Here is a 1,048,760-nt window from a genome sequence, read left to right as displayed (position 1 = left end):
TCCTTCCAGCATTCTTCCAGTTTTAAGAAGAATGAAACAGATCATAAGAAAATATGGCTAAAAAAGCCATGTCTACGCCTTGTAAAATTTGTAATAGGCCAGGCAAGGGAGAAAGTAGCTTCCTATGAAAGGTGTTTTAAGTGAACTGAAAAATTCTGGCTTCAAAATGGCAATCTTCTCACTCATCATTACAGTGCTGTAGATATAGGCCCTGAAGGCTCTTTGTTTTTTATTCCCTCTTCATTAGTGAAAACTATCATATCACAGTTCTTAGCTATCGTATTCATTACTGATTAATATTGCAAAGGATCTAATAACCCATTAGTGCAGGGCCCAGGAGGAATGGTGCCTGAAACCTGTACTTGGGGACAAAGGGCAGAAAGAGGAGCAAATGCTGCAGGCTGGGAAGCAACAAAGGTAAATGCTGCTTGGTTCACAGCTGCTTGGACCTGACACTACCAGGAGAGTTGCCAGGATCCATAATGATTTAGTGCAGTTCTTACTCCTGCTTCAGAGCATATGTGAACAGAGTATTAGAAGTCCTTTTGATTCTTTTTTTTTTTTTTTTGAAACAGAGTTTCAATCTTGTCACCCAGGCAGGAGTGCAAAGGCATGATCTCGGCTCACTGCAACCTCCGCCTCCCGGGTTCAAGCAATTCTCCTGCCTCAGCCTCCTGTGTAGCTGGGATTACAGGCGCCTGCCACCACACCCAGTTAATTTTTGTATTTTTAGTAGAGATGGGGTTTTGCCACGTTAGTCAGGCTGGTCTCAAACTCCTGACCTCAGGTGATCCGCCCACCTTAGCCTCCAAAAGCGCTGGGATTACAGGCGTGAGCCACTTCTCCTGGCCGAGAAGTCCCTTTGATTCTATCATCGAACTTTAAATATCACTTACTCCTTTACTGTTTGATCAGTGACAGGCTAAGACACTTTTGCTATCCTGTCGCCCACATGAAAGCTTTATTTTATCGGAGTAAAACTTCCTGACTTGTGCTTTCCATACTAGAAAGTGCACCTGTCTCACAGTAATACAAATATTAATAATAGCTGCTGTTTATTAAGCACTTGTTTATTTTTTAATCTTAATCACCCCATGGGATAGATATTATTATCCTGGTTTTTTAGATAAATCCTAACTCTCAGAGAGGTAAAAACACAACCTGTCCAAGGGCACATACCATTTCATAAGATATTTATGGAGTGACTTCTCAGCGCCAGCGCTGTTTTAAGGGCATTATCTCATTTAATGACCACACTAATCGTCTCAGGCCACTTTAGGAATGGAGAAACAGAGGCTTAGGAAGGTTAAGTATGTTACTCTAGGTCACACACAGCTAGAAGGTGGTAGAATTGGATTTAAACCCAGGCACACAAACTCCAAAAGCCTCTTCCCTGCCTTACTAATTGCTATGTTAACCTGTAAGTAGCAGAGGTGAGATGCAAAACCAGCTCTGACTGATTCAAACAGGAGAGGCCCTCAGATGTGGTGACTAAGCAGTGATGCTTTGTAATCACTTGTGAGATATGTCACATCACTTGAATAATTAAAGCTAATCATTACAGCGTGAAAGTTTATGATCTTGTACTTTAAAGATCCTTAGAATGTACTGAAAATTTCCTGTGTCGTTTTACTTCGTTCTAATGTATCTTCTTAATGTGGAAAAGGTGGAATAATTCCTGAATTTTTACACTAGGAATCCAGAGAGAGCAGAGCAGGGAGAGCTTATCTATGCTCCATGATGTTGGAGTCTCACCAGTGGTTGGTGGTTCGAGTCAGCTAGAGCGGTGGTTCTCAAACTGTGGTCTCCAGATCACTTGGAAACTTAGAAAGGCAAATTATCCAGTCCCACCACAGATCGACTGAATCAGAAATTCTAACAGTGGGGCTCAGTCGTCTATGTTTTAATGAACCCTCCAGCTGACTTTGATGCATGCTAAAATGTGAGAGCCAATGATCTAGAGGCATCTTCACTCACACCTATGCATTATAGCTAGGGTGACTCAAAAGGAGGGGTCAGCTAGGGCTGTCAAGCAGAAACCTGTGCATGATCTCTGTATGTGGCTTAGGCTTCTCACAACATGGCACCTGGGATCCCAAAGGGAGTTTCTCAAAAAGAAAGCATCCAGAGAGCAAGAATTTGAGAAACAGGTGGAAATTGCATGGCCTTTTCCAGCCTAGCCTCAGAAGTCACCAAGCATCACTTTCGCTCTATTCTCTTGTTGACGCAGTTACAAGCCTGCCCAAATTCATGAGGTGGAGACAAAGACCCCACCTCCGGACAGAAATGCCCAAGAATTTGGAACCATATTTTAAAACCTCAAGAATCTGGCCTCTGGCCAGTTTCCCAGATGCAGACTCTGCTTATAGGCTCCTGCAAAGTCTCATTGTATTTGGCATCGGGCTCAGATCCCAGACCCACAAGAATGTGATGTGAATAGTTAATATCGAATATGTTGTGGTGGAACATAGGTTGAGAACCATTTCTCTTAACCATTCCATTGTACTTCTCTTAAGAGGATTTTTTGAGAGTCTAATGATACATGTGATTAAAAATATATATAACATATAATATAGAATAGTACCTAGAATGTGATTTCAGTGAGTAATTTTTATGCAGAGTTTTAAAATTTAATATTTGAACCTTTCCTCATATTCCTTAACATTGATATATTTAGTTTCACGTAATGTTCATTCTCAACTTCTCTGTATGTAACACACTGTAACTCAGCATAAGACTCTGATGAATCATAGAAGACATGACATAGAGAAGCCATTATCCTGGATATCTTTGAATACCATATTTCTTATAAACAATTTCCACTCAGAACCTTAGGAGGCAGTGGTTACTGGGAATAGTCTGGGATAATAGAAGCTAGTGACCTCTTGACTTGATCATTTAAGCTTAGATGAAAAAAGCAACTCAAGTGCTTTAAAGTCACACTTCCTAAATTCTAAGTAACAATTTAAATTCATCTTCTCTAGGAATGATACATGAATTTTCAGGTGTTCAGATTTCGTGCCTATTCTCAGTTTAATTTAACAATACAATATAAATGAGAAGGTTTAAGAATATATACTAAGGGTTCATTCCATATACAGAAGTTAGCCTAGAGCCTTGTTTTGATAAGGAAATGAAACTCTAATATTATGCTTTTTATTATTTAGCCAACTGTTATATTCACCTTTTAAAAAAATTTCTAGTAAGTGGAACTTGGAGTTCAAACCAAGCACTGGTAGATCATCCCTTTGGCTTCTATGTTAGGATGTTCTTGTGTTGCTGTCAAGAAATACCTGAGATTGGATAATTTATAAAGAAGAGAGGTTTAGGCCTGGCGCGTGGCTCACGCCTATAATCTGAGCACTCTGGGAGGCCAAGGCGGGCAGATCACAAGGTCAGGAGTTTGAGACCAGTCTGGCCAACGTAGTAAAAACCCGTCTCTACTAAAAATACAAAAAATTAGCTGGGTGTGGTGGTATGTGCCTGTAATTCCAGCTACTAGGGAGGCTGAGGCAGCAGAATTGTGTGAATCTGGGAGGCAGAGGTTGCAGTGAGCTGAGATCATGCCACTGCACTTCAACCTGGGCAACAGTGCGAGACTCCATCTCAAAAAAAAAAAAAAAAAAGCAGCAGCGAGGTTTAATTGGTTCACAGTTCTGTACGCTGTCAGGAAGCTTTCACTCGTGGTAGAAGGTGAAGGGGAGATCCTTACTCCTCTCTGTCACATGGTGAGAGCAGGAGCAGGAGCAAGAGAGAGAGAAGGCAGAGGTCCTAGACTTTTAAACAACCACATCTCATGTGAACTAATTGAATGAGAACTCACTCATCACCAAGGGGATGGTGCTAAACCATTCATAAGGGATCCACTTCCATGATCCAATACCTCCCATCAGGCCCCACCTCCAACATTGGGAGTCACATTCCAACATGAGATTTGGAAGGAAGAAACATCCACACCATACTGGCTTCCTTTTTATTCTCTGAAAACAGTGCATCTGTATTTCCCCCTCAAGTGAATTGGATATGTCTCTTTAATTCTTAACATATATACTATCTTTGGACTTGTTAAGTTTTCCAGGAACCATAAAACTGATATTAAAACATTTTAAAATATTTTAATTCTAGGTACTTTACATTGCCGCCATCATGGCACAGGAATTTTTAGAGAGGCTGAAGTATAAAGTTATTCTGTCCAGTTACCAGTGGACAGAATACTGAATCCCTACAGTAACTGCAAATGCACAGTGATTGTTGTTTAAAGCATAATACAAGCTAGTTAGTGCACTTGCAATGAAAGTCTTGAAGAGTGTGAAAAATGGTGACCATCTGTAATGTTCTGTTGTGATGTAAACACACATGTGTGAATAAGCTAAAAGTGGAAAAGTGGGGGGGTTTATCAGGAGAGCAAACAGATTCCTGAAATACTTCTTAATCATTTGTTGTATTGTATCTGAACTCAGATTTTTCCTAGTCTTCAATAGTTTCCATTACCTTCCCAATTTTCTTTTATTCTTGTCTTTCACTTCAAATGAGTGAAATTGTTTCTTTAAATCAATCCATTCAGCTTTTTATTCATTCACTTACTTATTCATGCATGTCTTTATTCCATCAATAGCACTAAACGAGGAGCAGAAAGTCTAAAAATGAAGAAGACATGGTTTTTGTTTTCCAGGAGCTCAAGGACGCAGATAAGTAAGCAAATAAATATTAAGGTGTGGTGGGTACTCTGATAAGGGTAGATACAGAAGTCGGAGTGGCATTTGTTATGTATGTTAAACTGTGATTAGGAGTGTGGGATAAAGTCTTTTTTTTTTTTTTTTTTTGAGACAAGGTCTTGCTCTTGTCCCCCAGGCTGGAGTGCAATGGCGCAATCTCAGCTTACTGCAACCTCCACTTCCTGGGTTCAAGCGATTCTCCTGCCTCAGCCTCCTGGGTAGCTGGGAATACAGGCACCTGCCCTGCTAATTTTTGTATTTTTGGTAGAGATGAGGTTTCACCATATTGGCCAGGCTGGTCTTGAACTCCTGACCTTAGGTGATCCGCCTGCTTCGGCCTCCCAAAGTGCTAAGATTACAGGCATGAGCCACCGTGCCCTGCCTGTGAAGACTCTTTTTTGACATCTGAGTTTGGTAAGAGTTGAAGAAGAAAATGTTGGGATAGGATAGAAGTATTGGGCATTCATAATATTCCTTGGGAAAAAACATTTTGAATTTTGATTCTGCCATCTAGCATATTAGTTATCCTCCTCTGCTAAGTCACATACATGTTTTGTGTCATCTGTATGTTTCTCGGTAGTTGGTAAAAATATTCAACAGGAGAAACTAAAGGCAAAACGAACACTGAGACACACTACTAAAGTCTCCCTCCATTACTTAATCATCTATTAAACTTCCAAATTGAATTATCTTTCAATCCACATTTCCCATCAAATTCACAAAGATTATGAGAGACCTCTTAAATGCTTTGCTGTGATTAACATATGTTCTATAGTAGTTAGTCTTTGGTTGCAAATAATGGAAAATTCAGACTCTATCAGGTTAAATAGTAAAAACATGTATTACATAATTATAAGCCAGAGGTAGGGAAGTTCCAAGATTGGTTAATTTAGCAGCTCAGTGACATCAAGGAACTGGAATCTTTCTGTTTTTATGCTCTGCCATCCATAGTAGACTGGCTCACCTTTAGGCTTGTTTTCCTCTGGGTCATAAGATAGCTATGGTAGTTCCAGGCATCACACCCAGAAAACACTAATAGGAGAGGGTATAGGGCATCTTTTCCTGTGTCATTGTGTTTTTCAAATCAGTGAAGAAGACTCTCCAGCAGGCTTCAGTCTTATATCTCATTGCTCAGAATTGTACACATGCCCATTTCTCCTTTTTTTTTTTTTTTCTGAAGAAAAGGGGGGAATACACGTGCAGAACGTGCAGATTTGTTACATAGGCATACATGTGCCGTGGTGGTTTGCTACTCCTACTGACCTGTCCTCTAAGTTCCCTCCCATCACTCCCCAACCCCCAGCAGGCCCTGGTGTGTGTTGTTCCCCTCTCTATGTCCATGTGTTCTCAGTGTTCAACTCCCACTTACGAGTGAGAACATGTGGTGTTTGGTTTGGTTTTCTATTCCTGTGTTAGTTTGCTGAGGATGATGGCTTTCAGCTTCATCCATGTCCCTGCAAAGGATATAATCTCATTCTTTTTTATGGCTGCATAATATTCCATGGTGTATATGTACCACATTTTCTTCATCAGGTCTATCATTGATGGGCATTTGGGTTGGTTCCATGTGTTTGCTATTGTAAATAGTGCTGCACACGTATGTTGTGTGCCCATTTCTAAGATAGCCATGATTGGTATAGACTAATCAGCATTACTGCTCAGCTAGGAATCAGAATATTTTTCCTACACACTTGACCGCAGAGATAGGGTAGACAAATGAAACAAACAAAGCAGTGATCCTCCAGGATGGAAAAAAAGTTGAGAAGGAATGAATTTGGGGTAGACAACCAATAGCGCTTGCTATACCAATGGCAGTGATTCCAAAACATGAACAAATAATGTACCTCCTATACAATAGCATGCATTTTGCAGAACATCATTGACATCATCATATCATTATACAATAATTTTTCAAGTAAAAAAATTCGGTGTTTATGTCTGTCTCTACATGTCAAAAGCAATAAACATAAAATTTGGGTGAGATCATATTTCTGAGATTTTTTCACTTTATTTCTTTACTTACTATTTTGTTATATGCCAGTGATTGGTGGTAGATAACTGGCTATGGCTATCAAATACTGTTTAAGTATAGGAAATAAATTCTATCTATAGATTTGCTTTTTTTTTCATGATTTTAGCATGATTTTTAAACATCCTTAGTATTATGGAGCAATACAGACCCATTGCATTTCAGTAGTAGTAGTTACCAAGTTGAATTATTTACAAATATTACCTCATATCTACAATTTCTGCTTCTTTTTCTTAGTATGATTTTTAGACATACTCAACATTTAATTTGGTTGAAGGGTTAGAATACGAGGGTGTATAGTGGAACATTTGCATTTAAAACATTTGGGATCCGAAAGTCTTATATTAAAAGCAAGAACAAAATACAGAAAAAAATCCCTCAGACAAATAAAAACGAAGGTCTGACCAGACATGGTGGCTCATGCCTGTAATTCCAGCACTTTGGGAGGCCAAGGCAGACGGATTTCTTGAGGTCAGGAGTTCGAGCCCAGCCTGGCCAACATGGAGAAACTCTGTGTTTACTAAATATATAAGAATTATCTGAGCGTGGCCGTGTGCCCCTACAATCCCATCTACCTGGGAGGCTGAGGCATGAGAATCACTTGATCCCGGGGGACGGAGTTTGCAGTGAGCTGAGATAGTGCCACTGTACTACAGCCTGGGTGACAGAGTGAGACTCCATCTCAAAAAACAAGCAAACAAAAACAAACAAACAAAAAACAAAGTTTCCTTCTAAGTGTGGAGTTTCAGACATTAGTGAATAGAGGTAAGGCTGGCCTCAGCCATTCCAAATGTATGCCCTGTAGGACGCTTCCTTCTTCACTCACTAGGTAGGAGTGACATTGCTGAGAAGAATTACATATTGGCTAGGAAGGGGCCATACTGTCAGGGAACACTGGGCAACACTTCAGTGTCTCCTCCAGATTTTCAAAAATGAATTCTACATTTGGAAAGTCAATTTTTTTTCATTTTCATAATAATGGAAATGAAAAAGCAAGCATCCAAGTGATTTCAACCTTTCGTTGGAAGCTGAATGGTTGCTGATTGCTGTAAGCTGAATTCTGTTTTATTTACCTAGTATTACTGTTGTTACTAGGAAACCATGCTTCATCGTTTAGCATTTTATTGTGGAAAAGAAAATGACCAATTATTGCAAAGCTATCTTGATGTGTTATTTAGCCTTTTATGTTTAAAGCTTCTGCATATTTTTCTGAGTGTTATTTTGTGATGAATTAGGTGACACATATTTAATTTCTATTCAAAATTATTTGTATTAGCCCTCCCAAAGCTGATTTATATTTTACATCTTAGTCGATTTATCTTTTATTTTGAAAATGTTTGTGAATCTGTTCTAGAATTGAGGAACTTCTCTAATGAGTCACTGGGTGGTTTAAAGGTCATTGTTATATTGCTCTCTACCTGCTACTGTGGAGCTCTTTGGTTATAAGCCCTCAGTGAACTTCTCTGATGAAAATTGCATGGACCCTAAATCATTCATTGTGTTAAGTGCAAAATTTATCTGTTGTATCTGATTTATGGTGATTTATTATTCTTATAATACTGCATACCTTTGGGAAACCACTTTACAAGCATGTATTAATTTTCATATCCCTGTTGAAATTTTCTATATTACTGCAGATGAATTTATATGTTATTTTCCAAAGCTACTCTTCAGAGGGTTTGGAGGGTAAAATTATACTGGTGCAACAGCAATAATCGTTGTGATATTTTAGATTTATGTAGTTCTTTCCAAAGAATTATCTCCCTTGATTTTATGCTTATAATAACCTTACAAGATATGTTATGAGATCCTATTCTTTCTGTACTTATAAGCAACAAAATGGACGCTCAGACAAGCTATGCAAAGTTTCTAACATCAGACAGCTGGTAAGTAGGAAAACTGGGACTTGAACTTAGATTTTTTGGCTACAAATCAGTGCAGTTCTCGGCATACCTATACAATACTGTTACTGTGATACACCCACATACAAACACACAGACACACTTACTTCTCTGTATTCTTTGAATTATGGTGAAAAATGTATCCTTTTGTAGGGATTTTGCAACAATCCCTTTGTTGCAGGGATTTAATCTGAATTTTTATTTTAAATCAATGACAAGTGAAATAGATTCAGTTCAAATATTTGAGTGCCTACAACATTCCAGGTTCTGTGTTAGGCGCTTATATATACATTTCGTCTATATTATCTCATTTGATACTCCTATGGGATCTTCCAATTTCATTCCAATTCTGGCATTAGATAATTATTGAGTGTCTGCCATACATAAGACACACATTGTTTGTAGAGGCTCTCATTCTTCCAGATGGTGAAATTGGGTTTTCATGCCTATTTTGCGTCAAAGTTAGGTGAGCAACACTGAATTTTATAGTAATGTAACTGACTTATTTGAAGAATCCTGTTAAAATGTACAAATAGATTTTTCACATAAGCTTACATTAGCAACTCCTTAATTTATGATTCTTAGTTTCTCTAGTAGGAATTTTATTAATCATTTAAAAATATTCTGTTTGCAGTGGAAGTTGCAGTGGTGTTGCACAGTTTTGTGTCAGCCTTTGAATAAAAGTCTGGAATTAGGGCTTGAATTTGGTTATCTAGCTTTCATTTGCCTTATTTATATTGAAAAATGTATTAATCTTGAAAGTGCAAACAGTGGCAATGTCTTTCCCAAATGGTTAATGTGATCGTTTGTGATTAAGGCTACTTTTAGGACTCATCAGCATATCTTCGGCCGTGGAAACACACTGAAATCTGACAGATATATTTACAATTTGAATTAGCTCCTTGTGCTGGGCTACTGAGGCATGAAGAACAGAGTCAGAGATTTGGAACCCTATAGTATGAGGAAAGATAGTAGTAACGAAAACATTAAGGGACATTTTTTCAGCCGGAATAATTGGGAGCTGCTCACCATTGGCATAGTGGCCCCATTGGCTATCTGATAAGGGGTGATATCACATTTCTCTGCCAGGTCAGGTGTGTGTGTGTATGTGGGTGTGTGTGTGTATGTTTAAGAACTGCAGCTATTATGAGTTGACTCCTTTAAATAAATCCCCCGGACAATGGCTATCTGCCTATTTACAGCATTGTGGTTGCAGACAGACTAACCTTAACCAAGCAACACACACAGCAAAGGGAGTGATAGACCAAGGCTCTGCTAATGACAGATGCAATATTTTACAAGAAATGGGACTGAGAAGACTTCAGTAAATAATTACTAAACTTCTGTAATTTATTTAATTTATTCTACACATGTATCTAAGAATCTAGTGTGTACCAGTTCCTGTATTTGACTTGGGGAAATAATAAACAATAAATGTCTTCTGACCTCAAGTACCTTTTAGTTTGGTATGGGAAAGACAGACACACAAAGTAAAATATGATATAAATAAATATAATGGAATATTAAAAAAAATCACTTACCATTACCAAGTCAGGTTATTGCAGGAATGCAAGAAGGATTTAGTCGTTGAAAATATTTTAATATTATTCACCATTTTATTAGATTAAAAAAGAAAAATCATATGATCATCTTCATTGATGCCAAAAAGGCGTTTGACAAAAATTTAACATTTATTCTTGATAAAATATCTTTGTAAAATAGAAATAGATGGACACTTCTTTAGCATTATAAAATAAATACATGTCAATGCTAACTCCATTATTATGCCTCGTTGGAACATTAGAAGCATTCCCATTAAAGGCAAGAATAAACTAAGAATCTTGACTGTCAGCATTATAATACATTATTGTTCTGGGTGGTTCTGCCAACACGGTAAGGCAAGAGAAAGCAAATAGGGTGAGAGGACCCCATGGCAGTTTCCAGTTCCATACCTCAGGAAATGAGCAACTTCCTCTTCCTGTCTCTTGGGATTCACATTCCTGGCACCTGGCCACTCTGCCGTGAAGACCCCTGAGCAGGCTGTGGAGAGGCCCACATGGACAAGGTCACAGCCCCAGCAGCTCTCAGCTGATGGCCAGCACCAACTTGCCGGGTATGTGAGTGAGCCATCTTGAACCTGGGTCTTCCAGATGCTAATTAAGCAACCCCAAATGATCCTGGGGAGCAAAAATGCTGCAACTCTCCCATCCTCTGCCCCAATTGCACACCTGTGAGCAAAATTAATGTTTGTTCTTATTTTAAGCCACTAAATTTTGGAGTGGTTTATTAATGCTGCAGTGGGTAATCAGAAGAAAGTTTCAGTACCCGGAAGTGGGGTGCTGCATAACAAACCCTTAAAACAGGGGCATTGGCTTTGCAATTGGGCTGCAGTCAGAAGCCAAAAGGACCTTGAGAAAAAATGTCAGTAAAATCTTCAAGTGCAGCAAGAAAAGTGTAAGCAGAAGCCAAAGGGTCCGGTAGGATGATGGTGAGAGACCACATTGCAGGATGAACATTGTTTTCCAACTGCTTTTAGCCAAGAAAAGAAAATTACTTAGATTAGAGGCTTCACTTCAGTGACTAAGGGCAGAAATAATGTTGTTTTTTTCGGTTTTGAACAAAAATATCCTACCTTCATTTCACTCCTGATTCTGCATAGCAGTTTCTTAGTTTTTCAAAGTAATTTCACATATATGATCCTATTACCTTAAATAGCCCACTGAAGTAAGCAGATCACACACTATTGTATGATCCCATTTAAGATCAAGAGGTTTAACGACAAGCACAAGTCACGCAATTATCTGGGGAAGAGGCAGTACCAGCCCTGGTTCTCATTTCTCCTGAATCCACAGAGAGTTGTTTCACCAAAGTGGCTGGTAATTTTACACCTGCTACAATTTGCGCAGGAGAAGGGGGAGTCCCAGGGGCTGGAGAACAACAGACATAGCTAGGCAGGACCCTGTGTGACTGTCTCCCAGTAAGTCCCTTTCAGGACACACATTCCGGGAGAAGCAGAACATTGTGGTTGCATTGACTTCTCTTTCCTGTCCCACATCTTTATATGCTGAGTGTAGTTCCAAATAAATGTTTCAGGTTCTGGAGGGTTGGTTTTTCCTCCAAGAACTTCAATGTTTGATGAGTTTGGAAAGTGAGAAGCTGATAAGAAACATACCCAACACAAGTTGCTATTAGATTGCTTTTAAACTATTTCCCTAAAATTCATACTTAAAAGTGAATATAGGATAGAATTCGCAGGTCCAATTATGTATGATGTTCCTTTTGTAAAGAAGTGGAACCTGCTGGCTAGAAGGATAGCAACATATGTGGGTGGGTCTTTAAAGAGCTCACCTTTTGCAGGGCACCTGGTTCTTTAAGACAGCTGTAAGAAGACTACGCGTTACTTTTTTCACCACTGAGATGATGCAAATACTGTAATAAATTACCCAATAATTTTTACTGATAGTGGAAGATAATCGATAGGTCTGAAATAAGCAAGAGCATGAGGTAACTTCTTACTCTATGGATAGCTGAGAAACTATATATATAAGATAGTTTCTGAACTACGTTAATCTCTTCAGTTTCTTCCTTTACTTTAGGATTGGCGCTGCTTCTCCAGCCGCCTGACTTCCCAGAGCGTCCCTGTTCAAATATTTTTATTTCCAGTAATGGAAAAGAATATCTGCTTGACCAAACTTTAGTTTTGCTCCTGAACCTTCTCCTAGGTCCTTCTGTTCACTTCCTTGTAAAATATAGTTTTAGCAGAGGACCCTGTTAAGTCAGTTTATCCCTCACCCTTAATATCTAATCAGGTTTCTCAACCTCTACCCTGCCCCAGGTAATGTCTGAGCACTGCGACTTGCCTTTGGCAAGAATCTTGTGAGGTCAGCTTACCCAGAATTCCTCTTCCTCCTAATGTTTCCTCTTAGTAATTTTCCATCTTCTGACCTCCACCCTGAGCTTTGGCTATAAATTCCCACCCGCCCGTGTTGTATTCAAAGTTGAACCCAATCTCTGTCCCCCACTGCAAAATCTGATTGCAGTGGTCCTTATATCTATCATGATGGTCCTAAATAAAGTCTGCCTTATTGTATTTTAACAAATATTGTGAGCAATTTTTTTCGTAAACAGTTAACAGTTAAGTTTAGATCTTAATCAGATCTAAAGAATCTGATTTTAAATCATTTTAAAGATCAAATCATAAATCAAGCGTGTGGTGACCTTCAGCCTTAAAGAAGCAGCATTGAATTACCTGAGGCATAGGTCAGATTCAGTAGAAACAGCCAGGCCTTGTCAGGGAAGTCTATGCACTGTCCATGACCACTATAGATTGCCACCTGAAATTATGGTGTCAATCCTAGAGCACTTTGTAATCTATCAAATGTTCTACAAATATGAGCCATTAACAGAACTGGGTTTCAATAAGGTGTTCCAAGAAGTCAGACAATATCTATGCACTCTGGAGCCAATTCTTATGTATGCTAATATTGAAATGAAGATTAAATATGAAGACAATCACCATCAGTGATGTCGATTATACTGAATGAATTAAGTCAGTGCATTTGCTGAAAAAGCACTGAAGGGCAATATGTCACTCTAAGTTTACTTAAGTAGAAAGTCAATAAAATACCTCAATCCCAAGGAAAGTGTGTGAAATAGATTGCAGATTTTGCAGATGAGAAAATGAGATTGAGAAAGCATGCTAGAGACTTTCATTTCTTGCTGCCTCACTGCTGCCTGAGTGTTTTGGATGGACTTACTGCCTGTATGGCCAGGTTCTCCCTGGCTATAGTTCCTGTGCTAAGGTGAACACTTGGCTCAGATTTGCTTGCCACTGACCTGGGACTTGAATGGATGATTTGGCTTGAAAAGATGAGCTACCACAATATAATTTTTTTCTCTCTGGATGTGGAACCAGGGAATCTAGCAGTGTGCAAACCCATGTTTATTGCAGCATTATTCACAATAGCCAAGATATAGTAACAACCTAAGTGTCCATCAATGGATGAATGGATAAAGACAATATTATATAATATACATACATGTATATATATACATATGTATATATACATGTGTATATAAAATAGAATACTATTTGGCTATTAAAAAGAAGGAAATCTTGTCACTTGTGACAACATGGACAAGCCTGAAGGACATTTTGGTAAGTGAAATAAGTCAGACACAGAAATACAAATATTGTATGCTTTTACTTATATGTGGAATCTAAAAAAGTTTAACTCATATGAGCAGAGAGTAGAACAGTGATTATCAGGTGCTGGAAATAGGGGACATTGAGAGATATTGGTCAAAGGGTGCAAACTTCCAATTATAATACGTCAATTTCCATTACTACCCATGCTGTACCTAAGATTCCCAGTCAGTTCTGGGTCACGTTTTTTGAATGCCAGTAAGTTCTGGGCATCTAAGGTAGAGCATGGGTGGTGATGGAAATTAATTTAGTTGTAAAAATTGTTATACCATGTACACCCTATCAAATTATCATATTGTATACCTTGAATGTACATGATCTTTATTTGTCAATTACTTTTTTTTAATGAAAGAAAAAGCTGCTCAGCAGGAAGTCACTAAATTAAAGATCTGCAGGCCTAGTAAGTAGGCTGCCATGTATGGTCAGGTTTAAGATGAGTAAATAGAAAACTTGAACAATAGAGAATCACCAAAGTGGCAAGAGGGGTGGGAATGAGAGAAGTGACTGCTCCCCACAGTTTCCTTGGATTCTGCCTGTCCTTTGGCAGGGATGTTTTTCCTTGGTTTTCTATAATACTTTGCTGAATTTACAATAAATTATCTTTCTTAGGAGAGTTTGAGTGATTATTTATAACAGCCTAAAGTAGAGCAGAGAGGTTATATAACTTGCTGGAGATATAGCTAATAATTGGGGCAAAAATCAGGCATGCATGATCTTTAAAATCGCTCCTAGCTCTAAGCTCCATTCCTTTCTCCTAAGGAACTTTTCAATATTTACTAGGAACCTCCTGAAAGATTCAAAGAATGGGTCACATTTTGTGAATGCCAAGCAGCATGGCCCTACATTAAAAGGGAGAGCTTGGAGCAACTTTCAAATTAAGCCACACAGGCAGCCACCTACTTTGTTAATGAACATTGCTGTGGCATTGGTTTTAAGGAAAGACTAATTTCCATCAATGCCTTAAAGAGACATTATAAATTATCACTTGAAGAGTTTACATTCCCTTTCAAGAGCAGTCTCTATCTTCATTGCAACAACCTGTGCTTTTCCTGGAGAGACCGTGCCCACAGTTACTATTCCTGTAGAACATCATAGGCTGCTGTGTCACTTTTGTTGTAATGTAATCCAGTTCATGTTTATTCTGTTTTACGGTTAATGTGGGGAAACAAGGAGCAGTTGAACAACTAGAATGAATTAAATCTATAAGAAATATTTCACCTTCAAGAAATTTGTTCTGAAGTGCATTTCTTTAGATTTCTGATGTATTTGAATCAGACATTTGAGAATACCAAAGGCTCTGTCAGTTATCACCAGGGAATGCATTTAGAAATATTTTTCAATTTGGTGGTCACAAAAGAAATTTGACATACATTTAAAAACTGTCAGTTTATCATCTTGTGGTTATCATGAAGGAGAAAATACATTGTTACAGAGTTTGCTATAAAAATCAATTTTGTCATTGTCTTGGGTATTGCAAATGCAAAGACCATATTAAACTAAAGAATTTATATAATCTTTATAAAGAATTCTGCAGTAAACCAGATACGTGAACTTGTATGATGTACATAAAATGTGTGGCTATGGATATAATTTTGCGGATGAATGATACAATCATTCTAATATCTTCATTACATCTCACACTTTTCCATCCATTGTTTTGAAGATAGAATAGATGATGCCATGATCTGTTGTGCAAGAATGGCTTAGGGATTACAGTGACTACATTTTCCAGTGTGCAAGTTTCTTTTTGGTTGCTTTACAATGTTAAATTAAAATTCAATATATTAAATGTGTATTAGTCTGTTCTCACACTCCTAATAAACACATACCCAAGACTGGGTAATTTAGAAAGGAAAGAGGTTTAACTGACACACAGTTCAGTATGGCTAGGGAGGCTCAGGAAACTTAAAATCATGGAGGAAGGGGAAGCAAACATTTCCTTCTTCAGCTACTCAGCTACTCTGGAGGCTGAGGCAGGAGAATTGCTGGAACCCGGGAGGCGGAGGTTGCAGTGAGCCGAGATGGCGCCACTGCACTCCAGCCTGGGCAACACCCGTCTCACAAAAAAAAAAAAAAAAAAAAACTACAGTTGACTCTTGGACAACATGAGTGTGAATGTTGCAAGACTACTTACATGTGGATTTTTTTTTTAAACCACACAAAGATTGAAAATAGAGTTATTTGTGGAATGCAAAACACCTCTATACGGAGGGCTGACTTTTCATCTGTGCGGGCTGCACAGGGAGGGCTACAGGACTTGTGAGCGCGTGGATTTCAATATATGGGGGACCAGGAACCAAACCCCTGTACATACCAAGGAACGATTTTATATTACTTTTCAAAACAATTGTGAGTGAAGTGAATTCACCCATGAAAAGAACAGATCAATAAATTGGGATAAAACAGTAAAGGCAACAATATGTTGCCTTTAAAGGACCCATTGAATCAAAGTGACAAAAGAAGGTCAATTATAAGTCTAAGTTTTTAAAAAAATGCTGCATTTCTTGTCCTGATAGTGCACTGTAGACTGCCCATTTGTGTGTAACAGAATTCCCGTGCTCAGTTCAAGATACACCAGCAAGAACTTCCATTTGGAGAGAAGGGGTACTAAGTACAGAATCTTCCTTCGGAATTTCTAACACTTAGTCTGATTGGAGGGGATAAGAACTGAACTGATAATTAGCTAGAGTTCTTAGAGCTGAGAAAACAAAGGAGAGTTAAAGCATTCTGTTTTTTGTGGGGAACTGCTCTTTTAGTGGATTTCACTAATAGAGAAGACTTCACCCTGGGTTCCATCTTCATAGATTTGTCAATACAATCAAATTCAGATGAAGCCTGGGAATTTGTAATTTTCATAGGCTCTCTAGCAATTCAGACATGCAATTGGGTCTTGGCCCAGATACAGCCTATGTAAGTATTATGTGATACAGGGAATATGGAACAGAACCAGCACCAGCCGGAACCATGTGAGAATCTTGACTCTCTCTAAATATGCCCTTTAGTCGAGGAATACACAGTGGATATCTCCCATACATCGGCCTGGGAGGAGCTTCTGAGTGTCTCTCTGACCTGGCAGTTGACAATTGTACTAATGTTGGCAGCCTCTAAGGTTAGAAAGTCCCCTTCTGCTTCCTAAAACAAACAGTCAAAGTAAACCGTGGAAGTACTGTTAGCAGGCAGAAAGCCTCTATATACAACGTTGATCGAATTCATATTAGCTTTCCCAATGGCAAAAAATCTAGGGACAGAAAATGTGTGTTACAAGTTAATTTTGCTGTCTGTGTTAGCCAAGTGAATGCCGAAATAATTCTCTGTATTTTAGGAACCATTGCTACTTTCCAACAGCTCCTTGACATACTACATAAAATGTATTTTAATTATGTTTCTTTCCTTGGCCTTTGCCCTTCCAGGCTTCTTACAAAAAGCAGCAAAATCCTCTACAAACACTCAATGCTATTCTATTTTAAGAAGCAAGAGATCTAGTAGTTTTGCCAGCATACAGTCATATTACAGAATTATACTTGGCCTTATCTATGGATTTTAATTTTGAGTGGAAGGATCTATATACTAGTTATCATTTAATTTCAGGCTTAGGGTAAAAATAGAAGGGTTTAATAATGCACACCCTTCTATTCTCCAGTTTCCCCCACTTGGAGCTCCTGCCCTTCTAATAACAATGACTGTCAGTCTCCCTCTGTCTTGTGAGTCCTTCAGTGTTAAAAACGTCTGTAAACTTCTGAAACAGCGGGTCTCTAACCTTTTGTGTTTGCCTCATGCTTTTGGTAACTGAACTTTTTAGGGGGATAAAACTAAGAGGTTTACATTTTCAGTCTAGGATATTTGCAAGGTATATCCTGATTATTGTTTTCATGAAAATGAATGTTAGCATCAAAAAATAGTGAGACAACTAGATATTATGTGGCTCCTGATGTGATGCAATATGAAATTCACAGCATGGCCTACAAACTAATTTTTTGCCAGAAATACTTCACTAAAACTACTAAAGCTTTTAGATCTGACTTCCAGCTTACAGAAAATATAGGGGACAGGAAAAGAGTTAAGTGATATCATGAGAAAACAATCAGATAAATCCGGAAGGTGGGACATTGTATGGGAGATCTGGCCTGGATTTGTATTTAACAAATCAATGTCATGAGAAAAAAGTGTGTGTGTGTGTTTGCGCACGCGCGTGTGTGTGTGTTTTGGGAGGAGGATTACTGTTCTTTACAAAGAGATCAGGGAGACATGGCAATCGAAAGCAATGGGTGGTTCTTGATTGCATCCTGCTTTCAGCAAAAAAGCTCTACAAGATATTTTTGGAATAATTGCAGAAAATTGAATATGGAATTGGCATTAGATGATATTAAGGAATAATTGTTAATTTTTTTAGGCATGATGATGCTGTATTTATATGGGAAAATGTTCTTATTTTTAGAGAGGCATATGGATACATTTAAGGGTAAAATGCTTGACATCTGAAATTTACTGTAAAATATCTCAGTAAATAAATTAAAAATTAAAAGAGAAACAAAATTAAAACAACATATATGCTAATATTTAGCAAGTTTTCAATCTAAGAAATTGGTATTTTGGTGTTCATTATACTAGTCTCTCTATTGTTCTCTCTGTTTGAAATTTTTCGTAATAAAATGTAAAACAAGCAGTAAGTCTCAAATATCTGCAAATAAGACAGTAATGAATGCAAAAAGTTGCTCTCTCAGAAAAACATTTTATATTCTCCAGTTAATTCTACCCACTCACCCCCTTTTTATTGAAGTATCTATAGTTCTTTTAATCACTTTCACTCATTCACTGAATATTTTAGCATTTAATTCACTATTTTCCCCCACCACTACCATTGGCATTAGGTGAAGTAACTTCAAACAACCACCCAGTACTCAGGCCTCTGGGTTCCTTCATTTCCTCAACTGTGATATTCCTTTCCTCCAGCCCACCTCAGACCCCTATTCCCATTGTCACATCCTAAACCTTGAACTCTACTATACCCAGAATCACAATTTTGAACATCCTATGCACTAACTACCATTTCTTATATTTCTGGTGTCCTCATTCCAACAATTCTTTGACTCTGTGCTAGGGACCTCCCATTCATTACCTTCTCAATTGTTTTGCTTACTGTCCTCCAATTTTGCAATAGCATCCATACTTCCCATAGCCCAATACGATGATACTGCCTTTCTCTGTACCCTCAAATCCCTCCTCTTCATCTCCCTTCATTGTACTTGCCTCACAAAATCCCACTTTAATTAAACCCAAGGCTCCAACCTCTGGGTCTGCCTCTGAGCAGCTGTGTGTGGCTGGTGGAGAGCACACAGCCATGCTGACTGGTGTCATCTTAAATCTTGGACCACAAACCTCAAGTGAGCCCTTGAGACTCCCTGGTAATTCCACTCTCCTCAAACCTCCAAAACCACTTTCTTGTTTCTCATTCTCAGCGTGTCAGATTGCTTCCTATTTTACTGAGAACTTAAGAGTCATTAGAGAACTTCTTCATCTTCCCACTGCAAAATCCATTCTTATACTTTCACCTTTACTCATCAATTTAGCCTGTCTTTTTCAAGGGTGGATAACCTTTTCCTTCTCTTATTTGGGCCAGTTCTTTCCTTTTGTGTACTGGAACTCATCCTGTCTCAGCATTTAAGGGCTTTGGTCCTGCAACTTCCTTCTTTCTTGTGTATATTAGCCTGTTCTGTGGGCTGTACAGGAAGTGTGGTGCTGGCATTTGCTTAGGGCCAGGGAGCTTTTACTCATGGCAGAAGGCGAAGCAAGAGCAGGCATATCACATGGTGAAAACAGAAGCGAGAGAGAAGAGAGGAAGATGACACACACGTTTAAGCAGCCAGATCTTGGTGAGCACTCACTATCACAAGGACAGCACCAAGGGGATGGTGCTAAACTATTTGTGAAAAATTGGCCCCCATGATCCAATTAGCTCTTATGAGGCCCCATCTCCAACACTGGGAATTACAGGTCACCATGAGATTTAGAGGGGACAGATATCCAAACTATATCATCATGTGTCAAATTTCCCCCATAAACTGGCTTAGCATCAAGAAGGCAACAGCAGCTCTTATTCCTTAATCCTGTTGTTGGTTTCCACATTACAGCAAAATTCCATGAAAGCCTTGCTTCAACTTCTTAACTTCCTTTCTTTGTTTCTCATTCTCTAAAATAAAGAGCAGAATATAATGAATATCTTTGTCTCCACTACGAAATATTAGAATCCAGAACTAAAATATTTAGAAACACATTTAGAGCTCTTTTATCTCTCTCCTGGATCCCGTCTCCCCGTTACTCTGTATCCCAGAGAGCACTAATGTGACACAATGAAAATAAGCCACTCATATCTTGTGCTGTAGGGAACAAAGTTGATGATGGTCCCAGCTGACTCCCTTCTGGATTTACTACTGTTACCTGCCTTCCCCAGGCAGGTGAGGACTAAGCAGGATAGTGATAAAAGTTCAGGTCAGTATCTGTTTGATGCAGGACTTCTCTAGTAGGTGACTTGGGCTCAAGGACTCCTCATTGGTCTGGCTACAACTTTCTTAGACCCCTGCTGTAGTGTGAGATTTTTGTCTTCCAATCCTTTTACTTTTCCTTTTCTACTCACAGGGATCAGACCCACACTGTGGTGTGAAGGTTCTTTCAGTCTCCTTCTGCTTCTTCTCTTTGTATTTCACAGCCACTTTCCCTCATAAGTTTCTTGCACACCTAATCCATCTTGGCGTCTGCTTCTTGGAGAACCAAATGAACACAGGCACTATTGTGATTTGGGTGTTTATTATTTTTATGTCTATTTGTCTGTCCCTCTTTTATATATAAATGTTATTGTTTTATGTTATTAAACTTTGTATACAGCCTTCTGCAACTTGCTCTTCTTTGTACAATATTTAAGATTTACCTGTGTTGAAATATGTAGCTCATAATTCATTCTGACTGCTGTATTAATACATTATATAAAATACCATAATTTATTAATTCATTCTCCTGTTAATGCCACATTTATGTTGTACCAACTTTTTACTATTATAATGTTGCAGTGAACACTCTTTTACCTGTCTCCATTGTGCACTGCTGTAAGAGTTTCTCAGGGATATATAACTAGGAGTTAAATGCTGAATCATAGGATAGGTGTAACTTTGACTCAAGATTGACCCAAATTGCTGTCCAAATTGAATTGCGTCAATTTTCACTCTTACTAGCAGTCGAATGAGATGTTCTTGCTTCTCTACATTCTGTTCATCTCTTGATAGCATTAGACTTTTTTATTTTTGCTAGTATCATGGCTGAGAAACATTATAGTATGGTTTTAATGTGCATTTCTGATTATTAATGAGATAGAAAATCTTACTATCTGTTTATTGGCCCTTTGAAGGCGCTCTTCTTTGAAGTATCTCTTCAAAGCTTTTGCCATTTTTCTATTAGGTTATTTTTCTTATTGACTTATTGAAATGCTTTACATATTATGGATACTAATGTTTTGTCAGTTACATTCATTGCAAATGTATTATTCCAGGCCGTGATGTGTCTTTTGACTTTGTTTATGGCATCTTTTGACTCACAGAGGTTTAGAATTTTAATATGGTCGAATATGTTAATATTTTCCTTTATCCTTCTCTTACTCCTTCTCTCTTTCTCTCCCTCCCTCCCTTCTTTCTTTCATCCTTTCCCTTCTTTCTCCTCTCCTCCCTTCCTCTTCTTTCTTTTCTTCCTTCTGCCTTTCTCTATCTCTTCCCCCTTTCCCTTCCCTTTCCTTCCCTTCCCTTCCCTTCCCTTCCCTTCCTTCCTTCCTTCCTTCCTTCCTTCCTTCCTTCCTTCTGTTTTACCTTCCCACCCCCCTTTCCTTTGCATCTTGCTTCAAAAATCTGAATCTATCTTGAGATCATAAATATATTAAATATACTCCTATAATTTATTCTAGAATAATTAAAATTTGTCTCTCACTTTTAGAGTTTCATTGTGTCTGGAACTGATTTTTGCATATAGTTAGGTAACAATCCGGTTCACTTCTTTTTTCAATTTGAATAATGAACTCAGCATTTTATATTAAATAGTTTATTCTTTCCTTGCTGATCAGTAATCATGTCATATGTCAGATGTCATATATCAAGTTTCCATAGGTATTTGGGTTTGTTTATGAGTTCTTTATCCAATTTCAATGATCTATGTGTCCATTCTTGCACCACTGTCATATGTTTTAAAAATTACTACAATTTTATAGTCTTGCCATCTGTTTTTCTTCTTCAAAATCATTATGGCTCTTCTTGATCCTTTGCATAGCCATATAAATCTACTATTAGCTTATCACATTCTATGAGAAACCCCGTTGAGAATTTGATTGGAATTGCATTTAAGTATCCAATTTAATCGGGAGATATGGACATCTTTGCAAAACTGACTCATTCTATGCATGATTGTAGCTTATCTCTTGATTTATTCAGACCTTTATTGTCTTTCCATGAAGTTTTACAAACTTATTCTTAAATGCCTTTTTTGTTGCCATTGAAAATGGCTTTTTTTAAAAAAAAATTACTTTCTGTTTGTTTTTGTGTATAGCAACCCTATTTATTCTTAATGTTGATTCTATATCCAAAATTATTGCTGATCTCTTTGATTATAATGTTTTGATTATATATTCTTGGCTTTTCTATGTGACAATTATATCATCCATTAATGAAGAAGTTTTATTTCTATTTCTTCTCCTTGTGCTCAAACTAACACTCCAATATCAATCTCAAATTAACCCATCAAATGAGGGTTTGGTTCTAACCACTGTACTGAAACTGTTTTTACCAAAGTGATGAATACCCTTCCTGTTGCTAAATGCACAGTTACATCTCAGTTCTTGGCTTACTTAACCTCTCAGCAGCATTAGGTAACAAAGATTATGCCTTCCTTTTTGAAAGTTTCTTCACTCAGTCTCTGGGACAGCATCTAGTCTTAGTTTCCTCTTACATCCTTGGCCACCTTATTCTCAGTCTGGTTTCTTCTCATTTCCTAATCTGTCAGTTTGGATGGTCCAGGACTCAGTCTTTCAAATTCCTCTCTCATTCTCCAAGTGATTTCATTAAGCCCCACAGGCTGATAACTCAAATTTATATCTCTGGTACCAGTCTCTCTTGATATCCACACTCTTATATCCAAATATCAACTCAGCCTCCTTACTTGGAAGTCTAATAGATATCTCAAAATAAAGAAATGTAAAACAGGTACTTTCTGTATCTTCACAATCAGACCCTTCCCGAGTTTTCTCCATTGTTGTAAACAGCACCACCATTTATCTCTTGCTCTGGCTAAATCCTAGGAGTAAATCTGGATTTCTTTTTCTCCCATATCCAACATTCAATTTATTTGCAAGTTATGTTGGCTCAATTTTATAAATATATCACAGATTGGAGCACTCCTCATCACTTCCTTTGCCACTGCTTTGATCTGAGTGACTATGATTTTATTCCAGAACTGGCTATTCTGCAATAACTGCCCAGCTCTTCTCCCTGTTTTCATCTTGCCCTATTACGATCTATTTTTCTCACAGTAGTCAGAGTGATTTAAAAATAGAGATAGAATTCTATCTTTTTTTGTCTCAAAACTTCCCAATGATTTGCTATCACACTTAGAATATAATTCAATGTGATATATTGGCCTACAAGGTCTGATAGGAATGAACCCTCGGTGACATTTTTAAAATTCATTTTTATTTGTTTATTTTTATTTCGATAGTTTTTTGGGGTACAGGTGGTTTTGGTTACATTAATATGTTCTTTAGTGGTGAATTCTGAGATTTTAGTGCAGCCTGGGTAACTTTTTGACTTTACCTTCCACAACCCCTTCACTTACTCTATTCAATTCAAATTGGTCTAGTAGCTGTTCTTCAAACTTAACAAAGTCACGTCTACCTCACGACCCTTGTACTCACTATTTCTTATAATTTTAGCTACAAAATTCCTGCCCCTTCCCTATTCTCCTCTTACCCTGCTCTATTTTAATTTTTTCTTTATAGTACTTATCCTTTGACATATATTTTGTATAGTTATTTATTATTTGTTTCTTCAGTGAGAACATAAATTCCTTGAGGGCAGGTGCTTTCTGTTCCTATACTGCTGCATTGCTAGTGCCTAGGGAAGTGTTTGGAGCATGATAGCGGTCAATAAATGTTTCTTGAATGAGTAAATGAGTAATGTCTCCTAGGACTTAAAAAAATACAAGCATAACTCAGAGATATTGCAAGTTCAGTGTCAGACCACTACAGTAAAGCACATATTGCAATAAAGCCAGTCATGTAAGGCCAGACACAGTGGCTTATTGCCTGTAATCCCAGCACTTTGGGAGGGCGAGGCGGGTGGATCACTTGAGATCAGGAGTTTGAGACCAGTCTGGCCAACATGGTGAAACCCCGTCTCTAATAAAAATACAAAAATTAGCTGAGCGTAGTGGCGAGTGCCTGTAATCCCAGCTACTCAGGAGGCTGAGGCAGGAGTATCACTTGAACCTGGCGGGCACTGAGCTAAGATCGCACCACTACACTCCAGCCTGGGCAAGAGAGAGAGATCCTGTCTCCAAAAAAACAAAAAACAAAAAAATAAGTCCCAAGAATTTTCCCCCAGTGCATATAAAAGTTATGTTTACACTGTACCACAGCCTGTGCAATGACATTATGTCTACAAAATGTATATAATTTAATTAACAATACTTTATTGCTAAAACACACTAAGGATCATCTGAGCTTTCAGGGATTTATAATTTTCTGCTAGTGGAGGATCTTGTCATGATGTTGATGGCTGCTGATGGTTCAGGGTAGTAGTTGCTGACAGCTAGGGTTGCTGTGACAATTTCTGAAAATAAGACAACATTTGAAGGTTTACACATTGAGTGACTCTTCCTTTCCTGAAATATTTCTCTGTAGCATGCGATACTGTTCGATAGCATTTTACCCACAGTGGAACTCCTTTCAAAATTGAAGTCAATCTTCCCAAACCCTGCTGCTTTATCAACTAAGTTTATGGACTATTCTTAATCTTTTGTTGTCATTTCAACAATGTTCACAGTATCTTCACCAGGAGTAGTTTTCATCTCAAGAAGGTACTTTCTGTTCTCATCCATAAGAAGCAACTCTTTATCTGTTCAAGTTTTATCACGAGATTGTAGAAATTCAGTCACATCTTCAGTCTATACTTCTAATTCTAGTTTACTTTCCATTTCTACCATGTCTGCAGTGACTTCCTGTAATAAAGTCCTGAATCCCTCAAAGTCATCCATAAGGATTGGAATCAACTTCTACCTCCCGTTAATGTTGACATTTGACCTCCTCTTATGAATCACAAATGTTCTTAATGACATCCAGAATAGTGAATCCTTTCCAAAAAGTTATCAATTTACTTTTCCCAGGTCCATCAGAAGAGTCACTATCTATGGCAGCTGCAGGCTTATGAAATGTATTTCTTTAATAATAATATTTGACAATAGAAATGACTTTGCAATCCATATAGTAGAAGATGGATGTTGTGTTAAAAGGCATGAGAACAACATGAATGTCCTCGTACATCTCTATCTGGGCTCTTGGGTGACGATGAGCAGTAATATTTTGAAAGGAATTTTTGTTTTTCTGAGCAGTAGGTCTCAACAGTGGCTTAAAATATTTAGTAAACCATATAAACAGATGTGTTGTCATCAGGCTTTGTTATTTCATTTCTAGAGCACAGGCAGAGTAGATTTAGTATAATTCTCGGAGGCCCTAAGATTTTCAGAATGGTAAGTGAGCACTGGCTTCAACTTAATGTTACCAGCTGCATTCGTTGTTAACAAGAGAATGAGGCTGTTGTTTGAAGCTTTGAAGCCAAACGTTGACTTCTCCTCTCTATGAAAGTCCTGGATGGCATCGTCTTCCAATAGAAGGCTGTTTCATCTACATTGAAAATCTGTTGTTTAGTGCAGCTATCTTTACCAATTATATTAGCTAGGTCTTCTGAGTAACATGCTGCAGCTTCTCCATCAGCACTTGCTGCTTCACCTTGAATTTTATGTTGTGGAAACGGCTTATTTCCTTAAACTTCATGAATCAACCTCTGCTAGCTTCCAACTTTTCTTTTGCAGTTTCCTTACCTCTCTTAGCCTTCATAGCATTGAGTAGAGTTAGGGCCTTGCTCTGGATTAGGTTTTTGCTTAAAGGAATGTTGTGGCTGGTCTGATCTTCTATCCAGACCACTCAGACTTTCTCCATAACAGCAATAAGGCTGTTTTGCTTTCTTATCATTTGTGTACTTACTGGAGCAGCACGTTTAATTTCCTTCAAGAAATTTTACTATGCTTTCACAACTTGGCTGTTTGGTGCAAAAGACCTAGCTTTTGGCCTATCTCAATTTTTGACATGTCTCTGTAACTAAGCTTAATCATTTCTAGCTTTTGATTTAAAGTGAGAGAAGTATGGCTTTTTCATTTACTTGAAAACTTAGAGGCCATTGTCAGGTTATTAATTGGCCTAAATTCAATATTATTCTATCTCAGGGAAGAGGGAGGACTGAGGGTGGGGAAAGGTGTGGGGGCACAGTGGGTCAGTGGAGCAGTCAGAGCACACGCAACATTTTTCCATTAAGTTTGCCATCTTATATGGGTATGGTTCGTGTTGGCCCCGAACATTTACAATAGTAACATCAAAGGTCACTTATCACAGATTTTCACAAAATATAATAAGAATAAAAAAGTTGGAAATATTGCATGAATTACCAAATGTAACACAGAGACATGAAGTGAGCACATGCTGTTGAAAAGTGGTGGGTGATCGACTTGCTAAACACAGGGTTGTCACAAACCTGCAACATACAAAAAACGCAGTGTCTGTCAAGCACAATAAAGAAGTGCAGTAAAACAAGGTACGTCTGTATCTAGAGTTTTCGTTTTTGAACTCAATTGCCTTTTGGCTCTCACAATTTGAATAGAACAATTTCCTGTCTTATTTATATAGGAAATATATATATGTACACACACACACACACACACACAGAGCAAAATTTTTACCTTTTCTTGTAAAGATAGAATCTTCCTTCAGTTGTGATTGGACGATTACTTTTATCTTTTTATTCACAGCAAGTGTTTTTGAAGTCCACTCTGTTGTATCACTATACATTTAACTCAACATTTTATTTTATATAAAGCAACTTTGGTTAGAAAAAAAAAATTTACACAGTGGTCAAAATTTGGTGGCACACAGTGGAAGCATTGACTGTCTAGAATGTGATCTTGGAGAAAATATTGTCTATGGTAAAGTCACATTTCTAAGAATGTAGGCTAATAATCTCCGCTGATTGAAAGAAAATCTCCAGGTGGTCTCTGCTTTACGAACTTGGTTGTCTTTGTAATCATATTGTAGTTGGGCTGCGCATTTACTCATACAACTGAAGTGTGCAAAGAAAATGTAGTTTGGCTCCTAAAGAGTTTACTTTCTAAAACAGATCTCATCATCATCATGAGCCTTACTGAACTGCAGAGAAGGCCTTGAGTGATTTCTCAGTGTCTTTGGGTTTAATGAGACGCTGTGCAGGGTGGTTGCTGTGTGTGTGGAGCATGAGTGGTTTTAATTGTGGATGTTTTGAAAACACTTGTTATTAATTCCTTTCTTTAAAGGACTGAAAAGGCCATTGCTTGTAGATAAATGTTCAGATTTCAGAGTCCTTCCCTCTGGGTGAAGATCTTTATGATGGCTCCGTGTGTGGGTCTTTGGCTTACCCTCTAGGTCCCTGCTTACCTGTGCCATGATGATGTCCCTTGTTTCCCTGGCCCTTGCTGGCACCTGGGGCATCTGCTGCTGGTGAGCTCCTGGTCTCTTCTCTGGGCTCAGAGGCTCCTCCCTGTTGATGGCCCCATCTGAGTTTCACAGCCTCACTGCTCTGTCTAGTGATAATGTGACTTTGCCCTTTGTGTAGCAGCTCCCTCTAGGAAGATTCCTGGCCAGAGTCTTAAATACTTTGTTCAACAACCAAGAGCTATGCAGGGTTTCACACGACATGGAAGGCAAGCACGACTCAGGGGCATTGACTCAGTCTTCCTTTTAGCTGAACTATGCTGCACAGCCTACCGACCATAGCAATCTTGTGAGGCTGCCCCCAGCAGGTGGGGGAGAGGGAGAGTTGGGGATGCAGTCTCCTTTCTACAGCTGCGAAGGTAGCCTGGGGAAAACAATGAGAAAAGTACAGAGGACCAGGCTATAAATCAGTGAAGACAGATTCTGTTCGAAGAGTCAATTTGCCTGAATCTTTGGGAAAAATACATGACTTCTGTTTTCTCCATAGATTAAGTGAAAATCAGGCCTTTTCTCCCTAACTGAGAAAGAATTATGATTGGTGAGATTATGGCCATGAAGCACTTGCAGATCTTAACAACACTGAGTGTCAGTTTACTTAACCAATAATAGCTTTTTGACCTGTTCAGTACGTGATGACTTCACTGGGATGTTGTCAGGCTGGGGTGTGGGGAGACCCATGCAGAAAATTGAGGAGGAAACCCAGACACATAGATGACTGTGCCCCTCCCTCTCATCTCTTCCTGCCCCTTTCTACGTGGGCCTGTCTCCTCTTCCTTTCTGACAGTGGCCTTCCTGTATCATAGCCACTCCTCCCTTGAGATGGAACTACTTTGTTCCCTTCCTTTGTGTCATAATTTTAGATCCAATTCAAAAAGGGAAGCCACATTACTGATTATATAAGATTCAAAATCTTACTCATTTTACATTTGAAAATGATAGTATTAAAACCAGTTAATTGTAATTTATTAAAATGCTGCACCAGGAATCTTTGAGATTTAGGCTTTCTATAAACAGTCATCAAAGGGCTATTCTGAGAATTCATGGAAAAGTGCAGTGGACGGAGCCTAGAAGAAAGCCTGACTCGGAAAACTTGGCTCAGTACCGGCTCGTTGCCTCTTTTGCACCCTAGGAGAGTAATGGATATTTTCCCCCCTACAGCATGAGTTATTTTAATTATGGATGTTTCAAAAATGTTTGTTATTAATTCCTTTCTATAAATGATTTAAAAAGGCTGCCTCTCTTCTCTGTGCACTTAGTTAAAAGCTTTCATCCTTAATGCAGGCTCTATAGAAGAAAATGTTTGGAAGAGGAATCACGTACAAGATATGCCAAAAAGCTGTTACTGGTTAAGTAAACGGATACTCAGTGTTATTAAAATCTGCAAGTGCTTCATGACTATCATCTTGCCAATCACCACAATTCTGTCTCAGGAAGAAAATGCCTGATTTTCACTTAATCTATGGAGAAAGCAGAGGGAAGTTATGTGTTTTCCCCAAAGACCCATGCCAATTGACTCTTAGAATCGGTCTTCACTGATTTATAATCTGACCTTCTTATAGTTTGCATCTCTAGAATGTTGAATTTGATCCACGTTTAAATTAAATAGAAAAGTTGATTATTTTTATTATTTCAAATTTTAGGGCTGGGCAATGCTTATTTTGATTTTGATATTTAACAGAAGAGAAGAAAATCTGAACTATCAGAAGAAAGTAGCGCTAGACACAATTTTCCAGGGCTTGCATCAACCTGCTTCCCCAGGCACTTGGTTCAAAGCATTTCAGACTTAACACAGGCCCTACAGAAGAAAATGATGGAAAGAAGGATCATGTACAGGAGATGGCATGAAGCTATTAGTAAAGAGTAGTTCCGGAAAAATTGAAAGTAGCCTTCCAGAGATTATAGAGTTTGTAGCCTTCCAGAGATTGTAGAGTCTGGAAGTAGGTTTCCAGAGATTGGAGAAGCAGTGAGTGCATTTTGCCATCTCTTAGTTGGGAACAATCAGTCAATGTTAGACACTGAGATTCCTTAAGTGAATTTTTTTTCTACTCAGTGGGAGTAAATTGGGCTCAGAGGACAATTGTAGTGTTTTGCTAAATCTTGGAGGAAAGATTTAGAGTTAAGAATGCTTAACTCTATGTTTGAAAGCAGGACACTGAATCTTGAAATAAAGACTCAATGGGCCGGGCCCATTGGCTTATGACTGTAATCCCAGTACTTTGGGAGGCTGAGGTGGGTGGAGCACAAGGTCAAGAGATCGAGACCATCTTGGCCAACATGATGAAACCCCGTTTCTACAAAAAATGCAAAAATTAGCTGGGCATGGTGGCGCACACTGGTAGTCCCAGCTACTCGGGAAATTGAGGTGGGAGAATCACTTGAACCCGGGAGGCGGAGGTTGCGGTGAGCTAAGATTGCACTACTGCACTGCGGCCTGGCAACGGAGTGAGACTCTATCAGGGGAAAAAAAAAAAAAAGACTCAGTGTTGCTGCCTCTCCTGCAGCATGGAACAGAAATTGAGTTTCTGTGTGTCACTTTGTTAGAATAATTCAATATTTATTTAATACACAATCGTTTGTTTATTCCTTCTGCAAACATCATACTACTGAGAATATCTAATAAGACACAGACTTCTCCTTTGAGGATGAATCCCTGTGTGTGCAAAGATTTATCTGTAAATGGGTAGATTAGGGAGGGCTAAAAGAGGACATCACTGATTGGAAATCTTATAGTAACAACATTGTATGGTTGCTACAGAGAGGTTGTACAGAGAGGATTTTTGATAAATTAGAAAATCTTGGTACAGTAGGAGCCCTCCTGGTCCAAAAGAAAGTACCTCTTAGTTGAAAATACTGAACCAGGTAATCAGAAGATAGCATGAGTGGTACTGGGGAACTTCTTGGAGAAAAGTGAGTAGAACACGTTCTGTAGTGACCATCCCAGCAGACTCTTGTCTCTTGGAAGAACTTACTATTAAAATATTTCTCATACTATCAGTCAGTGATAAGGAAGGATACTTATTATGGAAATTTTGGGAACATTAGGTGGCTATAACTATCTCTAGATAATATATAATATTTATTTCATTTTTAGTTCTAGTAAAATAATTCTTCTGAGATTTTCTTAGGTTTTTGTGTAGGATCTTAGGTCAAAAGCCAAGTATGACATTATCATACAACATGTACAACAAGGAATTGTATGAAGAAAAACTAAGAATGAGAACTATATAAAATTTTATAAATTCCTTATTTATTCATCCATCTATTCATTCATAAAATATTTATCAAGTATCTCCTACATACCAGGCATTATGTTGACCATTGAAGGCATAGCAGCAAACCCTATCTTAAGAAGTGTGCAGTGGCCGGGAGCGGTGGCTCAGGCCTGTAATCCCAGCGCTTTGGGAGGCTGAGGCGGGCAGATCACGTGGTCAGGAGATCGAGACCATCCTGGCTAACACGGTGAAACCCCGTCTCTAGTAAAAAGTACAAAAAAATCGCTGGGCGTGGTGGCAGGTGCCTATAGTCCCAGCAACTTGGGAGGCTGAGGCAGGTGAATGGTGTGAACCCGGGAGGAAGAGCTTGCAGTGAGCCGAGATCGCACCACTGTACTCCAGCCTGGGGGACAGAGCGAGACTCCGTCTCAAAAAAAAAAAAAAAAGAAGTGTGCAGTGTTGCTTCCTCAGGTATTGAATTAGGCAGGAATGAAGAAAAGATATTATGAAACCCTTTTCTCTTAAAGTCTGAGGTGAAGTTTAGAAGTAGGGCCACGATATTCACAAAAGATTGTTGCTCTTTGTCCTGCCCAAGCCAGCTTTAGGAGAACTTACAGCCATCTCCTAAGAGTTCTGCATAACCCTGGGGATATCTTGCATCTGTTCCACATGGAATTTAGTTTTCCCCTTCTCCACAATACAGTTACAAGGTCTTTTACTTCTGCTTAAGTTAATGGTAACAACTCTGCTGCCTTGTCACCTGCCATTTTGCTGATACCTCCAAAAACTACCCACCCTGTTCTCTTCCACCCTTTTCTTCTTATTTGGCTGAGAAACTAGAAACCTTCATAAGAGAATTCCATCATGTTTCCAAAACCAAGCCTTCCAGTCTCTTAGCAATGTTACAATGGACAGACTCCTCCACTCCTATTTAAGACCAGCTTCTCCACTTGAGCTCTGGATTCCATCCTCTCATAGTTTCCATTTAGTCGGGCATTTGGCTCCAGGAATGATCTCTTCTTTTTTTCTGTTTTTCTCTCCTGTGAGTATCCCTCACTTTTACATAATTTGCATCAGTATGAAAACATAATGCACACAGAATGCTTAGGGCCGAGCCCGTGCACAGTGAAGGCTTACTGCATGTTGGCTATTAGTGTTGTTATTACCAACATTATCATCATCATCTTCTTCAGGATCTCTTTACTGAGCTTTCTCACAATAAGAAGCATCAGACCTTTCCTACTCAAGTGCTGAAAAAATTTACTCCAAAGATTGTCACCAGGACCAACAGTTAGGTATACAAGGATCATAAGAATGGAAAACAGGCTCCTAATATTTTCTGCCTTTATGTAAATTTTTTTCAGGAAATCTACATGAAGAAAGAATGAGCCACACCATAAAGTACGTGTGCTTGCATGGTGGTTAATAGGGAGAGCCCAATAGAAAAGTTAGAATTTTAAGTGCTGCCTTCCGTGGCAATTTATTTAGAGAAATCCTAAAACTGCAAGTGGAAAAGTAGCTTTAAAAAAAAAAAAATTCTTAGCTCAAGAGGAAGAAAATTTTTTGAGTGTGAGGATAGGCACAGGACATGCCTTTTCTCTTCAAGGAGTTGCTCTAAATTGTAAGAACATATAGAATTTTAAAAAATACTAGGGGATTTATTTGTGGGTTCTCATGGTTATTTACCTGGCTAGTCCTAAAAATGTACCATTTTGGAGTAATGTCATTTAAAATTAAGTATGACAGTTACTTTGATTTGAGGGTCATATATTCAAAGACTTCTGGTGCTCCTATGTTGAGAGCTTTGGAACCCATGTGAACCTGGTTAGAAGGCATGCTGAAGCTATGTTCAAGTACAGAGAAAGGTATAGGTTGGGAATTCTAAGGACTGGGACTCTGAAAAATCACCCAGGAGCAAGACTGACCGCTAGAGTGGATGCTTTAATTTTTGCAATACTGTGTCTACTCTCCCTTCTTGTAGTAACAGCATTCCATCTGTGCTGTGGACAATCACTCCTCTTCCACTGGATATAGTCAATAGTGGTGCTTGTCTTCCTCTGGCCCTTGGGTGAGCACATGACCTGAGCTTGTCCAATTTGATGTCTTCTCCCTGGAATTGAAGTCTTGGGGAATGCATCCAAGGTAAAGTCATCTCAGTAGTGGCCTCCTGAAGAGTTTTCCCCTTCATTTTTGCTACCTCAATGCCCAGGACAGCTCTGGTTTTTGGCCTTCTGATTTTTGGAACTTTAGATTTTCTTTTAGCTCTGTGAACTACTCAACTTTTTTCCCAATGTGTTTAATTTTTCTTCCACTAAAGAAGCTCAAAATGATTTCTGTTGTAAGCAACCAAAGAACCTTAATGGACACACACTCCCACCCTAAGTGAGCAGACAACTGGCAGTTGGCCAGTAGTAGTTGAGATGTGGATACCTTCCCCAGGAAATTATGTTTGTTTTCTGCGGATTCAATTTGAGGGTGAGGTGAAATGAGAGGCAAATCTCATGATGGAATAGGAATCCATCCTGCAGTGGAAGTTCTGAGGGCTGAGCCCTTTGATCCCGGGGAAGAGTGAGGATGGGAGTGGGAGAATTTGGAAGAACTAGGCCAATGAATTGGGATCCTGGACAAATTACTTGGGGTTAGGAGAGTACTCCAGTCTCAGTAGAAATTGAGATTAACTCCTAAAACCAAAACAACCAAATGGAGTGGTGGTGATAACATTACAGCTTGGGGTGGCACCTTCTTTGGGGCTCCCTCAGGCTCATCAAGTCATGGATTTAAAAGAGTAGGACCAATTCAAGAATGACCCAGTGGGGGGTAATGGAGTGCCCAGCAGTATGATATAGAGGAGTCAGATGGAACTGGCTTCAAAACCTATGCTCAAAATCTGGGCTCTTTCCCTGGTAATGATGAGAATTGGGGAATTTCTTGAGGGTTGAGATAAATATGTCTTCCTCTGTGATGTTTTTCCTGCATTTTCCCTTTTCTGTCTCCCAATGCTGTTCTGGAGACTGGGTTTTGATGCCTGTGCTCTGTGCCCTACTGGTGATCTCTACATTCCCTGTCACAGTGCCCATGAACTTCATTTTACTGCATTATTCGTTTGTCTCTCCAACCAGATTCTAAACTTCACACAGCAGCAGTCTTGTCTTTCTTGTTCACCTTTGTATTTTCAAAATCAAGCACAGTGCCTGACACATAATAAAAATGTGTTGACCATGGAATAACTGAAATGGAAGCAGAGGAGATATAAGAGAGGTGGAAGGTGATTCTGCACAAAGCAAGGCAATGGTAAGTTCTTTTTACTTCCTACAGTCTTACATTAAATAGTGTATTTATGAAGTGCTATATCTGAGGTCAATTCTAAGTGACAACCATAAGAGGCCCCCTGGCAGTAATTATGGGACTCTTAATAAGTTAAAACTTTCCTAAAGCCCGTTAAATATTTTCACATAGGCTGTTTTTTATTACACCAGACCAATCTGTAAGAAAATGTTCAACTTCACAATGACACATTACGATTTTAATAGCACCTATTAAAGGGCTTTGCACATAATAGTTGTTCAGCAACTATTTGTTGATGGAGCAAATATATTAAGCAAAATTGGCCACTTTTCATAAAACATTTTAAAGGCTAAGAATGTCTATTTACTATTTAATTATACAACAACTCATTACTGCAAAAGATTAAATGAGAAGGTTTTAAAGGGAAAGAATCTTTTTTTCCTGACATAAACTTTGTATCATAACCTCTTCTTGCTCATTTAACCAATAAAGTTTGGATTTTCAATGGATTGCAATACATGTTGTCACCTGACACAAGCTTTCATAAAGGAGCTTTGATAAATCTGAACTGCACACATTAGCTGTGTTAAGGTCTTAGTCCTACCTGAAAGGATATATCCGTTTGCTTAGCAAGAAAGGGTCACTTTCTTCCTCTTGCTGGAAAAGCTTGTAATATTTTAAAAGGTAGATTTGCCAACAGACTTCTGTCTTTATAAATCATCATAGACAGTGATTCTTTGCAAAAGAAGTTTCATGTAATATTTATGTAAGCTGCACATGACCTCAATTGAAAGCAAAGATCAGAAAAAAACAGCATCCCTATTGTTTGACAGAACACTTCAGTATTTTTGTCTGTTATTACTTACTGAGGTTGTATGTTATCTTTTTATCTTGTATGGAATATAAGTTGTTTATTTTAAAGCTAGGTTACAAGGAAGTATAACATTTCCTTTTAAAATCAATACTATTTTATTCTTTACTTGTAGAAAATCTCTTTCAACAAAGAGGAAACCAGTGGCAGAGCTGAGGATAGAATGAGTGTGGATAAGTAGAAGAGTAAGATGTCCTCTAGCCACTCGCAGAGTTGATTCTGGGAAGCATTATGGAAGCAAATGGAGAAGATCAGGGTTCTGATGGTCATATTTAATAAGCACATACTGGCTGGGTGGAGTGGCTCACGCCTATAATCCCAGCACTTTGGGAGGCCAAGGCAGGCAGATCACCTGAGGTCGGGAGTTCAAGACCAGCCTGACCATCATGGAGAAACCCTGTCTCTACCAAAAATACAAAATTAGCTGGGTGTGGTGGCGCATGCCTGTGATCCCAGCTACTCAGGAGGCTGAGGTAGCCTCAGAGATTGTGGTGAGCCGAGATTGCACCATTGCACTCCAGCCTGGGCAACAAGAGAGAAAGTCTGTCTCAAAAAATAAATACATACATACATACATACATAAATACATAAATAAATAACATAAAATAAAAATAAACATGTACCATATTCCAACATTTCAGCTCAAAAAGAAAATTATGGGGTTCTAGCCTGGCTTTTAGAACTTATTAGCTGTAGGACCTTGGGCAATTTATTTAACTTCTCAACCTCTTTAAACTTGTGATTGCTCATAAAATGAAACATAGAGTCCTGAGCTGGCTGTCCTGTAGGAGAAGGCTTCTGCTATCTTTCCTGCTTTCCACTCCCTCCCTAGTGCTGCAAGATCCACTCATATTCACTCCACATTACCTCCGCTTATTTTCTTAATGGTGCTTTCTGTAATAATCTCTTTAGTTTGTTGGTTTATTTATTTTGCTTGCCTTCACCAGAATATAGGTTCCATGACAGAGGGATCTTGGGTCTTATTCTTACTATATACCAAACACTAGAACAAAGCCAGGAAATTAACTGGTATATAACAATAACTGGTGGATGACTTCTGGGTATATACCCAAAATAATTGAAAACAAAGACTAGAACAGATATCTATACATACATGTTCATATTTATAGTAGTGAAAAGGTAGAAGCAACCCAAATTTTCATTGATGGATAAACAATAAATGAGATATACACATACAATGGAATATTATTTAACCTTAAAAGGAAGGAAAATATGACACAAGGTACAACATGAATGAACCTTGAAAACATTATGAAGTGAAATAAGCCAGACACAAATGGACAAATATTGTATGATTCCCACTCATGAGTAGATTGTAGAGTATTCAGACAGAGAGTAGAAAGGAGAGTGGTGGTTTCCAGGGGCTGGGCGAGAGGGGAATGTGGAGTTGTTGTTTAAGATACAGAGTTACACTTTGGGAAGAGAAAAAAGTTCTAGAGATGGATGGCGGGGATGGTTGCACAACAATGTGAATGTACTTAATGCCACAGAACTGTATACTTAAAAGTAATTAAAATGGTTCATTTTGTGTTATGTCTATTTTATCACACAAAGGTATTGGCAGATTAATCAACGTGGAGGTCCTTCACATAAGCAGTTGTCACTTCCTGGAACACCATTCTTTGTCATTGCTCCACCCCCACCATACTGCCCCCTCATTCTTCCACCTGGCCAACTCCTATTCATGTAGCAGCTCTTAGCTTAGATCAAGGTTTCTCATCAGCAGCGCTTTTGACATTCTGGACTGCATAATTCTTAGTTGTTGGGGGCTATCCTGTGGTGAGACTTGGAAACGGGTTTAGTAGCATCCCTGTCTTCTCCCCAGAGCCCAGTAGCAAGTGCTTCCCCAGTTGTGGCAAACATGTCTCCAGATACTGGGAAATGCCCTAGGGATGGGGAAGGGGCAGCAAAATTGCCACTGGTTAAGAAACATTTGTTTGGATGTTACTCTCACTATCTCCAAAAGTCTGGGCTAAAAGCTGCTTCTGTGCATCCATTCTACCCTAGTGCCTCTGTTCCACCCTATCTTTTCCAGTTAGGATACTCATTCCTCTCTGAGGCCACCACAGCATCTCCACCACTAGACTGGCAACCATAGCACCCTACACAGGACCTGGAATACAGTAGATGCTCAATATATATTTGTTGTTTCATTGATTTGAATAAAATTTCCTTGTCTTCAAAATGAAGATAATATCTGATTGCTTCTCAGAAATGTTGTGAAGACCATTTCATAAGAGAAAGACTTTTTTAAAAATTATAAGGCCTTATATAAGAATGAATTCACATCACTATTGTTATAAAAATTTTCACTTAATGCTTCCTATAGTTCATGTGCTCTAGTTAAACAAAGCATTATATCTTACATAGCTCAGCTATATCACCCAGTAAGTCAGTGGCTGAATTGGGATAAACTACTATCGCTAAGCATAATTTTATCTTTAGAAGCTCTGTCTGGATATATAAAAAGACTTGGGTTGGAAATGCACTAAAAAATTGTTAACTTGGGGCTTGATTTTTGGGAGAAAAGAACAAAACCACAGGCAAAAAAATGGATTTATTTGGGCTTATGAATTTTTTTTTTTAAAACAGTTCTATACATCACGAACAGATTTAAGTACAGAAAGAGAAATAAAATTGTGTCCATTATATCTATTCTGATAGATATAACAGAACTGGCTGGGCGTGGTGGCTCATGCCTGTAATCCCAGCTCTTTGGGAGGCTGCGGCGGGTGGATCACTTGAGGCCAGGAGTTTGTGAAACCAGCCTGGCCAACATGGTGAAACCCCATCTCCACTAAAAATACAAAAATTAGCCAGTCTTAGTGGTGCATATCTGTAATCCCAGTTACTTGAGAGGCTGAGGCACGAGAATCACTGGAACCCAGGAGGCGAGGGTTACAGTAAGCCAAGATGGTGCCACTGTACTCCAGCCTGGGTGACAGAGTAAGACTCTGTCAAAAAAAAAAAAAAAAAAAAAAAAAAAACAGAAAAGAAATAACTTAGAACTGTTGTTTCACATCTGAAATAATCTTTGTTGTTATTAAGACTCTGTCAAAAAAAAAAAAAAAAAACAAAAAAGAAATAACTTAGAACAATAGTTTCACATTTGAAATAATCTTTGTTGTTATTTAGAGTCAACGTGTATCATAATCAGAGAGTTCATGTTCATATACAAACAATGAGGGAAGCAATGTATTTCAGATCACAAGCTAAAATAGAAGAAACACATAGATATAATGAGCATTAGAAAAATTTAGAAACAGATAATGTATTAAAGACCAGAGCAAAAGAAACAATTGCCTGAAAAGAAAAATGCAAATAATATTTTTGAAAGAATAATATATTTTAATGAATGAAAAGCTTACATTTGAATTATTTATTAAAATTATTTTAAACAGGAGAATATGGAGGAGTTAAGATGGTAATTATGACTTTTACAGTTCATCTTTCTATCTGTCCATTCCCTCCCCATCATTTATTAGGCATTTATGTGAGAGGAACTGCACCCACTCCAATCCTTTTCCAGTATGTCTTTTGGAATTATTGAAGTGAGAAGGTAAAAACTACATTTCCCAGACTCCTTTGCAGCTAGTCTTCCATATGCCTGCTTCCTCAAGTATGCCTGTGTAAAGAGTGCCTCAGCACGTGGCTTCCAGGCTCTGCGTATGAGATTGGCACCCTCTGGAGTTATGCAGAATGGCACCCTTTTATAATAAAGGTGAGAATTGGAAGGAAGATTTGAGTAATGAGTAGCTGATGTAGAATCTTCTGGTAACTATGGTGATGAAATGTTTGGTTCTTCTGAAAGCACCCATAATGAAGCTGCTGGTCATTATATCACCGGTCTGGGGCAGTGGGAATAAAGTTTCCTTTAGAATAGTCCCTTACAGGGACAGTCTGAAAGTTGTTAGTTGAGTAGCATTCAAGCTATACACCCTGCCAGAAGTTTTGTTAGTTGTCACAACCTTATAATAATTCTCTTTTTGCATAAACTAGCTACATTGAATTATGTTTCCAGAAACTATGGATTCTGATGGAAACAATGTATTATCACCAACATCTGTAATAGGTACTATAGATGGAAAATGGATTTATGCTTAACTCTTCTTTCTTGCTCATTAATGTTCATCCTGAAAGATTCTGCAGTCTTTTGGAGAGGGGCAGCAGCAGGCGTGCTAATAAACAATAACAGTACAATTTAACAGGTGCTGTTATAGATCTGTAAGTCACAGTGAAGTTGGAGCATAGAAGAGGAATGGCATAGGAAGGTAATAGACTAGGGAAGGTTTCACAAAAAAATGTATCAATTGCATTAAATCTTTAAGAATGAATGGAAGTATCTCAGGTGAAGAAAGTGGAAAAGATAATCAAGAAGAAAGAACAGAATGTTGAAGTTATGGAGTGATGCAACAGCATAGTATGTTCAGCAAATTGTAAGAGTTTTGCTACATAGGTAGGATACGAAATTGATGTCAGGGAGATAAATGTAGGAAAAACGGCGGGGCCTTGTCTGCGAGACTTAGAGGTTTGACTTTGAGGGCTTTGAGCAGAGGAATGACATGTATTTCAGGAAGATTCCTTGGGAAGCTATGTGTAGAATAGACTGGGGCAGGAACACTATTGGAGGCAGGGTGCAGGGAAGATTTAAGAGACTACTGCAACCACCTAAGGGAGAAATGGTAAGCTGGGATACAAACCATGGAGAGAAGCAGACGGATTAGAGAGATTGTGGTCGCTGGCTTGTGACAGGAATCCAATTAACCTTAGTTGAATGGGATACAATGTGGGGAGGAAAGAGTTGAACATAACTAAAGGGTCTTGGTTTGGGTGAACAGGAAGAAAGCGAGCATGCTTTTCAGTGAATGCAGAGAGTTTGTCACCAGTGTATTTAGTCTCTACCTCTATTTAGGAGCAGAAAACACATGATAATCTATATTCTGATATATTCTTTCACTTTCATCTATCCACTCACCCATTCATTCAACAAGTATTTATTATCATTGATGTTCCAGGCACTGGGATAGGCACTGTGGAGTCCTCGGTGAACCAGGCAGCTTGCAGTCTAAGCAGAATAGCAGACATAAGACAGTTACAGAATAATTAATACAGTCAGGGTGAGTGCTCTGATGGACAAACCCAGGATATTTGAGGATAGGAAAGGTTTAGGGGGCATGTGGGCCAAGAAGGGAGGTGGTGTGGAATTATTATTGGAGTAGTGAGGAAGCATTATTGGAGTAGTGAGAATAAAACTTGTTTTTTTCTGAAAAGTATTGCAAAAAAAAAAAAAAAAAAAATCTAACACACTATCCAGGTTTCATAAAGGCCAGTGTACTTATGTCTTGCAGACATTATGCTATGGTGTCATTGTTGGAAACTTTCCTCTATGCAAGGCAAAACCTATCCATTCATCCTCCCTTCTGCTGCTTTTAGTAGAGATACTTCTGATTAATTATTAACTAGCAAATGTATCTCTAGAACACCACACTAAGTGGTAACATATTAAGGAAGATGAATTTGAGGTGCGATTCACACTTCTTGAGGGAAGGAAGCTGGACTCTGCCGACAACCAATCCCATTAATCACTTTGTTAGATTTACTATGTGGTTTAGTTTGTTTTTCAGTGGGGATTCTTTTCTCCATTTGAAAATAGATACTTTCTACAGATAAAGGAAATGCCTACAAGATTTACAGTGATGCCAGCCATACTAATTTATAGAGAAAGGATGCATGGGTTACTAGGAAGAACGTTTATGTGTCTGTATACCAATCTAAGTCCTACATTGGTCTTGGCTATCATTTCCAAATGACACTGTCTCCAGGTATATCAAACTAATTAAAGAAACCTGAAATAAAGTACAATATTTAATTGGCCTACAGCAGTGTTTTTCAAGCTGCAGATTGCAACTCATTAGTGATTTGTGAAATCAATTTAGTGGGTTGTGATGAGCATTTTTTAAAAGAGGAAACAGGATAGGAAAAGAGGGCAACATATCAGAGAATATTGCACACATAAAAAATAGTGTTTTGTAAAAGTTTGTTTTATATATGTACATATACACTTCTATGTAATATGCATATGTATGTAATACATATGCACACATATATGTAATACACATATGTGTATGTATTATGTGTTTTTACACATACGGACTTATTTATTTAGGCATATACTTGGTTAATATGTAAAATGTCACAGATGTTTTAAACCTACAGGCCTGGGAAAAGAGTTCTGAAAGAAGCTCCTTTCAGTCAGATGTGCCATTAATATAACAATCACAAATTAATTTTTTATTATTCCTTAAAGCATATTGGGAACTTTTCAATTAAAAGTTTCAATTAATGTTTCAATTAAAAATTATGTAATGAATTTAAGCTGTAAATGAATGCTGGGTAAAACAAGAAAGTAAACTTACTCTTGATTTGGTAAATATATATTTGATATACTAAACAAAGTTCTTTAAAACCCTTAAGTCTTACTAATTTTGTTATTTACGAAGAGTTCTATTTCTTTTTACATTAAGGAATTCTGTATCAAATATAGGAGAGGGATTGACTCATTTTTGTAAACACACTAAATATGGTAGCCCAGAGGAGATTAGCAATTGAGACTTTTGAGTTCTGTCTTTATACCTGACAACAGATTGGTTTGTATTCTATGATGGTACATTACGAATGCCTTTTTTCTGCCCCATATTTACAGATAGAAATACTATTATTTAATTGATTTACTGTGTTTTATAGGTAGGAATTTTTAACATAGCCAATTGAAATTATAGTTTCCAGTCACAACTATTGACTGGCATTCTTTTCTATTTCTACCATACGAAAAGGCAAAGCTATGGTTAACATTTTGTTCTAAACAAATAAAACACATCAATGTTCCTAACTGTATCATCATGGCCATTCTTCAAAGGCTCCTGCTTTTGACTTCTTATAGAAATTTTAATTCATTCCTTTTTAACATCAGTCTTATCATTTTCACTCTTCTCTGCTCAGTCTCTAACATAGCCTTCTAATACCATGACTAGGCCTGAAAAACAAGTGGCTGTTTCTATATAAACCCTCAGGGCTGATTCTAGTTAATAGTATACAGATGCTGGTCATTTAATGCCTTCCTACAACCCCATTTTAGAAATCTTGCCCGACACATAGTCTGGAAGGGGCAACCTTACTGCAGTATGATTCCTCCCCCTGAACAGAGCTGATTGGAGAGGGGTGAATGCTTGACCCAAGCTGGGTCGATCAGAGTGGAGGCCTTGTTGGCCATTAAGATAACTTGGTCTTGTCAAGCTGGGTGGAGTCACTAAGTACCATGGCAAACCAGAGCTGTCTACCTATCAAGATTAGGGGAAGAAGAAATAACAGTTTTGAAGAGAAAGTTAGAAAGCTAGAGGCCAGAGTAGAGAGGCAGAATGGAGGGAAGCCACATGGCTTTGAGAGGTGGAGGGTAATGTGACGTTTAATATTGAGTGTCAACTTGATTGGATTAAAGGATGCAAAGTATTGTTCTTGGGTGTGTCTGAGAAGGTGCTGCCAAAGGAGCTTAACATTTGAGTCAGTGGACTGGGAGAGGCAGACCCATCCTTAATCTGGGTGGGCACCATCTAATCAGCTGCCAGTGTGGCCAGAATAAAAGAAGGCAGAAGAACATAGACTAGACTAAGTCTTCTGGCCTTCATCTTTCTTTTGTGCTGGATGCTTCCTAACCTTGAACATTGGACTCCAGGTTCTTCAGCTTTTGGACTCTTGGACCTACACCAGTGATTTGCCAGGGGATCTCAGGCCTTTGGCCACAGACTGAAGTCTGCACTGTCAGCTTCCCTACTTCTGAGGTTTTGGGACTCAGACTGGCTTCCTTTCTCCTCAGCTTGTAGACGGCCTATTGTGGGGCTTCACCTTATGATTGTGTGAGTCAATACTCCTTAATAAACTTCCTTATATATATACACCTATCCTATTAGTCCTGTCCCTCTAGAGAACCCTAATACAAGAAACATTCTCTTCCAGTTCCTGGTCTTGTGTGAACTGCTCTCTAGTTTGCTTTCATCTCTGGAGGCTTTGAGATCCCACTTTTACTTAATGATATGGTTTGGCTATGTCCCCACCCAAATCTTGTCTTGACTGGTAGCTCCCATATTTCCCAGGTGCTATGGGAGGGACTCTGTAGGAGGTAATTGAATAATGGGGGGTGGATCTCTCCCATGTTGTTCTCATGATAGCAGATAAGTCTCACGAGATCTGATGGTTTTATCAAACAGAATTCCCCTGCACATGCTCTCTTGCCTACCGCCATATAAGATGTGCCTTTGTTCCTCATTTGCCTTTCACCATGATTGTGAGGCCTCCCATGGCCTCACAGCTATGTGGAACTGTGAGTCCATTCAACCTTTTTCCTTTATAAATTACCCAGTCTCAGGTATGTCTTTATTAGCTGCATGAGAACAGACTAATACACTTAAGCTACCTGAAGTGGTTTTGTTTCTATAAACTGTACATTTTGTAAATGTGCCCTGATTAAGATATTTCCCTTTGTCTCATTCACTTTTTTCCTCCCTTATTTCTTTGCTCTCCCTGTAATTCACCCTGAAAGTCTTGTTTCTCATCAAACTGAAAAATATTGGCAATGGTAGAAAACCAAAATAAAGACAAAGAAAAATGATTGTGTTATTTAGGCAAAGTTGAACTGAAATGTGTTCACATTTTTGAATTAAGAAATTTAAAAAGAGTCAGGACTCACCACTTATTCAACATATGATAGTAAAACTCATCTCTATGTCTTTTTTTACTTCTAGTAACTATCCCAGGTCTTTTGTGAACACATCTTTTTAAAAAAATTTTGGTCAACATATGAAGCTGAAGATGTAATTCCTACAAAATAAGATTGTGTAGAGCAATACAACTTTTGATTAGAATTGATCTTTCTTTAGAGTCTGAAATCACCATTGGTTTGAACAGCACTTTGCCTTAAAAAAGGAGTTAATTTCATACCAAAATTAAAGGGTCAGTACTTAATATAGGATTTTCTCCTTGATAAACAACTAGTCTCTGAGAAATATGATTTCAAATAACTCAGTATGCTAATAGTTACTAATGTTATTACAAATATTACCCTTATGAAAAGTTCTATTCTGTTGATCAAATATACACTTATTTTAATTATTATCAATATCAAAAATTTAAGTATTATAGAAGTTTTTGTGGCCTAGGAACATTAAGTGATAGCTTCAAGAAAAAGCCTACATCTTCTGTCTTAGCATTTAAGAATGATAATTTTGCTGCTGTGGTTTGAATGTGTCTCCCAAAGTTCATGTGTTAGAAACTTGGTCTCCAGTATTAGATATTGAGAGGTAGGACCTAATGGGAGGTATAGGTGCCCCCCATGACACCCTCCTCATGAACTGATTAATGCTAGTATTTTGGGAGTGTGTTTGTTATCTCAGGAATTGGTTCCTGATAAAATGGTGAGTCTGGCCCCCTCTTGCCCTCTCTTGCCCTTTTGTGTCCTGCCATGGGATGACACAGCAAGAAGGCCCTTGCTAGATGCTGGAGCCTTGATCTTGGACTTCCTAGCCTCCACAACTGTGAGAAATACATTTCTGTTCATTGTAAATTATGTGGTCTCAGGTATTCTGTTAATAGCAGCACCAAATAGACTAAAACAAGTGCTCAATAAAAACCCAACATATAACCAAATTACAGTAATGATACTCATAGAAAAGACAATTTTAAATCCATTTATCAGATTCTTTTTTAACAATTTCAAAGATCTTAAGTAATTATGCCATTCATTATTTTATTCAGGCCATTGGTGAAGAATATAAGAACAAATGATTTATAGGAAAACACATTGGCTGGGTGCAGTGGCCCACACCAATCATCTCAGAACTTTGGGAGGCTGAGGTGGGAAGATTGCTTGAGGCCAGGCATTCAGGACCAGCCTGGGAAACATGGCAAGTTCCTATCTCAACAAAAGGTTAAAAAAATTAGTTGGGTCTGGTGGTGCATGCATATGGTTCCAGCTACTGAGTAGGTTGAGGCAGGAGGATCACTTAAGCCCAGAAGTTTGAGGCTGCAGTGAGCTAGGATCACACCACTGCACTCCAGCCTGGGCAACACAGTATGACCCTGTCTCTCTCTCTCTCTCTGTCTCTCTGTGTATATATAGATAGATAGATAGATATTTAAAAATAAGAAAAAAAAAATTGGTAAGTAAGACATCTACAGGATACTCACTTTCCACTATGTAAGCAGCCCTCATTCTATGGCTCCTGTGGCCAAGAGTTCAATGCATTATACCTCCACTGATGAGAACAATGCACCCTAGAAATTCTGAATTCAGTTTCAGCTGTGTCATAGACTGTGTGTAGTAAAAGTTATTTTTTTCTTTATATTTCTATTCTTTGGTACAGTGATTGAAACTAAACTATTTCTTTCACATGACAGAAGGTGCTTTGAAAATAAAGAAATGAGATACGTGTTAAATATTTGCATTGGGTTGTAAATGCAGGGTAAGATGTGATTTACTGTTGTTTACATGTTATGAAAAATGTCTGTATTATACCCATGTGAAGCAAAACTAATATACTGAAAGGAGTTAGGTGAGATTAAAAGCAATAGGTACACAGCAAGACATTCCTTAAAGAGATAGTTATTTGCAGTTTATTGTGCATAAACAATCATTATATGATCTGTTGAGCTACTTGTATGCATTTTCTTTGCATAGTCCTTGATTGTGAGGTTGAGAAAGGCCATTTTTGCCTGTTGAGTGTCGCTAGTAAAAATGGCTGGAATTTAACTCCAGGGGATTCTCTGAGTGTAGTTGATAATTGATCCACATTAAAATGAGCTTTGTGAATGAGACTGATGAAGTCCATTACACCAGCGTGTCTAAAATAATTATCCTACTCTTAAGAATACATTCCTGAAGAACTAGTCTTGTACATACCAAAGAGACAGAAACAGTTGGGGGTTTTTCCAGTTCATTTATATTCACTGCCAAAATCTGACCATCATAATAAAGCATTCCCTCAGTCCAAAGGAAAGAGATGTTATCGTGGCTCCTGTTCCATTCTATTTGAAAGTACCGGCCGGGCGCGGTGGCTCAAGCCTGTAATCCCAGCACTTTGGGAGGCCGAGACGGGCGGATCACGAGGTCAGGAGATCGAGACCATCCTGGCTAATATGGTGAAACCCCATCTCTACTAAAAATACAAAAAACTAGCCGGGCGAGGTGGTGGGCGCCTGTAGTCCGGGAGGCTGAGGCAGGAGAATGGTGTAAACCCGGGAGGCGGAGCTTGCAGTGAGCTGAGATCCGGCCACTGCACTCCAGCCTGGGCGACAAAGCGAGACTCCGTCTCAAAAAAAAAAAAAAAAAAAAGAAAGTACCTCATCCATTCCATTGCATCTGCATTTGCCATCACGCAACCTACAGTCCTGTTGGTATTCAGTCCTTAGGAGAATACTAATCCTTTTATGAGATTTAGAAGTGCTTGGTGTATGTTATTCTATGGAGTGACCTTGCATTTATTTTTTTTCTGGTAAGTGGAAAGAGGCCAGAGGTGGGCACTCTGAAGCACAACTAGCAGGGCCCAGGCATTGTAGGCGCTATAAAGAAGAATGTTGAGGAGAACTGAATGCGCTGATTAACAAAGATGCTGCAGGGAAGAAATTTCTAGAGTAAAATGTCCTGACTTTAAAACAATCTTTTCTTTGGTTGGTTTATTTTTTATTTGTTTATTTGTTTTAAAATAATTGAAATGGCTGTACTTGTCAGAGACAACATCCTGTTAGCCACAATCTTTTTCAGTGAAGGAGAGAAAATGCATTTGTTTTGCCTATTTGACTTGAGAGCTGTGAGGCTGCCAAAGAACAAGACTGGAATTCCCCTGCAGCAATAAATATTGCTGTGGATTAAAGAAAGAAACATTTCTTTTCCCAAAGTGCACTCTTTATAAATAGAAAGCAGATGCAGAAACAGAAGAGTGAGATATTACTCTTTCTGAGAAGAGGAGTTCAGTTGGAAGCTCCAAGACATTGGAATCCAGAGATTAAGGCAGAAAAGGGGCCAATGTGGTCAGAGATCCTTTCTCTAATAATAGGTATGCACATGAGTTGGTCGGCTCCATTTGCGTGATACACATCTAAAAAGAATATTTATGTTCGCAATAGAAGGCATATTGTCTTCCTATGAGTTACAGAAGAGAACTCACTGCCTCAATCACCTTTGTTCAGACACTTCAGTTTGTTCCCAGGATCTGACAAGGAATGCTTTAAAATGGCTGTGAACTGAATGTGCTTTTTGGTAACCAACATGCAATGCAAATGAGTACCCCAAATATTCCTCCCAGGGGCAGAATTCAAGCAGTGTGGGTTGCCTGGAGTGCCTATTTGCATGTCAATCCCTGTGGTCTTCCTACTCACAGTTACATCACTTGATAGCTAAATTTTAGTTCCAGGAGTAAATTCCTGACTTTAGAGAGCAGAAGCATAGACTTGGTGTCTCCTCCTCACTTTTGGTAACCTCTCTCATTACCTTTTTACTCTACTGTATGTGCACTTCTGATGAGCACCAAAGCCTGTCCATTTCTAGGGACCAATGGAAAACTTTGCCTTCACCCTCTGAATGTTTGCTGAAAATCAACTGACAAAAGGCAGATTAGTGGGAGAAAAGGCACACAAATTTATTAGCATGCACAGGGGAGAACCACAGAGTGATTATCCCACCATGAATTGGGATAGAGATGCTGACATACCCTTCTTCTTAGGGAAAAGGAAGGTGGGGAAATGTGGATTATTTTAGGGGATAATAAATGATATTTAGGGGAATTCAATGGTCTTGAAGAATGTACAAAGGCCTGGAAAAAGTCTGTTGGGCTTGCAGAGCAGACAGTGGTTTGTGACAAATATGTCCAAATGTGTAGACAGACTTTGGTCTTTCTTCTTGCAATGAGTTAATAAAAACTCAGGAAGGGATCAGAGGTCATTGTTTTCTTTTTGGCAAGTCTGGACTTCAGGCCGATAAGGGAAGTTCAGAGAACAACTTCATCCTGTGCTTTGGGAAAGAAAGGATTGAGAGACAGGAAGCAGGGAAGCTCAGAGAGATCTTGAGGCTTCTGCAGTTCAGCAGGTGAAAGCCCTGCATTTTCGGTTATTGGCTTCTGAGCCCCAACAAGTTCCCCTGGGAAACTGTTCTATGGTTTCCTTTTTCTTACTTTACTATTTATCAGATTTTCAGAGTGCATGCCCCACTTTGGGGTACTTCAAATAGATGTGAAGCATGCTTCTTGTCACATCTCCAATGGTTGAATAGTCTCCAATGAGATCATTAAAAGTGAGGGACTGCCAGGTACAGTGGTATGTACCTGTACTCCCAACTACTCAGGAGGCTGAGGTGGGAGGATGGCTTGAGCCCAGTAGTTCAAGGCCAGCCTGGGCAAGACGTCTCAAAAAAAAAAAAAAAAAAAAAGGAGGAACTAATTGAAGATGGCTCCTGATCTTAGATTTATTAGTTTTATTTATTAGTTATTTATACTATTCTTCATCTAGAAAAGATTTGAAGGGCTTGTTTCATTCACTTGTGAGTAATTAAGCATCTCCACTGTCCTTATTTGGACCTATTTTTATGTATCCTTTTTATATTTGGAAATAGTTTGGCATTTTCTTTGGAATATGGATGCAGGGGTAGAGTGGAGATGTGGGCATCACAACGTCTTCAGTCAACACGTCCTTATTTGAAGTGGTCTCTGGCATATATTTTCATTGTTCCTTTTGCAATTATTTTAACTAAGTGTTTGTTTCAGAATCTATTAGCTCTCAGGAGGATATAATCTAGTAAAGATTTAATCATGCATTTTATATATTCTTTTGACGTGCCTTTTTTAAAAAATTGGGGGAAAATCTTCTTTCTGGCAAATGAAATGCCCACTCCATGGGTAATGGCTTATATGTTATAGACCTGGTGGACTGAGTTCTTCTCTTACTGAATGGAAAGTGACCTTTGAAGCCATAAGAAACCTTTAGTTGGCAACTTTGGGTGTTAAAAACATTAAAGTATTGAGCACAAGAAAAACTAGGACTTTATTGTAACTTTTTATATTTAGAAATAGTTTGGCCTGTTCTTTGGAATATGGATGCAGGGGTCTAGTGAAGATGAGAGCATTATCATTTCTTCAGTCAACAGGTCCTAGCAAGGGTTCTGTGTTTGAGGGGTAGTGTTATTGAAATTGAAAGTGGTTTTTCAATATAAAAATATGGCACCTGGCAATTTAAAGTTGCAGTACATTCCAAGTTCGAAAAGCAATTATTCTGAAATACCTCACTCAAAATATAGCACTAGTTAAGTTACAGACCAACTAACTAACTTTTAAGTGAACTAGAAATCACTGTAGGTAAATGTTTTTCTGACTTCAATGTGGAGAAGGCTTTTTAAATTTTACCACGAAGAATATAGGTAGGCCTCACTACATTAAAAAAATTCTATACTTCAAAAAACATTATCCTCAATATTAGAAGATAAACATCAAATTGAGGATAAAATTGCAAAATAGGTAAAAGATTACAGCTTTGAAAATATAAAGAGTACTGAACAATCAGCAAGAAACTAATTAAACTTGGTAAATTTAATACAGATGCTTGTCTTTATTTTTAAAGCCCCACTGAGTAACAATAAAGGAATATTTTTAAAAAGAACCTACAAAGACAAAAGGACAAGGAAGTAGACAACTGATAGCTAGAGATATTAATCAAATTTTAGGAGTCAAAAAGCAGATGAACACGTGGGAATTGATGTCACAGAGCAGAGAAAGCTGACACCTAACTGTAAGAGACAAATAAAATAAGAAGGAACAATAGGCTTAACTGAATACTAGAAAAGCCAGGAATTGGAGTCACCAAGTACTTCTGAAGGTAGAAGTGTGAACCTAAGTGGAAAACCAGTTTGGTTAAATGTCTTTAAAAGGATAAGCTTGAGACACTCAGACCTACTTCCCTATGTCATACAGTAATGAGACTCCCCTCCCTCAGTACAGTAAAATATTCAAGTTTTACTTTTTGAAGACACTGAAACACGGAGTAACCAGCCCTAGGAACATCAGACAAACCTGAGGGAAGGGGCAATAGGCCACAGGGGAAGAAAACAATTGCCTTTTTTTCTGCTTGCATCTGAGAAGGATGACAACCAGGTTTACTCCTCTGGAGTTCCCTACAAAATAGCCAGACCTTCTCAACCACTTCAGAGTGGGATCTTACAGTCAATAAGCTCTTCCTGGACAACAGGCTTACTAGTCCTAGGTTTGCTGTCACACTTTTAAATTTGGCTCAGTTACCAAGAATCACTGGTATTTGAGAAAAGCCTCTCATCAAATGAACCAACAGATGACAGAAGAGATGATGTGGAAAGCAGAGAAAAGCTTAAAATGAAACTATCATTAGTATCTTCAGAGATGTAAGAAAATATTTTGATTCTAGTAGTAAAAAAATACATTCCAGCTATATAAAGAGGGGACATATAAAGAACAATAAACAGCCCTTGGATATTGGAAATATGGCAGAAATAAATATAATGGAAAGATAGGAGGATACAGTTGAGGTCAGATAAATAGAGATAAATAGAACAAAAAGATAAAGAATTAGACAATAGGAACACGTATAGGAAAATAAGATTATTCTGAGGTTCTAACATTTATATAACAGAAATGTTTATTATATTTATATAATATAAATGTTATATAAATGTTATATAAACATTTCTGTTATATAAATGTTATATAAACATTTCTGTTATATAAATGTATATAACAGATGAGGAGTTCAGAGAAAATAGAAGAAATAATGCAAGAAAACTTTTCCAAACTGAAAGATATGAATATAAACACTGAACAAAATTTCCAAATACCCACAAAAGCAATACTACTACTAATAAAAGCCATACCAAGGCACATTTGCATAAAATATCAATACAATTAGGAAAAAGAGAAGATTCTGAAAGCTTCCAGAGATGATGATGATGATAACAGTAATAATAGTATTCACATACAAAGGATCAGGAATCAAAGGGACATTTTTCAATAGTGACACTTGGGACTAGACAACGATGAAGCAATGCCTTCCAAATTGTGAAAGAAAACGATCATGAACCTGGATTTTTATACCCAGGCAAACTGTCAATCAAGTATGAGAGCAAAATACAGAGCTTAACAGATGGTCTAAAAAAATGTCTTCTACATGTCTTTTCTCAGGGAGATTCTGTAGGATATGCTCCATGAAAATCAGTGAGTCACAGAAGAAAAAGTAAAATGAGATCCCAATTTAAAAAAGAGGAAATTCCTATAATTACCACTTTATAGCAGACAAAAAGGACAACCAGTATAAACTGGAACTGGAGGATGAAGAACCTTAGGGGAGAAGTTTCCAAGAAAATAATAAAGGGAAACTGTACAGAAAAGCCTTTTACAGAGTTGGACAATGGGGTCAGATCAAGCCAGAGATTTAAAGAAAGCCAAGTAAGAGAAATAAATAAAAATTAACTAAATGGAAAACAAAAGTTTATATTTAGGAAAGGATATATAAGTATAGGATACTTTCTGACTCACACATGAGCAGTGCTGTTGTTCTCTATCATGATACTCTTATTTGGGTTGAAATGGTCTTTCTGTATTCATTGTGAAAGATAAAATGCACGTGACAATTAGGTGATTATTTTATTCAGGCTGTTTCAACAGGGAGAACATTCCTCAATGAGGAACTTGTCAAAGAAAAGGAAGGGGAGCCTTGAGCTTTACAGAGGCAGAAAAGAGTCATCAGCAAGTCTTATCAGAGTCATGAAGAAGAATGGAGATGGGTCTTGGCTAACTCACCGAGGAAAGGTGGAGGCAGAACTTATCTCCAAACGCAGGACAGCAAAAAGATCCTTTGCTGGTTGGTGGTTTCTCAATATACAAAGGGGTGGGGGAGATTTCTCAATCTTCCCAATCATCCCTGCTTTGTGGAACACGTGGCTCAGAAAAATTTCAACATTGTCAGTCTTCCCCCTTTTTCAAAAGGATGAATATCCTTCGTCAACAAAGAACTCATAAATGATCATACACTTCCTATATGGGGCAAAGCGGTGTCTAAGAACTTGTGTCTCCAAGATTCTCATTGGCATTGGTTCTGTAAAATTAGTTGAACCACCTGTTGAAAGGTGGTATCAAAGGTCAGTTGTTTTAGGTTCCTGGAGATCAGGCCCTTTAAAGGAGACATGCCTAAAATAAAAATATATATATATATTGTGAAAGGTAAACTGGAGGGTAACCAATCCATTGGATTCCAAGTGGATTTCCAATGTGGTAGAGGAAAGTCTTCTGGTTATGTGGTACTACCTGCTGAATATCTTGAATGTCATTGCTGTTGGTGAAGTTATCTACAGTCTTGGTTTCCTCTTATTTAAGGACATGCATGACTCAAGCCCGTCAAAGGAATTCCCTAGTGGCCCAGATAGAGGCTTATCCAAAGAGAAATCTGGCCCCTGCATGATCTGCTGTGATGGTGAGTCAATCAAGTTTAATAGCAAGCCATCTTCTTTAGACAGGGGATGGAGAGTGGGAAGTGGGGGTGGGGTGTGGAGAATGGAGGAATGGCCAATTGCAAGGCAAACCAGAGTCCTCATAATCATCTGGGCAGTTGAGTTTTAGTTCTTAGTGGTGCTGAGTCAAGCAGGAGAGAAAAAAATTGGATAAGTTAGTGGAGAGGGTTATAGCCAGATAGTGAAGGAAACTAAAAGAATTTAAAAGTTGGTGTGGATTGACATTTTGAGCAAGTAACAGGCTCCAGTATAATTTGCAGATAGATAACAAAACTGATTTTTCCAGAGTGGGAGGAAGTCAATTAAGTAGCCATTAGACAAGCCAGTATGCATGTCCATCAGTTACCTACAATATACAATTGTGCAAATATGTGCAACATGCTTCAAAGACAGTGAACAAGTCTAGAATTTGATAACATGGAATGGTATGCTATAGACAATGCATAGTTTTCCAAAACACAAAATTTCTCTCATCTCTCTAAAGTCATACCCTCAAAGATGTTAATGGAAAAAACAAGCAGTTTAAAGAAATTTATCCTGGACCAATATGAACAACCACAGTCCAAGGAAATACAGTCTCAAGATTCCTGAGACTGGGTACCTGAGGTGGTCAGATTACAATTTGGTTTTATATATTTCAAGAAGGCAAGAATTGCAGACAAAGCCGTAAAACACATGGAGGGTATACATTGGTTTGGCCTGAAAAAGTAGCATATCTTGAAGTGGGGACATACGAGTCATAGATGGATTCAGAGATTCTTTAATCTGCAGTTGGTTAAAGAAATGAAATGTTGTCTAAAAACTTGAAGTTAGCAGAAAGACCTGTTTAAGTTGAAATAAGGATGTATTTCAGAATCAGCCACAATATGACCTGTTTAGCAAGACTGATGGCTACAGATGTGCATTAACTCCTGCCTGGCGTGGCCTTAGGACTTGTTTATAATTTGGTACTTTATTGCAACTAAGAGTCTGTTTTGTCTTGGACAATGTGGTCAGATCAAGCCAGAGATTTAAAGAAAGCCAAGTAAGAGAAATAAATAAAAATTAACTCAAAGAAAAAAAAGTTTATGTTTAGGAAAGGATATATAAGCATAGTGCCTTGAATTCGTCTCTCCCTTTAACATGAGTTGTTTAAAAACAAAAAACACAACTATGTGACAAAGGCTGTGTATGGCCTACGAATTCCAACACATTACTACCTGGCCCTTTATTTAAACACTAGTACTGGTCAGTTGTTGAGCCTAAATGCCAAAAGGCGGGGGTATATTGAGGTGTGTTCAACCTCCCTTCCCATCATGGCAGGAACTCAGTTTTTCAGATTTCTTTCCAGTCTTCTTGGTCAAGAGAGTCTGTTTGGTAGGTGGGGGGCTTAAAATTTTATTTTTGGTTGATAATAATCTCAAAGAAACGTTATTTTTGATAATAAACTAAGGCTAGTCTCCTTAGATTTGACCTGATTACTTACATTGGCGTAGCAAGAATAATAATTTACCGTGTAGGCCTTCTTAAGTTTCTTTGATGAATGTTTTCAGAAGGAATTTCAGATTAGTCTTTTAAAAGCCTCTTGAGGATAGGAAGCCAAGCCAAGAATTTGCTATTATATTTTACCTGTAGTTCTTGTAAATCCTCCATTCTGGAGGTCCACAAAATAAACTACAGTTCCTGAATCTGCCAAGAAGTGACCTTCATTATTACCTGTAAGACTGAGAACTTATAAACCAGATACCAGGCCAGTCCCAAAAGGGCTTTGCAAAGCATTGCCTCCATAAAATCAACCTTTGTTTCTTAAAAGTGTTTGTTCATATTTGATTAAAAGAATTTCATTTTCCAACATGACATTCCAGACAAAGCCTTGGTTGCACAATGTTTCTCATTTTGTACTGATAACAAGTAGGACAGATTCTTAATTAATCTATGGAAATAACTACATTGCGATGAAAATAAGAGTATTAAATAAGAGGTTCCAAATTCTGGAGGGGTTAGTCAGGTGGAATAAGATATATTATCATCTACAAATGTTTCATTTCAGTTTACAGAAGCTGAGTCTACTCGATTGTTGAGTTCGAGGTAGCTTATAAGGAAAGCAAAGGAGCTTCTTTGTATATCCAGAAAATAGAACATTAAAATAGCAATAATATTCCAGAAAAAAACCCACAGCTATCTCTGATCAGGTCATTCAGTCCTATGTAATTAACTCTTGTTTCACTTGATCTTGGGTTAGCGGTCTCATGAGCCCATCTGTTTCTGAACTATGTTCTGGAAATCCCGATTCATTCCATGGATGTGGTCTCAAAGTTGCGTAAGTGATGCCAGAAGTCTGTGCTTTGGAGTACCTGGTATAGACCTTTTCACAGGCTCTGAGATGATTCATCTTTGTTGAAGATGAAGCAACATTATCAAACCACAGCTGACTTGGACCAGGACAAATAAAAGTCTCTTTCTGGCCTCTAGCTGGTTGCACTTTCAAGGAAGCATCAGAGTGAAACAGAAAACCACCTGTAGATGACAAGGGACTTAAAACTGCTGTGGTTAACTTCACACTGGTAAGTTCCAAAAGTGAAAGATCTGATGAGAGTTCATTACAAGAATAATGCAAGTGTAAAAAATATTTTTGATTGTTTCTGTGGCATGCAAAATAAGAGAATAATTACAATTTAAAATAATATAGATAAAATATTCATAAACATAATAATTAGACCTATTTTAAAGAATAGTATACCTCATTAATAAAAACAGATGATCATAATCATTTTAGAGAAAAAAAATTGAGATATATAATAATCCTGACATAATAGGCCATGAATATGCAAAGACTATAGTAAGAATACATCAAGAATATATATCAAGTAAAGAGATTCACTAAGTCTGAGTAGGTCTTAAATATCTTTATATGTTAGTAAAATACTACAGGTAAGTAATATAAAAATCTCTAATTGAAAACCATGGGCTTTGAAGATGCTAGATTCAAATTAAATAAGTAAAGTTGTGACAAGTCACATGTTAAAAAATAACTGAAATTATGATTGATAACACTAGACTGTTGTTGCCTAATAATAGGCAAAGCAGTGCCAAGATTCGAATAAACAGAAACGTATAATCAATGGTGAGGGCGCTGGCAATTCTTTAAGAACTTCCCAAACAGCATATAATTACTGAAATCCTTATATTAATAAACATTTACTCATACAAATTTAACCTAGGGAAGGCTGAGCATCTCTTCATATTTAACATCTCTTCCCATGCAACTCATTAATAGTAATATTCAAATAAACCTAATTATTTCTAGTACCTCTCTTTTCACATGACGAGCAAACAAATCCTTTGTGATTTATCTGGGGAATCTCAAAGATAGTTTTAAGATGCAAGAGATATGATTTAGGTTGTGATTTTGGAAAGGAAACATATAAAAAATTTTCAGAAGATTTGAATGCTTGATTAAGATGAGATCATGGGATCGTTAGCTATGTATGATCATGGGATACCTGCCTATTAAACCTTAACTACCTATTAAACCAAAGTGACAATAAAAGTTATAAAAGTAAACATAAGAACTCTAGTGGTTAATTGTATGTGTCAGCTGGACTAGCTAAGAGATTCGTAGATAGCTGGGAAAACATTATGTCTAGGTGTGTTTTTAAGGGTATTTCTGGGAGAGATCAGTATTTAAATTGGTAGATAAAGCAAAGATCGCCCTCACCTATGTAGATGGGCACCACACAATTTGTTGAGGGTTTGAACAGAATGAAAAGGTAGACAAAGGATAAATCTGCTGTCTGCTTGAGCTGGAACATTCATCTTCTCCTGCCCTAGGACACTGGAGCTTCTGGTTCTCTGGCCTTTGGACTCAAACTGGGACTGGGACTTACACCATTGGCTTCCCTGGTTCTCAATTCTTGGAGCTGAGGCTGGAATTGTTAAGTGGTAACTGGGCTTTCCTGGGCCTCCAGCTTGCAGACAGCATATTGTGGAGGTCTCAGCCTCCATAATTATGTGAGTCAGTCCCTATAATAAACCTCTTTCTAGATATCTCTATATATCCTTTTGATTCTGTTTATCTGAAGATCCATCCTGATACAGGAGGTATCATTATTGGAAAGAATCTGAGTTTTTGTCTATGTGAGAAATCTTTGTTTTCATAAATAATCAAGGAAAAACAGTAAACATAAACCGTGGAAGTTATTCTGTAAGACATAAAATCCTTGTCATCCAGGCAGATTGCACAGAAGGTAAAGAATAAACTTTTATAACTGCCTATCAAGACCTGACCAATAATCCGAGATAATCTCAGTCTTTTAACAGAGAGAAAACTGAATTCTAGTTTTGCATCAGTATGATATTTGATACTAAAGCTTTTTTTAGAAAATCCTATAAATAACTCATCAAACCATAGCTAGCACTGATCAGGACAAATTCACTTTTCTTGAACTCTCTATATCATTCTATAGCTATACCTGTTTTTTATAATACAAGTTTTCAAAGTGGCAAAAATGAACATATTCATTAACAAACTCCAAATATAGAGCTTCTCTATATGCTATAAAAATAAATAACAAAATAATAAAATAAATATAAATATAAATAAATAACAAAATAATAAAATAAAAATAAAAATAATAAATAATAAATAATAAAAATAATTAAGTTTATACTTGATAATTAATGTTTCAGTTTTTCCTCTTACTTAGAGATGACCTAAGTATCTAATGAATATCCATTAATGTACTCATTTTGTATCAGTCCAAAATTTTAAATTACCAAAAGATCTTGGAAACTATCATCAAGCCGACATATTACAAAATATAACTACTGTTGAAATAAAGTTTGTTAGAATAAATATTTAATTTGGTTAAACACGGATTGGCATCTTTCATAGCCTTAAACATTTAGTAGAAGTAATGTTAGTTTATTTAATCATTACATCTGTATAAGTTTAGGAAGAACATATCCAAGCAGAATAAATATGTCATTTAACTCAGAGAAGACATAACTATTTTTATTAAACCAACAACATTAAATTAGTCTCATTTGCAAAATATTTATCCAAATTATGTGAACTTGAATTCCTAAAACATTTGGGTTAGTTTCATTAAGAATGCCCCCTTTTTGGCACACGGAAATTATTGGAACTTTAATTTCCAACATTTCTGGGAATTTTAGGAATATTCAGTTATAAAGCACTTACCTCTGTAAGTCAATCAGAATAGAGCTCTTTTAATTTAAGATATTTTATAATCTAATTTAATATCACTTGGAGGCAGGAAAATATACACTCACACAATGATATTTAAAGGCTTTTTTGAATTACAGGTCTAAACATTTATGTGGTTGAGAAAGAGCTTATTATAGCTTAAATGTCATGATTTCAGCCATGGATCAAACATAAATTAAGAAATAGAAAACTTACCACTCCAGATACCTACTTCTCAGTAGGCATAAAATTCTTAATTTATTTGGACTCAGACAGGTAAACAAACAAATGCCTTGAACTGATCTCTCCCTTTAACATGAGTTGTTTAAAAACAAAAAAACACAACTATGTGACAAAGGCTGTGTATGGCCTATGAATCCCAACACATTACTACCTGGCCCTTTATAGAAAATCATTGCCACCCTGCAATTCAAAGACCTCTAGATGTTCTCAGGAGAATCTGAATTCATTTCTTACAAATGTACAAACTAGAAAGGGTGTATAGATTTTGAATCCTAAACAGGCCTTGAAGACCACTAGTTCCAGAAATTAAGATGTTTCATTTACAAGAGCTTAGTCAAAAAAACCCAAAAACCAAAAACCAAACCAAAACAAAAAAAACCCCAAAACTCTTAAGAATCAAGAAAGAAGTTTGTACCATAATAATTTATTAGAAAAACAAGAGATGGTGACTCATTATGCCCTGCCCCAGGGAGATGAGAAGAATGTTGGTTGTACTAGAATGGGATGGGTGGTCTGTCTTTGGAAGAGGTCAGTGGACCAAAAGGAGGAGAATCTTGTTGACCATGTGGAGAATGTGCTAGAATGGGGTGGCTGGTCTCTCCTTGGAGGAGGTCAGTGGACCAAAAGGAGGAGAACCTTGTTGAGCATCCCCTGCCAGCCCCATGAAGACAAGTCATTGCCTGCTGGCCACATGCAATTGGAATGGCCACTGTATGATGTTTGAACTGAGCAGTCAGGTGTCCTTTTCCTTATTAGGAGTGAGTCTCTCCTTCCACAGCTGCCTGAAATTACCTGGGATCATCCAGCAGAAGGTACATCCCAACACTGTGGAGCTCCATTCAAACTGCCCCATGTGGATACCCTTCTTTGTAAAGGCACAAGATGTATGGGTTAGGAACAGGTGGGGATAGCGGGGATAGGCTTTAATCCCAGGAAGATGATGATGGTACAGAAGACAAAATGCATGTGTATATTTGGGTAGCCCTGCACAATAGTGAAACTTACTCCCGTCACATCTTGATAAAATGAGAGAAATAAGCCCATACAGCTGTTACAGAGATTAAATGAGATAATGAATGTTAAACACTTGGCACAAGGCCTGGCACATAATCAGTGCTCAATAAATGATAGTAATGCCATCTAAAATGACTTTTTAAATTAAATTAGGGCAATAAAAAGCAGCATATCTGGGAAATGGTACTTCATTTATACCGTAGAAAAGCTGCCTTAGTCTGTATTGTGCTGCTATAACAGAACACGTGAGACAGAGTCATTCATAATGAACAGAAATCTATTGGCTCATGGTTCTGAAGACTGGGAAGCACAATATCAACCTGCTGGTAGCTGGCAAGGGCTTTCATTCTGCGTCTAACATGGTTGAAGACATCACATGGCAGAAGGGTAAAAAGAGAAAGAGAGAGGCAGAGAGAGAGCAAGAGAGAGAGCTGAACTCACCCATTTATACCTGCGTTAATCCCACCCACAAGAGCTAAGCCTACATGGGCTAATCACTTCTCAAAGGTCCCAACTCTTAATACTGTTACAATGGCAATTAGATGTAAACATGAGTTTTGAAGAGGACAAACATTCAAACCATGGTAGAACCCTTCATTGAATTTCATTCAATCTTCAATCATTTGGCCTACATGTATTATGGGAAAAGTACTAGGTTCTGTAGAGGGACCATGTCTTGAATAGAATAGGATAAAAATATGTGCAAAAAAGTGTATAAAAGACAGTGTGAAATAAATGCAATAAAAGTTATATAAGAATTTCAATGAAGTAACATTAAGAACTCCTTAATCTCCTTAGAGCTTTCTTTTTATTTAACTAGATTCCAATTTTGTTTCCAATATATTTTTCTTAAAATTGAAAAAAAATGTATTTTCTTTGAAAATAAAAATTCTAATATATTTTATATCTTTTTTGGCCTTATTGGGAGAAATTTTACAGCCTTCACTAAATCAATCTTGCGAGTAAGGACAGCCCATGACTAGACATGTCTTCTCAAAGGTGTGTAGATTACACTGCATTGAGGACCTGTGAGAGTTAAATATCAACTTTTTTCCTACTTTGTCATGATTAATTGTTTCTAAATCCAAATTATGAGAAGTCATACTCTGAGTTCTGGGATAGTGTGGTTGCAAAGCTGATGTTTAAAGAATTTATAATGTGACTCATGCTATATATGGTTAACATGCTCTACTCCAAAACAAAAATTATACATCAGTGGAAAGCAATGTATTATCCATAGCACACCCTTCCAGGCTGTGCTACAGCCAACTTTAGTTTTGATAGATGCAAGAGGCAGATAAGGGGAAAGGTCCCTGGAGAATCTTCAACTGGCCTATGCACTGGGAGGGTGGGGTAGAGCCTTGAGAAGTTTATGCCCTTTGCAGTGGGAAGGAGCCTGGCCTCTCTTGTTTCTGGTGGTAACTGGGGATTCAATCTGTGGGGCGGCAAATCTGTTAGCAGGACTCTGACTTTGCTGAGAGTCTCTGTTTCCCCTTTTTTCCTTTTCACCCAATAAACCCCACTCTACTCACCCTAATGTGTCTGCCTGCCTAAATTATCCCAGTTATGTGACAAGAACTTGTATTTTCCTACAACAGTTTGTTGCCTTTGAGCTATTTGGCATGGGTTTATAAACTGTAGATAACTGATAGACATGCAGACTCCATTGTTTCCAGCACACTTCCCTGTTCCTTGTAAAACAAATAAGCAAACAGAAAACAAAACAAAAAGTTTTATTCCCATTAAAATTCAATTCCTTTTTATTTATAAGTTTCTTTTTTTAACTTTTCATTTGAACTATTTATAACATCTGCCTGTGCTAAAGAAAACATTATTCTGACACTTGTTAAACAGTAAAGAAGACTTCATTCAGGACTGTTTCAAAAGATGTGGAGACTATCTCAATAGGGGAGAGGGATTAGGCTCAACTCTGAATACAGTAAAGACAGCCAGAGATTTATAGTCAATGAACAGCATGAGGGGCCAATGGATGGAAAATGTACTAAGAGGAGACATCAAGGGTCGGAAGGATTTTTGCAAAACCAACTTGACAGGAATGTTATTAAAGGCAGGCCAGGGTGATCAGAGATCGAGGATTATCCAGTATATCTTGGGATTCTCTTGAAACTGACTTAGAAGAATTCTAATTTCACTAAAATTGGGTTATAAAGATCTGGCAAGGATGGGAAATCAAAGTTGAGACCTAGTGGAAAAGAGGCTCAGAGAAGCCTGACTAAGGTTTGGTCAAGGAGCAAGACTTTGACATCTGGTTCTCTAATACTGAAGAAAAAAAATTTTTTTTGAGACAGGGTCTTACTCTGTCACCCAGGTTGGAGTGCAGTGGTGCAATCTCGGTTGACTGCAACCTCCGCTTCCCAGGCTCAAGCAATTCTCCTGCCTCAGTCTCCCAAGTTCCTGGGACTATAGGCTCGCACAACCATGCCTGGCTAATTGCTGTATTTTTTGTAGAGACAAGGTTTCACCATGTTGGCCAGGCGTGGTCTGGAACTCCTAGGCTCAATCTACCTGCCTCAGCCTCCCAAACTGTTGGGATTATAGATGTAAGCCACCACACCCAGGCAGAAGAAAATAAAAATGTTTAACACATACTCATTTTTGTATCTGTAGGAAAGATGTGATTTTACCTTTTTCTGAAACTTATCTTTTAATACAGAGAAAGCATTTATTTGTAGTGTTAACCAAACACATCTAAGATACATAGTGACTGAGTTATCTATTTGAAAGCTCCAAATTCCCAACACTATGAGGAAAACAGGTATGCTAAGTTATTATGTCAAAATGTTCAAGTAGTCCAGGAATACATTTTATAAACAACAGAGCAAAAAAATATATCAATACATAGATACTAAATTTTTAAAAATTTTAATTAAAAGGAGACTACTTGTAACTTATGAATTCAACTGACATTCATATAAGATGAACATTTCAGGAAATAGAAGTTCTTAAATGTTGATTATGCTATTTCCATTCAGTAAGAAAATAGTTACCATGGAAATAGTGTATATGGTATTTCACTTCCACATTAAAAAAGCTTCTAAAAATGCATTTAGTGAACACTTGCTCTTGACATAGTCTGAAGATGCAAGTCACTCATAGAGAATTTGACATTTTAGCTTAGAGTCATTGTATTATGGCAATTTAAGATTTTCTCATTTCATGATAAAATAACTTGAATAAAGCTGACTTGTTTTAGGGATCTGTATAGCCTATATACATTATGTGGCTTTACTCCTAAACTAAGGCCATATTGCTTGAGCATCCCCTTTCTCTTCTGATTCCAAGTTTTTCTTTAGAATGTCAGGTCCTTGTGGGGGATTCCTATTTTGGTCCAGGGACAATCACATAAGGTTAATCAATTAAACATTATCTGATAAAGCTGTTGATCCTGTGTCAGAGCACAGCTAGAAGTGCTGGAGTAGGAAACTGGGTTCCCTGAAAGTTTTGAGACTCAGAGTTCTTAGTCTTAAGTACTAATTTCCCATTTCCATGAACCCTTTCTGGGGCATGCCATCACACATGTTTTAAGGATTAGCCTGGCTGAAGCTGGCCTCTGCCCCTCATGTTGCATTGCAGGCTCTCTAACCTTTCCTAGCTTTGCTTTTCTATCATCAACACCTTTTCTAGCTGCACTCACTCCTCTGGAGCCCCTTATGTTCTGTCCAAAAACAATCACTCATTTCAGCTAGGAAATATATTGATCCTGGGTAAGGAAGTAGCTATTAATTTTATGATTTTAGCTCTAATGTACCTTTGGGGTTAAGAATGGATTGTTTAAAGTGTGGTTTCTCTGATGTTCTGTAGATCTTTCCAGGGCTGTTTAAATATTTACAAGCAAATGCAATGTTGAGAGACCAGCAGAGGTGCAGTGTGGTGGAAAGATTACAGCAGCAAAAGCCAGAAGGTATTCCAGTTCCAGCTTTGCCACTGCATTAGTCTGTTCTCATGCTGCTAATAAAAACATACTGAAGACTGGGTCATTTATAAAAGAAAGAGGTTTAATTAACTTATAGTTCCACATGCTGGGGGAAGCCTCACAGTCATGGTGGAGGCGAATGAGAAGCAAAGGCACATCTTACATGACAGCAGGCAAGAGCGCTTGTCCAGGGGAAGTCCCATTTATAAAACAATCAGATATCATGAGACTTATTTACTACTAGGAGAACAGTATAGGGGAAACTGCTCCCACTATTTAGTTATCTCCATCTGGCCCATCCTTGACATGTGGGGATTATTACAATTCAAGGTGAGATTTGGGTGGGGACACAGCCAAACCATGTAATTCCATCCCTGACCCTCCAAGTCTCATGTCTTCATATTTCAAAACCAATTGTGCCTTCCCAACAGTCCCCCAAAGTCTTAACTCATTTCAGCATTAAGCCAAAAGTCCACAGTCCAAAGTCTCATCTAGGGCAAGGCACGTCCCTTCTACCTATGAGCCTGTAAAATCAAAAGCAAGTACTTCCTAGATACAATGGGGATACTGGCATTGGGCAAATACACCCATCCCAAATGGAGGAAATTGGCCAAAACGAAAGGGCTACAGGCCCCATGCAAGTCTGAAATCCAGTGGGGCAATCAAATCTTAAAGCTTTGAAAGGATCTCCTTTGACTATATCTCACATCTAGGTCACACTGATGCAAGAGGTGGGCTCCCATGGTCTTGGATAGCTCTGCCCCAGTGGCTTTGCAGGGTACATCCCCCCTGCTAGCTGCTTTCTGGGCTGGCATTGAGTGTCTGCAGCTTTTCCAAGTGCGTGGTGCAAGCTATCACTGGATGTACCATTCTGGGATCTGGAGAACAGTGGTCCTCTTCTCAAAGCTCCACTAGGGAGTGCCCTAGTGGGGACTCTGTGTGGGCGCTCCAACCACACATTTCTTTTCTGCACTTCCCTAGCAGAGCTCTCCATGAGGGCTTTATTCCTCCAGGCAGACTTTTCCAAACATCCCCTGAAATCTAAGTGGAGGTTCCCAAACCTCAATTCTTGTCTTCTGCATACCTGAAAGCCCAACACCACATGGAAGCTGCCAAGTCTTGGGGCTTGCACCCTCTGAAGTAATGGCCTGAGTTCTAATGTTGGCCCCTTTTAGCCATGGCTGGAGCAGCTGGGACACAGGGTATCAAGGTCTGAGGCTGCACACAGCAGGGGGGCCCTGGGCCCAGTCCATGAAACCAATTTTCCCTTCTAGGCCTCTGGGCCTATGATGGGAGGGGTTGCTGTGAAGGTCTCTGACATGCCCTGGAGACATTTTCTCCATTGTCTTGGTCATTAACATTCAGTTCCTCATTACTTATGCAAATTTCTGCAGCAAACTTGAATTTCTTCCCTGAAAATGGGTTTTTCTTTTCTATCACATCATCAAGCTGTAAATTTTCCAAACTTTTATGCTGTGCTTCCTTTTGAACTTCGCTGCTTAGAAATTTCTTCCTCCAGATACCCTAAATCATCTCTCTCAAGTTCAAAGTTCTACAGATGTCTGGGGCAGGGGCAAAAAGCTGCCAGTCTCTTTGCATAACAAGAGTGACCTTTACTCCAGTTCCCAACACGTTCCCCATCTCCATCTGAGACCACCTCAACCTGGACTTTATTGTTTATATCACTATCAGCATGTTGGTAAAAGCCATTCAACAAATCTCTGGGGAGTTCCAAACTTTCCCACATCTTCCTATATTTTGAGCCCTCCAAAGTCTCTAGGAAGTTCCAAACCTTCCCACATTTTTCAGTCTTCTTCTGAGCCCTCCCACATACTTACCCGTTGGAAGTACTGGGTAACTGCCTGTTACCCAGTTCCAAAGTTGATTCCACATTTTTGGGTATCTTTACAGCAGAGCCCCACTACCCGGTACCAATTTACTGTATTAGTCTGTTCTCATGCTGCTGATAAAGACATATCTGAGACTGGGTAATTTATAAAGGAAAGAGATTTAATGGACTTACAGTTCCCTTGTGGGGAGGACTTACAATCGTGGCAGAAAGTGAATAAGGTAAAAAGTCACTTCTTACATGGCAGTAGGCAAGACCACTTGTACAGGGGAACTCCCATTTATAAAACCATGAGATCTCGTGAGACGTATTCATTAACAAGAGAACAGCATGGCAGAAACTGCCCCCATGATTCAATTATCTCCACTTGGCCCGCCCTTGACATGTGGGGATTATTACAATCCAAGGCGAGATTTTGGTGGAGACGCAGCCAAACCATATCAGCCACTGACTAACTGTGGGATTTGGGTTATGTCAAAGGCAAAATAGAGCTTGATAGTTCTTAAAGTAGTAGAAAACAGATTTTATTCAGGGCCATAGAAGTAGGGAACAAGAGACCTCAGTATAGAACTGGGCTTAATTCCAAATACAGCAGGGGAATGTGGAATTTATAGCCAAGGAACAGGATGAGGGGTCAGTGGACTGATAATTACTAAGAGGAAATTTCAGGGGGAAGGGAAATTCTTGCTAAGTTGACTGACCTGGATTCTTGCTACAGGCAGGTGAGGCTGATTAGACATCACCAGGGGATGGAGCTACTCCCTTTAGTCTTTGCCCTCTTTTCCCCTTTTGTGGAGATGCAGATGGGAGATCTTGATGCCAGATGAAAAGTGTATCCTATTACTCACCCACTAATGGCTCCATTTACCACAATGGACCAAGTGCAAGCTCCTTACCATGACAAATTCAGTCCTCCAGGGCCTGCCTCTCCACCTCTCGAGGCTAATTTCTTATCTTTTCTGGCCTTACGCTTTGTTTCACTAGGGCAGCCCTGATGAAATAGCTGGGAAAGTTCTTTTTCATACTGTTTTCCTTTAGTCCCTTATTTATTTATAGGCACAGCTGCTTAAAGAAACCAGATGACCCGGGATGGTGCCAAGGCTTCATGACCCCTAACTGGATACCAGAGGGAGATAAGACCCCCCAAACCAACCCAAACTGGAATAGATGACCTCTAGTTGCCTTTGGATCATTATCATATCATTGTAATGCTGAAATTCCCTCTCCAAAATGAAAATCTCCACCATTTTATATACATGGGTTGCATGAAGATACATGTTTATGAATTGAGCCTGTATGGCTGGCACCCTGCCCTGGACATGCTAACACTTTTCTGCTATCCCTATATCCAGCCCTTAAAAAACGCATGCCTTCTATTGTTTGGGGAGTAGGGGTCTTTAGAGTGGAAGTTCACTCCTTCTCCATTTCTGAACAGAAATAAAACCTGCTTGCCTTTTGTTCCAATTGGATATTCTTTATTTGCAACCCACACAAAGTAGGGAAAGAACTTAGTTTACCAGTGACACAACTCCTAGTATTTCCCTCAAATACAACTGATAAAATTATATATTTTAAAACTCTGCCAGTAAAATGGGATAATTCCCTTTACTCCTGTGTGGGACTTGTGAAGGGGTGGCTCGTTTACTTAGCCTGCAGCTCTCAAACCCTTTGCGAGAGGGGGAGCATGCAGGTGAGCAGGTACAGAGGCTGGGATGAGTGCTTCTGGGTGCTGGCAGGAGTGGAACTCTGTGGCCCCGTGGCAGTGTCTAGGGGTTGCCCGTGATCCCAGGAGCCCCAGAGGGTGTGTGTTACAGTGTGCTCCTTTAGCTTTGTCATCCGTGGATGGCTTAAGTGTTAAACAGCTCAGTAGAGGGTCAGTGTGACAGCCTTTTGCACCCACACCCAGGTCCTTGTCCAACATCCAGGAAGAATGAGGTCACATGAACAAATTTGAGGGTGATGAATGCGCAGGACTTTACTGAGGGTAGAAGTGGCTCTCAGCAGGATGAGGAGCTGGAAAGGGGATGGAGTGGGAGGGTGGCCTTCCCCTCTCTGGGGAACTCCTCTCTGATCATTCCCAGCTGAACTCATCTCCAACAATAGTGTCTGATGTCCAGCTGCTGCTTCTCTTGACCTTTAGACGCTTCTCTTTTCTACTGCTCTGCTACACTACTCTGCTACTCTGTTGCTCTGCTGCCCTTTTGCCAGTGGAAACTGGGGGTTTTATGGGTACAAGATGGGGGGCACGGTGGGCCAGGCAATATTTGGGTGGGAAAACATGAATGCATGTTCTTACTTCGTGCCGTGGATCTAGGCTTGAGGGTGGAGCCCTCACCAGGGACCACACCCTTTTCTACCTAGTATTTCCCTGCCTCCTGTCCATATCACCAGGACTAGCCTTCTATTCTTCTCTCAGTCCTCAGCTCAAGTGTAACCTCTTTCAGACTCTTCTTTGACCCCTCTGCCTTGGGCCACAGATGCTCCTAAGCTGCCTAATGTGTTCTACCCATGTTTTCATCCCTGTGCTCATGGCCCGGGATTGTATAGTCATCTGCTTGCTTGTCTCCTTCCCTACTGGGGTTGTGTGCTCCTGAGGGTGACACTGTGGCCTTCTCTCTGGCAGAGGGAACAGCACGTCACTCCTGAAAGAGGAATCAGCCTTGGTAGGGTTGTGAAACTGAAGGAAATTCGGTGCAGAAGTTGCTTGGAGTTGTGGCAAGGGCTTAGGGGATATGATGAGGCTCATGGGGTGGGCAGTGGCCAGACTCAGAAGCCTCGTAAGCTGTGGCCCCATTTTTGAACTATTTTTCCTCTTGTTAATAGCAGTTGTTTGGCTATGTTACAGACAACAATGAGGCGGATAATAAATGCCATGATTTTTGTCTTTCTGGTAGAGAAGCTAAGGAAATGATTTGCCTCTTCATTTGGGGAAAAAAACCAGCTAACAAAGGGAGTGGTTGTAAACAATAGAATTAATTGCCTCTCCTAGGACCATTATTTGATGCCTATTTAAGGCTATTAGATTTTATTTTAATTAGTCCATGGAGCATCTCATTTGCATATATTTGCATATGCCTCAGTGAAGCCTTTAAGGGATTTAAGATGACTTCAGCTGATAGCAAACCTTGCCTTCAGAGCCTAACATCATTGAAATAGAAGGTAGCTTTTAAAATAGCTCATAGAGAACAAAAGGAAGTGCCTTAGGACAGAGATGTGGCACAGAGGTAAAGATTCTCCTTCTAGGGAGATCCTGGAGAAAAGGCCAGTTTCCTGAACAGCAAGGACTTTGTCCATTCAGATTCTGCAAACCAGGTACCTTTGAGTGGCCCAGCCCCAGGGATGCTTGTTTAATTGGATAGCTGGTTGGATGGGGCTAAATTATTAACAGTAACACTAAATTGTGTTCTTTTTCGCAGTGGAAGACAGGAGCTGCCTTTCAGACCTGATTAAGAGACTTGTTATTCTGAGACAGAGTAGGAACAGGGTGTTGCTTCAGCTCACCTCCACTAGAGAATTCTTTCAAGCATTCCCACTGATCACAAAACCCACACCACTACCTCGCTGACATCACACCTGCTAATCCTGAGGCTTTGGTCATACAAAGAAAATAACCATTCTACATTGTTCCTCTGTGCTCTCATAATGTTTAATCATACCTTTTACTTAAAAAAATTCCAGGAATGGGCCTTAGGGGATCCAATTTTTTTTTTTTTTTTTTTGGTGGCAGAATCTTGCTCTGTTGCCCAGGCTGGAGTGCAGCGATGCGATCTCAGTCACTGCAACCTCTGTTTCCCGGGTTCAAGCAATTCTCCTGCCTCAGCCTCCCAAGCAGCTGGGATTACAGGCGCTCACCCCCAAGTCCAGCTAATTATTTTGCATTTTGTAGAGACGGGGTTTCACCATGTTGGCCAGGCTTGTCTCAAACTCCTGATCTCAAGTAATCCACCCACTTTGGCCTCCCAAAGTGCTGGGATTACAGGCATGAGCCATCATGCCCAGCCAAGGTCCAAAATTTTGAACCAACGTTGTGGAGTGTCCTATCTTGAGAAGGAATGTTCAATAATAATAATAATAATAATAATAATAACTACTATTATTTTGAGACAGGGTCTTGCTCTGTTGCCCAAGCTAGAATGCAGTGGTGCAATCTTGGCTCACTGCAACCTTTGCCTCCTGGGTTCAAGTGATTCTCATGCCTCAGCCGCTGGAGTAGATGGGATAACAGGCATGTGCCACCACACCTGGCTAATTTGTGTATTTTTAGTAGAGACAGGGTTTCAACAATTAATTTATAGCCTTGTTGCTTCCAGCCAGACCACCAGGTGGCCTGTTACTCAAGATAACCATGGCAACCAGATCTGCTGACCTGCATCTTCTACCTGTCCTGTGCTTTGCCCAGCCCAGCCAGTATACCCTTCCCCTGATGTCAATTCCCACACTTTGCCTAATAAAAAATCCCAACTGGCTCTTGTCGGAGAGTCAAATCAGGGAATTCTCTCTCTCTCTTGTGCTGCCTCCCTTATGCCCAGGCACAAGTTCCAGTGAAGCCTTGTCTGGGAAAACTCTTTTGCCTTCATTTCAATTTCTATTGCATTGAGAGCCCAAGAACCGGTGGTCTATAACAATTTCATGTCAATGCAGTATTTTCTTTTTGAGACTCGGGGTCTTCAAGGAGCTGGTAAACTGGAACCCCTTGGGAGGAGTAAATGAGACTTCAGAAGCATTCCTGGGGAAACCATGCTCATCTGTGAAGAAACTAGTGGGAAAGATGTACCCCTATCAGGGTGTCTTAGCACTAAAGTGGTTTAAGTAATCTGCTTAGACGGAAGGGAGGAGAAATCCAAACTTCATAAGATGTGCTTAGAAGCCCTCTACAGAAAGAGTTGAGAAGATAGAAATTGTATATCATAGATGTTGGAACAGATTGTGGAAGACTTGGAATTGGGCTAAATAAATAGTGATCAAGTATTCTATCTAATGCACCTTCCTGGGGTATCTCTCTACCTTTTATTGGCTTTGAGCTATTTTCAACTCTGTTAGTTGTTGAAAACTAGCAATGGAAATGACTCTGATTCATAAACATGCAAATGAGTTGTGTCTAGTAGAGAGATAATTGATTTTCTGTTCATTCCCCACCCTCTAGAAGCTAATTTGTGTCTATTTGTAATTTAGTCTCAGCATTCTTTTTGCCTACATAGATGGAATTCTTTGAATTTTCTTTTGACACTATTGGCATATGTTGCTGGTTCTCTAATTAATACATTGAATAATTTTTTTTTTTTTTTTTTGAGACAGAGCCTCATTCTGTCACCCAGACTGGAGTGCAGTGGCTCAATCTTGGCTCACTGCAACCTCCGCCTCCTAAGTCCAAGTGATTCTCCTGCCTCAACCTCCTGAGTAGCCGGGATTACAGTTGCCCACCACCACGCCTGGCTAATTTTTGTATTTTTAGTAGAGATGGGGTTTTGCCATGTTGCCTAAGCTGGTCTCAAACTCCTGGCCTTAAGACCTCCACCAGCCTCAGCCTTCCAAAGTGTTGGGATTACAGGCATGAGCCACCACACTCAGCTTTAAATAAAATGTTTAATATATGTTCATTTTATATTGGTATGAATTATGATTTTACCTTAAGCAGCAACACACTGTCCTTTAACACAGGGCAGGGGAGTTTTAAAGGGTGATCATAAATTGTTCCTAAGGATTATTTTGGATCACAAAAAAGAGAGGCTGGCTACTTTTTGTTTTGGCTTGATTAATTTACATAGGCTGAGTAAGATGTCTTAATTAAACATATGAGCCTCTTTGAGTGTGGTTAACCAATCTAGACGTATATGGTGCTGAACAATTATAAGACCAGAGAATTAACTTCTGTCTGGAAGTTTCATAAAGAATCTCAGGTGACATTTTCAATAGCCTCTGTTATTCTAAAGATTAAACAAAACAGCCTTATTAGTTCTTGTATTCTGACACTAGAAAACCAACCCAAAGAGATTTTTCTTACAATTGTCACCTGCAGTACCTATAAATTAGGTTGGCTTCTTTCGTCCTCCACATCCCAACAATCTGGGCTAAGCTTCCTAACTCTCTCTACTTCCCTTAAGTCTAGGAACTAGAAAGCCACAGATCAGGTAGCAGCCCATTTTTTAGGAAAAATTTGTGGGCATTGGTTCCACATATGAAGTACAATCCTTATTATTTTTATTTTATATTTTGGTAGAGACAAGATCTGGCTATATTGCTTGAGCTGGTCTTGATCTCCTGGACTCCAGTGATCCTCCCACCTCAGCTTCCCAAAGTGCTGGTATTGCAGGTATGAGCCACCATGCCAGACCAACAATCCTTATTCTTTAATGGTGGACTTGTCACCACCCTTAGAGCCTAAAGCACCAGTAGAGAATCAAGAATAATTCTAAGAATTTCCAAAGAAATGAAATCTGTGAAATTTCCCTCATCAGTTCAGCACATCCCGCTCTCACGTATGTCTTGTTCTGCTGCCTTGTAGGTCTGCAGAACAGTTTTCCTGAAAGTGCTCTGCTTCTGAACTAACAAGCACCCTTGATATCCTGATTGAGTTCTCTAGTACAGCTTCATGATTGCCTAAGTAATGTTGAGTTGGCTCCAAAGCCTGTACTCATGAGTTGATTTCTTAAAATATCAGTAGTTATGAGTACCTGGTTTAGTTCATTCCATCAGGCTCTAAGACTGTTTTTGTCAAAGATCTATTTTCTTTTCCTTTTTTTTTTTGGTGGGGGAGGGGGAGGTGGAGTTTCACTCTAGTTCCCCGGGCTGGAGTGCAATGGCACACTCTCTACTCACTGCAACCTCCGCCTCCCAGGTACAAGCGATTCTCCTGCCTCAGCTTCCCAGGTAGCTGGGATTATAGGTGCACGCCACCATGCCCAGCTAATTTTTTAGTAGAGACAGGGTTTCACCATGTTGGTCAGGCTGGTCTCGAACTTCTGACCTCCGGTGATCCACCCGCCTCGGCATCCAAAGTGCTGGGATTACAGGCATGAGCCACCGCGCCTGGCCCAAAGACCTATTTTCTATCTTGAGGCTTATAAGCTTTCAGGTGAGGAAGTCAGAAAAGTGGAAATCATCTCTTGATGAGAAGACTAAATGACAGCCAAGCGATCTCAGCTCACTGCCACCTCTCCCATGTTCAAGCCATCCTCCTGCCTCAGTCTCCTGAGTAGCTAGGACTGCAGGCATCCACCACCATGCCCCACTAATTTATTTTTATTTATTAATTTTTTAAATGGAGTCTCGTTCTGTTGCCAGGATGGAGTGCAGTGGTATAATCTTGGCTCACTACAACCTCCACCTCCTGGATTCAAATGCTTCTCCTGCCTCAGCCTCCAGAGTAGCTGGGATTACAGGCGTGCACCACCACACCCAGCTAATTTTTATATTTTTAGTAGAGATGGGGTTTCACCATGTTGGTCAGGATGGTCTCAATCTCTTGATCTCTGATCTGCCCTCCTCAGCCTCCCAAAGTACCGAGATTACAGGTGTGAGCCACCATGCCTGGCCACTAATTTTTGTATTTTTAGTAGAGATGGGTTTTTGCCATGTTGGCCAGCCTGGTTTAGAACTCCCGACCTCAGTGACCCACCTGCCTCAGCAAATCCCAAAGTCCTGGGATTGCAGGTGTGAGCCACCACGCCCAGCCCACCATTCTTTCTTAAGTGTTTGACCGATGTTTTCTCTCGGCATAAGAACATACTGTGGATAGCAAAGGCACTGACAAATCTTCAGAGTCTTCAATCTGTTTTGCAAAAATGTACAATCTATAAAATATATTTATATTAATAATGGTTTATTTGTAGAACATTAACCTACGGAAGACTGAGTTTCTCCTTTATTTAGCAACTTTTCTTGACAGCTTTTGCCATGATGTGGAGCTACTTAAGAAATAAGGAGTTTATTAGAATTTCTCATTATTTCTGCCACTTCTCTTTTGATAAGATGTGGTAGGCGAAATCATGGGTCCACCAAAGATCTTCACGTCCTAATACCCAGAATGTATGGATGTGTTAGTTTATATGGCCAAAGGGATATTGCAGGTGTATGATTAAGCTCAGGATCTTGAGATGGAAATTATCCTGGATTATTGAGGTGGGCCAGTATAAAACCTCTTAATATGAGGATTATGTAAAATATAAGAGAGGAGAATGTGGTGAGATAATGGAAGCAGAGATTGGAGTGATTTACTTTGGAGATGGAGGAAGTGTCCACAATCCAAGGAGTACAGACAGCCACTAGAAGCTGGTAAAGGCAAGAATATGAATTATCCCCTCGGATCCTGCAGAAGGACCCAGCCTCGCCAACACCTTGATTTTAGCATATTGAAACATTCCTGACTTCTGACTTCCAGGACTGGAAGACAATAAAATTTGTGTTGTTTTAAGCCACTAACTTTGTGGTAATGTGCAAAAGCAGCAATAGGAAACGAATGCATAAATTTATAAAAACCACAAATATTTGCAATCTCTCAGAACCCCTCAGGAAAAATCCCAGAGGTCGTTTAGGTATAAAAGACATCTTGAAATTTTTTTCCCCCTCAATTTTAGAATCTGATCTTGAAGAGACAAAAATCAAAAGAGCTATCAGAGGAAATTTACTAAAAGAGAATCATAGATGTCACAGTACATGAATAGTTTTAGCTGGGCTATGCATTAATCAAAGTGACAATGAAATATATTAAAGTAAATGCAGAAGAAGTTATCATGACATTCTTTTTTTTTTAAATTGAGGATATTACTAACTCAGCCAAAGGAAAGAAAATGATTCTAGTGACACATGGAATCTCTGCTACCTGAGAAGATTACAGAGTAACCCTTCTTACCGCTTGTTAAGAGCAGACAAAATACTCCATGATCAACTTTAATGGAAAGAAGACCAAATTCTAATTTCATATTAACATTGTATTTGGCTGTAGAAGAGTCACAGAACTCTTTCTGTTTTTTTTTAAATTTAGGAATTCTTGAATCAAAACTAAGCCAACTTTGCCAAAGTTTTAACATGTGTCATGCTTATTTTTACATTAATTATTAGTATTTATTATAAAGCAAGGCAACAAAATCATTTTGCACATTCTTCTACAATTGTATGTATCTATTCAAGTTTTAATCTTCACAATCTTTGTTCATGTTCTGGAGTAAGATACTTAATTTTAGGACAAAATTCTTTCTTTTTTTTTTCTTCGTAAACACTCCGTTACCTTTTATCCAAAGTTATATTTCTCTGCCACTCTTTTTCTAGCAGTCTTAATCACACATATTAATTTTAACTTTTTTTTTTTTTGAGATGAAACCTCACTCTTGTTGCCCAGGCTGGAGTGCAATGGCGTGATATCGGCTCCCCGTAACCTCCACCTCCCGGGTTCAAGCGATTCTCCTACCTCATCCTCCTGAGTTGCTAGGATTACAGGCTTTCACCACCATGCCTGGCTAATTTTGTGTTTTTAGTAGAAATGGGGTTTCTCCATGTTGGTCAGGCTGGTCTTGAACTTCCGACCTCAGGTTATCTGCCTGTCTCAGCCTCCCAAAGGGCTGGGATTACAGGTGTGAGCCACCGCACCTGGCCATTAACTTTAACTTTTAACTCAAGTAAGTAAAGTAAGCAAACTTCATTGCTGTCTTACGTTCAGACAGCCACAGCCACCCCAACATTCAGCCACCACCACCCTGATCAGTCGGCAGCCGTCAGCGTCAAGGCAAGATCCTCCACCTGCAAGATTAGGACTTGCTGAAAGCTCAGCAAGTTACTTACTTTAGTTAACTTTTAACTAAGTAAGTGTTCTGTTCGCTTTCTAAAATGCTCAAATTTTAGAAAGTCAGCAGAAGACGCCCAATATGATTTTGTATAATCACATGTATCATTTTATCACATTTTTAAAATGGCAAAAATGATGTCTTCATTAACACAGAGTTTTCAATTTTGTCTTCAGGGAATACAGACATGTCTTGGAGACATTATAGGTTTGGTTTCAGACCACCACAATAAAGTGACTATAGCAATAAAGAGAGTCACATGAATTTTTTTGGTTTCCCAGTGCATATAAAAGTTATGCCTACACAAGATTGTAGTTTATGAAGGGTGCAATAGCATCGTGTATAAAAACAATATACATATCTTAATTTAAAAATACTTCATTGCTAAAAATTGCTAATGATCATCTGAGCCTTCAGCAAGTTGTAATCTTTTTGCGGGTGGAGGATCTTGCCTTGATGCTGAGAGTTGCTGACTGATCAGAGTTGGGTGGCTGTTACTGTCTGAAAGGAAGACAGCAATGAAGTTTCCTGCACTGATTGACTCTTCCTTTTACAAAAGATTTCTCTGTGGCATGAGATGCCATTTGATAGCATTTTATTCACACAAAATTGAAGTCAGTCCTCTAAAACCCTGCTGCTGCTTAATCAACTAAGTTTACAAACTATTCTAACATTTTTCTTGTCATTTCAACAATGTTCACAGCATCTTCACCAGGAGTAGGCTTCATCTCAAGAAACTACTTTCTTGCTCATCCATAAGAAGCAACTCCTCATCTGTTTTAAGTTTTGCCATGAGATTGCAGTAATTCCGTCACATCTTCAGGCTCTACTTCCACTTCTAGTTCTCTTGCTGTTTCCATCACATCTGCAGTGATTTCCTCCATTGAAGTCTTGAAATCTCTCCACGTTACCCAGGGGTTTGGAATCAACGTCTTTCAAACTCCTGTTATCATCGTCATTTTGACCTCCTCTTATAAATCACAAATGTTCATAATGGCATCTAGAATGGTGACTCCTTTCCAGAAGGTTTTCAATTTACTTGGCCCAGATCCATAAGAATCACTATCTATGGCAGCTAAAACCTTATGAAATGTATTTCTTTAACAATAAGACATGAAGGCTGAAATGAATTGTTGATCCATGGGCCACAGAATGGATGCTGTGTTAGCAGATTGAAAACAATGTTACTCTCCTTGTACACATCCATCAAAGCTCTTAAATGACCAGTTGCATTGTCAATGAGCAGTAATATTTTGAAAGAGATCTCTTTTTCTGAGAAGTAGGTCTCAATGGTGGGCTTAAAATATTCAGTAGACCATTTTGTAAATAGATATGCTGTTATCAGGGATTGTTGTTTCATTTTTAGAGCACAGGAAGAGTAGATGTAGCATAACTCCTAGGATTATCAGAATCGTAAGTGAGCATTGGCTTCAACTTAAAGTGACCAGCTGCATCCGTCCCTAACAGGAGAGTCAGCCTATCCTTTGAAGCTCTGAAGCCAAACGTTGACTTCTCCTCTCTATGATGATGGCATCATCTTCCAATAGAAGGCTGTTTCATCTATATTTAAAATCTGTTATTAAACTGGATGCAGTGGCTCACACCTGTAATCCCAGCACTATAGGAGGCCAAGGTGGGCAGATTACTTGAAATCAGGAGCTTGAGACCAGCCTGGCCAACATGCTGAAACCCCATCTCCACTAAAAGCACAAAAATTAGCCAGACATGATGGTGGGCACCTGTAATCCCAGCCACTCAGATTGGGGGTGGTGAGGCAGGAGAATTGCTTGCACCTGAGAGGCAGAGGTTGCAGTGAGCCGAGATTGCGCCATTGCACTCCAGTCTGGACGACAGAACAAGACTCTGTCTCAAATAATAAAATAAAATAAAAAAGCCTGTTACTTAGTGCAGCCACCTTCATCAGTTATTGTAACTATATCATCTCATGACTAGCTGCAGCTTCTCCATTAGCACTTGTGCTTCACCTTGTATCTTTTTGCTACAAAGGTGGCTTCTTTCCTTAAACTCATGAGCCTGTCTCTGCTAGTTTCTAAACTTCTTCTGCAGCTTCCTCACCCCTCTCAGCCTTCACAAAATTATAGAGAGTTAGGACCTTGCTCTGAATTAGGCTTTGACTTAAGGGAATGTTGTGGTTGGTTTGATCTATCCAGACTCCTTAAACTTTTCTCCCTCACAGCAATATGGCTGTTTTGCTTTTTCATCATTTGCTTGATGCTGGAGTAGCACTTTTAATTTCCTTTAAGAACTTTTTCTATGTCTTCATAACTTGGCTAATTGGTGTAAGAAGCCTAGCTTTTAGCCTGTCTCAGCTTTTGACATGTCTTTGTTACCAAGCTTAATCGCTTCCAGCATTTGACTTAAAGTGAGAGACGTGCAAATCTTCCTTTAACTTGAATACTTAGAGGCCATTGTAGGGCTCTTAATTGGCCCAGTTTCAATATTGTTGTGTCTCAGGGAATAGGGAGGCCCAGGGAGAGTGGGGAGAGAGAGAGAGACAGAGAGAAATATGAGGGAAAGGTCAATTGTTGGAACAGTCCGAATACATATATGTTTGTGTATATACATATTCACATACCTATAGACATGTGCATTCATAGATATGTGAAAAATTATGTTTGCTGACCAATGTTTTAGTATTCTCCTGGTAGAAATTATCCAGATATCCAAAGATTATTCATTAACTCAAGTTAATAATAATCTATGTTCCTCATGTTAACTAAGGATCTTGAAAATTATGTGAAAACTGATGCACTATAGACCATAATCACTGTTGATGTAAAAGATGATCGGAATATAACCATGTTTAATTGAATAAATAATTTTGTATTTTTCATAATTCAAAACTTTGTGAAAGTATGTTGGTTTGTCTGATTAGTAAAATAGCATAAGAGTTTTGAGGAATTCAGATTAAACAGTGTATTCAAGAGAAAACAAAGATTTATTGTGATAAGTTTTGTTGTATTATATTCTACATAGATAAAGTCAGACAGAAGACAAATAGCTGTTTTTAAACCAAAGTGATTAAACAAGTTTAATATGTCTAAAAAGTCACTCTGATTACATAAACCTGGATTCTCTTATAATAATGTTTGTGAAACAGCAGTTTCTGATTTTCATTTGTTCGTTTGTTGGGGATGTGGGCAAAGCATATTTGAGGTATTAGAACTTTAGTTTTTTTCTAGGCATTCTGGGAATATTAGATTTATGGAAAGATTTATTATTCTCTATAAAACAATCAGAACAGAGCTTCTTTGTGAGACTTTATAGTCTATTTTATTAATACATTCCAGGTGTCGTTCAATATTTCAAGCTCGCATAACAAGAGAAAAAGGGTTACAAGTTATCTGGACTGAGAGGTCGCTGCTTCAGTTCTACAGCATCAGCCAGAGGTTAAAGGTGAACTTAGAATCACAACTGACAGTCTCAGATCTCAAAGAGCGGTTCCCCTTTCCAGTGGGAACATCTTAACGTTGATTTGAGCTAACCAATAGTCTGACAAATAAACAAAAGATGAACAAACCAGATCTACCTCTGACGCAATCTGTATCATCCATTTGGACATATTGATGGGGAACACCTCTAAGCTGTCAAAATATTAACTTGATTGTCATACAAATATAAAATGAGCACGCATGAAAGATTTATTTAAGTCATGGTGAAGGAACCAGCAGGGTGATAAAGCCAGCTCAAAATGCTTTTGAGGTACTGAGTATTTAAAGGCAATGAAGACAGAACGTTGGAATAAGGTTACTAGGTTAGATAGAAACTGATTTATGTCTGATAGCCCAATAAAAATATAACCTTTGGTTTTTTTAAATTCTGCACATAATTCATTTCATCTCTATCGGACAAAAATCTCCAAGTTACTATGTAACTTCACAGAGTCTAGGCCCTAATCAGTAGTACATAGTATGACAAAAAAAGATTCAAGGATTCATTCTCTTGAAGAACTAAATAATCCCTGCATGGGCATATCAGGCCAATGATTCAATATGCCATTGAATTAAGACGGGCAGCCATCCTTTTATAGTAATCCTTCTTATCCACAGCGGAATATGTTGCAAGGCCCCCAGTCGATGTCTGAAACTGTAGGTAGTACTAAACCTTACATACGCTATTTATTTTTCCTATGCTACATACCTATGATAAAGCTTAATCTATGAATTAGGCATAGGAGGCAGGAGATTAACAATAACTAATAATAAAATAGAATAATTATTATATGCCAGCATCACTACACTTGTGCTTTGGGGCCATTATGAAGTAAAATAAATGTTACTTGACCACAAACACTGTGGTACAATGACATGATCTGATCACCAAGTGACAAAGTGACTAATGGGCGGGAAATATAGTGTGGATCTGCTGGACAAAGGGACAATTCCCATCCTGAGTGGGATGCAGTAGGAGAGCGCAAGACTTAAATTATACTTCTTAGGATGGCATGCAATTTAAAACATATACATTGTTTATTTCTGAAATCTTCCATTTAATATTTTCAGACTGTGGTTGATCCCAGATAATTGAAACTGTAGAAAGTAAAACTTAGGTAAGTGGGGACTATTGTACCTTATTTTCAAGTTTTTGTTAATTTTGTTAATATAAGTTGCTCTTCTAGTAGGCTCCAGGGAACTTCATGGACTTGTAGATTTCCACATTCAGGAGGGAAAGGTATCTTTCCTGCATTCAACACAAATATTTGACATTTATTATGTACCAGGCACTGCACTAGTATGGCCCTGGCTGTATAGCCATGAACAAAACATACAAAACTCTCTGATGGCCCTAATATTCTAGTGGGGGAGGTAGGTGATAAACCAGATGTATTCTCTGTCAGTGGGAGATAAGGGCTGTGGCAGATGTGCCCTTTTAGGAAAGGTGACCCAGAAAGCATTCATGGAAGTGACATTTGAGTCTCATCTGAAGGAGATGAGACATTGATGAATTTCTACCAGCCCTAACTCTGCTTAAGAAACAGGACACCTGTGATAAAAATTTCCCTTTGTAACCAGGCCAGTTGAGACTGGTTAGAACCAAGATAGCTGACCCAACAACTTCAGCAAGACTTCAGGCTTCATTACAATCTCATTGCCATGCTAGATGAGCACCATGACTGTTGATAATTGCCATGACAACAACCGGAAGAAGCCATGAAAGGACAGACAGGAAGGTGGCGCTCTGGTTCCGGAAAGTTCACCACCCATTTCTGGAAAGACATGAATACTCTTCCCTTCAGTTTTAAGGTCCAACCCCTTCATTAGAGAAACCCTATATTTTAACCCACTCCTTAGTCAAGAAGTTGACTTGTGAGCCTTGCTCCTGCGTCTCGAGTCCATGGCCAGCAAATAAAGCCTGCACTGCTTAACACTCACTTTCGGTTTTATGTATTGGCTTTGTGACACCAAACGGGGAAAGATCTCATCTGTTGGGGGACTGGCTTTGTGAGTAACAGGAGAGTGCCAAAGTGTCACACAGGAAGAAGGAGTCAATGCTGTCCTCCGGATTTCTCCTGAGTTTTGGAAACTTAGGGGAGAGAAAGCCCTCACAGCCAGGGGTGGGCCTGGATGGCACTTGAGGCAGAACTTTGGACTTGTTACTGTTGTCATGCGCGTCCATGTGAAGAGACCACCAAACAGGCTTTGTGTGAGCAACACGGCTGTTTATTTCACCTGGGTGCAGGCGGGCTGAGTCTGAAAAGAGTCAGCGAAGGGAGATAAGGGTGGGGCCGTTTTATAGGATTTGGGTAGGTAAAGGAAAATTACAGTCAAAGGAGATTGTTCTCTGGCGGGCAGGAGTGGGGGTCACAAGGTGCTCAGTGGGGGAGATTTTTGAGCCAGGATGAGCCAGGAAAAGGAATTTCACAAGATAATATCATCGCTTAAGGCAAGGACTGGCCGTTTTCATTTCTTTCGTGGTGGAATGTCATCGGTTAAGGCGAGGCAGGGCATTTGCACTTCTTTTGTGATTCTTCAGTTACTTCAGGCCATCTGGACGTATATGTGCAAGTCACAGGGGATGCGATGGCTTGGCTTGGGCTCAGAAGCCTGACAACTGTTGTTGTCCATGGTTCTAAAAAAGTTTGGTAAGGTTTGGGTTTGATTGTAGCTTGTAGGAGACTTGGGGCTCACACTAATTACTTGTGATTTTTTTAATTTACAGATTATATTAATTTTGAGTGCCAAAAATACTTAAATGACAAAATAATCATCAGATTCTCTTAAGAGCTTTAGTTTTTTAGTGGAGTTTAAAAATTTTTTAAACTTGTATTTTTAGTTGATAAAAGATAACTTATGGGGTCTGTATTTGTGGGTTATGATGTAGTGTTTCAACCTGTCGATACATTGTGGAATGATCACAAAGGTCTCTCCTTTTCCTCTTCCTTCCTGTGCCCCAACCAGCCGCTAATAACCACTGTTCTATCCTCTACTTTTTTGAGTTCTGCTTTTTTAGATTCCACATATGAGTCAGTCAGATTCTTTTATGGACCTTAAAGTGATGCAGTGACATGAATGCTCTCTCACTCCTGCCTCAACCTGTTTCAGAAAAACAAAACAAAACAAAAACAGTAATTAAAAGTATGTACTGAAAAGTACACAATGCCTTAGTCTTTCCCTCTTCTTTATAAGCATATCTGGAAGTAAAGTGCACCTGTCATTGATTTGGGTCTTAAAAATCCCTATTTTTTCCATAGTTTAATTTCATTTCTACAGCTGAAGTACCACTAATGATATATATGTCAGGTAGACAAGAGTGGAAATATTAATTGCCAGTGCTTCGGTCCAGTTTGTATGTCGGTAAGAAATGTCAGTGATAGGCAGCATGTACTTCTTTTGATGTTGGTGAGTCAGCAGCACTGAGGGCTTGAATAGAAGCAACCCAAGTACATGATGGGAGATACTTGGGTGTAATTGGCAACACTGGTAGGGTAGTGAACCACTTAGTTTGATAACTCGAGAAAGATCTCTCAGAAGAGCATATTATCTTAGAAATACTAATGGAACAAAGTAGTCTTAAAATAGCTGGGTGCGGTGTCTCATGCCTGTACTCCCAGCAATTTGGGAGGCCGAGGTGGGTGGATCGCCTGAGGTTGGGAGTTCAAGACCGGTCTGGCCAACACGGTAAAACCCCGTCTCTACTAAAATACAAACATTAGTTGGGTGTGGTGGCACACACCTGTAATCCCAGCTACTAGGGAGTCTGAGGCAAGAGAGTTACTTGAAGGTGGGAGGCGGAGGTTGCCGTGAGCTGAGATGGCACCACTGCACTCCAGCCTGGGCAACAGAGCAAACTGAATCAACAACAACAACAAAAACGGGCCCTTTGTATCTTTCAGTATAATTTTCAGAAGCACCAGGTTGCAGCCTCTGCAGTGTCATGGTAGTAGTGGATCTGAGTCAGCAATCCAAGGGGATTTTCAATTTCAATTGACATTAACCTCTTTTCTCCTCCCTCTTTTTTTTTTTCCCCCCCAAATCAAATGGACTCAAGTTATTTGTGTACTTACAAGATTATAAACTCCTCGTAGGCACCTGTGTAGCATTTGGCATATCACAGTTGTGCAACCAAAGTTTGCAGAATTGAATAATGAAGGACGGAGGAATGTGCCACCCTCAAATATATCACTTTGGCATAGGATTATTTTGAGCTGAAAGCAATTGAGAAGAAACAGATACAAGAAAAGCTCCCTGCCTTCCCCCAGTTTTCCTAAAAGCAAGATGTAAATTTGTACAGGTGTCTCCCTTCTCCTCTCTACCAAGGAGGAAGTTAATCACCAGAGACAACTCTAGATGCTTGTCAGCTTTCAGATGTTTGACTGCACAGGGAATCTACATAACAAACCTTACTAACTAGCCTTTATCTTCCATTAGCTTCCCTCATATATTTACCTTCCTATAGTTTGTTGCCCTAGTTTTTTTTTTTTTTTTTTTTTAATAGAGATGAAGTCTCTCTATGCTGATCTTGAACTCCTGGGATCAAGCGATTCTCCATCCTCAGTCTCCCAAAGTGCTAGGATACAGGCATGAGCCATCAGGCCCAGCTTACACTAGAAATTCAGTCTTTTTCCTTTGTCTCTCTAAAATTTATTGTTTATTTGTTGTGATACTATATACACCCAAGTCTTAACCACCTTTATTGAATTACTCATCACTGAGTATTCCCATGTATATGCAAGATGCTCATGTTAAACTCTGTTTGTTTTTCTCTTGCTATTTCATTGTCAATCTAATTTGCAGGGTACCAGTTGGAGAACCTAAGATGAGTAGAAGATAGAATTTCTTTTCCTCCCCAAGAGTAGCAGCATTGGCACTGAATCTGACACCACTTACGGACACTGATAATGATAGTAAGAGCTACTGACAGCCATGTGGATGGTGCCAGACACTGAGAAGGTGCTCAGCAGGAGTGCTCTCACCTACTCCTCTCAGCCACTTTATGAGGGAAACGTAAAGGAGAATCCATAGCTACAAAGTTAAGTAGTTTGTCCAAAGTTATGTGGCATTTATTCGTCCTAGGCTTGAGGTCTGAATCCTCCTTCTACCATGCTACTTACTCTGCCTCCAGATAATCGTGGTGGTTTTTCATAACACCCGAAACAAGAAAAAGGAAAAATGACTTTAAAAGTTCTTGCATATTATAATCTCATGTTAAAGCACCAAATAAGGTCACTCATGGAAAGAACCTTTAGCACAGATTGAAAAATGAGGACTTTTTACTTTTATAGCTGTGTCCCACTTAGAATCACTTTTCATCTAAAAAAAAAAGAAGCAATTTCATGAAGTGCTAATTTTAATCAACTTACATCTGCATAAGGACTTCCAGCCTTCTCTTGCATATTCCAGTACATAATTCTCCCCTTTCCAGGCTAGACAGCACTGAAAATATTTACAACTGGACTTGTGGTTGCATATACCAGTGAAAACATTAGACTGTCCTCTCCCATTTCAAAGACCTTCTCTTTTTCTGATTATTATTTATGCAGAAGGGGCTTCCTTAGTATAGCAATACATGTTAAATGAAATTAAAAATCAGAGTAAATTTAAGGCTCTTTTGCCTGTGAGAAAAGTTTGCCCATTCTGTTTATTTTCTCCTAATATGGTTATGAATTTCAGCAATTTCTGAGTTGAGGTAAAAAGAGCAAACATTTTGTTTTGTTTTAGTCTTTGTAATTCTGATATGCTATAGTGGATCCTACAATGATTTTCGCCACTCAATATAAATGATATAGTTGGACGCGGTTGCTTTTGTTAAAGTAGATGGCCTTTACTGCCCTAAAATGATTTTAAGGCTCAAAAGTGGAGCATTTCTTTTTCCACTCTCAGAAATAACTTCAAAATACACCTTTTCATTTCAGTGGTTAGGAGCTAGGTAAGTTCTTAGCAGACATAAACCAAAATTCGATTTTTTTTGTAAGCAAGAATCTGCTTTCTAAGGACTCCTGACACCCCATTATGCACTGGAAATCAGAATCGCTTCTCCACCCTCATGTCATGAGATTATACCCACTCAATATTAGGAGCTCAGGAATGCGTCTAGTTCCTGACACTTAGTGAATGGTGTCCTAGGAATGGTTGTGCATGATTTTCCTCATTTCAAACATATATGTTCTCTTCTTCCTTTTCAGGCTCCAGGCGCCTTGATGAGATTGATGAATTTTCTTTTTTAAAACAAACAAACAAACAAAACCATGCATTTGTGTTACCATTTCATTGTTATCCTGAGCCGATTTCATTGTTTGTTTGCTCCAGCCATGGAATTCAGTAGACTGAACATAAGCTAAGTCTCAGAAATAATACCTTTGAAAATCATCCTGATTCCTCCCCTGTCTGAGTCATAGAACACAAGTCTCCTCCAAAAATGGTCCATCTTCCAGGCTCCTCAAGGTTTCTCTGATCCTTCCTCCCTCTCTTTCCCCTTTCGGTTCTCCTTTTGTATACACAGACTCACAGAGACGTGTACAGGCATTCTGCCTTTGTTTCTCTTTCTCTCCCTGTTGCCCCAAACTTCTGAGTGGTCACTGACAGGTAGCGAGTGGCTCTTGATGCACTTCTCCCTTCATGGTGATGATGAGATGTTTAACTGGTTGAGGGTAGACATCACTGAGGGACTGGAAGAGGTAGGACTGGACCAGGTCTGAACTTGCAGGGTCGTTGTTCTTCCATGACTGATCCTCCTGTGCTCAAGGCTACACATTATCTTTTTTGTCTAATAATTGTGTATCTCCACTACTTTCTTAGGTCTGCCTGTTTTTTCCTCCCTGGTAGGATAATAGATCAGAATGTTTATGGAACACCATGGCTGTTCATTTTCAAAGAAATTAGTTTGTGTTGCAGGCATAACTAAAAAATCAATCAGGTAATTGCTGGTGGACGGCATGTATACCCAAACGTGATTTAGCCTGGTTTATCTTTATTCTCAAGGACTAGTCCTTTAAATATAAACCTCTTTAGAAGGTTTAAGACACCAACATGATTCTTCGCTAAAGCTCCAGATAAATGATGCCCTATCTGTGTTTACAAAGGCAATAAAAATAGACTACAGGATGGTTACCTGGTCAATTTAACAAATCAGAATGAATTGTTTTTAAACTTGTCTTTATATCTGTCTTTAGGAAGATAAACTTAATTATCTCTCTTCCAAATGTGCATTCTTAGCATCTTCATGATCTTAATTCAACTTCTTCATCACTCAGAGGTCAATATATGGTATACCTCTTTTTCTTTTTTTTAAATAAGAAATCTACATTTAAAAAGACATTTTCCATGAACTTTACAATGTGTAAGGAATTTGAACAACAATTTGGTTATTTTGTTTACCAATGCCATTGAAGCAGCTAATTGTGAATATGCTGGGAGATGGGCCATTACCAACTCAAATGGGTAATCAAAGATATTTGGGAGAGATCCTTGCCAAGCTGTGATAGGAAGATAATAGCCATCACCAAGCATCATTAGGCATTTACAGTTTTATTTAAATGAAACAATAAGCTTATGTTTTCTGGACATAAATACTTACACAGAACAAGCATCTCTTCATGTGACCTTTAAGTTACATTAGTTACAACTACCATTTATTATGAATTTTACATGTACATTATTGTCAGGCTAAATACTTTTATCATTCCCATTTTATAGATGAGAAAACCAAGGTGCATGTCTTTCATTTTCTTCTCTATATTGTTTTTGTGAGTCAAGGTTTTTATTGTTTTTAATTTTTTCATTTGTGAAATCAGGTATATTGGAAACTTTGGAGTTGAATAGGGCTTAGTGAGTTAATGGACTATGTGGCATATTTATTAAATCAAGAGAAAAGCACTCTAAATATATAACCTTATGCGCAACATAATCAGAAATGGTAATCTCTTATCCTGTTTTGGGAGGCTTAATAGATAGTAAATTAAAAACCCTCCAATGCGCAATGTGCTATGGACATAAATGTGTGGAAATACGTTTGTTTACTGCACTGAGTTTTACATACCCTGATGAAAGAACATTTTAGAAAAAAAGTGACTTTAAATTTTAAAAATTCTTTTACTTATTTTACTCCATTTTGCCTTTTTGACACCATAATGCTTGAAAAATTATAAAAAATTTAAAACATATGCAAAATCAAAAAACTAGTTTGCTTTCTACCATATCTTATCCAACCCAGTTTTCCTTCCTAAAGTCAACCACTCTAATGAGTGTAATCAACATACTGTGTATTCTTCCAGAAAACCTTATGCACAAAATATTAGCAGGACATACAGTCTGCTTCTCACCTTATTATTTTTTTGCTTGGCAATGTATCTGATAGATTGTTCTAAATCAGTTCATAAGTTGTTTTTGTTGTCTGAACAAACCATAATGTATCTAACATGTCTCAGACTTCAACATCTTCCCAGATGAAGAAACAAAAAGACTCTCATTTTGTTTTCTCTCTTTTTCTCATGTGCTGGGGCTTGACTTTACCTAGACACTCACGTCACTTATCTGCTCCACTGTTCCTGAACAAACACAGCATGTGTGACATGGATTTACTTTTCCACATTTACACAGAATCACATCTGCTTGCTAACTTACTTTGACAATGAATAGAGAATTTGGGATCGTTGTCATAATCTGCTGAAAACCAAATTGAGGTTCATTGATCCTGGGGTCTTGAACCAACGTGTCATTTAAGTCATTTTCATTCTGTCATCCTGTCCAGGAGGAATTCAGTTTTTTTCCACAACAATCTCTGTCTGGATGAATGGTTTAATCCGTACAATTTTAAATAAATTTGGTTATTCAATCTAATAATGAGCTTTGTCAGAGTCAGCATATAAATATTATTATGTAAATATATGCATTTCGAAAATGCACTGAAGCTTATTTTTTAATTCAACAAAAATACAATGAGTGCACTATTACAGGTGTTCAGCTAGGTATGGAGATACAAAGATAAATAGGGTATGGTTTTTGCCCTCAAAGGCAAAATTTATATCATAAATTTTCAGAAGCATATACAAAGAGGTAACTTCTAGTATTTTGAAGGTAGAGGCTTGATTTTGTCTTATGGGGTTTTACATTTGTTGGAAACTTATATACATTAAATTTACTGTGTTAAAAAGTAATTGGGGTCTAGTTAGGCTATCTGATCCTCAAATACCTGAATGATTATAGTCCTCCAGACCAGACCAATCATGCAGGGAATTACCTTGAGGCAATGGTAGCTTCTAAGTGTACTATGAAGCACGTTGTCTCAGAGATCAAAGAGCAGAAAGGTTTAGGGGCCAATTAAGATACTTGTATCATATAGTTTACTGAATCAATTTGAAATACACAAAGAGAGTCAAGGGTAAGGAGATGGGGTAAGTTAACATTCTTAGATTAGGGTCTAAGTGGACAAAGGAACACAATACTTGAGTCCTGGGTATCATAATGTTCGTATATCTTCTTTCTTTCTCTTACTTGCCAATGCTGAGAAAATGGATAAAAAATGAATGTCAGCCTTCCTTGTCAATAATGTGATTATGAGAACCAGAGGTGAGGTTTGAGTTACAGGTTCACAGACAAAAGGAGTCCTGATCCAATGATACATGCTTGTTCTACACAAGTACATATAGGCCAGAATGAGACCGTAGTGGGTATCATCAATAGGTGGCTGAATTTGAGGGTGACATAGCTGTCATCCTAGAGGTACCATGATTTGGTTTTTGCATCTATTTCTATTTTGTCTTAAACAAAACTCCTTTATGCACCATTATAATTTTGGTTTATTCTATTGATCAATGATTGGCAGGCCTTACACGTTACTATGTCTATATATAACTTGCCACATTAATTTTACCAATGTCTCACAAGTTACTTGCTTACCCATTATCTATACTTAACACGTTCTCTGAATTTCACATATTTCTTATAACTTTTGTTAAATATGCCTAACAATTATTACAAATTCAGTCCATCCTGTTTCTTTTCTTGTCTTCTATAGCAGAATTGAATATTCTTAAACAGTACAGAAAATGTACATTTATAAGACCTTATTCTTGAATTCCAATCCATGTTCTACATGATGTTGGCCTTAATTTCAATAGTTCCAAACTGAATTTACTGTCTTTCACGCTAAAAGACTTTTTGGTTATTCTCTATAATGATGAATAGTGTGAATTTTCCCCCAATCATAAAGTTACCTTTGCTTGTTTCCTCTTTATCAGAATCACTAACGCCTGTTGCTCTTTTCTTCAGCCTTTTATCTTCTCTCCTTTACTGCTGCCACAGATGTAGTCCCAGGTTTTCATAATTTCTTTTTGGAGCTATTAAAATAATATATTAATTAGTTTATATGTTCAAAGACTCTTCCACTTGCTGCCAGCTATTTTTCTCCAATACAATCTGGTTCCTGATTCCCTGTCCAGTATTTTCCTGATATGGTTAGGCTTTGTGTACCCACCCAAATCTCATTTTGAATTGTAATCCCCATAATCCCCATGTGTTGAGGGAGAGACATGGTGAGTGGTGACTGAATCATGCGGGCAGTTTCCCCGTGCTGTTCTCATGATAATGAGTTCTCATGAGATCTGATGGTTTTATAGGTGTTTGACAACTCCTCCTCCACATGCTCCTCTCTCTCTCTAGCCGCCTTGTAAAGAACAGACCTGCTTCCCCTTCTGCTATGATTGTAAGTTTCCTGAGGCCTCCCAAGCCATGTGGAACTGTGAGTCAATTAAACATCTTTTGTTTATAAATTACCGAGTTTAGGGCAGTTCTTTATAGCAGTGTGAGAATGGACTAATACACCTCCTATCCCAATCCTTCATCCAGGATTGTCATTTCTCCTAAAAATCAAGCATGTTCATATGTATGAACACTGGCATGTGTTCTTTTTTCCTTAATTTACTTTTGAAATAATTATAGGTTCACAGGATATTGAACAAATGATATAGAGAGATCCTAGTGTACTCTTCATCTAGCTTCCCCCAGATACATATTTTTTTTTATGTTTGGAATACCCCTCCCTTGCTTAACTACCTGGTATATATATTTTTTGGCGATGGGGTCTAACTATGTTGACTAGGCTGAAGTGCTGGCTATTCACAGGCATGATCATAGCTCACTGCATCCCCTAACTCCTGGTCTCAAGAGATTCTCCTTCCTCAGACTTCCAAGCAGCTGGGACCACAGACATGTGGCACTGCACCTTGGTATAATCTCAAATATTTTTTAAGCTTCAGCTTCAATGCCATAATGTTGTCTTCACTTCTCCCCGTCAGTCCTGAGTTAATCACTTCTTCCTGGATGCTGATACTTCCCTCAGGACCTCATATCTATCTTCTCTGACAATCCTTTGCCACTATGAAGACAAGAACTGTGTTTTATTCATCTTTGAGTCCCTAGCAACTAACTCAAAGCACAGCACATGTTAAGTGCTCAATAAAAATATGTTGAATTGGCCAGTTGCTGTGGGTCACACCTGTAATCCCAGCACTTTGGGTGGCCAAGGTTGGTAGATCACAATGTCGGGAGTTCAAGACCAGCCTGGCCAATATGGTGAAACCCTGTCTCTACTAAAAACACAAAAATAAGCCGGGCATGGTGGTGGGCGCCTGTAGTCCCAGCTGCTCAGAAGGCTGAGGCCAGAAAATTACTGAACCCAGGAGGCAGAGGTTGCAGTGAGCTGACATCACACCACTGCACTCCGACCTGGGTGACACAGCGAGACAAAGTCTCAAAAAAAAAAAAAAAAAAGGAAAAAAAAAGTAGAATTCCATTTCTAGAAAATAGGATGTAAAAATCCAGTTGTAGAAAACAATTGCATTTAGTGGGTGATATTTTAACCAGGGCTGTTATTATGGATTCCTTTCTATATGATCTGTTCTGTGGTGAACAGATCTTTGCAAACCTACCCTCAAAAGGCAAGGAACCTGAGGGGCAGAAGAAAGAGGCTGACAAATCCAGTATATCAGAAAGAAACGTAAATATTACAATAGGGACTTACCAACAGAAGCCCTAGTCTTGGATAGCTGTCAGGAAAGATGGTGGATCTCTACACTATCACCCCCTCAGACGCAGGACTCATATACCATAGGGAAGGAATGTGTAGGACAATTGTAGGGAAAGGCAAGAATGCTATAGGTATCTGCCTAAGGGCAGGATTTACAGTAACAGTAGATAAAGTAGAAATCTTAGAGAGTTTCCTGGAATGGGGAATAACCAGAAATTAACATGGTGAATTAGCATCTAAGATGGAGCTGTGGCCTTCACATGATCTTTCTTAGAGAAATGTAAAACATAATTCAATTTTCAAAAAATATTTACTATCATGTTCTTGAGTCTACCTATTGAGTAGTATGAGATAAATATTGAAACACCTGTTCAAATGGAAAATTCCAGTCTGAAATATGATTCTCTGTGCTTATTGTTCCAAATATATAGTAATAATATCACTCCTGGGATTGGGGATTCTGACTTGACTCATACTTCCTTCTCTGGTAGAAAAGTTGCATGTGATCTGAAAGCACAGAGGCCCCTGCAGGCTCGGAGTTTGAACTAGGAGGCCACATGAACACGTTGGTCGGACCTCAGTCTCTCCTAAAGCTCTGTCTCACATGTGCCCTCAATCAAGTCCTCTGATCTTTTCCTATCTGTCCACCTCAGCTGTCCATCCACAGGAAGGAGGCAGCTGGCCACAGTGGCTGCAGCTGGCACCCATTGTGAGAACTTTGCTGCGTTGGGAGAGTGGCCATGTGCTTCCTTGCTGGTGTCCATCCTTGGCCCACAGCTCACCATTGCTGCACAGACGTTGTGATGCAAGCCATGATTCCACTGGCCATATCCTCCAAAAACGTTTTCATTAGGAGTTTTTTTTTTTTTTTTTTTTTTTAAGGCAACACATTGACATTGAGGTTGTGAAGACTGTGATGGCAGCAGTGAGGAAGATGATGAAAGCGAGAGCATGATACCATCAAGGACATAGGTGAACAGAGTGCCTTTCATATGGACACTCACTTCCTCAGCTACCCCGGTGAAGGGTCCACCACCAGTGCCATGCCAGCCTGCCCTGGTTTGCTTCATCACATCCAGCACCTGGCCATACCTCTGGACTCTGGAGTCACATCCTGTCCGTTAGACTCTCAAGCTTGAATACAGTCTCGTAAGTTTCCTCACCAAAATGGCCTATCTCATTCCTTTCTGGGGAAGATTAGACCTAGTCCCAGAGGCTGATTGAGAATAGAAGCCACCCTGTCCTTTCTCTCTTTCTCTCTCTCTCTAGTCTTTTTCAAGTTTCTTTTCCCCCTGCACAAACTCTTCTTATTTCTATCAGTCCAAATACTAAATGCTCCTGTGAATACCCTTTCTGCAACTCTAGGTGAGGTATAGCTGCAAGATCTTGCTGCAGGTTTGTTAAGTTGGAGGTAGGGCTGTTATTCCTAGGATCACAAGTCCTTTTAAAGAAAAATACCATGTTCTGAACATTTAACACAGCTTCTTTTTGCCTTTGGTCTTTCATTAATTTAAAAAGAAAAAGGAAAGCATTTTGGGGGTTTTCTTTGTTTGGGTTTGTTTGTTTTTGAGGTGCAGGGGCAAGTGAAGTACTCCTTCACCTGTAAATTAGAAACAGAAGAAACAGACTTTATGTCTTCCTGTTGACCTCAATAGCAACTGGTCTTCAGAAATGATCACACAGGCATTTCTATAACTGAGTACTTAGGTTAATTTTCTTCTCCTGACATCTTGGAAGTGAAAACAAGATTGGTTTATTTTTTTAAGAGACGAGGTCTTACTCTGTTGCCCAGGCTGGAGTGCAGTGGCACCATGATAGCTCACTGCAGCGTCGACCTCCTGGACCCCAGTGATCCTCCTGCTTCAGCCTCTTGTGTAGCTGGGACTACAGGTGTGTGCCATGATGCCTGGCTGATTTTTAGACTTTTTGTATAGATGGGATCTCACTGTGTTGCCCAGGCATGTCTCAACCTCCAGGCTCAAGCAATCCACTTACCTTGGCCTCCCAACGTGCTGGGATTACAGGTGTGAGCCACCATGCTGACCCATTAAAACAAGCATCTTTCACTGGTTTCAAGGTCCAAACCAATGGATTGAGTGACACAACACTTTTATTCTTGACAGGTGATGTTGAAAGAGCAGTAGGAGATAACTTTCAAGTGGGTCTTAGGAGGATTGAAAGGTGGATTCAGATATTCCACCTTTCTGCAGGGTGAAATATTTCTCTTGTGAGTAAATCATTCAAAACAATAGACCGGGAGGTGGATGAGTACTGTCAGTCAGCACATGCCCTTCTGTTCTGTGGAAGAACTTACAATAATGGTGATTGGTTGAATAGATAGTTCATTAAAGTAAATTTAAATGGCCAGAAAAGCAAGTTAGGATTTTAGAACTGTTTCAAGAAGAAAAGCACTTTGTAATATGATGTTTTGGAGTTCATAGACTAACTCACTACAAATAAAATACAAATCTATGGGATGATGGGTATGCTAAGTACCCTTATTTGATTATTATACAACATACACATGTATCAAAACATTCAATTGTACCCCACAAATATGTACAATTATGATGTACCAATTTAAAAAATTCACTGGGTAAGATTGTCTTATTTGTAGAGAGCATATCAGTGAAGAATCTTAGGAAGTAATAAGTGTTTTTTCTGTAGAAGCCATTCCCTCATCTAATCCTATACCATGTTAGTACCCTAGGCTGATTGTAAAAATGCAGCACTGAAGAAGTTTTCATTTAAAGAAATAATTTCAGGTATTCCATTTTTGTTCTTCACAGAGGTTATTTTTGGTGGAATTTTATTGCAAGTGTAGTTATTGTTCCTTATCTGGCAACATTCTCTTGTCAGTTCTATTTTTGGTCTCTTTCCCTCCTCTTACTTATAACTGAGACCACATCTTGCTTTCCATCCAAACAAAATCTTCTCTTTGAAATCGATAAAATTAAAATGAGAAAAGTAAGGAGAAAAATGTAAGTTCAACATTTTATTTTCTTATTTCTAAATAGAGTCTTAAAACTATAATCCATGTTTTGAGATTAGACAAAATGCTTTTTTAGTTTCATTGAAATATCCAACATAAAATATACATTTATTGGTTACTGGTATCATGGTGGTAGGTTTCTCAGAAGTTCAAAGCTGATAATTACCTCTGCGGAAGAAAGTACTCTTAGATACTCTAAACTAGCAGTCCCCAACTTTTTGGACCAGCGGTTTCATGGAAGACAATTTTTCCACAGTCTGGAGTTGGGGTTTGGATTGGGGATGATTCAAGTGCATTACATTCATTGTGCACTTTATTTCTATCATTACACTGTAATATACAATGAAATAATTATACAAATCACCATAATGTAGAATCAGTGAAAGCCCCTGAGTCTGTTTTCCTGCAACTAGATGGTTCCATCTGAGGGTGATGGGAGACAGTGACAGATCATCAGGCATTAGATTTTCATAAGGAGCATGCAACCTAGATCCCTCACATGAGCCGTTCACAATAGGGTTCATGCTCCTCTGAGAATCTAATGCCACCACTGGTCTGACAGGAGGCGGAGCTCGGGTGATGTGAGTAATGGGGAGTAGCTGTAAATACAGATGAAGCTTAACTCGCTTGCTCACCACTCACCTCCTGCTGTGCAGCCCAGTTCCTAATAAGCCACAGACCAATACTGATCCATGACCTAGGGCTTGAGGACCAGTGCTCTAGGCCAGTACTGTCCAATAGAAATATAATATGGGCCTCATTTATAATTTAAGATCTTCTAGCCACTATGTTTAAAAAGCTAAAAAGGGATATGTTGATTTGAATAGTATATTTTATTTAATCCAGTGTATCTAAAGCATTATCATCACAACATGTAATCAAAATGTAATATTTGACATTCTTTCGTATCACACTAAGTCTTCAGGATCTCGAGAGCATTTTATATGATCTCAATTCTGACTGGCTGCATTTCAAGGGCTAAATAGCCCTTGAAACCACATGTGATTAGTGGTTACCATACTAGATAGCACAGCTCTAGAATATAAGTATAATAAAATTAGTACATGTTTTAAATATATACACAACTGTATATAGTTTTAAAACATACTCCCAGCAATGTTAGATTTTTCTTAACATAAATTTTTTTTATTAGATTGTGGAATCTCACAGATATTAAGACAGGCATATTATAGTTGATGGATATTTAAAACAAATGTAATTTATAAATTATTTTTAAAAAGAAAGGCACAACTTCTCTTTCATGTGTAGATTTATGCACATGTATCAATTGAGTTTCTCTGTCTTGTCTTAATTTTGATCAATAGCTTTCCATAGTCTTTATCACTTCTTAACGGCTTGAGTCTTCTTAATTTTTCTTGTTAAAAATATATTGAATGAATAAATTCAGGAGTATAGCAGTTTTAGAACCAACAGTGCAATTTTTTCAGTTAGTTGAAAGCCCACTTTTCTGATAGGCATGGCTTTAAATTTACATTTAGAAACAAAATCATTTGCTTTTCCCTTTGGTTAATGACTGTTACTAGGATGAATGCATCATATTCTTTATCAGTGTCTTACTTTTTCTTTCCATTTAAAATTCTTTTCAAGTCAAATTCACCTTTCAAGACTCAGATTGGCTCTGAGTATCTTAAAATTTCTGCTAAAATAGACCCATAACATTCTTGGATTTGACACAGTCTTGCTCTAGGTATTTTCTTTAACAGTGACAGAAAGTCACTGTTCTCAGCGACACTGGAGATCAGGGTGTGAACTTGGGTTTCACTGGCTTTGAGACCAGAATGCGAGTTAGGAGAGTCAACAGCCCGAACACTGTGTCTCACCCCACTTGTTTTCCCCACTCACCTTTATAATGTACTAATTCAATTGCAGAGATAACACTTTTTTGTGTGCAAAATGTCCTTATGGTCCCCAAGTGTAACTACAAGGAGAGATGTAGGAAATTAAAATTCCTACTAAATTAAAAATTCTTAAATAGTTCTTTAGCAGAAAATAGCATGTTTGGATATGCTGAAAGAAGGGTATTGAGTATATTAATACATAGATGTGAGCAAATTGCCAGATGGAAAAAAGAAAAAGTGATATCTGAAATCAGTTAGTTAGAGTTCCCAGGGGTGCAAAGGCTGCCATCTTTGAAGACAGGAGCCAGCGAACTTTCTGGAAAGGGCCAGGTAGTAACTATTTTAGGCTTTGTAGGCCATGTAGTCTCTGTCACAACTACTCAGCTATGCCATTGTAACTTGAAAAGCAGCCACAGAAAATATGTAAATGAATGCACATGGCTGTGTTCTAAAACTTTATTTACAAGCAGAGGCTGTTGGTTGGATCTGGCCCATGGACCATAGGTTGCCAACTCTGATAAAAGAGATAAGCCTCAAGAAAAGATCTGTTTAGTAGCTACATCACAATGTTCACCTCCTGTTACTTGGGAATACCTGCACTGTGGGAATAACTTTCTCCTGAATCATGTCACATTTCCCACAAGGAAACATGAATTTCTTATGCATATTCCCATACCCCAAGGCAGCTATTTTATTAGGTAAGATACGTGTTTGGTTGTTTAACAGAAGCTGGAAAAATAGTGCCTTAAGCAAGAGAGAAAATAATTTCTGTTGCATGTAACTTCCGCATGTAAGCAGGCTAAGGCTGATGGGTGACTCCTGGGTGTTACCTCCTCTTCATCCCATCATGGCTCATGCCACCCAGTCTGCACTGTGGCTAGAAAGAAGAGGAAAAAGGAAAGGGGTAGGCGTATCCCTTCTCTTTAGGAGTGTAGCAGCCAAAAGGAAACATCCCCTTCGCCATCTGAAGTTTCACTGAGAAATCAACTGACAAAAGGCAGATTAGTAGGAGAAGGCCTACAAAATTTATTTTAATGTTCAAAGGCACAGGAGAATTGCATGAGATTGATTACCCAGTAATCCAGTGAGGTGCAGATGTATAAACGAGGTATACCCTTCTTCATAGGGGAAGAGGAGCTGGGGAGAATGTGGCAATTTGAGGGATAGTAAATGAAGTTTTGGGGAAATGAATGGACTTGGAGAACATACGGTGGCCTGGGACAAAGTCTGTTGGACATGCAGAGCAGACAGCAGCTGGTAAATGATTCTCTCTGAAAAACTAAATGGGGCTGAAAGACAATGGATGGTGGCAAACATCTGTCAGGTGTGTTGACAGACTTCAGTCTTTCTTCCTGTGACCTGAGTTCAGTTAATGGCCACACCTGGAAGGAACCAGAGATAATTGTTTTCTTCTTTGGTGGGTCCATACTTTTGGCAGATAAGGAAGGTCCAGACTTTAGAGGACAGACAGCTTCATCCTGTGCTTTGGGACAGACAGGATTGAGAGACAGGTGTGTGTATGAGGGGGAAGATCAGATATACCTTGAAGTTGCTGTTTTTTTTTTTTTTTTTTTTTTTTTTGAGACAGAGTCTCACTCAGTTGCCTAGGCTGGGGTGCAGTGGCATGATCTTGGCTCATTGCAGCCTCTGCCACATGGGTTCAAGCAATTTTCATGCCTCAGCCTCCCAAATAGCTAGGATTACAGGTATGTGCCAACACACCTGGCTAATTTTTGTATTTTTAGTAGAGATGGGGTTTCACTATGTTGTATAGGCTGGTCTCAAATTCTCGGCCTCAAGCGATCTGCCTGCCTCAGCCTCCCAAAAGTGCTGGGATTACAGGCGTGAACCACAGCAGCCAGTCAAGGTTGCTTCTTTAGTCCAGCTTGTCAAAGTGCTGTATTTGGGGTATAGGTTTCTGAGCCCCAACAAAGTAAAACATTGAAGTTGCTCACATCATTTCCGTTCACGTCTCATTGGCTAGCACTTAGTCGCACAGCCTCGTCAATATGCAAGACAGGGATGGGCTAAGAAATGTGTACATATTCTGGGCAGCCATGGGCCTACATAAAACCAGGGCTTCTATTGCCAGAGAAAAGATCAATGACAACTGGAGGGTGGGTGGCAGTCTTGGTTGCAACTAACTATTCTGTTTTCATCTGAATTGTAGAACAGTATTTGTACTGTGTTTACTGGGTTGGAACAGTATTTGTATTTATAGAACAGTATAGGCCTGAAAGGATTCACTTACATTTTAATGTTATATTTTATTGTGTTTTATGTTCCAGATTGTATGCTGTGATATTTGGGAATAGAGGTTGCCCTAAAGTCTTTAGACGTATCTTCAGAAAGTAGTAACAGCTATCTTCTATATATGGCTAGAATACTGTTTTAGAACTTATGTGGCAAAAGCATCTTGCAACACTGCCATTTTCCCTTTCTGAGCCTAAGCAGATATTGCTAATAAATCACAGCATTCTTTTCCACTGAGGCCAGACTGAGCCTTAGAGTCTTTTATATCCTCCTCCAGACAACCTCGACCATTCACAGAAAGTTGGGATGCAGTCACCTATTTATTTGACTTCTTGGCTTAAAGTTTTATCATTCTTTTTGTATCTTTAACATCAAACTTATCTGTAGATGTTGATATGCCAATATATGAATGGAATGCTGTTTTTTGCCTTTTAAGTAAGTCAACTCTCCTTTCTTAACTTTTGTCAGATTTTTATCTTGTTCTCATTTCCAGATCATGAACTATATCTCATTTTTATATAATTAACTTTAGTCACAAAACCAAAAGTGCAATCATTTTATTCAACCTCCTAATTTTACAAATAGAGAAACTGAAACTCCAGAAGAGGAAAGGACTAACCCACGGGCACACCGCTAGAAAATGGCAGGTTTGAAACCAGTCTCCTGAAACCCCGACTCCTCTCCTAGAACTCTTATTTTTCAAGGTCAAATCAATAAATGACAAGAGTAATTGATAATCAGTAACCATTACGATGGCAGTTGGGTGAAGTAGAATAATAATAGAACTTTAATTTTTCAAGTTTCTATTTCTTGCATGTGTAGGCAGGAACCAACACATTTCACTTTTTCTTATATCAAAGAAATGGTATCCCGGGCAATATTTGCTCCCATGTTCGACTGCTTCTAGAACTTTTCAGATTTTATAAAATGAATTTGACATTGTCAAAAATAGAATTTGAAGGCTGCTTTCTAGGACATCCTCATTTTGCTTAGGCTATAAAGAATGGTGCGGCTGTTCTTGTAATACCTTGGCATTTTCTGTCTCAGTAAGATGCCTTTATGTGATATCCACAGCGATGACTTTTGTGTAATATTTTCCACATGAATTTATAATAGCAATTTTGAATTGTTTTTAGTATATTTTGACTCATGGACCTATCAGTTTATGTTGATTCGCATTTTACTTAGAATTCCTTGCTCACCCCAAATTGCTGGTACTCTCTCAGGGAAAGCTGTGCACTTCAGTTCTCCTTATGTGCAAACAGTTTCTCAGCAGGTGTGCTACTTATAACTACTGTACATGAAAGCTCTCATCAGTAGCCAAGTAGGGTTAGATTTTTCTCAGACTTTCAAGAGCAGAAAAAAATCTCAGCAAAAATAAGTACAAAAAAGAGACTATTTATAGACAAGTAAATCTAACTATAGTGTGGACATCTAAGAGAGTATAATCTTTAAAAAAACAGAGATTTTAAAAGATTGACCAAATCTTTCGATTAAAACTTTAATTTAATCCTCTAAGTATCAAAACTTCTGGCATTTTCACATGATAGAAAAAAATGAGTCTAGTACAGTAAACCAAAGGAAATTTTGATAAGGAACATTTCTTGATTTAACTATTAATTAGATTAAAAGTTTAAAAGACACTGAGGAATCTCCGTCCTTTCATCTTCCAATTTTAAGGAAAGAGCTTAAAAGCAGTTAACTTCATGAGTATAACCAAAAGACTGAAAAGTAATTTGAGTACAATGTAGCTCAACCTTAAGCCCAGCTTCTTTTACCAAACCTTGAAAACATTGTATCCTCTAAGACAATGCTCTCCTCTATACTAAAACCATACTCAGGTAAATTCAGAAATGCCTGGCCATCATTGACAGAGTCTCCCAGGATGCATGGTACCCAATTTAATATTGCTACTTCCAAGTTGGCCAACAGTTTATTTACCTAGTCAAAACCCTTCTGAATAGATAAGCAACTACCCACATGAGGTGGGGAAGGTGGGGGGAAACTATCACAGGATAAAACACAACATAGACAAAGGCATGGAGGTGTGAGAGAGCATATGCCATTTTGGTTGTTTTGTGTGGTGGGGGTATATGGTGAGCGGGAATATGTGGCAGAGAATTCAGTTCAATAATTCAGAAAATATTAAGTGACTCTGGTTAGCTTGAGCAGTGTTCTGACACTCTTAGGATGCAGAGATGAATGTGACACCGTCTTTGTCCTTGAGTAATTCATGTGTCACACATACATTATAATCAGGTGAGGGTGGGTACAAGAGTAGAGGAAATGTCAGGTTCGTTTGTTCATGCTCATTCATTTACAAAAAAGGCAGTGCCGGCCCTGATGCCAGGCATCATGCTGGGGGCAGAAGTACCTACAAAGGTGAGCAGCAGTGCTCATTGCCTTCTTAGAGGGACCACATAGCAGAACCTCAGCCTCAGATCTTGATCAAGCAGTTTTAGTAACATGTATACACCAGCAACTGTGACAAGTGTCACTCAGAAGTACCAAGTCCTAAAGAACCTGTAATGTGGGATTTGTTGTAATTAGTCAGGTCAGGGAGGTAATTAGTGTAATTAGTGAGGTAGTAAATTGTATTTACTACCAGTCCTCTTACACAATAGTTTTCCATGCTTGAATTCTTAATTTGCTTTATCCTTTGGATGCTTAGAGTTCATTTCAAGCGATTTTTGAAAGGTTACCTGGGTAACAGATTGTCTGAGCCCTTGTATCTCTGAGAATATTTGTCTTCTGGTTTCATAAATGAATGACAATACTCACATAGAAAAGTCTTAATTACAGCTCCACTGCTTAAACTCTCTAGAATTTCAGTCCTTGTCTTTTGGTAATGTAATTTAGAATTCATATATTAGGTCTTTCTAATGTTTTCCTTTTAGGCAGCTTTATTTTTCCATCTGAATCATACAGTTTTTTTACATTAAAACAATTTTGGCAGTTTCTTACAAAACTAAACGTACTCTTACCATATGATCCAGCAATTGTGCTCCTTGATATTTACCCAAATGAGCTGAAAACTTATGTCCACATGAAAACCTGCACATGAATGTTTATAGCAGCGTTATTTGTATTTACCAAAATGTGGAAGAAATCAAGATGTCTTTGAGTAGGTGAGTGGATAAACTGTGGTACAACCAGACAATGGAATATTATTCAGTGCTAAAAAGAAATGAGTTAAAAAGCCATGAAAAGATACGGAGGAATCTTAAATGCGTATTACTAAGTGAATGAAGCCAATTCGAAAAGGCTACATACCATATAATTCCAACTATATGACATTCTGGAAAGGCAAAGCTATGTAGGCAGTAGAAGAATCAGTGGTTGCCAGGGGTTAGAGGGGAGGAAGGGATGAATAGATGAGGCACAGAGGACAGTGAAACTACTCTGTCTGATACTATAATGCTGGGTACATGCCATTACACATTTGTCCAGACTCAGAGAATGCACAACACTAAGAGTGAACCCTAATGTAAACCATGGGCTTTGGGCAACAATGATGTGTCAATGTAGGTTCACTGACTACAGTGAATGTTCAAAGCTGTTAATCATAATAGTCAAAAGAGTGGAAACAACCCAAATGTCTGTCAACTGATAAATGGCTAAATAATATGAGGTACATTCTTACAAAGGAATATTATTTCTCAATTAAAAGGAATGAAGTATCAATACATGCTTACAGCATAGATAAATCTTGAAAACAGTCTACTCCAGGAAAGAAGCTGGTCACAAAAGACCACGTTTATTATGGTTCCATTTATATTATATCTATAGACTAGGCAAATCTATACAGACAGGAAGTATATTACCTGTGTTGGGTTTAGTTTCCTCTTCTTCTTTGTTGAGGTGGAAAATTAGATTGGAGATCACCTTCTTTTTTTTTTTTTTTTTTTTAAGGAAAAAGGTGTTTACAGCTATAAATTTTCCTCTGAGCACTGCTTTCTCAGCATCCCATAACTTTTGTTTTATTGTGTTTTTGTTTTTATTTATATCAAAGTATTTTTTGAATTTTCTTTGTGATTTCTTCTCCAACCATGGGTTATTTAGAATTTTGTTGTTTGTTAATTTCCACATATTTGTAAATGCCTCAAATTTCCTTCTGATATTAATTGATAATTTAATTTCATTGTGGTCAGAAAGCATATTTTGCATAATTTTGATCCTTGTGAACTTACTGAGACATGTTTAAGGCCTAGTATATAATCAACCTTGGAGAATGTTCTATGTGTACTTGTGAAGAATGTGTAATCTGTTGTTGCTGGGTGGATTGTTTTATAGATGTCTGTTCGGCCTAGGTGGTTTATGGTGTTGTTCAAGTCCTCTATTTCCTTGTTGATCTTCTCCCTTGTTCTATTCATTATTAAAGTGGGGGTAGTGAAGCCTCCAACTATTGTTGTTGAATTTCTTATTTCTTTAATTCTGTCCATTTTTGCTTTGTGTATTTATTAGGTGTATACATGTTTTAATTGTTATCTTCCTGATGAATTGACCCTCTTGCCATTATGAAATGTCCCTCTTTAACTCTAGAAACATTTTTTTTGTTGTTGTTTTAAATCTACTTGGTATGATATTACTACAGCCACTCTGGCAGTTTGACAGTTGACATTGATCTTGTTTCAACACATAGCAAATCTCAAAGTAATTGTATCTAGTAAGATACAGTAAAGATGAATTCACCAAATGATTAAAAATTAATTTTTCATAACTGTACAGCTCGGCTACGGTAAACATATTGTTGACTTTAGATGCATAGGGATATAGCACTGTGTAATTAAATTATACCGCCATGCTGAAGAAAGAAATGAAGCATAGAGCTTGAACAATTCCCTCGCATGTTCGTACTGTCATTAAAATATTCTCCACATGCCTGAAGTGTTTGGGTCACATTCTCCTATTAAGCCTAAAGGGTATTTATTATGATTTAGCACAAGACTAAAACTATCAAGAAAAGACTGTCTTCATGCGTCAGCTTAGATCATTAGCTTATGGCACTTCTACCTGATTGAGGATTCACAACATACTATAATTAATTAATCTCTATATTCAACAAATATTTACTGAACATCAACTACTTGTTGACCCTGATTTAAGCACCTGGAATACAACAAATGAACAAGACATACATGTTCTCATGGAACTGAAATTCTAGTGTGAAGATTAAACACACAAATAAGAATTTTTCTTTATTACAGGTTACATGAAGAAAATAAAACATGATGGTGTGATAGTGAATGAAGTGGGGGATATGGATCAATTTTAAATGTGTTGGTCTGCAGAAGTATCTCTGCAGAGTTGGCATCTGAGAGGAGACCTAGTGATTAGGATCAGTTAGATGAGGAGCCGAGGGGAGAATGACCCAGGTAGAGTGACCTGCAAGTGCAAACTCCTGAGACCAGAATAGGGCTGTCTTATTTAGAAAGTATAACAAAGGCTGGAGCACAGTGAGCATTGGTTGGAGCACAGTGAGCAAAAGAGGAGAGCTGGGAGAGGAAGTCAGAGAATAGACAAAGATATTAACAGAAAGCCCACACCTTAAGGGACGCAGTAAGGAATTTGGATGTTATTCTACACGTACTCAGAAGTCATTGGGGGGTTTTTAACCAGACAATTGATGTGATGAGTGTTTTACACACCTTATTTTGGATTTGGTGTGAAGAACAGATATTAGGATGGGGCAGGTCTGCAAGCAGGAGATAGTTCAGATAGGAGATCACACAGTGGCTGATACCAGGTATTTGCAATAGAAACTGAGAAGTGGGTGGAATCAGGGTATATTTTGAAGGTAGATATGATTCCTAGGTTTTGTACGCTAAATTGGGTTGTAAATTTAATTGGATTATAGCACTATTTACTGAAATATAGAAGAGTACTGGGGTTAAGAAACAGGTTTTGGAGGCCAACACACACATACGCACACACACACCCCAATAACAAAAAGGCAAAGCACACACGTTCTGTCTTGAATATGTTAAGTTGGAGGTGTAAATGTTAAGTTTACATCTAAGTGTAGATTGTAAGTAGTCCATTAGATATTAGAGTATGAAACTCATCAAGGAGGTTGGGCCCAAATACATAAAATTGGATGCAATTAGGTATCATCTATAGCTATGGGAGATCATCAAGAGGGAGAGCATAGATCAAAGATAGAAAAATGATGAAGATTGACTCCTGGGACCTCAGATGGGGGTCTTGCAGAAGAGGAGTGGCCAGTAAAGTAACTGAAGAAGAATGGACAGGGAAGTAGTAGGAAAGCTAAGAGGTGGGTTTCATGGGAACCAAGAGATAGAAATATTTCAGGAAGGAGAGCCTGTTCACTCTGTAAACTGTTGTTGAGAGAGTGCAATACGGTCAGCGAATTAAAGATTGTCTTTGGTAGAAGGGGAGTCACTGGTGCTTGGTTATGGGCAGTTCCACTGGGTTGGAGTGTAAGAGAGAAAGCCTACTGAAGGGGATCAAAGAGATGTCTGGAAGTGAAGCCATAGGGGCATTGGATGGTAGAGAGCTATTTTAATCAGTTTTGCTGTAATAAGGAGCAGAGAATTGGGAGCAATCTTTGTGGAGGATTGCAGGATCATGGGAACACTCGTTAAAGAAGGGAGACCCTACAGCAAATGTGTATGCTCATGGAAACAAGAAAGACACTAAAAATTCCAAAGAGAGTCAGAAATCCTTGAGAAGCATAGAGAGGATCTGATCCAGAGCACAATGTGGTAGACTTTGCTGGGAAGACAAACGCTTCTTCCATTGAAACAGGAAGAAAAGCAGAGTGTGTGTTTTCCAACACAGGTGGAGATGATGCTAGGAAGATAGGGGAATTCCTATATGGTTGTGTCTAGTTTCTCAGTGAAGTATGAGGTAAGGTCATCAGTTAACAGTTATTATAACAAGTGGGTTATAGGGAATATTGGGGATCAGAAAACAGATGAAAAGGTGTTAAAGGGACTTCTTGAAGAATGGGAGAAATTTGCTTCTAGGGAGCATATTAAATTTATGAGAAATTTTTTGGAGCTGTTTGGCATTTAAAGAGAGTCCAGTTATCACAGCTACATTTATTTTCTCCAGAGCATTTTGTCAGATAGGCGGATAGTTCATGTGGTGTTGCTTATTTTCCCAAGTGTGTGAAAATTTATTTAGAGGATCACGAAGCAATAATATGTGAAATGTGCTTATCACCCTGCCCCATATACACACGTATCTATACATACACATCATTCACATGCGTACTGCACTCTCATGTGTGTTCACACACACATCACACTACATACACACACTCACCACATTCACAAGCTCTATTGTACATACTTCTTGCAATAAACTTTTATTTATTTATTGAGATGGAGTCTCACTCTGTCTCCTAGGCTGGAGTGGCACGACCTCGGCTTATTGCAACCTCTGCCTCCTGGGATGAAGAATTTCTGCCTCAGCCTCTGGAGTAGCTGGGTTTACAGGCGTGTGCTGCTATGCCTGGGTATTTTTTGTATTTTTAGTAGAGATGGGGTTTCACCATGTTGGCAAGGCTGGTCTCTAACTCCTGACCTCAAGTGATCCGCCTGTCCTGACCTCCCAAAGTGCTGGGATTACAGGTGTGAGCCACAGCTCTTGGCCGCAATAAACTCTTAACACTTTATTGCTGTTTTTGAAGTAGCTGAGAATTGAAGAGGCCTTGTAGTTTCTTCTCAATAAATCATTGTCCTCCCTGTTTTTCAAGTGTTTTAAAAATGATCATGAAATAGAGGTAATTTTAGGATTCCATTATGTCCCTTTGGGTCACCCCTTTGTTGGAATTTGCCTTTGGAGCTTTTTCCTTTGACATCTAGCATCCTACGTCCTGGCTGTCACCAGATCGTCTCAGGCAGTGAGCCTTCTCTAGACTTTCCACACCCACCCATCACCCCTGTTCTCTCACCAGCATAGCTAGATTCAGGCTGTGCGACCTATTGTGTGGTATGGGAACAGTAATAATTTATTGTGAGGATTAAAAAATATACTGCACAGAGAATGCCCAGTTTCATGTGCAGAGTACGTTTTTAATAAATGCCAAAATAAACTCTCTTTCTCTCTCCCTCAATCTCTCTCTCTGAATATCTCTTACCTATTTTACCTGCTCTGGTCATATTTCCTCAAGTATCTTCATTTAGCTAAGCAGTTTTTACTACTATTAATTAACTACCGATAATAGAATTTAAAATTGTAGTTCTTTGGGAAATACTGTGAGAATCTATGTGGACTCCAATAACAGGGCTTCAGGTTGACAAAAGAGGTATATTTTGAGCATGCAGACCTTTTCATTTGACTCAAATTCTGCAGAAAGACTGACTTTGAGCATCATGAATTAAACTAAACTATAACACTGAGCAAAGAAAATTAGAATATTTTCATGTCTTGGTTGTTAGAGTACTTGATAAATATAAGGAATTATTAGGCCTTTTGAAATAGCTTTGAAATAACACAGATTTGTGCTGTATCCAAGGATTCTTGACAATGTAACAGAACAACATTGCAGTAAAAGGGGAAAAAGGTGTTGTGTCACTGAATAAAGTCAAAGGTATTTCTTTAAAAATAATTCCCTTGGGAGTGTGGTTGATACCATCACTTCATTTCACGTTCAGCTCCTGTGACAAAGGCTGTCACCTTTGCTCCTCAAGTCCCAAGAGGAAAGTCATTCTTGGTCTCTAAGGACAGGGGGTTTTAGATAAATGCATCTTATTTATGAGCTTCTTCTCCCTTCACTATTATTCTCTATGTGGTCTGAAAACAATACTAATGACTAAGGTAAATCCTGAGTGGTAACAGAAAGTAACAAAACGTAATCGTGCTTTTTTAAAGTTATGCCATTGAGCACATTAGCTTTTTGTGACTTGCGGCGCATAATAGAATTGTTCAGAGGCAAACCTGAGACTTTGTGTTTTGATCTTTTACACTTCCCTTCTATTCCCTAGTTCTTAGAAACGCTAACAAATTATATATTATCGATTATGTTAAAGTGTGTACTGGCAAGTGCAAGTAATACTACACTTGTATTGATCAGCAGCAATGGCTCATAATCTATGTCAGGTATGGCTGGCCCAGTGCAGGCATTGTAACCATGTCATATTATGCATGCAAAACCATGTTCCTTTGGTTTTGATGATATGCGAAGTAGCAGATTGTTTTCTTAGTTCTCATAAGTTGAATTTTCCCCTGAAGACTCATTATGAAAAAGCATGTTAAAAAATGTGGTGTCATTACAAGATTGTTCTCACTTGGCAACAAGCAACAAAAGGAAAAAAAAAAAAACATTTCTGACAATTTCTGAAATGCGATCATTAGAAATCACCCTCTGAAATTAATGAGATTCTAGAAAAAGCCAAGCGCTTAAGAGATCATATCATGTATACAACTTGATGAGGGGTTTAAATGGGGACTGATTATTTGCTAAGTGTAGGCAGTGGTTTCCATGATCAGCTACTTTCTCACTACTGCTGCATGATGAAAATGGAGCAGATCCACAATTATAAACATTGAACGGATTACAGAACATTCTGACCTGGAGGAAATTATATGTAATTAAATGAAAAACTAACGCTTTCGTTTTACTTATCTAGGGATAGTCCTCTCTCCTTCTCTGCCTCCCTCCTTCCCTCCCTCCCTCTCCCACCCCTTTCACTCTCTGTCTTTGAGATGAGGAAATATTTTAAAAAACAGCTACAAAGGAGTAAATTCTCCCACCCGAACACTTCAGTCTCCCATTTAGTGTTTCTTGTTTTTCCCCATCTGTTGACTCTCGTATCTCCCCCGCTGTTGTGGTCTCCACCTGGCCCGGTGTGAGTTTTCTCCGGCGCGTCGGTCTCCATGGAGACAGACTGCTCCAAGGGCGGCGCCCTGCACAGTTTCTAGCCAGGAGCCTCCCCGGACCTTTCGTGGGTGGGTGCAGCCTGTTTCTGAGCACAGTATAGAAAGGAGGAGGAGTTGCCTCATCTACAGAGGAACAAAAATGTGTTTGGGACCTAAATTCCTCCCTCCCTGTGGTCCTGCAGATGCAGTTGGATAAAACCCTGAGAGGAAAGTTGGGACGCTCTGTGTTTCCTTTGTTTCGGTGTCAGGAGAGCTAAGACAATTGCCAGAAGGACCCCAGGGGGAAGCAGAGTCAGGCACAGAACAGAAGGATAATTAAGCATCTCTCTTACAAACTTACATCAGCAGTCCAACTGTGCATGGGAAAAAGGCTGTTAACTAGAAACCTGGAGAAATATATGGTAACTGGGCACATATTCCACCATAAATTACACAATTATTCTGAATAGAGAAGTATTAAAATCCATAAAAATTTTGTCTGCTAATAACTAGAGCAACTGGGCCATTAAGAAAAACTGTCCAAAAAATTGCTTATTTTACAGAGAAAGCTTACAGGTTTATAGGAAAGCATAAATTCATTGAGAGCCTGTTGTGCTCACACTGTGGACATTCCAGCGTTTTAATTTGTTTCTACGAATGGCAATACTTTCACACAGGCATGATCGGAAAGTTTTATCATTCGATTTTTAGAGCTGAATAAAAACCTCAACTTGCCTATGTGATAGAAGTTTTAATGTTTAGTGAAAAAAATAAGTGAATGTGATAGACGTTGAGCAAATGCCAATTCTTATAATTCCTGGGTATCAAAAATCACTCTGGTATTGGAGACACCAGAATTGACGGCCAAATTCCTTTGTGTTCTAAGCAGAGTTCTGCGGAATGACATTATTAGCTCCTTGGTGTGCACTGATATCTCTGGGCATCTGGCTAAATCCAGCATTCAATTTTTGGTCACTGTCTTGCTGGAATTCACTCTCAATTTGCAGTCATCGTTCTCTGAATTACTGCTTTTAAATTGATCTTTTTTTTTTTTTTTGAAGCTCACATCTCTACCTTCTGGATGTGCAGAAAGAAGTGTCTATAAAACAATAATGACTAGCATGTATGATGTGTGTTACAGTTTGCAGTGCCTCTCTGAACATACCTGATTTCATCTGTGTCTTACAGGAAGGCTGAGAGATAGGAACTGTTATGATAATTGAGGCCCATAGAGATGAAGTTATATGCCCGAGGTCACAAAACTAGTAAGACCCAGTTCTTTTCACTTCAGAGCCTATGCTTCGCTACATGCTCCTTAACAGTTTCTTAATGCTAACCATAGGTGTTCTTTCCTTAAAGAGTCACGAAGACACTAGATTGCAAATCACTAGAGGACAGAAACAAGATTCTATAGTTCTCTTGGAATGGTGCCTCAGTACCGTGGTCACCTGTGTGTTTCTCCTCTGCAGGATACAAAGAATTCCAGCTGTACTTATGTACCACAAGACATGATGATTCCTACGAACTTTCTAGGAATGAAAATGATAAATCTCTTCAATTTCAGCACTACTCCTTTGATATCTATGCAGTGCCTGCCAAAAGCAAATAACCAGAAATAAGTGGCTCTTGGAATCCTAAGACTCTAACCAAGCTGCTTTTCTTTTTGGTTTGGTAGGAGGAGAGCTTGTGTTACTGAGACAGCCCTGTTTGGGCAGGCTGCACAGCTCTGTGGCTAGAATGCTACCCTAGCCTTTTCCATGTGACTCTATAAGTGATCTTGGGCTTGTCATTCCTAGCCCAGGGCTTAATAGTGTCAATGGACAACCAGAAAGCTTGTCCAAACAGCTAGTGACTAATGGGTCTCATTTATCATTTAGTTTTCTGACTGTTAATAATTTAGCAAGTAATAGTTCAATGACTACTGCAGCAAGCATTGTGCTCAGTGTATGTAAAGAACAATAAAACATTGTTCCTGGCATTAAAGACGTCATTGTCCAATACATTTGCCACTCATATGAACTTATAAATCCTGCCACTGATGGATAGATTTGAGACTTTGCAAGAGAGAAGCTGAAACACTGGGAAGGCATTTAACCCTGGTTGTCTAAAATCATGTGAACTGGTGACAAAGCTAGACAAGGGATCTAGTGTGTCCCCAGGCCTGTCTTCCACCACTGGACTGCCTTGTAAAATATGGTTGCATCATCTCAGGATGAAGAGCAATGCTGATTATTGGCTAATTTTGGCTTAGTGAGGCTTGGTTATCAAGTGCACTTCCTGAGACTCCTGTATTTCCTGGTTTAATTGTGGCTGATGACGTACTTGTAACCAAGGCACTCGGCTCAGCCCAAGCACTTCTATCTGGGTACCAGGGTGCCTGCCAAGTAAACAGGCACTTTTCTGTGCTATGTCTGAAAAAAAAAAAAAAAACATGCAAAGAATAGGGCATCATGGCAGATGGGAGGCAGGACTAGATTGCAGCTCCGGACAGAGCAGCATGCGAAGGCTTGCATTGTGAATTTTATCTCCAGATCAACTGCAAGAACAAACCGGCAATCCGGAGAGGACCCAGAGACCCTCTGAAGGAAGCAGACTGCTCCTGCAGGACCTGGGAGACACCCCGAACACTGTGAGTGCCCCAACTGTGGAAGTGGGAAAGGGAGACCCGCGTCTCCCGAACACACACCCCCACTGCAGAAGATGAAGGTCTGTTTGTGGGAGAGGTTTCTGACTTTACCTGGAGCTGGGTCAAGTTGAAGAGCCAAGGCGAGTGAAATACAGCAGTAGAGGAAGCAGCAGACAGGCCCTGGGAGCTCACTGGATCCCCAGGCAGCCCATTCCTGCCTAGCACCACAGGGATCCATCAGGAGGGTGGTCAGAGGAGCCTGAGGTAAAACTCCACAGGGAGAAGGAATTCTGTAGCTGAACTTTGTAACAATTTGAACAAGGCAAGAATCCTCCTTGCCTGAACTCAGGGGAGGGCACGAATCCCGGCTTGCAGAGTCCGCGGGAGCGGGGGCAGGGGCGGGGAGAACCAAAGTCCTTTTCTTTCGCAGCTGGGAGCCAGATAGCCTCAGGCAAGTTTTCAAGCACCTCTCGCCCTCTGCCTGGAAACAGACTGGGGCTGTTGAGGGGGCACAGTGGGAGTGAGACCCGACCTTTAGTTTGCATAGAAGCTAGGTGAGGCCTGTGACTGCGGCTTTCCACCTCTTCCCTGACAACCTGCATGACTCAGCAAAGGTAGCCATAATCCTCCTAGGTACACAACTCTCATGACCTAGGAATCTCTCCTACATCCCCCACAGCAGCTGCAGCAACTCTCAACCAAGGAGAGTGAGCTCAGACATACCTAGCCCCGCCCTCACCTGATGGTCCTTCCCTACCCACCCTGGTAGTGGAAGACAAAGGGCATATAATCTTGGGAGTTCTAGGGTCCTGTCCACCGCAGGTCCCACTCCACATGACTACAGCTGATGCTTTATGGAAAGCGCCACCTCCTGGCAGGAGGCCAACCAGCACAAAAATAGAGCATTAAACCACCAAAGCTAAGCACCCTCATGGAGTCCATTGCACACCCTGCCATCTCCACTGGAACAGGTGCTGGTATTCAAAGCTAAGAGACCCATAGATGGTTCATATCACAGGACTCTGTGCAGACAACCTCCAATATCAGTCTAGAGCTGGATGGACTCACAGGGTGGCTAGACCCAGAAGAGAGACAACAATTACTGCAATTCAGATCACAGGAGGCCACATCCATAGGAGAAGAGGGAGAGTGCTACATCAATGGAACACCTTGTGGGACAAAAAAATCTGAACAACAGCCTTCAGCCCTAGACCTTCCCTCTGACAGAGACTACCCAAATGAGAAGGAACCGGAAAATCAACCCTAATAATATGACAAAACAAGGCTCATCAACACTCGCCTCCCCAAATCACACCAGTTCACTAGCAAGGGATCCAAACCTAGAATAAATCCCTGATTTACCCAAAAAAGAATTCAGGAGGTTAGTTATTAAGCTAATCAGGGAGGGACCAAAGAAGGGCAAAGCCCAATTCAAAAAACAAACAGGAAGTGAAGGGAGAAATATTCAAGGAAATAGATAGCTTAAAGGTAAAACAATACAAACATTAGGAAATTTTGAACACACTTTTAGAAATGCAGAATGGTCTGGAAAGTCTCAGCAATAGAATTGAACAAGTAGAAGAAAGAAAAACAGACCTCAAAGACTAGGTCTTCAAATTAACCAATCCAACAAAGATAAAGAACAAAGAATAAGAAAATATGAACAAAGCCTCCAAGAAGTCTGGGATTATGTTAAACAAACAAACCTAAGAATAATCAGTGTTCCTGAGGAAGTAGATGATTCTAAAAGCTTGGAAAACCTATTTGGGGGAATAATCAAGGAAAACTTCCCTGGCCTTGCTAGAGACCTAGACATCCAAATACAAGAAGCACAAAGAACACCTGGGAAATTTATCTCAAAAAGATCTTTGCCTAAGTGCATTATCCAAAGTTAAGATAAAGGAAAGAATCTTAAGAGCTGTGAGACAGAAGTGTCGGGTAATCTATAAAGGAAAACCTGTCAGATTAACAGCAGATTTCTCAGCAGAAACCCTACAAGCTAGAAGGGATTGGGGCCCTATCTTCAGCTTCCTCAAACAAAACAATTATCAGCCAGGAATTTTGTATCCAATGAAACTAAGCATCATCATATACAAAGAAAAGATACAATCAGTTTCAGACAAGCAAATGCTGAGAGAATTCACCATTACCAAGCCACCACTACAAGAACTGCTAAAAGGAGCTCTAAATCTTGAAACAAATCCTGGAAACACATCAAAACAGAATCTCTTTAAAGCATAAATAACACAGGACCTATAAAACAAAAATACAAGTTAAAAAGCAAAACAAAAAAGAGTACACAGGCAACAAAGAGCATAATGAATGCGATGGTACCTCACATTTCAATACTAACATTGAATGTAAATGACCTAAATGCTCCACTGAAAAGATACAGAACTGAAGAATGGGTAAGAACTCACCAACCAACTATCTGCTGCCTTCAGGAGACTCACCTAACACATAAGGACTCACATAAACTTAAAGTAAAGTAAAGGGGTGGAAAAAGGCATTTCATGCAAATGGGCACCAAAAACAAGCAGGGGAACTATTCTTATATCAGACAAAACAAACTTTAAAGCAACAGCAGTTAAAAGAGACAAAGAGGAACATTATATAATGGTAAGAGGTCTTGTCCAACAAGAAAATATCACAATCCTAAACATATATCTACCTAACACTGGAGGTCCCACATTTATAAAACGATTACTAATAGACCTAAGAAATGAGATAGACAGCAACACAATAATAGTGGGGACTTCAATACTCCACTGACAGCACTAGAAAGGTCATCAAGAGAGAAAGTCAACAAAGAAACAATGGATTTAAACTATGCCTTGGGACAAATGGACATAACAGATATATACAGAACATTTCATCCAATGACCACAGAATAAACATTCTATTCAACAGTAATGGAAATTTCTTCAAGATAGACCATATGATAGGCCATAAAACAAGCCTCAATAAATTTAAGAAAATTGAAAGTATATCAAGCACTCTTTCAGACCACAGTGGAATAAAACTGGAAATGAACTACAAAAGGAATCTTCAAAACCATGCAAATACATGGAAATTAAATAACCTGCTCTTGAATGAGCATTGGGTCAAAAATGAAATCAAGATGGAAATTAAAAAATTATTCCAACTGAATGACAATAATGACAGAACCTATCAAAAGCTCTGGGATACAGCTAAGGTGGTGATAAGAGGAATGTTCATAGCCCTAAGCGCCTGCATTAAAAAGTCTGAAAGAGCACAAACACACAATCTAAGATCACACATCAAGGAACTAGAGAAACAAGAACAAACAAAATCCAAACCCAGCAGAAGAAAGGAAATAAACAAGATCAGAGCAGAACTAAATGAAATTGAAACAAACAAACAAAAAAATACAAAAGATAAATGAAAGAAAAAGCTCGTTCTTTGAAAACATAAACAAAATTGATAGACCATTAGCAAGATTAACCATGAAAAGAAGACAGAAAATCCAAATAACATCACTGAGAAAAGATAAAGGAGATATAAAGATCATTCAAGGCTACTATGAACACCTTTACACACATAAACTAGAAAAACTAGAAGATACGGATAAATTCCTGGACAACCCTCCTAGCTTAAATCAGGAAGAATTAGATACCCTGAACAGGCCAATAACAAGCAGTGAGATTGAAACAGTAATTAAAAATTACCAGCAAAACAAAGTCTGGGACCAGATGGATTCACAGCAGAATTCTACCAGACATTCAAAGAATTGGTACCAATCCTTTTGACACTATTCCACAAGACAGAGAAAGAAGAAACCTCCATAAGTCATTCTATGAAGCCAGCATCACCCTAATACGAAAACCAGGAAAGCATACTACCAAAAAAGAAAACTACTGACCACTATCATGATGAATATAGATGCTAAAATCCTTAACAAAATACTAGCTAACCAAATCCAACAACATATCCAAAAGATAATCTACCATGATCGAGTGGGTTTTATACCAGGGATGCAGGAATGGTTTAACATATGCAAGTCAACAGATGTGAAACACCACATAAACAGAATGAAAAGAAAAAAACACATGATCATCTCAATAGATGCAGAAAAAGCATTCGACAGAATCCAGCATCACTTTATGATTAAAACCCTCAGCAAAATTGGCATACAAGGGACATACCTTAATGTAATAAAAGCCATCTATGATAAACCCACAGCCAACATAATACTGATTGGGGAAGAGTTGAAAGAATTCCCTTTGAGAATGAGAACAAGACTAGGATACCCACTGTCACTACTCCTCTTTAACATAATGCTGGAAGTCCTAGACAGAGCAATAAGACAAGAGAAGTAAATATTGGGCATCCAAATCTGTAAAAAGGAAGTCAAAACTTTAAGGACTCCTCCAGAAAGCTCCTAGAACTGATAAAAGAATAAGTTTCCAGATACAAGATTAACGTACACAAATCAGCAGCTCTTCTATATGCCAACAGCGACCAAGTTCTGACCAAATCAGAAACTCAACACCTTTTACGATGGCTGCCAAAAAAGAAAATGGTTAGGAATATACCTAACAAAGGAGTTGAAAGACTTCTACAAGGAAAACTACAAAACACTGCTGAAAGAAATAATAAACACAAACAAATGGAAACACATCCCATGCTCATGGATGGGTAGAATCAATATTGTGAAAATGACCATACTGACAAAAGCAATCTACAAATTCAATACAATCTCCATCAAAATAGCACCATCATTCTTCAGAGTTAGAAAAAACAATTCTAAAATTCATATGGACCAAAAAAGAGCCTGCATTCCCGAAGCAAGACGAAGCAAAAAGAACAAATCTGGAGGCATCACACTACCTGATTTCAAACTATACTGTAAGGCTATAGTCACCAAAACAGCATGGTACTTGTATAAAAACAGGCAAATAGACCATATATCTCATATATATGAGAGAGAGAGATATATATATCTCATATGTATTATATATGTATATATATGAGTTATATATATCATATGTATTGTATATGTATATATGTGATATATATGAGATATATATGATAGAATTCTACTCAGTCATAAAAAGAAATGAATTAACAGCATATGCATTTACCTGGATGAGATTGGAGACTATTATTCTAAGTGAAGTAACTCAAAAATGGAAAACCAAACGTTTTGTGTTCTCACTAATATTTTACATTCTCATAGGAACTAAGCTATGAGGATGCAAAGGCATAAGAATTATACAATGGGGCCTGGCATGGTGGCTCACACCTGTAATCCCAACACTTTGGGAGGCCGAGGCAGGTGGATCATGAGGTCGGGAGATTGAGACCATCCTGTCTAACACGGTAAAACCCTGTCTCTACTAAAAATACAAAAAAAAAAAAAAAAATTAGCCATGCGTGGTGGCAGGTGCCTGTAGTCCCAGCTACTCAGAAGACTGAGACAGGAGAATGGCGTGAACCTGGGAGGCGGAGCTTACAGTGAGCCGAGATCTCGCCACTGCACTCCAGCCTGGGCAACAGAGCGAGAATCTATCTAAAAAAAAAAAAAAAGAATTACACAATGGACTTTGCGGATTTGAGGGGAAGAGTGGGGGCAGGGATGAGGGATAAAAGACTACAGATATGGTGCAGTGTATACTGCTCGGGTGACAGGTGCACCAAAAGCTCACAAATCACCTCTAAAGCACTTACTCATGCAACCAAATACCACCTGAACCTCAATAACTTATGGAAAAATAAAATTAAAAAAATAAAAACTAAAAAGAAAAAGAAAAAAAAGGCAAAGATGAAGCCAATGACCTAATAGCTTTAATTCAATGCTTCACATACAATGCCATTTGGCTTTTAGTAACTGTAACGGTATAATAGTTATTGTCTTTTATTAACATATAATTATCTCTGTACTGTGTGAAGATGACAGTTGTAATCTTCTATTCATTCTGAGATGCTCACGGACCTCAGTATTCTAACTGGTTATGTGATATCACTGGAATACTTTCATAGTTAGCATCAATATTTGTGACTATGTTGATAGCTAACAGTGGTAGTGTATTTATTACATTTCATATGGTACTTATATATTTAATATTCAGATGGTTCCAAGTTCAGAGGAAGAGCTGGGGAGTGAGATTGTGGAGAGGGTGGTGGAGAGGCTGATATGGTTTGGCTGTGTCCGCACCCAAATCTCATCTTAAATTGTAGCTCCCATAATTTCCATGTGTTGTGAGGGACCCTGTGGGAGATAATTGCATCATGGGGGTGTTTTCCCCTATACTGTTCTAGTGGTAGTGAATAAGTCTCATGAGAGCTGATGGTTTTATAAGGGCAAACGCCTTTTGCTTGGGTCTCATTCTCTCTTTGCCTGCCATCATGTACAACGAGACTTTCGTCTTCTATCGTGATTGTGAGGCCTCCTCAGCCACTTGGCACTGTGAGTTCATTAAATCTCTTTTTCTTTATAAATGACCCAGTTTTGGGTATGTCTTTATCAGCAGCATGAAAATGGACTAATACAGAGGCCAAGGGGAGAATTAGGTGGTCCATCAAGCCAGTGTTCCCAGATTGAGGACTCTTTGAGCCAGCCTGTGTGGCAGTCATTCCAAAGATGATTTGAACCAACCTACTATGCTTCTTTGGCTGAAGCCTGTCCTGAATGGCCCAAGTTACCAATACACACCACTGCTTTCTAGAGCAGGTCCTTGTTATTCTAGGGTATCAATTCCTGATTTCTCCAGAGCATTGTTGTCATTGCAACTTTCATCATTGCCATAGAACTGTCAGGTAAAACTGATATTGGCCCAGCCACTACCAGAGCATGGACTACTGTCACTGCAGAGGCTCATGGCTATGTATTTCGCCAGCACACAGGGCCTCTCCTCCCAGTGTTCTGGCCTCTGCACTCTCACAGCTGGTGGACCTCATGAGGTTCCTTGGGTACCATGTCATGTGTTGCCTCTCTTCAGTGCAGGGCTCAGACCAAGCCTGCCACTTGCTTTACCGGTGGTATATTTCAGCACCGTCCTCCAAGCCCAAGGCCACTAAAGTGGGGCACAGCCTACAGGTCCTAGTTATGCTAGAAGGAGACACATCATTTTCCCCATCTCCCTCTTTTTAAAAAGCCTCTCTTTCCTGTTGTAGTGACCACTTACACTTTCCTTATTACCCCTGTAAGATGGGCTTCCCTCCCTTCAAAAACTTGTCACCTCACACAAATATATAATGCATTTTCAGGGTCTCTACTGGAACTCTGGGCCATATGTTACTAGTGAGTTATGATACTGTGATCGTTGTGATAGCCTAGAGAATAGCTAGTGATCCAGTGTGCAATATGCAGCTAGGAGTCAGGGAACTAAGTCAACGTTATTGCCCTTGAAGGCCTTAATTGAACTTGAGACTTTGAATTCACGAGTTTTGTGTTTGTAGCAAATAGGATCTGATTTCTGTGTCAACGTAAAGTTTGTCCAGTTCTTAAAACTTTTAAGATCATTTGATAAAAATGAGCTGAAATGGAAGCTCAATTTGTTTTCTGTGTAATAGATCATGTTCAAGGCTTTTTTTTCCCCAGTACAGCTTGAAAACCACCTGACAGTAATTAAATTATTCTAACATCTCACTCCCACCTCCCACACACATTTTCCCCTTTTGTTTTGTTATTTGGTGGGGTGTGCAATTATCTTCTTTTGAGAAACAAGCACAGCCACCCACAACTACACATGTTAGCTGTGATTCTGAACTTGTGGCAATGGGAAGGAGGCATCCTTTCCCTTTTTCTCACAGGTTGTAAACTGGTTATTCACATTTTCTTTGATGAGAATTTTAAGCACCGAGCCCTGTCTTCATAAACGCATGCAGCAGATGGTTAGGAATATTGTGTGATAAGGAAAGCTGGCCAGTTTCTTCGGTTATTTTCACCTCCTGAACGTATTCCAAAGAAATGCAATGGCATATTTTAGGGTGTGTCTGTACAAAGCCTCTTTCCTTAAGTATGAATATAATTTGCTAGTGTGTTCCCCTTAAGATGGATTCCTTTGGGGGATGTCTCCGTTGTAAGTGATCTTGTAGCATTTTCATATAAAATTAGACTTACGTTGAAAGCTCTCCTGGGTGTTGCTGCCTAGGAATTAACCCAGCTGTTCTTCTCTGCACTCAGGGAGACTGTGAGGTAGGAGGCAATGAAGCACGATATTTAGATGACTCCTAATGACCTTCATGTGTACTCTCTGTGTGGTGACATCATCCGCATGGAGGAGGATAGAAGTTTCCAGGTCACCCTGGAGTCGGTTGCTCTGTGAACTGACTCCACCATTTACCAGCTTGGGGGCTTCAGGCATGTTTCGTAGACTCCATATGCTTTTGTAAAATGGGAATAGCATTACTACCACCTGGGGTTATGGTGTGATGCAAAAGACATTGGTGCAGGTGAAACTGTTTTTTTCATAAAAGAGCTCAATAAAAGCTCATGAAGCCAGCGGATCAGTGATAGAGAAATAGAAGCATGCATCTGGTTGTTATGCACAAGTACTTTCTGCTGCAAAGACATTTCAAAGACATTCCTTTAAGGAGAGTCTCTTGCTAGCTTGTAAGACCCTAGAGGGCCTCAGCCCCACTAACAATGTTTCCCGCTCTTATATTCCTTCCTTGTATGCTCCCTTGTTTCTGACTGTTGCTTCCAGAGAACATGCAGATTAATAAATTGACTCCGAAGTTGTAGTTTCAGGGAAGACAAGTAACAGGCCTTTGGGGTCAGAAGAGAGCTCCCAGTGGGTATGACGGTGGTAGCTACAGCAGCAGTGAACCTCCAGGGCAGTAGTGGGATACAGTCCCGACTAGATAACGGATCACCCACTATTTTGGATTATCTCAAATATTGGTTAATTCAGTAATCAGTGGGTGAAGATAATAAGCTATTTTACTACATCATCGCTATCTCATTAGCATACCCAGCTTCTGTATGTTTGTGGGGATTGTTTTTCTTTTTTAAAGACATCCAGGCCTCCTCATCTCATGATTTTTCTTTATATTTATATCATTTATCATACACGATTTTTAGGATTCTTTGTTTAGATTCCTCCACTCACCACTTATATAGATGTATATGTACATCTATAGCTACAAGCTACAACTTTATGGATATGGTTTAAATTACTTGCAAAGATAATGTCCCTGAAGTTAGTCTGAATATCTGAATGCAATTTTAGATGTTCTCTGGTAAATTCATTTTTAATTGTATAGACACTTCATCTCCCCAGTCCAATGGCCATACATATGGATTTTTACATTTAAAATGTTTGGATCAATTCTCTTTAACTTTGGAAAGGTGGTAATAATATATCCATCAAAACATCAATATTAGAGAGAAAGGGTCAGTTGCTTTAACAAAAGGCAGAGTGATTTAGAGGTAATAAACCAGATACCTTTTCTGGTGTAGATAATGGTCAATCAGCTCATGCAAATATAAATTGAAAGAAAAATAAAGTCATGGACATGGAGGAAGTTAAAAGTTTTTATTCCTACTGACAACTCCGGCTTTACAAGTGTTTGGAAATAGTCCACTTCTTTTTGTTTGTTTGTTTTTGTTTTTTTGAGTGTAAGGGATTCCACATTCCCCTTGTCTTTGAATCAGTAATGGTGTTTCGAAGTCCACTGTTAAAAGGCAGATGGCCTTTGCATTGTAAAACCTTTTGAGTTAATGGAGTTGAGGGAGATGGAGGAAGACCTCAGTGGTCCTGGACTAGACATTCTCGAGGATCTGAGGAGTGGGGCTGATCTAGAATTCTAAGGTTACATTGCCTGACAGGGTAGCCACTAGCCAAATGTGGCTACTTGAATTATTTAAACAAAATAAACAAATTTAATAATTTAAGATGAAATAAAATAAATTCCGTTGTGGTAGCTAGTGACTTTCAAGAGCTAAATAGACACACTTGGCTAGCAGTTGTCATATTGTACAGTACAGAGATGGACCATTTCTCTTTGCAGAAAGTTTGAACAGCACTGCTCTAGGGATTGTCCTAAGGAGTCACGGAGCATAGGTTAGTGTGAAGCAAGAGTCTCTCCGAAAGGAAAGAACCGGTGAGATACAGGTATTATTGGCTAAGATAAACAGAAACCAAGGCCCGGGTGTTTATATAAGCAGAGGCAGAGTAAGAGGTTAGCCATGTAGCTGAGGCGGGCAGGTAGCTATTGCAACAACTGGCAAGTGTTGCAACCTAACCTGTTCACTAGGGTTCTGAGGCATGGCAGGTCCAGCTATCAGAATACCTGTAAACTGACCTGGCATGGTGAAAACAAAGGGCCCCCATGGTCATTTCTAACGCTGTGATCTGAAGCCAGCCTGAGATAGAACTATGGACCCAGAGACCAAAGTTGGGTCATGCATGCGGCGGATCATTACTTGGAAAATTCACCGATAAAGATGTGAGCAAAACTCATGGAAATTGGTTGGAGGAGAAGCATCTGGACAATGGACCAGTCCTCAGACAAGAGTACACACATATCTGGCCCTGATTTTGCCTACTTCATAATTTTTTCCTTTCTTTCTTTCTTTCCTGCCTGCCTACCTGCCTGCTTTTCCTTCTTTCTTTCCTTCCTTCCTTCCTTCCTTCCTTCCTTCCTTCCTTCCTTCCTTCCTTCCTTCCCTCGCTCCCTCCTTTCTTTTTCCTTCCTTCCTTCCTTCTTTCCTTCCTTCCTTCCTTCCTTCCTTCCTTCCTTCCTTCCTTCCTTCCTTCCTTCCTTCCCTCCCTCCCTCCCTCCCTCCCTCCCTCCCTCCTTTCTTTCTTTCTTTCTTTCTTTCTTTCTTTCTTTCTTTCTTTCTTTCTTTCTTTCTTTCTTTCTTTCTTTCTTTCTCTCTCTCTCTCTCTCTTTCTTTCTTCTTTCTCTTTCTTCCTTTCTCTCTCTTTCTCTCTCTCTCTTTCTCTCTTTCTTTTCTTCTGAGATGGACTTTTGCTCCTGTTGCCCAGGCTGGAGTGCAATGGTGTGATCTCTGACTCACTGCTACGTCTGCCTCCTGGGTTCAAGCCATTCTCCTGCCTCAGCCTCCCAAGTTGCTGGGATTACAGGTGCCTGCCACTATGCCCCGCTAATTTTTTGTATTTTTAGTAGAGACAAGGTTTCACTATGTTGGCCAGGCTGGTCTTGAACTCCTGGCCTCAGGTGATCCATCTGCCTTGGCCTCCTAAAGTGCCGGGATAACAGGCATGAGCCACTGTGCCCGGTCGCCTACTTCATAATTGTATCTAGTCCTGGTTCAAGGTAGGATGGAAAAAGATTAGATCCTTCCTTAAGATCATCATATAATGTCTTTGATTAGATGACAATTTTTCAGAACTTTTGGAAGCATTTTTCTTTCTTTATATTCATGCTATCTCACTCATTCATTCAACAAATATACATTGACTGCCTATTACATGTCATGGGATACAGCAGAAAATAGGAAAACTCCTGCTTTCAAAAAGGTTATACTTTAGTGGAAGGAAACAGACAATAAACTGACAAATAATTGGTAAAATATACATTTCATGTTACCATCTGATAGATATTTACTATTATGCATACATATATATACATATATTTATATATTCTATGCAGTCATGTGCCACACATTTCTGTCAATGATGAACTGCATCTCTGTGGTCCCATAAGCTTATAATAGCATATTTCAACCATGCCTTTTCTATGTGTAGATATGTTTAGACACACAAATACTTACCATTGTGTTACAGTTGCCTACAGTGTTCAGCACAGTAACATGCTATACAGTTATACAGGTTTCTAGCCTAGGATCAACAGTCCATACCATACAGCCTAAGTATGTAGTAAGCTATCCCATCTAGCATTGTGTAGGTACACACTTCGATCTTCCCATACTGATGAAATTGCTTAACAATGCATTCTTCAGAATGTGTCCCTGTCATTAAGTGGTACATGACTGTATAACATATAACATATTATATACTATATTATACAAACACATATAACACAATATATTTAATATTTATTAAATATTAATGATATATTAATTATAAATATAAATATTAATAAATATTACATGAATTTATTACATATTATATATAATGTATTATATATAATATAATAACTGTTGTGGAGAGTAATGAAGCAGGAGAGGAGACTGGGAGTGTTGTGAGTTTAAGCAGTCATAGAAGGCATAGTGGTCATGAAAGACCTCAGTAAAGGTGAAATGTTGGCAAAGACCTGAAGGAGGCGAAGGGACAGTCTATGCAGATTCCAGAGGGAAATGAGTTCTAAGTAGAGGGAATAGCTGGGTGGGAGGCTAGCTTATGTGGGGAACAGAAGGAGGCTGCCTGGCTGGAGCAGAGTGAGGAGGGTGAAGTTGGCTGAATATGAGTAAAGATCATGTCTTGTGTTCGTAGGTCCATAGGAACATCACCTTTTGGTGAAGAAAGCCCTTTAGAGGATTTTGAGCAGGGGTTGATATGACCTGATTTACACTGAAAAAGAATCACCTTAGTTGTGTTTTGGGAATATTATACATATAAACAAAGATGATAACAGAGAGACCTGTTAAAGATGATTGCAAAAATTCAAGGAGTGTTGATAATGGCTTGGAACACAGTGGTAACAGTAAGGCAACATTCTCAAACATTTTGTCGTAGAACATGTTATAGTACTAACAATTCCTGGGGACCTAACAATTTTTTGTTTATGTAGACTATATCTATTAATGTTTACCATATTAGAAGTTAACATACATTTATTTAATTCATCTATAAATGATAATACTAAATCTATAACATATTAGCTTATTATTATGAGAAATAAACATATTTTCCCAAGGAAAAAGTTAGTGAGAATAGTGGCATTGCTTTAGAACTTTGCAAATCTCTTTAATGTTTGGCCTAATAGAAGATAGTTGGATTCTTATATCTGCTAGTGCATTCAATCTGTTGTAATATGCTGTTTGGTTTGAAGTCTATGAAGAATACTTACTCTTAAGAAATATGTCCTTGGAAAAGGGAGGAGTTTTTAGATAATAATAGATATTCTTCTTTGATATTCTACTAAAACTTAAAAGTAATAGTTCTTCAAGGTTAATTGCAACATGGAATCTGAAATTATATCAGTGAACTTGTTGTTATGATGTTATGCTAAAATCCATTAAGCTGTCTTGTACTGTGAATACACTTTTACCTATAACTAATTTGATAGCGTCATGAACTTGTCATATCAGTTTACTGAGTTATGAGATTTTCCAAATGTTGACACATTGTATTGTACAGTATAAAAATATCACATTCACTAATATCATCACAAATCTCATCAAAATTTTTTAAGCATTAGGAAACTGTCAATCCCACAATGATGGATATGAGTCTTCCAAAATTTGAACTTTCCCTTGAAATCTTGAATTTTGTCATTAGTGACAAGTTCTGTGATTTTTTTTTTCTTAAGGTGACAAGTTACCTTTGTTCATTTTTCAAGTGAATATCTGCCAAATATCCAGGGTGGATGATGACAGTTTATCAAAGTGTTTCTTTTCAGTCATAATGGTGTTCCATGGAAAAAAATGGTTAGCTGAATTTGCAACACAAACAATTCCACAAGTGTTTCAGCCTGTGACAAAGTGATTTGTGTATATTTCCCATGTTGTCACCCACCGTATTAAAAAAGCATGTACTCAAAGATTGATATTTAACAAAGTAAAAAATCAGTACTGTTTTATTAAGGACATTCTTAAGTGAAACTGGTGTCTTTTTCTTCTCCTTCCCTCTCCATCCTTCAGTGTGTGGCACTGAGGATTACAAAATCACAAGTACAATTTGGGGCATGCTATGTGTGCATGTGTACTCTCCAAAATTCAGATGCTACTAATGTGATAGTATTAAGAGGTAGGTCCTGTAAGAGATGATTAGGTCGTAAAAGCACCTCCCTTGTGAATGGGATAAAATAGGCTGCATATAGCATTTGGCTGGCTTGCCCTTCTGCTCTCTCCTGTGTGAGGATGCCACATCACCCACCACTTGATGATGCAGCAATTAGGTACCATCTTAGAAGCAAAGAGTAGACCTCACCAAACAAGCAAACTGACCAGTACCTTGATTTTAAACTTCCCAGTCTCCAGAGTGGTGAGAAAATAAATTTCTGTTCTTTATAAATCACCCAGTCTCAGGTATTTTGTTACAGCAGCACAAAATGGACCAAGATAGTTCCATTGCACCAAGGTGCCATTCATTACCTCGATATATGCTAAAACCCCAACAGTTTCATCTATCATTGTCTTTGTGCCATTACTGCAAATGTCAACCAGTGAAAAAGTCAAATAATATTTCCGTATTATAAAGTTTTTTTTTTTTTTTTCTTTCTCTTGAAGTCACAACTTCGCTTTGCTGGGCTATCTTTAATGAACACTTTGTGGACTCCATGAAAAGATCTTGGAGACTCCCAGGGGTTCATGGACCACAATTTTAGAACCACTGCCATAAAAAGTAACATCATCTTTTTTTTTTTTTTTTTTTTTAACACATTTTGAAGGATTTGTTGATATTTTAGGGAGTAAGAGAAAAATAGAGGAATAGTAGAGGAATCTAAGATAACTCCAAGGTTGATGGCCTGAGCAACTGGAGAATGGTGTCACCATTTGATGGGGAAGACTATGAAGGGAGCAAGAGGTGGGGTAGGGTGGGGAGAACGGGGGTGGGAAGAATGTGTTGGGTAGAGAAGATCAGGAATTAGGTACTGAGCTTTTTTGCTGTCTCTGTCTGTGCCTCCTTGTTTGTGGTTTTGTTAAGTTTAGAGTGTGAGAGGATTTAAGACTTATTCTGCCTTTTAAGCATCTAAAGTGTCTGATAATTTACACAGTCATGTTTGTTTGTTTGTTTGTTTGTTTTAAGTTAACAGAAGCCACCTGACTGTTCTTTATAGCTAATGTGGCTCTCTTGGTTCTCTTTTTAAGAACTTTTCTTTCATTTGAAAAATTCTTTGCTTAGGACTCTATAAAACAGTTGTTGTAAGTATTTGGGTCAAAGAGTTCTTTGAAGATCTGACAACAGGTATGGACCCTGAGTGTGCTACAGTGCAATTCTGATGCTAACTACCTAGGCTTCGCATCCAACTCCACAGGTAAGAGCCCCACCCACACAAGAGTGTCCTCACTTTAGATGCTGGTTGCAGGCTGTAGGTCCCCAGGCTACCTGCACTTCTGACCAACTGTTTAAAAATTTGGAGATTCCCACAATCCAGTCAGGTCTGATCATTCACTAGGAACTCACAGAATTCAGGAAAGCACTAACAATTACAGTTTTATTATAAAAGTTACAATTGAGATCCAGTCAAAAGAAGAAACATTTACCATGGGATCTAGGAGGGTTTCATAGAGTTTACATTGTCCTTTCCTCATGGAGTCTGGGAACGTAAACCCCTTGCTCCCTCTCCCCACCAATCTGATACTGATGTATCAGTGTGTTCACCAACCAGGAAACTCACATGAGTCTTGGTGTCATATTTTTGGGGGAGTTTCATCACATAAGCATGATTGATTGACTCACTGGTCATGTGGCTGAACTCATCTCTATCCTTCTGTTCCCCCACAGAGGTTAGGCTGGCCCAAGCCGCAACCCTACAGTCACGTGGTTTGTCTCTCTGGTGGCCAGCCCTCATTCTGAGTCCTCTCATTAGTGTAAACTGAGATGTGATCCAAGGGACTCACGAATAACAAATATACTACTATCACTTGGGAAATTCCTGGGATAGAAGCTCCATGCCAGTAACCTAGGATAAAGATCAGACAAATTTTTGATTACAAGATAGCTCTTTTTGTAGAAAATGTATATGAGCCCAGTCAAGTTTTGCTTCAAATGTCAAAGGTTAATGGATACCTGAAAAACCGCAGATTAAAAACTCCTGGTTATAAAGTCATAGACAGGCTTTTCAAATGCAGAGTTGAGCCCTGTTCTCCAGCCTTAAACTTACAAGTGCATAAAAAGATCCAAGCTTGAGGCCCAAAGACAGCATTCAGAGTCGCAGAAATGCTTTGAATAATCCAGCCAAGGTTAACCACAGAAAATGTAATAGTTTTTAAATGCAGTAATATATAGGTTAATAAAAAGTGTTAATTTGTAGACAAAATGGGAAGAACGGAAGGTTTTAGAAATTCTGATTGAGTGAAATATTAAGGGTTACAGAGTTTCTGCATGTGTAGCTTAGAGCAAGGGATTTTAAGCAGGATTTGCAGTAATGCTGAGTTTACTTCAGCAACCCCATATGAGCAAACCCCATTGCACAATAGATTAGGCTTTCTTCACACAGTGCACTCAGTACATTTTTACTGATTTATTGCAGCAGGAGTTTTTGGTAAATGAGATGAAAACTATTCTTTCCACTGGCCTATAACTGATGACTGGTCATGTGCATTAGACAAGGGATGGCATCTGACTCGAAGAGACCTTTTCTTGAAGCAATTTGTCCTTGAGGTCATGAGTAGCTATTGTATTCCCTAAGCTTACGGGTCTCGTGGAACACTTTTTGAAAGAACTATGGTATTAACTCAGCTGAACTAGCCAAATTCCAAACAAGCTAATTACATTCCTTCGAACTTAAATTCCATGATTTTTCACAAACTCCAATGAGATAGGCTCTTTTAGTACTTGATTATTTTTTTATTTGACATTTTAGAAAACAGACACACTACACATGTGAAGTAGTAGATGAAAGTTAGTATCCTGGTCAGATAATTGATGTAAAGTTGTTTTAATTGTGCTTCTATTCCACAAACAATGAGTTTTTTTTTTTTTAATTTTACTTTCTCTCAAAAAATGATCATTTTTTTATCTGGAAATGTAAGATAAACTCTTTAAAATGGTAAGGAGAAAATTTTACAGATACTATTCTAATTAAAATGCAAATACTAGTGAGTCTATGTAATGTAGGAGTCAATGAAAGAGGATGTACCTGTGTTATTATATCATGGAATAAGTACTTAGTTGGGCTTATGTAAATCTTATATTGGAAAGTTGTATGAAAACAAGTCTAATTTTCAGTGTCTTCTGTATCAGTCAGTATTTTAATGATTCTACACAAAGCAAATAGGCAGAGTAGTTCTTTAAGGAGAATCATTGGATCCCTGTTGGAGGCATTCATGTCCAAAGATATACATCATTATTCTTCTCTCCTTATTCTGATTTTCAAGAAGACATTTTGTGTATGTGTGTTTGTGTGTGTGTGTGCATATGCATGTGTACGTGTGAATAAATTGCTTTTCAGATGTTAACTTCCATCTCTCTTGCCTCATTCCCTTTCCATCTGCTAGCATACCTGGCCTTTCAGCCCCAGATTTTATGCCCCTTTGACACAGAACTTGCAGTTAGGGATCAGAAATCTCAGTTGCTTCAGGATCTTTTTTCACAGCACTCTAAACTGGCTATATGTTTTAGAGGTCATTGGTATGTACCCACATGATGTTTCCATCGCAATTAGCTTATTTGATCAGAACAATAAATTCATATGCCAGTGTGTGAGTAGACTCACATGTACACAATAAGAAATGCAATGTGTACCTTCTGTTTCTTTTACTGACCAGCCTTGATAAAGACATTTCTTTTTCTTTTTCTGCTTGCTTAGAAATAAGGGAAAGAAGGAAAGAAGAAAGAAAGGCAACAAAGTGATGTTGCTGGCTTTTTTGGCATTCTGTGTAACTGAAGATTGTGATGGTAGAACAGTCGTGAGTTAGCTCATGTTTCTTCGTGAGCCAGGTGGTGAGGGCAGCCTACTGCTCCTGCTGAAAAAGTCAATGGAAATAGAAATGTTATTTTAGAGGAATTCTCTTCTCTTTTCATAATCCAATTCAGTGTGATTCCAGGAAGAATGGAGATGTAAAAGTTATTTTTCAATTATTTAAGATATATATTTAGTAAATGTTCTAGCCACTGATTTTCTTAAGCAGAAAGAACTGCTTTGCCAAAATCATTTGGGGGACCCTCTCACTCTTGGGATTACTTGTGTTAATTTCAACTACATTTTAGCTCTTAAGGGCAGGGATGATAGTTTCAGTATCTTTAAACTTGGCTACTACTAGATACTTAAGGGTAATTAATTGATGAAATAAATGACTCTTGAAAATAGATCTTTCATACTAAATAAAATGAATGTGTAAGAAAGTTTAGTTATTATACGAGATAAAATTTTTTGGCAAGAGTTTTTACTTGGTAGCTTTACATCACATTGCCTGCTCTGATCACCCCTGGATTAAATACTTGCTCTAGAATTTTGGGTGTGCGTGTAAACCTAGTGTCCAGATTTTTCCAACCTACAGACATTCGAAAATTGTTTTGGGGATTTATATTATTAAATGCAATAATGGCATCTGATGCAATTTTAATTAAAGCAGTTAAGTATGGAAATTATTATTTAAATCTTGCCTTCTAAAAATGGAATTTGAGGGGCTCTATGTGCCTATGTAGACAGCCTTTGAAAGCGGCCTTCGTGATCCCTACCTTCTAACACTGATTTATGCTCTTGGGTAATCATTTCCTCCTGGAGTGGGCTGCACTTATTGGTTCCCTTGTAATGAATGGGATACAGCATGATGGGATGTTGCTTGTGAGATTAGTTTATAAAAAGACTGTGGTGGCCAGGCGCGGTGACTCATGCCTTTAATCCCAGCACTTTGGAAGGCCGAGGTGGGTCACTGAGGTCAGCAGTTCAAGATCAGCCTGGCCAACATGGTGAAACCCCATCTCTACTAAATATGTATATATATATATATATACACACACACACGTACACACACACAATTAGCTGGGTGTGGTGGCATAGCCTGTAATCCCAGCTACTTGGGAGGCTGAGGCAGGAGAATCCCTTGAATGCAGGAGGTGGGGGCTGCAGTGAGCCAAGATCGTGCCACTGCACTCCAGCCTGGGTGACAGAGTGAGACTCTGTCTCAAAAATAAATAAATAAATAAACAAATAAAAAGAGAGAGAGGCTGTGGCTTATGTCTTAGGTGCTCTCTCCAGTTTTCTCTTGTGAAGGAGGCCAGCTGGCTACCATGTCATGAAGCCCATGTGACTGGGTTTAGAAGTGGATTTTTTTAGGCCTGAGAACAACTATGTGAGTGATCTTGGAAGTGGGTTCTCCCCTGTTGACTGTTGAAATGACACTGTCTTTGATCAACACCTTAATTGCAACCTCATGAGAGAACCTGAGTCAGAAGCACCTACTTAACATTCCCAGATTCCTGAACCACAGAAAGCATGACATAATGAATGTTACTGCTTTCAGCTGCTAAATTTTGGAGTAACTCATTACACAGTAATAAATAATTAATACAGTACATATCAGGCCTAGCAGTTGGGAGAGAACAGATAATCAAAGCTCATTCATCTATCTTTCAGTTAGTTTATCCTCATCTGAGCATCAGTCATAGCATTGACTATTACACTGTAAATTAAAAATATTTTCTTCATGTACTGCATATTTTATATCCTTAATGAACCATTGATCAATTATAGGAATATAATATATTAATGCTTAAATTCTCAAATTTCTGATGATTTAAAAATGTTATGCTCCATATATAAGATATATATATATATACCTCAAAATGATCAACTGATTTGAAAATTAGAGTTATCTGATTCAAATTCATTGATTAATTTAGTAAGATTTATTAAGCAGCATTCTAGGCCCTGAGGATACAGCAGGGAACAAAACAGATAAACGCCACCATGGAGTTTATATTCTAGCTGGTGGAGAAAGAAATAGATCTGTCTGTTGCCACAATAATGCTGCAAGACAAATCACACCAAAGCCTAAGAGCTTAAATTAACTACTGCTATTATTATTTTTTAATAGGGTTAGGGTCTCACCCTGTCACCCAGGCTGGGGTTTAGTGGCACAATCATGGCTTACTGCAGCCTTCAACTTCTAGCCTCAAGTGATCCTCCCACCTCAACCTCCTAAACAGTGGGGACTATATGTGCACCACAACACCCACCTAATTATTATTATTTTTTTTTTGGTAGAGATGGGATCTCATTATGTTGCCCAGGCTGGTCTTAAACTCCCGAGCTCAAGTGATCCTCCTGCCTCAGCTTCCCAAAGTGCTGGGATTATAGATGCGAGCCACCATGCCCAGTACAACCACTCATTTGTCTAAGGGTTGGCAGGTGGGGCTTGGCTTATCTCATCAGGGCACGCTCATGTGTTTGGGTCAGATCTGGGCTTAGCTTGTAACAAAGGTAGAGAAGAGAAGCAAAAGAGAGAGCAGAGGTGCATGATGCTTCTTGACCTCAGCCTTGACACTGAATCACTGCTGCTTCCTCTGCATTCTCTTGGCCAAAGCAAGTCATTGGCCAGCCCATGTTCAAGGAGTGGTAAGAAAGACTCCCCCTCTTGATGGGTGGAGCTGTAAATCATTTTGCAAAAGGTGTAGATACACGAAGGGCAATACATTAAGTAAAATACATGGTATGTCTGACAAGAAGATAGAAGATGGGGTAGGGAGTGGAGGCGGGTGACATTTGGGTAAATCCAAGCTGAGAAGTGTCGGACGCATAAATGATCCAGGCAGAGCAAGTGGAAGGACTGGCAATGGAAATGTGGCAGACATATTTAAGTAAGACCAGTGTGATGGGAGTAGACAGAACAAGGAGAGGAGTGGTATTTTGGGAAAGCCTCGAATGCCACTGTAAGAACTTTGGCTTCATAAAAAAGTCATTTCCAAGTCTTGAGCAAAAGAATGCTCTGGGAGTCTGTGTTAAGATAGACTGTAGGTGAGGCAGGGGCACAAGGAAGGAGAACAGGTGGAATGCTATTGTAATAATCCAGGAGACAGATGATGATGCCTTAACTAGAATTGAGTCCATGGAGGTGGGAAGAAGCAGTTACGTTCTGGATCTTTTTTGATGGCAGAGCTCATGAGTCAGCCACTCAGTCACCTTTGTATTATGTTTAGGAATAGAATATAATATGCATAAATATAAGCCAGTTGATTGCTTTCTTTTCTGAGTAGAAAGATCCCCAATAAAAGGTCCTGAAAACATTTTTTCTCTATTTTTATACTGTAATTAAGAATAATTAAATCTACAATTAAAAATGTATTTGTCTCCCAAAGTAAACATGATAGATCATTTTAAGTTTGTTAAAACATCATATTTATCTCTTAGAGTAAATTCAAAGTAAATAAACAATGTGCATCACCTGTTTAAAAGGTGAAATAGACAGTTGCTTTTATGTATGTTACAAATAGTAAAGGTTTTAAAGTAACTGTTATAATACTATCCTCAATAATACGCTGATATCTTGAAATTATTTCTTTAATTTTTTTACAGCATTGTTGAAGTATAATTGACAATAATATTGACAATGTACATATTTAACTTGTACAGTTTGATAAGTTTTGATGCACATACACACACATATATATGTGAAATCATAACCACAATTAAGGTAATCATCATTTTCATCTCCTCCCAAAGTTTTCTTGCATTCTTTTATAATTTCTTCCTCTGTTCTTTCCTGGCCTCCCGCCTCAATTAACCACTGATATCCTTTATGTGGCTATAAATAAGTTTGCATTTTCTGGGATTTTATATAAGTGTACTCACACAGTATGTACTCCTTTTTGAAATTTTTTTCCAATTTATCTTTTTTTTCTTTCATGAATTGTGCTTTTGGTGTCATGCTATAAAATCGTTGCCTAACCTAAGATAAAAAGAATTTCTCCTGTTCCCCCCCCTCCCCCCAGAAGTTGTATAGTTTTATGTTTTACCTTCAGGTCTGTGATCCATTTTGGGTTAATTTTTTTTTTTTCTTTAGATGGAGTCTTGCTCTGTTGCCCAGCCTGGAGTGCAGTGGTGTGATCTGGGCTCACTGCAACCTCCGCTTCCTGGGGTGAAGTGATTCTCCTGCCTCAGCCCCCAAGTAGCTGGGATTACAGGTGCCCGCCACTGCACCAAGCTAATTTTTGTATTTTTAGTAGAGATGGAGTATTGGCATGTTGGCCAGGCTGGTTTCGAACTGCTAACCTCAAGTGATCTGCCCGTCTTAGCTTCCCAAAGTGCTGGGATTACAGGCATGAGCCACCACGCCTGGCCCATTTTTTGGTCAATTTTTATATGGTATGAGGTTTGGATCAAAGTTTACATTTGTGCATATGGATCTGCAATTGTTTCAGCACCATTTCTTGCAGTCTATTCTTTTCCCACTGAATTGCCTTTACTCCTCTGTAATGATATGTTTAAGTTCTGTGTCTCCAACTAAATCTCATCTTTTTTTTTTTTTTTCTCTGAGACGGAGTCTTGCTCTGTCACCCAGGCTGGAGTGCAGTGGCCGGATCTCGGCTCACTGCAAGCTCCGCCTCCCGGGTCTACGCCATTCTCCTACCTCAGCCTCCCGAGTAGTTGGGACTACAGGCGCCCGCCACCTCGCCCCGGCTAGTTTTTTGTATTTTTTAGTAGAGACGGGGTTTCACCGTGTTAGCCAGGATGGTCTCGATCTCCTGACCTCGTGATCCGCCCGTCTCGGCCTCCCAAAGTGCTGGGATTACAGGCTTGAGCCACCGCGCCCGGCCCAAATCTCATCTTGAATTGTAATCCCCATAATCCCCATATGTCAAGGGAGAGACCAGGTGGAGGTAACTGAATCATGGGTGTGGTTTCCCCCAGGCCTTTCTACTGATAGGGAGTGAGTTCTCGTGAGATCTGATGATTTTATAAGAGACTCTTCCCCCTTTGCTGATCGCTTTTCCTTTCTGCCGCCGTGTGAAGAAGGTGCCTTGCTTTCCCTTCACCTTCTGCCATGATTGTAAGTTTCCTGAGGCCTCTCAAGCCATGCTGAACTGTGAGTCAATTAAACCTCTTTCCTTTATAAATTACCCAGTCTCAGGCAGTTTTTTACAGCAGTATGAAAACTGATTAATACGTCTGTCAAAAATCAGTTTTCCACTTCTAGCACTCTGTATCCTGTTCATTGATTTATTGTCTATCTATATACCAATACCACACTGTCTTATTTTTATTTATTTATTTATTTTTTTATTTTTATTTTTTTTTGAGACGGAGGCTCGCTCTGTAGCCCAGGCTGGAGTGCAGTGGCCGGATCTCAGCTCACTGCAAGCTCCGCCTCCCGGGTTCACGCCATTCTCCGGCCTCAGCCTCCCGAGTAGCTGGGACTACAGGCGCCCGCCACCTCGCCCGGCTAGTTTTTGTATTTCTTAGTAGAGACGGGGTTTCACCGTGTTAGCCCGGATGGTCTCGATCTCCTGACCTCGTGATCCGCCCATCTCGGCCTCCCAAAGTGCTGGGATTACAGGCTTGAGCCACCGCGCCCGGCCCACACTGTCTTATTAACTGAGGCTTGCAATAAATCTTAAAATCAGGTTATGTTAGTCTTCCAACGTGGTTCTTTTTCCAAGTTGTTTTGGCTACTGTAGGTCCTGTTCATTTCCATGTAAAATTTAGAATGATCTTATCAATTTCAACACCAAAAATCCTGCTTAGACTTTGATTAGAATTGTACTAAACCTACAGATCATTTTTGGGGAAAACTGACGTGTTAACGGTATTGAGATTTCTGACTTATGCCTGAGGGATATCTCTTCATTTATCTGTGTCTTAAGTTCTCTCAGCAAAGTTTCATAGTTTTCAGTGTATAAGTATTACACATATTTCATCAGATTTATCCCAAAGTATATTATATTTTTATGGTATTATAAATTACATTATGTTTACATTTCAGTTTCTGAATGTTAATTGTTAGAATATAGCACCATAAATTGATCTCTGTAGATTAATGGATCTTGTATCGTGAAATGTTGCTAAACTCACTAGTTCCAATAGGATTTTTGGAGATTCATTTTATTTTCTCCATAGATGATCATGATATCTGCACATAAGACATTTTTACTTCTACCTGTTCAATCTGGGTAACATATTTATTTATTTCATCTTGTTGCACTTATTTGAACTTGCAGTACATTGTTGAGTAGAAGTAGTGACAGTGGATGTCCTCATCTTACTCCTGATGTTAGTGGGGGATGCATTCAGTTTTTTATAATTAAGTATGATGTCAAGAGTAGGTTTTCCCTAGACAGCTTTTATGAGGTTGAAGAAGTTCTCTTATATTTCTAGCTTGGGGAGAATTTTCTTTTAATCAGGAATAGATATTGGATTAGGCAAATGCTTTTTCTGAGTCTAGTGAGAGATAATTATTTATATTACTTATGTAATTATATTAATTATATGTCTTGACTGTATTTTGTTAATATGATGCAGTGCATTGATTTTTAAAAGTTAATTATGTGGTTATGTGGTTGTGATTGTTGTAATTGTTAATATATTACTGGATTATTGGATTCTTTTTGCTAAGTTTTTTTTTTTTTACTGTTTTGCGTCTATGTTTATGAAGGATTTTCGCCTGTAGTTTACTTTTTAAGATAACATCTTAGTCAGGCTTTAGTATCAGAGTAATGCTAGCCTCATAGAAAGAGTTGGAAATTATTTCCTCCTTTCTAATTTTCTGCAAGAGATAGTGTACATTTGGTATTTCTTCTTTAAATGAATGATAGAATTCACTGGTGAAACCACTGGGCTTGGAGTTTTCTTTGTGGAAAGTTTTTATCTACAAATTTAATTCCTTAAAAAGGCATAGAGATATGTAAAGGATGTATTTCTCCCTGGGTAAGCTTTGGCATCCAGTGTCTATCAAATAGTTTGTCCATTTCATCTAAGTTGTGAATTCATAATATTTCCTTATTTTCCTTTTAACATTTGTGGAATCATTAGTGATGTCATGTCTCTTATTCTCAACAATGGCAATTTGAGTCTCCTTACTTTTTCTCCCAACCATTTGGCTAGAGATTTAGTCATTTTATTGATCTCTCAAAAAATCAGATTCTGTTTTTATTTCCTGTTCTCTAATTCATTGACTTCCACTCTGATTTTTATTACTTCCATTCTTCTTCTTACCTTGGGCTTCATTTTTAATTTATTTCCCCACTTTCTGAAGGTAGAAGTTGAAGTCATTGATTTGAGATATTTCTACATTTATAATGTGCATTTTTAGTGCTATGTATATTTATTTCAGTTGTAACTTATACATTTTGATATGATATGTGTTTTCTTATCTACTGTTTTAAAAATAATTTTTTAAAGACAGGGTCTCACTCTGTTGCTCAGGCTGGAGTGCAATGTCATGATCATAGCTCATTGCAGCCTCAACCTCCTGGGCTCAAGCAGTCCTCCAGCCTCAGCCTCCCAAATAGCTTGAACTATAGGCACATGCCACCATGCCAGGCTAATATTAAAAAAAAATTTGTAGAGAAGGAGTTTCACTATGTTGCCCAGGCTAATCTCAATCTTCTGGCCTCAGGTGATCCTCCTGCCTTGGCATCCCAAACTGCTAGGATTCCAGGCATGAGCCACCACACCCAGCCTAAAGAATACTTTCGTTTTTCCCTTTCAAATCCCCTTTGACCAATTGATTATTTATAAGTATGTTATTTGGTTTCCAGACAATTGAAATATTCTGGAGATATTTATGTTATTGATGATTAATTTTATCTCATTTTAGCCAGGGAACATATTAATATTTTGTAAGGCTTAGTTTCTTTTGAATTTACTACTTATTTTAATGCCCTGCATATGATCTATCCTGGTAACATTTTCATGAGTATCTGAAAAGGATATGTATTTTATTGCTTTTGGATTGTGTATTCTAAATATATCAATTAGGTCAGTAGGTTGATAATATAATTGTCTCCTTGCTTAATCAATTATTGATGGAGGTTATTGAAATCTCTGACTATAATTATGAATATGTCTATTTCTCCTTGTACTTCTATAAGCTTTTCCATATATATTTTGAATTTCTGTTATTATGCATAAATGTTTAGGATTATTGTATCCTCTGATTGTACTGACTGCTTTATTATTATAAAATGACCTCCTTTATCCCTCTTTCAGAGTAAAACTCTTTTCTCTGAAATATACTTTGACTAATCTTAATATAGTAACTCCATCTTTCTTTTGATTATAATTAGCATGATTTTTATTTTTTACTATTTTACTTTAAACCTATTTGTTTCTTAATATTTAAAGTACATTTCTTGTAGGCAGCATAGAGCTGGTTCTTACTTTTTATACAATCTGATCATCTCTGCCTTTTATTTGGGGAAGTTCATACTTCTTACATTTAATATGATTATTGATATGGTTAGGTATAAATCTTACTATTTGTTTTATAGTCATCAATTTATTTTCTATTTGCCCCATTTGTTGGTTACTTGTCTTTTTTTCCCATAGAAAACTAATAATGGTGTAAAATTAAACATAGGTGTAGCTATCTCTGTGTAGATTAAGTTAACATTTAAATAGCTTTGTATTTCCCAAGCACAGCCATAGCTCATGCTGGAGGGGATATATACTATTGCATAGGAATAGGAAATTGTATGTACCTAAAATTATCTTTTTTTGTTTGTTTACACGTTTTCCAGCTTATACCACTGTAATGGATGCTACATAAAACCAAAGGCCTTATTTTTTTATTTTTTTTTTAATCGGAGCAATCTCTAGCACATATTAGGTAAACAACCAACACTTGTTCATTGATAGAAACTAGTTAGATTCTTGGAATGACAGTAGAGAGATCACCTGAGTCTAATACAGGTAAAATGAGGGCACAGCTAACAGTTGAATCTTTTTCAGGTATCTAATGTCAGAAAGGAATTTTAAATAAAAGAATAAGATCACAACAAGGAGTAAGGGCTGATAAAAAAATTGTGATTTAAATTTGATAGGAACTGGCAAAGAAAGAAGACAGGAGATAACAGAAATCACACATGAGAGTGTCTCCAAGGCTGCTTCAGTGCTCATAGGGTCTGAGGAAACTTTCTTTTGATGGTCTATGTCTCATTATCAAGGTTATGCCTCTATTGCTCTTAAATAAGTTAATTTATCTGTTCATTGGGTGAATATTTTTTAGTACTTTTTGTTGTTGTAAGATTAGTGTAGAGTTATCAGAGCTTAGTAAGGAGATCTATTTACATTTATAAATATTATAAGGCACTATGATGAGTAGAATAATGGGTGTGTGTGTGTGTGTGTGTGTGTGTGTGTGTGTGTGTGTGTGTGTAATCTGGGATAGAACCACAGAAGACTGGAAGAAATCTGATCACCTTTCTCAGGAAGGCAGGTCAGAGAAGACTTATAGAGAAAGTCCTAAAAAATCAGTAGAGTTTCTAAAGCGAACAAAATGAACAAGGTAGTAAAAGGTATTATAGTTAAGATGCAAGAAAATGTGACAAGGCCTAGAGTGATGGAATAGTGTGGCATATTTCATGTATAACAAAGAGGTAAGAGAAGAATCTTACGTCTGCTAATTATTAACTATATATTCTTGAACAAGTTACCTGCTGTTTGAGAGCCTTACTTTCTCTAGCTGTAAAATGGGAATAATAATATCTGCCTTCCAGTATTTTTATGAAAATATTTATGAGGCATTTATATGAGATATATATTTATATGAGATATATGAGAGGCATTTATATTTAGATATTTAGTATTTTATCTTCTCCTGTAATTGATGCTCAATAAATTATCACTACAACTATTTCTACTATTACTATGACTCTCAGTATTTCTGAAACATAAAGCATAAAAAGGGGACAAAGAACAACGTGGAAGGGCAAGAAAAATTTAGGCCAAGAACAAGAGCCTTGAATATAATACCAAAAAACTCCAGTTTGACCCTGTGGCTTCTGGGGAGTTAATTTTTAAAGGATTTTAGGATAGGATTAGTATTTTTTTAAACTGGCTGGTCAGAGTCCTGTTCCTAACACCAATATATTGGAGGCAATTGCATTTCAGAGAGTAGTCAGCTCACAACTAAAAGCTCGCTAAACATAATACACAAAGTACGTAGTTACAGGTGGAGCATGTAGCAGGTTCTGTAAAACAGGTACAGAACCTACATGTAGCAGGTTCATGTAAAAACGTAACCTTACAAACATATATAGAAAGAGAAGTAGATAGAATTTCACTGCTGACTTATAGTTAATATGTTATTCACAATTCACACAAGCAAGATCTCTTTTCACTGGAGTTAGACTGGTTATTTCTCATATTTCTGGCTTCTCTGACTCCCCACCCCCTACCCCAATAAAAAAAAAGATACCCTGTACTATGTTTTATTGAATGTTTGTCCACTTGTAATTGTAAACTTATACTTAATCAGCAGTGCTGGATTCACGCTGAAGTAACTGACTGGCTAATTACTCTCCTGGGAATGTGACCTTAGATTAATCATTATAAATAATGGGAAACCAGATAAACTGACTCTTGTTTTAGAGCTTGTATTCAAAACAAGGAAGAGGAACAGTATTATTTTTATAGTTTCAGCTTCCCTTACTTTCTAGATGCTGCAGCTGTGTCCTCATTGTATTTTACAGCCAGAAAAAAAATTACCCCTCAGCAGTTCCTATAATTTCAAATTTATAACTATGGCCAGGGTAGTTCACCCATAAGCCAACTAGAAATAAAAATAGAGGAGATAGACCCATCTGTTGGAGTGATTTCTTAACTGCAGAAAACATTTTCCTTTCTTTAAAAGCAAAGCTGTAAAATCTGTATAAATTCCAATTCGTAAACCATGAAACTCTAATTTTTCCACTTCTCTAGTCACTTTGAGTAAATGATTTTGCATATGTGGGATGTCAAAAATCAACAAAATGTTCCAAGGGAGTGTGAGAGATTGATTTTGACTATACAAAAATCTTTTAAGTGATAGCAAGAAGATATTTCAGGTAAATTAGAATCAAAAAGAATTCTATGTTGCTTGGCACCAAAAACTCTGTATCTTCAGTTCGTGTTTTTTTATGCCTTACAAGTACATTTCAACATTTTATTTCATTGTTTTAAAGTAACTATGTATTTTCTTAGTAATTTCAAAATTAACCTTCCTTTAAACCTGTGATCTCTATTTTAAAATAAAGTCTTATTTGGATATACTGATAGGGCTATTTAAATAGCTCTTATAAAACCATTATTTAAGGGGAGAAATCCGTTAGCCTCAATAAGTCAGACAAGAGTAATTGTTTTGCTTGAATATTCTGGCTATGATTCTATCAAATTTCCTCTTCACTCTGCCTGTGTAGAACAAACTTTAGCTGACAAAACTGCTTTGTATTATATAAAGAGTGTAACCTCTGATTCTTTGCATGATAAATCCAAGAGTAAATCATATGGAGTGGTTACCACTCTTGCAGCTGGAACTTCTCTGATTGAAATTCACACACGTATATTTTGGGAAATGAGAGGTTTTACCATCGAGTACCACATAACACAATCCCATCACTTTCCACAAGCCAGTAAAAGCGAGCACAGTAAAACACAAGTGCTTTTCAGATAATGTCTTACATCATCACATAATCATTCTTCATCAGTCTCAGCTCTTTTAAATATGATGAATATGAAGACTGAGAAACAGCAGGACACTCATGCCATGGGTGGAAGTAGACTGGGAAGTGGCATTTTTTAATGCAACTGTCATCCCCTCTCCTATGCCTGATGCCACAGTATGTCTGATAATGTGAAGGGCTCTGGAAGAACCTTTGGCTCTGGGTAAAGCCTGCAGCTGTTGAACCAGTCACCCACGGAAAATAATTTTACTATCATCAGATTGTTTGCTTACCAAGTTGCTTCCAGTCTGTATATTCTTTTGTTTCTTTGTTCTTTCACTTACTCATTTATTCAATAAACATTTTAGTGCCTCCACAGCTTGGAGGGTTTAGTCTGTGTGAGTGGTAATCAAGACCATTGGAGGAGGCTTGGTTTCTTCTTTCTGAGCTAATCAAAAGGATAATTGAGTTGGGAACAATTGAGTTTGCATCATGGATATAACTTTAGAAACTTTACTGAACACTTAGTTTAAATATACATATATCAAACTACAGTGTCTATAAAGATTTGATAAGTTTAGTTTTTTTAACTAAATAAGTTAGATTTGATATGTTTATGCTTAGTTTGTAAATTGCAATCCTTTCTCACTGAAACTCAAGTAACTGAAAATAGAAGGATGGGGTTTAAGATCTCAAACTTCAGGCAAAAATTCGATCAACCCCCAAGTCAGCATCAATCCTTGCCAAAATTGCAAATAAGGAGAAATCTGTCCTTAGTACCTCCCAAGTGGAAATTCCCCTTCCCTTCTTTCATAATTAATTCTTGCAGATTACAGTCAGCTGTATGAGGGGCTCTTTAAAAAGTTCATGGAAAATGAATATAATGTTTCCACCTTTTGGCTATTGTGAATAATCTGCTGTAAACGTTGGTATACAAATATCTGTTTGAGTCTCTGTTTTTAATGCTTTTGGATATCTGTCTAGAAGTAGAATTGCTGGGACATATAATTCTGTGTGTGACATTTTGAGAAGCCTCCAAACAAATTTTTATAGCAGTTGAGCCATTTTACATACTTAGCAAAGTTTTAGGAATACCAAATGTCCTTCAGCACATGAATAAACAAATGGCGTTACGCACATACAACCATAAAAGGAATGAAGTACTGATACACATTGCAACACAGATGAACCTTGAAAGCATGATGCTAAGTGAAAGAAGCCAGACACAAAAGGTCCCATCTTACATGATTTCATTTTTATGAAATATCAAAAATGGGTCAATCCGGAGAAACAGAAAACAGGTGGGTGGTTGCCAGGGACTAGGGGAAGAAGGGAAGGGCAATAACTGTTTAACGTATGTAGGGGTTTCTTTTATAGAGACAAAAATATTTTGGAACTAGGCAGAGGTATTTGTTACATAAAATAGTGAGTGTACTAAATACCACTAAATTGTCCCATTTAAAATTGCTGATTTTATTTTCTGTGAATTTCATTGTAACAAAAAATATAATAACCAAGTGAAATATACATAAAAATTTAAATATAGTAATTATGGATATCAAAAAACGAATATAATGAAAAAACTGTGCATGAATTTCAAAAATTTTTTTGCACCTAAATAAGTTCATACTAATTTGTTGTAACAGGCTGTAGTTGGAGCCACTGAGAGGGATAAGACTTTAGCTTGAAAAGAGCCTCAATTAGAATAACATGAGTTCTGCTAAAATTGAAGCAAGGACAAACATCTAATGTATGGTGAAGCTTGGGTAGAAGAATGGTGAAATCATTAATACTTCATGAAAAGTTTATAGAGCCAATGCCCCAAAGAATAAGCAGTTTACAAATGGATAACTCATTTTAAGGAGGGATGAGATGATGTTGAAGATAAAGTCCATAGTGGCAGACCTGATTGTTTCCTCCACATCAGTTTTTGAGAAAATGATTAATCTTGTTCATGCTCTAATTTAAGAGGACTGATGATTAACAGCAGAACCATTAGCCTACACCATAGATATCTTATTTGATTCAGCTTACACAGTTCTGACTTAAAAATTAAAATGAAGCAAATTTTCCACTTGATGGGTACCAAACCTATTGTGCTCAGATCAGCTGCAGACAAGAGCAGAGCTTTTAGGGGAAATTTTAAACAAGCAGTATCAAGATCCTGAAGCATTTCTTTGATGAAATGCAACAGGAGATGGAACATGGCCTTACCAGTATTATCCTGAAGACAAAGCACAATCAGAGCAATGGCAACTAAGAGGTAAAAGTGGTCCAGTCAAATCACAAGTGGAAGTGGACACTGAAGGCAAAGGTCATGGCAACAGTGTTTTGCGATGCTCAAGGCATTTTGTGTGTTGACTTCTAGAGGACCAAAGAATAATAACATCTGCTTATTATGAGAATGTTTTGAGAAAGCTAGCCAAAGCTTTAGCAAAAAAATAAAATAAAATAAAATAAAATAAAATAAAATAAAATAAAATGCCTAGAAAAGCTTTACCATAAAAGTCCTTTTCCTCAACGACAATGTTCCTGCTCATGTCTCTCATCAAGTAAGGACAATTTGGTGAGAATTTCAATAGTAAATTATTTTTCCTCCACCTTATAGTCCTTACTTGGCTCCTTCTGACTTCTTTTTTGGTTTCCTAATCTTAAAAAAAACCTTAAAGGGCATCAACTTTTCCTCAGTTAATAAGGTAAAAAAATAATGCATTTATATGGTTAAATTCCCAGGTCACTCAGTTCTTTAGTGATGGACAAAAGGCTGGTATCATCAGTTACAAAGAGTCTTGACCTTGATGGCACTTATGTTGAGAAATAAAGTTTATATTGTTTATTTTTATCTCTTAATTCTCTTTTGCCATAATTTTTTTGAAGTCCTCTTACATGAAAGAAAAATATTTCTCAGGAGTCTATATAGTTACTTTTATTTTGGTGTGAATTTAGATCTGCGTATTACCTTTCCCAGAACTATTTGTATTTTATCAAGGATTAGAGATAAGGCCATCCTTTGTTAAAAGAAATTCTAGTTAAATGACTGTGTCTGGAGACATTTTGGGGATGTGGGTTCATTCTCAACAACAGCAAATGACTTATTTACATAGGCATAAGATTAGCCTTTCCCATAGCACTCATTGATGGATTAACTGGTAAAATGGCCTTAACTTCCTTTCTGCTTGAAGAGGAGCCAACCCTTGGGTTCACATGACTATTTGTATCTTCTTTACAGCAGTATTTGATGAGAGTTATTCAATGAATCACATTTCTGAATTAGTACAGAATATATGATTTGTCATAGATCTAAAAATAGTGGCAGTGATATGTTACCAGAATGACTTCAAGGAGGAAATGATTGATTGTAATTAGAAAACAAACCACATACCAAGCACTCAATCATCACAAATCTTATAGAAAAGGAAACCTCTATTAGGACATAATTATACATAGCACTCACACACCTGTTATTCCATTTATAGAATCCTTTGTCTTCTGAAGAATGACTGGAGTGATACAGAAGAAGAATACATGTTCAAACAAGAGACAATGGGAAATGGTCTGACTTCTCATTAAATACTTCATCAGTCTCCTGTTATAGCAGTTCTGTCTTCATTCAACTGCTTGAAAACTCTCTTGTGTGCTATTTCATATGCTTACAAACCCTGTGCCTTATTGGTTTGTATCTTTGGTGCCATACATAAAGCCTAGGACTAAGGTGCTCACTAAGTGTCCCTTGAAGGCTGAATAAATGTATACATGTTGAAAAGAGTCAACCAAAATGTGTATGAATAGTTACTGAGATAATTCACATGACAAAAAAGAAGGAGCAGGAGATTAAAAAAAAAAATTCTACCTACATTAGAATCTCATGTATATCTATCATTACCTGAAGTTGGAGAATCTCCAAAGTTCGCAAATAAATTTGTTTCTTCTGGTGAATTCTAAGTGGAAAATGCAATTAGTAATTAGATTTTCAATAGTATATTTTTCTCCCTTCATTATCTTTTTAAAAATACATGATTTCAGCTTTTGTTTTAGATTAAGAGGTATACATTCAGGTTTGTGACATGGGTATATTGGTGATGTTGAGGTTTGGGGGACAAATTATCCCATCACCCGGGTAGTGAGCACAGTATATAATAGGTAGCTTTTTGGCCCTTGTTGCCCTCCCTTCCTCCTACCTCTGGTAGTCCCCAGTGTCTGTTGTTCCCATGTTTATGTCCACCTGTACCCAATGTTTAGCTCTCATTTATAAGTGAGAATACATGGTATTTGGTTTTCTGTTCCTGTGTTAATTCACTTAGGATAATGGCCTCCAGTTACTGCAAAGGACATAATTTCATTTCAAATAATTGTCTATTATTTCATGGTGTCCATGTATCACACGTTTAAAACCTAATCCAGAGTGGATAGACACCTAGGTTGATTCTATGTCTTTGCTAGTGTGAATAGTACTGCAATGAACATACAAGTGCATGTGTCTTTTTGGTAGAATGATTTATTTTCCTTTGGATATATATCCATTAATGGACCTGATGGGTTGAACGGTAGTTTTGTTTTAAGCTCTTTGAGAAATCTCCAAACTGCCTTCTGTAGTGGCTGAACTAATTTACATTCTCACCAACAATGTATAAGCATTCTCTTTTCTCTGCAGCTTTGCCAACATCTGTTTTTTTTTTTTTACTTTTTAATAATAGTCATTCTGACTGATGTGAGATGGTATCTCATTGTGGTTTTAATTTGTATTTCTCTGATGATTGGTGATGTTAGTATCTTTTCATTTGTTTGTTGGCTATGGGTATGCCTTTTTTGGAGAAATGTCTGTTCATGTCCTTTGCCCATTTTTGAATAGAGTTGTTTGTTTTTTGCTTATTGATCTGCTTAAGTTTCTTATAGATTCTGGATATTAGACCTTTGATGAATGCATAGTTTACAAATATTTTCTCCCATTCTGTAGGTTGCCTGTTTATTCTGTTGATAGTTTCTTTTACAGTGCAGAAGCTCTTTAGTTTAATTAGGTCCCACTTGTCAATTTTTGTTTCTGTTGCAGTTGCTTTTGAGGACTTGGCCATAAATTCTTTCCCAAAGCTCATGTCCAGCATGGTGTTTACTAGGTTTTCTTCTAGAGTTCTTATAGTTCGAGGTCTTATATGTACTTGTTTAATCTATTCAGAGTCAACTTATGAATGTGGTGAAAGGTAGGGATCCAGTTTCTTTCTTCTGCATATGGCTAGCCAGCTATCACAGCACCACTTATTGAATAGGAAGTCCTCTCCACATTGCCTATTTTTGTTAACTTTGTCAAAGGTCAGATGGCTGCAGGTGTCTGGGCTCTCTATTCTGTTCCATTGGTCTATGTGTCTTTTCTTATGTACACAGTACTATGTTGTTTTTGTTATAGTAGCTTTATATTATAGTTTGGAGTTGGGTAATGTGATACCCCCAGCTTTGTTCTTTTTGCTTAGGATTACTTTTGTTATTCAGGTTCTTTTTTGGCTTTATATAAATTTTAGATTAGTTTTTTTTCTAACTCTGTGAAAAATGACATCGGTAGTTTGATGGGAATAGCATTGAATTTGTAAATTGATTTGGGCAGTGTAGCCATTTTAATGACATAGATTCTTCCAATTCATGAGCATATAATATTTTTCCATTTTGTTGTCATCTGTGATTTCTTTCAGCAGTATTTTGTAATTCTCTTTATAGAGACCTTTCACCTCCTGGGTTAGATGTATAACGCAAAAACCACATGATCATTTCAATAGATGCAGAAAAAGCTTTCAACAAAATCTAACAAACTAGGCATCAAAAGATAATACCTCAAAATAATAAGAGCCATGTATGACAAACTTACAGTTAACATCATACTGAATTGGCAAATGCTAGAAACATTCCTCTTAAAATGGGAGCACAACAAGGATGGCCACTCTTGCCACTCCTATTCCACATAGTACTGGAGGTTCTAGGCAGAGCAACTAGACAAGAGAAAGAAATAAAAGGCACCCAAATAAGAAAATAAATTAAATTTTCTTTGAGGATGATACTATTCTATAGCTAGAAAGCCCTAAAGACTGCAAAAAAAAAGTCTCCTTGAATTGATAACTTCAGTAAAGTTTCAGGATACAAAAGTCAATGTGCAAAAATCAGTAGCACATCTGTATACCAAAAACGTCCAAGCTGAGAGCTAAATCAAGAATGTAATCCCATTGACAATAGCCACAAAAAACTTTGCATTTTCTTATACCCACAATTTATTAATTTCTCTCAAGAAAACAATCAACCAAGTATGCATTTTATACTTCCAGTTTTCTCAGCACTGTACTGATGTTGTAGAACACATAAGTAGAAATATAAAATAGTTTCTATTCTGAGATGCCTACGCTATTTGGAAAAGCAGAAGCAACACATGTTGAAGTAGAAAACCAGAGAAGGGAAAGAGTACATAACGGAGAAGGATGTGCCTTTAGCTGTCTAACCTTCTCTCACCAACAGCTTTTCTGGAAAGTCAGGTCTCTAGTAGCACTGATCTTACTTGAGTTGTTCAAATCATAAGGGCAATAGGGTCATGAGATTGTAAATTATGTTGATTTTCCTTGCCACCCCGCTATCAAATTTAAACTGTCCAGTGAGGCTTCATTTTCTTCATCACAGCATTTTTTTTTTTTTTTGAGATGGAGTCTTGCTCTGTCACCCCAGGCTAGAGTGCAATGGTGTGATCTCAGCTCAGTGCAACCTCCACCTCCTGGGTTCAAGCGATTCTCCTGCCTCAGCCTCCCGAGTAGCTGAGGTTACAGGTGCCTGCCACTGTGCCCAGCTAATTTTTGTGTTTTTAGTAGAGACGGGGTTTCACCATCTTGGTCAGGCTGGTCTCAAACTCCTGACCTCGTGATCCACCCGCCTCGGCCTCCCAAAGTGCTGAGATTACAGGCATGAGCCATCGCACCCAGCCGTATTCATTTATTGTTTTTTTGAGACGGAGTCTGACTCTGTTGCTTAGGCTGAAGAGCAGTGACACAATCACAGCTCACTGCAGCCTTAACCTCCCAGGCTTAGGTGATCCTCTTACCTCAGCCTCCCCAGTAGCTGGGACTACAGGTGCATGCCATCATGCCTGGCGAATTGTTTGCATTTTTTGTATAGACGGGGTTTTGCCACGTTGCCCAGGCTGGTCTTGAACTCCTGGGCTCAAGCAATCTGCCCGCCTCGGCCTTCCAAAATGCTGAGATTACAGGCATGACCTACCACAGCTGGCCCATTATAGTATTTTGTATAGATTTTTATTATAGGTTTAAACTAAGAGGCTGTCACAAAACGAATAATTGAATTTATTACATTAAGAATATACACACATGCAAGGAAAGACTTGGGGCTCCATGTCTTTTTTACACCAATAAAATTAGGGCCTTTGAGATAGATAACCTCTCAAGATGCAGTGTGAGAAGTGGATGCTTTATTTAATTTGTAAGTTACCTCTCATCTTACTGATGGAATTTCCTGAATCCCCTTCAGCTTGGATTCTTTATCTATCTTTTCTTTCTTTCTCTTTTTGTCATATTAATTCATGGCAAACTTTTGCTTTCTAAATTTAGTTGTTCCAAATGTAGATCATTTTATCACTGATCAAATCATCTAAGAATTTGCTTTCAAGTAAGTTTTTATATTTCATAATATGCAAGTACATATCACTTTCCTGAAGTTTTTATTCATCTCAGTAGTAGGAATACTAAATGTTAAATGAATAACAACTGAAACACTATGCCAAAAACATTTGAATTGACATCAATGGGGCACTGAATATTTCAACAAATGGCTAATGGTTCCTAAAAAACAGATCCCCTCCTTTGGTTGCATAGTCTCGCTCATACAGCAACTATAAAATTGATGATTTGAGCCCTAAAACTTCAGGCTCCTGTGACATGCAGCTTGAAGAGTCCTTGACAGCTTACAGAACAGCAATTTCTGAGAGATTGTCACGTGATCAGAGTCAACATTCTATCACAGCTGCTAGATTCAGCTTCCTTTTTTTTTTTTTTTTAAAGAAAATGAACCAGCAAGTGTTATCTTCTGAATATTTTTCTGAAAATTATCTCTATGTTAATCAGACACTCACCACCCACTCTTCCTCCTGTTACCTGCACCTCTAAGTGCATGCTGGGGAAAGCCACAGAAAAGCATGTCAGCCTTTCTGTTGCTTGCAACCTTGCCATCTTAGCTAAGACCTAAATGGGCACACAATTGGGGAACAATTAATGTAAAATGATGTGGCATTTATTGTGTATACACTTGGCATTCAGGAGGAAAACGATAACAATTGGTGATGTTAGCACAGGCTTTGTGGCAATCCTGGCATCTAAGCTGTATTTTGAAAGACTGGTAGATTTTAGCAGTCAGAAGGGGGGAGGATTGGCATTGTATGTGGTGAGGTCAGCAGCAAAAGCCTGACTGGCAGTGAGCAGAGGGCATGGAGAGCCAGGGTGAAGAATGCACTAACTGGAGGAGAGATTGCCTGTTGGGAGCTGTGGGAAATAATTTCAACTGGCCTGTTGTGTCCCATTATGGAGCCTTGGGATCCAACCAGTAGAACTCAGGCTTGGTGGGCAGGCTAAAAAGGAGATACCAGTGACTGTAAGTAAAGAGGCAATATGATGGAAGTCATTTAAAATGGAGACCAGGGTGGCAGATGGAACAGTGGCTAGAAACCAAGTGTGAAGCATTATTAATAACCAAGGTACTGTGTGTCATAAATAACCAATACACCATGCTATGCACCGACTATGTCCTTTGATTTCACAATGATTTATTTATTATACCATCATCCTCATTATCTAAAACAGAACACTACAATTTCATATGCCATCTGTGAGCCCCAAACGGTCATAATGAACCACAAATGTTCCAAAAAGGTGATGTACTAAAAATAGCTTATCATACTTGTCAGCAGGCTGCTTCTGTGGGTACTATGACATTTGATGTAGGAATGGCTACATTTTGCTATGTCTTGTGTAATTATATTTCTTACAGAGACTATAAGACTATGAAAACATGCCTCTCTAATTAAACACCTTGATGGTTAATATTTTAACTTACAGTCAGCTAGGGGCAAAAACAAACAAACAAACCAAAAAAAAAAAAAACAAGAGCATACTAAAAGTAAGTTTTCTTAAAATGAGTTCCGGCTAGCATAATATCTATGACATTAGGAAAAATCCTCCAAAATCCTTGTTGAACACAGGAAAATGTCAATTATTTGGATGTATTTCTGGTGAATGTTAAAGACTATATATTATTTTATTACCAAATATTGCCCTCCTTCTTGACTCCTTAAGGAGAGTTCCATTAAGAGGTCCTGCCTAGTGTGCTTTCACCATTCCAAGAGAAGCTGAGTCGTCTCAGCAAAATTAGGAGTTTAATTTTAACCATTGAAAATGACTGTCCTTATTATACACACCTCTGATTGTCCAAACGGTTACAGCTAACTAAAAAGGCAATGAGCCAAAAAGTGCACTGAATTTCATCAAATTGAAGGTGCCATTGATTGTAAGATGCATCATTATTTTATACACTACTAAGAGAGATAAAACACTACAAATCATACCATGGCACAGTGCTTCTGTCTAACTTAAAATTTAAAAAAATTATTTTATATTGAAGCGCTTATTTAGAGTTATTTAACATAGTTTAAAATATCACATGTCACCATTTCCTTTAACAAGGAAAATATAATGAAATAGATGGGTTAAAGTATTCCTAAAACTCTTCCCATTTATGGTCTGACTCTTCTAAATCACTTTTTTTCTTTTCTTTTTTTATTTTTTTTTTTGAGACAGAGTTTCGCTCTGTCACGCAGGCTGGAGTGGAGTGACTGGATCTCGGCTCACTGCAAACTCCGCCTCCCAGGTTCACGCCATTCTCCTGCCTCAGCCTCCCCAGTAGCTGGGACTACAGGCGCCCGCCACCACGCCCAGCTAATTTTTTGTATTTTTAGTAGAGACAGGGTTTCACCGTGTTAGTCAGGATGGTCGCGATCTCCTGGCCTCGTGATCCACCGCCTCGGCCTCCCAAAATGCTGGGATTACAGGCGTGAGCTACCCCTCCTGGCCCTCTAAATCACTTTTGACTCAGATGCATCAATACCTGCATTTTTCTTTGCAATATTATTCTCTATGCCATCGAGAGCCTTGTTGATGCAGCATTTCTTTAAGGAAAGCTCCACTGTATTCTCTAGGATTTTCTTCCAGTCCACCAAGTTTGATATTGACACTTCATCATTTTGTTAATAACAGGCAATAGCTGGGACTTATGCTGTTTCTTCAAATTGTCATTAAATGATTTTAAATGAAAATGTTGCCAAGTTGCAGTTGTCCAATAAGGTCACGAGGAATAATAATTATCAAGGAGCTCATTCCTGAACTGTTTAGACACACGTCGAAGTGCCAAGAACCAGCAGAATTGATGGGTAACTTAGTGCTTCTGCGCCTCTTTTGTGGAATTTACTCAGCCCACCATGTGCTCTGCTGTTTTGCACCTTTTTTAATGGGAAGGGGGAATACACAGTGATACTTTTTGAGAAATACCTTATTCTTAGATTTTTGTGGTTTAAAATTAAACATGAAACCAACCTCTGGCCACTGGTAATTTTTTACAGCATCTAGTATCACAGATAAGCTACTTTTTGTAGCCCAAATGCATGACTTTGACTCCTGGATTTTATAACATTGATAGTTTAATTTCAGGGCATATCAAAGCATGCTAGGGGTTCATTAGAGTTTTCTATTTGACTAAACTCAATTTCATTTTTTTTTTTTCAAATCACCTGTGTTGGAAGTTAAGTAGCTCCTGTTCCAAGTCAAATAGGAGTTTTGTTTGACAAAATGCTGTTCAATGCCTTAATGATAGTCTTGCCTGATGTACCAATCTGTCACATCAATCTCTCATTGCTTTGAAAATTCCTTATCCATTCTAACGGATGTTGCAATTTCTTCTGCTTTCATATGTATTTCTTAGGTGTGATTGCCAATTCTTTTCTATGTGTCTCAGTAACAAAATGTAACATAGATTCACCTATTTGTGAGTAACTTCTTTCCTTAATTCCTACAAAGTACATGGTGGTTGTTTTTGCAAGAAAATATAGAATTATAGTCATTCTTCCAATAATACATTTTTAATTTACTTAGATAAAATTTATATCCCGCTGCCATTTTCATTCATTTCTTTGTACACAGCAGCTTTTCATATAAATGCCGAATCACAGTGTGTAAACTTCCTGAAGACATTTTAAACAGTAATTCAAATAGATGCCTATGTATCAATGCACATCATTTACTTGAAATGATGATAACATGAACAGCCCTAACCGAATGTATATAGGCACAGCTATATCATGGCTGGCCATCAGCTATTATGACATAAGCAATGTAATAATAATGCTCATTGGAATGAGCAATCTCGTGGGGAAAAATAAAACTTGACCTGTATCCATAATAACCAGTTTGAGTGGGTCTAAGGATCAGGACTGGGGAATGAGAATGAAAGATGGGCAGTAGAAGTCAGGTTGCAGGAAGAGATGGCAACATCTCTGCCCAAGAGCTCCTCTGTAAGGTCTGGTAGGTATCACCAGACTCAGACTTAGCAATGAGGCATGTGCGTCAGTGCAGAGGACCCAACAACCCTGCTGTGTGGGTCCCTCCACCTTACCCAGGCCTCACATTGAGGAGAGAAGGGTTCTCACTTTGCCTGAGCTGGTGTGGTAATGAAGATGGTGAATGCTATGCTCACTGTCGGTAGATGCCTGCAAAGAAAGGGCTGGTTAGTGAGAACATCTTGGCTCAGTATTCAGTCTCTGGGAATTTGCAAAGAGAAAGCATAGAAATGTGTTTCTTTCTTAATTTCTTTGCTCCTCCTCAGTAGATTTTGCAATTGGATCCTGAATGTGGATGCTGCCTCTGTAAGTAGAGGTGTTGTCTATGAGTATATCCAGAAATGACAACAAAGTTTCAGACCCAACATATCTCTCCCATGGCTGTGTTGCTGATATTTGCAATTTTGCCATTACAGATTCCTTCTTACTTCACTTTCTGGGATCTATTTTGTAATCAAATGATCCTGTGAGGGGTTAACACAACATATGCTAGCCACTGGAATTTGATCATTAACACCACAGTGTGAATTACTTTCACAGATGAGTGCCTTCTGGGATGCAGAAATGGACAGATATGAATGCATAGAATTGCTTAAGGCACAGGAGTGAAAGGACACTTGAATGACAGGGCTAATGAGAACTGAGATAAAACTTAGTTTTAAATTTTTCTGTAACAAAGAGACCGCAAAAGACAGTGACTCAAGGATTAGAAAGGGTTGCCCCCTCTCACCCCCCCCACATAAGAGTCCATGGTGAATGCCCAGGTTTACAGATGTTCGGTCCTAAGAAGACTTATCACTCAGAAACAGGTTCCTTTCATCATGTAATTGCTTTCGTCACCATATCTAATGATGTGTTCTTTGTAAAAATCCAGTACACGCCGTAAGTACCAGACATCTACAGCAATGTTGTCCAAAAGAACCTTCTGCAATGAGATAAATGTTCTCGATCTGTCCTATCCAATAAGGTAGCCATTAGCCACATGTAGCACTTGAAATATGGCTATTGTGACTGATACACTGACTTTCAAATTTTGTTTAACTCAAATTTAAGTAATTACATGAGGCTAATGGTACCCTACTGGATAGCACAGATCTTGACAGTAGGCAAGTACAGTTGATAGGTGACAAAGTGCTAGCAGCCTTCACTCTCAGCGCCTCCTCGGCCTCAGCGTCCGCTCTGGTGGGCTTGAGGGGCCCTTCAGCTTGCCACAGCACCGTGGGAGCCCCTCTCTGGGCTGGCTGAGGCCGGAGCCCCCTCCCTCTGCTTGCCAGGAGGTGTGGAGGGAGAGGCGTGGGCGGGAACCAATGCACCAATTGGTACTGTGTATCTAGCTAACTCTGTATCTAGCTAACTAGCACTCTATGACTCTGTGTCTAGCTCAAGGATTGTAAATGCACCAATCAGCACTCTGTGTCTAGCTCAAGGTTTGTAAATACACCAATCAGTACTCTGTGTCTAGCTCAACGTTTGTAAATGCACCAATTGGTACTCTGTGTCTAGCTAACCTAGTGGAGACTTGGAGGACTAGCACTCTGTGACTCTGTGTCTAGCTCAAGGATTGTTAAATGCACCAATCAGCACTCTGTGCCTAGCTCAAGGTTTGTAAATACACCAATTGGTACTCTGTATCTAGCTAACTAGCACTCTGTGACTCTGTATAGCTCAAGGATTTGAAACGTACCAATCAGCACTCTGTCAAATCAGACCAATCAGCTCTCTGTAAAATGGACCAATCAGCAGGATGTGGGTGGGGCCAGATAAGGGAATAAAAGCAGGCTGCCGGAGCCAGCCAGCGGCAACCCCTCCAGTCCCGTTCCACAGTGTGGAAGCTTTATTCTTTCACTCTTTGCAATAAATCTTGCTGCTTCTCACTCTTTGGGTCCACACTGCCTTTAAGAGCTGTAACACTCACCAGGAAGGTCTACAACTTCACTTCTGACGGCAAGACCAGGAACCCACCAGAAGGAAAAAGCTCCAGACACATTTGAGCATCTGGAGGAACAAACTCGGGACACACCGTCTTCGAGAACTGTAACGCTCACTGCGAGGGTCCGTGGCTTCATTCTTGAAGTCAGTGATAACAAGAACCCACCAATTCCGGACACACAGTCATGTGCCGCATAACAAGCTCTCAGTCAATGATGGACTGTACTTACGAGAGTGGTCCCATAAGGTTATGATACCATATTTCCACTTTACTTTTTCTGTGTTCAGACACACAAATAGTTACCATTGTGTAACAACTGGCTACGGTTTTCAGTACACATGCTGTACAGGTTTGTAACCTAGGAGCAATAGCCTATACCATGGAGCCTAGCTGCATAGCAGGCTATATTATCAGGTTGGTATGAGTACACTCTCTGATGCTTCCACAATGACAAAATTGCCTAATTAGGGTTTTCTAAAAACATACCCTGATTAAGTGATGCCTTACCATATTTTGAAATATCCAGTACATTCTTGCTAACTATAGTCATGCTACAGTGGAATAGAACACCAGAACTTATTCCTTCTATCTAACTTTAACTTTGTACCTGATGACCAGCCGCTCCCTTTCTCCCGTCTCCACTACTCGACTCAGCCTATGGTAATCACCATTCTACTCTCTACTGCCATTAGAATAACTTGTTTGATTACACACATGAGGGAGATAATACAGTATTTGTCTTTCTGTGCTTGGCTTCTTTCACTTAACACGATGTCCTCTAGGTTCGTCCGTGTTAACCTGAAAGCTCAGAAGAGTAGAATTGGCACATGTGTCCATTGCATTCCCGGTGTGTCTCATGGAGACTGGACCCTGAAAGAGAATCAGTTTACCGTTTCATCTTGTTATTACAGACACCCTTAGATGTGGGAACAAGGCCTTGGATTTGGTGAGGGGCAAAAATTTTAGTAGAATGGACTAGATAGAACTTTAACTTCTTCCGGCTTAGCTACCCTGGCAGCAGCGGAGTCCGTTGTAAAAGAGGGATAGTTGTATCTATGATTTTTTTTTTTCTGATTTTCATTCTTTGTCCTTTGCAGACTCTATAAAAATAATCCCTAAAGTAAACCTAATGATGCATTGCTTTCCTCTTACCAGTCTTAATGCCATGGCAAATAGAGGAAGTGCCTTGTGTATTAATACATTGGAGTCACTTGTGTTTTGTTCTAAAATAATTCTTAAATAGAAGGAAATATTTTAAGCTATGTTTTTATTTTCAGAAAACCTACACAATCTCTTAAAGAAGTAGAGTGAGTTAGTACTAGTTTGCCAGAATCATAGTGAGATATAGATTGGTTGACAAAATTAACTTCCTAGGACACATGTGGCTTATCACATGAAAGAACACACACAGTTTTCTACCATAAACAATTTAAAGTAGTTTGCTGTAGAAAACATTCTTAGTGTCAAAGTTACAAATCACCAGTTCTTGGAACTATTAAAATAAACTCTTCTCTATTATAGGAAAACATTTTCCCCTTGTTAGCAAGCAGGCTTACATGGTCAACTTTATAATAACAAGTTAAAGAATAAGTATAAACATGTTTTAAATTCTAGGATGACAAGTATGTAACATTTCAGTACACTTTTCCTTATCTGCCTAATAAGATGTAATGGCTAGCTGAATGACCATCTACCTTCTCAGAGAACCTGTTTGAACCATATTCCACTGCTTCAACGTTTCACTAAATGTGTAACGTTTTGATCTTCACTTACACTTTCTAAATCAGGGTGATGTAACATCTGGAAGAAACACACAAAAATAACTAGGAAAGGGCACAAACAAAATAGGAGGCAAAGCACTTTCAGCAAATGCAAACAAAATAAAAGCAGAGTGACAATACAAATTTGTAAAAAGTAGAGTTCAAATCTCAGAAAATTAAATGGGACATAGAGGGTTATAATATAATAACTGAAGGTAAAATCTGCAAAGAAGAAATTATCATTTTAAACTTTTATGTAACAAACAATATAATGGAAAAACATAAAATCTAGAAGCACAAGAACTTGATAAAATAATCAGAGTATATAAAAATATATTTCAAAGTTAGAAGACAAAATATATAAGGATACAGATTTTTATAAATTTTCATTTTTAATTTCAAATAAAAATGTAATGTATGCTTATTGTACAATAACTTTAAACAACATGGAAGTGTAAAGTTAGAAAAGAGAACATCTCCGTTACACTTCCCAATTTTACACGCTGCCCAGAGATGACTTATATTTCTATGTATCCTTCCAGGTCTTTCCTTTATGCAGTCATAGATCTTGTTAGTTTATAAAAATAAATTTCCTTGATCCATGGTAGGGACTTACTGTAATTTGTTTAGTTATTTTCCTACTGATAGATTTTAAGATGCTTCCAAAGGTTTATTATAAACAATGCTTCAATGAACATCTTTATACAAATGTATTTGTACATATGTGGGATGTTTGTATGATAAAGACAAAAGAAGTGGAATTTTTGGGTCAATAATATGACATGGGACCAAATCAAACTTGATAAGTTGTTGCCACGAATTGTGAGCAATAAACCTATGTTGTAAGGCTCTGAGATTTTGGGTGTTATTTTAACCCCAGCACAACAGGTCATTGAGGTACAATGACCTTTTTATTTTTCTCTAGGAATCAAACTACCTAATGTTTCATTAGGTAGTTTGCTGAAGCCTCCTGCTTGTCACCCTTAATAAAATTAGTGGTTATGGTTAAGAAAAGTCAAATCCACTTAAAAGTGTTATTGAATGGATTTATAGTATCTCATCCTGTATTTTTCTCAATGAATTAGTATTAAGATATCATTCCTGCATCACGAAAGTGAAGTGAAATTTACTAAATGTTTTTTGTCATCTATCAAGATGATGTATGGGTTTTCTCTTTTAATCTGTTCCTGTAGATTTCCCTAATATTAAAACATCCTGGAATCGGCCCTACTTAGTCACGATGTGTTATTATTTAACAGAAGGCTAGAGTTAATTTATTAATACATCAAGTTCCATATATTTGCACTAGCTTCATAAGTCATATTTGTCTATGATTCTTTTTTTCTCTTCCTGTCCAATTTGGATATCTAGGTCATGCTAGTCTTGCAAAATTAGTTGGAAAATTATATTTTTCAATTCTCTGAAACAGCTTAAATATGACAGGAATTATGTATTTCTTGAAGGGAGAGCCCCTTTGTAATGTAGCTACTTAAAATTTTCAGTATTGTCTATGTTGTCTATGTTTAAGGGTTATTCAGTATTTCTATTTCTTTTAAAATTAATTTTGACAATTTGTATTTCCTAGAAGAGGCTGTAAATTGTACCATAAGTACCACCTTCACCTAGAAGTTTTAAAGTAAAACTTTCTTTTTCCTTTCTAAAGCATACGAAATGTATTTCCTTGTCTCTTTAACCCAAGTATTACTTAGCAGAGCGTTTTTAACTTTCTGTAGTGCGGCTGGGATGCTCCACCACTCCATAAACACTGTCTCCCTCATCCTTCTGTTCAAAACCCTGTGGTCAGAGAATGGGGTTCCCAGTATTAGACCTCTTACAATTGTTATTTAGCCGGAGTCCTCAGCCCACAGGCTGAGAACTGTCAGTTCTGACTTCCAGTCCTCTACTGAGGCTGGTTACCTGCTCTTGGTGCATACTGGGTCATTCCTTTTGCCTGGGATGCTCTTCTTACTGTGATCTTCTATTCCATGTCCTAGGATCCTTTCCCACCCATGCCGACTCCTCCTGGAGCTCTTCCCTGGTCATTTTTGTTAACAATGATCTCCCCAGTTCGTAACAAGGGTGTCCACTTGATCACAGTCAGCAAATCATATCATGCTTATGTCATTAGCTCCTAAATGATTTTATGGCCCCATGTCTTGTAGATTACAAAGAACTCAACAAGTAGTAGCTACAATTAGTCTTAGATTTAAAAAATTAAAATGTCATATAATTTGAAATGACAGGTAAAAGTTTCTTGTTCACTGTCAGGATCACCTCTTCTTAACTTCTTGATTTCTATCAGTATTATGATTAGATTAGTGTTATGTAAAGGTTTATAAAGCTTACTTTCAGTTTTGTAATTATAATTAAGTCCTTCATGCTTTGTCTTTCATTTGCTTCTAAATCAGCGGTCAGGCTGGGCGCGGTGGCTCACGCCTGTAATTCCAACAGTTTGGGAGACCTACACGGGTGGATCACTTGAGGTCGGGAGTTCAAGAGCAACCTGGCCAACGTGGTGAAACCCGGTCTCTACAAAAATTAGCCGGGCATGATGGCAGATGCCTGTAATCCCAGTTAGTCGAGAGGCGGAGGCAGGACAATTCCTTGAACCTGGGAGGTGGAGGTTGTAGTGAGCCGAGATCGCACCACTGCACTCCAGCCCTGGGTGACAGAGTGAGACTCCATCTCAATAAATAAGTAAATAAATAAAATAAAATAAATCGGGTCAGCAAATTATAGCCCATAGGATAAAACTGGCCTCCTGCCTGTTTTTGTACAGCCTGTGAGCTATGAGTGGTTTTTACATTTTTAGATAATTAAAAAAGTAAAAATAAGATGACTATTTCACGACATGTGAAAAGTATATGAAAATCCAATTTCAGTGTCTGTAAATAAAGTTTTATTGAAACACAGCCATTCCTTCATTTGTGTAATGTCTATGGCTGCTTTGGTGCTGCAATGGCAGAACTAAGTAAATGCAACAGAGACGTATGACCTCCTAGACCTGTGGTATTTACTCTCTGGCCCTTTACAGAACACATTTGCCAACCCCTGTTACAAGGACCCAAAACCAATAAACACCATTCACAAATTAGCATCTCTCATCTGCACTCCTCAGGCAGCCTCCTCACTGGTTGCCGTGCTTCCATTCTTGCTTTCCTCCTCTCCATTCTGCACACAACAACCAGAATGATCTTGCTACAACATCCCTGAATCCTGCATGTTGTTTCATGTGGGCTGAGCATGCAACGCTGAGAATTTTTGGTGGTCAGTATCCCCACATTCTAAAGAGAGATGCTGGACCAGTTTTGCAGTTTTGTCCGCCTTCCCTGGCCCGTAGACCTGAGCAGGAGGCCCCAGCCTTGACCCTGCTCTCCTGGCCAGTGTTCTGACCTGCCCCATCCCAGGGGACAAGGTGTCTGCAAGGCCTTGGAGACATATTTTTTTTTCTGGAAATTGTATTTGTCATTATTCTTTCTTCATGACACTAAAGTGGTCCAACTTACGGTATTGTTTGTTGAAATAAAAATACTTTGTTTTGAAGATGATTTTCTTAGCAGCATCCAATTGAGGGCAAGAAAATCCTGGGCCACCTCCATTTTTTTTTGAAGGCCCTGATATGTTTTTTAAAATGTGGCAGAAACATGACATTTTGTATCTGTCAAAACACATAGAACTGTATGACACAAACAGTAAGCCCTAATGTAGACTATGGACTTTAGTAATAATAGTGTATAAATATTGCTTCACCAATTATAACAAGTGTACCACAATAAGCAAGGTGTGAATAATAGGGGAAACTGGGTAAGTGTGAGTGTGGGAAGGGGTATATTGGAACTCTGTGCTTTCTCCTCAATTTTTCTGTTAACCTAAAATTGCCCTAACCATTAAAGTCTATTATAAAAAAGGAAGAAATACCAGAACTGGGTTACTTACATAATATTTTCCCTACTAGTATTACAACTTTGTTTGAATGGCACTATTCCCAGTTTTAAAAACTACATTTCCTAGCTTCTGTTGCAAAAGGGATTGACTTGAGGTAAAGACTTGCTCAGTGAGACCTCAGTGAAAGTCATCTGGAGGTAACTGAGGGACAGATCTTTAATGGGAGGTCAAACCCAACTACCATTTGTCCTTTGGCCCTTTTCTCTTCTCCCTTCCTGCCTGTAATGTTGCAAAGAGGCTACAGCATGACCATGAGGGAGGGCCAGATATTCCCAAGAGTTTTCAGCTGAGATTTCCTTGAGCTGCTATACTGGCCAAACTTAAGAATGACCAACCTTAGGATTGTTTTGTTTTATTAAAAAAAGAGAAACCCTTATGTTATTGAAGGCACCGCTGTTACTTGGGGTTTCTATGAAGGAAGCTCAAATGATTAAAAATCTGAAGAGTTCAACCATTTGGGTGGATCTCTGACTGTGGGCATAACCTGCTTTGAAGTTAAATGTGAAGTCCTTTGTGAAAGAGATCCCAAAGCCCTAGGGCTGCTCTTTCCCCCGCCCCATCCCATAAGTGGCCTCCCCTCACTGAGCCTTCCAAGGTGCATGATGCACTAGGACAGTGGATTCCTAGATGTGTTGCATGGCTGGCATCTCAGGATTTAGAATGCTCTTTTTGGACTCTTTGGTTAGTTGCATTACATTATGAAACTAATGTCTTTCTTGAGCTTTTAATTTTTTTGGTGGAACACATAAATTTGTCGGGGTCATATGTTAGGTAAACTTTTTTATTGCATGTATAAAAAATTTTTATTTAGGCAGGGCGCAGTGGCTCACACCTGTAATCCTAGCACTTTGGGAGGCCGAGGTGGGTGGATCATAAGGTCAGGAGGTCGAGACCATCCTGGCTAACATGGTGAAACCCCATCTCTACTAAAAATACAGAAAATGAGCCAGGTGTGGTGGTGGGCACCTGTAGTCCCAGCTATTGGGGAGGCTGAGGCTGGAGAAAGGACTGAACTGGGAGGTGGAGCTTGCAGTGAGCCGAGATCACACCACTGCAGTCCAGCCTGCGTGACAGTGCGAGACTCCATCTCAAAAAACAAACAAACAAACAAAAAACAAAAAAATTACCCTAGCATGGTGGCACACGCCTGTAATCTCAGCTACTTGGGAGGCTGAAGGATGGGAATTGCTTGAACCCGGAAGGCAGAGGTTGAAGTGAACCGAGATCCCACCACTGCACTCCAGCCTGGGTGATAGAGTGAGACTCCTTCTCAAAAAAAAAAAAAAAAAAAATTATTTTATCTTCTCCTTTGAGTGAAAAAGAATTCTAGTTTTATGTGTTTTCCTCAAAATATGGAAGATGTTGTTTCTTTACCTTTTGGGTAATAAGGTTTACTGGCACCGCTGATACTGTAATCCAGTGTTTTTGACAAGAATTATGATGCCAATTTGCTTATTATTCCTTTGAAGAAATTTGTTTTTTCATCTCTGTGGAAGTATTTAAGTTCTTGTTTTATGCTTGGTATTCTGGTTTCATGAGGGTAAATCATTTATTTTCTTGCCCACACAGTCCATCTGAAGATGCCTGGGTTTTTTGCCAGATGTAAGCCTAGTTTTATCCTGTTGGCCTCAGTACTAGCCAGTACTTTAAGTTTGAGAAAAAGGTATTACAGCATACATTGCCAAAGGGAGAAGTTGCCAGAAATTTGCGTTTACTTGTTCAATAGAGAGTTTTCAGATGATGTACATGAGAGATTTCAGTAGGAAGGCAGTGAAGTTTTTTAGAATTTGGCAGCCTCAAGGTTTGGAGAATAAGTGTTTGCATGAGAGTCATGAAAGCTGTGTTCTAGGCCAGTCCCTACTTAATAAAGTTTAGAATGGATTTCACTTTACTACAAAATGGGGAAATGGGACTTGATGAGCTTATTGGTCCCTGCCAGGAATTTAAGATTCTATTCAGTGGTTCTCAAGGTGGGGTTGGGGTACTAGCATCTCCATTAGGGACAGTTTGGAAATGTGTGAGTTATTTTGGATTGTCATAATGACTGGTGGCCACTTTTGGCATTGGTGTAGAAATGACAAACATTTTGCAGTAAATGGGAAAGTCTCGCAAGCGAAAAAAGAACTGTTCACATGAAAATAATGCGAGATGCAGGAGCAGCCAGCCACCGGGTAATTTCGTCTGCTTAATGGAATCTCTTGTGTTAGCCCTTCATGTTGGAATACCCCCAGCTGGCTGACAGAGAGGTCTAACTTTGGCTGCAGATAAACCCCACTGCTTCTTTGCCTCGGACAGCTAAAATTGAGCCTCTCCATCTTCCTGACTCACAAGGTCGGCCTTCTTTTCTTTCCCTAACAATCAATAACCTTGCCACTAAACAAGTTTGCATGTTTTTGTGTCATTTTTCCTATCCATCTCAATACATCCATTCTGTTCTAGCACTTTCTTCAAAAAGACAAAAAGACTCCGGAGAATAAACGTTGTTCCCCATGAGTGAAGTGGAGAAAGTGCGTGTTAAAGAGGTGTGTTCTTAATCCATGGAGCCCAGGGAATATTGAAAATGTTTAGATTAAGGAAGGCTCTAAGCAGGACAAGGTCATTGGCATAATGATTTTACATTTGTTCAGTTTGCCTAAGGGGAAAGAACTTCAGATTTGGAAAGGCAAAGAGCAGAAGATTAAAGGCTACTAACTGGGGTTCGTCTTTGCTGCACTTTCATTAGCTTTGTAACTTGTATTGACTTAAATGTAATTTGAAGATTCACCATTTCATAGTAAAATATGTGTTTTGTGTGTTGAAGCCTGCTACTGGCTTGGTTCAAATGCTCCTTAGAGACACATTTTAATGGAATCAGGCCATTTCAAGGGAAATCTGATTATTCAGGAATAAACTTACGCAAGTGTCTATATAGCACAACCTGAGGTTCCAAGGAGTATGGGAGGCAGCAACCCATGGTTGGGCCCCTTTGTTCCTGTGCTCATAGCCTGCCTCCAGCTGCCCTGGCTTTCTGTTTGCTTCTAGGAATCTAGGCCCTGTCTGCCTCTATAGTCATTTCCTCTAAATCTTTTCCCCTCTACCTCCTTTTAGTTTAGTTACACTAAACTGCTATTTTTCCAAGTGAGTTTCATCTCTCAAAAGTTTGACTGATGCTGTTTTTCTATCTAAATTGTTCTCTCATCATTGTCACTCTGCTTAGCCAACTCCCATTGATTCTTCAAATCTCAATTTAGGAATCATCTTCCCAGGACACCTTCCTTTCTGTTCCTAAACCTGACTCCATTATAATCCTTCTCCAGGTGCTATCTCAGAGAATTACCCTGGGAAGATTCGCTAAAAGTGCAGACTGCTGGCACCTAACCAAGATCTATTGCATCTGGGATGGGTCCCAGGAATCCACAGTTTTCACAGTGTGTGTGTGTTTGTCTGTCTTTTGTATTAGATGATAAACAGTTTGAGGGCAGCATTGACAGTTGTATTTCTAGAAACAAACAGGGTCTGACAATATAGTAGGTATTCCATACAATTTTTGTTGTTGTTGAAGCAATGGTCAAGTTACTCTGAAAGCACAATCTAAGACCTGGAATTGAGTCCTGGCTCTACCACTTGGTAGGTGTGTACTTTGGATAAATTACCAAAACTTTCTGACTCTCAATTTCTTTATCAATGAAGTAGAATAATTCCTACTCACAAGTGCTTTGAAATGAAAATGAGACATATATCATTATTATTAGCCCTGTCAAAAGCCAAAATTACAACGAATTTAGTTTAAAGATCTTAATTAGCTTTTAGTTGTGTTTCTAAATTGGGCAACATCTCAACTTATAAAATAGAATAAATGGTCTGATAACCTGAGCAGAGGAGGCTGAGTTTTAGACAGAGAGAGGCCGAGGAAAGCAGCAACAGAGAAAAAGCGGATTGGTCATTTCAAAGTTACTTTCCTTGTAAAGGTTAAAGCAAAGGAGACTTTCTTATCATGTTCAAGATAACCTGGCCTGTTTGGGGATTTGGCTATTACCTCTGTCTCTCCTGATTTCTCAGAAGGAAAACAACTTAGTTTCAGCTTGTCGGTGTGGAATTTCAGCATGAGTGACTCCATTTTGATTTACTCTGTTAGGCCTGGTGCAGGAGCTCCACCCGCATCAATGGACTCCTGTAACTTTTATTTAACAGCCCAATAGATTTTAAGATGGAGATCTTTAAATCTCTAACACTAAGAGATATAGGATAGGAAAAATTGCTTCCTTCTATCCTTCTAGGTTCTTTGGCTGGTCTATGAATTAAATTGACATCAGACAGATGAACAGGAGCAAAACCATTTTAATTATATACATACACATGGGAGTCCCACAAAAATATGAGACTCAAAGAAGTGGAGTAAGGGTTTGGTGTTTCTTTGTGGTGGTGGAGGTAAATTATGGGAAAGTAAGGGGTAGAGGAAATGCATAGTGAATGAAGCTTGTCTTGTTATGTAGTTAAGTCTCTCAAGTGGCAAATTTTCTCAGAGTAGCTCTCTTCCTGGTACAGATAACTAGTTACTAATGTAAATTTTCCTTATAAATGTAAATTTCCTATATGAAAGGGGAAATTTATATCCTTTTTAGGCAGTTGATGAGGAGGTAAAGTTTCCTTGTGTTAGCTTGCTCTTAATTTCTTTTAGCTCAAAATAATCAATATGCCATATTTTGGGTGACATGTTCTGAATGCCTTCAGAGGCTAGGAGGGAAACTCCCAGGATTGAAGGATTTTTATAGGCTGACTTTTCAAAACACTATGTGGATTGAAAATTTGAGCAAATTAAAGCCAGAACTAGAATAACTAGCTTTTCTGATTATCCCAGTTCTTTTGCACTGACCTTCTGGGCTGTTGTTTTTCTGGATATTTTCTGGTTCAACATTTCATAGTCTTCTCAGGCAGATAAATAATGGCAAACAGGTGGAACAAGAGACTTATGTCTATGCCAATTGAGTTGTTTGCCTACAGGAACTGTTTTCTTTTATTTGAAACAAGCATCTGTCTGTCTATTCAATCAACATCTGTGTGAAGCGCTATTTGTAGTAATAATAATATCATTTTTTAAAAACAGACTGTGTGCCAGCCATGATGCAAATAACTTTCTGTGCCCTTTCTCCATTCTCATAGCCAGGATTTAAACCTAGACTGTCTTACTCCACAGCTGTCTGTGTTAAATATCCTATTACTCTACTCCCACTGATTTCACATGCCTCCAGAGATATTGCAGGAAGAAACACAACAGTGAATGAAAAGAAACGCAAAATAATTCTTCTTTAATTTAGAAACATCCCCCATGACATTATTTTTCAAGGGATCAGCAAAGTCAGTTGACTGGTCAGTATGTGCTTCTGATCTTCATTCCCATCGCACGATTTTCTTCTGATATTAGCCACCCTTGGTTCCTGCAATGGATTGAAAAAGGGGATTTTTTTCATAAAGGACTTGCACTATATAGAAGATACATAAATGTTTTGGAATTCATAGCTGATCTTAAAGTTAATGAGACAGGACAATTGTAGCCTACAGGAAGCCTCGAGGTGGTCCAGTCTTAGTATGTGTCAGATAGAGCTGGGTTGGGATGATTTCCAACCAGAGGTATGACTATTTTGAAAGTGGAAACACACTTATATTTATTTTGACTTTAAGAATGTTTCTGACTTTACTTAGTCACTACCTTAGAGAATGGTAGAGATAATTATGTTGGTTTTTCGATGTTCAATTCTAAAGCATTGTAATGCTGTACTGTGTTGGTATAAGCACTACTAAATGGGATGGCTTTGAAATCTCGTGCCAGTTCCAATTTGCTCATGAAACTCAGTTATTTTCCTTCTGTTACAGTTGAAAATAGTTCCCTACAGTTTCACCAGAAGTGGTCTGTTTATTCTTGGTCAGATTAACCCTTCACAGTCCAATTGATTTTTTGAAGATTTTCCTGGCTCAGTTTGCCAAGCAGAAAAGTTGCAAATTTTGGGGGATTTCTGAAATGTTTCGAGCTAATCAACATCTTTGCTTTATGATTTCTGAGATATGAAAGCTGGCTCTAAAATGTGAAGTGTTAACATGGATAGTGTTGCCTTTCCCTATCAGATTATTTAAAGTTTTTCTCAGTCGTAACTGAATAGGAGGGGTGAGGTTATCTAACAAATCTTTAGTACAGATTGAGGCCATAAATTAAAACACCATAGTGAGAAGCTTCCATACTGGTATAAACAAATAATTAAATGATTGTAGCCTTCAGAGTAAACAACTCCACAAGTCAACACGCAGGCTGAAAACACACACACACACACACACACACACACACACACACTAAATTTTAAAGCCTTTCACTATATTTTTAGAAACCAGCAGGTTTTCCACCAAAATTGTTTTTTTATGAGTTTCAAGCTGTGAAGGATATATAGCTTATTTGTAATCATTATTTTCAAGTGAATAATAAAGGATGAATAAAAGTATTAGACATTAGTACATACTGAAGAGGAAAAAAACCATTATAAATTAGTATGTATTGAATATCAGTAAATACTGAGCCTGGTAACTAAATAGGGTATCAATAATTTATGATCACATCTCAAGGCAAGTTACATTGAAGAAAAACTTGTAGATTGGAGGGAAAGTGCCTAACCCCTAAAATTTCCATGTAAGAGTTAGTCACTGTTAAAAGTGTCACTATATCAAACCATAATAAAATTTTGTTTTCTTCTTTAGTGTTACTTTCATAGTGGAAAACATGCCTTTTAAATGTATTTGATATTTATGACAGTACAATCACTAGTGAAGGATGATCTATTAGTGTTGATAGCGACAAGAGGCAGCCATCTCGTGCCAACAAATGCCTCGGTATATGGGGGTGGTTCCCTGGTGAAACCCCACCTCCAAGCTAAATATAGTTAAAGTCTGAAAGCCAAGCTACAAGTTAAACCCTCCCACCAGATTGAGACCTTGTCCTCCTGTTTGGCAAGCTTTCCTCTGATTGGACCTCACCCTTCACCTATTTTACATATACCTACACTTTCCTAATTGGTTTTCTACACTGTCATGCCCACCTTTGAGTGGTGTCTTTGCTTTAACCTTTCTTACATGCTAACAAACCAATCAGCATGCACTCCCCATTCTGAGTCCATAAAAGGCCCCAGACCCAGCCACTCAGGGGAAATTTCCCGCCTCTTGGTAGGGAGACCAACCATGCATCCCCTCTCCAAGGAAAGCCATTTTCATGGCTCAATAAAACTCTTCTCCACCCTCCTTACCCTTCAATGTCCAGAGTATCCTTATTCTTCTTGGGTGCAGTACCAGAGCTCGGGAACCACCGGATGCAGGTACAAGCTATAACTCAGGGGATCTGGGCCATGCCAGCGTGGCTGAGGGAGACCTGGGTGGAGTGTCACTGGCTGGGGGTCCCCGGCTTGCAAAATGACCAAGAAGAAAAATCCTGCATCAGTGTTAGTGACAGTGAACTTAGTGATATTTTAGAGTTTATCTAATTCTTATGTAGAAAATAGTCCAGTAACATAGGCTATAAGTTTTCTTCCTGATTTTTACTGTAGGTTTGTTAGCATGTATCCAAATACTTTTCTAGAATAAGTAAGACTATGGTCTTCATCACGATAAGAACAAGTCAGACATCAGAACGCATTCTGACGTGGGAAGGCTTAAAGGCTCTTCCATCAAACTGAAGTGCTGGGATTAGAGCGGAAGGCTCTTCAGCAGGGCGGATACTCACTTGGATGATGCCAAACAGATGTTCATGGTTTAAAAAAACCAAAAAAAATCAGCTCCAGTTTACAAAATCAGAAATCTACGTTACAACATGCATGGGGTGGTAGGAAGGAAACAAAGAGATTTGTTAAAGCATTCATTTTGATGATTACACAATTTCCAGAGGTAAATTGGCTTTTTTCCAAAAAGATGAGTGTGTTAAACAAGGCAAGATAGTCTAAAAGGGCATTTTATATGATATTTCCACATCATACATTCTTTTAAGTATTTTAATGGGGAAAAACTTTTATATTTGAATAAACATCTGATTTGCTAAGGTTTTGCGGTGCATTTATGTCATGTAATTAGTTTTGTTGATGGGCAGCCTTGATAGCTGTTTTGATGTGTAATTTGTTTGAAACTATTAAAAGGGCTTTGCTGAAGGTTTAAAACAGTCTGAAATAGCCTCAGAGAATGTTAGGTGTTGCTATTTTAATGAAGCGAAGTTTTGAGTTTGGGATTAAGTCTAGTGAAACCAAAATAATTTGGCACTTTGGGAAATGAAATCTGTGAACAGCATTGAGAGAAATTTATAATTCACTCTCTCTTTTGGCTTCCTATCCTTCACTCACTAGTGTGAACCTTTAGCTTAATTTGATAACTTTTTTTTCTTAAAGTGTATGCTCTAAGAAGGGTTTCCCTGTTTATCTATTTTATTTTGAAACACAGTTTCACTCTGTTGCCCAGGCTGGAGTGCAATGGCACGATCTTGGCTCACTGCAACCTCCGCCTCCCATGAGAATAAGGCATTCTCATGCCTCAGTCTCCCGGGTAGCTGGGATTACAGGCACGTGCCACCACACCTGGCTGTATTTGTATTATTAGGAGAGATGGGGTTTCACCATGTTGGTCAGGCTGCTCTTGAATTCCTGACCTCAAGTGATGTGCCCTCCTCGGCCTCCCAAAGTGCCGGGATTACAGGCATGAGCCACCGCGCCTGGCCGGTTTCCTCTGTTTAAAATCTACTCTGTATTTGTTTTCTCTGCCCCACCCAGTGTAGCAATGAGTGCTCTTTTAAGAGGCAAGTCAGTGAGTTTCCGATTTTTTCTCCAACATACCTTCCCTGCTCTGGTCTGGAGGCCACCGCAACATCTTCGGTATGCTTTTCACCTCGCTGTCCAAGCCTTTGGTCTGATGCTTGGTGGAGACTATTTTTCAGTGCTGATTTTGCTAGGAAGTTGTCTTTGGTTTATTCCCATTCCTGTTTTAAGAACTCTTACCTACCTAGCTCACCCTTGGGCTCAGGTCCCAGAATCCCAGCTGGCCAGGCTTTGGCAAGTGGAAAGTTTCTCTCTGCTTGTTACTAGGAGAGGGTTTCCAGGTAATCGCTGGTCTTGGGTGATCTGCAAAACTGCTGGTACACTTTCTAGTTTCAGGGTTATGTGAAACATTCTGTTCTATAAATCAAAAGATAGTTTTTACCCCGTTAATTTCTTCTTGGGTTTATTAAATTTTTTTCCTAGCAGGAGTTGTATGAATCACAGACAATCTGCTTGCTGCTAGGCTGGGATTTTGCTGTGAAAGGTGGAAACATCACTGCATGCACGGGTTACACTTAGTTAAGGTGTGTGAATATATTAAAGTACTTTTTTTTTAAGTTGTCTTGTCATGATCCTGAGTTTTCTTATGAAAAGGAAGACCAGAAAACATAATTAGGGTCCAGGGCATTAAAAAAATAACTAGAGTTATTTCCCTACAATCACCACAATTTCTAATGTTATTAGTTTCACGTGAAGTGATTATTTTGTTTTTGTCATTATGAATTCTGTATCACAAAAATTTAGATTAGAAAGTATAATCTACTATGTGAATTGTTTCTAAATGTATGTGGCTTGGACCAGGGTTTCATCTTGTGCAAGATAAATGGAGTTGACAAAGGCTTTCATATTTTAATGTGAACAAATCAGAGTAGAACATTCAGAGTCAGAGATGAAAGTCATATAATGCTTAGTACTCTAAAACCCATGATTCATAATGGTGAATTAAGGCTTTCATTTTTAAGAGTGGCCTATTAGTGGGCAAATCCCTCAGTAAAATGATGTGTTATACAACAAACCATTAATATCTTTGGGGGGACTCACTTATCAGATTATTTTCCAACATTAGAGTTGGCTGAGATGGAATAGTATACATAACTGGTAAATTCTGAAAAGAGCCTAAGAGAGAAGGTCAACCTGAAGTCTCGTGTTGTATACCTGTCCTTACCCTCTTGTATTATTCTATATGCTGAAAACAGGTATTTTATTCATATTTGGGGTTTCCTACAATATCCGCTTTCTTCCATAAAATATCGAAAATCTTTTAATGCTAACAGTAAGAAATGAACATGACTTACATGCTTTTGGTCTCCTGTAGAAAGATTTTTGAACTTCTTGTTTTAGGTAGGGGTTGACTTTATTTTGAGCAATTAACACTTTATTATAATTATTTATTTACTTATATCTTTCCCTACCCAACTGTGAACCTCTGTGAGCCCCTAGTTGACAGGGAACATGATGCATCTAGCTCAACACTTAACCTATACTAGATGTTTAGTAAACATTTTTCCACATAAATTTATTAAAAGATACGCAACATTCAGTCAAAATGATTATACTGTTGAGTTTTCTTTTCCACTGAAAAGGTCTTCAGTGGCAAACAAACAAACAAACAAACACTGGCTTCTAAAATACCCGTGTTCAAAATGTCTGCCCAGAATGTCAGTCTCATGTTTAAGCAGGTGGCTCAGTCGTTCTTCAAGAAAACAGCTTTATGATGTTGTATAAATACAGTCAGAGCTTGATTGTCCAGTCTTTCAAAATGTGATGAATTGTCTCTTTCCCTGAGAGGTGAATAAATCATTTCAACCTCATAAATCTTAGTAATCCATTTTCTTTCTAGTTTTAAGAATTTCCATGAGTAGCTCACACACGGGGCCCATCAAACCAAGACAGTAGGAGAGAAACAGAGAAAAATAGAAAGGAGAGCTAAAGTGAAAACTGAGAAAAACGTTGGCAAGCTTTTGTGTGTGCTCGGCTGGCATGCATGCAACATGGTTTCTGGGCCGTCTTTGTCACATGGGGCCTTGGGAAATAGACTCCCAGAGGAAAGATCTTAACTGGTGAGTTGAGTGTTAAGTAGAATGCTGGTTACCAGAAAGGGGTGCTGTTTGGCTCTCACCATCGACAGGACTCTGGTTGAGTGACATCTTGGGAGTCTTCATCTTCATCCCGGGAAGGAACAACCTAAAATTTACCTGATGAATGAGCTGCCCATCTCCCCAAACATATTTACATATTAGCCATGTTGATGTCTGCTTTTGGTGTTGTGTGGACTTGGGTACAGAAAAGTCTTTTTATGCAATTACATGCAATTTGGATGCAAAAGAAGGTTGGGGTTTTTTTTTGTTTTTTTTTTTGTTTTTTTGTTTTTGGTTTTTTTGGGTATCCTTTTGTAACTGTATGCTGGCTGCTGCACGGTTTATTTCTCAGAAAGGGAAAAAATGAAAGATATAAAGTGCATTTTCTCTAAATACTATAACGATAGATAGATATTTGCTTTGATGTAGTATTCAAATTCATATGACACCAAAAAGTATTTGAATTTTTCTTATAAGTGATTACTTAGGTGTTTTGAGTGGTCACTGGTTTATTTATGACAATATAAGAATTTAAGTTTAAGTGAATTCTAAAGAAAATTATTTTCTTGCAGATATAAGTTTTTTCTTATATGCGTTATATACTAAATTAATATGCTTTTATAATTCAACAACATTCATTGAAAATATACTTATTAAGAGTCTGTTATGTGTCATACCCAATCCTGGGCATTGGAGATTGAGATGATGCTATGATTTGAATGTTCATGATCCCCCCAAATTCATATGTTGGAACCTAAGACCCAAAGTGATAGTATTTAAAGGTGAGGATTTTAGGAGGTGATTAAGTCATGAAGGCAGAGCCCTCATGAATGGGATTAATGACCCTTTCAAAGGGCTGAAGGGAATTAGCTAGGCCCCTTTTATGCTTCTGGCCCCGCCTCCATGTGAGGACACGGCATTTGTCTCCTCTGGAGGATGCAGCAACAGGCGCTATGTTGGAAGCAAAGACAGGGCCCTCATCAGACACGACATCAGCCAGTTACTGGACTGTGAAATTCCCAGCCTCCTAGAACTGTGAGAAATAATTTTCCATTATTTATAAATTACCCAGTCTTAGGTATTTTGTTACAGCAGCACAAAGAAAGACAGATGCCAATAGGAAAGATTATGTTTCTTCTGTTCTGGCATTGAAGTACTATGGAAATCACCAATGAACATTTAACGATCCTAATAATATCGTCCATTTTGTTCACTGTTCTATCCTCACACTTTCAGTAGTGGTGGATGTATAACTGGTGCTCAGGAGGTGTTCATTAAGTGAATATTATGAGGCCAGTGTTATGGTGGTGGAAATGCAAGGGTGCCACGGGGAGTCAGGATGTTTTCTTGAAGGAAGCCTTATCTCCAGTCTGCCCTGAATGTTAAGTTAGAGCAGCGCCAAACGACCCAACACAGCAAAAACAAAAACATCATAGGAACACTTTTTCTGTGCTTACATGGAGTTTTCCAGATTATTTAGTTATGTCATAGTTTTTTTTGCAGGATCAATAAGCAGAATCTAAATTTCCAGCCATAAATAAATTTATACAAGAAGATATCAACCAAACAGCATATCATTAGAGCTAACAGATTGATTTCAAAAGATTCTGACATGCAGTTAGTAAATTTGTAAAATGAGTGATACAGTTTTATTTGCCGTGTTCTCTTTTTCCCACACTTAATGTGATAAACTTTGTTTCACTTTACTCCAAGCACAGGGCTGAAACCAATATAAGAAATAATATGGATATTTTTGCTGGATATCATCAGCAAACTTTCACATCTTTTTGAGAGTTTTAGGTAAATATTAAAAAGGATTAAAAATTATGTGAGGGTAAATGTCAGTAGAAAACTGTCCTAAGGTTAAGTTTCAACCAATTAGCCGTATTTATTGAGTTTCTAGTATGGAGAGTGATTAGAAGTCCAGATTCTGGGGCCAAACTGCCTGAGTTGAATTTCAGTCTCTCCATGTAGTAAGTGGATTCCTCAACTGTGCCTTCCATTTCTTCCTTAGAAGAATGACAACAACCATACTTGTTTTGAGGATTAAATGAGAACATGTGGATTGCCTTAGAATAGTGCCTGGACCATTGTAAGAACTATGTATTAATCATTATCATTTTTTCCTATACTTTATTTTGTATGCATTGATTATGTGCCACATGTGAGATATTATGTACATTCCAGCATGTACAACTTTGTCTTGAAGATCATAATCTAATTGAGGAGAAAAAACCCTAAAATACATGAAATAACTAAACAACCATAAGTGTTCAATGCTGTGATATAAAGTTTAAGGGCAATTGAAGTTGAGATAAGGGGAAAGATCTGTGTGGGTTAATAGTAATATAGAAAGTAAAGAATTTATAAAGTAAAACAACAGCGAGCATCGATGGCAACCTAAATTACAATATATTCTCAGCATTGTTAAAATATAGATATGGGGGTCAGGTGTGGTGGCTCATACCTGTAATCCCAGTACTTTGGGAGGCTGAGGTAGGAGGATGACTCGAGGCCAGGAGTTTAAGACTACCCTGGGTAACATAGGAAGATCCCATCTCTACTAAAAATTTAGAAAAAAAAATTAGCTGGGACTGGTAGCATGCGTCTCTAGTCCCAGCTATTTGGGAGGCTGATGCAGGAGGATCATTTTAGCCCAGGAGATTGTGCCACTGCACTCCAGCCTGGGCAATAGAGCAAGATGCTGTCTTTAAAAATATTTTTAAAAAATAGATATGCTTTAAAAGAAAACACTTTCGGCCGGGCGCGGTGGCTCAAGCCTGTAATCCCAGCACTTTGGGAGGCCGAGACGGGCGGATCACGAGGTCAGGAGATCGAGACCATCCTGGCTAACACAATGAAACCCCGTCTCTACTAAAAATACAAAAAGAAATTAGCCGGGCGTGGTGGCGGGCGCCTGTAGTCCCAGCTACTCGGGAGACTGAGGCAGGAGAATGGCGTAAACCCGGGAGGCGGAGCTTGCAGTGAGCCGAGATAGCGCCACTGCACTCCAGCCTGGGCGACAGAGCGAGACTCCGTCTCAAAAAAAAAAAAAAAAAAAAAAAAAAAAAAAAAAAAAAAAAAAGAAAACACTTTCTCTGGACCAATAAGAAGAAAAGTCTCACTATTCCTTCATTATTTATGCCTTTAAGAAGTTATTTATTTGTATAAATTTATGGGGCACATGTGCAATTTTGTTGTCCGCATAGGTTGTGTAGTGGTCAAGTCAGGGCTTTTAGGGCATCCGGCACCTGAAAATAATGTACATTATATGCATTAACTAATTTATCATCATGCTCCTCCTATTTATGCTTTTAGTGAAAGTCTGACAATGTGCTATGCATGTGGTGGGTGTTGGAGAAACAGATGAATAAACACACTGTCTCTGCTCACAGTCCCTGGAAGGGAGAGGCTGAGAAACAAGATGCTGTGGTATAAAGCAGTGAGGAAGACTGTCGGTGTTTTTAGAGCATGAGGGAGAGACAGGGGAGGGGCACCAAGAGGAGAAGGGGATACAGAGATGGAGGCTTCATCAATCTTTCAGATGGTCAAAGTCACAAAAGTGGAACCGTTCACCCAAAGGGCACTGTCCAGCAGAGAGAAGAGAGCTGAGAAGGAGGTTGATGCATCTGGTATGCACCTCCTTCCCATCTTGGGATGGCAGCAGCACAGAGAAACTGAATGAGAAAAATGAAGTCTCTTAAACATGAAGGCTTCATTTCTGACAAGGATCTTCCTCTTTAAAGAAAAACATTAAATGTTAAATCAGTAGACACGGTAAAGTATTGTTCCTAATTCTTCACCTCCTTTCCCTTATGGAATTGTACATCCATGCTTTTTTACCCTGTGATCTAGTTCCTCTTCCAGATTGGTCAGGACATATTTCTTATGCCCACGAAAATTGGGCATGGCCATATAATTTGCTGGCCTGATAGCATGCTAGGGGATGTAACACAAACAGAGGCTTTAAATTTATGTCCATGTTTTGGCTTTTCTTCTCGGACTTTTTTGATTCCTCATGAGAGAAGAATGCCCCAGGTGTGGCAACACTTTCAACCTGAACCCCAAAAATGAGCAGCCTACAGCTAACTAGAACCTTGGAGTCCAGCTTTTCTCAGCTATGCCTAACCTAGATCAGTGGAAGCCCCGTCAACCTACACACATGTGAGCATGAAATTAATTGTTAGTTATTATAAGCACAGAGATTTTCAATTCATTTGTTACAAAGCAAAAACGGAATGTTATAGCATATGTAATCTGGAAGGTCATACTTGACTTCTATTCAAATTAGCCTTTGTTTGTTTTTAAATAGATAAATACTTACTTCACTGTTATTGAGAATTGGATGTGACTATCTTCAGGCGACCTACTTCTTAGCATCAAGATGCTCCTGACACTGCAGGAAATTAACTCAGGCTGGCAGGGCTGGTAGAGTGAGAGAGAACTAACAACCAACCAACCAACTAACCAACCACTCCTCTACTCTTTCAAGATCATACAGGTGAGGGAATGGGAATGACTAAGAGGTTAGGCAGAGTCTCTTTATTTTACTAATTTTAATTAGATAATGACAATTTTTATTAAATACTCATATTCTTGCAAAACATCAATAAGTACAAAAATCATAATTTAGAAAAATTTGTAATATAATTTAGAGTTTCAAAAAGACTATACTACTACATTTGGGAGAAGATTTTTTAAAATTATAGAGAAAATATTTCTCTGAAATAGTTATTTTTTAATTCAAAATACCAACCTCTAAGAAAAATAACTTTTCAGAAGTATATTTAATATAATTATTCTAGTATAGTCACACATTTCTTAAGTCAGTATTGACTATTCCCAGGAAACAGAAAGTAGTAACATTCTTTCTACTGTCAACATCCTACAACAAAAGAGACATTAAAGCTGTCAGAAAGTAGTAGTTTACAGTATGTTTAATTAATCTTTAAAAATGATAAGTATGTGAAGTGCTAGATATATTAATTAGCTTAATGTGATCATTTCACAATGTATACATATATCAAAACATCACATTGTACACCCTAACTATATGTAATTTTTTTTCTAAGAAGTTTACTTTAATAAAGCTGAAAGTGGGCCGAGTGTGGTGGCTCATACCTGTAATCCCAGCACTTTGGGAGTCCAAGGTGCGTGGATCACCAGAGGTCAGGAGTTCAAGACCAGCCTGGCTAAGATGGCAAAACCCCGTCTCTACTAAAAATACCAAAATTATCTGGGCGTGGTGGCACGCACCTATAATCCCAGCTACTCAGGAGGCTGAGGTGGGAGAATCTCTTGAACCCAGGAGGCAGAGGTTGCAGTGAGCTGAGATCACGCCACTGCACTCCAGCCTGGGTGACAGAGTGAGACTCCGTCTCAAATAAATAAATAAATAAATAAATAAATAAATATAAAGCTGAAAGTGGGGAGGACTGTATCATGTTTAAACCTTGATTTAATGCAGTTAATTCATTTACTACATAAAAATTTCTTGTTGATAGAACTTTTCCGTATAGTTTCCTGAAACAAGCCAAAGCCTATGTTCTTCAACTACTGATGGGAATTTCCTTTGCATCATGGACTAGCCTCTAGCTCTGTTGAATTCTGGCTCAGAAAGTTTTGTGAAATGGAAGAACCATGACAGCGATGCCAACCAAAATTTTTTGTTCATAGACTTAAGATAAAACCAACTATTCATTGAAAAAAATACTGAAAATTCTCATAAACAAACATATATACACACATGATTCAAAGTTTAACATAGCTCAACTCAGGTTTAGCTCATCAAATGTTAATGAACACATGTGAAAGGTAAGAGAGTTTCTTAATGTGATGTTAAATTCTTTGTGGGAACAGAATAGCATAGTAGTTTAAAAAAAGGGCTTCTGGAGTAAGTTTGCCTGGATTTTATCCCTAACTTCTCCTCTTTTTAACTGGGTGACCATTTTTAGACTTATTGGGACTTTATTTCCATGTCTGCTAAGTAGAGATAATAATACCACCTACACCAAAGGGTTGTTGAGAACATTAAGTGAGCTAGTAAATGCAAAGTACCTAAAACAGTGCCTGTCACATAGGAACTAATAAATGTTGACTAATGCATTTGCATGACAAATGACTAAAATCTTAGAGACAAATCGAATATATCTAAAATGTTGTTCCAGTTTAGTTCCTATGCTTACTCCTAATTTATGTCTATTTTATTCAGATTCACTCCCTCTTAAATGAATACCTTAGGTCAAGGTATGCTGGTAAATAGCCTACTTCAATTCAGGCCATGTTGTTTCCATTGAACTAGTTATTGGAAAAACTTGAAACTTTTGTTTTCCAGAGCATTTTGAAATTTGGAATTGCACATAAGCACTGGAGATCGGTATTTTGTGATTTCCACTGGTTTGCTATTATCTTCAGTGAATTCAAACACATGGGCATTATTTGTATAGAATATAGTACCAAATGGAAAGTACGGTCTGTCTTCATTTTTTATCATCCTGAGAACAATATCATGGTTATGGTAGAGACACTTGGTGCTCACTGAATTTCCACGTACTTCCCTGCACTTCCCAGCCTCCTCTGCACTTGGTTTGGGGCAATCGACTGTGAGCAGAAGAGATGTGAATCACTTCCTGGCCAAGGCAGTTAGGAGGTGTGTGCCCCCTCCATTTCTCTCTTCCCCTGTTGTGGCAACTTTGGAAGACACGACTTGAGATGGAAGTGCCAGAAGATGAAGGGAACCTAGAGCTATCTAACTCACTAAATGTTGAGCCTGGAAATCTGCATAAGACTTGACTTATGTGAGAACTAAATATGGTGTCACTAAGATTCTGAATTTGTCTGCTGTAGGAGCCGCATCAGTTACGGAGAATAACAAAACAATGGTCAGCTGAGAATGAGCTCAGTTAAGGCCATGTAGTGGTCCTTCTAATGACGATGGAGAGGGAAAAAAATGAGTGTGACTTGTAACCCTAATAAAAGATGGGGTTGGATGTACTCTTATTTCTTCATGGAATTGCATGTAAACTATAGTCCAATTGCCAAAATAATTTTAAAAGAAGTTTTCATCTTTTACTTGGATCTTTTGAAGAGCATTAAATGAAATCCCACTTATCTCTTCAAACAGTTCTCAAAAGCTCTTTTTCTCTCCTTCTAAATATGCCTTACAGCAGTGGACTGTGAGGTGACATCCATCCTGAAGATCATACCCCTCTAGTGGCTTTGTTGATGTCAAAGCGAGGAAACTGTACCGTATTAGTCAGTTTTCCCAGCATAGCTCGTCAAATATTTACCTAGACATTTACTCTCCTCACTGTCCTTCATAGTCACCTAGAAGCCACATTGCCTTTGCTGATGTCACTATACACATGCGTGCACTCACCTATACACATGCAGATCTAGCTATGAATGATTTCATGACCTAAGTGGTATAATGTATGTGCTTGCCTATCTATCTATCTATCTATCTATCTATCTATCAATCAATCAATCATCTGATGTTGTGATATATATCACACTGACAGCATGCAGTGATTCAGTGAAATTGCTACCTAGAACACATTTATGTTTAAAACAACTTCTGGTCCTAATTAATGCCCAAAATACCCATATCTCTTCACAAGCAGTGAAGCATAATGTAAGTTAAACACATAAAATCCTTTATTTCAGTGTATGTACACACACACACACACACATATACAAGCCTTATACACTTTGAGACAGAGTCTGGCTCTGTCACCCAGGCTTGAGTGCAGTGGCATGATCTTGGCTCACTGCAACCTCCACTTCCCAGGCTCAAGCAATCCTCCCACCACAGCCTCCCAAGTATCTGGGTGCTGTAGGTGAGTAGGCATTCCCTACCATGGCCAACTAATTTTTGTATTTTTTGTAGAGATGGGGTTTTGCTGTGTTGCCCAGGCTGGTCTCGAACTCCTGAGCTCAAGCAATCTGCTCAGCTCAGCCTCCCAAAGTGTGGGGATTATGGGCAGGAGCCATTACACCTGGCCAAGGCTATTATTAAAACCAGGAGAAAATGTATCTAGATTTCCTTCACCATTCAGGAGCGTATAAAGAGAGTGTAAGCCAGAAGTGTCAGGAGACCCACCACGTGCCCTCTCACCGTGAGCTCCTGACAACTGCTTCTGGACCCCATTAGAAAGTTCTTGCTCACATCCTCAGTGACAATGCCAACTCACCAGCTCTCTTTCTCTGTTTCTGTTTCTGGGGTAAGAGTGTATAGCAATACCCCTCCTGTGACATCCTTGCTTGTTACGTGTTAAAGGGAGGTGAAATCACATATAACCTCACATAACGACAGAAACAAATTCCACATGCTTAAGAAGGAACGTGACTTTCTTCATAGACAAAATATATTTAAGACAGTGAGGGGCAATGGTTGAACCTTAAAGAAATTATGCTATGTGAGATAAGCCAGATACAAAAGGACAAATATTGTTTGATTCCTCTTCTGTGAAGTGCCTGGAACAGTCAAATTCATGGAGACAGAAAGTAGAATATTGATGACCAGTGGCTTGGGGGAAGGAGGAATGGGAGTTATTGTTTAATAGTTGCAGAGTTTCAGTATGAAAAGATAAGAAATTCTGAAGTTGGATGATGGTGATGGTTGCACAATAATGTGAAAGTATTTAATGCCACTCAAGTGTATGAAAAATGGTTTAAATGGCAAATTTTGTATTATGTATGCTTTACCCCCCACAAAAAAAGATAACGAAGGGCATAACTAACCAATTTAAAATATGATGAAAACTCTGGAGTTGGAACAAATTACTTCCCCTCAGTCACCAAAGTCCATGCTATTGGATTGCAGAGGGGCTTACTTCATTTCCTGTCTCGCATCTAGGTGCCAATTACAGAGGTGACCCACATACGCTATTGAACAGGGATCAATGGAAAGATGGAGTGCTCTTCTCACTATTAAACATTGATCTTGAAGAAGAAAAAGTTCCAACGCAGATATATCATTTTCCTTTGTTTATTTCCTATCTAAATAAATTAGGAGGCTAAATGAGATGAGGAGTATTTCATTGATAGGATATTAATCATTAGATAATAGAGACCATGAAAACAGCTCATCAAAATTCATTAATGTTTGATTAGTCCCAGTTTGGGGTAAGACTCTTTTGATTTCAAAAATAATGGTCTGTTGCAGTATCTGGTAGCATATTGCTGCAGTGCATAAAAAACACTGGGGGAATTTAATGCTTTAAGTAGTATAGTGTTTCCAGTTTAAGTTTATAGGTGCTCTAGGGGTTGATTCTCATTATCTTGGGGTGCCTTCTGCACTTCTGTCTGTAATGGGATTTTTCATGAGGTTCAGTGGATCATAGATTAGAGTATCAAAGAGTTACAATTCTGAAGTCTAGGCAGGAAAACTCAGTATTATCTTCTCTTGAAAAATTTACTGGACCCCAAAAGTGGAAGGCTATCAGAATAAAACTTAGCTGGCTTTCCTGGCTTCTCTTGTATGTCTTGTGGACAATTGTCTCTCCTCCCCCATCCTATTTTCCTCAGCTGGAATGTTTTCCCAGTGTCTACCTGCCTGTTTAAATTCTAACCGTCCCTCAAGACCTGCTGGAAACCGTGTCAGCCACATCCCCTTCCTCAGTAACCCAGCCCTCCTGGGATGTTCTTGTGTTTTTTGAATGACTCATTTAGATTTAGCATTCATTGAACTTGCACATTTGATTTTTTTTCATAAGAAATATGTGTGGTAGCCAGTTTCCAAGGTGACCCCCAATAATCTCCATCTCCTGGTTTTCACACATTTGTGTAGTCCCTTCCATATTTTATCAGGGTTGGTCTGCGTGACCAACAGTATGTGGCAGAAGTAATGGAATGTCCCTTCTGATATTAGGGTATAAAAAGACTGTGGCTTGAGTGAGACTCCGTCTCAAAAAAAAAAAAAAAAAAAAAAAAAAGACTGTGGCTTCTATCTTCGGTGTTTGGGTGTGCTCTCTCGCTTGCTCTCTGTCTCTCCCTCCCTCCCCCATTCACTTTCTCTTAGATCGCTCCCCCAGAGGAGAGTCAACCGCCATGTCAGGAGACCACTTAGACAAACTATTGATAGGTAAGGAGCTGAGGTCTCCCAGCTCCACAGGGAGGAACTGAAGCCCGACAACAACTTTGTGACTGAGATTGGAAGCAGGTGGAGCCTTTGAATGAGACTGCAGTTCCAACCGATAGCTACACTGCAGCCTTCTCAAACATCTTGAGCCAGATTAACCCAGTTAAGCTGCTCCTCAATTCCTGGCCTATAAGAACTGTAAGGTAATAAAAGTTGGTTATTTTAAGCCCCTAAATTTGAATAATTTGTTATGTAGCATTAGATAATGAATGCAGTACCTTATCTCCCGAGCTAGACTACAATCCTTCAAGAAGGATTTCTAGCTTCCAGCTGATTCTTCAGGATGTCTGTACATATCCATTGGATTGAAGAGAAAGGTAGATAGATGGATAGCTATTTTTATCTACCTCTGTGAACTTTTTCACAGATACTAACCATTCTGAACAATGTTCTGTGAGGTGGGTAAAAGAAAATTGACAATACTAATCCTATTTCAATATGAGTGGAATCAGTTGAAGAAAATACTTTAAACATGGAGCTAAAACTTGGCAGAGGCTGGTGGCAAGGCCCTGAATTTATAATATAATCCACTAATGTAATTTTTTTCAAATCTTTTCATTCCACACACTTTCTGGAAGTCCTCTGGTGGCCTCTTCAGCTGTGGTGCCCTCTGGTTTTTTGCAGGCACCGCCCTCGTGCACCTGCCGTGCACCTGCTCTGTGGAGTTCTGCTGCTCCAAGCTCCAACGCCCGGCTATCCTCAGCAGCATCACACCACATACTGAAAAATGCCTGACCGTGACCCATTTTATTCATCGCTTCTTTTTTATTTGTCACAGATACTATGGTATCAGATAAAGATAACACCACAAGGCTGTTACAAAAGGAGAAGGAGAACATACCATCATATAGAAATGTTACAAACTAAAAATTGAAGAGTACCCTCTCTGCCTCTTTATCATCAATCACTTTGCTCCAAGGTGCTTTGGCAAGAGAGATATTTTGGGACAAACAGTAACCGATATGAGGAACATGTGTTGATTTGCTGCATCTATGATATAACTAATAACAGATGGATGTTATTTATAAACTCTTACGTATTTATCCTAGTTCTTTTGAGCCCCTTTCTATTCTGGGTCTATCAGCTGTTGCTGTTTGGATAATTAATTACACAACCAAACTCAATGTAAAATTTTGAAATGTACACTTCCTATAGGATCTGCGTATTAAATTTTCTTGTTTGTGCTGTTGAATATTTTATATGCTACTTACAGCCTAAGGCGCTTGCGTGCACACACACACGCACGCACGCACACACAAAATATGCTGATTGGATCAGTTTTTTAAACTTAATTTAAGTTTTTATTTAGTCACAATCCTTAAAAAAGTACTCCCCACTCCTAATACGACCATATCTGTTTCAGCAACAACAGAACTAATCAAAGAATGTGGCCTGGATTATCATGCACAGCTTTTAAATTTATAAGTTGCTCAGAATCATTATTGAATGATTATTGATAATATGGTTTAGAAAATAAAACTCTTGAATCAGTTAAGCTTAATTGGACCCAAGATGGCATTCCACTCCTAGCCTCTCTCTTTGTAGAGAAATAGAACATTTTTGTAACCAATAAGCAAATTGACTATTGAAACAGCAGACGTGTACTATCCTGAAGATCAAGGAAGGGAGGTGGGTTGGTGGGAGGGAAAGAGAGGGAAAAGGAGAGAAAGGGTTTCGTTTTTATGACTACATGTGAATATTGCTACAGTCAGTACAGTTGAGCTTAAATTCCCCTTCCCAACTCTGAATTCAAGTCTATCTGGTTGGGATAGAGTGAGTTTGGTTGGAAGAGGAGTATTTAAATGAAAGTCATAGAAAGTCAGGAAGGGTTTATCCAGTTCTAACTGGTACTTCTTTTTTCCAGCTGAAAAGTTCTCAGATTCTAAATTTCTGCCCTTTTCGAAATTATCAAAGAATGTCAAAGGAATTGTTTTTAAATTCATCTTTATGTCCAAATGGCTGTGAAAGAACCTGAATGGAGCCATTATCAATGGACATGGCGTTTTCTATTCAGCAAGAGTTCAAAGCTCTAAATAATCATTAAAACTGGCAATGGGATAAATAAAAAAAACCGTATAGATAAAAACAAAGTGTAATGTGTTAAACATATTCTTTAAAAATAATTTTAGTATCTTAAGGCAAGGTGCAACCAAACAAAAAATAATAATAATTTTAGTCATACTCCAAAAAAATTCTGTGTCCATAAAATTCATTGCTGGAAAAGCAATTCTTAATATGGTCTTAATACTGATGTGCTTTAAAAAAAATAAGACATTAAGCAGCATTATGGATGGTCAGAGGTAGGCTACACAAGGAAACAAATGGATATTTAAAAATTGGCCAGCGGCCTCACCTGTATTTCTGGCACTGGTAGTATAAGAGTGTCTTTAAATTATTCCTAATAGGCCAGAGTCCTTGAATTATTGATGTTGAGTGATGTGGAGATAGACTGAGACTCTACGTAGGTTCAAATACTCTCTCTACATGCCTTTTCTACTTAGTGATTTCTTAGCTAGGATCTGAGATGCTCTCATCCTCTAATTATCTTATGTTTTAAATGTTCTCTTGTAAAATTAATCGATGGTTTTTCTATTGCTTGTTTCTAAAATCTCGTGGATATTTAGTGTGTTTACTCTTAAATATTTGCTGCTACAATATTAACACACATTTGTGTTATGAAGATGATCTTATTGTATCTGACTGGCCTCAGTACATACCCGGTAGCCAGGAGATGGTGCATCTCTGTGAGGTTCCTTTTTGAGGACTTCCAAAGAGGCAGTCCATGAGAGGGTAAGGGTATAGGCTTGAAAATGACCATGCCTGGGAGAAGGGTGGAAGGTAGGGGTTAAGAGTATGTATTCTAGAATCAGACTGCCTGGGTTCAGTGTAAGTCAAGCTCCACCAATTATGTGTTAAATGATCTTGTGTATATTACTTAAACTATTTGTGTCTCAGTTCTCAAACATATATGGGAAATTAATAATAGTATCTTCCTTGTAGAATTACTGTGAGATGACATATGTAAAATTTAGAGCAATATCTTGGCATACTTGCAGTCAGTCACTATTTATTATTATAGTAACTATTACCATGAAAAGGTTCAAATTCCAACTTTATCACATACGAATATGATTTTGTGTAATGCCTTAACCTGTCAGTTTGTCCATCTCTCAAAGAAGGATTATAAAATCTATCTCACAGGGTTGTAATGGGAATGAATGGCATATCATAAAAAGTGCCTAACGGAACTTAGAACTTGAAGTATGTAAGTGCTTAGTTAGTGTATACACTCCATTACTGTAACTTGTTCAATGGTTTATTTCTCAGAGTCCTGACCAGTGTCGCTTGAGAGTGAGATTGAACTTGAGCTTTACAGGAGGGAGGTGCATCAGTTTGAGAGTCCTAGACAAAGTTTTACTAGAGCTGAGGAAACTCAGAGGGAAACCCCTTCCCCCAGCCAACTTGTTCCACCCTGGCGTATAAGTCAGAATGCTAGTGGGAAAGATGGTGGGTGGCTAGACTGCTGGGAGAGGTAACTTTCTCATCTCCCGTTGGAAGTTTTTAAAGAGTTGTTGAACTGGTGATTTTCTAGAAAAGTTGTCCTGAAGATGTGCTCCAAGGACTACTGCGAGTCCTTGAGAACCTTTTGGGGTTCTGTGAACTCAAAAGTACTTTTATGATAATATTAAGAGGTTATTTGCTTTAATAAAGTTTAATTTATAAATTAGACACAGTAAGAGATTAACAATAATAACTAATAATAAAATAGAACAATTATAACAATATGCCAGCATCACTACTCTTGCACATTGAAGCCATTATTAAGTACAATAAAGGTGACAAACATGAGTGTTGCAATATCATGACAGTCGATCTGATAACCCAGGCAGCGACTGAGTACCACAAGGGTGGGTAGCACAGATAGTGTGGATATGCTGGACAAAGGAATGATTCATATCCCAGGCAGGATGGAATGAGACAGTGTGATATTTCATCATGCTACTCAGAATAGTGGACAATGTCAAAAATTTGAATTGTTTATTTATGGAATTTTCCATTCACTGTTTTGGGATCATGGTTGACCTTGGCTAAATGAAACTGGAAAGTGAAACTGGGTAAGGGAGAACTGCTGTATCAATAGATATAACTCACATAAAAAAACCCCAGCTCTTTGGGGTCCTCAATAATTTTTAAAGATGTAAACACATCCTGAGACCAAAATGTTTGAGGTTCACTAACCCGGGCAAAGGGGACCATCCTATCTGAGAATTAACCAGATTCTGTCTCTAGGTATTTGATGTTAGAAACTGCCTAGAATACTCATCTGTTTCCCTGAATCTTTGCCTTCAAGTTTCCAAACTCTTCTGCAGCCCATCCTAATCCAAATTAGGTCTGTTGACATGTTTTCCTCCTACAAATGATAATACAGTTGATTACTTTGTAGTTTCCTTTGACTGCCATCATTTTTAGACTTTCCTGAGACTCTAGTCTGTTTGATTGGATTTCAGCGACATTCTATTATTCCTGACTGGATTCTGGACACATCCTGTTTCTCTAATCATCACGTTTACAATCAACCTCTCAGGGTGGATCATTTGGTTTAGGTTTCTCAAGGTTAGTGCCAGAGTGCGTTCTTTTTCTAATTCGGTCTTTCAAATTTTGGGTCATTTTAATAGCGCTCCTACCACTGCACTTATTGTGCCAAATACATAAATAATAAAAGCTTAAAAAGTAATATGGAATTTGTCAAGAGTGTCCAAGTTAAATTCAGTGGCTGGTCTTTCCTATCCTGAATTGTTATAATCATAAAAGTCTGACAGGCTTATTCAGATACATGAAAGGACATCTGGAAAACAAAGCCGTGTGACTCTTCATTTGAAGTGCTTATGAAAAGCTGTTAAAATGAATTAATTTGAAGAGCTTGGAAATATATCAATACTGTGTGAGGCAATCATGCAAATTAATATGGGCCCAAGGTCCTGGGTCAAACTGGGTAAGGCCCAAAAGAAGTTTGACTTTGAGCAAGTAAGAATGTTAATAAATCTTTAAAAATTATCTACATTTACCGACAACAGGCGCTTCCTTTTGTTAGATGTTTCTTTGCCCTTACCTACAAATTAGAAAGACTAGTAATTAATAAGGAGGAGGGAGGGATGAATAGGCAGAGTACAGAGGATTTTTAGGGCTGTGAATCTACTCTGTATGATACTCTACTGGTAAACACATGACATTATACATTTTTCCAAATATACAGAATGAACAACACCAAGAATGAAACTTAATGCTGATTTGGGTGATAATGATGTGTTAATGTAGGTTCTGGTGGGGGAGGTTGTGGTTGGTGGTTGGTGGTGGAGAGATTATGCATGTGTAAGGGCAGGGGATATATCGGAAGTCTCTGTACCTACCACTCAGTTTTGCTTACTCTAAACCATCATTCTGAGCAAACCATCGCAAGGACAGAAAACCAAACACTGCATATTCTCACTCATAGGTGGAATAATGAGAACACTTGGACACAGGGTGGGGAACATCACACACCAGGGTCTGTTGTGGGGTGGGGGGAGTGGGGAGGGATAGCATTAGGAGATATACCTAATGTAAATAACGAGTTAATGGGTGCAGCACGCCAACATGGCACATGTATACATATGTAACAAACCTGCACGTTGTGCACATGTACCCTAGAATTTAAAGCATAATAATAATAAATAAATAAAGTCTATGAAAAACATACGCATGTCAAGTTCTGAATTTTTATAGGCTTTATGTTCTACACTACAAAGTTTAACACTTAATTATATACAACCATATTTTATACTCAAATTAACTTATACTTTCAGTCTTTTAAAAAATATTAGACTAGAAGTTCAAAGGTTTTCTAGTTTCAACTCTGGTTACTAGTTGTACAAATCTCAACTTTTAACAATGGAAAGTGGCCATAATCCTTTCACTTATCAGATTGTTGTGAAATTTGCCAAATTATTCATAAACGATGAAGTGTTCTAAAGTTAAAGATCTTATTAAAGTCTTCCTGGGGGAGTACCTGCTTGGAATTGGGTTTAAGTCCAGATTTTACTAATTACTAGCTTATTGGTTATGTATTTGATAAGTCATTTAGCCTTTCTGAACCTCGGTTACTTCATTGGTTTGAAAATAACCCTGAAAAAAAAATCCAATTCTCTCTTGAATTTCTCCCAACTAGTTCTAGGGGTGCTTACAGAGGTGTCAAGGGCACCCCATGAAATTTTCTGTTGCTTATCCAGGGATCCTCTCACTTCCCTCCTGTACTTCTCTGCCTCCATGTGGTGACATCTCCCTTGACTCCAGCTGCTGCTGACACATTATCTCTTGCTGAGTAGCAAATTGCCTGAACATTTTGTGGTTTAAACAATACACCATCTCACGGAGTCTGTGGGTCAGGGATTCAGAGGTGGCAGTGTAGCTGGGAAGTCCTGGCTCAGAGCCTTTCATGAGGTTGCAGTTAGTATGTTGCCTGGGAATGCAGTCCTCTGGAGGTTCGACTGGGCCGGAGGGTCTGCTTCCAAGATGGTTCACTCGCGTGGCTGTTGGCAGAAGTCTTCAGTTCAACAGTGTGCTAGAGCTGGCTCATGCCTGCTTCTGAGAGCCAGCTGTTAAATTTCAGGAATTTTGTAAGCCAATTGTTAAACACATCCATTATTGAAAATTAAATCATGTAAAGTTAATTTAAGTAAATTATATTAAAAGCAAAAGTAGTAAATACTTGTTAAAACCTTCAGCAGAATTACATTTAAAGAAATTTAATTGAGCAATGAAATGATTCACAAGTCAGGCAGCCCCCAGAATCACAGAAGATTCAGAGAGACTCCAGGGGTGCCTCATGGTCAGAACAAACTTATAGACCAAAAAAGTAAAGTGATGGATGGAAATCAGAAGTGATGTACAGAAACAGCTGGATTGGTTACAGCTCAGCGTTTGCCTTATTGGAGCAGGGTTTGAACACCCAGCAGTGTAAGAGCGGTTGAAGTAGGGCTACTGGGATTGGCCAAGACTCAGCTATTGTTTCAGGCACATACTCCTGAATTAGGTTTTCAATCTTGTCTATCTATTAAGTTAGGTTGCAGTTTGTGCAGAAGGACTCAAATATAGAAGTATGGAGTCCTTCTCAGGCCGTATTTAGTTCACTTTAACGTACTCAGAACTCATCACTTCCTAATAATTTTACCTTTTTCTCCTTTATTTGTGCTCCTGTGGTTATTTATGTGTATTGTAACTGCCCAATGGGCTCACCTTGCCTGCTGCCTAGACAGAGCCGATTTACCAAGACAGGGAAAGTGTAAGGGATAAAGAATAACTAACGCAGAGGACAGCTGTGAGGGAGACTGGAGTTTTATTAGTACTCAAATCAGTCTCCCTGAGCATTAGGGGGTCAGAGTTTTTAAAGATAATTTGGCAAGTAGGGGTTCGGGAAGTGGGGAGTGCTGATTGGTCAGGTTGGAGATGGACTCATAGTGGGTGGACGTGCGGTTTTCTTGCTGTCCTCTGTTCCTGGGTAGAATCACAGAACTGCTTCATCCAGATGACCAGTCTGGGTGGTGTGAGCTGATTCATCCAGTGCAAGGTTTGCAAAATATCTCAAGCACTGATCTTAGGTTTCACAATAGAGATGTTATCTCCAGGATCAATTTGGGGAAGTTCAGACACTTGCAGCCAGAGGCTGCTTGACCCCTAAACCTTAATTTCTAATCTTGTAGAGCTAATTTGTTAGTCCTACAAAGGGAGACTGGTTCCCAGCTCAGAAAAGGGTCTTTTTGGGTAAGAACTATTATCAATTTTGTTTCAGAGTCAAACCATAAGCTAAATTCCTTCCCAAACTTAGTTCGGCCTATGCCCAGGAATGTATGTGTACAGCGTAAAGGTTAGAAGCAAGATGGAGTCAGTTAGATCTGATCTCTTTCATAATTTCCTCAGTTATACTTTTCGCAAAGGCAGTTTCATTGTATCTGCATGAGGGAAATGTTACATAGTTGTGTTCTATTGCACATCTCATTCCATTTCTGCATTCAGTGACCTTAAACAACCAGCTTGAAACCAGCCACAGTGGGAGTATTTACATTATGGATATCAGCAAATACTACACATCAGAACTTGATCTATTTTTGTATTGATTTTTAGACTTTAGAAAGTGATGGAGAAATAGTAATAATGCAGATTAAACTAGAAATATGTCACATCAGTAGCTCTTACTCTGTGAATGACACAAAAACTTGAAGAAATATTCTTCCTGGATTTGTAACTACTATCCAGTTCAGCAAAGAAATCTTTCATGCTACTGACAAATAAATGAAGCGACAACATACGACTTTGTTACTTCGCTTTTTATTTGTGTAACTGAAAATCTTAACCGACATTTATGTCAGAAATTCGGCAAAAATAATCAATGAAAACGCTCTGTGAGAATCAGTTAGCCATAGGTTATTTAAAATAAAGACTATAATTTTTTTCATTATTTTAAAAAATTGTTTCCCATACATCTTTTACAATGGTAACATTACCAATAAACACACACAGATACACATATGAGTGTGTGGGTGTGTACACACCTTTTTTAAAGAAGAGGCAAATATTAGATAGGCAAATAGCACACTACTAATTCAATTCCTCTCCCACATATCCTCTCCATAGGGCTACTTGAGAATCCTTACAATATAGAATCTGCTTTCTCTAGAACAGTGATCCAAGAGAGAGTGTAAAGTTAGAAATTGCAATGTCTTTGTGACCTAGCCTTGGAAGTCCTACTTTCATTTCTGCAATATCTTAGTGATTACATAAGTGAGCTCTATTCGGTGCTGGAGAAGACTACACAAAGATGGAAATTCTAAGTTGGGGAACATTAGGGAATATTTTGGAAGCTGACTACTATAGTCTACCTCCTGGATCCCAGTGATTCATACCTATCCCACATGCAAAATATACTTACACTCCTCCCAAGTTTCCCAAAACTCTCATCCTATTATAGCCTCAGCTCAAAGTCCAGATTTCATCATATAAATTAGGCACAGATACAGACATGGGTCCTCAGGTATAGTTTTTCAAATAGAGTTCTGTGAGTACAGTTGCTCTTGATCTGAACACCTGTGGGAACTAAAGAGAAAAGCTATCTTCCTCTAAAATGCAACAGACAATGGTGGGATGGGCATAAGATAACTGCAAAAGACATTCCTGTTCAAAAATGTAGAAAGCAGCAGGCACATGAGAGTCAATGGTCTGAAGTCAAAATGGGCATGTTTTGGAAATTGCTTGATTGGGATGCAGTCCTATTTCTTCCCCCATTGTTCTTGGATCTGCCCACTGGGCTCCTGGTACTTCTCTGAGTCATTTGTGCATTTGCATGAAAGGACTATCAGCTGTTTTTGCAGCTGTGTCGTTTTCACAGCCTACTTCCTACCAGTAGAATTTTGGGGATCCAAAGTCCTTATTTTTGGTTCATTTTGTAATGTTTCTTTCCCTTTCCGTACAAAGTAGTGGTGTCTGTGCCACTGTAATTGTCTTAAATATTTGTGGGCACCTTATTAGACAAAAGCCCTGTCTGAAAATCATTTTGAGACAAGTCTTTCTTTAACTTGAGCTTCTGCTAAGATTGTTAAAGGAATTTACCCTTGAACTTCTGGGAAACTCCGTGGTTTGAGCAGTTTTCTGTGGCACCACGTTAGATTTAGAAAAGGTCTTAAGGATTTACAGCCACACCTTCAACTTTATTACAAGACTATGTTTTCTGAGGAGTACCTTGGATTGGATCTTTGCCTGGAAGCCATTTCATAATTTTATCATTGTTAGTCATCTGGTGAGGTTGGGGATTTTCAGAATCAGACGTTCCTGTTTCCTTTTTGTCTAAAAGTCTTTCATTAAGAACAAAGTTTCAGTTAGACAGGATGAATAAGTTCTGGATATCTACAGTTAAAAATTGCTAAGAGAGTAGATCTTAAATGTTATCACCATGAAACTATGATAAGTATGTGAGGTGATGAACATATTAATTAGCTTGATTAAATCATTTCACCATGTATACATGCATCAAAACATTATATTGTATGCCATTTTTATTTGTTAATTATACCTTAAAAAGCTGGAGGTAGGGGAAGAGGATGAGTCTTTCCTTTAGCTTATTTTTGTCCATATTTTGCAATATGCAGCAAGAAGCACACCAGTAGCACCTTCCACACTCCGTCTTGGAATTTCCTTTGCTAGGTCATGCCACTAATGTGGTACATTTTCCACTTTTTGCGTAACTGCAGGAAATAGTGTTGCTAAACTTTCTGATGCTAGATAACAAGCAGCCTCTTTCCCCCACTTTTCACTAACTTTTTTCTATATCTCCTTAAAGCCTCTACTCATACCTTTCTCAAATACAAGCTGGCTTCTAATAACAGTGTGTTTACACATGTTACGTGTTTCATAATACTTTTCCTAAAGGCTTTCCATCTTTTGCTCACTGCCTTTTCCAAAGCCACATTCATATTTTAAGTTATTTATTTTTCCAGTACCTCACTTCCAAGTACTAAAGTACCCAAATCTGTATTAGTTATCTTTTGCTGTATAACAAAGTACTCTAAAACATAGAAACTTAAATTAATAAACATTGGTCATTTCACATTTTTTGTAAGAAATTCATAAAGTTAGACTGAATGGTTCTGGCTTAAAATCACTCATGGGGTTGATGTTAAATTTTTGGCTTGGGGTGAAGTCAACCGAAGGCTTGACTAGGGCTAGAAGCTCTGCTTCCAAGATGGCTCAGTTTCAAGGTTGTTGGCAGAAAACCTCAATTTGTCACCGACTTTTTGGCAGGAGCTCTCAGCTCCTTACCACGTGTCCTATCATAGGACTGTTTGAGTGTTCATGGCAGCTGACTTGTCACAGAGCAAGTGTTCCAAGAGAGAGAAGGAAAAAAAAATTATCTCTGCAATGTCTTTTATGACCTAGCCTGAGAAGTCATACACTAACATTTCCACAATATTCTGCTGGTTTCATACCTTACTTATGGAGGGGATTACATTATGGAATGAAAACCAGGAGGTGATCACTGCTATCTTAGAGGCTGGCTACTATCGATGCCAAAATCAGCATCTATGCCACAGATGTTCCCTGAAGATGTCTTGCTCCTGGGGATTCCTGAATACACCAGAGCAGTAAGTGCTGCTCTCCGTGTCTGGGCTGAGGCTGAGAATTACTGAGGTTGAGATTGCTGATGTCTCATATATCCACAGTATACATAAGGCACTTAGCATACTACCTGGGGCCAAATAAGCATGGCAAAAATATTTTTTCTTGCTATTCTTATTTTATAGAAGATGCATCATTTTTCAGCACAGAAGAACAAGTAGCAGCCTCTGGCACAAATACAGGGGATAATCTTGCCCTCCCCATGCCCATTAAAATTGTAGTTAAAAAAAATCTAGACCCTTGGGTTTCACTGGTCCCCTTTGGCTGAGTCCCTGGGGAAGTTGGGCCTGTGAGCTATCAGAAAAATGAATGCTGCTTCCTTACAGTCCAGCGACTAGCCTCTTATCCTTGAACCAAATTTCTGCCCCCCACCTCCTCTTTTTTTCTCCCAAATATTAATTGTGTCACCACTCATCTCCAGCTAGAGTCCCTTTAAACCTTCATTCAAGTAATGGCTGCAGCTTCTGCTTTAACTCCTGGCTTTCTGGCACGTGCCTGAATCATATTGTGCTTAAGCTGGGACATTACCTACTAAAAACACTGGAAGCAATTAAAACACTGAGGAACAAGGTGAAAGTTAAGTTTGGAATACAAAACTCTTAGGTGACCAGAAAAGCAATGCATGTTCTCAATCTAGGGAGCTGTGTATTAGTCAGGGTTCGTTAGAGGGACAGAACTAATAGGAGATATATATATCCTATTAGTTATATTATATATATAGGATATATATAATATATGTACTATAATACATATAATAGGGTATATATATGTTAATATAGGATTAACATATATAATAAGATATAGTATATACATGTTAATACTTAAAAAACTCCCCTTTATATGTGTATAGTATTATTAAGTATTAACAATAATACTATATATATTTATTTAGTTTATTAAGTATTAACTCATATTATCACAAGGTCCCACAATAGGCCATCTGCAAGCTGAGGAGAAAGGATGCCAGTCTGAGTCCCAAAACTAGAGAACTTGGAGTCTGATGTTCAAGGGCAGGAAGCATCCAGCACAGGAGAAACATGTAGGCTGGGAGGCTAGTCCAGATGAGTCTTTTCATATTTTTCTGCCTGTTTTATACTCTGGCCACTCTGGCAGCTGATTAGATGATTAGACCCACCCAGATTAAGGGCGGGTCTGCCTTCCCCAGCCCATTGACTCAAACGTCAATCTCCTTTGGCAACACCCTCACAGACACACCCAGGATCAATACTTTGCATCCTTCAATCCAATCAAGTTGACACTCAGTATTAACTATCACAGGCTGGTTCCATCTTTTATCTATAGCTCACTTTTGAGGATCCATACTCAATCTCAAAACATAAATGCTACCATTGTTGGATATTATTTTAAAAATTATATTCATTTGAGGCAAAAGATTGCCTTGAAAGTATCTACATTCAATTTCTCTTGCTTTCTTCCACACCTTATAAAAGTTAAATGTGATATAATAGACTCTTCTGTTTGATTTATGGATGAAAATTAGAATGAGAATCAGAGAAGTGTGGAATTGTTTGAAGAGTTTGATGCATGACATTAAAACTATTCTCAAAGCACAGTTGCTCAAGATGAAGAATGCTGCTCAATGCCTTACTTAAAGACAGTTCAGGTGCATCCTTTTGGAGCTGTCTTGTCGTGTATCTGACTCCACCACTGGAATACTCCTGTGATTCTGGTTTCTGAATCCATGCAGAGCCCCACACTCAGTCACAACTGGATTCCCTGAACTGGGATCACACCACAGAAAACAGATGGACAACAGCATTTTATTTTTATTTATTTTTTATTTTTTGAGACAGGGTCTTATTCTGTCACCCAGACTGGAGTGCAGTGGCATGGTCATAGCTCATTGTAGCCTCAACTTTCTGGGCTCAAGCGATCCTCCTGCCTTAGCCTCTCAAGTAGCTGGGACTACAGGTATATGCTGCCACACCTGGCTAATTTTAAATATTTTGTAGAGACAGGGTCCTAGGCTGGTCTCAAACTCCTAGGCTCAGGGATTCTCCCTTCTCAGCCTTTCAAACTGCTGGGATTATAGGCATGAGCCACTGTGTTTGACTGACAAGAGCATTTTAAAAATAGTGATAGTGACCACATAGACTGTAGGTTATGAACACAAATCCTACCATTATTTTTGAAATACTCAAATAATAAAGTATTTCATGGAAGCAGCCTAGAATAGTTTAAAATGCCATAATATAAGAGAAAGTTCATTGTTAGGAATAAAAACTGACATTGACAGGGACTGTGATTTATTATTTGGCCTCATTATTTTAGGTTGTCTTTGAAGCAGATATACTCAGAGTTGACGAACTCCTCCTATGTCTCTTTGGAGGCATCACATGAGACCGATGCGGGTAGAGGTCAGGGAAAGAGGTCAGGTGTGGGGGAATTTCAGGAAGTTAAGAAGGAACCACAGGCCCGATGAAGAAGAGAGCCTGGGACCTGCAGTGAAGCTATAAAGGGAAGGAAAGGAAAGCTGAGCAGAAACAGGTGAATGGAAGAACAGAAAACCAAACACCGCATATTCTCACTCATAGGTGGGAATTGAACAATGAGAACACTTGGACACAGGAAGGGGAACATCACACACTGGGGCCTGTTGTGGGGTGGGGGCACAGGGGAGGGATAGCATTAGGAGAAATACCTAATGTAAATGATGAGTTAATGGGTGCAGCACACCAACATGGCACATGTATACATATGTAACAAACCTGCACGTTGTGCACATGTACCCAAGAACTTAAAGTATAATAAAACAAAAAAAAGAAAAAATAAAAAGAAGCTGAGCCCCAGGCATGTAGAATAGTAAGTGCTGGGTGTTTGTCCCTCACTTACTATTTTGTGGGCCCAACTGGATTCATTTCTTCCTCTACTCATTTGTTCATTCTCACCACCTTTTCTGGACAGCTACTCTGTGTCAGAGACTGTGCAGGCTCTGCAGAACAAATCACACTGTTTTAGGCCTTAGGTTTCAGCTCCACTCTGGCTAACATCTATCAAGTCTAGTTCAAGGCGTTGTCCATTCACATAATCAATACCTTAAATACTAAATACAGCACCCTGTAGCAATCCCCAAACAGCCAAGTGTGTATGCTTTTAAACCACAAACCACAGTAGAAAGAGAGCTTCTGATCCACTCCTTTCAAAGCAAGGCTTCAGGTAGTCCTGTGTATTTCATACCTCAAAGGCAAAAGGATGTGTGCAGCCAAATAAAAAGAGGCTAGAACTCTGAGAACATTACCTGGGGGGTTATGTGAAACCAGCTGTAGCAGGAGAAGCGATACTGATCTTTGCTCTTGAGAGGTCAGAGCTGATTTTCAGCCTGTGCCTCTGAAATGATTTTCACGGCTGACACGGTTGCAAGCTCTGTCAAAAGCAGATGGCTCCCTGGAATCTATTTTATTGTCTCCATCTCTGGCTTCCCAGCATTCCAGTTCTGTAGGTGGGCCTCCCACTCCTGCTTTTTTCACCCTGGAGGTGTGCAGTAATAGGTGCTCTACAAGTGCAGTCTGTTTCTCTTCCATAGCTTAGTCTTTGCGGTATTATTAAAGATCATCTATAAAAAGGTGATAGTCATCATTTTCCATAGCCATTAGACTAAAGCAGTCATTAATCCTGTTAAATACTTTCCAAAGTAAAAGGAAAATAAGAGAACAATTCAAGCCATCCAGGCCTCGTTGCAGCCCTGGTGATGAAGTTTGCAGACAGGAGCAGCCCTCACACCTCATGCCTACGCTGTGCCTTGTGTGGGATGGGGAGCTGCAGCCCTTGGAACTTATCACTGTGACAAAATGACTGCATGGAAATGAAAAGAAACTATTCAAAACGTATTTCAGCTAAAATTTCTTTGGGTTTGTGTTTCAGTATTGCCATGCTGGTTGAAGTGTGTGGAAAAGGTTCCCTACTTTGAGTCTAAGTTTTGCGATGAAACAAATTTTTCCATTAAATGACACCTTAATCATCTTTGGCAACCCTTAAAGGGATGTCTAGGATGAGAAAAGGGGAGCTTGGAACTACTCTGCAATTCTGATTATCTAACCACCCACACTTTATAACCATACTCTTATTAATCATACTTTTAATTTTCAGAAAGTTGCTTAATTTGAACTCAAGCAACTGCACCAGTTTCCTTGTTTTAGATAAAGCTGGTTTTGTTACTTTTTGTTTTTAGTTACTGTGTTGAGCATCAGGCAAGTCAGTATATCAAAAACAAAATATTGGTCTGTCTTTATGTAAGAAAATGTGCTTATCTCTAAACCTGAAAGGATTGAGCAATTAATTGAGTCGTTGCTGTGCATTTAATTACATTTTACATTAATGATTAAAATAAACTGTTAAAGTTTCTAGAAAAAAAACCTCATATTAATTATTTGCTAAAGTCAGAGGAAAGCTTGACCCATCTGAGAATTTGAGTCAAAGGTCTGCCCGGAGTGATTATATTAAAAAGAAGGAGAAAAAAAATCTCTGTATTTTGGCACATAAAGCTTGGAGGACTTTGCAGTTGCTTAATTTTGCTCTTTTTCTCAGATGGAAATGTACCTTAGGCAAAGACAATTTGTTTTTGATAATTTTTCTGCATTGGTTTTTTATGATTAAGTGTTATTCTCCAGCTATTTCAACTAATTATCATTGTCTCCCCAAAGGCTGATGAAACGAGGAATCTGAGCAGAATTAGGATAATTTTACTCCATGGCTTATTAGGCATCCACAGGCAAGTGTTACTGTGCTAAGTACTGTATCAAGCAAGTTAAATAGTTATGATCCCTGCCTTCCACACCATCAGTCCGGAATATTCACCACAGCAGCCCACATAATCATAGGCGAGGGTAAGCAGCTGTGTGCTCCACGGAGGAAAAATCGTATCTCAAAAGGAAGGAGGTGATATTGACATCATTCAACCATTGAGTAATCTCAGTTCTTTATGTGGAAGTATGAATTGGTACACTGGATTATTGGAAGGATATAAGGGAGAGGTGGGCCAAGAAAACTGTCATTTCACTTGTAACAAGACCAGCCATACTTTGAACCTGCCATTTTCTGGTTCCTCCCTGAGCTCTGATGTTTATTTTTGTTTGCATGCATTCTCCATTCTCTTTCGTATATAGTGTCTTTTCTGTGAATTGAGGAATGATGAAAATACTGGTTGAAGAGAATACCTACCTTTGCTAGAACTTAGTTGCGCTTGGCAACCTGTTGTCGCTTTGCATGTGGTAAATAATCTAAAAGGCACACTCTCTGGAGCACACACATTTAGAATGTGGAAGAATGAATAAAAAGTCTATATTTTTGTGTATAATCACTTTTTGAAGTATCTGCATCAGTAAATTTAATTATCTTCCCAGTCAAAAAAATTATGGTGATAAAACTTTGTGAGTGGAAAGAGCTCAACAAAGACCTAAGAAAAATTGAAAAAGTGACCCATTGCTCTGCCAATGGATCAGGGGATTTTTCCTTAAATATTTGAATTTAATTGGTTGAGGGTGGGACCCAGGCATCATTAGATTTTTAAAACTCCACTGCTGATTCTCATATGCAGCCAGACTTTAAGTATATAGAGCGTTAGGACCAATATATATATTTTCTATTACAGTGATTAGTAGGAGAAACCCAAGAAAAATTTTCCAAACTAATTTGATTAAAAAATAAAAATACTATATAACAAAATCTGCTTAAGAAGTCGATTCAGTTATATATAGATGATTTCATTTTATGACACTAAAATATTATTGCAAAACTAATGGAATTCAAAATAAAAATTAAAGAGTTATTCTATAATTATATCACCTAGAGAAATCAAACTTTTTCCCTTTAGTCCTGGTTCCCTTACATATCTGTCATCACATAGGAACCATACTTAAATCTTCACTTTGCTGCTTAAATAAAAACATAAGCATTTTCCTACATCCAGTGCATTTATTACGTGGCATTGTAATTGCTTCTGTATTTATCCACATCTTCCAATAGACTTTCCAAAGCTCCTTGAGACTAAGGATAACATTGTTTTGCTTATTCTTGTATTTCCAACTTCTAGCATAGTTCTGGTGTGTGTGGTAGATAATATTTGTTACATGAACTAACATTCTTTCCTATGATTCATATTAAATTAGGTAGGTCAACTAAAGTGCTTAGAATAAGGCCTAGGACATTGAAAATTCACAATAAATGTTAGCTATTATTTGTTTTAATGAATTTTGATGGCCAAATCCTATTTTATAGAGTACATATGATTTCTTGAACATGTATTTGTTTTTACACATTTGGGCTCTTTCCCATTTTTCCAACATTATAAATCTGCTTAAATGAGTGTTTTGATGCATATATCTGCTTTTTGATTGTTTTCTATAAGTTTTTCAGAAGGGGAATTATAAGATCAATGAACAGATCATTTTAATAATTTTGAAAATTATTGACGTGTTACTTTCAAAATACTTAGTAATATGGAAAATCTCAAATGTGTAGAAAGTAAACAACATAAATGCTCCTTGATCTATGATGGGGTTACAACAGGCAAAATCCATCTTACGTTGCAAATATCCTAAGTCAAAAATACACCAAACACCATGGTTTAACCTAGCTGACCTTAAATGTGCTCAAGACACTCTCAGTAGCCTGCAGCTGGCAACGTTATCTGGCAACACAGGATGCTGTAAAGTATAGGTTGTTTAACCTCATGATCACGTGACCTAATGTCAGCTGCTGCTACCCAGGATAATAGTGTATCATACCATGTATCATTAGTCCAAGAAAATTCAAAATCTAAAGTGCAGTTTCGACTGAATGAGTATTACTTTCACACCATGGTAAAGTTGAAAAGTCATAGGTTGAACCATCATAAATTGGGGATCATCTGTAGCATAATGAAACCCCACAAATCTATTAATCAGTTTCTACAGCTATCAACATTCTGCCTTTCATGTTTCATCTATGCCTCACCCTATTCTCTTATTGTATGGGTATACTCGCAATTTGTTCAGTTGGTCACTCAGTCATAGACAGTTGAACTACTTCTAGTTTTGGCCATTATGAGCAAAACTGCCATGTTCATTCATGTAAAAAAGTTTTTAAAATATTTTCTACTTTTTTTCTGGGATAAATACCTATGTGTAAACTTTTGAGTTTTTGTACAGTTACGTTTATAAGAATCTACAAAATCTTTTTCCAAAACAGTTGTGTGATTTTATATTCTCACTAGCAGTGTATGAGAGTGCTGGTTGCTCTATATCCAGCAACACTTGGAGTGGTTAGACATTTTCACTATTAGCCAGAATGGTAACTATATTGCTATCTTGGGGTTTAACGTGAATTTCCCTGATAACAGTGAGGCTGAATATCTCTTCGTGCTCTTACTGGCCATTCATATATCTTCTTGTGTGAAGTAAATGTTCAAATCTTTTCCCTATGATGTTACTGGGTTTTTGGCCTTCCTATCCTGAAATTTATTATATGTTCTGGATGCATGTTATTTGTCAGAAATATGAACTGAGACATTTTCTCCTGGTTATTGGTCTTCTTTACATTTTCTTAACAGTGTTTTTTGAAGAGCAGAGGTGTTTAATTTTGATGAAAGCAAATTTATTACATTTTTCATGGCTCACATTTTGGTGTCCTAAGAAGCCTGGTCTTCTTTAAAGTTGTGTAAATTTTCTCTTATATTTTCTTCAATAAGTTTTTTAGTTTTAGGATTTATGCTTAGGTCTATGAACCATTTAGAACGAATTTTTGTGTGATGTCAGTAGGATTGCTGTGTTACTTAAAAAATACTATTACAGAAAATCTCAAACATATGGAAAATAAACAGAATGTAGATGTTCCTTGACCTATGATGGGCTTATGGCTTGGCAAAACCCATCATATGTTGAAAATATCCTAAATTCATCTCTTTCATATGGATATCCAGTTGTTCCATTACTATTTGTTAAAAAGATTATTTATTCCCCTTGCACCTTTGTTGAAAATCAATTCACCATATATTGGATTATACATGTACATGTATAAACAGAGTAGCATATGAACCCTTCCCCCATTACCTAGCTCATCAATGATCAGTATTCTGCCATTCTTCTTTCATCTGTGCTTCCTTACTTCCCTACCACTAACTATTCTTTTAAATTTTGGGGGGGGGTTAAAAAATCAAATATCAAATGTATGGAGATAACATGTCCATACATTTATTCTAAGTGTTTTATAGTTTTAACTCATATTTAGATCCATTATGCATCTCAAATTAATTTTTTGCATATGATATGAGGCAGGGGTCAAGGTTAATTTTTTTCCTATGTGGCTATTCAGCTATTCCAGCACATTTTTGGAAAAGATTTTCCTTCCCCTATTGAGTTGCTTTGATACTGCTGTTGAAATTCAACTGGTCGTAAGACTGTGGATCTATTTCTGGCTCTTCTTTTTTTTTTTTTTTTTCAATTATCTATTTGTGCCATGTTACATTTTAGTGCCAGTTTTGGAAACTGTATTACCATCGGCAATGAATATTTAAATGTCTGAGGTAGTTTCTTGTTAGATTTCCTCAGAAGATAAGTTTGAATTGGAGATACTAATGTAATTGATTTATTGAGGGTGTGCTCTCTGGAGTAACCTGTAAGAAACTGAGGGAAACAGGATAGGGCAGAAGAGTAACCTAAGAAAAGTATAGTTTCAGGAGGAATCTAACCTCAGCCTAATTCCATAGCAAGCTCTGGAGCATGAGTTGCACCCCAGGGTCTTTTGCCCAGAGGTAAGGGGGCTGAGCTGTTGTACCTCAAGTCAGTTGGTATTTGCCATTGGCCATCTTTGCAGGGAAGATGCCACCTCCCAGGAGTCCCAAGGTGAGTTAGCTCCAGCCAGTCAAGGGCAGTCTCTGGAGCAGAATGAAGGATGAGCCTTTAGCAGCCAGCACTCATATAGCAGGGGGATGGGTGGATCGCCATAGAGAAGCACATCTGGGGGCAGCAGCAGCATCTGTGACAGGAGCATTTTTGAGGACAGCATCAGCAAGAATAGTATCCAGGCTCTCCACAAAAGTTTTATCCTGCTCCTGTCAGAGCACCATTTTGTGACCTTGGAGAATGCAGGCTGCCATTTTACCCATTTATTTCTTTAGGTCAGCACTTGTACTATTTTAAGGCAAGCCTTTGTTATGATTACGGATAGAGTTGAAATTGTGCAGCATTTAGTAAGTTAATATTTACTTTTTTAATATGGTGTGTAGGCAAATAAACGGCCTTCTCTGTCATCATAAATATGTACATTTAAGATGTATTCTTGTCCATGAATCGAGTAGTGATTCTAAAACCACGATACTCTTTATGGCTTTTAGAAATCAAAACTTAAACATGGAACTTTAAAATTTACAGGGATCTGTTGTACTTAAAGCTTGTATTTGTGGAATTGGCAGCTTTCTGCTTGGTGTGAAATTTGACCCAGCAGCTTTCATCATGAACTCAACTTTTCTAGTGGACACCAGGGAACACTTCTGATTGCTCAAGTCTCTATTTGAATTTCTGAGTTGGCTTTGAATGAGACCAAAAATAGAATTCTGTGTTGCTTTGAATAAACAAGCAACCGTAACGCTTCACTGTTCTGTAGCAATATCTGCTTATTAAGGAGACTGTCATGTGGGCAAGTGAGCATTCAGCTGGAGTGACTCTGTATTTTTACCTTTCAGCCTCATTCAGATTTATAAAATGTGGAGAACTGTAGTGAAAAACATATCCTCATAGGCATATTTACATTTTTAATTTTTTTGAACATATGAAGTTATATCTAAACCTGTTAATATGATAAAGCGTGTGAAATTGCTCTGTAAATAGCAATGTCCCATGCAAACATGAATTGCTGTTAATATTATTTCCTAAAAGTGATCTATAGACATTGATGTCACTTGAAGGCAAACCTCATCTGTTTCATCTCGTAAATGAAACAATTTGACTTTAATATCTTAGGAAGGGAATATTTGGTCCAAGTATAACTCAGGATAAATCATGCCAAAATAGACACTTGAGATGCATACATTTATTATATTAATGAATATAACTAAATAGAGGAACTCTTAAATAGGTTTAGCCAATATTTGGTCTCAGTAGAGAAGGTATGAAAGGTTGCCTAGGAATAAAGTCTATCTAGTCATATGAATTAGCTCACTGAGCAAAGAAATGAAATGGTATAGGAAATCAGTTTAGAAGAATCATCTACATTTTTAGCAAGTTGCATGGGGTTCAGTATTTCCCCTTAGCTATAGACTTGACAATCTTGTCCCATTGCTGGTTAAGGTTATTGCTATAGAAGTCAGTGTTAGCAAATATACCTCTGCCATCTTTTTCTCCATTCTGTGACTAGAGCAGACATTACCAATGATCATGGTTTTCCGCACTCATTTTCCATTCAGACTACCAAATATTTTAAACACCCTGCTTTAAGCCCACTTTGTTATGGGCTGAATGTTTCCCTAAAAAAAAAAAAAAAAATCATATATTGAAATCCTAATCTTTAACATGATGGTGTTAGGAGGTGGGGCCTTTTGGGAGGTGATTAGGTCATGGACGTGGAGCCCTCACAAATGATATTAGTGCTCTTAACTCGTTTGTCTCTTCCATCATGTGAAGACATAGCAGGAAAGTCTAACTATGAAACAGGAAACAGGCCCTCATCAGACGCTAGATTTGCCAGAGCCATGACTTTGGACTTCCCAACCTCCAGAATTGTAAGACATACATCTGTGTTGTTTAGAAGCCACCCAGTTAATGATATTTTGTCATAGTAGCCCCAACTGACTAAGACACCGTTGAAGCATGTGATGTAGAAGCTTTTTACCATCCTTGTTTCAATTAGTTCTCGAAGGCAGTGTGAAAACAATGTTTATTTTGTGCAATATAGTCTTAAAGGATGTTGTTATTATGAGGGGGAAAACAAGTTTGGTGGACAAAATAATTTGAGTGACATTGGGTTAAACTAAGGTAAGCAGGGCTCAGGACTTCTCTGAACATTTCTAAATTAATGTGGGTTGTAATACTCCATGAGAGGGTCATGGAATTTAACCAATGAATACTAGACATTGTACTTTTTTATCAATAAAGAATCCTGCAGATACAGAGTTTCAAAAACATATATAGTGGGAAAATTGGTTTATAGTGTTTCTGTATTACTAGATGTGACTTACCCTTGGTATTTACAGAAAGGGTTAATGGCTTTTTGTGGCAGCTTTGTACTGTTTCAATTTATTTAAGACAGAGCTACATTTCCCAGCAATCTCCCTTCCTATGTGGTCCTGGTTTAACAATGGCCACAGAATCATTTAGCACATGATTTGGAGGGCAGAAGTAAAGAGAAGCTATATTGTTAACACTCTGAAGATCAATTTAGGGGCCAGGCACTGTGGCAGTTCATGGTCATCCACCTGCTCACCTTGTAGGAATGGGGAAGCATCTGGATCTGTGGTTCTTTCATATCTGGAGATACTCCTCCTTCAGCTTCTCAGAGTTCCAGGCCAAGTGCATGTGCAATTCCATGGGAAAAAGATGCCAACTTCCCCTCAGGTCACTTACAGCATCGAGGTTGGAGTTGGTGAGAGACAAGTTCTAGTTTTCCTGTGGATTTCAGTACATTCCTGTAGGTTGTAGTGTGTTTTTGTTCATCCATATCCAGCTTTCTTTCCTGACTGGTAGACTGGCTCTCCTAGCATGGCTTTAAGCTCAACACTAGTTGCAGAGGCATCATCTGTCATATACTGCTCCATCAAGTCCCACAACTAATGAGGTCTAACCCTATAATCACTTTCTTAGTTTGTATAGTCCAGAGTGGTTCTGTGTCTCTGGTCAAAGCTGAACTGATTCAGTAATTAGTACTAGAAATGGTTTCAGAGGAACAGAACCTTTGAAAGAGAGGCCTCTGGGTTATCTAAATTGAGTTCCTGATCTGATGAAATCTAATGACAATAATGACCTTGTTTACATGGGTAAGGGGGTCACTGGCAGTTCATGGCAGGGAGCACAAAACCATCACTTAAATTATCACCTGCTCTGTCTTGTAATCAAGTACTTATAGAAAGAAGGTAAATCTTAGGGTGACCATGTATTTGCTACTGTCGGATATTTTGTTGTGAATAAAGAGTATAATAGGTTCGACTGGTTACTTCTATGGCCACTCACTAGTGAACTCGACAATTTTTGAAAAAGAAAATGAGTTCAAAGATTTACATTTCCAATTCAAGATGTAGACTGTCACAAGAAGTCTTCTATGATTTCCCTAAATGAAATTCTTGTTTTATGTAGCCACAGATTTCTAAAAAGCAGATCCAGAATCTAATCTGGTGAATGACTGAATTACAATTTGTCTGTACGTGTAGAAGGGCAATGGCATGATTGGGGACTGGGGTGGACCTTTTTTTATGGCATACGAGTCCCCTCCCTCCAAAGAACAAAATGGTAATTCTTACTGATGTAGCTGGTGAGAGACTGTTTGCAGGATTCCTGTGTAATTTTTAACGGGCATACTTGACAAGATTTTGAGACCATTTTATCTGCAACAACCATTGAAAATATTTGCATCTGTAAATTACTGAAATAATACATTCTGAAGTCAAGAGGAAAGGATATACCATCGATGGACCTTACGCAGCATGACAAAAGCTCACCTTGCTAAACTAGGATATGACCAACATAGGGCAGCCTTGGACACAAAACTCAAAAACATAAGTGACCAAGTGACTTTAATAAATGGACTTTGATGATAAACTTCAATCTAAGGCCCATACTGAAGACGTTTAATGGTTCTAAGTGGTATTAAAAAATGGGCAAGATAAGGAATAGTGTGGTGTAATGGAAAAGAGATGGGAAACATTGGAGCCAGACATTGGCCTTCTTCTGGATCTTGGCTCCAACATTTATTAGCTGTGTAATCTTTGACAAGGCACTTAGTTCCTCCACTATAAAAATGAGAATAAATTCACCTGGCAGTGATTTTTTAAATGAAGATTAAATGAGGTAAAGTCTAAAAGTATACATGGTAGGTGCCATAAACTTTTCTCTCCCAAAACTGTTGCTCAGTTTTCTTCTAGATATTATTTTAGGCAATTAGGAAAGAAGTGTACACTTTTACAGCAATTAACTACATCACTGCTTCTCAAACCTTAATATGCATTTGATTTACTTGGGATCTTGTTAAAATGTAGATTGTGCTTCAGGAGATTTGGGGTAGCGCCTGAAATTTTGCATTTCTAACACGTTCTCTTGTGACATTAACACTGCGTTCCGCAGACCTCTCTTGAGTAGCAGGAGTTAAATCATGGTAACTGTTTGTTTTTGTCACACAGAGGGGGTGCTATTGGTTAAGGACCTAATGATTCAGGAATGGGATGGCTTTCAGGTCAGCTCAGATCTTGGGGTGAGTAGTCTGCTTAATCATTGTTTAATAGCCCGTGGTTTGGATGAAATGATGACTAGGATGACTATACCAGAAATTCACCCAAAATATACACAGGCTTTTATATGTAAACACAATCTTAACTCCTTTTTAAAAAACTGATGTAAAGAGACTTAAATTTGTGACATACTCTGTCGCTTAAAATCTATTTTACCTATTTGAAATGGGAGATTTTTGTTTGTTTTTATAAAATAAAGAATCAAGTATATGGGTGGAGTTCTTGTTTTTGTAAAATAAAGAATCATGTATGTGGATGGAATTCTTTTGCGTGGCTTTTGTTTTTACCCTTTGACAGATGCAATCAAGGCCGTTAGAAAATACAAAGACCTGCTTTTAGTTGAGACTTTTTTCAGTAATTTTGCATTGCAATCTTTTCATTTTTTTTTCAGGGCCTGAGTTGCAGAACATTGGTAATACCAACTAATTTCATGGTTTGTGATTGAACATAAGACTTTAATTCAATTGTGGACATTTAAAAGATATTTTAAACAGCAAGCACAGTGCAAATTCTTAATATTCAGACAGAAATGCCGGGCGCGGTGGCTCAAGCCTGTAATCCCAGCACTTTGGGAGGCCGAGACGGGCGGATCACGAGGTCAGGAGATCGAGACCATTCTGGCTAACACAGTGAAACCCCGTCTCTACTAAAAATACAAAAACTTAGCCGGGCGAGGTGGCAGGCGCCTGTAGTCCCAGCTACTCGGGAGGCTGAGGCAGGAGAATGGCATAAACCCGGGAGGCGGAGTTTGCAGTGAGCTGAGATCCGGCCACTGCACTCCAGCCTGGGTGACAGAGCGAGACTCCGTCTCAAAAAAAAAAAAAAAAAAAAAAAAATATATATATATATATATATATATTCAGACAGAAATGAGGCATTGTTATTTATAATACTGGAAAAAAAGCTTTGCAATCACCTAGTCATTAGGTTTTTAAAAAATCCGTCACACTGGAGAAGACTTAATCCATGCAATGTAGGAAGAAAAAGATTACTGTGAATTGAATTTTAGAGGGCAAAGATTACTAAAAGAAAACCTCAACCCTTGCTGAGAAATAATCATCTTAGAAATACTAGAGGCACACATACTCTATAAATATGAATGGGTTGATGATTTCGTGAATCTTCATGATTCTTATTTATAATCTTTTGAGCTTTCATCTTGTAGCTAAATTCTACCTACATTTTATTTCTTGAAGAAAAACATTTCAAGCAAAAATGATTTTTAGAAAGATGGCTAAAGACCAATTTCCAAATGTATTCAACAAAAGAAAAATACTAAACATCAAACCTCCATCTCTGGGCTTCCAGCTGTCTGACAAAGCACACACATTTTCTAAGCAGAGTATAAGAATTGTAGTCACATGGCTTTCCTTCGCTCTATTTGACATCAAACATCTGGGTGGGAGTGGAAACGCTCCATCACTCAGCTTTTTCTAAATAATAGATATGAAGCTTCTTGGACGTAATGAACTTGGAAGACCAAACATTTTTCAGTTCTTTTTTGGAGGTCATAATACCAATTTAAATTTCTTTCTTAAAGTCTTAACAAATTCCAGCTTTAAATAGGAAGCAATGTTAAAGACTTTGTCATTGAAAAGAGGGTTTCAAATACACTGCCACAGGAAAAGTGTTTTGCTTTTTGTAATTGAAAAGTTAAGGCTACAAAAATGAAACGTTAATCCTTTTATTAATAAAGTTCCAGGTTAGATGATTCCAATTTTGAATTCCTAACACAGTTTTTCACTCTGTACTGTTCTCTGTAAGTGGTAAGTGACATTCTGTTTATTCAGTTCCTAGCCCCTTCTGTCATGGAAAGAGTAGTGAAATTCACATCTGAATGAATACCTGATTCCAGTCCTAACTCGACCAGTAACTGGTTCTATGACCCTGTGTGTGTTGCCGTGACCATAGCTTCCTACTGTGTAAAACAATAACATTGATGATAATTAAAGTTCACATTACTGAAGATCTGACGTGTTACATTTTTGTGTGTTATCTCATTTACTCCTCAGAACCACACTATAAAGTAGCTTCAACTATTTTCCCTTTTGTGCAGATGATAAAACTAAAGCACACTGAAGTTAAGTAGCTTGACCCAGACCATGAAGCTACCAGGTGGTAAAGTAGTAAGAAGTAACCAGCAAGAAGTGAAACTAAGATGAGAATGGCTCTCCTAGACTCCAAGTCTGTGGTCTTTACTACTGCACTCTTCCGACACAGCTAAGTGGACTGGCTGATATTTGCAACTCTAAAATGATGACCCCATTTCTATTTTCCTTCAGGCAAATGTCTACTCAAACTATTAAGCAAAATGGTTTTTCATTTTATTTTTTAATATTTCTAGGGATAACATGTAAATAATGTATTATGAAAGTCTTGTGTATTCACAGTTATAAAAGATATTTCTTTTTGTTTTTTAAGTATACTCTTTGGATACAATTCCAGCACATCTCTTTAAGTATGCCTATTTAAGATAATGTGTCACATATGTGAAAATAAGCCATCTTATCTCCTTTCTTTCTTAGGATAAATATTCTCAGCATTTTTCTCTCATGTTCTCACTAATCCATGTTTTTGCTTGTAGCTTTGTTGCTTCTCCTCTCCCCTCTACAATATCCCCTTATTCCTCTTGATCTGTCCTGTCAAAATGTATACATTCATTTATTCAACACACACTGAAGTGCTACTGTGTCAGGTCTTGTCTTAGATGCTGACAACATCAACATCAACAATTCTCCCAGAAATGTATAGGCTAATGACCAAGATTAAGTAACTGATTGTTAATATAATAATATAGAATATATAAGTGTATGATCCTGTGTGCCATACAAATACTCAAATGAAGTCCTTCCTTTACTGGGAAGTTAAGAGAAAGTTCCCTGGAGGAGGGGATGCTTGAAGTGTGGGTCTTGAAGGGCGAGTAGATTTTGCAGGGAGAAGCAGAGGAAGGGAATTCAGAATAGATTGGACATTATGTGCAAGCCAAAGAGGCATGAGAGAGCACAATGTGGCTGGGAAATGGGTCGTTGGAAATCGTTCAAACAGCTCAGGTCAGGAATGCAAGAAATGAAGCTAGAGAGGTGGATGGAGTTCCGGTGATGAAAGGCCTGTGTGTAGAACGAAGAAATTTAAACGTGGCTCCCAACACTTTGGAGAGCAAGTGAATGATTTAAAGCAGGGCAGCGACAGGATCTGAGTGCCATTTTCCAATCGTCCTCCTGAGAGAGAGAGTGCCAGGATATATCAAAGATGGTGCAGAGACGAGATTTTCCTTTTTTTTTTTAATAGGAATGACTATACCAATGCCAGTTCCTGACATCAACGGGGAAATTTCATTCAGAGCACCCTCTTTAGCAGAAATCACTATTTCTCAGAACAGATCTTTTTTTTTTTTTTTTTTTTTAATCAGGACCACCAGGTCTGATGAGGTGATAGGGCTGATGGGGAAAGGCAGTCACGTGGAAATGTGAACAGGCAGAGCTGGGGGAGTAACTTGACTGTGGAACAGGCTTTTCATAGGAACTGAAACCACAATTTTATTGTAACAAACATGAGATGATTCAGTTTAGTTCAATCTCCAAGGGAATACAACCTCTGCGTGGAGAGCCAATCAGGAGTATCTGGGGAGATATGCCTACAGCTGCATTGGTGGCAATCTTGTGATTCCAGCTGTGGGAGTGGCTGCAGAGTCCTAGGACCCCTGCCATTGACTGGCGCTTTGCAGAGCAGGATGAAGCTTCCTGAGAGCTGGGCAGATAAAAAGGGCCTGAGCATGGGGACCTGGCTTGGGGAGGGAACCATCAAAACGGTGGGCACTCAAGTGTACTGACAAAACCAATGCAGGCCCTGGCTGTGAGGTCTAACTAATATTTGGGTTAAAGGTGAGAGGAAAATCTCAGGATCATGTCAGGACCTAGAAATATCAAATACTGCCTTAGAGTTGCGGAACTAAGTCCCAACCCTTGTCCCTAATGGAGCGCTTATTCTGTCACACCTGATTATACTTGTCTCAGGAGCTGAGATTGTAAAGTTCTTCAATGCCTGCAGCCAATTAGGGCTATACAGGCTGGATTTATTAGTAAAAAAGTCAGTATGTATCAGTCAGGTCCTGGCAGGATGAATTAACCCAATTAACCCTGATTCAAAGGTTTAACTGGAGACCATTTAAGAAGGGATTATTTTCAGAGGCAAGGTTAAAGGAACCAGTATGAAATGCTGAAGTGCTCAGGCGCTAGCAGGAGCAGAAATCTATTCCTTACCCTAGAGCTGAAGGGCAAAGGGGACCACTGCTGTTGAACCCTGTGAGAGCTGTAGCCAAAGAAGAGTGCTCACCCACAGGCTGTGTGATCCCAGGTAGAGGAGTCCAGCCCCAAATCATGGCTCAGTCTTCTATCAGCGCCTTCAATTAGCCAACCCAAGCCAGTGGGCAAGGGTGGTGAAGTGGTTGACAGAAGTCAGCCTCCCAAAGCCCAGTAGGACAGGAGATGATGGAAAATTGATCTGGAGAGGAGGACATCAGAGAATGCCCATCACATAATACAACTGAATATCACACATGACAAACTTGCTCTTCAACCTGCTCCAATATGGCTTCATCTTCCCACTCCAGTGACCCCACTCTTGTCAAAGTTAACGACACATTTGTATTAGTCTGTTCTCATGCTGCTAATAAAGACATACCCAAGAGTGGGTAATTTCTAAAGGAAAGAAGCTTAATTGACTCAGAGTTCCACATGACTGGAGAGGCCTCATAATTGTGGTGGAAGGCAGATGAAGAGCAAAGTCACATCTTCCATGGCAGGAGGCAAAAGAGCATGTGCAATGGAACTCCCATTTATAAAACAATCAGATCTCATAAGACTTATTCACTACCAGGAGAACAGTATGGGGGAAACCACCTCCATGATTCAATTATCTCCACCTGGCCCTGCCCTTGACACATGGGGATTATTACAATTCAAGGTGGGATTTGCGTGAGGACACGGCCAAACCATATCATTGCACTCCTGGCCCTTCCCAAGTCTCATGTCCTCACATTTCAAAACCAATCATGCATTCCCAACAGTGCCCCAAAGTCTTAACTCATTTCAGTATTAACTCAAAAGTCCACGGTCCAGAGTCTCATCTGAGACAAGGAAAGTCTCTTCTGCCCATAAGCCTGTAAGATCAAAAGCAAGTTAGTTACTTCACAGTTACAATGGGGGTACAGGCATTGGGTGAATACGCCTTTTCCAAATGGGAGAAATTGGCCAAAACAAAGGGGCTACAGGCCCCATGCAAATCCAAAATCCAGTAGGGCAGTCAAATCTTAAAGCTCCAAAACGATCTCCTTTGACTCCATGTCTCACATCTAGGTCATGCTGATGAAAGAGGTGGGTTCCCATGGTTTTGGGCAGCTCCATTCTTGTGGCTTTGCAGGGTACAGCCCTTTTTCTGGCTGCTTTCATGGGCTGGCATTAAGTGTCTGCACCTTTTCCAGGTGCATGATGCAAGCTGTCAGTGGATCTATCATTTCAGCGTCTGGAGGACAGTGGCCCTCTTCTCAGAGCTCCACTAGGCAGTGCCCCAGTGGGGACTTTGGGTGGGGGCTCTGACTCCACATTTCCCTTCCACACTGCCATAGCAGAGGTTCTCCATGAGGGCTCTGCCCCTGTAGCAAACTTTTGCCTGGACATCCAGGCATTTCCATACATCCACTGAAATCTAGGGGGAAGTCTCCAAACCTCAATTCTTGACTTCCGTGTACTTGTAGGCTCAACTCTATCTGGAAGCCACCAAGTCTTGGGGCTTGTATCCTTTGAAGCAATGGCCTGAGCTCTATGTTGGCCCCTATTAGCACTGGCTGGAATGCAGGGCACCAAGTCCTGAGACTGCACTAAGCAGTAAGGCCCTGGTTCTGGCCCACAAAACCATTTTTTCCTCCTAGACCTCTGGGCCTGTGATGGCAGGGGCTGCTGAGATTACCTCTGACATGCACTGGAGACATTTCGCTCATTGTACTGGTGATTAACATTTGGCTCCTCATTACTTATGCAAATTCTTGCAGCTGGCTTGAATTTCTCCTGAGAAAATGGATTTTTCTTTTCTATCACATCATCAGGTTGCAAATTTTCCAAACTTTTATGCTCTGTTTCTCTTTTAAATTTAAGTTCCAATTCCAAACCATATCTTAGTGAATACAAAAAACCAAATGCTTTTAACAGCACCCAAGTCACCTCTTGAGTGCTTTGCTGATTGGAAATTTCTCCCACCAGTTGCCCTAAATCATTTCTCTCAAGATCAAAGTTCCACAAATCTCTAGGGCAGGTGCAAAATGCTACCAGTCTCTTTGCTAAAACATAGCAAAAGTCACCTTTGCTACAGTTCCCAACAAGTTCCTCATCTCCATCTGAGACCACCTCAGCCTGGACTTTATTGTCCGTATCACTATCCACACTTTGGTCAAAGCCATTCAACAAGTCTCTAGGAAGTTCCAAACTTTCCCACATCTTTCTGCCTTCTTCTGGGCCCTCCAAACTGTTCCAACTACTACCTGTTACCCAGTTCCAAAGTCGTTTCCACATTTTTAAGTATCTTTCCAGCAGCACCCCACTCCACCAGTACCAATTTACTGTATTAGTCTGTTCTCATGCTGCTAATAAAGACATACCCAAGACTGGGTAATTTGTAAAGGAAAGAGGTTTGACTCACAGTTCCATTTGGCTATGGAGGCCTCACAATTATAGCAGAAGGTGAATGAGGAGCAAAGTTACATCTTACGTGGTGGCAGTCAAGAGAGTTTGTGCAGGGAAACTCCCATTTATAAAATGGAGTTCATCAGATCTCATGAGACTTATTCATTACCATGAGAAGAGTATGGGAGAAACTGCCCTCGTGATTTGATTAGCTCCACCTGGCCTTACCCTTGACACGTGGGGTTATTACAGTTCAAGATGATTGGGTGGGGACACAGCCAAATCATATCAACATTCAAGTTGCTGAATCCAAAGAATACATCTCAACCTTTATCTTGAACTCTCAGGAGCATTTGGCACAGCTGTCATCCTTCTTGAAACAGTCTCTTCTCTTGGCTTTTGTGACAGCACATTTTCATAGCATTCCTCTTTCTCTGTTCAAGAGCTGAATGCTCACAGGCCTCAGACAGAGGTACATGTAGGATTTGTGGGGCCTGAAGCTTATACACTGTAGGTACATTATTTACGTAAGACAATCTAAAATTATAAATGCAAAATTAAGTATGAAAGTAAATATTTAATCAGGGAAAAAATTATAACAGACTTTGAAAAGTTTATACATAGGACAATTTTTAAAAGTTTATATGTAGGACAAAAGTTTAATACAAAGGACATCATGAAATTTAAAAAATAACATACAGTAGGCTGGGTGTGGTGGCTCACATCTGTAATCCCAGCACTCTGGGAGGCTGAGGCTGGCAGATCAAGAGGTCAGGAGATCCAAACCATCCTGGCTAACATGTTGAAACCCCATCTCTACTAAAAATACAAAAACAAAATTAGCCTGGCATGGTGGCGGGCACCTGTAGTTCCAGCTACTTGGGGGCTGAGGAAGCAGAACAGTGTGAACCCGGAAGGCGGAGCTTGCCGTGAGCTGAGATTGCGCCACCGCGCTTCAGCCTGGGTGACAGAGCGAGACTCTGTCTCAAAACAAAAACAAACAAACAAACAGTAATATTGTTAGCTAACTATCTGACATGACTCTATAACTTTTCCCTTCTACAGTTTTGGCTCCCTAGTTTTCGGTCAACTCTATATGATGATAATTTAGGAATATTTTCTATAGACAGAACAGAAAAATAATTCAGTATTTCTTCTAGTGGAACAGAATTTGTTGAATATTATGTTTACTTTATTGACTTTCCTTTCAACTTTCTAATTTAATGTTGGTAGTGCCATATAACATTTTGGGATAGTAAACTTGTGCAACCTCTATTAAGTTTCTTTCATATTTAAGTTGTAAGGATTTAGGGCATTTCAAGTTTTCTTGTACAGTAATTACAATCACTCTGAAATGTTAGCAATGCTCATTAACTGTTTGTCATCAAATGTTAATCACAAAAGCCCTTGGATAGTTAAGTAAGTTACTGCTTATTGCAGTGGGGTAGCATGAGATTTATGTTATCTTGGTCATATTCAGTATTTTGCACTAAATCAGCAAGAGATTTAGTTTCTTTCCAATGTGCCGATAAAATTTACTCCTGGTCATTAATGGGATGACGAAGCAATCCAAAGTCTATTCTTTACTTCTACTCTGAATTTATCTTTTTCTATGAATGAAGACCTGCTTTGGTAGATTTTAATATTATTTTTGTTAACATTTTATTTTTCATGTCAGAATAATGTCTGTTGATTTCCTCTCTTTATTATTTTTGTTTCATAGTTCACTATTATTTTTACCAGAATTTCCCCTTGTATCATTTTATAAACATGCTTAAAAATAACAAAAAAAGAAACTCTTTATATCAGTCCAATTAATTCTGTTTTTTTTTTTTCACTTATTTTACTGACATGTTACAGTTACAAATGTCTCAAAACTGCAGTTAAAATGGTACATTGGAACTTTATTAACATTTCAAATAAACTTTTTTGCTTTTTATTTATGTTCAAGTTTCTCTTTCAGCTCTTCAGAAACACATTTTAGAGTTCTTGAAACATAATTTACTCCTATTACAAGGCTTGAGAGCAACTTTGTAATGGGGACATCATCTGGTTACACTTAGATTCTTAAAAAAACAATCATGCTTATAACTGTTGCAACCTATTGAAGTGGTCAACAGTTTTAGTGTTGTGGTGGCAGCTTTTTCTCCACTGTAATTAAAGAAACTGTGCAATGCACATATTCTGAATAGCTATTAAAGTTTTTAAACAGCGCTTGCAGCCCTTTGTCCTCACTTTTCACAGTTATATTGTCATGCGACTGGACTATCTGTGAACTGTAGCTCAGTGGCAGTTACAATTGCTCAAAACTGGTTTCACTTTGTTGACTATAGAAGCATTTTACATGTCCAATGCCTTCAGATGGTGAAAAACTTAAAAATTACCATAGAGTTTTTCCTTATTAAAGTAAGGCACAATAATTGCCAACTGGCCTGTGCCTGTCACATCTAATGTAGAATCTAGAAATAAGATGGCAATCAGAGGGATCCTGGAAGCCACTCCTAGGCGGGACAGCTTAGCAGCAACTTGCTTAACTATCCAAGGAAGAGACTGAACCACAGAAACGTGGCTTACTGTATCCATTAGATATATTCATAACTCTACCTCCACTTAGTTGAGTTCTGGCCTTGGCCGCCACTCCAATACTAACTGATGATGTAAAGATAAATTGCTAAATCTGGCCCTGGTTTGTGGAAGGACCCATTGCAAGTGAATCCTCTGGCCTTGAGACTCAGTTCCTAGGGAGATTTTTCTTCTCTACCCATTCTCTCTTCTTCCCTCATAAACATGTACAGTCCCCCAATTTCAAACCCCTTCTACATTCCAACAAATTTCAAACTTTTAGCTGTAGATATAGTCAGTTACCAACTTGAGACTTTTACTTAGGTGTCTAATATTCCTCTCAAACTTAGTATTTTCAAAATGGAGTCTTTGATAGCCATCTCCCCAACCCATCTCTTCACCCCCACTATCATGCCCAAAGTGGCTCCCTCCCCCATCTTCTTCTTCTCAGTATATAGAAACACCATCCACTTAATTGCCAAAAGTCTCCAATGTAGAGATTATCCTTGCTTCCTTCTCTTCCCTCCTTCCCTTTCTGAAGATGACTCCTTTCCCTTACTGAAGATGACATCAACAGCAGCAAGTTGATATCGTCAACTCCAGCCTGCTACCTTAAGCCAGGCTGCTATCATATCTTACTTCTTGGTCTTCCACTCTTGATATTTTCTAATCTTTTCTTTACACAGTAGATATTATTTGGATTATGTCTCTTCTCTGCTTAAGACCCATCACTTGGCTTCCCCTTAATTCAAATAAGAAAGCTTTAATAATTCACTGTAACTTACAAGGTCCTGCTCATCTAACCTTATCTCATTCCACTCTCCAATTTGTTCATGAAGCAATGGCATATTGGGGTTTTCACGTTCCTTAAACACACCAGGTCCTTTCCTGCCTCAGGATCTTGTGTTTGCCTTTGGGCTGTAATGACTTTTGCCACTTCTCTTCATCTTATTTTCTAAGTCTCAAGGCAAAGCTCACTCTACAGGGAGGCTTTCCCTTGGCCCAATATCTAAAGTGGCTTTCCCCAGGTACTCTGTTTCATCACCCTTCATGTTTCCTGCATAGCACTCAGTTGTGATTATGTCATTATTCATTTCTTATTTGTTGACTGTTTACCCCACAAGAATGTATGTAACATGAGAGGAGAGTCTTGGACAACATTACTCACCAGCAAATCCTCATGGACTAGTTTGGTGCTCATACCTAGTAGAAGCTAAATAAATACTTATTTTATTGTTAAATGAATGAATATTTGGTCCTTTTTTTTCTTCCCTGTAAAATGAGTAGTGTAATTCTTACCAAATAATAAAAAGGTAAGAATTAGTGAAATCAATATTTCAATTAAAAAAATATATATATTTTTATATATGATATATATATATATATTTTTTTCTGACTAAAGTTGTGCTCTTCTGGCCAGGCACAGTGGCTCATGCCTATAATCCCAGCACTTTGGGAGGCCGAAGAGGGCAGATCACTTGAGGTCAGGAGTTTGAGACAAGCCTGGCCAACATGGTGAAACCCTGTCTCCACTAAAAATACAAAAATTAGCTGGGTGTGGTGTTGCATGCCTGTAATCCCAGATACTTGGGAGGCTGAGGTGGGAGGATCACTTGAACCCAGGAGGGTGGAGGTTGCAGTAAGCCATGATTGTGCCACTGTACTGCAGCCTGGGTGACAGAGCGAGACTCTCAAAGGAAAAAAAAAAAAAAAAAGAAAAGTGCCATTCCGTAAATTTCTCCTTTTCTTTCCCCTCTCCTCCCTCTCCTTTTCCTTCTGCTCTCCCTCCCTCCCGATATGCACTCCTGTGACGACACCTATTATCATGACTCTACAATCTACACCTCTAGTCCTACCTTTCACCCTGAGCACTAGACCTGAGTTTCCAACAAAGCAAAATGGAATGAAAGCTTTCCTTCAGATAAAGCTGTTACTTTTTTTATATTAATAACATCGACATTTCTCCCAGACACTTGGAGTGTCATTCTCTGTTTTCACCTTCTGAAACAAAGTGGTTAACAAGTCTGTCTTACAAATGTGCTTTGGGTTGGGCTTTTGCTCATATTCAGAATTTCACTATTCAGGACCTTAAGCCTCATGGCCTTCTAACACTATTTCTTCTGATCAAAGTATTCTTTCAAATTACTATCTGGGTTGTCTCTGGGTTATCTCTTTAAATATACTTTTTGTGTGTGTGTGTGATGGATGCTTGCTCTGTCACTCAGGCTGAAGTGTGGCACGATCTTGGCTCACTGCAACCTTTGCTTCCCACATTCAAGTGATTTTTGTGCCTCAGCCTCCCACGTAGCTCGGATTACAGGCATGTGTCACTGCGCCCAGCTAATTTTTGTGTTTCTAGTAGAGACGGAGTTTCACCATGTTGTCCAGGCTGGTCTCAAACTCCTCACCTCAGGTGATCTGCCCACCTCGGCCTCCCAAAATGCTGGGATTACAGGTGTAAGCCACTGCACCTGGCTTATATATAGATCTTAACACTCTCCTGCTTGGAGATATTTGAAGCTTTCCCTTAGCTTCAGATTATACACCGAACTTCTGAGCAAGGCTGTCAAGGCTCTCCATAATCTGGCCTCCGTTCATCTCTAGTGTTCTTGTCCATGATAACCCATTGCAGCCTGCACTCAGTCACACGGGATACACCTTAAGGTTCCTTACTATTTGAATTAATACATGCTTTATGACAGAGTTATCTTCTTCTGAAATGTGTGCCAGCTAAAACCTTAACATTTAAGAAGCCCCACTCAAATACTATCTTCCCCTAAAGCCATTCTGGTTGACTTTCATCTGTTCTTTGTTACTTTGCTACTAACGCTTTTATCACTTTCTTCCTTACAGCCTGGGTTGTTTGTTTGTTTTTCCCTTGTATTTAAAAATGACCGCAGAATACAAGTTCTTAGAAGATTTCAACAATTAAAGAATTCAGAAGTATGTTGAGTAAATAGACATACTTCCTCTTTTTTCCAATCCTCAGTTCCGGTTTTCTCCTAGAGAAAATGAGTGTAACTTCCAGAACTTTCTTCATGCCTTGATAAATGTCTATCTGTTTTCAGAACCCTAGATGGGTGATAATGGACATATGACCTCACAACCTGCGTCTTCACTTGGAAATGTTTTTTGGACATCTTTCTTGCCAGTAGATAGGGATTTGCCTTCTCCTTTCCTACCGCTCCGTTGTAGAAGTCACAGACACTACTGATTGTCCTCCAATCATCTTATTTTTTGTCTACAGTAATAGAATCCAAGTCCTAACTGGGCACATGAATGTCAGGAATGAAGGCTACATTTCAGTTTCCTTGTATTCAGGCATGGCCGTATTACCTAGTTATAGCCAATAGAATTAAGAAAATGTCTAGTCATCGCCAATAGGATTAAGGAAGGGTCTAGTCATCTAGTCGTAGCCAATAGAATTAAGGAAAGGTAGTTCGTGTAACCTTTGGGAAGTCCTTAAAGGGAAGGGCGTATTTTTCTTCTTCTCTTTCTTCCTTTCTGCTGGCATGAATATAGATGTGATGCCTGGAACTGGAGCAGCCACTCAGGTTTATGATAATTTTGGAAAAAGAGGCCATATATGATAGGGGAACAATGAATAAAAAGAAAAAGCCTGGACCCTTGACTCTCTAGAACACCACTTCAGCCTTGGACTGCCTACTTCCGTATTTTTAAAAATAAATTCTTATGTATTATAGCACAGGACTTATAAGTCCCCATTTTTCTTGCAGTTTTTAGTTTTTATTATTTTTTTAGAGATGGGGGTCTTGCTATGTTGTCCAGGCTGGAGTGTAGTGACTCTTCACAGGTGTGATCATAACTCACTGCAGCTTTGAACTCCTGTGCTCAAGCAATTCTTCTGCCTCAGCCTCTCTAGTACTGGCACTATAGGTATGCTCCCCTACACAGGGCTTTTTATTTTTACATAGATAAAAGATAAACTTTCATCTTGTTTAAGCCACTATTATTTTAGATTTTTTCCTGTTGCAGTTGAACCTAATCTTTAATAAATGGTCACATCTTAAAGATTTTGCTAGTTATTCCATATATTTTTTCTCTCCTAGTCCCTAAAGTCTTAAAGGGTTACCTTTGGTCTTATTCATCTTTGTCTTTTTTTGTCTTTATCTATCATCTAAATCCCACAAATACCTAGCACAGTCTCTGGAACCTGGTCAAAGTTCAATCAGTATTTGTTAACTTGAATTAAACCTGTTTAATGCTGATCATGAGATTTGCAGCCTCTTCACACCATATGAACAGGGGGAAAAAAAACAGTGTGAAATAGTATAATTCCTAAACTGCAACAAATAAGTGGACTCCCTTCCTCTTGAATTTAACCCATAATACTGCCACAACAGCAAAGCTGATACGTTGGTAATTAAAATATTTATCTTAGTGAAGTCTGAAGGGTTTTGCTTAGTTTTCCAATCTCTGTGTAATATAACTACATCTTACTTATCCAAATAAATGTCTCCTATGAATTTCTATGCCTTGACAGCTTCTTCTATAAAATTATACTACAATAGTTCTTGTGTGAAACTGGAGGGTTGGACCAAAGCAGTGGTTCTTATTCTTTTGTGGGTCAAAGGTAGGAAGACCATATAACTTATCAACTGAACTGAAATACTTTTGAGAGTGACATGGGGCATTATTAATAATCAAGCCAGGACAATGGGCATAAAGATGACTGTCCTCAGCAAACTGTGACATGAGCTCTCCTTGTCATAGGCCTCTTTGAGAAATGAATAAAGTCCTAGGCTCTTTCTTCAGAAAATGCATGTTCCCTAAATTTCACATTCAATTTGAAGAGTCCATGACACATGTCAGTCTATCTATGGGATTTGAAGGAATCCACTTTCCTAGACTAAGAACTCATGGGTCAAATAACCCCAACTTCCATCTTCATGAAAGTTCTGTAATTCCATCAGTTTAGTATGGTGATCAGGAGACTCCATGAGTTATTGGCACAGTGAATTCTGGCAAATTCTCACTCTCTAGCTGCTCCATCCTGGGCTGCAGATCAGCAGTGGGCATGCCTTTCCACTACTACTTGGGCTTTATACTTTAAGGTCTTAAGATGTAGCCTCTCTCCATGGCCACACATGAAAAAGGAAGAGACTAGACAAACCATCACAGTAAACTTACTTCAGTCGCACAGCAGCTAAATGCCAAGGTAAGCTGCTGCCAAGAACTCTTTGCTATCTAAGGAATGGAGCTGGCTAGGGGCTTTCCGTCGTGTGCTTTCCAACTCTACCAGTCCTCATTTCCCTTCTCCTGGCATCCCCGGACCAGTGGTGCTGACACAGTAACTGTGAATGGTTTCCTGTGCAGGGAAATATGGCACTCAGTCATATTCAACTTTCAGTGTCCACAACACCGGGAATTTTGAATGCAAATGTCTGTTTTTCAATTGCATACGAAATCATGGACTTGATTTTCCATTTCAAAAGCATAGGTAAGAAATACTGGCAGTTTGAAAAGTATTTAGAAAATGAAAATCAGGATGACAAAGGAAGGAGTAACTTTAAATTCATAAAGATAAAAAAGGAAAGGAGAATATACCTGAATGAAATCCAATAAATAATGTGGAATAGAGATGGTTATCATTTTAAAAGGTTTGAACCCTCATTTCTATTGCCAAGGCAACCATCACATTATGGAATTGCAAAACAACAAAGCAAAAGCAAAAATAATTGGAACAACAAAACTCTAAAGGAGGACAATTTGTGTAGAGATGGGAATTTAATAAACAAGAATATGAAAAGCTGCTTTGTTCAAACTAAATTTTTACTTGTAAGCAAAAGAAAATGTTTTTGAAAAAATTAATATTCTCTTTTACATTTTTGGAAAAATATCAGAGAAAATATAACATGCTATTCAAACTATGTATTAGATCCTACTGAATTCATATGGGATTTTTTTGGTCCATGCTCTCAAAGATGTGGGTGTTTCATACACATTGATATTTAATATTTATTTAAAAGTCTGTGTGATCAGCATTTTATTAAGATACTTCTTTCCTCCAGAAATTTTACTTTTAATTAAAACAAGTGGATAGATTGAACAACTCTTATTTCTTTTTTTGTTATTTGTAAGAGGCACTTTATCAAAGGACTAGGTCCTAAGCATTCAAGATAAATATTGCATGGATTAATTTCAGAAGGAATATGGTAAACAGCTACCTGGATGTTAAGAAGTAATAGTCATCACCTGATTTTTGCTCAAAGCTAAATAGGAGCTAAGCATGTATACTTACGTAAAGTTTACATCAGGCTATGCAGAAACACGTATCTTTTTTCAAGCTATTTTCTAAAGTTCTTAGATTTTGTTATTCTTTTCTTTCTATCTATCCAACCTTGATCCTCACCTCCAGCAAACACACACACACACACACACACACACACACACACACACACACACAGAGAGAGAGAGAGAGAGAGAGAGAGAGAGAGAGAGAGAGAAATATAGGAGGAGATGATAGAGGCTAAGCTATTATTAACTTGAAAGTCTTTTAGTGTCCCTGGGGCAGTTTGGAAAACAATCATATAGTTTTGTATCATTGGATGAATGTCAGTTGCTGCCCAGTGTTTTAACCCTTATAAGGGCAGCCTCACTGATGCATTTGTCCAAACACATTTTGTATAGCATCCTTACTTTCATGTCCCAAAGTCCTATCATTTGATTGCGTGGAGAAAAACCACAATGTAAAGGCAATCGACTGTTCCGACAATTCATCATGCCAAATGAGGAGAAGATTGCATTTCCATACCAAAAAGCCAGGCAAGACATGAAGGATTCAGGTGCTCCCCTGAGGATCTGTGACTGGAGTAGGAAAATCCAGCAGAGATGGCAGTCAGCGCCACCCTGAGCCTGCTTTCTGTAGTGTGTATCTGTGCCACAGGAGGACTCCCTTGGTTCCTGACCCAGTTTCTCCCTTAGACTTTGTTCTCAAGGACAGTCTAAAGCCCTGGCAGTCGACTTGTCATGAGAACCATTGCATTGCTGTAATACACCTGCTGGACCCCCTCTTGCTTCACAAAATGGTCAGCATAGAAATGAACAAATCTATTCTCTTTGGAAATGTCCCCAATCGGCTCACTTGCCCTGCTTGCAGCCAACCATGGGCTATCCCGTGTATCTGAAAACCAATTAGAAAGGCTGGCCTCTTCCAAAAATTTCACCTTAATAGCATGCTTGCCAATCAGACATGGCCTCACAGGAAGCTCTCTTTTACTTGATAAAGCTTCCTCTCCTTTCTAACACCCTTGAGCCTCTGCTGAAATGATGACAAGGCAGATGCGTTTCCTCGCTGCAAGTCTGTAAATAAGCAACCTTTGTTCATGTTGGCTTGGACTCGTTTTGCCTTTGACAACTTTGATACTGCTCCTGTCATTCACATCTGTTTTCATTTTAGCTTTGTCTACAGCCTCCCCCATGGAATGGCCCTCCTGTGCCTGACCCAGGCATACATGCTGCTGCCGTACTCTCTTTTAGGGACTGGCTTTTGGGTATCAGGCTTGCGACACAACAGTGAATGCAGCCACCATGAGTCAGGGCCAGGATCAGTCTAAGAGGGATGGTGCAGTGGTCAGTTTCACTGGTTCCTTGTTGCTGTTTTCATGACCGTTCTGTCCTATGCAAGAAAAGGGCATCTTTTCCATCTGTGTATCCTCCAGGCCCGGTTTTCTGATCTTCCTGATCCTGCGAGTTGTGCTGTGGGTTTGATTAAATCTTTTCTGCCTACATGAGTTTGAGTGGGGTTGTTTCACTTGCCAAAAATCTCCTGATAGAGACAGTCTCTTTGAAAGGAAAAGGAGTTCAATGTCTAGTTCTCTTGGCCTCACCGGGCAAGCTGCTTCCTGAAAGTGCTGACCTCATTTCTTAAGGGGATACATAAGCATTTATTCATATGATGGGATTTCAAGAGGGTGAAAACAGAGCACTCGAAGGTGGTTGCAGGGCACAGAAAGGGTGTCCAAGGGCTTCAAATACTTCCCTTAAGGCCTGTCCTGCTTACAAGAAATGCAATCAGGGGGAGCAGAATGACGCAGAGAAGTCTGGAAGCTCAGGATTGCATTAAGCGACTTTCCCATATGTGAGTTATTTGTCTATTGGAAATAAATCTATCTGAATGCTGTATTGATCTCCTTGCCTGGCTGGCAAAAATCCCAGTGAGAGGATTTACCACTGAGGATGGCTCTGGGTCAATGCCTTCATAATGATATCCATTTTTAGAGGCTCCTTTGGAGTTTCGAAAATGCTTAGATGAAGTGAGTGGTTTCTGGATCGCTATAGCAGTGAGATATTCTACTTTGGCTTTGGGAATCAGAACTACAGTTAATTAATGCCTTTCCTTCAGGCTGAGAGCAAGAATGTTACAACACCTGAGGCTGCATTCAACTTCAGATTAGCATATATTACATCCAGTGATCACTGAAAATGCTCTAAAGACGTGCAGTGACAATTTCAAACCAAATCCAGTTTACGACTGCTTTGTTATCTGTGAAATGCATTCCGAATGCAGAAGGAAAAGGCAGCCAAAGATAAATGACCCTGTTTTATTATTCTGCATTTGTTATCAGTATATCTTAATTACTTTTCCTAAAGTATGTGTTTTTGATATCAATCTGTGAAATATACTTTTTGGGGGCTTGTTTTTAGAGAGGATCTTGATTTTAGGGAAGATGAAGCTGAAGGAAATCATGCTAGAAAGTTTAGTGTTAGTGAAATTATGTTGTCTCATACATATATGTATGCATATTCTCTAAATCAGTGCCTTTAGTTCTGGATATAAAATAGCTGAATTGTGTTGTTACTTTTTCAATGAAACCTTAAGGTTAAAAACACTGAAGTGAGAGAGGGAGAAAACAGGAAAAGTCAGGCATTCTTGGGAAATGACAGTGATACTCTTTTTTTTTTTTTTTTTTTTGAGATGGAGTCTCGCTCTGTTGCCCGAGCTGGAGTACAGTGGCGTGATCTCGGCTCACTGCAGCCTCCACCTCCCCAGTTCAAACAATTCTGCGACCTCAGCTTCCCAAGTAGCTGGGATTACAGGAGCCTGCCACTAAGCCTGGCTAAGATAGTAATATTCTTCATCACTGATTTATTCCCATAAAGATTTTTTAGTTGCTTATAAGTGCAACACTATGAGTGAGCAGCATGGAGACTTAAGCATGATTTATTGTTGATGTCACACAAAACCATAAATAGCAAAGATCTTAAAGTAATTTGGAGGACAAAGTCTAAATAGTTGCATTAATCTCTTTATTTCAGACATTCCGCTAGCGTACTATCTGACTTGTAGTTGGCACTCAGCAAATATTTTAATACATAAATAAATGATATAATGATCTTGGAGGGTGTGTGACATAGGTCAGCTTTTCACCGGGTTTTGCAGCCTTTTTCTTGTTTTTTAATAAAGTGATTAATTCAGCAAAAGTGATGTGAGGAACTACTTTGTTTCAGGGACCTCAGAAGTGGCATTGAATCAAACAAGAGTTCCTGCCGTCTGGGGCCTCACAAGACAGTGGAGGCTGAGAACTCTTCTGTTTTCTGGTAATCTGGTGCCCCACTGATCAGTTTCCACCTGAGATGTTGGAAGGGTGGTACTAGCTTTGGGGGACTGGGCCCTGGTTGCATGGATACCAGCTAATCAGGGAGTTGAGGCCTTTGAATTTGAATACCTTCTGAAACAAAGGTACCAAGAAAAAAGGAATATGATGAACTGAGAAAAGAAGTAAGAAAATTGCAGTGAACCAAATTAGACTAACCAGAAAGATGAGAAGCTGGTTGACCCTAAATCCTTGATGCGCACTCAGTGACTGCCCTGTGAAGCCAGAGCAGATTACAGTATCTCGAACAGAATGGGCAACCTCTCCTTATAAAGATTTTTCTAATTAATCACGAGGCGTGTTACCAAGAAGGCTTGTTTAGATTTGTTTATTTTAATACACTAATAAAGCCCAAGCAGAACATAGAGCAAAATCAGGTCTTAACCAACAACAAAAGCAACCAGACACCTGGTATTACTGCTAACGTTGAACAGAACTGTTCTACTGTAACTGTGACCCTCTGAATACTGTCTATCAAGCATAACCTGTTGATTTAAAGCAGAATCCATAACTGTTTACTAAATAAAATTATATAATTATTATTGGCACATCCTTTTATTAACTTTTTTGAGGTGTTTCTCTCATTGAAAGTATATTTTCTTTTTTTTTTTTCTGATTTGTTTTTCTCATTTTTGATCTGTCTTCCATCTGTCGAGGTTTACTAGTTTGAATCTCACACAGGTCGTTGCCCCCACTCTCCAAACCCTTTGCCCCATCCTCCAACCATGCTATTTTTTACTTCTCTAGTTCTTAAAAGATCTATAACCTTCCATCTTGTCTGGGCTTAAAAATGATTTGATGGCCTTTGTGTTTTCTTTTTCTTATGGTAAATTCATTATATCCAATCAGATTTAAAGAGCTCCATGTTGTATATCCAAATTATTTTTGCTCTTTCTCACTTATTTCCATCCGTATTCCAATTATCCTACAGCATTCATTTCCTCTTACCTGTGCTATTCCACTATGCTAACCTGATCTATTACAATATGCTAACCAGTAGTTTCTTTCTTAGTTCCATTTTGCAGATTAAAACCAAATTAATCATTATAAAACAAAAATGTGATCATGTAGCTTCCTGTCCTTCAATTTTCCATGACATTTTATTTCTATCAAAATGAATACAAAGTCCATAGATTGGCACCCAGATTTCCACACTCTGATCTTATCTCTATTCTTGGATTCTTCTTTTTTTGTTGTTGTTTCTAGTTTCCTGAAACATACCCGATACTCTGCCAACTGGGTTTCATGTTACTGTGGAACTGCACAGTCCATTGCTGTGGCCACTAGCCAGCAGTGATGTAAGAGGAAATATATAAGTGGGCAATGGATAGACTACAAATAAAAATAGAGTTTAGACCCACAATATGCAGCAACTAGCCCAGAAAACCAACAAATCATCTATAGTAACCAGCCCGGGAGGCCAGCCTACTATCTGTAAGTCAGATTTGTAGGAAGTCAGACTGATATCTCTAGCAACAATCCAGGAAGCCAAACAATAATGCCTGTAACAATCAGCCCCAGACAGCCAGGACTTGATTCACAACTGATAGCTTCTATAATGTTTGTTCTGAGTTCCAACTTAAGACCAACCAGGAAAAGCCAAAAATGTACCCCTAACCAATAACATAAGATGCTGTGTTCTAGTTAGCCTGCCTGCAGCTTCCCCCCTCCAACAGCCTCTGCATAGGGCACACCTGAAGCCTTCCCTTTCTTCTACTCTAAAGCTCTCCCACTCCTCTGCCTGCATTTGAGTCTCTGCCAAAACACAGAGTATGCTGCCTGACTCCTTGCTGCAGCAAGCTCTAAGTAAATAGCCTTAATCTGTTGTCTGTTTTCATTTGGTGGGTCTTCATCTATTTCCATATTTTATTAAAATTACATAAAACTGAAAGTTAAGGTCTTTAGTTACACTAGCAAATTTCAAGAGCTCAATAGCCTCAGGTAGCTAGTGGCTACCTTATCAGATAGCGTAGATATGGAACATTTCTATTATCCCAGAACATTTCACTGGGCAACTCCACACATGTCTAGGGTTTCCTCACTGTATGTTACTCCTCCTACTTAAATTGCCTTCCTCTCACATTTTCACCTGTCAAATTTTTACTCAGCCCTCATGTACTAGATTTAACACGTCCTTCAAGAAGCCTTCACTGACTCCTCTATTTAGACGACATTTCTAATGACTTACATTACACTTTTCTTCTAGCTCCATGATCTCTTCCATCCTGCTGTATGGTAGACTTCTGCCTCTGCAACAGGACTTAGTTACATTTTACCCCACAGAATCTTGTGCTTAGGACACAGTAGGCCCTTAATAGCTTTTTTTTTTTTTTTTTTTTTTTAAAACTTACATGTGGTTTGTGGGAAAATAAGGGTCATATTGACTTACTTTAAGTTGTCACGGAACGATAGACGGAATTGCATCTTCTGTTTTCCATTTGGGCACATGGCTTTGTTCTTTTCTCCCTGTTTTTGCATCTGTTATCCTTTAGACCGCCTCATTTGCCACTAGGAGTATGTTTATAAAGTTAGCTGGGGAGTAGTTCAGAGTCTCCTTTGCTGTTTCTTAAAAGTCATGTGTGCCTTCAAAGCCTTTCCATGGGGCGACTGCTGGGAAGGAGGCTACAGGTCTAGGATTCTCAAGATACTTTGAAGGTGGATGGCTTTTTAATATATCTTCAAATACCAGACAGAGCCATAACTCGGCGAATTCTTCATGTTTTCCCCTTGCCTAGAATGTGACCTAGAGCTTCTCCACCCTTATATCATCTCTGTGCCTGGTACACTTTCTGCAAAAATCAGGTCAAACATCACATTGTCTGTGAAGCCTTCCTCTGTCTCACCAAGTGGAGTCACTCCATTTGGCTGTTTATCAGTATCTGCTTGCACATCTCTTTATTCTCACATTATGGTGGGTAAACTTAAACGCTAGTTTTCAAAGTAATGCTGCTAGGAAGAATACATGCTGCCAGCAGAAGGAAATTTGCCCACTTCCTTTTCAATAGTTGTTGCTGCTATTATTTTTAGATACTTTAGAATAAAAGGCACTAAAGCTCAGAGAGTGAACTCTACTGTTTCTCCCTGCTTCCACTGACCTAAATCCAAGGGTCAGGAGCACATCATTCCCTCGAGTGGAGGTAGCAAACCGTTTCCTTATTGCACACCAGTAGATTATTTGTCTGAGGGAAAGCAATTGCTATTCAGTGGGTTCCTGAGGTTGGGAAATTTGCAAGAAACAGAAATTGACCTGAGTATTGGAACTTAATTTTTTGCCAGAGGGCATGGGGTATCCTGGAATAGGGGGTGAGACTGTGATGCTAGGTCACTAGTTGGGATGAGACATAGAGGAGGGGAACAGTAGGAAGAAATGGAGCCAGAGAAGAACATGAACCATCCATGTGGGACACTTATGGAAGGACTAGACAGAGGGGCTTCTTTCTTTTGAGAATTCAAGAGAGTGAGATGCCTTGTGGAACAGGAATTTATTCTATCACCATTAGCCTCATATTTTGCCAGGTTATGCAGAAATTTCTTGAACCCTTCAACAAAGAACTACCTAAATCTTTATTATTGTTCAGTGGTATTTAAGCAAGAAAGCATTTGTAGTGGGGTAGGTGTGCCCTGCTTGTATACTCATCAAACATTGGCCTACATTCTCACCTTGGGCTACTGAATGCCAGGATAGAGATACCCAGCTGGAGAAATAGTGCGAATATGCTCTTTTATGTTGTGTCCTCAGAGAGTGTAGACAAAAGAATGTAATTTGTACACAAATTAGCATAGAGTTACAATAATAATTCATTCATTTATTCAATAACATTTGGAATAAACTTTGGAAAAATGATTGGCTTGGCCTAGGTGGTGAGTGACTTGAAGGCTGACACTGCGTCCTGTCTCTTTCTCTGTATCCCAAATGCAACCAGAGTGCCTGATTCATGGTGGATGTTTTTTAAAAAATTACAGAATGAATTACTGGGCTTGTTGATTTCTGAGACTCAATCATTGGGCTAGAAGTAAATGCACTAGCCATTCTGTTGAAAGATAATATAGGAATTTATTTTCCAACTCATATGCCTTCTTTTTCAGTTTAGACAAAGGCTGGAGGAAGAGATACAGATGTAACTTGAAAAGCTATGGCCAGAATCCTCTTGAGAAGACAAATGATAGAATTATAGCATCTCAGAGCTGAGAGAACCTCAGAGCCCACTGATTCCCTTTCTTTTATTTTGTGGATGAATATACCAAGATTCAAATAGTTTCCACATGACTTTTAAAATGTGAAAATATTCTTTCAGAGTCTTGCCAACTGCTAGGTTAATTTAAAGGTGTAGGCTTCGTAGTTCAGATTCCCGTTTCATCTTAGAGTTCATGAACCCTTTCCACTCAGATATAGATCTGGGTGTGGTGCTCATTGTTTTTCCTCCTTTTATCCTGCTCTTTCAGCCTACTTACCTAGAACTCAGCTAACTCCCACCCTCCACCTCCTCCTCTCCTGCTGACTCTGAAAGAAACATACATTCAGCTTGGGCACTCCCTCTAATCTCTCCATTCACCTTTACCATCACCCTGGCATCTGGCTCCAAGCTTCCCCCAACATATAGAGGACTTTGAAGAAGACACCGTCATTTAATTATGAAAACATGTAGGCTTTTCTTTTTGCATATCTGAACATTTTATAATAATAGGATTAATTAGAGAAGTTTTTGAAAACCGTAACTGCATTTTTAAAAATTTCTTTTGCATTTTACCAGACTAATGTAGAATTGTCGTGGGTTACTCAAGGAACAAGTCTGAGAAGCTGATTTGTATTAGTTTTTGGAGTAGGATATGTAGGAGTTGATCATACCTTGAGCTGCTCAGATGTTGCTACAGTTTCTCCTGTGGTTCTTCTGGGGTCTAAGTGTCAGCACTATGACTCTTCCTGTTACATTTGGGGTTCTGTGGTTGCTCCGAGCAGCCAGGTCGTGCTTGGCATTCCTTCTCAGGAAGCCATCCCAGCCAGAGCCCCAGGAGAAAAGGCAGACCCTGGATCCCGGCCCCCAGTTATCTTATGTCCTGGCTTCAAAGACTGAGCTCTAATTTCTTATTTAAGCTGCAGAAGAACTGTAACTGCCCAATGGGTTCTCCTTGCCGTCTTCCCAGATAGTGCCAATTTATCAAGACAGGAGAATTGCAATAGAGAAAGAGTTTAACTCATGCAGAACTAGCCGAGTGGAAGATTAGAGTTTTATTATTTAAATTAGTCTCTCCAAAAATTTGGAAAGCTAGGGTTTTTCCAGGATAGTTTCGCAGGTAGGGGAATGGGTGCTGCCCATTTGTTGGGGATGCCATTATGGGGAGGTGGAAAATGCTCCTCATGTGCTGAGTCCACTTCTGGGTCGGGGCCACAAGACCAGTTGAGTCAAGAGTCAGGAGTTTAGGTGGGGCCACCTGTTTGGCAGAAATGCAAAAACCTGAAAAGACATCTCAAAATGTTAATCTTGGGTTCTACAATAGTGATGTTATCTGCAGGAGTAATTGGAGAAGTTGCAAATCTTGTGTCCTTCAGAATAATGGCTGGTAATCGTTTACACCTACATTTTAGCAGAATCCAGGCTCCTCTCATCCTTCTAACCTTGGTGCCTTTTATTCATTTTACAAGGGCAGTTTGCTTCGTGGAAGGACCATTCTTATTTAAACTATAACCTTATTTTCTCCTAAAGTTAACGTGGCCCAAGCCCAGGAATGACCAAGGGCAGTGTGGAGGTTAAAGGCAACATGCGGGTTGGTTAGATCAGATTTCTTTCACTGTCATAATTTTCTCACTGTTACAATTTTCAATGGCAGTTTCAGAGCCAACTAATAATGTGTTTAACACATTAGGGTTTGTTTTGTTCTTATAATAAGAATCCTGGAAGTGAGTAGTAGCAGGGTTCATTCGATGGCTTGGTGATATTGGAAGAAAACTTTTCCTTTACTAACTTAGTTCTGAGGAGTCAGGCCCTGAGAATTAATAAATAGATTAACAGAAGAAAAGTTGATCACACATTGAGGAGTACTAAAATACACTACCCCAAAATATACCTTTTTGGCACATGGATTATTTTGAGCTGAGGGCCACTGAGAACCAGCAGACATAGACCCCATGGCATCTGTATCCTACCAGGCAGAAAGCCGAGCCAAACTTTCAGGATGCAAAATGAAGAAAACAGGAAAGCAATACTCTTCCTGGTGTCAACCAAAAGAGTCAAACACTGTAAAATAATTGAATATATTTATTTTGAGCTAATGGTGAGTGACCACAGCCTGTGACACAGCCCCAGGGGATCCTGAGAACATGTGCCCAAGATGATCCAGCTATAGCTTGGTTTTATACATTTTAGAGAGACATAAGACATCAATCCTATTAACAATACATGTAAAATGTACATTGCCTTGGTCTGGGAAGGGCAGGGGAGGACTTCCAGGTCATAGGTGGATTCAAAGATTTTCTTTTTTATTGTTTTGTTTTTTTGGTTTGGTTTTGTTTTGAGACAGGGTCTTGCACTGTTGCCCAGGCTGGAATGCAGTGGCACAATCTTGGCTCACTGCAAGCTCTGCCTCCCAGGTTCACACCATTCTCCTGCCTCAGCCTCTGGGGTAGCTGGGACTACAGGTGCCCACCACCATGTCTGGCTAATTTTTTGTGTTTTTAGTAGAGATGGGGTTTCACCATGTTAGCCAGGATGGTCTTGATCTCCTGACCTCGTGATCTGCTGCCTCAGCCTCCCAAAGTGCTGGGATTACAGGTGTGAGCCACCGCGCCCAGCCGATTCAAAGATTTTCTAATTGACGATTGGTTGAAAGAGTTTATCTAAAGACCTGGAATCAATAGAGGGAGTATCTGGGTTAAGATAAGGGGTTGTGAAGACCAAAGTTCTTATTATGTAGATTAAGTTTCCAGGTAATAGGCTTCAGAGAGAGTAGATTGTGAATGTTTTCTTATCAGATTAAAGAGTCTGTTCTGTCAGTCTTAATGTCTCTGCTTTAATGTTAATGCTGGTCAGCTGTGCCTGAATTCCAACGGTTGGAAGGTATAATGAGGCATGTCTGACCACCCCTTCCCATCACAGCCTGAGCTGCTGTTTCAGGTTTACTTTAGAATGCCCTTGGTCAAGAGAAGGAGTCCATTCAGTTGGCTGGGGGGCTTAGAATTGTATTTTTGGTTTACGTTTGGAGGGAAAGGATCAATAACCAATGAATTCTCAGAACCAAATTAATGACAGTCACAATCCAAAGAAGGAATTCTTACATGTGTTTTTCTCCTGTTACTATAAGTTTGGAAAGGAAAATACAAACTTTTACCCCTTCATTTGATTGGTCCCTGCAGACAGAATCCTCAAACCCATTTTCCTTTAGCAAGAGCGTTACGAAAGCCAAGGTTCTGAATGCCCCTTTGAGTTACTGATCCTTGAGTACTCCAATGTGTTACATGCACCACGCACACATTAGTAAACTTGTTTGCTTTTCTGCTGTTAATCTGTCTTTGGGCAGTCTAATTTACAGGGCCCCAGGTGGAGAACCTAAGGCGAATGAGGGAAGACTATTTCCCTCCCTCAGACAAGCAATCAGAAGCTCTCTCTGAGTCTTCTCCAAACAGCCAGGAAGGGTTTGTATTTACAGATCAGCATAATAAAGGAGTGGTTAGGGCTTTAGTGGGGATGTATGGGAGGCTGTGATAAGGCTTTATATGATTTCTCATCCTGGTACTAATAGTCATTCTCCTTTCTGTTTGGAAGCTCCCTGGAAGGGGAATTATTGTGGCTCAATTGTCACATCTAGGTGATGAGGGTTAGCCTTCTTTCTTCTAATTGGTGGCTGAATTCTCAGAAAGCTCTGCTAAAACAAGGGAAGTTTAGAGATGCCCTTTTCTCCCTCAGCTGCTGTGTGTTTAGATGTTCTCAGTTTAAAGTAATCTTTACGCCATTCTGGTAGTTGGTCTCTTCAGCATCTCATGTCATGTTTGCAGGAAGGTGGTGGGAGCTGCTGAGCTTTTGGAGCAGGTAGTAGCAGGGGTGATAGGGTTTGGCTCTGTGTCCCCACTGAATTCTCACCTTGAATTGTAATCCCCATAATCCCCACATGTCAAGGGCGGGACTAGGTAGAGGTAATTGAATCATGGGGGTGGTTTCCCCCATGCTATTCTGGTGATAATGAGTGAGTTATCATGAAATCTGATGGTTTTATAAGTGTCTGGCATCTCCCCTGCTTGCACTCACTCCATCCTGCTGCTCTGTGGAGACGGTGCCTGCTTCTATTTTGGTTTCCACCATGATTGTAAGTTTCCTGAGGCCTCCCCAGTCATGCGGAACTGTGAGTCAATTAAATTTCTTTGCTTTATAAATTACCCAGTCTTAGGTACTTCTTCATGGCAGCATGAAAAAGAACTAATTCAGGTGGTTTCCTTTTCCTTGTGGCTCTCTCTTTTGGTGGGGGAAATCCCTCCCTGAAGGCAGGCATCAGAACAACCTGGAGAGCTTTATAATGCCATAGAGTCTCAGGGACTTGTTCTGGAGATCAGAGTGGGTCTGGGATATCACCGTGTTGGGAAACATGCGGGGAGGGGTCTGGTATCTCAATTATAAAAGCATCAGTTAGGTCTGGGATATGCTCCAGGAGGGAGGACGCAAGCACCGTGTCTTTGAGCAATCTTTGCACACAGCTCCTGGGTATCATTTGCATGGTGTCACCTCTCAGAGTATTTAAACATTATGGAGTTTGTTTACTCAGATTGCAAATTCATTCTGTAGTCCCAGTGCTTAGCCAGTTTTACCCAAGTTTATGGGTACCTGCTTGTGTGTACTTGTGTCTGGATGTAAGTAAGCTGTTATTTAGCTTGTTGGTCCTCATAGTTAAAAATAAGGTTTTAAAATCATTCTATCACCAACAGGGCCATTACATCAGTAAGATGTTAATTTCAGAAGCAAAGGACACTTTGTCAGAGGTGTGTGAACCAGAGCAACTCCATGTTAAAGAGGAGCTGGGTAAAATGGGGCTGAAGCCTACTGGGCTGCATTCCCAGATGGTGAAGGCATTCTAAGTCACAGGATGAGATCGGAGGTCATCACAAAGTACAGGTCATAAGGACCTTGCTGATAAAACAGGTTGCAGTAAAGGAGCTGGCCAAAACCTACCAAAACCAAGATGGTTACAGGAGTGACCTCTGGTCACCTTCACTGCTATACTCCCACCAGAGCCATAAAAGTTTACAAATGCCATGGCAACGTCAGGAAGTTACCCTGTATGGTCTAAAAAGGGGAGGCATGAATAATCCACCCCTCGTTTAGCATATCATCAAGAAATATCCATAAAAATGGGCAATCAGCAGTTCTTGGGGCTGCTCTGTCAACCATGTAGCCATTCTTTTATTCCTTTACTTTCTTAATAAACTTCCTTTCACTTTGCACTGCTGACTTGCCCTGAATTCTTTCTTGTGTGAGATCCAGGAACCCTCTCTTGGTGTCTGGATCCAGACCCCTTTCCTGGTCCCTACAGACAGAAGCCTCAAATCCCTTCTCCTTTAACAAGAGGGTTAAGGTGACTTAGCATTCAGTTTCAGGTGACGTTTTAGTATGATTAATAGGGGCTCTTTGGGCAAATGTGCGTTTTGTGGATTTTGAGAGGAAAAGACAGGTGATGGGAAGGTGCCAGCACACGCAGACACTGAGGATATTGAGCAGAAATGTGATGCTGACGTGGAGCGACTCTGGCCTGAGAGACAGAATTTGATTCTAGGACCACGGAGTAGCTGCACAGTTCTGCAGGCCCTAGCCATGTCACCAAGATCGCCTCTGCCTGAGTCTCAGTTTTCTCCTCTACAAAATGATCATCACACTTTTTACTTTCCATAAGATAATGGGTGCAAATATGTTGAATAAACTGTGAAAAGAAATTCTTTGTGATTCCCAAATACACAGATGAACAGAAAAGGGGTCAGGTGAATCAGATGGAGGGGTCAGCCTCTTAATGGGGGACTGCTTTTCTGTCTGTCTTTCAAACAATAGACATGATTCTACTCATGCCCTCATGGGCTCAGCCTACGGTGCAGGGAAACTGGGCCCTCGCTAGCAGGTAAGTTCTCATTATATTCCATGCTTTGCTTGGAGCCAGGACATTGTTTTATATTATTTCATGCACCAATCTGTTACAGGTAACCTTCCCTTGCAAAATGTGTATGTGAAGTGAGATAAACTTTTCTAAATATTTCCAGGGAGGGAAATCATTCAGACTATTTACTCCTTATGTTTGGTATAACTTATAAAGGAACTGAGTGATAGAAATGTAAAATTAGTCTGTTCTTTGGATAGTAGAAATCTATAAGAAACACAGAGCAGTCTATTCAAGTCCGCCTTTGGGGAATCATAGATCAAGATGCAGTGGTCAAATGTGAATTGCTTCATCTGAAAATGACACAACCATTTTAGTATGATATGGGCTGGCAGCTGTGTCTTATAAGCCTGGGTTTAAGAATATTTACAACCCAGTGGCTCTAGAGTCTTGAGGGATTTTACTTCCTTTCTACTCCACAGTTGTTGGTTTTTCTGACATTGATTTCTGTAGCTGCATTCAGCTTTACCCAGCAGAGATGGAACATAGTTTCACAAATTTTAGTTGGAAGATGCATTTCTAGATTTTATTTTGTTTGTATTATTGTGAGGAGCTTCTGACAAGTGCCAACCCAGTGAAACAGCTAATTTATCTGCGATCTATTGAGTACATTGATATCAGGAGAAGCGAGAGGGATTTTAGAAATTTCTTTGGTTTGTTTGCTTACATTTCCAGTCCTTACCTGGACTGAAAGTGTTGGGGAAGACCTGAAAATCCACAGCTCAGTGGAGAAAGTGGAGAGGCAGACAGCATTGCTTTGCAGAGACACCTCCCTGTTTCCTGACTTCTGATATTTACAAATCCTTATGTTTAAACAATCTCAAGGACAACTTTTCGGGGAGTGCATCTCTAATTGTTCTAACTGTAGGTAGAAGCGAGTGAAGCCTGCTAACTTCGTTTTGTATTTCACCCTGTAAGTACATTTACTTTCAAATCACTGTGTGTGTTTACGATTCTAAAATTAATCATATGTTGAAACCTCTTCTAATTCCTTAGCTGCTTTTGGCTGTAAAACTTGCTGATATTTGGAATAGATGATTTTCCAGCACGTATTTACCTCCCACTTTGGAATCCTAAGTACATCAGGGAGGCTCTCCGAGTAAAAACATGAGACTCAGGAACACAGTCTTTATGAATGGAGCCCCCTCTCAACAATTTTTTGGAATGTGGAAGCTGAAAGATGTCTAACTGTCAGGAGCAAGGCGAGGAGCCTCATGCTTTATGTACTTTGGTGTCTGCGTAAGTGATGTTAAATCAGAGAGCACAGCCTTCAAAGCCATCTCACACTTCTGCTACAGAGGCAATGGTGCTCACTAGAATGTCTGGGCTTGCACGGAGGCCAACCAGCCTCAACCTTCCAGGTCTCCTAATTACAGGTGGAAGAGAGGAAAGCAAATCTAATAAGGATTCCTTTCCTGGGCAGTTATTTTTGAATCACATTTAGGTGACAGTGATTATATTCAAGTGTGTCCATTATGTTTAGAGGTGACCTTAGGGATGGTGAGAGTTTTAGTTTCTTCCCACAGTAGGGCTGGCCTCTGGCTGTTGCAGTCAAACTTTTACACCTCGCTCCCTTGTGATCAGCAAAATGCCAAGGGACAAAGCGACATTCACAGGCCCTGAGAATGAATCTAATCCATGACCTTCGCCTCATTAGCAGCCTGACCTAACCAATCAGAGAAAAGCCTGCCTTTGATTCTGGTAGCACAGGCTGTGACAGCGACCGAGATGGGCTCCTTGGTGTGGCTCTAAGATGCATCCCTGGTTCCCTTTGAACTGCTTCGTCAATGCAGACATACCAATTTAGGTTGTCTTTCTGACTCTTGGTAGCTCTTTCTGTCTGTAATTAAAATGGCAAAATGTTTGTTATCCACGGACATAAAGTAAACACCAGCAACTTTACAATCTTTATTTGCTTTTTCTCAAGAATATGCCCACAGATTCAGTGCTCACAGATGTGCACTGAAATCTAATATCTACATGTTTAGAATTGTTTAATTTAAAAAATTTAACTATTTGTTTAAAATAATTTCAGATAGACAACAAAGTAATAGAATAGTACAAAGAATTCCAATATACCTTTCACCCAGCCTCCCAAACGTTAACATGATACATAATATTTATATAATGATAAAAACCAAGAAATTAACATGATGTGATACTATTAACTAATCTATAGACCTTATTAAAAAATTTCTGAAGGATCACACATTTCATTTAGTTGCCCCAACCTCTTAGTCTCTCCCATTCTGGGACAATTTCTCAGTCTTTCTTGAACTTTTATGACACTTGTGAAAAATAAGAGTTAGTTATTTTGTAAACTTTCCCTCTGTTTGGGTTTGTCTGTGTTTTCCTCATGATCAAATTGATTATGGGTTTTCAGCAAGAATATGACAATAGTGATACTGTGCCCTACTCGGTGCATCTTTGTTTTGTTTTGTTTTGTTTTTTGAGATGGAGTCTCACTTTGTTGCCAAGACTGGAGTGCTGTGGCGTGATCTTGGCTCACGTAACCTCAACCTCCCAGATCCAAGTGATTCTTCTGCCTCAGCATCCTGAGTAGCTGGAACTACAGGCACGTGCCACCACGCCCCGTTAACTTTTGTATTTTTACTAGAGACAGGGTTTCACTCTATTGGCCAGGCTGGTTTTGAACTCCTGACTTCAAGCCTCCCAACTCGGTGCATCTTATCAGGGAGTATGTCGTGTTGATACATGTACCTGCTAGTGACGTGAGCTTTGCTTACTTTGCTAAGGTGGTGTCTGCCACTGTGAAGGTACTATTTTCCCCTTTGCTGTAAATAAGTTGTGGAGAGATCCTTCAAGACTGAATAAACATACTGTTTCTTATCATGCTCATTATCATACTCAAATCTTCAGATTTTTGCAGTTGAAAAATATTAATGGGATCACTGCCTATTATTTTCAAGACATGCTACAAAAATTAGAATGTCAGGGTGAGAATAAAGCATTTTAAGGTGTAAATCCCACTTTGTTATTGTTATGACTGGTCTTTATTTCACTGGTATCAAATTGTAGTTTGTGATCTTTGGCACTTTCTTATGTTCTTTTCTTGGGTGAAAAAATTAAATACGTAGTACATGAACAAAAATGTTGTTTCAAAAATTTACTGAATAACCTTCACATATTCTATATGTCTGGATGCAGTCCTCTGCCTCCCTCCTTTCCCTTCTCCCTTCTTTTATAAACTCACTGAGGCCTCCAGTATGCCAGTCCCAGGTATAAAAAGGTGAGAAAACATAGTCTGACCTCCAGGAGTGCCATGCTACAGGCACCAGGATAGCACATACTTAGAATGGGTGCTGGAGTATTGGTAAACTGGGTTAGGCCTAAGACCCTTTTATCCTGAAAGCACAAAGTGAAAATCGAGGCACAGTTTTACAAAGGATCAAGGTGAAATCAGGATGAGGGTTGGAATCTGAGAAAAGTAGTGCTGTCTATAGGGTACATAGCAAAGCCTTCTATCTTGCCTTTGTGGCTTTTGCTGCTGTATGGTTTCCCCTAAGGGCTAATAGCCATTGGATTCTACAAAAAAGAAAGAAAGAAAAAAAAAACCAAATTAACTGAGCATGAATGTGATCGAGTGGGTGTCCCTCCCTCAGAGATAGTGAAAAGTCTACAGCACGGCTGGTTGCTGGGAACCAGAGCAGAGAGAAAGAAGCCAGAAGATGACCCTCTTTGAAGTCTTTAGACCATGATTAGAGACTGGCTCTTCTCTGCTTAATCCTCAGTCCTTTGGGAAATGGCAGCCCTGAACATAGTTTATACCATTAGAAAGATTAGTGGAAGGGTCTCAGGACCTATAAACCCTGTTGCATTATTAAAGCATGCCAAGTTTTAACCAGTAAATGATGTGTCTTTTCACTGTGATTTAAATAATTTCTTCAAATATCTGGTTTCCCAGAATTTTAAAAATAGATTTGAGGCATCTCTTCATGATTTTTCAGTACATCATGTTATTTTGATTTTTTTTTTTTTTTTTACTGTGATAAAACATATAAATGTGTCATTTTTACAAAAACTGAAGAGGTCAATTCATCCTATAAAGTGATTAATCATAAGAGTGATAAAATTATGCCTTCACCAGGTAGATGTGCAGCAACGTCTCTAACAGGGAACTCTTCATGAAGAAAAACTTGTAGAGGCAGGAAAACATAATTCAGAATATCTGTAAAAAATTAAATAGGATAGTAATTATTTGTTTTAAAAATGGAGATTCTATTTCATTTCCTGAATTTCTTCTGACTGCATAAGAACATAGAAAAATAAACACACCATTCATTTCATTCTACTGAGCTATATACCTGTCAAGTCATTTAGCAGAGTAACAATGCATATTGTTGACCATTTCAGTTTCCTCTGCCCTTTTATTCTAATTTGGGTACCTCCTTCCTCTGTTTTTATTAGAAGACTAAATAGACCTGGATTGGAGATTGAAAAGAGTCATGACGGCCAGTTGAATGACTTCATGGCCAAGGCTTCAGAAGAAAGCTCTGACTTCCTGGGAATCCCATTTCCCCCAGTCCCCTGAATCTCCTTTGAAAAGCAGTTTTTGCTTCATAAGCCATTTCTGAGCACCCCACTTGCTGCCATGGGGGTTAACAGTTGCTAGGTGAGGAGAAGGAGCCATTTTTTCCTAGTGTTCTTACTATGCTGTGTACGTCATCTCCAATGTGAAGGGTAGCAAACATGGTAGCTAGTCATCATACATTGTGAATCTAGCTCTTTCCAAGTCTCTGGGTAGATCAGCATATTGTTAGTTACTAGAAATCTGATAGCCCTCCTAAGTGTTTATTAATTATTTGTAAATATTATTAAGGCTTCCCTAAATGAACAAAAGGCTCTTTAAAACATGTTTAAATTTAATACAAACCAATCTTTATAGAAATGTTTGATGTAATTCAAATCCACTAATACAATGACATGCCATTTATAAATAAGATACCCATATCAGCTGACGTCTACTTCATTCTCCTCATCTTACCCCTTCCCATCTTCTTCTGCTTTTAATATCCTCTTTAAATATTATTTAAAAAGTATGACTAATTGGGTTGACTAAAAATGTTGCATCTCCCCACCTTGTTTCCTTCAGAAATGTTTGGCTGCACCTTCTCCGTTTAATCTGAGCCTATTACCAAAATAATTTATCAGTTACCAAGTGGGATTATACAAGGTAAGCAGCAAAAGTAGGAAAAAAGGCCAGGCACAGTGGCTTACACCTATAATTCCAGCACTTTGGGAGGCCGAGGTGGGCAGATCACAAGGTCAGGAGTTCAAGACCAGCCTGACCATTATGGTGAAACCCCATCTCTACAAAAAAAAACAAAAAAACGCCAAGCCTGGTGGTGCATGCCTATAATCCCAGCTACTCAGGAGGTTGAGGCAAGAGAATTGCTTGAACCCAGGAGGTGGAGGTTGCAGTGAGCTGAGATCACGCCACCACACTCCAGCTTCGGTAACAGAGCGAGACTCTGTCTCAAAAAAAAAAAAAAAAAAAAAAAGAAAAAACTAGGAAAAAAATGGCCCAGATAGAAATGGGAATGTGCTCACCAAATCATAAACAACTGTAGGACTCGTACACCCCCCTTACAACTTCAGTCCATGCTCTTGAGTGAAGGGGGGTGAGGGAGCAGGGGGACAGTATATTTTTGGTGGCAGAAATGAGCTGTCTTCAGGCACACTGAGAACACAGTTTTTAGAGTCCTTGGGTGTTATCACAGGGGCTTCCTATGGTGCCCGAAGCGACTGCAAGCAGAGGCTGAGTCTCAGGTGGGCAACAGGGTGCTGTCCTAAATAGCCCCAGAGGAGAGCTGTGGTGGTGGCAACTCTTGCCAGGATTGCTGTGACCCAGCCCTCCTGCGGGGTTGCCCTTTGTAGCCTGCATCCTCCTGCTGGCATCAGCTGCATCTACATTGTTTAAACACACTCCAGTTCTTTCCGTGTTCCAGAACTGCATTGAGTGATATTGTTACCGGAAAAGCGTCTCCATCCAGACCCCAGGAGAGGGTTCTTGGATCTTGCACAAGAAAGAATTTGGGGGCCAGGCACAGTGGCTCATGCCTGTAATCCCAGCACTTTGGGAGACCAAGGCAGGTGGATCGCCTGAGGTCAGGAGTGTGAGACCAGCCTGCCCAACACGGTGAAACCCCATCTCTACTAAAAATACAAAAAATTAGCCAGGAGTGGTGGCGGGCGGCTGTAATCCCAGCTACTTGGGAGACTGAGGCAGGAGAATCGCTTGAACCCGGCAGGCAGAGGTTGCAGTGAGCCAAGATCGCGCCATTGCACTCGAGCCTGGGTGACAAGAGCAAAATTCAGTCTAAAAAAAAAGAAAAAAAGAATTTTGGGTGAGTCCACAGAGGAAAGTGAAAGCAAGTTGATTAAGAAAGTAAAGGAATAAAGAATGGCTACTCCATAGGCAGGGCAGCAGCATGGGCTGCTGGTTGCCCATTTTTATGGTTATTTCTTGATTACATGCTAAACAATGGGTGGATTACTCATGCCTTTCCTTTTTAGACCATATAGGGTAACTTCCTGACATTGCCATAGCATGTGCAACCTGTCACGGCACTGGTGGGAGTGTAGCATTGAGGACGACCAGAGGTCACGCTCACCGCCACTTGGTTTGGGTGGGTTTTATCTGGCTTCTTTATTACAACCTGTTTTATCAGCAAGGTCTTCATGATCTGTATCTTGTGCTGACATCCTATCTCTTCCTGTGACTGAGAATGCCTTAACCTCTTGGGAATGCAAACCAGTAGGTCTCAGCCTCATTTTACCCAGCTCCTATTCAAGATGGAGTTGCTCTGGTTTAAATGCCTCTGAAGTGTTCATTTGGAGAAATTTACTTACCAGCTAGATACAGTGAAGGTTTCCAATGTAACATAGAGATGGGAGTGAATGGGAAGCCCATAAAGAGGAGGCAAATGCTTTTAAAGTATCCTTGGCAGGTAAATTGATACGCAAAGAAAGAGTGAAACAGTGAACTACTGTAAAGTGTCATCCCATGGAAAGCCTTATTAGTGTAGAACTATTCTGATATTTTTCCATAACTGTGCAAAATTAAAAAATGCAAAATGGTACATATACTATAATTATGACTCCAGAGAAAAAACAAACATTTGTGCATATTACCAAGACTGAAAGGAAACACAATAGAATGTTAAAAATGCTATTTCTGCATGGTGGGAATATGGATGAATTTTGTCTTCTTTTCTCCTTTCATTTCCCACATTTTCTATAATAAGCATGCATATCTATTCATAATGAAACATAACAAATAAACTAAGACACACACCCACACACTGAAAAGATATTTTTAAAAAGAATTTTAAACCACAAACATCCTTATTGCTGGGTTGATATGGAGCCTGAAATTCCCATTTTTGGTTTAAAGTCTTGTCTTTAGGACGATCTCATTTTACAATATAAAATACTACTTAGTAGAAGCAACGTTAATCCATGAACACCTTAGTATAAAAACGTACAAAAAATATATCTGTTTTTCTAGCCTTGCGGACTGTAGAGAGTATGAATCCAAGGGTGGAATGGAGAAATGCCCAGGTCCTGGAATTTTCAACCTGTGGAGGACACCGCTCTCCAGCTAAATGCCTAAGAGGACAGAGACATTGAAGTGGTTTTTAAGGCAGAGAAAAATGATATGGGGTTTGGGGTGGCTTAAGGAGAATGAGGCAGGAAGAGTCACAAAACCAAGCCTGCTTTACATCTTGTCTACATCGAATACTGCAGCAAACATACTTGTTCATGCATTTGCACAATTATCTGACTCTTTCTTCAGAATAAACCCCTGAAGATGAGAGCCCTGCGTTAAAGGGTGTGGATAACCTAAGACTTTTGATAGGTGATTTCAGGCACATTCTAAGTGCAAAGTGCTCTCTTTACTATTGCCTATATGCCGGATGGAGAACACCTAGTCCTAAATAATTTCCGTGAGACTTCACATCCAAAGGAAATGCTAGTCAGTACCCAGAACCTCACTGCTGACTCCTTTCTCTGAAAGGTGCCAGTTAAACTCTTCTTTGGCTGAGCGTTAGGACTTTCAGGAGGATTTAAACAGTTGAAGTGATTTTGAAGTCATTTATTCAGAGGAACAGCTGAAGCCATCTTAAGGCCCGCACCTTCACCAGGTTCCAGGCAGCCAGCTCTGGATCTCAGCTTGTATTGCAAAGCAAACCTCTTTGTTTACAGCCGTCCAATACGACTGTCTACTAGGATCAAATTAACCGAAAATAAGCTCTGGAAGGCTGACAGCTTTAATTGTCATTTAATAGACCCGTTTCCTAAACTCCCTAATATCTTGTGTTGACTGTGATTACAGAGGGTCCCATGAGTAAATCTGATTTAAATTGATGCTCAATTTGGCCAGGACTGAAGAAATACTGGGTGGCAATTGTGGAACAAAACTGGGTAAAATTCCTTTCATCTTTTGGTGGTTAAAGTACTTGAACTTTAATACCTAAATACAGCCCATCTGGAATCCTTAAATGAAAGCTTTAATTCTCAGAGAAAGGATTTGAAGGTTTCTTTGTCTTCCACTGAAGGTTTTAAGAGGCAGTCAGCAATTAATAAATGAGATCATCGGCAAAATAAAATTCTTCTTTAAACCGAATTTTAATAGGCTCGTATCTCAACCTGGGCTTAGCGGTGTTTAGGATGAAAGGATGCTGGTTATTTGTATGACCTCTGGGAGATCCAAAATGACTGGGGGGGAAAGAAATTACAATCCTTCAGCCATTCATGCTTGGAAAATTACTTTCAGTAGGCACATAAATTATCCATGTCTTGCTTTTCTTTTGGGGAATATTCAGAAATTACCAGAAAGCATATAATGGATCAATATTTGCTGCACTGGTTATCTTTTTTATTTTTTTTGTTTCTCTTTCCCCCAAGTTCTCTGTTAGGGTCATTGCATTGCTGTCAGTTAAAAATGTCTGAATAGCTCGTCTTCACACGAGGTATTGCTCTGCTTTTCCAGAGCTATCTGCTGTGACAGATGCAGGGTATACTTTTAACTGCATGTGGTTCTCATTAAATCTTCACATGAGATTGAGGCCTGCCACATAAATTGGCGGAGCTTCTCTTAAGGATTATGAATCACTTGAGGATTATGTCCTTTTTATCGCTGTAGTCTAAAGGCAAGTTCATTACAAATATGAGCCAGACAAGAGACCCTACAGGACACTCCCATCAATAGCCTTAAGGCTATTTCTGCAACTTTTAAGGAAATGTAGTACTTAGGCCATGTCAGAGGGTGAGAAATGATGTCCCTGAATCCCCAGCACACATGTACACCAAAGTACTTAGATGTACTAGTGACACTGAAAAAATCACTCTCAGATAGAAAAATCTTTTGAGAATCGATAAAGTGTTACAGTCTCCACAAACAAGGATTAAGAGCCACCCCAGGCTGTAAGAACAGGACAATGTGATAGGAAAAAGAAAAATCAGTAGTTAATATCTCATATGGAAAACAAAATAAGTTTCTGAATGGCAGCTCGCATTTTTTTGGGCACACGATTCTTTCTAGTTCTGTATGGACTTTACTACAAGCTCTTTTACAAAGAAACGATTGTGATTTAAATATAAAACCAACAGAATTTGCTGCGGTGAAATTTTTTGCCCTTATTTGCTGATTGAATAAGAAGCTAATATAAAAGAACACATTTCCTTTTTACGTATGTAAATAGATGTAGAACATAATGTGAATCTGAAATAATTAAACGTTTTTCAAACTTCTGAAAAAGACTCACGATACAGCCCTGTGGTTGAGAAAGATATCCGTTTATTTTCCTGAGATTCAAAAGCAGGGGCCGTGAGCTGGAGCTCTTTGCCCATTTGAAGTAAATTGTCTTGACAGTGCATAAGGGAGAGAAGAGCGCTGAGATAATTGGGTTCAAAACAAGTATTTGCAGAATGGAGACAGGAAGCTCTCTGTACAGATTAAAAGATGGGCAAATGAATGATTGGGTTAAAGGTTCTATCTGAGGGAAGATACAAATACGAATCATAATTCAGTTAGACAATCAAAGGGGAGAGAATATATATCTGAATATTCATTCAATAAACAAAACTACCCATTGTGTGTATAGCTGAGCATGTGCCTGGTCAGGCACAGGCAGTAGGTAGTGGGCATCATTGGGGGAGCCCTGCATGTGTCCACTCAGTCCTCTCTGAAGATCACTTGCAGCTTTAGTGGGCACTCTGCAACCATTTTGCCAGAGGATGTTCTCTGGCCACAGGAGTGCACCCTTGCCTGTGCACTGTGTAGGTTGGAAGCTCTGCGGAGTCAAGCAGTCTTGCAAGTAATCCCCCAACAATGTGGAACATGAGCTGGTGGATGAACGTGCCTTGGTGGGACAATCTGGGATGTGAAGTGCGGTATTTTAGAAGGTCCCCAGTGGGATCTCAGCATGGTTGCCCACAGTAGGAACTTCACTTGCTTTCCTCCCTTCCTTATCTGGCTTCCCCAGAGTGCCCCGATGCTTCCTGGGATCATGTCCCAAATAAACTACTTGCACCTGAATTCTTTCTCAGGCTGTGCTTTCGGGGGGAAATCCAAACTAAGATATAAGCTGAATGGATGTTTGATGGAGAAAAATTGGGGGACATTTGTATTAAAATATTGATCGTGTTTGATCTGCACTCAGAACAGAGTTTAATATAGAAAAGGGGGGTATTTTATGGTGTGAAGGAATGAGGAAAAGTCATGAAGAAGAAAGCTTGAGGGCACTAGCAAGATTTACTCCCAGACTGGGTGTGATGTGTAATTGATTAAAAGGTTTAAATGGAACATGGTCCTTGGTTTTGAGGATGGTCACAAAGTTTGCATCATCTGTAATGACCAACAACAAAAATAAGGGTGAAAGATTTTTGGGGAAAGCCCCCCAGAGAGTAAGTAATTGTGTTTAGCATGTGAAGTCCTTAGAATTTCAGGTCTTTCCCTCAAGTTCCCATATCATTATATTCTTTCCAATTGGATGATGAAATATGCACATGCATATTTACATTTTTCTTCCTATTTAGAAAAACCCCAAGGAGGGGAAATGAGGGAAGGAGACCTCCACGTTTTGCTGGGCACAGGCAGCTATTGACTCCATGGTGTATAATGTGTGTTTTCTGCCTTCTTTAAAAACTTCAGGAAACAAACACAAAAAAGTCATATTACAGGATCACACCTGCTATAAGCTTTAGGCTGACAAGGACATGTTAGAGCTGTTGATTCTTATAAGAAGTATCTTAATTTAATTGGATCCTCTTGGCATCCAACAACATCCATTAACCTCGGCAGTTTTTGAAGCTGATGATACATCCTGTTCCTCATATGGTATCATGTTTTAAATCTCCCTGCATAGACTTTGTACAGTTTCATAGTTCTACTTTGCACGAATAAGGACGTTACCTTTCTGGGGGCATCTTCATGAGTCGATGACTCATAGCGTTCAGGTCTGCTTTCAAGGTTAGTTGAGCGAGGACATGACAGCATAACAACAGTAAAATGGAAATGATTTTTCCATTTTTCCAACGAGCCTCTCTCACCATCTGATGTGTGGAATTTTTTCCAGCTTTCACAGCTGAGGCATTGCTAATTGTTGAATTTACATTAAGATTGTAAGCTCTGGCAAGCCTGAAATTCATTTTGGCTCATTTCCTCAGCCTCATTCCACAAATAGTACCTCCAGCCCCAAATGCTAAGGCCAAAGGAGAAAGATCCCGAGCTGTGTAAGGCAGATCTTTGGCCTTTTTCTTACTATAGCAAGATGCTTTCTATAGCAGTGAAAAGAATTCTAAACATTGGAAAATGTCTCCTTATGTGCGCCTTCTCTGTGTCACTGTAGACCAAATTAGTTCACATTAGGGTAGGCGGGACTGAGATTTTTCCTACCAGGGCAATTTGTGCAGAGGGAGGGTTACTGCTTTTAGGGAAATTTTGATCATTTCCTTCCCGTTTCTTTCAGTTCTAGCAACTACTCAGTTATGGTGGCTATGTGGGAGGTCGATCCATGTTTAAATCAACACTGATTTAACAATACAATCAAGCCTTTCTTCAGAATTCATGTGGTGATAGCAAAAACAATTTCAAGGGTAAACGAGTATTTTTTGAGGGTGGGGATTTTTTTTGATGCTGAAAATACATTGAATAGTGGGGCTTCTCTGAGTTATAAAGAACTAACATAGACAAGTTTAAAGGGCATGATTTTTTTCGTATGATTTTTGTTGATTCTGTTAAAAGTGGAGTAAGAAATGTCATAGGAAAGAGCCACACGAAAACCCACTCTACTTTTTTCCTTCTTATTGAACATGTGCTGTCATTTCCTAAGGGCAATTAGGATAAGCAAAAGTTTATTCATCTTAAAGTTAGCTTCCAAAAGCATTAGTCTGCATTTAGTGGTTTGGTAAACATATACAAGTTCAACTACCTGCATCGACCACGATGTTAAAAATGTGATCATTTTTCCTCTGCATTTTTCCCTAGACGATGAGCTGTTATTATTTTACTTTTTCAATGAATGAAGTGCCTTTGGATGTCAGTTATCTAATTAACAAATCATCCAATAGTTAATTGCCAAGGTAAGAACAAAGGAAAATGTAAAAACAAGACAAATCATCTCCTTCTCCAAATGAGAAACTCAATAAAATATGGTTGGTTTAATGGATTCCAGAAGGAGAAAAACACAAAACCAATAAATAATTAATTTTATTCTCTTTTTAAAATTGTTTTGGGATTATGGAATGGACACAATCATAAACAACTGGGGCAGTTCAGTTCTTAAATATATTTGCATGTAAACAAGAGGAAAAAATTGTACTAGGGTTATTTATATGTTAATGAAGAGAGCAGAGAATGACATTAAAACCTCATGATAACCTTTTTCCGGATGCCTCAGTTTATAATAAGTTTCCTTTGAAGGGAAAGGACTGGATGTGTAGGCCTAACTTTAAGTACTCAGACTGGAGGCAACACTGGGAAGTGGAGGTGAGGAAAAAAGGATGATGTTATGGGTTATTTGTTGCTGAATAATAATTCACTTTAAAACATATGACTTGAAGAACAGTCATTTTATTGTCTTTTATAACTGTTGTGAATTGCGAATTCAGGAAGGGTTTAGCTGGATGCTACTGTCTTATAATCTCTCCTCTGATTGTAACCAGACAGTGGTTGGAGCAACAAAAGTACAAGGGTTAGGGGTGGAGGAAAGTAGGCTGAGGGTGAGGTGGGTGGAGCAGCTGCACAGTGGCCGGGCATCTCTCACTCAGGATGCAGCTTCAGTGCTTCCCCTTGCCATCTTTTCACTTAACTAGAAAAATAAAAACAAGTAAAATCAAGTTGGGCACAAAAGGAATAGGGGCAGAAGAGGTGAAATCACATCAAGTTTGGGCTTCCGCACCACATGGCAGTTTCAGGGCAGCTGGACGCTTGCTTGGTGGCTCAGGACTCAATGCCTATGTTCCAGTGAGGGAGATTAGCTTCATCATTTATAACCTAACCTGAGAAACCACTCCGTGTAATTTCCACCATGCTCTATGGTTACCAGCCAGTCACAAATCTGCCCGAACTTATGGGAAGAGGAAGAAGAATCCACGTCTTGATGGAGAAGTGCCAAATTTCTGGAAAACCTTAGGTAGGACACAATTCTTATGCAACTGCAATATGCAAAAATAGTAGGAAATATCTTATGGCCAGTTTTGGAAAATACAGTATTCCATAGGTGGCCAGGTAAATCTTGGAAACAACCAGGTATTCCTTCAGTAGGTAAGGGATAAATTGTGGTACATCAAACAATGTAATATCATTTAATGCCGAAAAGAAATGAACTATGAAGCCACGAAAAGACATGGAGGAATCTTAAATATATATTACTAAGTGACAGAAGCTAATCTGAAAAGGTAATGGACTGTAATATTTCAACTATATGACCTTCTGGAAAAGATAAAACTGTGGAGACAGTAAGATCAGTGGTTGTAAGGGGCTGAAGGGAGGGGGAAGGATGAATAGTGTAGGGGTCAAGGAGCCCTCTGAATTTTCGCTAAAAAATCAACTCACAAAAGGCACATTAATTGGAAAATAGGCAAACAAATTTGTTTACATTCACACAGGAGACACGGTGATTTCTCCAACCCCCACTGGGGTGCAGAAGCTTATACACCATCTTGAGGTTACGGAAAAACAGAACGAGTCCACAAGAATACCTCCTGGTCCTAAGGTTTTCCAAGAAATCTTAGGATCCTGGCAAAGCAAACTATGTGAGTAGGGACAAGAGGAATTCTGTTGAGGGGCAATGCGTGATTCCTAGGGAGAATTCAATAAGCTTGAAGAGCATACAGTTGTCTGGGACAAAGTCTGTTGGGTTCGCAGAGTGGACAATGGTTTGTGATAAAAGTCTGTCCAGGTGTGTTGATAGACTTCAATCTTTCTTCCTGGAATCCAGGTTCAGTTAATGAAAACTCAGGAAAGGGGACAGAGGTCATCGTTTTCTTCTTGGCAGGCTCGGACTTTAAGCAGATAAGGGAACAAGATAATCCTGGGTTTTGGGAAAGAAAGTGGCGCAGAAGAGGTGGTGGGAAGGTCAGAGAGACATTAAAGCTTCTTCAGTTCAGCATGTCAATATGCCATATTTTGGGATATTGGTTTCTGATCCCCAACAATAGGCAGAGCACAGAAGATTTTTGTGGCAGTGAAAGTTCTCTGTATGATACAGTGGACACATGCCATGACACATTTGTCCAAATTCATAGAATGTAAAACACCAAGAGTGAAATCTAATGTACACCAGGACTTTGTGTGATTATGATGTGTCCAATGTAGGTTCATTGTCATTTATTACACTCTGATAGGGGATTTTGATAATGGGGGTCTATGCCTGTACAGGGACAGGGGTATATGGAAAAAATCTCGGTCCTTCTAACTTTGCTTTGAATCTGAAACTGCTCTTAAAAATAAAATCTTTTGAAAAGGAAGCAAAGAAAGCAATGGTGTGCACTGCCTCTGCCTACCCTCCCCATTCGGCCAGGCACAGCCATCTGCTCATCACCTCTTCTGCCCCTATATTCCTTTTGAGCCCAATTTGATTTGACTTGTTTTTAGTTTCCTAGTTAATAGTTTGTGGATCTGATCCACAGATCATAGAATTTGCTGCTTTGGCTACCCGATTTGAACCGTTCCTAAACTGGGCATCAGCTCCCAGTTCAGTTTCTGGCTAAGCCCCTTTCTTCAAGCATTTTGTGTGAGCTCCTGGCATCTGAGCTCCTGTTCTAAAGGATCTCTCCTTTCTGCTGCTCTGGCAGGTAAGTCCCTGTTGCCCCATGAGTGACAAAGGAGATTCAGCTTGGTCAGGACTGGGGACTTGGAGAAGACCACATCAGCTTGGTGAGGCCTGGGGAATCACATGTTAGCATGTGCATTTTGTATCAACTGGATCTTTGAAGAGTTGGTGAGGAGAAAGCTGAAAAAAAAAAAAGACAAAAGATGGGTTTGTGCATAAAAGCTTAGACCTGTAAGAACATTAAAGATCATCTCATCCAGCCCACATTGTATGGGGAAGAGAATTGAGGCTCAGAGAGATCTACTGATTTCCTCACCAACATTAGTACCAGGCACTTGAATTAAGGTCTCCTCATTTCTGTGTAGGCATACATAGAAAAAGTTCTTCAAGCACCAAACACATAGTCACTAGCAACACACTTTTGCTTTATTCTTCCTTAGAAGAAACTGTCAGTGAGCATTCAAATACTTTTGTTAACATTTCTTTTTAATCTCCTAAGGAAATAATACTCTTGGTATTTAAAATACAAGGTCCATTTAGGTACTTTGAAATGATGGGAACAGTATGTTTCCTCTTGGACCAACCCTACCAGGGATTCAGGAACACCTGTTCATCTTTCAACCCCTTATCCTTGGGTCCATCTGTCTACTCTCAGATTTGGTTAGCACCTGAGGTTTGATAGAGATCAGTTGGGATCAACATTGGTGATGAGTCCTCACGCTGCCACTATCTTGGGCAAATTTGCTTCTGAGCTGCAGCCAACACTCGAGGCCCCTTTGAGAGTCAAGTTTTCATCAGACTGTCCTCTAGCATCCCCAGTATCACAAGGTTCAGCTAGTGGGGAAAGGCTGTGGGTAAAGAGTCGGCTGCCAGAGGATTCTAGAACTTCCTCTCCTGCCCCCAGGCTTTCAACGCAGAGATGTATAAAAGAGTAGATACGGCCAAATGAGTCCAAGGTAACATCTGATTTCTTTCCTCAGGAGATTCAATGAGATGATGTGTCACATGTAAACGTTGAGAAGTTAAACACGAGTTAGTTACTGGAGTGGCTGCAGGCTATAATGGCATGCCATTTGAATTCAGAGCTAAGTCCAGTCTTAGCGACATCACCTAATGGCTGAGAGAGCTTGGCAACTCAGTTTTCTTTATTGAATTTTATGTTCCTGGTCTATAAAATGAGACCATGCCTGGGCTGAATTGTGTGTTCCCCACATTGACATGCTGAAGTCCTAACCCCCAGTACCTCAGAATGTGAGTATATTTAGAGACAGGGCCTTTAAAGAGAGAGCTGAGGTAAAACGAGGTCATAGCGTGGGCTCTAATCCAACATGATTGCTGTTCGTACAAGAAAAACAGATTAGGATACTGATAAGCACCGTGAGAAGATACTGGCAAAAAATAGCCATCTTAAAGCCAAGGAGAGGGGTCGTAGAAGAAACCACTGTGTTGCCATCTTGGTTTTGGACTTCTGACCTCCAGAGTTATGAGAAAATAAATTTCTGTTGTTTAAGCCCCCCAGCCTGTGGTACTTTATTACAGAACTTTGTTATGGCCCTAACTGCCCTAACAATGGAAAGATTAAAAAAAAAAAAAACTTAAATCACTTTCCGAATATAAAGCTGTCAGTAAAACACTAAAGGCAGTTACTATCCCTAAGTTTTAAGAGATTGAAGGAGTTGGAGACTTGTGGAATTGGGCAGAGCTAAAAAGTGCACAGCTATGGAAATTTCTCTAGGCCTCCAGGAATCAATGTGTTGAGAGGGTGTTTCTTGACTTGGGCTCATCTAATAGCAAGATGTGATGGAAACTGACTTGCTATGTCTGGCCAGGCTGTGTCAAGAAACCCAGACAGAAGAAAACAAGGAAACTCTTTGTACTTCATGTATGGATTAATGATTGTCTTTCAGTCCAGAAGGGGAATCTTGTCCCTTCCTTGTCACTCAGAATTCCCAAATATAGCTGAGTTGGTGGCAAATTTCTAAGAAAACGTTTTAGCCGTGAAATGAAAGTGTTACTCTTTAGGAAAAGGAAATCACCTTGGATTTTGTAAGGGGCAGAATAACTGCACTGAATTCTAGATGCTCATTTTTATTTGTGTTGGATAGGAGTAATCTTTCTAGCCTATACTTTTCAACTCAGTGTTTATTTAGTCAACCTCTTGGAGAACTGAGCACTGCGCTGGTGGAGCATTGTAGGGTGGATGGAATGCACAGAAAGCCATGAGTCCTTGCTTTGCAGCTGGTACAACATAATTGGTGTTAGACTGACAGCAGCCAGACAGTCATGCATCGAGGGAGTGTGCAAAGTAAAAGAAAAGCACGTAAGGTTAAGCAGGGAAAGAAAGTTCTGCACTTTTGTCTTTTGGTCTGAGAAGGCATCTTCTTAGCATCTGTGTAGAGGAGTCAGTAATTTTCTATTCAAAAGACATGGAATCCATTATCTAAGGTTTCACAGCAGTTTTTAATTTAGTAACCTCCTCTTCCTTCTCTCTTCCCCTCTTCCTAAGCCGTGTTATATTTTCTTTGCACAAGTTTTCATGAGCTCTGCCTTCATCAAGGGAATTGTAATGAGAACCCTCGAAAAAAGGATTATTAACTTGGAGGCTGCATATGAAAAGAACACATTTTAAAGCAACTTTTGCTTGACATCTCAATTTGTAAGTCAGTTTTGTTTTTAAATAAATAAATAAACCTAGAAGGATTGAAGCACTTTGTTTGGTAGAAATGAGCAATGCAAAAATTATAGTGAATCAGAGCATTTTATCATCAGTAGAGTGCCTTGATCAACCTAAGATGAAGGTAATGCGTAACTATAAATGGTTCCTTTTAATCAGATTAATTGTGTTGCTATTTGGGGGATGGAAGCTATAGCATCTGAAATTCAGGATAGGTAATGATGGTAAACATTACTGAAGAAACAATTATCCTGGAGGATTCATCAGGGCATTTCATTTCTCTCACTTTATAGAAGCAATCATTTCATTAGGAATTTTTATCACTAATCTGATTTTAAAAAAATGAATCCTTTAGAAAAAGATGAATTAAAAGTGCTCTCATAGAAGAAGGCATGGACTCAAATGGCTTTAAAAAAATGAATTCCTAAGTTGCAACTCACTGAGGTGGAGGCAAGGTGAAATATGTAAATAAATTAGGCTGAGGAGAGAGTAGCAGTGGTCCAGGCCTCGAAGAGATTTAAGCCAGACCTTCAAAAGGCTGGACGCCACTTCTCTATCATACTTAACAGTGCCTGAGGCAAATACTACTGCTTAGGAACCATTGCCGTCATTTCCCACTTCTCTTTCCTCCTGGTTCTCTTCCCACAAGGTGGAAGAACAGTCTGGTAATTGACATTTGTGGCTTTGGAAGACTCGCTGTACTCTGCAGTCCATGCACTGAATGCCTGGGACCCATTAGAGATCTTCCGGGAGTTCCAAGAGTTGCTGACCCCTCTTTAAATGACTTCGGAAGAGCAGGCTGCAGCTCTAGGCCTGCCAAACAGTGGCACGGCAGCAGGTGTAGCTGCGAGGTGTGGGTCGGTGCTGGTGTTTTCTTTTGGATCCCTGTTAGCAGGGAGGTCTATTTGAACTTTGGCAGTTGTGTGCAGAAGGAATATTAGGATTGGGTTAACCCAGATAAGTCTTTGCATGGATAAAGGGATGCTTTATTATTTGTTTTTAAAAAATCATTTATTTCCATAGGTTTTGGGGAAACAGGTGGTATTTGGTTACATGAGTAAGTTCTTTAGTGGTGATTTGTGGGGATTTTGGTGTACCCATCACATGACCAATATGCACTAAACTCAGTTTGTAGTCTTTTATCCCTCACCCCCCTTCCATCCTTTCCCTTTAGTCCTCAAAGTACATTGTATCATTCTTAGGCCTTTGCATCCTCATAGCTTAGCTCCCACTTATGAGTGAGAACATACAATGTTTGGTTTTCCATTCCTGAGTTACTTCACTTGGAATCATAATTTCCACTTCCAACCAGGTTGCTGCGAATGCCTTTAATTCATTCTTTTTTTAATGGCCGAGTAGTATTCCATCATACTATATACCACATTTTATAACATATATACCATACTATATACCATCGTTTCTTTATCCACTCATTGATTGATGTGCATTTGGGCTGGTTCCATATTTTTGCAGTTGCGAATTGTGCTGCTATAAACATGCACATGCAAGTATCTTTTTTTGTATAACGACTTCTTTTCCTCTGGGTCGATACCCAGTAGTGGGATTGCTGGATCAAAAGGTAGTTCTACTTTTAGTTCTTTAAGGAATCTCCACACTGTTTCCCATAATGGTTATACTAGTTTGCATTCCCACCAGCAGTGTAGAAGTGGATGCTTTATCAAAGACTTGCTTGTATCTTCCCTAGTATACAGCCTCCTAACACATCTTCTAGTGAGCAGGAAGGAAGGAAGCAGATGTGTAAATCCTGTTATAAGCACCTCCTTTAAGCACTGGGGTATAACCTTTCCATGCAAGACTGGGAGGCCTGTGCAGAAAGTGGGGACAAATGAATGAGTTGGAGATTTAATAACCAGCTTTCTGTACAACATGCTGAGGGGCTATTAACTTATTTTTCTTTATTTAAACTCTTACAATGAAATAAATGTATATCTATTTTATAATATTGAAGAAATGAAGATAAGCAAAACTGAGCAAATAAGAGCGAACTGAACACTTTTCACCTGAAGATGACCACTGTTAATATGCCAGGACCATCCTTCTGAGCTCTTTTCTTTGCTTATCCATCTACACACACAGCAAACACAGATTTACCAAATGTGATAGTTTTATTGTAACTATTGTCATTTTTAATGATTGCATAGCAGTTCTTTTAAAGATGGTACCAACGTTTTTTAAGAAAGATTTTATTGCCAGACATCTCAATTGTTTCGGGATTTCTCCTAGTGTAAACCACATTGTCCCGAACACTTTTGTAAATAATTATGCATATACATCCATGACCATTTTCTTAGCATAAATTCCTAAGGAAAATTGAGAACTTCTGATACATATTGCTAAATTGCCACCCTGAAGAGTTTATGTATTCAAAACATGTTTACTAACTGAGCAGTCAGTTTATGTCCAGGGTTGGCTATTAAATGGGGACATCCAGCTGTGAAGAAGAAAACACAACGTCCTCATAGAGATAGCCATCAAATACGTAAACACAGCAGGTTTGAATGTCACACAAGGGGAAAACCAGGAGCCACTGGAGATCCTGGCGGAAGAACCACTTCAGAGTCCCCCAGCAGCATGTGAGCAGGCCTGAGTCTCTGGGTCTTTACCAGTGCCTTCCACTATTGTTTCACTGCATTTTATATCGAAGTAAATAGAAATGAGATCCTGGACTGCACATTTATACAGGAGTACAGCCCAAGCATAAGGCACAATATACTCTTTTACGATCTCTGTCCTACTTTGGATTCAGGCTTAAGAGACCTCATTCAGAGATTTAAATTTAATAAACGGAATCAAACCTGGTGAGGAGACAGCTTCTCAGGCTACAAGGCTGGCTGGTGCTATCTTCTCTCAACCCTGTGAGGGAGGCCTGGTTTTCTTCTTGACCGAATTAGTCACTTGCACATCTGCGGGGGGGATCATCCTTCTTTCGGTCTCTTCTCTCTGGGAACATAATGAATTCATTGTATTTTATTTTTTCTCTTTCTCCTCCTCCTCCCCTCTCCTCGCCCTTCTCCCTTTTTTCCTCTCCCCTTCTACCTCCCCCCTCCTCCCCTTCCCTGCTCCTCAAGGTATCTCTTTCTTTTTCTACCTCATGAGCAACTTGATGGGGGGTTCCGTAAATGCTCAGTAGATTGTTGACTAATTGACTGAGCGCCTGAATGATGTCACCCGACTCTCTTACTGCTACCTGGCATCATTAGTGGCATTAGTTAGGATTCTGGGTTTACATTAGAGAATGCAAACTTGCTTCAAGGGGCTATTTTTGGTCATAGAAATATTAAGCCTATCTATTTAAATTTTCTTAAGTCCTTATTGCCATTAAACTCTTCCTTTATTGTCACCTTTGATGTAAGGGAAAGACTGTCAGCCGTTAGTAGTATAACAGTCTTGAATGTCAGGTTAGGGACGGGGGCTTAGGGTTTTATGTAAGGAAAGCCCCAAGTGGTAGACAGGTGGAGAAACCTCTCATTCCTGCTGCAGGCTGATGGTGGGAAGGAGAGAAGGGACTGAGTGGGGAGAAGGAAACTCCCATGCATAGGCCTGAGAGGGGTGGGTGTGTTAGGCAGGTTGAAGAAAGTGCTGAGGATGATGATTTTCTGTCTGATGCCACAGGAGGCTACAGGGGCTGCAGGGAGACGCCCTGGTTCAGAAGGTCTCAGGGAGAATGTAGCGAAGGCTCAGTGTTTAGCAAGAGCTCAGGGAGGCCTTGGCAGTGCAAGGTGGGGGTCACCGGGGTGCAGGCAGAGAGAGGCTGGTGCATGGGTTACACACTGCTGCATGGGGCTGCAGGGCCCACTTTTGTCAGAATAAGCAGTGATCAGGCAGACCAAGGACACCCTGCCAGAAGCCAGAGGAGCTCTGGCACTCCAGGAACCTCCGTTCTCCAGAGCCACAAGGCCATGAGAACTCTCTTTCCACTGTTCAACCCAACAGAGGAGAGACTGAGCAATTATCCCAGATTAGAGAAAACCAAGTACATATTCTCCCCACTAAAACCATGTAAAATTTATATTTTCTTTGTATTTAAGTTGTAGCATGAACCATATTGCAACTCTGTTAGGCTAGTTTATACATAAAGGGGAATGTACTGGTTCACAGAATCCAAAAGGTTGTAGAGAATATAGCAGTTTTAAGTTATGAGAAGGTGCAGGCTCACCTGGAGGCTGGGGCTCTGCTTTCTGTCTTCACTAACCTCTGCTTCGTGCTGCATCTCAGCTTCTTTCTTTCTCACTGCTGATCAGTTCCTTCACGTGGGGAAGTTTTATACTCTATATTTCAACCATTAGAGGAAGAGAGACTTCCCTCAAGTTTGTTTGTTTTGGCCTCAAATTCAAACTCTCAGGGAATGATTATATTGCCTGTGTTGAAGTCAGGTGTCTTACTCTTGCACATCTGTGGGGGGATCATCCTTCTTTTGATCATTCTTCTCTCTGGGAACATAATGAATTCATGGTATTTCCTTTTTTCTCCTTCTCCTTCCTCTCCTTCTCCCCATCGCTGACCCTCATCCTCAATGTGTCTCTTTCTTTTCCTATATCATGAGCAACTTGATGAGGGGTGACCCATACTTTAGTTCCCGGGTTCAGTAAATGTTCTGAACAATCAGTTGCAGCCTGGGGATGGCATTTTCCACACCTCCTCCCCTCCTGGGTCAATTGCCTACTCTTGAGCCAACAAACTATGGTCAGCGTGGTCAGGGGTTTAGGGATACAAGGCGGTTCACGGTGTCCATGTAACTGAGGGAGAGTTCCCAAGAGAAAGATTGAGTGAGGGTATCTCAGTCAGTCTGGACTGCCATAACAGATTACTACACATTGGGCAGCTTAAACAACAGACATTTATTTCTCACAGTTCTAAAGGATAGAAAGTCCTATATCAGGGTGCTGGTGGGTTCTGGTGAGGGTCCTCTTCCTGGTTTGCAGATAGCCATCTTCTTGCTATATCTTCATGTGTCAAGGGGGGGGGGAGAGAGAGAGAGAGAGAGAGAGAGAAAGAGAAAGAGAACTCTTCTCTTCTAAGTGCACTAATCCCATCATCAGGGCTCCATCCCTGTGACCTAATCACCTCCAAGTACCATCGCAATAGGGATTAGCGATTCAACATATGAATTTTAGGGGGACACAAGCATTCAGTTAATAGCATTTGGTGATGTTAAAAGCAAGTCCCAGTAATACACAACATGACATCAATCCTCTGCCAAGACATTCAGGACACCCCAGGACATTCGGGTTTCTTAGGATTGTAGGGGAGGAAAAGGTGCATGGCTGAGGCCGCTATAACAAAAGGCAGATGAACACAATGAAACCATACACAATTTATTTTACTATTTTATTTTTATTTTTTGAGATGGAGATTCTCTCTTGTTGTCCAGGCTGGAGTGCAAGGGCGTGATCTCAGCTCACTGCAACCTCCGCCTCCCATGTTCAAGTGATTCTCCTGCCTCAGCTTCCTGAATAGCTACAGGCGTGTGCCACCACGTCTGGCGAATTTTGTATTTTTAGTAGAGATGAGGTTTCTCCTTGTTGGTCAGGCTGGTCTTGAACTCCCAACCTCGGATGATCTGCCCGCCTCAGCCTCCCAAAGTGCTGGGATTACAGGCATGAGCCACTGTGTCTGGCCACAAATTTATTTTTTGTGATTTTATGTGACATGGGAGCCTTCATCAAGAAACAAAGACCCCAAAGAAACAGGTCTATTTGTGTATTTTCATGCTTAGGCTTGCTGAAGAGTGGTCAGTCATGGAGAAGTATGATTGGAGGAGAAAAGAATATGATCTAATGGTAAAAGCCAGGGGAATCTTAGCAAGCCCTGTTTTTTCTGATTCTTCTTAGTGTCTCTGTGTCTTTGGCTCCTTTCCCTTGGGTATAGGGAGGGCTTCTCTTGAATGAGAGTCTCACGACCTTCCTTAGGGAAGAAGGGTGAAGGGATGGTAGGAAGGGCCTTCCTGCTTCTGTTTTCTCAAGTGCTGATGTGCCATCTTTTGGGGTAACGTGTTTTAAATCCTATTAGGAGTGATGGAATGGTGAGTGGCTTACTCAGAGAAGTCCACAGTAATCCTACCAGTCTCCAAGATGGCCCCAGTGGTCCTTCACACATGTAGTTTTATCCCAGGCTGAATCCAGGCTGGCCTGTGTGATTAATCGAAATCGAGCACAGTTGAGCTGGTGGCATGTGGCTTACAGGGCAGGTCTTATGGGGCTTTGTAGCTTCCATTTGCTTTTACAGGTCCCTTGCTCGTGTTGTGAGCATGGTCATGCAACCCTGTTAGGGGCTCATGTGGAGAGGAACTGTGGCCTTCCACTGACAGCCAGCAGCCCTTTGCCAGTCATGTGAGTGTGCCATCTTGGAGCAGACCCCGATCAAGGCTTCAGCTAATTGCAGCTTTGGCTAACACCTGACTGCAATTTCATGAACAGCTTTTTCAAGCCAAACTAGCCAGCCAAGTAGCTCCCAAATTCCGGACCCAGAGAAACTAGTTGTCAAAGATAAGAAATATTTACCATTATTTTAAGCTTCTAAGTTTTGGGTAATTTATTATGCATGGTTAAATTAATTTTTGTACATTCCCAAATCAGGCAAGTCACGGTAAACTTTCTCATCCTTAAGTAGCCATACATAGTACCCATCTAATGTGACTCAAATAGAGAGGAAGTGGGCAGAAAATTCTACATTCTTTTCTTTGGATCCCATAGGTATTCTGTTAAAAAGATAAAGCAGAAAGAATACAGGAAACAAAGAACCCTGATGTGTATTTTACCTAGTTTGCTAATATCACTGGAATGCTAAGAAAGGAAATGTCAAGCATAGCACATTGAAGGAAAAAAAAAACACTAAAAAAGTAAAAAGTATTCAGAATATGTGAATTTTCATCCCAACTTTCAGCCAAGTCATTAAGCTTTTTCTGCTCCAACCTCCCTGGGTTACTCAAGGATCACATGAGATAATGAACACGGAAGCTCTCTATAACTTTTAACACCTTGCAAATATCACATCGTCAATGTTAGAATCATGAGGACAAAGGGTGTGAATGTGGGTTAGAATTGGAAACTGGGAGGAAGAAATAAGAGAAAACCTGTTCATTTCCTTCTCTAATACAAATAAGTTTCCTGATAATAGAAAAATACTTTTAGTCAATGTTGAATATTACCTTAATATTGTTTGGGAACATTTCTGTGTGTAGGAAACCTCGAAATAAGATCTCCATTTGGCCCATGAATTACAGAGTTGCTAATAAGCGGATTCCTAACAATTCTGTCTCCAGGCATTCTCCTGACATCCCACAGCTGTGCGATTGCAGGGGGATCTGAGAGTTCCAGCTCCCGCTAGAGCTGTGCCACCCACTGATATATAACCCGCTGGAAGGTGTTATCTGTATCAGTCTTCCCATGGAGACCCCATACCTCAGCAGGTATATTTCATGAGTGAAGGTATAACTGATGAATCTTCTAATTTTATAGTCTGAAATGGGATGATAAAATGCTAGATTTATAGATATTGTTTCATTGTGTACAACACTCACGTTTCTTATTCCCATCTGGTGTGAAGAAAAGAAATTTGTTCTCCCTTTATCGTGTCATGCTGTTAAATGTACATTGCTAAGATCTTGAGGAGTGGAAGCATAGCTATCCACCAGCATAAGAGATGTGGTGCTGTGGGCGATACTTTAATGCCAGCAGAGCTTAACCAAAGGCATTTTATTGCCATTGCAGTTATTTTTTATTTTGGAAGGGGAAGATAAACCTTTATGTCCTGGCTTATTAACAAAACCTACCCTCAAATTAGGATGAGCTTTTTTAGATATGCAGTTGTCTGCTGATTCTTCCCCAAATTTCATGCTACTAAATGTGCAGATTGCTTCATTGTTGTAGAGCATTAGAAATTCTGCCCAAGGAGTGCATTTTCAATTGTAGCCTTATCAGGTGGCCTTTCTTTGGCCATGCAAAGTGGCTTCTTACAGATTTTAATGCATTGAAAATAGAAGTTTCTCTCTTCTAAAACCAGAACCAAAAGTTCCTGCCAGTACCTGACAGAGGCTGCCCTTTGTGACTTCCCAGATCCCATGTAAAGAACATGTCCTCATGTATGCTCTTATATTTAGCATGCTTCCATTAATGTGTCACTTCTCTTATGGAAGAACAATTAGGCATTCATCTCGCTAAAATAGAGGAGAAGCATAAAAATACAAGCATCACAAAGGAGATGAGAGAGGACAAATAAAAGAAAAAGAATGTGTCTGTGTTATTCAAAATCATGACATTCAAATAACACCAGTCTCTATATAAGGCCTTGGGGAAAAAAAAAGGAGGAGAACGCAATGCAAAATGAATTTCTAAAAGAAATTTGTGAAGGAGTGATATCTATCACAGAGCAGATCCTCTTTTAAGGATTGGCAAACTTATTTAAATATTTAAAATTTAAATGGGCAAAACTTCAGTAGTCATTTTTTAAAAATTTTTTATGTTTTCTTCTGAGACAGAGTCTCTCACTGTCACCCAGGCTGGAGTGCAGTGGCACAATCTTGGCTCACTGCATCTTCCACTTCCCAGGTTCAAGCGATTCTCCTGCCTCAGCCTCCTGAGCAGCTGGGATTACAGGCGCCCATCACCACACCTGGCTATTTTTTATTTTTGTATTTTTAGTAGAGATGGGGTTTCAGAATGTTGGCCAGGCTGGTCTCAAACTCCTGACCTCAAGTTATCCACCCACCTCAGCCTCTCAAAGTGCTGGGATTATAGGCATGACCCACTGCGCCCAGTCCATCTTGTTTTTAATAAACCACTAAATACGTTCTTTATATATATGTATATGTATGTTTATGTATTGTGATAAATAATATCTTCATTATAGAAAGAAATTGAAGCACCTGTTTCTCAATTACATTAAAAAAGAATCTGGTTTCCCTTGAATATTGGTGTATGTTTCCCTTGAATATTGGTGTATATTTACCTTCCATCAAAAATATTTACCTATTAATTACAAGAGACTTTTGAAAGATCTCAAAGTGATGATAGGAAGAGGAAAATAAATATGTAGTAGAGAGATTTAAGGAAGAAAAATAATAATGGCTAAGGCTGGCAGTTATTCAGCACTTATTTTGTGCCAGACACATTTATGTATTTATGTATTATCTCATTTAATACAAATGGTCTTATTTCAATGTCACTGCCATTTTCACAGGGTTCCAATTGGAGAGACAGAGAAACAGACACTCGTGATTCAGATGCTTAATGAATAATTATAAAATGAACTGGGCGAAATGATAGTGACTTGGGAGATAGAGGGGACTGCAGGGTCAGAGGAGGCTTCTTTTGGGAGGTGACATTTGGAGTGAGTGACTGGGGAGAGAACGGCATGAAATGGGGTTGGGCTGGACATTGAAGAAGTAGCCTGCCTCTTCCTCAGATGGTGAACATCTTTCCATCTATAAAAGCAGGACTATGCATTTTACTGGCTGCATAATCTTCTACTTAATAGTTGTGACATGACTTCTTATCTCTTATTTTTGAGCACTTAATTCCATGTTTTGCTGCTATAAACAGTGCTATAGAGAACTGCCATGTTCACACATCCTGAGCCCTCCAGATTATTTCCCTTAGATAAATCCCCAGAAGTAAGATTTTGGAGTCAAAGTGCACAGGCCTTTACCATTTTATCCCACATTTTACCCCTATGTGACTTGCCATGGCAGTGGCAGGACTGAAACCCAAGGCTGTTTGACACAAGCCAAGGTTCCGACCACTCGAAGGCTCCTGTAATCCCATCGGGAGCTCCTCCACTATGACTTTTCTCTTACCTTTAAATATTTGCCAACTTGGAAATTTAGGAATTTCACAAATTCTTATCAGGTCTCTTTCCACATGTTCAATACTGAAGTTATTATCTTCTTTAACGACCAAAAAAAAAAAAAAAATCCAACCTCCTGTTTTGTATTCTTGTTTATTTGATTGTTATCACCATCGTCCTGGTCACTGAGACTGGGGATCTTACTGGAGTGTCCCCCCTTTTCTTTTTTCTTTCTTTCTTCCTTTTTTTTTTTTTTCTTTCTTTTTTTTTTTTTTTTCCTGAGACGGAGTCTTGCTCTGTCACCCAGGCTGGAATGCAGTGGCATGATCTTGGCTCACTGCAACCTCTGCCTCCCAGGTTCAAGCGATTCTCCTGCCTCAGCCTCCCAAGTAGCTGCCATTATAGGCATGTGCCACCACGCCCAGCTAGTTTTTGTATTTTTAGTAGAGACAGAGGTTCACCATGTTGGGCAGGTTGGTCTTGAACTCCTGACCTCAGGTGATCTGCCTGCCTTGGCCTCCCAAAGTGCTGGGATTATACATGTGAGCCACTGCGCCCAGCCTGTCCCCTCTTTTTCACCAGCCACATCCCGTCGTCCATCACACTTTTTCCACTCTTCCTCCTCTTTCTGGGATCTGACCCTCCCCTCCAGCTGCACCACCACCAACACCCTGCTGGTCCTTTCCTCTTTCATATATTCTACCTTCAATGTTTCTTGGAGTCTCGTATTGCCAAACTTCACAGTGTCTCTGAGGGATCTTTGTAAGAGGAAATATATGGAAAAGATCATGTGAAACCCCAGCTTAAACTCTTGGCATGCCCCTTGCTACCACAATCTGTACACTATCAAATGGACAATGCCATCACGTGGTATGCGGGTCCCCCACAGTCTGGCCCATCTGCCTTCAACCTCCCTGTGTCACTCCTTCCATGACAACCCCTGCAGTGCTGCCAGTCTCCAGGTGGTCGAGGCTGTGCTCGTCTTTTCTGATTTTGCTCTGCCTGGTGCGTCTTTCCTTTTTTAAGATGTGTCTTATTTTCTCCTGTGTGATGTCTTCACTAGCCTCCAGGGTCATTGCCTGGCACCTTGTCCTGTATTAGTCAGTTCTTGCATTGCTGTAAAATAATACTGACACTGGGTGATTTATAAAGAAAGGGGTTTAATTGGCTCACGGTTCTGCAGGCTGTACAGGAAGCACAGTAGCATCTGATTCTGGGAGGTCTCATGGAGGAAGGCAAAGCGGAGCAGGCATCTTGCATGGCAGGAGCAGGACCAAGAGAGAGCAAGGTGGGAGGTACCACACGTTTTGAAACAACCAAATCTCACAAGAACGCACTATCGCGACTACAGCACCAAGTGGTGATGGTGCTAAACCATGAGAAACTGGCCCCGTGATCCAGTCACCTCTCGCCAGGCCCCACCTCCTGCACTGGGGATTATAATTTGACATGGGATTTGGGCAGGGACACAGACCCAAACCATCTCACCCCCTTCATGCCTCGTGCATAGCACCATCAGAGCAACGTGAGAGAAATTTTCTTTCCTGGAGGCCAAATGGCAAACCTGAGTCTGGGTAGTGGATAGAAGAAATACATTGTAATTCTCTTAGTAAATGTATCAGGTGGGGGTAACGAAAGTACCTGCAGCATGAGGTGGTGATGTGAAAAGTACCTGCAGCATGCGACAGAATGCATGTAAAGCCCTTAGATCCATGCCTGGCTCACCATAAGCACTCTGTTTGTGCTAATTATTGTGGTTGTCAATGTTATTATCCATTCAAAAAGCATTTCTGGTCCAATGGATATTGTAATAAGAGAAAAGCACAAATTTACAGTGAGCTAATGAGTGAGTACCAAAAAGATGTAGAATAAAAAGAGGGCTGTTTCTTTCCCAAAGGATATCAAATGGTGCTGCTGTGCCTTAATATAGAAATGATATTTAGGTGTCTGAGATGATAGAATAATAATAATTATCCTTATTGTGATGATGATGACAGCAATAATAATAATAATAATAAGCCTGATAGTTATTCAGTGCTTCCTTTGTACAAGGCTTTATCAGACTAAGTACTTGGTATGAGTTATTTCATTTAATTTCCACAGAAACCTCTCAGGGCAAGCATTTTTATCTCCTTTTGACAGATGAAAACCTTTGAAACAGAGGAAGGTCAATTTCCTTGCCCAAGCTTCCACAGTTGGAAAATTGTGGGACCAGGGTTTGAACAAGGTGTAATTCATTGTGATTTCACTAAAGTCTGGACACGCCTGTGCTTGACCTTGGATTTAACCCTCTGTTGGAACTTTATCCTCAGTTTGCATGTGCAAAGATCTTCCCCTTTGAAGGCTGACAAAAGACACCCTCAACTCACATCTCCTGGTTGATGAGAATCAGAAATTGTCTCCTGCGTGATCATCCATGTGCAAATTGAAAAATGCTTTCAAATATGATAGAGACAAATAAGGGGTCTCTTGGGCTTTAAAATTCCTTTGTGATTTAGAACCCTGTATTTGCTTTGGAGTTAACTTGTGCAGGTAGAGGGGGAAGATGTGGAAGTGTCCTCCTTGCAGGCTTTGCATTCAGTAGGAGCTGGGTAAAGGTAAAATGGGGAGTGAAGCTTATATTTTAGAGGTGTCATTCAGTAGAATTAAAAAGACCCAGGACATTGAGAACACCATGTTGATGCTTAATAATATATCTACATGTCAATATATTATTAAGACTTTATAGTCTATTTCCAAAAGACTATAAAGTGTGCTATAGTGGAAACTGAGTAAAAAGGAAAAAAAAACTTATATATTACAATGTAAGTTTTCACTCTTTTCTATACTTATTAACTTTTTCTATTATTAATGAACTGAGTAATAGATAATGCAGCTTCTACAATTTGTATGCCTATAACAGACATGCTTGGGAAATATATCTGCTCTCTACTATCATTGGAAAGTCGGGTTTCCGCAATAAACTGTCCGTGGACACATATCAGTTCTTCAGAATTGTGGAATCTCATCTCTCTTCAAACCTCACCCGAATAATGTTCCCACAGTTGGATTAGCATGGAACCCCACAGCTGGTCAGTGAGGATATGTGTGCTTAAAATGAGCTTTTAATTTTGACCTTGAAGTCAAAATAATAATGCCGTTTCATTTAGATAATTTAGATCTCTTTTGCTGAATCCATCCTAGATCTTTTTATTCACTAGAGTCCCTGAGTAACTGGAGACCAGTGTTTAGTGAGGGTGGAGATGGAGTGAGGTGCTGGCATTGGGAACAGGTGCATAAACATCTGTCTGCTGTAGGAGAAGGAGTTAATGCTGTTTGGAAAGTGTGAATGAAGTGCTGGACATTTGGACTTTTCTATTTTTTAGTTCTTGCAAATACTGCTGCTTTATACATTGCTTTGGTAGATATTTTTGCTGGGTTTATACCTACAAGTAGAATCACTAGGTCATAGAGCAAGTATATGCTGAGCTTTGGAAGACACTGCCAAACAGTTTTCTAAATTGCTTGTACACATTTAAATGCACCAGTGATGATTCCAGTTGTTTCTCATCCTTGCAACACTTGGTATTTTCTTTTTCACTTTTGCCATTTGCCATTAATTTTGCCAGTGCTTTTATCTTATTGTTTTAATTGCTATTTCATTGATAAGCAGTGAGGCTGCTCACCTTTTCAAATGCTTACTGACCACTTGGATGTCATGTTTTATGAAATGTTTGAATATGTCTTCTGACCTTTATTTATAAATTGGGATCTTGGTCTTTTTCTTACTGTGTTTGAGGAGTTGTTTATAGTTTGTAGATATGAATCCTTTGTCGGGCATATGGATTAAAAATAACTTTGCCCTTGGTAGGCCTTGTCTTTTTACTTACTTAGTAACATTTTTTGATTAACAGAAGTTCCCAATTTTATGAAATAGAATTTATTGTTTTTTTGTTTGCAATCTACTTAGAATAAATTGTTATATATGTCATGAGATAAGAATAACATTCTTTTTTTCACTTTCAGTTTTGAAACCTATTTTCTCTAGTTACAGCATTGCAGATTGGCAGTTCCCCCCCTCCCCGCACCATTTCAACACTTTAAAAATGTCATTTCATCGTCTCTTGAACACAGTTTCAGTTGAAAAGTCAGCCATCGGTCTTATTATTGCTCTTTGAACGAACCGTTCCTCACTGACTTTAGTTTTCAGCAGTTTTACTCTGATGTGCATAGGTGTGGTTTTCTTTGTATTTATATTGCTCAACATTGGTAGAGCCTCCAGAATCTTTATGTGTCTGTGGTTTTATGTCTTGTTAGTTTTGCAAAATTCATAGTCTGTCTTCACATACTAATTCTGACACATTATTTCTTTCCTCTCCTTTGGAGACTAACACTTGTTAGATTTTAAAATATGGTGTCTTGTATATCTCTTGTAGTCTCTTCAATTATGGTCTTTTTTGTACTTGCAATTGCTTATTTGTCTCTGTGATTTCAGCTGGATATTTTCTATTGGTCCATTTCCAGTTCACTAATTCTTTCTTGTACCATGTTTAACCTGTTGTTTAACACATCCATCCATTTTTAATTTAGGTTATTTTATTTTTGATTTCCATAATTCCCATTTATTCTTTTTATGCATTATAGCTATCTGGTGAAGTTCACCATCTCACCATCTATTTACTTGAATAATAATCACAGGTATTCTAAAATACATGTTTGATAACTCAAATTTCTGGGCACCTAACAGTGTTGTTATTGTTTTTTTCAACCTCTGTTGGTTTTTGGTCATTTAATCTTTTTGCATATCTGGACATTTTTCTACGGGTTCCTCTTCCTCTTAGTTTTTGGTTATTTTATTTTCTTGCATACCTAGGGTTTTAAAAAAATAAGTCTTTTGTCTACTAGAAACATATTTGTTTCCTTATCGGTGGAAATGTAAGTATTTAATTACAATCTCCACTGTGCTTCACTGAGCCTTTCTCCCTTTGTATCTGTCTGCTATGAGTCAAACACAAGTTTACTTTGTCCCACAGACTATAAGGTTACACCTCAAACTCTATGAGTTTGAACATTTCTCTTTAGCTTTGAGATGAGGTAGGTGGACTACCTCCTATTTCTCCCTGGGGGTGGAGAAGGCAAATATTACAACACTTGAACAACATTTTCCAGTGAAATTCCCTTTTTAAGCTCAAACTCCCTTCTTGGCCTGAATAAACACCTTTATAACTAGTTTATCACCTCAGCCTGGAAGGAAAGTGTAATGGCACTTACTGTCTTGGGGTCTAAGTTGAAACAGACAAAAGTTCCCTTTTGGTAACTGGTTATAATTTGTAATAATATCATTATTTTTCTTGCTATAAAAATATGAATATTAACTTAAAATGCTTGATTTTTAATTGTTTAAAATTGCAATCAATCCATAAAAATTAGAAAAATTGTTGGTCTGTGTGTACCCATGAAGCAGGTAGCCCACAGCTTACTGAAAGTTTGAAAAATACTGCTCTAAATTTTTTGTCATTTCACATAATCACACAATTTACCTGCTAAGAATCAAAACTACTTAATTTTTGACCCATTGTGGTCATCTGCTTTTGGATGTATTGAATTTATGATGTCCAGATGACATCAATATCTAATAGTAATAGGCAGTTAGAATTACGGGTCTAGACCTCCAGATGACATCAATATCTAATAGTAATAGGCAGTTAGAATTATGGGTCTAGACCTCAGAGATTAGAATATTATGAATATTTAGAAGAAACTATAGAAATGACTGAGATGCTTAGGTAAGGGATGTAGAATGAAAACCAAGTGGAAGCCAGAATATGTAAGACTCAGGTAAGCTGATGGCCTTAGGACTTTAGTCATGATGAAGAAGACTTACTCTTCCAGGGGTTCCTTTATCCTGATGTATACAAATAACTTTGTGTTTGTGTACCCTTATCATTCTGGTTGTAATCTTTAAGTTCATGTTCAAGACTTTCTAGATCTCCCACTCCCCTCTGCATGTGTGTGTGTGTGCACATGTGTGTGTATACATATACATAGGTATGTGTGTGCATGCGCGTGTGTGTGTGTGTGTGTGTAGTTTGGCTCTGTGACCCCACCCAAATCTCACGTCGAATTGTAGTTCCCGATGTTGGGTGGGAGGTGACTGGATTTCCCCCTTGCTGTTCTTGTGATAGATAGTGAGTTCTCACGAGATTTGGTGATGTAAAGCTGTGTGGCACTCCCCCTTTGTGCATGCTCTCTCTCTCTCTCTCGCTCTGCCATGGTAAGACGTGCTTGTTTCCCCTTTGCCTTTTGCCATGATTGTAAGTTTCCTGAGGCCTCCTAGCCATGCTTCCTGTATAGCCTGTGGAGCTGTGAGTCAATTAAAAACTTGTTGTCTTCATAAATTACCCAATCTCAGATAGTTCTTTCTAGCAATGTGAGAACGGACCAATACACACACACACACACACACACACACACATAAAACCAAAGAAGAGCTGAGCAGAGTTTGAGTTTGTTTAAACCCACTTGTATGTGTGTATGTGCGTGTGTGTGTGTGCCTGTGTGTGCATGCATGCGTATATGTATGTGTGCATGTGTGTATACATGCGTGTGTGTGTGAAGTGGCAGTTTCCTGACCCTGTGGCTCCTGATAACGATGACGTAGTGATAGAACAATGACAATGATTGTGGAATATAAACGACATTTTAGCTAAACTAAGCGCGTTTTTCTTCCTTCAGAGGCAAAGTTCTGCATCTTCTTTTGCCCGTCACCCTTGCTGATGTCTCATGTATCTTAAACTATCATCACTTCGTCATTCTATCACGGCTACATGCCATTAGCATCCTGTTCCATAGCACTTTTGAAGTATCTTGACTGCCCTGTGAATTGACCCAGCAATTATGGCCAAATGCCTTAGGAATGGTCCTGTACATTATAAACACATCAATACGCATGCTGATGTGATAATGCTAAAATTACACTTCTCGCTTTCAGTAGCTTCCAGAAAGTCACTTACAAAGGGATGCTTCCTGGTCTAAGGTGAAACCCCTCAGTCACCAGTCCCTGCAATGTCTGGGGCCCTGGGAGCCAGATAGATTGGAGCCCAGAAGAATGATATCCTTGCCTTGGCCTTAGATTTTGCTAATTCTGTGAGAGACATTAGCACAATATTATTAGAATCCTCCAAGATTCTTCCACTCATTGAATTGACACTAATTAATTATGTCAGCAGATTCCTTTAGGATAAAGGCTTTAACTTGCTGCAGATGCAGGTTGACTACTCACAGGTACTTAAAGGGTTACAGTGCAGAAGTAAAGAACAGTCAAAAATTCCCATCTCCACCTTTCTCTCCCCATTGATATGATGGTCCCAGCTCCCTGCAAACTGACTACTTGTCCTCTCTCTGGTGACATCAGTATCACTCAAGCACTGTCAACACTTCAGTTTGGCAGCATCTGTGGGCTAGAGTATGTCTTGGGAATTTAAAGAAATAAGATGTCAAATCCAAAAGGAGTACTCCTTTTTGCTAGAGACTCATATATTTTGGAAAGCATGTAGGAGAGTTCACGGAAGTCTTTGCCTAGAGTTTCAGAATTTTAATAAATAATATTCCTTTTTTTAATACCACTGGTGGTATTTCTCTACTACATACCTGATTCTTGTCAGTGGTGGAAACACACAATAGCTGTCCTAACACTACATATGTCCATGGAGCCAGCGAGGCTGTTCCATTAATTCTGTGTTTGCAGCTTTGACAATGCAGGGAAAGACTGAATTTCTCTGGACTGTAGATTTTTCTTTTCTCTAAAACAAAAGACAGTGAAAATGTGAGAGAACAAAGAGATAGATTCTGTCTCTCTTTTGTTCACACATTCATTCAGCAAACATTTAATGAGTGGGTAGGGAGTATGTGAATAAGATACAGATCAGTCCGCTGAAACGTCGTAGTAGAGTAAGAGAGACCTATAAACAATGGACTTTTACATATGAGGGCAAATCTGTAGTGCGACTATTACAGTCTGCCAAAGATCACACTTTCAGGAATACATTCTACTTAGGAAGGCATTTGGGTCTCCCCAAAGAAGAGATTAATTTGGCTAGGCCTTGAACAATGAAACAAGGAGTATGATTTGATCCAGTGGGGTTGCAAGAAAGGAAAAAAAAAAGGAATAAGTGAAGTGAAGGTTTATGCATGTTTAAGGAATTGTGGACACGGACTTTGCTATACAGGCTGTATGGGCGACAGAGACTTTCCGTGGGTGGAAGGCGAGAGAATGTGGCACAAGGTCATTAAGGACCCTGAACACCATGCTAAAGTGTTTGAGAGAATGGAAAGTAAAGTTATTTTTTTTTCTCTTAAATTTGAAAACAGTATGACAGGCACAAATGCTATAAACCAAGATCATTCCTTAAAAGACAATAATTCTTGATTGGATAATCTCTTAATGAAAAACAAAGAAAAAGAAATAATGTATCTCATTGTCCCCAGTGCACCGTGGGATCCTAGAGTGAGTCTTCTTACTGCAGTGTTGGCCTCATCTGTTCATGTTTACTTCCGTGACTGGTATTTGGATTGCTTCTTGAACCACCCTGGCATTGCTTCATCTTTCCAGACAGCTGCTCTTTTGAAGCATCTTTTCAAGAGATGCTTCTCTACGTATCTAGACAGAGCATACACTTGTCAATCAAAACACAAATAGCACGCAAGCAACCTGCATGTCCAGAGGCTGGAGGAGAGACAGGGCTACTTTCCCACTGAGGACCTGCCAAGTGTAGAATGACTGGGCTCTTTGTGGTCCCTCTGAAATCGCAGAGAGGGACCCCAGCACGAAAACCGCTGCTTCTGCCCTCCGTCTTGTATACTCATCTTTTACTATTTTTAATAAGAAAACTCTGAAGGGCTTCCAAAGACCACAAAACTACTACACAACAGTTTTTTACCTGCTTTGTGGAGGCAAGTGACTGTGATTTTTTTTTCCATTGCCTAGCATTCTTCTATATTAGCATTGGATCTTTTTTTTTGTTTTTTTTGTTTTTTTTTTTGGCCTCTCCCCCTACAAATGGCCAGGCCTGAAGTTACTCATTATTCGAATGAGTTTTTGATTCAACAATAGAGTTTCCTGGGGTGTGAGAGATGGTCTCTGAGGACAGTCAGTGGGCAGCTTCTATTCACAGTGTTGGAATCAGAGCTGTTTTGCATGCCAAGGGGGAGATTGAACCGGGAGTTTATGCAAAAGCTTCAATAGGGCTTATACTGGCCCAGTCACATTTCTTAGAATGTCTGGGATGATGTGAGTGTGACTCTTTCTGGACTTCATCCACTCTCTCCCTTTTCAAAGAATAACTGGCTTGCAGAGAGATTTGGCAAAGCAGGGGACATGGAGCACCACCGGGACCAAAGGGTTTCTGGTTCCTATTTGTTTTCCTGTCAGGTGTTGCTGGGAGATCCGTTCCCTCCAAACTACTGCCAACTATGTGAACTCTAGTAATTTGGCAGGGCAAATAAATTACTGGCAAATCCAGCACAGCAAATTGTGGGCTAATAGCGAAGGCCAGAGACGTCTCTGTTAATGGCTCTCGCGCAGCCTTTTGTCAGCTGAGGGAGGAGTCGCATCTGAATCCTGAGAAGGTGGACTTGGGGCAGGGACAGAAAGCCCAGGGAAATTGCAGAAGATGAAAATGTTGTTTCCATCACTGATAATTGTTTTTTTTTTTTTCTTTTTTTCCAAAAACAAGAAAAAACCAAAACCTAGGCCCAGTGTCTTTTATGGAAAACAAAATGATACGACTGGACATTCAGGTCGGGCATGGTGGCTCATGCCTGTAATCTGAGCTCTTTGGGAGGCTGAGGCAGGAGGACTGCGTGAGCCCAGGAGTTTGAGACCAGCCTTGGCAACATAGACTCCGTCTCTATGAAAAAAAAATTAGCTGGGTATGGTGGTACATATGCGTAGTCCCAGCAACTCAGGAGGTTGAGGCGAGAGGATCACTTGAGCCCAGGGGGTCAATGAAGGTTACAGACAGCTATGATCATGCCTCTGCACTCTGGTCTGGGTGACAGAGCAAGACCCTGTCTCCAAAAAAGGAAGAAATAAAAAACAATTGAAACTTCAGAAGCCCTAGTGATTTGAGAAATATAGAAAAGAAAAAATTACAGACTGTATGGTAACATCTGCCCTTACAATTTCACAGACCTTTCTCTTCAGTTTCTTTGGCAAAGAAGAAAAGATGTCACAATAATTCAGATGTGTCATTCTTTGGCTCTATCTCACAGAAAAGAGATGAAGTAGGAGTTAGATGCTGATAATGTCAGTTCTCAGTATGCGTTGCTGTCATTGACTAACCAACTGTAGCAAATTTTTCCATGTGTCTTTAGGTATTGAATATCACTGTGTTATGTTCAAGTACTACATTCTTACATTTGTATATATGTACTTGCCTACATACAGATCAGGAATATCTGAATTCTGATGAACATTTATTTACTCATAGGGAAAAAAAGTTAGTTTCTGTTTGTCAGGGAAACTCTTCACCTGTTATTAATTTATTCACTCCATCAGTCAATATTTATTGAAGACTTATTCTCTGTCCATCACTGTATTAGGTGGTGGGGTTATGGCAGTGAAGAAAACAAAGCAAAAATTCCGACCATCACAGAGCTTATATTCTAGTGGGAGGAGACATATAGACCTATATGTGTGATAATGGTGATGGATGTTAAGGAGGAAAATAAAGCAGGAAAAAGGGATAGGGTGTTGCAATCCCCAAAAAAGGGATAGGTTTGCAAGTACAGTGGGGAGGAAAACCTCAGTGATCAGGAGCCATTTGCACAAAGACTTAAGTGAAGGGAGGAAGCGGTTCATGTTGGGGAGAGCCTTGTAGGGAGAGGGAATGGCCAGTGCAAAGGCCTGGAGTCTGGAGAGTGCCTGGTGAGTTTGAGTTAGGGCGGGGAGTCCAGTGTGGCTGGAGTAACATGAACAAGGAGAGAATATTGGATCTGGAGAGGAGATCACAAGGTTCCCGGCAGGGTGAGCCAGCAGTGGAATGCTGTGTGGGCTTTGTAGGCGTAAGGATTTTGGCTTTCATGCTAAGAGGATGGGAAGCCACGGAGAACATGGTGTAATTTCCTTTTACAGGGATCATTCAGGCTGCAGGGTGTCAAGGGAAGAACGAGGGAGATGAATTGCAAGAATCTATTAGGTGAGAGGTGATGGAGGCCTGGCCTATGGTGCAACGTGAAGGTGGGGAGATGGAGTCGGACTTTGGAGATGATTTCTACCTGTGTTAATGAATCATTGGGGTAGGTACGGTCTGGAAAGGCAGACCTTGGGAAAGGCTGAGGATAATTCCTAGACGGGGACTCAGCAGAGGACCCTCAGCAGTCAAAACCCTTGGGACCGTGCAAATGAGTGCCTTGGTCCTCAAGGGGGATCGGGACACAGTATCCACGACATTGATTCCCACACCTTCTAGGAGATAGAGTTAAGATTCTTATTCCCACTTTAAAGGTAAGAAAAATGAAGTTTAAAGAGAATTCTCCACTCAAACTCCTAAGGTTTTAAGTGATCCCTCTAAGCTGCAAACAGGTCTTCTGATGACATGTCCTGACAACATTCTTTTGTCAATCACCTAAACCCCCACTACCTACTCACCACAGGTGCCTGCATTCCTAAATGAAGACCAGATGTCACCTGTAGTGTTGAAGTGCTGGCTCTTATAGTGAGTGGCTGTGAATAAACTCCATGCCCTCATGTGTGACCAACCTGTAGATCTTTGTCCACAAACATGGGTATGGACTGGCACACACCTGAATGTGTGATGGGCTGTGCACCCAGCCTCTTCTTTCCTTCTTGCTTCCCTCCCTTCTGCTTCCCTCCCTCCATCCCTCCCTCCCTCATTTCCTTGACCAGCTTGTAATAATAGATTCTGTGTAATAATAGTACATTTTGTGCCCATTAAAGTGCTACATGCTGTTTATGCAGTTTCCTAGTTATTTATTTTTAAAAAGTATGAATAAAAAAGCTAGTGCAAGGACCTGACTCTGGAGCCTTGGAGGAAGAGAGTTTTGAGGTAGGAGACATTTGAACATGCTTCTTCTGAGATGTCTGTGGGACATTTAAGTTGAAAGCTATAAGGCTCCAGCTCAGAGAGACCTATATGGAGACTACGTTGGGAATTTCTGAACATTCTACTCTGAAAATTTGTGTCCTGAACCTCTGACTGATAATCAGTGCATCCGTTTCCTATTTTACCTTATCCTTCCTGTTGTTTCTAAGTGTGCATGAATCTATCAGGTAAGCTGAACAAACGAGAATCAGGTCTAAAACAAGCATAACTTTACTTTGCCTCTCATTACCCCATTAAACTTGATTAGTAGAACTTTTTTCCCTTCAATCCCGGATGCAGGTTCTGGCATATCCCAGAGATTTTCTTTTGATTCTTAGAAAATGTGCATCCCTGTGGTGACATAAGGCATAGACTCAATTTCAAACATTTAATGTCCAGTCCAAGCTATTATTCAAGTTGTCTGACTTGGCTTCAGGTTAAAGCGTCAACCTCCTGGAACCAACCTGGGTCAGTCTGGAGGCAGGAGAGGAGGGAGCTAGAATGCCTTATCTCACAAGCTTCTGCTTCCAGCCTTGGGAGGAGAAGGAGAAGGGAGGTTAAGAGGATGAGGCAATTCTTACATTGCTGGTTCATACCCTGGGCCTGGCAGATGTCTGGTTCTTTCCATGAAGTATATTTGAGCTCCTTGTAGGTTATAGCTTGGACTCTCTCAACTGGTTTTACCTTAAGAAAGGATAAGCCTCTATTCTGGGTAGCTTTGTGGCTCTTTCCTCAGCCCAGGTGCATTGGTAAGACCCTCACCCTCTATCCCCAACCAGCCTCTTTCTACAGACATCTCCTTGTCCCTCCAGGCAGCTCTCCTGGCTAAAACAGGGCCCAAGTACTCACGCAGACTGTCCCTCTACCCTGCCCTGCCCATGCCTGGTGTGGCACAGCAGTGTGGCCTACACCCCTGCAGTGTGTCAGCCCTTCCCGTGTCTGTGAGATTTCCTGTGCAGGAGTCAGCCTCATCCACGGTCTCTTCAGCTTCCTCAGAGGAGAATGGGGTGCAAGTTCCTGCACTTCAAAATTTCAGGGGATGCAGGCCAAGCTCTCCAAGGAGAGGGAGAAACTGTGTGCCCCTGGGGAAGTCTCCTCTGCTCCTCCTGTGCTCTCATTTGATGGAGGAGCCATGGGCGACCACCCTCCTTTCACGACGTGTTGCTTCCTTGTTCTTCACACCCATGGGTAAAAATACCCTGAAGTGAGAAATCACAGAAGTGACATTAGGAGGCTGCTTAGGCAGCAAGCTTGAGGGAGGTCGTGAAGGGAGGAAGGAACAATGTGACATCCCTGAAGGAAGGGGCCTCCAGAGAAGCTGGGAAAGGGAGTGAGGAAGCAGGTGCTGGCACTTCCTTTGTCATTTCTCCCTTTACCTCAAATAACCTGGGATGGGGATTTGGTGGCACAATGCCTCACTGTGTGCCATGACATTCCCCAGGCTGTGGAATGCCCATGCACCAAGGGGCAGCCAGCCGTGAGGAGAGGCTGTGGGGCTGCAGGTGGGCTGAGGTCCTGCCTCCCAGAAGGTCCTTCTCACACTGCTCACACTTGCTCCTCCAAAGCTGCTAGGTAAAAGGAAGTAGGTCGTTTTGTGGGTGGGAGAACCATTCTCAATTACAAAAAAAAAAAAAAGAGAAATTATTCTAAGGTTCCAAGAATTTCAGCTTGTAAGTCAGAAATTTCACACCCCAAATGAAATTGGCAGAAAGCCCAGAACTCGCCATTTTCACTTTAGGTACTAAAATTGTTACATGGATTTACTTAAAGAGTAACCAGAGTATTAAAATGTCTTTTGGGCTTAAGATTTATTTGCCTATGATCCATTGGCATGATTATTTATTTACCAAATAAATTGAGAGTTGGTTTTGTTATTTTGAAACTGTCTAGGAATCTCACATTTATGTATTTCTAGTATGTCCTGTGATCAGAAAGCATTGACCTTCTTACAAATAAATTGTATACAATTAATGATCTGTTGGTACACTTTTATATCTTACAGATTCTTCATGCAAACACAATATTATAATGTTTTCTTATAACTGGATGTACTGGAATCTTAAGTGGCTAACTCAGTTGAATAAAGTTGTCTTAGAAGGCTTAATTGTCTCCCATTGGCTACAGTAATAATGAGAGTTTGTGACACTTCTATAGATTGTCGAGAAGTGCATAGGATAAACCTGGACATTGCTGCGTGTTCTTCATTTTCCAGCATGTATGCATGCAACCCATACATACATGCTCCAAGTACACAACAATGTCTTAACAAATGGAGTCGGCCCTCATTATTTGTGGATTCCCTATCTGAGAATTTGCCTACTCACTAAAATTCAGTATTCCCAGCACTTCGGTCATTTGCGGACATATACCGAGTGGCAAAAACTTCAGGTCACTGGAGGAGCACATTTCCGGCTGGGTCAAAGGCAACCGCACCGCCATTTTGTTTCCTTTCTCATAGTGTAGACAAGTGTCCTCTTCACAGTCCGTGTCCTCTTCACAGTCCGCGTCCTCTTCACAGTCCAGTTAGTGCTGTGTTTTTCGCACTTACGGGATCTTTGTTGGTAACTTTGCTATTCAAAATGGCTCCCAAATGTAGCGCTGAAGGGCTGTTTGACATTCCGAGAAACAAGAAAGCTGTGGTGTGCCTCATGGCGAAAATAAGAGCGTTAGAGGAGCTTCCTTTAGGTGTGGTTATAGTGCTGTGGGCTGTGAGCTCAATATTAATGAATCAGCAACACAGGTTAAATAGGGTGTCTTAAATGCACATAAAACGAGGGTGTGTATTGATTGGTTGATGAAAATGTGTAACTAGGGGCTTGTGGGAACATCATCATGTATTTCCTTTAGGAGCAAAAGTTCAGTATTCACTAATTCAGAGTTCTTGGTGACTTTCTAGAACATGACTCCTGTGAATAACAAGAAGCTACTGGTCTCGACTGATATGTTTCCTTAGAAGCGCCACCTCTTGTCACTCTGTCCTACGCCAGGACTCCCATAGCTAAGCATCAGATACATCATGGTTAGTCTCCCGCTTCTGAGACCATTCAATATCCAGCTGCTTTAGCAGCAACATGGCCTTCTCCACAGTTTGCAACATATCTGCTCCTCATCCACCCACCACCAGGCCACCACATGCCACCAGCATGTCATGCATGGGCTCCAGGAGACTTACTCCCTCGGCTTCTCATCTCCTCAATCTATTCTTTCCTTGGCAGCAAGAATCCAGAGTCACACCCCACTCAAGGCTCTGCCCATTCTCTGAGCCCTCTCCCAAGATCATTGAAGACTCACTTTTCTTTCTTTCTTTCTTTCTTTCTTTCTTTCTTTCTTTCTTTCTTTCTTTCTTTCTTTCTTTCTTTCTTTCTTTCTTTCTCTTTCTTTCTTTCTTTCTTTTTTTTATTTAAGGGGCATGGGTATGTCATTTAAAAAGCCAGAACTTGGTTATATCTTTTTTTTTTTTTTTTTTTTTTTTTTTTTTTGAGATGGAGTCTCACACTGTTGCCCAGGCTGGAGTGCAGTGGCATGATCTTGGCTCACTGCAACCTCTGCCTCCCAGGTTCAAGTGATTATCCTGCCTCAGCCTCCCAGGTAGCTGGGATTACAGGCACCCATCACCACACCCAGTTAATTTTTTGTATTTTTAGTAGAGACAGGGTTTCACCATGGTGGGCAGGCTGGTCTTGAACTCCTGACCTCGTGATTCACCCACTTCAGCCTCCCAAAGTGCTGGGATTATAGGCATGAGCCACTGCGCCCGGCAGATCTGTGTTTTTAAATCACCTCTCTTGCTGCAGATGAGAGAACAGATACCATGATGTATTGGATGCTTAGCTTTGGGAGTGCTGGCATAGGACAAGGTGACAGGATGTGCTGCTTCCCAGCTCCTATAGTGAGGATGCTTGTGAGACTCAGATGAAGAATGAGATACAGGGATTCTAAGCTCAGTTTCCCCATTTTCATGTAATTCCCCTTTAGAACTGCTTTGAGTAAAGTGGTTTTTCAGTTTTTGAGAATGTGCTTTGAAAAAACACATAGGGCTGTGCTAATACCGATTTTTTTTCACATTTTACAAAACCATACATATGCAGATATAAAATGCAGATTTGGAAAATTTTAGTGGCTATTATGAATTTTTATGTGATAGAAAATGATACTATGTATATTCATATCTTCATGTCGTAGCACCATTTTCTGTTACTCTCTGATGTGTTCATAGGATATAAATTATATTGTTCCTTTTTTTGGAGATTTTTCTTCATGTTGATAAAAAATTTTAAAAGGCATTTAATGTTCTGAAAAGTACTTTCCTAATTGTTTGGTGAAAGGTTGACAATCATTCGTTCTTTAAAATCTGAAGATTAATGGATCTATACCTGCTTGAGGTAATTTTTACCTTAAAAAAGTCTAACTTGGCATTTCTTGACTATTTGTTTTATCACATTATTTATGCTAAATGAATGTGTGGGAAATGAATTTGATGCTGCTCAAATATACCTTTTCCTTTTGTATTGTAAAACCTGTAAAGCAGGGGCTTCAATATAGAAATGGTCTGGGGTTGACCAGTGAGGTGGATGAGTTTACAAAGTGAAAACATTACTCAAGATCAGAGGTTTCCGTTTCCACTTTTGTTTCTCTTGTCAATTTATTAAACATTTATTTAGTTATAAAACCAGGTAAGGTTCTGGAAATGCAAAGACAAATGGAACATAGTCTTTGCCCTTTTTACTCTGCTAGAGGAGATAGACATGTAAACTAACAAAATAATTAATTGTAGTAAGTTATGAAAGTTTCCATAAACTTCTATAAGAACAGAGAGAAAGAAAAGAATATTAGAAAAATTTTCCAGAGGAAGGGCCACTAAAGGTTGGAAGGAAGAGTCAGGATTGGCCGGACAGATGGGACCACATGTGCCAGAGTAGACAGGTATCAAAACACTATTCTATTTGCAGAACTGCAAGAATTTGAAGGATGGTCAGGAATGTGTGGAGGAAATGAAAATATCATGCCAAAAGGCTCATTCATTTTCCAGAGTCCACATTTTGGCATACAAAACTTTGTTGGCTATGCAAGGAGAGACCATAGGAATTAAGTATTTGATATCATTCTCTTTGATATAAATTAATCAGATAATGAATAGTGTCAACAGTAGAAGAATGCATTTGGATTAAAATCTGATACTTGCTGGGATGCAGATGAAATGTAAGGATCTGAGTTTCTTGATAGAGTGCTTTCAGGGTTTTGAGTATCCTGGAACATCTTCTGTAAATAGGCTTATTTTCTTTCTCTTTATTTTCTTCTCCAAGTTCAAACATAAAAGATCAATATTTTACCTTCCTCTTTTAGTTGTAAAAGTAAGATTCTGTTGGGTTTGACAGGTGGGAGGAAGCCATGCTTAGACACCTCCCTTCTAAATTCCTATTCAGATTAATGTCAATGTATTCTTATAATCTAAGAATTAAGTTTCCCTATAATTTTTTTGTGCTATTTTAAAAATACTATAACTGATCCCAAATTTTCTCATATATATTTTCGACTTCAGAATCACTTTCCAGGAGAAAGCCACTTGTCTACAAGAAGATTTCTGAAATCAAGCCTTCAATAACGAGCTTGCAAACAGCTGACTTTAAATAGAATATTTCATAGAAAACAATGTTAAGTATTAACTAAACCATATTAAATAACCCTTTACATGCCTGGCCTGATTATAAAATTTTAAAGATTTTAAAATAGAGCTCATGTTGAGCGTAGGTCTTCTCATATGACTGAAAACAACATTCTGTTATCACTAGGTTTATTAGCCTAAAAGGTTTTAGGATTTCTTTTCCAAATTGGATTGAGATCAAACTCCTAAATAAATGAAACATCTTTTTTTTCTCTTCTTTAAGCTGTTCTGACTCTGAAGGGCTTGGTTTCCTTGGGTTGGAGCTGTTTCAACATCTTGAAATAAGTGTTTTTGTTTTTGGCTGGAAGTCTTTCTTCTTCTCTGGCTGGAGTTCTGTCTTCTTTAGTTAAAGCCACTTCAGCATATCCCCATTTCTAAATTTTGGTGTGGAAAATACCATTTTTGGTTTGGGCAACAAAAAAATGAATGAAGCATTTGGCCATTGATCATCTCCCTTTCTCTGTCTGATACCAAGGGGGATATGGGCCAAGAATCCGTCATCACTTTCTCACAACTTTTTATGAATCAGGCTCTGTAATAAAATATTTCTTTATGTGACCATTGACTATATATAGTATTTTCTGCCCTATGTTTATGAGGGCTTGTTGAGTTTAGAAAAAAATAACTTATTTTATCAACATTTTTAAAGAACCTATATTTGCCAGTTTTTGAGGCTATAATGAATGTTGATCTAATTGTTTTATTTATGATTTGTCCTCCCCAGGACACTGTAACCTCCTTTACAGAGGGCGCATGACTTTCTTGCTCCCCGTTGAGTCACCCCAGTAGGGCATGATGTCCGATTCATGGTTGGGCACTAAATAAATGCTATCTGAATGAATGAATGAATCAATGAATGAGCTGAATAAGAATAGTTTCTGCATTCTAAACAACACTGCTGTATGTAAAGTTTTAATCCATTGATCTAAGAACTAACAGAAAAATGCATTTCTGAACAGTACTTTGAGGAAGAAGTAAGAGCTCCCTAGAAGTCCTGGGAGAAAGGGAGAGGGAAATATATGCCCAAAGGAAACCGCGCACTTTATGGCCTGCTTAATTTGAGGTATTCATAAGACATGAGAAAGAGATTGCCAGTGAGTTTGGAGCTCAAGATAAAGTCTTCTAATGTAAGCTCCTTGTTTAATCATATACATATATGATTATTATATATGAAAATATTATAACTGTATTATGAAAATATTATATATGTGTATAATAATTATCCTCATATAGTGGTGGGGACACTGTGAATACCAAATAATAGACAATTTATGGGTTGATTAGATTTAAAGAGCACGTATGTACAATTGTGTAGGATGACTTAAAACTGTACTGTTGAGAGAGTGCAATGCAAGTTGTAAAAATGCAGTTTTCAAACAGTGGTTATAATCTCAACCCAAAAGATAGCTGCCCATTTAGAAAGGGCTGTGGTCCTGTGGTCATGCATCAGTCATCTAACTCCTTTTACACACAGGAGGTGCCATTACTGCCAACAATTCTGTCATGTCAGATATTAGTAGAGAGGATTTGGTGGTGTTAGTATTCCTATTCTCTAAGAACTTGCAACATAATGTGTACTTTTCTAAATTCAACATAAAAGAAGACAAGATAAGCAAAAAAGAAAAAAAGCATTGAAAGAACGTTCACCTAGTGAGCTTCACAACGCGAAAGACGACCAAGAGTGGAGGGAAGGAAGCTCACATACTTCGAGTCCAGCCCTCATCACATGTACAGTTGCTCTGTATGTGCTGCCCAGTGCATAAAAGTAGCCTGGACTCACGGAGCCTCAGCAGCCTGTTTGCCAGGAAGGTGATTTGGGTAGATGTGGTTGCAGTAGCTGAGTTTGAAAACTGCGGAGCTGGGAACTGAGGGGCTAGCTTAGTATTGAAGGAGGATGTTGATGTACTTGTGGCCAAAAGAAGTTAAGTAATCTAGGACCTGAAGGAGGAGTTTTTGAAGCACAAGGAAAAGAATCTGGGTGCTATCTTTAGTGCAAAGGGAACTATAAATATTGAGTAAATATTCCCTTTTGCTAAGAAAAGAATGATGTAATGATAAAAGTGTCATATGATCAACTTTTGGGGTTAAAAATTCATCTATTGAATCAAGTCCTGCATTATTTTAAAATATGTTTCTAACATAGAGTCATTCTGTGTGATCGAGTATGACATTATCTACTTGAAAATTCCCATTTGTGTATATTGTACTGAGAAGATAAATTCATGTCTTGACCTGGGAATTCTGAGATCTCTTATGTGCAAGCCTCAAAAGTCCGTCTCTTCTGGTTTTACTTTACCAGTAGATTCAGGAAGTATGAGAACTAAGAGTCCTGTTGCAATGACTTGTAGAGTATGGGCTACGTTTGTCTTCTCTCCTGCGATAGTCATCAATTATGTGTGCTCTAAATATATACTAATCTTTCTTTTAGAAGTAGGTTAAAGGATGTCAAGAACTTACCTCTGCACTCCAGCTTACTAAGGAGAATGAAAAATCCCTGGAGAAGATGAGTAAAGAAAATAATTCAAGGAGCATGCTAAAAATAAAAATACACTCTAAAGAAGCAAGAGGAAGTACTGGGAAAATCAATACCAGTGTTAAGAAGTATAGGAGTGAATGAATGTGACATTGAGAAAAGAGATGAGGAAAAAGATTATCACTAGTATGGCACAACATAAAACTTGGCTTGAGGAGAAAACAGTATGCTATTTTTCTAGAAACATGAAGGCAGAATCATTTCCAAGCATTCATGAGTAAGTAGAATCCTGTTACAACCCCAGGAAGAAGTGACGCCCTCTGATCCCTGCCACTCCACACAGAGTGACGGATGGTGGTGGATCACTGCACACCAAGAACCTATGTAGTTTATAATATGAAAGCGGAAGGAAGCCTGACAAAAATCCAATGTCCCTTCCATTTTTAACCACCCAATGTATTAGTTTTCTGCTTACCCACTTGGGGATACATGTTGCTGGAAAAGGGAACTTGGTACGTATGTCTAGTGATCTGGGAGATCTGAGTGGGAAACAGATGGACTTAGAGGCTAGATCTTTTTCTGCAATATCTTCTTCTGAACTCATGACTTTGAAAGGTAGATGGAAAGATGTGGGAAGTAACAGGATGGCAGGATGTATGTGAGAAAATAAAATAATTTGGTCCTTGGGCATGTGGTTTATGGTAATAAAATGATAAGGGGCAGATAGTATCCTACAAAGATTAGGAAGAAAAAGTTCAAGAAAGTAGTTGACTTAGTCTCTTGAGAACAAGGACCATATTTTATTCACATATGCATCTTCAGCTTCTACTATGGTGATTTACGTGTAGTAGGGGTTTAAAATTACAAGACTTTAAGAAGAAGGAGGAGAAAATATTAAGCAAAATAAGCCATAAATCACAAATATATAAGCGATAATATGTATGACCAAACCCACCTTCCCCCAAAACATCAACAATTACAAGCAGAAGTACAAAAAGAGTTTAATCATCTCATAAGAAAACAACAGGAACACTGGTCAAAAACAGTAATTTATGGCTGAACTTGTAAACATTTAAGTGCAAAAGAGAGAAAAAGCAGAAAGTGCTTGAAATGTTAATACAAGAAAGCAGAAATGATCTCATAGTTCTAAGTTTCAGTGAACCAAAATAATAGAAGAGTACATACACCCTGTTCCAGGGAAATAGACTTGATGTGGGCTTGGGGGATAGCAAGGTGTACAGAGCACATAATTAATTCAATCAATAGTGGGCTTGTGCAGTGGATATGAAGGTGACTAAGACATAATATATGATTTCAAACGCCTCACAATCACAAGGGGAGATGGATACATAAACATTTAACTAAAGTAAAATGTGACACAAACTACAACCGGTATGTCTAAAGTACCACACATTAGTTTCCTGGACTGCTGTAACAAAGTATTGTAGATCAAGTGGCTTAAACAATAGAAAGTTCTTGTCTCACCACTTTGGAGGCTGGAAATCCTAAAACAAGGCATTGGTGGGTTGGTTACTTCTGAGGCTGTGAGGGAGAGTTTGACCCACGCCTCTCTCCCAGCTTTTAGCTTCTGGTGGTTTGCTGGCAATCTTTGGCATTCCTTGGCTTATGGATGGATCACGCCAATCTGTGCCTTCATCTTAACACACCGTTCTCCCTGCTGTGCATGTGTGTGTCCAAATTACCCCTCTTAATAAGAGCACAGTCATACTGGATTAGGGCCCACTCTCTAAGATCAATTACCTCATCTTAAATTGATCATCTGCAAAGACTTAGTACCAAATAAGGTCACATTCACAGGTGCTGGGGATTGTGACTTGAGCATCTGTTTTGGGTCACAATCCCACCCATATCAGGGTTAAGAACACTGGAATCATTGTGGCATATAGCACAGCATGTCCAGTCTGCCTGTCAGATGACAGTAACAAGAGATTTTGAAAATTATTTTTAAATACAAAATTGATCCAAGGTGAGGAATAAAATGTTTGGGGAAGGACATCTGTCTATTCAGGGAAGAAACTGTGTTTTTGAAAATATCACTTGATTTATTGAATTCACTAACCACTCACTATCTACCATGGGCCAAATGCCATGTAAGATGCCAGAGATGCAAAATTGATAAGACAGTCACAGTCTTCAGAATGCCTAATAAATATTTAACTTTTTGGCTGCCCAATTTCTCTCTTAGTATGTAGAGCAAGTGCAGTTTTGAGTTGGGGATGAATTCCAGTCACCTAGACAGAACTTACTTCTGATCATATAGATTACTGAAAATTTAGGAAAAAGTGGCCACATCATTGAGAGATCATTATTGCAAGAGAAGGAATATCCCCAGACTTTGAGAAAACAGATGTTTTTAAAGCTCAGGGAAATAATAGTTATAGTTCTATGATCAAGGAGCACCACAGGATGCTGGGATTTCTGCACCAAAACCTCATCCCACGAGCTGCCCTGGGCTTGGTGAGATGCCTGCCAGATTATCTGTCTCTTTCACAACCCTTGGATGTTGCCTTTCATATCCAGTATCTAGGGCATTGTAGAACTTGAATTCTTGTTGAGTAATTATAATTGTGAATCATCTGTTACAAAAGAAGAGTAGAAAATGCCAAAAAAAAAAAAAAAAAATGGTTGCACATAGAGCTCTCTGTTTAAATCAGATATTGAGAATATAAAATCACATTTTGTCATATGAATTTGAAAGTGTGAGTTTTTGACATAAACATTTTTAGAAGCATATATGATGTTACTTGTGGGCTTGTAAAAATAGAGAAAAAAATTAAAAATTTTAATTTTTAATTTTAGTTAAACATTTAGTTAGTTTTCTGGTTTGTGTTACTGGAAAAAATGCTGAAGGGAACATGTTTGTAGACATGGGTTTTGGGTATTGGTCTGCCCCTTTCTGTAGGATCTGCAATAACCTTTGACCATCTCCAGTCTTACTTTAAATCTCTCCCTTCCGTGCTGCAGACTGAGTGAGCCACCTGCCATGCACTTCTCATCTATGAGTCTCTTCTTACTGTTCATCAGTGCCTCACCATTGCCTTCAGACTTTTCCTGACTTTTTGTTATGAGGCTCAGCCTCAGGGTCTACATTTCATCTCTGGTCAAACTCAATAATGGACAGAAACTTCTATTGCAACTCTGTCTGTGTGCATTTCCTTCCTTCCTTCCTTCCTTCCTTCCTTCCTTCCTTCCTTCCTTCCTTCCTTCCTTCCTTCCTTCCTTCCTTCCTTCCTTTCTTCCTTCCTTCCTTTCTTCCTTTCTTTCTTTCTTTCTTTCTTCCTTTCTTTCTCTCTCTCTCTCTCTCTTTCTGTCTTTCTCTCTCTCTCTCTCTGTCTTTCTCTCTCTCTCTCTCTCTTTCTTTCTTTCTTTCTTTCTTGACAGAGTCTCACTCTGTCGCCCAGGCTGGAGTGCAGTGGCCGGATCTCAGCTCACTGCAAGCTCCACCTCCCGGGTTTACGCCATTCTCCTGCCTCAGCCTCCCGAGTAGCTGGGACTACAGGTGCCCACCACCACGCCCGGCTAGTTTTTTGTATTTTTTAGTAGAGATGGGGTTTCATCTTTCTTTCTTTCTTTCTTTCTTTCTTTCTTTCTTTCTTTCTTTCTTTCTTTCTTTCTTTCCTTCTTTCCTTCTTTCCTTCTTTCCTTCTTTCCTTCTTTCCTTCTTTCCTTCTTTCCTTCTTTCCTTCCTTCCTTCCTTCCTTCCTTCCTTCCTTCCTTCCTTCCTTCCTTCCTTCCTTCCTTCCTTCCTTCCTTCCTTCCTTCTTTCTTTTCTTTCTTTCCTTCCGTCTTTCTGTCTTTGTTTCTTTTGGCGGAGTTTCGCTCTTTCGCCCAGGATCAAGTGAAGTGGCACAATCTTGGTTCACTGCAACCTGTGTCTCCCTGGGGTTCAAGCGATTCTCCTGCCACAGCCTCCCAAGTAGCTGGAATTACAGGCATGCGCCACCATACCTGGCTAATTTTTTTTTTGTATTTTTAGTAGAGATGGGGTTTCACCATGTTGGCCAGGCTGCTCTTGAACTCCTGACCTCAGGTGATCCGCTCGCCTCAGCCTTCCAAAGTGTTGGGATTACAGGCATGAGCCACCACGCCAGGCCCCATCTTTCTTTATCTGACTCGGTCTTATTTTCTGCGATTCCAGAAAGCTTCCCCGAATTCCCAGCCTGTGTGAAGGGCCCTAGTTTGACTCCACAGCATCCTGTGCATACCTCTAAATCAACAGAGACATCAAAATGATCCCTTGCTGCTCACTCGCAAGCAGAGGATAAGCTCCTGAGGACGGGTACATGGTTTTCACCCAGGTGACCACACAGCATGGAGGGCAGAACCTGACCTGTAACATGGCAGGTTTAATATATGCTGGATTTTAATATTTATCACCATGGGAAATAAACTATCTGTGTCAAGGGAGCCATCACACACATCACTAAACAGTGATTTTTTTTTTTTTTTTTTTTTTTTTTTGAGACAGTGTCTCACTCTGTCGCCCAGGCTGGAATGCAGTGGCACAATCTTGGCTCGCTACAGCCTAAACCTCACAGGCTCAAGAGATCCTCCCACCTCAGCCTCCCTAGTAGCTGGAACCACAGGCAAGGACCACCACATCCTGCTTTTTTTTTTTTCCAGGTTTTGTGGAGATTGGCATCTCTCTCTGTTGCCCAGGTTGGTCTTGAACTCCTGGGCTCAAGTGATCCTCCTGCCTCAACCTCTCAAAGTGCTGGGATTACAGGCATGAGCCACCACATCCAGCCTGATACTAATTTTTAATTGGTGAAATTTGACAGTTTGGAGAAAGAATGTGTGAGTGAGTTGTGGGTCTTTCAGGATACTCTATGAAGGAGTTGATGTATGTAGAATCTACTAGAACATTCTGACCCACTATCCTAATAATGACCTAATAAACATACATTGAAATTGAATGAAATCTAATCACCTGTTTATTCATTAGTGCAAAAATCTTTTGTTCAGAAATTGCAGTGTGCCAGTACTGGTGCTGGGGAAACCGAGAGATACAAGTTGAGATGGATATGTAAGCAAAACACAGCCATGTGATACAATGAGTGTTATAATAATTTTCCACTTAATATGCTATGGGGTACACAGGAGGGAGAAGGCCTAAGAGAAGTTATATAGGTCACTTGCTTGTTTTCTTTCCAGTGCATTTTCTGCCCTTCTTTGCCCTTCTCTGCCCTGTGCTATAACTCAGAGAGCAATATTTTCCAGCTCTCTTGTTTCTTTGATTTTGAGAAGGCCAGTGGAATACACTGTGGAAAACCGAAGGACCCGATGAGGGAGCAGGCCACGTTCTACCTCCTCCGTCTCTCTGCTTCAAGTAGCATTTGCAGTGGTAGCTGCTGCATCTCCTTCACACAGCTTCAGCTCTTGCTGGGCAGACTTTCTCCAGGTGGTCCTGTTCCTTGGCTGTGGTCACACAGCCTTCCCCCTGGATCTCTCTAGCAGTGATAGTACCTTCTTGCCTTTGTCAGTCTCTTCTTTACCTTCCTGATAGGCTCCTTGGCTCTTCACCATCTGTGATATCAATACCCAATGGTAAATTCATGGAAACACTGAAAGTACTTTGTTTCCTGACAAACATTGTTTGATTCAGAAGCTTCCCAAAGAGGGTCACATTGAAAAGCTATTGCAATAAGGCTGTTTCTGGAGATTTCATCCTTTTTTACGTGTACTATTCTGTTTTTGTCTTGTTTGGGGGCTGTGGACAAAATTTTAATTTACCCTGGACTCAGATTTTTTACCTTAAAATAATGAGAAAAATGTAGTATGTTTGGCCACCTTATGATTCATTCATTGATTCATCCAACAAGTTTTATTTAAGCTCTGTAAGCTCTGTTCCCTGGAGATGACATGCCAGCTCTGAGGGTATAACCATGATCAGGACAGATGTGATCCTTGTTCCAAAAACATCATAGACCAGGGAGATGAAAGATGCCAGCAACACATTCCCTTAGAAGATGCCAGCTTTGATAGCAGTGCCATTAATAGTCCCATTTCCTTAAACATGTCCATTAAATTTAGCAGGTCAGTATTAGTAAATGACCATGTAATTGTTTTTGAGAATTACAAAGCATGTGGAAAGCTCTCATTAAAACTAGATGGAGACCACTGATGTTTTTAAACAGCTTTCGAAATGAAAAGAATCGTAAAATTTACAGTTTTGAATAACCCCAAACTGACGTGCTACAACCTTCATAACCAACAGACCTCGAATTAGGGAACAAATGTGCTCTCTTCATGACTCACTCTCTGATGGAAACATGTTTGGCAATAATTTCTTTTTAGAAATTGCTTTTGTTCAGGAAATGCTTGCTATGTCTTTATGCGCTAGGAGAGGGTCTTTTACATTTAAAAGTGAATGATTATCTCAAAGGGATGAAGGATGAACTTAATCAATCCCTTATTCTGTAGGTGGGAGCATATCAAATGCATTGCATTTTGATCAGGAGAAATCTTATTTTACATACTTTGAGACTATAGATTTTAATATCCTCCAGAAACACATTTCAGTGTCAGGAAGTTCTTTCATCTAATCTAAATCTCCCAGACTGTTCTTAGCAAAGATGAAGGACAATTGGCTACAGTTCTCTGTATAATAGAACAAGACTGTAACTATGCATTTATTCACTCTTTCATTTAAAAAGGCTTTATTGAGCATCTACTACTAAGAGCCAAGCCTTGAGGACAAAGTAGTGGGCAAAACCAGACACAGTCCCAGCACTTTAAAATTACTTTCACAGCCAAAGGATTTTTGCTGTGCCTTTTTTTTTTCCCCTTAGATCAGTTTTTCCCGACCTCAATTTCTATGTCTACCCATTCCACTTTCTTTGCTGTGTGGTATTAGGCAATTCAATCATATTTCATCTCTTACTCCATTGCATTGCTACCAAGGGATATCTGAGGCTGGGTAATTTATAAAGAAAAGAGGTGTATTTGGCTTGTGAGTCTGTAGGCTGTGTAAGAAGCATGGCACCAGTATCTGCTTCTGGTATAGGCTCTGGCTTCTTCCACTCCTGGAGAAAGTGAAGGGGAGCTGCTGATGGAGCCCGGGGGGCCCACTACATGCAAACACTGGTGGCTGCCACCACCTTTAAAGGGGGCTGGGTCCTGGAGGTGGGCTTGAGTGTGGCCATCACAGCCTCATGGTGTGGGAGGTCTCCATCAATGAACACTGGACCATCAAGTGCAGTGACAGTGACTTCCAGCAACTCCAGGGCTCGGCAAAGCAGCAGCCATGTAAGGTTGTCCCCTTGAAAGTCCTGTGGGAGAGGGTGGTGCCCCCTTGCTGGATGTTCACTTTGATGGGATCCTGTAGGACACGTGCCCACTTTTGGAAGAGACCTGGCACATGGGCCAGTTCAACTTCACTAAGAACCACACCTTTGACCTGCTGAAGTTGGGTGATGTCTCTCCACCTACTGCAACCTCACCTCCTGGGGGAACTGACGAAGCCCAAGCATCTTGGACATCACCACCATGTTTGAGAGACACAGATTCCTATGCTGCTGGAAGGAGAACATCAACAGGGGGCGATGATGCTGATCCCACCAGCTGACTGCAGCTACTGGTCTTCCCATGGATGATCAAGCCCCTTGTCACCATGCACTGAGCCTGCCTGGACCTGGTGCTCCAGGTGTCTGCCCACTCTGGGGTCTCTGGGCTTCTGGACAAGCCCCCTACACCCCTTACTCAAGGTCTTCATGGCTGGGAGCCCAGGCTCTGGTCTGTCACAGCCCTGGGTTGATCCCGGCCTCGTACCATTAGGCAGCTTTCTTAACCCTCTCTGTCAGGGGAACACTGCTACCTACCTCCCAGGGTCGTGAGGGTGAAATAAATGCTAACACTGGGCCATGTGCCTCCCGACAACAGCAACAACAAAAAATGCATGGTGCATGCAGAGGAAGCAAGGATCGGGGGAGATACCAGGCCTTTTTTTTTTTTTTTTTAACAACCTGTGGGAACTAAGAGAGCAAGAACTCCCTCCTTCCCTCCCTCCTGGACCTGGAAGAGCATTAATCTATTCATGAAAGATCCACCCCCATGACCTGAACATCTCCCATAAGACCTCACCTCCAACCTCGGAGATCAAATTTTAACGTGAGATTTGGAGGGGTTAAATATCCCAAGTACAGCACTCTGTAAAAGAAATTTTCTGAATTTGTAAAATAAGGATAATTATAGTACTTACTACATGGAGTTGTTCTGAAGTTTGAATGAACTCAACAAATGTTAGCTCTTACATTAGCGATTATTATTTCAGCATCTCTGCAGCTGCTATCTTTGATCAATATGGCTGCTAGCCACATGTGACTATTTAAATTTAAATTAATTTAAATTAAGTGAAGTTAAAAATTCAGCTACTCGGTTGCACACACCATATTTCAAGGGCTCAATAGGCGCACGTGGCTGGGGTCACCATATTGAACAGTGCAGCAGATACAGAACATATCCATCTTTGCAGAAAGTTTTATGGAATAGCACTCGTCCCTAGAGACCTTGAGAGAGAGAGAGAGAGAGAGAGAGAGAGAGAGATGAAAAGGACACAGATCCCTAAAATATTGATTGGTACACCGGGGCCAAGTTTATGTGATTGGGGACAAGTTTCCTAATCTCTCTGTCCCTCTATTTCCTCCCACGTAAAATGGGAACAGTATAGTAGATACCCCATTAACAAACTCAGGTAAAGCACTGAGAACAGCACTCAGCTGTATGAAACCCTCAATAAAGCAATATTATGAGGATCTCAGGCAAGCACCTGTGGTCCATGTGCAAACATTTTTTACAAACACTGAACATTGCCAGCTTTGCTCTTTCCTGGGCTATTTATAGAATGGTTCCTCCACCTACTTAACTTTTCTGAGTCTCAGGTTGTTCTTTTTTAATTTTTAAAATGGAAATATTATATGCTTACCAAGATTGGTTTGCATACAAGTAAGATCGTGTATGTGAAAGAAAAGACACATTCGAGGCATTTAATAAAAGTTACTCCTTTCCACCCTTTCCACTAAGAAGTACAGATCCTTCTGAATATTAAGGTTGATTGTCCCGCAGGGTTATCTATCCTTGCATGTGAGCAAGTCCTATAAGATGCACAGATTTTGTGAAGTGGAGAATGCATTTTCCTTTCTGACATTATCATTCTCATTTTGCGTGCTCCTAGGGAAATTCAGATTACTGTACTTTCCCAATGACCTAACCAATGGAAGGGAGAAATGGTGAGAGTAATCAAATGTGACAGATAACCCAAACCATGGATGGGTGCAAAAGCCATTCATATTCATTTATTTAAAAATATTTACTGATTCAATCATGTTTATCAAAAGTCTTCCAGGCAAAGCATTGTGTTGGGCACTATTTATACTTCAGAATAATTTTGACAGCAGATGTACCTTAGCAATTGTTTGGGCCTATATTTAACTTGGTTTGCATTTCCTAAACAACAGAGTGACCGATTGGAGAAGATGGGGCTGCCCTGGGCAGGGTGGTTACAAAAGGGAGTCAGGTTGAAATTAGAAATTCACTCCATCAATAGTCTTTGTGTAATTTCATTTGCAAAATGATATCTTCCCAGGAAGGAAGGAAAGTTCTCTATTAATATATATTTTTAGTATTCCATGAGCTTTCTGCCAGCCTCAGAGAACCTGAAGGACATTTCCATGTGACTGAGCACTGCCCTCTCTATACAGGCTTCAGTAATGACCTTTGAGCAGGTGCCTCCAACAGGCCACGAGAGAGTACTGAAGACAGGGGTACAGAAATTTACACAGTGTGAACATACAAGCAGCATCTGGTGCTGAAATGATGATGCAAAGACTTAACCAAATCACCTTCTTCTTCATGTGGTTCTCTCCTCAAACTCAGGATGGCATGATGGGCCAACTCTGCAGAAACAAGACCAAATGATACGCAAGGAACCTCTCCTCTACAATTTCATGAAGCTGACCCTAGGAATTTAAGATGGAAATATCTGTTCAGCTTATTAGATTTAATTTTAAGTCTCATTTGCTGGTGTTCCAAGAAAATTAGGAAATGAAGGACACTAAAGCCAGAGCAAATTCATGACATATGCTATAGTCTCAGCAGGAAAGTTTCTGAAATCTCTGAGGGTGATTTCAGATGTCAGAGTGCCTTGGGGATTGGGGTGGGCAAGTTCTAGTTATCTCAGTTTTCCGGAGCAGCCTTTGAATGTATCCACACAACAACATACCATTTGCATTGAATGTTCTGGCAGTTAAAGGGAGCAAGTATTGGTGTCTACGAGAAGAACAGGAACAAGAAAATGTAGAGTTGGAGGGAGAACATTGACTTAGCACATCTGCACCTGTGGGTGGGGTAGAGAATTTACATTTTGGCAAAATTATTGACAAAGTAAAAGATGAGTGAATACTTTGATGCAGTATTTACATTCAGCTGAAAGTTCAAAGTAGAAGACAGATAATTAGGATATTTGGAAATGTGATTTTGAACATTTTTCTATCTCACTTGTATGGTACCTGGGGCAGCAGCCCTTTAAGATGGCATGAAGAAGGGAATATTTGTGTTTTTCTGTGTCATGCCAGCTAATCAAAATGCTTCTTTTTTCCTCTCAAAAATAATCAGTGTATCAGGAAAACACACATATCTCTCTCCATGATCTATCTGGAATCCAAATAGGAAAAAAAATGAGTCCCCCTCTGTTGAAAAATGCATTTTGCTGCACCACAAAGAAATAAATGTCTACCAAAGGAAAATGAAGAGGAGCTAAGAGGAGAATCTAATTGCCCATTTCAATCACTTGCACACAAAATGCCTGGCTAAAGGATGGGCAGGCAGAGCAGCAGTGTTTTGGCACAAATTTTAAATAAAAAGAAAGGGAAAAAATTGTTCCAGCAAAAGTTCTGTAGAAAAATGGAGGCAGCTGCTGCACTTTCTCCAGCCTGCTATCTCTTTCAACCAGACCCAAAGACAATCCAGCTCTTGGCTTAATTAATCCCTTGACGTTTTTGAGAGGGAAGAAAAATGGGGCTTACCTACTGCTCTCTTAGCTAAGGAGCAAAGCTCCCAAAGAGGAGTGGAATGCAAGTCAATCAAGGAAATGTCCCACTTCCAAAGAGACCAGAGTGTGAATTCTTTCTCAGCATTTCTACCCCACTGGTTTTTGCAGTCATTATAATGCAAGTTTGCACAGAGCCCCCTTCTCAATCCATTCCAACTTCTAAGCACCTACGCAAATGCAAGCCCAGATTTTAAAAATTATGTTCAAGTTGTGTTGTAATCTCTAAGATTTCCATGCTTTCATTCAAATAGTTGTTGAGATTCTCTCCCCTTCATGAGGCTGTCCTTGATTAATTAAAACATCCACATTATCAAAATTGCTTCTTTTTTAAATTTTAACTTTAATTTAAAAAATTTGGCCAGGCGCAGTGGCTCATGCCTTTAATCCCAGCACTTTGGGAGGCCAGGGTGGGCGGATCACGAGGTCAGGAGATCGAGACCAACCTGGCTAACACGGTGAAACCCTGTCTCTACTAAAAATACAAAAAATTAGCCTGGGGTGGTGGCAGGCACCTGTAGTCCCAGCTACTCTGGAGGCCAAGGCAATAGAATGGTGTGAACCCAGGAGGCGGAGCTTGCAGTGAGCAGAGATCACACCACTGCACTCCAGCCTAGGCGACAGAATGAGACTCCATCTCAAAAAAAAAAAAAAAAGTTGTGAGCACATAGTAGGTGTATATATTTATGGATTACATGAGATATTTTGATATAGGCATACAATGTATAATAATCACATCATGTAAAATGGGGTATCCATCATCTCGAGCATTTTCCTTTGTATTACCAACAATCCAATTATACTGTTTTAGCTACAATGTACACTTAAATTATTTTTGACTATAGTCACTCTATTGTGATAGCAAATGCTAGGCCTTGTTCATTCTTTTAACTTCTTTTTTGTACCCATTGATCCCCACCATCCCACCCCCCAACTACCCTTCCCAGCCTCTAGTAACCATCCTTCTACTCTCTTTCTTCATCAGTTCAATTATTTTAATTTTTAGCTCCCACAAATAAGTGAGAACATGTGATGTTTGTCTTTCTGTGTCTGGTTTATTTCACTTAACATAATGACCTCCAGTTCCATCCATGTTGTTGCAAATGACAGGATCTCATCCTTTTTTATGGCTGAATAGTACTCCATCATGTATATGTACCACATTTTCTTTATCCATTTGTCTGTTGATGGAAATTTAGGTTGCTTCCAAATTTTGGCTATTGTGAATAGTGCTGCAATAAACATGGGGGTGTAGCTATCCCTTCAATATACTAATATCTTTTATTTTGGGTATATAGATCCATGTGAGTTTGCTGGAGAGCGTGATATCTCTATTTTTGTTTTTTGTGAGGAGCCTCCAAACTGTTCTCTATAGTGGTCGTACCAGTTTACATTCCCACCAGCAGTGTAGGAAGAGGGTTCTCTTTTCTCCACCTCCTCGCCAGCCTTTGTTATTGCCTGACTTTTGGATAAAAGCCATTTTAACTGGGATGAGATGATGTCTCATTGTGGATTTGACTTGCATTTCTCTGATGATTGATTAGTGATGTTGAACACCTTTTCATATACCTGCTTGCCGTTTGTATGTCTTCTTTTGATAAATGTCTATCCAAATGTTTTGCCAATTTTTAAAGTGGATCATTGTATTTTTTCCTGAAAGAGTTGTTTGAGCTCCTTATATAGTCTCGTTATTAATCCCTTGTCAGATGAGCAGTTTGCAAATATTTTCTCCCATTCTGTGGGTTTTCTCTTCACTTTGTTGGTTGTTTCCTTTGTTGTGCAGAAGCTTTTTAACTTCATATGATCCCATTTGTCCATGTTTGCTTTGGTTGCCTGTACCTGTGGGATATTACTAAATACATCTTTGCGCAGTCCAATGTCTTGGAGAGTTTCCCCGATTTCTTTTTATAGTACTTTCATAGTTTGAAGTCTTAGAGTTAAGTCTTCAATCCACTTTGATTTGATGTTTGTATATGGCAAGAGATAGGAGTCTAGTTTTTTTCTTTTGCGTATGAATATCCAGTTTTCCCAGCACCATGTATTGAAAAGATCTCCTTTGCCTAATGTATGTTCTTGGGACCTTTGTCAAAAATGAGTTCATGGTAGATGTATAGGATTATCTCTGGGTTCTCTATTCTGTTCCACTGATCTACATGTTGGCTTTTATGCCAGTACCATGTCATTTGATTACTATGGCACTGTAGTATAACTTAAAGTTAGGTAGTGTAATTCCTCCAATTTTATTCTTTTTATTGAGGATAACTTTGGTTTGAACTATTTCTTGATATTGAGTCTCTGGGCCAAGGTTAACCCTGATTGGGGAAGAATCCAGGTCAATCTTAAGCAGCTGAAAGCATGAGGGTGACAGCTGGTCCGAGAGGTAAGGAAGCCAGAGAGCAGTTCTGAAAAGCAGCAAAAAGTTAAATTTGAATGCAGTTTTCATAAATTATAGATTCAGAGGGTATAAGTACAGTTTTGTTACATGGATATATTGTGTAGTAGTGAAGTCTGGGTTTTTAGCATAGCCACTACCCACATAGTGTACATTATACCCATGAAGTAATTTTTCATCTCTCACCCCTTCCCACACTTCCTTGTCTCCAATGTCTATTACTCCACTCTATTTCGATGTGTACACATTATTTAGTTCCCACTTACAAGTGAGAACATGTGGTATTTGACTTTCTGTTTCTGCATTATTTCACTTAAGATAATGGAATCTAGTTCCACCCATGTTGCTGCAAAAGATATGATTTCATTCATTTTTATAGCTGAATAATATTCCATGGTGTGTGTGTGCTGAGTCTGTCCCACAGACTGTAGCCAAGTGATGGATGAAACAAGTATGCAGACACAAGTATCTTGCCTGAGAGCACGGCTAGAAGACTGCACGATTTAATGCCGCTGATGAGAGTGCAGCCTCAATAAGCTGGAGCTGCTTGTATTTATTCAGTATGGTTTTAATGTCAAAGGCCTGGAGCCAACACAACCTGTGGATTATTAATATTGTTGTCCCCCCTTGCAGGGAGCAGTCCTGAGTGTGGATGATCACAGGTTGGTTTCTGGACAACATAAGTAAATAAACTTATTTACTTACATTCCCTTGCACCTACTTCTAGCTCTCTGCTTCAGCTTTTATTCTCTCCCGAAGCTTTGCAAAACCTCCTGGCCTTCCAAGAAGGTTTGTGTCTTTCCTTATAACTTTTCCCACCACCCTGGCCAATCTCCTGTGTGTGTGTGTGTGTGTGTGTGTGTGTGTGTGTGTGTATGTGTATATTCCATGGATAAATATATATATTATATATATATATATTTCTTTATCCATATATACATTTTCTTTATCCAACCATCTTTTGATGGACACTTAGGTTAATTTTATACCTTTACTATTGTGAATAGTGCTGTGATGAACATTTGAGTGCAGATATCTTTTTCATGTATTGATTTCTTTTCCTTTAAGTATATATCCAGTAGTGGGATTGCTGGATTGAATGGTAGTTTCATTTTCAGTACTTTGAGAAATCTCCATACTGTTTTCCATAGAGGTTGTATTAATTACCTTCCCATCAACAGTGTATGTGTTCCCTTTTCTCTGCATCCTTGGCAACATCTATTCTTTTTTGAATTTTTGGTAGTAGCCATTCTGACTGATATAAGATGGCATCTCATTGTGGTTTTGATTTGTATTTTTCTGATGATTAGTGATATTGCACATTTTTTCATCTGTTTGCTGGCCACTTGTATGTCTGCCTTTGAAAAATACCTGCTCATGTCCTTTGCCCACTTTTAAATGGGGTTATTTTTTGTTGTTGTTGTTGAGATGTTTGTAGGTTCTGGATATTAGTCTTTTGTTGGATGCATAGTTTGCAAATATTTTCTCCCATTCTGCAGGTGGTCTGTTCAGTCTGTTGATGATTTCTTTTGCTGTAGAGATTTTTAGTTCAATTAAGTCCCATTTGTCTATTTTTGTTTTCAGTGCATTTGCTTTTGAGGTCTTGTCATGAATTCTTTGAGAAAACCAATGTCCAAAAGAGTTCTCCTTAAACTGTCTTCTAGTATTTTTATAGTTTCGGGTCTGACATTTAAGCTTTAATTTATCTTGAGTTAATTTTCGTATATGGTGAGAGATGGGATCCAGTTGCATTTTCTGCATATGGCAATCCAATTTTACCCACACCCTTAGGGTGTCCTTTCCCCAGTGAATGTTCTTGTTGTAGTGACTTTCTCGAAGATTAGTTGGCAGTAGTTATGAGACTTTATTTCTGCATTCTGTATTCTGTTTTATCGATCCATCATGTCTATTTTTAAAGCCTGTAGTTAAGAATATAAGGCTGGGATCAAGAACCTGAAACTGCACTATCAAATCAGGAACCTGGGATAATTCTGTTTAAAAAGGAGCAGATTAAGATATTGACCTTGAAAAAGATGTACTATGCATGTGATGGTTGCTGGCATCATGTTGGGAGCGAGATTTTTGGAGCCCAAGAAAGTCCTTGAACTGCTCTGCTTACACAAAGTTAGTAATAACCAATTTTCTGTTTTCTTATATACTCAAAGGCTTCTGGTTTTTAAAATTTTTTTTAGTTTTCACTGATTATATCCACTTTTTTCCCCATAAGATATTGGGGTACAGGTGGTATTTGGTTACATGAGTAAGTTCTTTAGTGGTGATTTGTGAGATTTTGGTGCAGCCGTCACCTGAGCAGAAGACACTGCACTGTATTTGTAGTCTTCTATCCCTCGCCCCCCTCCCACTCTTCCCAAGTCCCCAAAGTCCACTGCATCATTTTTATGCTTTTGCGTCCTCACAGCTTAGCTCCAACATATCAGTGAGAACATGCGACCTTTGGTTTTCCATTCCTGAGTTACTTCACTTAGTATAATAGTCTCCGATCTCATCCAGGTCACTGCGAATGCTGGTAATTCATTCCGTTTTATGACTGTGTAGTATTTCATTATATACATATATATATTACCATTTCTTTAACCACTCATTGATTGATGGGCATTTGGGTTGATTCCACCATATCATAATTGCGAATTGTGCTGCTATAAACATGCATATGCAAGTATCTTTTTCGTCTAATGACTTTTTTCCCCTCTGAGTACATAACCAGTAGTGGCATTACTGGATCAAATGGTAGTTCTACTTTTAGTTCTTTAAGGAATCTCCACACTGTTTTCCATAGTGGCTGTACTAGTTTACATTCCCACCAGCAGTGTAGAAGTGTTCCCTGTTCACTGCATTCAAATCTACTGTTTTTTGATTTTTTTGATTATGGCCATTCTTGCAAAGGTGAGGTGGTATCACATTGTGGTTTTGATTTGCATTTCCCTGATCGTTAGTGATATTGAGCATTTTTTCATAGGTTTGTTGGCCATTTGTGTATCTTCACTTGAGAATTGTCTATTCATGTCCTTAGCCCACTTTTCGATAGAACTGGTTTTTTTTCTTACTAATTTGTTTGAGTTCATTGTAAATTCTGGACATTAGTCCTTTGTCAGATGTATAGATTGTGACGATTTTCTCCCACTCTGTGGGTTTTTCTCTCCCACTCTGTGGGTTGTCTGTTTACTCTGCTGACTGTTCCTTTTGCCATCCAAATGCTCTTTAGTTTAATTAGGTCCCAGCTATTTACCTTTTTTTAATATTGCATTTGCTTTTGGGTTCTTGGTCATGAAATCCTTGCCTAAGCCAATGTCTAGAAGGGTTTTTCTAGTGTTATATTCTAGAATTTTTTTGGTTTCATGTCTTAGGTTTAAGTCCTTAATCCATCTTGAGCTGATTTTTGTATAAGGTGAGAGATGAGGATTCAGTTTCATTCTCCTACACGTGACTAGCCAATTATCCCAGCACCATTTGTTGAAAAGGGCATCCTTTCCCCACTTTATGTTTTTATTTGCTTTGTCGAAGATCAATTGGCTGTAAGTATTTGAGTTTATTTCCAGGTTCTCTATTCTGTTCCATTGGTCTATGTGTTTATGTTTGTACCAGTTCCATGCTATTTTGGTGACTATGGCCTTATAGTATGGTTTGAAATCAGGTAGTGTGATGCCTCTAGATTTGTTCTTTTTGCTTAGTCTTGCTTTGGCTATGTGGGCTCTTTTTTGGTTCCATGTGAATTTTAGAATTTTTTTTTCTAATTCTGTGAAGAATGATGGATGGTATTTTGATGGGGATTGCATTGAATTAGTAGATTGCTTTTGGCAGTATGGTCATTTTCATAATATTGATTCTACCCACTCATGAGCATGGGATGTTTTTCCATTTGTTTTGTTGTCTATGATTTCTTTCAGCAGTATTTTGTAGTTTTCCTTGTAGAGGTATTTCAACTCCTTAGTTAGGTATATTCCTAAGTATTTTATTTGATTTTTTTGCAGCTATTGTAAATGGGATTGAGTTCTTGATTTGATTCTTCTCTTGGTAGCTGTTGGTGTATAGAAGAGCTACTGATTTGTGTATATTAATCTTGTAAACTTTGCTGAATTATTTTATCAGTTCTAGGAGCTTTCTGGAAGAATCCAGAAAGGGTTTTCAAGGTAAACAATCATATTGTCAGCAAACAGTGACAGTTTGACTTCTTTACCGATTTGGATGCCCTTTATTTCTTTCTTGTCTGATTGCTCTGGCTAGGACTTCCAGTACTATGTTGAAGAGGAGTGGTGAGAGTGAGCATCCTTATCTTGTTCCAGTTCTCAGAGGGAATGTTTTAAACTTTTCCCCATTCTGTGTTGGCTGTGGGTTTGTCATAGATGGCTTTCATTACATTAATGCATGTCCTTTATATGCCAATTTTGCTGAGCGTTTTAATCACAAAGGGATGCTGGATTTTGTCAAATGCTTTTTCTGTATCTATTGAAATGATCATGTGATTTTTTGTTTTTAATTCTGTTTATGTGGTGTATCACATTTATTGACTTGCATATATTAAACCATCCCTGCATCCCTGGTATAAAACCCACTTAATCATGGTGGATTATCTTTTTGATGTGTTGTTTGATTCAATTAGAAGGTATTTTGTTAAGGATTTTAGCATCTATGTTCATCAAAGATATCGGTCTGTAGTTTTCTTTTTTGGTTATATCCTTTCCTGGTTTAGAAACTAGGGTGATGCTGGTGTTTTCTTTTTCTTTGTTTTCTTTTCTTTTTTTCTTGTTGTTTTTAAAAGAGATCAATTTGGAAAAGTTCAATTAGGTATCAAAATACAAATAACAAGAAAATCCATTTTTTAACCTGCATCTTTTAAAAAACTGTCAAGGGGATCTGAAATCACCTCGGCCTCCCCTTTTCAATTCTTCCAGACCCTGCAGCCTTTCCCATAGCAAACTCCAAACCTTCCCTCGCAGCTCAGCCTCACAGCGTTTTCTTCCCTCTGCCCCCACCCTGCCTGAGCCCTTTGTTACACATATTGTGAAATTTCTGACTACACTTGCAGGTTTCTTCTTAATCTCCTTTTCTATGCCTCTCCAACTATTCCTCAAATTCTACAACAGAAAGACCTAGGCTGTGGACCAGCAGCATCTTGTTAGCTGGCAGGAAGCTGGGGAAGAAGATAGCAGATAGTGGCTTATTTGTAAGTCTTGGCTCTGTCTCAGGGTTTGGTTTTTAAAGTTCACCCACATTGATCCTGTAGTTTTTGATGAACCCTACTGCTTTGACCCCATTAAATAGTCTCTCCCATCACTGTGCCCTTTCCAAATGTAAATTCTGAGAGGGTAAGGTCTAAAATAGTAGTCACTTTTGAATCAATTACAGTGGGATGCAAATAAGCTATTAATAGTTAGAATGATGATTATTTTTTAATGTAGTGTGAATTGTTAAACTAAATTTAAGAAAATCATTTTTCATTTAACTTAAAGATACCCCTAGGGCATATTGACTCATGTTTAAAATAGGAAAGTTAAGAATTAAATGCAGAGCTTGGAATGTGGGCATGGGGGACAAAAAAAAAAAAAGGCGGGGGAGAAGACAGTCTCATGGCTTCTTTCACTCACACATCAAGTACAACTGTCCATTTAATGCCCAAGCATAGCAGGCATTTTGCTGAGAAGGGCATGAGGAGCTCACCATCTGGTACATCAATAATGAATTAGATGTGATTCGTGTTCAATGTTCTCAAGCCATGGGGATGCAAAGGAGAGAACAACACATTTTGTAGATGGAAGGAAGGATTGGAGAGGAAGTCAGTTTTCTGCTGTCTCTAAGGGTGGATTGGCATTTTAAGAATGAAAAACAAGGGATAGGACAGTTCTTGCTGGAGTTCCTGCATGAGCAGAGGCAGGGTACTGGGAAACAGCAGAACAAATGTGGGGGCGGTGGGTATACTAGATAGTTGAATACTTGGGGTTGGGGAATAGAAGAGATGAAAGAAAGCATGTGGGATTAAGATTATTCAGGGCCCTGTTGAAAATAGGTAAATCTATGCATGACTTTGGGCTCTTGAGGAGAATGTGAAAGATGGCGCTCCTTCAGATCAATACTGGCATGGTGAGAGAGGTCTCTTCTTTAATGATTGGGCCTGTCTGTCCAGGCCAGTTGAGGGAAGAACATAATATGCAATTCCTATGGCTACTGTAACAAATGATGAAAACAACAGAAATTGATTGTCTTAAAGCTCTGGAGGCTGCAAGTCCTAAATGAGTCTTAGGGAGTTACAGGCCAAATGTCGGAAGGGGTGGTTCCTTCCGGGGCTCCAGAGAAGAGTCTGGTCCTTGTCATTTCCAGCTTCTGATAGCTGCAGCATTTCTTGGTTTGTGGCATCATCATTCCAGTTTCTGCTTCTGTCATCGCCTGTCTTCTCCTCCTTTGTGCTCAAACTTCCTCTCTCTCTCTCTCTTATAAAGACACTGTGGTGGCAATTAGGGCCCATAGGGATCATCCAGGATAATCTCCATCCTTACCTTAAGCACACTTCCAAAGTCTTCTTGCTAAATAGGGCAATGTCCACAGATCCCAGGGATTGGAGCATGGATACCTTCAGGGACTGTTATTCAGTCTGTTCCAAGCCTCTGGGCCTCCTGCTTCTCTGTTCCTTCTCAGCTGGGCTGTTTGATTCTGCAGGCACTGCTGAGACATGCTTTGCTGCTTGGGCTGCAAATTGCTCTAACAGTGAACTCTGCAGCCGCCTGAACCATTCTGAGTCTCAAGGTCTGTGTCCTTCTGAGGAGGGGAGAATCTGGCCAAATGAGCTTTGGATATTAGGGGGTTTGAAGGAAATAACAAGGAGCAGGGAATGGCAGCTGCCGATGCAACTTGACAGCTGAGAAATGCTAGCGATGACAAGATCAGCATATATAGAGGAGAGTGCTAGGGTGTTTTGAAAATTTGAGTGGTTGCTATTGGTACAGGATCAGATTAAGAGGAGTAGTGAACAGAGAAAAGACAGCTCTATACACACATTGCTGCAGACACCAAAGTCCCTCTTTCCTGTTCTGCCTTGGAGTCTACTTTATTTTTTCCCCACCCACATCCAATCTGTCATGTTAGCCTGCTGATTCTAACATCCCAGTTTCTATTCTTTTTCCATCTGATCACAGAGCCACATCCATGCCTAGGCTCTGATTTCCCTGACCTGGGCCCTGGAAACCTTAACCCCTCACTCCAGCCATTCTCACCTCCCCAGCAAGTACATTGGCCGCATTTACCTCTTCACTTGATGCCTTGCAGGTCTCTCTTCTGGTTGAGTCCAAACAGTGAATCCTCATTGCTTTCTGCATAGAAACTTTGTTCTTCCCTTTATCTCAAAGCATAGTTGGGCTCCCTGTACTGCCTAGTTTTACCTTCTTTTTCTTTTCAGTCAAACACAATTCATGGTGACCATTTCTGGCTCTTCTGCTTTCCATATCCCTGTGCCTGGCACAGCACCATCCTCTAAGCCCATATTGGTTAAAATACCACTGACTTCACCAAATCTGTGGTTAAACAGAGAATCCATGTGGTCCCAACCTTCCAGCCCGCCCTGGCAGATGGAATACAACACACAGCATACCTTCACTGTATTCCTCGTGGGTTTGTAGGAAGATAAAGTAATAAAACCAAGAACTTAAGATAATGTTGAAATGTAGGAAGTCCTCAGTAAATGTTAGCGGTCAATATCATCATCAGTAGTAGTTTAGTTTAGTTTAGCTTAGCTTAGTTTTGCGTTATATCGTAGATCAGTTATTGTTTTGTTTTTGTTTTTGTACTTTGCTTCATTCCCTCTTCCTGCAGCAAATCCATGTAAGTGTAGACTACTTTTGAATATGAGTTCTGCTTTCAGTGACTAATGTGTTTTGATTAGTGTCTGGTACAAAACAAGGTCCTTAAAGACATTTGAAAAATGTCATTCAAAGATGATAATTATTTAATGAAAAAGATTTTGAAGAAGAAAGAAACTACGGATGTCTCACAATACCTTTGTCTCATCCTGTAAGAGTCATTTTAATCCAGGGTCGTCAGCATACAAAGAGTGTACAAGGACAGTTTATGAGGAGGGTGCGAACTGGCAGATGGGACCTAAAGTGTTCTGAATTGATTGGACTGCATATCTTTTTAACCTACACAAGCTCTCAGAGGTGAATGGATTGTTCATAAAAGCAACTTGAATTTTAAAAGTTGTTTCTGTCTTTCTGACTTGTGTGAATTTATCACCTGACCAGGGAAAAGAAAAAGGAGACCTTTGGTAGACTAAGTCATGGGCAAGAGCGCCTCAGGATTGAATCTAGCATTCTCCTGACTCCAGCTCTACCGATGGATAGACATTTGCCTCATCTGTCCTCACTGCATTAGGGAGCATTGTGGGCTCTTCCAAAGAGACACATATCAGTGTCTGTAGGAAGCGGCCAGATATTTCCAAAAAGAAAAACATCAGAGGGAAGAGAAGGACCCTGTCCATCTTGCTCACCAGCCTATGACGTTATGCACAACACGTAGAACACATTTAATTCATCAATAAATAAATAATGAATGAATGAACGAATGAACTCAAGCATCCAGGGACGTTCAAAGAGCTGTGACTTCTCTTTCTTTGAATGTATGAACATAGTTCCTCCTTCCTTAATGTGTGCTGAGGCTGATTGGGGGAAGCACAGCTCCTGAGTGTCCTTTTTGCAAAAGCCTTCCTTAGGCCTCAAAGCCTCAAACAGTGGGGATAGAACAGAGAGTGCCATAGTCGCACCATGTTCTTTCTATTCAGGCTCCACAGGGGCCAATTTATTATACATTAGCTCATTAAAGCCTGTATTCCAATACAGTCACTGTGTTTTTATTTTCTCCCTAATGTGAAAATTATGAAGATGGCTCAGAATGTGAAAATTGGCCTTTATTTCTCTTCCAAAAAGTTTCCATACAATCAACATCTCTATGCAACATTATTTACAAATACATTTGAGGCATTAAAAAACAAAGATAACTAGCATGCCTTCTCACACAGTTTTCTGCGACAAAATTCCTATCCACTTTTTTAAATGCAAAAATGTATTCCTATGTCATTCGCAAGAACAGTTTTTAAATGCTTATTGGGTGCGGATGGCTACCCTGTTGTGGATATTTATTGGGATTAGCTGCCCTGCATCCACCTAATTTTCCTGCTTTGGGGAAAATCTTAGGAAAGCTGAAGGGAGGCATATATTTCATTCCCCGTCTCCTTGGCTGCTGGAGGGAGTGCAAGTGAACTTGCCCAGCCCATCAGATGACCTTACTGGGTACTGAGCCTGCAGCCTGTGATGTTGCTAGACGAGAATGGCTGAGAAGTATTTCTGTGGTGGCGGCAGTGGTACCCTGGGTTAAGTTGCAGGGTACCATAGTAGCAGCATCCCTTATTCAGTATTGGCCATGGTGTCAGTTCTACCAAGGATAATGTGCAATGATCAACAGCAATGACAGCCACAACATGCTGGTTTTTATAAGCTTCTCTGGACTTTATATAAGGCATGATTTGGGCTCCACTTCTCGCTGACTGGAATTTCATGATTCCTAACTTTTTCAAACTGGTTCTCCAGCCTTTTTATTGATACTGGAAGTGGATAGTCTTCCAAAAATCTTTAGTGCAAGTTAAATGATGTTAATAAAAATTAAACACAAAAGCATGATACCTGGCTCCTAGGCACTATAATTACAAGCAAGCCTATCTTTCGACAACCCTAACAGAGTGCAAGAAATGTGGATTTACAGGTCTGATGAATTAAATAATGAGTATTTCTTTTATTCTAGAAGTTTTTCTGTAAAGAGTTAATTCCCTTATGAATTGTGAATGAAGTATGGGATAGACAATAAATTAAATAAATATTGCTATCAAAATAGTCAAGGGGACACATTCAGTTAAACAAAAAAGTAGGGTTGTGATGATGGTTTTTGGTTGTGTCAGAATCTGGATTTATAGGAAAGACGAACTGATCTGCACTGGGGAGCCTTGAATATTTTCTTAAGCTCTTGGTCTTTCTAAGACCAGACCAATGGCTCTTTAGACTTCCCTCTTACGCTTGGGTTCCCTGGGTGTGAAGCTCTCTGATTCAGTTTCCAACGTCTTTCTGCCTTGGAATGAAGCATTGTGTTTTCTAAGGATAGAGGAGAAGCTGTAGTGGTATAGCCAATTTTAGAAGCACCAGCTTTCTTGATTTGCCTTCATACTGCGTGCATTTTATTTTTCTTTGAAAAACATGCACTGATGATATTTTATGGTAATCAAGGAACCAAAAATAGCATCTCGATGGGCTTTGCATTTTCACTCCAGGTGTGGAACTTTTTGGTTTTCAGGCCATGGTATAAGAATCCACTTGGTTGATTAGGTTTCTGCTGCAATGTTAGATGGTCTTATGCATCCCTTCACTGAACCCATTTAGTCAACATCTTAATTTTTAAATTATCTCAGTGACTTTAAAAGATATCAATGGTGAAAATGAAGAAACATTATTACTGTAATAATTGATAACACTTCATTAGATAGAAATTTGAAAGTAGTATTAATAAGAATAGTAAATAAAAATATCATCTCTATATTATTTGTGGTTTGCTTAAACCTTTAAAAGATTCCAGATTCGAGGGGGAAAAGGTAAAAAGAAACTGCACTGAGCTTTGATATTTACATTTCCCCAAATCTGCACACCAAAGGAAAAGTTCCTGTTTTAAAAAGGTGCATAGAAAATGCATATGCATGACATAAATAGGCACATATTTAAATCTGATGAACTTTACCTCGATAATTGTGCTCATCTATTTTAACACTAATATTGACATTTTCCTATATTGAGTTGATTTTAATTTGAGAAGCTTTAAATGCAGACTTGACATTGCCAGAGTCTCCCTCTTCTTGTGATTCAGGGTGATGAACTGATTCTCCTCTGAAACCCAATCTTCTCTCTCAGATCCTTTCATGCCTTTCAAAATTTGACATTGGTTAAGTTGAAGCCATTGGGTGAGTGCGTTCTCAGATTCCTCCCTGCTGCCTTCAAGCTCCTCTGCCTCTTACACCCAAATGTAAGAGGATTAGGGGCTCTCCTCCTTTCTAGCTCTGTACTGTGCATTCTTTCCCTTCTGCTTCCCCAGACCCCTGTATTAGCCACCCCTCTCTATTTTCTTTAAACTCCCTTCTCACTGACATCCCCCTCAGTACCCGCTTTCAATGCTCAACATAGAATAAACAGACTCAGTTATTTCCCAGGTGAAAGCCAAAATACTCAAAGTCTAAATACTGAAATTTTATTCAGTCCTAATCACCCTCTCTCTGTTCAGCTCTTGGAAGGACAGCTTCCCTCTGATTAGTGACATTTTGCCAAAGCCAATAGACATATCCCTGTTCACACTCATTGGATCTCTTTGGTATTTAATCCCAGTGGCTGCACCTGGTATTTTCATGTGCTTCTCTTTTAGCTTCCTTGACATTTCTCTTTTGGGGTTTTCACATGTTCTCTGTGGCCATGTCTTAACGCTTTTGTAGATTTACTATTGTTGGCCAAACTTTGGTGTTACCCAGGGTTATGCTCTGAACCTGTATTCTCATTGTGATGTATTTCCCATCTAAGCCCGTGGTTTCATCTGTGACTGTATTCTAATGCCCTCCTGGTCTGTATTGTCCATTTATATCTCTCTGCTGAACTTCAGACTCATATTTCCTATCATGTGTGAGATATGTCCACAACTCCATTTATTACATTTTGTTCCAAGCATGCTTTCTCCTGTCTCATAACCCTGTGGAGAAACTGAGACACACATTAGAGATTTCTCTCTCACACACTTAGTCCTGATTTCCACTACATTTGTATCCATCACTATTACATAGACTAAGCCACCAAGTCTGCTTTGGGTCAAATTCTCTAGTCCACCATCTTAATCCCACCTCTGCTTCCTTAGTTTTTGTTTTAGGGCCACATTTCTGTTGCCTTCTATCCCTGTCACAGCCTCCTGAGTACCATTTTCTGTTTCCTCTTCGGCTCTTTTTCCTCCATGCTCTTTACCTGTGCCAGAGTGGTTTTTTCTAAACCACAGCCCTTATGATGCGGCTTCTTTGTTTGAAAGCTATCAAGGTTCCCAAGAGCTTTCAGGGCAAAGAGACAATTCCTTAGCTTAATACTCAGTCCTTTATCCTCTGGATCCTCCTCACTTCTCTGGTGCAGTATTTTTTCAATGTGTGTTTCTAAGAATAGTAGGGGAAAGGGAGAGAGTGGCTGTTTTCCTCCTGCAGACCCTCAATATGCTAGTATTCACTATCACTCTACAAGAGATGCGCATGCTGTACGCAGTATTTCCCAGAGTAATGTGGGCAAGATATCTCGTCTCATTCCAGGGATAATTTCAGAGTCCTGGTAGTCCATGTAACATAATTTGGGACATCCTCTTGCAATATTATCTCCTGACATGCACCCTTGCACACTATACTCCAGTCAAGTGGAGATCCTTCAGGCTCCCAGAATATATGACGCTCTCCCTCACCTATGTGCATTGCACAGGCCTTTCCTCTGCCTAGAGTAGCTTTCTGCGAATTTATGATCTAAATTGCTCCCATTTTTTAGGGTGAGTATTACAGCCTCTGAGCGTTCTTCCTTGCTTTCCCTGCCTTCCTGGATCTTTTGATGTTCTCCCCTGTGTGCCCATTAAGCTTGGTTACAGCACGTGCTATCTACTCAAGTCTAACTCTGTCATAGTCAGAACATTGTCCTATTTGGCTTTGTGTCCCTGGCATCTAGCATATTGCCTGGCACAGAGTAGATGTTCGGTGACTGTTGAGCTCACAAGTGAATGAATGAGTTGGATTGAAGAGGATGAAAGTCTGACCCAAGGGACAAGCATGACGTTCTTACAGAAATGTTTGTGATCAGGACAATGACTGGAACTAGCTGTGCACTCTTTGGATGGTGAAGGCTGGGATTTCAGGGGAGAGGGTAGGGAGGCCTAGCGGTGCTCTCTGGAGAAAGGAGAGAGGGAGCAAATTGCTATTCAAAGAGCTGAACTGGTACAGGGCTTCCCTGAAAATGTAGAACAGATAATAGAATAGAATCAGATTTTTAATATGACTTGTTCCAGATGTTAAAAAGCTTATAAGTTCAATATGGAAAATGTGGAAATCACATAAAAACACAAAGAAGAACATATAATCTCATTATCCAAAAAGAATCTTTGTTAAGAATTTAGGTGGGCCTTCAGCTTAGATTCCACAAAATTGAATTATGGTGCAATACTATTTTGAGACATGCTTTTCTTTATTTAATGATGTGCTATAATCATTTCTCCAAGTCATTTTATGCTCTTACATAATGTGATTTCAAAAAATAACTGCAGTGCATTTGATTGTATGCTACCTCCAATTTTGTTTGATTATTATTTATGTTGGACATTAGGCGGTTTAAAATTTTTACTACTTAAATCACATTGTGATGGATATCCTTGTATATAAAAAAATCTGGGTCAAAGAGTTAGTATATTCTGATGATTTTCATTTACAATACCAACTCGTCGCCTAGAAAGATTATATCAATTTATATTTTAATCAACAGGATATGCAAGCAATCATTTTCACTCACTCTCATCACTTAGATTCAAAAAAAATTTCTGAGCTATTTTGATAGATGAAAAATGGCATCTATTTTAATTTTCATTTTTTTGTTGTTATTAGTGATGTTGGAAAATTTCTCATTTGGGTTTTGGCCATTTGTATTTATTCCTTTATAAATTGCTCTTGCCCGTTCATGTTGGGATATATATTCTGATTTATGGATGAAGATATGATAAGGTTTAACTCCTAAATTATCTTTTGAAACACAGATGTTAGTGCTTTTAAAATAGTTAACAATAAATGTTCCAGATGTTCTAAATCTAAAAAATTAGATGTGAACATATCCCTAATACTCAATGGCAGCCATGTGAGAGTCTTGAAGGCTCAGGGATGAAGGGTGGAACTTTCAACCAATTAATTGCGGCCGCCTCATCTGTGTTGTCAGAGTACATTTCAAATAACTTTGTATGTACTTATTCCTAGTGTGTTTTGACTAGTCATCTCTGTACATTTTAGTGAAAAAACATAGGCTTCAGATTTAAAAAGGAATGGGTTAGAATTCCAATTCTACTTTTCTAGTTGTGTGAATTTCAAATTTAATATTTTTTAGGCCCCAGTTTTGCTTGCTTTCCTGTAAAATTGGGTTAATGATCTCTATGGCCTTGGATTAGTGTTTACATTAAGTGAGATAAGGTAGAAAAAGAGTCTAGATGAAGACCAAGGACATAGTGGATGTGCTGTAATGAACATAGCAATTTATAGTATTTCCTGGATTGCCTACTATACATGATTGGGCAAAAAAATAATGCATACACTTTGGCAAAATCTTGCCTCCTCCACACTGTGGGAAAGTCTGTCTTACTAAGTTGGTTCTGGCTCTGCATACAAACCTGGGGTGATCAACGGAGAAGGAGTTGAATGGAGGAAGGGATTCGTCAGTTACAGCAACAAAGGTGAGAAAGACTTCGCTCTCCTCAAGGCTGGGAGGCAGTAGGGCCTCTCGGATTGAAGTAAGCATGCAGGGTCTTCCCACTCCAGAGCCTGCACCCTTGCCAGGCTCAATCTGTTTTAAACCAAACTTATTCTATATTTTCCAGACTGCATTCCCTTCCTAGTCACCCAGTGTCCCCGAATGACATCACTGAATCCATCTCTATTTCAATCCTTTTAGATAGCATATCATCCTGTTGGGCTTTTGAAATGTTGGTTGCCTCTCCCATTTTGTCTTCTCACTTCCATGCCCTAGTCTTGGTTGGTACTCCTCAATTTTGGGTTGGATTAACATAGCTGCCTGGCAGTGGGTGGTTCCATCCTCAGTTTCTCCCAATTCCAGCCCGTCCGTGAAGTGATTCCCCATCATGTACACTTCACAGAGTCCTCTTGTGCTTTTAAAGCCCTGTGTAATTTGGGCCCAGTACTCAGAGGCATTCAATCGTAATTTATTGTACTCCTCAACACATCTTTTCTGTCCTGCAGATTACAAATAATGCTGATTTTTGATGCTTCTGGTGTTCTCCCTTTTGCTCCCAGCCAGCTATCAAAATCTTACCCACCCTTTAAGGCTTAGCCTGAGGTCTTTCCTTCATGAATTTTTCTCAGATTCATGTTTATCTCTCACTTCCTGAATTTTTGTTTTCAGATTAATTGGTACAATGTTTAGAGTTTATGACGTCATGTGTGTTGGTTTCCTCTTTTGCAGACCCACTGTGAAAACTCTCATGGAAATGCATGCATGTGTCTAGCCTTTGCAGTGTCTAGTCCAGATCTGATCTAGCAAGACCCACCTGCCTTCCATTAATCATTTGTTCATAGTACATGCCTGCAGCAGGGCTGCCACTGAAATCAGTGCTCTGCTTGTCTCAGAGCCTTTGCTTATGTGATGGCTGCTGGAAATGCTTTCCACCTCCAGCACTTACTATACAATTCTTAAATGATCTTTCTTTCAAACCACAGCTCTTCCCCAGCCCCCCACCCCACCATTTTTGATATGGTTTGTATGTGTGTCCCTTCCAAAGCTCATGTTGAAATGTGGTCCCTGATGTTGGAGGTGGGGCCCAGTGGGAGGTATTGGCTCATGGAGGCAGATCCCTCATGAGTGCCTTGGCATCATCCCCTTGGTGATGAGCGAGTTCTCATTCTATTAATTCATGTGAGAGCTGGTTGTTTAAAAGAGTCTGGCACCTCATTCTCTCCCTCTTATTCCCTCTCTGTGATGTGATATGCAGGCTCCCCACTCTCCTTCCACCATGATTGGAAGCTCCCTGAGGGCCTCACTGGAAGCAGGTGCTGGCACTATGCTCCTTGTACAGCCTACAGAGCTGTGAGCCAAATAGGTCTCTTTTCTTTCTAAATTACCCAGTCTCAGGTATTCCTTTACAGCAATGCAAAGCAGATTAATACACCTCTCATGAAGATTTTCCCCAGTGTATATTGATCTCTGCCCTTCCTACTTCACATGGCACAAATTGTCAACTTTACCCTTTTAATGCTTAACCATATGCCACTGGTTATTACTGCCTCGGGGCTTCCTGTTTGGTGAGCCTTGACAATCTCTTGCTCTGTAAAGTTGCTTTCAGAACCCTGAGGCCTGTATACAGGCTGGGGTGGCTCTTTAGTCTCCCTCTTCTTCTACTTCCAGGCCCTGGGGATTCCTCAGGCTTTCCCTCCCCTTTATGACAGCCTCTATTCACTTTATTTATTGGGTTCTTCTACTGCTAAGGCCTGCTAAGGAGTCAACCTCTGCTATCACTGCAAACAAGCACATAGACCACTTTGATTTTTAGGGTTCTGCTAATCATTAAGGGGAAGTATGAAATTGAGGGAAAATACAAAGGGAAGTTACATAGATATATGGAATAAGCTACATGCATGTAAAGAATAATATAATTATACTTATTCATAATTTCTGATTTTGTTGTTGTTGTTGTTGTTGGCAAGGGCTCAGAAATCCTGCTTGTCTCTAGCATTTCTCTTATATTAAATAATTTAACAACCTCTACAATGGCTTATTAGATATCAGGCACTGGGGTTGGAGCTATGAATGGACAGATGAATAAGACACAATTCCTGCCATTAGTCTATAAATATGCTCAAGTTCTTGTAGTGGAAAAAATACTACATGCTACTTAAATCTTCTCATTTCTTCATATCCTCCAACCTAGGTCCTAAAGTCCTATTTTCCATGGAGATCTTTATGCCTGAAAGTATAATTACAAGGAGGAATAATGGGCTCTAACTAGTGTCTCATAGTTGTAACTTCAGCATAACTATAAAATCATGAGACTGGTATTTTAGCAAGAATGGTGGGGGTTATACAGGAAAGAGATTTATCATTCCAGGTAATTCTCTTGGGAGACTACACACTTATTTCACTGATGCCACTTTTGCTCAAAACATTTGACAACTTCTTTTTGAGTTCTGCTTTCAAACTATTGTGACCACCATTTAAGAAAATCATTATCAAAACATTTCAGCTGCACCTAGGTAGTAGACCCTAGCTTAATCACAGAATTTATTCCTCAGACTCAGTTTAGAGTAAATTTCGTCTGTATCCCGAAAATATACATACATAACCCCAGATGGTAAATATTTGGCACTTTGGAGTGGATGTCCCCTAAAATGTGCTTCTGCTTTAAAAAGATTCAGAAGGAATTTTTACTGGGTTCTGAGCACAAGCAGAGTGATTAAAGTTTGGGTAAAGCTTCTTGAGAGGACCACTTTGATTGACAATCCCATATTAGGTTGGGTTCCCAGACTTTGAGATGTAAAGTTGCTTGCAGAATGTTTACTGGGGATTGCTCTCAGGAGAAACACTATAAGGAATTGAGAAAAGCAGAATTGGGCAGAGGGGAGATTCTGACCCTAAATGCAATTGCTACATGGAGATAAGGACTTAGGATTCAAAAAACTATATGAATTTTCTCTATCTCAATAAGTCATATGCCTTAAATATCACCCAAATTGCACACAAGATCCAGATAGACAATTTGGTGAGCAATGCTGCTCCATGCATGTGATATAAACTCATACTCTGCCAGTAAACTTCGCATTTGATATAGGCAGGCCTACTACCTGAGACTGAATTATTCCATCTAATAAAATGGCCAACAAAAGGCATTCAGTTAGTGAATCCCAGGGTGATTTTACTTTCTTAAATAGATATTAATTTTACTCTAGTTACAGGCATTATTTCTTAATTTCTCTCCTGAATTTAAGTGGATCCAATTTCATTGTTTAAAGTATACTTTGATTGACACTGAATCTACACTGGCAGGTTTAAGTAGAGGAATGAGAAAGGAATCCATGCTGATCAATGAAATTGAACTCCATCAGTGCTTGAGGGTCAAAGGGCAGCTGAACTCTGCTTCAGAATGAGTATTTCAGCAATGTCCTTCCCTGTCCAAATAGTAGCTGAATGAACAAACTGCACACGCGGGTGAATGTAGGCTATTTTACTAGCTCCAATTCACCCTTCAACAAGAAACAGCACCATGGAAAATCAACTTGTGCCTTCGGGCTGAATGGATGGAATGTTCTGATAGGGCCTATATGGCTAAAGCCCTGACCCCTAAATCTGGTAAATTAGGATCCCATCTGGATTGTAGGCTTTTATACCATCGCCTATAAATTATTTACTATTTATCTTTTCCAGCTAAGTCTCCTGTGCTTCTACACATCTGCATGTGTCTCCTTCACAGCATTTAGGCATCTATGTCCCTGTTTCTCTCCCCACTTGATTCTAAGTTACTAAATGGAAACAACATCCACCAATCTGAATTCGAAGACAGGGATTATCCTCATTTTATAGATGAAAGGGAGACAGTAGAAACTGATCACAGTCACACAGCTACTCTGAGATGGGGCCAGGAGTTTAACTCAGAACAATCTAACTCTACTGATTCCTGTGTGTGAAGGGCTATCTTCTAATCACGCCTGTTTCTCCAGTGATGAGCAGAGCACCGGGCACATAATGGATCTAGAACAGATAGTTTTTAGCTCTCTAGATAATTGAGAGGCGCCTGTGATAGACTCAGCTACCTTGAGGAACACAAGATTTCTGTCCGACTGAAGCTGTATCCCACACACTCAAGCCAATGATATTTTCTGTCCCTTGTCCTACCTCCTGAGAGATAGGGCCTATTATTGACTATTTGGAAGCTCCCCTTTGACCTGTAGTGGTCTCTTTCCCTAGAGTTAGAAATCCCAGTGGAGAGACTTCCTTTGGGAGAAGAGAGCAAAGAAAAAAATCTGTCAGTTCATCTGGGACCCAAATTCTACTAGGCCTTTCATTTTGCCTTTCTTTTGGCCCCTTTCTCTATGGGGACCAATGACCACAATTGTAAGAATCATTCCTGGCCCTTTCTTGGGAGAACACATGGTTAAGGAATGTTAACATTATTTCCCTGGCATAGACTTTGCTGTCACGGCTCCTGATCTGCTAGTGAGTGCATAGGCTGACAGGGGCTGGGTCTAAGATGAAGAGGACAAGTATTTTAAGGAGCAAGTTGTTATCTAGACTATCAGTACCCTCAAGGCTCCCCAATCCACCCGCCTCTGTTAGGGTTACTGAAGACATTTGGATAGAATCCTTCAAGGTTTGGCTGCAGCCACCTACATAGAGCAGTCAACTCATCTACCAAGTTGTGGTCCTCTTTCAAGATAAAGAGATAGCAGCCAATTTGAATTCTCATTGGAACAAGGCTCACTGGACTGCAGATCACATTGATACACTGGGTTTTCTGCCAGTCGCCTAAAGGACACGCTGAACTTCTATTTTGTTATCACTGTGTTTCATGCTGCTTAGGCAGCACAACTTTGTGACAGCTTCCTGGTTGGCTTCTTAAGGCTGATGGAAACCTTTGGCTATCTGTTGGTTTCTCTGGCACAGGCTCCATATAACCTTGTACAACCCCAGTCCTCTCTAGAGTTATGACACCACCCCATCACCGTGGCCTCACATCACATTCGTTACAATGCCTGAGTTCTTTTCCTAGCTTAGGGATGTATAGGAGGATGAGGGTTGAGGTGGGATAAAAGACGTATTGCAACAACATAGGGATTATCATTCAGTACTTCCTGAATGACCATATCTAGAACTTTAAAATATTTTTAGCCTTTGAAGTTGAAGGAAATTTCCTGATGTATAAGAGCATATTCTGACACTCGCTTATAAATGTTTTGTACCTTTATGGTACAAAATAGAGCACTATCTAAGATCACTCCATGTAGAAAGAACATGTGCATTTAGATTGAAGAAAGCAATGGAAACAAAGATCAACACAGAAAGACGCTATATTAGTTTCCTATGATTGCTCTGACAAATTGCCGTAAACTTAGTGGCTTAAAACAACAGGAATTTATCATCTTAAAGTTATGGAAGTCAGAAATCCGAAATGGGTCTTTTGGGACTAAAATCAAAGTGGAATCAACAGAGCTGGTGTTCCTTCTGGAAGTTCATGGGGAAAACCTTGCCCCTCTTTTTTTTTTTTTTTTTTTTGAGACACAGTCTCACTCTGTCACCTAGGCTGGAGTGCAGTGGTGTGATCTCAGCTCACTGCAACCTCCGCCTCCTGGGTTCAAGCGATTCTCCTGCCTAAGCCTCCTGAGTAGCTGGGATTATAGGCACATGCCACCACACCCTGCTAATTTTTGTATTTTTAGTAGATGGGGTTTAACCTTTGTTGGTCAGGCTGGTCTCGAACTCCTGACCTCATTATCCAGCCGCCTCGGCCTCCCAAAGTGTTAGGATTACAGGCATGAGTCACTGCACCCGGCCCAGGACATAGACATCTTTGGCGGGGTATTGTTCTGCCCACCACAGATACTATTGCTTCTGGTGTTAAATAAGGTTTTATTTGAGTAGGTAAGAAATATGACCCTGTATGTTCCCAGAAGACAAATGGAGATCATTAGTAAACAACTCAGTCACTTCATCTGGCTTTCCTCACTCTTTCTTGTCACCTGTTGTCCAGCTGCTTCAGCTACAGACCATAGATTGCCATTCCCTGCATGCACTTCCTGGCTTCTTATCTCTTTCCTTAGCTACGGACACTAATTAAGCACTTACCCAGGTACTATGCCCATGCCCACTCATGAACACACAAACCCTACTGTGTTGAGGCATCATTACTGAGGCAAAAATGAACTCTCTTCTGAAGCGTTTTACTGGTAGCATCTGTGGAGAGCTTGAAATTTCTCTAGTCTTGGAAATTGTTTAGACATAAAATAGCTACTTTCCATCCTGAGGATCTCCTGAGAACACTGTCAGATAAGATTCAAGTTTCTTGGATTTTCAGATTATATTGTACTCCAATGAGCATTCTATTCCTGGGATATCTAATTTTGTCCTCCTCCACCCCTTCCTTTCACAGCTCTAGGCAGAATAGAAGCTGGCAAAGACCTCGAATGATTTATTTTTTAATATAACAAAGTTTAAAGCTCTAGTTACATTGATGCCACAAAAATGCACAAATCATCACACACATATACATATATATGAGAATGTTCTATTTATGTAAGTAGTAATTGTGCATTTCAATAAGACTGAATGATTCATAGGAATTTTCAGAAAGCAGCACAGACATGAATCTTTAATCTTCTAAAAGACCTTTATGTTTTCCCTTCAGGGAGAACAACAAGTTTGCTTTTGCTAAATAGTCTTTAATTTCCTTTTAATTTTAGGGTTTTAGGATTTATATAATTTACACTTTTCCAGATACTCATTATTTATTCTGTATGGAAGTGCTTCAGAGTACCATATATTATTTTAATTGATGATGGAGGGTTAATAACTTTTTGTTTCAACAACCGAACTATTAATTTCCAAAGTGGTTCCTCATTCAAAACCGTAGTTGTAGGCTATTATAATGAAATTATTCACAAAATTAGTTTCCAAACACTAAATACTAATTTGACATTTTCTCAATGATTAGAGTTCTCTGAAATGTTTGTGGTATAGAGGAGCCTGAAACACAACCCTGTGCAATAATGTACATTCTTTGTTTTCAAGGGCTGTTTCTCAAGTAGAAGCTTCAGATTCTTCATGTCTTTGAGATAAATTGCTTGTGGCTATTTTTTGCTTTTACCACTTACAAAGTTAAAGGTACTGTGTATTTTAAAAAAAAATAATTTGGGCAGATTCATGAGGAGAAAATTACAATAATAATAATCAGCTGTTTCAACAAGTCTTAGAAAAATAGAAGATTGAGATATAGCTTTCCTATATTCACCAACAGATTCATTGAAAATGAAGAGGCAGGCTTGGTGTATGGAGATGATTCATCCGCAGTGTGGTCTGTGTTCCCACGAAGGTAAGGGCTAAGTGCTAAGTTAGCACTGAGGTGACAATGCCTTATATTGTCTGAGAGAGTAGGGAAAGGACAGTCTCTTCAATAAATGGTGCTGGGAAAACTGGATGTCTACATGCCGAAGAATGAAACTAAACTCCTCTCTCCCATCACTTATTAAAATCAACTCAAAATGGACTAAAGATGTAAATGTAGGGTGTGAAAGTATGAAACTATTGGAAGAAAACATTGGGGAAATACCCCAGGGCGTTGGTCTGGGCAAAGACTGTTTTTGTGTAAGACCTTAAAAGCACAGACAACAAAAGCAAAAATAGACAAATGGGATTACATCAAACAAAAAATCTTCTGCACAGCAAAGGATACAATCAGCAGAGTAAAGTGACAACCCACAGAATGAGAGAAAATATTTGCAAACTATACCACTGAAAAGGGCTTAAAATCAAGAATAAATAAGGAACTCAAACAACTCAATAGCAGAAAACCCCCCAAGTTACCTGATTAAAAATAAGGCAAAAGATCTGAATTGACATTTTTCAAAATATGACATATAAATGGCCAATAGTTATATGAAAAAATGTTCAACATCAGCAATCATCAGCGAAATGCAAACAAATCAAACCTATAATGAGAAAGCATCTCACTCCAGTTAGAATGGATATTGTCAAAAAGAAAAAAATAACAAATGGTGGTGAGGATATGGTGAAAGAGGAACTTATACACTGTTGATGAAAATGTAAGTTAGATAGCCATTATGGACAACAACAAAAGTTTCTCAAATAATTAAAAATAGAGCTACCATTTGATCCAGCAATACTACTACTGACCACATATCCAGAGAAAATGAAATCAGTATGTCAGACACGTATCTGCACACGTATGTTTATTGTGATACTCTTTGCAATTGCCAAGATATGGAATCAATCTATGCATCCATCAACAAATGGATGATTAAAAACATGTGGCATATATACACAATGGAATACTATTCGGCCATAAGAAAGAATTGAATCCCACCATTTGCAACAACATGAATGAACCTAGAGGGCAGTATGTTAAGTTAAATAAGCCAAGGACAGGAGGAAAAATACTGTATTCTGTATTATCTCACTTATATATGAAATCTCAAGAAGGTGATCTCATTGATCATTGAAGTATGGAGTGGAATGCTGGTTACCAGAGTCGGGGTAGGGTCATGGGGAGGGGATATTGTGAGAGATGGGTCAGTGGCTACAGAGTTCAAGTTAGATGGGAGGAAAATGTCCTGGTGTTCTATTGCACAGTTAGGTGACTATAGTTATGAATAATGTACAGGATATTTCAAAATACAATGATGCATTGCATACTGATGAGAATACCTTCGGTGAAATGTGTTCTTAGGCTATTTTGTCATTGTGTGAACTTCGTACAGTATACTCACACAAGTCTAGGTGGTATAACCTATTGCTCCTAAGCTATAAACCTGTACAGCATGTTACTGTACTGAATATTGTAGGCAATTATAACACAATGGCAAGTATTTGTGTGTCTAAACATAGCTAAACTTAGAAAAGTTACAGTAAAAATATGCTGTAAAAGATTAAAATGGTACACCTGTATAGGGTACTTACCATGAGTGGCACTTGCAGGGCTAGGGAAGTTGCTCTGGGTGAGTCAGTGAGTGACTGCTGAGTGAACGTGAAGGCCTAAGTCATTACACTACTGCAGGCTTCATAAACACTATACACTTAACACTGCACTCAACTGATACAACATTTTTCCTTCTTCCATAATAAATTAACCTTAGCTAACTGTAGCGTTTTAACTTTTTAAACTTTAAACATTAAAAAAAACCTTTTAACTCTTTTGTAATAACAGCTTAAAAGGCAAAGACGTTGAATAGTTGTACAGTACTTTTTTTCTTTATATCGCTATTCTATAAGCTTTTTCCTGTTTTTAAAATTTTTTATTTCAATTTTACTTTTTAAACTTCTTTTTTTTTTTTGGAGACTGAGTCTCACTCTGTTGCCCAGGTTGGAGTGCAGTGGCGTGATCTCACCTCACTGCAGCTCTGCCTCCCTGGTTCCAGCGATTCTCCTACCTCAGCCTCCCAAGCAGCTGGGATTATAGGCATGCGACTCCACCCCTGGCTAATTTTTGTATTTTTAGTGGAGATGGAGTTTCACCATGTTGGCCAGGCTGGTCTCGAACTTCTGACCTCAAGCGATCCACCCGCCTTTGCCTCCCAAAGTGCTAGGATTACAGGCTTGAGCCACAGCGTCCAGCCTAAACTTTTTTTTTTTTTTTTTTAAATAACTAAGACACAAACAGACAGATTAGCTTAGGCCTACACAGGGTCAAGATCTTTAAGACCCCACTAGGTGACAGGATTTTTTTTCAGCTCCATTATAATACTATGGGATGACTGTCACATGTGGTCCATCCTTGACTAAATGTCATTATTATGTGGCGCTTGACTGTAGCTAGAAGAGAGGATTTTAGATGTCCCCACCACAAAGAAACGACAATTGTTTGAGGTGATAGATATGCTAATTACCCTGATTTGATCATTACATAAAGTACACATGTATCAAAACATCACACTGTACCCCATAAATATGCACTATTATTATGTGTCAACTAAAAGGAAAAATAAACAGTTAAAAAATACACCTTCAGGTGTTTGTGCTTTTTCAGAGAGGGATATGACTTAGAGGAGGGTGCTGTGGATTGACTCGCCAACCAGAGGGAAAGATGGGGCTTTTTTTGCTCACATAAATCATAAAATTGCAACAGGCATGATAAAGAACCGATAGGGGACTTCAAATATATAGACATGTTTTGGGAGTCTCATGCTGCTGAAAGCGGAGCAACTGATAAGCTTTCACCTGGTCTTGCTGGCAGGTTCATTTATAATCAGTAGTGAAAGAAAAAATGTTAGTGAAGTAGCCTGTCTGATATGAAGCTTTCTGACTGTAGAAAGAATTTATCAGATGTTTTCATGACTGCAGGTTTGCTCAGTGATAAAGTAAGACTCAAGTGTCAACTGAATATGGATCGCAATTCAGGGTATGCCATGACCGGTAGAATTACTTCGAACAAGTTAGTTAATTTCTTTGGGTCATGAAATTTTCATTCGTGTAATAAGGAAAATACTAATTCATATCACAGAGGATTGTTAGCAGGTTTAAACAAGATAGTGCTTGTAAAGTGCATGGTAGACAGTATACACTCGAATGCTTGTTTGATTATGATGAAAAATAAATTTTAGAAAGAGACAAGTCCCTGAAGCCTATATAGACCCTTCTTTCTACGCTGTATTTGTCACTAACATTACCTCGTTTTACAACCTAGATGCCTGGCATTAAAAAGGAGGAACTGTCTTTGAGGAGTTAGAATCAATTATGTGTTAACAAGAGCAATGTGTATTTGAAATTTTAACCCTTCTGCCATTAATTAATCGGGGAGCTATGGTAATAAAATTTAAGATTTTTCTTCTCTTAAAACTAGCTGTGGACTGCATCTAAATTTTCATTAAGTAGGCAATCAAAATCTTCAGTTTTTATTACAAAAGACTCATGTGGTAGAGAGAGACAGTTTAAATGCATAAGGAATGAGGTGGAATAATGATTTGGTGCATATATTCTGATAATTACTACTTCCTTTCTCTCAGCTCCCTTGCAATAAATGTGCTCTCTTTTTAAACTTCATTAACAAGAGCTTACAAATTTTAATGGGGTACAATAATTCTACCTTAATTTTAGAGCAATGTAATGCAGGTATCTGGTCTTTCTGAGTAATTTTCCCTGAAATATTCCCAATGATTCAGAAAAGTTCTTTAAGGATTGAAATGATATATAGCGTTGGTACCAAATACCTTTTATATTTTAATTTTTAATGTTAGATATTATTAAGCCTTTAGTATTGCAAGGGAAACAACAGCTAATTGTGCTCTTGTGCAAAAACCAAATCTTTCTTACCAAGATTTAGTGTTTTAATAGGAATTAAGATTTTCTTAGCAGTCGTTGTGGCTTAGTGGATAATGCACTAAGAAAATCTGGCAACCAGCGTTAACCAGACCTAAGTGCCTAAATGACTGAGCCACAGCTCAAGTAAAAGCATTTTAACATTTTATGAAATATTGAAATATCACATCAACAATCAGTAGGCCTCAACACTAAAAATAGCAATTATGCAATTCGGAGACCACCATGGACATAATCCTGTCCTTTTTTTTCTTTGTCTCACTGGACTGGCGTCTAGTCTTTGTAATACTGATTTTTTTTTTTTTTTCCTGGATATGTCTCCTATCCAATGATGTTTCTAAACCTCTGAATTTGAGAAGGGATAATCTATTGAAGCAACTAAATAAATGGATTACGAAAAATTGTGCAAAATTTATTTCCAAAGTTCAAGAAAGAGCCAAATAGCTTTCCTGGAATGGTCTTGGGTTTAGAACGAACTTTTAAATTGAAAACAGAAATTTTCCCCCAAGAGAGATTGTCCTTTAAAACTGTCAAGAATAAACAAACAACAACAATTATTCTCTGATTCTTGCTTCCTGAGACACTAATAGTTCTTGAGATTGGTCCTGTGGGATAAAAGAAGCCTTTGCATTTTCTCTAACTAAGAACTTTTGAATGTAACTTCGCACTTACAATTTTTTTCTCTGTCTCATCATGTTATCAATTATGTCCTGAGGCATGTTTTAGCTTCTGTTTTAATTGATTCCCATACTGTTCTGTAGAGACGATCACTAGTCATCCATTCCTTCAGAGTTTAATTTAAGTTTTTCTTTTTTTTTGGGGGGGGGGCAAGGGGGAGATAGAAGGATGGAATAGCAATTTAACATGTTTCATTATGAGTCCCTGCTTTAATATTACTTTATATCAAGCTGATCAAGAGTCAAACATATGATATTTCCATTTGGGTGTGTACAACAAAAAAGTTCAGGGATAGGGCACAATTAAGAGTTGTGTTTTTTTTTAATGAGAAGATCCATTCATCTCCCTGTCAGCCAATTTTTTTGACCCTTCGGGATTTTATCTGTGCAGAAATTACTGTAAAGCAATGTGGCAAATTGCTTTAGAATAATCCTGCCAGAGTCAGAGGCTTCCTGGTTTCCCACCCCCTTCCCTCCCACCCAACCTGGTAAAACTTTGTCTCCTGCGACTTCAGGGGCATCCATTTTCTGAAACCGTTTCTTACCTCTGCAAAAAAGTGTAATCTAGAGGGAGCTTCATTGAAAGGGCAAGAAATTTGAAGTCAGATAAATTGGGTTTTCCTTGATTTTCTCATGGTTAAAATGAATGTCGGGGCCGGGCGCAGTGGCTCACGCTTGTAATCCCAGCACTTTGGGAGGCCGTGGTGGGCGGATCACAAGCTCAGGAGTTCAAGACCACCCTAACCAACATAGTGAAACCCCATCTCTACTAAAAATACAAAAATTAGCCGGGCGTGGCGGCATTCGCCTGTAGTCCCAGCTACTCGGGAGGTTGAGGCAGGAGAATTGCTTGAACCCAGCAGGCGAAGGTTGCAGTGAGCCAAGATTGTACCACTGCACTCCAGTCTGGGTGACAGAGTGAGACTCAATCTCAAAAAAAAAAAAAAAGAATGTTTGGGAGGAAAAAATGTTTTTCTACTTGCTTTTGCTAAGTGCTTGGGGGCCTGCAAATTAAACTATAAGAGAAAAGACACACAAGTTTTGTTAATATTTATAGGCACAGAGTTCACAGAAAATATTAGGTTGGTGCAGAAATAATTGTGGTTTTGCCATTTGTTTTTCTTTTCTTTTTTTTTTTTTTTTTAATTTTGAGATGGAGTCTCAATCCGTTCCCCAGGCTGGAGTGCAATGGTGTGATCTTGGCTCTCCGCAACCTCTGCCTCCTGGGTTCAAGTGATTCTCCTGCCTCAGTCTCCCAAGTAGCTGGGATTACAGGTGTGTGCCACCATATCTGGCTAATTTTTGAATTTTTAGTGGAGACGGGGTTTCACCATGTTGGCCAGGCTGGTCTTGAACTCCTGACCTCAGGTAATTGGCCCAACTCGGCCTCCCAAAGTCCTGGGATTACAGGCGTGAGCCACCACACCCAGTTGGTTGTTGCCATTACTTTCAATGGCAAAAAACTGCAATTACTTTTGCACCAAGCGAAGAAGTGAAACAAAGAAATGATTAGATTTAGGAAACAGTGCTCGGGCTTCAAAGGATCATAAATTATAGGGGAAGTGACTGGGAAATATGTGGGGGATCTAATGGAAAATAAAGACTATTGTAGAAGATAAGTTCTTTTATTTATTTATTTATTTATTTATTTATTTATTTATTTAGAGATGAAGTCTCACTGTGTGGCCCAGGCTGGAGTACAGTGACTCGATCTCAGTTCACTGCAAGCTCCACCTCCCAGGTTCACACCATTCTCCTGCCTCAGCCTCCTGAGTAGCTGGGACTACAGGCACCTGCCACTATGCCCGACTAATTTTTTTATATTTTTAGTAGAGACAAGGTTTCACCGTGTTAGCCAGGATGGTCTCGATCTCCTGACCTCATGATCTGCCCCCCTTGGCCTCCCAAAGTGCTGGGATTACAGGCATGAGCCACCATGCCTGGCCAGAAGATGAGTTCTTTAGACTCTTTATCTGTTATGATATTTCTGCATTGTGTTATTTGACTCAAACACTATTAGTGGTTCCTCTCGACCTAAGAGACAAAACCAACTTGCTAACTGGCATTTAAGAATCCTTTAACAAGGACTGATCAGGCTTCTCTAACCAGTTTATAAAATGCCTAGTGGAACCTGGCCTTTGCATCTCATGATGTTCCTGCAATCTAAGTTCCAGGCTGTCTTCAGTGTTGAAGTCAAGGATTGCTGACCGTACTCTGATGGGCCCAGAACAGGCACTGTTTATTTATACCTGCTGTCTCAGCATACTTATCAAGAGCATCCTGTTTCTCATTCAAAAGTATCCCAACTTAGAAGATAAATGATACATCATCCTACTTATGAATCTTTCCTGTCCGTCCCAAACTGCAATGGCTATTTCCTTCTTCTGAAATCCTTAGAGATGTCTGTCTACAGCACTGTTTTAGTGTGTAGCACATGCTGTAATTACAGTGTGCCCACCACGTGCCAGGTCTCTTAATACACTATCTATATAACCTATGAAACCTCTTTTTTCAGATAAACAGTCAAAGACACAAAGAGCAATTTAAAATCACTTCTTGTTCATTGTCTCAGAGACAATGGCAGCAGGACTTTGATTTAAACATACAGCCATCTGTCTCCAAAACTATGCTTGCTTCCCCACGTTGAGTGACAAACTTATCTCAGTAGTTTTCCTGGGACTGTCCCAGTTCTAACACTGAAAATCTCTCATCCCAGGAACCTCCCTGCTCCCCCTGCAAATGGGGAGGAAGGGTCGTTCACCCTACCATGACATCATCGAGGCCTCAGCTGATTTGAACACAAAATAGATATTCCTGTTGTGGACCCTAGTTGTGTCATAAATAAGCTCTTGGCTAGAGGGCTCTAGACCTTTCCTCCATTTAATCCTCAGAGTCTAGCACAGTGACCTACTACAATGTCACTTTGCTTTCTCCCTCACGTTATTTCATAAGTGTGCTTTGCTTTTATGGTTAACTTGTAATCCTATTTGAGAAATAAATTGTGTTTTTTTCCTTTGTCTCTCGTGCTGCCTAGCCCTGTGTTTGACCTGCAGGGACTCAACCACTGCATCGTTGCTGAGTAAGCGAGCTTGAGTCGCATGTTTTTCTGAACATATGGGCTTTAATGGTAGCCTGTTAAAGCCTGTGTCAATGTCGTAAATGATCCTTTCACTGCACCACTCGATCTCCTCAAAAACATCTTTCAGCACAAATGGGGTACCGTACCACCAAGGACACATATCTGTCTTTGACTAGCACCCCTTTCCGATACACTTCTGGTTTAAATGCCCATAATCATTCTGTTTCCCAAAGCCCCCTGCTGTTTCACCCAAGAGAAATCACCCTTTAGGTTTCATTCTAACTTAAACAGGTGTGAGAATGAAAAGAGAGAACGAATTACTTTAGAGGATAAATTTCAGAATTCATGAAGAGTTTGAGGCTTAAAGAAGTACTTAATTAATGTTCCTGTTTTTTATTTTTTGGCAAGCTGCCACATCCATGATCCCAAAGACTTCTTTTGATGGCAGTTGTTTTCTGTGCTGAGACTGAAGTCTGCTTTAGAACAAATGCTTTTCTTCTAAAACGATACATACTAGCTAAAACAGTTTTTTCCTTTCTCCCCAAGTCACATCCAGGGATAAGTACAATCCTCCTGTTTTATAAAGTCTTAGGCCTTGGTGCCAGGGATCTTCGAATGTACGGTTCTGGAATTACAATAGATGCCTCTATTTTTTAATCTGTCTGTTGCAGTCTCCTATTACATCAGTTATTCCAGGGCAGGAGGTCAAGGGGTGGCGTGGGTCAACATCTGAAGGGCACTCGCATGTTGGGAACTTTGGTTTTCTTTTAACATTTTATTGCTCGCTCCCCAAGGGTTTTGAATTTATAAAACAAACCCACCTACACCTCATCAGAAATTACTGATTTCAGAAATTGCTGAAGAACACAGCCATATCAATAAAAGAACGTGTATTTTGTAAGCTAATCTTTAAAATATTGCTGAAAGACCGGGTGTGGTGACTCATGCCTGTATCCCAGTGTGAGAGGCTGAGGTGGGAGGATCACTTGAGCCTAGGAGTTTGAAACCAGCCTAGGCAACATGGCAAGACCCCATCTCTACAAAAAAATATGTTAAAAAGTTAGCTGGGCATGGTGCTGCACACCTGTAGTCCCACCTACTTAGCAGGCTGAGGCAGGAGGATAACTTGAGCCCAAGAGGTCAAGGTTGCAGTGATCTGTGATTGCACCACTGCACTCTAGCCTGGGTGACAGAATGAGACTTTGTCTGTTGAAAAGAAAAAAAAATTTCTGAAAGATGGTGAGTCAGCAATTGTCTAACTATACAAACTCTGCATATGAGTTGAAATAATTCTCTTGTTCCCTTCAAATGGAGGTGGACAAAACTATTAACCTTCTCTCATCCTTATGTCCCTTCACCTATCTTTCTAAAATTTTTATTAGGCGCTTTAATGTGTGGGCTGAAATCAATAGAGGACAAGCTATTAAAAATTATTGGTCGGCTGCGGCTCCTCACTAAATATTAAAGCAGCCTGGCAAATTAGCACATACCTCTAGGCACTAGGCCTGAGTGAAATAAGGGTCCAGGCAAATAGACACTATAATACAAGTAGAAAATACTGCCAATGTGTTGCTCTGGGTTTCTTTTGGCTGCTGCTGTTCACTGTTAATATTATTCTGTTTTTTCCTTTTATTAATGTGAGGAGATGTGGTGGGAATCATTAACTGTTGGAAGGATTCCCTTTAAGGATACATTATATCAAGAGCTAGATATCAGAGCCACTTGGGAGAAATAAGAAACAGGTGTAGAAACAGGTGAGTGGAATATTGCTTATTATCCCTCTGGATTAAGTGCCTGGGAGGAGTGGGCAGTTTTTCGGGGTGCTGTGTGCCATTTATTCTTGGGGCATTGGTAGACGACATGTTCATGCAAATGATATGAAGAAGATTGGCATCTGGAAAATCAAGGCAGTGATGGGGCTGTGTAGGCAGAGACTTAATTTTCTCAAGTGAATGAGGAAAAAAGCACACAGTGAGTCTGCTTCTGTGGGTATGTATTTGAGCTAGAAGATTCAGGAGGGAAAATTCGTTCTAAGACAGAGATGGAGACATCAGTAAGACTGGGAAATACTCAGACATCGGAAGAATTTGGGTTTGAATCAGAATTCCTTTACATACCATTTCTGGTTTTTTCTAAGTTTCAAGTTAAGCAACAAGTCAGTGTTTCAAACCTTATTATTGATAAATAAAAAATAAAATTAAATTCACCAGTTTATTCCTTATGCTTTTCTGATTATGAAAACTTCAGAATAAAATAGTATCTTTTGGGTTCCCCATGTGTACAAGGAGGAATGTAGAGTTTGTCATTCTGTCTGCACTCCAGCAACTCCCAAATCTTAGCTAACCTAATCTGGGGTGTGGAAGCAAAGGATACATTTTGTACCATGTATCGTATTCAAGAAGAATTTTTCATGTTTCCATTTTTATAACCTGTAACCATTTTTATAAAAACTATTGAGATTAACACGGTTTAACTCATTGACTGTTTACCTGCTGTTTTCTACTTGGAGGTTCTAAACTTTGTTCACTCTTGGGTCAAATGAATTATGTTAAGTTTTTCTTATGAAGTCATGTGACAGAGACTGTCTTTATTTACTTTTGCCCATGAACAACAATTTGGCAGAGGAAGTTGGTTAACGGCATTTTCCTCTCAGCAGTTTCATATGCATTGTCTGTTATCATCCGACATTACATATGGCAAATGACTACCCTCAGACCAACCTAACTTTTTTCTGTTTGCATATTGGGTTCTGTTTTATCACTGAAGCAAAACTTTCCTACAGAGTACAGATGTTTTTCTCATATAGTAGAAGTAATGAACAATGAGTACCAAAAAGTCCCAGAAAAGCATACAAACTCCATCATGAAAAGGAAGGTTGATGAAGACGGACGGTCACACACACAACCGGATAGAAGGAAGTCTAGCGTTAAGTTGCACAATGATGGACTCACCAAGTATCCCAAAAAGAAAGCTGAGCACCCAGATTAGCCCCCCTGGTTCCTGATAGATAAATCTTCTGGATGATTCTGTTGGTTATAGTGAAAAAGATAATGATACACAGTGAAAAATAATGATGCACCATAAAGTAATTATAAAACCAAGGTCAGACATCCTGTAACAAGATGATATGGACATTTGAGTATAAAGTGGAAGTGCTAGGAATAGAGTTTAAGGTGGAAAGGGGGTAGGAAAAAGGAGGAACTGTATTTCTTTAGTTACATTTGCCAGATTCTCTACCTTGACATTGTATCTCCCGGATCTATTGTGAGGTCAGAGCTTTTGGCTGGAAGTTGTTCTTTTTTTTATTTTTTTTAAAATGGAATCTGATATTTTTGCACTGAGGACAAAGATTGCTCTTGTGCCTTCATAAAATACCTGTTGACTTCTGGGAATTCTCTAGGCTTTTAAAATAGTAATTAATTTTTTTAAATTGATGAAAATTGTGTATATTTATGTATATAACTTGATGTTTTGATTTATGTATACATTGTGAAATGGCTTAATCAAGCTAATTAACTTATCTTCACCTCACATACTTATTATTTTTATTTATTTATTTATTATTTACTATTTATTTTTTGGTAAGAACACTTAAAATACACTCTCATAGCAGTTTTTAAGTATGTAATATATTGTTGTTAACAATAGTCACCAGGATACCTGATTGATCTCTTGAACGTATTCCTCCTGCCTAATTGAAATTTGGAATCATGTGACGAGTATCTCCCCTAGTCCCTGGGAGTTTAGTCTTGCAGGCCATACACTGGCAGGAGCAAGGTCACCTCAGATGTTAGGACTTCTAATTTATTGACTAGTCTCTCCTTATGACATCTTTAAGCTAAAAAGGCTAAGAAAAGTGAACTATGGAACAATATTTATTGTATCTGAAAAATGTACACATATGATATTTTGGTAAAACGTATCTTCCTCTGATATACATATATGTTATTTCGTAAGTTCGTATTTTGTTCATATTTTAATCCCAAGTTTTAGTTCCATTTTAGATATTCCATTTTGTGTAGCCTCCATCATAGCCCCTGACCCCGTATCTGTTGGCTTTGATCATCGACATCCAAGTTCAGTGATCATCTCCTCAGCAACACCAGTTCTAAAAAAAGAAAAAGAAAAAGAAAGGAAAAAAAAAACCCCTCATCCTTATTCCAGTCAATCTGTGGCATCTTCTTTGTGTATTTTCTTTGTGGAAGAAAAAAAGGTAAGAAATTACCTTATAACACTAACCCAAACTCACTATTACACAGTATATCCATGTAAGAAACCTGCATAGGTATCCTCCGAATCCGAAATGAAAATAAAAACAAATAAAAATAAAAGAATAATCTGAGCTCTTAAAAAATTACCTCATTAATATCTTTTTTCTTTGTTCATTTTCTACATCCTTTTCCCACTCCTCCACCACCCGTCCCCAACAAGGCCACATGCTAGCATGTGAAGCTCCGTGGAAGACAGGTCCTTGTCTTTCTGGTTTCAAAGCTGAAGCTCAGAATCTGGAATAGTGCCTGTCAGACTGTAAGCCATCAAAAAGTGTATGTTAAGTGAAGGGAGGATAAAATCACACTCCCCAAACGTCAATGAATCTGAAGGGATGTGTTTGAGTTTATGGTGCAGGATGGCTTATCATAAATGATAAACCAACCCAAGACTAAGGCAAGCCTCCACTAAAATCCTATTAAAATAAATGAAGGCCTGAGGGCTTCTGTTGAATGGCAGCTGCTCTCATTTCAGAATGGGCCTAGTTTCTCATTCAGCCAAAAGTCCTGTACACAATCTCTCCCCAATGGCTCATTTTTTCCCATAATCCTTTTTGACGGAGTTCCTTGCTTCGGCCCAGTACAGTGACATTTCTTTCATGTCTGGGCTGACTGCCAAGGGCCCAGATAAAGCAGAAACTTGAGTGGAATATTCTGTTCTGGAATAGCTATAACCTTCCAGCTGCTCGAGGTTGTGTTACCTTCTGGGAGAATGACAATCTGTTCCTGTCTTGGAAATGGAGAGGCTTTTCCACATTCCAACAGCATGTCTCCAATGGAGCAGGGATCAGGTCCTTAAGCATCATGGGAAGGAACAGGTCTTCCTGGAATCCTGGATACTCTAAAGTTTCCCAGACTGTGCCATTCATCCTTTAGCTACTCAGTGACAAAGTTATCTTACTCGTGCTTGAATTTCTTTTCCTGGCCAGGAAGTGACTTCCAAAATTCTCTGAGAAAAAATAATAGAAAGGGAATTTTCTTCCACTTTTCACTTAGGCATCTCAGTAAAGCAGTGGTCGGGGGGTAACTAATTCCTGACTTCAGCAAAGCTGAAACAAAGGCTATTTGAAGTCACTCTGTTGGAAAATAACATTAGGACTCTAGGGAGAGTACATGAGAATTATGAATAGTGCAACCTTTGGACTGGGATTTTTGCCAGCGGCCAGGTCAATTTAAGGGAGGTTCTCTCTGCGGCCCCTCTTCCAGGCACCCCGGCATGGGGGCTGGAGGAGGCCAGAGAGTGGAGGTGGCATGAGGAAGAGGAGGAGAGGAGATGACCACACGGGGCATACGGACGTAGTTTCTGTTGCCTGAAGAGTATCTTCAATGTTGTGTCCTTTAATTTGATAATTCAGCCTCTTTTCAACTTTATGATATTTTAGAACCAAATATTTGAAAGGAAATATGCTACGAGCATTAAAGTTTCTATTTTGTAGAAACAAAACCAACCTCCTCTTTCTCAACTTGTCTTTTTTTTTTTTTCTTTCTTTTTAGGAGTGGTCATTTTATGATTGCAGATTTTCCTGTGTTCTGTTTCATACTTACATTTTGGTCAAGTTTTCTGACATTCGCAAACTACCATTCTGGAGGGGATAAAAAGCTAATTTGACTTTTCTGTTATTCAAGACATTTTTTTCTTCTTACAAAATTACCTTGTATCTCCTCTTCTCACAAAATGCTAGCAATCCAGATATTGTTGAGAATATTTTAGAGAATTGACCTTTCTAGGTTGTTAAACTCTTTCAGCTCCTGGAAAAATAGATTACTTTAGAGGAGGGCTAAAGGGCTGATGGAAGTCTTAGACCTACTACAATTCCCACTGCTAATGATTTTTATAGACGCCTCTCTCTGGCTTCATTGTTGGAATGAATAACGAAGGGGGAGAAGAATAGACTCACTTGGTTATTTGTCCTCATGCATATTGATTCATAAAACTAAAGACCTCAAGGGAATATTGTGAGCTAAAACCCTTCATCCCCCTGTCTCCAGGGAAGAATTTATTTGGATACCTCAAGACAGAAGGTCGACTGTACTTAACAGCCACCATAAGAAACTCTGTCACTTTCTTTAGCAATGTGCCTCGGTATCTTATCAATTCTTGCAGACAAGTGATTATTCATAAACTGTAACTTCAATAATTCCAAAACTCAGAAAAAATGTGATTGTCTGTTTTATTTACTCATGTATCCTCAATTCCTTGAGAGAATGATTGGCAACTAGTAGGCACTAACTAAGTGACTCTTTGAATAAATGAATAGATAACTGAATGAATAAATAGAAATTAAGTTATACAACAGAGAAGGTGGCATAATCATTCACGTTACCAAGCATTATTGAGAATTATTTGATGCATACCGCTGTTTCGGTACTGTATGGAATTCGCAGATGTAAAAGGGAAGAGTTTGTTAACCCTGGATTTTGATTGTTTCTCACAATCTAATAAGGGTGTGTCTCTATACATAAGTAACCACAATCCAAAGTAGATTATAAACGGTGTAATCTAAATTATAATGAGAGAGTGTGAAATGAATAACATGTATTTGTGTTAGAATGAATAAAGATGGCATAGAGATAAGATGATGACAGGTTTTAAATTACTGTGGGACTTGGAGGTTGAAGGCCTTTCCAGGTAGAGGTGACACTCACAGTAAAGGAGGGGCAGGCAAATGCAGGGTTGGATCCGCAGCCATGTCATCTGGTGCGGCCTGAAGGCTGTGCATGTCTGTGTGTGTATGTGATGGTGTTGGTGATGTCATGTATGTGACGGAGAAGATGGAAAAAAGGAGGAACAGTTTGCTGGGTCCTCTAAAGACAGCCACTAGTGAGTTCAGAGTAAGGAAAAAATTGTTCATGTCATGCAACACCATATTGTAGCTACCATTAAGTCTAGATATTTTGTCTATTTTGTTTACAATTATATCTGTGGCTGGAACGGTGCCTGAAACGTAGTTAATACTGGATAAATATTTGAGTGAAACACTAGTACTCTGAGGATGACAAACACAGGTCATGCCTTGTGAAACTGTTCAACTCCTATTTTGTTTACGTTTTCCCTACCAAAGAATCCACATTCAAACTAGAAAAAAACTTGAACAGTGATGAATAAAGGGTACCTGGCTGGGTGCAGTGGCTCATGCCTGTAATCCTAGCTCTTTGGGAGGCCATGGCCAGCCTGTGCAACATGGCAAGACTCCTTCTCTACAAAAATACAAACTTTGCCCAAGCATGGTGGTGTACACCTGGAGTCCCAGCTACTCTGAAGGCTGAGCTGTGATTGTGCCACTGCCCTCCAGCCTGAGAGATAGAGTGAGACCCCATCCTAAAAATAAGTAAATAAATAAATAAAAGATATTTAAGGCTAAGGCAGTAAAATGACGTCTATATTCTTGGAATAATTTCAATATTTTGGGCTACTGAGATATAACATATTTGGATACTGAAATAATTTCAGATGTAGTTTTACAACTATTATGAATTTTTTTTTGAGAACTCATGGGAAATAGCAAAGGTGACAGGAAAATATATTGGATGACATTGGTCCAACTCTTGGAAAGCAAATTCTACCAAGCAGTATACTAGATGTTGGTTGCTGGCTAGATCCTAGAACAATTGTAGATTGTTATTAATTAGATTATGTATAAGCACTTGGGGGGTTACTTTTAGTTAGGTTGTACCACTCCTAGCTGGAAGGTGGCTGGGGAAAGCTGCCATGGATAAGAGATGGGTCATAGATGTAAGTGTATTCTAGCTATGTGTTTTGAGAACAGCACAGCAGCAGTAAAATCAGCATGGTGTGTAGTCATTGGAATGAGGTGAGCCTTCTTGACCAATAGTAATAGATCAATCACTAAGACAGTGGTCAGGTTGTAAATGAGCTAAATTCTACAAACATAGATGATAACTGTAAAAGTAAAGGATAATGTGTAGTTGAAAATTACCTTGGAACTGTAGACTGGCAGATGGATATATACATAGTAGAAAATTACAGAAGCTCTAGTCAGATCAATTTAAATGAGTTCCTAATATAGCTTCTAATATGTAACCCAGGCCACCAAAGTCTCCATTGTAGATAGTTATTGTGAATTTCAAGCTAGTTAGTGCTTGGAAAGCTCTGAGAGCAATGCCTGATACAAAGTAAGAATTTTTTTTTTCCATTATTATTAGTACAATAAAATTAAACATCTTCAAATCAAATGTTTATACAAATTCAGTTGTAATTAGAAAACAACCACCATCTTACATTTTATGAATTAAAAATTGAGAATGAGCAACAGTGCAAATATGTTTGATTTCTATAATTCATTCATACCTTCAGGCAACAAACATTCAGTGAATACTTTCTATCTGCTAGCATTACCCTACATGCTAGAGATGGAAAGATAATTATGGCACTGTATTCTTAAAGAGCTCTTTATTCTTAAAGAGCTTAATCTAGGGTAGGATCTTATAACTCTAGCATCTATAACACCTAAAAAATTTATTACATATGTCTGATTCATAACTATCTCTGTTAGATCATAAGTTTCTTGAGGGACAAACTGCTTCATTTCCATTTTTACATCTCTAATGCCTGGAACACAGTGTGTTTCCTAATATATGCTCCGTATATGAATGCTGACATCTGATCACCTCAAAACGGACTCCTTGAAATGCAAAATGTGACACAGCAAACTTTTTTTTTTAATGCATAGCTGAGCTTACAAGACAGAAAGAAATGCTCTAGTTGTCAAGATCAAAGATGGACTGAAAACCATAGCTGTGAACCCCTGAGGTGATGCTGCAGCTACTCTGGCTGATGGTTTTGGTCCCCACAACACAGGGCTTGAGCTTTAATGCCATGAGACCCAAGAGTGAACTACTACAGGATGAACTTCATAAAAAAGAAAACTGAATCCAGTGAAATGATTCCTGGACAAGAAACAATTGTGAGCCAAGAAATTGGCAAAGATAGGTATATATAAATAAGCATTGACTATGGGACAAAAAAGCAAAGTTAAATAAAATATGGACACAGATAATGTGTAAGATGGTAGAAAAAGCGTGTTCTGGAAGGAGAGGGAGATAATCATCAAATTAAGACTTTGTTAGGTCAAGGATGCAAACTAAAATTTAAAGGTAACCTTTAATAAATAGATTATATGATTTTCAATCCAGTAAAGGGCAAAAAAATGATTAAGGAAAACCCAATAATTAATAGAAGGTAGAAAAAAAGGAAAAAAGAAAAAATACATGGTAAATTGCAAACACTAAATAAGATGATAGAAATAAATCTCAATCACAATTTTTAAATAAAATGAGTACAGATGGCTTACATTTGCAATTAAAAGTAGAGATTTTCAGATTGGATTTCAAAAATCTAGGGTAGGTTTATTTAAAGACACATACTTAGAAAAAAAACAGCTCAGAGAAGTTGGGAAAAAGTGGGAAAAGATTACTAAATTAAAAGGAAGTTGATAAATCTATATTAATATCAGAAAACTGTATGCGTTGACATTTATATAATTAGGTTGGTGCAAAAGTAATTGTGGTTTATGTCATTACCTTCAATGGCAAAAACAGCAATTACTTTTGCACTAACCTAATATATTTATATAATAAACACATATAAAATGTTATAAGGTAAATTTTACTGCAAGCCTATGCAAATTACACCTGAAATATAAATAAATATTCACTATAGAGGAATTCCCATTTTTCAGAGTAAAGGTCATGAACTTTATTGGATTTAGAGTCCGAGTATGAATTTTAGTGGATTATACTAATACTTAATAGTAAACAGACAATAATAATAATTTATATCATCTTCCAGCTACTCTGTAAGTACATTTTATAATTTAAACTTTATCTTCTGAGTCACTCTTACTATTCCTACTTGAAAGATGAAGAAATTGAAGCTGATGGAAATTAAGAGATTTGCTCAATGACATGAGCCAACGTGAGACTCAGATCTACGCCTGTCTGACTTCCCAGTAGCGCTTTTAGTCGTGATGCTCCTGTGGCCTTGGTTTGTGTAGAAACTTCTTGATAGATGTGAGAAGAACCTGGGGACAGGTGAGAGCCACTCAGAGTGGAAGTGAAGATCTCCACCCTATTTGGCTAAGTGTTCACCAATGCGCCATCCAAGCAGTGTAGAAGGACCTGGGGAAGAAGGACCTGTCTGTCTTACAGTTCATTATTATGGTTGGGAACTCAGAAAGCTGTAGCCTTGGAGGCAGTGGGTACCTCCATGAGTTATGGAAATAGCCAGTGCTTGCAGTAAATTCAATTTGTTCTGAAACATCCCTGCTATTCCTAGGGCCACACCCATAATTGCCCTCTGTGTAAGGGTGAGTGGACAAGGGACCAAGTGAGTACCGGGACACAGTACTACATGTTCCCAGGAAGAATAGATGCATTTTTCTGATTTCCCACAGAGGCTGAATGGGCTAGTTGCATTTCTGGCTGTTGCTTTTTCCCTTGGAGCCCAAGCTCTAGAGAGCTACCTGAATGCTAGTCCTTCCACACGTTGACTTTTTAGAGTTCTATAAAGGCCTTTTGGAAGATTTTTTCTCAGCAGGATGCCTAGAGAAGTCTCCTTCAGTTGCAATATCTTAAAAATGGATGTCTTCTGATTGGCATAAATTCATTCAGGCCCTTCTGGAATTTCCATTGCAAATGTCTAACATGCTTGAAATTATGGCTGCCTCAGACAGCAGTGAGTGCTGCTGCAAGCATCTTGACCATCAGTCACTGGACAGAGGGAGGGAGTTTTAAAGGCCTTGTGCATCTGGCCTCTCCTGACCCCATTTTTCAGGCAGGAATCTAACATGAACCACACCACTGACACATGGGAGCTCTTTCAGCATTTCAATTTCTAACGTTGAACTTGCCTAGTTTCGCACTGAGCCCACACCCAACACTTCTCTGTCATTCCACTTCATTTGGTATATAATGCTCATTTTACTTACATGTAGTTGGCTTCATAATTTATTTGAGTTGGTGGGTGATATGGTTTGACTGTGTCCCCACCCAAATCTCATCTTGAATTGTAGCTCCCATAATACCCCTGTGTTGTGGGAGGGACCCAATGGGAGATAATTGAATCATGGGGGCAGTTTCCCTCATCTTGTTCTCATGGTAGTGAATACGTCTCGTGAGATCTGATGGTTCTGTAAGTGGAAACCCCTTTCACTTGGCTCTCATTCTCTTCCCTTGTCTGCCACCATGTGAGACGTGCCTTCAGCCTTCCACCATGATTGTGAGGCCTCCCCAGCCACGTGGAACTGTGAGCCCATTAAACCTTTCTTTTGTAGATTGCCCAGTATGTCTTTATCAGCAGCGTGAAAACAGAGTAATACAGTTGGAGCAGGGAGGATAACTGCATTTATGAATTTAGCAAATATTTATTGGGCGCTTTTTTTATGCCTGGCACTCCTCAGGGTCCTGGGGATACAATGGCAAGTCCAGTAGTCAAGTTCTCACTGAGCTTATCTTCCAGTGGATAGCTACAGAAAACAAATATGTGCTGTATGAGCTGGTGATAAATGCTATGTAGGAAAAAAGGTAGGGTAAAGCAGACAGAGAGCTGCTGGGATGAGGGATGCTGTTTCATACTGGGCATTCAGGGATGCTTTTCTGGCATTTGGTGGAGAGAGAGAGATGTAGGAGATCCAGCCATGTGGAATCTGGGGAAATAGCATTTCAAGCAGAGACAAAAGAAATACCAAGGTGCTAAGGCAGGAGCCTGCCTGACATTTCTGAGGAAAGACAGGAAGGCTAGCGTGGCTGAAAGACGAAGGCTGGAACAGTAGAGACTGAGGTTTAAGAAGGAGTCAAGACACGCAAGTTCTGTAAGACCATGGGAAGAGACCTGGTGTAACACAGCCATTTCAGCATGTTGGTTTCTGACTTTGACCTTGTTTTCAAGGTCAATTTCCACAAACCTTAATTTCTTCATCTTTGATTTTCATCCTTTAATGAAATTCAAAGCCACCGGAGTATTTGAGAAGTGGAGAAACAAGACCTGACTTCATTCTAGAAGATTCCTCTGGCAATAGTTCAGCAATGTTTCTATCCACCACTGGATGAAACAGACTGTTTTTCACAGAGGAGGTTCATTAAATAAACACATTAAATTAAATGGGAAGAATAATTTTCTAGGATCATTTCTATGCACCCTTATTCTGGATTTAGCAGCAACATGTGCACTGATATTTAAAATGACTCCAAATACTTACTATTGATATAAAACAAGTAGTAAATACATAAACCAGAATAATGCAGTCTGATCCTTTCCATCTTTAGTCCTTAGTTCCTTATGTATAATGCAAACTGTCCTGGAAGAGGGTACGATGTGTTTCAGCTAAATAAAATGTATGGCATCAAATTATGAAGGTTTATGCTCAGTTATTTTTAAAAGAAGAGACTGTTAAAATCTGGGGTGAATCATAATTGAATTAAAGACTAAAAGATGAAACTTCAACATATGCTTGAAAACAAATAAAATCTTAGCTATCAGTGGCCATCAGTTTTAGAAATAGTGATTGTTCATAGTCATATCCAATTTGAAATCTAAATGGAAAATTATTTCTTTTCCTATTTGCTTGCATCAGGATGAAATATCAGAATACCAAAACATTTCCTGTCCTTTTTTAAAAAACTTTTTGATAATGTTTTATTTCTGTACACTTAGGAAGTTTATTGGAATGAGAAGTGAAATATGTGTGACCCCAAACATTTGTTAGTAAGATTATGATGATGCTTTTGTTGAGCTGAAGTTGAAAGGTATTATCTTTTGGTGGCAGAAAATTTTCTTCCACATTTTCCTATTTTCTGAAAATTTTTTCTTTCAATTAATTTAGTTCTACATATTTTGGTTTGCACATTTGAATATTTAACTATATTATGGTATAGATGCAGTCAGAAGATTAATGAAAAGGGCAGTTGTAGAGATCCAGCTATCTAGTGTTCCTCTGAGAAGTAAATTTTAAAACAAGAAATATTCAATTAGATTTCAAGATTGTGAAAAAAACACGCTGCCAATGAACTGTGAAAGTGCAAACAACAAACTATTGGAGCCCAGAGGAAAGAGAGAAGGTTGCAAAATTGCTGACTGTGCTAAAAAGAGCCAAAAAGATTAAGGCAAAAAAAAAGTTTTTTCAAATATATTGAAAAAAGAGTTACACCAGAAAGTAGGACTGAAAATAAATAGGGAGGGAGAAATCCGTGTTACTGAAAGTGGCTCAAGACTGAACTGCTTTTAAAAATCTGTGTCTAACAAGGCAAACATACTTTGGGCAATTGGGACATAATGAAGACCTGGTTTATTAGAAAATGATTTCGGCAGCTGATGGCGTTTCTGCATACTAATGGGCAGGACTTAGAATTTTCAAACATGCCTGCTGCTACCTGTACTAAAATGTCTATAAAGTAATTTGCCATCTAAGCTGCTACCTTTACCCAGGAGTGAAGCCTGATTATGCCTTCATTGCCTTCAGCTCCCGACGACTCCCATGAAATTGAAAAATCAGGTAGAATGTATGAAGTCTCAAAGGACTGATAAGAAAACTGGACAACCAAGGCTGTGAGTTTTAACCCTATTGTTGTCATTGACTTCCTCAGGGTCACCTTAGCCTTTGCACACTTCTATTTCTAATGCATGATGATTAAACTCCCCTAGCAAAAATATGTGGCTCAAGAGAGTTTAGCATGTGTCATAAACTGTTTGTGAAATACACAGTTAGGAAGAGAATGGGGTCAAGTCAGTAAGAATTAAGTTATTGAGTTCAATCAACCCATAAAGGCAGTGTAGCTAAGTAGCTAGGTACAGTCTATGTAGACAAACTACCTTGATTTGAACCCATCTTATTGTTTTCTAGCTGTGTAACCCAGGGCAAATGACTTAACTGCTCTGATTCTTCATTCATAAAATTAGACTTATCTATTGTAAGGGATACGTAAGACAAGACACGTAGTGCTCCATAATGCCAGTTACAGTTATGAGAGAAAAATCTTCTTAGACTCAAAGAAAAAATGAGAAATCCTAAGGCCAAATTTGCACACATGAGAAGAAAGTGAACTTACAAAATTTGGGCTCTAAAACATATTTTAAGAACATAGTAACTAAATAGAAGTTCAATCAATGTCATCTCAATAATGAGTTTTGCACAGCTTGCCATATGTCTACAGCCCTCAAAAGTAAAGATTAAGTACTGAACTCTGCCTTATCATTCAGAAGGATAACTGGAAGAGTAATGAGACTGAAAAGTTGAAATCGTGTTTGGTGACTATAAGATGGACTGTGAACTCATAAACTTCACAGAGATCTTGAGAAGCCATCTAGTTGAGTCTTAATGTAATCCATATTGAAGACATTAAAGGCTGTGTATCTGTCTTCCCCACACTTCACACTCATGAAGATAGTACTGAATGCTTCCACGATGATCAATTTACTTGCTCAAGGGCACCATAGTTAGGGATGGAGGGGAGGCAATGGACCCAGGTCCCCAGCTCTCCATTGGTCATGCCTTATATACTCTGTGGTTGGGGAACCTCTTAAGAGATGCAAAAAATAGGAGTCCTTGCCACTGAGAACAGAAGCTTTTGGTAGCCCAAGAACTCAAGGGGCTAGCCTGAGAGCTCTAGGGACCAGCAAAACTTAGACAAAATGCTATAGACTAACAAAATCAGACCAAACAATCACTGAGCTTTTAACCAAATGCTAGATAGTGAGAGAGGGCCTAGAGATATGATGGGGGTGTAAGAAAATTTCTGTCTCAGGGCAATCTCAAGGTCTGAAATGATAGTGTGCCAGAATTGAGACCAGGAACACTTATTCATTCACTCAACTTGTATTTATTAAAGTTCTACATGCCAGGCGCTGCTCTAGCTACCCAGAAGTGGAATAAAACAAAATATGGGTCCCTGCCCTTATGAAGTTTGCTTTCCATTGATAGTGGATGGATGGGAAGACATCAGGGGATAAACAATAATGTGATTACCTCAATTGTACCTGTAGGATTTTATGGTATTTTAACACATAGAGGTGACTGAATGATGATGTGGAGAGGCTAAAGCCATTGAAATAAGAATTTATGGCCAGGTATGGTGGCTGACACCTTTTATCTCAGCACTTTTGGAGGCCAAGATGGAAGGATGGCTTGAGCCCAGGAGTTTGAGAACAGCCTGGACAAGACCCCCATCTCTACAAGAAAATATTTAAAAACAAAACATTAGTTTCATAAGATAATGGATGCCTGTAGCTCCAGCTATATAGCAGGCTGAGGCAGGACAATTGCTTGAGCCCACGAGGTCCAGGTTACAGTGAGCTGTGATCACATCACTCCACTCCAACCTGGCTGACAGACTGTAACTCTGTCTCCAAAGATTTAAAAAATGTGGCCCTTCAAGAGGAGAGTGCATGTCACACCATGAAGGGCCACATTGGGAAGTATTGGTGTGGAGCACGAGGCAGAAAGGAGTGGCAAAGTTACTGTTTTTATTGTGTTTTTTGTGAGAAAGGCAAGACATTCTGGAGTGCAGAATTGCTTTAGGATTGGTTAGTACGAATGATTCTGGTGGGTTTTGGGGCAAAGGGTTTCTTCCTTATTGTCTGGTACATGTTGATTTAGAGCAAGGAGATTTTTGGATTGGTGTGTGAGTTTGATGAAGGAGATTGTTAGGAATTTGGAATGGCTGGTTTACCTATGAAGGCAGGATCTGGAGAGCCCTTTGCTATTTCTAAAAATCGATTAGCCCTGGTAGGCACAGTCTTTCCCCAGTTAGCAAGGCTGCAAATGCCACAGCATCAAGAATATGGAAAATAAGAAAATATGGTAAATACAATTGGATCTGCGACTGGAAGCCAAATAGACAAATATGGAAACTAAGAAAGCATAGTTAGAACAATGATAAATAAGCAATTCTCTAGTGTGTTATGAGGTGGGGCAAATGAAAAAAATAGAGGTAGACATGGGTCTTAGGGAGTGCTGGTGGGTGGGGTATGAAGAGACTGCAGCATTAAATAGTATGGTTAGGGGTAGGTCTCAATGAGAAGACGAGTGGTGAGGAAGGACTTGAGCCAAGGCTTGCCTCCACATAAAGATTCTAATATTTTAGAATTCTAGCAAGACACAGAAAATTAACACATCAATGAATAGGATGCTTTCTTTCATTCATTTATTCATTCACTCAGTCATTCTGTTGGTTGGTTGATAGTTAGTTAGATATTAAAGAAATATTTATCAAGCACCCAATAGGCCAGGGACCAAATAGATGTTTGGGTTACAATGGTGAACATTGTTGACACAGACTCTACCATCATGTAGCTTATCAGTTAGTTGGGGAGACAGATGTTGACCTAATGGACACACACATAAATACAAGCACACCTTGTTTTGTTGTGCTTCATTTTTGTTGCACTTTGCAGATATGAAATCTTTTACAAATTGAAGATTTGTGGCAGTTGTGCATTGAGCAAGTTGATTGGTGTCATTTTTCCACAGCATGTATTCCCTTTGTGTCTCTGTGTCACATTTTGGTAATTCTCACAATATTTCAAACTTTTTCATTATTTTTATATTTGTTATGGTGATATGTGTATAGTACTCTTTGATGTTATTATTGTAATTGTTTTGGGGTGCCAGAAACTGAACTCATGTAAGATAGTGAAATTAATAAATGTGTATGTTCAGGCTCGTCCACTGACCAGTCATTCTCTCATCTCTCTTTCTCACCTCAGACCTCCCTATTCCCTGAGACACAATCATATTAAAATTAGGTCAATTAAAAACCTTAAAATGATCTCTAGGTCTTCCAGTGAAAGAAAGAGTTTCAAGTATCTCACCTTAAATCAAAAGTGAAAACTTATTAAACTTAGTGAGAAAGGCATGTTGAGCCCAAGATTGGCAAAAAGCTAGGACACTTGCACCAAACAGCTAAGTTGTGAATGCAGAGGAAATTAAAAGTGCCACTCCTATGAAATATGGATTATAAAAAAGTGAAGCAGCTTTATTGCTGATGTGAAGAAAGTTTTAGTGGTCTAGACAGACGATCAAACCAGCCACAACATTCATTTAAGCCAAAGCCTAATCTAGAGCAAGGGTTTGACTCTCTTCAATTCTTTGAAGGCTGATAAAGGTGAAGAGGCTACAAAAGAGAAGTCTGAAACCAGCAGAGTTTGGCTCACGAGGTTTATGGAAAGAAGCCGTCTCCAAACGAAAAAAGTGCAAGGTGAAGCAGCAAGCGTTGATGGAGAAGCTGCAGCACCTTATCCAGAGCATTTAGCCAAGATAGTTGATGATGATGGCTACACTATACAAAAGATTTTCAATGTGGATGGAACAGCCTTCTACTGGAAGAATTATGGAGCAAGTAACTACAGTTGTGGTGGAAATTGCAAGAGAAATAGAATTAGAAGTGGAGCTTGAAGTTGTAACTGAATTACCACAATCTCACAATAAAACTTTAATGGATTAAGAATTGCCTCTATGGAAGAGCGAAAAAGTGGTTTCTTAAAATGAAATCTACTCCTGGTGATGATGCCATGAACATTGTTGAAATGACAATAAAGGATTTTGAATATGACTATAAATTTAATTGATAAAGCAGCAGCAGGGTTGGAAAAGACTGACTCTAACCTTGAAAGAATTTCTACTGTGGGTAAAATGCTATCAAACAGCATCACATACTACAGAGAAATTTTTAATGAAAGGAAGAGTCAATTGATATAGCCAACTTCACTGTTGCCTTATTTTAAGAATTAGCCATGACCACCTCAGCCTTCAGCACCTACCACACTGATCCATCAGTAGCCATCAAAATTTAGGCAAGACCCTCTACAAGCAAAAAACAAAACGAAACAAAACCCTTACTAAAGGCTTAGACAATTGTTAGTATTTTTAAGCAATGAAGTCTTTTAAAATTATATGTAAATTGTTTTTTGTTAGTCATAACGCTATTGCACACTTTGTAGACTACAGAATAGTGTAAACACAACTCTTACATGAACTAGAAAACCAAAAAATGTGTGTGACTCACTTTATTATAATACTTGCTTTATTTCAGTTATCTGGAACTGAACTGTAGTATCTCAGAGGTATTCCTGTATTTAATTGGGACTGGCAAATAGCTACACAGTGTTAAGAAAGCCCGTAATAAGGGTATTTGATTTAGCTAAGGAAGTCAGGGAAGGGACCATTGAGATTTGAAGAATAACTAGGTGTTGACAAGTCATAGGAGGGACAGAAGATCATCTTTGTAGAAGAAATAGCTTGTGGAAAATCCGTGAGATAGAAGTTTAAGGGGTAGGAGGCAAATGGAGAGACCCATGTGGCATGGTGCAGATGAGGTTGAAGGTTTGTGTTGGGGGAAGGTAGTGACAAAGTAGGGCCTTTTACACCTCATGAAGCAGTTATGCATTTTACAGAGAGCAATGGACAGTGGAGGAAGAGCTTTAAGCTGAGGTATCACTTGACCTTCCTTGGCTTTGAGAATGGGTATAGGTAGAACATTGAGAAGGCCAGAGTCTAGGTGGGAGATGGAGATTGCTTGGATCAAGAGGGTTGTGGTGCAGAGAAAGAAGAAGAAAAATGGCCTCGATGATGCATTTGACATGAGTGAGGAAAAATAAGTTACCAGTTATGAATTCTGCATCTCTGGCTTGTGAGTATGGGACGATGTACTTCCATTCATTGAGAAGGGGAACATGGGAAGAGAATCAGGTGTTTTGAGAAGGTCATGGAATTGATTTTGGACATAACATTGTTGAGATTCCTTTGATACATGTGTGTGAAGAGTTCATGGAGGCAGTTAGTTGTATGAGTCAGATCTTCTGAGGAGAGATGTAGCCTCAAGAAGCATGGATACACCAAGAGTATCTCTCCCCTGTAGAAACGGATTAAAACTCCTTTTCCAGATCCAGACTCTGAGCCAGCCATGCCAACACAGGAAACCCCACTGAATCCCAGGCTTTTTGACTACTACCTGAAATATCCCATTGTTTGCAAGTTGGCCATTGAAAAGACCCCTCTCTATCAATGCAGGCAGGGACAAAGGCTGGGGGTCTTAGAATGAACCTTCATTTCTCTTATCTGAAGGCCATTCTGGAATGAGGACTGTTTTTTCTTCCCCACGATGAAGTAGTAATGTGCCCCTTGAACATTCTCAGCTTCTTGATCTGTTAAGATGTTCATTGTTTGCCTCTCTGCTTCCTACCAGGGGACAATATATGTTCGACATTAAAACAACTAAAACATAGCCTTTGTAGACAGACAATATCTGGCTGAAGTCTCAATCTGAGATGAATTTAACTACTTGAAGTTTCAATTTCTTCATTAATAAGAGGGAAGTTATCATATTCACCTAATAGTTTTGTTTTGAGGATTAAAGAAGATAATGCTTTAGTACAGTGCTGCGGTGCCGAAACATGATATGTTTTTTTTTTCTTTCTTTCTTTCTTTCTTTCTTTCTTTCTTTCTTTCTTTCTTTCTTTCTTTCTTTCTTTCTTTCTTTCTTTCTTTCTTTCTTTCTTTCTTTTTCTTTCTTTCCTTCCTTCCTTTCTTCCTTTCTCTCTTTCTTTCTTCTTTCATCTCCTTTGCAGAAACTCTCACTAATTAGGTATGATTTTTTAAGGTAATAGAAGACACATATGGTATTGTTCCTTTGATCCAATTATCATTTCAAGCCAAAAATCCATTCAACCACTCCTATTGCCTGGTTATAAAATAGCTATTTTATTTCCTTTCTTACATCTGCCCATTCTTCATGAAACAGCCTTCAGGTAAGTGACATAGTCTTAAAAGCAGCCCACAAAAGTAAAGCAAAGCATAGCCTTCCTCTAAAATCTCTAGGCCCTGAATTTGGAATCAGAGCTCCCTGGCATTTAACTTTGTACAAATCACCTGACTAGTCCAAGGCTCATCAGTAAATAGGAATGAGAACACCTGTTCTAACCTCTGAGCCGTGTAGAGAGTATTCACTGGAAAAATGTAAGCTTTGTAATTTGTGAGGGTCTTGAATACCTACAAGCTGTTATTAGTCAATTTCCTTTTTAATAACTATATCAGGAATTTAAATCACACATACACACACACACACACAACAAATCAATGTAGTCACCATGCATATTGTATTAGGTTCATCCCTAATTGCCTGTATTGCTCTCCCTTTGGTCATTTCCTTCCGTTGCCTCTGCTGCAGACACAGATGAACTGATAGAACACAAGGATCTTCCTGGCACATACACACATGGACTCTCCCCAGCCAGAGTTTCCCATGAAAGCTTAACTACAAAGAAATTCAGAGAAGGAAGAGAATCTGAACTGTAATACCCTGTGTCTAGGCTAGATTTCTGATTAGCCATTACCTTATGCTGGTTATTTTCATCCTCATTTCTGGAGGCCTTGGGCTTATTCATTAGAATTTTCTCTAGCTATTCATTTTCCAAATGCAGCCATTTTTCTGGTATGATATTGCCTGTAAGTCAAAACAAGATAATGTTCACTATTACCAATACATTTTTTATTTCTTTTATTTTTTCCATTCAGCTTTTCCCGTGGGCTTAAAAAAAAAAAAAAACCCTTCCTGTTAATAATACTTTATATTTGGATGATACTTAACACACTCTCTCAGGTACAGCATATTGGTTAATTTGAACCTCAAAACAACCACCTATCTAATGTGGTATGTAAACCAGGAATGGCTATTAGCTACTTGGTTTTGTGAATGCAGAATCTCTGTTTTACTTCTTTGCCAGGTACTACTAGCAGAAAAGGGACTGGCATCCTCTTTGCTGACCTCAAAATAATGTTTTTAATTGGACATGACCCTGGGCTGGATACTTTCTCTCTCCTTGTTTCTCTTTCTTCATTTACAAACATGGGGTAGATTTGATCATTTCCAAAGTCCATTTATCTTTAAATTTGGGTTCTATGTCATAAAATATTTATTGTGCCCCTGTGTGTGGAGTACTGCTAATTCTAGAGCTATGAAAAGTCATAAGGCACCCTCACTGTCTTCTAATAGTTTATGATAGAGCTGAAAGGGAACGGATGGTAATGAGAAGATGAAGGAAGATCCAGGGTTTAATTTCCTAAGTCCTACATGACTGACATGCAAAAATAAGTGCTACAAGGGAGGAGGGAAGGTCATTATTTCTCCAAAATATTGGCACATAGATTGACAGCCAGATCTTGGAGTTTCAAAGTAAGGGAGAAGCCCTTCACCTTAACATTGGCTACAGACCAATATAAAGAGAATAAGAATAAAAATTGTGTCTATGGATAAAAGGGGAATGTTTACATTTAAAAAGTCAGTATAGGGCCGGGTGCAGTGGCTCACGCCTGTAATCCCAGCACTTTGGGAGGCCAAGGTGGGCAGATCACAAGGTCAGGAGATCAAGACTATCCTGGCTAACACAGTGAACCCCGTCTCTACCAAAAATACAAAAAAAAAAAAAAAAAAAAAATTAGCCGGGTGTGGTGGTGGGCGCCTGTAGTCCCAGCTACTCGGGAGGCTGAGGCAGGAGAATGGCGTGAACCCGGGAGGCGGAGCTTGCAGTGAGCCAAGATTGCACCACTGCACTTTAGCCTGGGCAATAGAGTGAGACTCTGTCTCAAAAAAATAAAATAAAAAGTCAGTATAAAGGAAAAAACATTTATGGGGTAGAGGAGCAATGTTCATCAGTTTAAAAGCCAGCATAAAACTTATGAAAATTCTATAATAAAGGACTTCAACAAATTTTTCACTTGTTTCAGTGTTTCTTGAGCTTTGGAATGAAAATAAAAATTACAGCAAGGCTCTAAGCAGACAAAGATACATAGGATAATGGATAATTTTGGGAAACAGCTTTTAGGGCTAAAATTTCTCAGTGTGTATTTTTCCTGAGTTCAATGCTTTTAAAGATGGCGCACTGTGAGTTACCATGACAACAAATAGATACCATCTAGGTTCAGGCTACAGATCTCAACTCAAGTATTTTGTCCATACACTTTTGGAAAAAGCCTGTTGATGTACTGTAGATGGAATGAACAAAACATGGAGCGGTTGATGCTATTATGGCCCATTTCTTTGAAATAGTATTAGTCTGGTTGAAGTTGCTTCTACAGTTTTGAAGGACCCTCTTCTTTCCATTTCATCATTGCCTTTAAAGTTTGAAGCGTACTTCATTTTCAGTTCCTTATTGAATGTCTCTCAAGACAAGGCAAAAATAAAGGCTAAAGCTCATTTCCTGTGTTCATGATTCTTTTAAAAGGGAAAAAAGATTCAGGTGTTGTTGGTCATCCTGTAATTTTGGAGTTGTTCTTTGTCCTTGGGCTGTGTTTTCTCAGGATACAATCCTTAGAAATAAATCCAGACAAAGAATTGACAACCAACTTGCAGTTATGAAGAAATAAACGGGAAGATACAGATGACATAAAAGATCCCTAGAACACAGTTGTTTTCTGTCATTGGTTGTAATGAAAGTAGGTGCTTGGGGCAACAATACTTTTGGCAGCTGCCACGCAGTCACCCACACAGCCATTCAAGTTTGACGAATTCCTCAGATAGGGTGATGGTTCTAGAATAGGGTGGGAAACTGAGATTCTCTGTTGAGTCACTGAAAACAAATATCTTCAACTAGTTCAGGCAAATGAAACCTTTAAAAGATACTGTTTCCAAAGGCACACAGGACATTAATCGTTTAGTGTGATTATCATATAAACAATCTAAAACTCAGATTGAGGAATTGGGTATGTGATATCAGGTAGAATGACATGAATTTGATTTTTTTCCTGGTTTTGTTCTATACCCCAACTTGGGCTTGTGAGACATTTCTTAGCATTTCTGAGGACAGATTTGGATTTTGGATTTCACACAGGCAGCTGAACCTGGACAGACCAGTAGCACCGTGCAGCCTTGCTCACAGTTCTTAATGGACTGCAATGGGTTACATTGCCTCAGTGGCCTAGAGTGTTGTGGTTTACAGTAGAGATCATCTGATGCCCTGAGGATGTCAAGTTATTTGGTGAGTGTGAAATAACTTGTTCTTGTTTTCAGTGAGATTTCTGGTCTTTCTGTTGTGGTTGTTTGGCAATAAAGATTGAACTATATACCATTGAGTATTCAACATGTTTTATTTGTAAGAATAATCTTTAATATGTATTGCATAATAGCGCCACAAGAACTTAATGAGAGTAGGTGAATAGCAATATTATGGCATAATTAATAAAGAGAAAAGACTTTGTTAGGTTGTTTAACTAATATGTCTGTTGAAGTAATTGAGCCAACTTTAATGGGCTTTGGTGTTGTCTTAGCATAAATCCATGTTCATAAAAGTTAATGGTAGTGATGTTTTTTACTTATGAGAATTCACTTAACAAGTGATTTTTCAAGAATAAATTACCTGCATGGGGCATAGTAAGCTTGTACTCATCAAAATCACTCACCTAGATAACTGAAGGAAGGCTTAAACATTCACATTTCATTTTAAAAGTTCTTACTACTGAAAAACGCACAGGTATTGAATAAGTTAGGAGAATATATTTGAAATAATTTCCAACATTCAACCCAGTAAAAGTTACAATACGAAATTGTCACAGAGCTGAGTAGTATTAGGCAAGATAAAACTAACAGCCTGGAGTCATTCTCCCTCTCTTTGTCTCTCTCTCTGTCTCTCTAATGATGCTTCAAAACAATAATTTGATATAATAGAATCATTTTGTATAAGTGGCCTAACCTATCAATTGAAGACAAAAAAACCAGAGTAAGGTATTGATAACAGCAGTTTTTATTTCAGTCAGTCAAAGTTTTACTTTGAATTCTAAGAGGAAACATTATTTTCACCTTGTCTCTCTTTCTAAATATTCATGAGAAGTATCACTTGCAGTCCTAAAGTGTATGAGCCATTTCCATTTGCCATTGGAAAACTGAGCAGTTCTATCCATGTGAGGATGTTGACAGATGAATAAATGTCACTGGTGAGAAAGAAGAATGGATTAGGGGTTAATGGGGAGGAGTAGGAGCACTGGTTTTGAAAAGAATTAAGTTAAATCTATTTCTTTCATTTTATCTTTTGGAGTGCAGGAGTGCGATGCTAAGTCACTGTATCCTCAAACTTCTGGGTTCAAAGGATCCCCCCACCTCAGCCTCTGAGCCTCAGCCTCTGGGTAGCTGGGACTACTGGTGCACCTCCATGCCTGGCTAATTGTTTTTATTTTTATTTTGTAGAGGTGAAGTCCATCTTTCTATGTTGCCCAGGCTGGTCTGGAACTCCTGGCCTCAAGCCATCTGTCTACCTGCCTTACAAAGTGCAGGGGATACAGGTGTGAGCCACCACGCCCGGCCTAAATCTATTTCTTAATTAAAGAAATAGTGTGTATTTGTATGGAGCATGTGTGTTTACAGCTCTCCTCGAAAATAGCTTGGATATTTATTTGGAAATATGTCTCTCCCTAATGTTTATTAAACTTGGCCTGGGTGGAGGTCCACGGGGGAGAACATAATGCTTGATGGAAGTGAATTAATGCTTAGCATTCCCCTGCCATGCACTTGGTTCATTTTGAGCCCATGACTCAAGGCAGACCCCTCAGAATGTATCTTAGGAATTTTGCTATGCATGTGGCCTTGATTCTGGAAATACATAGCCCCTAGAACTGCAAGTCTCAATGGAGAGCCTTTGTGAGGAGTCAACCCAGAAAGTGCAACTTAGGAGAAGAGAAACAGAATTCTGATAAACTCTACTGAGCCTCTGTTTTTAGCCACTCTTGAGACAAAGTTTATCCCAGAAATTGGGAGCTAAAACCCAATATATTTCCTTTGTTTTTAAGTTAGTTGAGTTGAGCAGCAACCAAATACATATTAATAGATACGTTGCTCACTACGGCAACATTGGAAAACAGAAAAACATGCAAAAATAAGTTACAATGACCTTTGATTTAATTTTGATGTATTTATTTCTGATTCCTTTTTGTTTATCTCTATAGAAAGAGGTAACTATGATTACAATTCTAATGTATTTTTCCATTATTTTTCTTATCTCTGCAAATGCATAATAACTTTAATTTTTATTAACTTAGGATTGTTTTTACATACATAGGAATATGTCTTTCTTTTTACAAAACAAGAATCAGGTTATATTAATTTTATATCCTTTTTGTTTCATCTAACACTGTGGCATGGGGATTTCCCTATTTTATTAACACACATTTTTAATAGTGAAATGATATTCCATAGTATGCATAACCACAGTTTACTTTTCCATTATTGTTGAACATTTTGACTATTTCCATTTTTTATAACCTGATTGTTCATGTTATTAGTACATAATTTTTGTCCAATTTTCTATTTCTCTATTTTATATTTTATTTTATTTTATTTTATTTTTGAGACTGAGTCTCCCTCTGTTGCCTAGGCTGGAGCGCAATGGTACAATATCAGCTCACTGCAACTCCACCTCCCGGGTTCAAACAATTCTCCTGCCTCAGTCTCCTGAGTAGCTAGAGTTATAGGTATGCACCACACGCCTGGCTAATTTTGTATTTTTAGTGAAAACAGGGTTTCACCATGTTGGCCACACTGGTCTCGAACTTCTGACCTCAAGTGATCCACCCCCTCAGCCTCTCAAAGTTTTGGGATTACAGGTGTGAGCCACCACACCCAGCTGAATTTTCTATTTCTTTAGACTGGCTTCCTAGGAAAGGCTTTGTGAGACTGAAGTGGATACATTTTGGATTACAAGTAGACTCTTGCTATACATATCAAATTTCTTTCCAAAAAGTTTATAATAATTGTTGTACATTCCCAACAACCTTGCCAAACCCAGACATTATCATTTTTTGCCATATCTACTAATCTAAGAGTCAAAAATGTACAACATGCTGTCATATTATTATATTAGAATATATTTATTTTACTACTGAGAGGCTGAATATTTTCTTCATATGCTTGATCATTTATATTTCTCCTGTGAATCACTGTTCACATCACTTCTCCATTTCCTATTGTCATTTTACCACTTTTAAAAAAGATAATGATTTTAGGCTTTTCTTTTTCAAAATCAGTGATTGTAATAAGTAGTACTGCACTGATGGTTATTTTAGCACTCACTGGTACATCACAAACAGGGACTTGGGACTGTCACTTGTCCTAATTCCAAACTAACCATGTAATAAATTTTTCTTTCTTAAAAGTAGCAGCAAAATTGGCTTCTGAAAACAAAAAAACCAAATCAACTTTTGGTAAAACTGAGGATAAGACAGAGATAAGTTTGTCACCAAAGGTTAAAACATACAACTTCAGCATTGCCTATTATTATTGATTTAACTGCATGCGAAAAAGACTTGTCCATTGTTCATTATGTGACATTGTATGTCACAGATGTGATTTTTATTTAAGGCACTTATTCAGTGTAAAATCCTGCTGGAGGGTTTGAAACAACTCTTTTTTCCCATAAACTGTCATCTACCAGCCTGCAACTTTATTTGCTGGAAAGAACACATTCTGTTTTCTGAGAGCAGTGTTTATGTTTTCCAGAATCGTAGCATAACACCTTGTCACTTCTTACTCAAAAGGTTATTTCCTCATACTTGGATGCTAGATCATTTCCCAGGGATAAGAGTTGGGGATACAACTTTTAAGTTCAAGTCTACAAAAACTCTACTTTCAAAACTTGCTTTTTATTGATGAGTAAGTAAACTCACTTTTTATTGACAAGTAAGTAAACTTGGCAATGTATTTTACTGTTCTGTAGTAAAGCTATATCCAAAAAAAGAAGAAGAAGAAAACTTGCTCAGCTAAAACCTTTATGAAAAACCAAAATTATTAGTTCTACTTTTCTTCCGATAATGAAATTTTAATTGCCAACGAAGACTTGCTGATTTCATGATAATACCACGTCATATGGAATGGATAATTTCCTAATAAAATACTTCTCCTTTATGACTTTCTTGACCCCACCTAATAATAATCAAAAGGGTTTAAAAAGTGACAGAGAGTCATTTTAGTATATATTTAGTGCTGTTCCCCTATAGCTAGATACATTAATGGGGTTGTAACACTGTTTCTTAGTGTTAATTACCACAAAGCCTGAGCCATCCTCATTACATTTTTCTCACTATTTATTTTATGTCTTTGATTTCTTGGTTGTATTTATTACAATATTTGCTAAAAGTTGCCTTTTGGAAAATTAAAAGGCACTTGTTAGCAAGAAGTACAAAATCTTTTCTGTCTCATAGTTTAAGTATAAATTTTGGCCCTGAGTGGGTTAGTCTGCATTTGATCATTCTTTGGCACGTACACACACACACACACACACACACAGCAAATACGTAATATATACATTATATATGAAAAAATATATATGCCATTTAAAACTTCTTGAGAAATAGATAAATAAGTCAACAATTACAGTAACATGTGAGAAATGTTTATTAATTCATTGAAGGAGAGGGCATTGAGCTACATGAAGTCAAAGGAAAGACACCGAAATGCCTGTTTTCTCATCTTCTCCTAATTGTGGCCTCAGGTCTGTGGGTTTTCTGCTTTCTCCACTTCTTTGTCTAGAACCACATTAGGGCCAGATTTTCCTTGAACAATGAGAAAAGAGGTAATCACAGGTTGGGAGAGCTATAGGATGGTGATACAGACAGGGATATCCAGAAACAGCAGATCTGTGGCCAGGTGAGGACATGAATTCATGACCAGGTAAAGAGAAAGAGGAAGGGGAAACAGATGGGAACTCTGCTAGGAATGAAAGGGAGGCAGACCTTAGAATACCCAGGGGTAGAAGTAGGGGAAGACTGCAGAGGCTCTGACTTCATGCCACACAGAAGGGGACAAAGTTTGTGCAGAGACAGCACCCCTGCCTGCTGCCCGGAGACCAGCACTGGCAGGACAGAACCTTCAACCTTCCCCCTCTCCACTTCCCACATTGCCAAGCTTGTGAATCCTGCCCCTCCACACATCCTAGCTGCACCCTCTCCTCACCATCCTGATCACCAGTGAGACTCCAGTTTCCCCTGTCCATCCTGGGCAACCTCTGAACCACAATCCTTGCTGCACTTCTCTTTCTGAAACACAAATCAGATTATATCACCCCTTATTTAAAATCACTTCAGATGGGCAAAAGACTTGAATAGATATTTCTTCAAAGAAGAGGCACAAATGGCAAATAAGCACATGGAAGGATGTTCGTCATCACTTACCATTAGGGAAATGCAAATTAAAACTACAATGAGATATTACTTTATACCCATTAGGATGGCTACTATTAAAAAAACAAAAAGACAGAAAATAACAAGTATTGGCAAGGATATGGAGAAACTGGAACCTTTGTGCATTGGTGTTGGAAATGTGAAATGATGCAGCAGCTGTGGAAAACAGTATGGTGGTTCCTCAAAAAAATTCACAGAATGACCATGTAATTCAGCAATTTTACTTCTGGGTATATATCCAAAAGAATTGAAAGTAGGGACTCAAATTGGTATTTGTACAGCCATGTTCCTAGAGGCATTACTCACAGTAGTTAACAGGTGGAAGTAACCCAAGCATCCATTGACAAATGAATGGATGAACAAATTGTAGTGTGTGCTTGCAATAGAATATTATTCAGCCTTCATGCCTGTAATCCCAGCATGCTGGGAGGCCGAGGCGGGCTGATCACTTGAGGTCAGGAATTTGAGACCAGCCTGGCCAAGATGGTGAAACCCTGTTTCTACCAAAAATACAAAAAAAAAAAAAAAGCATGTTATTTAGCCTTAAAAGGGAAGGAAATCCAGACGCATGCTGCAATAAGGATGAGGCTTCAGGACGTTATGCTAAGTGAATAAGTCACTCACAAAAGGATACATACTTTATAATTTCAGTTATATGAGGTACCTAGAGTGGTCACATTTGTAAAGACAGAGAGTAGAATGTTGTTTGCCAGGAACTGAGAAGCACGAGAATAGGGAGTTATTTTTTAATGGGCACAGAGTTCCACTGGGAAAGGTGAAAAAGCTCTGGAGATGGATAGTGATGTCGGTTGCACAGTAATGTGAATGTACTTAATACCACTGAACTGTATGTTTAAATGTGGTTAAAATGGTACAATTTATGTTATATATCTTTTACAATATAAAATCGCTTTGCATCTTACCATTAATTTTAGGATAAAACCGCAGTTTCTCAGCTCGATAACACCTGTCTCTCATGATGTGGTTCCCAGTTCATCTCTTCAGCTTGTCACTCATCCCTTGGCGCAGATTCCCAATGCCTGGCACTTCTTTGTTTTGTAAGACTCAGCTCAACCTTAATCACCTTCCCTGAGAAACCATCCTTGACTCCCCACCACCTCCCTTCCCACCCGATACTAGGTCCTACGCTCCTCTTGGCTGGGTGTGCCTCCTCCTTCTTATCATAGCACCTTATGTACCCTTTCATCTATCTCATTGAATTCAACATTGTACAATTTATTTTTCAGTACCTCTGGTAGAGACTGTGTCTTTTATCTCTGTTGCTCTACTGTTTAGGTCATGGCCTTATACATTGTAGATACTTAATCTATGTTTGATATCTGAATGAAGGAATGAAGTAATTGAGGAGAGGAGGAACATTCCTCATCTCATATATGAATTCCAAGCTCATCTCATCTATAAATTCTCAGCTCGGCTCATCTATAAATTGGAATAATAATAGCAACTACCTCTTAAGGTTTTTTGAGAATGATGTGACACAATAATATCTGTAAAACAGATAACACCTGACATATAGTAGTTGCTCAATAAATGTTAGATATTATGCACGTTCTTTCTTTTTCTCTCTCTTTTTTTTTTTTTTTTTTTTTGAGATAGTATCTCGCTCTGTCACCCAGGCTGGGGTACAATGGCATGATCTTGGCTCACTACAGCCTCCACCTCCCAGATTCAAGCAATTCTCCCGCCTCAGCTTCCTGAGTAGCTGGGATTACAGGCACATGCCATCATGCCCGGTTAATTTTTGTATTTTTGTAGAGACAGGGTTTCCCTATGTTGGCCAGGCTGGTCTTGAACTCCTGACCTCAGGTGATCCACCCGCCTCGGTCTCCCAAAGTGCTGAGATTACAGGTGTGAGCCGCTGCGCCCGGTCAGATGTTATTCACTTTTATTATTAAATGACCCATGAACCTTTTAAAGTAAAGTTTTTATATGCCCTTCATAATAAGAATTGAATAAGGGAAAGATGGGAGAGAAAATGGCAAGGAAATACCAAAGACAGACATCAATCCTTCTGGATTCTCAGGATGCCCTGTAATCTGTCCTCCAAGTTGGTGAGAGACATGACTCCTTGACATAAATAGATGGGTGGTAGAATCAGAAGGTGGGTTTATATTCTAAACCAGACTGTCACGATGAGACTGTTGATCAAACCACCCCCCAGCATATCACCCTTGATGACTCCCAACCTCCCCCAGAGATGGCTCCTCCCTTGGGTAGGGGGGACCTTCCTTAGGAGGATGATCTTGGAGGCAAATTGCCCTCCTTGTCTGCTTGCAACTGTGCCAAGAAGCTAGAGCCCCCCGCCCAACTCCACTCCCATGGCCTGACCACATCAGAAACTGTGAGTGTCACCTTCAGGTCTCCTTTACCCCAATTAGGTAGTTTCTTGGGTCCAATTATGAACACAGAACATGTCTTCTCTCAGGACATTCCTGAATTTGCCGAGGTGATTTTTCTCTTTTCTCCAGAATATGCAGCTATCTAAGATACGCCTCAAAGGGATATATACCAAAGAATATTTTTTTAAATTACACTATTATTTAATCTGGTGACCCTTTCTCCTTGCCAAGTTAGAGCAAGGAAAGTATAAGACATCCAAAAGTTTGTTTCCTGCATGGGTGTTATTTTGCCTTAAAAAATAAGGGAAGCTCTTAGAAGAAAATCTTGGAAGCAGGGATAGCTTTATCTAAAAGAAGGATACATAGATGGAATTGACCTGGCCTTCCAGGTCTTGCCACGAAACAGAGGTAGGATCGACAGCCTGGGGACTAAGAAGATAAACATGTTGTATGAGTCTGTGGCATTATTGATTTCTCAATAATTGTTTTTCCAAAGTGATCAGAGTAAAAGTTTGAAAACAGAAAGGGTTCCTGTGCTCATCTTTGACACTGTAAAGAGAGAGGAAGCTGCAGAGACTTTAGCCCTTCACATAACTTGTCTGGGGTGTGTGTGTGTGTGTGTGTTTAGCGGTGCCCAGTGTCAGTTAAAAAGTGAAAAGAAAGCAGACTGACTTCTACAGTCATGAGGAGGGAAAAAAGTGAATCTAAGCAGCCTCAGGGCTTAACTCCAGAAAGACATGAGAGGTTCCAGGCTGGGCACTAATAGACAACTGGCTCAAATGCAGACCACAGTCCCAGAAGGCAAGAATATGTCTGTGTGCATTTAGAAAACCTGCGGCCCTACCCATTTTTCATAGTTTGCCTCGTAAGCTGTGACTGGAAGAAAATGTAATCACCTTTTCCCCACAATTTTCCATGCATGCTTTTTATGAGAGCAAAAGCCACGGTTCACTCTGCCTTTCCCCTAGTAGGACACCCCTGGGTGGTGTGAGCTTCTGATGTCCCTTGAGCAGGCAATCAAAAGTTGTTGGGAGCAGCAGGGGGCAACTCACTCTCTCTCTCTCTCTCTCTCTCTCTCTCTCTCTCTCTCTCTATCTATCTGTGCAGGGTATGTGGAAGACGGAGTTGAAAAGAAAATGAAACAGAAAGAAGGAGCAACAGTGTAGAAATTTTAACTTGGATGTGTTCAAAATGCATTCAAGAGGAGGATATTCAGCCCAGAGCAGGGACCACAGGGCTGGCACACATCCTGCCCACTCACCTATTTCATTCTGACAGCTGTCATCTCTATTCAACCTGACACAATTGAGGGCATTACATGCTTTATTTTATTATCCAGGCCATTGTTCCCTTCTCTTGCTAAGGACATTGACCATAGTTACATCTCGTGCTCTATCTATTCTGATTTAGACTCTGCCTTCATGAGTAGAAGAATTGGGTCAAGTTGAAATTTTATAAGTCCTGCAACCAAAATTTTAGCACAGTCGTGTGTATGTGTGTATATATTAAAGGTAAAAATGTAGGTCAGTGAAAATTAAAACAACAGAAATTGCCTAATTTCTGGTATTCATAAATTATTTGAATAAGAAAATCACAATAATAAATGTTATAATTGTATTTTTTATTATTGTAGTTCTGTATGTTCAATATTTATATGAAAATTTCAGGTTCATATAGGAGTATTCATTTTAATACTGCCAACACAGTCAACCTTATATACATCATTGAGAGGGCAGTAACCACGAGATCCAAAGCTGAGGAATTTTTACTGTTGTTACTCATGTGATTAAAAAAGCTTCTCCTTCCTGTTTCTCCAGATATTAATGTTATTTTAACCTACTTATAATAGTACAAATAGACAGTTTAACCTCTTAAAAAGCATGAGTTTCGATGTATTTACCATTATATATCTGTGCACAGTCTTGAAATGCAAGTCATTCTTATTCTTACATGCGAAGTTTGACTGTGATAAATCCCTGTCATTCAATGTGTGTAGAAGCAGAATGAAGAGGCTAGGTCAAGGATTTCATACTCTTTCTTTTCCTTTTCTGACAAATAAAATAGCTTTGCCTCTCAGAACATCCAAACAGTTAACCAGACAAATAGAACTAAATGTGTACTTAAATGTGACCCTAAACCATCTGAGATGGAGAGAAGGGATCATATTTTGTGATGTCAGATTAGATTCTGGATTTCCAACACTTATATCTGTAACTTAAATGATGGAAAATATATTTAAAAGTATTAAAGAATATGCAGATTTTTCTACCACTTTGGCTTTAGAAGCAAGATGAGGAAAAACTCAAAAGACATTTAACGACATAGTATCTTTAGTTTTTAATACTCGATAGAAACCACCGTAAATTCAAAGGACACACAACAGACTGGGGAATGCTTTTGAAACAGACATAGACACGGCAGAGAAAATAATATCCAATCGATTTCCTACTCGGCAGGGACATCTTTATAAATGAAATCAGTCACTCTTTGGATGGAAACTTCACCTGCTCATAATTTTGCTCAGAGTAACAGCCACATCATCCCTGTGGACACAGCCCAGCAGAACCTGGGGGGCAACTTCTACCTGACTTCACCTCCCTCCCCCCACACCTGCCTGGGTGCACGTGGCTCCGGTCACACTGGCCTCCTGGCCAAGCCTGCTGCCATCTCAGGGCTCCCTGCCCTTGCTGACTCTCCTCCTGGAATGGTCTTTCCACGGATATTTGGCTCGCCCTGAACATCTTATCAGTGAGGCCTGCTCTGAGCAACCTACACAGAAGAGCAGCTCCTGCCCACCTGGGCTCTCCCCTTCCCCTGTTGTATCTTCTCTATAGCACTTTGACATATTCCTCACATTCTTGTTGATTTGATTTTGGAGTGTCTCCCTCAGCTAGGCAGAAAACTGCCTGTCGTCAGGAATTTTGTTCACGGCTCTATCCCCGGCTCGCGGAAGTGCCCTGAATAGAGTAGATGCTCAATATTTGTTGAATGGATAAACCAAGACATAAAAAGTTTCTATAAACTGAAGAGAAAAAGGTTAAAATCCAATGGTGATGCAATTCATGGAAGAATTCTAAATGGTCAATAAACATATGGCAAATGATTAAATTTACAGAAATAAATAAAATATACATAGATGAATAAGACACCATATGTTTACCCATCAAATTGGCAGGAAGGTGGAAATGCAGTGACAGCCAGTGCTGTGAAGGACGGGGGCCCCTGGGCTGTTCCCTGTCATGCTGGTAAAAGCACGAATTTCTACCACATTTTAGGACAACAATTTGTCAGTACCTTTTAAAACTAAATACACATCTACTCAGGGAGATTCTAGGTTTCACAGGGGCTCAAAGCTTAAATTTTATTAGCTTCACTCATTTTAGCATTTCATTCATGCTTCTTTAAGAAAATTAATGCAAAATTACAAATACAAAATGAAGTCTAGGATCCTTTAAAGGGCTTGTGCAACCAGGGCTTTAAAGCTCCAGCTTTGTTACCTTCCTGGCAAATCCTGCCCTATTACACACACACTTTCACCTGCAGCCTCACTTCTGGGAATGCACCCTATACACAACAGAGTCCCAGGGCATAGAAGATGTATGTGCAAGGCTTTCTACTGCAGCATTGTGAATACCAGAATAGCAATTGATGGCAATCTTAATGACTGTCAATAACGAGAGGGTGAAAATATATATATATAATATAATACAATATAATAGATATGTAATATATAATATATATAATATAATACAATATAATAGATATGTAATATATAACATATATATTATATATTATATATATTATATATAATATGTATATTATATGTGTAATATATAATACATATGTTATATATTATATATGTGATATATATATTACATCCATTCTGTGATTATTATTCTGCTATTAACATATCTATGCAACATTATATAAGAAAATAAAGTGACACAATAATGTAACTAGTGTAATATATTTTGATAAAAGCAAGAGTAAGAGAGTAATGCCATGTCTGCATTTATATGTACAGATGTGTGTGTGTGTGTGTGTGTGTGTGCATGTTTGTATGAGTCATAGAAAGATAGGGAAAGATATGCATCAACCTCAGGTAGAGCGTGGGATGGAAACGAATGGGGGAAATGAAGAGAAAATTTTTCATTATACATCCTTGAATTATTTGACTAGTTTCAATGAATACATTAATGCTTTCATAATTTAAAAAAGAAGTAAAAATGTTACAGGTAAAAAGAAAAGGTCATCCTCTCATGAATTGCATTGATGATTTTGAGGTGGAGATGATACTAATCAAACATTTTTGATTTGCTGCTCATTGGCATGGAGCGAGGCAGGGAGCAAATTGAGACAAGTGATGTGATAAGAAAGGAAATGTTTAGTGTATCCAAGAAACAACGCAAGCTATGCTTAAAAAGAAGAGATGATAGAGTCAAGTTATGGAAGTGTAACATTCCAGCAGAGAATGGGCATCATTATCAAAAACAAACAAGCTGAAGTTTGAGAGGCAACCTGGGTCCAGGGGCAGTGTCCTCAAAAGGGACAAATACCCAAAGAGTGTAGGGTCAAGCCAGAGGTGGGCCAGATCCGATAATGATGAACAGTACCAATATCAGTGAGGGCGCACCACACACCGGGCAGTGTGTTGAGTACTGTGACCTAGCTCACCCCATTTTCTCATGTCCTATGAAGCAGGAGCTTTTAGGATGCCCATTCTACAGAGGAGGCAGTTAGTTCAGAGGTTCATATTACTAGAAACTGGTGGAGCAAAGACGGGAGCCTAGGCTCTCTGATCCTAAGCCCTCATGCTTCATTGCTATGATACCCAGCCTCTCAAGCGTGTGGTGCTAATCAGCATAGACATCTTAGCCTACACACTTCAGGGCCTCTCTCAGGCAGGAGGTATTAAACAGAGGTAGTGAGAGGCTAAGATATGCAGGAAAACATATGCCAATGAGAACTTGCAGTGTTAGAAATATCACATGTGTAGTTCTGTTGTAGAAGGTGCGTTCCATCTGGTTCATCATTTGTGCTGTGCCGGGGATCTGATAGTTCCACCACAATACAGAATACAGATTAAGTAATAGGTTTTATTGGACAAGGGGAAACTTGCACAAGCCAAAGCCCAGCAAAAGAAGGGAAGGATTATCTTGTTTCCTGAGAGGCGCGTCAGGGTCTACGTGCTCTGGGCCTGCAGCGTGGTCTACAAGTGCCTGAAGAGATGGAACCCTGTGGTCTCTGTTGTTATAGGATAAGTTAGAAAGGCAGCTGTTTCTGTTTGTGTGTGTATATGTGTGTGCTGTGTGTGTGGGAGGGGTAGGTTGGGTTACCACATAAAACACAAGATCCTCAGTTAAATTTGAACTCCAGATCTATGATTAATACATTTTTAGTATATGTGTCCCAAATAGTGTAATGAATAAATAATTATTGGCTGTTTTTCTGAAATCAAAATTTTAACAGAGAGCCTTGTTTTATTTTATTTTATTTTATTTTATTTTATTTTATTTTATTTTCTCCTTTAAACACGAGCCCTTGTGGGGAGATTCACAGGCAGCTTGGTACCAGTTTATCCGGATTGGGGGATACAAACTATTTATATATAGGAGTTATCTGGAAATCCTAGCTACTGAAGGCCTGATAAGGAAGCCACAGGTTCTACGGGAAGCTGAATCAGCTATAGTTCATTTCCCTGGTAGCTATCTTGTCCCAATGATCCAGAGCCCCTTTCATGAGCAATTCCTGTCATCCAGGGCCCCTGTCATGAGCAATTCCTGCTCATGACACTACATTTGTTCTAGGACTTAGAAATCATCGAAATCATTTGGGGATGAGGTGTCTCACCTGTGAAAGCCATTTACCACATATTTACTGACAGTTACAATGTGCAGGGCACATAACATGGGTACAAAGAAGACTATGGAACTTCTGACTTCAAAGAACTTAAAGGTTGCTTGAAGAGTCAGACAAGGAAGTAAATGTCATAGCTGGGATGTAAATAGCAGGACAAAGGAAGGCATTGGGACTTCAGGTGCAAAAGAAAGGCATCAATCTAGTTTTGGGCAGTTCTTGGGAGGCTTCCTAAAAGAGATGTTTTTTGAAGCAAATCTTGACCTGATCTATTTAAAGTCAGGAGACTGGAGCAAATGACTTCTTTCATCCTTCCACAAAGTTCTGTGCCACTGAGCATGGTGAATGAATCTTACAAAAAGGAAGACTTCAACTCAGCTGCTAGGTTTACCTGTCAAAGGTAAGAAGAAGGGCTTCAAAGAGCCAATAGAGAGATTTAGCTAGGGTGATGAAGTCTTCGGACTTTGTTGAGGGACATCTGGGTCTTAAAATGCTAGATTATGGATCTCTAATATTGCAGCACTGTTCACAACAGCAAAGACTTGGAACCAACCCAAATGTCCATCAGTGATAGACTGGATAAAGAAAATGTGGCACAAATACACCATGGAATATTATGCATCCATAAAAAAGGATGAATTCATGTCCTTTGCAGGGACATGGATGAAGCTGGAAACCATTATTCTCAGCAAACTAACACAGGAACAGAAAACCAAACACCACATGTTCTCACTCACAAGTGGGAGTTGAACAATAAGAACACATGGACACAAGGAGGGGAACATCATACATTGGGGCCTGACAGGGGTTGGGGGATAGGGAGGGATAGCATTAGGAGAAATAGCTAATGTAGATGATGGGTTGATAGGTGCAGCAAACTACCGTGGTGTGTGTATAACTACGTAACATACCTGCACATTCTGCACATGTATCCTAGAACTTAAAGTATAATTTAAAAAAAACAAAACAAAACCCTAGATTAGGCAGTTCTGATGGAATTGTTAACTGCAGCAGTAATTAATTGCGAGTGGCTATGGGATCTCTGAGCCCTGATGAGGTCAGATAGTCTAGAATTGAGGCGGTGATTCTCTGCAGGTCTGCTTAAGTGACTCCTCATTCAGAGAAGTGTAGGGAAAATGAGATCCTCCCACAGTCCTCTCTGAACTGCTAATATTCTATTCCAACTGCCACCGGGTTCTTTCTAGAGAATAAAAAATGAGCAGCCTTCTGGACCCCCAGAATGAGCTAGTGGTTGTTGCAAAGCCACCAGCCATGAAAATAAAATTGTTTACACATCCTTTTTGGTGGTGCTTTTTTGAAATCTGTTGATTAGAAAAGAAAAAAAAAAAATTCATGACCTACATGAACACCAGAGTAGGACAGGGGGAACAGAACAGATATTTATGATTGACTGAGAATTTCAATCTCAGCAGCTACAAGGATGAACTTGGGATCACTGGAAACGGAAATAGTTGACTTCACAGATGGTAGGCGGCTCTTGTCAGAGAAGACTGTTGTGAGCATGAGCCTAATTGAGAATCTCCTATCTGCATAAATTAACCTTTCTTAAAACTATGATATTCTCAGGAGAATTTTCAGAGTAAACATTTCGAGTGTTCCAGATCTCTTCAGTGGAAAACTTATCATATCACTGGACAAAGGTTAATTTCACCGGTTCAAAAATGACACATTGGAAATTCAAACAGACAATGATCCAACTTAAAAATGATGCAAAAATTTGATAGCTGAAGATGTACTATCTTTCTGGCTCTTGTGATACTCTTCTGTGTGTTCTGTTGTTTGAACAGCTCCTTGGGGAAAACATCTGTCTACTTGAAATCTTACTAGAAAAGTAACTTCATTTAAATCTTTCCTCATAGCCCTCTCATGCAAATTTCAGTGTACAGTAAAACAGTCTAAGAAATATTAAAGCAATTAGGTATATTTAAATTAATCTGATAACATTTTTAAAAAATCTATAGTAATTTTTATATGCAGCTACATGTTTAATACTGAATAGCTGCCATTTTCTTTAGACTCCTTTGAACTGGTCCAAAATAACTAGAGCTCATGTGATGCTGTTGGGCCCCATTGCTCCTGGGAACTGTAAAACTAGATACTGCTAATTAAATTGACATGTGTATACCCAAGTATAGGGCTTGCACAGTAGAAAAAAAAAAAGCACTTTTTTATTTCTAAGGGAAGAAAACTCTGTCAGGCAAGGGAACCAAAAATATCTGTTGGGGCTGAGCCATAAACATGAGAAGGAAGAAAAAGCCATAGTGGACCCGTGATACTTAAAGTTTTCTTAAGTACTCTTGGGGTCAACAAAGAACTCATTAGTAATGCTGTCCATTGGCCATTGAAGTGAAATTCAAATGCTCTTTCTTCCTACTTTTAGACTTCAACAGTAAATATTTATTTTAAAAACATCAAATGGATTAGGATCCAATAAAATAAAAATATTTTCTCTCAACCTCTACAGTCCCCTACTCCACTCAAGCTTTATTCTCCAGAAGCCACAGTTTTTAATCTTATCTGGTTTTGTTCTTCTAGTGGCTACCTCCATATATCTAAATTACATGATTACAGCAATACTTCTTATACTTTAAAAAATGTAAATATATTCATAACTTCTCATTATGAAAGATGAGGAATTCGGCATATTTAATCTTCTCTTCATTTCATTTTCCACTTCTCACTTTTTCTTAGTTGTGCTATAAAGTTTGCGTCTTACTGACCGGGCGCAGTGGCTCACGCCTGTAATCCCAGGAGTTACAATTGGGAGGCCGAGGCGGGTGGATCACGAGGTCTGGAGATCGAGACCATCCTGGCTAACACGGTGAAACCCCGTCTCTACTAAAAATACAAAAAAAAAAAATTAGCTGGGCGTGGTGTCGGGCGCCTGTAGTCCCAGCTACTCGGGAGGCTAAGGCAGGAGAATGGCGTGAATCCGGGAGGCAGAGCTTACAGTGAGCTGAGATCCGGCCACTGCACTCCAGCCTGGGCGACAGAGCGAGACTCCGTCTCAAAAAACAAAACAACAACAACAAAAGTTTGGATCTTATTTTGGTTACCTGTATAAATCTAAATAATGTACTCCAACCTGTCTTAATCTGTCAACTTTAGATGCTATCTGCAAATACCACTTAGGAGAGGAAATTATGGTTCCATTCCTTCTTTCTGATAGCAATTCCATTACTTTCCTACTGTTAAAGCTTCCAGCGTAGTTATCCCTTGATATCCCTGGAAGTTCCAGACCTCCTTGGGATCCCCAAAATCCATGGATACTCAAGTCCCTGATAAAATATGGTATAGTGTTTGCTTATAACCATCTTCCAGAAATTTATCAAAATCTCTGTCTGGTTGATAGACTCACCCTATTACTCTTGTCCTTTTGTTTTCTTTCTTTCTTCCCTCCCTCCCTCCCTCCCTCCCTCCCTCCCTCCCTCCCTTCCTTCCTTCCTCCCTTCCTTCCTTTCTTCCTTCTTTTTGTTTTTGAGATGGAGTCTCACCCTCTCACCCAGGCTGGGGTGCAGTGGCTGGATCTCAGCTCACTGCAACCTCTGCCTCCTAGGTTCAAGTGATTCTCCTTGAATCTAGAACGTACACGTCAACCTACCAAGTAACTGGGAGTAGGTGGGACCACAGGAGCATGCCACCTTGCTTGGCTAATATTTTGTATTCTTGGTAGAGATGGGGTTTCACCATATTGTGCAGACTGGTCTCAAGTGATCCACCCGCCTGGGTCTCCCAAAGTGCTGGATTACAGGTATGATTCACCCTGCCCAGCCTCTTCTACTTCTTTACTACTGACATTTTAGTGGAATTTTGCGGAAGAGAGGGAATAAAACACATGGGCTTGGGCCATCATCTTGACCAGATCTTCTAATTCTTCCTTTTAGCCAAGGCATTCGATTCTCTTGTTTAAGTAGGACTTGGAATGAATGCAGTTCAGGTGAGTCATTCCCTGTTCAAAGACAAAGAATAGCTTCCCAGAAAGTCTTTGACCCTTCTTAGTTTTTTCAGTGGCTTCCCCGCCTTAGCATTAACACAGTCAAGTCATAATCTTGCTTCCCACTACTTCCTCATGAACCCTCTGCCTAATCAAACAATTGCTCACCATTTCCTGAAAATAACTTTATTTTTTCTGCTTGTACTTTTATTCTGCTCTTCTCTTCCCCTGGAATTCTCCTCCATCCCAGTACCTGAAAACGGAAGTGCTATCTAGCCTGCAGAAGTACAGGACAAAGGTCAACTGCTTCTAGGAGCCTTCTCCAACCTCAGCCGGAGGTCCTCCCTTGCTCCTCTGTGATCACATAGCAGTTTGTATCTTTCTATAGCACTTATCACAGTCACTTGGAATTTTGGCTATTTGTGCAATATCTTTTCTTCAGTGGAGGACAGGGCATGTACCTTAATCACATTTGTATTCTCTACAACTCTTAGAACAGTGGCGGCTCAACAAAGCCTCACAGATTTCTCACTGGAGGAAAATGCCCTATTTTTCTGTTCCTATATATTTGCCAGACATGTTTCTTAAGATTCTTTCTATATCATAGGCATTGTTTCCCCAACAGTATGTCTTAAGGATTTTTAGTATCCATTCCTCTTTGCACTTGAAGATGTTCTAGTTAGATGTTCTACGCAAACATAGGTGAAGGTTTTAGTGTGGGGTGAGCTGGGGATGATTAGAAGTGATTGAGAAATAAAAATAACTTGTGAAGGTATTCCACTGTTTTGCCACAATGGTCTCCTCAAGATTCTGAACCGCGGAATGTTAATACAATGGGAGGCTTGGCGTAGAACCTTTAAAGGCAGGTGGGATCATAGCTGAAATCTTTTCCTTTCCAAATTACCCCAACCCTGTAAATAAAGGGTATGTATTAGGTGTATCAGAACCGAATTATTCTTGGTTCTGCTGCAGTTACAAACAACTCTTAGTGACTTAAAATACAAGTTTTTGTTCTAAGTTGTTTTACACGTCAGATGCAGGTCAACCACGGCTCTTTTCTGTGTGTACTCTTCATTCTAGTATTCAGAACCAAAGAACCTCCTATCTGTGATATGCTGTCTTTGTGGCAGCAGAAAAAGAGTAACAACGGCAACACTGCAGCATGACCTCAGAGCTTCTACTCTAAAGCGAAGTGCATCACTTTCAGTTACATTTCATTGGCTCCAAGAATTCACATGGCCAAGCCTAATGCCAGATGGGCCAGGGAATATAATTCTTAATTGAAAAAAAAAAATATAAATGACTTTAATCCCCCAAAAGAAGTGGCAGTGGCGATAACAACAACAATAATAAATTGTAAATAAAGAAAAAAAGCTACAAACTGGCACTTCCATGGGCCAAACACTATGTCACATTGTACCTTATCCTTAAAACAGCTGTCTCTGGGAAATGGTAGGAAACATACTCAAGTTAATTTCTTAGCCAAAGATCACCTAGCTAGTTAGGTAAAAAGCTAGCATTCTGCACCAGGTCTCCTGATACCCAGTAAAAAGTAAATAAGTGTCCTAGTAGTAAAGCCATCAGGGCTCAGAACAAACATGTAAAGCATGCCAGCAGTATGTGAAAATGTGTTCTTAGAGCATGGCGTTATTCGTACTTTTTGTTCCAACTCTTTATCTGAAGCTGCCTTGTCAGTCTCTGACCTTCTAGCTTCCCTCACCCAGCAAACCTGGGGTTCATCATCATTTACTTGACATTGTTCTGAGGGGAGAGCTCGCTTCTTTGGCTCCATTCTCTTCTGCTGTGCAGAGCAAGTCCTCCAGGGCCTAACCAGATATCTCAAAATCTTCCTCCCAGACACAGTGATGACACCAGCAAAACACAAATGCTGTCAAATTTTGGGGGTGGCTCCTTTTAAAACAGGTTTGGTAAAGTCCTGCTACTCTTAGTGACCCTCTATAAATATTCATAGGCAAGGATCTTTATGATAATTTATTACAAATAGAAATTGTTCCCCCTTAGTTTCAAGCTGTCATCCGTTAGGCAGTCCTGCTATTTCATTTTAATGTATAAAAGATCACTTAGTCATATACTCTGATAATTCTTGAAATCTGTCACCTATCACAGGGAGAACAATATTGGCAGTACTCCAACTCTTATTGGAGGCGAAGCACAATGGGGCAAGAAGGTAAATATTCAAAGTAAGTAAGCTTGGTTTTTACAGCGAACAATACTGAATCATACACTGCAAAATGTTAATAAAATTAGCAGCCTGTTTATCAGCTTATCTGGGTCATGGGGGTGTGGAGGGGTATTGACAATGAAAAGTCTCGTTTATCTTCACGAGTTAAATTGCCTGTATAATTCATGAACCAAAAGCAAAGCAAAAACAGAGCTGAGGCCCAAGTTGGTTATACAGGTCAGCTCTAATGAGTTTAAATGCCTTCTTTCTTCTAGCCTATGCCCTGCCTCTGTGTCAGGCAAACAGAGTTGATTTGCCTAGAGTTCACTTTAACTCTGATTTTACATCAAAAGTGGAACATCACTTTGTAATCCTTAAGTATTTTGCTTAGATATTAAATATTAAAGTTCCTCTGATTGCTAGGCCCATAATTAAGAGAGGAAGGAAACCTGTTATGTTACAGATGTTTTCCCATTTGGTAATCATGTGTTGAAAGTAATCATGAATACAGATATAGCCGTTGCTCTGTATAAATGGGAATTACTGGCGAGACTCTGAGACAATCAAGAAAGGCAATTGAGATGTGTGATAGTAATGCCAAAGGAAAGGGGAAAGGCACATGTATGAGCAGGAGTTCAGGCAATGCCGGGTCCCCTGCTTGGATCTTGCTAACTAGCAGAAGTGAGTGGATCCAAATTCAGATGCGGATACCATCCTGATTGCTGGGGTCCTTTGGGTATGCTATTTAGAGCTTCACTTTTCTCACCTGAAAAATAAGGCTATTAATGCTTCCCTCATATGACTGTGTGAGAATTAAAGGAGGTAATGAGTGTAAAGTCTTTAGCACTCGATAATTCTAGCTATTATTATCCCCTAGGCTATAAACTGTATGAGAATAGTTTATATTGTTTGAACAGTAATGTCGTCTGTCTTTGTCACTACCATATCTTTGGCCCGAGAATGATTTCTGGCTTCTAGCAGACCCTCAACAAACACTTATTGAAAGAATGAATAAACAAATTAAAGTAGTAACTGAATAAAAATGAGAAGCTTGAAAGAAAACAGTGTGTCAAAGAAACTTGTTCCTGAAAGAAAAGAAAGATAATTCTGGTTCTGTACAGGAAACGTGGATATGAAGAACTAAACTCCAGAGCAGGGCAAACCCGTTTCAAATACTCTTATAGAATCAGCAGAAATAAGAGTCTCATAGGAAAATAAAATGTCTGTATTACATCAGAAAGTGGTTTCTTTTGACCTTTCTTTTTTTTTTTTTTTTTTTGAGACAGAGTCTTGCTTTGTCACCCAGGCTGGGGTGCAGTGGCATGATCATGGCTCATGGCAGCCTTGACCACCCAGGCTCAAGCAATCTTCCCACCTCAGCCTCCTGAGAAGCTGGGACCACAGGCATGTGCCACCCCACCTGGCTAATTTTTATTTTTTTATTTATTTAGTAAAGATGGGGTTTCACATGTTGCCCAGGCTAGTGTCTAACTCTTGGGCTCAAGAGAGCCTCCTGCCTTGGTTTCCGAACGTGCTGGAATTATAGGCATGAGCCAACTGCACCCAGCAGAAATGGTTTCTAATATTACACCTTATGAGTCAGTAGAAGGATGTCCTACAGTGAAGGTAAGGGCCCCTTGTCACGAGGGAATGGTAAATGTCATAAGAACTTGTAACAAGGCAACACTGCACTGGGCTAGGCATTCCCAGAGACAAACTGACTATATTGTTTTGTGCTTTTGACTTCAGTTCCCTGATAACGTATAGGCAGAAAAAGAAGAGAGCCTTCCTCCAAGAGCCCCAGGGACACAGAATCTCAAATGAGTTTTTCAGTGCTACACCTACATATACTTGTTTGAAAGCAAGACACAGTCAAGTTTCATTACGATGTGTTTGTACAACTGTGGTTGGCTGCTATTGGAAAAATCCCCAAGGTTTTGCTGAAAGCTCTGTACTCTGACCATTTAAGGTGCCCTGAACAATCAGCCTTTATAATTTAACTCTTCTAGGCTTTTAAGATAATGAGTTAGGCGTTAGAGGAAAGGACAACAGTTAAACAACCCTAAAACCAACCTGAATTGAAGCTGTGGCATTTTCAGCTATTGAAAGCCAAATATAAAACATAAAAAGCCTTGTTGACGGTATTCAGGTCAAACTCTTTAGCTTTGAACAGGGTTCTAGAATACAAGTTTTCACAAGACGGAGATTTCAGTAAGAGGGTTAATAGGTGATTATGATCCAAGCCAAAGTGACGTGATATTCTGGGATGTTTGCAGACTGCTTTTTGATGGTGTACGGTAGTATTACTCAGGGCACATTAAGTATTAGGTTATATAAATCTTAAGGCAAAGTAAAGTGAAGTCATCGCATTGTATTGAAAAACGAGTTGCTAAAGGCTCCAGAAATTAGTCTAGATGAGGTGAGTGAATAGACCAGACAACAGCAGAACCCGTAGTTGCAGGTGATCCCGACAGCTTTGATCACGTCAATCTGCGCTGCTCAGTGCCGCCATCTAAAAGACCTGCTCAGAAGGGCAGGTTTCCTTCTTTCTTCAGGTGGGTCCTCAAGCTTATTCACCTTCAGTAAAATCACCAAAAGCAGATGGAGAATAAAAAGTGTAACAGCCACTTGAATGGTGATGCTACTGAGAGGAGGAATAAAGTGCAGATGTCAGCTGGCTCCAGAATTTGTTGGGTGCTTTGTATGGGAATTGATCTTCGCACAGACCAACTGGCAATGATTCATTTCACAGTTACCCCAAACTCACTGGAGACCTCACAGTTTCTCTTCTAGTGTAAATCCGAGCTCCCCTGCTGAGCAAATTATGAAGTATCTCATAGGAAAGACAATATCTTTATTAAGAATATCATAGTCCCTTCCAGGGTCCAAAGGACGAGAGGTCCCCAGATTCTTACCAATCAGGAGGCATTTTCTTAGAATTGGGAGGCAAAGACTGTGTCTAGTTTCACTCACTGTCTACCCATGCCTGGTACAGAGCCCTGCACATAACAGGCACTCAGTAATGCTTGCCACATGAATCATGCTGAAATTCATGGGGCAAGTGATACTTAATCTCTCCAACAGGTATCCTCTAGAAAAGGTGGTTTATTGAAGGAAGCAAAGCTTTGTTTAAAGCTATTTCACAAGGGCCTTCTTGAGGAGCAAATGCCAAATTCTGTGCTTTTCCTGGCTTGACTTTATCAGGTTTCTTTTCTTATGTGTGAGGTTCCGCATCAATACAAATACATAAGCACTATGCATCCAGTCATTTGATCACGTATCAAAAACATAAGAAGGCAAATATCCACACTAAACCAATAACCAGGCAGGAGAAGACTGTAAGGAAAGATATCTCCTTTGTAAAACAAATTCCAGGGTTGGGGCTTGTATTAGTCAGGGTTTTGTAGAAGGACAGAAGTAGTAGGATAGATGTATATATGAAGAGGAGTTTACTAAGGAGTATTGACTCACATGATCACAAGGTGAGCTCCCACAATAGGCCATGTGCAAGCTGAGGAGCAAGGAAGCCAGTCCAAATTCCAAAACCTCAAAAGTAGGGAAACAAACAGGGCAGCCTTTAGTCTGTGGCTGAAGGCCCAAGAGCCCCTGGCAAACCACTGGTGTAAGTCCAAAAGCTCAAGACCATGGAGTTTGATGTTTGAGGGCAGGAAGCATCCAGCATGGAAAGAAAGGTGAAAGCCAGAAGACTCAGTGGGTCTGCTCTTCCATCTTCTCCTGCCTGCTTTATTCTGGCCATGCCAGCAGCTGAGTAGATAGTGCCCAGCCAGATTAAAGGTGGGTCTGCCTCTCCCAATCCACTGATTCAAATGTTTATCTCCTTTGGCAACACCCTCACAGACAAACCCAGAACAATACTTTGCATCCTTTTATCCAACCAAGTTGACAATATTAACCATCACAGGGCTGATAGGAGAGCCGCAGGTGGGCGGTGATGCTGATGTAGTCCAGAGCCCTGGGTTCCACTTTCCTGGAGCATCTTGCCACTGCCATGGCTGTGGCTGACCAGGCTCTTGTTTGAGATCGCACACTTCTTATCTCACCCTTCTCTTCTCAGAGAGACAGGTTGGAGCTTTCCTCATCTTTCATAAATAATGAAAGAAGGACAAGGCAGGAACATGAGTGCCCAATACACATCTAATAACAGTACTTTCATTTAATGCTAAATTTATCATCCACACAATAACAGAGAGAGTCTTGAGACTTGGGGAGAGTGTGGAGGTGGGTAGGAGGTATCTTTCCTCTTAGAGAGAGAAGGATGCTTCTGGAATGTTCTAAGGAACTGCAGTTGCTGATTCAACACTGAGGGTCCCTGATGACTTGGCGGCTTCCTCTCCAGAGTCTTGCCTGCTGCTTCCTGAGTCTGTCTTGTGCCTCAGCAGCTCAGTCCTCCTTTAGGGCGCTCCCTGACTGCCAGGCATAGCCTATTCTGAGTGCTCTCAGGTCCATCCTGAACCGCTGATCCAGCAGGCAAGCTCCTGGCTCCATATGGCCCCTTTTATTCTTTTTTGTTCCTCCCTTATCTGCAGGGATTTGTAGGCTTCTAAGACGCTGGATTGTAGCACTCTAACAGGCTCATTGGAGTAACAGGCTCAGATGACAGTGCTGGGCTGCGACCCTTCCCACCTGCTCCCAGCTGACATTATCTACCTCATCTGTGGTGGGAGTCAGAAATGTGCTGGGTTTTGATTCACAATTGGTTTTGGTCCAAAGACCATGCTTAAGAGGGGAAAAAAAGGTCTTGTCATTGGTTATCTGCAGTTTCTTTCCAGCCTTGGATATATTTAGTGGCTTTTAGAGAAGAAAGTAGGAGTTTCGGTAAACTGACTTTTAATAAGACCGCATATTGAACACCTTTTGTCTTCAAAGCACTGCTCTAGGTCCTAGAGGTGGGGAAGCAGGGGATGGGTGTCAACAGGACTGGGGGCTCCTACATTCAAGAAGCAAATGTAGTTGTTCATTGTGCTGACTTAGAGGAGGACAGAACATTAATCATTGCATTTAATGCAAAAGGACTGGTATTTTTTATGACTTAAATGTTTTGGTAAGTAAAGAAGTTCATATTTTTGTCTAAAACAGAAGTCATACTCAGTCAGACTTTTATTTTATATATTCAATAATCAGTCCCCAATGACCAATCATCCATGTGTCCATATGACAACTGCTGTCCAGGCCTGCTCTGTCTTTTCTTCCTTCTAGCAGAGGCCCTTGGCACAACCATAGGAGGTAGGGAAAACACATCCAACCTTTGTTGATTTTTAAAAAAGATGTGTGTAATTTCAGAAGTAAAGAAACCATTGAGAGTAGAGTCATCTCAGGGGAGCTGGTACAGAGGACAGAGTGCTGGAAAACCCATCTGCCCTAAATGACCTGCCATTTGATAGGGAAATAGGAGCTGAAAAAAGACTGATTGATCTCTGTCTCTTGGTGTTTGGAAATCTCTACACCACTGCAGTACAATATATCCACAACATGGTCTGGTCTATAGGGGTGGTCACTTCAAGTGTGTGGGGCCCTGGGATACTTCCTCAGGTTATGTAATATGTTAACAAATACTCTTACGTTAACTCCTCTTTGTATAAAACCAACCTGTTTCGACGGTCTAAGCTCCTGGCAGGGTGATGGTATGTGATGGGCTAGTCCCACACTCATGTGAAGTAATTGGGGAGATTATGCCCATCCTGAGCATCTGTAAGGGGCAACTCTGAGCAGGGGCAAGTCCTGTGATCACAGAGAGACCTCGGGGTGCAGGCCCTGATGGAGCGGTGGGTGGTGGGTGTGGAGTGAGTGTGGGTGCCCTGCTTTGAGAGGTAGGTCTAAGAGGAAATCTGAAAGGTAGGAAAGAGCTGAAGGGAGGAAGGTGAGATGAGGCTGAAGCCAAATTTGTCCTCTCTCTTTCTTTCTTTTTCTGTTTCTTTCTTTCTCTCTTGCTTTCTTGCTCTTTCTTTTTCTTTTTGTTCTCTCTCTCTCTCTCTCTTTCTTTCTCTCTTTTTCTTTTTCTTTTCTTTTTTTTTTTTGGCAGTATCTCACTCTGTCACCCAGGCTGGAGTGCAGTGGTACAATCTCAGCTCAATGCAACCTCCACCTCCCAGGCTTAAGCATTCCTCCCACCTCAGTCTCCCAAGTAACTGGAACCATAGATGTGCGCCACTCTACCCAGCTAAGTTTTTGTACTTTTGGCAAATACAGGGTTTCACTATGTTGCTCAGGCTGGTCTCCAACTCCTGAGCTCAAGCTATCTGCCCACCTCTGCCTCCCAAAGTACTGGGATTACTGTCGTGAGCCACTGTGCCTGGCCAATTTTGTCCTTTTTCAAAAGTTGTAGGAGAGCTCTGAGCCAGGAAAACCAGAGGAAGTTCATTTTCTCCATTCACTTATCTTTCTTTTACCCAAATAACCCCCAGAGATAAGTTTCAAGTACATTTTGAGTTAAATAAGCATTGAGGAATCAGCATCGGGACTTAGTCGCTATGTGGGATATTGTTTCCATGGGAAATATGTTCCAACTTCCAAATGACTGACTCACAGACGTCACTCTCCAAAGGTCGCCTGCCCCGTACTGACTTTTAAAGGAACTCACAACTAGCTGCTCAGCATTCAAATTTTGAAGGTTTATGCCCTGCCAGGTACAGAGCCCAGGTATGATTGGGCTCATACCTAGACTCTTTACTTCATTAAGCAATTTTTTTACCTCTTTTGATTTTGTGGCACTAAGCTCTGAATATGCTGTGTTTATACTCAAATTTCTAAGTTGACTTTTAAGAAGAACTCTTTATTTTACCAACATCATAGAATATTTGTATTTCAAAAAACAAATCTAATAATATAATCACAGAGAACCCACAAGCAATGTGAATTAACTTCATTAGAGCTAGAAATACACGTAAGCCAAAATGTGATCTGTTTAAGGAGCTCACAGTACTTTGCTGGACCACAGATCTCTACCTTCTCTAATCACACAGACTGAATCACATATCATTATTATTTCATTCTTAGGTCAGGAGTGCTTTATCTTTAAATGATTCTTAGGTGGGATGGGAGTAAGAACTGAGCTTACTCTTTAATATGTCCAACAGTGCCTGTCCTCCTAATTATTGATGAGATGAAACGAAGTATATGAATACACATTGTGTATTCTGAAGCACATTTAATGCCTATGTATTAGTGGGATCCAAATAATTATCCAGCAAAATCAAGCTGCTCTACTTAGGAAAATTTTCTTCTTCTATGATATAGGAAATAAAAGCCATAATAACTTTTAGGCAATGGAATCATTTTAGTTACTGTATTGTTGTATTATTTTGTCTTTGCTTTTACTTTATTTTATTTTCTATTTTTGTGTTTTTTCCCTGAAAGTTATTTTATTTCCTCTAAAAGTGCTCTCTCTATATATATATAACCTTAGCCTGAATTCCCTAGAAACAGGGCCTGAAATGAGGCTTTAGTGCCAACATGTTATTGAGGAGTGAATCCCAGGAAGGAGGAGTGAGAAAGAGGTAGAGTGAGGTGGGGAAGGAGGGTGAGCAAATAGAAGGGTCTCCAAGATGGCTGCATTTCGTGAAGAAAGGACTTCCTGGTGTCCTGGAAAGCTTTGGAGAGGATGCGTGATGCCACTGTGTCTTTCAATCATCTCTCCAGAGGGAAAAAAGAAGAATTATTATTTTACTGGCTTCCATCTCCTATTGATTAAAATTTGCCTTGTAGCATATTAGTACCCTCCACTTCATAGTTACACACTTCTCATGTATGCGCTAAGCAAAGACAAGGAAGCACTAGGGTGTTTGCATAGCCTGGGTAGAAGATGAGGCACCCAAGCAACAAAAGGGAAGCAGATCAGAGCCCTGCATTTGTAGCAGAAGTAGTAGCAGCAACCAAGCTCCATGGCTTTAAGCAATGCCAAGGCAAGTACATGGGTCTGAGTGGTGCATAAACCCATGCTCTACAAAGCAGAACCTAGAAGGAAGCCGCTTTAGACTTTTCATCCACCACTCATGCAGATACACTTGAGAAAGGAGGACATTTTTAATTCTAACACTGCAGAGAGCTGCACAGAAGCTATCAGTAATGGAGATAATTAGAGGTATAGAGTTGATCAAAACTTGACTTATAATGAACACTTTGAGTAGTTGCAGACAGAGAGAGTGAGAATTTTCTTTAAATCAGTATGTCAGATACAATACAGGGGAGCAACTTGATATAGATCAATGTGACAGGAGCAAGAATACAGCAAAAAGATGAGCTGAAGTTGTAGAGAAATATCCCAAATAGCCAAAGTAAGAGTTCTTTTGCTAACTAAGCTTCATCAAGACTTAGAACCATGATTTACTGAAATTTTGGTTTTTTGGTATATGTATATATACTGATTGTATGCATTCCTACTATAGATGTTTATTGAGAGCCTCCTGAATGCCAGGTTGTGTTCCAGGCTTTGGCCACCATGCAGTTTGTGCCCTCATGGTTCTTAGGTTCTAGTGAAGGAAGATGAACAATAATATGTTATATAAGCATAGAGAAAAATAAAGCAGAATAAAGAAGACAGGGTACGTGGCAGAGGGGCAGGGATTGCTATTTGATAGAGGACAGTGAAGGAAAGCCTCTACAATGAAGCAATGTCTGAGCAGAGAGACCTGAAGAAGAGGAAGGAGTGAACCGAGTATCTTGGGTCGGAGGGCGGGGGGGGCGGGGAAGAGGCCTCCAAGCTAAGGGACCAGAAAATGGCTATTATTGTCGGGGAGATACACATTCATGAGCTGAGGCTATGCACAGGCACATATTCTCCAAAGTAAAAAAAATTACCAAGCAGCATATAGTTCATTTAATATTCTTATCCAGATAGTCTTAATTTTATTGTCATCATACATGTCAGAACTGACAACAACTCTTCGTGCTATTATTCAAGAGATAACTCTTCATGCTATTATTCAATTGTCAATGGTAGACCAGTTGACAATTGCAGCCAAGATCTGGCTCCCATGGCCTACTAATACTGACTATGCAAATTTGATCATCTGGGCAGGTAGAAAAAACCTACCTGCCCATGGATGGGTAGGACAATCAACTAAGCATAGACGGCAGATGGGGCCTGGAGGGACAGGACACCAAGCAGTTATAGTTTAATGCTGGATTGGGATGGAAGAAAAGTCTAACCAGAGATCAACAACTCTAGCCCTGAGAACTTGTTTTGAGGATGAATTGAATAATAACAATTTAGAAACAATTATAAAAGAAAGAAAATGAGTTGGAATGCCTTCTATGTCAGATGTTTAAGGTTGTTGCAGCCAGCTGCAGTGGAGCTGCAGACTCATGGCATACCAGCATGGCAGAATCAGCAGTAGGCAAGAGAAGGGTACCCTCGTGGATAAAGAAGGCTGTTAGTGTCACACGCACCTGAGTAAAACACTCCAAAACGTGACCACAACAAGCTTACTCAACCTCTCTTAACATACTCTCTTGCTCTAATGCATGACACTTTGCTCATTTCCTGTTGCCTGGGACCTCGAGGTTTGTGTGATATGGCCCTCAGGAAGGGGAAATGGGGTGTTCACCATGGTCAAGGAGCCTGGAGACAAGGGGAAGTAGGGGAGCACCAGTGATAAACGGTGCTCATGCCAAACATGTTCTTTCAATATAAGAATGAATGTTAAACACATGGAAATAAGGCAAAAATCCAGATAACACACATGCATGTGGATATATGCATGAAGAGACCCCAAGTGAGTGTCCTGACAGCATTGAAGAAGCATTGCAGTGCATCTGTATTTGCTTGGACATCTAGGCTATTTTTCAAGGTTTATAACTTAGCTATAAAAATGTATTTGTGACATTTTAAGTCCCAGCCTGAGAGCAAATTTTGATTTTTAAATTCAAACTTATCATTCCAAAACTCATTCTGGCACCTTTTTAGGGTTTGATGAATTGTTTCAAAGATGTTTATTGCTTTTAAGTCTCTGTTTTATTGCCAAGCCTGTAAGATATAATCTGCTTTGAATTGTGTTAAGATGATGAGTGATTAGGCAGTGACACAACTTTAAAACAGAAAACACCAAAGAGATTTAACTGGATAAGTTAGGCTGTTTCTAAGAATTAAAATATGCCTCATCTGGATATGTATTTCCATCATGTAATATAATAAGGGAGTTCCAAAAATATCACTGTGTTCTTTAGAAGAAAGGGTAACAATTTGTTCTGTGTCAACAGCAATATTGTGTATTTCAAACAGCTTTCAACTGGGATCTCTAAGTTCTGAACAAATATTATCCAAACCACCTAACACAGAATAGATTTTGCCATGGTTGATCATTGATTAGAGCAGTCGGTTGAGAACTAGATACTCTTGAAGTTGGCTCGCTTTCTTATGACCCAAAGTCAAGTGGCTCAGAACATCTGGGTGCTTCTGAAGCCAAGAGCCTCTTTAAACTGCCAAACTCATTGTCAAGTGTCTGGCTGCCTTCAAAAATCACAGCTGTGCAACTTGATACATCCTAAGCTTTTAGGATTCTGATTGCAAGTTATAGAAACCAACTGAGATAAATAAAGAAAATAAAGACAATTTATTATAAAGTACCAGCGATTTCACAGAACACACAGACAGGAGTGCAGCCAGGCCTTGGGAAGGACTGGAATGGAGAACTGGCAAGCCACTGGGAACCCACTCTGTGTTCTCACGCACACTCTGCATCTGCTTCTCACATGTCTATTCCTAAAGGCTTTTTTTCTTCTAACACTCAGTTCTCTTCACCCTCATCTACATGGCAGAGTGTGGTCGTCCTCAACTGCTGTGTTCATATCTTTAAAACGTCACTTCCAAAAGGGTCACTGCCTCTGTTTCTCTGTATTAGTTGCCTATTGCTGTGTAACAAATGACACTAAAACTTGGTGGTTTAAATCATCAAACATGTATTATCTCAGTTTCTGTGGAAGCAAGAAGCTAGTTGTGTCTTAGTTGGTCCTCTTCCTTAAGGTCTCATTCGAGGCTGCGATTAAGGTGTTGACCAGGGCTGCAGTCTCATCTGAAGGCTTCACTGATGAAGTTGCCAAACTCACTCACCTGGCTGTTGGCAGGGTTCAGTTCCTTGAAGGTTATTGGATTCATTGGCTGTTAAGCCCTCTTAATTCCTTGCAACATGGGCCTTTCTGTAGGGCAGTTCACAGCGTGATTACTGGTTCCCATCAGGTTGAGCAAGTGAAAGAAATCAGAGATGAAATGCAAGATGGAAGTCTCTGTCTTCCTGAAACCTAATCATGGAAATGACATTCCCTCACTTTTAGGTCTTCTATTTATTAGAAATGAGACACTAGGTTCAGCCCACACTGAACTGACGGGAGAGACATCCACTCCAGTGGACAGAGATCACTGGGAGCCCTTTCAGAGGCTGCCTATCACATCTTCTCTGTCTTTGTTCTTTCTTGCCATCATTTTGTTTTCTTCCCAATTCCAAATTTATTGGCAAAGGTCTCTGACTGACCCATCTTGAGTCAGGTGCTCGTCGTTGTTCCAATCAGCCATAGGGAAGCCCAGAATCACAGTATCCATGGTTCTGTGGTGTTCACATAGGGCAAGACAAAGAGGACCATCATGGATGAAGAAGACAGTCACAGAGCATGGATCAGAGTAAAACACTCCAAAGGATGACACAACAAGCTCATTCAAGCTCTTTTACTTAATGGGAATAAAATTTCCAAGCAGATTATTCACCTCCACAAAAGACTGGTTCAATGCATGTAAATTTTCTGGGTAATTAAAGTCGTTGAAGTCCTTAATTCTAATATACATATGTAATGAAGATTAAAATTTTTTTTTCCTTTTTTGAGGCAGAGTCTTGCACCATTGCCCAGCGAGGAGTGTGGTGGCACAATCTCAGTTCACTGCAACCTCTGTTTCCTGGGTTCAAACGATTCTCCCACCTCAGCCTCCTGAGTAGCTGTAATTATAGGTGCGTGCCACGATGTCCAGCTAATTTTTGTATTTTTAATAGAGATGGGATTCCGCCCATGTTGGCCAGGCAGTTCTAGCTCCTGTCTTCAAGTGATTTGCCTGCCTCAGCTTCCCAAAGTGCTAGGATTACAGACATGAGCTACCGCGCTGGGCCAAAGTGGGTTTTTAAGAATTCCTTATATGTGCCATTACTCTTTTTCTTAAGAAAAGTGTTTATTATTTTTAAAATTGTAGTAAAATATGCATAATGTAAAATTTACCATTTTAACAATTTTTAAGTTACAATTTGGTGGCATTAAGTACATTCAGATTGTTGTGCCACCATCACCACAATTCATCACTAGGACTTTTCATCTTCCAGAACTGTAACTCTGTATCCATCAAACACTAACCCCTCATTTTCCTATCCTCCAGCCCTGGAAGCCACCATTCTACCTTGTCTCTAAAAATTTGACTACTCCAGGTACCTCGCGTTAGGGGAAGAGCCACAATATTTGTCCTTTCCTGACTAACTTATTTCAGTTAATACCATGTCCTCAGGGTTCATCCCAATTGTAGTCTGTGTCAGAATGTACTTTGTTTCTAAGGCTGAATAGTATTCTGTCTGTTTGTATATGCCACATTTTGTTTATAGATCCTTCTGTGGATGCACATGGGTGACTTTCATCTTTTGGCTGTTGTGAATAATGCTGCTATGAACATTGGTATAAAAATACCTGTTTGAGTTCCTGCTTTTAATTCTTTTGGTTACATATTCAGAAGTGGAATTGCTGGATCCTATGGTAATTCACTGTTGAAGTTTTTGAGGAACTGCCATACTGTATTCCGAAGTGGCTGCACCATTTTACATTCCTACTAGCAGTGCACAAGGATTCTGATATCTTTACATCCTTACCAATGTTTATTTTCTCTATGTGTGCATGTGATAGTAACCATCCAATCAGGTATAAAGTGGCATCTCATTGTGGTGATAGGCATTTCCCTAATTGTATTAGTTCATTTTCACACTGCTATAAAGAATACCTGAAACTGAGTAATTTATAAAGAAAGAGGTTCAATTGACTCACAATTCTGCATGGCTGGGGAGGCCTCGGGAAACTTACAATCACAGCAGAAGGCAAAGGGGAAGAAAGGCACGTCTCACATAGTGGCAGGAGAGAGGGGGCAAATGCCACACACTTTTAAACCATCAGGTCTCATGATAACTCACTCACTATCACGAGAACACATGGGGAAAACCTCTCCCATGATCCAATCACCTCCCACCAGGTTCCTCCCTTGACCCATGAGGATTACAATTTGAGATGAGATTTGGGTGGCGACACAGAACCAAACCATATCACTAATTATTAGTGATGTTGAACGTTTTTTCATGTGCTTATTGGACATTTGTACGTCTTCTATAGAGAAATTTCTATTCAAGTCCTTTGTCCATGTTTTTAACTTGGTTGCTTATTTTATGCTGTTGAGTTTTAGGAGTCCTTTTCATATTTCAGATATTAACCTCTTATCAGATATATTGCTTGCAAATATTTTCTCCTATCCTGTGGATCACCTTTTTGGTCTTTTGACAGTGTCTTTTGATACAGTGAACAAATGTTCACTATAATAATTTATCTATTTAAAATAAACATAAAATGTACCATTTTAACCTTTTTTAAGTACACAGTTCAGTAGCATGAAGCACATTCGCATTGTTGTGCCACTGTCACCACTATTCATCCCAGGACTTTTTCATCTTCCAGAACTGAAACTCTGTATCCATTAAACACTAACTCCCCACTTTCCCATCCTTCAGCCCTGGCAGCCACCAATCTACTTTGTCTCTATAATTTTAAATAGAGAAATTATTAGTTGCCTGCACTTGTGGTGGGACATCCAAGAAATAATTGCCAAAGCTAATGTCGTGAAGATTTCCCCCTATTTTTCTTCTAACAGTTTTATCGTTTTTGCTCGAACATTTAGGTCTTTGAGCCATTTTCCTTTGTAGGCATAATCAGAGGACCCGAGATCATTGCCATTAAATGTGGTTGCCTTTCCCTTTTATCATTATGATCACATTCATCATTTATATTCTAAGGCATAAAAAAGAGAAAGCATTGTCCACACTCCTGTGATCACTAAGATATTTGAGAATTCTAAACATTTGCAAAAACTTAACAAATGTCCTTCAGTTCTCCAGTTATCTCCCAAAGCATCCCAGACAGGGAGCTGTTAGCTTATTTCAGAAAGTTTGAACTTTGATGTGATCTAGCTGATACTTTAAACGTTTTTGGAAAGGCTGATTAAAATAAGTATTGTTTATAAGATAGGATTCCGCTAATGTTTGTGGTATTGTAAGTGTGTTTAATGGTTTGATTTACCATGATAGTTTTAGTATTCTATCTGACACCCAGTGTGTATGTGAAATCTTTGGACCTCTGTGCATATCTTTTGCCTTCCCTTTGCTAGCTCTAGGTTTGTTTTCAGGATGGAGATATTCTCATCTTCACTGTAGGTGTTTGTCACAGATCTAAACATCACATAGGAATTCCTCTGTCCCCCTCTGTATATCCACCAGTAAGAAGAGTCAAACATTTTCTCATAAAACGAAGTGCTTGCTGCACAGATTAATCAGGGAAGCTCCTGATGAAACCTTCATATTGAAACATTCCCTCTCTAAGGACCTGGTGGCTCTGTCACTAGAAGGAATAGCTAGAAACCCCATGGGTGAGTGAGTGAGTAGATGAGTTATGAAATTGCTGGCTTTTATGATACAATTGAGGCATTGTAAAATCTCAGGCAAGTCCACATCAATTCAGGTTATTTGGCTTCAAATATTTGGGAAGGTCACCAGAATGGCTTTAGGGTTTGTACCCTCTAGCAGTTTTGCCAGGGCTGGAGTAACATATGGTTCCTTGGGTCCATTTTCCAAGTGCGGCTGGGCATGGGAAGGGGCAAGGTGTGAGGGTTACCTGGAGGAGCGGGAATATGGTGTGTGGCAGGATCCAATGGTGGAAGGACTTCCTGGGCTATTGTGACTGATCCAGTGCACCATCCTACCAAACCATGCTATTCCCCTGTGTATTAGATAGGGTAGGCTAAACTGCCATGACAAACAGGCACAAAATATAATAGCTTAACAGAAGATACGCTTTATTTATTTATTTATTTATTTATTTATTTATTTATTTATTTTGAGACAGAATCTCACTCTGGCACCCAGGCTGGAGTGCAGTGACACAATCCCAGCTCACTGCAAACTCCGCCTCCCAGGTTCAAGCAATTCTCCTGCCTCACTCAGCCTCCCAAGTAGCTAGAATTACAGGTGCACACCGCCACGCTGGCTAATTTTGTGTGTGTGTATTTTTAGTAGAGACAGGGTTTCAGCATGTTGATCAGGCTGGACTTGAGCTCCTGACATCAAGATCCACCTCCCTTGGCCTCCCAAAGTGCTGGGATTACAGGTCTGAGCCACCTCATGCAGCCCGATTTTTTCTTACAAACCCACATATATACCAAATGAAAAGATCTCCTGTGTTCCAGAATATTTTAATGAAAATCTAGGGGCCACTTGAAATGGAATCAATAGAAGTGAATACTCTTAGAAATGGGCCAAAGTTGTTTCTTCATTCTGGGATATGGGACGAAGGTTTGGGTGTGGGAATGGCAACTCAGGACTATGCATGGAAGAGGAAGTTTCACCTAATATTCCTGTTACCATTTTCTGATTTTATATTATACTTACATACATAAGTTTATTGGTATAAGCTCCCAATATAGAAATAGAAATACTTAAGCTTTTCAGCCTAAAGAGCTTATTAGGCTTTCAGCCTACAACATTTTCACGGAGAACTCATTCTTTCTCATGATTTCACACTGTTCTATAAAGCTGTGTCATGACGATGTGGGGGTAGTGAAATATTAGGGTTCAGCTGTGCCATCCATTATAAATTCCGCTTTAGCTGCTTATTAATGCTCTCCCCAAAATGAATGAATACCCCCCTGACATTCCATTGTTTGAGAACTTACTCAAAATTATTCTGTAGAGAAACTGAAAATGCTGCTCCATTATGATTTTTCCCCCTAAGAGTGGAGAGTTGGTTGAACTGAGTGCAACTGTGATACACCTGGAGTCCGAGAAAACAGTCAGTTGTGAGTTTGGATTAATAAAGAGCCTGAGATACAGGTCACTGAGTAGTTCTTCTACGGCCTACGTTTAGGTTTTGACTGAGATCTTCCTGGTTCCAGAGGCAGAATGGGGAAGTCATGCTGCATATAACATGGTACACGGGAATTAGAGGTGTTGTTTGTTTGTTTTTGGCTGCTGAGCAACTATCCCTTCCATCTTCTCTCATGTCCTAGGACTGACTGGCCTGCAGGATCTTGAGCAAATCTCTGAAACTCAGTTTCCTCCCAGGTGAATGAGATAATCCTGCCTATCTCAGCATTATTTTGAGGATTAATTAAAATAGTCCTACATGAGCCTTCATATTGTGCTCAGAAGATACCAAGCACTCAGTGAAAGTGTACTGGTTAATTATTGTCGTTGTTTGAAACTTGGGTAAATTGAAGTGGCTGGGAACACAAACAGATATTAAGCAGATGTGAAAATCAAATGAATTTAAAGAGAAAAAATAAAAACAGAAATAAGAAGGCACTAATATTATCATTAAATAGCATTTTCAGAAGAGATGGATTTATGCCTTCACAAAATAGGTGACTGGAAGACAAGAAGATCTGCCCGGATCAGTCACATGGTCTTGGCACAGAGCCTGAAAATGCCACCGCTGGAGCCATTAGTAGGCTGTAGGTGGGAAGTATTGCTTGAAACCAAAAGGCCCATTTTAGGAAGTATGAGGAAAGAAAGAATATTGTCCTGACCCACTGAAAAATCCAGGGAGCATCTAGACCATGAAAGTTCTGAGTGCCTTTGAAGGGAAATCTTGAGGGTGATGTTGAATAGAGAGTAGAGTTTGTTGCTGAAGGGTCTTGATGTTTTCTTTCCCTCAAATAGGGTCACATAACTCCTGCTATTAAAAGCGTCACCTTTTCTGGGGGAAGATGTACAACCTGTAGCAGCCACGTAGTACCTGCCCTGAACCTGCCTGCTTTATGATGCTCTAAGCCTGCCTGCTGTATTGGTCAATATCTGACAGTGGAAAACTTTGTCATCTTTGGGGCCCAACTGATATTGAGCCATCAACGAGTGAGACCATCCTAGACCATCCAGCCCAAGTCAAGTTACTACAGATTAGAAAAGCCCAGTCAATCTATAGATTCATGAGGAAAAACAAATAATTGTGACTTTAAGCTACTACATTTTGGGGTGGTTTGTTACACAGTAGAAGGTAACTGATACAGAAACCAACTTTTCCTTACTACTGTTGCAGAATTATACCCTAGCTTTATCTGAGCTGGGATGTAATGCTCCAGAAGCCATAACTCTGATGATATGCTAACTCCTAACAGCCAGAGGCAATCTGTGTTTATGATTGAAGTGAACTCCTTGAAGATTGTTTATCATAGACCCCAAAGCTGGATCCAGAGCTGGGACCTACGTGTTCAACAGACGCATTCAGGAGGGGTCTCTGAGTCTCTGCCAACAGAATGAAGGCTGAGAGAGAACTCTCCTGTTCCTCAAAGAGTAAATGGGCTGGGACTCAGGCAACTGCAGACAAAGATAGTGGTACTCACAGAAGAGTTGTCCAATAGGAAGGCTGGACTTTAGGGCATAGGTTAAGCCTGAAGGTATGAATTTAGGGGTGACTAGAACAAAGTAAAACAGGTCACCTTTGTGAATGGAAGGTTTGCTGATAAGCCAAAACCAAGGAAGAAAGATGAAAGGGCTCAAGGTTTATGGAGCGGCCATGAAATCCTTGGATAAAGAATGAAAGGGTGATTAAAAGGCCCCTAGGCTGTGGGTTCCTTGAGGAAAAGGGTCATCTCTTACTCCGTTTTGTGTCTCCAATTCCTCCACCTTGTATTAACACACAGTAACTTTTCAGTCTGAATGGAGATAAGCAAAGAAAGAGATGAAAATTTGAAAAGAACAAAGGGAATGCATTATTTCAGAAGTCAAGACATGAGAAGGGTCTCCATACTCTTAAAATAATAACAACTAACATTTTATTGAATGTGTGCATGGCCTTGTACTTTACTAAGTTCTTCTTAAGGATTATTTAATACTCATAACAATCATAGGAAAGAGAGAATATTCTTACTCCTATTTATAAATGAGGAAACTGAGGCATGGGCAGTTCAAGGAAATTGCCGTTTCCTCACAGTGGCTCTGGGAGTAAATTTTGAATTTTACATGATCAGTTCATTTACATTGTTCATTGTTCAGGATGGGGGTGGCCAATACTGTCGAAATCAGCAGGTAGCGTCAGGAGAATGAGCAGCTGGAAGAGATTATTAAATCTGGTCAGAAAAGATTATGAGTTATATTGGGGACAAAGTAGGGGAAGCATGAATGTTGGAAATTGAGTAGTAGAAGCAGAAATCAGGTCACAAGGAATTAGTAGTCAGGAAATGTAAGCAGCAAGTTTAAGCTATGAGTTCAGAGAGTCGGGTGGTAAGCGAGAGGTCAGAATTTAAATATGAGTTGGATTAAGTGGTGATATTTAAAGAACTGTTAGTCATTTTATAGGACTGAGACAATTTGATTATGTCTCTTTGGAAAATGGACCACAGTGGTGAAGTCAGCAAGAGACAGGAGAGTAAATAGGTGAGTGGTGGAAGGGTGGGAAATTTCGGAAGCGCTGTCAAGAGGAGTGAGATCAGGGGCTGGTGGAGATGATACAGCAGGATTTTTCAGCATAGGTTAGCCTCAAAGAATGACTGAAAAGCACCACTATCTCAAGAGTTAAGTCTGCTCTGTTTTATACCTTCTCCCAAATGCAGATCATCACAGACTCAGGAACAATAGAAAGAGATGGTCATAAAGTGATCGATCCCATCTTTTCCGCTCCACTTGTGCCCTTGTTAGTCCTAAAACACAACAAGGAACCTCCCGTCCCAGGGGTCTGCGCATATTGTTTCTTCAACATTCTCTCTGTGTCTCTTCCTTCCCAGTTAGCATCATGGCTTGGTCTCATTTAACTCAAATGTCATCTCCTCTCAGAGGGTTTCTCTGGCTACCCTACCTAAAAACCACATTCCTCTTATGAGGTCTTATTTTTTACCGAATTGTTTATCACCATCTATAACACATTTATTGATTTGCTTTGTAAACATTTGTCTCATATCATGGGATGTCACTCTCCATGAAATCTGGGACATGGCTGTTTTTAATGTTCTATCTTCTTAGCAATGCTTCATAATGGTGTTCAATAAGTATTTGTTAAATGAATGAATATATACAGCTAGAGATTTGCTGAGTGAGTTGTGAGAAAGGTGGGAAAGGATCATATAACCATAACTAAACCAAATAGTATCTTGTTGTGCTCTACATTGTCCAAGGTGCTTTCAAAGAGGGATGATTAGAGAATCCTGGAGAGGGGATTTGGAGAGTTTGATAGTTGAGGGCATCCTGGGTAGTTGTGGTTTAGACAGTGGTACAAATAAGAAAGTAAGATTAGGATTTCTGAGTCATTCAATATTATTGAAACAAATGGAGTTGAGAGTTGGAAGCTGATAACGGGTTTATTGGGAATGGAAGACTTCACCATTATAACAGAGCAGAGGAGAGTAGTAGTCTTTCTGCTAAAAAGAGCATCATAGTCCAACATTTCCAACATCATCTTTCTCAGCATTTTATGAAAAATGTTTTACAAAACAAAGGAAAGACAAAAAGCTCATAATAGCACTGGAAATTAACAAAAGCGGTCAACTACTTGCAAAGTTCTTAGAGTTCCCATGACCTATAGCATTGATGAAGTTGGATTGCAAATTACAACTAGTGGTCTATTCGAATACACATCACTGTCTGATAAAAAACTGCAAGTTGCTTCTTCCCATCTCCCCTCCCATAAGTGCAGGGATACAGGATATCTTTGCAGCAACAAGCAAAACCAAGCAGTCACCCTTATGCTAAAGGGCTACCGCCTTAATCAAGTAACCTGAGTCCCTGTATCAGCTCCCTACAATACTAGACCAGAGGCTCTATCACCCTTTTCCACCTAGTTCCCTCTGTCTTTATTCATTAGTACCCATTTTGACTGAGGGAACTGAAAGTGAGTGCATTATGTCCCTTTATGTGAAATGTCCCATGGTCTTCTATGGATTTAATCATGGAAGAATTACAGCATCAGGTGAGAAGTAGAAGTTGTTATGCCAGACATCTACGATTAGACACACTTCCTATAAATTCTGATGCCACCACTTCCTAACTGCACAAGCTAACTTCTCTGCTTTATTATCCTTATCTTTAAAATTGGAATAATGGCAGTACATTTTTTAAGGCTAATTTAAGAATAAATAAGATAATACATGTAAAGGATTTTGTAGAGGACTAGGCATGGTGTAGGTTCAATAAATGTTAGCATACACTCAATGAATGTAAGGAAATATTCCTGGGAACATAAGTTTTCCTTTTCCATAGCTAGGAAACTTGGCATGGGAATAGATGAATATCTACTTAATCTATGTGAGCTAGAGCAAGCAGGAGGAATTGGTTCAGTATTGCGATCACTGGCCTATGATTTGGGGGTCTTAAAGGAAGATTCTTGTCTGAACCCAAATGGAAAGTGAAAAAGGCTAAAGAGGTCAAGAAGGGAGTAAAGAAATGGATTTAGAAGCAACTGATCACCTTGTCTATACATGGCTTTGGAAAGCTCTACCAAGGGTCTAGTAACATACAAAATTAATATGGAGGCTACTAGAATATTTAGAGATGGAAACATTATCTTGAAAACTCACATTAAAAGCATAATGTTAAAATTAAAAGAAAATGAGAAAATGTCTACTTTGATTTCTCGCCAAGTCACAGGAAAACATGACCCTCATGGAACCAGAGCCCATGTTTACAAGAAACCATCTAGATGAGATGAAATGACAGGCATACCAGATTCAGGAAGAGGTTCCTGAATGCCAGCCCAGATTTGAAGGGGAGGCATAATTAGTCTTTCTGCCACAGAGCAGGAGGTCCAATAAGGGCTAAGTAAACCTGTCCAAAGAAGTCAGCCTGGATAGGCTGGGCAGAATGGTAGACTCTAGGACCAAGAGCTTGGACAGAGCACAGGGGAGAGCATCAGCTGAGGTGCTGGGTGCTGGTATTTCCCAAGGCACTCAGTTGAAGCCCATCTGACCTCGCCCACAGTCTAAGGAGCCTGTGAGGCTCTGAGTTGATTCAGAGGAGGACTGAAGTACAGAGTGAGATCAAAAGTAAAGAATATAAGGAGCTTAAGAAGTGTAAACATAGAATTATAACCAAATCCACTTTAGATACAGCAAAAAGTCAATTCTTAGCTCTGCCATTACCCAGTTATAGCCTTTGGAGAAATCGCATACCCTTTCTGATTCTCAGGTTCCTCATATGTAAAATGGAGCTTAGAGTTCAGTGGAAGCCTCATGTCTGACACAAGCAGGACCACTGGTTGGTTAGTCAATCAAAAAACCAGTTCAAGTGGGAACAAGCAATAGTATGTATTATACTTGAAATCCTTTCTTAAGCACATAAAATGTATTTATTACCCAATATTTTCATGCAGGATTGAGGACTTTTCTTGAAATATGGCCCACTGGTTACAGTCCTTCCTTTTTTATGTTTTCAAAACCAATATCCTTGATGAATTGCCAAAGGTTTCTTATTTTTCTTCTTGTTTTTAAATGGAATGAAATAAGTTTTAAGCACAGAATCCTCCTAGACCTTTATTCTCATTTCCATTATCCCCACACCTGTTCTTTTATAGTTGTCTAGATCATGGCTAATTTGACTACAGTTCTTTTTTTTTAATTTTAGTGACTCGCCTTTAAAATGAGTCCTTCCAGATTATTCAATTTAGTTTTCATAGAAACAACAGCTTTCTTTATTTTTCGCTCTTGTTCATTGATACAGTCATTACTACTCTATAAATTATCTAATTATAATTGCAATTGGTTTGTGAGAAAATGCAACTGGTGTTTGGTAAGCAAAGACCTCAAATGGAGAGAGCAAAAACCGGTGAACATTCAAACTTCATTTCTGACATCGTTTGCATGCATTTGGCTGGGATCAAACTATGGAGCCTGGGAGGCTGAGGCCACACATTGAATCCCTCATTCTTTCCATAGCTCTGACTGTGAGCTCACAGAAGCTGTTAGTCACAGGATGAAATTCTTGGGAGTAACACACACCACTACATACAATCTGTATGTAAAACATATAAACAGAGTACCTGATAGTTTTATCAAGATTGTGGCTTCTGAGTAAGAACACAGATGGGAGACCAAGGCGGGCGGATCACGAGGTCAGGAGATCGAGACCACGGTGAAACCCCCTCTCTACTAAAAATACAGAAATTAGCCGGGCGTGGTAGCGGGCGCCTGTAGTCCCAGCTACTCGGGAGGGAGGCTGAGGCCGGAGAATGGCGTGAACCCGGGAGGCAGAGCTGGCAGTGAGCCGAGATCGCGCCACTGCACTCCAGCCTGGGCAACAGAAGGAGACTCTGTCTCAGAAAAAAAAAAGAAAAAAGAAAAAGAAAAAAAGAAAACAAAACCTTCTGAGTAATCCTTAACTTCACGAGGAGAAGCTCATCATGTTTGACCCAAGTTTATCTTTTTTTCTGAGGGTTTGACATAGCTCTTGGGAGCTATATTATCTTAACTCAAAGATAAGATAGTGATGAGACCAAGTCGTTATCAAGGATTGCCTAGAAAGAAACAGAATTTTTATGGGTCTGGAAAATAACTATTATGGTGTCTGCTGTATGTGGTGTGATTGTCTTCTCTCTAGACTTTTCCAAAACAAGGCCACCTTTGATTTCAAAGCACTTCAGGAACTTATGGATGTGTATCATTCTCTGAAGTCCATGGGAAAAAAAAAAAAAAAAGCCACACAGGAACAAATTTGATGACCTCAGAATGGTCTGGGTTCAGAATCGATTAACTGCTTATGTCAGTAAGCTCACCTTTGTTCTCTTTTACCATTCGTTAATAAACAGATTTGTAGTTGTCATAATGGCACAGTTCTATACTGCATGCCTATCTACTATGTTGAATTAGAAATTTGAAGTGGAGGATTATGATGTTTTAGATCCCAGAAGCTGCCAGGTAACCACAGTTCTAAGTTCTTTGGGAAGAACTGGCAGAAGGGGCCTTGTGCTGCAGATTTCCCAGTACAAACTCCAAGTTACACCAAAAATTTCCAGTCCCATTTGTAACAAATCATGTAGCCAATGTGGGACATGTCTAATTTTGGATGACCTAAAATTGCGAGATGTTTAATACTTCTGTGCTCAACCTACTATCCTAAAACAGGGGTTCTTTTATTCCAGAAGGTTATTTTTAAATTGGTCTTTGGAACTGTGAGATTTGCAGTTTTTGAGTTTGTAGTTTCTAAGTGACTGATTAAGGTTTTTTTTAGATACTTTTCCTGAAATAAGATGTAACTAGGGGACAGCTGCGACCTGGTCATAATCTCATCTTCTAACAGCAACAGGAAGGGCTGACCATATTAATATCTTTCTTGTTTAATAACATGTTGAAACTTTAAGCCTCTTTGGTATCTTTATTATTATGTTTATTATAATAAATCTTAAATATAGAGTTAACAGATGTCTTATGATCACTGGTTTAAACTATTGCCCTGGCATCCTGTTTAGTACTCATTATGAATTTACTATTTTTAAATAAACTATTATAATTTATAGTTATATTAAAATAAAACTGGATGGGTTAGATAGACCCTTGCTTTGTTTGTCCAGCTGGTCTCATCTTTCAGTGTGTAAGCTATATGTGCAGTAAACACAATTCTCACTTTAACCTGTAGCCAAATGGGAAACAGGATCCATGATACCCTATTGTTTCCCACCCTTGCTAGATGCACTCAGCTAACTCCTCCATTGTATAGACAGCCAGCAGGGCTCTTATCAATAAAATGAAGGGTACTTGGTCACTGGTAATTGCTTGGATGGCGGTAGAAGCAGCAAGTTGTGTTGTGGCCTGTTCAATGCCCTGTGAAAAGCACTGAAGTCAACAGACTATGAGTTGGTAGAGTCCGTTGAAATCAGCTGGAAACAAGGAAAATTATAATTTAGATGTCCAAGAAATATGTCTGGGAAATAGAGGTTGAGAAGTTCTCCAGTCAAGTGTATCATCAGCCATGTGAAAACACTTGCTTAGTGGTTTTGTCAATGATTTTAAGGTATAATCCTATTATTGCTTCTTATTACTTGGTAATGATTTTTCACTAGTGAGCCCTTTTGACAACAAAGAGCTAAAAATACTGAAAGTACACATTTAATTAAAATTAAGGACTGATTTTCTATTTCCCAAGAAAGTTGATAATAAATGTGTGACTTGCACAGATTAGTTATGAAATCTTTACCATCCATTGTCGGTGCCAACATGTTATCACTAATCACATGAAAAATAGAAGATACAAAGTTGCTAAAGAAGCAAGAATATATACTTCAAAAATTGCTATTGAAAAACGCCCATGGATGCAATTTAACAGGAGCAGTAGCAGGAAGTGTGTTAAATTTTCATTACGTAACTTTCATTTAGATCAAACGATTGTTCCTCTAAATTTATTCTACACATTTTAGATTCTGTGGTTTCCTGCAAATGTATGAAAAGTGAAAGATAGCTGTTAGTAAATTGGCCCTATCATTGAAAGAACAACTTGGCAAACAATCGAAGAAGGCCAGTTTTTTATCAGTGTTATCAGAGTGATTCTAACAGAAAATCAGTCAAATTACTTTCAATAATAGCTTAATATTTTCAACCAATTTATGAAATCAAAATAAAGCTTTGAGTGCTCATTCGGAGACAATACACCTGCCATTCTGTAAATTTTATTGTAAACATACTTTAATTTTATTGGTTTATTTTTATTTACTTTGAAACAAGGCCTCACTCCTGAGCTGGAGTACAGTGGTATAATTATAACTCATTGCAGCCTAGAATTCTTGGGCCAAAGTGATCCTCCTGCCTTAACTTTCCAAGTAGCTGGGACTACAGGTGCATGCCAACACACTCAACTACTTCTTAAATTTTTTTTTGTGGAGACAAGGTGTTACTATGTGGTCCAGGCTGGTCTCAAACTCCTGGGCTCAAGTGATCCTCCTGTCGTGGCCTCCCAAAGTGTTGGGATCATAGAAGTGAGGCCATCACTCCTGTTTGTTTTTATTTTTATTTTTAAACTTACTTTAAAAATCCAATATTTAAGATAAAATTTTTCTAATATAAATTTTGGTGGAATATAATATCATGGTAAAAAAATTCTGCCTAGAGTTCTATCAAGCTGAATCATATTTGGAACTGGCTGTAATGCACACAGTACACTGATATCTGTAACTCACAGATATCGGTCTGAACATCTTTGATTCTCTAGTGATTGAAGTAGAAATCAAGAGTTGTTGAGGTTTACAAATATGTTTTATATTTATGGGTTGAGTAAATGAATTACCTCATATTTGTGGAAGCTAATGTTGAATTTTAAAAGAGAAATACTTCATCATGACAGTACATGTTTTCTTTACTGCCCAATACTAGTTTGATTTTAGAAACGCTGGGCTTGAAGAGTTACTTTGTAAAATTCTTACAATCTTAGTGTCCCACAAAAAAGTGAACTTTTTTTTTTTTTTGTAAACAAGTTCAGTAAATTTTGGTTGTCTTTTGTTTAAAATTACTTGGAAATCTTTCATCAAATCATTCAATGTATCAACTACTACAAAATTTTGTCTTTCAAAGCTGTTAGTCAATTGCAATTGTTAACAATATATCACAAATGAGAGGACACTAAAGTTTATTACTATAGGAGCAGGGGAAGAGCTGCACAAATTAAACACTGAAAGATTGAAAGGTTAAAGATTTAATTTTCAAAACCAACAATGGCTATTTGAGTTTATTGACCTCTGAGAAAAATTTTTATCAGTATCACTACTTTTAATGGAATGAATTTCTATTATTGACCACAATGGAATTAAATTAAGAATTATTATAATTTTCAGCATTTCGGTCTGATAAAACATTCGACAGAATCAAGTTTTGTCTTATAAAATATTTGACAAAGAAAAGTTCTTCGAATGGAGAAAAAGGAATGTGTAAAAACACTTGGGCTAAATAATTACACATTTTGAGGTTTACAAAAAAGAATTGAAATTATGTTCCATCAGTAGACTTTGCTTTAAGCTTACCAGATACTTCAGCATTTATGGATCTTTTATTTTTTTGGTTAAATTCCTAGCACCTAAAACAGAAAAAATCTAATTCAGAAATGGAGGTTTTATGTCCATCATCCTTATCAGTCCTTTCTTTCTCTCTGGAAGGATTTTTAATTTTCTCTTTGTCTTTGATATTCTTAAACTTCACCTTAATGTGTTTGGGTGTCGTTTTTTCATATTGGAGCTACATAAACCCTTTCAACCTGAGGTTTTTTATCTTCTTTAAATTCTAGAAATTTATTTTCATTGTTTCTTCAAATATTTCCTCCTCTTTGTTTTCATTTCCCTGTCCTTTAAAGCCTTCTGTCTTCTGGATGTTGGCCTTCTGTTTCTATCTTCCATGTATTTTAGCTTTTCTTTTATATTTTATAACAGCTTAGTCTTTTCTAGTGATTGCTCAGATAGTATTGTCTTTCCAAATAATATATTCTTATTTTCACAGAATTTTATATGACTACTTAACCCATCTATTGTATTCTTTATTTCAGCTATTATTTTGCTCACATTTAATGTTTTCTCTTAACCTTTATTTTATGTGGCTATAAAGATGAACAATATGTAGTATTCTTCTAAAAGACTGTGAGACATTGTGATATAAAAAGAAACGTATATTTGGTCTCTGCCCCTGGTTTCTGGCACAGAGCTTCTAAAACCTTTGTGATTTTCTGAGCTATAAGGATGCTAAGCACTTTTTTCTCCCTTATATTTGGTCTTTGACCATGGTTCCTGACACAGATCCTAATCACTTGGAATTTACTGGGGGATAGAAATGTCTTTTTGTGAATGTGGCAACTCTTGGTGGGCTTCTGGATGGGGACTGATCACCAGAAAGAACACACCATGATGAGAAGCTTGGAACCTTCAGCCCCCTCCCCTGGTCCTCCAGGAAGGGAAGAGGGACTGACAATTTAGTTAATAATTGCTCAGGCCTATATGATGAAGCCATCATAAAGATCCCTAAACTACAGGGTTCAGATAACTTCCAGGTTGCTGAACATGTGGAGCATATGGGGAGGTGGTGCACCCTAAGAGGACATGAAAGCTGTGGAACTTACCACATCCCTGGCCCTATGCATCTCTTCCGTCTGGCTGTTCATTTGTGTCCTTTTATAATAAGCAGGTAAATGCAAGTAAAGTGTTGCCTTGAGTTCTGTGAGACATTTTAGCAAATAATTGAACCCAAGAGGAGGGTTGTGGGAACCTCTGATTTATAGCTGGTGGGTCAGAAGCATAGGTAGAACAACCTGGGATTTGCAATTGACATCTGAAGGAGGGGGCAGTCTTGTGGGACTGAGCCCTTAACTTGTGGGGCCTGCACTAATTCTAATTGGTGTCAGGATTTAGGATGCTCTGCTGATGTTGGAGAATTAGTTAGTGTGGGAGGAGAAAAAAATACACACATTTGTCACAGCAGTGCTCTGTGTTTTTCATGGAATACTACTCAGCCACAAAAAAGCATGAAATAATGTCTTTTGCAGCAACTTGGATGGAGCTGGAGGCCATTATTCTAAGTGAAGTAACTCAGGAATGGAAAACCAAATATCAAATATCATATGTTCTCACTTATAAGTTTTGTGGGTTGGCGGCTAAGCTATGAGGATGCAAAGGCATAAGAATGATATAATGTGCTCTGGGAACTTGGGGTGAGGTGGATGGTTAGGAGGGAGTGAGGGATAAAGGGCTACATATTGGTTGAAATGTGTGCTGCTTGGCTACTTGGCTGATGGGTTGACTAAAAGCTCAGAAATCACCAGTAAAGAACTTATTCATGTAACCAAAACTACTTGTACCCCAAAAACAACTGAAATTAAAAAAGTGTTCTGTGTTGAGAGATTAGTATATGAAAACAGCTTTTCCCCCTCCTGTTTTACAGATTGTATACATGTAGTCAGTTTTCAGGAAACACATATAGATCTAATTTAATTCTTTAATCACTCCTTTTAAATCCATATTGTGTTATTGATCTTTGTCCCCTATTATGTGATTTAGGCTTGAGTAGGTTCCTTCTTTTACTTGGATAGTGGGTTGAGTTATGTGCCCGAAAAGATACCTTTAAGTCCTAGTGCCTGGCACCAGTGAATGTGACCTGATTCGGAAATAGTGTCTTTGAAGATCAAGTTAGGGTGATACTGGATTAGTGTGGCCCCTAAGTTTAATAGCTGGTGTTTCTAGAAGAGAAAGAAGAGGTCTATTTGGATACAGAGACACAGGGGAGACACAAAGAAAGAAGGCCATGTGAAGACTAAGTCAGAGATTGGAGTGATGCATTTATAAGCCAAGCGATGTCAGCAATTTCCAGGAGCTACCCAAAAGAGGCAAGTAAGAATTCTTCCATAGAACCCTCAATGGGAGCATGGCTTGGCAATACCTTGATTATGACTTGGAGCTTCCAGAACCCAGAAATAATACAATTTGTTGTTTTAAGCAACTCAATTTGATTTGTTATGGCAGCCTTAGGAAACATACACTGTGGAAGGAGTTTTTAATAGTCAAAAGCCATTCCAAGCCATACAGAGATTGTGAGTTTCAGCAGGTTTGCATGTAACAGAACTCCCTCAGGTTTTGTTCATTTTTTATTTCTCTGTGGAGAGAAACTTCATTACTTACTTAAATCTTATCACAATACAGGCTTTGGTTTTTTATTAAACTGACTTTCACACCTCCAATTTTTTCCATGTTAATTTTTTGTTTTGTTTTGTTTATAGTGTTCTCTTGTCTTTCATCATTTTTCTGACACTTTATCCAAAGGAAAAAGTAGAAAATTGTAAGCACTTTGGGTCAGAATATGGACAGCGGGAAAACTGGCCTCTGAGTCTCTGATTTATGTGCGCAGTGTCCATCACAGTACTACAGATAGGGTGGTAAAAATGGGAAAAACAAACAAAAATAGTCATTGAATGGAATTTCAAGTCAGTAGAATGTCTGTATACTCACAAGAGTATAAAACTATATTAAAACTGCATGATGTTGTCTTTTTGTAATTACCAGGGGGTGATTTTCTTTGTTCCAACTTAAGTCTGTCATAGAACTTTGTGTTCTTCAAAATATGTACCACATAGCCCCTTAGCAGTCCACCGATAGGATTAGATACAAGTTTGTTTCTGCTGCAGTGTGTAGTGACACAGTCATCATCATTAATAATAATACTTTCATCATCAGTTTGATAATTTTATAATTTGTTAATGTTTTTACACATATGTTATTAACCCTGTGGATTATTTATCATATTTTATTTAATATACCTCTCATCTTGTGTGGAAAACAAGACTCAAAACTATTTAGAAACTTAACCTAATTCACGGAGTCCATGTTCAAGGACCTTTACCACACAGTACTTTGACAAAATGTTAAGAACTGTGAGAGATACCAAGAGAGTCACGGGTATCTTTTTGCACATTTCTGGTATATATAACAATATATTATATATATATATGTAGTTAATGTAGAATAGATTTTATTTTTTGCAGTCAAAAAGTCTGTCCTCTTTGTTTTGCATTATAGAAAAAAGTGTACTGGGAGAACTGTAACTGGGAGAACTCAAATTGGGTGATGAGGTGGAGCACTTTTTGCAGAAAATAAGAAATAATCTGCTCAAATTTCTCTGGCAGGGTAGCTAAAATGAAATAATCACTTTGGCAGTGATGGACAAAAAAAAAAAAAAAAGAAAGAAACTTAAAAGAGACCTAAAAGAGGTCTTCTTTGTAGTGGCATTATTGAAAATGTAGATAAGCTGCATTTTTAACTTTAAAGATATTGAAGAGATAGAAAACTATAGTGGGAAGAAATGTTGGGTCAGTCCTTATTTTGAAAAATGCTTCCCAGAAATATGCTCATATCATTGACGCACTGAGAATCATCATTTGTTGGACGGCAATTGCTTGTACTACATTAGCTTATTACATGAATTTGAAATATTTTATTACACTCTGGAAATTACTGAATCAATAAATTGGTTTTCCATTTGAATTTTGTATAGATTGAAAGTACTTTCTTGCTTCTAATTTTTAAAATTTTCTGTTCCAAATAATTTTCTTATGCTAAAAACAGCACCTACATCCTTGCTATCAACTGCTTTCTTTCTTAGTGATAACTAGACCAGTAAAGAGGAAAAATAATAAAAATGGTATGAACAATATGAACTGATACAGTGAAAATGCACATGATAAGATAAACTGAGTGAGAGGAGTATCAAACAATAGCTTGTTTTTTGTGGCTGCAACCTACCTTGCATTCCAGTAGCCAAGAATTTGCCCACTGGACTATTTGTATTTTTGCCCATTATGTATAATTTTTCATATAGCTAAATTTTTACCATATTCTTTATAGAATAACTTTCAATGACACTGATTTTGGTAAAGCCTACTATGACTTTTCCTGAAAACATATATTTGGAGCTGTGCAAGTTTAACTGAACCTTTCCTTTTATGGAATATAGCCAATCATATACCTGTATAGTACTGAGATGTTAGCCAGAAATGCCATCCTGAAGTATTTTCCAGGATTATGCTATAGTGAAAAGGAAGAATAAACTCACATGTATGAGATTTTTCTGTATTACACTGATGACTTCCTTCACGGAAAAGTCCAAACTCATCCTAGATTCTGAAAAGAACAGTGTTACTAACATCAAACATAACAGTGTTACTATTATATAATAACATCAAACAAACTAATTTGCTACTTACAAGAAGTTTTAAAAAGAGAAAAATGCAACAAAAAATTTTTTGTGAAAAATTATTGCATACGTTATTGATAAATTCAACAAAGTTATAAACAAAGTGTGTATCTTTAATCAGTACAATTTGCCAGAGAAATGGCATTATCCTGATTTAAAAAATTAAATTTCTTTTCAACTTAACTACTTTTATTTAGTGGCAAGTTTACTGTGCTGATTGCTTTTATTTGCATATATTGTACTGAAAACTAATAAAATGAACCCATATTTTTTAAAGGCACTGCTATCTGAATTCCTTCTAAATCACTGAGGAAAATGCAACTTAAACCATTCTCTCTCATCAGCTCTTCATGGTTAAATACATAAGCATTGTAAACTGGTAATAAAAAATCTTTTTGGGTTTGATTTAGTAAATGTAGAGGATTCTTATTCATTAAATAATGTCTTTCTGAAATTGGTAAAGAAATAATATGTCATCCCTTAAAAACTACTAGAAATATTTGCTTAATAAATAATATTTATAGGTAGATGTTCCAAGGGTATTTTAAGAAGGATTTCTTTGTAAATAACACCTTATTTTTGATGATGCAGCATTTTATGATTGGATTTGCATAACAAATATTTTATTATGTAAATTTATAAATAATTCATTATATACCATGATTCTGTCTACTTTTACCTAACAGAAAAAGTGCTCTATAGATTTTATTTATTTTCCTCAATCCCACTGTCCAAACCATCCCTGAATTTCTTCAGTCACGGACTTGCATGAGCCGTGGAGAAAGAGTCTGGATTCTGGGTTGCCGTGTCACACACAGCCTACTTGCAGGATGACAGAGGAAGAATGAGTCATGATCTCTGCAAGCGCCCATCAAGAACAGCCTGAGAGGTCTGGAAAGCACTCACCCCAGGACCTTTCATGTCCTTATTAAAATTGTATGGCAGAGAAAATGAGTCATAGGTGAACAACAGGCTCTATAAAAAGCTTTTCTTGCCTTGGTATCAGACATAACATTATATTTCAAGGAAGAGCTATATAATAACCTAGTGGTTAAGAGCATGGGCTTTGGGATCGCATAGCTCAAAGTGCAGATCTGACACAGCCATTTAACTTTGAGCAATTTGCTTAACATTTCTTTAGCCTTCATTTCCTTATCTGTAATAGAGCTTTGAAATAATACCAACCTCCTAGGGTTGTTCTGAAAATTAATGAGATAATGCACAAAACAACTTTAAAAATCTGGTACCATATAGTAAAAACTGAATGAAGAGTGTTGGGTTGTTGTTGTTGCTCTGATATCATTATCATTCATGGAAAATATAGGAGAAATAGAGTCCCTCACCTTCTATGGTTAGAAACGTATTATCACTGACAAGTAGCACAATTCAATATTTATTATTAATTATAGTACTAAAATGAAGGTACTATCTCAGTACTTTTCTCCTAATATAGCTCCTTGATACTCAAATATATGCTACTTATATAATTCTTATTGTAGAGTAAAAGCAACAATTTTTATTGGAGTCATAAAAATACCACTATGCTAGAGGCTGGCAGACTTGACTGAAATATACGGTTTGCAAATTTTCACATCAGCTCAAAGTAGTGTATATCAGAGTAAGCAATGTTCAGATGCATGGAAGTGGTTATTGGCTTCTGAACAGTGAACGTCTTGAGCATCTTGTTTCCTTATGTTTCCATATGGTGAAGTATCTCTAAGGAGACACCTTTACGACTTATGTAGGCTTTCACTAGTCTAAATTTCTACTGTATATGACATATTTTGGATAACAGAGGCAGCTATTCCTTTTATTTCTGTTGTTTTATTGCATTTTAAAGAATGTTGAGGAAAATAGAGGCATCTGTGAAAATCTTTTAGATAATTTCTAATCACTCAATATCCCTTTTCTATTATGATTTGAGCATCTCTACGGGAGGTCATTTTGGCTAATGATTTTATGTTCTAACACTCATCATCTCTGCTCTCAAAGTGTGATGAAAATGCCTAGGAAATAATGTAAAATTGTTTTGAGTAATAGAGGATTTAGGGTAAAGTATCTCTATTAAATTTTGACTCTTAAAAATATAGCTCAGGCAAAAATAGATCTGTTCTTTCTGTTCAGCAATTTCAATCTCATTTTCAAGAAAATAAGAAGGCTATTGGAAAGTACCATACATGGTATTACGTTTTTGCATAATATGCACTATCTCAATGCATTATTATTAGGTAATTTATATTTCTTAGAAAAGCTATCTGGCCTTGTCTAATATTCATTGATGAAATTAATTTAATATTAAAGTCTTCAATTTTAAAGTCCTTTCCAGAATTATTTTTACAGAAATCATCTTCAGGACTGCTGTTGTTATATCTATCACAAGATCATATGATGTAGTTGAGAGTAAGAAGCATTAGCCTTTGAGATTAAGCTGCTTGGTCAATGAGAAGGTCTTACATATTTGGAAATCTGGCTGAAACTTAATGCAGAATTTGAACTGTTTCTGATGAGCTTCACCTGGCCCTTTAGGCCGACAATTCATCATGTCTATTACCTGCATCATTCAAATTTCTTTTGAAGGAGAACATTGATAAACGTTTTCGTAACTTAATATCCTTGTCATAGTAGTGGCAGCCAAAAATCATTGACCTGGTGAATGGAAATAAATGACTTTAGAAATATGTTCATATCTGATAAAGGATTCAACATTGGGCCATTGCCATTGAATAGTCTGATAATGACTGATTACAGAAATATGTATGTGTATGTATATATATGTGTGTGTATCTGTGTGTTTTCTACATAACATATATATAGACATATATATCTACATTTCTATTGCTGCTTAAACTCTAATACCCCCCACATAATTATTGCTGGCCTATTTCTCTGTCTCCTAGATCAGTAGTCTTTACATTTGATTTTGATTAGACATTTCATCAATAAATTTTTTAAAACAAATGTCCCTTCTCTTCACATTTATTTTATAAATTATTTGTACGACACTAAGATGAATGTTATAAAACATAGAGAAAGATAACTTACAAAGGATATTTCACTTTTCCTATTAACATTGTAGAAAAGCTCATACTTTTTTTCTGTGTGACTTAAAAATTTTGGAAATTTTAGTTTTATACTTCAAACTAAATTATTCCAAAGCTCTTGTCTCAGCTCATTTTATTCTGTTGCTTGGTTTTAATGGTTATTACAATGGTTGTAGCTGATGGTCGGCATTTATTCTCCTTTCCTTCAAATCTTACATAGGTAGTTTGAGTCAGCACAAATTTATTTAATTAACATACAAAACCTTAGCCTCAAGGAAATTGGGAAATATAATCCTCAGTTAATCAAGTTTTGCAGTACAATAAAATACACTTGATAAGAAACTATAATAATGAAATAGGTTTGTTGACACTGAGCCCACTGTGGGACAGACACAGGCCAAAACTCTACCTTTTTATGTTTTCTTCTGGTTTCAATGATGTCTACACTAAAAGGTGTTAAAATATTAAAAATTTCTTAGATTATTAAGGTACTAACTAGGTATTTTTCTCCTAGTAAAGCTCCTTGATACTCAAATATATGCTCATATATAGAGAGAGGAGGAATCCAAAGACATAAGGAGATAAGACTTTTTAATTAATTTTTTGTTGTGTGACTCATTTATCTTCACTTTTACCATGTAAACAGAATAGGGCCCAAGGATACTCCCTTAACCAAAGACTGGAAAATATATTGGCTATATAAGTACGTATATTTTTTTAAGTGCTTGGGAGCAAATGTTGTTATCTTTGGTAGGCCTATGATGAAGGCTTTGAAAAATTCTGGCTTTGAAACAAGCTCCCCAGTTTAGGATATGATGAAATCTCCAGTGTCAGTAATTAATCACCAGAAAAAAGCGATCTGTTGCTGAAATAAATAGTAGGCTAGAGTTATAATTACAAGTCTGACCCATAGGAATCTTTGTTGGTGCTTAATTGAGCATAGGATTCCCTAGGACTCTAGTAAATGGATAGGCTTGTAAAGTCTTGCTTAATCTATACAACCCCAAACAAACAAGCACATCTAGATCTAGAAAAGAAGCTATGGGTTGAATCCCTTGATTGAGAGTCATTGTCACTCTTTCAATTCCAAAACATGAACCAGTTCATAAATCCTTGTAGAACAACACTAAGTCATTGGAACAAGTACATGTACATTGTACAAGTTTCCTTCTTTGCTTTCTCAAAGACATCCGCAGCCATTTATTAGAACAACTGAGGAAAGAAAATGCCAAGTAATTGTAGGGATTATTGACCACTGGCGTTGAAACATGTAAATCTCTGAGGACATAAAACATGTCTGTGGGGACTTTTAGAGATCAAGGGTTAAGTGGAGTTGGGGCCCACGTCTGTCTGATAATGGGTCCCAGTGTCTGCAAACCTACCCAGAAATATCCAGCCAAGCCCTTTCCACTTGACTTGCAGAAACTATGAGAGCTAATAAAATGATTATTGTTCTTTTAAGCCACTACAATGTAGAGTGATTTGTTACACAACAAGCAATCCAAACACCTGGTGAGATACATGCCTGTCAAAGGTGGAATACAAACACAATGAAAATGATTATGTCTTTGGTTTCTGAAAGCCTGGCTATAACAGACAAACTTGGCTGCTGGCAGATTTCCTACAATAACTCTTCTGACTAAAGGAGTGAAGACTATTATGGTAGGAAGAGCCAAACATAAGAATTTGGAATTGCACTTCTAACTAGAAAAGTTAAATTTAAGCAATACTGAACCCCAAGATAAATTGTAGCCAACATCCAAAAACATAAATGCTTCAGGAATATCTATTTTAATCCCAAATAAGACATTTATTCCTGCATGCAGGAGATGAAGGGTTCTCGGAGAATAATAGGAGACTATTATAAACCAATCAGGTGGTGATTTAAATTATGTCTCTTGTTCCAAGTGCAATCTCTTTTCTAAAGCAAAAAACATCTGCTCTGTCCTACTATGCACCAGTTATATTTCCGGAAAAAATTATATAATTATGCTAATAAATAGGGTACTAGAAACAATATACTTTCACCTGAAAGGTATAGCAGTATACTTTTGCCATATTACCTCAGGGCAAGGCCAACTCTCCTACAGACTGTCATAATCTAAACCATTATTGTCTCATCATTCTAATCACTCTGGTCCTCTATCTTAATTTCATGCTACAGCACCTATTCGGCAGAAATTAGTAGATATCCTTGATACCTGATTTGTCAGATTGTATTTTCCCCAAATGGCTCAGCTATTGGGTGGGCTTTTCTAACTGCTTCTACCAGAAGAGCACATCAGAAGTGGTTCTGCATCCTACAAGGCTAGGTTATTGTATTAGTCTGTTCTCACTCTGCAAATAAAGACATATCCAAGACTGGGTAATTTATAAAAGAAAGAGGTTTAATTGACTCACAGTTCCACATGACTGGGGAGGCCTCGCAATCACAGTGGAAGGCAAAGGAGGAGCAAAGTCACATCTTAATGGCAGCAGGCAAGAGAGAGCTTGTGTAGGGGAACTCCCCTTTACCAAACCATCAGATCTCCTGAGACTTATTCATTATCACAAGAACAGCACGGGAAAGACTCACCCCCATGATTCAATTACCTCCCACTGGGTCCCTCCCATGACACATGAGAATTATAGGAGCTACAATTCAAGATGAGATTTGGGTGGGGACACAGTCAAACTGTATCAGTTAGGCAAGAGGAAATGGCTTTCGTTTTATTCCGTAGAATCTTTGTGCTTGACGCCTCCACCTGTCATATAAACAGAAAGATTGTCTTGATGGAGGAAAGTGAAGGATCATACGAAGAGTCCTGAGATTCTATGAAGGGAGAAATTCCTGGCCTTCCTCCAGATGCCTCAACTCCTCATCTTTCCCACACCAGATGCAATCTGACCACAGCTACAGCAGAGCCCCTAAGGCAGAAGTGCCCAGTCAAGACCTTCCCACTTGATGTGCAGAAAACGTGAGAGGTAATACAACGATTGTTGTTCTCTTAAGCCACCACAATTTAGTGATTTGTTATAGAACAATAGACAACCCAAACACCTGGTGAGATACATGCCTGTCAAAGGTGGAATACAAATGCAGTGAAAATTTATGTGCCTGTTATCTCTGAGAAATTTCTGGCACTCCTATAGCTCAGGGCATGTCAGAATATTACATCTAAAGAGAGACAAGTTTCTAGATTTTGCACAATTCTTACCACATAAGAAAGGAACCCTGGGGTTTTTGAAGGAAACAATTTATCACATTTGCGAGCAGCTAAACCAGTCTGCATTTTAAGCACCTCTATTTACTTCTTGGACTTTATGTCACAGCAGACCCTAGGTTTTCAAATTCTCTATGGTAGATGGGGATACTCTAGGGATATTATGGAAAGTCCCATTAAGATAATCATGGTGCAGGCCTTTTGGATTTTGGAGCAGAGTTGTACCTTCTTCAAAAAATACTTATTCTCCTCTTTAGAAACAGCCCTTGGCTTGCTATTAAGTTCTAGAGATATCAAGTGACCATGCAAACTGAGCTTTCATCATAAACAGGGTATCCTATGACCCACTGAGCCATACATTTGAGAAGCTAATCATCATAAATTATAAAATTAGATTTCAGCAGGTACTGAAAGCACCAGTATATTGCATGATCATTTGGCACATAATCTTAGTGCAGCTAGTTTTGCTGCATTGTGTACAACTCCCTCACCCTACAACTAGGTACTCATGGGGACTGAAAAAAATAGTCAAGCCTGACTTAAAGACACTTCTGTACAATGAGCTGGAAGCAGTCTGAAGTGGGAGGTTTCAGGTTTATACCTTGCCTGAGGGATATCCCTGGCATGCAATGATGAAGGGAAACTCTCCCAGCAGTCAGAAAGTCAAGTGATATATCTGGGTTGCCCACTTTGCCTAGAAGGAGAGACAAGCATAGGTATGGCCTGAAAGCTATAAAGAAGGAGATTGAAGGACTAGTGTCAGTGGAAAAGAAGCAGGAAAGAAATATGTTAATGAAAGTCTGAAAAGTAACCCAGAGCATAAGGTTATTTATATTCCATGTAAATTTTCTCCAAGGGAATTCCTGGGGGTTCTTGAGACCATTTCAGATGGTCCACAAGGTAAAAACTATTTTTGTAATAATATCATGATGTTATTTGTAGTTTTCACTCATATGCTTTCACAAGTGTAGAGTTTTCCAAAGGGCACATGATATGTGATATTTTAACATACTGAATGTAGAATCAGACATGAGACTCCAGCTGTCTTCTAGTGAGCCAGACATTAAGGAGATTTGTAGAAATGTAAAATAATGCCAAGCTTGTCAGCCACTATTTTTTTCATAAAAGTATGTTACTTAAATTAATATAAAATGGAATTTTTATTGCTGTATTTAAATGAATTAAAAATACATTTCAAAACTTCTTAATTTTAGTTTAGAATCTATTAAATATCAATAGATATAATTCACAGAAATTATAGTTTTGTATAGCCATAATATTTTTTAAGAGAGTGAAAGGATCCTGATATCAAAAGTTCAAGAACCACTGAACTAGTCTATCACTGGCTTTGTTGTATTTCTTTATGATTTCTGATCCTCTTTCCTAAAAGTTTGTCCATTAAATTGCATCCTATTAAATTTTAACCTCTTCTTCAACTTATCAAGGCCAATTGAATCTAGATCTTGATGATTAGTGTTCCACTCATTCTCTTTTCCCCTACTTTGATGATTCTACAAGTTAAAAGAGCTGCTCTTCATGATGATTCTACAAGTTAAAAGAGCTATTCACCAGATAGCATTTTGATGAAAATGCTTTATCACCTGGCACAGATGGATCATGGCTGAGAATCCACTGGTAAGTACTCTTGATCATCATTCACCAAATTGTGATGCATCAGTGTATAGGCTTATATGTAGGCCACGTTTGCCAACATTATTTCTGATCGGCTTTCTTGGGACAAGAACAAAAGCCACAACAAAGTCATATTGGCTATACCATATTGTAAACTTTAAATATCTCAGGTTTCTCTTTCTATTAAACAAGGTTATTGGCAGGACTCAAACGCCTAATTCTTTCTTCTGTGCCAGGTAGCAACTGGAACCTGTGCTCAGATATTCTTTTTTAGCCTTCCAGCTGTTGCCTTCTGCTGGACTCTGTCGTTTTCTTTGGGCATACACAGTTCAGGGTTAAGCCAAGGATTTAATGGTCATTAATTTGTAATTTTGGAAGCTTGCCCCTCCCCATATGCCTGTAGTGACCTCCTTCCTAGGATTTTTCCCCCTTAATTTCCAGGTTCCCTGATAGCCTCAAACAACCTTCTCTAACACTGTAAGCCATAAGAATGTTGCTTTCTATGAGTTCTAGCCATCCTGTGCTACAGACAAGGCAAGGTCCTAAGAGAAAAGTTGTATAAATGTGGATCTTAGTCACTACAGTTCCTTCCTTCATGTGCCACCTCCTCCCCAGCCCCAGTGCTTGTCTGCTTTTAGGTGCTGTTGGTGCCTTGAAATAGATTTATGTTTTGAACAGAATTTATAGTAATTACCTGTGCGGAGGTTAATTCAGTACAAGATAATCCACCAATATCAGACTACCATTTGATTTGTAAAAAATAATTTATTTTATTCATATGTCAAGTCCCTGGGCTAAAAAGTACTTGTGAATAAGATATTTCCTTTAAAAATTATAATCAAATTTTATAATCAAAATTATAAGTTAAAGTCATTATTAATCGTAGCTTTAGTTTGTTAACTCTCTTATAAATACACACACACACACACACACACACACACACACACACATTCTTGAAGACGGAAATCTATTTCTATGAGGACTAAATAACAAGTAGTGTTTCTTGTGGGAAAATAGTAGTTGAGGGAATTACAACACTATTCTCAACTTCACTCTTAGCACACTTTCTTTGTTTTTTTTTTTTTTTTTTTTTTTTTTTTTTGAGACAGAGTTTTTCACTCTTGTCGCCCAGGCTGGAGTGCAATGGCAATCTTGGCCCACTGCAAACTCCACTTCCCAGTTCAAGCTATTCTCCTGCCTCAGCCTCCCAAGTAGCTGGGATTACAGGTGCCCACCACCACGCCTGGCTAATTTTTGTATTTTTAGTGGAGACAGGGTTTCACCACATTGGCCAGGCTGGTCTTGAACTCCTAACCTCAGGTGATCCACCCGCCTCAGCCTCTCAAATTTCTGGGATTACAGGTGTGAGCCACCGTGCCTGTAATTCTACTTTTAGGAGCATGATGGTTAATTTTATGTGTCAATTTGGGTATGCTATGGTGTCTGGTTGTTTGGTGAAGCACCATTCTAGATATTGCTGTGAAGATATTTTACAGATGTGATTAACATTTACAATCTTTAAATAGATTTCCCTTCACAATGTGAGCAGACTTCATCTAGTCAACTGAAGGTCTTAAGAGCAAACACTGAGATTTAGGAAAGAAGAAGGAATTTTTTTCTCTATACTGCATCTGCCTAAGTTCCAGCCTAAGGGCCTGCCAGACAGGCTTTAGACAGTCCCTACAATTGACATCTCTCTCTGTCTATGTGTATGTCATATCAGTTTCTGATATTTCTCTGGACAACTTTGACTTAATACAAGGAGAATCCTTAGCAACTCATATTTTTCAGAAATTGAGAGATTGATGTTTATTTTTGACAATTTTTAAACTTTTTCATCATTATTCCATAAATGCCCTCCCAACTTTTCCATTAACTTTGTGATTACTTTTAGTGAACATTTGTATAACCATAAGCTAAGAAATTACATTAAAAATTAACTTTTATTGACACCCCCCTTTTTTTTTTTTTTTTTTGCTTTTTAAAACAAATGGGAGGATTCAGAGAACATAGTAATTATTTATTACTTCGCATTTAATTTTATATTAAAATGAAATGTTCAAGATATAAAAGAAATTAATGAATTAAACCCTTCTTTTGGTGGATTTTAAAGAATTAGAAGGAAATGTGCCAACCTCACACTTTAACAAAATATTCCATATTATCCACAAACCTGTTTTGTTTGTAGTTGGTTTTAATCCCAAATCCACTGTCACCCATAATCCCAGTTAGTTTGCTTCTAAATACCAGATGAAACAGAAATCAAAGAAAATGACAATGATTTAATGTTCTGTCATTTCTTTCACATGTTTTACCTTTTAAAAAATTAGTTACAAGATGCAGCATTGTAAAATTGTTTACAGGCAACAACATCGAGATTTTGAATTTAGGTCTGGAGTTAACACCAGCGGCATTGTGTCTCCTTGGTACTATGGTAGAAGGAAAACCTCCCATTAGCTCAAAACAACTGTTCCAACTCCATCAACTCATATGGCTCTGCAACGTGTGTCTGGATTTCATATTCCCTTCCAGGCAGGGTTGGTAACCCATGGTCAGGGTTTGAGCATTGCACAGATCGTAACTTATAGGTAAATTTATCATTTGTGTGTATGTGAAAACCAACAAAAAGTGGAAAGGCTTGTCACTTGTTCAAGGGAGAGGTTCTACAGCATTTGAATTTGTGGCTCCCTGCAATGAGTTAATTGAGAGGAGACTATCCATTTATTAGAATGTGAACCACCCCACAGCCATGTATACACAACCCCCCCAACTCCCTTCGCTTAAGCATGCAGTGAGGGCGTCGCAACCTGTGCAGCAGGGCAGCGGGGCGGGGGCAGCAGCTCCTCTTGGGAGCACAGCCACAAAGGCTGTTTACCTGTGATGTTCCTCCATTGGGCTGCTCTGGAAGGCAGGGCGACCTGATCTGTTATTTCCCATCAAAAGCAAAAAGATTGAGAGTCATTCTTTACAGCTTGAATGGAGAATTACACAAACGTCCCCTTGCCAGAGAAAAAGCAACCAGGAAATTAGCACAGCAGGGCCGAACTTGCTGTGAGCACAAAGCCAGCTACGGGGAGGCCAGGACTGCTCTGGGAAATGGCTGGGTGTGCAGATCACGGATCCCAAGCCAAGCGTAGCTGTGGCTGGTCTCATTGGAGCTGGAGAATATATCTTACCTCTTTTCTGTTTTTCAACATCCTGTCTGTTTTCTTAGAAGAGTTCATTCACCAGAGTCACCAGTAGAAGTCCAATAAAGCTTTGAAGATATCTGAGATCAAGAGATCAAGTCGATTTATTGTTTGTAAAACAGTGAGGATTGTTCTGCGGTGGCATGAAGGTACGTTTTCTGATAATGGCCATTTTTAAGAGTTGCCTTAATGTGAATGACATGAAGCAAGGAAAAAGGCTGTTGGCTTTTCGCTGGTCATTCCCCAGCCCATCCCCAGGATCCAGCTGCAAGAACCAAGGCAAGAGGCCAACCTCCCCATTCTGGAATCTGACACTGCAGGATTTCCATTTAGGTAGGACCTATAGGCTCTTCAGAGGTTATGTAATTTTGCAACCCTGCAAAAAAAATGGTTTTCTAGATGCTAAAGACATGTACTCCAAGAAGGCACTTTTTCTGAGGCTTGTGGGTGGTGGACATCAACAAAAACCTGAAATAATCATGAACAGATGTGAAATACCCCAGGGTTTCTTAGACTAATTGGTGAAGTCTGCGCAGATGGCCTGTAGTTATACAGAAGGCCTGTTATCATGTCTGCCAGCCCAATCTATAAATGCATGGCAGTGTGATATCAGTGGAACCCATAGTTTGAGGAGGCCTGGAGACTTTTACACTACATATATTAATAAAACAGATGAATATTTGCTTTTTCCCATTACTTTACACTGATGATATTGAGTGAACATTCCCTGAATTGCCTTATAACTTAATGTTACTCATCATCGTTTATACATTAACTAAACACACTCGATTGAATAATCTTATACTTGACTTATTTCTATTTATTTTCCTCACTGTTAACAGCTTTCACATTTTTTTCTGTTGCTCTAACACATATAAAGAGTTATTTATGAACACACAGTGAAACAAAGAAAACTGCCTATTAGAGTATTCCTGAAAAAAAATCACTGGTCCTAGTAACAATTTCTTTGAATATGTATGTTACATTCTTTTGGGGGAATTATTTAAATCTTTAAAAATCTTTAAAAATAATAACTTGCATTTTTATTACGGTTATTGTTTCACAGCCCTTTTATAACGTGAATCTCAATTTATCCTCCCCAAACTTCAACATCTGGGTGAGGCAGATCTTACTCTTGAATTGTAATAATCCCCACGTGTTCAGGGTGGGACCAGGTGGAGATAACTGTATCATGAGGGCAGTTTCCCCTATACTGTTCTTGTGATAGTGAGTGAGTTCTCATGAGATCTGATGGTTTTATAAGGGGTTTCTCCCATTGCACGATATTCATTCTCTCTTCTGCTGCCCTGTGAAGAAGTGCCTTCCGCCATGATTGTAAGTTTCCTGAGGCCTCCCCAGCCATGAGGAACTGAGAGTCAGTTAAACCTATTTTCTTTATAAAGTATCCAGTCTCGGTATTTCTTCATAGCAGTGAGAATGGACTCATACAGTAGTCCTAGAAAGAATGGCCTTAGAGTCACCTGGGAATGTTAGAAATGTAAATTAACAGGTCCCACCCTAGATTACTGAATCAAAAACTGTGGGGGTGAGGTCCAGAAAGCTGTGCTTTATCAAGCTGGCAGTTGATTCTGAGGTAGGCTAAAGTTTGAGAACATTGGCCTAAAGGAGAAAAAGCAAAGGGCTTACACAGCAGGCATTCAAGGACCTGTCCGTCGGGCCTCTTTGTGGGACTAAAGCCATGCCCTGTCATTATCCCTCTGGCAGCCCATATCCCCAGGTCATTCGGGTTCACGCTTATTCTATCATCTTTTTCTCTTATCCAGAATACTTTGCCATATGTCTCTTGATTCAATGTGACCCAATCGTCCAGATCCAGCCAGCATGTCTCCACCTTGGTGCTCCCACAGCACATCATTCATAGACATCAGCCCATTTCAAAACCACTTTCCTTAGAGCATGAGAGTTCATTATTTTCATACCTTCCTTCCTTTCTAGACTGTGAATTCTCTGAGAACCAGGGCTATGTTTTATAAGCTTGGGCTGCATCAGCAGCGCTACTCACTGCCTGACCATAGTGATTTGTGATGCTCTCCTTGGTGTGATTGTTGAATTATTGAAGGGCAAGGAATTAAACCACCATCAGCTGCTGATATTTTAGCAGACCTATGTGACCAGTGTCACTTCAGAAAGCCAAGGGCAATGCTGACAGAAGGGATCTCGAGGAAAGCATCTTGATGAGAGAAGAGGTTTGGTTAGAGGTGCTCTCTGGGGAGGATGGGTTCCAAAGGGGAGCCCTCAGCTCTGGGCTGAGGAGAGGCCATGAGGATACTGGCCTCCCAGGAGGAAACTGAAAGGCAGGAGCCTGAACTGAAATGGAGGTCAGGAAGCCCCAAAGGCAGCATTGGCCTAGATTGTCAAGAAGGCAGTCATGCATAATAGTCAACGCTGAGGGGGACAGAGCTTGCAGTTGGACAATCTCAGGTTGAATCCTGTCCTGCACATTTCATTGTCTGACCAGAGCATGTTAGTTAGCCTTTCTGAATCTCAGAAACCTTTGTAGAAAATAAGAATACTATACTAGCAGTACCTAATAATAGGAGCCATTGTTTATTGAGGACTTCAACAGGTTATCTCTTTTAATCTTCACACCCATGCTACGAAATTGGAATTTGGGTCTCCCATTTTACAGCACAAAGAACTTGCCTAGAGTCACATAGGGAGGTATAATGTGGGAGTACAGCCTTGAGTGGAATGATCAGACTCTGGAGCCTTGGCTATCTGCTGCTATGCTGCATTACCTTCTTAGGGGTCTGTGAAGATTAAGTGAGATATCTATGTAAAGCACCCAGCAAGTGACTAAATGAAAGTCACAATTTTCCTAAGACCAAGTTGGTTTCGTGATGTGGAAAAAATAATCCCTAACCATGGAAAAGAACTTTGGGCTGGGTCAAATCTCTCCCTTCATCTGCTTCCTTCCTTTGGCTGTAGGAATCACGTTCTCCTATTGCATCATCCATTCTTGTCTTCTCAACTGAAATTAAGCATATCCTTATTTCCAGAGAGAAAATTGCTATTTCAGAGTCAGTGGTTTTCATCCCATTGTTAAGGGTGATGTTTCAAACAGCACAGTATTAGCTTCAGGCAGAAATCTTTGGAACCTCCTGTCTGTACTCCTGAGAGAAAGGGCACGAGAGGAGTGGTACAGCTTTCAGGTCTTTCATGCTTCTGAGAGTAGAATTCTCCACCTTGTAACTTTGATTCACAAGAACAATACTTCTACTTTTCCAAAGAGTTCTGGCACGCTTCTGATATTAACATGATGCAAAAGTTCTGTGCTAACCCCACAGGAACAGCATCCATTCAAAGACAGCAAAGGCAGGCACATCTCACAGGACTGTTTCCTCCTGGGCTGCTTAGGCTGAAGGATTCATAGAACTCAGAAGTCTTTGCCAAGACTAGAGGTCTTGGAGAGCAATACTGAACAGAAAACCAGGATATCATTCTATACGTTTTCCTGGTGACTACGGTGTAAAGGAGGAAAAATCTTCCTCTACCCATCTGGGGTTCTCCAAATGAGGACCCTGTCAGTAAGACTCTGGCAAAAGACAGCTTAACAAGAGAAAAGCAAACATAAGTTTATGGCATGTGCATCGTGCATTCACATTAGAACATGGAGATGAGCAACTCAAAGGGTGGTTTGAATTTGAGCTTATATAGCACCTTTGCAAAAGGACACTAAGTTTTTTTTAGAGAAGCAGCAACACTAAGGAAAACGACTTTGAGCTTCCAGGGGCTGCAAATTATGGGAATGTAAGTATACAGGAGAAACTATTGGTAGACAAGGGTTGATTATGTAAGATTTGTTAGGTAGATTCCTCTGCATATTCTAGATAAGGATTCAGAATTTTCTCTGGTGATTAAGAATCATCCTGCCCCTTCTGGTAGAAAAAGGGAGGGCAGAGAGGGTTTCTTGTGTCTGCTTTTTTTCAATTGCTTTCAGCTCAAAATAAGTCGTATGGCACTGGTTGGGGTGGTACATTCTGCTCCCTTTGACAGAAAGCGCATCCCTGCCCACTCGGCTTTATTGATGAGTTCCTTGTCCCAAAGACTTTCTTTTAGTCACAGAAAAGGAGACAGGAGCAGTGATGGAAGCTGCTGGCAGGCTGGGAGTCACCAAGTGGACTTGATTTCCAAGGCCATGGGTTGCTCTGCATTTTGCCAGTGTTTCTACTCCTCTCGCTTGGCTTTGGTTTGCTTTTCTTCTTGTCTTCAGCTCACTCGGGGCCTGTCCTGCTGCAGGCCTGGACAAGTCCTGTGTGTACTGATGTTTGTGCAGAAGGAAGACTGGGCCTGTTGTGGGTTGAATTTTGTCCTCCCAAAGAGAGGTCTTGAAGTCCTAACCCCCAGAACCTGTAAATGGGACGTCATTTGGAAAGAGGGTGTTTGCAATGAAATCAAATCTTTGGAAAGATGAAGTCATTGGGTGGGCCCAAATCTAATGTGAGTGGTGTTCTTATAAGAGGGAAATTTGCACAGGGACACACAGAGGAGAATGCCATGTGAAGCCACAGACACATGAAGGTGGAGCCTGCTGCAAACCAAGAAACCCTTGGTGCGGGGAGAATCCTCCCCGAGAGGCTTTGGAGGCAGCATGACCAGCCTATACCTTAATCTTGGACTTTTAGCCTCCAGAACAGTGAAAGACTAAATTTCTGTTGTTTAAAGCCACTCAGTTTGTGGTGCTTTGGGTGTTTTTTGTTTGTTTGTTTGTTTGTTTTTATGGAGTCTTGCAACCTCTGCCTCAGGGGTTCAAGCCATTCTCCCGCCTCAACCTCTCGAGTAGCTGGAACTACAGGTGTGCATCATCATGCCCAGCTAATTTTTTGTATTTTTAGTAGAGATGGGTTTCTCCATATTGGCCTGGCAGGTCTCAAACTCCTGACCTCAAGTGATCATCCGCATCGGCCTTCCAAAGTGCTGGGATTACAGACATGAGCCACCATGCCCGGCTCAGTTTGTGGTGCTTTGTGACATAGCCCTAGGAAATTAATAGAGTTCCACTGTAGGATGGACAGGGATGCTGCAGCCTGGTGCTCTCAGAGAGTAAAAGGTATTCTTTCTGAGTTTCGCAGCCTCTTTCAGATGTCAGGGTGAGGACAGGGAGGGGAGCCTTCTTCTGGAAGTCTTGGCAGTTGATAATACCAGAGAGAGTTGTCCCCATCTCACAGTGGTCAGTGAGCGTTGTTGGACCGCTGGGTTTCACCGTGTGATCCAGCCCAGCAACACAATCCCAGCGTGGGCGGCACTTGCCTGAGCGTTGAGGCTGCCAGCAGTCACATCTCAGGCTGCAGGCTACTCCTCTGCACGTCCTTTCCTGTGGCTCAGTGTTCATTAAGAGGTCCTGTCATTATGGACCACGGGAATCCAGAGAGGTAGCCTGGCAAGTTACCTTGACAACCTCATGATGTCATGCTTTAAACTACTTCCTGGATGCAGATCTAATGTGATTCTCGATACTGTCTGCTCCTACCAGCCTGGGTGACAGCAGCTAAAGCAAGAGCTTACAGCTCGCTTTTAATGATCCCCTTAGTGACATCTTTAGGATGCATTTGCATTAGCAATGGAAGGTGAGTCTGACTGCTGCTAAGCTGCATGGAAATGTTGCCCAGGGGACCCAAGCCTGCTGCTGGCAGAGCTGGCTTAACCCCGGGAGGCTTTCCTCATCCTCCTTGTTATGCTGTAGTTAGGATTCCCTGCAGCAGTTCAAGAGCAAAGAATGAACGTGACCCTCAGTCAAATGGATTCCTGAGAACTTCCCCACCACGAGCTGGACCCTGAGTGTATCAGAGAATCTTATCCCAAGGGGTTTCTTAACAAAGCAATTTCTCTGTCGTCAATCATTCCCCTGCCTTTTCGATTTTTATCTTTAGGGTTTTGAAAGTATGTTTTTAAAAAGCAAAGGTGCTGGAGTGAAGTCAGCATCAGCACATGCACACACGCACACCTTGCTTCCCAGCTTCCCAGTGCTTTCTCTCCAGTCCTGGTGAAAAGCATCCTCAGGCAGCATGCTGACTAGCAAGACAGCAGAGCAGGCGGGCGACTTTCCACAGCTGCGTTTACTCTCTGACAGAGGCCTAAAGTGGGTGCATGCTCGACTCTGTGTGAGACATTTGACTTGCCTGTCTCTTTCAATGAGGACGTGGAGTCTCATCTCCTAACAGCAGGCAAGATGGGGGTTGAGCAGGAAGACCCCACACGTGGTGTCTCTCCAATACTGGCATTGGAGCCAGCTGCAGGAAGCCCAACAGACAGAGCCAGAGAAGCTGAAGCTACAGCCTCCTCCTGTAGGATTTCTGTGAGTTGGTGCCCAGGGGCCTTCTGCACTGCAGGGGAACAAGTCACTTCATGAGGATTCTTTTATCTGATCAGATGGGCAAAAACTTTTGATATACCCTTAGAAACATAACAGCCGCTGGCTGACAGTCTAGATTTCTGGGGTCAGGGACTCCCCATCATCTTTGAAAGCCATGCTTAGTGTCAAAGCCAGAGAATTTTTTGTTAAGAAGCCTTCAGACCCAGGGGGTATTTTCTGGGAGGGTAGAGGAAAGTGAAGAGCCCAGGGGTTCAAAAATCTCCACCCACATGTGGATGCTGTTTTCTAATACCATGCCAACTCCATGGCAGCAACTGCCTCCTAATGCCCACTGCAGTTCTGACCTTTTTGTTATGCCTTTGAAGTGGTGATATCTGGCTAGAACCGGGAGTCTCACAATCTAGAAGACAGGAAACATACAAGAGAGAATCAGAAGGGAAGCCTAAGATCTGGGCGTGATCCCCACAATTGCAGCACAAATGGAGACAGGTGTTAGTGGCGTAGGCAATACCTGTGCTCTCCAGTGATCCCTTTTCCCCCTTCTCTCTTTGGGTAACTTGCTGATGTGCCTATAGACGAACACAGATCCTTTTTCATCTGATTGAGGGTGTCAGCTTAAACTGTGGCCTCAGGACCCAGTTATATGTTGGAATAACATTTATCTCAGTAGATCAGAAGTTGTGATCACTTTTCAATTTCTGTGACAATAATTAATATAAGCATGTTGTATGTCACTTAGAGATTTGCCTTAAAATTGAGCGCTGTTGCATGATTTAAGCAACTGCTTTGCATTTTCTTTTATGATCGCTTGTGCCAAGTAAAGGCAAATGATATCATACATTTGAAAAGGAAAATTACACAGAGGTTCAAATTGGAAAGGGGGTAGGAGAAATGAATCATTTTGGGGCCTACAGAATATAGGCATGCTGAAATCCAAAGAATTTGTGCTGTGGCAGTCAGTACCATATTTTTGCTGGGAACAGATGTATTATGCAGATTCCATTTTTTGCACAGACAAACTTGCAACCATTCATCAGCAAAAAGTGCATCAGTAAAAAAGCAGTGCAGAATTTTCTGTTGATTCTAGCAGTAAGTGGATTAGAAATCTATTTAATTCAGGTTTCAATAACCCTGCAACGTGAGACTTATCTTCATGTGAACAAACAAGACAGTTGTAGAATTATCAAGGGAAATCTTATTAAAATTGAGATCTAAGAATTGACAAAGTTTTGGATTTTACAAGGCCTGACGCTTCTGAACTAGCAAATAAAGCTTTAAACAGCTATAGGATATTTTTTGTGCAACTTATTCATGCCAAAAAGGTTTGTATTTAGTTTCATGTTATTTTTCAAATTCAAATAGTACAAATAATTTATACCAACACTGAAGATCTTGACTTTATTTTTTCTTTGAAAGAACTTGTGGGCGACACTTGCTAAGATGCCTCCCAATAATTTCTGCCTGAGTGCTTTGTTCCCACAACGTTTAAATGTTGGTCTGTGTGACCAGTGGAATACTGCAGAAGTGGCCATTTGAAATAAAGTCATAAAATACAGTATGGCTGTCTCTCGCCTTCTCTCCAATTGCTCAGTCTGGAAAAGCCAGCGGCCATGTCATGAAAACCCTCTGGTGTTCTGTGAAGAAGCTCACGTGATGAGGAGCTGAGGCCTCCTGCCAATGACCATGTGTGTGAGCCATCTTGGAAGCTGATCTGCCAGTCCCAGCCTTCTGATGACTGCAGTCCGCTGGCCTGCAGCTTCTCTGCAACATTATGAGAGGCTCTGAGCCAGAACCTCCCAGCTAAGCTACTCCTGGATTCCTGACCCTCAGAGACTGTGAGATAAATATTTGCTTTTTTTTTTTTTTTTGAGACAGAGTCTCTCTCTGTCGCCCAGGCTGGAGTGCAGTGGCCGGATCTAGGCTCACTGCAAGCTCCGCCTCCCGGGTTCACGCCATTCTCCTGCCTCAGCCTCCCGAGTAGCTGGGACTACAGGCGCCCGCCACCGCGCCCGGCTAGTTCTTTGTATTTTTTACTAGAGACGGGGTTTCACCGTGTTAGCCAGGATGGTCTCGATCTCCTGACCTCGTGATCCACCCATCTCGGCCTCCCAAAGTGCTGGGATTACAGGCTTGAGCCACCACGCCCGGCAAATATTTGCTTTTTTAAGCATCCAGTTTTGGAGTAGTTGTGCAGGAACAGGTAACTGATGCAGGAGCCTATACACAACCAATGACTGAGAAACGTTATCAAATGTCACTTCCTGAATGGAGCCCATGAGTCAAGTAGTAGACATATTCTTTATTTAGTCAGTGATTTGGATTTCAATGTGTGCTTTATAAAACAAATGCTGTCTATTGATCTTGCCTCTTAGCATGAGTAAATTACTGACATTCATTCCATTTTGATGTATTGTTTAAAATATATGTATATGTGTGTATATATATCTACATATATATATAGGAGCAAATTCTAGATATATATAGGAGCAGATACAACATCTAACTTTGCCATTTTCTTCATTTTTCTTTTTTTCTTTTTTTTTTTTTGAGACAGAATCTTGCTCTGTTGCCCAGGCTGGAGTGCAGTGGCACCATCTTGGTTCACTGCAGCCTCCGCCTCCCAGGTTCCAATGATTCTCCTGCCTCAGTCTCCCAAGTAGCTAGGATTACAGATGCATACCACCACGCTCAGCTAAGTTTTGTATTTTTAGTAGAGACTGGGTTTCACCATTTTGCCCAGGCTGGTCTCGAACTCCTGAGATCAATTGATCCACCCGCCTCACTCTCCCAAAGTGCTGGGATCACAGGCATGAGCCACTGCTCCTGGCCGTCATTTCTTATTATTGTAAAAATCCCTTCATTTGGGGGTTCATCTTGGTGAGGCCTAAATGCCCAGCACTTCTATTTGTCCATCTATCCTTTTCTGGCTCTCATATGATGTAATTGCAAAGAAGGCTGGCAAATTCCACCCTCACTTTAGCTAAGATGACCAGAGTATATGTAGCCTTGCTATGTTTGCTATAACGAATCTGGTTTTCCTGCTACTGGTTACCTGGGAGCAAACAAACAAACTGAAACAACATACAACTGACATTCATACTTGGGTTAAAATGTAACCTGATTTGCAATTTAAAAAAGATGTTCGCCTCAGTCCTTTACGGAAAAACCAGACATTGTTTATCTGACTGTTTATTTTTAGTCAGTCTTCCGCTTAGCCCCTAGACTCATTTCAAGAAGTCATCTGGGCATGTGGCAGGAATGGTAAGACTTACAAGATCTCACAATGAAAGCAAAATGCAGGGTCCTTGCACGTAGTGTCCTTAGGTTCCTTGGCTTCTGGAGTGATGTCCCATGTCCCGTGTGGTTCCATAGCTGCCTCCCAGCTGCTGTGTCTCCTCCCTTGGTTTGGTCAGTGCCTGTGATGCTCTGCAGGTTACTTTGTCTGCAATTCCTCTCCCATGGGTGGAATGAAGCCCTCTGAGTCCTGAGGGCAACCCCCTGTTGCTGCCCAACTGATCATGTCCTGGATGCAGAGCTGCCTCATTCCAGTGAGGATATGGCTCTCAGCCATGGCCCCAGCCAGATTCTCAAGTGTCCTTGGGTTCTGTCTATGTTACTTGGAAGCATAGATGACCCAGTGAAGCTGAAACACAGGCCTGACTTTGCCAAACAACCAGGTTGATTGGGATAAGGTTATGAATAGGGTGGGTACAGAACAACTGTAACTCATTATTCTGTAGTTCCAGAAGTCCCCAACTGCCCTCAATCCCTGAATGTCAATGATTTAATATGCACACCCCCTTTAGACTAAAGCTTAGAGAGGAACAAATCAGATCACACATGTCATGGCCTTCCCTCCTCCCTTTCTTTTCTCCGATTTCTTCTATCCCCTGGATTCCCATCCCCTTCTACTATATGATGTCTTTAGTTGATCCCAGAACTGCAGGTCCTGTTGACTTGCTCCTCTAGTCAGAATGTATCTAGAAAGACACACACACACACACACACACACACACACACACACACACACACAATGGAGGAAGAAAATGAGTAGAATACTTCAGCAGAGACAATACAGATATTAAGAGTATTAGTAAGAAGCCATGTTCCTATTTTCAGTGTCAGAAGCTAAGTATAATCTCAGTCTTTGCCTGTTTATTCTTTCTGGAACATATCTCCATTTTCCATGCAGATGGTTGCCTTAGTACATGTTGGGTAGAGATCATGAACTTAGACAATTACAAGAAAAATTCACATTCATGATTTTTAAAATATTTCCCATAATTATATCTGTCTCTATTATTATTTTTCATCATTGGATTTCTGGTCATAGATGTAGATGATAATCTGCAAAGTGGAGAGAGTCACACATGATTTTAATTCATGTCTATTCAGTTTGCCTTGTAACTCTCAGAAAAGGCATTGTACGGCTTCTCTCTGTGACCCACTTTTCACCTACACAAGGAATCCAGTTTTCTGCAGGTGCTAGTGTGTCAGTGCGTAAAGTTCAGTTGAGCTGATGAGTAACCAAGCTGACTTTGGTGTTCCTGGGCAGCTGGGAGCACCTGCATAATGCATGCAGTGCCTTTAGAAGTACAAGATGTATTTCATAGGGGTGCTCCTTTGGGACACAATGAGACTGTGGAGTCTGTTTCTGTGTTTATTCAACGTCCCTGCTCATGTCTCCATAATCATCTTCGGGAGATGAAGCAGGCCCCGTCAAGCCAATAAGTTGTATCTCAGAGAGTTCCTGTAGTGTCAGTGGATTGGTTTTCCCCTCCAGGCACACTCCCACAGAGCCACCTGCCACTGCATGCTCCATGGTGAGCGCCATGCTCAACAGTTTCCCCTGTAAGAACGTGATTCTATTACATTTCTTGACTTAAAGTCAGACCTGCCTATGCCTTTCAAAGAGAACCAGATTTCTTCCTCTTGCTTTCATGTAAAGTCAAACTTTAAAAAACGCCATTTGGAAGAAAGCCACAGTGCATTTCTCATTGTATCACTCTTTAATTTCTTCCCTATCAGATGCTCCAGTTGTAGTCCAGGTCAAGCTCCTAAAGCCTTTTTCTATCAGAACCCCCGCCCTCTGGCAACTTGCTGCCATGACTGCAGCATCTATCTTTCCCTCTTTGTAGGCAACAATTGACAGTCTGATCTAACTTTCCTTTAAAGGCAACTTTTAGGGAATGGATGTATGTTAGGCAGTTGCAGGCTTGCCTGTTTAAGTCTACAACATTGGTAGTGGTAGTCAACAGTTACTGACCACTTCCTGTGTCTGAGGCAAACCCTTGATCAGCATTATTTCATTGAGTCTTCAATGACAACTGTAGTTATTATTTTCCTTCCATTATGTAGATGAGGAAACCAAGGCTTGAATAGACTTGTTAAGCAAATTAGCCAATATTACCCAGTAACTGAATGGCAGGCCAACATTAGCCTCCAGGACTCTTGGTCTCCAGAACTCCCGCTCTTCCCTGGTCTGCTTAGTTCACATGGGAAACTTAAGATTTTATCAGATTCAGGCAAATGAAAGGAGCCATCTTCCTGGAGCCCTCCCATTGGATGCTTTCCAGGATTTTCTGAATCAGCAACTGAAGGTGGACCCACCACTGTCCATCCTTAGCCCACCCTCCACCTTGGCAGTAAGCAGCAGGCAGTGCCTCCTATTTCCCTCTGAAAGCTTTTATCCTGGGGCAAGAGCCGAGAGAAGCTTCTAGAAGCAAATGATTGCCTTATGCTTTCTTACAGATGAGGACTTTGACTTCCCAGGACTGACACCCAATAGGAGTCATCTTTTTGAGAGCAATTTCTTTATAGCATCTACAGCATAACAACAATAGAGTAAGCCACTAGATATGCCAGGCCAGGACCCATCACTCCTCGTCATGGATTTTCATTTCTGTGCTTGACAGTTTTTTCTGGCTTGATTTACTTCAGTTAAAGGAGGTATTTTGGGGAGAAGGGTGAGGGCTGAAGGAGTTCTGAGTGTTGAGCAGAAAGAGATAATGACTGAAGAGATGAGGGCAGGGCCATTTCTGTTTCACTCCTGTGAAACAGGGACTGTTTGATAAGAGATCTTGGTGACTCATGGCACCCACAATACTGCATTTATACCCAGGTGGCAACATTGCACAGAGTGTGGGAGAAGGGCATTCTTTCTGTTTCTGTGCAGAATGCAGTGATTGCAACCACAGAGCCCTGGAAAATTTCAGAGGTGGAGGTGCTGGCTCTGCCTGCTGGAGTGATGGGGAAGCAGAGTTCATTTTTATAGAATAGCAGCAGTGGCAGAAGCAAGGTGACTACCTCACAAAACCTGTGGGCAGCAACTTCAATGATGAGTTGAGAAAGTGAGACCATTAATGTGCTTGGAATTTCCTAAAACCAATTGAGGCCATGATGAGGGACGGAGGTTGACATAGTAATTATGCTGGTGAGGACTTTCAGCTGGCTAAAGTTTAGTAAAATTTTTGCTGAGACTAATTTTGCCAGCAAACTGGAGTGGCATGCAATTCTAAATATCATGCAGATAAAACTGCAATGTTAATAGCCTTTTCTCAATTGGGTAATCCTGCATTCCTAATGGCTTGATTGGCATCTCTCCCCAGATCCCTCTGTCCCTTGATAGCCACAAGTTCTGTTTCAGCTTTTTCTGCTAATCCACACACTGTGTTGACCAACTTCAAGGCTTGGAGCTCATACACTAGAGGATTCTTAATGTTGCTTTCTGTGAGTATTTAAACTGAATTCCTCCATAGAGGAAATTTCCAGCTTGCAATGTATCACACAAATCTTATCATCTGCATTTTTGCTTGCATTGCTCATGTTTTTAATTCCTGATCTCCAAGATCTAAATACACAGTGGAAAGACTGCGGGTGTGGCTCTGATCCTCTCTAAAACAAGTGGGCTGATGCTTTCAGCTAAAATATAGTCATGCATTGCATATCCAATGGGGTCCCATAAGATTATAATACCATATTTTTACTATATCTTTTCTACATTTAGATGGATTTAGATACACCAATGCTTACCATTATGTTACAATTGCCTACAATATCCTGTCCACGTTGTACAGGTTTGTAGCCTTGGAGCAATAGGCTGTACCACATAGCCTAGGTGTGTAGCAGGCTATCCAATCTGGGTTTGTGTGAGTACACTCTATGATGTTCGCACAATGACAAAATCAACTAACAATGCATTTCTCAGAATGTATTTCTGCTGTTAAGTGACGAATGACTGTATCTGTGACTATTTTTCATGGATGCTGGAAAAGATTCTCCTAGAAGTCTCTGCTTTTTATGGGGGAAAGATGAACAGCCAAGTTATGAATTAGCTGGAAATATCTACTCTTTTTCAGAAGCCCATTCATTTGTAGTTGATTCCATATCCTACAAATACTCTCCTCTCCTCTACACTCCCAGGTTATATGAAATGTGTACGCTCCATTAAAATGAGGTGGTACAACTTGATTGTTTCATCACACTTTTATATGGACTATGCTACAAATGTTCATGGAAAATAAAGTACCAATTCCGGGTGGTAGTCAACTTTACAACTGTCATCTGAGGTAACAGCTTCTTCACAATAGCACTTTGAAACAGAAGTTGGCATTATTTGTTTATTAATTTGATTTGTGTGTACTCTAGATAAACTTGATAGGAAAAGAGTTTACATTAAACAAGGGTAACAACAAATATTTTCCACGTATCTTAATCATAGAAGTTTTGATTCTAGAAATGGCTTATCGGCAAATGCAGTTTGGTTATCAGTTTTGTTTCTGTCTTGAAAATTGGATCACATAAACCATGAAGGTCTCAGATTGATTCTGCAGCTATTGGATTATTTTAAACAAAAAAGGAAACAGCTACAGAATAATTGAATCAGTCTTGTTATATAGACATAGCTCCAGGCCAAAGCCCTAGGCATTTCCTTCATTCTACATTCTTGTTCTAGAAAGACTCCTTAGCTTTTCCAGGCACTATTTCAGGTTTTTTCCCCCTGTTTCCACAGTCATTGTATATTCAAGATAGCCTTCTTTATCTTTACATTTTATATTCTGAGACTTCATGTTTAAGCAACATTCTGCCTTTAGAAAAAAATCAGAATGCATTAAGCTTCACTATGTCTCTTTTAGAAAGATTCCTTTAAGCTTTGAGATTGTTATTCAGTGAAGTCAAGTGGTAAATCTGTCCTCATCTGTGGTGTGTTAGGACTACTGACTGCAACGCTTTTGGCTGACATGATTAAAAAAAGGGCTCCAACTCCAATCTATTCAGCTTTACATTCCTTTGTTTTCAGTGATGTATGAAATTTATTTCAGGATATTACAAATTTTTTCCAAATTTTTCTTCCCTTGTCAACCGAAGGACACTTCTTTATATCACTCTTGCTCCTGAAGCCAGATCATGACGTGCAGCTTCACTGAACACATGCCTAAAAACATGTGTCTGACATCTGTCTTTAAACCCTGCAGCAGCCAGCTTTAAAGCGCCTCTCTGAAGAAGGCAGGAGAGAAATAGAGCATATTTTTTTTCGTCACATTAATCTTGAGTAACTTGGCTTTGTTAGCAAGAAAAAAAATAGCCTTCTAAAAACCTTTTGTTGAATTTATGTCAAAGTTTTAACTTAGCTATTACTTTCTAATCACATTTTGAAAAATAGTCCCATCAAAACACACTTTGGAAGGATTATTTTTTACTTATAATTTCATTTTATAGAATCTGGAAGTCATTTTTCAAGACAGACAGAACAAAGTCAATTCTTTTTTACTTCTGACGTTTTATTGATGAAAGACTTATTAATTAAGAGGTATTTGTGAAATTTGAAAAAGAAAATAATACAATGTCCAATAGTAATAAAAAGATAATTGTCCTTCTAGTTCCAGGAGATTTTCTACACTTTACTTTTTGAAATTATCCATTCACAGAGAGTTCACAGTTGGAAAATTCCAAATGCACTTTGTACTTGCTCTTTTTTTTGAAGAGGGAAGATTTTGTCACTATTGTGAATGTGACTTTATCCTGGTTTTGGAGAGAAAGGCCATGACCAGAACAAGATAGCTGCTTTGAGACCTAAAGCAGAGATTCTAAGCTCAAATTTGCAAAACTAAAGGAGCCTGTACCTAAATATGGGAATGCTTTCTAGCTGGTACTGAATTTCACACTATGCTATTTATGTTTCCATTTATTATGATGATTTTTCATTTTGAGATAAAGGCTCTGAGTTGTGGCTGTCAGAGCAGACAGTTAATGGGACGATACGAACAGGACTGGGAACATGTCTTGGCCAATACTCCAGGATACTCATCCAAATTCTATCTAAGGCGCTTGAACAGCTACAGATTTTGCACAACAGGACTTGAAATCTCAGCTATTCACTTTCCATCCCAGAAGCAATCAGACTTAGGCCTGAGCAGAAGCCCCAAAAGAATGCATTAAGCATGGGGTTTCAGTACAGCCTAAAATCACGCGCACACACGCAAAATAAATAGACATTTAAGAGGCTTAGCGGTTCTGAGACTGTTGTGATTCAAAAAAGGAGTCTTTGTCTTTGGTTACTACATAGCATGCAGAAATAGCTCATTATTTTGAGATTATACAGAGTGTGGTGGGAGAAATGAGTCAATTTTCTGAATGACACAAATAAAAACCAAACTACTTGTATTCACTATGTGGTTTCTTCTAAGGGTGGGGTTGTTCCTAGGATATTTAGGTAGAATTATTCAGAATAGTGGCTTCCATTCTTTACATGACATCTTTGAAGTAAATTTACATAACACATATATTTGTATATAAAATACATATACAAAAAAACTTGTCTTCTATTTATGACTAAGTTAATTCTTACAAAGGGCACATACCTATGTGACCATTTCCTAGGCCAGTACGTAGAATACCTCAAGCATTTCAATGCCCTGTTTATTCACATCCCTTCAAGAATGCCTGTTAGTTATGAGACACCTTCCTGGTGCTGTACTTTCAGGACCCTCTGGAGCGTTCACACCGACACAACTCTCTCCCTGAGCTGCTCCCAGCCAATGACCTCACATGGCCTGGAGCCTAGAGCATCCCATTTCTGCTCATCACAGAGTTCCTGTAATGAACAGTCTGTGCTCTGGGCCCCCTACAGGTCTGGCCAAGATCTTTTCAGAGGTGCACTGCAGACTGGGGGGCTTCTGAGCAAATTCTCGTTCCGTGCCTCTTTCTTCTCATGGCGTCAAACCTGCACTGTGGTTTGAGGCTGTCCTACCTGTTTTCTCTCCCCTTTAGCCTTCACGGGCATTTTCCCTGATAAATCTCTTGCATTTCTAATTCTGTTGTGATGTCTGCTTCTCGGAGGACCTAAGTAACACAGTTGGTGCCAGAAAAGCAGTTGGTAAGATGGAGTTGGGGGACCAGGTTGCTTGCCAACTGGCTGGCATGAAAGGCCCTGAGTGGTATGTGGGGCACAGATGGTTCCTGGCACAGAACAGTGGCCCAACTGCTAAAACTTTCACTGATGGTAACCTGGGAAAACATCCTGGTGGGAGGGAACTCTCTTACTGCTGCAATGATTCTAGCATTTAAAAGGCATTGAGAGAACAGTGTTAAAGGAGAGTGCAGTTGGCTACTTATCCCCAAATTGTATTGATCACCTGCAGAGGGATAATGAGGAATCAAAGGTCGTTTATGAAGAGCTAAAGGATGTGTGAGGACCTGAGGGCCTTTTTATAAGCTACCAAAGCTTGTCCTTCAGCAGACACCGCTGAGCAGCAAGCATAAGACTATGTTAGAGTTGTAGAGATCCACACATTTAAATGCTGAGCCCAAGAAGGTCCTTATACAAAGGTCGGGGCCCTGAATTTAAAAAACAAACAAACCACTTGAGACCCTGAACTATGGGTTAGGTCCCTGAAGACTGTGCCTCTGCAGACTTTCCCGCAGCCAGCGTGATTGCAGAGATGGCCCCATTCCTAAAAAGAGCTCACATTTTCCCACCGTGGAAAGACTGCAGAGGCCCCTCCCTTGCAAGGCAGAAAATGTCCTTTTCAGAAATTGTCCCACCACTTCTCCTGGATGCCGAACCAACCAGTAGGGTTAAATCCCAGTCTCATCTGCTGGGGATGTGTTGGATATGATAAGGAAAGAGGATACTACATTCCAAAGAAGCTGTAAGAATTAGCTTGCATGTACTATCAGTAGCTAAGAAAGTACCCTTGGAACTGGATTTTGGGGGTACTCGATCAAGGCAGCTAGAAAAAGATTCTATTAGCAAGAATTCAGAGACTTGGGGGCATTGTTTTGAAACAGAGAATTTAATATTCTGGCAAGGACCCCAGAGATGGGAAAGACTCAATGCTAGGGTGAGTCCAAGAACGGTGAAGTGAGTGGTGGCCTTTGCTAATGAAGACGAAACTCCTGAGTGCCATGGCAGAATACAGAGAAAGGGATAAAGAAGCCCAGTTGTTTCAGTGTGCTTGAATATACATTCAGGGTATGTGTGAGGCAGAAAGACTCACACCAGGATTACCTGCATGAAAAGACCCAGAGGCCATCAGCAATGCAGGAATGAGAGGAACACCAGCATCATTAAAGTGCAGCGGAGGCTCTCCTCTGCAGGCAGGTAGGAGAGGTGACCACAGAGTCAGACTTGTTACCGCCCGTGGGATGATTGGACCCTGAAGCAGTAGGGACTACCAAAGGCCAGAGAGCCACAATGACCATAATGACTAGCCAGATCAGAGGATCTGCCTAGGAAGCACTAACTGTAGGAAGTTGTGAAGATGGTTAAAAGAACATAGTATCCCCAGAGGCAAAAGAAATAGGCAGCCGTTAAGAAATTTGCTTTACGTCAGCAATCAGAAGAGGAAATAATGAAGAGGTGGAAGGCTTAGGATTGTCATCCTAATAAAAAATCAAGGTCATTTCCCTAGGTTTTTGAACCCAAACTAATTTCTAGTTCCGGAACCCACTGATTTAGGAGAGTCAGGTCCCCAGGGAGAAGGACACTGCAACACTGCAGTGAGGATATACTTCAATACTTTCTGCAGTTCTTTCCTAAAGGCACTGTATTGGTCAGGGTTCTCCAGAGGGACAGCGCTAGTAAGATAGATGTTTATATAAAGGAGAATTTATTAAGGAGCATTGAGTCACATGATCACAAGGCGAGGTCCCACAATAGGCTCTCTGCAAGCCAAGGGGCAAGGAAGCCAATCTGAGTCCCCACACCTCAAAAGTCGGGAAGCAGACAGTGCATCCTTCAGGCTGTGATTGAAGGTCCAAGAGCAGAACTTGGAGTTCGATGTCCGGGGGCAGGAAGCATCCAGCATGAGAGAAAGATACAGGAGAATAAACCAATCTAGTCCTTCCACGTTCTTCTGCTGCTTGTATTCTGGCCACACTGGCAGCTGATTAGATGGTGCCCACCCAGATTGAGGATGAGTCTGCCTCTCCCAGTCCACTGACTCAAATGTTAAGCTCCTTTGGCAGCACCCTCACAGACACACCCGGGAACAATACTTTGCCACCTACAATCCAATCAAGTTGGCACTCAATCATCACAGGCACATGAGCATTTTTTGGAGGATTGTATACATGGAAATTGTATATGTGGGAATACCCAGATATTTCAAGGATTACCGAACAAAGAGTAAACATTGACATTGTTAACCCAGAGATGTAAAGTGTCATTATGGCTCCTTGTTAGAAAGAAGGCATATGCTGGCAGGGTAAAAAGAGGAACCCTGGCTGAAGTCTCACTTGCAATGGGACTATGAGGTCCATAAACCCACTGACAGCAATTTCCCCAATCCCCAAATATACAATTGGGATTGATATACTTGGCAGAGAATGATGCTGATATTGGGTGACTCTTTGTCCTGTGGGGTAGGATCTATCATATTGGTGAAAGTAAAATAGAAGCCTCTGAAAACTTCTCCTTGCCCTAGTCAAAATAGCAAATAAAAATCACGATTGCATCCCAGTGTGAATGGTAGAGATTAGTATTCCCATTAAAATCTAAGGGATGCAAGGGTGATGGTCCCTACCATATCTCCATTTAATTCACCTTATCTACTCTCCTGAAGAAATTACATGGACCTCAGAGGACTGCAAGCTCAGCCAGCTAGCAGTCCTGATTGAAGCTGCCATGCTAGATGATATAGTTGCTAGAGTAGAATAACAATAACGGAACGTGGTAAGGTGCCATTGATTTAGTGAATATATTCTTCAGCTAATGTGTTCATTAGTGAATGTACATAGGCTAAAATGCCTTCTCCTTCAGAAACAGCGCTTACTTACATTGATCCATTAGACTTATGACATCATGCTGATTAGGCAGAACAAGCAAGAGATGACTTGAAACCATGGAAAGACATATGAACTCCAAAGAGTGGAAAATAATTCTAAGGAGATTCATGAACATATCGTTTTAGCAAAGTTTGTACATGTTCAAAGTAAAAGTCAAATTGCTACATCTTGTTTCTCCTACCATGAAGGACATCTGAAAGCACTGCTTAGGTTTTTGAGGCAACACATTTCATACCAAGAAATATTGCTCAGGCCCAGATACCAGGTGACACCTTAGGCTGTCAGCTTTGACTGGGACTCAGAGCAGGAAAATATGTTATAGCAGATCCAGGCTTTGCAGATTGTGCTGCCAATTGTGCCATGTGATCCAACAGACACTAGGAGGTGTCAGTGGTAGAAGAAGATAAATTATGGAGTTTATGGAAATTTTCAGTAGGAACATCACAGTGTAGGCCCCTGGGGTTCTGAAGCAATGCTGTGCCATCTGAAGTCTACTGCAGGCATCATACACTTTTCTAGAAATAGCTCCTGGTGTGTTACTGGGCTGTGGTGATGATGTTATGCTTGAACATAGCACGCTGAGTCACAATGCACCTAGAAATACCCATTTTTGAGCTGGGTTATGATTTACCAAGTCATAAAGATCTACCAAGTTATAAAGTTGGGTGTGCTGAGAAGCATTCCATTATAAGATGGAAAAGGTGTTTGTGGGCGAGCCTGAGAAGGACCGGGAGGTATGAGTAAGCTTCATGAGCTGGTAACCCAAATACTCCCATGTCACTCATTATGGTTGCAGTAAACGTATCTTCTTCGACTTGTCCCAATGGCAGAATAAGGAGTTCTTTACAATTAACAGTAGAGGAGAAAACCAACAAAGTTTGGCTTATGGATGGATGGATGCCAAAAATAGATGGTGGTTGCATTACAGCCACTCTCTGTAATGGTTCTTAAAGACAAGGAAGGGGAATCTTCTCTTCCAAATGGGAAGAACAGTGAGCAGTGCATCTGGTCATAAACTGTATGAAGGAAGTGGCCTGAAGTTATAAGCATTATTATATCTGTCATGTCTTCTGTGACCATAAGATCTCATTCTTCAGGCAAATATTGAGGAGTGGAATTGCTAAAACATAGGGAATATTAATGTGTTGTGTCAGTAGAGATTGCCAAAGTGTTTCCCAAAGTACCTATCTATACACACCCCCAAAAGCAATGTATGAAAGTGCCTGTTGCTCTACATTCTTTTCAAAGTATGGTATTACAAATCTTTTCAATTTTAGCCATTCTGTTGATATACATATACATGTATAATGTGTGTGCGTGTGTGTATATATATATACACACGCACACACATATATACACATGTATATAATTTGGACATCTTATTTTCTCATGCTTCTGATCAATTTGCTTGCTTATTTCAAAAGCTTGGTTTATTCTTTTTTTGGAGATCTTTATATATTCTAGATGTGAGTCATTCGTTAGATATATGTAATGTAAATAATTTATCACATTCTGTGACTTGCCTTTCTACTATTTTAATGTTTTCTCTTGAGGAAGCAAAGTTCTTAATTTTAATGAAGTCTACCCTATACGTCTTCTCCTTATTGTTAATGCTTTATGTTTTCTGTTTCAAAAATTTATGCCTACCCCAAACTCTTGAATATGTTCTCTCATTTCCTTCTATAAGTTTTCCTATTTTACCTCAGATGAATTTGTGATTCATCTCAAATTAATTTTTGCTTATAGTGTGAGGCAGAGGTTATGATTCATATGTATATCCAGTCAACCCAGCACCATTTATTGAAAAGGTCAACCTTCCTTCACTGAACTGCAGTGGCACCTTTGTTATGTATTAGAGGACTTGTATGTGGATCTTTCTCCATTCTATTCTTCTATTTGTTGATCATTGTCCCCAATGCACAATGACTTTCATATAAACATAGTTGATTTCATAATTGATGTTGTATTCTGATGCTTTACTAATTTGCTTATTATTTCCTTTATTTATATTGGTGCAAAAGTAATTGCTTTTAATGGCAAAACTGCAATTACTTTTGCATCAATATAGTAATTTATTTGCTGAGCCTTTTGGATATTTTTACATACAGAATTATGTTATCAAAAAATAATGATCTTTTTTTGTTCTCCTTTCAAATATCTACAGTGTTGATTTCTTTTCCTTACCTTATTACACTGCCTAACCACTCAAGTAAAATATTGATATGTTTATTTTGTTGCAAACTTCATGGAGGAAGCAGTAAATATGTGATCCATAAACTCCAGTTACATGTAGGGGTTTTTAAAGATGTTGATCAGATTAGGAAACTTCCCACTGTTTCCACTTTGGTGAGAAATATTATTATTACTATTATTATTATTGTTATTATTATTATTATTATTATTTACTGAAACAGACATCATAGAAGCCAGAGATCTTATATTAAAGACAGGACTGAATTTTGGCAGGGCACAGTGGCTCACGTCTATAATCCCAGCACTTTGGGAGGCCGAGGCGGTCGGATCACCTGAGTTCGTGAGTTTGAGACCAGCCTGACCAACATTGAGAAAATCCGTCTCTCCTAAAAATACAAAATTAGTTGGGCATGGTTTCTCATGCCTGTAATCCCAGCTACTTGGGAGGCTGAGGCAGGAGAATCGCTTGACCCTGGGATGCGGAGGTTGCGGTGAGCCGAGATGGTGACACTGCACTCCAGCCTGGGCAACAAGAGCATAACTGTCTCACAAAAAAAAAAAAAAGAAGGGACTGAATTTTAACTAACGCTTTATCTCCACTTGTTAAGATGTGATCATGTTTTTCTCCTTTAGTCTACTAATGTGATAAATTATATTGATTTTTTTAAATATTAAACCAAATGTATATTCCTGGAATAAACCTCACATGATCATGATTTATTATCTTTTATATGGCATTGAATTTGGTTATTAACTTATTCAGTGTTTTTGTATAGTATTTGTCAAAATTTTATTTCTTTTGTCAGATTTGGTATTGAGGTTATGCTGCCTTACAAACTAGGTTGAAAAATATTTTCTTTTTTTCTATTATTTGGAAGAATTTGTGTTATATTGGTATCATTTCTTCTTTAGCTATTTGGAAAAAGTCATCAGTGAAGCTATGTAAGGCTAGAGTTGTTTTTTTTTTCTGGGTGGGGAGAGGTGAGGGTTTTAATTTAAGGTTCAATTTATTTGACAAGTATAGGACTGTTCAAATTTTCTCGTTTTTTTGGTTCAGTTTTTAATTGTATTTTTTAATTTGCTCACTTCATCTAAAATTTCAGATTTACTGATATAAAATTATGTATAGCATACTTTTATTGTTTTTTCAATGAATGTAATATCTCTAATGATATCCTCTTTTTCACTCATATTATTGATAAATTATGCCTTCTTTTCCTAAACCTTGCTAGAGGTTTACCTGTTTGATTAATTTTGTCAAATAACTTGCTTTTGACTGCATTTATTTTTTTCTATTGTATTTTTTCACTATTTTGTTAATGCTTATTTTTATTCATTTATCCTTACTTTGATTCTTCAACTTTATTTTAAAATTTATTTTGCCATTCTTTTTTTCTAAATTTTTTGGGTAGATACTTAGATCATTAATTTTCATCTTGTCTTCTTTTCTCCTATATATATTTAAAGCTATACAACTTCAGATGCATCATACAAATTTTGGTATGTGATGTTTTTAGTATTATTTAGATTAAATATTTTTAATCTTCTTTATGATTTTGTCTTTGGATCTGAATGGGTCATTCAGAAGTGAATTGTTCAATTTCTAAAAATTTGCTAGTTTTTAATTTATCACTTTTAAAATTGACTTAATTCCTGTGGGTTTAGATAGCATTCTTGGTATAATTGTAATTCATAGAATTTATTGAAACTTGCCTTATGGCCTAGCTAAGGGTTTATTTTGGTAAATATTCTGTGTACATTTTAAAAGAGTATAGATTCTATAGGTGATGAATGCAAAATAAATTAATGAGATTAGATTTGATAAATGTGTTCAAATCCTCTCTATCCTTAGGAAATTTTTTTGTTCTTTAAGTTGCTGAGGGCTAATTTACATTCCAGCCAACAGTCTATAAAAATTCTCTTTTCTCAACCTCCTTGCCATCATTTGTTATTTTTTTGTTTCTGATAATTGCCATTCTAACTGGGGTGAGGTGCTATCTATACATTGTGGTTTTTGTTTTCATTTTCCTGATGATTAGTAATGTTGAGCAGTTTTTCATATACTAGTTACCCAGTTGCAATGGCTACTCGGGTCTTTCACTCATTTCTAAATCAGATTGTTTGTTTGATTTTGTTGTTGTTGTCGTTATTGAGTTGTTTGAGATTTTTTACAGTTTCATAGTTTTGGGTCTTACATTTAAATCTTGAGTTTATCTTGAGTTTTTTTTTAAGTGGTGAGAGACAAAGGTCCAGTTTCATACTTCTGTACCAGTTTTACTCAGCTCTATTTATTGAAGATACTGTCCTTCCCCACTGTGTATTTTTGGGGCCTCTATGGAAAATCTGTTGGCTGTACATGTATGGATTTATTTTTGAATTCTCTATTCTATTTCATTGGTCTCTGTGTCTGTGTTTTGGACAGTAGCATGCTGTTTAATTATTATAGTTTCATAGTATATTTTCAGCTTAGTGTGATGCCTCCAGATTTGTACTTTTTGCTAAAGATTGCTTTGACTATTTTGGTGTTTTCTAATTTCATACCAATTTTAAAACTTTTTCCACTTCTATGAAGAATGTCATTGGTATTTTGATAGAGATTGCACTGCATCTGTAGATAGCTTTGGGAGTATGGGCATTTTAACAATATTAATTTTTCCAATCAATGAACATGGGATATCTTGCAATTTATTTGTGCCCTCTTCAATTTCTTCCATCAATATTTTATAATTTTCATTGCAGAGATATTTCACTTTCTTAATTAAATATATTTCTAGATATTTTGCTTTGGTAGCTATGGTAAATTGATTTTTTAAAATTTCTTTTTCCAATAGTTTGCCATTAATGTATAGAAGTTCCACTAATTTTTGTATGTTGATTTTCTATTCTGTGACTTTACTGAATTTGTTTTAATTTTTTTCATGTGTTTGAAGTCTTCAGGGTTTTCCGTATACAAGATCATGCTATCTTATCATGATCTTATATATAGAAAACAACAAAGAAACAGGGACAATTCAACTTCCTCCTAATCTGGATGCCCTTTATTTCCGTGTGTGTGTTTTTGTTTGTTTGTTTTTGTTTTGTTTTGTTTTTGCCTAATTGTTCTGGCTAGGACTGCTAGTAATATTTTGATTTTAGAGAAAAAGCTTTCAACTTTTCCCCATTCAGTATGTTAGCTGTGGGTTTGTCATGTATGGTCTTTATTATGTTAAGGTATGCTCTTTCTATAACTAATTTGTTGAGAGTTTTTATCATGAAGGGATGTTGAATTTTATCAAAAGCTTTTTCTGCATATATTGAAATAGTCATGTGGTTTTTGTTCTTGGTTCTGTTAATGTGATATAGTATGTTTATTGATTTGCCTACACCGAACCATCCTTGTATCTTTGGGACAAAACTCACTTGATCATGGTAAATGATTTTTTTGCTGTACTATTGAATTTGATTTGCTATTATTTTGTTGAAGATTTTTACATCTATGTTGATCAGCGATATTGGCCTGTGGTTTTCTTTTTTGTGTGTCTCTGTTTAGTTTGGGTATCAGAGTAATGCTGACCTCAAAGAATAAATTTGGTAGGAATTCCTTCCCTTTTAATTTTGTGGAATGGTTTGAGAATTGATGTTAGTTCTTTAAAAGTCTGACAGAATTCAGGAGTGAAGCCATCAGGTTCTGGGCTTTTCTTTTGTAAAGAGACTTTCTCATTAAAAATTATTGGCCTGTTCAAGTTCTCTGTTTTTTCGTGATCAATTTTGGTAGGTTATATGTGTCCAGAAATTTATCTGTGTCTTCTGGGTTTTCTAAATTATTGACATATAGTTGTTCATAATAGTCTCTTATAATCTTTTATAGTTCTATGGTATGAATTGTAACATTTCTTTATCATTTCTGGATTGTTTGAGTTCTCTTTCTCTCTCTTTAGCTAGTCTAGCTAAAAGGCTTGTGGATTTTATTTTTTTTAAACCAACTCTTTATTTCTTTGATCTCTTGTATTTTTATCTCTCTTTATTTATTTCTGCTCTGATTTTATTACCTCTTTTCTTTGAATAATTTGGGGTTTAGTTTGTTCTTGCTTTTTGTTTGTTGTGTAAAGTTGTTTATTTGAGATCTTTCTACCTTTTCTTTGATGGTGTTTATAGATACAGAGGTCTCTGTTAGGACTCTTTTTGCTATATTTCATAGGTTTTCATATGTTATGTTCCCATTTTAGTTTGTCTTCAGAAAGTTATTTAACTTTATTTTTTATTTTTTCATTAACTTATTAGTTGTTCAGGAACATGTTGTTTAATTTTCATTTATTTGTACAATTTCTAAAGTGCTTCCTATTATTGATTTCTGCTTTTATTTCAATATGGTCTAAAAACAAATAATTTCGATTTTCAAAAATTTGTTAAGAATATTTTTTGGCCTAACATATGATTTATCCTAGAGAACGTTCTAGGAGCTGTTGAGAAAAATGAGTGTTCTGCAGCTGTTAGGAGAAATGTTCTATAAATTTCTGTTGGGTTCATTTTGTCTAGAGTGCAATTTTAACTGCTGCTTCTTTGTTGATTTTCTGTCTGAATGATTTGTCCATTACTGAGATGAATTGCTGAAGTCCCCTACTATTATTGTATTGTAGTGTGTTGTGCCATTTGGGCCTATTAATATTTTCTTTATATCTTTAGGTTTTTCATTATTGGGTTCGTGTGTATTTATATTTGTTATACACTCTTGCTCTATTATCATTATATAATGGCCTTCCTTTTGTTGTTTTACAGTGTTTGACTAAAAGACTATTTTATCTGACATAAGTACTCCTGCTTATTTCTGGTTTCCATTTGCACGGAATATTTTTTTCCATCTCTTCACTTTTAGTTTATGCATGTTATAGTTTTTAAATGTATTATTATGTTATTATTTTAATAAGTTTATCTTTTAATCTTCGTACTTCATACTATATGTAAAAATAGTTTATGTGCTATGATTACTGTACTAGAGTATTCTGAATTCATCTATATTCTTATTTTTATCAGTGAGTTTTATACTTTCAGCTGTTTTTCTGTTACACATTAGCATTCTTTTCTTTTAGTTTGAAGAACATCCTTTAGCATTTCTTGTAATACAGCTCTGGAGGTGATGAATTCTCTCAACTTTGTGTCTGGGAGTTTTTATTTTTCCTTCGTGTCTGAGGATGATTGTGCTGGTTATAATATTGTTGTTGGCTGTTTTTTTGTTTGTTTGTTTTCCTTCCTTGAACACATTGAAAAATATAATCCTTTTCTCTCCAAGACTGTGAAGTCCTTTTCTGCTCTGAAGTGTGCTGCCAGATATATTGTAGCTCCCTTATATGTCATCTGCTTTTTTTCCCCCTTGCTGATTTCAGGATACTCTTTTTGTCTTTGATCTTTGAGGATCTGATTATAATGTATTTGGACAAGTCTTATTTATTTAAGCCCAGTTGGTGGCCTTTGATCTTTCTGTAGGTGGATATTTATAACTTTCTCCAAGTTTGGAAAGTTTTACACTATTATTTCCCTGAATAAGCTTTCTACCCTTTTATCATTCTTTACTCCTTCTCAAATGTTAATGGCATACATTCACTCTTTTGATGTCACTGCTTAGATGCCATATCATTTTTGTCATTCCTTTTCATAATTTTTTTCCTCTTCTGACTGTGTATTTTCAAATATTTTCTCTCTAAGCTTACTAATTCTTACTTCTCCTTGATCAGTTCTACTGTTAAGTTTCTCTATTGCAGTTTTCACTTCATCCCTTGTTTTTTTTTTTTTTTAGCTTCAGGATTTCTGTTTTATTTTAATAATTATTTCAATCTCTGGTAAATTTCTCTGATAAATTTCTAAATTGTTTCCCTATTTTCTATTGGTATTTGCTGAGTTTCCTTAAAAGAGACATTTTGAATTCTCAGTCTAAGACCTCACACATCTCCATCTCTTCAGGGTCAATCACTGGCAATTTGTTTCATCTATTTTGTGATGTCATAGTTCCCTGATTGCTCTTCATTGTTATGAACATATGTTGATGTCTACACATGGAAGAAAGGAGTATTTATTTCAGTATTTACTGTCTGTGTTTGTTTATGTAGATCTTTTTATAGTGTCTCTGTCTAGAAATCTTGCGTAGATTGACTATTATGTCCCCTTAGTCTGAGATTACTCTCCCCTTTTCAGTACTAGATGACGCCTTAAGCTCAGGTTCACTGCTAATCTTGTGAGGGCTTCAAGGTTGATGTGGCACCCAACTCAGATGGGCCTGGGGAAAACTAAAGGGGTACCTGGACTTTGTGGGAAAGCCATCTAGGGATTTATGTTCAAAGGATTCGTGGACCATACTCCCTGTACAGTGGTGCTTCTGAACAGCCTCTCTGCGTTGATGTCTCCTCTGGCTGTCATGAAGAACAGGCTTTGAGAACCAAGTGGTGCCTGCTTCTACTCCCATCTCTGCTCTTTGCCTCTAGCTGACCTCAAGTGTTCTAGCTTTGCAGGTGTTTGTAATGCTTCCTGTGTGCTGAGGCAGAAACAAGTCTTCCAGGAGGATAGAGAAGCTGGAGATCCATCTCCAACTCACTTTTTTCAGTGTAAACATGAAATCCAAGGGAATTTTCTACATGTGGTGGCTTGCAAGCTTGGAGGAGGGGTATCTTGGCTAAGAAGAACAATTTACCTTACTGTCTACTTGCTGTCTTTCCTCTGGTCTGCAGCCTAAGGACTTGTCACAACCTCAGTTTTGCATTCTGGTATATTCTGAATAATAATCTCCCACTGGATGGTTGTTAATTGGTTTTACATGGGGGTGAGTGAAGCCAGATAGCTCTTACTCTGCCATTTTTCTGACTGATTACTTTTGCATAATGTATCTATCTCCATTTTTTCAATTTTGTTCTTTATGTGTCCTTATATTTAAGGTGTGTTTCTTGTAAATAACATATAGTTTTTTTTTAAAAATTTGCTTTAACCATCTTTTTCTAATAATTAGAGAAAATAGTTTAGATTTAATATAATTACTAAAATATGTATCTTTAAATTCATTTAAACTATTCATTTAATTTTTGTTGCATATGCTTTTCTTAATAGGGCAATTTTTATTTTTCAGTCTCACCACTCAACTAGTTTTTCAGTCATATGATTTTTTTTATTATTTTTTATTATTTAATACTAAAACATTTGTGCTTAATTTTTAAAGCTTTGAATAAATTTATACTTGTTCATTTTCTTGGACAATGCAAGGCTCTTAAAACATTTTAACTCCATTTATCTCAGGTCCATATTTAGCATTATTGCTGTGCATTTTAATTCTGTATGTATTAAAGCTTATAATATCCTATTATGTTATATTTATCAATGTTCATTTAAGTTTATCTACATAATTACCATTTTAAATACTCTTCATTCCATCCTGCAGGCCTGTTCTTCTGTGTGAGGTCATTTGACCTAAATAACCTAAATAGTAAATTCCATTTAACATTTCCAATAGTACTATTTAGATGCAGAGTAAATTTGGATCTGCTATTTATGTTCTTTAAGACTAAAAAATAGGGATTATCTGGTACCTAATTTATGAATTTGGGTGGTCTGAATGAGATAATACACATATACTGCTTAGGCAATTACCAGACACATAGTAACCATTCAATAAATGGTAACTAAAAGTATAATCAATATCATTTTTACTGTTTTTATTATTTTAGGTTAATTATATGCTTTTGTTTATGTATTACCTTATATTCAAGCTAAAAAATACCTAGATAATATGCTCATTTAATATTGTACTGCTCACTATTTTCATTCAAATTTTTATCCCAAACACTAAATCAATTTCAGTTATATTTTGAGACTATTTAATAGGAAAACAAATTAGCTTATGTGACATTTCTCCTTCCAAATAATTATAGAAGAGAAAAATCAAACTTAGGAAAATCAAAAAGTTAAGTTGAAACGTGGGCATTCTTTGCATAATCAACAAGGTGGTTTCAAATTTGTTGGAAAATATTTCACTTTGTGGTTCATAGGTTTATGTACTCAAAGCAAGATAATACCATATAACAAATACATTCAAGGTAGAGAAAAATTACTCTGATATTTCAGGTCACTAGTAGCAGTTTAGGTTACTGTATGGTTGATTGGAAAATGTGATTATCATTTAGAATGTCAAAACAACTGTTAATTTGATGTCAAATGTGGATGTAAAATAATAATTATTATTATTTGCAATCTAAAATGCAACACTTAGTTACTTCAGTTTAATTCAATTAACCTTTAAAGAGCTAAATGCTATAGTTATGAGGACCAATTATTGTTTTGTTTTGACAGCTTGAATTTGGCTACATATTTGGGTACCAAGGCTAAATAATTGTTTATATTAGGTTTCCAATTTAATAGACTGATACATATTTTTAGAAAAATAGTAATTACACATTCAATATGTGCCAGACACTCCATTAATTCTTTGGAGGTATAAGGATAAGATATGGCTCTTGTTCTCAAATATCTCGCAGTCTAGCAGGTGTGCTGGACATTTCATTTTAGACATAAATTTTAGTGATTATTTACAATCTTCCTTCAAAAAGTATTCATATCTTAACTTATAAAAATAACAGTGGGTTATTTAGCTAAATATGAAATAATCAAAATTCAAATTGAGGATGGGCCTGATACTACCACTTAGGCATAGAAGTTTATGTAGTAATACTTTAAAGCCAAAAAAAACATGCATCAAACTACAAATTTCCCTTTTAGGTATTTAGGAACCTTATCATGGCAGTGAAACAAAGCAGGATATGTCCATGTGAGATGGATATATCTACCATTATTGGTGCCAAAAGAACACAGACAGAGGCACATTGACATTGCATTGACATTGTTAATATTTTCATACTTAACAGCACTTTTGCAAAACCTGATAATTATCACATTGTGGTAAAATTTTATATCCTATCTCTATTATCTATCTATCTATCTATCTATCTATCTATCTATCTATCTATCTATCATCTATCAATCTATCTTTGTCCTTGGTTCCTGGTACAAAGCTTAGAATCTCTTGGAATTTCCTGAGTAATAGAAACATCTTTCATTATTAATAACAAACTCCTTTCAACCATACCCAAGTTTATGCTGATCAGAGGGTCCTAGATAGTTTGAAAATGGGGACTAGTTGCCAGAGAAATCAATCATATGATTACAAGGTTGGAATTTTCAGATTCCATCCCACTCTACCTGGGGAAGGGAGAGGGGCTAGAGATTGAGTTCAATCACATGGTCAGTGATTTATCAATCATGCCTAAGTCATGAAATCTTGATTAAAAACTCAGTGAGGCTTGGGGACTTCCTGATCAGTCCACATTTTGATGTACCATATGCTGGCTCTACTGGGACAGAAGTTCTTGCATTCCCCTCAAAATCTTGCCCTATATGTCTCCTTCCTATATTGTATCCTTTATAACAAAACTGCAATTGTAAGTTTACCACTTTCTTGAGTTCTGTGACTCATCCTAGCAAATTATCAAATCTGGCGGAGAGGGTGGGGGTTGTAGGAAGCCCCCAAATTGTAGTCAGCTGGGTAGGAAGTGCAGGTGGTTTGGGGTAACCCAGGACTTGTGGCTGGCATCTGAAATGGGAGTAATTTTGTGAGACAGAATCCCTTCACCTGCAGGGTCTGTGCTAAATTTGCATAGTTAGTGTGAGAATTAAATTGAATCATATGACACTCAGAAGACTGGTGTAAAATAATTGATGTTGGAGTATACACATTAAAAAAAAATTATTTGGGGGCCAATTGTGGTGGCTCATGCCTGTAATGCCAGCACTTTTGGAGGCCAAGGTGGGAGGATACCTTGAGGCCAGTAGTTTGAGGCCAGTAGTTTGAGGCCAGATTGAACAACCTAGTGAGACCCTGTCCCTATAAAAATAAATTTTAAAATTAGCCAGACATGGTGGCTTGTGTCTATAGTACCAGCTACGTGGGAGACTGAGGTGGGAGAATCACTTGAGCCCAAGAGTTCAAGGCTACAGTGAGCTGTGATCATACCATTGCCCTATAGCCTGGGGGAGAGATGGAGATGCTATCTCAAAAAATAAAAATAAAACCGTATTGAAGGTCAGCCTATGTAAAAAGAGTAAGCTACTTAAATTACTTTAAAGTAAAAACACTAATACCATTATAATGCAAGAAGAACTCAGCAGAAGTCACACGTGTTATGACAGTGACTCAATGAGGAATTTTTAATTGAGAAAGCTGAGGTAGAAATGACGCCAAAGCACCTGTAAGTCAGAGGCAGCTGGAACACCATGCTCCAGCTGGAAGCTGATGTTTTACAATTCAGCTCCAAATTTCTTGAAAGTCTTCATTTAATTTTAAAAGTTTATGCAGATATTTATTTTACCAACTCTTTATGTGCAATGTGTGCTTTAATATAAAAGAAAATTTCTCCCAAATGTTCGAGTAATATGGACCCTGGAGGTTGGTGTTCCTTGCTTATTCCATGGCTTTTGCTCCCTTGTCTCTTTTTACCAACTAACTCCATGGTTATCTTCTTTGTACCCCAACCCAGTCTGTAGGCTCATGGGAAGCAGAGATAGAGAAGAGGACACCAGCCTATAGAAAGTGTTTCTGAAATTTCATTGTGGGAAAGACTTACCCTAAACAACACTTTTTAAAAAGGCAAACTTCTGGGCCAGTTGCGGTGGCTCAAGTTTGTAATCCCAGCACTTTGGGAGGCCCAGGTAGCTGGATCACAAGGTCCAGAGTTCGAGACCAGCCTGGCCAACACAGTGAAACCCCGTCTCTTCTAAAAATACAGAAATTAGCTGGGTATGGTGGCAGGCACCTATAATCACAGCTACTCGGGAGGTTGAGGTAGGAGAATCGCTTGAACCCGGCAGGTGGAGGTTGCAGTGAGTCAAGATAGCACCACTGCACTCCAGCTTGGGCAACAGAGCTAGACTCCATCTCAAAAACAAACAAAATAATGCAAATTTCTGGATGCTATCCTCAAAATTCTTATAAAAGTTTCTGCATTTTATAGTGATAGTGGATCCCGGGAATTTGTATTTGTATTTTATTAAGTTTTCAAAGCATATCTGATATAAATAAACTGTGGACTGGACTTTGAGCAAAGCTATTGTAGCTTTTGGTCTCAGAATTCAAAAGTGCATGACCCAAGTCAAGCAATTGACGTCCCTGTTCCTCCCTTTCCTCTATTGTACACCAAGAGAGCTGGTTAAGTACACTTGTTCATTTCTTCCAGCCCCCAAAAGTTGTCATATTCCTTGATCTGCCATATATGATGGCAAATAAATCACAAGAAATAGAAAATAAAAAGTCACATCCTCTGTTCTCTAATCACGGGACCCAATCAAGGAAAAATAACCCTGCTTTATTCACAAATAATACTCAAACCTCCTTCATAAAATCCTTTTCCTTTCTAAAAACTCTACTTGTTCATACCAGTGCATTAAATGTTCTACTTTTGCAGCTATGAGTCATTTAAATTAAATCTAAGATACTGCAAGAGTGTAGCAGGATAATTGGTCTCATGTATTTCATTATTGTGACTGTCACAGCTGTACCCTGAAATTTTCATCAGCATAACAAGAAATGCCTTAAGGAAATATAATTTATTTATGCATTAGCTGAGAAATCTATGAAAATGTTTTATATTAATTACATTTTAAAAATTCTCATTACAGCATTTATATTATTTTCAAGGAGTTGTTTTATTCTTCTCCCCAACAAACAAACCTATATGCCATTACACCTAGGATAATCACAAAGACACAGATATATTTGGATTAAAATCTAAAACTTTGGCCAGAGCAAGGGGAGCATGTGAGGAACAGATAGGAGCTGGTGCCATAGCAGCCACAGGATGAGGCATTCAAATTCCAAAATTTACTTGTTATTTTTTCCTATTAAATGTAGTTGTTAATAACAGTATAAAAAGTGTAGGGAAAAAAAAAGAAAAGAGAAAATCTAGATGTAATTGATATCTAGCAGCAGTAGTCTGTGAAGACAAAAATCAGTGCTATGCAAATAGATCAATATCCCCGATCTCCCATGTTTCCAGCACATTCAGATCTGGAGCTGAATCATCCCTCACTTCTTTTGCCCCAACGAGACTGCTAAGAGATACGGAGAAGAAAGAAACCACGTTGGAGACAAACCTATGGGAGAAGCAGGGTAGAGAGTAGAAATGGGTGTCATAATGACCAGGAAATTTTGAAAAGCCTGTGCGTCAAGGAACACCGTATCACTCCAGAGGAGCAGGAAGGAGAGCTCTTTCCTCTGTGCACACACATTCAAGCAGTCTATTTGGTCCTCAGAAAGAAATAGCAGCTGCAGGAGTGAGAGCTGCTGGCAGTCCCTGGCTGCATCTTGCCTTGACACTCACCATCTTAAATTTCTTGCTTTCCTTCCACTCCCATCCACAAAGGATTGAGGGAGTAAGTTGACATCCTCCCTTTTATTTAAAGAAGAGTGCCAATGACTAAGTAATGAGAACTCCGTCTAGAGTTTTCACAGAAGAAAAGAAGCCCTCAAATTCAGAAATAGTAAGGGGTCAGATGAGGACCAGGAGAGGAAACATTTTGAGGAAGGAATGGGAGAGAAGTGTTTGTGCCATGGAGATGTAAAGTAAATTGTTGGTCACTGACCTTTAGAAGGAAAAACAAGCTCGTGGTGGCTGACCTGATATTTTAAGAAAATGTGCCTGCTGAAAGAAATGCCAGGCCAGCAGAGTGCCCATGCCTGTTTAGTGTGGGAACTGTACCTCTATTTTATCTGTTATTGGCCAAATTTATCTCAGGTCCTGGGTTGAAGAGTCAGAAAAATGGATAGCTGCAGTTTTTAAATTAAAGAACAATAGTAAGTGTTGTCTGCCAATTCAGTGATTCAAGAGTTTCATAGGAGGAAGGGGCCCTTCAAAGGCATTTCTTTGGGTTCGTATCCTTGCTGCACCCACCTCATTACAGCAGGGATGACTCCCTTTCCTAGATTCCATTTCCCACTCTTGCATGTGGCCAGATTTCTTATGCCATTCCGTATGGGATGTGGAGTTATCCTTAACAATATGAATAATAAGATGCTATAGTATTGATGACCTTGGCAGGAAGCCGAAAAGGGATTATGGCATGGGATTATGTAAAACACTCAAAAGGGATTACGGCATGGGATTTAAAGAAGGGGCTGTTTATAAAGACATGGGCACAGTTAAGGGAAAGATACATGGGGTGCCACACTGCACCACGAGCCAGAAACAGGGCAGGGTGTGTCATCACCACCTCTTGGCCTGAGGGGCAAGGAGAGAGAACAGCTACCAGCACCTGAAGAGAGCTTAACTGTAGGAGAGGGCTGCCTGACAGAAACAGTAGAGAAAAGCAATGGTTGTTAGCTCAGGCCCACTGTGGAGGGAGCTGGGAAGTAAATACCCAGATCTCTCCTGCTCACTGCTCTCAGGAATCCTGCTGGCTCCTCTCTCCCTCCTTCCGCACCTGCCGTGAATCCTAGTAGTCAGACTCCAAGGATACAGAACAGGGTGAGAGGGCAGAGAGTAGATCTGGAAGGCAAATAAGTGGAAGACACCCTGCAAGGCTGGACAGTATATAAAATCGGACCTTCCAAAAGGAAAAGATGAAGCTTTTTGCCTGTAGATATCTGGTATAGACCTGGCATCTCCCCGATGCTTATCCACCTGTGCTCTAGACTGGCTGACTGTGCATTCTTCTTCACTGCCTATTCGTGGCTCCCTTGCAGCTGTGAAGGAAGGAGAGAGCAGTAAGTTCCAGCTCAGGGAACATAGGCAGAAATCTACTGTGGAAATTCTGAAAAAATTTTATTTTCCTGATCAAATGTACGGAGAAGCTAGTGATGTCTTTCCCCTTGTTCTTGCTTGTAACAGGTATATGACGTCAACAGTAGGGAAACCAGCTTGCAAAAATGGTAACAAGAATGAGGGATGCTGGTCCTGATATTGTCAAGCCATTGATCTGATGCCAACCTTGCCTACCTCCAGATATTTTAAATGCAAACAAAAAACAAAAAACAAAAAAACCTAACTCTGATTGGCTTCTAAGTCTTGGTAAATTAGGGACTTGGTGTTTGATCAGACATGGACTAGAGTGAAGTTTTTGCAATCCTTACACTGCTGTCAGGAGCGGTGGGGTGAAAGGTGCCATTTACTGACGTAGCAAGGAAGTTGTTCCTTGTTCCTTGAAGAAACAAGGAAGATGAAGCAGATTTAGGGAGAAAGTCCAACATTAAGATTCATTAGGTAAAACTGGTGCATCTGTGAGTCATCTATGAGGACATACAGAATGATAAGTCGCATTTTTGTGTCTAATACAAATTAGGAATACAAGTTTAGGAATGTGTTCTATGATGATAATTCAAGCCCTCAGAGTCAGGTGAGATCTTCTATTTTACCTAAAGAAGAGTGTCAATGACCCAGTTATATCAACTCCAACATTTAGACATTTCACAGAAGAGAAGCCCCCAAAGGTAGAGATGGCAAAACAAGCAAAAAATAAATAGAGGCCAAGAGAGGAAACATTTTGAGAAAGGAATGGGCAACAGGTTTTGATGTTTTGGAGCTGTAAAGTAAGACATTGATGTTCACTGATCTTTAGATGAAAAAACTAGTTGATGGTGGCTGACCTGACAGTTCTAAGAAGTGTGTCTGTTATAGAGAAAATATCATACCCAGCATAGCTCTTCTCTGTGGAAATGTGCCCCAGCATTATTTGTTACCGGCATAATTTAGATATTAACTAAGAATAAAGATAAGGATATTAACGAAGAATAAAGACAAGGAATTTTTTTTTGCTCCTTGTTCCATCTGCTAATGTTCTTCTTATTCTTGTTTTTACAGTCTTCTGGGACATCTGGTCATGAAGAAATTATGAAAAAGAAAGAAACAGAGAAAGGGAAAAGAAAAAAGGAAGAAAGAAAGAGAAAATGTGTAAGGAAAAGTAAAAGAAATGAGGAAATCAATGTCAATTTCTTATTACCAGAATGTTGTGATTGAGTTAAAAGCATGGCTTTAAATGTTGAGATAGAAATGACAACTTTTAATTAAAACTCAAATGCTTTCTCTACTCTTTGCCATTAGGAGGACTGACCAAGAACTAGAAACCATGGTGAAAGTGGGTGAGGAATGAAGGCTCTGACAGAGGATCATTAAGATGATTGAAGCTTATAGACAAAGAGTTGAAGGTACATCTGCCTGCCGCTTATTAAATAGTAATTTGGGGCAAGTTACTTAATTCTTCCGAGACTTGAAAGCTCATTTGTAAGATGGGGACATGAATGACTTCCTTAAAGATGAATTGTGAAGATAAACTGCAAACTGAAGGCCTTGAACTCATTCCTAAGACTCTCCCCAAACTTCCCTCCTTGAGTCTAGGGCCTTCAGTGTGGGGTCCTCTGTAACTTCATCATTCCTTACCCCTTGATTTCTCAGGGTACTGGTGTTCAGACATCCCTCAGGATGTGCCCCTCATTGTTTTGAATTCAGCTGTGTTTCACTTCACTTTCATGGCAAGTAAGATCTTGATTTCCTGGGATGGCCTGAGTGAAATAAAATTTGGAAATAAAAAAAAAAAATCCTATAAGGGAAGAATATACTTCCGGCATAAAGTCATCTTAATCTGTGATGCGTTAGGACTTAGTGCGTTCAGCATCTTCTGCTGACATCAGTTCTAACATTCATTGTCAGCTGCTGCTTTTGTCAGCATGACATAAAAGTCAGCAGTGATATTATTCTACCGTTGATTTAGTGCTGTTTCTGCCTGTGTATCACCAAACCACACTTAGGTTTAGTTATGGTTATATTTAACCTTGTTATAAGTAAACTTTTTAAAGCATAACAAGAATCCTTTTGCTCAGTGAGATGAATTTATTTATTTATTTATTTATTTATTTATTTATTTATTTATTTATTTTGAGACAGTGTCTCACTCTGTCACCCAGGCTGGAGTGCAGTGGCGCAATCTCAGCTCACTGCAACCTCTGCTTCCCACTCTCAAGCGATTCTCCTGCCTCAGCCTCCCGAGTAGCTGGGATTAGAGGCGCATGCCACTACCGCCCGGCTAATTTTTGTATTTCTAGTAGAGATGGGGTTTCATCACATTGGCCAGGCTGGTCTTGAACTCCTGACCTCAAATGATCAACCCTCCTTGGCCTCCCAAAGTGCTGGGATTACAGGTGTGAGCCACAGCGCCTGGCCAGTGAGATGAGTTTTTATGACTGCTGGATGCTTCAGGTTTGTTTCAAGATTCAGTAGGAAGACAGTGTGCTGGATAATGCTAACCCTAGGTTCACATTTTACAACATAGCTCCCATTCTTCTCAGGTCTTCGATGGTAGCATCATCTTGAAGCAATTAGATGAAACTTTCTTATTTTCATTAGAAGAAACATTTAAAGTCACATGCATTTTAATGAAGTTATCAAGAGCATTATCTCTATAATCCAGAAGTAAGAAACACCATTTATTTGACTACATAATTTTTTATTGTCTACTATATTTATAGCCCTGGTTTAAATATCATGATGATGCAGAAAATAATCAGTAGATTCTGTCTTTACGTGTTTATATTCTTTAGAAAAGATAAGACAAGCAAATGATTTTACACCAGCAATATAGCAAATAACGTATAATCTGCTAAGGGGAGTTAGAGAAAGAAAAGGTCATTTTTAGTGGGAACGATTGCAGCTACAAGATGAAATCTAGATTCATTAGAGTCTAAACTACATTGCAGTCTTCATCACTCCTTGCCTCTCTATTTTCGTGTGTACTGGTGTTTAGGTATTCTTCTAATATAGGCTCTATTCCCAAATAACCAGATGCTTTTCTATCTCTGAGTCCTTGCTCATTCTGCTTCTTTTCCCCAAAATGCCCTTATCCACCCAGTAAAGGCTATCCATTCTTTAAAGGCCAATTATTTTGTTGCCTCCCCTGTGATGGTTTCACTAACACCTCCCTTAATCATTCTGACCTATGAATTCCCAGGACATCTCATCAATAACTGTTAAAGCACTTATATTTCATGATGATTCACTTTGCATGATGGATGATAGAGTTATCTTTTTAATGGGTGGATCTCCTCCCCCTACAATGAGAGCTCTAATAAGGAAAATATTTTGACCTGTTTATCATTGTATCTCCAACAACTAACAAAATTCCTGCAGTACAATAAATGCCCATAGTAAATGTTTGTGGAATAAGATAGCATTTATATTAGGCTTTGACAGATAGTATATTGGCCAGATACATGTATATCAAATAACCAGGCTAGTCTTGTCTGTTTAGAGCAGGAGTTTGTGTCTTCAGAATGCCTTCAAAGTACATAGATACTTCTTTCTCCATTTATCTAAGAATTGAGGGATGGTGTAGTAAAAAGAGACAGATAACATAAGCTGTAGGACTAAAATTTAGAAAATCTCTTCACCTTTCCTGGTTTATTTTCTTTCTTTCTTTCTTTTCTTTCTTTCTCTTTCTTTCTTCCTTTCCTTTCCTTTCCTTTCCTTTCCTTTCCTTTCCTTTCCTTTTCTTTTCTTTTTCTTTCTTTCTTTCTTTCTTTCTTTCTTTCTTTCTTTCTTTCTTTCTTTCTTTCTTTCTTTCTTTCTTTCTTTCTTTCTTTCTTTCTTTTCTTTCTTTCTTATTTTTTTAACTTGACGAGAGAAGGGACTGAAGATGGGGGACTTCACAGTATTTTTCTTAATCTCTGGAAGGGTCCTATTCCAGAGATTGAACTTGTCTCTGTGCGTGCACAGGCCTGTATCCTTATGTATGATTGAGTTTGCTGTGCAGAAAGGTGAAACCAAATGGGGCTGGATAAAAGAAAGATAAATCAATGAGTGGCATCAAGTGGTGGGGTACAAATTTCATGGTGGTCCATTTTATAGTGGACTTTCTGTCTCCTACACTTCAGGAGATCACACAAGGTAATAAAGTAGTAATAATCAACTGCCAATTTACATTGTAATAATGAAATGTGCAGGGAATGGAAAATGAGGGCTATGTCTCCACTGAGGATGTTTATCAATGTTGTGAAGTTGTACATTTGAAAAGCTATAATACCTTTGTTGAATTTAGATTGTCAGAAGGCTGAAGAATCTTTTATTTTTGCATATTTTCTAAATGCAGTAAGTCCTGAGTATTTATTTTACCCCAGGATGTAAAGGAAGAGGTCCTCAGTTGTTCTTCACAGGAATCCTAGAAGCCCTGAGATGGACAGCCTAACATCGGAGCTGGTGGAATTGTTGTACAATTAGTCAGGTGATGTAGAAAAAGATCTAGCCTCTTGGGATAAGAATAGGATCACTATAAAAGAAACAGAAACCTAGACACCTGCACCTTCAGCTGGTAGAGCTAGCTTCCTAATGATGCTTAAGAGTATGTCTCTTTGACAGATTCCACTGGGAAGAAAGGGTCTGCCTGTTAGCGTGTTCAAGAAGCACAGACGGGCATTGTATGTGAGACTCAGAGCTTGACACTGGAGACAGATTCCCCTCTGAAGAACCAATAATAAAGGCCTATGGCAAGGTTTAGGAATTTTAAAGGGGGAGAGAAAAGAATACAAGTGCTGGAAGACTTTTGTGCATTCTAATAGTAAGATGACAATTATCAATTGTTAGAAAAGAAGTCCAAAGAAATTGGGGCCAAAGTTTAAGTGCTATAAGAAATAGAATATATTAAAGACAACATATGTTTCATAGATTCAAGATAGAAATTCAAATAACATAGTATTGTGCTATATGATATGATTTATTCATATGCATTCTCATTTTTAATAGAGTAAAAATAACTTTCTAATGGAATTGCAGAGGAAAGATTTAAGCGTAAAACGACTTAAGTGGTGTCTGCTGTCATGTCACTGTTAGTCAGATATCAGAAAGCTGTGGAAATTGCTACAAAAGTTACTCTTTAGATGGGGTTAACACCTTCCAACACAAAACTCTACCATTGGGCAAATTTTAAAAAAACATAATGAATGAATACATTATCTGAGAATAGGGGAAACAAAAGTAGCACAATCCTTTGACACCCTGTTATTTTGCTTTTCCCAAGCTGGGTCCTCGTTGCTCCTCTGGACTTTGTAAATATGGTCCTAAGAGCTCCTTGGCCTGCTGTCTTCACCTACCACATGGAGACCCTAATCATCATAACTGACTTTATTACTAGTTCATTCTCACAAGAGCCCTTGGAGGAAGGTAGGGAAGGGATGATTATCCCATTTGGAGCCCTAGAGAGATTCAAGCCAGGGTCACAGAAAGAATGCAAGAACTAAGGCCAGAACTCAAATTTTCTGACTCATATATTTTTTCTGTCTTCTTTGCTACCTGCTGTGCTTGAGTTACATACCCCCAAGCATATCTGATTATGCCACTGTTCTGATTAAACACCTTCAATGATTCCCTCCTTCATTTTGCATCACATCAGCCCTCCTGAGTTTGTTACATAAAGCAGTCTGCACAGCGGCTTTGTCTTGGGAGTCTCACTGTATTGCCCAGGCTGGAGGGCAGTGGTGTGATCTCTGCTCACTACAACTCCACCTCCCAGGTTCAAGCAGTTCTCCCACCTCGGTCTCCCAAGTAGCTGAGATTGCAGACATGTGCCACCACGTCTGGCTAATTTTTGTATTTTTAGTAGAGACAGGGTCTCACCTTGTTGGCCAGGCTGGTCTCGAACTCCTGACCTCAAATAATCCAGCCCCCTCAACCTCTTAAAGTGCTGGGATTACAGGCGTGAGCCACTGTACCATGGCTGTGTCTTTGCCATCATTTTCCCTCATGCGCTTCCCATTGGAGAAGCCACACCTACCCTGGACATCCCTGTTCCTGTGTTCCTCCGTCTTTCTGAAACACTCCTCTCTCTTCCAAATCTCTTCCTCATATCCTGAAGCAAGACTCTCACTATTCCTGTTGCTTCCGTTGCACTTTGTAATAGCTTTTGTTTTAGCATTGGCCAAAGTCTCTCTTGAAATTAGAAGTATTTGTTTATATGCCTGTATACTTTGCCAGACTGTGAGTGCTTGGAGCATAGATTCTCCTATTTATTTTCTCAGCTTTGTGTCTCCATAGTTCCTACAAATTGTGCCTTGCAGATAGATGCTCATTAAATATCTCTTGAAATCTAACATCTATTGAACAGCTGTCTTGTATTATTAGTTAACTTTCAGTCATACATACCTTTTCCATTCAATTAAATCACAAACTCTTTGAATATGATCCTTCTACATTGTAGGAAAATACTTGAAAGTATTATGATTGAAATTTGGGTGATATAATGAGAAGTAATATATATAAGAGAAGGCTTTTTTAAAGTTTTGCACCAAAACTTTGTATATGTGACTTATTTAATGACAATGATTAAGTTGCTTCTACTACTACTGGGTTAGGTAATATAGAGAACAATTTATTTTACTAATCTTCATTATCAAATTTCAAAAGATAATAAATATTTTAAGGAGAGAGTAACAAATATTTCACTTGATGATGACATTAGGATTTTACCAAGATTCTTGTATATTTTGGAAAACTGCATCCAGAATTTACTAAGAGAATATAAGATTCTTCATGCTACCAGATAATGTGCAGGATATTGCAACTTTTAGAGGGAATATTCTGTAAAATCCGCACATATTAATCACAGACATATTTTGAGGGCTTATGCATTAGTCACAGTCTTCTAAAGCTTACCAAATGTTACTTAATTTTTGTGATGACTTTTAAGTTTGCTATTACCTTCCCCATTATTTTACAGATGAGGAAACTAAGACAGTGTTTATGTAACTCACTCGAAGTCACACGACCTCTAAATGGCAGAGATGGGTTTTGAGTCCAGCCAGTCTGACACCTGGTGCTGCACACTGGTCCACTAGTTGATATTATGCCAGGGAAGAATGCACGTGTAGGCAAGGCCAAACTTCCATAGAGGTCATTGCTGTCCCATATCAGCAACTTTGGGGTGGTGCCAGGCAGCAAGGAGGCCATGAAGTACACCTCGTGGAACTCGCTCCTACTTCTACACTGTCTGTAGAGACTAGTGTGTGGGAATCATTGCTGGGAAGCCAGGCAGTTCCTAGAGAGCACATAAATTTAGTAGGAAAGTGATTCAATCTTCAAGCGAAGTCCTGAGTTGACTAGAGTTGATTCAGCTTAACGAGGTGTCAAGGTGTCAACCAGGATATTAATCACACTTTGTCCCTCCTGCCATGACTGCCACTTCTTTGTAGGAGCTGGGACCTGAAGGCCCAGGGAGGTGTGCTCCTGCTTCTGAGAGCTGCCCTGCTGGGTTTCCAGCGCACTCTCTCTTCTCACTGATTCCTTGCATTTGTCCCTAGTCTATAACACTTCCTGCTCTCCTTAGCCCCAAACTATGTGCTGGCTACAGTCAAAATAGTGCCCAGGAACATACAGCGTTAAAGTGAAATTATACTGCTTCTATTTCAAATCTGGTCAGCCAATGTTGAATAATTGCAGTTCATGTCGTTTTTGTTGTTGTCAATTTTTAAAGTTGATCTTGGTTTTCCATACAATTTTATTGTATATAACGCTATAAAATATAACTATATATAACATGAAAAACTATATGGTGCATGTGTAATACAGTTGACTTGTTATAATGGTGTGTTTATACATGTTTGATATAAAGGCTGAATAATAGACATCAGATAAACAAATTGCCTTACTTACCTGATTATTCACATCCAATACACCATGGCTAGAATCTCAGCTCTGCCATTTACTAGCTATTAACTATTTAAAGCACTTGAAATTCTTTAACTCTAAAATGAAGGTAATGCACTATCTCATAAGATTATTGCATCTATAATTTAGAATTTCATTTTTCCCTGAGTATTGAGTTTCCTGGCTCTAAGAAAATTTGATTTAAGGAAATCCAGTATCTCTCATCTTGAAATCAAAAGCCTTACTAGGGAAAGGCACAGATGTCAACAGAAGAGGCAACTATTCACCAGCAATTCCCCCATGACTTCTATGACAAATTTCCTATGTTGATCTGGAATCTACATGACAGATTGTTGGTGCCAAAGGCTAGCAAACTCCATCTACGTGAAGTATGATCCTTTTGAAAAACAAGTGAATCCAATTAAAGAAAAAAAAACCAGAAGGAGGAAAACAAGGGGTTTTGATTTTTCGTGTTTACTGTATTAACCCAATTGTAATGTAAGAATCAGAAACCCTAGATCTCGATAGGACAGCAAAAAGACACACCTGTAAATAAGTCTCAAAGTTTTGCCCCTTTATTGACCTCCATGCCCAATTATATCCTTTCTCTAAAGTCAATGGATTCTTCTTTTTTTTTTTTTTCTTAGCCCCTTAGAAACACAATCCAAAACAACAGGACCATAATTATAATATATTTCCATTTCAGACTTTTGTACATGTAATTATGTTTGTGTTAAATTAGATTAAATGTCAAACCACCAATTTGCTTCTTCCTTTGTAACCTTTTGCATACAAAGTTTATAATCCTGACAAATAAAAGGCCCCTTCAACCTTGACACCTAAAAGGAAGAGCAAGTTGTATTTTTCCAAATTAGAAAACAACCACCAATCATGTCATTTAAAAATGAGGTTAGCGGCCGGGCGCGGTGGCTCAAGCCTGTAATCCCAGCACTTTGGGAGGCCGAGGCGGGCGGATCACAAGGTCAGGAGATCGAGACCACAGTGAAACCCCGTCTCTACTAAAAATACAAAAAAAATTAGCCGGGCGCGGTGGCGGCGCCTGTAGTCCCAGCCACTCAGGAGGCTGAGGCAGGAGAATGGCGGGAACCCGGGAGGCGGAGCTTGCAGTGAGCCGAGATCGCACCACTGCACTCCAGCCTCGGCAACAGCATGAGACTCCGTCTCAAAAAAAAAAAAAAAATTAAAATAAAATAAAATAAAATAAAATAAAATAAAAATGAGGTTAGCTACCCGATGTAGCTTGAATTCTGTAGTGGTTTGGAGTTTATAAGATTAAAATATGACTTAATATTAAAAGAGGAAAGTTAGTGTGAGTAGACATTACAATTTTGGATCTATGGATTCAAGTTAAGCAGATATGATTTGAACTCTTCTTGTTTCTCTGATATGATTAAATGAAATATGCTAGATTTAAAAGGAAATAATTTGCCATCCTTACAGGGGGAAGGATGCATTCTTCCCTCTTCCTGAAACTTTCACATCTCCTCCTCGTGCCCTGCAATGAGACTCCTATTACTCCCATTGCTTTCACTGCACTTTGCAATAGTTTTTAGTTTAGCACTCACCAGAGTCTCTGTTGAAATTCAAAGTATTTGTATACATGTTTATACTCTTCACCAGACTGTGTCCTTGGAGCACAGATTCTGCTTTTTATTTTCTCAGCATTGTGTCCCTGTAGTTCCTGTAAATTGTGACTTGCAGATAGTTGCCCACTAAATATTTCCTATTTGCATTTGAACACAGATATACTGAAGATAAAACTTAATGCAAAGGCACTGCGTGGGGACTGGAAGAGAGCTAGGCTGACAGACGGGGAGGGTCCTTTCAAATGCAGCTCCCAACATTACCTACACATTCAAGAAAGACCTAGTGCAGGGGGTGCTTTATAGGAACTGCACAAGGCAGCACAAACAAACACAGCTACTGCCCTTGAGTGATGGAAAACTCAAATTCCTGTGACCAGCCTGAATATGTACTTTCCAGGCTTGCCTCTGTCTCTATTTCTCCATTATGATCTTTGCTTCATTGTTTCAGCGATCTGTATTATAGTTTTAGGGCCTGTACAATAGAATCATATTTGCCTGTAGGGAATTCAGGAGAAACGGTAATCTTGGAGATAGTGATATTAATTCCAATCAGGGTGGGCCCTACAAGTCATCTTTTCTTTCGCAAAGTCTTTAGCAGAGCACAGGAGCAGGGAGAGGTAAGGAAAGGCCTCTGCTAAAAATAAAGTCCTGGAAAATCGCTGGTGTCCCAGGCACATTCAACTATGGAGAGGAGATGAGAAATGAGGTCCTCCTCCCTGGAACTTATATTACCCAGGCCTGAGACTTCAGAAGATATACTCTTCTTAGGAGTGAGTTTTATTCATTACATATTTTAGATGCCCTAAGGCACTGGGGCTGCCTTCTCTCAGGGAGCCCTGATTGAGAGAGTCTACACCAATGATTGCCATTCTCCATAATTCTATTCCATGCATCTCATCTCTGATGACATGCTATCTTTCCAGCACATTTTCACCAGTAGCCTTCCTATCTTAAGACCCTTAATCACATCTGCAAAGTCTCCATTGTCACATAAAGGTAACACATCCACAGGTTCTGGGAGTTAGGACATAAACATTTTTACAGATCTTAATTTTGTCTACAACATAGCCCAATGTCAACAATCATTGTCAAGATGATAGATGATGTTGTGTGCTTTCATCCTGAGACACAAAATGTCTATTTATCTCTCTTTCGATGATGTTCAATTAATTCACTGAAGGTTGCAAAATAGTGATTTTCAAACTCTTTCATTTTATTTAATTAGTTGCAATAATTCTACAAAGAGACACTTTTCTTTATCTGTGATTTTCTTACTCATTAGTAGAGTTTTTCTACAAAAAGGGAGAATATGATTGATACTATCCATTTATTTACCAGGAAATAAATGAACTTAGTAGCTAACATTCTCCAAGGGTAACAATTTTTTATACGATAATGGACTCATAACTATAAATATATTTGGCAGGTTTAATCAATACCAACTATTGGCCTTTTTGGAGCACAGATTGTTTCTTCTTTGTCCAGTGCAACCCTCTTCAGGTTAGCCCCCGTGTTATAGCAGTTTTTGTTAGATTTCTTGCTATCTTCTGTGAAAAGGTGTTTTAGGACCATTCTCCAAATCAGTTATTCTCCAAAAAGTATTGGTTTCTTTTAATGAGAATCACAGGATCACAATCTGTGCACTGAGAGATGTTTGTTGCTACTGGGTTTTTCATTTCTTAAGGTTTTTTTAGTGGATGGAACTGAAAAATAGAAACTTTTGAAAAGACAAAATGCTTCACATGTTCATTCTGACCTTTCAAATTAAACTTTAAGACTATGAGGGTTTTACTCTTTAATACAGAAAATTCTGTTTCCCAAGGATGAGGGAATAATAGAACTGAAATATCCTGTAAATAGTTATTTGTTCTACCTCATTTGCTCACAATCCAGAATATCAACACAAATACCATCACTATCAATGCAATTACTGAAAACAGTTAAACATTTTGACTTTGTTCTCCCAATTCTCCTCCTCTCATATTTTTATAGTAGTAGTTAGTTGTCAAAGCATATAGACATTAGACACTCTTTTTTTTATAATTATTTTACTTCTCAGCTCTCATTTAATTTTTTTTTTTTTTTTTTGAGACCTAATGCTGCTCTGTCACCCAGGCTGCAGTGCAGTGGCACAATCTCAGCTCACCACCACCTCTGCCTCCCAGGTTTAAGTGATTCTTATGCGTCAGCCTCCCGAGATTACAGGTGCACACCACCACACCCAGCTAATTTTTGTGTTTTTAGTAGAGATGGGGTTTCGCCATGTTGCCCAGGCTGGTCTTGAACTCCTGACCTCAAGCGATCCATTTGCTTCAGCCTCCCAAAGTACTGGGATTACAGGTGTGAGCCACTGCACCCAGTCTCATTTAATCTTAATTCTTCAGGTAACTATCTATTTATTGCATCCCCAGTCTTTGTGTCAATGTCACCAGTCATTTTTATTATCTTAAACTTGCTTTCTAAAGTTTCTTCAGGAAGATTTCATGGAAGCAATATTATGCATGTTTATAATACATTGTAAACAATTTATACCAGAAAGTCAGTTCAGCTGTATCGAAAACATTTGTTAATATTTTCTGTCTTTAAGTGTAAATATGTCACTCTATATTCTGGTAAAACACAGCAGTGTTAAAAGTCTGATGATAATCAAATTTCCTTTCTAAGTCACTTTCTCTGACTAGATAGCCAAACAACGTTTTTTTATTTATCCCTAAAGTCTGGTAATTTTACTAGAATGTGCCTTTTTGTTGGTCATTCTGGGTTGATATTACCCGTTACATGGTGTGCCTTTCCAGTGGGTATCTTCATACATTTTTTAATTCTTATTTTATTTTCATTTTTTTGAGATGGAGTCTCTCTCTGTTGCCCAGGCTGGAGTACAGTTGTGCGATCTCAGCTCACTGCAACCTCCACCTCCCAGGTTCAAGCAATTCTCCTGTTTCTACAGGTGGGTGCCACCACGCCCAGCTAATTTTTGTGTTTTTTAGTAGAGACGGGGTTTTGCCATGTTGGTCAGGCTGGTCTCAATCTCCTGGCCTCAGCTGATCCACCCACTTTGGCCTCCTATCTTCATATATTTTAATTTTAGTTTTCTTGAATTGTAGGTTTAGTATTTGTTATATTTCTTTGCTTTGGTTTTCTTCTTCAGGGATTTCTATTATCTGTATTTTGGATTTTCTTTGCTTATCTTCAATATTTGTCACTTTCTATTTAAATATTTTTATCTCTTTTTTTCACTGCTTTTTTGATTTTTAAATATTTTTCTTTTTCCCCCTTCTGTCTCTTACTGCATTATCTATTGTGCTTTTTTTTCTTATATGTCTTCTAATAGTCTTTATGAAATGTTTTTTTCTTTTATTTCTAATTCTTTACTGAGTTCTGTCACTTCATTTCTGAATTTTTGTAAGTTTGAGTTTTGTTGTTCTTCCTATCTCATGTCAGTTAATCAAAGTCTTTTAACTCATTTTGAAATAGTTACAAAGTTGATCTGCTTGGTCAGCCTGACTTTCTGGCATAATTTTACTGTCTGTATGGATGTTATTCTACTCCTTATTCTTATTTATCTCATAATAGCTTTCCTTGGGATTTGTCAGTGATCGTTTTGATAATTTATTTTCTTTTTAAATTATAGAAAAATAGTGTGGAACAGGCTAGCTTTTTTTTTTTTTTTTAACTCCATAGAACATCCTCTTCTGTTTTCGATTTTTTTTTTTTTAATAGTGTTACCAAATAGGGCAGCTTACTGAGATTTTCTGACTCTATTCTTTTGTCCTACTTTTATCTGGATCTTCACTTTCTTTCATCTTAATCATCCTTGCCTTGGTCAATTTTAATTTCACTCCCAGCAGTTTTTCCCCAGCAGATGGCTTTGTTACGGAGGGGAGCCGTAGTGGGTGTGTCAGTCTGGGGAGTTAATATGTTTGACTGTTCCTGACCCTTCAGACCCTACTGAGGGCTCCTGGCACAAATGCACCCACTATTAGATTAGGAAAACCTCTGTCAGTTTCATCTGCTTTCATGTTAGTTGGTCATGCTTTACGGTAAACACCTGTTGGCCCTCTCAGGGTTTTCCTATCCACAAATCCATCAGTCGCTTGCTGTTGCTTCCTCTGGCACAGATTTTGGTAACCTGCAGATCTGCTGGCTGTTGGTGATCCGTCTCCACCTCTGGCATTTTGGGGTTGATAGAGATAATGTGTCACCTAGATTTATTATAATTTTTTTCCATTGGTTTTTGGTTTTACTATTGAGTTGCTTTGTCACCACTATCTTTCCAGAATGTTAGATTCTTCTACATATACAGAGAAAAATGTATCTATTGAAAATATATATTTATTTAAATTTATTTAATGTATTACTAAAACAGTTTTATTTATAAAGATTATTTTTAAATTTGTTAAAATTTTTATTCTATGTATTAAGATTGTATATAGTTTTTTAAATAAACACAATTTTGAATAATTTAGATTTACTGAGAAATTACAAAGATGGTACAAAGAGCTTCCACATGTCTTTCACTCAGCTTTAGTTTCCCCAAATGTTATCGTCTTACTCTGCCGTGGCACATTTGTCAACATGAAGAAGCCATCATCTCACATTCCTCTTGGCCAAGCGCCAGACTATATTTGCATTTCACCAGTTTTTCCACTGCTGACATTGTTCTATTTCCAGATCCAATATAGGATACCACACTGCAGTTGTTGTCACACTTTCTCAGTCTCTTCTGGCCTGTGACAGTTTCTCCATCTTTCCGTGTCTTTCATGGTCAATAAGTTTTGAAAGGCACTGGGCCAGGCATTTTGCAGAATGCTCCTCACTTTGAGTTTGGCTCATTCCTGACACATCATTAGATGAGGGGGTTGGGTTTGAAAAAATCCCACAGTGGTGTAGTACCCTTCTCATCACATCAAGCATAGGGGTCATGAGATCCACATGACATCAACTGTGATGTCAACCTTGGTCACTTGGTTAAGGTTCCATACCTTTTTGTTGAATTATTAACTGAAAGTGTTTTCCTTTCACTCTCCTTCACACAGCTCCAAATACCACCCACTGAATAGTTTCCTCAATCCCCTTTAAGACATTAGGGGGTCTCTTAGGGACTGCAGCTTTCTTCCTTCAGGCCCAGGCACACTATGTGAAGTACTCTGAGTTTTAAATCTCCATCTGGAGAAGAACAGGCCCCTCTGTGTGTGACATGGTGTGGCTGAGGAACGTACCAAACATTATTCCAGGAATAGCTTGACTTCTTGATAACCTTAAATTCACAATCATAAAGTTCAACTGAGGAGTATTCAGAGGTTATAAATTGTAAAATTAAGAGAATATATTGAAAAGTTTAAAGTGGATCATAGATTCACTGCAAACCTGGTTAAACCGACATCTGCTGGGATTTGGTTTGATCATAATAAAGCACCGGCTCCCAAGGCATCTTTCTCCAAAGGGTATTTCAATGACAGAAATAAAGTGAAAATCTTGTGTTTTCCTGACCTGTCAGATCCAGCTTGGCCACACATGATTTATGGCTAGCAATGTCTTTTCTTCCTCATTCAAAATAGAAACCAGAAAATTGCAAATACATGAATGCTGTTGGTTCATCAACTTAAACACATGAGGAAACAGAAAGGTAATATTAGTAACACATCCACCCACATTAAAGGCATCACAATAAAAAGCACCAGCATTGATGGTCCAGTGGGAAATTAAATGCCATGTAAGATAATAATGTTTGTATTAATCCTATTTGGTTTTGTAGACTTAATATGATAATCTATAATAATAGTATTATATGTTTTCATGAAATTCCAAAGTCTATAGATGCTTTTACATTTGGCTTTCTCATTTTATCCTTTCTTATCCTCTCTGAGGTATAGGTTCTTATACCTGCTTTATAAGTGAGGAAACTGAGGCTCAGAAAGCTTAAGATTCATATCCATGATCACATGTCTTGCAAATGATGCCCATAGTAGTTCATCAAATTGCTGTTTCTTCCCATTAAAGACTGATGCTGTGTTTTTGCTTTCATAGATATGATTTATTTTCCTCCACATAGGGTAAAAACACTTACTAACTCACCAACCATGACAGAGACAGAGAGAGAGAGAGAGAGAGAGATCTAAAGGGACAACCTAAATAAAAGATTATATAATAATATCTACTATTTATTTAGCAATTGCTGTGAGCCAGAGTCTATCATTCATTCTTAAATTACCCTGTAAGTTAAATCATAGTCTTTGTTTTTTAATGAGAAGAAATGGAAATTCAGGTAGATTAGCTAATGTAAATGATACTATTGCTGTATCACATTAGTCCCAGTCTTAGCGGTTTAAGAGAATCAAAGTTAATTTCTTGCTCCTATAGAGTCTAATGCAAATGTCTCTGGCTGGCAAGTGGCCCTCCATTGGCCAGTAAGGGCACTGGGCTCTGCCACCCTTTAAGGATGTAGAGTCTTCAACTGAATCCTCTGAATGTTCCTGTTAGAAATACTGTTTATACAATCAATAAAGGCTTTATAGGTGAGACAAAATTGGATTTCAGCTTGACTCTTCTGAGTTATATAAATTTCAGATTGATGTTCAAATTAAGGCACGCTTCCAGGGCACAAGAAGTTTTAATGGCCTAGACCTGGAAGTGACATATATCACTCTGTCCACAGGGCATTTTCCAGAGCTTAGGCACACGGACACTTTAGGCTGCCAGAGTGGCTGGAAGACATCACGGAGTTGGGTTTTCAGTAGGGAGATGAAATGGGTTTTGGTAAATGGGTGGCATCTGTCACGTTACATAATGTGCCCAAAGTCATACAGGTAATAATTGGCAGAGACAGAGTTTGAATTCAGTGCGGATTGAAAGCCTATGTTCTTTCTACCATATTATCCCCCTTTCAAATATTTTAAAAATTAGTTTTACTATTTTTAAAGATAGCTGAAATGTTTCATGGCAGTATCAGCTTATGAATACAAATGCTGCCACTTTTATTGCAATAAACCCTATTTGGCTGAATCTTCAAGCCTCACTCTTCTGCATTGCCAGGTACCCTGTCTGGTCCCCACATTGTCCTTTGCCCATGATTTTCTCTGGGATTCCCAAATCTGTAAGTCCCATGCACCCATGTGCTCATGCATGCATCCCGACTACCACTCAATGGCAGCCACCTTCCACATTCTTCCCTCCGCAAAGACGTAAAGTCACAAGATGCTTCATGAAGAAGGAAGACTTTTCTCCTTACCCTTCCGCACATATTGTCACCTAATGAGTCATCTAATGAGACAAGAGCTCAAAGCCTCAGAGAATCACTGCCAAAAATAACTCCATTTGGTTCTATCTTCAAATAATCTCTGAGGCTGCCAAGATTCTAAAACTTACGCCCTCCCTCTCCCCATCACTCACTGTACACGTGTACATGCCTTTCAACTAAGAGCCCCAGAGAGTCAATTCATGTAAACGAACTGCTTGTGGGCTCTCCCCAACAGCCTAGCTCACATAGCCAGATAGTTCCCAATCGAGACAGTGGACGCAGTCTAGCCTTAAGCTTGGTTTGCCACTATCCAAGGATACATAGTACTAGAACCATAGTACTAGAACCCAGATAATCAACTGTGTTCACTAAATGTTTGTAGGAAACTTCTTTTGATAAACTAATAAGAATAGCTTGTTTAAAGAGAAAAAATATGCTTGTAATTGGTGTATCCATCATTTGAAATTGGAATCTTGAAGTTATCTTGCCTTAATTCCAAAAGGATTTGATGCTTGCAGATACACATCTCATTTAGAAGATAATGAAATGGAACAAAATAAGAAGTGAAATCAAACTGAAGGAGTAGGAATCTGCAGCCTCTCAGTGGTAGTGAAGATGATACAGTTTGGTGGGGGGTCCCTATTGCTGCAGCCAAATCACCACATCATATGCACCTCTGTCAAAGTAGTCCACATGTGGACCCAGCTCTGGTCAAAAGCTGGGTTAATGTCCTACGTTGGCCATAAGAGTGGGTCATTGCTGGTCTTGCCCTAGTAGTCACCTCTACAGAAAATTCATGATTTCTCTTATAAAAGGATAACAATACAGAAGTGCCAATGTCCCCGGATTAAGTCTCAACCCAAGGCTAAAATGGCAATTACAAAAAGGCAAGTTTTGAAATATAAGGTACCTGAGTGTTTCTTCCTCATTTTTTTTTAATGGAGCAAAGAAGATTTTGTCCTTCACCTATAACACAATCATATTATCATTTTCTCTCTCTCTCTCTCTTTCTCTCTCTCTCTCTATACACACACACACACACACACACACACACACACACACACACACATATATGCAGGATGCGCAGGCATGTCACATAGGTATACATGTGCCATGGTGGCTCACTGTACCCATCAACCCGTCATCCAGGACTTAAGCCCTGCATGCATTAGGTATTTTTCCTAATGCTCTCCCTCCTCTTGCTCCTCACTCCCCAACAGGCCCTGGTATGTGATGTTCCCTTCTGTGTGTCCACATGTTCTCATTGTTCAACTCCCATTTATGGGTGAGAACATGGGGTGTTTGGTTTTCTGTTCCTGTGTTAATCTGCTGAGAATGATGACTTCCCACTTCATCCATGTCCCTGCAAAGGACATGAACTCGTTCTTTTTTATGGCTGCATAGTATTCCACAGTGCATATGTGTCATATTTTTTTTATCCAGTCTGTCATTGATGGACATTTGGGTTGGTTCCAAGTCTTTGCTATTGTAAATAGTTCTGCAATAAACATACATGTGCATGACACAATCACATTCTGATTGGCCTCAGCATCTGAGGCAGGGCTGGACAAATTAGCCTGGAAATGCGGGTAGGACTCCAGCAGCAGAATGGGGTTTGAGAAAGCCTAGGAATGAGATAGACGAGGCTGGCCCCAGGGAGAGAAATGATGACTCAACAAAATCTAACAAGCTGGCTTCCCCAGTACCCTGAAGGCCGGTCCAGTCCAGGACACCAGATGCCACACTGCCTGTACATGAGGTGCTGTCCTACTCATCCCCATGCTTCAGAGTCACTGTCCTGGTGGCAAAGAGCTATGACAAGAAAGGCCGCTTAGGTTACTCAGGCTCTCATAACACAAAAGGCTCTATAGGTAAATATGTTTTTAAACTAGTTGCCATGGAAATATGTCTTAAAGATAGCTAATACTGCTAGAGTAAACTGACTGGCAGTGATAGCAAATCAGACTTTGATTTCACCTCCTGAGGCAGCCTGTCGAGCAACTTCAGAACAAGTGTATGCGTAACATTGAGGTTTCACAGTCTTTGCTTGGTTTGCTCCAGAGTGTGGAGAAAGCACTTTGTGTGTGGACCTTCTATCAATTGCTGATTATTCAAGATGTGATTATGAAGCTGGAGGGTCTTCAGGGCCTTTGCTTATCCTCTCTGCACTGTGCTTTAGCCATTTCATTGCTTATTAGTGTTTCCACCAGAGGGTGGAGAGGATAGAAAATTCCAATCAACCTGTTAACAGCTTTCATAAGAGATCCGCTGAGGGGAGAAACTAAAACCACTGTCTGAAATGAGGTTTGCAGATTATCTATGCATTTAATGTATGATTTCTATGAGAGTAATCTGACCATTTGGTGTCGGCTGCGTGTGGCTTAGGTGGCAGCAGTAGCTTTGATGAAAACAGCCTTATAAATATGCACATAGATTTCTATCTACACTGTAATAAGTGAATAAATGTCTAGAAAACTCAATATTCAAAAATAAATGTGGGCAGAAATACAGATCATTCAAACTTTAGAATGTTTTTTGTGACATGGATTATTAGGTTGGTCATTCATATTGGTCAAATTTACCTAATAATTGCCAAATTATTAGCAAAATCATACATAAATAGATTTTACAAACAAGAAACCAGAATGAGGAACTTCTCGGCTTCCTTAAGGCTCTGGCTATATTTATCTAGCTATACACATATACATATGTATACATATATACTTATATATAAGTATGAAAGTATAGATTTTAATAAATATATGTCTGTATATATGTAGTCACATATAAGTGCGTGTGTGTGTATGTATGTGTGTGTATGTATGTGTGTGTGTATATATATGGTATAGGGTGGCAGGGCTTTTTATTGTTTTGATGAACTTTTTTCATAAGTAAAATTCTGATTTTCTATATTTCCAGAATGTAACCATGCAAAATGAGTTAACATCTGCAGAGTACTTTGAAATGAACATCTTCCTTTTAGGGTTCTTATTACTACCCCTCACTCTTCTGCCGAAGGTGACTTGCTTATGTATTTCTTGAGATGCAGACAATTGTACCAAAGAGCTGTGCATCCTCTGAAGATTCTTTTTCTCAACGAAAGCAATTCTCATTCCTTTCTTTTCTGGGCAGAAGACACATTAGTGACCTCTGGAGAAATTCTCACCTGAATTAAGAATTACCTGAGTCAAGTATCCTTCAGCTATTCCTTTTCAGAAACCTTTAAAGTTGGTCTTTGCCCAGAGTCTGCCTGCCCAGAGGTCAGTGGATGGCAGGTAGGCGTTTGTTGTTTTGCTGCCTGGTACAGCAGTATCTTTTCATTTCTTGCTCTGGAGAACTCCTCTCTCTCCAACACGCACACAATCACACACACACACACCCCTGCTATGTTTGTATGAAGCCACAGAGCACCAGCAGGGAGCGGCTGTTTGCTGAATGTCAACAGAATCATAAAAGTTCTCCTGGGCACCCCTTCATTTAAAACACCCCAGATATAAGATTGTTTATTAGAATTCACACTACATTTTGCTCAGTTGAAACATTCCCTTTTATTTAATAAATTTTGTCGATGAATTCATTTTTCCAGAAATTTTTTGAATTCATTTTCCCATTCCCTTTTATATGCTATATGGAACTAAAATATTAAAATTATCAAATTAACATTACTAATAAACTCTCTTTTCACTTAAACATAAATCAATCCAAATGGTATCTGCTTCAGCAAAATGCATTAAGCTTCTCTGATCTGGACTTTAAATGAGCTGTCAATTCATCTGTGTATAATTGCATGGATGTGTGAATATAAAACATGTGAATCAGCAGTACATTCTTGTTTATGACATTTTCAACCTATATAACGCATGTACCTGAAATAAACATCTTTAAAAAGAAGAGAAAATGAAGCTCATGAAGAAAAACAAGTGGGTATTTACAGTTTATACTTTTCCTTCCTACAGCTTTTTTCTTCTCCTTTCCCTGTCTTCCCTTTGTCTCCTTCCACAATCAAATGTTTCCAGTTGCATCAAATAGATAAATATAGAGAGTTGATGGTGAAAACAGAGTTCCACGTTCTCTGTATTAACCTGCTTAAATTCTCCCATCATAATTCAGGTTATGACAATGACTTGCCCTCTTGCTAGAACTTGCTGCCATTTCCTGTGATGAACATCTGGATTCAGATTCTTTCTCAGCAGTATGTTAACATTGACACTAGGGGTGTTTGTTCTAGAACAAGATCCTCCACATATACCTTTGCATTCTCTCCATTTCACAGATGAAGAAACTGGGATTTGGGGAAGTGAGGTTACTCATTCGGATGCATCACTAATAAGCAAGATTTTTTTTTTAGCTGGAGTCTTGCCCTGTTGACCAGGCTGGAGTATAGTGGCCCAATCTCTGCTCACCACAGCTTCAACCTCCCAGGCTCAAGTGATCCTCCGACCTCAGCCTCCCGAGTAGCTGGGACTACAGGCGTGAACCACCATGCTCAGGTAATTTAAAAAATATTTTTAGTAGATAGGAGTTTCTCCATGTTGCCCAGACTGGTCTCGAACTCCTGACCTCAGGTGATCCTCCCACACTGGCCTCCCTGGGTGTTGGGATTACAGGCATTAGCCACTGTCCTTGACCATTAAGCAAGATTTGATCCCAGATTTTTCTGGCTCAAAAGTCCTGTCTCCTGACTACCCCTGACTCACACTCTCCTGGTGTAAGGAAGATTTTTGCTAGTTATTATTTAGGGGCTCTACCTTTTCCTTCCTCTCTGCCTCCATAGGGAATATTCATCCACAAATGAAGGCAGAGCCTGCCCAGGGATTTCCCCACCTTCCAAGCTACATCACAACACATCAGGAGATGCTGGTTGTTTTCCTCAGTCTTTGCTGGCCTGGCTGTAAGCCCTCAAGCACGAGGCTGGTGTTTTGGGTGGCAAGCCCTGGGGAGGCTGCTGCTGCAGGCAACAAGGTCAGCTGGAACAGATCGTGAAAATATCAATTTTTAAAGTTTGGGGAAATCAAACAAGTCATTAATTAAATCTCTACAGCAGATGAAATAACTTCAAAGCTCTCGAGGGTGACTCTTTGCTCTCCTTTAAGTTCATTAAACTATTTGAAATTTCAACAGACTGGATATGAGGAACCACATTTTCTACCTGTCTGCAAAGATTTAACAGTTCTACTATGTTAATGAAGGTTTCAGCATTCAAAGGGATGAGACTCTTGACGTTTCTGTATTAATCATGTGATGAACTCTACAGATTCACAGTTATGTTTATGACTCCATGATTTCCACATATGAAATCTTATTGCATATCTATTTCTGGAGGTCTGTGTAAATGTTTCTTTGCAATCTTATTGCATATCAAGTTCTGGAGGTCTGTATAAATGGTCTTCTCTAAATAAATAAAAAATACACACTAAAATGCATAACAGCAGGAAGGGAAAACTGTCAGATTGCTTAAATTTAGTTCTATTTACTAAAATTTGTGTGACTAGGTTAATTATTGTTTGTTTAAATGAGGCCAATATGTCTGGCATTGATGTCTCAGGCACATGGAAGTGTTAGCTGAGCTTGGCTTTCTGATATTAAATGCTGTAGTCAAAAATTTGCTGAAAAAAATTGTATTTATAGCCATACTGTTAAAAAATTAGCCCTCAACAAAGACATTAAACCAAAAACAGAGTGAAAAGATTTGCTAACTTTTTATAACTGTTGCAGACATTAGGTAGCATCTGGTCTTGACTTATTGGAGACACCCATTTATTTTTATGCTTTATTAAATGTAATTTATTAAACAAATATTTATTGAGCATCTACTTGGTGCCTGACTCTGTGTTACATAGTGGGTAGTTGAAGTGCTGTTAATTCTTCTGTGAAGGGGCCAAAAAACCCACGTAAGACTATAACCGATGCTTGGTTAATGTCATTTGAAACTGGATGCTAAGATACTAAGTAATCTCCAAGTGAATGATGTACAAAAGCTGGTCACCACCCTTCAACAACTGAAAAGAACAACTCCTGTCTTTCTGTTTAGCAAATAATAAGTCTGCGTATCGTTGATGTCTGACCTGAGGCCTCTTTCCAGGGTTTGATTTTATAGATGAGAACATTGGCTTCTCAGGTGCCTTCAGTTTCTGAAACATCTGCTGATGTTCCCTGCCCCGGGCAACCTACATTTAATGCTTCCTGGGTCCTTCTGGAATAAAGCCATGAATCTTTCATCTGGCATTCATGGTGTTCCTCCGTCTGATCCCAGCCTGCTTTCCAGCCTCGTTCCTCACTAAGAATCTTCCTGTACTTTATGCTCCGGCCAATTCTGGCTACTTACTTTCCCCACAAACAGGTCACATCAATTGCTGACATTGTCTCAAAATGGCTCACCTCCTCACCCTTGCCCTTGAAAACCCTATCCACCCTCTAAAAAAGACCAGGTCCTGAGCCCCCAGCCTGATGTGATTACTTTCTGATCTGAGTTCTGACAGGTCATAGTTTATCTAATTTTATGCTATCTGTTCCCTAGTTGGGTATATTTTATTATTGGAGTACCTGTTTTATTTTTGCTGTTAAATTGTAAAGTTTTAGGTGGGATAAATGTCTGAATCTCAGTCATCTTTGAACTCTGTACCAAAGCACTTCTGGAAATTAAATATTCTTTGAATGAATAAATAAATGTAGGCTTGACTCCCCATTCACCTTGGGCGCTATGTTTATGGCCTGGAAGTGAGAGATATGACCAATGTTTAAGCTCCTCATTACCTTGCCTCCCTGCATCTGTGCAGTAGTGTTCCTGTACTGGATTTTAGGAAAGCATTAGGCCGATCAGCCTATTTGAAATAGTAAGTCCTAATGGTCATGTCTTCTGGCAGATTCCATTTATGCCAGCACCTCAGAGAACTGTGGCTTCCAGGTGTTGCAGATGAAGTGACACATCATGACACGCACCATGCCAGTGGAACGGCCAAGAACGGAGCTGTCTCTGGGAAGAGGTAGATGAATTCCCTTCTCAGTTCACACTACAAAGGAGCCCTGTCTATGGACTAATGAAACCCTTTCTGCTCACCTTGATAAAGAGAATTGGGCATTGCTGGGGCCAGCCATAGTCAAAAATAAGTAAGTAAAAGTATATCTTCCATCCCTCCTTTCTGTAACCCTCTGTTCCCTTCCAGCATCCTACTTTTTAGTCCCACCTTTTATGTTTAAGACGTACTAAGGAGTTGGAGGTGCTAATTTAGTATACTAACTTAGAATCCCCGTCTCAGGGCCAGGCGTGGTGGCTCACGCTTGTAATCTCAGCACTGTGGGAGGCCGAGGCGGGCGGATCACAAGGTGAGGAGATTGAGACCATCCTGGCTAACACGTTGAAACTCCATCTCTACTAAAAATACAAAAAATTAGCCGGGCGCGGTGGCGGACGCCTGTAGTCCCAGCTACTCAGGAGGCTGAGGCAGGAGAATGTCGTGAACCTGGGAGGCGGAGTTTGCAGTGAGCCGAGATCGCGCCACTGCACTCCAGCCTGGGTGACAGAGTGAGACTCCGTCTCAAAAAATAAAAAAATAAAATAATAATAATAATAATAAAAGAATCCCTGTCTCAGAAGTATTTTCAATTTTAACAAGTGTAAAAAGACAATACTTCATAGAAACTAAGGTCTCTCTCTGGATGGAATTTCAGTCCTATGACCCCCTATGGTCATGTCAATATAGTTTAGTGATAACATCTATGATTCCATGTTGTGAAAATGATAGTACTTTCCTAAGGTTTTTCAGAGGATAAAATGGGATATTGTTTTTATCAAGAAGTAGGAAGGATCTGAGATTTTAATCCCACTTGCAATCTCATGAGTTAGCCTGCCACAGTTACAGGACACCGGCAGAAGGCATGAGAGTCTTGTGCCAGAGACAAAGGACTTTGTTATTCACAGCAAAAGCAGAAGCCAGAGTATCAGCATTCTCTTGTACTAGTCCCCAAGCCCCAGTTCCCGCAGGGCAACACAAAAAGGCAAGGAAAGACCTGTACACATGACAGGCTCTGTTACAGAAGAATGCTGAACTTAGGAAAACGGAATACTTTTTAACAGGCGGTAACCATACTGTCCGTTGCTCCAGAGTGAGACATTATGTTTATTGTACTGGACAGTAAGTACACATACTCCTAGCTTTGGAGGGAGACACTGTATCAATCTTGCAAAGCTGTTCGGTATATACAAACATTTTGAAAAAAATAATCCAGAACAAAGGCAGTCAATGCCTCTGCTTGAATCACTCGCAGCAATGTGAGTAACCCATAGGACATTGTCTCCCAACTTGAAAAGCATGGGTCACAATACCTGGTAGAGAGTAATGACTTGGTCTCTGTGATTATTACCATTATTAAGTCACAAAGATGATTCTACCTTAGTACCCGAAGGATGATCTCATTCAGTTACAGTGAAAATGAAAGGCAAATACAAACAAGTCATCCTGCATCATACATTTTAGGAACTGAAATAGATCCTATCCATTCATGGGTACCCAAACAGAGTCAGAGCCTGGAGAAGAGATTTTGTTTATTACGGTGTCGCCTCTGCAGTTCTGACATACCCAGTGCCGTGCTGTTTCCTGGGACAAAATAAATAAGCTGAGCCCACTGCCCATTCTTTGGAGAGTTTAAACTTTCCACTTTTGAGGTATTGCTCACTGATTCAGTATGCAGAGCCAGGACTCACTTCTTTCTTGCAGAATGAATCTGCTGAGGTTCGTTTCCTTCTCAAAATAAACATGTACCCAGACATCCTGTCTTCAAAATGTGACTGGCTTTTCCCGTCAGGTTGAAATGACAGAGGATGATTTTGAATGGAAATGGAAGCATCATCTAAACAACTTGGAAAGCTCTGAGAGATAAGTTTCTTCAGGATGGAGTGGAAGGTCACACTTGTTTGTCCTGTGTGTTCCCTCTTCTGTCCCTTGAATAATCCTTCCCCCCAAAAAGAAGGCTGCTGTTCTCCTAACACTTGGCTTTCTTGTCTCCAGGGAAAAGGAATTCATTGACACTAAACACATTTGCCCCAGGCATCTCGTATATGTGGCACCTAATATGAGCTCAATAAAAAAAAATTTTAACCTCGTTACTGAGGGATCCCATATGTTCTCCCTCCCAAGGAGGGAGGAACGTATGAATTTTTATTATTATTATTTTTTGAGATGGAGTCCTGCTCTGTCACCCAGGCTGCAGTGCAATGGCTTGATCTCGGCTCACTGCAACCTCCACCTCCCCGGTTCAAGTGATTCTCCTGCCTCAGCCTCCTGAGTAGCTGGGATTGCAGGTGTGCACCACCACGCCTGGCTAATTTTTGAATTTTTAGTAGAGACAGAGTTTCTCCATGTTAGCCAGGCTGGTCTCGAACTCATCACAGGTGATTCACCGGCCTCGGCCTCCCAAAGTGCTAGGATTACAGGCGTCAACCACCGCACCTGGCCTGGAACATTTGAATTTTACTACAAAATAGACCATTTAGAACATTTGAATTTTAGTACAAAACAGACCTGTTTAGAAGAGGATTGATGATCTAAAAGCGTGAATCTCTAACTGATGTTCTGATACTAGTGAGAAAAGTAATTTGGGGCAGGGTGGGGGTGAGTTTGTGTTTCTGCTTCCATTCATGAGACAAAAATGACTGTCCCATTTATATCAGAAGATCATTTAGAGCTGCTGTTTCTCAAATGTAAAGTGTGCGAAGTGCGTGTGAATCACATGGGGATCTTACAAAATGCACATCCTGATGCAGCCGGTCCAGGTGGGGGCTGCACTTTTGTGTTTCCATCAGGCTCTCAGGTGGTCTCAAGGCTGGTGGTCCACTGACCAGTCTGAGCTTCAGGGATGGGGAGAATTTTGCTAAAGAAGGCTTGAGGTGGAAGAGGGGAGGGCAGATTCCTATGGCTGTTTGGGCTTCCAGACAGAGCCCTCTGCAGGCTTCCCTGAACCCAGGAGTCTCCCTTGAGAGGACTTAACCTCGCTGGTTACTCCCGTGCCTCTGCACACCCTCCCTACCCAGTCCACAAAAGCAAGTCAGGGTAAGTAGTGAAGGTGGGGAGGGCAGATGAAAATCTCCCTAGACAGCGCAACCCTGAGCTCACACAGCACCCAGCTCACTGTGACTGGTGCAGCTCTGGGCTCTGAGAGCAGACGGCAGGTGGGCAGCACCCCATGGAGGACCTTGGCCCCTATCATACCCCCAACCCTGGGCAACTCTCACACCTCTCTCCTCAGCTCCTTCCCAGGCTGAACAGAGAGTCACCTGAAGAGCAGACTGTCTGCTGATCATTAATCACATCCCCAAGACCTTGTGTCCATGCCCAGACACCGAGCTGGCGGAAGACGGCCGGCTTTAGAGAAAGCTGCTCCAGTGTGAGTTAGGAGGCGCCATGATGTGTCACTTCGTGATCTCGGTAACATTGCTGGGCTTACAGAGCAAGAAGGAAAGAAACCCGTATGTTCTCAGGCCTTGATAGCTTATTTCCTAAAACAATACAAAACGAACAAACTAAAGCAATTTTTAGAATGTTGCTGGAGATCAAAACTCCAGTGACTTTCAGCATGCATATATTGGTTGAGGGGTTTTGGGTTACTAACCACAATCTGCCCAAGGTGGATTAAACCATTTTTTCTTTAGATTCTAGTGCAGAGGTGTCCCCAGGGCCCCGGCCAGTTTGCTACCTCCTCACACCCCTTTCTTACTGTGCTCCCCATGTAAACCACTGTGCTCAGCTCACCTCCATGCCTGGGCACCTCTCCCAGGCCAGGCTTGTGTGAGTGAGCTTGCGTCTCCTGCTTCTCACTTACCCTACCATCCCATTTCAATTCCTGAAGCTAAGCAGGCAAGTGAATTTGTAGTAATGTTTTAGTGAAAACAGTAGCTCAAGACAGCCTCAGATATGTCCTATACAAATCATTCTGCATTGCTGGTTCCCACGGAAGAATGGGAGCTAGGGGAAGAATGGACCAGGAGGGTCAGCTTCCTCTCCGCTTCCACCCAAACTGCAGAAGTGCTGCCTGCTTTATGTAATCACCCGAACAAATAGCAAAGGAACATGCTAGAGCCATCAGGCATGTAAGACTAGCCTACAGACAGGGAGAGTGGTAGCTAAGCAAACTGTGGCTGCAACAATCTGACTCAAGAAAATCCACCCCATCTCCCTGATTTTCTTATCACAAGGCTTTGTCCCCTCTTAGACCTGTCAGGGTTCCCAGATAACAAAAATGCTATGTTGTATAGACATGCCTATCCAAGGGTGGACAAGTGCCAAATTCTCCCTTGAGATCTCAACCGTGTGAAGTAAGGGGACCTGGAGGGGCCAATGCTAGTGAGTTGGGAAGAGGCTGCAGGGCATGGTGAGGATAGGAGAGGGCTTCGATGAGGCTGCAGCTTTGAATTTTTGTTGACATTTTCAGAAGCATGATCTTCTATTGCTGTATGTCTTCTGTGACTCTTGTTTTGCCTTTTAATTACACATAGATGGTAATCCCTCCAACTACCATCCTCTCAATGAAGAAGGCAGTGCTTTTGCAAAAGAAGGAGGCCTAAGGCCTGGCATGGTGGCTCACACCTATAATCTCAGCACTTTGGGAGGCTGAGGTGGGTGGATCACCTAAGGTCAGGAGTTTGAGACCAGCCTGACCAATATGGTGAAACCCTGTCTCTGCTAAAATTACAAAAATTAGCCGGGTGTAGTGGCATGTGCCTGTAGTTCCAGCTACTTGGGAGGCTGAGGCAGGAGAATTGCATGAATCTGGGAGGCAGAAGTTGCAGTGAGCTGAGATCCTGCCACTGCACTCCAGCCTGGGAGACAGAGCAGGACTCCATCTCAAAAAATAATAATAATAAAAAAATTCATCTCAAAAAATAAAAGCAGAGGGCCTAACAAGATGATCTAGCTGTGACATGTGAACACCAGTGAGAATGGGCTATTGGAACAGGCCAGGTGCACATTCTCACTATTCCTCAAATCACCTGACAAAGATGACTCTGCCCTGTTTATATCAGGAGATCACATTCTTGGGTTAAAATACTGCTGAAATGAGTGATTACCAATGAGGAGAAATGTTTTCAACTTCTGTCCTCTTTCCCTGCTGCATCTCTCTCCTCTACCATATGTCCTGGCTCCTCAGAATTCTGTGGCACACAGGGTCCCTTCTCTCCCTCATGGCAGACCATTTCCCCAATCTCTGCACCACGTGAAATTCCAGTGGGACTCTAGGACATTCAATACTATCATGGGACGTTCTTATCAATGTGTGATGAGTGACCGGCTGTTTGGTGGAACTGCAGCACAATTTATAAGGTTGGGTTTCCCATTTCAACATTTGCTTCCCTAAGATGTCTGTGAATGAATATAAAGCATGTTGGGAGAAGGGAGATAAAAATATATATGTACAGCACATAGCTCTTCCATTTCAGGGGTTGGTATGGATGAGGTCTGCTGAGTTCTAGAAGTATTTCAGGATTTGGGTCAGTTATGCCGAAGTCTTAGAGAGGTTTAATGTGGTAGTCATGGTGGGGTGCTCTATAGGGTCCTAGACAATAATGCCCCCAGATTCACCTGGTCTGGGACTCGCAGTTCCTGGGTCGAGTCATACTCAGACCCATTCTAAAGCACCGGGGAGACTCTGTGTACCAGTGTGTGCATGTGTGTGTTCTGAGTGTATGTGTGCGTGGGAGGGGGGCGGGTGGGATGTGTGTGAGTGTGTTAGGGATGAGGTAGTCCTGGCTTGGTTATCTTCTCCCTTGCTGACTTCTGCCAACTTATCACCATGGCTGTGCTTTCATTCTTCTCAAAATCTGCTATTGAATGACCTTATGCTCTTAATGACCTTCTCATTAAGATCATGCTTTTGGAACCAGACGGGGACTGAATGTCATTTCCACCACTTACTCACTATGACCTGGGGCCAGTTGCCTGAACTCTTTATGCTTTAGTTTTCTCATTTATCAAATAAAGATAATAATAAGCTGTCATGAGAATCAAATAGGTTAATTCACACAAAGCACTTACTTAATCTCCCCAAGCAAACGTTTCTCAAATAGTAAATAGTTTCTTGTAAAGATCAGGGGTACATGTGAAATCACCTCGCCAAGTACCTTTACATTAGGCAGCATATGAGGGGAGGTTATTACATGTAAAACCAATAATCACACCTTATTCTATGATGATGGACAAGTATCCTGATGAGTGCCTGCTATGTGTTAGGACTTCTGGTGGTCTCATGCAGTTTATCCTTTATTTTTACCATAAATTCTATAACATTTGGGAAAACTGTTCAGAGAGGCTGGGTCCTTTGTCACTGAGTTAATAACTGGGAGAGCAAGGATTTGGACTTGGATCTATTTGGCCTCAAAGCCGTGTATTTTTTCTTCTACGCCGCAATGATTTTTTTAAATAAAAAATATGTTATTTGAGCATAAGGTTTAAGATCCAACATTCACATTCTGGAAATCCAGTGAATATAGAAGTTTTAGCTTTGTTACTGGGGCCAGCTACACAAATGAACAAACTGATCTCAGAAGCCTGTAGAAAAGGGGTAAAATGATGAAATCGCAGATTTTGAGAAGAATAAGGAAGAATAACAGCCATGGTGATGAGTAGGCGGAAGTCAGCCTTAGGATAGAGAAATAGGGGAGGGAGTGGAGCACAGGGCATGTTATAACTTCAGCACTGACGCTGTGCCATGCATTGTGTAATGCTGATGTATGATGAATGTGCCTCACAGCTCTCTGTGCCCCTCTGGGAGATTCTAGCTTATGTGACACAGCAATGTGAATTTCTGCAAACCCAAATCCAGGGATGCTTGATATTAAAAGGAAGACTGAGGTGGAATTAATATTCTGGGCTTTTATGATTCCATTTTCTTTTCATCGCCTCCACCTGACTAGGGTGACAAGGTTTTATTTTAATCTCTTTGCAGTCAGTGAAGTAGGATCCAGGTGTTCCTTCAAGGTGCCCTGATCTTGCCGTGTAAGACCTGTAATTGCCCATTCTAGTGTCAAATGTAAATGAAATTTACAAGAACGTGTCTAATTTGGTAAAATGAATAGATTTGGAAAACCAGCTAAGGAGACTCCCTTATCCCAGGTTAGAGCATGCCTCATTACCTTGAGCAGTATTTTTAAAGGAATCATTTACATACTCCTCCAAATTCTCTTTACTCTTTTAGATCCCCTGCAAGAAGCATCTCAGGTTGGAAAGATGGAGTCGCCTGCTCAGATGGGTCTTTGCTTATAAGTCTATCTCCCTTCACAGGAATGCAAAACTTTTGCACGGGCAGGCTCCATGCCATATTTGTCTTTTCATTTCTAGCACTTAGCACATTATTGGCACATAGTGAGCACTTAGCATTTGTTGAATGAATACATGATCAGTGGAGAGAAAGGAGATGACTCGTATTCCATTGCTATGGTGTGTCATGCATGTGTTGGGCCCTTCACTGACTTGATTTTATTTATTTTTCATAACAACCTCAACTCAGACATTATTTTTCTTTTTATATATGACAGCAGAGATTACAACTCCAAGGATTTTGAGATCCAGCAGGTGACATTGAAGAGAAAGTGGGCAGTAGCCCATAGAAAGTGGAAGGGTTTATGGAGACCTGGCCCAGTCTACAGGGGGCAGCCCTGACTCGGTTTCACCCAATGGGTGCCGTGTGGGAATATGGGCCCATTGTTGCTGGATCTTCTTAATTTTCCAACAAAATTAGAAATTGAGATGCTTTGATGGAATCTCCCAACTTTAAAATCGTGGTTCACATGTGCTTAAAACAATTTGTGACCCAAAGGAATCGAATCTGCTGGACAGTTTTAGCCAAAGCATAACCAGTTTGCACCACCTGGAACAGGCTTAGAGAAGTTAAGGAAATTGCTCAAGGTCAGGCAATGCCTGAGCTGCTGGGTTTCTAACTTCTAAGTTCTAAATACAATTTGCTTCCATATATATATATATATATATATATATATATAAAAAATTCATAAGTGATAAAATTATTTTAAAGATTATTTTATTTTCTAACCAATCCAGTCATAAATATTTGACTGTAATTCCTATATCAATTTTTTTTCTGAGAAATTTGTGCCTGGGCATGATTTCATTTTTAGAATTTTTTCAGACAACTATATTTGGGTATTATGGGGTAATCTTCATCCCTGTAATACCAGCAAGCTTGTCCAACCTGCCTTATTTTGTTGTTGTTGTTGTTCTGTTTTGTTTTGTTTTAGCCTTTTAGCAGTCTGAAGTCATGATTTTTAGTTTCTGTCTCTAGTGATAAGTGAAAAAGAGGGATGAGGAAGGGGCTTTACTGGCCCAACCAGAAACAGAAACTAACAACAAATGACTCTATTCTCTCCCTTGGATACCCCTTCAGGGCCTAAGGTAATTGTCCTTTCCATTGTATTCCTGTTATCACTAGCAGAGCAAGCCAACTATGCAGTGGGATAAGCAATTCCTTGCAGAGAGACAGCACTGCAGAGGCACAGATTAGGTCCCACAGCTAGTAAGTGTTGTTAAATCCAGGATTCAAATCCAAGACTCTGAATCTAGAGCCTGTGTTCTGAACTCTTATGATATATACCTTCTCTGAATGCAGTGGTGATAGACAGACACGTCTTTGCCTCAGGCTTCTTTTCACCAAAAGTAAAGAGGCAAGTGTTAGGTAAATTCTTCCCTCTTATTAATTCTTATAGAATCGTCGTCTTCCTTTGGCCGGATGCGGTGGCTTACACCTGTAATCCTAGCACTGTGGGAGGCCGAGGCAGGTGGATCACGAGGTTGGGAGTTCGAGACCAGCCTGACAAACATGGTGAAATGCTGTCACTACTAAAAATTCAAAAAATTGCTGGGTGTGGTGGCACATGCCTGTAATCCCAGCTACTCAGGAGGCTGAGGCAAGAGGAATCCGGGAGGCAGAGGTTGCAGTGAGCCGAGATCATGCCACTGCACTCCAGCCTGGGTGACAAAGCAAGAATCTGTCTCAAAAAACAGAAAAAAAGTCTTCTTTCTAAAACTCTCCATCCATCCACCCATCCATCCATCCAAACTCACTCATCCATACATGCTTTCCACTTATCCATCCATCCATCCCTCCACTCATCCAACCATCCATCCATCATCCCTCTACTCATTCATCAATCCATCCTCCCTCCACTCATCCATTCACCCATTAATCCATCCCTCCATCCATCACTCCACTCATCCATACATCCTTTTATCTACCCATCCGTCTATCCACATACCCATCCATCCACCCATCCATTCATCCATCATCCCTCTACTCATCCATCAATTCATCATCTCTCCACTCATCTATTTATCCATCATCCCTCTACTCATTCATCAATCCACTATCCCTGCACTCATCCATCCATCCATCCATCCATCCAACCATCCATCTACTCATCTATCTATTCTTCCATATACTTATTTACTTCCTGACCACCACCACCGCCACCAAAAATGTAGCAATTCCTTTTAGTAACAGCTGCTTCGATATCATCATGAGCTTCATCAAGGTGACTAATTTCAGAGAAAGCTTTGAGAATCAGAAACTTAAAGATTGGCATTGGATGACACTGAGAAAACAGCAGACAGATGTTAACATGAGCTCTGCTGTTCTGAGTGGTATTTTCCTGGAAGTCTGTCAAGGAGTTTTCCAACTAAAATTAACTTTGTGACATCTGAGCCAGAAACACAAGCTGTGCTTCATTCCCAGCCCTCATGCATGTGCCTGCGTGCATGTGTGTGACTGCCACTGTGTGCCTGTGCCCGTGTGCACATGCTTCTGTGTGCCTACATGCTTATGTGTGTAGACTTGTATGCCTATGCCTGGTGTATGTGTATGTGTGCATGCGTCTGTGTGTTGGGGATGAGATCAGGTATAGTAAATATTTTGGGGAATAGTAAGAAAAGGCAGCATTGTATTAATTGGCACATCGTTCACAAGAATTTAAACACCATGTAGCTCACTTTACAGAACTCAAACATGCTTTCTGAATTGCATTGAATTGAAGGAAGAAGCACACCTTTGCCAGGATTACTCCAGGGAATCTTGTCATTCAGTCACCAGCAAAGGTGGAGTGGATTCTTTATAATGTGCCCGTCTTTAGTTATCCAGGTGATAACAATGAATGACAGATGAAATGGCAACCAGAAGGCCTGACTATTTCTAAGGCTGACTCTGTAGGCTATATTTTGAAGTGTCTACCTTTCTAGAAATGGCTCCATTTCTCCCCAGGGACTCCATTCTTTGAACTCCATTAATAGGCTTTTTTGTCTTCTGGCTTTCAGTTGCATTTGGTCAGCGGCGGTGGTGATGGGAGTAGCCATCGGGGAGGGGGACACAAACAGCAGGCTAGAAGGGGTATGGAGGAAAGTTAGATTGGGTATTTATTCCCCTGGGTTCTTTATAAGGGTTACTTTAGGCTGGTTGCACCCCTTGACTGAAATGCATAATTCTATGTCAGCGCTTTGGGTATCTGCTACCTCTTCCTCCCCCTATCAAGCCTAGGATGGAAACAGGAACTGCCTTTATCAGCTCTGGCCTCTTGCACTGTCTCCTGTGATCTTCCTACCCCTTGCTCATGACTTTGTAATAATTCCATTTATTAGCCTTAACTTGTCCCAATTTTCTGCCAAGGTGTCTCTGATACACAGACCAACTGAAGTAATGGGACCGTAAAGCAAGTCTAAACCCATCTGTGTGTGATTTTTCTCCATGGAAAGTTATATCATACCAGACTTCCTTGCCCACAAGAAAGTTGTCAAGGCACAATGAGAAAGTAGAAGAAGGGTTCTGGAAGGGTTAAAATAAAAAGGCAATTCAACAGTAAGATGCTAATGCACCTTATACAATGTCATCTCTGTATCTTTTCAGCTATAATAATAGGCAAGAGTAAAATGCTTAGTCACTCACTATCCCAGGAAAGTGGATCCTGTGCTTTCTGAGATGTTCATTAGGCAGCATCTTGCTTTCTACTGATAATTCAGCTGAGCATGAAAAATGTGTTGCACAAATTCCAAACTTCATCAGAACATCCCGACACATGGCTGGGTGCCCTCCATTCTGTGGACACAGATGTCCAGTCGCTGAGACAAATGAGTCACACTGGAAATCGGTAAGTGCCATAAAACCACACTTGACTTCCCGAGTGCAGCTTGCTTGGAATGCATGGTTTTTGACCAAACTCAAGGAAGAACTTTGCCGGGCATTGCAGGACACAGCCTCTTGTGGCTTAGGGTAAAACAGTCCTTGAGGTGCTTCAGCACCCAGCATCCACAACACTCTAGGATATACATTCCCATGGGGGCACCTCTCCATATCCTTCACCCTGGCCATGGGCTTGCCCAGTGAGGCACAGGGACATTTGAAGTCCTGGGTGAGCAAGCATGAGCACATGGGTTAGGCTGTCCTACCCTGTTTTCTCAGGCAATTGTTCCATACCCAGATTTTTCAGTGTTGTGTGTGGATTGCCATACACCCCAAGTCTAGGTTCATCCATTTAATGAGATGCACCTCACTGGCTACAGCACTCACAGGTTTAAGCTAAGCAGGAAGAAATTGTATAAGGTGTAGCAGGTAGGTACTTTCTTGCCTGATGCATTCCACTCCTTTGATAAACAGAAACAAACAAACAAAAAAAAAAACTGAAGGCCAGGATTAGGGCTGGAGAGCAAAGAGGAAGATCGAATTTTCTTGGACATTTTGCTGTGGAGTAGCAAGTAGAGCAGTAGGGAGCAGGAACATAGATATTTGGCACAAAGGAGGCTTTGACTTGCTAGTTACATTCTACAGAGTTTGGGGGGCTCTCTCTGGAAGGGTTCCAAGCTCAGGTAGCATGCTCTGCATATCAAGGTCTCCCTGGTCTTATGTCCTTCAGACTAGACTCGAATGTCTGATTGTGTCAGCAATGCCTCAAGGCAATGTCTTACCACCCCATTTCACACTTAGTTTCTGGAATAGCCTCCTCACTTTATCTGTCTTTCCTCTCCTCCTTTACCATAGCAATAGGGACCCGAGTAGGGAGGATGCTCTGCGTCCCTGGTTCCCTCAATCTTCTTGGAAGAGTCTGGTTTCTCTCCTGATAGAGTTTTAGGTTTGCCCTGATGATCTAGATGAAGCAAAGTGTGGTAACACTTCGCTGAATGCTCTGTCAGTGTGCCTAGAAATAGAGTCTCTATCAGGGTTGTTTGCTTCCTATCACGCTCCAACTGGCAAGCAGGTGGATTTTCTCACTTGGCAGCTAGCTCCCATCTGCCCCCTGTCAGTCTGCAAATATTACCCAAGTTAAACGCGAACTTCTAGCAGTGATGTGCACAGCCACAAAAAAAATATGAATTCAAATATACACTTTTGAAAGGGACACCTTAGTTCAGTCATTTAAATTCATTATCTCAAAGATCAGTTTCACTAAAACTCCCACTTGTGCTAAACAGAAATCACGCTGACGTCAGGCACTTACCTCAATTCTCAGAAGTTGAGCAGGTCTAAGCCATCCCGTTCAACACACAATTCCCTTCAGTTTCCCTTACAAGACCTCAAAACAAATGTCCAGGAACTGATTCAGGATATATGTTCTCCTCGGAAACCGGTTACTCAAGTTCTTGGTGGCTTAATACAAATACAGTAAACAAGGGACTTCCCAGGGGAGTCATTCAGTCAAAGCCAGCATGGGACCTGGTGACCTTCAGTGTCACAGAGCTGGACTTCAGCACAATGAGTTCTTACAAAACAGAAAACACATGGATTAAAAGTCACAGACACATCCTGAAGATATTTCCCTTATTTATATATTTTTTAACTTTTATTTTAGGTTTGGGGGTACATGTGACAGTTTATTATATAGATAAACACATCATGCGGGTTTGTCATACAGATTATTTCATCACCCGGGTATTAAGCCCAGTACCCAATAGTTATCTTTTCTGCTCCTCTTCCTCCTCCCACATACCCCTACTTTCCTTATTTTAAGAAAACAATGCTGGTGATGTCGCTACAGCTCTTCCTAAAGGTAGATGAATGAACTACAGGGTTCTATTAAAGACCCTATGGGTCCAGACCTGTGTGTGTCAGTTCTAGTTTACTAATCCCTTACTGAACGCATTTGACAGGATCTTTGCTGTTGACAGGGGACAGAGCAAGGACATGTGACATGTGACTTCAGCTATAAAATAACACAGCAGCTCCCATCACCTGCTCCTCGGAGAGCTCATGTAGGTCTACAGGAGCAAGGATGTAAGTCCCTTTCCCCTATGTCTCCCTGAATGACTCTCACTTGGCCATAATTTACAATGAGAGGGTATACATGCTCATGAAGGATGCATATCTTTGCCTCTGTCTACCCTGACACTGGCCCTGGCCCTGTGGACTAGAAAGTCTTTGAGAAAATTGTGAGATCCTGCAATTGTGTGATTTCCTTCCGTGTACCCAGGCTCTGAATCGGAGCTTAGACAGCGACCATCATTGGCCAGGGAGAGTCTAGAGGACATGTCATGGCTGTCTTTTTTGTCTCTCTTTTGTTAGATTCCTGATATCATTTATGGCCACAGGTCATTTTGCCGAAGAGGAGGAACCTGGGATCAAGTTCTGTGACTTCAAAGAAGAGTCATGTGTACAAAACTTTGGGAGACGATCACCACAGACAGGATTTGGAGACAGGAGCCTATTTGATCTTTTTCTTCTCCTTCTTAAAAGTGATAATATGAACACAAAACTATTTACAGCTTTAAACAAACCCGTAGTTCAGTACTGAAGCATGCATAACACATTCCTCTCAACTGAACAATACACAAGCAGGCATTCTGGAGATTTTATTGCACCAGATTGGTGTGATTATAAGTAAGAAGATTGGCAACGTCAGCTCCCTGGAAAAAGGCTTGACACAGGTTAACACTTTAACATGAATAACTTTTTCTCTAATTAAAAAAAGATTTCTTAATGTATTTTCTTTGCTTAATCTCCACTGTGTCTTGCTGTATCCAACCCTACATCTTTGTCTGTATTCACATGCGTATATTCAATCCTATATCTCAAATATGAAAATTATCTCCATCCCTTCTTGCCCTATTGTTGCCGTGATTTGCAGAGCATCATTGTGCAGCTGTGGATGAATGGCCTTCCGGGGCTGTTTTCAACCTTATTTCCTTTTGCTGCTGGTTAGTTTGATGCCCTAGGTTTAAGTGTTGGGATATTTGTGGTTTGGAACTTCTAAGTTTCATGCTAGTTTTTTTAATGAAAAAAAACTATGCTTGGGATATGCATTCTTATCTAAAGAACAAGAAATGTTCTTGTTGACCCTCATATGACCCTCAGGAACCAAATTCAGGCTCTGGGCATCCAGGATTAAGCTTCCTGAAAAGCTCTACTTCATGGGCTGACAGTTACGTGCCTTTCACATGAAAATTTCCTCTGCTGCTGAAAGAAAACGCACAATTACCAGAGGAAATGTCACTTCACATGATGCACAGGTGATAGAGAAAAAATGTGCATTTGTGTAAAGAAACAAACATTCCCAAATATGCCTGCCTCATTTGTGCTTCCTTAAGGGCAAAATGCCCTTTTGCGAAACAGACCTTTCCTAGTAGCATTTTCAATGACTCTCAGTCCTTCTCACATTTGGCTTTGACTGAATTCAGACTTTTCTTGTCAATTAAAAATGATAAATTTGACTTCTTGCAGGAAGATAAATGATCAGCCTGTGTCAAGCATATGAAGACCTAAGATTTCAGATGCACTGGAATCATCCTGAAAAATTCATCCCGCACACCCAAATGGATGATCAAATGACCGTCATCCAGGGAAAGTCTGGGAGGTCTCATGCAGTGTGCAGGTATTCTGAAGAGCCATTAGCTTTTAGAATGTTGCAGCAGCACTTCTCTAGCTTTTCCTTGCTTCCCTGCTCTTCATGAGAATGGCCAACTACATTCACCTCTGCCTACCCTCTGTCCAGGAAAATCCAAGACCAACCTCGAGACAGATGTTTGTCCTTTTAGCTTTTATTTTTAGAGGCACATTGTCTGGGAGTGACATCTATTTACTGGTTATTCATTTTGCTTTCTCCTTCAGGGATGTTGATAAAAAGTGTGGATCTAAATAATTGCTTCCCCTCAGCCATCTCACAGAAGGTGTCCTGGTGCATTTTTATCCTGAGGGCAAATGAAAGCTATGTGTTCTGCTCGGCAACTGTTTTTATGTTGATGCTCCTTTTTCCAGCATATGAATGTGTGGAGAGGGTGATTGTTTATTATCTAGAGGTAGTGGTGGGGGCAGATACGAGGGCAGATGTGGAGGGAAATGGGAGATTTCTAACTTTCCACTTCCATCTGTAATTTCTTTTAAACAGATACTCTGATTTTATATAAAGCAAAGCTCTTTGCATAACCAAATTGACTGCCTTTCTCAGATATTTTCCTGAATAGAATGTTTCCTAAGATGGGCTTAACTAATGATGGAAAGAATGTAATCCATCTGTGAAAAACTCTTAATCTTCACGGAAAATAAAATCAGATGCATAGGAGCTTTGTAAATTTCATTTACTTCTGCTTCACTTCCTTTCCATTCAAAAAATAATTGATTGCATGTGCATGAGAGAGAAGCCAACCAGACACTTTTTTGTTTTTTCACCGAATGCGTCATACACTGTTGGTGTCCACAAGTGATGGGATAGAGAGGTCATGGAAAAAATGAGGCTGCCCCTTTGGGGAACTTTTGTGTTGATGATGACAGTCTTGTGAATAATACTGTAGATAAGGAAAGTAACAATCAATATTTTTGAGTTATTATTATGTGCAAGGTTGTTGGGGGAAGCTCTTTATTTGCATTTGATCATTTAGTTGGCCCAAAAATCATACAGAGTAGCTACTATTATTATCTTATGCCTACCACAAAACTCCAAATTTCACCTTTCAACAATGATTCTTCCCTAGGAGTTCCTCATCTCAGTAAATGGTCATGCCAGTTACTAATTTGCTCTGACCTCAAACTTGGAAATGAGTCATCTTTAGTTTATCTCTTTCCCGTTGCCCGCCTGCCCCTCCCCCGATTTGACAACAAATTATTCCAAATTATTGGCAGCAAGTTCCTTAAATTGGCTTCTTTGATGTGATTCTTAAGTTACCTCTCAGACCTCACCTTCCCATCATTCTTCTCACTTCCTCAGCTACACTGGCTCTTCTATTCCTTAAATCTGTCATGCTTGTTAGAAATCCATATTTAATCAAGTTCTTCCTTTTTGTTCAAACAACTTTAGTTTAAGCACCATCATCTCCAGCTTGGAATATGGAAATAGCCTCCTGATTTGTCTGCATGCTTTCTTTCTGGTTCTGTTATAAAGATCCAGCATGAGAATGCGCCTTGAATCATGAGTCTAATCGCATCACCCTCACTACCTTAAGCCTACAATGGCTTGGCTTTACTCTTGGAAGAAACACATAGCTCCTAACGTAGCCTTTGTGATCTGACTGCTGTCTGCCTATCAGATCTCCCATCACTGTCCCCCTCACTCACTATGTCCCAGGTTTACCAGCCCCGCTTCCCTCTCTCTTGAACATATCCCTGCTTTTTTCTGCCTCAGAGCTTTGTACTTACTGCTTCTTATCCTGGAAAAATCTTCCCCAGTCTTCACAGGACCATGCATCATGGTCATAATTTTACACTTGAAAGTAAAAAACAAATAGTAATCAACAAGGAATAACATGCTATCACATTCACCCACCACTGGGGAAGATTGAGACTTGAGTTTGGGAGGAGTTTGAATGACAGACAAAATAGCAGATTTTGAAGGGAGTGACTATAGATTTTGCATATTGGAGTTGGGATGAGCCCAAGTGTATAAGAACCTCTTTGGGAGGCAGAATGTGCATCTTCCTCTGATTTCACCATAAGCATTATAAACAAATTAAGTATTTATGTATTCATGTTGCCTCACCTACTCTGATGCCAGCACTGCATGGAAGAAAACTCTGGGCAGAACTGGCAAGTCAATAGAATAGATGAATCAACTCTACTGATAAGGAAGCTGAGGCATAGAGAGGTCTTTTAAAGCTTGCTTACAGTGCAAGTTAATGCACAGAGGCAGAACTTAAACCTAGAACTGACTTCAAAGGACCTGCTGCTCCTCTAATTATGTGCTGACCATGTCATTCTCATACCATCCCTATTCTACAGCATTTGATTTGAATCACATAACTGAGCACATGATTCAATATACTCTTTCCTAATGTTTCATGTATGCTTCATGATGTTTTGTGTATGTTGTCATAATATTTTGCCTCATCTACACATTTATAAGCTCCTGAGTCCAAAGAATAATCTTTTGTAATTTTTGGCACACAGAAACCTTTGCTACTTAGGGAATTATATTTCTCTTGTATCTTTAGAGACAATCAGCCAAGTTGTTATTAAATCCTCACTGTAGATATACTACTATTTCATAGGCAAAGTGATACTATTGAAAATAGAGTTCTTAGGATACAAAGTTCAATCGAAACAGAATGAATACTGAGTTTCTCTGAATGAATTTGCATACTGTGATGGTTAATATTGAGTGTCAACTTGATTGGATTGAAGGATGCAAAGTATTGTTCCTAGGTATGTCTGTGAGGGTGTTGCCAAAGGAGATTAACATTTGAGTCAGTGGACTGGGACAGGCAGACCCACCCTCAATCTGGGTGGGCATCAATCTAATCAGCTGCCAGTGTGGCTAGGATAAAGCAGGCAGGGAAAGATGGAAGAGCAGAGTTGCTGAGTCTTCCAGCCTCCATCTTTCTCCCATGCTAGATGGTTCCTGCCCTCGAACATCAGACTCCATGTTCTTCAGTTTTGTACACTTGGACTTACATCAGTGGTTTGCCAGGGGCTTTCAGGTCTTTGGCCACAGACTGAAGGCTGCACTGACAGCTTCCCTACTTTTGAGGTTTTGGGACTCAGACAGATCCACCATTGGCTTCCTTGCTCCTCAACTTGCAGACGGCCTACTGTGGGACTTGACCTTGTGATCATGTGAGTGAGTTCTCCTTAATAAACTCCCTTTTGTATATACATATATCCTGTTAGTTCTGTCCCTCTAGAGAACCCTGAATAACACACGTACGTACACACATACATTCATCCACTCTATTCTCAGATCCTTCATAAAGGAGTTTCTTAATGGAATCAGAATAAATCATCATTCATGTTACTACCTTTTCCAACTAGATGGGAAGCAGTTTAAAACAGAGTATAATATCGGAATTACAGTGGGAAATAGAGCAATTGGACTCCATTATCCGAACTCAACAAGTCTTTGTGACTCATCCTCCTGGGTTGACTCGGATAACTGCTCATCTCAAATAATCTGTGATGAGAAATTTTTGCTAGTCATACTCAGTGAAGCTGTCTTGCCCCCACTGTCAGTGGGTGACTGGGTAGTGAATTACACAGTCAATGCTTTATTTTAACCAAGAGGTCATTTACTCACCAATATATTCATTAAATATTTATGAAATTCATATAGGCTTGTTTTGGCCATGAGAAATTCTGAAGTAGACATAGTAGAAAATTCCTAGGCCCTTAAAGCATAAGTGTAAATAAGGGAGGTTTGACCCAGTGCTGACGTGGTAAGTCTTTTGAGCTTAGGGAACTTGGTCTTTAAGCTGGATGGGGCTCACTCATTTGAGTTGCAAAATTGATTTCTTATATAGCGGTATACGATTTTTCTGGCTACTGATATGACTGTGGCTATAAAAGGCAGCAAAGCTACAGTTCTCAGGTTTTCTGATATGGTATATGTCTCACTTTAGTGGCTTGTCAATACCACCAACTTTGGGCATACTATTGTAAGCTTCAAAGAGAATCAGTGGGAGCTGCATTTGTTCCCAGCACCCCTCCCTGATTTATATCTTATGCAATGCTCATTAGCTGCTTTTGGAGTAAAACAAAGAAAAAGTAACCTTGAACTGAATCCACATTGCTATTCTCTCCCATCCTCTAATCTGAAACAGTCCTCTTGGTTTGACTCTTCTATGTGCTTGGAATGCAAAGATCACCTAGCTGGAGTCCCTTCCCCTAAGAAATCTTGAGATATCGATAAATAAAACACACACACACACACTCATCCACACATACATAAAAATACATATAAGATGTCATGAGAGTACGAGGAGAGAGTAACTCATTCTCTTAGGGGTGGGTTGGGGGAAGAGTAGAAAAGAAGAAAGGGCATTTGAGAATTCTCCTTGACCTGAGTCTTGAAGATTGATAAGAAATTCTTTAGACTGTCTAGGAATGAATGACAACACAGGCAGAAGAAACAGGGTGTGAAAGATAGAGCCTCATGGAGTATAACATGTTCAACCTGTGGTTGTAGGACGTTGGTTGATACCTAAGATAAATGAAGTTCCCCAGAAAGATAGAAGGCAGTTAGAACTCACAAAGAAGAATGATTGGAAACACTAACATTCAGTGAGATGAGAAAAACACTCAAAAGGAACATTCTACAGGTATGGGGAGGACCAGCAAAGGGCAATATTGAAGAAGCCCAGGAAAGAGACATTGAGTGGAAGGCACCCATTGAGTTGACACTGAGTTGATCACTAGTTTTCTTGGCAGGATGGCAAGGTCATAGTTCACAAAGTTATGAGGGCTGGGAGAAGCAAAAATGCAGACAACGATGTAGGCTAGTTGCTATAGTTTGCATATTTGACCCTCCTAACGTCATGTTGACATTTGATCCCCAGTGTTGGAGGTGGGGCCTAATGAGAGGTGTCTGGGTCATGGGAGTAGAAGCCTTATGAATGGTGTGGTGTCATCCTCACCATAATGAGTCAGTTCTTGCTCTATTTGTTCCTGCCAGTGCCTGTTGTGAAAAAGAGCCTGCCACCTCCCCAACCCCTTGCTTCCTTTCTCACCATGTGATCTCAGTACATGCTGGCTTTGCTTCACCTTCCACCATGAGGGGGCAGCCTGAGCTCCTCATTAGAAGCAGATGCTGGTGCCATGTTTCTTGTACAGCCTGCAGAACAGAACTGTGAGCCGAATAAGCCTGTCTTCTTTATCAATTACCCAGGCTCAGGTGTTCCTTTGGAGCAATGCAAATGGACTATGGCATTATTCTTGTAGAAGGCTACTTTTGCACAAGAAGTAGCCTTCAACAAAAAGAGAAGGATGGGATGATACTTAGAAAGGATGCATACAACACATGCCATTTACTTTAAAGAATTCCTGTGAGAAAGAAGTCAGAAAGGAGGACAAAGTTAAAGAAAAATGTAAAAAACAAGTTGATTACTGGGGGAACACCAGGGAAGCACCAAGTTTTGGTGGAGGACTGAGCTGGAGGGGAGGGGATTGAGGCTCCAAGACAGAACTGAAGGAGGTAAACACAGGTGAAGCTGAAAACAATGGAAGATGTTGAGGGTCCTGGCCTGCTGGCAGCTATTTTATATGCCAAGGAGGAGGTAGAATAAGGATTATCTTAAGATTTTCAGACATCAGAAACAAATGGGGAGAGTCTTCTGAAGGAAGAAGGGCAATGAAATAAGGCTAAGTCTGGCCCTGGAGATGAACAAGATTTTGTACCTTTCAAGTGAGGAAGAAGGAAGACCGAAAGGATCCCCTCTCCTGATAAATCCTCTACTTTCCAGGGGAGAAAAGCAGGGTCTAGACTGACTTTGCCAATTGGACTATTTTCTGACAAACTTGAGTACCTTTGGTGCCTTTATTCACAAAGTTTTACATTTGAATAATTCAAAATACATTATAAAATATTTGGTTTTTAAAATACGATATCACAGGAATTGTAATCAACAATAAAAAATAGACTTTAAGATAGAGCCATGAGTAAAAATTACTTACGAATGTAATTGAAGGGACAAAGTACAACAGAAAGCACACAAAGGCTTATTTTTACCTATCCAGCAAAGCCTTGGTAGATTTGTGCTTTCAATACTACATATTTTACTTCTCATTGCAACTGATATTCATGAAATGCAGTGATACCAGGATAACAGCAAATTTAAAAAGATGAAGTATCTTTCCCTTAATTAATGTCTACAAAGAGATTTAATGATGAAAAGTGTCATTAACTGCCAAGTATTATTAATTATTTTTGCAGCAAGAGGCAGAGAGTCCTCATTATATTATATACTGTTTTAAATATTATAAAATATTTTCAAAATAAGTTTAAAAATTATAAACAAGCCAAATAAAAAGGCATTTTTGTTTCTAGGTGAAATAAAGATCAAAATACAAAGGAAAACTCATTTACATCATACACAAGGAGCCTTCAAAATACACCCCCAAAGACACCCGGTGCTCTGTTCTTTTTCTGTATTCCTTGTATGTCTGCAATTTGCATAAACTGAAGCAAGTTTCTACTTACACTTTGACACAAATGTTAATCCTGTCTGCTGGCAAACACACACTGGGATCTTACCTGTCTCAACTCTGTCTACTCACCTTCTGTGGGGCTGTTCCCCGTGAACTGGGGTTCTGAACCAGCTTCTAAAATTCCCTGGTTTTAGTGGAGAAAAATCTCAGAACCATTTGTAACCTCTGGGTCAGGTCTATTTCGGAGTCAATCTCCATTGCAGTTCCAGGTTGGTCTAGACTTAACAGCCCAACACTTATTTAATTGAACAGTTATTTTATGCCATGTATTGTGCAAGCTCCTGCTCTTGAGCTATATACATTGTTGACCAGATAACTTTACTTCCCTAATTACTATTTTATTGTAGGCCATGCTTTAAATTTTCTTGTGAGAGAGGGTCAAAGTAGGAGACCAGCTGGCAGGAGAAAATATTGAACTATTCATTTTTTTCTCTCCTTTATAAAAATATATTTTTTAATTTAATAGGGTTTTGGGAAACAGGTGGTGTTTGGTCACATGAATAAGTTCTTTAGTGGTGATTTCTGAGATTTTGGTGTACCCATCACCCAAGCAGTGTACACTCTACCCAATGTATAGCCTTTTATCTCACCCTTCTCCCTGAGTCCCCAAAGTCCATTGTATCATTCTCATGCCTTTGCATCCTCATAGCTCAGCTCCCAATTATGAGTGAGAACATATAATGTTTGCTTTTTCCATTCCTGAGTTACTGCACTTCAAATAATAGTCTCCAATTCCATCCAGGTTGAACTTTTCATTTTTTATGTTTCTCCGAATGCCTATCAACTCTAACCATTTATGGAATTAACTTGGCTACTCAAGGGATCAGATGTGTTTCTGGGGTTGCATCCCCATTGTTCCTGCATTTAGCTTCCTGGCTGGCTAGTTGTTTGCTTGGATTCCGCCCAGTGCAGATGGCAGCATCTCTACCTCAGAGGCGGATGACACATGGTTTACTAATCCTCCCTCAAGTTGCAGCTTTGCTTCTAGAGCTGATTTTCTGGGAGTCCAAATAATTATGCTTCACCTGTGCTATGTACTCCTTAATTACATTATTTTCTTAGTTATGCTTGATGACAAAGTTATCAAAATTCAACACACTCAAAACCAAAATAAAATCTGGGAGCAAAATGTCTTTTGCTGCATCACCACAGTAAGTTATAAAGAGGACACTGCACACATTTCCAGGAGGGGAAGTAACTAGACCCTTGGTTAAAACCACTCTGAGAGTTGGCTACTTTTAGAACTAAATAGGGAAAGTTCTAGAAAAACTAAGTGTGCCCAGGGAATAACAACACACGAAGGCAGGGTGACAGGCAAGTGACAAGTGACGGAGGAAACAGTCACAATAATGGTGCTTAGTGAAGCTGAAGGCAATTTCCACTTTTTAAAAATTGTTCCTTCTTCTTCCCTTTCTTCTCCACATCTTCCTTGTCTCATCTCCCTTTCCTTTCTCTTCCTCTATCTTTTCTTTCTCTTCTTCTGTCCTCCTCTTCCTTCTTCCTTTGCTTCTCTTCTTCTTTCATTTCCTTCTTTTCCCTCCTCTTTCTCCTGCTTTTTCTTTTGCTTATGCTTTTCCTCTTTCTTTTCTGCTTCCCACTTTCTCTTTTTTCCATCCTAGCACGCACTCAATCAATATTTCTTGACTTGATGAGTATGAAAGCTTTGATATATGTACTAGGTAAGGTTTAGAGACACATTTAAAGATACTGATGTTTTGATCAAAGATGCTGCCCTCCACTTTTTCTTTGATTGTGTCCGTGGAGTTTCAATGGGACTTGCTCACATCTGGACTATCTCGTATTAACATGAAGAGTTTCATTTCAAATATATAAGTAAATTTTCATTCAATAAAGCACACTATCATATGGTGAGAGTCCTTACTATTTTCCAAGTGAAGCAGTTTTTCTACTCATGATTTGTTTGGGAGTTCTTATTGGCCAGGCAATCCTCAGAAACCTGACTCTAATTGTCACTTCTGTTTAATTTATTCTTACATATCCCATCACTGGAAAGTGACCAAACCTGCTAGAAAATTTCTCAATATAGGAAATGGCAGTGTCTGCTTCAACTGATGAGTTATCAGAACTGGCTTTACATATAGGCAGCATGGAAGTATGATTTGAATAACATGATATAAGAGACATTGGGGCACTACTCGGTCTCTCACTGCTAATTCCCCTTCCAAAATGTCTGGAATACCACTATGAAAAATTCGACTTTGGGGTCCCTCTCTCCGATTCAGTCTAGGCAAAATTGCCTGATCAAGTAACTCTTTCAAGGGCAACAGGGGCTCATTACTGTCTTTTCTCTCCAGACACTGGAAAATTCCTACCTTCCTACAGAAGACGTGAAATTGAGGAAAAAAGAAGCAATACCAAGTTGCATTAGGAGCCACGAAAGCCAGGCTTTGCCAACTTTACAGTTTGGGGCAGGTTGGCTGTTAGCTGGAATGCCATCTGGGTATTGAGGACCTTGCCCATTAAACAGGAGCTCCTATTTAATGTCTTGGTAAGATGAAGCACCACAATCACTATGTTAGTGCTTCCAGGTCAAGGTATTTCCACTGTGATGACATTAGGGTGCAGTTCTCTGCAAAATAGTGCTGTTTTAAGCTGTCTAAGTGTGAGATTATGTATTACAACAGGGAGCTTTTTTTTTTGCTTATTATCTTTTGTAAGACACCAAGGATGAAAGATACTTACTTCATCAAGGTAAGTGAGCTGTTTAGTGCCACTGAATATCTTACCCCTGTGGCTCACCATAGAAACCCAGCCTGGGTATTTTATTGCCTTCTGTACAGATATATTGAAATGAGATGCTCATCACCACAGGTTTCTTGCCACTCTACATATCCGTATTCACTCTCTGAGCTGGAGTTGTCTTCCTAAGGGTAATGTGAGAAGGATTTTCTTTCCAATATCCCCAGATTTATAGGGTTTCTATTTTACAAGACCTTATGGCACATATTTAGCTAGAGGCAGGTAAAACGAAAAAAGATAAAAAAGTCTAGCACCACCAGAGAAGAAAGGGATTGAAATATAAGCAGATGATTTGTAGTGTAGAAAGAAAAGTGGAACCTCTTTGTTGCTGATGGTCTAGTGATTGTAGCACAAATTTCTGTGGATTGAAGCAATGGCTCGTTTGTACTGAGAAAAGGTGCTTTAGATTAATTTTAGAAACTTCAATACTGCAATGTGCTAAATTTTAATTATTTCACTTCCTGCTTGGTATATTAATGTTGTGATTACCCTTGAAAGAGTATTACCGATGATGATTTATGCAAAACCCAGTCAGCTCCACAGCTCCATCAGTTTCAATTAAAACAAGCCACAGAGGAGGTGTGCTGCGGCCCTGGTGCCTGTGATCACCATTGCTCCCACAAGCAGGTACAGTCCGTTTACTTAAAGCATTACCTTTGGTTTTCATTCTGGAACCATCTCTTCCATGGCATAACTCACCAGTGAGAAAGGAAACTGTAGAGATTTGGTCTGCTGGACTTGGATTCAGACTGAAACCATCCAGGGAAATGTATTTCATCTGTACTTCTCTGCTGATATAGGATATTCGGCGCCAACCCTTCCCTTTTTTGAACTGTTTGACAGCTGAACTGGCCAAAAGAAACTATTGACCAGTTAGCATTTTCTGATTTCAATTAACGACATTTGGTCAGTCTCTGGGCACTGGGGTCATCTGGAGTTAATCATAAAGTATGCGCGTTCTCTAAAACGAAGCCCTGGCCTCGAAGCTCATTTATCTCAATGACTTCAACTATCCAGAGGTCATAGGGTTTTTCATGGTGCGTCCCCAGCACCCAGTGGCTCTAATTACTAATTTGGCTGCACAGTGATTGAAATCTCCTTTCTACCTGGCAACCCTTCCTAAATCTAGTCCAACAGTGTCGCTGAGTTTGCCTGCCAGGTCCAGGAGGGGCTCTTCTTTCTGAGTACCAGAGAGACAGGCAGCCAAGCCTGATTTCAATGGCAGTTCCATTTTAATCATATTTGGAAATTCTTGACTATAGGCTTCTCATTTATAAAGTCCAAGGAGTCCCTACCTGCCAAGTGAGAGCTCTCTGGACAGCTTGCCAAGAGCAGAAACTGATTCCCGGCAAAGACAGGAAAACGCATGTGCTGTCCTCTTTTTTTCACGAGACAAAACGCTGGGACGGAATCGTAGAATCTTGGAGCTGGGAGACTGAAGCCTCCCCAGGGCTCATGCATGGTCTCCAGTGGACTCTTCTTTCCAAATTCATCCCCTGCACTCTCTTCTTCCTCAGTCTATACTGAGCAAACACACTTGAAGGTACCAAGAGCCTTCCTACCACATGGCCTTTGCCCTGGCTGCTCTCTCCATCCGAAAAGCTTTGCTCCTGTATGTTGAACGGTCAGGTTTGTTTGTTTGTTTGTTGTAATCCTTTAGGTCTGATATCGTTTGGTTGTATGTCCCCACCCAAATCTCATCTCAAATTGTAATCCCCATAGTCTCCACATGTTGAGAGAGGGACCAGATGGGAGATGATTGCATCATGGGGGCAGTTTTCCCCATGCTGTTGTTGTGATAGTGAGTGAGTTCTCATGAGATCTGATGGTTTTAGAAAGCAATTTTCCCTGCTCTTGCTTGCCCCCTCTCACCTGCTGCCATGTAAATTGTGCCTACTTCCCCTTCCACCATGCTTGTAAGTTTCCTGAGGCCTCCCCAGACATGCAGAACTTTGAGTCAATTAAACCTCTTTTCTTTATAAACTACCTAGTTTGGGGCAGTTGTTTGTAACAGTGTGAGAATGGACTAATACAGCTAATTGGTATATAAAGACACTTGAAAATGTGGAAGGGACTTTGGAACTGAGTAACAGGCAGAGGTTGGAAAAGTTTGGAGGGCTCAGAAGAAACAGGGGGATGTGGGAGAGTTTGGAACTTCCCAGAGACTTGTTGAATAATTTTGACCAAAATGCTGATAAAGATGTGTACAATGAAGTCCAAGCTGAGGTGGTCTCAGGTGGAGATGAGAAACTTCTTGGGAACTGGAGCAAAGGTCACTCTTGCTACACTTTAGAAAAGAGACTGGTGGCATTTTGCCCCTGCACTAGAGATCTGTGGAACTTTGAACTTGAGACAGATGACTTAGGGTATCCGGCAGAATAAATTTCTAAGCACCAAAGCATTCAAGAGTTTATCTGGTTGATTTTGAAAACATTCAGTCTTATGCATTCACAACAAGATAGTTTGAAATTGAAACTCATGTTTAAAAGAGAAGCAGAGTGTAAAAGTTTGGAAAATTTGCAGCCTGACCATGTAGTAGAAAAGCAAATCCCATTTTCTGGGGAGGAATTCAGGCCAGCTGCAGAAATTTGCATGAGTAATGAGGATCCAAATGTTAAGAGCCAAGATGATGGGGAAAATGTCTCCTGGGCATGTCAGAGGTCCTCATGGCAGCCACTCCTGTCACAGGCCTGGATGCCTAGGAAGGACAGAACAAACGGTTTTATGGGCAAGGCCCAGGGACCACTGCTCTGTGGAGCCTCAGGACATGGTGTCCTGCATCTCGTGGCTAAAAGGGGCCAAGGTACAGTTCAGGCCATTACTTCAGAGGGTGCAAGCTCCAAGCCTTGGCAGCTTTCAGGTGGTGTTGGACCTGTGGGTAAAGAATTGAAGTTTGGGAACCTCTGCCTACATTTCAGGGGATGTATAGAAGTGTCTGGATGTCTAGGCAGAAGTTTGCTTCAGGGGTGGAGCACTCATGGAGAACCTCTGCTAGGGCAGTGTGGAAGGAAAATGTGGGGTTGGAGCTCCCACACAGAGTCCCCATTGGGGCATGGCCTAGTGGATCTGTGAGAAGAGGGTCACTGTCCTCAGACCCCAGAATGATAGATCCACTAACAGTTTTCACTGTGCACCTGTAAAAGCTGCAGACACTCGACACCAGCCATGAAAGCAGCCTGGGCAGGAGGTTGTACTCTGCAAAGCTACAGGGGCAGAGATGCCCAAGGCTGTGAGAGTCAACTCTTTGTATCAGTGTTCCCCGGATGTGAGATATAGAGTCGAAGGAGATCATTTTGGGGCTTTAAGATTTAATGACTGCCCTGCTTGATTTTGGCCTGGCATAGGGCCTATAGACCCTTTGTTTTGGCCAATTTCTCGCATTTGGAATGTGAATATTTATCCAATGCCTGTACCCTCATTGTATCTTGGAAGTAACTAACTTATTTTTTATTTTACAGACTCATAGGTGGAAGGGACTTGACTTGTCCCAGATGAGGCCTTGGACTTGGAGTTTTGAGTTAACGCTGGAATGAATTAAGACTTTGGGGAACGGTTGGGAAGGCATGAGTGTGTTTTGAAATGTGAGGACATGAGATTTGGGAGGGGCCAGGGGCAGAATGATATGATTTGACTCTGTGTCCCCACCCAAATCTCATCTCAAATTGTAATCCCCATAATCCTCACATGTCAAGGGAGGGACCAGATAGGAAGTGATTGGATCATGGGGGTGGTTTCTCTCCATACTGTTCTCGTGATGGTGAGTGAGTTTTCATGAGATCTGATGGTTTTATAAGACAGTTTTCTCTGCTCTTGCTGGCTCTCTCTTGCTTGCCACCATGTAAGATATGCCTACTTCCCTTTTTACCGTGATTGTAAGTTTCCTGAAGCCTCCCAGCCATGTGGAACTGTGAGTCAATTAAACCTCTTTTCTTTATAAATTACCCAGTCTGGGGAATGTCTTGATGGCAGTGTGAAAATGGACTAATACAAGATTTGTACTCAAATGTTTCTTCCTTAGAGGCCTTTGACCACCATATTATTCTCTACCACTAATTGTTTATTTCCTCGATGGTACATACCTTGGTTTGCAAGTTTACCTCTGTGCTGTCTGACCCTCCTGCTACAGTGTGGAGGAACTTTTCAGGAAGGTTCATTTGCCATGATGTGTCCAGCATTGAGCACAGAGCTGGGATGACAGTGTTACCATTTTTGTTCTCTATGTTCATGAAAGTGATCCCTTATATTTCAATCTTGTTACAATTCCCATTCCTACTCATTCAACAGGTATTTATTTATTTGCTACTATATGAACCATTCACTAAAAGGCACTTTTCAAGACAGATTCTGATTGATACTTCTTGTGGAGGGTAAGGGCAGCTTGGTTTGCTCTGTGTAGACTTGGATTTGAGATCTACTATGCTCATATCAGGGGTTAGCATTTGTTCTCAAAAAGAAGGGAAGTGTGGTTAATTAGTGTGATAATGGTTAAAGCGGTCTGTCACCGCTTTTCTGGACAAGCTGTCATGCTGTATTCTGGTGAGTACCACCCTCTGCCTTGGGATAATGAGGCCAGGAAAGCCACTGGCAAGTGGAGTTGACAAGTTAGGTTCATGACACTCACTCACATGGTAACCTGTGCTATCCCTGTATTTGTTTCTTGTAATTGCCTCTTTTGTTAAAATTTAGTTGCAGTATGATCAGTTTTTGTCCTTTTTCTTCACCTATCAATACTTGTACAGTTTCATTCTGTCTTTTCAGCCCAACTCTTGAAACAATGCACACTTTTTGTGATACTCACAACAGTAATGTTGACTTCTCCTTATCTCTCTTTCCTTGTTCTATTCTTTACTGTGGCAGATGGTCAGGCCACCACTGAAGTTCTCTGCCCTTATCCACAGACAAGGAAGTCAGGTTCTAGGTATCTTTAGTGTGCCTTCCTCTGCCTCCCTACTGGCCCGACCAGAAAGCCCATTACTGTGTATCTATTTGCAGTGTCACCTGAACAAAGGGACAATGCTTGAGACCTATAGAGGGGCTAAGGACACCATTTTTGTCATGAGGTAGATGCTGTAGTCCTGGTTCTCCCACTTCCTAGCTTTGTAAGCTGATGCAGGCCGTAAATGTTCTGAGTTTTGATTTCCAGTAAGATGGAAATAATTAAAACCTCATGGTTATTATTGTGAGAATTAAATAGATAATGTATAATAAACATTTATACATAAACTATTTATAATAAGCTATTAGCACAGTTTTGGCATATATAATGTAGAAAACAAACACATCTATATCTTTAGAAGAATGTCGGGAAGTTATTCACCCTCAATTAACCAAAGCCTAAACGTGCACCATTAGCAATTTTCTCCTTTGAAATAGCATTCTTTTTTGTGGTCCTTCATGGAAATAAATATACTATTGGGACATTGTATTTATCAAGGTTCTGACAGGAAACAGATGGCATGCTCCAAACATTTTCACTAGAAAGATTTTAATAAAATGTGCTAACAGTATTGAAGGAGCTCATCAGGAATGGGGAGGCACCTAGGGCACCTAACAGCAAGAACTCATACTTCCCTTTGGTAATAACAGGTTTCAATTTCAGTAGCAGTGAACAATAGAGGATGCAACTTCAATTCATTGTTTGAGCCCCTACCCTGTGTCAAGTCAGGCACTAGGCTATTTGGTGGTTCCAAAAGAGCTTGTAGCTAAGTTGTGAGGAGAGAACACGCAAGCTGCTAACTGTGCAGTAGCCCTTAAACTTCAGTTTGCAGCACAAGCAGGTGCAGGACTTGTTAAAAGACAGATTGCTGGACCCCAGCCCCTGGGTTTCTGAATCAGTGGTTCTGGGGTATGACCTGAGAGTTTGCATTTCCACCTCCCTGGCTGATTCTGATGCTGCTGGATCAGGAACATAATTTGAGGAACAATTAAATTATGACAGTATAACAAGATACTAAATATGACTGTCCCTATAGATTCCAGGGAAGAGGCCACAAATTTGGAGAGAAATAGGTGGCAGACCACTTATGCAGAAGAGGCTAAGAGCATGTAAAGCTGGCTTTGTAACTTAACTCACTATCCCCCTCAGAGTTGTTTTAGTTAGGTTAGGGAATGGATCAGAGCGGCCCACAGTAAGGACTACTTTAAAGAGAATCAGCAGAGTACCTTGGCCAAGAGACAAAGAATAGTCAGTTTTCAAAAAACCCATCTGGGCCGGGCATGATGGCTCAACCCTGTAATCCCAGCACTTTGGGAGGCCGAGGCAGGTGAATCACGAGGTCAGGAGATCAAGACCATCCTGGCTAATATGGTGAAACCCCGTCTCTACTAAAAATACAAAAAAATTAGCCGAGTGTGGTGGCGGGGGTGTGTAGTCCCAGCTACTCAGGAGGCTGAGGCAGGAGAATGGCATGAACCCGGGAGATGGAGCTTGCAGTGAGCCGAGATCGCGCCACTGCACTCCAGCCTGGGTGACAGAGCAAGACTCCGTCTCAAAAACAAAAAACAAACAACAACAACAACAACAAATCTATCTGACAGCTGTGCCCTGGAGTTTGGAGGAGGTAGGAATTGATGCTCTGACTCAGGTCTGGAAAATCTAAATGTATTAGGCTTTCTAGAGAGTTCTAAGCAAAGGCACAGGCTGTGTTAGAACAGCCTAGATTTCCAGGGCTTGCTGAGGCAAAAATGGGTGAGATTTCTCCTGGGTCAAATGGACCTGCAGAAGGTGGCTTGCCTAAAGTTGTCTTCAAAAAAGATTCTGTCGGATTGCAACCCAATATATAATATAGTTATCCATGAATACATGTTGATATAAATAAATAATTGAATCAACGAATGCATAAATAAATACATGGATGGGAAGAGACTATGTCCCATGCCAAAGGATCCCAAATAATTTCTGTAGATCTGCCTGAGGTAGAGCAAACCTCCTTCTCTTCCTTCATCTGGGTTGCACACAGTAACTTCCTTCCAAAGAGTACAGTCTGGAAAGGAGGAACATAAACAGTAACTTTCCAGTGGAGAAATCTGACAAATGCAACCTCTGCCAGGTGGTCAAAGTTCACACCCAGAGTGTGGAGTCAGGTTAATGGTGTGCACTCTTGGTGTGACAGGATGGGAATGGCACCTCGCCTCTGTGGTCTTCCCTCCCAAAACCCATAATCCCAGAGTAATCAGGAAAAGACATCAGAAAAATCCCAACTGAGGAACATTCTACCTGATCACTACTCCTCAAAACTGTCAATCATTCCAAACAAGGAAAGCGGCCAGGAGCGGTGGCTCACACCTGTAATCCCAGGACTTTGGGAGGTCTAGGCGGGCAGATCACATGATGTCAGGAGTTCGAGACCAGCCTGGCCAACATGGTGAAACCCCGTCTCTACTAAAAAAAAAAAAATTATATATGTATAAAATTAGCCAGGCATGGTGGCGTGTACCTGTAATCCCAGCTACTCAGAGGGCTGAGACAGGACAATCACTTGAATCTGGAGGCAGAGGTTGCAGTGAGCCGAGATTGTGCCACTGCACTACAGCCTGGGTGATAGAGTGAGACTCTGTCTCAAAAATTAATAATAATAAATAATAATTAAAAAAAAACAAGGAAAGCTGAGAAACTTTCACAGCCAAGAGGAGGCTAAGAGACATAACACCTAAAGATAATGTGGTATACTGCATGAGATACTGACACAGAAAAAGGACATTTGGTAAAAACTAAAGAAATCTGAATAAAGTATGGACTTTAGCTCATAATGAAGTATCAACATTGGTTAATTAACTGTTCATAGGTATATGACTAAAGTAAGAGGATGAATGGAGAGGAAACTAGGCATGGGATACATGGGAACTCTGCAGGCTTCCTATAAATCTAAAAGTATTCTAAACTTAAAAGTTTATTGTATAAATGATTCTGTCCAGTTGATCATCCAGTTGGGGAGGTGATCATGTCCAGTTGGAGAAGGTGACCACCACCAGAGGGAGATTCTATGAGGTAGATGGCCAGAAGATGGGGGTGGAGGGTAGTCATTCATGGCCAGCTGGAAGAAGCTGAGCTTGTTTAGGGAATTTCAGTAAGTTGTCCTGGGTGGCAGAGGAGAGGCAGGGTGGCTCTCTGAAGACCCCACCAAATCCTTGCAAGAGAAACAGCCAACATTTGGTCATCTAACAAGCACAGTTGACCTTGGACACTGGATACAACACATTGGCCACGTTAAGACTATGATCTTTCTCCTAATTCACTGCCATCACCTTCATACCCTGTGCTCCCCAGGCACAAATATGGAGGGTCCCACATAGCAGTTAGCAAGTAAAGGAGAAGGAGGAGCAAGGAAGAGAGAAGAAACTGAGCGACCATGTTCCTGCTGCAGAATTCTAAGACCCCATGTTGCCTGAGCTACGTGGAGAAGGCATAAGTATTAGGTTGAATCATAGAATTAATTGTTGACATTACATTTGTCTATACTTTTAATTTATGGCAGGAGAGACAATTTGATAATATCTGAGAATGGCTAAAAAAGCTATAAGATTTCCTCAAGATTACCCAGTGGAATAGAGAAGAAAACTATACAAATGGACAAGTTTAACAGGCAGTTGTAAACAAAAAGTCAAGTTACTTTCTGCTTGTATCCTGCTGTGTCCAGTTTGTTCAGATAACTTGTTATAATTCACAGTGCTGTGTTCTACAGAATACATGGGTAAGAGAAGTAAGAAAAATTATAGAGGCATTTAAGCTGGTTTAGAGTTATGAATAGGTTTCCACAATAAAAGGCCATGAACACAGCTGAAGTAAAGCAGAAGAGAAAAATTCCTGATCATGTGGGTGCACAAATGCACATATGTGCATGCACACACATGGACTCTCTCTCTCGCTCTCTCTCACACACACACACACACACACACACACACACACACACACACACACAAAAGCAGAAGCACAGAAGCATGGTCAATATAGGGTCCTGGAGCACTGCAGTGAAGGGGCAACATACATTATAGCAGGAGAGCCAAGAATATGTTCTTTTCTAAGAAGTGATTGGCAGTAAAGAGTGTACTGAAATTAGTTCAGGAGAAAGTTGACAAGGACTTGGCATGGAGAAGATGAGATGGATCAAATGGACATTTCTTGAATAAAATGGATTTGGTCTGGCTATCATGTCATGTGGGGTGTAAAGGAAAAACAAGATTCAAAGCTAACTCTTAGTTTCCAAGACTATATATGATTGGTTGATGATACAAAAAACCAATATAGAGAAATCAAGAAGGAGAGTAGGTTGGGCATGGGTCAGTGTGCAGTTCAGGCTAGTTAACTCAGTTTCAAACTTGTATGGGACATGCAGAAAAACCATTATGTCACTTAGAGTATAAATTAATTTATTAGCAAACTCTTATGATTCCTTGCAAGCCTAGCAAAAATGTGCTTCCCTCTCAATCCTGCTCTAATACTTCTTCTTTTTATTCTCCTCTGTTCCACCATCTCCCCTCCAGTGGTCACAATTGTTTACTCCTTTCTTTGTGTTACCAATGCTTTTAATAAACCTCTAATTTAGTACTGAAGTCAATGTTTTATCAGCGGTCACTTTACTTTGCTAAATAAAGAGGTCCTTGTAAAAAGGAGCTAATTGTGAGCCTGGCACACATTAGGTGCTCAATAAATGTTTGTTGAGTAAATGAATAAGTGAGCTTGCTTTACTTGGTGATGAGAAGCATGAGAACATGAAAAGTGGGAGAGAGAGGGAGAGAGAAGGATGAGAAGAAGACTCACATGGGCATCACTACACTCAATACTTGGTACCTTCCACAATTGAATACTGGTTAATGCTTGGCAGCTCACGTCAGTGTTTTCAACACTGCTCTAATGAGTAGAGCATTGATATACCAGAGCACTCATCTTGTTTTATGTCACTGCTGCCTCCTGGTTAATCTTGATGAAGATTGATGGGGCTTTGGTCATAGGCCCAATGTGACAGTGCATGGAAGGCTAGACACATGGTGTATTAGTCCATTTTCACACTTCTAATAAAGACATACCCGAGACTGACAATTTACAAAAGAAAAAGTGTTAATGGACTTACATTCCACATGGCTGGGGAAGCCTCACAATCATGGTGGAAAGTGAAAGGCACATCTCACCTGGTGGCAGGCAAGAGAAGAGAGCTTGTGCAGGGAAACTCCCCTTTTTAAACTATCAGATCTTATTCACTATCATGAGAACAGCATGGGAAAGACCTGTCCCCATGATTCAGTTGTCTCCCATACAGTCCCTCCCACAACGTGTGGGAATTGTGGGAACTACAAAATCAGATTTGGGTGGGGATACAGAACCAAACCATATCACATGGTGTCATCTCTGAAGGCCTTCAGGGAGACTTAGAGCATGACAGTGTATTGAAGCTTTGTCTTTCTGAGTCTAAGACAGGTTAGCCCTTCCAATGTGATTCTCTGTATATCAGGCAGAGCCTTGCTGGGTGGTTGGGGACTGATGGAAGCCCAGAACCCTGTGGAGTGCAAACCTGAGAGTATGCAGTCAATCTGAATATATGTGGTGATTGCAATTTAGATCAAACCAATGTTTTCTTTCACTGTAAATTCCCGAATAAATTGTTGGATAGGATTTTGTAGTTCTAAAGTAGCTAGAAATGAATTATAAAATTAGCACATTTAGGAGCTGTGTTGTAGAAAGTAGACAGATAGTCTTAAGCTAGGTGCTGTAAACTCTTAAGAATGCACATGTTCATTAATAGGTCTACACGTAAGTGGCTGAGGTCTAAAGTAAGGCCCCAGCAGAAATGAAAAAAAATGACTAAAAGGCACTATACACTTTCAATTAGAGTCTTCAAGTTTGCTGCATTTTTCTTTTACAAAAATTAACAATATCTAGCAATGCAAATGTTAGTTTAAAATTCATAGGCAATTGATTTCCTATAGCTCCAGTTCTTAATAGATTTAAAAGATTCAAAGCTTGTTCATGATGTGATCAACATGTATTGCTGTGAATAAAGCATTTTGTGCTCTATTTAGGATTTGCATTATTAGTTATTCACCTTATCCAAAAAGTATGCACTGCTGGGCAAATGGACCAGAAAGCGTATATATTTCTTTTCACCCAACTTGAAGTGTGATTTGAACCAATCTATTATATATCCAGACTGTGCTAAAACAACCTAAGAACAGTAATTTTGTATATGGCATTTCTAGAAACTGCAGGAAGGGGAGTGGGGTGGGGCTGCAGTATGGAGCCAAGACTGGCCTTCAGTCTGATGGACAAGTCCACTGGACACGTGTATAGGGACTTGGAGCTCAAGGCTGTCATTGATGCTTTCAAGTAGAACATCCAATTCTGTCCTCAAAAAGCTTGCACGTGAGCAAGCATGGAGAAACAGGCGTGCAAAATAAATAAAATATATGAAGATTCAGGATAATAACACCTTTAAAAACTCTTAAGCAAAATATTAGGGCCAACAATTCTACTAACTCCCTGTCTCTTATCACCTTTCTTCTCTTTGTTGGTAACAACTTTAGTTTCCTATGGATTATCAGCCCAGTGGGATTTTCCCCATCAGGGTTAGAGACCCACAACCAGCCCCTGCTTGAATAAAAATTGTCTGCTAAGTACAAAATCTAATAGGGCTGAAAACATTAGTTTTCCTTTTTCCACCTTTTTCCACCAGCAGCCCAGCTAGAGGACTAACGTTTTTGAGAGTCTGCTATGTACCAGGCACTGTGAGAGGCACTTTCCCTCTCACTCTTTTCTCTCCAGTTAAAGCCTGCTTTGAGAGGAGAACCCATCAAATCTGTTTACTGTAAGAGGTAAAGAAATGAGGAAGAGTCATGTGTTGGAGAAGCTATTACATTTCCATCTTAATATGACTTAGCATTGAGCACTCTGGGGAAAACTATAATCATGTGGGAATGACAAGATTACCAATTGTATTAAAGGGGGCATGGGTATTAAAGGGTTGAGAAATGCTGTCTTGGGCCCACGGCCTGATGTACTGTGATAGCATCACCAACCCCAGCTCACTGGGGAGAGGCCACGCCACTCACATGTTTGCCTTCCTCGGCAGCGCATGAGCATTCCTGCACCTGGTCCTAACTCTTTATCGCATCTCTGTTGTCACTTGGGCTCTTCACATTTACAAGTCTCCTGGCTTTCCTCAAAACAGGAAGACTGTACTCTAAAGTTTTATTCTGGACTCCCATTCCCAGAAATAACTTCATTGGCCACCCAAGAGTAATTCTCTCTTCCAGGGCCTCCAAACTTGCTAGACTAGGATTTTAATATAATATAATTGCAAGTCTGTCTACAGAATATACACAAAAATAAAAATATTATTCCCTGTGGTACCCACTGCTCTTCTCATCCTTAGATTTAACAGTTAGGCTAGCTAGTAACCCTCTGTAATATTGAATAGAGTCTCACTCAAATGAAGCTCAATTTTCCCCTGAAATAAAATTCCATTTTAAGCACTAGAATTTGTATGTCAAATTTGGCCCTTTAAGAATAACAGAAGATATAAATTTTTACCACTGAGTTATTGGTTTTGGAAAAGAGAAGGTTAGTAATAAAAAATGTCAAACAAACTGAATACCTAATGCCAATAACGAATGTCATCTCGATAATAAATCTTACACATGACAGGATTAGCATGCGGGTCACATCAAGGCTCAGCTCTGAAGGGGGCGGAAGTTTGCTCACTCAGCACCTTTGGTTTTCAGACTCTATTATCTTGCTTACTTAGTAAATGCAACGTTGTGCAATTTATTTTTTATTGCCTCATTTGTAAGTTTCTCTCTGTCTTCAAACCAAGATATCTTCAGGGACTTGGACTGCCTATTACATTCAGATGTCCATTTTCATAATAGGATAAGAACTCCTGTTAAAGAAGATGAGTAGCAAACACTGCAACTTATTGGAGCCAAGAAAGAAGATGCCACATGTTCCGAAATTGCCAAGACAAGGATGTATGGAGGTTTGCAGAACAGCAAAAGCTGTTTAGCAGTGAACATTACCTTCAACGAGACGACATCTATCAGATTATTTTTAAAAAATGCATTCCTATCAACATTTTTCTCTCTCATAAAAGATTAGTGTCTTTTTATAAATGATTTGCTCAGATAATATTTTTCTACTCAGATATTATATACGTGTGTATACACATATTCATTTAGCACGAATCCTATTCTTCATTCTCTTTTCCATCTTCTTAACCCTCTTCCATTCTACTGCCATTAATGTGAAAGAATTTGCTCTTGTAAATCAGCAATGAATCACACCACTCATGCAAGGACAAACGTGAAGGAACACCTTCTACAAATTTGAAAATTCAGGGAGCAAGATGGCCGAATAGGAGCAGCTCCAGTCTCCAACTCCCAGCGCGAGCGACACAGAAGACCGGTGATTTCTGCATTTTCAACTGAGGTACTGGGTTCATCTCACTGGGGAGTGCCGGACGATCGGAGCTGGTCAGCTGCTGCAGCCCGACCAGCGAGAGCTGAAGCAGGGCGAGGCATTGCCTCACCTGGGAAGCGCAAGGGGGAAGGGAGTCCCTTTTCCTAGCCAGGGGAACTGAGACACACAACACCTGGAAAATCGGGTAACTCCCACCCCAATACTGCGCTTTAGGAAACAGGCACACCAGGAGATCATATCCCACACCTGGCCGGGAGGGTCCCACACCCACGGAGCCTCCCTCGTTGCTAGCGCAGCAGTCTGTGATCTACCGGCAAGGCAGCAGCGAGGCTGGGGGAGGGGCGCCCGCCATTGCTGAGGCTTAAGTAGGTAAACAAAGCTGCTGGGAAGCTCGAACTGGGTGGAGCTCACAGCAGCTCAAGGAAACCTGCCTGTCTCTGTAGACTCCACCTCTGGGGACAGGGCACAGTAAACTAAGACACACAGACACCTCTGCACAGACGCAAACGACTCTGTCTGACAGCTTTGAAGAGAGCAGTGGATCTCCCAACACGGAGGTTGAGATCTGAGAAGGGACAGACTCCCTGCTCAAGTGGGTCCCTGACCCCTGAGTAGCCTAACTGGGAGACATCCCCCACTAGGGGCAGTCTGACACCCCACACCTCACAGGGAAGAGTACACCCCTGAGAGGAAGCTTCCAAAGCAAGAATCAGACAGGTACACTCGCTGTTCAGAAATATTCTATCTTCTGCAACCTCTGCTGCGGGATACCCAGGCAAACAGGGTCCGGAGTGGACCTCAAGCAATCTCCAACAGACCTACAGCTGAGGGTCCTGACTGTTAGAAGGAAAACTATCAAACAGGAAGGACACCTACACCAAAACCCCATCAGTACATCACCATCATCGAAGACCAGAGGCAGATAAAACCACAAAGATGGGGAAAAAGCAGGGCAGAAAAGCTGGAAATTCAAAAAATAAGAGCGCATCTCCCCCGGCAAAGGAGCGCAGCTCATCGCCAGCAACGGATCAAAGCTGGATGGAGAATGACTTTGACGAGATGAGAGAAGAAGGCTTCAGTCCATCAAATTTCTCAGAGCTAAAGGAGGAATTACGTACCCAGCGCAAAGAAACTAAAAATCTTGAAAAAAAAGTGGAAGAATTGATGGCTAGAGTAATTAATGCAGAGAAGGTCCTAAACGAAATGAAAGAGATGAAAACCATGACACGAGAAATACGTGACAAATGCACAAGCTTCAGTAACCGACTCGATCAACTGGAAGAAAGAGTATCAGCGATTGAGGATCAAATGAATGAAATGAAGCGAGAAGAGAAACCAAAAGAAAAAAGAAGAAAAAGAAACGAACAAAGCCTGCAAGAAGTATGGGATTATGTAAAAAGACCAAATCTACGTCTGATTGGGGTGCCTGAAAGTGAGGGGGAAAATGGAACCAAGTTGGAAAACACTCTTCAGGATATCATCCAGGAGAACTTCCCCAACCTAGTAGGGCAGGCCAACATTCAAATCCAGGAAATACAGAGAACGCCACAAAGATACTCCTCGAGAAGAGCAACTCCAAGACACATAATTGCCAGATTCACCAAAGTTGAAATGAAGGAAAAAATCTTAAGGGCAGCCAGAGAGAAAGGTCGGGTTACCCACAGAGGGAAGCCCATCAGACTAACAGCAGATCTTTCAGCAGAAACTCTACAAGCCAGAAGAGAGTGGGGGCCAATATTCAACATTCTTAAAGAAAAGAATTTTAAACCCAGAATTTCATATCCAGCCAAACTAAGTTTCATAAGTGAAGGAGAAATAAAATCCTTTACAGATAAGCAAATGCTTAGAGATTTTGTCACCACTAGGCCTGCCTTACAAGAGATCCTGAAGGAAGCACTAAACATGGAAAGAAACAACCGGTACCAGCCATTGCAAAAACATGCCAAAATGTAAAGACCATTGAGGCTAGGAAGAAACTGCATCAACTAATGAGCAAAATAACCAGTTAATATCATAATGGCAGGATCAAGTTCACACATAACAATATTAACCTTAAATGTAAATGGACTAAATGCTCCAATTAAAAGACACAGACTGGCAAACTGGATAAAGAGTCAAGACCCATCAGTCTGCTGTATTCAGGAGACCCATCTCACACGCAGAGACATACATAGGCTCAAAATAAAGGGATGGAGGAAGATTTACCAAGCAAATGGAGAACAAAAAAAAGCAGGGGTTGCAATACTAGTCTCTGATAAAACAGACTTTAAACCATCAAAGATCAAAAGAGACAAAGAAGGCCATTACATAATGGTAAAGGGATCAATTCAACAGGAAGAGCTAACTATCCTAAATATATATGCACCCAATACAGGAGCACCCAGATTCATAAAGCAAGTCCTTAGAGACTTACAAAGAGACTTAGACTCCCATACAATAATAATGGGAGACTTCAACACTCCACTGTCAACATTAGACAGATCAACGAGACAGAAAGTTAACAAGGATATCCAGGAATTGAACTCATCTCTGCAGCAAGCAGACCTAATAGACATCTATAGAACTCTCCACCCCAAATCAACAGAATATACATTCTTCTCAGCACCACATCATACTTACTCCAAAATTGACCACGTAATTGGAAGTAAAGCACTCCTCAGCAAATGTACAAGAACAGAAATTATAACAAACTGTCTCTCAGACCACAGTGCAATCAAACTAGAACTCAGGACTAAAAAACTCACTCAAAACCGCTCAACTACATGGAAACTGAACAACCTGCTCCTGAATGACTACTGGGTACATAACGAAATGAAGGCAGAAATAAAGATGTTCTTTGAAACCAATGAGAACAAAGATACAACATACCAGAATCTCTGGGACACATTTAAAGCAGTGTGTAGAGGGAAATTTATAGCACTAAATGCCCACAAGAGAAAGCAGGAAAGATCTAAAATTGACACTCTAACATCGCAATTAAAAGAACTAGAGAAGCAAGAGCAAACCCATTCGAAAGCTAGCAGAAGGCAAGAAAAAACTAAGATCAGAGCAGAACTGAAGGAGATAGAGACACAAAAAACCCTCCAAAAAATCAATGAATCCAGGAGTTGGTTTTTTGAAAAGATCAACAAAATTGACAGACCACTAGCCAGACTAATAAAGAAGAAAAGAGAGAAGAATCAAATCGACGCAATTAAAAATGATCAAGGGGATATCACCACCGACCCCACAGAAATACAAACTACCATCAGAGAATACTATAAACACCTCTACGCAAATAAACTGGAAAATCTAGAAGAAATGGATAATTTCCTGGACACTTACACTCTTCCAAGACTAAACCAGGAAGAAGTTGAATCCCTGAATAGACCAATAGCAGGCTCTGAAATTGAGGCAACAATTAATAGCCTACCAACCAAAAAAAGTCCAGGACCAGATGGATTCACAGCTGAATTCTACCAGAGGTACAAAGAGGAGTTGGTACCATTCCTTCTGAAACTATTCCAATCAATAGAAAAAGAGGGAATCCTCCCTAACTCATTTTATGAGGCCAACATCATCCTGATACCAAAGCCTGGCAGAGACACAACAAAAAAAGAGAATTTTAGACCAATATCCCTGATGAACATCGATGCAAAAATCCTCAATAAAATACTGGCAAACCGGATTCAGCAACACATCAAAAAGCTTATCCACCATGATCAAGTGGGCTTCATCCCTGGGATGCAAGGCTGGTTCAACATTCGCAAATCAATAAACATAATCCAGCATATAAACAGAACCAAAGACAAGAACCACATGATCATCTCAATTGATGGAGAAAAGGCTTTTGACAAAATTCAACAGCCCTTCATGCTAAAAACGCTCAATAAATTCGGTATTGATGGAACGTACCTCAAAATAATAAGAGGTATTTATGACAAACCCACAGCCAATATCATACTGAATGGGCAAAAACTGGAAAAATTCCCTTTGAAAACTGGCACAAGACAGGGATGCCCTCTCTCACCACTCCTATTCAACATAGTGTTGGAAGTTCTGGCTAGGGCAATCAGGCAAGAGAAAGAAATCAAGGGTATTCAGTTAGGAAAAGAAGAAGTCAAATTGTCCCTGTTTGCAGATGACATGATTGTATATTTAGAAAACCCCATTGTCTCAGCCCAAAATCTCCTTAAGCTGATAAGCAACTTCAGCAAAGTCTCAGGATACAAAATTAATGTGCAAAAATCACAAGCATTCTTATACACCAGTAACAGACAAACAGAGAGCCAAATCAGGAATGAACTTCCATTCACAATTGCTTCAAAGAGAATAAAATACCTAGGAATCCAACTTACAAGGGATGTAAAGGACCTCTTCAAGGAGAACTACAAACCACTGCTCAGTGAAATCAAAGAGGACACAAACAAATGGAAGAACATACCATGCTCATGGATAGGAAGAATCAATATTGTGAAAATGGCCATACTGCCCAAGGTAATTTATAGATTCAATGCCATCCCCATCAAGCTACTAATGAGTTTCTTCACAGAATTGGAAAAAACTGCTTTAAAGTTCATATGGAACCAAAAAAGAGCCCGCATCTCCAAGACAATCCTAAGTCAAAAGAACAAAGCTGGAGGCATCACGCTACCTGACTTCAAACTATACTACAAGGCTACAGTAACCAAAACAGCATGGTACTGGTACCAAAACAGAGATATAGACCAATGGAACAGAACAGAGTCCTCAGAAATAATACCACACATCTACAGCCATTTGATCTTTGACAAACCTGAGAGAAACAAGAAATGGGGAAAGGATTCCCTATTTAATAAATGGTGCTGGGAAAATTGGCTAGCCATAAGTAGAAAGCTGAAACTGGATCCTTTCCTTACTCCTTATACGAAAATTAATTCAAGATGGATTAGAGACTTAAATGTTAGACCTAATACCATAAAAATCCTAGAGGAAAACCTAGGTAGTACCATTCAGGACATAGGCATGGGCAAAGATTTCATGTCTAAAACACCAAAAGCAACGGCAGCAAAAGCCAAAATTGACAAATGGGATCTCATTAAACTAAAGAGCTTCTGCACAGCAAAAGACACTACCATCAGAGTGAACAGGCAACCTACAGAATGGGAGAAAATTTTTGCAATCTACTCATCTGACAAAGGGCTAATATCCAGAACCTACAAAGAACTCAAACAAATTTACAAGAAAAAAACAAACAACCCCATCAAAAAGTGGGCAAAGGACATGAACAGACATTTCTCAAAAGAAGACATTCATACAGCCAACAGACACATGAAAAAATGCTCATCATCACTGGCCATCAGAGAAATGCAAATCAAAACCACAATGAGATACCATCTCACACCAGTTAGAATGGCAATCATTAAAAAGTCAGGAAACAACAGGTGCTGGAGAGGATGTGGAGAAATAGGAACACTTTTACACTGTTGGTGGGATTGTAAACTAGTTCAAACATTATGGAAAACAGTATGGCGATTCCTCAAGGATCTAGAACTAGATGTACCATATGACCCAGCCATCCCATTACTGGGTATATACCCAAAGGATTATAAATTATGCTGCTATAAAGACACATGCACACGTATGTTTATTGCAGCACTATTCACAATAGCAAAGACTTGGAATCAACCCAAATGTCCATCAGTGACAGATTGGATTAAGAAAATGTGGCACATATACACCATGGAATACTATGCAGCCATAAAAAAGGATGAGTTTGAGTCCTTTGTAGGGACTTGGATGCAGCTGGAATCCATCATTCTTAGCAAACTATCACAAGAACAGAAAACCAAACACCGCATGTTCTCACTCATAGGTGGGAACTGAACAATGAGATCACTTGGACTCAGGAAGGGGAACATCACACACCGGGGCCTATCATGGGGAGGGGGGAGGGGGGAGGGATTGCATTGGGAGTTATACCTGATGTAAATGACGAGTTGATGGGTGCAGCACAGCAACATGGCACAAGTATACATATGTAACAAACCTGCACGTTATGCACATGTACCCTACAACTTAAAGTATAATAATAATAAATAAATTAAAAAAAAAATAAAAAAAAAAAAGAAAGAAAAAAAAAAAAGAAAAAAAAAAAAAAGAAAATTCAGAAACCCAATATCATGCTATAGGAAAATGCATAGTGATAATTAGCAAATCCAGATAAGCTTATGATGTAATCTATACAGGCAATATTATGCAAACACTGGATACTTGGTTAGCTGACAGCTAATTTTAAAAGTGATAAGACCATTTTTTTACAGACAGCTGTAAGAGATGGGTCTTATCACTTTAAAAATTAAATCAGATAACAAATTCAGATTTGTTTTTCTAAAGCTCAACCTATGGTATGCTCAACTTTAGGAAGAGACATCAGGTGAAAATGATTTTTCTAAGACCTGGAAACTGGATTGATGCTTTCAGGAATGAGCCAAATGTGGATAAATGTGTCAAACTCTCCCTGGGTCCTAGGCATTAGCCCAGGAACTCTCTCCACGGGCATGCATCTGATAGAGATGGAATAACTCAGTGTGCACCTATAGGTCTTGTCTGCCTCTGAAAATGAGGGCCTTGGAAGGCAGTGCAAGATCTTCCAAGGTCATATTGAGTGCTGGTGTCGGTGTCTCGGGAGACAGCCAATGTGTATTAGTCATGAACATGGGCTTAGGAGGAACCCACACCCCCTTGTTTACTAGCTCTGTGACTCTGGGAGAGTTACCTAACGTTTCTGGACCTGTTTTCCTCAACTGAGAAATGGGGATCATAATAGCATAGAGTTTTTGTGAGGATGGTATGAGTTCATGTATGCAGTGTACAGAGCAGTGCTTGCCAGGTCAGAAGCACTTGATAAAACAAGCTATCATTATTTTTATTATTTCCTTAAGGATGAAAGGCTAAAAATGGTCAGTTCCTAATGGAAAACCTTGCATCATCTGCTGCTATTTCTGGAAACATGAAGGTTGCTGCGTGGTCTCCTGGTCACAGTGACTTTAGAATCTAGAGCAGGGAAGTTTAAGGATGATGTAGTTCACGAGGCAGAGACGGGGCACCATTCTTTTTGTGCTATCCTATTCTCTGTATGCTTTGATGGCCTTTATTTTTATTTGATTTAAATTCCTCACAACATCTTTCTCATTGATATGGAATTGAGTTTTGACATGGTTATTGTTAGGCCTGCCGTCCCCCGAGGTGGCTGTGTATTAACTACCGTGGCGCATCCTTTCACAGCCCCTCTGCGGCTTTCCTTCCAGCCTAGTGCACTGGGCTCATTTCGTCATCCTTCATTTCTCTCTAGCATGCAAAGAGATTGATATTCTTCCTTGCTGCTCACAAATGATATTCCGCTCTGACAGCCAGCCTCACCACTTCCTCCAAACCCTTCATGTAAAAACTCGTCCTATCCAAGAAACCTTTACAGAATGAAAATGGTACCTTTCAAGGAAACCAGTGATGAACTGGAAAATACTGTCTGATCAGGCCTCCCACTGACTATCTTCACCGTCATACCTCTCCACTACTCAGTGGCACCTCTTCCTAGGCTATACATTGCCCCCTTCTCTTTATCTTTTTCCACTTCCCTTACTAACTTTTCAATGACTCTCTAATTGTTGCTCTATCTCAAATTGTGTAGATTCTGATTTTCAACTGAATTATATTTACTCGCATTTTCAATACAGTGAAGTAAACGTTGATTTTATTGGCTCATTCATGTAAGTAAATGAAAGACAGCCAAATGACCATATTGTTTTAATCAACATTTTTCTTCATGTTCATAGTTTCTCTATGGATCTCCTTCTTATTTCTTTCAATCAACTATATGCTGAGTGCCTGTTCTTCTAGGTGCTGTTGCTTTTACATTTATCTTGATTAGCTCAACCAAAAAGGAAAAGCAAGGATCAATAAGTATTGACACATTTGGGCGAGGGAGATGGCAAATTATATAGCTGATTTTTCTGTTCCTTATAAAATAGAGTGTAACGTTGTTCTAAAATTGTATGGATTATATTTTATGGGTTTACATGGAAACATAAATCCTAAATCATGTAAATTTCCATAAGAATGAACTCTGTCTTAGGACATGCTTTCTCTCCCTAACAGACTGTGGCTCCCGAGTTCCATCAGTGCATTCTCCACAGGCAGCAGTTTCTTCAGGACCATCATATCCAAGAGCACTTAGCAGTGGAAATGTCACCTTTATTATCATTCTCCTCCATCTGAAGAAAACAGTTATAAAGCCTGCCGACCAATGCTGTCTTGGAAACTAAATGACAGAGAAATTATAAAGGCCAAAAGAAAATGGTATACACTATAATAAGTTGAATACAAATTTCAGTGAAACTTTTTTTCGTTGCTTTGCAGAGCCTTACCAGTGTTTTGTGGCAGCATATTTGCTGGCTTGGGCCTTTGGGAGATTATTACATTATTGCATGATGCAGTATATGGTGTTTTGGGGACTCCTGTGCCATATTTTCACTTTAAATCATCACTCGTAGCTTGGTGTTTCATTGTTTATAACGGTGAAGTCAGTAATGAATTTTCGATCACAACAAACATGAAAAGAAATATACTAAGCATTTACATACTGTGTCTGTGCTCTCTGCTGGGTTAGGATGGAAGTCTACAGCACTGTGTTTTAAAGCACTTTTCTCACCAGTCCTGCTCTTGCAGAATCCTTAAAGAGCACATTCCTACTGAGTAAGGGAAGGAAAAGGAGGTACCGTGTGTGGGGAAAGGTGAGGGGTCTCTCTGTAGGGTGTGTAACTTGTGACAAACCCAGAGTGAAGAAACTAAAGGGAAGTTGTATTTTCCATCCCTAGTGAGCTTTCAGGTACTTGCAGTTCTCTGGGTAACTGCAGTAGTTTCTCTCCTTCTGATGCAATGTTGTTATGTTTTTCATTCAAACATACTTGCATCTTGATGATTCTACTCTCTAAAAAAGATGAAATGAAGAATTTTTGAGAAATAAACATTTCAGGGAGGGACAGAAATCAGGCAAATGGTTTTGACTGCATATGTCTTAGAGTGTGTAGAATTAGGGCACCAGGTTACAGAGGCTGGGCAATCAGAGCATATTTCTTTTTTGAATGTAATATACATTAATATTGCATGGACTATTTTCTCCTCTGTCTGTTTTACTTATTTTCAGAGGTAGATTTGCAGTGACCTAGTACCCCAGTTACCTTGTTCTTCTGAAGACATTCTCCAGAGACCGAGGTTGTCTTTATTCAGTGCTTAACTCAGTTAGCTATGTAGCTTGTGTTGAACTCTTGGAAGTTAGAACATGCCTACAAAAATGATCCCAGGGCTGTCAGATTCAGTGATTTGAAACACTGTGATAATGCCTCCCTTAAGCTGTTATGCCTATATTGATAAATAATAAAGGAGAAATTAGTATGTTCTAAAACTAGTTGTATATTCTAATTTTAGCATATGTGTGGGGAGTAGGGGAGAAAGGGAGAGAGAGAGAGAATGGGAGAGAATAAGAGAAAAAGGGAGATAAAGACAGATACTTTCCTTTTTACCATTATTTTGTTCTCTCCCCAATCAATGGCCACTGTGGAAATTCTAAGCCCAGCCTAGAAATTTCTGGAATTTTTGTTTAAATCACTTCCTTTTAAAGAGAGAGGGGAATATATAGGAAGACTTTTCATATAGCATACATGCATTCTGTCTAACAAAGTGCTCTGTGGGCTGTTCCTGATACTAAGAACATTTAATATTTTCTAGAAAAATATATTTTAAGAGATAAAGGATTTAATAGGTCTTTTGCTTCTGGTAATCAGGTCATCAGATTAAAAAAATAGTAATCTAGAGGAGCTTTGTTATGGGCTCCTCCTCTTGGTGATTAACTGCGACCTCTGTTACTTTTGTAAAGCAGTAATATTGAATGCACCTGGAAAAAATTATAATCGGGTATAAAATTCAGTCATTAAATATGTCAGGTGTATGTATGGCTGCTTCAAATGGTGTACTTTGTTCATTTTATGTAGAAATATACTGATATTCACAGAACTCATCTATTGCAAAGTGCCCCTCTCTTAATAATATTTAGTGACTAAATTTTATTTCAACTTATCTGGTTTTTAGATTATGTAAAACATCTAAAAGAAATAAATGTGAGGCTGGGTGTGGTGGCTCACACCTGTAATCCCAGCACTTCGGGAGGCTGAGGCGGGCGGATCACGAAGTCAGGAGATCGAGACCACCCTGGCTAACATAAATAAACCATAAATAAACCAAGCAGGAAGGACGAATGAAGCAAGCGCAGAAGTCCAAAAGTAAGCCTATGCACATGACAAATATGATATTTCAGAGAAGAAAGGGTAGATTTTTGAAAAATAATGTTGAAACATCATATTATCCATTTTGAGAAAAATAAAGTCACATGCTTATGAATACAGAAAAGCCCACATGGAATAAAATGTTAGTATTTATTATGACAAGATTAGAAGAAAATAGTGAAGTTTTCGTTTGTTTTGTTTTGTAATTTCAAGGTAGAAGTGGAGTCTTCTTAGAATGTATATATGCAAGAATCCATACAGGAAAAATTAGCCAATCTCAGTTAACTGCACAGAGAGAGAGAGAGAGAAAAAAAAACTTATATGTGATTCAAGATGCCATAATTAACATAACCATGCAGCTGGAGACTAAAAAAATGGCTGAATACGAACACGAACACACCAGACCAACTTTGATGTGATCACACATCTCTAGCTGCCGCTCACGGTGCCTTGAAAAGTTTTGTACTGAAGTTACATTGCCCAAGTCAAATAGCCCATTCATTCCCATTTCTTTACAAATCTCTAACACCCACTCCTTCCTTCTCATTCTCGGCTGATGATCTTATTTCACTGAGAAAATAGAATCAATACATTAGATCAATTCCTGTACATGTGGATATTTCACTTGTTGCTTCTTATAAATGGATGAAAAATCTGTGCTCTTAGCAAAACTCAGAGTCTTTGCTTGTGCACTGACTCACGTAGCTTCCAATCTGCTCAAGGACTTGCTTCTGCAATTGTCTGCTCTCTCTTTGACACCATTAATCTATTGGTTCATTGTTATTACCATACAAACATCTTAGAAGAACATCTCCCATATTACAAAAACAAAGTAACCCTTCTTATTGCTTTAGAACAATTAAATTGCCCCGAAGAGTTTTGCCGTTCTCTAAGGCAAAATTTCTCCACAATGGACTTTGTGTGCCCATCTCCTCTGCCATTCTCTCTAGAGACCAGTTCACTTAGACTTTTGTCTCCCTCCAGAATCGCTTGAATCCGGGAGGTGGAGGTTGCAGTGAGCCAATATCGTGCCACTGCACTCCAGCCTGGGTGACAGAGCGAGACTCCATCTCAAAAAAATAAAATAAAGAATTTTGTCTCTCTGCACTAAAACCTTTTTTCAAAGTAACCAATGACCTTCACATTTCTGAAAACAATGGTCTCTTCTGAACCTTCAACTTAAATCTATTTCTTTGTCACTTAATATTTGAGCTTGGAATCTGATATGAACAATATCTCCTGCCATATTCTACTGGTCAAAGCTATCACAGATCTCAGTCCTAGTTGAAGTCAGAGAAGAAAGGACTATTTGGGGATCATAGGGCTTCAAAAGGATAAATACAAAACAGCTACGTAATTAACTTTAATTGACTGTGTACCTGGCCCTGTTCTAAATGCTTTCCTTGGCTTTTGGGACCCCACACTTTCCTGTGTTTTCTCCCATCTCACTGGTCATTTCTTCTAAGGCCTCCGTGATGGGTCTCCTCCTGTTCTTCCCTCATGGACATTGAAGTACTTTGGTACTTGGTCTTGGACAGCTTCACCTTCAGGCCTACACTGATTTCTAGAGTTCCATGGCTTTAAATATTGTCTATGCACCGGTGACCCATAGGTTCCTGCCACCTCGTCCACCACCTCCCCCTTGAACTCCAGACTCCTTCGCATTTCTGCCTAGAAGACAGTGAGAGAGCAAATAGGCTTCTCAAGCTCAACATGTGTGAGGCTCTTCCTTGCTTTTCCTTCCAGTCATCACCTCAGCAAAGGGCACCGCCACTCACCTAGTGTTCAGGTCAAACATCTTAGAATGATCTTTTCTCTCTTTCTCCTCATAGTGCATCAACTGCACTTGTCAGCTTTACACTCACAATATATTTGTAATCTGGTGATTTTTTACCACTGTCGAGTTATCTCTTGCCTGACGACTACAGAAATAACCTCCTGAGTAAGGCGATGACTTTCCCTGTGATCTTTCAGCTCCCATTCTTCCCGACACTTCCTTGCACACATGTGCACACACCCAGCCTATCTTGCCCCGTGGCCAGCCTGGTCCTTCTCAGATGGAAATCAGATTGCATTACTTCCCTATTCAAAATGCTGAATAGTTTTCATCCTCCAGTGAAATAAATCCACAGTCCACCATTTACAAGACCTTAAATTTTCTGGGCCCTGGCTGTCGCTCTAGAGTGGCATCTTACTACTGCTGACTACCTGTGGTCCTCTAGCCAAACCAGCCTCCTTACAAGTTTCTGGAACACAACAGTTATTCCTTCATCTCAGGGCCTTTGCATACGCTACATCCTCAGAGTGAAATGTTTTGCCTCCAGATATCAGCTCATTTCAGTGCTCAAATGGCCTCCCTAGCTGGCCCATCTAAATAGCACACTTCACCATTGTATGTCACTTACCCAACTCTATTACTCTTTGTAACACTTATAAAACATTATGTCTGTCTTTCATTGTTTACTGTATATCTTCCACAATAAACTAAGTCCAAGAGAGTGGGACTTTGTCTTACTCACATCTGTATTTCCGGTATCTAGTACAATGCCTGGCACAAAGTTTCCAATAAATACCTTTTAAATAAATTAATTAATGAATAAAGGACAAACCATAGACTAGAAAAAAAGTATTTGTGGCATATAGAATAGCAAACAAATTAATATTCAGAATGCAAAGAGCTACCACAAAACAATAAATACAAAGAGGCAATCTAATAAATATTTTTTTTCTAAAAAAGGATTATCTATAGTGAATTCACTGAAAAAGAAACCCAAGTAGTAATAAACACATGAAAAGATGCTACAAACTTCACAAATAATCAGAGAAATGTCAATTAAAACAATAAGCTACCACTTTTTTTTACTCAAAGTGGCAAAATTTAAATGACAACATCCATTGGTGGCCAGTATTTGGATAAATGAACACTATTGTGAAATATTGGTGACAATATAAATGAGAAAAGATTTTCGTTTGGGGGGAGAGCAATTTGGTATCATGTATTATAATTTTAATAACTTATGCCTCAGTAATTTGACTTCTATGGATCTGCAATTTACATAAAATATGTACAAGGCTGTTTACTGCAGCACTGTTTTATTTAATAAAAAACTAGAAATAATCTAAATATTCATTAATAGGAGCAGTGATTAACTTTGAGATGGAGAAAGGGATGAAAATAGGGAATAAAAGAGAATCTTAAAATTTTATTTTATATGTTTTTTTTTTTAGTGTTGAGGGAGTATGTAAATATTTTTTAATATCTCATGGCAACTGGAAAACGTTTCAGGGGTGAGAACTATGTATAGCTCTAGGAGGCCCACTAAATAGCCCTGGAGAGGAGGGAGTTATATTGTTGTCTATCATTCGATAACAAATTCAAAAACTTAGTGTCTTAAAATCATTTGTTGTATTTCATGGCTTCTGGGTCAGCGATGTGAGCAGGACTCAGTGCGTGATTCTTCTGCTCCACATGGCTCTGCAGGGTCGCCCAGTGGTCTTCAGCTGGTGGGTGGATTTTTCTGGAGGGCTCGAGAGGGTTTATTCACAGATCTCTCACTTTAGGGGCGTGGTTGGAACCCTGGGTTCAGCCGAGACCGGCAGCCGGGGAAGCTCCACATGGCCTCTCCCGCATGGTGGTCATGAGGTAGCTGGACTTCTGACGTAGTGGCAGAACTCACGGCGACAGGGGGCGAGAGTGAGGAAATGGAAGCCACTAGTGACTTAAGGTTTAGGCTCAGAATTTGGCACAGTGTTAACATTTGCCATATTTTATTGATCAAAACAGTCATAAAATCCACACATATGCAAGAAGAAGAGTCATGGGCCCCATCTCTCAATGAGAAGAGGGTCAAAAATTTCAGATCCAATGAAAAGAGTGTCAGAAAGTGAAGGCCATCTTTAAATGAACTGCATTGATCAGTCCATGATTCTGCATCTTGCCTTGCTTCCATTTATAGATGACTAGTACTGACCCTAACCATGCCCATTCTTACATTGGGTAAAACAATGTGTTCTGCTTCACGTAACTGGATAGAGAAGTCTAATAGTGAAGCTGAAGCCTAGCCTGAGGCTGAGTGTAGCGATCAGACTGGAGTTACACATTTGAGAGGCAAAGTGTTTGGTGGTAATGAAAATCTCAGAAGTGAAGGATGTCACCCAAAGCACACAGAGATGGTTAAAGATGGATTAAGGCCCGTACTAAATTAGCACTGCGGTGATTATTTTCTTAATAGCTGGGCTTAGGAAAAGAAAAATTTGACTGTTGGTTTGAACTAGGGAGAAAATCAGCAGGGAGGATTTGAAGGAATGCCAGGAGTGTAGTGTTCTCCAGTGGTTTCATATGTTGATGTTTATTTTCAACATGTTGTGAACTTTTCAAAGACACATAGAAAATTACAAGTTCCCATGAAGAGGGGGATACCGCAAACCGCCATATTGTTCAGTCAAACTAGGGAAGAAGTTGCAACAAAGAGGGAATTGGTGGTCTGAAACAGACTGAATTTCTCTTCAAAATCCTCTGCTTTGAAGAAATTACAAATGAAATTCATGCATGTTATAGTAGTCAAACAGTAAAGAATTCTTTTAATTGAATAGTGAAAGACAATCCCATCCCCAGTTCCACTTCATCTTCTTTTTCTAATTAGCTTTATTTTAAAATTTATTTTATTTTTGAAAATATTTATGAGTTATTTTAAGCATTCAGAAAATCAGAGTAATATGAGAAAAACCCATATCATCATTAAGCTGCATTAATGAATGATAAATTTCTTCATATATGGTTTTACATCTTTATAAGAAATAAAATACTACGGATACACTTAGAGTTGTCTTTATAATCTAGCATGTTTCATCCATTCCCTCTATTATGATTATATGTATGTTTTTACTATCATTTTTGATGTGATTCTTCTATGTGTATATTCCAATTGGCCCCAAATAGTATTGTTTTATGTGGTTACATAGTTTACACAAATGGTATGCTGTATGTGTTATTCAGGAACTTGTTATTTTTGCACCGTGTGTTATTATTTTGGTATATACCTGTGTTCATAAAAACAGATCAGATGTGTTCATTTTAATACATTCTTAATTGCTTTATAATCTTCCATTACTTAATTATACTACAGCATATTTAACTATTCAATTGAAGATAGATAATTGTTTCCAGTTTGGGGATTTTACAAAGTTTGCTTCAAAATGCATCCTTCTACTTACATTCACTTATACTTGAATGGGAGTTCTGAGACTATCAGAAATAGTCTGATATTGCCAATAAGAATGAAAACTTTCAGTTTGGAGGTTTTAAGGTGGAGCTGGCACTATCGAGTTGGTTTATTCAAGACTCAGTAAGGTTGTCAAGGAATCACTGCCTTCCATTTTCCACCCAGTCATCCTGGGTGCGGCTTCTTCTCAGGTTAGTAGTGGAATGATTAAAACATTTGCAAATGTGACATCCAAATAAAAGTGCCCACAAGAAGAGGGAAGGCTGTTTTTCCTAGGACAATCCCTTAGAAATTATAATCTTTCTGCATAATACTCCCAGAAGACCTCCCCTTATAATTTATTAGCTGAAATTGTGTCACCGCCAATGGCAATGTAATCATTTTAGAAAAAAAATCAACTCCATTCCTAGAACTGGAAGTTATATCTTCTTCCATTGAAACACATGACTGTACTGGGGAAGGAATGGCTAGGCAAACAAAATCAACTTTCTATAAAAAAAGGTATGGTATTGAGATAGGATACTAGTAGGCATCCAACGATGTCCAAAGCTCAAATGTCCTGGCTTTACTAGGCATTGCCAAATTGTACTTCAAAGTATAGATACCAACTTAAACTCCCACTCCTAATATCTGAGAGTTCCTATCAAACATCCTCTCCAGCACTTGGTATATTTAGGTATCACATTATTGCCAGTTTATAAAGTATGAACTGTTTCATTATTGCTTTACTTTTCCTGATTACTTTTCATGGTTTCGGATGTTCCCTTTTTTTCTATGAAGTTTTTGGTTTTTTTTTTTTTCGTTCCATTTGGCCACTTTTTCATCCAGTAGTCTTTTTTTTGTAGCGATATGTAGGAAACCTTTATATTTCTGTACACTGTTCCTTTGTCAATATAGATTACAAGTATCTTCCCTCAATCTGTTTTTTCTCTTTTAACCTTGTTTATGTAAATATGAAATTCCAAAGTTATTGGAGACCAAGGTTAGTGAGGAAGAAAGATAAAAGCATAATAGGTATAGTAGGATCCAGGAACATCAAATTTTAAATGTTTGAAAGTGGGTCATTCTGTGTACAGTAGAAGACCAAAACTTGGGAAGTAAGGTGCTGAGATAGAAAGGAGAATTTATGGGATGGTCAGTGAACTGTGAGACTGGGTATCTAATTTGCTGAGCACCTACAATGTGCCAGTTTCTGTCTTACGTGCTTTAGATGTATTAGTCAACTTAACCTTTGCAACAATTCTGTGAGATGAGTGCTGTTATTACATCCCAGATCTGCAGATAAGGAAACTGAGGCATAGAGTAATGTGGTAACAGGCACAGAGAGAGTAGATAATGTTTTCCGAGCCACCCAGTAGGTAAGAGGTTGATTATACTTTCAACTCATTAAGTTGGTTCCAAAGCCTATGTTCTTAGCTTCTGTTTGTATAGTCTCTCATGTCTCATGTTTGCTGTTATGTTGATAAGATTTGGGAGAGAGAAACACAGAAAGAGCTGTCAAAGGCTTCTCCTGTATATAAGCAGTTGACAATGTGAATTTAGTTGTTTTTTTTAAGAATTTATGTTCTCAGGTTAAAATATTTTGGAAAAATAAGCATGTGAATTCCAAAGTTCTTCTTTGATTCAAAACCAGTTACTTTTCCCCCTTTCACCCTCCCTCCCTCCCTCTCTCCTTTCCTTCTTTGCTGTGTTCACACTATTTAAATATGCTTTACAAGTTTTCAATATTAAACTCTATTATCATCACCATTTTGCCTAGTATCGTAAGCACAATTCATTAGCAACTTCAGATGTGAACACAGCCAATCGACTGAAGTAGTCATGAAATAGATAATTCTTTGTTTAAGTATGACATTCTGTCCTTTCATCTTTAAGTCTTTTACTATCCTCATTTGGGTTCAGAAAAGTGAAGGAAACATTAAAAGCCTCTGAGTTTTCAACATCTCCTGTAAACAGCATTCCCTCTTCATATAATAAAGGAATATTTTTTCATTTTTATCATTATCCCCCGATAAAAAACAATATTATGATATTTTCAGATCTAAAACCCCAAAATCACCATAAAGAGAATGAGACTTGAAACTAATGACTAGGCAATGGCAGCCTCCTTCAGCCTGAGAGCTGGACTAAGCACAGACAGCAAGACTCAGAAGGCCAGGGACATCAGACGGGTTTGGCTTTTCTATGTTCCGCCTATCTGTCTAAAATCACAATTGTCACTGTCACTCGCTGGTCTTTACACACATTCTCAGTTTGAGTGAAAAATTGCCACATATGGGTAAAGCGAAGAAAAGCAGCTGTATCACTTGTGTCAGGAAGGTGTATGTTATTCTCAAGTAAGAGACACCAGGAATTACTTTCAAATGCCCCTTCTCCAATATATTTGAAAGGACTCTCAGGAGGTCAAGTCCACTGATGAGGATAATGATCTTGCCAACCTGAGCCATGTCGCTCGGTTTCAGTGCTAGAGGATTGTTTTCAAACTCTAACAGAGTGGGAGTAACTAATCAGGAAGATTTGAACTAGACATCTTCCCCTGGGATAACTAAACAAAAATAGAGGATAATGAGGCTGAATTAGTTTTGTTGTGGGGAACAATTGTAATATCTTCTATCACTCATTGTCAAAATATTCCCATTATGTAAAGAAGTATGTGATTTGCTTCTATCAGATAATTGCTTGGTTGTTCTGTTGTCTTTTTCTTCTCCTCTAAACAGATTTTAAATTTTGTGAAGGACAAGGATTATGGTTTATATTCTATTTCATTTCTATACACACCACTACTCCCTTCTACCTGTTCTTCCCACTGTCAAGAAAAATTGCCCCTTCTGCTTTCTATAACCCAGACTTCTCTTTACACTAAGTCTGAGTGCAGACAGACTCCATCAAGAACAGACTGATAATTACTCCCTAGGCATTGTTTAGTAAACGATGATCAGAATTGGCTCCCTGATATTTTAGTGCACTATTGACTTATTTCTAACTTCAGAAGTTAAAACCAAAATGCAATTCTCCAGAAAAACTTAACACACATACAGACACCCCCCCCCCCCCGACACACACACACATGGATGCACGCAGAAAAAGAAGATAATAAAGTCCTGAAATAATTCAATTCACTTTAAGAGTTTGTTAAACCTTTAGTGGGTGATAGACATTGTGCTAGGGGCTGTCAATGATACACATTTGAATTACACCTGGCTCGAACCTGTAGGAATCCACCCTCTGGTAAATAAGACAGACAGGGACATAAACAACTCCAAGATGAGACAGTCTGTAATAAACACAACCCGGGAAAAATGAATAAAACATAAGACTGTCAATTATATACATAATTGCAGAGTTATTAAATCACTATGTCTACATAGTAAGCTATATAAATAGGCATTTCAACTAGACCATCCCTCTTTCCACACGTAGGAGTCAACACAGATCTATGTACTGGTTGGCTTTTCTTCTAAAATTATCACCTTGAAATGTGGTTTTATTTGTCTGTTTGTGCGATGTAGTCAAGATGAGTTATGTAATGTAGTTTTCTAAGTTGATTTGAAAATTGTACTATCTTTCCTGCTAAATTAGCACCTCTCTTTTAGAATGTCTTTGTTGCTCATTTTTCATTCTCAATACTTCCTCAATTCTCTCTGCTATTTTCAGTTTTTATATCAGTTTCTTCCCTTCATTCTATTGTTCCATTTCCTTCTTGCCCACTGTATCCTGTACTGGTAGTATTATTGCAGACACAATTCTTTAAAATTATTATCCAAATGATGGGAAAGGTAATTTTCTTTTGAAGAGGAAAATATTACCAAGAGGACAATAATCTCCATCAAAATAACACCTACCATTCTGGAGAGTGCTAGTTCTTAGAAGTAGGAGCAAGTGCATATTTTCCTTTTGAGCTTTCCATGGCTCCATTAACAACTGCTGGTCTTTCGGTATACTGAACAGTTGGCTAAGGCAAGAGCAGACACATGAACTAACTACTTTGGACCAGTGGAATTTTGAGCACGTGATAGAAATCAAAACGTACTCACTGATTGGTAACTGAACTCCTCTGGTAAGAGAAACATAGTAAAAGTATGTAAGCACCCACTATTTCAGATTGTAGTCAATTACCTAATACCTTATTTATATGTAGTTTCTTATTTGATCCCAATTGCAAGGCTGTGAGATAGTCTAGGTCTGGAATTTCTGCTTTTCACAGAGAAACAGGCTGAGGTCCAACAACATAAAGTGATACGATGGCTGTCTCTGAGCAACTGGCACAAGGGTCCTGGTCCTTGGACTAAAACCCATTGCTGTTTAAACCTAACATTTAAACATCAATTTTTTTTTTTTTTTTTGAGACGGTGTGTGGCTCTGTTGCCCAGGCTGGAGTGCAGTGGCGCGATCTTGGCTCACTGCAAGCTCCACCTCCCGGGTTCACGCCATTCTCCTGCCTCAGCCTCCCGAGTAGCTGGGACTACAGGCGCCCGCCACCACGCCCGGCTAATTTTTTGTCTTTTTAGTAGAGACGGGGTTTTACCGTGTTAGCCAGGATGGTCTCGATCTCCTGACCTCATGATCTGCCCTCCTCGGCCTTCCAAAGTGCTGGGATTACAGGCGTGAGCCACCGCGCCTGGCCCCCCACATCGGTTCTAATGTTTAGAACTTGAGGGAGATACCTTGTAGTCATTAAAAAAAAATTTTTTTTTAATTTGGTTACATTGGCATATATATTTATGAATTACATGAGATATTTTGATATAGGCATGCAATGTGTAATAATCATGAAGCGGCATCACTGTCTAGGGTAAATATCCAGGCTTTATCATCTCATGCCAAGAGGATTAATGGCATGGACACGTGGGTGGAATGGAAAGTTTAATAGGAAGAATAAAGGAGAGAAGAGAGCAGCTCTCTCGCTTTTGCGAGAGAGAGGAGTCCGAAAAAGGGAAAAGTGGCGGACTGCAGTCTATTTTATAGGCAGGCTTGAGGACATGATGTCTGATTTATGTAGGGCTCACAGACTGGTTTGACCAGGCGTGACGTTTACATAGTGCCCGGGGAAGGCTGTTCGCCCTGCCCTGATCTTATTATACAAATGGGCTGGCCGGGCGCGATGGCTCACGCCTGTAATCCCAGCACTTTGGGAGGCCGAGGCGGGCGGATCACGAGGTCAGGAGATCGAGACCATCCTGGCTAACACGGTGAAACCCCGTCTCTATTAAAAATACAAAAAACTAGCCGGGCGAGGTGGCGGGCGCCTGTAGTCCCAGCTGCTCGGGAGGCTGAGGCAGGAGAATGGCATGAACCCGGGAGGCGGAGCTTGCAGTGAGCTGAGATCTGGCCACTGCACTCCAGCCTGGGGGACAAAGCAAGACTCCGTCTCAAAAAAAAAAAAAAAAAAAAAAAAAAAAGGGCTTTCCACTTGTCTGCTCCTTACTATACACGTGGCTAGCCAAAAGAGAAGATGAAGGCACCATTTTGAACATGCCTACCCCCTGGTAGTATATTCCTATGGGCACAACTGCTGGTATTAACCCATGCAAGCTTCCCGCTTGCTTGTTTATGTCTGAAGCTCGATTTCACAGGATGTTCTTTGTTAGAAAAGAAAATAATTTTGGAGCTGCTTTTCATTAAAAGGAAAACCTTACTGAGGACTTCCGTACCCTTACTATCTGCCTAATTAATTTCTTTTTAACTCCTGTATCAATCGCATCAGGGTAAATAGGGTATTCATCACCTCAAGCATTTATCCTTTGTGTTTAAAACTATTCAATTATACTCCTCTTGCTATTTTAAAATGTGCAATTAAATTGTTTTTTACTGTAGTCACCCTGTTATGCCAGCAAACATTAGATCCCATTTATTCTATTTTTTTGTACCCCTTAACCACCCTCCCTTTCCTCACAGCCCACTCACCCTTCCCAGGCTCTGGTAGTTATCCTCCTACTCTCTATCTCTGTGAATTCAATTGTTTTAATTTTTAGCTCCCACAGATAAGTGAGAACATGCAATGTCTGTCCTTCTGTGCCTCATTTCACTTAACATAATGATTTCCATTTCCAACCATGTTGTTGCAAACGACAGCCTCCCATTCTTTTTATGGACGAATAGCACTCCATTGTATATATGTATCACATTTTCTTTATTCATTCATCTGTTGATGAACACTTAGGATGCTTACAAATCTTGGCTATTGTGAATAGTCTTTGATATCTGATTTCCTTTCTTTCAGGTTTATACCTAGCAGAGGGATTGCTGGATCATATGGTACCTCTATTTTTAGCTTTTTGAGGACCCTCTAAACTGTTCCTCAAGGTGACTATAGTAATTTACATTCCCACCAACAGTATCCAAGCGTTCCCCTTTCTCCACATCCTTGCCAGCGTTTATTATTGTCTGTCTTTTGGATAAATGCCATTTTAACTGGGGTGAGGCGATATCTCACTGTAGTTTGGATTGCAATTCTATGATGATCAATGATGTTGAGCATCTTTTCGTATACCTTTTGCTGTTTGTATGGCTTCTTTGAGCAATGCCTATTCAAGTACTTGCCTGTGTTTTAATCAGATTATTAGATTTTTTTCCTATAGAGTTGTTTGAGCTCCTTATGTATTCTGGTTATTAATCCCTTGTCTTATAGGTAGTTGCAAATATTTTTCCCACTCTTTGGGTTGTTTTTTCACTTTGTTGATTTTTTTTTTTTTTTTTTTTTTTGCTGTGCAGAAGCTTTTGATTGATGTGATCCTATTTGTCCATTTCTGCTTTGTTTTTGGTTGTAGTTGTTGTTGTTTTGTCTGTGCCTGTCAGGTATTGCCCAAGAAGTCTTTGCCCATTCCAATGTCCTGGAGAGTTTCCACAATGTTTTCTTGTGGTAGTTTCATAGTTTAAGGTCTTAGATTCAAGTATTTAATCCATTTTGATTTGATTTTTGTGTTTAAGGTGAGAGATGGGTATCTAGTTTCCTTCTTCTGTATATGGATATCCAGTTTTCCCAACACTATTTATTGTAGAGACTGTCCTTTCCCCAATGTATGTTCTTAGAATCTTTGTCAAAAATAAGGTTCACTGTAGATGTATGAGTTTATTTATGTGCTCTCCATTCTGTTCTACTGGTCTATGTATCTGTTTTTATGCCAGTACCATGTTATTATGGTTACTATAGCTCTGTAGTGTAATTTCAAGTCAGGTAATGTGATTCCTCCAGTTTTGTTCTTCCTGCTTAGGATAGCTTTGGCTATTCTGAGTCTTTTGTAGTTCCATATAAATTTTAGGATTTTGTTTTTGTGAAGAATGTCATTGGCATTTTGATAGGAATTGTATTAAACCTATAGATTGCTTTGGGTAGTATGGACATTTTAACAATATTGATTCTTCTAATCCATGAACATGGAATGTTTTTCCATTTTTGTGTTTCCTCTTTGATTTCTTGCATGAGTGTTATATGGTTTTCACTGTGCAGATATTTCGCTTCTTTTGTTAAGTTAATTTCCGAGTATTTTATTTTATTTGCAGCTATGATAAATGGAGTTACTGTCTTAATTTCTTTTTCAGATTGTTCCCTGTTAGCATATAAAAATGCTACTAACTTTCATGTGTTGATTTTGTGTCCTGTAATTTTACAAATTGTCAGTTCTAATAGTTTTGGGTTTTTTGGTGGAGGCTTTTAGTTTTTCCATATATGAGATCATATCATCTGTAAACAAGGAAAATTTGAATTCCTCCTTTCCAATTTGGATGCCCTTTATTTTTTTCTCTTGTCTGATTGCTCTAGCTGGAGCTTCCAGTACCATATGGAATAATTATGGTGACAGACGGCATCTTTGTTGTGTTCCAGATCTTAGAGAAAAGGCCTTCAGTTGTCCCCCATTCAGTATGATGCTAGCTGTGTGTCATAGGACACACAAAAGTTGTATATGACTTTTGTTATGTTAGGTATGTTCCCTCAATACCAGTTTTTCAGGGTTTTTATCATGAAGGGATGTTGCACTTTATCAAATGCTTTTTCAACATTAATTGAAATGGTCATATGGTTTTTGTCTTTCATTCTGTTAATATGATGTATCATATTGATTGATTTGCATAAGTTGCAACTTTCTTGCATCCCTGGGATAAATCCCACTTGGTCATGATGAATGATCTTTTTAATGTGTTGTTGAATTCAGTCTGCTAGTATTCTTCAGAGAATTTTTACATCAATATTCATCCATGATATTGGCCTGTAGTTCTTATTTATTCATGTGTGTTTGTCTGGTTTTGGTATCAGGGTGATAGAGGCCTCATAGAATAACTTTGGAAGTATTCCCTCTTCCACCACTTTTAAGAATAGTTTCAATAGAATTGGTATTTGTTATTTTTAAATGTTTGGTCATTTAAAGTTAGCTCATAGGCTTTTTTGTTTTTGTTTTTGTTTTTAATTACTGGAAGTCTTTTGATTGGAATTTAGATCTTGTTACTTGTTATTGGTCTGTTCATGTTTTGAATTTCTTCCTGGTTTAATCTTGGTATGTGTCTAGGAATTTGTTGATTTCTTCTAGATCTTCAAATTATTGGCAGATAGTAGCCATAGTAGCCCCTAATGATCCTGTGAATTTCTGTGGTATCTGTTGTAATGTTCCCTTTTTACCCAGGATTTTATTTATTTGAATCTTCTTTCTCTTTTTCTGAGTTAGTCTGGCTAAAGGTTTGTCAGTTTTATTTAGTTTAAAAAAAAACACAAATTTTTAATTGTTCTCTTCATTTCTATTTCATTTATTTCTTCTCTGATTTGTATTATTTATTTTATTCTACTAATGTTGAGTTTGGTTTGCTCTTGCTTTTCTAGCTCTTTAAGATGCATCATTAGGTTGTTTGGGAGTTTGATGATTAAATGCTTTGAGATATTCTTATTTGGGTTAAATTTGCTTGATGTTCTGTAACCTTCTTGTACTTGGATCTTCGTATTGTTCTTTAGGTTTAAGAAGTTCTCTGTTATTATTCCTTTGAATAAACTTTCTACCCCTATCTCTTTCTCTACCTCCTGTTTCAAGGTGATGACTCTTAGGTTTTCCCTTTGAGGTTATTTTCTTGATCCTATGGGTGTGCTTCATTGTTTTTTATTCTTTTTTTCTTTGGTTTCCTGACTGTGTATTTCAAAATAAACTGTCTTCACACTAATTCTTCTGTTTGATCAATTCTGTTATTGAAAGACTCTGATGTCTTCAGTATGTCAATTGCATTTTTCAGTTCCAGAATTTTTGCTTGATTCTTTTTAATTATTTCCATGCCTTTGTTACATTTATCTCATAGAATTATAAACTTTTTATCTGTGTTATCTTGAATTTCTTTGAGTTTCCTCAAAACAGCTATTTCAAATTCCCTGTTTGACAGTTCACATACCTCTGTTTCTTCAGGATTGGTCCCTGGTGCCTTATTTCATTCATTTTGTGAGGTCATGTTTTCTTGAACGGCTTTGATACTTGTGCATGTTCTTTTGTGTCTAGGCATTGAAGACTTAGGTACTTATCATAGTCTTCACAGTCTAGGCTTGTTTGTACCGGCCCTTCTTAGGAAGGCTTTCCAGGTCTTTGAAAAGAATTGGGTGTGGTGATCTAAGCTGCATCTGCATTAGGGGGCACCTCAAGCCCAGTAACACTACGGTTCTTGCAGACTTGTAGAGGTACTGCCTTATGGTCTTAGACATAATCTGGGAGAATTCTTTAGATTATTATGCAGAGAATCATGTTCTCTTTCCTTACTTTATCCCACAAAAATGGAGTCCGTCTCCACGTTCTGAGCCACCTGGAGCTTTGGGTTAAGAAACATAAGCACCTCTGTGGATACAACCACTATGACTGCACTGAGTCAGACCTGAAGCCAGCACAACACTGGGTCTCACCCAAGGCCTGCTGTAACCACTCCCTGGCTATCAACTGTGTTTGCTCAAGGCTCTGGGGTTCCACAATCAGCAGATAGTGAAGCCTGACAATCCTGTGTCCGTCTTTCCAGGTGGCAAGTTACCCCAGGCTCCGGGCATGTCCTGAGGTGCCATCCAGGAGCCAGGGACCAGAGTCAAAAACCTTAGAAATTTACCTGGTGTTCTATTGTACTGTGGCTAAGCTGGCACACAAACCCCAAGATGTGGTCCTTCTCACTCTTTCATCCCCTTTCCAAAGCTAGAGGAGACTCACCCCATGGCTGCTGCCCATGACAGGCACATAGAGTGCTGCCAAGCAACCTCCATTGTTCCCTTAAGACTCAAGGGCTCTTAAATCAGGTTGGCATATTCAGTTGATTACTGATTAGTGCATTTGTGTGAGTAAATTATGCAAGGTTGGTGAAAGAAACATGTGAAAGAATTAGAGACAACAGTACTCAATGCTCTTACAGAACTGGGAGTAGTGCGTATTCCCTCCAGTCAGTTGGAAAAACTTCATGATTCATACGGTATTGGTAGAGTGCACAAAAGAGTTTTGCTTTAGTATTGGAGGATAATTATATCTAGGCTCACTAATGCCTGTAACAAATATTACAAATTAGACCCAAAGGGATCGAATGATTTCAAAGTAACTTAATATATTCTAGTACAAAAGTGAAGATTATTCATAATATGTGGTCTTTTATGTCTGGCTTCTCTCACTTAGCATAATGTCTTTTTTTTTTTTTTTTTTTTTTTTTTTTGAGATGGAGTCTCACTTTGTCATCCAGGCTACAGTGCAATGGTGCGATCTCAGCTCACAGCAACCTTCGTCTCCTGGGTTCAAGGGATTCTCTCACCTCTGCCTCCTGAGTAGCTGGGACTACAGGCACATGCCAACATGCCCAGCTAATTTTTCTATTTTTAGTAGAAATGGGGTTTCACCACGTTGGCCAGGCTGGTCTTGAATTCCTGACCTGAAGTGATCCATGCACCTCGGCCTCCCAAAGTGCTGGGATTACAGGCGTGAGCGACCATGCCCAGCCAGCATAATGTTCTTAACGTTCACCCATATAGTATTATGTATTGATACTTCATCCCCTTTCATAGCCAAGTATTATTCCATTGTACGAATAGACCACATTGGTGTATCTACTACCAGTTGAGGGATATATGGTTTGTTTCTACCTTTTGGTTATTATGGATCATATAGCTATGAACATTTATGGACACATTTTGGGTGGATGTATGTTTTCATTACTTTTGGATGTATTCCTGGGAGTGGAATTGTTGGGTTAAATGGTATGTTTAACTTTTTAAGATACTGCCAGACTGTTTTTCAAAGTGGCTGCACCATTTTACATTCCCTCCGGCAGTGTATTAGGGTTCTGACTTCTCCACATCCTCACCAACACTTCTCGTTATCTCTATGTTATGATAGCTGTGCTAGTGGGTAAGAAATGGTATCTCATTGTGGTTTTTACTTGCATTTCCCTTGACTAATGATGTTTAGAATCTTTTCATGTGCTTGTTAGCCTTTTGTATGTCTTCTTTGGAGAAATATCTACACAGATCTCTTTTAATTTGGATATTTGTCTTTTTATTATTAACATGTGAGCCCACTGACTCTTTGATCCATAACTAAGGATTGTCAGAAGGGCCATTGGAATTCTATTGGAGCTATTCTTTGTTATTCATTTAGTAAATAAAAAACCATTTCAATATCCCTGAGGAAATCATAGAGATTAGGACCATCATCAAATACTGGAAAGATGCACAGGTATAGAATCTTACTGTATTTCCATTTAATTGTCTAGTATGAATAGTACAAAATAGGTGAATCTAGTAGTATAACACTGGACCACTTAAATGAGTGTACCTCCAATTGGATTGGACATTATTGATACGGTTATAATTGTTGAACACCTGATATACAACCTTTGATCTTGTTTATTCTTTTTACTTTGCTCCAATAAGCAGGGAACAACAGAAATTTGCTTTCATTTGAAGGATGTTTAACTCAGGGACATGTGAACCTCCTAGTTTTGGACTTCAGTTAAGTCAATATGGACCTTGGCTTTCTCAGTCTAGCATTTTGATGACATCATGCTAATAGGTCTTGGAAAGCAAGTGTTTTTAGTACACTGGATGCCTTGGCAATAAGGTAAGAAATAATTTCTTCGTGAAATTTGTGGCATTCCAGTAGCCAAGGACATTTTGGAATATCTCCTCCAAAATGAAAAAAATCAACTGTGCTCTATATCAAGAAGCTAGGTGGCCTTACTTGGATTTTGGAAGCGATATGAACTATATTTGTATTTGATGTTCAAGGCATTTTCTGGGAAACAAAAGTTCTTCTGTTTTAAGAGTCTAGAGCAAGAGAAATTTTTCAACAGGTCTAGACTATGGTATTCAACCTTTATGACCCTGTAGGTTCAGTGTGGTTTGAAGTGTTTGTGCCAGATTGTGATGCTGTGTATAGCCTGTGGCAAGCCTCTACAGGGAAGTCACAGAAGACTCATATTTTTAGAACAAAGCTATGGCCTTTTGCAAGTATGTAATATTGTCTCAAGAAACAGTTCCTAACTCATGGTGAATTTTAGTCAGCATGCAAATCTGGACTTCATTGGTTTAGATATTTTAGTCCCAAAGCAAAGACTGCTTTTAACAGGAAACATAGCCATGATACTATTGAATTAGGAAGTTGAGAATACTTCTTGGCCATTTGTGTCCATGATCCATCAGAAATTAAATTGATATTTTAATACTCAAAGAACACTGGCCATCTAATGTTCTTGCCAAATGCAGGGGCAATGTGGTAAGGCAGGATGGGAGTCATAAATTCAGCTCATAATAATTTCAGAAACAAAAACTATATCTACCACCCTATTCCCTTCCTTAATGGTTAATGAATATATTTATATATTTTAACCAATTTCCCTTGTCTTTCCTTTTCATTCCTTCTATTAGACACAAGAAATGTAGGTGAATATCATGATGAAGTTGGTTTGATAATTCTAGAAAGTCAGTGAATGGCCAGAAATCCTCAACTCAGAACTGAAGCAAGTAATTTATAGGAATTTGAGGAGACTTCTTACAAAGCAGAGGTAAGACAGTTCACTGAAATGTGAAGCACAGTGGCATTGTATAGTCTGTGGAGTTTTTTGTTTTGTTTTGTTTTCTAATTTTCATGTAGATTTGGGAAGAAGGGTGTAAGTGTGTATGTTAAGCAGCAAAAAGGAGTGAAGACAGTTGTCATTTGACATACAGAATTTGTAGGGGACAAATATTCCAAGCCCCTCTTCCAAATGGCACTTTGATCTCTGAGAATAATATTTCATTGTGTGTGATCATTAAAGCGCTAGTACCCAGCTCCTGCTGCAAAGAATACTGGAGCCAACCTGTCCCATTCTCTACCTGGATAACTAAGGAATGAATATTTGATGTAGAGCTTGGGGTCACTGAATCTCAGAGAAAACTAATCAATGTTGTAAGAGATGTCTGGAGGTCATTTCACAATCGCTACAGCACAATGCCTCAGGGGCACTGTGAACCTGCTGCGTAGCTCCTTCTGTGTCTCCTGCCGTCCAGTCTTCCACAGATCCATGGGTCCTGCCTATTTCCCCAGCCTAGTCCTTTAGTCTCAAATCAATCCTGGGCACCCCAACATCCTTCCAATAAATTATTTTAGCCTAGACAATCGAGTTATTTTTTGTTTGTTTGTTTCTTATAGCTGTGTGTACTGATTTATACAATACTCTGCTGTGTCAAGTTATTTACAGTTTTGCATTCAGATTCCTTAAGAGACAGGAGACACAATTGGATTAGACAGCCACCATTCAGCAAGAAAGATTCTAGTTGGGTACATATGTTATCATGCCCCATCCTTCAGGCCACTCACCACCATACACATTTTGTTCTGTGGTCAAGGACTCAACCTAGTGCAATCCGTCTCTTTGGTAGAGTCACACACCATCAAGCACAACAACCTATAAAGATGTTTATGAGAAGGAGGCTGTAACTCATGAATAAGGGTCCTTCACTGAGATGCTCTGAACTTCTCAGAAAGGGTTGGTATAACCAGTTTGAACCTTGTGTGGCTTTATGGGGACAATATAAAAGGCTCTGAAGATTTTCCTTTCCATGTCAGTGAATTCCAGCTGCTAAAAAAGAAACCCTCAAGTGATGGTCCCAAGAGCTTTTGCAAATATTCACCAAGAGAATCACAGTTAAAGTTCAGTCCTATTTCTCCTTACCTTCTTAATCACTACAACTTATTATGTGCAGTTTCAAGAGCTCCAGTTCCAGCCCAGGGGCTGTTGGTCACTGATTCCTGATTTTGTAGGACACTGCACAAAGGTACAAATTGTATTCTCTGGCCTGAAAAGGAATGCAGGTTTTTGAGAGGATAGCAAGCAGAGTTTTTTTGGGAACTGGGAGAGTTTAGGCATGGGAAGAAACAGACTTGTGGAATGTTAATTATAGCTGGTGATTATGACAATGGGTTGAATATTATGTTCTTTCTCAAAAGTGATGGCTCAATGTGTGATGACCAATACTGATGAAGCCTTTTTACCTTAATTGTGATTTTGTAATCTAGATTATCCTGCATGCTGCTAGTTGCCATTCACCTTCATTATAGGTTTTGCAAATTAAACAGTCACTCTGTGGTATCTGGCATAGGTGCAGAAGGCAAATACTGCTTGGGGGAAAATACATTATTAAATCTACAGAGTAAGATGTTACAGGCACTGTGCCTCCAAACCACAGTCTCCATCTTCTATCCCTCCTGTGATGAATCCAGGCTCCCCCATACATTAGAAACAGAGAAACTAATATCTAATATTTACATATTAGCATAACAAGAATAAAACGCTCATGGGCAATTTGTGAGTGTTTATTAACTGCAACCTAGAACAGTGTAACCATGGCAGTGCCTTTTCACACACAGATGACAAGATGGGATTTCTTCCCTGCCTCCTTCTTTGTTAATTCTTCCTCTCTCTATCACTAGTAAAACAGGATGGAAGCGTAATAACTCACAGGAAGCGGTCAGTGCCAGTAGGACAAAAATATCCTCTTTGGTAGACTTCCTTGGGAAGAACATGAAGGACTTAAAGACTGCCCCAAGCAACTAACTTTTGGGATGCAAGGTCCCACAGGGCCCCTCAGGTGCCTTTAGGAATCTCCAAAGAACTGCCTAGCAGATATTTAGGGCCCTGAAAGGAGGCAAGAGGCTTAAAAGACCAAGAACAATGCCAAGGGAGAAGAGATAGGACAATCAAAGTGAAAAGATACTTACAGGCCCCATGTGAGGCTGATTCTGTATGAACTGATAGGTGACTTCATGCAAAAATAAAACAACAGGCCGGGCGCGGTGGCTCAAGCCTGTAATCCTAGCACTTTGGGAGGCCGAGGTGGGCGGATCATGAGGTCAGGAGATCGAGACCATCCTGGCTAACAAGGTGAAACCCCGTCTCTACTAAAAAATACAAAAATCTAGCCGGGCAAGGTGGTGGGCGCCTGTAGTCCCAGCTACTCGGGAGGCTGAGGCAGGAGAATGGCGTAAACCCGGGAGGCGGAGCTTGCAGTGAGCTGAGATCCAGCGACTGCACTCCAGCCTGGGCGACAGAGCGAGACTCCGTCTCAAAAAAAATAAATAAATAAAAATAAAACAACAAAACATAGTAACACTTGCAAAACAATTTTGTTGCAAAACAACAAAACAATTTTACCCTTCTCTCTGTGCTTTGTTTGTGTACTTGGGGATCTCTTTTCAGTAAAGGATGTATCTGCATGTCCTTCCAGGCACTGTGGATATCACTATAGGATTCCCTGCTTCAGGCTCATATTTTGTCAATTTCGTATAAGAGTTGAATACAACTTATATTGCAACGAGGCCCTGGAAGACCAGCACAGTCCCCAGATACTTTCACGTTGCCGGGCACAGACAGGCACATTAGGCTACCTCTCAATAGACAGAGATACATTCTATGGAAATATCATGAATTAAGGAGAAAGGATGCACTCTGAGAAGCTACCTTCCAGGCAGCCCAGAGAATTAGAGCATTGATTATCAACATTCAAGATACAACTGTAACTCAAGAAGTAAAATGGTCATTATGGTGGCCCCAATGCAATTCTAGTACTTGTTCCCTCAGAAGGGAGCATTTGTTGCTTTTACTCTAGGTTCATGTTAGAAACACGGCTACCCTTATTCTTAGTTTCTACTGCTTAAGTTGCTATTGATTTTGGTGGGATAAGTGGAGATGGGGAAAAGATCGTATTTGAAATATACTTCAGAGCAAGATCCAGCAGGAGCTACTGAGTAAATTTCTTTGGGGACTGAGAGAAAGAAGATTAAGTAGTCATGTCTCTTCCTGGTTCTTTGCCTGCCTGCTCTGTCTTCTCTCCTGCTACTTCTCCACTGAGCACTTAGCACACTGCTTTCTCTGCCTCCCTCATTATTGCACAGAAAATCTATTCTTGAACCCAATACCAAAGCCCAGGGACACACTTGTAACTGTCTTTCTAACAGAGCCATTCTCCTATGGTATAAATATTTGTCTCCTCCCAAAATGTATGTGTTGAAATCTTATCCCCAAAGTGATGGTATGTGGAGGGGGGTCTTTAGGAAGTGATTAGGTCATAAGGGTGGAAGTTTTCCTTGACTATTCCCTCAAATATGTTTTCCAAATTTTCAGATTTATCTTCTTCCTCTGGAACACCAATTAGTCTTAGGTGCGGCTGTTTAACATGATCCCAAATTTCTTGGAGGCTTCATTCATTATTCTTTTTTCTTTACCTTTGTCAGATTGGGTTAATTTGAATGCCTCATCTTTGAGCTCAGAAATTCTTTCTTATACTTGTTTCATTCTATTGCTGAAACTTTCCAGTGCATTTTGTATTTCTCTAAGTGTGTTGTTCATTTCCAAAAATTGTGATTGTTTTATTTTTATGACATTAATTTCTCTGGAGCATTTTTCAGCTGTATCCTGTATTTTTAAAAAATTTCTTTAAGTTGGTTTTCACCTTTCTCTGTTATCTCCTTGAGTAATTTAATAATCAACCTTCTACTTCAACCCTGAAAATACCATCATTCTTCACAGAACTAGAAAAAAACAAGCCTAAAATCCATGTAGAACCAGAAAGACCCCACATCGCCAAAGCAAGACTAAGCAAAAACAACAAATCTGGAGGCATCACATTACCTGACTTCAAACTCTACTACAAACCTATAGTTACCAAAACAGCATGATACTGGTATAAAAATAGGCAAATAGACCAATGGAACAGAATAGAAACCCAAAATATAGTCAAATACTTACAGCCAACTGATCTTCAACAAAGCAAACAAAAACATAAGGTGGAGAAAGAATATGCTATTCAACAAATGGTGCTGGGACAATTGGCAAGCCACATGTAGAAGAATGCAGCTGGATCCCCATCTCTCACCTTATACAAAAATCAACTCAAGATATCAAAGACTTAAATCTAAGACCTGAAACCATAAAATTTCTAGAGGATAACTTTGGGAAAACTCTTCTAGACATTGGCTTAGGCAAAGAGTTCATGACTAAGAACCCAAAAGCAAATGCAATGAAAACAAGGACAAACTGATTGGACCTAATTAAACTAAAAAGCTTCTGCACAGCAAAAGAAATACTAAGCAGAGTAAACCCACAGACTGGGAGAAAATCTTCACCAACTATGCCTCTGACAAAAGACTAGTATCCAGAATCTACAAGGAACTTAAACAAATCATGAAAAAAACAATCCTATCAAACAAGAAAAAAAATAATCCTATCAAAAAACGGGCTAAGAACATGAATAGACAATTCTCAAAAGAAGATATACAAATGGCCAGCAAACATATGAAAAAATGTGCAACATCACTAATTGTCAGGGACATGCAAATCAAAACCACAGTGAGATATCACCTTACTCCTGCAAGAATGACCATAATTTAAAAATAAAAATTAAAAAAAAAAACAGATGTTGGTGTGGATGTAGTGAAAAGGGGACACTTTTACACTGCTGCTGGGAATGTAAACTAGTACAACCACTATGGAAAACAGTATGGAGATTCCTTAAAGAACTAAATATAACTACCATTTTACCCAGCAATCCCACTACTGGGTATCTACTCAAAGGAAAAGAAGCTGATAAATCTAAGATCAAGGCAGGTTCTAAGCACCTCTTCCTGGTACACAGACAGATGGCAATTTCTCGCTGTGTCCTTAAATGACAGGAGGAGCAAGGCAGCTCTCTGGAATCTCTTTTATGAGGGCACAAATCCCATTCATGAGGCCTCCACCTAGTATAGATGGTCTATTGTTTAACAGAACACAACACTGAAACTTAAGGGTAAAATACTACGTTGCTGGTAGAATTTAAGAAAGTTGCATTGTCTGAATAATAAATGACATGAGTGTGTATTTTCACAGGTTTACAAAACAGAGAGGAGAGAGCAATCCAACTAATATGGCCACAGCTTACAACCCATTTAGTGTAAACAATCAAGAAATCTTTTTTAAAGGGAAGACTAACACTGATTTTTTTTTTTTTTTGCATTTCTGTAGCTCAATTCATGTTTGTATCCTAAATCTTTAATAAAATTGTCAATACACAAAATATCTTGGGTGAGTAATTTTTGAGGGAAATGAGAAAAAGCCTGATTTCCATATCTACATTTCCATAAAGAAGAGAATAGGCGAAGCTGCAAGAAGTGAGGCATGAGCAAGTTCCAGGACCCTGCAGAAGCAGCAGGTCACAGCCAGAAATGACCAGAAAAATGGAAACCCTCGGGAGAGGGTTTCACTTAACTCTGGGTCTTTATAGGGCAACCACGTGATAACAGGGAAAAAATGGATTTTGACCATCAGTCACTTCTCATTTGACTGATCAAATCTATTAATTGTGGGGGATTGTTTATTGCGACAAATCGATATCCATGAAAATGTAACCAAGGCAGGAAGAACTATCAGATGGAAGCTTTTGTCAGAAACTTGAAGAAAGACCTAAAGGAGGGTCAGTCTTAAGCTCTACACTGCAAAGCATGACTCAACCTCTGGGATCCCAGCTGCCCAAAACCATCCTGTAACAACCATCACAGTGGCCAAGATTTTTAGGGAAAAGATCAATAAAATGTCCTTCTTAGAAGGAAATGGGAGAGAATAACTAGGAAGAAGAATAGGAAAGGTGCTATTACATCCCCTGTGTCAGTCTGTCAGTTTATCAATCCAACATAGCAAAACAACAACCAAAATGCTTAATTTACTTCCCTGTGAGGTTCCACCCCCCAAAAAACTTCTAAATTAGAAGAGTAAACTTCAGATGAAAGATGAAGCAGCTTACATGACAAGAAAATAAATGTTGCCAGTCCAGCTGCTGTTCGGCTTCCAGGTCATTTCTGTGTCCCCTGAAAACACCACAGAGATGGTGGAAAGGGTATGAATCACAAAACAGGATTTTGGCATGGCTGGGGATACCTGTTATCCAATCCTATGTAGTGCTCCAGATGCTTTGAAATTGGCAATCCTTTGAAAACACACTCTTTTACTCATTTGTGTATCCCCAGAACCTGTCTTATGCCAGTAGCTGTCATATAATAACCCTTCATGATTGTTTTATAATAACAGTAAGCATACATTAAGACAGATTATTATGTGGCGCTAAGTACTTGGTATGGTTTGGCTCTGTGTCCCCACCCAAATCTCATGTCCAGTTGTAATCCTCAGTGTTGGAGGAAGGGCCTGGCAGGAGATGATTGATTCATGGGGGTGGTTTCTAATGGTTTAGCAACATCCCCGTAGTGCTGTCTTATAATAGAGTTCTCACGAGATCTGGTTGTTTGAAAGTGTGTAGCACTTCCCCATGTACTCTTTCTCTCCTGCCAGCTATGTGAAGATGTGACTGCTTCCCCCTTGTCTTCCACCATGATTGTAAGTTTCTTGAGGCTTCCCCAGAAGCAGAAGCCGGTACAACCTGTAGAACTATAAGACAATTAAACCTGTTTTCTTTATAAATTACCTAGTCTCAGGTGTGTCTTTGTAGCAGTGTGAGAATGCACTGATACAGTACTTTAAGTAGAATTATGTGACTTAATTCTCACAAAAGTGTTGTGATGCAGACTGTCTAATCTCCATTTTATAGATGATAAAAAAGAGGCTTAAAGAAATTAAGGGAATTTGCCCAAGGTCACAGAACTTTTAAATGGTGAAGTCTGAATATGAACTCAGTCAGGCACTTTGACCTCCTCCAATCGTTGAATTGCATTGACCAGAATGATAGAGGTATAAATCAAGAGACGAACTGGAATATATATATTAATACATTCCTGCATCTCCTGCTTCTTAAAGGTCTGTTTTATTCTTCCATTGCTTTCTAACAACCCACTACATACTATTTTTCCTTCCTAAGTCTCCTTGACCTTGAGTATTTATCAAGTGGGATAGTGATTCAATTCACTGCATTCTCTTTTATGTTGCAGATATGATATAGTGACTGGCAACTTGGTGCTAAAAATACTAGGCACAAACTTTTAAAATTGAGTTCTAGTAAAATAAAACCAGAGATCAAAGCTGAAAATAGCTTACATTTATTTGGATTTCACCAGGGGACCATTAGCTCTTTATGACATTTGAAAGGCGATGCTTTTTATGATCTTTTTATAATTGGTTTACCAAAGCAGTCTGTCTTATTTAAATTCCAGTGATCCTGAAGAAAAATTGTGCATCCATAGTTATCACGTAGTTGATGGACTTTAATCATTCATGACTTTAAAATTTTTTCAGTGCAAAGGAAATGTAGCTTGGCTGGATTCCATAAGAAAAATCTAGATGTTTGTTTGTGAATCACTATTTAAATGGCAGCGTAAGGTAATTGGCTAGATAGTTCACAAAGACAGATACTGTTTCTTAAACCTAGTGTGAGTAATTTGATTAAATTTATTCTTTCTTTATGCTTGGATACTCCTACCATAACAAATTAACAACAACAACAACCAGCCTAAATTAAGTACTATATTTTTGAAGTATTTCATTCTTTGGCATATGTTAATGAAATTAAAATAAGAAAAGAAAACATGTTGACTACTCAAAAGTACAAATTGCTTCTGTTTGTCTTATGCAGTACGGAATGGGAATGAATGAACAAACGGCAGAGGGTATGGAAGTGAAGCCTTCTTCCATTATGTCCAAAAGGAGATGTCCAAGGGAAGTGCTTATTCACTCAGTATTTAACTAAGGCTTACTATATTTAGATACAATTAAGAGGCATTTATTATTATCATTAATGATCTCATGTTAATTCAAGTATCCAAAGCATTTTAGCTAGGTTATTGATCACTGAAGCTTTAGACAAAGAACACAGCAGTGGTGCTTTGTGTATCTAAACTTACAGGACATAAAGGGGAAAGATTAAAATCTGTGTCAGGGCTGAACACAGGCTCAACTGCTGAGTAAAAGGTATGTATCTTTGTGTCTGATTATCAGGGTGGGACAGTGTGAAGCAATTGCCTACTGGCTTCACCCAGGCCAGTGGTTTTCAAACCATGTTCCACAAAACCCTGGATTATGTTTTGAGGATTATTTATTGAGACAACTCATCCTGATACTAGAAAAAGGTCTCCAAGAATATCCAGGGCCTCCTTAGGGTTGGTTAAGAGAGGCTGAGTGAGCAGAGCAAAAGCCCTAAATGGCTTCCATCAGAGCAAGTCTATTTTACTTGCTTTTGAGTGGTATTCCACTAATGATTTCATTTTTAAAAAGCGTTCTGCTACTAAAATATGTTAGAATTGTGTGACTGGCTTCTTAATTTCTTCAATTCTTCAGGTCTCAGCTTTAATACCATCTCTTTGGAGAGGCTTTTTCTGACCCTCCACCCATCCAAGATACCCTTTGCCTTAGAACTCTCTTACTCCTTACTATAAGCTTAATTATTTTCGGCTATTTATTTCCATATTTTTGAATTGTCTGACTCCTATATAAACACATAAGCTCTGCTATGGCAGATACCTTATCCTTCTCATCCTCCTTGATCTTTTCTATGTCCCCTGTGCTTTCCATCCTGCCTACACAAAGTAAGGGCTCAATAAATATGCCATGAAGAACTGAATGAAAACTAAATGAATGGGTAAATGTGGTCATAGCTGTCTTCATTCTGGAATTCAGGCATGTCTCATTATGTCTGGAGGACCAGAAAAGAGAATTCTGTACTACCAAATGGCCTATGTGTACACATGTAGCGTTCTGAGCAAGAACCAGTGTATAAAGAAATTAAAGTCAAAAGTTCCCTTTTTGCCCCATTCAGACACTTCGCTTCTCTGCATCTAGGCCTATTTCTGTAAAATGCTAGGATATATGCACACACATGTGTCACCTGAAAGTCGTAATTTCAAAGATTGTCAAACTAACATATTTTATTCAGGTTATCTATACAACCTGGGGTGCAATTATTATAAAACATTATGGAATAAGGATGATAAATGCTAGAAAGTGGAAAAATATATTTGTTAGAAACTGAGCAAATGGGCTGTCTTATTGCAGGAGGAGCAGCTATGGTTTTACATCTACAACAAGTCAGGTGAAATAAAACAAGCAAGAGGCTCCACAAACCCGTCCTGTCACCTCCCGTAAGCACACAGGGACTCTGGCCTCAGAAAAGAAAGTGATCCCAAAGGTCTCTGGTTGCTTGTGATTCTGTGTGGGAATTTATGATTCTTATCTTAGAGGCATTGACTGTGGCCTTGAAAAAAAAAGGCAGGGGCAGTGAGTAGACTGTAATTTATAAACATAAATTAAACAAAGTCTGCTCAAGAACTATTCTGACAGTTCAGGTTTGGGTAGGCTCTTTCAAGGCCTTTTTATTCTGGGATAGTCACTCTTTTTCTTCAATTAAAAAAACAGATTTTGTTTTCTTATTAAAAAATGTATGACTATGGCTTTGTTTCCTACAGAAATTGTAGCCTTCATTGCCATTATTATCTTACACAAAACACCTAGTCTTTTTAGGTCTTTGAGCATCTTCAAGTAATCAAATAATCTATGAAATCAACAAAGAGAAATGGAAGGTGACCTTGAAGTTTGATTAATTTACAAACTAACCATGAAGGATTTTAAGAATCAAGGGACTGAATTAACCTATAAGAAACCAAATAGTGCTTTTTGAGTCCCACCAATGAATGAAGGTTGCAAATTGTTTCTGAAGGTCACCTGAATTACTAATTATTCCACGTGCGGCGTGGGAATAATTAGCTCCCTCCTCCCTCCTTCTCTTCTTTCTTTCTTTCTTTTCCTTCCTTCCTTCTTTCTTTTCTTTTCTTTTCTCTTCTTTTCTTTCTCTCATTCTGTCACCCAGCCGGGAGTGCAGTGTTACAATCTTGGCTCACTGCAACCTCTGCCTCCCCTGATCAAGCGACTCTCCTGCCTCAGCCTCCCGAGTACCTGGGATTACAGGCACCCACTACCACACCCGGGTAATTTTTTTTTTTTTTTTTTTGAGACCAAGTTTTGCTCTGTCACCCAGGCCAAAGTGCAGTGGCACAATTTCGGCTCACTGCAACTTCTGCCTCCCGGGTCCAAGCGATTCTCTTGCCCCAGCCTCCCGAGTAACTGGGATTACAGTTGCATGCCACCACGTTGGGCTAATTTTTGTATCTTTAGTGAAGGCTGGGTTTCGCCATGTTGGCCAGGCTGGTCTCAAACTCCTGATCTCAGCTGATCCGCCCACCTCAGCCTCCCAAAGTGCTGGGATTACAGGCATGAGCCACCAAGCCCGGCCCTAATTTTTTTGTATTTTTAGTAGAGACAGGGTTTCACCATGTTGGCTAGGCTACTTTCAAACTCCTCACTTTTGCAAGTGATCCGCCCTCTGTGGCCTCCCAAAGTGCTAGGATGACAGGCGTGCGCGCCAGCCTCTTTCACTTGTTAAAAAAAAATATATATATATCTCAGGTTCATCATTGTGTGAGATTGGTTGACATTAGTAAGAGCCCTGTCAGTCTCTGATCACTGTCGCAACTGCTCTTTATTTCTGTCTCACTTTCTATATGCTTGCTGTTGACTCCAAGGTTAAAAATGAGAAAATGCCTCATCAGATGAGTTTAATGATTATATTTTGTGACCTGTTATGTGAGTATTTAATGTAAAAGCAGGTAAGAAAGAAGCAAATACACAAACAAGCTGTACTTTCCGTGAGAGGAATTCCAGTGGGTGAAAAATCATCTTGGATGGACATGGTCGCTCACACCTGTAATCTCAGCACTTTGGGAGCCCGAGGTGGGTGGATCGCTTGAGCCCAGGAGTTTGAGACCAGCCTGGGCAACATGCTGAAACCCAGTCTCTACAAAAAAAAAAAATAATAATACAAAAATTAGCTGGCCATGGTGGCACACGCCTGTAAGTCCAGCTACTCGAGAGGCTGAGGTGGATCACCTGAGTCTAGGAGGCGGAGGTTGCCATGAACCAAGATTGCACCACTGTGCTCCAGCCTGGGCAACAGAGTGAGACCCTGCCTCCAGAAAAGAAAAGAAAAATCGTCCCCTTCTTGCAAAGATTACACAAGATCTATCAAGAATTTTATATGTTGCTTCATACAATGGGTCTGTTATAAGTTAATTTCTATAAAGCTCAAATTAGTTTTTATATCCCCATTCTTTAAAAATACTTTTATTAATGAATTCATTGATTTAGCAAATATTTAAAGCTCATGTAAAATATCTGGAGAAGAAAATTGCCCTTTTCTTCTTGTGTCTATAGCTACAACCAGAAATATACAAGAATGTCCATTTTCCTGCACTTACCAGCACTAGAAATATTATTTGAAAACATTTAAAATTTTTTCAGATGCAAATTATAGCATATAGTGGTTTTAGTGTATATATCTTTGAGTTCTAGCAATGCTGAACTTTCAGAAATAATGCTTATTGGCTGTTCCCATTTCTTTATGAATTGCCTGTTTATGTTCTGTATTGATTTTTAATTGAGGTGTCCATGTTTTTCTTGTTGATTTAAAACAATTCCTAATCTATAAATAGCATTTATCTGTCTTATATTGCAAACATATTTTCTTTGTTTATTCTTTGTTTTTTAATTTTTGCTTGGGTTGCTTTCTATGGTGATAAGTGGATGAAAGCCTTTCTCATTCCAAGATCATGAAAATATATAACTATATTTGCTCCTACTCATTTCACTATTTTAATGTTTAAACTTTTGGTTAATATGCAATGATCTTTGGGATTTGATTTGAAGTAAATATCTAACTGCTTTTCCCTCAGTGGTTAGTGATTTATTTTAGCACTATTTGTTGAGCAATCCATCCACATTTTACCATCTAACATTATTATAACAACATTCTATTGACAAATGCATCCATCTTTTCACTGGTGATATTTTAATTAATTTTTATTTCATCAAAGTAATGGGAATATATAGTTATAAAATAAAATAGCACTAAGAGACATAAAATATGAATTATGTCCCAGCCTCGTTTCCAGCTAGAGATAAATACCTCCAACTTCTTTAGCCATTTTAAGGTCATTTTTCATCTCTCTTGCCTAAAAAAACTCCAGTTATTTCAAAGCCTGTTATCATATGTTCAGATTCTGTAAACTCCTTGTTCTACCTGCTTGATATGATTATCAAATATTGTCTGGAATTTAGTGCCTTGAGTATTGTCTTTCTCACCGCCACTCTACTTCCCAATATTCTGCATGATTTCAATACCTACACAGATAATGCACATACGCTCTGCACTTTCATGGGAAGGGTGACCAATGAGCAAGAGTAAGGCCACATTCCATAACACAGGGTTTTTAAATTATCAGATTATGCATTTGTGTGTTATTTCTGTAATTAAAAATGAGAGATACTTTTATTAAATTCTGTCTTCTTCTCAAAATCATAATCAGATATTGATTGATAGTACATTTAACTTAGGGACTAACTAGAAATGGAGAAGAAATATTGTTATAATATTAAGTCTTCCCATACAGGACTTGTTATCCCCCACTTTTTATTTATGGGTTTATTTATATCCTTCAGTAAAATTGCATAATTTCATTATACACCCTGCATATTCTTATTAAATTTATTCTTACCATTTTATGTTGTTATTGTTAAGGGGTTCTTTTCCCCATAGTATTTTCTAACTGGTTGCTTATTACAGGGTATCTATTAAATAACTGACATATAATTTAGGCTCTTTTAAGTTCTGATTATTTGGCATTGAATCTATTTGTCCAGAGAGATAGTCACATAATTTCCTTATAGCCTATCATGATCACTTAACCTCTCTAAGACCTGGTTTCTCCTAATCCTTAAAGATGGATAATCTAAGTACTCACCTATAGGTTTGTTGCAATGATTAAGTGAGTTAATATCTACAGAACACTTAATCTGTGCCCAGCACATACTGAACACTGTATCAGTATTAGATGTTGTTATTGTTACTATTACATAGTATCCCACTGAGATTCTGCATCCAGCACATTTCTCAGCCTTCTTTTTTGTAGGATCAAATTTACAAAAACAAACCAACAAACAACCCCATTAATAAGTGGGCAAAGGACATAAACAGACACTTTTCAAAAGAAGATATTAATGCAGACAACAAACATATGAAAAAAACTCAACATTACTGATCATTAGAGAAATGCAAATCAAAACCACAATGAGATACCATCTCCTGCCAGTCAGAATGGCCTTTATTAAAAAGTCCCAAGAAACAACAGATGCTGGCAAGGCTGTGGAAAAATAGGAATGCTTTTACACTGTTGGTGGAATGGAAATTAGTTCAACCACTGTGGAAGATGGTGTGGCGACTCCTTAAAGACCTAGAACCAGAAATATCATTTGACCCAGCAACCCCATTACTGGCTATATACCCATAGGAATATAAATCATTCTATTACAAAGATACATGAACATATAATTATCAAATGTTTTCTGCAATTTAGTACCTAGTACATTCATTGCAGCACTATTCACAATAGCAACGACATGGAATCAACCCAAATGCCCAGCAAAGATAGACTGAATAAAGAAAATGTGGCACATATATGCCATGGAATACTATGCAGCCATAAAAAGAAATGAGATCATGTCCTTTGCAGGGACATGGATGAAGCTGGAAGACATTATCCTCAGCAAATCAATGCAGGAACAGAAAACAAAACACTGCATGTCCTCACTTATAAGTGAGAGCTGAAAAATGAGAACACATGGACACAGGGAGCGGAACAACACACACTGGAGTCTGTCAGGGGCTAGGGTTGGGGGAGGGAGAGCATCAGGAAAAATAGCTAATGCATGTTGGGCTTAATACCTAGGTGATGGGTTGATAGGTACAGCAAACCACCATGGCACACATTTACCTATGTAACAAACCTGTGCATCTGCACATGTAACCCAGAACTACAAATAAAAATTATTCTACAAGTGCCATCTTATCTTACTCTCTTATTCATTATTTTAGGCAGTCCATTTGTTCCAAAATTGTTAGGATAGTCTTGCCAAGACAAGAATCCGCTCATTCCACACAAGCAGTCATTTCCCTGAAAGCATGAAGTCTGCAGTTTACTGGTTCTCCTCTCACCTTTGTCTGTCTTGCACCACATCTTTCGTGATTTCCTCAATGTCTCTGAGGGTAAGTGACACTCTTCCATTGTTGCCAGGGTTCGTTGGCACTTCTCCCCTACCCTATTATTTGGGTCACTTCAACTGGCATTTGTAAGAGCAGAGTAATTAAATCGTATGTTCTAATTTCCATCCCGGATCAAAAATTACCTTTCTTTTACTCCCTAACTACTGATTTAGCTCTGTCCAAAGACACCTTCCTCCTAATCATCCTAATTGCCTTTGCCTGCAGTTGTGCATCTGTGGGTCCTCTCTTCCCCTTCCCCTTTCTCTCTTCATCCACAATAACTAAGAATGCTTTAAAATTGCAGACATTTTCTACTAGGAAAGGGTTATATGCAAACACTGTCAGAAGCACACTCAAGGTAAAGATTCTAATTAACACCCAAGTGGAAGTATCTTGCATGTCTAGCTCTGTGCCAAGAGGAATCAATCAGTGGTTAGTGCAGGAAATTAGAAAGATCAAACTGAAACAAAACTCCATCTTCTTCCCCAGTTGTAATAACTCCTTGTCTTTCTGTGAGTTGTGTTTCACTAAAATTACATTTTAGTATCTACAAGCAATAAGTATTTAATTCATATCTATAAAAGAAAAAGAGAGCAATTTATTATTGATAAAATATATTTTCCTCTTAATCCTTCACTGACATTGCTAATGTCATTACTTTGGACTAAAGTTTAGAAAAAAAAATCATTTGCAGAGGATCGTTGTTAGAGTAGAATGGTGCATTTGCTGCACTGAAGAACTCAATGGAAGAATTACTTGAGATCTGTAACATAAAGACACTGGCGAATAAATTTCACACATGATTCAACTTCCCAAGCTTTGTAGTGAGAAAGGTAAATTTGTGCAGGGATCAAATCAAAAGTCACACAAAGGCCTCTATCTGATGAACAAGATATGGAAACTACATTGTTCCCAAATATGTAAGTCTCTTGGCCCCAGAGGAGTAGAAAATTTGGATTGTTCTAATATTCAAAATTCCCTAACATAGAGTTAAAATATGCTTGGAATAGGCTTGTAAAAAATGTCTTTGGCCTAGAAATGTTATCTCAAAACAAAATGACAATTTGCTTTTTAAGTTTGCCAAGGGCAAAGGATCTTTTTAAGTGCTTGTTTTCTTTCTTTTTTCTTATTTTCCTGCTATTGCTGAATTTAATTAAAAAATTTATTCTCATCTGCTGGTAGATTTCTATGTTTTCTTATATTAGGAATTCTACAAAAGCTTAGAGTGGAGGAGGGCATTTTATCAGAAAAGCTTTTCCTCCGTATTTATATTTGTTATATCCATATCCATATCTGTATGAAGATACATTTCATTGTATCTACAATTTTAGATAAATTCTAACCATAAATGCTTTAGAATTGGGTTGCGTGGGATCAGGCATCAGCCTGTCACAAATTCCAGCCAAATCTGAGCACAGTTCATAAGTCCCTAGATAATGGAGTTGACTTAGATTCAACTCCATTTGACACATCTTTTTGGCGACTAACTGGACAGATATTTGGGGATTTGTGAAAATTCTGAAGGGTCTTCCGTGACTATGAAAAGCCTGTAGAAGGTAGGTGGGAGAGTGCATAACGGAAATCCTTGCTCTTCAAGCCTCACTTAGGATTAAAGGGAATTACAGGTTTACTGTTCATTGAAGAGAAACAAATGCCCCATTACACAGAAGGGATTAGAGCCTGGAGGATCATTTATACCTTTGAAATGAGGTTTGCTGTTTGCCTTGGAGTACAGGGCTGAGAGGCATAGACTGCATTAAAAACAGAGCCCTATCTATGAACTGGAATCACAAAATGAATGCTATCCAGGATGAGTCATTCCTTAGAACCTTTCTGTAATAATTGACATTAAAATCCTGATCTCAAAATGAATTTGAAAATTTTGTCTCTGAGTGAATCGAAGAAAATATGCTTATCATTCAACAGAAGAGTCCTCCTGAATGCTATCATTTCCCAGTATACATCAGCCTCAAACCATAATGCAAAAAAATAAAAACATAAAAAAATAAAAAATAAAAAGGAAAAGCCCAGGTTGTATGACGGCCTGGATAACCAGCTGATGCTTTTCCTGAAAGACTGACTTGGAGTTTGTAATACCCAGGGTCTATACTCTGGCTTTGGTGCGAATGTGTAGAGGTGTTTTGTGAATTTTCACCTGCTGCCTCTATTTCATGAAGAGATATTAACACAGGTGTTCAGGAATAAGGAAAATGAAGCCAAGAGCATTTTCATGTTTTATGACTTTATAGGATGCATGTGTATCTGTGTGTATTTACACGTAACAATTTGAAATGAATGGGAAAGAAGATGTATAATCTTCCTATTTGTTATGCCCTGCAATCTAAACTGTCTTTAGAGTATGACTTTAAAATTGACTGCTAAAGAAATCATAAAAGGGCTAAAGCAAAGGAAATTCACAGGTGCATGGAGCTCTCAAATATGATTTATTTAGTCAATCACTAAATATATTTTGAGCACATGTATATAAAGGGATTATGTAAGACACTATGAAGATGATGAAGAGGAATCACAGGTGGATTCTGGTAATGGTGTTAATTCTTTCATAGGACACATAGTCCATGTAAAAAACATTTACATACACGCAGATAGTAACATACACAAACAAATAACCATCATACAAAGTAAATGGTTACAGATATCATTAAGAGATGTAAATAAAACTTCCTAGGATTTCAGAGGAGGAATTATTTATTGGGTGTGGGGAAGATGATCATAGGGGGTCTTTAATCTGGGCCACGAGGGACGGATGGTCTTTGGCCTCATCCAAATAGAGCATAGAGGGTAGTGTTCATCAGCCTTTAGCCCAGCACTCTGTAATCTAAGGCCATTCTCAGGCACGACTACAAAATGGATAAAATTAGCTTTTTGTTCTTTCTTATCTTCTCTTCCTCTGCACAAACTAAATGACTAACTTGATAATTTGACAAACGAACTCACGCTAAAGCATAACTGACTAATATAAGGGTGAAATTCCACCTTTTCCAGCTACAGATGTTTTACCATGCTGTAATTCATGTTACTGTAAAACAACTATTCATGAAATAAAGGATTATTCAAATGTAACCCAGAATAAAATCTGTGGAAATGTATTTCCCTATTTCCATTTCACCTTCGAATTCCCTTTTAACTTGCAATTCAGTGCAGAACATCTTGGATAGCCCCATCCTTTGCTAGCACTGCTTCTTTATGGCTATTACGTTATGTTAAATTTGTCCTAAAGCTGCCTGGTACATAGAAAACTGCAACCTAACAGTAAGTAAACAAACTGCAAACTAACTTAATAATGTATCTTGGAACAGATAGCTGAGTCTCAGCCAATCACAGGCTACCAACTGATCAGGCTCTGTCTCCAAAAAAAAAAAAAAAAGTCTCATCACACCATGCCCAAATAAGGCAAATGCTGAGTTGTAACCAATCAAGCTGTTTCTTTTCTTTTTTTTTTTCTTTTTGAGTGGAGTCTCTGTCACCCAGGCTAGAGGGCAGTGGCGTGATTTCAGCTCACTGCAACCTCCACCTCCTGGGTTCAAGGGATTCTTCTGCCTCAGCTTCCCAAGTAGCTGGGATCACAGGCATGCACCAGCACACCCAACTAATTTTTGTATTTTTAGTAGAGACTGGGTTTCGTCAAGTTGGCCAGACTGGTCTCGAACTCCTGACCTCAGGTGATCCTCCCACCTCGGCCTCCCAAAGTGCTAGGATTACAGACATGAGTCATGGTGCCCAGACCAATCAAGTTGTTTCTTTACATCACTTCCTTTTTCTATCTATAAATAACACCTGCCCACACACTGGGGTGGAGCTCTTTGAACATCTTATGTTTCTGAGAGATGGCCGATGCATGAATTGTTCTTTGCTTAAATAAATTCTGCTGTGCTTAATTTGTCCAAAGTTATTCTTTTAATAAGCCATCATTAGAAGTAGGATCCAAGGCTGGGTGCAATGGCTCATGCCTGTAATCCCAGCACTTTGGGAGGCCGAGGCGGGAGGATCATGAGATCAGGAGTTTGAGACCAGCCCAGCCAACGTGGTGAAACCCCATCTCTATTAAAAACACAAAAAATTAGCCAGGCGTGGTGGTGTGTGCCTGTAATCCCAGCTACTCAGGAGGCTGAGGCAGGAGAATCGCTTGAACTCGGGAGGCGGAGGTTGCAGTGAGCCGTGATCATGCCACTGCACTCCAGCCTCGGTGACAGAGTGAGACTCTGTCTCAAAAAAAAAAGAGAGAGAAAAAAAAGAACTAGGATCGAAAGTAGACCTTTAGTGACCCCCACCCCAGAAGCAGCAAGTAACCAAACAAAAGTACCCCCTGGGGTCATGGGTGAGTTCTGTCTCAGATTTGAGTTCCACAAATATGTGTTTTGATCCCTCTGAATTTATTTGCAAAATGAAAAAGTCTGTGCTGGCTTCAGAAGTGGTGAAAGAAACAGGTCTGGGTCTTGTAGGGAAGGCCTCGGGTTTCTGACAGATCAGACCAAAACTGGACTGGGTTCAGGGTAGGTGGGTAAGGTTACTAGAATACAGCGAATCAAGTGTGTCTTGATTGAAGGAGATTAGAACCCCTGCATCTGGAACTTCAGCCAATTTTATGTATAAGAACTATGGACCCAGAACCTGTGCTTCTCTGGAGAACCAGTCCAGTTTCTGTAGAGTTAGGGTTTTTCTCCAACTATATTAACTTTCTGTATTTGCCTTTGAAGTATTTTAATTATCCATCTGGTTAAACAAATGGCTATTATTATTATTATTATTATTATTTTATTTTTTTTTTTTTTTGAGACAGATTCTCACTGTCACACAGGCTGGAGCGCAGTGGTGCAATCTTGGCTCACTGCAACCTCCACCTCCCAGGTTCCAGCGATTTTCCTGCCTCAGCCTCCCAAGTGGCTGGGTCTACAGGCACACGCCACTACACCTGGCTCATTTTTTGTATTTTTAGTAGAGATGGGGTTTCACCATGTTAGCCAGGATGGTCTCGATCTCCTGACCTCGTGATCCACCCGCCTCAGACTCCCAAAGTGCTGGGATTACAGGCATGAGTCACCGTGCCCAGCCACAAATGACTACTATTTTACAGTTTACCTGTAATCTTATTGTGATCAAGTGTTTTAAACACTTGATATTTTGACAAACTTTCAAAACTCAAATTGTGAATTGTCTTTTTCTTGACTTCAAATTAACTTTGGAATTTTTGCGATGGACCCTTAAAACATCTCAAAAGGATATATTTCCTTATAGAAAAGAGATATGTTAAACTAATTGGGCTAATTTAATATATTAAATTATATGGGAAGCATTGTCAGATAATGAATAATGCTAAACGTTCTTTGAGTCATATTTGTATAGACGTATTATTAATGTGTGTTTCATTCATTGTATAAAATTCATAGAAATCTGATAGTTCTGTTATGCAATGAGTCCTAATTCTAGATATTATCCTAAAACATTGTGTATCACAGAAATAATCAAATCTCGTCAATTGCATCATTATTACAGTAAACTGTCATTAGATCTTTAGCCATGACAATTTTAAGTATTATTATTCGCAAAGAATTAATTGTTTTACTCTAGCCTTTTCCTGAATGCTATTACAAATCACTATAAATCTGACATGCTTTGTCTTCAAGGGGATTCATGGAAAGGAATCTGACAAGTACAGGTTTCTGAACTTTAAGATCATACCACTCATCCCAGTAAGAATTCTCAGAACTGTAATGAAGAAACTGATTGGTTCATACACCTGGTTGGTAGCCCAACATCAAACAGAATGAGAACTAAGTGAATATCAAGGAAATGCTTCAGAAGATTTTCATGCTACCAGCCAGTACTGAAATTGTAAACATATGCAATTTTAATGAACTTTATAAGACTGACCCAAGTCAAATTACCTATGATAAACAGTGCTATGCACCTGAATTTGAGAAATAAAACTTGTATTCGAAAGCATGTAAATCCAGTGTTAAGTGTGGACTCATAGAGAACCGAAATGGCTGACTGGCCCTTAAATCTTCCTTTATGCTCTATGACTTATCATAGGGTAGATAAAATTATACAAGTTGTGAAATAAATAGTGTGGTGGCTATTCTAAAATTGCTAAAGTGTTTTATAACCAATGTTTTGTTTCTCATACTCATAATTCCAGCAAGACAACAAAAAACTCAGGTTCTGGTACCTGCTGGATTATTAAAACACTTACAGGTGGATTTCATTCAATTGCTGTCTTTAATTCACGCCTTCTGGCGTAGAGAAGCTTTCTCAGGCAGGAAGGCCAATGCTATAACAGTAGCTGAAAGGTTATTGGAAAATGTGCTTCTCTTATGGAACATTACTGAAAAAATCCCCAGTGATGGAGGTACTGGTTTCACTAGGCAAGTTGTAAGACAAACAAAATATTACAAATGCAACAACATTTGGAAAAGTCAACTGAATCAATTGGATTGCCTTGGTCAAAAGTGTTATCGATTGATGGTGATCAGATCCACTCCCACTGGAAAACACAGATTGACCTTTTATAAAATAGTTACTAGAAGGCCTGTTCTCCTAATAATAGAACCTCATGTATCTCCTGCTCTTACAAACTCTGACATAACTCAATATGGCAAAGCTTTAGTACATTAAGGCAAAGTATATTTTCACCAGGTAAAAAAGAAGCCCTTCATGGTGCACCAAATGGTGACACCAGAAATTTTATGATCTAGATCCCAGAGTTTGTGTCCTTTGGAAAAGACATCAGAAAAATGTTGCCCTTAAACTCCATTCGAAAGGGATTTACCAAGTTCTTCTCTGGAGCAAAAGTTTAGGGCCTTGTGCTTAATAAAGCCCCTTTGGACTCTTAAAACTGTATAATCATTGGAGACCTCAAGGTAAAACTGGCCATGATGTTTATTTTCAGAAGCAGACAGCATTCTAGATGTGGACGGCTTTCCCAAGATCACAGATCAAGACATCTCCTCGTCACTGTAAAACCTTTGTTCCTTTTCTTCTTTGCCCTGTGTTTCTTTTCTATTTATACATGGCGAAATCATGCAACAATTAAGATTTCATAATGTATAGCTTCCACTGGGAACTTACTTGAGTGTTGGATATGTCACATTAAACCTAAATCCTTAAATGATGTCAGAGGTTCTCTGGTTCACCCCATAACAAATTTCACTGATATTTCAAGTATGACTGTTCGTTCACATTACGCATTTGGTACTTTCTGTAGAGTTAGGTTTTTAGATTCAGGTATTTTAGATTTCTTAATTCTTAGGGTAGGCAAAACCTAGTGAGGGTTTCTTTTGTTTTGTTTTGTTTTTCTTTTTTGAGACGAAATCTCGCTCTGTCGCCCAGGCTGGAGTGCAGTGGCGCTATCTCCGCTCACGGCAAGTTCTGCCTCCCAGTTCACGCCATTCTGCTGCCTCAGCCTCCTGAGTAGCTGGGACTACAGGCGCCACGACACCTGGCTAATTCTTTTGTATTTTTTAGTAGAGACGGGGTTTCACCGTGTTAGCCAGGATGGTCTCGATCACCTGACCTCGTGATCTGCCCTCCTCGGCCTCCCAAAGGGCTGGGATTACAGGCGTGAGCCACCACGCCCTGCCCCTAGTGAGGGTTTTGTAGTTAAATTATGCCATACACTGAATAAGAAAACAAACAAACAAACAAAAAAGATAATTTGAGAGTTCGTAGACAAATTTATAACTCCAATTTCTTATCTGTTAACCTCCAAACACATGATTATTCAATAATGGAGCCTTTGACAAATAATACTAGTGCTTCCCTATGGATGACACCAACGCACAAGGCATTCCACAGAGAACTGTCTGTTGTGCCCATGTACGATTTATTTTTAATCTGTGCAGAATTTAATAATTAAGCATATATGTTGTCAACTCTATGTCTCAGTAAATGGAAAATAAGGGACCAATGTGGATTAAGGATTTTAACAGTACTATTGTCACTCCATAATCAATTGGAAACTGAACATTAGTTTATACCTGTTAATTTTCACTATGAAATAAAGAGAAATTTGCCAGCACGCACAAAATACCTTTAAATGGCCTTCTTTTGGTAGACTGCTCCTTGCTTAATATGGCATAAATGTAAATAGATTTATGATTAGAAATATGTCTCAAATATTGGCTATTATAGACAACTTTACTGCAAAAGTTATAGCTGCCCACAAAGCTTCTTTAAATTCTCTTGCTGAAGTTGTTATAGATAACATGATTTCTTTGGACTATCTGTTAGCTAAACAGTGGGGGAAATGTGCACAATGGCTAACTCCTCCTGCTGCACTTGGATAAATAAATCTGGTTTTGTAGAAATTCAATTGCAAGAAACCAACATACAAGCTACTTGGCTAAAGCAAGTAGATTCTTCTCCTGGCACATTTTTTAAATATACAGTTACATATGGCTTAACCATGGGGATACATTCTGAAGAATGTGTCATTATATGATTTTGTGAACATAATAGAGTGTAGTTACACAAACATTGATGGTGTAGCCTACTGCACACTAGCCTATATGGCATAACCTGTGGCTCCTACTCTACAAACCTGTACAGCATGATACTGTACTGAATATTGTAGGCAATTGGAATACATTGGTAAGTATTTTCATATCAAAACATATCTACACGTAGAAAAAGTATAGTAAAATACAGTATTGTATGGAGCCACCATCGTATGCAGTCCATCATTGACTGAAACACTGCTACACAGTGCATGACTGTATTTGATTTTAATCAGTTTGATTTCTGGGGGCTCCTGTTAAGGAGTGTGTTTCAGTCTCTTAGTATTATCCACCTGATAGCCATCATAATATTCTCCCTGGTGTGCCATATCCTCTCAAGAGTCTTAAATGCTCATATACAGCCATCTATTATACATAACATGGCCTCACTATGGTTTGAATTAAACACACACACACAAAGAGAACATAAAGAAACATTCAACTGACCCGACCTGGTAAATTCTGAATTTCATATTGTGACAAAACCAGTCCATTATCATGGGAAAGAGAGTGATGTCAATGTCCAAGATTTTGGTCCATTTCTCAGAATTAAAAGACTGACAAAAAGGAGGAAACAGTTAAATTTAATTTGGCTTACAGCTGCCTCCATTTGCAACAAACAAATTGCAAATGCTCTCTCTTTTTTTTTTTTTTTTTTTTTGAAACGGAGTTTCCCTCTGTCTCCCAGGTTGGAGTGCAGTGGTGTGTTCTCAGCTCACTGCAACCTCTGCCTCCCAGGTTCAAGTGATCCTCCTGCCTCATCCTCCTGAGTAACTGGGGTTACAGGTGCGTGCCACCACGCCCAGATAATTTTTGTATTTTTAGTAGAGATGGGGTTTCACCATGTTGGCCAGGCTTGTCTTGAAGTCCTGGCCTCAAGTTCTCTCTCTCTGCTCAGTCCCCCAAAGTGCTGGGATTACAGGCGTGAACAAACTTTGTTAAGAGTATATTTTCATAAGAGAAAGCTGAGTCTCAGCCAATCACAGCCTGCCAGCTGACCACGTTCAAGGCAAATGCTTCATCACACCATGTTTAAATAAGGCACACGCTGAGCCGTAACCAATCAAGCTGTTTTGCATGCCACTTCTTTTGCTCTCAGCCTGTCCACATTGCTATGTGGAGCTCTCCAAACGTCTTCTGGTTCTGAGTGCTGCCTGATTCATGAATTGTCCTTTGCTCAAATAAACTTTGCTAAATTTAATTTGTATAAAGTTTTTCTTTTAACACAGCAAAGCCAGGATCTCAGTTAGAATCAAACATTTGCACTCTAGTCAGGGACCGACTTCAATGGCCTGCGGATTGGCATCTCTTAAGCTGGATGAAAAAATAAAGGAGATGATTGAGACATCTCGCCTTTATTTATTTTAAAACCATGGACCAGTACTAAGAATTTATATTGTTAGTATTAAAAATGGCTAAAATTGTGGGATGAAATAGAGCAGGAGGGGATAGAGCAAAGGAGGCATACAGAACAGAAGTGATGTTTCTGTGATTCTAAATAGAATAAAATACATAATACTATGACCTTGGAAGTTCTGTTCTGGGAGCAGGAGAAACTCACATGTGGGTGATGGAATCATTTGGCTCCTCTGACTGCCATAGACAATTAATTGCTTTCGGTTCTACCTCTCAATTATCTCCGTTACTTCTTTTCTCCTGTTCATCTCCCCTGCCTCCAGCCTAGTTCAGCACTATGTCCTTATTGTAGTAGAGTCTGTAATAGACCCACATCAAAGCTTGTTAAGAAATGTTCACTTCTTAGTCCTTTTTTCCCACAGTTGTCATCGTGTGCCTTCTTCACAAGCCTTCAATAGTAGGCTTATCTTCACAAGCCTTCAATAGTAGGCTTACCTTCTGAATGAAGTAGTAACTCCTCACAGCTCTATTTTAGATCCTCAATAACATTGCTAACATAATTTTTGCCTTTTGTCTTGCTATTCATATGTTTATTTTTGTGCTCCTAATTAAACATGACTAATGCCACTATTATTATTATCATCACTAACATTTATTGGTACTATTACTTATCTCTGATGCTACCACCACTGCTGCAATGCCACTATGTATCCTAATGGTGAACATTTATTGAATGGTTAATATGTGCCAAGTACAGTGCTTAGGCACTTTCATTCAATCCAATTGCCAAATAATCACTGATCACCTGCAGTGCGCTCTGTGCTACAGTGGTTAGCACAATAAAATAGACAGGGATTTGCCCCTAATGTTCATGAGCTCACAGCTCCATACTTCTTATGTACATTAATCCTTTCCATAAACTTCTGCAGGTAGGTATGCTTGTAATCAACTTATTTTGCAGATGAGAAAGCTGAGGCTGAATTTACATAACTCACGCAAGGACTTAAGGATAAGAGGTGAAGCTTCCAGATCTCTCTGGTTGCAGACCCTCATGCCATCTGCTCTGCCCTTCTCAACGTTGTTCCTTCACATTTCCCTTCATGCCCACTCTTTGGCCACAGATCCTTGGGGGTAGGGATTGTGTCATATTCTTCTGTGTACAATGAGTAGCATCTTTAAAGCTTAATACATGTTTTGTGGTTAAATGAAACAGAAACAAAAATCAGCCCCTAAGGACCTCAATTACTTGTCAGGTTGCTTTGTACTGAGGAAGAGCCTCTCCAGGAGTGATCAATGTCTCCTCACTGTTTAAAACAGAAGACAATCTGCCTCACCCACAGCGTCTAGTAAAATATTTCATTGATTCATCTGTTCCTGTGCCAGAGAAGCAAGATTAATATTCATTTTAAATTCAACTGATAAGATAGTGTTACCAAATCTCATGTTTATTCTTTTTCCAAATGTGCACTACTGCACTCTACTAATGTTCCATCATGTCCTGTCATAATGCATTAAGGGCAAGATTGGTGACATTTGCTTGGAATCAGACACCTGTTATCAATTTGGAGAGTGGCTTATATATCCTGCTTCAAAATGTCCAGGGGGCCAATGGAGATGAATGAGGCTTTGTTAATGTCCCTGCTGCTTATGATACAGCTTCTCTTTACTTAGAAAACCATGGAGAAATACTCTGCTAAATATAGTCTTAACACAATCATCATGGAAAGAATCATCTTTAACACAGTCTGAGTTCTCTCATTGTCACCTCTCATAGCACTTTTGCGACACTTCCTTTCATCTTGCATCCTGGCTATCATAGAAATCCCAGTCTCCCCAGTCAAGAGACAGAGAGGCTGAGGATGAGTTCTAACAGTATCAAGTAACACACACAAGTCAATGATAATTCCAGAGCATTCCAAGAATGCAAAAATGTGGGGCAGAATGTGAATTAACCATTCAACAAATATGTATTGAGTATCTCCTGACCAGGAGCAATCTTCTGTGCCAAAAGATTTCTTCTGCCTTCAGGGGCCCTGCAGTGTATGGGGAAAGTCAGACTAGCAGTCAGCTTCCAATATGCTGTGGTAAGTCTTCTGATAAGGAGCACCCCAAACTATAGAGGTGCCCAGAAGGGGTACTTTATTCAGTCTGAGAGCTCAAGAGAGCATTCCAGAGTATTGGTAGCCAGGATATAAGAGTGGGGAGGGTATTCACAGTGAGAGTAAAAGAGCAAAGCACTTGAGAAATGAAAATCAGAGATAAACGATAGAATCAGTATACACAGAGGTTGTATGGAGACTACAAAAAAAATCTATTTAAACTATATTTATAATCTTCAATTATTGGCCAGTGGTGCAATTTAATATATTACTGTTGAACTCAGAGATGCCAAACAAACTGTCCTTATTCAGAATGTGTAACTTAATCTGCTGTAGTGTGCTATTACGGATTAAATTTGGCCACCTGGTCTTTGACACTCCTCCCCTGGAAAAATGTGGTCTACATCTTCTCCCTTTGAATCTGGGTAGGCTCTGTGATTCTCTGACCAATAAATAAAACAGGAAATGACCCTAGGGAAACTCATAGACCTGAGCCTCAAGAGATTTGTAACTTCCATTTTCTATCTCTTGGAACTTTTGCTTTTGGAATCAAGTGTTCCTGCTGTAAGAAAGCCCAAGCCAACTGCTCATGAAGAGACCAATTGGAGGACAAATGGAGACCTTTGACAAGAGCTTCAGTTGGTATCCCATCAGACAGCCAGAACCTACTTGCCAGCCATGTGAGAGAGCCTTCTTGGAAGGGCATCCTCTAGCCCCAGCCAAGCCATCACAGCTAACACTGCCTGGAGTGGATACAAGCCAAACTGTAGATTAATAATTTAAGCCACTGGGTTTGGAGATGATTTGTCATGCAACAATAGATAAATGGAGCTAGCACCTACTTTAAGAACCTGTACATGGTGCTTGGCTAGCAAGGCAGTTTGCATGGATGAGCCCATAGAAACATTAGCACTGGTGCACATCTCCCTCTATCTTGGTGGCTCACATATGAATAAAAGCAGTCATGAAGGAAGATGGGATTGAGAGGTGGATGTCAGAAAATAACTCTGCCAGATGCTGCCTTTCATATTCTCCATTGTGATCATCTGGACAATAATCCCAGCTGAAATGAACACATGTTCTCAATTAGAACCTATTGATCATAATTGGGAACATAGTACATGCCAAGCTTGATCTCTACATAATTGCCGTTGAGAGTCTAAGAGATTGTAGTGAGAATGACAGACGTGCTCAAGAATTTTAAAAATTTTTTGAAGAGCCATCTTCTGTATATTTGGTCCTGAAAACCAGTGCCACCCAACTCACAAAGCTTACAGGAGGATTAATCAGACTGTGCTTAGGAAGTCCTTGGAATCTAGAGACATAAAAATTACAGACGCATAGAAAATGTTGTTAATATTAACTGACAGTTCCACTATTTTTTTTTTTTTTTTCAGATGGAGTCTCACTCTGTTACCTAGGCTGGAGTGCAGTGGCGTGATCTCGGCTCACCACAACCTCCACCTCCCGGTTTCAAGCGATTCTCCTGCCTCAGCCTCCAGAGTGCTTGGATTATAGGCGCCCACCATCATGCCCGGCTAATTTTTGTATTTTTAGTAGAGATGAGGTTTCACCATGTTCGGCAGGCTGGTCTCGAACTCCTAATCTCAGGTGATCCACCCACCTCAGCCTCCCAAAGTGCTGGGATTATAGGCATGAGCCACCATGCCCAGCCAGTACTACTATTTTTAACTGAAGAAAAGCAAATATAAAAATGTAATAAGCAAACAAACACATATTGCTAATAATTTGGTTTGTTTCTGTGACAATCATTATCCTAGTCACCCAGACTTGAAATCCAGGACTCCTTTTAAAAACAGTTGCAAAAATTGCAGATTCAGTCTTCACATTTTTTTGTTTTTGCCTCTGCTCTCATCTCTCCTTCCCCACTGCCACTTACCTACTTCAGTATCTCAACACTTATCCTATCATAAACACCCCTAGTTGATCTCCCTGACTCCAATTTCCTTCCTTCCCAGGTCAACTTCAACAGTTTCTAGATTAGTTTTATTTAATGTCACTCTCCTCCTTAAAAACCTTCAACTGTTTCCTATTGCCTTATAATAAAGTCAAACTCAGAAGAGCATGTCAGGGCTTCTAGGGCAAATCCAGAAATATGAGGCCTAAAGCAAAGCCAAATGCAAGCTGAATGCCACAGGGCAGGCAGAGAGTGCTCCTGGACCGGGGCGGATTGGCTCTGTGCTGTAATGATGCAATCTGGTGAGAAAATCAGAACTAATCACCCCACCACACACACCAGGCTTTTACAGGTGGCAAATCCACAGCTTCTGGTAGGATCGTTTTAGCTGAAGGAGAGGCCATGAGAGGTATATGGCTGGAAATCTACCCTGCTGATCATTTTAAATCAAGTAGATGCAATTTAAAAGAAGGGGAATGAAGGTAGAAATGCACATTGCTCTGGAAGATAATGCTAAACACTCACTGAAATGCTAATGGTATGTAGTGGTATGAAGGCCAGGTCAGCTCAGGAAATGTCTTCCTCCTTCGGTGCTTACCACAGAAGTTTCCAACTGGAGGCTCCTGGGTTGGATTTGGGCTGGAAACACCTTTAGATCTGCTATGTAGCATTTACTTTTTACATGGGTGTCATTTTGAAAGTCTGGACTTGTCATCTAAAAAATTCCCAAATTTTTAACTTCCTTAATAGAAGCAACTCAGGAGATAAAAACATGAGACCCATATGATCAAAATCCACCAGAGCTGAGCGCTGGCTGCCCTGTTAGGACAGGGCTTGTTACACTCATCACCTAGTCTGCTTCATTCTTGGTGTGCTTCCCTCAAGAAGCACTCATGGTTGTGACTCTCAGTGTATGCTATTTAGACTTTAAGAGTTCAGGTTTGTCCTTGGAAGAATTGTGAGAGAAAGACAGAGAGAGAGAGAGAGAGAGAGAGAGAGTGTGTGTGTGTGTGTGTTAGTGTTTGTGTGTGTGTGAGAGAAAGACAGAGAGAGAGAATGAGCCATTAGATGGACACTTCCTTCCTTCCTTCCTTCCTCTGTCTCTCTTTCTTTCCTCTCTCTCTTTTTTTTTTTTTTCTGAGACAGAGTCTTGCTCTGTCGCCAGGCTGGAGTGTAATGGTGTGATCTTGGCTCACTGCAACCTCTGCCTCCCAGGTTCAAGCGAGTCCCTTGCCTCAACCCCTTGAGTAGCTGGGACTACAGGCGCACACCACCATACCTGGCTAATTTTTTGTATTTTAGTAGAGTCAGGGTTTCACCATGTTGGCCAGGATGGTCTTGATCTCCCGACCTTGTGATCTGCCCGCCTTGGCTTCTCAAAGTGCTGGGATTACAGGTGTGAGCCACTGTACCCGGCCTTTTTTGTTTGTTTGTTTGAGACAAAGTCTTGTTCTGTCTCCCAGGCTGGAGTACAGTGGCATGATCATAGTTCCCTGCAGCCTTCATCTCCTGGGCTCAAGAAATCCTCCCGCCTCAGACTCCTGAGTACCTAGGATACGAGGGCACACCACCACAGCTGGCTAATCCATAGCTCCTTAAACCTCACCTCTCAGCCCTGTAATAACTGTTTAATCAGCCTAGCTCTGAGCCCATTTTTTTTCCATTTCTTTTCCTTTCACACATACAATGCCTTTTGTTGGTGTGCCTAAATTGCTATTAGATAGACTCTTTCCTGTTCTCCAGCAGAATTCTGGCTATCCCAGTGTTCCTCCAGCATGGCCTCTACTCATTCTGATTCAATGAGGAATGGGAAAGTTATGCTTTTCATTCTTTCCAGATATTTCTAGACCATTGTGTCATGAGTTACTTTTATGTATTCATTCTCCCAATATTTCATCTGTTAAAATGCAAATTATCCTTTTACACCATGCTATCCCTAACTAACTGGGTGACCTTATGCAATAATTAAAATTTATTGTGACTATATGCTAGCCACTTTAAACACTTAATTACATTAAATCCTCATGATGATGTCATAAGTTACTTATTATTATGTTTTTATCATAGCTGAGTAAGCTGAGGCTCTAAAAGGTTACACAGCTTTTCAGTGAAGAGTACCCTAGCCCAGGTACTCTCGGGGTCAAGGTTTTCTCACAAATAAAATGAGAGGATTGTACTGGGAAGTCTCTAAAGTCAGAGGAAACTCTGACTCCATGTCAGCTGGCTGGATCCTGCTCTGCACCCCGCTCTGCACCCCCATACGAACTGCAGTGGAAACAGCAGAGGCAATACCTACAACAAGCCAGCCCAGAGAGGCCTCAGGAGCACAGCTGCTTCTCTTCACTTCTAATCTACAGCCTCTTGGTAACATTCTCTTTTGCTTCTTTCTGTTTCTCCCTAGCCCTTGGACTCACCTATCTTTGTTGATACCTCCTTTGATTTTCCTCTGCCATCTCTTATGCTGTCTTTCAAAACGAAAGCAGATTCTCACTCACATAGCCAGTTGGAAAATGAATAAGAACATTTCATTAAAGAAGGATCTATTTGCACATGTAAGTTTGTTCCTGTTACACCAAAGAATAGACAAATAGTGACTCTGTCTAGTATCATTAGTGCCTGGAAGGAGTGGCTGTTTGTTTTGGTTAAGTCAACGTGTATTCTGGGACACATTTAAAGCAGTGTGTAGAGGGAAATTTATAGCACTAAATGCCCACAAGAGAAAGCAGGAAAGATCTAAAATTGACACTCTAACATCACAATTAAAAGAGCTAGAGAAACAAGAGCAAACACATTCGAAAGCTAGCAGAAGGCAAGAAATAACTAAGATCAGAGCAGAACTGAAGGAGATAGAGACACAAAAAACTCTCCAAAAAATCAATGAATCTAGGAGTTGGTTTTTTGAAAAGATCAACAAAATTGACAGACCACTAGCCAGACTAATAAAGAAGAAAAGAGAGAAGAATCAAATCTACGCAATTAAAAATGATAAAGGGGATATCACCACCGACCCCACAGAAATACAAACTACCATCAGAGAATACTATAAACACCTCTACGCAAATAAACTGGAAAATCTAGAAGAAATGGATAATTTCCTGGACACTTACACTCTTCCAAGACTAAACCAGGAAGAAGTTGAATCCCTGAATAGACCAATAGTAGGCTCTGAAATTGAGGCAATAATTAATAGCCTACCAACCAAAAAAAGTCTAGGACCAGATGGATTCACAGCTGAATTCTACCAGAGGTACAAGGAGGAGTTGGTACCATTCCTTCTGAAACTATTCCAATCAATAGAAAAAGAGGGAATCCTCCCTAACTCATTTTATGAGGCCAACATCATTCTGATACCAAAGCCTGGCAGAGACACAACAAAAAAAGAGAATTTTAGACCAATATCCCTGATGAACATCGATGCAAAAATCCTCAATAAAATACTGGCAAACCGGGTTCAGCAACACATCAAAAAGCTTATCCACCATGATCAAGTGGGCTTCATCCCTGGGATGCAAGGCTGGTTCAACATTCGCAAATCAATAAACATAATCCAGCATATAAACAGAACCAAAGACAAGAACCACATGATTATCTCAATAGATGCAGAAAAGGCTTTTGACAAAATTCAACAGCCCTTCATGCTAAAAACGCTCAATAAATTCGGTATTGATGGAACGTACCTCAAAATAATAAGAGCTATCTATGACAAACCCACAGCCAATATCATACTGAATGGGCAAAAACTGGAAAAATTCCCTTTGAAAACTGGCACAAGACAGGGATGCCCTCTCTCACCACTCCTATTCAACATAGTGTTGGAAGTTCTGGCTAGGGCAATCAGGCAAGAGAAAGAAATCAAGGGTATTCAGTTAGGAAAAGAAGAAGTCAAATTGTCCCTGTTTGCAGATGACATGATTGTATATTTAGAAAACCCCATTGTCTCAGCCCAAAATCTCCTTAAGCTGATAAGCAACTTCAGCAAAGTCTCAGGATACAAAATTAATGTGCAAAAATCACAAGCATTCTTATACACCAGTAACAGACAAACAGAGAGCCAAATCAGGAATGAACTTCCATTCACAATTGCTTCAAAGAGAATAAAATACCTAGGAATCCAACTTACAAGGGATGTAAAGGACCTCTTCAAGGAGAACTACAAACCACTGCTCAGTGAAATCAAAGAGGACACAAACAAATGGAAGAACATACCATGCTCATGGATAGGAAGAATCAATATCGTGAAAATGGCCATACTGCCCAAGGTTATTTATAGATTCAATGCCATCCCCATCAAGCTACCAACGAGTTTCTTCACGGAATTGGAAAAAACTGCTTTAAAGTTCATATGGAACCAAAAAAGAGCCCGCATCTCCAAGACAATCCTAAGTCAAAAGAACAAAGCTGGAGGCATCACGCTACCTGACTTCAAACTATACTACAAAGCTACAGTAACCAAAACAGCATGGTACTGGTACCAAAACAGAGATATAGACCAATGGAACAGAACAGAGTCCTCAGAAATAATACCACACATCTACAGCCATCTGATCTTTGACAAACCTGAGAGAAACAAGAAATGGGGAAAGGATTCCCTATTTAATAAATGGTGCTGGGAAAATTGGCTAGCCGTAAGTAGAAAGCTGAAACTGGATCCTTTCCTTACTCCTTATACGAAAATTAATTCAAGATGGATTAGAGACTTAAATGTTAGACCTAATACCATAAAAATCCTAGAGGAAAACCTAGGTAGTACCATTCAGGACATAGGCATGGGCAAAGACTTCATGTCTAAAACACCAAAAGCAACGGCAACAAAAGCCAAAATTGACAAATGGGATCTCATTAAACTAAAGAGCTTCTGCACAGCAAAAGAAACTACCATCAGAGTGAACAGGCAACCTACAGAATGGGAGAAAATTTTTGCAATCTACTCATCTGACAAAGGGCTAATATCCAGAACCTACAAAGAACTCAAACAAATTTACAAGAAAAAAACAAACAACCCCATCAAAAAGTGGGCAAAGGATATGAACAGACATTTCTCAAAAGAAGACATTCATACAGCCAACAGACACATGAAAAAATGCTCATCATCACTGGCCATCAGAGAAATGCAAATCAAAACCACAATGAGATACCATCTCACACCAGTTAGAATGGCAATCATTAAAAAGTCAGGAAACAACAGGTGCTGGAGAGGATGTGGAGAAATAGGAACACTTTTACACTGTTGGTGGGATTGTAAACTAGTTCAACCATTATGGAAAACAGTATGGCGATTCCTCAAGGATCTAGAACTAGATGTACCATATGACCCAGCCATCCCATTACTGGGTATATACCCAAAGGATTATAAATTATGCTGCTATAAAGACACATGCACACGTATGTTTATTGCGGCACTATTCACAATAGCAAAGACTTGGAATCAACCCAAATGTCCATCAGTGACAGATTGGATTAAGAAAATGTGGCACATATACACCATGGAATACTATGCAGCCATCAAAAAGGATGAGTTTGTGTCCTTTGTAGGGACATGGATGCAGCTGGAAACCATCATTCTTAGCAAACTATCACAAGAACAGAAAACCAAACACCGCATGTTCTCACTCATAGGTGGGAACTGAACAATGAGATCACTCGGACTCAGGAAGGGGAACATCACACACCGGGGCCTATCATGGGGAGGGGGGAGGGGGGAGGGATTGCATTGGGAGTTATACCTGATGTAAATGACGAGTTGATGGGTGCAGCACAGCAACAAGGCACAAGTATACATATGTAACAAACCTGCACATTATGCACATGTACCCTACAACTTAAAGTATAATAATAATAAATAAATTAAAAAAAAAAAAATAAACATAAAGATTACATTGGGAAAAAAAAAAAAAAAAAAAAAGTCAACGTGTATTTGTCAACTAGGGCTGCCATAATGGAATGCCATGGACTGGGGGGCTTGAACAACAGAAATTCATGTTCTCGTAGTTCTTCGCTGGAAGTGCAAGATCAAGATGTTGATAGGGTTGGGTTCTAGTGGGGCCTCTCTCCTTGGCTTACAGATGGCCATCATCTCACTGTGTCCCCATATGGCCTCTCCTCTGTGCACACACCGGCTCCTGCTGTCTCTTCCTCTTCTTGTAAAGACACCGGCTCTACTGAATTAGGGCTCTACCCTTATGACCTCATTTAACCTTAATTACCTCCTAATGGCCCTATCTCCAAATTGAGTCACATCGAGGGTTAGGGCTTCAGCCTAAGAACTGGGGAGAGAGGAGTGTGCACATTTCAGTCTATAACACAAAGTATAATACTTAGCTCAATGTCTGCTAAGTAAAGATAAAACGCTGTCTTCTAAGCTTTCATAGATAGGGCTAGAGAATAGAATAGTAAACCGTAGCAATATTAAAAAATAAGAGATTTCAACATGTTTCAAAGTCTCAACTTTTAAATTATACAGTATTTTCTATAACCTCTGCAAGTAAATTCTGTAGGTTTCCTAAAAACTTAGTCTGTGTGCATTAAATTTATGATGCCTGAATTGCCTTAAGGTGAATAAAATTTTTAAATGTATATATAGGAAGAATTATTGATTCTGAAAGAAATTTAATATCCTACGACTGCTACTAAGTTTATTTCCCAGCAAACACATTTATACTTAGATTCACTACTGATACATGTAAAAAAGGCCATTTCCAAGGTTCCTTAATTAAAATATTCTATCAACAGTATTTTTTATCATATGAAATTTTCATTTTATTTCAATAAAGTGTATTTTTTATTGGAAAGAAAAACAAGTTCACTTCAAACATTTTACTTAAGCTTAACATATCTATTTTAAAAGAAGTCTATTTATACAGTGGGTCCTGCAATCTCACCACGGGACAGATAGATCTTTCCTGAGACCAAAGGAGGATACATATATCTAAGCACAGAAATGTGGCCTCTTACGTCTACCTTCAGCTGCCGGTGAATTTTTGCAATGACCCTTGCTTCTCCCAGGTGTTCGCACTGTGTATCTGCCTCCTTGCCCTTTGCTCCTTTCATCTTTTCTGCTGTCCGTGGAAAGCTGAATGTACCTTTGGCCTCGTTTTTCATCCACCTTTCCTCCCATGTCATTGTCTTTTTTTCTTTCCTTGTTGTTCTTTGACTCCTCTCTCACAGGCTCTGGTGCTCAGTGCAATATGGCAGGCACCCCGGTTGGTCAGAACAGTCACTTTCCAATAGGCTATACCAATGCATGTCAATGCTGTGCATTACCAGAGGGCAGAATTTGCGTCTGGAATGAGGGTAAATCTATTCTTTTCATGAGTCTCAATTTATGGGTAGCTTCACCAACAAGACCCTTATCTTTACTGGGTCACAAGGATTCCACTTTTGTGTAAACCTTCAGATGAAAATGCTTTTTATCAATACAAACATTATTGGAAGCTACCATATTGCTTTGAGATGCAGTTAAAGAAATGTAAATAATTTTAAATAGAAATAAATGAGGTTGGTGTAGAAAACAATCCCCACCAATTAGTAGCATAATAATTCTTCTTTCCTCTTTGTATTCAAAGAAATGACAACTCAATATAACCTGCTCGCCATAAGCCGATGAGGCTGTTATCTTTAATAATAAAAGTGTCAGTTTATTTGTGAGTGTAGTGAGGGTTTTCTGTTTTATCCTACTAGAATTAGCAAATAGGCTCTTACTGATGTGGTGTTTTTTTGCACAGATTTATTTGAGATTTTGCCCAATCCTACTTTCTCAGAATTCTTAAAAAAAAGAAAGAAAGAAAGAAAGAAAAGGTTAGTGAGGTTTTTATCCTGGGATAAAAAATAAAGTTTAAATAACAAAAGCCTATATTATGTTAGCACATTCTCTACTTTACTGAGATGTAAGAACAAAGTCTTTCTTGTAAAACCACTATGGGAAAGTACTAGGTTTAACATGTTTAAGGGACTTCTTATCTGCATGACACAGCTCCAAACACTTCACATAAATTAACTCTAATCCACACAATAATCACAGGAGCTAAGTATTATTATGCCTACTTTATAGATGAGAAAACAGAGGCAAATTTATATATACTACATTCCGGAGCCAATATTCACACTTGGATAGTCTGGCTCTAAATTCTTTGTTTCATATAGTGGTTTCTAGATTGCTTCAGACACATATATACTCACATATTAAAAGAAAGACAAGGGGGAATAATTCACTCACATATTAAAAGAAAGGTGAGGGGGAGTAATTCTGAAACCTGCAAAGTGTAAAGCATATATGCTTTTGAAAGTTTAAGGAGACATCGTTTTGATTAAGACTTCTGCCTTCAAAACAGTGAGCGCTTTAAGGTCCACGGCTACTAAATGTTGTAAGATATGTTTATCTTCAATATAAGAAGTGAAATGCAAATCAAGGCTGTGAAATTCCATTTCTTCCTTAGTAAGTTGGCAAAGGATCAGAAGGCTGGGGAAAAATGTTTTGTCACAGGCTTGAGGACACAAGCACTCTCGCTGTGGGTGGGCATGGAAATATATTAATAGAAGGAAGATTGATGCCGGGGAACAGAAGAGCTTTTAAAATGTCCAGCTCCTTTACTCAGTTAATTGCAGAAACTTCCCAAATCAGATTATTACATGAGGACCAAAAGATACACGCCCAAGCATATTTATCCCTGGGATTCTCAGGAATTATCACACAGCTGAAGCAACCTAAATATCTCTCAGTGTGGGACTGGTCGAATAAATGATGGCACATCCACCAATGCAACCATGTAGCCAATAGAAATCATGCCATTAGTCTATGCTTACGCTGAGGAGGTTTGTCCATGTCATGCGGGCGAGTGAGAGGTGCTGTACAGTATGTACGATATTAGTCGATGTGTCACTTTGAACACAGATCTGTATGTGTGAATATGCATGAAGCAAGAGCTAGAAGGCTGTCCACTAATAGGGGAAGAGAAAGTATTTCTTAGTACGGTACTTTTTACAACAGTACTTTTAAGAATAAAATTACACCCCCACCAAGAAGGAAACAAACAAATAACTGGCAAATGTTTGGGAAGCTAAGGGGGCTAATGTCTGTCCGGTTGCTGGGACCTGCTCACCGCGGTCCTCTGTCTGCTCTGATTGCCTCCCCATTGCCATCAGATCTGGGCTCTGGAATCTCCTCCGTTGCCTCCTTAGCCTATCGTTGCCAGCTGGCTAAGCCTGTGGACTTGATTATTTACCCAGTTCTATCTGAGACAACCTCTAGGGCCCCAGACCCAGCTGCCTCCCAGGCCTCAGACCCCAGTGGGACTCCAGTTTATTTCCCAAGAGCTCATAGAACATTTACTGGGGCCTTGGGGGTGTGAGTTGAAAAGGCAGAAGAAATTGCTCTTTCGTTAAAGAAAAATGAGTCAAATCAAATATACAATTTCTGTGCAGTGCCTAGAAGGGTGTCTACAGAGAGATGCATGATTAATTCCAGTGCACTGTATCTCAGCAAAGCTCCACTCACCTAGGCTGCCTCACCTTGGTGCATTTCCTTCATCCTCCTTGGCACATGCATATTTATACATCTCTCATGTAGTGCTTAATATGTGCTAGGACCAGGAACTTAATTTTTAAATAATTCTTTATTTTGATATAACTTCAGAGGTGCAGGAAAGTTGCGAGAATAGCACAAAGTATCTCTGGATGTCCCTCATCCAGACTTCCCAAATGTTCATATTTTACTATAGTTGCTTTACTTTCTCTGCCTCTGTCTCTCAGAATAAGTTGCAGATAGAATATTCTTTTATTTCTAAATACTTCAGGCATATTTCCTAAACACAAGAATCAATTTACATAAGCATAGTATGATTATCAAACTCAGGGAATTAAAATTATGATAACACTACTATTTAATGCAGACCTTATTTAGAAATTGCCAATTATCACAATAATACCTTTAATAGCAAAAGAAAATTCAAGAATGTTTATTGCATTCAGTTGTTATGTATCTTTAGTTCTCCTTAATCTTAGATATTTCCTGTATCTTTCTATTTTATTTCGTGATATTGACGTTTATGAAGAGTACACACGTGGTATCTTGTAGGGTGTTTTACCTATGTTTCCTTATATTTAGATGAGGGCTATGTGTTTTTGAGTCAGACATATAACCTTCAGTTTTAGAGATCCTCATAATAACTATTGCTATCATTTTACAGATGAGGACTTAGAGATACAGTGAAGCAACTTCCCCACGGTCATGTAAATTACGATTGGCAGAACCAAGATTCACACGTTGGGCATCATTCCAGAGTCCAGGGTCTTGACTCTTCACCATTGCTTTTTCACATGGGCAGGAGACTGAAGTTATTGTATAATTAATATGTAATTATTATGTGCCAGAACCTCTCTTTGTGGCTTTCACATTTGGTGTATTACTTAATCTGAATATCACCCCACAAGAAGGTAGTGGAGTGGATATTTATATTTCCAGTGGAGTGGATATTACCTTCTTGTGGGGTGGTATTTAAGATTTAGAGCTGAGGTCCACCCCAGGCCAATCAAATAAAAATCTCTGGGGCTGAGCTCCAATATCTATGCCTCGCTTGATTTTTTAAGCACCCAGGTGAGTGTAATACGCATCAAAGTTGTAATACGCATCAAGTAACTTATAGGATTATAAGCCTGTGGTTCCTGGTAACTTCTTAGGAATTTGGCAAAAAAAAATATTGTTACTATGGTTTTCCCTTTCAGAAAATGTCCACGTGGAAATGGTATTTTAAATCAGCCCTTCCGGTAACAACAGGAACATTCCGTTTCATAATCTTTACATTGGTTCTTTCCCATGCAGTCTACAGTCAAAATCAGTCCAAAAGCCAGTAATATCACTAAGCTCTTCATTCACTCTCAGAATTTCTTGTGTATAGATTGATGTCCACTAGCAGATTGTGACCCTCTATGAGATCAGAGACTATATCTCATCTCCTAGTGCCCCCAAATCAGCTATAGCAATACTTCATAATAGTAGGCACTCAGTAAGTGCTTGCCAAATGACTCCATTTTTATTTTCCCTTTTGCCCATTCCAACCCTTGAAGGATTTTGTTGTAATTACCTTGAAATCAGTGTTTAACCTCGAAAGTTTTAGTATCAAACGCAAGGTTGAAGATTTCACTGTGTACTTTCCTTCTGTATTATTTTTAGCAATAGAACATATGATATGTCCTGCATGAATCCCCAGAGGCCTCAATGTCAATGAATCTTTCTCCTAAAATATATGTGTTTACCCCTAATCTTTGTCTTGTTTCTAAACAATGCCTTCCTAAAACGTGTAAAGAACAAATTTAAAGACATTGTAGACAACCTTGAAAAAAGCTCATAATGGGACTTTAAGACTTCTATCTATCAGGTCTATTTTGTCCACATATTAATCTGCTCCTCTACCTCTGTAACACTCTAATGGGTTGACCAGTTATCATTTCTCCTTAAATTACTTTGCCTTTTTTTTTTGTCTCCGTGTTAGACAAATTGCCCACTCACCAGGCTAGAATGACTGAAGAGGTCTACTAGGACATTTCTAGTGATGAAACTTACATTGGCTAATCCCCTGGCCTGTAACGAAGAGGGTTTTCCTTTGACTTATAGGTCCTCACCTTGCCATTGAGTGCCTTCTAGTTCTCAGGATGTGGTTAGCTAGCCCTGATGATTCATATGTAGTTTGTCAATCAGGTCTAGAGTATGCTGGGGTTTTTTTGTTTTTTCTTTTTTGTTTTAAAAACAAAACTTTTTGATCTAATCACTTATAAGACCTCTGCTTTGAAAGACAATTTTGTAGCAGAAATATCCCCAAAATTGTCCTTACTAGGGAGAAAATAATACTTTAAGCCCTCTCACCACATTTCCCCCTGGACTTTACTTCATTAACAGTGAATATCAAGATGTGGCCTCGATTCTCTAGCCAGAGTGCTAACATTCATTACCTTAACAAAGTTTTTATTTTTGTTTTGGAAGTTCATAAATTCCTTAAAGTATTTCTTAGTTTATTTTTGCCTGATGATTTTTCGTCCTCAGACATGGCTTACTTTGGGGGTCTCTTCTCTTCATGGAAGACATCTTTCCATTTTTCCAGTGATGTTTGTTCCTTGCCAAGACCTCCTTATTCTCCCAGTCGATGTAAGGAAGCATTTCCAGAACCGGAATGTTGAAAGATACGTTGTTTTTTTATAAATGCAACATTCAAATAGGCCTAAGAAAAATATATCTGGCAGCTACATAAAATTCAACTTTCTTGAGGGAGGCTTCCTGGGGCCTTTGAGATGCAAACCTACTTTGTGAGTCTCTGAAAAATATGATTGATTTCACATGCCCCAAACTTGTTTGATTTTGAAACCCTTTTTCCTCCTGTCTTGCTCTGCCACAAAGCAGTAATAAGGACCACTGAAGAAGGAACTATCATTGTAAAAGACTGATAACAGAATTTTGGTTACAGCTCACGGATCCTCTGATCTTTGACACTTACCTGAGGTTCCCAACGAGGTATTCTTTTAAAGCTGCTAAGATTTGTGTTTATTATTGTCTCTTAAAAATGTCTTTTGCATTTTTTAGCTAAATAATGCTAAAGAAGTTTTGGTATAAGTAGTAGGCAGAATTATCCCCCTTCCTTGGAAGATGTCCATGTTCTGATTTCTAGAACCTATGAATATGTTAGGTTACAGGGCAAAGAGGAGTTAAGGTTACAGATGGAATTAAAGTTGCTAATCAGCTGACCTTAAGGTAGGAATATTATCCTAGATTATTCAGGTGAGCCAGTGCAACCACAGGGATCCTTACAATGGAAAAGAAAGTCAGAGAGAGACTGGAGGACCACGTGAGTATGGAAAAATGGTCGGAGAGATGCACGTTGCTGTCTTCGAAGATGGGAGAAGGAGCCAAGAGCCCAGGGATCTGGGCAGCCTCTAGAAGCCAGAAAAGGCAAGAAAATTAATTCTCCTCTAGAACCTCCAAAAAGGACTGTAGCTCTGCTGACTCAACTGGAGCCCAGTGAAGTCCTTTTCAGACTTCTCTAGAATCATGAAATTATAAATTTGTATTGGTTAAACCCCTAAGTTTGTAGAAATTTGTTGTAGCAGCAATAGAATACTAATAAAGTAGTAAACATGAGTGCAAACCAGTAAGTTTTTTTTTTTTAATCAGAAAATTAAATACTGTAGTCCCAGCTACTCGTGAAACTGAGGCAGGAGGATTGCTTGAGCCTAGGAGTTCGAGGTTAGCTTGGGCAACATAGCAAAACCCAGTTTCTAAACAAACAAACAAAAACCAAAGAAACAAAAAAAGGAATAAAATTCAATGGATATTGTCATTTTGGAATTCTTCTCTGGTACTCATTATATGGCTCTATGAGTTGGGGCAGGTTACTTAAACTTTCCGAGCCTTAAGTTTTTGTTTTTAATGTAAAATGAAAATAAAAGTAATTCCTTCAGGGAGTTACCCTACAGATTATGTAAGGTCATCTCTGTAAACCAACATCGAGAAAATTTTATTCTCTTAACAGATAGAACAATATTTCTTACAAGGAAGAGACTAACTTTGTTTTGGAAATGCTTTTAAAGGGAAGACAAAAGGAAAGCATTCCGGAGTGAGAGGGTGACCCAAAAAATGTGATGGAGAGAAAGAAATAAAGATACTGTATAGTGGGTTAAAAAAAAAAAAAACTTAGTGAAGTTTGCAGAATTCTAAAATGAATGATGAGAGTTGGTGTTTTGTGAAAATCGGTAAACAGGCAGATTTCTGTGTGGTTGATGCTGGGTTGGGTGAAGCAAAGACAGCACACATGCCTGCAGGGGCATGGGCAGAGGAGCCCCTGAGACTGTTAGGCCACAGGACTGCCCAAAAGTTTGAGAGGGTATTAACTAGGCTTAAACTGTGTGGGACTTAAAGTGGATAGAGTATCAAAGAAATTTCAACTGCAGCTTAAGGAGCAGGCTCAGCACAGTTGACATCTGAGTGAAGCATATGAAGTTCTTTGTATAGTCCCAGCCACAGATTATTATTATCTTTTTTTTTTTTTTTTTTTTTTTTGAGATGGAGTCTCACTCTGTCACCCAGGCTGGAGTGCAGTGGCACGATCTCGCTCACTGCAACCTCTGCCTCCCGGGTTCAAGCAATTCTCCTGCCTTAGCCTCCCGAGTAGCTGGGATTACAGGTGTGCACCACCGCACCTGGCTACTTTTTGTATTTTTGGTAGAGAAGAGGTTTCACCATGTTGGCCAGGCTGGTCTTGAACTCCTGACCTCAGGTGATCCACCCACCTTGGCCTCCCAAAATGCTGGAAGTACAAGTGTGAGCCACCACATTCAGCCAGATTATTACTACTACAGTGTTCATTGATACACAGTAGCCTGTCCACTTATGTGTCTATTAACCATACACCATTTCTGGTCCATTCCTCACCATCACGTCTAATAGGCTTTCTTTTCCAGTGAATTCAAAAATCACTTTAACAGGAAGGAATCATATGTAAAATCCATTTGTTTATGTAAAGCCTATTTGATGTACCTTCACAACCCCTTGGATGATTGAAAGCCCCTGTTATCACTCACAGACCAAGCTGGTGTTTTTGAAAGGTAGTAAACTTCATTCTGTTGACATAAAGCCATGAGATGAAGGTCCTAGGAGATAAAACTCTCTGGAACCTGGACAGGTTGTGAGCAGTGTTTGCTTCTGTGACTGCAGCTTGGCTCTAATGATTGGGAGACAGGTGCAGAGCTGCTTAATGGCCATATCAGGCTGGGTATGCCCGGAGCAGCCCTGGCACCTCCCTCCAGCCTCAAATGAACAGTGCTGTGGGGCAGGCACTGGTGATTCATTGGGCTCCTGTCTCATTAGAATGTCAACCAAAGCTCAGCTGCCTCAAGCCCCTTGTGGAAGTAGGCAGGTTATAATTATAACTAAATACAATCACAAAAGGTTAGTGCATATAAACTAACTCTTCTTTCTCTGAATGAAATGGGCTTTACTCTTTCTAATACATATGTCATTTAGTACCAAGTTCAAGTACGCAAGAAATCTGACAATTTTTTTTTCTATAACTGGACTTAACTTCTATTTTGAGCCCACATTCTTTCAAGGTCTAAACATTTTCCCTAGAGTTGCATCTAAATTATGAGGTGTCTAGAATAGTAGTGACACATGGAGAGGAGTGTCTGTTTATCAAATGTTGTCACTGCTCCACACCGGGGCATCCTCTGAGGTGTTTTCATTCCTGTCTTGTCTTCAGGCATTGACCTATGCAAGTCCTTGTCCCAACAGCAAGGCTTTCAAGTGTGCCAATAATCTGTGCTATGAATGTCTGTCTGTATAAATATGCTACTGCTCTCCTCACCCCCATCCAAGGCTCATATATAATGAGACAATCTGAGGTTGATCCAACCCATCCGCCTAGGTACCTCATGCAACAGACACTGTTCACCCTGTTTGTGTAATAGTTTGGATTATAGGTTAAGTAATTGAAACTGATTCTGGCTATTGAACAGAAAAGGGATATACAGGTTGAGCGTCCCTAATTTGAAAATCCAACATCTCAACTGTTCCACAATACAAAACTATGTGAGCATCGACAGGATGCCAGAGGTAGACAATTCCATACATAAGTACTTAATACAAACTTTGCTTCATGCAAAAGGTAATTTAAAATGCTCTATAAAATTACCTTCAGGCTATGTGTGTAAGGTATAAATGAAACATAAATGAATTTCAAGTTAAGAGCTGGGTTCCATCCCCAAGATGTCTTATTATATATGTGCAAATATTCCAAAATCAAAAAATCCCCAATCTGAAACCCTTCTGGTCCCAAATATTTCATAAACCTGTATCAGAAGTTTAGCAGGTGGCACACAGAATTAATGGGTAACATGAAGAAGCACATGAAGGAAAATTGGCCAAATCTGGGGAGGTGAGGCAGCAAGCCCCACAGTCACAGAGACTTGCTGTGGAAGGATCAGACTGGCTATGGCTAGATCACGCGCTCTTGTATTGTCAACAAAATGGGATTATCTCTCACTTTACCTTCTGTAAAGGGAGAGGAGGAACTACTACTCTCCAAATGTACACAGTCTTGGGTATTTCCCCCAAAGCGGAAGGAAGTTTATATGCTGGACTGAAAAAAATATGGTCCACTCTATACACCATGCTATGGGTGGGATAGCTCCAGGAATCACATGGTTCTACCCAGGTATCAAGCCCTGGGCCCTGGCTCTCAGGCCACAAACTTGAGGACAGAAGTCTGGGCTAATACTCATGAGATGACCTTGAAGAATCTACACAAACCCTTATAGAAAGTGGGGAGCATGATTACTGGTAAAAACCAATAACAGTGTGCATATGACACAGAGAACTGGTGGTCATTTAAAAGTCATGAATAGGACAAGAAAGCAACACTAGTGACCTGCCGAGACAGATGGCTAAGAAATGGAGAAATATCCTGACATCTTATCACATGCTAGTAATGGTTTGAGACAAAGATGACCAGAGGCCTCCCCTACCCCAGCACCTCAGTACCATTGAAGTCCTGCCCTAGGAACCTAGAAGTAACACTAAGGAAAGGAGAGAGACCCTGGAATGACTGAGATGTTTCTGTTCCCCAGTGAGATAGGACATCAAAATAAAAATTAACTCCAGTTAAAAAAAAACAAACAAACAAAAAGAAAGAAAATTGCATTTATTTTACCCGCTAGAATTTGTAAACAGAATGTCAAAATTAATTATTGAATTGTGCCGATTCGAAAGGTAACTGCTAAAAAGAAAAGTGAAAGGCAGCAATTCTGTCTACCTATTGACTAGGAAAGGAGAGGAGCATAATTCATGGAATGTAGTCATTATGGAACCCTGTGGGACAAAAGAACCAAGAAACGGAAGGTGAATTTTCAGTCTCTGACAGAGGCAGGCCAGTTCTGATCAGGGAAGAGGGTTTGACTGACACCGACGCAGTGCTAAAATGCAGATGATACAGACAGAGCACTTCATCAAATCCAGAGTTGCGAATTAACCTTTACAAAATGAATGGCTTTTTCAGTGCTGAATAAAAGTCCCAGTGAAACAGAAGAGAGAAATGCTGGAACCATGCTCTAAATCTGTGTAAGATGGTGACCTTTGAATTCTAATTGCTTGCAGCTATCTTAATATGACGTTTGGCATTTTTTAACCTTGCACGTGATAAAATAACAAATTCTTAGAAAAAAATGTTGAGGTTAATAAGCTTCCCCCCAACAAAACTAGACTCCCTCTAGCTGAATAATATAAAAATTAAGACTATACTTTGGCTGCTTGACTTCCACCATGATATAGATTTTAAATTAGTAAATGGTTCTGGACTATGAAAATGGCTTGTTAAAAGGGCATTCATTACTATTTCTTTATTCATGAGACCAGAGTTATGATAGAGTAAATTTACCAGCTTTCTGTCATTACCAAAACCTTAAGTAAAAAAGCATGAGAAACAGTGACACGTAGAAGAAGCAAAGGACTAGGAGTCAGATCTCCCGGGGTCAAGAGCTGAATATACTATTCATATCAGCATGTTCTTAATCTGTCTGAGTCTCCATTTCTTGCTCTCTAAAATAAAATGCTTGCCAAGATTATCTCACCAGATTGTCTATATGGATCAAACTAGACAATGCTTGTTTAAAATATCGGCTGTATCAACTCCACATAAGGAATTAAATCTATAATAACTTAGAATTCATGGCTTAGTAACAAGGGCGCAGATTTAAAGTGTAGCTTTCCATCTTAGCTGTGTGAACTCTCTGACTCTCACTTCCCTTATGTATATAATGGGAATAATAATCACTACACTGTAGAGTTGTTGGTGAATGTTGGAAATACAAAGTGAGACTACTTCACAAGCTCACGTTTACCAAATAAATGCATAAATATCCTTGAGTTACCACATAATATTTTCCTGTTGTATGCAAGGTGTTTCTTCTAATGCATCACTATGTGCTTAGGGCTTGTTTGTGGGATAGACAAATTATCATGCGAAGACTCTGGAGTAGACAATAACAAGTCAAACTGAAAAGATGGCTCTGTGGGGTAAGAAGGTGATGGGTGATCCCTGCATACAAACTTGGCTTGTATTTTAGGGAAATAGCTTACAATGGAAACATACTTAAACATACTTTTCATCTTAAAAACCTTTGGTTTGGGCCGGGCGTGGTGGCTCATGTCTGTAATCCCAGCACTTTGGGAGGTGGAGGCGGATGGGTCACGAGGTCAAGAGATCAAGACCATCCTGGCCAACATGGTGAAACCCTGTCTCTACTAAAAATACAAAAATCATCTCAGCCCCAAAACTTCCGGAACTGATAAGCAACTTCAGCAAAGTCTCAGGATACAAAATCAATGTGCAAAAATCACAAGCATTCCTTTACACCAACAATAGGCAAGCAGAGAGCCAAATGAACTCCCATTCACAATTGCTACAAAGAGAATAAAATACCTAGGAATACAGGTAACAAGAAGGGATGTAAAGGACTTCTTCAAGGAGAACTACAAACCACTGCTCAGGGAAATAAGAGACGACACAAACAAATGGAAAAATATTCCATCCTCATGGATAGGAAGAATCAATATAGTGAAAATGGCCATACTGCCCAAAGTAGTTTATAGATTCAATGCTGCTCCCATCCAACTACCATTGACATTCTTCACAGAATTAGAAAAAAACTATTTTAAATTTCATATGGAATCAAAGAAGACCCTGTATAGCCAAGACAATCCTAAGCAAAAAGAACAAAACTGGAGGCATCACGCTACCTGACTTCAAACTATACTATAAGGCCACAGTACCCAAAACAGCATGGTACTGGTACTGAAATAGACATGTAGACCAATGCAGCAGAAGAGAAACCTAAGAAATAACACCACACACCTACAACCATCTTTTTTTTGACAAACCTGAAAAATATAAGCAACGGGGAAAGGATTTCCTATTCAGTTAATGGTGCTGGGAAAACTGGCTAGCCATATGCAGAAAACTGAAACTGGACCCCTTCCTTACATCCTATACAAAAATTAACCCAAGATAGATTAAAGACTTAAATGTGAAACCAAAAACCATAAAAATCCTAGGAAAAAACCTAAGCAATACCATTCAGGACATAGGCATGGGTGAAGACTTCATGACAAAAATGCCAAGAGCAATTGCAACAAAAGCCAGAATTGACAAATGGAACCTAATTAAACTAAAGAGCTTCTACACAGCAAAAGAAACTATCATCAGAGTGAACTGGAAACCTACAGAATGGGAGAAAATTTTTGCAATCTACCCATCTGACAAGGGTCTAATATCCATAATTTACAAGGAAGTTAAACATATTTACAAGAAAAAATCCCATCAAAAAATGGGCAAAGGATATGAACAGACATCTCTCAAAAGAAGACATTTACATGGCCAACAACCATATGAAAAGAAGCTCAACATCACTAATTATCAGAGAAATGCAAATCAAAACTACAATGAGATGTCATCTCATGACAGTCAGAATGGCGATTACTAAAAAGTCAGGAAATGACAGTTGCTGGCCAGGCTGTGGAGAAATAGGAATACTTTTACACTGTTGGCAGGAATGTAAATTAGTTCAAGCATCGCAGAAGACAATGTGGCAACTTCTGAAGGATGTGGAGCCAGAAATGCCATTTGACCCAGCAATCCCATTACTGGGTATGTATCCAAAGGATTATAAATCAATAAATCACTCTACTATAAAGACACATGCACACGTATGTTTATTGCTATTTACAATAGCAAAGACATGGAACCAATCCAAATGTCCATCAGTGATAGACTGGATAAAGAAAATGTGGTACATATACACTGTGGAATACTATGCAACCATAAAAAGGAATGAGATCATGTCCTTTGCAGGGACATGGATGAAGCTGGAAGCTATTATCCTCAGCAAACTAACACAGGAGCAGAAAACCAAACACCACATGTTCTCACTCATACGTGGGAGTTGAACATTGAGAACACATGGACACAGGGAGGGGAACATCACACACTGGGGCCTGTTGGAGGGTTGAGGGGTGAGGGCAGGGAACTTAGAGGACAGGTCAAAAGGTAAAGCAAACCACCATGGCACACATATACCTATGTAACAAGCCTGCACATTCTGCACATGTAGCCAGTTTTTTGTTTGTTTGTTTGTTGTTTTTAGAAGAAATAAAGAAAGAAAATGAAAGGATCTTTTTTTGCAGGTTGGTGTTTTTGCCTTGTTGTTCTAATTAAAAGAAAAACAAAGGAAGCCTGAATAGGGACAAATACAGAGCACCAAAAAGGGTAAATATGAGGGAAAAGATTACAAATTGTTTAAAATTATTAAATCAAAATTATTTTAAAAATTTAAAACTTTATCCAAATGCAAACACATATATATACAGGTATTTATTTTTAAGAGATTATTTACAGTTTAAAGGAATATTATTAATATATCTTGAGTTTTACAATATAGATAGATGTAAACTATAAAACAAAAAGCAAAAAGGGCACAAAAGGGATATAGAATTGATTTGCTGAAAGAGTCTGAATTTTTTGTGAAGTGGTATAAAATTATTTGGACATAGACTGTGAAAAGCTAAAGCTACACACTGTAGTCTCTACAGCAACCAGTAAATAAATAAAGTAACACAAAATGTTATATCTAGAAATTCCATAGAATATATAAAATGGGATATTAAAAATATTTCACTGGCCCTAAAGAAGGCAGAAGAGAGAGAATAAAAGAACACAGAACACTTGGAACAAATCTATATGAAATATACCAATGATATCAATAATTGGATTAAGTGTGAGTGGATTAAACTATAAAGCATTCTGCGAATATAAGCTTCACTAATGGTGAAAATAGCAGCTAAGTTTTTTTATGTTTATCACGTGCCAGACATTCTGCTAATCCAATTAAGTGTTTTATTTTGTTTAATCCTCACAAGAACTCTGAGGTCTAAGCATTATTTGTATCCACATTTTGTACATGCGAAAACTCAGATTAAGTAGAGTCATTTTTCCAGTGTTACACAGCTTAAAAGGCAGGGTTCAAACCCAGAAAGTATGATTGCTGAGATTACACCACTTACTTATTCTGAATGTGTTGTTGATAATGGATAATGGTGGTGATGATGATGATGATGATGATGATGCTAATGATGATAAAAAGAGTAATTACTGCCAGGCTGTCCCTTTGGTGCTTGATAACTCATGAAAGGTGAAATATTTGGCACAGTGATTCTTATTCTAGGAAGGAGATTTGACTTGAGGCCCATAATAAAAATATAAGCTGTTTAGTAAATATATTTCATCATGCAGTATATACCAGTATGTGTATGTGTGTGTGTGTGTGTGTGTCTTGGTTTGATTTATAATCTTTGTACTTAGGGTTGCTGAAAAATGATACACATTCAGTAGAAACCATATTCTGAGTTTACATATAAGCATTCAGTTTATCACTTTCAGCATAGTATTCAATAAGTTACATGATATATTCGTGTATTATAAAATAGGTTTGTGTTAGATGATGTTGCCTAACTGTAGGCTAATATAAGTGTTCTGAGCAAGTTTAAGGTAGGCTAAGATAAGCTATGATGTTTGAGATATATATATATATACACACATTGATCTTAATTCCACCTCTTCAGGATCAGAATAATACTGGATTGTATACTTGAAATTTGCTAACAGAGTAGATCTTAAATGTTCTCACCACACACACACATACACACAAACACACACACAATAACTACGTAAGGTAATTGATATGTTAATTATATGAATTAGCTTGATTTAGGCAAGCATCTCATAATGTATCAATATCAGAACATCATAATGCACATTCAATATATACAACTTGTGTTTGTTAATTACACCATGATAAACTGGTTAAAAAGGAAAAAATTGTTGACCTAGAATTTTATATCCAATACAATCAAGTTGAAAAGCTAAGGCAAAATAAACAATTTCATTCAGAAAAACAATGAAATAATACATTGCCAGAAAAACTGGCAATGAGTATATATTATAAAATTTATATCTGATATATATTATGATATATATTACATAGTATATGTATCTGATGCATATGCTATATATCTGATCTACTATATATCTTATATATCATGATATATCACATATAATATATACTATATATAATTATATACATCATGATATATAACATATGATATATATATTACATTATATATTATATATAATAGATATAATTTATATCATGATATACATGATATAATATACAAGATATATAATATGTAATATACAAGATATATATTATATATTATATTTAATATATTTAATATATAATATATTATTGTATTGTATATAATATAGATCATGACATATATATATCTGATACATTATATATATATATATAAAAAATGATATATATATCTCAATTTCACCTATTCACAATCTGACACAGGCTAAGATACAATGCCACATACTAATAACTGTGAAGAAAGGGTTTTGCTAGAAGAATAGGTAAATGGCTCAGAGGCTTCTTTGGTTTCCTTTTCTGAGACATAGAGACATTGCTGCACATGTACCAGAATCACTGTCTGGGCTCTGCCCCTGTTCCATGGAGTCTGGTTCTAATTTTGTTGTAGCCTTTCAGTCACTGCTGTAGCTTTAAACCTTCTCTCCTGGGTTCAGCAAGACTGTGGGCTCTAGCCAGGCTGTCATCAGAGATGAAGGAGAAGCAGGCCTGGGTGTATGGCTCTGAGCTTTCCTGTGTACATGAGGGCTAGGTGGGAAGGGTAAGTTCAAAATGAGTTGTCAAAGGCAGTAAGTAAAAAGAAATGTGAACAATAGAACACTTGTAGATATAGGGAAGAAGTGAGGAAAGTTAGGACATCAGATTCCTCTCAGGAACAGGAGAAAGGGGAATTCGCTATTCGGGTTCTTTAGAGAAACAGAAATAACAGCCAATTTTACATGTGTGTGTATATGTAGGGAGAAATTTATTTTAAAGAATTGGCTCTTATGACTCTAGAGGCTGAGAAGTCGCAAGATGTGCAGTTAGCAAGCTGGAGACCCAGGAGAGCTGATAGTGTTGTTCCAGTCTAAAGGCCGGCAGTCTTGCAACTGAAGAAGAGCCAGTGTCTCGGTCTAATCCAAAAGTAGGAAAAAAATAATGTCCTAGCTCACAAAGTCAGGTGGGAGTTCTCTCTTACTCAACTTTTTGTTCTTTTCAAGCCTTAAACTAATTGGATAAGCCCCACCCATCCACATTAGGGAGGCCAATCAGCATGACTCAGTGTACTGACACAAATATTAATCTCATTCAAAATACCCTCACAAACACATTCAGAATAATGTTTGATCAAATATCTGAGCATCCTGCAGCCCAGTCAAGTTGACACAGAAAATTAACCATCACAGGGAGGAAAATTTTTGATGCCCTTGTGACCTCGTCCTCAAATGAGAAAGTGAGGAAAGTTTGAAGTCATGTCTCCTAGACCTATATGGTTCTCTTGGTATTTTTTTTTTAAATTTTTTGAGTCAGGTTCTTGCAGTTGTGTCATCACAGCTCACTAGCTCACTGCAGCCTTGACTTCTTTGGCTCAAGTGATCCTCCCACCTCAGCCTCCCAAGTAGCTGGGACTGTAGACATGTGCCACCACATCTGGCTAATTTTTTAATTTTTTGTAGAGATGGGGTCTTACCATCTTGCCCAGATTGTTATTGAACTCCTGGGCTCAAGCAATCCTCCTACCTCGGCCTTCCAAAGTGTTGGGATTACAAGCATGAGTCACCATGCCCAGCTTCTCTTAGCATTTTTATTAGTAACTCTGATTTACACAAATGAAGATATTAGATACATATAAATTATGAAGCATACTCACCCCCCCCAACAAATAACAAGTGTAAATGTCAACTCACTTCTAGATATGCATTACTAAGCTCCTAATGTCATACTGTCACCTCTCTCCAAGGTAACTCCATGGACAGTCATGAGACACCATAGGGTCTCCTTCTTCTACCACTGAGTGGTAAATGTGCCTACTCACGTGATTTTATTGATCAAAGCTAGCCTCAGTGATCTATTAATAAATGTAAAGTGTTGGAACAGTGCTAGGCTACAGAGTCAACACTTTCTAAATGCTTACTCTTACTCTCATTATTTTGCTTTAACACAAATATCAGGCAGAGGAAAAAGGTCCTTGCCAAGGGTCTTTATCCAAGATCTACATTTCTCTACAGAGGAAAGACTGTCAGAAAATATGTAATGTGCCCTTATTTCAGGTAGCTATGTGGTGAGGGTGGCTGGGAAGAGAGGAAGACCATATTGTGAAGATATCTGCAGTAGTAGTGTACAGTTTCACAGGAAAGCTATGAGGATTAAGAGCAATGTGCTCTGCCACCTTTGTGTAGTTAGTGCAGGTTTTCAGAGAGCACACAAGCTGGGGACCAGACACTCAATAAAATATTTACTGGAAAAAAAAAATGAATGAGTTGAATTTCGGAAACTCCCAAAGTGTAAATTGCAAGCGTTTAATATTTCTTACTTTCTCCCACACTCATCATGTCAATTCAAACTTAAGGCACTTGGAGCTTGAGAAGGGATCCAGGAGTTTGAAATGTAGGTCCATTAAGAATTATATTTAAGTACTGAGATAAGAGAGTCAGGGCTGATTTTCCTGCAACAGTGAAAATGTCCATCATATCATATTTGTGATACACAAATACGTGGGTAAGCCAGAATATCTGAAGATTCTCTGGTTCTGAAATGTTGCTGCTAAGCGATGCCACTTTCTTTTACCTATGTGATTTTAGAAGTCTTTTCCCCACTCTCATTGTATCTCACAAATACCTCTGAAAGTTATAAGGAGAGACTTCATTAGAAAACACCTTTCTCAAACGGTGATAGTATAATAAGTTGCCTTATATTTTCACCCCTTTATAATTTTTAGAGCAGAATTTTCCAAACGAAGTCGTGAAAACATTCATGAAAGACTGAATTGAAATTATTTCTGAAATGGATAGACAAGCTAAGTATTAGAACACTTATCAGTTATCTTTTGCCTTGTAACGCAGCATCTCACTTACTCAGCACGTAAGCGTGCAGCTCAGTACCTTGGGGCTGAGCTCAACTGGGCAATTCTTCTGCTCTGGGCCTGGCCTGGCTGTTCCTGAGTTTACTGATGAGACTGATGAGTTGTCTAGAGTTGGCTGGTTTATGAAGGCTTCGGATGGGATGGCTGGGATGATAAGGGCTTCTCTCTATGTGGTCTCTCATTTTAGAAGAGTTTATTCTAGGCTTATTCACGTGAGAGTCATGGAGTTCCAAGAGAAACAAGTAAGGGATCCCCAATCCACAAGCCCTTTTCAAGTCTCTACTTGAATCATATTTGCTACCATCCCAGCTCAGAATCAGTCTGGAAAAGATTACCTAAGGGTGTGGATACGGGGAGATGTGAACAAATCGGGGGCCATTACTGCAATATCCTGTTTCAAAATGTGGTCTAAGACATACGGAGAGCCAGAAGGCCCAGGTTCGTCACTGCGAAGGCTTCCCATCAGAAGCAGAATTATGACACAGGAGCCTGTCCTTCCAGGGACTCAAATATGCCTGGTTCTGCACATCCACCCCCACAGCCCCCTTTCCGCCCCTCCACTCCTGAGTCTCTTCTGTGGCTTCGTCGCTGTCTGCTTTCAGATATTTTTCTCTTCAGGCAGCCCTACAAGTGCCTGGCAAGGATGACAAATGAGCTTGACTTCCGCAGCGACGTGACTGTCCACAAACACAGCCTGGAGCATGCACAATGCAGCGGCTTCCACCGCACAATGCAAATGCCAGAATGTGCTGTGGGGTTGGACTGAGGTCACTGCTGCAGAAACAAAATGCAGTTTGAGATTAGCATTCTAGGCTATAGATAGCTTTGCTTAATTAGAGGAATAAGCAAATAGGTACCCTGAGGAGCTTCTGGATTGTCTCAAAAGACGAAAATGTATAAGTGAACTAGTTGCACGTAATTAAATAAAATTCACTGTGATCTGGCTGTCTGGTTTAGTTCACTCAATTTATATATAAGTAATCAAAGAACCATAAAGAGGAACAGAAGCATGGGTTGTCATTATAATTCTGATCAGTGACTTTGATCAAGGAAAGCTTTTTTACCAAACGGACACTGAGCTTCTGATTACCTATAGATTTATTTACAGGGAGAAATGAACTCTCATTAGTCTCATCACAATCTTGCTAGATTAAAAAATCAACTAATCAATGAAAAGTGCTGGTTACACACGGTATAGTAGAGATAAAATAAAATTACATAGACCTTTTTCTCAAAGATCTGACACGTAAGCAGATCACGTTGGTATAAAACGAGTAAACAGGAATAATACCGAAAGCAACAATAATAAAATGCAATATTCAACATTGACTAGATACTAGGACTGTACCAGATACTTTACATATATTATCTAGTTTAATATTTAAAGCCACCTGTAGTCCCAGCTACTCGGGAGGCTGAGGCAGGAGAATGGCGGGAACCCGGGAAGGCGGAGCTTGCAGTGAGTGGAGATCGCGCCACTGCACTCCAGTCTGGGCGACAGAGCGAGACTCCGTCTCAAAAAAATAATAATAATAATATTTAAAGCCAATAATGAGGTGGTTATCACCATCTTGAATTACCAAGGGTGAAAACTAGATCTCCAATAGAATCTACAAGTACTTGAGGTCATAGATGTGAAAAAGTGTGTATTCTGGGCTCAAACACAGGACTGTTTGACTCTAAGCTTTTAACTAGAGTACGCTTCCTCTTACAATAAATAGAGTACAAAGCAAATATTTCAGTGACTCTCACTCATGTGAGTGCCAACCTTCATCCAAGCACGGATGCTGGGGCTATAGAGAGTTGATCCTTTAGAAGTTCACAGCCTAGAGAGAAGGACAGACAGAAATTCAATACTGTATCATCAGTGCAGTGTTGTTCATGGTTGAGGGTGACACATATGGAAGACATTTGAGCAGAAACAAAGAGTAGCATAGACTAGTGAGTTTGTTTTTACTTCTGACTTCTACCCTGACTACTCCCTCCAGCCCTTTCTCTAACACAGACATGATATCTCCTTCCAGGAAAAGGCTTGGGATTGTGAACTGTGTTACTCAGGTATCAAACAGCACCAACCCCAGAGTTATTACTGTTGTTGAAGCCAGGAGAAAGAGGGAAGAGAAACTAAAATCAGCCACTGTGACTCTTTTAAAGATGCCTTCTAGTTCTAAATTTATTTCAGTTTTAGAACTTTAATGACTCTTGCCTCATTTGATTCTTTTACTAACTTGTGATGTTATCAATACTTTGCAGATGAGAAAACAAACATAGGTTAAAATTTTCCAGGTAACTGTGTTACTACATTGGGTGGCTTAAACAACAACAACAAAGAGCTATTTTCTCACAGTTCTGGAGGCTGGAAGTCCAAGATCAAGGTGTTGATGGAGTGGGTTTCTCTGAGACCCATTTCCTTGGTTTGTAGACAAGTGCCTTCTCCCTTGAGTCCTCACATGGCTTTCTCTCTGTTCCTGTGCATTCTGGTTCCTCTCTCTGTGTGTCCTAATCTCCTCTTCTTGTGAGGACACCAGTCAGACTGGATTGGGACCCACCCTAATAGCCCGATTTTAACTTAATCACCCCTTTAAAGGGACTGTCTCCAAATATAGTCACTTACTGAGGTCCTGGGGGTTAGGACTTCAACATATGAATTGGGGGAGGGAGATACAATTCATCCTATGACAGTAACTCAGATACAGCATGTTGGAGCCAGAATCCGAAACATTTCTGGTTCCACCTGAAGTCATCCACCCACTTAAGCAAACCTCAGTTATTGTCTCTTCTCAGCCTTTCCTCAGGGCTTTCCTCTAACCTTGGCATCTCTGAAAAGACTTAGACCACCTTTCCCTTCTATCTGTATGTAAAAATGTACCCATTTCATCACACAGTTGAAATAATAATATGTTCTTTGACAAAGCCATCTGATTCTGCAGTTGGAAACAATTCTTCCCTCATGGGAATTGCTGTTAGCATTTCCATTCTCTTGAAGGATTTTCTACTTCTACTTTGTGGAATAAATATATATTTTATCTCTCTTATTCTAAATTTATAAGCTCCCAACTATGTCTTCCTATGTCTTTTTGAGTGCACACTCTGAGTGAGACATAGTCCTAGATGCTATTGTAAACCAGACACATGAGATTCCTCCTTTCTCTGAAATTTTTGTTCTAGTTTGGAAATAAGCAATATATAAGTAAGTAATCTAGACTATTTTAAATAGTGGCAACTCATAAGAAGAAAATAAAACAGAGGAAAGGAATAAAGGATGACTGTGGGTGAGCTTGGGAGGGTCCAGTTCCATTGGCCATAAACTCTCGAGTTGAGTTTCAAGACGAATCTTAAATGATAAGAAGATGTCAGTCTCAAAAAGAGTGCTTCAGACAAAGAAACAGAAGATGTCAGCCTCAAAAAGAGTGATTCAGACAAAGAAACAGAAGAAGATGTCAGCCTCAAATAGAGTGTTTCAGACAAAGAAGCTGCAAATATGTATATCCTGAGGCGGGAAAAAATCTTGGGGTTTTTAAGGACAGAAATGATGTAACTGGAGCAGATCAAGTGAGAAAGACAGAGACAAAATTTAGCAGGCACCAGACACCTAGGTCCTGGTGGACCCCAGGAAGAGTGCTGAGTTATGTTCTTTATGTCACAAAAGCACCTCTTGCATGAGGTAGGTGTTTACTAAATGTCTTTGGGCATTAACTAAATTAAGCCTACTTAGGATTTGATTGTTCTGGTAACTTGGGTGAATGAATCTACATGAAAACAAAAGATAATGGCTAATTGTGCCATGTAGTCATTGTTCAAGTTAAAAACTTTCGATTTTACCCAGTTGCAAGGATCTGGATCAAATAATTTCCCATGTCTTTTACAGGGAGCCTTATTTTTCATTAGTGCTAAATCACTTAACATCACCATATTTTTACTAATGAGCTAAAGATTTTGAGATAGCAAAATCTTAAGATATTAATCCTCTTAAGATAGCAATAAAATATCTCCTAAATACCTGATGGCAACTAGTAGGCTTTCTCTCTACTACAAGATGTGAGTGCATGATTTCATGCAAAACTTTTTTAAAACTGGAATAGCCAATGTGATTATCCATCTCTGGAATTGAAATAGCTTTGGTACTTGATGTGACCTTCATTTCAGGCTGGGCTGAAATTCTGTTAGGGAGGGGAGTGCAGATGCAAAGTAGTATTTGGGGAAATAAATAGCTGCATCTTTTCTATTCTCTTAAACACAAGATAAAATATATTGTGCAGCAGGTGTAAAGTTCTCTGTGCAGTACAAGTAAAGCTAGAGAAAAATAATTTCCACATTGGAATTGAAATGATTCATCATTTTTCTCATGAATTTCATAGAAATGTTTTGCCCTGAATATCTTCTCTAAGCAAAGTTGCAGGGTTAGTAAAGACTAAAAGTCTTGAAAATGAAGCTCATTTGTTCTGAAAATTAGAAACATATCTTCATCCATTCACATTTCCTGAAAGGAAATTTGCACATTATCTATACTTCACTCTCCTTAGCACAGAAATCTTTTTTTAAGCCAACAACAACAAAAAAAATTGAGTGTAGAGACAAAATATGTGAATGTTAAAAGACATTTGATTTTAAAATTTCATTTGAATTCCTTAAAAACACAGCTACTAAGCTATATAAAATATTTTTCATTCTTTGCATCCTTTGATTACCTCAATTTTTAATTTCCAGTTTTATAATTCTATTTGGATGGAACTGAGGAAGAGAAAGGTGATCTCTTTTACTATCGGTGGTGCTGAAGGTGGGCCTAAGTAATTGATCACTGTTTAAGTCTGCAAGGTTCTTTCAGCAAGTAAAGATTGCTTCATATAAAAGAGAAACAAAAGGGAAATTAGAATATCACAAAAATCCAATCAGATTGACAAATTAAGGGCATATGTGAATAATGGCTGCAAATGGCGTTTATTTTGGGTTGCTATTTCATATATCTTGCTATATTTAACAAGCCTGGCTCACTTCCCTCTTTTTTTTCAATACCTTTCTCATGTCCAAACCAGCCCATTTGTTGGGACCACTGGTGTCAATGTCCACGTCTACCAATGCCCAATTACCTGCCACTGCACAGGTCCTTCCTCCTGCTACAATATTCCAGCCCTAGAGTGTAAGAGTGAAAGCTAGGTACTCATCAAAGAGTGTCAAAATGAAAACAAGAAAAAAGAAAGGCAAAGCTTGCTGTGTCCCACGGACTGTTGAGTTTGATAGTATGATCCAGGACCATATGCAACTTTGACACAGGGTATCAATGTTTAGCACCTTGTTCAGTCTACAAAGGGGCTCATCATCCTGTAGTGTCTATTGCAGGTTAATCACAATGTGAATGTAGAATGAGTTCAAGTGATATTGAGTAACAGAAAGCACACAGTCTTCGGGAGGAACTAGGATTGGATTTAGGTTCTACCACTCACCAGATGTACAGGACCAAGCAAGTCACTTAGCCCTTTGTGATCTCAATTATTTCATCTGTGAACGGTCATACTTCATAGAACTCACCAGGGTACTGTGAAGATTTTATAAAGTTAAGTGTGTTAAAGTACCTAGACAGCATAATGATTCTTCCTTTTTTTTCCTTTTCCTCTGTGGTAATTTTGTTCTTGGCCATGCCCAGAAAAAAAGGTTCTCTTCACCTACCTTCCAGAAAGAAATAAGAAACCTAGAGAAGATCTAGTGAAAAGCAGTCAGAGAAAGAGGTGGTTCCTAAGGGGGTCAAATGTCAAAAAAATATTAAAACTTTTCTGACATTAAAGGTTGAGTGTGGTGTGGTACATGATCTGAATTCAATAGCACAATATTGGAAAAACAGAATTTTGAAGCATTCCTTTAACTTCAAGGAGATAATGCAGAGATAAATAAAATATACAAAGCTTACAGAAGTAAAACATGAATTTAGAAAATAGACCAAACAAAGAAATATGAGATGGTTTGGGAAATGCCAAAATAAATAAATAAATGCTGAATCCATAATGAGGTGACATAATTATTAAAGGATAAGTTTCAAAAAGGTAACATCATGACTCTCATACAGATATAAAATAAACATGTGTCAAATATATTATTTAATGTATTAGTTAAAGAGAGGACCAAGGGTCAGGTGTGGTTCCAGCACTTTAAGAGGCCTGAACAGGAGGATCACTTGCCCCCAGGAGTTTGAGACGGGCCTGGGCAACATAGAGAGATCCCCGTTTACAAAATATTTAAAAATTAGCCAGACATGGTAGTGTGTGCCTGTAGTCCCAGCTACTCTGGAGGCTGAAGTGAGAGGATTGCTTGAGCCCAGGAAGTTCAGGCTGCAGTAAGGTGTGATTAGTGATTGCGCTCCTGCACTCCAGCCTGGCGTCAGAGCAAGACCCTGTTTCAAAAAATTAAACTAAATCTAAAAATAAAGAGAGAAACAATAGCATGTAAAATCCAGTCCAAAAGCATTGTAAAAGCTAGAATTTCTAGGGTAATTTTACTGCTATGTTTTATACAAAACTGATTAAAGTCTCAGAGAGCAATAAACATACTTTTGGGAATATTTGTTCCACTGAACAGAAATTATTTGTATTTCTACTGGACAAAAATCTATCAGTTGACTCTTGTTTCTACAAAATGTAAAATAATCCAACCATATAAAGTCAAGCCCAGAAAGAACATATGGTGATTTCTTTTGTCAACATCTAATCTTCAGATAATTTTTTTTAGATACTATAAATTAAGATCATCTGGGATTCCTCTCTTGTCTCTCAAAGTAGACTTTGTAGTCTGTGGGGAGAACAACTACCTCTTCCCACAAAATACCTCTTGGTCCACTCTTAGTCCATGGGACTTCCCATGGTTTGAATGTGTTCTCCAAAAGCTCGTGTGTTGGAAATTTACTGGCCATTATAACAGTATTAAGAGATGAGGCCTTTAAGAAATGATTAGGTCTTAAGAGCTCCATTCTTACGGAGTAATTAATGACATCATTGCAGTACTGGGCTAGTTACCATAGGCGTAAACTCTTGATAAAAAGATAAGTTCGATGCCATTTTCTGTCTGTGTCTCAAGCTTACTTGCCTTGTGATGCCTTCCACAGTGGGATGACCCTGGCCAGGTGCTGGCATTATGCTCTTGGACTTCACAGTCTCCAGAGCCATACACCAAATACACTTCTGATCTTTATAAATTACCCACTCTGTGGTATTCTATTACAGCAGCAGAAAACGGACTAAGAGAGGACTAGTCACTATACTTGGCCACATGGCTATTACTATGATTGCAGAAATGAACTCAGGTAATGGTGACAAAGCTGAAAATATCTGGTAAAAGTTATTTTAATTAGTTGTTTCTCATGCCTAGAAAAGCCTTTTGGGTATCAGAGACCCATTAACAATGTTATTTTAACTTGTCTGTTTGACAGGAGTGGGATCCCCTCTGAAACTTAAAAGTCAATCCCTTGAAAACTCATCAACATGTAATTTACCTGAAAGAAACTATCAAAGTAAAGCAATGAATATGGGGGATATATGGAGCATATATGGATATGAATATAGGAATTTAGAGTTAAATTAATGGTAATTTTATTACATTAACACATAACTTATGAAAGAAAAAACCATAGAAAGAAATAAAAAAGGAACAAAAAAAATCAAAGCTGGAATAAAAGGTTTCAAAAAGCTCCAAGAAAGCATAAGAACAAAATTCTTTCTCTCTATACAAGTCTGATAAGTACTAAAAGCTGGGATTCACTACTGCTCTGATAATAATAAATTTTATTTATGTTGAAAATAAAAAATAAGCAGGCCTGTAATTTAAGTTGTGCAGAGACATAAAGAATGTCACTTCTCACTGAAACATTCTAGGAAAGAAAGACTGACTGACAGGTAATAAAACTATATCTTAATTTGTCAGACTTTTAAAATCATTTCTGTATTACATAAAACAGGCTAATTCTAGGTGCTTACATTTTCGGGATCACACAGAATTCCTGGAACAAGTAATTTACAGAGGAGAGAAACAGGATTTTTATTCATATAAATAACTCAAATTGACACTAGCCTTTTTACCTAAAGAAGTTATTGAAATGGCTAGAAATGGAAGACTTTCAACTGATTAAAGCCTCTCCATCTTTGTCACTCTGTGCCAACCAGCGGTGGTGCGCTCGACAGAATTCGGAAAGAGAGAGAACAGCATATGGCAGAATGAGTTTTGAGCCCCATAGAAATTTGCCTCCGTTCCCACTCCATCTGTGCATTGTGTGGGATCTCTCCCCATCGCATAAAGATGCTGAGCTAAAGACAGTAGAAACGTACGATGGGAAAATGCAGAAACAGCTTTCATGTCATGCTAAGCATTAACAAAACACTTCCGTTTCACAGTACACATCTTAAACTGAGAAAGATGAGTAGTGTTAAGTTTATACGAGGGCATTCAGTGATTCTTCGAGTTCAGTGCACAAAGAAAGCTTCCTGGATGAAGGCAATGTGAGCTGATTGCTGGAATATGTCAATGTTTGGCTTTGGGGTCTGGGGAAGGATGTGTTGTGCAAATCATGGGCCTCCTGGGAAACATAAGAAATACATTCAAGCGGCCAGCGAGTCCCAAGAGGACTCATGGTAGGCAAACAGTTTGGGTATTTCTCGTGTGCACCTCAACGCAAATGATTTTGCTAACAGAAGCTGAAAAAAAGAAAAATGAAGGAGGAAATTTGTGTTTTATTAGTTTGGTGTGTGTGTTTTATTATTAGTCAGTAGCTGTTGTTTCTCCAAATTTGTAGGGAAACCTAGAAAAACATTCCATCCATTACTCTCTCTGTACCTATCCCCTTTCCTTAAATCATGTTGAGGGCTCTGATTCCCTCCCAATCTTGACTGGGGGAGCCATTGTCCTGCGCCTGTGCTTCCAGCACAAAATGGACATGGGCCAAGGACAGGGAACAGGACAGGCGGCAGGATCTGGGGAGACGCCAAGCTCATTGCAACCGTTCACCTCCCTTTTCCTCTATCTCCTCTATTAGACACACACACACACACACACACACACACCAAGAAGCATTCTTCAGCCATTGATGTAGGACCACTTCCTGCTGCCTCCATAAGAATCTACTCCTAAAACTGGAAGGCCTGATTAAACTCCAAACTGATCAAGAATTCTTGCTTAGTTTTCAAGCTAGAAATCCTGTTTAGTTAGAACATAGTTAACTCTAACCGAATGCATCCTTTCTACTGTTACAATAGAAAGACTTTGGGTGTTTCAGTGAATACTACACAGGATACAATTAATGGAAGGGCCTAATTTGTGCCCCCTGCACCCTCTTGGCCATGTTGTATTAGAAGTCAATAAACCTTTTAATTTGTGTTATTTATTTTTCTGAAACATGCTCAATACTTTCTTCCTATTTCTGAAGAACTTCAGAGAAATAAACCAGTAAAAAGAACACTGGAATGATTTCCAAATATTTGGGAAGTATTTTATGGATTTCCAAAACACATTTGTCTAGACTCGCATGCTGATTTCCTAACTTGGGCTGTAATTTTATATATGTAAAGTGATCTCTAGATTGTGACCAAAGCCAATATCCATGGCATGATATGCAGGAAATCCTCAGGAGATCTGGGGAGAAGGCAAGGACTTTTTTTTCTCAGACCATGGCCCAGTCATATGCCTGCCTCCTCCCCAGGCTGTGGTGATATGGTTTGTGTCCCCACCCAAATCTCATCTCAAGTTGTAGCTCCCATAATTCCCACGTGTCATGGGAGGGACCTGGTGGGAGATAACTGAATCATGGGGGTGGTTTCCTCCATACTGTTCTCGTGGTAGTGAATAAACCCCATGAGATCTGATGGTTTTATACATGGGAGGTCTCCTGCACAAGCCCTCTTGCCTGCTGCCAGTAAGACATGACTTTGCTCCTCCTTCTCCATCCATGATTGTGAGGCCTCCCCAGCCATGTGAAAATGGGAATCAATTAAACCTCTTTCCTTTATAAATTACCCAGTCTCAGGTATATCTTTATTAGCAGCCTGAGAACAGACTAAAACATGTGGCATAGAATAAAGATGGAATTTCAAACCTTAAACTTCTGTGCAGGGCCATTGAAAACTTACCAGGTGGAGAAAGAAGTGCAATTTTTGCTTTAGTGAGGTGAGGCATAACTCAGGGAGACTCGGAAAGAAAGGCAAGGCCTATACACATGGTGGAGACAAGTGGGCAGTACCTGTACATCACCATGACTGCCACCCCACCCTGAGGTGCTTGCAGGCAGGTCACCAGGACAACTGTTATTCTTAGAGATAATAGGTATAGTTGAAAGTCCAAGGACTTTGAAATCAGGTAAACCTCAGCTGAAATATCAACTCTGCTCCTGACAATCTGAGTGAACTTGTACAAGTTGATGCCTCTCTGAGTGCTAATTGTATCTTGGGGTAGCAGAACCCTTATTCCATGAAAATATAAAAGAGAGAAAGAAGAAAATCAGTCCCAGGTAGTTCACCTAAGTGGGCATCTCTTCCACTGGAATAAAAAAGTAGAACCAAGTACTAAGTATCAAGACACCTTGCCACTAAACATGGCACTCATGAAGGAGCAAGTCACTCCAGCTGTCTAGATTTCCACTTCACCATCTAAAAAACAATCACCCCGAAGATCCTATGGATGAAACACCTCCACTCCACACAGAGTCTTTGCATGTTAGTGGCAAAAAGGTCTTTGAATGTTAAAAGGCATTTCAGTACTAGCATTTCTTCCTTGTCTTCTTTCACTTTGGTTTGGAGAGGGGAGTAAGGGCTGTTGTAGAGAAAGGGTTTTCTTATCTATGGAAGAGGAGCACAATCTCATTTTCTGTTTAGCAAAGGAAGAGTGGGATTGCTAAGCCATGGAGTCCAGTGATCCCTGAGCTGTCCTGCCCTGGGAATGTTGTTCATTAGAGTTCAGTAAGGCAGCCCAATATTGCTTTGCTTCAGAAGTATGTCATGATAAATAGCGCCACATCCAGCATATTTATTTAGCCTTGAGGACTTTTCATATGAAAACTACCATAGAGTGACATAGTTAGAATATTTGTTAGTGACATTTCTCCTGCAAGCTTGAATAATGCATATGCTTATGGAAGAATAAATGAAAGCAGAAGGCTGGTGAGTCAGCAGTATCCCTTAACAATGTACTGTATGACTTTGCAGAAGCTCATAGGAGTAGTTTTCTTTCTATGGAACTTGTTTGCTTTTCCTTGATCATTGTACTCTATTAAATCAGAACACTGCACTCTATTAAATCAGAACCCAAGGGTATAGTAATTAATCCTTCAAAGACAAGGGAACTTTCACAATATTACAATCAGTTTCTTACTTTTGTACATAATTCATTCCTGAAAATATGTATATATGAATGTTGAATATAAAAAGCAAATATTCTCATGAGTGGCGTCTCCATACCTGTAACTCTAAAAATAAAATAAAATCCCCAAGTGTCATACAATATTACCTGATCATTTAAAATATAAATAATAAATCAAACATTAACATCCACAATATAAATTAATTTCCCAAAGTTAATAAGAGGTGAGATTTAGAAAATATACCAGCCCTCATTTTGCCAGAATAATGAATACATTTTCTTATGCTGAAAAATGTTGCTAAAGAGGGTTGAATACTGGTTCTATAATTGGTATCAAGCAGAATCTTGATCAACATTTCAATGGAAATTTACTCTGTGTGGATCACAGAACTTTTATATAGCTTGGTTTTAACTTATCATTTTTATGACATTTGATAATATGCTTCCACAATAATATGTTTCATGTGTGTCTTTTAGGTTTTGTGAGTTCCCTTCACTAAATAACAACTGGTCAGGTAATTGAACTCAAATGAACATTGACTCTAAACATGGGCTACTCTCAGGATCCCCTGATGACTCCTCTTCTGAAATAGTACCAATCTGAGAGAGTCATTGTTAAATTTTTAGGAATTATGTGACTTGATTGATATCACAATGACAACTTGAAATCAACCGTGGTGAGAATATTTACACCATGGGAACTGGTAAATACTAAAATCAAGGTGTCCTTCCCATTCTCAGAGAATTGCTTGTTGAGCATTTACCCACACACCACTGGTGAGTCCATTTATCAGACACAACTAGGATTATGGACTGGTCTGTGAATAAACACAGTTGGTTAAAGTGGTAAAAAACAGCTTGAAATGTAAACCTACATTAACTTGCCAATCTTTTGGTATAGAGACAAGGCTTTTCGTTGAATGAATTCACTTTGTTCCTAAATCATATATATATTGCCCCCTACACAATTTTCAGTTTCTGTTCCTTTAAAGGGCAGCAAGAACTTAAAAATACCTGTGAAGGAAACTGCATGCCAAATACTTCTAGATTATCTTTCCAGTTTTTACAGTTGTGTCGCTTTCACCTAATTTGATATTATTTTAGTGACCTGTCTATATTCTTTTCAAAATATTCCATTTATTTGTTACACAAATAATACTATTTTAACACTCATAGATTGCAAATTGCATAATATTTGATTAAATTATGTAATTATAATGATAAGGAACACTAACATAAATAGGTTTGTGAACAAACACCACTGATTCCTGATATGCAGAACTTTAGGTGTAGCACAAGCCAACCTCAGCCCTAAACATCAGTCATTACATCAGTCATTAGAATTCCCAGACAGCATAGAGAGTGATGATTAATCCCATTAATTAATTAAGTGGAGTTTAGTTGAAATTTCTACTGTATTATCATTATAAGCATTTTATTTTTCTGGTATTTAATCACTTAAAAAATAAAAATGACAAACATAAAATACATTTGAAATATTGTATACAAAAATGACATATTTAAAAAGCCTTCTATGAACACTGATATAATCAAACTGAATCAAAACCCACAGGATAACATGAAGTGTTTATTTGATTCAAAGAAGCCAGAGTCTGACATAAAGAAGGCCAGAAATTGGCATAGAAATACAAATTATGAGTGTTGCGGTATCATGATCACTATCACAGCAAAAACAACTACCACAAGAATAACTAAGGTTTATTGAGCTCTTCTCATGTGTCAGCACTGTTACTCTAAAGAGATTTACATACACTTTGTCCATTACAGTTTAGGTGAGGAAGCCTGGGCACAGAAAGGTGGTGTAAATTGCCTAGGAACCCACGGCTGGTAGGGATTGCGCTAGGTTTTAACTAAGGTAGCTCTGACTCCAGAGCCCAGGATCTCACAATACTATGTGCTACAAGCTGTAGGCACCAATGGGTATCAGCCATCTCTGAATTCTCTACTCTGTCTTTCAAGTGTGTTTATCTGAGGCTTGTTCTCTGACCACACTTGTGCTAGATATTACCATTCACTTGTGACTAAGGGAAGATGGGAGGGAAACAGGAAAGGAGGAGGCAAAAATCCCTCAAATTTATGATACATTTTCATTGCCCCTACTGATTTAGTTATCTATAGCTACAGTACAATTTGCTGCACAAGTTAATGGTGCAAATGATAATTTATGATTATCCCCATGGTTCTATGGAATACCTGGGCTCAGCTGAGCAGTTCTTGCTTGGTGTTCTTTATGCCATGTCTGTCTGACGGTGGCTGGGGCAGAGTCAGCTGAAGGCTTGACTGGGCTGGATGTCCAAGATCACTGGACTCACATGGCTGGAAGTTGATGCTGACTCTTGGAGCAATTTCACCTGTTCACAAGAGCAGCTACATGTGGCCTCTCCATGCGGCCTGGGATTCCTTGGAGAAAGATTCCTTCAGCTTAATCAGTGGTTCCAGAAGGCAAGGCAGAAGCTGCTGATCCTCTTAAGTGCTAGCCTTGAAACTAGCATAGGCCTCATTTCCTCCAATACTTTATTAATCAAGCGTTTCAAAGGTTAGTCCAGATTCAGATGGAGGAATATTGGGCTCTTCCTCTCAGTAGGAGAACTAGAAAAGAATCTGCAGCCATCTTTGAGCCACCACATCTACCAATGTCTGCCAATCTAAGACATCCTCAGAGCCTAGGTCACGAGAAGCATCAAGTCCTACCCAACAGGCTTAGGAGTTTATCAATGGACACAAAGAAGACAATTGCCTCTGAGGACTAAGAAAGCCTGTGGTAGTGCACCATGGCTGTACTTTGCCTTAACATTTAAAACACATTTTGTTAGAGACCATCCCCTTTTTAGTGCAACTCACAAAACATGCAAATAACGAAAATGCATATTCTTATTTTCAAAAAAGCAAAATCAGGAAAAATTTTGCAGTAAGCACACATCTTGTTTTCTGATTGGCTGTAAGTTGCCCTAGACACATCACGGACCACCAGGGTTTGCATCCCCAGATTCTATTCGTATTCATTTGCTTCCTAGAAATTAGTGCATTTTCAACTTGAGAATACCTGGCATTCTAACAGGACACAAATTTCTTTTTCACATATAAAAAATATTCTTCTGTAATGCATCAATCTCTTGGATAAATCATGGCTATTATGCCTATTTTAATTGTCTTTATAAAATCTCAGCATTTAATGTCCTGGGACATTTTAATGCTGTATGTCAAGCTAATGTGCAAAATACAAACCCATTATTACCTATTTACTTGGGTTGTTGTTCTGGCTAAGGTGTAATTTTCCACCAGGCATTTGTTTAGAAATTTGGCAGCACACAGAGACTATTTCCATACTTAAAAAGCATCCAGAATTTAGAATGACATCCAGCGATATTAAGCAAGTGTAGATAATGCTCTCAAACTTCATCAAATATTCATGGTTAATTATAGTCATAATATTTATGTTGCTGTGAAAATTAAGGTTGTGAGCCTCTTGTACACAGGCTAAAAATACAAGCTTACAGGCTGTGCTGTTGCTTACCCCTTTCATTATCGGAATTTCTCGTTGTCATTAAATACAAAGAATGGCAAGCATGGTGTTCTTTGGCTCTCTGATTCACACTGCAGATCTGCTCACTCCCTAGATAGACCCGAAAAAACATGATGAAAGAACCACTTATGTGATACTGCAATACTTGTGTGATTGGAGGCCCAGTGACTACCTTTTCTGGAAAAAAAAAAAAAATCAGGACACATAGACTGACAAGTCTGAGAATACTTTGGCAGCCCAAGATAGATTATTTGAAATTCAAAGATTCCTGGAAAAATACGAGACATATGGTCATTACATCTGAAGGGAAATAGGATCACATGGTACAGAAGAAGGAAGGGTTTGAATCATCTCCTCTCATCTATTTTCTACTCAATCGTAGTTGAGAACAAAAATGTAGTTGTAAATTTTAAAGACAGTTATGGGAAAAATCTTTCCAAAATATATCTCCGTTGTTAGTGTCTGTCTCTAAAGACTATCACTCAGGACTAAAGTTCAAACTTCCCAGGTAAACTTATGCCACTTCTTGCCTCCCCTCCTGCTGCTTGCTCCCGATATTTGACTTGCCAGGTCACAGCATTTGTAATTCTCAGTCTATCATATCTCTGAGCCTTTCTTATTCTATTTCTTCTTTTAGGAATGCTTATTTCAGTATGGTCTCTCAGGAGAAGTTCATCTCCTTTTTACTAATAAACATCAATATCACCTTCTCTGCAGTTCTTGCACCTTCTAGAAACTACAAGGTGAGCCAGATGCATGTTCCCCAAAGTTCCTCTTATCCCTGTACATAGCTTCCCTAACATACTTGTCTCATTTACACCCAATTATAGGCTTATACGTATGCCTCCCTTATCAAATCATAAAAGACTCATCAGAATTGCAGATATGCGAATTTTAGATGACTAGTGAATGTGTTGAATGACGAAATTAAGTTTCAAAAAAAATCAAAGTACTGAAATGATGGACCAGGATACATATGATGAAATTTATTGGAGTAAATGAAACATTCTTCATTGAATTTCAGAATACAACTGTACAGTTTTAGTGTAGACCTAGCTGAATAGCAGAAGGAGGGAGATAAATTGTTTTTGTTCATTGTTAAGAATGAAATAAACCTATAGTAGTGATGAGGTACCTTAAAAAATACACCCAATCTTCAATTACCCTAATACATTTACATAAATAGAGAAAGAGAGAGAGGCTGTGTTCACACGTTGTTGGGCTCATCAGGAGTAGACTATATTGTCTAATCTAGAAGGCTTTCTTCTTGTTTTCTTTTCTTTTCTTTTCTTTTTTTTTTTTTTGAGACAGAGTCTCGCTCTGTTGCCCAGGCTGGAATGCAATGGCACAGTTTTGGTTCACTGCAACATCCGCCTTCTGGGTCCAAGCAAGTCTCCTGTCTCAGCCTCACGAGTAACTGAGATTACAGGTGCCCACCATCACACCCAACTAATTTTTATATTTTTAGTAGAGGTGGAGTTCCACCATATTGGCCGGGTGAGTCACAAACTCCTGACCTCAGATTGTCTAATCTAGAAGCCTTACTTTTAAGATAGTCACAGCAAAGTTCTGCTCATTGAGACACACTACTAGTTGCCTATCAATGTTAGTATTTATTCTCCTTTTCTCATTTATAGTATTTTCAAGAAGATAATGTGCCCAGCTAAAATACGATGTTTCCCAATATCCCTTGCAACTCCGTGACACAATTATGTTCAATCAAATGTTCGTGAAACTGTGATCTTTCTGAGAAAGCCCTTTGAAGACCACATATTTCACAGGAACATACATTGTTTTTGTTCTTTCTCTTCTGGGATGGGATAGAAATGCTGCTCTCAAGGCAGACTGGCCATGTAGAACTCACGTGACAGCAATGAGAGGAGAAAAGTCCCACAGTAAGGATAATGAGAGGAGCCTGGGTCTTTGATGGCACTACCAGGACAGCCTACCTCTGGATTTTTTTACATAGAAAAATAAGCAACCACCTTGTTTAAGTCACCATTGTTATGCTTTCTGATACTGGCAGCCTAAAACAACACTGACCAACACAGATGGTGACTGGGTATGGAAGGTTGAAAAAGGCTGTCGATGAGAACTGGACAAGTAGAGTTCATTTAGTCTGCAGAGGAGGGAACTAAATGGAAACCCACTCGCCAGCATTAACTATCTGAAACACTATTACATAAGAGAGATAGACTTTATCTCATGACTCCAGAGGGCAGAATGGGACTTCGTGGTAGAAGTTAAGGGAAGAAGATTGGACTCATCAAAGAAAGATTTGTCAGAGAGACAAAGCTACCTAAAAAGAGAAACAGTTAAAGCATCACCACACAAGAAGTCGGGATTACACTGTTGGACCGAAATTTAAGCCAGATGGGGACACTTAGCAGACCTACATTTCTATTTGCATTTCAGAACTTATCCATACATCAGCATACATTTCTGGAGCACCTATTTTATTCCATATCTTCTGCAAATTTCAAAAAAAAAATAAGGATTTAAAAATTGTGTTCTTATTGACCTTACTGTTTAGTAGCTGAGATGTATGTATAAACAGATCACTTCTATAAAAACATTAAACGCTAAGATACAGATATTCACAAAATAGAGAAGGGAATAAGTTTCCTTAAAATTGAGGTTTTCAGACTGGGGAGAAATAGTCTGATGAAAAAACAAAGGGGAAGGGAATTTCAGGCAAACAAATGAAATACACAGAGGCATCCTCTAGCAAAACAGAGTGTTGTGTGTGAGGAAATCAGTGGTGTAGAAATATTGAGACATAAGTGCAGAGAGTTGTACCAGGAGAAGCAGCCACAGAAGGAGGCACAGGAAGATTATAGGGGGCTTTGCGTGGAGGCTGATGAAACCAGACTTTATCCTATAAACAGTAGTTCCCTGACTTCCAAATTTCAAAGCTATACTTTTTAAAATGTGAAATGAACAGAGATTATTAATTTTGCATTTTTCCAAGTCAGACTATTAAGAAAGCATGAGCCATAGTGTGCTTTAAATATAATTTCCTAATAGAGTATGTTTGCACCAAAAGAATAAAAAGAATGTACTCTTTAGAACAAAACAGTGTTTTAGAAGAAATAATTTTAAGTTTGTGTCAAGCTCATTTGCTCTATCTCGATTTTCTTCTTATTGCTTATAAAAACTCACCAGGGAGTTTTTACCAAAACTTTGGGGGTATAAAACATAGCAAATATTTATTATCTCTAGTAGTATGTGGGACAGGGATCTGGTGGCTCAACTCGGCAGTTCTGGCTTCTGTCTCTCATGAGGTGGTTGCAGCCAGGTGGCGGCTGGGGCTAGGGTCGTCTCAAGGGCATTTTCACTTATGTCTCCTACCAGGAATGAATAATGGCCCCCAAAGATACCCAGATCCTTGTCCCTGGAATCTGTGAATTTAACTTCCAAGACAAAAGAGACTTTGCAGGTATCATTAAATCAAAACTCTTATAATGAGGGATTATCCTGGATTATCTAATTGGGTCCTAAACGCAATCACAAGTAAAAAAGGGAGGCAGAAGGAGATTTGACATTAAAGAAGGAGGTAATGTGGCCCCTGAAGCAGGTGACTTTTAAGGTGGAGTAAGGCACTATATGCCAGGGATTGCAGTTTTAGAAGCTGGAAAAGGTGGCTAGGCATGGTGGCTCATGCCTGTAATGCCAGCACTTTGGGAGGCCAAGGTAGGAAAATTATTTGAGGCCAGGAGTGCGAGACCAGCCTGGGCAACATGGCAAAACCCCATCTCTACTAAAAATACAAAAGTTAGCTGAGTGGGAAGGCACACACCTGTAATCCCAGCTAGTTGGGATGCTGAAGCACAAGAATCACTTGAATCCAGGAAGCAGAGGCTGCAGTGTGCCAAGATCATGCCCTGCACTCCAACTTGGGCAGCACAGCGAGACTGTCTCAAAAAAAAAAAAGATGGAAAAGGCAAGGGAGTCTCCAGAGGGAGCAGGGCCCTGCTGACACATTGACTGAGGCCCAGTAAAACTAATTTCAGACTTCTATCTCCAAAACTGTATGAACATAAATGTGTATTATTTTAAACCACAGCATTTTTGGTAGTTTGTGACAGCAGCTATAAGAGAGCAATACAAATGGGAGGAATTAGACAGCTGGGGCTGGAACTGTGAACGGGGCTCTTTAGACATCTCCCCCATTTCTGTGTGGTCTCTCCACATGGTCTGTCCAGCATGATGGCCTCCTGGTAGCCAGGATTCTTACGTGGTGGCTTGAGCATGCAAAGGCACTTGTCCCCTAAGAACCAGGCAGAAGTTATTTTGATTTTTTAAAAGTGTGCTGTAATGGGTGCAGCACACCAACATGGCACAAGTATACATATGTAACAAACCTGCACCTTATGCACATGTACCCTACAACTTAAAGTATACTAATAATAAATAAATTAAAAAAAAAAAGTGTGCTGTAAAAGTCACAGAGCATCACTTCCAGCACATTCTATTCATTAGAAACAAGATAGTTAGTAAGTCTGGCCCACATTCAAAGAGGGGGGGAATCAGACTTCACCTTTTTAAGTGAGGAGTGTTGAAGAGTCTGCTGAGATATTTTAAAACTGCAATTATTAATACAGCCAGTTATTTAACTCTAGAAGCTTCACTGCTTGACCTTTTACATTTGAGTCTATGATCCAACTCAGTCTTTTATGAATAGTGTGAGGTAGGGATCAGAGTTTATTTTCTATGTGGATATCTAATTGACTCAGAATTATTTATTGATAAGAAATCCTTTTTTCTTTTTACAGCACTAACTTGGTTTAAAAAAAAGGAGATGACTTTATGTGTATGGGTCTGTTTTTGGACTCTTTATTCTCTTGTATTGCTCTATTTGCCTATTCTCATCCAATACCAATTACATTAGGGTTAGAGTAAGTTTTAATATCTGGTTCTTTTAAGTTCTTTATCTTTGACTTCTTCAACATTGCCTTGGCCAGTCTAGGTCCTTTGAATGGAACTGACATTTTAACAATATTGTCTTCCTATTCATGATATGTCTCTACGTTAATTTATATTTCTTTTAATTTCTTTCAGTATGGTTTTGTGAATTTTTTTTTGCATTTTTCACTGGAATTATTGATACAGGAGCTAGATAGAAATTATTTAGACAGATAGTGAGGGTAAGACAGTCTTCAGTAAGGTTTCCTTTTAATAAAAAGCAGCCCCCCAAATAATTTCTTTTTGAACAAAAAGCAGCCTGAAAAATCAAGTTGTGAGCATAGATAAGCAAGCTAAAAGCTTGCATAGGTAAATGCCGGCAGCTCTGCCAATAGAAAAGGGATACCTGGAAGCCAGGCATGTTCAACATGGAAGCTCCATCTTCCTTTCTCTTTGTCAACCATGTATTCAGTAAAGGAACAAGCAACATGGCACCAGCCAGGTAGAGACCTCATGTACATAACAAAAGATTAGGATGGGATGGCCAGCTTCTTCATGTGCTATGCAAACAGCACACTTGGTTCACCCAATCTCTCATGCCCTATGTAAATCAGACACCACCTCCTCAACTGGTCTATAAAACCCTGTACATTATACCATAGAACCAGAAGACACCCCTCAGGAGCCCCTCTTTCCCTTCAGAAGGGAGTAAGCTTTTCTCTTTTCTCTTGCCTATTAAACTACTGCTCTTAAACTCACTTGTGTGTCTGTGTCCTTGATTTCCTTAGCAGGAGATGATGAATCTCAGGTATTTACCTCAGACAATGATGCCACTTCATTATCTCCAAATATTTCATCTTTTAAACACTATTGTGAATTATTTTCTAAATTTTATTTTTATTTATTGATAGTAAACAGAAATACAATTTATTTTCATTGTATTAGGAAAATACCCTTATTTATTCTAATGGCTCCTATATTGTTTTAGATTTTTAATATACACAATCATGCCATTTACCAAAAAATATAGTTTTACTTTATATATCCCAATCTTCATACCTTATTTCATTTTCTTTTCCTGCCTTATTGCACCAACTAAGATTTCAGGCACAATGCTAAATAGAAGATGTGATAGAAGGCATCTTTTCCTTGGTTCTCACCACAAGAAAAAAAAGTGTTCAATACTTCACCACACAGATGATGCTAAATTAAATATTTTCTTGACAAACTTTACCAGATTGAGGAATTTCTATTCTTACTTTACTGATTTTTACGAACCTTGAATGAATATTACATTTTATTTAAAAATTCAGTGTCTATTGAAATAAAACATATTCTCCTTCTCTTTTGTTAATATGGTGATTTTCTCTGATTGGTTTTTAAATATCAATCAATCCTGTATTCCTGGGGGGAAAAAAGCTCATTTAATCATGTTGTATATTACATATTTCATATATAACAGGATTCAGCAATATTTACTCATAGTTTGTTTAGGATTTTTGTGTTTTTTTCTGTTCTCTGAAAAAGAATTTTCTGTTTCTTTTTCTGTTCTCTGAAAAAGAATTGTATATTATTGTTATTACTACTGCATTTTTTAAATTAAGGATTCTAGTCTTTTAACAGAAGTTGGACTATTCATTATTTCCGTTTCTCCTTACTTTTCAGTTAGTCTATTCAATTTGAGCTGTTAAATTTGATGTAAAATTTTTCATAATATTCTTTTTTTAAGACCTGTAAAATTATCATTAATGTTTTATTTTATATTTCTAATAAGGTTATTTTTTTGCTTTCTATTTTTTTATAAATTAACCTTGAGAGAAATATATCTACTTTGAAAGTACAAACTTCTGATCTTGCCTATTTTTATTAATAATTTTGTGTTTGCTTTCTGTTTTATTGTTTTCTACTCTTATTTTTCTAAGTTCCTCTTATGCTTTCTTTGGGTTTCATTTGATTTTTTTTTTAAACAGAATTTTGAGATAAACTCTTGAGAACGATCATTGATTTTCTTTTCTAACATATTTTTGTAGCTATAAATTTGTATTCTGAAATTTTCTAGTTACCTTTATGTTAATGGTTTCTAATTTAAGTATATTTTGGTCAGAGAATGCACTCAGACAAGAACTTTCCAAGAATTGCAATTCTTGAAAATGTATTAAGACTTCCACTGTGTCCCAGAATAGAATCCATTAATGTAAATGTTTCAGGTGGATTTTAAAAATGTGCATTCTACAATTATTGTTCAAAATATTGTATCAAAATCAACTAGGCCCAATTTTTAATACTATTGTTCAAATTTTCTATATCTTTGCTAATATCTTTTTCCCTTATTCTATCAATTAGTGAAAAATAAAATCTCCAACTATGATTGAGGGTTGTTGTTTATTTTAAAGTTCTGTCAATTTTTGCTTTGTATATTTTAAGTCTTATTAATGAGTTTAGAATAGTTATGTCTTCCTATTGACATTTTCCTTTCATCATTTCTAGCATCATTCTACCTGGAAAATTTATTTTGTCTCATAAAGCCATTACAGAGTGTTTTTGATGATTGTTTGTATACTGTGTCATTCTCTAGCCTTTTATTTTAAATGTATGCCCACACATTTATAGTATGTTTACTGTAAACAGCATTTGATTGGGTTTGACTTTGTTCTGTTTTGTTTCCATTCTCTAATAAACTTTGCCTTTTAGTTGGAATGTTTAGTCCTTTTACATTTAATGTTATTGACAGAGTTGGGTTTAAGTGCACTATCTTACTTTTTGTTTCTCTTCTCTGTTCTTTGTTTGTTTATTACTTCTCTTTTGACCTATATTGTATGAGTTAATTGTTCTCTGTTTCTATTTTTCTCATCTTTAGCTATTTAGTTTGCTATTACTATATTAATTTCATAGTGACTACACCAGAGACATCAACTGCATAGCAGACCTGCAGTGGTTAATTTAGATTAGTGATTTTACTACTTTCTAATGGTAAAATAGAATATAGCAATTTAATGCCATTTAGCCCCCTGTTGTCCTTTGAGCTAATGTTGTCACATATTTTGATTTCAACATAAGTCATGAACTGCATAAAACTTTATTATTTCATAATTTAGAAACACTCAATATTCCTTTATATTTATCCAAATGTGTGCCATTTTCAGTACTTTTTAATTCTTCAGTTAATTCCATGCTTCCATTTGGGATCATTTTTCTTTAGTATAAAAACTTCCTTCACTATTTTTTATTATGCGTGTCAACTGATGACAAAATTGTTCTACTTTTATTTGCCTGAGCACATTCCTTTAAAATTCTATCTTGTTTTTAAAGACTTTCTTAAACCAGGAATAAAATTCTAAGTTGGTAGTATTTTCTGTGTTTTTTTCTTTTTTTGTACTTCAAAAATGTCTTTTCCTAATTACTGACTTCCATAGTTTGTCTTCTGTTTTTTAAATCGTATGTCACAAGTTGTGTATAAAATAATGTAGAAGCCCCAGAAAATATTTTTTCACCAATGAGTATTTCTTACTTCCTCTGTTAGGCAGAAAGTGTGAGCTACTGATCTCGCCTATCTGATAAAGAATAGATTGGAGACATTGCTAAAAAAAAATCAGTTTCTCTTTAGTTTTTATTGTTCCTTGGGAATTCCTCCTTCCCTAATCCCTATCTAGTGCTTTTTATGTATTTGTTTGTTTTGAGAACTTGATGGATCTCTCTTATCTCTACCCTGGAAGTTCCAGCCTTTGGAGATTTGAACTGAAGTCTCTGGACTCCTACATTTTACAGAGTTAAAATCTGGTAAATATTATGAAGGGGAGATGGTGCTTGTCCTAAGCACCATGAACTGCAGGAAATTTCACTAGGCCTTTCTGATCTGAAATACTCCATGGATATGGCCCTCCAAGGCTATTGAAAGCCTGGTGGAATTTGTCTCTTCTACGTTGAACATTCTTGTTTCCAAGATTTTGAGCTCTATTCATTAGTCCCTGGCTTCACATATGTTCAAAATATGTTAGGAGCACACCAATTATATGTTTCTTGCCAACGTTCTTCCTTCAGAGGAAGTTTTGTCTCCTCCACACCACAAAATTGAGGTAGATTTTACACTGCCTCTCTAGCATAGCTCTCTCCCTCTTGCAATGCCTAAGAACTCAATAAAGAACTGTGGGTAAAATTAGCCTTGTGATTGGGGCTTCTCTATTGTCTAATTTGTTCTGCCAGCTCTGCTTGATATCCAAACGCTCTTCTGATTGTTATCTCTAGCAGAAGCCCTCTGCTTGTGCCAAGTCTGACTCAGCCTAAACTCAAAATTATCATATGACTTCATGGAAGAAGACAGTCAGAAATTATTAACTTACTTAGGAATGAATTGTCCATCTCTGGAATTTTAGATAGTCTAGCTCTTGTTGATTTCAAAGCTCTTTTATATGATCTTTGCAATGTATTCAGTATTTTATAGTGTTTGCAGAAGGAATGTTTACCTACTATTGCCCAATGCAACCACCCTACAGCAAAAGTACAGAGCTGAAGTTTTTAACCTACCTCTCTTAGTAACTGATAGAACACAAAAACAAAGAGATTAAGAAGAATATAGAAATTAGAACAAAACAATTTATATTTTATCTCATTTATATAAAAATTTATGTATATATTTATTGACATATAGAGGGCCTATACAAAACAGGTGTCAGATATTCAGGTAAAGAATGTCTGATCTTTTATTTGCTTATGGGACATTAAAAAAACCCAACAGTATACTAGGTTGTATAAACCATAACCCAGCACATTTCAAAGGGTAAAGTTAAATGATATTTGTATGGTCTGTAATAAAATTGGAATTACATTAACAATCAAAAAAAAGATAACTAGAGGGAGATGAAGAGTAAAGTTGAGGTTTAGTATAGGAAGTTGGTTTACTGACCAGTTTACCAGTCTCTTTGCCATTTCTTCTTGCATCTTAGACTTTCTTTTTGGTTTCAACTTCTTCTTTCAAGTATGTTATTTAAAATATCTTTAATAAGCCATTTATTGGTGGTGGGCTACTTTAGTTTTTATTTTTCTGAAGATGTCTTTATATTGCTATTTTAAATGACAACATAGGCCGGGCGCGGTGGCTCAAGCCTGTAATCCCAGCACTTTGGGAGGCCGAGACAGGTGGATCACGAGGTCAGGAGATCGAGACCATCCTGGCTAACCCGGTGAAACCCCGTCTCTACTAAAAAATACAAAAAAATAGCCGGGCAAGATGGCGGGTGCCTGTAGTCCCAGCTACGGGAGGCTGAGGCAGGAGAATGGCGTGGACCCGGGAGGCGGAGCTTGCAGTGAGCTGAGATCCGGCCACTGCACTCCAGCCTGGGCGACAGAGCGAGACTCCGTCTCAAAAAAATAAATAAATAAATAAATAAATAAATAAATGACAACATAGCTTAGAATATAATTATTGGTTGATACTTTCAGCAAATTAAAGATATAATTCTACTGTTTCTTGGGTTTACTGTCACTAGTGAGAATTCTCCTGTTAAAATAATATATTCTTTTAGATATTTTGCTCTCTCTGGTGCTTTTAAGATCTGATTGTGAAACAGGTTCACTGTGCACTGGTTACCAACTTGTCTAAATCTGGCAAGACAGAACACATTTATATGTAACAAGTTATATGAAACAATTTTATTACTTATAGCCAAATAGCAGGGGACAACCAAAGTTGAAAATTCATGGTGAGTCGGTCCCCCAAGGTTCAGAATGCTGCACAGGGTAGATGGAGTCTTGACTGTGTGTGCCCACTTGCACTGCAGACGAGGGACCCTGAAAGGCAGCCCTTTGAGGTTATGTTTCTCATAGTCACATGACTCACTGGGCTAAAGTATTGAAGGACTTCCTGTTCTATGAGAGGACTGGAATAAAGCCCAAGCTGTTACGGTCAGTGCCCCATCATCTACGAATATTTCATCTCAGCACATTCTACAGTTTTTATTGAGAATTATTAAAAGCAACAGCAAAAACCACTATCACTTTTACACCAACCCAATACATGCAAGGAAATGGGGAGTACTGGGTTATTCAAGGCCACCTGGAGAATTGTCCTGCACTCATTGCCTTTAGTGTTCTGAAATTGCACTGTGGTATGTCTAGTTGTAAATTGTGCTATGTCTCTTGAATCCAAATATTAATTTAATCAATTCTAAACAATCCTCAACATATATATCATCAAATATTAGCTCTTCCCAATCCTCCCTGATCTCATCTCCTAAAGGTAATTTGATATATATTAGTCTTTATTCTACTATCCATGTCTTAATTTCTATTTCTTATTTTGCATCCCTTTGAGGTTTTGTCCTGTTTTCTAAAAATTTCCTCAGATCAATCTTCCAGTTCTTTAATATTATCTTATCCCATTCAGGTCACCCATTAAATTTTAAATTTCAATGATAATGTATTTCATGTCTAGAAGTTCTCATTCTATTTTTTATATTACTTTGCTTTTATAAATCTTCCTCCTTTCTCTACTTTTCTGCATAATTTATCAGGCATTTCCATAGATCTGTTTCATGGTCTGTAACAGTTTCATTGTTATTGAGTAATCTGATGATTTTTAAAATTTTGAATATATTAAATTATATTGTCATTGGTTTTGTTTAATCTTGATAATATCTAATTTATTTCCTATGATCTTTGTAAATATAAAGTACAAGCTCCTGCTCATCTGTGACTCATATTTACGGGAGTTTTGAGCAGCCTGTGTTGAAGGCACACCTGCCAAAGAGTGTCTGGATTGATTTGTCCCTGATACTATTGTTGCTCTCAAACTGTGTCACCGTTTCCCGCTATCTTTTCTTTTTTTAATTGTGGCAAAAACATAACATAAAATTTACTATCTTAACCATTTCTGAGTGAACAGTTTAGTAGTATTAAGTATATTTACATTGTTGTGAAATTGATCTCCAAAAGTTTTCATCTTGCAGAACTGAAACTCTATGCCAATTAAACAAGCTATCTTTCCCCAATTCCCCCCTCAGCCCTCATAACCACCAGTCTACTCTTTCTTTTTACGAATTTGACTACTTTAGATACTTTATTTAAGTGGAATTATACTACGTTTGTCTTTCTGTGAGTGGCTTATTTCACTTAGCATAATATTTTCAAGGTTCATCTGCATTGAAGCATGTGTCACAATTTTCCTCCTTTTTAAGGCCGAATAATATTCTGTCATATATATATATATATATATATATGACATAACATATGTATATATAAAGAAAACATAACATATATATATATGTTATGCAACTTGTGTTGCTTTCACCTCTTGGCTATTGTAAGTAGTACTGCTACAAACATGGGTGTGCAAATAGTCACTTTTTGTTTTGTTATGTTCTCAGCCCGGGGTTTCTTAGGCCACTTAGGAAGTAAGAACTTCCAAGCAACCATGTTGGTAGTTACAAACTCTCTTTGGGGAATTTTTTTTACCCAGAACTCAAGCTGACAAGTTTCCCTTACACCCCTACACCAAACGAGTAATTTTTTTTCTAGTCCACCCTTTCTCTAGAGGTGTAAGTATTAAAAGCCTTAGATTTATATGGCATCATCACGTTGAGCCTCTACTGGGAGTGGTCTGACAGCTTTATCTCCTGTCTTTCTGGGCCAAAAACAAACAAACAAACAAACAAACATCAGCCGGGCACGATGTCTCAGGCCTGTAATCCCAGCACTTTGGGAGGTGCAGGCAGGCGGATCACAAGGTCAGGAGATGGAGACCATCCTGGCTAACACGGTGAAACCCCGTCTCTACTAAAAATACGAAAATTAACTGGATGTGGTGGCGCCTTTAGTCTCCGCTACTCGGGAGGTTGAGGAAGGAGAATCTCTTGAACCCAGGAGGCAGAGGTTGTAGTGAGCCAAGATCGTGCCACTGCACTCCAGCCTGCCAACGGAGCGAGACTCCGTCTCAAAACAAAACAAAACAAAAATCTTGTTTTCCCAGGTTTACAATCAACTCCAGGTAATACCATTTCAGTTTTTTAGCTTTGTCTTAATTTTCAGCATCTGGAGAATACCCTTACATTCTTGGGAGCTCAGCTATGCGTTTGAGAGGAGGTTTGTTATTTTTCACCTGTTTTGTAGCAATAACTATTTTTCTTAATTTATTTCATATATATTAACTACCTCAAGGCTATGCATAAGCTAATCACTTCTTTTTGAATATTTAATAAGTTCATCAAGTATACTACATTTCTATACATGTAAGTTCTATTTTTTCAACTATTAAGTTCTTATACTGCTCTGTCAATTCTCGCATCAGTGGCATCAGTACCACAATAAACATTTTTATTTTGTAGCCTTAGAGTACACTTCAATACCTGACAATTCCCTTGTTATTATTCTTTTTTAGGTATTTTATTTGCTATTCTTTCTAGATGATTATCCCAGATAAATCATACATCTCTTAACCATGTCCTAGAAATACATTAGATTGGTAACTAGTTATGCTGCATGGAAAGTCACATATATTTTATTTTAAAACATCTACAGTTACCTACAGACCAAATTTTTAGAAGAATCTCTACTGATCTACCCAGCTCTCAGATACCACCTTCCAGTCCTTTCTTCTTTGTATATGAATCACTGTCCCCAAACCAAGTGTTCTTGCAATCTCATCCTTTTTCTCAAAATGTGCCATTAAGAAAGAATCTGACCCAAAGAATTTGTTATAGGCAGCATATTTCCTCTCCCAGTAGTGGCTGTGAGTTATGCCTTAGCTCAAATTGTCAAATTAAAAGATTTACCCTCAAATATTATGTTAGTGAGTGAGAGAGATTCTTTTCCCCTTCTTGAATTTCTGGAAGCTTAGCTCCACTTTTCTGGTGCATAAAGTACATTCCCACAGAATGCAGCCTTAAGCATGGCCATAAACATTTATTGTTATTATTCATCTGCCTGATTCTTCCTCCCTTTGCCATCTGGAGATTGGACTTCAAACTTCAGCTCAAAGAAAATTGTCTTCTGTATCCCTCTTGGATTCACCCTGATGCCAGGGCAGCTCGTGTGGGATCACATTGTACAGCCATGGACATGTGAGTGCTGCATAGCAGCTGCATGCTACACCCAGACGAGGCCCATCCGTGGACCTCTCCTCTCCCTCAGTGCCCACCTGGTACACAATCAGTCTTCCTACTGCTTTTTTGAACCACTGTAGAAGATTGTAAAGCTAATAACATAATCTATTCCCAACTATTCAGTACAACAGGAAATGAAAGAAGAAAGGAAAAATGACTTCCATATTAAAAAAAAAAAAAAAACAAAAAACATATGAGGAAAGAGATCCAATGGAAGATACCAGTCTAAGTGGGCTTCCTAGACAATTATACCCAGGGTGATTTTGAAAGCTCACTGGGCAATTCATTCATGCTGTGAATTGGTGCTTCTGTGTACCTAGACTGACAGTATTTGATAGACTGTCTTGATATCCATTAAAGGAGGAATTATGTTTTTTAAATGGGGTAGTTATCACAGGATTTCAACTCTCTGGCCTCATATTTTCTTCCCAACAAAATACCTCTACTTTTGAGAAGACAGCCTTCTATTTCATCACTTTTTCTTTACAATTTTTAATATCCATGAAAGGAAAGACAAACTTTACATTTGAACAATTTCTTTTTTAAAAAATGATATAATTTATCAAAAGCATTTTAAGCAAGTCCAAACCATGTACTATATAGATAAGAGTACAGAAAAATATGTGACTTGTTCAAGGGCACAGAGTAGAGCTTTAACTTGATATATCCTTTTCCATGTCTTCATCATCTGTGCTGCATTATACTGACCCTGTTAATTTTCTCTGATGGTTTCCAGGAGGCTACTTAATGAACTGCCACTCTATTTTCACTTAAAATCCTTATGTTTTGTAATTGCCATAAAATAATTCATTTAAGAGAATATTTTATCCATAAGATATGTAAACAGTAACATTTTAAAAGCAGGCGTCAAAGTGTGAATATTAAAATTAGCATATTCCCATATAGTTTTGCCTTTCAAGGTGGTTTTTCAGATAATTGAAACTCTATTGATAGTTTCTGATTATTTATAAACTACCACCTCAGCCAAATAGCAATTTTAGTAGCATGACCCTATCCTGCTGTGATGACTATAAGGTGAATGATTACGAGGTGGGATAATAAATATCTGGAGAAGATTTGGGACCAAACAATAATGTGTTGATCAAGTAATAGATACACACAATTTCCTGAACCAGGAAGCCTCAGAAACTTAATTTTCTAAGGAAGGAAGAGATTTTTCTTTGCATTGAGAGATTAATTGATGAGAGATAGTGAGTTAAAAAAAATAGCCTTCTTCTTAGCTCTCTCTGTGCAGTAAATGAATGAGTGGTATCATGGCACATTCATTCTTTGGGAGACATTTTCACAGTTGATGGAGATCCCACTGCAGTTGATAGCTGCAGAAATCATGATGGAAACCAGATAAACTCACTAACTTGCTAAGAAGCTTCCATCAATTCAAAGTCTAGTCTTAATCTTATCATAAACATTATCTACAATGTGCTATTAAGATAAATAATTATGATCATTTACTTTGGCAGATTACATTTCTCATGGGGATTTCAAATATGTAAATTACTCTTTCCTTTATCCACTCTTTTTTTTTCTGGATAACTGGCACATCTCTATTTGATACTATATAGACAAATGCTTATTCTATAATATCATTTATTACTAGTCTTAGAGACAAAAAAAAGGGTCCCTCATTTTATTACATATAGCTTGATACTAAAAAAATAATAAAGCTGAGTTTTAGCTAACTAACTACATTTTATAGGCTCTACTGATGAGGCGATTCTTTGTCTCAGGTAGCAATCTTGTGGACAGCCATTATGTCATCTCAGATAAAGTGTTGATCTATTAAAAATCTTCAGAGAATACGAACATATCCGACCCAGCTTTACATCTCTAACTACTGCAATATGGCCCTACTCTGTCAAAGTACATCAATTCCAGGAAAAGTCACAGGGGAAGCAAAACCCTCTCAGCATGAGAGTGTTTTAATTAACGTTGTAAGCCAAAAAATTATGGCCAATTGAAAAGCTAAATTACTAGGAGGCACCTAGACTGACTTCAAAAATTCTATTTAATAATTTGATGAACATTAGGTCTCTCTAAAATCTGAAACATCAAAAAATTTCACACCCATTCATAATTTAAATACCGATTTATTTTTTGAAGGCAATTCTAGGGCAGGAACTAATAATGAAAGTGCAGTTTCGGCAACATAACAGGCTCTGATGAGATAAATCTTTTATGTTCTTTCTAATAAGGTAAGTCATTAATGGACAAATTTATATTGTTTATAATACCAAAGTTTGTTCTATAGAATCAAGCAGAACAAAAATATTGGGTGTTTATGATGAAATAAATTGTGATTTTGAAGCAATAAATTAAATTTTTTGATCTAAAATATCTCATGTAAGAAAGAGCAACCAGGAATTTGAGTAATATCAAAATATCAGCAGTCCAAAGGGGCACATGTAGGAGTTTTGGTGCTTTGCTGCACCATGAGATGCAAAAGAATTAAAATATTTTGAAATCAATAAGTATATTTTTAAAGCTTTATGTACAGTGTCTTGCACAAATAAGTGATTGATTCATGATTACTGAATTGGTTTTAACTGAATTGAATTAAAGAAAAAAAATTTTTCTTTTCTGGTCTTGAATATATTTATAACCAAGATGGTGACAATAAGGAAGAGTTCTTAACATACATTCCTATTAATGGGTCAAGAAGAACCACTGAGGCCTAATTTCCTACTACTCATCAGAAGAGCTGAAATGCTTTTTTTAAATTCATTACAAGCATTTAAAGCTTAATGATTTGAAGTCAGATACTTAAGAGTGAAAGTCACATCTTCAGTGCACGTTCATACTTGTTTAGTGGTTTCTAAATCTGTGCTTGTAAACAAAATTATTCTTAGTCCTTTGACAACTGCTATTTGTCCGGTAGGAAAATTACTCCCTAAGGAAATGCAAATTGTTTGGTGGTACTTGATGGCTTTGTAGTAATTACCATGCTATTAGATAGCTCAGAATTAAGATAAGTCTTGGCATCAAAATTCCATATGGTTGACTCTAAAATAAGATGCTTAGATAGGCAGAATACTAAATGACATGGGTTGAATGAGTGAAATCCTGTGCCAGGTTTATTTCAAACCTGGGGGCATCACAAGTTATATCTGAGATCAAACAAAGGTCAGTTGAATGCCTGTAGCATTTAATAAATAGTTGACAAAGTTGTACTTTTAAAAAAAGAGCATGTCAGTAACATTACTTGCTGCACAATTACCATTACTATAATTATGATAGTCTATAAGCTTACCAATCACAATTTATTATTGTGGGAAATGATAGGAAGAAGAATAAATTAAATATTTTTGAATTTTCTACATCTAATCAATGATGAAAACCACAACAATAAACTAGCCTTTCTCTTTACATTCCCTCATGTACAGAGATAATTAATTACCATGTACTCTACCATCATTTTTATGGGAAATATTTCTAACCCTAGTTCTATAGATTTGATACTTTGCTTAACAATAATCAGTCATTCCTTAAAGAATTATTTATTCAGCACATTTGAGGCCTTGTCCTAGCTGCTTCTTGGATTTTATCAGAAAACAATAGAGGAAAAGCCCTACTTTTAAAAATCTTTTTGTTTTCAAATAATTTCAGAATTAGAGAAAAATGGAAAAATTAATACAAAGAATTCTCTTGTATACTTTTCAACCAGATTACCCAAGTATTAATATTAATTACATGTGCATTATCATTCTCTCTTTACATATATTTTAATGATGTTCTAAAATATAAAATTGTATATAAAATATACATATAACATACATATAATATATATTTATTTCTGTCTTATGAAGAAAATACTTAGGTTAGATAAGATTCATTTAGGCATGAATAATGATTCGGTTGGCCATGAGTCCAATGTTGATGAATCAACAATGTATATCAAATAAGGTGTCTTCAAACAAAAGCACACATGAAACAATATTATGTATTAATTGGTGCTATGGCTTGGCTATGTAATCTCCAAAATTCATGTTGAAACTTAATCTCCATTGTTGTAGTATTACGAGGTAGGCCTTTTGGGACATGATTAAGTCATGAGGGCTCTGCCCTCACAAATTGATTAGTGCCTTATAAAAAGGTTGGAGGGAACAAGGTTAGGCCCTTTTTGCCCCTTTACTCCTCTATTCTCCTGCTTTGTGAGGACACAGCATTTGCCCCTTCTGGAGGATAAGAAAGAAAGCACCATTCTGGAAGCAGAGAGTAACTCTCACCAGAGATGGATCTGCTGATGCTTTGATCTTGGACTTCCTAGTCTCCAAAACTGTAAGAAAATAAGTTTATGTTCTTTATAAATGACTCATTCTTGGGTATTTTGTTATAGAAACATAAAAAGACTAACACAATTGGTTAATTAAATTGTGTAATCAGAGCTCACAGGACTCTAACTCTGTATTTCTCCTAGAAGCAATGGTTACAGGAGAATATTCACCAACTTAGTATTTTTCAGCAACTTTATGTAACACAACTACTGTGAAAAACAACAATTAACTGTAAGTTATAGTAATACTACCTTTTTATTCTTAAATCCTTTGTGTGAGCTGTAAGTTATAGTAATACTACCTTTTTATTCTTAAATCCTTTGTGTGAGTTTCCTAAAATTATAGGTATTCTTTTACATAACCACAGTAGAATTATCAAAATCAAAACATTATAACTGATACAGCTCATTTATACATATATAAGCCATATTCAGGGTTCCCTAATTATCTCACCGATGTCCACTGAAGCAAAATAAAAATATATGCTTTTCTTCTTGGTCCAGTTCAGCATGATACATTGCATTTATTTACCCAGTTTCCTTAATTTCCTTTAATCTAGAACAGTTGCTTCATCTTTACAACCTGGATTTTTTTTTTGGTCTTTTTTTTTAATATTATACTTTAAGTTCTGAGATATACGTGCAGAATGTGCAGGTTTGTTACATATGTATACACGTGCCATGGTGGTTTGCTGCACCCATCAACCCATCATCCACATTAGGTATTTCTCCTAATGCTATCCTTCTGCTAGCCTCCCAGCCCCCAACAGGTCCCAGTGTGTGATTTTTCCCCTCCCTGTGTCCATGTGTTCTCATTGTTCAACTCCCACTTATGAGTGAGAACACATGTTGTTTGGTTTTCTGTTTCTGTGTTAGTTTGCTGAGAATGATCATTTCCAGTTTCATCCATGTCCCCGCAAAGGACATGAACTCATCCTTTTTTATGGCTGCATAGTATTCCATGGTGTATATGTGCCACATTTTCTTTATCCAGTTTATCATGGATGGACATTTGGGTTGGTTCCAAGTCTTTGCTATTGTGAATAGTTCTGCAATAAACATGTGTGTGCATGTGTCTTTATAGTAGAATGATTTATAATCTTTGGGTATATACCCAGTAATGGGATTGCTGGGTCAAATGGTATTTCTGGTTCTAGATCCTTGAGGAATAGCCACACTGTCTTCCACAATGGTTGAACTAACTTACACTCCCACCAACAGTGTAAAAGCATTCCTATTTCTCCACATCCTCTCCACCATCTGTTGTTTCCTAACTTTTTAATGATTGCCATTCTAACCGGTGTGAGATGGTATCTCGTTGTAGTTTTGATTTGTATTTCTCTAATGACCAGTGATGATGAGCTTTTTATCATATGTTTGTTGGCTGCATAAATGTCTTCTTTTGAAAAGTGTTTGTTCGTATCCTTCACTCACTTTTTGATGGGGTTGTTTGGTTTTTTCTTGTAAATTTGTTTAAGTTCTTTGTAGACTCTGGAATTAGCCCTTTGTCAGATGGAGAGATTGCAAAAATTTCTCCCATTCTGTAAGTTGCCTATTTACTTGACATTTTCGAAGTGGTTTAGCTAGTTAGTTTGTTCGAATTTCCCTTAATTTGGATTTGTTTGATGTTTCTTCATGATTGGATTCAAGATGTTGGGGCAGGAGTAATGCAGAAGTGATATAGTGTTCCCAATGCATTATATCAAGATCTACATGATTTATCTATTTGTTCCAACTCTTAGTTACTTTGTTAATGTAATGTCTGTCAGGTTTATCCACTGAAAAGCTACTATATTTTCATATGTAATTAAGTAAATGTCTTTTGAGGAAAGTGTCCAACATCATGAAATTAATACTCTAGGAAAAGGAAAAGAAAAAAATGAAGAAGATACGCATAGGCACTGGTAGTCTGTGAAGAAAATAAGACAGTAGAAAATATGTGTATTCAAGGATAGAAGTCTGTCTTTTTTCAAATAGTCGAACATAAATTCTACATTAAATAGAAAAAAAAAAAAAGCATTTTGAACCTTTGGAAGGATGGCAGCAAAAGTGTGGTTTTTAATCTCCTCAAATCCCCACATAAAAATAGAGCAATTAGAAAAACCAAACTACAAATCCATGCCAAACACCTACAAAAATCTAGGTAACAAAATATACTAATGAACCCCAAAATACGAGTCGATAAGAATCAACCAGTGATAGACACATACTTGTATAATGTTGGAATCTTCACAGGTGAAAGCAGAGCAAATCGGCATGACCTCTGATGGACCTGATAACACCAAAATAAAAAACGGATCTTCACTGCAAAGCTCAGGGAGGCAATGTGAGAACAGAAGCTGAAACTGGGAGAGATTTCACACATGTCAACATCAGATAAGAGAAAGAGGTCTGCCGTAAGGTTTGAAAGAGCTATAGTTTTGACCTCTCAAAACTAAAGAAACAAAGATTCATTCAAGGAGAGAGCTACACACAGCTGCAAAAACTGGTGCAGAGATTCCAAATTAAGCAGAACTGGGATTAAAAAAAAAAAAAAAAAAAAACTAAAGAAAAATAAGTTTAAATAAAATTGAGAAGAGAAATAGAGATGTTAGAAATACTAAAATACTAGAAGTTCTAGAATATGATGTTTAAAAAAATCCTGAACCATGCCTTCCTCCTGAAAGATTAGGAAAACAGATTTTATATAAAATTAAGTAACAAAGAAGAACTGAAGTCACACTCCATACAAAAGCTATGAGGAAACTAACTGAACATTTTTAAATGCCAGAAAGGCACAGCATAAAAGATGAAAATTATAACCTAATATTTGAAAATAAGCTAAAAGATATTAAGAAAATAAAAATTACTTTGAGTGTGGTGGTAAAAATCAGAAAAAAATTAGAAACAAAAGGAAAAAAGCATTTCATAAATGAAGACTTAACTGATCAGAACATTAAAGTAAATAAATACAAAAGACAGCAATATAAAAATACAAGAAAAGAAAAAAGATTTTATTTATATTTTTTAAATGATATATTGTTCATTTGTACAAATTTATGGAGCACATGTAAAACTTCGTTATATGCATATAATATAGGGTGATCAAGTCAGAATATTGACAGTGTACATCACCCAATTAAAATACATTTTGAACTATAGCCTCCGTCCTCTGCTATCAAACACTGAATTCATTCCTTCCATCTAACTATATGTTTGTATTTTTTAATTCACTTCTCTTTATCCTCTTTTCTTGCCTCACTCATTTTTCCCAGTCTCTGTGATCTATCTTTCCCCCTTTTTCTCCACGTAATCAAAACTTTTAGCTCACATAAAAAATCAAAACAAAACGATGAAAAGGATTTGTAAAATTGTGGCAAACACAGAAGAAAAACAAAGAGATACAAACATGTATAATAGAGTACCACAAATTGGGGTTGGGGTGAAATAAAAGTAAGATCACAGAGCAAATACAAAGACTATAATTGAAGAAAATTATTCTGAAATATAAAAATGATTTGAAATTACATATTGAAAGGGCATGCCACACACTTTACAAGACTGAAACAAAATAACCAACCCTGAGATATTGCTAGAAAAACTATTAGCACAATTTAAAGATTAAATAAAGAAAAACCTTTGGCCAACTGTTTATAAGACCAAGTAATTTATAAGAGAAAGAAACTCTTATTGTTACCAGACTTTTTCACAAAAGAAGAATTGAGTAAGGTATTTAAAGTACCGAAGGAAAGAAAATGTAAGCTAAGGATATTTTATTCAGTAAAACCAACTTTTGAGTGTAAAGGCTATAGACAAACTGTCATCAGCATGTAAGAACTCAGGACATTATTCTTATGAACCCTTCCTGGAAAGTCTACTATAGAACAAGCTTCAGGTAAAAATCGGTTCTGAAATGTAAGGGCTAATAATGGCCATTAAATATACATTTACTTGTGGAATGAATACAAAATGAGGGGAGAATGTAGTATATATATCCTCTGACAATGAAGATACAATTAAGCTATAAAATAATGAAGAAGGCACATGCAAAAAACATTTTAACTATACTAAGTCATTACTATGGGTCCTAGTATGGTATTGTTACTCTGAAAATGTTCTATATCAAATGTGGGAGGAGTCAGTAAATAATTCAGTGATATTTTAACTTTCTCATCCCCAATGCTTTTGAGAGCTAGGATGCTCGATGTGGGAAAAGGCAATATTGATTTAAGATAAAAGAGGTTGGCCAGGTGTGGCTGCTCATGCCTGTAATCCCAGCACTTTGGGAGGCTGAGGAGGGAGGATCACTCGAGGTCAGGGATTCAAGACCAGCCTGGCCAACATGGTGAAACCCCATCTCGACTAAAAATACAAAGATAAGCCAGGTGTGGTGGTACACACCTGTAATCCCAACTACTTGGGAAGCTGAGGCAGAAGAATCACTTGAACCTAGCAAGTGGAGGCTGCAGTGAGCCAAGACTGTGCCACCACACTCCAGCCTGGACAATAGAGCAAGACTTCATCTCCAAAAGCAAGAGGCTAAGTAAAACCATTGTAGTTTGGAATATGAATTGTAAGTTTCTTATTCCCCAGTTAGGTGTGCTGAAATGGCTTAGAAACAATGACCAATCAAATAGCAGTGAGTGTGTCTAGCACACAGATTCTGTTCCTGAACTGTTATCTCCTACCAAAAGAAACCAGTATTTTCTGGAGAAATAGATTATTCCAGACTTGGAGGAGGAAATGTGCAAAATGAGTCTGGAATATGTTTCCACGACATACAACAATGAATGCATCAAAAATGTTGAATTGTGCCTGAAAAACTCAGAAGAAAACCTGAAGAGGTTTGCAGTAGTAAAAGATGTGGCAATTTGAGCTTTCAAATGGATTTTAACTGCAGTAGATAGAAACACATCAAATAAGTTTCACAGAAATACATCAAATTATGGTTAATACACAAGTAGTTCCTAAGTAGTTTAAAAATCTACTTATTATCTTTTCATCATCTCTTTTGCAGCTCATGGAATCTGTGTTCTAAGAGGGGGAGATATTACACTTGTTATTTGAGGCTACAGAAAGATATCTAGGGAAGACGCCTGAAGTTCTGTGAATTTTAGTCTTTCTAGATAGCTAGATTGGGGAAAAATAAATAAATTAACCTAGGGGAGCAGTGAAGCCCTACCAGAATACATATAACTCTGGATGAGAAAGAAAAGGGATGTGGAGCTGCAGATATGTCCTTAGATAATATGACAGGGCCACAGGGCGCGGACGCTCAAGCCTGTAATCTCAGCACTTTGGGAGGGTGAGGCAGGTAGATTGCCTGAACTCAGGAGTTCGAGACCAGCCTGGCCAACATGGTAAAACCCCATCTCTACTAGAAATACAAAAAATTAGCCAGGCATGGCGGTGCGGGTCTGTAGTCCCAGCTACTCAGGAGGCTGAGGCACAAGAATTGCTTGAACCCAGGAGGTAGAGGTTGCAGTGAGCTGAGATCACGCCACTGCATTCCAGCCTGGGCAATGGAGTGGTAATGGGCTCTGCACTTATGGATGGGACCTGAAGGGGCATTGAATTTACTCCTCTTTTTGGAGCATCTTTAAAACTGGATTTTGGAATTTTGAAAACAATGCCTCTAACACAATCCTAAGTGGCCATGGTTCTGTGCTATGGAAGGACTCTTGTCCTGGGGACAGAAACATTGTCAGAATTTGAGGGAAAGGCCACCGACCCCCCAACACACACACCCCATTTTACTTGCTATTTATTTTCCTCTACCTTCCATTTTTGCTTCACTTCATTTCTATTCCCACACTGTTTATCCCCCATTCTAAGACAGCTTCATGAAGAATCTCTGGACATATACTGAGGGCTCAACCCTGAATATGGATTAAAATCAAGATGATTAACAAACATGATCTTTGTTGCCATAATGCTTTCTATATCAGTTCCTCTTCTATGCACATTTTAATGCAGTATATATCTCTATTTCTATATCAGTTCCTCTTTGATTCAAATTTTAATGCAATTTATATCTCTGTGAGCATATCTCAATGCATAAATAATTCAAATTTCTAAAATACCAAAATAATGGCATGATATCAACAAAAATGCCGATATTGTAGGACTAAAATTAGCAGAAAACAAAAAATATTGAAAACTTGTCTAACAAACACAAGGAAGGAATGAAAATATTAAATTTGAGAATTATCTGCTTTGGTGGAAGGGATCTACCATATTACAGAAATGTTTAGAGAAAATAGAAGTTGTCTGAGGAAAGAACCACTTACCATTATTTGGTGTATGGCCTTGGAAATAATATTCCTTGAAGCTCAGGAAGAATTTGGAGGATATAGTGACACAGAAATTAAACTAAATGAAAATCGTAAGATGAAAATGAAAGTCAACAGTGTTACGCATTCAGAAAAGTCAGGGAGAAGGACTAGAAAGAGAACTCTAGATTTAGTCAATTAAAGATGACAACTGAGAGATGAATAAGGGATTTCAATACAGGGTTAGAGAGCTTCCAAATAACAGAATTATGGAATGATTGGATGGTACAAAATAATAGTAATACCTGTGGAACACTGATGATATCTGAGGGTACAAGTCAAGAAGGAAATTGGATGATGTATTGGTAAAAATAGCAATAAGATAATGTTTTTGATGTAGAGGAGAGATGAGTCCATCTAGATGAAGGAAAAGAAGCTTGCAGAGGATGAGAGTTTCAGTATTTGAAAGGGATGGAACATTGATGGATCAGGGTACCTGGAGAGACAGAAAGCAATGGCTGGAAAGCAGAAATGAAGAGCTGGCCTCAGGACCAATGTTTCTGCTTCTAGCTGGAGTACCCCTTTAAAGATATACTCTAAAATATAAAAATATTTGATTTCATGTTCTCACTTAGTAGCAAAATAGTGATAGTCCTGATACTGTGATGATCCTAATAAAAGCATATAATGTGACCCTGCCCTCTATGTGCTTACAATCTAGGTGGAAGAAAGGATAACAGGCAAAATATAATAATGATGGTGATAGTTAACATTATTTGAGTGCCTACCACATGTCAGACATTTAAGCTCTTAACATACAGTATTTCACTAAATGTGTGCCTGACCTTATAAAGTAGTTACTGATCTGAGATACAAAGTTTGAGAAACTCATCTAAGGCCACATACAAAATGGTACAAATATCATTCAAATCCAGTTCTGCTTGACTCCAAAGCCAGATGCTATACTATTCTATATGCTACAGAGTAGATGATTAAAGGCTAAGGTTCGTCCTGATGTGTTGTATGTGTGCTGTGGGGTTGAGAGAATAAACATAATTATAAACAGAATGAACAGGGTTTTCAACAAAAACTTGTAAAGCCATTGATTTTTGCTTTCTGATTTGACAGCCTTTGAGGACTAATGCAGCCAGGACTGGAGTAGTGCCTTGGCCAAATATGTAGGTGTGACCATGGATATATAACACAGGTTTGCCTGAAGCAGTGCATGAAATGCATTTATTAGTCAGAGTTCTGTAGGTGAGTAACTCTGATTTTGGACAACTTTCTTGCTGGATGTATTTCTGGCTTTCCTTCTCAAAAGGAAAGATTGTAGGTCACAGAGTCATGGAAACAGTGGGAGGAAAAGGAAGAGCAATCAAAATCAGGGTACCCAAAAGAATGGATAAAAATAGCTCTTCCCAAGACAACAAAACTGGGAAGACTGACTCCGTGGCAGTATCACAGTGAGGGTGGACATCTGACTGCCCTGGTGTTACATACAGCAGCTCTAAGCCATCCATTTGCTGGGTCTCTCTGCAGTGACCATCAAAACTTCTTCACTGGTGCCAAACACCCTGCCTCTGTTATTTATTTTTTTATTATATTTTATGTTCTAGGGTACATGTGCACAACGTGCAGGTTTGCTACATGTGTATACATGTGCCATGTTGGTGTGCTGCACCCATTAACTATCCCCTAATGCTATCCCTCCCCCCTCCCCTGACCCCACAACAGTCCCTGGTGTGTGATGTTCCGCTTCCTGTGTCCAAGTGTTCTCATTGCTCAATTCCCACCTATGAGTGACAACATGCAGTGTTTAGTTTTCTGTTCTTGCGATAGTTTGCTGAGAATGATGGTTTCCAGCTGCATCCATGTCCCTACAAAGGACACAAACTCATCCTTTTTTATGGCTGCATAGTATTCCATAGCATATATGTGCCACATTTTCTTAATCCAGTCTGTCATTGATGCACATTTGGGTTGGTTCCAAGTCTTCGCTATTGTGAATAGTGCCGCAATAAACATATGTGTGCATACGTCTTTATAGCAGCATGATTTATAATCCTTTGGGTATATCCCCAGTAATGGGATGGCTGGGTCAAACGGTATTTCTAGTTCTAGATTCTTGAGGAATCACCGCACTGCCTTCCACAATGATTGAACTTGTTTACAGTCCCACCAACAGTGTAAAAGTGTTCCTATTTCTCCACATCCTCTCCAGCACCTGTTGTTTCCTGACTTTTTAATTCTTTAAATAACAGGTATTTATTTTTCTACCCACCATAACACAGATCTGTTTTCATTGCCTAAGAATTAAATTTCTTTATTCAAATGGGATACAGGATGGTTCTCCATTCATACGGTGGGAGGTCTTTACATCTCTTTTGTTAAACTTCACAAAACAAGGCCTGGCATTTCAACTTTCTTAGATCTTCCTATTTCTTTTTAGCAACTGAGAACATGATCTCTCACAGGCAAAGCAGAGAAGATTAACTGAAGTCCCCTTCCATTGACTCCTACCTGAAGGTTAACTTTCCTCCCCACTCATAATACTTCTGGAGGGTTGGGATCAGTGATTGCTCTATCTTTAATTAAGTTTCTTAATCCTAGGAATGACATTAGCAAGATATTGGAACAGGGAATTTCATCCTTCATCCTCCACGAAATGCCAATTTAGCAACAATATATGGACAAAAGTATCTTTACGAGTAGCCCACAATTTGCAGTACTCCAGATGGGCACAAAAAGGAAGACAGCAACATTAAAGTTAGTAAAAAGAGCAATTTTATTTTACATCAGCCCCTCCCCCAACTTGACACAGCTCGGTACCAAAAGAGATCACCTCTGCCTGTGACTTCTCCCTCTGGGAGAAAGAGAGAGTGGAACGTGCCTTTAATATTCTAGTTTTTCAGCTTGCTGCCCAAGGGGTTGGTTTCTGTCTCATCCCACACAGAACACAGACAGAACTGACAAATGCCTGGGGGCAGTTAAGACCAAAGTAGAAAGGATAGGGGCTTGTTGCAGTTGGCAGAGATCTGTGAGACTAAGAGAAGGGGAGAACCTGAGGTTTCTCCCACAGGAAGGATGGAAAGGAGTAGAGCATGCCCACAATGTCTACGACCTTACAGTGCACTGTTTAGAGGCCTGATTCTACCTTGCCTCACATGAAGCATTGACAGAATGAGTATACATCAAACACCTGGGGGGGAGTTAAGAACAAAGAAGAGGAGGTGGACAGCTTACGGTGGCAAGCACAGCTCTGTGAGATTGATGAAACACACGGAATCTGAGACTTATTCCCCCAGAAAGGAGGGAAGAGCAGAGCATGTCTTTAACATCTCTGGCCTTTCCGTGCACTGCCCAAAAGGCTGGCCTCTGTCTCACCTCATCCAGTGTGCCAACAGAATTCTCATAGTTTGGTGGGGGCAGCTAAGAACAAAGGGAAAAGGGCAAGTGACCTGTAGCACCCACCACAGCTCAAGAGAATTAGAAGAAGACACAGACTCAAGGCTTCTCCATAGGGAATAAGGGAGAGCAATGGGATTATACCACATCCCAGCCTGTAGTTCAAACACCAGAAGTCAGACACTAGAAGAAGCAAGAGATTATGAGCTCTTGGAAAAGAAAATTAAAAAAAAAAAAAAAAAGAAACCAGTAAATCCCCTCTAATTTAGAATCTACATGCCCGTGTCAGGAGACATATTCATAACAAAGAATTAAAAGACTTTCAGAATCTCTAGCTGGGTTGACTGTGAAGTTCCCAGATGAAGCCAGACAGAACAACAAGAAATACAAAGAATCAGGAAAACCTGACACAATCAAATGAACAAAATAAAATTTCCAGTAACCTCCACTGAAGAAATAGAGATTTGTGACTTGCCTGACAAATAATGCAAAATAATTGTCCTAAAGAATCTAATGAGTTACAAAAGAACACAGACAATGATACAAATTCAGGAAAATGATACATGGACAAAATGAGAATATAAACAAAGAGTTGGAAACTTAAAAAAAACAAACAAACAGAAATCCAGACCTGAAGAAACAATAAGTGAACTGAAAAAAATCACTAGAAGATTTCAAAGCCAGACTTGATTAAGCAGAAGGGAATCTACATGCACATGTCAACTCAAAGATAGGTGATTTTAATTTATCAGAGGATAAAAAGAAAAACATGATAAAAATGAGTGAATAAACCTTAAAGAACTTATGGAAAACCATCAAACAAACCAATACATAAATACTAAAAGGAAAGAAGAAAGAGAGAGGGGCATAAAAATCATTTAAAGAAATATGGACAGAAAACTTCCCAAATTTAGAGAGGAAAATGGACATTCAGACTCAAAAAGCCCAAGAGTACTAAATAGGATAAATCCAATGAAGTCTACATCAAGAAATATTACTATGAAGTTGTCAAAAGTAAAAGACAAAGAGAGCATCTGTATCTTCAACAAGGGTGCCAAAAATACCTAATGGGGAAAGGATAATCTCCTCAACAAATGGTGTCAGGGAAACTATATACTCATGCAGAAGAAAGAAAGTGAACCCTTATCTTACACCATACCGAAAAAAAACATGGATTAAATATTCAAATATAAGACCTGAATCTATAAAGCTTCTAAGAGAAAACATAGGAGAAATGTTCCATGACATTGGTCTGTACAAAGATTTGTTGATATGACACGTAAGACACAAATGACAAAAGCAAAAATAAATAAATGGGACTAACTCAAACTCAAACTAAAAGGCTACCAAACAGCAGAGAAAATAATCAGCAGAGTGAAAAGGCAACCAATGGAATGGTAGAAAATATTTGCGAAGATGGCCAACAGATAAATGGAAAAGTGTTCAACATCACTAAATATCAGGAAAATGACAATTTAAACCAAAATGATACATCAACAAAGCAAAAGTTTATTTTAAAAACCCTAAAGATTATCCAAAAACTGAAAGATAACAGGTACTTGTGGGAATGTCAAGGAGTTGAAATTTTTGTACACTGTTGATGAGAAAGTAAACTGGAGTTTCCTCAAAATTTTTAAAAACAAAGTTACCATATGATCCAGCAATCCTAACTCTGGGTTACTTGAAAAGAATTAAAATTAGAATATCAAAGAGAAATTCACACTCACATTCACTGCAGCATTCCTTGCAATAACCAAGATATGGAAGCAACCTAAGTATCCATCAATGTATGCGTGGATATGAAAATAGGATAAAAACATACAATAGGATATTATTCAGCCTTAAAGAAGAAGGAAATCTTGTCACATGAGACAACATGAATGAATCTGGAGGACATTATGCTAAGTGAAATTAGCCAGGCACAGAAGGGCAAATACTGTATGAGTTTACTTATATGAGGTATCTAAAATAGTCAAACTTAGAAACAAAGAATAGAATGGTGTTATCAGGGACTGGGGAAGGGAAAAAAGGAGAGTTGCTATTTAAGATGTAAAAAGTTTTAGTTCTACAAGATGAATTACTTCTAGAGATCTGCTGTAAAACGTGGTGTCTATAGTTAACAATACTACGTTTTCTACTTAAAATGTTAAGACTAAAGATCTCATGTTAAATGTTCTTAATCAATTTTTTTTAAAGACTCTTAATCCTGGTACCCAAGTCCCTGGGTCTCAGTTTGAAATTCCTTGAATTCCTTTCTCCCAAGTTGTCTAGACCCTGGTCATGCAGAGAAAACCCTTGCAGAGTGCTCTGGGTGAAATGCAAGTGATGTCTGCCTTCCCACTCCAAAACACTCTTGATTCAGCTCCTAAGAGCATCAGCCAACCTACTTACAAAGACTAAACAGCTGCCCCCTTGGAGAGACTGATGCTTTGTGAAGTGGTAGATACATCAGGTTGTATGGAAGCACAGTCTTGGTTGCCCCACTCTACTTTAGGTAAAAGCCCAGTATCAAGGGTTCTCCTGGCCCTGCTCTTTGCCTTGTAGGTAAGAAATCTAGAAATAGTTACAACTCTGTACCTCCCTCACTGACTTCCCCTTGATATCCCACTTGTAAAACAGGACTAAAAATAATATCTCTCTGTTAGACAAAGCGTGTAAAAACACTAGCGCCTATATTCTTGGAGTAATGCATGTTTCTACAGGTCTGTTAATAGATTGACGGGGCCCATAGACCCTAAACTGGACTTTATAAATGAAGTCACTGACCATGCACCTTGTCTCAGCAAAAGCTGGAGATGATGTGCGTGTGTGTGTGTGTGTGTGTGTGCGTGTGTGTGTGTGTGTGTGTGTGTGCGTGTGTGTGTGTGTGCGTGTATGCGTGTGTGTGTGCGTGTATGCGTGTGTGTGTGTGTGTGTGTGTGCGTGTGTGTGTGTGTGTGTGTGCGTGTGTGTGTGTGTGTGTGTGCGTGTGTGTGTGTGTGCGTGTATGCGTGTGTGTGTGTGTGTGCGTGTATGCGTGTGTGTGTGTGCGTGTATGTGTGTGTGCGTGTGTGTGTGTGTGTGTGTGTGTGCGTGTGTGTGTGCGTGTGTGCGTGTGTGTGTGTGTGTGTGTGTGTGCGTGTGTGCGTGTGTGCGTGTGCGTGTGTGTGCGTGTGTGTGTGTGCGTGTGCGTGTGTGCGTGTGTGTGTGTGCGTGTGTGTGTGTGTGTGTGTGCGTGTGTGTGCGTGCGTGTATGTGTGTGTGTGTGTTATCTTCTGTGAAAGGATAATCAAATCAGAGCCTGGTGCAGGGGATATGGAAAGTGTACTTGATTGTGCCCCAGCAGGGAGAGCATTACTCATTGTGACAAACCTTCTTCTCCCTCGGAGGTGATAATGCAGCTGTTATTACTTTTTATAATCTAGCCAAGAAGTGCTAACATTGAGATTTTTATTCAAGAATTTAAACAAATTCAAAATAATGGAGCAGTCTAATAGACCAAATTGTTACATGCAGTCAATGCAGTCTTACTCAGAGAACTAGCATTGTTTTTTGACATTAGGTGATATATTGGGGTAATGAAATTTTTAGTCCTTGGTTTCTCAATTTTAAGAATATTGCTATTATTTTGCATTCTTGGGACTCTGCGTTGACTTAAAATCTGTGTGATTCACAAAAGAACTTGATGAATGCTGCTAGGCCCTTGCTGGTATAATTTAGATTCAAATGAAATATATGTGGGGTTATTTTTATTTAACAAACTGGCCTTAACCAAAAGTTTAATTTTCTATTTTCCTTCAATAACTCCTCTCCTAACCTTGTACAAAACTAGAAATGCGAAGAGATACGCGTTTGTATTTTAACTTTAATTAAAATAGGCAGTGAAGCTGTGGAAAACTTCTTTTCTGTGTATGTGTTGGGATGGGGGCATATTTATGGGTTTAAAATTTGTGTTGAAGAAGGAAAGTGGAAAATGCCACAAACAAAAAATAGCAATGAGAAGATGTTGCCGGAATCATGAACTTTTAATTTAGCACCATCCCATAAGAACTTACTGAATACACAAACACGTACAGCATTTAAATGTTTTTATTTTGGTTTAGAATTGAAACCAAAATGTTAAACACTTTAAAAATGGAAATAGACATAATTCTCCTTCAAGAAGCTTCAGATTAACATAAAATACTATTACTGTCATTTAGCAAATGTCTTTAATATTTTCAATGCATTTTTAACCTATGAAACCTTATTTTATTTCTATGACTCCCTGGAAGATAGGTAAAATTATGTTATTAGCCATTTTTCCCTTCGGGAGTCTGAGGTTATCTGAGAAGACAGCAAACTATATTTACTGAGGTACCATTGTTTTTACTAGCTATATATTGAATCCTTTTTAATGTTCAAAACTCGCCTATAAAGTAAATATTATAAAGGACTCTGAGGTCCAGAAATATTAAATTATTTGCCCAATGTCACATAGATGGTAGGTGTTGCAAACAAGATTTAAAATCCAAGTCGGGTACAGGCATGATGGCTCACACCTGTAATCCCAGCACTTTAGAGGGCCGAGGTGGGAGGATCTCTTGAGCTCAGGAGTTCAAGACCAGCCTGGGCAACATAGTGAGACCTGGTCTCTAAAAAAAAAAATTGTTAAATTACTTGGGCATGGTGCTGTGTGCCCAAAGTCCTAGCTGCTTGAGAAACTGAAATGGGAGAATTGCTTGAGCCCAGCAGTTTGAGGCTGCAGTGAGCTGTGATCACACCACTGTATTCCAGCCTGGGCATCAGAGTGAGATCCAGCCTTAAAAAACAAAAACCCAGGTCAGTATGATTTCAAAAATCTTCTATACCAGATTATCTACATAGAATGTTAAATTACATGCCCCTGAAAGGACTAAACTACTCAGTTGAATAGCGTTAAATAAATTCAGGTTTTCCTGAATCCTAACACCATGCAGAGGTAGAGGAAATAAGAATCTAAAATAGTAAAATGCTTTGGCAAAGATTATATGTCTCAGATTTAAAGTATAATAACTGTCAAACAGTTAATAAATTCAGTTGTAATTATGAAAGGTTATGGAGTTTTGAGGGGTTTTATATTTGAGCCTTAAAGAAGGAGTGAGTGAGACTGATCAAAAGTTACGAAGGACTGTTATAACTTCAATTTTATGTATGTCTAAAACAGTGTTTCCCAAACTTTGGTGCACATCAGAATCATCTGAGGAGCTTGTTAAAGAGATAGCTGCTATAAATCAACTCGTAGGAATTTAGCCTAAGGTAGCATTTCCTGAATGGTAATGTGAGAAGCTAAAATATGATCTGAGAAAGGAGGGCTCCATGGACAAACAAGAGTGGGAAATGGTGTTTGTGTAAATCCTACAAGTTGGTTTTATACTTAAATAAGGTTCAAATGTGTGCATTGAACAGGAAGGACTAGGACAGAGGGTCCTAAAGATAACACACAGCCCTGGGAGGGAAAGATCCTAGAGATTTAGCATCTCTGAGCTGCAGAGGAAAGAAAAACCTGCAACAGCAAGCTAAAATAAGATCAGAGGCTGACACAATTGATTTCTGCATCAGACTGAAAGGACTTAGCCAGAGGCAAAAATGAAGGCTGGGACGTGAGATGGCGAGAAGCGAGGAGCGAGGTATAACATGGGTGAGGTTGGATGGTTCAGGCTTTTAATTCAGGAGTTGGATGTTTTGTGCATTAATGTGCGTGCTTGCTGTCTGTCTGTACGTGCAGTGGACAGCCACGTGGTGGCTGCTGTTGTCTACCGGTCCACATACTGTGCTTATTTCAAAGACTGTCTGAAGGTTCTCCTCGTATGGGAAGCTTTCCCTGGATTTCTTCACCTCCCCAGGGACCTTCTGTCTTTTAAGTGTCTTTGCATTTCACTTTTCCAATTTTCCTCTTGTTACTTGATTTCAAAATGTCTGATACTGGTCCACAGAAAGATGATAGCAAAACTTTATGTTTATCAAACACCTGGTAATAAACAAACCCAACACTTAGCAGCTTAAAGCACCAACTGTATTTCTCATGGTCTGGGGGTGATGGTGTGGTTTTTCTGCTGGGGCTCTGGGACAGGCACAGGACCAAAATGCCCTCATTCACACAGTTGCCGTCTTGAAATTCTTAATAATTTCATCTTTAAGTTTGTATTTGGGAGGTGAATAATGAGGTGACAATGGAGCAGATGTTGGTGACTCGGAGCCCACTGCCCCAGAATAGCTTCCTGGCTCCGCTCTCCTGCTTTCTGACTCCTTGGGTCCCAAGCAGCTTCCCCTTCCCCATAGCTGCCCCCTGATCACCGCTGCTCTCTGTCCTGTCACATTGGTGGGTGGAAGGCCAGGGTTCTGCTACTACCCATGGCCCCTGACAGGAACCTGGGAGCAGATGTGGGGAAGATCAAAGTCAGAGCTGCAAAGCATATTGGGACATTCACTATCCTGGGATAGGGCAAGGGGCCTTTGGTCCCACCTGGGCTGACAACATCATGGCATGTTTGGTAGATGTCTTGTGACCACAGTCAGTCAGGTCCTGAGCCAGCCTGGGCACAGAATCTCTGGACCTAAGGAAAGCAAGACTGACTTCCCTGCCCCTGGTTGGGGTTCGAGTTTTTCTTTTGCACTGGACTTGGCAAATTATGTGGTTAGTCCTGCATGCTGGCCTCCTTCTGGGAGCTCAGCTTTGGCTGCTGGCTATTGTGGGGGTGGGGAGGGGTATCTTTGTTATTCTCCATATGGACCTTCTGATGTTATAGCAGTGGAGGTCCAGAAAGAGTGTAGCAAGAAGCCAAAACAGAAGCTGGAGATTTATTAAGGATCATCCTTGAAAGTTACACAGCATCACTTTTGCCACATTGTAGTCATCAAAATAATCACAAGGACAGCTCAGAACTAAGAAGAGAGGAAACATACTCTACCTCTTCAAAGGACTGTGGCAAGAACACAGGTAGAAGAGCATGTAGGACCCTTTCAAGTACTATCCAGCTGAAAGCATCCAAAGAGTGTAATGTTTAAGAACGTGCCCTTCGGAGTGAGTCAGTCAGACGTGGGTTCAGATCTCTGCCCTACCACTACCTGGGAACTAAACTCTAGTTTCTCTGAGCTTTAGTTTCCTCATTTGTGAAATGAAGGTAGTTGTGATGGTTAAATAGGATATGTACAGTGTTTGGCAAATATGCAATGTTCTACGGGACCTACTGTTACAGGCGGAGTCACCTGTGGTGCTACAGGAGAGATAAAAGCTTCTACTATGAAAAACTCTAATAACCATACATGTATTAATCATTCCTTTGGTTAATGTGTTTAATAGTGAATGAAAGTCAAGTTGGCTATGGCTAAATATTTACTGAAAGGTGTGGTTGCCCTTGGGTAACCAAGAAGTGCCCATACTGTTCAACAATACAAATAACAATGGTGAAACTAACATTTTAACATGAAGCAATTTTTGGAAACTTGACCAACAGTCAATTTTGATAGAGCGGAAGAGAACATGAAGATGCTACATACCCATCTCAGAAACCCGGGTCCCACTGAATAAACAAAAGGAAAATCTGGGCACCGAGGACTCGTTTCTCTTCTTGAAGAAGGGTGGTGATGAAGAAATAGGCGTTGGGCAACCCATCTTTTGCTTAACTTAACGTAGAACGATAGAAAATTCCTCAGTAAATGTTTAAGCTGATGTTTTATTATCTTCTATGTGTTCTCTGACATTATGTGGAATGCACACAGTTGTTGCTAAATCTGAGAATATCTGACATTTAGCCTCTGCACAACCATGGCTTGCTTAATGGTAAAAAGAATTTATACCTCCTCAGCGGACAACAAAAATACATTTTCCTCTAAGCCTAAAATCACATTCTGATGCTTACTTTCATTCGAGTAAAGATAGTTATTGTGATAATAAAAAAATTAATATAACATCTCAGGGAATCTGTCATTGTTATAACTGGAAATGAACCAATGAAGAAAAGGTGAAGAGAGACCCTTCTGGCTAAATTGACTGAAACATTCTGCAACAATGGAGAATAATAAAATACAATTAAGACTGAAAGTGACCTGAGGCTCTAAATCAGAGTATTTAATGGAACATGAAGACCAGATAAAGGTCAGCAACTCAGAAGTGACCTCCTGGTTAGAATAGATAGGTTAGAAAAGATCCCAAACCTCTTTAAATGTGTGTAACTTATCACTTGTGAAATGTGAATTGTTGCTCAATTTGCATTGAAGTAAAATCAAATTTTTCATTTATTAAATTGACAAAGATTTTTACAAGGTAACACTCAGTATTGGCAAGGGCATAGTGAAGAAGGAAATGGTACTGGTGGGAGTTCATGTTTCTGAAAAGTAGTTAGCCCAGAATTTATCAAGTAGTACATGAAACTTTATATCTTCTTATCCAGTGATTATTATCCAGTGGTTATCCTTCTAAAAGATCATCTTTAAAAAAATTAGAGCTATCAAAATAAGATATGTGCAAAAAATGTTAAAGACAGCAGGATTTTTTTTCTCTCTATCTACGAATGAATTTATGTTGAAAACATGAGGCTGCTACAACAGTGAAACTTTCAGAGCAATGTAAATAGCCACAACAATAGGAGGATGGTTTAATCATGACACATCCCAGGAACAATATATGCTGCCACTTAAAACTAGGTTTTAGAAGACCCTTAATAGCACAAGAAGAGTTTTCACAAAATGATATTTGGTTTAAAAAAAAAAAAAAGGCAGTCATAAAATTACAGAGCATTACTCTTTTCACTAAGGGCCTTACGTAAAGCAAGTGGAAGAGGGAAAGATGGAAGTTGGCAAAGAGCATATAGATCTATCCAGAAATACCTCCACCACTCTAAGCACCTCCAGATAATACAGCTCAGCTACAAAGAGGAAGATACAGACAGTGGGGACCAAGGCCAACTTCAGGAGCAGTAGTGAGGTGCAGAGGCTCTGCCATTGCTGGTTGACTGAGATTGAAATCAAACTGTGGGATGAAGGGTCAGGGCCTTGAACAGCGATGCATCTAGAAGCCATGTTAGAAATCAAGGGACTTTTGTCTGTTTGTGCTTCTATAAAAAAATACCAGGGACTGGGTAATTTATAACAAATATAAATATATATCTGAGTTCTGGAGGCTGGAAGTTCAAGGTACTGGCAGGTTTCGTGTCTGGTAAGGACTCTGCTTCAAAGATAATACTTTGTTGTGGCATCCTCTAGAGGGGATAAGCACTGTGTCCTCATAGGACAGAATGGATGGAAAAATAAAAAGGAGCCTAGCCAGGCAGACCACTTGAGTTCGAGACCAGCCTGGCCAACATGGTGAAACCCTGTTTCTACTGAAAATACAAGAATTAGCCAGGTGTGGTGGCACACTCCTGTAATCCCAGCTACTTGAGAAGGCTGAGGCAGGAGAATCACTTGAACCTGGGAGGCAGAGGTTGCAGTGAGTTGAGATCGCACCACTGTACTCTAGCCTGGGCAACAGAGCGAGACTCCATCTTAAAAAAAATAGCCAGCTAGTGTCCTCCAGTCCTGGTATAAACTTGATAATCCCAATGACATGAAGGTGATGAAGTCTGCACTCATGACTCAATCACCTCCCAGAGGTCCCACCTCTTAATACTCTTACATTCATCATTAACTTTTAACATATGAATTTGGGGGAACACGATCAGACCATAGAAAGGAGGGTGTGATTTTTTTTAAACAAAATTTGGAGATCCATTTCAACTCCTGTTTTTCAGAAAGCCAGCAAGCCATAACCCCGTATTTGCCATTAGACCAAAAACTTGGCCAAGAGTTCTGCACATCAACATGTCTTCCAGTTTGCAGTCTGATAGGCAGATTGTAGAAGAATTCAAAAGACATGAACAGGAATCAAAATTCACAAACCGAACACATTGACTCAACAAATATTTAGTGAGGTCTTACTATGTGCCAGGCATTCTTTTAGTCCTGAACATCCAGCAGAGAATACAGCAAAGTCCCTGCTCTCATGTGCTTATATTCTAGTAAAGAGAATTAGCAAATAAATATGTATGTCAGGTGGTGATAGCGGCTATGGAGAAAAACAAAACAGTAGAGCAGAGTGAAAGGGAACAGAGTAATAGAGGCTGATGTGATCATAAAAGACTTTTCTGGTAAGGTAATAAGGTTAATAAGTTTGAAGGCCTTTCTAAATTAAGTAAAGAGTTAGTCATGTGGATGCCTGAGGGAAGAGCATTGCAAGCTGAGAAAATGATATGTGCAAAGGCCCTGAGGGAACAGTGAGTTTGGCATGCTTGATAAACAGCAAAGAGGACATTGTGACTGGCACAGTGAGAGTAAGACAGAGAGAGATAGAAGCTCCAGAGCATCCGGAGATAAAGCCAAAGACAAGATCACACAAGGTCTTGTGGGGTAGGTTAAGTTTACGTGAGATGGAAAGACATCAGGGGTATAAGCAAACTAGATTAAATAAAAGAATACTGTGGCTGTTGTGTGGCCAACAGACAGATGAAGAGCAAAGGAGGAAGCAGGGAGATCCATTGGGAGACTGCTGCAGTCGTCCACAGACATATCATGGTAGTCTGTTAGCAGTGGAGGTCATGAAAGGTGATTAGATTCTTGCAAACGTAGAGCCGTAGGCTTGGTAAATAGAGGAGAAATGAGTTGAGAGAAAGAGAGGAGTCAAGAATGACACCAAAGTTTTGGGAGACGGCATTTATCAAGATGGGGAATTACTATGTCAGACAATATGAACATTTCTAAACCTTTCAATACATTGCAAAGGCATTCTCAAGATAGATTATATTTTGATTGGTTCTTAAGACCATCTGATTTGGAAACATTCCAGGCTGCTACAAGTTTGGACCATTAAGGAGTTGAGAGTAGCTGTGATGCTTGGACTTTTTAATTTGAACCAGGGATGTGGTTTTCCTGTATAAGAAGAGTCACATATTTCAGAATTATCTAGCATGTAGTAGACACTCTGTTTTCACTTACTGAAATATTGGGAAATAATGGAAGGATCACAATCTTCTTCGTTAAGATTTAATATTCTCCCCCACTTCAGTGATTCTACTCTTCCTCCATTCCAGTCTTCATTCTATTTTCTCTTCTTCCCTCTCTTCAAAGCCACTGTTCTAGGATTTCAGGCTAGGAATCTCTTTCTTTTTTATTTATTTAGAGATGGAGTCTCGCTCTGTCGCCAGGCTGGAGTGCAGTGGTGCAATCTTGGCTCACCACAACCTCTGCCTCCCGGGTTCAAGCAGGAATCTCTCTTTTTAAAAGATCACATTAGATGGTCAACTACTGTTATTTTGACAAGGTGGTAGGCAGAAGGGAGAGAGTAGGGTGAAGAGAACATGAATAACAGAGTCCTAGCACTTTGCATATCTGCAGACTCAACTGAACACAGATGGATTTAAGAGGATGCAGAAGACAGAGCCTTTGGAACTAAACTAGACCCATCTGATGTGTGTGGCACAAACCAAAGTGTCAGACTCAAGAGTAAGCACTGAAAAAGAAATCCAGTCTGGTTCTCAAGAGTGTGATCCAATCCTGTTCTGGTTTTAACCTCAGTGTGACCTGAAGTTCAGAGCACCATAAGGCATCAGCAGAACCTATGTCATTTCCAATATTTCAGAACCTGCACTGCAGTTCAGCTTCCAGACATCTCATTTACCTCAAACTAGACCACCAAGCTGCTGTACAAGTCTCATCATTATGTGAAAATTTCAGCTATATGTGAGACTATAGCCTCTGGGATCAGAGTCCCTCATACTCACAGTGAAATGCAGCAAAAATATTAAAAAGAAAGTATCTCTAAAATCCCAGTTTAATGCTTAGGACCACATCAAGTTGTAGTCCAAACTGAGTCTAGTCATTTCTTTATCATTTTTTTTTTTTTTTTTTTTGAGACGGAGTCTCGCTCTGTCGCCCAGGCTGGAGTGCAGTGGCCGGATCTCAGCTCACTGCAAGCTCCGCCTCCCGGGTTCGGGCCATTCTCCTGTCTCAGCCTCCTGAGTAGCTGGGACTACAGGCGCCCGCCACCTCGCCCAGCTAGTTTTTTGTATTTTTTAGTAGAGACGGGGTTTCACCGTGTTAGCCAGGATGGTCTCGATCTCCTGACCTAGTGATCCGCCCGTCTCGGCCTCCCAAAGTGCTGGGATTACAGGCTTGAGCCATAATCTTTGGCAATCATTTTAGTTATTTGTTACTGGGCTTGTCTGTCCTCCCCCTTAGGAAGTAACACAGAGGAAGTCAGGAAGCATGTGTATCCTGTTCAACATGAAATCCCCAGTGCCTAGCACATAACAGACACTCCATAGTTATTGGCTAATGAATGAATATACCATTCACTCATTAACAGAAGTTGTGTCAAAACTAAGGACAAAATTGTCAGCGTATAGAAGATCACAATCATATTACTTAACTATGTCATTATTCATTTAAGATTTACACCATTACTACATCCAAGAGGACTTAAGCTGTCTTATAGAGATGAAAATATAATTCTCATAACACGTTTATTTGCAGGATGTAAAGATGAACACTTTAATACATTATTTTATGAATATTTAACTAAGCAATGCTCTCATTTTTGCCAAGAATCTATGCAATTTGCATTTGTGATCCTGTAAGTCATTTTTCAGCCCATTCTGCTAAAGAGTGGTGCTGTTTATTTGAGTTGCAATGATCTCATCTTTTCAAGATAAAATCCAGGTGATGCATTTATTAGAGTGTTACAGGCTTTCAGGCAAAAATGCTGTATTCCAGAATTTTTATCTCCATGTATTTTACAATTCCCACGTGGAATTGAGAATGGACAGCACTTTATCTTTCAAACCCAACATTTCCTAATAGGCATTTGAGAAACATCCAATTTAACACGTTGGTAATAATGATGTTTGGTCTCCTGTGATCAATATTCAACGCTTATTGGGTGTTCTGAATGTAGGATTAATGTTCCAGGAGAACAAAAATACACTATCAGGAAATCTAGACGCTTCTTATGAAACCTGATGACCTATTCTTCAGATACTACTCACCCATTTTAATTGACTGAGAAACAAAACTGGGTTGCCAAATGTATATTTAATTTAAAACCTATCAGTGGGCCTTATCAAACAGAACTTCTGATAGAAAGAGCTATTATTTATGGCATTCAGGTTTGGCCTTTGTCATAGTCCCTTTTGTGCTGCTGTAACAGAATACCACACACTGGATAATTTATGAAGAACAGGAGGCTGAGGAGTCCAAGATCCAGGTTTGGTGTCTGGTGAGGGCCCAGCCTCTGCTTCCAAGATAGCATGTTGAACACTGCATTCTCCAGAGACACAAATGCTATTTATCACATTGCAGAAGAGTATAAGAGCAATGAGAGAGCAAGAGGTAAACACATTTCTCCATTTATAATGGCAATAATCCCACCCATGAAGGTGAAGCCCTCATCACCTAATCATGTTTTGAAGGTCCCACCATACTGTTACAATGTCAATTAAATTTCAATACAGTTTTGGAGGAGGCAAACATTGCAATCACGGCAGCCGTTTTACAGACGGTGGTACTTCACCCATCTAGGGGTGGACATGCTTGGCAACAGTTCTTCCCAGAGGTCTGCTATAGTCTGAATGTTTGTGTCCCATCTACAATTTATGCATTAAAATTTAACAGCCATGTGATACTACTAGGAAGTGGTGCCTTTAGGAGGTGGTTAAGTCCTGAGGGTAGAGCTCTCATGAATGGGATTAGTGGCCTTAGGAATAAAACTAGAGGAAACTATCTAGGTCTATTTTGGTCTTTCTATCCCTTCCTCCATGTGAGGACTTTGCATTTTTCCCCAGTGCACCATCTTGGAATTAGAGACCAAGCGCTCATCAGATACCAAAACCACCAGAACCACAGTCTTGAACTTCCAGCCTCCAGTACTGTGAGACATACATTTCCGTACTTTATAAATTAGCCAGTCTCATGCATTTTGTTGTAGCAGCACAACAGGGCTAAGACAGAAATTAGTACAGAGAGCGTGGTGTTGCTATGACAAATACCTAAAAATGTAGAAGTGACTTTGAAACTGGGTAATCAGTAGAGGTTGGCCCATAAAGATATGTGGTATTTCATTATAGCAGCACATATGGACTAAGACACTCCTACTTTCAGATTTCCCTTCTTTTTCTTGTAACACCTCCAACACTTTTTAACACTGACTTCAGGATCAGTATAAAAGTCACTTTCTACAAAAACATTTCCGGGTCCTTACTTCCCACCCCCAGAACCCCACATGTATATTTCCTCCTATGTGCCCATAGTGTATTTTTTTCCCCTAACAAAGCACTTATTACACTTATTTTAATTCATATTTAACTGACTCTCATTGTTGGATCGTTGTGTCATAAGAGCAGAGACCAAATCAGTCCTGCACATCTGTGTCACTCTAACAGCAAACAGGAGGAAATTTAGACCATCTTTGTCAAATGGATTTAAAAAATGATTGAATGAATAAATTCCTCAGTGAATAAAGAATTTGCCTCCACCTCTAAGAACAGCATGCAATACACAATGTCCTAGTACTCTTGCATGTCATGCCATGCTGTATTATTGATTACTGCAGCCTCTTTGGGAGTCAGAACCTCTGTTACAAGGCATACAGTACAGGGTAGCAGAAGCCAGCTCTTGCCTACATCCCTGTTGCAGGAAATACCTCAGGAAATAACTCCAGGCTTCAGAATGGGCCATTCACACAAATACAATCCAACCCAAATATATTTTACCTCAGAGAAATTTCTCCAAGTGTTTTCAAATCATTGATCAGTTTGCTTAGTGACTAATGCTGTGTAACTTTAGGACTTTCTGCATGTTTTCATGGATATATCAAAGCAAAGTTGAACATGGGACAGAAAACAAGGTGCTTTCTTTGGCCTTACCTGGTCTTCTTTCAAACATTCTTTTCCTTACAGAAGGAATAACATGTAATGTAAGAAATTCTCCATCTTTCTCTTGTGAGAGCAATGTCTCTAACAACTTTATTGCTGTTTCTGTCTTGTATTTCTTTTCTTTGTAATTAGTTTTTGAATAGATTAATATAAGGCTAGAACATTCAATGTATCCCTCGCCTTTACCTGAGCAAGTCTTTGAGTCTGTTTCTCTCTCTCTCTTTGCCTCAGTCTGTGTACTCTGTCTTTGTGCTGAAGTAATGGTGAGAATTATATGAGTCTCCCTGGCTTTTTGCCTAGAAGAGAACAATTCACAGATTGAATTTACTTGAAAAAAATCTTATCTGCACAGAAGTTATTGACCATGCTATTGTGCTTCCTATGGTATGATCAAAAAGCTCCAGTGGCTGAAGAGGCCTTAGGCTTTACTGCTTAACCATTTCATGCCCAGCACATGTAGATTATATATACTCCTTAATGCTGACCCACCCTAAACTTCATTCTCAGTAGCATTAGGGAAGGTTTTAAGGTTGTAAGCTAAATGCAACTTACTCAAAATTTTTGCTTACTTGAAGCCCTTAATTTGCTTAAAATATATTTAGTCTATATACTATGTGTGAGACACTAAATCCTAGAATTACAAAGACCAATAAGAAAGAAATTACAGGCTAATGCAGGAGATGGAAAAGAAAAGAACCAATTAAAATGCAGGCTAAGTGTTATAACCCAGATAATTATAAGGCTTGGGGCATTTAGACTGGACATTTCCCTAAGGAGTATTGATGAGTTTTTTGTTTTTTGCTTTGTTTTTTAATTATCTTAACTATTTTTAAATGTACAGTTGAATGGTCTTAAGTATATTCACATCAAAGAGTATTATTCTGAAAAAAGAATAAGAGGAAGTGATAACTTTTTTTAATGTTCTTAGAACACCAACTTTGAGGACGCGGGCATATTTGCTTTGAGTGATGTTTGCCTGACTCTGGCATTTCTTACTCTTGCCATTTTGTGCTATGAAAAATAACTTTTAAATCTAGTAAAAGAGATTTGTTTACTAATCTCCAAACAAATTTCACATTTCCAATCCCATGTCTCTGATCATGCATTTTTCCTTATATAAAATGCCTTTCCCTTCTTTTCCACATACCCACAGCTTTGATCAACCTTGCCCTCAAGGCACAAAGCAAGCCACCACTGAAATCTGCGTTCTTAGATGCTCAGACCGCCTACTTCAAGAAATGCTTCTCATACCTGACATCCATGCCACTTGTTTGAAACTTAGTGTATGCTATCTTGGAATGTTATATAATAGACCCATAAAATTCTCACCGTTACTTCAGCACAAAGACAGAGTACACAGACTAAGGCCGGCAGAGAGAAACAGACAGAAAAACTTGCCCAGGTAAAGGCGAAGGACACATTATATTAATATGTTTTTTATACACACACACACACACACACACACACACACACATATATATAAACGTTTAATGTATATATCTTATCTAACTACCTAAGTTACAAATCTCTCAAGGGATGGGATTGTGCTTCGCTAATAAAGCACATATGCTAAGAACCTGAAGCATACATTTAAAATTCATTGAGCACTTAGTATGGACAGATATTATTTTCCTAATTTTATGACAGGAATACTGAGATTGAAGAGACTAAGTGGTCTGCTAGAGGCAGAGCCAAGACCAGTACAATTTGCAAGGAGGTGCCACATGGCATAGCGGAGTGAATATGGGCTTCTACAGAGATAGAACGTTCTATTCTACTTCTGGTAACTGCCATCTGAATGGTTTGGGCGAGTTATTTAACATCTCAGAGCTTCAGTTATTTCATCCATGTAATCTGATGATAATGCCTACTTTGTAAAGTTATTGGAAAGACTCAATGAAAGGAATAGCACTCAGTGCCTGACAGGGCCTCAACAAATGATGGCTATTACTACTACTCTTACTCCTACTACTACTGCTACTACTACTATGCTGCTATACTGATCTTACAGGCTTCTATGCTTATTACATGTCCCTGATGCCCAATGTAAGTACCTAGCGCATGGTAGGTTCTCAGTAATGGATGTTGCTTTTGGCATCCACACACTTATCTATAAGCCAGGCTGATATTCAGGCAGTGTATTTCAGCTATTTCAGCACAATTACCAATTCTTTATGGCTGATGTCTCTTCTGACTGAGTCAGTGTCTGTTTTGATTGATCGGTTCCTTCCATATGTGTTATAAAATATTTTGCACAACACCTGTACCAATAATATTGTGGCAGCATTGTTTAAGTGTTTCACCCGGCATGGGTAACCACCCATGACTAGTGGTTCTACCTTTCTCCATCGGCCAACACTGGCCCGAGAAAAGCCTCCCACACAAACAATTAGTAGGCTAACATGGTTTCGAAGGCTGTTCACAGTCTGTATAACATTACCCATTTAGAGCCAACTTTGGGTAAGGGTTTTCTGCAAATACCATACCAGCAAGCTGGATATCAGGAAGACAGCCTGAAGTTGGGTTTAATCAACCACCAGCTACGGAACTGATTTCCTTGTCACTGTGGTTCAGGAATTCCTATTTGGCCACATTTCTGACATATCAGACATTTTCTACATGGCATTTAATTGAATTTAATTTATGATCCTTTCTCAATAATTGTGATTCCAGGCTCGTATGTGCTTTGAGAAGAGGCACAGCGTAGCTAGTTGGCTACTCAGTCATCTCAGATAGAGCTGCTCTTCAGGTCTCAGGGAATTTTGCGTTGTACCCTGGACCTTAACACAACCAGGCAGGTTTTTTGAAGAAGCGGGCAGAAGCAAAACTCCACTAAATATCTGGAGGCTAGGAAAAGGTAAAACCGCTGAGCCAGTTAAGACTGTGACCTGCGTTAACATTATTCTTTTGAGTAAGGCTGCGTGTACCAATGGAGCAAGTGTAAATGCACACAGCGGCTTTTTTAAGTACCTCTGCCTCAGGTGCCAGGGAACTGTTCCTGGCAATAGTAGCCCCTTTCACCCTCTTTGCAGCATTCCTCTGACAAAGAAGGTATTGTCAAAATCCAAGCTGAAAGACTGTGCTGCTTGGGGGAGCAGTAACAGTGATTAAGGGGCATAAAATGCAAGCGTGCACTTGTAATAAAATTGCCCTGACTTACCACCTGGTTAGTGTCTGTGATTGCCACGGTATGCCTCTGTGATCAGTCTCAGCATAATGAAAAATAGCAACAAACCTTTGCTTTCCACGTGGCTTATATTCGGAGTAGATAGAAGTGTTTTCAGGGCTAAGGTGGTAATGGAGAGGAATCCATGATGCAGAGAATAGCAATTGATGCTTATTCATGGATAAAGGAGAGCTTCTCTGGGTGAAAGATATATCAGCTGGAAGACTCCCTACACACAGGTCTTAGTGATTTAATGTCTCTGCTCAAATGTAAAAGTTGTACTGTGTTTCTGACTATCCCATATTTCTGAGAGATTGTATCATTTTCTTTGAGAAGTAGTATAGCTTTACTGCAGGTGGGAGTCAAGAAAGGTATAACTTTTATGGAATAGAATTAGACCACACACACACACACACACACACACACACACACACACACACACACACACGCCATGAAGTAGGAAGGCCACTTCTTGTTATTTATCCTAAGGAAATATTCATGGATGCATGCAAAGGTTTATTGTAAGGCTGTTCATTGCTAACCATAGAGTACCCAGATGTCTAACAGTAGGAAATTGGTTTAAAAAAAAAATTGGCACTTCCATATAACGGAATATCATGTAGCAACAGAAATAGAAATACTTGTAAAAAATCTTGGGTAAAAAGAAACATGTTTCTAATATTTTAAAACATATGTATATTTATATAGTAAATGATAAATCTGGAAGAATATACATAAAATGTAAACAATGATCATTTTGGGCAGTAGATTTTGGTTGCTCATTTAGTTTTTTTGTTTTGCTTAATGATAAAAGAAAATGCAGTATTGCTAATTAAGGAAACATTTTTTGTTTCTTTATAGGGAAAAAAGGAAATATAATAACTATAAAAATAGGAGTGTGAATCATTTGTGAACATATATAATTACACTCAGAGCTATATACTTGTCTCTGTATATGGCTATTATTTTACATTAATATATGGTATAGGTTTAAATTTCAATTTTATCTGATTTTTTTTTAGGCTGTGCACAGAAAAAAATTATCAGAGCCACACAGCAATATTATTCATTTAGGTTTCCTTTTTTTAAAATCATGTGTGCTCCTACCATAATGGATAACTTACTGCTTCCCAAACACATCCTGTATATTCCCATCTTGCATGCTATTTTTCCTCCTTGGAATATCTTTTCTCATATATCCTTGTAAACTCCAAGTTAAATCTCACTTTGTGAGGGTCACTCTAATTCTCCTAACTCAGAAATAGATTTTAATTCTCATCTCTCTAGACTTTTGATATTTTGCATCTTACGTGTGTACCTTCTCGTCTTTAATAGAGTATAAGCTTATGGAAAGCAGAGGTTTTATGAATCTTTGTATCATCTAAAAATGGGAGACACTGACAGAGTCTGTACTTAAATAGTTACTGAATATATAAATGAATTCACCTAATTTTCAGAATATACAGATAGGCACGTCTGACTATTTGCTTGAAAGTCTGACCAATTTTAGGACTGATCTGAATATGAAACCACAATGAGATACAGACTTCTGACTATTTTGTGATTAAAACAATTATTTCCAAGTTTAATTAGTACTCACTTTTTGAAACCGGTCCTGATGTAGTATATAACTCAATGACTATTTATGTAAAACAAGGTACTGCAAGGGAGGTTCTCTGAAGGACTGCAACAACCACATTTTATATTCCTTTCCAGGAGAATCTTATTTGTAGAGATTCACAGCAGCAAAGGCCAGGAAAATGGTAGCTGAAAATGGCAGTCTTTTGACACCTGCTGCTCAACAGTCTCTCCCTTTCCCTACTCCCACAAGGTCCATGCTGAGAACTTCTGAAATGACGTCTTGGGTTGCAAGCACTTTGCAAACCATAAAGGGCAAGGCAAATGTTAGTTATAACTATGACTATTCCGAGAATGCTTCTACAAAATGCTTGTGGCATGAAATCTTCCAGTTTGAGAAGGTGAGTTTGGTATGCCTGAGTTGGTGCTGCACTGGTTGTTTTCCTTTTGTATTCAAGAACGGACTTCAGGGACCTGCCCTCTGTGGCAAATGACTTGTTTTGTAAATGTCAATGATTCAAAAATGTTTCTAAGAGAGATTCTCACCACATACAAATCAGAGGCTCGGCCAAAATACTGTGATACTTGAGGCCAACACTCAAGTGACTTTTACATTACAACTTTCACTCTGACCTAACATTTCAAAGACGGCTTCCAAATGATGAACTGACACCCTTTCCAGAGTTCTCATTTGCTCCTCAGAATACAGCAAACTCTGATTAGAGCTTGCAATCGGCAAACATTTTAGTAGCTATGTTTGCATTTGTTCAAACTATTGTTCCATAGAGCTGATTCACATGTGGTTTTGTTTGCAGACAGTTCTTAAGTTGTTGGTCCTAAATTTAGCTTTAATCCCTTTGGCAATGAGTTCTGTTTATGGTTCACAATGTGACTTCCTGGTTTGAAAGACCGGGGAAGAAGTAAGCAAATCCTCTAAGATTTATAGAAAAGCACTTTCGATCTCGTAAGCTTTCTTAAAAATTCTGGGAGCCTGATTAAGCTGCCTGCTTCTCAGCGTGATGCCGTGTAGGGGAAGCCAGAGGTGATAGAATTTGAAAATCCCTCTACAGTATAAACCAAAAGAAAGAGAGGGCAAAGAAGGAGATTTACGGCTTCTATAGCTGTCAGAGGCTGTGGAAATAAAGGAGTAGGTCAGTGTATTTTAACCACAAAGAAAATCTGAAGCAAATTCAGTCATTTAGATACTCATTCAGCTCGTCTAGTTTTGAGAAACGACAAATCCAGACTATTACAGTCATAGGATGCTTGTTATCCTGTCCTTTTCTGCTCTAACTCCCTTATCAATGCATACCCACAAATATTATTGTGGGCTTTTGCTTCAGAGAATTACCAGAAAACATAAAATGCCCTATGTTTTAGGAAGTGGTGGTGTCCAAGCATTGGGGCCATCTCCCACGATGAGAAGATCCAATGATCAATGGAATCAGAAACTGACTAAATTCAACCAGATGGATGGTTTAGGGTTCATGTTTCGGAGACAGCCTAGAAAACAGCTATGGCTGTTCCTGGCTGTGACTGTTTCAAAACTCACATGGTTGATTTGTTACCATAGCCTTAATCACTTCAATGAAAAGCACTAATTATTAAATTGTTTTGAATCCTTCAGAGCGTAGCTCTATCTCTACTACATCCATCTTTTTGTTATATGTTATAAGGGGTTTTAAGTAAATAATAATGAAATGACAGTGAATTCCAAACAGGGTGACCATACATCCTATCTTCCAACCAAGACATTTTTGAAAGAAAAAGACTTGCTGTTAATTATTTCTCAAGAAAAACACATAAACCATAAACCAGCACTGTCCATGAAATCTTGGTTTTATTTACTTTTTCTCTCTTCTTTTCCTCTTCCCTATGAAAGAAAAAAAAATGTGAAAGGCTTTGAAATGAGATGGAAAGATTACTGGGTATCTTCAGTGGAAAACCAGGCATTTTGTAAGCACATCTTTCTTGATTAACTGATTCTATAGGGTTTCTGCAACTTCATTGTCTTTGAACAATTGTATATCTTTGTGAAATAACTGAGTGCAGTGGAGATGTTTCTTGTCTATAGAGATGCAAATAAATTGTATCTGGTGGAAATGTAATTGATTTTTCCTGTCTCTCCAATAAGCCAATTTTGAAACTACTTATTAATTTATGTCAGCATTATTTATAAATTATATACGTGCAATCGTTTGAATTCATCTTTGAACAGGTTGTAACTTCTGACTGTGTCCCTCATTAATAAACGAACTAAAATCTTTGACAGGTATTTGGCATGTTTTGACATTTATAAGACTTACCCTGTAAAAATATTTCTTAATATCCAAAATTTATTTATTGTCTTCTTTTTTTTTCCTTAGGTCATCCAGTGGCCAACACATTCTCTATTTCTCCATAAGAGTAGTCCCTGTGTGGCTAAAGAGATTGCACCTTCTGAAATCACTCATTCACATATTTTATATGTATTGTGTATTCCCTAGGTCCCAGGTATTGATATGATACTATACAGAGAAAAGACTGTAGGCAAGCAAGAGTGGAATCACGGAGACCATCCAGGAGTCTCTTGTCCCAGTGAGGGGACATGAACTAGCATTAACATACTCTTACTAGAAATAGATGAAACTTTGAAGGAGGAGCTGACAGGATTTTACCAGTGGAGTGGGTACTGGGTAAAAGGAAAGCAAGAAGCAAAGGAAGTACCCCCGCTTTTGGTATAATTAACAGGGTAGTTGGTGGTGCCAGTTTCTAGAGATTGGAAAGATGGTTTGAGGGTTGATCTGAAACACTCATTCCCCCAGCTGCTGAGCATGGTGACAACTGGTGGCTTTCAGCTGAGTTCTTCTTCCTGTTGACTGACCTCTGCTGACCAGGGTCACACCCTCTTCTTTATCCAATGACTAGGTGATATGGGGATAAAGTCTCACCTCACTGTCTCAACTTGATACAACTCTGCATGCCATTCCAGCTCAGGGTGGCTCTCTATCCTGAAGCTTTTGTTGTGAGGGTAGCAGCAACTTCTCCCTCTGCCTATTCCTGCTGCCTGCACCCTAGAGCAATCTCCAATAAACTTCCTACCTGCAAATCTCCATCTCATAGGCTCCTTTCCAGGAACTCGACCTACAACAGGGAGCTACAGTTAAAGAATCGGTAGTCTTCCCACACATCTTCCACACTCCTGTAATTAGCTGTCTGAAATAGACACTTGACCGCAGATCCTTACCAATGATTCTTCCTCCCACCACATCCCCACTCCACCAATCCCCTAAAACGAAAAAGTAAATTAATGGCTCTATTGTCCATGGCCAGCCTCTATCAACACATCTTGTATCATGGCCTCTACATTGTTGGCCTCTTCTTTTATCACCTAGCCATAACTTCCACCACAACTTATGTTTTTAATTACAGCACCTATTCCCTGTTTTCTGGAAACTGTGCATTTTCATAACTCTCTCCTTTAAGAAAAGTTCCTGATAACTCTCCTTTGACCTAACCTTCTTTTCTTAGTGGTAAAACTACCTAGATCCCAAAATCTAGTTCAAAGCCATACTCCAAAATCTATCAAATTTTCCTGAAATCTTCCCCAAAGTTTTCCAAAAGGACAGGCCTCCTCTCTCTGTCCTCGTAGCATTCTGTTATTTTTTATTTTTACATGTCTGCACAGTTACGCCATGAGCTCCTTGGGGATGGAGGATGCCTGGCTAGCACAAAGCCAGGAGCATATTAGGATTGAGACCTACTTCTTGATCATCTAATGAGCCCTTGTTAAGCGATTCATTCTCTATCCTCACGTTTCTTAAAAAAATAGAGTGAATGCTCTTTGTTCTAGATTTGATCTTTGGCCATCAATTGGTTCATTTTTCCCAACTTCTGAACTGGGCAAAAGAAGGAAGAAATGAATGTGAAGAATTATCTCTTCCCCTTTATCCCTGAAACTTAAAGCCTATATCTAGCTCTGGGAAACTCCAATAATTTTATTCCTTTTCCTGGCTCCACTCTCGTCTTTTTATTTCTCACAAAACCATATCTATGGCAAACTTTGCTAGGTGAAATGGAGTTTTAAAGTCTAAGTGTGTTGAAGAGACGTACTTGAGTCTCGACTTGCCTCCTTCCTGCCCACCCTGCTATACACCCAGAAGCATGTACCATCTTCAGGTCTTGTAAATATATGATCCTCTCGCTACTAATTTGGTGACACTTGTAACTAAGAATAAGACATCATCTTTCTCCATGTCTTCTTTGCCTCCTTTTCATGTATAGAGGATCTTCTCTGCCTTGACTCTTTCAGGAACCTTGAGACACCATCTTTGTATGTATCCTCCAAAGAAACCCAGAGTAAAGCTAGAAGAGCAAATATGTGGTCAACTCTGGGGTTCCAAAACTGCTTATTAATGTGAAGAAGGGAAAAAAGAAGGGAGGAATGAAGAAAGGAAGGGAGAGAGGGAGGGAGGGAGAACGAGAAACAATCTGATCCAGAGATCTATTCTTGCTGCCTTCCAGGCCTGTAGAAGGTGTAAAAAGCTTCCTCTGCACAGAGAATAAGGCTTGTTCAATAGAGAGCAATTTCAAAACTCTGAGGAAAATGTAAAGGAATGAATCTAAGAAGTCAGTACTTCAGATACTCCTTCATACAGCTATAATAGCAAGTCATATTTTTTAAAATGACTCCAGGAAAAAATGTATTTTTTTCTCAGGAAGATTTATTTTCAGATAAATTTACTTTAGACTTTCTTAAAAACTGAATCCATGAAAGGCTGATTTTTATGGTAGAATTGTGTACTTCCTTTGCAAGGATGTGAGCTTATTGAACATAAGGTTAAAAGGAAAATAAGACCTCAGAATTTTCTTACCCTTTAAAAACACACAATGTTTTCATGCCCTTTTGATGAAAAGTGTCAGTGGCATAAAAAAATTAAGGGTACAAAATACATAATAAAAGCTCATTAAAATTTAAAATTCATTAGTTCGGAACTTATGATAATTTTGACGCTGGCTAGGTTGACGTTGTTGTTGTTTTTCCATTGCCTGTGATAAAGTATTTTGAAACTATTAAAAAATACAAATAGGTATTCAGGGGAAGTAGTTAACTCTTTAAGAGCAGAAACTTTTGGAGTATTTTGCCAGCATCTTTTTACTGACAAACAGTCTTATCGTTATTTTCAAACTCATTCAATGAACCAAGTTAGATGAGAGCTTCTACACCATTGTATGGGACTAACTGAGATTCTGGGTGGCCTGAGAGCGGAAAGGCTCCTGTAGGTGCTATTTGCGTCTCTTACTTTGGGTACATTAACTTCTCTCTCTACTCTCCATGAGTTGCAGAAAAGCTGCTGAGAAGCTCGCTGTCTCCACCGTCCTGGGACCTACTAGCTCTGCGAGGGGAGGAACCGGGCTTATTGATCTTTTATTGGCAGTGTCCATCATACAGGGAGTACTAAACATGTGAGCCACTATTATGTAATTATATGTCATAGACTCACTTGCGTTTTATTTTGAAATATCAATTCCATTTTTCTCTTTTTCATTCCTGGGTCCTTCCCCTCTCCCCCAGTCATTCCAAATGTGCCCCGCGTTTAGCACAGCTCTGTTGGCCAAAACATGGATCAATTGCTTATTTTGGACAAACAGAGAACTTTATTCCTTCCTAGCAGGTGTGTGTCTGTAAATAACCTCAAGAATAACCTTAAGAAATATTTTTTTCTCTCTCTCTCTAATGACATTTAAAGCAATGAGGCTTTCTAGATAACGGGCTCCACGGCCACGTGAGCACCGTGTCTACACAGGTGGCTACTGCCCAGCCCTCAGTGGTCTCCTTAGAAACCGGCCTCTCTGCATGATGAGTCACAGGCGGCAGGAGGAGCTGGGCAGTGAGTCATGTCAGGAAACGGCATGCTCCGTGTGCGAGCAGATGCCGGTTTATTTCACTGATTCATTTCCACCTACTTCCTCCTACCTCTGTCTGCATTCCAAAATGAACAGAAAGTTCATTCATCTCGCCTCTCGCCAGTGATGCTACATGCTCTCCCTGTTTCTCGGAATGCTTACCATAGGCCCCACCGTAATGCTGGATGCCGTACAGATCAAGGCACCCCTGTTCTCTGTGATGGGACACTCTAAGAAGGAGGTGTCACCCACATTGTCATCCCTGGTTTTCAAGTTAACTGCCATGATGGACTTCATGACGGACTTGTGGATTTTCTCACAAGCCCCCACACCTCTCTGTCCTCTGAGCATTTTGTCAACAGTGGACAACTGCTGTGATTCTTAACACATTTTTTAAAAATGTGATCGCCTGTAGTCAAGTTTCCCTGCTTTGGAAGGAAAGGGGATCCATTTTTCAACTCGGAATTGGAGGATGACCCTGTTAACAGGGAAAGGCTGAGAAGAGAAAAAATGGGGAGTTAAATTCAGCCTAAACGCTATGGAGAATCAATAAATATTGACAGACAAGGGAGCAGAAGGAAGGAGAAAGGTTTTGCCAACCTCAGCTGATACCTGTTAATAATACCAAATAGCTATTTGTCATCAGCCAGGCAACACTGGCCTTCCATCCCTGAGGAAAATCCAGGGGCCCCTCCCAGCAGTTCTTGGAGAAAGAGCTTAGGGTTCTGAGTTCCTGGGAGAGGATGGGCTGTAGGCAGGATCAGAGTACCTGAGATCCTGACAATTAAACCTTTCATTGTCCCTAGGTGCAGACGTGGTGTTTGGAAACAGAGCAACCTCCAGTCATCTTGCTTGGCTCTTTGAGGCTCTGGTCATACATACATCTTTCTAAACTTCAAAAGTCCATGCAAGCACACTGACCTGGCAGATTATTTAAATTCTTGTTCTGGTTTACAAGTCTTTCTAAGACGTTTACACCAGAGCTAGAAGAAAGAGACAGGATTTTGGAAATTGCTCACAGGTTCGACAGAGGATTGCCGGAACACAAGAGCCTAGCGGAGGTTGTCTAGTTTTAGTGCTAAATTGCGCATTAGATTCTTTCAGACCTTGAGGAAGAGATAAGAGAAAGATAAATCAGAGTGTTATAACCCTGTGCTGAGTCACAGCTCTGAGATTCTTTTATATTGCTGGAGGCAGCTTTCAAAATCCCCTGTTTGCGTGTGGCTAGCATAAGGATTTGTCCTTGAGTCTCAGGACACATCCTGGTCGTGTCTAGTCCTTCAACCTATGATTCCAAATCAGATGAAATTTCTCTCCAGATATTGTGGAAAATACTCTCTATATCGCAAAGTTTTTTTTTTTTTTTTTTTTCCTTATTTATAAACATTTCTCTACCTGGCATATCAGCAAGTCAAAGACCCAAATATTAATTGTCCTTCTGATTGTGTGTGAGTCACAGGACTAAGCTCTGTGAGGAAAGAATCAAATTTTCGAAGACATAGGCTCTTGCTTCCAGGTAGTTGGTCCCAAGTTAATAATAACAGGTACCATTTATTGCAGTCTGCTGTGAGCCAGGCATTTCACATTCATTATCTTATTTAATCATTTAAATAAACAAATCGTGTATGTGATTTATGCTATCTTATTGGGTTAAAAAATCATAGTAAATTCTTCTGGTTCTGTTGAAATGTATTCATGCAGGTAAACATCTTTAATTTCATATTAAAAAGTTAAGTTATTAAAATAAACTCAAATTAAAATGTAAGAATGTGAGTAGCTTGCAATGTAACAGGGCCAGTTTCTTCTTCATTTTACAGCTATAGAAACTGAAGTTCAGAAAACTTAAGTAAAAATGGCACAATCCCAATTAGAACTGAGCCTTTGAGTCCAAATTTGAGTGTTTTCCTTTATACCACATTGCTTCCCTGTTCTAGTTTTAGAAACAACATAAATTCTTGAGAAGTTAAATAAAAATACAAAATTTAATGTTATATCAAGTTAATTCAGGACATGTTACAAGACAGCAGAAAATAAATTTCCAAATGTGCAAGTAAGAGGATGCAGTCCCTACTGAGAGGGAGACTAGCAAGTTTGAACTAGGCCTTGAAGGAAAGGTAAAATTTGGATACCTTGAATGCAGGGGTGGAGGTCAGTAATTTTCAAGTTTCCGTTTCTTTTTTTTTTTTTTAATACTATTTGATACATTTTATGCATTACAAAGTATCTGTCAGGCCTCTGAGCCCAAGCTAAGCCATCATATTCCCCATGACCTGCACATATATATCTAGACGGCCTGAAACAACTGAAAAATCACAAAAGAAGCAAAAATGGCGGTTCCTGCCTTAACTGATGATATTACCTTGTGAAATTCCTTCTCCTGGCTCAGAAGCTCCCCTAATGAGCACCTTGTGACCCCCGCCCCACCCGCCAGAGAACAACCCCCTTTGACTATAATTTTCCATTACCTATCCAAATCCTATAAAACGGCCCCACCCCATCTCCGTTCGCTGACTCTCTTTTTGGACTCAGCCCGCCTGCACCCAGGTGAAATAAACAGCCTTGTTGCTCACACAAAGCCTGTTTGGTGGTCTCTTCACACGGACATGTGTGACAGTATCTATGGATGGAATGAGATGTTTGGGATTGGCTTCTATTACTCAAGCAAAAATAAGTAAATCAATACATTAGGAGGTAGATTAAGCAATGTTGGCAAAATGCTAGTAGAGGTTTATGTTAACTTCAACAGTGCAAATTATTTGATAAATGAGAGTTCATTGCTCTATTTTCTCTTCTTTGGGGAATGATTGAAAAGTTCCATACTCATAACTTCACAAAGAAAGTGTAATTGCTGCAGAAGTCTGTACAACTGAGGAAGCCCATCTCTAACAATAAAGATAAGAAACTCACCCTGAACTTTTTCAACAGGTAAGCTCATTTAAAGGTGATAACCAACAGCAACAGGAAAACAGGAATGTCCTCAAGAAATAGTCTAAAATTGGCCGGGCGCGGTGGCTCATGCCTGTAATCCCAGCACTCTGGGAGGCCGAGGCGGGTGGATCACAAGGTCAGGAAATCAAGACCATCCTGGCTAACACAGTGAAACCCCATCTCTACTAAAAATACATAAAATTAGCCGGGCGTGGTGTCAGGCACCTGTAGTCCCAGCTACTCCAGAGGCTGAGGCAGGAGAATGGCGTGAACCCGGGAGGCAGAGCTTGCAGTGAGCTGAGATCGCACCGCTGCACTCCAACCTGGGCAACAGAGCGAGACTCCATCTCAAAAAAAAAAAAAAAGGTCTAAAATTTAATGACAACATTGTAATTTAAATGAAGATAAACCTAAAAAAGAAGACAGACTTCAGATATCAAAAGATTGATTCCATGACTCAAAAGCATAATGAATAATTTGGAGGCAGAGGCAGGTGATATTGACTGAACAACAGGTCTCAATTATTTCTTGAGTTCGCTGGTTCTCCTCCTCTGCTGCTGTACTCCTTCTGTGCCAAACGAGTAGCTTTTCTTGTTTCATCACTGCATTTTGACTCTAATCTGAGAACATCATCCTTATTTCAGTTTTAATAAAATTATATTTTTATCTCCATTCATAACAAAGCATCGCACAACAGTGTCATAATTACTATGAATTTCTTGCTTCCTTTATTTCTCTTTAATTGGAAATTTCAAAGGATTTAACCTATTGTTAGTGTCTTGGTTATACCCACACACAATCAAATACGTATTTAACCTCTCCTGGAACACAGCTAACAAAGGGACTTGTTTCAGAATTGGCCGGTAGGGTAGTTTTTCAATTAGTTCATTATCCCAACATTTTATAAGCAGAATCTGTGAAAATTCATGGGCCAGATTTTATCAGTTCATGTGTGTAATGAGGAAGGCACTGAAATTATTAAATTAATTGACAGATTAACATACACTTGGGTACAAAAAAATGCACCAGGGCTTTTAGGATTTAACAATAGCTCATTATTTTGACATGACACTGTGGGATATGATGAGTTTTCTCTTCAAATAATCTGATCAATCTTTTATTCTTTAATTCATAGTACCCCCCCCCCCCTTTCTCCTTTTTCCCTTTTTGACTTTGTTAGATGCCCAGGCATACCACAGTACCAGGTGTTATCCGTACCAGCTCTCATTCCTTTCTTTATTTGGAAAGAGGACTAACTTTCTAGCTGATTACAGACACCTCTTTCCCCTTCCTCTCCACTTCTTTTGCATGCCCACCTTATCTAAAAAAAATCAAATGTTTAGCCAACCGGGATTAGTTTAGATTGTATGACCCGACCCCGGTCAATGGGGAAGCGGTACAGGGGCAGGACTTGAGTCAGGAATAAAGGCTCTCATGCCCCTTTGTTCAGGTGTGCTCTCACAGCGACTGGCCAAGGAGGCACCCCTCTGCACAGAAGTAAAATTGCTTTGCTAAGAATCCTTTGAGTGTTCAATTTTCTTAGGATTTTGAGCGTTATTCCTAACAACACTCTATGCCTAAAAACTACAAATGAGTTAGGAAGATAACTCATTTTGTCTAATTTAGTCTCTGAATTAGGAAGTTTCTTATTTGGGCTTACTTAGCTGGAAAAAACAAAACAAAACAAAATAGAATCTCTCCCAAGTCACCCGAAGGGCAGAGCTTACATACAGGGCTGCATGCTTTTTTGAAAACTAAAATGGTGTCAGGTCTGGGCCTGGCCTTTTTCTCACAGTGTGCAAGTCCTCTCTATGCATCTTCTCCATGTGCCTCTCTCCACCAAAGGCATTTTTCTAGCCATGCTGCCAGTATCAAGATACAAAATGAATACTGGCTATTTCTTGTTAAGCATATCCTGAATGTCCATCAATTTCTAAGTATTTCACACAAATTAATTTATTTGATCCTTGCAACAACTGCTGCTGAACTTTGACTTGCACGTAAATTGGTTTCATCTTGATCCGGACTTAAATATATAACACACCTTTATCTTTGGTTTCACTAGTAACTCATCCAGCGTCTCTATTTCCAACTTCAGATTACAGAAAGCAAAGATCTGATTGTACCAGCTCATTTCTTGAGCCATGCTACACAAACATCCTGTGGTTTACCTTCCCTTCTACCCACTACAAAGTGCTGCAACATTCAGCTATGAACTGCAGGCAGTTTACTTTGTTCAGAACATGGGATCAAAGCCAGCTATGCCTGTGAATTGGGTAGAATTCTTGATAAGGAGTTATAGGAGGGACAGGTACTACTGACATCAGTAGGGTCAGGGAAGAAGCAGGATTTCACACGCCTAGGAAATTGACCTATGATCTGGGAAGCCTTCTCTCGGCCATTCACACGTGAATGGTGTGTGTTGGGACCTGCTCATATTTGGGCTGAGAGATGCATGAATGTGGTAACTAAGCAGCCCTCAGAGTCTGTGTCAGAGCCTGGCTATTATGTAGGTAGATCAAGGAGTTACTTACATAGTGTGGCTTGAGGGACCTCAAAAGATTCACTTCTTCCAAAATTTGTCTCCCACTGGCTGTAACTATGTCTTATATCCACCATTAAAAGAGTTCCTTTGGGTTAAAGGAGATGATAAGAAGGTTCCCTGCTTGCCTCTTTTTTCACCACTCCACCCTTCTCATTCTGCTTTGCAGTTGCATTGCATCCTCTTAGCTCCTCCCACATGCTCTGTTCTTTTTCATTTGCTCAGAATGGAGAGTGCTCCATTCTTAAAGCCCTCTGATGCTTGACTAATTTCTACCTGCTCTTCAGGTTTCTGAAGATACTAACTCCAAAATCTGGCTCCACTAGTCATGTACTCTGGTCAATCTCCCTTATCAAAGCTCTTATCTACCTACTGTGTACTTCATGTTTTATATGTAGCTTTGACTCCAGACTCTCCTCTGAGTCAGGACAACTGATGATTAACCTGGTTACTACTACATAATCAAACCCAACACAGCGCCTGGTACATGCTAAGTGCCAATATATATTCATTAAAATGAATCAAAATAAAACAGTTATTTGTAAGTGGAAAGTCATTAATTGTTGTTAAGCTACAGACACGATTTACTTCAGAGATTCCCTAGAAGGGTGGCAGGGCATGGTCCATAAGTCAAATGCATTTGGGTATTACCTAGAAAAGCTAAAACCAGAGAAGAAAAGACCTAGCAATGAACACTCTAGGTTTGTATACTGTGGAGAAAGAGGGCATCCCCAAAGGTGAAGGTTGCATGTCAAACAGTGCTGCCCATATCTAAGTTAGTCTGAGTTCGCACAGCCTTTATTCTGGACCTGGTGTGACTTTTGTAGCAAGGCCCCATGGGCCTGTTGGTTCTGTTGGTGAAAGACATCACATAGAGGAGTCTGGATGGGGGCCAGAGAACTAGAAATGAGACCTATTCTACCTGCCGAGTCTATAAAAGGGGTGAGTGAAAATTCTAAGTTTTCCATATTTGAAGTAGGCGATTAAGCTCTAGAAATGGACTCCAACTACTTGGGAGTTGGTTAGTTCTGATGAACCTCTTCTCTTCTTCTCTGGTGAGGAACTGTACACGTATTAACCAAATAAAACAGACAAGAATGTTCTTCGGAGGAAAATAGATGGGAATGACCCCAAGGAGATTCAGTTTTTCATAAGACACAGTAGATTTTAAAACAGAGGAATGTTTGACGCTTGATAGGGACTCATGTGTCTGAAACTCAGTTTTACATTCATGTTTTACAGGGTCTTTCTGTGAGTTACAAAGTAGTGGCTTAAACTGTTAAGGTTTGACCTGTGTTGATGATTGAGCTTCTTTTTTATTTGTTCCAACATGAGACTAGTTTTGACTCACCCAGTCTTACAATTACATTGTGAAATCATATTTGAAGATGTATAATATAATAACCACTGTTGACAGATTTGATGCTATATGTCAGTCCTTTTTTAAATGTTTTTATTAATAATGTTCTTGAAAAATGTGATCAGATGAAAAGAGGAAGGGAAGAGATGTGGAAAAGAAACAAGACAGAGGCAAAACTGAAGGAGGGGGGAAGAAAAAGGGGAGGGTAAATCTCTCTGCCCTGCTTCTCTCCTCTCTAGGCAAGAGGGTTTATAGTTCCATTCTGGTTTTCAACAGGAACTTTTACATCTCTTGGAGAGAGCATCTTCCACCCTGAATCCTACAAATGTAAGGTTTGGAGAGTGGAAAAAAAAAAAAACAAGAATTTAACTAGGATCTAAAAATATAAATTCCCCAATTTAAAGTTAGAATGGGAAAAAATACATTTCAAGAAGAACTGCCTCACTAACTGACTTTTAAAATATAGTTTTGCAATTTTTTTTAACCTCAGTTTATTGATGGACTAGAGAGGAAAGATAACTATAATCTTAGAGAACAGAATTTTAAAAATCACATTTACATTTTAGGATGCTGCAGAAAACATTAGGAAAAAAGCTTAGAGAGGGATGGGCGCAGTGGCTTTTGCCTGTAATCCCAGCACCTAGGGAGGCCGAAGCAGGCGGATCACCTGAGGTCAAGGGTTCGAGACCAGCCTCACCAACATGGTGAAACCCTGTCTCTACTAAAAATACAAAATTAGTCAGGCATGGTGGCACATACCTATAATCCCAGTTACTTGGGAAGCTGAGGCAGGAGAATCCCTTGAACCCAGGAGGCGGAGGTTGTAGTGAACTGAGATCACACCACTGCACTCCAACCTGGGCAACAAGAGTGAAACTCCATCTCAAAATAAATAAATAAAAGCTGAGAGAAAGACAATCAATAAAGAAAATTCTTTCAGCTAGGGGAAAAGGCTTTATGAAAAAAAGGAGTTGAAATCCAGGTACTAGGAAATATCTTTACAGGCGCTGGAGGATGTTGTCCTTTGAATCTACCTTTTGGCAAGCAGGACTAAAGCACCTGAGGACTCGGATTTGGGGGCTTTTGTTCATGCTGTCTCTTATAAAAAGTATTTAGATGAGGTGCCTTGAGTATTCCCTGAAACGTGTTCACTCAGAAACAAGTAATTTAAGGGACTCATAGCCGTCCACCGTCTCTTTAGAACTAAGAGGCAAGTCTCTGAATTGGAGGGAGGAAATAGACTGCCTTCAGTAATGGATTCCGAGAATAGCTGAACAGCGTGGGTCTGCTGACAGCTCCCCCACTCCCTGGTAGACTGCTTCTGAAAAAGACAAAGGGAGAAGGAGTCCGAAATACAGTTCTCTAGGCCACCAAGAGGTGTGGAATTGGATACAGCTCATGAAGAACTGCCTTTCACCCCAAAGTATATTACTATGCAGCCTCTACTTCACTGGAGAAAGAAATTGCATATAAAGATGTATGCTAGTGATCAGACTTCAGGTGCTAAGTCATGCTGTAACCGTTGGATCACCTGGGAGGGTAAGACCTGGGGAGGAGACTGGGCAGAGGTAATGAAAGGAAAAGAGTTGCTTCATTTTATCTGGAAGTTATCTTTTATCTACAGTTGTCACATTTTACCTGCTTTGATGCCATTTTCCCTCTAGAAATTAAGAACATCTTTTATTGGAGTCAGACGAAGTTGGACAACTCTTCCCATTTACAGAGTATGTGACTATGGGTAAATCACTTAACCTCTCAGTGACTCGGTTTAAAATGGAAATAGCAATGTTATCTGCTTCTCAGGGCTGTTATGAAGATTCAATGAGGTGATGCTCATGACATGGGTAACCTTGGATGTGGCTTCATTTAAGCCCTGCAGAGACATTGGCACTACTGCTGCGGCGGCTGCTGCTCTGTGTCCCAGAGACACAGAGAGCCTTTCATTTTGTGCTTAAGGATGGGGGAGAAGGAGTAGGCACAGGTGGGTGTCAGCACCAGAAGCTTACATGTGACTGGTGTGTGTCTGTAAAGAAAGGAAAATAAGCCGAGAATTGAAGAAAGAAGATTAACATTAATGTTGTATACAAAGGCCAGAAAACCAACAGAGATTAACAACAACAACAGCAACAAGAAATGCTAGAAAATATTGATTAGATTCTGCAAAAGTAAATAAAAATAGTGTCAGTCAGCTAGCTGCTAATTCTAAGCAGTCCTATACCCCAGCGTAGGACAGAAATGATTCTGCATATCATTAATACATAACAGATTCATTTTGCTGTAAGCTCAATTTGATTACTTCACTAAATTCTGTTATTAATACTCAGCCTTCTGCTGCTCGTGTAGCATGGCCACCTGTTCATGATTTTTAGAAATAATAGGATGTATTTGCTTAATATCCACCCAGAAGGAAGGGACATGATGTCTCCTACAGCTAGGATGAGAACGGTCCACTGTGGAGCATGAAGGGGAGAAGGCACGGTGGATGCTGCTCTGGGACAGAGATGCTAATGCTAACGGAGCCACCTCCCACCAATCTAAGGTGGGGAGTGATCCCCTCATATGCATTTCATAGGTCCAGTCAGATAACAAAATCGTCTCCAAGTCCTTCAACAAACAGAATCGAATGAAAGAAATGGGTTACAAAGGTGACGAGGAGTTGAGATGGCAAACAGGAGACTGTAATAAAACTTGGAATAGCAGCATTCAGTCACCACCATGAACCTAAGGGTGGAATGGCAAGAGGATGGGGTAGCCTTCATTCCCAGAGTCCAAGAGCAGGAAACAGAACTGTGGGAGAGGGTGGCACATGGTATGTGTTAGAAACTTAGAGAGAGGTACTACTGGCCAGTGTTTGTTAGAACCAAGAAGAAGATGCAGCTGCTGCCAGCTCTGTAGATGGCTCCAAAGCTGAGCAAGATGGAAAAACCTACCCTATTTCCCCCTCTTCCAGGTGTCCAGCTTTCTGCCAATGCCTCCCATTGGCCAAAGCTACTGGGAAGCCAGTCTTAAGGGAGCCTAGGAAAAGTACTTTCCTAGGATACGAGGCAAAAGCAGGGAAAGGAACAGAATGGAGCTCATGAGAGCAAACAGGCCAGCACATCATGTTTGACTGAAACATTTTGTGAAAACTGACCTGTGGATAGATGTGAGTTAAGCTGAACACCCTTACCCAGGAAGCCCACCACACCATAGAAACAGCCAAGTCATACCCCAGACCCCTCAGTCTAGCCAAGTCATGGAAGCTCCCCACTGGTGAAAGATAAGGAACTCTAGGTTAAGGAGACTTTATCTCTCTGCTCACTGTTCTCTGTTGTCTCCTCTCTAAAAACAATTGTGTGTTAATTGATGGCTATCAGAGTTGAAATAGATAATAACATATTAATACAACGCAATCTAATTTGTTTAAATCAATGGTCCTTTGTTTTGGATTATCCATTCAAAGCTTTTCCTCATCATCCTTAATAATCGAAAGTTACACCTCACGGTTCTCAGAATAATTAACTTCTTAGATTTCTGACTTTACACTAATACAGCTTTGTAATAAGAACATGTTAAATTTGTATAGATCTTTATAGCTATGGCACACAGTCATGTGCATTATCCCATTTTGCTTTATACTCTGAGGGTCTGAAGTGAAGGAGAGAGAACTAGCATTTGTTGAATATTGATGATGTGCCAGGCATTGTGTCAGGAACTTTCCAAGGATTAATTCAGTTAATCATCACAACACCCCAATGAGGCTGATATTATTATTCCCATCTTACAGATGAGGCAACTCACTTGGAGGGAGCTGTTCTGTTTAAGATCACACAGCCAAGTCCAGGGCCCTATCATAGTAAAAAATTTACACCCACACACACCCCTACCACACACACATAATTTTGTTATATATATGATATGTATGTATACTATAAATTATATATGTGTGTATATATTTATATGTAAACTTTACTCCACAAATTTTGTGATTTTTTACAAAAGCCTATATTTACAATTCAGTCATTTAGAAAACCTTAATATTTGAACCATTTCTTTCATATTACATGTGCTGCTTAGGTATCAGAGATGAAAACAAAAAGGGTTCAGGATGTGACTATTGAATGGCTCTGGTTTTGGGTATACAAAGCTGAGTTCTCTTTAAGTTTCATTTACCTTCTGTAAAATGGGAGTAATATATATTCAGCTGAAACATACAGCAATAATATATATAAAAACATAACAAAAGTGCCTACTCCACATAAAGCTAGATGATAAAAGTTGTCATTGTGCTTAGAGTATTCGGTTGTACACTTACAAAACTCTGTACCTGTTACTGCACTAGGTGAGATTTTTCCTTGTACTTCATTTGTGACATAATGGTGAAGGGCGTGCCTCTGACATGTGTTTAACACTCCAGATGTTCTTAGTGCTCAGAAACATCCCACTCAATGTTTCCATTTTTGTTTAGCAGAATGTAGTTCAGGAAAAAGTTCTTGTTAGGATCCCTTTCTAATGTCAGGGAGTGAGCACACTGTAAGCGTATAAACTCTGCCTAATTTAAGAGAACTCTGTTATATTTGGATAAAAACAATAATAATAATAGTGAAAGCACAATAACAAGTCAGTTTACGGAATCCCAGTCCCAGCCCTGCAAGGCAGAATATTGAGGAATGGCACATCGATAATACCTCAAACACTGGCACACACTGTATTATAATTTTACTTATTGTAAGGTTGATAACACAAATTTATATTCTGGGTATATAGCCAAAAGAATTGAAAGAAAGGTCTTAAAAAGAGATTTGCACATCCATGTTCCTAACAGCATTAACAACAGCCAAAAGGTGGAAGCAACTCAAGTGTCCATCAACAGAAGAAAGAATAAGCAAAACATGGTTTATGCATACGGCGAAATATTATTTGGCCTCAAAAAAGGAAGGAGATTGTGGCACGTGCTATAACACAGATGAGCCTTAACAACATTATGTTAAGTGAAGTAAGTTAAGCACAAAAGAGCAAATATTGTTTGATTTTACTTATATGAGGTACCTAGAGTAGCCAAATTCATAGAGACAAAAAGCAGAATGAGGGAGTTACTATTTAATAGGTACGAGTTTCAGTTTTGCAAAATGAAAAATGTTCTGGAGATAGATAGTAATGATGTTAGCACAACAATGTGAATGGACTTAATGCTACTGAACTTTATACATGAAAATGGTTAAGACAATAAATTTTACATTATGTGTATTTTACCACAATTTAAATTTTTGAAAAAGACACACACACACACACACGCTTACACACACACACACACACTCTTACACACACACACACACACACACATACACCCCCCCACACACACGTACAAAATAGTAAGACAAGGCATTTTACCCAGCCTGTAATCCCAGTACTTTGGGAGGCCAAGGTGGGTGGTTCACCTCAGGTTGTCAGTTCAAGACCAGCCTGACCAATATGGTGAAACCCTGTCTCTACTAAAAATACAAAAATTAGCCAGGTATGGTGGTACCCCAGCTACTTGGGAGCCTGAGACAGAAGAATCCCTTGAACCCGAGAGGTAGAGCGTGCAGTGAGCCAAGATCATGCCACTGCACTCCAACCTGGGCAACAGAGCAAGACTCCATCTCAAAAAAAAAAAAAAAAAAGAAGAAATATTATTTTCCATAGTTACAAAATGCTATGTGAACCTCTGAAGGCATTTACAATCTGGTGAGGTCAGGCACTAAATAAATAAATTGATTACAAATTATAATAACCTATGCAATATTTCATTCTATTTTCTTCCCTACTGCAAATATTTGTTTTTCTAAAGTTTACATATCCTGCGAGGTCAATTTCAAATGCTACCTCCTGCCCTGTTCAGCAGTCAGAGAGCTACTCCCTTCTAAGCCCAATTACATGCTACATTCCCTTGAGACTTTGAGCATATTTGCTGTATGTTATGCTCACTAGATTTGAAGCCAAAAGGTAAGGTCTACATTTTATCTCTCTGTGTCTCATGGTACCTAGGGCAATATAAGTACTCAAAAGTATTTTTTGATAAAAGCTGTGATATCACCAAAGTACATAAATCACAGATTTTGGAATTTGGGGTTCCAAGAGGGTGAAGAACTCTCCAGGACCCCCTAGGGCTAAGAGTTTCCTGGGATGTCCTGGGATGCAGGATGTCTACTGCTAAAAGTAGGTATCGTCGGTATAAAATACAGTATCCTAAAACAAAAAGGGTGCTTCAGTTTGTAACTCCACTATATACCCCTGACAAAATACACTTCTCAAAAACAAAACAGACATGAACACCACAGTAAAATAACAAGAAACAATTATACATAAGTCTTAGTCCTTCTAACCAGAACTCTATTTCTGATATAAACACAGTTTCTGTTCTTAAACTCACAAATACTACATAAAAGACAGTTTGATAATTTTGCTTTCAATATAATTATGAAATCAACACTTCTTTTCCCATTTTGGAGAGAAGGAAGTAAATCCATAATAAAGATGCTAATTAACAATTCCTTCATCTCACATTAGAGCCATGGCAGGTATTAAGAGTACTGAATGTTCCCATTAAAACCAGGATGCATTTGCCGTACAATATCCAGTTCCACTCCCTCAGGCATCAATACAAAATTAAAACTGGATGCTGGGAGCCTGAGTGCTTTCATCTAAGAGCATGTGCAGTAAGACATCACAACGTGCTCATAACATGCTGATCTCATTTCAGCCTGTAGCAAAGGGTTGTCGAGAGATGCTAATGACCACTTTATCCTCGCCTTGGACTTACTCTATAGAAAGCTATTTGTGCCATCTCAGAGGGCCAGCATGACCACCACTCCACTGCTCTGCGACACCTAATAAGTCAGGAGCAAAAACACCACGGATTTATTGACGATTCACTTGTTCATTCAAATGCACATTTTTTGGCCACCTAACTAAGAATGTCCATGGTTCTGCTAATGACCATGAGTACAAAGAGGAATAAGACTATTTCCAAGGGGTTTACAAACCAATGGGGAAATAAAGTACAAACCAATGGGGAAATAAGGAGTAAAAGTGGGCAATTACTTTATCAGGGAAGGTCAAGGGAAACATCATGGAGGAGGTGACGTTTGTGTTGAGTCCTGAGGAATCCAAAAGTTGCAAGTGGAGGAATGGAAAGGAAGGAGAGGCACATCCTCTAGAAAAGAGTGTAGGATATTCCCTGTATACAGTTTCCTGGACCTGTTGTAACAGTCTCTCCAGCCAGGCAGCTTGTACCATTGTCTCACAGTTCTGGAGGCTAGAAGTCTGAGATCAAGGTGTGGTCAGGATTGGTTCCTCCTCAGGGTTATGATGGAGAATCTGTTCCATGCTTCTCTCCTAGTTCTAGGAATGTGCTGGCAATCTTTGGCACTGGCTTTGTAAAAGGAAAATATCTTGGGCCCCTTCAAGCTAGGACCCAGTCAGGGTAAATCTGCCTCCCATTCTATTCAAGTCATCCCTTGAACTCACAGAGATTGATGCATATTCTGATTGTCTTCTTTGAAAAGACTTACCCAAAACTCAGAAGAATGCAGCCCTCTGTCCCTCACCTTTATGTGATCTGGAAGCCCCTAGTGGGGGTCCTTAGTTTTTGTCTGTCTCTGCCTTTTTGGAATTTTCAGGGTTCACGGCTTTTTAGATGCATCACTCCTGTATCTGCCTCCGCCTCTGCATGGCATTCTTCCCATGTGCACATCTGTATCCAAATTTCCCCTTTTTCTAAGGACATCAGTCATATCCAATTAAGGGCCCACTCTACTACAATAAGGCCTAATCTTAATGTAACTGATTATATCTGGAATGACCGTTTTCAAATAAGGCCACATTCTGAGGTGCTGGGGAGTAGGACTTTAACATATGAACTTGGAGGGGGAACACAGTTCAATCCATAATACCCAGGAAAAGTAGTCAGACAAATTAACACATGGGAGAGGGGGCATTTTTAAGGCGGCTGCATACATGATTATTTTAAAATGGTAGAAGAGAAAGGCGAAGGCAAAGCTTTGAAGCGATTCTAGAGCCATGCTCAGGGTTAAAGAAAGTTGAAATATATGCTCAGATCTTCTGGGAAACATTGATAATTGGTGATGGGATGAAAAGATTCCCAACCATAAATTAAGGGAAATGCTGCATTAAACAAACTTCAACAGGTTTATTTATCATATAAGCTTCTCAGAGGCTGTAATATGGCAACGTGCTTTATAAACCTAGGAAGGTGAGAGAGAATATGCAGTGCTTACGAAACTTATGTCCCTACAGAGACTTTTTTCAGTTACTTCCCATTGAAAATTGATAGGGACATAGGCGCTGCATACACTTTCCACCTGGCTCATTTTATATCTCTGAGCTCCAATTCCCTTATTGGAAGAGCTGGATAATCATAGCTTTTTGTAAGTTCAGTCCCCATGAAGTGAAGAGAATGCATATGGAAGTGATTACTAAAAGGTAAACCACCATGTACATGGGAATCCGTGGAAGCCTCTTGAGCAGCGAGTGGGAGTTTGTAAATTTATTGGAAATCAGGTAACAAAGCAGAGTAATCATGTGGGGCAAATAAAGGCCCCAGGGAAGTGGAAATCCATGTTTTCATCCACTCAGCATCAAAAGCCTGATGGAAACATCCCTTGCTTGGGCTACTCATGCCTTTCCCACACATTCTCCCTATTCATACTTCATTTACTCATTCAACTAATATTTACCGAGCCCATTACTATCTCCTAGACTCATTGCTCAGCATTCTTCGGGATGTGCTTTTTCCAGGTAATCTCCATAAATTACTTGAATTCAATCTGTGCTCCCCTTCCTGTTATCAACTTGGCACATATTGTCTGGATCACATGATTTGACATTTACGTATGCATCGGCTCAAACCATCAGCTCTTTGTTTCCATTTGTATTTTATGTTCCTCCTAAATGAGACTAAATCTAACCTAAGTAATTACTAATAATACCCCATGGACCCCCAACTGAACTGTACACAATGCTAAATATATAGAAGATAATAAATAGGCAATGCATGAAGAAAATTTTGCATCTTGAAGAACAGAAGCTCTGTAATGTCATGCTGACTTATCTTAATGTTACACAGACATTCACAACAAAACATAGAATGTGAGAATACACAAATTACACATTATTCCAAAGTGCTCATGTACGTAAGAAAGCCACTGTGTATAAGGCCAGCTTTGATTCAAAGGAGTTGAGCTTGCCTTTCACCAGCATGGAGCTATCACAGACAATAAGAAGTGACAACATGAAATGGGAAGAAAATATCTACTTATTTATAAAAATGATGATTCAGACATGGGGGAAATTAACACCTGATTTGTTTAAATAATGGCTCTTACCACATTATTTGACCATCAGGCTCTTTCTGAACAATTTTATTTTATTTTTATTTTTTTTGAGACAGAGTCTTGCTCTTTCACCAGGCTGGAGTGCAGTGGTACAATCTCGGCTCACTGCAACCTCCGCCTCCCAGGTTCAAGCGATTTTCCTGCCTCAGCCTCCCTAGTAGCTGGGATTACAGGTACCCACCACCGCGCCGAGCTAATTTCTGTATTTTTAGTAGAGACAGGGTTTCATCATCTTGGCCACGCTGGTCTCAAACTCCTGACCTTGTGATCCACCCACTTCGGCCTCCCAAAGTGCTGGGATTACAGGCCTGACTGAACAATTTAAAAAAATTATTTAAGGAAGTTCAGAAGAAAAGTTTATTTTTGTTTGAACCCTAAATTAAGGTCATTTGCAGATTATACAATACACTGAATTGCTAAATTAAAAAATCACCAAATTTGCTGTGAAGATCTAATCAGTGCTTCTAAATCTCCAATTTTGTGCTATTTGATGTGTTTTGTTCATTTGTCAGGTTGATATACTGCACTAAGGTTGAAAATCATTTCTTTGGGAGGAAATTTTATTTTTATCAGCTTTAAAAAATGACTATAATTTGTTCAGAAAATACTTTGTCAAGAGGGTAGTTCATAAAAATACTGAATGTTAGCCTGGTGATCTAATAAGTCACTCCACACTTTACGGTTGAGGAAAGACACAATAATAATGAAACCAGAATATGCAGCCAATAATAATTTCCTTCAAAAACCTTGCACATCTACTGATGAATCAAAGGGGAAGAAAACAACCAGACAACAAGCCAGTCCCTGGAGAGAGCCTCGCTGTCTGACAGTCCGTGTTTACTCATCCTAAGATGCCCTTCACATATCCTGACCCTCTTCCCAGCACTTCCCCTGCTGAATGCGGAACGTGATTCTGACTAATGATTCCCTTCCAATCAAGTGTAATCATTGTTTTCAGTCTCTCCAGCTCTGAGAACCCCATATATCTGTTTCTTTTCAAATATGGTTTTAATTCAGGAAATACAAAAATGTACAAGAAAAAAGGATACATCAATGCCTCTTGTGAGTATAGTAGCATCAGGATAATAGAAAGAACACTGACCTCAGAATTAGAACACTCTGGTTTGAAGTCAAGACCTTCTGAGTCTTGGTTTCTCTCTCTAAGGATATTAACCTCTCAACATTTTCTAATTCATAACATTCATCTAATGACTAAGTGAATGAATCTCACAGGATCATCTCTCTCTGTCCTATTCTACTTTGTCATCCCTCTTTGCCTTTTCTTATTTAATACCACTCCTTCATACTACCTCCTACCTCCTTCTTTTTGTCCTCCCAATTACGCAGTGGTTTCCTTTTCGGTGACTTTTCACTTGCAGTCACTTCTCTTGGTTTCTTTATTTACTTTGTATCTCTATCTCCTTTTCTCTTTTCCCACACCAACCTTATGCTTGGAAAAGCCTCCTGTTTTACATTTCCAAAGTCAACTTCTTCCTATCACACAAAACCTAACAAAATTCACTCCCTCTGCCTTTTATATGCTCGCAGCAAACAATAAGTGATTAAAGTGCTGATGGTAAACTCATCTGCAAAAAACATGTATTCTGAGCAATGGATTTTGGCAAAGAAAAGATAGGGAGTAACTGCAACCCACTTAGAAACAGGTGTGATTTCTCTAACCAACCGTTAACACATTTGTGCTACCATAATTACTGCTCTGGCAAATACTACATTGTCATAGTAACATTGTTTCCCAAATACATATTTACAGATTTTATTGGTGGCGTATGTTAACCATGAAGCAGTTTCCACAGTGGTGTTGTGAGCTTTGACAATGAAGAGTGATAAGGAATATGATTCAGCTTCCACAGCTGACCCGCTAAATGGAAGGCCGTAAAAAAAGAAATTTTCCTGGACTTTCTACATGTCAAGGTGAGTAGAGCTGGTGATCCCCTAGATGCACTTCTTATCATAAGGTTGATTGCCCCAAGGAAGAGAATTAAATGAACCACCTAGAGGTAAGAAATTCACAAGGGAGAAAATGAAGATAGAACACAGGGGACGATCTCATTTGACCAATTGTGCAAGGGAGGGAAGGATATCCTGAGTCTCAGGAAAGTGGCATCTCAATCTCCTTGGACTTGATTCTAAGAGTGAGAGCAATGCAAAAGAAAAAGAAAAAAAAAGAAAAGAAAGAAAGGGAAGGAGTGAGGAGGGAAGGGGAAAGGAGGGGAATAAAGGGAAAGGAACAGAAAGGAATGGAAAGACACAACAAAAGCCCAGATTGTATAAAGGAGCAACAGAAGTAAAGGGGATCTGTTACCATTTCCTATTTCAAAACCGGCTAGCAGGCTGCCCTAGAGCTGACATGACAGGTAAGGCAGAATAAAGTCGTGGTGTGGTGGAGGGAAGGCAGGAGAGCACCTCTACACCCTCTTAGCACAAACGTGACAGGCCCACTTGTCAGGGGTTATGGGGAGGTAGCTGATAGTTGAGGTCCAAACCATTCTGCCAAAGAGCCACTGAGGCAAGGGATAAGATGACTTTCTAGCAGAGACTTGGAGCTCACAAGCCTAGGCCAGGACTGGATTGAATATCCCACTAAAATTCCAAAGATCTGCATGCCAAAAGAGCCAAGGTGAAGCCAACTTTGCTGTAGGCCTGCATGAGAACCATGGGGTCCCCACCATATCAAGTGGATATAGACTGTGAGGCATACAAGCCTTGGATACCTCATCAGCAGAGGTAGAGAGGACAAAAGCAATGCTCTGAAACATCCACTGTGCCTCAGCAGGAGGTCAATAGGTGACTGCAGAGTAGGACAACAGTTAGATTAGTTGCCTCCCAGTAATGCTATGGGAGTTGTGGAAATAAAGACCAATGAAATGGTGCTATAGCAAGGGAGTCGGCCACCATCACTTCTGTTTTAGTGATGCTCAAAGTCAGGCAGAGGATTGGGAAAGCTTTGTAGTGGAAAAAAAGGAAGGCTTCAGGTGTGCCTCAGTTAGAGGCTGTTGGTGTGGAAAAGCTGTAGGCCGGCTGACCAGAGCCAGGCATGCTATGGCATTGATTAAGGGTGCATATATTTGGCTTTCCTTTGGCTGGTCCTAAATTGGAAGTGGGTACACAAATTAGGAAAGCTATCAGTTGTTAATCAAGTCCTGGTTGTCTTTGGCCGATTGTAACAGTAGTTATTGTTGGGTTCTTGGATTGTCACTTAGGATAACAGTCTGGCTTCCCTTTAAGTCTGACTTACATAGCAGGCTGGCTTCCTGGGCTGTTTATTATAGATAAGGGAGTTGGTTTCCTGGGCAGGTTGCTTCAGACTGTTGATTGAAGTTCTAATTTTTATATACAGCCTGGCCAATGTCAGTTTGTATATTCAGTTTCTCAGAGCAAAAAGTATCCCCTGCCAGCTGGGTGGCATCTTGGAAAGCAGGATGGGAAGGAACAACTCAAGAGAAGAGGAACAGCTCTTTTGGAGAGTTCAAATTTTGAATTGATTGGATATTTATTTTTTAAAAAGACTGTTAGCCATCTATAGACTATGAGGTACACAAGCCATGGATGCCTCATCAGCAGAGGTAGAGAGGACAAACAGAAAGAGACTGTTGCCTAAAAGTGAAGAATTTACCACTAACGATCAATTTAGTTTTTGTTGTCTGTTTTTCTGCTAGCAACAGAACTAGAGAATCCAAAGCAAGATGAAATTGGATTAGGAAAATAAAGATCTATATTTTTTGCACACACAATCTGTAATGTGCACATTTTGACCCTATTTTATTACACATAGATTACAAATGAGGAATCTGACACTAATAAGTGTTGAAAATGATAACAATCATTAAAACCATATATTCCAAGGTGCCACTTTCTAGGATACCCAGGACATTAGAACAGAGAAAGTGGCAGTTACGCCACTTGAGGGTGCAAACAATGAACACAAACCCAATAGACTACAGGTTGGAATGTGGAGAAAACACCCATTCCCAATAAAACTAACTCTTAGATTTTCCAGTTTTGTGAAATTTCAGATTTTGCATGCCATTGTTCTCATATACACATACACTTGGCAATCCAAGAGTTCCTGAGTTTGACCCAGATAATATAGACAGAATCACTGAGCAAAAGCATAATAACAATTTGGGATCAAATCACCCAAGCAAGCTAGGTGCTCTTGTCCTGGAAAAGAGTTCTCAGTGAGAACTTAGTGAGAGGCCCACACAGGCCTGTGGACCAAGCTTTCCACAATAGCACCTCTGTAAACTAACTTGGCTCACTTTGAAAAGCTGCAGACAAGGTCAAGGGAGCAGAAGTCATTTAAGTAAAGAGACTAAATAGTTCTGGGCTCACTGTGATTAGTTAGAAAATAAAAATGAGATTTGATGAAGCACCTCTGTATTCATTCCAGAACTCCAAATCACTTCTTATTATGAACATAGGGTAATACAAGTTGAATATCATATAATTAATGTTCATTTTGAACACTCTCTGGAATTCTAATTTTTAAAAGCCTCCCTTAAGATGTCTTACACGCCGACAGCCACATTCTCAAATGTTCCAATGCCACCTAAATAGACCATGTTTCATAAATTCCATATTAATGTTATAATAAAGCAGCAGAATAATTTTAGAATTTTTTTCCATTTGATGATTGCCCTATTGCTTTTGAAAATAATGACTTTCAATTATTCCAATGTGAGATGCATTCCCTTTATTATGTTACCTAAATTTGTCTAGATATTACAAGGCTTTAGGCAGCACCTAGTAAAGACACATAATGTTCCTATTTCTTTCAATTATGCTTTTTAATATTAATTTCCATATACAATGGCATTTTCCCTTGTTCTCTTATTTACTACAAAATAAACATTAGTGTATTGCTCTTATGCATGGTGGTTTTACATTTATACATACAGTCCCTATTTTTTCTTCTTATTCGATTAAGGATAGAGGTAGGTAATTAAAATGAATATTTGACCACTTAATTATCTACTGTGTGCCTTTGCCACTTACTGTGCTTACTATCTTCATTTTGTAAGAAGAAAGGCTCAGAAAACATAAATAACTTGCCTATGACAACATAGTAGTAAGTGGGAAATGAACCAGGTTTGTCTGAACCATTGCCTCTCACTGCCATTCCAGGGAGGGTGAGAGGGCCTGGTTCTCTTCACATCACATCAAGTCAGTGCCCTCTCTCTCTCTTCTTTTTGTCCTCTCTTACCTGATGCAGGAAGCTCCTCTTTAAGAGTACCGGCAATGAAGCCAGGAGTTCTAGGTTCAAACTATGTACCCTCTACAGGTATTAGCTATGTAATAGAAAGTGCACTACTCCCAAGGCACCAAAATTAATGCTAGTTTGGGTTATAAATTATTCCCTACATCTCAGGGTTTAACCCAGTAAAAATGTATTTCTTGCTGCCATCACAGGTAGGAAAGATCTCCTCCACATAGTGACTCAGGGACCCAGGATGTTTCCACCTTCTGGTTCCAAAGATGTCCTCCCATGACCCAGCTGACAAATGAGAGGGAAAAGAGGGCATACGGGTGGAAGGCACTTTGACATGTAACCGTTGGCCAGAACTAGTCACTTTTCATCAGCCAACAGGCTTAAACTAAATGCAAGGGAGACTAAGAAAATATCAGTGAGCACATGGGTATCAGTGAGGAACAGTTTCTGCCACATTGGGCTAGTTTTTATTAATTTTTGTTTTATTCATTTGTCTAGGTCTATGTTTCCTACTCCTATGAAGTAAAGATGAAGCCCTTAGCAGTATGCTTGGCACATAATGTGCATTTACTCCATGTTTTTAAGTTTAATACATTATATAAGTGTGTAAACAGGCCCTCAGTAAAGATGAAAAACTACATTCTTTGGATCAATGAGAGGAAACTTGAGAGCCGAAAGTAGATTTGCCAAACTAAACTTCAACGAAGATCCCCGGGTAAGTCATATTTTAGAATTCTAAACACAAAATTCTCCTTATAACATTATATGCTTGAGAAAAAATAAGAATCTCAGCGGGAGAATAAGTAAGTACTTCGAAGAAAGGAAAAAGGGCAAAAAATGTAGAGTGGGAGGGTTACGAGACAGAGAAGATAATTTGTTTTTGTTGTTGATAATATTTTTATTCTCAAAATTAGAAGGCCAGGGGATAATAAATAAGTAGAAGAAAATCTACTAATAACTATGATGTTTATCTGAAAATACTAATTAGAATTGTTTCTGTTTCCAGTTTTCTGAATTCCCTTTTACACAGGAATCAGTTGTTCATTTAATAAACTGAGATTTTTGTCCCAGCTTTTCAAATCTCCTCACTGATCTATATCTTTCAGCTGCATATCTTATGTGTTCCAGTGTTTTAGTATAATTTCATTATTATTTAATGCTTTTTCATATCTCAATCCATTTTTCCTCCCCAAATTTCTTAAATTATCAAACATATTCTCAGGCTTTCCACCTCTGTAAATAATCTTTCTAATGTCAAGCATGATAGCAACTCTACTTTGACAGAGATGTAGGAATAGTTTTCAGTGTTCAAAAATGTAATGCACATTCTTTGTAAGTGCAAGAGTAGCATAAAGTTCAGGGGAAAAAAATCAGCTCACATTTTAGTAGACTCCTTTTTACCTTATTGCTATTAGACTTTTTGTTTGCTTTTTGTTTTGCTTTTAAGAATAATATCTTCATTATACTGTGTAAATATTTATTATAAAAATTAGTATTCTAAAAATATAAAACAGAAAGCTTTACTACTACAAAGTTTGACAAAATTAATTCAGACATATTCACACAGAAAATAGGATAAATTGATAAAAATATATAAATGGAAATAATCAAATTATCTATTAGCCTTCTTAGTACTTTTCAATTAAAAAGGATGGCTTTTCTCTCAAATGTAAGGCACACACTTTTTCAGATTGTAGCATCTCTGAAATCCAGACATTCTCATAATGGAAAGCATTTTATGTTATCGTGGGCAAGAAGTGGTCCCGATGTGATGTTCATTGCTTGAACCTGCACGAACTTGACTGCCATTCCTGGTGGCCTGACCGACCAAATGCAGTCCTTCAACACTCAGGCAGGAAGAAGTCTTGTTTATTGTCTAAAAACATTTCCTTGACACCTGGTTATAAAAAGATATGCATACTTGCAATTGAGTAACACTGATTATCTCTAGATTATAAATACTTTCAATTTCTTTATATCAGCCATTCCTTTACAGCAGCACAAAAATGGACTAATGCGGGGGATAATATAAATCTATGAAGATTTATTGGGGATTCTGAGTTGATAGTAGCCTAAATTTTCACCTCCCGACTACTCTCTGAATCATGAGAAGGTTTTCTATGAAAAAAGAAAACGGAGATGAGTCTGAGCACAAATTCTCCGTGATCTCCAGGGGAAGAAAGTGTGGGGTGCAGCAGCAGAGGGGAAGGTGAGCCTCTACTGAAGATCAGGTTAAGACTTCTCGCTATGTGGAGGTCCTAGGTCATGAGGACCTACAGATGTCGCTGTGAGGAGGAGGGTCTGCTTGCCCTCTAAGAAGTCTGAGAACAAAAAGGTGTTTTTTAATGCCCACAGTATAGGGTTAACAATTTTTCTGACTGTGCTTTAATCTGTTATCCACAAAAGTGGCATGAAAACTAAGGATGCAAGAATTATAAAAGTAAAGCAGGGAAAAAAAGATTGATAACTAAACAGAAACCAAAAAATAAACTATAAAATATATATATAATGATCAAGTAGATGTATCAGCACGGTTGATCTGAGAAATGCAAAGATTGTTTAAATCCAGGAAATTAATTGATATTTACTATAATAATAATATAAAAGAGAAAACTCACATACTATCTCAAAAAATTTTGAAAAAGCATTTAGTAGAGTTTAACATCTACTTATTACTTTTAAAAAATCTCTGAAAGATAATAATAGAAGGAGACCTTCTTAAACTTGACAGAGGAACTTAAACTTACCAGTAAACAGCATACTTAAGGGGAACACTTTAAATACATTCTTTTTAAAACTCAAAAGTTAGACAAGAATATGCTCTATCACAGAAACTGTTTATATTATGGTCAATGCAAAAGTCAGGAAGAAGAAAAAGGAGTTCTAGTTCTAGCTATGGTGGAGAAGTTGGGGTCCTATGTAAACAACTATAATAGCTGTGTCAAAACTATTATAACAATTCTTTCTCAACAAAATTCTTGAGAGAAGCAAAGAACACACACACAAAAAATGGAAGCTGGAAGGCACTAGGATGACATCTTTATAACACTGAAACTAATAAAAAAAAAAAACCAACAAAAACAAAAAGCCTGTCAACTTCAAGTTCTATACCAAGTGAATGTATCTTTCAAAACTAGAACCAAAATAATGATGTTTTAAGCACTATAAACAATCAAAGAACCTGTTGCCAGAGGATGTATACATGAGAAATAAAAGAAGATCTCCAGGGTGAAGAAAAATGTTACCATCAGAAGCATAAGACTGCAAGAAAAACTAAAGTGCCCCTGAAAGAATACTCAGGTGAACAAATAGAAATAGAACTGTTTAAAACAACAGCAATAATAATATCTTGTGGGATTTATAACATATATGAAAGTAGAATATAACAAAAATAGCACAAAGGAGAGAAGGAGTAATAGAAGTTCAGCTTTCTAGGCTTCTTTGTTTGGGAAGTGGTAAAATACTAATCTAACATAGGCTGTAATGAATCAAACATAAGTATTATAATTTCAAATGCAACCTATAAAATCATAATGACAAATGATATAACTGAAGAGCTAATAGAGGAGAAAATGAAATAACAGAAAATACTTGTTAAATCCAAAAGCAAGCAAGGAAATAAGAAGAAAGGGTACAAACAGATGAGAAAATAGAAAGCAAATATCAAGGTAGTAGACATAAATCCAATTAAATCCATCATTAGAGTAAATGAAAATAGCAGAGAAAATACAAGATGAGCCTGGAGCATCTTCTAATGCCAGAAAGTAAGCCAGTGCTTAAAAAACAAGAATACGGGCATGGCAAATTCACAAACGCCAAAGCTGGAACAATTTAAGCAACAAAATAAAATAACCGTATTTTCTCTTTGCCCTAAAAGCACTCACGTTGGCTGGCCATTGTCCCTTGCCTGATAATTGACCCAAACCTTTCATTTTAAAGGACCTAAGCTATTAATAGTCCTGCCTACACCGCATTGCTATAGTTTTCAATTTTGGTAACAGCTTTATTGAGATACTCTTCACATATCATACAATTCACCCATTCAAAGTGTAAAATTTAAAGCCTTTTAATATATTTGCAAGGTTGTGCAACCCTAATCACAATGAGCTTTAGAACACATTTATGCCGCCCCAACCCCCTGCCAAAAGAACCTGTAACTATTAGTAGTCACTTCCCTTCTTACCCCTAAGCCTCTCAACTTTAGGTAACCACTAATATGATTTCAATGTCTATAGATTTGCCTGTTCTTGGCATTTCATGTGGCTGAAGTCATATGTAGTTGGAGTCATACAATATGTGGCCTTATTTGTCTGGCTATTTTCACTGAACTTAATATTTTTAAGGTTTATCCATGCCATAGCATGCATCAGTACCCCATTTTTTAATGCCTAAATACTATTCCATTCAGTATGAACTATATAAAATATATCACATTGTATTCATTCATTCGTCAGTTGATGTACATTTAGGTAGGTTGTTTCCAAGTTTTGGCTACTATGAGTAATGCTGCTATGACCTTTGTGTACAAGTGTTTGTGTGGATACAGTGATGTTATTACAGGACCTAGGAGGACTGAGAGGCAGGCCAGAGGAACTCCTGCATTGCAGGCATACTCTTCATTATCTCCATTGCATGGTAGCAACCAACTTTCCCCTTCATTAGAATCAATCACTCCAGCTACTAAAATAATTTTTTTTTGTCAATTTGTTTTATTTAGTAGTTCAGAAAACGGTTAGGTGGTAGTCTCAACTTCTAGTTTAGTAGATCCATTGCTATATCTTTGTTGGAAGTTTTCCTTACTTAGGAACTAAAACCCATAGCTCAACAACACCCAAAGTCACAGCGGTAGGAAACAAAAATTTTTCTAGCTGATCACTAGAGCTAATAGAAAGAGAAGCCACTCCCATTTTCACCCCTTGATTCTCAGACCTGTGAGTCTTAAACATAGAAAAACTGAATCATGGAATAGAGGACGATTCGAGTATATATTGTGGGCTGGAAGACCTGCTGGATGTTGAAGCCCAGCTAGTACCAGAACTGAATCTTTAAAAAGCTATTCCACTTTCTATCAGATCGGATATTTCAGAGTAATATTAATGTGATATGTTAAAATCAGGAAATTCCACAAGTGTAAATCCATTGCTATATTGAAAATGAGTTCTTTGGTCAAAAACAATGTTGTTAGCATAGTGGCCTTGGTAGATGCATTGTGATTAGGGACAGCAGAGTAAGCATTTTATTCTAGTGAGAAGAAAGTGCTGCCCCTTCCATGATGAAAATAGTTCAGTGTGTCAACCTGCCAACACGATCCCCCTGAGAAATAATGCTGTATTAAGGGCTTACCACTACATTCTGCTGTTGGCAGGTGGGATATTCGGTAGCAGTTGAGCCAGATTGGCCTCCATGAGTAGAAGTTCACATTATAGAATCTATGTGCAACTTCTATCTCCGCTGCTATGACGACTTTGTTCGTGAGACTTTGGGGTAATTTTTAGGTAGGATAAGAAAAGAAGCTGACTGATGTCCACAAAATGTGTCATCTTGTCCACCTTATTATTAAGATCTTATTTGCCCTTTGGTGAGCATTCACGTGAGACCTGAATATCTTCAAATTCTGTACCCATTAGATGAGGTCAATCCACATACCTCTTCCCTAGACTTCCTTTTCACCTGTGTTTTAATTCTTCTTCTTCTAAGTCCCTAACCACAAAGCCAAATCATTAACCTCTGCCCATGAAACGATGTAGATCCATATTTTGACCATATTTCTTTCCAGAAAACAACCAAATGCACTTCTCAAAGTTCTGCTGGGAGAATTTTCTTTATCACTGTCCTTCGGGGCCACCTGGATGGGGCTACAGTGCTGCAGACATGTACTTTCAGGTAGTGATAGCAAATAATGCAGAACCACGTGCAATGCAGATCTAAAGGTTCTCTTCTACAGTCAACTAGACACAGAAAACTCTTCAAAGGCCTGGCGTGGTGGCTCACCAGCACTGCGGGAGGTTGAGGTGAGAGGATCACTTGAGCTCAGGAGTTCAAAACCAGCCTGGGCAACATAGTGAGACCACATCTCTAAATTTAAAAAGAAAAAATAGAAGAAGAAAACTCCTCATAAGGACATAGATATGAGTTGAAGGAAAGTGTAGCAGTTTTGGGCAACTGGATGCTTGTTCATTACTTTCAGGACCTTCTCAAATTCAATATTATATTATGTTTGACATAATAATAGCATATGTTATATACTCATATAACCATATATATATACTTAAAAGCAATGTTGTCAGCATAGTGGCTTTAGTAGATGCACTGTGTTTAGGGAAAACAAAGTAAGTATTTCATTCTAGTGAGAAGAAAGTGCTGACTCTTCCGTGATGAACATAGTTCAATGTATCAACCTGCCAGCAAGATGTGTGTGTGTGTGTGTGTCACTTCTATTTGATGATCAAGGGTTGCTGTGCATGCATAATTTTATGACTTGGTGCATCAGATAACATTCATTCAGGATGGGCAACTCAGGTTATACTGCAAATTGGTCCGTGGTCAAGCATTCAGGCTAGTAGCAAGTCAGAAACTGTTTCTCAAAAAAGTAGCTATCTGCACAGATTGGCATAACTTTTATCCCAAATCATAAAGATGTGCATTGTCATTCTCCTATCGAGACTTGCCAAAGGCTCCAAACAGCATCTCTGTCTGCCACAGATGCTTCAAGCACCATGAGATCTGGTAGGTCATATGGCCCAAGTGGGAGAGCAATTGCACAGCAGCAGGACCTGTTACAGAGCCTACTCTTGTCCCGAACCATGCTAAGAATTGTAAATCTTTCTGGATACTGAGTAAATGTATCAGAGTTGCATATTCAAATGAAGTATATATTGCTTTTAAGATCTAAAGATGTCCACTAGGGTTAATGCCTCTCTCTTCGTAGTAGGAGAATTCAAATGCACCAATTTGTTCTTTACCTTGGAAAAATATTTCAACATGGTCCAGATGAGAAAATGCTTTCTAAAAAGAACCTGATAGTAAATATTTCAGAGTTTGCAGGCCACATACAGTTTCTATTACGTAGCTGTCTTTTAAAAAAAAGATGCCATCATTCAAATATGTAAAAAAACAATTTTAGCCCACACGCCATATAAAAACTGGTCTCTGACCAGTGTCACAGTTTGGCCTGTGAGTCAGAATTTATAACCCCTGCCCTAGAACACCAGAACTCAAATTATTTTTGTCAGGTGGCAAACATCTGGATTTTTGTGGAATTTATTTTAAACTTCAGGCATGCAAGTATCTTACTTAGGCATTTACTGTAGAATAATTATTACTTTCCTGCTCACCAGGTCTAATCAACACAGTCACCCCCACACAGTGGACCAGTGTGATTTTCTATGGGATGGAGAGATGATCAAGGCTGCTGTAGATCAGGTTATGACAGGCCTGGAGAGTTGAGCACATTTTTAATAACAGCTGCAATTGAATTCATTGCTGGACAAGTTTTACAATAAGCCATAGTCATTCTTCAATATCCATTTGTCTTCTACATAAACCAAATAATGAGTTTAATGGGGATGTGGGGAGAGTCACCACCCCTGTATCCTTAAAGTCCATGATAGTGGCACTAATCTCTGCAGCCCCTCTAGGGATATAGTATTCTTTCTGATTCACTATTTTAGAAGGTGAATAGTTCCAGTGGCTTTCACTTTCCCATCACAATAGCCCTCTCTCCTAGAGTCATGGAAGCAATGTGGAGATTCTGTCAGTAGCTGCACATGTCAATTGTAATTATGCATTTCAGAATTGGAGAATAACCACAGAATGTGTTCAGTGGGCCCCCCTGTGAGATAAACCCAGCCAAACTCCATTGATCATTTGAACCTCAGAATTTCCTACTCTGCCTGGTGGATCAAAGTCACATTGGAATCCCTAGAAATTGGTATCAGTTCAGAGCCAGACTATAGTGATCCCTAAATAGTCTGTTATTTTGCCTTCCCTAATGCATAACCACCCTGGTAAATGGCTACAGATCCCCTTGGAGAAAGCTACAAAATTATAGCATCAATTTTTAGCTATGTTGCATTGTCCCTCCTCAAGGGGACTTGGTCTCCTCTTCATTTAATGGACTCTGGACCTGTCATCTGGCTCAATTCTTATAACTGAGGGATCATGACTGTCTTTGGTGGTTCAAGTCAGGCTTCCAGATAAATACATGCAGCTTTTTACTGATATAAATCAAGTATCAAAATTCAAAAATTATTAATAATTTAATAAGCCAACTTAATAAAGCCCTTAATAAGCCAACTATTTCAGGTCTAAGGACACCATGAATAATTAGGCAATGCTGATAATCTCTTTGGGTAAAACCACTAAGGTTATTGCTCTAGTTCTGCTATTCATTATGGTAACCAGCCCATCTTGTTATGGTGATGAAATGCAGGGCTGCCCCTTGGCCCTCGCCACAACAGGATCCCATCATTTCAATTGAATTCAATAATGAAAGTATTTCTTTTGCCCCATGGAAATCAGCAGCAAAGTTAAAAGATATACAACAGACTGACAGATATCCAAGATCAACATAGAATGAATAACTTGTTCATACAAAGAACTTCTACAAATCAACATGATAAAGAAAAGTAATCAAATAGAGACATGGAAAAAGGATATTAATAAGCTGAGGAAAAATCTTAGTGGCTAAACATGTAGAAATATTCAGTTTCACCATTAAACTCAATGTTTTAATTTGCAAAGAAATGCAAACTAAAATAATGAGAGACCACTTTACACCCATGAGATTGGAAAAATTTAGAATGTTACATGGTGCCAAGCATTAGCAAGGTTATAGGGCAATGGAAATTCTGAGGGACTACTGTTAGGAGTGTAAGCAGGTGTAGTCATTCAGAGAACCATCCAGATATATCCTACATCTCAGCATTTCCATCCAGAGAAATTATCCCACAAGTTCATAAGGAGATATGAATAAGATTTTCAATATACCATTACTAGTGGACGTCAGGTATTGGAAGCAACCTAGATAATCATCATTAGAGAAATATATTAATAATTTTTGAAAAGTAGAATATAGTTGTGAATGCATACTATGCAACATAATGCAGAAAGTCTTGCTGAATTTTCTTGCCAAAATAGATTTTTTTCCTAACTTTTCGTTCTATATCCCTATTATCTCTTTGGTTCAAGTGAGCTTTATATCCTGAGAGATGTCATGTCTGTAACAGCCAAAATCAGATCTTCATATTGCACTTTTGTAGTATACTTAACATGATAGCAAAAATGACCTTAAAATATATGTGTAATATATGTGTTGCCAAATAGGAATTATGATCCATCTCCCCATTGATTAAATTTTTGTATTATGTTCTCAAATAAGATTTTACAGTTTTCTTTACTTATTCAATCATGTATTAATCCAATAACAATTTATTGCTCACTTACCATGTATTCAGTCACTGTTCCAGACACTGGAGTACAACAGGACTCTACTCTACTCTAGAGCAGGGTGCTTTCCAGCATTTTAGATAATAATCATGTTATCAAATACATATAAACCACAACATCAAGAAGTCAGATGTGCTTTGTAGAAATAGAATATTTGGCTGGGGAGAATTTGGAGAATATATAGGGCAGATCTTATTTGCAATTGTCTATTCCTTTTTTGTTATTTTTATTCCCAGTTAATTTCTGGGTTTCTTTTCACTATTCTTAGTGGAGGAAACAGAGAATGTAAGGAGTAGAATGATACTTCAAAAATTATTATTATTGTTCTCCAAAACACTATTTAAGCAAACCCTTGAAATAAACAAACTATAAAAGGAAAACTCGGAGAACAAAAATAAACTCCTAGGACATTAAAGATGTGATAGTAGAAATATAAAACCCAACATCATACTGGAATATAATTTCTAAGAAACTAGAACATGAAGACAGAGATGAATAACAGAAGATAAAAATAAAATAGAGAATAAGTACAGTAAGGGAAACATAAAAATAAAATATTCCAGAGGAGAGAACAGAGATCATACAAGGGAATAATTGTCAAATAATTCAATAATAATAGCAGCAATAAACTACTCAAAATGCAGGTGTGATTTATTTCAGATGGAATGATGCCCTCCACCACCACCCACCAAGTGCTTAACACCATGGTTGGAAAATACCTCACACTAAGTCGCGTTAGTGGGAAATTTCAAAACACTGGAGTCAAACAGACTTTCTGGAAGCATCCATGATGAAATCAGGGACGAGATGGACACATTTTACATTGTTTGTAAATGTGTTGAAGGATTTTTCAATCTTGCAGAGGATTTGGGGATGAGTAAGTAACAGGCTCACAGAAAACTCAGCAAAAGAAAGAAATACAAAGACTATAAGAAAATGTTTAGATTACTTGAAATAAATTATATTACAACATAAAACAGAGAGGAGCAGTTTGGAATCCATCATAATGTTCTTTGTCATCTCACTTTCTGCTTTACCTCCTCCCCACTGTCAAAGAATCGGTTTGAAGGTAAACGGCAGAAAGTAATTCCTGCTATCATCCTGATTTTTGTTCCTCTTTCATTTTCTCTGAATTTTGAGAATAAGAAAACTCTTACTTTGGGTTTTCTGTATCCTCCTCATTCCTCTTGGTTTACCATCACTCTTACAATGGTGTCTCCTCTCTGAAAGGGAAATAAAAGCTTTCTCCAGTTATTTTTCCTATATTTATATGTCTGATGATTTCATGAAAAACATAAACTGTCTCAATTTCTGATCTGCAAAATGGACTTTATAATCTCTCTGTTTCCAGAGAGTTGAAAGCAATCTTGGCTATGAGGATGTTAGAACACTGCCTGGCATATAAGAGGTGCAGGGTCAGTGGTGGTTGTTGCCAGTAGTAATAGCAGTAGTAGTACTAATAGTAGTAGCAGCAGCACCAGCAATACTGGTTGTGGTATGAAGTACTAGTCCTCGTTGCCAAAACTGAGTCATGTCACTGTGTGCATGAAATGTAATTGATGGACACAGTATGCCTTGGACAGCATATGCACTCAGTAAATATTTGTTAACTGAATAAATCAATATATATGGGAAAGAGTGCTAGGTGCTGGAGGCTTTTTTCTATTAAATTGACTGGCCTATTTACAGAGAAGTGATCTTTCTGGTTAGATTTCTCCCCAGAGAATTCTATTTTTATTTTAATGGAAGAGTAGTTATAAAAGCTAATTGACTATTTGCATTTGCAGGAAACTATTCCTACCTCCCACCAACCCCAAACCCCAAGCGGCAATCAATATTTAGGGGTTTACACCTATACCCATGGCTTAAAGGAAGTAAAGCCCAAGATTAATGTATACAGCTTGTCAGATATGTACTTAGACTTTTTTTTAATGAATCCAACTCAGGCAAGTCAGTAATTAATGCCATAAAATTCAGCTCAACAGAAACGCAATTGAAAAATGAGAACAACATAATAGAGTTCTGTTGAAAGGCTGGCTGTCCAAGGTTGCTATTTTTAAAAAGTAATTCAAGGCACTTTGTCACTTAAATGAAAGCAAAGATATAGGCACTTTGAATTATATGGAAACATAAAACTATCCCCTCTGTCTTTAAAACTATGTTTCATATGGATGTTTAGATGCATGTAATGTTTAACAAAAGTGCTAACAGGTATTTTGAGGGCAAGAAACGAAAATAAAATTAAAAATGAAGAAAAATGTTCATATGTACATAAGCATAGCAAAATTACACATTCAAGGGATTAAATTACTTGACATATTTCAGTAAACCAATTATCCAAAAACATAGTTATCAGAAAAAATGAGTTAATGAATGTGGGGAAAAAAAAACCTTGTATTAATTTCCAATTTGCTATTTTTTAAAATGTTACATAAATTAACCTATTTTTTCTACATTGAAAGAAAGAACTGGTAAGGGAAGAAATAAATTATTGACAATTTAAAATTAGATAATTCCACAGGCATATTCATTACAATAAATCATTTTTATCTAAAAGTGATTAAATAGAATAGAATAGAATAAAACATATAGGAGACAGAAATTTTAATCTATGAAAGAAGATTTCCTTAAAAATAATGCTGACTAATTGGTAAGCAAACAAAATATTAATGTAAATTGATATGGTTCACATACTAACATTTTTTTAAAAATTTAACTTATGCTTCAATAGCATTCCACTGTCAGGTACTTGACCATGTGTTACTGTGTATGTGTGCTATGGTATTTCTTTATGGATTGCTGAAATATTTTGTAATAAATGACACTATTTAGGGTATTGAGAATAAAATTTAGAAGCAAATATTGTCATATGAGAAATCACAACTGGCTATAGTTGGATTGATGTTTCTTTCATATAGTATTTCCCAGGCACTGTTCACTAACACAGCATTGGTTCCAATCCAGGTTTTCCTAGTTCTGTATTAAGTTGCTATTTTTATAAGTACTATTTGTAAGTTTTCTTCAAAAATAAAAATGAGCCAGAACAGTGGTTCACAATGCCTGTAATCTCAGCAATAGCAGAGAATGAAGTAGGAGGGTTGCTGGAGCCCAGGAGTGTAAGACCAGCCTGGCAACATGGTAATGTAGCAGGACAAGAAGCAGACAAAGCCCCTTACACACCGAGTTAAAGAAGGAAGGGCTTTATTTGGCCGGGAGCTTCGGCAAGACTCATGTCTCCAAAAACCGAGCTCCCCAAATGAGCAATTACTCCCTTTTAAGGGTTCACAATTCTAAGATGGTCCACGTGAGAGGGTTGTGATCGATTGAGCAAGCAGGGGGTACATGACTAGGGGCTGCATGCACTGGTAATTAGAACAGAACAGAACAGGACAGGACAGGGATTTTCACAGTGCTTTTCTATACAATGTCTGTAATCTCTAGATAACATAACCAATTAGGTCAGGGGTCAATCTTTAACTACAAGGCCCAGGGTGTGGTGCTGGGCTGTCTGCTTGTGGATTTCATTTCTGCCTTTTAGTTTTTATTTCTTTCTTTGGAGGCAGAAATTGGGCATAAGACAGTATGAGGGGGGGTCTCCTCCCCTAGTAAGAGCCCCATTTCTACAAAAAAAATTCAAAAATTTAGTCTGGCATGGGGGTTCACGCCTGTGGTCCCAGCTATTTGGGAAGCTAAGGCCCAGGAAATCGAGGCTCAGTGAGCCATGTTCATGTTACAGCACTCCAGCTTGGGTGACAGGGCAAGACCCTATCTCAAGAAATAAATAAGCAAATAACATAAAAATAAAAATAAGTGCAACCATGCCTCTATCAACATATTTGGCTTTCTGACCTGGCAGGTGAAGATTACATTAGTATTTCGGAGCGTATATGGGTTTTTCAGTTCCTGCACATCAAGAGCTTTTCTTTTTGCTACATGAACAAGTCCAAATTCAAAAAAGGCAATATTCAGATTTTTCTTCAATATTTTCCTAAGTTCCTAAAACTACCAGAAACGGACTCCTCTCTTTGCCCTCACTCCCACCATGCATCTAACCTTCAGCCGCCAACACAAGGGCCAATGCCTCAACTGACAAATGGAATGCCCGGAGGTGACATTTCTCTTCTGTGGTATTCCAGGAATGATGATCGGCACCCATCTCTCCCTACCCATGGAGAACTTACAACCTTTCCTACACTGCCTGCTGACTGATGACTTACTGTCTTTATTGTCCTTCATATATATGAGAACAAGTTTTTATTATATAATAATCTTTCTCACTTAATCAGATTATAAGTCACCAAAATGGACAAATTTAGATTTAACCTCTTTTGTATCTGTTATTTATTAAAAACAACAAAAATAACAACTAAAATAATACTGAGGTTAACTTTCCAACTTGATAAATATATAGTGACTTTTCTTCCTGCTAGAACCCTTTGTATCTGCTGACAAGTTATTCCTGGTTGTCAAGGTGGGGGTAGGAGAAAGCTAGAACTCAGGGTGGGAGTTAGAAAAATGTAGTGAATGGCTGGGGAAGTTGGTTTAGCTTGAGAATTTTGACAGAAAAATTGGTTCTATCAGAGCTCAGAACATGCGACCCTAAAATGTGGCACCTTGGCATAGTGAGTGTTTTGAGCTGAAAAAAAACTGAGAAAACCACAGAAGCAGGAAAGTCTCTCTGAGCTTCTCTTACTCTTTCTCTCCTAAAGACCCTCATATCACACTGTCCTACCCTATACCCAGAGGAAGAAATGTCACACGAGGACACAGAAAAGGATATGAACAAATAGGTCTTCCTAAGTCCCCATCCCCCACCAGCTTGTTACCATGAGATCCTACCTTTTTATCCTCCAATCAAATTTCCACACGACTGTTCATAAATTACATTTTTCCCTGGGTCTTTGAGTCTTCATTTTTGAAGGTTCCCATGTCATGTAAAATTTTTATTAAATACATTTCTATGCTTTCATCTTTTGCTGTAGGGATCTCAACCATGAACCTTGTGATAGATGAGGAAAATATATTACATTTCTCCCCCTACAATTTACTCATCAAACGTTTATTTAATGCCTTCTATGAACTAGGCATTAGGAAAGGTTCAGAGATAGAATATCTATAGCCTGTCTTACTTTCTCTTGAGTGAGACAGCAAGAAATTAATATGAATAGCCCAGTGGGATAAGCACTATAAGTTTGCACAGGATGTGATGGGGACATAAAATAAGGGAAGGAAAACGAGTCTGACTGGGAGAAAGAGTCTCAAAGAAGGATATCTGAAGGTGATGTTTGTGCTGAGTCTGAGGAAAAAATAGAAATTAGCTAGATATAGGAGGAAGATCATCAGTACAAAGAGCATTCTTGGGAAGAGCATGTGCCCAAGAATAGAGGCAAGAGAACACAGGGTGTGGTCAAGGAACTGCACATAGTTTAGTATGGCTGGAGAGTAGGAAACTTTAGGACAGTGAGATGAAAAAGGTGGGAGAATGAGGCAAAGATCAAATCCTTGTATGCCATGTCATTCAGCATTTAGATTTGATCCTGTGGAAGATAGGGAGCCATTTGGGGATTTTCAGATAGGGCAATGAGGTGATTAAATTTGTATCAGAGAAAGAGCAGCTTGACAGCTATGCTTATGATAGATTAAAGGGGAGGATTAGAAGGCAGGGAGAAAATTTAATAATCCAGAAGAGAAATAATGACGGGCTGAGCTGGCAAAAGCAGCAGTCAAGACAGAGAGGAGAGAGCCAATTTAAATAAGAGGATAAGGTATGAAATGAATAGTCTTCAATCAGTTTGTTGTAGGAGGTGAGCAAGAGGAGCCTAGATTGACTCCTAGAATCATGGCTGGAGTGAGAGAGTGGACAATAGTGCAATCTGTCAAGAGAGAAACTCAGGAAGAGGAATGTGGTAGCAGAACGTTATGATTTCTGTGTGGGACATATTAGATTTTCAGTGTCAAATCTGGGATGGTCATTTGGCAGTTCATTAGAATATATGTGTCTTGAGGACAAGAGAGAGACTTGGGCTGGAGTCATTAGCATGTGTAGGGCAGCAGAAACCAATGAGACTTCTCAGGAAGAATAGAAAAAATGAGGAGAAGAATGAGAACAATTATTATCGTGTAAGATGATAATGAAAAAGGAGGAACTTAGGTAATGAATGAACTAAGAGGGAATAATGTCAGGATAGCCAAAGGAAATAAATTAGAATAAGGAGTAGTTAGCTATATCAAATTGTTGTCAAATTCTGCAAAGAATTAGAATAATCTAAGACAAAAATATTGCCTACTGAATCTGGCAGTTGGAAGACATTAATGACTCTAGTAGAGCCATCAAAACAGAGGTGGGAAAGAAGCAAGACATCAATGGGAAGAAGAAGAATTGAAAACAGTGGACTTGGCCCACCTTTTCAGGAAGCTTGATTACAAACAAGGCATGGGTAACCTTCTAGAGTAGGCAATTACACAAATGGCTCCCAAGGACTCCCATATGCTGATGTTCATGCCCTGTGCAATCCCTTTTCCTTTGATGGGGCTAGACTACCTAGTGACTTGCTTCTAATATGTAGAATGCTGTGACAACGTTGGGAGTCAATGCAGATAGATTACTGCAGCTTCTATCTTGCTTGTTCTGTATGGACTCTCTCCCTTATTCTCTCTGGGGGAAGCCACCTGCCATACTGGGAACTGTTCTAGAGAGGAGTCTATGTGGAAAGTAACCGAAATCCTAAGTCCACCAGCCAGTGAGGACCCCAGACCTTTCTCCAACATGAGGGAGCTTGAAAGCGGTTCTTCCTTAAGCCTCAGATGAGACTGCAGCCCCATATGACACCTTGATTACAACCTTCTGAGAAACCCTAAGCTGTGTCCATATTCCTCAACTACAGAAATTATGAGGTAATTCATTTTAAGCCTCTAAATTTGAGAACAATTTGTTACACAGCAACAGATTATCATTACACCTGCTAAGAAAAGATGATGGTGGACATGGAATGGTTAAATAAATAGCAAATAAAAAGGCTCCAGGCCAGGTACAGTGGCTTACGCCTATTATCCCAGCACTTTGGGAGGCTGAGGTGGGTGGATCACCTGAGGTCAGGCGTTCAAGACCAGCCTGGTCAACTTGGCAAAACCCCATCTCTACTAAAAATGCAAAAAAAATAGCTGGGCATGGTGGCGCATGCCTATAGCCCCAGCTACTTGGGAGGCTGAAGCAGGAGAATTGTTTGACTCTGGGAGGTAGAGGTTGCAGTGAGCTAACAATGCACCATGGCACTGCAGCCTGGGCAACAAGAGTGAAACTCTATCTCAAAAAAGGAAACAAAAAGGCTCTAAACAGATTCAGGAAAGAATAAATATTTGAGTTACTAGTCCACCATGCAGAGACAGTTTTTCCGTGATGATAACAGAATTTATGGTAGGGGAAATTATTATTACTAACAGAAGTAATATTTTTAGTATTGCTTCATAATAATAGCAAGTTGCTATGTATGATGTGCCTATGATATGCCAAGTGAGTAGGCTACGAATATGAACTTAATTCTTCCATTCTTATCTTGTCTTGGTCCTAAAGACTCACTAAGTCTTACTATTTTTTAGTTTTGCAAAGCTAAGTAATTTTTCCTCCATCAGACTGTGAAGTAATGGTAGGAGAGACTGCTCGTTATTCCTTAACATCTATTCTCTCTTTCTTGTTTAGCTATAGAGTATTTGGTTTGCCTAGCCAAGTAATGTACCCAGCTAAAGAGTACATTTCTCAGTTCCCTGATAGTTGTCTGTGCTTCTAGATTCTGGCCAACGGAACATGAGTAAGAAATAATGTGCGCAACTTACTGGTCATGCTCTGAAAGAGAAATTGTGTGCACATCCTTCTCTTCTCTTTTCCATTGTCTGGAATGTGAATGTGATGGCAGGAGCTGGAGCAGTCATCTTGGGTCATTCAATGTAAACTGCTTGTTGAAAATGGCAAAATTGCAAGATGGAAAGCATCTGGGTCCTTGTTTAGCAGGACCTTGTCTCAGCAGAGTGTAGGAATGAAGCCCTCTTTCTAAAATTGAATCAGATGTCAAGACTGATATGCTCACACACACACACACACACACTCATACACACATTGAAAAGGTTTATTATTCACACATTGAGGCTTTTTGTTGAGAGCAGGACAGGCACCCAAGCAGGTTCAAAATGGCTTGAGCGAAAGGTAGAGTGAATGGCTTTGGTTTTCATTGTGATGAGGACACGAGGTGAGGGTTTTCAAGCTGGCCAGAGCTTGTGTGGATTGAACTCCCTGCTGATTCCAAAGGAGGGAGCACAGAGGCTTCCTTATTGGCTTGCCCAGATGTACGGCAAAAGGGAAAGAGCGAGGGGTGAGGTATAACAGCAGTCAGTCCCACATCCAAAATAAAGTCAGACTCTATTACATCCTCAACTCTATTAGGCCTCATACTGGCCGTGGACCACCTGCTCAGATATTTATATGACAGAAATAAACTCCAAACTTATTTAAGCCATGGCATTTGGGATTCTCTTTTTGACAGCAATCTAAACTCTACCCTGCCTAATGCATGCGGCAAGTCATGCCATGGAAACCGTGAGAGGTAAAGTCCTCAAAATACATAAAACAGAGATGAAAAACATGACTGAGAAGGAGGGAGAAAAAAAAGGAGAAGGCTATACATAGCTGCTATTCTCCTCAAAAAGAAAGAAAGAAGAGATTTTGGACAAGAGTGCAGGTCTGATAATAGTAATGAGAGTGAGCGCTGAGCCCCCTCCTGCTGGCTTAGCTCCTATGTGAGCTGTGGACCTCAAGGGTAAGAGAGAGGGAGCAGACCATTTTTGAGGGGATTGCAAGAAAGACGAGGCTTCAGGGAAAATGGTACATTTCACTTAAGCAGAATGGTTGAAGGGAGAATTATGTGAAGATGTGTGAGTCGAAATGGTAGGTTTACAACAGAATAGAAAGACTTGTTATAAAAGGCTGAACCAGGGAGGAAGCATCAAGTTGGAAAATGAGATTACTAGAGTGGGTAGACAATTGAAGGTGGTGCATTTTATGCACTGGATGGGAATAATAGCCATGAGGAGAGAGGGGAGGCAGTGGGCTGGGGACTAGATATGAATCACTGATGTAAACTGTGGTGTTAAACAACAACGGAGATTAATCTGTATGTGGTGGGAAAGTCACCGGCCACCTTTGAGGAGAGGTCTGATCAAAATTGCCTTTTAGAAACTCCATTCTAAGAGCAGAGGTGGGTGGAGGAGGCAGGAGGCAGGACGGTAGAGTTTTCCTTGCCTGAGGTGTTACATTTGCATAAATCCTACAAATTCAATGGTAGGAAATGAATCTCTTTTTCCTCTGGGTTTCCAAGGCACTTGTTTCTACACTTAATCAAATTTTCTTAACACTTTTTCTGTTTTCTTGTTTGCCTTCCCCTACACTTAGAGCTCTTTCTGAGCATGTGTTATCTTTCCATTCTTATATCCCCAGGGCACAGTCTGGGGATTTGAAGGCATTCAGCAAATGTTGTTCAATGAAGAAAATGAATAAGAAGCTGTCAGAATATTTAAGACATATGGTGCATAGGCCTCCCACCAAAGAAGTGACAGCAGGAATGGAGAGAAAGAAGGACATCAGAGATATTTAAAAGAAACAATCATCAGGACATGGTGGCTAGATGAAGAAAAGACAAGACTCGGCAACAATTACAGTATCCAGCCAGAAAGGTCTGATGGCACATTGGTACAACTGAGGACACTAGGAAATGTAGATGTATAGGTAGATTTCCCACAGGAAACTCCCACCCCCTCTTTTTTTTTGTTGTTTTGTTTTGTTTTGTTTTTTGTTTTTGAGATGGAGTTTTGCTCTGTCACCCAGGCTGGAGTGTAGTGGCGCAATCTCTGCTCATTGCAACCTCCACCTACTGGGTTCAGGCAATTCTCCAGCCTCAGCCTCCTGAGTAACTGGGATTACAGACGCATGCCACCATGCCTGGCTAATTTTTGTATTTTAGTAAAGACAGGGTTTTCACCATGTTGGCCAGGCTGGTCTCGAACTCCTGACTTCAAGTGATCCACTCACCTCAGCCTCCCAAAGTGCTGAGATTACAGGCAGAGCCACCGCATCTGGCCTTTCCCACCCCCTCTTATTTCACCAGTTCTTGGGACCTGGGAGTGGAGTGGAAGATAGATGAGGTGGATGGGACAGGTAGAGCAAGGTATGATGTCCTATTCTACAATATGAAATAATAATAATGCAAATCCAAAGGTAGCCAGTCAACCACATGCTCAAGAATTAGATAAGGCTTAAGATACAGATAAATAATTAAAACCACACTAAGCTGTTGATTCTCTGGCAATACTTTTAAGGATGCCTCTAATTCCAAAGGCCTATGATATTTGACAAAAAGCCTATACGATATGCAAGAATTATATTTTCTCAATATCAACCATCACATTTAGAAGAACTTCAGAAAGCATATGTACACAATATCTTATGTATAAGTGAATGAGAATTTCGTGAATAAAATTTTTAAGGGAATTAAGACAATACAATCAATTGTCTGAATCTGAAATAAAGCAGAGACAAAGGCAAAGATTATAACTATGGATGACGTGAACTGAGTATCAAAACATTCCAAGAGAACACAGAATTGATGAAATTTATTAAATGATCAATATCAGTATAATAAATACCCTGGCAATAATAAAACGGATAGCCCATAATAAAGAGGAAAATGTATTAAAATACAAACACATGGAACTTTTTTATTTTTTTTATTTTTTTTATTTTTTAGAAAGATGGAGTCTCACTCTGTCACCCAGGCTGGAGTGCAGTGGCGCAGTATCAGCTCACTGCAAGCTCCGCCTCCCGGGTTCACATCATTCTCCTGCCTCAGCCTCCCCAGTAGCTGGGACTACAGGCACCCACTACCACGCCTGGCTAATTTCGTTTTTGTATTTTTAGTAGAGACGGGGTTTCACCGTGTTAGCCAGGATGCTCTGGATCTCCTCACCTCGTGATCCACCCACCTCAGCCTCCCAAAGTGCTGAGATTACAGGCATGAGCCACCGCGCCTGGCCAGATATATATTTTACTAGAAATTATTTTGTTCTTTCAATTACTTTGAAGATACACTAAGCAGTTATGAATTAGATGAAATTAGCAAAGGTTGCAACAATGTTAGGCATGAACTAGTGATAATGCTGAGCCCATTTCAACCAGAAATAGATGAATTTAGTTTTGCTCATGGCCTGAGATCTATCTACACTACACAGTGGCTCAAAGGAAAGATGATCAGCCCAGCCAGGCACTGACCTCAGTAAGCCACTTCTAAACAGAGGAAGCTCTAACTACCTCATGTTGCCCAAAAATGCTGCATCATGGGAAGTCAAGCCTAGGTATTTCCAGGGTTCTCACTCCAGCTGTCTATTCAACCACAGCCTGAGCCACCTGTTGCTAACCACAAACCTCCTCAACCAAGGACAGTGGGGATCTAGGACCATGTCTTTTGCATTATGTTTGGTGCCTAAGGAATGTTGAGACTGCTTAAGAATAGGAATTCACTCTTGCAATGGAGCTAAGTGTCCAGGTCTGGGAAAGAATGCTGCTACCAAGGGTGGCTCTTCAGGCTTTTATTGTGTCCCACAGCTTGGTTCCAGACACCAACTCTTTATCCTTCAGTCATCCTAGGGTGACTAATGTCTATCAGATGCCTCAATGTATCCTTATATTGAACCTAAATTTTCTCGGGTTAACGTATGGAGAATGGACAGAAATGACTTGGGGAAGAATGAGTATAACAAGTGAGCATGTATAGAACCCAAAAGATCTGAATATGAAGGCCTTTTTGGAAATAAATCCCTCTTTTTCATTTTATTGCTGTAAACTGTCAAGCTTGCTTTCCAACTACTGTGTCACATAAATGCCAACTCATTTTCATGTACTTTCTGAAAGAGATAACAGAAACAGCAAAACAACAAATATGATTGTAAAAATGACTTTGAAATAATTAAATGGGTATCAATTTATTTTCCCCATACCAATTAATGTAAATGTGTAGAAAGAAAATTGTATCATGGTTATACATCACTTCTGGTAAGAACATTGGGTGAAAAGTAATTATGTACCAGAACACACAAGACGTCCATGGGCTTCACCAAACACAGTTTGTCTATTCTAGTCAGGTTTGCTTCTGAAACTCTGGTTCCCTAAGGAGAGAAGACCTGCTTAAGGCTGAGCTAGTTCTCCCAGAGGGAATAGCCAAAATGGAAAACTTCACATCTGCAGTCCAAACAGCAATTCAACCTCCCATGAAGAATAATATTTTTATTTAACTGATTCAATCAAAGCAGTAATCTCAAAATTCTTCATGCATTTCTTGGGCTTTTCAATAAAAGAGAGGTTATAGTCAGGACACGGATTTAACTACGGAGGAGGAGAAGCTACTATTAATTTTGCCTGCCAAAAAATCAATAACTAATGTTTTAACTTTTCTCTCTCTTTCTTTGTCACTCACTCCTTGGCTTAAGAAATAAAGTTTGTGTATATTCTTTCCTGTGATTTATGGGCTAGTTTGAGATATTAGGAAAGTAAGTCAATAGCCGCTTTAGAAAATCCTGGTGGGAAAATTTTCTGATCCAGGAGTCAATCCGAACTTACACCTCCAACAAGGACTTCTCTTTGATATCTTCAAATCCTATTTTCTGGTGACTATTACCTACAATTACTAGGAAACTCATTGCAATTGGAAAGTAAGTTCTCAGATTTCAAGACATTTATAGTATTCTGTTGGGACATCCACTTCTCCAACAGATTGTATTTGCTGATGTATATAAATAAGACCTCAAAGCTCTATTGAAATGGAAGAGTTCCCTGACCCCCTTTTCATGATGTGCAAGAGGGGTGTGGCTTGTCTGTGTGGCTGCCACTGCTGCTCAAACCCCTTAAGGGAAGAAGAGCGCACAGACAGGCAAGTGCAGGAGCCAGGGTGAGCACTTTTGGGCTCTGGACCCACGGTAGCATCTAGGGGTGGGTGCCTGCAACTTCCAAAGCCCCAGTGGGCATGCTACAGTGGTCTTTTAGCTCTGCCATCTATAGACGGCCTAAGTGTTAATCAGCTCAGTGCCCTCTTGGTACCCAAGTTCTTGTCTGGCATCGGCAACCAGGAAGAATCAGGTCACACACGGACTTGAAGGATAGTGAACGCAGAGGTTTAATCGAGTGATGAAGGTGGCTCTCAGGGAATGGATGGGAAGCTGGAAAGGAGACGGGGTGGGAAGATGATCTTCCCTTGGAGTTTGGCCATTCAGCGGCTGGTCTCCTCTCTGACCATTCCCAGTTGAACTCCTCTTGACATCAGACTCTCCTCTTCTCTCCGTCTGTGTCATGCCATTCTGTTGCTCTTCTGCCCTTCTGTTCATCTGCTCATGGAGCCTGGGGTTTGGGTTTATCTGGGTACAGGATAGAGGGTGTGGTGGGCCAAAAGGCAACTTTTGGGTGTGAAAACAGGAATACTTGTTCCCATTTAGGGTTGCAGGTTTCCAAGCTTGAGGGTGGGACTTTTGCCAGGGAACCACCCTCTTCTACACAGTATTTCCCTGTCTCCCGTTTGTGTCACTATGTTTGTCATTTCTGATGGCAGACAATAAGAAAGAACAGTAGGAAAAGGGATGGATGGATCCAAAGAATATTCCCATGGAAACTAGCAATCTTAGAATTTGTGCTTAGAGAGTAGCAGCATCACCTTTTGCCTTCACTTTGACCACCTAAGGTTTTAAAGACTATTTCTTGAAGCAATGTCAACATTAAGGACCTACATTTACTTCTCATTAAGAATCTTACAAGTGGTAATAAAACTGCTTTTATTTCATTTAAGATCAGTCAAGTTTTTATTCCATTTAGAAAAATTGCCATCCAGCTGTTTGGAGACCAAAAGCATATCAATGTTAATGACAGGCAAAGTCAGATGGAACCACCTTAGGAGACCAGACTTTCATATCCAGTTACAGGATGTCAGTCTATTTTTGTTCTAGAATCTCAATATCAGACTGTTTTCTGCATCTTAATCTGTTTCTGGCCCAAGCTAAGGTCGTAGAGAGCTCCCTTCATTTCTATTTCTTCAAGCCAAACTTCTTCTAAATGAAAAACTTTCCTCCCCTTCTTGCATATGTCTAGGGAGCTCATATGCTTGAGTTTTTGTTTGATCTTCAGTTTCTTTAAACCCACTCAGTATTTCTCTTTTAGAGTAGGCAGAGAGGTGCCTCATATTTGCTTATGAATAATTTGTCTTCTATCTAGATGCGCAGAAGTACTAAGTGATTTTCACAATATAGCACTACAAAGGATGACATAGATACATGCATCTCTATGCATATATATGCATAGACCATCTCTAGAAGGACACATGAGAAATGAATAAAAAGGGGTTTTTCTGGGGAGAGTAACTGAGGGGTTCAGGATAACTGGTTAGGAGGAAGACTTACTTTACACTGTCTTCTCTTTTGTCATGTTTGAATATTTTTACAATGTATTGTATTATTCAAATAAAAAATGGATTTAATTGTTTAAAGAAAAAGCTAACATAGAGAAAATGCATGGTATAGAACAGTACACTTAGCATGGTTCCATTTGGATAAACAGAAGGATCTGAGCATATACATGGAAAATTTCTAGAAGGATACATAAGAGTTAATATTGGTTAACTCTAATGAAGGGGCACGGATTCTGGAATAGGTAAGAGAGACTTCTTATCCATAATATTTTTAATTACAAAGGAAAATGTAAACGTAACATATGAAATGGGGGTGGACTACGAAAAAGAGAGATATGATGTCTAATCTCACAATTTCTAAAGGATCATGTGTTCCTGAACTAAGTGAGATACTATCATTTCAATAACCAAGGCTGCCCCTAGATACACACATGCGTGCACGCACACACACACACACACAGTCATACGCAAAGATCACTGGCTTTACTGAACATGACTTTACATTTTATCAGTAAACACGAGTTATCCAAGTAACTTAGTTTTTCACAAAACTAAGTCATTTTTCTAACTCTTGTGTCATTAATGACACGTCAAACACAATCTGCTGTCATTGTCAACATTGCATGAGAGAAACATAACTTTAGTTTCTAATACCTGTACTGATAATTTATGCAACATCCTTCCTTTTAAGGCACCCAGTAAGTTTGATGAAAACAGAGACAAAACTATCTATTGGTCTGAATTTAGAGAGTTACCTGGAGAAATTAGGTTTGAAAAAATGAAGAAAAAAAAAAAAAGGAAATACATCCCCACCACTCTGTTCTCTCCTCATGGGAACTTGAGTATAGGAATGACTGCTGGGAAAGTACTTCGCTCTATTGCCCTGTCCCTATATGCTTCACAGCAGAATCACCCTTGTTCCCAAGAGCATGTCAGACTTCAATAAAGAATGAATTCAGGAATTCCAGTGCTTGTGTGAGTGTGTATGTTGCAGTTGGGGGCATTCTTCCTATCACATTTACTTTGTGTTTTATAAAAAATAAGAAGAAAGGTAATGTTTCTTATCATATAGCCATGAAGAACCCACAGCAGAATAATCAATTACGTCTTTAAAATGCAGATTTATGTTATACCACCCTGCCCTCAAAACATACTGTCATTGCCCCGGAGGGAGAGCCTCATATCTATATTTAAAACAAATTACTTAGGCAATACTCACACCCATAATTATTTGAGATTCATGGATCTAAGAAACAAAGGCAATAATAATACTATGACTGACATTGATTGAATGCTTTCTATTTTTCAGTGACTATTACCACCATCCTGCAAACAACCCTCATCACTCACCAGGACCATTGCCTCAGCCTGTCACCCGGTGACCCTTATTTTACTTTTATTTCCCCACCACCATCCCCACAGCAGCCAGACCCTTTTCAGAGACAAATACTCTCTGTGACTCCACTCCTTCAGGTCTTCTAATGACTTCTTATCTCATTCAAAATAAATTAAGAATCTCATCCAAACATTTTCCCATGACCTTCAAGACCCTGCATGAATCAGCCTTTCTAACTTCTTGAACTTCTTTCACCCTCTGCCTCTCCCCTGCTTCTTTAGCAACTCTGGTTTTCATCCTGACCCTTGGACACATCAAGGACACTCTCACCTCCAATTCTTTGCACTTACTATTTCCTCTTCCACAGAAAACTCTTCCCTGAGTTATACATAAGTCTTACTCTTCCAATTAATTTGGTATTCATTTAAGAGAGAAATAAATATTTTCTCTATAAGGAGACCCTCTGTGGCAAGCAGCCTCTACGATTATGTCTACAGAGACCCACTTCTTGGTATTCATAATTACCTCTCCTGGAATAATTTGCTTTTAACCAATAGCAGATAGCAACACTGGGGGGTTGTCACATAAATAATTCGGTTATAAAGATTATTACTTCTTCCATGGTGGCAGGGTGTCTCTCTTGCAAGCTTTGATGACATAAGCTGCCATGTTGGAGAGGCCCAAGTGGCAAGAAGCAGAATGCAGCCTCCGGCCAACAGTCAGCACAGGCCTGAGGCCCTCAGTCTAACAGCTCTCAAGGCATCAGATCTAGTCAACCACCACATAAGGGAGCTTTGTAAGTGGAGCTTTCCCCAGTCAGGCCTTCAGATAAGACCTCAGCCCTTGCCAACTCCTTGATTGCAACCTTATGAGATATCCTGAAGCTAATCATTGTCCAGATTCTTGATTCACAGGAACTGTGAGATAATTAATATATATTGTTTTAAGCTAATAATTTCTGGGGTAATTTTTTACTCAGCCATTGATAGCTGACACAGCCTCCTTACCTGCCATTTATAAAATACCACCTTGCCATTCATCCTGTCTCCTGGCCCTGCTTTTTTTCTTCCTAGTCCACATCACCACCTGGCATTATGTATGTATATATGTATGTATTTTGTCTGTCTTCACTTACTGGACTTTTACCCCCTTTTGTTAATTGTTTTATGTCCATGGCCTAGAAGCAGTCTTGGCACATTGTAAATTCTCAATAAGTATTTACTGAATTAGTGAATTCGTCATTGAATTTTTCCAACCAATCCAATGCATTATATATGTGCATTACTATCTTTTTTTTTAATGAGGAAACAGAGATGTAGAGATTTTAAGAACATGTCAGATCACAAGTAATAAGTAGTTGAGACAGGATTTGAATCCAGTCTGTCTGACTCTTTTTCCATTTATAACAATGTTTCTTAACTGAGGGTTTCTTAAACTGGAAGTTCACAAGTCTCTAAGGATTTGAAGCTAACTCTTAGCAGTTTCAATTTGTTTAATTAAAAAACCTGTGTTGATTATCTGAAAATATAAATATATTCTGAGTCACATGGACGTTGATTATTTTACATAATCTTACCACATCAGTGCAGAAGCTTACGTAAGTGATCAGGTGAGCTCTATTTTAGTTATAGTGTCCTTCCTGACTCCCAGCCTGTAGACTGCAAGTTCCAGCATCTGATGTGAGGGCAACAGCCTCACAGAGATGGTTTAACCAGCTCCACAGTTGCATAAGAACAGACCCCAGCAACAAAGTCCTTGATAAATTGGTTCTTTTCTTCTGATTGAATGGACAATGAATGACACACTAGCTCAGTATGTTTCAAAACAGGGTTGTAAAATGGACAAATACAACCAGTAAAATTTAGTGACTTGCCTAGAATTTCAAACAAATGATATCTTATCAAAACATCAAAACAGTTCATTGCTGGGGCTATGCGTGGTGGCTCACGTCTGTAATCCCAGCACTTTGGGAGCCTGTGGTGGGTGGATCACGAGGTCAGGAGGTCGAGACCATCCTGGCTAACACAGTGAAACCCCATCTCTACTAAAAATACAAAAAATTAGCTGGGCGTGGTGGTGGGCGCCTGTAGTCCCAGCTACTCGGGAGGCTGAGGCAGGAGAATGGCATGAACCTGGGAGGCTGAGCTTGCAGCGAGGCGAGATCACGCCACTGCACTCCAGCCTGGGTGACAGAGCAAGACTCCAGCTCAAAAAAACAAAAAACAAAAAACAAACAAAAAAAAAACGTTCATTGCTAAGTGGTCATCAACATCTTCTCCAGATCTATTTCTTAGCCTCTACTCTTCCCAGCCTTTGACTCCCTTCCTCCTTTGTTCTCTATCCTGGTCCCTTCTATCTCAGAGGCCAGAGTGAGTCTGTTTGTGAACAGTGACTTCCCTAAATAGGAAACATGAAGAACTGTCAAAGAAGTCAAAGCCAAGTTTAGCTAGGCACCCATTGTCTACTGCGTGGAGGAAAACCACAAACCAGCCTTCCTGTATGTTCTCACCCACTTGGAGTGCAGGCCAGCACTGTAGGTCCTGGACTGAACCACCTCTCCAAGTCTTACAAACCTGCCTGAGCACCAGTAAAGCAAAAGCAGTATTTACCGTGTGTGGAATCACTCTCTAGAAGCCTTGCACTGTCATTTCAGAGATGTATAGTCCCATAGGAAACATTTTGGCCTTAATATAAAAGAAAAGCCACACCTATGAATCAGGGCGTTACATCAGGCATGCTCTGGACACTCCTTTAAATCTCTATCACACCACTTTGAGAAACAATGGACAGTAATGACCTTTTGAAAGAGCAAATTCACATTTCAAATGTCATCAAGCCAGGACGTTCCTTATTCCTTTAGCTTTTTAATCTACACCTAAGTGATGTGGTATAGCTTTTAGGTGACTGGATCTCTGCCTCCCAGACAGGAGCAGATGGGGAACACACACATCCTATTATGCAGGTAAGATGTCCTGAGTGAGAACAGTTCAATTAATAGATTACTTATTTGAAATCCAAAACTATTATTTGGATTATTTATTATCTATATTACTATTATCTATTAATACTTGAATTGTACTTTAAAAACATATTCTACAGATTCTTTGTATTTTAACATTATAATCTTGAGCCTCCAAGGTCAGGCAAGATCAACATTTTTTCTAACCTTTTTTTTTTTTTTTTTTAACAGAGAAATAACAGTGACTACCTATGGAATACCTACTAATGCCTCGCTCCGTGCTAAGTGCTTAGCATGTTATTCTGTTTATCCTCATATCATCCTGGTGAAGTAGGTATTACTATCTCTAACTAGCACAAGGTCATGGGAGTGGTAGAAGCTGTGTGAAGCAAGGTCTCAAACTCAAGTTATCTGATTCCAAAGTCAATAATCTTGACCCCATTTTTGAATCTACTAACACTAGTTATTTATTTTGTGTTGCAGAACTCCAAGGCTTTCATCAGCATTTAAACAGAACTAAAATTATTTTACAATATTTGGGTTTGATTCTACTTCCAAATATCCTGTGGTAGTATAAGCAATTTGGTATGGTCTTCCGTATGGGCAAAATTTGATTTTGAAGATTTTTACATTTTAAGATTTTTTTAAATACAAAAATCTCACCCTTGTTTTTGTTGTTGTTATTGTTGTTTGTTTTGTTTTTTTTAGAGACAAAGTGTCACTCTGTTGCCCAGGCTGGAGTGCAGTGGTGTGATCTTGGCTCACTGCTACCTCTACCTCCCAGGTGCAAGCAATTCTCATGCCTCAGCTTCCTGATTAGCTGGAGGTAAAGGCATGTACCGCCACGCCCAGCTAATTTTTGTATTTTTAGTACAGACAGGGTTTCACCATTGAGGGGCAGAGTTGGTGGGATTTCCTGGGCCAGTATGGGGACTTTGACAAAAGACCCTTGTGACTCAGGGTTTTGAGTTCTTAACCAATCGAGTGAAGGATTCAAAATTAACCACTCCAAGGGAGGACTGAAAAAAGAACCACTCTCAATGGACAAAAAGAAAGAAAGGGGAGGAGGTAACACAGGGATATAAGCCCTAGTCACCCGAGCCAGCTATGGCAACCCTTCCAAGTACCCTTCCACCACGTGGAAGTTTTCCTTTCATTTTGTTCAATACACTGCGCTGCAGCTCACTCTCCTGGTCTGTGGACTCTTTTTGAGCTGTAACACTCACTGTGAAGGTCCACAGCTTCATTCTTCAAAGTTACTGAGACCACAAACCCATCTGCAGGAAAAACTCCTGACTCATCATGTAGGCGAGGCTGGTCTTGAACTCCTGACCTCAAATGATCCACCCGCCTTGGCCTCTCAAAGTGCTGGGATTACAGTCAGCCTTGTTTTCTATGTGCTTAGAATCTAAGTTATATGGATCGTTTTTCCGGTCAAAAACAGAGAAAAGCTGTCTATACTTTAAGTACTTACTTATAATTTCCATCTTCAATTACTGACAATCCAAATCTTGGCAAAAACCTCCTGAAGAAAATTGAGATTTCTGATGATTTTACTAACAATGATTTCGCCTATTTCTAAGCTCTGTCTATAATTATACTTAGAGCATCTAAAAACTTTAGCCTGGATTATATTATTTTGTGCCTCACAGAAATACTTTCCCAGATGTACAATTGGCTATTAAGTCTTTAAATATGTTAGAAAATATCTATTTATTCCTGATCATTATTATATTATTTATTCATTCATTTATTAATCAATATCTCTTCTGGACACTATGTTTATTACTAAGGATATGAAGACAAAAAGAAAGTACACATAATCCTTGATCTCCATGATTTAACAAAGCAACTGGGAATAAAAGGAATAAAATAAAATAATTGTAACAAGAAATTGTGAACTTAAAATTATGTCACAAGAAACAGTTGATCTTTCCTGATGAATTGATACTCCTTCTTCTATTAAATAATAAAAGCTGTTAAAGTCATCATGAACACTTTTTGTCGTACCTCTTTATCTGACAACCACATTTTGCGTTCAGGTGCATCAATTTCTCTTTACTTGGATATTCTTATAGAAATATTTATCATTTTAACACATCTTTCTCTTAATTTTTATTTTTTTCTTGAGGCAAAGCCTTGCTCTGTCACCCAAGCTGGAGTGCCGTGGCACGATCTTGGTTCACTGCAACCTGAGGCTGATTCTCCTGCCTCAGGCTCCTGAGAAGCTGGTATTACAAGTATCTGCCACCACACCCAGCTAATTTTTGTATTTTTAGTAGAGATGGGGTTGCACCATGTTGGCCAGGCTGGTCTCGAACTCTTGACCTCAGGTGATCCATCCGCCTCGGCCTTCCAAAGTGCTGAGCTTACAGGCGTGAGCTTCCCAAAGTGCTGGGATCACAGGCATGAGCCACCACACCCGGCCACATCATTCTCTTTAACATCTTGACTCTTGTCCTTTTGCCCTTATTTCAATTGTTTTACAGCTTTTGGTGGCTATGTTTTAAACAATTCTTCTCCCTGCCAGTCCCCCAACACTCACAGACTCGGCGGAAGCCCCTGTGTGTTCAGCCCAAGCTACAAAATGATTTTAGAACCAAGGTAGCCCCAGAACAGAAGCAGATAGAGCAGATCGCAGCCTGTCCTTGGAAACCAGTCTCTGCTGTGGAAACAGAGGGGCCATGACCCTGTTCATGTACCACAGGGTCTCACTGGACCTGAGGGGCCAAGTTCTTGCTGCATCACTGTTTTTATATTTTATTTTATTTGTTTTTATATTGGGCATTTCATCACCATTCTAAAAAGATTTACTCTAGAAACACCTGCAAAAGATATAATTACGAGAATAAAATGTTTCCTTGTAGAAATATTCAGCCTTTTCAAATGTACAATACTTTTATACCCAGCTCCTCCATAAAACTGCTCCAAAATTGACCCAATACTCATCAAAAATCCATTTAAAAAGTACTTAGATTTAGTTTCTTGGAGTTCACTCCCCTTCTCCTGGTGGTTTTACTTGGCCCATGGGATCTAAATGTTCAGGTGGTAGCCCTGGGTTTGCCATTACTTCTCTGTGTGGAAGATACAAAGAGTTTTCACTTATAAAAGGAAAAACGCCCCAGCTGGGTCCGAAATGGACTTTCAGGGTCTTGCTGTTCTCTGATCTTATGAGCTAGATGTCTATTTTCACCACAGCATTAATTTCGGACTGAGGCAGTAAAGAGAAAGCTTTTTTGCCAGGTTGTTTGTTTCTTTTTAAGTCCTGGGGCTTATAGGAAGGAGACAGGAAAGAATTAGAGGAAGACTAAGAGCTGCTTTTATGAAAGACTTCGGAGCCTGATGCCTGAGGGTACAAGAATAGTTGCCTCAGAGGTCCTGCAGTCTGACTATAGGTCAGGTCAGTCTGAGGACTCTCAGGAGTAGAAAAAGCTGTGCTTGGACAAGGATGGGAGGGCGCAGCCCCAAGACCATCCCCTCCTGTAGCAATGACCATGAGGAGAGGCCTTCATCAACAGGCCTCTGTATCCTAGTCACAGAAAGCACAGGCTTTGCCATTAGAAAAACTCTACCGGTGAGTCCAGGCTCCACACCACTCTACTTTAGTGGAGTGGCCAATTGCTTAACAACTCCAGACTTTCTGTTCTCTGACATACACACCAAGGGGAATAATGGCTCCTGTGTCATAAGCTCAGTATGAAGATTAACTGAGATAGGGCTTGTCAAGCTTTGATCACAATATCTGACGCAAAGCAAGTACTTAATAATTATTAACTACAAGAAACAGAAATACAAAAAAGAAAAAGAAGCAGAGCAGGAGATCCAGGGAGACTAGACTCTGCTATGAGCAGCTTTTAGAGAAAGAGAAACTTCCAGGTGACAGAAAGTGCTAAAGTCCCGTCTGGGGTTTAACAAGAAGCCATACTTAATAATACTTATATCAATACTACTGTTACTTCATGTGTACTCTCATGGAACTTGTGGATATTTGGGTTGCTTAAGACCAGTATGAAAAGTTACTTTTCTATGTTTAAAAGAATTTAATATGGCTGATTTTAATTGGATCAAATAATCGGTTGAATCCATTTATATATCCTCTACTTAGTATGAACTTTTATGCCTCATCTTGACCAATGAGAGTCTCCTTAGAGGTGTTGGTCCCTTAAGTGACCCTTTTCTTGTCGTTGCAAATTCCAGGACCCTCTGTACAACTGTCCTGATGCACTCTTTTAGGGAATATGTATCTACCAGCCTGGTTTTGAATTGCGACTCAGAAGGTTCCCACCTTTCAACTATCCCTGGAGGTTGCATGATAGCCTTTTTTTTTTTTTTTTTTTTACTTTCAGTATCCTACTGGCTATATCTTTGGGAAAATAAAACAAAATCTAAGAAAACTTTAAACTTTCTTACAGCAACAAGCTTTAGTCTACAGCTCCCAATTTTCTAAAATCTTAAGAGCTTCATGTTATCTTTATTTCTGAGGATAATTTTTTTTTAAACTTTGTACCTTCTTCAAGTTTCCAGCTTTTTCCAGGTAAAGAATGGCAAATAGGGATCAGCTTACAAGTCGAGTCCAATACGTTAGGAGTTAGGCAATAGGTGCCAACCAAAAGAAAGGTTCTGAGGTTTTGATCTGAGTTCAGAGGGAACAGAGTGTGGGGACATGTGGAGGAGCTAAATTGGGAACACAGGAGTCCAGGATGATGGCCCAGAAGCCACATATCTGCTGGGTGCTGCAGTGTGCTACACTGACCTACCTCCAGAAAAGCCCCACAGGAAGAACATCAACCAGCATCAACACAGCTGACTAGTTTGTTGTCGTTGTTTATAAGATAATTTCAGTAGAAAGACTTCTATCTCACTGGCTTTTAGACTCCTCCCAGAAAGGTATTTTGGGGGCATTTTCTATACTATAGCAAAATTTGAGTCTCTTTTAGACCTTCTGAGGCTAACCCACAGTGGTAGCATAATGACTAACTGCATAACATACCAGCCAAGCCCATGCTATTTATATCAAACATGATGGAAATTTTATTAAACTCATAAAACAACTGTACAATAAGAGGTTGTCATGATATATGAATATTGAGACAAATAGTGTGATATAAAAAAAAAAAACCAAAACCTCTTCTTCTCTATCCTTTAAATTTTCCACACCTTGACTGTAGTTTCAAGGTCTTTAAGATTCTTCATGGCTGTCACTTGATGTGAAAATTACCTTTTTAAAAATAAATCTTGTCCATGGTACTGCTTTAATCTCTAACTTAATGCAAAATTATGTTACTTGGTGCATGAGACTCTCTTCACATTGTCAATGAAGAGAATTCCCCAGTGCTTAGGTTTTTCAAGAGGTACACTGCTATTTCCACATGTCAGGACTTCTAGTTAAGCAAGACGATTGAACACACAGTCTATCTCCACTGCCTTTTAAATCAAATTTAAAGTAAAAGACATAGGAAAGAAAACCCAGGAAGACAAGGAGAATAGGAACGGAGACAGAACATATAAGAGATGAAAACAAAATCGAAAAACTGGAAGATAAGATTATGAGCGGTAACTGACTTCCAATCTCAGAGAAAACTACAATCTAATTCTAAAGGGGAGGAGGCATTAATGAGAAGCAAATTGATGTTCACCTTAAAGTCCTCCAAAATGCTCTGGAAATGGCAGAAATAAGTTCTTCTAAAAGGGGAGGGACAGTGCCTGCAAACAGAAGGATAAGTGGAAGGACTGGTTACATTTTTAAAGGGAGAATTGAACTTCACTCTTGCAATCATCCTTTCCCAATATAGCTAAAGTCTGGAAGTTTACCCTGGAGAATTTAACCTGAAAGGATGTTAGGTTGCTCACAAGAGATATAGCTAAGGGCGAAGATGAGGGGCTGTATTAAAAACAGGGAAGTTATGTGAACTTTGACATACGGAACTTTGAGACATTCAGCAACCTTCATCACTCAGCTTCCAGGAAGGGAGCAGCTGGATTTTATGTCTCTAAAGCAACAAACTAAGGAAACTGATCTTCCCATGGGAAAAGACCTACAGAAACACACAATTGAAGGCCTGAAACAAAATAGCTGGGCCATCACCAGTCACCCTATATTGAAGCTCAGCAGTTAACAAGGCACACCCATAAATACGTTTTTATGTCTGTTTTAAATGTGATCACGAGAAAAGTCTAACATAAAGGAACAAACAGATTTGAAACAACGAAAAAGGAGAACTGCAAGACAGCAAACAGGACAGAAAAAATCTTTTTAGAACTACGATGTTCTCAGAGATATAAGAGAAGAAATGGCATGCAGGAAGGGATGCTATTTAAAAAGAATTATTCAGACAATAGAGAATTCTTAGAAGATAAAAACAGAATGCAAAAATTTAAACAACAAAACTCAATAGAAGAGTTGAAGGCCACAATTTAATAGATATTTCAGAGAGAAAAAAAACTCACCAAGAGATACAAAATACAAGGAAAAAAGGAATGCAAAATACAAGGAAAAAAGGATCAGGACTTCCAATATTATACTAATTAAAAACACCAGAGAGAAAAGTGAAAACAGAAAGGAGGGAGTGATTAAATAAAAATCTCAAGAAAATTCCTCAGAGTGGAATAACACAAATTTCCAAATTGAGTGCTCAGAATAATAAAATAAAAGTTCTTATCTTCCTGAAAAAGCATGTCTTTATGAAATTTCATAATACTAAGGCAAAAGAAAAAGCAAAACCCTGCCAGAAAGAAAAATAATGGGTAACATACAAAGAGTCATGAATAAAAATGACATTAGGAAGTATCCCAAAAACAACAGTGGAAATTAGAAAATAGTGGTGGGAGGCCTTCAAAATTATGAGAAAAAATTATTTCTAACATGGAGATCACTTCAAAGAGGGCTGGTGGAGCTGCAAAACCAAGAGCTCTTCATGTATGACCAAATATTGAAGTTCTCCATAGGATGCCATAGTCACTCAGTAGTGCTCTATCTTCCTAAGCAGATATAAGACTTAGCCACTAATAATCATGACCTAATAACCCATGATTGGTAATGTGGGAAGTAAATGTCTCAAAGTCAAAAAAATACTATTTATAACATGGAATGGTATATCTGGGAAAACTGTCAATCAAACAAATATTCCAAAAAGTTTAGCTTTTAGGCACCTTACCTTATGGAGTTACTGGAGGAGGTACTTAATGAAAATAAGGGAGGAAACCAAGAATGCGAAAAACTGGGTTTCAGAACACAAGAAGTCTAACACAGCAGAAAGAAGGGTATTCTAGTAATGACGGCTTATAGTAAGCCAAAGGAACAACCACTATCAATTGGTGCATATGGACCAAAGGCTCCAGGAGTTATATCTCTAAGAAAATAGAATAAAATACACACACACACACACACACACACACACACACACACACACACACCCCACAAATGAAGGCTGTATTACCTGTTACATTGAACCTACTGAGGGGAGAGTTACATTTCTGGCAAAGATAAATTACCCCTAGGGCATTAAGAACCAAAGCAAAAATTAAACGGAGGCAATTATCAACTGAAGGGAATTCAGCAAGCTTTACCTAAAAAAGAAAATGTAATCATGGACGTCATGTGGCTGAGGAGTGACTAATAATTTTGTGGAATTTTTGACATAGCTATATTGGGAAGATAAGAGAATGCAATTACCTGGGAGAGGGGAAGAGAGTATATTTTTAAAAGCTAAATCCTTTCTAACCATATGCAGGACAAGGGGTATTGGTATTTCTTTATATTACATTCTATAGTGCATTTGTCTTTAAAATCATGTACACGTATTCATTGGACAGAAATAAAACATATCTTTCAAATTGCTGTATAAGCTATCATCCAAATAATGATCTTTTACAATAACTAACCCTAGTAGTGAGCATTTTTACATTTCTAGTTAAAATTTTCTTCCAGTTTTACTTAAAAGTTCTGCATGAGACCAAGTGCTCATTGTTGAAATTAATTTGAAAACTGAGATAATTATCAAAGGGAAAAGACTGCTTTTTTTCCCTGAAGGATAATTAAGTGCTCTGATTCTTTTATCCACTTTACCTTTGCAAAATTCATCATAGAAAAAGTAACACCATAATCTGGAAGAATAACTTCTCTTGGGAAATCTTGACTATCACAGAGTTGAGTTGCAGATTCTCAGGATAGTTGCCTGAGTATTCCTCCCTAAGAGAAAGACCTGTCCCTTGACAAACAACTTGGCACTAGAATGATAAATAAAAGCCCTCTCTTCATTAAATCCACTCTTATTTAGCAACTGAGAAGGTCAAGTAAACAAGACAGCAAGGAAAATAGGACAGACTCCTCTAAAATCATCAGGCAAGGTGGATCTTTTTAAGGATTTGTCCTCTAACTGATCCAATCATTCTTGGACAAGTGCTTGCCTCAAAAAAGAAGCCAGCTACTAAGTGGGAAAGGAAGGCTGAAAAGTGATTGCAGAACTATTTTTGTGTAGGACATTACAACCTACACAGATAACCCATCTTATTCTTTACATTGACCTTGACTTTTTGGTCAGCTCAAGTAATTTTTCAGTACAAGAGTTCATATAATGTAAATCTTTGTAAAAATGAAAACAAATAAATGTTTTAACTTAATTTGAACGTAAATGTGTTTTACTCTGTTTTCAAAATGCTAACCTGAGTCTGAAAACTGGTCTATGGTCAAATAATTGTTTCCATCATTTTTAGAGCAATTTTCAAAGAGGTCTCATTTCAAAGAGGAGTGTCCAATTTCTCAATTTGTTTTTTCATTAGAAAATCTCTCTAGTTACAAAAGAATATTTAATATAAATTTCTGGTGGAGAGATGTTATGTTGGTCCTCTCCCAAATTCTCTTAATAATTTTATTTTTTCATACCTCTAAAGAACTCATTAATGTAACACCCTATGGGCAATATTGAAGGCATCAAAACAATGCTTAAAGAGTCCCAGAATTTACTGTTGTCTGTTAGTTAAAAGGCGATACTAGTGATGTGTGCATGCACAATTTAAAAGACCAGTACAAAGGGTTTATCCCCACACTTTGTCCACATAAAACCAGAGCTTTGATTTATAGCTGCAAACACTGTTTTCCAAACCCACAGGTGTCTGAGAGTTGGCCACTTAGACTTAACTCAGCCTGAAGCCTTTGTTCAAAGGGAGTTCCTTCATCTTCACAGATGCCTAATCTGTTTGCTGCTGCTGGTTCTCAGCAGTTCACAACAGTGCCACATTGTTTAAAATTGAACCTCAGAGTTCCCTTCAACTCTTTATTCTCTCCCGATTGAGGTAGCCCCATTTGCGCACGCTATCCAGAAGCCAGTGAAGTGTTTTGCCTTCACCCATCCTGTATCACCTCCATAGATGCCCAGTCAGGGCAACCAACCATGTGCCACGACTGGGGCTTTCATTCCTGTGATTTTCCGAAGCTGCGTTGGTGAAATTACACAAGAGACCAGGTCAGCAGGCTGCTTCCAACCTTTCAAGGAGCTGTTTGATTGTATCACTCCCTTCACCCTCAGCCAATTCTGGAAGTTCAGTACCATGTGGGCACCTCATTGTCATTCTTGGTGTGGGGTTTATGCTTTGTTTTTCTCAAAGGAGTGTTGCATTTTGTGCTTCAAGAGCAGACTACTTTCAGTTTCAGGTTGCCCTCAAAAATCCTTACATTGTGGGTCTTATGTGACCAACACTGATACATAATATTGGTCTTTTAAGGTTTATTGTAGATCCATTTGTAACTTAAGACATGAAATAGTCCATGAGCACACCGTAGGTGTGGCAGACTTATAGGAATTTCTCAGGATGGCAGGAAACTCTCATTTTCACATGAGTACTCACATGAAACTTGCGAGTTGTTCTCCTCCAGAATCTCATCCTGGCCCATGGGTGCTTTCTCCATTCTAGATCTTTTCTATTGAACAATCCCATCTAATGTATGTGTGTGTATGTGTTCCCATGTAACAATTTTTCCTGAAAATAAGCAATATGTAAGGTACAAATTTTTACCTTAATTATGTAAGAGTCTAAATATTTGAGTACCAGTGATAATAAGACACTTCATCACAACTTAATAATGAGTGTACTCCACTAAAACTCACGTCCACCATAACTTAAAAATTGCAAACCTCTTCCTACATTCATCTTTTGAAAAGATCTACATCATAATGTCCAATAATTTCAAAAAATATATGTGAGCATCTCAAAGCTATTGCGTTTTTAAAATGCTACAGATCAACCTTGTATTTATACTGACTTATCTTGCCACAAAGTATTATAATTCAAAATAAGACAAATAAAATTATTTTTATAACAGCTTTATTGAGATAGATACCATAAAATAGACTCATTTAGGGTACATTTTATGGTATCTAGTTTATATATTTGTGGTATTTAGATACCATAAAACGTACCCTAAAAGAGTTCATTTTACAGTATCTAAATTATCTCAATCAAGCTGTCATAAAAATGTACTCATTTAGGGTTCATGTGTAAAATTCAATAGCTTTTTATATATTCAGAGAACAACTGTACTGTGAATTTTATTAAATTTTACACATGTACTCTAAATGTACTCATGTACATGTGTAAATGAGTAAACTGTGTAGCCATCAACACAACCAATTTGAACATTTTCATCACCACCCTGCCACCAAAAAAATCATGTCCCGTGAATTGCTCTCCAATACATCCATCTCTGCTCCCTCCCCTAGCATTAAGCTACCACTAGACAACCACTAATCTACTTTATGTCTCTATGGATTTGCCTTTTCTGAACATTACACATAAATGGAGTCATATAATATGCTGTCCTCTATGCTTGACTTCTTTCACTTAGCATAATATTGTCAAGATTCATCTATGTTGTAGCAAGTGACAGAATCTCCTTTCTTTTAATGACTGAATAATATTCTATTCTATGCATATACCACATTTACATTTTGTTTATGTTTTTGTCAGTTCATGAGCATTGGGCTACCTCCTGGCTATTGTAAATAATGCTGCTATGAGCACTTGTGTACAAGTGTTTGTGTGGATATATGTCTTTATTACTCTCAGGTATATAGCTAGGAATGGAATTGCTGGATCAAATTATAATTTTATGTTTAACTTTCTGAGGAAGTGCCAGAATGTTTTCCAAAGTCACTGCATCATTTTTTAAATCCCCACCAGCAGTTTATGAGGGTTCTGGTTTCTGTATATCCTTGCCAATATTACTTATTACATCTCTTTTTGATTATAGCCATCCTAATGGGTATGAAGCAGTATCTCATTGTGGTTTTGATGTGTGTTTTCCTAATGACAAATGATGTTGAACCTTTTTAATGACCTCATTGGTCATTTCTATATCTTCTGAGAAATCTCTATTTGCATCTTTTGCCTATTTTTAAATTTGGTGGTCTTTTTATGATTGACTTGCAGAAGTCCTTATATATTCTAGACACGTGTTCCTTATTGGATATATAAATTTTAAATATTTTATTTCATTCTGTGGGTTGTCTTTTAACTTTCTGGATAGTGCCCTTTGAAGCAGAAACATTTTTAATTTTGATAAAGGCCAATTATGATGGTTATTTTTATGTGTCAGCTTGAGTGGGTCAAAGGATGCCCAGATAACTGGTATTATTTCTGGGTATGTCTGTGAGGTTGTTTTCATAAAAGATTAACTTTTGAGTAAATAAGTTTGCCCTCACCAATGTAGGTGGGAATCATCCAATCTATTGAGGGCCAGAATAGAACAAGAAGACAAAGGAAAGGAAAATTTGCTCTCCTTGCTTCTCCTGCCCTTGAATATCAGTGCACTTGGTTCTCAGGACTCTGGACTAGGACTGGGACTTACACCATTGGCTGCCTGGTTCTCAGGTATTTGGACGTGTACTGGAACTGGACCACCAGCTTTCCCAGGCTTCCAGTTTATAGATGGCAGATCATGGGACTTTTCAGCCTCCATAACTGCATGAGTCAATCCTTCATAGTGGCTCTCTTTCTGTATATACTTCTATGTCTCCTATTTTTTCTTCTTCTAGAGAGAACCTTAATGCACCAATTTATCTATGTTTTATTATTCATGCTATTTCTGTCATATGGAAGAAACCATTGACAAATTTAAGGTCATAAAGATTTATCCCTAAGTTTTCTTTTAAAGGTTTTACCTTCTACATTTAAGTCTTTGATCCTTTTTGAGTTAATTTTTGTATGTGGTGTGAGGTAAGGACCCAATATCATTCTTTTGCATGTGAATATCAATTTGTCATAGCACCCTTTGCTGAAATTAAATAACACTAAAAAATAGCATCTAATTTCCCCATAGAAACAATAGTATAAAAGATTAAAATCCTGATAAATATATGGTATTCAAATTCACTGAGTCATCATCATAACACTGGTTTAGTCACCGATTTCGTATGTTATACAGACTGTTAGTATAATTAAGCAAGATGCTTCTTGACTTATGATGGGAATTGGTCCCAATAAGCCCATGAAAATACCATGTCAAAAATGCATTTAATACACCTAACCTACCAAACATCATAGTTTAACCTAGCCTACCTTAACAATGGCCCAGACACATTAGCATACAGTTGGGAAAAATCATCTAACACAGAGTCTGTTTTATAATAAAGTCTTGACTATCTTTTGTAAATCATTCAATACTATAGTAAAAGTAGAAAACAGAATGGTTGTGTGGATATTCAAAATACAGTTTCTATTGAATGTGTATCATTGTTGCACCATTGATAAATTGTAAGTTGAACCATCCTAAGTTGTGGATATCCATATTTTTTCAAGTAAACACTGGGCAACATAGTTACCAAGCTCAAATGTCATAAACTTATCTTTAACACACAGCAGTATCATAATCTATTATGTAAAGTTTCTTACATCTTCTCTTTGTATTTACTGCAACAAATTGGTTAATTAAGAAAAGATTTTTGGTGTCCAGAATGTCCAGAACACTTTGAGTGTTAATTGAGGATAAATTCAATAAGTCAATATTCAAAACTCTACATACATCCTCACCGGCACTTGGCATTATCACGCTTTTTCACTTTCATCATTCTCCTGGATGTGCAGTGGTATCTCTTTCTGGTACTCATTTGCATTATTTTAATGACTAATGAGGTTGAGCATCTTTTTATGTGCTTATTAATCATTTGCATATCTTGTGACATTTCTACTAAAATCTGTTACCCATTTTTGTTGCATTCTTTTCTTCTTATGATTGAGTTATCAGAACTCTGTATGCATTTGAGATATATGTCCTTTGTTACATGTGCGTATTGTGAATATTTTCTTTCTGTTGGTGGCTCGCCTTTTCATTTTCTTAATGTTGTCTTTGTTATTCAAACAGCAGACATTTTTAGTAGTGATGAAATAAGATTGAATATATATCAATAAAACAAAATTAGGTCCAGAAATAGACCCACATATTTATGATAACAAATTGTTTAAGTAACATAGGTTCTGTTTTTGTCAACATTTTATAGTTTCAAACCTGCAAAATATTATTTCAAAATAAATGATACCACAGTAAAGCCGAATCAATTGGAAGCATTGGAAAATACTTGTGGTTCTAATAATGAGCACCGGAGCTTGCCCATGGTCAATAGATTTTTAACAATGATTTCAAGGTAACTCCATGGAGGAGGGAGGAGTAGACTTCCAACAAATGATAGTGGAACAAGTAAATATTCATTTGGGGGAAAAATCATGTTTTAATTTTATACCATACATAAATTAGTTAATTAAGTACAGATTATAGGCCTCATCATGAAATCTAAAGCCATGAAATTCTACAAGTAAATAGGAGAAAATCTTCACCACCTTTGGGTAGGCTAAGATTTCTTAGACAGGAAACAAACAATATAAAGCAGTACATTTTTAAAACATTTCAATATTAGTCTGAAGTATGTCCATCGGGAGATAAGACGTATTTTTCATGCCTATAACACGTTACATGTTCAAATGAACACTGCTCATAAAATTAGTTACCCCTTGCTGGTAGAGAAGTGGGGGGTCTACAGCACAAGGGTAAGGCACCCATATGCAGAGGGAAAGGAGATCTCTCCTCTGCCTGATACACAGAGGAGTGTTGGGCTCTCTTCGGTTTTAGTCTGCTTTTGTAACTATGTTTACTTTACCTCCTCCTTTCTCCAGGGTGATGGCTTTCTTAGGGTTGGCCCAATTTCCATTAGGTTTTAAATAAATTCTAATTACATTTTTCAGCTGTACTTACACTGAAATCATTTTCTAGTGTGACTTCTAAGCAATGCTGTAGTTGTGAGAGAAGAGAATGTTCTTGCTAAGAGTAAAGCAGTGCAGTACAAGCAAAGAGGTGACTACTAAGAAGACACCCTATCCCGCAATTGAAGGTTACTGTTGGGGGAACATCATCATCAACACTTTCTTTCTCTTTTCCCTATATGCATTTTTAAAAGTCTTTTATTTTCAGTATAAAATCTTATGGGAATGCAGACAAGTCTTGAAAATAATCTCATAGTGTATTTCTACCTGCATGCTACATTTACCATATCTCTTTGAAATTTCAGTTGCTTTCTTCCATTCATGGGCTTTGGTAGTATTTTCCTCTTTTGCTGTGCTCAAAAGATTTCTTAATTTCCAAAACTGAATACAGTTTGTTCTCCCAGCTTTCTTCTTGCATGGCTTGATCACTGAGGTCTGTGATCCCATTTCTTTCTGTGCTGAATTTGAATATCTCTTAGTCACTGATAATAAGCTCTCCTATCATTTTCACACTTGAAATCAATTTCTCTTAGCAGTAAACAGCAGTCCTAGTATTCTTTTTAAGTTGTAAAAAAATTTAAAAAGTTATGCTGAAGTAATCCAGCATGCAATACACAGAACTAGAGAATGAAAGAAAACCCTGGTGCAGACTGATGCAGCTAAAGCAAGATATAGCATGATCAATAAAGAACAGACAACTCCTTAATTTCCTTGTCTTCCACACAGATTTATAAAATTGAAAATTAGATTCAATAACCCATTTCCAGGGAAAACAAAAACTGCTTTGAAAGCTAACTCTACTAAGCTCTGCCTGTTACCTTTCATCTCTTTCACTAAATCTGATGCTCTTCACAGAAGCACTTTGGAGTTTTATAAATCAAAGAACCAAAAGGAAAATCTACCCTCTGAAAATTCAGCATGACTTCATACATTAGCTTTGTCACTATGCTAATAGGAAATATGTCAGCTTCTCACAGCACACATTTTACTCCTAGTGTTGTATCTGGGCAATTTTAGGAAGTATATGAACTCTTTTAGGCTTAATACTAAAGCCAAGAATATAACAGAGGCATGAAATATCCAAGAGAGAAAATAATGTACAAGAACAAAAGTAATATTGTCTTTTGAACACATTTTTAATAATTTTTTGTAATATAGTTGAAATCTTACAATAATAACTTGGGGTATATCTTAAATACTTTCAATAGATTAGAATTATGTGATAATGAGTTTTATTTGAAATAAATGAACTCACTTGGGAATTGAAATATTTTATAATCCAAAGATATTTTTGAAATGTTCTTTGGTCTACATTAAAAGTGTTTATGCCTCACACTCAAGTTATTTGTGCTGTGAAGTAATGTGCAAAAATGAGATTTTGTGAAGCAAAGGGAAACAACCTGAAATGTAACAGTTATGAACAATACTGAAACTGGAGCATCTAAGGGCTGTGAATGGTTGACTCCATAATGGTTAATAACAATTGAAAAGAAATGAACCAAAAACTAACAAACAAAACGTGAAATTTACCAAGGCTGATAAACACATATTTAGCCTCACTAGTAAATCCAGAAAACCAAATTAAAGCAACAGTGAGATGCCATTTTTCAACTATTACATTGAAATATATAGATACATCCAATAAGGATGGTTTGGGGGCTTTTACAGCGAATTGTTAAAACTGGCTACCTCAGAAGGATGCAATTAGAAAAGAAATTCCCTGTTTAAAAAAAACATGTATTAGTCATATAACTTGAAAAATAGCAGTATGGTAGAAAAGTAATAGAAAACACACACGTGTACACACACATAATTCTCCATGTTGGGTTTCCTTAGGCGCTGGTGTCTAAACTGTAAATTTCTGGAGTGCAATTTGGTAAATCAAATAACTTAAAAATGCACATATTCTTCGATGCACAAAAATTTACTTTTAAGAATTTATCTTACCAAAAATAATTATGATTACAGGCAGAAATAACTATGGGAGAGGTTATTGAAGAGGCTTCACAATAGTAAAATAGTGGAAATAGTATAAATGTCCAATAATAGTAAACCAATTAAATAAATTGCATGTTTTCTGTATGATACATTACTGCACAGAAATTACAAATTATGCTATAAAAGAAAATTTAATGGTGTTAGAATGTTCATTATATTATTAAATTAAGAAGTAAGTTGTAAAATAGGATTGCAGTGAACCTGTTTTTGTTTAAAATTACACAGTTATAATTTTCAATATACCATACATATGACAGCATTAGGAATTTACATCGGAATATTAACAGTGGTGATGTCATATTGTTAGGGAATGTGGAGAGTTTCAATGTATCAATGCAATCTGGACATTATTCAAATAGCAGTTAAGGTCTAAGAAAAAAACTGTGCAAGGAAGAACCAGTTTGAGTGATAAAAATATGGGAAAATTTTTCTGTCACTAATATCAGCAGAGAAAAATGAATAGACTTAAAGGAGAAAAAGGAATTATGAGAGGCAGAATTCTAAAATAACCCCCAATGAATAATGTCCTTGTATAATTCCCTCCCCTTGAATGTGGGAGAAACCTGAAACTTGCTTCTAGCAAATAGAACATGGCATAGTCACCCCCATAATTATGTTACTTTATATAAGACTTCATCTCAGTAGACTAGAGCAATGGCTTCTCTGGCTGGTTTTATAAGACCCAGCTGCCACATTGTAAGAGCTATGAACAGGCCATATGGACAATAAGTGCAGGAGCCTCTAGAACCTGAGAGGTACCCAGTTGACAGACAGCAAGAAATTGGGCCTTGGGTCCTACAACCACAAGGAACTGAATTCTTCCAACTACTTAAGCTTAGAAGAAGACCTCAAATTCCATAGAGAAACACAGCTAGTCTGACACCTTGAATGCAATTTTGTGATACTCCAAACAGAGAACTCAGTTAAACTGTGCTTGACTTCTGAGCCACAGAAAACAGGAGATAATAAATATATGCTTTTTAAAAATCACTAAATTTGTGATCATTCTTTTCACTGCAAAAGAAAACTAATGCAGAAACCCAAGTAAAAATTTGTTACAGAATCTTAATTTAACTCAGTAATTTATCATGCTTTAATATTAGCAAGTACATGCTCAATGTCTCGAAATGCCATGCTCCATGCTTGGCATTGATTACATAGTGTCTGCAATCAAGAAGATTATAGTTGGAGAGAAAGATGGGCAGAGAATAATCAAACACAGCGCATTATAAGTGTGATGCAAGAGTCACACACAGGACATGTAAATCACATTAGGGTGAGGTAGAATGGTGGTTAAAAGCATAGGCTTCAAATGATGAACTCACTTGGACTTGAGTTCTAACCCAACAACTTACTAATTTTATGAACTTAGGACAGTTGCTTAAATGAAAGATGCACTTTTTTCATACATAATGGTTATATTAAGACCAACTTTGTGGAGTTATTGTGTAAACTAAATTAAATAATACATAGCTGGCCAGGTGCTGTGGCTCACACCTGTAATCCCAGCACTTTGGGAGGCTGAGGCGGGTGGATCATGAGGTCAGGAATTCAAGACCAGCCTGACCAACACGGTGAAACCCTGTGTCTACTAAAAATACAAAAATTAGCTGGGCATCGTGGCATGCACCTATAATCCCAGCCACGCAGGAGGCTGAGGCAGGAGAATTGCTTGAACCCAGGAGGCAGAGATTGCAGTGAGCCGAGATTGCACTACTGCACTCCAGCCTGGGCAACAGAGTGAGACTCCATCTAAAAAAAAAAAAAAAAAAAAAACATAGCTATTTAGAATATAATACATGCTTACTGAGAGCTATCATAATTATTTTGCTTCAAGGAGATAACACCTGAACTAAACTTTGAAAATGAGTTAATCTACTAAATGCTAGTGGGGAGTTTGGAGAGTCTAAGGAAAGGTAAAAGAGTTAAAAGTAAAAAGGTAAAATTGTATTAGTTCATTTTCACACTGCTATAAAGAACTTCCCAAGACTAGGTGATTTATAAAGGAAAGAGGTTTAGTTAACTCAGTTCCTCATGGCTTGAGAGGCTTCAGGAAACTTACAATCATGGTGGAAAGGAAAACAGGCATATCTTACATGGCAGTGAAAGAGCTTATGAGAGTGCAGGAAAAACTACCATTTAAAAAACCATTAGATCTGGTGATAATCCACTCACTATCATGAGAATAGCATGGGGAAAACTGCTCCATAATCCAATCACTTCCTTCTCTGGCACATGGGGATTACATTTTGAGATGAGATTTTAGTGGGGACATAGAGCCAGACCATATCATTTTGCCCTAGCCCCTCTCACTCTTGTCCTTTTTACATTTCAAAACCAATCATGCCCTCCCAACAATCCCCCAAAGTCTTAATTCATTCCAGCATTAACTTAAAAGTCCAAGTCCAAAGTCTCATCTAAGACAAGTCAAGTCCCTTCTGTTTATAAGCCTGTAAAACCAAAAGCAAGTTAGCTACTTCCAAGATACAATGGGAGTAGAGGCATTGGGTAAATATTCCCATTGCAAATGGGAGAAATTGGCCAAAACAAAGGTGCTACAGGCCCCATAAATTCTGAAAGCCAACAGGGAAATCATTAAATCTTAAAACTCCAAAATGATCTCCTTTAACTCCATGTCTCACATCCAGGCCATGCTGATACAAGAGGTGGGTTTCCATGGTCTTGGGCAGCTCTGCCCCTGTAGCTTTGCAGTGTATAACCCCTCTCCCAACTGCTTTCACAGGCTGGTGTTGAGTGTCTGGGGCTTTTCCAGGTGCACAGTGCAAGCTGTTAGTCGATCTATCCTTCTGGGATCTGGAGGATGGTGGCCTTCTTCTCACAATTCCACTAGGCAGTGCCTCAGTGTGGACTCTCTCCCACCCCACATTTCCCTCCTGCACTGTCCTAGCATAGGTTCTCTATGAGGGCTCTGCCTCTGCAGCAAACTTCTGCCTGTACATTCAGACATTTCCATACATCCTCTGAAATCTAGGTAGAGGTTCTTAAACCTCAAATCTTGACTTCTGTGTACCTGCAGGCCCAACACCATGTGGAAGCCACCGAGGCTTGGGACTTGCATTCTCTGAAGCAACAGTCCAAGCTGTACCTTGGCCCCCTTTAGCCACGACTGGAGTTGAATGGAGTAGCTGGGATAGACGCACAAAGTCCTGAGACTGCACAGAGCAGTGGGGTCCTGCGCTCGGCCCATGAAACCATTTTTCCCTCCTAGGCCTCCAGGCCTGTGATGGTAGGGGCTACCATCCAGATCTCTGACATGCCCTGGAGACATTTTCCCCATTGTCTAGGCAATTAACATTAGACTCTTCATTACCTATGCAAATTTGACTTGAATTTCTCCCCAGAAAATGGGTTTTTCTGTCTTACTACATGGTCAGGTTGCAAATTTTCCAAACTTTTATGTTCTGCTTCCCTTTTAAACATAAGTTTCAATTTCAGATCATCTTTCTCAAGTTCAAAGTTCCACAGATCTCTAGGGCAGGGGTAAAATGCTGCCAGTCTCTTTGCTAAAGCATAGCAAAAGTGACCTTTATTCCAGTTCCCAGTAAGTTCCTCATCTCCATCTGAGACTACCTCAGCCTGGACTTCACTGTCCATATCATTATCAGTATTTTGGTCAAAACCATTCAACAAGTCTCTAGGAAGTTCCAAATTTTCCCACATCTTCCTTTCTTCTTCTGAGCCCTCCAAACTGTTCCAAACTCTGCCTGTTACCCACCTGTATTAGAGCCTTGTGCAGGTCTACAACAAACTTTCAGAGAACAATAAACTTATGCTGTATTAAGCCATGGAGTTTTCTGTTTGTTTGTTTTTTAATCTCAGCATAACTTCGCCTATCTGACAGATACAGATATTATTACCAGAAATTGGGTAATTTCATAACAAAGAAAATTAGTTATGTGTATTAGTTGAGGGGCTGGATGACAGTGGTGAGAAAACTGATACTGGAGGTTACAAAAATGGTAACTCATGCTATGCAATAGAAAAGCAGTTGGAAAAATCTGGCCTAAATGAACTTTTTAGGTAGATTACAAACATAATGAACATGTAGCAAGATTGAGAAGAGATTGAAAAACAGTAAGTAGTATGTGTCAGCTCCAGTTGACTGTGCTAGAAATAGTTCTCTGAGAGAGAAATGAGCTCAAAAAAGTAGTGGCTCATTTGTAAGTATAATGTGAAAAACATGGAGAGGACCCAGAAATTCGAGAATTTGGCATTAAAAAGGCAACTGCTTCTCAAACTCATACAGAAGAAAATGAGTAGGACTTTGGGCAAAGATGACCCATTAAAACTGAATGTTTCATCTAGGAACAAATTAAGGATTTGTCATGAGACCCATTTTAAAAATCCCTGGATAAATTAGGGTACCCAGGGTAAATATCAAATTAAGTTGTAGTGTCCAGTAAGTCTTTTAAGACAGCTCAGGGAAAAGAATCTAAAGGTGATTTTTCCACCCATGTCTGATAGGCTCAGGCAGCAAAAATTAATTCAAGGATAGGAGGGAGTGGTAGCTAGTGACAGCAAGAAAGTAAAAAATTATAGCTAGTATGAAAATTAAGACTCTTGAGTCTTGAGGACTGCTAGTATGGTTATTGGCATATGAAACTGACTGTAATTGAACAGATAAGAATCTCAGTGTTTGAGAGTCATACAGCAAAATAATTATCAACCTGCACTAAAAGACACTTTTTGAGTGTTTGGAACTGAAAATGACCCATAGGCCCTTGAACATCAACAGGCAAGAAGTAGACTGAGAAAACGTTACAGCACCTGCTGAAGGCATATTCTAGCAATACCCAAGGAGGATAATGAAAGGAAGAAAACCTCACAGGAGGTGGAGCCAAGAGCTACAGAAAACAACAGACTGAAGAGCCCTTTCCAGGGAATGGAATCTGAAACCTAATCATATACAGTTGTCCCTGCATATCCACAGGTTCTGCATCTCAAATTCAACCAACCTCAGATGGAATATATTTGGGGGGAAAAAGTGATAAACATAACACCACCACAATAAAAAATACAAACCTGTAAAACAATGTAGTATAACAATTGTACAGGAAGATGTGCATAGGTTATATGCAAATACTATACCATTTATATAAGGGACTTGAGCATCCACGGATTTTGGTATTTGCAGGGTGTCTTGAAACTAATCTCCCACAGATATTGAGGGATGACTGTATAGCATGCCTTGTTCCAAGGGTAGAGAGCCATTGCAACATCTTTGCCCTTGCTGTATACCAGTGATGAATGTATCTTGCATTTTTCCTTCATCTGAATGTCTACTGGGGCCATCCTGACCTTGGTATACTGTTATAAACGGTGTAAGGAGAAACAAACAACTTACCTTATGAATGTATAGGTCTCTGTAATAACAAGGTACATGTCAAGACCAAGGTGACTAAAGGCATCACTCAGAGATCCTGGACTTGAAGTAGGATCCAGTCAGTTTGGTAAAATTTGGGGTTATAATCCCTTAGGAAAGAGGTAAATATTTTTTTGCATGTCAAAAAAATAACTACGTGTTGTGTGATAGAACTGGGTAGTCATTAGGGCTATTCACCACATATTTCCAGCACTCCTCTAGGTATATGGAAGGAGGACAATGCTCTGCCCTCTTGAAATTGGATATGGCTGTATGACCTGATTTAGCCAATGACACACTTTCAGATGTAGTACAAGTGATTTCTAGGCAGAAGTTTTAAGAGCCAATATGCAATTCTGTCTTCCATCCCCTTCTGTCTGGTTTGGCAACAGGCAATGTTTCAGATCAAATCTATTTCATCAGTCTGGATTCCTTAGTCAGGATGACAAAAAGCAGAACCCCCCAGCTACTTGTGGAAAATGTTGCTGTAAACTAGTTCTTGTTGTATGAAGCCAATGAGTTTGTGAAGTTGTTTTTATACTAGCATAACTATTCTATCAAGATTGATCCACTAACGTGGGTATAAGGTATCTGTGATTTTGTTCCTGTCTAGTTCTCAAGGCACATCCCAATCATTCTCTGAAATGCTTGTACTCCAGCAATTCCAGTAAGCTACTTTAAAATAAAAGCACAATGGTGTGCAGAGCGTGAATCGGAGGTAGAAAAACCAGAGAATGATATTGAAGTCGTAGGAACAGATGAGCCCAGGTAAATATACAAAGGAATCCAAATATGAAAGGCTAAGGACAAAGCAAAGGTATTTAAAAGCTGAATGGAAAAAGGCATGGAATGCAACGAGGGAGGACAGAGGCAACCTAAACCTGTTAGAGGAGTTCTAGGGAAACCAAAGGAGAAACATTACAAAACTGAAAGGCTCATAGCATCAAACTGGACAAATAGATTAAATAGGATGGGGATTAAGAAGAAACAATTATATTTGACTATTAACAGGCCTCTGTTGTCTTCAAGAAGAGTTTCAATGGAATAAAGCATCAATAAAAGGACTGAAGAGGCCTAGAGATAAAATGAGAGGAAAAGAAGAGTTCAAGAAGAACAAGGGAATACTTGCTTCTGGCAGTCACTGCCTCATTCTTTTCTAAAAAGTAAGTCATCTTCTAAGGCTCCTCCACTCCCAAATTCCAAGGACCCCAATCTAGAAAGTGAGGTCTATATTAACCCCAGACATGTGTTGGGTGACCTCCATGCTAAATCTCTATAAGAATCAATGTGGCGTTGGGAGCTAAGCCACTCCAGGCTTGACAGTGGACAAGTCTAAACTTCTGGATAAGTCTCTCCAAGGTGCTATGTCTCTGAGCATAGTGTGGTGCTTGAGGAGGAGCCAACATTTGTTACACTTATTATATCAGACATCTCTTTTAATCCCCGTTACAACCCTCCAAGGTGTGTCTGCATTGGATAGGTAAGAAAACCAAAGCTCATGGCCCAGCGTGGTGGCTTACGGCTATAATTCTAATTTTGGGAGGTCAAGGTGGATGGATCACTTGAGCTCAGGGGTTCAAGACCAGCTGGGCAACATGGCGAAACCCAATCTCTACAAAAAAAATACAAAAATTAGCTGGATATGGTGGCACATGACTATAGTCCCAGCTACTTCGGGGGGGCTGAGGTAAGAAGATCACTTGAGCCCGGGAGGTCAAGGCTGCAGTGAACTGAGATCGTGCCACTGCACCATGGCACTCCAGCCTGGGTGACAAATTGAGACCCTGTCTCAAGAAAAAAAAAAGAAAAAGAAAAGAAAATTAAAGCTCACAGTGTTTACATTACAAACCCAAAGTCAACTTGTTATAGGCAGCAAGGCCACTATATCTTTCAGACTCCAAAGCCCAGGCCTGTGCCATACTTCTCAACTGGGAGTATCAGTCACTATGGGGGAACCCATGGTCCTATGCCATGACATCTAGAGATGCAAAAATATGTAAAATTTGCATAAGTTTTTAATGTTAAATCGAAGACATTCTATGATGTTCAGGCGTCAGTCTGCATGCTCTTTTGCCAAGGTGGATCCTGCTTCGGAAAAGTTTGAGAAATACTGCATGTTCATACCACCTAGAATGGAACTAGGCTGAAACACAAATTGCCGAAGCCGGTATCACTTTGACTCCGGTGAAGGAGAGGCTAGAGACCGTGCCAGAGCAAATTCCTCCCTGCATTGCATCCTTCTTTGATGCCAGGCTCCTATGTGAACACAAAGCAACTGGACGCTTGTAAAGATTACCCAGTGATGAGATGTGGCCTTCTCATTTTTTGGAATGGGGAGGTGACAAAAAGCAGCCTTTCTCCACGTTTCAAATGAAATTTTTAACTGTCTTCTCTCTCATTCCCCAAAATGATTTTGGCCTATTGAAATATAAACATTCTTAATACAAATAGGCAAATATCCGTACGTTCCCGCCATGGCTGCTGGAGGCCATCATCACCACCTCCAAGCAGAGGATGGCTGTGCCACTCACACATGCCAACCTTGGCAAATCTGCCAGGGATCCCTTCACCGAAGCTATGGACTTGACATGATAAAACTTTATTTAAAAACAAAATCTGAGAATGGATTGGAATTTACAAATTTGGGTTCAGCCAAGACTGAGACCACCAAAGTGATGGGCAGCCTGGAAACCAAGTACAGAAGCCTTGAGTGCGGCCTGGCATTTATGGGGAAATGGAACACTGACAACATATGAGGCACCAAGACTGCCGCGGAAGATCAGCTCGCATGTGGACTGAAGCTGACCTTCCATTCATCCTTCTTACCTAACACTGGGGGAAAAACGTGCTAAAATCAAGACAGGGTATGATTGGGAGCCCATCAGCCTGGCTGCAACATGGATTTGGACATCACTGGGCCTTTAATCTGGGGCATGCTGGTGCCGGGTTAGGAAGGTTGGCTGGCTGGCAACCAAATGAATTTTGAGACTGCAAAGTCCTGAGTAACCCAGAGTAACTTTGCGGTTGCCTACAAGACTGATGAATTCCACCTTCACACATGTGAATGACAGGACAAGAGTTCGGTGGCTCCATTTACCAGAAGGTGAACAAGAAATTGGAGAGTGCTGTCAATCTCTCCTGGACAGCAGGAAACAGTAATACTCATTTCAGAATAGCAGCCAGGTATCAGATTGACTCTGAAGACTGCTTGGCAGGTAAAGTGAACACATCCAACCTGATAGGTGTAGGATACACTCAGGATCCTAAAGCTAGGTATCAAGCTGACACTGTCAGCTCTCCTGGATGGCAAGAACGTTAATGCCAGTGGCCACAAGCTCAGTCTCGGACTGGAATTTCAAGCCTACATGAATACTGTACAATCATTTAAAGTATTTTGAAGCATAACACCCTTCAGAATTTAGTGTATCTTTCAATGCTGTATGTCTGGGATGCAAATATTGCTAAATATCATATCAGACCTCCAGGTTTTAAAGACAATTCAGCTTTAAGGTGTTACCCTTTCAGAAGTACAGAAGAAACCCAATTCCACAAAGGTCCTTTCAGCTGTTGACTTGGGGAGCTAGGTGGCCCTTCTAGAGATGCCACGTTTCTTTTTTACCTAGAAATAACTGCAGTTGGAACCTGATATGTACGCACTTTGTAAATGCATATTGAGTAAATGAATGAAATTGTGACTTCCTGAGAACTGAACCGTGGTTGCCTGACCCTACTTGATGATGAGAGGCTCCTTGTTAGATGGTGTGTACAAACTCACCTGAAAGGGACTTTTTAAGACGGCTCTTCATGACCTGTTTCTACTCCAGTTCATCAACACCTTTTTTACACCAAAAGGTCTGCAGGGTGTGGTTACTGTTTCTTTTGTGACATTTTGAGGTGGAAGAGGGTGCATGTGATGAAGCCAATAATTCAGGACTTAATTCAGTTTTACACTGTGGTTTTTGGTTCTTCGACCAGAGTATGACGTAGCTTCCAGGAGCTCCAGTTATAAGTTTGGAAGAGGCTGTGTGATTGTAATAACATGGTGACAACACTCAGAATCTAAATTGGACTTCTGTTGTATTCTCACCACTCTATTTTTTAGCAGTTGAATGAATACATTTTAGATTCTTCCATTCTGTGTGGAATTAGAACCTTCCCTTCAATACTGTAATTAACATCACTTAAAATAAAGTTTGAATAGAATACTGAAACCTCATCCTCCTATTGTCTTTATTAATTCAATGTAAATAAACAGGGAAAAAACAAACAGGCAAATTCTACTACTATCTAATTTATTAATTTAGTTTCACATACAGACTTACAAGAGCAAGTTTATATTAATTTAGCAACATTGCATTTGAAACAATTTTATTCCAATGCCTCATTCGCATCTTGTCTTTATTGCTTTCACCATTGCTTGACTCACTTTTCTAACAGGTTCCAGCGCCCATGTCTTTCTTACAGTCTAAATTCATTGAGAGATGGTTCTTTTCCATACGTGTGGAGACCGTCAATGAATATCTCATCTCAAGTCACAAGAAGCCAATTTGTGTATATTTTTTTAGAAAATTGGTTTGTTTGTCTGATAGGTATTTATTTTCAGCCTCTACATTATCATTTACTGTATTCCTCCTAAAAGTAATCTTTGAAACTTTAAGCCTTCCTTATATTCAACATTTGAAATTGCATGATCATATACACAGGGGTACATGTGAAATATTATACTTCAAATTGTGCTTACAATAATTTAAACTGTGTTAAATTTTTGTCTTAAAAAATTTTATCGGCTGACCTTAAAAATTTTTCAAAATTAGCATTGCTTAAGGTATTTTCAGGCAAATGTGTCTTTCCCAAATATATCTTTATTATTCAAAATTAAGTATCAATAATAAAGCCCATACCATGTAATACCAAAGTCCCTCTTCTCTAAGTGATAATTGTTTAAGAAAAAATGATAAACTCACCTTATAGTCAGGCATATACGGCAACTATTTTACCAGCGCAAAACTTTCCTCAGAACCCGAGAGTTCAGAAGGGATTCATATAACTATTAATGGTTCCAAATTATGTTATACCTTCACAGCATAATGACATTGGCCACAGCATAATAATAAGTTTATCTTCCTCCTGTCTCCATATTCCTCTCTCTCCTCACTTGCCTATGCTTGATTTCTACTCATAATTCAATTCTAGAGCAATTTATATCACTTGCTGGGCCTATTGCAAGCCCCAAATTAATTACAACTTGGTAGTTTAGGGTCATATCAACATAGCTCTTCTCTAAGGGAGTGGTTCACAAATGAGGGAGAACCTAATTTCATGTGACTGAAAAAAGTAAACTTACATCAACAAATTCAGAACCCTTTGAGCATATCATTTACAATTTAATAAAAGTACATTCAGGGGGTCTTCATTAAATGCTGACATTCTTTGAGCAATATTTACCTAATAATATTAGCCAACATTCCCAGTGGTGCTGTTTCTCTGAATCATGTGTGAGCTCTTCCAATTCCTAATAAAAATGTCCTTCTATGCTGCTCATTTCCACATTCATATTTCCAGCCCTGATTCTCACCCAAGCTCCACTCCAACCTGCTCCTTAGGGATCATTTGAAACCTAGGATGTTCCACCATCATCTCATACCCAACATGCACAACAATGAATTTATTTTATTGCTTGTCTGAAGAGTTTTCTAAAAGTTTTGTGTTATTCACCATGGGAAAGAGGGAATGAAAGTTACACTTAATATAGGATGTATGGGTCTGTATAAATTAATCGACATAGCGGTCAGAAAACCCTTGCCATAGGATAGTTCTACTTCCTTGTATTACTAAATTTTGCACCCCCGAGTAAGATTTTATAAGTTGAGCTAATAATAAGTACATGTTTTTCTCTGCCTCGGTTTTGTGTATCAAGTGAGAAGTAAACACCTCCTGCTCCTTCTGCTGTAATTCCCCCTGAGTAAGCACTGCTGTGTTGTGTGTGTACATGTGTGTGTTTGTGTGTATGTGTGTGTATATTTGTGTGTGTATGTGTGCATGTATGTGTGCTTATGCACCTGTGTTTGCATAGGTGTGTATTTGTGTCTGTTTTTGTGTTTCCATGTGTACATATGTGTTTACATATTTGCATGTGTGTACGTACACGTGCGAATTTGTGTGCTTTTGTTTGAATGTGCACGTGTGTATTTGTATATGTGTGAATGTGTGTGCAGTGCATACTGTAAGAAGATTCAACCTGGGTCACAAAGTGGAAGCCTTACAGATGGCCTGTCTCCTCTTTGCCCTTCAGCTGGAGCTCCGCCCTTGTAACTTTCAAGTCATTTTCAGGGTGGGACATTCGAATTGTGTCCACCACCAGCCCCTTCAGTACAGAGAAGGGAATGCCTTGATTGAGGCCATCTTACCTTGAAATCAAAGGAACATAATAAGGAAAGTAGGATGTTGGTTCCAATTTTTGTTTTCTTGTCCACCACATCCAATACACAGACACCTTTTGTTTTAGTTTTATATAAACATCTCCTCTTTAGAGAGCTCAATCTGCTCAAACAATATGGGTTAGAGAAGAGAAGCTGTGTCCCATTTCTACAAACAACTCAGAGACCAGGTACAACATTCTCCTGCTAGACCTCCATACATACACACACACACACACACATGCTCTCACACACTCACACACATTCATGTTCACACAAACACAAATTCACAGTCACACATTCCCACCCACCCACCCACACACTCACATACACACCCTTATTCACACACACACACATTCACATCCATACACACTTACATACACAGATACACATTTATGCCCACACATACACACACATACTCACATACACATATGTTCTCACACACACACACATACTCACATACTCATACGTTCACACACACACTAACACATATTCACACACATCCACGCCCACACACACACACAATCATACACACATCTGCACTCACACACATACTGTCACACACACCCAGAAGCACCCACACAGCTTTTTCTCCTTCTCACCAGGTCATATTTGTTCCTCACATCTCAAGGAACAGGGCCCAATTACTGTCTCTGGTTCTTTTACAATGTCTGGCCTGTCAACTTGTCCTCTCCATCCCCACAGCTGTCTCTTCATTTCAGTGCATCTCCTGACACCTGAGTGACTCACAACTTCCTACTAATGAATCTCCCTGACCCCAGAATCTTTACTCTAGACCACCTTGTCCTGGCACCAGATCCATCTTCTCGATCACAGCATTTTCTTATTCCAGCAAGTGCCACCTCATTGATGATCAACAAGTCAGGCACATTTAAACGTCATTCAATGAGGAAAGGGAGATTGCAAATGTTTCTGGGTGGCTTGGCTGCCTATTCATATGGGGATAGGGGAATTGACATCTCAGCCTGTCTCTTACACTCAATAGCCTTGTCAGCAATCTCCAGAAACATAACCATCTTGCACAGGCCCTCATGGTATATTTCTATTTTTGTGCATGTCCTACCTTCCTAAAAATATCATAAGCTTTCTGAGGATAAGGATGGTGCTGAAGCTGTGAGCTCATCCTCCACAGTGGCTGTCAGGTACCTTGCTGTGTGAGTGACTCCCAGCACCACCTCCGTGACCTCTATGATCTTGGGCAAGTCATGTGAGTTCTCTGAGCATCACTTCTATTTTATGTAAATAAGACCAAGAATACCTGCCTCAAAATGGTTTTGAGACTCATATTAGCCAATGCAGCTAAAAGGCTCACCACAGTACCTGGCACACAGTAGGTACTGAATAAACCATAGCAATGATGATTATTTGCTCAGTGGAATGCAGCTGCATCAGCTAAAACCCTTTGGAGAAATGTCATGCAAGCATTTGCTGCTCTGAAACTCTGCCTAGGATACATGGAGGCAGGTGTCACAAACAACAAGGTCTCCAAAACCAATGGCCACAGCCAGAGTTTTATCCAGGACTTGGATTTTGAATGGCAATAAACAAAGTAGCTGGTTTTCAGGAATCTCCAAGCTCTCCCAGAGATCTGCAGCACCATTCCCTCCCACAAGAGACAACCACACAGAAAATGAGCTACGTGTGCAGTTCTGTGTGCCCCTATCTCAGGCATTGAAACAAGCTCATCTTGAAATGCAGCTCAATCTCTCTCTGCTGTCTTCTCTCTGAAAAGCACCCTGGCGTTGAGCCGCTCTCCAGCTCCCGTGGAGAAAAGTGAAGCTCTACACCTTCATGGTAAACCATTCATGGCACCAGAAAGGAATGGATGGTTTCAGTCTCCCCTTTCCCATTTTTAAAAAGGTCATTTTAAAAGTTATTGCTTCTTTGCTACCACTAGATGGTACTAGACAGCTGCTTGTCATTTTTTTTTAAATTTTGTGTTTTGTTTACTGCCTCTGAGCATTAATCCAAGAAGGCTGATTACAACAGCATGCTTTGCAGACATGGGGCTTCGCGAGACCTTGGGCAGTCATCAGAAAGTAACTTAGCTGCCATTTGTTAACTGGTACCACTTCGCCTTGACCTTCATTTATATAAAGTTCCTCTTTGCCCCATCCTGGATAAAGAAAGTGTCATATAGATGATTCATACCGCATTTGCCCATATTTGGGACCTTAGGAAGGCCTTAGAGAGACGTGGAATGCAATGACTGAATTGAAGGCAGCCAGAATAAACACTGGCTTTTCCACTCTCCTCAGGAGTCATGTCTTGTTGCCCTTTATTGAGGGTATCTCAGTCCTCTTGCCTGAGACTCCCAGCAAACCCCCAATGCCTTAGGTTTTCCGTATAGATGCTTGCATCATCTTTCTCTTTTCTAGAAGGGAAAGACAGTGGTGGATAGTAGGGAAAGACAGTGGTGGATAGTAGGGAAAGACAGTGGTGGATAGTAGGGAAAGACAGTGGTGGATAGTAGGGAAAGACAGTGGTGGATAGTAGGGAAAGACAGTGGTGGATAGTAGGGAAAGACAGTGGTGGATAGTAGAAAAAGTCGTGGGACATGCTGAGAGAGACTGGAGAGTATGGCCTGGCATCAGGTCTCTTTCTTCGCCACCCTGGCTTAAGACAATTGAAAGGCAGACCTCTGCCTGACCCCGCCAAGCTCTCAAGACATTAGATGCCACTAAATCCAGACTCACAGGAGATGAATGGATTGTCGAGAGTGGGAAAAGAGGACTTGGCATTGCAATCTGTAGTCAGGCTATGAGAATAAATGAGAAAGCAATGTAGCAGTACTATGCTAATCCAAGATTAGTCAGGAGTAGTCATTTGGAGATGGTTATCAATGAAAGATTAAAAGATTCATGCAAAATTTTAGTTAAACTGAAGGGATGTTGAGCTATGATTCAGACCTAATTTTAATTAAAATACAACCTCTGTTTAACATGGGCAGTTGGAACAATTGCTTAATCTTTCTGAGCCTCAGTTTTGTCATCTGGAAAAAAATAATACTTTCTGTGAAATTATTGAAAAGACCAAGAAAATAATGGCTGTAAAGCTCCTGGCATTTAGCAGGAATTTGCCAAATGTCCCTCTCTCCTCCAAGTAGCTACAATGGAAAGTAGCCGCCCCCCCACTCCACCCCCCCAGCATCTTCACCCATACCTTTTCCTAGAGTAGAGGCTAAGTTCCCAGGAACTACTCTCCAGCCACTGAAGTTATTGTGAAATGTAGGAAAACCTGTAATGCCAAATCTTTGGTTTCCCCTGCCAATAGCAATGGCTTCCACACCTTCTATTCATATGCCCCAGTCACATTGAAAAGAGACACCTTCTAATCTTGGAAGAGTTTACCAGCAGTGAGACAGGTATATTATTTCATCCATTATCATAAGGAAAATACTTTTATTTCCTTAAACAGAATTTTTCTATTGAAAAGAGAAACAATTTTGCTTCATTGCTGTTTTTTTCCAAAAGTAGTTCCTAATGCCCAGTGTGACAAATCAAAGAGACACTGTGAAATGATGGTATAATCTTTTCTGTCTACATTGAAGGAAGGTAAAGTGAAATTAATAGGTAATTCCATACAAATAATTGCTACAGAAACCAGCATGACATTAAGCTAACATATAAAAAAAGGATATTTCATCTCTAGGTACAGAGAACAACAGATTTAAAAAGCAATAATTTGAGTTGACTATTACACACACTCAATATATAGGGATTCAGGAAAAGCTATTAAATAGCAACCTTACTATCATCTACCAAGCAAGTAGCTGGAGTGAGTAGATTCTCATGTTGGAGCAAGAAATTTAAAATTCTTCTGCTTATCATTAAAAATTATAGTCATCTCAATGTTAGTAGCATCTACAGAAACACAAAAGGAAGAAAAGAAGGATAAAAAAAGCTAAAGAGAAAACCTGTATGGGAGGAAGTAGAAGGAATAGCATCTATTGTACTACAGTGTCTGCTTTGTGCTTTTAAATGACTCAAATCCTTTGGAGTGTTTTACTTAAAAAACATCAATGTTAGAATAAAAACTTTGGTGGACTTGGTAATAATCTAGTATTATGTTGGAAATAATGCTAAAGCCATTTTGGGGTTCTGTATCAAAGACAGCCAAAATCAATTAGTAATTTCTGCCATGCATACTGTAGGCAGAATTGAATAGTTTAGAATCTCCCCAGTGTTCCTCTAGTACCAGATATCTGGGAGAAATTAGAATATCATCACACATGCCCAGCGGAAAAGGCACGGAGTCACAGAAGACCTAGAAAACTTTAAATGTGCACCTCAGGCTTATCCTCAGTACAGAGACAGTCTATAACAGTGTACACACACACACCAAGAATGGTGAAGTAGGAGAATGTAATTTCCAGAATTACCAAACTATTAGATTCAAATGTCCAGTTTTCAACAAAAAATAACAAGTCATGCAAAGAAACAGGAACATATGACCCATTCAAAGAAAAAATATATCAACAGAAATTGTCCCTGAAAACAACCTGATAAAAGTTATTCTAGCAAAAGAGTTTAAAACAACCATCTTAAAGATATGGAGAAAGTCAAGAAAATAATGTGTGAACAAAATGGAAATACCAATAAAGAGATATAAAGTCTAAAAAGACAAAATATCTCCGGGGCTGAAAAGCACAACAATGAAAATGAAAAATTTACTAGAGGGCTTCAAAACCAGATTTGAGTGGGCAAAAGAAAGAAGCGAGAAACTTAACGATAGGACAATGGAAATGATCAAATCTGAGAAATAGAAAAAAGATTGAATAAAAGTAAACAGAGCTTAAGGAACACATGGGATAACATCAAGCAATCCAACACACACATTTTGTAAGTCTCAGAAGAGAGAGAAAAAGGTAGATATGTTGTTTGAAACAAATAATAGTCAAAACCTCAAATCAAGTTTCGTGAAAGACACAAATGGAAACATTCAAGATAGTCAATAAACTCCAAGTAGAAGGAATTCAAAGAAATCCACACTGAAACACATTTTAATCAAACTGTTGAAAGCCAAAAACAAATAACCTTAAAAGTAGCGAGAGAGAAGTGATTCATCACATACAAGGAATTTTCTGTAATATTATTAGCATATGCTCATCAGAAACTCTGCGGGTCAGAGTGGGCTAATGTATTCAAATAGCAAAGGAAAAAAGAAAACTAGTCAATATTCTGTGAATTATATTTGTCTTACAAGATATGCTAAAGGAAGTCTGGCAGGTTAAAATAAAAGGACACTAGACAGTAATTTGAAGCTATATGAACACATAAATATCCAGTAAAGGTAAATACATAAAAAATTGTAAAAGCTAGTATTATTGTAACAATGTGTGTAACTCTACTTTTTATTTTCTGTGTAATTTAAGAGGATAATAACACTTTAAAAAATGCAATTATTAGTCAAAGGCAATGTTATTGTGGCTTTGGTTTATAGCTTCACATTTTATTTCATACATAATTTAAGAGGCTAATGCATTAATAATTATTAGTTTATGTTTTGGGGCACCCAGTATGTAAAGACGTAATTTTGTAGCATCAACAAGTGAAAGAGGTGGGGACAGAGCTGAAGGAGCAGAATCTTTTTATGTTATTGAGGTTAAGCTGGTATATGTTCAAATTACAGCGTTAGAACTTTTGGTTGTTAACTCCCATAACAACCACAAAGAAAATGGCTAAAGAATACATACAAAAGAAAATAAGAAAGAAATTTAAACATTTCACTACAAAAAAAAAAAAAAAAAGAAACTCAACTAAACACAAAATAATACAGTAATGCAGGAAATGAGGGACAAAAAAATCTATAAAGCATATAAAAAATAAATCCCAAGATGACAGAAGTAAATCCTTCTTCATGAGTATTAACTTTAATTATAAATGCGTTAAACTTTCCAATCAAAACATGGAGATGGGCAGAACAGATTTAAGAAGTATGATCCAACTGTATGCTGTCTAAAAGAGACTCACTTTAGATTCAAAGATGAAAATAGGTTGAAACTGAAGGATGAAAAAGAGTACTCCATGCAAATACTAACCAAAAAGAGAAAGGGTAGATACAGTAATATGAGAAAAAAATCATATAAATTTTAAAAGTTTACAACAAAGATATTATATACCAATAGGCTTACTACAACAAGAAGTTACAACAACTGGGTGCAATATTTATCTGGGAGGTGATGCCAGGATACAGGATTGAAGGGAGTGAGAGGAATGGGATAGAGAAGACAAATCCCCGTTTATCTAGACTGCTTCTGTAGACAACGTAGGTTTGACTCTGCACACTTCTATCTATTTTTGTAAGGAACTGCTCCATATTCTTAAACAGTATTGTATATAGAATGCCTCCTAGCACTGTCCACATAAAGAGAATTCGCATAGCATGTGGATGTGGGGAAATGTGAAAGGGAATGCAAGAAAACTTTCTTCTCTCATTAGTTGAAAGTTTTTACATGGCATTCTCTTGGGGCCAGTTTCTATGGCTTTGGAGAAGACCCTGGAACAGAATAAGGAAGGGTGACTATAGCTTCAGAGGTAGAAAAGCCTGGCAGTTTGAGGGGAGTCTGAGCTTGAAGTATATCTTACAAGTGGGCTGAAGTACTGGTATACTCATTGAATAACTCAGTCTAATGATACACATGTAGGTAATTATAAATGGTGGTAAGTGCACCAATAGAACTTTGCACAAGGGTTAGGGAGTTCAGGGGAGGGCACTTAACTGAGCCTGGGAGTGGGAAGAGCACGATGTTAGAGAAAGTAGAGATTTAAAAGATGAGTAGAATTTGGCTAGAAAAAGAGAAGAGAAGGACATTTCAGCAAAGAAGTATGTACAAAAGCAAACGCATTGAAGCAAGAAACAGGGGTAGGGGCATAGTATGTGTGCATGTGTGTGTGTGTGCACGCACATGCATGTGTGTGTGTAGCCACAGGCAGTTACTGGTGAATGAATGTGCTACCCAAGCAATGAAAAATGACAAGATTAGAGAAGTGTGAAAGTGTCACATGAGCCCTGAGTCTCAGGTTAAGGCATTGTTCTTTACGCAGAGGACAATGGGCAGCTAAAAAAGTATTAGGCAGAAAAGTCACCTGGATGTAGGACAAGATATGAAGGAGACAGATCAGACTGGCAGCCTCTGCAGTTGTCCAAGCAGGATATAATAGAGACCTGAGCCACCCTTTTTTTTTTAAGTGAAGTCAATTGATGTGTAATTTGAAAGTCAGGTTTATTGAGGTATAATTTACCTTTTTAAGTGTACAGTTTGATGAGATTTGACAAATGTATGCCACTGCATACATTAAATGTACTTACTGCCACTATTAATACAGAATATTTCTGTTATAGGTTGAATCGTATCACCCCAAAATTCATATTCTGAAGTCTGTAGGACACCAGAATATGCCACCCCAAAATATACCTTTTTGGCATAAGGATTATTTTGAGCTAATTATTTTGAGAAACAGCAGACACAAGAGAATCTCTAAAGACAGAGCTTAAGTTGCCATTTATAAAGGAAATTTCCATCTATAAAGGAAATCTCCATTTGAGGGTGTCTCCCTCTTTATACCAGGAACAGAAGGACTGTTTATCACAAGACACTCTTATCAATGGAGAAGGCACTGGCTTAAATCTGTATAACGTTTAAATCATACCCTTGTTTATCACACTTTTCCTGGTCACCTTTCTATAACTTGCTTCCCTAGCCCCAAACTGTCTTTCCTTTGTGTTAGCCCAAGTTGGTAAATCCAAGTTCAATGACCCCTTTGAATTATTCATTCCTGTTTCTCCCCTATATATATGAAATATACATGTAAATAGACTTCTGTGGTTATTTTTCTCTTGTTAATCTGTTTTGTTACAGAGCCCCAGCCAGAAACCTAGACAGGTAAAAGAAAACATACATTTTACTCCTCTTCAAGTCCTAACTTACAGTACCTCCAAATATGACCTTATTTGGAAAGAGGTTAATTGAAGATGTAATTAGTTAAGATGTGGTCCTACTAGAATTGGGTGGGCCCTCATCAAATATGACCAATGTCATTATAAAAAGGGAAGAATTTAACACAGACACAAATAGGGAAAATGCCACAAGAAGATGAAGGCTAAGATCAACGTGATGCATTATCTGCCATGCAGGGAACCCTAGAGACTGTAAACAAACCACCAGGGAGTAAAAGAGGAGCATGGAACAGATTCCCCTCCCAGCTGTCAGAAGAAATCTACCCTGTCAACATTTTGATCTTAGACTTCTAGCCGCCACAGCTATGAGACCATAAATTTCTGTTCTTTAAACTACTCAATTTGTGGTACCTTGTTATTGCAGCTCTAGCAAACTAACACAGTATTCAATTCCCAAAAGTTGCTCTGTCCCCTTGCAGTCAATCCGTATCCCATTCTTGGTCCCTGACAACAAATCGACTGATTTCTGTCTGCATAGTTTTTCCTTTTGCACAATATCCTATAAAAAAAGGTAATAAAGTAGGTAGTAACATTTTGTGCCTAGCTTCTTCCATTTGGCATAATGCTGGGGCTTCAGTTTTGTTGCTGCATGTGTCAGCAGTCTGTTTCTTTTTATTGCTGTGTGGGATTTCTTTGCATGGATGTACCACAATTGGTTCATTCATTTACCAGTTGATAGACATTTGGTTTGTTTCCATTTTGGGGCCTTATGGAAAAAGCTGATATTAATACATACATGTAGATCTTTTTGTGTGAGCCATTTTTGATGTTTTGAATTAATTTTTTTCTCTCTGATTTTATGGTGTTCCAAGTAGTTGAGCATTAGAGGTCATGTCAGCTACTGCAATTTAGGAAGTCTCAGGAATTGAGAAGGGCCAGCTCAAGTGGCTTCAACTGGATATGTCACCCCTAAGTCTCCCCTTCTGCTTTGGTGTTTCATTTAGTTTCATATGCAGTTTTCTCATCTGACTCAACATCTTAATTCCAGGCACTTGTGAGAAATTACATTGCTTGCAAAATGGCAGGAAGAAAAGATCAAATCTCTTTTGAATTTAAATTTGGAATAAAATGGAATTTTTGTTTAAATTCAATAGAAGCAGTTAACAAAGGAATACAGACATTAAAGATGTTTCATTAAAAGTACTCATAGTGCTACATTGAGTGATTCACGGTTTTGAGCATTTAAATGAGTCATATTCATCCAGTGCCTAAGCTAATTTCTATTATAAATGAAGTACTTAAAGAAATTGTGTTTACCAGCTAAGAACCATGTAAATTCTCCCCAGCTTAGGTTCTACCTCCTTCATGAAGACGTTCCGTAAGGCTCTTGCCTCAATATTTTACTCTCTAAATTCCCCCTTGAAAATTACAATACTACCCATTTGATCTCTCATAGCAAAATAACATATGCATCTGTATTCAATAGATTTTGTGTGTGTGTGTGTGTGTGTGTGTGTGCGTAATATATGTTATGGGATTTAATCTCCAAAATGTCAGAGAGCACTCAAATAAAAAGAGCCAGGTAGAGATTTCTTAGTCTGTTTCGTGTTGCTATAACAGAATACCATAGGCTGGGTAACTTAGAAACAAAAGACATTGTTTCTCATGGTTCTAGAGGCTGGTAAGTCTAATAGCAAGGTGCCAGTGTCTGGCAAGGGCCTTTGTGCTGTGTCACTCCATGGCAGAAGGCAGGAGGGCAAGAGAACATAAGAGAGCAAGACAGAACTCACTTTTGTTTTTTTATTTTTTTAAAAAACAAACCACTCCTGTGATAAGAATGTTAGTCCATTTATAAGGGCAGAGCCCTCATACACCAATAACTTCATAAAAGTCCCACCTCTTAACACTGCTGCACTGGGAATTCAGTTTCCAACACATGAACTTTGAGGGATACACTCAAACCATAGCAAGAGATAATTTTACTATTCATGATTAAACAATTATAAAGCACTTGTCATTTTTTAAGTTACTTCTATGTGCTACAACTATGCTGACCAATTTATTTGTGCTTTCTCATTTATATTAGTTTAATTTAACCTAATTCTTATAACAACCTTACAGCATATTAAGGTGGTAGTGGTTAAGAGATAAAGTTTGGGATCAAAGAGAACTGGATTCTCATTTTGGCTCTGTTACTTTCTGGCTGTGTGATCTTGGTGAAGCTGCTTGATGTCTTAAAGCTTTTTTGTTTGTTAAATGTTAATACAGGCATCACAATCTCTCATGTTATAAAAAGGACAAATGAAGTAATGCATTTAAACAAACACTCAAAAATAAAATTATACAGATTAAGCAATACTCATCTGGAAATCCAAAATGCTCCAAAATATGAAACTTTTTGAGCAGCAATATGATGCCACGAGTTAAAAATTACACACATTAGTTACTGAACACAAACTTTGTTTCAGGCACAATATTTTTGTTTGTTTTTCTGAGACAGGGTCTTGCTCTGTCGCCCAGGCTGGAGTGCCATGACATGGTCACAGCTAACTGCAGCCTCAACCTTCCAGGTTCAATAGATGCTTCCACCTCAGCCTCCCGAATAGCTGGTACTACAGGCACATGTCACCACACTTGGCTAATTTTTATTTTTTGTAGTGATGGGGTTTCGCCATGTTGCCCTGGCTGGTCTCCAACTCCTGGGTTCAAGTGATTCACCTGCCTTGGCCTCCCAAAGTGCTGGAATTACAGGCATGAGCCACTACACCTGGTCATTACACAAAATTATTTAAAATATTATATAAAATTATCTTTAGGTTATATGGATAAGGTGTATATGAAACATAAATTCCATATTAAGACTTGTGTCCCATCCCCAACATATCTCATTAGGTATATGTAAATATTTCAAAATAAAAACAGATTGCAAAATGTGAAACCCTTCTTGCCATAAGCATTTCAGGGATACTAAACCTGTATTGCATATATAAGGAAATTAAGGCTCAGAGAGGTGAATTAATCTGTTCAAGATCACACAAAAGTGTCAGAAGTTAGGTAATGAGTCAAAGGACATTCATCCCAGACCTGACCTTATAATTGTCCCCACCTTACACTTCTATTCTCTCCCCTGTAGCACTTGTCACACCTAAGTATTTATGCGAGATGCACTTTTAAATTCATTTGGAGCAAAGGAATTAATGCTCGTAGTTAAAAAGGACTCTCTCCAACTACACAACTATCTAGATAAGATTGGCTTACGCATTCAATTCCATACCTTCAGGAAGCATAAATTGCACTGAGATTTCCAAGTAATCCTAGAAGATCCATATTCCTATGGCCTCTTCTGCTTCTAGGTCTCTGCTTATTTGTGTGGTATCTTGACTTCATACATATGGATCCAAACGAGATGCTGAGTTTCTTCATTGGCCTTTGTTGAAATAAAGTATGGAGACTCATCCAAACTCTAGAGTTGATATGAAGATTACTTTAAACTGAAGACATTTTAGTTTCAGATGCAGAAACAACTTTGTTGGAGTTTCTCACATCTGACTAAAAGCAGAGACTTCCAAGAGTGAAGCTGCCATAAATCCTCTTGCTGGGGGTGCTTCACTCCAGGTAAGACCACTCACTCACGGTGGGATGAGAGATTGCATAAAAACATCATCACAAACTGTCATATGTTTCACTGGGTCTTCTTAAAAGCCAATTTGTTTTTCCAAAAGCCCATTTGTTTTCCCATCGAAGCCCTTTCTCACTCTTCTCTTTTCTTTATTAAGTTGGGATACAAACCCCTATATATAAATGTTCAGGAAGCCTCTTCATCTGAATGCTCTTGGATGCATAATAATCTTTTTTCCTGTTGATCTGCTGTTGCCCATTAATTTTCAGGTCCCTGATTACTGGAATTAAGTTGGCAGAGTGGAAGTTTTTCCTCTTAACAGAAGTTTCATGTGTGCTCACACATGTATGCTTAGACGACTTTCTTAAGAAGTAGCAAGGCACAGCAATGGTTCACTCTCAACTACTCCCTCTGTTATAAGGAAATTCATTCTTTCCTGACTTCTATATGCAGACATTTCCAAACAAGCCATCAAGCATCCCATGAGACAAAAACTCCTGTCCTTTTAAGGAACACTCTCCTTCAAAGGTAACCATGACCGCAAATAAAAATGTTTTCTGTTAAACATGCATATAGTTATTGCGTTACTCGTGGATGTGTGCTGCACCATATTCCATTGTGACCTTATTGTTCTCTACTCTTCATGGCATAAGTAGTAATCTCATTAAGGGAACAAAAAGGTTACAACTTTTTCATATAGTTTAGTTGATTTGGGGATGGATCATATATTGTGGAGATATCTTCATAGTTAAAAATTTGTGAGGAATTTTCTGAGCACCTTCCTCTCAAAAGCTGAAGGTCTGCAGTATCTTTCGTATGCTGACATTTGCCATTTCTTTCTGTCTCTGCAAATGGTACCTTGATCCAAGTCACCAGCATCTCTCATCTGGACTACCACAATAGTCTCATAACCGGCTTCCACGTTTCCACATACCAATTAGTGATCTTTTAAAAGTGTAAGCCAAATGAGGTCACTCCATTACCTTTAGAATCTAAGCTCCCAATTCCAGCCTTCAAATCTTTCTCTTCAGCCCCATTCCATACCACTGTAACCCCTCCCACTGTTATCAAATAAAAGGTATTCTGTGCTAGAAGCCAATGCTATGACACCAGATTTTTGAGAAAGGAAAAGCTTTATATTGCAAGTTGACTCACAAGGAGACAGGAATGTCAAGCTCAAATCTGCCCTGTTGGCTTCAAAGCAGCCAGTGGGTAAATTCTGAGATTAGGAGGTGATTGGTGGAAGGAAAGGAGAGGTCTGTAAGGTCCTTGAGCATGTGCAGTTATCTCGTTGTACTATCTCATGGGTCACATGTGCAAACTCAGGGGGAGTTATTATAAAATAGGTGGTGGAAATTCCGGCTGTGACATCAGCAAGCTCATTCTATGCAGACACCAGTTAGCCATATTGGTTCTAACCAATTTCAACCAGTTCTTTCATCTCTTAAGCAGAGGGAGTTTCAGTGTTTTGGCAAGGTGTTTCTTTTTTCATCTGCCATCCTGCAAACTCAATAATTTCTGTTTAGTAATTGGTTTCTTTACCTCTTTGGTTAAGCACAGCTTCACCATCACCTGCTCCAGCTACTTGTACTCTTCCTCTGACACACCTAGATCCTTATGGTCTCTACACTGGTTGTTTCCTCTGCCAGGAATGCTGTTCTCCTGGATCACATTACTCACTCCTTCTTATCAGTTAACTCCTAAATCTTGTGTCACCCCCTAATAGAGGCCACCTATCCCAGTCTCTCTCCCTTTATACCCAGTTTAATTTTCTTCAGAGAACTTCTCTCTAGCTGAAAGAATCATGTCATTAATCTGGGTGATTATTTATTATTGTTTTTACCACTAGAATATAAACTCCTTGAGATCAGGTAACTGGTCTGTTTTATTCACCTCTATATTCCTTGTATATAAAACTTAGCACCTAGCACATAAAAGGTATTCAACAAATATCTGTTGAATTGTAGAATGAATGGCTTATCATCTTCATTTCTACTGTCAGTGGTCTATGACAATCTTTCATCTGAGCTATTGTGCTTTTCTCCTGAGCAACAGATACCAGTTTCCTCTATTTATTGTTATCAGTATTTGCTTTCACATACAGCAAGTCTGCTTATTTTACATCCCTCTTTAAAGACTTCTACTCACTTGCTATCGCCTGAAAAAACATAAAAGAAAAAACTCTTTAGGTAGCATACAGGGGCCTTTGTGATCTGGGCCCTGCCCACGTTGTGAGGCTGCCATTCAACCACTCCTCCCCAACATGACACCCAGGGATGCTACGGTTGATTGAAACTGAACATCTTTCCAGTCAATTAATAAACTAAAAGTCATTAATACATCCCCAAGTAACAGAGATTGCATTTTTCCACTAATATGCAATAGCTTCCTAACTCTCTTTTGTGCTGCTATTCAAGCCTTTCCTCACTCTCCACAAAACCCCAGACCTTCCATTGAACCTCAGCCTCTCTCAGAGTATTCCACATCTTCCAACAATCTCCACCCCAGTTTTTAATCCTAACGTTCTAGAACTTAAAGCCCTTAACTCAGAGCTTCTTAACATGCAAATCCAATCTGTTTCTTTGCTGAGTTAATTTTAATTCAAAATTCAACCCAAAAATTAATAATAAACAACATGAGTGACCTGGTTCCTAATGGCATCATCTTAGACTGAAAGAGTCAATGTGGTTTGCAAATTGGCTACAGGGGAGTGGCTATGAGCTTGTGGTCCTGTTCACATGGACATTAGGGATTCTGGCAAGTATTTGTAGCTCCAAATAAATGAGTTTCCTGCTAAGTGAGACATCTGGGATCGCCCCCAGGAAGCTTCTAAAGGTCAAGAAAGTCTCTTGATGAAACAGCCTCTGCATCCCTAACACCAGCTGCCAGGTTCCCACCAGGTGATCTCCAAGTGTACCCCAAATAATACACACCACAATCTGACAAGCTTCAGTGTCAGAACAACCCACTTGCTCTTAAAAACCTCCTTTTTTCTTCCTTGTCCAACACAGCTTCTAACTTCTTTCTAACACTGATATTTCCATGGCAACAAATCCTTCCTTGTTCCTTAGGTAATGCTTCCCCAAACTTGTTTGTTTAGCTGTGGCCTCTTATCTCTCCTACTCATACCTAAAATACCAAGAAAATATATTAAGTAACATAACCCAAATGCCTGATGATTCTTAATTGTTTCAATCCCAGTTTCCACCATTTCTTTTAAGATGTGTTTCTTCTGATATAGTGAAATAAAAACCAAGTTCCAGGAAATTCTGAGGACTTGGTAGCACTACAATCTTATCTTCTCTGCAGTCTCTACGTGCTGATTTTGGACCTCAGGTTGATCATCTGCATTAAGAAACACATTTGGATTTTTCTGGATTTCCACACATAGACCGAATTCCCACAATTAAAGGACTATCAAGAATCACTAGATCCATCCAGATAAGTGACACAGCTTACCTCATTCTTGAATTTCTCTGTACTTATGGAAACAGAGTAATATTCTACTTATGCAATATTCCTTGAGGAACTAATATAACAGAACATTACCTTAGACCAAAACAACAATAACTTTTTAAAAACCTATTCTATGGAAAAAATCCTGAACATTGTTGACAGTTGACTCTTTAGCAAGATGCAAAATATATGCACAGTAATGCTAAGATATTTTGGATTCTGCAATTTCCACTGAGGAAAGAGATGTTAGTACTACTCACTGCATCTGGTGGTTAATTTTGTATCAATTTGGCTGGATTAAGGGATACCCAGATGGCTGGTAAAACATATCTGGGTATGTCTGTGAGGATGTTTCCAGAAGAGAAAAGCATCTGAGTTGATACACTAAATGAAGACGGTCCCCCTCAAATATGCAGAAGGGCAGCATTTAATCTGTTGGGTGCTCAGATAAAACAAAAAGGTGAAGGAAGGACAAATTCACTCTCTCTCTGGAGCTGAACCATCCATCTTCCTCTGCCCTGTGACATCAGAACTCAAGATTCTTGGGTCTTTGGATTCTGAGACCTACACCAGAGCTTCCCCCAGGTCTCAGGCCTTTGCCCTAGTTCCAGGCCTTTGGACTCAGACTGAATTACATTAGCTTCCCTGGTTCTCTGTAGCCAGCATATCATGGGACTTTCCGGCCTCCATAATCATGCAAGCCAATTTCCAATAGATCCCATGTTATATATTTCTCTCTATAGGTATTCTATTAGTTCTCTTCCTCTGGAGAACCTGACCAATAAACACAGAATCTCATTGGTATGTTTTGTGAAAATTGGTTATGCTATCAAAGATCTTAGCAGAGCATAGTTCATAAACTATGTCAGAGAAACATTTTATTACAAGTCACAGAATTTTAGTTTTGTGAAATTTTGAAGGGCTTAACTTTCTAAGACTTCTTCCAGGAACCCAAAATATCTGGCTGCTAAATAAGTCCGATCAAATCACGTATCTGGTATCTCAAAAATCTTTGCTTTGCTAGATACAGGCAGTAAAATGTATATGACTTCTCAAATAAATAATGTGTTAAATTCATGGCTTCATGGGACTCTCCAAATGACTGACAAGCCTTAAGGTTGCAGGCTGGCAGATATCTCATGCTGCTGAGGTTTTTCTTGAAGAGGTGAGGATTCCACAGGAGAATTCTAATAAGCAATCAAGTTACAGCCCTTGAGCTTCTTAACAAGTGAGCCTAATGATTAGAGGAGGTATGAGAATGCCAGCAGATCCACACCTGATTTGATTCTATGCATCAAATGTGGGTACATTTCTCCTTCCGTGTGCCTGTGTGTGTGTGTGTGTGTGTGTGTGTGTGCGCACGCGTGCATGTATGTACATACATGCATGTACATGCACAGGAATAATGTACTTATATTAGTTAAAGACAGCAGCTGGGGATGGAAGGGAGGTGTGCATAGTCAGAGAGAACATGTCCCTTCATATTTAAATTCAAGGTAATATCATATTTTAAAAGGATAGTACTATAGTAGCTAGATTAATGTGTGCAAATGATTTCAACTTTTTAGACGAGCCTTTTCCAACTGAGAGTCTGTGGCAGAATTAAGCCCCATATAAAATTGAATAACTATTTTCTCAACTCTCCCGAGGATGGTACTGTCTAAACAGTACCATTCTAGGTACACAGAAATAAATCAATTCATTACATATAAATGATGACATAGGGTATATATATGTATGTGTATATATGTGTGTGTGTGTAGTATATATTTAGAGATAAACTTGTTAATACAAGTTTATCTTGTATTATATTTATTATATTATATTATAATAAATATTATAATATATATTATACTTTATATATAATATACAATTACATATATAGAATTCTACAAAATATCAAATATTCTTCTGGCATGTTTTCCAGTGGAGACATTAAAATATTGGAAGAAAGTAAGTGAGGCAGGAGGAAGGGAAGAAAAAGGCCCATAAGAATGTCAGGAATGTTATCAAGAGCCCCAACTTTGCCATCTAAATGTGCCATTTTAAAAATGTTAATTGTATTATGGGCCACTTTAGCAGGAGGACTACTGTGAAAATAGGAAGGAAATGTTTGTGGAAAAATGAGTTCCAGGAAATATTCTTCTGCTTGCATATTAAAGAGCTCAGATCTATAGGACAATGACATTGGGAAGAGTTGCCTGGCTGGTATTCAGGCTGTGATTTTGCAGCATGGTAAGCATAGCCTTAGGTGATAATAAACGATAATGAATGAATATGTGCTCACCAGCAGGCACACAGAGTTGTGCTTTGGTTCAGAATGGAAGGATATGCAAGGGACAGTGGTACAAAGCTAGTTTTTCTTTAGGGGATTCATTACAGTACAGCCTACTAACAATAAATGTGCTCCAAGGAAGCTCTGGACAGGTGTTAAGAATCTTTGTCTTAGTATATCAGTCAAACTCAATTAGCTATTGGTGACCCCATCGCTAATTTGACTACTGTTGGAAAGAAGCTGAATTGTGTATGGCAACTGGGTATTTCCTGAAGTGATAAAGCCATGATTCTCAAAGTATGTTCCCTGGACCAGCATCAGGATCACCTGGGAACTTGTTTAAAATAAAACACACACACACACACACCCCTACTGAACTACAAACTCTAGGAATAAGTCCCTACAATCTGTGTTTTCTCAGGCCCTCCAGTTGATTCTCATGCTTGCCAAGGTTTGAGAACTACTGATGTAGAGAATAAAGACTAATTTTGGGCATATTAGTAATTCCTCTACCTTCTCAACAACATAAATTATATTTGTGTTTGTTGAGATTTTTTTTCACCTTTTTTACCCAAAACTTTCTATCCTCCTTTTCTTCTTTAGTTATATATAAACATAATTGCTATTTTTTTCTGAGAATTACAGCAGAATCCAAGGCACAAGGGTAGTCATATGATTAGCCAGATAATAATGGCAGATACTAAGTTGGGCTATTGTTGTCAAGAAGGTTCCCGGCTGGGTGTGATGGCTCATGCCTGTAATCCCAGCACTTTGGAAGGCCAAGGTGCACAGATCACTCAAGGCTAGGAATTTGAGACCAGCCTGGCCAACACTGTGAAATCCTGTCTCTTCTAAAAATACAAAAATTAAGTTGGGCGTGGTGGCACATGCCTGTAACCCCAGCTGCTAGAGAGGCTGAGGCAGGAGAATCGCTTGAGCCTGGGAGGCAGAGGTTGCAATAAGCTGAGATCACACCACTGCACTCCAGCCTGGATGACAGAGTGGGACTCCATCTCAAAAAAAGAAAAAAAGATGGTGGTGGGAGACCCAAGATGACTGAATAGGGGCAGCTTCAGTCTGCAGCTCCCAGCGAGACCAAGGCAAAAGGCAGGTGATTTCTGCATTTCCAACTGAGGTACCCAGTTCATCTCATTGGGACTGGTTAGACAGTGGGTGCAGCCCACAGAGGGTGAGCAGAAGCAGAATGGATCACTGCCTCACTCGGGAAGCACAAGAGGTCAGGGAACTCCCTCCCCTAGCCAGGAGAAGCCATGAGGGACTGTGTCATGAGGGACTGTGTCATGAGGGACCGTGCCATGAGGAATGGTGCATTCTGGCCCAGATAGTATGCTTTTCCCATGGTTTTTGCAACCCGCAGACCAGGAGATTCCCTTGGGTGCCTACACCACCAGCTCCCTGGATTTCAAGCACAAAACTGGGCAGCCCTTTGGGCAGACACTGAGCTAGCTGCAGGATTTTTTTTTCATACCCCAGTGGTGTCTGGAATCCCAGTGAGACAGAACCATTCACTCCTCTGGAAAGGGGGCTGAAGTCAGGGAGCCAAGTGATCTTGCTCAGCGGGTCCCACCCCCATGGAGCCCAGCCAGCTAAGATCCACTGGCTTAAAATTCTCGCTACCAGCACAGCAGTCAGAAGTCAACCTGGCATGCTCAAGCTTGGTGGGGGGCGGGGGGGAGGCGTTCACCATTGCTGAGGCTTGAATAGGCCGTTTTCCCCTCACAGTGTAAACAAAGTCGCTGGGAAGTTCGGACTGGGTAGAACCCACCGCAGCATGGCAAAGCCACTGTAGCCAGAATGCCTCTCTAGATTCCTCCTCCCTGGACAAGGCATCTCTGAAAGAAAGGCAGCAGTCCCAGTCAGGGGCTTATAGATAAAACTCACATCTCCTTTGAACAGAGCACCTGGGGGAAGGGGTGGCTCTGGGTGCAGCTTCAGCAGACTTAAATATTCCTGCCTGCTGGGTCTGAAGAGAGCAGTGGATCTCCCAGCACAGTGCTCAAGCTCTGCTAAGGGACAGACTGCCTCCTCAAGTGGGTCCCTGACCCCCGTGCCTCCTGAAATATGGGATTATGTGAAAAGACCAAACCTACGAGCGATTGGTGTACCTGAAAGTGACAGGGAGAATGGAACCAAGTTGGAAAACACACTTCAGGACATTATTCAGGAGAATTCCCCAACCTAGCAAGACAGGACAATATTCAAATCCAGAAAATACAGAGAGCACCACTAAGATACTCCTTGAGAAGAGCAATCCCAAGACATAATTGTCAGATTCATCAAGGTTGAAATGAAGGAAAAAATGTTATGGGCAGCCAGAGAGAAACGTCAGGTTACCTACAAAGGGAAGCCCTTCAGACTAACAGTGGATCTCTCTGCAGAAACCCTACAAGCCAGAAGAGAGTGGGGGCAAATATTCAACATTCTTAAAGAAAAGAATTTTCAACCCAGAATTTCATATCAAAACTAAGCTTCATAAGTGAAGGAGAAAAAAACCCTTTACAAACAAGCAAATGCTGAGGGATTCTGTCACCACCAGGCCTGCCTTAAAAGAATGCCTGAAGGAAGCTCTAAATATGGAAAGGAAAAACCAGGACCAACCACTGCAAAAACATACCAAAATATAAAGGCCAACGACACTGTGAATAAACTGCAACTAATTTGCAAAATAACCAGCTAGCATCATGATGACACGATCAAATTCACACATAACAATATATAGCCTTAAATGTAAATGGTCTAAATGCCCCAATTAAAATACAAAGACTGGCAAATTGGATAGAGTCAAGACCCATTGGTATGCTGTATTCAGGAGACCCATCTCACATGCAAAGACATACATAGGCTCAAAATAAAGGGATGGAGGAATACTCACCAAGCAAGTGGACAGCAAAAAAGCAGGTATTCCAATCCTAGTCTCTGACAAAATAGGATTTAAACTGACAAAGACCAAAAAAGACAAAGAAGAGCAGTACACAATGGTAAAGGGATCAATGCAACAAGAAGAGCTAACTATCCTAAATATATATGCACCCAATACAGGAGCACCCAGATTCATAAAGCAAGTTCTTAGAGACCTACAAAGAGACTTAGACTTCCACACAATAATAGTGGGAAACATTAATACCCCACAGTCAGTAGTAGACAGATCAACGAGACAGAAAATTAGCAAGGATATTCAGGACTTGAACTCAGCTCTGGACCAAGCAGATCTAATACATATCTACAAAACTCCTCACCCCAAATAAACAGAATATATATTCTTCTCAGCACCACATTGCACTTATTCTAAAATTGACCACATAATTGGAAGTAAAACACTCCTCAGCCAAGGCAAAAGAATGGAAATCATAACGGTCTCTCAGACCAGAGTGCAATCAAATTAGAACTCAAGATTTAAAAACTGACTCAAAACTGCACAAGCGTATGGAAACTGAACAACCTACTCCTGAATGACTACTGGGTAAATAATGATATTAAGTCAGAAATAAGTAAGTTCTTTGAAAACTATGAGAACAAAGACACAACGTACCAGAATTTCTGGGACACAGCTAAAGTGGTGTTTAGAGGGAAATTTATAGCACTAAATGCCCACAGGAGAAAGTGGGAAAGGTCTAAAATCAACACCCTAACATCACAATGAAAAGAACTAGAGAAGCAAGCACAAACAAATTCAAAATCCAGCAGAAGACAAGAAATACTAAGATCAGAGTAGAACTGAAGGTGATGGAGACACAACAAACCCTTCAAAAAATCAATGAATCCAAGAGCTAGTTTTCTGAAAAGATTAACAAAATAGATAGACCACTAGCCAGACTAATAAAGAAGAAAAGAGAAAAGACTCAAATAGACACAATAGAAAATGATAAAGGGGATATCACCACTGATCCCACAGAAATACAAACTACCATCAGAGAATACTATAAACACCTCTATGCAAATAAACTAGAAAATCTAGAAGAAATGGATAAATTCCTGGACACATACACCCTCCCAAGACTAAACTAAGAAGAAGTCGAATCCCTGAATAGACCAATAACAAGCTCCAAAATTGAGGCAGTAATTAATAGCCTACCAACCACAAAAAGCCCAGGACCATACGAATTCACAGCCGAATTCTACCAGAGGTACAAAGCGGAGCTGGTACTATTCCTTCTGAAATTATTCCTAACAATAGCAACAGAGAGACTCCTCCCTAACCATTTTATGAGGCCAGCATTATCCTGATACTGACACCTGGCAGAGACACAACAAAAAAAGGAAATTTCAGGCCAATATCCCTGATGAACATCAATGCGAAAATCCTCAATAAAATACTGGCAAACAGAATCCAGCAGCACATCAAAAAGCTTATCCACCATGATCAACTTGAGTTCATCCCTGGGATACAAGGCTGATTCAACATATGCAAGTCAAAAACATAATCCATCACATAAACAGAACCAATGACAAAAACCACATGATTATCTCAATAGATGCAGAAAAGGCCTTTGATAAAATTCAACACTGCTTCAGGCTAAAAACACTCAATAAATTAGGTAGTGATTGAACATATTTCAAAATAATAAAAGCTACTTATGGCAAACCCACAGCCAATATACTGAATGGGCAAAAGCTGGAAGCAATCCCTCTGAAAACTGGTACAAGACAAGGGCATACTATGCCCTCTCTCACCACTCCTATTCAACATAGTGTTGGAAGTTCTGGCCAGGGCAATCAGGTAAGAGTAAGAAATAAAGAGTATTCAAACAGGAAGGCAGGAAGTCAAATTGTCTGTGTTTGCAGATGACATAATTGCATATTTATAAAACCTCATTGTCTCAGCCCAAAAACTCCTTAAGCTGATAAGCAACTTCAGCAAAGTCTCAGGATACAAAATCAATATGCAAAAATCACAAGCATTCCTATACACAAATAATAGACAAACAGAGCCAAATCATGAGTGAACTCCCATTCACAATTGCTACAAAGAGAATAAAATACCTAGGAATACAACTTACAAGGGATGTGAAGGACCTCTTCAAGGAGAACTATAAACCATTGCTCAATGAAATAAAAGAGGACACCAAAGAATGGAAGAACATTCCATGCTTATGGATAGGAAGAATCAATATATTGAAAATGGCCATACTGCCCAAGGTAATTTATAGATTCAATGCCATCCCTATCAAGCTACTCTTTCTTCACAGAATTGGGAGAAAACTACTTTAAAGTTCATATGGAACCAAAAAAGAGCCCGCATTGCCGAGACAATCGTAAGCCAAAAGAATAAAGCTGGAGGCATCATGCTACCTGACTTCAAACTATACTACAAGGTTTCAGCAACCAAAACAGCATGCTACTGGTACCAAAACAGAGATATAGACCAATGCAACAGAACAGAGGTCTCAAAAATAACACCACACATCTACAACCATCTGATCTTTGACAAACCTGACAAAAACAAGCAATGAGGAAAGGATTCCCTATTTAATAAATGGTGCTGGGAAAATTGGCTAGTCATATGCAGAAAACTGAAACTGGACCCCTTCCTTACACCTTATAGAAAAATTAACTGAAGATGGATTAAGAACTTAAACGTAAGACCTAAAACCATAAAAATCCTAGAAGAAAACCTAGGCAATACCGTTCAGGACACAGACATGGGCAAACACTTCATGACTAAAACACCAAAAACAATTGCAACAAAAACCAAAATTGACAAATGGGATCTAATTAAGCTAAAGAGTTCTGCACAGCAAAAGAAACTATCATCAGAGTGAACAGGCAACCTACAGAACAGGAGAAAATGTTTGCAATCTATCCATCTGACACAGGGCTAATATCCAGAATCTACAAAGAACTTAAACAAATTTACAAGAAAAAACAACCCCATCAAAAAGTGGGCAAAGGATATGAACAGACACTTCTCAAAAGAAGACATTTATGTGGCCAACATATGAAAAAAAAAGCTCAATCAAATCAAAACCACAATGAGATACCATCTCAGGCTAGTTGGAATGACAGCCATTAAAAAGTCAGGAAACAACAGATGCTGGAGAGGATATAGAGAAACAGGAATGCTTTTACACTGTTGGTGGGAGTGTAAATTAGTTCAACCATCATGGAAAGCAGTATGGCGATTCCTCAAGGATCTGGAACCAGAAATAGCATTTGACCCAGCAACCCCATTACTGGGTATATACCCAAAGGATTATAAATCATTCTACTATAAAGACACATGCACATGTATGTTTATTGCAGAACTATTCACAATAGCAAAGACTTGGAACCAACCCAAATGCCCATCAATAATAGACTGAATAAAGAAAATGTGGCACATACACCCTATCGAATACTATGTAGCCATAAAAAAGAACGAGTTCACACCCTTTGCAGGGACATGGATGAAGCTGGAAATCATCATTTTCAGCAAACTAACACAGGAACAGAAATACAAACACCACATGTTCTCACTCATAAGTGGCAGTCAAACAATGAGAACCCATTGATATAGGGAGGGGAACATCACACACCAGGGCCTGTCGGGGGCTGGGGAGCAAGGGGAGGCATAGCATTAGGAGAAATACTAATAATGCATGTGGGGCTTAAAACCTAGATAATGGGTTGATGGGTACAGCAAACCACCATGGCACATGTATACCTATGTAAAAAACCTTCACATTCTGCACATGTATCCCAGAACTTAAAGCATAATATATATAATTTATATAATATTTATACTTTATATATATATACAGTATAAAATAAAAGTAGTTTAGTAAAAACCTAGTCTTCAAGATTGAGATCTGTAATCTAAAATCTGAATTTAAAATATTACTGTTAGCCAATAATTTTCTCCCTTTAAAAAAATATGTATTTCCTATCTCTAACTGAACCAGACTAGACGAAATGATAAATCTGCAGCAATAAACATCCTAGCATCCGGATTGTGGTTTTTCCACTTGGTCTGTGTATGGTATGCTGCTATAACAAAATCTGTAGTTAGGTAATTTATAAAGAACAGAAATTTATTTTTTCACAGTTCTGGAACTGGGAAGTCTAAGATCAAGGCAACACGAGGTCTGGTTGTCTGGCAAGGGCTGCTTTCTGCTTTTAAGATGGCACCTCATTGCTGTTTCCTCCAAAGGGCAGGAACACTGTGTCCTCACACACATCTATTCACTTATTTATTTGTTTATTTAATGAGTGCCCTGGTAAACTTCAGTGTTGACAAATCAGTTTCTTTTCTTTTCTCCTCCTTTTTGTTTTCTTTTTTTAAGATACGGTCTCACTCTGTCAACCAGGCTGGAGAGTAATGGTACAATCATGGCCCAACGCAGCCTTGACCTTCTGGGCTCAAGCAATCCTCCCAACTCAGCCTCCAAAGTATCTGGGATTACAGGCATGTGACATCATGTCCAGCTAATTTTTTTTTTTTTTTTTTTTTTTTTTTTTAGAGACAGGGTCTGGCTATGTTGCCCAGGCTTGTCTCAAACTTGTAGGCTCAAGCAGTCCTCCCACCTCAGCATTCCAAAGTGTTGGGATTACAGGTGTGAGCCACTGCACCTGGCCTCTCTTACTATTTTTTAAGGACAAAGCCATTATTTACTCACATGGGTGCACATTGGCTTATTTTGTATAACTTTATTGAGATTTGATTCACATCCCATGCATCTTACCCATTTAAAATACGTCATTCCATATTGTTTACTGAATTACAGAAATGTGTAACCATCACTACAATCTCCTACTTTTAAAGTATCTTTTTCTAGTATTATTTCAGTGTCATCTTTTTTTATATATTAAATACATTTTGATATGTTGAAATTATTATTGATTTTGATGCTCAAATTGTTCAATTTAGCCATTGTCCCTTTCTCCCAGGCCTGGCAACCACTGATCTACCTTTTTTTGTAGTTGAGATGGAGTCACTCTCTGTCGCCCAGGCTGGAGTGCAGTGGCATGATCTCGGCTCATTGCAAGCTCCACCTCCTGGGTTCATGCCTTTCTCCTGCCTCAGCCTCCCAACTAACTGGTACTACAGGCACCCGCCACCACACCTGGCTAATTTTTTGTATTTTTAGTAGAGATGGGGTTTCATCGTGTTAGCCAGGATGGTCTCGATCTCCTGACCTTGGCCTCCCAAAGTGCTGGGATTACAGGCTTGAGCCACCTCGCCTGGCCTAATCTACTTTCTGTCTCTATGGATTACCTATTGTGGAGATTTCATATAAATGAAATTATATACTTTGTTGCCTTTTGCATGAATTCTTTAACTTAGCATAATGTTTTCAAGGTTCATTCTGATTTGTAGCAGGTATCAGTACTTCATTCCTTTTTATGGCTAATAGTTCATTATATAAATATGCCAGATTTTATGTATCCATTAATAAGTTGTTGAATATGTGAGTTGTTTCTCTTTTTTGACTATAATGAATAATGATACTATGAACATTTGTGGGTACTTTTTTGCATGGAAACATGTTTTCAGTTGAGTATATACCTAGGATAGGAATTGCTAAGTCGTATGACAATTTTATGTTAGCCCTTTTAAGGAACTACCAAAATGTTTTGCAAAGAGATCGTACCACTCTACAGCACCACCAGCAATATATAAGGATCCCTACACATTCTCGCCAACACTTGTTACTGTCTTTTTTTTCATAGCCATCCTGGCGGATTTGGTGTGTTATCTCACTGTGGGGTTTTGTTTGTTTTGTTTTATATTTTATTGCTTCTCCGTTGTTCCTGTAGATCACTGTGGCTTTGATATGCATTTCCCTAATGGTGTTGTACATCTTCTCTTGTGCCTACTGTCTATTTGCAAATGTTCTTTGTTGATTGAAAAGACTCAAATCCTTTGCTTATTTTTAATGGGGGTATTCATATTTTTATTATTGAGTTGTAAGAGTTCTAGACACAACTCCTTTATCATACATATTATTTATAAACATGTTCTCCTATCCTGTTGTTCTCTATTAACCTTCTTGTTGATATTGTTTACAGTATAAAGTTTTATAAATTCTGATGTGTTCCAAAAAAAAAAAAAACAAGCAGCGTTTCTGACATCGTGATCTGTGGTCTAGCAACTTCTCAGACCACTGAGTCACATGATCTCCCTCCTCTAACAGATTTCTACTTCCATGCCAGGTGGGGCTGCTAGATTTAGCCAATAAAAATATGGGCCACCCAATTAAATTTGAATTTCAGATAACTAACTTTTTTTTAGTATAAGTACATCTTAAGCAATGTTTAAGATATATTGATACTTAAAAAGTATTCACTGTTTATCTGAAAATCAAATTTAACTGGGTTGCCTGCATTTTATTTGGCAGCTCTAACTCCAGCCCTCTAACCCAGGGACAATGAACAGCATAAGTAAAGAGAAAGAAAGCTCTGAAGTCTAAGACTTCAACACACATGTACTTTCTCTATGAAGTAATGAAAAGTAAATGGTATCTCTGGCATATCCTTCACTATGAAAAGGATTCACAAATAGATGGCCCTTGGAGGTGAAGTACTAGATGGTTCCCACCCTCTTCCTCGCCACAGGCTACCCAGTTAGTTTACTCCTTGCCGTGAAGCAAGGCAAGGCTGGGATGCGGGGTAACACTCTGTGTGTGCATGCGTGTGCATATGCATGCTTGAGGTAGAGAAGAAAGTGTTCCAAGGCCATTTCCTACTGTATTATTTGTAGTCAGTTTTTAGAACGCTCAGCTTTCTCACCCATAAGAAAGAAAATTACCTCATAGGGCTTCTGGCATATCAAGTAAAATATTTTTGAAAGTGCTTGGTAAACCATGATACAGTAGAAAGTGCATGGGCTTTGGCATCAAATAGACCACAGAATGAATCTCAGTTCAGAGACGTATAAGCTGAGCAAGTTATTTGAATCTCTGAATGAGTTTCCTCATCTGTAAAGCAGGGATAACAACACCTACCTCCAACGTTGTTATCTGCAGAAATAATGTATAAAAAGTTTCAGGAAGTAAGGAGGCACCACAGACAGTACATGGGCCTATATGTTATGGGCTGAAGTTTTGGAACTTTGGGTAGTACAAAACTCAATCTCTTTTCTTGCTCCAGGTTATTAAGTGCCTATGACTTGATTTTAATAAGATCAGGATCTGATTCTATTCTTTTAAAAGTAATTAAAGCCAGCATAGATTTCTTTTTTTAAATTTGCCACTCAGACTGCAGGATCTGATGCCCTCATTAATGATTTCAAGAACTACTTAGAATGTATTAGAGCAGGGTGACCAGTTTAAATAATTTACAGTCTGCTTAGATTACTCTCTTATATCCAGGATGGAAAGTAGCCCACATTATCGTCTTGGAAGACCTGAGGCTGAGGGTATTTGATTTGAATAAATTAAGCAGGAAAAAAAATCTACATTAATTTGCAATGGAGTAATTGATATAGTAATATCTATTATTAATTTCCATTTGCAACTGGATTAACTATGTAAATATATACATGCCTTGCAGCGTGTCAGGATGACAGGATAGGTAGGGAAATGATTTCCGGTCCAGTCCGCCTGTACAGATTTCTTGGGAATGATGGCCTTAACTAGCAAGTTAACTACACAAAGCAATTACGTTGAGTTATGTTGAGTTACATTGAGTTACCATATTGTACAGCCATGTTTAGCCATTAATTGGCTCATCCTCCTGCATCCAGTCCTCCTGAGTAAAAGGAATTTTGAAAAGCAGATTAAGAATGTATGTGAGAGGTATATTCTTTCAGTGGAATCTACCATAAAGTGCAATCTTACAGAAAATCACACCTGACTTACGGTCCATGAATATTTTCTTTTTCAGGTTCCAATTTTGGACCACTTACCCATTTTAGTTTCTTTTTTTAATGAGTTGCCTTTCATTCAACTCGGCAGGACAACAAATGTAAACAATGTGTTCTGAACGTTCGGATGTGAAGGAATTAAAAAACAGGCAGCCACATCACCAAAACCTCAGTGAAAACTCTACAGAGAACCCCAGAGTACTCATTAGTCCTCTATGCCACTATCAAGTCATGCACATTTCAGTCTTGGCAATGCCACTATGTGACTTGAGCCATTTATTTTTTCTACTTTGAGTCTTAGAGCCTTAATCTAGAAAGTGAGAAAAGTGAAGAATTTGGGGCCTATATTAGTTTGCTGGTGATGTCCAACCAAGTACCACCGACTGGGTGGCTTAAACAACGGAAGTATGATTCCTCACCACTGCAGTGGCTACAAATCTGAGATCAAGGTGTCAGTAGGGTTGGTTTCTCCTGAGGCCTCTCTCCTTAGCTTGCAGGTGGCTGCCTTTTCCTTCTGTCTTCACATGGTCTTTTCCCTGTGTGTGTCTGTATCCTAATCTCTAATTCTAACAGGACGCCAGTCATATTGGACTAGGGCCCACCCATGTGACCTCGTTTTATCTTAATGACCTCCTGAAAAGTCCTATCTCCACATAATAGTCAAGTTTCTGAGGTACTGGGGGTTAGGATTTCAACAAAGGAAAATTTTGCAGACATAATTCAGCTTGTAACAGAGTCTGACTCACCCTTCTCTCCAATATCAACTAACCTCGTGTTAGTCACTTGTTGCTGATGTAAACAAAGTACCAACACATCCATTCTTACAGTTCTTGTGGTCAGAAGTCTGACATCAAGTGGGCAAGATCAAGCATTGGCGGGGCTGTGTTCTCTCTGAAGGCTCTAGGGGAAAATCTATTTCCTTGCTTTTTAGAGGCCACACGCATTTGTTGGCTCATGGCCCCTTCTTCCATCTTCAAGGCCAGTAATATGGAACTGAGTCCTTTTCACTCCGCCATCTCTGATTCTTTCTTTCAGTTCCTTCTTCTACTTACGGGGTCCCTTGTCCTTACAGTGGACTGCCTCAAAACTGTATTTGTCTCTAAGAACAGCCATACAAATTACCACAAATGTGGCAGCTTTAAACAACAGAAATGCATTCTTTCACTGTTCTAAGGCTAGAAGTTTATTTTTTAAAATTTCTTTTATAGAAGGCTAGAAGTTTAAAATCAAGGTGTTGGCAGGCCCAGGCGCTCTCTGAACACCCTAGGGGAGCATTCTTTAATGCCTCTTTCCAAGTTCTAGTGGCTGCCAGCAATTTTTGGCATTCTTTGCTTGTAGAAGCATCCCTCTAATCTATGTCTCCATCTGCACATAGAACTCTCTGTTTGCATGTGTTTCTACATCCGAATTCTCTTCTTATAGGAATATCAGTCATATTGGATTCAGGACTTAACCTAGCCCAGTATGACCTCCTCTTGCCATGTTTACATCTACAAAGGCCCTATTTTCAAATAAGGCCACATGCAGGTGGTTTCAGGTGGACACAAATCTGGAGGGAGATACTATTCAACCCAGTACAGAACTCAATTCCATCTGCAGCCTTAATTCCCCTTAGTCATGCAATCTAATATATTCATAGGTTCCAGTGATTAGGAGATAGACATCTTGGGGGCTGGGGTGGTTGAGGGATTCTTCTGCCTACTACAAATCTGATAAATAGATCAGCACTTGCTGTATCTCCAAGAAACCTTTATATTTGGCCAGTCTCCTATCAACAGTCCTCCTCTCACTAACCTCTGTTGTACAGTTTTGCAGTAAGAGATACAGCCATAATTAGCACCATGGGGAAATCACTCTCCTCAAGTAGACACTCATACTGTTACTGTTCAATGTATGAAACTGATCACCAATCCATGATTCCTTAATGGTCTTTTTCTGTTTCTCTCCTGCTTCTCTCCTACTGCTCTGTGACACTGCTTCTCTCCTGCTGCTTCTCTCCTTCTGCTTCTCTCCTGCTGCACTGTGACACTCTTCACTCACCACCTCCATTTTTTTCCTCCCAAGACAAAGTCTTGCTCTGTCACCCAGGCTGGAGTGCAGTGGTACAATCTTGGCTCACCACAATCTCCGCCTCCCAAGTTCAAGCAATTCTCGTTCCTCAGTCTCCTAAGTAGCTGAGACTATAGGCGCCCACCACCATGCCCAGCTAATTTGGGTATTTTTAGTAGAGACGGGGTTTCACCATGTTGGCCAGGCTGGTCTCGAACTCTTGACCTCAAGTGATCCACCCTCCTTGGCCCCCAAAGTGCTGGGACTACAGGCATGAGCCACTGCGCCCAGTCAACACCTCCATTTTTGACATGGCAGAAGCTTTACTTTAGTCAGTTCCCTGTGCATAGAATTTCTTTTTATTCCCACTTAAACTATTCTAATCGATCATGCAAAAACCATATATTTCAACTTTTTCTCCTTTAAACTTGTCCTAAGTAGGTAGTAGATAACCTAATTCTGACACACAATCCATGCGTTCATTATCCATAGAAGCTGCCAGAAAATTGCTGCAACTTCTTTGGCAGTCTTCTCATTGACAGTTAGAGTCTATATCCCTTCCCCTTGAATCTGAGTGGCTGTATGATTGCTTTGATTAGCAGAGTCATATGGAGGTGATCCGTGTGAGCCTCATGAGGCTCAGTCATAAAAGGGTATGCCACTTCTGCCTGACTGAGTTGGAATGCTCTTTCTCATGAGGGCCTCTCTCAAAACATTCCCTCTTGGGCCTGAGTTCCATGCTTTGAGAAGTCCATATACAGAGGTCACATGTAGCTGATTAAGTCTCAGAGTCCCAGCTAAACTCATCTTCAGCCATCCCAGGGCAGGGGCCAGACATGTGAGTGAAAAGGTCTTAGAAGTGGATCCTCCAGACCCCAGCTATGTGGGTCTTCCCAACAGAGGTTGTGAAGAAAATCTCCTTATTCAATATTTGATTTCTAAAAATGGCTTCCTTGGTCCGCTTCTGAGGAAGTCTCACTAACTTCTATAAAGATGCATTTTCTTTCTTTGTGGATAAATTTCAACTCATTATGCTGAGTGAGAAAAGTCAAACTTAAAAGGGTACATACATATGCCATGCGTGATTCCATCAATATGACATTTTAGAGCTGGCACATTTACTCTATGAGAATAGAAATATGATCAGTGGTTGCTTGGAGAGGTGTTTGTGATTATCTGAGAAGGGTCACAAAGGTGATAAGGAGTTGGAAATGCCTATATCTTGATAAGGATGTGTTTTAGTCCATTTTCTGTTGCTTATAATAGAACATCTGAAACTGAGTAATTTATAAAGAAAAGGAATTTCTTACAGTTATGAAAGCTGAGAAGTATGAGGTCAAGGAGCCACATCTAGTAGGAGCCTCCTTGGTGGTGTGGACTCTCTGAAGTCCTGAGGTGGTGCAGGGTATCACCGAGCAGTGGGGCTGAGCATGCTAACATGCTAGCCCAGGTCTCTCTTCTTCTTACAAAGCCATGAGTCCCACTCCCATAATGACCCATTAATCCATTAATACATGAATAGCTTGATCCATTCATGAGGGCAGAGCTCTGATGATTCAATCATCTCTTAAAGGCCCCACCTCTCAATACTGCCACATTAGGGATTACGTTTCCAACACATGAAATTTGGTGGACTTATTCAAACTATAGCAGGCTGTACATTACATGGCGGGGGGGGGGGGCTCTACATTTTTTAAATGGATCAAATTATATTTTTTAAATCAGCATATTTCAGTATATAAATTATCCTTCAATTTTAACCACTAAAAAGTATGTAATAGCCTGAAGTCTTAAGTATATAAAATATAAATGATTAACTTTTATAAAAATACAGTTAGCTTGTAAAGAGTTGGGAGTTTACACGGTTCCTTCTGTTAGCACTGTGCCTCTTGGATTATCAATGAAAACTATGATTTACTGAGATAATTAATAGCTAAGAAATACAAATATTACCCTTTAAAATGTTTAAAATACGTCACTTTGCTTTTCAATCACAAATATAATTCCTGTTCATTGTATAAATGTTAAAAAACATAAAACAACTTAAAAGCAAAAAAAATGTGATCTCAGTCACAGCCTTTGGGATAAGCAAATGTCTATGTTTTATTAATATCAGTCCAGAAAATTGCAGGTGCAAATATTAGTGCAACGATACCACTACCTTCTTGCTATGTGCATACGTGTGAGTAGGGGGCGTGTATAGTCAAAGGTGTGTACATCAGCACAGCTCCGCAGCCCCGAGAATGCTGCCTAATTGGGAAACTAATTTCACTCCATCCCACTGTGATCTCTACTTCAAGGGCACTGATGATCATTTTATTATTTGGAATCTGACCCAATGAGTCTTAACTGAACTTCACATTTACCCAACAATTTAGGTTGATAGGTTTTTGTGTCATCCGTTCCTCTTCCACACAAGAAAAATAAAAACATTAAGCTACAATTTTAAGCATCTGGGAGATGAGAGTAAGGGTTGGGAATGACCTCATTGTATCTGGATGACTTCTCACACATTTCCTGTTAGTTCACCACATTAGCTACTCAATTCAACACTACTGTGCCTTAGCCAAGTTAATGTTGCATTGATCTTGATTTATGCGTCCTAATGGTCATTTATGCAGATCATTCAGATAAGAAAGAAAACAATAATTAGTGAGCCCAGACACAAATATTTGATTTTCTAAAATTTTATAATTTACCTTACTGTAAGGCAGTAGCAACACCCTGCCTTAATGCCTGCCTGGTTTCTAAATACACACTCTGATATGAAAAACACTGGGTCTGCAATGTTAATACAAAATAGATGTGAGTGAACAGGGATGCTGCTGTGAGAACACTGATGATGGAAATAAAAATTACTATTATAATAAGATGTCACCCATGGTTAACAGGTTAATAAAACACATCTCTTCATTTCAAATTGCATAAAGGCAGAACTTATTTGGATTCTTCCTCAGAATACTGGCAAACAGAGAGTGGGAAACAACATACTGATTTTTAAACTGCCCTTTTTATGTGTAGTTCAGCTTCCATAAAATCCCTCTAAAATGTGCTAGATCTAACTGATCCCTCGTCTCCTGTGAAAAGACCAATCCTTTACACAAAGACTGCTCAGATTTCTTATTTGTAAAGTGCACTAGTAACACCTGCCCCATAGGATTGTGCTTAGAGCACATTAATGAATACAATTCATTCATAAAGTCTTCGTTGAGCCCCTCTATATGCGTGTACTGTTCTCAGTTCTGAAGGCGTCGTGGTGAGCATGGCAGATAAGATGCCATCTACATTCTAGAAAGGGTGGATCAGTGAGGAATGTGGTTGTGAGTACATCAATGTGCTCTAAAAACCACTCTGCCTAAACTTTACATTCACATATACCCGGGGCCACAGGAAAGAAAGCACTTGTGTTGACTTTGCACCGCTCCTGTTGGGTAACACCGCTTTGCAGTCTGTCCCTCCTAGGTCCTTCACAACCAATGAATGCCTCCCTCCTTTGTGGCTCAGGTTAAATTTCATATTTGCCTAAGAAAAACACAGAATCTTGGGAAACTTTAGCCTATTACAGACACTAAGGAGGAACAGTCTATCTGCTTCTTATTTCTGTTAAAACACACACAAACTGCAGTGTGGGCAGACAATGTTACCTTGGTGATTTCCTTCCCTCTGTTCTCAGCTAAAATTGTGCAAGGCTAATATGAGCACCTGAGTTCTACAAGAGAGGACACAATTTAGACAGGGAAGCTATCAGAGAGCAGGGGAAGGAATGGGGCCTTCCACAGGCTGAATGCTAACCAGATTAAAATGTGTGCAAGGAAATTACACTTACACATTTTAATCTGAGGCGACTGAGCTGGTGCACATTCTCTTAGCTGAAAGGAATGGCGGAAATGAGCTCATTTGAGTAGTGTGGGGACAGTGGCCTCACTCTTGCCTTCCCGCGCCATCCCCTTACGTTGCACAGTATCCTGCAGAGTGATCATTTTTCTCCCTCGTGGAAATAAGGGTTGCTTAAAAGGGCCAGAAGGTACAGCTGATTCCAAGTGAAGCTGACTCAGACTGATGGAGGAAAATGAAGAGTAAATGCAATTTCATTTCAGGTTTCTGAAAGCTATTTACAAATGAGAGCAAAAAACACCATAGAAATCATGAGCAATGCAGTATGCAGTGTCCCCAAATAGATGATTAAGATGGAATGGATTCACTTAGTAACACCAACTGAATATTCAGGGACTGTCAGGGAGCCAGCCTGGAGGAGCTGAGATGCTGCCAAGCCGAGCGGGCCTGTGTGCCCTGGGAGAGGAGGGGTCTCTCTGCCTCTCCTCTTGGGTAGTTAGTGGTGATGTTGGGCTCCCAGCTTTGAAGCTTCCTAATTCAGGCTTTGATTTGCAGGCTCTGCACTAGCCCCTAAAGGCATGAGCCTCTGCATTCCAGAAATCTGATGTCACCCAGGCACAGTTGTGTAGGGGTTTTTCTTTTGTGAACCTTCCCTGAGCAATCTGGCTGCTATACCGGGGAGGTAGGGGAGCTTTTCTATACCTGTCTTCTCTATGATTATGTGAAGGCTCCTAAATCCAAAAGATTTCATCTACCCAGTAACAGCCACCAACCCGCTTCCTTCTGCTGTTCAACTTATTACTGTGCTTCCTTAACGCTGAGATGCACATTATTTTCCACTTTAAAACTCTGAAATTGAGGTAGATCTTACAACTGATATCGCCAACTGATACCTTGCAATCTATATTGTGGTATTTCTTTCCCACTCTTTTTCCCTAAACAGGGGCGATTGAATAAATACAGTATCCTGGTCAGGAAAAAATGAAACTCTGCCTCCAGCCTCTAAAGGCCACAAAGAATGAAATTGACAGAAGTGAGTAGGAAGAGAGTGTCCAGGGCTCAACCCTGATCGTTCTGGGTCAAGTAGCCAAGACAAGTGGAGGTCAAGGAGATGGGGCCCTCAGACCTCTAACGGATGATCCATGCTGGCTCTGCCAATCTGTGACCACATGGTAATTGTCTTAGAATAAGGGAATCACCCACATTTGTCCCTGATCTTTGTATTGGTTTGTTTTAGCTTTAGCCATCATAGCTATACTAAAAGAAAAAGGGTCTTTTTCTACACAAGAGTGGTGACAGGAGCACTTCCCGTGTTTACCTTTTAATGTCGCTTTTAAAGATATGCCCCCAGATGTCTAACATGCAAATTCTTCCTGCTGTATAATGTGCCTGAAGCACTGGGTTTGCCATGTGCCCCCCAAAGGAGCCCAACATCCACATGCCCACCTCCCCATCGGCCCAGCAACGTCTGTGTCCTTCCGCCCCTTCTTTCAGGGTTCTGTTAAGTGATTAAAGCCACTTGGAGAAATAAATTTAGGCAAAAAGGTTAATGGATCATAATATCCGCTTTACTGGGGTATTCGTATTTTAAAGGGTTCTTTGAGAAGCACAGCATCTTAATTAAATAATTGACTTTGAATTGAAGGATTTTTCAGGATGCAAGGAAGGATACTTAGGGCAAGAAGGATTTCAAGTACTCGTCGAATCCTATCATGTGGGCACCCACACACTCTGCCTGAGCCCAAAGGGTCTGGGCATCAAGAAATTTAAAAAGCTACTTCTTTGCTCCTGGCATTTTCATCACATTGGGGATCCTAATAAGAGAAGAGTAAAAAAAAAAAAGAAAAGAAAGAAAGAAACCAGTTTCATTTGCAAATTAGTTGTTAATGAACACTTTAGTCTTCTTTCACGATGACACAGGCTGAGGGTATTTACTCAATCTAAGTTCTCCTCAGCTTAATGGGAGTATTTGACTAGTCTCTGTAGCAGATTCATCAAAACAAACATTTATTCTGCTACTACATGAGAGACACTCTGACAGCAACTGGGAGAGATTAAGGAATGTATAAGACACGGTCACTGCTTTTCAAGGCCTCACTATCTAGCTGGAGAGAAAAACTCATATGAGCCAGACGGAGAGCTAAATGACAGACTGAACACAATGACACACGGATGACACAATGGAAATGAATCAGCAAATGCAGGGTTGAGTATTTTGGGAGAAACAGTTTGCATAAAAAGCCCTTGGATGAACTGAATCTGAAGGATGGTATTTGGGTGACCTGTTATCTTTATTCTCCTGGCACCTTCATCTTCTTTGGAGAATTTTCCTCTTTCCATTCCATCTGCTTGTGCAGGCAGTGAGTCCCACATGGTATGACACCTGATTCGGCTTAGAGCAGTCAGGATTCTTCACCCCTCTGATATAAAGAATGGCTCCAAGTAAACACATGACTCAACCTGGGCCAATTGGAGCCCTTCCCTGCATTGACTGATTCACACACAGGGAGGAGCTGTCCTCTTCTCTTGGGATCTCTAAACTGGGGGCTGCGAAGATGTGATTGTTAAATGACATTCCTTTCTCATGGAGAAAGCTTCCCTACATAGTGAAGCTAAAATTCAGGAGAAAACAGAAACGAGAGAAGAAACAGGGATGTTCCTGACATCTTTTGGGCACTTACAGGTAGGTCCACCTTCTAGTTTTATAAGCCAATCAATCCCCTCCACATCTTATTCTTTAGACACTTCTATCCACCTTACTTCTGGAGTCAGTTGTCTTCATGTTAGTCCACTTGATGTGTTCCCAAAGAATCACTAGTGTTTGGTTCTTTTTGTTTCCAGTCTTTCATCTCTGTGTTTAATTTTGTGTAGTTTCTATCGTTATATATTCAAACTCACTGATCTTTTCTTCTGCAGTGTTTAATCTGCAAGAATCCCATCAAATTTTCTTTTCAGATATTACTTTTTTAATATTCAGAAGTTCTATTTGAATCTTTTAAAAATATACATATCCCTTTTCTCCTCTCAACATGTTTGTGTTTTTCCCTATACCTTGAATATATGGAGCATATTTATAGTAGCTATTTTTAAATCCTTGTGTGGTAATAATATCATATCTGAAATTTCCAGGTCTGTTTCTTTTGAATGAACTTTTTTTCTGATTATAAATCATATTTTCCTACTTCTTTACATGCCTGCTAATTTTTTGTAAGTGGTAAATCTTGTACATTTAATATTGTTGGACTTTGGCATAGAGCTAATTTACTTGGGATCAAGTTTGATTCTTTCAACACTTTCTTTTAAGCCTTGGTAGGGCAAGTCTAGAGTAGCCTTTTGTTTAGGGCTAATTTAGCCCAATTATTCAGGCAACATCTTCCTGAGTAGTCTGCCTGATGCTCTGTACATTATGAATCCTGTGTGAATTCTAGGAATTCTTCTGTCTACTACTTTCTCTCCCAGCCTCATAGAGTCCTATACCTGTATTTGTACTTGATATTCAGCCTCACGGAGCCCTGTACCTGCACTTGATATTCAGCCCCATAAACGAAAAACTTCAGCCGAATTAAATTTAAAATGGTTTAATTGAGCAATGAGCAATTCGCGAATTGGGCAGCCTCCTGAGCCACAGCAGCCTCAGAGAATCCCGTGCAGCCATGTGGTGAAAGAAGATTTATGGACAGAAAAAGGAAAGTGACCTATAGAAAATGGAAGTGAGGGACAGAAACAGCCGGATTGGCTACAGCTCCACATTTGCCTTATTTGAACATGATTTGAACAGTTAGCTACATGTGATTGGTCAAAACTTGGTGATTGGCACAAGGGTAGGGTACAGTCTGTTGACATCTCCACTGGTGATAGTTCAGTGTACAGAGAAACGTTTAAGCCAAACTTAAAATATGTAAGGAGGCAGCTTTAGGCTAAGCTTAATTTAAAAAGGCAAAGATTCCAGAGAACTCTGAAGACTTCCAGAGCATGTCCTCTCTCTTTCTCTGTGTATATGTGTGTGTAGCTTTCTCCGCTCTAGGATTCTGTAAATACTGAAAATTCTAGCTGCCTGAATTCTGAAGTCTACCTCCTAGACTCAGTAAGATCACTGGGCTTTGTTTGGGTTCCTACCCTGTACTATGCATGGAAACTGCCTTCGAACCTGGACAATTACAGGACTCAGTACCTTTCCTTCCCTTCTCTTGGAGTCACAGTCCTGTGCTACCTCTTGTTCAATGTTTGAAAGTTGTTATGTTCTATATTTTGTTTGGTTTTCTAGTTGGGTATGGTGGAAGGCAAATCTCAGGGCACTTAATCTTTCATGGATAAAATCAGAACTCCCGAACTCTAACTTTTTAAGTACTTTTCATCAAAATTTTTTTCTTCAGAAACAATCTATAATTTATACTTAGAAAAAAATAAGATTGTGCCCAGATATTAACTAGTTTATGCTTATCCCACCCGATTCCTTATTAATATGCCACATCTCCCCACTTTCCTACTTGAACTGATCTCAGGAGCCTCAAGTTATGAAACTTGGTTCATCTGTCAAATGGGGATAATAAAAGTATTCACAGCTTGTGGTCAAGATCAAATGAGATAAGTTATATAAAGCCTGAAATATAATGATGGTTCTGCAAAGGGCAACTATTAGTACTACTGAATGAATCACAGAAAGTGGAAATACTGATTTAGTTGAGTGAGATGGCAAGATTAGCGGGTCCATTTCCCTAAAAATAAACACAGACAATAACACACAAACACATTTTCAGCATAGTTTCACTTGGTGACAACTTTCAGTCCAACAGACCTTGTTAACTTCTTTACGAAAGTTCCTCAAGAGTTCAAAGGTTCACTGAAAATGTATACCATGCAGTATTTTACGTTCTGTAAATCGGATTTTAAAATAATAATTAAAACTAAATATGAGTTGCATAATTGTTATTGAAAAATGATGCTATAAATGCAACTGGTTCTGGTCATCTGAGTCCTAGGGATGTCGGAGTCTCAGAGGAGAGAGCATGGCAGGAAGGAATGGTTAGGTTGGTCTTGAAATTGAATGATAAGTTACAAAATTTGCACATCTCCTAAATCCTGAAAACAGAAGTAATAAAACCTGGTGTCTGTCTTTCATAAATATTCAAATGAATTAATTATCTGTGGAACATTTTGTTCTGGATTTTGATTTCAAGATACCATTGCTCTCATTTTAAAATAGCATTCCCATCAGATATTTGTATTGCTGGATCACTATTCCTCACTCAGGAAATGATCAGTCTCTTAAATATTCAGGCCTTTTTATTCCTTTACAGAGCAAAGATTTACTAAGTATCTGTATACTCCAGATACCCTGCTCAGTTCTTTCACATGCTAGATTATTTACATTGTTTTCTTACAACATAGATAATCATTGCCATTTTATAGTTAAGGAAATTGGGGCCAAGAGAGGGGTTAGGCTTTACATAAAATCACACAGCTAGTAAGTAAAATGTCTACAGAAATAGGACTGAGCTATTTATCCTCAAGGAACCCTTTCCTTTAGTTTTAAAAAATCTATTAAAAAATGAGGATGATGCCTCAGTCTCAAAAAGACCATGAAAACACTGGCTATAGTGGCAGATGGATGCCTTTACCAACTGTAAGAGAAATGGGAATAATGCTGCCAGTCCCCGGTGAGCTGAGATCAGTGAATTCACCCGGCATCTGATCCCAGGAAGATGACCTCAGGGGGTACTATGTTGCTTCTTCAAGAAGACTTCCAAAATTTGTCCCAATGTCTAAGGAATTAAAATGTGCTTTAAAGAAAGGGTACAGTTGAAGCATTTTACTTCCTATTTTGCTTCTGTCTATTTGCTCAGGAATTCTCCATAGAGGCGTGAACAAAGAATTTACTACAGGGTTTATATATTCATGCAAATAACATTATTTCTCTAGAAGACTACACTCTTTGTTCTTTCAGATGCTGGAACATTTCTGTTTTCTCTTCTACTTTGTTTAAAAGGATTCTGAGGCAAATACATGGCAGCAAACATTCTGAGGCTTCCCAAGCTCTTTCATATACACTGAGTAAGAAAAAACTGTGCTCCTGAACTTGGGTTCCCTGTTGCTTCCAGCAGGTGTAGGATTTGCCACTGCCAGAGACAAAATAGCTGCGCAGCATGAGTTCCTGCCAGAGAGATATACATTCTGCCTTTGGCCAAAGTGCTTTGAATTCACTGGGTGCTTTATGATCAGCTTTTCTGATTCTACAACTGTAAATTGTGATTTCATCAGCTTTTGTTTTGTTTTGTTTTGTTTTCCCTTCTGATTTAGTTGAGGGGAAGACTCTTTTATCCCCCTTGATATGGCTTAGCATAATGGTTTTTGGTACATTGAGGAAGTCTGAAGTAATAGCTGAAAAGATTTCAGGTGTTGATGCCATCAGGGTGTTCTGAGAGGAACTGATGAGGGAGCAGGGAGCCTGGAAATAGCCCTCCACTGAAATCATCCCCCAGGACTGCCCCTTGGTTGCCTGAGCTGTGTTGGAGTGGAAGATCCCATTATGTGGAGGAATCCCTGTATCTGGAGGGATTCTCTGGAGGTAGATCTGTGACCAAAACCACTCAAAGTAGAAACACACAACTTTATGCCTTCTTTCTCTATTTGTCTTAGTCCATCTGTGCTGTTTTAGCAAAATATCAGAAACTAGGTAATTGATAAAGAACAAAAATGTATTTCTCACGGTTCTGGAGGCTGGGAGATCCAAGATCAAGGTGCCAGCAGGTTTTGTGTCTGGCGAGGGTCCAGTCTCTGCTTCCAATATGGCACTTGAACGCTGTGTCCTCGCCTGGTGGAAGGTAAAAGAGCAAAGATGGGAGAATGTTGTGTCCTCACATGAAGGAACAGCAGGAGAGCAAAGAAGATCCTACACAAGTTCCCTCCAGACTTTTTATAATGCACTAATCCATTCATGAGGGCAGATGCCTCATGACTTAATCACCTCCCAAGTGGCCTCATCTCTTAATACCACCACAGTGGGGATTAAGTTTCAGCATGAATTTTGAAAAGGACACATTCAAACCATAGCATTATTGTAGGAAGTCAGCAAATACATTTTTATAAAATAAGAGCACATTTTTCTTTATCCTTTATAAATTCTGATTCTGCCTGTGCCATGATAAATGATGCCACTGATATCCTCATGGACTCCCATGGACTCACTTAGCCCACAGACATCCTCTTTCTACGGTAGACTCTGGAGGCTGTGCTACATTAAGGAAATAGCCCATTGCTTTTTCTGTATGTAGAGTACAAGCGCCTTTCCTGAACCACTATTGAATGAACATGAATGTTCCTCTTACCACTCTAGCCACTCCTTTTCAGTCTCCTTTGCTGGTTCAGCCCCATCTCTCTGACCTCTAAATACAGGAGTTCTCCTGGGCTCAGTCTTTGGCCTTGTTTTCTTCTCTATCTACACTCATTGCATTGTTGACCTGATCCATCCTCAGGGCTCTGAAGACCACTTAAATAGTGATGCTTCACAGATTAGTATCTTTAGGAGGAAGCTTTTTCATGAACATCAGACTGATCATGTTCAATTGCTCACATCTCCACTTGGATGTTTAACACCCAAACCCTAACATGTACAAAGCTAAGTTCCTGATATTTTTCCCAACCGTTGCTCCTGTAATCCTCTGCATCTCAGTAAAAGTCACACATGTTCTTCTAGATGCTCAGGTCAAAAGTAGTTAAGACTGACACTATCTTTCTCGCACACCCCACATATTATAAGCCATCAGAAAATCCTGACAACTTAGTCTTCAAGATGTATCCACAGCCTGAACACTTCTTACCAGCTCTACTGCTCCCACCTTAGTCAAGCAACCATCATCTCTCGCTTGAATAAGCATACAGCCTCTTAGGTTATCTCCATTTTTGTCTATGTCGTTTGTCCAAAACATAGCAACAAGAGCAATCTTATTAAAAGGTCAACTAAATCATGCCACTCCTTAGCTCAAAATCTTCTGATGGCTTCTGATCTCATGCAGAGTAACATCCAAAGCCCTTTCCATGAGCTAGAGGGTCCTACACGATCTGCTCTCTTTTCTCCCCATTGCACTTCTGACCTTTTCCCCTACTACTCCTGTTACTCTCTCTATCTCCCTCTCCCTCTGTTCCAGTCCATTAACCTGTCCTGCTCACTATTTCCACTTCAGAGTCATTGCACTTGTCTTTCTCTCTGCCTGCAATGCTCTTCCCCACATATCATAATGGCTCCAAGTCCTTGCCCCAAGACTTTATTCACATGTCACCTCACATGGAAATAAAGACCAACCAAATTAGAACAGGCCACACCTATTTACTCAGAGCTTGCTAGAGCAATGAGATTAGCCACCATCAACTTTGAGTTCTTCCATTTTGGCAGGAACTCAAAGGCAGGCAGAGAAGTGGGAAAGCTTAGTAGTGGAAAAAAGGGAAGGCTTTCCATACACCCTGATTGGAGGCTGTTGGTGTGGGGAAGCTGTAGGCAGGCTAACTAGAAATGGGGCTTCCTATGGGATTGGTTAGAGATGCATGTTTGGCTTTCTCTGATTTGTCCTACGTTGGAAGGGGGGAAAAATCAGGAAAACTGTCAGTTATTAATCAAGTCCTAGCCATTTGGGGATGATTATTACAGGGGTTATTGTTCAGTTTCCTGGATTGTTATCAAAGATAGTAGTCTGACTTCTTATACCTCTGACTCATAGGTTGCAGGCAAGCTTCCTGGGCTGTTTATTGTAGATGTAGATACTGGGGTTGTTCTTCTGGGCAGCTTGCTGCAGGTTGTGGCCCTGAGTTCTACTTTTTTATGTGGTCTGACCATTGTCCATCTGTATATTCAGTCTTTTACTTCTCAGGGAGGCATTCTCTGACAAGCTCACCTAAAATGCCAACTCTCCCCCACTCCCTTCCTTTGCATTTCTCCTTAATAGTAGTCACTATATACCTCATATTTTTCTTATTTATCTTATTTATTGTATGCCTCTCCTACTAGAATATAAACTACTTGAGAAAGGGAATTGGGGTTCTTTTAAAAATTATTGTATTCTAATACCTAGACCAGGTCTATCTGGCCCATTATAGAAAGTCAATGACTACTGCTGAATAAAGCAATGAAATATTTATTAAGAATCTATTATTAAGGAGGAATTACACTAGTTAATAATTTTACCATGGAGAAATCTGACAGTCACCATGTTAACCAAGTGATCAAGATTAATGTTACCAGAAATGAGTCATATTGATATCATGTATTCATTGGTATTAAGTGATGAGATCACCACATGTTTTCTGTGGTTTTCTTCCCCCAAACCCACAGCTACAATCTAATTATAAGAAAAACATTAAACAAATCCACATTGTGGCACTTTCTGCAAAATACCTAGCCAGTCCGTCCAGTACTCTTCAGAGGTGTCAAAGTCATGGAAGACAAGAAAAGACAGAGAAAGTATCACAGACTGGAGAAGACAATTAAATGCAATGTGGTGTCCTGGGTTAGATTTTGTAAACGAAAAACGACACAGTTTTTCCATGGAACACTGATGAAGTCCAAACAAAATCTATGTAATATTGGTTAATAACATATTGTTGGTTAATAATATATTATACTAGTGTTAATTTCTTACTGTTGATCACTGTGTCATGGTTATGTAAGATATGAACATCAGGAAAAGCTGAAAGAATGGTATATAGAAACTGTACTACTTTTACAATATTCTATAAATCTAAAATTATTTCAGAATGAAAGATTTTTTTAATTAAAAATATTTGAATGAGAGAAAAAGGAGTTACATTAGGAACTGGTGGGGGTATTTCAACTCCATAGAACCATTCCAAATGCATTTATTAAACATCACAATGCACTGATCATTGTTGAAAATGCTAGTCATGAAATACCAAATAAAATTAAGGGCCTGACTTACGGTCAGGTAGGAAGAAGGCCACTATATGCTAAAACTGCAATGATTGGCAACTGGGAAAGAAAAGGCAGAGGCAGAGAGTTTAATTGTATGGAGACAGTTGGGTACAGGTAGGGTCAGTATCAGGAGAGCCTTCTTAAAGAAGGTTCAATCTTTGGGCTGATTCATAAGAGATGAGTGTTTACTTCACGAGGAGGAGCTTGATTGGATGAAGGGAGTTGGAAGAGCATGGGGGACAGTACAGCAGCCCAGAGGTAGGCAAGACAGCTTCACCCAGGAAGCATATAAAAGCGAGTGCAGAATACCTCTGACACAGCAATGCCCTCTACCAAGCTGCACTGATTTCTCAAGAGATATTTTCTCTGTTTGCTACACAACTTTAAAATTGATGGTTTAGTCTTTTTTAAATTTTGAATTAAACCAATATACTTGGATCTCATCTTTAAAGATGACATGTGTCTAAAAGAATTCCAATTACTCTTAAATTTTGAAGTGTTTGTTCATAATTTAAAACTAGCTCATAGTTTAAAACCTTATTGTGTTCAGATGGTATTTAATCTTTTGAACGACATTACTGAGGGACTATTTAGGAAACTTTCCAATGCCGAGAGAGTGAAGTGATATATTTTCTCGAATGGCATTTTTGAATGTGTGGAGTGATTATAAATTCTGCTGGTTTGTGGTCCCTGGAGCCACTGAAATCTGGTCTGAAGTGTACTGTAAGTATATATTTTCATTTTTTTGTATAATGTCATATTGAGACATCCTGAAAAACCTTTCTGGCTGAGGAAGACTGCCCTTCTTGGGCCCAGCCAATTTATAAAGATAACAAATAACCTAGCCAGGAGTATGTCTTTGATATGCAAACTAATCAATCTAGAACCATACCTACTCTATCTGGTTTACCCACCCCAGGAGGCAATATTCCTCTGAGTTGATCATCCCAGAGCCAGGTGCCAGGCACCCACAGACCACCGCTATAGCTCAAAGCCCACCAGAACAACCAGTTATTCAAATGAGCCAATCCTAGACTGTTTGCCCTGCCACAACTTGCATTTCTTTCAGAAACTACACACTGTGCCCTATACCTTCAGAAACTACAAACTGTGGCCTATACCTTCTCCCTTGCTCCTATTTTCTGCATCCTGAGCACCATGGTGTTTTTCCCTTGTGGCTGTGTCTGGTGCATGCTGTGCCTCTTGTTTAGAGGGGAACTGCATTGAAAACCTTCTTTCAATGGAATTAGACTCACCATGCTGTCACTCAGTCACTTTAATACTCTAAGACCTGGGCCCAATAAGTAGAGATCATTTATAAATCTCAATGGGATACAGACAACATTTTAACCAACTGAGTTTAATTCTGTTCATTGTTTTTGATTGTTATGGAATGCCAATTGATGCAACGAGAGTAGGCAATTATATCCCTAGCGATCAGAACTGTGAGACGAGTGAGTTGAGTTAACTCCCGCCTGGTTTGAGACAGGTCAGGTGAGCCATCACCTAAAAGGAGAGTGAAATGCTGGCCACAAGATATATGGATCCTTTCTAGACCTGGGTAGGGGCAGTGTGGGGAAGGAGAGACACTTGTACCAAGTGTCACAGAAGCCCTTCCTCTCCTGCTGCTTCATAGATGGGAAATGTTCTGTCGGTTTGTGCACTACTGATTTGTATACAAGGAGGTCCCCTAATAGTATCAGAACTTCCTGTTTCCTTTGGCTGGAGCATTTGGGGCAATAAAGAACAATTCTTGTGACAAGAATGGAAGGCCACAGGAATTTCTGCTTCTATAGCCTGGTGATTTATTTGCTTTTTTTCTCCTTTGTATATCTGAGTCATCTGATCTCTGAGGATTAAAAAGGACATGGGGGCTGGTCATGGTGGCTCGTGCTTATAATCCCAGCACTTTGGAAAGCCAAGCTGGGTGGATGCCTTGAGCCTCTGACTTTGAGACCAGCCTGGGCAACATGGTGAAACCCCATCTCTACTAAAAATACAGAGAATCTGCTGGGTGTGATAGGGCAGGCCTGTAGTCCCAGCTACTTGGGAGGCTAAGGTGGGAGGATCACCTGAGCCTGGGAAGTCAAGGCTGCCATGAGCCGTGATTGCACCACTGCACTCTAGCCTGGGCAACAGGAGTGAGACCCTGCACCCCTGCCCTCCAAAAAAGAAAGAAATATAAAAGGACCTGAGGAGGTCTTAACTTGTACCTGTATGCATTATTTCATCCCACATTAATTTATATCCTTCATCAATATCCCAAGTGCTGCAATGATGGCTATAAATGATAAAGAAAGCAAAAAAAAGCCCCTATTGTCCTAGAATTTTCTGTAAGTGTCCAGCTAGATTATTATAAATTATGTATCTTTTCATCATTGGCCTTTTCCTTTGATATTTTACTGAAAATTGGCCTGAGACTTCAAATCATTTTGTACTGGTTTGAAAAAAAAAAAGTCAAGTAATTAGTTGCAGTTTACCATCTACAACTGCCATCCCCACTCAAAACAATTCCTCCTGCCCCACAGCCACTCCAATGGACAATGTCTTTCTGTTGGACCAGATGAGTTCTGAAATCCAATCTAGTGTAGCCATTGATTCATTTGGATAAAGACAGGATTGAGAAACAGTAAAACTCCTGATTAGTGGAAAATTGTTTATAAACATATCAGTCAGTGCTTATTGTATTTGTTTAACAGTGGCATACTTAGCATTTTTACAGATTTCTTGAAGTGCAATCAACAAAGAGTAGACTGCACACATTTAAAGTATACGATTTGATAAGTTTGATATATATATATATATACACACACACACCTGTAATCCACCACCTCCAGAGTTCCCTTATTCCTCTTTATAATCCCCGCCTCCCACCCTTTTCCACCCACTCCTAACCCCAGGCAATAACTGACCTGTGTTCTGTAACTGTAGTTTAATTTGCATTCTCTAGAATTTCATTTACATAGAATATACGCAGCATCTGCTCTTTTCTGATGACTTCTTTTAGCGTAAGTATTTGGAAATTAATCCAGGTTGTTTTGTGTATCAGTGCTTCATTCCAACAGTATCCCAGCATACAGATATATCACAATTTGTTTCTGTTCTGTTTCTATAGTATTGTTTGATTCATTGCTTTAGGAAAAGGGCCAGAATTGAAGTAACTCAAGTTCTGTTTATTTATTTGCATCTTCATAATCCTCATCCTACTACTGTTTATGTAGAACACGTGGTTTAAATGTAGGGACACTAATAAATACAGTGGTTGTACCAAAGCAAGCATAAAAGATTCAGAGCCATTCTAGGTTAACATGTGTCACTGAGGCTGCAAGGTAAAGACTCTCTGTAAAATAGGAGTTCTCCCAATTAACTTCCACATAGAACACAAGGTTTATTTAAGGCTAAAAAATAAAATGAGCTAATTTGAAGTGTGTCTGTGTGTGTGTGTGTGTGTGTGTACACACACATATGTGTACCCACAAGTAACTATAGCAATTGTCTGGAACTTAAACCAACAAAAGCTATGTGGAGGGGGACTATCTTCTATCTGACATTGTTTTAGAATTGCCAACCCATGGTGATAATAAAAAGGAGGCTGATTTTTAGTCAGTTTGTGTTTTCTTGTTTTGAAATTCTCTATAGGAAACATACCCCCTTATTATCTGCTTCTGAGGTACAGTACTTCCACAAATCTATTCTCAGTAATAAATAATAAATATGCTATTCATTACTTATCAGTTATGATACATTTATGGTTTTTAAACATATACTAATAATATCAATATGAATCATTTAAAATTTCCAATATTCAACATTTTTTACATACCAATTGACAATGTCATGCTTAAAAACCTAATATATTTATTAACTAGTCATACTATAATAGTGATTATAATGGTAAATTTTATTACTGTTGTTCAGTAGGACTAAGAAAGCTCATCTGTAATGGGCTTATTATCTAAAGGTGTAAACCAGAACACATAACTGCCTTCCTGCATGGCTCAGTGTCCTAAACAAAAGGGAAAGAAAGCCAGAAGAAAAGAAAGAGAAAGAGAGAGAGAGAGATTGAGAGAGAGAGAGAGAGAGAGAACAAGAATGAGGTAGATATCACTACTCCCATCAATTTGCATTGCTGTCATTACAATGAAAATATGCTGGTCTTTCATTTATATTTTTGTTGAGCGTCTTATTCAAATGAAAAGACTTTCAAATATGTGTAAACTAGAGTTTCTCACAAAAGGTGTTAAAATGTTGATTTCCATAGCCACAAAATAAGAAAAGCTTTCTAGCTTCATTAACAGATGCAACTATAATTGCACATTGCCATTGAAATAAGAGGCAAAGTTAGCATCATTCTAACAAGACCAAGGAGCTGAACAAATCCATAAAGAGGGACTTTGTGACCTAGCCACAAACCAGACATTGAACTCAGCTGGTCAGTTAGTCTACTGGTATGTGCTGCCTTGATACATGTTTCCCATCCCAGTGTCTCTGAAATCTGGATTAGATGCACTGCTACATACTCACATAGCGTCCTCTATTTTCACTCTTAGAATAAAATTATACAATTGTATTGCAAAACCCTACTATTTGTTTTCTTTCTCCAGTAAATATCAAGAACCATCTTCATTCATCAATGTATCTCTGATGCAATACCTAACATGTAGCAGAGCTCAAAACATTCTCGTTAAAGAGAAAAATGAGTGTCTAACTTTTCACGAAAACAACTGAGCAGATGGTTTGCTATAACCCTTTTCCATCCAGGAAAGGATTTAAAGTGCTTGACTGACTAACGGTAGCTCAGTAATATCATCTTTAAGTCTAAAATAACATACATCACCAATCAGGAGTGCTTAAGTCACATCCTACCAAACACTCATCACTGATAAATTTTTTAAAGGTCATATCTTTATTGAACTATATCCAGTTTGCTGAAGAAAAAAAAAAAAAAACAGTATTGGACGGAAAACAGATAGAAGGCAAGCCTTCTTTTTTCTTTTGTAATTAACCATGAAGAGATGCATTTGTTTTCCCAAACATTCTAAATATTGCCTACATGATTTTTGGAATATTTTATTTTTCCTTTGAAATCATTTTTAAAAAGAAAAGCATTGCTTCTGAGAGTTATGAAATCTCAAAGGCAGTTACAAATTCATTTATCACTTTAGTGCAGGAAGATAAACAAGGGTATTGAGCAAAGACACTCCATTATGCTGCAGCAGAGCTATATTTTAGCTTTGGCTTTGACTTTACTTGAGGATTCTGTGCTAATGGAAACATTGATCTTATTTCCAACATTGCTCTCCAGTATTCTCCTAAGATGCAAATCCCTCTTCAGCTTTTGTATTTGTCTCTAGGCATGGAGAATTAAGTCCACCTTGTGATTATGCATAAACATCACTGCCTATTGGATGCTTTTCTTGACCACCATGCTGATCACACTTCACAGCAGAAAGCCAATCATAGCCCTCCTCAAAGTGTGCTGTAATTGTTTATATGTTTGAATAAGTGCACTGTAATATGTGTGAGGTTTCCTTCAACTCCCATAGAATTTTCATAAATTTGCCTGGATAGAACCAGCTCACAAGAAAACGAATTAGAGCCCCAAAAGCAGGAAATAAATTCAATAGCCTAAAATAGTTTCTACATATTTCTTCTGCCCGTTCAAAGAGAATTTAAAAGAATTCAATCTATCTTTTGAATATTAGAGTCAATCTAATCTCTTTTAATTGAATTCAAGATAATTCAACCTCTCTCCATTTACTATTCTAATTCTGTTAGACAATTTTCCTCATGTACTTATTTGTTCTTTTAACAAATTTTACTTACAGTCTTCCTTTAACCCACTTAAAAAAGATACTAATACAAATATACTACAGCCCTACTATCAAGAAGCTTGAAGCACAGCAGAGAGGATATGCACAAAAACTACAGTACGAGCAGCCTATACAAGTAGACACTCAGACACAGGGTGTTCCACAGTCCTGGAGGAAAGCACAGAAATCTTGCAGATTGTGGGTTGGCTAGGTGTGCTGGCCAGGGAAATCTTCCAAGAGGAGCTAATGCTTGAGCTGTATCTAAAGGCTGAGTATGGATTTTGTATTTGGATAAGGTAGAAAGGGGAATACAGACAAAAAGTATCACATAGGAGGTCTTGGAGAGCAGAGTATGCTTTGAAAACAGGTGAAGTATGTGTCAGGAAAAGTTTGGAAGTTAGCTTGACAGGTAACTGGGGACAAAAGCATGAAGGGCCTTGTATCCCTGCTGGGTAGTTTTGAACTTGATCTTATAGGGAATAGATGGTCAATGTAATATTTAAGCACAACTGGGACATATTCAATTTACATCTTAGAATTATCACTTTAACACAAACATATAGCAATGTTTTGCAAAGAAAATTTCTAGGGAACTTTGTATATTAAAAGTCATGACTCAAAATTATTTCCAGCCAAATAAACTTTGGAAATGAAGGGTAAGCATACTTAACAATTTTTAAGACTTATCAAAAATCTTTAACTTCCCTATCTTTGTTTTGTTTCTCCAGGAAAAAGAACATGCAACTTTTCCCAAGCCCATTTCATGAAGAAACCTTTGGATTTTTCTCTCACCAAATATCTCATGGGATTAAGGTTCCAAGTAGACACCGTGGAATATGCAGGTGTATAGGATAAATTGGGGAGTTTCAATGAAATCAATGAGATCGTTTACAAGAATACTATATGAGTTCTATCAGGAAATTAACAGTATAAGAGATTAGCAGTGGTAAGGGCATGGAAAACACAAACCAAACGAAGTTCGGTTATAGGAATGGCAAGAAAGGCAACAATGGTCCCAAGCTCGGTGTGGTGAATCACTCTGATGCCTAAGATATTAACTTCTTAGAGTCTCAGAACTTAACCTGCTGGAACTTTGTTAGAAGGGGCTACTTTAATCCTAAATTTAACATCCCCCTTCTTTTTAACATAAGGAAATTGAGTTCCCAACAGATAAATGACTGATCAGGATCAAGAATCATCAGTTCTCCACACTTTTAATATTTTCCCTGGAGAAGAGCCAGGATGTGAATATTTATAAACACTGAATAATCACCAAACAAGATATGTTTGTCTTTGGATTATATTTCTTTGCTGATATTTGAATAGAGCTCCAAGTGACATTTAGGGAATTGATGATGCTCTAATAAAACTAATGAAGTCCACTGTCAAGACCTGCTTGGAAGGAGCTGGAAAGCTGCTTAGCATTTTTATCCTGTCCAGTTGCGTTCCTTCTCACTTCCTGCTCTGCATTGGGGAGAGAGAGCAGCACCTTCCAGGCAAGCCTGCCTGAGTTCCCACTGGGCACAATGCTTTTTCTCAGTTCAGTCTATGAGGCACACAACGTCTTCTGGGAAGGGGATCAAGGGACAATTATGTATTTTGGCTTTAGAAGAATTGTGCCATGGCTATGCAATTATTCCTTCAAGTGACCACTTTCAGGAATATTGGGTGCTAAATGATTGCATATTGTTATAGTTTCCATTGTAAATACGTATATGAAAGGGCATTTAAAATCCAATAGCAAACCACTAGTAAATTTCTGTGATTTTGGTTGAAATGATACACAATCTTTCTTTTTGAGCACAGTGGACACAGAAGGAATATTTTTCGGTGCTCTTCTTGCTGCTCCAAAGAGCCACATCAACAGACCCATGTCAGTGATCTTACTCACTGGCCGAATGGGACTTTGGTCCTGCCACAGTTAAGATCAAAGGGGTTGAGATGCCTTTGAAATGACTCTCCAGTCAAGAAATCTACATTTGAAATACCTTGATGTCATAGTCTCCTGGCTGTTCTCTCTGTTCTGTGTTTTCTGGTAGCTTTCAATTTTCTCTGACAAAAAGATTATTTTGCATAGTGTATCCCAGGCAGTTTCTCATTCATTGGTGGCAGTTTCTGAAGGGTGTTAATTGGAATACAAACCACTTTCCTTGGCTGTTAAAAATTACTGAAGGTCAAAGACAATCAACTTACTCTATTCTCATGCATTTTCCATTCTGGTTAAAAATGTCTGTGACTTGCTTTTACTCAAGATTACTAAGAAGGCAAGGGAACTATTATTGAGACACATCTGATTCACTTAAGGAGCTGCAATCTTCATACTAAAGGACTTAATTTGATTTCTCATTGGGAAGAAAGAAAGGGAGGGAGAGAGAAAAGAAAGGACTATCTGTAAATATTGAGAAAGGAAGAATAAGAACTAAGAAGCAAAAACATTCTAGGAAACAGCCCTTCTACACCATGAAAAACATTTCACATTGTTATTCCATAAATCTGGAATAACTTATTTTTAGTCAATACATTATTAAAATGAATTATCTTCCCTACTTAGAAAAAATGCTATTTTAAAAAAACTATCAATTTTTTATCAAGAAAGGTAAAATCTTTAATTATTTTGAAATGTTTTACTTCATTTTCTGGATGATCATGGCTATACCTAAAAAAGAAACTGAAGCAAATAGGTGAATATTTTCAAAATTTAGCTATTAAATGGTTACACTTAGGAATGCTTCTCAGCCTCCATAGGGTAAACTTATTCTGGAGTCACTGACAAAAAGTTTGTGTTTCATAACTGAACATTATTCAATACCTGGATTAAATACAGTCTGCCTGTAGAAATTTTCCAAATTTCTAATCTATATAGGGAAAATTGCGCATGACCTATTTTGGGTTTATATTTCACCTGAGAGTATCTATAGATAAATACACAGATAGATATATAGATAACATTAATTATACTTATTGCAAAACTGAAATGCATGTCTGTATCTATAGGAAACTACCTCTAGATGTTCCACAAAGGCAGGAATGAATCATTGCTACTTCTATCCCCTGGGCCTAAACAGAGCCTAGTGCCACAGTAAGCATTATATATGATAGGTCATTTACTTTTTAAACATGTAGTGAAATAAATGATTAGATATATTTGGTATGATCACAACTGTAAAGTTATCTTTTTATAAATTTTTGTCATAAATTTATAATTTTTACTTTAAAAATATTACTACATATATTAATACATATATTAGTCAATATATTTTTGTGGTTTTTTTTTTTTTTTTTTTTTTTTTTTTGAGACGGAGTCTCGCTCTGTCGCCCGGGCTGGAGTGCAGTGGCCGGATCTCAGCTCACTGCAAGCTCCGCCTCCGGGGTTTACGCCATTCTCCTGCCTCAGCCTCCCGAGTAGCTGGGACTACAGGCGCCCGCCATCTCGCCCGGCTAGTTTTTTGTATTTTTTAGTAGAGACGGGGTTTCACTGTGTTCGCCAGGATGGTCTCGATCTCCTGACCTCGTGATCCACCCATCTCGGCCTCCCAAAGTGCTGGGATTACAGGCTTGAGCCACAGCACCCGGCCTAGTCAATATATTAACACATCTATTAGTCAATACATTACTACATATATTAGTCAATATATTAATACATATATTGAATGCATTAGTCCTTTTTATTGTATGTGTGTTTTCCAACTGGAACCAATGGGGAGAATACATTTTCCTTGAAGGGTTGACTATGACATCAAGATATTTCAAATATCAAGATATTTCATAGTTTTGTCTCCATTCGCATGGAAAAACTGAATCATCTTTCATCTCCCAAAATACAACACTTACAAATATTCTGAACTATTCTGGACACCTTAACAAAACGAATACAAATTCTGAGCACATAAAATGGTGGTTTATTTTCAAATCCAAGCTTTTAAACTTCCAAAGTGTTAAGCTTCTCTCTCATTCCTTGTTTGAAGTAGACTTTAAGAAGGCAGAGTTGTTGGAACAATTAGGAATATTTTTACAATATCAAGGTGTGATGTGAATTAAAATTGTTATCCCAAAGAAGCTCCTGAACTGTTTTCCTCTCTTTACATATAGAGAAAAATAAGAATCATCTTCTAAAAGCAAAAGAAAATGATGATATCAGAAAAAGATCTGAGAGATTAAGATACAGAGAACAGCTGGATAAATACAATAAGAACTTCATAAAGATGCTATGAACTGTACTAAATAATACAGTAGCACTAACCTCATGTGACATTGAACACTTAAAATAATGTTGTCCAAACTGAGCTGAACAGCAAGTACAAATACATATTGGATCTTGCAGATATAGTGCAAAACAATGTAAAATATTTTAAAAATTATATTACACTGAAACGGTAATATTTTGGATATATTGGATTAAATGACATATATCCTTTAAAGAACCATGGAAACACATTTTCTAAATTAAAGGAAAGATGATGTACTTACATCTTAAAATATCTATTTATTATTACAATTAATTTCATGTATTTCTTTTTCTTCTTTTTAGTGGGGCAATCAGAAAATTTAAAGCTACATGTATAGCTCACACTGTATTTCCTTTAAGCAGCACGACCATATAGAATCATTTTTTCTTTTCTAATTTTTATTTAGTTTGACTTGGTCTTTAATTAAATGGACTCCAGTTTTACGCAGCACACAGGCTTGATATTTTTAAATGCCTTTCTATTATAATATCCTCTGGATACGTTATAAGAAGCACATTTTAAAATTTATTGATGAGTTTGCAAGACAGCGTATAAAACACCTACAAGGAAAAAAAAAAAAAAAAGAAAGAAAAACGAGCTGAAAGCAAATGAGTGAGTAATAACCTCCTAAATCGAATCTGTTTCTGTCCTCAGGGCAAGAGGAGAGCTTGGGAGATGAGCCATTTCAGGAGGGCTGGGGTGAAACCAAGACAGGTGCCCCTCAAAGTGGAGAAGCTAGAGGTGAGATGTGCATTGGGAACATGTGGGTCGGGAGCCACGAAGCTGACTATACTACTGTGAAAAAACAGGCTAGGAAAAAAACCTACATCCCAGAAAGAAAGACCCTTCAAGGAAAATGTATTCTCCCCATATGGTTCCAGATGGAAAACGGACATACAAAAAAGAGGACTAATACATTCAATATATGTATTAATGTATTGACTAATATATGTGTTACTATATTGACTAATATATGTAGTAATATATGTAGTAATATTTTTAATGAAAAATTATAAATTTATGACAAAAATTTATAAAAAATTGGTATAAATAAGCCATACTGGGAATCTTTAAAAAGAGGACATAATTACAGAGGTAGCAGGGATTATAAAATTCAGAAAGAATACTGTGAACAACTATGTGTCATTAAATTTTAAAGCTCAATTAAAAGATCAGAGGCCTAGCAGGAATAACTAGGCCAAATCAGGCTCAAAAAGAAATAAAAAGCCTGAAGAATCTTATAATAATTAGATAAATTAAGTCAGTAGTTTAAAACCTTCCCACAAGGAAAGCATCAAGCTGTGAGTCCTTCCCACCTTTTAAGGAATGAATTATTCTAATATTTTACACATTCTTGTAGGAAATTTTTAAAAGGAATCCTTTGTAAATCATTTTATGAGATTATGGTAACCTTGATCTCATAACCTGGCAAAGACAGTATGAGAAAGGAAAGTTATGATACAATCTCACTCATTCATCTGCATGTAAAAATTCTAAACAAACGGTTAGCAAATCCAGCAATAAATTTTTCAAAACAAAATCCTCATCAAGTTGAGTTAATGCCAAGACTACATATCCTACAATTTCACTTATATGAAACTCTAGAAAAAGGCCAAACTGGAGTGACAGAAACAGATCAGAGGTCGGCAGCGTCAGCTTTCCGGGAAGAGAATTCGTTGCAAGGAACACGGAAACATTACAGGATGAGAGAACTGTTCCAATCTGGATTGTCGTGATGGGTACCCTGTTTATGGGAGAGTTTTCTTGTATACAAATAAATCCCTTTACAAAAAGAGACATAGAGGAAAGATGGAAAGGGCTGCTGCTTGCCAAATCTGGGGAAATTTGAGCAACAAAACAGATATCAATAGTGGCAAGTTGCAATTCATTGAATAAAATAAGAGCCCATGAGATGATACTGATAATGAATGAATGAAAGAAAGAGAAGGGAAAGCTCTTTTTTGCAACGTAATTTTGACTAATAAATATTGAAGGTGTTATTGAAGTAGAAACATCAGTATCTTGCAAACACCATTGTTAAAACTGATTGAGACAGGAATCACCAGTGGATGCTAAATCTAGGTGGAAAACACAATCTCAAGCATCTCCCCATGAAGTACTTATTAATTACAGAAGAAGATTAGTAATGGTACAGTGGAACAATGGGACAATCAATACCCTAACCAAGTGATCAAAGTTAACATCACCAATGAGGAGCAAACACCTCCTGTGTTTGAACATGAATCCCAAGATGGATGCAATATATCACTTATGTCACATTACAGCAAAATACAGGAACTATCATACAAACCCAAATCGAGAGACATTCTATAAAACATCTGGCATATATTCTCCAAAAGCATCAATGTCATTAAAAATAAACAAAGGCTGAGATTTTGTTTCAGAATAAAGGAGAACAAAAATACATCACCAACTAAATGCAATTTTACATCTTAGACTGAATCTTGTACGGAAAAATACATTATAAAGTACATTTGGAGACAGTTGCCAAATTGGAGTATTGACTCTACAATAGATAAAAAATATATCAGCATTACATTTTCTGAATTTGACAGCTGAACACTGGTTATACAAACAAATAGCCTTGTTCTTAGGAAATATATACTGAAGTATTAAAAGGTAAAGAGGAGTGGCCCAAAAATGATGATAAAAACATTGAGAAATAGAATGCTAAAGCAAATGGGACAAAATGTTAAAAATTAGTGAATTTGCTAGAGATTACAAGGGATTTCTTCATGCCATTCTTGCAAAGTTCTGTTAAGTTTAAATTTATTTTAAGATAAATTATTTTAAACTTACAAAGTTTATTATATACTAATATCAAGCAATCTCCAAACTTTATGAATAGAAGAACCAAGATGCAGAATGACACGCTACTATTTATATAAAATAAGGTGGGTATCTGTACATATACACACATGTACATTCATAGATGTACATACACATGTACATATTTTCTTGGATATGCATAGACTATCAAAAGATAAAAAGAAATTGGTAACACGCTTGGTCCTACAGAGAAAAACTGAAGATGAGAGGGAATCTTCACTTTACAGCCTTTGATCTTCTGGAAGTTTAAATCATCACTCAATCCAAATAATAAATAAATGGGCAAAGATGTAAGTGTCTGACAAAGCCATATATTGGTAAGAATGTGGAACAGTGACATGTCTCATATACCACTGAGGGAGAATAGAGGGAAGGAAGGTGTGTGTTCACGGGGAGCAGAGACAGTTTGAAATATGAAGCAACAGGCATGCCAAGCCTCAGGGAACTGTTCCTGTCCTTCAGGTCAGAGTTCTCCCACTTTCAGGTCCTGGGAGACTGGGAGATAATAGCAAGTTTTCATTTATTCATTTGATAAACACTGTTGTGTGTTTAGACCCAGGGAGGCACAATCAAATCAACAAGAGACACATGACCTTCTTCCTTTCTCCTCCTCTATGAACTCTTCTCTATCTCCTCTGTGGGCACTTTATTGTGGCCTGTCTCTGTCCTCAGGGATTTAACCCCGTTTTCCTTCTCTTTCAAGGCTAGGAATAATGCCTGGCATTTTACAAGCCAATGACATAAAGTCCATACATTAAACGTTTTCTGGACATCTCTACTTACATATTCCATAGCTACCTCTTGAGGAAATACAACAATTTTGCCAATGCAAGACCCCTCCATACCAATACAGAAGAGAGAGAGAACAATTTAAAACCAAGTAGCTATTACCCCAGGCATACGTGCATGTAAAGGTAGCAGGAAAGTATCTACAGTGTCTGTACAGAATTTCACACAAATTTATTTGTAAAGGTAGAAGACAGAACAATTACAATTGTCTTATCTCCATGAGAGACAAGAAGACACAACTGTTGTGTGTGATTGTCTAGATATACCCTTAGAGAGTCTTCAAAGTTCATCATGGATGTGTGTGTTTACAGTCTCAAGGGGCAGAAGGCTTATGATCTTGCCTTGTGAAATCCAAGGTCAGATGTTTTATGCAGACCTTAGCGTTTTGAAGGAGATACCCTAGGGAAGAGAACCTGGAGGAGGCAGTCACCTCTCTCCTCTTTACTAAAGAAAATGTGATCATCTTGCACTGACATTTAACAGCTTGATCAATTTGCCCTTCCATTCCACAAATGAATTATTTCCTAAACTGTGGTCATCTCGTTTGCCTCTAGCAAACAGGATTCCTCTGAATCCTGTCCCTCGGCATGGCAGTGAATGGCCCTGCCAATCCAACAAGTCTGTGCCCAAGCCAGAAATCAAGACATTACCTTTGACTCTTCGTCTCTATTCCAGATTCAAGTCCCCTCTCATATGGCACTGGAAATTCCTGGCATCCTACCTCCTCAATATCTATGAAGTCTGTCTCTTCGCTGTGCCCTCACTGCCCTGTGTAATTCGGGCCACACCACCTCCTCTCTACTCTGGGTGTCAACAGCAGCCCATTCTCTGGCCTCCCTGCTTCCAGGCATGGGCTCCGTAGGCATGAGGGGGATTGTAGCAAACAGATTTGGAAGCAGGAGCAATTTGTGTTTATTTCTTTTCATCCAAAGAAAGATTTAATAGAAAATAGAGCCATAAAAAAATGATTCTTCAGTGCCCTCCTCGTATTATTTTACTCCTATTTCTGAACCTCTGCATTTTAGAAATAAAGCATTCTTTATTTTACTCCCTTTTCACATTTTACAACCTATTTCTTCTCCTTTCTCACTTTTCTGTTCCATGTAACATTCACCCAAACCCAAATATTAACAAGAAAGTAAAATATCCTAAGATAACAAACAGTAATGTATAGATTTCATTTGGCCAAGTGCCATTCCCTCCAGGGTCAGTGTTGGCAGCTTCTGTAGAATGGGAAGTTTCGTCCTGGTGCAGCAGAGTCCCCAGAATGGACCAAGGCATTGGGCTACACAGTAAAGATTGCACTGGTGATGAACAATAGATGAGACAGCCTGTAGAATAAGAAAGGAGCTTTCGGGGTTTAAGACGTAAAATCAGTTAGTGTGTCGTACATTCGTTTGTCTCTCCACAATTTGCAAAGCCCTTATTAAGACAGCAGACTTTTTTCCTTGGAAATGAATTTGCCAAACGCTTGCACAATTGGGAATGCACTGGGGCACTGTTGGAAGGGAGATTTGGGGTAGGGGGTGATGAAGCAGTGAACAGTTATGGATACAAACGGGAACAGCAGCAAGGCAGGCAACTGGGGGAAAAACGATATGATGACTTGGGCAAATGGCTTGAGCCAGGTTATTTCTCGCTTTGCTCATTTTTGGCTAAGTAGCAGATCCCTGTGGCCGTGATTTGGTCATTGTTGTTGTTCTTTAATCACTTACGATAGTGGCAGCTCATTTGGTTTCTGAATTTTAAGCCCTGGTGGGAATTTCTTCAGTGTTCCAAGTGAAGAAAGGAAATTGGGTTGTTGTTTTTTATTTGAATCCTTTAAATCTTACGAGAAGAAAACATGTCGTGTAGTTGTAATTTTATGGTGTCATTCATACTGCTATTCTGAAAGCTGTGTTGTTGTTTCCATTGCAAATTGGTCCTTTTATAGGTTGATACCTGTCAGGAAATACTCCAGGGATGGAAATGTACCACCAACATACTTTCTGGTTCACCTGCCACATAGCTTAAATTAATATAGCTACTTTTGCCTTTACTCAGCTTTTATCATTGAAAAAATAGAAACATCAAACATAAATATTTTTAGCCTAATGTAAAGAAAAAAGTCCCTTTCTCTGGCATGTGGCACTCTTTTTCATCTTACAGAAAGAGGAAAAACAAGTCCAAGAGTAGTAGGTACACCTGTCACTTGTTCATACAAAAGTCAGGTGAAACACCAAAGGTGACAAACTTACAAGGTGCTCTGTGAAAACCACCAGATCTGTCTCTTCGAGACTCCATGCACTGGATCCAAAGTCAGACTAGTTAGCCAGAACAGTAAATATTCTGTGTGTATATTTAATGAAGTATTCACCTTTCTCATATTGAAGCAGGATATTTTCCTGACCCCTTCACGGGACTCACGACGGGGTGCTTCATTTACTCAGCTCACCGCTCTCAATCCTTGTGGGAGGCAGTGTGTGTAAGCGAACAAGATGGGAACTGGAGTACATGAGCACTGGCCATTTCAACGCCGGCTGGATCAGACTCCACTGACTCAGACCCACTACATTCCACCCCTCACAGGAGGGAACACATAAGTAAGCAAGTGCAGAAGCTGGAGCAACCTCTTTTGGACACTGACAGAAGGAAATTTCATACATGTCCTGCAGCAGTGTCCAGGCAGGGCGCCTGCGACTCACAAAGCCCCAGAAGTTGTGTGACAGTGCTCTTCTGGCTCTGCTGTCCCCAGGCAGCTTCAGTGTTAACAGCTCGGTGGGCTCTTTGCCTTTTCGCATGAGGCGGCTGACCTCTGCCAGGAAAGGCAAAGGGCCAGTGTGACAGCCCTCTGCACCCGTGGCTCCCAAGCTTTGTCCAGCATCAGGGAAAAATGAGGTCACATGACCAAACTGAAGCTGGGAAATGCAGGGGATTTTATTGCCAGTGAAAGTGGCTCTTAGTGGGGAGGGGAGCTGAAAAGAGGATGAGGTGTGTAGATAATCTTCCTCTGAAGTCCAGCCATCTTCAGCTGATTCTTCTCTGAAGTTATGCCATCTAGCTGTCCCTCTGAAGTCAAGCCGCTTCTCTCCAATGTCCAACCATAGTCCCTGATGTCCAGCTGCTTCTCCCCTCTGCCAGCTGATTCTGGGGTCTTTATGGGCACAGGATGGGGGACAGGGTGGGCCATGGGTAGTTTAGGAAAAGGCAACACTCAAGTGGGAAAACAGGGAGAGAAGCTGTCACTTTGGGTCACAGGTTTCAGGCTTTTCAGATTGAGAGCTGAGTTTTGGCAGAGACCCGCCCTTTTCTCCTTAGAATTTCTCTGCCCCCTGTCCCTATGAATATGAAAATGTCCTTATGAGTGCTAAGCTCTCCTATTGTCCTATGAAGACATCAAAATTTCATGGACAACTGTTTTTGGTGTTGCTGTTTGTTATCTAAAAATGTTTTTTTCCCCTGCTGATACAGATCTTTAATAATAGTGATTTATGATTTAGATGCCCGAAAGCTAAGTCTAGAAGGAGCTCTGAAAGAAGATTTATTTCACTTGCTTTCATAAATAAGTACTAAACTAACCGAAACTTCAGTTTCCTCATTTGTGAAGTACCATTAATAAGGCTTTAATTTCTTTTTATTTTATATAATCTTAAGTAACACCTATGTATGATAAAGTGAAAAATAGTCAAATAGTATATAAGGAGATACAAAAGGGCGAAACATGTCTCTTTTACCCATCCGAATTCTACTTCCACCATTTCCCCCCTCCCTAATCCAGTCTCTTACGAGTCCTTCCAGAGTGATGCCTTGTTGTATATATTTATATACATATGTGCATATATGGATACATGCATATGCATATGTCCTTTCTTTTTATTCCAGACATTTGCAGAATATTATAGGATTTTAATTAAAAATTAAATTGTCCTAGTTCTAACAATTCAGTTTCTTCTTTATATTTTATTCTCTTCAGCTGTTATATGCTAAGGAGTCTTGACATTTTTTTAAGTAGATATCAATCATCTTTTATGTGGGAGGGTGTTTCTTTCACCAAATAAATAAGTTTCTGAGAGTGTGTCTCTCAAAAATTAGAATAGTGCTATGCTCTGTGCACACCAATGACACTTGATGAAAACTGTATAATGACTGAAAATATGGGTAGATAATATTTTGGTTGTGACATTCTGATGCAGCTTTTCTGATGGTAGCTATTTTGACTACTAATTTTTAAATTTTTGCATGCCAATATTAATTTTGCATAATTTTTCACACTTGCCAATTTAACAATTTTCCGTCTAGAAGACTCTTCATTATTTTTGATAATGATTTTTATGTCTTTTCAACAACAACCAACTCTCCAACCAATCGAGTATCCTGTAATTCAATTTAAGTCCGACACTCACTACACAGATAGAAATGATCCTAAAGGTTAAGGGATCAGTCTCACAGACTGCCCCACTCCAGATGCCAGCTGCAAATGGGAACCCTAGACTACTCACACTTCTGAGCAGCCAGTTACATACTTAGATGTTTCTGGGATTCCCTCTTGGCTTGGATAACTCACTAGAATGACTAAAAAAACACCAAACTTGCACTCATAGTTTTATTTTAAAGGATATAACTCAGAAACAGCCAACGGAAGAGATGGATAGGACAAGGTATGGGATGAGGTGTGGAGCTCCCATATAGGACAAGGTATGGGGTGAGGTGTGGAGCTCCCATACCCTCTCCAGGCAAGCACCTGGATGTATTCACCAAATTCATGCATTTAAGAGTTTCTATGGAGGCTTCATTATGCAGGCATTATGATTAAATCATTGGCCATTGATGCCCTTCTCTTCCCAGAAGTTGAGGGTGGGGCTGAAATTTCTAACCCTCTAATCACATGGCTTGTTTTTCTGGTGAGCCACTTAGAACTTCAGTTTTCTCAACTGTGATATGCCAATAACAAGAAAGCCTTAATTTTTCTTTATTTTATTTAATCTTAAGGTCATAGCTGCCTATGATAAAGAGAAAAAAATTAAAATAGTATGTAAGAATATACAAAAGGGAAAAGTCCCTAATCTCAGGGTAAGACCTCCATCATGAGTAATCTAATCGACCATACAAAAAAAAAATAAAAATAAAAAAACACTCATGCTTGCATGGTGGCTCACTGCAGTAATCCTAGCACTTTGGGATGTCAAGGCAGGAGGATCACTTGAGCCCAGGAGTTTGAGACCAGCCTGGGAAACATGATAAGACTCCAGCTCTAAAATAAATAAAAAATAAATTAGCTGGGCATCGTGGTGCATGCTTGTAGTCCCAGCTACTCGAGAGGCTGAGGTGAGAGAAGCATTTGAGCCTAGGAGGTCTAGGTTGTAGTGAGCCATGATCATGCCACTGCACTCCAGCCTGGGTGACAGAGTGAGACCCTGTCATAAATAAATAAATAAATAAATAAATAAATAAATAAATAAACAAATAAAACAGTCTTATCACTCAGGCAATTTCAAGTGTTAGAAGCTCCGTGATTTTTTTTATATACCACAACCATATTTTTGCTATGACCAATTTTCATTTTCTTTAAGAAAATTATGGAGCTGTTCATTCTCTTAATTAAAAATACCACCAACAAATATCAAATTTATAATCATGCATTGGTCTGGTTTTGGACTATTAGGTTCACCAATTTATTTATCAACCTCTCCACTTAACACCAATAGAATGCTATTACTTTTTTAATATGTTGATACATGATGACAAGTCCTCCCTCTTTTTCAAAATTTTCTTGATTATGTTTATATTTTTGGTCTTCCCAATGGGATTTAGAATCAGCTTGTCAAATTCCATGAAGAATCTATTGGAATTTGGATTTGAAATGCATTGAATTTATGGATTCTTTTAGAGAGACTAGACATCTTTTATTTAATCTTGGTGAAGAGGTATAATATTTCAAACAGAATTCTAAGGTGGCCCCAAGAGTCCTGCCTTATAGTGTACACGCCGTATATAAACCCTATTCTTTGAATACTGGCAAGGCTTGTGCATATCATGGGATTTTACTCCCATGATTATGTTACCGTGTGTGGCAAAAGGGATTTTGCAGATGTGGTTAAAGTTCCTGATCAATTGATCATGAGTTAATAAAAAGGGAGATTATTTGGAGCTGGGCCTCATCTAATCAGGTGAGTCCTTAAGAGACAAGAAGTAGCAGCAGACACTCTCTGCAGGCCTTGAGGAAGTAAACTGCTGTTGTGAGCAGAGGGAAGTCTTGTGACAAGGAACTGAGGGCAGCCTCTAGTTGCTGAGTACAGTCTCTGAGCTCACAGCTATCAAGAAGACAAAGAACCAGTCCGGCTCGGTGACTCATGCCTGTAATCCCAGCAGTTTGGGAGGCCGAGGTGGGCAGATCATTTGAGCTCATGAGTTTGAGACCAGCCTGGCCAACATGACGAAACCCCATCTTTGCTAAAAATGAAACAAATTAGCTGGGTGTGATGGCACGTGTCTGTAATCCCAGCTACTCAGGAAGCTGAGGCAGGAGAATCGCCTGAATCTGGGAGGCAGAGGTTGTAGTGAGCCAAGATTGCACCACTGCACTCCAGTCTGGGTGACAGAGCAAGACTCCATCTCAAAAAAAAAAAAAGGACAAAGAATCACAAGAATATGAATTCTGGGAATCATCTGAATGTGCTTGGAAGAAAACTCAGAGCCACAGAGGAAAAAACAGCCTGGCCAACACCTAGATGTTAGCCCTGTGAAACCCAAGGCAGACAGCCCATTTACACCATGCCCTGACTTCTGATCTACTGAACTGTGAAATAAACATTGAGTGATGTTTTGAGCCACAAAATTTGTGGTAACTTGTAATGGAGCAGTAAAACATAAATACATATACCTCTAATGTTGGTAGGCACTTCTAAGTTTTTTCCTTAAAATATTTCCATATTTTTAAAACCTATTTCTAAAGTTTTAAAACTCTTATTACTAGAGGGAATGAGATTTTTTTATTTATCATGTAATTAATTATTGTCACTACAGAAACTAGTGATGCTAAAACTAGTGATGCTTTAAGTTCATCTGGGTATCCGGCCACCTTGCTAAACATAATCATCTTATTTAATTCATTTTATTTTATTCTTGCCTATATATATACATATTTATTCATTTTCTCATCTTATTGCACTAGCTAGAATTTCCCACACAACATTGAATGTTGTCGATGATAATAGGCTTTCTTTTCTTATTTTATAACCTAATGGGAGCACACCCAGCTTTTCACCATGAATTTTGATATCAGTTCTGACTTCTGGTAGATACTTTTCATAATATTAAAGAAATATTCTTCTATGCTACTTTGGAAAAAGGTTTTTTTTTGTCATTTGAAATCATGGCTAGGCATTCCTTTTTAGCAACTATTGAATGATTTTTGTGCTCTTTTGATCTGTTAATGTAATGAATTACAATGATACGTTTCTCATGTTAATGTTTCTTGCATTGACTAAACACTTCTTGGTCTTTTAATACACTGTTAATATTTTATGTTGAATTTTTACATGCACTTTTACAAATTAGAATGGCAAAGAGTTTTATTTTGTGGTGCTGAACTACCTAAAACATATGGCTAATGGATTAAAATCTTCAGATACACAAATTTATACTAATTGATTTCTCAACTGTATGCCCTTATAAACACAAACACAGATTCACAGTTTAACAGGTAAACCCCATGGATGTAAACTAAAATCTCTACACGAGCCAGCAAATATACATAAATGAAGCCACTTCAGTAGGTCTGTGTACTGTGGACAAGTGCTAGACACTCTGCAGAGAAGCCCATGATCCACCTAAAGAGAGCAGCCTCCACTCAGGTCCAGCCAATGACTGCTGGTGGAAATGTGACTACAGTGTTGCCAGATCTACCAGATATTTAATTAATTTCTAAGATTTGACCCAAATGAAAAAAGAAAATAAAAAGAAAAACCACCCTCTGGGCCTTGTTTGTAACTTTTGAATTAGGCGGTCATTCTTAGGCTTACCATAGTCATGCACATAAAAAAAGTGTCACTTATTTCTTTAGACAATCAGAATAAGAAGAAAAAAAGTACGTCCTGTGAACTTTCCATCAATAAACAGACCAGCAAACATCTTTAAAGAGTCCTCAAGAAAGGCAGGTTCCTTTAAACATTAAAGTGCAATTTAAAATGTAAGGAAGCAGAGTTGCTTCTGAAAGACAATAAGATCACTGAAGAGTACTTGTTAATCAGATTTTTATGTACAGTGATAAAAATGAACATCTCAAATTGCCTCCAGATCTTATAACTAGCCAAATAAACCTAGACAGGACAGTGAATCATTACTTTCTGCATTAGATAAAACTATAATTTTCTCTAGGTTAAAAGTACAAAGTTAGAAAGCAGAAAACTTTGACATTTTTGTAAAACAGAAGCATATCAGCTACATAACTCTTGGTTGATTTAAAGCTCACATCTTCCAGAACCAAAAAATAATAATTATACATACTCTCTTTATCTTCTGCTTTCATAGGATGTAATTAACATGCAACCCTTGCATCCCTCAAGCATATCTACTTGGGCACATCCACCAAACAGGGCTCGTAACAAAGGTAGTGGTAAGAAAAGGTAAGGAAAAAAGTCTAAGGTTTTGAGTGCCCACCTACACGCACTGTCACACCGACACATATACACACAGGAATATCATTGGCACTGTCGACTCTCAAGCCCCCTTCCTATTCCCTAGAAGAATCACAGAGAGCTCATATATTCATCTGGGCCCCATATTACTTTTCTTGCCGAAGTCTAAAGTGTTGCTCTTCTATCCATTATCATTAATTCAGCACTGAAGCTTCCACAGATTCTACGGTCCACTCAGCTTCTGCTCTGGAGTTTTACGGAATGATGTTTTGAGAAATGCTATGGCAAAGGTAGGGCCTTTAAAATCACATCAGCATTGTCTGTTCTGTCTCTGTGGATAATGTGCCTTCCAATGTTACTGAAAGTCCTAGTCCAATGATCTCTTTGTTTTCAGCTACAAGTTGGATTTATTCTGATCCAACAGGTGCATGGTGTAGTAGTTAGAAGATGTCAGGCTGCAGTAACAAATACACCCACACATGTAATGATGCAACATAATAGAAACTTCTCTCTCACCCTTTTTTTTTTTTTTTTTTGAGACGGAGTTTTGCTCTTTCGCCCAGGGGGCCAGAGTGCAGTGGTGTGATCTTGGCTCACTGCAACCTCTGCCTCCCGGATTCAAGCGATTCTCCTGCCTCAGCCTCCTGAGTAACTGGGATTACAGGCACCTGCCACCACACCCAGCTAATTTTTCTGTATTTTTAGTAGAGACAGGGTTTTATCATGTTGGCCAGGCTGGTCTCAAACTCCTGACCTCAGGTGATCCACCAGCCTCGGCCTCCCAAAGTGCTAGGATTAGAGGCGTGAGCCACTGCAACCGGCTGAAACTTCTCATTTATGAGTCAAAATATTCCTGGGCAGCTCAGCTCAGCTCAGTGAGGACTGTCTGCTCCCTTCCCGGCACCAAACTGGTCATGACCCTGCCTTCTCTGTTGCCTGTCTTCCACAGCCAGCCAAAACGGGAAAAGAGTATGGAAGAACATGGGTGGAAGATGTTTATGCCAGGCCTAGATACGACAAACATGACTTCTGCACACATTCCATTAGCTATAATTCAGTTATGTGGCCATATCAAACTGTAAAAGAAACCGGGAAATAGGTTCTAGCTGAGCGCTAAGGAGAAGCTGGCAGCAGAAACGGAAGTAGCTAGCAGTCTCAGCTACAGATGGGAAGAAATATTATCTAGACCAACAGCTTATGGGTACCCCATAGCAAAAATAGATCCTCTTTCTCTATAGATTTTTTTCTCACTTCCCATTTTTGGTAATATTCATCCCACAGGTTAAAGGACCAAAAAGCTGTCTTTGAATATGAGCCACGTATTTTGTACGTTACAGCATTTGGACACTTAAAGCCTCTGCCCATCTCCTGCCTCCCAAATGTGAGATCCGTTCTCGCTACACTCAAAGCATGGAGACGACAGAAGAAACTTAACCCACGATCTCTGCCCTTCAGACATGTGTAATTAAGTTTCCAGAAAAAAGGGAGACTCAATATATTCATGGACATGATAAAAGTGATCTAAAAGTACACTATTAAATCTCCTCTCGTTATAGAAGAGGAGAAGCAATGCATCGCTGGGAAGTTCCTGATTCATCACCATATGCGCAGCATGCATGAGTGGTTTAGGGATAAAGAGAAGAAACTGTTGAGGGTTGACTACATTTTTATCAGAAACTAATGTATTAATTGTATAACCAGTGATTTTAGATACAAAAAAAATCTCACACCTAGAAAGCTTGACAGTACGCCATTTTAATTTTTTTGGTTTTTGTCCTCTAGTTTTCTCTTGTGACACACTGGATAAGGGAAGAACTCATTAAATTGTATTTCACTTTTCTTCTGTCTTCCTTCATAAAATAATGAAATCAAAGTTGAGAATTACCGTGATTAGAGAAGGGCCTGTGATGAGTGCAGGGAAACGGTTTATGTCTAACAACTATTACCGGTTTATGTCTAACAAGCGTTACCAAGATCCATCTGTAGCTTTAAAAGAGATTTTCTTCCAAGTTTTGCTGTATTGAAATGCAGTGCAAAACTCTGCATTAAACCACGAATTCTCCAAATTCAATAAAAGGAAGTGTAAAAAGATATTTTCTTCAAATGCCTCCAGCTGGCCATCTGCCCTAATCACATACAGGCCTCAAAATTGTTTTCTACTGACAATAATAGGCTCTATAAAGAGTATTACTGTGGAGTGATTTGAGAGACTGTGGAGAGTATTGTGACCCCTCGCCTCGGTGGAGCGGAGCGCGCCTGGATGGGAATACAAAGTTAGAAACCGAGAGAGAGGCCGAGCCTTTGGTGTGCGAGTTCCTCTTTAGCTGCTATGGCATGATTCTCAAATCTTTCCAAGGAGCAAGGGACAGCTGATTAGCTGCTGGTCTTCTGCCCTCTGAGGGCAACCCCACACAGCATAGATGGCGGTGCAATGATTGCAATAATTCAGCAAAGTAGGAACTTTAAAAATAGCTCACCTTGAGCTGCTACTCCAATCATGTCATTCACTATGCAGTCCCATGTGGCCATGCTCAGGGCCGCGTGACGGGTGAGCACTGGGAATCTGCACAGAGCGAGGGGAAACAGAGGCAGCGAGGAGTGGGGAACTCAGTGAAGTCCCCGTATTAGTCAGATGGTGTTTCTGAACTCCTGCCTTGCTAAGGAGCAGCCCAGCCCCTTGCAGAGTCCAGATTGATTGCACAGAGGACCAGGAAGCACTCATAGGAGACAGCCTTTTAAAGGAGGGGAGAATACATACCTTGGAATTGAAAAATCTAGGTTTATAACAAAGATATGCCTCCTCTTACACGCTTCCTGCCACCCCCCAGGGATGCTAAATAAATTACCTCCTTGAGCCCCAGTTCCCTCATCTGTGAGGGAAGAATTACAGCAACATGTACCATTCAGGATTGCAGTGTGGAGTGATTGAGATGTCTTTGAAAGGGCTTTGAAAACAGCAAAATGACATAAATATTATTGAGTGATATTAAAGAACAGAAAAGAAATTCTATACAGAGATCCTAACATTGGGGTCTTATTTCTTTAGGGAGAAATAGCATCATCAAGCAATTTGATAAAAATAAGCAAGTAGATAAGAAATGTAAAACCATAGGATAATGACAGGAGTGGTTCTCATTTACCTAGGCACAGATGCATACGTGCATATGCATATTAAGTTTTCAAAGTGCATCCTTTAAATAGATACTGGCAACAACTGTGGAACAGAGCAATACCCCCAAGATGCCCCACAGTTGTGTCCATAGAAAACATTTATTGTGACATGCCCTCTGCACAAGACTTTATGTGTTGCGAGGGGCATGGCATTCTTACACGGACATTAGAGAGGTAGCCACTGGTATCATTTTCCCTTTAGAGACAAGGAAACTAAGGTTCAGAGAAGCTAAGAAAGATGTCTGAGGTCATTTAGGTATTTAGTGCTTCAAGGCAAGCTAAAAAACTAGGGAAACAGCCTACACTACTGTCTCGGGTGCAAGAGCTGAGGTTCAGAGACCAAAAGGATTTTCCAAGGTGACTCAACTCACAAACAAAGGAATATTCAATACTAAAACATGAGGCTTTGAACTGCTAGTCTAATGATCAGAGACAAAATGTTGGAGCAAAGAAGGGTAACCGACTTGCTCTATTTCTTCCCTCAATTATACATTTTTAGGTAAAAAGGATTGATTAGAAGAGTTAAACATTTACAGTGTTATCTGTATTGACCTGGATAATTTAGGGCCTAAAAGTGAAAATCATGGAAAGATCAGTTGTATTAGAAAACTTGGCTAATATTTATATTGCCGCCACTACCCCTTCTTCCACATTCCTCCTCATTCTTGATTATTCTCTTGCTCTGGAATTTGCTTGTTTTAGGCATTCGGGTCCCTTAGCAAATTTTGTCATGAGCCAAAATCCCTGCAGCTTTGCCCCCTTGGTTGCCTTTCCCCCTGGCTAGCCTGTCTCATCTTCTTATCAAATTCCCAGACAAATGCGCCGCTAGCTCAGCTCTTGTGTCACTGGGACTTAAGAAAACTGTTTCCTTCACAAGAGAAACGTTTTAGCTAATTCCAGAAAAGCCCCTTCCCCATCACAAACTAACTTCCCAAGTAGTCAGGGCTGTCACATCTTTTGTCTGCCAAAGGCAGAGAAGAGAGAACATGAGGGTCCACCTATCTCTCAGTCACAGAGGATGAATGATCTACGCCAGCCTCTCTCCTGCCAAACATAAATCAGTCACTTTCCACCTGGGTGTCACTGAGCTGCCATTTCTGTCAGCCATGAGAAAGGCTTCTGCGTCAGTACCAAGAAGACTCAGACTTGTGAGTTGGGAGACAGCGTGCCCTAGTAGAAAAAGCACACAGGCTTGGAAACCTGTCGCTAATGGTGCCCACTCGCAGAGGTGCTGAGGGAAACAGGAGACATGATCTACAGGAAACGCTCTTCACTGTTCTGTTCTCAATAGAAGGGGGCTGGGATTGGCCTGAATTCTGACCCATTATTTAATAACTTGGAGACCTGAGCGTGTTACTTCATTTTTCTGATCTTCAGTGTTTTCAAGTTGTTCAGTTCAACAGTTAAACATCCAATGGAAGGCCAGAGTTAATTCAACAAATATTCATGATAAGCAAGACCGATGATAAGCAAGACCTATGTTTGCTCCCATCAACACAGCAGTGAATAAATTGCGCCTTCTGGGCTCCAATAGAGATTATGGTCTAGAGACAGTCCTCCATAAAAAGGAGGGCTAAATGCTTGATCATGGGGTTATTTTGAGAACTGGATGATAGAAGAGAAAAACAGTACACAGGCACTCAATGTACATTGTCCCTGTGTTGAATCTTCAGAAATTTGCATATATAACAATCAGGTCAATTTCAATAGCTTCAGTAGGGTCTTATCTGAAAGCTTAGTAAGCTCTCCTTATGAGGACCCTCTTATTTAAGAGGATCAAGGACCCTCTTCATAAATTGTACAACATTAAAAACACACCTGAACTTCTGGAATGTGCATATCCAAGTTGATAAATATGGGAACACCTAATTATCGCAAGGTACTCTCCATTTTCCCTTTTGCATATTTGACAAGTAGCTTGGGCTGTTCAGAGGGAAGAAACTATCAACGTTCAAAGCAATAATATTGTGGCAGCTAAAATAGACTGCAGTGACCTCACAAGGCCATTTTGGCAATGACGCTGCAGGAGACATTCAGTAATAGGCTACTTGGGCTAGACCTTCTCAGCTAAAGGCCAGGCCTAGTCTAGTAAAACATGAAAAAGGAAATAGAGGCAATTTTCCAAGTAATTCAGGAGAAAAGCACTTTCATCTCAACTCTCAAGGTACAGTAATTGGCACAAACCTTTGGGCCCTGGCAGTGGAGACCTGGCCATTGGAACCAAGGTGAAGTCAGTCATGCAGGAAATGTGGAGTGTGGGCTGGGAGTGGAGAGGAAATCATGGGGAGGAAGGTACATTCTTGTTTCTCATAAGATCTGGATGGGGCTCCACCCACGGCATGGATTTGCCCCTCTTCCAGTTGCATATGACCAACTCAATGCTCCTGTTTTGCTGACAGAACATATCTAGTTATTTTAATTCATACAGCATTTTTCCAGGCATTACCTTCTTCACTTTAAAGTCAGCAATGGAGTTATTTCTGAACCTAGAGAGCAGTGAGCACGCAAAGTCAGAGACGAGGGCAAACAACTCACAGCAATCATCATAAAAACTCTACAGGAAAACAGCATCCTCCCTGGACTGCCAACCAGAATTACATCAAACAACTTTAAAGGAACTAGGAATTTATTGTCATTAGTCTTCCCTCCCTGTGTGTCTCTGGCAGGATGTTTACTTACGGCTCAGCCTGAGTAATTGCACCAATTCAATAAAAATGAATAAATAAAACCCCTACTTGGTGACTGCTTGATCATTCTGAAGCCCAGCCTCCAGGAATAATTTTGCCAAGCTGAGCACTGGCAGGAAAGGGAGGTGCTGATACAGTGTCCAGCTCCTGGCTCTGTCTTTTCTGGGATATACACACCCAGTCACTTCAGATAAATCACAAGGAATTGTACTTTAACCAATGAGTAGCAGGTTGTATGGGGAAAAGTATGGATTCTGGACACAAAGAGAAGGATGCTAAAAAAAACAATGACTTCAATTACTGTGTGATTTTTGATAAATTACCCAACCTCTCTGAATTTGAGTTTCTTTACCTACACAATGGCTGTTGATGAGCATTACTTAGTTAACATAAGGGAAGTACATATCACAGGCTAAGAAAATATTTGTTCTTGGTAAATGTACCTTCCTTCACATTAGTAAATATACTTCTCTCCTTTTCCTCTTGTTTTCTAGAGCTTGCTACATAGACCAGAACTACACCAACACGCTTTGATGCTGAAGCAGAATTTGGTACAAGGTGGCTGTAAGTCAGATTTCCTGCTAATTGTGTGAAACTATTTATGTTGATTCATCCAAGCAGCTGATCTTTTGAGAGAGATGCAACAGACCAAAGAACAACGACAGAAGCTCCAGAAGCCATGTTAAGTACAGTTTCCCTTAGCTCCTACTCCTCTTTCCTCCACTTCCAAGTAGTTGAGCAGCGTTAAAGCAGAGGTATAACACAGCTCTTATCTTTTTAGTCTCTCAATTTTAGACCCCCCCGTTGGGTTACTATTAAGCAATAAGGTTAACTTTACAACCTGAGGTGACTTCTTTTATTTGTTTTGCTATTTGTTTATTGTAAATCAAGTGATGCATACAAACAAATGAAAACAATACAGAAAAGTAGTGTGAGGGAGAAAGTGAAAGTCTTCTGAAGACCCACTCCCTTCCCTTTCTACCAAAATGCTGACCCCACACACACACCAGATTTGGAGTCTGACGTCCAGACTGAGGAGGTGACATATTGAATTGCATGAATTGCACTTCTTTGGAAGCCAGTTTCGCCATTCAGAAGCCTTAGGGTTGTGATATTTGGTGGGAGATGGTTCTAATGGAAAGTGAATTTTAATCTTTATATTGTCTGAGGCTGCCTTGAGGGGCCTTGATAGCCACTTCTGTCACTCCTGCATAAACCCGTGAATATGCCTTTTGGTTCCCTTGCAAACAAATTTATATTCTGTAGAAATTACCAAAGTATTTTTATCATGATATATTAGTTAATAAGATCTTTCTAACTCCTAAATTTCTTATTGCTTTTTTTGAGAGTTACCCAATCAGAATAATAGCTATCGCTTTTTCAACCCACATGATATTCCTCAATTCACTGAAACAGTAAGTTAAATAATCTTCCAGGCCTTTAAGGATGGTCAGCAAATAACCAAGGTGTTAAAAGAAACTGCTTGAATTCTGTATTTATTATTCACATTTAATGTATACAAAGGAACTCCAGCAATCGTCTTCCTATGAATTTTTCTTTCTCCCTTTTCCCTCTTGGCCATACTCATCAACTTCATCCTACTCATGAGATTTCTCCCTAAAGCAAATTCACAAAGATGAAAAAAATTCTACTAAAAAAAATCATCATTGGCTCTCCATTACTCACAAAAGGAAGTCCAAATGCCTGTCATCCAGGCCTCTTTAGCCTGGTCCAATGTACATTTCAAGATTCTTCTTCCCTTAATTGCCTAGATGGATGTAGCACAAGTAGGGCTGCTTCCACAGCAGTCTCCCAGGATCTTTGCCTCTAAGTATGGACTCTGGTGACTTATTCTATTCACTGAGAATGACCTTCACTCGTCTGTCTGAGATATCTTATGTATCTGTATCAGAAATAAAAATGTTTTTCAGAAAAAAAAACTACAAAAGCAAAGTGACTGTAGCTACTCCTGCTTCGAATGGTGGTGTGGGGATGACAAAATGTGAAATGTAGCATTGGCAACATTCATATTCGAAGAAGACAGTCCTATCAAAGCATTTGAGCCCAGATTAGGAAAATACTGTTACTTCAAGGTTTTGTGCTGCTGAAGTATGCAGTCCTAAAACAGAAATCTCATGGTTTAGTATGGTCATAAATTACTTAATGGCAAGAATATGTTCTGAGAAATACATTGTTAGGTGGTTTCATCGTTGTGTACATATCAGAGTGTACTTAATACAAACCTAGAGGGGAGAGCCTGCTATGCACCTAGACTGCATGGCATAGCTCATTGCTCCTAGGCTACCAACCTGCACAGCATGTTGTTGTACTGAATACTGTAGGCAACTGTAACACTATAGTAAGTACAGGTACATCTAAACATAGAAAAGGTACAATACACATATGGTATAAAATATAAAAGTGATACACCTGTATAGTGCAGGTATATCTAAGTCAGCTTAGAATTGAATTTTGGGTAAGATCTGCAGTGAATTGTTCTAGAAGGCCTGGGATTCTTTTGTTGTTTTTTGAGAGGCAACCAAGGTGCAGTGGAGAGGAGAGCTTTGTAAGATCAGCAAGGACTTAAGTGGAGACACCGTCTAGAGAAAGGCCCATTAGAGAATGTAGCTCAAAGACTGTTCATGACAGAGCTGTCTACTATTTCCTGTCACATTATCTGCAGTGTGGTATGTACAGTCAGCCCCTCCACCTTCCCAACATTTTAGTAAAATTTACCCAACTCCCAGCCTACTGTGTGTGTAACTTCAGAATAGAGAAGGAGGAGGCAGGGGCTGGTCAGCAGGACCGCATGGTGTGGAAGGGGAGAGCATGTCCTAGGCAGAGCTGCTCAAGGGACAGCAAGAATGCAGCAGCGGTTGGGACCCCCGTAAATCCCCGGAGTCAACAGAAATGATGCTGGGTTCCCTTTACGTATGTAATGGGCATAACCCAGTTTGAGTTAAATCTTAAAAGTGCATGGTAGTCCCGGAAAACTAAAGGACATGGGTCATAAACAAGAAGGTCATATGTGGCCAAAATATCCACTCCTGAAACTCCAACTGAGAGATCACATTTCCTACAAAGTAAATAAAAATTAAGGGATGATGGAAGGAAACAAGAGGAGGGCATGGAAGGAAATGCATAGCTGCAACGAGAAGAGATGGTGGCTAATAGACACAGTATTTCATGTGATGACCCCGTCAGCATAGCCTGATGAAGCAGTGGTGCACTGCCAGCAGCAGCTCCCTTCATAATCCCTGCACTGGGCTTCCTTCTCATTGCTCCCCTATCCCCACCCATGTCAGAAAATCCCCGAGAGTAGCAGTCCTTGTTGTCAAGGAGAGGCTTTAGGCCTGGCACAGTGGCCCATGCCTTCATCCCATTGTTTTGGGAAGCTGAGGCAGGATGATCGCTTGAGCCCAGGAGTTAGAGACCAGCCTGGGCAACATAGTGAGATCCCATCTCTACAAATAATAAGATAATTAGCTAGGGGTGGTTGTGCATGCCTATAGTCCCAGGCTGAGGTGGGAGGATCTTTTGAGCCCAGGAGTTTGAGGCTGCAGTAGGCTATGGTCGAGTCACACTGCACTCCAGTCTGGGCAACAGAGTGAGACTGTGTCTCTAAAATAATAATAATAATAGTAATAATAATAACAGTAACAATAATATAGAGAGGTTTGGGAAGAAGGAGGGGTTCCAGAGCCATAAAAAGTTTCATGTTGGGGTTGCCCAAATGTATTTTCTCAATGTTCTGCTATTTCAAGTAATGCTTAAAAATTCTAAGGATGTTTGCTAAAAGAGAACTTTTGAACTATTGGGCTTCACAATAATGATATTCTGTCCATATTTTCCTTCATATAAAGTTGATATTAAATATGTATTTAGGGACAGGTGACTCCAAAGTCTTAGTTGTGATTACCCTGTGAAGAGTACAAGTTTTCTAATCAAAACTGACATTTAAACTTATAATTGGAATTCTTCTAAATTTTTGTATACAGTTTATCTAAGTATTTCTCCATTAAGTTGTTATATACTATACATTCAATCAGAAATTTCTTTTGACCATGTCTGTGCGTTTATCATTTAAAGGAATATAAGTCTAGAAGCCTAGGATCATAGAATTCAAAGGACCCATACAGATTACCTAGTTGATACCTTTCATTTTATATATAGGGAAATCAAGGCCCCAGAGGTCGGAAATTAAATTTTACTCTTCTCACTATATTATTATCTTTGGGCTTAACTAAAAATAATAACCTCTCAAATAGAACCTGTAAATTCAGAACCACTCAGTACTTGATACAGTGGTAATTCATGATGATGACGATGACAATTTTATTTTTAGCCCCATTCTTCACTCCTCCTTATGGTCACACTCTTTGACATGTGACTTTTCAGTTCCTCCCAGGAAAAGGATGGAGAATATTTCCCTGATCCTTCAAGTTGAACTTTAAGTTTAGCCAAGTGATTTATGCTGTTCAATAAACTGAGGTGGAAGAGACAGTGAGGGAGCCATATGCAAACCCAGACCTTCCAAGGTCTGTGGGTTTCGGCTTGCTGTCTGGGGCCATGCCCATCACAATGAGAAGAACATTTCTTTTCTGAAATCGTTCAAGGAAGATGAGAGGCACATGAAGCACAGCCATCCCATGTAGCCCACAGATCTGCAGTGAGAAGCTGAGCTGCCCAGCAACTTGGGCATAAAGTAAAACCACCCAGCCAAGCCCAGCCATCCTGCTGATATATAAACTGTCATAAATGACGGTGGGTTTAAGCCAGCAAATTTGAGGATATTTTGTTGTGAGCAATAGCAAGCCATATAATGATGAATCATTCATAACCTCCAAATCTATTTTGAAATTATTGTTAACAGCTTTTAATTGCAACATGGCTTATTTTCATCCCATGTTATACACATTCTGGGCTGAATTTTACCCAAAATCAGTTAAAGTGCTGTGCTGAGTCATTCCCGTGCTCAAAAACAAATGCTTCAGATGCTTCCGAGTGCCTGAAAAACAAGTTTAAGTTCCTCAGTCTTGCTTTGAGTCTTTGCAGATTAGCTCTCACTGTCTCCTATAGGTTTCCTGCCTTCAGCTGGACCTCCCTGGTGTGTACATGTATACAAAGTATGTATTTTGGAGTTATGAGTATGAATTAAAATATTGGGTGTCCTCACTTTCTTGTCATTTAATTTTGGGCACATTTCTTCACTCCAGCCCCAAGTCTCATTTTACCTGCAACGCAGAGCCAATTACACTTCTATCGTTCAGTTACTACGAAGATCCACCTAGGTGGCATATGGAAAAAAACTGCCTTAGAGCTTAGCTTTAGGCAGGAATGAGGGTAGGGAGAGAAGAGAGAGCAGCTGTTCCCCTTTTCCTTTCTTCCTGCCTCCACTCTTGGAGGGTAATATCCCAAATCCCTGCTCTCTACCTAGGAGAGCATCAATAGTAAACTCACAGCCTCTCTGATGCCCACATTCCTCACAGAGGAAAGGGCCATGGTGAATGTTGTTAGAAATTGGCATCCATTGAGCCGTTTTATCGGTGGTCATGGTGGTGGTGCCTACAGCCAGACCAGGTGCACGTTTCCTTTTTCACTGTCAGTGCTCTGTCAAACACGAGCCTGTTATTGAGAGGTAACTACCTCACTTCATTTCCTGCCCCTAAATGAATCTGTAAGGCATTTTGAGGTCCTCCTTCCTCTAGCTGAGTGGGCACAGAAGTTTTGAGTCCATTTTGCAGGTCCAGTAGGATTCTAAGTAGAAGGTAAGAAGCCTATTTCAGTCTTGACTCTAAGACATGGTGTCCAGTCCAACTCTCTATTCCATTCAACTACTTTCTTTTGTGTATGATCCACTGGTGGGCACTCAGAGGAGAAGAGGCCTTCCTTTTCCCTCTTCTTTGCATCTCTCTAAATTCAGCCTGTTCAAAAGCTAGCTGTAATTGTGGTCTCTGATTCTTTGCCTTGAAACTGCAGTAAGCCTCATCTCTCTGTATAATTCATGTGGCTTTTGTATAATTAGCTATGTTTTCATGTTGACATATTATCTCCTCTTTCAGTTGATTCTGTTGATTTTATATTTACCTTTATCAAGGCTAACATAGTGCCTGTCCCACATAAATGTCCACAAAATATTTAACTTATTTATGAATAATCTTTTCTGCGAATTCATCATGCCTTTTGTCCTATCTAAGAACAGACTATACAGATGAACTTATAAGTGACCCTTGGCTTTAACCAGTAATGTTGGTTTGTTGTTTTAAATAATATTAGAACTAAAATCGCTCACCTATTGCACAATGGCCTGTGTTTGCTGCTACCTGTCCACCTTTCTCAGTTCTCTTCTCCATCCCTGTTGCCCTGCCCTCCCTACCTCCCACCACCACCAAAGAGACAGTACATCTCCAGATCCTGAACTAACATAGTTCTCTGATCACACCTCTTTTTTCCCATCTTCCTTAATCTGCTGTGTCTTTAAGGTAATTCCCCTTAATTGTTGATTTAATTAATTTCTTGGGGCCTATGAATTGACTCTCCAAGCTCTGTTTATTTCTTCTGCTATATTTTCCTTAAGTAGAAAACAAGTAAACCTCTGATTTTTGTTTGTTTACAAAGCAACTAAAATTTTGCTACCTACTAAAATTTAGTAGCAACTTTTTAGTAGACAAAAGAGTCTACAGACTTTTGGGCATGTCTATAGACAATCTCTGTAGACCAGCTAGCTGCCGAATGTAATGGTAGGTAAACATCGACCAGGTTGGATTTCATACGGTTAACATAAGCAATGGTTCTTTTGCAAAGAAAGATATGGAAATTGGAACACTAAACTTTAGCAGTTGCCAAATGAAGGGTTTCAGGAATCTGAAATACCCTGTCCCTGACTCTGTCAAGAGGCTCATACTGATACAAGCACCAAAAAGTAAAAATTTCTGTCAAATGTGATGTTTGATCTTGTAGACTAGCTTGTGTTTGACCTGCAGTGGTCAGTGGAGCATGACATTGTAAATGGAGGACAGCGAGAGAGACTGTTTACCCAAAACCTGAAGCAAAGGCTGTGTTTGGAAAATACAGGATGGAAAAAAATATATCGCCATGGCAACAAATTACTTTTATATTCACATAAAGCAAAAATAGATCTCTCTCTCTGTCTCTCTTTCTCTTTCTTCCTCTTTGAGAAGCACATATTTTAAAGTGGATGGAAGATTAAAGGTGATATGCAGAAACAGCTGCATGAATATATTTTCATTTTTCTTTATTTAGTTTATACTAATGTTGGTATCAATCTGAAAGACAGAATTTTGATCTGAAAGTATGTCAGTTTCAGAGAGCAGGAGCAGCTTAGGGGAGAAATGTATAATTTAGTCAAAAACTCTATTTTGACTTAATATAATGATGGCGGATTTGAACTTATCAAAACAAAATGTTCCTGGCATCAGTCACCAGGAAAAATAATATTCCTTCAAGTATTTTTACTTTCTATTTGAAAAGCCCCAAAATGTTTTGCTCCTTCTTTTAGCTAACAAAGAAGAATTCCTCAGTTTAAATTACATGAAAGTAAATGATATTTTCAGGAGTTATTAGATCAGGTTCTTTTTCTTCTTTAAATTCCCAGGAGTTGTTGCACAGCATGGTGACTGCTAGGGAACATTGGTATGGAGTTTCAGGAGAAATAAGGGTGATGGGATCCAGTTCCTCTAGCAGAGTTCTTGGATGTCAAGTCCTGATAAATCCCCACCGCCTCCTGGGTCCAAGCTCTCTACTGGCTTAATTGGGTACCACTAACTTGTCCCAAGAGAATGGGGAGTGACATCTTGTAAGTCAACTAACATAAGGTAGATGTTTTTGATGATACATGTTGTTACATTTTATTTCTCTTAAAACATTATTTTCAACACTTAACAATAATCTTTATTTCCTTTGTGAAATCTAAGGAAGATACCTCACAAGTTTCTTCCCAAAGCCAGCAAACTATTTGATCAACCCTGTGAAACTGTCACTTTTTATAAAACAAAAATGGCCCAATATTAGCAGTTTCATAAAGTTTTAACTTAGTAAGTATCATATCCACTATAATGGTCATGGGACTACCCCCCAAATCACTGAAGTTATTGATGATTCACTTCAAATTCATCACCATCTTCTTTTTGCTTTCATAGACGAGAGGTGAAAAGCCTTCACGTTTAGCGATCAGTTGTGTTTCTACCCATCTGACTAGGTACAGCCAAATCTAAACTCATTATCATCACTTACAACCTAGCAAGCTTACTTCTCCTGGAATGTCTGTTTCAGCAATTGGCACTCTCACAGAAAAATCTGGGAGCAATCCTCAATTTCTCTCTCTCTCTTTCTCTCCTTCAGCTCTCAGCACTTATAGTCACTGAGTTTCATCAGCGGCAACTTTCCTTTCTCAGCCTCAACGATACTGATTGCTGCTATAATTCAGGACTTTATCACACCTGCATTAGTGTACTAGTCACACAAATAGTCTCCACATTTGCATCTCCTCATACACAAATTCGAATTCCGCTGTTGTCAGAGTAGCTTTGCTAATATTACAAATCTAAATATCCCTCTGCTCATCAGAAACTTCATGTTTCCCTATTGCCTAAGGATAAACTCTCAATAGCTAATTGTACTCACCTTGGAGCACCAGGTACTCTTATTGTTAGCTTCATTTGCTTATCCTGGCTACCATCCCTGGAATAACTTACCTCACCCTATTCCATCTTGCCCAGCTTGGAAATCCCTAATCATCATTTAGGACCAAACCCAGGGGCCATGGAAACTTTTAGGGGGAAAAGAACAAGCTTATTTCATTTGTTTATAGTTTATTTCTATTTCTTCTGCTTACTTATAACCTTCATTTATTTTATAGTAAGTTTTTGGACACTTTCTTATTTATTTACAACAGCTTATTATATTTTGTGAATGCATTTCTTTTCAATTTTTTTTACATTCAGATATCTACAGAATATATTTGTATATATAGTATGGCTTGGGGATCAAACTATTTTTTTCCCCAAGTAGAGTTACTTGTCCTGAAACCGTCTTTTCTTTATTGTTCTGATAAAAGTTTTACAGAAATTCTCTAATATTTTTCATTGATTTCTTCTGTCTACATAAATCAAACTATGTCATTAAGGCTTTAAAATATTTTTTAGTATTTGATAAAACAAATTCTTACTACTTACTCTTAACTATCTAAATGTCCTTGACTATTTTCCTGCATCTTTTCTTCGAAATAAACCTTAGAATCAGTTTATCAAATTTCATTTGGGTTTTAATTAGAATTGCTCTCTATGTATAGAGTAATTTGTTGAAAGACAATTATTTCCCCCATTCAATTTCCTTTAGAAAAGTTAACTGACAATAAATATGTAAGTTCATTTCTGTAGACTGTTGTCACTCTGCCTTGATAACTGTGGCTTTATACCAAGCCTTGCAACCTGATAGCATAAGAGCTGCAATTTCATACTTGTTTTTCAAGAATGCTCTGACTTTTCTAGCTCACTTGCATTTTTATATAAATTTTAGAATCAGCTTTTTAATCACTTCAAAAAGCCTTATTTTGATTGGGATTGTACTGAATTGTTCAACTAATTTGAAGAGAATTGATATTTTAACAAAATTGAGTCTTTCAAACCACAAGTATGTTTCTGTTTATTTCAGTCTTCTTAAATGGTTCTTAGTAATGTTTTGTAGTTTTCAGTGTAGAAACCTTGTGGTTGTTAAATTCATTGATTTTTTTCCTCACAGCCCTAAATTTTTAATGCTATTATACATCATGCTTTTAAATTTCATTTATATTTTTATGTGAATAGTTTATAGAAATTCAATTGATATTTTCATATGGTACAATTTGTCTTCTGTGATCTTACTGTATTCACTTATTAGTCTTAATATTCCTTTTGCAGATCTCTCAGGATTTTCTAGCAACACAACCATGTGATCTCTGAATAAAGACAGTGTGTGTGTGTGTGTGTGTGTGTGTGTGTGTATACTGCATATATATAACACATATACATTTATATACTGCATAATGAATTTATACAATGATAAATAATGTAATAATTTATTTTTCTATTTATTTATTCTACTTCTTACTTCATTACTAATGACCTCCAGGGCAATTTTGATTAGAAGTGATGAGAATGAAACCCTGTCTAGTTCCTGATTTTAGGATAAAAATGTAAACTATTTCACCATTATATCATTATATATAGTTGTAGCTGTATGATTTCTGTAGGCATACTTTATGAGATTGAGGATCTTGCATTCTATTGTTGATTTTTCTGAAAGTTTTTTTTCTTGTATCATGAATGGGAATTGAATGTTTTCATGTTTTTTTCTGTATCTCTTGAGATAATAATATAATGATTTCCTTTATCAGTTGTTCAATGAATTATGTTGATTGGTTCCTGAATACTAAACACATTTTGCTTCCTGAGATAAACTTCACTTACAATACTGTATTCTAGGTGTTTAAAAATATTTTATTCATTATATTTATTATTAAGTATTTTAGACATCATGATAGATTTTAATATTCAATGATTAAATACTTTAAATATATTTCAATTTATTAAATTTAATGTGCTAGTTATTAAAAATTTTAAATTGACTATACATTCAGATAATATGGAATATTTATTAAATATTCTACTTTTACTTTTATTCAAAATACTTTTAAAAATATTTTCCAGGATGTGATTATATTGTTAAGGATTTTTGCATCTGTATTCATGAGACACATTTGTCTCTCTTTTAAAAATGTCTTTGGTAGTCTTCTAGACAGATAAGAAAATGTTGTTCCTGCTTCTGTAATTATCATTAGAGTCTTTGGAAGATTGGCATTGTTTCTTTCCTGAATGTTCCTTAGAATGTACCATTAACACCATCCTTTGGGAACAATTTTAATTAAAATTTCAATGTCTTTAACAGATATGGGGGTATCCAGACTTTTCATTTATTTTTGTATATATTTCGTGGGAGTTGGTAAATTGTTTTTAAAGGAACTTGTCAGTTTTGTTTGTCTAATTTATTGCCATAAAGTAGTTCACAGAATTTTGTTATTATCATTTTAATATTGAGGGGATCACTGGTGAAGTCCCCTATTTCATTTCTGATATTGGAAATTGTGTTTTCTCTCTTAGTTTTTTCCTTGATTAACCTTGCTAGGGGTTTATCACTGTTATTAATGTTTGCCAAACCTACTTTTGTTCTTGTAGATTTTAATTTTTGTTTGTCTGTCTTCTCCACTTTTAAAGTGTATTAAATTTGGACCAATAGACAATGATATATTTCTCTATTTAGATATTCTTTAATTTACCTCAACAATGTTTCATAATTTTCTGTGTAGAGATCTTGTGGCCATTAAATTTATTTTTGTATTAGTTTTTGTTGTTGTATATGGTATCCTTTTTATGATTAAAACTTATTCCTGATGAATTACAGAAATACAAATAATTTGATATTATCAACATATATAAAGTGATGTTGGGAAACTCATTTTTAAATTCTAACTGTTTATCTGTAGAATTTTTGGGTTTTCTACAGGCAAAATTTTGTGATTTGTGAGTAATAACTTTTATTTCTTTGTTGTCAATCCTTATAAATTTAATATCTTTGCTTGCCTTATTGTTTATATTAGAATTTCTAATAAAATACTGAAATAATGTTACTAGATATGTTTGTCTCATATCAATCTCAAATGGAAAGTATTTACTATTGCACCATTACCTATGGTATTTACTAAAGGTTTTGAGCAGATATTTGTTTTCAAATTGAAGAAATATCCTTTCCCTCCTAATTTGTCAGAGGAGTTATTTCTAAATAAAAACTTGGAGAAATTAAAAACTTGAATAAAACTTGAGAAGGAGGGAAACTTACACAAATATGGAGAAAGGGTGTTATGTGGAGAGAAAACAGTCCATGCAGGCCCAGGGGTGGGAGCACACCTGAAATGTTTGAGGAACAGCAAGAAAACCATGGTTGCTGGAGACAGGTGGGAATCAAGAGGGAGCAGGAGAACATGATGGAAAAGGATGGGGATTGGGAAGGACAAGATATGACTTTTATATTAACATAAGCATTGCGATTTGTCTGTTGCTAATAGGAGTCAAAGACAGAAGGAGGGAGGCAGAAAACCTGAAATCATTCAATACCTCTATTTAAGTATTTAATATTAAAAGAGTCAATATTGCAGAGATGTCCCCAAATTAATCCATAGATTCATTGTAATACTAATAAACATCCCAGCAAGGTTTGAGAGTAGAAATTATAAGCTTATTCTAAAATAAATATGAAATTAGAAGACTAGCCAAAATAATCATGAAGAAGACTCATGTGGAAGCACCTCCATTGCCAGAAATCCTTAAAGCAAGATAATTAAGACAGCACAGTGATGATGCAAGGATGAAAATATGACCAATAAGCCAGAAGAAAATGGCCAGAAATAGACCCACACATGCAGACATTTGGTTTGTTACAAGAATGCCTCTGCAAGGCTATAGGAAAACAATGGTTCTTTTAATAACTGGTGCTGAGCCAGTTAGGTATCTGTGTAGGAACCTACTTCTTACCATTCCCCAAAGCAATTTTTGATGAATTGAAGTCAAATCAAGAAAGACGGCCAGGTGTGGTGGCACATGCCTGTAATCCCAGCTACTCGGGAGGCTGAGCAGGAGAATTGCTTGAACCCGGGAGGTGGAGGCTGCAGTGAGCCAAGATCGCACCATTGTACTCCAGCCTGGACAACAAGAGCAAAACTATGTCTAAAAAAAGAGAGAGAGAGAGGAAGGAAGGAAGGAAAGAAGGAGGAAGGAGGGAGGGAGGGAGGGAGGGAGGGAGGGAGGGAGGGAGGGAAGGAAGGAAGGAAGGAAGGAAGGAAGGAAGGAAGGAAGGAAGGAAGGAAGGAAGGAAGGAAGGAAAAAATTATAAGACTTTTGCAAGGCTACATAAAAGAATATCTTTATGACCTTGGGATATGCCAGGGTTTTTTAAAACAGGACAAAAAGCATTAACTATAAAGGTAGAAATTGCCTTTAAATGTCATTAAAATAAGAACTTTCATTCATCATAAGACACTCTCAAAGACTGAAGCATATATATATATATATATATGCTTCTCTATATACATATATATGTGTGTGTATATATATGTGTATGTATAGAGACAGAAAATATACATAGTGTGCGTATATATCTCCATTCAAATGTATATATAATACATATACCTCCGTGTGTGTGTGTATATATACCTAGTCTTTTATACACACACACACACACACACACACACACACACACACACACATATATATCCTAGTACCATTTACTCTTCTAAGTGTTTATAATTGATTTGATTTGTATCTTTTCATGGATTTTTTTTTTTCTTCATAGGCTATGGTGTTCAAGGTAGCCTTTTGTTTATAATAATTATTATAATAAATGTGACACTTCTAGTAACATACAAAGCATTCTATTTCATATGCTTTTGGATATATTTGTGGATGAGTATACTAAATATGTTCTTTTTACAGCCCTTCATTTGTCAGTAAATTATTAACAATTATTAATACTGGCCTATATTCAACCTCAATAACTTAAATAACTGAAAAACCAGTTTTACGTGGCACCTTCAACTCTTGAAGTTTTCTTTAGCTGGGTCACTCCCTCTCACAGTCTTCTTTGCTTCTGTCAGTCACGAGCAGCACACAGTCTGGTAGAAAGACCACAGTGGTCTTGCCAATAAAAAATGACCATTAAAATGAAAGCGTCTGACTTTTTAAAACATCACCTCTTTCTCTCCCTGCTTTCGACCTCTGCCTGTCCAGCATTACTCCCAAATGGCTGCTGCTTATTGTTTCCTTCTGAACATAGCTTTGATAAATGGGACAAAAATCATCTTTTTCTCTTGCCTCCACTTCCACAATTTGATTAAAATTCTGAAGATTGAGTAGGGAATTTTATGAATGACCATTTATCATATACAAGATCGACCTTTCTTTTAGTAGCAGGGTGAATTCATTTATTGTTTCCTTTCATTATTATTGCTTGGCTGACTAAATAAAAGCTCTTTGGTTACAAATTGTTCCCTACAGAAAAAAGAAAATCAGGACTTCTTGAAGTAGATAAACTGAGGTGATAAATTGTATAGCATGTGATGTGCTTCTATTTAAAAAATAATAATAATGTTCCTATTTGTGTCATTCAGTCAGCAAAAATTTTTAAATGTTGGCTACGTATCAGGCAATTGAATTATGTATTGGGAATATAAAGTCAAATAAGACACATTCCTGCCCTCAAGGAATTTACAGTCTAATGAAGAGTTAAAATAAGTACATAAGTGGTTATATTTTACTTTGGTAAAAGATATGACAGAGAAAGAATAAATAAATAAGATGGGGCCAGTTAGGAAAGCCTAGATGATGAAAAAAGGGAGTAGAGAGAGATCTCAGACAGAAAGAACATGTTTCAAATACATCATATATTTTCAAATAGCTAGAAGAGAGGATACTAAATGTTCCCAACACAAGGAAATAATAAATATTTCAGATGGTGGAGATGCTGATTACCCTGATCAGATCACTATACATTGCATGTATCAAAACATCACCATGTACTATATAAACATGTACAATTATTACGTGTTGATTTATAAATAAAAATAAAAATCTATTTTCTAAAAACGACAGAGGGGTGGTGGCGTCTTGGTAGATGCCACATATAGGAATGGGGTGATGATTTTATGTCCTAAGATAAGAAGAATTACTATTCTAAAATATCCTATTGCTGCATGTTATTAAGAAATGGCTTATATTTTAGAAAATTCTTTTGCTAACAGAGAAAGATAGATTGAAGGGGAGGCCAGACTGGAAACAGAGAAACTAGTTCAAAGATCCAGGTAAGAATAATAAGAGTGTTATACTATGGGTCTGGAAATGCAGAAGCAGGAGCAGCAAAATAGATGTCACAGCAAGTTAGCACAGCATTGTGCTAATTTATTCTAAAATGCTCCTAGGCTTCAGGTTTGCTGGGTGAGGGATGTAATAATATGCTGGGAATTGGGTGTGGGTATGATACGATCAGTTTCAGACATGAAGAATTTGAAATACTTGTGAGACAACTAAGTGGAAGAATTTAGCAGACTTGAATAAAGACTTGGAAATCACTAGAGTAATCCTGACCAAAAATCTAAGCTTCTGGAGTTATTTGCATGCTGTCTAATAGTCAAAGCCCCGGATACTGATTATGTCACCCAGGAGTGTATGAAAAGTAAAAAGAGTAGAAAATCAAAATGGGCCCTAGGGAGCTTCTTCTGTTAAGGCCTGAGTCAGAGAAAGAGGAACCCCAGAGGACCACGAAGGAACAGCCAGAGATGCAGGAGGACCTAGGAGACAGCTGTGCCGTGGAGATAGGAAGGGGAAAATTAATTATCAAATATTACACAGGTCAAAAATCACATCTGACTTTCAAACAAAATTATGGAACAATAAGATTGGGGGATGCAACTCATTAGGAGTTGCATTATTTATTCATACATCACGCATTAGTCACCGTGTTGACTAAGGTTCCTCTTGCTTGTAACAGTTTCTCAGACTTTCCTTGTTTTTGGTGACCTTGACAGTTTTGAGGAATACTGGTCGGGCATTTTGCAGAATGACCCTCACTTGGGATTTTGTGATTTTTTCCCACGATTAGATTGGTATTGTGAATTTTTGGAAGGAAGCCCACAGAAGTAAAGTGCCATTCTAATCACATCACAATCAACAGGACTCATCACTATTGCTAACCTTGACCACCTGGCGAGGTAGTGTTTGTCAGGTTTCTCCTCTGTTAAGTTACAAGTTTTTTTTTTTTTTTTTTCTCCCTTGTTCATACTGAACTCTTTGGAAGGAGGCCACCATGCATAGCCCACACTTAAAAAGTAGAGAGTTATGTTCCATCTTCCTAAGGGCAGAATATGTACAGTAATTATTTGGATTTAGTCTACACAGGGCATTTATTTCCTCTCCCCCTTTTAATTTTCTAACCTTGTTTTTATTGCTATATAATTGTTGTACATATTTGGGGGGTACATGTGATACTTTGATACCTGTATACAATGTGTAATGATCAAATCAGGGTAATTGTAATACCCATCACTTCAAACATTTATCTTTGTGATGAGAATATTATGAATCTTTTTTCTAGCTCCTTTAAAGTATAAAATACAATGTTGTTAACTATAGTTATCCTACTCTACTAATACTAGAACTTGTTTCTTCTAACTGTATTTTTGTACCTCTTAACCAACTTCTCCTCATCTCTGCTCTCCCTCACTTTCCTTCCCACCTCTGATAACCCCCATTCTACCCTCTGCTTCCATGAGATTCACTTCCACATATGAATGAGAACATGCCATATTTCTTTGTGCCTGGCTTATTTCACTTAACATAATGACTTCCAGTTCCATTTATGTTGATACAAGTTATAGGACTTCATTTTAATATTCCATTGTTTACATCTACCACATTTTCTTCATTCCTCCATTGATGAATACTTAAGTTGATGCCATATCCAGGCTATTGTGAATATGGCTGCACTAAACATGGAGTGCAGATATCGCCTCAGTATACTGATTTCCTTTCTTTTGGATGTATACCCAGCAGTGGTAGTTCTATTTTCTTTAAGAACCTCCATACTGTTTTTCATAATGGCTGTATTAATTTACATTCCAACCAACACTGTGTAAGAGTTTCCTTTTCTCCCCATCCTCACGAGGGTTTGTTATTTTTTGTGGTTTTTTATACTAGCCATTCTAACTGGGGTGAGATGATATCTCGTTGTGGTTTTGATTTACATTTCCCTGATGACTGGTGGTGTTGCGCATTTTTTCATACACCTGTTGCTTATTTGCATGTCTTCTTTTGAGAAATGTCTATTCAGGTCTTTTGCCCATCTTTAATTGAATTATTGCTAGGTTTCTTTTTTTCGCTACCATATTGACTTCCTTATATATTCTGGTTATTAGTCCGTTCCCAGATGGATAGTTTGTATTCCATAATTTTCTATATCAGTATGAGTTTGTGAATTTTTATTTCATATGTTTATAATCCAATACTTCTTTCACTGGGAGCCCTTTCAGTTAGTCCCTATGTTCTTTGGTATACCCCATCATTGTGGGGGTTTTCAACTACTTTTTGGCACTTTCTTATTTTCTTGCAGCACAAATTAGTCCAAGTTTATCTTGAATATTTCCTGTCCTCATTCAACAATCAGCCACTTCTCCAAAGAACCTTGGTTCATTTTATTAGACAATAATTATCAGAAACCGTAATCTGGGTGCTGTGTAGGCTCTCTGCTCCCAGAAGATCATTGCTTCTAGGCCCTCTCTGCTGACAGAGCAAGGAAATATATTTGCAAATTCTACATGCATATACATTAATTTAAATTAATTTAGTTGTTGTTCAATTCTAGTATACACGTATAAGGGTTTCAGAATCATTAATCCACATACATGTTGGGCAGCAATTTTATCAGCCACAGTGCAGTGCTTCTGTGTGCTTCTTTCAGCCTTTAGTCTCAGAGATTCCATTCATTGTCAAAGTTACTTAGGTTAGCACCTTTACTCCCACGTCCCTCAGTGAGCTTGTTTCATACATTTGTAATATGGTGAGATAATGTTGCCACATTCTATATTCAGTCCTGGGATTTCCAGACCTCTTAAGAGATGTTTAAAGATTTGCATAAATTACTTTTTTGCTGTAAAGTTATATGGGTTTTGACAAATACATTGTAGCAAGTATCTACCATTACAGTATTATATGGAATAGTTCTACCGGTCTAAAAAATTATTTATGATCATGTAGTCAAAGCTTTTCTTTCCCCTGTGGAACTTCTGGAAAACACTCATCCGTTTACCATCTCCATAATTCTGCCTCTTCCATATGGTCATGTAATTGGAATCATATACTATGTAGCCTTTTTAGACTAGCTTCTTTCACTTAGCAATATTAATTTAAGATCCATCCTTGCCTTGGCAGTTTTGATAGTTCAGTCTTTGCATTCTTGATTAGTTTCCACTATATGAGCATACCACAGTTTTTTCATCAATTCACCTTTGAAGGATGTCTTGGTTACTTTCAGTTTGAGGTGATTATAAATGAAGTTGCTATAATCACTTATACGAGGTTTTTAGGTTTTCAAATCAGTTAAGTAAATACCTAGTAGCATTATATTGCTGGATGATATGGTAAGACAATGTATAGCTTTACAAGAAACTGCCAAACTGTGTTCCAAAGTGGCTGTACCACTTCTCATTTACACTAGCAATGAATGAGAGTTCCTCTTGTTCCACCTAATTGCCAGCAATTAGTTTTGTCAGGGTTTTGTTGTTGTTGCTGTTGTTTTAATTTTAACCATTCTAAAAGGTACATAGTGCTATCTCATTGTTGTTTTAATTTGAAATATGCAAATGATAAATAAAGGGGAACATTTTTATATGTTTATTTGGCATCTTTATTTCTTCTTCAGTACAGTGTCTACATTTTTGCTCATTTTTTAATTAGTCTGAGCCTTTTTCATTTTTAAAATCTACTCTGATAAATCAAATAATTTGTATAGTTTTCCACTAATTGACACTGCATATTCTTACTCTCTTAAAATTTAGAGAATTGTTCTCAGATGTACTTGAGGTGGTCACTATTCTCTTATTTTGTAAAGTTAGAAAATATAGTCAGGTAAGAATCGTGAGTACCTTTATTCACGACAAAAATAAAGACTCAGGGACCATCATTCCATGCTGGAGAAGAGGTAGAGGTTAGGGAAGGAAATAGAGTTGTTTAGCAGCAGGAAAAAACAGCAGTCTGGGCCCCAAATGCACAAAGATGTGACTGCTTATGAGCTACTTGTGAGAGCCGGGGCCGTGTGTCTACATACAATCAACATTAGACTGGAGATGAGCAAGTGGAAAACAATGTTCTTTATTACCACAGCAGTTTGCCTTAAGTCAAGTAAATAAAAAGAAAAAAGAAGCATATCATATGCTCACTTATTTTCTAGGCACTTTCATGATTGTTTCCCCCAAATCAAAGATTTGAAGCTTGTTTTGCTGCCAGGATGATTTCTACAGCCAAGGGTGCAAATTCACCAGACCTTGGCCAAAAATCAGTGTCTTCTTCAGATACCCTCAGTCTCTGCACTCTTATTAGCCATGTGTGTATTAGCCTCTGCACTCTTATTAGTACCCACTGTTACTGCCAGTCCTGTATCTCCGCCCTTGGTGCATACGGCCTATGGGAAAACAAAATACAGATCTCAATTTCCAGAATTACTATGCTGGAGAGACAATCAGAGGCGCCTTTGAGTCTTCTACTGGGATACAGCCTAGACACAAAAAGAGAGGTTGCAGGTAACCTGATGTCAGGAGTTGCAGACCAGCCTGGCCAACATGATAAAACCCCATCTCTACTAAAAATACAAAAATTAGCCAGTCGTGATGGCACATTCCTGTAATCCCAGCTACTCCTGCTGAGGCAGGAGAATCGCTTGAACCAGGGAAGTAGAGGTTGCCATGAGCTGAGATTGCACCACTGCACTCCAGCCTGGGCAACAGAGTGAGGCTCTGTCAAAAGAAGAAGAAGAGGAGGAGGAAGAAGAAGAGGAGGAAGAAGAAGGAGGAGGAGGAGGAGGAGGAGGAGAGGAGGAGGAAGGTTGAAAATGACTTTTATACAAAATTCTTAACCCAATATTTAATATCATCATACTCAACATTTTCCTAATCTGATAGGTGAAATGGTATCTTCTTTAATTCGAATTTCCTTGATCACTATTGAGCTAAACCTCAATTTTTATATTTTATCTTCTGTAAATTGTATATTCCAGCCATTCAATTATTTTTTAAGTTGAGTTATTGTTTTATTGTTTAGTAAAAATTATTTATATATGTTGGATGTCATTCCTCTATTGTGTGTATTGTAAATATTTTCTTCTAGTCTGCTTATATCTTTTAACTTTGTAATGTCTTTTGGCATAAACTTCATAAACTTTCAATTTTATAGTCATATTTTTCTGTGCTTTTAAAAAACATTGGATATGTGTGTGTGTGTTAAGAAAATCCCTCTTCAGGCAAATGACCAAGAAATAATTTATGATATTTTCTTGAAACAATGGATTTAAATTGCACTCTTTAAGTTATGTGTATATTCTTTATCAGATATAGTAAATTTTCTCAACCCTCCCTGCCAAAAAAAGAAAATGACTTTTATAGTCACCAGGTACTACACCCTATGAGATGCAGTCTTCACCTCTCCTTTCAGTGTCTCCCACAAAATGTGTTTATAAGCCTCACTTGTTCCTACGTATGCTATACTATCTCCCTTTCCAGATGTGGCTGCAAAAGTAGAGAAGACTGGGTAATATTCAGCAGTTTCAATGGAGGCAGAAATAAATCACCTCCATGACACTGCACTGTTTTTTATCTGCTGAGCTTTAGCCATGTACTGTTCCCTCTGCCAGGAATGCTCTCTCTGGTGAGCTATCCAAATGCTGCCATTCTGGGAAAAATCTGACCAAATCTCTCCTCCTTTAAAATGTCTTTCCATCGGGATCTCTCAAATTCCTAAACTCTTGTAGAACTTGCAGTTTAACCATTACTGTAGTCTATTACCTATGTATAGATACACACTCACACACACACACACACTCTGCAATGTTTCATATGTGTTATCTTTGCTCTTTTATGAGATAGCAAGGAGTCTATGGCTTTTGCAGAGCAAAATAATTTGTGTTATTTTCTATAACATCCTTCAAAGCTGAGATGGATTTTACTCACAATAGGCACTAAATGAATAATATTAAGTAAATTTATTCTTAGTATCCTGTCCAGAAATCACTGTGGACAATTCTTATGCCATTCTTCAAGGTAGGCCCCATAAAGCCTCTTGACATTTTTCTATGTCATGCACTCTTTATGTTTACATTGACCAAGTACCTATGACAATGTCATATTATTGTATTATATACATAATATATTAGCATCTAATACACTGTGATAGATGCTGGAGATAAAATGATATATAATGTATTGTCCCTTCCCTCAAGAAGTTCACAATTTAGGCTTAACAGGCCATAATGTGGTACTAAGTAGAGCTCATATTGCTAGCTAATTTCCAGGCTACCAATTTTATTATGAATCTTGCAGGTACAGAGTTTGGTGTCCATTTGGAGAGGCACAATGTGAATAGATTGTGACAGGGATTGCAAACATCTGGTAGACCCAAGCAGAAATGAAAAGCTCCCGTTCCTACTCCAAAAGATAAACATACTTGGTAAAACAGAACAAAAAACATATAGTCAAACTTAATAGTAAGAAAGAGGAATCTTCAGGTGCTAAACATGAGAAAGGAACTCCAGTCTAGAAGTGGAGTTGCCTGTCTTTGAGGACTGAACATACACTGAAGACAGTTGGATTTCAGCACCCTCCCAGGGCTGGAAGTGGAGGTTGTGGGCCCAGAGACAAAGGAGGAGCTGTAGTTGGACTCTGCGCATAAACATAGACCCCAAGAAGGGACTGTAATAAAGGTAAACTAAGATTTGAATATTTTATACTATCTTGAGGATTTTGGAAAAAAAGTTCAAAAACATAATTTATAAAACAAATTGAAAAAGTTGGCTACATCAGTAAGTATTACCATTTTATTTTGCATTTCTCTGATTATTAGTGAGAAAAGAGTCTCGCTCTGTCGCCCAGGCTGGAGTGCAGTGGTGCGATCTCGGCTCACTGCCAACCTCCATTGCCCAGCTTCAAGCGATTCTCTTGCCTCAGCCTCCAGAGTAGCTAGGACTACAGGTGCACACCACCACGCCCAGCTAATTTTTTTGTACTTTTATTAGAGATGGGGTTGTGCCATGTTGGTCAGGCTGTTCTCGAACTCCTGACCTCAAGTGATCCAACCGCCTCAATCTCCCAAAGTACTGGGATTACGTGTATGAGCCACTGCACCTGGCCAGGAATGCCATTTTTTAAGTAAACACCAAGAGAAATTCTTACATAACTATTAAAAAGACATATATATTTATTGAATCATTATTTATAATTGCAAAATATTAGAAATGATCTAAATGGCCAGCTGCTGAGAAATAGATAAATACACCATGCTATGTTCTTGTGATGAAATACTGCGGAGGAGAACTACAGCTCACTGACTGTTTTTGTCAATAAAGTTTTATTAGAAGACAAACACGCTTCTTCATTCACCTTATAGCCTATGGCTGCTTTTATGCTGTAACGGCAGAGCTGAGTAGTTGTGACAGAGACTATGTAGCTCACAAAGCCTAAAATATTTATGATCTGGCCCTTTACAGAAAATGTTTGCTGACTCTTGCTGTAGAACAATTGAAGATAAATGTTTCTACATGAACAGATTTCAAAAATAATCTTTTTTTTTCTTTTTTTTTTTTTTTGGACGGAGTCTTCCTCTGTACCCCAGGCTGGAGTGCAGTGGCACAATCTCGGCTCACTGCAAGCTCCGCCTCCGGGGTTCATACCATTCTCATGCCTCAGACTCTGGAGTAGCTAGGACTACAGGCACCCACCACCATGCCCAGCTAATTTTTTTTTTTTTTTGTATTTTTAGTAGAGACAGGGTTTCACCATGTTAGCCAGCATGGTCTCGATCTCCTGACCTCGTGATCTGCCCACCTCAGCCTCCCAAAGTGCTGGGATTACAGGCATGAGCCACTGCACCCAGCCTCAAAAATAATCTTGAGTGAAAGTTACAAGTATTCAGAACGATGCACACCATTTATTTTATTCCTATTAATTTGTAAAACAAACAGAAAAGCAGTATAAGTTGGTTATAGAAACTTTTTTGGCAAAACTTTTATAAAACTCAAAGGTAAAAATTGTCATCCAATTCATAATAGCAGTTCCAATTCTGAAGTAAGAGAAGATAAAAGGACTGAAAGGATCACAAAGAAGAGTTCAGTTGGTCTGAAGGCTTTTTCTTTTGTTTTCTTAAAATATATTTAAAAGAAACTTAACAAATATATCAACTTTGTTAATTCTGCATAATTGATATTTGTTATATTTTCGCTGTTCTATTCTATATATATATATTTTTTTTTAATAAAAAAGGGGAAAGATCATCTTAGTAGGTTCCAGAAAGCCTGGATTCTATCTCAGAGCTGTCAAGGTTTGGCTCATACCCACCTGGCTGTTGCCATTTAAGTGCACACCAAGTCCCTTCCAACTCCCAGGACTGACATCTCTTTGGCTAGCAGCTTTCTCTGACTTTTTCTGAACCCAATCAGTCTCTGCACGTAGTAGGCTGAAGTGTCAAGTATTAACTTCCACTCACCCAGAAGACCCTTCTCAATGGCTGAAGAGAGTTTGTGTGTATGCTCTCAGCAGGACCAACAGTGAGAGAACCCTGGGGTATGTGTCCTATGTTGCTTCCCAGAGTTCCAACCCAAAAGTCAGTTGCAAACAGTGAGAATTTATTTGATATTATGTCTGGTACTGCCTCTTTTCCCTTTCCCCTACTGGTGTTTCCTGGAATTATTTTCCAAGTGAACTATTGCACTCAAATTCTTGTCTCAGCATCTGTTTTTTGGGGAAATCAAACTAAGACGGTATTTTACACTTTATAAAATATGATCACACAGCTGGTTCTTCAAAGATTTAGAAGCAGAAACACCATTTGGTCCAACAATCCCATTACTGGGTATATACCCAAAGGAATATGAAGCATTCTGTTATAAAAATACATGCACGTGTATGTTCATTGCAGCATTATTCACAATAGCAAAGACATGGAATTGACCCAAATGCCCATCAATGATAGACTGGATTAAGAAAATATGGTACATATATACCATGGAATACTATGAAGCCATAAAAAGGAATGAGATCATGGCCTTTGCAAGTACATGGTTGGAGCTGGAAGCCATCATTCTCAGCAAACTAACACAGGAAAAGAAAACCAAACACCACATGTTCTCACTTATACATGATAGTGAATGATGAGAACACATGAACATTTAGGGGGAACAACACACACTGGGGTCTGTTGGAGGGTGGAGGGTGGAGGGTGGGAGGAGAAAGAGCATCAGGAAGAATGGCTAATGGATGCTGGGCTTAATACCTAGGTTACGGTATGATCTGCGCAGCAAACAACCATGGCACATGTTTATCTACGTAACAAACCTGCACATCCTGTACATGTACCCTGGAACATAAAATAAAAGTTGAAGGCAAAAAAAAAAAAAAAAAAAAAAAAAAAACCTGACAATAAGTAGCCATTTAATATCTTTGGAATAGCTTACATAAAAAGACTGATAATATCAGAAACACGCTCACATATAATTTCTCTAGTTACATCTTTGTGAAGTAGGTTGGACAGGGCATATAATTTTCTATTTTACAGGAGAAGAAACCGAGGGCTGAAGAAGTTAATCTCCCACCACCAATAAAAAACAGAACAAATAGAATTTGGACTAAGACGCAAGTCTTCTGACTTTCAGGTCGAATCTTTCTATTGTGCTCTTCTACTTGATGACATCATTCTCAGCCCTCCATTTCCACTGTGTAAATGTAGGCTGTATTAAGAGACCTTGAATCTGTAACAAATGGTGCCACTTTGATTTTATTGTAACTGCCTTGGAAATAGTCACACATGTGTCCTAAGGGGGCTTTGTGTGTTCAGAGGACTCTGGGGTTTTCCTGAGTGCCGGCTGGTGAAAATGCTTATTTAGACGATTCTTTGGCAGCAACAAACAAGGTGCATAGGCTCCCAGTTTCTGTAGGAAAATCGCTGGTGAAACAGACTTTCTTCCACTCTCCTGTCTCAAAGTTTCCAAGGTTCACCTTCAAAGGGTGGCGTGTCAAGCTTCGTGAACTAACTGCTTTAGCTTTGAGGTGCTGCAGCTTGTTAAAAATTCTTACTCCTTATTGATTCCCTGTGGCTTTTCAAAAAGGAAGGACACTTTAAATCCAGCATGTGAAGAATCTGTGATACAATATCATCAGGAGTTGAAAGCAATCAAAGTCCAGATTTCAAAACCCATTGCTGCAAAATGTTTACTTGTCAGATCTCATTTGTTGACAGTGTTCAAACGTGTGTAATTTCTTGCAAGGCAGACTTTTAAAATGTGAGGACATGGCAGTAATGAAGAAAATTTGTACGGTGGGTGAACTGTGAGCTGGAGTGTTTGAGCTTGACCTGGTAAAGTCAACACAATGCCAGCATTAGTATTCAGATGAAATCTCAGCTCCTGTGAACAAGCTGCCATGCAGTCAATTTGTCAAGATAAAGCTTCAGAGCCTTGTTCTGTGTCTCTTCTCTCTAATAACCAGAACTTCCAAGACAACATAAGAGGCGATTTCAAGGATATTGATGACAATCTTCTTTCTGAAAAGGTTGCACTGAATATACTGGCAAAGTGCTTAGTCAAGCACTTTATAATTTACAAAGTGTCCTCTCTGAATTTTGCTGTTTGCTCGGCACGATCATTCCATGGAGTTGAGAACATTTTTCAAAAATGTTGGATACTGATTCTTCTACTGATTATTAAGTACTTTATACATGGAAAGCACATAGAAAAACTTTTGATTGTGGCTAAAAACAAGGCAACCTAAGCTTTGGGACAGTCTGGCTGTCCTTCATTCTGTGAACTTACTCACTGATCATTTAGTTAAATTATCATCCTATCCCCACGTTCTTAACTACATTTGTAAAGAGTAAATGCTGGGCCAGGCATGGTGGCACACCTGTAATCCCGGCGCTGTGGGAGGCTGAGGTGGGAGGATCACTTGAGGTCAGAAGTTTGAGACCAACCTGGCCAACGTGAAACCTCATCTCTACGAAAAATACAAAAATTAGCTGGTGTAGTGGTGCACACCTGTAATCCCAGCTACTCGGGAGGCTGAGACAGGAGAATTGCTTTAACACAGGAGGCAGAGGTTGCGGTGAGCTGAGATTGCGCCACTGCACTGCAGCCTGGGCGACAGAGCCAGACTCCGTCCAAAAGAAAAAAAGGAGTAAATGCCTATTGCACTAGAGCTGGCTTTAGAGGAGTAAGGTGTTGACCCTAAGTAGTGGTTAGGGGCACGATCAACTCAAGATAACCCTTCATGGGTGATAATAAAATCATTATACCTTTGTCTTTCTATAAATTCACATTTTTATCTCAGTCATCCTTACCCTAGTAAAGAATTTCTCAAAATGTATTCCAAAGAGCTTTATGGATGTCAATGGTTATGACTTGTTTTTTTTTAAATAAAATTAAGATATCAATAAGTGTGATTTGCTTTTTAAAATAAAATAAGGTTAGTGGTCAAATAAGTTTGAGAACTGCTTGTTTATACAAGTTTAAGAATTGCTGGTTTAAACTAAGTTGAAAAATGTCTCAATGTAGGATTCTGCAGAGCATTTAATGGACTCAGATATACTGTACTCTCCAGAAGAGATCATAGATAGCAGTGTTTCTTAAACAAACTTACTCATTAAGCTCCTTTACCTGGATCATCTCAAGGACTGACACTCTGCAGAATACAGTATGGGAAATACTAACTGGGTATTAGAAAAGAATAAAATTCCATTGGCTTCTCTTAATTAGGTCTTTATCCCCATGCCAATACACTTGGTAGCTTTAGTTTATCCCTAATGTTTTCCATTTTTTAAATTTTTTTTTAAATGTTTGTACTTTTTAAGGTAGAGTCTCACTTTTGTCACCCAGTCTGGAGTGCAGTGGCGTGGTCTCAGCTCACTGCAACCTCTATCTCCTGGGCTCAAGTGATCCTCTCACCTCAACCTCCCGCGTAACTGGGACCACAAGCGGCACCACCACACCCAGCTAATTTTTTGTATTTTTAGTAGAGATGGGGTTTCGCCATATTGCTCAGGCTGGTCTTAAACTCCTGAGCTCAAGTGATACACCTGCCTTGACCTCCCAAAGTGCTGGGATTACAGGTATGAGCCACCACACCTGGCCATTTTCCAATTTTTCTATGAAATTTTCCTGGAAAAAAAATATAATTTACTTGCATGTTGGTTTGTCCAGGAAATTGAGGTCTTGTATCCTTGATGCTATCGAAATTCATGTCACTCTGTAGGGTTACAAAGTATTGAAGAGGAAAACTGAGAACTCAAAGTGCTCATTTCCAAAAGTAGTATTTTCATTGAGTCCATTACGTTCCTAAGCTGTAATTTGAATGTAACAAAAGTATAATATACATGTCAGACATTTTACCCCCTGACAAACCAATGTGCATAGAAAAAAAATTGTGAGAAAATAGCAGACCAAAGCTAAAGAAGAGGAAGCAACTATAGTATTTTATCGCAGGGTGGCACAGGCAGTTATATTTATTAAACACATGACAAATAGGTACCAGATGCAGGGATACAGATGGAAATAAACGTCCCTGGTCCCCATTCATCAAATTTGTTGTCCTCTGAGAAAGACATGAGTTCATCTGATCATTACAGAGGAGATGAGTGTGTTGAAGGAGAAGCAGAGGGTTTTGTGGATGTGATTGGCAGGTGGACCTAACCAGCACAGTGGGTCAGGGAGGGAATTTCTCAGGAAATGACATTCAGGCTGGAGTCTGAATCTTGAGCTCTGAAGCGGGTGTCAGGACATTCAGAACAAAGTGGATTGTATTTGCAAAACTTCACATGCTAAAAGATGAGAGAGGTCCAGTCAGTAGCAAGTCGTTCTTTGGAGGTCCTCAGAATATGTCACAGCTACTTGATTCCTCCTTACATGCCAGTAAGAGGCATTCACTATCCAATCAGTTATCATAGACCTACTATGAACGAGATTCCATAGAGCATACAAAGGATGTGTAATATACTTCAAAGTAATTTAAGACTCAGGAGCAAGCTACCAATGAATGAAGAAAATAAGGCAAAGACAAATAAATATTCAATGTCATTAAAGAGCATGCGGAATATAAGAGATAGTGGTGAAGCTAGGTCAGTCCACTCAATGGGTCAAGTTGAGGCCATATGTCAAGGATACCTGCAAAGCCGTGTCCAGGTGCTTACAGAAAACAGACTCTAGGGTATTTGAAAATGTGCTAGGTACATGCTAAAACAGAACCACTGTTTAAATGCTGAAGATAGTTTCTATCTGATAAGAGGTGATGATCCAATACACCTTTAGAGGACTGTCGTCCCTTGTTCAGGCAAACCCCTTTCCTTGGCCTTTTCATTATAAAAATGCAATAATAATAATAATAATAATATAGACATATTATTTAAATCTCACAATACCCATGTGAGGAACATACAGTCTTACATTGTTTAATGATAGAGATACTTTCTCAAAAATGCACTGTAAGGCAATTTTGCCCTTATGTGAACGTCCTTGGGTATACTTACACAAAGCTGCATAGGATAGCTTACTACACACCTATACTATTTATTATAGCTCCTAGGCTACAAACCTGCACAGTATGTTACTGTACTGAACACTGTTGGCAATGGTATTTGTGTATCTAAACATAAAAAGGTGCAATAAAAATACAGTATTACAATCTCATAGGACCACCTTGTCATTGACCAAATAGCTCATGACTATATTATTTTTATCATCCTCACCTTACAGATGCGACTGTAGAGAGGTTTATCAACTTGCCCAAGGTCATATCGAATTTGGAACTACAATACTGGTTTGCTAACTCTAGAACCTGCTTATCTGAGTTTCCTGAAGTAACTTTGACAAATTATCCTAAAGTAGGTGCCTTAGAGAAACTGACTCATAATTCCAGAGACCAGAAGTTCAAATTCAAGGTGTCAGCAGGGCCAGGCTTCCCCCAGAGACTCTAGGGAAGATTGCTTCTTGTCTCTTCCAATTTTTCCAGCTTCTGTGGAATCCTTTGGCTTGTGGCCATATGACTCCAATCTCTGCCTCCAGGTTTACACTGCCTCCCCATTGTCTGTCTGTCCTCTTTGTGTTTCTTAAAATAACACATTTCATTGGATACAGAGACCAACTGTATAAGCCAGAGTGGTCTTATCTGAAAACCTTTAACTTAATTATATTTGCAAATATCCTTTTTCCAAATAAAGTGACATTCAGAGTTTCTAGAGAAGTGGATATAGACCTATATTTTTGGGGATCACCATTCAACCCACTACTCTACCCTTACCCAAAACATCATGCCATTCAATTGGAGACGTGGTCCAGGCAACTGAAACTACTTTGTGGTAACAATGTAAAACATGGTCTACGCTGGAGGCAGACAGCCCAGTTAGCACTTTGGGGAAAATGTGTTTTGTCTCCGGAGGAGATGGGGATGATGGGGAAGATGCTATGGTGTTTATTTCCCACTGTGATTCCCATAGCCAGAGCTCGTGGGAACGTTTTCAAAATCAACCTTATGAAACTCTGGACAAAAACAGAATGATTTAGGGATCCAGGGCTCAAGTGAGGTACAAGTTTGGGGACTATGCACTACTTCTGAATGGAATGCACACCCGTCTGGCTCACAGAAGAACCACTGTTGTGAATCACATTCTTTGCATTATAACTTACGATTGATAATTGCTTTTAAAAAGTCTAGGCTTTGGAATATGCATTTTCTATTTCTTCTATTTTTCATGAGCTCTCTAGACATACTGTTATCTCCTCTGAAAACAATAAAGGTATTGCCTCCTTTATAAACACACATTTTGCTAGTTCATGTTTCATGATTTGTCACATTATGTAGATTGTAAGCAGTAACTAGGGTAATGGACATAGCACAGTTGAGCCTCGGAAGAAGGGCTGATTTGCATACAGCCAGGCCAGCAGCAGAGCAAACAGCCCTAAAGTTACTGCAGCGATTTCATAACTTGAAGGATGATGATGATGGTCAAGACCAGCTTGAAGGCAGAGGCCAGGGGACAGAAGTCGGCCCTTTTCATCACCCCACACTTTAACATGTAGTCCATCATAAATAAAGTAGATTACCACATTTGTCACATTTCACAAACAAAATTGCCTTTTATTTTGGGTGGTTTATTTCCTCTTTGGTGAGTTTTTCATATCTTTCCTGTGGCTTTCCTATCTTTCTTCCTGCAATCTCAGTGTTGGCCGTGATAACACATTCACTTTCTCTTCATTAACTGTCATTCCACAGAGACATGAACACAGAAGAATACAGACAAGTCAGGGAAGCCCAGAAGTCCATTATAGAAACAGAGGATGGGGGAAATATCAACAACAAAAATTAAAATGTCCCTAAGTAAATGCACACTGGTCTATAGAGCATTTCGAGGTTTGTAATCAGGCATGTGAGTAGGGAAAGGTGTGTCTGGAGTCTCTAAGTTGCTCTCACTTACAGTCTTTCATCAATGATAATTAATTTGGTGTCCTCACTGCAGAGCGTGATTCTCAGAAACTACAGTATCTTACTGTTTAGGTAGTTTTAAGTTTTATAAATATAACACAAACAGTTGCTACAGACCTGTTTTCTGAATTAAGGTTTTGCTTAAGCAGGCAAGAGCCATCCTGAGCCTTCATGTCTGCCAGGAAATATTAGGTCACACAGAGTCTCCTATCTGACCTTGGCATGTTGTTGGCAATAGCCCTAGATCTTTTTATCTTGTCTCTAGCAAGAAAAGAAAATAAAGACAAAAACAAAACGAATATCGTAGCTGATGCAAACTTTATGTCAATTTAATATTTTAATTATAATTATAAAAGTAGTATACATTTACTATACATAACTTAAAAATAAACATGGAGAATAAATTGAAAAACCTGTAATACCACTACTTAGTGGTAACCTGTGGTAATAAGATTTTCATATATTTTTGGTAGTAATATCTTAAATGTATATATGTATATACCATTGATTGAATTCCTGCTGTGGATGGGACTAGAATAGTCATTTGACAAAGGATCTCTCATATAAATTCACAAAAACGTTCTATTAGACAAATTCTATTCCTCTGGTTTTATAATGACATCCTGATGCCCAGTGAATTTTCAGAGAATCTCAACTGAAAAAACAGTAAAAATGTCACTAAAAGAGTCTAGCTCCAAGCCTCATGCTTCTAACTTCAATGCTTCATTGTCTCTTATGTATGTATCTATACATACATACATACATGCATAACAGTATTTGGAACTTAGAGTCTTTTATTTTGATTTTCATGATGGCAATCACAAGCATTTCCCTCTGTTATTAAATACTCCCAGAAAATATTATTCTGATGGTTGGATAGTGTTTTACTGCATGAGCATCTCAGATTGTAATATTGTAATGCGCATCAGTGAACATAAATATTTGGCCTCTGATTGGTTCCTTAGGATATACCCCCGAAGTATATTGTAAAAGTTGTGAATATTTGTCAGATTCTCAACATTTATTCCAAAAGTGTAGGACAGTAGCTTATCCATTATTAAACATTCACTAAGCCAAAAGTCATTCACTTGGGGTGTGGGGCTGAGGGTTAGGTTGATAAGAAGCAAGAGAGAAAAGAACAGAAAAATAGGGGAAAGCTGCTGAAGAAGTGAAGGAGACAGGATGAGCTGGGAACCTGAGGCACTGCTATGTTAATGGCCTGTGTTTTTCATCTCCTTTCTTTGGTAAATCCATCAAATCTTCCTTTACATACATCAAATCTATCTTTACATATCCCCCCTCGTAGCTCTGGTTAATTCTCAAATTAAGGTTTGAAGCGGCATGAACAGTCTAGGAAAAGGAAAGGAAGTTTGGGAAAAGGGTCCTACAGAGAAAACATCAAAGTTACCACCTGCCTCTGCAAGCTCTTGCTGCCGGCACTGGCCACGCTGTCATTTTGTACAGCCAGAAGAAGAGCTTGCCCGACACTCCCAAGCCACTGTTCATGACTCCTCTTGGGACCACTGCTGATGAGATCAGTTTCTTTAAGACAGGTGTGGCCAGATGGTCCTATTCCTTCTCTTTTGCTAAAATTCTTACAGAGGAAAAGATTTCATGGTATAGCCTTTATTTGTCAGCAAGATCATCAATCTTTACTGTCAAATTCACGTTATCCTAAGGCTTATTATTCCACGGGGTTACTGAGATACAAGGCTTCCAAAGCACTATTTCCAATCTCTGGTCTCTATGTTCTCAGTCACTGATATCTGGCCGTGGGCTTTCTGACTGTGCTGACTTGAGTGTTCCTCTTGTATCTGCAGCCTGCCTCCTAACTGCAGTCCCCTTAATTGTCCCATAAATATGGCCATCCAGAAATGAGTTAGCTTTGATGTCTGGTACCTTCTCCTTTACCCTGGAAACCTAGGCCTCTGCCCCTGTGTTTTTCTTTGTGTGCTTTCAAAAGCTAGTAAATGACATCATTTGATTCATCAAACAAACAACATTGAACAGCTATAATGTGCCTGCCACTCTGTTATTCTATTTCTGTTTCTAGAAATAGATAAAAGAAGAGGCCATGATTCCTGCCCTCAGGAAATGTTTAGTGAGTCAGGGAAAAATACAAATAAATAATTACAGTAGATCTGTATAAGTAAATTATTAGACATGGGCCCAGGGTACCACAGAGAAGCATCCAAATTAGATTGGGAAGTAACGGAGGGTTTGCCGAGGAAATGGAAGGAGTTCTGAATGATACACAGATGTGAAGCAGGAAGAGAGGGAGAAAAATGTGTCCGTGGAAGAAATGACAGCAGGCAAGCAGGCAGGGGTCCTTGAGACCATGTGTGTAATAGGTGGGGTGGCCAGATTTAGCAAATAAAAATCCAGGACACCCAGTAAAATCTGAATTTCACATAGACAGCAAATAATGTTTTCGTGTAAGTATGAATACATCTCATTTAATATTTGGAACATACTTATACTAAACCACTATTTGTGATTTATCTGAGATTCAAATTTAATTGGGTGTCCTGGATTTCATTGGACCACCCTAAGTTGATGGAAAATGGCTAGTGATGTATGGACTGCAATAAGAAGTGAATAACGGAGTGGCCAGAGGACAAGGGCGGGCATCAGATCATAAAGAGCCATTTAAACATGTCCCCAAAAGCACTAGAGATCATTGGCAGGTTTCAGGCAGGCAATAATGATCATATTTGCATGTTCACGGTCACCTGGGCCTCCATCTGGGGCATGAGTGCAGGAGGCCAGTCTGCTGGGGTGCCCCAGGTGAGAAATAAGGATGTGTGAATTGAGGCAGTGGGAGAAGGGGAGCCTGCACCTCCCAGGGCTATTTGTCCTTCTCCTTCTGTGTACTGATTTTCCAGTGAGGTCCTGACAGTTTACCCATAAGAAGAACTGCCCAAAACACCTTTGATATTGACCCAATGTGACCAGAAATCTTAGGTGAAGGGCGCCCAGTCTTTGTAGGTGAAGAATTCACTGACAGTAGAAGGAAGGTAGGTTAACACTGGCTGTGTGTGTCGGATGGGCCTAACAACGCAAATTTAAAAAGTAATTACAGGCCGGGCACGGTGGCTCAAGCCTGTAATCCCAGCACTTTGGGAGGCCGAGACGGGCGGATCACGAGGCCAGGAGATCGAGAGACGATCCCGGCTAACACGGTGAAACCCCGTCTCTACTAAAAAATACAAAAAAAACTAGCCGGGCGAGGTGGCGGGCGCCTGTAGTCCCAGCTACTCGGGAGGCTGAGGCAGGAGAACGGCGTAAACCCGGGAGGCGGAGCTTGCAGTGAGCTGAGATCAGGCCACTGCACTCCAGCCTGGGTGACAGAGCAAGACTCTGTCTCAAAAAAAAAAAAAAAAAAAAAAAGTAATTACAGTGCATTTTTACACATATAAGGTCAGGCACGGGCTCAAGTTTCCGCAGAGAAGGTAGACTTAGGCAGGACTCTTCATTTATCCTTTGAGGTACCAGAACCCCTGATCTTATGGAGTATGACCAAGGCCATATATCTGTTCAGGCTCAGAGACTGGCCTGAAGACCAGATCTTCTGATTGAGTGCCCTGTCAATACCATCACTTGACTTTTGTTTTTGTTTTTGTTTTGTTGTTTTTTGGTTACTGATATAGTTTGAATATTTGTCCCCACCCAAATCCCATGTTGAAATGTAATCCCTAGTATTGGACGTGGGACCTGGTGGGAGGTGATTGAATCATGGGGGTGGATTTCTCATGAATGGTTTAGCACCATCCCCTTGGTGGCGTCCTCACGACAGTGAGTTCACACGAGAGCTGGTCGTTGACAAGTGTGTGGTACCTCCCCTGCCACTCTCTCTCTTGCTCCTGCTTTCACTATGTGACCTGCAAGCTCCCGCTTTGCTTTCTGTGATGAGTAAAACTGTCCTGAGCTTTCCCCAGAAGCCAAGTGATGCTTCCCGGAAAGCCTGCAGAACCATGAGCCAATTAAACCTCTTTTCCTTATAAATTACCCAGTCTCAGGTATTTCTTTATAGCGGTGCAAGAATGACCTGACACAGTTAGCCTAGATTGACAAAACAACAGCAAATGGGTGCAATGTATAAAGCCATGCCTTGGGGGTAGGGGAAGGGGCAGGGTGGGTCATTAGGAGATGAACACTGTGTAGTGCCGGAGCTCACTGTCTGGTGGAGACCAAAATGGACATGGCTAACAAAGTACAATTGGGCCTGAGATAAATGTTCTGGATGTAAACAAATTGCCATGAGAGCCGAGAGTAGGGAGACTCACTGGGAGTGAGAAGATTGAGAATGACTTTGTAGAAAGAATGCAATTTATGCTAGGCTCTGCGAGATCAGGGGTCTATGGCAAGGGAATAAAGAGGAAGCCAGGAGCTATGAAGTCTCTGCTATGTTCAAAATAGTCATTTGTGTCTAGGTCACAGGGGCCTTGAGGGAAGAACTGGGAATAACAGGTGTTGACGTGTGGAGAGGTAACCATTTGCAGAGTCTTGGAAGTCCTAATAAGGAGTTTTGGCCTGTATTCTGCAGGCATGAGAAGTCATTGAGTTTGTAAGCAGGGAAATAACCTAATCATAGTTGTGTTTTAGAAAGAGAGCATAGGCCACAGGGTGGAGGTGGCTTACATGGGGGAGGAATTTAACACAAGAGACATTTAAATAAGGTCACTGAAGCAGTTCAGGAGTGTTACCAAAGAGTACTCTGTGGATCTCTGGGTCCCTGAACAGCAACTTGGGAGTGAAAGAGGCTCTCAAGCATGTCTGGAGACACAGAAACTTATGTCTTTCTTGTATCTCCAAACCTATTTAAATGCAGAATCTTTAAAAATAATAGTTCTGTGGAACTAATATAAGTGACATTTAAAATATTTAATAACCAGTAATGAATAAACATCAACTAGTCAGAATGAATGGCAGCATGGCCTTGGAGGCCCTCTGCAATACCAAGCATGTCCCAGATCATGGAGGCAAACAGGAAGTGCCAGGTAAAGATGGCGGTAGGGCAGCCAGGATGCTCATAGTATCCATCTCTGCAAGTAAGATCAAGTTGCTGGTGTCAACATTATGGTGGATTAAAAACATACTTGATATTCAGAGCTTTCCACAAGCTGCCCAGAAGCCACATCAAGCCTTACCTGAAACCAGACATCATCCCATACTCTCTCTATAGCAAATAAGATTATTTCTTGTTTCTGAAAAATGCCATCTGTTTTCTGTCTCTATGCTGTTGAAGAGAGTATGTTTCCAAAGAATGTTCAGAAAAACTCCAACTCTCGGGGCTAAGACTCATCCAGTTTGATCTGGTACAACCATGTCAGTTGTGAAAATATTGAAATCCATCCATCTCAGTTTGAAAAGCTCCATTTGATTATAAGAACAGGAACAAAGTGAAAATACCTCCAGAAATCCCCACTCACTTGTTTTCCTCACTGCTCCTGGCACATGGGTCTATGACAATTCAAAAGCTACAGCTGTCCTTCCTAGACGGGACCCTGCCATTACACTCTAAAAGTCCTGGCCCATTCCCACCTCAGGGCCTTTGTACATGACATTTCTTTTACTTGCGATGTTCAATCACCCTTTCCAGCAGAAACTTCTTCGTGCTCTGGCATTTAATCTGAGACCTAGTTTCATGTCTTAACTTCACTCTCACCTCCTCAGAGAGTCCCTCCCTGATCTCCCTATCCATGGAGCCACCTGCTTTTTATTTGTTCTTTCAGTCTATTAATTTCCTTCTTGGCATTTATAATAATTTGGAGTCTGATTTTGTTAGTAAGATTTTTTTTAAACTCTCATCTCTACTAGGATATAAGATTTATTTATTTATTTTTTATTTTATTTATTTTTTTTTTGAGACGGAGTCTCGCTATGTCGCCCAGGGTGGAGTGCAGTGGCCGGATCTCAGCTCACTGCAAGCTCCGCCTCCCGGGTTTTTACACCATTCTCCTGCCTCAGCCTCCCGAGTAGCCGGGACTACAGGCGCCCACCACCTCGCCCGGCTAGTTTTTTGTATTTTTTAGTAGAGACGGGGTTTCACCGTGTTAGCCAGGATGGTCTCGAACTCCTGACCTCGTGATCCGCCCGTCTCGGCCTCCCAAAGTGCTGGGATTACAGGCTTGAGCCACCGCGCCCGGCTGGATATAAGATTTATAAACGCAGGTGCAACATCTGCCTGGCTCACCACTGTATTCCTAATTTCCTACAGCATAGTATGGTATAATAGTAGATGTTCAGGAACAACCTGTAGAAGAAAGAGAAGCTGGCAGGCCAGCTGCCACCTGGCTAGTCTGGGAGACTGGTAACCAGAGAGGGACTCCAGGTCTTGAGGGGTTGCCCTCCTCTCCCCACCATCCATGGTGTACAGAAGACCTTCACGTTAGACTTCATTGAGTTCTGGGCCAATCAATGCAATGGGCTTGGGTTTGTGCTGAAGTCCAGCTATCAGAGTGACATGTTTGTCTAAGTGAACTTAGAGCTTCCAGGCCTCACAGTTACGTATTTAGCTTTCAAAAGAACTATTCATCCTTTAGAGCAGCAGAATTGAGCCTCATTCTTCCAGGTTATTCCAAAACAAATGGCACCCATTTCTGTGCACATTTGTAGAATATTCAGTAGTCGTAAGTGGTACCGAACGGGGCAAAATGCACACCAACCACAGTGCTCTGCATCCTGAGCAACTTCATCCCATGTTTTATTTTGCATTGCCATAATGGTACCTGTTATGTCAATTAGGTGACATTACAAAATATAGGTCCTAAATAATCCAATTATGTTTTTCTCCTTTCTGGCATAACTAATACTTTATAATAATAAAGAAGAAAAGAAATTTAGGCTTGATCATCCAATGAGGCTCTGGGCAAATTGATGCAAATAAATTACTATCTTCAGCTTTTCACCATAATGTTTTCACATAGTCTTGGGGATGCTTCAGAATATTAAGAGAAAGAAATAAATAACCTACACATTTATAGTCATCCTTGAAACATGTAAAAAAATCACCAATACAGTTGTAAATATACAGAAGCATAACAAAAGGACATGTTTAAATATAGATAAGTAGATAAATAGATGATAGTTTAGGATGACCATGGATAGATGATAAATAGATGATAATAGATAAATGTTAGATCATAAATGATGAGATGATGATGGAGAAGATAAATAGATATATACAGACAGAGAGACAGATTAGATCTCCGCATAGATCTAAACATACAGACAGAAGGAAAAGAAAAAAGAGAGATGTACAAGATTATATCCTATTCGCAACTAACACACATATACAACTTTATAATTTATTATGTTCTAAATTTTCTCAGTTGATTATCAGGACATGTGGATACTTAAAGCAGGGGTTATTTTCTTGTTTTACAAACTATCAAAAACAGCCTCACTAGACATCTAGTGCTTTACCCAGCTTCACACAGCTAAGAGTGGGAAGAGCCTCCTGGAACTCCACACTCTTCTTTACGTGTCCTTGATACAGAAGTTCTAAGAAACAAAATCCCTGAACTGCACAACAGTCATGCATTTAAGTTTTGGGCATCTGGAAATACTTTTTGGTATGAAATAATATATTTTATTTGTAGGTTAAAACATCTCCTGTAGCGTATGTTTCTAGTTTAGCAGAGTTTAGGGAAATTTATTAGTTTGGGCTTCAGTATTCCTGAAATGGTGTACAATTTGCTGTGTTCATCTGTATTCACAAGCAGCCATCAGGAAATATCTTATACCAATGTGGGCCCAGAAATCACTGCTGTGATTACTTCTGAGATTAAACTAATACTCAGGGCTTTCACCTATCCTTCCTAGAAATCCAACCACCAATTTCCAATCCAATGTTCTGATTTTCATGTTTCAATATTTCTGATGTATTTTTAACTAACCTCAGGGCAAGAAAGGAAAATACACTTTAATCTTTTCTCTTTTTTTATGTCCTCTGTGTGCATTTCCAAGAGGAGGCAAGATAGAGGATGATTTTAAACACATCGGTGGAAACTGGCAGAGAGGTCTGCGTTTATTTAAAGAGTTGAAGGGTAAACAAATAGATCAAAGAAGAGGAGAAATAGTAGACATCTGTTGAATGATACAGTTGTTAAACTTTGGTATTTTTCTCTATTTGAAGAATGTTATAATTTATTTATATTTTGAGAGATGCATTATTAACCAACACTTTATAGATTAGGCTCCTCATTAAACTTTTTGAAAAGGTGGGGCAGTGCTAGAAAGTTGTTTGGGAGATGCTGCATTCTCCTGCACGTGGCCTGCATGTGGCCCTCGTGAAGCCCCTGAGACATCTGGGTGGTGGGTGGGGCAAATTTAACTGGTTTAGCCCACCTCATGAAGTTATTTGGCTGTGAAACCTACTTCTTGAGGAAAACTCATATTAGTCATAGCATATACTTTAAGCTACTACTTGAAGTACATTCATGTTTAAGTTCAATCACTTTCTTATGTTTAAATCAGTCAGCTAATCTGATATTTTTAGAACTTACTGGACAATAATTATGTTGAGCAAAATAAGTGTTTTTAAGGGCAGGATAAGGACTAGTCAGGAGGGAGTGAGATCAGGATTAGGTTTATAGTCAAGGTGAATAAAAGATTTATTTCCCTCTTACACTCTTCCTTCAGGTAACCACCTGTTTATGATGTGGATATACTCTTTCTACCTGACAGCTAGTTGCACTGTTGCAATTTTTTAGCTCTTTTCATTCTACTCTTTCCCTTGTAACTTGTACTAGTAGCATAAGGAAAAAAAACACCCACAAATATCATTGTTAGGCAGAGTTAAACCTTTTTTTACAAGTCCTCCATTGTTTATCTCTTAAAACTGCTTCCTTAAACTTAGTTAGTTTGTAGAATTTCACACATTAATCTTGCTGTAACTTGCTTCTGAGGAGCCTTCGTTTCTCCTTCTTCACTCTTGTTCATTAACCCTATACTTTTTCTGTCTTGGTAGCTCAGTGATATAATCATTCTTTCTGAAACCATTTCTAGACACTGGAGGGGAAATTAGCACCATAAGATTTAGAGTTCCTGCTACACACAGGGCCATGTAGAGAGGCTGCATGAGAAATATCCAAACCAAACTGCTGAGTCCCATTCAATTGCTTTGAGTCTCAACTGAAGCAAAATGTTTGCTAGAGAGACATTAATATTAAGCTTGTGTTGAATTTTGAAAAGAGATAACCGTAGGCAATGGACTTTGCTGTGGACTGAAGGTTTGCATTCCCCTAAAAGTCGTATGTTGAAGCCTTTATCCCCAGTGTGATGGTATTTGGAGATGACGTCTTTGGAAAGTAATTAGGTCATGAGGATGGAGCCCTTGTGAGGAGATTAGTGTCTTTATAAGGGGATCCAGAAACCTGAGCTCTCTCTCTAATCTCTGCCTTGTGAGGACACAACTGGAAGATGGCTGTCTGCAAACCAGGAGGTGGGTCCTCAGCAGACACCCCATCTGACAGCACCCTTCATCTTGGACGTTCAGTTTCCAGACTATGAGAAATGAATGTTTGTTGTTTAAAGCACCCAGACTATTGTATTCTGTCATAACTGCTTGAACGAACTAACACAGGCTTCATGAAAATGGAAGTGGATTGAGATAAATTGGCCTTATCCTCAAATTTTGCACATAATGGCCTAATTAACCTCAAATCATAGTTGGATTATTATAGTCCAAGCACTGTGAAGGCCTCTGTTGGCTGGAACACAAAGCTCACGGACATTTGATGAAATGACTATCACTCAGGGGTCTTCTATGTTCCCAAAATGACAAAAATTTATATTTGTGAATTGTGATATTTTTCCTTAGTTATACTTATGAAACTAACAATTGTGCCCTTTATGGATGCCATGTAAATATAGATACTCATTCTCTTCCCCCAAAATCTGTTTACTAAAATGTATATTTTGCTTGAGAAAGAAAGGTAATGAGAGGTTATTCTTTTTTACCTTAACTCTTTACAAGGTTTATATCAATATTTTTGGTCAATTATTTTCTTGATTGGGAGCCAGGTGAAAGGAAATTAAAGATTTTAAACTATTTTCTTAGTACCATACTTGACATTCCTTTAAAATAATTGTTTTTAGAATATGCCTGAGGTCTTCCCATCATCCCAGACTTTCAGAGTTAAGCAACACATACCTTTTAAATTTAAAAGGGAACAAGTAACATTCTCCAATTAGTAAAACTCTGCTTAACACTGTATATATTACCTAAAACTCATAATTCTCCAAGTAGGTTTTTAGTTTTATGCTTCTTTAAAATTTATTCCAAAATGTCACATCAAAATTCCATTCAATTTTTAAGCAAAAAATGAATAAAGAAAAGTATGAAAAATTAGGGAACTGGGCAAGCCAAAACTGTCTGGAAATACAACTGGCCTGTTGCATTTGCTTCCTGTGATTAGATTTCAGCTTCTTCTTTGATTCTTGGGATTCTAGCTGACTTTGGAAATTATGTCACCATGAAGGCTACAACTTTATAGGGATAAAGTTGTAAAATAGCAATCATTTTTGTTCCTCAGGAAATAAGCAAATAAAACAAGATACGATTTTCGCAACAGTTTTCTTAAGACTATATTTATGACATCTCTAAAATTTAAAAGATTTTTCTAGTCACTGTTGAGAAGACGGCTTTAACTTTTCCATTATCTAGGAGCAACAATTTCAAGCACAACACTGCCACTGAGTCACTATTAAAAGGCTTCCAGGAGAAATGACCGGGTTTTCCTTTTATTCACTGGCCTTTTTTTAAAAGAGTAACACTACACTCCTAAGAGGAATTTTTTTCTTTTATATTTCTCAAAATCCAGCCTAGATCTAGACAGCTAGGGATCCTAATAATTCAGACCAACAAAATGTTCACAAACCCTTCCTACAGGTTAATAAGGAACATCCATCCATTCTAAAATAAATTCCTTCCAGTCATATAGGAATTGTAAACTATGAGCTAAAATTGTAGATAAATTTTCCCCCAAAATTATATATCTAATTTCTTCTAAACTTTTTCTTCTTTTCAATGTGAGCTAACGACTTCAAAGACAATTGTATGCATGTTTATTCTACACAGTCAAAGAAGAGTTTATTTAGCCAATTTTTTATAGGAGCGGATTTATGGCTTCAAATATTTGAATGTCTCCCCATACAAAGGAATGAAATATTTTCTAGGTAGCTTCTGCGACCAAGGGCTGGAAATTACAAAGATATTCTGATAGGAATTACATTGTGATAGGAAAAAAAAAAAAATCTTTCTAAGAATTTGCCTAGGAAGGTACTTTGGGAGGAGTGAAATCCTGTCCCTCATGATTTTCAAGGACTGGCCCAAGCAAGAATGCCACACAGGTTGTTCTTGGGTTTTTATTGGAGGCTGGAGAAAAGGGCCATCATCTCCCTTCAGCTAGCACCAAGACATTCCTTTCTCATATCCAAGGTTGTGGTTGTTAAGAGGTGATTTGAAGAGCTCACGAGGGAAAGTAGTGGGATTTCTACTTAGTACCAACTCTGTATCTGAACAATATTCTTTATTCCTACTTACTTAATCAGTTCAACATTCCTGTGAGACACATATTATAGCATCTGCAGATGAAAACCTGAGATTCAGAACTGGCTAAGATACAGTCTAATACATTTGAACCTTATCCCAAAATCTCCTATTTCAGATTCCAAAGTGTGTGTTGCTTCAACACATCATATGGTTCTGGTATTGTTTCTCTGCAATTGCTTCCATTATCAGTAGTCTTCAAGATCAATTTAGAAAGAGATTTAAAGAGTACTGCTTTTAGATGATTTTTCAATAAAAATGAATCCTCAAGGCACATGTCATTCCCTTCAGCTTCCTGGGAGCTGGTCACCATATTTTAATGAGGATTGTGCACTCATGTATTCAACACTATTGACTGCTTGCTGAGAAAAATGTTCTCCAAACATAAACAAGCTAAACCATTAGCTCTTTTTTTCATTTCAGAATCTCTTGTGGCACCAAGTACAGTGCTTTACATTAGTAGGCATTCAACAAATGAATGTTCAATTGAATCCAATGTTATTCTTGGGAGTGTTTACAATATATGTAAATGGAACAATTACATGCCTTAAAGCCAATGACTTTATGAATCTTGACTTCCAGTTGATAAGCTGTGCCACCTTGGAATAGTTATTTAAGCTCTTCAGATCAATCCTCAGCTATGAGATAATGATAATAATATCTCCCTTTCATGATTATTGTGGAAATTAAAGATAATTTATGCAAAGAATCTAAGCTCATCACATAGAAGTCACTTGGTAAATAGCAGCTATTATTACCTTTGATTCGTCAACTTGTTATTATATTAAACACCTGTATGAGTTTGAAACCATAGAGATTTGCCAGTAGTTCTATTAGATGATTTACTCTAAACCTTTTCTTTATTCCAGAAGGCTGCCTATGGATAACGTTCTAAAGGTAATTTCTCCATTTAGTCAACTAAGGAAAAAATTTCTCTAAGAAATGTGAGAAAAACAAAATCCCCTGGGTTTAAAAAAAGTTGTTTACAGGTGAGTGCGGTGACTCATGCCCGTAATCCCAGTACTTTTGAAAGGCCAAGGCGGGCAGATCACGAGGTATGGAGATCGAGACCATTCGGGCTCACATGGTGAAACCCGTCTCTACAAAATATACAAAAAATTAGCCAGGCGTGGTGGCATGCTCTTATAGTCCCAGCTACTTGGAAGGCTGAGGCAGGAGAATTGCTTGAACCAGGAGGCAGAGGTTGCAGTGAGCCAAGATCATGCCACTGCACTCCAGCCTAGGCAAGAGAGTGGGACTCTGTCTCAAAAAAAAAAATATATATATATATATACACACACACACACACACACACACACACATAATTTACTTATAGTATACCCGGTGATATGCAAAGAACACTTAAATGGGACCTCTTCCATTAAGAAACTAACATTCTAGTTAGAATGACAAGCCCAAAACCCATTAGAAAAGAAAACCAGAGAGTGATTTACCACTAAAAACTTTTCTATTGATAGGAGCTTGACAGATTTCCAAAAAAAAAAAAAAAAAGAGCCATCAGAGTGGGCTGGAGACATCAGGGAAGTCTTCAAGAGCTTTGGCAGCCACAGGTAGAAGTTGTATGGCATGGAGAGGAAGAACCACGTGAGGAAGAAGTGAAGGGAAGAGTAAACCCGTGGGTGGAAACCTTGGAAGAGCTTATGGTGAACAGTAAAGTAGAGGAAGAAATTGGGTGAATGAGATGGGACCATCTTAGAGAAATATTTTGGCTACAAGGAGAAGAAACCTAACACTGGATTAGATTAAAAGAGAGAGAGAGAGAAAAAAAGAGAAGAGAGAATACATTGGCTCTGTTAAGCAGAAAGCCCAGATCTTGCTCCAGGCAGGGCTAAATCCAAGACAGAAAAAGATGTTATCAGAGCTCTCTCTTCTTCTCTCAGCTCAACTGACCTGTGTGTTGGCCGCACTCTTTCCTGACTACAGACGGTTTCTTCCATGTTGTCAGGGAACATGGCTGGGGCAAGTCCAAATTATCAAGTAAGAAGCTTAGAAATTTTGGTGAAAGGAGTATTTCTTTATTCCACTGGCTTTCTAAATATGGTTTGCAGACCCCTAGAGAGACTCTAAAACCCTTTTAGGGATCCACAGGTCAAAACTATTTTTATAATAATACAAAGACTTTTTTTTCCTTTTTCCTTATATCAATATTTTTACTAATAGTACAAAATCAACGTGTGCTAAAACTGCTAGTGCCTTAGCCAGACCAAAATTGTACTAGTAGTCATTTTATTCTTTACTGCTACACAGTTATAGTAAAAAATTTTTAAAACCACTTTTATTTAAGAACATCCCTGATGAAACAGTAAAAGTTATTAATTTTATCAAATCTAAACTCTAAATACATGAATTTTTAATATTCTATGGAATTAAATAGGAAGTGCACTGTACTAGATTTCTCCAGAGAAACCAAACCATAACGATGTGTGTGTGTGTTTGTGTGTGTGTATAGAGGGGGCGGGAGAGAGAGAGAGAGAGAGAGAGAGAGAGAGAGAAAGCAGAGAGAGACAGGCAAGTCCTATGATCTACAGTCAGAAGCTGGAGACCCAGGAAAGCTCTTGGTTTAGTTTCAATCCCAAGGCAGCAGGCTTGAGATCCAGGATAAGCCAATATTTTAGCTTGAGTTTAAAGGCAGGAAAAAAACTTATGTCTCAATTTGAAGGCTGTCAGGTAAGAGAAATTCTCTCTTACTCCTGGAAAGGTCAGTCTTTTGTTCTATTCAAGTCTTCAACTTATTGGATGAGGCCCACCCCCATTAGGGAGAACAATCTGCTTTGTTCAGTCTACCTATTTAAATGTTAATTTCATCCAGAAACACCCTCACAGAAAAACCCATAATAATATTTGACCAAATAGTTGGGCACGCTGTGGCCTAATCAAGTTGACACATAAAGTTAATCATCACGTGCACCTAAAGCACTTCTACTGCACACCACAGTACAACTATGTCGCGAGGAAAAGCACTCAGCCAAATGTTAGTTGTGAGCCACATTGCATGGAATACTATTTCAATTTGAAAGAATAACCAATACATAAACTATAGTATTCAGACTTGAGTACAGTGCTTAATGCAAATGATTAATTTTTAGCTTTCTAATTGCTGATTTTGGAAAACATGTGTATTAGTCTGTTCTTAGGCTGCCATAAAGAACTGCCTGAGACTGGGTAATTTATAAACAAAAGAGGTTTAATTGACTCACAGTTCCACATCACTGAGGAGGCCTCAGAAAACTTACAATTATGGCAAAAGGCACCTCTTCACAGGGCGATAGGAGAGAGAATGAGTGCAAGCAGGGGGAAATGCTAGGCGCTTATAAAACCATCAGATCTCATGAGACTCACTCATTATCATGAAAACAGCATGGGGGAAACTGCCCCCATGATCCAATTACCTCTACCTGATCCCACCCTTGACTCGTGGGGAAAGGTGAGATTTGGATGGGGACACGGAGACGAACCATATCATTCCACCCCTGGTCCTTCCAAATCTCATGTACTTACATTTCAAAACATAATCATGCCCTTCCAATAATCCCCCAAAGTCTTAACTCACTCCAGCATTAACCCAAAAGTCCAAGTCCAAAGTCTTATCTGAGACAACACAAGTTGCTTCTGCCTATGAGCCTGTAAAATCAAAAGCAAGTTAGTTACTTCCTAGATACAATGGAGATACAAGCACTGGGTAAATACACCCATTCCAAATGGGAGAAATTGGCCAAAACAAAGGGGCTACAGACCCCATGCAAGTCCAAAATCCAATAGGGTCGTCATTAAACCTTAAAGTTTCAAAATGATTTCCTTTAACTCCATATCTCACACCCAGGTCATGCTGATGCAAGAGGTAGGCTCCCATGGCCTTGGGCAGCTCCACCCTTGTGGATTTGCAGGGTACAGCCCCTCTCCTGGCTGAATTCACAGACTGGTTTTGAGTGTCTGAGGCTTTTCCAGGCATGCAGGGCAAGCTGTTGGTGGACTGATCATTCTGGGGTCTGGAGGGCAGTGGCCCTCTTCTCACAGCTCCACTAGACAGTGCCCCAGTAGGGACTTCGGGGGATCCAACCCCACATTTACTTTCCACACTGCCCTAGCAGAGGTACTCCATGAAAGTTTCACCCATGAAACAAACTTGTGCCTGAACATCCAAGCATTTCCATACATTCTCTGAAATCTAGGCAGAGGTTCCCCAGCTTCAATTCTTGACTTCTGTGCACCCACAGGCCCAACACCACAGGTAAGCCACCAAGGCTTAAAGCTTGAACCCTCTGAAGCAATGGCCTGAGCTGTACCTTGGCCCATTTAGCCACAGCTAGAGCTGAAGCAGCTGGGATGCAGGGCACCATTCCCAAGGCTGCATGGAGCAGGGGGTCCCTGGGCTCAGCCCACAAAATCATTTTTCCCTCTTAGGCCTCTGGGTCTGTGATAGAAGGGGCTGCCCTGAGGGTCTCTAACATGCCCTGGAGACATTTTCCCCATTGTCTTGGTGATTACCATTTGGTTCCTCATTACTTATGTGAATTTCTACAGCAAGTTTGAATTTCTCCCAAGAAAATGGATTTTTCTTTTCTATCACATCGCCAGACTACACATTTTCCAAACTTTCATGTTCTGCTTCCTCTTGAATGCTTTGCCACTTAGAAATTTCTTCTGCTAGATACCCTAAATCATCCTTCTCAAGTTCAAAGTTCCACAGATCTCTAGGACAGGGGCAAAATGCCACCAGTGTCTTTGCTAAAGCATAGTATGGGTCATCTATGCTCCAGTTCCCAAGAAGTTCCTCATCACCTTTTGAGACCACCTCAGCCTGGACTTCATGGTCCATAATACTATGGGCATTTTGACCAAAGCCATTCAAAAAGTCTCTAGGAAGTTCCAAACTTTCTCACATCTTCCTGTCACTGAGTCCTCCGAGTCTCTAGGAAGCGCTGAACTTTCCCACATTTTCCTGTCTTCTTCTGAGCCTGCTAAACTGTTCCAATTTCTGCCTGTTGCCCAGTTCCAAAGTTGCTTCAACATTTTTGAGTATCATTATAGCAGCACCCCATTCTCACGCTGCTATACAGAATGCTAGAGACTGGGTAATTTATAAAGAAAAGAGGTTTAATTGACTCACAGTTTTGCATGGCTGAGGAGGCCTCAAGAAACTTACAATCATGACAGAAGGCACCCCTTCACAGGGCAGCAGGAGAATAAGTGCAAGCAAGGGAAAATGCCAGACACTTACAAAACCATCAGATCTCATGAGAGTCACTCATTATCATAAGAACAGTCATGGGGGAAATCACCCCCATGATCCAATTACCTCTACCTGGTCCTACCCTTGACACATTGACATTTGGGGATTGTAACAATTCAAGGTGAGATTTGGGTAGGGACACAGAGCCAAACCATATCAACATGTATGTGGCATTTTAAGCTTGATGGTATCCCAATTTTCAGATGAGGTCACTGGTGATGTTAATAAATGTGGTTTTAAGACATCATAAAATGAACATATATCATTTAGCTGATATGCATATCTTGACGAATATATACTTTCCAAATAATCAATGCATTTCCAAATGAAATCATGAACATGTAAAAGATCTGTACAAAGTGCCAACAGATTTTATTATAGCTGAGTACAAAAAGTTCACTGATACGGGTTCAGATTTCACATTGCAACTAACCTTTAAGAAACTGCCACTTGTCAAGTTTTAGGAGAGTCCCAAAGAATAATATCCATAATATGTATAAAGACTATTAAAATGATTCTTCCTTTTCCAACTACACATTTGTGAGGCCAGATTTTCTTCATATACTTCATCCATGGCAACATATTTTATGAACTGCAGGTGCAGCAGATTTGTTTATTAGGGTAATTATTGAAGAGATTTACAAAAATATAAAACAATGCCATTTTTCTCACAAAATATTTTCATTTTAGAAAAGTTATGTGCTTAAAAGTATGTTATTTATGTTAACATGTAAAGGACTTACTATTTTGTATTTAAATGAAATAATAAATGTATTTGTCATTTTTAATTTATAATATGGAAATGTATAGATATAAGCCACATTAACAAAAGCTCTTTGGAGTCCTCAATAACTTTTAACAGTACAAGGAGTTCCTGAAAGAAAAAAGTCTGGAAACTACTGCTCTATACCAATGTCCCTCGAGTAATCCCAGGGCAAATTCCAATTAGACTGTCTGAGTCATGTGTCTTGACAATGGTTGGGCTGGTTTGGATCATGGGAACACTTATTTGATAATGATGGAAGGAAAAAGCAGTGCTGTAATAAGTCTCTCCTTTAAATGCGGGGTGTTATTAAAAGAAAAATGGGAAAGTGGTACTGGGAAGGCAAATACAGCAATTGTACCCTACAGACAGGTATTCTCCTATTGGCCATTTTAGAAACATTCCCCAGGCAACATGAGATTATCCAAGTGTAGAGAACCAGAGTCAGAGCCACTTCCTAGGCCGACGGAGCAGCACTCCAGATGAGATACTGAAGCTTTGCGCTCAAGTGATGGCAGTAAGATCAGAAAGCAAAAGGCATATCACAAAGAAACCGTAAGATTCTCCATCTGAATATATAGAAGATAAATGGAAAGAGGAAGCAAAGATGACTCCAAGACGTCCCGCCTTAGAAAGGGATACAAATGTGGTGTTTGCAGGTAGTAGGAAGAAGGTGCTCTTTAAAATAGTAAGTCAAGAATATACCATCTCATTAGGAGTGTTTGTCTTTTCTAAATTCATGTCAGGTTCATCTGAGCATGAACTAGTTGAAACCACATGGGGATTATCAGGCAGCGTATATGCCTAAAGGCATGTAGTGTCACCATTTGCCAATCTCTCTGCTTCCAAGAGAACAGACGGGGTCTGTGGGTCTGTATTTTAATGTCACTTGAGAAATTAAAAGCATCCTAATGCCTCACTGACTCAACTTCAGGATGAAGAGAGATGCACAGAGCCTCGCTACCCAGACAGGCCATTTTCAGTTCACTGGAGTTTCCTGGAGCTGTGGGCTAAGGCCAAGAACTTCACGTTGTGCTCCCAGAAGTTAATCCTCTCCTATCAAATTTGTTATTACTGCGTTTTTTTCTCTATATGTTTATCTTCCTTAATTTGCAAACTGTATCTAAGAATCAGAATTCCTCCTAGGGATATATTGAAGTCTCATGAGTTAACATGTATGAAGTGCTAAGTACTATATGAATATGGAAAATCATAAAGACATAACCTTAACCCTAGGACTCTGTTTTTATATCTTTCTTGCCAATGGTTTTCCCAATCACACTACAAAATTAGAATATAATGGTTAAAATGGAAATAACAGTATGAAAGAATATGAGGCAAAGTCCATAGATGTGAGCTGGGATCAGAAAGCAGGATGTTAATCAACAAGGCAGAGAAATGGGAGAAGTCTGATCCACAGGGCAAGACTGACAAGGCTAACAGATTAGCCGGGATCTGAGGAGGAAAGAGGTCTCAGAAACTCAAGATGAGAGGAAGAATAACAAGAACAAAATATGTTATGCCTGGAGCCCTATGGCTACATGACAATGATTTTGATCTTTCTGAGATGCTGAGTTAAGTCTTCTGCTTGTTTCCAAGGGGATAATCTGAAGTTTTTTGTAACAATCATGGACTGTTGCTGCTGCATGTGCCCCCACTGTTTCCCTGAATATCCAGGGCAATATCTTTTCATCTCTTGGCAAAAAGAAAGGAATACGTGGGAATTTGAGGTTTTGTGTATGTGTGTGTGCATGTGGGTGGGGCAACGCAATTCCATTCCCAAGTGCTAACTTTAGCTGCACAACTGAAGATTCCTGCACCTTGAACTTAAACAAAATGTATTTAAATGTATTTTTAAATGGATGATTACTGGTATTTTTCAAGGGTCAGATTGTGACTTCACAAAATTCTTGTGCTGAAAGATTTTCAGCCCTTGTTTAAAACAAGCAAAATAGAGGCTGGAGATGGCAAATGAACCACATAACCAACAGTTTCCAGGGCTTAAACATAACTGTGACTAAAGTAGTTCCACATCCTTGCATTCTTTCCTTCACCTAAAAGTAGATGCCTTCAGAGCATTAGCAACAGCACACTCATAGTCATCACTCATTGATCAAAGATTTAAATTTTACACATGTAATGAGCAGCCTTAGAAAGGAATTGTTACTTAAATGGCATAACTGCTCACTTTGTTCAGTATTACAAATGTAGAGATTTGCAAAGGATGTGTTTTGGATTGAAAAAAATTTAGCACTTTTAATTACACAAGAAAAAAGATATCACTTGTCACAGAAAGTAGAAGAGTAGTTTATATATAAAGAGAGTTCATAACGACCAAATGAATAGAGGACACAAATACACAAAATACATGATCTTGAATATCTGCAAACAAATTCCTATCAATCCTTTCTCAGGCTGCAGTGTATGAGAATGGATAATCCTGAGAAAGTAAGCAGCAAATTGCTCAGGCTCTAGGGCCAAGCAGCTTGGAGCCATATCCTACCCTCTACCAATACTGACTAGAGGCAGGTTAATTAATTTTGGGGGATTTTGCAAAAGACACCCCAGATTGAGAGCCAATGACTCATGCCCTTGTATGTTTCCCTCCCCTTGAATGCTTGCTTCTGCCCAACAGAACATGTGAACTTGCTTCTAACCAATATAATATGGTAAAAGTCAAGGGATTATTCACATGTCATTAAAGTTCTAATCGGTTGACTTTAATCAAAACAAGAGAATCTCCTTCTGACCTCAAAAAAGAAGCAAGCCTCAGGAGTTCTACAGATTCAAGAGAATAAATTCTGCCAACAGCCATGTGAACTTGGAAGAGGACTACAAGCCTAAGATGGAATTTCAACCCCATCCAACATCTTTTATTTTTGACTGATACGTAATAATTGTACATATTTATAGGGTGCATGTGATATCTGGACACGCATACAATACATAATGATCAAATCGTGGTAATTAGGATATCCATCACCTCAAATATTCATCATTTCTTTGTGCTGGAAACATTTCTTTGCTTCTAGAGATCTTTGTGAAACCTTGCAAAAACCACGTAGGTAGGCCATGCTCAGACGCCTGACCATGTAAATGTGAGGTGGAAAATATGTATGATGTTTTAAGTCAGTAAGTTTGTGGTAATCTATTAAGCAGCAACAGAAAACTAGTACGGGCTTCTATTTCCTGCAGGATAGAAATAAAAATACTACATACCTTATGCGGTTGTTATGAAGTTAAAAGAAGTTAACATATGTAATATGCTTAAAATAGAGACCCTAGGTCTATTTCTGAGGCAAGATGCCTCAGAAACTTGCAGAATCTAAGGCAGGGCTTATCCCTGCCCATCAGTGAAAAATGAATGCTAAATTAAATTATGAAATGTCATTAATAAACATACTAGCTCACATGGCATTTTTTGTTAAAGGCCTTGACTAAAATCATGGAAACTACCACATGTCGATCTTAACAATCAAAATTATGAAATTTTCCAATGATCAGTGATGGGAGCCACTCTGAGGATGTTTCCTATGCCTCACTCCATTCATCAAGGCAGAAACAGCTCTGTTTTATTGCACCTTAGCAGTCAAAGTTTCATATCATTGGAACAGGCCAACTGCTAAAGGTGGGGACCAGACTTCTCAGGATTTTCTCCAGGGAATGTAGAACCATTGTCATTCCAATTCAATCTAGTCACTACATCAACTGACTACAAGTATACAGCTAATGTGATAAAAATATTAAGATGTTAATTACCCTATCATTCAAATAGCAGGAGAATCTATGAATTAGTAGCATGTACCCCAAAACAATAATTGTGCTGATATTAAATTCTGCTCCTGTATTGTTTATAACCTTATTATGGTATAAAACTATAAGAGTTTAATCAGATATCACAGAAAGTCTGTAAAAAAGGGTGAAACAATTAAGAAGAGTATGTGAAATATGGAATCATACACACTGCCATTGATGTTGAAACTCTAAGTGTATAATGTACCTTGAAATAATAGCTATTATATAAAAATTTATTATTATCAAGATCTAAAGTTTTAAGATAACGCAATCAGAACATGTTAAAGAAAAAAAAACTAAATGTTTCCATTCATCTCAGACTTAACAAAATTCCATGAAACACAGTGGGAAATGTTGGGATACTTCTTTGGAGGTTTTCCGCCAAATAGTAAGAGATTTAAAGCCACACACCATAGAAGAGATAGTTACCTTTCCTGAAACAGTAATCACAGTTCAAATAATACCCAGAATACACTATGATACCAAACTGAAATGCATGTCTTAGCAAATATTACTGTAAGAAACATAGCAAATTTGCTGAAGAAACATGTATTAGAGCTAATTTTGAATTGTGAGGAGTTTGCCACTGAACAGTTAAATAAATGCATGGGTTTTGTATATGTTTCAGTTTATAGTACTTGCTAGATTCTTTCAAAACTAAAATAAAGAGAATTCTGGGTTTTTGAACCTCTTCAGGAAACATTTACTGTATAAGATGTATTACATAAGATGTCCTAGATTATCTTTTAAAGGAAAATAATTTTTAAAACCAATAGTTATAAAAATTCCATGTAATAGTATCGACTAGTATATGGCAGCTTTAAATAAACTTCAAATAGGTTATGAATTAAGTTACATATAAAAAACCACAAATGACATTCATTTACTATATCCCTTAGTTGAGGCAGAAAAGCGCAAAATGCTAAAGGATACCTCAATGTGGCTAACATCATTTAAAAGACTTTAGAACATAACTTCCGGTTATGCAAACCCGTAGCTTTCAGTAAAAGAATATTCCTTCCAAGTGCAACTGGAAAAATTGTGCAAAATTTAAAAAATTCAATTGCAAGCATCATACTAAAAAGCTAGAGCTTAAGGTTCAGATGCTCCAGACAAAATGGAAGGGCAGAGAAGTAAAACCAAAAATGTTTTCTGCTTTTTCTCTTTGAGGTATTTGCTGATTCATGAACAGAGCACGACTCGAAGCTAAAGAGGCCAGAAGAACGTGCAGGCCTGCAGGCTGAGAGCTAGGCAGAACTATCAGCAGTCTCATTGCATTAGGGAGACAAAAATTTAATTTCAGAGCTCATCAAGGACATGAAGTCCCAGCAAATACCCTGGCTCTCAGATACAACCTTTGAAGGACAACATCCTGGGAGCAAACTAAAAACAGTCAAGACCTTTAAAACACTACAGTCCAGTCTAGACTCATTTCTATCGCTGACTGGAGTAAGGTGATTTTCCCCTGCTCTAACTGCCTACCATAACCTAAAATTAATTATTTCTATGAACATATTCTTCTGGTCATACAAAATGTCCAGCATTAAATTAAAAAGTATGGAATGTTCCTAACACAAAGAAATGATAAAGGCTTGAGGCAATGGGTACCCTAATTCCCCTGATTTGATTATTATACATTGAATGCCTGTATCAAAGCATCGCATGTACCCCATAAACATAGACAACCATTATGTACCTGTAAGAATTAAAGATAAAAATTAATAAAATAATACCTTTAGTCTTCAGGCCATTCAGTCATTATTGTTACTAATATTAGCTACTAAAAAATAAAAATGAAAGGCAAAACAATTACAATGCATACCAAGAAGCATTATTAAGAAAATAAAATAGGATACAGAAATAAGCCAACAAGTGATCCAGGCATTAGATTTATCAGACACACATTTTAAAACAGTTACAATCAATGTACAAAAACTAAGAGAATTTTAGAGAAAAACTAGACTATATTGTAAAAATCAAAGAGAAATTATACTTAAAATTGACAATTCAAGAGATCATTAGGTTGGGCTCACCTGAATAAATGATGTTACTGAACAGGAAGATAGAAAATATGCAAATTAAAGGATAAAAACATTTCAAAATGTATAAAACAACATAGGTAATCTACGGGAGAGATGATCAGTGTCCTCAAATGATAATACAAAGAATGAGGTGGGGGCAGTATTGAAGAGATGTTTGCCTATAATCTTCAAAATCGGACGGAGGTTGTCAACCCATATATTCAAGAAGCTTCATAAACACCAAGAAGACAAAAACACTCTTAAATCTACACTTAGTCACATCATTGCAAAACTGTTAAACACCAAAGAGAGAAAAATCTCAAAGATAGCCAGAGAAAACAGGCAGCTTAGATGAAAGAAAACAAAATTGGGCTGGTTTATTGACAGAAACGACGGCAGAAACAGAGGAATATATCGGGCAAAAAGGAAAAAAAAAAAAAAAACTCTCAGGAAAGTGGCATGGAGTCCTGCTAACACATCCTCCTCCTCACAGATTCCCAGGTTAGCACACCAGCTGAAGAGAACAGGCTCCTCCCTGCTTAAGGCCAGAATTCCCCATGGCTCCACCCACTTCCCTCAGTGCGCATGTCCAGCTCCCGTCCACTGTGCGCATGCCATGTCAAGTCCTGGGCAGGTTTCCTCATCTGCACAAAAGCATTTGATGTAAACACTTGTGGGATGGGTCGGAGATTCTCTGGGGACCCCTTTTTATCTGCCCAGGCATTTGGCTGTCTCAGCAGAAAGTTGTAAATATGTGGATAAATAGAAATTAAAGTAGGCTATACAAAACAATAGTAACGTGCTAAAGAGTTCAAAATGTAATAAAAATATATGATGGCAATAATGTGAGAGGCAGAATGTAGATGAATGGAGTTAAACTATTGTAAGGTTTCTAAACTATTGTAAGATTTCAGCATGCTCAGAGAATTGATGAAAGTAATTTTATTAGACTATAAGTCAGGGAAAGCATTAAATAACAATAAAATAAGATATGACAGACAAGGTCATAGAAATTAAAATAAAAACACAAAAATATATGACTTCAACAGAAACATTATAGTAAGATAATGGCTATGACGACAGCACGATGAACACACTTGACACACTTGGCATATACAGAATACTATGCACATCAATTGCAGAATATGCATGCTTTTCACATGCACATGTAACATTTACCAAAATTAGCAACATGCTCGGCTACAAAGCAAATTTTCGAAGAACCAAAATTATCCAGAGAATATTCTCTGTTGAAATCATCCCCGAGTGTCTGGCAGTGAGGCAATATAATCTTAAATTGTTCCATGGATCGACAATAAATTGCAATGAAAAAACAAATAATTTTTGAACCTGATAGTAAATATCAGATATAATAAAAATTGTGGAGTGCAGTTAAAGCCATACTTAGAAAAAAAAATTATAACATTTGAGTAACATATTAGATCAGAAGAAAGGTTCAAAATTAATGATGTGAGAATTCAATTTAGGAATTTAGATAAAAATTCAACAAATTAACTCTCCCCCATAATAAAAAGTAAGACAGTAGGAAGAAAACAATAAATTAGGAATAAAAATTAATGGAATAAAATCCAATTATTCAATACAGAAAATCAATAACATAAAAGTTTTTTAATTGAAGTATTAATAAAATGGATAAACTTTTAGGAAGATGGATCAGAAAAAAATAGAGTGAGCATAAATTGCCAATAACAGAAATATACAAAAGAAGCACCCTTTCAGATCTTACAAATATTAAAAAGACAAGAGGAAATTATGACAATTTTGTTCTCTGGGGTGTTTCCTCTGACACCAACAACCTATTCTCTGATTCTGTAGATACTAGCTGGGTGTCCAAAAATTCAATCCAATTCTGACACTATCTACCCAGAGTTAGTAAAGACTCCATAAAGTAAGAGACTCGATAGGACAAGACTGTTCCTACTTCAGACACCAGTTTCAAGCCCTGAGCCACCTGTACTTCTGATCAATCAACTGTAAAGCAAGTGTTTCCACCACCCCTCCTCGGGTTTAAAACTTTTCTAGAGCTGCTCACAGAACTCACTTATTTACACTTTTAAACTTACATTTACTGGTTTATTATAAAGGATACAATGCAGGAAGAACCAAATGGAAGCAATGCACATGGCAAGGTACAGAGTGAGGGGGTCACACAGCGAGAGCCTCCTTACCCTCTTGGGTGCAACACCTTCCAAGCACTGTGGTGTGTTCACCCACCTGGAAGCTCTCTGAGCCTCACTGTCAAGAGTATTTACTGAGTCCAATCTCCAGCTCCCTCCCCTCCACTCTTTCCAAATGGTGGTGGATGGGCCTGAAAGTTCCAACTCTCATGTCAACTTGGTCTTTCTACCCTGAGTCACCTCATCAGCACAGACGCAGATGGGATGGATAAATTGGACTCTATTTAAATTAAGAATATTTGTTCACCAAAATATGTGATTAACCAAGTGAAAAAACAAGCCACAAAATATATATTCATATATTTTAAAACTACAAATTAATATTACAATGGTAAAATTCCTAGAGAAAAATAGGCAAAACACCTGAGCATGCCCTTCATGTTGAGGATCTACAGTCAATACACACATGAGAAGATGCTCAATTTTATTAATCATCACTAAAATTAGCATATCAAAACCATTAATGTGATACCACTACACATGCACCAGAATGGTTAAAGAGAAACTAACTGAAAAATCCCAAATGTTGGCAAGAGCCTGAAAGATTGAAGAGGTTATTACACTGCCAGTTGGAGTGTAAATTTGTATAATCACTTTGGGAAACTGTTTTGTTGTAGCTACTAGAGTTGAACACATGCATCCCCAATGGCCCAGCTTTCCACTCTTCAGAAGCACTCAACAGAAATGCATACATTTGTCCACCAAAGGATATGTACAAAAATGTTGATAGTAGCACTGATTGTAATAGCAAAAAAAAAAAAAAAAACTGAAATGTACTGAATTGTGATATATTCATACAATGGCATACTATTTAGCAATGAGAGTGAAGAAATCACAAATATACGACACAATGTTGAGAAAAACAGAAGCAAAATAGTATATACTGTATGATTCCACTTGGATAAGTTTCCAAAACAGACAAAAATTTTTAACACTATGGTGTTAAAAATTAAAAACCCATTTTTAATCCATTATACCTTGGAAATGATGTTATGTTTCTTAATCTGTTGCTTCTTCATGATTTTTACTTTGTGAAAAATCATCAGGTTGATTAGTATGATTTTTGTACTTTTCTGTATGTGTGTCAAACTCCAATAAAAAGTTAAAATGTATATTTATGATTTTTAAAAATGGGATAGAGCATATTTCCTTGAGGAAGTGAAGAATATGCCAACATAGTTAATATGCAAACTTACAATTACTTTATATTTCATGGCTTTGAAGGCATTTTCATTTGCAACTCTTACTTTTTTATTTATTTATTTTGCAGTTGGGCTTCATCTCGAGCTATGGCTATAAAAAAAAATGCCAGATCCTAGCTACTCCAATATTCCTTAGGACATTTGCAAACATCCTTGGACTTAGTGGGAGGGATTGGAGGGAGAGGAGAAATACGTCTAAGCTAAGTCAGGCAACAGAAAATGCAGTTCAGTCCATTGATTGTTTCTCTTCCTGATTGATCTTCTGGATAAGCAAGCGCAATGGGGCATTGTCTTGTGACCAAGGGCAGAAAGCAGCCACCCCTCTGACTGTCCAGAGAGCTGAGACACTAGGAGAGCCAGATACTCCACAGGCACCTCATAAATGTTAATGACTAGTGGTTTGGAAAACAATGATAAGGGCTACCTGCCCTGAGGAGCACAGTAGAGGAAGAAATTTCATTGCTCTCAGGCAGCCACTTAGCATTTTTCAAGTAGCCAAGTTAATCTAAAATACAATTTCAGTTAGATTAATTTTAGAAAAGGAATAGGGCTACACCTTTTCAAAACTCACTTTCTAAGTTATGTGATTATCTTCTTCTGTGTATTTCTAATCTGCGTTTCTATGTGCATGCTACATGGTAATTTTGCACAGGAGGAAAAAGTACAGGAAAAGCACAGACCAAGGGTCAAAAGACAGAGGCTCTAGTCTCAGCCTTGCCACATGCTAGCTAGGTGACCTCAAGCAATTAATTCATTTGACCTTTCTAGGCCTCAGTTATTCACTGGTAATATAAGAGGTCTCAATGACACACTTTTTAAAAATATTGTATATATAGTCATGCATCTCTTAATGACAGAGATACATTCTGAGAAATGCAATATTAGGCTACTTCATCATTTTACAAACATTGTAGAGTGTACTTACGGAAACCTAGATGGTGTAGCCTACTACACACCTAACCTTTTGCCCCTAGGCTACCAAGCTGTACAGCATGTCACTGCACTGAATGCTACTGGCAACTGCAACACCATGGTAAGTATTTGTATATCTAAACATAGCTGAACATAGAAAAGGTACGGTGAACATATGGTATTGTAATCTCACGGGGCGACTCACATATCTGGTCCCTCGCGTATCTGAAACATTATATGGTACATGACTGTATTTAAGGTGTACAACCTGATGATTTAGTATACATATACACCATGAAATTATCACCGCAATCAAGATAATTTGAAGGGGTGGCCTGCCCCTCCACACCTGTGGGCATTTCTCATTAGGTGGAATGAGAGACTTGAGAAAAGAAATGAGATCACAGAGACAAAGTATAGAGAAAGAAAAAGTGGGCCCAGGGGACCTGCGCTCAGCATACACAGGACCCACACCGGCATCGGTCTCTGAATAAATTCCCTCAGTATTTATTGATCATTATCTTTACCATCTTAGAAAAGTGGAAGTGGCAGGATAATAGAATCATCGTAGGGAGAAGGTCAGCAGTAAGACATATGAATAAAGATCTCTGTGACATAAGTTTAAGGAAAAGTGCTGTGCCTTGATATGCATATGCAAACATCTCCATAAACCTTTTTAGTGCATAAAAAGCAGCATTGCCACTAGCACGTCCCACCTTTCGTCCTAAGGTGGTTTTCTCCCATCTTAGTAAATAAGATGGTGTAAATGGGTTTTATGGGTTTTACACCAACAGAGTTCCATTGCCCAGGGACGGGCAGGAGACAGATGCTTTTCTCTATGTCAACTGCCAAGAGGCCTTCTTTCCTCTTATATTAATCCTCCTCAGCACAGACCCTTCACGGGTGTCAGGCTGGGGGACGATCAGGTCTTTCCCTTCCCACGAGGCCATATTTCAGACTATCACATGGGGAGAAACCTTGGACAATACCTAGCTTTCCTAGGCAGAGGTCCCAGGGTACTTGAGATTAAGAGAATGGTGATGACTTTTAACCAGCAAGCTGCCTTTAGGCACTTATTTAACAAAGCACATCCTGCACAGCCCAAAATCCACTAAACCATGAGTCACCACAGCACATGTCTCTTGCAAGGACAGGGTTGGGGGTAGGGTCACAGATTAACAGCATCTCAAATACAGAACAAAATGGAGTTTCTTATGTCTACTTCTTTCTACATAGACACAGTAACAGTCTGATCTCTCTTTTCTCCACAATAATTAACATAGTCATCACATAGTTTTGCTGCTGCTCTCGTTTTTCTGTGGTCAGAACATTTAGGATCTATCTCTAAGCAAACGTTAAGTATACAGTATAGTAGTGTTTCCTATGTCAACTATACAGTTTCTAAGGTTTCTTCTAGTGCCAATATTTTGTTAACCAAACCTCCAATCTGCTAGCCCCTGTATTCATTCTTTATGGATGCCATAACAGTACCAGAAATTGAATGGCTCACAACAACAGAAGTTTACTGCCTCATAGTTCTGAAGGAAGTCCAAGATCAAGATGTTGGCAGGGTTGCTTCCTTTTAAGGACTGTGAGGAGAAATCTGTTCCAGGGCTCTCTCCTGGCTTCTGGTAATTTGCTAGCAATCTTTTATATTCTTTGGGACTTGTAGATGCATCACCCCCATCTCTGCTTTTACCCTCACGTGGTGTTTTCCTTGTGTGTGCTTCCAACTCTGTGGACAAATTTTCCTCTTTTTTCAGTCATATTGGATTAGGTCCTATCCTAATAGCCTCACCTTAACTAATTTCATCTTCAAGGACCTTATTTCCAGATAAAGTCACATTCACAGTTACTTGGGTTTGCAACTTTTATGTATTTTGTGGGGTACAAAATTCAACCCATAATAGCATCCGTGGTTATAAGTAAATAGTAATTTAGTCCAGGAAAATTACTCCATATGCAATCCACCCCTAGTATCTTCTCTAAGTCCAATCTAGGGGTTAACGGCCTTGTCTCCCAAAGCCACTGTGGCCACCTGATAGAAACCCTCACCTGCCACCTGGGTTACCTGTTATTATGATCTGCCCATTGATTGCACTTCCCAGATTTCATAATAATGACCACCGGTGGCTTCCACACCTTGGGGGCAGTGTGCATAAGACCAAGGCTTTCTGCTTCTTCCTGCCTCCTTTACCTGAGGTCACCCCAACCCGTCATCCCATACAAGTGCACACACTGCACCTGTCATACCATAGCTCTCATAAGGGGAAGATGAGACCAGTTCAGTGGACGTGGAGCCATGCATGGCTCCCAGCATGTCATTCAGGGGACCTGCCCATGCTGTTCATGCAGCAGGTTGAGCTGTGAAACAACACTTTAGGCCCAGCACATTTTCCCCTACCAGGCCATTCTAACATAATTATGTAGATTCGACCATAGATTTAAGTTTTGTCAAGTATTCTTAAGACATTGTTGGTTGGTTGGTTTTTTGTTTGTTCCTGACAGACCAGGTGAAATGCTCATGCTGTATCCTCTTCCCACAAAGTCAATCAGAACGTGCTCATGAGTGACAGTATGAGCAAAGGAACAAAAGTTTCAGAAACAAACCAAACAAGGTTTTATATTACATCTTTTTTATTTAAAGGTGAATTTTGGTGAAAATCTAAGTTCGTCTTACAACCTTCCATAAATTAGGATCAATGGAAAGTGCGACTATCAGCAATTATGTGAACCACTACAGACAGCAAGTTGATTATGAAAGAAAAAAGCCTACTTTTTAATTAGAAAGAAAACTTCAATTGTGCCCAACACTTGTACTCACAAGTCAGACATGAAATGACTTCAGATCAGCAGCTATGTAATTTCATCCAATCTCTAGCAAGTAGCCTGGGATATTACTTGTGAGTACAACTTTTTTGCATTATGGAATGAAAGAGCTCTAATTTCCCAAAGAACAAAGATGATATATTTTTGGCATCATTTCAATGTTAAAGAGACTTTTGGGAATAAGTAGGAAGCTGATGGCATTTTTACGTTTTCCAGTTACATTTCTAAAACCTCAGTTGTTTCCTCATAATCATTTCCAGAATCTCAAGGAAGTTTATTTAAAACATTGTCCCTGCCCCCTCCACATTTGAAAAAAAAAATCTCAAGGCAGAAAATAATATACTATTATAAAATTTCAAAGGAAAAATTGGCATATTTTAGGACCTTGACATGATCTAGTTATCTGGTAACCAAATAAGACCATCCAAACCAGGAAGCCAGCCAAAATATCCATAATGTAGAGTTTCAGGCAGTCTTCATGTCAGGTTCAGCAGGGTGTATCACAATGTGAGCAGACTATCAGGAATGGGGGGATTTGGCCATCCAGGCTCAGTAGTTCCCATCTTGACAGCACTGGGTATAGGACATGGGGCTTGGGCTGCAGTCAAAGGTTTCCAGGCTCAGAAGAGGTGCTTATAGGAGAAAGGCAATGCCTTGCATTTAGAAAGAAAAAAGTAGTAGGCAGATTACCAAAGACAGATGCTTGGCACAGGAAAAAAACAAACAAACAACAACAACAAAAAACCCAATTACAAAAAAATGAAACACAAAATCAGGACTGGGCAAGAGGCAAGACTGATGGCCACCGAGTCCAGGTGGGGACAGCATTGATCATAAAGACCAAGGCTATAGTGATAAGCAATTGTGAGTCTGGGGCACCAGCTGTAGAAAGAAGAGAATCCCAGGCTGGGCTGTCGGAGGATCTGGTAGTAACTGATTCGGACATCCAGGGAAACAAGAGATGAACCCAAGCCAAGACACACAGTCATCTCAGAGCTTGGAAAGCCCTCAGAGCTTTTCTCTTTTTAGTTCCAGTTGCAGTTACTTCCTCCTCCCTCTTCCTGCCTTATCATGCATCCTTGTCACCTTCTTTCTATCAATTATTGTCTTTTTGTTTTTGTTTTTGAGACAGGGTCTCACTTTGTCACCTAGGCTGGAGTGCAGTGGCACAATCTCATCTCACTGCAGCCTCAACCGCCAAGGTTCAAGCCATCCTCCCGCCTCAGATGCCCAAGTAGCTGGGACTATAGGTGTTTGCCATTGCACTCAGCTATTTTTTTTTTTTAAGCAGAAATGAGGTCTTAATATGTTGCCCAGGCTGACATACTCCTGAGCTCAAGCTGAAACTCCTGAGCTCACGCCATCCTCCTATATGCTCTTTTCTTTGTCCCTTGGCTCTATTATTAAATATTTAATTTCTCTTTCCTTTCTTTCATTCCCCTTTTTTTCCCCACCACTTTCTCCCCTCTCCTCTAGCTCCCGTGCAGTCTCTGTCTGCCTGTCTCTCACCCTCCCCCATACCATTCATCTCCCTCCCCCAATCCTGGAGTCTCCTGTTATTCTCACATTAAATTACATATTTCTCTTAATTTAATGCAGATAGCCAATGAAACTTTAAAACCCCAAATTTTAACTTTAAAAGAATATCTTTAGCTGTTTATGTTTCTTTCTCTCTTAATAAAAAGATAAATGCAAACAAATTATTTTCCTTTTACATGCACCTGACTGGGGATTTTTTTTTTTTCCAAGCTGGTAAGCGATCCTTAATAGGAAAGGGGAAAAACGTTTCTCCCTTCTTATTTTCAAATTTCATAGGTCATCATTTGAAAATGCATCACTAACAACGAAATACTTTGTACGTTATTAAATTCTATCATCTCATTGATTTGTTATCTCTTTGTTACACCAGAGACAGAGAAGATGAGAATGTAATCTACTATTATAAATGGTAACAATTATATTCACCTAAGCCAGGGTTTTTTAAAACATCACAGTCAAAGGAAATGAGCATCTAACCCAATAATAGCAGTGGCCATAGACGCCATGATAACAAAAAACAATCACTAAACCAATAATAAGTTCTTGGGATAAATTGCTTCCACAGCACTGACCAGCAGTTCATTTTAACACAATAGGAGCTCATTCCCAAACAATGTAGGACAGGTAAAATGTGGTTACTGCACATTCTTTGTTCACCCAGATCTCTATGTGTTTTCTGACCTCTAATACTAAAATTGCAATTGAGGTCCATATTCTGCATCATCAGCTTGGCATTAAGCAGGAAAAGAAAAAAGAAAGACGACCACAGATTTGAAGAATGTATTGTTTGCCACAAGCATTTCCATCAATGAGGCTGAACAGCTGTCTCAAAGCTCTTACGATATCACCATCTGTAACTCAAAGGGAAAAACCAGTATCTCAGATTTTTCAAAGGGTAAAGAGGGTACAATTGTATTTATTAGGTGTTCAAAAGCTTTGACAAGAGAGGCCTGTCAGATGTTATCAGCGTGTGCCAGTTGGCATGCAGATTATGGACATATTGTCCATTTAGATTGTCAGTCTACAAGTCTCAACCAATGTTTGCAAACATGCACAGCAAAAGCCAGTCATTGTTGTCACAATGGCAGGAATATTGCTCAGGGCCTGATGTCCTCACTGTTTAAAATTTATATGGCAATGTACTTTGCAGGAGAAACAGACATTTCAAGAAAAAATACACAGACTAACATTGGATGTGGTTTATGCACGTGGACCATGCATTATTTCACATGACTATACTGATAACATAAAAATTTTCTTACTGTTTTTGCTTTAGAGTAATTCTTTCTCTGTACTTTCCCTTCTCTATTTGATAACCTCAATTCTCATTCCTTCTCTGTGGGCCCAGTTCTACAGTTTCATGGAATTTCTCATATTGCTGATAAAAAGCATTTCATAAAATTCAGCAGACTAACAAATTTTAGTATTTGCATGTTATTTTATAATACAGAGATACGAAAGAAGACCCCAATAAATAAAAATGGTTTGGGAGGGAAAACTGTTTTATAGAAAATATCAATTCTTCCCAAATATATACTGCAAGACAATTCCAATGAAAGTCACAGAGAGCTTTCTTCCCCTTTCTGAATTTCTGAAAAAATTATTCCAAGGTATATTAAGAAGAATAAATAGACAAAAATTACTAACATTTTTAATGGTACTAAGGAATAATTTCTCTACAGCATAGTTAAAATTTAGCTATGACAATTAAGACTAATATGATGCTTGAGCTAAAATAGACAGATGAACAATGTAACAAACTATTGAGATGGTAAATTTCATGCTGGCAGAGTCCACATGTGTTTTATTCATGACTGTTTCATTCATACTGATATCTCCACAGTGCTTGGAACATAGTAAGCATTTGTAGAATTAATGAACTAGCACAACAAAGGCTATATAAATAGTCTCAGAATACAAATACACGCACACAACATATGAGAAAGATTCCACCATCAGTGAATGAAGAACAAATGTGTATTCCAAAAGTGTTGAGAAAATTGTCACTTAGGAAAACAACATGCTGTTTTAATCATCACCTCACAGAATACATGAACAGAATTTGACTTTATAATGAAGGTGTTAAAAAGAATTCATTAAGAAAAGCAAACGTAGGTGACTATAAAGTTGATCTTTGGATTGCGGGTAGGAGACTCCTAGAGGAAACGGAGGAGGACTTTCCCTGTTTAAAAGTAATGTCAGATATCACAAAGGAAAATGCATTTCCACTACCAGACTTCAGGGCCTCTGTATGGTCATGCAGCTTATACACGATGGCTAAGGCAGTCATTCACAAGGAAATGGCACCCCCTGGAGGTAACATTATATCTTTGTTGGACCCCCACACTGTGACAGTAATTTCGGTCTCCTGTTGGCAAGATTTTAGAATTTACACATCTCATGATATGTGTCTACGCCATGGAAAAAGGTAATACCTTGTCTCACAGTCAACCCCCAGGTGGCTTAGATCAGTGGTCTCAAGATGTGGTCCCCAGATCGAAAGCAATAGCATCATTGTATCCACACCAGACCTATACAGAAACAAAAACTCCAGGGTGGGGACCCGCTCCTATGTTTAACAGCCCCTCTAGGCGATGCTGTTGTGTGCTAAAGTCTGAGAACCACTGGTTTAGATGAAACAAACTATCATCCACACTACAACTAAATCCACAACTTCTTGGTTCACTTCTACTTTCATTGCCATTATGAGCAGCGTGTATCATTTTTACACCCAGTGGCCATTTTCTCCCACTCACGGCCCTTCAGCCAATCAGCTCTTGAAAATTCTATTTTGATCCGGATATGCTCACTGTGTTGCTTTCTGGGAAATTTTTTTACAATTCAATATGTCCAAGATCCCGGATCCATAATCCAAAAGTGAGAACATTAATAGCATCTAAGTCCTACATATCATGTAAAGACACATTGAAACACTTCAACTCTAAATTTGCCCCACTCACCTGATCCACTGTCGTGCAAGCCCGTTCCAAGGAAACAGCCTGCTATGACTAAGATGACAAGTTTTACCTGGCAATGCCACCACTCACCAATCAGAGCTCAGCAGCTCCTGGAAGACATCACCAGAACCAACGAATTTTCTTTCAAAACAATTTGCATAACCTCCTCTTTCCCCCAGTAAAATCCTAACCTTTCCCTTTGGTCTTAGGACTTATGAGAGGCCATCCAGGTCTGGGTGTGTGCCCCAAATTGCAATTCTATTATTTGTGTATTCCCAAATAAAACCTTTGGCTTAGAGATTAGTCTTTACATTCTTATTTGGTGTTGATACAACAATGCCAGACACTCTGCAGTCTCATGTCACTCAGGATTTCAGGAGATACATGGTGGGGTGGGGTTCATTCCATAGTCTCTTTCTTGGCCTAAAATGCTATGTCATCATTTTCTATTTCTACTCTACTGAAATACATACATATATACATATATGTGTGTGTATGTGTATGCATATATATGTGTGTGTGTGTGTATATATATATAGTGAAATGATTACCACAATTAAGTTAGTTAACACATTTATCACCTCATCCATGATTAAGTCAGTTAACACACCTATCATCTCACCTAGTTATTTTTTGTCTTTTGTCTTTTGGTGAGAACATTTGAGATCTAATGTCTTTGCAAATTTTAAGTATACAATACAGTATTGTTAACTATAGTCACCATTCTATATATTAGGTCTACAAAACTTATAAATAAAAGTTTGTACTCTCTGAACAACATCTCCCCATTTTCCCCTCAAACCCCAGGCCCTGATAACCACAATTCTACTCTTGTTTCTCTTAGTTCAACCTTTTTAGAAGTGAGATTATATAATATTTTTATTTCTCTATTTTACTTAGCATAATGCCCTCAAAATTCACCCACATTGTTGCAAATGGCAGGATTCCTTCCTTTTTCTGGCCAAATAATGTTCCATTATACATATGTGTGTGTGTACACACACACACATATGTATGTATATCTATCATATATATATGATATATATACCATCATTGATATATACACCAATAAATGATATATGTGTCTGCGTGCATGTGTGTGTGTGTGTGTGTGTGTGTGTGTGTGTATATATATATATAAAAAATCATTTCTTCATCTGTTCATCTTGCTGACTACATCTGAAGCAAACTTTTTATGTAATGGGCCGAACAGTAAATGTTTCAGGCCTTGCAGGCTATACCATGTCTATTACAACTACTCCACTTTGTCATTATAGCAGGAAAACAACTATAATGGCGGTAAGTAAATGGGCATGGCTGTTTTCCAGTAAAGCTCAATTTACAAACACGGTCAGCTGGTAGGATTTGACCTTCCAGGCATAGTTTGCCAATCCCTGATCAAGAACAGAAACTCATTGAGAATGCAGATTATGTCTGAATCTTCTTAAACTTCTACACAGATAATTCACCACCTTCCATTATAGAAAGCCAATAATGTTTCTATAAAAATAAATAAAATGAAAAAAAGAATAAGAGAATGAGTGTGCTTCCACCTAATACATCTATACTTGTCTTTTCAAATCAATTATCTTGTTTTCAGAAGATTTGATTACACCTTCCTTCTAGGTTTTTGGTTTTCTACAAGTTGTATTTAGTCTCTTTTTAATTTGGTTTTCAAAACCCTGTCAGGGCTGAACCAGAAGTCTAAGAAAGTGCTGAGCCCTGGTGCCAGCCCTGACAAAGGAAGCTTTTGGATCTTGGGAAATCAGCTTCTATCAAGCCTTCAGAGATAACTCCAGCTCTAATCGGAAGGAAAACCAAGGAGTCACAAGTCAATACCATAGACACATGGAACTAAACTTTCTCTGGCAGCCTGGGACACCTTAGGGCTTAGAAAGCTCTCCTTGGTGTAGAAGGGGCCAGGAAAGACTAAAGCACCTTCAGATTTTAAAAGGCTGTGAATACCAACTAGGAGTGATAGAGCCCGGTGTCCACAGACCCCGGTTCCTGGCCTCTCATCATGGCGTCACCCTGCCCCACCTCCTCCTGTGGTTGTCCTTCCCCATTTACAACCCCATCCATAATTTGAGTTGTTATTCAAGCCCTTATGTTCAAAATCCCCAGAATCACAGGGCATCGGCCCTAGTCAATATCACCTCTTCATTCAATCCTACAAGTGACCATGTGGTCTGAAGTCCCGTGGGAACCAGGCCATCCCACTTGTTCTGAATCCACTGGTTTTCGTGCTAATAGCCTCACCCCCAACTATGCACCAGTCACACTACAGCCAGGAGCAAGGATGACATTCAAACTGCCAGTCATAGTCTCCAGCCTTTTGTGGCTATTCCTGGCATTTTTTTGGCCCAGCTGCAGATGGATGACCCCCTCCCTGTGTCAATAAACCTAAGTAAAGGCAAGGCTTCGGGGTGTCTGTCTAGGAGCCTTTTTCCTAGCAAGATCAGCTGTTTCTTTGGTCTCTCTCATCTCGTCTCTTCATAGCTAAAAGAACAAAATCAGATTACAGTGCAATAGCTCTATCTCTATGTCACAGAGAACACACATCAAGGTTTATTTTTATTTAGTTCTTTAAAAACTGTCATTTTCCAGTTGGGGGTGGGGGTAGGGGGTGGGAGCTTTTTTGATTCCCTACTTAAGATGAAAGCAACCTCTTTCTCTACTTTTCCTAATGTGTTCTTAAACTTTAAAAAAAGGTCCCCTTTATCAATTCCCTGGGAGTCTATACTCAATAAAATTCCAGCAGTCATTTACTGAACACTTACTGTATGCCAGGCACAATACTAATGGCTTTACATATATCATAAGTTAATTCCTGCAACCCTATGAGACAGGTACTGCTACTATCATCTCTGTTTTACATATGAAGACACTGTGGGCCAGAGTTAAGGCATTTGGTTTCATATTCCACAGCCTATAACTGGCTGAACTGGGTTTGAACTCTGACTCTAAAGAGCCCTTGTGCCTAATCCCATAGCCTCTCTACTTAACTCTGCCGTTTTCCAATGAGTTTCCAGTAACATATTCAAGATTATTTAACTAGCTACTTTTTCATAACAACACAAACCAGAAAAGATATTTTTCCCAAAGGTTTTATGGCAAGATTTTTTTAAACTTATTTGATTAACTACCACCAGTCATCATTAAATGTTGTTTGTCAAAAAAAAAAAAAAAAAGACCATTTTAACATTTATTAATAATATCAACAAATTATCTAAAGTAGTAACATACTTAAAGAATTAACATTCTTGATGATAATTATCACAATATCATGAGATATGACACTCGTGGTCATTAGGTAAATACGATGATGGGTCCTTAAATTGAATATTTCCTGAGCATAGTTTGGAATTCATAGATACAAAAAAGAAAATTCAAATCTTTTCTTTCTAGGATGATAGGGAAGTCCTAAAATTAGATTGTGATGTTGATTGCACAACTCTAAATATACTAAAATTCATTGAATTATACACTTAAAATGGATGTTATGGTATGTAAATTATGTTCCAATAAAGCTGCTTTAAAAAAAAAAAAACCACATACAGCAGTGAAAAAAAGAAAACAAAGCTGAAGCTTCTAAAGATTACTCTCTTTCCTAATTATCACTTGTGGATGATGCCAGGTACCACGTTAAACAGGTAATAAGCATCATTTTCACTCCATCTTCCAGCAGCCCTCTGGGCAGGTGTTCCTATCCCTGCCTGACAGATGGAAAGAAGAACGTGCTGAAGTTTACCTAGACCTGAGAGAAGGAATCAGGAGGCAAAACCAGTTTTCTACGACTGGACTCCAGACAACATGCTGTCTCCTATAATTTCCTTAATTCTACACGTCCCTACTACACCTTATTTAAAATTAGATCATTAGTTCAAATCCTTGTGTACTTGGCAATTGAATGAGCAAGCCCTTGAGAAACCAACATGTGTTTGAAGTCTGGAGGAACAGATGAACAAATAGAAATCTCGAAGAAACCCCAGAGGGTGTCTTTGTTCTCTCCCAGGGCTCCATTCCAGGGTGCACTGGGAGGGCGCTGTGTTGCTGCAAAGTCATCCTGAAAGGCTGCACCATCAGGGACCCTCAGGGGTGTCACCTCGGCCTAAGAAACACAGATCCCAAGCTGCTGATGCTGCAGTTTATGTAACAAATGCAATCTCCTACCTAAAAACAACAAATTCATGTCATCAGTGTATGTTTCATGCAGGGGTTGAGACCCTTCCCTAGGAATGTGTAGGCACAGGAACTCAGGAAACTGTCTTTTGACCTCTGACTGTGTCCATTTACATTTGTTTTTCCCTTGGTTTGGAACACTCTCCCTAACCCTCTAAGTTGTGTATCTTCAGTTCTCTGCTTCAAAGCCGTTGCCTTCAGGAAGCCTTACTTGACTCTTGGGCAGTCCCAAGCACGTTAGGGAGCCACTGAGTGCTATAGAGCTGGAAGTTCACTGCTGACAGCACTCACCGGCTGCTCTAGTAGATACGAGCTTCATTGCCTAATGAGGAAGGAAACGTGTCTGCCACATTCACTCCCGAATTCCCAACAGTTAGTCCAGCACAGGGAAAATGGTAGAGGCTCATTAAATAATCACTGAATGAGTGAAGAGCCTAACTTACTTGATACTGAAGATTTCAAATTTTAGTTTTGTTTGGTTTCACAGAATGCAGTCATCTCTAAATTGTTTAATCTATGGGGGATAAATATATGCAAACGATTATAGTGCCATGTGGTAAGTGCTACAACTGAGGCATATACAAGGTATGTTGGAAACATAAATTTGCTCTCTATATTCACTTTAATTAAAATAAATAAGACTCATAATATGAACCAGCGATGTAGTAGGGAATGTTTAGTAAGATAAAGACTCATTTAGTAAGATAAAGACATGCTACCAATACCTCATGATCCCAAGAAGAAAGATTCTGTACCAGTGTAATGAGCTGAGAAAGTAGCTCTATTATTGCATTTAAAATGTTTGGTTGGCTGGATGCAGTGGCTCACACCTGTATGGGAGGCCAGGGTAGAAGGATCACTTTGAGGCCAAGAGTTTGACATCAGCCTGGACAACATGGCAACATCCCCCTCAATCTCTACAAAAAAAATTTAAGAATTAGCTGGCTGTGGTGGCATGCACCTGTGGTCTCAGCTACTTAGAAGGCTAAGGCAGGAGGATCACTTGAGCCTGGGAGGTCAAGGTTGCAGTGAATCATGGTCCTGCCACTGAACTCCAGCCTGAAAGACAGAGTGAGGATCTTATTGCAAAAAAAAAAAAAAAAAAAGTTTGGTTGTACAAATTCTAAAACTCACACATGCAAGGGTGAATAATTGACTATTGCTCCTAAAGAGTTCTCTCCCCACTCCAAATCAATCATCCAGTCAACAGGATATTTGTTTCGGAAGAATAAATTTCTTGAGAGTGTATTTAGTTGGAAGTTACTGTGACAGAACTTTTTAAATCCTTGTGGAAGATTCCCTTTTCAGATCAGGCTTGTCCCAGGACATTGCTTGTTTCCCATAACACGGGGATGCTGTAAGGATGCTAAAAATTTGCTAAGGTTCTGCTAGCCAAACATTCTGTCCCTTCAATCAAACACATAATTCCAGAAACCCAGGAGTGAGTCCCTGTGAGGGGGTGCAGAAGGGAAGGTTGATTAGGTAGGAACAAGAGTAAAATTTCTAGGGCATCTTTTATATGCCTGCCACCGTATGAGCAGTATGACATGTATAGTTACGCTTCATCTTTAAACAACCCAATGAGGCTATGACTCTCATTTTACATATGAAGACTACAACCCAGGGTAAGTACGCACAATTAATAAATGGTGCATCAAGTATTTTATCTGCGACCATTTAGACTCAGAGGCTTTTTACCTCGGCCTATATCCTCCATGTATATCTGTTTTTCCCCCCGTGAAATCTGCCAACAGGATTAACAAGAAGCAGACATGACTCTTTATATAATTTTGACATTTTTCAGAAAAGTTACAGCAAAATGACATTTGAAAAGCATACACACAGACCTTAAATAATACCAAAAGTTTAAAGCAAGCAGAATATTTTTGAAAATCATCTAGGCATTACATCACTACTTTCAGCGGGGGGAAAAAAAACAAGCCAGCTGGTTTATTCACTTTTCTAGGTGATCAGTTTACATCTCAAGCATATTGATTCTCATAACCACAGTACAAATATAATTGGTGTAACAGATTTATCGAGCATCTTAACTTAGAGTAAATGTCTTGTGAGCATATGCATAATAGCTTTCTAGAGGAGGAACTTCAATATCAGCCAAAGAAATAATCACTTACAGAGAAAAAAGAAATACATTGAGCAATTCAGCCTAACTACATTTAGGGTTTCCATGACAACCACAATTAGCATCATTTAAAAAAAATGGATTTGCTGGTGCAGAATAGTAGTCAAATACATGTCTTCTAATTTATTTCTACCAATTAGAAATACAAAAAGATAATTGAAAACAGTGCTTGGACTGCGCCCATGCATGTACTGAGGCATTTCTGAATGGGTGAGGCAATCACATCGTTAATATAAACAATATTGATTGTCTGGGACGACTCAGATAAATGTCCTCCAGAAATCTCATCTGAACACTTACCATCGCCCCAAATCAATTGCTCTCTATAGAATAAAGAAGAACTGACAAGGTCTTTGTTCCAAAAAGACCAAAAGGTAAAAAGGATTCCCTTGATATACCTTCATTTTTGGCGGGGTGATCACTTCGAATTACAGAGGTTAACTAAAGGCAAATCAATAAGCTGGAGCTGTCAGCCTTTCATGATGAGGCCCATAAAAACTTTCTGATCACCGTTTTATCTTGACTTTGCTTTTGAGAATGTAGAAATATGGCCACATCAATTCTGAGCATATAAACTTGGCTGTGATTACTGCCTGCCTTTGGCTGAGTCAGCATGAAGTCACAGCTCCGGAGTAATGGGATGTGACAGCCTCGGCCTTCCTGTCGGGCTGTTTTTGTCGCAATGCCCTCCACTGTTGGCAAATTGTGTACATCAGCTTTCTTTATTTGGTACTATTATTTCAGGTTTCTCGCAAGTCACAAGTTGATTTGCTCCCCAAATTTTTTCCTGTGGGCAGGGAGGTAGCAACGTTTCTATGTCATTTTGGTAATAATAACAGCTACTCTGTATTAATTATCCAACAGCATTTTGCAAACATTCTCTCATTTACTCCTTACAACAAGGCTATGGGGAAAGTATTATGTTACACGTGCTCATGTTTCAGCTCAAGAGACCTCACTCCACAGAAGTGACAACCCTGAATCCTACAGCCAGCCAGAGGCCATGAAAGGGTTTGAATCCTGGCAGCCTGGCTCAGGACTGGTACTGCAGCAAAGGTACTCCAGTTGCGGAGGTCAGAAACCCTAGTAATTCTCCAATCCAAATAACTGTTGCTAATAGCATGTATTCCATGCAAGCTAAGGCATCTGTAGCATGTCTGTCTGAAATTTATTTTTTTGAGAAATTATTGCCTTGAGAGGCAGAATGATGCAGTGGAAAGAACAGAGCCACAAGGACCTAGGTTTAAGCGCTAGCTCTGCCATTCACCTGCTCAATAACCTTGGACGAGCCTCTGGACCTTTCTGAATCCAAGTTTCCTCAATTGTAATAGGAACCCTGTAGAGCGGTAGGAAATTCTAGCAATGGCATATGTTACATACTTAACAGAGAATGGTTACTCTGAAAATGGAGTGGATAATGATTCTGAGTTCCTTAAAACCGGATCTTTTAGATTCATCTCTGACACCCCTTTACTGGCTGCCCCAACAAGTGAAGGTTTTCTGGTGTTGGTTTTTTTTGTTTTTTTTTTTTAACAAAATTCAGATGGATTGTCTGTGTGCTCTGAAAGCTGTTAGTGGAGTAGATGAAAGGGTCTCTTTTCATTTTTAAATGAGGAAAATCTTACAAAGACACCTTTATACAGCGTGTTATCAGGAAAGGTTTCCAATCCCAGACAGCCTGTCATTTTCTAATGAGGAAATTTTACAGTCATGAAAAGGTCAACTTACATAAAACAAGATGGTTTGAGAAGGAAATTAAATGGTGTCTGAGCCATGACCACCAGGTTGTGCTTGGCCCAGCATGTGGAGGGTTGAGAAAGGGCCTTATGAGGCGTACAAAGAGCAACTACGGAACCAAAATGGTACTGCTGGCAGCATTAGCTTAACTCTGAGGAAACAGGAGGGCTCTTTAGATCCTAATTTATTTAAATAGATCCTGAAGAGGCCCTGGAAACAGCAGCGTGTGCTGCAATATTAAAAGGATGCTGCTGAGATTCCGGGGCCTAAAATTAGCTCTTCAGACTAACCATCCTTTCCATGCCTCGGATTATCTTTCTGGAAACTAAAGCTCTGGCTTATTTACAAGTCTGCTCTGTTTACAATAAAGAGGCCCACAAGAAGCCAGGACACTCTGGACTCACCTACACAAATGTTACACTTGTGTTCTGTGAAATGAGAGGGCTGGCAGGGAAACTGCCTTTGCCTGTGATAGTGCCTTAGGACTCAAGGGCTTTACTGGGGAAATGTGGGTCCTGGATGCCTTGCAATCCACTCACATTTTAAGCAACTGAAAACAGGAGCTTATGTCTAAGATCTCACCCTTCTTTTCTGAGTTTTAAAGTTTCAGGAACTTGAACTTTAGCATATTAATATTTCTGAAGTCTCCTGCACTCATTCAGAAATTGCATCTTTAATTTTAAAAAAGTCAAAATAACATAAAATAACATGTTACTGACATGTTATTTTAAAATAACATGTTACTGACATGTCAGTAACATGTTATTTTATGTCAGTAACCTTGGAAATGTGGGAAGTTACATCAACCAAAATGCATTTGGCAAATGTAATTAAAAACATTTAATGCACATACACACAGATGCATACACATATATATACACACATATACCTATGCATGCATGTATATGTGTGTGCATACTCATGCACACACTCATACTCATATGTACACTCATATGTACCCGCATATGTACACACATACACAAATATGTGTACACGCATATAAACATAAACATGCCCCTGCTTATATATACACACACGCCTACATATACACAGACACACAGACATCTACATACATACATTTGCTCAGCTATTCCCTGTGAGTGGCCTTGTGAATCATCACTGGTGCTCTCAGCCAAACATCCACAAGGATTACGAGACAATATTTTGCGTTATCACATTTCATCTAGTTGAAACCCAGATGGTTGTCAATGCAGAATGCTTTCTACCCAGGTGAAGTCTGACTTTGTGTGATCCAGCCCTCTCTGAGACATCTGTTTCTGTCACCGAAGGCCTACAGTGATTTTTGTCTCAAGTGAGGATTGAATAGAGTAATACACAAGCAAAAGGACCATTGCTTTCTTTTTTTGTTGTTTCTTTCTATCTCTAAGGGGATTTTCAAATAATCTTCTTCATATCCTGGGTCTTACGGAAAACAGTTTTGGAAATTGCACCTTTCAGTTTATGGCAGATGATAGGAAGGGCTCCAAAGGTCAGATGTGCGCTATACACCATGCGAACGGGAGGCACCCGCAATCCAAGCATCTCCAGTAAGCGAGCATGTTCCTCGCAAATGTGTAACCCTAATGAAGCTCTGTCACTTAGAAATATAATTATTCCCAACTGGGCGTGGTGGCTCACCCTATAATCTCAGCACTTTGGGAGGCTGAGGCTGGTGGATCACCTGAGGTCAAGAGTTCGAGACCAGCCTAGCCAACATGGCAAAACTCCCATCTCTACTAAAAATACAAAATTAGCCGGGCGTGGTGGCATGCACCTGTAGTCCCAGCTACTTGGGAGGCTGAGGCGTGAGAATCACTTGAACCCCAGAGGCAGAGGTTGCAATGAGCTGAGATCGCACCACTGCACTCCAACCTGAGTGACAAAGTGAGACTCTGTCTCAAAATATATATATATAGAAATATAATTATTCCTTCACAGTGTTAATATGAATCATTATGACTAATTTTACTCATTGTTTTCTTTTCCAATCACACTAAAATAACAACCACATAATATTTATAAAAGTAGCCAGCACAGACTTCCATCTCTCCTATCCAATTCTGACTGGGAAACTATTCTCACATTGGAAATTAGGGTCTAGGAATTTGAAAGAAAAAGAAAACAGAATTCTGGCATGGGCATGAGGAACATTATGGAAATCTACCCCCAAGGATGGCAGCATTTTCCTTCTTCATTGCTAGTGTATGTTCTGATTAGTGAGTATATTTATTTTCTTCTGTAATAATAATTATAGCATGCAGAGCATGTTTTCAGATTAAATAAACCTTATAGTCCATGCACTGAACAAGGTTGGAGTTTAATAGGACAAATATATAGAAAGAGATATACACGTATATACAGTTGGTAACATCCAGAAAAGGGTGCAAGTGTACTGGCATTTACAAACCTCTTCATTTTAGCTCCTGAATTCTCTGTTGGCAGCATCATAATTCCTACAGTAGCAACTATGACAGCCAAACAAAGGATTAAGGCTGTTTGTCGAAAAGCAGCAGCAGTTGAATTCATAAGCATGAGAAATTCAATATAATTGTAAATGCCTCTCACAATAGAAAACAAGGGAGATAAAACATGAAGAAACAGAACTATTTATTTCTCTAAGATTACTTGAATTCTAAAAGTAAGGAAGGCTTTTTATTTGCTGTTTGGGAGGTGCCATCTTGGATTTTGACTACATACAGAACAATTCTTTGTGGTGTTCACATTTAATATATCATAAAAGAATATCAAAAAAAGAATATTCCACTGTCCTAACACAATTATTTTCAGTTTTGTTTGCTCTTTCTCATTTTCATATTTTATACTTATTCTTTGCATAGCTATAAACACAGAACTGGTGAATTCTTGCAAACTACCTTATTTACGAGACCATTAATTTTGTTCAGATTTCTAAGAAGACTGTAAACATTATAAATAGCTGCATAATGTTATGTAGAATGAATAAATAGGACTGTCATTCTTAATTATTATTTAGCATTGGACATATAATTTGTTTCCAATTTATTCTTATAAATAATTCCACAATAAATATCTTCATACAAGCAGCTTTTTTCTTCTGCTGAATTATTTTCTCCACATTAAGTTTCCAAGAAGGTGAGATTCCTGGACCAAATGGCATAATGCTTTTGTGCTTGACTGACAGAGGCATACTGTTTTCTTAAAAGACTGTTCCAAATTACCTTGTCATCAGCCATGTGCGTGCACAGGGTACCCACTTCTACATTTTTCTGGTAATTTGGACTTTTTAGGAGCAAAGTGGAGGAAGAAGGTAGAGTATGGAAGAAGGAAATTTGCATGAAAGGATAATAGTGGATCTTCACTAAATGTTGGTTGGCACAATGAATGGATAGATAATTACTTTTCAAATGCTCATCTTCCTTGGAAGAAAAAGTAACCTAGAATAAAGCATTTGTCTAGCACAATGAGCGGTTCCATTTTTCTTCCAAAGCTTGGCTCAACAATCAGCAAGCAGTGGCTTCCTATTAGCTTAAAAGTAGAAATAAGATGCTCTTTCAATGTGATTTATATTATTATAATTGACCATGAACTGCCTTAATATCACTATCATAAGGACAACACACTTTTATCATCATTTCCAATCTTTAACTAAATCCATTTGTAAGGCAATTAGCTGTCTACTATTGATTGGCCATCTGTTTCCGCAGTAATTACATGAGCATATCACTTAGCAACGGGATGCACTCTTCTTTCATATTTTCATAAAATTACATGGCTATGGTTTTAAAGCAACAAAATAATGGAGTCTTCTGTTATTATAAATATGTGTATAGTGACATGTTCTATATGTGAATGGGTATGGCTGCCTGCTCCTTTCCTCCCTGCTGCTGTAGTAAACATGGCAACGAAGATATTTGCCTTCTTGGGATATCTCATAACAGCAACAGTAACTACCAGAGATTGAGGGCTCACTATTGACAAACACTGAAACTTGCCAGAACTTCATATATATTTCATTTAATCCTTCAGAAATCCAATAAGCTAGGTGTTTTTGTATCTAACTAGGTAGTGTCATCTCACTTTAAGATAAAGAAACTGAGGCTTAGAGAGAGTGAGTAATTTCCCTAAGGTCACATAGAAAGGGACAGAAATGGGATTTTAAACCAGAATTATCTGCTCAAAAGTCCATGTTCTTGGCTTCTGTGTCCTTTGAGCTTATCACAAAATTAGCTCATTTACTACTCAGGCAACTTGGTGTTTTATGAACAATTTTACTATGATTCCCATGGCTATGAAGAAGAGATTCTGCAGTGCCTCTGGCTTTCTCTCTGAATTCTGGCCTTACATAAGCAGCTCCATCTAGATTTTTCTCTGCTCCTCCTTCCCCGGTTCCCCCCGTGCCTGGCTAGGCACTCTGAGCTCAGTTAGAGCCTGTTGGGACTGCTTTGAGTGCTGAGAAACCACTCAGCTTCTAGATGGAATTTGATCTCCTTATCCAGGGAGTGTATTCATCAAACAACTACTTATTACGTTTATATACATACACTGATCTTTTCACTGGCCTGCTTTATGCTGGACAGACACACCTGGGTGACCCACAAACATTTCAAATTCAAATGGTCTAAAGCTAAACTCACTCCTTTGTCTTCTGATCCTCTTTACATTCTCAGGCTCTCCCTCTCCCAGTGTCCCCTGTTTCTATGAACAGGACTAGCAGAGACATATAGACTCAGTAGCATCTGGTGAGTGCAATTTATCTATGATTTCTCTCGCTCATCCTCCCACACACCCAGTTATTAAGCTAATTACCACTCCCATCTTTCCTCTTCCCTTCATCCCTAGGCCACCCTCATAAAAGTCCCCAAGCCCATATTCCTGCACCTGCTCTTGGTCACAGCAATCTCTTCCGTGACAGCACTGCAACAGGAGGGACCTTTCTAAAATCCAATGTCTGATCTTTTTCTCCCCTGCATAAATACTGTATGATCCCACAGTGTTCTTAACATGAATTTTCAATTCCTTTCTCAGGTTCACATGGCCCTTCATATCTGGCTTCTACGTCTCGTCTCTCCAGCCTCCTCTCCAGAGATGAATGCATCCCCTACAATCCAGTCACAATGCCTGTCTCCTCATTCCTCAATTACAGCCTCCTCCCTCCAGGACACTGCCCTGAGGTTCCCCAGGCCTCCTTTGCCTAACTACCAGTTCTTTCCAGCTCAATGACTTCCAACCTCTGTCTATTTTAAAGTTCAATGATGAAATCATTGTCTCTACAAAGCCCTTCTTGATGCTCTGGATCAGAATAAATGTCCATCTTAGGACATTTATTGCATTTGTCACACTACTTTGCAGTCACTTCCTTGTCACATTGCCACCCTCACTGTGGAGCAGGGCAGTTCATTTTTGTCACTATGGTATCTCTAAGACCTGGGACACAGAGTCAATGAAAGCTCCATTTGTTGAATGACTTACTAATGGACTAAATAAATACTAATGATGAGAAATTGGAACCTGCGAAACAGTATATCTAGATTTGAACTTTGTTCTTTCTTGATTACAAATCATTAATTCTTCAGATCCCTTTCTTCATTTTGACCAGATCACGTGCTAAGAATTTGCAAACATTAGGTTGGTACAAGAGTAATTGCAGTTTTTGCCATTACTTTCAATGGCAAAACAGTAATTACTTTTGCACTAACCAAATAGTTCTTAGATTTGCAATGAGGAGAAGTGGTAGTATCAAGTGTGGATGAGCTCTGACAAGAAGAAACATTAATATCTCTGCTATAGTTTGGATATGGTTTGTTTGTCCTCACCAAAGCTCACGTTAAAATTTGATTCCCAATATAATGGTATTGGGAGGTGGGTCCTAGTGGGAGGTATTTGGGTCATGGAGGCAGATCCTTCACGGATGGTTTAGTGTTGTTCTTGTGGTAGTGAGTGAGTTACTCCGGCAAGACAGGTCTAGTTCCCAAAGGAATGCATTAGTTCCCTCAAGAGTGGGTTGCTGTAAAGCCGGGACACACCTTGGGTTCATTCCCTCTTCAGATGTGTCACTTCCCCTTTGTCCTTCTTCACCATGTTCTGATGCAACACAAAAGCCTTCACCAAAAGCTGAGCAGATGCCGGTGCCATGCTTCTTGAACTTTCCAGCCTGCAGAACTGTGATCTGCATACACCTCTTTTCTTTATATATTACTCAGCCTCAGGCATTCTGTTATAGCAACACAAAATGGACAAAGACGGGTGTCTAACAATAATACACCCCAAAACACTTGCTTTAATAATCTTAAATACACAGCTAGTTAAGAAAGACAGTATAAGTCATGGAGAGACATAGCTGCTGATACAAACTTCTCTACATAAACTCTTGCCTCTTGCCTGTACACTTACAGCAGGCTGTTGCCCCACATCAGCTCTGCATTGGTGATGGAAGCTACGGTATAAATGAACTCTCATTCACCAGCTGTTTGACCTTAGTCTATTCAGTTCAACCAAGGCAGCTGGGCCTCAGTCTTCTTGTCTACAAAATGGGTGATTGAACCGTCCTACCTCACACTGACCCCTACAAAGTCTGCTTCTGCCATTTAATAAATAAAACTTTTCTTCTTCAGTGCTCTTCTCCAAGCCCTGTGATATGGTTTGCTTCTGTGTCCCCACCTAAATCTCATGTCAAATTGTAATCCCCAATGTTGGAGGTGGGGTCTGGTGGGAGGTGATTGGATCATGGGTGCAGATTTCCCCCTTTGGTGCTGCTCTCATGATAGGGTTCTCATGAGATCTGGTTGTTTAAAAGTGTGTGGCACCTCCCCACCCCACTTCCTTCAGCTCTGGCCATTTAAGATGCTGCTCCCCCTTTGCCTTCTACCATGATTATAAGTTTTCCTGAGGCCTCTCCAGAAGCTGAGCAGATGCCAGCATCATGATTCCGATATAGCCTGTGGAACCATGAGTCAATTATACCTTTTTCTTTATAAATTACCCAGTCTCACATATTTCTTTATAGCAGTGTAAGAACAGACTAATACTCCTGCCTTGAGCTCTTATAGCCTATTGCGTTTGTAAGTGCTGTTCTCCTTTGCCTGAAATATCCTCTTCCAGACTCCTTGTCAGGTAGCTCCTATTGTGCCTATGGTCTTGACTCAAGTGTCATGTCTTCCAGAAAGACTTCGGTGATCTCTCTAGCTGGGGCCAAGTGCTTCCTTGCACTGACATTTGTTACACTGTTCTCTATTGTTGGTTTACTTCCATAAATCTCTGAGCCAGCTGTCAGTAATAACAATGATGAACATTCATGAGTGCTTACTATGTGCCAAGCACTCCTAAAATGCCTTCAATCTTCACCATAGTCCTATTAATCCCCACTTTACAAACGAGCAAACTAGGCTTGAAAAGATAATGTCTAAGTGAGTGACAAAAACTGGGCCTCAGACACCAGTCTTCTAGTTTCAGGGTCCAAATTTTTTAGTATATGCTATATTATCTCTTTTTGAGAGAAAAATCTGTCTTATTTATTAATCCATGGCCAGAACAGAGTAGGAGCTAAGTAAATGTTAGATAGCTGGGTAAGTAGTTGAATGAATAAACAAGTGAATTAATGTATGTAGTCAAAGATGCAATAATAACACAATAAGAAGTGCAATAATAAAAATGAAATTAATTAATACCAAACATTCAGATAATACAAAACTTGAAAAACTTATATAAGCATCATTATTATTTCTAGTCTATAATTTTTATGTCCTTTGCTGAAAAGGTGGCTAAAAGTTTGCTACCTTTTTATGATAGACCTTCCCAGACCTCTTCCTCCTACCTGAGCTGACGTACCTAGCATAGTACCTAACATATAGTATGTGCTAATTAAATGTCAATCTTACTGAGCAAATGCCCTGAACAATCTTATAAGATGTCAAGTGTCACCCAAAGGGGCATTACATATGCAGTTCAAAAGTCCTCAGGTACACTCTTATTTTGATTATGTCTCTGGGAGCATGGCTCAAAAGAGGAACCATCACAGGGAGATGATGCCTTCACCTTCAGGCTGAAGACAGAACCCTAATCAATACCCAGATTATTACAGAATACAGATTAGCAAGCCCTGACAATTGCCCTCCTTCTCTGCAATCATCATAATTCTCCAACCAATTTTGTGGAGCTGATGATCTCCGTGAGAACTAGGCTTCAAGCTTTCTACATCATGGAAAACCCAGTGAGCTGCCTCTGAAATCATAGACAACCACAGCTCTTTTGGCACTCAAGTTAGAATTTCCAAAACGTTTAGGGCTCTATGCCACAAAAGCCTACTCTATGGCTCCTCAGTGTGATGGTTTCCACATGCTGAACTTCCAAGTCTGCATCATGTCTCTCTCTTCGAATAGGTTGTTCAGAAGACATTATCCTTTTAAAACAACGCCAAACTGATTAATTTAGCATTTTCCCCCCAGATAAATGCAGTGCAAATTATTAATCTTCTTAATGAAAGTATTTTGGGGAGTTATTTGAGTAGTTTAATACTTTAATACCCTTTCTGACTTTCAGCATATCCTTAAAAAGAAAATAAAATTTTATTATGTAGATTCTTTATTTTGAACACATTGAAGACTTTCTATTACAAAAGATCTCACAGAGAAGTGACATATAACATGTATATGCTATGAAAAAAAGAATTTTTAAAAATATAATGAGCTTATTCTCAATTACTTTTCAAACGTTTGTAAAAGGCCTTGACTTTAATGTTTAAATGTGACAGAAGAATTATTTCTGATTACATGCTTTCCTTGCTATTTAACAGGGTTTAAGTTGGATCACTGATCTAAAATATTCATTTTGAAAATTACTTTACAAAAAATTAAAAGATTAATAGTTGGTGCTTTCAACTGTGGTCTTTAGAGACAGCCAAATGGTATTAAAGCTTGTTCTTCATTGTCTTTTTGTTCTAAATAATATCTATTAGGATGATTAGTACCAACATTTAAATTAACCAAAGAAGCAATTTTAACTCTGTTCTTCTAAAATGAGAATGAATTAAATCTACAAGAAGTTTTTCATTCTAAAATTTTACATAACATTTAAGTGATGTCTTGTTCACTAAAGAAAAGTATTTTCAGGTATGGATTTAAGTGTAATTTTTGAAATAAGCTACATTCACAATTAAATTTTCACTTATTTTATTTGTCTTGGGAAGATTTAATTTTGATATGTAATAACTTGGGGTAATAAAATATGTTCTAGGATTTATTATTTTTAAGAACCAATGGCAAATGCAGCAATTCAGGATTTCTGGTCCTGGTTTAGGTGTATAAAGATTGCAACTCAATTGTTTCCACTTCTAAATAGTCTTCCATTTTGACAATCCAAAAGCAAGTATTTAGGAATAGAACATATTACCCAAAGTCTCTACCCCACAAATGATTAGAACTAGAACTCAGTAAGTGGTTAGCACTACGGTGGTATGTGAGCAACAGAAAAATACAGATCAGAGCCAGTGGCAGTGGCTCACGCATGTAATCCCAGCATTCTGGGAGGCAGAGGCAAGAGGATCACTCGAGCCCAGTGAACTCCTGGGCAACATAGTGAGACCCTACCACTACAAAAAATTTTAAAGTTAGCCACGCACGGTAGCATGCACTTGTAGTCCCAGCTACTTGGGAGGCTGAGGTGGAAAGATCACATGAGCTCAGGAGGTAGAGGCTGCAGTGAACCATGATTGCTTCACTACACACCAAACTGGACAACAGAGCAAAATCGTTTCTTTGGCTATTTTAAATATTGGTACTAACCATCCTAATAGATATTATTTAGAACAAAAAGACAATGAAGAGCAAACTTTAATACCATTTGGCTCTCACTAAAGAGCACAGTTGAAAGCATTAACTACTAATCTTTTAATTTTTTGTGAAGTAATTTTCAAAATGAATATTTTAGATTAGTGATCCAATTTAAACCTTGTTCAACAGCAAGAAAAGCATGTAACAATAAGTAAAAATAAAAAAGATCACAAGTGAACCAAGGAAAAGGAGTAGCCCTTTCATAAAAGGGAAAATATGCAAATGAAAATAAAAGTCAACAGTAAAACAGACTGCAAGATGATGGCTGATTCTATTAAAATATAATTTGCGCCTTCATGGAAAGTGATGATCAGAATAGGCGGTGTCTATATGAATCTTAGAAGTCCATATTTGGTCATATGGAGATTCTGGGTATCTCCTGGAAAGCTGGATTCAATGTTACTGAACCTACAACGGGTCAAACCAACATTCTTACCTTGAAGGTCAGTAGACACAATGACTGGGGATTTTCTTATAAATCAGTTTATTAAACTACCAATCAATCTCTCTTGATTTACTATAAGCTAAATAAATAAGAACCACACACTACAGAATGACTTCCAATTTAGATTCGCAGGTAGAATTTTAAGATGCTGTGGCAATAAGAACATAGCTGAATTACAGCCTAAGAACTATGTTTTGAGGATATGATCAATGTGACACTTACACAAAGAGAATCATTAATCAACCAAACAACAGATTAAGTACCATTATATGCATAGCATTATAAGTGGTGCTAAAACATAAGCCACAATCCCTCAAGCATATTATGATTTTTATGTTAAAAACAGAAGTAATTTGTGAAGACAAAATTCACTACATGGCACATCATAGAAAACTAAGCACAGAAACAGTTCAGAGAAGATTAGTACCAATATGGCTTTAAGACTTCTGGTAGCTTTTTCCTGTTAGCACATAAATATGGATTGTCTCATCAGGTCAGACATTTATCAAAGTGGGCTTTCCAATCACTGTTCTTGGTTTGTTTGGTTTTTTGCTGTTTTTATTTTTTAGAAATGACCAGATTTGGCGAAGAATGTTAGTGAATCATTTGAGTTCGATATTAATATAGTCACTGGAAATCCAATAAATAATATTTAGAATGCACTTACTAGGTGTAAGCTTGATATTGTAGCAATCATCTGTACCATGAACATTGACTATAATAGGGGAAGAGGTTGTGGGAAAACTGCTTCAGCCCTGAAGACCCTATAGTTTCCATAAAACAAGAATGTAGATATTGTTATAAACTCACAGATGAATTATTTCTTGCCATTTCGATTTTTATTTTATACTTAACGAAAGAGGTCTTTCAGGCTTAGATTTTTGCCTTATGACACTCATGCATGAAAAAAAAAAATAAAAAAAAAGGAGAACACAAGCGAAAGAAATCAGCAATGACGTTTTTAAGGTAAAGACAACTACAGCACAATTGTCACCTGGCTATCCATGATTGTAGGCTTATCCTGATTTCAGAGATGTTAAAATGTGAAAAGCAACATAATAACAAATAACACGCACTTGTATACCCCGTACCTTGCTTAAGATACGGAACAATTTCTAACATCATTGGAGCCACTGGTATATCCCTCTCTGGTCACACATCTCTCCTTTCCACCCAAGATAATTGCTGCCTTCAATTTTGTATTTATAATTCCATTGTTTTTCTCTCCAGTTTTGCTAAATGTGTGCCCCAAACAATATATTGTTGGATCTTATTTTTCAATGTACTTAGGCTCTGAGGAGTCTTACCAGCTCTGTTTAGGCCAGCATTGCCTCCCTGGTTTATTTGGCCATGGGGAATGTGTTCAGTGCAACCTCCATTACTTTCTGAGGAAACGGTGTTCTGAGGAAGTCACCTGGGAGACGTGGGCATGTTAAATGTGGAAGAAATTGCTGCGAGGGAAGGGCAGGCAGGCAGATTAAGGCCAGATTGTGGAAGGGCCTGAATGGTACATGAGGGAATCTGGATTCTATCCTGATGCTGTCAGAGCCATCTGGTCTATTTTAAAGGATGTGACATGATCTGGCCTTGCTTCAGGAGGGGTTCCTCTGACACCAAGAAGATGGATTAACATGAAGAAAGACTGGAGGGAGGAAAACTAATTAGAAGAGAGTTAACAGTAGCCTAGTGAATGATGATAAGGCTCTGAGATGGGCCAGTGACAGAGTTAAAAAGAATTTACAGGGGCCAAGGGAGAACACACGTTGGGACACTTACCAAGACTGGTGACAACTGGGGGTGAAAGAAAGATGCTCAGAAGAAAATTCAGGATTTGAGTTTTGGCAACCAAAAAATAAGTGGTACCATTAGGAAGAAAAAACAGGAAAGTCAGGGAGAACAACTGATTTTTTAGAAACTATGTAGTTTTGAGCATGGAAGAAGATGCAATCATCCATTTAGTCAATATTTTCTAAGTGTCTACCACAATGCAGGAAATGCACTAGGGGCTGGGCATACAGTTACGAGAAAGACAAAGTCCCTAAGGTACAGCAAATAAATGAGAGTTAACACTGACCATAAACAATGTGAGTAGTTCAAATTCAAACAACATTTCAGAAATAAGTATTTTAAACAAAGGGATATAAAAGAAGCTGGTACTGAAACAGCCTTGTGGGTACACACACGTAAATTCACGGAAGAAAATGATGTTAGTATAATAAACACGGATGTCTACAAGACACAGCAGGAAATAGATACCTGTTTCTTTGCATAATTTTGGACACAGGTGCATCATTGGAAGACAAAATGAGACACCACGTTTCCATTTCGGTCTTGGAAGATAACCAATTAGCATCAGAGTTATCACCAAGGAAAGACAGCACAGGGGCCAAACAAGGAGACTTCAGACCCCAAACCATTTCCCCTAAGAGAAAGATGACATAATGAAATAAACCTACCTAATAAGGCTCCAAGGAAAGTAACACTACCCCAGGAAAGGTCTGGGCTAAAACTCAAGGAAAAACAGAGGCATTTTCTTGGTTATGCATAAATATGTGAATCCAAGGAAAAGTGTTTGAGGATATCTGGGGTACATAGAGTGGTTGCTGGAGCCTGCTTGTGAAACCTATTGTAAAATTTTCAGGAGTTTTATGAGCTAGTTATGAAACACAGATGTTATTTTTTTTTTTTTTTTTTTTTTTTTTTGAGACGGAGTCTCGCTCTGTCGCCCAGGCTGGAGTGCAGTGGCGCTATCTCGGCTCACTGCAAGCTCCGCCTCCCGGGTTTACGCCATTCTCCTGCCTCAGCCTCCCGAGTAGCTGGGACTACAGGCGCCCGCCACCTCGCCCAGCTAATTTTTTTGTATTTTTAGTAGAGACGGGGTTTCATTGTGTTAGCCAGGATGGTCTCGATCTCCTGACCTCGTGATCCGCCCGTCTCGGCCTCCCAAAGTGCTGGGATTACAGGCTTGAGCCACCGCGCCCGGCCACAGATGTTATTTTAAAATAGGTTATATAAACTTACAAGTAAATACATTTCACTTAAAACAAAAGGTAATACATACTCAAAACTTACCACGAGTTATATTACACTGTACTATGACTTATGCTTCTGAAATTTTTTTTACACCTATTGTTTCTGTATGGTAGAAATACTTATAATGGAGTGTGACTGCACATTTCTACCCAACTTCACCTTCAGTGACATCATATTGCTATCTAGGAGTATTTACACTACAGAAATTGGCAAATGCTACAAATCAGTGTTTGATTTATTGCTCTGATTGCTTAGACCTGAGAAAGTGACAGAGAACTTGAGGTGGGCTGAGCAAGATGGAGAGAGGGTAACCAGGATTTGGTCAAGAGGTTGGCAGGGGTTGGGCTGTGTGGAGACTTTCAGGCTATAGAAAGGAATCTGGATTTTATTCTTGGTGGAAAAGGGAGTTATAGTAAGGCTGCAAGCTTGTCCAACCAGTGGCCCACAGGCCACATGCGGCCCAATATGGCTTTGAATGCAGCCCAAGACAAATTCATAAACTTTCTTAAAACATTATGGGATTTTTTGGATTTTTTTTTCTTTTTTAGTTCATCAGTTATTGTTAGCGTTAGTGTATTTTATGTGTGGCCCAAGACAATTCTTCTCTTCCAATGTGGCCCAGAGGAGCCAAAACACTAGACACCCCTGGAACAAGGGAATGACAGAAACTAATTTACATATTTTAAAACTTCCTCTGGTGGTTCTGTGGATAACGGACTGTCAGTTCACAAAAGCAGATATAGAGGGGTTATTATAGACTTTCAGAAGAAGAATCATGTTGGCTTGCACAGGGAAGAGTGTCAACAGCAATTAAGAAGAGAAAAGGAATAAGGGGTAAACTTTGGAAGTGTAACTGACATGTTTGACATTATAGGCAACTAAACTATCTGATATACACAGTATAATATTATTAAACTATAATCATTAAATGCTATTGAATAAAACTTTAATGGATAATTATCAATAGGCTTTACTGCCAGATGCAAACCCTTTTTTACCACTGATTTCCATATAATTAATAAGTGACATAGAAAATGATCCACTAGTTATTTCACATGGTCCTTCAGATGCTAATCCTTATGAGACCTGAGAATCCCATAGCATGTCACCTGCAAAGATAGCCCATGTTTCTCCACCCACATTCACCCTGCCTTTTCACCCTGCTGATTCTCAAATTACGGCAGGCAGACACTTGCTTCTGATAGAATCACACTGGCCTCAGATAGGGTCAGTGTTAAGCTTGAAAAAGTAAGAAGACTAATTCTAATAGGACCTATGAATCTCACCATATTCCATCAGCCTCCAAATACATTCTCCATATTTCTTTACTCACGTCACCCTATCTCCTGCCCATATATTCACCATTTTTTTAAACTGACCTGATATTCTGTCATCAGTGTTATTCCACCATAACAGCTTTGGCCTTACGTGTGGGATGGCAGAAGTCATTTTAAAAATGTACCCATAGCAGGGCAGGGGTCAGGGTCTAGGGTGGAAGTGGATATTTCTCTTCTAGAAAACATCATGCTTTTTTCCACTAAGCAGCTTTAAATAAATTAATTTATCACATTTTTAGAAGCTGCGAAGAGTCTGATCATGAGATTTTGGTTTTTTTTTTGTTTTGTTTCTTGTTTATTTTTATGTGTTCTTTTTATTTATGCATAATAGATATAGTAATACATAGTTTGGGGTATATATGATAATTTAATACTTTCATGTAAATATTACATCAATGTATATGGGATAGCCATCATTTTAAATACTTTCCTTGATGCTAGAAATATTTGAATTATTCCCTTATAGCTAATGTGAAACATAAAATATATTATTATAAACTATAGTCACCCTACTGACCTATCAAACACTGGGTCTTATTCTTTCCATCAGGTCATATATTTGTACCAATTAATTAACTTCTCTGCATCCTTCCTTCCTCTCTACCCTTCCCGGCCTCTGGTAACTGCCAGTCTACTCTCTATCTCCACGATATCCACTTTTTTTAGCTGATATATATGAGTGAGAACATGTATTATTTGTCTTTCTGTGTTTGGCTTATCTCATTTGAAATAATGACCTCCAGTTCTATCCATGTTTCTGAAAACGGCAAGATTTTTTTTATGGCTAAATAACATTTCATTGTGTATATATACCACTTTTTTTTATCCATTCATCCACTGATGGGCACTTAGGTTGATTCCATTTTTGGTTATTGTAAGTAGTGTTGCAATAAACATGAGAATGCAGATATTTCCTCAAAATGTTGATTTACTTTCTTGTGGATACATACCCAGTAGTGGAATTCCTATATCACATAGTAGTTCTATTTTATTTTTGTGAGGAATTTCCATAGTTTTCTACAGTGGCTGTACTAATTTACATTTCCACCAACAGCGTACAAGGGTTTCCCCTCTCTCCACGTCCTTACCAGCATCCATTATTGTCTTTTTGATACGATTCATTTTCATTGAAGTAAGATGATATCTCATTGTGATTTTGATTTGCATTTCTCTGATCATTGGTGATGATGACCATTTTTTCATATACCTGTTGGCCATTTGAAAGTCTTCTTTTGAGACAAGTCTAATCACATTTTTTGTCCGTTTTCAATTGTATTATTATTATTGCTATTCACTTGTTTTAGCTTCTTATATATTCTGGTTATTGATACCTTGTCAGATGGATAGTTTTCAAATATCTTCTCCCATTCTGTGGGTTGTCTCTTTGTAGATTGTTTCTCTTGTTGTGCAGAAGCTTTTTAACTTGATGCAATCCCATTTGTCCTTTTTTGGCTTTGGTTGCCTGTGCTTTTCAAGTCTCACACAAACAGTCTTAGCCCAGATCAATGTCTTGGAGTGTTTACCCAGAGTTTTCTTCTACTAGTTTCATAATTTCAGGCCTTAGATTTCATACAGGTCTTTAATACATTTAGCTTTTTTTTTCTGTATGGTGATAGACAGAGATAGGGGTCCAGTTTCATTCTTCTGCATATAGTTAACCAGGTTTTTCAGCACCATTTATTGAAGAGACTGTCCTTTTTCCATTATACATTCTTGGAAACTTTGTCAAAGACTTGTTGGCTATAAATGAGTGTATTTATATCTGGGCTCTCTACTCTGTTCCATTGGTCTATGTGTCTGTTTTTATGCCAGTACCATGCTGATTTGGTTACTATAGGTTTGTGGTAAATTTTGCAGTCAGAAAGTGTAATGCCTCCAACTTTGTTCTTTTTTCTCAGGATTGCTTTGGCTGTTTGGAGTCTTTTGTGGTTTCATATACATTTTACCATTGCTTTTTGTATTTCTGTGAAGAATGTCATTAACATTTTGATAGGGATTGCATTGAATCTGTACATTTCTTTGAGTAGTATTATCATTTTAACAAGATTAATTCTTTCAACCCATGAACATGGAATATGTTTTCATTTTTTGTGTTCTCTTCCATTTCTTTTGTTACTGTTTTACAGGTTTTCTTATATAGATCTTTCACTTATTCAATTAAATTGATTCCTAGGTATTTTATATTCTTTGTAGCTATTGTAAATGGGATATCTTTCTTGACTTATTTTTAAGATTGTTTGCCATTGGCATATATAAATGCTACTAATTTATGTATGTTGATTTTGTATCCTGCAACTTTAGTGAATTTATTTATCAGTTCTAACAGTTTTTGGTGAAGTCTTTAGATTTTTCTAAGTATAAGGTCATGTCATCTGTGAACAAGGCTAATTTAACTTCTTTTTCCCAATTTGGATGCTCTTTACTTTTTTCTCTTGGCTAACTGATCTGGCTAGGACTTCTAGCATTATGTTAAATAAAAGTGGTGAAAGTGGGCATCCTTGTCTTTTTCCAGATCTTAAAGGAAAAGCCTTCAATTTTTTCCATTCAGTAAAATGTTATCTGTGGGTTTGTCATATATAGGCTTTATTACTTTGAGGTTTGTTTCTTCTTTACTCAGTTTGATGAGGCTTTTTATTGTGAGAGGATGTTGAATCTTATCAAATGCTTTTTTAGCATCTATTGAAATATATTTTTTAAATCTTTGTCTGTTGATGTATCACATCGACTGCTTTGTGTATGTTGAACCATCCTTGCATCCCTGGGATGAATCCCACTTGATTATGGTGAATGATCTTATTAATGTATGTTGAATTCAGTTTGCTCATATTTTGTTGAGAAATCTTTTGCCTCTGTGTTCATCAGGGATATTGGCCTGTAGTTTTGTTCTTTTTTAGTTTTTTTTCCTTATCATGTCTTTGTCTGGTTTTGTCATCAGGGTAATGCTGGCCTCAAAGGAGTTTAAAGTATTTCCTTCTCTTCAATTTTTTTGAAGAGTTTACTTTGAGTAGAATTAGTGTTATTTCTTCTTTAAATGTTTGGTAGAATCCAGCAGTGAAACCATGAGGTCATACACTTTTATTTGATGGGACACTTTTTATTACAGCTTTGATCTCATTACTTGTTATTGATTTGTGGAGGTTTTTTATTTCTTCATGGTTCAATCTTGGCAGGTTGTGTATGTTCAGGAATTTATTAATTTCTTCTAGCTTTTCCAATTTGTTGGCCTACGGTTGCTCATAATAGCATAACAGTCTCTAAGGATTTTGTGTATTTCTGAGGTCTCAGTTTTTATGACTTTTTTCATTTCTGATTTTATTTACCTGGATTTTCTTTTTTTTAGTCTAGCTACAGTTTTGCTGATTCCACTGTTCAAAAAACCAACTTTTTGTTTTGTTGATTTTTTGGTATTTTTTTTAGTTCCAAGTTCATTTATTTCTCCTCTGATCTTTATAATTTCTTTACATCTACTAATTTCAGGTTTGATTTGTTCTACCTCTCTAGTACATTGAGGTACATCATTAAGTTGTTTATTTAAAGGCTTTCTACCTTTTAGATATAGGCATAAACTGCTATAAACTTTCCTCTTAACACTGCTTTTTCTGTATCCCATAGATTTTGTATGCTTTATTTCCATTTGCATTTGTTTCAATAAATTTTTAAATTTCCTTCTTAATTTCTTTATTGAGCCATTGGTTGTTTAGGAGCATGTTGTTCAATGTACACATTTGTGTAGTTTCCAAAATTCCTCGTTAATTGATTTCTTGTTTTATTCCATTGTGGTTTCTACTTTTTTGGATTTGTTGAGGCTTGTTTAATGGTTGAAGATATGGTTTATTCCAGAGAATATTTTATGTGCTGATGAAAAGGATGTGTATTCTGCAGCAGTCGGGTGAAATGTTTTGTAAATATCAGTTAGGCCTATTAGGTTTAGTGTGTAGTTAAACTCTGATGGTTGAGTTTTTAAAAATGTTTTGTCTGAATGATCTGCCCATTACTACAGTGGTGTGTTAAAGTCCCCTCCTTCTACTGTATCACAGTCTATTTCTCCCTTTAGATGTATTAGTGTTTTTTAAATTTTTAATTTTTATGAGTACATAGTAGGTATGTATATTTATGGGGTACATAAGATATTTTGATACAGGCTATTATTAATATTTTTATATATGCTTGGGCTTTATTGATGGGTACATAGATATTTATAATTGTATTTTCTTGGTGAATTGACCCCTTTATCATTATATAGTGAACTCCCTTGCTTCTTTTCACAGTCTTTGATTTGTGGTCTATTTATCTGATATAGTATAGATACTTCTGCCTTTTTTTGATTTCCAGTTGCCTGGAATATCTTCTTCTATCCCTTCACTTTCAGTCTATGTGTGCCTTTATAGATGAAGTGAGTTTTTTTGAAGGCAGCATATACTTGGGTCTTGTTTTATCCCTTCAGCCGCTCTATGCCTTTTAACTGGATAATTCATTCTATTTACATTATTGATAAGTAAGAACTTACTACTGCCATTTTGTTGCTTAGTTTCTGTTTGTTTTCTAATTCCTTTCTTTCTTTTTTTTCTTCTTACTCTTTTCCTTTATGGTTAAGTAATTTTTTTCCCTGGCAGTATGTTTTCATTCATTGCTCTTTATTTTTAGTGACTCTATTATAGGTTTTTATGTTATGAGTACCATGAGGCTTACCAAAAAATGTTCATATATATAACAAGTTATTTTTAAAGCGTCGACAACTTATCTTAGATCACACAAAAAATAGAAACAAAGAATAGAAACAAAAAAAATCTACAGTGTAACTTCATTCCCCCACATTTTGACTCTTCTTTGTCTCAATTTACATATTTTTGTATTGTCTATCTCTTAACTGGTTGCTATAGCTATTATTGTTTTTGATATATTTGTCTTTTGAGTTTCATACTAGAGTTATAAGTGAATTGCACACTATAGTTACAGTATTAGAGTATTCTGGATTTTTACGTGTAATTAATTTTACCCATGGGTTTTATATCTTCAAATTTTATTTTTGTTTTTCTTTTCTTTTTGTACATGAATTTTTTTGTTTTCTTTCAGGTTGAAGAAATCCCTTATACTTTCTTGTAAGATAGTTCTACTGGTGGTGAATTCTCCCAGCTTTTGTCTCAATAAGACTTTATCTCTCTTGCATATTTGAAGGATAGCTTTGCTAGATACGGTATTTTTGGATGAGAGGGTTTTTCATTCAGCACTTTAAAAATGCAGTTTCACTCCGTGCTGGCCTATATGGTTTCCATTGAGAAATCTGTTGCTAGAGAAAAAGATGGTAGAGCCTCTTTATAGGTTATTTGCATTTTTTCTTTTTATTTATTTATTTTTTTGACACAGAGTCTCACTCTGTCGGCCAGGCCAGAGTGCAGCAGTGCAATTTCAGCTCACTACAAGCTCTGCCTCCTGAGTTCAGGTGATTTTTCATGCCTCAGCCTCCCAAGTAACTGGGGATCACCACTCCTGGCTACTTTTTGTATTTTTAGCAGAATCAGTGTTTCACCATTTTGGCCAGGCTGGTCTCAAATTCCTGACCTCAAGTGATCCACCCTTCTCAGCCTCCCAAAGTGCTGGGATTACAGGCATGAGCCACCACACCTAACCAATTTGCTTATTTTCTTTTGCTGCTTTTAGTATCTTCTCTTTGTCCTTGAACATTGAGATTTTAACTATTATATGCCCTGGGGATAATCTTACCTGGGTTGAAACTATTTGGTGTTCTCTAATGTTCTTATACCTGTATATTTACATCTATTTATTGGAAAGTTTTCTTTTTGTTTGAGTTTAAACTATTTTATACTTTCATTTTTTATTAGAATAGAAACTTTTTAAAAATTATATACATATATATTGTTTTGTTTCAATAGCTTTTGGGGTACAAGTGGTTTTTTTGTTACGCAGACAAACTGTACAGTGGCAAAGTTAGAGACTGAAGTGAACCTGTCACCTGCGTAGTGTACCTTGTACCCAATATGTAGCTTTTTATTCCTTTCACTCCCACTCTCCCCCATTGAGTCTCCAAATTCCATGATACCACTGTGTATGCCTTTGCATACCCATAGGTTAGCTCCAAATTATATGTGAGAATATATGGTATTTGGTTTTCAGTTACTTCACTTAGAATAATGGCCCCCAGCTCCATCCAACTTGCTGCAAAAGACATTATTTTTATTCTTTTTTATGGCTGAGTAGTATTCTATGGTGTATATATACCACATTTTCATTATCCACTCTTTGGCTGATGGGCACTTAGGTTGGTTCCATGTCTTTGCAATTATTAATTGTGTTGAAATAAACATATGTGTGCAGCTGTCTTTATGATATAATGACTTTTCCCCCTTGTATAGATATCAAGAAGTAGAACTCCTGGATCAAATGGTAGATCTACTTTTAGAAATAGAGAAATATCCAGACCTTTAAGAAATATCCATACTGTTTTCCATAGTGGTTACACTAATTTACATTCCCACTAGCAGTGTATAAGCGTTCCCTTTTTACCACATCCATGCCAACATCTATTGTTTTTTGACTTTCTAATAATGGCCATTCTAGCTGGAGTAAGGTGGTATCTCACTTTGGTTTTAATCTGCATATCCCTGATGATTAGTGATGCTGAGCATTTTTTATATGTTTTTTGGCCATTTGTACATCTTCTTTTGAGAAATGTCTATCGTGTACTCTGACCACTTTTTGATGGGATTGTTTTGCTGATTTGAGTTTCTTATGGATTTTGAATATTAGTCCTTTGTCTTCATTCTTTTTAATTCCTTTTTCTTTTTTCTCTCCTAACCATATTTTCAAATAAACTTTGAGGTGACTGATTCTTTCTTCTGCTTGATCCATTCTGCTATTGAGAGCCTCTAATAAATTTTTCAATTCAGCAAATGTATTTCTCAGTTCCCAAATTTTTGTTTCTTTTTATTATTATTATTTCAGTCTTCATAAAATTAGTCTGATAAATTTCTGCATTGATTTTCTGTGTTATCTTGGAGATTGCTGAGTTTCCTTACAACTGCTATTTTGAATTCTTGGTCAGAGAGCTCACATATTGCCTTCTTATTGAGGTCAGGCACCGGTTCCTTACTCTGTCTATTGAAGAGGTCATGGTATCCTGCTTGCTGTTTTTTTTTTTTGAGAATGTATGTGTATGTCTTTGTGTTAAAGAATTATTTATTTATTTCAGTATTCTTTGTCTGGATATTTCTGGTTTTATTAGGTATATTTTCTGAGAGATTCTTCAGTGCTAGGTTGTTGCCACCTTTTTGTCTCTTGGTGATTCCTTCATCCAAGGTTCACCTAGGCTCTAGTAAATAATTGGGGTACTGCCTGTCCCAAAAGAGGGGGTCCCAAAGGGGATATCCTGGCAGTGTGGGAAGGCTGGCTAAGGGTTCATGCCCAGGGGTCCTGTGGAATGACCACCTTCAATGGTGTGGTGCGGCTGAACAACCACTCTTATTTGGCATCTCCTTTGTTCAAGTTACAGATCAGAGTTTCCAGGGCTGGGGATGGTAGTTCCACCTCCTTCCCTTCTCTCTGCCTCTCTTCAGTGATATTCTACCTTCTGGCATTTGACATGCTTTCCATGAGTTAAGGCAGGGACAGGTCTCCTGCCAAGGCTCCCAAGATGGTGGAAAACCTGGTTGTCCACCTTGATCTCACTTTTTTGAGTGTAGAAATTGTGAATGGAGGGAAATATTTTGTGCACTTGGTGCTGGACAGAAGGGGCACTGCTGATATAGAAATTCAATTATCTCACAGCCTTCTCAGAGATTTTTCATTTCTCTGTGGCCCCAGGGACTGTCTCCTTTTTGTACTTGAGATCTGAGACATTGCTGGTGATAATCTTGGTGCTGTCTATGTGTTTTTGGTTTTCTCTGGTGGAGTGAGGCCATCTTGCTTCTACACTGCCATTTTGGAACTGCCTGAGGTTTGAAAGTAAAGAAAAAATGTTCATAAGTGAAAGTGTGGGCCGGGCGCGGTGGCTCAAGCCTGTAATCCCAGCACTTTGGGAGACCGAGACGGGCGGATCACGAGGTCAGGAGATGGAGACCATCCTGGCTAACACGGTGAAACCCCATCTCTACTGAAAAATACAAAAAAACTAGCCGGGCGAGGTGGCGGGCGCCTGTAGTCCCAACTACTCGGGAGGCTGAGGCAGAAGAATGGCGAGAACCCAGGAGGCGGAGCTTGCAGTGAGCCGAGATCCGGCCACTGCACTCCAGCCTGGGCGACAGAGCGAGACTCCGGCTCAAAAAAAAAAAGAAAGTGTGATTGGTGGTAATGGCTGGGAGTTGGGAGACACAAAAACACTAACTCGAGAATTATAGGCCTCAGGTGTTTGGATGAGGTCAGGTAACAATCTTAAGTGGAATATCAAAAAGAAAATAGAGATAGAATGAAGTAGGAAAACAGAAATGAGACGGCACAAATACCCAGCTTTGGAATACTTACAGTTTTATTTGGAGCAGAAAGAATATAAGATGTTTTCAGGCTGAGGTTGTCTTTCTTTAAGTCTTAGGCCCTCCAGTTTCAGTTGGATGAAACCTTCTACTGACATATGAGGGACCCACATCCGTTATTCTGGCTTCTGGAGCTCTGCCTTTCATGTTCTCTCTTGGATCTTTTCTTCAACTTTCCTCTAAGTTTTGTCTTAGTTAAGCTTAGCTTACCTGCTTCATTCAAGGCAACGCTCCCTAAGGAACAGCAAATTTCTGTATTTCACATGTCTCAGCTATTTCTCAAAGCTAAATCAATACATTTATAGGATATGAATTGTTATGATGATGGAGTTACTGGATTTTTAAAACATTCATTTGACTTACTTGGATAGTTATCTGACCAAATTGTTTGGTTATTTTGGTATTATGTAGATACAGTTGAATAATGGTATTAAATTACATCTAATCTGCTTTTATTCCAGATTGAATCATCCTGATATATTTAACTTCTGTGCCTAGAAATTATTTTCGGATGTCTTGATAATTTTCCTTGCATTCCTGTGAAAGTTCTCACAACTATTCTTATTCCTAATATATGGGGCATAGGACTTTAAGCACATTTATATGATGCAAATAGATATGTATTCTTTATGTATTTATTGTGTGTTTATGAGATTATATGTGGTATGTGTTTATACATATATATTTGACATTGTAGAAGTAGAACATCTGGTATTTTCATCCACATGTTTGATATTATATAGTTGCTATAATCCAACTGACTGTGTGCTTAGGTCACTTATTTTGTTGTTGTTCATTGATGGGTGTAATATGCAGATAATCAAAAGATTTGTTGCAATCAAGATAAAATATATCTATCATTTCTCCTTGATCTACCATATTAGATTAGCTTAAAAGGATTTGATTTTAAGTAGGACACATTAGTCATTATCTGCTAAGTACCTTCTTGTCTTCAAGTTATTTGCAAATTTATTTTATCAGGGTTTCTGCCAGTATTTTCTTAAGCATCCATGTGAAGGTTACTTGTCTGCTCTGCTTGTTATATGACTTGTGACTTCATTTAGTCCTCCACTGGTGACAGATTTCCCTGTTAACACCTCAAGATAAAACCTTTAGGGAACCTGGCATATGAATAAAAAGAATGCATTAAAACGAAGGTTGGTAGAGTTGTTTCTATTATTAGAATTCCTACTATGATTTTCTGCCAGTATTTTGAAGGCATAATGAAGCTTAAAAATATCATTGCCACTCTTAGTTGTATATTTAATATCAGACTTAGCAAGCAAGATTGTAAAAGATGCTTAGTTTACTATTTTTTTTACAACCACTAAACGTGGTGGAGTCTTCAGTTATTTTAAGTAATGATGACCTAGAAGGACTAAAAAGATAAAAATTATTGAAAATTATAACATTTTTCACCTTGTATGTGAATTAAATTATATGTAACACAAAATTTACGTTATTTCATGAGGTATGTGATTGATACCCAATAATATTCTGTCTCCTACCTATGACATTTGCATTTTTTAAAAATTAGGTTAATTTTACATATTGATATATCTAGAAGAAAGCATGGTATAAAAGGAATAGGAATGGATTAAGGAATCCCATTGGCCTAGTTTGAATCTCAACTGGCCCACCTACAAGCTGTGTGACCTTGGACAAGTAACCTAAGGTCTTGGAGCCAATGTTCATCACCAATAAGACGGTGAAGCCATCTCAGTTTCATCATCAATAAGATTACTTAACAGTTTGTAGTAAGCTTAAAGGGGATGATATAACTAAGCTCAGCACAATGCCTGACACAAACATAGTAAATGATAAAACCCTTTAGGGTCCCAAGATTCATAGATTTTCCAAAGAGAGGTGGGAAACTGCTAAACCATTTTAGAGCAATTGTTTTGCTCATTTCATCACACTGGGTCGATACAATGGCATCCAAGTCACCATTGTGAGGTATCTGGAATATAATCCCTTCTAGTCTAATGAAGTCAGATTAACATTGCTATTATCAGATAAGGCAGAACTACCCATATAGGGTAGTAATGGCACATACATGAGCTCTGATATTGCTTCTGGGCATGGATGGAACTGAATTTAGACCATCGGCACAAACGGAAAATTGGTGTAGGCTCTGGTCAAATGACTGAATTCATAAATTAACATCATTTGCTACACAACACTTCCATTGAGGTGACATATTACCAAGGGTTATGCAAGCCTCAAGTCAAAGCTGGGACCCTACCCACACCACACAGTTTATACACTGAAACACCCTCGGGGACTTTAACAGGAGGTCATAAGGCTGCTCCTGACCATAAAGAGAGTCATTATCTCCATTATCACCAAAGTGCTAATAAATACATATATAAAATATAGAGAGTCCATGAAGTCAGGACCCTTGAAACTTTTGACCACCAATATATCCCTAGCACTCAGAAAAAGAACATAATCTATGGAAGGCTATCAAAATGTCTTTGTTCTCCAACTTCATCCATGTTGACACAAATGACAGGATTTTATTCTTCTTTATAGCTAAGTAATAGTATATTGTGTATATATACAGAATTTAAAATAAACCAGGCACAGGCAGACAAATACTGCATGGTTTCATTCATATGTGGCATCTAAAAAGGTTGCTCTCATAGAAGTAGAGAGTAGAATAGTGGTTACCGGAAGCTGGGAAGAGGAGGGAGCCTGGGGTAGGAGGAGAGGGTGATCAATGGTTGCAAAGGTATAGTCAGCAAGGAAGAAAAATTTCTGGTGCTCTATTACATAGTAGGTGATTATAGCTAATAACAATTCATGGTATATTTCAAGATAGCTAGAAAAGAGAATTTTGAAAGTCCATTAGCACAAAGAAGTGATAAAGGTTGGAGGTGGTAAACATGCCAACTACCCTGATTTGATCATTATACAATGTACACATGCATTTACACATCACACTACCCTCTAAACATGTACAATTATTATGTGTCAACTATAAAGAAAATGTTAAAAATAAATTTTTGAAAAGGATATTTGCTTACTAAATTAATCTTCAATTTGCAAATTTTTGAATTATCAACCAGCCTGTAGAGTTATTGAGCTAAAAAATCTTACTAAAGGTTAAAAAGTGGCCCGGCCCTGTTGGTTCAACTCTTACGACTTCTAAATGTTCCTCAAAATGTCTATATTATTGTCTTACTAAGCACAGTGTAGTGAACATAACTGCGTCGTTCAGTGATGTGTTGAATCACTGAAGCTACGTGTTATCATGTTAAGTCCAGTCTCGTCTTTCAGCTGCGAATAACAAATGCAGGAAAAGTAAGAGTTGGCATGAAGAAAGTATGATCTTGTAATACAAATTTAAGATTTCCTTTAAAATAAATATTTACTATCAATGAATGTTTTCATCACACATCTTTTTTTCCAAATCCATATGGAGAAAAATATCAGTATTTTCCAGGAATCTGCTATATGAGATACGGATAGTTTTTACTGTACAAAATTTTCATTATCACTACCAGTTCTTTTATTCCAGAAACCCAAGGAGCACAATTCACGTTGTATGTAATGGTGACCCCTGAACTTGTGTGCCAGTGGAAGAAACTCTTTATACATCAGTTAGGATGCTTTCAGATGCAAGAAAACAGGATACTACAGAGACTGGCTTAAATAATGATATATTTTTTTTACTTTTTCTTTTTTTTTCTTTTTTGAGACAGAGTCTTGCTCTGTTGCCCAGGCTGGAGTGCAGTGGCTCACTGCAACCTCTGCCTCCCAGGTTCAAGAAATTCTCCTGCCTCAGCCTCCCAAGTAGCTGGGACTACAAGCTCGTGCCACCACGCCCGGCTAATTTTGTATTTTTAGTGGAGACAGGGTTTTGCCATGTTATCCAGGATGGTCTCGATCTCCTGACCTTGTGATCCACCCGCCTCGGCCTCCCAAAGTGCTGGGATTACAGGCGTGAGCCACCGCGTGTGGCCTGGTTTTATTGTCTTAAAATCTAAAAAAAAAAAAAAAAAGTGGTTCTAGCATAGTTTAGGCATGTGGCTATGTCTACCCGGCTTTTTCCATCATTTTACTTCTGTCCTCAACATGCAGCTTCTATCCTTGGGCTCATCACCCTGTGGTCAAAAGATGCTTTCCGAAGTCTCAGGTTGACCACATTCAATTACAAGAAGGGAGTCAGGCAGATGAAAAGACTTTTTTTTTTTTTTTTAAGAGAGAAAAAGTCGTCCATGGCAGTCACCCAGAAAATCTACCGTATGTCTCACTGGCCAGCAGTTATCATATGACCATCATTAGTTGCAAGGGAGATTGGAAAAGGAAGTAAGTAATGTCTTTAATCTCAATTGTGTGACTCAGCGTCTACTAGGAAGGAAAAGATGGCTCGTGGAGCTCTGGCGTAGGCAACTCACAGTGGCTCCAGACTATTCAAAGGTTAAAAAGGGATTATGACTTTTGGTCTCTAGAACCAAATATTCTGACAAATACTAAGGTTATTTTGTCTGTTTCTTTTAAAACTGCACTTGGGTGTTAATAATTTGTAGTAGATAATTATTTTTCCTTTTACTTTCTCAAGAGTAGTATGCTTCAGCTAAACATCCTGTTTTATTCTATCAAGATACCTCTGAGATCAGTATAATTAGACTTAATTTCTATTTGCAGAGGTGGGCCAAGAAGGAGTTAAAGTTAAGCAACACAGCTAGCAAATAATTAAATAATGAAACCTAGATGGCTGGGAGAGGAGGAGGGGGTGAGGGCTGAGAAATTGCTTAATGTATATAATGTACATTATCCAGGTGAGGGTTACAGTAAAAGCCCAGACTTTATCACTATACAGTATATACATGTAACAAAACTGTACTTGTACTCCTTAAAATTATGCAAGTTTTTTTTTTTTTTTTTTAAAGAAAGCCCGGAATTGGTTCATGGTATTCTGACTATTAGATCAAGTTTTTTTCCTATGATGTCTCAAATATTTATATTTTCATAGTATGATATTATTCTATGATGTGATAATATAATGTGATACCATGATAGAATTCCATACCCTAGAATGCAGTTTGATACTATAACATAGCATTAAACTCTGCCATGTTTCAAACTGATTAGTGCAGCCCAAGGCCAACTAATCAACTTTGTGGGCATTTTTCATTATAGCTCAAAGGTAGCTCTGTTCAATAGGGCACTCTTTGTTCTAGGAGCCCACTGTGCCTCTTCCCAGCATGGTGCAGTGCCTGAGAGAAATAAAAGAGTTGGCTCTCACACAAAGAGGTCGAGGAGTTCAGGAAATGACCTGGGTATGAGAGCAATGGAGCATAGGAAAAGCTGATCTTGAAAAGCAAGAACTGTACATTCCTTGGACTCCTTTCTCTTTTTCTTTCCTCTGGTCTGCATCTGTCCACATGAAATAACAAAATCACCAGCAAGTCAAAAGAACATATTGTGCCAAGAGATAAGACGAGCCTTTGGAAACCCATAAGAAGCTCAGATATACTTCAGCCCTGGGGAAAGAGACTGCACGGGCCATTTGAAAACTGAGATGGACTCTGTGCTCAAGATCAATAGATTTAATATTCGATAGAGTGGCCGCGGTCGCCATGGTGAGCGGGCTCTGGATGTAATTACAAAGTTCAGCTGGATAGATTGCTGGGAGAAATGCTTTATGAACAAAACAGGGTTGGTACCCTCACACAGTTCATCTCCAGCATATTTCTGACAGTCAGAGACAATTCAGAAGACGGTGCATTTGAAGACATAGTAGAAATGAGAATAACTGGGTCACTTCATTCTGGGGCTTTCAAAGACTGCTCTTCTAAATCAGGCTAGATTCTAAACAGCTCCCACTATCTATAGCTATAATTCAGGACTGTGGCTAAATGTTTACCTGACCTCATTTCCCAACTTGAAGAATTAGCTATTAGACAAGTGAAAATAAAATTTCTCCAAAGCAAGCACACTTTCGTCAGCACAGAACCCAATCAAGTAGAACTCGGTAGTATGCATCTAAAGAATGGGAGAGGTCGAGAATAGACTTTGCCTAAGATGCTATCGTGTATCCTTGAAAAGAATGAGATGAACAAAGGGTGGAATGTCATGTTTCTGAGTTATAGGTGGTTCAGTACATTTTGATCATGCAAATTATCCATTTGTGTAGTTGCTCAACAAACGATGTTTCAGGATAGGCAGTTGAGCTTTTTGACTGTGCCATATGCACTCTGAATATTCAGAGATTATTCAAAGGCTACACATTGGTGAAAAACCCCAGAAATAAAGCAAATGGTGGAGGTGGCTTTTTTTTTTTTACTTTTATTTTAAGTTCAGGGGTACAAGTGCAGGTTTGTTACACAGGTAAACTTCTGTCATGTGGATTCGTTGCACATATTATTTCATCACCCAGATATTAAGCTTAGTACCCATTAGTGTTGTTTTCCTGATCTTCTCTCTCCTCCCACCCTCCACGCTCTGAAAGGCCCAAGTGTGTATTGTTCTCTCATATGTATCCATGTGGCTTTTTTAAACATAACTTTTTATTTTTGAAATAATGGTAACTTCTCATTCCACTGTTAAAAAATAATACAGAGATCCACGTACCCTTTACCTAGTTTCTCCCAATGGTAATATGTCACATGACTATAGCACAATGTCACAAACAGGATATTGATAGTGATATGATCCTTTAGCCTCATTCAGATTCCCCCAATTGTTTTACGTGTGTGTTTGTGTGTGTGTGTATGTGTGTGTGTGTATGGAATTTTAGTTATACATAGATTAATATAGCTATCACCATAGTTAAGATACAAAACAGTTCCATCACCTCAAGGGTCTGTCATGTTGCCCTTGATGTAGCATTTTAATAACCTTTAAAGGAAAGGTGAGAAATATTTCATTATTTCAATTATGAGGGAAAAACAAACAAAAAATTATGCAATTTTAAACACTCACTTTCAAGTTTCTTTCATTTTCTATGTCCATATTCTCTCCTGGATTGGACTGCTACAAAATATAATTAATCTGACTTCACAGAGTTCCAATATTTTTGCATGGTCATTTTAAGGTATATAGTTGGTTGTTAATCAGTTACTTCCATTATAACACACATGACCCATCGATTCCATGCCTGGGCATTTATTTTAGAGAAATGAAAAGTTACATTTGCCCATAAACCTGTGCACAAACATTCACAGCAGCTTTTTATGTAGTTGACAAAAGTTAGAAGTAACTCACATGTCCTTGAGTACATGAATGCGTAAACAAACGGGAACATCCATGCAATGGGGTGCTACTCAGCAACCGAAAGGAAAAAAAATGGATACAAACATCAGCTTGGATGGATCTCAAGGGCAATGTGGTAAGTGAAAAAAGCAAATCAAAATACACCCTGTATGATCCCACTTATAAAACATTCTCAAAAATGACACAATTAGAATGATGAGAGATTAGTGGTCACTCAAGAAAGTGTGAATATGAAAGAAGTTTTATGGAGTTTCTTTGTGGTGGTGGAACAGTTGCTGTCTTAGGGCTGCTTTGACAAAAACACAAAAGAGTGGGTGGCTTATACCACAAACATTTACTTCTCACATTTCTGGAGGCTGGGAAGTTCGAGATCTAGGAGCCAGCAGGTCCATTGTTGGGTGAGGTCCTGCTTCCTCTTTGTACCCTCACATGGCAGGCTTAGAGACGGAGAGAGAGAGAGAGGAAGCAAACCCTTTTCTGTCTCTGCTTATAAGGGCACTAATCCCATCATGAGGGCTCCACCCTCATAATCTAATCACATCCCAAAGGCCTCACCTTCAAACACCATCACACTGGAGATTAGGGTTTCAACAGATGCATTTGGTGGGTTTGGGGGGACACAAACATTCAGTCCATAGCAGTTATGCATCCTGACTATGGTGGAAGTTACATGAATCTACACATGTGATAAAGTTTTACACAACTATATATGCCCCTCCCAAACATGTATGCATATAAAAAATAAGTGAAATTGGAATTAGGTGTATACTTTAGTTCATAGCATTATATTATACCCGTGCCAGTTTTCAGGTTTTGATAATGCATTATGTTTAAATAAGATGCTAACATCAGGGGAAGCTGAAAAAAGGATACAAAGAAATTATCTGTTCTACTTTCACAACTTTTTGGGAGTCTAAAATTATTTCAAAATTAAAAAATGAAAACAAAACAAAAAATTCCCCCCAATTTGCAGAGAAGTTAGCTAATATTCAAATAGGTTAAATAATTTACACTTATTTTTTAAAACCCTCAAGCCAGTAAAAGGCCAAACTGAGATTTGAACCCCAGGACTTCTGAGTCCAAATTCAGGGCTCTTTATACCACAATGCTCCTATTAGCCATGTGTTTAGCTTGAGCAGATAAACATTCAAGTGACAGCTGAAGGTCATTTAAGTAGATAAAAGAACATGTTCAAGGTCAGGAGGTAAACAAAAGCAAGGAAAGAAAGTACAAACCATCAAAGCCTGATGGGCAGAGGAAAGCACGGGGCTGAGAGAACTGCAGCCATGAGGGGGACAAGAACAGGGACAGAGGGAAGGAGAGGGTGTAGGTTGTGAACAGGATGTCTGATTTGAAGATGGAGTGACTCCTGATGATGACAGACCCTCGAAATAGCCCCAGAGAGGAGATGAGTGGACAGATCCTACTGAAAGTAAAGGTCTGAGTATGAGATGGTCAAGGAATTGCGAGGCCTAAGAGTCAAGTGAGTGGTCCATTGGGACATTCAGGTGAGCCAGAATGATGCAAGAATGTGGTGGACAGGAAGACGAAGCTCTATCCCTCCTCACAGTATAAGCATCTTGGGGGTAGGTACTGTGTTTTATTTATCTTTGCTCATCACACAGAGCCTACAACAATGCCATGGACTTAGAGTGCCAATGATGTTCGCTGAACTAATGAATGAATGTTCTCATGCCCTAAGAACCTGAAACAGTTACTGACTCTTATTTAGCCCCTATTTTCCAATGAGGGAGTAGCTTTGGTTGATCAGCATGAACCAAAATGACCATTAAATTTCATCTAAAAATATGTTAATATCAGTTTCCATAATAAAGATGAAGCAGCTTACTAAATTTTGTTTAAACTGTCATCTTGTCATATATTATAAAGTAAATATTAACCCACAGAGTTCTGATTATCACTAACATCTTCCTTTTTTTTTTTCCCCAGACTGAGTCTCGCTCTGTCGCCCAGGCTGGAGTCCAACGGCACGATCTTGGCTCGCTGCAAACTCTGCCTCCAGGGTTCAAGCAATTCTCCTGCCTCAGCCTCCCGAGTAGCTGGGACTACAGGTGCCCACCACCACGTCCAGCTAATTGTTGTATTTTTAGTAGAGATGGGGTTTCACTATATTGGCCAGGCTGGTCTCAAACTCCTGACCTTGTGATCTGCCCACCCCTGCCTCTCAAAGTGCTGGGATTACAGGTGTGAGCCACCGCGCCCAGCCACTAACATCTTATAATGTATTCACATCTGTATGCACACACCTATACACACACCTTTCCATTCAGAGAATTAAAATGTAAGGCGGTATTCAGAGTTGATCTACCATGGTCTTGATTTTAGAGTTGTGCTGTCCAATACAGTAGCCACTAGCACCATGCCGCTGTTGAGATTTAAATTAAATAAAATTAAAAATTCAGTTCCCCGTTTGCACTAGCCACACATCAGAGGCACAATAACAGCATGTAGCTAATGGTTACCTTATTGGATGGTGCAGATACAGAACACCCTCATCATCTCAGAAAGTTATATGGAATAGCATTGCCTAGAGCACCCATAATGACTCACTAATTTGTCTTTTCCGATCCTTTCCTGCCCCACTCACACCACAGTGTCACCTAAGTTCAGTACTCCACTCCTCAGTGGGCACCTTACATCCAAAATGCTGTACTTAACATTTATTAGGTTACTTTTCAGCACAAGTACATAAAATTTGACTGTATTAGAATCCTGTTGTCTTTTATATAAACATATCAGATTTTATGACTATTAATATCTCATAATATATGTTTAATATGGTAAGAAGTGTGTCAGACAGAATAACAATGCCCCAAAGATGCTATGTCCTAATCCTCAGAACCTATAAATGAGTTTTGTATTACAAGATAAAGGGGAATTGAGGCAGCAGACGGAATCAAGTTTGCTAATCAACTGATCTTGAATGGGAAAGATTGTTCTGGAGTATCTAGGCAGTCCCAATATAATCACAAGGTTCCTTAAAAGTGGAAGAGAAGGGGAAAAGAAAGGTCAGTGTCAGAGTGATGCAATATGCAAAAGACTCAAGCCATGGCTGGAAAGGAACAGAACCCTGCCAACACCTTGGTTTTAGCTCAAAATCAGCGTGGCCTTCTATACTCCAGAACTGTAAAAGATAAGCAATATGTAGATTTAAACTGCTAAGTTTGTTGGTAATTTGTTCCAGCAACAATAGGAATCTTATAGAGAGGTTTCCTAAAAGTCAATATAATTGATGTAACTTTTATTTGGTTATTTAATTTTTTATTTCTTTTTTATTTTGGTAGCTGTGGGGAAGTAGATTGTAAAAGTATTAGTGATACTTTAAGTCTCGGAAGTTTTTTGTTTTAGTTTTTGTTTTTATTTTTTCCCCTAGACTTTGAAGCTTCAAAATTGGCCTTGTAAAACTTTGTGGCAGTGAATGGAAGAAAGGTTTGCAGAGGAAGAGAGCAGGCCTTGAGCTGAGTATCCAAGCATAGAGTTGCTAATGCAGTACAGTTGTTTGCCTGGAAATGACTGAGGATAAAATTAGCTAGCCTATTTTGCTTAAGGAAATGGGCAAGGAAATGATATAATCTTTAAGAACATTAGAAAAGGAAATTCATAATTTATATTAGGGAGTAATTTCATTTATAATAGCAATAATACAATTGTTATATTGTGTTTAGTCACTGAGATTTATGTTATGAGTTTTTAACCCCATGTGTCATTTTTTTGGTTTAATGTGTTTCTGCAGACAATAAACATAAGAAAATAAAGCACTGAATTTAGCATCAAAGTAGTAAACTAGGTCTAATGTATTTGGGATGAGAAGAAATTTGTAGGGACCTATACTAAAATACAACCTAGAGTTCTCATATGTACCAAAAGATCATGGTTTAGTAAGTGCTAAGAAATCACTTCTAAACCTTCTGAAAATTCGCACACTCATCCCCTTTTATGCTTGCCTGAAATTTTCACATTATGAACTGACAGGGTTTTCTCGAAGCTTTAAAGGCCAATGTTAAAATGCAACATGGAATTGACAAAAGTAGGAAAGGCCAAAAATGAATAAACAAAGGAAAGGTTTTGATAGATGACAGAAGAAACCAAACAGCAGGTAAGCTCATGGAAGCTGGTATGCAAATAATAGACAATTTCTTGGTCAGTTTCTTCCAGCAAATCTATTCTGAATGAACCTGCCAACAGCCCTGAATAGCCTGTGTCCACTCTCAGAGCCTCTGAGATCCACCACATTCCATCTCTTCAGACCCATGTGTCCAGCTGCCTTCCACACACCTCAAACTCAACACATCCCAAACTGAACTATTCGAATTCCTTTCTACCCCATACCTGCTCCTCGTCACATTTTTCCTGACCCAACCATTCAAGCTGGAAAGTTCAGTGATCCTTGACTCGTTCCCTCTTCCACCCCTCACCATTTCCAGCCCATCACCAAATCCTCACCATCCCTCCTCCTCTGACCTTTTAGGTACACGCACTTCACATCCATTTCCAGAGCTCATTTCCAAAGCTCGTTAATCTCATGGGTTCTTGTGGAAACTGTAATTGGTCCCTCCTAACTAGTCCTGTCAGTGAAAAGGATGTATAACCACTGGACATCGCTCAAATTATTTTATTTAAAAATATTTTCGTATGCTTGTTATCTGAAAAGCACTGTACAAAGACATGTCCCTTGATATCAAAAAGTTCTAGTGGGATCAAGAACAATAATAATACAGAACAATAATAAAAATAACTGCAGTTACTACTTATTGAGTGTCTTTTATATTTTTGGCATTGTTACAGATGCATATATTGTCCCTAATAATCATAACAGCCCTACAGGCAGGAATTATACTCATTGTATAGCTGTAGATATGGAAAGCTCAGAGTCAGAGAAGTTACTAACTTGACAAGATCTCACAGTCCTGAGTAGAAACCTGAATTTCTTGAGGGCAGAGGCTATAATAATAGCCTATATTATACAATATTGTAATAAACTATATTTATAAATATATATAATATAAACTTATTATAATCCATTATAGGAAATGTTTATAATCCATTATAACAACATACTCATATATTATATAAACTATATTATATAATAAAACCTTTTCATTTTCTATTTAATCTCAGAATTTAAAAAATTCAAAGTGCCATATATTATATATTACATATAAACTTATTATAATCTACTATAAAATGTTTATAATCCATTATAATACAATGTTTATATATTAAACATTATATAATAACATAATAAAAACTTTTCATTTTTATTAATGCCAGAATAAAAAAAAAATCAAACAAAGCAGTGGCTGGCTTTATAGATAATGACAAACAGTCTAAGCCAGAGGAAAGCTATAGCCTGTAGAATGGCATTCATATTCCTTAAACAGCGTCCATATCAAAGCGTCAGGTTCTTCCTATTTATGTTTGTGAGCTCTAATTATCCTTAATATGCCTTGGTCCTATCATTTCTCACTGCTCTTACAAAGAAAATGCATGCAGTTAATGAGATTTTCTCCATAGGAGCACTGTGATCATTTAATGAAAGAATGCCTGTGGATTGCCTACCACAGAGCCTGACAAAGAGCAGACCCTCTATAAGAAACAGTCAATACAGCATAATGGCTAAGACAGTGGGCTGCGTAATCAGCTTGCTTCTACTCCTTAATGCTGTGTGACTTTAGCTAAGTCACTCAACCTCTCTGAACCTCAGCCTTCTCACAGATAAAAATGTGGCTGCTAATAATAATACTACCTATATCATGAAGTTCCTATGAATCCAATTGGATAATGCACGTAAGCACTTAGCATGATTTAGTAAGCCATTAATAAATAGTAGCTTTCAGCTGTATCTTGCCTCCTCCCCAGGAAAGCAGAATTGCAATAAAAGTGTTATAGTGAGAAGAGAAATCAGTGTCCACTTTTCATCCACTGCATTTATATAGACACCAGGCTTTTTTTGCGAAAAGTGTACTGGTTTATCATCTGAACAGAAAGAGCAAACCATGGGATTTGGGAGCTCAGAGAGAACATTAGCTGAAATCTAGCTCGATCTGGCCAAATTCAGAGATAAGATAGAGGTTCATCAAAGAAAATCCACTTCCCGATGCTGCAAAATTTATTTAAGGCAAACCCAAGAGTAGATTCCAACCTCTCGTTTATAATCCCATGCTCGTTCAACTACGAAAAAATGGACACATTTTTGGAGGTCAGTTCAATACCTTCTCATGTGTTAGAAATTCTAAAATAAATCGCTAGTCACATTGTTCCCAAATGTCTGTGATTATATTAATTTAAATAAACTATGACTCAGTTTTTTAAAATTCAAGTAAAAGGGGCTTTATATGCTACTAAACACGTTTCCAAACTATTTAAAATGGGTTAAGATAAAAATATGAATACTCTCATTGAGTTAAGGTTTTTAAGATTAAATGAGTTTTATAAAACCACTCAATAAATTCAGAAAGCAATCAACATTGATTAAAATAAGGATCATCAACAAAAACTTTGAAAAATAAAGTAAGGATATTAAAATTGAGTCAGGGGTGCTTTTTGCCTTCAGGGAGATCCTATCTGCCAATTCCCTGACAGGACAGACCACAGAAGGGCTTCTCTAGCAGCTGTATCTTCAGCTGTATCACCTGGGAGCTAACTGTTTAAACTGTTTGAATATGCTGGGTATGCTCATTTATTGGGTAACTACTGATCAAAACTTCCTTTACTCCAGGCATGGTGGTAGGAGTGGGAAGTGAAATAATAAAATAAAATAGGGTCCCTGTCTTCAAGAATCTTTGGGTACAATAGGAGAAGCAGACAAGTGATAAAGAAGCTGCAATCCAGGATAATGGATATCAGTAGTTAACGCTTAGGATAATCAAAATCAACAGCTAACATTTGTGAAACATGTGCCCAGCACTATACTAAACACTTTCAAATTGTTTCACAAAACCCTCTCAGAGGGCTGCTTTGATTAGCTTCAGAAAACTGAGGCCAGGAATCTGCCCAAGGCCACCGAGCCAAAAAGCAGGACTCAAACCTCGGTCAGCTGAGCACACGTCCCGTCTGTAAGTGACAGTTGCTTCATGAGTGATTGACAGGGAGCATATAACATGCAACGGCACCCCAGGAGAGGCTCCTAACCCAGGCTTAGTGGATCAGTGCCCATTTCCTAGGGGGCCCCTGAGCCTTGAAACCTGAGGTGAATTGAGAGCGTGCTGCTTGGAGGGTAAGAAACACCTTTCAAGTAGGCAAGTGAGTGAAAGAGGACTTGCCTTCCCACTGTCCTCAGGATTGTATGTGGCCTTCAAGTCCCTTCTTGGTTTGGCCCAGCCTCAACTCTTTACCTCTATCTACTCATAGGCTTCTGAAAAGTTAAATGAAAAGTTTAACATTTTTCAGTTTCTTTAAAGGACCAAGTTTGCTTTCCTTGCTGGGTCTCTGGGCGTGCCACTCTTCTGCCTAGATTGCAGCACTGCTCCTAGGTAATGCTTTGTCATTCTGCAGGTCTCAGCTTAGATATTGTTTCCTTTAGGGAATCTTCCATGAGTTCTCTCCAGGCCCTCCCCAAAGTGGCTTTAGGGTCCCTACTATGTACTATGCACTCCTATTGCCCCCCTCTATTTTTGTCATCACGGTAGTAAGTATGCTAATAAATCCACCTTCAAACATCTGCCTTCTCTATGAGACTCCATAACTTCCATTAGCAAGGTTTGTTTTACTCATCACTGTATTCCCAAAGCGTGGCACAATGCCAGGCACACAGTAGGTACTCAATAATTATTTGTAGAATGAATGAAAAGATCTAAGTGTATGGAGTAACATCCCCATCTTGTGGCCTTTTGGAAGACGCCACGTAAAGTCTTAATCCCCTGCTGCATTTTCAATACCGAAAGCACAGGTGGACTTTCAAGATCCTTACTCCGCGCACTGGATAACATTAAAATAAAAATGAGATCCCATCTCCAAGTTCAATGTTTCCCATGGTTAGTTAACACAAAGCAGGAGAAATAGTTGGAAGGGAATCAACCTGAATATATGGCTCTAAACAGAAGTGAGTCACTTAAACCAGACAAGCCAGTTGCCTTGTCCACTTCCATTACAGAGCAAAGGATTTTATTTAGGTTTACCATCTGGAAGGACATTTTCCAGGTATATATTTCCTCATGGACTGAATCATTCTCAGTTGGATTTACAGCCTACTTCCAATCATAGAGCTCAGATGGAAGGAGAAAGCAGATAGTTTGGAGAAGAACCCAGCTAGTGGCCGGGCACAGTGGCTCAGGCCTTTAATCCCAGAACTTTGGGAGGCCAAGGTGGGTAGATCACCCAAGGTCAGAAGTTCGAGACCAGCTTGGCCAATGTGGCAAAACCCTGTCTCCAATAAAAATACAAAAAATTAGCCAGGCATGGTGGCGCATGTCTGTAATCCCAGCTATTCAGGAGGCTGAGGCAGGAGAATCACTGGAACCTGGAAGGTGGAGCTTGCAGTTAGCCGAGATTGCACCACTGCACTCCAGCCTGGATGACAGAGTGAGACTCTGTACCAAAAAAAAAGCACAAAGCTAGTGAGTGGCATATCTGGCCCAGTGTCCCCATCACGCTGCCTCTGCTGTCACAGTTGGGTTTGTTAATAATTGAGCTATGATTAGTGTGTGGCAGAATAGAATGATGGCATGTTGTTGTTTAGCTCATTTCGTTATGGACTAATCATAATTAGCATGCAACTTCTCTCTTTATGTGAGGTCCAGAAGAGGATGATGGCGCATAAAGTTATTCCCAAAGTGGGATGCTTTGAAAATGTTGCAGAGAAAGAGCAATAACATTAAAGTTTTATAGAGAGATTAGAATTAGAGTGAAAATTTTTATATACAAAAGCATTAAATTTTGACAGACAAGTCGATTCATCCCCCAAATAATAATCTACAACTTCAGAATCTTAGACTATTTAAAGAAGAAAGATGCTTAAAGGAAGACTAACTCTGATTAAAATGAATAAACATTTTTACAGGACTTTGACGTCCTCAAAGTAATTATTTCAGGCAGTTACCAGAGCATTTCCTGTGAGCCATGAAATGAGCACATCACATAGACTATCCTATTTACCATCATCAACAACAAGGGCCTGGTAAGTAGGTGTTTTCACACCCATCCTAAAGATGAGGAGATGGAGCAAAAGAGGGTGAAGGGTCTTGTTCAAAGTCTCATCGTGAGTAAACAGTGGACCCAAGATTCAAGGCACCAGAGTCTAGAGTGCCTGCTTTCATGTCCCTTTGCAAAACCAAAAGTTAAACATACCCTCTCTCTGTTTGTTACCCTAAAATGTTTCAAAGCTGTATCAAAGTTATGACCTCACTTCTCAGACACTCCATGGATGTCTTTGCTGTCCTTTTGCCCAACAGAAATTTCCGGTATAATAATAAGGCACAGTGAAGTCAAAACAGCAGAGTATTTGGAATTGAAAAACAGGCGCTTTGGAATAGTTTAATCTTCCACTATATCAGGTCACTTAATCTTCCTCAAACTTTTCTAAATCTGTAAAATGGGTGCAACATCTATTTCACACAGTTGTTGAATTTCATGAAATAATATCTTTAAAAAGCCCTGGGACATGAGGGTTGCTCAAACATTTGTTGGTTCCGACTCAATGATTGTCTGTGGACTCCACAACCCCCTCTAAAATTGGCACCCCCCCACTCCACTCCATTGCATATAAGAAGCCTGGAGGTGTAGAGTTGGTCACTGAGACATTGGATTGATACGATACATTTCTTTGCTAATATTTGAAACATTCTCGAGGATCCTATTAAGTTCAGAGAAATCTTTTCCCTCAATTTTGTCTCCTAAACAAACCAAATTTAGCCCCTTCTAGTCACAGGCCTAGGTTGTTTAGCCCAGCTTTAAAAGTTAATTGGCTCTTTAAGTCATCATTGAATGTAGAGGAAACATACAAGCCCAAATGAAAACGTTCTTCATTTATTTTTCAGATAGAAGTAATCACCAATGATTCACTCATTCATTTAACACCCTGCAAACATTTAAACATTTATCGAGTGCCTACTATGTATTTTTGGGAAGTTTTTTTGGTTTTTTTCTTTTTTCTTTTCTTTTTTTAGAGGTAATTTTGCTCTTGTTGCCCAGCCTGGAGTACAGTGGTGCCATCTCAACTCACTGCAACCTCCACCTCCCGGGTTCAAGCAATTCTCCAGCCTCAGCCTCCTGAGTAGCTAGGATTACAGGAATGTGCCACCACACCTGGCTACTTTTGTATTTTCAGTAGAGATGGGGTTTCTCCATGTTGATCAGGCTGGTCTCAAACTCCCGACCTCAGGTGATCCGCCTGCCTTGGCCTCCCAAAGTGCTGGGATTACAGGCGTGAGCCACTGCACCTGGCCGTTTATTTTTAATAAAATATAATGCCAAGTGTTCAGAATATTTGGAGATTGGTAAAGTTCATATAAGTTGTAAATATTTTTACTCCCTCTTTCAATCATTTCCCAAGAATTAAATTCCAAGAGCGATGAGTTTGCACTGTCTGTGAGTAGCACAGACGTGTCTGAACTCTCCAGGCTGGCGACCTTCCAGCACTAATCAGGCCTTCTCCCCTCCAGTGCCTTTGGTAATGGGCATCTCCCTTTCCAATTCAGCCACTTACATCATATTTAAGATTGTGAATAAGTTTTCATTACCACACACTCTGCCTTTTGTCACAGCCGAGGGACAAGAAGTCGAACAAACAAGTAGATATTAGGCAAGTGTTCTCTTATCTCTCGCCACAAGGATAAAACAAAAAAAATTGAAGAAACAAATGCAACCTCCTGTCTGAACCTTAATAAAAGAGTTAAGAACCAAAGGACTTTGAAATACTATTATAAACACTGAGTACTACTAAATACTACTTGGTACAAGCAGGTATGCTTTAAGAACTCTAACTGAACCACAGTCTCTAACTGAACCAAAATCTTAAGTGTTTTGCTTTTACTAATCTGTAAAATAGTGGGGATACTGGCCCTCCTACTCATCCAGAGGTCAGGGAGACTGAGTGGCAAAGGTGCTGTGCCAAGTGAAGAGAATGGCCCCAATGTTACATAAATGTTACTACATGGTTTAGTATGCAGAAATCTCTTCTGCCTTCTATATTGTTTGTTTTCAGAGAACGGGAGAGGCGCTAATACAAGGTAGAGGGATGTGGCGAGCAGAATAATGGCCTCCAAAGATGTCCACATCTTGCTCCCTGAAACCTGTGAATATGTCGCCCTACATGATGAGAGGAACTGTGCAGATGTGACTAAATGAAGCATCTGGAGGTGGGAGATTATCCTGGATTAGCTGGCTGTGGCCAATGTCATCACAAGGGTAGTTGGAAGAGGGCAGCAGGAGGGCCAGAGTCAGGAGGTGGGATGATAAAAGCAAGAAGTTGGAGGGATATGAGGAAGGGATCATTAACCAACGATTGCACAGGGCCTCTGGAAGCCGGAAAAGGCACAGACATGGATTCTTCCCTGGAGCCTCTGGGAGCAAGCAGCCCTGCTGACACCTTGACTTTAGCCCAGTGAGAATGACTGCAGACTCTGAGCTCCAGAACAGTAAAAGGATAAATGTGAGTTGTTTTGAGCCACTTGATTCATGGTTATTTGTTATGGCAGCTATGTAAAACTAATACAAGTACAAAGCTTTGTTCTCTAGTTACAAAGACCAAATGACTAAGAATCAGAACACTTTGGTTCCAATTTTGTCTCTGACATTACTAGCTGTGTAATCTTAAATGAGTGACACTGCCTCTCTGGGCCTCGATTTACCATATACCAGAGGGTTCCACCTTCTAACTCTGAGGGTCTACAGGGGACACAGTGTGAAATGGCACAGAGACACTTATATCAATATCCTCCTTGTCCTCGTGATGATATTCTCAATTTTAATTTATATTCTCCTTCCCCTATTATACCTCAAGCAATGATAAAGCCAGATAATAAATTCCAGACATTGGTACTGAAGACATAGAGGCATATAAAATGTATTTATAAACCTGGGATCTGTTTGACTAGTATACAAGATTTTTTTGGAAAAAAAAAAATGGTGCTACCTTAAGTAGGTTTATTTTAGAGAAAGATCTTAGTTTTGGCCAGACATATGGGCCGGCTGTTCCACTGCACCCACTGAGTGTTTATCTTCTCCACTCCTGTGCAATAATTTTAATAAAAGCCCTGCAGCAGCCCTCACCCCAGGTGGCGAGCCAGCCCCACCTGTCTCTCTTCCTGACAGACTGTTGAACATGGATGCCTTCCAGAGACGAAAAGTCATTATTCTGCCTTCTCAACCTTTCTGGTTTTGCTCCAGGTAGCTGTTGCAAAATGTGGTATATTTAGAAACATGATGTCAGCTATTTCTTATTTTGCCATCATTGAGATGTCACATGACTTGAATTTTCCAACAAAATAGATCACTTTTCACACCCGTCCCCATTCTGTACACACAAGAGAAAATTAAATGGATTAAACGGATCCCGTCAATTTATGTTTCATTTCTTCTGAATAAACAAGCCCACCCAGGCACCTGGCACTAGAATTGAGCTGAAGACAGCCAGGCAATGCTTTGCCCTTCACCAGTTCCATGCAAACGATTTTTTATGAGGCTGAGCTGTTCATTGCTTTCAATCTGTCAGATTTTATGAGGATTTTCACCAAAATCAAAACAGAATCCAAAATATTCCAAGCACACATTTAAGAACTAGATTCTAGGTACTTAGCAACTCTGACAGTAGTTCACTCATGGTATTCTGTCCATTTGACCAAGGATTGCTCGTTCCCTTTGTGGAACCACCAAACGAGGATAAGCGAGCTAGACTGGTATACTTCTTTCTCCGAAACTTGTAGAAGGTCAGGTGTTTTACACTGACCATCTTGCTGAACTTGCTCAGCCTCTGAAGGCTTAAGTAATCCAATGGAGGCCTTCTAGGATATGACTTGAAGTTAAGAAGGTGATAAACCTTATTTTAACACATTAAGACACTGGACATATGCTAGGAAAAGATTAACTCTCGCAATGTGAAAAGGCCTGAATAATGAAGTCCTTGTCTCTCTTCCCACTTTCCCTGCAGGATTTGAAGCATTCACTTCTCCTTCCCCTGTACTTCCCAGGCCAGCCCCATCCAGTAGCAAAACTAGATGAGGAAAAGAAAGGCAAAGAACTCACACTGCAGGTGAGACAGAAGGGAGAACTTTGGGAACAGATGGCACAAGAGACATTCAACAATATCTTTCTTTGCAGATAAACATTAATCTTCCTGAAAAGAATTTTACTTTCTACTGATAGTCATTCCATTTTTATATTTTAAAGTTTGTTCGTGAAAAAAAGCAGTTGAATAAACAAAAAACAACAATCATGCCCCCTCACCCCACAAGAAAAAAATCTGCAGTTTTATATACATCTCTCAATTTTTTTGGTTCCCTGTCCCTAGATAGAAATCAAATGTTATCCATGAATCAGTCTTGTAAAGGTCAAGGCTCTTGGTTACAAGCAATGGAGACCAAATGTCACTAACTTAATGAAGCAGAAAAGGCATTTGCTGAAAGGATATTGTGTCGTTAACTCAATCAGCAAAAAGGCCAGAGAATTCGGCTGAGAAAATGGGCAGGACCAGAGTAGAGTGAACAGCAGGGAACCAGAAACATTTTGTCAGGAAGCCACCTCTGGTGGCCACCACTGCTGGCAGTAAGAACTCAGTGTCACCACCACCAGACACCTCCTGTTCTTGCCTCCAGGATTTTGACACTAGCCACTGCCCTTGCTGGATTCCACATTTATTCTCAACCTAGCACCCAGAAGCACTTCTCAGCTGGCTCTGTATCACTGGAACATTTGAATATTTAAGCCTAGGCAATGGACACATATTCCAGGAGCAGAGGTCACAGGAAGGGAGTGTCTGGCCTTTTTGTTACCTGTGGAGGGTCTTGACTATAAGTCATCCAGGTTCTTGACATTTTGAACAAAGAATTGGACAAAATTCACAAACGAAGCAACAGAACAATGAAACAACAAAAGCACAGAGCTATTGAAATGAAAGTACACTCCCGTACACTCCACAGAGTGGGAGCGGGCTCCAGCAAGCCACTCAAGAGCACTGGTTACAGAATTTTCTGGGATTTAAATACCCTTTAGAGGTTTCCCACTGGTTACTTAGTTACCCTATGTAAATGAAGGAGTGGCCCACAGCCAGTCTGATTAGTTGGGAGAGGTGACCAATCAGAGGCTGAAGTGAAGTTACAAAGTTACAAGTGAAGACTTGCCCCATGACCAGCCTGATTGGTTGCAGGAGGGGACCAATCAAAGGTACTTTCCATTTTTCATCTGTGAGGCAGTGCAAAGTCAGTAGCCTCTTATCCCTTTGTAACTTGGGTGTGGGGAGGTGGGGTTTTCCTTTTGATTCAGTTCTAGGAAGTCAGTGTGAATCAGCCTTAGGTTCCCTGCCTCCAAGACCCTATTCTCCTGCCTCAATTTCAGCTTCTGTAATGGGAAGTGAGGCCTCCGTTCCACCAAGACTCACATGTTAAAGGTCTCTGCACAAATAGAAGGGAAGGGTGTTGGAGCTTGACTTTCCAAACAATAGCTGATGTCCTGCACAGGTCCTGTTATCTTCGTACCTGATATCCACGTGTATTCTTCACTTAAAAACACTTACGCCTCGTATGATGCAATGTTCCTTAAACAATCAAGACATTTTCAAGCTCTCCCAGCAAAGGAAGGCAACCCTAAGCCTTGTCAGTTACTGCTTCCGGCTCAAAGTCTAAGAGCTCTGAGTGATGTTATTTTCCTCTCTATTTCTGTTAGATTCCACCTTAATATTCTGTAGCCAGTGGCCTGAAATGTAAAGTTAACCAACAAAACTTATTTTTTAAATGGCATAGTTGGGAGTAAGGAAAGACAAAGAAAATTAGTCAAAATATACCAATGTATACATGACGTGGTAAAGAAGGAAATATGAGTCCTGGGGTTGTAGCTGATAGTTGTGATTCCTCCGCGCTACTGTACAATTCATTTTCCTTTCATCTTCAGCCAGCGTAGTAACTGGTGTGGGGTCTTTAGCTCACGGGTGACACAAACCTTCCTTCCCATCTGGGAGATGCAGCCCTGGTGGGTCTGGTCTATAGGTGGTAGCTGTAGTTTTTCATTAATTTTTACCACTTGATAAAGTAATAATAGGATGTTGCCCAGGGAATCATCTATACTCATCTCTTTTGGGTAGTGAGGCCCTATTTCCTCCTGACAGTCAGAATCAATCATCCCATGATTCTTATTTTCCCCTCTTCTCTCAGAAGCACGAGTGGCTTAAAATGATTAAGCTTACTTTCCAATTCTTCTGAAAACTGTTAGTACATCCTCTGGAAGAAGCATTTCTCCTTGAGGTACTAAAATGACTAACAGAATCATAGGGAAAGAAAGCAAACTTTATAGATGGGTCATTAGCTTTACTAGGTAGAGAATCAACTCCCACTTCCAATTCATTATTCCTGGACATGCACATCTCTGAGTTTGGAAGATAGAGTACCGTATTTCAGTTGACAGTTTACAGTATATTCTGTATTTTGTAAAATCAGGTATTGGCACTATTATTACATATTCCATTGTCAATTGCACTACTCTATAAAGCTAACTGCTTCTAGTGATGGGGATGGGATGAGATCAGGGAACTCCAAGAGTATTAGCATTGCCTTGTTTCTTTTATTGTACTTAAACTTCCAGTTGGCCCTTCCTACTGTAACAGTCCTTCTTTCATAGGTCAGGAAACTTATGAAGATATTTGCCAATTACTCAGGAAATCTATTCCAATTGTACAGAATATGCACACTTATGTATACATATATAATATTTATAAGAACTAACCATGTTCAAAAACATGATTATTTACCCTATTTACCCTAAACTGGACCCTAATTATTATCTGGCTTTTTAAATACCTATTCCTCCTGGTAGGCCTTAGTGGAATTTCAGAAATTAGTCTAGATTAGAGCCATTGGAAAATTTTCCCTTGGAATATTTAGGTATTTCCTTTTGCCCAGGGTCCAGTTACCATGGTAAATCACTACCAAGAAGGCTTTTAAGGAAAAACTAGTAAGCCTATAAAGAGTATCCCTTTGAGACTTTCTATCGGGCCTTTTCTGAGGGGGCTCAGACCTGCCTTCACTCAAGGGGCTGCAGCTTTTTGATGTGGCTCAGGGCTGAGAATTGTATGAGGAACAATGACTCTCCATTACAAAAGCTCAAGTCAGGACTCTTTGCAATACCTAGAGATGGTTTTATTTCTTATTTGAATTCATTAAGAAAGCTATAGTGAGCTTCGAATCAAAGAACTCATGATCAATTATCCGCCTCTAAACCGTATGGATCACATCCTTCCAGCTGACCATGAAGGTAAGCACACCGCGTTACCTCTCCCAAGTAACTGCTGTTACTTGCTTGGGTCTCTGGGTGCTTCCCATTGAGTTTATGAGATGATTGCCCTGGCAGCACTTCCCACTGGCATCTCTGCCTACAGAAAAAAACCTCTGGACCTCATCTCAAAGGTGCTCACCTCATCAATATATTTCTCAAAGCCTTGGTGAAGACAGTTCCTTCTAACACCTCTTGGAGGATGTAGTTATGGGAACCACACTTGATTAGCCAATCAAGAACTATTGTCTCTGCTAGACACAGTCTATGGTACACCGAGTTTTGTTTTTTTGAGATGGAGTCTCACTCCTGTTGCCCAGGCTGGAGTGCAATCGCATGATCTTGGCTCACTGCAACCTCCACCTCCTGGGTTCAAGCAATTCTCCTGCCTCAGACTCCTGAGTAGCTGGGATTACAGGCATGAGCCACCACGCCCAGCTATTTTTTTTTTTTTTTTTTTTTTTTTTTTTTTTGTATTTTTAGTAGAGACAGGGTTTCTCCATGTTGGTCAGGCTGGTCTAAAACTCTCGACCTCAGGTGATCCACCCGCCTCGGCCTCCCAAAGTGCTGGGATTATAGGTATGAGCCACCGCGCCCGGCCACACTGAGTATTTTCTGACAGATAAAGTTTACTTACTCTACACCTCTGTAGAACCTAGGTTTTATTCAACTAGCCAAGTCAACAATGAGAACTATTTCCTGCTGTTTGGTCTAGCACATTGAATCCAGAATCTCTGGGATGTGAGTCTACAATGATAAATGGGTTGATTTATAATTGATTGATTGATAAATACATTGATCTATAATTATGCTTTTCCCTCCTTGGTAGAGCTTCCTCAGAATTCATTTCCTGCAGATTTTGCTCATAAGAATTTAGCAAACTCCTGTTACTCTTTTCTCATGCCAGCTTTCTCCACCTAGGTTTGCCTTCACAATTTCTCAAGCACCAACTCCTCCATCACACACACTCAATCCATGCATTCCCATTCCAGATCTAGAGCTGTCACTAGAGAGGATGAGCACAAAGGAAACAACGGCTTCTTACAAGGCAACTCCCTCAGGCAAAGGTACCATGCAATAAATTCTCCTTACCTTCCCAACTTCCACAATAATTGTGGAAACATTTTTTTTTTTCATATTTTTATAGAACTTTCAGGTGTTTTGAACTGGGAGGATTACTGTGCACTGTGAAACCACTATATCCCTGGAAACCTCTCCAGCAACAATTGATGCTGGTGATCACACTCCTATTTAGAAATCCTTCTTCTATGCTTCTATGTTTTCATTCTTCTAATTTTGCATCTTTTGTCCAGTTTCTGACTGTGCCTCACTATTCCAAAATGATTTTTTCTTCTCTTTCTTCTTCTCTCTTCTATTTCCACAGTTTGAGCTACAATCAATTGATTATTTTCATCAGTACATCCCTAGGCTTTACCTCTCTTTACATCTCAAAATTGCCTCTGCAACATCATATGTCCAAAACAGAACTCCCCTTCCTCCTGCGTAACTCACCATAGCTCAGGTTAGGTTCTCGGAATCATATTTGAGTTGTCCCCTCCAAATCTCATGTTGAAATGTGATCCCCTACCAAATAACTCCATAAAGTATCAAAAATCTACACCATTTCTTGGATTATATCACTTTCTACTCAATAATTTCCAAAGGTTTCTCATTACCTTAAAGAAAAAATTCTATAGTTTGAAAACTTAAGACTACTGGTGATCTCCTCAACTTACTCCCAGCCCCATAACTCTACAAACAGATCCAGGTCACCCCTTGACCTCCAGTCACACTTCCCAGCATAACCACAAGTTTCCACTCACTCTCATATCCATCCTTCACGAACTCACTTCAGCATCTCTGTTCATGCTGTTCCATCTTCCAAATCCTAACCCTCTACTCTCAGCTGAGCTAACTAAAGAATTCAAGAACTGAAAGAGAAGACAAAACAAGAGAAAGAGGATACAACAATTAGATGCCAGTCGTGTTCTTGAAAGGATATTCTAGGTAGGCCTAGTCTTTCCATTCTTTGGCTAAGTAATATGGTTGCATGATTGTCCCCTCCAAATCTCACTTTGAAATGTGATCCCCAATGTTAGAGGTGGGCCTAGTGGGAGGGGGTGTTTGGGTTAGGAAGGCTGATCCCTTAGGAAGGTCTTGGTGCTGTCCTCAGAGTAATGAATGATTTATCATTCTGTGAGTTCACAGGAGAGCTGTTTGTTTAAAGGAGCCTGGCACCTCCTCCCTCGTTCTCTCACTCCCTCTTTCACAATGTGATACTGCAGGTCCCCCATTGACTTCCACCATGAGTGGAAGCTTCCTGAGACCCTCACCAGAAGCCAAGCAGATGTTGGTGACATGCTTGCACAGTCTGCAGAACCATGAGCCAAAATAAACCTCTTCTTATAAATTACCCAGTCTTCAGTATTCCTTTATAGCAGTGCAAATGGACTAATACACTAAGTCAGAGAGAGGAGGGGGCAGAAATGACAAAAACTTCTGGATAGACGTTTGGGAGACTGAGAGTAGAGGATCTGTGCCCCATGCCCAGTAGAACTCTGAAAATTGGCAAGATCCCACGGTTCTCAACCTCACATACAAAGAACAAACTACTTATATAGCAGGGCGGTGACAAATCTGGAACAAGGGACTTAGTGCTCTCATGGAGAGCCTGTGTATCCATGCAGTATCAAGCAAGAGAATGATGTCATTGTACCAGGGAGCAGCCAACCACATGGACAGCACGGACAGCCTCTGTACAGAGAGAATTCTTCTGGCTGGAACCAGGAAGACACAGCAATTACCTGGGTAAAATGACTCAAGACTGATGGGAATGAGAATGGCTCAGCTGATGCAGGTGTGGTTAAATGACACAGACCCACAGAACATATGGCTCCGCTCAGTACCTGAATGTTGCAAAGCCATGCTGCCTTCTCCCAAACACCCTCTGTCCTCCCATAAATGCAACCTAGGCAGGGTGGGGAAGAGTGCTACGTGCATAAAGATGAACTGTCTGTTACCTAGCAGAGTGAGGACCCCAAACAGAAATTAAACCTAGAGACAGGAATAATAGAAACAGTCTTTCCTTAACTTCCTGATTTTGCACATGAGATTCCTATCTGCATATGTGTGTTATGTATATATGTATGTATTGTTTTCATTCATTACATTACTGATGCAGATATAACTATTGTGATGAAAAACAGTCTATCAGTTAAAAGCACTTTGTGACTGGAAGGAGCATCATTCCAAAGACTGTACTTCTAGGTACAAAATCATGCTAACCAACTAACCAGCAAAAGAGACGCACACATTCTCTGTGGGAAACACTATACGTAAGGACCTCCAGAAAATTATTTTCACAACTTCTCTTAGAAACGCATGTAAGAATTTATTATAAATAATAGAACCTGACAGCATTGGGAGGCAATTTGTAAATTCCACTCTACGATGAAACAGTGCAGCTGGAAACTTGGGAAATGGACTAAAGACGGCCTTAGAGGTGACTCCAAAACAGCAACCCTCATTATATTTTTAGATCCTGATTTTCCTACTCCTTGTATAATTTGGGAACATTTAAATTGTCAACTGCAGAAAGCAATCAGATCAAAATACTTGAAAATTTAAGACACAGCTATAGAAGATATGCTTTTCAATATGTATATTAAGATATATGAATATATCAAAATATAGAATGTCAAAAATACATGAATATGTAATACATACATATTATATTTATATGTATATTTTAACCTATAACATGTCTCGCTTTTAAAATATTTTGATATGTGTGTGTATGAATCAGTGGGAAACATACTGATTTACATAAAATCATTGACAAAAGCAGCTTATTAATGTAGAAAACCAGCAGAAAATAGATTAACATATCTAATTGTAAAGGATGGGAAGTATTAAAGGAAAAAGCTGCATAAAGACATCGAAGCTGAGTCAAGTCACGGGAAATCTCTAAGCGTTTTCTTCAAAAATAACTGTTAAATATATTTCATTGCAATTATACTTCACAACATGTTCATTCTGTGTCCCTATGGGATTCCATTTTGCACAGAACCTAAATAAAGTATCTGACAAAAAAAAAAAAAAAAAAAACAAAAACTTTGCTGAGATTGGATTTAATTACCAGACCTAATTCTTCAGTATGGCACTCAGCCAAATAACTGGGAGAAAATGCTGACTGGGCTAGAGACCTAAGCGACTTAGCTGAGTGGAAGGGAAAACATTTTTGATTAATTGAAAGGACAAATGCTTCATCTTAAAATGTCTAAAGGTGAGACGTACAGAATTAAATAAACCTATAATGCTGTTCAACAGCATTTTTTTGATAATCCTGTGAATTACCGTGTCATCTGAAATTGCAAGAAGCATATTTTCACAGGGAACTTTCTACACTTGAAGTAAAATTTAATGTTTTTAGAGCTTCCAGAATAGGTATTTCTATTGCTCATAAAAACAATTTCTTACATTTTCAGGGTTATTTTAATGCAAAGGGTATTCTGCAGTAAATAAGTAAATACCTGTAATTGGTTGCAGTACTTTGGTATGGCACATACCATACCAAAGTGTTGGTACAAAATTGTTAAGTGAAAAATCATTTTGGGAGCCTCTAAGTGGAGGTGTGTGTGTTCTCACAGGTTGAACTACCTCCTTACCATTGAAGTGTAGTGATTATACATGTTATTTCAAACACAAAAATGGGATCATTTTTCCCTTCCCCCTACCCCCCTTTTTTTTTTTAGATGGAGTTTTGCTCTTGTCGCCTAGGCTGGAATGAAGTGGCATGATCTCAGCTCCCTGCAAACTTCACCTCCTGGGTTCAAGCGATTCTCCTGCCTCGGCCTCCTGAATAGCTGGGATTACAGGTGCCCACCACCTCACCCAGCTAATTCACCATGAACGGCTAATTTTTGTACTTTTAGTAGAGATGGGGTTTCGCCATGTTGGCCAGGCTGGTCTCAAACTCCTGACCTCAGGTGATCCACCCGCCTCGGCCTCCCAAAGTGCTGGGATTACAGGCATGAGCCACTGCACCCAGCCTCCCTTTTCAAAGTCATCCTGCAATCAGCAACAATTAATATGCTTGTAAAATATAGAGATCACTTTACTGATATTATTAATTCAACACGACATTAAAATCAAGTTTATCATCAATGCTCTAAGAAATCTTGAAATTGACATGCAGCCTCTATTTTTATACTTTAAAAATCTTTTTCCCCTTAGTATTTTTTAAGGACAATGACATGAAGCTTTAACTAGTATATTTCATTTTTATGCCCATATACTTTAAAATGTTATGTGATCTGTTCAAATATGTTTCTTAGGTGGGTGTGGTGGCTCTCACCCATAGTCTCAGCTACTCGGGAGGCTGAGGCGGGAGGATCACTTGAGCCCAGTAGTCTCAGCCTGCAATGAGCTAGGATCATACCACTGCACTCCAGCCTGGGTAACAGAGCAAGACACAGTAAAAATATATATATATTTAATATGTTTCTTAAGTAATGAAAGAGGGAAAAAAAAAAAAAAGGACTTGACTACTTTAAGACATCTCTGCGGGACTTGCTGGTTTTATGAAAATGAACTAACCAGGAGGAAGTTATTTAAAGGGACATTAATTGGCGGTTGCCAAAGTAACCTCCCCTGATTGGAGGAAAATCATGACAGGGAATCATGCTGCAGACAGAAATATAACACGACTCATTTCCCTTTCTTCTCTCCTTGCCTTGGCCTGCAGGGAAAGAACAAGGAGTTTCTCTCTCCTCACAGCTGCCTGGGACATATGCGGAGTCGACTGTCACGTTAAAAAGCCAAGGGATAAGCAAAAACACATCCAAAGCAGGCAGCCAAAAGGAAGAGGAGTCTGGGGTACAAGTCATAGGATGCACACTGGAGGCAACTGGGAATGCCTCCTCTGTAGAGGGGAAGGGCAAGTAAGGAGCAATATAGTCACTGATTCAATCATCTGGAGCAGTCAAAGGCAGATGTCTTTAAATGTGTTTGTGCACCACGGAGGGCAAATTTTACCCCTCCAAGCAAGTGAGTGTGTGGTGGCCAAAAGCCTCCATCCTCCTCCTTCCCTTGGTTTTCCTGAGTCCTCATTTTGCTACTTCAGGTTTCTCTCCTGGCTTTTTTCCTTCTCAAAAAAAAAAAAAAAGTGCAACAAACTTAGTCTCCTCCAGCTGCCAAAACAAAATGCCACAGGCGGAGTGGCTTAAACAACAGAAACGTATTTTTCTCACAGTTCTGGAGGCTGCAAGTACAAGACCCAAGTGACTGCAGGGTTGGCTTCTCCTGAGGCCTGTCCCCTTGGCTTGCAGACGACCACCTTCAAGCTGTGTTCTCACATGGTCTTTCATCTATGCATGCCCCTGGTGTCTCTTCCTGGTCTTATAAGGACACCAGTCCTACTGGATCAGGGCCACACCCTTACGACATCATTCAACCTTAATTACCTCCTGAAAGACCCTATCTCCAAATATAGTCATATTCATATTGGTGGTTAGGGCTTCAACATATGAATGTGGAAGTTAGGGGGACCCAATTCAGTCCATAACATGCCCAGACAGAAGTGAGTTATTTATCCACCATTATGTATAGGATGGCAACTTTATTTTTTATTTCAAACTGTAAATATATGCACACACATATATATGTGCATCCTAATAATGCTTTATTATAAAAATAATTCATGTTCCTCAGATGGAAAATTTAGAAAACAAAAAATAGGAATTATCCATAGTCTGCCACCCAATCACTGCTAAAATTATGCTCCTTTTCCTCATGACTTTTCTGAGTATATTTCTAAACTTGTCATTTCTATACAGTTACTTTTGTATACTGTTGTCTTCACTCGTTAAAATATAAATATTTTGATATTATTTACCATCCTTCAAAATATTTAATGACTTTATAGTTGTCATCATAATGTTATATGTAGGCTTCATTATCGGGCATTTAGATTATCAACTGTCTCTACTATAAGTATGTTGGCTTAGTTTGTTATTAACCAATGCATTTATTATCCCTCAAAATTCTTGTTTTGCCTCACAATTCTCTTTTAGGCCTTTAGATGTTGCTTTGGGGGAAAGATGATACACAGATTTAGAGTTCATGCTCAGCTTCGGAGTTTTATAACGGAGTTTTGACTCTCACAGCAAACATGAAGCAAAGGTCATTTCTGAGTCTCAAAAGCCTAACTTTTGAGTATCAGATAAAATCATGGTGTATTTGTGGCACTTCATTTATACCAGGAACAATAAATTTGAAAGCATGTGAAAACAGTCAACACAGTTCATCCAGAGTCCCAGAAGTCAGGGAGAGAAGGATGCTGTGGCCACATACGACTGAGTGTGCATTCAGTATCTGAGGATGTGCATATTGTACGTTGTGAATGGAGTTTCACATTCAGGGACTGCGATGCTACAGCTGAAAGGAAAAGAGAGATCCAAGAAACAGAATTAGAAAAATAATTTTGGGGATAAATTCTTTCTCTAATCTTTGATAGTCTACCATGTTCATTTCCACTTAAATAGATAGATAAATATCTCATTTTTCCATGAATAGAACAGAGATAGCTAATTGTCTATCTCAATATTTATTTTCCACTTTTTCTCTGACAAAAAAAAAAAAATCAGTGCAATCACATGCCTCACTCTTCTCCAACCGCAGGTATGACCATGGGACCAAATTCTTGCCATTGAGAAATAAGTAAAAGTATATCAGGTGACTCTAGGAAATCTTCTTAAAAGTTTCCATCCTGGAACATGAATGTGATATCTGGGGCTTCAGATGCCATCTCAGAACATAAGGACAAGTTCATGCTCCTGGGCTTGTGCAGTGAAGAGTGGGAAGGGGCCTGGTTACCAACAATTTTGCCAAGTTGCCAGACTAGCCCCAGAATTGCTTTCACCTGAGGAAAATGCAATTCTGTCATGTTTAATCTACTGTTATTCTTTAATATGGGTTTTTCTGTTATATGCAGCCAAACCTAACCCTACCAAATATGGTGTGGTACCTGCTGATTTGGAATAGCTGAGAGCTAAGTATTCTCAACCTACAGCAGGGAACCAAGACATAAAACCGAGAACTGTGAAGCTAAAAAGAAACGGAGAAGTCATTTGGCCAAGTGGCTCTATTTTGTAAACTTGATCAAATCTCTCTGGATTAAGGCTGGTCATCCATAAAATAATGTCCACATCTCACCTTCCAGGATGGTTATGATGTGGTCCCTTCTGCTCCATCCTTATTTCACAATATAGAAATTATCCTCAGGAACTGTCAACTCATGTTAGTATCTTGATAAAACATGAACATCATTTCCCCATGTGTTAATTATGTGCCAGTCCCTCTGTTAAAAATACACTTTCTCTGATTAGCCATTTTGCTCAAAAATTCCCTTTTTGATGAAAGCTGTCTACCTCCAAACTCCCAGACAGGTTGATCATTTTCTCTTCATGCTGTCTTTAAGATTTATATATTTTTATATTATTGGACTCAGACATGTAAATAAAGTCAGCATCTAACACAATGTTATTTATTTCTATATTCCTAGTACCCAGAACAGAAATATACAGTAAGTGCTGAACAACTGTTTGATGAATTGAATCACATATCACATTAGGAAATTAAGGACTCTGAAAAGGTTACCACACTGGGTTTTGACAGAGCAAAGAGAGCCAAGATTTATATCAAACGTTCAAACAAAAGAGGAAAAAATGAAGCAAAAATATTAATTTCAGTGTTAGCCCCACTAACACTCCCCAGTTTTTCATCTTCTTAATTCACTGGGCTTAAACATGAAGTCTATGGTCAGCCAGAGATGCTGATGGCCTCGGGAGAGCACTGCTCCCATCTCCATGAGACCACACCCTGCACTGTGCTCCAGGGCTTTGTGTTTCCTTGAGGTTCCAAGGGCAGGCAGCTTAAATGTCATCCCCAAAAGAATCTGCAGTGAGTCAGAACCACACATTCCATATGTCAGCTTTGAGTCCATTCTGTAGGAAGAGCTGAAAATGTATTCCCTATTCTATTTTCTGTCCAAAATTATGTCCAGGCATACTGTCTAATGTAGCATGTCAGAGATTCTGCAATGAGATTGGATGCTATCTTGAAGATATTTCAATAACCAAACATCCATAAAGAGATGCCTCTTATTTGAAGACAATTTCCTTGCTATTATTAAATTCCAAGGAAGAAATTTATATCCAAAGATTAGATTGCTTTACAGGTTTAAGTTCAAAGACATGAAAATCTAAAAGAACTAAAATTTGAAATAAAATTCTCTTGCCCTGTATATTGAAGTTCAAAGTACAAAGTCCACTTACAAAACAAATACCCTTCCCCTTCACATCGTCTTTTCCGCAGGCTTAGTTGGCAGGACTTGCTGTCTGGGTAGAGTTGAGGTTCCTCCAGTAACCACCTGTCTCTCTCAGGAATGGGTCTGGAGCTTCCAGAGCCTCTCAAGTCATAGTAATTCAATGCCCAGTCTCTCAGGAGCCTTACTTTTAAAGAATCAAAACAGCTAACAGGACTCACAAAATTACCACACCCCTTTGTCACACCACACTCACCCAATTTAGAAAGCCAGTCTCCTGTGCATAGGTCAATTATTCCAGGCAAAATTGCATTTCCAGAACCAGAGCTACCAGGACCCCAGTAATCCTGGTATATGAGAGAAAAGGAAAACCTTCTGGAGTCAATCTCAACAGGACGTCTCTCATTCAAGACCAACTGTCTGTATTCCATGACTTGCTTACTTAAGCCCAGTGGAAAAATATTCCCCCAGGAATAAGTTTATTTTGTATTTATCATTTACAATTACATTTCCATATCAGTTTTTTAACCTTTATTTTGAGTTCAGGTATACATGTGCAGGTCTGTTACATAGGTAAACGTGTGTCATGGGTGTTTGTTGTACAGATTATTTCATCATCCAGGTATTAAGCCTAATATCCATTAGTTATTTTTCCTGATCCTCTTCCTCCTCCCACCCTCCACCTTCTGGTGTCTGCTGTTTACCTCTCTGTGTCCATCTGTTCTCTTTATTTAACTCCCATTTATAAATAAGAACATGTGGTATTTGGTTTTCTGTTCCTGAATTAGTCTGCTAAAGAAAATGGTTTCCTGCTCCATCCGAGTTGCTGCAAAGGACATTGAAACTGTTTCACTTCCTTATACCATATAAGAAAACCAACTCAAGATGGATTAAGACTAAAATGTAAAACCCAAAGCCACAGAAACCCTGGAAGACAACCTAGGAAATGCCATTCTGGACATAGGAATGGGCAAGGATCTCACAGCAAAGACGCTAAAAGCAATTGCAACAAAGGTAAAAATTGACAACTGGGTTCTAATTAAACTAAAGAGCTTCTGCACAGCAAAAGAAACTATCAACTAAACAGATAACCTAGAGAATGGTAGAACATTTTTGCAAACTATGCATCTGACAGAGGTCTAATATCCAGCATCTATAAAGAACTTAAACAAATTTACAAGAAAAAAACAAGCTCATTAAAAATGGGCAAAGGACATGAACAGACGCTTTTCAAAGGAAGACACATAAACAGCCAACAAGCATATGAAAAAAAGTTCAGCATCACTGATCATGAGAGAAATGCAAATCAAAACCACAATGAGATACCATCTCACACCACTCAAAATGGCTATTGTTAAACAATCAAAAAATAACCGGTGCTGGCAAGGTTGTAGAGGAAAGGGAATGCTTATACATGCTGGTGGGAGTGTAAATTAGTTCAACCATTGTGGAATGCAGTGTGGCAATTCCTCAAAGACCTAAAAATAGAACTATCCTTCCACCAAGCAATCCCATTACTGGTATATACTCAAAGGATTAAAAATCGTTCTATCATAAAGGCACACACACGTAAGTTCACTGCAGCACTATTCACAATAGCAAAGACATGGAATCAACCTAAATGCCCATCAATGATACACTGGGTAAAGAAAATAAGGCACATAAACACCGTTTCTTTACATTTCCATTTTTGTGGAAAAAAATCCATCTATGTTTCTTGTGTGCTTGCTCAGAGCATTAAGAAATATAAAATCAGATCAACTTAGAAAAAATACTGAAAGTTTATTGTGCATACTAAGAACAGTTCTCAAACTGGGAGACCTCAAACTGAAAGTAGTAAGAAGCCTCGAGTATAGCAGCCACAGTGCAGATTATAAAGCACAAAGGAGGAGTATTTTAACCTTTTTTTTTTTTTTTTTTTTTTTTTTTTTTTGCTTGTTGTATATTGCCATCCCTTTTAGGGAAGTAGAGTTCTTTAAGCTCATTTGTCTCTAGTTGATTGTTTTGATTTCAAGTGCTCATAAAGCTTATGTTTTGTGTTTCGGTCATGATTAGAGCATTAAGGGGAAATCAGGATTACTTTAAGTTTTGACTACATGGTTATGGGCAGTTGGCCCTAGGGTATATCTAAACTGTGGCCTTGGTTCTTCCATCTTCTTTAATAGTATCATTTGAGGCATTTCTGTCTCCTTGCAAATTTGAAATAGACACCTGAAATAGCAGCAGCCAGTCCCCAAAATCACTGTGGGTTCTTTCTTCCCTTCGAGCATATCCAGAACCTCTATTTCCATTTTTCCCATAGAATCTTGGGTTAAGTCCCTGATGGTGCCCTCAATTCAGTCTCTAATCCATGCCACACATGCACCATCTCTCAGGGGCAGCCGTTCTTAGTCCTGTGTCACAGCGGCTATTTCCACCATCCGTAGCTATGGAATTATTTGGGACATGAAACCCATCTGCTAGGAAAGACTTCTCCTTCGTTCATAATTTGCCTTAGCTGAAGAATCACCACTAACAGATCCCTGCACTAAAGCAATTTTGTTGCTTCTGAAATTACATTTCTGATGCACTGGTATTTAATTTCCCTGTGCTAGTCCCCAACTCCTTTCAGGAAGGCTACTTGAGTTTCTTAACAATTTAGTCTACTTCTTAAACTGGTCCTTTTTCTTCTCTAGTCTGTGTAAGAGCTAATGCTGCCTGCTGGAACTTTGTGGCTCCCTTCCATTTATTTTGTCTTTGCTTTCTGTCCCAGGCAGTTATTTTTATAACTACTCTGGATTCATCTGTGAAGTCTACCATAGTAACAGAGAAGAAATAACAAGCCCTCTGTTCACTGTTCAAATTTTGTCTACTCTCGATGACACGGATAATCTCCTCAAGAGATTCTTCCATCAGACAGTTAACAAAAACCTGAACTTGGTCTCTGATTGTCACATCTATATTTCTTCATATCTTTCTACTGCCTTCCATTAAGATCCTAATTTCATAAATTCATCAACTAAGGTCAATAAGTTCTCTCAGAGTAAATGCAATGCTTGTATCTCCTCTGTGATGATTGCATAACATGGAAACTCACATAAGAAATACTTTGAATATCTCTTATGCATTTTCTAAGTCTGTCCAGATGTGTGTAACTCCTTGGTACAGCTGTTCCAGTCTTTAAGTAGTAGTTCCCCAGCTGCTCCAAGTGAGGTCCTGTGGGTTTAGAAAGTCACCTCTCAGTGACTTGGGTTTTCTTGGGGTTATCATCCTAGACTTCTCTCTCTTAGATTTCCTTAGGTTCCACACACCATTTATGATCTAGTAACAACAAACATACCTTTCCCTCTTTAAAAGCAGTTAGAATTTGGGTACCTTTTTCCGCCCCTTGTATGTTGGTCTAACTCCATCTTCAAGGTACCTTTCTCCCTGTACTATTTCTTAAAGTGAATAATCTCTTCCTCCCGCTTATCCTGCCTACGTTCCTTTATTAATCTTCCTCTGTTTCTGGATTTAATAGAACTGAAGTACCATCTTTTAACTGCTCTATTTTTTTCTTGTTTTCTTGAGCAAATGGGATAATTGGAGGCAACTAGTTCCAGGCACAGAACACTTTGATATCCTTGTGTTTGGGTTTCTAATAATGTCGTTTAGTTGATTTTCTGTCTCAAGCGGATAGCAATTTCTTTCTAATAAGAGCCCACATCTCTTATTTCCTAATTAAGTCTAATGCACATCTATGGTGAAATCACAATTTGGGTCTCAGCTAGCAAGTCAGGGTTAGAACTTAAGGTATTAATGTATTCGGAGCCAATTTGGGATTCTATAATGGGAGAGGGAGTCTTAAAAGTCTGTGGAAATGCCACGTGAAAGGTTAGCAGGTGCCTTCACAGCCCTCCTTGATCCTGAAAGAGGTCTTCTCTTGAATCCGGAATACCCAATCTTGATTATCTAGTTGGTGTTTATACTAACCATGTAGACCTAGAGCCCCTCTAGTGCTCTGTTATACATGCAGAGCTAGTTGCCTCTCAGTTTAAAAGTGGCAAATATTCTTCTGATCACCAAGGTTGAAAATGCCTGTAAAACTCTTCTCTGCAATGGAATCTTGTCTCAATTTAGGATAAGGATGGTCTGTGCATTAAGCTAAAGCAGTCTCTACCTGAAGCACCCAACACAGCTAAAGGACTGACTTATTTTCTCACATGAGTTGCGTAAGTCATAGGTTGCAGTCACCTGCCACGCTTAAAATTTCTCATGACAGCCAGAGCTTTCTTCCTAGGCTACAGGCTACAGAAGTTCAAAGCCAAATGCAAACATGTAAAAAATCTGTTTGGCCTAAAATAAGTCTCTATTTATAAACTATTATAAGTCTCTATAAATGACTATAACTCTCTATAAACTATTATACTCAATACACTTATTCCCTAAAGTCCAAGACCCACATTTGTAGGCCTTGCATGCACAAAAACTTTCTCCTTCCAAACTTTCTATTATTATTTCTCAATGTTCCTGGTGAATATACCAAATTTTGAGGTTTCTGAGGGTTACTCCCCAATACATGGCACCATTATTCTATACTTTGCTTAGAACAAGTTGAGATCAACAAAACAGGTTCAGTGGCAATCCAAAATATAACCTGTTACTGATATAAATCAAGTTTTAGGTGGGGGAAGTGCTAGATTTTAGGCCTCTTTACAGGCAAGAAGCCTGACTACTTATACATAGGCTCATTCCCAACAGAAAAACAGTTGGGGCCACATCAAGTAGGTTCACTTACTCTTCCCAAATTTGACAATTAAATGAGATACTCCATCTCTCTAAGAGTTGGATGAATAAAGACAGGCCTGCAGTAATACTATTGAAGGTTACTTCCAGGAAAGAAAGATTAAAGTGGGAAACAGTTATTCCTGGATGACAATAACTTACAAATAGTTAAAATCTTTGCTTATTGGTTTTTATATTGAAAGTAACTTTTGTCAAGATATTTGTGCAATTCTGATAGTGCAATACTCTCAAAATTAGTTTTCAATACCATGTTGCACCTCAGTTTAATAGATCTCATTCGTGGAATATCAATGTTTCACATAATCAATGTTAAATCAGTTTTATAAAATTTGATATCCAAAAGCCAATTGTTGAATTCCGTCTTCAACTTCACAGTTTGGGGAATGGATTCATACTTAGGTCTGTTGTTTAAATGTCTGGGTATTCTTTTCCCATAAGACTGTAGACCAGATTATTCCCAGCCAAATAGTTTCCTAACGAGCCAACTGCAGAATGTGTGAATTGGATCGTATGTGTGTGCAATGCTTTAAGATGACCTTACACAAAAAATAGTCCCTGTTTAGATGGGTTATACAGTTGACCCTGAACAACGTGGGTTTGAACTGCATAGGTCCATTTATATGTGGGTTTTATTTTGCCTCTGCCACCCCTGAGACAGCAAAGCCCACCCCTCCTCTTCCACAACCTGCTCAACACAATGACAAAAAGGATGAAGACCTTTACAACGATCCACTTCTGCTTAGTAAATACATATTTTTAGATAGTAAATATATTTTTTCTTCCTCATGACCTTCTTAATAACCTTTTCTTTCCTCTGACTTTATGGTAAGAATGTAATATATATGACATACAAAACACGTGTTATCTGAGTATTTCTGCTGTTGGTAAGGCTCTGGTCAACATTAGTCTATTAATAGTTAAGTTTGGGGGAGTCAAAAGTTATATGTTGATTTTCAAATGTGACAGGTTTGTGATCCAACCCCCGACATTGTTCAAGGGTCAACTATATTATAAACTAAGGAATCCAATATGTGTAAAGCAGGGGATGGGGGTAGAAAAAAATTAGATTTCCCCTTGGATTATATGAACAATTCAAAAATCATTTGCATATATCTCTGTGTAACTACAGCAGACGCTTGTATTATGGACCCAAGTTATCAACAAAGCATTATGCTATGAAGCCATAAGAATCAATCTAGTTCATGATGTTAATTTCTCATTCCATGGAGGGTTTTGGCTTGCTTTTCAAAGAAATTCATGCTGAATCAGGCAATTAGTAAATTTAAGTTTTATACCCTTCCAACTAAATTTATTTTGTGAGGAAAAAATTCCAAAATTAATATTAACTACCACAGAAGAATTGTCTTAGTCATGTTTTCTAATTTTGATCCATGTATATTAAGCTTATTGACTTTTCAAAATTAAAAAAGTTGTGATTCTCATGAGCATCAAGTTTTCAAATTCTTTATTAAAATTATCATTTACAAAACTAACTTAATTCAGTGTATTTTAAATATCTGCACTTTGATCATCATTAAAAACAGCATAAAATGACAGACTGTCCTGTAAGTTAACTGTATTTTCAAAATAATACTTACATTTAGATATACCTTTGCTAATGTTTTTCTAAGTCAATATATATTGTACTCATTTATGAAACTGACATTTGCAAATTGTTTTGCTATTCTGACCATTTTTCATATAGTAAATACTAATTTTACAGGAACATAATTTATTTCATTCAATTTAAAATCACACCCTGATTAAATTTTTATGTTTTGTCAGTGTATCAATTTAAAAAATCATCTTTCATATCTAATCATAACCTGTTGTATGATTTGTTTCATGATGTATTAAACTGTATTCCTTCAAAATAGGTATATTTTATTATAAATTAAAAATATCCTTTACATCTGTAAAGAAATATGCATGCTCAATTTTTCTTGAACCATATAACCCTCTTACCTCTCATTTTACACCAATTTTGATAAAAGGGTTGGTTATAAGAAAGTTTATTTTTCTCATCTCCATATTTTAAAAACAAACAAAAAACTGTAAAATAATAGCTAAAATTGGTGAGAAATGGAAAATGCATACCTATGTAAAAAAGATAGCCAATCCTCAATTTAAATTAGTAACATAAAGATCAAATCTGATTTTTTAAGAAAATCAAGAAATTTATGTTTTTGAAGGATGTTTCTATTTTTAAATATTGACAATTAATAATTGAAAACAATGTGTAAGCTAGCACTACGTAAATCAAAGAAAATACTTGGCCGGGCGCGGTGGCTCAAGCCTGTAATCCCAGCACTTTGGGAGGCCGAGACGGGCGGATCACGAGGTCAGGAGATCGAGACCATCCTGGCTAACACGGTGAAACCCCGTCTCTACTAAAAAATACAAAAAACTAGCCGGGCGAGGTGGCGGGCGCCTGTAGTCCCAGCTACTCGGGAGTCTGAGGCAGGAGAATGGCCTAAACCCAGGAGGCGGCAGTGAGCTGAGATCCGGCCACTGCACCCCAGCCTGGGCGACAGAGCGAGATTCTGTCTCAAAAAAAAAAAAAAGAAAAAAAGAAAATACTTTATAAGCCTTGAGTTTGCAGACAAATGTTAACATGTAATTAATATTCTCAATCCAGGAGCCAGTTGATTGTTGAAACAGAAACCTGATCACATCATAACTCTAATACTTTTTTGTTTGCTTGTTTTTTTAGAGACGGAGTCTTACTCTGTAGCCCAGGCTGGAGTGCGGTGGCACAATCTCGGCTCACTGAAACCTCTGCCTCCCAGTTCAAGTGATTCTCTTACCTCAGCCTCCTGAGTGGCTGGGATGACAGACACACTCCACCACTCTCAGCTAATTTTTTGTATTTTTAGTAGAAACGGGGCTTCACCATGTTGGCCAGGCTGGTCTCAAACTCCTGAACTCAACTGATCTGCCAGCCTCGGCCTCCTTTGGGATTACAGGCGTGAGCCACTGCGTCTGGCCTACTCTAATACTCTTTAGTGGCATCCCTTCTCACTTGAAAAAAAAAATCAAGGCTCTATATCAATGATGGCTGAAGAAGGGTTATACCAGCTCACAAGAGCTGACTGTTAAATTTTCAGGAATTTTTGAGAGCTGGTTGACCTTACATTGCTAGCTTGAAATTGGCCATGGTGAGAGTGTTTACAGCAGAAAAACTGGCAAACACTACAGATCAGGACCTTTTATTAATCTTTTTTTCCCCAGAGAGCCAGCTGCTAAACATTCACTAGAAAACCAGTACCCTACATGATATATCCCACCTTACCTCTACGTTAGCTCAATGTTCTCACCTCATCTTTTGCCACTTTCCCATTTGCCCAACCTACTCCACTGGCATATTCCTTCCTGCCTCGGGTCTTGCATATACTGTTTAGTCTGCCTGGACTATGTAAATTACTGTGTAACACATTCTATATAAAACAACAAACCAAAATTCTCCACCTCCACAGCACACATGACATACAATAATTTATCAGTTTATCTATCTATCTAACATCCTGCATTCATCTCTTTGTGACAGAATGTAAACTCCACAAAGGAAACTGATGTCAGTTTTGTCCTGCTGTATCCCCAGGATCTTTAAAAAGCCACGGCAAACAGCAGGTACTCAATAAATATTTTTTTGAACAAATGAATGGATAGAAATTGCCCTTAGTGGTCTAAATCTAAATATTTACACTTCTGTCTCTTTTTAATAGAAATTACTTGCCAGGTTGAGTATGAAGAATTATAGATTTTTAAATGCACAAATAGCTATATTTTGAATGATACCCGTGCTTTTGGTATAAATCTCTTATGCTCATCTGAGTATGCCTAACCATGAGTCCATCTAGTCTGCCTGTTATGGTTCATTTGATGGCAAGTACAGGTAGAGATGAAAGCAACGTCCATCTATGAGGGCTAAAGGCCAGAACTTGACAACTGACAAAATGGAGAGGGGGTCAACTTAACGCCAAAAGTTTACACCAGGTATCTAGAGGAAAAGTAGCACCCTGACACAAGCAATAAGCTAAGAGAAGCAGCCGGTTTAACAGATGCTGGTGAGTTTGTTTTAGATAAACCAAAATTAAAATGGCTGCAGGTTGTATTAGGAAAAGCAGCTCATGTCTGGACGTGGGAATCATCCGCACATGTACTCTTTCTGAGCTCAAAACTGAGTTGTCTCATGAACAGAAGTAGAAAGGGGAAAGGAGCGTAGGAAAAGACAGATATTAAGCTGGTCATTGAATAAAGAAAATTAGGTAGAACTCCAGATAATCGCCACTGCTGTAGAACATGGAAAAGAATCAGAAAAGATGACATCGAGAAAAGAACAATGGGAAAGGCCTAGTTTGGGCTGGAAGAGATCAAAAGTTCAGTGTGGAACATGTTCAGTTTGAGACGTCTCTGAAGTGTCGGTGAACAAATGTCAGATAGGTGTTTAGATGTATAAGTGAAATTCAGATGAAGTTTGAGCTCATATAAATAGAGTTATCAGCTAATAGATGGTATCTGAAGCCTTGGGCATGTATAAGGTCACCCAAGGAGAGAATCTTATGAGCAGCAGAGAGTCGAGAATAAAGCCATATTCCACATTTGATGGCTTGGTAAGAAAGCCTGAAAAGTGAGCAGCCAAAGATGTAGGTGAAAAAATACAAGAGAGTATTTGTCTCAGGGAAACCACAGGAAAAGGAGATTCAAGAAAGGGCAACACATATTGCTGAGGTCAATTAAAAAACTCACTGGATACAGAGCAAGAATTCACTGGATGGATACACACACATACATACATCCCTATCTTTTAGACTAAATTGTATTTTTGAAGTTATAAGAGGGAAAACCAGATTAAAATGGATTGTAAACTAAGAAGATGTAGGCAATATGAACAGAAAACACTTTAAAAATGTGTGAAGAGTAGAGAGAGGGTGCAAGATGAGGATGTGAGGTATATGAATGATTTTTTTTTCTAAAAAAAGAGATAATCATATTTATAAAACAATGAGATAGAATTTCTGCTTCTGGTAAGGCTGACAATCTTCCAGTAGGTAACAACCATAAGCTTTGAACAAACTTATAAAAAGCAACTGCTGGAGGAGGAGTTGAAGCAAGAAGCCCAGATAGAACCCCCTAGAGATCATTCCCCTCCCCTACCGCAGGAACACCAAATTACTACCCACAAAAGAAAGCACCTATGTAAGAACAAGAAATCAGTTGAGTGAGCATAGTACCTGGTTTTAACATTGTATTAAAGAAAAAGGCAATGTAGAAGGTAGGAAAGACAGTCTTGAATTGCCTGCACACCCCTCTCTCATCCCCCATCAGCTGCAGCATGGTGCAGAGAGAATCTGTGTAGGCCAGTCATGGTGGCTCAGGCCTATAATCCCAGTACTTTGGGAGGCCGAGGCAGGGGGATCACCTGAGGTCAGGAGTTCGAGACAAGCCTGGCCAACATGGTGAAACCCCGTCTCTACCAAAAATACAAAAATTAGTCAGGTGTGGTGGCAGGTGTCTGTAATCCCAGCTACTCGGGAGGGGGAGGCAGGAGAATCACCTGAACCCGGGAGGTGAAGGTTGCAGTGAGCCAAGATCACGCCACTGCACTTCAGCGCCTGGGCAACAGGGTGAGACTCCATCAAAAAAAAAAAGAAAAAAGAGAGAGAGAGAGAATCTGCATTGCAACTCAGTGCTTCCCTGTCACAGTGGAGAGCAACACAGGGCAGAACCCACAGAGGGAGCATTTAGACTAGCCCTAGCCAGAGGGGAATTGTCTATCCCAGTGGTCAGAAATTGAGTTCCAGCTAGCACCATCATCATGGGCTAAAGCACTCTGGGGTCCTAAATAAACTTGAATGGCAGTCTAGGCCACAAGACTGCAATTCCTGGGCAAGCTCTGGTGCTGTACTGTGCTTGGGTCAGCAGACTTGGGATACACAAGACCCAGTGAGACACCAGCCAGGGCAGTTAAGGGAGTCCTTGCATCACCCCTCCTCCAATCCCAGGCAGTACAAATTGCAGCTGCAGGAGAGACTCCTTCCCTCCGCTTGAGGAGAGGGGAGGGAAGAGTAAAGAGGACTTTGTCTTGCAACTTGGAGACCTGCTCAGCCACAGCAGGATAGCACACTTGGTAGAATCCTGAGGGCCTCATTCCAGGCCCCAGCTTCTGGATGACCTTTGTAGACACACCCTGGGCCAGAAGGGAACTCGCTGCCTTGAAGGGAAGAACCCAGCTCTGGCAGAATTCATCTGCTGACTAAAGAGCCCTTGAGCCTTGAAAACCGTCAGTTGTACCCAGGCAATATTTGCTGTATGTCTTGGGTGAGACTCAGAGATGTTCTGGTTTCAGTTCTGACATAGCACAGTCCCAGTGGTGGTGGCCATAGGGGTGCTTGTATCACCTCTCCCCTAGCTCCAGGCAACTCAGCATGGAGAGAGACAGAAACTCCATTTGTTTGGAGAAAAGGGAAGAGAACAAGAGTCTCTGCTTAGTAATCTAGGGAATTCTGTTGTATCTTACCCAAGACTACCAAGGCAGTATCTCTATGAGTCTGCAAGAGTCACAGCTTTACTGGGGTGCCCCCTAATGCATATATGGCTACAGTAACCACAGACTTAGATCACAAAACTCAATTCTCTCTGAACACTTGGAATGCCTTCCCAAGAAGGACAGGTACAAACAAGCCCACACCACAATAAATACCTAACTCTTCAACGTCCATATATCTATGAACATCCACAAGCATCAAGGTCATCCAGGAAACATGACCTCCTCACCAAACAAACTACATGAGGTATCAGTGACCAATCCAGGAGTGACAGAGATATGTGACCTTTCAGACAGAGAATTCCAAATAGCTGTTTTGAGGAAGCACAATGAAATTCAACGTAACATAGAGACGCAAGTCAGAGTACTATTAGATAAACGTAACAAAGACATTGAAATAATTTTTAAAGATCAAGCAGAAATTCTGGAGCTGAAAAATTCAATTGGCATACTAATGAATGCATCAGAGCCCTTTAATAACATAATTGATCAAAAAGAATTAATGAGCTTGATGACAAGCTATTTGAAAATATACAGGTAGAGGAGACAAAAGAAAAAAGAATAAAGCATGCCTACAAGATCTGGAAAATATCTTCAAGAGGGCATATCTAACAGTTACTGGCCTTAAAGAAAAGGTAGAGAGAGATATAGAGGTAGAAAGTCCATTCAAATGGATAGTAACAGAGAACTTCCCTAGAGAAAGATGTCAATATTCAAGTTCAAGAAAATTACAGAACACTAAGATTTAACCCAAATAAGACTATCTCAAGGCATTTAATAATCAAACTCCCAAAGGTCATGAATAAAGGATCCTAAAAGCAGCAACAGAAAAGAAACAAACAAGGTACAATGGGGGTCCAATATGTCTTGCAGCAGATTTCGCTATGGAAATCTTACAGACAGGAGAGAGTGGCATGGAAGTGCTGAAGGAAAATATATTTTATCCTAGACTTACATCCTGTGAAATACCCTTCAAACATTTAAGGAGAAATATAGACTTTCCCAGATAAACAAAAGCTGAGGAATTTCATCAACACTAGGCCTATCATACAAGTAATGCCAAAGGGATTTCTTCGTTCTGAAAGAAACAAATGTTAATGAGAAACAAGAAATCATCTGAAGGTATAAGACTCACTGGCAATGGTAAATACATAGACAAACACAGAAGATTCTAACACTGTAATTGTGCTGTGTAAACTATCCATATCTTGAATAGAAAGACTAAAAGATGAACCTATCAAAAATAATAACTACAACAGCTTTTCAGAACATAGACAGTATAATAAGATATAAACAGAAATAACCAAAAGTTAAAAAGCAGAAGGGGTGAAGTTAAACTGTAGAATTTTTATTAGTTTTCTCTGTTTTTGAAATTAGTGTTAAATTGTCATCAGTTTAAAATAATGAGTTATATTATTTGCAAACCTGATAGCAACCTCAAATAAAAAATCCTACAACAGATACACAAACAAGAAAAAGCAAGATATTGAGACATACCACTGAGAAAATCTGGCAAGCAGGCAAACAAGAAGGAGGGAATGAAGGTCACAAAAAAACCAGAAAACAAATAATAAAATGGTAGTAGAAAAAACAACTGTTGGAGAGAGAACAGCAAAATCTGGAAGGGAGTCAACAATTGGAAGGTGGGCAGAGCACTCAAGTTTTTAATTTTTTAGGGCATTTAGCCTGAGGGCAGGTCATAGTCATCACTAACATGGGCAGCTAAAATTCTTATGAAAATTTTACTGTCTTATTGGATTAAAGAACCAGAAGACTAGGGGGCAGCCACTGCTGCTAGAAAATGATAGGGCAATCCTTTAAAAGAGAGAACAAGAGAGCTTGAACCCTAATTCTGCATATACGTTCTTCTGTAATCTCTAAAGCCCAGACCATTCATAACCACTGGATGCTATTCACAATTACTCAACAAGGAAGTAGAAAAACATGATTAATTATCAAAAGAAAAAGATAATCAACATAGAACAACCCCAACAAGATGGGAAGCTTAAGAAGGAAGATGGGCGGCTTCTCTACTGTATTAGGAGAATATAGGTTGCATATAAATGTAGATATAGTAACAGGATGCATACAAATGAGGATATGGTAACATAGGATGCATACAGATTTGGTTTTGATAGCTAACAAGAAGGTAAAGTTATTTGCTCCAAATTAAGTTTTGAAAAAGGCTTTGTGGAGACTTGATCAGAGAAACATATGTCTGTTGGGCAGTGTTGACAGCCCATTTCTTGGTTGGTAGCTGTGAATTTATTAGAGTGGCACCCATGATCAGCTGGATCCAGTTTCTCATCTGCAAAACAAGATCATAATGTCTAGTTCAAAGAGTGTTAGGAGAATTAAATGAGAGAATGCCTGTGAACAATCTAGCATAGTGCATCACATAAAGGTACTTAATGTTATTCTGGAAAAACTGTGTCAAGTTCTTTGCACGCCTACAGCTAGTAATTATTTTGCACAGCTGCTCTTCAGGAAGTTGCTTAAGTTTCTGGGGCTGCTATATTAAAGAGAAGGTAACTTCAGTGGGCAATCAGGTAATTAAACAACTGCAAAAGGCGCACAAGCTACTAAGCCACAAAGGTACCATACAGTGTTTGTAAATTGGCATTAGGCTGCAATTTAGATAGGAGCTGAGGTTTGTGCAGACCACTATTTTTGCAAAGCTACAGAAAGGAAAGTAATTTATTGTAAGTCTTGTACACTATAATCAAACACAGAACATCTTGTGATAATGCTCCAAATTTCCACAGAAATTGTAAACAGGGGGAAAAAAAACAGGAGCAAATCACTAAAGAAATCTGTTCATCAATTTGAAAAATATGAGACGATTAAGTTTTACTTGGGAACAAGGTACAAAGAAAATTGCTGCCAACACTTGAGGGGTTTTTTTGTTTTTTTACTTTTTAAGGAATGTGTTTTGTGATTGAGAGTGCTATAATTTTAAAAAAAAATCTCATGTACTATTACTCAATTCTGATAAATCTGAGAGTGTAAAACAGCACTTAAAACCACAAGTTTCTGTTGTGATGCATACTGCACAACTACAAACCCCATGAACAAAATTTTAACTTATATTATAAAACATAAAATCATAGATTTTTAAAGAATGGTATGAAACAGTGATTCACACACGGAAACCAGGGCCTTAGATTAGAATCCTAACTTCAAGACTTATACTGCCACTAACTGATAATGGGCTTACCTTCCCGTTGTACAACTAGAAAACTGGACAAAATACATAAAGCAACCAATGAGGTCAACTCTACCATCACTCTGGCTTTCTGCCTGGAGGAAAGTGGCTGCGGGGTGGGAAAGAAAAACCTTCCTTCCCACCCTACATTTGGCTGCAGGGTAGGAAGGAAAAACCCAGATAGAGAACTGTGATAACACTGAGTTGAAGAAAAGGAGCAGAATTCGGAGAGGCTGAGGTGGCTGCCTATGTTGGGCAGAGAACTGGAAAGAAGAGCGTTACCCAGAAAAGCACTCCTACGTCAGAGCCGCCTTGTATCTCTGGTTGATTACTAATAGGCAAGTAGCAGATACAGTCTGGATCCACTGGACGAAGAGGGTTCACATCTTAGGTGGGATGGAGTAGGATGGTGGAAGATTAGATTGTATTTCCTTATTCAGAATGGCATGCAATGTAACACTTAAAAATTATTTCTGGATTTTTCTTTTTTCTTTTTTTTCCCTGAGACAGGCTCTTGCTCTGTGGCCCAAGCTGGGGTGCAGTGGCACAATCATAGCCGACTGGCTTCAACTTCCTAGATTCAAGTACTCCTCCCAACTCAGCCCCGCTAGCAGCTGGGCCCACAAGCACATGCCACTACACCCAGCTAATTTTCTATTTTGTTTATCGTTTGTAAAGACAGGGTCTTATTATGTTGCCCAGGTCATATCGGGCTCCTGGGCTAAGCAATTCTCCTGCCTCAGCCTCCCTAAGTGCTGGAATTACAGGCATGGCCACCACACCTGGCCACATATTTTCAAACTGCAGTTGACCACAGGTAACTAAAACCATGGATAAAATAAAAACTGTAAGCTGAATAATTTCCAGAGCTCCCACAAGGCTGGAATATATTTGAGTTCTGGTGACCCGAATGGTTACACCTCAGTGATCTCCAGGGCATGCAGTAGAAAACCCAGAAATATCATGCCCCTATTGTAAAGCTAAATTAGGACTACAGATGACTCCAGGCCGACTCCAACAAAGTTTACAAACAAGCATGAAAAAGAACAAGCTGATAATCAAATACAGTTGACCCTTGAACAATACAAGAGTTAAAGGCATAGCAGTCAAAAACTCCTGTATAACTTTTGACTCCCCCAAAATGTCATTACCAATAGCCTATTGTTGACTGGAAGCCTTACCAATAACATAAAGTCAACTCATTTTGTTTATGTCTTATATACTGTGTTGTTACAAGCTACAGAAAATATTGAATGATACGGAAGAGAAATTACACCTACAGTACTGTACTGATACTTCAAGATGACCGTCTGAAATGGAGGGCAACTACAGCTTTAGACCTCAATCTGTAAAGGTACTTTACAAGCAAATTTAACTTTTTCTTACGTCATGACTTTTCTCTGCTTCTTGAGCACTTCCAGCACCACCAGTAACCTCTGTATGGGTCTCATGGTGTTATTCAAGGCTTATGTTATTGCACTACACATAGTGAAAGATACTTCAGAACGGCAAGAGATCACTTTTATTGCCATATGCAATTTACTGGAGAGATGAACTGCTCACTCAGAGATATGAGTACTACATGGCATTTTAAATGAATACTCACAACACTTAAGCTCACTGCAATAGCAACAGGAGGTGGCTACAAAAATATGACGGCAGCATAGTATGTACTGTAATTTTATGCAGTTATAATTTAATGCTGCAGTCCCCAACCTTTCTGGCACCAGGGACCAGTTTTGTGGAAGACAGTTTATCCATGGACCCCAGGTTGGGTTGGGGAAGAGAGGGGGATGAAACTGTTCCATCTCAGATTATCAGGCATTAGAGTCTCATAAGGAGGCATAACATAAGTCCCTCACATGTACAGTTCACAACAAGTTCCCACTCCTATGAGAATCTAATGCCGCCGCTCATCTGACAGGTGGTAGAGCTCAGGTGGTAAAAGTCTCTGGTGCTCACCGGTCGCTCACTTCCTGCTGTGTGGCCCCAGTTCCTAACAGGCCACGGGGGGCAGAGGACCCCCGAATTTTACATTTGTTTACATTTCTCTTGACTATGAATGGTACCATGTATGGTCTGAGTTTGTGAAAGTTTTGATAAATTTTAACTTTTTATAATAGATTTGTATATATTTTATCATAGTAAATGATGAAACAGACTAGTAGCTATACATATTTTAGGCATTTATGATGTACCTTTTTAAAAATTTAAAAAATATTCCTAGGTTATGTGTTTTTCTATGAGTATTTTCAAATTAAGTCTCAAAAAATTTTTTTGTTTATTGAAAAAAAAATCTACGTATAAATGGACACACACAGTTCAGACTTGTGTAGTTCAAGGGTCAACTGTAATTGTCTGCCAAGACAAAGTCCAACAGTTTAAGAAAAAAAATAAACAGAATTCAGACACTTGATAATGTAACATGACAATGTAATAATGAAAGAGCCAGAATCCAATCCAAATTAATGCACATACAAAAAGGCAAGAAATCTGACCCGCAACCAGAAAAATATCAGTCAACAGGAACAGATCCAGAAATGACAGATATAATAAGCAGACAGACTTCAAAAGAGCTATTATAAATATGTTCAAAAGACATAAAGACAAACATAAAAACAATGAGAAATATAAAAAAGCAGCAAATGAAACTGCCAGAGCTGAAAACTTGAAGGAAATGATTCAAACTGTAGAACAGTGAGAAAAAAGCTAGGAAAAAAACAGAGAGACTCTGTGACTTATGCAACACTACCAAATAGAGATGTAATTAGTCTTACAGGAGGGGGTAGAAAAATATTCAAAATCAATTTTTCAAAATTTAATAAAATACATAAGCTCATAAATCAAGGAGTGCAACAAACCTAAAGTAGTGTAAAGCAAGATAAACACACACACACACACACACAAATCACACCAAGACACATCTTACTCAAACTGCTGGAAACTAGTCATAAAGAGAAGTTGGAAATCTTACAAGCGGCCGTAGTAGTAAATAAAATTAAAAATATGATGACTACAGATCTCTCTTCAAAAACAATACAACCCAGAAGACAAAATACAGACAGGGAAGAAAAACTGTCAAACTACAGTATTTCATCTGTATTTTGTATTTTGAAACCATCTGTATTTTGTCCATTGAAAATGCTTTCCAAAAGGAACGCAAAACAAAGACATTTTTAAGCCAAAAAACTCTAAGATAATTCGCCAGCAGACCTGCTTCACAAGAAATGACAAACTTTTTTGGGCTTTAAAATAAATGATGCCAGACTGAAATTTGAATCTACAAAAGCAATGAAGAAATGAATCAGTGGATGGCTACTTCTACTAACAGAAACAGGAAGATACTGGGTGATTTCCAACTGCAGTTAAGTACAGCAGTGAACAAAATCATCAAAAAAAAGAAAAAAATTCAGTATACTGAAACTTGATTAAAGTCAAACAACAAATTGAAGAATGTCTATTATTTCAAAAGTGATCAGCTGCAGATAAAAATGGCAGCAACATTATGACCCTCTATGCCTGATGATACAACCATACACCTGTCACTTGGCCAACAAAAATGTAGCTTTATAAGTTTAGGGCTGGATGCAGCCAGAGCAGTGGACTTGATTCAGGGTCGGGGCAAGGAAAACTCATTGCTTTGCTGGACACAAATGGCAGACTTGGTTCAAAAAAGATGGGGAAAATCCATACAATAGCTTTGCTAGCCCTAAGTTGCTAGGCCTAGTTCATGGCCATTGACAGACAAATCAGAAATTAAACTGAGAGATCCTAGAAGTGGAAGAACCATAGAGGGGTTAAGCTAAGCTCACACATATACCTGATGGATGGCTAAACTAGGAAATAAAAACCAAGGGGTACTGAGGACTGGTTGCAACCTTGAATGCATTCCTCATTCCGCATGTAGTCTCATGATGTCTAAGTATAAACTCTGTTCACATCATTGGTTGGTCACTAAACTACACAGACAGAAAGATGAAGCCAGGCTAAAATAAAAGCAACTGAGCAGAAACATCAGTAACTGCACAATGCAGTGGAGACAAATTACACAGCTGACATCTAAGCAATCCATGAAACAAAAAAAAGAAAAACCGTCAAGAGGAAAAAACATCAGAAAAAGAAAAGAGAATCCTAAGTTGCTAAAATATATTATCTAAAACGTCAAGTTTTCAGCCAAAAATTACCAGACAGGGAAAAAAGAGAAAAGTTTAACAGTACACAGGAGAAAAAAGAGCCAAAAGAAACTGACTCTGAGTGAGGCTAGATGTTTAACAAATACTTCAAAGCAACTAATATAACTCATAATAATGATTCAAGAAACTCAACAAAGCCCAAGTAGGAGAAATACAAAGAAAACTACATGTAGACATATCATACATTACTAAAAGCCAAAGAAAAGAGAAATACTGAAAACAGCAAAAGAAAATTGGCTCATCATGTAAAAGGAAACAACCTCAAGACTACTGGCTAACTTCTCATCAGAAACAATAGAAACCTGAAGGCAACAGAATGACATATTCAAAGTGGTGGGGCTTTAAAACACCCAAATCAACCAAGAAGTCTATAAATGGTAAACTACATTCCAGAGAAACAAAAACTGAGAAACTTGTTAGCAGACGTACGCTAGAAGAAATACTCCTACCATGCAAACACTAATCAAAAGAAAGCTGGAGTGTCTACATAAATATTAGAAAAAGTAGATTTTCAAAGCAAGGAATATTACTAGAAATAAAAAAGGGCATTTCATACACATGATCTTAGCCAAAAGACAGAGAAGCAACTGGGCACTTCATAATGATAAAGGAGTCAATACATCAAGATATAACAATCCTAATATGCAAGTACCTAAGAACAATCTTCAAAATGCATGAAGTCCAAAAGAACTGAAATAGAAAATGCATAATTATGGAGGGAGATTCCAATATCTCTCAGTAAAAGACTAAAAAGTAAGAAAGACAGAGGAGGTGTAAAAGTAGATTTGGAAAATCCCTAAGTACTTGGAAACTGAACAGCACAGTTCCAAGTAATTCACTGGGTTAAAAAAAAAAATCACAAGTGAAATTAGAAAAGTTTGAACTAAGTAGAAATGAAAACCTAAAATACTAACATTTGCAGGAGAATATTAAAAAGCTTAATCAGTACTCAGAGTGAAATTTGTAACTTTAAATGACATTAGAAAAGAATAGTCTAAAGTTAATTATCTAAATTTCCAAGTTCATAATCTAGAAAAATAAGTAGAGGGAAAAAGTAGAAGATAAAAAAGGTAATAAAATATAAATGGACAACAACATAGAAAGTCAATTAAGTCAATACTATAGGAACAACAGGAATTCTTTTATATTGTTGGTAGAAGTGTAAGGTAATACAACTTTAGGAAAGTTTAGCAACTTAAAAGTTAAGGTTTACAATATTGTATGCCCAGTCATCGCACTCTTATGTAGTTACTCAAGAAAAATAAAAACCTGTCCACAAAAAGACTTACGCATAAGTATTCACAGCAACTTTATTCATAATAACCAAACCTGGAAACAAACCAAAGACCCATCAACAAGTGAATAGGCTTTAAAAGTATATACAAAAATACTGAACAATAAACATTAGTGAAACATTCAACAATATGGATGAATCTCAATAATGAGAGAGAATGAAGTATTACACAAGAATGCTTACAATATCTGATTCCACTAAATTTTTGAACTGGCATGACAAGATCAGTGATCATCTGGGCCAGGGTAGGGATGAACTGACTGCAAAGGGATATGGAGGGATACAGATGGTGACGAAATCTATACCTTGATTGGGATTGTAGTTTCACTGGTCAAAACTCAAACTGCACCCTTAAAATGGGTATATTTTATTTTATAAATTATACTTCATAGTAAAGGAATTGTTCGGAGTCTGTCACACAAATTTGCCAAGTAAAACCTTTCGGTCTATGAACTCAAATATTTAATTAAAAAGGGCAGAACTAATGACAAAAAACAAAACCTGCTCAAAGAGTAATTACTACAGTAACATACCTTTCTCCAGAACTTCATTCTGAATTTTCTTCAAGAGTCTCAAGTACTTAAATTAATGAAAACTTCCTAGTACCGACCTAATACTAATCTGAACCACTGAAATAAGGAAATCTGCAGCCTCAACAGAAATGGTATCTGCAATTTTGTCCATACCAAGAATTATGTTTCAGAATGAATTCTTACATTTCCTACAAAACTATAATTATTCACTGAGAGAAACTAGAATTAAATATAATGACCTGTCAAACAATTATGTTACCGGTGGCAGAAAATGGCCATCTGGATAAATGAATATAATCTTTGCTTTCTAATGTGTAAATCTCCTTTAGCAGGTGAGAAATTAGACGGAAGAGAATAGGAGGATCAACAATGAATACTTGAATAGCAAATGTTTAAAGTAAATTAAAATCATTTTCTGAAGACTCTAAAGTCTCTAAGTTATGTACAAAACTACATACTTCTATAGTATAGGAGCCATTATTTAACGTAGAGGATGATTAATAGTTCACACAGCAGTTATTACCAGAAAAACACAAATACAACATGATTAAGTACAGTTAATTTACCCACAGCTCTTAAATATAAGCTGTATGTAAATACTGATACTGAGAAATCTTTGCAAGAATAACTGATAGAAGTCAGAACATCATGCCTTCCAATCCATCCTCCATGAACTTCTTATAAAGTGCCATGAATTTGGCCACAAATGCTTCCAAGTGATAAATGGCTTTGCTACCCAGCTGTAGACGATGTTCATAATAAGCTGCCATTTGGGCCACCTCCCCTTTCAGTTGTCCATCACAATTATGTAACAGTTCTGAAAGAAGGCCCTAAAGAAAAATAATTAGTAATTTAAAAATCATTAACAAAATAGCTAAGCATGCCTTATTTCTCCCATTCACAAAAAGATTAAAGTTAAACATACGCTCTTTTATATATGTGAGATCTTTAATTTTTTACGTGAATCAACCACCTTTATCCAAAAGCAAAAACTGTGGTACCTTTTCCATGATGTAAAAATGTGGTGGGTATCAGCCACATTCTAAATTCCAAATATTTAACTGCACAAGGTGCAAGAATATAAGTGTAAAGACGCTTACTGCAGCACTATTTATAATAACAATAATAATTTGTAGACAACCTAAAGTTCCACCAATGGAGGTCATGTTTGGAAAAAGTATGATACAGTCACACAACAGAAAACCATTTATCCACTAAACAGAACAAAGTAAATCTATACATATGGTCATGACACAAGATCCATACTAAAGGGCAGAAAACTGAGCAGTTTTGTGAAACCACATATATACACATACTTGGTTTTATGTGAATAGAAAAGAGGTCCGTTAAAAGTGGTTACCTTTGTGAAAATGGAAGGGTGGACCTTCACTTTTTTCTTTGTAGCCCCACCCTCCATTATCATCACTGCATATTGCTCTTTCCTTTATAGCACTTACAACATTCTGAAATTCTCTTACTTATTTGTTCTCCTTTTCACACCACTAGAATATAACTTCACTTTAGGCAGGCCCTCCCTTCTTTTCTTCAGCATTCCTCTATAGTGCCTGGCACAACAGAGGTTCAGTAAATATGTGCAATTAATGAGCTGGAGAGAAAGAGGTGATATCTTGATACTGCAAAAAGCCCTAAGATCACATACCCAGTGTCCAAATTTTATAGCTGTAAAAAGTTCAAGATCTGAAATTGGGTTACCTTCATTATTATCTCAGGAGGAATACAATGAGTTAGAAGCTCATACAGCCTTCCACGAACTTCAAGGAGTCTACATAAAACAAAATAATTGATCTTTTGTGAAGAAAATAAGGGGTAATTTTTCCAAGTTCCCACTGTATGGTTTTACTTTATGAATTAACAAACAATCCAATACAGAATTAACAACTTTATAAACTAACTTTATGAATTAACAAACAATCTAGTAAGAAATAACAGTTGTTTCTTAAACAGGTTATCATACTAGGATAAACATATGGAGGCTTCTCCTAACTTCAGTTCATTTTTGAAACAGAACATTTCCAGAACTCTTTTAAAATGAGACGTCTATATTCAGGGTTCCTAATTATATCAAAACACCCTGAAAATACCAGATAGAAATGGAGACTTCATGAATAGCGAGGGTTGAGCTTATTCACACCATAGAATTTAACAAACTTTAATGACATGTCAAGTAATGTTTTTCTTTTCTCCAGAGAGATACCTGAAACATCCAGAAAATGGTCATGAAAACATTAAAAAGTCAACTACATAGGTGACAAAAGATAATATACGCATGAAACATAATATAATGCCACTGCCTAGACTGCACAGTAAAAAAGCAATGTGGCAGGGATACAGAGCTGTCCCTGTCATAAAAGCGGCGGCACAAAGGTTTACAGGTAAGCATGGAACCAGACTAAGTGAACAGGGAACATTCAAACCTCTGAGTCCTTCATTCTAGGCCCTTCTCACATTTTAGGGAGGGAAAGGGGAAGAGGAGAGAAATGTACATACGACGTTTTAAAACAGAAAAAAAAAGAGAGAGAGAGTTTCAAATACACATATCTCAAAGGGAAAAAACTTCTGAATTTTTACTAAAATAACAGTACAGATGTTCCATACCTCAGATAAATCTAGGTAGTGATTCTTAAGAATTCTTAAAAAGCAGAAGTCAATCCTAAAGACATCAGGAATATGAAGCCCTGGCACATTAAATCTTAAAAAAAGTGGGGGGAGAAAAAAAAGAACTAGCATTTTGGGGGTATCTGCTATGTGTAAGAATTGAAACAAATGATTTAACTCAGTACTTACTCTAGCTCATTTATTTCAGATGAAAAAACTAACGCCCAGATAGTTTAAGTAACTGATAAAACTGACCACAGCAAAGTATGATTTAACACAGATCTATCTGTCTTACTCCAAAGTCCACACCCTTTCCAATGTCTGTGAAAGTATTTAACACCTTAATTCTGTACTAGGTTCACTGCAATATACTATTAATTCCCCACAACAATGATGCCCTTTTACTGAAACAAACCTGAAGTTCAGAAAGGTCAGGCTTCCATCAAGACTCATGTATTTGAGCCAGCATTTGAATTCAGTCCTGACTCAAAAGCCTGTGATTTCTCTGACATCCCAAGAATAACACTAGATTATTAAAGCTTGAATAATAAGTGACATATGGTATGAAATTATTTTAATATATGCATATAGCTTATTTCTGAAAAGTTGATTCACGATGTAGTTACCTACACAACTGAAGTAACTATACTGTGTGTAGTGCATACATGTTAACATGTATCTTTTGTTAGTCTTATTACTGTTTTACAAAATTAATATATTCTACATTTACCATGTCTGTGTCATTATTTCCTAATAGCTTACAAGTGATTAAGAGTACAAACTCTCCTGTCAGAGAAACATGGGTATTCTAGAACTGTCTCTACTAATAACGGAATGTCCCTAAACAAGTTACTTAATCTCCGTAAATGTCAGCATCTTTTTTTTTTTTTTTAATCTAAAAAGTTAATATTTTTCTCAGAGGTCTGTTATATCAATTAAATTACATGGTGTAAGAGCTGACATAATCATTCATGAAATATTAGCTGCTATTCAAATTAGAAAATTATGACTCTTCTAAGACAGATTAAATGAAAAATCAAGACCACAAATATTCCAGCAAGACAAAGGAGACAGAAATCAGAAGTAATCATTTGGAACTGTGCGGCCCAGTGATCAGAAAGATACCAGACTTCCAAGGCTTCTGGCCAGCCCCAAGGCTTTTGGGAATTGAGCAAAATTTCTTTTTACGCGGCACAATGGAATCAATTCCTACAATTGTTAGTTTGAACAGGAAACAGGAGCACCTTTTCTTGCACAAGTTCATTTATAAGCTGCCAAAATGTATTAGGAAAACCAGAAGAAATTTGTAACAGCAGCTAGAAGAATTAAGCAAAGGAATAATCAAGTAGTTTTAAAAACGCATGTGATAATTGAAAAACATTACAACATCGAGTACCTAAATCCCTTAAAAGTAGGTACGTTCTACTACTACCAATTGTTCTTCTTTAATATCAGAACAAAAACAAGAAAGTCATCTTCAGTGCAGAAATCTTTTATAAAAGTAAAAGGCCCCTAAGACATGATTTATTTGAATTCTATCTCTTTAAAGGGTGAGGTCTCTTTATTGATAATCAACATTTTATAAAATAAAACGAATTTTTTTTCCTAAAGACGAAGTTTCTTTTCTAATGAGACTACTTATAACGTTTGGTACTTCTTGGAGAAAAATACTGATTTCTTCAACTAAAATAATTGAATTCTGAGAATTCAAAGCAAACCTTAAATGAAATACTAAGTACCCACTATGTATGATTCACTATCCACCTCCACCAATCTATATATTACAATACCTTTGAAGAATTTCTTATAAAAAATAGAATTCATCAGATGTATCATTAAAAGGAGAAACATGGCATATTCCTCTCACTATTATTTTCATTAGACCAGGGAAGCATAAGTTCTATTGGCTGTAGCCTATTCAGTCTATATTCTGAACTCAGTCTATTCTGAACCCTAAAATGATCAACTACCCTCTGTAAGGTCCAAAGATCATTTCTAAGCTCAGAAAGCCAACAAGGATATGAGACTGTGCTTTAGCAAGTCTAAGGAACCTTCTCCATACTCTCCAAAGTTAGTGGGCCTTAACGTCGTCATTTTTTATTTGGAGAAAAGCAAACTGTGCTTCTCAATCAAAACTGCCATAAGTGAAACTACTAGCGGCTCAGGTATTTTCAGAATCGTCAACCTACAAATAATAGACCCACAGAAGTAATGGTAACAATTTTGCAGCAAATGTGTCAAAAAATACTTTCTAAAAATGGTATATACACAATGCTATCCTTAGTAGAACCCATGGTCATCTACTCAAACCATTAATAACTCTTTTGCTCTTCACAACAAAGGCACAAGTACCCTTGGCGAGGCAATAATATCATCTTTAATACACAAATGAAGATAAAACTCTAAAATGAAGTTACGTGATCAAGAACACTTAGCTAGAAGTTCAGGACAAGAACTAGAAGTCTGACTTATAGTCTGGCGTCTTTCTAGCACAAGATGCATCATCAATTGCAAAGTTATACATTGTCTTTTCCTAGAAAGCTACACACATTATGTCTAGCTTTGTGTTATATGTTACTATTAAGTATCTGAGATCCTAAAAGGAAAATTAAAATTAACATAAACTCCACTTTTACATGATCACATGTAAGCCACGATATTACAGCTTAATAAAAGCCACAATATCACACACCAACTATTCTGCACCACTAAATTTCTGAAGTTGAATCCTACATTTTCCTTAAAAGGTTAATACGTAGATTCAGGATTTAATTATAATTCAAAGTGATGTGGCATTAGCATAAAGTAGTTAATACATGTTCTATGATATCTTGATAATGAAATCTTTACTGTCATCGTTTTATACTGGTACCTTTGTGGAGTCTGCTGACTGACAATAGCATTTGCAGTCTCCCTCAGATATACCTCCCAGTCTGTCTCAGGGATTTCTTGATCTGCAGTAAAAGGATATCTACACAACAAAAAGAGAATACAAGAAGTTAAAAAGAAGTGTGCTTATGTCCTAAAACAGCAGTCCCCAACCACTGGTCTGTGCCATTAGGAAATGGGCTACACAGCAGGAGGTGAGCAGCGGATAGGCCAGCATTATAGCCTGAATTCCGCCTCCTGTCAGACCAGTGATGGTATTAGCTTCTCATAGGAGCATGAACCATATTGTGAACTGCTTATGCAAGCGATCTAGGTTGCATGCTGCATACGAAAATCTAATGCTTGACAATCTGAGGTGGAACAATTTCATCCTGAAACTATTCCCCACCCTTACTCAGTCCATGGAAAAACTGTCTTCCACAAAACTGGTCCCTGGTGCCAAGAAGGTTGGCAGCCGAAGTCCTAGAATGTAACTACCCCTTCCACTCACTGTTGCACTCTGCAGGCTTCACACATAAGCAGGGCTTTTCTGAGATTTCTACAAGACTTCTCTGCAAGTCTATGAGCCAGTTGTGAAGGAAGATTCAGACCTTCCTTCTTGCACACAGTAGATAACACGTGGCAAATCTACAAATAAAGTTAACAAAAATGGGCAATCCATTAAAAAGCACATTAATTTCTGTTGATATCCTTCTAGACCCTTATAACTATATTACTCTCGAAATTCTTATAAGTGAAACTTATATAAAAGTAACTTACCACTCTGCATCTAACACAATGTTACATATTACCCCTACTTTGCATGAAATCTCCCAAAATCTATTAAAAGCAGGAAAGATATTTAATGTGAGGAATCATAATTTTTGCTGATGGTTGTTAAGAATGATAGAGAAAAAATATATCTGTGTGTATAAATATAAATATTAATGTTATTTCATACTAACTTTAATTCCCTTCCTAGGGATTAGGTATTCCCACATCATCTCTTTGTAAAATCTATTTTCTCAATATTCCGGCCTCCTCTCATAGACAGCTAAATCAGCTTGAGAAAGAAGACAGTAAATAACTAGCCCTTACCTAGTTTAGTGGAATTCGTAATACCTACTTGTTCAAGGTAAAGAGGGTTTAAAGGGAAAAACACTTTCTATATATTGGCATCTGGTATGTATAACTATACGCTTTAGTTTGTTCATATATTAACACTTTGCATCCAGGTCTGTAAATGTTCTTGAATTACTGATATGCTTCTCTTCTTTTACAACAAGCATACAGTATACAGAGAATCTGAGCTGATTTTTCAGAAAAGCGTAACTTGACCTACATCTTCAATGCTGGGAGCAGGCACACGAACCGCCAAGCACCTACTACGAATAGGCGGGATCACTTTAGATGTAGAATTGCAGCACAAGATCAATCGGCAGGTAGACATATATTTTTCCATGGTTCTTCGCAAGGCATGCTGAGCATCTTTGGTGAGTTTGTCAACTTCTGTCAATAACACCACTGAGTCAAAGAGAAACAAAACAAACTTTAACTTGAGTTCACTCAAACTTTAACTTGTCTCTTTCTTCCTCCCCATTATCCAGGGTGAAATCCTAAATAATAAGCCTGATATACTACTCTTCCCTTTGGCAGAGATAAAGTTATAAGTACGGTAAAATTACTTTATTTTTTATTTTAAAACACTACAATCATACTCCGGTTTCTCTTCAGATCATATAAATCTTTTGCCTTTTACTAAATATTTGTATGGATAGGAACAGCTCTGAGTTTTTAATATTGTGAGACCTTGCATTGGCAGGGCTAGTAAAAAAAAAAAAAAAAGAATCTATAATCAAACAAGACCAAGAAACACTAGGCTAAATGAAGTTAAAAGGTTACTTTGTAGTAGAAATCATTGCAACCTTTATTTATATACACTAAAATTTACCAAGACAAGGAAGTACTGTGCTGCATTTCCCCAAAATAACTTTACTCAGCAGCACATTTCTGTGGTACATCTTAATCTAAAATATTAAATTCCAAGGAATAGACTTTGGAAAATAGTGGTGCAAGAGATGTAGGCAACAAGGCATAAAGATATCTGGCCACCATAAAGTAAGATTCCATCTGGCCACAATCACAGATCAGCCTTAACACGGTTCAGGAATAATGTAGAGACAGAAACTGAATCCAGTATTGTATTTTTCATTACATTAACAAATTATTTCTAGCAGATGAACTGGTGGCATGCAGCATTTGGATCTGCCCCATAAAAATAAACAGAACAACTAAAGATTCCAAGACAAAGAACGCATGAACATTTTACAGAAACTAGGCAACAAGCTTTACCCAAGAACCCCAAACATGAGCACATGAGAATAAGAAACTAAAACTGCAAAGGCCCACATAGTATCAGCAACGGTGTGGGAGGAAGATTTTGACAGACTTTAGGATAAGAAAAGCTCAAAATCACCCACAGGAATATACTAGAAACCATGATGGGGCCAATTTGAAAGCAGTAGGCCAGGCACAGTGGCTCATGCCTGTAATCTGCCTGTAATCCCAAGATTTTGGGAGGCTGAGGAAGGCAGATCCCTTGAGCCCAAGAATTCAACACTAGCTTGGGCAACACAGCAAAACCCCATGTCTACAAAAATACAAAACATTGCCAGACCTGGTGGTTTGCACCTGCAGTCTCAGGAGACTGAAGTGGGAGGATTCCTTGAGCCCAGGAGGTCAAGGCTGAAGTAAGCTGTGATGGCACCACTGCACTCCAGCCTGTTGCAACACAGTGAGAGACACTGTCTCAAAGAAAGCAGCAGTCTTACCGAGGTGGGAGATTCAACAGAGCCCAATTTATGGGTGAGACCAAGGGAACCCTGACGCAGTAAGGTCTGACAGAACAGTAGACTCTGAGAATACCAAAATGAACCTCCCTTCTAAGACAATGTTCCATGTGGCTGTGGCTGGTGCAGGGGCTTGTGCCTGCAATCCCAGCACTGTGGGTAGCCAAGCTAGGAGGATGGCTTGAGGACAGGAGTTCGAGAATAAGACAATGCTCCACAATGAGAAGAAATTCCAGAAACAGAATCCAAACTGAGAACAGGTAAAAGAGAGACAAAGAATCCCAATAAAGGTGACAGAAAATAAGATAGGGAATAGAGCTCAGAACACAAGGTCATTTATTTATTTTTTTATTTTATTTTTTGAGAGACAGGGTCTCACTCTGTCACCCAGGCAGGAGTGCAGTAGCTCGATCATGGCTCACTGCAATCCCAAACTCCCGGGTTCAAGCAATCTTCCCACCTCAGCCTCCCAAGTAGCTAAGACTACAGGCATGAGCCTATTTTTTTTTTTCCCCTTTGGCAAGATTGGGTTTTGCTGGTCTCAAACTCCTGGCCTCAAGTAAAGTGTCATATATTTTTGATCACTTTGTAAAACTAATACAAGAGGTAGCTGTAGAGCCCCAGACCTAGAAAAAACTCTCTGGCCTGCCTCTGCTTCCTAAGCACAGGAAAACTCACTTTACTTTTAACAAAATGACCAATACAAAAGGATCATCGCCAAATTTAAACAGTTATGTAAGAGAGTCGAGCAGAGGAGCAGAATAACATCTTTATGGATGTGAAAGAGTCGAAGTATTTTCTAAACTGTTAATTAATAGTTATTGTTCTTTTTAAGGAACAGTAAGCTTCATGTGAAAGGTTATTTCAACTGTAATTGGGTGGTAAAATATTGTTAGTATTTTTAATGACCCTAAAACATTTCACTTTTAAAGGTTTGTAATTGTAATTAGGTATTATTAATTTTGACTAAAATGTTAAATTTCAACTAAATTTCTTATAATAACAGATCTTCAACATTTCTCTTATAATATTAATAACAGATTGAGGATAATGGCACAGTATTTCCTACATTTACATATACATGTCATTATTTTGCATAGTGATGTTGGAAATAGTGAGTAAGCAGTACTTGGTAGGCAGAAAACAGCATTTTAATTCAACATGACAAGTGACGTTTACTCTAGAAATGCAGAACAGTTTTGTTTTGCCTTTTTTTAGGGATACAGTCTCGCTCTGTCACCCAGGCTGGAGTACAGTAGTGCAATTACAGCTCACTGCAACCTTGAATTCCGAGGCTCAAGCAATCCTCCTGCTTCAGCCTCCCAAAGCACTGAGATTGCTAGCATAAGCCACTGTGCCTAGCAAAAGTTTTAATATTAGAAAATCCAGTAATATAACCTATGATATTAATGAACTAAAGAAAAATCACAAAAGCACATTCATGGATGAAAAAGAAGCATCAGACAACATTTAACACACATTTGTGTTAAAGACACTCAATAAAATAGGAACTTGAGAATATTTTCTTACCGTGATCAAATATATATATCTCAGACCAAAATTCAGCAATTAATTATGGGAAAACACTAAGGCTTTCCTTCCATGGACATCTGCTATCTCTATCACTATTAAGCACACTATTGGGGGGTTGGCCAACATAATTAGAGAAGAAAAAGTATTTAGAGCCATAAAAATTGGAAAGAAAAAGGAAAAATAATTTACAGATTATACGGATATACATCTAAAAAAAACCTCAAACTATCAAAAGACAATTACAAACAGTAAGAGAATTTAATAACACAGCAAGATATAAAAGTAGGATATAAATGTTAGTAACTTACATATATAAAACATTCAGAAAATATAAGACTCCATATATAGTAGCAAAAAATAAATTCATAAATGTAAATTTATTTTGAAATATGGAGACTGAGGAAAGAAATCAGCTGAGAATATGTACAGGGAATTCACAAAATAATAAAAATGAGCAATATTAAACAAAGGAAAAATTTATCGCACTCAGTAAGGAGGAACAAAACACTATCTTCTCCACTCAAACTGACAAAGGTTAAAAGGAATTGTCTTCAGTGTTGGTAAATGTCACAGAGAAATGAGCACTCCCAAACACTGCTATTGGTAGTATAAATCTATACCCACTTTCAGACAGAGAATTTGGCAAAAAATATCAAAAGCAATAAATGATGGCATATTTACTATCACAAAATCTCACCAGTAAGAATGTATGCATATATATAGAAAAAAATGCTTGGAAGATAAAGTCTAAACTGTTAATAGTAGCTGTCTCTGGATGGTGGGAATATAGCTGATATTATTTTCTTTTTTATCTAAATATTTGATAATGAACATATGACTTGGGTCATAAGAACAGCTATTTTAAAATCATGTACTTTCTTATTTGAAAGCACATATTTTTATTCATCTTGTTCTAAAATATCAAATGGATGGCACAAATAATCCTCTTTCACATAAAATTCAATTCCATTAGACTATAAACTCCCATGAGCACAGAGATCATACTTCTCTCTTGTTCACTTTCATAACTCAAAAAAAAAAAGAGAGAGAGCACTAATGCTTGGCAGCTTCGTAAAACGAAGTCTTTTGATCACCTACCTTTAAAATCCCTTTGAGAGTTTGTTTCAAGTTGTTGTGATTGTGCCACTGTTTTCAACATCTCCTGAATGACGACTCGGTCACTATTTCCAGCATCACTACACAAAACAAAAACAATGGTATATAGTATGCCCTTAATATTGTTATTATAAGGAAAATGTTGAGGTTCTTAAGTGGTCAAAATTTCAATCAAAATTAATATCACCTAGCTATAATTATAAGCTCCTTAGAAGTAAAAAGTTTTAGGGTCATTAAAAATACTAACAATATTCCAATTGGATTAACATCACTGAAAACACTAAAAATGTTCTTACATTAAGTTTACTGTTAACATAAAAAAAGCAACTACTAATAATTAGGTAACAGTTTAGCAAACACTTTGACACTTCTGTACTGACTATAAAAAACTAATACCTAATTATAGTTCATTTCTCAACTATCTATAATTGTTGAAAATACAAAAAATAACTCTTTGAAACAGAAATTCAATCCGTATTCCTCTTCCACATCCCCAAAATAGCAAAGATCTAAGAGAGAACAAAGAGAAATCTGCTCCCAGCACTAGAATGAAACTGATTCAGAGATTCAGTAAGGCGATGAGATAAGCAAATTGGGTTTAAGACACAAAGTCAAAACTCCGTATTGATCTGTCATTTACACCAATATTATTGCTTTGGCACTTCAGTCAAGGACCTCTCAAACCAACAGAAGTCAATTTAGGCTGAATGAATGTTAATTTCAATCACCCCGAAAGCAACTGGCTTATTCTCCAATTGGTTATCTATGCTTCAGAAGAACTCACAATGAGAAAAACAGGTCAAAGCAGTTAACTTTATTTTCTCAAACAGCCACTAAGTTTTCCCAAGTCACTACTACTATTATAGATCAATATACCTACAGTGTTGCTCTTACAATCATTTTCCTAGCCAAGAATCCAAAACATTCTCCATTTGTCTATGGAATTAACACTCCCTTTGTTTTTATGATCAAACCCATTCCCAACAACCTTATTTCTGTTAGTTTTCTTTGAGATGCCTAGAGAAAATAATAATACCTATCTGTTAGGGTTGTTTTAAGGATTAAATGTAATAATCCAGGTAAAGCTTCTCACAAAGTGCCTGCTACTGAAAACAACATACACATTAGCTTGTAATGCTATTCCTCCTGCTCCATTTGGTCTCCTCCCTCTCCCTGAAACGGATGTTCACTCTTGCCTCTGTGCCACTGCCCATGTTGCGTATGCCTGACAATATCCTCAATTCTGTTCTCCTTTAAGAACTCATACAGTCCCGCAGATCATTACAGCTTACCCAGTTAGCTCCCAGAATCATTTCTACACCACTTCATACTTAACAGCTGTTGCATGAGTTTTCAATGCCTCTCCAACAAGTTCCTAATCTTATTACTGCATGACAGAGAATAAAGATATTGGTTGGTGGACTATTACAATACCTCCAATCAAGAAATTTAAACAAAGAGAGTGACAAAGATTTGGCGACCCAAAGTCAATTTCTGAAATATTTACTCCAAACACTGTAAACTTTTTAGACACACTGCTCATCAGTAATGAATGAGCCAATATAATTTAACAAAAATTTACTGACAATATAATATACTGTGTGTACATCAATGAGCTCCCTAGAGCTAGAAAAGGTAAATATATCGTCGAAATCATTTGACACAGAAGGCAAAACGGGAAGGGCTTTAGGATTCCCATTTCAAGCAGGGCAGCTCCACTTTAATCTGTTTTATAAACTGTGCTTCCACACGTATCAATTTACTTCAAAAAAGGATTTCAATCTTTAAAAAAACGAAAGCCCAAAACCAATTTCTTTAAAAATGCTTAATTTCTATATAGTAGTAACTTACCTAGGATTAACTTCAAGGTGGTAGTTACTTGCAATGGTGCTAATTTCAATTTTCTTTTTAGATGGAGTCTGTGGACAGAGAAAAAGGTATTTTTAACATTTATTTATTGCCTATTTCCCCACTCTTTTGTATTTCCATTGGTTTTCCTTTTATTATACAAAGTAAAACTCGAGATAACCACCATTCCATGTTTTAACTTTGTTAATCCCACTCTTTTCTCAATGTGCAGATAAACATGTTTTTATACAAATTGGGTCAAATCACACATCCTGTTTTATTGTGACTACCTTTTTCTTTTCCTTATCTCCAGAAATCCCCAAACCAAATCTGTATACCATTTGAAACACAGATCATTGCAAACGATCTGTTCCTTTGAGTCTTTTCCATGTTAACACAAAAATAAACATACACGAATATATTTTCATGGAGTGTCAATTTCTTGTAAAAAAATAAAAATTAAAAAAAAGGAAATCATACACAAGTCTCTGTGTTTTGCTTTTCCTACTTAATATATCTTGGCAATCCTCTCAGATAACTAGCACAGTGTTATAGTCACACACCAACCTATGGCATGGATATTCCAAAGCTGGTCACACTGATGGACATTTTGTTTTCTGAAATCAAACAATTCCACAATTAACATATGTGTACATATACTGCTTTCATTTCTATGTAAGAGATTCCCAGTTTTGGGGATTGAAGGGAATGTGTTTTCTAACTTTAATATAATACATATGTGTGTGTGCGTATTGACCAGTCTGCTTCATAAAACGGTCTAACGATTCACTTTTCCACGGGCAACTCTCTTCCCCAACATTCCCCATCTACAGTAGGTTTTATCATGCCTTCCAATTTTCCAGTTTGGTGGGTATATAATAGACTCACACTGCTTGACTATCACAAAGGTCAAACATCCTTACATGTGTTTACTGCCACTTACATTTTTCTCCTGTGACTATTTGTTACAAAAGAATCTATTATTCAGTTTTCTACCAGATTGTCTTTCTGTTGCCAATTTGCAAAAATCTCTTATTTATACATTCCTTTCAAATATTTTGTAACAATCTTTACTTTTTCTATTGATTTTATGTATAATTTCTGCCATAGCAATTTTTTTTTTTTTTTTTTTTTTGGAGACAGAGTCTAGCTCAGTCACCCAGGCTGGAGTGCAATGGCCCGATCTCGGCTCACTGCAAGCTCCGCCTCCCGGGTTCCCGCCATTCTCCTGCCTCAGCCTCCCAAGTAGCTGGGACTACAGGTGCCTGCTGCCACGCCCGGCTAATTTTTTGCATTTTTAGTAGAGACGGGGTTTCACTGTGTTAGCCAGGATGGTCTCGATCTCCTGACCTCGTGATCTGCCCGCCTCGTCCTCCCAAAGTGCTGGGATTACAGGCGTGAGCCACCGCGCCCGGTCGCAATTTTTCAAATTCATATATCCAGGTGTCTACTTTTCTTCTACAGTTTTCATGTTTTCCTATAAAAGGTTTTATTTACCCATGAGCAATTCATATAGTCTAAAAAATTTTACTCTAAGATATTTAGTGTTTCATTGTAACATTTAAGTCTTTAATTCATCTGGAATTTGTCTCTCTAAATTGTTATGTCATAGGGACTCAACTTTGTTTTCTCTGGATAGATAACTAGTTATGATGACACACTCTGTTGGCTCACCCTCTTCCACTGATTTGAAATAGACCTCCATCACATTTCTAAGCTCTCTTTCCATTTTCACTTAGTCTAATTCTCTATTTTCATGCCAATATAATACTATTTTATTTACAATAATCATACAGTATGATTTACTACCTGGTAACACAAGCCCTACTTCACTAGTCTTTTTTCATAATTACTTTAGCTAGTCTTAGAAATGTACTGTTCCATATGGATGGACTTTAAGATCATTTCATACAATTATAACAACCACTTGAATTTTAATTAGAATTTCGTAGAAATTTATAGTGTCACCTGGGGCAAACAGATCATTTAAATTATTAAGCCTTCCATCTGGGAACATGCTGCAACATTCCATTTGATTGGCTGTTTATTGTCTCTCTATAAGATACTAGTTTCTTCTGACAGATCTCACACCATTTTTGTTAAATTTGTCCCTATATAAGAATTTCCACCACAACATACAACCAGCATCTCAAACTCAATGTATCCAAATATATGCTAATCAACACTAGCCTAAAATCCAGTTACCTTCCTGAAGATTCTGTTTATAGCACTGCCATCCACACTCAGCATATGATTTTTTCAATGCCTAATATGTAAAGACATTCTACCAGAGGATATGAAAATGAATATATGTTCTTGACATACAGTCAAAACAAATACAATCTTGTCAAAGTAGATGTATAAACTACTACAACCAAAGCAAAACAAAGTAAGTACTATTAAAAGTATAAACTACAAGTTGTAGAAGAAAAGTTAATTCTAATGGGGTAGGAAAAAGAAGGATACATTTCAGCTAGATTTTAAACATCATCTATAATGGAAAAGCATAAAAATGCGCTACATGGTATGAAGCTGGACATCTTAGCAAGGGCAAGATCATAGGAAGCCTCTCAACATCCCAGAGTTTCAGGCCTCCTTTCCCAGTCAGTCAGTTGCCCACTCTTTAACAAGTCACTTGATACCATGTTTAACATTTTTCTCAAAACGATTCTCTTTCTTTCCATCCCCATTACTGCTCTCAGAAAAATGAAGTTTGGAAACCTGAGTTCTAATTCCAGCTAAAACATTGTCTTCTTAGGCAATCTGAAATTAATCTCACCCTCTACATTTTACCCCAAACCCTCCGTTGCTCTTATTTCCTATCTAACATAAATGGCTTTGCTCTGGTTATAACAGGTCTATAAATCAGTACCTCTCAAATCCTGTGCCCCAAGACTACCTGTGAAATTCTTATTTAAATTATACATTAGGAAGCAATTGGGTTGGGGGCATACATGACCAAGACTGAAAGTCCCTGCTATAAATCACTTTCAGGGCCTCAAAGTGAAATGCTTACTGTGATGGTCTGATGTTCAATTCTCAATTTTTCCACTCCAACACCATAAAGTTCACGTAGAATACACATAATTCTTGTCTTTTTTCCAGCACCTGATGGTCCATACACTAACAGATGAGGAAAGTCGCCACACTGCACCTGAAAAAAAAGAACAAGGCGTTTTTCCCTAGTCAAACTGAATTGCTCTAGGTAGAACCAAACTACTTTTTAAGTATCAAATATTTTATGTATCTACCCATGAAACTCCAAGTTCATGGGTAGATATACCCAAGTTTTTATATATGTGTAAAACTTGGAGTTTCATGGGTAGATAAACAAAATATTGTGTATCATATATATGTATATATATTCTGAAATGTTTACTATTCGCCTGGCACTAATTTTGTATAACTTACATACATGACACAGCACATGCAAGACACAAAAGTAAATGCTAGAAAGCAGGAACTCCTAAACCTGGCTATCAGAAGCACCTAGAAAACTTTTTAAATAAAGGACTGACTAATGAATAGACCGTATCATCCATGAGATTACGATTCTGTAACTCTGAGATTCAGGCCTTTCTTAGTTTGGACTATTAGAAACAGTCCCTGTGATAACAATTCAGTGTATTTGGTTCCTTTGGGAGGTTACTTGTGAGATAAAGGAAAACTTCATAGGAGAGGAAAGGAAGGCAGCCAGCCACTAAGAGTGTGTTTTCAAGTTGAATGCCTCTAGGTATCTGTGTTTGATCCTGCTAGGGAAACTCTTAAAGCCAACATAAACACCCACCAGAGTGTCAACCTACCCAGGGGGTGGGGAAGCTGCAATATGATTATCTCTGATTAGTTCTTTCTTGAAGCCTGCTTAGGAAAGTGGATGGGGGAAATGAAAGAGCATTAACTTCAGGCATTTCAAATCTGTTTATGGGTGTCACAGAGAGAAAAGCCCTCAGGCAAAGTACAGATCTACAAAGTTAGAAGTCAGAAGTCAGTCTGTGTGCACTTAAAAGCAAGAGGACTGGGTAGGGCACTAACCGTATCTGCTGATGATGAGTGTTGCAAAAGCTTTTCAGGTGTTTCTGATGATCAGTCTGGTTTGGTAACCAGTGCTACGAAGGCTATAAAGATGAGTGGGTGACAGACCTTAGCCTCAGGCACATAAAATCTTTTAAGGCAAAGTTCTGTAAATAACCATTATTGAAAAAATGGAATACGTATCTTAAGAGAAGCGCTTATTGCAATGAATTTTAATACCTTGTAAACTCATCCATCTCTGTCACAGAAAAGTCTCAAGGAAAAAAACTATCAATCTAATACAGTGCCTGGAAAATGGTAGGTGTCCCATAGACACTTACTGCCTTTGTTTTTTAAACTTCAATCTAACCAAAAATAAGGATTATGCTTTAAATGTTTCATAGTTTGATTAAGCTGCAAATAAAAGAGTAAACAGGTGAACATTTCTTAAAAGCAAATTTAACACTTAAGATCATTATATAAAATTGATGTCCAAAATATACATTCCAAATTCTGTACAACAAAAAGTGGCCACGGAAAATAAAATGTATTCTATGACTAGGAAAACTGAAGACAAAGCTATTGATGGAAAATGTAATTTGTCTATAAATTATGGATACTGCCATAATCAATTTACTTTAAATTAGTATACATGCAGTATGAATAATTAAAGATCAATCTCGCAACACTATCAACTAGTCTAATGACTTTCATATGTACAGTCATTTCTTATTATTTCTTATTTTTAAGAAGCACTTAACAATTAAATAGTATCTGTAAACGTAAGAAAGGTCGGTAAGGGAAAACCAGGGTATTGGGCAAAAACATTTCAACAGCATCATATATTAATCTGCGGTCCTTAATAGGAGTAAACAAATGTCTTCCACAGACACTAAATAACTTAGTCTCCTAAAGATCCTTCTTCACTCTCTACTCCCTGAAAGATTCAGTTCGTTCCTCACAAAATATTGCCATTAGACACTTTTATCAACTACAACAGACAAAGAGGCATCAGGATAGAGGGGAGGGAATCTTTCATAAAGCGCTAATCTCAGCCAGGCACGGTGGCTCACGCCTGTAAGCTCAGCACTTTGGCAGGCCGAGGCAGGTGGATCACCTGAGGTCAGGAGTTCGAGACCAGCCTGGCCAACGTAGTGAAACCCCGTCTCTACTAAAAAATAAAAAAATTAGCCGGGCGTGGTGGCGGGCGCCTGTAATCCCAGTTACTCCGGAGGCTGAGGCAGGAGAACCTCTTGAACCAGGGAGGCAGAGGTTGCAGTGAGCCGAGATGACGCCATTGCACTCTAGCCTGGGCGACAAGAGGGAAACTCCATCTCAAAAAAAAAAAAAAAAAACTAATCTCAGGAACGTCCTAGTACAATTTATTTGAGAATTTTATGATCTTTGGAGTAAATACATATTTACAACACTTTACCTGTCAATGACAACACTGACATCGAGAAATCTTAAGCCAGTTAGAAAGCAAATCTCATCGTGTCACCTATGCTTAAAATGTTCCAACGGCTTCCCATCTTATTCTGAGACTTACTAAGTCTGCACCCCCAACTCCCATTACCCTTCCCGCTGGTTCACCATTATCGGCTACACCAGCCTCCTGAGTTTCTTAGAATATGCTGCGCATATTCCTGCCCGGGAATTTTGCACATGCTGTCTCCTCCTACCTGTTCCACTCTTCGCTCGGATTTCTGTATTTACGACTTTTCAATTTCCTTCAAGTCTCGGCTCAGATGCCACTTCTCAGAGGAGCTTTTCTTGTTTAAAAATACAAGCCGGCCTCCCACACCTTTTCCCCCTTCCCTTTGTTATTTTTCTCTATAGTACTTATCACCTTCCAATGCAGGAGGAAGAAGCACTGCTCCTCAGGGGAGTGCAAAACCCCGAGCCAGGGGGCCTCCGCTCTCCCATGCTCCCGGCCCCCGCGGACTCACCAGGTTGCGCAGCTGGGTCGCCTGCTCCTTGTGATAGTCCAGCCGTCCCAAGGAGCAGGGCCGATACTTGTCCACCCAGAGGCTCATGGCAGCTCGACTTCCCGGGGACCTACGCTTGAAAGTCCCGCGCGAGCGCGCGTCTTCCCCCAAACACAGAGACAAGTTTTCCCGCGAGCGCCAAATCTCGTGACGTCACTACCGGTCGCGGCTGCGTAAATGATTTAGGACGCAAAGGCTACGGGGGCCGTGTGCAGACAAAATCAGCCGCCGCGTCGGTGCCTTGTAGTTCTGAAATTCACTGCTTTGTTTTCTCTTTGTTCGCACCCTCTATTATATTGTATAAATTATCAGGCGAATTGAAAATGTGGTTCTGACCCTCTTGGCGTTACATCCGGATACCTCAGAGAAGACACTTCCTTTCATTTATTCATTCTCTCATTCACTTAATTCATTAAACAAAAATTTACTGAATATCTGCTAGGTGTGGAACTCAGTTTTCGGCACTAAATATACATCTCAGGGTTTCACTCACTTGGCAGGTACCCAATAAAGCTTCAATGGATAAATCGCTTAAAAATGTCTGATCTTCACTATCCTTTGTTACCTCTATTCCTCAATATTCTTATTGAATTAGAAGCAAAAGAATCAAGAGCATGGAAAAACTACCGAGATGTGGCCTGTAGGGGAGAAGACATGAGGTTAATATGCATTCTAAGCCTAGAATGTTTGAAAGCCCTCCAATTAAAATGTGTAGAAGGATCTGAACCCCTCAGAAAATATTCTGCATATGAAGTTCATATGCAACTTTTGAAGTTCTCTTCAAATAGTGCCTCTCAAAATGCACTTTACTCATTGTACATAATATTAATTCCTTATTTAATTTATGCTTTTATTTTGTGTATTGTTGAGAACCCTAAGTCTTGCCATTTGATTGCAAGGTCTTACAGGCAGGAAATGATTTCCAAATATACTTAATGACCTTTCACCAAAGTACCTCTTACTCATTTACTAATCAAGAATTTATCATGCTTTTCTATGAATCGTCATATTACATGAATTACTCCTGCAGGCAAGGTATTATCCACATCACCAAGTGTAAGATTTAATCCCTGTTCTCGAGAAACTTTCTATAATAAGCCTGGAAGGCTTCTGCCTCAGGGCCTTGGTAATTACTGTTTCCTCTTCCTGGACTATGTTTCTCCAGAGTCAGCAGAGTTGAGCCCCTCATTTCCTTCAGGATGTTGGCTCAAGTATTGTGTCCTCACTGAGGGTTCCCTGACCACCCTATTTAATATAGCAAAAAAGCTTCATCTTCTTTATGCTTCTCTCCATTTGAATTGAAATGGAGGAAGTGTTTGAAATGAGAACGTAAAGGAAATCAGAAGCAGAGATACTGAATTGTGGTCTATGTGGATATCATAATCATAAAGAATGATACTGGAAATAAGTACTGAGAGGAAGAAAGAGAAGGACCAAGTGCTAGAATGATCAATGATTTGGCAAGAGTTACCATATAAGCATGACAGACAACTTCAATAAGGAGGAGTGGTTGACGGTAGAGGCTGAAGACATGTGCTTCAATGTTGTTGGGGGTTCTGAAGAAGGAGAAATAGTGTGGTGGGCCCAGGAAGTCCAGTTAAATTTGAATTTCAGATAGCTTTTTCATATGTCTGGCAAAATTTATTACAAATGATATTTTTCTCGTATAAGTATGTCTCTGACAATATTTGAAATTGTAATAAATACTGCCAGGGACATACTTATATGAGAAAAAACTCAGTGTTTATCTGAAATTCAAATCTAACCAGTGCCCTGTATTTTATCTAGCAATTTTACTCCAGACTCTTGAATATATGGGACATGAGAAATTGCTACAGAGGAAGTAAAGTCCTTGGGGTTGGTAAACTACAGCTGCAATCACTTTAATGTTTAATGACTCTGGCCCTCAAGTATCTTAGCTCTTTTTTTTTTGCTTGAGATGGAGTACCACTCTGTGGCCCAGGCTGGAGTGCAGTGATGTGATCTCGGCTCACTGCAACCTCCACCTCCTGGGTTCAAGCGATCCTCCCACGTCAACCTCCCAAGTAGCTAGGATTGCAGGTATGCACCACCACGCCCAGCTAATTTTTTGTATTTTTAGTAGAGACAGGGTTTCACCGTGTTGACCAGGCTAGTCTTGAACTCCTGAGCTCAGGCAATCCACCTGCCTCAGCCTCCCGAAGTGCTGGGATTACAAGAGTGAGCCACCACGCCTGGCAATCATATAGTAATTGTAAGTTTAATTTTTTGAGTAACTGCTATACCGTTTTCCACAGCGGCTGCACCACTTTACATTCCCACCAGCAATGCAAAAAAATTCCAATTTCTCCACATCTTCAACAACCAACAACCTTTTTAAGTTTTAGTCATTCTGGTGGGTTTAGGGAGGAATCAATCTCATTATGATTTTAATTTCCCTAATGATTAATGATGTTGAGCATCTTATAGACTTATTAATGATTAGAATACTCTTTTGTAAAGTGCCTATTCAAATATTTTTGCCTATTTTTACTAGATTGTTTATCTTTTTCTTATTGATTTGTTTCCTTTTTATACATGTATTTTAAATATCTTTTTCCTACATGTAGCTTGGTTTTAATCGCTGTTAATGGTCTTTTAATAAATAGAAGTTCTTAATTTTAATATAGTTCGGCTCATACTGTGTTAAAAAATCTTCAAAGTCTTGACAATGTTCTTCTGTGAGTTTTTCTTTAAGTTTTATGGTTTTGCTCTCATATTTGGATTTTAAATCCACTGGAATTCATTTTTTTGTATGCCACCATACAAAAAAGTCTAAAAGGTCAAGATACATTTTTTTTCCATGTGGATATCCAGTTACACCAGCACTGTTTATTAAAAAGACCTTTATCCACTGTACTGTAGGGTCACCTTGTCATAAAGCATGTGACCTTATATGTGTAGATTTGTTGCTGAACTCCCTGTTTTGTTCCATCAATCTATTTGTTTATCTATGCATAGGTACCACACTGTCTTGATTACTATAGCCTTATAATAGGTCTTGGTTTCTGGTAGTCTGACTTTTATTCTTTTTTTTTTTTTTGAGGCAGAGTCTCGCTCTGTCGCCCAGGCTGGAGTGCAGTGGCCGGATCTCAGCTCACTGTAAGCTCCACCTCCCGGGTTTACGCCATTCTCCTGCCTCAGCCTCCCGAGTAGCTGGGACTACAGGCGCCCGCCACCTCACCCGGCTAGTTTTTTGTATTTTTTAGTAGAGAAGGGGTTTCACCGTGTTAGCCAGGATGGTCTCGATCTCCTGACCTCGTGATCCACCCATCTCGGCCTCCCAAAGTGCTGGGATTACAGGCTTGAGCCACCGTGCCCGGCCAGTCTGACTTTTATTCTTATTCAAGATTTTCTTTGCCAGTTTTTGTCATCTGCATTTTCATATAAATGTTAGAATCAGCTTGTTAATATTGCCAAAATCTTGGCTGAGATTCTGTTTGGGATGGCTAGTTACAGGGAGTTAAGTCCATGTCTGAACTTTGTGGATTTCACCTTGTTGATCTTCAGAATCATAAAATATTAATTGTTTCACTTGAGCGTATTACAAACCACCTATTTTACTTAGGCTTTTATATATGCAACTACAATTCTAAAAAAACAAAAAAAAAACAAAAACAAAAAAAACAAAAAAAAACTCTACTTTCTGTATGATTTAACTGTGATATATACTTAACACATCTTCAGTTACCCCTGCTACCTTCTTAAAAGGTAATATGTTAAAACTGAAAATACTCGTTCATAGACATTTAAAAGGAAATTTTATTTTAAGTGAAATGGCATGAAAAAAACAATTAAAACTTTAAAAACACAAAATGTGATTACATATCCTAGGGGTAAAAAGACAGGGCCTTTATTCCTTTGGGGCTTTGTTTCTCTCATTACTGATGTTATTATCATCTTGATGTTTGAAATATGACTAATCTATGGTCTGTGAGAGACAAATCTTGAACACGGGAGATCCCACAGTGGAGCAAAGTGAGAGGATGACCCAGGTGACAGAGACAGAACAAGCTTGGAAAACCACCAGTCCAAGCAGAAGCAGAAGGATTGCTGTCTTCAAGAAGATAAAATTAATACCTGATAACCTTGCACATACTGAGATGAGATTTACTCCTATAGAAAAGAATTTAGTAATAAATTAGCAAGATGTGTGTTAAACACTAAGTCAAAGACGAAACGAGACAATTACTAATAGTAGAATACATACAAGGTACACAGAGTTGCTCCTCTGTATTCATGAGGAATTGATTCTAAAAACTCTGCAGATCCCCAAATCCATGGATGCTCAAATTCCTCATATAAAATGATGTAGTATCTCCATATAGTCTACACACATTGTCTTTTATACTTTAAATTATTCTAAATTACTTACAATAAGTATGCAAAGAAAATGCTACATAAATAATTGTTATACATATTGTTTTTTATTTGTATTATTTATTGTTGGTTTGTTATTTTTTGTTGTTGTTTTCTGAATGTTTTTAATGTATGTTGGGTTGAATCTGTGGATGTGGAACTGGGATATATGGAGGGCTGACTACATAAGAAATATATAATACACAAGAAAGGAAATTTTATAGCTTTATATTATGTGGCTCAACTGTGAATAATATTTACATAATCCAAATAATGTAAATATTATCAGCTGGGCACAGTGGCTCACATCTGTAATCCTAGCACTTCGGGAGGCCGAGACGGGTGGATCATGAGGTCAGGAGTTTGAGACCAGCCTGACCAACATGGTGAAACCCCGTCTCTACTAAATACATAAAAATTAGCCAGGCATGGTGGCACGTGTCTGTAATCCCAGCTGAGTTACTCAGGAGGCTGAGGCAGGAGAATCGCTTAAACTCAGGAGGCAGAGGTTGCAGTGAGCCAAAATCATGCCACTGCACTCCAGCCTGGGCAACAGAGTAAGACTCCATCTTAAAAAATAAAAAATAAAAATAAATAACTAAATAAATAAAATGTGTTTTCTCTGGGAAGCAGACCTGGAGTGTCAGGACAGAGACCAGGGACAGAGGATGTCATTTTTTACAACAAGCCTTGTGGAAACTTTTGACTCTTTTTACTTTGATAAAAATGAAAGGTAAGTAAACAATTTTTTAAAAGATTAATTCAAAGTGAATCCAACAAAAATACAGGTCTCTACTACCACACATATTAAAGTTATTTATTTCAATGTTTATAACAAGATTTCTAGAGGACCCACCCACCTATTCAAGGAAGTCAGGGAAGATCTTTTGAGGAAGTAACACTTAGAATGAGGCTGGAGCAGTAGAATAGGCCAGAAAGAGAAAAAGAGAGTGTATCTTAGGAAAGGACCAAAACATAGTCCTGAGTGGGGAAGTGCTGGACTTCTACTGAAAGGTTTGTGGGACCTGAGAGCAGTGCCCACGGAGGAGGAAGGAGGAGATGGGCTGACAGGCCAATGAATTGGGCACTCTTCTAGGTTTTAGTAAGGATTTTCTGGTCTTCCTTTGGAGTTTCCTCATGTTACCTCACAGCTAATGTAACAGGATTCAGCTGTTTTTTCCCAGCTTCAACATTCTGCAGTTCTAAAACTCTGAACAGTTTTCCCAGGGATTTTGCGTGGGATTTCGTAACAGAAATCCCTCTGCCTGGAGTCACCAGAAGGCTCCACCCTGGCCCAGTCTTTGTCCCTGCCTCTTTGATTGACTTTGGGCCAGTCCCTTTTTCCTGTAGGCCTGAAAGGACTCATCTGCAGAATGGAAGGTGGTTCTAGATAACCTCCAGGTGCCCTTCAAGCTCTCACACTATCACTTTGCTGTTATTCTCTGTGCCTTTGCCAAAAAGAAAGAATACCCAGTTCTTTAAAATATTCACACTTTTATGTGAAACTCCTACCTTGCCCAGGATCTTTAACAATTGCTTAACATTCCAATTTTTTAGATATTTCTATAAAATGGAATAGCTATACCAATAAATGCTAGTTTTAGCAAATGGGATGTGTAGGCAATTGGTCCAAGACGAGGGACCATCAAATATTACTTCAATCACTTTTTTACAAATATATAATTTGATTTATCTTAGAAATTAATAATAATATTAATTTTATTGTAAACTTGATAATTTTAGAAGCATTATGCTTTTATTATAATCAGCAGCTCGCTAGCCAATTATTTGATGATTTTTCTGATTCCCATATATCTTCTGCATCCTTTTTTAATGAAATGTTTCTTATAATTATTATTAATACCACCAGCCTATATTCTGAAGTACTGCAGACTTTCAGTGTTGTGGAACAATTTGGCTTGAGTTAGACGCATCTTTGTTTATTCCGTGGGTCAACCGGACGGGAAAAAGCCATTCACTCACCTACCAATTACTAGACGCCTGATGCCTAGTAATGTGCTTAACATTGAAAATAGAAATCAGAGTCAGTTTCATGTACCAATAACAAAAGAGCTTTAATTTATATCTCTATTAATAATTAAATGATATAAATTTTTACTCTAGGCATTCAAACTGAAATCTAGTAGGATTAGAACACAGAAATGTAGAAATGAAGTCATTTGTGCTTTGACAGAATCATCCAGAAATATGAGCATAATAGGACTATTACCACCTGAATTTTTAGTCCACTGTCTCACCACTGAGCCACTGTGCAAGTCTCTGACTGATAAATATTTAACTATTGCTTGTGTTAATGGCTAATGCCAGACAGTGAGTAACCACCTCCAAGTTACATTTGCTGCTTTTTCTACAATACTCGAGTTGGAAATTGTTCTACCTTTTTTCTGGTTATAAGGCAACAAATGTTCATTACAGAAAAATTGAAAGAGGAAAAAGAGACAGGTATATATTTATCTATATTTATATTTTTAAATTTATTTTCTATTTTTTGAGACAAAGTCTCCCTCCATCGCCCAGGCTGGAGTGCAGTGGTATGATCTCAGGTCACCGCAACCTCTGCCTCCTGGATTCAAGTGATTCTCCTGCCTCAGCCTCCAGAGAAGCTGGGATTACAGGCGTGCACCACCACACGCAGCTAATTTTTTTTTTTTTAGTAGAGACGGCATTTTGCCATGTTGGGCAGGTTGGTCTCGAACTCCTGACCTCAAGTGATCCACCTACCTCGGCCTCCCAAAGTGTTGGGATTACAGGCATGAGTCAATGTACCCAGCCCTTTATTTTATATTTTAACCTGCAGAATCTCTAATGGATTCAAGTTAGCTTGAGCCCTATATTTGCTTATGAGTGTGATAAAGAAATCTGGGATTCCAGTATCATTGCTATTGGATTTCCAGAGTAAGAAATCACTAAATCTATAATGAATCTATGATCATTTTCAGCAATATTTCTGTCCAGAAGTCTAGGCACTATACCAAAACAACTTTTGTGTGCTTAAATGGCTGCTACACACTCTATGTTACTTTTTCATTTTGTTGGAATTTGCGTAACTATATTGCTGTCTCTGGAATTAAAAGAAAAATCTACTTTTAGATTATCTAAAGTCATATTCCTTCAGATTTACACATTGTTCTCCATCAGTTGTAATATGCCCTTTGTATCAAACTCCCCGTAAAAAGTCAGAACCTGAAGCTTTTAAATCCCTTTGTTTCAATAGTTACCTCTTGTTCAGAGTTACTTTCATAATTTTGCTTGCTTTCATATTTTGTTGTTGTTACTGTTTATAACTGCCTCCTACCACATATTTAATAACAACAATTACTCTCTCAATCACCTTTCTTCTGTAAATTTTCAAAATAATACATATTTATTAGGAGATCTCTAAATAGTACCTTTTCTCTGAAAAATGTAAAGATTTTGTTTTAAAATATATTGCAATAATGAGTAAGAGAAGACGGTAAGGATCAGAGAAAAGAGTGAAATACAGAAAAGAATTCCAGTCAGCTGCAGAGAACTTCAGAATTTAATTATAATGTTCCTCTACAAAAGGACCACCCTTGAGTACTATCAATGAGTAAATCAGTTTATGCATACCATGAAGGGGGTGCAAGATGAATTAGACACAGGCTGTGTTCTCAAGGAGCTTATGAAATGATAAGCATATATGCAAATAACTCTCATAAAAGCAGTACGTGATAAATGCCTTAATGGAGCTTCAAACATTTTTATAGAGGTTCAAGTTCAATTACAGTTTGACTGACTTGGGAAGGCTTCATGGAGGACCTAGCATTTGAGTTGGGTTTTGAAGGACACGTAGGTAGGGTTACAAAAGCCATCCCAAGGGAGGATGTTACTGGGGTAGGAGATTGTAATGAGCAAAGACCCAAAGGTGTCAAAACACAGAGCAGGATTTTCTTATGGTAAAAAATATAATAAAGGAGAGATGGGAGAGAAGATTGGGAAGAACATTTAGGGCAAATGTTGGGAGGTATTTAAATCGCAACTTTTAATGAGTTTGCCTTTATGCATACACAAGAAGCCACGGGGGGAATGATATGTCTTCTTGCCTATAGGAAGAGCTTAGTAAATACTTTTTGAATTCAGTGGCAACATCTGGGTATAGGAAGATGAATTACGTGAATAGACACAAATAAGATATGGGGAGTGAGATATTAAAAATAAAGAGACCTGCTCAAAGATTCACAATTAATAAGAATTGACTGATATTCCACCCACAGACTAACTCCAGAGTCCACCCGCTCTAGCACTATGTATACACTGCCTGCCCCTGGCTGTAGTCACACCTTGGATATTGAATACCATGTTCTAAGCACTTCATGTGTATTATGTTTGCCTCCCAACAATCCTATGAGGTATGTACATCTCTTACAGCTCAAGAAACTGAGTAATAGAGATTTAAAATTGTCTAACAAGTGATGGAGCAAGGATTTCCAATGAAGTCAGTCTCGATTCCACCACCACTGGGCCTCCCTAACCACTGCATACACTCACTCGGGCTGTGCCCCACACCTTGACACATCATGGTTCCTGACTCTTACCCACCAGTAATACTGAATGACTTTTGGTTTCCAGGAAATTCCAGCTTGCTTATATTTCCATCCCTTCATATATGATGTTCCCTCTTCCTTCACTTCCTTTCTACTCTCCACCCATGCCATACTGTAGTTCCTCCATGACACCTCCCCTGATGCCCCTAGGCAGGCTCAGATGGTTTTTCTCTTATGGTTTTTGCATCTTCTACAGACACCTAATATTGCTATTTCTACATAGATTTGTAACCAATTATTTTTTTCTGTTTAGTTTCTTTAGAATAAGTGTGGCTCTATGCCTTGCTTAATATCAGGCACTTTTTTTTTCTTTTTTTTTTTGAGACAGAGTCTTGCTCTGTTGCCCAGGCTGGAGTGCAGTGGCACAATCTCAGCTTACTGCAAGCTCCGCCTCCCAGGTTCACACCATTCTCCTGCCTCAGTCTCCCCAGTAGCTGGGACTACAGGCACATGCCACCACACCTGGCTAATTTTCTGCATTTTTAGTAGAGACAGGGTTTCACCGTGTTAGCCAGGATGGTCTCGAACTCCTGACCTCGTGATCCGCCCGCCTCAGCCTCCCAAAGTGCTGGGATTATAGGTGTGAACCACTGCGCCCGGCAACATCAAGAGCTTTTTAGAGGCACAGATTCCCAGGCCTTACTCCTGAGGATTCTAATTCGGTAGGTCTAGAATGAAGTGTAGGTGTCTGTCTTTTTTAAAACATCACAGCCTTTCTGACCTGTCACACAGTTGGACAATCACTGCATTACGTTGTCAGATTCCTTGAGGATCATCTTTATAACCCTAACATCTATTGCGGTGCCTAGAACTGTCAGGGCTTAATTCATATTGAACAAACAGATGAATAAATGTGGGGTGTGATTGAGTTATAGAAATAAAAATTTTTTGATTAGCAGGAATAGAGCAAACCAGAAGAGGAATTTATTAGGGCATGGAGAAAGTAATGAATCTGGTGTTAGACTTGTTGCATGGAAAGATTCAGCAGGAAGCTGAGAATGTGGAAATATTAATTGGGAGATGTAGTTTCATATCCATTGACATAGAGGTCATGAGTGAGCCTGGGACGTTGAATACATTTCCCAGCCACTGTAGAAAGAAAACAGAAATGGACTAATAATTGAACCTGGGGAATCCCCACATGTAGAACCCATGAAGGATGGAAGAAAATAATACAGCAAGTAATACTACCACACTGACTGACAGCAACTATCGTGATCATAACAACAAGCATGAGAGTCACTACTTTTATAGAATACCTAGTCTGTGGAAGTCTTGTCAGGAGGGGCTCCATACACATCCACATTAAATCTTCATAGCAAGCCTAGGAACTGGGTGGTTCTTAGTCTCACTTCGCAGATGAGAAAACCGAGCTTCAGAGAGGTGGATCAACATACCCTAAGTCACACACCTCACCATAGTGGAAAGGCTGAGAAGATGATGCTAGATTTGATTAACTTCAAGGGACCAGTTTGAAAGCTATGATAGAGCAGAAACCAGACAACAATGTGTCTTGGATGAGTGGACTCTAGCATCTTTGGCACCCCTGCCCCGTGTATTAATTCAACGCCATTATATGTGTTTTGCATAGGGTCCTCCAAGACTTGAACAGAGAAATAAAAGCATATAGATAAACTGCAGAGAGGAGCATAAAGAGATAACTCTCCTCAAAGAAAGTAAGACCCTAGCATTACAAGTCACAGCCAGGGGGCTGAGATGGCATTTTCCGAACAGCAGTAAAACATGGTGGAGGTCGTATAACTGAGGAGCCCGAATCCTGGCCCCAAACCTATGTGTGATCTTTCAGGTCCAACCATGGCAATGACAAACACCTTGACAGGTAGGTGCCAACAATGGGAGTGAGGGTGGAGGAGGGAAGCTGGCCTCCCCACACCAAGCTTGGCACATAGGCAGAACATCACAGTCTCTGAAGGGAGCTGAGGTCAAGGCCTTAGGCTGTGGCCATCCTTTCTCTTATGTGTATCTGCCTTGGTAGCCCAGGTGCCTCTATTCAGAGGCATCTTTTGCGGGGGGGATGGCCTTCAGCCAAGCCCCTCCTCGGGTGCCTCCGCTGAAACTTCCTTAATGGGGGTGAGGGGGAGAACCTCGAGGAAACTCTTCTCCACTCTGGCTCAGTACACCTTCTCCCTTCCCCTGGCTCCTGGGTCCGCTGAGCAGCAGGAGCCTTTGTTGGGGCACCTTTGACAGCAAGACGGTCTGCTTATCTGTGCTGATCCCCCTAACTCCTGCCTAGCAGCATTCCACAGGGAGAAAAGGGACGCTTTGGGGAGGGGAGGGCAGAACGTACTCCTGTTTAGCTTCTTGCTGAAGTTATGGCAGTAAAGGCTTGACTGTGACTTTCCTGTTGGCTTCTTGTCTTCATCCACAACTCTGACTAAAGGCAGCTCAGCCTTCTGCAGCTCAGCTTAGTCTTGACAATAACTTCCTCCCCACATTTGGAGCATGTATTGCATATTACATGCTCCAAAACACCTAGGAAGCAGCAAGGGGAGCAAAGTTCCTGCTCATGACAGCATGGAAAAGAGGCTCCGTGAAACACTGGGCTTCTTGGAGCCTATCCAGTGGCATTTGAGTATTATGAGTATAATGTCATTAATGTATCAATATGAAAGCGTGACATCTTGAGTCCCACTGTCGCATTAGGCTGGAAGACTACCCAGGGCCATGCAGCTTGGTCCTAGAAAGCAAAGTGCCTCCTTACTGGGTTTTCTGGAGCCTCCCTGAATAAAACACAAGGTTACAGCTTTATTCAGGCTAAAAAGGCCCTGTCCTAGACTCTCAAACTGCTGGGTTGAGCAAAATTGGTTTGCCTTTTAAATGTAAACATCCTAGGGCTTGCTGCTCCGGCTGTTCATCATCATTTGACAGCTCCAGGGGAGTTAAGGTAGTGCTTACTTTAGTTATCCATGGCTTCTGCGAGGCAGAACTAGCATGAACAGTTGGAAGGTAGAAAAGGGAAACCTCCTCAATCATTTCTCTCAGCCTCCTCCTTAAAAGGAGCAACATTTAAATCATTAGATTTTGCTCCCTTTCCTGCCTCCTGCCACACATCTGGTTGTAGCAATAAACAGTGACCAGGTGAGTTCTGCAGTCACGTGCATCCCTTTCTTAGGGTAGGTGGCCGAGAGTAATGGGGAACCTTCTTCTAGTCAACCCATCAATGTCTTGGGGTGCATGCGGTATATGATCTCCAGTCTCACATTCCTGCCTTTGTTGCTTCCTATTTCAACCATTTTACAATTTATTGTGCAAAATGTTAAGCGTCTAACAACCTTAACTCTTTCTGTATTTGGCAGGATAGGCATAAATAAATACACAGATAATCAATAAATTGCCAATTAAGAAACAAAACAGCAAATAACTGGAAGGAAAACATGGAAAGGACAAGGGTGTGGGTAATTTGCCACCTTGGTAATGATCCCTTTCAGAAACAGGAAAAACATCACCACTTCTGGCAGGAGGGGCTCTTCCTCTGACGTGGAATGCTTTTTGTATTTGTTGTTGTTTTTGTTTTTGAGATGGAATCTTGCTCTGTTGCCCAGGCTGGAGTGCAGTGGCTCTATCTCAGCTCACTGCCTCCCAGGTTTAGGCTATTGTCCTGCCTCAGCCTCCCAAGTCGCTGGGATTACAGGCGCCCGCGACCATGCCCGGCTAATTTTTGTATTTTTAGTAGAGACAGGGGTTTCACCATGTTGGCCAGGCTGGTCTCAAACTCCTGACCTCAAGTGATCTGCATGCTCAGCCTCCAAAGTGCTGGAATTACAGGCTGATGTGGAGTTATTTTTTATTTTTTGTTATCATTTTTTGAGACTGAGTCTTGTTCTGTCACCAGGTTGGAGTGCAGTGGCACAACCTGGGCTCACTGCAACTTCTGCCTTCCGCTTTCAAGCGATTCCCCTGCCTCAGCCTCCCGAGTAGCTGGGACTACAGGTGCGTGCCATGATGTGGAGTTTTTAAGACCACAATAGTCTGAAATTTCCCCAAATCAAAGTAACCCTCCTCAGAAATGAGCAGGTTCTGACTGGAAATTCAAGAATCTGTGTCTAGAAAGAACACACTGGAGAAAGTCACTGTTGTTACTACCGTTTGGTTTTGGTTTGGTTTTCTTTTGAAATATATAAAGAATAAAAGCAATGAGAAGGGAAAGTTAAGTAAAAAAAAGCAAAGACATTTATAAAAGATGGATTCATCCTTCTTATGTCTAACAGTGTAACTTAAGAAGCTAATCACATTTGTCCTCATCTATAAAAATGCCATTTTAAAAAATGTATAATTGTTCCCAATTCTTACATGGTTGTAGTTAAGGAAAGACCATGAAATGTGCAATGCCTTTATATCCAGTGTGCTTATCTTAGCTTTCATTTGAATGACTTTATTTTTTTCTTCTGCTTAGAGCTGCCACAAGTAGGGGTAGAGCCTTTGATTAATGATTATTAATTTAACTAATAAATCAGATTCATTATTAGATTAAATAAACAGGTAGACACAGCCTGAGGCTCTCGTGTTACTTTCTGTTTGTGCATAATGAACTGCAACCTAACAGTACATAAACAACCCAAAACCTCATGTGGGAGTATATTTTTTCTAACACATCATAGGGTCTCAGCCAATCACAAGCAGTTAAGCTTCAGCCAATCACAGGCAGCCAATTGATCAGACCATGTTCAAATGACAAGCACCTAGCTGTAATCAATCAAGCTATTTCTGTATTTTACTTTCTAGTTCAGGCTATAAAAGCTCTCCGCCCACATTGCCCAGAAGAGCCCTCTGAGCCTCTTCAGGTTTGAGTACAGCCTGATTCATGAATTGTTTAATGTTCAACGTCTATTCAATTCATCTTGTCTAAAGTTTTCTTTTAACAAGCCATTAATGGAAACAGAAATAAGAGGATGGTTAAAATGGTTTGAAAGGTACACAATGTAAACATAAATGCAGCTATTTAGACATTAAGAATTGCAAAGTATTTAGAGAGATTGCAAATCTTTTGACTTATTTTCTACTTAAGACTTCTATATTCTGATTTGCAATTTAGAGATTCATTGTGAAACAAAGTCATGAATTGAAAGATGAAGATGTACTTTTCTCAGTTTGTACCTTATTAACTAAACAAGACAGAAGATCCTGATAAGTAGGGTAGATGAAACGATAAACACGTTGGTGCTAAATTAAGTTGTTACATCTTTGTCCCAGCCTTCCTTACCCATCTCTTTGAAGGAAAACTCAACAAAGACTTTAGGTATTTTAGGGTTTCTTAGCAAACAAAAGAGTATTTTTTATTGTCTTTGACTTTCAACTTACCTGCTGTGGGTGATCAAATCTGTTATAAGAAAAGATGCGTTTGTTTTGAAATGGTATTAGTGCCATCAGTTCTCCTTTTTCCTCTAGAGTGAACATCCAAAGAGCGGATTTTTAAATTTTTTCTGTTTGTTTTATTGTCACTATCACCTGCCCTCTGCCCTACACCCCCACCTGTCCCTATGCAGCAATTACAACCTGAAATGCCATCAGGGGCTGGGCAGGCAAGGGCATGATCTAAGCTTTGAGAGAATAAACAGGAAGAGAACATAGGAGGCTTCTCTTCACCAAAAGCAGGTGGCCCCCCAAGCAGGATGCTGGCCCACTGGTAATAGATCTTCAAGTGTTTTTGAAAAGCCCCAGTCTGGATTTTTATATCTAATTCCCTGAGAAAATAAATGACAGCATGCAGGTCAACAGGACACTTCCACGGTCCAGATTCAGCCTGTACTCCTTGGCTGACTGACTCTGCTTAAACCTTGTAACATTTCGTTCAAACCTTCTCAGAAAGAGAAGAAATGATTTTGACTCAAAATTCAAATCATGTAGTATTACAGCTTATTACTTGCTTGATGCTTGAAGGAAATCTTTGGTGCAGGTAAAAGCTGAAACATTTGACTAACAGGACGCTGAGGAGATCATTTCGACCGTCACTAATGCAAATGTCCCCTGTCTTCTAGTACCCTGGAGGCTCTGACAGCTGATAAGCGATTATCTAAAAGTCTGTCGCTCTGGATAACAGGTTAATAGGGTTTTGCTTGTTTTAGTTTTACAAAAATGTGTGATATAAGAGAATACATTTATTCATATTTTTCACATTTGAAGATTAACCAAGTTTTTCTATAAATAATACCTTGGCCACAAATGATACTCAGAGATAAAAAGTGAAGCAAGTCTGACCATTTAATAATTTATTTCAAAAATAGTCTGTTATATGGAAATCAATTCTCTGTTCCATTCCTGGAATGAAAGGGCTCAAAAATCCCTTTAATTTCATCTATTTTAAGAGATGCACAATATGTTTTACAGCCAGTAGTTATGATCCTATGAAATATGAAAGGCTTTTATACAAACAATGTGATTATACAAGTGAAAGTACAAGAATTAGTGGTGACTTCTGACAGAATCTATTGCTTTTCCTTCTATCCCTTGTACTTTTTTCTTATGTCTCTGATACTTTACAAATGTTCTGGTACTTCTACATCCCTCTCACTTTCCAATTTAGGAATGATTGCATCTTATAGGAACAGCTTACCTATAGAGGGAATTTTGAATTGTCATGTCCTTTCTTACGATACTTTCAAATATTAATCATTAGAAATTTAGTTTCAAAAGGCAGTCTGTTCATTAGTTTGAGGGCACCTCTATTTTTAGGTATTTTAAAGAGCAATTAGTATCATGAAATTTACTCATATTATTGATATTAATTTTTACAGCAAACAAAGTTCCTGCAATTTTTATGTATCATTTCATTGGTAAAACTAGATGCATTCTAAACAGTGTTTCTTATTCTGAATAAAACAGCAAATATTCAAATTAGAATATGAATTATTTTATGGCCTACAATTAGCCTGGTTCATCTAATAAAAGAAAGCTAATTTAACAGTAATTTACATTTACAAACACACATTTTTATAAAATGTTTTATATAAGAAAATTGAAAACGATAACCATTAGAGCAAGAATAAAGCAATATTGGCAAGTACTGATATTATGATACCCTTTCTAGGGTAGGAATTCTGCTATGAAAATATATCATAAGCTGGGTGTGGTGGCTGATGCCTGTAGTCCCAGCACTTTTTGAGGTGGGCGGATCACCTGAGGTCAGGAGTCCTAGACCAGCCTGGCCAACATGGCGAAACCTGTCTCTACTAAAAATACAAAAAAATTAGCCAGGGGTGGTGGTGCACACCTGTAATTCCAGCTACTCAGGAGGCTGAGGTGGGAGAATCACTTGAGCCCAGGAGGTGGAGGTTGCATTGAGCCGAGATCGCACCGCTATACTCCAGCCTGGGCAACAAGCGCGAAACACCGTCTCAAAAAAAAGAAAAAGAAAAAGAAAACATAGCTTAAAGTGTATAATGCCTTATTAGTTATAGAATTTTATATTTCACCTACATAAGGTAAAAATGAGTGATCCCAAATAGGTGACTCTCCAACATGCAGTCACACAGAATCACAAGCCCTTTTCAGTCTGCATCTGTCATTTTAACACGTGGTTTCCAGGTGTTGCTCATCTGGAATGGGGTTCAGAACATCCTACCCCAAGATACGGCACCTTGGCATATTGAATATTTTAGGCTGAAGGAATCTGAGAAGTGGCACATGCAGGAAGAACTCCCTGACATTCTCCTGGAGCAGACAATAAGACCCCCACGTGAGAGATGCCCTCTCCATTCCCAGAGAAAAGGCGCAATGTGATCTCTGAAAAAGGAGGGATGCTGAGAGGAATCTGAGTGAATAGGCCTTTGCTAGGTGTCTCCATGTTACTACTCTTAATTCATTCCCCTTTTGTCCTATCCCATTTTTCACAGCACTCCACTCTTCATCACACCTTGTGTAAAAATGCTTAGGCTTAACCTTTTCTTTGGGTCTTCCTTTCCTTGTGAAGGCTCCCATGTCACAGATAATATATATGAAATAAATATGTATGCTTTTCTTCTATTAATCTGTCTTTGCTTTAGTCACAGTCAATGAACCTAAAGTGGGCAGAGAGAGAAGTCGCGTTTTCCCTTTTCTACATCTGTATCAAGTCAATGGAAAGGGAAAAAGCATCGGGGATCACACATGGAAAATTTGTTTGGGCCAGGACTGGTAGTAGCGTGTATTACATGCCATTGGCTAGACTTAGTGATGTGGCCACACCTAACTCAAATAGAGGCTGGAGAAAATAGTGGAACTATATGTTTTAGAACAAGAGAAAGAGTTTAGAGAGTAGGCAGCCAACCTCTGCCACATCAAATATCTGTGACTGTTCATGGAAAGCATGATCTCTGCAAAGATTTGTTAAGTGCTCCATGAGAAATAAAACACCTAATAGAATACTAGATTTATCATCAGAAAATTCAATAATGTACTTGTTTTTTGTTTGTTTGTTTTTTTGTTTGTTTGTTTGATTTGAGACAGAGTCTCACTCTCTCACCCAGGCTAGAGTGCAGTGGTGTGATCTCGGCTGACCACAACTTCTGCCTCCTGGGTTTAAGCAATTCTCCTGCCTCAGCCTCCCAAGTAGCTGGGATTACAGGTGCCCACCACCACATCCGCCTAATTTTTGTATTTTTATTAGAGACGGGGTTTCACCATGTTGGCCAGGCTTGTCTTGAACTCCTGACCTCAAGTGATCTGCCTGCCTCAGCCTCCCAAAGTTCTGGGATTACAGGCATAAGCCACCGTGCCCAGCTGAATGTGCTCGTTTTAACATATAAGCACTGAATTTTAGTTAACATTAGAATGAACTTAATAGATCATTAGTAAGTAGCCGCTAGTCATATAAAAGTATGTCTGTATGCCCAGTGACCATTTTCTAGAAGAAAGCATTGAATTTTAGATCAAACCTAGCTTTTCTTGAGAACCCTTGCAATCCAAAAATGAACTAGCAGACAACCATACATGAGAGACACTGAGAGTCTGTGAGTGAGACAAAAAAGCTTTCTCATTAATTGCATTTTTATTGTGCCAGGCACTGTGGAAACACTTTGCCTCCATTGTGGGTAGGTATACGTTGTACAGATTTAAAAAACTGAGGTTTGGAGATGTCAATTAAGGTCATATAAACTAATAGTGGGCAGAACTTAATAGCAAACCGAGGTCCATCTGTCTGTAGACCTTAGGTGCTTAATCACTATACTATATTTTTTGGGCATTCAACTCAAGCATATGTTCAGTTCCAGGGGTAAATATTCTATTCATATATCCTATTTTTTAGGGGCTCCAGAAACACTCCATTGCTTCATTGTCTTGATAATTCTTATCTTCATATAGGTAAATCCAATCTTTTTTTTTTTTTTTTTTTTTGGCATCATTAGCCTTCAGGTTTAGGATAAGCTGTGTGGAAACATTCCTGTTAAGGTGTCAGTAGGGTTGAAAAAGCCATGGTCAGGTAGAACTGAGAAGCCTGTTATGCAGGAAATAAACATAGCTTAAAGAAGAAAAACTACATGGGAATCCCATCATTGTATCAAGTACAAAATTATGATCTGTTTCCCAGTGGTTTCCTTGGGTGTCCCTCTCTGGCCAAACAACGCTAGGTGAGGGCCATACCAAAAGTTGCCTGACACACACTCTCCAGTGTCCGGCCAAGACACAGACTGCTCTCCTGGTCTTGCTACTCATTTTCCCTTCTTGTGTCACCTTCATGGGTTTGAAGACAGAATTTAGTCCTCTGTCTTTTCTTGTAGATTAAGAAGCCCAATTTCTTTGAAACAAGATGGAGTAATGAAACATGTTTAAAATCTAACTTCTTGAAGAGTCTAAGCCTTTTTTTGAGGTTACTGTGTTCTAAATCCTACTGGATGTTCAACCCAGTAAGAGACACAGGAAGGAAGAGCTACAAGGCTTCATAGGAGACTATATTCCCACAAATAACTCTTCTTCCTTTGAGCAGACTTCCTCACCTTTTCTACCTACCAGTGCTGGCCTGATGTACATGATGAGTTTTGTTTTCTTACATCTACTGCCTCTTTTCCTTTTCCACTCTAGTTCAAATCTTTTTCTTATGTACATAAATTATGTCAATACTTTTAATTGCTCCTCCTATCTCAATTCTTACTGCTCTCTGAGCATGTTTTGAATTTTCTCTTCCTCTGATTTCAATGACATCTTCCCAATGTCTGCTGTGCAAAATCCCATCTATCCATTATGGAACAGTGCAAAGACATCCTCTTTCATAAAACTTTCCCCCTTTGGCAAGCTCCTTTCCTTCTTGGCTTCTTAGGAAATGTCTATGTAGCCCATGTGGTACTTAACTCATGTAACTTTTTATCATAGTGGTAGACAGTGTGAGGAATGACCGCTAAGTTCCAGGCATTGCACTAGATGCTGCATGATGGGCCCAATGATGGAGAAAATGTGGTCCTTTTCTTTGAAGAGTTCACTCTGCAAGGTGGATTCTCAGTGGAGAAGACAGCAGAGAACCAAAAATGAGATAGCAGAGGACTCACACCTGTACTGAGATATAGACATTTATCTTAGATTTCATTAGCTTAAAGCTTCACTACATCCTTGCTACTCAAAGTGTGGTATCTGGCAACATCTGGGAGCTTGTTAGAAATTCAGAATCTCAGGTCCCACCCCAGCTTCCTGGTCTGCGTTTTAACAACATCCCCAGATGATTTTCACAAACATTAAAGTTTGAGAGATATTGTCCTAGGTTAAGAGAGATTCATGTTAGTTCAGGATTATTGTTCTATCTATATAGAATTCCCACTTTGTGTGCATGTTTATATCTTTCATTTATGTACATAAACAAACTACACAGGCTGTATGTACAGATATGTGTATATATATATACAACTAACTATAATTATATATATTATTCATTTCTTGGTATAAAAGCACTTGTTTTAAATATTATTTTCTTTCTTTGACATAATAGATTATGAGTTAAATATTTTCATACTTTTCTAAGGGGAGAGTACTTAAGTCAGGTGGACCCACGCACGATTTCAGGTAAGGTTTAGATTCCGGACAGTCCTATGAATGAAGCAGCATTTTTCACAGAATGAACCTGAGTTGTAAATATTCATTTTAGGTGTTACCCCCTACTGGTAGAAGCACCAGGAGAGAAGTCATGAAATGTATCTATAAAGTAGTACCATTTGAGGTGGGTCCTAAATGATATACATATATGTAAAACTCTCACAGTAAGGCCATAAACATAATGGTAGGAATGATGATGTCCCGAAGTAAATTGGAGTTCTAAGAATAAGAAAAAAGGAAAGATGAGATGTTCAGTAGGCAACTGTGCACATCTGCCCAAACAGGCACAGCATGAGGGTTGGGAGAGTTGTTAGAATTGACTGGAAAACTAGGCAGGTGCCAGGACAAAAGATCTTTTGTACTATTGTATTCAGATGATGTGATTTGTTTTAGAAAAAATATAACCTAGAAGTCTTATGGATGGAGGATGAATTGGAACAAACAGATGATAAAGCTGGGAGAGCATTTACAATGTCTGGTCATGAGATGGCATGAGCCTTTTCTAAGACAGTGGAACTAAGAAGAGGTATTTAAATGAGAGTTGCAGAATTGTTACATATGGCGGTGAAGAGAAGTAACTGTCAGGAATGTTTCTAAAATTTCTTGTTTAAATGAGTGAGTAATAGTAAAGTTATGTACTGAGCTCTGAAAGATCAAATGCGTTTTAAATAGAATAGCTTCTAAATGTTTACTTTGTGTATGGTAAATTTAATATAGAGCCTAAGCCCTTAGTGGATGTTGTAAACACTGAAGAAAATGGACTATCAACCTCCCTTCTCTTCTACTTTCACTTTTTTTTTTTAAAGAGACATTCTCACTCTGTTGTCCACGCTGGTCTTGAACTCCTGGGCTCAAGCAATCCCCCCACGCAGCTGGGAACTACAGGCACATATCACTCTGCCTGGCCCTGCTTTCTGTTATTATATTGGTCATTTGAAGTTTAATTTTCATGTGGCACATTAAAATCAAAATATTGCAGCACCACTGAACAAAGAACAGCTATGCCAAGCAATCATTTCAAAGAAAATTTACTTTTACTTCCAAAGGAAATGGTTACTAAATGATAACTTCTTTTCCCTGAGAATATTATATGTTATTAACTGGGAAAGTAGATTTTCCACGGGCCCCAAACTAGCTCAAAAATTTTTTTTCCTGAGTCTCGAGTTATCACTGTTGTTCCCTGAAATAAAAGCTCTATTGCGGCAAAGCCTACAGAACCTTTCATTAAGATCATTCAAAGCCTACTTCCCAAAGATACAGATTATAGTGCCCCACAGTGGTCTGCAAAGTAACAAGATGTCTTTTTCTGCAAACTTTTCCATACCACAAAAGAAAGCCTATTTGTAACAATATACAACTGTATTTGGACTGCCATAACAAACGACCACAAACTTGGTGGTGTAAAACAACAGAAAGGTATTCTCTCACGGCTTTTCTGGAGGCCAGAAGTCTGAAATCAAGGTGTCTACCGGGCTGCTTTTTCTGGAGGCTCGGAGGAAGAATCTATTCAATGCCTCTCTCCTAGCTTCCCGTGCTTGCTGGCAATGCAGAATTCCCTGGTGTGTAAAGGCATCACTGCCGTCTCTGCCTCTGTCTTCACATGTCTCCCACTCAGTCTTCTCCTCTGTGTCTCTGCATCAAATCTCCCACCCATTTCTCTTACAAGGATGCTAGTCATTGGATTTACGCCCTAGTCAAAATCCAGGATCGTCTCGTCTTGGGATCCTTGACTTGATTATATCGGCAAAGACCCTATTTCCAAATAAGGTCACATTCACAAGTACCAGGGGTTAGGACACGGACATAATTTGGGGGGTCGGAGGGACATAATGTAATCCTTCACAACAAGTTTTACTTGTTATTATTTCCAAAGGAAGTAGTTACTAAAACCAAGTTTTTGTGCTGCCCAGGAGGCCAGGGACAATGAGACTGGAACTTGAATTCATTGATCTAGCTGTGAACCTAAGAGAAGTAGCAAAGCTCTATTCAGATGAGTGCTTTTGGGGTGTTCTATCCAGAGTTCTTTCTAAAGTGTCTCTGATGGAGAGACCTCTTTTTATATTTTTTTCTATATGTTGCATTTTTCTACTTAAAAATTTTTTTTCATTAAATAGTTTAAAATGGATGAAGATTTTTAGAATTGTCGAATCATCATCACACTTTTCTTTCTCTTACAGCAATAAATCAAAGAAAGACAAAACATTGCCTAGTTTGGTTGCCCACTTTTCCTCTCTTCGTTACAACTTTATTCACCAGGTGACTTCATCCTGAAATTTCCCACATTTTCAGTTAACTTTTATTTACAGTTTTGAAAGAAGAATCTCTAAACCATAAAAAGGGACTAAAAATTATCTGAAGTTCTTTGATGTCTCCATAAAGCAAATGTGTGTATCTGCTAGATAGCTAAATAATGTTAAACACATCAGTAAGACTAAACTCTGATCTTACATTAAGAATTTAAAAATTCTTTTGAAAGAAATTAAAGTTTAGCCGGGCGCGGTGGCTCAAGCCTGTAATCCCAGCACTTTGGGAGGCCGAGGCGGGTGGATCACGAGGTCAGGAGATCGAGACCATCCTGGCTAACACGGTGAAACCCCGTCTCTACTAAAAATACAAAAAAACTAGCCGGGCGAGGTGGCGGGCGTCTGTAGTCCCAGCTACTTGGGAGGCTGAGGCAGGAGAATGGCGCGAACCCGGGAGGTGGAGCTTGCAGTGAGCTGAGATCCGGCCACTGCACTCCAGCCTGGGTGACAGAGCAAGACTCCGTCTCAAAAAAAAAAAAAAAAAAAAAGAAAGAAAGAAATTAAAGTTTAAAGAAAGCAATTTGCATGTTAGTAACTTTTGTCTATAGCGCTCTCATTAGTAGCTTACAATAATATGCAACACAATTTTATATTGTAAGCAAATATTGCCAGCCGCAGTGGCTCACGCCTATAATCCCAACACTTTGGGAGGCCGAGGTGGAAGGATTGCCTGAACTTAGGAGTTTGAGACCAGCCTAAGTAAGATAGTGAGACCTTGTCCCTACAAAAAAATACAAAAATTAGCCAGCCATGGTGGTGTGTGCCTGTGGTCCCAGCTACTAGGGAAGCTGAAGTGAGAGGATGGCTTGAGCCTGGGAGGCAGAGGTTTCAGTGAACGAAGATTATGCCACTGAATTCCAGCCTGAGTGAAAGAGCCAGACCCTTTTCAGAAAAATAACTAACTAAATAAATAAATTATGACTGTTTAAGAATGTGAATAGAGGCCAGGTGTGGTGGCTCACACCTATGATCCCAGCACTTTGGGAGGCCAAGGTGGGCGGATCACCTAAGGTGGGGAGTTTTAGACCAGCCTGACCACCATGGAGAAACCTCGTCTCCACTAAAAATACAAAAAATTAGCCGGGCATGGTGGCGCATGCCTGTAATCCCAGCTACTCGGGAGGCTGAGGCAGGAGAATTGCTTGAACCCGTGAGGCGGAGGTGTCAGTGAGCCAAGATTGCGCCGTTGCACTTCAGCCTGGGCAACAAGAGCAAAACTCCATCGAAGAAAAAAGAATGTGAATAGAGATGTTTGAAATATTTGAAAGATTTAAATGTAGGTTTGACCTTTTTTTTAAAAAATGTATTCCTATATTGTTTAGTTAAATTCATTCCAAAATAGTCCTTGATTACCCACTTGAGCTAAGTACTGTTTTCAGGATACTATGAACAGACAGACAAGTTCCCTTTTTCATGGAGATGTCATTCTAGTAGGACAATACGGACAATAAATATGCAGCAGGATAATTTCAGATACTGATGAGTGCAATGAAGATGATAATGTAAGATACTGTGATTGAGTGTGATATGAGTGGAGGGTGAGAGATGACTGCTGTAGCTAAAGTAGGTACAGAAGCCCACCCTAAGAGGATGATGTTTGAACTGAAATTGAAGGATGAAAAGACACTTTTAATACTGCTAAAATGGTTCACGTTATTAGGGAAGAAAAATTCATCTACTGTCGCATTAAGCATAAGCAGTCTAAAGGAAGAAGGAACTATGTCAAGTGGCTTCAGGACAAGACTTGAAGCCAGAACATTTATTTCTGAGCTGATGATTCATCAGCGACCTGACTTCACCTTATTTATATGGCCAGAAACCAAATGGTATTATTCCAGACTCAGGTCCGTGTTCCTCTACCCAGATGCAATTTTCTCCCATCAATTCTGGCTGTGAGAGAGACATCTCAGCAGCAAATAACTGGAAGGAAAGGCTGAAACTGAAACTCTACAGAATGCTTTCTCCAACCCACCATTGCTCCCTTTTTCTTACCCACAACCTGTACACGGTTTCTCATGTGACCAAGTATTTTGCGGTTCCTGAGGTTTGAAGGGGTGGATCTAGAAAAGCCTGGCAGTCATGAGAAGATTTGGAACAGGGCCGGATTTTTAGTACAGAAGCAGGGCAGAGAGGCATTTAGTAGAGAGGCATTCCAATTGATTACTTAGTCTCTCCATGCTGTAAAAAGGTTGCGTGGATAAATCAATTCAGCAGAATACCTACCTTGAAGTTATGGTCAAGTTTTTATTTTGTGTTGGAGATCAAGTTTCTCTTGAAGTCCAAACCAATGGTCATCATTACTAGTATTTATTAGTTCCCTTTCTTCTTTCTGTTTGTTTTGTTTTGTTTTGTTTTGTTGTTGCTGTTTTTGCAGAGTCTCACCCTGTCACCCAGGCTGGAGTGCAGTGGCGCGATCTCGGCTCACTGCAACTTCCACCTCCCAGGTTCAAGTGATTCTCCAGTCTCAGCCTCCCGGGTAGCTGAGACTACAGGTGTGTGCCACCACATCCAGCTAATTTTCTTTTTATTTTTAGTAGAGATGGGTTTCATCATGTTGGCTAGGCTGGTTTTGAACTCCTGACCTCAGGGGATCCGCCTGCCTTGGCCTCCCACAGTGCTGGGATTACAGGTATGAGCCAACACACCCAGCCTCTTTTCTTCTTTCTTTTGTAAAATCAAACACTGAGCTATAATTTACATGCTATAAAATGTGTACAAATCACTCAGTGCTGACAAATGTATACATCTATATACATGCCATACAATGAAGATATCAACTATTGCCATCACCTTAAGGGTTTTCTTGTGCTTCTTCCCATTCCATTTCTATTCCTCTATCCTCCATTCCGAGAATATTGATCTACTTTCTATTACTACAAATTTTTCATTCCTAGAGATTCATATAAATTGAATAATATAGTATGTGGTCCTTTTTTCCTCTTAGCATGATACGTGGAGATTTATCAGTGTTGCCTTTGTTCACTGAGAAATATACCATTGTATAGATGTACCACAATTTATCCACTTGCTTCTTGATGGACACTTGGATTGCTTCCTATTATTTGCTAATATGAATAAATATGTTATTAATATTCCAGTACAGGCCATTTGTTTTCACTTTTCTGGAGTAAATATCTGAGAAATTGCTGGGTTGTAAGGTTAAGGGTATATTAAACTTTGTAAGAGACTTCCAAATAGTTTTCCAAAGTGGCCAAACCATTCTGCATTCTCACCAACAATTTATGAGTGTTCCAGATGCTCTTATCTTTACCAACATTTGGCATTCTATACATATACATATTTAAATATATGTATACACATGCACAGCCATTTGATTTGGTGTGTTGTGGTAATGCACTGTGATTTGCATTTTCATTTCCCTGATGACTAAGCATTTTTATGCTTATTGACCATTCATATATCTTCCTTTGTGAAGAGTCTAGTCAAATGTTTTGTGCATTTTAATTGGGTTGATTCTTTTTATTGAATTGTGAGAATTCTTTACATATTGTAGATATAGTCCTTTGTGAGATAAATGTGTTGTGCCTATTATCTCCCAATATGCAGTTTGCCCTTTCATTTTATTAATGTTAGTTTTCAAAAAGCAAAAGAGTTCCCTTTCCTATTATGTTGCTGATTTTTTACTTTTTCTCTTCTTGTCATCTCCCTGATTTGTGAATATTAGAAAACTAAATATACAATTTGCAGTAATATATATTGCTAAATATCCAATGGTAAAAAACAATTGTCCTGTAGCATTGAAGGAATGTTCAATATCCATCACTGCCTGTATTCATTTTATTAGTTTTCTATAGTTGCTGTCACAAATTATCACAAATAGAGCATCTTAAGATGACATATTTATTATTTCATAGACGTGTAGATATGAACTCTTATTATAGCATGGTTCAGGTGGTTCAGGTGGTTCTCTGCTCCCAGTAGCTTAAGGCCAAAATCGAGGCATTAGCAGGACTGCATTTCTTTCAAGTTCATCCAGGTTATTGGCAGAATCCAGTCCATTGCATTTGTAGAACTCAGGTCCCTAGTGCCTTGCTGGCTGTCAACTAGGGGTCATTCTCAGTTTCTAGGGGCTGTCCACATATCCTGGCACATGGCCTCCTTCCAAGCTTACAGTGGTGGGTTGGGGCGGGGTGGGGGGTCTTTCTGAAGGTCTCTAAGTCTCTAAAGAGAACATAGGATTCTGTCTACCATGCTGCCAAACCAATATCCATACTACCGGTGAAGGGAAACAGATCCGGCAACAGTTTGGACCTAGAAATCCTAAGAGGATGTTTACATTAGAAGTTGGGATACCAGTCCTATCATAAATAATTACACCAATGTTAAACATTAGTTTATAACTTAAGAGATTGTGAGCGAGGTGTGAGTTATAGATATTCTTCATCAGTAACTTATCAAATTGTCACTTTTTACCTCTTTTTAATTACTGTCATATTGGGTATGAGAAATAAAATTTTTTTTCTTTTGCTATTTTTTCTTTATTTAGCAATTAATTTAAAGGATACTCTAAACAATTACTTATTAATAACTTGTATCTGGAAATCTATAGGCCTAATTAATCTGAGATATTTATTGAGAATTTGCTAACACTGGTAATGTAAAGAAATCATAACAGCCACAGGTACTAAAAGGCTACAAATGTTCTTCCTCTTTTACCCTTTCATCCTATTCTATATCCTTTCACCTATTTGAAGAGTGATATAGGATATGTGAAAGGTACTAGAAATATCTATGGTGTTTTCATTGTTAAGTTGTTGTATTAGTTGGCTAAAGCTGCCAAAACAAAATACCACAGACTGGGTAGCTTAAACCACAGACACATGTTTCCAAGTCCAAGATCATGGTGCCAGTGGCATTGCTTTCTTCTGAGGCCTCACTTCCAGGCTTGCAGATGGGGCCTTGTTGCTGTGTCCTCACGTGGCCTTTTCTCTGTGCATGCGTGGGGAGAGAGGGCTCTCTTGTATCTCTTCCTCTTCTTATAGGTACACCAGCTCTATTGTATTAAGGACCCAACCTATGACCTCACTTAACCATTATTACCTGCTTAAAAGCCCTGTCTCCAAATATAGTCACATTGGGCATTTGGACTTGAACCTATGAATTTAGGAGGGGACACAATTCAGTCTGTAACAGTTGCTTTAATGACATTTTTACAATGAATGAATGAATGACAAATTGAGGTTATGGTTAGATTGTGGCCCCTACTCAAAAAATACATATGCTGAAGTCCTAACTCTTATAACTTGAAAATGAAATCTTATTTGGAAACAGAGACTTTGTAAATTATTTTACAAGTTGGTTCATGGCCTTTACTTTAATGATTTAACATAAGGTGGGCCTTTAATAATCTATAAGAGTAAATAGTTACTAAAAAACTAATTCATATCACTTTTTTATTGTGGTTAAAAAAACACAAAACGTGAGATCTACCCTCTCAACAAATTGTTAAATGTGCAAGACATTAGTTAACTATAAACACAAAGATGTAGAATAAATCTTCAGACCTTTTTCATCTTGCATAACTGCTACCTTATACCCATTACGTAAGTCCCCGTTTCCCCAAAGCCCCAGCAATCACATTCAACTTTCTGCTTCGATGATGTGTTAGGCTGTTCTTGCATTGTTATAAATACCTATGACTGTGTAATTTATAAAGAAAAGAGGTTTAATTGGCTCACTGTTCTGCAGACTGTACAAGCATGGTACCAGCATCTGCTTGACTTCTGAGGAGGCCTCAGGGAAGCGTTTACTCATGGTGAAAGGCAAATGTGGAACAAGCATGTCACATGGCAACAACAGGAGCAAGAGGAAAGGGCAGGTTACAGACTTTTAAACATTTAGATCTTGTGTGAACTGAGCAAGAACTCACTTATCACCAAGGAGAGCTAAACCATTCATGAGGGATCTGCTCCAATGGTCCAATCACCTTGGACCAGGTCATACCTCCAACATTGGGAATCACATTTCTACATGAGATCTGGAGGAAACAAACATCCAAACTATATGAGATGAATTTGACTACTTTGGATATACCATGTAAGTGGAATCATGCAATATTTGTCCTTCTGTGACTGCCTTATGTCACTTGGCACAATGTCATCAAGGTTCATCCATGTTGTAGCATATGACAGATGTAATGGTTAATTTGACTGGGCCATGGGGTACCTAGACATTTGTCTAAGCGTTATTCTGGGTGTGTCTGTGACAGTGTTTCTGAATGAGATTAACATGTGAATCTGTAGCCTGAGCAAAAGAGACCACCCTTCCCAATGTGGGTGGGCCTTATCCAGTCAATTGAAGATGTGACTAGAACAAAAAGGCGTTTCTCTTTGTCTCAAGATATTTTTAAAAATTTCCTTTTGGTTTCTTCTTTGACTCATTTAAAAATAAATTTCCACATACTTGTGAATTTTCCAGTTTTATTTCTGCAGTTGATTTCTCACTTCATTTTATTGTGTCCAGATAAGATACTTGTTATTATGTCAATCTTCTTAAAATTGTTTACTTGTTTCATGACCTTACATGGGATATATCCTGGAGAATGTTCCATGTGCTTGTGGTAATGTGTATTCCACTACAATTGACTGAAATATCTGTTAGGTTAATTTGGTCTATAGCTTTATTCAAGACCTCTGTTTCCATACTGATCTTTGTTCTCAATGTAATATTATTAAAAATGGTATATTAAAATCTCCTACTATTGTGATGCTGTCTTTTTCTCCCTTCAGTTCTGTCAACATTTTCTTGGTATATTAAAGTGCTGTGATATTGCACATACATATATATTTATGATTTTTATGTCCTCCTGCTGAATTGGCCCTGTTATCCTTATGTAATGATCTTCTTTTCTCTTGTAACAGTTTACAACTTAAAGTCTATTTTGTCTGATAAAGTCTATTTTGTCTGATACGAATATTGCCATATCTGCTCTCTTTGGTTACTATTTGCATGGAATTTCTCTTTGCATCCTTTTACTTTTAGCTTATGTGTGTCCTTCAATCTAAAGTGGGTCTCTTGTAACAGCATATAGTTGGACCATGATGCTAGCCATTCAGCTACTATATGTCTTTTAGTTGAAAGTTTAGTTTACATTTAAAGTAATCATTGATACAAAAAACTTATTAAAATAATTTAAATGTTTTTGTGTCTGCCTTGTCCTTTTCGTCCCTCTTCTTCTCTTGGCTGTCTTCTTTTGTGTTTTGTTGTTTTTTTTTTTAAGTGCTAATTGGATTTCTTTCTTATTTCCATTTGAGCATCTTCTACAGGTATTTTCTTTGTGGTTACCATGGGACTTTCATAAAACATCATATAGGCATAACAAACTATTTTAAGCTGATAACAACTTCAATAGCATACAGAAACTACAATTTTACTTCCTTCTGCACACACTTATGTTATTGATGTCATGAATTACATGTTTTTGTATTGCGTATCCATTAGCATACTTTTATGGTTTTATATGCTTTGTCTTTTAACTTCTGTACAACAATTTAAAGTGACTTAGGCACCACTGTTACAGTATTACAGTGCTCAGTATTTGCCTATATATTTACGTTTATGAATAAGCTTTATACTTTCATATGTTTTGCTTTCCTATTTAACATCTTTTCATTTCAGCTTGATGATCTCCCTTTGGCATTTCTTGTAAGACTGCTCGAAAAATGATGAACTCCCTCAGCTTTTGTTTATCTGAGGAAGTATTTGTCTCTTTTTACTTTTGAAAGACAGTTTTGGCAGATGTATTCTTGATTGGTAGTATTTTTTCTTTTAGCACTTTGAATATATTATTCCACTCCTTTCTGGGTTGCATGGTTTCTGCTGAGAAATCCACTGATAGCCTTATGGGGTTCACTTTATGAAACGAGTTGCTTTTCTCTTGCTGCTTCCAAATTCTCTCTTTGTCTTGACTTTTGACAATTTTATTATAATGTCTCTAAGTATGGATTCCTTTGGATTTAGGGATTTAGGCATTTAGGTGATCCTGTTTTAGGTTATTTGGGTTTTTTAAATCTAAATGTACATTTTCTTCCTCAGATTTGGTGAGTTTTCAGCCATTATTTCTTTAAATAAGCTTTCTGTACTTTTCTGTCTCTGTTCTCCTTCTAGGACCCTCATAATGAGTATGTTAGAAACCCCATAAGTGCTTAGGCTTTCTTAACTCTTTCATTCCTTGTTTCTTTTTCCTCCTCTGACTGGTTAATTTCTAATGACTAGTCTTCAAGTTCACTGATTCTTTCTACTGCTTGATCAGGTCTGCTTTTGAACTCATCTAGTGATTTCTTTTTTTTTTTTTTTTTTTTTTTGAGACCAGTTATTACATTCTTCAGCTCCAAATTTCTATTTGGTTATTTTTTACATTTTCTATTTCTGTGTAGAAATTCTCATTTTGTTTATGCATCATTTTTCTAGGCTCATCTCTTATTTCTTCATATTTATTGTAACTCTGTGTAAGTAATCGTGTATTTGAAAAACACGGCCACCTCTGCCAGTCCTTATGGACTGGCTTTGTACAGAGAAGGACCTGTACCAATCAGTCATGCTAGAAGTTATAGGGGCCTCTTAAACCATTTCTGTGTATGTGACTTTTCAGGACCTGTGCTTGTAGATTCCTAACTTGGGAGATTTGCCAGTTTCATTTTTCATCAGTTTTCAATCTCTTGCTCCCTCTGGTGTCTGTCACTCAGATATTATTAGCATTGGGTTTTTTTAATAATTAATTTTTATTTTTATTTCACTAGTTTTGGGGGTACATGTGGTTTTTGGTTACGTGGCTAAGTTCTTTAGTGATTTCTGATATTTTGATGCACCCATCACCCAAGCAGTGTAAACTGTGCCCAATGTGTAGCCTTTTATCCCTCACCTTCCTCCCATCCTTCCCCTCAGAGTTCCCAAAGTCCATTATATCATTCTTATGCCTTTGCATCCTGATAGCTTAGCTCCCACTTATAAGTGAGAACATACGCTATTTGGTTTTTTATTCCTGAGTTACTTCACTTAGAATAAATGGCCTCCAGCTCTATCAAAGTTGCTGTAAAAGGCATATTATTTTGTTCCTTTTTATGACTGAGTAGTATTTCATGGTGTATATATACCACATTTTCTTTGTCTACTCTTTGGTCAATGGGCATTTAGGTTGATTCCATATCTTTGCAATTGCAAATTGGGCTGCTATAACCATGCATGCACATGTGTCTTTTTCATATAATGACTTCTTTTCCTTTGGGTAGATACCAAATAGTGAGATTGCTGAATTGAATGATAGTTCTACCTTTAGTTCTTTAAGGAATCCATAGTAGTTGTACTAATTTACATTCCCACCTGCAGTGTAAAAGTGTTCCCTTTTTATCACATCCACACCAGCAGCTATTGTTTTTTGACTTTTTACTCCTTCTTGTAGGAGTGAGTTGGTAGCCATTGTGGTTTTAATTTGCATTTCCCTGATAATTCCACTGTTTATACAAAACATAAATTCTAAATACATCTTCCTCACTTTGTTTTTACATGCATTATCAGGACTAGCAGTTGGCTTTCTTTCAGTCTCTTTTTTTGAAAAGGAATAAGGTTGTATCATTTCAAAAGAGTAGAGAACAAGAAACCACAGATGTAGCTGTGCTCAGGAGCCAAGCAATCCACTCCCATACCCTATAACTCAGCCTGTGTGGTATAAATGTATATACAAATTTCCTACATGTCATCAACTTTTGAGATCAAAGCTATAATGGTAAATGGTTAATCCATAAAGGCCTTGGGTGGAGGTTATGGTAATTAAAGCTAAGCCCTAAATGCCAGTAAACATAGATGATGGGACTACGTTCAAATCATACCAAGAAAGGGATATTGTAGCAATTTGTGTGATAGCTTTCTAAATTACTTTCATCAAATGATATTGGATTCCTACAAGAAAAATCTACCCTGAACATTATTTGGAAGATACCAACACTCAATATCACACATTAATACTAATTTCAAATAAAAAATTAAAGAAGGGAAAGTAAGCACATTTTAAAAGAAAATATGTATTATTTAGGAAGCATTTGAATTTATGGAGCAGTTGAAAACATAATACTTCAAGTTCATTAGAACCTAAAAGCAATGATTTCTGCCCCTGTCAGATATCATCACGGGAAGACCCCTTTTGGTGTGTGTTCTTTATTAGGAACATTCATCTTCATGCCAATCAATGCCACCAGTTGATTTTAAACTCCATGGTAACAGTATTAACTATTAGGAATATGAAGAGTAGCAATAAAAATAATAATTATAGTAAATGTCTGCTTAGGGAAAATTTTCAGCTCCTTCAGGAGTCTGATTTCTTCTTTGTCTCATTGAGGCAAATTATAATGATTGTTTTGTCAGTTGCTACTGGAGATCTTTTAGCTTCATACCACATCAGCTCAGAGATCCCAAGTCTGTCACTCAGCTAATGTTAATTAACCATTTGGGGCCCTGCAGGGAGCTGTTTTCTGATTCCTTCCATTGAATTATATAGAATAAAAATCAGTGTACCCTTGACACAGTGCTCCTTTAATCCCACAATGCTCTGGGGTAATTTTAAATCAGATACATTGAAAAGATATTAACTTTTACAATTGTACAATTAAAACTATATATGTAAATTCAAGAGATTGGAGGAGTCTACCTATATTGAGTTTCTTATTCAACAATAACTGATGATTTTTATATAATTGAGAATAAATCTTTATCAGATGATGAGACTCATAGAAGATAATAGGTCAATTATTATTGTAATTTTTTAAATCTCTTCTACCCTATCTTGTAAGTCAATGAATAGCTGTGTAGAAACAAGAAGTAATATGGGTCAAATGACAACAAAGAAAAAATTCTAGAAATTCTTCTCTTATTGGGAGCTCTGTAAAAACAGTGTCTCTCATGTTTGTCACTACTGTATCTCCTGGCACAGTGTGTGACATGTGATCATGCAATAAATAACTGTTGAATGAAGGAAAGGCATGATGACTATCACAGAAGATCTTTCTACAATCATTTTGACATCATCTTACCTTGGTGCTTTTATTTCCATCTACACATTTTTATTATAGTACAAAATTCTTTTAATGGATGAAAAAGGATGAGTATAACTGTTTTCTCCATTAATTGCACATGGTATTTTGGAACAACATTGTGCTAGGGGTCAGAAACCTTCTGGTGGGATGGTCCCATTCCTGTTGTGGTGTGACCTTGAACTACTCAATATCTGCAATCCGGTTGTCCCATTGACAAAAATGCAGAGAATCACATCTGGCAAGATTTTATTACAGATGAAATTATTTTAATAGCAAAATATAATCATTAAATATGCATACTGGGATTAGTAAGAGAAATATTAAACTACGTTGTGTTTATACACTACTCTAACATTTTAAAATTTCCTTCATTTTTAATCACCTGATTTGCTGATAACAATACCACCAAAAATATTTAACTTTTCCATCAAATACAAATATATTAGCCTTGGTCATCTAAAATAAAACATGGGCATTTTCTAAGCTTTATTTACATATAATTTGCACATCATACAGTTCGCCCATTTGAAGTGCAAAATTCAATTTTTTTCTGGTAAATTTTCAGTTACAGAATCACCACAATACAAATTTAGAACATTTTCATTGCCCCAAAAGATCCCTGCGCCCTCCCCCTTTCTACCTCCAGCTCTCAACACAGAAAAAAAAAATACTATTTTAGTATAAAGTATGTTCCACATGTTGAAAGGGACATACTTACAGTAAAACATTTTTTATTATTTGAAATTCAAGTTTAACCAGACATCCTGTGTTTTATCTGGCCATCCTACCAAAACATAGACTCTAAAATAATACTTTAAGAATTGTTTTTGGATTCGAACATGCTTATTCACAATCTCTTTATTGGTAATCAAAAGTACAGTTTTATATGATGGCTGACCAATGACTTACGTTTTTACAATTTTTGCTACATAAATTACCATTGAGACAACCAAGGAGCTCTACGAAAAAAAATGTTTCTAAAGAAATTAACCCTCACATCCTTTTCAGATGTGAATGCAGTTACCAGAGGACTTCAGGCAGGCGGCCAGGCGTGGCACTGCGCTGTGATGCTGCAAATGTTTATAATTTTCTCTGGTGTACCCTGAGGCAGTAGCTTTTCACTTTTGGCATTCTCTAGGCATTTGTGCATTTTAGAATTAGCTGCAGTGCACTGTATATTTGCCCCATCTAGTGAAGGTGTGACCCTCACTCAGTGGGGAATCTGTTCAGGGACTAGTATGTATCAAGCCACATGGAAATCACAAAGAAGAGCGCTCACTCTGCTTTATTCATACGCCACAGTATTGGAGACCTGAGCTCTCAGGCTGCAACTGTTTAGTAGCCAGAGACCCATTTTTTATATCAAATAGAAGGTCAGTTGAAACATAAATGTTGGGTTTGGAAGACTAGTCTAGATAAACATGAGGTGAAGAAGAATATTCTATTGTAGGTTCTCTTTTGGGTTCAGTTTCTATCACGTGGTTTTTGTTTGTTTGTTTGTTTGTTTTGTTTTGTTTACGGGTCTTATTCTGTCCCCCAGGCTAGAGTGCAGTGGTGTGATCTCCACTCACTGCAACCTCTACCTCCCGGATTCAAGCAATTCTCCTGCCTCAGCCTCCAGAGTAGCTGGGACTATGGGCACCTGCCACCACACCCAGCTAATTTTTGTATTTTTAGTAGAGATGGGGTTTCACCATGTTGGCCAAGCTTGTCTCGAACTCCTGGCCTCAGGTGACCCACCCACCTCAACCTCACAAAGTGCTGGGATTACAGGTGTGAGCTACCACACCCGGCTACGTGGTTCTTATTTGTTTCTCTGATTCTACAGCCTCAGCCTAGTCATTCAGTCAATCTGTCCACAAATACTTCTTGAGGGTGGGATTTGAGGGTCTGCTCTCTGCTAGCTGGTAGGGTAGGGATACAGAGGTTCAAAGATTGTGTGTGTCTAGGTAGCTCAGTGCCTGGCAGCACAGGCACTCAGTTCACACGGCAAACTCATGTAGCACTGAATGAAACAGAAACCGCTCTTGCCTCGATGAGCTTACAACCCATTCTATTGACCACTCTCAGAAAAGTTTTGAAGCTCAGTGGAGAAAACCAGGCTACAATAATCTCAGCAGTCCTAGCTTTTCCTCTACTACAGTCTCTTGCTTTCATTGTGAATGCTAAAATCTCTTCATTTCCTATTATGGACCCCTGGCTTGAATGAGAAACCCAAATATGAAATGCTTCTTCCTAAGCTTAGAAGTAGAAGATACTACTTCAGGCTGGAAGAGTCAGCGAAGGCTTCTCTGAAGAGAGGAGAAATGTGCAGTTTGCAGAGATGACACTGCAAACAAAAACCCAGAGGCACAAGAGACTGAAATCAATAAAAATATGATTTTGTGCTCATATAAGGCACAAGGTGCTTTTTAAAATCAGTTGAGCATATGTGCGTGGTTTATTTCTAGGTTCTCTGTTCTGTCCCATTGATCTATGCATTTATCCTTCTGACAATACCATACCATCTTGATAACTGCTATATAGTAAAAAAATCAGGTGCAGTGATTCCTCCAACTTGATTCTTCTTTTTCAAAATCTTCTTATCTATTACAGGATTTGTGACTTTCCATATACATTTTAAAATAAGCTTGTTTTTGTCTATAGGAACCTTGCTGAATTTTGATAGGTATTGAATTTACAGATTAATCAAAGGCTAAAATGATTTTATGTGTACAAAATCATTTTCCCACCTTGAAACCCATGATAAAGTTCCCATATTGACAACACACACACACACAAACACACACACACACCCCACACACAAATTCAATGAGCGTTGGGCATTGGTTTTTCACATAAAGCAAGGAAGACTGCAAAACCCTTTACAACAGGAGTGACCCTATAACACTGGTTCAAATAGGAACCAGAACAAGAAGTAAAGTTCTATAATGAGATGTAATGCCACATCCTAGGTTGAATGTCAACATAAGGAGCCTCTCATCTCGGTAGGAGGTCACAGCTGACAGGGAGGCCTGACTCACTTTGTGGAGCATTATCAGTCAACCGGAACCATAGAAACTCACTTCTAATTTTCCTCAGACTGAGGAAATAATTTAGAAATGGCAATTTTCTTCCTAGGCTTATAATTTTCTTTGCATTACATGGAAATTTCATTTCAATTGGCTTATGATAGAATAGCGTTCTGACACTTCAAATCCATAAATTAAAACAAAACGAAGCAAAACTTGGACAGTGGCAAAACAGCACAACACTAAATTCACTGTTACAAACTAATGCAAGCACTGGAAGCTCAGCTCTACGGCTGTCTAACAATCTTGTGCGATTAGTATTTTATTTTAAAATAATTACTAGTATTATTCAATATTTAGCTAATATAATCTGTCATAAAAATGGCAATAGCTTTGTGGGAGTGTAAAACGCTGCTGCTGCTGCTGCTATGGAAAACACTATAGTGGTTCCTCTAAAGGTAAAATATAGTATTATTATATGATCCAGCAGTCTCACTTCTGGGAATATATCCAAGGGAACTGAAAGCAGGATCCCAAAGAGATTTCTGTATACCTGTGTCCATTGCAGCATTATTCACAACATCCCAGAGGTAGAAGCAACCCACATGTCTATCTACAGATGAATGGATAAAGATAATGTGGTATATCCATACAATAGAATATTATGCAGCCTTCACAAAGATATCCTGTCACACATTACCACATAAATGAACCTTAAGGATATGATCTTAGACGAAATAAGCCACTCACAAAAAGATAAGTACTGTATAATTCCACTTACATGAGGTATCTAAGGTCCTCAAACTCATCAGAACGTAAGGTGGAATGATGGTTGCCAGGAGCTGAGGGTAGAGAGAAATGGAGAGTTGTTATTCAATGGGTACAAAGTTTCCCATTTACAAGATGAGAAAGTTCTGGATATCTGTTACATGACAATGGGAATAAAAGTTATCACAGCTTTACTAAAATTTTATGTTATGTGTTTTTTAACATTTTTTTAGAAAGGACAAGAGTAGTCATGCTGAGACTAAATACTTCCTTACTCTTAAGAAAAAGAATTGAAGGTTTAGCTTTTAAAGCTTGTTATCCCCATATAAACTGAGTTTTGTTGTAGACCGGACATGGATTATTTCCAAATTTGCATTGGAGGTTGATGCTAAATATACATCACTATGTGCAAAGCTTAAAAGGGAGAGTTATTTAAAATAGATTAAATGATGTGGAATAAAATTTCCAGAAGCTGTAATTGAAAGTGTCAGAAACATTAGCTTTGCAACAAGTAACATTTAATCACATAGATTATACAGAAGCATAAATTTTTGTAGGTTGTTTTCTTCAATCAAATTTACATTTTAATCTGCCGAGACTGTTCATCACTTTTGACTGTCTGGTACCAAGCAGCTTGTCAGAACTTACAAATGCAAACTGCCTGCATTAGGAATAGGACTTCTCCTTTAAGCACTAAGATAATGAAAGTTTAATTAGAATACTTCAAGATCGCAAGTGTCTGAGTGTAGTGAGATTAATATAAAGGACATTTTGTCTATCTGTATTTCTTTAGTTACTGAAATTATAATCATTTAAAAATTGTGATCCTTTATGCTCATAAAATGGTTTAATTAAGGTTCACTAAAATGTAAAACTTTTCAAAGTTGGACACTTGCAAAGTGATGGTGTGACAGGCTATACGCTGTTGCTGTCAGAGGAAGCTGTGAGATGCACATGAGTTCTCTTCAAAGGCTGGATTGGGAGAGGGTACTTATGGTCACTTTGGTGGATCTGCTAAAATGAGAGGGTTCCGAAGAGAAAACCCCCCATATATCTGCTGGCCTCAGCAGTTCTCTCGATGCATGTATGAAATCCCGACTCCTGGTTGGGCACGCTGGCTCACATCTGTAATTCTAGCGCTTTGGGAGGCCGAGGGAGGCAGATTGCCTGAACTCAGGAGTTTGGGACCAGCCTAGGCAACACGGTGAAACCCTGTCTCTACTAAACTACAAAAAATTAGCCAGGCATAGCAGCATAGTCCCAGCTCCTCAGGAGGCTGAGGTAGCAGAATTGCTTGAACCCGGGAGGCAAAGGTTGCTGTGAGCCCACTGCACTCCAGCCTGAGTGACAGAGTGAGATTCCGTCTCAATAAATAAATAAATAAATCCCAACTCCTCTTCGTAGTTGTCCAGGGAAAGTATTTTCCCTATGAGCAGACTCTGAAGCATCCCTTCATCTTGATTTCCCCAGTATCATAAAAAGCTGCTATCTCAATAAAGTACAGCTGTGTGTGCTCGTTAATATTACTGTAACAAATTGTAGTTTGTAGTGTGTGTATTTATTTATATTCCGTTTTATGATATAAATGCCATCTGGTACAGTACAAATGTCACAAGGAAGATTAGTTAAGAACTGAGGGTGAATCCATGCAAGCACAGCATCTTCCTAGAATGTGCATTTTTGGCCAGCAATGACAGTGACATAGATAAAAATATTATAATGATTAAACATTTACCAAACCATAAAGATTATACACTTCCCCCAAAACACCTCAATGGGTTTGCATTTGTTTACACGGAGTGATGGGACAGAAGATGTGGCATAAATTGCTCCTGTTGTTATTTGGTGCATTAGAAAGCAATGCCTTGGGAGTAGCCAGTGAGGAGACCATCATACCACCACTGTAGTGTGACAGGTCCCCCATCAGGTTGCTTAAGGGTGTGCATCCACTGCTTGAACCACGAAGGCCAGGCAGTGAGCCAAGACCATGGTGCCCAGCCGAGGAGCAGGTGTCCCTGAGAACCCAAACATCCCAGAATGTAGGTGGGAACATACCAAGGAAAATAGTCTCATTGCAAATACACAGTATGCAAATAGCCAGAAAATTAGCTTAAAAGCTGCTGAGAGACGGGTGACAGGGGAGTTGTGTGTTGCTACCCAGGATTGCCCTGTATACAAGTCTTAATAAACTCATCTACTCATCAAGCTGGATTCATCCAAGTCACTCCTTGGTCTCTTGGCCCCTTCCCAGTTCGGAGGTGGGGGGAAATTACAATCCCAGGTTTTTCTCATGACAACCACCAAGCATGCACTGTGAATCTCCCACTCGTGAGGCATCATGCTACTCAGCAAGGGGTCCAAACATAAGGAAATCATCCCTGTATTCCACACAAAGAAATAGATACCCAAGGAATTAGATTAAAGGTGTTATGAAGATTCAAAGAAAGAACAAATTACTTCCTGTTAGAAATTATTTCATATAAAGCCCCACTGTTATTTTTACTACTGGGAATCTACCCATATTAGGTCAAAAAAGATGGTACTTATGTTTTATGAACATAAAAGTGGTAATAGCTCCTTGGGTCCATGCAAATAATACAGACTGGAAAATCTATTAACTTTAGCATAAGGGCAGGATAAATGTTATTCATAAGTTGATTATTGTGTGGTGATCGTAAGGGAGACCAGGAGAGCATAATTGGAATGTAGAATTCTTTGTTATTAAGCATTGCTATCTGGTTCCCCGTGCTCAAATGATTCCCTATGGCTCGAATGAGGATGAATGAGTTAACCAGATAGCTTCTATCAGTAAAAATATGGATCATTCCAGATAATAGCAGGCTTGCAGGTGAACATGAGGGTGGTTCAAAATGAATTCAGTCCCGGTCGCCTTGAGTCTAAGATGTCTATGGGCCATCCAAATAGAATTGTAGAGGAAGAGCTTGAATATTGCCATCCAAACTTCAAAGTGGAGGTCTGGATAGGAGACACAGACTTTGGAATACTAAGAATAATAAATGTTGCCACAGTGCAAGTAGAAGATATTAAGAGTTTACAGCTGCCAGAAGAGGTGCTGAATTTAAGGAGCCATCGTTTTTACACGAGGAAGAAGGACAAATGCTTCAACAGTGGCATGAAGGTCGGGCACGGTGGCTCACACCCGTAATCCCAGCACTTTGAGAGGCCAGCGGTGGATCACTTGAGCCCAGGAGTTTGAGATCAGCCTGGGCAACATAGTGAAACTCCATTTCTACCAAAAATACAAAAAATTAGCTGGGCATGGTGGCACACGCCTGGAATCCCAGTTACTTAGGAGGCTGAGACACGAGAATCACTTAAACCCAGGAAGTGGAGGTTGCAGTGAACTGAGATCGTGCCACTGCACTCCAGTCTGGGTGACAGAGTGAGACTCAGTCTCAAGAAAAAAAAAAGAAACAGAAACAGGAAAGAGTGGCGTGGAGAATACAAAGATTACTGAGATTAAATCTCAGCCTGAATCTACTCGAGGTTGGAAGAATAGACCAAATCCATCTAAAAGGGCCAATTAACATTCTGTATCTTCAAGGGGATGCCAGGTTTCAGTTCAAGCAAGGAGATGCAAGGGGTTCTCAACAAAGAAGTTAAAGATGTTGATACTGTTTGGATGTTTGTCTGTACCTGAATCTCACACTGAAATGTAATCTCCAGTGTTGGAGGTGGGACCTGGTGAGAGGTGTTTAGATCATGGAGACAGATCCCTCATGAATGGCGTGGGCCATCCTTTTGGTGGTAAGTGAGCTCTCAGTCTGAGTTCACACAAGATCTGGTCTTTTAAACGTGTTTGGCACCTCCTCCCCCACACTCTCTCACTTGCTCCCACTTTGCCTTCCACCATGAATAAAAGCTCCCTGAGGCCTCCCCAGAAGCTATGCAGATGCCGGCACCATACTTCCTGTACTGCCTGCAGAACCATAAGCTAATGAAATCTCTTTTCCTTATCAATTACCCAGTCTCAGATATTTATTTATGGCAGCGCAAGAACAACTTAACACAGATGTCAAAGATTTCATTTGCTACATTAAATGCTCCAAGTTCTCAAAGGGGAAAGCGGGAATGAAAGGGAAGGGAAGCAAAGGAAAAGGAAGAGCAGTGAATTACATAATTTTGAGCCAGATGAAATAATTCACATAGTGACACGTGGCATGAGATTATGAGAAAGGAAAGAAGCCCAAAGGGCTTATAATACTTTGAAAAAAAATGTGAAGCATGGTGGAATTTTCCAACCTCAGTATTGCTAAAAGACTTTGTCCCAGCAGGTCCCGTCTGAACAAAGGCACAGGCCTCTCTGGAAGGAGTTGATCATTTTGCTTGATTGACAGCAGGCCAAGGGATTTGTATCTCAGGTGAGCAACAGTAGGATTAACTTGTTTTCAGGACTCCCACAAACACTAAACACAGCAGCATCCCTCAGTGGATGGGAGACCTCCACAGAAGCCACCAACAGGAGGCATTCATAAAGGTCTGTTACAATGTCAAAGTTCCCTTCTTTTTCTTCTCCTTTATTTTGTTCTATAATAAATATTTAATGAGAGTTTATAATTCCAGGTAGCCTTCCTACGGCTTGAAGACACAGAGATAAATAAAGCATATCCCCTGCCCTCCAGATGCTCAGAGCAAAATAATGCTAGTAGTTATATTAATCAAGAAAAATGCTATGAGACAGCCATGAAGACGAACACTTGCAATCTGAATATATCAGAACCAGTCAGATATCAGATATCAGCTCTTGATACATAAGAATTTTAATAAAAGATGAGAAATATCCCTGGGCACCATTCTTCACATATTTCCTACGACCGCTCTTCACTGCTGTCAAGTATAACATTGCGAAGGTAATCATGAAAGGAAAGGATAGTGAAAATGATGTCAGTGATAGATTTTAGAAAACATACCTGCATAAATATTATTCCATTTATTGAATCATCAGAGTATATGAGCAGACCTTGCCAGTTCTGTTAGCATCTACTCTGTAGTCTGACCTGTCCTCACCAGATGAGGAGAGATCACTTATTCTTTACGGAGGCCACGCCCTTCTACCCCTCATTGTTCATGCCTGCTCCATCCTCTGCCTGCTATCTTCTCATCAGCTGACAAGTGTCAGTGAAACAGTTCAGTCTAAGGGCTGCTTTTGGGTCTTATCACAAAACAGATCCAGCCTCTCCTACTCCCCATGATCCACAGTCACCTCTCACCAAAACCAGGTTCTTACCAGCATAGATTGCTCTAGCCCAGCAACTCAACAAGAGGTTTCAGCCCTCATTACCAGGGCACACATTACATTGCTATAATTTATTCATTATACCTTATTGAGTGCCTGCTAAGACCTGGGAATTCAGTATGATTAAGACATGGTTTCCTTCACTAAAAAACTGAGGAAGGGAAAACAACAAAATATTCTCTGAGAGCGACAGGGGTTACTTAGAGAGTGAGCATGAGTCATAGACAAAATCATTTTGTGTCCTTCTTTCATGGTACAATAAAAGACTGGAAATAGTTAATAGCTAATGATGTAATATTTTCTCTATCATCCCTGCCAGAGGAGCCTGGTGACTCTAAACCAAACTCTATTTGCATAAATATTTAACATGTATAAACACAGCATTCATTCATATAGTAATCATACAAACAGAGACATGTAATTCTGAAATTAGCACATAGGTCTACCTTTCCTGCGGCTAAGAGGGGATTACTGTATTCTCATCGATCTTGCTTTCCTTCAATTATCATTCTTGTCCTGTATAGAAACATTTGTAATCATATCCAAAATATCTGATTTAAAATTTGGAGGCCAAACTGGACTGAACACAATGTTCTCCAGAGTAAAATATAATAAATGATTCAACTTAGCCACGGCAAGTAGTAAATAAAGAACCCAGTTCATGGGTTCATGGTACAAAAGATTTAATCATTTATTGTCTAAAATTTACCTTAATTTTTAACCTCTCTTCCATCAGTCTCTGGCATGTGGTAGGTGCTCAGTTACTGGTCATCAAACAAGTATGTAAATGAAGAATGAATTTGTTAGAACAAAACTAAATGTCAGCACATCCAACTCTCTACCTTTTGTGTTAATCCTCTCTGACAATGAGGCATCCAACTCTTTAAAACCATTCCAGTTTTCTGTTACCTTTGAAAACTATATTGGACGTCTTACTGTAATTGTGGCCAATAAGGAGACCATGCATTCTGGTCTTCCAATCTAGTCTTGATGTTAAATATTCTATCCTCTTGTGAGACTGCAAATTGCAATGTTTGTTTCAGGGACTATAATCACTATATATAAATTCTAGCACTGCTTTTGTCAACCCTAAATAACAAAATTAATAAAATACAATGAAGTTTAGAGTTTAATTTAAACTCAAAGTTTGAGGCTGGCATCCAGGAACATAGAATCAAGTTGCCTGGAATATATCTTTGGATTAGCAGCAGTTATAAGTGGGTTTTTAAAGAAAAAAGAAGAGGCAATTTCTAAGTTGTTTACCAAGAATTTACACTAAAATAATACAAGCTGTTGATTGGTTAGTCATTGTTTTTTGTACTACGAATTTCAGGGATATTAAGATAACACATGAGGTAGCTAGTCAGGAACAAAATGCCTTTAAACAACTGCACCCAGACACGGGTGTAGGGGCCATGACTGAAGTCTCATACTCTTCTCTCTGGATCTGCTAAATTTTGCATACCTTACGCAGCTTAGACTGCTCTGAGCTTTTAAACTTCTTTTCTCATTTTCATACCTAGCCTATGCTTATCACTTGTGCTTTTCCTCCTTTCTTTTTCATCTTCTAAAACTTTGTAAGCAAGTCAGGAGAGAAGCTGACTTCATGAGTGAATGGAGCAGACGGCGGGAGAAAGAGTTTATCCCAAAGCTATCTCGAAAGATAGTTTTTGCAGTAATCCTCTATAGCACTGAACACAACCTGGCTGTGCAGGGAAATGGGCAAACTACCTGTGGGGCCGCTGGGCCAGGTGGTTTTTTGGAAAAGGGATAAGCCCCAACAAAGTAAGAGTCCAAGAGTCAGCCCGGAACAGCGCTCTGTTACTGTATAGCTGCAGTAATGAATGTTGTACTCCCAAGTCATGGTCCTTTTTGAATTCCCCAGCAGGGCAATTCCAACTCGACAGTTGCATACCAGGATACCACATGACTTAAGTCTGTGGGCTTTGGCAACTTTTGATTTGGAGACGTAGAGTAACAGGGATTATGAAGACATTGCTAATCTGACAACAATGAACAACACAAAAAGCACCAATTCACTTGAGGAGAATTTTAAAGAAATTGTTTTTCTATAGTCACTCTGCCATGTGGTTCAGTTCCATGTTTTGTTAATATGTGTAAATTGCAAATGAGTTTCCACACATGTCTGTACGTCAATTCAGCAGGAGACAAACTCTCCAAGGTTCTTCAGGTTTGTTCCAAACAGCCTGAGAGTAAAGGTCTCATATCTGAAGTGACAAAAACTAAATTTGCAGCCTGCCTAGGACCTCAAGGTCATACTCTTTGGGAACTCATTTTTTTCTTTGAGATATAATCAAGACACATTTTATTCCAAAATTACAACTGTGGACACAGATTCTAAGAGGTGAAAATACTTGTCCAATGTCACTGAGGTAGGTAAAGTACCCAAACTCAACCCACATTTGCTGGTCATGTTATCTGTTCTCTATTTTCGAACCCAAACTTGTTTCCTATGATCCTCTTGTGTCTCCCAGGAGGAGGGGTTACAAGGGATAAGGGCAAATAGAGAAAGATTGCAGGTGAGAATTTCAATTAGAGTGAGAATTTCCTCAAATTTAGAAATATCTAGCCTCTTGAATAAAATAATTTTGACTTCTATAAACTTTCTCTTTAAGACAAATCTACACAGTAGGTAGTCAGAGTTTCATAAACATCAGAGGGCTCTGAGCAGATTCTGTCAAAGTATTATTCTTTTTAAACCATCTATTTCCTGGTTTGTAGTATACTGTTAAAATGATTGATTGAACAAATAACTTCATAGCAGTTGAGAAAAAGCAATGCTTACCCAGCTGAACCAACTACAAATCATACATCATTTTGTAGCATTACATACTTTGCCTGTTGCAAGAAAAGCCAAAACAAATAAAAAATAAAAACCCACACACCCACAGTTCCTAATGACAACACAGAGAGAAACGGGTGGGTGATTTTTGCATCAATCAAATGCTGCTGTTTTTCTTAGAAACAATTCTCAACACGAAGGCCTCTGGAACAGTGAGCTGTGGGCTAGATATCTCATTTCTCCCTTCTGGGCTACTTCCAGCAACATTCACAGTAGTACGAACACATCTTTCATCCTTAATATACTTACAACCGAAGATGAAAAAAGCATAATGCACTGCTACCAAGACACTCACATCATCTGTCTTGGAAAGCTATTGAGGTAGCTCATGGCTTTAGCTGTGTCATATAGAAGAGTCTGCAAGCTGGTTCTGCACACATTCATTAAGCACCTATATTTTCAGATTGGGCAGCAGAGACACGGAGATGAGTAAAACTTAACACAGCCCTTATAAAGTGTATTTTACAGTTGTGGAGATGTGACAGCTAGTCAGGAATGAGTGACAACCCATTGTGATAAATGCAAGAACAAGTGTGCACCCAAGAGACAGAAAAGAGGTCCTTGGAGGCAGGGTGGTGGTGGTGAGCACCTACACAGAGAGCTCAGAGGAGGTCGCCCAGAGGAGATGACAGCAGAAGAGGACTTTGAAGAACCAGTAATTCTCATGAGAAAGAATTTGGCTGCAGGCAGTCTGGGCAGAGGGAGCCACATCCACACTGGCGTACAAAGCCAGGAACAGAAGCAGCTGGAGCTTGCTGGAATCTAAAGGAAGAATGCAGGAAGTCAGTCACAATAAAATGGCAGGGAGACAGGAGGGAGCATTTTTAAAGTGGCATGAAGGACTGAAACCTTTGTTTATGCACATCTTCCAAAAAGGAGCTAGACTCTTTCCCTCTCCCTTTTGAAAATCCCCTCAGATTTATCCATTTGGGCTGCAGCTACCAAATAGGAAAAGCTACCAAATGTTAGAAGCAGGTATTTTCCCCCAATTAAATATACATACATATTTTTCTCTAAGAAGTTTGTCTTTCAAACTCAAGGTTAGCATGGCCTAGTGATTAGAGCATTGGTTTAAAGTCAGGCAGGTCTGAGTGCAATACCTGATTCTTCCATGTGAATTCTGGCAAGTTACCGTAAACCAAAAAGTGACTGAAGCAGACCTCAATCTATTAGAGGTTTATTTTGTGAAGGTTGAGGATGCACGCAGAAAAAAGCAACACAAGTCACAATAGCATCTGTGACCTGTGCTTCTTATAAAGATTTGGGGAACTTCAATATTTAAAGAGGAAAGAGCAAGCAGGAGGGGAAGACCAAAAAAGAGGGGGGTAGGCAAAGAGGCAAGTGATTGCATTCTGATAAGGCTCTGATTAGCGCTCAGTGAATCTACATTTTACATATAAAAAGGAGGGAGTGAGGGAATGTCAATTATGAATTCTTCCTGTGGCTAAGTCAATCTACATTTTCCATAAGATAAAGTAAGCATGTGAAATTACAGCTATCTGTTTGGGAACAAAAGGAAGACAGTTTTTGCATGGCTCAGTTACCAAGTTAACTTTCCCTTTGGCATAGTGAGTTTGGGGTCCTGAGATTCTGTTTTTCTTTCACATTACTTAAACCTTAATGTTCCCATTTTTCTACCTGTAGGATGATTGCTACGGGAATTAAATAACATGTAGTTACTGGTGTCTGGAGAGTGGTGTCAGAACACAATAACCACTGCTGCTGTTATTATTTTTATTGGCAGTTTCTTAACATCATATTCCTTTAGTGTCAATTGAATAAATGCACCATCTCATTATAAATCCTTCCAACCAAGCCCAATGACAAGCAGGTTGGACATCAGCAAGCAAGCAGCACCTCTGGGAGCCTTGAGATGGGCCAAGAAGAGAAACCAGAGGATCCTGAAAGTAGACAGAGCCCTCTTCCCAACTTACTCCATCGCCTGCCTCCAGTGGGAACTGGGCAGAGCAGCCCAAAAGGTTAGAGGAGTTTTCACATAAACTCCTGACTGCGGATATGAAAATGTGGCCTCTCCTATCGTGGGGGCACACTTGCCTTGGAAATTGGAAGCCAGAGTTGTTATGTCATCTTCCTTATGCTGCCCTCTGCAGAGGCATGTGGTAAAACCTTGAGCCTGGACTCCACAGAGCACAATAAAAACAGCTTGATTAGCAAGATCTGAGAATATTTATTCCCTCCAGAAATATTTTCTTAAACAACCTGAGCTCTTCATTCAGTCTTGCATCTTAAAAGCAAATTAGATGTTGAGGTGAAAGTACCCTGATGAGAATATCAGAGCTGATTTCCCAAGAAGGAAGGATTTCTTCAGAGTAGAGAAATGGAAACGCCTTAGGCTCCTGTTCTAATATGAGAATCATATGTTTGTGGATGAGAATCTGTTATCTATGAGATTGCTCTGGAGTTTTTATAGTCCTTACTTTCATAGTTTCTATTTTTGAAAAGCATGCCAGACTTATTAACTAGAGGATACCTGGATGTCTGTCAGAGATGAAAATGCCTTTATCACATCTTGAGTACATTCTGCATTGCTAAAATATATATCTCAGGCCACCTCTGCCAGTCATTCCTCATTACATTCTGGGGCAAGGTTTTCCTACTGTCCTTGCAGGCACAAGCTAGAAGCATGAGGGTACTCAGGAAAGCCAAGCTCTAACTCCCAACTTCACTGAAGGTGACTGATGAGTTAAATTTCATTGCTTAGCTACCAAGTCTTTACCTCCCTCATCAAAAACAAAGGACAAGTATTTTAGGAGTGTTTCATTAGTGTGCAGATCTATCCTCAGCATTGTACAAAAAGCTAAGAATAAACTATGCTCTTTACAATTAAGAGTTTTGTAACATTGTTGCAAGAGGGAAGGTCACGGAAATTAGCATGCCAAATCAAGAGCAAACAATAAAATCAAAGTAATGTAGAATAATTGAAATAGGTCAGACTATAAAACAGAGTATCCTGCTGTACAACTTAGTATTTGTGAAATCACAGCTATTAATTTTATTTCACTAAGCCTCAGTTTTCTCATCTCTAAGATAGGGGTCAAGCTCACAGGAAAGTCATAAGATCAAGCAAGATAATGTATGTAGACAAGTGTTTTGTAAGCTTCAAAGCACCCCCAACATTAGGTATTATGAATACCAAATTGTACAGTATAGACTTGATATTCCCCATCACACTTTTCTAACATGGTGGCCACTGAGTTATTTGTGATATCTAGCTTAACAGTGTATCATAACACAGCATATAATGGCTGAGTAATGCAGAGAAAATCTATGAAATCTAGAAAATGCATCGCCAAATTGGATTTCCCACTGCATTTAATCATATTCTTATGATTTTGATTTTGAGTCCCTAAGACCCAAAATATTCTTGAGAATTTATGTTAACAACTCTAAATATAACAGATTATTTTTTCATGCTATTATAAATTAGCTACGAACATCACCGTAAGACAATAGCTTTAGAAGATCCCAACTGGCTGCAGTGGCTCACGCCTGTAATCCCAGCACTTTGGGAGACTGAGGTGGGCAGATCGCTTGAGCTCAGGAGTTTGAGACCAGCCTGGGTAACATGGCAAAACCCCATTTTTTAAAAAAATACAAAAAATTAGCCAGGTTTGGTGGTGTGCGCTTGTAGCGTCAGCTACTCCGGAAGGCTGAGGCAGGAGGATCACGTGAACTGGGAAGGACAAGGTTGCAGCCAGTTGTGATTACACCACTGCACTCCACCCTGGATGGCAGAGTGAGAATCTGTCTCAAAGAAATAAAAAATGAAAATCCCAAAACAGAAATCTAGGGAGAGTGATCACATTAAAAACATGATCTTGCCCATAAGGATTTTACTTTGTTTCAGGACTACTTTTGAAAACCAGGGTTGACTTTTTCAAGTACTGTATAGAGTAATGAAGGATCATGAGCAAGTTTCAAATAAGACCCTAATACTAGTCATGCAGATTTGCACCTGCATCCATTTATATTCACACGATACCATTTGCATGCACAAATTGAGTAATTAAGCAGCTAACTACAAGATCAGCAAACGTAAATGCTTATTAGCCCATCAGCAAATTGGTGCTCATAAAAAATTTCCGATCATAGCTTATAGTCCAATTTCTTTTCACCTTGCAAATATTGGCAATATTCTTATACTCCCCAAGGTTCTAAGATTAAAAAACCTTTGGTTTGTTTTTTCAAAAAACAAAAACAAAAACAAAAACAAAAAAAAAACCTCCCTGAAGCGTTAATTCCCCATGAAGTTTTCAGCGTTTCAAAGATTGAGTTTCTAATATTAGCAAAAATGATTAATTCTCACAAAATCCAATGTTGTACAAATGTGTGTATAGTGCACATACGTATATATGCGTATATTATAGATAGATATACACATACATACATATATATACATGCATATACACTATGTTTTTTAATTAAATTTTATTACTAAAATAGATCTTACCACTTTCTCATTCCCTTATTTTTCAGACTATAAAACTAAGAACCAGAATAAGCAAACACCTCTCATTAGTTGTGCAGCTAACTAGATTTGATTCTACTTCTCCTGATTCATTCATGTTAGCTTATTTCCTCTTAGGGAATAAACTTTCTTCTTAGAAAAGGCAGAATACTTGAATAAGCCAGAAAGTAAAAATCAATATATGCAAACAATTTTCCGAAATTATTAAAATAAATTTTTCCTTCTTATTTTTTAACAAGATAAACAACTTGAAAATCTGGCATCATGTGATGGTTGGAACAGAGTTGAGCAGTTAGGGGAACTAGGGTTGTCAGACTTTATGGACATCTGGGTACAAAATTTCAAATAATGTGTTTTCAGCCTTTATTTGCCAAGTAAGGACATTTAAATAAAACTACTATAATTCACTGATGTCATAATTTCTAAAAGAAAGAATATTTTCTTACAAAAAAACTGAAAAGATATGATCTCAGAATAAAGGATGATCTCATAAGTCAAATAATTTTAGTTTTATGTAAAACTATGTAAATGAAGTTTACATAAACACCATTTTTCCATCTGTTTTGGGCAACTTAGGATGTTCTTCCATATGTTGAGCCAAAATTGACCTTCTGAAAAGTTTCTCCCATTCTCATCTGTGTGTCCCAGAAGAAATGCTAGTACCTGTGTGGCACCAGTTGTGTACAAACAAGTTCAGTGTCAGACCACTGGATTCTTAGGCAAGCACAGCATGGTGGCAGAGACAACCAATGCTTTTAAGAACCCATGTCTTAAAGGACAAAGAGCAGACCAAAAGATCTAAAAGACATCACTGAGGATTTCAAAAAACTTCTGACAAAATTCCATGCCAAAGACCAAATAATAATGCCAAATTAATCATGTCATTACAATTTTTAAAGGATGACAAAAGCAGAACTGTTTGAGCACTGTGTCACCTACATAGTAATTTTACACTTATTATTTCATATATTATTGATTATGTGGGGGGCAAAAAATATGTTTTCCTTCTGCTCCAAATGAACTTTTCCTTAAGTTCTTTGGCTGGGGCCCCATAACAAAAGAAAGATTAACAAGATGAAAGCATATGAATTTATTTAATGTAAGTTTGACACGACACAGGAGACTTCATAAGGAAAGTAAGACCCCATGAAGCAGTTGAACCTGGGGGTTGATTTGCTAGCTTTGACGAAGAGCAGAGTCATGGAGAAATGTGGTAAGACAAAGGGTGTGAGCGAACTGGAGGGAACTCGGCAAGGCCTGTTGGTTCAGAGTCCTCTCCATGCCCCTTCCTCTTTGGAGACAGGGATGCTCCTCTCATGTAGGTATAGGGGAGCACCTCGCACTCACATGAGGGCCTTCTGACCTGCTTCAGGGGAGGAGGCTGGGGGAACATCAGAAAGTCCTTCCTGCACATGCCGTTTCTCAAATTTTTTCAGCTTAAAACATTCACTATGCCAAGGTGTCATATTTTGGCATAACATGTCCTGAGCCATCACATACATGTATTATACTATTTATGTATATTATTTCCCATATTATTTATGTATACGATTATACATATTTGATCACTATTTTATGTTTGGAGTCAAATCAGAACATTTTTGTAATAAAAATTACAGGATACAATGGATAGAGTGTATAGTGTTTAGTGGATAGAGCCTCTATCAGTGTACACTGATAGAGGCAAAGCGAAATTCATGAGAATCCTCAGATATCGTAGATTTTAACCCATGAGTCTTTGCTCTTGCTCTTCTTTCTGCCCCAAATGACCTATATCTCTTTAGAAATGCATGAAGGGCCTAATTTCCAGCTCTAGTTCATTGCTTTTTCAAACTCATCTCATTTGTGCTTTACACAGAAAAGTATTATTGCACCTTCTATTGGGTTTTATTTTTATCTGTTTCTGCGGTATACCAGACGACTCTCAAGGGAAAGAATTGCATCTTACTATTTTATATATTTTTTATCCTATCTCAGGTTCTATGTCACTTTCTTCAGGAAATCTTCCTTCCAGCTAGGGTAAATATTGGTACATGGTTGGTGTTACCTCAGCACTCAGCACCGTATTCATTACCTCAACCCTTGTCTATCTTTACTGTGGTTGTCTTATCCTTGTCTGTCTCACACACTAGAGAGCAATACCTGCTGTGGTGAATGGCACATCGTAGAGTCTCATTAAATATTGTGACCAGCAAAGTGACTTACACAGAGTAATTACTCAATAAATTTTTTATACAGGATTATTAATAGAAGTGCAATAATTTTATAGATTTCCTGGAATTATTTCTGGAGGTGCAGCTAAATGTGGACATTTCAGTTGTTACCTCAAATCAAATATTGTGAATTGCATAATGCATCATTACCTTCCAAAACAATTTTCCCATTCAGTTCTCTATATCTGTCAAGATATGATCCTTCTCCACACCATGCATGTCTCCCAAAGGGGAGGAGTGGGATATTGCTGCATCTCCAGTGCCACGACAGAGCTTTGCAATTAGTAGGCACTCAAAAAGTAATTGTTGAACAAATAAAATCTTAAAACTTTGGGGTATTACTCAAAGAGTGTCAACTGTATTGGTAATGTTTAGTTTTATGAATGATGAGTACCTAATGCTTGCCATGTTACTTTCTTTAAACCATTTTTTTGTAAATCTGAAATATTTCAGAAATTTTTTCTTGTGGTAAAAGAACATAAAATTTACCATCTTAATTTTTCTTTTTTAGTAAAAGGCAAAAGATGTATTCCATCTTCTATTAGCCATTTAAAAATTTTATTTTATTTCAGTGTTTTTGATATATACATGTATGGGGTACAAGTGTAATTTTGTTACATGCACAGATTGCATAGTGGTCAACTCAGGGCTTTTAGGGTATCCATCACCTGAATAATGTACATTCTACTCATGAAGTAACTCCTCATCACCCTTCTCCCTCCCACCCCCTCATACTTCGGAGTCTCCATTGTCTGCATTCCACTCTCTATGTCCAGGGGTACACATCTTTAGTGCATTTTTTATCTTAACCATTTTAAGTGTACAGTTCAACAGTGTTTACTCTATGGACTTTCTTGTGCGACCCATCTCTGGAGCTTTTTCATCTTGCAAACTGAAACTCTATATACCTGATGAATAAACCTTCAGTCACTGGTGACCACCATTCTCCTTTCCGTTTCTGAGTTTGATTCTTTTAGATACCTCATATAAGTGGAATCATAAAGTATTTGTCTTTTTATGACTGGCTTATTTTGCTTAGCATAATGTCTGCAAGTTTCATTCATGTTGTAGCATGTGATGAGACTTCCTTCTTTTTTAAAGGCTGAATAATATTCTATTGCTTGTATCTACCACATTTTTGTAATCCATTCATCCATCAGTGGACATTAAGGTTGCTTTCACCTCTTGGCTATTTTGCATACTGCTACAATAAACAGGGTGGGTCACAATAAAGTTTTTAAAAACCCAAGCTCATCTTTGACTCATGTGTTACCATGTTCTCATTATGTTTCTCAATCTTTCTTCTATCTCTGCCTTCTTTTCTCATTGACATTTCTTTCAATTTGGTTCAGCTACTCACTGCCTCACATCTGGATTACTAGAACAGTGCTCTAATTTTTCTCTCCCTCTTCAGTCTCTTCTTACTTAATCAGTTTTTTACACTGCCCTCCAATCAACCTTCTTAAAACTGCCATATTAATCACATTAATCTCATGTACAAACCCCCAGTGAATCCTCACTCTGTAGGAAGCAGGGCCTGAATCATAAAGTCCTCCTCTTTCAACTTTATCAACAATTCCTCCTAATCTTGGTTTCTACCAGTTGCTAGGGTTCCACCAGGCAGGGAGAGCACAGAGAAGTGGCAGAGGGAGGCTCTGCAGAAAGGGGCAAGTGAGACCAGACGTGGTGGATCACGCCTATAATCCCAGCACTTTTGGAGGCCAAGGAAGGCAGATCACCTGAGGTCAGGAGTTTGAGACAAGCCTGGCCAACATGACAAAACCCTGTCTCTACCAAAAACATACAAAAATTAGCCAGGTATGGTAGAGGGTGCCTGTAATCCGAGGTACTTGGGAGGCTGAGGCAGGAGAATAACTTGAACCCAGGAGGTGAAGTTTGCAGTGAGCCAAGATTGTGCCACTGCACTCCAGTCTGGGTGACAGAGTGTGAGACTCCATCTCAAAAAAAAAAAAAAAAAGGAGGTGGGGGAGGACAGGTAAGCTACTCCCTCAAGGAAGATGCCAAAGGAATTGTTTAGAAATATCATTTGAGGACCCATTAGGCTGAGATGGCTCCAGTACCCTGGTTTCTTATGTAAGCAATTCAATGTAAACAGTAAAATAAAACTTAAGCTTAACCAATCAGAAACAACCAACTAACCTCTAACTAGGAGGATTCCACTTTAATCAATCAAATGTGTTCTTTATCTTGCTTCTGCAAACACCTTATAAAAGTTTTCCCTGCACACCCCTTCCATGAAGCCTAAACCACTTGTGGTTTGGTGCTGCCCAATTCATGAATCACACTCTCCTCAAATAAACTCTTCAAAATTTCAGTTCCCCTAAGTTTATCTTTCAACAGACTGTAGTCAAGATTTGGAGTTCCCAGAGTAAAGGTGGTGAAACACATTTGGGGTAAAAGTTAAGGCAAAAGAGGAGGATGAACAAAAGGAGTCTCTCTCTCTCACACACACACACATACAATGACAAAGTAGAGAGTCACAGGACTGGGGATTGAGAACGAAGTCACATCCATCTCCAGTCAGTCAGTCAACATTCCCAGTACAAAACCAAAGGCAGGAAACTAAACTGGCTCATCCAGGAGTCAGGGACAGGGAATTCGGATAACTCAGAGAAGGAAGCAAGGCGTGGCTCGTTGGCGTGTTCCAACTGCCCTTGTTCATCTGATCCTAACTTGTTCTTAAGTAACTTCTATGCTTTAAACTGCTGACACATTATATATTTATATATGTGGTTTTTAAAAGAATAACCAAAAAAATCTCCAAATAAATACAGATACATATACATGAATAATCTTTCCCATAATATTAAAAATTAATTCCAAACATAAACTTTAATGCTGCATAATATTCCACTCTATTTATTTGTATTTATATGAATATCTTTGTGCATAATCTGCTTATTTCCAAAAAGGTGGATTCCTAAAAGTAGGCCTGTGCATCAATAGATTCAAACAACTTTGAGATTCTTTATACATATTGTTTAATTTCCTTCATAAATACATACCAGTGTACAAGACCCTGGTTCTCCACTCTTCCTAACACTGAGCATTGTGAACCACTACTGTATTTACCATCCTCACCTCATGCACAAATAAGATTAGGGAAGAGAGTAAATTTGCACAAAAAAGAACAACCAAGATGAATAAGCAGAACAACTAGCTGCAGAGAAAACAGATGTAAACCAGAAGATAGAAGGGAGTTTTACAATTTCTTGTTGATATCCTCAGAGAAATATAAGAAGATATTGAAACCATAAAACAAAACCGTAGGCTGCTATCAAAAAGGAACTATGCTAGAAAAATATATTCCTTGGTAATTAAAAAATACTATTGCCAAAATGAAAAATTTAATAGAAGTACTGAGAAAGATGTGTAAACCTCTCGTAAGGTGTAAACCTCTCATAAGGTAGAGCAAGAGAAAAAAATGGCAGAATATCAAGTGGTTACTATCTGGTCTGGCCTTTCTGAACACTGAAAATAACAATATAGCTTTCAGACACTGAACTGGGAGAGAATGGATGGGAAGGTGAAGTATAAGGATCAAAAATGTCCATCTCTTAAATCAATGGGTCGAGAAAGTTGGCAAAGCAAAGAAGACAGGATAACACATATTACTTAGAGTAGGAAATGTGTGAACCAAAAGTGTCTGTAGACAGGTCTCAATCAATTTAGAAAGTTTACTTTGCCAAGGTAAAGGACGGACCCGTGACACAGCCTCAGGAGGTCCTGACGACATCTGCCCAAGGTGGTCAGGGTACAGCTTGGTTTTATACATTTTAGTGCAGTGGTGCGATCTTGGCTCACTGCAACCTCCGCCTCTTGGGTTCAAGCAATTATCTGCCTCAGCCTCCCGAGCAGCTGGGATTACAGGTGCCCACCACCACGCCCAGCTAACTTTTTTTTGTGAGTGTGTATTTTTAGTAGAGACGGGGTTTCACCAGTTGGCCAGGCTGGTCTTGAACTCCTGACCTCATGATCCACCCGCCTTGGCCTCTCAAACTGCTGGGATTACATGCATGAGCCACCGCACCCAGCCCAAAAATTCTTGAAGACAGCCAGAGGCCAAATTCAACAGATGAAATACTTAAAAAGTATTTTGTACCTTTCTCCCAACACATTATGTATTTGACATGAACATCTGATGATGACTTGACCCCACCTATCAAAAACGTCATTCTTTCTTCTAAGATATTAAGGCCCATAAAATTATTCAACCCCCATAATACTCAGATATATATATTTATTCTATGAATTACTCCTCTGCAGGAAGAAAAATCTTTGCCTGAAAAAAAAAATCTGTTGCCTGCCCATACAAAGCTGTTCTCCCGTTTGTTCAATTTGGTGAGATCATACATATAGGAACACTTTTTCTTATGCATTTATTACAGTTATGCATATTACAAGCAATGCCCCAGAGTCTCACTGTCCAAAGTACTGAGGAAGAAACTACACTGTGGCTGCTACTGTATTCTAATTACACATATATTGTATATATTTTGGAAGAGTATTCTCTTGCTTGTTGTCCAGAGGTCTCTCTTTTGATTTAACCTTCTTATTAAGTGAAATGGATAATTTTAAAAAGCATCGCTGTCTGCCAAAAAGGGACTATCCTGGTAGAATGGAAAAATATGTCGCCTTGAAGAGACAGTATTGCATCTGAAAGCACCTTGCTTTACACCCCAGGCAGTGTGCAAGTGTTGCTCTCACACAGCATTTCCTTTCTCTCTCCCATACCTGAGGCACAAACAGAAGGAGAGAAAGAGGTGGGGCACGGTGGCTCACACCTGTAATTCCAGCACTTGGGGATGCCAAGGCGGGTGGATCACCTGAGATCAGCAGTTTGAGACCAGCCTGGGCTACATGGCAAAACACTATCTCTACTAAAAATACAACAATTAGCCAGGCGTGGTGGTGGGCACCTGTAATCTCAGCTACTTCGAAGACTGAGGCAGGAGAATCGCTTGAACCTGGGGGGCGGATGTTGCGGTGAGCTGAGATCGTGCCACTGCACATCACTGAACTTTAGTCTGGGCAACAGAGCAAGACTCCATCTCAAAAGAAAAAAAAAAGAAAATGAGAGAAAGAGAAAAACATAAGTAATCAGCTCCTTTGCTATTTCAAACAAGTATTTGAAGATAATCAGAGATGTTCTAGAAACTATTGATAGCGAAAGGTTAAGTGTTCTCTTTCATCTCAGAACCTCCAATGACTACCTCCTCTGTTGCAGCTGCTAAGAAACACAAATGCTTTTCAATACAGCATCCCTCCTAAGTTTACTCTTACACCGAATCAAAACTAATGAACTAAATTTACAGAACTGTTTTAAAGAAAAAGTGTACATGTAAGCAATCCAGAGGGTCACAAATGCCAGTGAACATGAATCTTTGCTAAGGCATTGGGATATTCCTTTCTTCTTTGTTTCAAGGACTAAGAGAAGACTTAGTTCGGAAGTGACACTTGAAAGGAATGGCAAAAAGCTTTTGTTGTCATCCCCCTCCTTATCATCTCATTGACCACAGGGCCATTTTTCCTACCTGGCAGCCAGTGAGAGCCAAGTTTGTTATATAATCTGGAAGACTTTTGGGTATTTTAGAATAGGTATTGTTAGAGGCTAGTTTTTAAAGTGATTTATTGAGTTTGAGCTTCTCAGCTTCTTTAATATGTCTCTGGAACACAATGGTGCCTGCAGCTAGGTACTAGTAGGTATCAATTAAATTTTACTTCCAGAAAAATTTTAATTAAGTGAGAAATATCTCAGAAGAGTGAAATTTGGAATACAGATGTTTCTACCAAAATTGGCACCTACAGCATTTCAGTCGGCAAATTCCTCTTGGGTTTTTGTTGTTGTTGTTGTTGTTGTTGTTGTTGTTGTTTTTTGAGACGGTCTCACTCTGTTGCCCAGGCTGGGGTGAAGTGGCAGGATCTCAGCTCACTGCAACCTCCGCTTCCCAGGTTCAAGCAATTCTCCTGCCTCAGCCTCCCAAGTAGCTGGGATTACAGGCACCTGCCACCATGCCCAGCTAATTTTTTGTGTTTTTGGTAGAGATGGGATTTCACCATGTAGCCTGGGCTGGTCTCCAACTCCTGACCTCAAGTGATCCTCCCACCTGGGACTCCCAAAGTGCTGGGATTACAGGCATGAGCCACTGTGCCAGCCAATTTTTTTTGTTAATTCACCGCCCCCCCACCCCAACCCTTTCTCCAAGATCAATAAATTACAGACTCTTTTCACCACTGTACTCTAGGAATAACTTCACCGACCACAAATGCAGTGCTCTGTGAAGCTGTTCACCATGATTGAACACAATGTCAGCAAACCACCTTGTGACAGTAGACTGATAAAACAACAGAAAAAGAAAACTCCTAAACCCACTGCCTGTGTAGCTTTGAGTCATCATGAATAATTTTAAGAAAATTGTCTAAAATGTCTCATAAGAGAAGTATGGTATCACGATGGCAGCAGTAGTACTTTGGTGTACATTTCTGAGAAATTTAATTTGGGTTATAAAGTTGCATAAGAATAGTGCGGGCATAACCTCATCAATCTCAGTTTTGAAAAGAACAGGAAAGCAGCATTTCCATCTTTTTAAGGAGTTCTAGGAAGCTATACTATTAAAGAATGGAGAATTTTATATATCAATTCTGGAGAATTTGTCTTGAATCTGTGAGAAATATTATGCTTTAATTTTTAGGACAACAGCATTCTCCTCTGATAATTTTTAGTTCTCTCACTACCATCACTAAAAATAATTTGCATAGAGAGCTTAGGTTCCTACTCTATCACTTACTAATGCCCATGCAGGTCAGGAAAAACAATGGCATATTTAATCCTTTTCTTTTCTAGTCAAAGAAGGAAGGAGTGTTTAAGAGAATGCGCTGGAGTCCGGGCGCGGTGGCTCATGCCTGTAATCCCAGCACTTTGGGAGGCCAAGGCGGGTGGATCACAAGGTCAGGAATTCAAGATCTGCCTGGTCAAGATTGTGAAACCCCGTCTATACTAAAAATACAAAAAAAAAAAAAAAAAAAAAAAAAAAAAAATTAGCCGGGCGTGGCGGCGGGCGCCTGCAATCCCAGCTACTCAGGAGGTTGGGGCAGAGAATTGCTTAAACCCGGGAGGCAGAGGATGCAGTGAGCCGAGATTGCGCCACTGCACTCCAGCCTGGGCAAGACAGCGAAACTCCGTCTCAAACAAACAACAACAACAACAAAAAAAAAAAAAAAAAAAAAAAAAAAAGAAAAAGAAAGAAAAAAAAAGAAAGAAAGAAAGAAAAAAGAGAGAATGGGCTGGAATTGGATTGACCTGGTTCAGATCATGGTTCCGCAGCTTACAAGCTGTGTGACCTTGAGCATGTGACCTAACCTCTTCTTGCCTCAGTTTCCTCATCTTCAAAATGAGGGCTGTACTAATACCTATGGCATAGACCAATTGGGAGCTAAACAATGTAATACCTGAAAAATGCATAGCTAGATTCCTGTTCCTCTTGTTATCATTTAACCATTTTAAACTTTTTTCTCTTATCTGTGAAAAGAGGATAATTATTTTGACTAACTTACCATGTTGATGTGAACATAAGAGGAGATAAAACACTTACCAAGCAGCTAGGTATCTAATATGCCCTCGATAAATAGTAGTTATAATTTATTACTCTGACGTTTCAATGAAACAGCAGATGTAATTCCAAATATGGCTCCTTCCCAATGAACTTCAGAAATGCTGCCATCTAGCGACACATTTAAACCTCCTCCAAGGTTCCCTCTATTTTAGAAGCTAGTTCAAGCACCGTTGTTTCTGGCTTGCTGATGAAATAGGCTCGCTCAGTGCTTTGAAGGTGCACTTTGAAAAGATTGGTTACTGCTGGCCTCTGCTGCCTGCCCCAGGGTCAGGGAGCTGGATACAAAAGGAAAGAAAACGCATTGGAAACATCAGCTCTGTGTGTTCTCGGGTCCTAACAAGCCATTTCCTTCTCTCCTAACTATTCATGTCGACTCAACCGTGAACACCGTGTTTCCTTAAGCAAAACCAACCTGAATATTAATGAAAAATCAGCACAAAAGAGTACAGCACAAATAATTAACCAGGGCATTACTTCACAAAGTCACAGTATGGTCAGATCATCTTGGAGTGGAGGGTAGTTAAAACAGCTAATGAGGAGCTCTGGCAGTTAAACCCCAGGTCACCTGTAACTGGAGGCCAGAGGAGAAGGAGTGTCTCAGCTAAACCACAACGCACTGGGGTGCTGCCGAGACCACCAAACCCCAGTGGCATTCGTGTGTTCATGAACTAGAACAGAAATTGCTCCAAAATGAGCCGGGCAGGCTGGCCCTCATCTAAAGAGCAAACACAGAAAGGTTATAAATACAGTGTCGTTTGTACCATTTGCCTGAGTGTCATCCATAATATTTTCATAGTCTTGCTGATTTTTGCAGGCAAGCAGATTTGGGGAAAGAATTTCTCCAGCTTTAGATATTTAGGACATTTCCCAGTTTACTGATGACCTTCAGAATCTTTTGCTTCAACTACCCAGATAATACGAGTAAAATGTCCAACAGTAGAGATATAGAAGGAAGTCAGGCCTCAATTGCCTAGATTTCTATTTCTACTTTCTGCTTGACCTTTTAGTACAAGACCCTAGTCTTCAAATCCTGGCCTTATCCTCATTTCTTCAACAAGCCTCAGCTGACCTCCTTAATGAGGTCAGATTTTCTAGCAATGCTGTCATTGAACGAAGCATCCACTTTCTTAGCACTTACTTACATTACATTACATTTACATGGCTGATTACTTGATTAACGTCTCTTTGGTGCACTTGACTGCAAGCTCCCTGAGAGCAGGGGTCCTGTCTGCTCTTGCCTAACATTGCCTGCCCACACTTAGCATAAGCCTGGCCCAGTGCAGATACTGAATAAATGAAGAAGGGGAAAGTCACTTACTGCTGATATTTAATGACCCCCCAAAGCTAAATCTGTTGCTGAACAGAAATGGACGTGGCCTGTGCTAAAGGACCTTAGCACCCATTCACTGTTCGTCTGCATGCTGGTTAAAAATGACCTTCTCACACAGATCAGAGTTCCTCTTAGGGGGAAAAACGAGAACTATAGTACAAGAAGAAGGAAAGTAATACCTCACTCCTCTTTCTCTCTAAAACCAGATTCCACTCAGGGCTTATGTCAGAAGGTAGCAACTTAATCTCCTCCAAAAGTAACTTTGGATTGGACTTAAATGATCAAAATTCAATTTTATATCTGTGGCATGAAATCAGTAGGGATACAAGTTTTAGAAAAAGGATAAGATGATTTTACTACTTCCTACTATATTTCTATTCCTTTGCATAATCATGGTCTTTAAAAAATCACCTTACACATGAATTTGAATTGAAATAAAACTTCTTATCTGGTTTGGGGAAAAAAGCAAGCTGTGAGCACTTCTATGTAATTATGTAAAACAACCTCAGAAAATGTAAAGTCAAATTAGGGTTTTCAAATTAAATAGAAAGATAAGCTTTGTGAGCAGAGGGAACCATTCACCGAGGAGTCTATTTCCCCCCTTAAAGTTAATTAAATACTGTTTTATTTTTTATTTTTTCTGTTTTTGAGACAGAGTCTTGCTCGGTCGCCCAGGCTGGAGTGCAATGGCATGATCTCGGCTCACTGCAACCTCTGCCTCCCAGGTTCAAGCAATTCTCCTGCCTCAGCTTCCGGAGTCGCTGGAATTACAGGCGCCTGCCACCATGCCTGGCTGATTTTTGTACTTTTAGTAGAGACAGGGTTTCACCATGTTGGCCAGGCTTTTCTCGAACTCTTGCCCTTAGGTAATCCGCCCGCCTCGGCTTCCCAGAGTGCTGGGATTACAGGCATGAGGCACCACGCCTGGCCAATTAAACACTGTTTTCTAGATTTATTACTAAGATAATGGTCCATACGGAACAAATTGCTTTCAGGTTAGTACCCAACATACATGGAAGTCAGGTTTCACTGCACTGATAGAGGGAAATGGGAAAATGAGGCACGAAAAACATAAAAAGCAATGGAGAATTTCAAAAAATAATCTTTGTGTCAAGAAAATATCCATTTGTTTCCAGATTATGCATTACAGGATTTCAGTCTTAGCCTTATCCTTTCAATTTACAACACTAACATTGAGCCAAAGCTATTCTTCTCTGTGTAGCCAAAAATTCATCAAGTATTTTTAAAATGACAACATACAGTGGAGAAATCAAAGAAATGGCCCTTTTTCTGAAGGCAATTCTATCATATTTCCATGAGTAACATGTTACATGTTTTCAGAATACTTTCGTATGAGAGAATTAATTTAATCTTCTCTCATCGGCGGGTGAAGAGGGACTTGGAAACAAACAAAAAAACTATATATATACACACACACACATATATATATTTCTTTTAACATTCAACATTCTGATACAGTAGCATATTACAGTGTATTTTGGAAGGCTACAGTAGATTAAGGAATTTGAAAAACTACTTCCTTCTGCCTAATGAAATACTTGTAATGGAGTCAGGTAAAATTAAGGGGGCAATTACACATCTGACGGCAATACTTTTATAGGTTTTGTTTGATTTAAGGAGTACAACAACAGTCTGGTTATCATAATCTAGTGGTTGGAAATTAGCTTAAAACACTCTGGCAGCCATATCTCCTGAAAACTGTTCTAAATGGGCTCAAAAAGCCATGAGCTAGATAGACTTAGGAGTTTCAGAAAAGAAATCTCAGTAATCAAGGCAGGACCTTGTACTACACTGAGCCCTATAATATGCTGGTTCCTGAAAGATAAGATTCATGTAACCACTCATGGTCCTTCTTCTTCAGTGTGTTCCTCTGTGAACTTACACAGAATGAGAGTTCACTATGGTTCTAGCATTCTATCAGTCTCACATCTTAACATGAGTTCTAAGATCATTATGCCATCTCAACAGTATGCGTTTTATTTCTATTTTTTACTAGATTTACAAAATCTTTAAAATGTGATGGGTTTTTGGATACAGTTAGGACTTCTAGGACCCTTATAAACACTGTTTGCTAAGCTGCGTATGTGTCCAATCTGCCCTTTGAGATTAATGGCCCTAATTACATGACTGATGTACTTTACAGATTAAGTGAAATCGCTTCAATATAATGACCTTAGCTCATCCATACCTGGCATGTTCTGATTAATGCGGTTACTTTCCTTTATATGTGAGTGTATCTTCTACATTATCACCACATCTCGGCCCATTAATCCTTAGTGTGGTCTTAGGGAAATTAAAGGAAATATGGGAAAGCTCAATGCTGATAAAGGAACTGAAATTAGGGTTCCTACAAATGTAATGGTAGACTGATTCCTGTTTCAGAGTCAGATCAGCAAAAATAACTGAGGGAAGAAGGTAGAATTGGCATCAATGAAGTAAAATTACAACTATTTTCTTACCCTACACTGGCAACAACAGTTAAATTTGAGTTCTTTCCAATTCCCTAAAGGACCAGGCTTTCTCTTGGTTACAATATGCATGGATGTATTCCTAAAAAACTATATAATCTAAATTTGTGCAAAACTAAATGTATCACAAATACACGAAGGAAGTAGTTCTCTTTCCCTCCTACAAAAAAGTAGATAATGTGACACTCCTATGTCTCTTGTGTCTTGCAATTAGTTCTATAGTATGTCACAGGGAATTTGTTACTACTTATAGCTAAAGTATCAAGGTTTGTGAATTATTTACTTTAAAAAAATGTTGAGTTTGTGCAAGATTTTCCCTACAATAAAATCACTTTTATTAATTTCCATTTAACCATGCTTCCTTGAGTGGAACAGAAAAGGATGACATTTCAGCCATTATATTGGGAATTGTCTTAATCCATGGCCTAGGTTTGCCAAAGCTCCAGTGGTTGATTTGTCAGTGTGCTATTTATAATCACGGTGTGATAATTAAGTGATTGTGATGTTTCACTAGCCCCACACAATTGTGTTCAGTTTTGTCGAGATCTAGGTCTGCTCATGCGGGTGTTGGTTGTGTGCATGCCAGCACTCATGTGCATCGAGATGGAAAAAGAGACGGAAATAAATATTATTAAACAATTATGCACTCTTTAACATTTTTAAATTCACAGAGTTCTCTCTGATACTCAAGAGATGGTTAATTGACCATAAAAATAAGTCTGTGCTTATGCTTATCATACCATTTGATCATTCTACAATTGTAATTGCTTGTTGACCTGTCCGTATCTCTTGAGTTCCTTGAGGATGACAACAGTGTCTTACACGCAGAACACACCCAATAAATATTTGTTCAGTCAACTTCAATAAACATTATTTTAAAAAATCTATAAAATGTGAATTTATGCAAAAGCCAAATAGGGAATCAATTAACTTTACAAATTCCTTGACAGAATGTGTGCTTAAAATTATCTTAGAAAAATTCGATTTGAGGAGTCCACCCATTAAATGGACTTTTTTTAATTAAAATTTTTTTCTTTTTTTTTTTTTTTTAGAGATGGCGTCTCACTATGTTGACCAGGCTGATCTCCAACTCCTGGCCTCAAGCAATCCTGCCATCTTGGCCTCCCAAAGTGCTGGAATTACAGGTGTGAGCCACTGCACCCAGCTGATTCTTTGTTTTAAGCCAAGCATATTTGTACTTACTCTTAAGGAATTTCAAACTCTTTACTAACATTAATTCAATTCAATTCAACCAAGGTTGTTGAGTTTCTACTCTGTGCAAGATTTTATGATGTGCACTAAGAAAACATGATGAACTAGACATACTTCTTATTCTCAAATATTAGACGTGCAAATAAGTAATTGTAATATAGCATGAGAAGGGTAGTTATATATATGCACATATATTATATATACATACATATTATATATATATAGATACATATATGCAAAATATCCAGTTATCATAAAGGAGGGAAGATCAAGCCTACTAAGACAAGTTCTGGAAGTTTTCCTGACAGAAATGACATCTTAGCTGAAGCTTCAGTGATGAATAGTTGGTGATGAATGAGCAAATCATGGGGAAAGAGAAGATAATTATCCTAGGAAGATAGCATAGCATCACAAGCACAAGCACAAGCACAGAGACATGGAACATCACGAATGGACACAGACGTGCCAGGGAATGTGTTGAAACATGTGGTTAAAGAGGCAGGCAGGTTGCAGATTACATAGGGCCCACCCAGCATGACATTCTGAGGAGATAGCACTCAATTTCACAGCCACGAGTTCTAAGCCTAAAAGGAACACAATTATATTTGTGTTTTTAGAAGCCCACCAATGTGGCAGGAGGATGATCAGAGAATGAGAATTGCCCTGACACTTATTTTACCAATGATAAGGCAGGAACTTTTAAATAATGCCAGAGAGTGCCACAAGAAATACAGAGAAAGGGGTAGACTTCAGAAAGAGTCATGAAGCAAATTCACAGAACTTGGAGGTGAGTAGTGATGGGGTGGTGATGAGTATTACACCAGGCTATTAGCTTCTCATGAACACTTCTTAGCTCCCCTAGACAAGTTCTTCTGCACTTCAGCATCTCAAAATCACCTGAGGAGCTGCTTAAAACGTTCAAGCCCAGATGCATGGAGTTAAAAATCTCTGGAAGTGGGAGGCCATGTCACTGTGATTCGAATGTGTAGTCAAGGCTGAGAAGTACTGGTGTAGACGAAGACTCTTCCTCTAAGTTATTTGGGAAGAAAACGAGAGCTTCAGTGACCCATCCAAAGTCACAGATAATGGGAAATAAAATCCAAGCCTCCCATTTCCCAGCCCAGTGGTCTGACCACCAGATTGAATTACACCTAACATCAGCAGATCATTAACTAGCACTGACGAACCAGGTCCATGGCATTTATTCATTCACACTCCTGTGTGCCCAATGCTAGCAGAAACTGACCATACTAAGAAATAGCAGATATTTTCTTTCTTGAGATGATGATGACAAATTGCTTAGAAAACGTAATACTCCTAAATGTAAAGCCAAAGAACATGCAATGCAAGATATAATTAATGCTAGAAGAACTTGCTGAAAGAGCTACAAGGAATTCAGAAAAAATGAGAGTTAACTCTGGAAAAGATCATTCAAGGAGACAAGATTCAGCAGAATGTAAACTTGACATTATGAGTATTTCAAAAGGCAATGAGTGACATTTCATAATCTTTCACTAGCAATCCGATTAATTCTGACAGGTATGCACATAAGTTACTTAGTATTGCCTTTGCTAGGGAAGATTTAGTAGATTCAGGGGGGGCTTACTGCCCTTGCACAACTTTTAGTCATAAATCAAAATGTAGACACAGTCATTTTATTAACAGAAAGATTGGGTCAATTGGAGAAAAAATCCAATTAACAGTGAAGGAAGATGAGTTATTATTAATAAGTTCATGCAGTTGTGAAGAATACCTTCAAAGTGTTTCTTCAAACAGAGTAGATAATCTGTTTAACTGGCATAGTGATAATATTCACTGTGCCTACATGTAAATATCATGAAAGTACAAATTTAATACTCAAGAGTTTATCTTGAGTATCTAAAAAGACCAATTTCCTATAATATTACAATAATTCATCATCCCATGACCATCATTCCTTCATCCTTCTCTCCTTTGCATGTACATTGAACATAGTTTCATCTTTCCTATGATATTATCCTCATCTTCTGAGTTTTAGAAGCCTAGGTACAATCTACTGCCTTGTCCAGTCCCATAAATACCCACTTCTGTTGGAAGAATCCATGGTGAGTTGTGAAGAGTATGGACACTGGCCTTAGATTACCTGGGTTCAAATCCTGGCTCTATCATTTGCTAGCTAGGTGATTTTGAGTAATTTACTCAAAATTATTCAACCTCTGTGTGTTTCAGTTTCTTCATCCTTAAAATGAGAATAATAGCATCTACCTCAAAAGGTTGTGGTGAAGATACTTCCATCAGTTAAGGCTTGCAAAGTGCTTGTAACAATGCCTGAATACAAAATATACTCATAAATATTGGTTATTATTAAAGTGTCCTGTGCTAGCAGGTGTTCAGTCGATATTGCATGGAAGGATTGTTGAGAGACCGATGACACAGAAATAAAGTGAAAGATAAAAGCATAACAACATACACTACAACCAAGGAGTCTTGGTCTTGGCCAGGCACAGTGGCTCACGCCTGTAATCCCAGCACTTTGGGAGGCCAAGGCAGGTAGATCACCTGAGGTCAGGAGTTATTGGCCAACACGATGAAAACACTAAAAGTACAAAAATTAGCCAGGTGCAGTGGCGTGCACCTGTAATCCCAGCTATTCAGGAGGCTGAGGCAGAAGAAGTGCTTGAACCAGGGAGGCAGAGGTTGCAGTGAGCTGAGATCGTGCCACTGCACACCAGCCTGGATGACAGACCGAGACTATCTCAAAAAGCAAAAAGTCTTACTCTTTTTTCCTGATGAACTTCATACTTGCAGTAAAATTCTAGAGAACTCCCGTAACTTCTCTTTGACTTTTATAGCTATAAAATAATGATGTTAGTACTTTCTTATCCTCTTCAAACTGACATTAAGATTAATTCTATAATGTTTAGGTTGGTACAAAATAATTGCAGTTCAAAAGTAATTTACTTTTAATGGCAAAAACCACAAATACTTTTCCAGCAACCTAATATTATAGAATTAATATTTTTGAAACATTTGAAGGTTGTGTTTTACAGGTACAAAATATTATTTTTCTCAATATCTCAATTTCTGTCCAAAGCTTTCCAGAAGGAACAGAGAACTACTTCTGATGGAATCCTCAAAGAGCTGAATACCACATTCTTTGTTTGACTTGGCAGAGTTGGAGCTTTGTGGGTGCTAATTATCTAATATTAATGCATATAGATGCAGGCCCTATCAAGAGACAGTGGTGGAAGAACAAAGGATTGTGACAGTGCCTTTTAAGGAAAGTGGCATTGTCCTGCCCCATCTCTTAAAATGCCCAAATAAACCGGCATATGTCTCATGACATTCTTACTTATGTCAAAGCATTACATTGATGCCTCATTGAATTCAAAGTGATCCCATCTCCAAGCTCAACGTCTTTAAGAGTGATAAACCCAAGGGCTGTGGAGGATATTCAGCGCACAACACCGGGAAATAAAAATGGATGTCAAACACTGATTTATTAAGTAATTTCTGTGAAAGCTGCACCTAAGAGATACATCACGGGGGCTGAGTTATTGGCGGAGGACGTCCCAGGCCACGTGGAAGCATCCCAAGCTTCTTGAATTATAACTCGTTGAAAGGAAGAGGGGAAACAGCTGCTGAGAGAAAACCACCATTCCATTTAGGTGGTTTGATAAGTTGTGATTTGTGGCAAGCGCTCGTTTCGAAGCCACTGTGTTTTGTTTTATGAGTTCTTGACTCTGCCTGTCACATGGAACCACATGTTCTCTGAGGAGGCTAAGGGAGGGCTGCAGGAGCTCTGTGTCTGCCTCCAGGATGCAGAATGTCCATGTGCATATTCCACAGAGTGGCTCCTTCTCCATCAGATCACTGCCACTCTAGCCCCTGTCTAGACCCCAAATCTGTGAAAACGGATATTAAATTATTCCAAATGACAGTTTCCGTATGATTTCATTTCAAAGACTTTTAAAGCTAAAAGGAGCCTTAGAGATCATGTAGGGACAGCCTTCTCATTTTATAGATTAAAAAATGAAGACTCAGAGAAATTATGAGCCTTGGCCAAGACCACCCTGCTTGAGCTAATGTCTGCATCACTGAGGTTGGATTATGCTAATGTATACTACTCTTTGCTTGAGTGCCTGATTTATTACCTAAACACAGCTTAGGACATTAGGAAAACTCAAACACACAAACAAACAAAAACAACACAGGAGTGATGTGCTAGGCATTGTTACTTATAGTAAAGTTATGGGCAAAAGGCCTGAAATGCAGGCTGCTTTTAAATAGGCACAGAATAGGCCAGCTGTGGTGGTTCACACCTGTAATCCCAGCACTTTGAGATGCTGAGGCGGGCAGATCACTTGAGGTCAGGAGGTTGAGACCAGCCTGGCCAACATGGCAAAACCCCAACTCTACTAAAAATACAAAAAAATTAGCTACTCAAGAGGCTGAGGCAGGAGAATCCCTTGAACTCAGGAGGCAGAGGTTGCAGTGAGCCGAGATCGTGCCACAGAACTCCAACCTGGGCAACAGAGTGAGACTCTATCTCTGAAAAAACAAAAAAAAGGGCAGAGAATAATATGATTAAATGGTTCGATTAAAAAGTGTTAGTTCTCTTGGGAGGCCCAGGAGGGTGGATCACCTGAGGTCAGGAGTTCAAGACCAGCCTGGCCAACATGGTGAAACCCTGTCTCTACTAAAAGTACAAAAATTAACCAGGCATGGTGACGGGCACCTGTAACCCCAGCTACTCAGGAGGTTGAGGCAGGAGAATTGCTTGAAACTGGGAGGCGGAGGTTGCAGTGAGCCAAGATCGCACCACTGCGCTCCAGCCTGGGTGACAAGAGCGAGATTTTGCCTCAAAAAAAAAAAAAAAAAAAAAAAGTGTTCTCAACCAGGTAACATAGAGCATGCTAGAGTGAGCAGGGGGACCAGTAACATACGGTTTGCAAAGATTTCAAACTCATTGGTCTCATCTAAAATATTTACAATCTATTTCCAAATCTTACTTTATTTCACTGACTTTCTTATGATTCAACCAGAAGCACATGCCTGGTCAACCACAAGTATTTCTGTCATGCCTATTATGTACTGTTTAATATAAATCTCAGTGATAAGCAGAAGAATACTTGAAGTGTGTCTGAAATACCAACTTCCAAATTAGCTTTAAAAAAAAGTAACTTTACGACACCCACCTAAGATTAGATGTGTGTCCAACACAAGAACTTTATTAACATAGAACATTGACTTTCTGTTCTTTTTCTTTCCTACTTTCTCTTATATAAATATTTATCCTCTCTCACATACACAAACATATCTGTGTAGGTATATATAGATATATCTATAGATAGATATATCTATTGACATCAAGTTGTATGTGTTTGTATATATGCATATATATATACACTAGTGTGTGCATGTGCATATTGCAGTGGTCCCATCAAAGTGGTGAATATATACGTACACAGACTGAGTATGCTTGGAGTTTAGTACACTGGAGAAATTGACAGTTATATACATATGTGTGCGTCTATCTATCTCTCTACCTATCTATACCATCTCCCTTGACCTTGGCTTTGTTCCTGGAGCATAAAGTAGCCAAGGTACCAAAAAGTAAACTTTTCTTTGATTTTGGAATCTTAACTCATTAAGGCTGTTTTAAAGCTTGGAAATCTTTGAATGGAATAATCGCCCAACAAAGGGTGAATGAAAACGCATGACTGGTTGTCATTGCTGTGTAACAGACCACAAAAGTAAACCTTGAGGCTAATCAACTTTTATTTAAGTTCACATCTTTCAGCAGCAAGTTTCGGTTTTCCTAAACCATTTGCCTTCTGAGGCTTAGAGTTACATGAAGCGAGGAGATTGACTTCATATTCTGCAGCATGGTGTACTGTAGAGAATCAGAACAGGGTTGTTGCAGTTATGGGAGAAGGCAGCACCTACTCGAACTGCTTCAGAGACTTCAATGTTTGTCTGGATCAATGTTAATATCTGGAAGTCTACTGGCAATAAATTATTTATGCAGATCGTCTTAAAACAAACTAAACAAACAAAAGCTATTTTTCCTCATTGCGTAAGTAATTTTATAGGGAAGAAAAGACTGACTTTCTATTCACTTTCCTAGACTCCATAACTGACCCTTTGAAATAAACTGACAGGCAGATTAACAGGAGAAAAACATATACACACTTATTAATCTTTATTTTCACAGGAAAATAAGGTGAACACCCAAAGAAATGGTGAGGTTTGAGAGCTTGTATACCATCTTAACAGGGGAAGAGGTGTGGGGAGAGGTAGGTCACGTGGGCGAGAGCAAATGATTTTTAAGAAAGATGAATGGGCTTTTAGAAGCATAAATATGATAATATGATCACTTGTGACAAAATTTGCCTAGGTGTGGTGTCAATTTCCAGTGTCCTCTCTTTTTTTTTTTTTTTGAGACAGAGTCTTGCTCTGTCACGCAGGCTGGAGTGCAGTGGTACGATCTCCACTCACTGCAACCTCTGCCTTCTGGGTTCAACCAATTCTCCCTGCCTCAGCCTCCCAAGTAGCTGGGATTACAGGCACCCATCACCACGCCTAGCTAATTTTTTGTATTTTTTAGTAGAGACAGAGTTTCGCCATGTTGGCCAGGCTGGTCTTGAACTCCTGACCTCAAGTAATCCACCCTGTCCTCTCTTTTAATAAGTGTCAATCTTCTTCTGTTGATGAAATTCCCAGGGAGGGGATTAATGACAATGGAGTCAAGTTTGAAGGATCTGTCTTTAGGCAGATAGCAGAGTTCAGAGAAAGCCTCTCATTGCATTTGCTGCTTTTCAAGTGCTCTTAGCTCAAAATAATAAAGATAGTTGTCCCTTGGTATCCCTGGGGATTGGTTCCAGGATCCTTGTGAATACCAAAATTCACCAATGCTCAAGTCCCTTATATAAAATGGCTTAGTGGCCAAGCACAATGGCTCATGCCTATAACCCTGGCACTTTGGGAGGCTGGGGCAGGAGGGTCACTTGAGGCAAGGAGTTTGAGATTACCCTAGGCAACATAGCAAAACCCCATCTGTACAAAAAAATTTAAAAAAATATCTGGACATGGTTGCACATGCCTGGAGGCCCAGCTACTCAGCAGATTGAGGTAGGGGAGGGTCACTTGAGCCCGGGAGATCATGGTTGCAGGAAGCCATGATTGCACATTTTACTCCAGCCTGGGAAACAGAGCAAGACCTCCATCTCTTTTAAAAAAAAAAAAAAACTAAATACATATACACATATTATATATAAATATATACACACACACACGTAGGATATATGCAAATACTATACCATTTTATTACATTTATATATACACATATTATATATACACACACATATATACGTGTGCATGTGCGATTGCATGTGTGTGTGTGTGTGTGTGTGTGTGTGTGTGTGTGTGTGTATATATATAAAAAAAATGTGAGTCCCTGGAGAGGGCCCCACCCTCAAGGTGAAAAGCCTAATACCTCAGCCCAAAGTGAGAACTTACATCCCTGTTTCCCCACTCGAATATTGCCTTTTCCAAAATCACCCATGGTCTACCCCATAAAAACCCCAGGCTTAGCCAGCAGAGAAGAGGATAAGTAGTTAGACATTGCAGACTATGGTTGGATGTTGGAGAGAAGCAACTTGATTTCAGAGGGACAGCTTGATGGCATGGCTTCGGAGAGGAGTCTGGCCAGACATGGATGGACTCCAGGGGAAGATTACCTTCCCACTTTGTCCCCTTTTCAGCTCCCCTTCCCACTAAGAACCACTTTCATCAGCAATAAAACCCCTTGCTTTTTCCATCTTCAGTTCATTCATGCAACCTCATTCCTTCTGGATGCTGGACAAGAACTCGGGTGCCATGAGTGCAGGTGCAAAGGGCTCTCACATTGACCCTCCACTCATTCTGAGTCTACAGGAGTCACGGGCACCCCCATTCCCAGATGCCACCATGGGGCTGGTACACAGTTTGCATTTGCCAGTGCCCAAAAGCACTCGCCCTGGATCCTGTACCTGCTCACCTGCCTGCTCCCCCTCCCATGAGGGGTGGAGTGCAGTAGGTGGAGTGAGTAGAGTTTGCTCCTGCCAGTGCTCATGCACTCCAGTTCCCGCCCATAAAAAGATCAGGGAAATATCCTGCTTCATTAGGACCCCAAAACCACTACACTGAAGGGAAAAGTCAAGCCAAGAGCTGCCTAGGGCCAACATGCCTCCCTTTCTATTCAAAGTCATTCCTATGCTCACTGAGATAAATGCATATCTGACTGCCTCCTTTGGAAAGGCTAGTCAGAAACTCAAAAGAATGCGACCATTTATCTCTCACCTTCCTATGAAAAGGAAGCCCCCTCCCCACTTTGAGTTGTACCGCCTTTCCAGATGGAACCAATGTACATTTTACATATATTGATTGATATCTGGTGCCTCCCTAAAATGTGACTGGACCACCTCGGGCACATGTTATCAGGACCTCCTGAGGTTTGCATCCTTAACTTTGCCAAAATAAGCTTCCTAAATTGACTGAAACCTGTCTCAGTCATTTTGGGTTAACATGTCTGTGTATACATACATATATGTATATATGGTAATAAAATGGTATTGTATTTGCATATAATCTACATATATCCTTCCATGTACTTTAAATCATCTCTAGATTACTTATAATACCTAATACTTTGTAAATGTTGCAAAAAGAGTTGTTACAGTATATTAGGTTTTTATTTGTATTATTTTTTATTGTTGTTTTGTTGTTGTTTTCTCTTTTTTGAATATGTTTTGATTTAAATTAGCTGAGTACTTGGATACAAAACCCATGGAAAAAGAGGGCTGACTGCACACCAAAACAGTGTATTTTGGGGTAGCATATGCCGAACTCCTTGACAGTCATATTTTGGGGTGGCATATTCTGGACTCCAATAATACATATTTATTTCAGACTAACATAAGATACTAATAAACAAAAACAGAGAAATAAAAATAACTCATAATCCCATCACCCACAGATAAATACCATTATGTATATAGTCTCCAGGCCTCATTTCTTTTTTCCTAAGAAGGAAGTGTGTACCATATTATATATTTTATAATCTGCTTTTCTTATTTCTCTCCATACATAGAAATATTCTGCCTTTACAACATTTTCAATATCTGTTCCATATTCCCTTGGAAAGATGTATGCTTTTCTTCTACAAATCCCCTTACACTGGACACTCTGTTTAGTTTCAATCTTCTAATAGGATAAGCAATGCTGCATTGAACTTCTTTGTAGGTAAATCTTAGGGCAAATTAATGATTTACGCTGTTCCTTAGGATGTTTTAGAATTGCTGGTTTTAAAATATTCTAATTTTAATCCTTTTGATATTTCCAACCTGCTTTGTTAAAAGGCAATACTAAAGTGAAATCTCACCCATACAGTCTACATACCATCACTCCTCTTTAGCCACTTTCTATTTCACAATGAACTCCTACATTTTCCATACAGCTACTTTGAACTCTAAATAGGTTCATCATTTCTCTCAGTACTGCCAATGCTGGTTATTATCGTTTTGTTTAATCTTTGGCAATGCAAGAGTAGCAATTCAACAGAGGGCATTGCGATATTATACGT

General features: G+C 38.8%; 1 protein-coding gene, 5 long non-coding RNA genes, 2 other non-coding genes and 1 pseudogene across 17 annotated transcripts; 6 read left to right on the top strand and 3 right to left on the bottom strand.

Annotated features, from left to right (window-relative positions):
- Nucleotides 1-80,282: 80,282 nt before the first annotated feature.
- Nucleotides 80,283-109,940, bottom strand: LOC102119423 (uncharacterized). The gene is made up of 3 exons (XR_285701.5): nucleotides 109,776-109,940; nucleotides 88,296-88,418; nucleotides 80,283-81,177 (listed from the first exon to the last, which is right to left on the bottom strand). It is a non-coding gene; the product is annotated as an uncharacterized lncRNA (long non-coding RNA).
- Nucleotides 109,941-162,596: 52,656 nt separating this feature from the next.
- LOC123569750 (uncharacterized) lies at nucleotides 162,597-167,325 on the bottom strand. Of its 2 annotated transcripts, none has more exons than XR_012426814.1 (3): nucleotides 167,126-167,325; nucleotides 165,560-165,741; nucleotides 162,597-163,711 (listed from the first exon to the last, which is right to left on the bottom strand). It is a non-coding gene; the product is annotated as an uncharacterized lncRNA (long non-coding RNA). The 2 variants fall into 2 exon arrangements; XR_006693536.3 differs by having other exon boundaries at nucleotides 165,560-165,714.
- Nucleotides 167,326-234,828: 67,503 nt separating this feature from the next.
- On the bottom strand, nucleotides 234,829-974,724 carry RFC3 (replication factor C subunit 3). 9 transcript variants are annotated; one of them, XR_010582549.1, is made up of 13 exons: nucleotides 974,528-974,724; nucleotides 971,584-971,721; nucleotides 968,571-968,638; nucleotides 966,702-966,799; nucleotides 962,564-962,745; nucleotides 961,733-961,869; nucleotides 961,226-961,324; nucleotides 774,349-774,453; nucleotides 344,595-344,704; nucleotides 268,342-268,493; nucleotides 255,086-255,359; nucleotides 253,725-253,869; nucleotides 245,667-246,269 (listed from the first exon to the last, which is right to left on the bottom strand). XR_010582549.1 is itself a non-coding variant. In XM_045376946.3 (9 exons), exons 1-8 carry the CDS (start codon nucleotides 974,612-974,614, stop codon nucleotides 774,375-774,377), a joined length of 888 nt encoding a protein of 295 aa, XP_045232881.1. In that variant the 5' UTR covers nucleotides 974,615-974,724; the 3' UTR covers nucleotides 340,862-344,704; nucleotides 774,349-774,374. The 9 variants fall into 9 exon arrangements, 6 of the variants coding, with proteins under 6 accessions (XP_045232881.1, XP_065389213.1, XP_065389211.1 ...); XR_012426813.1 differs by lacking the exons at nucleotides 245,667-246,269; nucleotides 255,086-255,359; nucleotides 268,342-268,493 and adding an exon at nucleotides 234,829-237,121; XR_010582550.2 differs by lacking the exons at nucleotides 245,667-246,269; nucleotides 253,725-253,869; nucleotides 255,086-255,359; nucleotides 268,342-268,493 and adding an exon at nucleotides 314,606-329,201.
- Nucleotides 712,511-712,638, top strand: LOC123569901 (small nucleolar RNA SNORA25). Its single transcript, XR_006693786.2, has one exon. It is a non-coding gene; the product is annotated as a small nucleolar RNA SNORA25 (small nucleolar RNA).
- LOC102117927 (non-selective voltage-gated ion channel VDAC1 pseudogene) lies at nucleotides 729,787-730,710 on the top strand (annotated as a pseudogene).
- LOC123569752 (uncharacterized) lies at nucleotides 770,161-792,207 on the top strand. The gene is made up of 4 exons (XR_006693538.2): nucleotides 770,161-770,325; nucleotides 784,103-784,216; nucleotides 788,255-788,341; nucleotides 791,915-792,207. It is a non-coding gene; the product is annotated as an uncharacterized lncRNA (long non-coding RNA).
- Nucleotides 920,808-922,829, top strand: LOC135968090 (uncharacterized). Its single transcript, XR_010582553.2, has 2 exons — nucleotides 920,808-921,050; nucleotides 922,548-922,829. It is a non-coding gene; the product is annotated as an uncharacterized lncRNA (long non-coding RNA).
- On the top strand, nucleotides 926,204-928,289 carry LOC135968088 (uncharacterized). The gene is made up of 2 exons (XR_010582551.2): nucleotides 926,204-927,883; nucleotides 928,162-928,289. It is a non-coding gene; the product is annotated as an uncharacterized lncRNA (long non-coding RNA).
- Nucleotides 962,936-963,046, top strand: LOC123569933 (U5 spliceosomal RNA). Its single transcript, XR_006693805.2, has one exon. It is a non-coding gene; the product is annotated as a U5 spliceosomal RNA (small nuclear RNA).
- Nucleotides 974,725-1,048,760: the final 74,036 nt, after the last annotated feature.

The sequence above is a fragment of the Macaca fascicularis genome, chromosome 17 (assembly GCF_037993035.2).
Source record: "Macaca fascicularis isolate 582-1 chromosome 17, T2T-MFA8v1.1".
NCBI lineage: Eukaryota > Metazoa > Chordata > Mammalia > Primates > Cercopithecidae > Macaca > Macaca fascicularis.
Note: the sequence above shows the minus strand (reverse complement) of the source record. Positions and strands in the feature narration are given on the sequence as shown.

Bases quoted from the DNA above. Each gene is read 5' to 3' on its own strand.
- RFC3 (XM_045376943.2), bottom strand. From the start codon at position 974,614: ATGAGCCTCTGGGTGGACAAGTATCGGCCCTGCTCCTTGGGACGGCTG. The intron at 961,870-962,563 runs GTAGGTCAAGTT...CTTTATTTGTAG, and splicing joins CTGCTCCCAGCATTGAAGAT to ATTTGCCACGTGTTATCTAC. The intron at 961,325-961,732 runs GTGAGTGGAAGG...TTTGTTGTGTAG, and splicing joins GAAGCCTGCAGAGTGCAACA to ATATCCTTTTACTGCAGATC.